The 1,071,314-nt window shown below is 42.7% G+C and overlaps 2 protein-coding genes, 2 non-coding genes and 1 pseudogene across 4 annotated transcripts; 1 reads left to right on the top strand and 4 right to left on the bottom strand.

Annotated features, from left to right (window-relative positions):
* Nucleotides 1-174,765: 174,765 nt before the first annotated feature.
* On the bottom strand, nucleotides 174,766-641,869 carry LOC124622736 (sodium- and chloride-dependent glycine transporter 2-like). Its single transcript, XM_047148526.1, has 11 exons — nucleotides 641,773-641,869; nucleotides 602,449-602,727; nucleotides 426,188-426,341; nucleotides 367,140-367,272; nucleotides 317,063-317,197; nucleotides 293,344-293,447; nucleotides 249,702-249,939; nucleotides 236,909-237,037; nucleotides 223,224-223,433; nucleotides 210,527-210,697; nucleotides 174,766-176,519 (listed from the first exon to the last, which is right to left on the bottom strand). The coding sequence occupies exons 1-11, from the start codon at nucleotides 641,867-641,869 to the stop codon at nucleotides 176,328-176,330; spliced, it is 1,842 nt and encodes a 613-aa protein (XP_047004482.1). The 3' UTR covers nucleotides 174,766-176,327.
* Trnal-caa lies at nucleotides 537,749-537,823 on the bottom strand. Its single transcript has one exon. It is a non-coding gene; the product is annotated as a tRNA-Leu (tRNA).
* Nucleotides 641,870-641,927: 58 nt separating the features above from the next.
* LOC124622735 lies at nucleotides 641,928-658,992 on the top strand (annotated as a pseudogene).
* Nucleotides 658,993-863,795: 204,803 nt separating this feature from the next.
* Trnat-ugu lies at nucleotides 863,796-863,869 on the bottom strand. The gene has a single exon. It is a non-coding gene; the product is annotated as a tRNA-Thr (tRNA).
* Nucleotides 863,870-1,050,084: 186,215 nt separating this feature from the next.
* Nucleotides 1,050,085-1,053,360, bottom strand: LOC124622734 (mucin-5AC-like). Its single transcript, XM_047148524.1, has one exon. The coding sequence runs from the start codon at nucleotides 1,053,358-1,053,360 to the stop codon at nucleotides 1,050,085-1,050,087; it is 3,276 nt and encodes a 1,091-aa protein (XP_047004480.1).
* Between the last annotated feature and the right edge of the window lie 17,954 nt (nucleotides 1,053,361-1,071,314).

The following is a 1,071,314-nucleotide window of genomic DNA, read 5'->3' as shown; positions in this document are numbered from 1 at the left end:
TGATATAAAATGATCAATTATCCTTACATACAGAGAATTTTCAATAACTTTTACAAACACTGATGGCATAGAAATAGGTCTAAAATTGTCTACGTTATCCCTTTCTCCCATTTTATAAATCAGCTTTACTACTGAGTACTTTAATCATTGAGGAAACTGACCATTCCTAAAGCAAATATGGCTAAATACAGTGCTAACATGTGCAGCACAGTACTTTAATATTCTGGTAGGCATTTCATTATATCCATGAGAGTTCTTAGTCTTCAGTGATTTAATTATTGACTCCATCTCTTCCTTGTCTGTATCACAGAGGAGTATTGCAGACATCAATCTCGGAAAGGCATTTTCGAAGAGAGATATATGATTCCCTGTAGAAACTAAGTTTTTATTTAATTCACCAGCAATGCTCATAAAATGAGTGTTAAGTACTGTACATCAATCTCACTTATCAGTAACAAAAAAAAAAAAAAAAAAAAAATAATCTTATGGCATTGTTGGTTGGGAGGCCCCATTCGGGGGAGTTCGACCGCTGTATTGCAAGTCCTTCTTAGGTCACGCCACATCGGCAACTTGTGAGTCAATGATGGTGGAAATGATGATGTAGACACAACACCCAGTCCCCTGCTGGGAATCGAACCTGGGCCCCCTGCATGGTAGGCGGTAACTCTACCGCTACGCTACGGAGGTGGACTATCAGCAACAGAAATATTTTTACTATGAACTGACTTTATATCATCAACCTTGTACTGCAGACCAGACACTTCCTCCTCAACTGACCGTATGTTTTAATTTTATCCAGTGAATTAGCTATTCTATTTTCATGCCACATACCCTTTGCCTTCCTAATAAAATTTTTAAACACCTTACAGTACTGTTTGTAATGGGCTACTGTAGCTTGATTGTGACTACTTCTAACATTTTGATATAATTCCCACTTTGTTCTACATGATATCTTTATTCCACTAGTCAGCCACCCAGGCTGTCTTTTACTGCTAGTACCCCATTTAGAATGTTCTAATGGAAAGCAACTCTCAAAGAGCATGAGAAAGGTATTAAGGAAAAAATTATATTTGTCATCTATGTTGTCAGCACTATAAACATCCTGCCACTCTCGTTCCCTGATGAGGTTTAAAAAACTCTGTGTTACTGTTGGATTAACTTACCTACATAGTTTGTAATTATATGTGACACTTGCTTGAGTACAAAAGCCTTTTAGTGTTAAAATTTGTGCATCATGGTCTGAGAGGCCATTCACACTTCTTCTATCAGAATGCCCATCTAGTAATGAAGAATGAACAAAAATACTGCTCCCCTGCACCCTAGTTGCGAGAAACACAGTCTGCATCAGATTATATGAATTTAGGAGATCTACCAACATCCTCTTTCTTGCACCGTCATATACAAAATTTATATGGAAGTCACCACATATAACTAATTTCTGATACTTCCTATAAAGTGAATCAAGACATCCCCTCTAGCTTGAGCAGAAATGCTCTGAAGTCAGAGTTAGAGGACCTATGAAGAACAACAATTAGAAGTTTAGTTTCACTAAATTCAGCAGCCCCTGCACAACATACAAATACCTGTTCAGTGAAGAACTGTGATACGCCTATGGACTCAAATGGAATACTGTTTTTTACATACATGGCCACTTCCCCACCCCTCAAGGAACTCCTTGAAAAACAGCCAGCTAATCTGTACCCTGGTAAAGGAAGCCTCTGAATTGTCAAATTATTTAAATGGTGCTCTGATATACCAATAATTTCAGGATCAACATCTATAAGCAGTTCACTAACTTTATCTCTAATACCTCTCATATTTTGATGAAATATGCTAATTCCTTCTCTACATAGAAGCATTATGTCCTCTTAAGGTGAGACGTTAGTTAGAGGGACTTCTTTTAAGCAGGTACACCTATCAGCTGACTTCAATCTAAAATACACTCCTGGAAATGGAGAAAAGAACACATTGACACCGGTGTGTCAGACCCACCATACTTGCTCCGGACACTGCGAGAGGGCTTTACAAGCAATGATCACACGCACGGCACAGCGGATACACCAGGAACCGCGGTGTTGGCTGTCGAATGGCGCTAGCTGCGCAGCATTTGTGCACCGCCGCCGTCAGTGTCAGCCAGTTTTCCGTGGCATACGGAGCTCCATCGCAGTCTTTAACACTGGTAGCATGCCGCGACAGCGTGGACGTGAACCATATGTGCAGTTGACGGACTTTGAGCGAGGGCGTATAGTGGGCATGCGGGAGGCCGGGTGGATGTACCACCGAATTGCTCAACACGTGGGGCGTGAGGTCTCCACAGTACATCGATGTTGTCGCCAGTGGTCGGCGGAAGGTGCACGTGCCCGTCGACCTGGGACCGGACCGCAGCGATGCACGGATGCACGCCAAGACCGTAGGATCCTACGCAGTGCCGTAGGGGACCGCACCGCCACTTCCCAGCAAATTAGGGACACTGTTGCTCCTGGGGTATCGGCGAGGACCATTCACAACCATCTCCATGAAGCAGGGCTACGGTCCCGCACACCGTTAGGCCATCTTCCGCTCACGCCCCAACATCGTGCAGCCCGCCTCCAGTGGTGTCGCGACAGGCGTGAATGGAGGGACGAATGGAGATGTGTCGTCTTCAGTGATGAGAGTCGCTTCTGCCTTGGTGCCAATGGTGGTCGTATGCATGTTTGGTGCCGTGCAGGTGAGCGCCACAATCAGGACTGCATACGACCGAGGCACACAGGGCCAACACCCGGCATCTTGGTGTGGGGAGCGATCTCCTACACTGGTCGTACACCACTGGTGATCGTCGAGGGGACACTGAATAGTGCACGGTACATGCAAACCGTCATCGAACCCATCGTTCTACCATTCCTAGACCGGCAAGGGAACTTGCTGTTCCAACAGGACAATGCACGTCCGCATGTATCCCGTGCCACCTAACGTGCTCTAGAAGGTGTAAGTCAACTACCCTGGCCAGCAAGATCTCCGGATCTGTCCCCCATTGAGCATGTTTGGGACTGGATGAAGCGTCGTCTCACGCGGTCTGCACGTCCAGCACGAACGCTGGTCCAACTGAGGCGCCAGGTGGAAATGGCATGGCAAGCCGTTCCACAGGACTACATCCAGCATCTCTACGATCGTCTCCATAGGAGAATAGCAGCCTGCATTGCTGCGAAAGGTGGATATACACTGTACTAGTGCCGACATTGTGCATGCTCTGTTGCCTGTGTCTATGTGCCTGTGGTTCTGTCAGTGTGATCATGTGATGTATCTGACCCCAGGAATGTGTCAATAAAGTTTCCCCTTCCTGGGACAATGAATTCACGGTGTTCTTATTTCAATTTCCAGGAGTGTAGATGCAGCTCTAACACCAACTACTACAGGAATTTTTTCATGAGTAGTCCCACCACCACCCACCACTGTCACCTATAAGCTTTGCTAGCCTCTCCTTCCCATACCTATTTAGGTGCAGGCCATGCCTAGTGAAACTCGATCTGCTGATAGACTCAACTGGCACCACTGAAATGTTACCCATGCCCTCTGCCATCAGTGCCCTCTCCAGCTCCATATTAACGCGCCTAACAGCTGCATTAAATGAGGCCACTCATGACACTGAAACAGTTGCATTAAATGCACATAAGTGCCACCAGTTTGAGTAGCTATCTTTACCAAGTCAGCACCTACATCATATTCCTCAGCCCTATGAAGACTGTTCCCTGCTTGACCCATTATCACTACCTGATCCTCCTTTGTAAAATTCCTACACAACTCCCAATGCTATCAGTCACCTGAACCAACCCTGCACTAGGCTTCACAACGCTGGTGACCAGGTACTCACTCCCCAACATTTCCTGCAACTGCTGGGTCATACCTATACTGTGTGAACTACCTATCAGCAGAACCTTCTTCTTTCTGTTAGACTTTGCAACTGACCTAGGTCTCCTAACTGCTGAGGACTGCTGGATGTTTCCTACAACTACAGCAACAAGAGGCACTTATCCACCCAACTCTGACAGTTGGTCAAATCTATTGCATATACATAAAGTACAACTGCCTGAATACCTCCTCTTCCTAGCTGCCTTCTTGCCAACAGCCAGTTCCCATTCCCCAGCACCATTTACCCTCCTCAACGTATGTAGTTCCTCCTTTGCGTGTTGTAACTGCACCTGAAGGGCACAGATCTTATGCTCCTGCTCCTCTGTCAACTTATTTCTACTACAGATTCTGGATTCCCAGGAGAGGATCTCATTAGAATGCCCACTGACTTCCCCACTGCATTCCCACCAATGAAAATACTTTGAATAAATCCCATACTATAACCCACTTCTCAGAAACCTATGACAGAGCCCATACTTCTCACCCATGGTGAAATTTTACAGTTACTGGAGAAAACTATATGTCTACATTACCTAAGTTCAGTATCACGAGTAGAACTATTTATAGAGCTAGCTATAGCGATCTCAAAACTCTCTCTCTACTAAGAAAGCAACTACTTATATTAATGCTACTAAACCACAACTAATACCAACAAAACTACACAAAATTATTAGCTAAAACCAAAAATTCAAGCAGCCACTGGAACACTCAATGAAGTTGAAACACTGAATGAAAATTTTGCTAAAATATTTCACTAGAAACAATAAGAAACATCAGCTGAAAACTAAAACACAAAATTTACTAAATGACTTCAAGCCACAGAAAACTCTAAAAACACAGCAAGCAAATGTTTCCAAAAGTTTATTAAATCATTATTTCACCACAAATGGGCATGAAACACTGCTTAAAACTATTAAATTTAATAACTGTATAACTGTGCACAAATAAATTTGTCAGTACTTAACTTTACAACTGCTACAACTGCAACTGCATGCTGTAAAATGTAAACACACTGCTGAGGCATGAGTCTTGGATGAATGATTTCAGGGGTAAGGGGAGGGGGACGACAAATGTTTGCATACTGGACTTTCAGAATCAACCACTAAATAACATCAAAAGCTGACTCCAAGATAAAATCTATAGGTAACTTATTATTACCCCGACATCACATTTCTTGACAGTGTACAACAACTAATCATACTAAAAGGCACATTTCAGAAAGATCTTTAATGTGGTGCATATTAGCTTCACTGCATGCTTAATGTTTTTGGTGTTTTCATTTCTAAGCTTCATATGTTTAATGTTTTGTATGTTCAAACTGTGGTGCTTATGAGTTTGTGTGATGAAACAGTCATGTTTCTGTCATGTCACAGGTCTTGTGCTGTGATTGGTTGACATGTATGACCCAAATGTTAATTTACATACCATATTTGACATATTTATATTTGTGTATTGTGAAAATATGCATTATAGGTGATTCAGTTCACTAAAGATCTCTCCAAAATATGTTATTTTTAGTATGGTTTCTTGTGCTAAAGCCTCATAAAATATGACACTTTAACAAAAAAAAAAAAAAAAAAAAAAAAAAAAAAAAAAAAAAAAAAAAAAAAAAGATAGTAAGAATGACGCATTTTGAAAAATGTGACATCAGTGGCTAAATATGTCATCACCCTTTTTTTCAGTCAGTTTCTTAAGCTAAATTGATAGTTACAACAAAAAAATTGTTTCTTGTTGTCTACTAATGCGCCTATGCTTACATTAATGGATTTGTTTATAGATTAAATCAGCTTGTCTCCCCTTCTGCACTGCAAAATGGGAGATGACCCTTTCACTGAAATTTGGCTGATTCAGTAGTTCTGAATGTTGTAAATGTGCAAAGTCTGTTCTCATTCATAGTATAATGCACAATTGTTGACACCCACTTTAACATAGAGCAGCAGCATTCTTCCACCCCTCTTGTCACTGGGGAGGTTACTATTATCTGCCGAAGTTTAACACTTTCAGGAAAATTGCTTTCATAAAGAAAATTCAACATAGTCAAAGCACCTGACACTCACATAAAATCCTTTTGGCTGTATGACATATTCAGTTCAGGACCTAAGTCTGAGGACTGTAATTTAAACAAATTAATAGCACCTCTCAGTTCATTTTTGGGGAAAACAATTTTGTGTTTTAAAAACAATGATGGTTCAAATAACTGTACAATGACAAGTGATCATTAAAATTGAATCAATTACTGATCTAAGTCATGATGCATTTGCATACATCTTGTGCACACACCATTCTTTATTCAGCGAAAAAAAAGTTCAGATGTGTGTGAAATCTTATGGGACTTAACTGCTAAGGTCACCAGTCCCCCTTGCACACTGCTTAACCTAAATTATCCTAGGGACAAACACACACACCCATGCCCGAGGGAGGACTCGTACTCTGCCGGGACCAGCCGCACAGTCCAGGACTGCAGCGCCTTAGACCGCTCAGCTAATCGCGTGCGGCCTGATTCAGTGAAACATCCCCAATTTGCAGTTGGTTATTCCTCTTTCCACTGATGGCCATGTCAAGTGAGGCACTGACAAGCAGGACAGAAGCTGCGAAGTGAGATACATATTTAATGACTGTCACTGTATCAGTGTTCCTATGCTGTTGTTGACTGAACAGAATGCCACAATGAGGCATGACTTTATTAAAAAGAGAAAGAGAGGGATAAAAATACCAGAAGAGGATATCGTCCTCTTGCAGGAAACCCTTCAGTCCCTTAGCCTCATTTATTGTCCTGTAATCATTAGTAACATCATCAGTCATTTACTCCATACATTCAATAATTTTCTTTTGGTATTCACATATAGTGTTCATGCTCTGTGGTTTGAAAATGAATCTGATGGCCTGAGGAGAGGTGGGAATATGTTTCTTCACCATTCTGTCAAGAGAGTGGGGAAAATAGGTTAGAAATTTCTTCAGAGTTTCTGAAAAAGATCTGCACTTACTTATTGCCTTTCACACAACATTCAATAAATAAATTTAACTGGTGCATGTAACAGTGAATGAAGTGAGCATTTTTATGCACCTCTTTAACTCTGATTTGAACTCCACTTTTGTGGCCATTTGGGGAGAACCACTGCAACAATGAGCTAACAGTTTCTCAGGTGTTCATTTATGTTCATTTTCTCTAGCTCACTGAGAACAGCTGCAGTCTGACTTTTTGGTCGTACAAAGGCAATAAATCTTTCATTTGTTTTTCCCAGTAGCTCATACTGAATTGTTACAACAGCTGTGACAAATTTGCACAGTCAGTGGTTTCGTCAACTTTGATTGTTAGGGTATTTGTGTTTGGTAGTTCACTCCTGATGAGATTGAAGCATACCTCACAAATTAATTGCAGCAGTTTGTTTTGAATTGCTTTGCACAGACTAAAAAAAACCTGGTTTTTAAATTTTTTAATGTGGTTCTTCTAGATGCAGTCCAGTTCTGACATCAAATCAATTAGATTTCCTGGATTCTTGGAATTTTCTGTTTCATCAAAACCTCTTAAGGCAAGCTTGAATTTGCTGTAAAATTTAATGCAGTCTACCAGTTTACTCAGATATACCAGTGTTTGACACATTTTTGTTGTATATCTTTACATTAAGATGGTAATTACTATCTACTTGACACATAAAGTGCACTTTCCGTAGCACTATAAATTCATTAAAACCATTTACATGTTTTTCACTGGAACTCTGTTTTTTCACCTTTGCATGTACATTTTTTAAGTCTGTGATACCATTCTGAGCACAGGCGCTATCACTATTACTTGTCACGAGATAGAATGGAAAGATGCATTTTTCATTTCACAAACACACAACTGCACTGCATTGTACATTGCCCTGTTAAAAGTGTGTGTATTTCATTACTTGGATTTGCACAGTTTGCGTTCTTGGTTGGTACCAGCCAAGCACAGGCAGGGTGGCTACTCCAGCAAGTGACCAAATGGTATAAATTGCCCTGAAGATGACCCTATCGTGGATTGAAACCGGTTGGCGGCAAAATAAATAATGCAATTGTGACTGTCATTTCGAATAATTGATTAACTGTATTGATCACAGCTAAGTGCTGTATGTTTTAATCAGTACTTTTAGCACATTCATTCACATACCTATGGAGCTTTTCCATGTTTTTAAGAATCATTTCCTCATAATGTGCAAATTTAGCCACTGTATGATTGGAACTCATGAAAGTTGCTTTTACTACTGTTATTTGCTCTTTGGTCAACTTAAGCAATTGCCTCTGTTCATTTTCAGTTAATTCAATCTTTGATTTGAAATAGGAGGCATCCTATTCATTTAATGTCCCAAATAATATTTTACTGAGTGCACCCGCAAAATTTAAGGCACTTTGTTTCCTTTGTACCTCATGTCTGCTTAATTCTCCAATTAGCCCTTGCAAATTCTGGATCTTGTTGACAAGCCATTCCAAAGCTTGCTCTACATTTTGTAACGTACCCTCTCTGTTATTGTTTTTTGTTATTGTTTTTTTGTTATTGTGGTTGTAGAGATATGAAATTATTGTAGCGGTTTGCTTAGTCAGCCGTACTTTGGAATTTTTTGACATTAAATGGAGCCTGAAACTTGCGTAATAAATACTTCGCGTAAAGTGCTATTTGCAACATAAACAAAAATTAATTGTGGCGATGCAATCCACAGAATATTAACAGAAAAGCTTTAGAACAATGCGCACGACTGACTAGACACATTCAGAGGGTACGTACATTTGCGTACGAGTGGTTGCGATCTGATGAGAAAGATCTATCTTAAATTTTTTTGTGTAAAATAATTACGTCGTAACACACTCGGAGATTGCAAACGTACAGTCAGGGTAGAGGCACGTACTTTCTATCATTCCCCATGGCGTGGGTGAAAGAATTGCAATTATTTAAATTTAAGAATATTTCTTTTTCAATCGGACTTCTATTTTTATACAAAAAGGAAGATTGCAGCTTCTGAATGTCTCAGCAAAAACACATCGAAATTAATCTTAGCAGCCACCAAAGGAAAGTAGTGAGCACAATCACAATTGTTGAGCACAATTGTTGAGCAGCACCATCGTAAAGATCATCGCCTCCATCTAAAATTCTCCTTCTCGAATTAACAGAATAATTTGTATTTCATTGGTATGGGATTTAGGCTTGATCTTGACAGAAATTATAAAACACATTTTTCGTCATTTAACACCTTCATTTAACACACACATAGACATGAAACTATACAGTACATCTTTACGACAGCACATCAGAACAAAAAGGTAGTTAATACTAGAAGTAATAAAAGAATCTCAAAATTAGTCCTTTGTCTCTCAATGATAAATAAGTTTTTTAGAGTATTCCTCTGGTATGACAGTCGAACAAATTTTCTTCTTGTATCTTTGAGATTAAATTACAACATTTTTTAGTTCCTTTTCAATTTGTACCTTCTTAATCAATTATTCCCAAGCTTGTTAACTTCTGTTTACAATATCCTACCAATAAATGTGTCAGTCTCTTTGTCTCATCAGCTTTCTCCAGAAGTTCTACATCTATATATGTATATGCTCTGCAAACCACCGTGAGATGCGTGGCATAGGGTACGTCCCATTGTACCAGTTATTACAGTTTCTTCCTGTTCCATTCACATATGGAGCATGGGAAGAATGATTGTTTGAATGCCTCTGTGCAAGCAGCAGTTATTCTTATCTTATGCTCATGATCCCTATGTTAGTGATACATAGGCAGTTGTAGTAAATTCCTAGAGCCATAATTGAAAACAGATTTCTGAATCTTTGTTAGTAGACTTTCTCTGGATAGTTTAGGTCTATATCCAAGAGTCTTCCAGTTCAGTTCCTTCAATATCTCTGCGACACATTCCCACGTATTAAATAAACCTGTGACCATTCATGCTGCCCTTCTGTGTATATGTTCAATATCTCCTGTTAGTCCTATCTAGTACAGGACCCACACACTTAAGCAATATTCTAGAACTGGTTGCATGAGTGATTTGTAAGTAATATTTTTTGTAGTGTGATTGCACTTCCCCAGTATTCTACCGATAAACCAAAGTCTACCACCTGCTTTACCCACAACTGAACAATCATTCCATTTTATATCCCTACAAAGTGTTACACCCAGGTATTTGTATGAACTGGCTGTTTCCAACAGTGAATCATTTATATTATAGCTGTAGGATGCTATGTTTTTTTGTTTTGTGAAGTGCAAAATTTTACATTTCTGAACATTTAGAGCAATTGTTGGATGTGAGGTCTGCCAGTTATGCAAAACACCATTTTTTTTCAGTACTGAGACACTGTCATTAACTGCAAACATGGCCAATACAAGGAGCTGCAAATCAAAATGATGGATTTTTATAGCAATTTCCCAATGTCTGGTCCATGTTGAAATCTTATCAAGATCTGAGTGAATATTTATGCAGTTTCTTTCAGATAGCACTTCATTATAAATAACTGCATCATCTGCAAAAAGCCTGGTTGTACTATTAATATTGTCTGAAAGGTTATTAATATAGAATATGAATAGCAAGGATCCCAACACACTTCCCAGGGGCACACCTGAAGTTACTTCTACATCTGACAATGTCTCTCCATCCAAGCTGTCCTCCCTACCAAAAAGTCCTCAATCCAGTAACAAATTTCACTTGATACCCCACATGATCATACTTTTGACACTAAGTGTAGGTGCAATACTGAATCAAATGCTTTCAGAAATCAAGAATACATTATCAATATTTTCACAGTCTATGCTGGTTGGCTTTGAAGAGGCAATTCTGTTCAAGGTACCTCATTATGTTTGAGTTCAGAATATGTTCTAAGATTTTACAGCAAATTGATGTCAATTGATGACAGTAGTTTTGTGGATCACTTCTTCTACCCTTTTTGTAGATGGATGTGACCTGTGCCTTTTTCCAAGAACTGGGTACAGTTTCTTGTTTGAGGGATATACAGTAGATTATAGTTCAAAAAGAAGCTAACTCTGCCACAAATTCAATGTACAATCTGAGAGAGATTCCATTGGGACCTAGAGCCTTGTTCAACTTTAACGATTTCAGCTGTTTCTCAACACCATTGACACTAATACCTATTTTATTTATCAGTTCAGTGGTACAGCTCTAAATTGAGGCAATTCTCTGAGGTTTTCATTTGTAAAGGAACTTTTGAAAAAGTTGAGCATTTCAGCCTTTGCTTTGCTGCCCTCGGTTTCAGTTCCTGTCTCATTTACCAGGACTGGAGACTTACTTTGATGCCACTAACTGTCCTTATAGATGACCAGAATTTCTTTGGGTTCTGTGAAAGATCACTTGACAATACTCTGCTACAGCAGTCACTGAAGGCATCACACATTGATCTCTTGACAGCCAAATGCGTTTCATTCAGCATCTCTCTATCTATAGCCCTATTCTTTGTTTTACACCTATTATGCCGTAATCTCTGTTTCTTCAGAATTTTTACAGTGACTGTATACCATGAAGGTTCCCTCTCATTATGGGTACATATCTGTCCAGTGCATGGTCAACAATTCCTTCAAACTTTAGCCAGAGTTCCTTTACATGCTCCTGCTCTGTTCTGAAAGTTTCAAGTTCCTCATTGAAATATGACACCCAGTTTCATGGACATATGTATCTTTCTGCTTGTTTTAATTATCCTTTATACTTTGGTAATCATTGTGGCCACAACCACGTCATGGTCACTGATACCAGTTTGGATGTGGACGTCAGCAAAGAGGTCAGGTCTGTTTGTTGCCATTAGATACAATATAGGTTTCTAACTATCTGTTGTAGGTAATTTTCAGAGAAGGTATTTAGTAAAGTTTCACAGGATGTGTTATCATGCCCACCACTAACAAAACTTTAATTTTCCCAATTAATTGTTGAATGATTAAAGTCTTCACCAATGATTGCAGTATGATTGTGGAACTTAGGCACCAGCTTGAACAGTCCCCTGCTGACATGCAGGGTCCATGGATTCACAAGGTTGTTTCCATACTGGTTCACATCCATCCATTCGATACAATGTGAAAAGAGACTTGTCTGACCAGGCAACAAGTTTCCAGTCATCAACAGTCCAATTTCGGTGTTGACGGGCCCAGGTGAGGTATAAAGCTTTGTGTCGTGCAGTCATTAAGAGTACACAAGTGGGCCTATGGTTCCAAAAGCCCATATCAATGATGTTTCATTGAATAATTCACACACTGACATTTGTTGATGGACCAGGATTGAAATCTGCCGCAATTTTCTGAAGAGTTTCACTTCTGTCATGTTAAATGATTCTCTTCAGTTATCATTGGCCCCATTGTTGCAGGATCTTTTTCCAGCCGCAGCGATGTCAGAGATCTGATGTTTTACTGGATTCCTGATATTCACAGTTTTCTCTTGAAGTGGTTGTGAGGGAAAATCCCACTTCATTGCTACCTCAGAGATGCTGTGCCTCATTGCTCATGCACCAACTGTAACACTACATTTATATTCACTTAAATCTTGATAACCTGCCACAGTAGCAGCAGAAACAACTGTGACAGACACTTGTTGTCTTATATAAGCATTGCGACCACAGTGCCGTATTCTGCCTGTTTTCATGTCTATGTATTTGAATATGCATGCCTATAATAGTTTGTTTGGAACTTCAGTGTAGTACTCTTTGTTCTTCTCCTTACATTGTTTATTATAATCCCTGGCACATTGATACATCTTACTCATTTTTTATTTTAGTTCAGGTACATATTTATAAGCAACACCTGTGGGATCTCTCTGCAATATACCCAGTATACTACATGTTATACCAAAAAATAACTCATGTAGTGTATAATTTGTGGCTATATGGGTTGTAGTATTGTACATGAATATCACAAATTGGAGCCATTCATCCTAATTTGACTGAGCCCTGTTGATATAGTGTCCCAGGAATTCTCTTATAGTTTGGTGTGACCTTTCCAATGCTCCATTCGATTGAGGATGATAACAGGAGGTCTGTACCCTACCAGTCCTTAACAGTCTGCATGCTGTACGTGTATTATAATAATAAAAAATGATATGTAATTATAATGGAAAAAAAGTAGTAGAGGACAATACAATTGCATTTTTACTAAATGTTCTGCATGTATGAGATTGTGCTATTCTTCATTCACTTTACCTTGCATCACTTCTGTGTGTGTGTGTGTGTGTGTGTGTGTGTGTGTGTGTGTGTGTGTGTATGTCCATCACTATATAGAGGGAAACATTCCACGTGGGAAAAATTATATATAAAAACAAAGATGAGGTGACTCACCGAACGAAAGTGCTGGCAGGTCGATAGACACACAAACAAACACAAACATACTCACAAAATTCAAGCTTTCGCAACAAACTGTTGCCTCATCAGGAAAGAGGGAAGGAGAGGGAAAGACGAAAGGATGTGGGTTTTAAGGGAGAGGGTAAGGAGTCATTCCAATCCCAGGAGCGGAAAGACTTACCTTAGGGGGAAAAAGGACGGGTATACACTCGCACACACACACACACACACACATATCCATCCACACATATACAGACACAAGCAGACATATTTAAATATGTCACTGTGATGGAGGACGGAACTGTCCCAGGCAGGGTTCAATTTGGATAGTGTCTTGGGGAGTTGAATCATTAGGAGTAGGATTAGGATCATTTTTCTTCATGGCAAAGTGATATTTCCAGCAGAGAGTATGGGTGTGGGACAGTAAATCTTTGACAAGGGCTGTTTGATTGAATCTGGGAGTAAGGCTGAAGGTGAGGCCTTTGGATAGGACAGAGGTTTCGAATTTGGAAAGAGGTTTGGAGGAAAGGTTAACTACTGAATTAGGGTGTTGTGGTTCCAGATTGTGTTGATTGGAATTTTGAGGTTTTGGAGGGAGTGGAACTGGAAGTGGGAGATTGAGTAGATGGGAGAGACTGGGTCTGTGTGCAATGAGAGGAGGTTGAGGTTTGCTGGAAAGGTTGTGAAGGGTGAGTGAGTTGCCTTTCCAGAGGTGGGAACCAGGAGATTGGATAGTTTTTTGAGGTGGAGGGTGGCGTGCTGTTCTAATTTGATGTTGGCCTGTAGGAGGATGCTCTGAACAGCCGGTGTGGATGTGGGAGAGGAAAGATTGAGGACTTTTATTAAGGATAGGAGCTGACGGGTGTGTTCATTGGCTGAGTTGATGTGTAGGTGAAGGATTAGGTGGGTGAGGGCAATGGATTGTTCAGTTTGGAACTGGTATAGGGACTGATGGAAAGAAGGGTTACAGCCAGAGATGGGAACTTTAAGTGTGAGGCCTTTGGGGGTAATGCCAAATGTCAGACAAACCTGAGAAAATAAAATATGGGAGTGTAATCTGGCTAGGGCGAAGGCATGTTTGCGGAGGGAATGTATATAAAACTTAATGGGGTCATTGTGGGGATGTTGTGAGGGTGACATGGTATTGGAAGGTGGAAAGTGTAACATGAGGCTGAAATGAAAATATATATATATATATATATATATATATATATATATATATATATATATATATATATATATATATATATATATATATATATATATATATATATATATATATATGGGGAGAGAGAAAGGTGGACCCGAAAGCAACTGGAGATCTGGTGTGAAAAAAGGCGAAAAAGTGTTGGTTATAGCTGGGCTATGTTGATCCTGTGGTGAACTTGGGTTGGTAGACAACAATGTGCACAAAGGTTAGGTGGTTGTGTTGATGCCAAAACACGTTAAAGGGTTGAGCAATTCGGGAAAATTTCGAAAAAACTGCGTGTAAATGTATTAAAAGGAGTGGTTTTGTGTTGGCAGATTGTGAAAATGAGGCTAACAATTGTCTGACGAAGAAATAATGACGTTAAAACCTGTGGGAAGGGGCTAAAAAAGATCAGTGATGTGGGAAAAACGGAAATGGAAAAAAGCAAAAGTTATTAGAACTAGCCGAAATGGCTGTTTAATAGCTGAAAAGAACAGTATGTGAACTGGAAATGGTGGATTTTATAGCAGCAGTAGTGTTGAAAGTGGAAAAATTTTTTTGGTTATGGTTTGGAAGTGGGTTACGTATTATTGAGTATATATAGGCGGGATAAAATTGTATGGTAGATTCTGTAAAGAGGAGAAGGTGAATACAAAGTGAAACTACTTGCAAAAACAGAAAGAGAAAATAAGATGACAGGAAAGATTTCAGAATGCAACATTGACAGTAACAAACGTAATTGTTGGGTTCAAATTAATGATATGAATATAATAGAGGGAAACATTCCACGTGGGAAAAATATATCTAAAAACAAAGATGATGTGACTTACCAAACGAAAGTGGTGGCAGGTCGATAGACACACAAACAAACACAAACATACACACAAAATTCAAGCTTTCGCAACCAACGGTTGCTTCATCAGGAAAGAGGGAAGGAGAGGGAAAGACGAAAGGATGTGGGTTTTAAGGGAGAGGGTAAGGAGTCATTCCAATCCCGGGACTGAAAAGCCTCACCTTAGGGGGAAAAAAAACCAGGTATACACACACACACACACACACACACACACACACACACACACACACACATGTCCATCCGCACATACACAGACACAAGCAGACATTTGTAAAGACAATGAGTTTGGGCAGAGATGTCAGTCGAGGCGGAATTAATTATTTTGTCGTCTTCTGAAAGCTCTTATACTTCTGTTAGGACCATGGTCTTCCTCTCCTACATTTCAATTGTAGATGCAGGAAACTGACTCCAAGGACACCAGTGCCTTTCAGGATGAAGGAAATCCTCCCAACTTGGCTCCATTTCACTTCAATAAAAGTACTTAATACTGTTGTTATATCTCCTGTTATTCAGAATCACATATAATACAAAACAGTCATAGCATGTCATACTTTGAGCAATACATCTTAACCATCCTTCTACATGCAAGAGAGTGAAACAAAATCATGTACAAATAAAAGTGAATGATGGATTTTATTCATTTGTTTGCCCACTTTACCATGGATGCATAATTAACATCTTTGCTGACACTTACTGTTGGTTCTTGCTTCTGTCATTATCGCTGTTTTCATTTATTTTTTTTTTATATAAATTTTAACTGTACCATATCAGGGTGTCTTTCACCATGTACCTACACGATTGCCCCCACACTGTATGTTGACATGGCATGGAGACATACAGTGTTTTTGCATGTACATATTCTTATTTACATTTGCTGATAGAGGCTGATGCCCTTTATTTTTGGGCTTCTCTTTTACTTAATGGAATGGATATGTCAGCTTACCCTTCTACAAGAAATTGAAAGATTATGTACATAATATGATAGTTAATTACATATTTGAATTTAGCATGCTGGCATTAATGTTCAGTTTGCTTCGGCCTCACTGCTGGATTTTGCGCTTGGGCACTAGTAGGTTTGGTGGCTAAACATGAGCTGCTAAAGGTCAACATACTAGTTGCTTCCATCGCATGTGTGTGCACTCATTTTCTTAGTGTAATTTCATATTGAGTGTCACACTTTCACCTGAGTATTACATATTAAATAATTTCCATGGCATTTGTCTTCATTCTGGGTGCTGTGTGTGTGTTTATCATTCAAAATCTGAGGCTGTGGCAGAAGACCTCCATTCTTACAGCCTGGGCATCATTATTACCCGTCGTAGTCACATTTTCAGCAGAGAGAACCCTGGCCGACAGGATCTGTTGACAAGGTAAGTACTGGCTTGAACAACTATGGTACACTTATTAATATATCAAGTGTTGTGAGACACAATACTCAGAGATTACTTCATTGCACACGTATGTTTATGTCGCCATAATGCACCATCCATTTTGTTGCAAGACACATATAGTCATCCAAAACACTGTATAAATTGCTTGTCTTTAGAGTTAACTCCTCTACATGGTTTGGTTTCCAATGAAATTCAAACAATTATTGAGTTACAACAATATATAACATGAGAGATTATACCTATGGCTGACATTCCATCCATCACTTATACTACAAACATAAATTTCTTAAGTTTTAAAATGTAATAAGTTTTTCATTAACTGGGTTCTGTTACTACAGTTTGTGTGTTAGTTTTAATTTATCTTCATTCACATCACATATACAAATTAATTACATAATGCATTATTATGGAATGTTACAAGCATATGCTACATTTATACTTCATTTTATAGGTAGGCTTTTATCACTTATGGGAGCTCATTTATTCCTTAGGTAGAGGAGGAAGAAAAACATTCAAAACAAAAACACTATGCACTGCTGGTCTAACTACACTTGGCACTGCCTCCTTTGTTTTGAGGGGGGGGGGGGGGAAGGAAATACTCATCTACTTGTTCAAGGATTTATGTGGAAATGTTCTCATACAATCATAGACTAGTTGCCAAGGAACTTTTATCTCAAGGAAATGATGTGTACCGACAAATCATTCATGTACTATCATGCTGTTTCTTCAAGCACATGCAATTCACATGCAGCTGAGTGTTAATTATGAAAGAATTTCAACCATCATAGACTTATCTTTCTCTAATACATGGAAATGTCATTATTTATGCTTTCATGTGACACAATAAAAATTAATTGGTTTTTGTATAATCACATGCTTAAATGTTATGTGTACTTTGCAGTGAATAGGTACTGGTAAATGTCATGGAGCTATTCTGCGACAATGCATAGTTTCATTTTTAATTGTCTTATGATCTTGGTATACATAACCTTACAACTAAATTGTTTACTCGAGGTGCAGCCCATTTCTTCATTTGGTACCTGCTACTCTCAACGTAATTCTCTTCTTCTACGCTGTGATGAAAGAAGAAAACTTAAATGTAACTTAAATCTAATTGCATTATGTAGTTCAGTGGTCAGTGATACATTTGGTCATTACATCTGTCTGCAGATATTTCCATATTTTGTTTAAATTCATAGACATTCATTTATTCTCTTACCCTTTATGATCATTTACCCTTCAAAGAGAACTATTTGACATTTCCTACAGTAGTTTATCATTTCTCCTTAGCTTACACATATCGTATTTTTCTTCATAATGTGAAATAGCTTGTAAATATGTTGTATATAGCTTAGTATTTAATTAAATCTGTGTGTACATATATCAATAGGTTCCTTAGTTCTTAGACAGTAGATGTAATTGATTAGTATTTCCGTTTATTTTGTATTTAAAGTTACTTGTACATATCGCATTCCTATTTGGTTGCCCTTCTGCCAGTCTGTCACGCATGCACTCATGTCAATGCCTCCTCTGCTACTACTGACATCAGCACATATTGTTCAGTGCACACAGCTGAGCCATAAGCTAATTTTGCTTATACTTTTGCTTCATGTGAAGCAGTGTATTACTTCTCATTCTTGTTGAATTTATGCCTACATGTACAAATCAAAAGAATTACTTATACCTATACACATTACTTTATCCTAAAATACACTATTTTGTGATAGAAGGAAAAATGCTACCTTGCTTCATCATTCTACAAAAGCTTTTATATCTTTGTGAGGGTGTAGAACCTTGTCTCTCCCTGTTTTCTCATAGAATAATCTGTATGTTCCAGGGTAAGGTATTTTGGAAATTATATATGGTCCTGAATAGAGTAATTGGCACTTCTTATTCAGTTTGCCAGTTTTTGTCAATTTAGGGTGCATCTATAAGAGAACTCATTGCCTTTCAGAAAATTGTGTAACATGTTTCAGTTTATTATTATCAATTTTCTGTCTATACTCGGCCCTGTTTTCGAGTGAAATCATAGCTTGTTTGATTTTATCTTGTAGTGTCATTTCTTTAGTGGGTTCCTTAGGTATGGATGACTCCCACTCATTCGTTTGTTTTGTCAGGAATGTCAGTTTGCTAAAAGTAAAACCTGTTGAAGAATGTGGAAGGCTATTGACAACTTGCATGAAAGAAGTTACATATTCTACCCATCGGGTGTGTTTGTGAGGGGTGTATGTCCTTATAAACTGGTTAAATTCTTTAAAGACTCATTCTACTGGGTGTGCCTCTGAGTGAAGAAAGCTTACTAACACATGTTTTATGCCCTGTGAGGTCATAAATTATTTTCACTTTTGCCCAATGAAACATGAAGCATTATCAGTTAATAGTACCTTTGGTTTACCTATGTTGCTCAGATAGTCTTCCTGAATTCTTTTTTTTTTTTATATTTGTGTCTGTTGCATTTTTAATGGCTTACATTTTGGTATGTTTTGCGAATATATCATATAGTGCCACTATTTATCTTACTCCTCCTTTACTTCTGGGATATGGACCAGCTACGTCCAGGGATACTATATCTAGAGGGTTTTTTGTGAGTATTGGGTGTAGCTCAGTTTATTTTTGACACATTGGACTGTTTTGATTTTTGACATATTGCACACTTGCTTAATACCTCAATTTTTTCAGTACATTTGCCTACTCCATAATGTCCCCATACTTCATATGTGTGTCTTATAAATTCATCGATATAATCTTCAGGAATACACACACACCACTGATCATAGTTTTCATATTTCCTATAAAACAAAACGCCCTTGTACTCCTGATACCATTTACTTACCTTTCCACCTTCATCTTGCTTAAGGTTTTGTGTGACTTTTCTCCATCTGTGATCTAGCTGTTGTATAATTTTCATTTACATACAGAACTTATGGTACTCAGACTGTTGTGTTTTACCTTGTATTAATAATGTTTTTATTTCTGCATCTTGTTCTGTTATTTCACTAAATTCCTCTAAACCTTGTGGTAACCTAGACATGGCATCTGCAATAACATTCTGACTTCCTGTAATATAAATGATCTTGAAACTGAATTCTTGTAAATATAGGCACCACCTAGCTAATCTACGGTGCAATAGTTGACATGTTAAAAGAAATGACAGTGTCTGATGGTGACATTAAACTTTGGTATTCTTACCACATAAGAAATATTCAAACTTTTTAAATGCCCATATTACAGCTAAACTTTCCAATTCTGACACAGAGTAAGGTCTTTCTACTTCTGATAATGTTCAACTAGCAAAACTGATGACCTTGGGTACTTCTGTACCTTCTTCCTCTTGCCCCCAGACTCTGAGATGAGGCATCTGTGCATAGACAAAAATCCTTGGACATGTCAGGGTGGCTAAGAATGTTTGCATTGACTAATGTCTGCTTAATGTTATTAGAGTCCTCCTGATACTTAAAATCCTATAACCAAGGCCTATTTTTTCATAGCAAATTGAGTAATGCATCACTGTTCATCTGTTGCTTTGGTATAGTTGGTAACTGCTCAGGTGTTAGAGTTATGGGTGTGTTTACATTTTGAACTCTACAACTGTTGCTGGTGCTTGCTGTAGGACTCAGACAATTTGTGGATAAATACTGACAGACTGTGGTTTGTTCACTGTTGCCTGTGTTTTATTTACATGCACATTTTGAGATCCAGTAATATTTTCCTCTAAAAGATTGCAGATCCTAGCTTTCACGGCTTGTATGTTGATGTTTGCCTTGTTCACTATTTCATTTTCATTTTTCTGAATACCTTTTTCTACTACATCTGTGTATAACTTACAATTGGTTACTAACTTCTCTGCATTGGTATTTCTCTTATGTAACATACGTACTTCAGCTTGACTAATGATATCAGTTAGATTTTCATTGATCTTCTCTCTCTCCTTCTCAGCACATGCTGAGTCAACTTCTAATGTTGCTGCCCTTAAAGTAAGCTTCTCTACAGGTAGATGTACACCTTCATAGTCCTTGTTTAGTTTATTAATGACAGTGGTTAGCTTTTTTACTGTCGAACACAACTGGTTTTGTGTGGCTTCAACAGTTGTGTTCGTGCCTGTGATTTTCTTTATCTGTTCCTCTACTAGATCATGTTGGTCATTAAAAGAATCAACCTTCTGTTTTAACTCTGTAATGTTACTGTTAACTTCTGAAAGTACTTCATGCTTTACTTGTTTTTTCATATCATTCAATTTTTTGTCGATTTCAGTGCAAAAACTTTTGGCTAAGTCATTGAACTTCTGTGAGACCATGTCTTGCAAATCCTTGAATACTTGTTTCTGGTCTTGTTTCATTGTATTTAGATCTCGTGTAACAGTGTTTTATTGCTGTTTTACTGTGTTCATATCTTGTGTCAAATTATCAATTTTGGCATTCATGTCTTGTTTCCTGTCACTGAAATTGGTGTTCATATTATCTAATTTTGTGTTTATATTAGATAATAACTGTCATAGCAGTGCATCAGTTGTACTACTGTGGTTGCTGTCAGCTGTACTTTCCAAGTTAATGTTTTATGCTGTGAACGAGTAGTGTTTGTAACGTTGTCAAGATTCATATTTGTATCGCTCTCCGATGTTTCATTTATGAGTGGTATATCACTCTGGGAGATGTGTGACATTGTCTCGTCAATTCTAAACATTGTGTCATCAAGGTCATTCTGCTGTGGAATGTCACTATCAATTGTCACACCTACAACACTCACCTCTGACCTACTTAAACTTTCTGCAGTAGGCATACATGGCGACTAAATTTCAATTGTTCTACGCCATCTTGGCTGATTGCATTTTTGTTATTGCTATCAACAATGGACATATATTTTTCTGTCATGTTGTGTGAATATGCAAAAATAATAATTTCAAAAAAAATGGAAAATTTTCGTATGCTAATCATTACACTTGATAATTGTAATTTATGCGATGTTAAAGCCTGTTTTATGTCTGTTATGATACACAAACTATTGTGTCACATTTCTTTATGTTTTACTGACAATGTGTATCACACTGAAAAATTCCTGTAAATTTTCAACAATAAAATTGAAGGAAGGGAATAACGTGGAAAAGGTTTCTATCTACATCAAAAGAGGTGCTATCAAGCATAACTCTGCAAGCAACTTGCGTAGCAATCCTACCTTTGCTGCGCCAAACATAACAGCTTACCATGAAAAATTTTATGTACCTGGGTCCAATTCTTATTTCTTTCCAAACTTTTCTCCTCAATTTTTTTCCTTTCTGCTTTATTTGCTCCTAGCTGTGATTCATGCAACCAGAAAACACAGAAAATTAGTTTTTATGACTAATAACAATGTCATAGAAATTTCTTACCACAACAGTAGTTAATAAACCCTACTTACTACCGGTGCCCTGAAGTTGTGGCACTTAGGTCACCAATTGTATTATAACAATAAAAAAAAGATATCTAATTGAAATGGAAAAAAAATTAAAGAATAAAGCTCTTATACTTCTGTTAATCTTATGAAATAGGACCATGGACTTCCTCTCCTACATTTCTATTGTGGATGCAGGCAGCCAACTCCAAGGATGCCAGTGCCTCTCAAGATGAAGGAAATCCTCCCAACTTGGCTCCACTTCACTTCAATAAAAATACTTAATACTGTTGTTATGTCTCCTGTTATTCAGAATCACATATAATACAAAACACTCATAGCACATCATACTTTGAGCAATACATCTTATCCATCTTTCTACATACAAGAGAGTGAAACAAAATCATGTACAAAGAAAAGTGAATGATGGTTTTTATTCATTTGTCTGCACTTTGCCGTGCATTCATAATTAATGTCTTTGCCAACACTTACGATCAGTCCTTGCTCCTGTCATTGTCACTCTCTTCATTTTTTAAAATAAATTTTAACTTTACCCTATCTGGGGCATCTTTCACGATTTACCTACACAACATTCTTTTTAGCGTGTCACACACAAAAAAAAAAAAAAAAAAAAAAAAAAAAAAAAGTGGCCCTTCTCACTGAGTGTTTACCAAATCTCAGAATTATTCTTTCCACCAGGACACAGCCAATGTATCTGTGTCCTGCTTTTCTATCAGTTCTGCTACAGTGAAATTTGTTAAAGCATTCTGTACAGTGAAATTTGTTGAAGCATCCTGGAATGTTAGTACATATCTATTATTTGTGTGTGTTACCATCAGCAGACCAACGATATCAATATCACACCTATCAAACACTCCTGATGTTGGTGTTGTAATCAATGGCATTTTTGTCTTATTTTGTTTTTTTGACAACTAGCACAATTTATAACATAGTCCTGAATATCCTTCTTCATGCTGTATCATGTTCAGTATTTCCCAATTTGATCATATGGTCAGTCTTGATGACCACTTATGGATGCATCAAGGAATTTCCACAAAATTTCTGCTCTTTCTTCAGCAGTTATATCTTGCTGTTTGTCTTCCCAGACTACATTTGCGCCTGTTTCTGTGTCAGCTGACTGTACTTCCCTTATACTCGACAGTGCATCTCCTACACAATTGTTCTTGCATTTCTTGTACATACGCTGCACAACCAACAAACTGAATACCATGGATTGTCACCACAACTAGATATTTTCTGTTTCACATTCATTGGCTTTGCCAACTCAAAGCCAAACTGTTGTATTCAAACCTGAGGTAGACATCCACCTATGCTATAGATCGGTCTGTCACCACAACCATCAATTCTCTATTGCACATTCATTGGCTACTCCAATTCGCAATCAAACCATGAAATTCAAAATGAACCTAGACCTGGAGTTAAACAGGAGATCAATCTGTACCCCAGTTAACTCTTTCGCTTTCTCATTCATTGATTGTCCGCCCCTGATAGCTGAGTGGTCAGCACCATGGAATGTCATACTTAACAGCCCGGGTTCGATTCCCGGCTGGGTCAGAGATTTTCTCCACTCAAGGACTGGGTGTTGTGTTGTCATTATCATCATCATTTCATCCCCATCGACACGCAAGTTGCTGAAGTGGCGTCAACTTGAAAGACTTGCACCAGGCGAATGGTCTACCCAGGGGGAGGCCTTAGCCACAAGGCATTTCCATTCATTGATTACACCAAGTTTCAACAAAACTGTCACATTTCAACCTAGCCTAGACCTTTGGTTTCACTAGATACCAGTCTGTCACCACAACCAGAATTTTTTTGTTTCATGTTCATTGGCTTCTACAACTCACAACAAAACTATCATCACTCCTTCCCCCACACCCCACCCCCACCTTTCCAGCCTCCCTTCCACATTCACTAGTTTTGCAATTCACACCAAAACTGGCACATACTAACCTAACATAGAACTCTGTGCTGGATCATTATCACAACCTTAAGCTGTTCTATTTAGTCACAACATGATTCTCCAAAACCTCAACATTTGCAAAGAAAACATTATTATCAACATCAACAAATTGCCATCAATAATTATTACTGTCTTTAAAGTAGTTGTAAAAAACAAAATGGAATGTAACAATAGACATTATTCTGATCGTAAATCCTCCAAACGACTTATATATATATATATATATATATATATATATATATTAAAAAAATGTATATATTGTCTTTTCACTCTACCTGCTCATCCACATGTACTGAAACTATATTATCTATGAATTTACTTACAAAAAACCTCGAACAATAACCAACATCAGCACCCAATGCAAGAACCACCAACACATCAACTTCACTGTAGTCAAAACTCCTATCCGATGAAAATTACATTAACAGTATTTACTAATAGCAGTTGAGTATTTCTGATGGATTGACATGCAAAAAATCAAAGTTAACTATGTAACAAAAAAATTAAAATAAAAACTTCAAAAATAAACATGGAACAGGAAAGAAATAAAACAAAATTAATTGCAAAAATTAAAAATCATTAAAAAGAGTCATCTCTGTTTCAAAACAAGAACCAAACTTTCATTCTTTGGAACATACTTAGTCCTCAGACTTCCAAAACTATCTCAAGCACACACCAAGTATCTGGTATGGTCTTTCATCAGGCTTACTCATTTAGATGAGTCTGCATTAATCACATTTGCGATTTCCCCCACATAACAATACTATTTGCTGTTCTCTAGCATCCTTTTATTGTGTTACAGGACCCACTTTTTTAATCTCTAAATTTGCTATGTACACAGCATTGCCCAGTTATACATTTATTTGATCTTCTAATAGCCCATTTACTCCTCCCCCCTCACTGTCCGTCTTCTCCTCTCTTCTCTCTCTGTCCAACACCTCCAACGTTCCCCCTCCCCCCTCCCCCCCCCCCCCCCCCCTCTCCCACCGTTGGACTGCAGGTGGAAGGGTGGGGCAACATTGTGGTGAGTCCTGTGTATTGGGGATGGGGGCCCCCTTGTATGTCGTGGCAGGGACCAAGCCACATCACGTGCTACATTGAGCGACAGAGACTGTCATGCAATGTTGGTGTCCTGGCCAGGGTTGTACGGTTGCCCAAGCACAGATGCAACTGGTCATAATGACATGCACAAAGGCCGTCCTCCATATGGGCATTGCAGAGACAGCAGTCGTGGCATCGGGGGACGATGGCAGGAATCCATTTGGGCGGCGACCAAACCTGCATCCCCAGACAGCTACCTAGACCAGAAATGGGATGACATCTGCATGGGTCAGCATCCGTGGGTGGACTGCAGGGGAAGCAGGACCATCCAGTGTTGATGCTTGTGGAGCAGTTCAGCAAGGCTGTTGTTGCCAAAAGGTGTGAACTGATAGGGACAGAAATTGATCCAAGGCAGTGTCAGATGGGGACCAGTTCACATACTTTTTCATTTGTGCTTTGAATGTGCTAACTAAGCTTTCAGCCTCACCATTGGACTGCAGGTGGAATGGCAGGGAAAAATGTGGTGAATCCTGCAGGTGTTGCAAAAGAAGGCAAAATTCTGTGATACAAACTGAGGGCCGTTATCAGAGACAAACATTGCCGGAAGTTCTCCAATTGAAAAATTTTTCAACAGGGCAGCCACAGTAGCAGAGGCTGAAGTTTGACAGACAGCAAACAACATATGGGAACAAAGAGAATGCATCAATTACTATTAGCCAGTATGCATTAAGGAAAGGGTTAGTGACATTGGTGTGTAGAATCTTCTATTAGCCCATCTACTCCTCCCCCCTCACTCTGCATCTTCTCCTCATTCCTCTCTCTGTCCAAAAACTGACACTCCTCCCCCCCCCCCCCCTCCCCTGCCCAATGCCCCCTGCCCCCTGCCACTGTCACTCTATCACTCTCACTGTCCATCTCCTCCTTTCCCTCTTTCTGTTCATCTCTTCTCCCCTTCTGCCCATCTGCTACTTCCCCTTATGTCCTTTTACCCCCCCCCCCCCCACCATTTGCTCTGTCTCCCCCTCAACCCATCTCCTCTTTGCCCTCTGTCTATCTACTTCTCCACCTCTATCTATCCATCTTTCACTCCATCTCTTGCTGTCACCTTCTGTGCGGTCTTCTCTCTGTCCACCTCCTCTTCTCTCCCCCCCCCCCCTTCCCCACCTCTTCACCCCTCCCTTCCTGTCACCTTTGAACATATCCGCCACAATTTGTTCATTGTATTTTGCCCCTTCTGACACTGAAACTTTTAATGCTCTCACCTCACTTTCACAATTTGTGTTTGTAAGTCCTCATTCTTGTTCTGGAAGATGGTTTTTGAATTTCCACCTAATCACACAGCATACTTCTTGCAAAAGTTTTGCATTTGGAAGTCAGGGCCATCAAAGAACATGCAATTGCTTGTTTGTGTGAGAATTCTGTGCCAGAACCATTTACTTTGAGAAGCAGTGCATTGCACCTCACAAGGTAATTTAGCATTGATTTGTATGCTTTCTTTTCAGTGTTCACATATTTCTATAATGCATGTATTCCATCCCTCAAATCAAAATATGTATGGAAATATTTCAATGCACCCTATATTAGTTTTGCAGTTTCATGCAGCATGAAATGGATAGTCATCTGTTGTTAGTAGGGTTACCTTCGTCCTTTTGTTTGCTTTTCATTCATCTTCTATGATAGTATTTCCCATGACAGGATCAGTAGCATGCCAAAACTATTTACTTATGAGAATACACTTAATTCTTTGTGATCAGTGGTAGTAATTATTTTTTATTCAACAGTTTAATTTTATGTTCAGCCGCCATGTTTGATCCATTACTTGCAGCCTGTCCACAATGACTTGAAAATTTCACTTTTGCTGCCAGAAGAGAAGAAAACTAACAGTAGTTGAAATATATTGATTTATCTCTTGAATGCTGCCATTGTTAAGCTGTCCCTAAATGTGAAGTATTACTGTCCACATTGTTAAGCGTAAACGGTGGTAGTACTGTGGAAAACAGTCAATACTGCCTTCCCCTCACTGTTTGTCACTCTTCAGCAGTCCTAATATGGTGGCAAGGCATGTCTTCTGCCATTCCAGACAGGCACCATGTGAATTATCAACTTATTGTTGGTAATTAGTATTTGCAGCCATAGGAACAAGCTGTTAGTCGGAACATTTTTGTAAAATAATAATAATAAAAATGTGATGTACTGTGTGTCTCAGAACACTGAATTACAGAATATCAAGTAGATTTGTTCATACCTAACAAGTACATTCTGGCAGCTATAATGTGTAGAAACGAGAGAAAAAATGGAGGGACTGCAATATTTATCAGACAATGTATACAATTCTCTAAAATAGATATAAGTTCATACTCCTCAGAATTAAATAGCAAATTTACTTGTATAAGGCTGGTAGACCAAAATATTGTAATTGTTAGCTTGTATAGATCACCAAACGGTAATGTTGAACAGATGATCTTAAAACTCAAAACAAATGTAGCAATATGTGGTGATTTCAACATTGACTTGCTAGATGCAGAGGAACTCAACACAAAAACATTCTTAATCCTTCTCAGATCACTAAGACTATATTATACTAACTATAGCCCGACATGTGGAAATGCCTGTTTGGACAATATTATAGTTAATTTTACAAGAAACCTATATAGTGTGTGCATTGCAGATGAATGTTTGCAGATCACAATCCTCTACTTCTAACATACCAGTATACACAGTCAGATAAGAATTATAAGGTTGCAAATAAGAAGCCAGACATGACATGGGTTAGAGGTCAGAAAGAGGAATATCTTAAGTTATTCACAGACTCCCTCAGAAAGGTAAACGAGGGCTTTATTTATGAATATGACACAGATCAATCAATTGTTGAAATTCTATTTAATAATTTCCTTAAGACATATACTGACTTATGGTACTCTTGTTCACCAATGAAAAGAAACAGTACTAAACCAAACAGAAAAGGTAAAAAGCTTAAATGGCACACTGATGATGTTGCTATTATCCAGGAAAAGATGCTTTCACTGTACAAAATGAATAAAAACAATGGCAAATGTGGGACAGAACAAAATGATACTTATTATAAAGACTACCTGACATGTAAAAAACATTACAAAGCCAACCTTAAACTTTCCACACAAGCTGCCTATGAAAATTACATAGAAGGAGCCCCAAACAAATGGAAGGCTGCTTGGGATATTATAAAACAAGAACATACCTCTACCCAAACACAGAGTGTTCTACTTGAGCCAGAAGAGCTCAATAAATATTTTACAACTACAGTCAATGAATTAAAATCAAAAATTAAACAGTCAGACATACTAGAAATTGATATACTTGCTGATCAGCTACCTAAAGGGCATGAAATTCACTGGGACCCTGCCACACCCACAGATATAATAAATATTGTTAGAAAATTTTCAAACTTAAATAGCATGGGCTACTACAGGCTTTCTAACTACACAATAAAAAGGACAATACACTTAATTTGTAATCCACTTGGTTTTATTATGAATAAATGCCTAGAAGTTGGAGTTTTCCCTGATGAGCTCAAAATTTGCAAAGTTATACCTATATACAAAAAGGGGGGGAAACACCTTACTAAAAACTATAGACCAATGTCTATTGTACCAATATTTTCCAAAATATTTGAAGCAATTTTCCACAAACAGCTAAGTAACTATTTTGAAAAGCATGACCTTCTCTGTAATAGACAGCATGGTTTCTGCCAAGGAAAAAATACCATCTCTGCGCAGTCCTTGAAATAGTTAACCAGACATTAACAGCATTTGAAAATAAACAAACAGTCTCACTTGAACTTTGTGATCAGAGCAAGGCATTTGATTGTATCCCCTTTGAAAACATCCCACAAGCCAAACTAAAGTATTGTGGTATAAACAATACAGAGTTAGAATTAGTCAACTCTTATCTACGTAACAGGAGACAATTTGTGTCAATTCAAAAAAGACCCTCTTCTATGAATGATGTCACATTTGGAGTACTTCAGGGCTCTGTCCTTGGTTCTTTCTTCTTCATTGTTGCAATTAATGATTTGCCGTCTTACGTGAGTCAGTTATTTGCTATGTGGATGATACAACCTTAATCAGCACAGATCAAGATTTATCAAAGCTATGCCAGAAATCACAGGACACTCTCACCTTAACACTAAACTGGTTCTTGGCTAGCAAACTTCTATGAAATCCAGAGAAAACTCATCATCTGCAGTTGGACCTGGCTAACGAGGTAGAACAAAAATCCATAAAACTGGTTGGAATACACATTGATTCTGCAAAAAGTTATCAAGGGTGTCCTATCACATCTGATCTAGTAAGTAACAAATATCTCAGGACAACTTACTTTGGACTTTTTCAGTCCCATATATCTTGTGGGCTGTTACTATGGGGCCACTCATCTCATGTCAATGATGTACTACTGATGCAGGAAAAGGTGCCACACAAATTTCAAGCTTTCGCAACCTGAGGTTGCTTCATCAGTAAAGAGGGAAGGAAAGGGACAGACAAAATGATGTGAGTAATAAGGGAGAGGGTAAGGAGTCATTCCAATCCCGGGAGTGGAAAGACGTACCTTAGGGGGAAAAAAGGACAGGTATACTCTCGTGCACACACACACACACACACACACACACACATCCATCCGTCCATCCACACACATACAGACACAGGCAGACATATGTAAACGCAATGATGTTGGGCAGAGATGTCAGTCGAGGCAGAAGTACAGAGGCAAAGATTATGTTGAATGACAGGTGAGGTACGAGTGGCGGCAACTTGAAATTAGCGGAGGTTGAGGCCTGGTGGGTAACGGGAAGAGAGAATATATTGAAGGGCAAGTTCCCATCTCCGGAGTTCTGATAGGTTGGTGTCATTGGGAAGTATCCAAATAACCTGGACGGTGTAACACTGTGCCAAGATGTGCTGGCCGTGCACCAAGGCACGTTTAGCCACAGGGTGATCCTCATTACCAACAAACGCTGTCTGCCTGTGTCCGTTCATGCAAATGGACAGTTTGTTGCTGGTCATTCCCACATAGAAGGCTTCACCATGTAGGCATGTCAATTGGTAAATCACATGGGTGCTTTCACATGTGGCTCTGCCTTTGATTGTGTACACCTTCCGGGTTACAGGACTGGAGTAGGTGGTGGTGGGTGGGTGCATGGGACAGGTCTTACACCGGGAGTGGTTAAAAGGGTAGGATCCAGAGGGTAGGGAAGGTGGTTTGGGGATTTCATAGAGATTAACCAAGAGGTTATGAAGGTTAGGTGGATGGCGGAAGACACTCTTGGTGGAGTGGGGAGGATTTCATGAAGGATTGGTCTCATTTCAGGGCAGGATTTGAGGAAGTCGTATCCCTGCTGGAGAGCCACATTCAGAGTCTGATCCAGTCCGGAAAGTATCCTGTCACATGTGGGGAACTTTTGGGTTTCTTCTGTGGGAGGTTCTGGGTTGGAGGGGATGAGGAAGTGGCTCTAGCTATTTGCTTCTGTACCAGGTCGGGATGGTAGTTGCGGGATGCGAAAGCTGTTTTCAGGTTATTGGTGTAACGGTTCAGGGATTCAGGACTGGAGCAGATTCATTTGCCATAAAGACCTAAGCTGTATGGAAGGGGCCATTTGATATGGAATGGGTGGCAGCTGTCATAATGGAGGTACTGTTACTTGTTAGTGGGTTTGATGTGGACGGATGTTTGAAGCAGGCCATTGGACAGATGGAGGTCATCGTCGAGGAAAGTGGCATGGGATTTGGAGCAGGACCAGGTGAATCTGATTGAACCAAAGGAGTTGAGGTTGGAGAGGAAATTCAGGAGTTCTTCTTCACTGTGAGTCCAGATCATGAAGATGTCATCAATAAATCTCTATCAAACTTTGGGTTGGCAGGCTTGGGTAACCAAGAAGGCTTCCTCTAAGTGACCCAGAAATAGGTTGGCATACGAGGGGGCCATCCTGGTACCCATCATGGCTGTTCCGTTTAATTTTTGGTATGTCTGGCCTTCAAACGTGAAGAAGTTGTGGGTTAGGATGAAGCTGGCTAAGGTAATGACGAAAGAAGTTTTAGGTAGGGTAGCAGGTGATTGGCATGAAAGGAAGTGCTCCATCGCAGTGAGACCCTAGATGTGCAGGATATTTGTGTATAAGGAAGTGGCATCAATGGTTACAAGGATGGTTTCCAGGGGTAACAGATTGAGTAAGGATTCTAGGTGTTCAAGAAAATGGTTGGTGTCTTTGATGAAGAATGGGAGACTGCATGTACTGGGTTGAAGGTGTTGATCTACGTAGGCAGAGATATGTTCTGTGGGGGCTTGGTAACCAGCTGCAATGGGGCGGCCGGGATGATTGGGTTTGTGAATTTTAGGAAGTAGGTAGAAGGTAGGGGTGCAGGGTGTCGGTGTGGTCAGGAGGTTGATGGAGTCAGGTGAAAGGTTTTGTTGGGGGCCTAAGGTTCTGAGGATTCCTTGAAGCTCCACATGGACATCAGAAGTGGGATTACATTGGTAAACTTTGTATATAGTGTTGTCTGAAAGCTGACGCAGTCCCTCAGCCACATTCTCCCGATGATCAAGTACCACGGTCGTGGAATCCTTGTCAGCTGGAAGAATGACGATGGATCGGTCAGCCTTCAGATCACGGATAGCCAGGGCTTCAGCTGTGGTGGTGTTGGGAGCAGGATTAAGGTTTTTCAAGAAAGATTGAGAGGCAAGGCTGGAAGTCAGAAATTCCTGGAAGGTTTGGAGAGGGTGATTTTGAGGAAGAGAATGTGGGTCTCACTGTGACGGAGGACGGAACTGTTCCAGGCAGGGTTCAATTTGGATAGTGTCTTGGGGCGTTGGATCATTAGGAGTAGGATTAGGATTATTTTTCTTCATGGCAAAGTGATATTTCCAGCAGACAGTAAATCTTTGACAAGGGCTGTTTGATTGAATGTGGGAGTTGGGCTGAAGGTGAGGCCTTTGGATAGGACAGAGGTTTCGAATTGGGAGAGAGGTTTGGAGGAAAGGTTAACTACTGAATTGGGGTGTTGTGGTTCCAGATTGTGTTGAAAAGAATTTTGAGGTTTTGGGGGGAGTGGAACTGGAAGTGGGAGATTGAGTAGATGGGAGAGACTGGGTCTGTGTTCAGTGAGAGGAGGTTGAGGTTTGTTGGAAAGTTTGTGGAGGGTGAGTGAGTTGCCTTTTTCTAGGTGGGAAACCAGGAGATTGGATAGTTTTTTGAGGTGGAGGGTGGCATGTTTTTCTAATTTGCGGTTGGTCTGTAGGAAGATGCTCTGAACAGCTGGTGTGGATGTGGGAGAGGAAAGATTGAGGACTTTGATCAAGGATAGGAGTTGACGGGTGTGTTCATTGGCTGAGTTGATATGTAGGTGAAGGATTAGGCAGGAGAGGGCTATGGATTGTTCAGTTTGGAACTTGTATAGGGACTGATGGAAAGAAGGGTTACAGCAAGAGATGGGAACTTTAAGTGTGAGGCCTTCGGGGGTAATGCCAAATGTCAGACAAGCCTGAGTAAATAAAATATGGGAGCGTAACCTGGCTAGGGTGAAGGCATGTTTGCGGAGGGTATGTAAATAAAACTTAATGGGGTCATTGTGGGGATGTTGTGAGGGTGACATGATATTTAGAAGGTGGAAAGTGTAACATGAGGCTGAAATGAAAATATAAATATATGGGGAGAGATAAAGGTGAACTAGAAAGCAACTGGAGATCTGGTGTGAAAAAAGTCGAAAAAGTGTTGGTTAAAGCTGAGCTATGTTGATCCTGTGGTGAACTTAGGTTGGTAAACAATGATGTGCACAAAGGTTAGGTGGTTGTGTTGCCTCCAAAACACGTTAAATGGTGGAGAAATTCAGGAAAATTTCGAAAAAAGCTGCGTGTAAATGTATTAAAAGGAATGGTTATGTGGTGGCAGATTATGAAAATGAGGCTAAAAATTGTCTGATGAAGAAATAATATCGTTAAAACCTGCGGGAATCTGCTAAAAAATGATTGGTGATGTGTGAAAAATGGGAATGGAAGTAAAGAGGAAGTTGTTAGAACTAGCCAAAATGGTTGTTTAATAGCTGAAAGGAACTGTTTGCAAACTGGGAATGGTGGATTTTATAGCAGCAGTAGTGTTGAAAGCAGAAAAAATTTTTTTGGTTATCGTTTGGAAGTAAGTTACGTATTATTGAGTATATATAGGCAGGATAAAACTGTATGGTAGATTACGGTAAAAAGGGAAAGGTGGTGGGAGGGTACATGGGACATCCTCCCACTCCACCAAGAGTGTCTTCCCGCCGTCCACCTAACCTTCATAACTTCTTGGTTCATCCCTATGAAATCCACACACCACCTTCCCTACCATCTGGCTCCTACCCTTGTAACTGCCCCCAGTGTAAGACCCATTCCATACACTCTCCTACCACCACCTACTCCAATCCTGTAACCCGGAAGGTGTACACGATCAAAGGCAGAGCCACGTGATTTACCAACTGACATGCCTACGCTGTGAAGCCTTCTATGTGGGAATGACCAGCAACAAACTGTCCATTCGCATGAACAGACACAGGCAGACAGTGTTTGTTGGTAATTAGGATCACCCTGTGGCTAAACATGCCTTGGTGCACGACCAGGATATCTTGGCACAGTGTTACACCGTCCGGGTTATCTGGATACTTCCCAATGATACCAACCTATCAGAACTCCAGAGATGGGAACTTTCTCTTCAATATATTCTCTCTTCCCATTACCCACCAGGCCTCCACCTCCACTAATTTCAAGTTGCTGCCACTCGTACCTCACCTGTCATTCAACAACATCTTTGCCTCTGTGCTTCTGCCTCGACTGACTTCTCTGCCCAACATCATTGCGTTTACATATGTCTGCCTGTGTCTGTATATGTGCAGATGGATATGTGTGTGTGTGTGTGTGTGTGTGTGTGTGTGTGTGTGTGTGTGTGAGTGTGAGTGTATACCTGTCCTTTTTTCCTCCTAAGGTAAGTCTTTCCGCTCCCGGGATTGGAATGATTCCTTATCTTCTCCCTTAAAACCCACATCCTTTTGTCTTCCCCTCTCCTTCCCTCTTTCCTGATGAAGCAACCTTGGGTTGCAAAAGCTTGAAATTTGTGTGTGTGTGTGTTTAGGCTGACAAAAACAGGTAACTCTCACAAAGTGAACTGTTTGAAATTATTTAACAAATTACCACATATTGCAGTCAATACACCTTTCAATAATTTTAAAAGTAAACTGCACAAATGGTTAATAGACAATCCCTACAACTGTCTTACAGAATTCTTGGTTGCTTGTAACATAGAAATCGAGTTTTAAGTAGAAATTGAGTTTTAAGTTGTAAAGTTATGTGTGCCCCAGTGCTTTTTTAACGAATTTGTGCCTGATTTTATTCTTAGAAGCTCAGTAATGTATGTAAATACCATAAATGTGTATGTGATTCAAAAAGTACTTGAAGGGAAGTGAAGCACAGATGGACAGCAAGAAACTCTTTAGTGCGCAATCCCTGTAATGATAGTAGTTGTGAATCTTTGAGTATGGACTCTAAAAAAAAAAGACAATTGATTTAATAAAAAAAAAAAAAAAAAAAAAAGAGGACTGTTAATCTGTATCTTGTGGAAAGAGGATGTGTTGCTAGGCTGTCACTCAGAACATATTGTTACATTTAATGAAAATTGATATTTTAGTTATAAAACTGAGTAAAGTATGTGTAAGAGTTGCCAAACATTTATGTATACAAATTTTCTGGAAGTGAAGAATAGAAATATCTTGTTTTTGGAAAAGGAGGTGAACTTCATTGTTGTTGCCATCTGTCAGTTGACAGAATTGTAAGTGTACAAAGTTCACCATAATACAGGAAAAGAAATGCATTCTCTATAGTTTTCATTCAATAAGTAACAACCTCTCTAAATTTCTTAATTACAGTAATTGGATTATGTTCTTGTACAATAGTATGGTGCTGAACTCCCTGACCAATTTTGATGTAGCAGGATGTGTAGTTTGAATGAAGTTTGTGTGCCAAGCACTCTCCTTTTCTCATGAAAAACAGATTGCTGTTTGATCTTATTCACTTACAACAGCGGTCCCTTAGGTATGAAAAGCTATGAAAACGTGGGCTCAAAGCTATCCGAAATATGGCCAAGTAACTATCAGAGTCGTATCTTAAACCTTAAAGAACAATAACTTCTTCCAAATTGTAATACATCGCCAACTGGTGCAGAAGCTGTTCATTCAAGGAGGCAGCAACGAAAATTCAGGTACCAATTATGACTTAAAGTAAAAATCTCAATCAAAAGTCAATCTCTCTCTCTCTCTCTCTCTCTCTCTCTCTCTCTCTCTCTCTCCAAACACAGATATAAATATTCATATTATTAAGATAATAGTCATTTTATAAAGTCTATGACTGCAATAGTGTACAGTTGATTAATGTAGCATAAATAATTTGTACTTGTAATGTAAACACTAACTAATATAGTAACTTCTTATGTATCCTGACATCATTATAAAGCCTATTTCACAGCATGTGGTCAACAGCAAATAAAGAATCTGAAGCTGAATCTGTGCTGCAAATATATCATGAATTACAAAAACTTACCTGTTCATTTTCATCAAATTGAGGCATGTCCATCACTTTCACACAGATTGCATAAATATCACTTACAAACCATCTTTGCAATTCTCAAAAGAGGGAATATTTTCAGTATTCACAGTTTCTCAACATTTCGAACAATCTTCCATCCTGTCTTGATCTTCACTTCCCGTCTCTGTGGGTCTGCGATCCTGGGCCCATAACCTATGAATTTTCTTTAGGGAAGATGCAAAGAGCACACATGAATGCACAGCACATTGCTAGTCCACATCACTGACTGTATATCATCCCAAAGATATCAACAATTCTTGGAGAATATCATCTATTGAGGATGCTGTCTTTCAACTTAGGTCTTTTTGTACTTCATCAAATACTTCTTTCATATGTAGATTCACTACAGAAGCCCATATCTGTGTAAAGCAACCTGAAATATAGTGAATGAGCACAAGAAAAAGCCTAACCCCACCTTAAATGCTTGCAGCCCTGAAACTTTCAATGACTACTTTATTAAAGTTATAAAAATCACTTTAGATGAAATTGCTGATACAAGAGTGTGGATGCTGTTGTTATCTTCAAAATAAAACACACTGCAGCATGGAAAATTGGACAAAAATGTAACCTAATGGCATGGTGAAAGCATACAAACCTTCAGAGAGTGCAGATATTTATGAGATGTAGTGTATGATCCTTAAGGAAATTATCACAGAAATAGTTCACCCATTATTCACAGCAATAAACAACTGTTTATCCACTGAGGTCTTCCCAGAGTTCTTGATGCTGCAGTACCGAAATTCAAAAAAAGGAGACCTATGTTTAGTGTCAAGGTATAGGCCAATCTCATTATTGCTGTCCTACCCAACACAGTAGCTAAGAACAACAAAATTAAAAGAATTAATATACTTACAGATTTTAAAGATTTACAGGTCTAGAATGAAGGATGGAACAGGTAATCGGATGTTGGCATATAGTAGGAACCATTCCATCATTTACCTGAAATAATTTAGAAAAACCACAGAAAACGTAAATGACAACTGCTAGATGGAGACTGGAGCCTCTGCCCTCTGAAATACAAGGCCACTCTATTTAAAACTGTGCCACTTCATTCAGTTTACATCTACATCTACCCCTACTGTACAATACTGTTCCACAAATAAGTGTGGCTTCAGTTGCCAGAGGCTGCTGTCGTGTTCGTGAGTTGTGTTTGCGTGTGCATGAGTGTGTGTGTTTGTTGTCTATTTGTGACGAAGGCCTTAGTGGCCGGAAGCTTATTATGGCTATCTGCAACTCAGCATCTCTTCTATATGGTGAGTGGCAACTTTCCTTTTCATAGTATTGTTACAGTCCGTCCTGGATTTTCCATTGTGTGATTTGTTCTACAAATAAGTTAGTTATTAATTATAACAGGTTAATGCTACACTTTATTCATTTCCAGTCACAGTGCACACTACACACTACACACATTGTTTCATAACAGTACACGCACTATCAGCTGATGTGAGGGATCATTTTGTGCACCACAACTTCCCATTTGCAAGCCTGAGAAACTGTCAGAATCCCTCTATAATGAGTGAGTTGCTGAGCTCAGGAAGAGAAAAGGTGCTATATTACCCATTGCATAGTTTCAGGTGTAAGTTTTTCTGGAAAAGGAAAAAGAAGGAAAAATATAGCATGAAATTGTTATGTGGAATGTTGGATGTTTTATTGTTACCATTATTACTTGTGTTACAATTTTTTATGATACCCCTACTCTGTATCCATTAAAGTATAGAATGTTTGGGTTAACAAGTACTTTTCAACTGCCTTTTTCAATAAGTTTGTTTCAGCAATTTCTTTAATATCTTATGGTAATTTATTGTAGAATTTTATTCCTTCACATAAAATGCTGTTTTGAGTTATGTTTTTATGTTCAGTATAGATCTTGATCAATGGTCATGATCTGAGCTGTTTGTGCAACAATTACCAATGTTATTTTTGATGTGAGCAACTGTTTGGTAAATGTGTTCACATGGTGCAGTTAAAATTCCCTGTGTTTTCAACAGATCTTTACCATGAGTTTTTTAGTACTATTTCTGGTTTTTATTCATATGGCTCTTGTCTGATGTTTGAAAATTATGTTTATATTTGAGCATTTGTTCCCCAGAAAAGAAATCCGTAGCTAAGAACTAATTGTACATGTGAAGAGTATGTAACTGAAAGAAACTGGCTGTTACACACTGATGACAGGAATCTAAGGGCATAGTATGCTGATGACATTTTCTTCACACCATTTAAATTGAGAATCAATACTCATATTTAGAAATTTTGTGTTTATTGCGGTTATTATATAGGTGCCATCTACATTTAATTGAATAGTGTCATTTAACTTCTTCAAACAGAGATTCATGGCATTTGTTTTCTTTATGTTCAATGTCAGTTTATTGCTTATTCAACAATTACAAACTTCCTTGATTGTTTCATTTATTATCTCTGCAAGGATTTCTCTTGCATTCTCAGTGATTGTTGTAACTTGGGCATGCAACACAACCAAGAATGTTAGTACAGCTTTATTAGACTGTGGCATGTATGCAAACCACCATAACATACACTGAACACAATAAGATAAGGCAAATATATTCAAGCATTAATAAAATGATAATTGACCGTGAGCATAGCATGGCAGGGTTTAAATAAGCACTCACATGTGGTTCACACTATTACTCATTTGCAGCACACTTTTGCGGATGACAACACACTGCTAATGCATGCAGCTATCAAGTGTGCATACATTACTTCATTTCTCTTGCCTCGGGGAAGAGCTAAGACATGCAAGTTGTCTACGGTATCTTCCTCCATGAGGCTCTGACTGAGATGATGTGTGGATATTGGGGCATATGGTTGGAAGTACTTGGGGCATGGGCAGTATCGCAATCCACCTTCTTATGTCAACCCCTACAGTAAGATGGATGACATCAGTGCGAGCTCCATGTTCACATCAGATCCAGTGCCTGGTGGTGACAGTGCCCCTGCAGTTGGCAGCTGAGGTGGAGGAGACAACTCCAGTGTGGATGGCAGCTGCATTGGTACTGGTAGTGGTATTGGAAAAAACTGCACCAGCATCATCCACTGGTGCTCGGGGACCCCTTATATGTCGTGGCAGGGACCCAGCCACATCACATGATCCACTGAGTGACACAGACTGGCATGCAATGTCGGTGTCCTGGCCAGGGTTGTCTGGTTGCCTATGTACAGGTGCAACTAGTTATAACGATGTGCACAGAGGCCCTCTTCCATTTTTGTGGTGACCAAACCTGCACCCCCAGACAGCTACCCAGGCCAGAAATGGGATGACAGTTGCACAGGAGAAGCAGGAGCATCCGCTGTTGATGCTCATGGAGCAGTTCAGCGGGGTTGTTGTTACCAAAAGGTTTGAACTGATAGGGGCATAAATTGATCCAAGGCAATGACGGATGGGGACCAAATCACATAATTTTTCATTAGTGCTTTGAATGTTCTAACTAACGTTTCAGCCTCACCATTGGACTACAGGTGAAAGGGCGGGGCGAAAATGTGGTAAATCCTGTGGTTGTTACAGGAGGCGGCAAAATTTTGTGACACAAACTGAGGGCCATTATCAGAGACAAAGGTTGCCGGAAGTTCTACAATGGAAAATTTTTTCGACAGGGCTGTCACAGTGCCAGAGGCCAAAGTTGATGGACAGCAAACAACATATGGAAACCAAGAGAATCCATCAATTACTATTAGCCTGTATGCAGTAAGGAAAGGGTTAGCGAAATTGATGTGGAGGCAGTTCCAGCCCAGTGAAGGTTGCAGTCACAGACGCAACATTGCCCGCAGAGCAGCTTGGTTTGATGTGCATTGAGAACATGTCTTAACCAAACGAGTGATGTTGCTGTGCAAATCAGGCCAAAAAACTTGACGGTGGGCTAACGCCTTGGTGTGTGACACCTCTCCCCAGTGATCAGTGTGCAGCAATTGCAGGATCTCCGAATGGAGAATGGAGGGAACCACTACTTGAGGAGCCGAATAGTCCATATCAAACAGGAGAACACCATCAACAACAGAGACATGATGTTGAAACACACAATAGTTACAGAGGGGTTCAGAAACCTGCAATGGAGCAGCCTGAGGCCAGTCATGTTGTACGCAGTGTACCATTTTCTGTAAAATCAGAATGGTAGCACTAGCTGGTGCAACCTGAGCGCTAGTGATTGGAAAACCATTAACAGCTTGTTGAGTGCATTCATCACCGTGGAAACAGAGTAACTCTTCCCAATCAAAACAGGGGTCCGGGCCAGCTGGAAGACCTGAGAGTGTGTCAGGATTCGCATATTTAACCATGGAGTGGAAGTGAATCTCATAGTTGTACTGAGAGAGGAACAGCACACAACATTGAAGGTGATGCACTGCTTTGTCTGGCAACAGTGCTGCTTGGAGCAGTCAGAATGTTTATGAGCTAACACTAAATGTTGACCCAGATGGTAGGTGACAAGGCAAGGTGCAAATTCTAACCAACATAGACTTCATTTTGGAAAACGATGTTTCACATGCCTGTGACCAGTGGAAAGACATTCTTTTATGTAACCTAGGCATATAAAGATTGTGCAACTGATGCCACCCCTGGCATAAACTGCTAATAATAAGCAATCTTACCTAAAAAACCTGGAGTTCCTTTACCAATGCAGGACATGAAAGAGTCACAATTGCAGAGAGATTTTGATGAAGGCATGTGATACCAACATTAGAGAGCTCGAACCCAAGGTAAACAGTAGAAGTCTGAAAGAAGCAGCATTTTTTCAAATTGCATTTTAACCCAGCAGCCTGTAACACCAAAAACAGTGTACATAAGTTGTTCAGCAGTGGAGGAGCCAAGATAGTTGACACAGCCAGGCACAGACCTTGTGAGTTGTCCGAGAAACTGTTTAAAAATCGCTGGGGCACTGGCCATGTTAAATGCTAACCACAAGTATTGATACAAGCCAAAAGGCATGTTAACAATAAAGAGCTGTTGAGACTCAGCATCAATAGGAAGCTGCAAATATGCATCAGAGAGGTTGACCTGGGAAAAATACTGACCACCAGTGAGCTTAGCAAAAAGTTCATCAGGGTGTGGCAAGGGATTTGATGCAGTCTGTCCAGCCATGGCTCATGAATTATGCAGACCTGGTAATGGTAATAAAAATGGTAATACATCTTCATCCCTTTACATTTCTTTGTTTGCATGTTTGTTTTCTTTGTATGATCCTTCTATTTATTCATTTCTCCTTACAGTTTTCTCTTCTTTACTTAACAATGACTTGCCATTTGAATGCTTGATATTCATACAGCTGTTTGCCTTTTCTCAAAAGCTTTATTTGAATCTCATGTTTGTGGCATCTATCTTCTCCATTATCATAAATGTGAGGAAGTGTTCCGTCTTGACATTATATGGCAATTACGTCAAGCATGATAGAAAAATGTCACTGGCTAAGATCTGACAGCAGTAACAAGTATGATAGCCTCTGTACTGCTTTATAGATGAATGTCACAAAGGATTTATAACTGGCATGCATGCAATTGGTTTAGAGATACATAATATGCCACTGACAATGGGTTATACACTTGAACACTGATCTGGCTATTAAACATTTTACTTGTAGTTCATGGTGTTTAGAAGATGTCCTTTAAGTAACATAATGCCTCCACAACAAACACTACTTTGAAAATTGTTGCTCTAAACAATTCAACTTTGAAAGTAGATTAAATGCTCCTCAGTCTTGTGTTACAAATGTATCAGAGCCAAATGCATATCTAAGAGATGCATGTAAACCTAAAAGGTGCATCATGGGATACAAATGATGACAGGTCACAATTACATTTTGAATTTGGTTGTAAAATTGTAAGCTAAGTCATCAGAGCATAAGAAAAAGAATAGGAGAGAGATCTTCACCATCCCATAGTCACAAATTGTGTCTTCTCATATGACAGCTTTATTGTTGTTAATAAGTCCCACGCAACGTTAGTTGTGGACGCCCTCTTTCAAAAGTCATGTTATACATCATGGAAGAGATTTATTTCCTTAAACTAATCCAGTATCTGGTTTTTTATAACAGATTTCATTATGTTGGTCTAAAACTTAGCTCTGAACATAGGTCTTCCTTTTGGTTAAGTGGTACATAGTTTCAAGAATTCTGGAAAGACTTGTGGATAAGCAGTTGTTTATCGCTTTGGCTTTTCTTAAGGGCCATACACTACATTTCATAAATATCGATGGTTTGTATGCTTTCACTGTGTCATTAGGTTGCGCTTCCTCCCAGTTTTCCATTTTATTTCTTAAGGTAAGAACAGGCTCCATACATATGCATGGGATTTCATCTAAAGTTGTTTCTATGACTTCGATAAAGTAAGCATTAAAGATTTAAGTGCTGCAACCATCTAAGGGGCTGGCAGGCTTTCTCCACTGCTGATTTACTAGATTTCAGGTTGCTTTGAATTAATTGTGGACTTGTCATATGAACCTGTATGTCAGAGATATTAAACAGCAAAATAAGTTGATGAAGTACTGAAAACCTCAAGTTGAAAGAAAGTGCCTCAAATATGTGACATTATCAGAATTGTTGAGATCTTTGGGAGAATATTCCATGACAAAACAATCCCACTTGATATGCAAGGTGTATTATATGGGCAAAGAATCCTCACATTTTACGAAAAAATTAATAAACCTTACTCCAAAAGAAATTGGCCAGTTGTGAGGACGACTCGCACCCAGAAGGTTCCATACAAACCCAGTTATATCTTGTACGAACTTAATCATATATAAAGACAGTTCATACATACTGAGATTTGAGACTCTCAGTCATTTTTGCCTGTTATCAACACTGATACTGGCAAAGTACCAGTCCTGCAAATTCTAAGACTTTCAAGAATGTTTTAATTTTAAGTTTGAAGTTGCATAACAAATGATATATAGTGGTATATAATTATAAATTAACACTTGCCCAATTTTTTTCCTTTTCTTCAACTGTTAAACCTTGTTTCTTGCCAAATTTCATGATTCTAGGCCAACGGTAAGTACCCTACAAGTTCTGAGGAGTGAACTTTCATGTAACTATGTGACATAAATGGCCATGTCTTTTGATTAGAAGCTTACAGTTTTTAATATAGCCAAGTGACTGTACACCTTACTATGTGCAATAAATTTCAATGTGATACCTCTGCCCATTCCAGAGGGAAAGAGGTCTCAACATACAAACAGAAAGACAGCCAGATACATAAATAAAAAGAGAGAGATACCCATGTAATACAATAACAAATTATCAGTTTTCAGATTTCTTTCCTTTGGTTACTGTTAAACCTTTTATATTTCTCAAAAAGAGCAGGCACTGAAAGGTGTAAATATTGCCAAATTATAAGTTTAATAAGTCATGGTTGAAAAATACTGGTGTGAATTATTTACAGAAGAATGGAAAATGTGGTACAACACACCTCAGGAAAGAAGAGTTTGAGGTCTAAAGAATATAAGAGCATGCCAGGAAAATCTACATTTATAGCATTTGTGGACTCAAGAGAAAGCTTTTGACAAAGTTCACTGGAATACATTATTTAAAATTCTTAAGGTTGTAGGGACAAATTACAGGGAGCAAAAGGTTACCCACATGCTGCAGCAGTGAGAATCAACAAACATGAAAGGGAAGCAGCAGTCAAGAATAGAGAGAGGCAGGGTTGTGTAGCCCATCTCAATTTTATTCTGTCAGTATATTGAGCAAGTGGTACAGGAAGCAAGGGAGAAATTTGAAAAATTAATTAAAGTCAGCAAGGAGAAATAGAAACTTGAAGATTTTGTGATGACTTGGTAATTCTATCAAATTCAGCAAAGGACTTGGAAGAACCGTTAAATGGAATGGATGGTGTCTCGAGTAGAGGTTATAAGATGAATACTGACAAAAGTAATACAAGGGTAGTGGAATGTAGTGGAATTAATGCTGAGGTAAATAGACTGGGAAATGTGAGACAGAAACTATTACATTAGTTATGTTTGGAGTAAAATAATCAATTATGTCTGAAGTAAAGAGGATTTAAATGTAGACTGACAATAGTAAGAAAGGTATTTCTGAACAGAAAAAATAAATTTGTTTACATCAAATATAAATTTAAATGTATGAAAGTCTTTTCCAAGGGCATTTGTCTCGAGTGTAGGCTTTTATGGAAGTGAAACATGGATGATGAACAGTTCAGACAAGAACAGACTACAAACTTTGAAAAATGGTGCTACAGAAGAGTTATGAAGATCAGGTGAGTGGATAATATAAGATACTTAAATTTGCATCACATCTTGATTAAAGGATAGATTTATTGATAGGACATATGATGAGGACTCAATTTGGTAATGAAGAGAAGGGAAGGAGGCCAAGTTCTGACTACAGTAAGAAATACACGGAACCAGGTGTAAACAAACGAGACTCCTTCTCAGTAAGAGAAGAAGATTTCTCGATTAAGGAAGATTATGGACATAAAGAAATATCGAAAGAAGTCTTCTCAGCATCATGTATAAAATAATTCTACAAAGAAGATACAACAGAAGAAGAAGGTGAAAATATTCAACGACAGTCACGGCCAGAACATACGGGAACAAACAGTGTAAATAATGATGTTCAGATCTCAGGAACTGTAAAGCCCGGTGCCAGTTTTGACAATGTGGTTAAAAGCATTAATGAAGATTGCTCAGAACTCACAAAAAAAAGACAGTGTGGTGATAATAGGAGGTGCAAACAATGTTTACAGAAATGAAGCCACGGACTTTGTTAAGAAGCTGATCACAGTGCTGTGAGTCCTGCATTTCACAAACGTAATTGTAACAGCATTCCCACAAAGGTATAATCTTCTGGACTGGTCATGTGTTAACAAAGAAATTCGACGAACGAATTATAAGTTAAAAAGCTTTTGTGCCAAATTTGTAAATGTAAACCTCATAGATGTTGATACTTATGAAAGAAACTGTTTTACATGCCATAGAATGTATCCCAACAAATGTGCTAAGAAAAGATTAGCTGCGAGCATTAATGATGTGCTTGGACAGATATCTCATGATAACAAAAACAGACCTGCAGTGGAAGCTCCTTCACAGGGAAACTAATATGGTAGATCTGAAAGAACTAACAAAGTGACGGACCATAAATTAGCAGTAAAGACTCACATAGGTGTAAACTTTGCTGACAGTTTAATAGATACTGTAAGTTCTTTAGTCAGTAAAAATAGCTTCATAATGCACTTAAACATAGGTGGTGTGTCGGGAGAAATGATAAACAAACTATATGACTTAGAAATACTCTTAGGGCAAATAAACTCTGTAAAAGTCATATGTTTGAATGAACATTAGCTTAAGTGGGACAATGTCAAGCTACTAAATTCACTCTCATGATACAAGTTAGCATCGATTTTTTGCAGAAAAAAGCGGTATGGGGGATCATGTATATTAGTTGCACAGACACAAAACTTCGAAGCCAAAATGACTTTCGATTGTTTAAATGAGGAACAGGTATTCGAAAGCTGTTGCATTGAGCTGTCTGAAAATGGTTTACTAATCATAAGCATATATCATGTCCTGGAATATTGGGCTACTAGGGCATTTCTAGAGAAATTTGAAACTCTGATAAGTAGGTTGCATGTAGGGAAACCATATAAAAAGATTGTAATTTGTTCTGATTTTAATATAGATACAAGAGATGAAAACAGATTTGTTACCACCCTGAAGGATTTGTTGGCTACAAACGGCTTAACACTAAATTTTAGTGAGGACACCAGGATAACAGCCACTTCTGCCACAAGCACTGATAATATAGTGAGCAGCAAATATTATGGGAATACAGAAAAACATATATTAGAATTAGGAATATCTGATCACTCAGCACTTTTTATGTCATTGCCATACATAGACAAAACATATAGGCCCACAGTAAAATTGGTCAGAAATTTCAGCCAGCCAAATATAAACACATTTATCTTGAAATTAAAGAAAACCCACTGGACCTTCAGCAACCAGTGTTCAGTAAACAATAATTACAACACTTTCATATCTGAATTCAAGAACATTTTCAATGAATGCTTTCCCTTCGTATCAACACGTGATAAATACAATGAAAGTAAGACATGGATTATGGAATGTATCAGGATCTCTAGTATTAGCAAGAGGGAAATGCATAAGGAAGTGAAAACCAACCATGATGCTGAATTTATTAGGTACAAAATCAAATACAAAAAATATTTGATCGGGTAGTTAAACAAGCTAAACAGATGGCAAACAGTAAATATATAGCTAATGCCTCAAATAAATCAAAAGCAGTATGGCTGGTTGTCAGAAAGAAACAGGTACTGAAGAAACAAAACATTTTAATTACAAACTAGAAATTGGTAGGAATATTGTTACTAGAACTTGGCACATCTGTGAAGAATTTAATAAGTACTTCATAACCACAAACAAAATTCATAACTTCTTGCTTCCACAAATAAGACCTGATGCAGTACTGCAGGAATTAAGAGAATTTAAATTTACTGGAGTATCATGTCAGGAAGTAGCTAACATCATACAATCCCTAAAAAATCTTAAATCTGTGGGCTGGGATGAAATTCCAGCAAATATCATAAAGGTAGGAAGTGACAGATTTGCACCTCAACTCTGTAAAACAATAAACCAATCATTTGATGAGGGCTGCTTTCCAGACAGACTGAAATATGCTGACATCTGTCCAATCTACAAAAAGGGAAAACAAGATGATTTAGTAAATTTCCGCCCAGTGTCTATACTCCCAATTTTCTCTAAAATAGTTGAACGAATAGTATGTAATCAGTTAGAAAAGTGCAATAAAGAAGGTAATATTATTCTCAATAACCAGTATGGGTTTAGGAAGGTACAAAACACTTTACAAGCTGTAAATGAACTAATCTCTAAAGTAAGTAAATACCTCGACAACAAACAGAGGGTATCTGGTATTTTTTTTGACCTCTCAAAGGTGTTTGACATAGTAAACCATAAGCTACTGCTCCAAAAATTGGGTACCTATGGCTTCCATGGAAAATCTATAAGATGGTTTTCATCTTATCTCACAAAAAGACACCAAAGGATGGTGATACATCAAAAGGGAGAGAAAACTTGCTCTAGCTGGCAAGAAATTCAAGCAGGCGTGCCCCAGGGCTCAATATTAGGACCACTTCTGTTCTTATATTACATAAATGACATGCCTATCAAAGTAAATACAGATACAATACTTTACGCAGATGACTAAACTGCTGTAGTCTGCTGCAAAAATACTGATGAATTAGTATGGACCATGAAACAAACTCTACAAGAATTTGAACAATGGATAAGAAATAATGCTATGAAATTTAATCCCGGAAAAACCCAAATCATACACTTCAGAACCAAACAAACTACTGAATGTATATCACAAATAGAATATTCAGGTAAAGAACTGACCACAGTTGATTCTGTAAAATTTCTTGTGATAACTTTAAATAAAAACTTGCAATGGACTGGCCATGTGGACAGTTTACTGAAGAGATTAAATAGTTTAGTTTATGCAATGAGGGTACTACACAAAGTAATGGATTTAACTGTGAAGAAAACTGTATACCATGCATATTTCATAACAGTTATAAGATATGGAATTTAAAAAAAATCAGAGAAATTACAGGAACCAATAGTAGACATTCATGCAGACCACTATTTGAAACCCGGGACTTCATGAAATCCCTTCCATCTTCATATATGAAATACTTCTCTTTGAACAGAAAAACTTGCATCTATTTGAAGGAAATACATTCACACACGCCTAGATACATGCTACCTTGTCACCGACTCACAGTATATGAAAATACTCCATATTACATGGCTCTGAAGATCAGAAATAAGATAAGGTCAGTATTTGGGGAATCCACATTGGAGATCATTGGCACATACTTAAAAAGCAAATGTTACTATAGTCTAGAAGAATTTCTAAATGAATAAAAAGCTAATGATATAGTTTAGAAGAATTTATAAATAGGAACAGGGAGTAAGGATACAAGTACAAATGGTATACTTTCGAAGCCATGTAGATACAAAGTATACACGTTCACTGTATATTCATGTTTATATATAGAATTGTATTCCATTCAGTACATCCATACTTCATATAGGTGTGTGAAGTTTATGGTAATGATTCAACGAGTTACAAAATGATTTAAAATACAATGCTGTATTTTCATTATAATAAGCAATGTATATATTATGTATTTACTGTAGTATATAAAATACTGTAACAACTTAGGTTAAAGTCTGACGAGTCACCAATGTTCTCAATCAAATGATTGTATAAAAACATGCTATGTGACAATATAGTATCTTATATTATCTTAAAGTTGAAGAGCTTTAATAATGGGATGGATATCATACAGGGCTATATCATATCAGTTTCAAAATGAAGACAACGACACATACTTATAATGGTAAGCATATCCCATTTTTGAATCAAGTTATAACTAGAATCTCTGGGTTTGTCACCACAATAATTCTGATAGTTTATTTCTGCAGTATTCTAGTTATATATTTAGATATGCTTGTGTTGTTGCAACCCATGGTTCTATGTTGTTGTTGTGGTCTTCAGTCCAGAGAATGGTTTGCAGCTCTCCATGCTACTCTATCCTGTGCAAGCTTCTTCATCTCTGTATTCATGCCTTGGTCTCCCTCTACAATTTTTACCCTCCGCACTTCTCCCCAGCACTAAATTAATGACCTGTTGATGCCTCAGAACGTATCCTACCAACTGATCCCTTATTCTAGTCAAGTTGTGGCACAAATTCCTCTTCTCCCCAATTCTATTAGTACCTCCTCATTAGTTACGTGATTTACCCATCTAATCTTCAGCATTCTTCTGTAGAACCACATTTCAAAAGCTTCTATTCTATTCTTGGCAAAACTATTTATCGTCCATGTTTCACTTCCGTATATGGCAACAATCCATACAAATACTTTCAGAAAAGACTTCCTGACTGTTAAATCTATACTCGATGTTAACAAATTTCTCTTCTTCAGAAACGCTTTCCTTGCCACTGCCAGTCTACATTTTATATCCTCTCTACTTCGACCATCATCAGTTATTTCGCTCCCCAAATAGCAAAACTCATCTACTACTTTAAGTGTCTCATTTCCTAATCTAATTCCCTCAGCATCACCTCATTTAATTCCCCTATATTCCATTGTCCTCATTTTGCTTTTTTTGTGTTCATCTTATATCCTCCTTTCAAGACACTGTCCACATTCCATTCAACTGTTCTTCCAAGTCCTATGCTGCCTCTGACAGAATTACAACGTCATCCGCAAACCTCTAGGATTTTATTTCTTCTCCCTGGATTTTGATTCCCGCTACAATTTTCTCTTTGGTTTCTTTTATTATTTGCTCAATGTACAGATTGAATAACATCAGGGATAGGCTACAACCCTGTCTCACTCCCTTCTTACCCACTGCGCCCCTTTCATGCCCCTCGACTCTTATAACTGCCATCTGGTTTCTATACAAATTGTAAATATCCTTTCGCTTCCTGTATTTTACCCCTGCCACCTTCAGAATTTGAAAGGGAGTATTCCATTCAACATTGTCAAAAGCTTTCTCTAAGTCTACAAATGCTAGAAATGTAGGTTTGCCTTTCCTTAATCTATTGTCTAAGATAATTCGTAAGGTCAGTATTGCCTCACATGTTCCAACATTTTTACAGAATCCAAACTGATATTCCCTGAGATTGGCATATACCACTTTTTCTATGCATCTGTAAAGAATTCGAGTTAGTATTTTGCAGCCGTGACTTATTAAACTGATAGTTCAGTAAATTTCACACCTGTCAACACTCCTTTTTTTTGGGATTGGAATTATTATACTCTTCTTGAAGTCTGAGGTTATTTCACCTATCTCATACATCTTACTCACCAGATGGTAGAGTTTTGTCAGGGCTGATTCTCCCAAGGCTATTTGTAGTTCTAATGGAATGTTGTCTACTCCCTGGACCTTGTTTTCGCTTAGGTCTTTCAGTGCTATGTCAAATTCTTCAGACAGTAGCATATCTCCCATTTCATCTTCATCTATGTCCTCTTGCATTTCCATAATATTGCCCTCAAGTACATCTCCCTTGTATAGACCCTCTAAATAGTGTTCCACCTATCTGCCTTCCCTTCTTTGCTTAGAACTGGTTTTCCATCTGAGCCCTTGTTATTCATACAAGTGGTTCTCTTTTCTCCAAAGATCTCTCTAATCTCCTTGTAGGCAATATCTATCTTACTCCTAGTTACATATGCCTCTATATCCTTACATTTGTCTTGTAGCCATTCCTGCTTAGCCATTTTGCACTTCCTGTTGATCTAATTTCTGAAGCATTTGTATTCCTTTTTGCTTGCTTCATTTGCTGCATTTTTATATTTTTCCTGTCATCAGTTAAATTCAATAGCTCTTCAATTACTCAATGATTTCTACTAGCCCCCTTCTTTTTACCTTTTGATCCTCTGCTGCCTTCACTATTTCGTGTCACAAAGCTACCCATTCTTCTTCTATTGTATTTCTTTCCCCCATGCTTGTCAATCATTCCCTAATGCTCTATCTGATATTTTCAACAACCTCTGGTTCTTTTAGTTTAACCATGTTCCATCTCCTTGAATTCCCACCTTTTTGCTGTTTCTTCAGTTTTAATCTACAGTTCATCACCAATAGATTGCGGTCAGTCTCTCTGTCTTACCATTATATAATCTGAAACCTTCCAGTGTCTCCAGCCCTCTTCCATGTATACAACCTTCTTTCATGATTCTTAAACCAAGTGTTAGCTATGATTAAATTATGCTCTGTGCAAAATTCTGCCAGGTGGCTTCCTCTTTCATTCCTTACCCCCAATCCATATTCACCCACTACATTTGCTTCTCTTCCTTTTCCTACTATCGAATTCCAGTCCCTCATGACTATTAAATTTTTGTCTTCCTTCTCTATCTGAATAATTTTTTTATCTCATAATACAGTTCTCCGGAATGTTTTACCCAAGAGGACACCATCATCATTTAACCATACAGTAAAGCTGCATGCCCTCTGGACAAATTATGGCTGTAGTTTCCCCTTGCTTTCAGCCGTTCGCAGTACCAGCACAGCAAGGCCGTTTTGGTTAGTGTTACAAGGCCAGATCAGTCAATCATCCAGACTGTTGCCCCTGCAACTACTGAAAATGCTGCCCTCTTCAGAAAGCACATGTTTGTCCGGCTTCTCAACAGATACCTCTCCATTGTGGTTGCACCTGTGGTACGGCTATCACTGAGTGACAAAACCTCCCCACCAATGGCAAGGCCCATGGTTCATGGGAGAAGGCATGGTTCTATAGCTTAACTCATATTTGATGAGAACAATGAATAATATGCAACTTTCAGAACACACATTTTTTACAATCTTTGCTTATCATGTTTATGCCAAATATATATATTTTTATATAGCTTGCAGGTATGAAATCTAAATGCATGTCCCACAGGAGCCTGTTCTGAACTGTGATTCCCAAGAATTTGTCTAGTATTCTTTTTTATAGTTCATGTTTGCTGTATAATTTTACACAAAACTTCATTTGTTCATTGTTTTGGATTCCATTATTGGAGTCTTTGTAACACTGACATTTACATGTTTTTTTTACTGAAATGTAGGACTCTTGCTCAGTGCTGTACCACTTCAACATAAATTTAAAACATACTTCATTAGCCACTCTCTTACTAATTATCCAAGTATCTAGATTCAAGGAATGAAACTTCCTGTTAGCTACATGACAAGTAGCAGTGTTCATTGAAAGTTGCAAAACAAGTTGTAATGTACTGTACCCAAGAATCAGTATTTATAGATTTAGGTAACTATTACCTTTAAAAATACTGACAAAATCGAGTTAATATTAAGCTATCAATTAGAGATAAACAGCCTGTATTTAGTATAACTGTGGAGGGAACATCTTTTTTCAAAGTAGCAGTTTTCTTTCTAATTCACTCAATTTAGCTGACAAAAACATGAGTAACATTTTGCAGTACAGTGATAACTGATTGATGATATGGACACTGATCAAGTTTCTATAAATTGCTTGGCTTTATTAATCAGTTCCTTCCGTCATTCCAGATCCCTGAAGGTTCTTCTGCTCAGTAGGATCTACAGAACAAGATTGATTAATTAATTAATTCATGAATACTGCTTGCTTAATATTTTCAATACTGTACTTATATTTATCAAAGAATATTGGTTATCGGCATGTTGTAATAAGAAGATCTGTATACATTAAATTTTGTTACTCATCTAGGAGAACAACATAAGAGAACTACAAGAGTCTAAGAGAACTACAAGAATCTTAAATCTTTTAATTCATGCAACCAGCAAAATTAGTGTCTAAGACAGTAAGTTAGAATTTTTTTTAATCTCCAAAGGATCCCAGTACATCACTTGTGGTTTAAGATGCTTAAAAGCTTTAAAGCTTTTCCATCCAAATACAGACTCTGACCTTGAACCCTAGACAAAGAGATAAAGTAATTTCAGTCTGTCTTGAATGAAAAACAGCCTACAGTTGCACTAAATTATGTTTATTTTAAAATTTGACCATGGTTTCTGCTACAATAATATAGCCTTCTTCAGAAGTCCTAAAAAATGGTCAAAATAACATCTAGACCAGTGATAGAACCTACACATAAACTTCAAAATTAGGCAAGTGATAACATATTACTGAATTATAAGTGTTATTTGAAAAGTTCCAGCTTCCTTGAAGGTTTTCTTGTATGGAATGGAAGGAATTGTCAAGGAGAAACTTCTTCAGTTTTTTAACTTTTTATACCTGGGATTCACAGTCAGAGTTTGGAGCATAAGTAGCTAATGATGAGCTAACGAACATGAGTGTCTACAGACTATGTTGTTTTATGACATATGGGTATGTATGCTCGCAATATGTATCAGCGTCACAAATGTATTTAATAATGATGACAATGACATATAAATGTGTCAGCTCATTTTAAGTTGACATGACTTAAAGCCACAAAAATCTGCACTTGATAATGGCCTAAGGCCGAAATTGCAATCATGAAATAAAGAAATTGTTACAGTCACTGGCGTAAATATGATGTCTTTTATAAAGTTCTTCAGTTTGTTCTTGAATTTTACTTTACCATCTATCAGACATTTTATATCAATGGGTAAGCTATCAAAAATATTTTTTACACCATTGTGCAGCCCTTTTTGTGCTAAAGACAACATTAATGTGGATTAATGAATGCCATTTCTCCTTCTGGTATTGTAATTTGAACTGTAGTGGATTATTTACAACAAACTTCATCAGGGAATAAATACACTGTGAAACAGTGTTCAGAATGCCAAGCTCGTTAAACAGATGTCTACAACAAGATCATGGATGTACACCACACATTACTCTTGCAGACATTTTTGAGCAATGAAGACTTTCTTTCTTAAAGATGAGTTACCCCAGAACATTATTCCATAAGACATTATTGAATGAAAATATGATATGCAAAATGAGTCAACTAACTGATTTGTCTCTGCCCAAGATTTATAATGAATTTAAGTGCAAACACGACTGAACTACAGTGTTTTAGGAGTTACAAAACATGATTTTTCCAGTTTATCAAACAGTGGAAAATCCAGGATGGAATGTAACAATATTATAAAAAGGAAAGTTGCTAACCTCCATATAGCGGAGATGCTGAGTTGCAGATAGGCACAACAAAAATACTGTCACAAAGCTTTCGGCCAGTAAGGCCTTCATCAAAAATAGATGACACACACACACACACACACACACACACACACACACACACACACACCTTCTCTCACTCACTCACTACACAAACACAGCTACACACACGACTGCAGTCTCAAGCAACTGAAGCCACACTATGAGCAGCAGTACCCATGCATAATGGGAGTGGCAACAAGTGGCGACTGGGTGGGGGTAAGGAGGAGGCTCGTGTGGGGAGGGGGAGGGTTAGTAATGCAGGGGTGGCAGACAGTGAAGTGCTGCATGTTAGACAGAGAACAAGAGAGAGATGGGGAATGGGGGGAGGGGGTGGGAGTGGAAAAGGAGGAAAGTAAAAAGACTGGGTGAGATGGTGGAATGAGGGCTGTGGAGTACTGGAATGGGAACAGGGAAGGGGCTGGATGGGTGAGGACAGTGACTATCGAAGTAACGAAGGTTGAGGCCAGGAGGGCTTCCCCCTGCTTCCCCCTACTTATACCTCCCGAGGAGATCACGAATGTAAAATTAGAGAGATTAGAGAGCGCACAGAGGCTTTCAGACAGTCGTTCTTCCCGCGAAACATACGCGACTGGAACAGGAAAGGGAGGTAATGACAGTGGCACGTAAAGTGCCCTCAGCCACACACCGTTGGGTGGCTTGCGGAGTATAAATGTAGATGTAGATGTAGAAACATAGGATCCTATATTCCCATCTTACACAAACAGCAACTATTGACCAACCTCTTCACGTCTTGTCTCATGGATGGCCAAGTCAATTGTTAGCTAATCTTAGCATGGGTTTTGGCAACACCCAAATGACCTCCAACAACGGAGTCATGAAAATAATGAAAAACAGGACTAAACAACTGTTGGGGCAGACAGATTTTAGGCTGTCTATCTCTGCCAGTTTGCTTACATAGTACACCTGTAATTATAGAGTAACCCAGAATTTGTTTGGCCGAAAGCAGATTTTCCCTAATCGCTCCCCACCTTAGGTCCTCTTGCTGTTTGCCACCAATGTCCACAAACAATTCAAGGATCTCACCAAGGACCCCTGCTACAAGTACATGATCCACGTCTTGGGAATCTTGTTCTTCCTCAGCAATCATATGGCTTAAGGCATCGGCAAAAAGGTTATCAGCACCACGAATGTGTGTGACCTTAAACCGAAAGGTGGGAACTCGAACGACCCAACGAGCAAGTCTCCCAGTTTTTTGGGGATGGGCCAACACCCAATTTAATGCCTGATTATCACTTTCCAATGAAAATTCATGATGCTCAAGGTATAACCTAAACCTCTCAAGGACAAAGAGCATGGCCAATGCCTCCAATTCATAAACAGAATAGTTGGATTCAGCGCCCAACAAACATCTTGAAACATAAGGGACAGGACGTCTATTGCCATCAACTTCTTGCATAAGAACATAAGAACAGCCGCAAGACCCCCCCCCCCCCCCCCCCCCCCCCATGCCCCTCGAGGCATCCATTTGAAGAATAAAGGTTTTACTGAAGTCTTGTACTACTAAAATGGGAGGTTAGTAAGGGCAGTTTTAAGTGCCTCAAAAGCTGCTTGCTGGCTCTCTCCCCACTGAAACTCACTGTTCTTACTACGCAAACTATTAAGAGGAGCAGCTAACTAAGCGAAATTGGGAACAAAATTGCAAAAATAGTTCACCATGCCTATAAATCTGGCAATCTCCTTCTTATTACAAGTAAGATGGAACCACTTTAAACTGACAATACATTCTTGATCAACCCAGATCCTGTCGGCCGAAACCAAGTGTCCAAAAAGGAAATTTTGCCGCGACATAACTTAATTTTGTCAGGTTTAGCAGTTAACCCAGACTGTTCCAAATGATCAAAAACCAACCCAAAATGCTGAAGATGTTAATCAAAATTGGCATTATAGACTACAACATCATCTAAATAATTGCAGACACAGTTAAACTTCAGATCACCCAAAACACTATCTAATAGGTGTGAGAGATCTGATGCCCCAGTAGGAAGCACAAAAGAACCATGATTGAATTCAAATAAATTCTAATCAGTTACAAAAGCAGTAGTGGGCTTAGAATTCTCGGTAAGCAGTATTTGATAAGTTAAATCGAGCACAGAAAACCAATGTGCTCGAGCAAACCACATAAAGCAGTTATGAAGATAAGGCATGGGGACTGACTCTAATATAATCTTCTGATTGAGCTGACGATAATCAAAAACCGGATGATAGTACTTACCATGTTCCTTAGACACTAAAAATATTAGTGACAAATAAGGAGATGTAGATGGCCGCATGATGCCATTGGTTAGCATCTCATTGATCTTTTGGCATAACACCTACATCTTCAGGGGTGACAGATGGTAGGGAGCCTGGCATACAGGAATATCATCAACCAGACGGATTTTATAATGAATACGATCGGTGACCCCTAACTGATTAGTAAGAACCTGAGGATAAAGTTGTAATAACTGAAGCAAATGGGATCCCTCAAGTCAAGACAGATGACCAACATCGAACTGGGAAACCATGTTATTAACAGTTTTTAACCCAAGAGACCCATGACAAGAACAAAGCAAATTTCTTACTCGCGTGAAAGGTGCAACTAAAGGTACCAGCAGCAAAATCAAGAATCAACCCAAACTTGCAAATGAAATCACATCCCAACAACAGACTGACGGACAAATTCTTAACAACCAACAGATGAACTGGCCAGGAAAAGCCACCTATCACAATGTTTCCCCGTATCTCACCTACCAAGGGCAACCTCTGGCAAATTACCACACAACATCCCTGCATGGAGGGAGACAAAGAAGGGAATTTGCACAAAACTCCAAGTACCACGCATAATCAAGTATAGAAACTGCACTACACAAATCTAGCAGGGCGCAAACAGGTTCATGATTAATCAGGGTGCCGATGCAGTGAAGCCAAGCCCCTGACACTAATTTAACATGGCACATCCTTTAGGAGGACAAAATTGAAAACACCGTCCACTCCTCTTGTGGCATCACTTGCTCACACGAGCCAGTTGCTGTAGTTGGCAATCGCGAACTAAATGATTCACAGCCCCACACCTAAAACATGTATGCTGCATCTCTTATGAGAGAAGTATCCCCTTAGGCCGTTTGACAAGTGATATTTGATCTTGAGCAGTGGATGTTTCCAAATGATGTTCATCGGCAAATCTAAACACTTCAATAAAATCAATCAGACTCATCAAACCAGTGTATGAAAGCGGCTCCTGAACAAACTGGGTCCACAACCAGTCTTCGTGTTTCATTCCTTACACTATAACTAGAACAGCATCATGTTCACATACAGACATATGAAGCACGTGAACAGCCATTTGAACCTGCTCAACATACTGGGGCAAGCTCTTATTGAACCCCTGGACCCTCCAATAATATTGGGCCTCCAAGTACTGCGGAACTCTAGGTGAAATTTTATGTCTGATAATGCACCTCTCAACTCACACAAGGTAGCCTGCCCATGCAAGACTTCTGAAAAAGTTTCAATAAGATCACCAACAGGTAAGGGATACAAAAGGTGCAAATAATTATCTTGGGAACCTGTAAGGCATCAACATGTATCTCAAGATTAACGGTTGCCCATAACACCTTCTGAACTTGATCTAAATCGTCAATCATTAACTGGGAAATCCCCTGCAGAAGGTACATAATGGGATTAAGCAATTTGGCAAACATTTCTGACACTTCCTCCTTAAACTCTTGACCATGCAAACTTTGATTATTATGGGCTAAGGAACTCAAACTTTCTTCATCATCATCACGAATATGACCCAACCCCAACACACTGGCCTTAACCTGCAAGCTGCTTACTTTCTGGACAAGTTGGCCAACCAAGTCTTTCTGTTCTCTATTTAATGATTCCAATTCCAAATCGTGAATGCGTGAGTACCAATGACATAACTGGACTTGTGATCTCCCCCTCTGTTTTGAGGTTACACGTGTACCATGGAGAAATGCAATATTCTGGGCTAACTGCTCAATGGCACTACCAATCAGACGCAAAGCATCACTGATCTGTCCAACAAGTTCGCTCAAAATGATGACAGGACTAATCAGGCCCCCACACAATCTAGCAACCAATTCGGCCACCCTCCCTTGCGTGTGCTGTTGCCAAATACTCAACTCACAGACCAATTGTTCCCTCTTTGAAAGGGCAAGACCGAGACAGTCCTGCTACCTCATCATGACTCAAACCAAGTGGAATACAATATAAAACAAAAATCAAAATCAATAAATACTTATCCAAGATTGCTATACAGCAAATGCAAACAGTGAAGCAAAATACTAGCTACCCTCCTACTGGTCAGAAAGGAAAATAACCATGCTCTGCTACCATTTGTAGCATCTCATTTTCTTTTATCCCAGTAACTCTCTGAAAAATCTTAATATAAGCTTTAATTTAAAAAAAAATTGATTCTATCATTACTGAGGATGAGGAACAAGGGAATATGAATCACCTGCAAGGTTCACTTTAAGTTTGCATTTATTGCAACACAACCAGTTAAAACACCAACAATTATGTGTTGCTATTCATTAGGTAGGTCACAGCTATTCTGACAAGAATTTACACAAAACAGATTAAGGCCTGAAAATTTAGAAATTTTAAATTCAACAAAAATTATGTAATAAACAGTTAAACTGGAGAACAACTTGATTCAGATTTGACTGGTATACATTATAGCACTGAAACGCTTTTCAGTGAGATAAATCATAGAACACAGAGAACTAAGCAAATTCACACGTTACAGGAAGCTAGGTCAGTTAGTTTAATTTGAGAGTCATACTTCAGAGGGCTTACTTAAACACTGAATAAGACAGGATAAATCTGGCACCCATTAAAAGGGGCATATAATTAAATCATGGAAATAACACAGTACATATTCATCTACAACTACATGATTACTCTGCAATTCACATTTAAGTGCTTGGCAGAGGGTTCATCGAACCACAATCATACTATCTCTCTACCATTCCACTCCCGAACAGCGCGCGGGAGAAATGAACACCTAAACCTTTCTGTTCAAGCTCTGATTTCTCTTATTTTATTTTGATGATCATTCCTACCTATGTAGGCTGGGCTCAACAAAATATTTTCGCATTTGGAAGAGAAAGTTGGTGACTGAAATTTCGTAAATAGATCTCGCCGTGACAAAAAACGTCTTTGCTTTAATGACTTCCATCCCAACTCGCATATCATATCTGCCACACTCTCTCCCCTATTACATGATAATACAAAATGAGCTGCCCTTTTTTGCACCCTTTCGATGTCCTCCGTCAATCCCACCTGGTAAGGATCCCACACCGCGCAGCAATGTTCTAACAGAGGACGAACGAATGTAGTGTAAGCTGTCTCTTTAGTGGACTTGTTGCATCTTCTACGTGTCCTGCCAATGAAACGCAACCTTTGGCTTGCCTTCCCCACAATATTATCTATGTGGTCTTTCCAACTGAAGTTGTTCGTAATTTTAACACCCAGGTACTTAGTTAAATTGACAGCCTTGAGAATTGTACTATTTATCGAGTAATTGAATTCCAACGGATTTCTTTTGGAACTCATGTGGATCACCTCACACTTTTCGATATTTAGTGTCAACTGCCACCTGCCACAGCATACAGCAATCTTTTCTAAATTGCTTTGCAACTGATACTGGTCTTCGGGTGACCTTACTAGACAGTAAATTACAGCATCATCTGCGAACAACCTAAGAGAACTGCTCAGATTGTCACCCAGTTCATTTATGTAGATCAGGAACAGCAGAGGTCCCAGGACGCTTTCCTGGGGAACACCTGATATCACTTCAGTTTTACTCGATGATTTGCCATCTAATACTATGAACTGCGACCTTCCTGACAGGAAATCACGAATCCAGTTGCACAACTGAGACAATACCCCATAGGTCTGCAGCTTGATTAGAAGTTGCTTGTGAGAAATGGTGTCAAAAGCTTTCCGGAAATCCAGAAATACGGAATCAACTTGAGATCCCCTGTCGATAGCGGCTATTACTTCTTGCAAATAAAGAGCTAGCTGTACTAGCGTTGCACAAGAATGATGTTTTCTGAAACCATGCTGATTACGTATCAATAGATCATTCCCTTCAAGGTGATTCATAATATTTGAATACAGTATATGCTCCAAAACCCTACTGCAAACCGACATCAATGATATAGGTCTGTAGTTTGATGGATTACTCCTACTACCCTTCTTAAACACTGGTGCGACCTGCGCAATTTTCCAATCTTTAGGTACAGATCTATCGGTGAGCGAGCAGTTGTATATGATTGCTAAGTAGGGAGCTATTGTATCAGTGTAATCTGAAAGGAACCTAATAGGTATACAATCTGGACCTGAAGACTTGCCCGTATCAAGCGATTTGAGTTGCTTCGCAACCCCTAAGGTATCTACTTCTAAGAAACTCATGCTAGCAGCTGTTTGTGTTTCAAATTCTGGAATATTCCATTTGTCTTCCCTGGTGAAGGAATTTCGGAAAACTGTGTTCAATAACTCCACTTTAGCGGCACAGTCGTCGGTAACAGTACCATCGGCACTGCGCAGCGAAGGTATTGACTGTGTCTTGCCGCTTGTGTACTTTACATACAACCAGAATTTCTTTGGATTTTCTACAAAATTTTGAGACAATATTTCGTTGTGGAACCTATTAAAGGCATCTCGCATTGAAGCTCGTGCCAAATTTCATGCGTCTGTAAATTTTAGCCAATCTTCGGGATTTCGCGTTCTTCTGAACTTCGCATGCTTTTTCCATTGCCTCTGCAACAGCAAAATTAAAGATATCTTTAATATATATAAACAGGCTTCTAACAACTCTGTTTCACCCTGAACAATTCAGCATATAAAAGGGGTTAAAAATTATTCTTAAAACCATCACTTTGGGATCACATTGGCCGTGTAAAACCGACTTAATAAACTCCACCACAGTAAGTTACACTGTAGAGCTATACAAAACTATCATAAGATGAAAGGAATCCTAATGGACCGGTGCTGGCCTAAAGCTAGCTTGAGGGACTAAACCCCTCCCTAAGGCTGAGGCAGGAAAAATGAAAGGGTAAGATTGATCTCCACAAGGTGACAAACTCATTAATTGAAGTGACTGGCTGAAGAAAAAACAGGTCATGATAGAAATCATAACAGCTACCAGGAGCTGAGCAACTGTAATGGCATATAGGAAGAAACCCGCCAATAAATCTTCGCAGATTATGGGCATTCACACTTCCAGAATAAGGATAGAAAATACAAGACCTCGTAGTCACTCAAGAAATGAGAGGATTGGAATGAACTGAATAAAATTACTATTAATTAACCTAAGTAATGATTAGATATACCTCACATAACTGTTACGAGTGCTGAGGCCCTTAACAGACCATTAAGATGACAACATGGACTTGATCAGAACGAAAAAAAGAGAACATCACATGTCAAAACCCCATTTCACAGGTGGAACTAGTTTTACATAATTTAAAGTTTAAAATAGTTATTTAACTAACTAACTAAAATCTCATAGAAAACTGGATATACAAGTTACACAAATGCAAATTCAAGTCCCATTTATCTTGGTTGCTTGACGTGTGTCGTGAGTGGTATGGGACATCATGGTTATTGATTCAAACAAACCCAGGGCTGAACCACAAGACAATAAGACTTCATTTCTAATACTTTAGGCTGAATATCAAGGCTGAAATGAACCCAACAGCACACAGCAGAAGAAGCAGAAGAGAATACTAAAGCGTCTGATAGGAACAGTCAACAGTAGTCAGGACGAATAACTTCGGCAATATGGCCAGGTTACTGAATCACCATTTTAGCGGAATGTGAATGTCAATCACCACTAAACAAAGGTGTATAATAGATCTTACTTTGATTGGTGCACACTCCAATGAATAGCTACCGGTACCAGGACACAGTCTAGCTTGATAGGTCTTACTTTTATTGATGCACAATTCAACGAATAGCTACCAGTACTGGGAAACAGTCTTGCTTGATAGGTCTTACTTTGATTGATGCACACTCTGATGAATAGCTACCAGTACCGAGACACAGTCTTGCTTCCACATTGGCAACATAGAGGAAACAGAACTGATAGAATTTCCATAACATCTTGAATCAGACACCAATGTTACATCCCGAAGCCAGTAACCTTATTGAGGCCACGTCCACACTAGGCATGGAGCATCGACAGTGGTCACACTACCTGCAACCACTTCCCACTGCCAGCCTTCCAGTCATCCCCTGCTGCTCGCGCAATGAGGAACCGCTCCGCACAGAGCACACAGCATCCCCTTGGAATCGTTAGTAAACAAAATATGGCGGGTGGCAGGAATAGAAATTAATGCTGCAAGTGACATTAAAAGGGAGAGGAATCGAACTGTGAGGAACATACAGTTCAATCCTTACATTTGTCCTCCAACCATTCCCACTTAGCCATTTTGCACTTCCTTTCGACCTCATTTTTGAGATGTTTAGAAAAGTCACCCAGAACCCCAGGTCAGGGTAGACTTACCAGACAGGATCACTGATAAAATTTTTTTAAAGCTAAACCTATTAAAATTGGTATATCAACTTCTCAGTTAGATATATAGAAATATGTGTTATGGGATCAAAGTTTCAATGAAAATATCTCCACAAGAATGCAAAAGGCATGATTTACAAAAACCATGGAATCAAGCTATCATAATCACTTCTTGGTCAGAAGTACATTCAGAAAATACTATGTTTCTATGGCCTTAATAAGCATGAAAAGTTTAAAAGGTGTGGGAATTTGTGAACAACAGAAAAATTTGATTAAAGAAAAAGAAAAATAATCTGTGCAGACCATTCATTCTACACGAGTGAAGCAGTGGGTGCTAAGCTAGTAGGGTATATTTCCTGAGAGATTGTATTCACTATTGTCAAACCACTTCACAAGACACTTCATGGTAGAGCACTTGCCCACGAAAGGCAAAGGCCCTGAGTCCGTGTCTCGGTTCTGCACACAGTTTTAATCTGCCAGGAAGTTTCACTTTACAAGAAAGATTGTATGATATTTATTAGTAATTTACAACATATCGTAACTCATAAAAGAACACTAACAAAAACAGAAGAAAGTAACAAACATATCCAAAAATGCATGAAATTTCAATTTTAGAGGGACCTCTCCATGCAGCATTCCATTTTTCAATTTGCTAATTAGACTATATAAAATTTAAGTGACATATTGCCAACTGCTGTTCTCTGTGACTTGTCAAAAGCATTTGATTGTGGAGTTTACCATATTCTATCTACATCTACAATTGTACTCTGCAAACCACTGTGAAGTGCATGACAGAAACCTATAAGGATTTCCTCCTGCTCAATTCATATTTGATGGTATGGGAAGAATTAGGGGTTAAAAGCCTCTGTGGATTCTATAATTAGTCTGATCTTGTCTTAGTTGACTAACTGCATTTTTCCCAGTAGCTTACCAGTGAACCAAAATGTACAATCTATTTCACTAACAACAGAGCCTGTATGATCATTCCATTTCACATCTGCACAAATTTTTACTTCCAGGTATTTCTATGTGTTGACTGGTTCTAACAGTTACAGTCATGGGACACTACATTTCTTTTGTTTTGTGAAGTGCATATTTTTATATTTCTGAACATCTGAAGCAAGTTGATAATCGTTGAAACACTTGGAGATCATATCAATATCTAAATGGACCCTTGTGCAGATTTTCCAGACAGCTTTGTTGCCGATAAGTGCAAAACATGTAAAAACTTTTGAGATAATTTTTAATATTTCCTGCCAGATCATTAATATAAAACATGAACACCAAGGGTCACATCGTACTTCCTGGAGCACTCCTAAAGATATTTCTACATCTGTTGATGATTCTCTTCCCAAGAAAACATGCTAAATCCTACATACCAAGATATCCTAAATCCAGTCACAAATTTTGTTTTGTATATCATCTGATCATACTTTCATTAGTGATCAGTGATGTGGCACTGAGGCAAATGCTTTTTGGAACTAAAGAAATGCAGTATCCACCTGATGGGCTTGACTGATGGCTTTGAGGATGTTATGTGAGAAAAATGCATATTGGTTTCCTAATGAACTGTGTTTATGGAATCCATAGTGATTCACATGGAGGATGTATTGGTAATTTTTTAAGTTGATGCGTTCTCTGACCGCAAGATAGGAATACCATCTGTGGTAACAATGAAAGATAGTGAGCCAAAGATGATTATTAATGAGCAATTCAGCACACACAAATTACATAATAGCTGTCTGTCTGTGTTGTGATCTAAAAGAGACTAGATGCATGTGTATGCTTGCCAAGTATTTTTAACATTGTGAATGTATTATGTAAAGGCTGTGCATGCAAATATATTCAGATCAGTTTTAAAACATGCTGTCTGAATATTTATTTATTAATAACTAAAATTACATCATAATGTTTAGAGGGTTGTGAGGAACTGCATGGACATCAGTAATAAAAGATCAATATTTTACACAGTGACAGTGTAAGTAATTCTGAACAAAAAGTGTTATATGAACATAGGTCCACAAACGCTTCATTAGGGAGGCATGGGTACTAAGCTGCATTGTGTAATGTACTGGCAACACATCAGTTAGCTGTATAGTGTATGGTGTTAACTGTATTCATACAAGTGCTGCTGACAATGCCACACATCTACAGTAATGAGGAATACACAGATATGGTGTATGTTTATGGCTTCTGTGATGGTAGTGCAACCGCTGCAAGAGAAGAATACCACAAGCACTTTCCAACTCGATGATTACCTGATTGCAGGGTGTTTACCAAAGCGTTTATCAGTTTGCGTGCAACAGGCTCTCTTTCAAGTAGACATTTTTCATCCAAGCATGCATGTCAAGAAACTTTGCAATCACAGGAAGAAATTATTGCAAGTGTTGAGCAAATCCTGGTATGAGCATACGAAGAATGTCCCTGTGTATGAATGTCCCACAGACACGTGTATGGGAAACATTACATGCGGAAAACCTCTATCCATTTCACATACAGAGTGTCCAAAATCTCAATTCTGTGACTGAGTTAATGAGAATAGTCATTTGCTTCCATACATACTATTCACTGACAAAGCCCAGTTTTCATGACATGGAATAAACAACACACTCAGTAATCATCAATGGTCACAGGAAAACACACACGTTTCAGTGTGTGACGCCGATGAAATCAACACCAACGTCGATGCATCCATCTTTGAACTAAGCTACAATTATCTTTGGCCTCTTCCACCATGTCCAGTTCTTTGTGAGCCTTGCTTGTGTGTGGTTGAATAAATCAACTACTGCTAAATGGGGGTTGTTTGGTGTAACTAACCCGAACATTTCCCTCACTGGTGACCCTGAGTTGTAACGTTTTACTCTGTCCACAACCTCCACATTGGTTATTTTTGTGTGTATTACATTGACACAGCATTCAAACAATGACTTCGGCCCAACGCCTAACGCCGGATTTTGTGATCGACATGCATCATGTTGCGGGTGATATACACCCACCAGGACTGCAGCACGATGCCTCTCACTTGATGATTACCCCGATTTAGTTGGACGTTTTTGAGCCTGCAACAATAAGTGAGGTTAGGAGTGTGCATGACTCCGGCTATCAAATGCCTTTGTTCCCACCACATGTGCCCTTCCTCATCGACTGTGCAGTTACCTCTTACGGATCTCCGTGCAGTGCGGGACCAATGCCGATTTCTGCAAATGCTTCATTGGACAACCTACCACCACCAAGACAACGATTTGCCACGCCGCAATCCATACAGTACCACGCTTATACCTGCCACGATTTGCCACGCCGCAATCCGTACAGTACCACGCGGATACCTGCCATGTGGCTGGAACTGCTTCATTCACAGGTCAACCTACTCAGCATCTGACCACACCTGTGCCTCCCTAGGTTCAGCATCAGCACATGCCTTCCTACTTCAATACCTCGGCCTGCAACAGGAACAATAACTTGTTATCTGTGCCTGACCTCCACCTCTATCCCACTGCTATGCCTCAGTGTTTTGTGTCATGACATTCACCTTATCCACACACCATTTGGAGTGGAGTGACTATGAACAGTGAACATTCACACATTCTGTCCCACGTTCGACATCATTTCCCACACTGTGCTTCTGGATAGCCTGCACCTCCGCAGCCTCACTGCAACACAGGTGGCCCCGGCTCTGATCATATGTCAAGCTTTCTGCGGACTAACATGCATTCTCAACTTTTGAACTTTTTCTTACCTGTCGCCCCCACGCCACCTCCAGTCGAGCTTCTGCTACCGTTCTCGGCACATCTCGGTGCCTCATCCGCGTCGGACTTCCGTGACACATCAATTTGAAAACACCCGCAATGTGTTGAGCTTCCGCAACCGCAATCGACACATTACGGTGTCTCAACCGCATCAGCCTTCTGCGTCGCAATGGATCATGCCCACCCACAACGTCTCACCTTCACGCTGCCACCCGTACAGCAGTCATTGCCACATCCACTGGAGGCACACTCTCCTGGAATACCACAGCAACAACAGCTCGTTTCAGGCAGTGCCCTGACGAACTAAACTCAACCTGTTCTTCCGAACATTCTACAATGCTTACCGATGCTGCCGCCATTTAATCCTGACAGAGCTACAACCTGGTTCAAAATTGAAGACAAAGTATTCGACCATTACAAACTTGACGAGTCAACCAGGTTTCTGTGCCTCATCACCCACCTGCATGACCAGGAGGACTTGATTGCTGACCCGGTTGACGCCCCGGACTCATCTACCTGGTACACTCTAGCTAAAGAGACAGTTCTATGTCGGCTTGCACGCTCAACTGAGGCAGCAATACGGCAAGTGCTCCATGTCGAGCAACTAGGCAACGACAAACCTTCCCAGCTCTGGAGATGGCTACATGCCCTGGTCAGTGCCGATCTACTCTCTGACACAGCTCTCCTCATCATTTGGTCAGATAAACTATCTCCTCACATCCGCTTTGCTCTGGCTCAAAAGTCTCCTGAACCTGTCAAGCACAGAATGACAATTGCTGACAAGCATACTTCACTGCAAGCCATGAATTCAGCTAAACTACAATGCTCGGGTTCAACTTCCCACCTCGTCTCACTCTCTGCAAACTGCAAACTTGAGTGGATTTTTAGTGTGCAAAATTGACGAACCCATACTAGGCACTGACTTCTTGCATACCACAAACTTTCACCAGACCTAGTGTGAAACACCGTGTTTCATCACCTGTCCAAGACTCACTTCCCCTGTGCTCCATCGAGCATCCCGTGACACATTGGTCCAGGCTCATCTCATCCGTACATGCTCGTCTCTGTCCATGACGTTACAAGGAACATAGCACAAGTGCCTTGTCGAGCTTGAAAACGTCACTCGCCTATGCAAGGAAAACTGCGAGCTCTCCCTCCGGCTGCACGAAACTCAGCTCCAGCTCTCCGATCACCGATGCAGCAAAGGAATTATCGACAGTACAACAAGGACAAAGCAAGGTCAGTAAGTGCGCCGAATCTGCTTGCAGTCCCAGCAACGCAGCCTCTGTGTGTTTACCTCCCACTACCCCTCACCACTGTGCTATCAAGACTGCCATAACATGTACTGACAGCTCCACAGGGCCACACCCTCCTAACATGGCAGCATTTGACACTCTTCTGGACACAAATGCGCATGCGCGATGAGCGTCACGTCTTCCCGAACTGACGGCTCCTACCCCGCCCCTCGCGGACAGCACCTCAAACTATGCAACTTCGGCTCCTGTGTGCCGCCGTGTGACCGCCACTGACAACACAAACAGTGGACTCATGCCAAGCGTTTCGCCCGCGACCGTGCTGCCACAGGCCACACCCTCAGACAATGGACTCACTAATGGCTCACAAGCTGTACCGAGATTACCTGAACTTGGTGCCACTGTTTCGGGCTGGTGACCATCTTGTTGCGATGACTGCTGGGACACTTTGCCGCCTCGGCTCCCGTCGGATCTGCTGAGAGGGTCCGAACACCACAACCACGCCTCACCTGCCCTGCCCGCCACACATTGTAAACAAGCCACCCCCTGCACCCCCGGCAACATTTCCGTCATCACCAATGGCACGGTTCACAAGCTTTGTCTCACGCCAGGTCCCCTGATCTCCAGTAAACCGTGTTGACTTTGTCCCGAGCGCCTCTCTGATTTTAAAAATCAGATTTCTGAACTACTAAGCTCTGGAGTCATTGAATCCTCTGCCAGTAGCTTGTCTATGCCCATACATATGACATCCAAGAAAGATGGGTCCTGGCACATGTGCGGAAACTACCGTCGACTAAACGCATGTACAATTATGGACACCTACCCCATACCCAACATTGCCGAATTTACCAGTTCCCTCGCAGGTGCGACCACATTCTCTGTAATTGATTGCAAACAGGCCTACCAGTAGATCCCCATGGCACCTGAAGACATCAAGAAGACAGCAATCACCACTCCTATCGGGTTATTACAGGTTCGATTCATGCCCTTCGGTCTGAAAAACGCAACCCAGACCTGGCAACGCTTCATCATTTCTGCTTTGCTTATCTTGATGACATTCTTGTGTTCAGCTCCTCCATCAAGGACAACATTCGACATGTGCAAACTGTTATGAACACTCTGCAGCAGCAGGCATCGAGACCAACCAGGACAAATTGCAGCTACATCAACCCACTGTCACTTTTCTTGGTTTTCGGGTCTCTGCCGACGGCAGGTAGGTCTTTCTGCTCCCAGGATTGGAATGACTCCTTACACTCTCCCTTAAAACCCACATCCTTTTGTCTTTCCCTCTCCTTCCCTCTTTCCTGATGAAGCAACCTTGGGTTGCAAAAGCTTGAAATTTGTGTGTGTATTTGTGTGTTTTTTATTGTGTCTATCTACCAGCACTTTCTCGTTTGGTAACTTACAGCATCTTTGGTTTTTATATATATTTTTCCCACGTGGAATGTTTCCCTCTGTTCAGCTTTTTCTTCATTAGCTATGGTGACTGTTCAGATAGCTGAAACCCTTCCTTTATCTGATAACATATTCCAGAATAATCTTAAAAAACATTTATCCCTTTAAAATAATATTTCTTTTATCATTACCAAATCTTTTCCCCAATAATTACCCTACAAGTGACGGCCAAACAATGTCTGCGACCTCCAAATAATTTACATGTAAGTACAATAAATATTAGAATCCATTATTGGAGATCGAAATTGTACTAATAATTGTTTTTGTTGTATATTTATAGTATATGTGGGAGAAAGACAGAAAGCACAACTAATAATTGCTGGGAACAAGACATCCAAATACACTAGAAATTACAAAATTCCGAATTATGTTGAAACATGAACAAGACAATGTTCAAGAGAGGATGAAGATTATTGTTGAATTTTATGCATGTGAGAGCAATTCCATGACAATCCTAGACTTTGTTCAGTTTCCCAACATTTGTAGCAAGTAACAAAGTCTAAACCTGCAGTGCAATGTTTGTGATGTAATAGTTCCACAATTACATACCATCTCATTTTGTACAAAAGATACAAAAAATTGATTTCTGTAAGAATTTAACAATTTTTGTATATTCAAATATTATGTGTGTGTGTCAAAAACAACAAGTGAAAATGAAAATGTCGAAGTATTGAGAAATTTGTCAATAAGAGATGATGATAATGAATTGCAAAGAGGCAGTAATTTGCCAAATAGTGAGAATATTCAATTAAAATCTACTACTATTAGTGAATCCCATGTGCAGTTTGTTGGTAATACATGGCTCATGCTTGATGAGGCCAGTCCTCAACCAATGTTGGAGGGCGAGATTTTTGATAGTAATGGAGAAAAAGATAATGAAACTGACAATAAAAATTTTTGCAATTCAATTTTGAGTGAACGAAACAAAAATGAGCAATGTGGTTAGATTAATATGTAATGGTAGAAATAAGATAGACAGGAACCAGAAATGGCAGGCAATATTAAAAATGAGCTCAGGAATGTCCAGCATACATACAGAAATTGCTGACATACATTCAGATAACACGAAGATAACAAACAAAATCAGTACTTTAGGTACAAAATTAACTTAAAAAATCCAGACTGTTGCAACGGAAATCAACAATCTTGATCAAAAACTATCTAATTGTGTCAGTGTGGTAGAACAAAAAGTTAATACATTATTTGGTGATATTGAAACTGTGTAATAATTGGAACACAGATCTAAGAGAGACCATTAACGAACTTCACATGAAGTTTTGTAGTAGGTATACACAGTTAAGCCTAAAGTTATCAGAATAGGAACAGAAAAATGTGTGGACCAAGTACAAAGGGCAGTAGAAGCACAAGAAGCCTTACAAAATGAGCACAAAAATCTGACCACAAATTGTGACAACTCTGCAAAAAAATGTAGGTAAGTTTGCATCAACTTCCGGAGAACTGACAGAGGATGTATGTAAACCCACACAAGACGTTGCTCTTTTAAAACTGGATCATATATTTCTAACATCCAAATATGAAGAGCTTAAGAAGGATCTAAGGAAGTGAAATGAAAGAGCCAAAGCGGGAATACATGATGGTGACGTCACACTCACAGAAAAGTGTATCTAGGGACACAGAAGCTCTGTCAAGACTGTAGAGAAGATAACTAGTGATTGCAAAACAAAAATTCTTGCTAGAATTGACCATGACATGAAAACAATTGAAGATAAAATTTGCTCCGAGCTTATAAGCGAAAGAATAGTTCAAATGGTCCATCTGCAGCTACAGACCAGAATTGGTCACTACAGAAAGTAATCACATGAACATGGCTTTGCCACAATCACAGTACAATACAGGTGAATCAGAACAATTTGCAAATAATTACACAAATTTGCCAGCACTATCAAACACTGCCATACCATCAGCAAAGACGTGGAGAACATCATCACAGTCAAGTGAAATAGCACAAGAAATATCATCAGTCCTTATTGATGAAGGTTTGTGCAACACAATTTCCAATCTTTTTGCACAAATCAAAAAAGACACACGAGTGTTTAGGAACATATTACCCCAACACTGGTCTGAACAATTCATTGTAGTGTGGATTCAGGATGACACTCGTTGTCGGCACAATTATCACACTTACAAAGAATTCAAAATACTGTTCACAGGGAATACAAGAGAAAATTTAAATGAAGGTCTTTGACATGCAGTCTTTCAAGGCAAGATGCAGTGGGTTGCTAAAATCAGGGAATACAAGAGAGACTTCCAGTGATCTTTATACTAAGTATAGTATGGAGATCACTGAAGATTTCGAATGGAAGTCTTTGACTCGCAACCTTTCAAAGCAAAACAAGGTGTGTTGCTAAAATTATTCGAAAAATATTTAAACAAGACATTGTAGTAACCGGAAATCACATGTTGATGAGCTAAGAAAATTAAAAGGATGGTTATCCACACATACACGCGACAAACTGGTTGCAGTTCTGACTTACGACTTAGAATATTTTTTATCCATAGTCAATTCCATTGATCATATAGGGTAGCAGCCCTAAGACAAACAATTAAAATCGTAATCAGTCAGGGACACCAGGAAATTGAAATTTTAACAACTGCAATAATCTTCTTCTTCTTTTCCTACAGCATTTGCCCCATCTGTTGTCTCCATTTTGCTCTACCGCAGGCTGCATCTGGGTGGATGTTAACGAATTTAAGGTCTGTATGAATCATATCAGCCCAACGTTGCTTAGGTCTCCTTTGGGTCTACTGCCAACGACTTCAAGTGTGTAACCTGCCTTGGCAATAGAGTCATCACCAGACCGTAAAACATGCCCAAACTATCGAGGATGACTGTCACTCATCTTGTCTTGGATTGGTGCAACACCAAACTGTTTCCTAATGCTGTCATTAGAAACATGATCTAACTTAGTGAGGCCCACTGTCCACCTTAGCATCTTCATTTCCATTACACTTATGCGGCATTCTGTCTCACCTGTAGTCAGCCAGCTCTCACAACCATACAAGGTGACTGGTCAGATGACAGAGTGATAGATTTTTGATTTTAAATTATCTTTCATCCTGTGGTTGAAAGTGACTCCAGTTGTTGTTTGCCACTTCATCCAGGCTGCCTGAGTTCTGATGTTGACCTCTTCGGTGAGTCGGCCATCAGCAGTGATCGTGGAACCAAGGTACTTAAACTTACTCACATGAGTCAGATCTTCACCATTAATTGTGATGGTTTCCATTTCGTATCTGTTTGATGTCATGTACTCAGTTTTCTTGAAATTAAGGCACAAACCATGTTGCGCCAACTGGTCACTCCATTCTTGAGTTAGACTCTGCAGATCAAGCTTGTTTTCTGCAATAATAATGGCAACAATGACAGCAAGGGCAGCTACAACACAGTGGGGGGCAGCTACAATAACAATAATGGTAGCAGTCACTGCAACCAGTAGGGCAATGAGCAACATACCACCCCAGAGGTATAGTGCCAATCGTAATTTCAGAAACAACCGAAGAAATGGTAACAGTGGCTGTAACGGCTAGGGATAGGCCTGCAATCAATGAAAGCACATTTCTCAACACCATAATAGCCAGAATGGATGGAATAATGCATATGGCCTGAGCGGAAATGCACAACAAAATTTGGTAATAGTAATGATCACCCGTGAGTAACTATAATAACAACAGTGGTTACAGGAGTGGGAGAGACCCAGGACCAGGTCATGCCACACCTGGTCAAATACAAGGCCATAAGTGGAACAGTTCTGAACCCACAATATACACATAGTTGATGTGATGGACGGGAGGATTAACTCCTCACCTCCACCTCCAGAAAACAGTGATTGTTTGGCTTAATCCCCCTACCAATGACCATGAATGGAAGCAGAGGCATACCGCTTTTGAATAGCTATTTTATAAGATATGATTAGGAAAATGACATGAGGGATTATCTTTATACAGATGATGACACAAGCAATATTGAAGGATTATAGGATGAGGTACAAACTGTTATAAGTGCCAAAATTAGCAACATCAGCATTTAGATTGTGCTAGACAGTGGCGCAGTGGCGAATTGCGTTTTGCAAAGTCTGTTTGAAGGATTGCAGAAGAAACTCAATTTGCCTACTTCAACAGTACAGAATTTTCACATTGTAACTGCACAGGGTTGTAAATCAAAGGTTGTCAGGCTGCACGCTTGTTTACCTATTAGCATAACTGAAAACATATTTACATACACATTTTTAGTAGTCGAAAAATTAATAGTTATCTGTCTGTTAGGCATGGAATTTTCCATAAGTATTAAATAAAGTTTGATCTAGACAAAGCAAAGTGCTATATGTATGTTGACAAAAAAGCTATTTCAGTTGATTTGGTGAAAACAAAGGCAAATTTCCACAGTCATTTGTCAAACAAGATTAATATTGAGTTGATGTGTTCTCACGTTTTATGTATACACAAAACATTTAATGATGTAAATTTGGAGAAGGTGACCACCCCATACAATATACACCAGAAAATTGAAGAGTCGACCACACCTACACAAGAACGGGAGCATGATTTAGATGCCCTATTGAAACAATACTCACATGTTTTTGTAGAAAACCCTGGTACATAAAGGGGTATGTGCATCAAATGAAGGCATACCAACATGAAACTTTCTGTCCTATGTCATAAGCAATTCCTTGGGCGAAAAAGGAGGCTATCAGGAAAGAGATTGAGTGCATGATTAAATGGAATATCATTGAACCATTCCTCTCACCATACAGCAGTCAAATTCAAGTAATAGGCAAACCTGACAGTACTGTTTGTTTTGTCCTGGATGCCAGGAAAATAAAATCATCGTATCCATAAGTACCAGGCCAACAGTGTTGAAGAGCAATTGTTAAAATTTCAAGGAGCTAAGTATTTGATCTCAATTGACCTTGGGCCTCATACTGGCAAATTATACTCCAACCTGAAAGTCGCCAGTGTACTGCCTTCGTGAGCAGTTAACAATTTTGCGTTCTGCCATTTGGCCTTAACATGAATGCTAGTGTATTTATTGCAGCATTAGACAGAGTGCTTGGCCCAGAACTTTTGGGTCAAGTCACCGTGTATGTGGGTGACCTCCTCATCACCACATACATGTGACAAGTTCATGTGTAAATACTTAGGAAAGTCTTAGAAAGGTTCTCTGAATATAAAGTTATTGCTAACTTGAAAAAATCCAACTTCGTGCAGGAAAAGAAAACTTTTCAGTCCATGTCATCTTACAGGTATTAGATCTGATTTCCCAACAAGCTAGATGTAATCAAATATTTTCCTAGACCACAGACAAAGAAATAACTGGAGACATTTCAAGGGTTAGCATAATTTTTTTTTAAATTCATGCCCAACCAGTTATTAAATAGTGATTCTTTCCAAATTTATTGAGGAAAAACCACACATGGTTGTGGACAGCCAAGTAACAAGAGGATTTTGTGGCAATTAAACAGGCTTTAATAAACTCAGACATTTTAGCATACCCAGACATGACAGAAGAATTCTGTATTAGTACTGATTCCTCATCACAAGGACTGGAGATAATATTGTTTCAAATCGCAACAGAACAGGGGTGTTACAACATAAACATCATCATTTTCACAAGTCACACACTTACAGAAAGTGAATGAGCATATTCAGTCACAGAAACCAAAGCACTGGCAATAACATGGGCTTTTTGAAAATTTTAGTATTTTCTATGGGGAACTAATTATAAGGTATTCTCCGATCACCAAGTGCTTTCATTCCTATTAACATGCAAATTACTACATAAACAGTTAACCAGATGGTGCCTGTTTTTACAAGAATTTGATTCTGAAGTCATTTATGTCAAGGATGAACAGCATATTTTGGCAGTCCCCTTGTCTAGGCCCCTATAAGGATTGAGTGAGTATGTGGAATTGATGGAGCAGACCTCAGATTTCAGAGTACTTCTTATGCACAACAGTTCTTTTAGATCTTATTACGTTAAGAAGTGTAGGAATATGTCCCAGTTACAAGAAGACGATGAACGGTGTCATAAGGTAAGGCAACAGCCTTTGGACAAAAACTCTGAATGGGGGACATGATATAAATTTCACAACGGTGTATTATTTTTAGTGGAGAACACCTGAGTCTCAAAATTTGTGGGTCTGCTTGCTAGAAAAATGCATACACACATCATGTACGGCAACATCATGGGGTGACAAAGTGCACTTGTAAAATCACATCTTACTGTTACTTCTCAAATATTAGAAAAAGGGTACTGCAACTAATCAGGAAATGTGTTACATGTCAAAAGGCTTAACACTCAAATAAAGCACATCTTAATGAACTGTGTCCAATCATACCAACAAAACCCAGAGACCTCATGTCTTTTGACACGGCTGGATCATTTCCAACTGCCAGAGGAGCTGCAAAATATGTAATAGCCTTATATGACATATTTTCAAAACACTTAAAAATGTATGCTGCCAAATCTCTTGCAGTGGGACCATAATAAGGAGAATAGTAGGAGATTATTTTGTTTGAGTTGGCAAGCCAAATTCCATACTCAGTGACAACACTACCAATTCTACAAGCACTAAATGGAAAGCAGTTGTTAAATCTCATGGTATAAAACATATTTTTGTATCTAAATTCCACCCAGAAGCAAGTGCCATTGAACAGGTGTTTTGAGAATCCAACAGATTCATCATAACAGGCATCCCCACTGAACACAGTAAATGGATAGAGTACTTAACACCCTTCAAACAAATAGTAAACAACCTGCCTTACTTATCCACAGCATACACACCTGCAGAATTAATGTTTGACAAGCTTGAAAGGGAAGGAATTGTTCAAGCCATTACCAAAATGAAACAAAAGCTATACCTTTTGAAGAAAAGATACAACAAGCACTGGCAACTCTAGAACAAAATGCGCAATACAAGAAGGTGCTGTATGATAAAAAGGTTGGCCATATAACAACCTTCCAACTCGGACAAGAAGTGTTTTTATGAACAAATCCACTGTCGACAAAACATAGGAAACTGAACCGAAAATGTCAATTTAGTGCATGTAGGACCTTACATCATACATAAAATGCCACACCCAGGATGTTACTTCCTGAGTAATCCAAAAGCCGGAAAAAAGTGTGGATTGTACCCACATAAAGATCTTAAGGAATTTATACAATAAGGTGGAGGTCATGGACTTCAAACATTACACACAGAATATGATTAAGAGAGAGTCAATTCCAAATCCTATATGAAGGCAAATTGCAGAGATGAACATAAAAAGCACAAATCATTGTTAGGAAGACATTTATTCCACACCTTAGTGATTTATATATAAGGGAAGGAGCCAAATGAAAACACAAATTTTTATATAGATTGAAGTGTAAATATAACGTAAATTAAAGCAAGTTAGGTGGCTTGAAAAGAATTAGTTTGTAAGAGGATTTATATTTGTAGTACTATTTGAAAAGGTAAACATTTCCAGTGCACTGTGCACTGCACGTACAGCGTGGCAAGAAAGGGGATAGTTGGAAGGTCATTCACTCCCTCCCCCTTCCCCCGCCCCCCCACCACACTTCTTCCCATTTAATTACATGAGAACATAGTAATCGTCTCATGCATGTGCAGTTCTGCAAAATACTAGCAATAGGCTGTTCAGCTTCCTACAAAGTGGCAAGCACATCTAAAAGAGTAATTTATCTGAACAATCAGATCAGGATTTCTTAATTCATTGGAGATTAAATGCTGTAAATAGAACTTTGTTGGCTAGCACTAACACATTCACCTGCAGTATTAAGTAGCAATAAGTAGTCTAAATAGTAATGACCGAATTATGTACATATTTGTCATAAGAAGTACTATATACTTTGGAGCTTCTGGAACAAGCTAATATTCTGAATATTTGAATGAATAAATGTAGCGCCAGTGTTGCTACTCTTCATGAACATGTAGATAAAATAGAAAATAGATTAGTGTAGCAGGAAGCAATAGATACAAGACGAACTGTTTACAGGCATAGAAACATGCAGAGGAAGGAAAGACAATGCATAATGAGATAATTAATCAAGCAAAAGAATGAGTTATACTAAAACTAAATACGCTTTGTATTCTACAAGCTACACCTATTTAATCTAAGAATGCTAAGTTTGCTATGAACTTCAACAAATTAAGCTACTCAGCTACAAACTACTGCTAGCAAAACTTATATCTAATTACATTACTACTATGCTAAAACACTGAAAGGAAACATAACTGCACACGTGAATGTATTCAAGCCATGTGGGGTGGCTGCGTGGGCTAATGAGCCTTGCCACAGTTCACACGGCTCCCTCCGTCGGAGCTTTGAGTGGTCCCTCGGGCATGGGTGTGTGTGTTGTCCTTAGCGTGAGTTAGTTTAAGTTAGATTAAGTAGTGTGTAAGCCTAGGGACCAATGATTTCCACAGTTTCATCCCATAGGAACTTATCAAGCAAGCTTCAAGGTTTAAATGTCAAACGTGATCCTGAAAACACATCACTGCAGGTGAATTCACTCTCAGATATTGAAACCAAAAGGTAATAGAGCAATATGTTCTTAGCAAAGCAAATAAACAAATGTGTTTAGCAATCCGCAGAATTGCATACCTACAAAATTTATATGTATGTGTATGTATGAGTGGAAAAGCTGTTTAGCCTACGTAGTAAAGTAAATATTAAGTTTAGGCAAAAGCTACCCATGAAAAGGCCCCCTATTCTGTTAGTTTAGAAGTATGTATGTTTGTGATTGTGTGTGAGTGGTAATGAAAATTGTCTAGGACAAGTATACTTGTTCTTTTACACTGCAGTGGTAAGCTCAAACTCTGTTGCATTGCTTTCAAAGGTAAAGAATGGATCAAAGTCACACTAATGACAGTGTGTGTGAGGGAATAGTGACACTAACCTTGAACAGCAAACACATTGATGATTAGGCTACTGTGCAAATCACTTGAAAGGAAGTATCAAAAGGCCCTTGTTTACGCATTACATTAAATTATGCATAATGTATAAGTGCATTAATGAATTTCCTGTGACTCTGAAATATGAGATTATTAGTCAAAACTTAACTAATAGCTTTACTAATAAGTATGATGACAGCAATATTCATAATTTTTAGACTTGGCTTGAGGACGTTTTCTCTCTTGTAATGACATTTTATCTTTGTCTGAACTGTAATAAATAAAAAGAAAAAAGGAATAATTTCTAAGATGGAAGTTTCCTTCAAAATTAACTGGTAAGACGAGACTAGAAGGGATCTCTAATTTGAATATAAAAAATACATAAGATTAAAAAAAACGCTAATCCTACATAAAAATGTCCGTATGTAAAGTCTGTTTCCAACAATTTTGTAATTAGCTTTAAGTTTCATGTGTTTGTATTTGTTTGTAAATGTTCTTTGTGGAAGTACAAACATGTCTGATCAAAACGGAAAAAAATCATGATGCAGTGACTCAAGCATCCCAATGGTGTTACGATAACATAGTAAAGTGCAACTCATTTAGAATGATACATGCCTCAGATTAGTGAGTCACCCTACAACTAACTCCTCCCAAACAGGCCATGAAGGCCCAAGAGTACCGACTGGCCGCCATGTTGTCCTCAGCTCACAGGTGTTACTGGATGCGGATATGGAGGGACATGTGGTCAGCACACCGCTCTCCCAGCCATAGATCAGTTTCTGAGAGTGGAGCCGCTATGTCTCAATCAAGTAGCTCCTCAGTGTTTGCCTCACAAGGGCTGAGTGCACCCCGCTTGCCAACAGTGCTTGGCAGACCAGGTGGTCACCTGTCCAAGTGCTAGCCCAGCCCAACAGTGCTTAACTTCGGTGATCTGACAGGAACCGGTGTTACCACTGCGCCAAGGCTGTTGGCCAATGAGTCACCCACCCAGTGAAAAATTAATGTGCTCCCTGTGTGCAGAAATTTTATCTGCAAACCAGGAGATGGAATCCTTTTAATAATGACGACAAGCTTAACGAGCGGAACAATGATGCATTGTTGGCACTGGCACATGGTACTCACTTCAGATACTGGGACAATGTAAAATAGCTGGCCACAACCATGTACAACTGTAAAGAAATATCGCACTTCTGTGAGAACTATTTATGTAATTGATACTTGTTTCACCACTGCTTATTTTTGTAACAATAGTAAAAAGCAATATTCAGAGTTAAGTTATAATCAAAGAATTTCCCTCATAATTAATTAAACATATCACCATATGTTCCCAGAGAACAGATTAAGATAACAAAAGGCCAAAAAACAAAGTTGCTTCCTATATGGTGTTATGATAGGGGCAGATGCGGCAGTAATTTTTAAGCTGATTAAAAGACGCACTCTGTCTCACCACCAGATAGGGATAACATCAGTGACAATGATGAAAAATAGTGAGCCCAGAGATGATTATTAATGAGCAATTCAGCACCACACACTAAGTAAATACTAGCTGTCTGTCTGTGTTGAGATCTAAAAGAGACTAGATGCGTGTGTACACTTGCCAAGTATTTTTAACATTGTGAATGTATTACATAGAGGTTGTGTGTGCAAATATATTCAGGGCAGTTTTAAAATGCTGTTTGAATATTTATTTATTAATCACTAAATGTACATTGTAATTTTTGGAGGGTCATGAGGATCTGCATGGAGGGAAACACCAACATGTCACCACAGTGATGAAGAGGTAGGAAAAAAAGAATATTTCAGGAAGGGACACAAGAACATTTTTCATTTTTATATCTAAGTATTCTTATTGAAATCTCATTGTTCAGCTTTTTCTTCATTAGCTATGACGCCTGTTGAGATAGCCTAAACCCCCTCCTTTATCCGATAATGTATTCCAGAATAATCCTAAAAAATCATTTATTCCTTTTAAATGAAATGATTGTATGGCATTGCTGGCCGGGAGGCCCCATCCAGGGAAGTTCAGCTGCTGAGAGTGAGTCTTATTACAGTCGACACCACATTGGGTGACTGGTGCCGGTGATGAGGATAAAATGTTGATGAGGACAACACAATGTCCAGTCCACGAGCAGAAAAAATATTCAATCCGGCTGGGAATTGCCAGCCCACTGCATGGTAGGCAAGTACAGAACCAGTCAGCTAAGCAGGTGGACCCCTTTTAAATAATACTTCCCTTATCATTTCCAGTTTCTTTTTCCCAATAATTAACCAACAAAGAGATCATTCTGTTTAAGATGCCTCATTGTGTTTGAACTCAGAACATACTCTTAATATTCTAAAGCAGATGAATGTTAATGATACTGGGTATATAATTTAATACTCACCAAATGGCAGCAGGAGAACACATATATAAAAATATATTGAAGTTTGTTAGATTTCAGAAGGGCAAAGGGAAAGGAAGCAGAGTGAGAGAAAAGGTGTGGCGAGGTTCAGGAAATGGGGAGAGTTCAGAAAAGTCACACAGAATCCCAGGTCAGGGTTGGGGTTAGGGTTGTTTGGGGGAAGAGACCAAACTACGAGGTCATCGATCTCATCGGATTAGGGAAGGATGGGGAAGGAAGTGGCCATGCCCTTTGAAAGGAACCATCCTGGCATTTGCCTGAACCCATTTTGAGAAATCATGAAAAACCTAAATCAGGATGGCTGGACCCAGGATTGAACTGTTGTCCTCCTGAATGAGAGTCCAGTGTGCTAACCATTGCGCCACCTCGCTTGGTGGGGTCAGGGAGACTTACTGGATAGGATGAGATGGAAGGGCTCATTGTTGAGGACTGCTCCAGATGGGATTTGAAAACCTGAGAGCTTAAAGGTTGAAGATAGGGTAATAAACAAGACACAGTTTATTGACCAAACATCATGCATGAGATGATAAGAGCAGAGAACTAATTCACTGTGTGTGGTAGAGGTTGGCCATGGGGAAAATAGACAGGTCAGAAAATAAAAGATATAGAAAACTAAAAGGGAATAGTTGCTGAGCAGAATCACTGAGACAGAAGAAATTAACATAAATTAAGACCAGTGGGTGAAAAGAACCAAGGACATGTTGTTATGCCAGTTCCCACCTGTGGAGTTCTGAGAAACTGGTGTCTGGGGGAAGAATCCAGATACATGTACTAATCAGCTACTTTGACAAGGCTATGCCTTCCTAAAATCATGTCCTGTCCAACATTTTGTCCACCACACCTAGAACAGCAAATTGTTCCCTCCTGATTTCTGCAATATCCTTGTCAGTCCCTAGGTTCCTTCTGCGCCCATTTCCCTACCCTTTTGCTCCTATCAATATTACCATCCCCAGTGTAAGTCTTGCCCTATGCACGATCCTACCACCACCTAAACATCTATACCAGTCCTATAATAAGTGAAACATATGCTATCAAAGGGAGAGCCACCTGTTAAACAACACATCCAGCATCTGCAGTTACGTAAACACTGTTCAACCTTTTGCATTGGCACGATTACCACCAAAATATCAGTTAGGGTGAACAGGCATAGGCATAGGGTGTATACTGGCAATACACAGTATCCTGTTGCAAAGTATGCTCTACAACATGACAGCTGTGACCATGGCGCCTGTTTCATGACACGTACTATCTGAATTCTTCCACCAGGTTTCTCAGATCTATGCAGGTGAGAACAGGCATTACAACATGTCTTTGGTTTGTGCACCCACCTAGCTTTAATTTTTATTAATTTCTTCCAGCTCAGCATTTCTTCTCAGTAGATTGTATTTTATTGATCCTGTTGTCTACATAGCAGCTTATGCATAAGACATTGGACAAGTCAAGTTATAAATATACAGTCTGAAAGTAATTTCAAGGCATACATATTTAAGCTTACAATAATACACTTTACACGTAAGTATTTATATAACACATTTCATAAATATAAATATTCTTCAATGGAGCAGAAGCAGTGATGCTGTAAATATGACTTTAGAGATTTTCCAAATGTATTGACCTCAGTGATAGCTTTTATGTTTTCAGGAAGTTTGTTATAAAGCTTAACTCCCATGTGAAAAGTACCTTTTTGGCACAGTGCTGTGCTGATTTGAGTCATATGTAAGTTTCTGTTTTGTCTGGTAAAGTGCTCATGTATATCACGGTTTTTTTGTAGTCTCTGGTCCTTGCCTATTACGTTTAATTTAAAGAACAAAAGGGTTTCCATAATGTATACACATGGTAATGGGGGAATACCAGATTTCTTAAACAGGGGTTTACAAGAGTCTCTAGGCTTGCACCCAAACAAGATTCTAATTGCCCTTTTTTGTAGTTTAAAAGTGCTATTAGCTATTTTAGAGTTTCCCCAGAAGGTGACCCCATATCTAAGACGAGAATGAAAGTACGCATGATATGCATTCAATACTGTTTTCTCACTACAGCATGATTTTAATGAACAAAGAAGATAACATGTTTTGCTCAGTTCTGCATTGAGATATTCAATATGCTTATTCCATCTGATGTTACTCTGCAGCCAAACTCCTAAGAATTTGGTTTCAGTACTGTTACCAACTGGTTCGTCATTGATAGAGACTGATGGGATAAACATGTCCTTATTAGGAACATTGTGGAATTTTAGAGCAATGGTTTTTTTACTGTTTATTACAAGCTGATTACTCTGTGCCCAGCTGCTAAGTTGTTTCATGACCGTGTTTACTGTCTGCTGTAACTGTTCATCGTCGTCTCCTTTTAGCAGAATCGTGGTGTCATCTGCAAATATGATTGATTTGTGTGCATCAATATTTAAGCTTAGATCATTTATGTACAGAAGAAACAAAAGGGGTCCCAATACGGATCCTTGGGGTACACCACATTTTATTTGTTTATAGTCAGATAAGTGATTAGATACAGTTTTTAGTTCAATATTTGTGTGCTTGACGCATACTGCCTGCATACGATTTGTCGGGAAGGACCTGATCCACTTGTTGGACAGACCTCGAATACCATATCTTTCTAGCTTTGATAGCAGAATTTTATGGTCCACCATGTCAAAAGCTTTTGACAAGTCAATAAAGACTCCTATTGTTTCCTGTTTTTTGTCCATCAGGTTTAGGATGGAATTGATGCACTCATAGACAGCAGTTGTCGTTGACCTCTTATTTCTGAATCCATGTTGTTCATTACATAGGATGCTGTTTTTATTTATAAATTTCATAAGTTTCTCATACATAACTTTTTCCAGTACTTTAGAGATGCAGGAGGAAATTGTGATGGGTCTGTAGTTATTTACATTGTCTTTATCCCCTTTTTTATATACAGGAATAACTTTTGATGTTTTTAACACATCAGGGAAAGTGCCTGCCTGAAGTGAGCAGTCGCATAAATGTGTGAGTACTTCAGTTAGGTTTCATGCGCTCTTCTTTAACATTGTTGCAGGTATACCATCAATACCTGCCGATTTGGAATTTTTTAGTCCTTTTATTGCTTTAGCTACTTCATCTTGTGAAACAGAACTGATGTACATTGATCCTCTACAAGCACTTATTTTATATTCATTTGCCTGGATGCTCTTAAAGTTTGACTGTAACATATTTTCAGCAACACCCATGAAAAAGTTGTTAAATGTGTTGGCTACTTCTAAGGGGTTTGTTACTTTTTTATTTTTATGTGATAATGTTATATTTTTCCAAGGTTGTCTGTATTCTCCACATAGCCTTTGATTTATTAGCTGAATTATAAATGATTTCATCATTATGCATTATTTTTGCTGCTTTTATTACTTTTCTTAATATTTTGGAGTATTTTTTATAGTATGCGCGTACTACAGGTGAGGAATTTTTTGAGTTACATATTTCATGAAGTAGTCTTTTCTTCTGGCATGAAACCCTTATTTCCTTTGTGATCCAGCTGTTTGTTCTAGAGTTTCCCCGTATGGTTAATGTTTTCAGTGGGAATGCAAGTTCAAAGAAATGGGTTAATGTATCAATGAAAGTGTTGAATTTTTCATTTATATCGTTCATTTTGTACACTCCTAGCCATTTTTCTTTCTGTAATAAGTTGTTGAAGTAGTTCACATTATGCTGATTATAGCTTCGATATGCTGTTCTAAAAGACATGTTGTTAATAATACTGCCTTGTACTTTTATGCTTAATATTTGAGCAAGATGATCACTAAAACCTGCATTGAAAATTTTTCGTGAGGTGTTGTGTAAACTCTTCTTTACTAGAAACTGATCAAGAGCTGTTTGACAAGTTTCTGATACTCGGGTAGCTGCTTTTACTTCAGCCTTTTCCTTTCTTGACTCTCTTTCAATTTTCTACATCTTTTATTTTCTGACCTGTCTATTTTCTTTCCATGGCCCACCTCTACCTCATACATTGCATTAGCTTTCTGCTCTTATCATCTCATGCATGATGTTTAGTCAGTAATCTCTGTCTTGTGTATTAGCCTATCTTCCACCGTTAAGCTCTCAGGTTTTCAAATCTCATCTGGTGCAATCTTCAACAATGAGTCCTTCCTTTTCATCCCATCCACTAAGTTTCCCCTGACCCGGAGTTCTGGGCGATTTTTCCGAACTCTCCACATTTCCTAAATCTCAACAGTCGTTTTCCTTCACCCCTCTTTCTTCCTTTTCACCTTTCTGCCAGAAGAAGGAGCCACTGGCTCCAAAAGCTTGAAAATTTAAATATATTTTTATATGTGTGTCCTTCTTCCACCACTTGTTGAGCAGACTTTTTATCTATCCAATTACATTACATATTTACAAAAATTGATTATTTTTGTTAATGGTATTGGATAGTAATTTTGTGCATCACTTCAGATACTCTGCTTGCAAAGGGGTTTGACTTATGCTTTCTTTGAATCACTAGGCACAGTTTATCACCTATAAGATCTATAGTGATTTGTGAATAAGAGAGCAGCTAACTCACCTGCAAATTCTATATAGAATCCAGCAGGGTTTCCATTTGACCCAAGGGCCTAGTTCAGTTTTAGTTGTTCCTCATTGCAACTGACACTAACATATTGTGAAAGGCTCTTCATCTCTTCCCTTCATTATGAAACTGACAACTTTCTGATGTCTCAAGAACATGTCCTATCAACAGATTCCTTTGATTAGTCAGGTTGTGACTTAAATTTCATTTCTTGCCAGTTGGATTTGATACATTGTCATTATAGTTATTCAAGGTACCCATTTAATCTTCAGAATTCTCCTGTTGCATAACATTTCAAAAGTTTCTGTTCTTTTCTTGTCTGAACAGTGTATAATCCTCATTTCACATTGGTAAATGGCTATTTTCCAGTCAAAAATCTTCATAAAAGACTTCCCAACATATAAACTTAAATTTGATTTTAACAGGTATCTCTTTTTCAGAAATGCTTTTCTTGCTATTGCAGTCTCTATGTCAGTCATCATCAGTTATTTTGTTGCTCAAATAAAAAAACTTGGGTACTATTTTTAGTGTCACATTTCCCAGGCTAATTCGTCCAACATTGCTTGATTTAATTTGATTTCATTCCATGACCCTTGTTTTACCTTTGTTGATGTTCATCTTATAGCATTGTTTCAAAATACTAGCCAATCCTTTCAACTGCTCTTCATAGTCCTTTGCTGTGTCTGTCAGAATTACAGTTTCATCAGAAAACCTAAAAGTTTTTACACTGAGGTGACAAAAGTCATGGGATATCTTCCAATATCATGTCACACCTCCTCTTGCCCAGCATAATGCAGCAACTCAACAGCACAATGTGCAGGATTTTGTGTATTAATTGACCTCTTGATTATGTCCCATAATTGTTTGATAAGACTGATGGGAATCTGGGTGACCAAATCATTCAGTTGAGTTGTCCAGAATGTTCTTCAGATCAGTTGCAAACAGTTGGGGCCTGGTGACATGGTGCATTGCCATCTATAAAAATTCATTGTTGTTAGCTGAAATTGGTCTCCAACTGGCTGAATATAAATATTTCCAGTCAACGATCAGTTCAGTTGGGCCAGGGGACCCAGTCCATTCCATGTAAATGCAGCCTACACCATTATGGAGCCACCACCAGCTTGCACAGTGCCTTGTTGACAACTTTGGCACCTGGCTTTGTGGGATGTGCACTACACTTGATCCCTACCATTAGCTCTTATCATTTGAAATAGGGATTCAACTGACCAGGCCATTGTTTTCCAGTTGTATCAGATTCAACTGATATGGTCACAAGCCCAGAAGAAGCACTACAGGACATCTCATGCTCTTAGCAAAAGCACTCACATTGGTTGTCTGCTGCCATAACCCAATGATGCCATATTTCACTGCTTTGTCCTAACAGATATGTTCATCATATGTCCCACACTGATTTCTGATGTTATGAGGGTAATCCCAAAAGTAAGGTCTCCTATTCTTTTATAAGTACATAGACCTGTTTATTTCTACAATGGTTTACATCAGTTTACAGCTTGAACATTTAGCTATTTTTTGACATAATCACCATTTCCGTTGATGCATTTTTATAGATGTTGTGGCAGTTTTTGTATGCCCGTGTCATACCAGCTCACCACCATGCTGTTCAGAGAGTTATGAACCCCTTCTTTCACCTCGTTGTCACAGCTGAATTGCTGGGACCACAATTACTGCTGACAGGTACTGTGAGACTCTGAAAAAACTCAAACGGGCAATTCAGAAGCAGAGAAGAGGAATGTTGAGCAAGGGCATACACATTCTCCATGACAAGGCTCACCCACACATCTCTCAGCAAACAGTTGCTCTCCTGCAACGGTTTCAGTGGAACATAATCACCCACCCACCCTATAGTCCTGACTTGGCACCCAGTGACTATCAACTGTTCCCTAGTTTAAAAGAACATTTGGCCAGAAAGCGATTCAGCTCCAACGACGAGGTGCCAGAATAGATTCATAACTTTCTGAACAGCATGGCAGTGAGTTGGTATTACATGAGCATACAAAAATTGCTACAGTGTCTATAAAAATGCATCAACAGAAATGGTGATTATGTCAAAAAATAGCTAAATGTTCAAGCTGTAAACTGATGTCAACCAGTGTCGAAATAAACAGGTCTATGTACTTATAAAAAAAAATATTAGAATGCTGTTGCTCTCAGTCATTAAGTGAAGGGTTTCAGCCACTGCATTGTCCATGGTGAGAGGTAATGCCTGATATTTGGTGTTCTTGGCACACGCTCAACACTGTGGATCTCATAATATTGAATTCTGTAAGAAATTCCAAAGTGGTATCTCCATGCCTCTAGCTCCAACTACCATTCTGTGTTAAAGGTTTGTTAATTCCTATTGTGCAGCCATAATCATGTTGGAAACCTTTCCACATGGATCACCTGAGTACGAATGACAGTTCCACCAATGCATTGCCTTTTTCTATCTTGTGTGCGTGTTACTACTGCCATCTGTATATGTCCATATTGCTATCCCATGACTTTTGTAACCTCAGTGTATTTCTTCACTTTGAACTTTAATTTTCTTTCCAAAATTCTCCTTGGTTTCCTTTACAACTTGCTCAATGTGCAGCTTGAATAACATCGGGTATAGGCTGCAATCCTGTCTCACTCCTTTCCCAATAACTACTTTCCTTTCATGTCCTTCAACTCTTACAGCCCTTAACAAATGATCGGAATTTATTTCGGGACCTGTGAGAGACCTTTTGAAAGATCCTGCTGTCAAAGTCTTCACACAGTTCCCTTTTGAGAGCCAAATGCATTTCATTTAGCTTCTCTGTTTTTATAGACCTATGCTTTGTTTTATAACAATTGCACAGTATCCATTGTTTCTTTAGAAGTTTATTGTAAAAGGACTCTATACCACATAGAGTCTCTACCATCACTTATTGTCCTACTATGCACATATCTAATAGGATCCTGTATGATTAAATAAGCGAACACAAAATATGATATGGGGCAAGCACATCCTCACTGGATAAGCTGCCCACCTCAGTGACTGTGTCTGAACATAGAAACTGTGTCAAATCCTAAGTAAGTTTTGACTCTGAAAGTGGTAATTGTGTATCAATGTGCAAATACAGCCAGCAAAAGGCTTCTCATTTGTGGTGTGTCTGATGGTAGTTGTGCAGTGTGAGAATGCAAGTGCAATAAGAGGTGAGATTGAAATCAATGTGAACATGTTGAAGGCATAGGAGAGTATAAAAAGTGACACCTGGAGCAATAATAATAATTTTGTGTGGCTCAATGGTCTTCAGTGTGAATCCACTTCAGGGATTTACATTCCCCTAACCAAACATGATAATCATACTAGTGAAAGGGGATCTGCAGTTTAATGTGGAATCTGAACCACATTTCATCCTCGGTGACTCTTCACATCATTGAATTGTGAGTATATTTCTGTTGGTTGTAGATAGATAGGAAACAACAAGTCCACTGGGTACATATTGCGGATAAACTGTTCATAATTATTGTGTCTCCTGTTGGGAATTATTCATTTTAAGAAACAATTGTAAGAAGTCCCTCACTGAGATAGCTCATTGAGGAACACTGTCTCTAACAAAAAATAGTGTTTCAGGAAAGTGTGTTAATGATATGAGATCTTTTAATGCTGTTTCTGATTGGTCACGAATTATAGTTCAATTCTTTTATCTTGGCGGCTCGCGCATGCCCGCCCAGATGTGGGAGATTGCTGCGTTGCCAGTTGCACACGACACATGCGCTAAGAGAAGCAGCGCCATAGTATAGCATAGTTTGCAAGCTTACGTTTAGGGGGGAGCGTGCAGTTTATGAAGTAAAGCCACCGCGGCCGCATTAACCCTTTCACTGCTACACAGACGTGCTCCCCACATTCCGCACTGCGCGCGACTTTGTCATCACTGCACTGCTCGCCTGTGCAGACACATGGTGTTCCCACTGCTTTGACACTCTTATCATTCAATTCCACAAAAACTATTTGGCCCAAAAATTAGATTTTTACACATCTTCTTGACTGATACCTTCCCCCCATAAATGACTTAATTTTGTTTCGATGTTCAACACAGTTATTATGCAGCATTAAATATAGTAAACCATTGCACGAAATTTTGAAGAGTTTGCAGAGGTAAAAGTCCATAGAGTATACTTTCCGTATGGTCGATTTTAGTTGCCACAATGTTGAGAATGAAATGTGGACAAGATACCTAAATTTCATATAAAATTTACTGTGTAATAATAATTTAAGTACCACATAGGTGTTGTATGTAATATTGAGAAATATTCCATCTTTCACGACTGTAACAAAAGTTTTATTTACACCGGGCACGTTTGGCTTTATTTTAAAGCACTACAATCAATCAAAAGAAAGTAGACAAAATACATTAAACAAAACTGTGGACTTACAAAAACATTAGGACTTGAACACACTGTCTATCAGTGAAGTGCTCTGAGCTATGTCAAATATAATTTTTGTGTGTGGCACACACAAACAACATTTATTTGCTAAAATACTGATCAGCCAACACAAACGTTGAATATTGTGTTACCGCAGCACAAAACAACGAAAGGTGACTTGGCAATGGAGGAGACAAAATACTGTCCACTGATGATGATTCAAAAGAGAGAAATGCGTCTGGTCTAAATAAGTCATTTATTACAGCTGCAGAAGAGGAATATATTTCAATACCATTGGTAAAACTGCGACTGTGGAACAAAAACAAGAAAGAGAACATGAGTACCATGGTGTATGTGCCATATCTTTCTTAATCAAAAATGAAATATGTCATGATTGATAGCTTGGATAACAATGTAGTTCATACCAGTTGATCTTAATATAAAAGACTAAACACAGACATGATATGTTCCAACCTTCTTTCTTATCTGGATCCGCTGTTGTGAATCCAGGACTTGGAAATGAATGAAGTCACTGAGATTACATATTGCTGCCACGTTTCAACCAAACATAAAGAAACTTCTAGAGGAACAGAGATTACTGCATAATAGGTGTATAGATCGAGAGATGATGAATGAAACATGTTTGACTGTCAAGAGAACAATGCATGATGCCTTCAGTGACTACGATAGCAGAATACTGTCATGCAACCTTTCACAGAATCCAAAGAAATTCTGGTCATATATAAAGGCTGTTAGAGGCACCCAGATCAGTGTGCAATCCCTAGTGGATGAGATGGGAACTGAAATCGAGGGTAGCAAGCAAAAGTTGAAATGTTGAACTCTGTTTTCAAATTTTCCTTTACAAAGGAAAACCAAGGATAATTGCCCAAGTTTAATCCCAATACCACTGAAAATATGAATGGAATAAGTATTTATGTCAGTGGTGTTGAGAAACAAATGAAACTGTTAAAATAGAACAAAGCTCCAGGCCCAGATGGAATCCCTGTCAGATGCTATACTGAATTTGCAGCTGAGTTAGCCCCTCTACTAACTATAATCAAGCATAGATCCCTCAAACAAAACACTGTGCCCAAGTCATTGAAAAATGCACAGGTCACACTCTTCTATAAGAACGTTATTAGGGGTGATCCCCAAAGCTACCGTCCAGTATACTTAACATCAATTTGTTGGAGACTCTCAGAGCATACAGTTCAAATGTAATGAGGTATCTCCTCAGTGCCAACCAACATGCATTTTGGAAACATTGATCATGTGAAATCCAACTTGCAGTTTTCTTACATTATATACTGAAAGCTTTGGAGCAAGGCAATCACATAGATGCGATATTTCTTGATTTACAAAAACCACTTGAATCAGTACCACACCTACATTTGTTGCCGAAAGTATGGCTGTATTGGGTATAAAGTGAAATTTGTGACTGGATTGAGCACTTTTCCCTAGGGATGACACAGCATGTTATCTTGAATAGAGAGTCATTGTCAGATGTAGAAGTAACTTTGGGTGTGCCCTAGGGAAGTGTGTTGGAACCCTTGCTGTCTGTATTCTATATTAATGATGTTGCAGATGATATTAATACTAAAATGATGCAGTTATCTATAATGAAGTACTATCTGAAAGAAGTGACATAAATATTCAGACAGATCTTGATAATATTTCAAAGTTGTGCAGATATTGGCAGATTGTTCTAAATGTTCAGAAATGTAAAATTTTGCACTTCAAAAAAAAAAAAAAAAAAAAAAAAAAAAAAAAAAAAAAAAAAAAACAAACATAGTATCCTATGGCTATAATATCAATGAGTCACTCTTAGAATCAGCCAACTCATACAAGAATCTGGGTGCAACACTTCATAGGGATATGAAATGGAATGATCACTTAGTTTCAGTCATGGATAAAGCAGGTGGCAGACTTTGGTTTTTAGGTAGAATACTGGAGAAGTGCAAATAGTCTACAAAGGAGAATGCTTACAAATTACTCGTGTGACCAGTTCTAGAATATAACTCAAGTGTGTGGGACCCGTACCAGATAGGACTAACAGGGGATATTGAATGTATACAGAGATGAGCCCCCCCCCCCCCCCCCCCCCCTCCATGAACCATGGACCTTGCCATTGGTGGGGAGGCTTGCGTGCCTCAGCTATACAAATAGCCGTACTGTAGGTGCAACCACAACGGAGGGGTATCTGTTGAGAGGCCAGACAAACGTGTGGTTCCTGAACAGGGGCAGCAGCCTTTTCAGTAGTTGCAGGGGCAACAGTCTGAATGACTGACTGATCTGGCCTTGTAACACTAACCAAAACGGCCTTGCTGTGCTGGTACTGTGAACGGTTGAAAGCAAGGGGAAACTACAGCCGTAATTTTTCCTGAGGGCATGTAGCTCTATTGTATGAAGAAGCTTGTACAGGATAGAGTAGCATGGAGAGCTGCATCAAACCTGTCTCAGGACTGAAGACCACAACAACAGCAACAGAGATGAAGAGCACAAATGGTCACAGGTTTGTTTAATCCATGGGAGAGTGTCACAGAGATACTGAAGGAGCCGAACTGGAAGACGCTTCAAGATAGACATAAACTATCCCAATAAAGTCTAATAACAAAGTTTCAAGAACCAACTTTAAATTATTACTCTAGGAATATGGTATAACCTCCTACATATTGTACACATAGGGATTGTGAGGATAAGATTAGAATAACTGCTGTACACACAGAGGCATTGAAACACTCATTCATTCTGTGCTCCATACATGAATGGAATAGGAAGAAACCCTAATAAATTGTACAATGGGATGTACCCTCTGCCATGCACCTCATGTGGTTTGCAGAGTATAGATGTAGAAATGTAGAAGTATTATAAGCTGTATAATATTTCATCAATGTAAAGTACTATTTTTCAGATAAGGCTTCATAATTTCCACGTCAGTTATGTATCACTACTTTCTCTTTAGTTCACTAACATTCAGCCTTGAACTGCGGAAGATAGATAGATAGACAGATAGACAGACAGACAGACAGAGAGAGAGAGAGAGAGAGAGAGAGAGAGAGAGAGGGAGGTATGAAGGAGCATTTGATTATGCAGTACAGCGATGCAAGGTGTCAGCAAGGGCTGGTGAAGAAAGGTTATTTGCATGTCCTGATATCAGAGGTAGAGGTAGCATGTGACAGCAGAGTTATGTGAGTTTGTTCACTAATGGCTTGATGGTCCTTTAGCAGGCAAGTCCCAACTTGAGAGGCATGGAACAGTGCAACACTGTTAATATCTATCCAGCATTTTGTCAACTACTCTTTCTGACTTGGGTCACAGTTACTGTCCCTGCCTAGAGGTAAATGGTTTACTTTTCCTCCTTGAGATGTGACACTTTCTCTTTACAAGTATCTAGCTTCCTCAACATGTGAATCTTTTTACTTTTTTTAACTGCTCTTTATGCTTTGCTAGTAATTTTTGGTGGAATTGCATCATGGTCACTGACAAATATAAACATCGACACCCTCAAAGAGGGGTCTGGTCTATTTGTTGCCACTTGATTTAATATATGTCTATCATGATGGGCTTATGAACTATTTGTTGTAAACAGTTTTCAGAGGAAGCTTTTAGTATTGTCTTACAAGCTGTCTTGTCACACCCAGCATTTCTAAAATTGTAATCATCCCAATGAATTACTTTATGATTAAATTCTTCTCTAATGTTATGGTAAGCCTGGGGAACATAAGTACAGTATAAGACAGCGGAGATATTCTCTAAAGTTTTCAGTTTCAGTTGATGGTGAAACTGGTGATCAATAGGACACAATTGTAAGTTTATGCTCACTCTTAATACTAATTGTTTCCAAAATTCTCTCTCTCTCCTGTCACAGTGGAAATGAGTTTGTTGACTAGTATAACTAATATGCCACCATCCTTTCGATGTGCACTTAGTTTAACTCCATAATCTCTCTGCTGTCAGTTTCGGGTTTTAGTCAGTTTTCTGAACCTGATTATATGCAAGCTCCACTGGACAGTCATCTAATCTAAAAAAAAGTCCCTTGTTGTTTCCCAACCACAGTCAGATATGTGGATACCAACATCCAAGTATGACCCCGCAGCCCAGATGACAAGCATTCTCTGTCATAACACACACCACCAGCTGCAGCTGGTTGCACTCTGTTCCTCAACGCCTGACAGAACAGCCTATTGGACTTGTTGCATGAGTCCTGAAATGATCCTTCTTATCCCTTTATGTCATTTCCTTAAGGGGTACTATTATTCACTCTACATTTGAACAACTCGCAATTAACAGACCCAAAACATTTCTGAATTTCTTTCCCCTTGACATGGAACATAGCAAGTTTCCCATCAGGTGAAGTGCGTTACACTGGGTCAGCTTCAGTTACAAGAGCAGGCAGCACGTCAAACTACTTGTAATGGGATATATGAAGTACTACTTTATGTGGCTCTGAGATGTACTACTGACATGTCATTCACAATAAAGTTGTGAATCATGATAAGTCCTGTATTTCCTGGAGAAATATCCATGGGTGAAGATAGTACTTCTCCTAGGGAAGCTCAAATCTTCTGCATCACAGATTCTTGCTGGTAACTGATTTCCATGCTATCTTATTGAAAGAAAGTGAAGTGTCATGTTAAGAAATCCAACAAACACACACAATGAAACAGAATCTTGTTGTACCATTGGATCTGCTCCTGTTCTTCATATAGTGGAACTTCAATTTTATGTTGTGTGCTTTTACATTTTCATTATTCTTGACCAAATTGAGGAGCAAATCTCCAAGGTCATGGAAAGTGTCAGTACATGATATTACAACACAAAAATAATAACAGATAAAAATAAAAAGTTTATGAACCCAAAAAAGTCTGGCCATAAGTTTAAATAAATTTAATCAACAATACAACAAGAATCAGCTAAATTTTTCAAGGAACTCCATGAAAGAATAGAATGAGTTACCCATTAGGAAACTCTTCAGTTTTGATTTGAAAGCATGTGGATTACTAAGATTGTTGAATTCTAGTTGTAGCTTACTAAAAATTGATGCAGCAGTATACTACACACTTTTCTGCACAAGAGTTAAGGAAGTCTGATCTAAATGCAGGTTTGATTTCTACCGAGTACCAACTGAGTGAAAGCTGCTTATTCTTGGGAATAAGATAATATTCATAGCAAGAAATGACAGTTAGGAATACATATATATATTGAGAGGCCAATGTCAAAATACCCAGAGTCATGAACAGGGATTGATAAGAGGTTTGTGAACTTACACCACTTATTGCCTAAACAGCCCATTTCTGAGCCAAAAATATCCTTTTAGAATGGGAAGAGTTACCCCAAAATATAATACCATATGACATAAGTGAATGAAAATAAGCAAAGTAGACTAATTTTTGTGTTGAACGACCGCTCACTTCAGATACTGTACTAATAGTAAAAATGGCATCATTAAGTCTTTCAACAATATCCTGAATGTGGGCTTTCCACAACAGTTTACTATCTACCTGAACACCTATAAATTTGATCTGTCCAGTTTCACTAATCATAGGCCCATTCTGTGAAATTAAAATGTCAGGTTTAGTTGAATTATGTGTTAAAAACTGTAGAAAACTGAGTCTTATTGTGATTTAGCATTAGTTTATTTTCTACAAGCCATCAACTTATGTCATTAACTGCACTATTTGAAAACGAGCCAATGTTGCACACAAGATCTTTTACAACCAAGCTAGTGTCATCAGCAAACAGAAATATTTTAGAGTTACCCGTAATACTAGAGGGTATATTATTTATATAAATAAGGAACAGGGGTGGCCCCAACACAGATCCCTGGTGCACCCCCCCCCCCTCCCCCCTCCCCCCCCCACCCCCCCCCCCCCCCTCCCCTCCCATTTGACTGTACTCCACTCAGACCCCACATCACACCCATTCTCAACACTGTGAATAATGGCCTTTTGCTCTCTGTTGCTAAAGTATGAGGTGAACCAATTGTGAGCTACTCCCCGTATTCCGTAATGGACCAACTTCTGGAGCAATGATTTGTGATCAACACAATCAAACACCTTAGTTAAAAAAAAGAATATGCCTAGCATTTGAAACCTTTTGTTTAACCCATCCAGTACCTCACAGAGAAAATAGAATATAGCATTTTCAGTTGTTAAACTACTTCTAAGGCTGAACTGTACATTTGATAGCAAGTCGTGTGATATAAAATGATCAATTATCCTTACATACACAGTATTATCAATACCTTTAGCAAATACTGATGGCGTAGAAACAGGTCTAAAATTGTCTAAATTTTCCCTTTCTTTCTTTTTATAATGTGCCTTTACTACTGAGTACTTTAATCGTTCAGGAAACTGACCATTCTTAAAGGAAAAATTACAAATATAGCTAAATACAGGGCTAACATGTGCAGCACAGTACTTTACTTAGTCTTCAGTGAATTAATTATTTAAATATCTTCAACATTTTGCAGCCCTGTCAGCAGCTGTATAAATATTAATTTTAATTTTAAAAATGAACAGCCTCAGTTGCACTGTTTACCTAGGTTTCAGTTGGGATAACCCAACCTTCTTCAGATTAACAGTATCTGTCATTTGTCCATATTCGACATCTTCAAGCTATAACTACAAATTCATAATTTATCGTCAGACTCTAAAACTTATCTGGCACTGCCTCGGCCCCACTTCGTGACTGCGATGCAGCAGCCACGAGTGCTGTACTGCAACTTTTATACCTAATACCCCATTCAGAATGTTCTAATGGAAACCAACTCTGAAAGACGATGAGAAATGCTTTAAGGAAAGCATTATATTTGTCATCTATGTTATTGGCACTATAAACATACTGCAACTCTTGTTCCTTGACGAGGTTTAAGAAATTCTCTATTGCAGTTGGATTAACTTTCTTACATAGTTTTAATTATATGTGACATTTGTTTGAGTACAAAAGCCTTTTAGTGTTAAAATTCGTGTATCATGGTCTGAAAGGCCATTCACCCTTTTACGAACAGAATGCCCATCTAGTAATGAAGAATGAATAAAAATATTGTCTATGGGTGTGCTACTGCTCCCCTGCACCCTAGTTGGAAGAAACACAATCTGCATCAGATCATATGAATTTAGGAGATCTACCATCAATTTTCTTGTACCATCACATACAAAATTGGTATTGAATTCACCACATATAACTAATTTCTGGTACTTCCTATAAAGTGAACTAAGAACCCCCTCTAGCTTGAGCAGAAATGCTCTGAATTCAGAGTTAGGGTACCTATAAACTACAAAAATTAGAAGTTTAGTTTCACTAAATTAAACTGTGCCTGCAGAACATTCAAATTTCTGTTCAGTGCAGTGCCATGATGTGTCTATGGACTCAAATGGAATTCTGTTTTTTACATACATGGCCTCTCCCTCCACACGAGGAACTCTTTGAAAAACATTTTGTTTCATCCTAGTAAGGTTTACCTCAATTCTGCATTCTTACTCGATATCTCGCTTTACTTCCAATTGACATTTGATGTGACTGAATGAGTTACAAGTGGCAAAAAAGACAGAAGGTTCGCACTGTGGGTGGTGGTGGGTTAAGGGAATATTTTAGGCCATTACAGCGAGGAGAGATGTGAGAGAGGACATGCTGATGTAATCCAAGATCAGCATTGCAAACACAATCTGCAACATTTAGCTTCACCACACAGTTACGACACAACTACTGCTATGTTGTGGCAGAAATGGAAAAACAGGATACTTGACACTAAGTGTTCTGGAATGAGCCAATATGTGACTGATGGGTCTCAGCCACCATCTTTCCTTGTGCCACTTATAACTTGGTCTCATCTTTTTGCATGTATTTCTGATGTACTGTATTCAGCAGTAGTACTGATTGCCAGCCTTTTAAATTCAAACACTGGGTCTTGAAGAATATTCTGTCAGAATCAAGGAAAATCAGGCATTTCTGCTGTTGAGCTCTTATCGGCAGGCAATTTGTGACTGTTAGTACTACAATGTTAATGTTGTCTTAAAGAGGCAACAGTGGTTTGCTATGATTTGTGTTATCTCCCATTCTTTAGATGCTTTGGCTTTTTGCTGTTTATGCTCTGTGTGTATCATTGTCTGCCTTTAGTTGCAAGCTATTACACATATCAGTAAACACTGCACAAACAGGCTTATTTCCATGCTCCATTTACTGCACCTGATCACAGGTTATGGGCCCAGGTTCATAAATCTGTTTTTCAGTGTAGTGGCAGAGATTTTTTTGGTGGTGTCATGCATAGTTTGACATTACTGGTGTAGTGTTGGCGTTGTGCAATGGAACAATCTATGCATCAGTTTCAGTGTTTAAAGTTGTCTGGAGGGAACAGTTGGGCTGTGTGGAAATTCCAAATGGAAGTGATACTCGGAGGAAAAGGTCTTTTAGATATTGTGAGTGGCAACGTTACTAAGCCACAACAGGAGAATGAAGCTGATGTAAAAATATGGCTGGGAAAGGATGCAAAAGCACAAGAACGTATTGTGTCACAGATTAGCACCACTCACTCACCTGCTTTCATGTATGGCATTAGCCGGTATGTGGAAGAAACTAAAGACTATCTATGAAAAAGAGTCCAGTATCCACCTGCTGCAGCAAATGTGTTTCTTGCTTCAGTTTGGTGATGACTCGGTGGCTACAGTTATGTCAAAAATAGAAGAAATCAACACAAAATTGAAGCAAATGGGTGGACTACTTTCGGATAAAAATGATAATAACAAAAGTGTTAATGTCATTGCCAGAGTGATATAAACATTTCTGTTCAATGTGGGAGTCCATCCTCTTTGAGAAGTAAAGGATTAATGAGTTAACTTCAAGATTTCTCATTGAGGAAGGGAGAAATAATCAGTCCGACCAGTGTAAGCAGGCAGCAAAATATTACCTGTTATGCTTGTGGTAATGATGTCCATTATGCAAAGGACTGTAAAAGTAAAGCAAAGAGAGAAATTATTGTAAAGACAGAGGTCATTTGAAGTCAGATTGCAGGCTGTTGAAATCAAAGGAAGGCAAAAAGGTTCAGGACATAAATGCCTTTATGTGTATAAATCAAGGATCTGACCTGGAAGATTATTGGATCATGGATACAGGTGCTAGTGAGAATATGTGCAATAAGAGAGAACTGTTTAAGAAACTGTACATTGTGCAAACCTCAATGAAAATTACTGCGGGTGTCGGTAAACTTCTTGATGTGATTGAGCACGGTACTGTGGAATTGTATGAATGGAACAGAGATAAATTTATCAAAACAGTACTTAGTGGACTGCTGAAATTCAATTGGCTTTCTGTAGGAGCTGTGTTAGACAAAGGTATGTGTTTAGTGTCAACTAGGTACAGTAAGAATTCTTGAACAGAGAAGGTGAAGTTCCTTCATAATCCAAATGTGTCAACAACATCAAGTGGATGATAGCATACTTCAATAAAGCAAAATATTCCTTGTGAAAAAACATGCATTTTGTATAGTTGCAATGATAGAACAAATATACCCTCATGAATTATAAAGCAACTATGGACAATATGGCCACACAGATGAAGAAAATTTATCACATGTTGTTTGCACGAAACAGAACCCAATCATAAATGTCAATAGTTTGCTTGGCATACGTGGGTATAACACACACCGTGGCTGACAGTAATGATGTGAGTGAGCTTTTGCCAGTCAATATTGATAGTGGTCTGGTCAATTTATCAAAACGTGTTGCAAACTTGAGTGTCTGGTATAAGAAATTGTGCCATCAGAGCAATACACATGTGAAAGAGTTTCTGCCACATAAAAGAGTGAGCTTCATAGATGACTTTGTCACTTGTCAAGAATGTTTGGCAGATAAACAACATCACTTGCCTTTCCCTGTCAGTTCGTCAACAGCTAATGCCTCATCTGAACTGGTTGATGCAGATGTCTGTGGGCCCATGGATACACATTTGCTTGAAGGAACAAGACGTTTTTGCTTTTGAAGGATGAGTACTCTTGTAATTGAAAAATATTCTTTATGAAACGGAGGAATGAACTTAAAGGTTTGATTACGAATTTCACTGCAAAAACTGAGAGAGAAACTGGTCTGAAAATTACAATTTTACGAAGTGATAATGGACTGGAGTTTATGAATACTGACATAGGTACATTTTTTAGTGAAAGTGGCATAACCCATCAAAGAATCACCTTGGTAGAAGTTACTCATTCAGTGATTTCATGAATGCCCAAACATTTCTGGGCTGGAGCTATTAACACAGCAGCTTATGTACTAAATGAAACTGTCCAAGTCCTGTACAAGGTAAAATTCCTGTTGAAGCTTTTTATGATGGAGAATTACCCTTGGCAGATTTTAAAATATTTGGAACTTGTGTGACTGTCTTTGTATCCAAAGAAAAGAGACTGAAACTAGACCCCTAAAACAAGATAGTTTTATTTCTGGGTTGTGATAATGATGTGAAGAGATACAGAATATTTATACCTTCCACAAAGAGAATTAAAGTGTATCGAGATGTAATTTTCTTACCAGCAGCAGTATCAGAAAGAAAGAAGAAAACTGATGTTCAAGTAAAAGAATCAGATGCTATTTGTTCTGATGACAAGAGCATAGATAAAGCTTTTATTCAGAGGAATGGAAAGAAGAAATGAGGACTGACATTGTGGAAAAAAGTAAAAGTCTGCCTAGAGAACAACAAGAAATCAGTGAAGACATTGAAAACAGAGACGTTTGTTTTGAGGATGCAGAGGAAGATGTAGTTTTTGCTGACAAGAAGACATATAATCTCAGACCAAGGAGGAAAATTCAACACCCAAATTACATGGAGAATTATGAATTGCACCTGTTGTCAGCAGTGAATGATGAAGACCCAGCACCTACACTGAAGCATTGTCAAGTAGTGAAGCTAAAAATTCGAAAGATGACATAGCAAGAAAACTGCAAGCCCTGGAAGGAAACAACACATGGGATTATGTATGTAAGCCTAATGATTGTGATGTTATTGACACAAAGTGGGTTTTTAGATGAGAAAGAGATGAAAAAGGTAATGTTGTTTCTTATAAACCTAGTCTTGTAGCAAAAGGTTTCCAACAAAGCTTGTCTTATTCAGAGATATACAGTCCAGTAGTAAAACTAACTTCAGTGGGATTTTTCTGGTTTTTTGTAATAAGAATAACTTCCCATCTATCAACTGGATGTTTGTAGTGCATTTCTCTAAGGAGAGATAGTTGGAGACTTTTATGTTAAATTACCTACCGGATGCTGCAGTAAAATGAATTGTAAAGTTTGTTAACTTAGAAAGGCTCTGTATGAATTTTACACAGTAATAGCTGGCTTAGGATTTGTAAGAAGTGATTTTGAGTATTGCTTGTGTGTAAAGACAGAAAATAGATATAAAGTATACTTACTTGTTTACACTGATGATCTGTTGATAGCCTCAACTTCCCAGAGTGAAATTGACAATTTAAAGCTGTTATTGGGTGATAACTCTAAAATGAAAGATTTGGGTATGTTTAGGAGGAACCTGTCATTCCTATCCTACAGAGATGCACATAGAAACAGGGATGTCACAACGTTATACAAATTGTAAATTGTGTTTTATTAGTCTCATAATGTACATAACTTAAGTCATTTGATTCAGGTACAAGTGACATGGCAAAATTGTGATAAAATTTCACCATAAGCATATAACAACTGATGTTAACAAACAGCCAATATGGCAGACAGCATAAATTTCGAGTGTGTTAGCTCTACAAATATAAACATAAAATGAGCAAAAAATGTATGACATACATAAAAAATCAGTGTTTACTGCAATCTTAAATGCACTGTGTGTAATATTAGCACTCAAGTTTCCAGAAAGACAGTCTAGAAATAGTGAACTACCAGTATGTGTATGTAGTCAAATGAAATGGCTCCTGAGTGTGAGTTGTGCAATGTTCTTGATTGATTGATTGATTGGTCCATTTCAATCTGCAGATGCACAATGTGCAAGAGATATACGGATTTTTATGTTAATATTAACAATTTTACATATAGCATACCTTTGTACATAACAATACACATTAATACATCAATACTGATGAATACTTAAATAAATGTTGTTACGCTATATACAAGGAGATAATACACAAATGTTCTTCTGTATGAGACAACATTGGGTTAAGGTAGAAAAAATTATTTTTGAAGATATTCATCTGCTGTGTAAAAGCAGTGATCAACCAAGTATGACTTCAATTTAGATTAGAAGTGACCAATGTTTTGTATGTGTTTAATTATATCTTGTAAGGCATAGTATAGTTTGATACTAGGATTTATAAAACTGTTTTGGAATAACTTTGTGTTGGCACATTGAACATGTACATCCAGTTTTTGTCTTGTATCATAGCTGTGTATTGTATGATTTTGAATGATCTTTTTATGTGTAAGTTTTGCTTTAAATTCATTATATTTTTAAGAATGTATATACAAGGAAGAGGCAGGATCGTCCTTTTTTGAAACAATGGTCTACATGATTTGTGATTCTCTACCCCTTACATTATTCCTACAATTTTTTTAAAATTTTGATTGTTTTGATGGTATCTCCAGAATTTCCCCAGAACATAATCCCATACCAGAGGTGAGATCGTATGACTGAAGAGTGTTGTAGCTGGTACAATTTTTTAATGTAAGCAACACAAAACAAGGAGTACTTAATTTTTTGTTCATTTGCTCAATGTGTGCTTTTCATTTCAAGTTGTTTAGTAGATGAAGTCCAAGAAATTTGGTACAGGGTGTTTTGGTAATTGTCTGTCCATATAGCTCTATATGGGTGATATCAGATTTTTTGTTTGTGCTGTGTGCATATCCATAGCTACAGTTTTTCCGGTGTTTATTATTAAGTCATTGTTATCAAAGTAACATGTTAGCCTGTCAGTGGCTTCTCTTAAGTGTTTTACAAGATTTTCTTCTTAGTTTCCTGTAATTAGAACACTCGTATCATCAGCAAATTGTAATATTTTACTGCTGTCATTGCTCATGTTTAGGTCATTTACATAGAGTAAGAACAGAACAGGACCAATTACTGAGCCTTGTGGCACACCATATTTAACAGTCAGTAATTTGGAAAATATTTCCTAATGACATTATCCCTTTCCTGATCTATTTACGCATATTGTTCCATGTTCTTAAGAGCTGAGCCAGTTGTTAGCTGTTCCCCTAACATCAAGATTTTCTAGCTTGTGTAGCAATTTGTCATTCTTTATGGTGTCAAATGCCTTTGACAAATCTAAAAATATGACCATGGTAAGTTTTTTGTTGTCTAATGCTAACAGAACCTCTAATAGAAAAGAGTGAACTGATGATTCGGTTGAGCACTTTGCTCTAAATCCATGTTGAGATTCTGACATAATGCCATTATCCTCTAAGACATCTGTTATTCTCTTATTGAAGAGCCTTTCTAATATTTTTGAGAAAACAGACAAAAATTCCAATAGTCTGTAGTTGGACATATCATCTTTGTTTCCTTTCTTATACAAAGGCTTTACTTTTGCTATTTTCAAACACAATGAAAAAGTTCCTGTAGCAAAAGATAGGTTACATAGGTTAGTTAAGGGCCCAGTAATCAGGTCCCCACATTTCTTTATAATGAAATCAGGTATATCATCCACTCCTGCAGAGTATTTCATCTTGAGACTCTTTATTATACCTGTACTTCTTCTACATTTGTTGGGTATAGGAACATTGATTTGCTTGAGGCTTTTTTCCCTGTTTCTGTATGCTGCTTTCTGTTGGAGGTCAGTTGTAGTAGTTTCTCTGTTACATTTATAAAAGAATTATTAAACATATTAGTTACTACTTCTGGGTTATTAATGTTTTCCAAGCTGGCCTCTAGTAGAATATTATTAACTCTATTTTTGTCAGATTTGGTTTCTTTCTTTACAACTTGCCAGTATGCTTTGGTTCAGTTTGAAGCATTTTCCATGTACTTGTCTTTGTCTCATTTCTTTGCATTCTTTATTGTTTTATTTAAGATAGTTTTATATTTTTGGAAGTAACTATCAAACTTCAGGGTTGTGTTGTAACTTCTTGCAATATTGTGTAGGTACCATTTTCTAGCACGAGATTTCCTTATACCACTAGTAATCCACTTGTTGCATTTAGTGGTTTGCATTGTTTTGGCTTTCAATGGAGAAGCAAGATGATGTACAAGAGTGGGGGATACTGCCTAAGAAAAGCACTCCCTTAAAGATAAAGTGTGATGCTGTTACTTGTAGTTTAACTGAAATTGTGGTGATAAAATGTAAATTTATCTGTTTCATTATGAGAAAATGTGAACTCCCATGTATCCCACTCTCTTGAGCATTCACTTAAACCTCTTCTCAAGGAGTAATTGCTCTTGTAAAATAAACCAATGTCTGTGCAATGTGATGGTTGGTTGGTTGTTTCGGGGAAGGAGACCAGACAGCGAGGTCATCGGTCTCATCGGATTAGGGAAGGACGGGGAAGGAAGTCGGCCGTGCCCTTTGAAAGGAACCATCCCGGCATTTGCTTGGTGAAAGTTAGGGAAATCACGGAAAACCTAAATCAGGATGGCCAGACGCGGGATTGAACCGTCGTCCTCCCGAATGCGAGTCCAGTGTCTAACCACTGCGCCACCTCGCTCGGTGCAATGTGGTGTATAAATGTTAATGTACTACTGTAATTGCATCAATTGACTTGTCCTATATTACTTGTACACTGGCTGTATAATATGTAATCAACAGGACCAAATAAATAAATAAATAAATAAATAAGATCAAAATGATATTTAATTATGTTCATGAATGTCTGAAACTTATCAGAAATATTTTCTGTACTATACACTCATGATTCTTGTTGGAGATAATTCTGGAACGTTTGTAGTGCAACATTGCTGAAAGTTCTGCCCATGTGTGTAGTCTTCCTTATAAAATTATAGGATGAATTATTGTTTCCACAAAAGCTTATAGCTTGTGCATGATGGTCTGCCAGTCCAGCTTTAATTACAACTGATTTAAATTTTTTTTGGAACTAATTATTATTTGGTCTATAGTAGTCCTAGAATGATTCATTTCGCATGTAGGGGAGTGGATTGTAATCTCCAAATTATTGGCTGTTAATATGTTCATCAACTCAGATTTTGAATCTGTCTCCATTTAGGTCTCCACATATAAGAATTGTTTTTCAGTTTGTTACTACTTTAGTAAAGTATCAATCTATAATTGCCTGAGAAGCTTTCAAAAAGTCCCACCCGAGAATGTGTCATGACTACACTCTTGTAAGATGATGAATTCTAAGGGCTGTGTATGGTTCCTTATACCAACACAAATAACACATCTTCCTGTAGGTTTTACATATTTTCCATTAGCCACCTTCAGCAGAGATGTTTTTTTTTGTCAATGAATATGGTTTTCTGGAACTGGCGGCAGTACTTCTCTGAAATGACTGAATATGATGCTCCAAAATCCAGAGTGGGCACCCATAAGGATATCGACATAGTTTCCTATCACACATTATCACAAATGACCAACAAGCTAATGTTCTAACAAATCCACTAAGTAAAATAAAATTTGAAAGAATTAGAGCCTTTCTAGGACTTACTTAAGAGCTTGTAATTAGTTTTTGTAATGCTGATAATTAATGTTGAGGGAGGGTGTTAATGGTACAATGTTAATGTTATCTTAAAGAAGCTACATTGTTTTTCTTTGATTTGTGTTATCTTCCAGTCTTTAGATCCTTTGGCTGTTTGCTGTTTATTCTGTGTGTGTATCGTTGTCTGCCACTAGTTGTAATTTTGTTACACATTACAATAAATTCTGCACAGACAGGCTATTTTCATGCTTCATTCACTGTGCTTGATCACAGTAAAATCTCCCCACATTCAATGCAGCCACCACACCGTGCTAAGCTTGTTTGACATGAGCGACTTTCATGTCAAAATCGACTATTCGAAGTGCGTGCACCTTTCGTGCCCTCATGAAAATCTGCAATCAACCATGACGTGAGTGTGTCTGTGATCTATAGATTGTGCTAAATGTGGAGTTCTAAATTTCTGTGTGTGCTGCACCCAGCACATGAGCAGAGACAAGGGACTATGGAGCGTCGGAATTTATACTGTAATATGGTCAAGCTCACTCCTATTATAGAAATGGATTTTTTGCTTTCATATCTTCTTAATCTTTGTTACATTGCTTGCTTTGTTTTTGTGACACAATGAAAAGTTACACAAGGTTCTGATATTTTTTCCTACCTACTAGTGTTCTACAGAAGAGATGAAGTATCTAGAAGCCAGGAGCATTTACATATTACAGAAAAAAAACTCTAAACTATTCTTAAATAAGACCATAAATAGATAAGCATGTTTTAATGAAAATTACTTCAATAGTGAAAAAGTCAGAATTACTGGAAGAAAATAATTTTCATTCTTATTTGACACTGAACAAGAAAACAAGATACAAATGACAAAGTGAAAGGGCGCTATTACTTTCTATTTATTGTCTGATGTGTTTGCAAGTAGATATTTCTAGCAAAAATACACTTTTACTAATCTTTCAGTTCTCAGGAGTGTAGAGAATTTATCAAATGGCTTTTGCCAAGAACTTGCACTATGAATTCTGCTTTGGTCATCAATATACTCTATTGTCATTGTTTGTTACTATATTTCAATTGTTACATAAAAAGAATAGTCTCTTATAACTTCACTTTCATTATTCAGATGCCACACTGCACACCAGACATGTATCACATTGGTAATTTTGGCGCTAACATGTAAACAAAAATGACCAATCAAAACCGACATTAGACTACGGCAACAAAATGCCAGGCGCACAGTAGTAGCCGCACTTGTCTCTAGTAGACCATTAAGACAAGGAAGTCAATCCTGTAAATGTGCTGAAAATATAGTAAAGACTGGCAGCGGCAATAGAAAGCATGAAGGGAAACTGTAGCGATTGAGCTTTCATTTACATGTACATTTTACACAGTGTACAAAAATTCACATCTCCACATGTCAGATTCTGACACCTTTCACTGTACTTCAAAGTTTTTGGATGAATTCACCATTTTTGTCAAACCTTATGCTCTTTTTTCTGAGTAACCACAAAGGAAGATCGCTCAAAAATGCGTTTTTTGACATATAATTTGTGGTCTTAGCATTGTGGAAAATAGCTCGATTACAGGTACCAATTTCAATTTTTTGATGAGTTTTTACTTGCTGTTACACATCTATGATTGTTTAAAACTGATGAAAGTCATTACCAGAAATTATTCTATAAACATTGTATTGTACATTTAATTTCATTCACATATATACACTACGATCAAAAGTATCCGGACATCCCCAAAAACGGTCATTTTTCATATTAGGTGTACTGCCACCTACTGTCAGGTACTCCATATCAGTGACCTCAGTAGTAATTAGACATCATGACAGAGCAAAATGGGGCACTCCGCAGAACTCAAGGACTTCAAACGGTATTGGGTGTCACTTGTGTCATACATCTGTACGCGAGATTTCCACACTCCTAAACATCCGTAGGTCCACTGTTTCCAATGTGGTAGTGAAGTGGAAATATGAAGGAACACATCCAGCACAAAACTGTACAGGCCGATCTTGTTTGTTGACTGACAGATACCACCGACAGTTGAAGAGGATCATAATGTGTAGTAGGCAGACACCTATCCAGACCATCACACACGAATTCCAAACTGCATCAGGATCCACTGCAAGTACTGTGACAGTTAGGCGGGAGCCCAGATCACATATGAAACAGATTGCCCGACCGCTTGGTCTAGCAGGCAACCCTTGTCAGGGAACGGCCACCAGGCGGCAACAGCGTCACACCCTTACTTGTGGAATCAACCACTAGATGGCACTCCGTTCTGTGAAATATGTGGCAACATCGGCCGAACGCGTGCAGCTTTCCACTATTTGGCGTCTGTGAAGTATAGCTGTTTCTGACATACCAGTGGTAGTGGATCGAGTCGTCATGCCGAGGGCCTGCAAGTATATCAACTGAGGAAGGAGTAGACGAACAAATCCTGAATTAAAAATGTTCAGATTTCCCGTCAAAGATAAAGGAAGGTTACGTGAGTGGATTTTAAATTCAGGTAAATCAATAAATTAGTTATGAGTAAGAATTAATAAAGAGCCCTAAGCATTCGATCCTATCTAAATTTTGTCGATCTTATATTCTGATATAACGTGGCAGTCCTTCCTGTACAAGAATCATATCATATAATTTTTAAATGAAATCTTTGCTGCGATTTGGACATTTTTTAAACTGTTTATTCACTTCACTATCGTGGTTTTGGCTGTAGAGGCATTTTTGTGTGCAATCTGAAAACTGAAACCAATTAAGATATGGATTACAAAATGCAAAGCATAGTGTGGTAACATCTGGTAAACAATTTAAGAAGCATTACCTTACAAGACCTTTCCCTTGGTACTTGAAAATTGCTCTAGAGCTGAAATCACAACAGTGAAATAAATGAACAATAGCCGTCATCTAACTGCTAGGTCATCGGTCCCTCTAAATCCTGGTATATACTAGAGCAAATGAAGTGAATGAGTGTAAAACCTTGTTTACACTGCTGCAAATGAGTATTCATAGATAATTCGCCAATGTTCACTGCCATTCGTTTATACGTGTGAGCCGGCCGGTGTGGCCGTGCGGTTCTAGGCGCGTCAGTCTGGAACTGCGTGACCGCTACAGTCGCAGGTTTGAATCCTGCCTTGGGCATGGATGTGTGTGATGTCCTTAGGTTAGTTAGGTTTAAGTAGTTCTAAGTTCTAGGGTACTGATGACCACAGATGTTGAGTCCCATAGTGCTCAGAGCCATTTTATACGTATGAACAAGCGTTTATACTGGAATGAAGGGAGGAGAATAGAAGAGAACGAGCACAGTATGCAAACTATAGATGCTGCCTATTTTAATTTTTTTTATTTGTGCGCTAATAATCCTCACACAGCTTTCACTCGAAAACAACACTCCTTATAGTAACAGGTCTGCGTGAGTGCGGATATCCCCACTAATAACTGTGTTGCAGATAAAAGCGTACATCTGTTGCAAATATTTGCGGGTTATCTTTAAACTGTACAAAGTAAATTCTTAACAATTATGGTTTGCCATCTGTGGCTCTTCAAAGTTGACACCGCCAAAATATGCTCGAAAAACACACTTTCACTTGTATATTACCGCATTTTCAGCCCCCTTTCAACAACAATCCAAAATTCATCGTTTTGTGCCATTCTTATATCATTTATGATAAGTTAAATGCAAAGTAAGAGAATTTAAATTTGAAATGACTGTCACTGAAATATGTCCAGCCTTAATTCGCATCATAACCGAGTGCTGACATCAGCAGACAAAAATTCAGGCCAGGCACAAGTCTCTTTTCAGAGCAGTGGTGGGTTAAACTGCTTTACAAAACGTTAATATCTGAGAATGCGGATAAGCAACTCGGCAGATGTGGATAACGATCTTGTGGATGTGGTGCACACACGGACGGCAGCATTTTTCCTGTCCGCGCAGACTTCTAGTTACAACTACGATGTAAATCTTTGATATTGAGATAAGATTATTTTGCCCACTGGTTTTGACAAAGCAAACAAAGTGGCATAGGAAAATAAATATGTTGTTGGCTTAATCTGTTACGTAGATGTGAAATACTTGGAAGTAGTGCCAGTGCACTTAACACTGAATTGCAGCTCCAGCCTTCTTTAGGTTTATTCCAGAATTTTGCACATATGTCATCGGTTGACGCCTTTCGCTGGCTCCTCATTACACCTGACAAGGAAATTTACTAGCAGCAACATAAAGCCGTTAGCAAAAAGACGAGTACTCTCCGTGCTGGTAACGCCAAAGGGGAGACGAGGCAAACTTCTTTTGATGCTTTGCTCAAAATCCGACAGTCAGCTGAACACTACCAAACACTACCGAATGCATACCAAAAAGGACTGAGTGTTATTGTCTCACAGTGGTCAATGGAATTCAACACTACAGAATCAGAATTTAATCACGCAAACACTTGCAAAAAAATGGTTCAAATGGCTCTGAGCACTATGGGACTTAACATCTGTGGTCATCAGTCCCCTAGAACTTAGAACTACTTAAACCTAACTAACCTAAGGACATCGCACACATCCATGCCCGAGGCAGGATTCGAACCTGCAACCGTAGCGGTCACGCGGTTACAGACTGAAGCGCCTAGAACCGCAAGCCCACGCCGGCCGGCTAAACACTTGCAAACACTGATGTTATGCTTTCGCTACTTAATTGTTTCTCACTGTGAAAAGCTAAGCACTAAAGGGGAAACAACATTATAGGCAATGTTTGTTTTAATTATGAAGCAAGTAATGTCATGCAGAAGAGGTTTGAAATCATGTGTTTCTTAACTTTTTCAGGAACTTCAGAGGCACTGTGGGCACCGAGTAAAGTTTACGAACCAAACGCGACTGAATGTCATTTGCTCAAATTCGTCTACACATATGAGAATGCAGTTTTTCCTGTTTTAGTTCGCTCAGTGTTGACCAGGCTTAAAACACCGTAGGACCACATTCCCAGAATTAATCATAATATTTAAAGTCCAAAAAAGGTTGCACACAAAGATCTCCCTTAGCAAATACTTAATAAAAGATTCCTTTCTGTCATGCTAATATAGACTGAGCTACTAAATGTGTTAATGGCATACACATATATCGTATTTTTCTGATAGATAGTTATTGTTACAGGCAATGTCAAACTGCTGGATATGGACCCAGAAAAACTGCACAATAGACTGCTGTGTGATGTCCATTTTGATGAAAAGTCATTCATGAACGATATGAAACAACGGCTTATACACACAGCAGATCCTGTAAAATTTACATCTGACACTTGTTCTTTAGCAGTACATGAGGGAACTAGTGATAAGAATAGTTTGTCATCACCTGAACTGAAAGTGAACATTCCAAGGAGAACATACAGTGCAGCTAGTCACCTTCTGGTAGAAGATGAAAAGTCATTCATGAACAATATGAAACAATGGCTTATACACACAGCAGTTCCTGTAAAATTTACATCTGACACTTGTTCTTCAGCAGTACGTGAGGGAACTAGTGATAAGAATAGTTTGTCATCACCTGAACTGAAAGTGAACATTCCAAGGAGAACATACAGTGCAGCTAGTCACCTTCTGGTAGAAACAAATGCAACACCACCAAAGTGTGAACCATTTCCAGACCTGAAAGAAATCATAGAAATGCCTGCAAGACAAGTTTATAGAAAACTCTGTATGCTACATCATGATGATGAGGGTACTCCTAGAAAGCAAAAACTGAAACAGAAAATACATAATATGAACAGATCACTGAAAAACAAAACTTCCTACTCATCGAAAGTTAAGAGTAGATTATTGCACTGTAGGAGCTCAGATAATATTGCCCATGTGTTAAGCAGTTTCTGCTTCCCATCTGATTACTCCAGGGCACTGGCTACAATGCAGTACAAGAGCAAAAAACTTCCGTGGTCTTCTATCGAGAAAAATCTCTCTCTGATATTCTACGAATCTCCTGCAACGTATAAATTTTTGCAAAAATTGGGTATCATATTGCCTGGACTGTCCACAATTAGACGATGGGTTGGCGTCACAAAATTTCTACCAGAGTTTAACAAAAACCTTTTTAGTCAACTTAGCAAGAAATTTGAGGCACAAACTTATTTAGAAAAGGCATTTGTGGTATCTTTTGATGAGATGTCGATAATGCATCATCTGGAATATGCCAAAGATCTTGATTTAGTAGAAGGTCTAGAAGATTTGGGTGATAGGGAAAGGAAAGCACTTCCTGCAAATTATGCACTTGTTTTTATGATTAGAGGCATCTAAAGTAACTAGAAATTGCCTGTTTCATATTTTTTGTCTAATTCAGGAGTAAAACATGCGGATTTATTGGGACTCTTACAGGAACTAATTATTTTATGGCAAAATGCAAACCTAGAGCCAAAATTAGTCGGTTGTGATCAGGGAGCTAGTAATCGAAATGTTGTGAAGCATTTACATGTTACGCCTGAAAAACCTTATTTTATTGTAAATGGACAGAAATTGTTTAATTATTTGTGATGTCCCACATTTATTCAAAAGCATACGAAACAATCTGCTTAGTGGCGACTTCATTTTCAACAATGCTGTTGATTCATTCGAAGATGTCAGGAAAACATATGACATTGATAAGAAGAACAAAAAAAGCAGAATGTTGGTAAAACTCACTGACAGTCATTTGCAAACTGATTCATTCCAGAAAATGAATGTAAAAATGGCAGTCCAGGTTTACAACCACTCTGTTGCTGCAGCTATCAGAACTTGTGTAGCGACTAAAGAATTGCAGAGTGATACAGCACAGAGCACAGCTACTTTTATAGAATTTATGAACAATTTGTTTGACGTTTTGAACAGCAGGACAGCATTTTCCTCTAATCCATATAGGTGTGCATTATCAGAACAATACCCAGTAGTAATGGAAATGCTAAAGAATGCAAAGGATGTCCTAAGTACCATAAATAAAATTGAAAAAAAGGCAGGTAAAATAACAACACCAGCTTGCATTACAGGTTTAATCCAGACTGTGAATGCTATTGCTCAGTTTTTTCTTGAGGAACAAACTGTCGGCATTAAATTTTTACTGACCAGCTGATTGAATCAAGATGCTCTTGAGAATTTATTTTCTGTGTACCGTCAGAAAGGAGGCTACAACAGTAATCCAACAGTTAGAACACTAAGGTGCTTGTTCCGAACAAGCACTATTAACTCACTAATGAAGCCTTCTGACGCTTCAAATTGTGAGAATGACACTGACAAGATGCTGTTACTGAACAACTGTGTGTTGCAAAAAGAAGGTGATGAATCTCAGCTGTTGGAGAGCTCTGGAAACGTCGGAATTCCGAACACCCCTGGTTCCTCTACAGATGAAGAAGGGAGTACTATCGAGGCCGACGAGTATTTGTCTTCCTCACAGCAAGACCTTTCCTCTGAACAGTGTTCAGTAGCATATTTTGCTGGCTACTTAGCACACATATGCATCGAAAGGTATGGTTGTCTGAGATGCAAGGAGACACTTACATGTAGCAGTGAGCTTCAAGAGAAGAGGGAGTTATTTATTCTCCATAAAAAATACGCAACTGGGAATTTGTGTCATTCTTCAGTGGGACTCAGTGCTCCAACTGTTGAGTTTAGCAACATTATTGAAATGTCTTTACAGGCATATGAGTCCTGTATTTTTACAGTTTATTTATAAGAGAAACATAAAGATTAGGATTGTTAATTGCATCAAATCAAAACTTGAAAACTTTCACTGGTTGGACGATGAGGAATGTGGAGAACACAGGCTTTTCATTTTGAATCATCTTGTGAAATGCAAATTGTGTTACGGTTGCAGAACAATGTTGAAAGACAAGTGTAGTAGAACTGTCTCAGAACTGAAAATTATAAAAAATATGTAGTTTATTCAGGTTTTATTTAAGTACCGGTACCAAATAAAGATTCTCTGTTAGGCTGCACAAATAAGTTTTGTTGTCTTTCCTTGATCACTCTACCACGTTTAACTAGAAAGAAGGAATGTGTTAAACCTGAGCAAAACAGTGCTTGTGACAATAGTAGATGTGCTGACCGCAAAGTTAAGATGTTTACCATAACAATTCTTTTTTTACTCACAATATTTAAAGTTTCACAATATTTATTTTTTTCGAAGATATCGTTGTTAAGTGCGTACATGAAATTATATTCTTTTACAACTAACAGTAATCAAATGCAAAATGTAGTTATACTTAAGAACGCTTACAGAAGTACTTAGAAAGGAAGCAAAATCTGTTTCTTAAACTTATTTACAGTCTCAGTGTGAAAAATATGTTGTCGTTATAAGTCACCTAGTCCCTATACATTCTCTATGCAAAATAATTAATTATGTCGGTAATGTCAGGACACGAAACCCACTGCTCAGTGCAATATTTGTCAGTAAATTAACGGATTATATTTCAAAGACGTTGAGAAGGTTTTGAAAACTTTCAAGTGTTAACCTGCACGTGGAGATCTTTTTTACCACCATAATCTGTATCAGAAGAGCTGTATAACAAAGAGGAAATAGACGGCATGGAAGGTGAGTGTAAAACCTATGCGACTGCAATACGGTCTGCATTTAAACAGTAACTCACAAGAAATATTTGTGTGTTACTTTTCATTTATTTCATTTCGCATATGATTGTGAGAAGTATCATTATAGTAGAAATAAACTTGGTTTGTAGAATTACAGGAGCTAATCTACATTCTTCTATTGAAAACTTGGGAAAATCCATAGCCGATCATGGTCTAGAGTCAGCTGTGTGACGAATGCATTTTGCACGCAACGCTCTAGCCGAACACAAATCAGCGTCATTCACGTCACCGAAGATACAGCGTTGCCAATTCCGTGACATGGACAGGTCAGTTAGCATTGTAGCATCGCCTGCGACATCTGTTGACCGATGGGAAAACTATTTTTACGGTTGCCTGTTCCACCGTAAGGACGGCCAATCTGTTTCTTATGTGATCTGGGGCGGGAGTGAGAAAACTTGGATTTCATGGTCAAGCGGCTGCTCATAAGCCACACATCATGCCAGTAAATGCCAAACGATGCCTCGATTGGTGTAAGGAGCATAAACATTGGACAATTGAACAGTTGAAAAACGTTGTGTGGAGTGATGAATCACGGTACACAATGTGTTGATCCGATGGCAGGGTGTGGGTATGGCAAATGCCTGCTGCACGTCATCTGCCAGAGTGTGTAGCGCCAACAGTAAAATTCGGAGATGGTGGTGTTATGGTGTAGTCATGTTTTTCATGGAGGGGGCTTGCCCCCCTTGTTGTTTTGCATGGCACTATCAAAGCACAGGCCTACATTGATGTTTTAATCACCTTCTTGCTTCCCAATGTTGAAGAGAAATTCGGGGATGGTGATTGCATCTTTCAACACGGTTGAGCACCTGTTCATAATGCATGGCATGTGATGGAATGGTTACATAACAATAACATCCCTGTAATGGACTGGTCTGCATGGCGTCCTGACCTGAATCCTACAAAACACCTTTGGGATGTTATGGAACGCCAACTTCATGCCAGGCCTCACCGACTGACATTGATACCTCCCCTCAGTGCAGCACTCCGTGAAGAATGGGCTACCATTCCCCAAGAAACCTTCAGCACATAACTGACAGTATGCCTGCAAGAGTGGAAGCTGTCATCAAGGCTAAAGCTGGGTCAACACCATATTGAATACCAGCATTACCGATGGAGGTCGCCATGACCTTGTAAGTCATTTTCAGACAGGTGTCCAGATACTTTTGATCACATAGTGTATATACAGATTTTGTACATTATATTGGAGAGAGTTACGATTCTTAATCATGAATGCCAATTACATAAGTTTTCGCTCATTTATTGGGGGTTTTCCTCAATTCTGCATTTTTCTCAGTTTTGCATTTATTAAGTCTGGATTGCATGAAAAAACAAAATTGGGGTTAAACTTCCTCTACAACTGTATATCAAATAATCTAAAATACTTGTCTGTGCACTTTATGCATCATAATCAGGACTATCTTCAGTACTTCAAATTTGTTAACTGGTTATCTGAAAATAGATTGTCACTGAACTTAGACAAAACCACAATATAAGCACTTTATGTATCATGCAGTGCGTGACCACATTGACACAATTAATGCTCATTGGAAAATTAGTAAATGAAATGAAATATTCTAAATTGATGGGTTTTATTTTTATAGGAACCTAAATTGGAAACCAAACATTTAACAAGAAGATGCCAGAACCTGTGATCCATCAGTTTTGATTAGCTTTACCATACCAGTCAGAGGCAAGTCAAAAGTAACCCTTACAAGAATTTTTGTTCATTTTACATACCAGGTCTACAATCTACCAGTTTCCAAGAAATCAAAGTATTGGTGATTCATTAAAAATATCCTTGAGGAGGAAACCATGTGTTCATTCTGGTGGTGGCTACACAGTATAAGGCCTGTGTTCAGATCACAAATTCTATGCTTGTTGGTTTGAACTGACTTCTTCTACATCTGAAAACCTCTCTAAGGTGCATGGAAGTGTGTATGTCCATTGTACCAGTTATTATGGTTTATTCCTGATCAATTTACGTATGGAGCATGGAAAGAACAATTGTTTGAATGCCTTTGCCCATGCAGTAAGTTTTTTAATCTTATGCTCATTATCTCTGTGTGAGAAATACTTAGGGGTTCGAAGTATATCCCTAGAGTAATCACTTAAAGCAGATTATCAAAAAAATTTTATATACTTTTTCACACTCTCCCATGGATTAAACAAACCTGTGACTACTTGTGCTGCCCTTCTCTGTATGCATTAAATATCCCCATTAGTCCTACCTGCTATGGGTCCAACACACTTGAGCAATACTCTAGGATCAGTCACATAACTGATTTGTAGACAGATTGCACTATTCCAATATTCTACCAGCAAACTCAAGTCTACCAACAGCTTTACCCACAATTGAACCTATGTGATCATTCCACTTCATATCCCTACAAAGTGTGACACCCAGGTTTTGTATGTGTTAGCGATTCCAACAGTGCCTCATTGATATTATAGTCACTGGATACTATATTTTTTTCGTTTTGTGAAGCGAAAAATTTTATATTTCTGAACATTTGAAGAAAGTTGCCAATCTCTGGACCATGTTAAAATTTTATCAAGATCTGACTGAATATTTATGCAGCTTCTCTCAGGTAGTACTCCATTATAGATAACTGCACCATCTGCAAAAAGCATTATTTTGTATTAATATTGTTTGCAATGTCATTAACATACAACATGAACAGCAGGAGTCACAACACACTTCCCTGGGGTATACCCAAAGTTACTTCTATGTCTGACAATGACTCTCCATCCAAGATAACATGCTGTGTCCTCCCTATCAAAAGATGTTCAGTCCAATCACAAATAGCACTTGGATATTCCATATGATCATACTTTTGGCAATAGGTACTGTGCTGAGCCAAATGCTTTTCAGAAATCAGGGAACACTGCATCTAGCTGGTTGCCTTGATCCAAAGCTTTCAGTATGTCATGAGAAAAGTGTGAGTTTGAGTTTCACATGATCAACGTTTTTGAAAACCATGCTGGTTAGCATTGAGGATGTCATTCTATTCAAGATACCTTATTACATTTGAACTCAGAATATGTTCTAAGATTCTAAAACAAATTGATGTCAAAGATATTGGATGGTAGTTTTGTGGATCACTCCTACTAACATTCTCATAGAAGGGTTGGCCTATCCCTTTGACAAGAAATGGGCACAGTGTTTTGCTTGAGGGATCTACAATAGGTTATAGTTAGAAGAGGGGCTAACTCAGCTGCAAATTCAGTACAGAATCTGACAGGACTCCATCTGGGCCTGGAGCTTTGTTCAATTTTAAAGATTTCAGCTGTTTCTCAACACTACTGACACTAATATTTATTTCATTCATCTTTTCAGTATGAGGATTAAACAGGGGCAATTCTCCTTGGTTTTCCTTTGCAAAGGAACATTTGACAACAGAGTTAAACATTTCAATTTTTGCTTTGCTACCCTCAGTTTCAGTTCCTGTTTCATTTTCTAGGGCCTAGACACTTAAGTTGGGTGCCACTAACAGCCTTTACATGCTACCAGTGTTTCTTTGGGTTCTGTGAAAGAGCACTTGGCAATATGCTGCTATGGTAGTCATTGAAGGTATTATACATTGCTTCCTTGACAGCCAAACATGTTTCAGTCAGCATCTCTCTGTCTATAGCCCTATGCTTTGTTTTACACCTATTAGGCAGAAATCTCTGTTCCTTTAGAAGTTTCTCTACAGTAACTGTATACCATGGAGATTCCCTTTCATTATGAGCTGTTGTACTGGGTACATATCTATCCAGTGCATGGTCAACTATTCTGTTAAATGTGAGCCAGAGTTCCTCTACATCCTCCTGCTCTGTGCTGAAAGTTTTGAATTCGTTATTGAGATGTGACACTACTGATTTTTTATCTTGTTTACTGAGCATATTTATCTTTCTGCTTGTTTCAGTTGTTCTTTGTACTTTGGTAACCATTGCTGCCACAACTGCATCATGTTCACTGGTACCAGTTTCCAGGTGGACATCCTCAAAGAGGTCAGGTCTATTTGTTGCCATTAGAGCCAATATATTTCCGATGTGCAAGTGAACTGAAAATTTCTCTACAGTTTTTGCTGAGTCTGGTGGGTGATAGAAGGATCCAATTATCATTTTGTGCCCACCTCTGATACTGAATCTTGCCCAAGCAATCTCACATGCAGCTTCAATTTCTACTACAGTGGATTTGAGTTTGAGGGGAAAGTTTGGGTCGGTTACACCAAACAACACTCCCATTTTGCAGTAGTTCGTTTATTCACCTGAACACATGAAAGGCTTACAAAGAACTAACTTGGTGGAACTGCCCAAAGATAATTTTAGTTTAGTTCAAAGACGGTACTCATATCGATGGTGGTGTCACATTGCCCCCCCCCCCCCCCCCCCATCGGGGAGCTGTGTCAGTAGATGTCATGAAGGAGGGTTGTTCGGCCACCGAACCTGGAAGTCGTTGAAGTGAGCCAGGCGTCGTACTGGGCATGCTGGTCATGCTGGTCATGTGGCGATAGGTAGGCCAGTAATTTGCAGGTGGAACATAGCGACGACGATGATGTCTCCGGTGAGGGTGGTGAACACACAAAGAATGTCCAGGTTGATGTCGGGCGAGAGGGGAACACGTTTCACCAGGTGGCAGGGAATGGCGGAGGTCATGTCATGAGCACTGGATGAAGGTAAACACACAACGAACAGTGTATCATCGCGCAGTATTATTGAGATGTCGTGGATTATGTCTTGGGGGGGTGGGGGTGGGGGGGGAGGGTAGGCACAAACTCCTCGAGTGAGGGCACATTCAAGATGGGAGGGCGTGAGAAACATTGACATGGCGAGGCAGGCGACAGGGGAGAGGTCGAAGGGACTAGTGAAGGGTCCGGAGGCAAGGGCATGATTGTAGGTAAGCTCGACATGGGGAGCATGTGATCACTTGACAGAGTGCGTGAGACTGGAGTAGAGGGCGAGGTCAGAGAAGAGCTCGACGATTGGAGCTGGAAGTCACTCGACCAAGTGTGTAAGTCCGACATGGAGGGAGTGGTCGGAGTGTCGTGAGGCACGACAATGAGTGGCATGGTCATGGCCTGAAGGGGGGTAGAAGCAGGATCGACATGAGCAGGCTTAAGTCTGTTGAAAGAGACTGTAACAGCTGGATCTTTTATCTGGATGTCATAGGTGTTGGCTCAGCACCAGAGAACTCGGTACGGGTCGGTATATGGAGGTTGGAGGGGAGCATGGACAGTGTCATCTCGGAGCATGATGTATTCGCAATTGTCCAGAGATTTCGAGACGTGAACCTTAGGGCAGGAGTGGCTGGTGGGCAGAGGGATATGGAGGTTGATGAAGTGGCATCTGACGTGGTCCACGAAGGTAGGTAAGTCAGACTGAGGGAGAGAAGCGGAAGGGCTCACAAGTTCGCCAGGGAGAACAATGTTCTGGCCATATACGAACTCAGCTATTGTACCTTTGAGGTCTTCCTTATGGATCGCATGAATGCTGAGTGGCACAAGGGGAAGGGCTTCTGTCCATAGAGAGTCATGGCATCGAAGAGCCGTCTTGAAAGTGTGGTGCCAGCACTCAACTAGCCCGTTACTTTGCGGGTGATATGCTCTGGTATAGATGCACCAGATGCCGCAGATATTACAAATCTCGTTGAACAGGGCCGACTCAAATTGTCTGCCCTGGTCAGTCATGATGATAGCTGGACATCCAAAATGCGATACCCATGACTCGACGAAAAATCGAGCAACAGTTTCTGCCGTAATTTTGGGGAGGGGGACAGCCTTGACCCAGCGAGTTATTCGGTCGATAGACGAGAGAACTTAATGAAAGCCATTAGAGGGAGGGTGGGGGGGGGGGGGGGGGGGGGGGAGAGGGCTGACAATGTCAACATGAATATGCTGGAAACGTCCAGGAGGGATTGAAAAGGCGCTGAGGGGGGATGAAGTGTGCTTGTGTACTGTGCAGCGTTGGCACACAAGGCAGGAGCGTGCCCATTGCTGGCAGTCCTTGCTGACATTTCTCCACACAAAGCGCTCTGCTATGAGGCATGCGGATGCACGAACACCAGGGTGGACTAAATTATGCAATGTGTTGAAGACAGCTCAACGGAGTGTGGTTGGTATGATGGGGCATAACGTGCCCGTACTGTCGTCGCACCAGATCTCATCAGAAATGCCAAGAAAGGTGGTACGGATGACATGTACTGAAGAGGTAGAGCCGTAAATCAGGTTTTGTGTTTCCTCATTGGCGGGTTGGAGGTTAGGCAGTTCAGAGAGGTTTAACAGTGAATGGACGGGTTCAGCTCGTGAAAGGAAACCAGCAACTATATTGTCAGCACCCTTTATGTGCCTGACATCGGTGGTGAACTGAGATATGAAGTCCATGCATCTGAAGCGGCGTGGAGGTGGGTCATCTGGTGGGTTTGTAATGTCCACAGCCATGGGTTTGTGGTCCATTAAAACATAGAAAGGGGCATCCCTCAACGTCAGTCTTAAAATGCTTGATTGCTTCATAGACCACGAGCAACTCCCTGTCAAATGCGGAATATTTCAGTTGTGCATTGGTGAGCTTGCACAAGAAGAACTGCAGAGGCGAAGTTTGGAAGTCGACTGACTGGCTAAGGACAGCGCAGATGGCAGTATCGCTCGCTACTGTGGTGATAAAAAGCTGCGCATTGGGATGAGGATGCGTGATGGTGCAGGCCTCGACAAGAAGATTTTTGAGGGCAGTGAAAGAGGCAGTCATAGCAGGGGTGCATGAAACGGGCCGAGATCCAGAAGTGTTGGTGCCTGCCAAGGCGTCTGTCAGTGGAGCCTGAATCTACGCAGCCCGAGGTAGATGTCGGCGATAATAATTAACTATCCCCGGAATGTGCCAGAGCTCTTTGAATGACGAAGGTCTGGGTAGGTTTAGTATTGTTTGTACTTTCTCAGGGGGCAGTGAAATGCTGTCCGCAGAGACCCAAAAACCAAGAAAAGTGACAGCGGTTTGATGTAGCTGCAATTTGTCCTGGTTGGTCTCGATGCCTGCTGCTGCGAGAGTGTTCATAACAGTTTGCACATGTCGAATGTTGTCCTCGATGGAGGAGCTGAACACAAGAATGTCATTAAGATATGCAAAGCAGAATTTTAATTCGAATAACACTTCGATGATGAAGCATTGCCAGGTCTGGGTTGCGTTTTTGAGACTGAAGGGCATGAATCGAACCTGAAATAACACGATCGGGGTGGTGATTGCTGTCTTCTTGATGTCTTCAGGTGCCATGGGGATCTGGTGGTAGGCCCATTTGCAATCAATGACAGAGAACGTGGTCACACCTGTGAGGGAACTGGCGAAGTCGGCAATGTTAGGTGTCCATAATTGTTCATGGGTTTAGTCGATGGTAGTCTCCACACATGCGCCACGACCCGTCTTTCTTGGGTGTCATGTGTATGGGCATGCACCAGCTACTGGCAGAGGGTTCAAAGACGCCAGAGCTTATTAGTTCAGAAACCTGTTTTTTAAGGTTGGAGAGGCACTCGGGACAAAGTCGATGTGGTTTACTGGAGATCAGGGGAGCTGGCATGAGGCGAGGCTTGTGAACCATGCCGTTGGTGATGACAGAAATGTTGCCAGCGGCAGGGGAGGTGGCTTGTTTACAATGTGTGGCAGGCAGGTTTGGCGAGCCATGGTCGTGGTGTTCGGAGCCACTTGGCAGATCCGACGGGAGCCGAGGCGGCGAAGTGTCCCAGTAGTCAACGTGACAAGATGGCCGCCGGCCCGAAGCAGTGGCACTGTGGTCGGGTGAGCTCCGTAGAGCTCGTGAAGTGTTAGTGAGTCCATTGTCCGAAGGCGTAGCCTGTGGCAGCACGGTCACAGGCAAAATGCTTGGTGCGAGTGCACTGTTTGTGTTGTCAGTGGCGGTCACACGGTGGTGCGGAGGAGCCCAAGTTGCATAGTTTGAGATGCTGTCCACTTGGGACGGGGTAGGAGTTGTCAGTTCGAGAACACATGACGCTCATCACGCATGCACACTTGTGTCCAGCCGAGTGTCAAACGCTTCCGTGTTAGGAGGGTGCGGCCTTCCGGAACTGTCAGTACACGTTATGGCAGTCTTGATAGCACAGTTGTGAGGGGTAGTGGGAGGTAAACACATGGAAGCTCGATTGCTGGGATTGCAAGCAGATTCAGCGCACTTACTGACCTTGCTTTGTCCTTGGTGTAGTGTCTGTAATTCCTTTGCTGCATCAGAGAGCTGGAGCTGTGTTTCATGGAGCCGGAGGGAGAGATCAAAGTTTTCCTTGCATAGGCGAGTGACGTGTTCAACTCGACAAGGCACTTATGCGTTGTTCCTTGTAACGTCGTTGCTCGACGGAGCACAGGGGAAGTGAGTCTTGGACGGATGGTGAAACACAGTGTTTTGCACTAGGTCCAGTGAAAGTTTATGGTGTCGCAAGAAGTCAATGCCTAGTATAGGTTTGTCAATGTCACACACTAAAAACGTCCATTCGAGTTTGCAGTTTGCGGAGAGTGAGACGACGTGTGAAGTTGAACCAGAGCATTGTAGTTTAGTTCAATTCATGGCTTGCAGTGAAGTATGATGAGGGCGGAAGTTTGACAACGCTAAGGACGTGGGCAGCAGTGAAACATCGGCACCTGTGTCCACTAAGAAAAACTATCCCGACAAAATGTCTTTAATGTAAAGTCGTCCACAATTATCCGGTCATTCCCAGACAGAATGGAGCACTGGTGGGTGCCTGTCATGTTGTGTGCAGGAGGTGGCACCCGAACCTACCAGCGATTGGCGTTTGGGAAGTAGCAGGGTGATCTGCAGTTCCGTGCCGCCTCACCAAACCATGTGTGGAAGTAACAGTACAGGTAGTGTGGTTGCATTTCCTGCGGAAAGTTCATTGCCAGTGGTGGTGGCCACAGCAGGTTCGGTTGCAGGAGGGGGCATGACTGCGGGAAGAGTTGGTGATGTCCCAGTTGCTTGTTTACTGCTTCCCGGAGTGAGCGGCAGATTACGGCCCAGGCCACACCCGGCCGGAGGGCAATGAGCCTGAACCTGAGACTTGTCAGATAGGCAATGGCTGGCGAAGTGGAGCAGTGATGCATCGTGTAGCTTGTCAGCAATCGTCATTCTTTGCTCGACAGGTTCAGGAGGCCTTTGAGCCAGAGCAAAGCGGATGTGAGGAGATAGTTTATCTGACCAGATGGCGAGGAGAGCTGTGTCAGAGAATAGATTGGCGCTGACCAGGGCACGTAGCCGTCTCCAGAGCTGGGAAGGTTTGTCATTGCCTAGTTGCTCGACGTGGAGCACTTGCTGTATTGCTGCCTCAGTTGAGCGTGCAAGCTGACGTAGAACTGTCTCTTTGGCTAGAGTGTACCAGGTAGGTGAGTCCGGGGCATCGACCAGGTCAGCAATCAAGTCCTCCTGGTCATGCAGGTGGGTGATGAGGCACCGAAACCTTGTTGACTCATCGAGTTTGTAATGGTCAAACATTTCGTCCACAATTTTGAACCAGGTTGTTGCTCTGTTGGGATTAAACTGTGGCAGCATTGGTAAGCATTGAAGAATCTTTGGAAGAACAGGTTGAGTTGAGTTCGTTGGGGCACTGCCTGAAACGAGCTGTTGTTGTTGTAGTATTCTAGGAGAGTGTGCCTCCAGGGGATGTGGCAATGACGGCTGTTCAGGAGGCAGTGTGAAGGTGACGCGTTGTGGTTGAGCGTGATCCATCACGACGCAGAAGGCCGACGTGGGTGAGGCACCGTAATGTGTTGAATGCGGTTGCGGAAGTTCAACACGTTGCGGGTGTGTTTGGATTGACGTGTCATGGAAGACCGATGCAGATGAGGCACCGAGATGTGCTGAGAACGGTAGCGGAAGCTCGTCTGGAGCCTTCGCGGGGGCGACAGGTGAGAACAAGTTCAAAGTTTGAGAACGCGTGTTAGTCCGCGGAAAGCTCGACGTATGACCAGAGCCGGGGCCACCTGTGCTGCAGGAAGTCTGCGGAGGTGAGGGCTGTCCAGAAGCACAGTGTGGGAAATGATAATGAACGTGGGGCGGAATGTGTGAAAGTAACTGTTCATAGTCACTCCACTCAAAACGGTGTGCGGATAAGGTGAATGTCGTGGCACAAAACACTGAGGCATAGCAGTGGGATGGAGGTGGAGGTCAGGCACAGATAACAAGTTATTGTTCCTGTTGCAGGCCGAGGTATTGAAGTAGGAAGGCATGTGCTGATGCAGAACCGAGGCAGGCGAGGGCATGGTCGGATGCTGAGGAGGTTGACCTGTGAACAAAGCAGTTCTGGCCATGTGGCAGGTATCCGCGTGGTACTGTATGGATTGTGGTGTGGCAAACCATTGTCCTGGCAGTGGTAGGTTGTCCAACGAAGCATTTGCAGAAATCGGCATTGGTTCCACACTGCACGGAGATCCGTTAGAGGTAACTGCACAGTCAATGAGGGAGGGCACATGTGATGGGAACAAAGGTATTTGATAGCCGGAGTCATGCACACTGCTAACCTCATTTATTGTTACAGGCTCGAAAACGTCCAGTGAAATCAGGATAATCGGTGAGTGAGAGGCATCGTGTTGCAGTCCTGGCGGGTGTACATCGCCCGCAATACAATGCATGTCGATCACAAAATCCGGCATTAGGCACTGGGCCAAAGTCATTGTTCAAATGCTGTGTCAATGTAATATACACGAAAATAACCAACGCGAAGGTCAAGGACACAGTAAAATGCAAAAATGGAAGACATTACAACTCGGGGTCACCAGTGAGGGGAAAGTTCGGGTCAGTTACACCAAACAACACTCACATTTTGCAGTAGTTTGTTTATTCACCTGAACACATCAAAGGCTTACAAAGAACTAACTTGGTGGAACTGCCCAAAGATAATCTTAGCTTTGTTCAAAGGCGATACTCAGATTGATGTTGGTGTCGACTTCAACAGTGCCACAAGTTTATTGTCTACTGTGGCAAATAGAATGCAATACAATGCATTGTTTTTCACTTTTTGTGAAGGGAATGAAAGCTGTGGCAAATTTTAATAATTATTATGTGAAATAAAAGAAATTTTATTGTGCACACGGAAAAGTAGTGATCAGCATATGTGCCTGTGATCCAAGATGACATGTTTTGAAATCCTACATCACAGCCACAAACTTTTGCTACTATGAATTTGTGGGCCAGGGAAAATAATGTAACTATGTACAATGCCTTGTTTATGGATGTTAAAAACCAGCAAAGTTTCACCACTTTTCCAGCTGTGTGATGTTTATTTCTTTCACCAAGTTAAGAACGTCAATTAGCAGATGCAAATCTGTCACACACTTCTCAAAGCACGTTGAGAACAGCATCAGCAAGCTATTGCCCACCCATGTCCATAGCCCTGCACATAATCCAGTATCACCCCAATGTTTTATCCATTGTTATTACACAAATGGTACACATCACAATTAACCACATAAGAGAAATATTTTCATAAGTGAGCCTTTTAGAGACCTCATTCATTTAACAGGTCCAGGATCTTGTTCAGCAAGTGTCATTCTATTACCAGTGCAAATAGTATAATTCATAATGCACACAGCAACTATATAAGTAGCAGTGCAAGTTTTCATTAAATAGATACATGTATGAAGGGTTGATGGGAGTTTCAGCACTGCGTCTGCTATTGTTTTAAGTTTTCTCAATTTGCTGTGGATGTTTGATGTTCTGACTGTTCCAATAATAGGATTTTACTTGTTTAAATGTTTGAATTGTATTCACTGTGATCCACCTTGTGTTAGTTGTTGGAGACTTCAGTGCAAATTTCCTAATGAACTCCAGAGACAGAGTAGATCTTGAGAACTTGATGTCCTCATATAATCTTGCTTCTGTTGTAAATTTTCCCACCAGAATAACTTCATGAACAAAATCATGAATTGATAATGTATTTATTGACATAACCAAGATTGGTGATATAGCTGTCAGGCAAGTTCGGAGTGGTCTCTCTGACCAGGATGGACAAAGACTCACCATTAACAATTCAAGTATTTGTGAGATTAATAGAGGTCCCAACTGGAAAATTACTAGGAAATCTACTGATATCTTTAAATCACGTCTCCAAGACGTAGACTGGAGTCCAGTATGTAATGTAGAAAATACCAATTCGAAATACAATCTTTTTAGTAATGAAGTGGCTCTAATATTTGAAAGTACCTTCCCAAAAAGAATATATAAAACTCATACTAAAAAATCCACCAACATGCCTTGGATTACCACTGGAATTAGGATTTCTTGCAAAAGTTGTACATTGCCTCAAAAAAATCAGATGACCCTAACCTTTTAAATAACTACAAAAAATACTGTAAAATACTGAACAAAGTCATTCTGAAATCAAAAAGTATGTATCTGTGCTCAAAAATTAATAACTCCACTAATAAAACCAAAACTATATGGGAAGTAATACGAAATGAGACTGGTGCAAATTACCCCAACAAGACCCAAAATATTGCTCTTAACAATGAAGGTAAGCTAGTCCAAAACCAAGACATTTTAGCTAAAATCTTTAATGAGCACTTTTTAACTGTTGCTGAGAAAACAGCATGCAAAGGCTCTTCAGAAAAGGCAATAAAAACTCTGAAAGAACTTTTCTGCAAAAAATAAAAAAAACCATAATGTCTCCAAAAAGTAAAAATTCATTGGGTGTAGACAATATTTCTAGCAAACTGCTAAAAGCCAGCTGTAATCAACTCTCTAAAGTTCTAGCTCATATATTCAATTCCTCTCTAAATCAAGGTATCTTCCATGACAGAATGAAGTATGTTACTGTGAAGCCCCTCTACAGAAAAGGTGATCCCATAGATGTTTCCAACTATCATCCTATCTCTTTTGTAACAGCATTTTCTAAAGTCTTTGAAAAATTAATATACATCAGGATTGTCAGTCACCTTGAAAAATTTGCACTAATTAGTAAACAACAATTTGGTTTCAGATCAGGCAAATCTACAACTGAAGCAATTTACGCACTTACAAATAATGTTTTAGAATGCCTTGACAAGAAAAAATTACCCGTTGGTATATTCTGTGACCTGACTAAGGCTTTCGACTGCGTTGATCACACAATACTTTTAGGAAAAGCAGCCCAATATGGAATCCGTGAACAAATGGGTAACTGGCTCAGATCATATCTAGAAGATAGACAACAAAAAATAGTATTAGGTGTTAGCAATCTACAAGTAGGAGAGGTAGAGTCTGACTGGGGAACAGTACATCATGGAGTTCCACAAGGGTCAGTCCTTGGTCCCCTCCTATTTATTATGTATATTAATGACCTACCCCCGTCCTCAAATAGTGCTAGCAACATCACAATGTTTGCCGATGACACAAGTATAGTGACGACCAGCAAAATCTCCACTGACGTAGAGTTAAATGCCAACCAGGCACTTGCAAATTCTCTGAACTAGTTCACGGCAAATTCTCTAGCAATAAACCTCAGCAAAACAAATTACATGCAGTTCCAATCCAGTTACATAAGCCCAGAAGAGATTAACATTGCACACGAGAGCCAACAGTTGCTGAGCCTTCAGTGCACGAAGTTCCTAGGCGTTCACATAGATAACCGGCTCAACTGGGAATTCCACATACAGCAAACACTAAAAAAGCTTAGCTCAGCAACATTTGCCATCCGAATAATCTCCAAAATTGGAGACATCAACATATCAAAGTCTGCATATTTTGGCTACTTTCATTCAGTGATCTGCTATGGAATAATCTTTCGGGGCAACTCACCACTTTAAAAAAAATTTTTGTAAGCCAGAAAAAAGTAGTCCGAATTATTTGTAGTATCCTTCCAAGAGCCTCATGTCGAAATCTCTTTAAACAGTTAGGTATCTTAACCACTACCTCACAATATCTCCTCTCACTCATGGTTTTCACTCTTCTCAATTCCTCTGAATATGAAACAAATGAGGCATACCATCATTATAACACAAGGCGGAAAGGTGATATGCACTGTGAACGGAAAAATCTCTCTCTGATGCAAAAAGGGGTAAAGTACACAAGTACTAAAATCTTTAACGCACTCCTGAGTAATATAAAATTTCTTAAAGAAAATAAAATGCTATTAAAAAAAAGCTAAAGGAATTTCTGTTGGAAAAATGTTTCTACTCTTTAGATGAATTCTTCAACAGAGATCAGTAATTTGAGTAGTAATTCAGATTATTTCCTTTGTCATTGTTATCAGTATTGTTTTTTATCACTATTGTATTTTTGTATTGTATTGTTTGTTATCTTGATTATATTATTGTATTGTACTAATTTTGAATTATTCATCTACCATGTGTAATATATCAGTATGTATTGTATTGTATGATATCTATATTGTATCTGCTCTGACTCGTTCCACATCCATGCGTAATCATGCCATACTGGATCTATGGAATATGTATCTCAAATAAAATAAATAAATAAAAATAAACATAAATAAAGACAAGATCAGGAACAATTTATTTGGGATGGTAATGGATCCAGTGATGAATATTTTCCATCATATTCAGAGTAATCCAGCATTCAAATATTTTTTGGAAAATGGCTTCTTTCTCTGCTCAGAATGCATTGTTATTTGACCTGATAAAACGTAAAATTCCACAATGTCATTAGCCAACAAACTCAGAAAAAAGTAACTAAAATTTTTCATGTGATCATTGATGGAAGAAGAGAAACAGTATGCTTGGAAACATTGAAAACCTCTGAAGGTAGAATGACTGGAGCCATGAAATTCCTTGCAACAAAACACCATAAGAATAAAAGCTAATATGTGATCACATAGCATCATTCCTCTCTATATCATTCATACTCCACAAACATCTCATAGCCCAAACAGAAGACATTTACCAGAAAATTTGTATATTTGACTGTTCAACTTGAAGAAAGTTGAGGAAAAGAACAAGATGCAGGAAACATTTACCATAGAAGTCTTAACAAGAGTTCAGTTTCCATTACCATACTCCTTGCAAGGAAATTTGTATGCAAAAATTGTACTTAAGTTGATAAGCTTAAGAATTCAATATATGAATAAGAAAAGGCACAGCTTCAACAAGACGACATGGCATGTCTATGTGAGGCTGAAAAAGCTTGGGAGCCCATGACAGTAGACACTGCAAAATCAGTTTCTGATAGCTCCTGCTATGTTTTTCTTTTGATTTAGAAGTCTCTATACTTTCTTAGATTGATGTGTCAAGTAGTTTATTACAAATGCAGTTTATATGTTTACAAGTTGGTTTGTCACAATCTGTCTGGATCTCGAGTTTCAAAAGAAATTGGTGCCTGTTTGGTCAAAAACATCACAACAAGAGTGCCATCCACGAAACATTTAATGTATAGTAATACTTGTAACAGGAGAGAAATGCAATTGGAAAACAGCCATGACATTAATAAACTAGCTTCAAGTGAAAAGAATAACAATGAAATCATAGACCAAAAGTTTATGAAAAGTGACCATTCCTGTCCCCATAATGATGGTGATGTTGGCTCAATAGAAAACTGCAGCAAGACATGACAAATATTTTGTCCCAATTATTGGTATCATTGCCAAGTCAAGGTAAAAGAAAAACTGTTTAACACCACCATAATGACAAATAATGTGTCCTTGTTTGTGAAAAACTTTTTGAAGTCAGCCACCAAAAGGAAGACAGACATTGTAAAACATCCAGTGTCTTGAAACTTGATGGCATATTAAAAGTTTGTGCCAGACTGAGACCTGGATCCAGGACCTTTGCCTTTTGTGGGCAAGTGCTGCACCATCTGAGCCACCTGAGCATGACTCATGACCTGTCCCCACAGCTTGGCTTCCTCCAGTACCTCATCTCCTACCGTCCAAACTTTACAGAAGTTCTCCTGCCTAACTTGCAGGTCTAGCACTGCTGGAACAAAGGATATTGCACAAAGATGTCTTAGTCACCATCTGGGAGATTGTTTCCAGATTTATTTATTTATTTATTTATTTCTTGTTCCATAGATCCAGTTAGTGAGTCAATCACAAGGATATGGAACATGTCAAATTGTACAGGTTTCAATTTAAACTTACAATAAATACAAGGGCAATTCAATGGCAAATTGTACATAGTTTAAGTAAGACATACTATAAATACAGTTACAGATACAATGTCAGCTAGATAACATAACTACCATTTGACAGAAAAAGGAGTTTCAAATAAAGATTAAAGATAAGAGCACAAAGTTAAATCAGATATTAGGCCTACAAGAGTAAATACATGTACAGCCAATCTGTTGTTACAAAAAGTGCGCTAATGCCCAAATGCACAATAAAATCAATTGAACTACTTCTAGACACAATAAGTTTAGTGATGGTATACATTTTCTTTCAGGTATTCATCCACAGTATAATAAGATTTCTCTGTCAGGTAATCTTTGAGAACTTGTTTAAATTTTGGCAGTTCTGTATGAACACATTTGATATGTAGTGGTAGAGCATTGAACAGCTTAATGCTGGAGTAGTAAACTACTTTTTGTACCAGAGTGAGACGTTTCATTTCTAAATGTAGATTGCTTTTGTTTCTGGTGTTATAACCATGGAATTTACTGTTGTCTTGGTAGATGGAATAATTTTTGCACACAAAGGTCAGCAAGGAAAAAATATACTGTGAGGCAGTTGTTAGGATACCTATCTTCCGAAACAAGTGCCTGCAAGAGTGTCTTTGATGGACCCCACACATTATTCTGATTGCTTTTTTTTGGATAGTGAAAATTTTTTTTGCAAGTGGTTGGTTCCCCCAAAATATGATAGCATATGACATCAATGAGTGGAAGTAGCCAAAGAAGGCAACCTTAATAGTGTCAACTTCAGCCACTGAAGAAATTACCCGTAATGCAAATGTTGCCGAGCTAAGTTTTTTACATAGATGAAGAATGTGAACTGACCAATTACATTTACTGTCTATGTAAGCACCCAGGAATTTTGTGTCTCCAACTTTATGTATTGGTTGATCTCTACATTTTATGTTAATTTCATCGGGATTACTTTGTGATGTATGGAACCTCATATAATGAGTTTTATCTGCATTGAGCGAGAGACCATTTGAGGAGAACCAATTTAAGATGTCATTAAAAACAGTATTTGTAGTTTTTTCAAGATCATGATCAATCAAATGGTCAATTAGAATTGTAGTATCATCGGCAAACAGGGTAAATTTGCTGTTTGTCTCAGAACAAAGAGGAAGATCATTAATAAAGATGAGTAAAATTTTCACTCTGAACACAGTCCTGGGTGGGTGGGGATTGTTTCCAGAATGTAATTTTCACTCTGCAGTAGGTTGTGCACTGATATGAAACTTTCTGCCAGGAAGTGCTAGTCATGCAAGTCAGCCATCAGAACTTCTGTGAAGTTGGGAAGGTAGGAGATGAAGTACTGGTGGAAGTAGAATTGAGAGGACAGGTCATGCTCGAGTAGCTCAGTTGGTGCAGCACTTGCCCATGAAAGGCAAAGGCCCCAGTACAGCACACAGTGTTAATCTGCCAGGAAGTTTCATATCAACTCATACTCAACTGCAGATTGAAAATCTCCTTCTGGATTCAGTGGATCTGGACAAAAAGAGTGATCCATCCCCACTTTTTTCAAGGAAACTTTCATTGGACACTGAATTTCACAAGCTGGATTTCAAACTGGGATCTAAAAAAGGATGCTTGGCTTCTCTGATATACCTCCAGTAAAGCTGCATACAGGACCACAGGCTGCTACAACAAAGAAGAAGGAGTACTTGGAAGAACTTTTGCTCTTAATTCCACCATTTCATGACCATTACCTTCTGATTCTTCTTTCTCCTGATAGTGCTGAAGACACTGGGCTACTGAATGGAAATGATAGTACTGACAATGAGTAAAAAAGATTATGTAAAACAACAATGGAAATTCCAGGATGGAATAATACACAAAATAAAGGGAAATCACCACTCACATCATCGGATGGAACATGGAAACATGCATTAGAAAAATATTTATACTAGGTTTCAGAGACTCCCATGGTCACAGGTGTATGTGTTTGGGTGTATGTGTGGTTGTGAGTGTGTGAATATGTATACTAACACTCGAGAAAGAGCAAAAGCTCAAAAGCTAGTATAAACAGTTTTTTGTTGCATGTTTTTATGTGCCATGCATGTCAGCTATAGCAGAGTAGTTGTCTTTCCTTTATTTTACATATTAAATATTATGTACAATTCAATAAATACAGTGTTAATGACTCAAATGTGATTTCAGTTGCTTGAGACTGCAGTCATGTGTGTGTGTGTGTGTGTGTGTGTGTGTGTGTGTGTGTGTGTGTGTGTGTCTGTCGTCTGTTGTTGATGAAGGCCTTAATACCTGAAAGATTTAATTGTGACAGTCTTTTGTTGTGCCTATCTGCAACTCAGCATCTTCACTATATGGTGAGTAGCAACTTTCTTTTCATAATATTGTTACATTCCATCCTGGATTTTCCATTCTTTGAATCAGAATAAACTGTTCTAATAATTTACACATTTAAAAACCAGTAGAAAAATTACTGTTGAATAATGCCACTTTCACAAAGTGGCTTATGGATTATAGATATAGATATCCTCTCAAACTATTAAAACTTGGGCTCTACGGGACTCACACACACACACGTGCACGCCCACACACACACACACACACACACACACACACACACACACACGCACAGAGAGAGAGAGAGAGAGAGAGAGAGAGAGATAGAGAGAGAGAGAGAGCGCCTGAAGAAAGATTAGATGTGTGTCGTCAAAGCTCTAGGCATATATTGCACACTAAGTTCATTAGCCCTCAAGTGGTTGCGCTTATATATAAAGTGCACCAATCACAAATAATATTGTCTTGTACCATTCCATTGTCATTTTACAGCTATGATCCCTACCTATACCTTCATTACTGTTTCGGCTAGCACAGTGCTAAGTTGTGCTCCATACGTGCAAGTGATCAGTAGTACTATAAAATAAGCAATGAGCTAGATGAGAGAAAATGTGTAATCAGTGCAAGAAAAGATCCAGATTCCAAGGTAGCAGCAAAATTTCACAATATGGCAGTTGTATATGAGACAAATAGCAACTGAATAAGCTGCTGGCTGTGATCATATGCAACTACACTTTTTGATGCTTTGAGTGTGTCATTTTCATAGGGTAACATTAGTACGCAGCATCAGAGTGATATAATGAATGTTTATTTTATTATTATTCAATCAAACAGTGATTTATCTCATATAAAGTAAATTTATTTTAGCACTGTTTGATTAAACTAAGATTAAACTCTCCTTTTGCTGGTACATGTTTACCTTGATAACATAAAGACAGCTATTCCTTACATGCATACTAAGTGTGTCATGTGCCCACTGATGTTACAAAAAACCACTTGGAGGTTAAGGATTCAATTTAACTTGGACTTATCAATTTATTTTATTTTCTTATCTTGCACACAATGAAAATTGAATTACAACAGCAATAGAATAACACCTTGTTTTCTGTTAAATCCCAGAGAATAAGACTCTATTACGCCAACATTACTACAGCAAACTTTCTACAAACACATACTAATACAAACAGTACTTTTTCATGTTCTCATTTCCAATTCAGCCCCTTCTCCACAACACAGTAAGTTTATAACTTCAATTAATGTTGCTGGAAATCAAATTTCACAACCAGCCCTTGTTGTTATTATTTTTCAATCTCTGCAGAGGCTGGTTTTTGGCCCTGGGCTGACAGTTCAACTGGAATGTCTTTAGGTTCTTTGTCATTCTCATTCATCAGGCATGTGGGTTTTAATTGATCAGTGGAGGTATTCTTTACCTGGTCTTTCATTTTAAGTCCAAAAATTTTTGAGGTCCTTTCAGTTACTTCATATGGGCCTTTGGATGGAGGCCTCATTTCCTTCTTCATTCGGTCAACTCATACAAACAAATGTGTCAAGTTGCTGAGGTCCTTGTGTACAAATGGTGTTTCCTTTGCTTTGTGGGGACATTGTACAGGTTTCAGATGAATCATATACTGTTTCATCTATGTCTACATCAACATGAATACTCTGCAAATCACATTTAAGTGCCTGGCAGAGGGTTCATCGAACCACCTTCACAATTCTCTATTATTCCAATCTCGTATAGTGTGCAGAGAGAATGAACACCTATATCTTTGCATACAAGCTCTGATTTCCGTTATTTTATCATGGTGATCATTCTGCCCTATGTAGGTCAGTGTCAACAAAATATTTTTGCATTTGGAGGAGAAAGTTGGTGATTGGAATTTGGTGAGAAGATTCCGTTGCAACAAAAAATGCCTTTCTTTTAATGATTTCCAGCCCACATTCTGTATCATTTCTGTGACACTCTCTCCCATATTTCATGATAATACAGAACGTGCAGCTTTAATTTGAACTTTTTTGATGTACTCCATCAGACCTACCTAGTAAGGATCCCACACTGTACAGCAGTATTCTAAAAGAGGACAGACAAGTGTAGTGTAGGCAGTCTCCTTAGTAGGTCTGTTACATTTTCTAAGTGTTCTGCAGCCTTTGGTTAGCCTTCCCCACAACATTTTCTATGTGTTCTTTCCAATTTAAGTTGTTCGTAATGGGAATACCTAGGTACTTAGTTGAATTTATAGCTTTTAGATTAGACTGATTTGTCATGTAATTGAGTTTTTTTAGCACTCATGTGGATGCCCTCACACTTTTTGTTATTTGGGGTCAACTGACACTTTTAACACCATTCAAATATTTTTTCTAAATAGTTTTGCAGTTTGTTTTGATCTTCTGATGACTTTATTAGTCGATAAACGACAGCGTCATCTGCAAACAACCAAAGATGTCTGCTCAGATTGCCTCCCAAATTATTTATGCAGATAAGGAACAGCAAAGGGCCTCTAACACTACCTTTGGGAATGCCAGAAATCACTTCTGTTTTACTCGATGACTTTCCATCAATTACTACGAACTGTGACCCCTCTGACAGGAAGTCACAAATTCAGTCACATAACTGAGACGATATTCCATAAGCATGCAATTTCATTACGAGCCGCTTGTATGGTGCAGTGTCACCCGGGAATCCAAAAATACAGAATCAATCTGAAATCCCTTGTCAGTAGTGCTCAACAATTCATGAGAATAAAGAGCTAGTTGTGTTTAATAGGAACTATGTTTTCTAAACTCACATTGACTGTGTGTTAACAGACCATTTTCTTTGAGGTAATTCATAATGTTCGAACACAAAATACTTTCCAAAATCCTGCTGCATATCGACGTTAACAATATGGGCCTGTAATTTAGTGGATTACTCCTACTACCTTTCTTGAATATTGGTGTGACCTGTGCAACTTTCCAGTCTTTGGGTATGGATCTTTCATCAAGCAAACGGTTGTATATGATTGTTAAGTATGGAGCTAAAGCATCAGCATACTCTGAAAGGAACCTAATTGGTATACAGTCTGGACCAGAAGACCTGCTTTTATTAAGTGATTTGAGTTGCTTCACTATTTCGAGGATATTTACTTCTATGTTGCTCATGTTGGCAGCTGTTCTCAATTCAAATTCTGGGATATTTACTTTGTCTTCTTTCGTGAAGGCATTTTTGAAGGCTGTCTTTGATAGTATCTCCATTGTTGTCACACAGAGAAGGCATTGATTGTTTCTTGCCGCTAATATACTTCACATATGACCAGAATCTCTTTGGATTTTCTGCCAGGTTTCGAGACAAAGTTTCATTGTGGAAACTGTTATAGGCATCTCCCATTGAACTCTGCGCTACATTTTGAGCTTCTGTAAAGGATCACCAATCTTGGGGATTTTGCATCTGTTTAAATTTGGCATGTTCGTTTCTTTGTTTCTGCAACAGTGTTCTAACCTGTTTTGTGTGCCAAGGAGGATCAGCTCCGTCTTTTGTCAGTTTATTTGGTATAAACCTCTCAATTGCTTGACTTTAAGCCACATCTGGTCTACACTTATATTATTAATTTGGAATGAGTGGAGATTGTCTCTCAGGAAGGTGTCAAGTGAATTTTTATCTGCTTTGTTGAATAGATATATTTTTAGCTTATTTTTCAAGGATTTGGGGATTACAATATTCAATCTCGTTATGACAACCCTGTGTTCACTAATCCCTATATCAGTTTTGATGCTGGTTATTAACTCAGGATTATTTGTTGCTAAGAGGTCAAGTGTGTTTTCAGAACCGTTTAGTATTCGCAAGGGCTCATGAACTAACTGCTTGAAATAATTTTCTGAGAATGCGTTTAGCACAATTTCGGATGATATTTTATGCATACCTCCAGAATTAAACATGTATTTTTGCCAACACATCAAGCGTAAATTAAAGCCACCACCAACTATTATCGTATGAGCTTTCTTTGAACTTTACAGCAACTGTATCATACGAACTGGGAGGTCGGTAAAAGGATCCAATTATTATTTTATTCCAGTTGCCAACAATGACCTCTGCCCATACTAACTCACAGGAAGTATCAACTTCAATTTTGCAACACGTTAAACTACTTCTAACAGCAACAAACACACCACCGCCAACCATGTTCAGCCTATCTTTTCAGAACGGGTCTTCAAAAAAATTTTGGCTGAGCTTATATCTGGCTTTAGCCAGCTTTCAGTGCCTATAACGATATGAGCATCAGTGCTTTCTATTAGTGCTTGGAGCTCTGGTACTTTCCCAACACAGCTACAACAATTTACGACTGTTATACCAATGGCTCCTGTATCTATGTTCTTCCTGTGTTCAGCCTGCACCCTTTGTGACTGAAGCCCATCTTGTGTTTTCCCTAGACCCTCTAACCAAAAAAAACCGCCCAGTCCATGCCAAACAGCCCCTACTACCAATATAGCCACCTCCTGTGTATAGTGGACACCTGACCTATTCAGCGGAACCCGAAACCCAATCATCCTTTGGCGCAAGTCGAGGAATCTGCAGCCTACACGGTCCCAGAACTGTCTGAGCCTCTAATTCAGACCCTCCACTCAGCTCTGTACCAGAGGTCTGCAATCTGTCCTGTCGACTATGCTGCAAATGGTCAGCTCTGCTTTCATCTTGCAAGCAAGACTGGCAGCCTTTACCACTTCTGTTAGCCGCTCGAAACCAGAGAGAATCTCTTCTGATCCAAAGTGACACACATCATTGGTACTGATGTGAGCAACCACCTGCAGTTGGCTGCACGCTGTGCTCTTCATTGCAACCAGGAGTACCCTTTCCACATCTGGAACGACTCCACTCACTATGCACACAGAGTGCACATTGGTTTTCTTACCCTCCTTGTCAGCCAAGTCCCTAAGGCTCCCCATAAAGCACCTAACGTTGGAGCTCCCAACTACCAACAGTCCCACCCTCTGCGATTGCCCGGATCTTGCAGGCTGAGTGGTTTCCTCTGAAACAGGACAGGCGACAGCATCCGGCTAAGTGACAGTGTCAGTCACAGACAGCACCTGGAACCTGTTTATAAGACAAACCAGGGAGGCCTTATGTGCGGCCACCTGGGAAGTCTTTTGCCATGTGCTTTGCCCTGGGGTGACCTCCCACTCGATCACAGGTGCGAGGTCAGCCACAATGCGAGCAGTAACTGGGTTGGCCACCGGTGAGGACCAATCAGAGGACTCTGATGCACTGGACATCTGTTGGATCCCCACAGCCAGCCCACAACAGTGGTGTCCATCCACTGCAGCATCAAGCTGTGAAACCGAAGCCATCACAGCCTGAAGCTGAGAGCGAAGTATTGCCAACTCGGCTCACATCAGCACACAACAATCGCAGTCCCTGTCCATACCAAAGACTGTGGAAAACCAAACTATGCAGATAAACCGACAATCAGCATGTGCTGCGCAACTCTAATGTAGGCCCTAACAAAAATGCTTGAACTGTGTCTAGTAATATGCAGATATTCAAGAACCAAACTACTGAAGCACTCAGGTGGAACTAAATAATTTGCACCTGATAAGGAACTAATAATATATCACAAAATTGGTTTATTTTCTGAAGCAAATGAAAACACGAGAACTGTGGCTATTAGATTTAAATTTACACGCAGAAACTCAAGAAACTAAACTATTAAAGCACAAAGATGATTGTGAAACAAATTCAGGTAAGTCTACATACCTTTTTGTGCCATACTCTTGAAGAAAAATCACGTGGTATCCTGATTTGTGAGACGTAAAGCATTTCTGCAGTTGAATAGCCCTAGCACAAGCATGGCTAACTCTATGTTTTGCTTTCATGCAGTGATATAAAGGTGATTACTTTCTCAATAACAAGAAAAAAAATAACCAAATGTTGAACGTCTGCACAATCCTACATTAATCGCTATATTATTATTTTTATGTTTAACCCATTTTGCAGCTGAATGGTCAAGTAAGCCACTTGTGCAACTGCTCTTCCAGCTGTTATGGAAATTCAATCAGTTGCAGATCTGGCCACAAAAGTAATTTGGGTACATATCTGGCTATGACAAGAAGTATAGTAGACTACAGTAGTATTTTAAAATAATGCAAATGAAGATGCTTAAAAGAACAAAATGCTGAAATGTCATTATATTTTAAATCTTTAAAGAGGTTTAAAGACAATATTGTGAAAAGGATAGATTGCTGCTCAACATATAGTGGAGATGTTGAGTCACACACTGGCACTTAAAAAAGACTGCTAAGCAAGTGAGCTTTTGGCTGAAAGGTCTTTGTCAAAAGTAGACAAAACACACACACACACACACACACACACACACACACACACACAGAGAGAGAGAGAGAGAGAGAGAGAGAAAGAGAGAGAGAGAGAGAGAGAGAGAGAGATACAATCAGTGTCTCTGGCCTTTTCATAATATTGTCATTATTCCATCCTGGTTCCACTGTTTAAAGAGGTTTAAAGCTGAAACTTCCTGGCAGATTAAAACTGTGTGCCAGACCGAGACTCGAACTCGGGACCTTTGCCTTTCGCGGGCAAGTGCTCTACTAACTGAGCTACCCAAGCACGATTCACGCCCTGTCCTCACAGCTCTACTTCTGCCAGTACCTCGTCTCCTACCCTCCAAACTTTACAGAAGCTCTTCGCAATATCCTTTCTTTCAGGAGTGCTAGTTATGCAAGGTTCGTAGGAGAGCTTCTGTAAAGTTTGGAGGGTAGGAGACGAGGTACCGGCAGAAGTACAGAAGTAATGCTGTGAGGATGGGGCATGAGTCATGCTTGGGTAGCTCAATTGGTAGAGCACTTGCCCGCGAAAGGCAAAGGCCCCAAGTTTGAGTCTTGGCCCGTCACACAGTTTTAATCTGCCAAGAAGTTTCATTTCAGTGCACACTCTGCTGCAGAGTGAAAATCTCATTCAGGTTTAAAGCTTTACATAAACATATGAAACTTGAACTATTACAACATACAGTAATAATCTTAGTCAGTCTTTATCATTCACTACAGAGTCAATGTTAAAAACATCTTTCATGAAATTGGGAAATCTTTGTAAACAAATCTTTGGAAAACGAAATATTTAAAAGAAATGATGACACGGTAAAATGCATTAAATAGTGTTTGGGGAATCATTGTCATCTGAAAGCTCAACATCAACCTCTTCAACCTCACCATTTTGATTTTTATCCACCTCCACAAGCTCCTGCTACCCATAAATGTCAGTGCAGAATTTTAACTTTTTCTCTTTGGGTCACATCTCTCCCCAGTGAAGTGCTAGGAGCCACCTGGTGTCCATAATTTTAGGTTCCTTCAAAGGGACCGTTTTTGGAATCTCCTCAGCATTTTTTGTGAAATTTTTTTCTTTTAAAAAGAGATTTTGGCTCTCTGATCTCAAAATTGAAGAATGGCTCTCCCTGCAGAAGGCATGACTTTCTGTTTGCTGTCTTCATGAGGATGATTTATTTTATTTTATTTATTTATTTTTTTAAACTGAATGTGCTAAATCCAGCAGATTTGATGACTTCATCAGTGAGCTTCTTACATTCTCTCACTTTGCAGTTGTCCGACCCCAAGGCACTGCTGTGGTGAATTTCCGCATGATGCCGATGTAGTCTGCAGGATTTTCAATTATGCTCAGTTTGAAAAATTTTCTCTTCATGTTTCTGAACACTCTGCTGGAGGGTAGAAACAAATGACCAATGATAGAGAACTACACTTCAGTGTTTTCTAAGTGTACTGAAGCTTTGTACAGAAAACAATACTGTGTCCCAACCACCATTTTTTTCTTATTTTGCCCATCGCATCCATGCGAAAAGAGGCATAGATTGGTGACACCATTCAAATCAGCATTAAGCAGTTGATGATGAAATGCTGAAGCAGTCTGTTTCAACCCCTTCACAAACTCATTCTTCAGACAAATATATGAGGTCACATTTTCTTTCAGCTGAATGGTCATTGAGAAATCTCGGCAAACTGAAATTATACAAGTACATTTGTCTTGAATAACAGGACGTTGATCTGGAGCTTTTGGAAGGACTAAATTCTTCTGACACTCATAATTTAAAATAAACTGACTGCCAGTATCTTCCCTGTGCCTTTCATAAAAATTATCATTCCAAATTTTGTGAGCCATGAGCTGCTGCTCCAAATTTTACTTTTCAGTTGCTCAATTTTACAAGGAAATCTGACTTTGCAGTCATACTTCATCTCCATATTGGGATATTTGTCATAGAACATTTCCCACATTACTTTTACACCTAACTTACTGCTCAAATATTGGTGATAAAGCATTTTTTCTTCAGAATAGTGACTTTTGATGGACTTGAATTCTTCAGTGCTTCTGACAACTTCGTTTTTCTGTCACCTTCCCTTTTTTAGCTGTTGCAGTTAAGGAAACATTCATCATACTCTGACAAATTTTGTTGAGTCCCTTTTTTTACCTGCAAAATTCCCATGAAAGCCACTCTGCAAACCCTTATCTTTTTAGAAAATCCTTCACATATTTTTGGGAGTACAAAGGACATAATTAGTTGCTTTCTTGACACTTTTTCTCCTCTATGCTCTGGTTTTAAGGAGGCAACTCTGCCAGTCCCAGTCACTTTTGTTGTAAAAATGTTCATGGATTCTCTATATGTCCTGCATAGTGAGTCACATTTCAGCTTTTCAGCAGGATGTTTACAGTTGCGCACCCGCAGAAACCTTTTCAGTTGGCACCTAAGACAGGTGGAAAACAAATCTGAAACCCAACAAATACTAGTTGTATGACACAGCAGTCAAAAGTTTAGTGTTTCTATTTTCAGATACATTGAATTACTGAGAAATGTGTTTGAAGCAAAAATTATATTTTAGATTGCAGAGGTTACCCGGCAACAAATGAGTTAAGTCATGTGGCTAGGTTATTACTTCCAACAATATTAAACATGTAACTTATAAATATTTGAATATTACTATAAGAGCTGGTCTTCATTACCTCTTCTTTTTCTTGACATTTCATTCCACTGCTCTACATTTCTTCCCCTTTCTGGAGCTACAGTTTCTCATGGCCTCAACCCAGTCATCATTAATGCTGCTCTCAGCAGTATTTTCATCAGGCTAATGACATGTTCTTCAATTGTAGAAGTTTCCTCTTCATTATTGTCATTTATTTCATGCTATCCTATAGTAAAACTGAAAACAAAGTATTTCTAAAATAAAAAATGGAAAGAGCATGCTAGCTGGTCAGTTTATCATAAGACAATGTTTTTTCATGCCTTTCTTCTTATGAGGGAGCTATAGAAACAAAAACATATGACATTCTCTCAAATATTGTCAACCTCAACATTTTAGTGACAGGCTGCTAAAAACAGCAACTTTTATAAAGTGTAACGTGTGGCAAGATGACATATCCAGTTCTGCATCCATACCCTTTGTTGGTAGCCATGATTTCTTAAGACTTGGCCTCTTTTGCAACAAATTAGGATTTGGTAGATTTTGCTACCCAATGCATTGAAGACATGGTGATCTTTTCACCCATGTGTGATTTTCTCACCTCATTTTAATTGTCATAGAGTCACTTTTGCAGCATGAGAAATGAAGCTTTAGATAGCCAGTGGAAAACTGTACAAGAAGGCAGCTCTAACTCAGTTTTTCTTTTTTGGTCACATACCCATGTTTGCACCTGTAATACTCATTTTTAGCATTAGTGTTTTCTCTAATGGAACGTCAAACACCAAGATGGATTACAGATATTATTTGAATCCACTTAGCAGTTGCATGGGCACAGATGGCTGCTTTAAGTGTCCAATGAAATCTTTCAATTGTTCCATTTGATTGAGGATGATATGCTGCAGTTTGAGTTTGGTTACAAACACATATGTTTTATAGTGCCTGGAATAGCTCAGAGTTAAACTGTATTCCATGGTTGGTCACTATTTGGTATGGCATTCCAAACCTAGTGATCCAACAACTGAAAAATGTTTGTGCTACTACTTCTGCTTGCATGTCTTGAAGAGGCACTATTTCTGTCCAGTTTGTAGCTCATGTTGAACAATATGTATATTCATCACAAGGAAGTTGGCCCTATCAAGTCAAGATGAATTATTTTGAAGCATTTGTCATCACTAGCAAAGTGTCTTAATGGCACTTGAACATGTCGTGATATTTTGTTTTCCTGACAAACAGCACATATTTTTGCCCAATTTTAGACAACTTTTTTTATACTGATCCAGAGAAACTTTGATGAGATAATGTTAATAGTAGTCTTAATGCCAGACTGAGCAAAATTATTATAATGTTGTAAAATGGGTTAACTAAATGGTTCAGGAATATAAGAGCAAATTATTTGTGTTGACACATAACACCACTATTGTCGGAGCAGTGAAGCTTAATCTTTCTAATAGATATTTGAAACATTTGACAGCCATGTATACTGAAGTGCCAAAGAAACTGGTATAAGCGTGCGTATTCAAATACAGAGATATGTAAACAGGCAGAATATGGTGCTGCAGTCAGCAATGCCTGTATAAGGCAACAAGTTTCTGGAGCAGTTGTTGGATTGGTTAACACTGCTACAATGGCAGGTTATCAAGATTTAAGTGAGTTTGAATGTGGTATTACAGTTGGCACACAAGCAATGGGACACAGCATCTCCGAGGTAGTGATGAAGTGGGGATTTTCCCCTATGACCATTTCATGAGTGTACCATGAACATCAGGAATCCAGTGAAACATCAAATATCTGACATCACTGCAGCCAGAAAAACATCCTGCAAGGACCAACGATGACTGAAGAGAATTGTTCAATGTGACAGAAGTGCAAACCTTCTGGAATTGCTGCAGATTTCAGGGCTGGGCCATCAACAAGTGGCAGTGTGCAAACCAATCAATGAAACATCATTGATATGGGATTTTGGAGACAAGGACCCACTCATGTACCCTTGACGAATGCACGACATGAAGCTTTGTGCCTCAACTGGACCAAACAACACTGACATTGGACTGTTGACGACTGGAAACATGTTGCCTGGTTGGACAAGTTTTGTTTCAAATTGTATCAAGTGGACGGACGCATATGGGTATGGAGACAACCTCATGAATCCATGGACCCTAAAAAGTCATCAAGGGACTGTTCAAGCTGGTTGAGGCTCTGTAATGGATTGGAGTGTGCGAAGTTGGAGTGATATGGGACCCCTGATACATCTAGATACGACTCTGACAGGTGACACTTTGTAAGCTCCTGTCTGACTACCTGCACCCATTCATATCTATTGTGCATTCTGATGGACTTGGGCAATTTCAGCAGGACAATGCGACACCTCAGACATCCAGAATTGCTACAGAGTGGCTCCAGGAACATTCTTCTGAGTTTAAGCTCTTCCATTGGCCACCAAACTCCCAAGGCATGTACATTATTGAGGATATCTGAGATGCCTTGCAACATGCTGTTCAGAAGAGATCTCCACCCCTCTCGGACTCATGAATTTATGGACAGGTCTGCAGGATTCATGGTGTTAATTCCCTCCAGTACTACTTCAGACATATTGTGGTATTTCTGAGTGCTCGTGGGGAGCCTACATGATATTAGGCAGAAGTATCAGTTTCTTTGGCTCTTCAGTGTGTATACTAAGCAGCTCTGTGTCATATGTGGTATATTTCTTCTGTGTCACTGCGCACTTTTTTGAAAAATATCCAGTTGATCTACACTGTAGCAATGCAGCACCTGCTGCAAAATCTGATGCATCCACAAATATTATGATGTCTTCTCTGGATTTTTGTAATGGAGTAATTGCTTCTTCAGTCCAGTCAATACACCTTCAGTCGTTTTTAGTTATTCCTTTTAGGTAATCATTCAGCAAAGCTTGGTTTTCAGCAGCATGTTCCAAATGCCAAAGATAAAATTGATAATCCCTAAGAATGCTCTAAGTTCAAAAACTATTTTGGGTTTTTTGTAGTTCATTATTGTCACAACACTTTCTGGATTTGGCTTTGTTTCCACAGGTGCAGCTAAATATCCTAAGAATTTTTGCTTTTGTACACCAAACAGCAATGTTCCAGCAATTATTACAAGACCATATTTATTCAACTGTTTAAACAATAAATTTAGAAGCTCAACATGTTGCTATGGAGATTCAGATGCCATTAGAATATTATCCAAATACAGGCTGTACAAATCTAGTTCTGTTATGAATTCATGCATAAAACTCTCAAATGTCTTAGGTGCATTATGAACTCTGAAGGCCATATAATTAAATTCATAAAGTCCAAAAGATGTAATAATAGTTGATTTTGGTTTATTTTTTTGGCTAATGGAATTTGGTAATAGGCTTTGAGTAGGTCAGTCTTTGAGAATATCTTTTTATTTTGATGCATAATGCTTACATAACCAAGTCACAGAACTGGGTACTGGCATGAGAGAGTCATATCATTCAGGTGACAATGATCTCCAAAAACTCACCGCTGACTATTTAGCTTCATAACAAGGTGTAGTGGACTAGCCTATTGTGATTGTGATAGATGGATAATATCATTATTTAACAGAAACTGAAATTCTTTTTTAGCAATTTGCAATTTATGTGATTCTAATCCATGCATGGGCAACTTTTGGTGACTTGTGGGCCATATTCACATATATATATCAGCTTGCGGACTTCATTGTTACATGACATGACAGCAGTGTTCCTAACACTTGAAGTCAAAACTAATGGATCTGCGACATTAATGTTTATGGGTAACAGACTGATATGAATGATACCCCTTTCCCAAAATGTCATGTCCACAAATTTTGACTTGAAAACAGCATTATTAAATGTATGTTTGTATTCACCCAATCTTCCCATTTTCATTTATTTGTGCGCCATAAACAATGTGTCTTTATCTATGACTTTTTCCAATAGCTGGCTTAAAACTTCAATTGGAAAATTCTGCTACACCGTTAGTAAAGGAACTATGCTCATGGCATGTAAATAAGTGAAATATATGATGATAGGGTGCCAGGCATCTTGAAATGTCATCAGAGAAGTAATTCCTATAAAAGTAACTAGTTGCAGCTAACTCATTATAAATTATCCACAGTTTCCACAACTGCAGTGCTCTAATACATCCACAAAGAAAAGAATTAGTTGCTAATGTTTATACAAGAAAGAACTGTAAACCATTTGAACAGAATGGCGATTTGTCAGACTGAAAATAATTGTCCTCACATGCTCAGTACCTGTTGGTAATACTGAGAGTACGAGGGTCGGTCAAAAAGTAATGCCTCCCATTTTTTTTCTACTTAAAGAAATTAAGTTAAGTGAAAAATTTGAATTTGGCGCCATTCCTCAAACCTTCTTCTGCAATCCACTGCAGTAGTAACTTTCTGTGTCAACAGGTGGCAGCACAGCAGAAGTTTGTAAGATGGCCGACATCGATGTTCGTTTGAGACAGCGTTGTGTGATTGAATTCTTGAATGCAGAATGTGAAACGCCCATACGCATTCATGAAAGACTGAAGAAGGTGTATGGTGTTGTGACAGTGGATGTCAGCACTGTTAGACGATGGGTTCGTCGTTGTAAGGAAGCTGAAGGGCAAACACCGTTGACTGACGAAAAGCGGAGTGGCAGGCCGGTGAGTGCAGTGACTCCACACAACATTCAGCAAGTTGATGACATCATTCGTGGTGACCGTCGGGTGACTGCAGATGAAGTGTGTCGCATTATTTCTCTTAGTAAAGGCAGTGTGATCACGATTATTAAACAATTGGGGTACTCAAAAGTTTGTGCACGGTGGGTTCCAAGAATGTTAACCGATCAGAATAAAGAGGCAAGGAAAACAATAGCCTCCCAACACTTGCAGCGCTTCCGTTTGGAGGGAGATGAGTTTCTGAAAAAAATTGTGACCGGGGACGAAACATGGGTGCATTTTTTTGAACCCGAATCAAAGAGGCAGTCAATGGAGTGGCGTCACACAAGCTCGCCGAGGAAGAAAAAATTCAAAACTGTGCGATCGGCAGGGAAAGTTATGGCAACAGTTTTCTGTGATACAGAGGGTGTGATTCTGGTTGATTTTTTGGAGCAGGGATGCACAATAAATTCTGTTCAATACGTCACAACCCTCAACAAACTTAAAGCACGTCTTCAGCGAGTTCGCCCAACAAAATCAATGGCAGATGTTCTTCTTTTGCATGACAATGCAAGACCACACACCAGTCGTCACACCTCTGACGAGATTGTCAAAATTGGATGGGAAGTTTTGCCTCATCCCCCATACAGCCCTGACCTGGCACCATCAGACTTCCATCTGTTCGGGCCACTAAAAGAAGCTCATCGTGGGATTCATTTTGAAGATGAGGAGGCTGTCAAAACATCCGTGCGTCAATGGCTTAGGAAGCAGAGCTGTGATTTTTACCGTACTGGGATACATGCCCTTGTTCAAAGATGGACCAAAACTGTAGAGATGGGCGGAGATTACATTGAAAAATGACAAAATGAACCTCAATGTTTTGGTTTTCAACCTATGTAATTGCATTTAAATTTCCTGACAATTAAACGTAGAAAAAAAAATAGGAGGCATTACTTTTTGACTGACCCTCGTATTTTGGATGGCATCAGTACTGTTCCTCAATATTTATAGCATTAACAATAAGATAACATATGAGGGCCTCGTGAGTTCTGTGTGAAATTTGTATCACTGCTAATGGTACGCACAGATCGTATATTGTTTACACTGTATGAAAAGGCCAAACTGCTCACACCAATGACAGCAGAAGTTTTGCAGACTGTACAGTCAATAAGAAGACAGTACTCATGTGATGCAATAGCAGCAGCTGTAATGCTTAAGTATGAAGACATTTGTGACATGAAGGTTTGCAGATAATATATTTGGACCCACTGCTAAGCTTTTCAAGAGAACATGAATATTATCAAACATAGTGAAATACAAGAACTTGGCCTTACAGCCAAAAGGAAACTCACCTGACTTGACTGCAGCTTGCCCAGTGAAAAGGTGGAATTTTGTGGTCTATGACTGTGTCAATGCACAACACCCCATCTTCAGAAGTTTATATTTATTTTTGCACTGTACATTAGCTCAGTGTCTTGGTTCCTTACAGCTCATCACAAAAAATCATATTCCAAAATAAAAATTCAAGATCACATGATTGCTCAGAAAACTGTGTGACTTTGTCAAAATCCAGTAAACTGAACATACAAATTTTGCCATTGGCGAATAGGTAAACTGAAAAGTTAAACTTAATAAATGTATTTACAGTGGTTTATTGAATTTAAAAAATATTCAACAGCAGATTAATGAGAGCTCTGAGTTTGAATTTTTAACACCAGATTGTTGATATCTGGATTTGTGTCACTTATACTGAGTCTTAAGGTATTTTCCAGGTTGTCGTCCATTAACCTTGTATGTGCGTTGCATTTATTTGTTTTCATAAGAGAAAAAAGTTGTTCACACTTATGTGTGCTTCCAAAAAGACAAATTTTCCTTCTTCCAAATGATTTCAGTTGTGGATATTTCTCTTTCGGCAAATAAGGTTTATAAAATTTGAACAGGTTTACGTCTTCAAATTTAGATTTTAAAGACAAATCTTCACGAAGTTCAATAAGTTCCATTTGAAGGTTTTCTGGGGGCATTTCTACATCACAGTGTTAATAAATATAGCAAACATGCTGTCTGCATTCCTGAAATCAGAAAACCTTGTGGTAAAGAAGTAAGATGGCAGTTAGTGTTAAAGTAAATCGTGTATCTCCACGAAAAAAAGTAAAATTCGATGGAAAAAAGAAATCGTGTATGAGTTGTAAGGACGAGATATCAAAGCTAAATGAACGTATAAAAAGTCTACAATTCATAATCAGTACTCTAAAACAGGATATAAAAGAACTTCAATCGGGAAAATACAGGAAGCAAGAAGACACGGCCTCCACAGGAAAATGGGAATCAGTGACTGAAGAAAACTCTATCCAGGAAGATAAATCTCAAAGAAGCAATGTAACTTTAATACAAAAAAACAGTGTGCAAAAATCGAATGTAGTAAATCATGGAATACAGCCATCTGAAGAAAAACTGTTGCAAGGAACTGAAAGTAGACAAAAACGTGTGCAAACAAACAACTCTAACATGGTAGCGGAAAAGCATGTAAACAGATCAAACTTTCCTCAAAATCGCAAACCTCCAAACATACCGGTAGTGAAAAGTAAACTGTCAAATTCTCAAAGAAAGTTATTGACTGATTCTAATATTGTGTGCAAAAACAGATTCAGTGTGCTATCAGAAAAAACAAACACATAAAGTGAAGCAAATATACAAATGAAAGTTTCGGAACTGAAAACAACAAACGAAAACAGTCAACGTAAAAAACAAGATGCTGGCATTGGTAATTTTAGTGGCATTGTTGTCTGTTACAAGTATTTGTGCTTTATCAATGTGTAGCTCAGATGTAAGTGATAAATACATGAGGTATCAGCCACTTCCACAGCAACAGCTGATGCACCAACAGCCAGTCACTGAGGCCTGCTCTTGCCTGTGTGGTGTCCCTTGCCTTATAAACACTGGCCATCCGCCCCGGCCTGAGATGTGTCACCAGGCTGCATTCTGTCTGGTGAAGTCTTTAAGCAAGGCTTTCACTGGTTTGCATCATGAGCTGCAAACCTGTGCTGAACCTAGCTGAGCATTGGCAGGAATAACCGAAAATGTGTCCTGTACAGAGTGAGCATCTTGTCCTCTCCTGCGGATATTGTCCGTGGGCCAGATTGAAATGAATCGCAGACTGATCTGGCCTACAGGCCGCTGGTTGCCCACCTGTGGTCTAATTGATGAGCCTTACTGTATACTGGTGGACCGCTACATATAATGACATATTGTTGCATTTGTGGTTCAACAAATTTAGTACCATGCCCAGTTTTCTTACTTCATGAAATTTCTCCAAAAGTTGTTTGTTGTGTAGGGTGAGCATACTGAGTCTTTAACATTTACAGTAGTTACCTCTCCTGAAATTCTTGATTTGCTGATGTTGTCCATCACCCTTTTTTTGAGAGCAGTGAGTAATCCATAATGAAGAAGGAAATCAACCTCCACTATGTCTTTTGATACATCTGCTGCAGTGAACAGCTATTTTAAATTGAGTTAGAGCTCTAAATCAATGATTAACAGCTTTGAAACATAAGTTTTTATTTCTGAGGGATTTGTAGCACACAAAATGATGTCAGAGGGTTTAACTTTCTTCTCTTTTGAAACTGGCATAACAGAAAAATGTGTGCCACAATCTATCATAAAATATCTCCCACAATTTTGATCTATAAAAAACAAGCGATATCAGTGGTGTGATGTGGGTACTGTGCTAGAACGATCTGCCACTGTTGTGTCTACCCTTTCTAGTTTTCCTTATTTTGCCACTGGCAAGGCTGGATGCATTTTTCAGACTTACACCATGTGCAAATTTAAAATGATAATAGCCATACTTACCACTTTTATTGAAATTTGCTCTGCTTCTACTTCTACTGTGTGATCCTTGTGTACTTGCTTTTGAAGCACTTAATATCATTTTCCAATTCTTTATTTCTTAAGAGAAGATCTTGGACTGACATGGTGATGATGATGATGATGATGATGATGATGGAATGGACTGAAATAATGCAAACTGAACCATCTGAACATAGTGCATTGTGATCATATGATCTGCCATTTGAGCTACCTTATCCATTGTTTCATCAGATATAAGTAAAATATTTCAAATGCTACTAGGAAGTTTATCAAATCAAAGAAATTTTAAGATTTCATCTGACATATTGGTACTTGTGTACCCCTGCATTTTTCTTAATAATTGGCTACAGTTCATATCACCAAGTTTTAAACCACTCAAGTTTTTTTAAAAATTTGATGCTCTTGACTATCTTTAAATATGGTCAAAAGCTGTTCTTTTGCCAGAGAATATTTATTGTTCTCCTCACTTGTAACTAGATGCCACTTATTAAAAAAAAAAAAATTGGATTTAGCTGAATGAGCAAATAGCAATTCTTTGACATCTAACCAGAAAAAGGAGGTTGTTACTCTATGATTGCCGTAATACAATTTTTATTGTGTGCAAGATAAGAAAACAAAATGAATGGAGAAGTCCACATTAAATTGGGTCCATAATGAACTTACAGCATAATAAATTGGTGACTGATGTGATAGGTGAAATGAAAATATGCCTCTGTAGTTATACCAGTCATTGTAAATAGTGCTCCAGCTTGACAGAACCAGATGTCTTGCTTCTCCATCCAAGGCTACATTAGCTTAAAGCTTACGTAACCAGTTTCCAGCTTCCAATAAAGATTATTCCCTTCATGTCCATTTTCTGTTGACATTTTGGATATTTCTAAACACAGCACGCCATGAGCTCAAGTTAAAAGAAAATCAAGCTGAAAATTTTCCTGCAAACCACATCTCAAATGTTGTCATCTCACCTACCACATCAGGGTCACCAATTTACTGTGCTGCAAGTTTATTAAGGAGTCAGTTTAATCTAGACTTGTCCATTCATTTTATTTTCTTATCTTGCACACAATGAAACTTGAATTACAACAACTGTAGAGTAACAGCCTCCTATTTTTATCAGAAGCCACAGAATAATAATGCTATTGTGCCTATATTACCACAGAAAATCTTTTACAAACACATACTAACACAAACAGTAATGTGTTTTGTTCCCACAAGTGTATGCTGAACAGGGCTTCTCCTGTTCACTGTGTGATTTATTTTATTTAATATAACAATTTCAAAAATGTTTCATGTCATTTACTACCTCCACAAAGAGTAAAAAGCAATGCAAAAAGTGTGTTTCAAATGTATGTGAAAAGAAAGTAACCATAATTTGAATGCAGACCATAAATCATGTGACCATCCCCTCAGTTTGCATGAGTTTTGCTTCTTTAAAATATCTGACAGATTAAAATCATCAATTTTTGGATTTCTTGGAAACTTCTGTGGTATAATTTAGTGTCCTAACAACTGCATGTGGCTTGGAAAAGATATTGCATCATGACCAAGACTTTGACATTTTTTCAAAACATACTGTTCTGGGGAGTTACTTTTTAGTGTCCTTTAACTAATATGTGAAAGTTGTCAAACTTTGTAGGTCACAGGGGCTGGCCTCTCTTTGTAAGTTCTGCAACTTTCCCATGACAGGTAATTCTGATTTTAGATTGGAAAAAATGTCAAAAAATTATCTTAGTTTTCCTATTTTTACTTACTAATGGCTTATATCATCATATTCTGGTGTATTGCTTCATTGAGGAAGAAAAATATAACCATAATTATGTGGTGGTCACCCTATAATGATTTGTAGACATTTGACCATACTGACAAGAGCCTGACAATAGATTTGCTCTCTTATGAATTATGTTGACAACAATAAATCACAGTACTCATGGAGATCATTAATTTACTCCTTAACGACTGGCAGCCCTTGACAATCTGTCAATTATGGACAAAATACTTGTCAGCCATCATAGTTTAAAAAGAACAGTAAGTTACATAAACATAACCCTACAAGGAGAAATGACTCATGATCTCCACAGTGTTAATCTTCACTTTTAATGTAACTCGATTGTAAATATGTCAAAACATACAGCACGATGTTGTTGTGGGTTTTCCAGTCATGGTAAATATCTGGAATTTAAAATAGTGAACTACAGAGTTTGAAAGATTTGCACATAATGGTCATGCATTTGACATTGTTACGTAGTGGTGTTTGGAGTGCCAAGTCTAACAAACAGCTACATTTTATAACTGCTACATTTTATTCTAAACAATTTATTTGCACTGATGAATTACATTTATGTAGTAATAGTTCACCATTTGCTGCTTTCACAGCTGGGGTCATGATCATTTGTACACACAGAAATTGTTCATTATTCACATAGCTCAGAATACAATATTTTTACAGATGAACAGCACATAGATAAAAATATTAACAATTAAATATAAGTAATTGGTGCTAGTGTTACAATTATGTAGTAGTTTACTGGACACAAAGCATTATTTATGAAACCCAGTCACAGGTACACAAAAATTTGAGCACTGTAGATACAAATACATGATAATTATTATTTATATTCATGTATATCCTCAGCTCTGTTTTTACATGTTGTTTCTTTATGGTGTGAACTTACAAACGAGACTTTTTAGTTGCTTTTGTAAAGAATTTGTTTAAAATAATAGTAGCCAGATACTTATTATAATTTTCACAATTATTGGTTAATAGAGATAGTTATAATGTGCTCAATATGACATAGACAAAAGGTCACAAATAGAGTTGAAAAGCAGGCGGGAGAAAATTAATGGCTGTTAATGCAGAGTTGATGAAGACATGTAACATAGTCTCTGTATTTCTATTAATTATAATAGTTAGTTTTTAAAGAAAATGTAAACAGTTCTGTAAGTAGATAAGGTACAAACAGTGGTAGAAAATAAATATGTTAATTATTTGAGAGGTCTCATATGTATGTAATACCAGAAATTATCATGATTAGCTTTTATTGATAAATTCACAGTTTCTTTATTTATTGCTTTAAATGAGACAAATGCCTTATGGTGGGAGTTTTTTACATATTTAAAATATGTATACAAGTATTCATAATACTCACTTAAGGACAGCCAAGGATGTATCTCATGTCTTAGTTGAATTAAATGCAATCACAGATGAAAAGCAACAGATTTTTGATCTGCAAGTCTTTTACTTCTTTGCCAATGTATATGGATATAGAATGGTCCAATAAATACTTCAGTTATATGCAGAAAGGTCAGTCTTGCGTAAAATTACCAACTCATGTCACAGCTGCCTTGTATCTATTTTTGGGAAATGGAAGCAATTAAAAAAAAAAAAATGTAAAGAATGTGAAGAGTGTACAGATGTATAGATGCTTTCTGAAAGTTATGCTGTGGTTACTACAGCTAATGTTATTCATATTCCCTTGGAAAGTCTTGTTTCTGTTATCAGTCTTCTTCTTGGTATACCCTGTGAATAACCCTCTGGTGTTTGTTCATTTTCCACCACATCATTAGTTCCCATTAATCAGCAACAGCACAAATAGTGATATTTTACATAAATATACAACAGCTGCTGACAGTTTACTACAGCATTAATTGTAGGTCATATTACTGACAATGTTATGATAAAGATCATATTTGTGGATTTTTGTAAGCATCTTAGATTCTTGTCAGATGCTGCATTTGTTTTTACAACAAAACAATATGGCAGTGAGAATACTTTAGATTAATATTATTATCTGATTTTGTTCTTTCATTCTCTCATATATCTTGGCAAATCAAAATATTGCCTGAGATGGAATTAAAAAATGTGTTTCTTCATAAACTAAAACTATACATATTTTTAACTTATCCTGCATGCTGCATAATGTACTTTGATACAAATGTGTCATTACTATATTCAGAGTGAGTCATTGCAGATTAGTAGGTCAATGTCCTAACTTTGAAACAATGGAAATAACATATTGTTTTACTTTCAGTTTTTACTGCTATACCTAACTATGCAATTAGTATATATTTACTATCACAGTTCGGTGTTTAATATTTTACTGAGTGTAGGATCAGAAAAGTCATGACTTGAACAATATTTTTGTTTGTTCCGTACATTAGGACCATTATAATGCCTTTTGAAGCATATGTAGGGAAATTCTTACATTTTTTTCAAGTGATGTAATGTCACTGTAATAAGTTTTGCAAGTTTGCTTCAGTAAATTAACTAAATTACAGTTTGTATCAGCTAGATACAAATATATTTCATTTCACATCTTTGAGAGACAAATGAATTTTTATATTACTCTAGCTACTGAACTTCACTATGAACTATTAAAGTTAATATGTTTGTATCAACTGAAGAATTCAGATTACTATTTACATAATCAGATCATAACAATAAATGAACAGAACACATTTAATGAAGTCAATTACTATTTCAGGTTTCCCAATTAGTGGCAATAAATTCTGGCTTGAAGAGAGGAGCATGATTATATACTGACTGTCCTCATCTACAACTGGTCTGATAAGTTCATGTTGAAGAAAAGGGACTTGTAATTTACAGGAAAACAGACAATAGTAGGAGCAGAGAAATGGAATAAGAATTTCAATGTATAGTGTAGAATAATGGAAGGCATATTAAAGATGCAGAATCAGGAAAGATATTAGCAAGGGATGTTGGAAGAAGAAAAGCACAGTATTCAAAGATGCTTCCACTAACTTGTACTGTTGTCACACCATCTCTCATTGTTTTTTCTTCCTCTCTTTGCCAGTTTTTACTCTGCAAGTCTGACATTCTTGTTCTTTCTTACTACTGCATCTTTACAATTTTCAATCTTTACCGCAGACCCATGAATCAGTATATATCTGTTTGGTAAGTGGTTCAAGGTCACATTTTAATAGAACACTAATCCTGGTGACAATTATGAATCTACAATGATTTGCAGTAGATAAGAGTAATATATCTCACATTATTTCTAATTTATCTGCAATGGTTTTACTGTTCTTCACTTCAATCTTCTGTCTCACATTTACTTGGATAGTTTTATCTATTCCATTTACTGATATTTGTCTCTAAGTTATGCATCATATAATCTTCCTGTCAATCAGTTGTCAGTCAGTAGCAATGAATTTTGTCCCTGCAATGGATTTCATTTCTCTAAGATTTGACTCTAAACTTCAGCCTCCAATCCTCTGTCTCTTTACAGACTCCTGTTGCAAGATGCTTCCCATTTTTTATTAGGATATAACTTCTCTTTGCAGTTAATTGCATTATACATGTTTCAGCTTCTCGTTGTCTTGTGGCATATTACTTCATTATGAAGGTTCTACAGATCATAAAGTACTATATCAGTTAGAAACTGTGCAACATTTATGATAGAATGTTCTAAAACACATCTTAAATTAGTAAGGAATTATTATAATGACATTTGAAGTACCTATTCTACAGACCCCATTTGAAAATGAAACTGAGGAATAAATCTCTTGTAAACTGATTTTGATTGCCACAAATATGTTTAAAAATATAAATACTGATTCCTCCACTATTTTGCACATATTTCTAAATCAGCAATATTCTCTGAGATATACATTGTGAGTATGGCTTTATAAAACATAAGACAAGCAGTTACAAATATTCAAAACTTTCAGTAAGAAAAGGAAGTTACACAATGCTAAATCTCAACTGTTCATTTAAAATGAAAAATAAAAGCTTGAAGGAAGAACACAAGCAGTAGTAACCACAGCAGAGACTGTCAATGGAGTTACAGTGACACTGTAAAATAGAGAATGGTCTAATGTTCAAGGAATAAATTAATTTTGAATCGTAGTAGGAGAACAAAATTCTGAAAAATAATAAAAGAGTAGAATTTCTTTATATATGCTGTCAAAGGCACATGTCAATTAAAAAAAAAAAAAGGAATATATTACTCCTTTTCTGTATGTCAGTATCTTCAGTTCAATTTAGCCTTACTACCTTTTCATGTTCATATGGTATGCAGAATAGCCATTTACATAACATTTTAAAATCTAGTATGCATAAACAAATGTTTTATTCCATAGTCACTCTGTACATAATACCAGGAAAGAGTCCTCAAAAGAAACTAAACATTCAGTTCACATACTTCATAATTCAGGACCTGCATGCGTACTATCTTCCTTTCTCCAGGTGGAAAGCTTACTGAGCAAATAGTACTTTTACTGAACAATGACTGTTGAACATTTGTTGGAAATCTAAGGTTTCCTTCTTTGGGATTTAGCCTGAAAATGCATGTGCACATGTACACCCACCCACCCATGCATACTCACTGTACTGTTTGTCTAATGGATTCCCAGTCTCAAATATTCCCTAGTGGTATACCTTTAGAGGTCCACGTTTACTTTTTTTTTACATTCTCACTCTGTCTTCCCATTTTTTGTAGATATTTTGTTTCTCCACTCATTCTCTTTCATTGCCAGGTTCGGAAGAATAAAACCTTAGATGTGCAATACAAAATTTCTTGTTTCTTCATTCATTTTCTTTCATTGCCAGGTTCGGAAGAAGAAAACCTTAGATGTGCAATACAAAATTTCAGTACACAAACAAAAAATTTCAGTATTTTCTCAGTTTATTTTTATCTGCATTCTGCCACCTGCCTTTTCATCTGATGCTGCCCAGTATTCTGTCTCATAACTTATTAGTTTTCTTGATTGAATTTTCCTTTGAAAAAGATGATTGTAATAACACATGCAAAAAGAAAGGCTCCTTTCATAATTTGTATTAAGTCTACAACAGATACTGAAACATTTAATTACAAATTTTCAATCAAGACTGAGGGACAGTAGAGTATTCTTCTTTCAAACACATATTTTAAGTTTTCTGTTATATTGGTCTGAGTGTCTGGTGTAGGGCCTATATTTTTTTCAGTGTTAAGTTATCTGTTACATTAGCACACATTTTTAGTGTAGGAGTCATGAAAAGCATAAAGCTTTAACATTTTCAGTGAGGTTCATCGTCTAGACAGATCAAAATATACAGTGGCATTTCTCTCTTACAAACATCCTCATTCTCATAATTACTCTCTCTCTCTCTCTCTCTCTCTCTCTCTCTCTCACACACACACACACACACACACACACACACTGATGTATATATAATTTTTTTAAAATAAAAAGAGGTCTTGAACTTTTATTTCAGTTTTATATTGTAAATATTTTATCCATACAACAGAGGTAACTGAATTGCTGACTGGCCAATTATAATTTGACAGAAAACAGATTCTCTTCACCCACATCCTTGTTACAATGACACAGTTCTTTTTACCCAGAACTTTCATTAAGGTGGGGATGAATGAAGTATGGTGCTCTTCAGAGTATAATACTCCTTATCAGTTTTCATTATATCCCAATTTACTGTGAAAATGTAAGGCTAGTTCCGAAAAATTTTTCAGTTACAAAATTTCAACTTATGAGAGCACAAAAAATATATAGGGTATTCAATACTGTGCACATTACCAAATTTGTTCTCTTCTTTACAAGGTAATAAGTCTCTGCCTACAGTTTGACCTTAAACTTTGGCATCCTGAGAAGCTCTATTTTGTTCAATCAGAAATTATCTATTGCCATGGGCACCCAAGTTTGAATATGAGCAGTCAGACAGTGTGGACTGTTGCTATGAAAAGTTCATGAATACTATAAATGTAGCTGCCATTGTCAGTCTCAGTATTGAAAACACATCAATATATTGATTGCTTCTTAACAAATACCAATCATTTCTTATGAACTTATACATTTTCAATATATACATATATAAACTTTCTCTTACAGTTAATAATTTAATTGAATAGAAAAAAAATCGAATCACCAAGCGGCAGCAGAACACACACATTAAAGAAGATAAGAATTGGGCAATCTTCTCATCCTGTGCAGTAAGTCTCCCCTGGCCCATGGTTCAGGGTAGCTTTCCCAAAATCTACCACTTTTCCTAGACCTTTCCAGTCTTTTTCGTTTACTCCTCTTCCTTCTCCCTCAACCCATCTGCCTGAAGAAGGAGCCACTGGCTCCAAAAGCTTGCTAATTATAAACTTCTTTTATGTGTATGTTCTGCCACTGCTTGGTGAGTAGATTTTTTATCTATACAATTAAATTATTTTCTCGATAGAAGTAATTTTTGCATATAATTTATTACACTCCTCGTGAAATCAGCAACATTATAATATGTATGTAAGAATGTATTCTGCAAAAGACAGTATGCTTCATCACAACTGCATATCACATAGTTGTCATTTAACACTAATCCCATTGTAGGAATAAATATTTACACCGAATTAAGGTATGATTTCACAGACTGTACTGGTAAAAATGTTCTATTTTGTGACACACACAAGTAAAAAATTAAACATTTAAAAGGTATGAATTTGCACTTCCTTCATTGTTATAGGTATCAACTACATGAGAGGAAAAGAGAAATGTTGTGTATATTTTTATTACAAGATGTAATGAAAAATTGTAATTCATTATAAATAATATGCACTCAGTTGTTAATTTCCTTACTGAAAATTTTTTCTTGTTTTGTTTCTAAAAACTCTTTACTCAAATTGGGGGGTGGAGGGGGCATGGGAGTAAGGGAGGGTGTGTGTGTGTGTGGGGGGGGGGGGGGGGGCAGAGAGAGAGAGAGAGAGAGAGAGAGAGAGAGAGAGAGAGAGAGAGAGAGAGAGAGAGAGAGGTATGAATTGTTGATTGTTGAATGTTTCCTTCATTATTACAGGTTTTAAGTGTGTGACAGGAAAAGATAATCTTTTTGAGTATTTTACATTTTATTACAAGATGTAATAAAAAATTGTAATTCACTATAAATAATTTGGTGAGCACTCGGTGTTTAACTTCCTTATTGAAAGAGAGAGGGGGGAGGGGGGGTGGGGAGGGGAAGGGGGTGCAGGAAGAAAGAGAGGGCACCGGACAAAAAAATGAAAGAAAAGATAGCACTTTGATAAGTGTAACTGAAATCCACATTAAGAAATAAAAATGTTTAGGATCTCAACAATAGCAAATAACTTCATTTGTGTCATGGACGATGATGTGTTATTAATGTATGATGAACAATGTATATGAGCTGAGAATGCAGCTACATGGTAGCTAGAATAAATAGCTTTTCATAATCACTATCTAGAATTAAACCTCACCAACACACATGTAAACCAAATAGATGAAACAAACAGTTGCATGGAGATAAAAGTATATATATCTTACACTTGTAATAAAATTTAGTACTGTGCTACTTAGGGCTTTGACAAAATAAAAACTTCCTACGCTCTTCAGAATTGCTGATCATACTAAAATACTTTTGATTACAGACGACTGTAAAACAAGAAAAATAAACAGTCTATTATTTGCACCTTCAGATTTGGCAGTGCACTAGATGGCCTGCAGCCACCAACTTTCAACAGAGGTTGATGTTAACCTGGCGTCACATTAAAAATACATTTCTTGGTGCCTTCACATTATATGTTTTGTCAAGACAATTGGGACCCTCCTGGAGGCATTCGTCAACAGTCAAAATATTTTCCTGTAGGGGGTAACCAGGTGCCCTCTCAAAATATTGCAAAGCACATGATATATGAGATACCATTCAGTGCAATGCCCAAGGGCATCAGCAACAAATGTTATGTTCTTTCTGCTGCCACCCATAAATTTCAGGAAAATAACTCTCTTGTTTGTTTATCCTGCTTCTAGAAATGAGTGAAGATAAAATAGCATAAAAGAAAGACAGGTAGTTTATTCTGACAAAGAAAGTAATGTCTTTTAAAAAATTAAGAAACTTCTCATTGTGAGAACATAAATTTAACTGGAGGACTACTGATGGAGGAGATAATGTTCTTATCACTAACTGACTTGGAGAACCTGGCGCTTTCCCTTTCAACAAAAGCAGACAAACCAAGGTAACGCATCCAGTTAAAAATAAACATAATTAGTTGCCTTAGCCCTTTCTCAGTATCAGTGAATAATGGGTGTGTAATAGGACAGTGAGTCCACATTATTTTTGGAAACTAATAGCTTCTATCCTAGTAATAATGGAAGGAATAAATGTAACAACTCATCAAAAGGTTGAGGCATTGAGGAGATAATAGAAACAAGACTGAAAACATTGCTAGCTTTTAGACAAAATTTAACACCAGCTCAGCTGTAACTTTTTCATACTCTTTTATGTGAGCACAATCACCAATGAGCTGTTCACCTGAATGAATGGCGTTACACACAATTGACCACATAGTGGCAGAACACACTGTTTGCCACAATATATTTGACTTCAAAGGCTGCATAATTTATGCTTATTTCTAATTACATAGATGATACTTGTTATTGCAAGTTACCTTTGATTCTGTAATTTTTCTGGCCTCAAACCTCTGCTAGCTTCTGAACCATCTAAAGTCATGTCCCCAGCATCACAAACTCTGCTGATTTCGTAGTGTATTACTATAGAATAACAGGGAGACTGCAGACAGGAAAGAGTAATACATTGTGAATATCGCCCCCCTCCCATTACACTTCTGTACTTCACTGTGTGCCACATACAGCTCCCTTAGCCTGTGCAAGAATGAGTTCACAGGTGCCACTTTCCTATCCTCCCCCTCCTAGCCATCAGCTTTTCATCACTCCTCCTCCTCAGAACCTCTTTTGTCCTCTCACCAATTCTGCCCACCACAATCCTTACTGCAGCCAAGCTGTAGCACTAATTCAATGTATCAGCTCTGAAGAAGGATATCATCTGAAAGCTTAGCAACATTTTCATGTGCCTATCAACTACTCAACACCTCAACTATATAGTGAGATGTTTCTTTATTCCTTCCACTTTTCATACTGTACCTACCACTTTCCATTATCATATTTAGCTTATGTTTCATGATGTGTAAGTAATTCTTGGTCTCTTTCTAGTTGTGATCTTTTATTTGGACAGTAAATATTTTCAACCAATAACAACAATAAATATGTTACTTCTATCACTTAAATAGAAAAAGTGTTACTATCTCATGGGTAGTCGTTAGTATATTTAAACAGCCAGTGAGAAAACTGTCATTGTCATCTGGCATTACAAACAAATGTTTGAGCCATAAATATATTTCAGCTGGGTGGTATTTAAGCTCATGTACACAACAAAAGCACAAAATGATTTTATATACTCATTACAAAGACAGAAGTTATAAAGAGTTTTGCTGCCTGGATGGTGCTGCTGAAGAGGAAAATGTATTCACCATTCCTACAGAGAAAGCTCGCAACAGCAAAGCAAAATTTGCAAGGAAAACAGGATCTTTGATTAAAAACATTATATCATTTCAAATTGTAAGTAAAAATCAATGTGTACAAGGTTGGAGTGAGAAAAACATCTATGTACAGTCTCAAAGGATTGACTGGAACAGGACTGAGATATGCAAATGAGAAAACACCACGGAAATATTAGTATTAAGGAATTTTAAAAACAGAATCGCAAGGAAAAATACTATGACTGGAAACAGGAAGATAAATATAAAAGGGAAGAAAAAAAATCAAACAAAGAAAATTAAAAAAAAATTGCTACTAAATCTGAAATTTGAGACATACAGTGTCAAGAGAGGTCACACGCAGCAATCAAAAAGACATTATGATAATACAGACTACAGTATGGAAACAACAAATAAAAATGACATGCAGACACACACACATGCACACACTTACACACTGTTCATTTATGAATTGTTGTGCAGTCTGATGGATGGGAAATGAAAGAAAAAAGTGACAGGTGTGCACTGTAAAATGTGTGAGCAAGGAGGGTCTACAGCAGTGAGTGGGAGACAGGAGAAGAGGAAACAGGTGGCCGTTAGTGACACCAACATAATGAGATAAGATGTACTGATATTAAATGAGAACTTTTGTGTGACGTTTGCTACTATATGAATGCAAGGCATGTACATTAAGAGAGGGGAGAAATAGAGTTGAAGTTATAAATATGTCACTCAGGAGGAATTGTTGAAGAGTATAAGGAGTGACAAAGAAGTTTGAAGTAAAAGTATGTGGAACAATAAATGTCAAAGATAACCATGAAATGCATAGCAGTGCTACTGGGCAGCTCTATGGAAATGATTATTTTAAAAAAGGATAACTCTCTGATCAAATTCCTGAGAAGGAAGCAAAGAATATAAATCACAATGTGCTGTGTGATCTTAATCTGAATGTCACCTAAAATTGTTTTATGAGGATGGCAGCTGGAAAATAATGTTGTGGCTGCAGTGATAAAGGAAGAGAGAGGAGATATAGAGAGATCATGTTCTCCTGTTGTTATTGGTGTAACAGATTTCCAAAGTAACAGACAGTAAATTTCCATGAGATTTAAGCCAAATATTGGCTTAAAATGGCTCAGCAAGAATAATGACTAAGATACCACTGAACAGGATACAATTTGAGTTTGTTTCCAATAGCATATACATTAAAGCAGATATAGTAGTTGCAACAGCTGAAAAGTTGTACTCATGTGGTTGGCATGAGACTGGCATATAATCTGCAACTATTATCACAAAAATTATTAACAATCTAGCATAAAATATAAAAGCATTAATGTCCAAAATGGCATAAAGGAGGGCGATGAATGCTGGGATGGCTATCATCATACAAATGGGAACAGACGGGTGGAAAGCTATGAATGAAAAATAATACAAATATATTATATCGACATTTGGCACAAAATAACAAATGAATATTGAGGGAAATATGGGTAAAATTTTTATTCCTCCATTAAGATTAAGGCCAGTTTCAAATATTTGTAATGAATAACATAGGATTGAGAATGTCCTTTACAGTATTTGTGCTGCAAATAAAATCAGTGAGAATGGCAGGGGGAGAAAGCAAAGTGGTGAGAGAATTAATAATGCTCATCCTCTAATTCCATAGGCTATTATTAGATGACATGTGATAATTTATATCAAATGAATTTACTTTGTTTAGTTTTGAGAAAGAAAAGTTACTGTTGACATTAATGAACAGTTTATTGCTCAGAATTCCAAAGACCTCATCAGTCCGTGTGAAAGGACTTGCAGTAAGTGATTTACTGTACTGCCTTTGCAGCAGCATTTATGATTTAAAAACACTTAATGAAGAGTTATGAAAATTGACTAATGGAAAGGCAGAGTATTTAATTACATATTTTTGGTTATAGTAGAAACACATTAAAAGAACCAATGGTTACATGTGAACCACAATTTTTTTGTTTAGACAAAAGTTTGTCAATAGCACAATCATAAACTTTGGTACCAACATGTCCTTACACAGACAATCTGAAAGCCTTATGAATAGATTTGTGTAAAGTAAAACAGGAAAAGGATTATAATTATTGACTGATTTCCTCATATATTATGAACTGTACTTGCTGTTCTGAGAACAGAAGTTAATGTTCTGATTCATATTAATAATGTGTGACTGATAAAATATAATCAGCGTACTTACAATGCAAAATCATGTTGTTTAGAAATAAAATCTCTCTCGATCCTTGTAATCTAAGGAAGAAGTGTGTTGTTTTTCTATGCCTACTTAGCATTTTCCATCCTTTGTTCTTTATCTCTGGTACTTTAATTATTTCATGATAGTGTCAGCTTAACTAAGAAAGATAATCTGAAAGAACAGTTACTGCCTCCTGAACTAGCCACCATAAAATTTGCATATACATGTAGCTACTTTGATATTACAATTAAGGGTAGAAATATCTCCTACATAGGTTATAGCAGACATACATGTTGACAAAAGCTGGAAAATACTAGGCTATAGTCCAAAGTACTCTTCTCATATCACAAAAGAAAAGAAACAGCTGTTGGACATGAGGTTGTTTAGGGATTAACTAGGGAAATCTCCAAGAATATTTACTCAAAGATGGCACAGTAAGAGGATTTTGGTTTATCTCTCACCCTGTCCTGCTATGTCTACACTGATTAATGTACTAGTAACTCTCTTATTTAATTCATACCCATTCCTCCCAGACCTTCCATGTATTTTGTTATCATATACAAAGGAAATATTTATTGTCAAATGTGGTATATGTGTCACGTTTCTCAAGGGCACATGAGTAGCACCACTTGACAAGTCAAATATCTATTTTTGTTATTGCTATTTGGTTGCAGCTTTATTTTGATTATAATTTCTTTGCACACATATCTAACTTACATTGAGAACAAATATGGGATGGAACATTCAGGCAGAAGGTAAATTTAAGTTCATTGTTTTTGGATTAGAAATCCATTAAAACCAAAAGGGTTGTTCTCATTCGTTGGGCAGTCCATTTTAATATATATGCAAAGATCCTATTGTTTGTTGTATTCTGGATAGATGACTGTAAGCTATACAAAGAAAACAGACTACATTTGCAAAACAATGCGTCTGCAGCAGAAAATCAGAATGCGTGGAGTGTGAATAAATGTTAATCTCGACACATGCAACACAGCTCTAATCTTACAGACATACCTAGAAATTTGCAAAGAGAATGGAAAGTATTTGTCATATAGTGATTTTGGTTCCATACAAGTATACTGTGGTCCTTATTTTGTCATTATTTCTCACACCTTCAAGAAACAGATTTGTAAGAAAATATTCTTCGACACAATATACGTATGTGTGGTTGTAGGGTTTTCGAATGAGAAAAACAGGCATTTTAGGATTATTTGTAATAATTACCAAGAAATCTTGTTCCTTTTCCTGTAATGTGAACTTATAAAAATAATACTTCTGTTATAGGCAATGACAACATGTAAAAAGCCTTTGCTTCAACAAAATGGTATTATGTCTATATAATGGACTGTTTGAGGAATTGATAAGCAACAGAAATAATAAAAAAGTGAGAATGAATTTTAGGCTTTCAAAGTCAGTACCAATCTTTTCCTGAAGATATTTAAATGTAAGGTGGAAGTCACCTGAAATGTGATAAAAGACTAGAACCACTATAACTGGAGTTAAGTATCATAGGATAGATTAAATATGAATATAAGATAGAAGTAGAAATAGATGTGAGAAGTGTTAAACAACTGAAATGAAGTAACCCATATAAGTGACTATCTTCAGGAAATGATAAGTCAGAAAATCAATTTTTCTATGCAGTGTATTCTGAGGCACTTCAAATGAAAATTAATTTTGTGAAACTAAAAGACTCTAACTTTAAAACTGAATTTTCTGCATACTATTAAAATTGTTAGAACTGTTCTACTGAATTATTTGAAAATAAAACAACTGTTTGTCCATGTGAACACTTTTAGAGACTTTTGGGGACCATGAAACTACTGATGTTATTTTCACCATGTAGTTCAGAGATCACTCAAACAGACCGAGTTCAAAAATAAAAACTGATACCTATATTTCATCTGCAGGGTGTGTATTCTTAAAACTGCAATATCTTGCTTTGCAGCTTTAGCTGTGATTTCTCTGAATGAACAAAATTAATGGAGGAATCACGTGGAGGAAGATGTAAATTGAAAGTCACTGGAGGGGAAATGAAAGAAGTTTATCAGAAGAATATAAAGAAGTGGAAAAATTGTTAAAGGATAAAAGAGAGGAAGTGAAAATACTATGATGAACCTAAGAGGTCAGATGGGGACTGGGAGTCAAAATGGGGAATGATTTACACAATTGGCTGGAAACAATTGAAGAGTAGATTGGATGTGTGGTGTAATTTAAATGATAAGGAGATTGGTGATGCAGTCCTAATCTTTCAAGTTAGTCACTATAATATGAAAAATCCTATTTCATGTACTTTCCTTTGGTGCAAAATGTTTTGGTTATGATGAAATGAGAACAGGTTATCATAGATGTTTGTTATATGCATACTGTGTGTGTTTGCAGAGGTCATAGCCCCTCTCTCTTTGCTGTTGTTTTATTTATGCATGAATATCTCATAAACTACAATGTCAAAAGAGATCTCTGGAAACACTAAGATTTATGCAGTGTATTGCTAGTGATGAAGTAGTCACAGACATCTGTTTATAGAGAATGTTAGAAGCATTAGTGTAGTATCTGAAGGTGTCCTTTATGTTTGAAAATTAATATGTATGACCTTCAGAAGAGCATTGTTTGTAATAGGGAGAGCTGCATCAATGAAGAAGGCAGATGGATTAAAACCTAATGTCAGACCAAAAACTACAAAAAATAATGTAGTAGAAAAGTATTTAAGAAAGAATTATCTCAACTCCTTGCAGTCTAATGTCCCACTGGGGTCATAGGATTCCTGTGACTATTCCTGTGCTATTCTTCCAGCACAGAGTTTTTTTTAAGAATTTCACTATATTGTGCAAAAGTTTAAACATGAAAGTTATTTTTGTTACTACTTTGCAGTGACTGGAGAATATCTGTCAGCAGATATGTTGTTTTGTTATTGTGTGTTCATCTTAGAGAGAATAAAATTGATTAACATCTCAATGCAAGTTATGATTCAAACAGCGGAATAAGTCTAGTTTAATATGAGTAAGTTGATACTACATCAAGGATCATGGTTCTCTCCAAAATGATGAAATGAGTGGTGTATGCAGTGAATTAATCAATGATGAACTAGATGCTGATGGTTGGATAAAGCTGCATGATGCAGTAAAAAATTCATTATATCCAAAAAATTACTGTTCAGAGAAGTGATAGTGACATTCAAAGAATCCCATTATCTAAAACACCTGTGCAGTTTTTCAGCTGTTTCGTGCCAAGAATTGCAGTACACTGTAAATTAACCAAACAAGTGTCCTGCTCAGAACTTGTTTAATCTGTATTGAAGAAGCATTCTGCCAAGAATGACTGAAGAAATATGACTGTACACAGAAGTACACGTGTTCCTGGGAGTGATTCTGAGCATGGCTGTCATTATAAAGCTCAACATCACATCCTACTTTTCAGATTCTTGTTTGATTACACGCTGTTTTATTTGCAGGTGTTTTCATGTTGTAGATTCACGCAAATAATTTAGCTGCTTTGTATCAGCTGCCATCGTGTTCACAAAGGGCTTCAAAGTCATAGTTTGTATTCCAGCTGAAGTGAAAATTTTTGGAACACTTTAGTTTGAGCCATGATTATGCCACTGACAAAAAGTGCAATAATTTTCAAACTATGTCTCAACTTTAGAATTTACAATCCAGAAAAACACATGAAATGGTGCATGTGTGTGTGTGTGTGTGTGTGTGTGTGTGTGCGTGTGTATGTTTTGGCTCATGGTGGTAAAGCTTATGTTAATTGTTTTTAACTGTATGGTGATGATCTTATGACTAAGGTACTTGTAGGACCAAACTTTCCATTGACAGCATTAAACATTTTGCACTTGTGTACTGAACTCTTACATAATTCTGATGACTCAGGTTTCCTTCATGCTTGATGATGAGTACTATTGGCTTAAAATGTATCACTAATAAATTAATGTCATAATATCAATAATCTTAAAAATTGTGACTGTTTGCAGTACATACAAATATCCTTCATTATGACAGTCACAGGAAACAAAGCAGCTAAAATGGCCAATTATTACTTGCATATTCATGGATAGATATTACACAAGTGTAATTTTGGCACATGAAATGAAGAAGGAAAACAGTGTAAAAATCTACAGAAATATAAAATATAATGAAACTGAAGAAAGTGGATGTATGCACGTTACTGAAAGATGACAGAAGAATGATAGTATGGCAAGATCAGAGTAACATGCTGATGGTGAGTATATGCAATTAGAGGTTCCTAGGCAGACATAAAAAACAGTATTTTACTGGAAGAGAACATGTAGTTGCCTAATAATAACTTAAAAATCAACATTAGTCATAGCTGTTGATAAAGCTGGCCATTACATTGGCAAGTACGGTTTTGTCATAAAATTACTGAAGTGATTGAGAAAAGTATTTTTCTGATTGTTTACAGTGTCTGTGGGAGATAATTTCATATTGTACAAGAAGTGCCAAAAGAACAATGATGCCAAAAAGTGTCCACCCATGCAGTACAGGAAAACATTAGTTGAGGACCTTGCTTGAGACGGTTGAAGCAACATTCCAAAAAGAAGAACCACTAGTGATCTCTGGATACAGAGGAATGGATAAGAAACCAGATATAACTATTCCATGAAAAGAAGACAAAAGCTTGTGTTTCATGCTGCAGTCATAAAACATCATGCAGAAAAAAAGAGCTTTACTTTACTACAAGGCTTGTATACAATGTTCATGTCTTCATATTAAAGCATGTTTTAAGATGTATCACACTACAGCTGTGTGTTTTCAGCCACGACAGTGTGGCTGCACATTGTGTGTGTGTGTGTGTGTGTGTGTGTGTGTGTGTCTGTACATTAAATTTTTCATTCTTTTTTGTGCCCTTTTGATGATTCAATGCTTTTTTTGTTTAGTGAGTTCCTCCTTATTCCTAAACCATTTGTATTGGCATTTAAAAATTCAATAGAATGTTTTTGAATTTAGGTACCTTCAGTTTCACTTTATCAGAAAAATCTGAGGCTGATAATAAAAGAGAAGGGTAAGAAAATTTATGCTGAGAATGACAGATGTAAGTTACTAAGTATTCAGGTTGCCCCTCCCCCCCTCCAAATTCTCTCTTTCTCTCTATCTTCCTCTCCATTTTTTATAGTGCAAAGTTTTGCTTTCAAGGAGGGAAGATTAGGGTGTAACATCCTGTCAACAATAAAGTGATTAGAATTTTGAAAGAATTTAGAACTATATGAAAAGAGTTGAAGCCAATCTCGTACACCACCCAAGAGTTTATGGTGTTTATTTCCTTTCATCTAACTTTCTTAGTACATTTTTTATATTTTTTTGAACACAAATTAAAGAAATCTTTTATCCACCAATGACTCTGTAATCTCTGTCCATGTGCTGTGGTTCGACATGGACATTATAACCTGTTTATCTTCTGAAATAGGTTGTTTCTTTTTCACTGTATAGAAAAACCTGTGACAAGAAACACTATATTATTGGGTCACCTCTGACACAGTCAGAAACTAATTTAAATAGAAGAAAGAGAAATAATATTAATAAGCAAATGTACACAAGCAGTAAATTGCAAGGTGCATCATTATAAAAAAAATTGGGTTAATGAGATCATGCATAATCTTATGTGAGTAGCAACAAATGAAGATTTGCATGAGATGAAAGCTGAAGTATTTGGTAGATGTTCACTTGCAAAATTTCCCTAGTCAGCATTGGCTTTAAACTGTAAAAGCCCAACTTGACCACCTCAGGATGTAAATCACACTATACAACATAGAATGAAATGGACAAAAATTTGCAAACTCACTGTTGGAACCTAGCTGCATAACAAAATTTCAACTTAGTGAGGATATCACAGATGTAATAGTATGCTTCCTCCTGTGTAATTCAAACATGCACCCATCAAATGCAAAATATTTTCTTTTATAAAATTAACACTGTTGAGCTTTGATCTGTTGTTTTGAAACAATTTCAGATAACCATGAAATTGTTGTACAAGTCTTGACTAATAAAATAAAGATCATGTAATGATAAATTATTGGACAGAGCTGCTGGCCATTATTTAACTTTAGGAGGCATAATGTGTAGTCCTGTCAATGTTCACATTAAAAGTAACACACCTTTTAGTTTCAGACCTTTTCTGAGAGAAGATCTTTTTCAACCTATCACTCTGTCCTATCTGACAAAGGAACTATTAGTCTCAAAAGCCTGGCACTGCATCTCTTTTACTTTTATGTGTGTTTACTTGCAGTACTCCTTTCACGAACCATGGTGCTTGTGAAGGTGGGATGACCTGCATGCCTCCATGATACAGGTAGCCATACCATAGGTGTAACCACCTGCTTCAACAGCTGCAGGGACAACAGTCAGGATGATTGGCTGATCTGGCCTTGTATCATTAGGGGTCAGCATGATCTTGCTGTGTTGGTGCTGTGAATGTCTGAATGTGAGGAACCACACCTGTCCCAAGGACATGTGGCTCTACTGTATGGCATAATGATCTTGGCACCCCCCTGGGTAAAATATTCCAAGACAAAACTTTCGTTCTACAAGCTAGAGTGTGGAATGTTAGAGCCCTGAAATGGGCAGGAGGGTTAGAGAATTTAAAATGGGGAAAATGTAGTGTGGTGACAGGAAGAACAGTACTTCCGGTCAAGTCGTTATAGGATTAACACAAAATCAGCTAGGGGTAAAGAATTAAAGAAAGTTTGATAGTGAATAAGAGAATAGGAAAGCGGATAAGCTACTATCAGCATCATAGTGGACACATTACCATAGCCAAGATAGACGAGTAGCCAACACCTACCACACAAGTATAAATTTATATGCCAACTAGCTCCACAGATGGTGAAAAGATTGAAAGAATGTACAATGAGATAAAAAAAATCATTCATACCATTAAAGGAGATGAAAACTTAATTGTGATTGAGGACTGGAATTCCATAGAAGAGTAGGAAAAGTAATAGGAAGATATGGACTGGGGGAAATGAATGAAAGAGGAAGCTTCCTGGTATAATTTTGCACAGACAGAAAGGCCACACAAGGAAAATGGACTTGAAGGCAATATTATAGAAAGATAGGAGGAAGTAGGTAAAGATGAGATGAGAGATGACAAGAATTGGCAGAGCACTGAAAGACCTACATCAAAATGTGGCCCTGGAGTAAATGACATTCCTTTTGAATTATTGAGAGCCTTGACAGAGCCACCCAAGACAAAACTATTCAACTATTGTTTGAACAGTCAATTCGCCGGGAAAATTTTAAAATTCACATAAGGCAAAACTATTCTATCTTACATGCGAGATATACTAGACAGGTGAAACACCTTCAGACTTAAAAAAGAATGTAATAATTACTATTCCAACGAAGACAAGTGCTGACAGGCAAGAATATTACTGAACCATCAATTTAATAAGTCATGGTTGCAAAATACTGACACAAACTATTCACAGAAGAATGCAAAAATTGATAGAAATTGACAATTGGAAAGATGAGTTTGGGTTCAATAGAAATGTAGGAACATACAAAGCAATACTGTCTCTCTGACTAATATTAGAAGAAAAATTAATGAAAGGTGAACCTATGTTTATACACATGCAGATTTAAAGGCTTTTGGCAATGTTGACTGGTATACACACTCCTCAAAATTCTGAATATACTATGAAGAAATTCCAAGGACCAAAAGGTTATTTACAATTTGCACAGAAACAGATTGAAGTTACAAGAATTGAAGAGCATGCCAGGGAATTTGTAGTTGAGAAGGGAGTGAGACAGGATTATAGCTTCTCCTTAATGTTAATCAATCTGTACACTGTGCAACCAGAAAACAAAACCAAACAGATATTTGGAAAGGGAATCAAAGTTCAGAAAGATGAAAGAAAAACTGTGTGGTTTAACAATGAAGTGTTAGTTCTTTCAGAAATGGCAAAGGACTTGCAAGAGCAACTGAATGGAATGGATAGTTCTTGAAAAGCAGTAATGTGCTGAATACTATCAACAGCAAAACAAGGGTGATGGAATGCAATCAAATTAAAACAGGTGTTGCTGAGGAAATGCGATTAAGGAATGGGACACTAAAAGTAATTCATGAGTTTTGCTACATGGGAAGCAAAATAACTGATGATGTGTCAAAGTATATAGGATATAAAATTCAGGCTGGCAATGGTAATAAAAGCTTTTCTGAAAAAGAGAAAAATATAAATTTAGGTGTTAGTAACTCTTTTCTGGAGGTATCTGTGTGGTGTGTAACCTTGTAAGGAAGTGAAATATGGATGATAAGCAGCTCAGACAAGAAGAGAATATTAGCTTTTGAAATGTGCTGCTACAAAAGAGTGTTGAAAATTAAATGGGTGGGTTGAACAATTAATGATGAGATGTTAAATCAAATTGGGGAAAAAATAAACTTTCATGACTTTACTGAAACAAGGGATCAGTTTATAGGACACATCTTGAGGCACCATGGAACCATAAATTTGGTAACAGAAAGAAGTGTGAGGGGTAAAAACTGCATAGGAAGATCAAAGCTTGTATACAGTAAGCACGTTCAGATGGATGTATGTCATAGTAGTTATGTATAGATGAAGTGGACTTGCACAGAATACATTGGCATGGAGCACTGCATAAAACCATTCTTTGAACTGAAGCCCACAATAACAACAACAGCAACAACAACAACAACAACAACAATGGCAGCACTACACATTTTGCCTCTTGGAGATACACATTGGCTAGCAATTCTGTCTCACAATTTATTAGTTTTCTTGACTGAATTTTCCTTTGAAACAGTTGATTTATTTCCACAGACAGTGATGAAGTAATTCAGGCTTAAAAAATGCTGTGACTATTTTTTGTTATGTTCTTCATGATTTTTGCAACAAGGGCATTAGGCCATGGTTAGTGCAAGATCCTGTGCATAATGCTGGGGCATACTCAGAGATAATAAAGGCCAAATATTTTCAAATTGAAACAAAACAAAGTAGCAGAACTGTTTATCCATAACTAGGTCTGGTCAAGACTTCATCCAACCATTGTCTGAGATTGTGGAACAGTGCCAACATGTGTTATGGAGCTTGTACTCCATAAGAGATAAGAGATGAGTACCGCAGAAAATATGAGATGAAGATGTATAATTTTAATCCTCCTTCTTATCTGTTAAACTTGACTTTTGTGTGTGTGAATTTCTACAGCCTTTCTATAGATCCTAGCATAGCAATTATTAAGCTCCCTGTCATCCTCGGCCAGTGGTGGCATTTGGATGCAGTACGGTTGGGCATGGGATCTGCATGCTATTTGCCTGACCACTGTCAATTTTGCAGACTTTGGAGCTGCTACTTCTCATTCAAACAGCTCCTTATATGGCATCACGAGGCTGGGTGTTTACCGTTCCAGTCCTCCCACCAGGAAATATACCTGGCCGTACCAGGAATTCAGCCCATGTCCTTAATGTCACAGGCACCACACTCAACCAATTAACTACAGTGGCGGACACAGGAATGGTTGGACATTGATAAAACTTCCATAATGGAGAAACAAATTAGTTACTTTCTTGGCCCCAGTGCATGATCTGCTACTGCCAATTTATCTGTTTTTCCCAGACCATGGCTGTTCTTGTGTTCTTAAGCTGGGTATTGCTGTTACTTTTAGTAGTTACAATGTCCACTTGGCAGATGTGCAAAGGCTTTTGTGTACTCCTGCTGTGGCAAGTGTTGGGCATCCATCTTTTGCGGTGTTCAAATATTCATGCACCTCTCTTGTTGGCTTAAAAGCTGTATCAATACTCTGTCTTCTCAGTACTCTGCGATGCGATCTGTGACCATTTTGTGAATAGGAGGGACACTTTGCCTTTAGAAGGTCCAGATCTTTAGTATGAAGTGCCCTATTTATCTATTTGTCAGAGTAATTCTTAAATGATTTTGAGCCTTTCCTACAAGTACTGTGGCTCACACATTCTTTCAGCCCAGTCCACCAACTTCTTAATTTCCCCTCTTTTCTGCTTGGGATGCAGACTGGGACCTTTGCGACGATCTCTATCTGTCTGAGTGAGCTTTCTGTAGAATTTAAGCCCTAAAGTTGCGTCAGTTTTTCTGAGTACCAGTATGCATAAAAGTAAAATTTGACCTCCCTTCTTTTTCCCCGTTGTAAACTTTAGATTGTAATTAATAGAACACAGAAAATTTAGAAATTGTATGTTTTCTCCATGAGGCCATATAGTAAAAGTGCCATCAAACTGATGAGCGGTCTTCTTCTCATCCATTCAAAGGGCTGCTTCTTCAAATTTCTCCATACAGAAATTTGCTACAACTGCTCTGAGTCGGTTCTTCATAACCACGTCATAAGATTAATCAAAGAATTCATTGTTTGATTATAAGTGAGTTGATGTAAGACACAGTTTAAAGAAATTTGCTATATTTTTTGTGAAAATACATTCCAACTGTGACATCTCCTTGTTCGAAGGAATCATTGTGTACAGCCTCTGAGGGTGTCCCAAGCAGGAGACAATGTGCCAGGCACAAAAACATTCCTTAGAACATGACATAAATTGCATATAAATATATATGTAAATGCTAGCTGTGAAACTCTGATTTTTTTCCAGTTTACTTATGCACATTTTAGTTATGCAAATTGTAACCTAGACACATTAAATTAATGAACCCGTGTCTTCAGCCTTGAAACATTTGTGCTGCCACAAACTGCAATAAAAAATAATACTTGTTATGTGTGACATAACTGATGACAAAGCATTAAAATATAGCTAATTTAGGAGCCTCTTTTGTTACACAGGCAACTGAGACACTGTCTCACACAGATTTATCTTTCCACAAAAGTACTACTGCAGTGGAAAACCTGCACATTTTTTTCTGCAGTACCTTGAATTTAGTCAGATTGTTCTTTCCAAGGTCAGTTATTTGCACTCAGATTTCCTATTGGAATACTTTAACTAAGGAAAAAATCAGAAAATTTGATTTTCTGTAAAATGTGATAATAAGTGTATATGTAACTGTACTTTTAACTGTGTAGCATTTAATACTAACTCGCAGTAAACTGTCAGCTTGAAATGTATAAAAATCACTGCAAGTGATGTTGAACCCACTGAAACCTCTGCTGTCAGAAAAGCTAGAGGATTGTAGAGCTAGACAAACAGAAACAGTAGTAGTGTTCACATTGTACACTAACTATGAAGTTTTCAGCACATTTCCCATCAAACTGAAAAAATTTTGAGAGTACAAAAAAGGAACATTTTCTCACTCTCAGGACTTCAGCACCATTTAAATGAATGTTATATTGAAATGACACATATTATAAATCAAGTCTCTTAAGATCTTAAAGATGACTGCCAGTTTAAGTAGCTTATATCAAATTCTACACCCAAATGGTAGGTTTAAACAGATTGGTTTGATTACAATTAGTATATATTCCCTTACACAGAAATTTAAAAAATAAAAGAATAATTACAATGCCCTTCTATTCTAGTCTAGTTCTGGATCACACACAAGGCTTTTAGAGCTAGTTTTTTTTTGTGCTTCACTCATCTGCTATGTTACTACAGGTGTCCTTATAAGATCTCTATAACACAACAATACTTCACATGGCAGTCTGCCACAGGTAATTCTGAAATAAAATGCATGACAGAAGAAACAGTCGACATATGAGAGGAAGAGTATCTCTCAAATATGAGCAACAAGTACATAACTGTTACATTTTTAATTAGTTCCCTTTTTTGCCTACCTCACAATTAGGTATTACAATTCCACATCAAAGGGAAAAAAACTCACATGCAAAATTGTGTTTCAAAAAAAGACTTTTTACATGTAGCTCAGAAACAAAAAAATTTCAGTTGAAAGTGACTGCTTTAATCTTCTTTTTAGTATGTGCTTTGAGCAACAGAATTCCATCATCTGACAAAATGTACAATACGACGACACCTGTGCTAGTTATCAGCAGGCAACTGAGCTACTTTTTGCCTCAATATGGCTATAAAATAAAGTACAAAGAAAATTATACAACAAGCCTCAGGATTAAATATGATGTAATCCTTTGCTGTTGAAGGAAAGCAGCTCTATTCTCATTAAAGGTAACCTTATATTCTTTTGTCATTAAAAAGTTTGTGTCATTTGTTTATATTGATATCTTTTTCCACTGCAGTATACCAACAATAGGAGAACCTGTATTAAACATTTATTCCAAATTTGAATGGTGAAATATAACTTTCATTAGCTCTACATTTATGCTAGTAAATATACTCAAGTGTGCACCACTCACACAACTGTACTCCACAGAAAAGAAACAGATGTTCCACAATTTCATTCACATCATAACAAATACATCAGAAAATAACATTGCACTTTCTTTTTCTTTATAATAATGAATACCACCAAGAATCTCATAAATTCACTTGGTGTAGTCAAAACTTACTGTCCTTGTAATTTTATGTAAAGTATATATATTTATTGGCATGGGTCAAACTGAAAGTTTTACAGTAACAAAAACAATAAATTTATTTCTCTAAATAACATACAGAATATTTGAAATGATAACACAGTTATCTATAAAAATCTGTACCAATATCTATGAAATCCTCTGACAGTTGTCTGTTACAGGGATAAAACTAGTCACTTTTTCATATAAATGGGTTCATATTTACATTCAGCTCTTCACTGCTGTTTATTATAAATGGCAAATATAGATTTTTTTGTTTAACTTGTTCTTGCTCATAAATCTCCAGTGTTAATGTTCCTATGTATTTTGGTTTCCTCCATGTCAACAATAATTTATTATTACAGACCATCTGATTCACACAAAATAAAAGGCTATATATATATATATATACATATATACGTTTGATAACTTCAACAATCATCTATTTGATCCTACAGCTGATAACAATGCTAGCCTTTCCACCCATTCCTATAAACTCCTTAATCTTTTGTTTAGCAACAACTCCATAAAATTTTTTGTAGTTTAACACATTAATTACTCGATTCCAGTTTTTACAGTGAAGGTCTACATATAAATCTATACTTTCTCCTAGAATATCTTAAGTCACCTTATCCTTATTTTATTATGAGCAGTGTAAATAATTGTGTTCTTTCTACTTTCTCTTTTAACTTCGATAATGAGATGATTTGATCACAGCACAGTTAATTGATTCACTAACGAATCACTTCTCTATCTTCGTACCAAATATGTAGCACTTGTGCCTAGAGGGATAGGATTATTTTTTTCTATTTGGTATGGGACAGTGGTTTCTATTTGACAAATTGTACCTTGTAAATCTACAGGGTACTTACTAACTGATGCAAATTAAGTTCACTTGTAAAACTTTTCCAGAGCTTGTTAGTCACTGCACTGCTATTTACTAACTGCACTGACACCCTTATATTGTTTTCTTTTAATAGAAACTGTCTGCAATGACAAACCACATTTATCTCCAGATTTCCAGTATTGTGGTGATTGTAATGGCTGCAAGTCATTGCCTGACATCAGAAGCTGAAAAATGATAGCTCTCAAAATATGATCCACAATTTCTTCATGGAGCTTTCTTAATGTTTCATCTTTGATGAAAGAACCTTTCAGGTTCTTACTGTAGTGTTGAATAAGCTCCTTTGATATCCTACAGTAGCACCTAACACCCACTTAATGTGTAGTACACAGACCTGCTGGATCCACATTTAGTGTACTAGGAGGTGGTATACGTGACACCTCATATTATCACATATCACCACAGAAATTAACTACTCTGCAACACTTTAATGTAATTCCTGATTTGTTTTCAGCTCCCACAATATGTGTGCACATAGGCACACTGAAGGAGTCAATACTGGAACATTGTTCACTTTTACAAGTCTTATAATGAGGCCACACATAAATATCTTGAAGATAACAACAATCGGTCAACTCTGTCAATTCAAACATCTACTTCCAGCAGCTGTAAAAATATAAATTCAGTATTATGTCCACAATGGTTAGGAAGTGGAATAATAAATAAAAAAATGTTTCTAGCTCTGACTGTTAGAGGGACAGAAAAGAAAACTCTTTACTTCCCTTCTGTACCTCAAACAAATCCCAAAAATACACAAATTTTTCATCAGATGATGTATGTCTTTTCTCTTTAATGTTATCCCACTTATTAAGTGAGACATAATAATCTCGGTATCCCATAATGGGGAAAGATTAATCATTTGTAGTTCTGCTGGTGTACTTAATTTTATCACTATACTGGATGGGCTTCAGCCGCTTCTCGCACACCTGATACAGCTGTTTTCTTGAGGATACTAGGCCCGGGCTGCGGTGCTGGCCCGGGTGGGGCCCACTCTCAGAGACGATTGTCCGCTAAAGGATCCGATGGGTCATGTCCGGGAGCAGCAGCTGAAGCAGATTCTCTTATCACAGGAAGGCCATTGACCAAAACAATAGTGTTCCTCACACTCTCATATGTTGGAGGGTTGCTTGCACGGCAATGTGCTGGGCCCCAGTCACCAGTTGGTCGGACTAAGAAACGTATTTTCTGAAATTTGAAAATAAGCATTTGAACCTTTTTAAAACAAGTTATAAAAAGCAAAAACACTTGATTATGCAAATACTCTTTCTGCACCTAATGTGAATGAAACAAATGTTTCTGCTTGGATACCAATAGTATAAATATAAAATGATCATGGATCCAGATGGTGTCTTTGATGATTGACCAATCTTTGAAATGGAAACAGGTGGACAAAAGCTCAGTCTACATGTTAGATGAGCTCGCCACTGTACAAAAATACAGAGGTTTCATAAATGGTTCAAGTGGCTTCACCACTGTAGCACAGTTGTACATTCTTGATACAAAACTGCAACACTACATGGTCAGACCAAGAATTTCCAGTTACTTCCACCTGAGTGCAGCAATTAGTAAAGACAGTGACAGGCACTGATGGGATTATATTGCACTTAAATTTCGCTCCCAACAGTCAAATAACACTGCAACAATACATCGTAAGGAATGTGTTTCTCAGATGTCTCATGTGCCATTTCCACTTGGCAATGTATGTTCAGTTTTAAGGACAGCGTGACTCAGTAATTGGAAATTCATTGCCCTCTTACAATGATGGAAACAATCAATCTCATGTGAGCAAGTTTTATGCCGTATGTAATCCATGGCTGTCAATAAACAGAGCAATCGATCGTTTGGAAGACCTTATGGAAAATGACTGAAGCAGAAATCTTATGATTTGCAGTTGCTACAAGATCTGATCTCCAAAGGACAAAGGTAGTCAATCTGAACTTGCTACACGAATGCCACAGCATATGAAAAAGAATAGTTTTGTGAGAAACTTCCCTCCATGATGAAGCACAATTTTTTGTGAAATGGTGCAGCAAATACACACAATCTGTGAAACCAGTACACTAAAAATCTCTGTACTATTGCACAACAAAGTTGCAACTCATCAAAAGTTAATTACTGGGAAGAATAAGGGCAATGACTCAATGTATAGTTGAGCCACTGAGTGGTTGGTAGATAGGCACATAAATAAAACTATGATGGAAGGAAGCAAGAGCAGAAATGTAAGTAGTTAAAGTAGTTACATAAATGACACTGATGTATGGCACAAAGAAACACTCAACAGAATATGGTATTTATATTAGCTTTCTAGCTCTTGCTCTTTCTCTAGCAAAAGTAGAAATATCAAGATTCACACACAGAATTACACAGACATGCAAACACTCACATCTGTGGATGCAGCAAGACTGGGAACTGGGGGTTAAAAAGGGAGTAGAAGGGAGGGGAAAGAAAGACAAAGGTAGAGTTGAAGGAGGAGAAAGGGAAGGAAAAAGAAAGGGACAGGGGTGGAATAGACCAGGAGGATTGCAAGAGCAGAGGATGTGCGGGAAAGAGAGTTTCCACCTGTGAAGTTCATAGATACTGGATCTGGAAGGGATTATCCAAACGGCTGACAAGTAGAGTAGTCATTTGTGTTGTGGTGCGCAGCTTGTTCGGCAACTGGATGATCAAGTTTGTGATTTGCCATAGATTGGTGGTGGACATTCGTATGAGGAGACAGTTGTTTACTTGTCATGCCTGAACAGAATGCTGCACAGTAATTGAAGCTGTCTGCATTCACACATGGCCCTGCCTTTTATGGGACACGAAATATCTGGGACTATACTGTGGTAAAAGGTGGTAGGTGGATCTATGGGAAAGGTCTTCCACCCGGATCATCCACAAGCGGATGACCCATCTGGTGCTGAACTGGGATTACGATTGGAGTAGGAATGGACAAGGAATTTCAAGGTTGGATGGGAGGCAGGACATAACTATGGGTGATCAGGGTTCGACATCCCTATCTCAGGGCATGATGAGAGGTAATTGAAGCACTGGTGAAGGAAGTGGTTGAGCTTTTCAAGGTGAGAATGATGCTTGGTGATCAGAGGAGTGCTGGTCAGTAGCTGCTTAACAGGTTTACTGGTTTCAGAAGAGGAGATGGCAAGGTAGATCTGTTTGTGAATGAGAAGGACAGGATACTGTGTGCCAGTAAAGGCTGGTAAGGTTATCAGTATATTTCAACAGTATCTGCTCTCCACTGCAAATGCGGTGATCATTCATGGTGAAAGTGTGAGGAAGACACTTTCTGACATGGAATGGGTGACAACTGACAAAATGAAAATTGGTGCACCTGATATGAACAGCTCCCCCCCCTCCCTCCCTCCCCCCCCCCTCCCCCCCCCCACACACACACACACACATGAACCATGATCATGGACTTTGCTGTTGGTGGGGAGGCTTGCGTGCCTCAACGATACAGATAGTTGTACCATATGTGCATCCACAATGTAGGGGTATCTGTTGAGAGGCCAGACAAACGTGTGGTTCCTGAAGAGGGGCAGCAGCCTTTTCAGTACTTGCAGGGGCAACAGTCTGGATGATTGACTGATCTGGCCTTGTAACACTAACCTAAATGGCCTTGCTGATCTGGTACTACAAACGGCTGAAGGCAAGGGGAAACTACAGCCATAATTTTTTCCGAAGGAATGCAGCTTTACTGTATGATTAAATGATGATGACGTTCTCTTGGGTAAAATATTCCAGAGTCCGCCATTCGGATCTCCGTGTGGGGACTACTCAAGAGGACGTCGTTATCAGAAGAAAGAAAACTGCCATTCTACAGATAGGGGCATGGAGTGTCAGATCCCTTAATTGGGCAGGTAGGTTAGAAAATTTAAAAAGGGAAATGGATAGGTTAAAGTTAGATATAGTGGGAATTAGTGAAGTACGGTGGCAGGAGGAACAAGACTTTTGGTCAGGTGAATACAGGGTTATATACATACAAAATCAAATAGGGGTAATGCAGGAGTAGGTTTAATAATGAATTAAAAAATAGGAGTATGGGTAAGCTACTACAAACAGCAAAGTGAACACATTATTGTGGGCAAGATAGACACAAAGCCCATGCCTACTACAGTAGTACAAGTTTATATGCCAACTAGCTCTGCAGATCACGAAGAAATTGATGAAATGTATGATGAGATAAAAGAAATTATTCAGGTAGTGAAGGGAGACAAAAATTTAATAGTCATGGGTGACTGGAATTCGAGAGTAGGAAAAGGGAGAGAAGGAAACATAGTAGGTGAATATGGATTGGGGTTAAGAAATGAAAGAGGAAGCCACCTGGTAGAATTTTGCACAGAGCATAACTTAATCATAGTTAACACTTGGTTCAAGAATCATGAAAGAAGGTTGTATACATGGAAGAACCCTGGAGATACTAGAAGATATCACATAGATTATATAACGGTAAGACAGAGATTTAGGAACCAGGTTTTAAATTGTAAGATATTTCCAGGGGCAGATGTGGACTCTGACCACAATATATTGGTTATGAACTGTAGATTAAAACTGAAGAAACTGCAAAATGGTGGGAATTTAAGGAGATGGGACCCAGATAAACTGAAAGAACCAGAGGTTGTACAGGGTTTCAGGGAGAGCATAAGGGAACAATTGACAGGAATGGGGGAAAGAAATGCAGTAGAAGAAGAATGGGTAGCTTTGAGGGATGAAATAGTGAAGGCTGCAGAGGATCAAATAGGTAAAAAGATGAGGGCTAGAAGAAACCCTTGGGTAACAGAAGAAATATTGAATTTGATTGATGAAAGGAGAAAACATAAAAATAAATGAAGCAGACAAAAAGAAATACAAACGTCTCAAAAATGAGATCGACAGGAAGTGCAAAATGGCTAAGCAGGGATGGCTAGAGGACACATGTAAGGATGTAGAGGCTTATCTCACTAGGGGTAAGATGGATACTGCATACAGGAAAATTAAAGAGACCTTTGGAGAAAAGAGAACCACTTGCATGAATACCAAGAGCTTTGATGGAAACCCAGTTCTAAGCAAAGAAGGGAAAGCAGAAAGGTGGAAGGAGTATATAGAGGGTCTATACAAGGGCGATGTACTTGAAGACCATATTATGGAAATGGAAGAGGAAGTAGATGAAGATGAAATAGGAGATATGATACTGTGTGAAGAGTTTGACAGAGCACTGAAAGACCTGAGTCGAAACAAGGTCCCCGGAGTAGACAACATTCCATTAGAACTACTGACAGCCTTGGGAGATCCAGTCCTGACAAAACTCTACCGTCTGGTGAGCAAGATGTATGAGACAGGCGAAATACCCCCAGACTTCAAGAAAAATATAATAATTCCAATCCCAAAGAAAGCAGGTGTTGACAGATGTGAAAATTACCAAACTATCAGTTTAATAAGTCACAGCTGCAAAATACTAACGTGAATTCATTACAGACGTATGGAAAAACTGATAGAAGCTGACCTCGGGGAAGATCAGTTTGGATTCAGTAGAAATGCTGGAACGCGTTAGGCAATACTGACCCTACAACTTATCTTAGAAGAAAGATTAAGGAAAGGCAAACCTACATTTCTAGCATTTGTAGACTTAGAGAAAGCTTTTGACATGTTGACTGGAATACTCTCTTTCAAATTCTGAAGGTGGCAGGGGTAAAATACAGGGAGCGAAAGGCTATTTACAATTTGTACAGAAACGAGATGGCAGTTGTAAGAGTCGAGGGGTATGAAAGGGAAGCAGTGGTTGGGAAGGAAGTGAGACAGGGTTGTAGCCTATCCCCAATGTTATTCAATCTGTATATTGAGCAAGCAGTGAAGGAAACAAAAGAAAAATTCTGAGTAGGTATTAAAATCCATGGAGAAGAAATGAAAACTTTGAGGTTCGCCGATGACATTGTAATTCTGTCAGAGACAGCAAAGGACTTGGAAGAGCAGTTGAACGGAATGGACAGTGTCTTGAAAGGAGGGTATAAGATGAACATCAACAAAAGCAAAACGAGGATAATAGAATGTAGTCAAATTAAGTTGGGTGAAGCCAAGGGAATTAGATTAGGAAATGAGACACTTAAAGTAGTAAAGGGCTTTTGCTATTTGGGGAGCAAAATAACTGATAATGGTCGAAGTAGAGAGGATATAAAATGTAGACTGGCAATGGCAAGGAAAGTGTTTCTGAAGAAGAAAAATTGGTTATCATTGAGTATAGATTTAAATGTCAGGAAGTCGTTTCTGAAAGTATTTGTATGGAGTGTAGCCATGTATGGAAGTGAAACGTGGACGATAAATAGTTTAGACAAGAAGAGAATAGAAGCTTTTGAAATGCGGTGCTACAGAAGAATGCTGAAGATTAGATAGGTAGATCACATGACTAATGAGGAGGTATCGAATAGAATTGGGGAGAAGAGGAGCTTGTGGCACAAATTGACTAGAAGAAGGGATTGGTTGGTAGGACATGTTCTGAGACATCAAGGGATGACCAATTTAGTATTGAAGGGCAGTGTGGAGGGTAAAAATCGAAGAGGGAGACCAAGAGATGAATACACTAAGCAGATTCAGAAGGATGTAGGCTGCAGTAGGTACTGGGAGATGAAGAAGCTTGCACAGGATAGAATAGGATGGAGAGCTGCATCAAAGCAGTCTCAGGACTGTCTTCTTGTGGTCTTCCACAAGAACAACAACAACACGATATGAACAGATGTATTTGTAGAGTAATTTAAGAGGTAGAGATTGACATCTAGTAAGGCGATTCATTGATTTGAGAAGATGAAGCAAATTTAGGAGTAGGTGTAGATGTTATAGAGGAAAGAGCAAAGGTTACCCCTGCCATGATTCCAGATAATCAAAATGCCATCAATGAATCCAAGCCATACAAGAGGTTTAGGGTGTTGCTTGGACAGGAAGGATTAATCCTGATGGCCCATAAATCGGATGGCATAGGATGATGCAATGAATGTACTACTAACAGAACAATGTATTTGCTTACAGATTTGGGCTTTAAAAGTAAAATAATTATGGGGTCAGGAAGTGGTTGGCTAGGAGGATTGGGAAAGAAGTGGTGGTTATTGTATCAAGTTGTTGTTGTGAAAGGCAGTGTTCCATGGCTGCAAAGCCATGGCCATAGGGTATGATGGTGTATAAGGACACTGCACACACAGTGACCAACAAAGAGACTGGAGGAAACATGGCAGGACCTGTGGAAATGTGGTGAAGGAAGTGAGTAGTGTCTTGAGTGTAGAGTGAAAGGTTACAGACAATAGTTTGGAGGTGTTCATCAACAAAGGCAGAGGTTTCTTCTGTGGGAGCATTGTACCCAGCTACAATGCAATGTCCAGCAGGGAGAGCTAAAGGGTTGGGTTTGCTGAGTTTGGGGAGAAGGTAAAAGAAGGGAGGGTGAGTGATTGCTGGCGTGAGGAGGGAGATGCATTGAGGTGTCATGTTTTGGGATGGACCAAAGGCCATGAGGAGCTGCTGGAGGCCCTGTTGGAATTATGAGATGGGATTATGTCTGTAATACTTGTACGTAGAGGTGTTGGAGGGTTTACAGAGATCCTCAGTCTCATAGTCTCTAAAATTCGTGAACACTATGGTGGGGTTTCTTGAAAGACATCATGCTTATGCCAGGGACTGTTAAACTTTTTATTTCCACTATTGCAATCTCTGCCTTAGGCCATTATCAAGTGCAGATGTTTTGGCTTTAAACCATGTCTACTTTATACAAGCTGACACATTTATATGTCATTGTCATTTGCTGTTATATACATTCATGAAGCTGCTAAATAGTGTGAGTGCTGGAAAATGACATGGTTCAATTGCTCCAGTCGAGGATTATATTGACTGATAAGGAGGCCATTGGCACTGTGTCTGTGAACTAGGTATGGGAATAGTGGATGTCTGTGGAAGAGTCAGGTGCAGGACCTACCCAATTCACCCATCCACCACATCCTACTGCAGTCCTGTCACAGGATTATCCTAGCTGATCAGAGGCAGGGCCATTTGTGAAAGCAGCCATGTCATGTACTGCACTGCTGGAATTTCCACACAGCATTTTTAAGTGCACATGACCATCAACCAGCTATCTATCAAAATGAAGGCCAAACTGTGGCCAAGACCATAGTTGACCACCCACTGGTGGAACATGCTACTGAGCAACTGAGTACAACATGCTCAAATTCAATGGCCGCTTCATAAACCAGCAATGTCGATCCCCTCCCCCCTCAGCACCAGATTTTCTGAACTATGCAGATGGAAATTATCCCTGCAACATAGCTTTCACTCCTGTAATCCTCCTGCCCTCACCCCCCCCCCCCCCCCCCCCCCGCAATCTACACAATAGTCTTCCCTTCCTCTGTCCTATCACCTCCTCCCAATCCATTCTTCTACATTATCATCATTGAATTTGTACAAACTGTATCCCGCACTCCTAACCTGTGTGCCTGCCCCCCCCCCCCCCCCCCAGTGGGGAAATGAAAGTGGGGGATGTGGAAAGAGGTAACAGTGTTTCATCTTATCTAACAAAGGAATGTATAATATTTCATTAATAAACTCAGCAAGTGTAAGGTTATCACTGGAGTGTAATAGCAATAGACTTTGACAGCAATGACGCATCATATTTCAAATTGGATGCTGTTTACACTATGTTCTTTGTTAACATGAAACATGACACTGAAACAATTTTGGCAAAGTGCTACTTTGCACTGAAAATAGTAAACAGCAACTGAAACTTGAAAATTTACTGTACTGTCTCTTACCCAAATGCAGAATCTCAGAGTGATTTTTTACAAAATGACTCAGAACATTTATTTCCACCAACATGCAGTCCAACTACCTAAAGAGCTCTCAGGATTCCATGAGACTTCCCAATCTCTGCCAGTAAATTCAGTTTCCCCAAGAATTTCTGATTTTGTTTTCTTTCCACACAAGTCATATCCCTGACCATTACAAATAACGAACGAGGGAAGACGAATAAATGAGACAGAATATTCTAAATTCTTATGTGTTTGTGCCGTGGTACTCGTGGTCTAGGGATAGCGTCTTTGATTCATAATCAAAACGTCTTCGGTCCCGGGTTCGATCCCCGCCACTGCCTAAATTTCGATAAATAATCAGCATTGGCTGCCGAAGACTTCCGGCATAAGAAGTCAGCCTCATTCTGCCAACGGCCTTGTCAAAGGGGGCGGAGGAGCGGATAGAGGCTCAGGGCACTCTCTTGTCCTAGGGTGGGAAATTGCCCCTAAAGGCAGAAGAATCAGCAATGATCAATGACATGAGGATGCAGAAGGCAATGGAAACCACTGCATTAAAGACACGTAATGTGTATCCACTGGACACGTGGCCTGTAATTGAAGAAGTGTCATGATGATCTCTCCATTGGCAAAAGATTCCGGAATAGTCCCCCATTCGGATCTCCGGGAGGGGACTGCCAAGGGGGAGGTTAACATGAGAAAAAGATTGAATAATCAACGAAAGGAAAACGTTCTACGAGTCGGGGCGTGGAATGTCAGAAGCTTGAACGTGGTAGGGAAACTAGAAAATCTGAAAAGGGAAATGCAAAGGCTCAATCTAGATATAGTAGGGGGCAGTGAAGTGAAGTGGAAGGAAGACAAGTATTTCTGGTCAGATGAGTATTGGGTAATATCAACAGCAGCAGAAAATCGTATAACAGGTGTAGGATTCGTTATGAATAGGAAGGTAGGGCAGAGGGTGTGTTACTGTGAACAGTTCAGTGATCGGGTTGTTCTAATCAGAATCGACAGCAGACCAACACCGACAACAATAGTTCAGGTATACATGCCGACGTCGCAAGCTGAAGATGAACAGATAGAGAAAGTGTATGAGGATATTGAAAAAGTAATGCAGTATGTAAAGGGAGATGAAAATCTAATAGTCATGGGCGACTGGAATGCAGTTGTAGGGGAAGGAGATATGGGAAGATTTCAATTAGATTACATCATGGTCAGACAGAGATTCTGAAATCAGATACTGGATTGTAAGGCGTAACCAGGAGCAGATATACTCAGATCACAATATAGTAGTGATGAAGCGTAGGCTGAAGTTCAAGACATTAATCAGGAAGAATCAATACACAAAGAAGTGGGATACAGAAGTACTAAGGAATGACGAGATACGTTTGAAGTTCTCTAACGCTATAGATACAGCAATAAGGAATAGCACAGTAGGCAGTACATTTGAAGAGGAATGGACATCTCTAAAAAGAGCCATCACAGAAGTTGGGAAGGAACACATAGGTACAAAGAAGGTAGCTGCGAAGAAACCATGGGTAACAGAAGAAATACTTCAGTTGATTGGTGAAAGGAGGAAGTACAAACATGTTCCGGGAAAATCAGGAATACAGAAATGCAAGTCGCTGAGGAATGAAATAAATAGGAAGTGCAGGGAAGCTAAGACAAAATGGCTGCAGGAAAAATGTGAAGACATCGAAAAAGATATGATTGTCAGAAGGACAGACTCAGCATACAGGAAAGTCAAAACAACCTTTGGTGACATTAAAAGCAACGGTGCTTACATTAAGAGTGCAATGGAAATTCCACTGTTAAATGCAGAGGAGAGAGCAGATAGGTGGAAAGAATACATTGAAAGCCTCTATGAGGGTGAAGATTTGTCTCATGTGATAGAAGAAGAAACAGGAGTCGATTTAGAAGACATAGGGGACCCAGTATTAGAATCGGAATTTAAAAGAGCTTTGGAGGACTTACGGTCAAATAAGGCAGAAGGGATAGATAACATTCCATCAGAATTTCTAAAATCACTGGGGGAAGTGGCAACAAAACGACTATTCACGTTGGTGTGTAGAATATATGAGTCTGGTGATATACCATCTGACTTTCGGAAAAGCATCATCCATACAATTCCGAAGACGGCAAGAGCTGACAAGTGCGAGAATTATCGCACAACCAGCTTAACAGCTCATGCATCAAAGCTGCTTACAAGAATAATATACAGAAGAATGGAAAAGAAAATTGAGAATGCGTTAGGTGATGATCAGTTTGGCTTTAGGAAAAGTAAAGGGACGAGAGAGGCAATTCTGACGTTATGGCTAATAATGGAAGCAAGGCTAAAGAAAAATCAAGACACTTTCATAGGATTTGTCGACCTGGAAAAAGCATTCGACATTATAAAATGGTGCAAGCTGTTCGAGATTCTGAAAAAGTGGGGGTAAGCTATAGGGAGAGACGGGTCATATACAATATGTACAACAACCAAGAGGGAATAATAAGAGTGGACGATCAAGAACGAAGTGCTCGTATTAAGAAGGGTGTAAGACAAGGCTGTAGCCTTTCGCCCCTACTCTTCAATCTGTACATCAAGGAAGCAATGATGGAAATAAAAGAAAGGTTCAGAAGTGGAATTAAAATACAAGGTGAAAGGATTCGCTGATGACATTGCTATCCTGAGTGAAAGTGAAGAAGAATTAAATGATCTGCTGAACGGAATGAACAGTCTAATGAGTACACAGTATGGTTTGAGAGTAAATCGGAGAAAGACGAAGGTAATGAGAAGTAGTAGAAATGAGAACAGCAAGAAGCTTAACATCAGGATTGATGGTCACGGAGTCAACGAAGTTAAGGAATCCTGCTACCTTGGCAGTAAAATAACCAATGACGGACGGAGCAAGGAGAACATCAAAAGCAGACTCGCTATGGCAAAAAAGGCATTTCTGGCCAAGAGAAGTCTACTAATAGCAAATACCGGCCTCAATTTGAGGAAGAAATTTCTGAGGATGTACGTCTGGAGTACAGCATTGTATGGTAGTGAAACATGGACTGTGGGAAAACCGGAACAGAAGAGAATCAAAGCATTTGAGATGTGGTGCTATAGACGAATGTTGAAAATTAGGTGGACTGATAAGGTAAGGAATGAGGAGGTTCTACGCAGAATCGGAGAGGAAAGGAATATGTGGAAAACACTGATAAGGAGAAGGGACAGGATGATAGGACATCTGCTAAGACATGCGGGAATGACTTCCATGGTACTAGAGGGAGCTGTGGAGGGCAAAAACTGTAGAGGCAGACAGAGATTGGAGTACGTCAAACAAATAATTGAGGATGTAGGTTGCAAGTGCTGCTCTGAGATGAAGAGGTTAACACAGGAAAGGAATTCGTGGCGGGCCGCATCAAACCAGTCAGTAGACTGATGACAAAAAAAAAAAAAAAGTGTTTGTATTGATAAGAATAAGAACTGAAAGTCACATGTTGCAGATCATCTTAAATTTATAATTTCTGTAACTCTACAATAGGAAATATTATGATTTTTTAGATGGAAATGCAAAATGTAGACTTACGTTTCCTATTTTCATACAGTGACTACCTTACCATTTCAGAAAGATAATGTCCTGCCACACACAGTTTCTACTGCTTGTTTTCATGCTTGTCAAACACTACCTTGACCACCAAGGTAGCCAGTCTGGGGAAACACAGGAAAATGTGCTCAATGAACAGAACCGTGTAATAAGTATAAAATGTGGTGTGCACTCTACAAATTCCTGTAGACAGCTCTTTAAATTGCTAGTATACTGACAGTCTCACAGGACATTTACTGCCTTATGAAATTTTTTTTTGTCAGGCATCAATCCCAGTTTGAAAACAGCAGCAGCATTCATAAATACTGGTACAGTATCCATCACTCAACTTTAATGTTGCACAGAAAGTAGTGAACTGTATCAAAGGAAATTGCACTTGAAAATCCAGGATGAAATAATGACAATATTATGAAAAGGATAGACTGCTACTCACCATATAGTGGAGATGATGAGTCACAGACAGGCACAACACAAAGACTATTAAACATGTAAGCTTTCAGCCAGAAATAGAAATAGACAACATACACACACCCACATTCATGCAAATGCAGCTGCATCAATAATGCATTGGTCCACCTCTGGCCCTTATGCAAGCAGTTATTCAGATCACATTGATTGATGGAGTTGCTGGATGTCCTCCTGAGATATGTGCCAAATTCTGTCCAATTGGTGCATTAGATCCTGAGCTGGTTGGAGGTCTCTGCCCATAATGCTTCAAACATTCTGAATAGGGGAGAGATATGGCTACCTTGCTTGCCAAGGTAGGGTTTGGCAAGCATGAAGACAATCAGCAGAAACTCTAGCCCTCTGTAAACAGGAACTATCTTGCTCAAACACTACCCTGGCCACCAAGGTAGCCACATCTCTCCCCAATTGAGAACTTTTCGAGTAATATCGGTAGGGACATGCAACCAGCTCGGGATTTTGATGGTCTAACACACCAGCTGATCAGAATTTGGCACAATATACCTCAGCAGGACATCCAACAACTCTATCTATCCATGTCAAGCCAAAAAACTGCTTGGATAAGGGCCAGAGGTGGAGCATCGCATTGTTGACTTGGTCAATTTGTGAAGCTCTTCCCTTGAATAAAATAAATCATCCAATTTTTCTGAAATTGTAATCATTTTTTGTCTGTACATGCACATCCAATTTCTGCCCCATTCGGATAATTGCTTTGTGGTGCTATGTATTTTTCATATTAGAGTGTATTTACAAAACAGAAATGTATTAAAAACTAACTTGTTTTATAAACTGAAGCAATGGATGGAGACAATGTTCAGAATCTGGACAATATAGAGAGAAGTTCCAGAGACTTTAGTTAGAGATAAGTATCAACTTTGTCAAATAAGCTATAAACAAATCTTAAATATATACATCAAAGAAACAGTGCAACACAAAATAGTAAAGTCAAACGCTTTTACCCTCAAATCAATAGTAACTGCATAAACTCATTCATTCACATGTTGTGTTATGTAAATCCCATCATGAAGGAGAGCCTTGTGGGATGTGGACTATCAAACAGACACAACAACTGCTGGATGCTTCCATAAAGTGCACTGAAAAAAATTATGACAAGTGCTAACCTACTCAAACTGATAATTATGGTAATTAGCTGCAGATTATTTTATATATTTATGTTGGGAGAGAAACAGTTACAAGCTGCTTTGGAAGAAAAAAAGTCTCTGATCCTTCTCACACATCTTTCAGTTGCTGTTTTTGTCCAATATTTCAAAGAAGACATTTATGTAATTCCACACAGAGTGCTATCAGCTGTCTACATATTGGCAAAGTCAGGCTCTATCTAATACAAATACTAGAGTTATGAAGAATTTATATTACCAAGTAGCTGTATTCTCATGAACTATAGGAGGAATGGGTAATGAATTCTTTCCATTGTGCCTGACTGCAGCTCAAAGGGTCATTCTTACAGTGAGTAGCAATCTATCCTTTTCCTAATATTAGTGATATTCCAACCTGGAGTTTTGCTTAATGATGTATTCTTTTACTTTATGGTTAAATATCCAGAGATTTTCAATTTCTTACATGATATCCACTGGCAGTTTGTTACATACTCTTGCAACAGAATATAAAACTCCTTTCTGAACCATGGACAAGAATGCATACCTCTATCTATATGGCATCAAGGGATCACAAATTTAGCATTGGAGGGCAGCGTGGAGGGTAAAAATTGTAGAGGGGGACCAAGAGATGAATACACTAAGCAGATTCAGAAGGATGTAGGTTGCAGTAAGTACTGGGAGATGAAGGAGCTTGCACAGGATAGAGTAGCATGGAGAGCTGCATCAAACCAGTCTCAGGACTGAAGACAATAACAACAACATCTATATGGAACTTATTTTCACTTCTAGTATTTCTACTTCCAGTGGCTGTGAACTGCTGAGATAGTTATTAATGACAAATACAATTACGGAGTACATATATTGGCATGAGAGTGTAAGAATCACTAGGCCTCTGGAGAGGCATCTGTAAAATGTCCAGTTATTTATTTTACACTTTGTATCGCTCGTTTCTGTAGAATGCCATTCTGACCCGAGCTTCAAGAGTTGGCAACCACGTGTGTGTGTGTGTGTGTGTGTGTGTGTGTGTGTGTGTGTGTGTGTATGTGTGTGTGTGTGAGAGAGGCATGTATCAATGTATGTGTTTCTCTTTTGCTGCTGAAGGCTGTGACCAAAAACTTTGTGTGTCTTTTAATTGTGCCTCTCTGCAACTTTACGTGTCTTCTTTATGATAAGTAGCAAACTATCTTTTCCTACATTGTTATTACTCTTTTACTTTAATTATTGTGTGGCAGTATCAGTGAGAAAAAATCTCAAAAAGGTTTAAAATAGTGCGTAAAGTATGTCGGATGTCTCTATTCTCAAATAATGGGCAGATACAATCTGGGTAATTTGCGTGCTGTGAGTTATGCTGACTTATTATGTTAACACCGTTTCTATGTTTAATACTTGACTAATAGTTTTAAAACTTTAATTTAAGCTTAAACTTCTTAGTAAGCAGAGTATGACAGCATTTCAAATGTTTAAATTCAGTCACAGGAGGAAATACTGAAAATCAACTTTCTGTTGACCCTGGAAGTAGTTCAAACAAGCAACCTTATGAAATGACATGTAAAAACATTTTTCTTGTTCAAGAGATTTTACAGGGTGTTTCAAAAAGAATATATGTAATTTGAATGCATATATTTATTAAACTTTAAGACATACAAATATGAAACTTTACACACCCATTTACGAACCTCTCAAGTTCAGATTACAGATGTTCAATATGTCCTCCATCAGTGACACGAAAAATATCACATCAATACTCAAATTCCTCCCATACTCTGGCAAGCACTTCCTTCATAATTGAAGTTATGCCAGTACAGATCCGGTTCTTCAACTCTCCTAGGTTCTGTGGTTGTGGTGGTACATAAACGTTGTCTTTAACGAAACCCCATAGGAAGAAGTCAGAGGGTGTCAAATCCAGTGACCATGGAGCCTAGCTGAGACACGCCAAGTCACCAGCTCCTTAACAACCAATCCAATGGTTCAGTAGAGTTTCATCCAGATATTCACACAGTCGACAACTCCAGTGAGGGGGTATCCTGTGTTGTTGAAAAATGCAGTTGTCTTCGTGCAGCCTCAGAAACAACCAGTTTTGTAACATAGTGAGATACTGCTGACCATTAACCATGTTTCCATCAAAGAAGAATGGGCCATAAACAGATGATCAGGATACCGCACAAAACATATTAACTTTGGGTGAATCTCGTACATGTTAAATGGTTGCATTTGGTTTCTGTAGAGCCCAAATTTGAACATTGTGTTTGTTTATCTGATCACTAACATGGAAAGTTGCTTCATAACTGAACATGATGCTTTGTGCAAAAGTGTTATCATTGTCAATAGTATCAAGAATCTTGTTACAAAATGCCACTCATTTGTGTTTGTCATCAGGACACAGAGCCTGTAACAGCTGTAACTTGTATGGCTTCATAAACAACTGACGTCTCAAAACATGCCAAATTGTTTAGTAGGCAGCTGTAACTCCTGACTGGCATGATGAGTTGATTTTGAAGGACTACATTGGAAAGTAGTTTGAATTCGTGCAATATTTTCTTCAGGAACACGAGGGCGGCCAGGACTCTTTCCTTTACATACACATCCTGTATCTAGAAACTGTTGATACCACCTGTGAATGTTCCACCCATTTGGAGAATAAGTTTGGTACCTCAACCTGAAACATCTTTGCACTGTAATCATGGAATTGCACTTCGCAAACTTGAGAACACAAAATGATTTCTGCTACAGAGTAGCCATTTTAAACATATGATCGTTACCAAGCAAAACAGAAGACAACTGACATCTAATGACTATTAATAAAACTAGACTATGTATTCGTTTCTCCAATAGCTGAGCTGAGGTGCAGCAATTGATATTTTGGACAAAATAATACTTTGGAATATGTAAATTCTTTTCGAAACACCCTGTATATTAGTCAGTAACCTCAGTTACAGAAAATTATATCAAAATGTGTTGGAGACAAGTATTTCTGTAGGTCATCATTTTGGGAAGGCTCTCCATGTCACTAAATAAATCTCTGTAAGCAATATAAGGGGGAAAAAGGCTTAATGAGCTAACTTACTGAATATTATGAGGTCATAATTGGTGTATGTATGCCATATGCAACCTGGTAAAGATACTCAAAAGAACAATAGATGATGTTCTTGTACGAAAGGTACATGGAAATCTTTGTTCTATCAATTAAATGCAGTAGTGAGAGGCAAGAACTGCTTTTCAGAGCAACTGAATAGAAGACTCACACCACTCATGCCTCTAGGTCATGCTGACAAATCTACATCTATATACACACTCAGAAAACTACTGACAAATGTACAGTTGAGGTTACTTAGCATAGTATTAGATTTTATGGTTTCTTCCAATACAAATTGTCTCTGAAGTGCAGGAAGAAAGTCTGCTTAAATGCCCTGTGCATGTTGTTATTTGTCTAATCTTATCATTATGATCTCTATGGGGGTGATATGTAGATGTCTGAAGGACACCTCAGATTATTGTCTTAATACTGGTTCTTTAAACCTTGTAATTAGGAATTTGTGGGATAATTAGTGCATCTTCAAGCATAAGTCAATTAAGGGTTTAAAAGATTTCTTTGACTAACACCCATTAGTCACACAAATGTGTTACCATTTGTGCTGTCTTTCTTTTTACACTCTCAATATCCTCTGTTAGTTCCATCTGATAAGAGTTTCACACTTGAAAAATATCCTCAGGTAGGACACACAGATGTTCTGTAAGTAATTCCATTGCAGACTAACTACATTTTCCCAGTATATTGCCAACAAACTGAAGTTTGCCATCTGCATTTCTTATCTCTACAAATTGTTACACCTGCATTTGTATGAGTTGACAGATTCCACAGGTGAGTCATTGACATTGTAACAACAATATGGACAATATAGATTGCTACTCACCACAAAGAGGAGGCATTAAGTTGCTGTCAGGCTAAAATATTAAGGTTCTGGCCAGGCATTAAGTTTCTGGCAGGCTAAAATATTAAGCTTCTGGCCAAAGTCCTCCTTGCAAAATAGAAAATGACTCACATTCCCACTAACACAACTCACTCACACGTGGCCACTACCTCTGGGTGTTTAGGCCCTGCTGTTGTGAGTGTGTATGTGTTTGACTCTTTTTCATTGTCCTGTCTGTAACTCAGTGTCTCCTGTATGGTGAGTAGTAGTCTATCCTTTCCACACTGCTGTTATTCCACCCTGGATGATGATGATGATGATGATTTATGGTAGAGGACACTAAACAGCAAGGTCATCAGTGCCCTTGCATTAATGTTATACCAAAGAAGATTTCCATAAGCTATGGAAGGAGATCAATTAACTGGAAAACTATGTTTGATCCCACCACAGGAAACATAAAGCAACACCAGGAAGGTGAGGTTCAGAAAAGCCCGCAATAAAACCCCAGCGAGACACAGTGGGATAACTAAACGAAATCATGGAGAAAATATCTGTAAAGATGCTATTAAGAAAGGGACAAATAAGCGTGGCTGGATGACAACTTAGAAGCACAAAATTTTAAGACACGAACAACGCTCGCCTCGTTATCAGTTAAAATTGAGAGAAGATCCTGTGGGAGACCCAGTTCAACCCTCAGGTCATCATATAGAACACACTCAGTTAAAAGATGTACTGACAGCTGTGTTCTGCATCTCTGACATACTGGGGGCTCCTCCCGACATAAGAGGAAGCTGTGTCTCAGTGGGCAATGTCCCACTCTAAGCTGAGTAAGGGCTACTTCCTCACACCGCCACAAGCAGAAGGAGGTGATCCATGGTCGCACTGAAGTTTTGATGGAATGCAGTTTATTGTTCCTCACTTCCAGCCACTGGAACACCCACAAACATATGGCCTTCCTGTTCATAAATGAAGTGACAGCCCACAGAGGGACTGAACAGCTGGCAGGAGGAGAAAGGAAGCAAGCATTCTTAGCAGCAGCATCAGAAAGTTTGTTACCCTGGATGCCTATGTGCCCTGGAACTCAGCAAAAATAATTTCCTTGTCCACCCTGGAATTTTCATTGTTTCATTGATGTTATAGTCATATGACACAACTTCTCTGTGTTTTGTGATGTGTATAATTTTACATTTCTGAACACTTAAATAAGTTGCCAATCTTTACACCACTTCAATATCTCATCAAAGTCTGACTGGAGATTGGTGAAGCTTTTTCAGATAGTTCTTCGAAACCTGCGTATTGAGTGTGAGATAAATATGGACTCACGGTGAGGCTGACCTGCTAAAATTCCTGGAATCTCTGAATACCTTCTTCCAATTAAATTTTGCAAGGTCCTATTCCAAATCCCATGCCACTTTCCTTTTTTTTTATCTCATCCTCACCGAAGGCCAGCTACACTCTTCCGTCCACATTAAACCTACCAACAACAGCAGTACTTAAATTTTGACAGTTGCCATCCTTTCCATGTCAAACATTCCCTCCCATACAGCCTTGGAATCAGAGGCAAACGTATTCGTTTGAATGCAGACTCTTTACAGCAATACACCACCATTCTCACCTCAGCTTTCACTGCATGTGATTACCCCATCAGCCTCGTAAAAAAGCAGATTTCCTGGGCCATCACATCCAATCATGGTACTACTGATCTCTCCACAAAACAGCTTCAGAGCAAACCATTGGTGACTCAGTATTATCCTGGTCTGGAATGCATTAATCAGCTACTTCGACAGGGTCATGACTTCCTAAAATAATGTCCGGAAATGAGATCCATTCTGTCTGAAATTCTGTCCACCGTGCCTAGAATAGCTTTCCATCGCACTCCCAATCTCCGCAATATTCTTGTCAGACCCCATGTTCCTTTTGCAACCATCTCCTACCCTGTGGCTCCTATCCCTGTGACCATTCCTGCTGCAAGACTTGCCCTATGCACCCTCCTACCACTACCTGTAATAGCCCTATAACTGGCAAAACATATGACCACCGGCAAAAAAACATATGTCATATACAAGCTCTTATGTAAACACTGTTCGGTCTTCTACATCGGCATGACTACCACGAAATTATCAATTAGGATGAATGAGCATAGGCAGAGGGTGTATACTGGCAACTCATAATATCCTGTCGCAGAGCATGCTCTACAACATGACATTCATGACCTCGGCACCTGTTTCACCACACGCGCCATCTGGATTCTTCCTCCAGACACCAGTTTCTCAGAACTTCCGCAGGTGGGAACTAGCACTACAACATGTCCTTGGTTCTCGCCACCCACCTGGCCTTAATTTACATTAATTTATTCCTTCTCAGCATTTCTTCACTCTAACTACACTCTTCTTCACTCCATTTCAGTTTTCTACATCTTTCATTGTCTTTCATGTCTATTTTTCACATCTCCCTCCCACCTCTCTTACATACAATACCCTTATTTTCACTCTTATTAACTTGTGCACGATGTTTTAGTAGTAATCTCTGTCTTGAATATTACCCTATCTTCCACATTTAAGCTCCCAGGTTTTCAAATCTCATCCGATGCAGTCCCCAACAATCAGTCTTCCCTTCTCATCCCATACACCAAGTCTCCCTCGACCCACAGTTCTGAGTGACTTTCCCAAAATCTACCCCTTTTCCTAGACCTCTCCAGTCCTTTTCCTTCACCCTTCTTCCTTCTCCTTCAACCCTTCTGCCTGAAGAAGGAGCCACTGGCCCCAAAAGCTTGCCAGTTACAACAATCCTTTTATGTCTGTGTTCTGCCGTCACTTGGTGAGTAGATTTTTATGTATCCAATTTTATATTTCATCAACAATAAGCAATCATTACAATGATTCCATCTAAATTTAATTGAGTAAGTTAGTGATAAAGTTGCCATTCTGAAAAAAGCTAATGAGTTCTCAGTTTTAATACGAGTTGTGGTCATAAAGTATGAGAATTGTTTAAATTCCAAACATTTTTATCTTGTTGGTCACATGTTCCTGATGTAGGTTTGCATTTTCTACTGTTTACAATTTTTAGTTTATCATCAGCAATCAAAAAGGTTATATACATGTTTTCGAGTGTTCGGTGAATTTTTACTTTTGACAAAGACGGACCAAAGAATTTCCATTAAATTTTGCTTGAAAAATGGAATAAAATGCAGCAGACAATAGTTTCCAAGTGGTATAAACATTTCAAATGGGTGATTCTTGAAAATTTCCCATGTAAAGAGTATTTCACAATGTTTGGGGTTTCAGCCAGATAACACTGACTTCCCGCCATTATATTTTGGCTGACAACCATTCAGCCATCTTAGATGAGTGTTATGCTCTGGAGGTTGGTGGACCACATTGTTAACTTTATACCAAAAGTAGGCATGAAGGCACATGCGCAAAGGCAGCCGGTACATGAACGACCTCTGTTGAGTTATATGCTCTCTTTGAATAATTGTCCACCTATGGTGTGCAGGTGCAGGTGTAATATGATATCACATGACTGCTCTATGTAAGAATGTGCACTTGGTCATAAAATGTTTTATTTTTGAACAAATTAAAGAAATCTTCTGGTGATACATGGATGATACTTTTGTAATGTGGTCCCACAGTGAAGAAGAACTGTCATGCTTTTGGCACCATCTGAATTCTATCTATGAGAATATGAGATTTACAATGGATGTGGAGAAGGGCGGCTGTCTGTCATTTCCAGACTTTTGATAAGATGGAAAGAAGATGGATCATTGGGGCATTCCATCTACCACAAGGCCATGCTCACAAATCTGTATTTGGAAGCATCCAGTTGCCACTGCCCATCATATATTATGGGCGTCCTTCGAACATTGGTGCACTGGGCAAATGTTGTGTTGGATGGAGACAGCCTATCAAAGGATCTGGCACACCTACAATCAGTGTTCAAAGATAACGTATATTCTCTACATCAGATGATCAGCACAGTTTTAAGGAAGAAGAAATGTGACCATCAACATGAGCAAGAGGAGAAGGAGCTGATAAGTCCAGAGCATTCCTCCCATACATCAGCATTTCATCAAAATCAGGCAGAATCATAAGAAAGCATCATGTCCAAGTAATAATTCGCCCACATAAAAAGACTTCTGCTCTTCTCAGTTTGGCAAAGGATGATCTGGGATTGCATAAACCTGGAATATAAAGAATATCTTGTCAGTGTGGAAAAGTCTACATTGGTAACATGGCGCACACAGTACATGAAAGCGCATTGAAGATGATTGCCACACTTGCCTTTCACAGCCCAGTGATTCTGCTATAGTGGAGCATTGTATTGCCACAGGACATTCCATAGATTACTCTGCCATAGAAATATTGGCCTCAACAAGATCCTTCTGGGATTCGATTATTAAGGAATTGATGAAAATATGTTTAGCACAAGATCTTACTAATCATGGTAGCAGCTTTCAACGGGATAAGGTGTAGAACCCAGGGATTTCTTTAATTTCTTCAAAACGAAAACATTTTATGACCAGTGTCTAGTGACAATTAATTTTATTAATTTTGTCATCTGAATTTTTTACTCCACAAGTGCACATTCTGACAGAGAGCACTCTTGCAGTCACATTACACAATGGCCTGCGTGCCAGAGATCAAGCAGTATTTGAAGAGAGCATGTAACTCAACAGATGACACTAGCACATAACTAGACAGAGGTCACTCATGAAGTGACTGCCTTGGTGCATGTTTGTGCCTATTTTTGGTATAAAGATAGTGACATGAACTACCAAACTCCAGTGCAACAGGAATCTTGTGTGTTCTATGCGAGGACGTTTTGTAAACAGTGATCCACATTAAAAAAGACATTGATCACTATCCAACAAAAGGTCTCTACACAAACATGGAACCAGATCCAGCCACCACTTACATCTCAATAGAAAAATCAAGCCAAAATAGTGTTTTATATAATGGAATTAAACTACCACAGGAGACCAAAGACAAAAGTAAATACATGCCCTCAGGAAGAGCCTAAAAATTATTTGTTTGAAAAATGTTTTTGTACCTAAAATAATGTGTAAATTTTGTTGACAATTGTGCTAGTGATTAATTACTGCAATTAAGAGAGGTTTTACAAAAACAGAACAGTAGAATACATTGTCCAAATGGATAACTCAGTAAGACAAGAAATGTATGCATACATTTATATGTGTAATTGTATTTTATGTATGTATGTGCTGATAACATCCATACAATTTATATTATCTATGGATGTATAAATAAAACACTCACCTGAAGATAACTGAATGGTTGTCAGCTGAAATATCATGAAAGGAAGTTGACGTTATCTGGCTGCAATTCTGAAACTTCATGGAATATTTCAAAGAGGGTCGAGATGTTGAAGACGATGATGACCCTGGATGCCCTAGCACATCAATTACTGATGACAAGAGGAAGAAATGAAGAAACTTGTGCTGGAAAATCATCAAATCACCATCAGAGTGGTTGGTGATGATGTCAGCATATCTTTTGCCTCATGACCAGCAATCTTTTCAGATGTTTTCGACATGAAATGTGTAGCAGTAAGTTTGTTCTGAAATTATTGAATTTTGACCAAAAACAATGTTGCGCAGACATGACTCAGGAATTGCTGAATGCAGTTGATAATGATCTAGACCTCTAAAGAAGATTATAATAGGTGACAAAACGTGGGCATGCCATCAAAACCAAGGGCTAATTCACCCAATAGAAACTGCCTGAAGAGCCAAGACCAAAAAAGGTTTGAAGACTTGATCACATGTAAAAGCCCGCATCTCGTGGTCGTGCGGTAGCATTCTCGCTTCCCACGCCCGGGTTCCCGGGTTCGATTCCCGGCGGGGTCAGGGATTTTCTCTACCTCGTGATGGCTGGGTGTTGTGTGCTGTCCTTAGGTTAGTTAGGTTTAAGTAGTTCTAAGTTCTAGGGGACTTATGACCACAGCAGTTGAGTCCCATAGTGCTCAGAGCCATTTGAACCATTTTTTTCACATGTAAAGGTTCTTCTCTCTCCATTTTCTTTTATTACAATGGGATAGTGCATTGTGAGTTCCTGCCTTATGCTAATACAGTCAGTAAGGAATACTACCTGGAAATTGTGTGGTATTTGTAAGAAGTAATCCAAAGAGAAGACCAGAATGATGGAAACTGCACCATGATAATGTTCCTGCTCACATCTCAATGCTAGTTCATGACTTTTTGGCAAAAACATTACATTGGCTCAGCCACTACATTCATTGGGCATGGTTCTCTGCTACTTCTTTCTATTATGGACGCTGAATAAAACCACGAAAGGTCGTAATTTTGCCACCATTGATGAGACAAAAACAGAATCACTGAAGGGGCTGCACACCATAATGAAAAGTGATTTCCAGAAGTGCTTCCAAGATTGGACAAAGCACTGGCACTAGTGTATTATTACTGAGGGGGATTACTCCAAAGCGGCTAATTTGATGTTGTTGAATAAATATTCTTTAAGAAAAACATAAATTCCCATTACTCTTAGATCACACCTCATATTTAGCTGTTGTTTATCTGTTATTATGTTCTTAATATTTACTTGATTACAATGATACTGACATGGGAATGGTCCAATAAGACATGTCGAAACCTATACTGAAATTTTTGGAAGATGACAATGAAAGAAATGCACTGCCTAGATTTTAGCTGCTAAGAGGCAATGCAAGTATTTTGTAAAAAATTTTGAAGTTACACATTTTTGCTGCATGAAGAACAGCTTATAACAGTGGTTTGTACAGTCCTGCCCACCTAGCGTGAATCACTCATGTCGTGCCGTGTTGCAGAATTATCCAGAGTTCACGGACACCAATTTTAAGCACCTAAAGCCTGGTTTACAATGGAGTGAATGAAAGTGAACACATGAGAATGAGCATTTGCAGAAAGGTCACTACCATTCGCTTGTATGTGGGTAGAATTGTTAATACTATAGGGAATGGAAGAGAACATGAAGTAGCGAACATTGCCTATGAATGTTGTGCTATTAGATTTTAGTTTTTGGAGCTAATATTTGGCATACATTATACAACCACAATGTGAAACTTTGCTATTCAGTGAGGAATATTTTGCATGGCAAGAGCACTGTTCCTGTCAGTGTATGCAAAATGGCACAGGGAAGGAAGAATTTATGACATGCATGGAGATCATGCTCTTTACACGGAACTGCATCTCCATCTCTCCTTAGCACTGGTCCAAAATTTTCCTTGTATGTCGACTGATATTTTTCCTTGGCTTCTCATTACCATCAAGGGGAAATTTATAAACAGAACACCAATTACCAATGTTGAGAATCATTTCAAGAGGTGACACAGCTATTTTTTTCCCCCTACAACAAAAATGGTCTAGTGAAAAGTGCGTGCTTCATGACCCAGAGATCCGTTCAGACCACAACTTTTTCACTATGATCTTTAACCAAGCATTCACTTCTCACAGATGTTGAAGTGGCCACAAAAGGCTAAACTGCAGGTCTCCACTTTCTGAATAGGTAACTGGGGAAGGTTATGGACACGTAAGTAGCTGCACTGGCATTCAGTTGAAAGACCTGCAAGAGGCCTACCAGGTACACCAGATAGAATTCTCTTTTGCTCATGCTTGTTAGCTTGTTTGCTCCGGTGAAAACCTGGCTTAAACTATACAAACATTTTTTGAATATCTTCATATCGACAGATCAATTCTTGCACATGTAATTCTGATAAAAGTGGCTAGCAGAGAAAATGAAATCATAGCAGTGTTTGATGTCACAGTCGACTTCCATCAATGAGAACTTGTAATTTGTTGAAATGAAATGTGTCTTGCATTAATACATTTAATAATAATTCCTGTATGCCATTCCTTGTAATAATGTTTAAATATTGTACATTTGATTATCAGTGAAAGAGTTGTTTGTTTATTCCCTGTAGCCTTACAAAAATATGAAGTGTCTACTGAATGACTAAAAGAAACATTTTTCTTGCACTAGGCACACCGGACAAAGGAAAAATTGATGCAGTCAGGCACTTAGCAGTAATCACTAGTTTTATTTAAACGAACTGGGATGGAGTCACAAATGGTCCCAAGTGTTGTCCTGTTGTGCTGTATACCAGGCATACATGATCAAATCCATAAAGCATGGTGAAGAGAACTGGTAATGCACAAATGACTGGAGTTTAAGAATACTGTTCCGCTGATAAACCTGAAATGAGAGGGAGGTATCAGAAATGATGTTGTCTGATAATTTCCTGAAAAATGCTTTACACTGTCAAAAAAATTCTTAATCAAGAAGTTGAATCACACTAGTAGTTCCAGGCAGAATCCACATTACATCTTCAGATTTTTCATCATCCTCCACAAAAACAGAGGTGTCATTATGTACAGACCATGAATCCAACAAAAACAATGAATTAGTTTCTGCAGCTGGTAGGAATACGTTTTGAACAGAATGTTGAAAATTATTCTTCCCCATTTTTCCAGATTTTGATATGTCGATTACAAGATTTTTGCAACTAAATAGTCCATTTTTTATTTTTGGTCCCAGTTTGCATTGTGCTTCTTGAAGACAGATATACAGCTGTGGAAACAGTAAACCACTCATACTTATCACTGGCAATGTTATATATTAATATGTCACAGCACTCATTGATTGGGCAACCAACTCCATCTTTTTTTCACCCCGGTGTGCACACAGTTCTTTCATGAAACATAACTAACCAGTGTTACAAACAGCAGTTGTGGGGATAGCGGCAACAGCTAAGAATTTCTCAGCTAAGAATTTCTCTGTTGCATTGCCTATCACTGCCAGCTGCCCTACATGTTTACGTGGCGTAAACTTTGTAATTTTGCGACTTCCTATTTTGTACGATTTCTTGAACCTGTGTAGCCAGGTCAACAAAGCCTGGAAATTAGCAGTGTTCATGTCAGATGCAATTCAGAGGGGCCAGACTTAGGTGATTTTGGCTGTAAACCATGTTCTTCATATTTCATCATTGCTTAACTGAGAATGTTAGTGGGATTTCACCTTACTGTGAAACTGGAAGGAAAAAAAGGTACTATTAGCAGGTATGCCTTATGAAAGCACAATAAATATTAATTCAGCTTTATCTGTATTGTCAATACTTACCAGTACCACAAAAAGCAACTGGTAATTTGTAATAGATGTTGGTTGAGTGGCTAATTCGAAAGAACAGTAACTGTGTACTGTAGTGTCAGAGAAACTATCAACAAACACTAACCTGAAACATCCTTTACAAATTACGACCCGGTTGTGTCGGTTTTCCTATTAACAAATGTACTGCTGCCAGTAGGGGGTGTACATTTCTAGCACCACCTGATGAGCAACGTATTTGGCAATTTTCAGCTATTTTTTTAATACCTGCATTGCCTCTTACCAGCTAAAGTTTTGACACAGCATTTCTTTCATTGTCTTCTTCCTGCATAAAAAATTTCAGGGTAGGTTTCGACATGTCTTATTGGACCATTCCCTTGTGAGCCCTATTTACAATATGGTACATCCCTAGTTGCCAAGAAGCTGAACACTGCTACTTGCAATGTAACTAACAAAACATTTCAATCCCTGAATCTAAATATTCAGGTAATTCATGGAAAGTGTGACTAATGAGATATATTATGTTTTTAATTAACTTTTGAACTGGTATGGATTGCCAACTTCTTGCTTTGTATTAAGATGGAAGCTTATTGAATGTTTTACCACCAGAGTACATAAGCCCGTTCTGAACCCTAGACAAGGAGATATAGTCTGCACATGAATTATTTTTGTGTATAGTATTGTAACTGTGTAGATCATAATTCATTTGAGGCATATTTTTATTATTGGCAACTAAAATCATTAAGAAGTAAATGTATTGAGAAATGAGTAAAAGAATTTCAAGATCCTTAAAAAGGCTTCTGCAAGCTGTATGGTTATCTTCCATACACAATGTTCTTACTGATCACTTCTCTTGAATAAACACTTTATTTACATTAGGTTCACTGCACCAGAAAATGATTCCACACCACTAAATGATGCCACAAGACAACAGGGAATATAAATATGCTACATACGCCAACATTCTTGTCCTTTAAGTCAACACAGTGAGAGTTGCTTCTAAGAGCATAACACGTTGAAATGAGTTTCTTTATTAATTCATCTATCAGTAAACTCCAAAAACCTTAAAGAATTATGCTCCCATCAATAAAACAGCTTCAAACTTCTGATTACTTTATGAATGAGTTAATGTTGTTAAATATTTGACGTTAAACATGTAAGTGAGGAAAAGTTTAGAAATTATGTTTATAGTTTTTTGAAAGTCACTAAATGTTCTCATCATCAAACCCTGATTTTGTAAGGTCTCAGTAACTTGCACTCTGTTTCAAGCAAAAGCTAGTTTCTCACACATCTCAGTGTTTATGATGCCATATCTCTTGAATCCTGTGTTATACATGATAATTTTGCAGGTACATTCAGTGATATATGTGTATACTAACTGTAAAATTTACTGTGGTGGTATCTGTGTACACTGACTGCAAAATTTGTTGTGAACAGAGTTAGTTGCAAAGAAGTAATAAATTGAAACGTTATGCTTGATGCTGAATCCCATGTTGTTGTTGCTGTTGTTGTTGTTGTGGTCTTCAGTCCTGAGACTGGTTTGATGCAGCTCTCCATGCTACTCTATCCTGTGCAAGATTCTTCATCTCCCAATAACTACTGCAAGCTACATCCTTATGAATCTGCTTAGTGTATTCATCTCTTGGTCTCCCTCTATAATTTTTACCCTCTACGCTGCCCTCCAATACTAAATTGGTGATCCCTTGATGCCTAAGAACATGTCCTACCAACCGATCCCTTCTTCTAGTCAAGTTGTGCCACAAACTTCTCTTCTTCCCAATCCTATTCAACACCTCCTCATTAGTTATGTGATCTACCCATCTAATCTTCAGCATTCTTCTGCAGCACCACATTTCAAAAGCTTCTATTCTCTTCTTGTCTAAACTATTTATTGTCCTTGTTTCACCTCCATACATGGCTACACTCCATACAAATAATTTCAGAAACGACTTCCTGACACTTAAATCTATACTCCCATTGCCAGTCTACATTTTATATCCTCTCTACTTCGACCATCATCAGTTATTTTGCTCCCCAAATAGCAGAACTCCTTACTACTTTAAGTGTCTCATTTCCTAATCTAACACCCTCAGCATCACCAGACTTAATTCGACTACATTCCATTATCCTCGTTTTGCTTTTGTTCATGTTCATCTTATATCCTCCTTTCAAGACACTATCCATTCCGTTCAACTGCTCTTCCAAGTCCTTTGCTGTCTCTGACAGAATTACAATGTCATCGGCGAACCTCAAAGTTTTTATTTCTTCTCCATGGATTTTAATACCTACTCCGAATTTTTCTTTTGTTTCCTTCACTGCTTGCTCAATATACAGATTGAATAACATCGGGGAGAGGCTACAACCCTGTCTCACTCCCTTCCCAACCGCTGCTTCCCTTTCATGCCCCTCAACTCTTATAACTACCATTTGGTTTCTATACAAATTGTAAATAGCCTTTCGCTCCCTGTATTTTACCCCTGCCACCTTCAGAATTTGAAAGAGTGTAGTCCAGTCAACATTGTCAAAAGCTTTCTCTAAGTCTACAAATGCTAGAAACGAAGGTTTGCCTTTCCTTAATCTAGCTTCTAAGGTAAGTCATAGGGTCAGTATTGCCTCACATGTTCAATATTTCTACAGAATCCAAACTGATCTTCCGCTAGGTTGGCTTCTACTAGTTTCTCCATTCGTCTGTAAAGAATTCGCGTTAGTATTTTGCAGCCATGACTTATTAAACTGATAGTTCGGTAATTTTCACACCTGTCAACACCTGCTTTCTTTGGGATTGGAATTATTATATTCTTCTTGAAGTCTGAGGGTATTAGCCTGTCTCATACATCTTGCTCACCAGATGGAAGAGTTTTCTCAGGACTGGCTCTCCCAAGGCCGTCAGTAGTTATAATGGAATGTTGTCTACTCCCGGGGCCTTGTTTCGACTCAGGTCTTTCAGTGCTCTGTCAAACTCTTCACGCAGTATCATATCTCCCATTTCATCTTCATCTACATCCTCCTCCATTTCCATAATATTGTCCTCAATCCTGAATTCCATATACAGCGAAAATGGAAAATGTAGCAAACGATAAACTTTTTCCTGTCATCATCTGTGTGTGTGTGTGTGTGTTAGCAGTAAAAAATTTGAAAATAGGAAATTATGTGTTAAGTATGTCAGAAGATACTAAATGGTTTCATTCTCAAGTACTGGATGAATATAGTCCCGCTATTTTTGGGTCGTGAGCTAGCCTTCCTCAAGATATATATACACAGTTTCTAAGTATAGTACTTGTCTTACTGTGTTAAACCTGTAACCTTAATGACTAGATTATGACAGCATTTTAAATTTTTAAATTCACTCAATAATTATTTTAAATACAAGCCAATTTGCCGTGCATGGTATACTTTAACCACAGCAATGTATGAACAGTTTACAAGCTTAACCATTTGGATATTCTTCCAAAGTTGGCACAAAAGCCAATGATCATGCCCTTTTGGATGGCATATAAATCATTCCATATCATGACAATGACTGCGCTGTTTTCTGTGTCATTCCGCAACACATTTCACATACCCTCCACTGCTAGTACTGTCACCTGCTGTCTGTGAGTGATTATTGCACACTGACAGCAAACACAGGTACTGGTCACATTAATGTGACTGGACTGTGTATTATGTGAAATAAAATCTTCAGTCTGTGTTTGGGAATCTTGTTGTTGTTGTGGTCTTCAGTCCAGAGACTGGTTTGATGCAGCTCTTCATGCTACTCTATTCTGTGCAAGCTTCATCTCCAGGTAACTACTGCAACCTACATCCTTCTGATTCAGCTTTGTGTATTCATCCCTTGGTCTCCCTCTACAATTTTTACCCTTCATTCTTCACTCCAGTACTAAATTGGTGATCCCTTGATGCCTCAGAACGTGTCCTACCAACCAATCTCTTCTTTTAGTCATGTTGTTCCACAAATTCCTCTTCTCCCCAATGCTATTCAGTACCTCCTCATTAGTTATGTGATCTATCCACCTAATCTTCAGCTTTCTTCTGTAGCACCTCATTTTGAAAGGTTCTATTCTCTTCTTGTCTAAACTATTTATTATCCATGTTTCACTTCCATACATGGCTACACTCCATACAAATACTTCCAGAAATGTCTTCCTGACACTTAAATTTATACTTTATGTTAGCACATTTCTCTTCCACAGAAACACTTTCCTTGCTCGAGCCAGTTTACATTTTACATCCTCTCTACTTCGACCATCATCAGTTATTTTGCTTCCCAGATAACAGAACTTATCTTCTCCTGCAAGTGTCTAATTTCCATCATCTGATTTAATTTGACTACATTCCATTATCCTTGTTTTGTTTTTGTTGATTTGGGAATCTCAGCAGTACCATGATGCAGTACCTCCCATTGTAAGTTGTTACTGATTTTGTATGAGTCCCCATAAGTAATCACCACGATGACATTGTAATGAAAATTCACAGCTTGCATCATGGAAACTGTGTAAAAGTTTGCAGTTAACAATCAACAAGCTTATTCATTTGTGAGAGTTCGCGACCACTCGGACCTGTTGTGTAGTGAAATGAATGAAAGTCAATCTGTCTTCCGAACTGTTTCAATTAACATCTAGTGTCATTCTAACATCTAAGTGTCATTCAGTAGTTTTGTAAACTTCTTTGGCTGATAGGAATAAGAGCTATATTCAATAGTTTGAACCTTATACATGTGTTATTGACTCATGCCATACTAAATATTTATAATGACTTTAATAGAGAACTGTGTTGATATGGCAATGTTTTTATGAATTAAGATTGGAGGAAGGATGAGGTCTATGATATATGTTACCACTGAACTGTCACTGGTTGTATGGACTAGCTTTGCTTTAGTGATATACAAACAGAAGAGTTAAGAAGTTGGTCATCATCAAGAAAATCAATTTAAATTTAATAAATGTGTGAACAAGGAAACTAAAAACAGTGGTGTTAGATTCGTTGTTGTTTAACACAATTCAAGACCTATAAACTTTCCAGTTTTGAGGCAATGAACTTGTAGTGAAACCAAGAAGAGGCTAAAACCAGGTTAGTCCCATGATAGCACCATCTGCACACAAGTGCGAGGAGTATTCTCAGCATTGTGCCGGATGTTATCCTCACTTGCGTAATTAAGATTACAGCCCAAGCTGTTATAAGCACACATACAATTACTAGACGATTTTTCCCAAAGTCCTTTCCTAAAGAGCCTAAAATTACAGGTGACATAACAGAGCACTCCACTTGGCTTTAAAATACTAGTTACCTGGTAGTTACTTTGCAAAGAGTTTGCAATGAGTCCTGGTATTCCCTAACTGTGACTTCTATCAAGCAATAACACCTTCTTGGTTTTCTTAAAACTTTTCCCCTACACATAGCTTGCACATTATACTCCTTGTGTCAAACTGCTGCACAACTTCTTGGGTTGTCTGAATGCTTTTCTCATCAGTCTTAAATGCATTGACCCTATTGGAGACAGCTACACTTGAGCAAAAGACTTAAAATATCTCCTGTATATTTTCTCACATTTAGAGGGTTTAAATTTAACTGAGACTTCTGGTTTAAGCCTAACATTACTACTGCAGCCTGCAAAACTGCCAGCTCTACTTGCACTACTGCCAAATCAGTTTGAAGTTTCAACCAATAGTTTTTATTAAATACATACATATTTCAGTGTTAGTTTTACAGCGTTAAATTTAGCTGGAAAAAACCAAAATAGTTTAAGTCAGTTTAAATAAGAATTAAGTATTAAAACTGTTCCAAACAGCTGGATCAATATGTTAATGTATAACTTCACTTGATTTCATATTGCTGAATTTTTTACTTAATTAAAAGATGTACAGATGATGCATGAATTTAAAAAAATAAAAGAAAGTATTTGATAAAAAGACTTTTGTTTTATGTTACTGTCTGTTGTTCACTACCCCTGCAGATAATTTTTCAGTCATATTGTTAAGGATATTTTTATCAGAAATTTTCAATACTTTTATTAATTGTACTTGCCACTCAACTGAGCTATGAGAGAAAACATTGCAAAAATTATGTCATAGCATTACTGCCAAGAAAAATAATTAAAAAAGTATATGTAATATGACAATAATCTATTAGTGAAACATGAAGTAATGATAATATGGTACTATTAGTCTGGATGGGATATTTTCTACGTATCTAATACTGGATATTACTTTTTACTTTATCAGTAATAAGTCATCACTGATAACAAAAATGTTTTGTAATTCACCATATATTATGAAATGGTGATATGATAAACTGACATGATTGCTAAGGTACTATATGTTCCACATGTTAGAATTACAATCCATATGGGAGGAAAAGCTAAGAAATGGCTGGCAGAATTCTTCACTGACACGCTGCTGACTGGTCAACTTCCATAGGAGTTTAAAAAGGCATAGTTAATATCTGTTCTGAAACCTGACAAACCCAGCAACATTGTAGAAAGCTATCGCCCCACTGCCCTACTTAGTTGCTGCTTTTTGAAAGGTTAGTATATAACAGAATAAGTAGAGCTATCCTAGAGAATGTTCCAGTCAATCAGGCAGACTTCAGACCAGGGCATAGCTTCTGCAACCAAGTATGGTCTCTCACATCCTTCATGGAGTCAGGATACGAAATGAAGCAGAAAACATCTGTGGCATTTGTTGATCTAACTGCCTCCTTTGACACTGTGTGAAGGGAAGGCCTTTACAAATTTCTCTGCATCATATCCTGCAGACAATGATTCAACTGATTAACAGCATGCTAGAAGTTCCAAGTAATCACTGGAAGCAACATAAGTAAGGAGAGGAAGCTAAACAATGTATTGCCCCAAGGATCAGTTCTCTCACCATTACTGTTCAATCTATATCTATCTGATCTACCTGACAATTCGTCCAGAAAATTCTGCTATGACAATGACCTGGCTCTAGTTGCACAACACCAGGAAATGAAGACAACAGAAGACATTCTAACCAATGACCTGTCTGTATTAGCTTATTACTTCAAAATCTGGAGACTCCACCCAAGTGTGAGCGAACCAGAAGTGTGTAGCTTCCATTTAAATAATCAGTTGGTGACTGTAAAACTGGAAGTAAGTTTCAGAGACAGAATTCTTCACCATAATTGTAACCCAAAATATCTTGGTGTCATCCTGGACCATACACTATGCTTCAAATGACACCTTCTTAACTTAGCTCAAAAGTTGAGGAAACAACATCCTCCATAAGCTATGCGGAGCTACCTGGGGATCTTCAGCAATGACCCTGCAATCTTCAGCTCTGGGCTTGGTGCACTCAAGTGCTGAGTATTGTGCACCTGTTTGGATGAACAGTCATCATACAAGGCTTGTTGCCACCCAGCTGAATATGACAATGTGCATTATATCTGGTGCAATCAGATCTACTCCAGTTTATTGGCGTCCACTGTTAACCAGTATAATGCCTCCTGATATACACAGATGTACTGCCCTTATGAGGGAATTCCACAAGATCTCCAGGAATTTTAACCTACCCATGCATAGCGACCTGCCACTTTTAAATTGTAAGAGGCTGAAATCATGCCATCCAACTCTGTGCAATGCCACTGACATGGTTGCTAAGGATTTGAAACCCCTTGCAGAATGGAAAGGTTGGTGGAAAGCAGTGACAGATGTGCACCTGCATAACATCTTCTCAGGTACTAAACTTCCAACTGGATTCGACCTATCACACAAGACCTGAATTACTCTAAACAGAATCCATACTGGCCATGGCCGATGCAGGGGATGCTCTCTTTAAGTGGAAGAAGCTGCCTTATTCCGGCTGTGACTGTGGGGCTTCATGCCAGACTGTTCACCACATTGGCAGTGAATGCAGGATTCGAGCCTACCAAGGTGTTGAGGACTTCCTGCTAGCAATTCCAGATGCAGTAGGCTGGATTGAAAGACTGAATATTCAGTTGTAAAGCCAAACTTAAGTTTATTGTGTGTAAATATGTACATATGTTTATGTAATTTATTTTTATGATATGTCTGTATTAGCCATACGCTAAATAAAAAGCAACTTTCTGACAATACTCAGAGTATTTGGTTTTCACACTGTTGAACTTCATTTCATCTAAATGTGTCTCTAATTATTCACAGACTGTGCAACATACTATCTGTGTTGTGAAAGGATAATATAGAAAATAATACTGACAAAACATTTTAAAAATTACTGTATATGAACAACTTTGTTATTGGCTTCTTTGTTACTGGCTTCCATCTTACCTCGGTAAATGTTCCTTCTGTCACAGAGTGGATCTTCATAATGCCCATTCCAATAATGACACATACAGGGAAGACACCAATAGCCCATCCAACACCATCTGCCCATCTTGGATACTTGTAATCTCCATAACTCACTGGAGCATACTCAATCCAGTTGAAGAACAAAATGAACTACAAAAAAGGTTAATATATAAAAATTAATCTTGTCACTATAACATAGAAATTACAATTTTACACTTACAGTTTAAAAAATACTCATGTCATTTTTATGAATTCCAGCAATAACAGTTTAACTATAACATGTTCATAAGTGTTAGAATGGAAGTGGCAATGTAGGTTTATATTACAGCTACGGTATTTAAGTTATCCCTGTAGCTATTCCTATTGTTAAATATACACAAAATGCTTGATAATAAACAGTTACTGAATTGCAATTTTCTTGTTAGTATTTTTCACTCCCAAACAAAACATTTTCTCATTTTCTAGTATATACGCTCTAATTTCAAAATGTTCATGCTTTAACTTTGTTTATATCTTTTGCTAGAAAATTCCTCTACTTACATTTTATTTTAACCCAAGCTATACTTCTTATATCTCAATAGGTACTGGGTGGTTATAATTAAAGTGCAGCTGGTCACAGAGATCCAGTGCGGGCTGCAATTATCCTATGGCAACGGAACTTGGTGGATATGCTAATGTGTTAATGCCCACCTAATTTATGCTGAAAAAATATTAGTTAAAATACTGACCACCAGGTGCAATCTAGCACTGTAAACTGTTTGTATGACACCATGACATCTACACTGTCATTCCACAAGCCGAAGGTGAGTGAACAGAATGGCTATTGAAAAGTGAGACCATCCACTGTTAGTGAAACTGTTTTATGTGAACAGCAGCAATTGCAGTGCTACATTGAGAGAGTATCACTGACTGAAAGGTCTGAGCACAGACCCAACATGGTATACAGAAAAAGATAATGAAATCTGAAAACACTGGTCAGTGGTAGGGGCCCTATCCCAGTGGAAGTTACTGATTATGTTGCTGTTGCTGTAACCGACTGTGCAGCATGTACCCCTGACAGAGCTAGTGCTTGTGCAGTGTCACAAAAATTGTCCATCCCATGATCAAGAGTATGGAAAGTTTTGCAATATATTTTGCACTGGCACCTGTAGAAGATCCAAATGGCGCAGCAACTAAAACACCATGATCCACTGCAAAATTATGAATCTGCTCTTCTGTTTGTGGCACGGACTCACATCACTGACCGAACAATATTCTATGGAGCGATAAGGCACATTTTACACTACAGGGTGCACTGAATACACGGAATTGCCAAATTTGACGTAATGTTAGACCACATGCTGTGCGCGAAGAGCTACGACACTGTGACTGTGTGGCGTGTATTCACAAGCACCTTCATTCTCAGTCTGTTCATCTTTGAAAAGAATACCCCTAGATGACCTGCCACATCTGCATGTTACTGAAAGCTTCTTGCACAGCATGTGATTCCTGCTTTATAAGAGCGCCACTGGGTGGAAACCACTGCTCTCATGCAAGTCTGGACAACACCTCACATTGCTCACCAAGTGAAAGACCCACCTAATGCAACCTTTCATGAACATGGTATCTCCAGAGGTTTTCCGGCATGGCCTACATGATCACCTGATCTAAATCCATTTGACTTTTGTCTCTGGGGATACCTGAAAGAACCCATTTATAGGACACGTTCAGAATCTGCCTGATCCGAAGGCCAGTATACAGGAACATTTTGCTTACTTTCCACTGGGACTGCTGTGAGCAACTGTTGATCATGTCATTTTATGAATTCAGCACCTTATCAACATCTTCAGTGTTCATACTGAACAAAGAGTGTAAGTGGCAGTTAATAACAAAATCAACATTATGCCTTTCTCACTTGTTCGACCTTTCCTGCTCGTGTCCTATTCCATTACAAATAGAAACATTTGTAAATGTCTTTCTTGCATTCACAGCAGCAGATTTGCATCTGGAGGCCAAAATTCAAACAAATTTTTTTGTCGTGGTAAATCACATTATCATATTTACCAAGTTTGCTGTGATATGATAATTACAATACCAGACCGTGTGGGTAGCTGCACTTTAATTATAACTACTCAGTACCTCCTGTATTATCAGTTGGCAACACTTGCTCTGTTAAATCACTTCAATATTTTAATTTTGGCTGTTATATTCTAATGTTTACATTTCATTTCCTTCATTTACATTTTCTTGTACCTCTAGTGACATGCATCATAGTTGTTTTGTGTTTTATATGTAAAGTCTACCATGTTTTTATGCACTATTTTCTGCACGTCTCAAAGAAGTACATGTTTCTATTATACTTAATATTTCTCCATCTACGTACATTCTTTGCAAGCCACCATATGGTGCTTGGTTGGTTTGGGGAGAGGGGACCAAACAGCGAAGATATTGGTCCCGTAGGATTAGGGAAGGGTGGGGAAGGAAGTTGGCCACGTCTTTGGCTGGCTCTGAGCACTATGGGACTTAACATCTATGGTCATCAGTCCCCTAGAACTTAGAACTACTTAAACCTAACTAACCTAAGGACATCACACAACACCCAGTCATAACGAGGCAGAGAAAATCCCTGACCCCGCCAGGAATCGAACCCGGGACCCCGCGCTCGGGAAGCGAGAACGCTACCGCGAGACCACGAGCTGTGGACGCCACGTCTTTCCTTTTACCTAAAGCGATTTAGGGAAATCATGGGAAACTTCAATCAGGATGCCCGGACACAGGTTTGAACTGTTGTACTCCCGAATGCGAGTCCAGTGTGCTAACCACTGTGCCACCTTGCTCGGTATAGTGCTTGGCTGAGGGTACCTCATACCACAACTTGTCTTTCCCTTTCTTGTTCCACTTGTAATCAGAGAAAAGCAAAATTGGCTGTCTATATCTCTCTGTACAAGCCTAATTTTTCTTATCTTTCTGGCCCTTACACAAAATGTGTGTTGAACTTGCCTGTTCTCTAAATTTTCTTATTATTGTTTTGTGAAAATTATGCCATCTTCCCTCCGGGAATTCCAATTTGAGTTCATGAAGCATCCCCATAATGCTTGCATGTTGATCAAACCTACTACCAACAAATCTGGCAGCCCGCCTCTGAATTGCTTCGATGTCTTCCTTTAATCCGACATGGTGGGTGTCCGAAACACTCTAACAGTACTAAAGAATGTGACACATAAGTGTTCTATACATGATCTCCTTCATACACTTATCAGCCAGAACATTACAACCACCTACCTAATAGCCAGTGTGTCTACCTTTGGCACAAGTAACAGGAGTGATGCGTCATGTCATGGAAGCAGTGAGGCCTTGGTAGGTCACTGGTAAGTGTTGGCACCACATCTTCACACACAAGTCACCTAATTTCCATAAATTCCAGTGTGTGTGTGGGGGGGGGGGGGGGGGGGGGTTGATGAGCTCTGACACCATGTTCAATCCAATCCCAGATGTGTTCTATTGGGTTCGTTCAAATCTGGCAAGTTGAGTGGGGGAGCAGCACATCAATTGGAATTCGCCACTGTGTTCCTCGCGAACCACTCCACCATACTACTGGTCTTGTGACATGGCACATTATCTTGTTAAATGCCACTGCCATTGAGAAACATATGGTCATGAAGGAGTGTACGTGGCCTGCCACCAAGTGTGTGATACTCCTTGGCTGTCATGGTGCCTTGCATGAGTTCCACTGGATCCATGGATACCTGTGTGAATGTTCCCCAGAGCTTAATAGAGCGGCCGCCAGCTTGACTGCATCCTACAGTGCAGGTGTCAAGGAGCTGTTCCCGTGGAAGATGATGAATTCGCACCATAACATTAGCATGATACAGAAGGTATCTGGATTCATCACACCTTGCAATATTCTGCCACTGTATCAACATTCAGTGCTGATGGTTGCGTGCCCATTTCAGTCGTAGTTGCTGATTCCATGGTGTTAACAATGACATGTGCATGGGTTGTCGGTTATGAAGGCCCATTGATATTAGTGTTCAGTGCACTGTATGTTCAGACATGCTTGTACTCAGTCAAGCATTAAAGTCCAATGCTAATTCTTCTGCCACAATTCACCCCCTGTGCTGTTTTACCAGTCTTCCCAGCCTCTGATGTCCAATGTCCAACATCCAACATCTGTAATGAGAGGTGGTCGCCAAACCCCATGTCATATGTTGAAGACACTCACCTCAGTGGTCCTCAAACACCCAACAAGTTGTGCAGTTTCCAAAATGCTCAAGCTGAGCCTCCAGGTCATCACAATCTGCCAGCAGTCAACTGATTGATTGTGCAACTTCCTCAGTCTACACACGGACAGCACACTCACTGATACTATATCCACTGTGCATGTGTCTGATTAACAGTCATTCCTCACCAGGTGATGCTGCTATCACCTAGACAAATTTTTGTCAATAGTAGGTCACTGGTCATAATGTTCTGGCTGATCAGTGTAGATGAGCCACACTTTCCTAAAGGGCTCCCAATACACCAAAGTTGGTCATTCACCTTCCCTACTACCAATCTCAAGTGCTCACTCCATTTCATATTACAACATTATGCTTAGGTATTTAATCAATGTGACTGTGTCAAGTAAAACAGCACTAATGCTGTATTAGAGCAATAGGAGATTGTTTTTCCTACTCACACACATTAACTTACTTTTTTTTTTACTTTTACTTTTACAGCAAGCTGCCATTCATCCCACTAACTAGAAAGTTTGTCTGTCATCTTGTATCCTCCTATAGCCACTCAATGATGACAGCTTCCCACACACTACAGCAACACCAGCAAACATCTACAGACTTACACTCACTGTGACCATCAGATCATTTACTGTTGCATATTTAGAAAATTGAATGCATGAAAGGGAAGAAACAGAAGCTAGAATGACTATGTTTGCCTAAAAAGTGCAAAGAAATTACCACCAGCAGGGCATAATCGGGCATGTCAGGATGTCAAAATGGAGCTGATGAAGAAATGCAAGGCACGGCAAGATGTTGGCGTTGATCATATATGGGCACATACATGAGGGCTCGCAGAACAGTGGCCGGAAGTGCCAATGTGGAAGGGGCTACTTGACCTGACATAGTGTAAACTTGGAGATGGCATTACCTATAGAGGAGCTGAGTTCATACAGGCATGCACGAGAGACATCTGTGTAGGCCAGGCCCAGGTTCTGGAAGTGTAGTACTCGCTCTGGCTCCGCTCGTGCTCATACTTAACTGCATACCTCTCTCTATGGGAAAGTACAGTCAGGAATAGTGTAGTTTCAGTCAAGTCATTCATTCACTTTTTGCTCAGACAAGCATTAAAGATTATAATTGTCCAAGTCTTGCCTTTTGTTCACATATTTCTTGACCGAGTTCCATAATTCCTTCAAAACGTTCATTATGCCATTCCCACATTAGTTATAGGACTTTTTCTTTTCTGGTGTCAGATGTGGAGTTGCTCATCGATTAGCATGTGGTTGTTGCCATGCTATGTGACATTGGAGTAGGTCAGTTCTATTTGTAACATCAAATCTGCTCAGCCCGACACTATGTAAAACGATGGACTGAGTTTGAGAACCTGTTTTGTATTATTTGAACAACCAGAATGCAGACCAGTGGCAGAACCAGGAACCAGGTGAATTAAATAGTGTTCCTGCCATCCTGCTCTCATGAAGAAGAAGGTAGGCTCTTCAGTGCCAAGGAATGGATGGCACCAGTAGAAGAAAGAAGAGGAGGCCATGACTACCTCAGCAACAGATGGTGCCTAGGAACAAAGCAGTCATCCTGGCAGGCATCCAGGCAGCATGGGGCAACAGTAGCACAAGTTTACAGACAGTGCAGTGGCACTGGCAGCTACAGACAGAAGCATGAAGTTATGGATGATGGTTCAGGGCAGCAGAAGGCACACATCATCATCATCAGCAGCAGCAGCAGCAACAGCAGTGGTGACAATGGACAACAGCACAAGGGCAATGCTTCATAGCATACAGCACACAGCAGCAGCAGCAGCAACAGTAGCAGAGGAGTTCCCACTGTGAGTTAAAAAGCTAGCAGGCATGTCATATGATGTGATAATTCTTTCAAGGAACTAATGTGCATGAGTCACCCAGAAGGCAATCCTTTAGTTACCAGATTTGCTAAAATTAATAGCTCAATTCTTTAATGACACTACAACCACTCTAAACAAGTTCCTTGGCTATTATATTGTGTTTGAACTTATCAGTCCTGAGCAGAAAGATACCTTGTTAAAATTCGAGAAAATTAAAATATTTGTTTCAGCATGCAACAAGTTGTTAGTTTTGAGACCTACCATACTACTAGAAGAATATGCCAGCAAAAGTACACTCCATTTCCATGCTTGTCTGATGTTTGTCAGTTGGCAAGAATTTGGAGAAAGCACAGCACAACTGAGCTCAAAGTTGCGTAAAATCCAGCAGCACTTAAGGGAAATAATTAGAGGTACTATGTGACATTCAGAATTAGAAGGCAACCTTGCACTTATTTGGAAGTTGAGCCGAGCAGTGTTTATCCGTGGGATTTATGATAATAGGATAAAGACAAGAGTGTGCATGCACAGTGAACAGTTATCTTTAGCAGAGGTTATAGATATCGCTCTGACAGACGAGAGTGCAATAGCCTTGGCCCGAGAAAAGATGATCACCTGAGGCACTGGTGTGGTGCCAAAAAGAAGGCTGAAAAGAAAGCCCAAAGTACTTCATATGCAGGCCATGCAGTGTGAGATTCTTGTATGAATAAAAGAATATGGAAGGTAGGGCCAGTAATATGAGGAAATTGTAGGGAAACAAATCAATCGTGGGCAATGACATGTCCATGGTGTCAGTGGTGAAGTCATATAAGCTCACATGCCAAGATGAATGTTTTAAATGGAATCAAACCAGTCACAATGCCAGAGACTGCTCAGAGATCACTTGCTATGAATGGAACCTGCATAGGTCAAGTAAAATCCAGCAAAACTAAGCAAGGGCATAAGAAAACAGTCAACTTACAAGCTTACTGAACTGGAGTGGCAAGAAGGCATTAATAACTGCCTGAAGCTTCTCGTGGATAGTGGGGTGTAGCTAAGCCTAGTTTGGCGAAGCTGTCTGAGAAATGGCAGAAAGTATAATCCAGCCAAATGTATTAGGATTCAGGAATTGCTAACACACTTGCAAATACAGAGAGAGAACTGTAATCCCGACATGAAGGATGGGGAGCAGAATGCAAGTGAAGTGTTACTTCCATGTAATTGGAGAAGATGTGGAACTTCTATTTGATGGGCTACTGGATCAAGGCTTCTTCAAGGGAAATGGAGTTGTTATCAGTTATGGTAACAGAAGCCTGTGGATCCATGAGGCATGGATCGAAATGAAGATAGAGCAAGAATGTGAGCTCAGCACAGTGAAATTAGTATTATAAGTCATGACTTCTAGATATGGTTGCACAGATACAAGAAAGAGAATAAAAACAACAGAAAAAATTCAGACATGGTGCAAAAATCTTGTAGAGAATTGAAGACAAAGTTGCAGAGTGAGATCTGCATCGTACATTTAAAGGAAAGAGAAGGCTCTTTTGGGAAAGGCTTATTAAGCATGGAGCAAGAAACACATGGAAAGGTGAGAGCGAGTAGGATAGGAAACAATTAACTGTCGAAACACAACAGAGGCAGACAACAGGGATTATCAGAGAGAAGCAAACAGGGCATACGCAAAATGAAAAAAATAGGGCACCAAGATGAATGGCTGTGCTGAATAAAAATAGGGGTAAACAGAATGAGAAAGGTATTCATTCCAAAACACAAGATCAACAAGGGTGCTTGAGGCATTAGCTAAAATAGAATAGGGAGAATGCTTAACAAGTGTGCCAAACACTACAGATGAGAGTGTGTCAGCAGACTGCCCACAGTTGGTAGTGGAAACAATACCAGAGTAGGCACTGATGTGGGAATCATTCAGAGTGAATTGTGTTGGTGAAAACAAGCCACAGTTGAAAGCAAGAGTAAGTGTACTAAAAGAGCACATCCAAGTAAGTCATCTGAATGCAGAAGAAGAAAACAGCTGTTATACAGCTATGTACCATGTACAGCGAAATTTTCCATTCACCGATATACAAACTGCGTATACACATAGTATCAGACACAAAATTAAAGTGCTACCAGAGGCAGAGAGTAGGGTAATTTGCTCATGGCCCTACAGCATGCCACAAGCACTAAAAGGAGATCCATCGAGACATTTGAAAGGTATTAAGGAATGACATGATAGTGCCAAGCACAAGTGGTTGGAATTTTCCATTAATTTTTATTCAGAAACGGATGGATACCACTGGAAAGCAAAAATGGTGAACAGTCACTGAATATGATCTCCCTAAATTCAATATACCCACTGCCATGAACAGATAAAATTCTTTACAATCAAGAAAGGCAAAGTATTTCTCATCCCTAGATTTAGTGAAGGGTTATTACTGGATCTTATTACACTGAACAGGATCAAGAAAAGATGGCTTTCAGCATGCAATATGGGCATTACAAATACAAACTAATGCCCATGAATCTGAAAACAGCTCAAAGTACATTTCAGAAGTTGATGAATTCCATTTTGACAGGATCACAAAGTGACAAGTTGTTCACCTCCCTAGGGGAACCCAATAAGCAGCTAACAGAAGTATTTGAAATATTTAGACTCCATAATATAATGCTGCAGGTGTATAAATGTGAATTTTTGTGAAATGAGGTTTGCTATTTGGGACATATTGCATTAGCCAAGGGCTTGAGGCTAAACCCATGGAAGGTCAAAGTTACGAAGTCCATAGCATCAGGACTTTGAAAAGAACTACATAATTATCAGAAACATTTGCCAAATGTCTACTGGAGCAGTTTTGAGTTGGGGGAAAATCGGAAGGGACTTACTTGTTGCATACGCCTTGAGGTCACTAAATAATGTAGAAAGAGGGTACTGTGCCATAAAATGAGATGAATCCAACAAGGTGGTGTCAATCCGATCATTTACCGGTTCTTCCACATTTGGATAACTGAGCGTAGCATTTTAACAATTACATTGCAGCTGACCATTGTCGTGAATTCTTTACTAATTGTTGGAGTGCGCGCAACTGGCAATTCACATTGTCAGTAGGTGTGTGATTCTTGTGCTACACTCATGTAGTTAAGACAACAGTGCAAAAACTTCTGCTGGCACCTGTTACTTCCAAAGTGTAACTGGTAAGTTGCTATATTATTGCTTGCATACGAATGTCTTACATGATACAGTTTCGTTTTTTTTGTTCATTGCTAATACAGCTTAGTCACTATGTAGGCCTAATTACAAAATTGCATTTTTGTAGGGTGAATCCGATCACATGAGTATACCAAAGGTTCTGGGACTAACATGAAAATCAAACTACAAACCAGAATTTCTTCTAAATGTAGTGAGAGCTGTCAAATCGGGAAAATTAAGCATCTGGAAAGCTTCAGAGCAGTACACAGTTCCATATACCACATTAAGTGACAAAATTCAAGGCAAGGTACAAATAAAAAGTAGGTGGCCAACCAGCATTAACCAACACCACATTAAGTGACAAAATTCAAGGCAAGGTACAAATAAAAAGTAGGTGGCCAACCAGCATTAACCAACAGTGAGGAAAAAAGCCTGGTTGAAGGATTATTGTGTTGTGTGAAATGAGAGTTTCCTCTGAGGAATATAGGCATATCTCAATGAAGCAGGGAGGCTTGAAAAATGATTTTGTTACAACTGAGCTGGGCATGAGTGGGTAAAATCTTTTCTGAAAAGAAATAAAGAACTAATGATTAGGATAAGTGAAAATGTGAAGAGGGCAAAGGCAGCAGGAACAGGAACAGGAACAGAGCATTAAATTTGTGCTTCTACCACCTAGTTCTACTCATTTGTGTCAGCCACTTGATGTTAGCCATTTGCTGAGCAATAAAAGATTTTAGACTGTACATGTTTTGCAGATAGCTCCTGATATTTACTGTTCATAAATCACTAACGTGAGTAGATAGTATATCAAACCTGTCACCCAGGTTGATTAAGTTTAGGTTAAAGCTGGAGGAATATGACTATCAGATCATGTATAAAAGTGTCACCTATGCGCTCTCATGAGTGAGAGACGTCGGGGCAGCTGGTGCATGACAGGAAGATGACAGCAGTATTGGTCAGAATGCAGCAGAGGAAGCTGCAGTAAGGGTCAGCTACCGACAGGCAGTTAGAGACAGCAGTGTTGTTGATGTGGACAAGCCCGCAGTAGGTGTGACCACCCAGGACACAGAGCACAAGACAGTTAAGCTGAGAACAAAAGAACATTATGTTCTGAAATGTGAAAGCTGTGTCAAAGATATAGAAAATTATATCTGAAAATGAAAGGCAGCTGAACCAAGAATGGCATAAGAAATAAGTGAAAATGAAAAAGTTGCAATATTAAAACAGTTTCAAGACTCTTCCACTTGATGTGTCATTTTTTATACCTTTAAAACTAGATTGGAGAAATGGTAGCTGAGCCTATTGAATGGCAAGATGGTAACACAGTAGCAAGGGTATTATTAGAGAAAATTATACTGAGGTATGGAATACTGTCAGCATTGTTGAGTAACATGGGAATTAATGTCATGAGTGAAGCTATGAAAAGAGTATGTAAACTGATTCATATTGAGAAGACATATACTGAGGTGACAAAAGTCATGGCATACCTCCTAATATCGTGTCAGTCCTCCTTTTGCCTGGCATAAGGCAGCAAATTGATGTGACATGGACTCAACAAGTCGCCACAGTCCCCTACAGAAATACTGAACCACACTGTCTTGACAGCCATTTGTAACTGTGAAAGCGTTGCTGGTGTAGGATGTAGTGTAAAAACTGGCCTCTCAAGTGTGTCCCATGAATGTTTGATGGGATTCATGCAGTACGGATGGCCCCAACAACATACCGAATGGACCGCTCAGGCTTGGCATCACGTTCTCTTCACCGATGACTGTCGCATATGCCTTCAACCAGACAATCGTCAGATATGTGTTTGGAGGCAACCTGGTCAGGCTGAAAACCTTAGGCACACTCAGCAAGTGCAGCAATGTGGAGGTTCCCTGCTATTTTGTGGTGGCATTATGTGGGGCCGACATATGATGCTGGTGGACATGGAAGGTGCCATAACAGCTGTATGATACGTGAATGCCATCCTCCGACAGATAGTGCAATCATATAGGCAGCATATTGGCGAGGCATTCGTCTTCATGGACAACAATTCACAGCCCCATTGTGCACATCTTTTGAATGACTTCCTTCAGGATAATGACATCGCTTGACTAAAGTGGCCAGCATGTTCTCCAGACATGAACCCTATCGGACATGCCTGGGATAGATTGAAAAGGGCTGTTATGGATGACGTGACCCACCACCAACCACTCTGAGGGATCTATGCCAAATTGCCACTGAGGAGTGGGACAATCTGGACCAACAGTACCTTGATGAACTTGTGGATAGTATGCCACGATGAAGACAGACATGTATCAATGCAAGAGGATGTGCTACTGGGTATTACAGGTACCAGTGTGTACAGCAATCTGGACCACCACCTCTGAAGGTATCGCTGTATGGTGGTACAACATGCAATGTTTGTTTTCATGAGCAATAAAAATGGCGGAGATGATGTTCATGTTTATCTCTATTCCAATTTTCTGTACAGGTTCTGGAACTCTATGAACCGAGGTTATACTAAAAATATTTTTGATGAGTGTAGTTTGTGTGCTACGTATTATAGAACTGTATGTAATCCTTCAGTCATTCACTTATTTATACCTTAATGGTGATAATATGTAAGTTATGAGTGGGCTATGTTTAATCATTGACATTCCCAAATATTTAACAAAATTTTGTAGTGATATGTGGGAAATGAAAGCCATTGATTAATGTTTACACAATTTTGGAGCTGATTTTACAAAATTATCCTAATGACAAGGTCTTAAAAATAGCTACAAAAGAGTACAAACATGTCATATCATGAAATTTAATTACTGATAGGTTCTATGAATGGCATTTGGAAATGATTTACAATAGTAGTTTTACTACCTTATTTATTAATGAACCTCATTATTGCATCACGGAACTATTCTTTGGGGATATTAGGCACCACTCATGGACAGCTGCCTGCAAATCTCCTTCGTTTTTGAATCTCTTACCTCACAGTGTATCCTTCATGTTATTGAACAAAGCATCATCAGATGGAGCAAGATCTGATTAATATGGTGTGTGTGCCACAACAATGAACCTCCATTAGTCAAATTTGCAGCCAGGCACTGCTGGTGTGGGGCCACGCATTTCGTTCTGCTAGCGAATCCTGTGATGCAGATATAAATAGCCTTTTGTGTGGGAGCTTCTTGACAACCCACTGCAGATAAATATTTATAAATATCTGTTGTTTTGGCTCCTTTCTTGCACAGAAACCATGTGATCCATCTTTGAGCATGATATTTGCCTTCCATAGCGTTCTCTACTTAACAACAAACAAGTCCTGCCCTTTCACTATGCACAGTGTTCACAACTGATATCCAGCATCTGCATACTGTACAAGAATCAATACATCACCTTATGAGAGGACATGCCTATTGTTTGAGTGGCATTTGTAAAACAACACAATTGTAAATCATTTCCGAACATCTCTTGTAGTATTTTTCTTACCAATAAGGCTGCAGGAGTTACAATTTTCCACATCCACCTCCAAAAAAACTTCCATGTTTCTGATTGTGGACCAATCATTTCCTGTATATCGGCAAGAAACCTGTTAGCACCATAGACCCAGGAAATGATAATACATTCCACAATAGCTATCAATAGGACTGACCAGTTGGCTGCATATTTGTCCACCAACTGGAGCCAGTACATACCACTCTGAAAATAAATATTACCAAATATTAATGCGATGTATCTTATTTTATGTGTCAGTTAGACATTAAATATGATTTAATATTTGTAATTTTTTGTGCTAACAAAATATGTAGAACATAACATGCTGTCATGTGAACTAACTTCATATAAAACACTTTGAACTGACAGTCTGCAAACTTTACAGGTTCGTTAAAGTTAAGGTCACATGCCTCACATATGATGGGATTTACAGGTGAGAAGGAGTTTTATGAGACGGAAATAAGACAGATGGCTCATTTTTCACATCTCATACTGGTAGAGATAATACTTTACCACATTCAATAACTGTCTGAGGTAAATTCCTTCCCTTTCAGGAACTAGTAACACTTAATATATCTGTGTCTGTTTTCTCTTCATTCTGAAAACTGGTCTGGTGCAGCTTTCCATGCAGTATATCCCGTGCAAAAATTTTCATCTCTGGATAACTATTACAACATATACCCACTTTAACCTGCTTACACCACCTTGTCAACACAACAGGTGGGGTCATCTCAAGTAGGGATGAAAGTGACTTGCCCCTCCTTTCCTACCTTTCCCAATCCATCCCTCCATTTCATTATTATGGGATCTGAAGGTCCACGACAGAACATGAATTCCGTAAACCAGCACAGTACCTCTCAAAAACCCTCTAAGAAATCAGTTTTCTAGATATGAAGATCTGAGCACTGCTAAAGACAAATGAATTCAAGTGTTATCTAAACAGAGGCATTGGTAGCTGAGTGAGCAGCATTTGAATCTTTTAATGATGTCACTGGTTTGATTCTTGTTAACCACAACTTTCATTTTTTAACTTTACTTTATATTTCACATTATCAGCACACTGAAGTGTTAATTAACAAATACTGAACAGTAATTTTAATAATAACATTCTTTCATTTTTAATTGCTAACTGCATGAAAATATGAGTATTCATAATTACTTAAAAATTGGTAATAAATGAGATTGTTGTGACAGTGCCCTCAACATTTAACAGTGCCACCACAACAGTACGTGCAAACGGCGATAGAGGTGCTCTGCAACTCGGGAGCGCCACCTAGCTACAAACGGCGCCAGCCGCATGTCACGGCACGGCAGTCGAATGACAGATACTGAGTTGTTCGCATGTAATCAGCTATTGTTCTACGTTTGTATATCCACACAATTATTGGTGATTAAAGGTTATAACACTTTTTGGCGACGAGGTCGGATATTTTTTTTTTCACTGCATTGTGGATTTGTGTGTTTGTGATGGGGCAGACATGGAGCAGCTTATGCAAGTGCTCATTGAACAACAAACACAGCTGACGGCTGCTATTCAGGTGTTGTCGACGTTGCTTACTCATCGTCTGTCTTCCTCTTCTCTGCCTCCATTCCCTCCTTATGATGAGGCCGCTGAAGACTGGGAGGATTATGAGAAGCGTTTGCGGCAACACCTCTTAGCTTTAGGCGTTGTTGACGCTCCTATGCGTAAGTCGTTATTTTTATCTTGGATTTCCCCATGGATCTATCAGCTGCTATCTCAGTTAGCCCCTTTGCGGGAACCTGCCTCTCTGTCCTTCCAAGAAATGTGTGACTTATTGTCTAACTATTACCGAAAAAACACCCACGTCGTTGCCGCCCACGTGGCATTCTACCGGTGTCGTAAACAGCCCCATCAATCTTACCGGGCTTGGGCGGCAGAACTACACGGTCTGAGTAGGAAATGTCAGTTTGTCACGGACACTCATCATGAGTCTTATGCTGATTCAATGGTTACGGATGCTATTCTACGGCTTGCTCCTGATAAAGAAGTTCGGCAACGTGCCCTACAACTGCCAAGCCCGTCGTTGTCGGAAGTTCTAAGCATCGCTCAATCCTTTGAAGTGTCTCATGCTGCTGGTGCGCAAATAGACGCGTGGTGTGATGTAGGCGCTGTACAGTCAACTTTCGACACGGACAGTTTGCCTGTTTCACAGGAGAATGAAGATGTGGCGGTGGTTCACTTGCATAAACAACGTTGTGTTGGCCCACAACGCTCACAGCGAAAACAGCAACCACAGAAGCAGGTTCGTTCCACACTTCCTTCTTGTCCACATTGTTTCAAACAGCATGACAGGGCCACGTGTCCAAAATGTTGGGCCACGTGTAATTCATGTAGGAGAAAAGGCCACATTGCTTCTGTGTGTCAGTCCCCTAAAGTTCCTGTCAACGAGGACGAGGCATTGGACATGGATGTTAACTGTGTGCTTTCTCAAACAAATAAGTTGTTTGTTACTGTTTGTGTTCTGGATAAAGACATTCGCATGCAAGTGGACACTGGCTCTGCAGTAACTCTAATTAATTCTCGCACGTATTTGGAGTTGGGCTCCCCTCCCTTGTCTCCAGTTACGTGAAATCTGAGAACTTACAATAAACAGAAAATGCCTATCATTGGCGATTTTGATGCTTCCACTGCCTACAAGTCTGTTGTTAGGCCCCTCACGTTTTATGTGGTGGATCATGCGGGCACTGAAAACCTGTTCGGTTACGATGCTTTCCAGTTGTTCGGGTTCTCCATTGATGATGATGTGCACCTCATATCTGAGGATATTCCGTATCAACAGCTGTTCTGAATTTTCGTCCGTGTTCTCTGCTGGTCTGGGTCGTGCCAAGGATTTTGAAGCCCACATTACTCTTAAACCTTCAGCTCGCCCTAAGTTTTTCCAGGCACGCCCTATTCCGGTGGCATTGCGTGCACCTGTCAAGGCTGAGATAGACAGGTTAACAGCTTCAGGGATTCTCCTTCCTGTTACCTCCAGCGAATGGGCATCGCCAATCGTCGTGGTTTCTAAACCAAATGGGAGTCTGCGATTGTGTGGTGATTTTAAAGCCACTGTCAACGCTCAGAGCCTCTTTGACACTTATCCTCTTCCCCGTCCTGAGGAGTTATTTACCAAGCTCACTGGGGGCCAGTTCTTTTTCAAACTTGACTTATCAGAAGCGTACCATCAGTTGCCATTGGATGCTTCTTCCAAGGAATTTCTCGTCATCAACACTCCTTGTGGGTTGTATCAGTACCAGTGGTTACAATTTGGCGTGCCAGCCATTTTTCAGCGGTTTTTGGAACAGCTCACGGCTTCCGTTCCCGGCTGCATAAATTATCTGGATGACATTGTTGTCATGGGGGCCTCCACTGAGGAGCACCTTCGCAATTTGCGTTCACTGTTTCGGGTTTTGCATTCGGCTGGGTTGAGGTGCAATCTGGACAAGTCACAGTTCTTCCAACCCTCCATTGAGTATCTTGGTTTCCACATGTCCCGTGAGGGTATACGTCCTCTACGTCAGCACGTTGCGGCCATTAACGCTCTACCCCGGCCGTCTACGGTCAAAGAACTTCAGGCGTTTCTAGACAAGATTGCTTATTATCACAAATTCATTCCATCCGTGGCGGCAGTAGCTCATCCTCTGCATCAGCTGTTACGCAAAAACGTCCCTTTCTGTTGGTCTGACGAGTGTGAGCAGGCTTTTGTCCGCCTGAAGGCTCATTTGCAGTCGGTGCCTTGTCTTGCCACATTCCGTCCAGGTCAGCACTTGGTTCTGGCGACTGACGCGTCACAGTATGGCCTGGGGCTGTTCTCGCCCATCGGTATGAGGATGGGTCGGAACGACACATCGCCTATGCTTCCAAGACCCTCAACGATGCGCAACGGCATTACTCTCAAATAGAAAAGGAGGTGCTCGCTATCATTTATGCTCTAAAAAAGTTCAGCGTTTTTTTGTATGGTTCTAACTTTCACCTCATCACCGACCACAAGCTGCTGGTCTCTCTGTTTGGCCCATCGGTGTCGCTTCCGGATAAGGCAGCTCACCGCCTGCAACATTGGGCCTTATACTTGTCTCGTTTTCACTATGAGATTCACTATCGCCCCACGGCCCAGCACGCCAACGCTGACGCATTGTCGTGATTGCCGATGGGCCCCGACCCGGTTTTCGATCATGATGAACTACTCTGTTTCCACATTGATGGGGAAGAATGTCGTGCGGTCGAGGGTTTTGCACTTACAGGTTCACAGGTCACGTCGGCTACTGCGCGGGACCCGGTCCTGCATCAGGTGATTGGTTTTGTTCAACGGGGTTGGCTGGACAGGACCAAGGGCCGGGCATTGGATCCCCTTCGCAACTACCATGCCTTGCGCCTTCGTCTGTCTGTTTGTGATGGTGTTGTTCTTCTGGCCACGGATGGCGCATCTCCACAGGTCGTGGTGCCAGCCTCTCTTTGCAAAGATGTTCTCAAACTGTTGCATGATGGCCATTGGGGTATTTATCGGACTAAGTCCCTGGCCTGCAGGCACGTTTATTGGCCCAGTATTGATTCAGACATTGCCCACATGGTTGCTGCGTGTGGTCAGTGTGCTCAACAACTGGCTGCACCTCGTACAATGCCCTCTCCATGGCCTGATCCGGTGCAGCCATGGGAACAGGTGCACGCTGACTTTGCCGGCCCTTCCTCGGTACTTATTGGCTACTGTTGATTGATGCCTTCTTGAAGTTTCCGTTTGTTGTTCGATGTCCGTTGCCCACCACTGTGGCGACGATGCTGGCTTTGTCCAAAATCTTTGCGCTAGAAGGTCTTCCATCCACGATCGTCACGGACAATGGCCCTCAGTTCTCTTCGCAGGCCTTCCGTGATTTTTGTACTGGACAAGAGATTCATCATGTTACAGCACTGCCTTTCCATCCGCAATCAAATGGGGAGGTTGAGCGCCTTGTCCGCACTTTCAAGAGCCAGATGAAAAAATTCCTTAGTGATTTTTCCACAGATGACGCTCTGCTGCAATTTTTGAGTTCTTATCGCTTCACGCCTCTGGGTGATCGCAGCCCTGCTGAACTCTTGCATGGCCACCAACCACGCACTCTACTGCACCTGCTTCACCCTGTCAGGCCTTGTACTGTGTCCCCTAGTGCGGGAAAATACTCAGTGGGCGCCGACGTGTGGGCACGAGGGTATGGATCTCGCCCTAAATGGATTCCAGGGGTGGTCAAGGCTCTTTGCGGCCGCCGGCTTTGTGAAATACGTACGGACGATGGCCTGGTTGTTCGCCATTACGACCAGATGCGCCGATGAGTGGTGGCCACGCCGGTGCCACCGCCTTTTCCTTCGCCTCCACCAGCCCGAGAAGCCAGTCCTGTCGCTGCGGCCGATCTACCATACGTGTTGATGCAGCCGACGTCGCTGCCACTTCCGAGTACGCCGTAACTGGCCCCAGTCGCGACGCCGCCTTCTCCGGGACCCATCTCGCTGGAGCACACCCCCAGGTCCACGACACCTATGGATGCTGCTCCAGAGTTTTCACCCATCATCTCGTCCAGGAGGCACGTTCCACGCACGAGCTTCCATCCTGGACATTTGCGACCATACTCTCGTGTCTCTCCGCGGGATCTTCTCAGGGCCTCACAAGAGGCCATGGATGTCTCCGCACTGTCCATGTCTCCAAAGAAGTGAGTTTTTTTTTCAAGGGGGGAAAAGTGTTGTGACAATGCCCTCGACATTTAACAGTGCCGCCAAGACAGTACGCGCAACTGGCGATAGAGGCGCTCCGCATCTCGGGAGCGCAGGAGCGCCACCTAGCTACGAACGGTGCCGGTCGAATGTCACGGCACGGCAGTCGAATGACAGATACTGAGTTGTTCGCATGTAACCAGCTATTGTTCTACGTTTGTATATCCACGCAATTATTGGTGATTAAAGGTTATAACAGAGATATGTCTTATTGTTAAAAAACTACATATAAAGTTTCTAATATCATACTTGTATTTATTCATGATATTTAGAAATGAAAAGTAACTTTTTTTCTATTTGATATTTGAAACTTATGTGCCAAATTCCAATCCATTACTAATAGTCACATTTTCATCCAATGAGTAATTAAAAATAAAAGTTGTTATCTACATTTTATCTTAATTTTGATGCAATGTTTCTTAAAAACATTCCAATTTTAATTCAAATCAAAGCAAAAAAAATGGACAGTAAAATTCTCAAAATTTTGAACAGTTAACAGTGTTTGGGTCTTCAAATCTTCAAAGTCAATTTTTTCTAGTGTTTTGTGAAGTTCATTTACTTTAGGAATTTCATGTCTTGGCACTGACATTTAAATCCCATAAATATGAGAGACATCAAGAGGACAGAGCAGTCAATGAGGTCCCCTTGTTAGTGTCTGGCTTACTTTAGTTGTTCTTGCTTTAGTGCTGCTTAGCAAATGCTTCTGTCGTAAATATTGTCAAACTAAAAATTGAAACACTCCAAAGTTCTAAAGTAAGGAACAATGATCAAAGGTCAACATAATAACATGTAACAATGATAGGAGCATTAAAAATCTAAAAAATAAATAATAATAAATAAAAAATTTAAAAAATGCTCCAAAATAAACTGAAATGCATCTTATTAATCACTCCTGCAAATTACTTGGACACCTAAATTTTGAGACTGGAACTTCTTATTGGTAATGTAAGTAAAAATGTTGTTCATAAAATAACCTCCATAACAACAAAACAGAGTGTTACTGTCCTGCAGAGGTATCTATCACTTATATTTTGTGATGCGCACACTAACAGATAACTTCGACACAACAAGAGACTGGGTGCAGACTTACTACAAATTATCATTTGTGAATACAAATCAGAGGATAAATATAAGCAGTACGATTGTCAAAACTGCTGTTTTTTTTTTTTTTTTTTTTTTCAAAGCCTTAATTTTTTTGTATTGGGTGTAAATTGTTTGGTTGTTACCATTTTAAGCATATGTTGCGAAAATGTAGCAATTACTAATGTTACTTGGTGGTTCATGCAGAAACTGTTCACTGTACTGTTTACTTGTGGATTCCTTTATTAATTCCACAAGTTGCTTTTATTTCATTCCTGAAGCATATATACAAGCTACCTGAGAAGTGTTTGTACCTCTCTTTACTTTGTACAGTTGGGGAAATAAACAATTGTGATTCTTCCATCTCTTCTGGTGAATTTTATAATAAAATAGCTAACAGATGTATTGCCAGATTTTATTGTACAAAAGGCACAATATTTCAGCAGGAGGTCCTGCTGTCAGCAACACCAGGTCTTCTGATGAACTGATACGTATGTGTGTGTGGGGGGGGGGAGTCAGTTTGGGGAAGCCTTATATTCCCATCTCCACTATCCCCACTGTCCATATGCCACTGCATGAATTTAGGTGATAGCAGCAGCAGCCCTGTCAATCCCACAGGTCAGTTCTTTATGTTGGTTTAAAATTCCATTGATGCAGCTAATTAAACCAAGAGTGGGGTACCAAACTATGTTGAGTTTATCATGGTTGACAAGTTGGTCCCCTGGTTTGAATCTCAATTCACTCCTTGCAAATGCTGCACAAGTAATGAGATGGTGGAGACAGAACTCTGGTGTAGTTGTACTCCACGTCATGTATTTTGGAAAGACTTCTACAGCTGCAAACCACTTTGTTACCTGTATGAGAGACTGGATTGTTGGAGTCATCTAGACTACTTCTGACGCCCCACAGAGCACGCACACAAGCTGATAAATATTGAAATTTGAACATCTTTTGGAGGAACCACCTATAGGAACTCCTTTCAAGACTATCATCAACCTGACCATCAGTGAATTGGATAGGAATGTTACTTTAGCCCTGGCAAAGGGCCTCAACATTGCACTCACACCAACTTCAGACAAGGGCAATACTATTTATATCCTTTCTCACAAAGATTATATTGAGAAGATGTGGAGCCTGCTGTAGGATGAGATGTACCAGAAGATAGATAGTGATCTGACCACAAAGACAGAGAAGATATAACAAAGCTATGTGTATGTGCAGTACAGGCATATTGAGGGGGTCAGAATGGGCAGCACATTCTCGTTGGTAGTGACTAACTTGTATGTAGAACATATCAAAGATGAAGCACTTGTATCACTATCACTGATATCGACCTGCTTATCCTGTATACTGGTATCACGTTTGTAATATGGACACATGGAAGACATGGGCTAAACAGATTCCTTAACACCTCAACTCCCTTCCACAAATATTAGATTAATGATATAGACTGAAGTGGACATTAAGCTACTCTTTCTGGGTATCATGATGAAGAGGAAGGCAGATAGATCTTTGGATCACAGCATATACTGCACCCAAAGACTCACACTGACTTATATCCACATGCCGGCAGCTACCACTGTCAGCACAGAAAACTGATGTACTTAAAACCCTAACACACAGAATATGTATGCTCTTTGAGCCAGAGAAGGCACTCTTCAAGAAAAATGGCTTCACTGATGGACAGATTCAGTAGGCACTATATGAAACTCCTGCTTCCCTAGCCTCCAGACTAGGGAGGAACAGGAACAGAGAATTTCCACTGTATTTGTGCCACACATGATGGCATTATTGGGGAAAGTAAGATACACCCTCTAGAAACACAACATTAAGACTTTCTGCCCATTCACTAAGACACGAGTGTTACCAAGGATGATCTTACACTTCACAAGGCCATAGTGTATCAAATCCTCTGCTGGCATGGCAACATACGAAGGTGTCAACAGAAGAATGTGCTAAACCTTAATTTACTAAGAATTGGACTCATAATTTTATGTGTCGCGTTTCGAATGTGCCACATGCTGGTTAAGTAGTGGTTCCCTAAGTATCACTAGAGACCACTATCTACTATGCATATTTTGTATTATTGCATTTATGTTCTTGTCTTTGAATTTAACCACACATATAAACTGCAAAGTCTCAAAATAAACCTTTGTATGTTAGCGCTTTCTTCTGTTCACAGACATGCACTGTTGAAGACTGCTGCTGAAAACATCAGTGATATACTCATTTCATGCAGTCCAGAAAGTCAGCAGCCAGGAAACATTGCCTTTGTGAAATGCATGGGGTGAAGTACCACTGCACCAGAGCTCTGGCTCATTACTGGAACTGCATCATTAAGGAATCAATTGAGATTCAAGCCAGGAGCCAACATATCAACTGTGACACATGCTACAACCTTAGTACAAGTTAGTTTAATTATAATCAAGAAGGAAACTTTTAACAAACAACCTTAGTACAAGTTAGTTTAATTATAATCAAGAAGGGAACTTTTAACAAACAAAGGGAACTGACATCTGGAATTGATGGAGTCACTGTAGCCATGAGACTGAAACATGGTGTGAGTAGCAGACAGCTTGCTGCAATCGACACATTGGCAGCAATGCACTTCTAGGAACCGACTATGGATGGAACACTGCAGGAAAGTGGTAGAGGTGCAAGCAACCTCCATGCCACCAGACGATCATTTTATCAGTACACCTGGTGATGGCGACATGACCAATACTGAAATATGATTCCCTTTGGGCACAAACATCTGGCAGTCCACTTGTATATTATTTTCTTAAATAAATAGTTGTTTTATTGATAACTCTTCTCTGAAGCTGACAAGAAGCATTGTTGTCAATATTATGTTGTTTTGTTTTAGTACTGCTTTATTTCAGTTGTGGTGCCATGGCTAATGTGAGTGGATGTAGTCACACTGTTGAGGAAGGATTAGTGATGAGGGTAAGGGTAATTGTGCGTGCTAGAACATCCACAGATATGAGATAATGAGCATTTTATAGGTTGCTTTGAGAAGAACCCACTTCATAAAGCAACCCTGCCTAATAGGGAGAAACGTACTTTTGTTTCAAACAATGGAAAATCCAGGATGAAATGTAACAATATTATGAAAGGAAAGTTGCTACTTACCATATAGTGGAGATGCTAAGTTGCAGATAGGCACAACAAAAAGACTGTCACAAATAAGCTTTTGGCCAGCAAGACCTTCATTCAAAACACACATGCGCGCGTGCCCACACACAGACACAACACACACACACACACACACACACACACACACACACACACACGACTGCAGTCTCAAGCAACTGAAGCCACATTGTTTCAGTTGCCAGAGATTGCAGTCAAGTATGTGTGAGTTGCATTTGGTGTGTGTGTGTGTGTGTGTGTGTGTGTGTGTGTGTGTGTGTGTGTGTGTGTCATCTATTTTCGACAAAAAAGGCCTTGCTAGCCAAAAGCTTATTTGAAACAGTCTTTTTGTCATGCCTATCTGCGACTAAGCACCTCCACTGTATTGTGGGTAGCAACTTTCTTTTCATAATATTGTACTTTTGTTTCAGGCAGTTTAAAAGACAGACTACACAGTGCACATAGAAAAAAACATGAGAGTAAACATGTGCTGCTGTCACTTAATCAAATGAGCAGTCTTCAATGAAATCCACTAGCAAAAGAGCATCTGAACTTCAAGTACCATGAACAATAATGCACAATATCTTTAAAAAAAGATGTTAAAATACAAGGATTTAGACTGATCCTTGTGAATGAATTGTCTGACAACAACATGGAGCTGCAAGTTGCATCCTCCCATGCTTTGTTAGCACAATTTCAAAATGTCATACCTTGCTCACGAGTATTACCTTCTGATGAAATGTACAATATACTGCAGTTCACATATAAGGAACGTGATTTTCTCCTCTAAGGATAATTCCCATTATGTGCAGGGGTTTGAAAGGAATCCACTTCATATAATGATATGGGCCAGGATGTCATGGCAACCTTTATTTGGACCACATTTTTTTGAAGACTAGTTGGATAGAACATGTTATTTGGACATGTTGGAAACATGATAATATTCAGGTTGAACATAAGGCAGTCGTGGATCATACGTGTTTACAGTAGGACATACACTCCTGGAAATGGAAAAAAGAACACATTGACACCGGTGTGTCAGACCCACCATACTTGCTCCGGACACTGCGAGAGGGCTGTACAAGCAATGATCACACGCACGGCACAGCGGACACACCAGGAACCGCGGTGTTGGCCGTCGAATGGCGCTAGCTGCGCAGGATTTGTGCACCGCCGCCGTCAGTGTCAGCCAGTTTGCCATGGCATACGGAGCTCCATCGCAGTCTTTAACACTGGTAGCATGCCGCGACAGCGTGGACGTGAACCGTATGTGCAGTTGACGGACTTTGAGCGAGGGCGTATAGTGGGCATGCGGGAGGCCGGGTGGACGTACCGCCGAATTGCTCAACACGTGGGGCGTGAGGTCTCCACAGTACATCGATGTTGTCGCCAGTGGTCGGCGGAAGGTGCACGTGCCCGTCGACCTGGGACCGGACTGCAGCGACGCACGGATGCACGCCAAGACCGTAGGATCCTACGCAGTGCCGTAGGGGACCGCACCGCCACTTCCCAGCAAATTAGGGACACTGTTGCTCCTGGGGTATCGGCGAGGACCATTCGCAACCGTCTCCATGAAGCTGGGCTACGGTCCCGCACACCGTTAGGCCATCTTCCGCTCACGCCCCAACATCGTGCAGCCCGCCTCCAGTGGTGTCGCGACAGGCGTGAATGGAGGGACGAATGGAGACGTGTCGTCTTCAGCGATGAGAGTCGCTTCTGCCTTGGTGCCAATGATGGTCGTATGCGTGTTTGGCGCCGTGCAGGTGAGCGCCACAATCAGGACTGCATACGACCGAGGCACACAGGGCCAACACCCGGCATCATGGTGTGGGGAGCGATCTCCTACACTGGCCTACACCACTGGTGATCGTCGAGGGGACACTGAATAGTGCACGGTACATCCAAACCGTCATCGAACCCATCGTTCTACCATTCCTAGACTGGCAAGGGAACTTGCTGTTCCAACAGGACAATGCACGTCCGCATGTATCCCGTGCCACCCAACGTGCTCTAGAAGGTGTAAGTCAACTACCCTGGCCAGCAAGATCTCCGGATCTGTCCCCCATTGAGCATGTTTGGGACTGGATGAAGCGTCGTCTCACGCGGTCTGCACGTCCAGCACGAACGCTGGTCCAACTGAGGCGCCAGGTGGAAATGGCATGGCAAGCCGTTCCACAGGACTACATCCAGCATCTCTACGATCATCTCCATGGGAGAATAGCAGCCTGCATTGCTGTGAAAGGTGGATATACACTGTACTAAAGCCGCCATTGTGCATGCTCTGTTGCCTGTGTCTATGTGCCTGTGGTTCTGTCAGTGTGATCATGTGATGTATCTGACCCCAGGAATGTGTCAATAAAGTTTCCCCTTCCTGGGACAATGAATTCACGGTGTTCTTATTTCAATTTCCAGGAGTGTAGATCCAGCACACACAGTTATTCAGGTGATAAACAATTCTGAGGTTGATGGACTTGTATATTATTTCCTTAAATAAATAGTTGCTTTACTGATAACTCTCCTTTGAAGCTGACAAGAAGCATTGTTGTCAATATTATGTTGTTTTGTTTTAGTATTGCTTTATTTCAGTTGTGGTGCCATGGCTAATGTGAGTGGATGCAGTCACACTGTTGAGGAAGGATTAGTGATGTGGGTAAGGGTAATTGTGGGTGCTAGAACATCCACAGATGCATGATTTAGCAACATCTTCAACACTAGTTCAAATGGCCAGCATGGATCCTGGATCTCCCCATGCCAGGCAACTCATTATGGGTTACAATCGAGTATAGGTGGTTCAATATTGGTACAAGATTAATGAAGAGTTATGGAAAAGTGTTGAGGAAAACTTGTAGCGTTAATTCCTCAGATGCTCTGCATGATGGTGCACATACAGGTGAATACATAGTTTTTATGTACTCCAATATACAATATAGTGTTGTAACCCTTGTATATAATACAGTATTTTGCACTTGACAGATTAAAAGAAAACAGTGGTTCAATAGGTGAACGTTATGACAATATGGGCATATTTTAGTCACAAATCTTTCTTCTTCTTCATTCTGTAGCAATCAATTCAAGGAATGGATGGCAGCAGTCCTTAAATCACAAATCTAATCAAAATAAATAATCAGTATTAAGATAGGTTTTTACTCACTACAGAAATGAGGTGTTGAATAGCAGACAGGCATATTATTTAATAGTAGACTAGATTTAACAGTCCACTATTAAATGTGTCTGTCTGCATTCAATGCCTCTTCTATGTGGTCAGCAGCAATCTGTCGTAATACTTATAGCATTATTTCATCACAGGTTCTCTTTTATACAAAATAAAGGATAATGTGGTCAACAACAAAGAGTAGATGAAATTCACTATTACCATTAAAAATTTAGTAATATCTGTTTGACACTATGTGTTAAAAACTAGTAAAAATTATTTGACTCATCAATAGTAATATGTTCAAATCAGGAAATTAAACAATTGCTAATGTTTATTGGCAATCATCTATAGTTTTGTCACTCTCAGATATTGTAGATGTTCACCATGAGATAATATTTTAGAAATGGGTTTCATACTTAATGCTAAGTAACTTTGCCCACATGCTTATCATTGATCTTGTTTCAGATATGAAATGGCAACATAAAGTATTGAGGATACAATTTTGGTATTTACTGAACTGATGCAGACAGTACACAGTTAATAAAAGTCATCAAAATAGATAAAATAATAACTCACATTTGTTGTAAATATAAGGCCACCAAAGTATCCAAAGACAGATACTACCATAACCACCCATATCTTGTAGCCCCTCAGACTTGGAAAACGGTCAAGCAGGGCTGTTGTAACAGTCTCCATTAGAGCAAACTGAAATCAATTATACAAGTAGGGCTATGATAACAGAAAAACAATTTATATTTGAAGGTTAGTAGTATACCACTTTCTACCAGGGAGAAATGGATTATATTTCTTAAAGTTAAGGTTTGGTTCGGAGTTCACTGGGAATTTGAAATCAATGATGAGTGTTACACTGACACACAGTTAAAATTCAGTGTCCTCCTTCTCTCTACATAATTCTTTATTTTGTGTTTGGTGCTCTTACCTCTCTTTTTGCTTCTCTCCATTTCTCTCATCCAACCATCCTCCACTTCTATTTTATTTGTTGTCTATTTATTTACTACCTAACTTATAAATCCTATGGTAATAATTTGACTAAATAATTGACAGTAGAATAACAGAACACAAATCTGCAATAATTGGGATGCTAATATTTCCTGCTTTAAATGTAATCCACTTGCACAAAATAAATACACACATCAAGAAAAGTTTTGCATCACCCTGGTTCCCAGAACTCCTGAAGATAAACGTTGACTGTGGATATTGTATTACAGACACAGACCCTTTGACTGTTCAGAGATGTCACTAAACCCACATAAAGCTGTAAATATTAGATAGAGGAGGTCCGACAGCTGACCAGTTCCAGTCATTCCACCAGTGAGGAGGTACACGGCTCGTGTTGCCTGTAGGTCAACCATGCCTAGATGGTCAATAGCATGGTTCAATCGCATCTGCATTGTTACTTTGTGCCAGGAAGGACTCTCAACAAGGGAAGTGTCCAGGCATCTTGGAATGAACCAAAGCGATGTTGTTCGGACATGGAGGAGATACAGAGAGAGACAGGAACTGACGATGACATGCCTGACTCAGGCCGCCCAAGGGCTACTACTGCAGTGGATGACCACGGTCTATGGATTATGGCTCAGAGGAACCCTGACAGCAACGCCATGATGTTGAATAATGTTTTTCGTGCAGCCACAGGACATTGTGTTACAACTCAGACTGTGTGCAATAGGCTGCATGATCTGCAACTTCACTCCCAATGTCTATGGTGAGGTCCACCTTTGCAACCACAACACCATGTAGCATGGTACAGATGGGACCAACAACATGCCAAGTGAACTGCTCAGAATTGGCATCACATTCTCTTCACCAATGGGTGTTGCATATGCCTTCAACCAGACAATCGTCAGAGACATGTTTGGAGGTAATCCAGTCAGGCTGAACACATTAGACACACTGTCCAACAAGTGGAGTGAAGTGGAGGTTCCCTGATGTTTTGGGGTGGCATTATGTGGGGACAACGTATGCCTCTGGTGGTCATGGAAGGTACCGTAACGGCTGTACGATACGTGAATGCCATCTTCCGGCCAATAGTGCAACCATATCGGCAGCATATTGGCGAGGCATTCGTCTTCATGGAAACAATTCATGCCCCCATCAGTCACACCTTGTGAATGATATCGCTCGACTAGAATGGCCAGCATGTTCTCCAGACATGAACCCTATCGATCATGCCTGGGATAAAACTGTGTGCCGGACCGAGACTCAAACTCGGGACCTCTGCCTTTCGCAGGCAAGTGCTCTACCCACTGAGCTACCCAAGTATGACTCATGCCCTGTCCTCACAGCTTTACAGCTTTACTTCTGCCAGTACCTCATCTCCTACCTTCCAAACTTTACAGAAGCTCTCCTACAAACCTTGCAGAACCAGCACTCCTGAAAGAAAGGATATTGCGAAGACATGGCTTAGCCACAGCCTGGGAGAAGTTTCCAGAATGAGATGGTTGGTAGAGTACTTGCCCACAAAAGGCAAAGGTCCTGAGTTCAAGTCTCGGTCAAGAACACAGTTTTAATCTGCCAGGAAGTTTCATATCAGTGCACACTCCGCTGCAGAGTGAACATCTTATTCTGGAAACATCCCCCATGCTGTGGCTAAGCCATGTCTCTGCAATATCCTTTCTTTCAGGAATGCTAGTTCTGCAAGGTTTGCAGGAGAGCTTCTGTAAAGTTTGGAAGGTAGGAGATGAGGTACTGGCAGAAGTAAAGCCCGCGAAAGGCAAAGGTCCCAATTTCGAGTCTGGTCCGGCACACAGTTTTAATCTGCCAGGAAGTTTCATATCAGTGCAACTCTGCTGCAGAGTGAAAATCTCATTCTGATGCCTGGGATAGACTAAAAAGGGCTTTTATGGATGACATGACCCACCAACTACTCTGAGGGATCTATGCTGAAACACCATTGAGGAGTGGGACAATCTGGACCAACAATGCCTTGATGAACTTGTGGATAGTATGCCACGACGAATACAGGCATGCATCAATGCAAGAGGATGTACTGCTGGGTATTAGAGGTACCGGTGTGTACAGCAATCTGGACCACCACCTCTGAAGGTCTCGCTGTATGGTGTGGTTTTCATGAGCAATAAAAAGGGCGGAAATGATGTTTATGTTGATCTCTATTCCAATTTTCTGTACAGATTCCAGAAGGCTCGGAACCAAGGTGATACAAAACTTTTTTTGATGTGTGTATATCCTATTGCAGATCACCTTTTAAATTATTCAAAAACTACATCCTTCACCTGAAGTGGGGGAGTGTCAGAGATTCCATCAGCATAACTGCATCCTTCTGTACACACAGCACGATTCACAAGCAGGTTTCACACAGCATAAACTACAAAACCACATAATTATCTATGAACTGGCTAACACATATCAATCTGGAATACTTTAACAAATTTTGTCATCTTCATACCTTGAAATGAGATCTAACCGATCTAGTAATTTTTCATACCGCCTAAGGTAGCTTTCTGTCACCTTTCCAACCATCACTGCCTCTTACACACACCCCTACCCTGGACCAGTTTTCTTGCTACTCATTTCATATCTTCAGAGAAACACACAAAACACTCACAAAAATTTTTGCCCATTCATTTTGTATTCAAGCCACATTACGGTCCACTAATTTTCTGCCATGCCCGCGCCTGCCCCTTCCCCTCTCGTAATTACAAAATTGCACAAAAGGAGTTTGAAGAGCTGCTCACAGCCAGGGTAAATCAATCTTCCAAAAGCCCCTTGACTTCAGCGCTTCACGCCGTTCCCAAGAAGGATGGTTCCTGGTGCTCTTGCAACAATACCTGCACCATACCTGACTGCTATCCTCTACAGACTGCACTAAAGCCTACACAAAAATCCTAGTTGCCCTGGAGGACATTGAGAAAACAGCCATAATCACATCTTTTGGCCCATTCAATAGTGCAATCATGACATCCAGCCTATACAATGCCGCACAGGCATGGCAGCAATTTTTAGACAATATCCTCCGAGGCGCATTGGGATGTTTTGACTGCCTAGATGATATACTCATCTACTCCAGGGACCCTACTGAACGCCACCAACACCTAAATGAATTATTTTCCCTTCTACACAAAGCTGGAGTGATCCTCAGCATGGCAAATGTGTTTTCCAGTCAAGCAAGATTGAATTCCTCAGGCACTTAAGTCTCTGCTGCCAGCTCCCGTCCCTTCCCCAAGACAGTACAGGCAGTAGCAGACTTTCCATACTCTACTACGTCCAAATGGCTTCAGCAGTTTCATCAGCATGGTCAACTCTTTCTGTCAACATCTTAAGGACGTCACTGCCATCCAAGAGCTGCTTACTACAGCACTCTTCCTTGGACCAGGCCATGATTGAGTGTTTTGAAAAAGTAAATGGCACCTCACCAATGTGGCCCTTTTGGCCCACCCAACTGCTCCCCTCACAACAGTGGCAGTTGTGAGCCAGATGGCTGTCAGGGCCTTGCTACAACAATGTGTGGACAACGTCTGGCAATCACTCAACTTCTTTTTTTCCAAGCTCTCTGATGCACAATGCCACTGGGGTGCATATGACCATAAGCTGCTCATAGTCCACAAAGCCATCTGCTCTTTCCGATCTTCAGTCGAGGCACATGCATTTACGATCTTCACAGACCAATGCCCACTCATCTCTGGTTTCTACAGATGACATAAATCAGATCTCACCCAGACCTTTTACGCTACAAGAGCACATTGCACAATTCACTACTGAGGTCTGGCATGCTGCTGGCATCAATAAAATTGTGGCCCATTGCCTTACCCGCTCCTGTGCCATCATCCAACTCGCAGACTATAATTCCATGGCTGCTGCTCAGGAGGGTGACTCGCTGACACCCTTCAGAATGCCGACTCTGGTCTCAATCTCCAGCTAGGATTCATAACCTGCTCTGACCACAAGATCTGGTGTGATGTCCTCTTGGATCCTTCACATCCTGGTGGTTCCACCGATCAACCCTGCCCCTTTCTCCTTCCTGCCTTCTGAAAACCACATTTGACCATGTCCATTGCCTTGCACACTCAGGTAATCCATACTTCTGCCACCCTCATGAAACAACACTTTTTCTAGTTGGGCATTCAACGTGACAGCAACAACTGGGCCCAGTCCTGTGTTCCGTGCTAAGATCGGACAGCATGTTCACTCCCCTGCAGCTGCCTTCCCCTCCCCCCCTCCCCCCCTCCCCCCCCCCCTCCCCTTCCCTTCCCCACACAACACCATTTCATGCACATACACTAAACACTGTCGGCTCACTAACCTCCTCCATTGGATGTTGATATCTGCTAACAATTATCAACAGATTTACATGCTGGCTGGAGGCCACCCCTATCCCTGATATTTCAGCTAAAACTGTGGCTGCAGCCTTCATTCAGACCTGGATATCCAATTTGGAGACCTCCATGACATTAGTACAGATCACAGGCACCAGTTCACCCTGCCTTCTTCTGATCTCCGATGGCCACCTGCGGCTCCAATTTCCACCACACCACCAGCTACCACACTGCAGTAAACAGCATGGTGGACCCATGCCACTGCACACTTAAGGCTGCCCTTACATGTTATTCTCCGAATGGTCTGCTACCCTATCTCTAATACTTCTAGGCCTACAAATCACACACAAAACCACAGTCACTCACCATCCCTGGCAATTTTTTGGAGGCAACCCCACTTCCTCCTGACAGCACCATCCCAGGTTTTGTGAAGCAGCTCCAAGGCTTCATGGCCCAGCTGCCACCAACACCTCTGCAACATCATGGTGAGCATCATACCTTCATCCACCGTGACCTCACAGCACGCTATGGGTGGACACATACCAGCCATCATCTGTACTCAATATTTGGCCCCACCTGGTGCTGCAACATGGGGTCAAGATGTTCTCCATTTGTCTGAAAGGGGTGCAAGAACTGTCTCCATTGACAGGTTCAAGCCAGCCTATGTCCCAGAGGCCTCCCTTCACCACAGCACCACTGAGGTGAGTTGCCCCCACCTACTAATGGCCCCAGTCACAGCACCACTAGTCCTGACTCAAATACAATGCAGGCCAACACTGTCCTCTACACTGTTCCCGACATGTCATTGCCGATGCCGTGTCTGATGCACCCCAGGCCGACGCTGCCTCTGGTTTACCACCAACTGCCTACATGATTGACTCATCTCCCAGCACCTGGGACCCTGAAGTCACCATCGCACTGTCCTTTCACAGCCTCCATCCGATGCAAACATTGCTCTGGCTCCACCACAGGTGCCCACCACTCCTGAAAGAATGCCATCACCACCACCACTAGCACACCAATGGAGCAGCAACACCATTTCAGACGCTCCCAATGCTGCGCACAGGAGATGCCCATGCCCTTCCTTTCACTGGAAACCATAGCATGGTCACAGCAGTGACAACTCGTGCATGCCCCCCCAGCAAGCATCCTGTCAGCTCCAAACAGTCCTCTGCATGGCTAGCACCTATGTTTCCCTCTCAGAAGGGGGGGGGGGGGGGGGCACTGTGTGGCATCTCCTTCCATTTGCCTCCACTTGCAGCAGCAAACGATGGGCTGCACTGACTGTAAACAAGTGAAAAATGCCTACCAGTCAAGGTATTACCGCATCTCCTCAGCAGCCTCACTGATCACTCCCACTGCATGTAGATAATACACTACCAAGCTTTCTCGATGCTACACATGCTGAACTGTTGCTTGGGCAGTCTCTTCTCCCACTTTGATCAGGCACCATCTCCTGGCTGTGCTCTTGCCAGATCGCCCCACGCAATGCCACATGCCTTGCATCGTCATCTGCTGTACTTTGCTGGAGTATGTGTATACAGCACAGTTTTGCACCTGCATCCAAGGTCAGCATTTTTTGTGGTCCGCTTAATGAGAGGAGTGCTACTGCATCTTCTGTGGCATCTTCTCAAGCAATGTTCCCTTGGGAGGCTTCCCTTGACTGTGGCTGTACCAAGCCCGATGTTGGACGTCTGGTTCATCCTGCTGATATCAGCACCTGGAACACTGTGTGCAGTGTGGTGTACATAGTGCAGTGTGAGCCAGGCATGTTTATTACTGTTCCATCCCTGACCGTTTGGCACCCCTTTACTGCCAAGCACATCACTGAAGCGAATCTTCTCATGCTGTCAGGTGACTCTGAACAAAGTACTGCAAACTATGCATGGTCTGCCCTCTTCAAAGACTCTGCCACAAGCAAGGACTCACCTTGATTAAGAGATAGTAACTTATTAAATTTTATTGTAGTTGTTAGCTTCTAGGAATACTATCTCTAAACCAGCTCACATGCCTCTTTTGGCACATCTCATCACCTATTGTTGTCTTTGTTAATTAGCAGGCCTCTTTACATATGTGTGCCCCTAAGGGACGTAGAAGGGAACATTTAAATCATTCCTTCAGGACCTAATATTTTTGCAAGATTCTTCTTTCTCACTTTTCAAAATCTTCTAACACTGTTGTGCATCTTCATAAAAGTGGTGTTTCCAACCCACAGGGGACTTCTGATTTTACAACTGTATTATAATTCCTTAATTTAACATCACTAGAAAGACACTTTTTACTGTAAAGCCATCTAACTTCCATGTATGGTGTTTCCTTCTTTTCAGTTCTGATTTTAATTGCTTCTTTTTCACTTTTTATGTTTATATTTTGACCCAGATATTTAAAGTTGTCTGTTTTTGTGGTGTTGTATACTTGATTTATAAAATTCTTGATGAGTTACTCTAATGGTAATGTATTCTATCTTCTCAAACAATATTTGCAGACCTGCATTTTCAGCTATCTCCTTCAGTAGTTCTAGTTTTTTCATTGCATTGTCTAAGGTTCAATTTATTTCTTCTTTTGATCTACCCAGCTTTGTGAAGTTAATTAATCTTTGGTTTTTTCATTTATTTTCCAATGTCTTATAACCTTTTTCAGAACACAACTGAATAACAAAGATGGCAAATGTCTCCTTATCTGACTCTTGATACAATTTGGAAGGGACTAGATTCTGTGTTTGTAAGAGTTTGTTTAGTTATTTCCAGAGTTTTCCTATCTACTGAAAATTCCTTCAAGGTTTCAAGGAAGGAGTCCATCTATTGAAACATATGCCTTTTTTTAAATCAGCAACTATAAGCACTATTTTTTATTAGATATTTTCATGTAACTAATTATTTGTTTAAGGTTTAGGGTTTGCTGTGGACACGATTTGCTACTTCTAAATTCAGCTTGATACACTCCAGTTTGTTTATCCAACTGAGCATTTAATTTGTGCAGAATGAGTTTCAATAATATTTTGTATTCTAAGGGTAGTAATGAAATTCATCTGTAATTTCTGATATCTGTTTTGACCCCTTTTTTAGAAGTGGGTGAGTTAATGCAACCTTCCAGTTTTTTGAGATTGTTTCAGTGTCTCAGACATAATCTGGTTTTTCTTTTGTAATTCTGATAATGAGATCTTCAACAGATTTTAGAATTTCTGCTGTGAGACTGTCTTCACCTTGGGCTTTATTAGTATTATTATTGAAAGTGCATTTGTGCTTTACCATCTTGTAGATAATTAGTAGAAAATTTTCTGTGCTAGGCTATGAATACATACGGCGAGCAGTATCACATTTATTTACCATTGGTTAGTCACCATTAGTCTCAGGTAATCAAAAATAATGTTTGTTAAATAGTTAGTCACAGTTAATCAGGCATAATTAGATTCAGTTGCAAACAGTCACTATTCATCATCAAATCATAGATTTAGGTTAATAATAATAATAATAATAACCAGTGCTTCCCAACCTTTTTTGGTTCCTGACACCTTTAAAATTTCAGAATTTTTCTGCAGCACCCCAAGTCAAACATTGGTCCCTCCAATGAAACTGAAGTGCACAGTTGGTGCTGTTAGCTTAAAAATATAATTATGAAACATATATTTTAAATTTATAAATTATTTAGTGAACAGATTTACCATTAATATACTTAATAAGATGAAGGAGCTTACTTTTCTCTACACAACTTCTAAAATTGTGGAATCAGATTGAATATATCTATCCTTATTCCTGTTCCACATTAATTTTTGAACATTCAGAACTGCATGGTATATACTTTACAATGGATCATCAACATTATTTAATTGATTTTTATTCATACTCTCTGTCTGTCTTCATTTTTGCAACAGCCCAGGGTATCACAGGACAGATTTGGGAGGCACTGGCTACTGATCTATCATTTTTTACTATTGGGCAATGTCAAATTGAGGTTGATTGTCATATCAGAACTATTGTTAAAATAAATGCAGATTGATGGAACTTCAAATTCCTTAAATGTCACCTTGTTTGCTGAAAATTCCTATCATCATATTTTATATCATCAACACAGGCTGAATGAGGACTTTAAACAACATTTGCAACTTAGTAATAGAAATGTGCACCATTTAGATAATCAATGAATTCAAAAATTATACAGACAAAATGATTACACAGAATACCAAAATGAAGGAGATAACATAGAATAGACAATTAGTAACAGAGCAATTCTAGGAGTGGCATCTAGCAGAGAGGCAATAAGAAGCCTGATAAGAAGTTATCAATCCAGCTGCCAGAAGGGGCTCAGTCAATGGTAAATCTGTCAGTGAACACTTAGTTTGCTTAATGGTTGGAATAGTTTATAGTGAGCTAATGATGTTCACCTCAGTCATTAGAAATAATATTCCAGTTCTGTTTCCAAATGCTTATTGATCATAAATTTATGAGCACATTAATGATTCCCTTTCAGGTTAAATCGAATAAAAATTGGCATAAGCAAAAAGTTACCTGTATGAAATATGTCACAAGATGTAGTTTAAGGGTGGTGGGGGTGGGGGTGGGGGTGGGGGTGGGGGTGGGGAGTGTGTGTGTGTGTGTGTGTGTGTGTGTGTGTGTGTGTGTGTGTGTGTGTGAGAGAGAGAGAGAGAGAGAGAGAGAGAGAGAGAGAGAGAGAGAGAGAGAGAGAGAGAGAGAGAGAGAACTGTGGAATGAGTCAGAATGTGGTACAAGGGTACTAGTGAATTTTAGTGCCAATTGTCTAAATAAGTCAAACATTACTTGACATAATAAATAAAAAAATTATTGGATTAAGTTATATGTAGTGAAATTCTAATTTGAATGGCTTGTATTGTCTGTTATGCAAAGAAAAACAACTTTTTGTTATCAATAAGTACACATTTGGAAGCCACAAAAAATGAGCAGATGTATCTAGATGGATACAAGTTAGTATCACATTGCTGTAAGAATAACATGGAGAAAGAGTGGAATAAAACCCAGATGACAGATCTAAAAATAACTGCACTGAACAGGTCTTCGGGTGCTGTACTTTAGTAATACACTTTCAAACTTATAAGATAGCAGATCAACATTCTAAGGTCCCCAGTGCAAATTGTTTAAGACTTTACTGACCAATCACAGAAAGTACTAATAAGCCTTAGTAGAAGTAGTTGTATGTGGAGATTTCAACAATAATTTCGTCTTGGATTGTTATGACCTAGGGCAAATTGAGTTAATGGTGTGCAGCTTCAGTTTGCACCTCACAGAAGCATTCCCAGCAAGAATATGAACACATACGCAATGGCGATTACCAATTTATTTCTAAATTCAACCATGTCCCATGAAATAGATGTACCCATAATAAATGTTTTATCCAACCATGGTGGTCAAATGACATCAACGAAGCACTCCCATCAATGAAGTTGAACTAATAAGGGAAAAATTAAAATATCACAGGCAGCGTGGCCACAATGGCCAGAGACAGTGGCCATATCTGTGTAGGTTGTGCTTGTGTAAATGTGAGTGTTTTCAGCTTCAGAAGAAGGCCTTTTGGCCAAAACTTTAACATATAATGAATGGTCTTTTGGTTATGCCTGTCTGTGACTCAACATCTCCTCTGATGAGTAGCTGTCTTGGCTTTTTATAACATTACTGTTATATCACAGAAAGGTATACACTGACACAGACTACTCTGCGAGTATTTACAAGTTGAAAAATGGGAAAAATTTTACCAACAGCACACAGTAGACGACAAAATTCTTACACACTATTAATCCTGTTTTCCTTTAAAATTATCCACGGTCAATTAGTGTGGAAGCTAAAAAAAATGGCGGCTAAAATCTAGAATCAACGTATTCTGTGCCAGGAAGGGAGAGGTTAATTTATTACCAATGACTGACCCTAGTCTAGACTTAAAATTACTACAAGTAGTACTGCAAAATTCGTCACTGTGTCATCAAAAATGCAAAAAACATATACAGTGCACATACTAAAAACAAAGCAAAAGACAATTTGGAGTGTTACTAGCTACAAAATGAATAAATCTGATGAGGTGAATGATATTCAACTCACTGATGACAGTACTAGTGAGACAGATGAGACTATATTTAAAGTGCTGATTATTAAATTCAATGAATTCTTACTAAAAAGTACATGAAAACACATGGTCAAAGGATGGTCATCAAAAGGAGATCCGTTAAAACATTTACAAACAGGCATCATATACTCCACCACCAGACATCAGTTTCATTAAATTATTTGTTAATTAGTGCACAGAAAACTTTATGTCACTAAGAAGTAGTTACTGTTCTTGGCATGATGGTACTTCAATCAAAGTCCTAAAAAATATGCCCTTTGAGAGTTATCTCTATAATTGAGTCAAAGCATATTTCCTGAATGATTGAAATATGTGTTGGTAACTTTCATTTATAAAAGCAACAGATCTCTAATTAAAGGCCCATCTCACTCCTTCCTGTATCATCGGAAATTGATATGAAGAAAGCTTACAACAGAATATTGAACCACCTCTCTGAAAATAATATTTTAACAATACCTTGTACTTCTACAAAAACAACTTATGATATCACGTGCCCAGTTACAGGAGAACTAAACAAGATAAAATATTCACCCAGTTACAGGAGAACTAAACAAGGAAAAATATTCTGCTGTCATTTTCCATGATCTAGTCAATAGCTTTGATTGGGTGGATCATAAAATGGTGCTATGGAAACTAAAGGCAGTCCCCTTACATATATGGGGTCCTGTCTTAACAAGAAAACAAAGTGTTACACTAACAAATGATACATCAGGGAAAATACTAAATTCAGTGTTCGGAAACATGAAATACAGTGTCCCTCACTTCTCCTTGCTTGATCTGCTCCTGATCTTGGCTTGGCCTACATAAACAATTTATCTGAGACATTGAAGGATCCTTAAAAATGGTTGCTGACAACAAAATTATACTCACAATCAGCCCAAACATACCCATACCAAGAGAACAGAGGAACATAAAAAGACAGACTCCAACTCTGCACATTATTGTTTGGACAGCAACCAAAAATATTCCATACATGTCAAAATGCTGTACTATTCATGAGCAAGAGGAGATATACTTTCAGACCATTTTGGAAGGGTCACCCAGAACTGCTGCTGAAAAACTTAACAGCCACTCCTATCTCACCACATCTGGATTTGCCAAAATATCTAAAGGAGAACTACGTTTTATCTCAGTCCCATGTAATTTGTATGAAACACTATCCTTGAATAATGTGAAAATTCCTGAAACAACCACAACTCTCTGTTCAATAGTACTGCCAACACTGTGTAGTGACAAACACTACATTTTACCTATAAACTACCACACAGTACTCCAACAATGTCTCATATCAACACTTAACTTCTTTGTTGTACCTGCATTTACATCAATACTCTGTACACTACTGTGACATGTGTGGCAGAGGGTATTCCCCATAGCAGATCTACCAGTTATTGGGCTTCTTCCCATTTCATTCACCGATGGAGCACAGGAAGAATAATTGCTTAAACACCTCAGTGCCCAACTTTACTGTCCACACAGGAGTGATATGTAGGGGGTTGTAATATATTTCTACATTCATATTGTAACATTTTGGTTTATCTTGAAACACTACTTAACTTATTTGATGGTTACAGATTATTTGATTCATTCATATTAGGTGATACATACAACATAACTGAAACAGTGACATTAGAAAATGAACCCATAACCCAAAACCTAAGTCATGTAAAATAAAACACAATTTTGTGAAACACATGGAAAAATGTGTCTTTTCTTGTATAATTATTTACAACATTTCACCAAGAACCACAGTCAAATCAGTAAAAAAAATTACAGGAACTTAAAGGCAAAATGATGATCTCAAGGGCAGGAAATTAAAAAAAAATTAAAATGACTTATTTTATGCAGAAGTGTAAGTTTCTCAGCAGTGCTCCTCAAGATACTAATACAGAGAAACATTGACTGTGAGTCATGAGAAATAATACGCTAATAATACATTTAAGATACACACAGACAAGAGCAGAACAACTGCAAAAGTCTCATACCTGTGAGTCGAGGCCCAGTGTAAGTAACATCACAAAGAAAAGCAAGGACCACAAAGGTGAGACAGGTAAGTGTGTCACCACTTCTGGATAAACAATGAAGGCTAGCCCTGCACCCTGATCCACAACTTTTTTTACTTCCACATTCAACTCATGAGCAAGGAATCCAATCACAGAAAAAATGACCAGGCCCGCAAAGAATGACGTCAGTATGTTTGATATGGCCACAATAAGCGAATCCCTGAAATACGTAAGACATCATTAATTAGGTGTAGATTTAAAGTATACATTTGACAGCAATTTAGCATCTGTCCCTATAACTGTACAACAAAATATATACTTATGCTATACTCTCAACTTACATACCAGAGTAAAAATCTAGTGTATTACATCTTTGATTGGAGTAATAACATGTGAAAGCATTCATAATAACAATATTTGTTGAAATATTGGTTAAATGAAGAAGAGAGAAAACGCATGAAATATTTAGAAACAAACGCCACTGTTGAGATTTTAGGAGTGTCCTTTATGATAATTTAAAAGGAAATAGGAAGGAAAAATTTGTGCAAAGACATTGAAATATGAAAAGCAAAATTAGGTTAATGAATACATTAAAGATATGTAAGGGAAACAGAAAGTAAAAGATTGGGGTTTAAAGTCAAGACTTAGAATTCATGGCACTGAAACAGATAAATAGGGAGGGCTATTGGGCATTCTGTGTAAAATGGGGTGAAAATTAATTACTAATGATGTCAACACAAATGGTCAAATGACATGCTATTTCCTTTATATTACCCTCTATCTGTGATTGCCAATTTCGCATAGAAAATTACTATAGACAACTAATCGGTTCTCCGCATAAAGTATTATAAAATCTCTGGTGCCCCAGTCAAAGAAGCTGTTAAAATGTGGACCAATTAATCAAACCCTCTCATTGAACAACATATTAACAGTTAGTGGTTGCTCAAATGACACTGATGAGCATTAGGAAGTGTTTCAGAGGAACACAGTGGGCTATCTGAAATGCTTATTGAAACTAACACCCAAAACGGATGTAATAACTCATCCAGTAGCTCTCAGATATGATCCTCACAACAACAACAACAACAACAACAACAAAACAGGTCTGCTAATTATTCATGAGAGAAAAAAATCAGTATTGCTGCAAACGTGTGTAGGAAGAGACTGACTGTAAATTTTGAAATGGAATGGCTGGAAAGAAACAAATATAAAGTTCAATGTCTATACCTGAACAACTGAGACAACATTCAGATTTGAATAGGCTTATCTGTTTGATACATATGGTCAAAATTAAAAAAAATTAAAAATAAGTAGAGTAATAAATGGACAAACAAATAAAATAACCAGCATCGTGAAGTGAAAGAATCAAACAAGAACAGACAGACAATTAGGGGTCAGTATGTGAGCATAAACAAGCAAAAAGGAAGAATCAGAAACACAGCTGGCAAGCAAAATTTCAAACCAACAAATACAGCAACAGCACTCTGGTTATTAGAAAGAGATTGGTCAAAAAAGACTATAAACTGACAGTGCCAAAACAAAGCAAGAGTATACATACATCTATGAACTGGTGTGCGAATAGGAAGAACAGAGAAAAAGCAGTATACTAGTGATCTGAATATAAACTAGAGGTATGTGCTGCTGTAAACAGTACATACAGCTACCAACTTGTGAATGAAACCGACCTAAAAAATGCATCACCATGATGTACAAACCCTGCATAGTCAATCCGACATGGCGATAACATGCCGCATAAGTTTTTTTACAAGAAGAATACACCAAAGGAAACACAAGTTAAAGTTTTAGCTGCTAAGATACACTGCAACTATTTAAAAAAAAAATTAAAAAATAAAAAAAACCTCTGAAAATTGCCAGATCGATAGTCCACCAGGGGCAGCCCTTCCATAGCTGTAGCAGACAGCACTTGCACAAAATGGTGGGCATGTATCCTCAATTGATAGTACATCAGTAAAGAGACAAAATGGCACAATGCAATCATGATTTGTACAGTGAATTTCAGTTTCCACTCATAATTTCTCTGACACAACTGTTTACAGTTCTTATTTATTTGAATTTGTTACTCATTTAATATCCATAATAATTAGCTGTTGCCTTTACAGTGTCAGTAAGGTTAACAGTAGAGATAAAACAATTTTCTTTTTGTTTTCTTCATATATGCTTGCTAAAAGCATTTGTCTTTATGCAGGTTCCAGTGTTTTACGTAACTTCCACTGAGGACCTACATATGTATCATTTATTAGTTAATTTCCTGGATGTTCATTCATATGATGTGGACATTTCATTACAAATTGCGGAGACAGTAGAAGATATAGGAAATAACTCTGACAAGTCCATAAATTGTGGTTTGAATGATGATTGTTGAGCTAATTAAAGTCCAGAACAAAAATGCAGTACATTCCTAGCCCAAATAAAACATGTACAGGTAATAACTCTCAATGGCAAAGAAGAGGCTCTAAAGTTTTTGGTTAAATGAAGAAGAGAGAAAACGCATGAAATTAATTGGTGTGCAAAGCCCATTTTGTTTCATAATTACTGATCGTGAATTGTATAAATAGAAGAAAGATTTACACAAGTTCGAAATATACACCAAAGTGAAACTCACACAAGTGTGAAAGAAAAACTATTTGAAAGATTTAGGATTGCTTGTGAGAATTAACACACCTTTACCAAGAGAGATCTATGAGACTGCATGTTGTGAATTGCAAGTGAAATAAATATTAGTCATTTTCAGGGTTTTGCAACCTGTTTAAACAGATTCAGAAAATTATGTGGAATAGGAAGTTGCAAAATTACAAAGTTCCCTTCAAGAGTCAATGTGTGAAGGAGATGTGATTAATAGGTAATACTATAGAGAAATTTGTAGCTGATGTGAAGATCAAGCTCTTTGTTACCCCCTAACATGCTGTGTTTAAAGCCAGTCAGTTATATTTCATGCAAAAACTGTGCATGAGCTGCATTTTATCATTTTGAGTAAAGAGACAGCCATTTGTGCAGTCGATGAATGCTACAACATATTTGCATACAATAATGCCAGTGATAAGTATCAGTGGATTACTATTTACACAGCTTTATATCTGTCTTCAGGAACCTCAAGGAAAATTAGGACAAAAAAATATAAAAAATATTGTTTAGTCCCAATAATCTTGTAACTGACATAGCAAAATCTGGAAAAACGGGAGAGAGTTATTTTCAACATTAGATCTTGAATATCTTCTTACCAGATTCAGAAAATAATTCACTGCTTTTGTTGGTCTCTTGATCTGGACATAATGACATCTCAGTCTGTAAGAGGACAAAAAGACTTAATATAATTCGCATTCCACCTGAATTAATAGTGTGATTCAGACTGATGATAAAGAAATTATCTGACAGTGTAAAGCTTTTTTTTTTAGAAAACTGTTGCACAATACAACTTCTAATAGGTTTTTGTTATTTCCAATTTATCAGTGGAGCAGTCTTGTTAAACTTGAGTCCTTTGCACATTGTCAGTTTGCATCACCGTGTTTTAACAATCTGATCAAGTATGCTTGGAACACAGCACAGTATGCAGATCAACAGGCATGGCCATTTCTTACTCTATGCTAATCCTGCCTAAATAAAATTAGTAATTGCTGTGAAGTGCCTGAATCCATTAATTTTTCTGTCATCGGGCCGACAAATTAAAGTCTCGATTTATGGAAGTCGTCTGTAATGTAACATCATATGCTGCCTTGATTATCTTTCCTTGAGTAACAAGTTTAGCTGTCACTATGAATTGCATGTTGCACAAAAAATTGATGATTTGCAGCATTTCAGGTATGGTTTACATGCTTAAAATTCATGTGCTTGCACTTTGGTCTTTGCACGAGATGGTGCTATGTTCTATTGGTACAGCTGTGTCTGCTTATTTGCCAATTAGCATGTTAAGGCAGGATGAGCTGTATAAACCATTGTTATAAGTGGTTTTTTTAAGTACTTGCAGTGTGCCTTAACAGCTAAAATTTTGACAGTAAATTTCTTTTGGTGTATCTTTCCTCTGTGAAAAATTCCCGGATAAGTGTTGACGTGTCAGACTGAACAACTCCCTTGTATGATTGATGAAATTAATGCACTACTAACAGGTGAGCTAAAGGATATATCAGTAATATGCATTTCTGATCGCTGGCTTAACTCTGAACTAATTCAACATGCAAAAATAACTAATTTCATTTTGTCTTTTCACTGTTGTAGGAATAAAATTAAGCACAGAAGCAGGGTTAGATGGTGATTTATATATTTAGTGAATACAGATTTTAAGCAATGGAAAATCTGGGATGGAACAACAACAACATGAACTACGATATATTGCTACTCACCACAGAGAGGTGGCGTTGAGTGATGGACGGGTAAGTTTAACAGTAGATTGTCAGATAATATTAAGCTATCAGACATAACCTTTCTTCAGATGTAGAAACACATACACACACATTGCCACTGTTGTCTCTGAGTGCTGAGGCCCGATTGTGGTGAGCAGTGATGGTACAGAAGACGTGTTGGGTGGGAAGGGGGAGGGATAGTGGGGTGGGGGAGGGGTAGCAGGGTAGAGGTGGGGGAAGATGTTGTAGTTCTGCCTGTAGGAGTATTAAGTGTTGTATTGGAGACAGGATGGTGGGCTGCTAGGCACAGCATTGGGAGGCTGTGCTAATGGGAGAGGGGGAGGGCCAGAGGAAGTGAAGGAGAAAAGGATTATGCAAGTGACCTTTGGGGAGATAGAAGGCATATGAGATGTTCGAGGTGGATGATAGTACTAGTGAATGTTGAGGCTAGGTAGTTATGGGAATAATAGATGTGTTACAGGGAGAGTTCCGACCTGTGAAATCCACAAACGCTGGTGTTGGTGGGAAGAATATAGATGGCACAAATTTGAAGCAGTAGCTGAAGTCAACCATATCATGCTGTGCAGTATGCAAGTGGGTGGTCTACTTGTCTCTTCACCATAGTTTAGCAATGATCGTTTATGTGGACTGACAGTTTGTTACTGGCTGTACCCACATAGAAGGCAGCACACTGGTTGCAGCTAAATTGGTAGACCACATGGCAACTTTCACAGGTTGTCCTGTCTTTCATGGTGTGAGAAATGCCAGTCACAGGACTGGAGTAGATGGTAGCAGGAGGATGCCTGGAACAGGTACTGGACCAAGGCCTGCCTGCCAATGCCTCATCATGTGAGTTGTGGTGACTAGCAGTCTGTCCTGATTCATATTGAAAATATAGATTTTATTATCCTATCTCACTTAACTCAAATGAATGCCAAAAAGGACTGTCAGACTGCAGCTATAAAAATTACTAAGTTCAACTTGATTACTGCTATAGATTACCAATCACCATCAGGAAATTTTGAACCTTTCCTAAATAAACTGTAATCATTACTAAGAAGTAATTGAAATTGAAAGCAATTTGATAACTTGCGGAGACTTAAAAGACTGACTTTTTATAAGAAAGTAGAAACAAATGTCCCTTTGGAACATCGCTACATCCTACAAATTAAATGAAGTAAATGCTGCTACCTGAGTAAAAGAGAGTGAAAGACATTTGTGTATCAGCTTTACATTTGTTTCTAGTCATGGACAGTTTATACAGCATTTCACTAAAAATTATCAATGTAGCTTTTGTGACAATTTATTTCAAGCATTAAGCTTGAAAGTAAACCACGGCATTGGATACAATGTATCTTTAAGCACCACATGTAGATACTATAATTAGGATAACATATAAAACAGTCCAATGGCTTACTAAACAAAAAAAGTGGTAACAGGTTTATGAACTTACTAACCTAAATGAATAATGTAACACCTTTACTAATATATTAAGTTGTTACTTTCAAATTGCATTTCCACAGAAAATTATAACCATAAGGAGCAGTTTATTAGGTTGATGCATTATTTCATAGTGTTTTTGTTTTGCATGTTAGTATTCTTTTTGGCATGGGTTTATTTATTGATTGTAATTTTTTATTTGTACTTCACTGTTGCTATTTGAATTTATGTGTCACCATTTTGTCATTTGGAGGTAGTGAGTGGAGCTGAAGAGACTAGAAAATGGAGTGCCAAGTGGAAAAATCTCAATATTTCCAATATATCTTTCTGTCTGAGTTCAGCTGAGGGCTAACAGCAGTGGAGGCAGTATAAATATTTGCATTGTGTATGGGGATAATGCCACTGGAAGGATAGAGTATGGCAAGGAAATGGTTTTCTCATTTTGAGGAGGATCATTTTGACATTACTGACTCTCCTCGTTCGGGAAGACTTTCAGGGTTTGATGAAGACCTTTAAACACATTAATCCACAATGATCTGTCTCACTGTACTCAAGACCTGGCAAATGTGATGAACTGTTATCTTTCCACCATTGTATGAAATGGGGAAGATTCAACAACTGAGTGTAAGGGTACTACATCACAAAAATCAAAGGGTGGCCATAGATGCATCTCTCCTTGCTCGTCATCAATTGGCTCTGACTATTTCTACCCTGTATTGTTACTGGTGTTGAGAAATGGTGTCTTTGCGTTAACACAAGGAAAAGAAAGCAATGGTTGGGCCCAAACAAAGCAACAACTGCCCTTACAAAGACCTGCATGCATCCACAAAAAGTATTGTTACGCATCTGGTGGAACAGCAGCAGGGTGGTGTGCTATGAATTGCTTCCCTGAGGTGTAACCTCCCCTACTGATATTTATTGTCAACAACTGAGACATCTTGCAGATGCAATCCAAGAACAATGACCAGTAAGCCTGCATGAAGTAATGCTACTCCTTCGTCATGTCTGCCCGCATTCTGCTAGACTGACAAGAAACACCACACAGCAGTTGGGTTGGGAAGTAATTTCCCACCCACCTCATTTGCCTGAATTTGCACCTTCAGATTACAGCATTTTACACCCTTTATCAAACAGCCTTCAAATAACTTCCTTACTGGATGAACATGAGCTCCAAACATGGCTCGATGAGTTCTTAGCCTCAAAACCATGTGATTTCTACAGTCACGGATTTGAAAAGTTACCCCAGCATTGGCAGACTTTTGTAAATAGTAAAGATGAATATTATCAATGACTAAAGTCTCTTTTTTGTGCAGCTTATAGAAAAATTCTATGAACTTATGCAGCAATCTAACAGAATAAACAGTTGGTTCACAAGGGAAATAGTGGTTCATGTAAGAAGAAGAGACTGCTACATAAAATGTGCAGCATGAATATTTTCCCGCTTGAATTAGACATATGTCAGAAAAAATAATTCATAAAGATATAAGTAATTTAACAAATAAAGCAAAGGTCATGTAGATGGTTACAAAAAAAGAAACTTGTGATAACAGAGGATCATATAAAAATATAACATTAACACAAGAAAATAAAAAAGTAACGAACTCCTAAGAAGTCGCTAGCATGTTTAACCTCCTTTGCAGTAGCTAACATATTTAACCATTTTTTCACAGGTATTCCAGATAATATAAAAAATTAAACATAATTAAGAACACCGTATAATATAAATAGTCTATGAATATTTATGAAATACATCAGCAATGTCATACAAGATGAATTAGCAAACACAATAAAAGGATTAAAATGCCCAACTCTTCTCTGATGGCTACACTGCAACAATCTTAAAGAGGAGTGCTCTAAACTCAGCTGAGCCATTTACACACTTATATGACTGCTCACACCAAGCACGCACTTTCCTTCACGTATTGAAAATGTCTAAGGCAATTATAATTTATAAAATATATGCAAGAGATAATGTACAAAACTAAATGTCCATTAAAACTTCCTCTTGCATTTCAAAAATAATATTATATATATATATATATATATATATATATATATATATATATATATATCTGGAATTTGCAAACAATATTAAAATCCTTTATAATGAACAACATGGATTCAGAAATAAGAGGTAACAGTAACTAGCACTTAGGGGTGCTTTAATTGTATGCCAAGTGAGACAGACGTGAAACAGGAATCAACAGTAGTAGTTATTGAATAATTGAAAGCTACTTACATAGTCAATTATAAGATTGTGTTGTCAAAGCTTGAAAAGTACTGAACAGTATTCAAGGTCTGTTCAAAAACTGGATCCATGCAATCACAGTTGACACTTCCAAACTTTACAGAAGCTCTCCTGCGAACCTTGCAGAACTAGCACTCCTGAAAGAAAGGATATAGCGTAGACATGGATTAGCCACAGCCTGGGGGATGTTTCCAGAATGAGATTTTCACTCTGCAGCAGAGTGTGTGCTGATATGAAACTTCCTGGCAGATTAAAACTGTGTGCCCCACCGAGACTCGAACTTGGGACCTTTGCCTTTCGCGGGCAAGTGCTCTACCATCTGAGCTACCGAAGCACGACTCACGCCCAGTACTCACAGCTTCACTTCTGCCAGTATCTCGTCTCCTACCTTCCAAACTTTACAGAAGGTCACAGGAGAGCTTCTGCAAAGTTTGGAAGGTAGGACACGAGATACTGGGAGAAGTAAAGCTGTGAGTACCGGGCGTGAGTCATGCTTCAGTAGCTCAGATGGTAGAGCACTTGCCCACGAAAGGCAAAGGTCCCGAGTTCGAGTCTCGGTCAGGCACACAGTTTTAATCTGCCAGGAAGTTTCATATCAGCGCACACTGCACTGCAGAGTGAAAATATCATTCTGGAAACATTTCCCAGGCTGTGGCTAAGCCATGTCTCCGCTATATCCTTTCTTTCAGGAGTGCTAGTTCTGCAAGGTTCGCAGGAGAGCTTCTGTAAAGTTTGGAAGGTAAGAGACGAGATACTGGCAGAAGTAAAGCTGTGAGTACCGGGCGTGAGTCGTGCGTCGGTAGCTCAGATGGTAGAGCACTTGCCCGCGAAAGGCAAAGGTCCCGTGTTCGAGTCTCGGTCGGGCACACAGTTTTAATCTGCCAGGAAGTTTCATATCAGCGCACACTGCACTGCAGAGTGAAAATCTCATTCTGGAAACATCCCCCAGGCTGTGGCTAATCCATGTCTACGCTATATCCTTTCTTTCAGGAGTGCTAGTTCTGCAAGGTTTGCAGGAGAGCTTCTGTAAAGTTTGGAAGGTAGGAGACGAGATACTGGCAGAAGTAAAGCTGTGAGTACCGGGCGTGAGACGTGCTTTGGTAGCTCAGATGGCAGAGCACTTGCCCGCAAAAGGCAAAGGTCCTGAGTTCGAGTCTCGGTCGGGCACACAGTTTTAATCTGCCAGGAAGTTTCAACATATATGCCAGTTGAGACCAAATAATGTCTAGAAATCAGTTGGAAAGACACTCTACCATTTTTCCAGAGCTAGACAAGTGCACGCAAGTGTTCTTAAGCATGCAGAGCCTAAGCCATTACAGCCACCATATGATGGACAGTATCCAGTAGTCAGTAGGGCCAGCAACATCTTCCACATAATGATCAATGGTACACCCACCAAGTCGCATCAAGTTTGATCAAGCCAGCTTTTCTGGATACAACAGACATTACGATGACCAATGAGTGCAAACCAGAGAAGATAGAAAATCAGCAGCAAGAGGTGTTCTTGTGCTCCATGAGCACCACAGGCAACCAGGCACTGCGACACCAAGACCAATGTTGAGGATTACTATCCTTCTCCCTGTTAGAACCACTGACTCACGTGACACACCACCCGGTGTCATGAAACAAGTAGTTACAAGGGATGGACCATGTGTGAAATTCAATCTACAGTATTGTTAGCAATAAAGGGGGGGAGTCATGTAGCAACCTGTTCAGATGTTTTGTCCTTCTAAATTTACCAGTATGAAATGAGTGTTAAGATACAAATGTGTCGATAGTGAACATTTGTTGTGAATGAGCCTTAATTTTTTTTTTTGTTTGGTTGGGATGACATCTGTCAAAGATATTTAGTATACATCAAGTCATGGAACAAACAACATCATATGTTTTCATCGTGTCAACAATGTTGAATTTTGTAACAGAAAGTGATGATTTGCGGAAAGCATTAACTTTTTGTTTTAATTTGAAAGAAAGTGCTGCAGAGTCACATCGAATGCTTGTTGAGGCATATGGTGATCATGCTCTATCAGAAGCAACTTGCAAAAGATGGTTTCAATGGTTCATAAATAATGATTTTGATGTAAGAAACGAAGAACGTGCAAGACCACCAAAAAAGTTCGAAGACGCCGAATTGCAAGCAATATTGGATGAAGATGATACTTTGAGTCAGAAACAAATGGCAGCAATGCTAAATGTTGCACAAAAAACAATTTCTGACCGTTTGAAAGCTACAGGAAAGATCCAAAAGTGTGGAAAATAGGTGCCACATGAATTGAATGACAGACAGATGGAAAACCAAAAAACCATTTGTCAAATTTTGCTTCAAAGACATGAAAGAAAATCAACTTTGCATCAAATTGTTATGGGCAATGAAAAATGGATTTACTTTAAGAATTCTAAACGGGAAAAATCATGGGTTAATCTGGGACAACCATCAACATCGACTGCAAAACCAGATCGATTCGGCAAGAAGACAATGCTCTGTGAGTGGTGAGATCAGAAAGGTGTGGTGTATCATGAGCTTCTAAAACCCAGTGGACCTGTGGATACTAATTGCTACAGACAACAAATGATCAATTTGAACTATGCATTGATTGAAAAAAGACGAGAATGGGCCAGAAGACATGGCAAAGTAATTTTTTTACACGACAATGCACCTGCACACAAAGCAAAACTGGTTCAGGATACTATCAAAACACTTGGCAGGGAGTTGCTACCCCACCCGCCGTATTCACCAGACTTGGCACCTTCCGACTACCATTTGTTTTCATCAATGGGACACATTTCAATTGGCGTGGTGTCCACAAATTGCCAGAAAGGTGGTCAAAATGTATAGAAAGCAATGGTCAGTACTTTGAATAAAATGTTTTTACTTTTCAATCCAAAATTAGTGTTTCATTTTCACAAAAAAACGCTCAATTCATACTGGTACACCTGGTACAGTGGTGCATAAATGTTCCTTGCAGTGACAGTTTTAAACTATACTGATATAGTTGCTCTTTGATTTACATTTCTGTTAGGTATTCTGTGTTTTACATTATGCATGCATTCATGTTTGTACAGCTGTAAGTTGCTATCAAGTACATGTGGGAATAAATGTCTTATTTTCTCCACATTACCCACAAGTTCCTCCCATACTGTTCATAAGCAAGGAGTAGGCACCAAGCACATTATTTCTGGAAACTTATCAAAGTACAAAACTGTCCAATTTCTGTCTGCAGAGCACTTCTCTTTATTTGCAAATAACCGGCTTCAGGCCTTTTACCCATTTTCAAATCATTCATTGTAGTTACAGAGTAACTTTTTGATATGGAATTATGAGTTCACAGTCATAACTCACTGAGAACTTACAGCTCCATATCGACAAGCTATTCTGTAACTGTAACAAATAATGATTATTTGAAAATAAAGTGAAGCAGTCTGCAGACTGGAATTGAACAGTTATGTATAAATAAGGATTGTGGACACTTTGTAATGAAGAATATGTCTAGTTTTGATGAACTTATCAGAGTATAATCTAAATAAATACGGTCTACCTTAACGATCAGTAATGGGACCCCTTCTGTTCGTTCTTTATTAATGATTTGACATTATATGTGGATGCTCAAAATACCATCTTATTGTGCATTTTCAACTTTTCATGGAATAATGAATAGTCCAAAAATTTTGGGCATGCAGCTGCGCAAATAAAAAAAATAAAATAAAAATTTTATTTTTGTGGCTGCATGCCCGAAATTTAATGGACTACCATCTTATTTGTTGTAGGCACCATAATTCTGCTGAAATGTAAGGGAGAGCTATCACACTAAAATTCCACAATGCTCTAAACAAGGATATGTGCATCCCATTTACCTTTATCAAAGATAAACCAGTTTGTATGATGGTAATCCCAAAAGTAAGGTCTCCTATTTTTTTAATAAGTACGTAGACCTGTTTATTTCTACAATGGTTTACATCAGTTTACAGCTTGAACATTTAGCTATTTTTCAAATAATCACCATTTCTGTTGATGCATTTTTGTAGATGCTGTGGCAGTTTTTGTATATCCATGTCATACCAGCCCACCACCATGCTGCGAAGAAGGATGCTGCCACCGGCGTGATTGTTGCTTCGTCTCAGATGTAAAGTGGTACAGCCAGGTTTTGCCACCTGTGACAATTGAGTCCAGAAAGTTGTCCTGTTTGGCTGCAAGGCAGCGAAGAAATGCGCAGGAAGCATCAATTCATTGCCGCATGTGGTCCTCAGTCAGCATGTGTGGCACCCATCTTGTGCACACCTTCCGGTAGTTCAATGTTTCTGTTAAAATTCTGTGAGCGGTGCTTCGGGAAACCTCAGGAACCAACATGCAGAGATCATCCAGGGTCATCCGCTGATCTTCATGCATGCTTTGCTCAACCTTCAACACTGTCTCCTCAGAAATTGACGCTCCTATGTTCATCGTGAATTTCGATCTGACCAGCTGCAATCTCTCTACACCACTTACGAACATTTTTGACATCCATGCACGACTCACCATACGCTTCCGTCAATTGGCGATGGATTTCAATTGGCGCAGTGCCCTTTGTGTTCAAAAACTGAATAACTGCGCGCAACATGCATCGGGAGCTCCGTTCTCAATGGCTGCCAAGCCAAGACAGAGCCTCAGTGCGGTGTGCACATGTTTATACACAGTGAGTGAAGCACTCTTCATAACAGTGTGAACAACTGCCACACAAACAGAGTTCTGTACTTATAAAAAAATAGGAGAACTTACTTTTGGCATGACCCTCGTAACAGCACATAATCCAAATTCTTAGGATTATGGTTGAAAAGCAATGCAAAATGGGATAAGCATATAGAACACCTGAACATAAAATTGAGCAAGACCTGCTACCTTCTTTGCTCAGTATAAGACTGCTGTAGTGAGGAAACAGTAGAGACTGCGTATCATACCAATTTCATTCTCATCTTAAAAATACAGGGTGTGCATAAAGTCCGGGAACACTTTCAATTATTTATTGCACAAGAACTAAACATTGTACAGATGTCATTCATATTGCATTTTGAAGAGAAACTCTGAAAGTTTTTCTTTTTAATAACATTCGATATGCAAACTGTGAGTGACCTGACAGATGTCAATAAAGTAATCTACATCTACATCTACATTTATACTCCGCAAGCCACCCAACGGTGTGTGGTGCAGGGCACTTTACGTGCTACTGCATTACCTCCCTTTCCTGTTCCAGTCACGTATGGTTCGTGGGAAGAACGACTGCCGGAAGGCCTCCATGCATGCTCGAATCTCTCTAATTTTACTTTCATGATCTCTTCAGGAGGCATAAGTAGGGGGATGCAATATATTCGATACCTCATCCAGAAACACACCCTCTCGAAACCTGGGCAGCAAGATACACCACGATGCAGAGTGCCTCTCTTGCAGAGTCTGACACTTGAGTTTGCTAATCATCTCTGTAATGCTATCACACTTACCAAATAACCCTGTGATGAAACACGCCACTCTTCTTTGGATCTTCTCTATCTCCTCTGTCAACCCGACTGGTATGGATCCCACACTGATGAGCAATACTCAAGTATAGGTCAAACGAGTATTTTGTAAGCCATCTCCTTTGTTGATGGACTACATTTTCTAAGGACTCACCCAATGAATCTCATCCTGGCACCTGCCTTACCAACAATTAATTTTATATGATCATTCCACTTCAAATTGTTCCGTACGCATACTCCCAGTTATTTTACAGAAGTAACTGCTATCACTGTTTGTTCTGCTATCATATAATCGTACAATAAAGGATCCTTCTTTCTATGTATTCGCAATACATTACATTTGTCTATGTTAAGGGTCAGTTGCCACTCCCTGCACCAAGTGCCTATCTGCTGCAGCTCTTCCTGCACTTCGCTGCAATTTTCTAATGCTGCAACTTCTCTGTATACTGCAGCATCATCTGTGAAAAGCTGCATGCAACTTCTGACACTATCTACTAGGTAAACATTCCACGTGGGAAAAATATATCTAAAAACAAAGATGATGTGACATACCAAACAAAAGCGCTGGCAGGTTGATGGACACACAAACAAACACAACCATACACACAAAATTCAAGCTTTCGCAACCAACGGTCGCTTCATCAGGAAAGAGGGAAGGAGAGGTATAGACGAAAGAATGTGGGTTTTAACGGAGAGGGTAAGGAGTCATTCCAATTCCGGGAGCGGAAAGACTTACCTTAGGGGGAAAAAAGGACAGGTGTACACTCGCACACACACACATATCCATCTGCACGTACACAGACACAAGCAGACATTTGTAAAGGCAAAGAGTTTGGGCAGATATGTCAGTCGAGGCGGAAGTAAAGAGGCAAAGATGTTGTTGAAAGACAGGTGAGGTATGAGCAGTGGCAACTTGAAATTAGCAGAGGTTGAGGCCTGGCGGATAACGAGAAGAGAGGATATACTGAAGGGCAAGTTCCCATCACCAAAGTTCTGACAGGTTGGTGTTAGTGGGAAGTGTCCAGATAACCCGGAAGGTGTAACACGGTGCCAAGATGTGCTGGCCATGCACCAAGGCATGTTTAGCCACAGGGTGATCCTCATTACCAACAAACACTGTCTGCCTGTGTCCATTCATGTGAATGGACAGTTTGTTGCTGGTCATTCCCACATAGAAAGCTTCACAGTGTAGGCAGGTCAGTTGGTAAATCACGTGGGTGCTTTCACACGTGGCTCTGCCTTTGATCGTGTACACCTTCCGGGTTACAGGACTGGAGTAGGTGATGGTGGGAGGGTGCATGGGACAGGTTTTACACCAGGGGCGGTTACAAGGGTAGGGGCCAGAGGGTAGGGAAGGTGGTTTGGGGATTTCATGGGGATGAACTAAGAGGTTACGAAGGTTAGGTGGACGGCGGAAAGACACTCTTGGTGGAGTGGGGAGGATTTCATGAAGGATGGATCTCATTTCAGGGCAGGATTTGAGGAAGTCGTATCCCTGCTGGAGACCCACATTCAGAAACTGATCCAGTCCTGGAAAGTATCCTATCACAAGTGGGGCACTTTTGTGGTTCTTCTGTGGGAGGTTCTGGGTTTGGGGGGATGAGGAAGTGGCTCTGGTTATTTGCTTCTGTACCAGGTCGGGAGGATAGTTGCAGGATGTGAAAGCTGTTTCCAGGTTGTTCGTGTAATGGTTAGGGATTCTGGACTGGCCGAGATTCGTTTGCCACAAAGACCTAGGCTGTAGGGAAGGGACCGTTTGATGTGGAATGGGTGGCAGCTGTCATAATGGAGGTACTGTTGCTTGTTGGTGGGTTTGATGTGGACGGACATGTGAAGCTGGCCATTGGACAGATGGAGGTCAACGCCAGGGAAAGTGGCATGGGATTTGTAGTAGGACCAGGTGAATCTGATGGAACCAAAGGAGTTGAGGTTGGAGAGGAAATTCTGGAGTTCTTCTTCACTGTGAGTCCAGATCATGAAGATTTCATCAATAAATCTGTACCAAACTTTGGGTTGGCAGGCCTGTGTAACCAAGAAGGCATCCTCTAAGTGACCCATGAATAGGTTGGCGTACAAGGGGGCCATCCTGGTACCCATGGCTGTTCCCTTTAATTGTTGGTATGTCTGGCCTTCAAAAGTGAAGAAGTTGTGGGTCAGGATGAAGCTGGCTAAGGTAATGAGGAAAGAGGTTTTAGGTAGGGTGGCAGGTGATCGGCGTGAAAGGAAGTAGTGCTCCATTGCAGCGAGGCCCTGGATGTGCGGAATATTTGTGTATAAGGAAGTGGCATCAATGGTTACAAGGATGGTTTCCGGGGGTAACAGATTGGGTAAGGATTCCAGGTGTTCGAGAATGTGGTTGGTGTCTTTGATGAAGGATGGGAGACTGCATGTAATGGGTTGAAGGTGTTGATCTAAGTAGGCAGAGATACATTCTGTGGGGGCTTCGTAACCAGCTACAATGAGGCAGCTGGGATGATTGGGTTTGTGAATTTTAGGAAGAAGGTAGAAGGTACGGGTGCGGGGTGTCGGTGGGGTCAGGAGGTTGATGGAGTCAGGTGAAAAGTTTTGTAGGGGGCCTAAGGTTCTGAGGATTCCTTGAAGCTCCGCCTGGACATCAGGAATGGGATTACCTTGGCAAACTTTGTATGTGGTGTTGTCTGAAAGCTGATGCAGTCCCTCAGTCACATACTCCAGACGATCAAGTACCACGGTCGTGGAACCCTTGTCCGCCGGAAGAATGACGATGGATCGGTCAGCCTTCAGATCACGGATAGCTTGGGCTTCAGCAGTGGTGATGTTGGGAGTAGGATTAAGGTTGTTTTAAGAAGGATTGAGAGGCAAGGCTGGAAGTCAGAAATTCCTGGAAGGTTTGGAGAGGGTGATTTTGAGGAAGAGGAGCTGGGTCCCGCTGTGACGGAGGACGGAACTGTTCCAGGCGGGGTTCAATTTGGATAGTGTCTTGGGGAGTTGGATCATTAGGAGTAGGATTAGGATCAATTTTCTTCATGGCAAAGTGATATTTCCAGCAGAGAGTATGAGTGCAGGACAGTAAATCTTTGACGAGGGCTGTTTGGTTGACTCTGGTAGTGGGGCTGAAGGTGAGGCCTTTGGATAGGACAGAGGTTTCGGATTGTGAGAGAGGTTTGGAGGAAAGGTTAACTACTGAATTAGGGTGTTGTGGTTCCAGATTGTGTTGATTGGAATTTTGAGGTGCTGGAAGTGGGAGATTGAGTAGATGGGAGAGACTGGGTTTGTGTGCAATGAGAGGAGTTTGAGGTTTGCTGGAAAGGTTGTGAGGGGTGAGTGAGTTGCCTTTCCGGAGGTGGGAAACCAGGAGATTGGATAGCTTTTTGAGGTGGAGGGTGGCATGCTGTTCTAATTTGTGGTTGGACTGTAGGAGGATGCTCTGAACAGCCTGTGTGGATGTGGGAGAGGAAAGATTGAGGACTTTTATTAGGGATAGGAGTTGACGGGTGTGTTCATTGGCTGAGTTGATGTGTAGGTGAAGGATTAGGCAGGAGAGGGCTATGGATTGTTCAGTTTGGAACTGGTATAGGGACTGATGTAAAGAAGGGTTACAGCAGGAGATGGGAACTTTAAGTGTGAGGCCTTTGGGGGTAATGCCAAATGTCAGACAAGCCTGAGAAAATAAATTATGGGAGCGTAATCTGGCTATGGTGAAGGCATGTTTGCAGAAGGAATGTAAATAAAACTTAATGGGGTCGTTGTGGGGGTGTTGTGAGTGTGACATGGTATTAGAAGGTGGAAAGTGTAACATGAGGCTGAAATGAAAATGAAAATAAAAATATATGGGGAGAGATAAAGGTGAACTAGAAAGCAACTGGAGATCTGGTGTGAAAAAAGGCGAAAAAGTGTTGGTTAAAGCTGGGCTATGTTGATCCTGTGGTGAACTTGGGTTGGTAGACAACGATGTGCATAAAGGTTAGGTGGTTGTGCTGCCGCCAAAACACGTTAAAAGGTGGAGAAATTCGGGAAAATTTCGAAAAAACTACGTGTAAATGTATTAAAAGGAGTGGTTTTGTGGTGGCAGATTATGAAAATGAGGCTAACAGTTGTCTGACGAAGAAATAATGACGTTAAACCTTGTGGGAAGTGGCTAAAAATGATCAGTGATGTGGGAAAAATGGAAATGGAAATAAAGCAAAAGTTATTAGACCTAGCCAAAATGGTTTTTTAATAAGTGAATGGAACTTTTTGTGAACTAGAAACAGTGGATTTTATAGCAGCGGTAGTGTTGAAAGCGGAAAATAAAAATTTATCCGTGATCTGAAGGCTGACTGATCCATCATCATTCTTCCGGCAGACAAGAGTTCCACGACCGTGGTACTTGATCGTCAGGAGTATGTGGCTGAGGGACTGCGCCAGCTTTCAGACAACACCACATACAAAGTTTGCCAAGGTAATCCCATTCCTGATGTCCAGGCGGAGCTTCAAGGAATCCTCAGAACCTTAGGCCCCCTACAAAACTTTTCACCCGACTCCATCATCCTCCTGACCCCACCGGCACCCCGCACCCCTACCTTCTTCCTAAAATTCACAAACCCAATCATCCCGGCTGCCCCATTGTAGCTGGTTATCAAGCCCCCACAGAATGTATCTCTGCCTACGTAGATCGACACCTTCAACCCATTGATGCCACTTCCTTATACACAAATATTCCGCATGTCTTTCGTCTTATCCTCTCCTTCCCTCTTTCCTGATGAAGCAACCGTTGGTTGCGAAAGCTTGAATTTTGTGTGTGGTCCCATAACACTCCCCTGTGGCACGCCAGAGGTTACTTTAACGTCTGTAGACGTCTCTCCATCAATCAAATTCTTGCCATACCTGTCCCAGGATGGCATCATTGACTGTGGCAGTCATTTCACATATTCTCTCTTGGAGCTCTGCTACATCATGTGGTAGAGGCGGTACACACACGAGATCTTAAATGTGTCCCCACAAAAAAAAAAAAGAGGTCGCACAGAGTGATATCTGGGGATTGGGGAGGCAATTTCATGAAACAGCTATCCCCTTCTGTAGCACGACCGATCCATCAATGCAGCAGCTCCATGTTCAGGTACCCATGAATTTCATGATGAAAATGGGATGGAGACCCATTCTTCTAAAAGATGAATGGAGAGTCCAATTGCATTTGAGGCATCAGTCATTGCTGCTGCAACGTCCAGTGACAGTGCTTTCAGCACAAACAACATTTACCTTTGGGGAATCAAGCTCAAATTAAATGCATTCGTGTGGATGCTTTGTACCCCAGATTTGACAATTATGCCTGTTCACTTTCCCGTTAGTGTGAAAAGTGGCTTTGTTGATAAAAATTAAGTGATCAACAATGCCATCCCCATCCTTATTTAATTGTTGCAACTGCTAACAAAAACTCAAAATGCTTGTCTTTGTCGTTGTCATTGAGCTTCTGCACTAGCTTCAATTTGAATGGTTTCATAGACAACCTCTGTTGTAGGACTTTCCACACTGTCATTGGAGCCATTTTGAATTCACAGGATGCACGATGCACCAATTTCTTTGGACTCCTCATGAATGTCTCTCATACGCGCTCCACATTCACTTCACTCACACTGGGATGACCACTTCTCTTTGCTGGGCACAAGCAACCCGTCGTAACGAATTTGTTATGCCAGTGGTAAGTGACCTTCCTTGTTGGTGGCTTCTTACTGTACTTGGTTCCAAACATCCATTGAACAGCTGTAGCACACTTGTTTTTGTTGAACTCAAACACACAGAAAGCTCACTTCACACCTGAACTCGCCATGTTTGCGACTAGGGCGGACTATTGGCAAATTACCAAACTACGCTGTGGTGGTATACATGCAAAAAAAAACTTTCAGGCTTTCTCTTCAAAATGTCAGATGCATGATATCTGTACAATGTTTGGTTCTTGTGCAATAAATAATTCAAAGTGTTCCAGGACTTTATGTACACCCTGTATGGAGTTCATGTTATGAGGAAACTATAAAGAAGTTATCAGCACATTCAGATTACAAAAAAGGGCCATTACTATCATGTTTGGATGCAAACCTGAAGACCTATGTAAAGCATTGTTTGATGTCTCTGTTATGCTCCTTTACCATCTATCTACATTATGGGAACCCATATTCGTAACAGGTACAGATAGCAGACTGGGGGAGGGGATGCAGACTGGTATTGGTACTTAAAACAAAAGCTTACATTTGACCTAAATCAAGATATTCCTGCAACAAAAAGATATTTTCCACCTGGGAGTTAAATTTTATAAGAAACTTTCCAAAAACATTAAAGCAAATATTGAGGTCAAAACTTTTGGAAAGCAACACTGCTTTTACACCATTGTAGAACATTTAAATGTATAAGGTGTACTGTATAAATGAAAGCAACCTGTAATTTAAATATGTGTGCTCAGAAATGTACATTATGTAACATATTTCATATCACTTTCACCTTAATATATATAAACTGATTTGTTCTAAAGTTAAAGAATTTCAAACCTACAGTTACAGCATTTGTAGGTTCAGAGAAAGCTAATGGCAGTACTGACTGGATCACAATCTATGAAATCTTGAAGGCAGTGGGAATAAAATGTTATTCACAACTTGCACAGAAACCAGACTGCAATTATAAGAGTCAAAGGACATGACAAGAAAGCAGCCATTGAGCAGGGTGTAAAACAGGATTGCAGTCTATCCCCAATGTTATACAATCTGCACTTGGAGCAAGTTGTGAAGGAAACTAAAGAGAAATTTGTAAACAGAATTAATGTTCAGGGAGAGGAAATAAAAACTTTGAGGTTCGTCAGTGACAATGTAATTCTGTCGAAGACAGAAAAAAGAAAACTTGGAAGGTCAGTTGAATGAAACTGACAGTGTCTTACCAAGAGGAGAGAAGATGAACATCATCAGAAGTAAAACACAGGTTATGGAACATAGCTGAATTAAATCAGGTGAAAGTGGTTGACCAGTTTTACTATTTGGGCAGTAAAATAACTGATAATGGCTGAAATAGAGATGATATAAAATGCAGACTGGCAATAGCAAAAAAGAAAATTGTGGAGGTAAAAAAACACCTTGTTGACTTTGAATATAAGTTGAAATGTTTGGAAGTATTTTCTAAATGTACATATCTGGAATATAGTCTTATACTGAAGTGAAATGCTGACAATAAGCAGTTAGGAAAGATGAGGATTTAGGAGCTGCTGAATGTGGCGCAAATAACTGATGAGGGGGTACTGTACCAAACTGAGGAAAAAGGAAATATTAATGATACTCCTATGTCACTAAATACATGAAGACAGTGATGTTTGCTGCTATGTTGCATCCTACTGCATAATCAACACTCCCTTCCACACAATCAACACTCCTTCCCTTTCTAAACAGTTACAAAGTCACTGTTATTAACAAATTTACCTCAGGACAGAACATATAAAATCCACAGTCTTCCAGCCTACCAAATATCATACAACTCTATACAGTCTGTTGTCACTTGTGTCATTTCCATGTGAGTGACCTAGATGTAAAACCTGTCCCTATTTACACATTTAGAACATGCTATCTCAGTCCTATACCAAGCAAACCCTGTATCATTAGACCCATCACCAATGAGCTGTCCACTTGGGTGAATGGTCAGTGTGGAATTCTGGCCCAGTGCAAAGTTGACTACAAAGTAGCAGTGCATGTCCCCTTAACAGAACATGGTCGATTTTATTATCTGCTTCAAAGGCCATGCTATCTGGATCCTTTCCCTCAACATCCACTATTCTCTGAATAGTGCAGTCCAATCCCCATTGGCTCAATCTATGTTAGCCCTTATCCTTGAAAAATGTAAATCCCCTCCCCATCATTATCAGCTTCTTATTCAGAAACACGTATTTCCCTCTGGCACTCTTAGTTCAGTTGATTTCATCTGTCTATAAATCTTAAATAATACTGCTTCATCATGAATATACCATTCCCTACATTTTATCATTATCTGCCTTCATCCTCACATCTTACTTCACCATGTACAAGATGCTACTACCCCTGATTGCACCATAGCATTGTTTCTCTTGTGCTATGTTCATATTACCTTTCCTTACCTTGCTCTCCTACCCCCTCCCCCCTTTCCTCTGACACTGGCATTTTCTACCCCCCCCCCCCCCCCCCCCCCAATGCCATTTATATCGCCTGCAAAAACCAGTACCCAGTCAGGTCACAGTGCTCAAAGATAGGATTATCTACATCCTTACTGAATACAGATGTATGCATTTAGTAAGATTTATGAAACAACAGACATCACACATTCACATAATTGATTCACCTTGATAGGCAATGAAACCACAAGCTTCAGTGCAGATACACAATATCATTCAACTTCCATCGGGAATCTAAACATTAGCAAGCATGGACAACATGGATAGGACTGTGGATAGGTGGCATTAGGTGGGAATGTGTGTTGGCTGGGGTCTGTGCTGAGATAGACCATGCATTTGCAATAAACACTGTGTCTGGATGGCTTAACTCAGCTGCCTAGTAGGCAGGAGATTTAGGTTTCAGTCAGAGTCTGGTACACAGATTCACTCGTCACCGATGCCTCTCACATCATCAGTTCCTTCCCTTCAATTTACATAGTACTGAATTTTATTGTTCCACTCTATGTGCTTACTGAAGAGGTGTTTTTAGTTTTGGCAAGAAACTCCCATTGCAAGGGTAGTACTAGTTGTTAAATATAAAATAGTTGTCTAACAAATAAAGTTAAAGTAGCGAGATAAATTAATATACTTATACACACCCCATTTGGCAGTGTATTCAAAGATTTTCTTTGATAATGTTGATACTTTCATTGACAGGAACATTAGGGTACAGACTAATAATGGCTAATGAAAATAATTTAACATTTTCTGTAATTTTAATGTGTTTTATTTGATATGTAAAACCTGTTGCATTTTTGATTGTATATTATTATTATTATTATTATTATTGTTATTCTTTCCTTTCTCAGACATTATGTCTGGTTAAAAATGGAAAGTGACGTGGACTTTGATCAAGCGTGACTTCCTTTTAACTGTACGGTATATGTTACATTACATTTAGGAACTTTCGGGTAATTGAACATGTATCAATAATTACAGATATCTGTTGTTGTATATGTAAGTTTGGATGTAGCTGTATTGCATTGATGTACTGGTGGATATTGTGTGGTATGACTCCTGTAGTTGATAGTATAATTGATATAATGTCAACTTTATCCTGATGCCACATGTCCTTGACTTCCTCAGCCAGTTGGATGTATTTTTCAATTTTTTCTCCTGTTTTCTTCTGTATATTTGTTGTATTGGGTATGGATATTTTGATTTGTTGTGTCAATTTCTTCTTTTTATTGGTGAGTATGATGTCAGGTTTGTTATGTGGTGTTGTTTTATCTGTTATAATGGTTCTGTTCCAGGATAATTTGTATTCATCATTCTTTTTGTGGTGCATACTTGTATGTGGGAATGTGTTGTTTTATTAGTTTATGTTGTATGGCAAGTTGTTGATGTATTATTTTTGCTACATTGTCATATCTTCTGGGGTACTCTGTATTTGCTAGTATTGTACATCCACTTGAAATGTGATCTACTTTTTCTATTTGTTGTTTGCAAAGTCTGCATTTATCTGTTGTGGTATTGGGATCTTTAATAATATGCTTGCTGTAATATCTGGTGTTTATTGTTTGATCCTTATTGCAATAATGAATCCTTCCATCTCACTGTATATATTGCCTTTTCTTAGCCATGTGCTGGATGCGTCTTGATCGATATGTGGCTGTGTTAGATGATACGGGTGCTTGCCATGTAGTGTTTTCTTTTTCCAATTATTATTATTAAGAACACAGTTTAGTATTTTGCTCAGGTGGTAGGTTGGGCTGCTTATAAAGTTAATTATAGGGCTGATTGGTATGTTTTCTTTGTGTGTTTCTCATTGTGCTCATAATTTGGGAGCTGACAGATTTATCAGGATAAACCTTCACTTTTCAGTTTAGTCAAGTAAGAGTGTGTACTGCTTAATGCTTTTTAAGTAAGTGCTTGAAATCTGTTTGATGGGTCTTTGATGTACTGATGTGAAACTTCCAGGCTGATTAAAATGGTGTGCTGGATCAGCAGTCGGTAGAGCACTTTCCTGGAAAAGGAAAATGCCCCAAGCTTGAGTTTCAGTCTGGCACATATAGTTTTAACCTGTCAGGAAGCTTTACATCAGTGCACACTTTTCTACAGAGTGAAAACTTCATTCTGGAATGAACGCTATGTCTCCACAATATCCCTTCCTTTAGGAGTGCTAGTCCTGCAAGGTTTGCAGGAGAATTCTTGTGAAGTTTGGAAAGTAGGAGATGAGATACTGGCAGAAGTAATTTGTGAGGTGGGATCATGAGTTATGCACAGATAGCTCAGCCGATAGAGCACTTGCCCACAAAAGGTTAAGAACTTGAGTTCAATCTTCTGGCACACAGTTTGAATCTGCCAGGAAGTATCAGTGCCTAACATAGATTCATAATCATAAGTCAACCAAGTCAGCAATTTCAAATTTTGTGATGCACATACAAGGGTCATCCACAAAGTAAGTTCCATTTAGTTATATAAAACAAAAGTGTACAGATACAGAAAAAATATTTGCTGTACAAAAATCTACAACTGTTAAACTACTTTTCTACATAGCTTCCACAATTTTGTAGGCACTTGTCATAGCGTGGCACTAGTTTTTGTATGCCTTCTTCATAGAAGGTTGCCACCTGTGTATTCAACCATGTGGTAACATGTTCTTTTAGCTCGTCATCTACATTGAAGTGTTGACCACCAAGGACAGATCTTAGGTGTAAGAGGGGATGAATTTCACTGCAGGCGAGGACCAGGCTGTATGGGCAACGATCGAACGCATCCCTGTGAAATTCCTGTAAGTGTTTTTTGGTCACATTCGCCGTGTGAGGTCAGGCATTATCATGGAAGAAAACACCTTTTGACAGTAATCCTCACTGGTTGTTCTGTATTGTGCAGTGCAATTTCTTAATGGTCTCACAGTAACATGGTGCCTTGATTGTTTGGCCTCGTGGTAAGAAATCAATCAGCAAAATGCCTTTTCTGTTCCAAAAAATGGCGCACATGACTTTTCAAGGTGTCAAGATTTGCTTAGGCTTAACCTTTATTGGGGATGAAGTGTGCCTCCATTCCATTGATTGCCGTTTTGTTTCAGGGGTGTAATACAATACCCAAGTTTCATCCCCCATGACTATCCTTTGGTTTAACTTTCATTGCATTTAGAAAATGAATCACAGATCTGATTCACACACATTTTCAATTATGGTTGGGATTATAAAGAAGCACTACAAAGCACACGTCAGCAGCAGCGATCTGAAAATGGCGTACATGTCTTCTCCTTGAGTCAGAGTAACTGCATTGCATGCTCGGGACTGCGATCGTAGCGCTGTCATGGATAGAAAAAGAAACGGAACTTACTTTGTGGACGACTCTCATAGTGTCACCATTGAATGACGAAAAGAAATTTTGTGTGTGTGTGTGTGTGTGTGTGTGTGTGTGTGTGTGTGTGTGTGTGTGTGTGAGAGAGAGAGAGAGAGAGAGAGAGAGAGAGAGAGAGAGAGAGAGAGAGAGCGTGTATTGGGTCCACTGCTTTTCATCTGTTACTTAAAAGGTATGAGTGCACCAACAGTTGCAGATGTCATCACATATGATGATCATATATCTCTCATAACTAGTGGTAGCACTGAGAATGAACAGAAGGAAAGAACTGCTCTGAATTTGTAAAATGCAACCCAGAATTTCAGATGTAAAATTTTGTTCATGAATGGAACAAAAACAATGTACATTCTGGTTTGTGCCACATACTGCAAATATAAACCTTAAAGTTGGGAACACAGACCTACAAGAGACAAGCAGCTACAAGTTCATGGGTGTGGCAGTACATTTCTTCAGAAAATCACAAAGGTAATAAATGTCCAAAAATTAGCTCAAATACATTCTTTATGGGGAAAATGTCTAGCAAAGTAAATGGAGACACATTGCTAAAGATGTACTATTGTCTCATATATCCATATTTCTATCAAACAATGGAAAATCCAGGATGGAATGTAACAATATTACAGAAGGAAAGTTGCTTCTCATCATATATGGGAGATGCTGAGTTGCGATAAGCACAACAAAAAGATTCACACAGTTATAGCTTTCAGCCATTAAGGCCTTTGTAAGCAATACACACACACACACACACACACACACACACACACACACACAAACGTAACTTGTACACACGTCTGCAAACTCAGATTACTGAAACCACACTGTGAGCAGCAGCACCAGTGCATGATGGGACTGGTGACTGGGTGGGGGTAAGGCAGAGGCTGGGGTGGGGAGGGGGAGGGATAGTGTGGTAGGTGTGGCGGACAGTGAAGTGCTGCAGTTTAGGCGGAGGGCTGGAGAGAATGTGAGGAGGGGGAGGCGGGGGCGGGGCGGGGGGTGGGGAGGAAGTAGTGGAAAGGAGAGAAATAAAAAATAAAATCCCAAATTCCTGGAAACAATAACAAATATTGAAACTCTTGCCCTGCAGAAACTGGAGCAACATGCACAACGCCACCTCAAAAAGCTCTCCATCATGCTCACTTCCTATTCCCCGCCTCGGAGTACCACTGTCCACCACCTCTGCCACAACCTCTAAACCTCCCCCATGTCCCCTCATAGCTGACAAACCCTGTCTCGCAGACCTATTACACTTACCCCACCCTTAAAACTCCCTCCCATCACCACATGGAATCCAGAACCTAAACAGACGTGCAACACAATCATGAACCTTTCCTCCCGAAGCCTTACTCCCACAGAAATATCAGTCCTTTCCAAAGGCCTCACCTTTCGCCCCACTCCCAAATTTAATCATGCAGGACTTGTTAAAGACCTTCTCTCCTTCCCCCGGTCCCTACAGTGGAAACACTTTTTCGCCACCAACCCAACCAGCCAGACTCTACCAAACACCAGTATTGAACCTTGCCTAACTCAGTTCACTCCTCTATCCAACTATGATCCAACCCCACTGCCTCCAAACCACCCCCTGTTAACTTTCCAGAGTTTCTTAACCTCAAACCTTGCCTCACCATCATTCCACAAATCCCTCAATATGCAAACTAACCTTACATCCGCAGAAAGAACCGCAGTCGACCATCTAGAAACTGATCCCAACCTTATAATCCTACCTGCAAACAAAGGCTCCACCAGCATTGTTTTGAACCGCAAGGATTACCTGGCGGAAGGACTCCGTCAGCTGTCAGATACTTCCACCTACAAACCTTGCCACAGTAACCCAATTCCAGTAATCCAGCAGGATCTTCAGTCACTACTCAAATCCTTGGGCCCATCCCAGAACCTCTCCCCAGAGTCCATCTCTTTACTTACCCCTACCACTCCTCGCACCTCTACCTTCTACATGCTTCCTAAAGTCCATAATCCCAACCACCCAGGATGACCCATTGTGGCTGGTTACTGTGCCCCAACTGAGAGAATCTCTGCTCTCGTAGACCGACACCTTCAACCTATTACCCGGAACCTATCCTCCTATATAAAAGATACCAATCATTTCTTACACCAATTCTCCACAGTTCCTGTCCCTTTACCACACAGTGCTCTGCTCATCACTGTTGATACCACCTCCCTGTACATTAACATTCCTATAGTGCGATTAAAACTACCTTGTACTTGTAACTTCCTGGCAGATTAAAACTGTGTGCCTGACCGGGCGTAAGTCATGCTTTGGTAGCTCAGATGGTAGAGCACATGCCCGCGAAAGGCAAAGGTCCCAAGTTCGAGTCTCTGTCGGGCACACAATTTTAATTTGCTAGGAAGATTCATATCAGCGCACACTCCGCTGCAGAGTGAAAATCTCATTCTGGAAACATCCCCCAGGCTGTGGCTAAGCCATGTCTCCGTAGTATCCTTTCTTTCAGGGGTGCTAGTTCTGCAAGGTTCGCAGGAGAGCTTCTGTAAAGTTTGGAAGGTAGGAGACGAGGTACTGGCAGAAGTAAAGCTGTGAGTACTGTTGAATTTTCACGCTACTCAATCATTCCCCATCTCCTAAACTATGTGTCGTACAACAGCAAAATTTTAATGTTGTCTTCAGTGGCATAGTTTGATAATGTTTGCAAACTTTCTGAGCAATACAGCCCGTAATAGTGAAGTAATAAATTAAAATCTCACGTCTGACACGGAACTTTTCCCAAACCAATGTAGTAGGGGACAAACTTTTTCCCTTTACATTTTTCGTGGGGGGTCAAAGTGAGAAAAAGTTTCGGAAAGGTTTGAGTTTATTTTTAGAGCTTGTTGGAAGTGAGTGGGTGCTACAGTTTCACCAAGACAAGAATAGTATTGTGCATACTGTTGAAGTGCTGATATATCTTATGCAGGGTGGGAGAAAGCAGCACATATACTGCTGTGAGTTACATTTTCGTCTTGTGCCATGAATTTCACAACAAATCACTAAAATCAAAATACCAAGACAAGGAGACCAACACCACCAAAAGGTACAATTTTTTTTTTTTTTTTTTTGTTTTTTTTTTTTGTTTTTTTTTTTTTTGCAGCTTACCATCACTCAATGCGTTTTGTGCCCGACAGCTGGAAAATGCCGCTTATATCTGTGTCGCTAGAACTTTCAGATGACTCCCCAATGGCAATAATTAATTTGGAAACACTATCTTCCAATAAGGATTTGTTCTTCCATGCCTCCTGAATGACAGCTTTTGTATGTACTACATCATTACTCCAGTTTTCCGCAGTTACTTTGGAAACAGCTTCACTCAAAAGTCTTTCCACTTCTGAAAGCTTTAATGTCTTGTTTTCATACGCTATGTACCTCTCGATTTGGGCCCATATCAGCTCTATAGCATTAAAGTGACAATGATAGGGAGGTAATATAATTACAGAATGTCCATGTTTGTTGGCAACTTCATCTACAACGTATGTCGGGTGTCGTGGCTTATGTTGTGACACAAGTTCCAATAGTTCCACTTACTTCATTCTGTCATCGAATTGTATGTTATTTCGCCATAACCACTGTATAATTTCCTCTTTTCTAGAAGATTGTCCTTTAGAACAATGGGGTATGGTGCATTGTCAATAATCATGTATGACGGTTTCTCCAAATTCGGTAACAGTGAATTTTCAAACCATCATAAAGAGGTGGCGTGGTTCATCTCCTCGTGAAAATCTGAGGTTTTCTTTGACCTGAAAACATGTAAACAGCCAGGAACAAACCCAAAGGTGGTACCTGCATGAACAACAATAATTCTGCTTCCTTTGCCAACAGGTATTGCCATTCCTTCTTGTGATCCGTCAGACCAACCTGTCTTCAGTGTATGACCAGAATTCATCCATGTTTCATCTAGCCAGACTAAATCATCGATTTCAGTGTTCTTTACCTGATGCAAAAATCAGCATCGCCAAGCAGCAGTATCCTCCCATTCCAAGAGAACTGTACGACCACTTAATTTTTCGTAATTAAATCCCAGGTTTAATAAAACCAGCCAAAGAGATGATTTACTGCCAACAAAAAGACCAGCTTCTTTAAGCATTACATACAGTTTTTGTAACGTCGGATGCTCTCTACGGTGATAATATGCATACAAATGTCTGCAAATCGCATCCTGTTCAAAAGAATCAACATTCGTCACACGTTTCTCAATGTGTCACTTTTTCCCCAGAGTTTCCAGACTTGGCGGTTCGGAGTTAAGATTTGATGGCCTGGAATATGTATTCAGTTTTTCATTTTGCTCTTTGCTTATGTTTATAATGAGGGTTCTGTTTATTCTTAATGCTACCCCAGTCCTCTCGACTACCTTATTAATGGAAAGAAGAGGCCCTCCCTTCTCCCTTTCCATCTCAAAATATTGTCTTACATTGCAGACATATTCACGCGATTGTCCTCTCAATGCTATTCCCTGCCCAACTTTCTTTGAAGATGATTTCAGACTACAAACTCTAGGACGACCACACTTTTCATTTTCAGACATTTTGTACACAGAAGTCAGTACAGTAATTTATCACACACTCGTAGTGGAAACAAACACTGAGATAATGCAGTTCACACAACATGACGCACACAAGACCAGGTGTTAGCAGGTACTGAACCATGACGCATAAGCAGTGGCAACTATGCAGGGGAGGGATGCTGAACGTCAGTGTGTGATTGGCCCACACTGACTCACGGTCACGCGCTTGGCTAGCTGTCAAGTACAAAGTAGTTTTAATCGCACTATAATGTCCATGGCCTTACTGGTATTGAACACTACCTTTCCAAACACCCTATGGACTCCAACAACCTCCTTCCTAGTCACAATGACCAACTATATCCTCACCCACAATTACTTCTCCTTTGAAGGCATTATCTATGAACAAAACTGGGGAACAGTTATGGGCACCCGCATGGCACCATCCTACGCCAACCTATTCATGGGCCATTTGGGGGAATCCTTCCTAAAAACCCAGAATCCTAAACCCTTCACCTGGTTCAGATTCATTGGTGACATCTTTGCTATCTGGTTTGAAGGTGAGGACACCCTATCCACATTCCTCCAGAACCTCAACAACTTCTCCCCCATTTGCTTCACCTGGTCCTACTCAACCCAACAAGTCACCTTCCTAGATGTCGACCTCCACTACATCAGTACCTTCGTCCATATCAAACCTACTAACCACCAGCAATACCTTCACTTCGACAGCTGCCACCCATTCCATACCAAGAAGTCCCTTCCGTACAGCCTAGCCGCCCATGGTCATTGCATCTGCAGTGATAAGCAGTCCCTCTCAAAATATACTGATGGTCTCACTGAAGCGTTCAGTGACCATAATTATCCTCCCAACCTTGTACAAAAACAAATCTCCCAGGCCTTATCTTTTCAGTCTCCCACTGCTTCCCAAAGTCCCACAGTCCAGCCACAGAGGAGCATTCCCCTCATAACTCAGTACCATCAGGGATTGGAGCAGTTGAATAACATTCTCTGTCAGGGTTTCGATTACCTATCATCATGCCCTGAAATGAGAAATGTCCTGCCCACTATCCTTCCTACCCCTCCTACAGTGGTATATCGCCATCAACCAAACCTTCACAATATACTTGTCCATCCTTACACAACCCCTGCAGCCAATCCCTTACTTCATGGTTCATACCCCTGTAATAGACCTAGATGCAAGACCTGTCCCATACATCCTCCTACCACCACCTACTCCAGTCTGGTCGCTCACATCACCTATCCCATCAAACGCAGGGCTACCCGTTAAACCAGTCATGTGGTTTACAAGCTAAGCTGCAACCACTGTGCTGCATTCTATGTAGGCATGACAACCAACAAGCTGTCTATCTGCATGAATGGCCACTGACAAACTGTGGCCATAAAACAAGTGAACCACCCTGTTGCTGAACACACTGCCAAATATAACATCCATCTTAATGACTGCTTCACAGCCTGTGCCATACGGATCCTTCCAATCAACACCAGCTTTTCTGAATTGCACAGGTGGGAGCTTTCCCTGCAATACATCCTATGTTCCCATAAACCTCCTGGTCTCAACCATCATTAGTCACTGTCCTCAACCATCCAGCCCCCTCCCTGTTCCCATTCCAGCTTTACACAGCTGTCATTTCACCGTCACACCCAGTCTTTTAATTTCTTTTTATTTCTCTCCTTTCTGCTACTCCCCCCCCCCCCCCCCCCCCTCACTTCACCTTCACTTATGCCCTCCGCCTAAACTGCAGCATTTCACTGTCCGCCACCCCTACCATACTATCCCTTCCCCTCCCTGCCCCAGCCTCCTCCTTACCCCCACCCAGTCGCCACTCCTGTCATGCACTGGTGCTGCTGCTCACAGTGTGGTTTCACGCCACCCCTACCGTATTATCCCTCCATCCCTCCCCCTCCCTGCCCCAGCCACCTTCTTACCCCCACCCAGTCGCCACTCCCGTCATGCACTGGTGCTGCTGCTCGCAGTGTGGTTTCAGTTATCTGAGACTGCAGACGTGTGTGCAAGTTACGTTTGTGTGAGTGTGAGGTGTGTGTGTGTGTGTGTGTGTGTGTGTGTGTGTGTGTGTGTGTGTGTGTGTGTGCATGTGTGTTAGTGTGTCTACTGCTGCAAAGGCCTTAATGGCCAAAAGCTATAATTGTTTGAATCTTTTTGTTGTGCCTATCACGACTAAGTACCTCCGCTATATGGTGAGTAGCAACTTTCCTTCTCTAATAATGTTATATCCATATTTCTCTAATTCTGTACTGATTTGGGATGTAATTGGCAACACTCACATAGAAAGACTAGTTTAACCCCAAAAGAAGCATTGTGTTGTATCCTTGAATAAAAATCAGCTTGTTGTTGTTGTTGTTGTTGTTGTTGTTGTCTTCAGTCCTGAGACTGGTTTGATGCAGCTCTCCATGCTACTCTATCCTGCGCAAGCTTCTTCACCTCCCAGTACTTACTGCAACCTACATCCTTCTGAATCTGTTTAGTGTATTCATCTCTTGGTCTCCCTCTACAATTTTTACCCTCCACGCTGCCCTCCAATGCTAAATTTGTGATCCCTTGATGCCTCAGAGCATGTCCTACCAACCGGTCCCTTCTTCTTGTCAAGTTGTGCCTCAAACTCCTCTTCTCCCCAATTCTATTCAATACCTCCTCATTAGTTATGTGATCTACCCATCTGATCTTCAGCATTCTTCTGTAGCACCACATTTCAAAAGCTTCTATTCTCTTCTTGTCCAAACTATTTATTGTCCATGTTTCACTTCCATACATGGCTACACTCCATACAAATACTTTCAGAAACGACTTCTTGACACTTAAATCTATAGTCGATGTTAACAAATTTCTCTTCTTCAGAAACGCTTTCCTTGCCATTGCCAGTCTACATTTTATATCCTCTCTACTTCGACCGTCATCAGTTATTTTGCTCCCCAAATAGCAAAACTCCTTTACTACTTCAAGTGTCTCATTTCCTAATCTAATTCCCTCAGCATCACCCGACTTAATTCGACTACATTCTATTATCCTCGTTTTGCTTTTGTTGATGTTCATCTTATATCCTCCTTTCAAGACACTGTCCATTCCGTTCAACTGCTCTTCCAAGTCCTTTGCTGTCTCTGACAGAATTACAATGTCATTGGTGAACCTCAACGTTCTTATTTCTTCTCCAATACCTACTCTCAATTTTTCTTTTGTTTCCTTTACTGCTCGCTCAATATACAGATTGAATAACATCGGGGACAGGCTACAACCCTGTCTCACTCCCTTCCCAACCACTACTTCCCTTTCATGCCTCTCGACTCTTATAACAGCCAACTGGTTTCTGTACAAATTGTAAATAGCAAAATCAGCTTATGTGTAATATTAGAAAACAGGAATGATTACCATATAACAAGCAAAGATTGAAACTAACATACAAGGACCCTGTGGAAGGAGGTTGTACTTTTTGCAGGCAGCTCCCACATGAGACTACTGTCATTACTGAAATAAAAACTAAAATATTACACTATGTGACAGGCCCCTACAGTATGTCAAAATAGCAACATGCACTTCACAGCAACACAAACTATATGTCCATATGGATGAATTTGTGTGACTAAAATAAAGACCCTGTGACATAGTGCAAACTTACCTCAACTAGTTATATTAGCACATGTGTCATGTATGTTTTTCCTTTTTTGTGTATTTAAATATTGTCATTTTTAGTAAATAAATGTGAAATATTAGTATACATTACATGAAATTAATTAGGAGACTATGTAATGGCACTGGTCAGCAGAACATTCTCAATGTTTAATAAAGAACATGGTACATCCATTTAATTCACATTCTGATCCAACAAAATTTCTTGTGCACCATCTGTTTTTTTTTTTATTATTTTATTTTTTATTTCTTTTTACATCCATATTTGTAATGGAAGTATTATAATGTAATATTTACATATGTACCAATATAAAATGCATATAAGCAAAAGTTTTTTCATGCAAATAATGTAATTCAAAAATTGTTGCACATATGTTGTGCATTAAAGTAAATAGAAGCACTATTATTATTGTTATTATAATTATTATTATTAATAGCAATGCTGGGTACTGAAATACTAAATTATAAATAAACGACAAGTCAAATATGTATGAGTTGCTTTTGTTTATAGTATAATAAATACTTGTGGCATGTAATATTTTAGCAGGAGGAAGTTAAGTTACAGATAGACATGGTTTGGAAGTAGCTGTGTATGGAGCATAATGATGCATTGTGTTGTACTGGTTGTAATTATCAGTGAAGATTACAATAAAACATGGAAAAAAGATGGAAAATAAAAGTGGAACCCTAAAATCTGTTTTTCAATCAGACCACTAGATGTACTGTGCAAACAATAACAAAATGGAATAATGAATGGACAACGAACAGAAGACAAGTAAAAGAAAAAGTCATCCTTTCAACATTTACTTAAAAATATTAACAAACAGATCTTTTTCTATCTCATATTTACTTATAAGACACAGGAATATTGAGGCAAACAGATAACTGTGGCACTTGGCGATGCTGCCTAAGTATTATTATCATTACTTCAATTATTTCCACATAGTACTAATATCAAGATATAAATCAGAATGCACAACACATGGAAAAAATTTCCGTGAAGATGAATCACATATACATATTGCTGTAAGCTGTGGTGCATACAGTGTGGTGTAGTAGTTAGCTTCCTCAGCTGTTGGTTGGTTGGTTGGTTGATTTGGGAGAAGGAATCAAACAGTGAGGTCATCAGTCTCATCGGGCTAAGGAAGGATGGGGAAGGAAGTCGGTCGTTCAAAGGAACCATCCCAGCATTTGCCTGAAGCGATTTAGTGGAATTATGTAAAACCTAAATCAGGATGGCCGGGCACAGATTTGAATCATTGTCCTCCCGAATGTGAGTCCAGTTTGATAACCACTGTGCCACCTCGCTTGGTGCATATTGCAGGTTTTCAGTTCTAACCTGACCACCAGCAATTATTTGTTATTCAGTATTTATCTTTTCTGGGAGGCTCTCAAAATATCTTACGTTTGTCACATTCATATATTCTGCAATATTCAATGTTTGTATAAGTAGCAGCAGTCAGGAATACTCAATGTTGGTGAAAATAGCAGCACTCTCAGTACAGGAATTCAGTTCTGTACTCACCATACATTGGTTTTCTTAGTAAAAATACTTTCAGTAAGACCGTTATAATTCACTGTTGTCTGATTTTGGATTTGGACTTGAGTATGGTTACAATGTGACATCTCACATTAATTGCACATATGGGTGCAAGTATGACTGTACCATTCATTTCTGTAAGTGGTATTTCTGTGTGTTTGCATACATCTACATACCTTTAACCAGTCCAGTACTGCAAAACCCTGCTGTTTCCTGCTTGTTTTTAAACTGTTGTGTCTGTGTTTGCATGTCAGCACTTACTTTACTATATCTTTTTTTCAGAGTGGTAGCAAAAGATGCAATAATAGAATACTGCAAGGAATTGTAGACTTTTTCCTTCCTAATTGAAATAATTTTGATTTCTTGAATTTCCTTTTCTTATAAAATACTGGGAAATTCCTGCTCCAAACATGGTGACTATATGAGCAATTTGCTTTGAAGCCTGGCACTGAACATCATGACCCTGCTTTGAGGGTGTCTTTCCTGCATTTTTGACACGTAAATCCAATTATATCTGCTCTGAAAAGATGGATGAATTGAATGTTAGGCTGGAGGTCTCAGTCTTCTGTAGAACACCATTCACTGTTCTCATCACATTTTTATCTACTGTTACGTCTTCCATTTGCCACTCCTTTTACAGTTTTGAGATGTTCATGTGCATGAAGTCTCTGCAAACTGTGGTGTCCTTAATGAAGTAGTGCGTATTGTGTTTGCTATGGTATGTTGACCAAAATTCTTAGAATGCAGAAATGTGGCTGCCTTGTGAGATGTACCAGTTACAACCAAGAGTGCCCTGTTGCAAATCTCTTTCCTGCATGTCATCTTATGACAAAATTGCAAATGTCTTTGATATATTTTATACCAAAAGCTTTGCTGATTCAGAAGGGCAATACTTTCTTAAGAGACCTCTTCTCTCTTTATCCTAAGTATGACAGTCTTACACTATAATCTGTTGCAGTGACCAAGGTATGATTTTCCCTATGAAATCACAGGAGGATTATTCTGCCAAGTCCTCATAGTTGCATGGGTGCTGATGGTTATTTAATTGCCTTATGAGGATCCATATATGTTTCCATGAACACCTAAGGATCTGTGCTGTCCACCCAGACAGAGACCAGCTTGCCTGGATAAACCTTCGACAACAGAGTTACAGCAAGTTTCCCCACAGGTAGGCCACTACTGACTATTTTGACATATATGTAACGGTTTGTATGATCCTCAAAATCTGAACAATAAAGCTAAGACCCCTGCTCTCCAAAACACACAAAACTGAACCATTATATCATCACAGTTATTGCTGTATCACATCTTGAGTTTAAAGTAATAGACAGTTGTTGCTGAATCACACCTTGTGTTTACAGTAATAGAGGACTCACAGAACTGATCAACTGACAGATCAGAAACCACAGGTTTGCTACGTCTGTACACAGCCTTCACTTGCTGAGCTAGTAGGAGGGGGGAGTGTATAGGATAGTGAGAAATTATACTTGCCGACTATGAAGAAAAATACTACTGCAAAGCCTCAGGACCTTGTGTTTGCCAGTCATGTGCTCACAAGAGAGTTTGAAGGTCCCCTAGGAATAGGACAATGTAGTTTTGTGTATTGGTTTGCTCTAAATAAGAGCAACAATTTATATGCTGAGCTACAATGTTCCACTTCTTGTTTGGTGCTTAACACCAGCATTACATGGTGGACAATTATCTTTTCTTATTTAATATTATGTTTATTTGTTTTCTTATGTTCCATGGTATGTAGTCAGACAATGATAGTTGATCATGCAGTAAATAATTATATAACTCACAAAAGGCTCTTGAAATAAAGGACAGTAACAAAAGATTTGAGACAGCATATACAAATTAATAACAAATTACAATGAAAAGCTTTAAGCTACTGTGAGGAACTCTCGCACAGAATAAAATGAGTGCACTATAAGGAAGCTCTTCACCTAAGATTTGAAAATTGTGAATTCTTCAGTTCTGCAGGAAGCCTACAGAAAATGTAACCTGCAGAATAGTTACACCTTTCTGCATGTTAGTTAAGGAAATATTATTGAAGTGGAAACTCTGTTTCTGTTGAGTATTCACTAAGTGAATGCTGAAGCTCTATTTTAAACCAGTCTATTATTCTTCACCAAAAATTCCATGAGAGCAGACTTTCTTCTTAATTCTGCACTGCTGCAGGTTGAATACATGTGAAGCACAGAACACTTTTGTTAAACCAAATTAAATACCTACTGCCCCCTATGTATCATTTGATCTACAAATGTCGTAAACACAAATTAATAAACTGCATTTTCAGTTGATAACAAGATATATTACTGGTGACATAAATTGTCTTCTTAAAAACCTTCTAAAAGCCCATAGCAAGGGAACTAGTTGGTAACCCCTTCATGTAAGGAAGTATATTAACAAGTATTTCAATCTTTCTAGAAACTTACCACATCTGAAAGATACCACACAGAAGGAAGGGAGGGAGGAAAATTAGAGTTTCAGGTCTTGTTGACTGCAAGGTTAGTAGAGGTGGACCACTGTCCTCTCAAATTCAAGTACAGTGTCTTACCACAGTATCAACTGACTCAGTCACACTGAACCAGTGAGAGTAAAACACAAAAGATGTGTTGCATTACATCATATGCCTGTGAGTTTTTATTGTTTAGTGCTTCAATAACCAAATTTACTCCTTGCTGTCTCACGTAGCTGCACATCACATAATTGTTGTAGAACACAAAGCGTTTATTAAATATTTTTCATAACTAATGTGATTTGCTAACACTTTTGTTCTTTCAGAGAAGATATATGTAGGCTTCCCACTTTCTGCCCTGATACTTTATTCCAAACGGCTATGGAGTTTTAATTTTATTCAAAGAGTTATTTTCTCTTGGTGTATTGCATTGCTTTATATGTTTGATGACATTCTGCAGCACTTTGCTGTACAGTCTGTAGTTAAGTTTTGTATCTGGATTCTCACATTTGTTCTGACCAGACATTCTGATCTGATCAGTTATCCAAACCTGTTTCTTACTGGCACCGTCTTTTTCCTTGTAATTTTTCAATGGAAAGGAAAGTCTTGAAGATTTGTAGAAATTTAGTATGTCATCCAGCTTGACTGTACAAGAAACTTGTTGCCAATACTATTATTTAAGTCTGGCTTTTAATGTCTGCACTGAAAATGAAAGATATCTCTAAATCTTTTGTTTACTACCTTGAGAAATTTCTCTGTATTAAACTGCTTCAGTGTTACGTTTTGTGCATCTTTATCTCAGAGACCATCACTGATATCTTTTTGTTTTTCAAAGTGCCCCTCTATTAGACAATAACTGTACTACTATTTGTTTGTTACCTAATTGTAATAATTTGTGTTGCGTGATTCAAGTCAGTTCATTGGTTCATTGACACTGTTTTTCCTGGATAAACAGCGAAAAACTCAATATTGCAATTCCATAAGAAATTAATTTGATGCTTTTCTTACTAGCTGAGCCAAAAAGATAAATCCTGTACCCTGGACCTCTACATGAACATAATTAAACAATGGAAAATCCAGGATGCAATAATGATGATGATGTTTAACAACAGATTGCCACTCACCATATAGCAGAGATGTTGAGTTGCAGATAGGCACAACAAGAAGAGTGTCAAACAGAAAGCTTTCAGCCAAAAAGGACTTCTTCTGAATTAGACAGCACCGACCCACCCATACCTACACACACACACACACACACACACACACACACACACACACACAGAGAGAGAGAGAGAGAGAGAGAGAGAGAGAGAGAGAGAGAGAAGAGAGAGAGAGAGCATGTGTGTGTGTGTGTGTGTGTGTGTGTGTGTTCTGTCTAAGAGATGACCTTTTTGGCTAAAAGCTTACTTGTTTGACAGTCATTTTGTAATGCTTATCTGCAACTCAACGTCTCTGCTATATGTTGAGTGAAGTCTATCCTTTCCATATTTTCATTGAATGTAATTAAAAGTATTTTTCCTCAGCAATTCAAACAATCCTGCATAGATCTTCAATATTCATTTAATGAAACATTTTTTATATGTCCATGCTTTTAAATGAAACATTACATATAGTATTAGTGGCTATTCCCACCATCTGCAAAGAATACTTTGCATAGAAATAACATAACATATTTACCATCTAAAAACAATTTCAGTAGATGAATTATTACTATTTATCTTCTATCACCTGTTAAAGTGAATGTGGTGACTCTTATAAGTGGGCCAAATGAATTTCCAAAGATATGGCTGTTGTGTTCCATAGCATTTTCTGCATTGGGGTTCAGTACACAGTCCCTGTGTTCACTCACTCTCACTAACTCCTATTTCCATAGAATCAAATTGAAGAGCAAATCTCCAATGTCAAGGAGCTTGTCAGTACATGAAATAACAGCATAAAAGTAATAACAGATAAAATAAAATGTTTATGAACAAAAAAAAAAAAAAAAAGACAAGCCATAAGTTTACGTAAACGCAATCAACAATATGGCACAGTAATCAGCTTAATTTTTCAAGGAACTCCTTGACAGAATAGAAGGAGTGACCCATGAGAAAACTCTTCAGTTTCAATTTGAAAGTGTGTGGATTATTGCTACTATTTTTGAAATGCTGTGGTAGCTTACTGAAAATGGATGCAGCAGTATATTGCACACCTTTCTGCACAAGAGTCAAGTAAATGTGATCCAAATTCAGATTGGATTTCTGCCTAGTACTAACTGAGTGAAATCTGCTAATTCTTGGGAATAAGCTGATGTTAACAAGAAACAACAGTACAGAAAATATATATATATATATATATATATATATATATATATATATATATATATATATATATATATATATATTTTTTTTTTGAGAGGCCAATCTCAGAATACCCAGACTAATGAACGGGGTTTGACAAGAAGTTCGCTAACTTACATCACTTATCACCCAAACCGCCTGTTTCTGAGCCAAAAACATCCTTTGAGAATGGTTAGAGTTACACCAAAATATAATATCATATGTCATAAGTGAATGAAAATAAGCAAAGTAGACTACTTTTCGTGTTGAACTATCACTTACTTCAGATAACATTCGAATACTAAAAATGGCAGCATTAATTCTGAAGAAGATCCTGAATGTAGGCTTTCCATGACAGTTTACTATCTATCTGACCACCTTCAAATACGAAATATTCAGTTTCACTAGTCATATGCCCATTCTGTGAAATTAAAGTGTCAGATTTTATTGAACTGTGCATTAGAAACTGTAAAAACTGAGTCTTATTGTCTACAGATTGGAGAGGCCTTTGGTTGTTGGCTGATTAAGTTGTACACTGATCAGCCAGAACATTATGACCACTGAACTACTACTGATGTAAATCCATCCAGGCGATAGCAACATCTCCCGGTGAGGAATGACTGTTAGTCAGACACAAGCATGGTGCATGTAGTATCAGTGAGCATGCTGTCCATGTGCAGAATGGGGAAGGCACACAATCTATCTGAATTTGACCAACGGCAGATTATGATCGCCCAGATGTGCAGCACAAGCATTTCGCAAACTGCACGACTTGTCAGGTGTTCGAGGAGTACTGGGGTGAGTGTCTTCAACACATGACAAAACCCAGGTGAAACCACATCCAGACGTCATGAGGTTAGTCGGCCACTCATCATTGCAGATGTTGACCTCAAACACTGAGTAGTTCTGTAAAACAGGTCAAGTGGCAAACTGTGGCAAAGCTAACATTAGACTTTAATACTGCACAGGTTAAGAAAAGTCCTGGGTGAGAAAGAGGGTGGAAGATGCTATCAGTTACAGAGCATCTTGAGGAGGTATATTTAGTAGCATATTTCACACAGAAGTTAAAACAACTCATGAGAGCCTATTACAGAGAAAGCTGTCTTCAAAAGCAGAGTTTATTTGTATAAATGACTATGAAATTAAACTAAAGCTGTTGTAATACAACACAATGAGCAGTAGGGAGGTTGTTACTAGAGTCATTATCATCAGATCATGATTATAATTAAGGCAATGACTCAGCACACTTTTCCATCCATCCCAACACTCTCATCTTATAATACAGGTGGCTATCACCCAACATGCTTACAATGAGAAACTTGGTTACTGCACAAACACTACATTACATGATTAATAACTTTACACTTAGTCTACATTTTCTGCTTTGTATCACGGCTGACTTTGAGCAGGAATACCACACACCTTTTGCAGAAATCTCTATGAAAAGCAATGTTAAAGGTTGTGACAATATCAAAGAAAGCTTAAAGTGTGGGAAATGTTGAAACATAGAGTTGTTAATGATGGCAAAGCATTGTATTGACAGAACAGGATTTCTGTTCAGACTGGAAAAAAAAAAATGAATGAGTAATGCAGGAGTGCATAAAATGCAGGAACATAAAAATGGGGCTTTAATGTATAATGAAAATGGTAGATTGCTACTCTCCATGAGGAGGAGATTTTAGGTCACAGACAGACACAACATAAAGACCGCTAGACGTGTGAGCTTTTGGTCAAAAGATCTTCTACTAAATAGACAAAACAAGCACACACACACACACACACACACACACACACAGACAGACACACAAGCATACCTCAACATAGATGACTACTGTCTCCAATCACAGTGTGGCCTCTGTGGCCATAGACATTAGTCATGTGTGTGTGTGTGTGTGTGTGTGTGTGTGTGTGTGTGTGAGTGAGTGAGTGAGTTGTGGTTGTGGGAATCTGTGTGTGTAGTCTACTTTAGAGGAACAAATTATTCAGGAATAAAGAAGACGACTCACCAAAATCCAGAAGCACTGCGTCATCAATAGATACACAAACAAAAGGTACAGAGATACAGTAGCTTTTGGAATAAACTCCCCTTTTCAAGCTTGTAGGGAAAACGTTCATACAAACCAACACATGCTCACTCATACGCACATGCCTGTCTCCCTACAATGAGCTCAGTCAACTACTGGTGCTTTCCTGGGCCACAGTAAATGTACAGAGATGAGGCGGTGGTGTGGGGTAAGGGATGGAGAGAGGCAGGAGACAGGAAGGGGGTTGAGGGGAAGCATCTGGCAGCTTATCAGAGAGTGGGGAGCCATCTGTGAGCTAGCTAGGGGTGTAGGTGGAGGGGGCAGATGGCAGATGGCTGGACACATGTGCTTTTATCTCACGCCCTAGTCTATGGACTCACGTGACCAGCCATCTGCCATTGCCCCCCCCCCCCCCCCACCTACAGCCCTAGCTAGCTCACAGATGTCTCCCTACTCTCCAACGAGCTGCCAGATGCTTCCCTTCAACCCCCTCCCTGTCTCCTGCCACTCTCCATCCCTCACTCCACACCATACCACACCCCTATCTCACCCCAGAACCATAACTGTCAGCCAGAAAAAGCTAGCAGTCAACTGAGCACAATTTAGGGAGACAGGTATGTGTGAGTGAGTGTGTGTGCATTTGTGAGGATGTTTTTCCTACAAGCTAGAAAAAGTATGTGTATTCCAAAAGCCAGAGAATCTCTGTAAATTTTTCTTGTGTACCTTTCAATGACACAGTGCATCTGCCTTTCAGTGAGTTGTCTCCTTTACTGATGAATAATTCATAGTTCTCAACCAGAACTTTCTGTACATTATTATACTGCTTTAAAAGAAGGCCTTTTGGACAAAAGCTCACATGTCTGGCAGTCTTTTTGTTGTGCCTGTCTGTGACTCAACATCTCCTCTATATCGCAAGTGGCAATCTCTCCTTTACGTAGTATTGTCATGTTTCATCCTGGATTTTCCATTGTTCTGTTCCAGTAATACTTATTTTAACATGAATCATTGTATTCATAATTCAAATTCAAGGCAACAAAAGCAGTTTCATTGCTTTAAATTGTGGTATACATGACTGTAAAAGTGAATTTCCTATCATAATTCTAATATGGATTTCTTTCACATTATGAAAGTCCCCTGAGCTGGACAAGAAAGCAACACTAGAAACTCTTTGAATCTGTTTTGATTTCAGAGTATTCCAGATATATTTGTTATAAGTGAACAATGTCAGATGTATACCCCAAATCTTTATGAAACAATGAAAATACCAACTTGGAATGTCAACAATATTAGGAAAAGGATAGACTGCTACTCACTGTAAAGGGCACACACTGAGCTGCAGACAGGCAGAACGAAAAGGCTGTTATACATTTAGCTGTTGGTCAAAGTCTTCTTCAGAAAAGAAAACATACGCACACAAGCAAGCACACCTTGCATGCATGACTGCCTTCTCTGGCAGGTGGGACTGGAATGCAACAGTCACATTGAGCAGCAGTGTAAATGTGTAACAGTCTTTTTGTTGTGCCTGTCTGCAACTCAACATGTCATCTTTACAATGAGTAATGATCTATTGTTCAGATTGTTATGAGCTAGTCTTTGGGTCAATAGGAAATTACTTTCAATCATCACAACCCTTTAATTGAATTCCTATCACTAACTGTTACATGTTGACTTGGTCACTTACTTGACAACTAATTTACCAGTATTAATGAACTACTTTACCTTGAGATAGCAGTTACTCAGGAAGGAAGAGCTAGAGATAAATTCCACAACACCTAATATTCACCACATTTGTGGAACTTCTACTTTTTCTTCTTGATGTCCTAAATTGAGCAGAATCACTGGCAATTATGATCAATTTTATGAAGCACAATAGTGAAAAAAAAAACTAAATGATAAGTGATGGTATCTGTTGCTCTCTGTTACCTACCTTCCTAGTCTTTCCCCTAAGCAGTCAAAGCACTGACCACCTGTCAGCAAACAATGGACTCAGTGCTTACAATACTGCAATACCCCAATGGTTAATTCAACACAAAAATTTACTCTGCCTTCAATTCTGATGCAACAGTGTAAAGACATGAATAATTTTTTTTTAATTCTTACTTGTAACAGTTGTTGGAGAATTTGTTGTAGGATGCAAGAGTAATGAGACCTCCCCAAGCTGGACTCAATGCAAAAAATATCTGCACTGCAGCATCTCCCCAGACCTGTAACAGATTACAGCCTCAGGTACTGAAATGGAAGTATCATTCATTATTGTGTTTCACATCGATAAGTCTAGAATAACAGAGAAACTATGATTTGCACTACAGTTTGTTTAGGTACAACAAGAAACTATCAATATTAAATTAAGATACAACTTTTGCAACGGATTCTTCGTTAGCTAAAGAAAATCCAGAACTAAGGTAGTCTGCTATGGTTCTACTGAAAGGAACTCTTTCAGAACACATTAACAGAAGGTAACACTCAAAGTTCTTTGGCATAGAGCAAGAAGTCACTAACCTACAGCAAATTAACTACCTACTATGAACAGCTGACTTTCTTTGCGAGAATAATTTTGGTTATTGAAAGATCTTGGTGTCACTTGTTTTGTGCAGTGAAAGCAAAGCACTTTACAGTGTACCATTCAACATCTCTCTAGCAAAACTGATTTCTATGAAGCATACAATCCCACAATGGCACTAACCACGTCCCATCCAGATAAAAGAGTACAGAATGTCAATCAGAAACAGACAAACGCTATCAATTCTCACCAACCACCTTCATCAGGTCCACAGTGTGCACATAGCACTACCCCAGCAACATCTGTCATGGATAGCATTTTTATAACAAAACGTATGGGCCTCTGAGCCCTCAGTTACTAAATGTGACTTGACATATAAACTAATTTCATGTATTCTAATTGATTTCACTCTGTCATCCATTAAAATTGTATATCTTTCATGGCTGTGTGTTTCCTTGTGTTCCTAGCTAGAACACAAGTTGCAACAAGTGAGGGAAAAATTTTCATATGTTTTGGATTCCGTGGTCTCTTTGCTGTTCGGCTAGATCATGGAGGCTTTACTCCAGTCACTCCTGTGACAACAGCAGCTGCATACAGCTGTATTGGAGTGGTTGTTGTCTATCCTGACCCGTTCTCAGCCACCAGATGTTCACCTGTGCTGAAACCACGGTAAACTGGAATGCTAAGAAGAAGTGGGTTCACCAAAATTTTGTGGCATTCCGAGCAGTTGACAAGGTCTGTAAAGTTCATTTCTTATCATGGATACTGCCTACTACCTCGTAAGTATCAACTGCTACACCAGTTAGCTCCTCTGTGGGAAGCAGAGTCAGTTTCTTTTGTCGATGCATGTAATTTGCTGTCCTATCATCACTGCAAGCATATGCATGTGGTTGCTGTGTGTGCTGAATTCGATGAATGTCACAAACAGGCACAGCAGTCATATCACACTTGGGCAGATCAGCTACAAGGCCTCAGTTATAAGTGTTGTTTCATCACAGCTAAGCTTTGGGATGTCACAGTCAAAGACATGATCATTCATTCAGCCCCATATAAGGAGGTTTGTCAATGTGCCCTTAAGCTTGAGAACCCAATGTTGGAAGAGATTTTGAATATTGCACAGTCATTTGAGGTTTCCCACACTGTGGGCTGACGATTGGAGTCTTGGGGTTATGCTGTCAATCTTGACAGCATGCAGCCCAGTGCATGGAGCCTAGTACACTGGGTGAAGAAGAGAGAGGCACAGTACCAACAAGCCAACTGGGTCGACACGAACAAATGCATTGTCGGCAGCAAGAACAGTGAATGCCATTTTTTCATTACCCTCTGTCATGTAGCAGCTGTATGTCAAAATGTACCCTCCCCCCTCCTGCAGGAGTCACTGCATGAATACTATCATTGGATGTTGATATTCATAATGTTTCGTAACTGTGATTGACATTGTCTGCAAGCCAGAACAAACTTTTCATTGAAATGCAGTTGATGAATCAGCCATTACTACTACAACTCACAGAGGCAGCTGTGTCCCTATTCAAGTCACAGACATTTGCCAGAGCTAGGGTCACCACCATTAGCACACATCAAGCATCGATTGGTAAGCTGTAACAAACTGTAGATTCCTATTCTCAGCCAACTGATGGCTAACACAGTTGTTCATTCCATTACATATTTGGTTGTTAACAATGCAAATGCTGAAAATCTGTGTGGCTTAGATGCCTTTGCTACTTTTTGTTTTGCTATTGTGGATGCAGGGCATCTAGTGTCAGACTAAGTGCCTTATCACAAATGGAATTCCATGTGTTCCGAGTTTTATGACGTTTATGCCCCAGGGTTACATTGTGCAAACAATTTTGCACCACACATCACCCTAAAACCCTTTGACTGCCTTAACTTTTTTGGACATGGTCAGTACCAGTAGCTTTCGTGACAACTTTAAGACAGAGCTGGATTGCTTAACTTCATTGGAAGTGATTTGACCAATTTCCTCAAGAGAGGAGAATGGTTTACACACTTCATGATCATAAAGAAGCCATCTGGTCAACTTCAGCTTTGTGGTGACTTCAATGTCACTATTAATGCACAGTCACTCATAGACACTTACCTCCTGTATTGCCTGGAAGAGTTGCTCAAAAATTCTTTTCAAAAATCGACTTGTCTGAAGCCTATCCTCATATCCCATTAGACGAAGCATCAAAACAGTTCTTGGAGTTAATATGACTTTCATCATCTGTCAGCATCAGTGTCAAATGTTTGGGGTTGCTAGTGTGCCTGCCATCTTCCAGCATTTTTTAAAAAAGATTATGATGGCTGTTCTCCATTGCATTAATTATCTTGATGGTATCGTCGTGACAGATGCTACCTCGGATGACCATCTACATAACCTCTGTTCTTTGTTTACTGTTCTGTAGGCTGAATGCTTTGAATATAATCTCAATAAGTCTCACTTTTTCCAACATTTCATTGTTTATTTAGGTCATGAAATTTCCCAGAAGAGTGTGTGCTCCATGAAGCAACATGCAGCCACCATTACAGCTTTTCCCTAAGGATCTAGCCTACAATAACTTCAGGCGTTCCTTGACAAAGTTGCACACTATCACAAGTTTATTCCCAGAGTGGCTATTATTCCCTACCCATTGCATCTGTTGCTTTGGAAATGTGCTCCTTTTGTTTGGTCTGCAGCTTGTGAGCATGCTTTTGTGCAGCTTAAGGATAGTATTCGCTCTGTGCCGTATCTTGCAACATTTCAATCTGGCAAACATAATGTTCTGGCCACAGACACATCCCGATATGGGGTGCGCATGCTCTTGGCCCATCGCCATTCAAAGTGCTCCAAACAGCTTATTGCCTTTATTGCCAAAAACACGCAAATCAACTCATCAGCATTATTTCCTAGTGAAAAAAGAAGCTTTTGCTATTGTTTACACCATAAAAAATTTCATTTGTTCTGGTATGATGTAAAATTTCATTTAATCATAATTCCTAGGTTTCACTGTTTAGTTTGTCAGAATCCTTACCAGACAAAGCTGCTCATTGCCTTCAGTGTTGGGTTCTGTTCTTGTCCTGCTATAATTATGAGAACCATTTTCATCCCACATCTCAACATGCAAATGCAGGTGCTCTGTTCTGGCTCCCTAAGGCCCTTGAATCCTCATCTGACCAGAAGGAAATGCTATCCAGTTGAAAAACTGGATACAGAGGTGAGGTATATGGTGGATGGTTTGCCCATCACCAGTTCCCACATCAAATTTGCTGCGGCTGCTGATCTGGTGCTCCAGCAGGTCATAAGCATTATGCAACATGGGCCCTGACCATCCACAGAGCCAGACATCAGACCTGCTTCGGAATTTTTATGCATTACATCATCACCTCTGCCTCTTGGACAGCATTATTCTCCTGTCAATAGAAGGGTTTACTCCCCTTATCATGGTTTCAGCAGCTCTGTGGCAGAGGGTCCTCCACTTATTACCTCAGGATCAATGGGGGATCTTTCTCACAAATACAATGCCGTAATGCCATGTATTTTGGCTGGGCATTGATCAGGAGGTGGAACACCTTGTTGCAGCCTGCCCCAAGTGTTTGGGTCAGCAGATGGCAATGAACACTGTTTTTTCACCATTACTGGTTCCCGCACAGCCTTTGAAAAGAATCCACATTAATTGCACTGGTCCTTTTTTTCATCACTTCTAGTTATTATCCACTGACACTTTTTCTTAGTACATTATAGTGTACTATGTCATTCACTGCCTGTCCAGAACAGCAAACAGCAGATGCAACTATTAAGGCTCTCTTGAAGATCTTCTCCATAGAAGACTTCTTGCACCATGCTTTTGGACAATGGTGCTCAGTTCATAGTGCAATCTTTCAAGGACTTTTATATACAGAACAGAATTTGCCATTACATGTCACAGCACTTCCATTCCATATGCAGCCGAATGGTGAGACAGAATCCCTAGTCCAAACATTGAAGACACAGATGTGCAAGTGAAAGAATTCCTGGCTGATGAGGCTCTCACAGTTTTTTAAGCTCTTTCAGAACAATGCCAGCTGGGGTCAAGAGTCCTGCCAGGCCCCTACATGGGCATCAGCCATTGGTGCTGCTCAACTTTTTGCTCCCTGGTAGGCCCCCCCCTCAGTGATACCAGTCACTGTTTCCATAGTTCGCACCCAGTTCACTGGTTTGGGCCAGGATGTTTGGGTGGCTCTGTCACTGGATTCTGGCCATCATCCACAGCCAGTGCTATTGCCGCATCTTCATGGTTTGCAATGGAGATTGACTTGTGGCATGCCACCAGGACCAGTTGTGCCCCACAATGAGTCCAGGGCCTTTCGCGTGGGCTGTGGGCCCTATGCCTCATTCTTTGTCAGCCCTGGCCACTGTGAGGGTTGAGCAAACCTTCTTATTGTGGTGGTCAGAGCTTCACCAGCAACAACAGCGTGTTGCTTCCTGCAGCTTGCCATAGCACTATGCAGGCACTGCCATCAGTGGGGGTGGAAGCAGGATCTCCGTCACCAGAGCCTCTCCTCTCTATCCGCCATCATTGCTGGCCATGCTGGCACCTCTCACTATGGACTCAGATAAGCATATAGCTCCCACTCCCCAGTTGCTGGATTGCTTCACTGGTCACCCTGGGGTCTATGGGTGGCAGGGTTGCCATGGTCCTACTCACTTTCATCAGCACACAACTGTCCAGGTGGGTCAAGAACTTCTCAAGTTTGTGGCTGGAACAATTTTAATAACAAAGGAAGAGCACAGGTTGGGTAGGAGGATCATAAAACAGACTGAGTGGTGAGTAGTTTAAGGTGCCACATAGCATAAGCTAAAACTGTTCACACTGGTGGGTTTTCATAAAGGGAGATCATCCTTGGAAAATGGACAATATCAGTTTCCATATGATCCATTGAAAAGAAACACAATAGCGGCAGCTGTGATATAGCAAAATGTGCACAGTATCTGATTGAAGTACTGGTTACTCTAATAATTATAAAACACAAGATCATGTATAAATCTGTATGTGTTTGCAGTATATTAAATATGAAATTAATTATATTTGATCTCTTTGATGTCTATTTTGTTGTGAAGATGATTATCAGAAGAGAAAGCAGAGCAAGAATACAGAAAAAGATAAAAGAATACAAAAATTCATTTCTAACTGAGATTGAACCAGTGTTCCACAGCATATCAGCTAGCAGCCTTATACACTATGCTATCATGCTGTTTGCTGTTCTGCAAAATGCCATCATTTTCACGGATGGTACCTATATTCATCTTGTCCACTTTCCAAACACAATATCTCTTGAATGAAACCACATTACAGTGAATGGCTTTAGGGAGAGGTTATTGGCACCTTAGATCACATCACTATTCAGCCTCATATCCAGTCCTTGTCCCTAAACCTATGCCTTCCCCTTGAAGCAGTTCTTTTGCTAGCTTTGAAGTCTGCTTATGAAAACGTTAGCTAGAAAGTTTTTGCAAAGTTGATGTATCCTATTTTTCATGGTGTCACATAAACTGCTATCAGATAACACATTTACTAATATTATCAATGGAAGATTTGTTGTTTTTTTCCTTGGAGTAAATACTTCAGTTCCACACCTCTCAATGTCTTGCCCCTCCTGCTGAAATTTGCACATAATAGGATATTTAACATTTTACTTACACATCAGGACCGCTTTGAGAACCTTTTCCACACAAACAACTTATAATTTGGTGCCTCCCCCTTACCCTTTTTCCACATGTTGTGGTAAGTACAATATATAAACCTTGCACTTGGGTGCCCCTGATGACTCTTCCAGCTGCTACTAACTGTGATGTGTCCTGTACAGAAATATTACATTTGTAAAACCTGTAGCACACCCCTCAGCCTGGCATCCCATGAGGTGGCTTGAGCTGTTTGGGCCTTAAACCTGCCCTGCATGTTTTGTTACCTGTGCCATCTGCACTGTCACTACCTTCTCATCCTCACTGCCAATAAATTTATTTCATTAAAGGCATGCTTGCACTGTCAGGTAACAACATGCACAACTTTAACTGGAACATGGCAGTACGTAGTTAGGCAACCAAGTTAGTTCCCGCTATGTCCAGATCTACAGTTCACCTTGCCAAGCAATTCTGATAGACACATTTATTTAAACAGACACAATGATCACTTAGTTACTTCTCAACATATTCACCACTGGAAGTGAGACCTAATTTGAACTAATATGTAACAGTCCGATATGCTGGACACGATGACTGGACAGGCATTCCTTCAGTTTAGGATAAAATATAAATCAGTTAGTGCAAGATCCGTACTATAGGTTGGAATATAAAATACCTCCTATGTTAATATTGGCAAAAAATATGTTTGTGCAGACCCATATAGAAGGGCAATGTGGAGGATCAGCACAATTCCTGAGCTGAAAATGTTGCACTTATTTTTCTGAACATGTGAAGTAATTTCTAGGACTGAAACATCTGCAGGTAAGGGCTACTGTGTGCCATAATTTTAAAGTGATAGCTACCCATAAATATGCTGACTGCACCACCACCTCAAGATCATCACAAGGAAGATGGCCAATTTGAAAATTTTGGAAAATTTCTTTTAGCAACAATGCCTTGTCTGCTTGCGCTGATGTCAAGCCTGCACATAGGTGTCCGCAAGGGAGAGAGGGACAAAACGGGGCTCTTGCCTCATTCTGGATTGAGGCATCGAGAGCCCAAGGGAAATAAGAGTGCTTTTTGAAAAATGTGAGCTACGAGCAGAAACATATATTTAAAGCACATAAAAATGTTGCTGGCAATGAATACCGATGAGTAGAAAAAACAAAATATCTGTTTGGAAGCCAACAAGGGTAAAACTTTGTTTGGAAGCCAACAGGGATATGTAAAGCATTTACCTCCAATGGCTTCAAACACAACACTTGCTTCAGAAAGTGTTGTAGTGACACGCTGCCAATTTTGTGGTGTTTACTGTGAAAATGTTTCATGTTTGTTTGGCTCACTGAATCACAAATGAACACAGATGATAAAACGAAGCATTTTTTGTTGTTTAATTTCAAAAAAATTATTTAAACAAGTATTAAGTAGTTCAAAATTGAAGTCTTAGTGATTCTTCTGATGAACATGACATGTACTTTGGTGGTAAATGGTAGTGATCATTTTAAGATACAAATTTAGCTTTATTTAATAAATATAATAAGTTGCAATTTAAGCTACAATTATTGTTTATTTCCAGATTGTGACTATGATAAAGAATATGTACTTGGTGATGAGATATTGAATGAATCAAGAAGTAAACGAAGGTGATTTGAGTTTGGCTTGGTTCCTCTTACTGTTTTTGATGACAATGAGAACAACTAGTCTAATGTACTACACTAGTGATTATGACCAAACATAACAAGTGACTGTTAATGTAACAAAACTGAACTTAAATGATATGTTTTGTTTTACTGCTGATTCTTCATCAACTGATGATAAAAAGATGGTCAATGAGACTGAATCAGATGATGCTTATCCTTCCAAATCAAAAATAGACTCCAGAACAAGGGACACCAGGAAGAAGTTCAGAAGCAAAAACTGGTGAAAGCGAACAATGCACATGTAAATAGAAACTTTAGAACAGAGTGTATTGACAAAAAAGGAAAGTTTCATGCAGGTAAAACAATGGAAAATCATCCTCATGAATGTAGATTCAAGAGAACCATAAAACTACCGCAAATGAAGTGGCCAGAGATTTTTTGATGATCACTGGAAATTGGGCAACTTCAGTCACATTGAAAGACCCACAGAGAATTTAAAAAAGGAGACATGATAAAAGATAAAAACTTAGGTGCAGAGTACAGCCTCGGATTCAAGATGGTGGTGCATACAGATGCAGTGGTAAATCGCTTCATAAATAGTGGTAAATTACCATTATTAAATTGCCTGCTATGTGGAAAAAAAGTCATAAAAGTATCAGAATATGTGTAGTGATGCATAAATGGTATCATTCATGTTTTCTTCTGGAAACAAAGCTTAGTAAATATTAGTGTGACTGTCGAACTGAGTGAAATGGTCATGAAGTTGCTCTAGAAATGTGCAATGCTGGAAACACAATAACTATGAGCGAAGAACTGCATAACAACTTAAGAAATGCTAGACAATATGCCAAAATGCTGAAAAGTTTGATTCAGTATGTGGGCATTCCCATAGAGATGCAAAGCTGTGAACAAGAGAGTGTACATATTAGCCCTAAGAAATTCTCCCACCCTGTATTAAATACGAACATTTTTCATGTTCCATTAATGAATAAATATGATGTTCTAAATGAAGACTGTCCAAAACCACAGAAAGAAAATTTCAATGCTGCGGAAAATTGCTCAGAAACAACTATCGACCAAAAATGTGTCAGAGAAAACTCATTACTGCCATGTGCCGTTAAACATAAAAGTTGTGTTATTGCAACATGTGAAAATGTGGAACACAAGACAGAAAAGCAAACAGCAAAGAAAAAAGAAGAAATATACATACACTCCTGGAAATGGAAAAAAGAACACATTGACACCGGTGTGTCAGACCCACCATACTTGCTCCGGACACTGCGAGAGGGCTGTACAAGCAATGATCACACGCACGGCACAGCGGACACACCAGGAACCGCGGTGTTGGCCGTCGAATGGCGCTAGCTGCGCAGCATTTGTGCACCGCCGCCGTCAGTGTCAGCCAGTTTGCCATGGCATACGGAGCTCCATCGCAGTCTTTAACACTGGTAGCATGCCGCAACAGCGTGGACGTGGACCGTATGTGCAGTTGACGGACTTTGAGCGAGGGCGTATAGTGGGCATGCGGGAGGCCGGGTGGACGTACCGCCGAATTGCTCAACACGTGGGGCGTGAGGTCTCCACAGTACATCGATGTTGTCGCCAGTGGTCGGCGGAAGGTGCACGTGCCCGTCGACCTGGGACCGGACCGCAGTGACGCACGGATGCACGCCAAGACCGTAGGATCCTACGCAGTGCCGTAGGGGACCGCACCGCCACTTCCCAGCAAATTAGGGACACTGTTGCTCCTGGGGTATCGGCGAGGACCATTCGCAACCGTCTCCATGAAGCTGAGCTACGGTCCCGCACACCGTTAGGCCGTCTTCCACTCACGCCCCAACATCGTGCAGCCCGCCTCCAGTGGTGTCGCGACAGGCGTGAATGGAGGGACGAATGGAGACGTGTCGTCTTCAGCGATGAGAGTCGCTTCTGCCTTGGTGCCAATGATGGTCGTATGCGTGTTTGGCACCGTGCAGGTGAGCGCCACAATCAGGACTGCATACGACCGAGGCACACAGGGCCAACACCCGGCATCATGGTGTGGGGAGCGATCTCCTACACTGGCCGTACACCACTGGTGATCGTCGAGGGGACACTGAATAGTGCACGGTACATCCAAACCGTCATCGAACCCATCGTTCTACCATTCCTAGACCGGCAAGGGAACTTGCTGTTCCAACAGGACAATGCACGTCCGCATGTATCCCGTGCCACCCAACGTGCTCTAGAAGGTGTAAGTCAACTACCCTGGCCAGCAAGATCTCCGGATCTGTCCCCCATTGAGCATGTTTGGGACTGGATGAAGCGTCGTCTCACGCGGTCTGCACGTCCAGCACGAACGCTGGTCCAACTGAGGCGCCAGGTGGAAATGGCATGGCAAGCCGTTCCACAGGACTACATCCAGCATCTCTACGATCGTCTCCATGGGAGAATAGCAGCCTGCATTGCTGCGAAAGGTGGATATACACTGTACTAGTGCCGACACTGTGCATGCTCTGTTGTCTGTGTCTATGTGCCTGTGGTTCTGTCAGTGTGATCATGTGATGTATCTGACCCCAGGAATGTGTCAATAAAGTTTCCCCTTCCTGGGACAATGAATTCACGGTGTTCTTATTTCAATTTCCAGGAGTGTATTATCAACACGTCATGGTAGGAGACCAGCTATAATCATGTCTAATAATCAGTCAGAATATAAAGTCCCTGAAATTTCAAAGCCTGGAGATCTTTTATGAGAATTGTTAAAGAACTCTGAACCACACAAAAAAAAAAAAAAAAAAAAAAAAAAAAAAAACGGTGTGAACTGAATCATAATTGGAGGAGGAAATGATGTGTACAAAAACCAGAGTAACCTTGCAGTAAAAGCACTGAAAGAATCACTAGGAAAAATTTCACAAGCCAAGGTATTTGTCATAAGCATTCCAGACATGCATGACTTAACTGAAAATTCTTGTGTAAATAAAGAAATCATCACAATAAACAGAAAATTCATGAGTGGATACCCACGAAAAAATTGTGCTACCTGTAACAGGTTTGCAGCCAACAGCAAATGAAAAACAGAATGCACTAACTCTGTATGAGGGAGAAACATCACTGGAAACACCTCATGAACAAGAAATGACATCAGCATCAGCATGTGAAGCATCACTGTCACCATTGGCATTATCAATAGCAGCATTAGAAGATGAAGCAGCTATAGCAGAACCATCAAAAGCTATAAAAACAAGTTTCATCAGGAACAGTAAGTACAGTACCATCAGGAGGAGGGAAGAGAACTGCAGTTGAAGAAGCAGTGTCAAGTGTTCTCGGTAGTCGGAAAGCAGTGGAATGCAGTGAGATGAAGAAGCTCATAAGAAAAGCAGGGTAAATCATATTATAGCTTCTAACAAAACGGTTCTGTCTGAAGGGAATAACAATTTCAAGATTAAAATTTGCTACCTTAACATTCAAGGAACAAAACATAAAGAACGTTTTGTAACTACTTTTGGCCTAGATAATAAATTTGATATTTTTTGTTTGGGTGATCATTGGGCTACTGAGGGTGAACTTACAGTTGTGAAACTTCATAACTACAATATAGCAAGTAGTTACTGTAGAAAATTGCATGGAAGAGGTGGTGTAGCAATATATATTAACCAATCACTCAGTTGCTCCATTAATAGGTGGGATCTAGAGTATTTGTGTGAGAAACAGAATACTGAAGATACTGGTATAGTCATTGATAGTTTTAAATTAGTAATAATATCCTTGTACAGGTCACCTAAGGATATCACCAGTATATTTCTAGAAAAATTGGGCATGCTGTTACATGTATTTAGAGAGCCAAAATGGTTGCATTATGACATTGTAATAGGTGGAGATCTGAATTCAGATTCTGATGTAACAACACACAAATGTAGTGTCATTGAGCTGAAAAATCTTCCAAGACAGTGCAATTTACACTTTATCAAGAAAAGACCCACAAGAGATTAAGCACATCTCGACAACATTTTTGTCAATTTTGAAACTACAGAAGAATCATGTGATGTGACTGTATTTCCATTCTTGGCCCCTGATTCTGTATTCCTAAATTGTAAAACTAGATTCTCTGATGATAAGAGTAATATAGCAAAGCCTGTCCCAAAAGTTCTAATCACCATACCTGTCACAAATGATAAAATTGTCAGGTTTCAGAAGTCCCTTGCAGAAAGAGACTGGTTTGGCCAGTGTTATGGTGATCTACTTTATATCTTATGTAATGATTTTGTCAGCAAAGCTAACATTTGAAAGGTTCTTTAAAGCATTTGTGACTCGATTTAATGACAGCATTCCCATAAATAAATGCAAAATAACTGACAAAGGCTTCAAAAGTAAGCCAAAAATGAACAAACCCCATGACATAGTGAAGAAGTAACAAATCTGAAAAATAAAGTTATTCTGCTGCACAATGTATACAAGTCTGAAGACTGACCATGCCAGATCAGTCTATCTCAAATATAGGAATAAGCATAAAAAGGCCATTGTGTAGGCCAAAAAAGCACACAATTTTAGCAGTATTGAGAATTCCACCAACAAGTGCAATGGCACATGGAAATTAATAAATAGTGTTGCTAAAATGAAAGAAACAGAAAAGTAATATGTCCCCAAAAATTTAATGATTATTTTATTATGAGAATGTAGGAAATTCTATTATCAAACCTGATATTAGTTCATCAGAGATTCTTTAAAAAAATGTTTTGTAAATCACTGGCAAATACATGCATGTCTGCCTTCTCTGAGGTCTCTCCTAGTCTCATCCTAAGGATAGTACAACAGCTAAAACCGTCAGACAGTGCAGGTATATATGACATATGCTGTAACATACTAAAGAAAGTAATGGATTGTACTGTATATCCCTTAACATATTGTATAAACAACTGCTCAGCAGAGGGATATTTTCCTGATGAGCTAAAAGGGACTAGGATAGTTCCAATACATAAAGAAGGAGACACTAACTCACCTTCAAGTTACAGGCCAACTGGAATGTGTAATTTACCAACAATTATATTTTACTTTGTAAATCCAGGCATAATTAGTGAATCACAGTACGGTTTTAGGAAAAATTTGTCAACTCTGTAGTCAAATACATATAACAAGTGTTTGAGGATAAAGACGTTTCTCAAGAGACTTTTTGTGGTCTAAGTAAAGCTTTTGACAGTGAAGAGCACACATCACTTCTGGAAGAAATTGGATTCTATGGCAATGAAGGTAACAGTCTTAAACTATTAAATTGTATCTACAGAACTGTAGGTAAATTGTCTGTGTTGGCAAGGAAATGTCAACAATAGAACAAATTAAGGTAGGTGTCCCCCAAGGATACATATTTGGCCCCTTTTCATTGTGTTGCAAAGACAATGGATCAAGATTCTAACTGGTTTAAAGCAAATGGCTTCTTATTAAAATACAACAAAACACAGCACATGGTTTTTAATGTGAAAGACAAGTTTCCATCAGACAATCATAGTCATGTTAAGTTTTTGAGGGTACATTTAGATGATAAATTATCTTGGGGTCAATATGTAGAATATATTAGTGGTAAGCTGTCGAAAGTAATTTATCTGTTATGTTGACTTATAGATTATATACCCAAAAGGTATGTTAGAACATCATACTTCTCTTTCTTCCAAAGCATACTCACATATGGTATTATTTTATGGGAGAACTCTAATTATGTGCATGCCATCTTAATACTGCAGAAAAAAGCTATTAGGGTAATTACTGGTTCTTCTTATAAAGTTCACCATCAACCATTGTTTTGTGAACAAAAGGTCATGACTGTAATAAACTTGTACATATACCATGTTTTAATTTACACAAACAAAGAAGTTACTGAAGCAAAATGCAAAGAAAATGTATACTGTTACAGTACAAATGGGACAGCCATATCACAGACTGACAAAATCACTGAACAGTTATGAACACATGGGGCACAAATTATTCAATAAGATTCCACAATCTGTACAAGAACTACCTGTACAAGCATTCAAACAAATACTGTATAACTGGCTAATTAACCACCCATTCTATGACATAAATAAATACTTCAAATCTAATATAATACCGTAACACTAGCAACAATCCAGTTGTTTCTTATAAATTATCAATTGTATTGGATAATATGTGTGACATTGTCTATTGGTGTAAGGGCCAAATGACAATATTATTATTATTATTATTTTATTGTCATTTGGCCATTAGTTATTATTATTATTATTATTATTATTTCTTTTCTCAGACATTATGTCTGGTCAAAAATAAAAGTGACGCAGACCTTGATCAAGCGTGACTTCCTTTTAACTGTATGGTATATGTTACATTGCATTTAGGAACTTTCGGGTTATTGAACATGTATCAATAATTACGGATTTCTGTAGTTGTATATATACATTTGGATGTAGCTGTATTGCGTTGATGTACTGGTGGATATTGTGCGGTATGACTCCTGTAGTTGATAGTATAATCGGTATAATGTCAACTTTATCCTGATGCCACATATCCTTGACTTACTCAGCCAGTTGGATGTATTTTTCAATTTTTTCTCCTGTTTTCTTCTGTATATTTGTTGTATTGGGTATGGATATTTCGATTAGTTGTGTTAATTTCTTCTTTTTATTGGTGAGTATGATGTCAGGTTTGTTATGTGGTGTTGTTTTATCTGTTATAATGTTTCTGTTCCAGTATAATTTGTATTCATCATTCTCCAGTACATTTTGTGGTGCATACTTGTATGTGGGAACGTGTTGTTTTATAAGTTTATGTTGTAAGGCAAGCTGTTGATGTATTATTTTTGCTACATTGTCATGTCTTCTGGGGTATTCTGTATTTGCTAGTATTGTACACCCGCTTGTGATGTGATCTACTGTTTCTATTTGTTGTTTGCAAAGTCTGCATTTATCTGTTATGGTATTGGGATCTGTAATAATATGCTTGCTGTAATATCTGGTGTTTATTGTTTGATCCTGTATTGCAATCATGAATCCTTCCATCTCACTGTATATATTGCCTTTTCTTAGCGTCTTGACCTATGTGTGGCTGTGTTAGATGATACAGGTGCTTGCCATGTAGTGTTTTCTTTTTCCAATTTACTTTCTTCATATCTGTTGATGTTATGTGATATAAAGGGTTGTAGAAGTGGTTATGAAATTGCAGTGGTGTAGCCGATGTATTTATATGAGTGATTGCTTTGTGTATTTTGCTAGTTTCTGCTCGTTCTAGAAAGAATTTTCTTAAATTGTCTACCTGTCCATAATGTAGGTTTTTTATGTCGATGAATCCCCTTGCTCCTTCCTTTCTGCTTAATATGAATCTTTCTGTGTCTGAATGTATGTGATGTATTCTATATTTGTGGCATTGTGATCGTGTAAGTGTGTTGAGTGCTTCTAGGTCTGTGTTACTCCATTTCACTACTCCAAATGAGTAGGTCAATATTTGTATAGCATAAGTATTTATAGCTCTTGTCTTGTTTCTTGCTGTGAATTATTATTATTATTATTATTATTATGAGGTGAAAGAGTTTGCAAATAAATTTTTGCTTAACCTTGGATGAGTCTAACAAGAGGACTAACAATGTTGTATTAAAAAAAGTAAAGGACTCACACACTAGTGTTTCACCTAAAGATCAAAAGAGGGAGGAAAGAGCCAGCCAACAAACCCCCACAGGAAACAATTAATTTAGTAAAAGAACACACCAATAGTTTGCTGAATATATGAGTCACTATACCAGAGGAAGGCATCAACCATAAAGTTTCTTTCTTCAAATTTAGTATTAGGAAGCTTACTGAACTGTATAAACAATATGGGATAACAAGACATGCTGACCCTGTAAAAGATTCCATCTGTAGATATACAGAGTGTAACGGGTATAATTGCAGATATTTTTATATGTTGCATCTTGCTTTTTCTCTACAACGAACTGTCTTTCCACAAACACATCACAAATTTTATGACCTGATGTTTTCTGCATGGTTTTAACTGCACTGCTTAGTGGACTATGCCTGTCAGTATAGATTGACTGTTTGGTAGCCATGCATCCACACTTCAATACCTGACCTGCTGCCCCAAGCACTTGGAAGTACTGCCAACCACATGACTTGGAATAGCCATAATTATTAGTCTGTAAATGATGTAATGTTGTTCAGTATACCATCCTCAGTCACCAATAAAAGCATCTGCACCTGTATCTGTTACACTCTGTATGTCTGCAAACTATTTTAATCTCAAGTTCAAAAACCCTCACACTGATATGTGAATAGATTGTGACACACTGGAAAATCTGATGAAGCATGACAATGCAAATTTTAATACACTCAAAGTTCAGAAGGACATTCATCTCAGGACAGTTGAATCTGAAAAGCAGGTAAAAACTGCTATCTATATGAACCTGACCAGGAGACAGTAGTGTCACTTGGTGAGGAATGACTGCTAGTCTTACACATGCACGGCGTGTATAGTATCAGTGAGCATGCTGTCCATATGTAGGATGGGGAAGGTGCACAATCTGTTTTAGTTTGACCCAGGGCAGATTGTGATGGTGCAGATGCTCAGCACAAGCATTTCACATACTGCGCAACTTCTCAGGTGTGCTGTGGTGAGTATCTTCAACATGTGGCGAAACCAAGGTGAAACCACATCCAAACATTGTGGCATTGGTCAGCCACCCCTCACCACAGATGTCGGATGCCACTGGATGGGCAGACTGGTAAAACAGAACAGGTGGCATGCTGTGGCATAACTAACATAAGACTTCAATGCTGGGCTGAGTACAAGTGTATCTAAGCACACAGTGCACCAAACGCTCCAAACGATGGGCCTACACAGCCAACGACTTGTGTATGTCCCAATGTTAACACCACAACATTGTCAACTACAACTGAAATGGGTACATAACCATCAGTACAGAATGTTGGTGCTGCAGTCTGATGAATCCCAATACCTTCTTCATCATGTCAATGGGAGGGCACGAGTCCATCATATTCCAGGAGAACAGCTCCTCGACACCTGTACTGCGGGACGGAGATAAGCTGGTGGTGGCTCCATTATGCTCTGGGGAACTATCAGATGGGTATCCATGGATCCAGTGGAGCTCATGCATGGTACCACAATGGCCAAGCAGTATCAAACAGTGGTTGCAGACCACGTACACCCCTTCATGACAAACACATTTCCTGAGGGCAGTGGCATTTTTCCACAAGATAATGCATAATATCACAAGGCAAAGAGTGTGATGGAGTGGTTCAAGAACACAGTGGTGTGTTCTGACTGATGTACTGGCTCCCCACCTTGCCAGATCTGTACCTAGTCGAACACATCTGAGATGTGATTGAAATTGATGTCAGAGCTCATTGTGTCCCTTCCCGGAATTTATGGGAATTAGGTGACTTGTGTGTGCAGGTGTAGTGCCAACTCCCTCCAGTGACCTACAAAGGTCACATTGCCTCCATGAGATGATACATTGCTGCTGTTATCCACGCCAAAGGTGGACATACCGGCTATTAGGTAGGTAGTCATAACGTTCTGACTGACCAGTGTAATGTTTTGATTTAGAGAAGACTCTTCCAACCCCAGCATTCAACTGTATTGAGGTGTTTTATTGCAGACAGCTGTGGAAATACATTTTTTGTGTCTGCGATTTAAAAACTTCTATGACTACAAAATTCATGTGGCATGACGGTCAAGCTGGGCGAGGCTACCTGGAAATTGGATCGAGCTTACTAAAATGTATGGAGATATTGCCATCTAATGCAGGATGCATACATCATGGAGAGATGGAGAGAGGGGGGGGGGGGGGGAAGAAAATAAACAGATTTCCCGGTTAAAAATACACTTTTTCCATGGGTGAAAGTACACTTTTTCTGTATTAAGTGACATTATAACTTCCCTCAGTACCGTAAAATTTATCAAGCCTTTGAATGGTTAAGATTTTATACACTGGCACAGAACTTCCCAGCACTTTAGAAAACAAAATCTCCCCACAAAAAGTATTACAAATGTACCGTATACATTCGAATTCCACCAAACACAGCATGTTAGTTTTTGAAGCACTGAAAACGAGATTGCCATGCACTTTTGTAAGCCAAACATAGCTCAAGTTATGTGATCTTGCCATGTAATGATAGTAGATATTCAGAGCAATGATATAGTCAGCCAATCAACATCACTGTTAATTAGCACAAGCATACAAATAGAAAAAATTGATGGTTTAAATAAATATACATATTGTAGCTACAAGAAAATATAAGCTTTCACATATAATATTGGTCTTTTTTTTGCATGTGTTACCATTTAAAATGTGTCACACAAATGTGCCATTAAAATTTTAAATAATGACATAAATGTCTGGTCTTCTGGGCTCAAAATTCTTCTTAGTGGCTAGCCCTCAAAGCGTTAAGCTTTAAAAGAGAATCAAATGCTCTATCATTCAATAAACTCAAAGCACATTTGCCTGTGTAACATTATTCATCTTGCGTAAAATTAGATTTACTTTGAAAGTACCACTTTTCAAGTGCCATTCACAATATTTTCCCATGAACTGTTGGGATTTGTCTCTGCTATTGTCAGAGAATGCAGAAAATTGTATTACTGCGCATGTACAGCTATGATGATGATGTAGGAAGCCCTCATGTTCGTACCTAATTTCATAAACCACACTAACATGCATAATTTGGCTGAAATCACACAGCTGTATTTCCAGATTCACAAAGAAGTAGTCCCCAACTTGAAAAGAAGCTTTTCAGTGCAGTTTTCGGATTGCAAATTTCCTTGGAGTACCAGTACTATATTATCTCATGTTTGGTTTTTTATTATGGCATAATGCCACACATGCCAGAAGATAAAAATGGGTACTTGTAATTCAGCAAACAGTTGACACAAGCCAACAGTGTGGAATGAAACACTTCAATTCAAATAAACTGCCTGCCTCTGCAGAAAAGATTAATAAAAGCCAAATTTCTTTAGCAAATTGACAAAAAAGGCTTTACTGCTCTACAAGGCAATTCATGCTTGACTGCAAAAAACCTAGAAATAAAATAAAACCAGAAAACTGAAACTAATAATGTTTTTTAGAGTTCCATAATAATGTATTTTAATTCACTTTCTAGCTCACAGCCACAGATCCATTGTTTTCATTTGTCATGAGAGCTGTAAATGAAGATTAAACAGCAAAATTACTAAACCAAAACAGGGGCCACATGGAGACTAATGCCCTCCCCACTACAAATCAGCCTGCATTTCGTATGCTCGAATCTGGCAGCTTGGCCGCCAAAAAAGTTTTTCCGGATAGCATCTGGCTGCTTATTGCTACTGGTGATACAGCTGACATCCACAAGTAGCCATAAGTGGAAGCAGATACTGCTCATTATCCACTCAACTTCGCATGTGCATGAGCCCACTGGCAACTGCTGAGACAAATCTAATGTAAACTGTTGTGATGTCACACTCATCAGAAGCAGTATGTTGTTATGAAGTATTGCATAGTCTTCGTGCTAAAGCCTTCGACACATTTTGCTGTTGGTAGATGGAGAATCTTGTTCTGGAGTGACTAGGCGCTGCAGGTGGGTCTACGCTGAATTACCCCAGACCTCGCAGGCGTAATCGAAAAGTGGGTGGATGTACATCCTGAAGATGAGGAGTCCATTAGCAATTGACAGGTCAGATCCCTCATTGACGATAGGGTATAAAGCTCCCATTCACTGACTAACTTTAGCTTGGACGTCGACAACTTGCCCTCCCAGGTGAGCTTCTTGTCGAGTAGGACACCGATGTAGCAAACTGAAGGTCTCCATTGCAGTTCAGTTCCATACAGTCGAAGGAGGCGGTGTGGCATGGTACAGCAACGGGTGAAGATGATCACTTGCATCATCTGGGGGATGAAGCAGATGCGCCACTTCGCAGCCCAGTCTTCGAGTGCACGGCAGGCACTCTGGAGACACAGAACTAAGACTTCCCACCAGCGACTGCGGGTGAAAATCATTGTGTCATCTGCATAGATGGCCTTCTCAACCCTCGGTAGTGAGGGGAGGTCAGACATAACTGGTCCTAATACAGAGCGTTGTGGAACTCCTGCGTGGATAGGACAGGCAGCGGAGAGTGCATCATCCACCTTGACAGTGAAGGTGCAACGTTGGAGATACGATGTGATGAGTTTGATGTAGGCCCTGGGAAAACCTGGGGCGCTCAACTGCCAAATGAGGCCTAGATGCCATACACTGTCGAAGGCCTTCATCACATCCAGAAGGACAGCGCCGCAGAACTCCTTGTTGTTGAAGGCGGTGGTGATATATTCCACAGCGCAAAGAATTTGCTGAGTGGTAGAGTGTCTGGCTCTAAATCCAAATTGCTTGAAGGGCAAGATGTATTCCCTGTAGATGATAAGTTGTAGCCAATGGAGCAGAAGCCATTCAAACAATTTATTGACGTATGCCAGGAGACTGATCAGCTGATAGCTTGATGGTTTCTTCCTGTGTGTGCACTGAGTTTTATTGTTGCAAGTGGCGCAACGTAAGTTTTATTTATTTATTTTTTCCTTCATTTATGTCTTATTGCTGCAATATTATTCTGTAGTAGAGGGCTAAAGCAAAATTCTTTGTTAGAGTATCACTTCTTACTGGTCAAAATTACAAAAATTTAACTGAAAACTTAAACAACAAAAAATTCCCATAATTCTAAAAAATGTTTGGGTTTTTCCAAGTTGTCCTGGAACATATACACCTTGTGATTGAAAACAAATTGTTTCATTTACTGATAACTGTGGAGCACAACATAAGAGTGCTGTAATGATTAGGTTTTGGTCTTATGTTGCAGACAAGTCCCAGATTGAGTGTATTGATCGCTGTTTGTTTGCACCAGGTCAATCATTTATGGAGTGTGACCAAGATTTTGCTGTTATTGAAAATGCAAAGAAAACATGTCAAAAGGTCATAAATTTCTAGTAGTTGATATGTAGGGCTCCCTCTTTAACTTGGAAGACTCTTTAGACAAGTACCTTGTACCAAAGGTACCAGGGATACAAAAGATGACACTGTTTTGACTGGAAAATAATGATCCTTTTACTTTACTTTTTAACTCAGTGCACCCATGGTTTTTCCCATAAAAGATCTTAAACTGAAAGCTGAACAATGGAAACTCCAGGTAGGAATATCAACAATGTAGAAAAGACAGATTGCTACTTATAGTAAAGAAGACAGGCACAATTAAAAAACACTACATAAAGAATTGGCCACAGCCTTCATCAGTAAAAGGGAGACACACACCTCATGCATGCCACCAACTCCAGCATCTCAGACTGTCTAATGTTCTAATGACTTAAAGTGTGAGTGTGACTCTGGTTTATTTCACTTTATTCCCCCAAACCACCTTTCACTTGCTTACTATGTCACCTCCATACAAAATAAAACTCTCACTTTCCATATAAATATGTAACTTCCTGTAAGTCTCTCATATGGCCAAATGTCAGAAACAAATTGAGTTAAAAGTTAAAAGAAAGTTGGCTTAGATACCATAACTTTTCTTAACATGAATCAGAAAATAAGTCTTGCCTATAGCAAGCTTACGTCAAGAGTATTTAACAGTTCTTTTTCAACTGTCCTTGTTTTAATAACAAGTCAATGACACGATAAGCACAGAGCTGCATATAAACTCCATGTTTCGTCCTTACACATTCACTAAAACATCAATGGATTGCCTGACAGGTACTTGTTTGCCATTTATCCACAGCGTCTACTTTTTTCCCGTGACTGATTTTAAACCTGCACACACAAACATGTGAGGTGCAGTAGGTATGATTCTACCATTCCACACTCATATCCAGAATATTGTGTGTTTGAGATGGTAGAAGGCTGAGTGGTTCTAGAATTTACACAGAAATTCTCGAATCACTACAGCCGGAATGTCTAAAATTGGCCAGACAACTCCGAAGATTTACTGAACTTGAGCAAAACACCATACTGAATCCTATGAAATTAGCAAAATACAATGATCTTCATAAGCTTCTGGATTTCATGCTCCCCACTCCACAAATTCATCACAAATTTTACAAAGAGATAAAATATGTAGCAAGGCAGGAAAAAAAAAATAAAAAGAGAGAGAGAGAGAGAGAGAGAGAGAGAGAGAGAGAGAGAGAGAGAGAGAGAGATAGATAGAGAGAGAGAGAGAGAGAGAGAGAGAGAGAGAGAGAGAAAGAAAAGCATGACGAAGAAAAATGGTAACAACAAAGAAAAGCTAGGCCATAAGGAACCAGATCAGCTTTGTTTTACTGTTTCTGATGAAAAATAAAATGGTAGGTAGAAAGACGCACATTGTTGTTTATCATGTATTATTAAGTATTTCCTAAAATACATTGATGTCTAACGCCTTTCCATTCTTATATTATTATTATATTAAAATTGTAAGAATGTCCTAAAATGAATTGACAAGCTGACCGTTTCTTGTTTAACTCAACACTTTCACTTAGAGGCCAAAGGAGGTAAGTGCGGCACCTTATCAGAAATGTGCCAATAACAGCAATACCGGCCGTTGAATAATGTTACATTTTTGGAAAGAGATAAATAAAACCATAATGGTGATACAAGTACATAACTGTAGAATGAAAAATTTATTCATAATTAATTAAAACCTGTAAACTTTGATCTCAATTTTCTCAGAATTTAAAGAAGTGTCAGTTACCTCCCTTGGTTTCTCAATGCTTCTAGAAGTAATTTCCTGTGGTTCAACTAAACCTCTTACTTAGCCAGTTGTGACTTTATGTCACTGATCAAAATGATAAAATGGTTTAGCAACTGCTGTTTTTTGGATACCCATAGACAGCACTCACGATGAATTTGGTTCATCAATACATGATACCCATTTGAACACTACAACAACTTAATTGTTACATAGAAAGTGAAAAAATGTCCATTTTGTCATCATTTTTCTTTTTCTGTTAGTGTGTGCACAATACAGCATCACAGAAAGGAGTAATATTTCAGTTTTTTCTGGCAAAGAATTGTGATCCAATTTTGTGTTGAGTACAAACCACATTATTTATTCCCATTAGCCATCTTTTCTGCATGGAATAAAGTGTACCAAATGCAAACAATTTATTGATTTAAGAAATCAGAAGGAGAGATAAATTACTTACCTGAAATAAAAAGGCATAAAAATATTGATTGATACGAACTTAGTAAATACAGTAGATATTTACATTGAACTATGAAATGAAAATATACCAACTCCCCCATTCAAAGAAAACACTGCTTAAAAGCTAAAATATATCAGTATCAGTGATATCCATATAGTTACACAACTACAGCAGGCAACAACCCACTGCCTGGAAAATGTAGTTAAGCACAGAAGATACAAATGCTGTGTTATGAAATGATTAAATGTGAATCAGGAAGGCAACATGATGTAAAAAAAACGTCAAAATTGATGTTCAGATAATCAGTTTGGGTAAAATTCTGTTGTAGGGACCACTTCTTCAAAGCATATAGATTTATGGTGTGATGACACAGTTAAAAACATTATATTCCATAAAACTACAGTTAATTTTTGGGTAGAGTATGGTTTTAAACTATTAAGATAAATAAAATGTATTATAAATAATAAATAAAGCCTTTGAACTTCATTATGAGCTTGACAAATTATGAGCTACGGGCCATGTGGTGCCACACTGGACTTGCCATTCAGTAGGCTGAGCACAGTTCCATGGTGTGCTGGGTCCTTACATTAACTTAAAAGGATTGTAAATTGTGCATATGATTCTATTGCAACAGCATGAGTTATAATATGTGGAAAGTACATATGAATCCAATGTGGACTCAGCCTGGATGGCACTAAGCTCTGAGTCCATAGTTTTCACACGGTACTTGCAATGTTAAACAAAATCCAACTCTGAAGTTGGTGGAATGAATGGGAGACACTGTTTCCACCAACAACAATTATACTGAAAATTCTGAAGCTCTCAAGCCTACCACATTACATGTTCTGCTATGTGTTAGCAATGTGATCATATATTTATTTTTGTTACTGAGATATTACTAGAAAGTTGTTGGGTACCTGAGCATTAGCCAAACGGTTCCAGTCTGGAGTAAGGTAGAAAAGAATTCCAGTGGAAGCACCTGGTAGAGTTACTCCTCTGACAAACAGAAGAACCAGTACCACATATGGGAAGAGTGCAGTGAAGTAAACCACCTGTTAACAGAAATGTTGCATTAACTACTGATTAGCTATTTATAAATAATTATTTAAATTAATTATCACCAATGACTTTTTAAGAATTTTTGAGATTACTGTTGTAAATGGTTTGGTCAGCATTGTATATGTGCCTTGTCTTCTGCTGCAAAATTGCTGAATAACTGAGAATTACTACATGAAAAATGCTGCTGTGGTAAAATATGAATTTTTGAGCTTCACTTTCCTTAAGAGCTACATTAACTAACACTCCTATTTAGTTCAGCTTATGTAAATACTGTTTACAAGTACTTTTGATATAATTGTATGCACATATAATTGGCATTTGTACATGTGTTGAAACATAGCATATGTCAGTCACAGATTAAAAGGATATAAGCGTTTTCAGTAAAAACAATAAAATCTGAAATACTCTGTTTTCTTCTGATTTAATAAATACTATATATACTTGATGCACTGATGAAAAGAATAAAATAGAATAACATTTTTTTATAGTGAAGTCAGTGCTATTCTTAACACAAATTTTGAAGATGGCAATTTAAAAAGTGGGCAAAAGGTCTTCCTTCCCTGTTACATTTGTACCGGTTCCCATCAGATCACCACAGTTAAGTGTGGTTGGGCTCGGCTAGCACTTGGATGGGTGACCTTCCGGTCTGCTGAGTGCTGTTGGCGAGTGGGGTGCACTCAGCCCTTGGGAGACAAACTGAGGTGCTATTTGGCTGAGAAGTAGCGGCTCCAGTCCCAGAAACTGACATACAGCTGGGAGATCAGTGTGCTGACCACATGCTCCTCCATACCTGCATCCAGTGACGCCTATAGGCTATGGATGGCATGGTGGCCAGTCGGTACCATTGGGCCTTCACAGCCTGTTTGGGAGGAGTTTAGTTTGTTCCATTTGTAATTAGGGCAAGGGAAGAATGACTAATGATAAATCTCTGTGGTAGCTCTAATTTTCCCACCATAATCATGGAGCATACACCCTTGAAATTTCAACAGAAAACTTCTCCATGATCCTACACCTGAACTGCAGTGTCTGCCACCGAAATTTGTTTATCATCTCTGTAACACTCCTGCACATTCTAAATGATTTGTCTCGATACATGCGGCCCTTCGCTGAATCTTCTGTATCTCTTCTAATGCAGCCTGTAAAGGTCCAGAGCTGATAAGCAGTACTCAGTAATTGGTATCTCAAATGTTTCATAGGTCACTTTTTCTGTGGACAAATACATTTCCTTAAGATTCTTCCAATAAATCTCAAGCTTGCACCAACAACTAATTTTGTGTGGTCATTCCACATTAGGTTGCTCCAGATGGTTACTCATAGTGATTATCAGCACTAGTGAAATCTAACACTACAGGACTCTTTCTCCCTTTTAATCACAGCATGTTTCACAGGTTTATATTCAGGGACAATTGCCAGTCCCTGCACCAGTCATCGATCCCTTGCAGTCTCCCTGAATTTCGCTACAATCTTGTGTCATTGCAGCCTTCCTATAGCCAACAGTACTGTCCATGAATAGCCTTCTGTACCTTCCAGCATCATCCACTAGATCATTTAATTTATAAAAAAAATACTAAAAACAGTGATGGTCCTATAACACCCCCTCTGGGTACTCTCGAAGTTACGTTTACACCTGTTGATTTTGTTCCATTAAGTACAAAGTACAATGTGTTGAGCTCATTTTCAAGAATTCTACATCTGCACCTACATCAATACTCCGCAAACCACTGTAAAATTCATAGCTGAGGGTACATCCAATTCTACCAGTTATTAGTGTTTCTTCCTATTCTATTCACTTACGGAGTGCAGGAAGAATGGCTGTTTAAATACCTCTGTTGGTGTTGCAATTAATATAATCCTGCTCTCATGATCCCTATGTGGGCAGTAAGTACAAGATAGTAGTATATTCCTAAAAATCATCATTTAAATCCAGTTCTTGAAACTTTGTAAGTTTTCTTGGGATAGTTTATGTCTACCTTCAAGAGTCTGCCAGATAAGTTTCTTCAGCATCCTTTAGACAATCTCCCATGGGTCCAACAAACCTGTGACCATTCATGCTGTTCTTCTTTGTATAAGTTCCATATCCCCTGTTAGTCCTAACTGGTATGAGCCCCACACACTTGAGCAATATTCTGGAATGGGTCACATGAGTGATTTGTAAGCCAACTCCTTCATAGGCTGATTGCATTTCCTAGTACTCTACCAATAAACTGAAGTCTACTGCCAGCTTTACCCATGACTGATCATCTGTAATCATTCCACTTCAAGTATTACACCCAGGTATTTGTATGAGTTGGCTCATTCCATTCTCTAATATTACAGTCATAAGCGTGTACAATTTTACATTTTTGAACATTTAAAGCAAGTTGAAATCTTTTACCACACTGAAATCTTATCAAGATCTGACTTTTTGCAGCCTCTTGCAGACAGTACTTCACTACAGATAACTGCATCATCTGACAAAAAAAAATGTCCATGAGTTCATGAATATAAAACATAAAGAGCAAGGTCCCAACACACTTCCAGAGGGCACACCTAAAGTTACTTCTACATCTGACTCTCCATCCAAATTAACATGTTACGTCCTCCCTACCAAAAATTCCTTAATCTAGTCACAAATTTCACTTTACTGCATCTAGCTGACTGGTCCTGAATATATACAGTTTTATCAGTCATTAATGGCTGTTGCACTCAATCAAAGGATAGTAGAAATTGAGTCATCATAAAATATCTGTCTGTCTGTCTTTCTTTATTTAGTCAGTTACTATTTAATGAATTCTTATGAGTTTTTAATAATGCCAATTTTTGCTTATTATTTCTTCTTTTTAGGTATGGTACATATTTACAATATTAATTTAAATGAAAATGCAATGTAGTCATGAAACCTTCGTCATGCAAAGCAAAACTAGAGCCAACACAATCTTCAGAGCAATGAGAAATTACCTCAGTACCCTGATGCAGAATGGAACTTTCTGATAAACAACTCAAGAGACCTGTACAAGGGCTTCAAGTAGTAGATGACTCACCCAGTTGCCTCCCTACTCCTCCGCTTGCTAGACAGAGAGCTAAACCTGAACAACAAAAGCTTCACTGACTGCAGAGTGTTTCCAACTTGCAGAAACCTAAGTGGATATTCATTTTCCATGAACCTTCCACCAGGAACCTTGATTTTCAACCAATCTCTAGAGAAAAAATAGATGATATCATCAAGGAGCTCATGAACTTCGAGGTCTCAGGTGAAGATGGCACAATAGCAGAATATGAAAACACACTATGGTGATCCACCCACCTCACAATGAGGGTAGTAAGACAGACATCAACTATTGCCAAGGCAGCTCCTTATTACAGATTTCCCAGAATACCCTCTCTGAAGCCCTGTAAACTAGGGCACCAACCAGCTAGATCAGCAATCAGATGAATACCAGACTGACTTTTGCATCAACAGATCCTACCAGAACAGATATCATGTCTTAAGACAATCCACACTTACACGAACCAATGTGGACATCAATGGATAATTGTCCTAGTAGACTTCCAGAAGGCACATGAATCTTGTGAATGCACCACTGGAACATGGCCTGTATGAGAAGACCCTCACAGTATCCAGACCATCCTGTAGAACATGACATCCAAGGTCAAGTTCAGAGGTGAGCTACCCCCATCAGAACAGGAGTCATAAAGGGCAACGGTTTGCCACGCATTCTTTTCAGCTGCATCCTTGCATCCTTGCGAACATTGTGAAAGAATGGATGGCAACACTACTACCAGGGACTGGACTGAAGTTTGAGTATAAGAGAGATAACCTCCAAGTATTATGCCTATATTTTGCTGTTGACCTCATCTTACCAGCAGACATTGTAGAGGAGGCTACTTACAAAGCCTTTACAGTGTATCAGTTAAGACCAACTTGAAGATCACCCAGAAAATTAAATTCATGACGAACTTGTAGAAACTGCACTAAAACACCACCATAAGAAAAGTATCTACAGTCAAGTGCGTAGGAGAGTGGATCTCTGCAAACCTGAGTTTGTACCAAGTGATAGACACCAGATGCACCACATGTGAAAGGACTTACCACTCCGAAATATCTACTCATCCATGCACTGCTCCAAGACCGTCAATCTCTGACACTACAACGTGATAGTAAAAGCCTCTGCTCTGTATGACTCTGATTACCATGTAGTGGCTAGGAAGCAGTCCACACAGGAAACTGGAGATCAAAGAAAGGAAGATCCTCAGGGGAATACTAGGACCAGCAAGAGAAGAGTAAGGCATCTACAGAATCTGGCACAATGATGAACTGTAAAATCAACAGAAGGATATCACCAAGTGTATAAGGAAAAGGTGACTGGCCTTGTACAGATAATTGAGCCACATGAATCCAAAAAGACTTACCAATAGGATCTTCGCAGTGATAGGTGGAAGGAAGGCCTCTAAGAAAAAGTGGATCACATTGGTAAGTCAGATCTGGAAACCTGGAGATCCTAGTGGAGAAAACATGAGACCAACTGTGGTTCTGGCAAGCCATCTGACAGGATGTTTTCCCAATGTCCATTATCAGTAAGGAGACGACAGGAACCAAATGGACAGAGGAGAGAAAGCTGGCTCACGGCCAGAAAATAGAGTAATGGAAGAAGGAAACAAGGAGGTCCTCACCAAAAGGAAATGCAAGCTCTGTTGTCCTCAGCAAGCCCAAATGGCAAAGAAAAAAAATTCAATGTAAGACTGAAATGAGCCACTACTGGCATCAAAGGTGCACAGTAAGCAACAGAACAGAAAATGAAAAACAATATAAAAAACTGACACGTATACAAATATTTTTGCACCTGCCAAAGTCCATTTGCACTGAGCCTACTGAGGCATGGATGGTATTACCTGGGTGGACTTCTGTTTTTTCAGCTATGTAAGGGGTGGGATATTCAAATAGTATAATTCCTCATGATTAGGGTGGTTGACTCATAAACGGGTAACACTCCAGTTGAGAAAAGTAAGGAATAATGAGCCTCAGTGGTGCAAAATTTATTTTCCATATCATAAAGGATAAAATGACACCCTACATTCAAAAAGTTTTTGAGGAAATTGCTGGATCACTTGTATAAATACAGGGCTGTTAGAACATTAGATGACACTGCAATTGCTGACCAAATCAGCTCTCAACCTAAAAAACGTATACACTTTGTCCAACACTGTTCTAATTTGTTGATACCTTCCAAACAATAGGAATTGTCAAGTCTGCAAAATAGCTGTTAGTTGTTGCAATCACCTCCTCGTTTGAATAAAATCTTTGTCCCGCCAGCCATTTCTTCAAATTGGGTGCACTGTCGTGATGGTAAACGACATTTTTGCAGTCCAATTGCTGGCATTTTTCCTGCAGCTCGGTTTTCAAACTGTTCAATAATGATGAATAATATGCACCTGTAATAGTTTTACCCTTTTCCAGATAGTCAATGAGAATTATCCCTTGCGAATCCCAAAAGACAGTTGCCATAACCTTTCCAGCCAAAGGGCTGGTCTTTGCCTTTTCTGGTGCAGATTCTCCCTTGCTAACCCATTGTTTAGATTGTTGTTTGGTCTCAGGAGTATAGTAATGTATCCACGTTTCATCCACAGTGACGGAACGATGCTTAAAGTCCTGCTGATTCTTCCTGAACAGCTGCAAACCATCCTTGCAACATTTCACACGATTCCATATTTGGTCAAGCATGAGCAATCATAGAATCCATCTTGCAGATAGCTTTCTCATGTCCAAATGTTTATGCAAAATATTATGTACCCATTCATTCAAGATGCCCACAGCACTAGCAATCTCATGCACCTTAACTCTTATGTCATCCATCTCCATGTCATGGATTTTATCAATGGCCCATGTGGCCACTTCGAAAATTTTGAAACCAATTATAAACTGTTCTAATCGAAGGTGCAGAGTCACTGTAATGTTTATCAAGCTTCTCTTTAGTCTCCTGAGGCGTTTTGCCTTTATAAAGTAATGTTTAATCACAACACGAAATTCTTCTTCATCCATTTTTTGACAATCACTCGACTTCCTTGATTCACACAAATGCCAAACACAAAGAAACAGACAAATGTGGCTGAAACTTAGTGTGCATTCTTTCCAAAGATGCTACTAACTAAACATGACCTCGATGTGTGCCAGTGGTGCCATCTCTTGGACTCTCCACAGACTTTTCAAATGCCCCTTGTATGTAGTTTGTTGGGAAATAACTTCAAAAAGAATAACAATAAGGTGTTTAAAAAAATAAAAGGCTGAGCTTGAGAAGACCACTCATTACATTACAAACACATTTAATTCACACAATCACATGACGAAATTCTGTCTGAGTGTTCATTTACTTGAAATCCAAACCCCTCCCCCTATTAAAAAAAAGTGGTACTTAAAGTAGAAAATGTCACTATGCTGCTTCCCCAAGGAAACACTCAAGTATGCAAATAATATAACATATAAAAAATTATGGATGGTAAAAACGTCATGTGCAAGGAAAAGGAAATTATATAAAATGGTTAGGGTAAGCAGAAGTGTAGCACTGATTTTGAGTAATAAGGGATACTACACTGTCTGAAGGAAATTGATTTGGGGAAAGAGAAACCTTGTTACAATTCATGACACCCACTATTCAATTAGTATAGTTAAATTATATGGGCAATAGATAAAAGAAAAATTAGAATATCAGTATGGAATATGAAGACTTACTTATTACAGAAAACAGTGAAAGAATAGCTTACAGCAGTCAGATAACCAATATATTTCATAATCACTTCCTGGAAGTAGCTTAGAAGATTGGTGAAAACAGTGTAAGGTATTAAGCAAAAATATAAACATTGAAGAAGGAATGGAAACATCGTGTACATGATAATACACCTTGCTCTGCAAAAGAAATTAAGAAAATAAGTAACTTTATGAAAAGTAAATGTGGGATTTCATTGTCATGAGTGGGACAGCTGCAATACAGTTTTGGACAGGCAAAATCTAATATAACAAAGAGTATAAATAGAAATACATTAAAAATTGAATGGTGACCATATGAATCTGAATATCAGATGTATAGAAAATAAGCTTTTAATCATCTTGAAAACTTTGTCGTGGGTATGGCAGCAAATGCACATAGCAATGAATGTCCACCAATAATCTACAAGAACTCTCGGAATTTCGCCCTTATTTTCCTTTGAAAACATAGAATCCATACTAATAAAATAATTGTCTATGAGATGAAATATCATAAATGTTACATTACTAATGAAACAGTGGAAAATCCAAGGTGGAATAAAGATAATATTATGAAGAAGATGGACTGCTACTCACCACATAGTGGAGGTGCTGAGTCGCAGACAGGCACAACAAAAAGCCTGCTACAAGTAAACAAGTAAGCTTTAGGCCAAAAGGCCTTCTTCTAGAGTAGGCAACACAGACACATGTTCATGCAAACACAGCTCACACACACATGACCACTGTCTCTGGCTGCTGAGGGCAGGCTGCAAGCTGTTGCTCATGATGGGAGAAGCAATCTGGGTAGTGGGTTTAAGGGGGGAGGGCTACGGTGGGGAGGGGGAAGAATAGCAGGGTAAGGGTGGAGCTGCTTGTGGAAGCATACAGTGATGAGGTGAAAAGAATGTAAGGCAACTAGGTGCAGTCAGTTGGTTAGACAGATGGCAGGGAGAAAAGTCGATCCAACTAGTTGATGACCCTAGTTAACATGGCTGCAGAGAGGATATTCCAGGTAATTTGTAATAAGCAGTTATCCCTGCAGTTTATGAGGCCTGTCTTATTACCCTCTTTGTGCAGTGGGTGGATCACAGTCGACATTCATCCTTCAGGCAAGGCTCTGTTGTCTACATATCCCATATGATCTGGTGGATGCTCTGCAAGAACTGTTTATCTGTGTTTGCACGTCTCCGCTACTGTGCTACCTTCACCTGAGGCCTCATATCAGGGTTGGAAATAGTTTTCATGTTGGTGAAGTGCCAATTTACCCTTTTCATATTATTGCCATTACATTATTAATACTTTATTATAAAAATTGCAACTGAAGATCATCGTGGGTGGAACATGGAACTATCTTGGGTGGGACTCAGAATCTGTTTTATAACTTAAAATTAATTTTGTTACATCAGTTTTTGATGACTCAATAGTTAACACATTTTGACCTCACTCTCTTATTATATAACATTATAGGAAAGTTTTGTTAGCTATAAATAAGATTAACTGAACACAGTGTTACTTTAAAGTTCAGAGTACCTAGTTATTTCAATTCAAAAAATCCACCACTGGAAAACAACTATGCAGTTGACTACTCATCCACTTTCAAAAATGCTTTAATTTCCTGAAAACTCATAATATTAGGTGTTTCTAACATGTCTGAAGTCTGGATTTGGGAGAATAGGTAGAACTTGTTCAAACTCAATGTAGGATACATCTTTCTCATCAACTATGAACATCTCTACTGAAGCCCCAACAGATCTCATGCACATAAACTGTATTTCTCCATTTCTTCAACAGCTCAATCACAGCACATTTGCATTTAGCTGATTCCTTTCTTGCAATTGGAAACATCACCAGAGTAAATGTCCCTTGAATAATCTTTCCCAAATTAAAGTTGTTTTTACAGATAACACAGACACCGCACGTGAAAGTAAAACATAGTGTTTAAAAGTATGAGAACATTGTTTTATGTCCATGAAACTAAAACCCCATGTAAACAGGCCTTGGAAGGCCCAACAATACCAACCAATCACCGTGTCATACTCAGCTGATAGGCTTAACTGGATGTGGATACGGAGAGGCATGTGATGGATGGTCATCCATCCATCCCAACAGTGCTTAACACTGGTGATCAAATGGGAGCCGGCATTACCACAGTTGCGAGGTCTGTGGTGTTTTGTGTATATGCCTCTGCCAATTGCTAGCTGCAGGCACCTGCATTGGCCAACAGATGGTAGATACCACTCATTTCACTGGAACTTTTTGAAGTGGAAGAGCAGCTGGAAGCAGCAATACGTTCCTAACACCTTCTTCAAGAAGACCCTCATTATTCCATGATTCGTCAATTATTCACTTCTTATGCATCACAAATAGCTCTCAAGTCCATTTCAGTAACATTTTCCAAGCTCTGACCAGTTAGTTTATCAGGCTCACTCATGATAAACTTTTTATTTTTGCAAGTAACATACCATTTCACTTCTGCTCAAATAAGTTCAATTGCAGTAAAGTGGCAGTGATAAGGTGGGAGTCTTACCCTTTTTATTCAGTCCTTCCTCTCGCCACGATATTTTAGATACCAAATTGGTGACATCCTGTCTGACCGCTTTGAGCAGGAGAATGGTGTCCCTCAGGGTAGCATTTTAAGTGTGACTGTCTTTGCCATCGCTATTAAAATTACCTCCATAGTGAAGAGTCCTGTCCAGTGTTCCTTGTTTGTGGATGATTTCTCTTTGTTTTGCTCTTCTTTAAACCTGGCAATGACAATGTGTCAGTTGCAACTTACTCTTAGACGGTTGGATGACTGGACGCAGAAGAGTGTTTTTAAGTTTTCCACTGAGAAGTCCATATGTGTTCATTTTCACTGTTCTCATTCGATTTTAACCTTTCCTGAGTTGAGGATGAGGGACACTGTCCTTACTTTTAAAGACACAGTGAGGTTTCTTGGGCTCATTTTGACTCGAAGCTTATGTGGTTACCTCATCTTAAAGACCTGAAATGACGGTCACTTAAGACTTTAAGTATTTTAAAATGTCTTAGCCACAGTACATAGGAAGCCAGCAGGACTTGTCTGCTCCAGTTTTACAGGGCGTTTTTGCGACCTCGGCTTGATTATGGGTGCACAATGTATGGGGCTGTGAGGCCTTCTTACTTAAAGATGTTGGACGTTGTGCACCATGAAGGGCTTTGTTTGGCCACTGGGGCATTCAGAACTAGCCCCATACCAAGCCTCTGTGCAGAGGCTGGTGAACCACCACTTCATATGCGGCAATGGCTACTTACAGTGCAGGAGGCGTATAAAACTTTGCCCACACCATACACCCCTGCATACCATACCATTGCTCAGCTTCCTCTGGCACGGCTATTTCATAACCGGCAACGAGCGCTGTAGCCCTATGGGATTTGCGCGCAGGATTGCCTCTCTGCGGTGGATATGACTGGTCTTCATGTTTTCCGTCACGGTTGGGGCAGATTTCCACTTTGGATCCTCCAGAGACCCAGACTTATTTTAGATTTGACTAATTTTAAGAAAGATAGTTCACCAGATTTTACATTCCAACCTCAGTTTTTTAACATTTTAGATGTGCATCACGGTTTCCCATCGTTTACACTGATGGCTCCAAACTGGAGAATTTCCTTGGCTGTTCTGTAGTGTTCCCTGATCATGTTACCCGGATTCGCCTCCCTGCTGAATATACCATTTTTGCAGCGGAGCTCCACACGATCCTGAAGGCACTGGAGTGGATGAATCATGTTCAGGGCAATCGATTTCTCCTCTGCTCTGATTCTCTTAGTGCCTTACAATCATTTCAGAATCTGTACCCAACTGAGGAGATGGTCCAGCTGATATATGACCAACTGTACTTGCTCCAACGGTGGGGTAAGGAGGTGTCCTTCTGCTGGTTGTCTGGTCATGTCGGCATATGGGGCAATTAACAGGCTGATTGGGCTGCCAAGGAAGCCTGCAGAGAGCAGGATGTGGTCCAGTGTCCTATTCCCTTGCAGTCTGTCATTTCTGCACTCCACAAGAAGTGCATGGAGTTGTGGGAGGAAGAATGGCTGGCGGTGACGGCCAATAAACTGTGGTTGGTGTAGTCAACAACTCAGCCGTGGCATTCCTGCTGCCGGTTGCTCAGGCGGGAAGAAGTGACCCTCATGCATCTTCGGATTGGGCACTGTCCTCTCACACAGAGCTTTATATTATGGCGAGAGGATCCCCCGTTTTGTGATGCTTGTGGTGTGCACATTTCTGTCTGCCACATTTTAGAAGACTGCATTTTATACCATGATGCAAGGTCAGAAGCACAAGTTGATGGGGATCTGCCCTGTGTTTTAGCTAATGATGAGACGTGTGTGTGTCTAGCGTTTTAAAGTTTTGTGATGTGTCTGGACTCTGGCCTAAACTGTTAGGCTGGAGGTTTTAGTGTATTGCACAGTGGCTGGCTCCTCCCTTTTTCCTTGTGGTCAGCCATCCCCTTCCATCTGCTATATTGTTTTAGCTCCCTCTACCACTTTCTTCCTGTGTTGTCCATGTTTTACTGCTCGCGACATGCTTTGTCCCATGCTTCGCTGTGGGTAGGCCCGTATTTTTCCAAGCTTGTTACCTGTGTTTTACATTCTATTCTATCTAACTTTTCTGAGTCTTTTATTGACACCCGTCTCAGTCTGTTACTGAGTGGGCACTGAAGACCTTGCCATCATGCGCAAATACAACCCCTCTCCATCCATCATCGATCTATGTGCATATTTAGAAGTTACCTCTAGAATAATGTGTGCTGGGAACTGTGGCTTTTGACGTGATACAAGTTCTAATCATTCTACTTTTTCCATTTTATCATCCACAGTAGCTTTGTGTTGTCATAATCACTGAATAATGTCTTCCTTTCAAGAGAACAGGGTTGGAGAATTATCCTTTTAAGATGGAACAGTATCGAGAATTGTCGCACTGTCGAGAATAATTTTAAACTCGGTAAGAAAGTATTTTCGAATCAATTTAAAAATGTTTCATGATTCTTTTCTTCTTGGTACTCCAATGATTTCTTTGATTTGAAAAGTTGTTGATAACTGGAAATAAAGCCATGATAGGTACCGGCATGCAAAAGAATAAATTTACCACCTTTGTCGCCAATTCAATTTTTCATAACTGTGTAACCAGCATTCACCTAGGTTTTGTTGATCAATATAATGTTCTCAAAATTAATTCTGAAAGCCAGCTGAACTGGAGTGAACACGTTAAGAAACTGTCAAAAAATATATCTACAACACGCACTGCACTTTGAGTCCTTGCATCAGTATGTAACGGTAAGAACTGTATGCTTTAGCAGATATGGATTAATTTTCTGGGAAAATAGTATTCAGAATTTACAGTTCTGAAAATGCTAAAGAGAGCAGTGACACACACACACACACACACACACACACACACACACACACATCTCACTACATAAAATTGTTTAAAATGTTAAATATTCTGATTGTTCCTTGTAAATTTATATTCCAGACCATAGTGTGCATTATGGGTGGGCAACCAGTGGCTCATGGGCCTTATCCAGCTCACAACAGAATTCAGTCCAACCTCTGCAAGCAATTCCGGGTGAACATAAAATGAATGTACTCTCAAAGACATGCATTTTAGTCTGAATTTTTTGGTGTGGCATTTTCGGAAAGGGGTGTCATTCACATAAGTGCACTACCCCATCAATAATAATGTCACAGATACTAGTTTTGACCTCATTCCCTGTGAGTGTACAGTCTGTTGCGTCTTGAAAAGGCAGCCTGTGAGCTTAAGTTGTGAATCAGGCCCATAGGTCACCAAAAGTTCGCCATGCCTGGTGGACATAAAAAAGTATTGAAAATTATAGCACAAACAGCAGTATTCATAAGGATGATGAAGTATTAGTCTTCGCCTAGACAGAAAATAAGCATATGAGCTGAAACAGTGTCTTGGTGGAATGTAGATTGTGTACAGACAGTAAAATCTCAATATAAGGTATTAAAAAAAATAGAGTATCTAGTAACGAATTAGAAAACGCCTATGACATGTTTCTGGAAACTACAGAAAAAACTTCAAAATTAATTACCCAAACAAAAAGACAGTATGAGAACAGTCAAGTCTGTGAAATTGAAGAAAACTCATGGGAAAACATATCACCATGCTTTTTATGAAACCTTTAAAATAATGCTAAATGGGCACCAGTCCAAAAATTCCTGCTCCAAGAAGAGAAATGGACAATTGGCAGTTAACAATCAAGAAAACTGCAGAGATCTTAGCAAATATTTTTTTAATTTCTAAATTCCACTGAGCCCATGGAAAGATTTCTTAGGGATATTCCCCTAAAAAGTAATCCAGATTAGGAACCACCAAATGAAGAGGAAAATGCTAGACAAATTAAATGGTTAAAAACTGAAGAGCTTCTGGTGAAGACAGAATGGGTGCAAAACTCATGAAATCAGCTCACCCAAAAACCATAAAAGAAATGCTACTTGGCAATCAAGAAAATTCTGGATGACTGGAAAACTGCAATGAAACACCTGCTACATAAAAATGGAAGCATAATGTTTGTTAATAGTTACAAATGGTTTTCTCTTTTGCTTGTCCCACACAAAAATTCTATTTCATTGTCTCCTGGACTGGGCACAACAACAATGCAAAACCACTGTGTAGCAAGCGGATTTCAGACTACATATATGTTGTCCAAAACAGATTTGAGTTCTAAAACTGTCAGACATCAAAAAATTTACGATTAACAGGTAGGTTCATAGGCTTTAAAAATAGGCTTATGACTCAATTCAGTATAAAATTTCATTGGGACCTGGAGCTTTGTTCAATTTTAATGATTTCAACTGTTTCTCAACATCATTGAAACTAATGTTGGTACACTTTCCAGTTTCTTTATTTTAGTCTGTAAGTTCCTTCTTCAGTAGAATGTAGACCTAAATTTTTGCTTTTACTTTTAGTTCTTACTTTTGGATATCATCAATGTGTTTCTTTCTGTTAGAAATGAGTGTCCCAGCCCCATAAAGACACTGTTTTGATGGCTGCATTGTAGTGTTTCTTTTTGTTGTATTTTGAGATGAATTTTTTGTTACAGATGTCTATTGTAACCCTGCAAGCTGTTTCCATTTTGTGACAGTGAATTTCATAACCAACTTTTTACAGGCCAGTTCCTGGATGGTTGCATCTAAATATGTGATCTGAAAAACTTACAATTTTCCCATATTTCATTCATAGAGTTTTGGATGCCAGGTTGTTTGCGGCCATGTATTGTGTTTTCTTGAATTTGGAGCTCCACCCTTGCCAGGTCATCTGTGAAAGCTCAGCAGTGTATTCAAAAACTTGTTCTTTCTAATTTGACTATTTCATCAATTTTACATGCTAATTTTGTTTTCTGCCACTGTGAAATTTTCTTTGCTGAGACACAGTTGAAAAGTAATGGAGAGAGTGCATCACTCAGTCTCATTCTGGTTTTATTTCAAAGTGTTCTGCAATATCTCTGCTGAATTTTATCTTAGATCTTGTACCATTTAAAGTTTCACTAATAATTGCATTGGTTTTGGTGTCCAGATCTTGTTCTTTCAGAATATCCAAGAGCCAGTACAGTGGTGTTGAGATAGAGCTGTAATTGTTAAAATTGAACAAAAGCTCCAGGGCCTGATGGAATCCCTATCAGATTCTATACTGTATTTGTGGCTGAGTTAGCCTCTCTTCTAACTATATTGTAGATTCTCCAAACAAAGACTGTTGAGTAGTTGGAAGAAAGCACAGGTCACACCTATGTACAAGAAGTATAGTTGAAGTGATCCACAAAACTACTGTCCAATACTGTCCAATATCCTTGAGATTAATTTGTTGTAGCATCTTTGAATATATAAACATAATACAGTATCTTGTAAAGAATGATCTCCTTCATTCCAACCATTATGGATTCTGAAAACTTAGATCGTGCAAAATCTATCTTGCACTTTTCTCACATGACATACTAAAAGCTTTGGATCAAGGCTGTCAGGTGTATGCAGTATTTCTTGATTTCCAAACAGCATCTGACTAAGTACCATGCCTACATTTATTGTCAAAAGTACAATCATATGGGGTATCAAGTAAAATTTGTGATTGGACTGAAGACTAGAATAACTGGCTTCCTTCCAACTGTGTCACCTCCTCATCTTTGAGATGAGAAAATAACAAGACCTTCTTTAGTCTAGATTTCCTGACATCACTTTGGATGGTTATACTGGTATTTTCATTCACTCCTATAGTCACTCTTCGTAGCTGGCCTTCCGAGTAGGAGTTAGCTTTCATGTTGAGTGTTTGTGTATTATTTACAATTGGCTTTTCACTTGAAATAAATAATATTTAGCGTGTAGTACTGCTTACAACATGCTGTCTGAAAATTACCCAAAGGCATATGAAAACTTGGCAGTTTTTTCAAAATTCCCTTATCTGCCACACAAAAGTCTAGAAATCAAATTTTTTACTTGAAGAGTGTTTGGTTTAGAATGATAACTCTGCAGAAAATTTTAACTACTGTTGATGCAGTTGCTCTACTGAAAATTAAATTAGAAGTTAATGAAACAAAAAGTTTATCATGAATTTTTTTGCTACATTTTCTAAACCAACACTGCTGTAAACAAAACAGAAAATAATTTGATTCAAAATACATGAGAAATACTGCTGTGAGAGAACTGTTTGAAAATTGCTTCAGGTTGCTGCAAATAAATAGAAGCTATGTAGGATTCTGTTGAGACAGTGATGATGCTTGTCATACATACAGTTAACAGCATTTTTTTTAAAAAAAAGTCTTTGTGTAATGGGATGTAATACACTGTAGACTTTTCTGACATACTTAATTCAGTAACTCATTCACAGATTAAATTTGTACATCTCATCATGAAGGAGAGATAGTTGGTAATTTTTTTGTGAATCATGTTTGTGAAATCTTGGAACGATGTGGACTCTGTCAAATGACAGAAAGGCTTGTAAGTATTACCTATTAACATCAACAGAAATTAATGATCCTAGGTTCTATATGTTCCTCATACCAGAAGGAAAGGGACTGGCTGCAAAAGATTGAGACAGGTCACTCTAGGTGTTGTCGACAACAGAATAGGGCTCAGGAACAGTGGCTGTCAGGTCGTCATCCCAGAAGGAGGTCAGTCAGCGTGTGATTGTCCGACTTCCCACAGCCTTCATTTCCCTATCATTCATAACTGACGTGCTGGTGCTCAACTTTACACCTTAACACTCTCATTGTACCCTGAAATGAAGAATGTCCTACCCGCTATTCTTGCTACTCCTCCCACATTGATATTCTGCTGCCCAGCAAATCTACTTAATATCCTCATCCATCTCTACTTGGCCCCTGCTACCAACCCTTTGCCTCACAGCTGATATCCCTGTAACAGACTTAGATGCAAGACCTGTTCCACACATCCTACTTAGCACCAACTACTCCAGTCCTGTCCATAAAAGACAGGGCTACCTAGGGAACCAGTTATGTGACCTACAAGCTGAGCTGCAACCACTGTGCTGCATTCTACATGGGCATAAGAACCAACAAGCTTTTTGTCCACATGAATGGACAAACTGTGACCAAGTGGCAGCTGCTGTGTAAGAGCACAAGAGCATGCAAATGCCCTAACCTTTAACACCTTCCAGATTTATTGGTTCTTTTCTTTCAATGCTGTTAAATGTAACATAGATGCTGTGGTCTGAAAGATATGGCACTTAAATCTACCACGCTACTGCTCCTCTAGACTCTGTGAAACTTGGCATCGGGGTCGGAAGCACACCATCAGTTATGTACGTTTTAAGGAGCTTCTGTACATGTGCAGCTCATGTGACACAATCACTTTATGGGCGAAATACATTCTGATTTGATAAATAACATGCATGGTTCATGATGTGCACAGCTAGCCCTTGCCACTAAACTAGAAGTTTATGTGAGTGCCACCAGGTGGGAGCACACTATGGCAGATTTTTATACCTGTTCGCCCAGCATTAATCCTGCTACATGATAGCACACTCCTCAGATACACTAATTCACTCACTATACAGCAAAATTAGATTGGACGACAGTATATGTTAAGATTCTACTGACAGTAAACCTATTTTGTGGGCTTCTGAATGAGTTATAGAATATTAAGCATGAATTTTATCAGACAGTAATTCAGTTGAGGCAGTGAAAATCCTAAGGGCATAAGACACATCACCGTCGATTGTGAGATTGTAGCATTTATTCATGCTTCTGAAATATGTTGATTTTACAGTGAGTCAAGTTTATCTGTGCTGTAGGCATGCACTGTATGTATGAAAATTCATGAAAAGCTGTATCACTGGTGTCTCTGATATATACTTTTATGTGGAATTGATGGCCAAATGCTTTAGTCCCTTATGGATCTCAGGGCCTCATTTGTATTTTAGTCAAGTGGCCATGTTGGTAGACATTGCTACTTGAGTTTAATCATTTTGATAAACAGCAACTTGTGTTTGGAATTGGTTGTTTACTGGACGGAAGTTGGCTTTCGTGTGCAGTGTAAACATGAACTATGTTGAATCTATTTTAAATGCTAACAGAAAAGTAAAGCTGTGAGAATATATCATGAGCCACACTTGGGTAGCTCACTCGGTAGAGCAATTGCCCTCGAAAGGCAAAAGTCCCGAGTTTTACTCTCGGTCCAGCAATCAGCTTCAATCTGCCACGAAGTTTCACATCAGCGCACACTCCTCTGCGGGGTGAAAAACCTCATTCTGGGTCCATCAAAGTAAATTATCAGGAAAAGTTAGCCACTAAGGAACTAGGGCCTTCGAGGACAGATCTTTTGATTAAGAGAGTGACAAAATCAAATAAGCATGACTACAAGCAAACATTTAACAAGGAAGTGTACAGAGAGCACAAGTTGTTGTGTGGGTGCAGCAGATTTTCAGCCCAGAAGTAAATTTTTGAACAGATACACCTGTTAAGGATCTTGTACATTTGTCCGAAAAAATGGAAAAGCATCCCTCTCATGTACAAAAAAATGCAAAATGGAGAGTTGCGAAAGCTTGTAAATTATTTTGTTACTACCATAGACCATACTTAACTGTACAAAACAGCAAAATTGCACAGAACAATTCTTTCTTTTATCAGATAAGTTATGCATCTTCTTCTTCTTCTTCTTCTTCTTCTTCTTCTTATTATTATTATTATAAGTGTTGTTATTATTTTGGGAGTGGCTGTAATTGTATAAACTTGTTGATAAGTATAACTGTTATAGAGCAGAAGCTATTAATTTCACACTCTCAAATTTATCTGACTCTAAACATTTCTGAACAGCCAGAATGTATGCCCATGAGCTGCCACTACCCAGGAAGTACTCTGGAGCTACTGTTTCTCAGCAATATGTAACACTGTGATTTTTGTTAAAGAATATAATGATACTAGAGAGGCTACCTTATAATCACAAGTCATATTTGCACATTTCTTTTGCTATTATCAACTGTGTGAAACTTAAGGCTTTGCTGTTGTAGATGTTCAATATATGACTGTTTGACAGATCACATTTTATGTGATCTGGTGGCAGACCCAAGCGCCATATATTGAACAGTGTCAACTACGTTTTGATACAAAATGTGTCTGCAGTCCTCCTGCCCACAACAGGCCCTGTATTCCAGCAATATCATTGTTTTGGAGGAGGGCCTACAGGTGGGTGACCACATACAGACAGATGTACAAGCTGAGATGGTGAGAGGGATTCCAACCTCTACTTGAGGGAGGAGAAATAGATTTTAGGTATCCTATTGTAATCAAACATTCATCACTAGGTAAGTATTTGTCCAATACCATGAACAGTACTATGTATGTGGCATACTTTCCTAAAATGCAGTTAACAGATAGTTGGCCAAACATGACATATCAAAGTTGCAAAAACTGACTTGCTTTAAAGAAATGAAATACCTATTCTACAGAACTGAACAATAGGAAGCTTACTAAGTTAAATTCATCAGAAAGAATTTACAGGATCAAAAATGGGAAGAAATATACCACAGACATACAGGAGATGAAAAACGTAATTCCTTCTTAAACACATTAGAAATCCAATTTTACTTTACACTGGTTCAGAGAGATTTACAGAGGAGACCATGAAAAAGCATAGTCGATAACAGGTGGGAACAAAATATCTTGGAAGAGAGCATTATGTAATATATTTGACTAATTCTAATCAAGAGTTCAATATACTGCAAGCAGTATTGGAATATTCTCCAGTGTGTCATCAAAATAGTTAAGTACTGTGCACAAAAGAGTCAACACTCCAAGAATAAGACAATATGGAGCAATGTCATGCACTAAAATGAATTCACTTAACACAGATGATATTGAACTCCTAGATGACCAAAAGAGTCAACATTCCAAGAAAAAGACAATATGGAGCAATGTCAGGCACTGAAATGAATTCACTTAACACAGATGGTATTGAACTCCTAGATGACAGTAGCAATACGACATATGATATAAATTCAAGTCATTAGCTACTAAATGCAATAAATTCTTGGTAGCTGTAGCTGAAAACATGGGTACAGAAATGGTTCACTAAAAGCAGATCCAATAAACTTTAACAGGCAATGCATCTTCCTCTACCAGACATCAGTTTCGTCAAATAATTTGTTAATGAGATCACAAAAAACTTTACGTCATTAAGAAGTACTATCTCTTCTGGGTATGATGGTACTTTAACTAAGGGACTGAAAATCTTGCACTGACATCGTGCACATTCTCTACCTCCCCTCCCTCCTCCCAACTACCTAACCTAAATAGCTCAAATGAAGACAGCGATACCAGGAACCTCCACTCATCTCTAAAAATCGGTACGGTACCACAATTTTCACTTGACATATGCAACTCAATAGAAATCCACAATACCAGAAACCACCACAAACTGACAACACCAGACCACATTCCACAATACCCATAAAGAATTAAATAGCCTCAAAATAATACCAAATTCATTGAACATAAATTACAAAACTTATATCTCAAATAAACTTACTTGAACATACATACATACTACATTCTTATGTTTAAGACAAACACCATCATCAAACTGTACTTACCAGCCACGGTCACCTGCCAAAAGCATTGGGCTGTGTCCTTCTCCACCCTCCCACACACACACACACACACAACTGTTCCTACTAAACCACACTATCCACCCACCACCTGATGCCTCTCCTCAACAAAATACCCACATAAAAGGAACACTTAACACAGACAAATGACACTCAAAACTTTGGAACAAATAAAACACAAAATAAAAAATACCAGGCACACAAATCTTATGCACCCACCCCCAACCCCCTGTTACGATACCCTAAACCACATCAAACAGCCCCCCCCCCCCCCCACCGTCCAACAATGGTCATCAAGATAAGATTGTAGAGTCAAAGTGCTCCTCTTCCACCTCCCTTTAACTGACTTGACTGCCCCCCTTCCCACCAAAAAAAAACCTCCTATAGTCTTACATTTTAGAACAAGCTGCTATTCAATAATTCTTAAACTCTACACTGATTTACAGTTAACTCACCCAAATCCCTATATGAAGAGAAACAATCAAAAATTATACTCCTCTATTAAACCAACCAACACCCGTCTAATACATCTGCTCAATGTCCTGGAACCACATCAGAACATCTGCCCCGGAAACAAAACTACAATTCTCCACCCCCACGCGTATGTTCGGAAAAGAAAACAACACCAACTCTCCTCGCTCCACCATCAGTCATACGTATGTTCTAATCGGAGATCCTCCTCCCATTCATCTATTTCTACTGCTACGCCCCCCCTCCCCCAATACCCCTACTACACTACTGTATATGCAACGAAAGTACACACCCGGCGCGGGGGCTGATGGGAGCTACTGCAAAGGCATTTCCCATTTACAGCCCCTCCCATCAGCCGTGCACCGAGTGTCAAATTTCTTTGCGGGTTTAATACTTCATAAACTCAGTATACACCTGAGGACAAAAAGAATATCATTTCAACCACACCCAAATCAAATACAACCCTTATACTACAAGAGTAATCCCAAAAGTAAGGTCTCCTATTTTTTTATAAGTGCATAGACCTGTCTATTTCTACAATGGTTTACATCAGTTTACAGCTTGAACATTTAGCTATTTTTCTACATAATCACTATTTCTGTCGATGCATTTTTGTAGACGCTGTGGCAGTTTTTGTATGCCCATGTCATACCAGCTCGCCGCCATGCTGTTCAGAAAGTTATGAACCTCTTCTTTCACTTCATCGTCGGAGCTAAATCGCTTTCCGGCCAAATGTTCTTTTAACCTAGGGAACAGTTGATAGTCACTGGGCGCCAAGTCAGGACTATTGGGTGGGTGGGTGATTATGTTTCACTGAAACTATTGCAGAAGAGCAACAGTTTGTCGAGCGATGTGTGGGTGAGCGTTGTCATAGAGAATGTGTTCGCCTTTGCTCAAGATTCCTCTTCTCCGGTTCTGAAATGCCTGTTTGAGTTTTTTCATAGTCTCACAGTTCCTCTCGGCGTTAATTGTGGTCCCAGCGATTCAGCTCCGACGACGAGCTGAAAGAAGAGGTTCATAACATTCTGAACAGCATGGCGGCGAGCTGGTACGACATGGGCATGTAAAAACTGCCACAGCATCTACAAAAATACATCGACAGCCAAATGTTCAGACTGTAAACTGATGTAAACCATTGTAGAAATAAGCAAGTCTAAGTAATTATAAAAAATAGGAGACCTTGCTTTTGGGATTACCCTCGTATGTCCACAACATAACGTCTAGACCAGCCTGCGTGCCAACTGTACGATATGGATAGAACATATACGATAATGTAAGATGGTGCACGAACATACGGTCCACCCTTCGTTTCGCACGTCTGTTGTACGATCTTTCGAAACGCTTGCTATTGTCAAGAGTTCGTCTTTTTTATTATTTTAAACTTCATGATTTATTTAACTGTTTTATGATTTATTTAATTTTTGACTATTTATATACGATTTTAAGCAGCCAGTCTGTCCAGCTGCGGGATTCACCAATTCCATTACGCTGCAGCTGTGTAAGTCAACTTAAGGTTATTTCCCGACATAAATCCCCTGGGGAATTCACAGTGTTGTCTGCTTTGCATCATGCGCGGAGCTCCTAGGTAAGCGAAAAAGATTACAGTAAGCTTGTTGGCACAGGTGAGAACAGTGAACGATCTGTATCAAGCAGTGAAAAATTGTGTCAATGGAAACAGAAGACAGTTGTAATAGTCGTAGTATTCCCAAGAAATTTATAGCGGGCTTGTTTAAATGTGAGAGACGAAAACGAGAGTACAGAAAATATAGAAAAGTCTGGGATACTAATCTTGAACGTAAAGTTTGATTATGCGCTGATGAACTCTGAAAGGGCTAGATGTAGAATCCGTAACGTAACTTTTGTGTCTGAATTAGGATGTGTTGAAGACATTCTAAAGGCAATTTTGAGTAAATTTGTGAAATCAGCTATAACTGATGCGACTATAAATAATCAGCCTCACATTGCTGAAATTAAATTAGCAGGATTCGTGGCAGAACACAATCTTCCTATTAGTGTTACAGATCACCAGCAGAGTGTGAATAAGAGTTGCTTTTCTCATTCCCAAATCGTTGACACGTACATTTGCGTCGCGCGAAATATTCTCAGATCATAAAGAACATGGTGGGGGAAAAAACTAAGAACGAACTTGCAGAAAAACTGAGACATGCAAAATTCTGTGTTCTTACTGATGTGCCAGCAGACGTATGATTTGCCGTAACTTCGTGTGTTGTGGTAAGATATTTTGACAAAGACACAAATTAAATTGAAGGTAACTTTTGGAATCTCTGTGTAGTTTTTAAGCTGGGTGAATATGATATGGCACACGAAGGCGCAACAAGTAAAAGTCTTTATTTTAGTGTAATACATTCATTTTCTGAGTAGGTACAATGTTTCCTTGAAACGGTACTATAGGATTTGCTTCTGATGGTTGTAGTTGTATGATAGGGCCAAGAAACTGTTACTACTGGGTTAACTGAAAAATGTCTGGGGATAATTGTTCTCAAATGTGTATGTCTTCCTGCACATACGTGTCAGTGAAGCTTTTATAAGTCCTCCCATATGTTATGAGACCTAACTAGGAACATTCACAACCATTTTAAAGCTAGTGGTAAGAGACAGGACAATTGTATGAATTTCAAAATTTTTAGATATCAAACTTCATAAATTGCTGCATCCATCACAGACGAGATGGCTACCTTTATGGGCCGTTGTAGTGGGAATTTTAGACCAGTGGAACGCTTTGCGTCTCTATTTTGACTCTAAATACCTAGAGGAGAGGCTGGCTGCGGCCGAAGAAATTCACCGATCCTCCAATGACAATTTTTTAAAATTATGTCATTTATTTTTGGCCCATATTTTACCGAACTTCACAGATTTAAATAAGTATTTCCAGACCACTGAAGTTGTTACCCTTTATTTACATGTACAGAAGGTAGGATACAAGGATCTGTAGCTTTGCTACATGGGCTGGCAGTACGTCGTAACCAACAAACTGATTGACATTGACCTCAACAATAGTTCAAAGTTTCTTCCTGACAGCCAAATGTATTTAGAAGTTGAAGTTCTGAAGGCAACTCAGAAATCAGAAATATATAATGAGCGGGATAACGTGAAAGGTTTTTACCGCAGATGTAGGGACGTTCAGAACCGAAAAAGAGATGTAACTTTCATGATGATTTATTGCCATTGCTTGCTAAAAGAGCTCTTTCATTCAAAGAAAGAGAAAAAAGCTCCCTCTCTTATTCTTCATGCCAAAATTGCCAAGAATATCCCCTAGATGATGATAACCATGTACAACGGATCGATGATGATTGGAGGAAACTTCCTATCGTAAAAATAGACAAAAATACTAAGAACTGTTCAGAAATGGACGTATTTTGGGGGGGGGGGGGGGGGGGGACACTCTCAACACTAAAACGTTATTTGTTGAGAGAGAATTCTCAGCCCTACCAGAGTTTGCGCTCTCGTGTTTATCCCTTTCCACATTCAAATGCTGACTGCGAAAGAATTGTTAGTCAGATGAAGCTCGAAAAAGTGAAAAATAGGCATAGGCTCGTTACTTCCACAGTGAATGGATGTTTGCTTGCCAATTAGTGTGTGAGGTGCAGCATCCCATGCAAAAACTTTGTTCCTATTGAAAACATGCTCAGTAGCATGAAGAAAACACAGTTATATTTGCGGCCGTTCATTTCCACATCTTCTGTTCCTGACCTTCCAGGGGAGGAAGATGATGATTATGATGATGCACTCCATTTTTAAGTCTTCATCCAAGGTAAGTAATTTTTATATAATTTTATGAACCATATTTAATGTTAATAGAGTGTTTCCTAATACAAAAATTAAAAATCAATAGCATTAAAATGTGGAGAACTTCACGTGAAATAATCGAACACGCCTATTTTTTAACGTGGTACAAGTACGAAGCCCCGACCAAGGCCGGCCACGAGTTCTTCCCAAGGCACTGCAACAATTATAATAGTGTTCTAATTCCGTTATTCTTGACGATAAGCATGTGAGAGAGACAAAGGTTAGAAAAGAATTGCAGTTTGTTGGGAGTTGCTAAATGCTTTCATTGTGAAATACTGGATGATTATAGGATAGGTCATTTGCGATCCATTTTAAGCAGAAGCAAGTTTTTGATGCACCTCATTATTTCTGACTTCAAATCTCCTGAACTATTTGCTGTACAGTCATATTATTTTTCACGTGTATTCAATTATATATGTAGCTACTACATGCAAAATGTGTTGCGAACGGCCGGCCGTTGTGGCCGTGCGGTCCTAGGCGCTTCAGTCTGGAACCGCGTGACCGCTACGGTCGCAGGTTCGAATCCTGCCTCGTGCATGGATGTGTGTGATGTCCTTAGGTTAGTTAGGTTTAAGTAGTTCTAAGTTCTAGGGGAGCGATGACCACAGATGTAAAGTCCCATAGTGCTCAGAGCCATTTGAACCATTTGTTGCGAACGACATTAGTAGTAAATAAGTGATAAATTAAAATGTCACGCCTGATGTTCAAGTTTTGCTGCACGCCACTGTAAGGAGAAGCTAGATTTTGACACGTCTAAAAAGTGTCTATCGCGTCATACCCCCATCAACTGTATGCCGTGCAGCGATATAATTTTACAGGTGTATTCACTGATATATGTAGACACTGCCTGCAAAGCGCGTTGCGAATAGTATTAGAAGTTAAAATGTCTTGGTAAATAATGAAGTTTGACCATATGAACAGCGAAGATGCACTGAGCGATAAACTTTTTTTCCTTCGGTCGTTTTGCTGGGGGCTGTCAGCGAGAAAAAAATTTCGTAGAGGTTTGAAGTCATATGTGAAGATTTTCGGAAGTCGCTACGTGTTATCGTGTTAAATTACTCTAAATGAGTAGATTATGGCAGCATGTTAAATTTTGAAATTTGGTCAATAACTACACGAAACTTATTGTAGCCCCTGGAAGCCGTTAAATGAGCCGCCTGTAACAAACAATCCTGGACAAACACCCAAAAACTGTAGATATGTACGATCCCTTAACGAAACATACGATAATTTCGATACATTTGTGCGATCCTGTAACGCTGTAAGTTTTGTAATGCAGAGGCCAGCCAGACTGCTTTAATAAGGGACCTCTCATAAAACTGATCTACAAACATTATGTCGGCAACACCCCCACATATACAGGTCTATGGTCCGAGGAAGAGGAACTCCTAACTTTTAGCAGTAACGACTCGGTGAATACACCAAACAACTATAAAAACTTAATGACATGAGCAATATCATCCATTCCCTATGGCAGCCACTAACGACCGACTATTAAATTGAACTGTTGGGTCTGTGGCGTGTCTGGCGCAGAGCGCCCTATCTTTGACCTATTTGAACTGCATGTTCTATGTCTCTCCCGGCGCGCAACTTGTATACTGCCATGTTTTTTTTTCCTTCTTGCTTCATCTCTAATAAATGCATTTTCGATATTACCGATCAGCATGAAATGATAACAAATGGTTCAAATGGCTCTGAGCACTATGCGACTTAACTTCTGAGGTCATCAGTCGCCTAGAACTTAGAACTAATTAAACCTAACTAACCTAAGGACATCACACACATCCATGCCCGAGGCAGGATTCGAACCTGCGACCGTAGTGGCCACGCGGTTCCAGACTGAAGCGCCTTTAACCGCACGGCCACACCGGCCGGCTAAATGATAACCACAGTGATGATCCCGACATCGTCGTCGTATGATCGCGAGTTACTTTGTGCTTCTCTTCATCATTAACAGACTTCGTGGGCCAGCCCACGTAGTCTTCAGGACAACAGATCTACCAGTGTCATCGGTGCTAGTGCCACATATCCTATTAACTGTGCTTGTGAACACGAGTAGTCAAGTTTACCTAATGCGCGTTTGGTTAAAAGTGAACAATTATCTACGCCCGACCACACTGGAGGCCACTTAACCGGCCCGACATGGCCATCGTCAAGTGTGACAGCCCAACAGCGGCCATGACATGGACACTGCACGCCACCTAATCACATTGTGAACGACGGATATTGTGGTTTACCCCTCAGCTACGCAGTCTCCTTCGGTTTGGTTTGATGTGCCGCCGAAGTTCCAGAACTGTGATTCGAACATTTGTGTACAGGTTGCACATTCTTATATGCCTAGTATTGCAGCACCCCCTCTCCCCCCTCCACCCCCTCCACGCCTTCCACCCCCCCCCCTTCCCCGCACGTCGTCTCGGCGACGTCGGTCGCCTCGACCGCGGCGGTTTCCGTGACCGTCACTCAGTGCTTACACCACAACCACCTGCCACCTTCTTTCGTAACGGCGCCGACTGTTCCACACGCGCCGGTTACTGGGTCAGCGCCCCGCCCCCCCCCCCCCCCCCCCTCCCTGTGGCTGCACCGCGACCGCCTTCCGCCTGCTGTTGCAATGGCACTGGCCGTTACACCCGCGCCGCGTTCGTCATTGGGCCTCCTGCAGTTTGGACACGCCGTGCCGCCTTTTGCACCCGCACACTCCACACTGTGTGCTACATGCGGCCGCGCCCACTCCCCCCCCCCCCCCCCCCAAGCAGACCTCGGGCGACGCACCATTTACCGCTACTGCACTTCCGGTGTCGGAGACGTCCTGCTCCGCTCCCATGAATCTCTGTCTTCCGGTGCTGCCTCAACAGGTGTTACATGGCAGGTTTCCTAAGCTGCCTGCTTTGCAATAAGATAACCCAAAGACTTGGTTCACATTAGTGGATCACCTACTAGATATCCATGATATTTTGGACGACGACGCACGTCTTGTATCCCTTGTGAATCACCTCCCCATTCATCCAGACCCCTTCAGTGATCTGCTGCTCTCACTGCCCGCCTCGCACAAGTATTCGACAGCAAAAGCATTGCTCATTGAGCGCCTTTCTTGCCACACGGCGGAGGCTATCCACCACATTACTCATGACGAGCATCTTGACGACCACACCCCTTCACAGCTTTGGTGGCGCCTCCATGCATTAATTGATGATCAAGCATTACCTGATGCCACCCTTTGGACATTGTGGATGGTCAAAATCCTTTGGATCTACAACTTCATCTGCTGTCTCACATCGCCAACCCACTCGAGATTCGTTTACGCATGGCTGATCGAACATAGGCTACCATTCGTCACCGACACCGCCTGTCACAGACGACTCCTCCATCACCCCTGCACCTTCGATTCCGTGTGCTGGTGGCAGAGGCCAGTGCACCCAACTCGGCACCTCAGCTGACAGTTAGGAGTTGCCACCTAGCGGCCTACAGGACGTACTGCCTGCTGCCTCCCGTCAGCATCCAACCTCACCCAAGTAGCAGCCCAAGCGGCTCCCAGCCCTGATGCAGCCAGCTGCAACCCTCTCCCTCGCCACACCGCCTCGCCTCCCATCCTACCCACTGTGCTGGTACTGTGCTACTTATGGGGGTGCCGCATACAACTGTCACACGCCTTGCATCTGCCCAAACGATTCCGGCGGGCACGTTTAGGTGCCACGTCCCTCCACGTTCCGTCGTGGTGACTACCTCTGATGCCACACCACTCACTTCAGCAGTGCGATGCCTCTACGCCACTGAGTTGTCATCAGGCACTCGCTTTCTCATTGACACCAGTGGCGACGTCAACATTATCGCAGCCCAGCTTGCAGGCAACACGCTTTCACCTTCTAACCTCACTTTGATCGCTGCAAATCATACTCCTATTGCGATCCTTGGCTCTGTCAAGATGTCACTTCACCTGTCGCCAGTCCACAACTTCCCTTGGACTTCCCATGTCGCTGACGTGGATGTGACCTGTGATAGGATTGCACTTTCTACACCATTAAGAACTTTCACCATACCTGCTGGCCGCTGTGCTCCACCACGCATCTGGTTCTATTGTTCCGTGCTCGAGCAAGATCAGCACGACTTTGCACTCCACCTCCTTGGCTACGCTTTCCGCATGTGCATCAGTGCTCGAGCGTATTACTACATGGCTCTCTGATTTGTTGGACGTGTGCACACAAATAGACGAACTCCACTCCCAGAACATTGTCTTACACACCTGCATTGCCTATGCCTTCACTGAATTGTCACATGCATGGTGTATGATACATCGCCTATCTGCAGAACAGCAATGAGATGAACCAACACACGCATCTACTGCGTCTTCTCACCAGTTTGCTCCTGTGTTGAGCATTCCACTTCCTGCTGCCGTTTTCACGTCGCTGTGGACGAATCTCCAGGACGCACCTGCTCATGCTACTCTGGATTCCACGCGCCGCACGGCTACTGCACCACGCCTTTGTTCATTGACTACAGCCAATGCTTCACCTATGCTGCCCCAATCCGGCAAGGTCAGTGAACTTACATTGCGTCCGGACCCTTACTGACTCCTCTTGCCCAACTCCCTTCACGAGTATTGGCCATTAGTAATGGCACTTGTCACAGGATTCGCACCACCTGTATGTTATAAGGCCAGGTGCCTTAATATTTCCAAACTTCTGCGCGCCAAGGAAATTGTACAGGATCTGTTGGCTTTGGACATGCTCTGCCCCTCCTATAGCAACTGGTCTTCACCTATTCACCTTGTTCCTAAAAAGGACGGCACATTACGAATGTGCAGGGACTACAGGACCCTTAATGCACGCACCATTATCGATGACAACCCCGTCCCTCATAGACAGGATTTCACACAATTACTACATGGTTCTAAGTTTTTCTCTGTTTTAGATTGTTCCAAGGCATGTCATCAGATCCCTATGCATCCACCGGATATTCCAAAGACGGCCATCATCACACCCTTCGGCCTATTTGAATACTGTTACATGCCTTACGGATTTAAAAATGCTGCACAGACGTGGCAGCGGTTGATTGATCCCATTTTGTTACCTCTACCATTTGCTTATGCTTACTTAGATGATATACTGATCTTTTCCTCCTCTGCTGAGGAACATCAAGTTCACCTTGATGTAGTCTGTTCAGCCCTCACTGCCAATGGTGTGGTGATCAACCATGATAAATCTCAACTCTGTTCATTGTCTGTTATGCTCCTAGGCCATACTGTCTCTGCTGATGGCCTCCGACCGACGAGTTCTTGTGTCGAAACCATACTTGATCTCTCTCTTCCTGAAGATTGCATTCAGCTCTGTCCTTTTCTGTGTACGACAAACTTCTACTGCCGCCACATTCCTAAGGCTGCCTCTGTCCAATTGGCCCCCACTGACGTCCTCTCTGGCTAAAACACCATGGGGAAGTGTAAGTGGTCAGCTTATGATCGTGAGCTTCTCACTGTGTTCGAGGCGTCACTTCCATAGTGACCTCAAGGGCGACCTTTCACGATCTACTCAGATCAAAAGCCTCCTGTGGACGCTATTCGTAATCTGGCTAAGAACCTTCTGCTGAGGCTTTTCCATCATTTGGACCAAATCTGCCAGCACTCTTCTGACGCATGTTGTATTTGCGTCACAGAGACCTATCCTGCATCTGTGTGCTAACTGCACCGCTGAACTTGGAAGAGCTTGCCCGACTTCAGGCTGAAGACGATGATACACAGTGATTAATTTTGGACAATGAGTCATCGCTCCCTGTCCAACTCCACATCCTACATGGGTTGATGACCCCACTCCTTTGTGACATATATATAGGCACTCCCTGCCCCCTGGTCCCTACCACTCTTTGGCACAGGGTCTTTACTGCTTTGCACAGCTTGGCCCACCCGGGAACGCAAGCCACAACAAGGCCGGTTACTGAGCACTTCAGCTGTCCCGGTGTGAAGCACAACTGCCACACTCGGACCCCCGCGTGTGTACCTTGCCAGCATAGCAAAGACGGCAGACACGCTCGGCCTCCATTAGGCAAGTTTGACGTTCCAAGAGGATGCCTTCGACACATCCACATCGACATCGTCGGTCCCCTCCCCCTTCTGAGGGTACAGATACGTCTTATCAATTGTCGACCGCGTAACCCGCTGGGTCAAGGCAGTCCCTCTTGCCGACATCACGGCCGAGACCATCGCTCGTTCTTTCATATTCACCTGGGTTCCACGATTTGGTTGTCTCTTTCTGTCAGAAGTGACCAGGGACGACAGTTTGAGTCCGTCCTCTTTGCACGGCTATGCGAAGTCTGCGGTGTTGCTAAATTCCACACTGAAGCCTACCACCCGCAGGCGAACGGCCTGGTCGAACGGTGGCACTGCACCCTCGAGCCCGTGCTTACGTGCTACGGCAGCCTATTGTCCTAGGCGCTCCCTTGGGTCCCGCTGGGCATCCGCTCGGCACATAAAGAAGACTCGAACGCATCGCTCGCTGAGATTCTATGCGGCGCTCCCCTCCTACTTCCAGCAGAGTTCGTGGAGGTCTCACCATCAGCTGATACTATGGACCTTCTGGCTCTGGCTGAATGGGTTCGTGTGCACGTCACACGCCTCCGCAGCCCCCTGCCTCGCCCTCATTCTACCCCGCCTGTGTTCATCCACAAGGACATTGCATCTTGTGAATTTGTGATGCTACACGATGACTCCGTGCGAGAGGCCTTGCAACCACCTTATTCGGGGCCTCATCGAGTGTTACACCAAGGTATGGACATCTACATGGACGAACACGGACTGTGTCTGTTCATCGCCCGAAACCGGCGTGGTCACTCTCCAAATTGCCTTCCGACGCTTCCATCTGCCTGCCGTCGCTGCCGACTTGCCCGCGACCTACGCCTCTCCACCTACGCAGCAGTTGGCGGCACGGGATTCTTGTGCAGCGCAATTTCCGACGCACCTACTTCTCGCGCCGGCCGCCGCCTACAACAACCGCGCTGACACGAGGATTACGATTTCTAGTGATGAAGCTTCCGACCTCCATGCTCAGCACTGCTGGGGGGGGGGGGGGGGGGGGGGTTCTTAGGCGTCTCTGGCGCGGAGCGCCCTATCTTTGACTCTGACCTCTTTGAACTGCTTTGTTCTTTGTCTCTCTCGGCACCCAACTTGTGTACTGCCATGTTTTTGTTCTTCTTGCTTCATGTCTAATAAATGCATTTACGATATTTAAAGTGTGTTATTACCGTTCAGCATTACGTGATAACCACAGATCCATATCTAGAAACAGACAACAGTCACACAAAATTTAATTACATAAACAAAAAAATTCCAAACGTTGAACTAACAGCTAAGAAACCGAAAACAAATCGGTAGCCAATAATTACCGTAATTGAAGATTATTCACTGACAAGCATATTACAACCACAAATAACACAACGCACTACACTGGACGAATCCAATGCGACAATACCATTACTCACAGTCGAATTACAAAAACATAAATCAAACACTCGGGCGGAATCGAGATATCGCCATACAGAAGTAGCCAGCAGTGGTTGCTTGTAGCTGTTACTGAATAAATGACTCGTGCCACATCCTTGATCTTTTGGTTCTCCTTCATTATAAAATTAATGGCACACCATACCGTTATGTGAATGAATGAATGCACACAGAAACTGAATGCGTACACTGGAGCCAACAGTGGCACACCGCTTTTAGTCATGCCGTTAGTCATAAAATTTTTGAAAACTTATTTTTGTATTATACTTGTTAAGAAATGCAAACAAAAGCTCTATTAAATAGGCCAAGAATAACCTCTTCTGCTTTTGAATTTGTTATTGCTTGTTCTAAGATCCACAATCCTTCATGGCAAGCAGAAATTGCGTCATTAAATAAAATAAAACAGATACCGGTAACTCGAGTTCTCATTTTCTCGGAAAAACTCCTGGCTATCTTATTCTCTGGCACTACCGGTAGGCGCTTTTCAATTCTTAACTTTCATGCAGTTAACTACTGTCTCTGAAGCACTGAGCGGCTACATTGAATAAAATTAAGAATCTGCAGTGTTGCAACACGATTCCAAATGCACAACTTTTGCTTCAGTCCGCCAAGCGAGTCAGTGAAATCTTCGGATTTTTGGCAACTGGAAAACCCGGAATGATTTGCGCAATGGCCTGAAGCAACCAGCTGTGTTCATCTGGATGATTTTAGCTTTTCCATTGGTTCTTTAATCCGGTATACTCACTTTCTGAAAATTCGACGATGAGGCGCCAGAATAAATTAAGCCAGCATTAAACTCTTTCTATATCAATATTCATTTTCGCACTGTTCAAAAATGGTTCAGATAGCTCTAAGCACTATGGGACTTACATCTGATGTCATCGGTCCCCTAGACTTAGAACTACTTAAACCTAACTAACCTAAAGACATCCATACCCGAGGCAGGATTGGAACCTGCGACCGTAGCAGCAGCGCGGTTCCGGACTGAAGCGCCTAGAACCGCTCGGCCACACGGGCTGGCTTGCGCACCGTCGTCATTGTTGGGAGTTGACGGCAGTCACCAATTCGGTGTTTAGTTCTTTGCGACTGTGCACTGTTTTAGGCCAAGTGCGATAGTACCGTATCTGAAAGTTTGCAAATCTTATCAACTGTGCACTAACTAGCCTCAAACGTTTTCAAACACGATAACCTGGCTTCAAATCGAGATTATCACAAATCCTTTGCAGGCACTGAAATTCTCTCAAAAGCAAAGCCTCCTGATGCAGACAAATCATCGATTGAAACTTCCTGGCAGATTAAAACTGTGTGCCGGACCGAGACTCGAACTCGGGACCTTTGATTTTGCGGGCAAGTGCTCTATCATCTGACCTACGCAGGCACGACTCACGCCTCGTCCTCACAGCTTCACTTCTGCCAGTACCTTATCTCCTACCTTCCAAACTTCACAGAAGCTCTCCTGCGAACCTTGCAGAACTAGCATTCTTGTAAGAAAGGATATTGCGGGGACATGGCTTAGCCACAGCCTGGGGGATGTTTCCAGAATGAGATTTTCACTCAGCAGTGGAGTGTGCGCTGATATGAAACTTCCTGGCTGATTAAAACTGTGTACCGGACCGAGACTCGAACTCGGGACCTTTGCCTTTCGTGGGCAAGTCTCTACCAACTCAGCTACCCAGGCAAGACTCACGCCCCGTCCTCACAGCTTCACTTCTGCCAGTAACTCGTCTTCTACCTTCCTAACTTCACAGAAGCTCTCCTGCGATCCTTGCAAAACTAGTACTCCTGGAAGAAAGGGTACTGCGGACACATGGCTTAGCCACAGCCTGGGGGATGTTTCCAGAATGAGATTTGCACTCTGCAGCGGAGTGTGCGCTGATATGAAAATTCCTGGCAGATGAAAACTGTGTGCCGGACCGAGACTCTAACTCGGGACCTTTGCCTTTCGCGGGCAAGTGCTCTCGCAGGAGAGCTTCTGTGAAGTTTGGAAGGTAGGAGACGAGGTACTGGCAGAAGTGAAGCTGTGAGGACGGGGCGTGAGTCGTGCCTGCGTAGCTCAGATGGTTGACGTGAGAACAGCGTGGTACAAGGTAGTCAATAACATCATCAGCACTAATGAGCGTCTCTTTGCCATCGGTTTAAGTGACACAAACCTCTGCAGCAAATGCAACCTCGTTGATAGTGTGCCTCATCGTTACACTTGTGGAGATCGGATTATCAACTGGAGGTGGACCAGGGAGAAAATTGCTCAAATAACAAGAAGTTCAGCAAACAATGTACCGACTAACATTTTCTTCAGACCAGAGGCAAGTTACTACCCTCAGGCAAAAAATAACGCAGTGATTTGGTTAATGGGCAAATATACAAGTTATGTTTTTAACAATATTGGGAGCAATGAACATATTGAATACAAGATGTATATGGAAAATGAATTCGAGAAAATACTCAAATATCAGAATCACAATAAGAAATATGGTAACATGCTCCGAATTGGTTGGTTGGTTGGTTGGTTTGGGGAAGGAGACCAGACAGCGTGGTCATCGGTCTCATCGGATTAGGGAAGGATGGGGAAGGAAGTCGGCCGTGTCCTTTCAGAGGAACCATCCCGGCATTTGCCTGGAGCGATTTAGGGAAATCACGGAAAACCTAAATCAGGATGGCCGGACGCGGGATTGAACCGTCATCCTCCCGAATGCGAGTCCAGTGTCTAACCACTGCGCCACCCCGCTCGGTGCTCCGAATTGTCTTCAACCGAATGGGTATATGTTAGGAACAGGATTCCTAGTAGAGAGGGAATGGATTGGGTCACGTTCCCGACCCTAACCTCACCTGCAAGTCACACACGAAAAATAAATCAGTAGTACAGCAGATACAAGAATATGGCGAGAAACATCTGGTGTCTGATACAAAGGAAGATCTTGAACTCCCTATAGATGCGTTTAGAAGGCTGGAATTGACAAAAATAACAAGGCAGTGAAATATTTTGGGATGTCGCTGTTTGGGACTTCTCTTCTGTCCACGTAATTTACCCTGGAAGGAACACACATCAAGGATTTGCTGAATGATTAATTTGGGTCTGGGAAATGATGATGAGGAACCTCAGGCTGCAGAAGGAGAAAATGTGCATGCTGAACTGCCACCAGTTGAAGGTGACAGTGAAGGTGCTGAATTGTGCTACTGCTAAAGACTCATTTTTTGAATGCTGTAATTTATGACTGCAATTATCTGTCACCTTATTTATGTCATTTCATTGTAGCCATTTTTGTTACTGTTTTTGGTGATTAAAAAAAAAAAAGATGGTAGAGACTTGCCCGCGAAAGGCAAAGGTCCCGAGTTCGAGTCTCGGTCCGGCACACAGTTTTAATCTGCCAGGAAGTTTCATATCAGCGCACACTCCGCTGCAGAGTGAAAATCTCATTCTGGAAATCATCGATTCTTCAGCAAATTTTTCAAATTTATACGAGTTTTCAGTAGCTATTTTACATCAACACTGAAATTCCCAAGACATTTCAGTATTTCTCCCGAAGTTTCAAAGTATTCGTCAACAGATGACAGACCATACAGAATTTTTGTCAATTTTCATAGTACGCTTCCACATTTCATCAATATCAGCATTACCTGAATCCATGATCAAGAGTTTTGGAAAGTTTCTTCGCTTTATATGCAAAAGCGTGCGGTTATATGGCAGTACTACATTAACAATGCTTCAAAGCTTTCTTTATTTACTGCTTAGCAATTTCGAAGCATGGCAGCCTGTCGAACGCGCGGCTCCTGGCGATAATCAGGGTGAACATTAATAAAATCGACAAACTGCAGGGGCAGATTCCTGACCAGAAATGGAGGAGGAAAGGTCCTATGAACCTGTGTCCGAAAATGCATCGTTGCCACGATAGGTGGCGCTGGCGAATGACAGTTCCTCTGATCGCGTGCCGTGTGTTGCTTGTGTGTTGTAGGATGTGTGATTGACGCATGTCGGGAACAAGCCGAGATGGTGTTTATGCGCGGCCAAGCAGATGGAAATGATCTAGAGGCAGCAAGGCATACCAAAAAAAGTATCCTCATAGACACCAACCACATCGGTAACATTTCAAACCCATTTTGGGCGTTTGTGTGGTCATGGGTCCTTACAGACAGACGAAGGGTGGGGAAGTGGTGGACGGCGCGTGCACCAGATCTGCAGGACGATTCTACAGAGTAGTGAGACAAACCTTAGTGCAAGCTCTAGGCAAGTAGCTCGTTGAAATATTTTACCAAAGTGCGATTATGTGTATCCTGTATGACAACCACTACTATCCCTATTAGCTGTAGCCCCGTGGAGGACACTTTGTTGTGGTGTGGTTTCGATGCTGCTCTGTACGGTTTGAGGGACGATTTGCTATCGTTGCACGCACGGCGTCCATTTCCGCACACATGGTCATAGGAACCTTTTTCCTCCATTCCCCCTGCAGTTTGTCGGTTTTATTAATTAATGTTCACTATGCATATCGAACCACACGACTCTGGTGGGAAGAATTATGCTAAATGTTTCATGCGTTGCCAAGGGAATTTTTTTTATCATTTTCGGTTGTGAACAGCAAGGAATGAAAGCGTAGCAGTTTAGAGTGCCGATACTCTCACGTGGCAAAATCTAATTCCTCGGTTATGTAGCGAGGAAAGTTGTCTGAAATTTTGTTGGGACTTCGGGCTGCTTCCAAATAAGGACAGCAGGAACTGTGTGGAATGTCATAGTCTCAATTTCACGAAAAGGTTCGGATGCCAATTTTCCTTTGCAACTGTATTGCTTCTACTGTCACAAGAGAACAGTAGTGGCTTGTATTCACTTTCATTGTTGGGCTCCAGATAAAAAGTAAGTAAACTTGATAACGGAATTGTTCTGAAGTGTTCCTTATGCAACCTTCATTTATGTCATACAGCATAAACATATTCTAAAGATAGTAGATATGGTAAATATGCAGTTATAAATGTAATCCACGTTATACTGTAGCCAATAATAAAATATATACAAATGTGAACTCATCATTTGTGTGTGTGTGTGTGTGTGTGTGTGTGTGTGTGTGTGTGTGCACTATTGTTGCTGGTTTTCGGTGTACTTTTGTAGGAGGTGTGTTAGGTAATGCTGTAGTGACAAGTTTTATAGAATAACTTTAGGGGTTTCGCGCTGTTTGGGTTCATACCGAAGTTCGTCAGCTCTGCTTCTGCTGATATTCGTATTTCTTCTAGTTGTGTTTCTGTAGTCTGATTATGGTGTAAAAAGAAAGTGGTGTAACTGTGGGAGGAAGGATGTGGATTTCTTATACAGTAGCTGTGCACGTCTATTCTTCTGCTTGGCAAATATGTCAATTATTCTATTGTTGAAGTTTGGAATTTCACTGCTTCCCTCCTTATGAATGGAACAAACAGCCAGGGAGTTCAGCCTTTACTGACCCATACTGTTTCTGAGGAAGGTTTTAATTCTTTTTAAAATCCTGAAATTGTGCTCTGTTTCTGCTGTTGAAATAGGTGTAGTTAGTGCAATTTGCAATGTTTTGTGCATTGCAGTGAACGATTCTTCAAAGGAATGTTCCATAAGAAAGGTGAACAGTTCACATACCGATGTAATGACTTTCAACATATCATTGCGTTGATTCTCTGACAGTTCATTTTTCATTTTATTATGACAAATAAAGGGCCTGTAACTTAATAAAAAAGTAGTGTCTAAAGTGAGTGGGAAATATTCTTTGAAAGAAGCAAACTTTTGGATCAATAATGCCGAAGCTACTGAATACGTGAGGGTTTTGGAATCTTCCTTTCGGCTGGTTGGTCACAGTGTCCACACGTCTTTGGTATCTGCTGTCAGATTATGTTCAGTGCTATATTTCGAACGTTTTCTTGAAGGAGCAAAACATTCATGTTCAGAAACTCGATACCTTTCAATGTTCTCTCGTTTTTCAGAAACAGTTGACTCAAAACTTTCTCTATGTCTACAAATGCTAGAAACGGAAGTTTGCCTTTCCATAATCTATCTACTAAGATAAGTCGTAGGGTCAGTATTGCCTCACGTGTTCCAACATTTGTACGGAATCCAAACCGATCTTCCCCCAGGTCGACTTCTACCAGTTTTTCCATTCGTCTGTAAAGAATTCGTGTTAGTACTTTGCACCCGGGACTTATTAGATTAATAGTTAGGTAATTTTCACACCTTTCAACACTTGCTTTCTTTGGGATAGGCTTTATTATATTCTTATTGAAATCTGACGGTATTTCGCCTGTCTCGTACATCTTGCTCAGCAGATGGTAGAGTTTTGTCAGGTCTGACTCTCCCAAGGCTATCAGTTGTTCTAATAGAATTTTGTCTACTCATAGGGCCTTGTTTCGACTTAGATCTTTGTGTTCTGTCAAATTCTTCACGCAGTATCGTATCTCCCATTTCATCTTCAGCTACCTCCTCTTCAATTTCCGTAATATTACCCTCAAGTACATCGCCCTTGTATAGACCTTCTATAAACTCTTCCCACCTTTCTGCCTTTCCTTCTTTGCTTAGAAATGGTTTTCCATCTGATCTCTTGATATTCATACAAGTGGTTCCCATTTCTGCAAAGGTCTCTTTAATTTTCCTGTAGGCAGTATCTATCTTACCCCTAATGATATATGCCTCTATATCTTATAAGGGGCGTTCAGAAAGAAACGAACCGGAGGCATAATTACAGAAACCAGTACCTGTATGTTAGAATTATTGACCCTCGCTGTTGAAACACTTGTCCCACTGTGACACAAGGTGGTGAATGGATGTCTCATAAAATTCCCGGGGCTGCGATGTGAACCAGTTTCGCACGTACAGCTGGACGTCGTCGTCCGCACGAGTGCAGAAAATGTTATGCTGACGTGCTTCTTTGACCATGATGCCCCCCTTCTGATTCACTTCCTGCAGCAAGGGACAACAGTGAACGCCCAGCGTTACTCGCAAACCTTGACCACCCTTCGCCAAGCGCTCAAATCAAAACGACCAGGCGATCTCACTCGTGGGGTCATTCTGCTCCACGACAATGAAAAGCCTCATACGGCCAACACAGTCGCGGCACTCCTGCAGAAATTCAAATGGGGGGGGGGGGGGTTCTCGGCCACCCTCCACACAGTCCGGACCTCTCTCCCTGTCATTACGCTATTTCTCGTCCCCTTAAAAAGGCTCTGAGGGGAAAACGATTCACCTCGGACGACGACGTCCAGCTGTACGTGCGGAACTGTTTCGCATCGCAGCCCCGGGAACTTTATGAGACACCCATTCACAGCCTTGTGTCACAGTGGGACAAGTGTCTCAACAGCCAGGGTCAGTACTTCTAACATACAGGTACTGGTCTCTGTAATTATGCCTCCGGCTCGTTTCTTTTTGAACGCCCCTTATTCATTTGTCCTCTGCTTAGCCATTTTGCACTTCCTGTCGATCTCATTTTTGAGACGTTTGTATTCCTATTTGCCTGCTTCATTTACTGCATTTTTATATTTTCTACTATCCCTCGTCCTTTTACCTACTTGATTCTCTGCCGCCTTCACTATTTCGTCTCTCAAAGCTACCCATTCTTCTTCTACCGTATTTCTTTCCCCTGTTCTTGTCAATCGTTCCCTAATGCTCTCTCTGAAACTCTCTACAACCTCTGGTTCTTTCAGTTTATCCCGATCCCATCTCCTTAAATTCCCACCTTTTTGCAGTTTCTTCAGTTTTAATCTACAGTTCATAACCAATAGCTTGTGGTCGGAGTCCACATCTGCCCCTGGAAATGTCTTACAATTTTAAACCTGGTTCCTAAATCTCTGTCTTACCATTATACAATCTATCTGAAATCTTCCAGTGTCTTCAGGCCTTTTCCACATATACAATGTTCTTTCATGATTCTTAAAGCCAAATGTTAGTTATGATTAAGTTATGCTCTGTGCAGATTTCTACCAGGCGGCTTCCTCTTTCATTTCTTACCCCCATTCCATTTTCACCTACTACCTTTCCTTCTCTTCCTTTTCCTACTATCGAATTCCACTCTCCCATGGCTATTACATTTTCGTCTCCCTTAACTATCTGAATGATTTCTTTTATCTCATCCTAATTTCTTCAATTTCTTCATCATCTGTGGAGCTAGTCGGGATATGAACTTGTACTACTGTGGTAGGCGTGGGCTTTGTGTCTATCTTTGCTACAATAATACATTCACTACGCTGTTTGTAGTAGCTTACCCGCATTCCTACTTTTTTTATTAATTTTAAACCTACTCCTGCATTACCCCTATCTGATTTTGTACTTATAGCCCTGCATTCACCTGATCAGAAGTCTTGTTCCTCCTGCCACTGAACTTCACTAATTCCCACCATTTCCCTTTTTAAATTTTCGAACCTACCTGCCCGATTAAGGGATCTGACATTCCACGCTCCGACCCGAAGAGCGCGTTTTCTTTCTCCTGATAACGACGTCGTCTTAAGTAGTCACTGCCCAGAGATCCGGATGCGGGACTATTTTACCCAAGAGGCTGCCATCATAATTGAAACATGCAGTAAAGCTGCATCTCCTCGGGAAAAATTTCGGCTGTAGTTTCCCCTTGCTTTCAGCCGTTCGCAATACCAGCACAGAAAGGGAGTTTTGGTTAGTGTTACAAGGGCAGATCAGTCAATCGTTCAGACTGTAGCCCCTGCAACTACTGAAAAGGCTGCTGCCCCTTTTCAGGAACCACACCTTTGTCTGGCCTCTCAACAGATACCCCTCCGTTGTGGTTGCACCTACGGTACGGCTATCTGTATCGCTGAGGCATGCAAGCCTCCCCACCAATGGCGGGGTCTGTGGTTCATGGGAGGAGGATATTCCTGGTACATTGGTGAAATGCTCCTACGAGAAAATCCCCACTTCATCACTACTACGGAGATGCTGTGTCCCATCGCTCGTACGCCGGCTATAACACCACGTTCAAACTCACTTAAATCTTGATAAGCTGCCATTGTAGCAGCAGTAGCCGATCTAACAACTGCGCCAGACTCTTGTCTTATATAGGGGCTACGCCGTATTGTGCCTGTTAATATATCTCTGCATCTAACACACATGCCTGTACCAGTTTCTTTGGCGCTTCAGTGAGTACTCTTGAACAAAAACAAATTTTTGAAGCGCAACAGTCATATAAAAATTATGTTAATTTCTTTCGTCAGTATACAATGAAATACAAGGCTACCAAGGTAGACATATTTTGAAATATTCAGTGAACGTTTATTTTCGGTCATGACCTAAATTTTTAACAATGGAAAGATTTTCGGATGCATCACTTTTTGTCATTTAAGGGCTCTTCCTAAAGTGTCCGCTTAGTACAAATCACGTACCAGTATTGTAGAACAAAAATGAGCTGTCAAATGGCAGTTACCAACAAAAGAGCTCTGTGCATTATCACAGAACGAGAAACTGCAATAACATTCATGTCGTCCACAGTAGAACATCTGCATGTTGGAAAAGTGTCCTTGATAGTGGAACACAATTATACAGGATGGTCAGAAGAAGTCTGAAAAGTTTGTAAGGATGTTACAGAGTATGCTGTGCAATCAGGCCGTTGTGGGCACAAATTCAAGCGGCCCTCCTGAGACGGCGTCGCCAAACGTGTACCTTGTTTAGTTTTCTAAAACCGAACAAGAGAGCGATATAAGAATGGGACATGGGACAGCAGTGATATCTGGCTGGCCGCTTGAATCTGCACGCGAAACGACCTATTTATCTAACTTCAATCCTAATTACCTCGGAAACGGCGCAACGTTCCAAATTTTTTTCTTAACAATTATTTCTCGGCGCAATCGTGCAACAGCCTTACACGTTTTTCAGACTGTTTTTGACCACTCTGTATAATCAATCGTCTTTCTAACAAAATCAAGCCAATAAAGGGAGAAAACTTGTTACAAAAAAGATAAAAAAATAAAAAAGTGAAGTCATTTCTGACGTATCACAGTTTCTACCCTGTAAATTGATTCGTCACTGAATGAAGCGGAATTTTATAATGTAAAATTGCTTGATAGACAAGACTACTTTAAATGATTCAATCGTTTTCAGAGCTCTATATTTTTCAAAATATTTTATGTGCAAATATGACTGATGCATGTACAGAACCGTAAGCTCACCGAGTTTTCATGGTTGCCCACCAGTTGGCTATATGACTGTAGTGCCTTGACAAAATGGCTACAAAACAAGAAAAGAGCTTTTGTGTGTTGGAATATGAGGGATATTTATCTGTTGCAACAGTGCAGTGTGCATTCAAAAGGAATTATGTAAAACAACTGCCATGTAAACAGAACATTGCGCATTGGTATCAACAACTGAGGTGTACTGGTCATCTCTGTAAACAGAGAAGTATCTCCAGACTAACTGTGTCGGATGCAGCCGTGGAGAGGCTGAAGGAATCCTTCGTACGCTGCCCTCCTTCCTTTTCGGCCCCCCGCCCCCCTCCCCCCCCTCCCCCCCCCCAAAAAAAAGAAAGAAAATCAACAGTATGCACATGTCACGAACTTGGAATACCCTAGCAAACTGTGTGGAAGATTTTGCGACGGCGGTTACATTTCAAACTGTTCCGTCTGCAGCTCGTGCAATAATTAAAGCCTGAAGATTATGGCCGGCGTCTTCAATTTTGCATCGCAATGCAGATAGCACTTGAGGATCAACATTTCGCTTCCACGCTGATATTCATTGACGAAGCAATCTCCCTTTTATCTGGAAAGATTAATCGCGACTATGTGAGAGCGTGGGGCACGGAAATTGCTTATGAAATTGTGGCAAATGAAAAAGATTCGCTGAAGGCTAGTGTTTTCGGTCCAATATCACAGACGAAGCTATATGGATCTATTTTCCTTTGTGAGACGACTGTGGCAGGTACCTCTTCCGGGAATTTCATCTTCCAACAACACGGGGCACCCCCTCATTGGAGCATCGATGTTCGGCGGTACCTAAACGACGAACTTCCGTATCGCTGGACTGGGTGTAGTGAAGACATGCGGTTCCGATCCCTTGTTCCCAGGTCGCCTGACCTAACGTGTTGCGACTTCTTGCTTTGAGAGTACATTAAGGACCGCGTTTACGTTCTCCCACGGCAAGAATTCGGGAAAAGCTCAGAGAATGCATGCTATGATGACGACCGTTGACAGAATGTTGCTACATGAAGTGTGGAACGATCTTGACTACCACTTGGACACGTGTCGTGTGGCCAGAGGGACACTCATAGAAAGTCTGTCGAGTGCAAAATAGAAACTCGTGGGTTTACGGTTCTATTAATGCATCACTCTTATTTGTACACGTAATACTTTGGAAACTATAGAGATTTGAAAACGAATGAATCACTTATACTCGCCGTGTATTATAGAAATCACATACGGAAATGAACTGTAATAATCGTATGGTTGATACTGTACTAGCAAAGTCATTTGTATTAACCTTATAACTGCCGGCCAGAGTGGCCGAGCGGTTAAAGGCGCTACAGTCTGGAACCGCACGACCGCTACGGTCGCAGGTTCGAATCCTGCCTCGGGCATGGATGTGTGTGATGTCCTTAGGTTAGTTAGGTTTAAGTAGTTCTAAGTTCTAGGGGACTTATGACCACAGCAGTTGAGTCCCATAGTGCTCAGAGCCATTTGAACCAACCTTATAACTTCTCCACAATGACTTGTAGTATATTCTATTAATATTTTTTATCTCCTCTTTATTTTCTGTTGACTTGTTCTTTATCTGTACAAAATGTGACAGGACCAAAACCAAAAGTAAATGACGAAGTAAGAGAGGTAAAATATGGGGCTGCTCCTTTTGAGATGTAGGACTTCAAAAAGGAGTAAAATTTGGTGGGATCTTTCTCAACATTCTCTACTCTAAAATGTCTCTGAAACTAAGTACCAGTATCGTACACTGTAGCGAACAGCAACACTGCGGTGAAAAGAAACAAAACTTTAGAAGTAGTTTGGTGTCATTTGACAAGGTATTTTTTGTGACATCTGTTGGTCAACCTGTAAATTTGAAAGGGAATATTAATTTTTATAGTTGGCAGCACCGGAAATTGGCTTCATAGGAAGTGAAAGTTCGTTTTGTATTTTTGCAACTTTTATGGGCTCCAAAACTTTTCATGTAGGCAGTTAACTTACATTAACTCACACAGTTGCACTACACTGTTTCTTACAGTAACGTGTCTATAAGAAGTATCTAAATAAATATTTGTTACTTTTTTATTTTTCTGTAACAGTATTTTGTCAATCTTCTGTCACATATTTACAATAAATGAGCTGAATAGAAGTGCCTTACTTCATTATTCACAATTCAGTTACCGTTGCATTCGTGTGTGTAACCTCCACAAAATAAAATAGTAATGAAACTATATTTATTTCATCGAGGTGTTAAAATAGTCAAAATGTATAATATGTTCATTTTTACAGTATCTCACTGAATTATAAACATCTAAAACTGAACAAACAGTACCACAAGTGGAAGATGTGCTTTGGTGGTGTTCAACCATTTTTCCGAACTTCACTGTGACAAACTGATGCTGCTGGTCTTTCGCTCTTTAGGATGAAAGATGTTACAAATTCAGCGAAGTAAAAAATTCGTATATGTCATATGCTTATTTACATATAAAAGTCAATTTACGGATTTTCGTTTCTGTGAACCCACGTGCGCCAGACACGTCTGATCAGAAATTCTAGATTTTAATATTTTATCGTTTGTGTAGTTTTCACATGATCTTCCATTGGCAATGTCCAGACTTGTGTGTACCATGATTTAGTGTGTAATTTCGAACATCTGAAAATGCTGTGCAAAATTCGTAATACACTGTCAATTGCGAACTTAATCTGTGCTTTATAACTTTTGTCAACAGTATCATCATTCAAGACCAATTATTTCATAATTTCGTTGATTATTTATGCGAAAAAATATATTTTTGAGAGTTGTCATATGCTTATGTGTTCCTGTGCTTGAAACATTTTTTTGCAGTAATATACCAGATTAAAAAAAGGACATTCACCGCAAATTTCGGTGTAAAACTATGCAACTAAATCTATATTTTTGAGAATTTTCAGAAGTAACGAGTTTTGTTCATAACATACCACGCATAAACAAGATTTGTCACGTACAGTTCCTGCATCACATATTGTAACTATTGTAACTAACATGTCATGTTGCATTTAGATTTGTCTTATCTGTGCTTACTGTAAGTAAACGCTATTTTATTTTTGAGTTTGTTAGAGAACATACGGGTAACCTCAATAAGATTTCAGTAAATGAATAGCTACTAGCCTAGGTTTTCCGGTTGTCATAACAGAAATTTCTTTTTGAGTGCTGATCACTTAAGTTCTTGTGGCATAATAGACACAAAAATTAAATGAGAATCAGGAATCTTAGTTTAAAGATATTTGTTTTGCATCAGCCACAGCGCAGCCCCATTGTGGATGCTGTTCTTGAGCATGGGATGAGTTAGTTGATATTTTGTAAGCAGCTGGATATCGCCTTGGCTACTGTCAAGTGATGAAGCTGCTACAAAAGGGTGTGTCTGGAGGGCTACTGAGCTTCATGTACAGCAGATACCAAGTATTCTGTAGGTACTGCCTCCTGTAATTGGGGTCTCAAGTGTAAGTCTAGGCTCTGTGTGCTGGAGTGTGCTCCTAAAAACAAGTCTGAGATGCCGTCTTCCACTGAACTGAAACTCACTTTACTTGTTGGGAAACATGCTGCATTCCCTAGCAAAGAGAGGCAAATGCAAAAGGATTGGGGTCTATTCATCATGAGCAGTTTAAACGTAGGGTTTGTAATGGTACCCCTTAGGAAAATGGCAGCAAGGTATGGAAAGGATAGCCAGGTGCACTTTGTATATATATATATGTGTGTGTGTGTGTGTGTGTGTGTGTGTGTGTGTGCGTGCATGTGTGTGTGTGTCTGTGTGTGTGTGTGTGTGTGTGTGTGTGTCTGGGAGCCTCATTCAACATAATGAAGAGGCTGTCCCAGCCTCAGTCACAGATTGTCAATGAAGCTACCAATCTGCAGCATCGTTGCTTTCTGGTTCTGATTCGAATGGAAGGCTTGAACTGAAGACATCAAAGATTTTGTGACAATCTAGGCTGCAACTTGCTAGACTTACACTGTAGTGTTGAGAACTGTACAATCCCAGTAAACGGTTCCGCTGTGCACTACACTTCAGAGGTTGTTGCCAAAGTAGTTGAGTGCGTGTGGGGTGTAAACTTTTTTTTTTTTTTTTACTCCCATATAACGAAAGCTGTTGGAGACTGAAAAGTATTAGTGTAAAATCCAAAGAAACGTCCCCACCCCCAAGCGTTAAAATCCTAATTGTTAACTGCCAGATCATTTGCAAAAGTCCGATAATTTGAAACGCTCTAAAAAGCAATGAAACTCACATAATGTTAGGTACAGAAAGCCGGTTAAAACCAGAAATGAGATTGTGGGGAAAAATTTAACTGTATGTATCGAAGAGATAGGCTAATGAGAAATGTATTTGTCACAATAGACAAGCAACTCAAATCTACTGACAAGGGGAGGCCGCCAATTGTGAAATTCAGATTCGATTCATACTGCGCGTAATAAAAGCTTATGGTCAGAGGTGTAATGTGGCAAAGCACCAAGATGCACTTCTCAGCCGTTGTCGAGAAAATCGACAGTTAAAAGAAACCGTTGCGGTGAAATATTCTCTACGATTAATAATTTTCTACAGCGTCGTGGTGAAGCGGTAAGCGCTTGCGTTCGTAATACGAAGGTCGCCGGATCGAATCTCGCGCCATGCAACCTTTTTTTTTTTAGTATTTGTTTTTTGTAATTAAAATATATATACAGTATATGTAATTCCCGGCAATCAGTTGCAACAATTATACATACAATAAGTTGTTGAAAGTCGTTTGTCGTGGAAAAACTGGCGCCTTCGAACATCATTATGTTTTCCGCGAACAAAGTTGTATTTCACAAATGTTATTAATTGTCTTCATAATGTTAACCACGTATAGTTAACGGAAGACGTAGAAACGATATTCCGAAACGAATACGTATAGAGTAAGTCAAACGTTCGAATTAGAATAGAGACCCCACGAACACAAATTTGCTGTGGCAGGTATGAAATATAAACTCCGTTACTCGCTCGTTACACTTGAAGGACAGATGTTGAATGGGCCGAAACGAGCCGCCGCATGACAGCGTAGTTGCCTGCTAACTTCGAAAGAAGGTAGATGCGATCCCTAGCGCAACTTATAACATCGTCGAAAATCAGTGCGGACGGGAGAGCTTTGGTACACCCTGTTAAACAAACGGAAAAATGAAGACGGTACAATTGGAGAGCGATCCTCCTTCACCAACATGCATAAGCAATTCATTAATAGATTACAAAAAACTAATAATAAAAAAAACTGCATGGCGCGAGATTCGATCCGGCGACCTTCGGATTACGAACCCGAGCGCTTACCGCTGCGCCACGACGCTGTAGAAAGTTATTGATCATAGAGAGTATTTCACCACAACGGTTTCTTTTAACTGTCGATTTTGTCGACAACGGCTGAGAAGTGCATCTTGGTGCTTTGCCACATTACAAATGGCTCTGAGCACTATGGGACTCAACTGCTGAGGTCATTAGTCCCCTAGAACTTAGAACTAGTTAAACCTAACTAACCTAAGGACATCACAAACATCCATGCCCGAGGCAGGATTCGAACCTGCGACCGTAGCGATCTTGCGGTTCCAGACTGCAGCGCCTTTAACCGCACGGCCACTTCCGCCGGCTTTGCCACATTACACCTCTGGCCATGAGCTTTAATTAAGCGCAGTATGAATCGAATCTGCATTTCACAATTGGCGGCCTCCCGTTGTGAGATAGAAATTGAAGCTGCGTGGGAGACTGTTTAAGCATGATTTAGTATCAAGAGTGGGCATATAATTATCACTGAATCTTTTGATTGATCACCTGACTCACCCCCCACCCCCAAAGGTAACCTCAGTTAGCTGGTATGTAATCTCCCCAATTATACTGTGCTCATCAGAGGAGACCTAACTCAATAAATAATCAGTTGGGAAAATTATAGTGCTTTAAGCGGTGTCGTGACAAGACATGTTGCGAAACATTATTAAATACCTTCTCTAAGAACTGCTTAGAACATGTAGTTTGGAATCAAACTCATGATGGAAATACACTCGATCTAATCGCAATAGACAAACCTGACCTTTCTGAGGATGTCCACATAGAACCATGAGGCAGCTCTGGTAATAGTGATAACCAAAGTACAAAGGGCAACTAAAAGAGGTAGAAAGCTAACTGATAAAGTGACAGTAATGACATATCTCAGTGAAGAACTGGAAGTATTTAGCTCTGGACAGGAGCAGATAGAATAATTACTGTTGTTCAGTTTTAAAAGAATGGTTTATCAGTCACTTGATAGACTGTAGCTACTTGAATAGTTCATGACGGGAGTAATTCTCCATGGTACACAGTCATTGTAAATAAACTTCCAAACGAACAGAGACTAGAGCGTAACAAATTTAAAACAAAGTCAAGGACCATAGATAGAGACCGCTGACTTAAATACATTTAGCTGTCAAGAGAGCAGTGTGTGAACCCTTCAGCGACTAAGACACCAGAATATTATTGAAAGATCTCTCACAGAACCTAAAGAATTTCTAAGCATATGCATAGACTTTTGGGTCATGAAAGTTAATGTCCAGAGACTTATGGACGTGGGTAGCAAAGCAAAAGGAAAAATGCTGAATTCTATTATTAAATGTTTCTTTACAAAGGAAAACCCAGGAGTATTGCTTCAAAGGTGAATAAAATAGAAATTAGCCAACTGAAAACGACGTAAAACTGAACGAAGTACCAGGAACTGGCAGAATCCCGGTCAGATTCTATGCAGAATTTGAAGATGAGTTCACTGTTATTTTAACCGTAACATACCACAGATCCCTACAGCAAAAAACCGTATCCACTAGTTGGAAGAAAGCACAGGTCACACCTGTTTACAGGAAACGTGGCGGATGTCCAAAATCCTTGGCATCTATTTGTCGTAGAGTCTTGGAACAGATTCTGAGCTCAAATGTAATATGATGTCTCAAACAGAATAATCTCCTTCACATTAACCACCATGAATTCTAAAAACATTTAACCTGTGAAACCCAACTTCCGCTTTTCTCACATGAGGTCCTGAAAGCCATGGACCAAGGAAGTAATGCAGACCCAGTATTGCGTATGATCGAAACTACGATCGTATGGGGTATTTAGCGATATTTTTGACTGTGTTGCGGATTTCTTGGTGGGGAAGACACAGCATGTTACCATGGATGGAGAGTCATCGAGAAATGTAGACGAGTGCTGGGATCCTTGCTGTTCATGACTATATTAATGAGCACATGATGCAATTACCGGTAACGACATGTCTGAAAAAAGCTGCAAAAGTATTGTCAGATCTTGATCAGATTTCAAAGTAATGCAAAGACTGGAATCTTGCTTGAAATGTTAGGAACCTTAAAATGCTGCATATCAAAAAACAGAGAAACGTAGTATCCAACGACTAAAATATCAGTGAGTCGCAGCTGTGATCACTCGACTCATAAAAGTGCCTGAGTGGGGCAATTTGGGGTGATATAAAAATGAATGATCACATAGGCCTAGTCATAGGTCAATCAAGTAGCAAACTTTGGTTCATTATTAGAATATTATGGAAATGTAATCAGGCTGTGAAGGGGATTGCTTATGAAACATTTATGGATATTGTTCAAGTTTGTGGGATCCCTACCAGAGAGGACGAACGGGGGATATTGAATGTATACAGCAGCAGCACTAATTGTCGCGGATTTGTTTTACCCATGCGAGAGCGTCATGAAGATCACGATGAAACTGAAGTCGAAAAAAGCTTGAAAACAGAAGTTACGTGACGGAGGGTGGACACAAAGAACGTTCATAAACATTGGAACAAGCTTTGAAAGTTTCACTTTCACATACTGCGTCACTTGTTACGTTGTTCTTGCCCTTTTATGTGTACAGTTTTTGAAATGTCGTCATGAACATTATATCTACACTGTACTCGAGGATACGTATGAGGTATGAGATATTTAATATTTGGTTTTATCGCTAACAAATAAAAAAAATATCGCAACATTTGGTACGATACTTGCAGTTAATTAACAGCATATTTAAGTAGCTATACGTTTCTCTGAAATGTTTTCTTATTTTGGTGATAATCTATATTCATGATCTCATGCTTGAAATACACAAGGACATCAGAATACAGTATTCTGCCGATTTTTTGTGGCCTTAAGAAAGAAATGAATGTTACAATAGAATACTTCGCAGTTGACTGTAAATTACAGTACTAACTACAGAAAACAGGTAATCATGCTGAGGGGCTGGGTTACATTTCACACATACATACCTTCCCCGACGATTGCACCCCTTTGCACAGACACAGGAAGACAATTATCCACGCCATCAGAAGGCATGTCGCCATGGACAGTCGAACTTCACCAGTGTACTCAATGCCATCCGATAGCCCCAGAACATAATTTCTGAAATGACGACAGACATTAAAACAACATCTGCCGTACTTTTCAGGAATAAGTGCATCTAAATAAAGCGAAAAATTAATTGTATTACACACATAATGTCAGTTATTTGTAGTCGATAGCTGAAGGAAACACAGAAAAGAAGAAACAGAGGAACAGCTTTGAATTTGAAGTGAAACTGTCTTAAAGATTAAGATACTCCTTGAATATATGATTACATGATCATTGTTCATTTTTTCTAATAACAATGCAAATGTTAATCTATAGCTGATTCATTTTCTCAGTTGCATTCATATTTTATTGACAAGTAATAGCGCAATTCATTTCATATGGCAAATTAGGGAAGTTTAAAGAATGTGGATACAATTTTTCTTAAATTACCAGCTGTCACTTCCTGTTTATTTTTAAAATGTTACACACAAAGAATAGCTCACTTAAAAATGAATAAACTACTTAAAATTTTTCATTTAGTTTTTAGATCATTAAAATTTACAGGCAATAAATAGTAAATATTTGGTACAAAAAGGAAAAGATTGAACTTTATACACATACACTTACACAAAAATAAGTAATTCACACACAAATTTATTGAAAATATTTTTTGTCAAATTCTGTCAACCACGAACCATGTATAACAATGACTTATAATATCTTATTTCTGGTTGTGTTCCTTTATTTCAAAATTTTTTCATTTATTTATATACTCTGCTTTTACCTCTGTTCATCAGAGAAGATTCTTTTGCACTTACTATTTTCTTTCTGTTGAAAACCCTCAAACCTATTAATTTCATTGTTAAAGATTTCTCTGTTTTGATATCCTGGTCAGAAATACTATCTTCATATGGGCCCTTTTGAGTTTCATTGATCCTATTTTGTTCCTATTGTTTATAAACACTAGAATATTTGTTTAATAATCTACTTTGCCCCATTCTCTCTTTCTGTGAGAAAAGTAATGAATTCTGTGGCACAGAATACTTATTTGAATGATGGAATACCCAATTTTTGCATTTATGGAGACTGATTTTTGTTGTTGTAGATCTCTTTGGAGAGTTAATATGTAGTCTTAAACTTTTTGGCTATGATGTTACATGCTGATTAACTTAATCTATCGATTTGAATAATTTCTCCATAACATTTGAATTATTGTGTACTGTCGATCCCTTCGAGGTCAGTTTATAGAGATTTGGAGCATCCAAGAGCATGTACATTGTTTTGGAAGTGGACATTTCCAGCCTGTATGGCTTGTAATTTTTCCAGGAAGACTTTTCTGAAGAATGAATAAATTTATGTTTTTGACCAAGTTCACGAGGTCATCTCTGAAAGTAAAGTAGTTGATTTGGACTCCTTTCTTTTTTAATCCTAATTCTAGCTTGTGATTTATTCCAGATTCTGGAAGATTTTTCCAATATTTTAAGAGCAAGAGTGGCAGTCCATATCTCAGCCTTCACCATGTTTTTATTTTCAATGGTTTTGAAATTTGATTGAGAAATTCAACTTTAGATTTAATTCTTGTGAGAAGTTGTTTGAATAAATTTGTCATTCTATCATCAACACTGAATACATAGAGTGCTGAAGTAGGGTTAATTTATCAACAGAATCATATTCTTTTGTAAAGTCAACAAAAGGGATTACACACTCTGTTTTGACAGTGTTTAGTGTTGGATTACATAACTGAGATTAGAATATTTGGTCTACACATGACCTTTGTTTCTGAAATCCTGTGTGCTTTATTTGCATTTCTGATATATTTTGTTTTTACTTATATAATAACACATTTGCTTGAGATACTTCATGGAGATGTTGGTAATTTTAAGCAATTTTTAATAGTTTTTTCTAAATTTGAGTTTGGTTTATTGAAGCATACTGACGTTAACTTGACACAGATATAAAAACATCGACATAGAAATATAACAATAGAAATAACCTGCAAAATAATTTAAGGTTATTTTGTAGGGTATACATATAAGTTAAAGCAAAAAATCTGATAATGAAACTGATTTTAAGCAGAAAACAATGCAAAAAGAGTATGGTGATCATACACAGGAAAATTACAGTGTTACTAAAACCTCTGAAAACATATCAAATTTTATGCAAATGTCGTTCTGTGTTGTATAAAGTAAAAACGGATTTTATGTTTTTTAAAATTTTACTGATGTACACTTTTGTAGAGGCACCACGATTTTAACGAAATTTTAGAGTAAACAGATGAAACAAATGCACATAATTAATGAATAAAAAAGAATAATAGTTAATTTTGAAATTAGAAAAAATAGGGGGAAAGTAGCAGGTGGTTACATCAGCTCTTTTCTTGTTCGTGGAGAGTGTTATCTGTGAGTTATATCTGTTGTAAGTGGTAAGGATTTTGTATGAGGGTAGTTTCCAATTCCTTGTCCACGTGGTACATCTGAAATCAGTGATGTAGGAAAGCTAGGATGACCCTTGCACACCCCTCAGCCCTGGATGCAGATCTACAGGTACTGGGTTCAGGGCTTGGCGAGCGGATTTTTTTATGATGTAATCAGTGACCTTGACTGCATGACATTATCAGTCATAATGAATGCACAAACTTATCAAGCTGGCAGAGGGCAAAAATTTAAAACATAAAGAAGGCACATGGTGGGAAAGTTAAAACTTAAAGATGATGAATGGCAAGATATTAAAGATGGTGAATGGTGGTAAATTTAAATATTAAATAGTGGAGGGAAATATAAAAATTAAAGATAAAAAAATTTAAGATACAAGTTGAGGAATTAGCACCATTATGTTTAGAAACATCTCCTCTCCCCTCCCCTCCCCTTTCCTCTCCTCTGAGCAGAGCCTAGTACTTCACAGACAACGAAAATGAAACAGCCGGTCACAAAGCTGGTATATTGATGTACAAAAGTATCCAAATTTTATAAATTTTCTTTGTATCACAATTTTACACATACTATCAGGGAAAGGGTACAAACTGCAAAATTTTCACATTTAACAGTGCTTCACAAATCATGAAAATGATGCAGTCAATCACAATACAATCATCTCGGGTGTGCTTCAAGGTATCTGAACACCCTGAAGTTTTTGCGCCATGTTCGAAAGCATTTCACCAAAAAATTATGTGTAAAGTTTGGTTTTAACACTGCAGACAGTGTAAGGCACAACGGTACCTCAAAGCAATTATTTTCCTCATATGTATTGTTTTATGGTGCTTGCCAAGCGTCACAAGGAAGGGAGGCAGGTATTGGCAAGATTGGACTTAGTGACTGAGCATTTTACTTATCCCTTCAAGTCTTGTCTTGCTGACATCCAATACATTTGACTCTCTCAGCTTTGCATAATATGACATGGATGCTGCATTGCAAAACACACATGGGCATTACTGCTGATTAACATAAAGTGCACTTGTTGATGAGAAGTACCAAATTAATGAAAGTTATTCCTATGGCTAAATTCGTAAAAAACGCATTTCTCAAACCAATTTCAACATCAGCTAGGATATTAAATTCATCTTTTACTTCAATACAACTGCCCAATGGGATCTTCAGGGCACTCTGATGGAATAGTATACAGAACAGTCGTCCTATACATATGTACATGTAAGAAATGAGCATTACTTTTTTTCAAAGTCACTCAGACATTGTAGCGACTCCTTGCTAGGGTAATGACTATCTTGCATGAAAAAAAGACGGCTATCTTCTGATGATAATGCCAAACATTACATTAGAGTAGTAACATTGATTCATATAGGTAAAAAACGAGGGTTGTTCTTTCAGTAAAAAATTATGCCTACAACATGACTGTTGGCTCTAAAATTAAGTGCCCCATATTATTTCTATGTCTAAATTATCTGTATTATTTTTTATATAACAGCAGAAAACACATGTAGCATGCTAAGCAGACAGTTAAAAGTTCCTACATCGAAATGAGGTCATGTTGCTGGTAGTACAAAAACTATGTATTATTCATCAAATATATGTAAGCAAAGACATAATGGCTATGTCAACGTGATTACCATATCCAAATTGTTCTACAAAACACATGTCCCCTACTGGAAGAGTGTGGTTCATATGTGACACTTAAATACACTACTTTAGGCTCTCAAATTAATTGCCTCAATGATATGTCTACATCTAATTTGTTCTATAAGAGAACAAAACTCATGTAGTAGACAATTAAGTAATAGTTTACAGCAGTTATTAACATGCTTATCACAACAGCCAAGGTTATCCACAAGCATCACATTTACTGACACTTTGGCACAACAAAATATCCTAAACATTACATATTCTGCTGACACTAGTTATGTGTTATATCACTGAAACAATATATTTTCATAATATGCAAGATGTACATCAAAATACACAAAATACGAAATGTTTAGATATATCACAAACAACAGAAGATGCTAGTGATGGTTCATGTGAAACATGACCAACGATAATGGCAGAATCAGACTGAGATGGAATGTTGACCTCTCAAAGATGAAATCTTTGCCACCAAAATGAAAACGTAATTGTACATCCCTGATAGCAAACAAATATTCAAAACTTGCAGCAAAATAAAATTATTGCTCAAAATATGTAAGATTTTGAGCACAAAAGGCATGTGGCATTATTGTCCTAATTTAATTCTTGTATAAGATTTTAAAAAATATATAACCTTTTCACACTGACACTACTGAAAATACTTTTACGTTAAGCAGCACTTGTTAATGACCAAAGTTCAATTATTGTACCACACCTTATAAGGACAATGGTCTCTCAAATTAAATACTGTATTGCCACATCTAAATTGTTTGTGTTACTTATTAAAATACACAGGATTTGCTGAAATAATTTATAGGTCGATCAATGAACATAATTATGTGTTTGTAGTGTACACAAAATTAATTAAAACACATAAAAATTGGTTCTGTAACATTGCAAAACACACTTGAGAGCTACTCGTGTTCCGACTTGCAGTTTAAGGTACATTTATTGGTGAGACCTGCCAAAGTAAACAACGTTATTCTCACGTCTAAATTTGTCAAAAACTCGCCTCTAAAACTATCAAAGTCAGTCAGACATTATGGTGACCCCAGGCTTGGGTATGAACTTCATTTTGCAATTCAAAAAGTTTGTCACCATCTCCTGTCACATAGTGGAATCTACATGACACTTCGAAAACAAAACCAAGTATGGTTAATTGGGTAATGAATAAACAGATAATTGGGTAACAGGTCAATGGGTAATAACTGACAGTTAGTGGATAACAGGCAACAGTTCTCAGGTAATGGCAGTCAGGTTTACTGTTTTCCATTTTCCATTTACTGTTTAGTATTTACTGTTTACATATTTAACCATTACTGGTTTACACATTACGCACTGTAGTCCAATTAGAGAAAATGTCGTGTAGCCGCAAATTTTTGTATTGTGGTAGGAGGGATTGTCACGTACAACATACCAGTATGGTCTGAACGTGGGATGGGATGGCGGAGCGTTTAAAGGTCACTTTTTGTGTTTTTCTCGAACAACTCAAAAACCGCAGTTTCTAGCGAAAATGTTTCCCAGTTAAAATTAAACTATATTAAATTCCCTGCAATAAAAGGTCCTATTCATTTTCTCTCTAGGACTAATAGCCTCCACATTGCAGGGTATGGAAAAATCTCAGCTTATTAAAAATAGTGTTTAAATGGTATAAAATTAAAGTTTACTGTTAAATGGAGTGGGTTAAGAACAAATATTAAAAGTGTGTACCATGTCCAAGTGGGGATAAATTGTGTTCTGTGAGTGTAACAGGGTGGTAGGGTCTGGCGTGGAGGGTAGACGTGCGAGGGAAGGTAGGTCGCCAGATTGTTCAAATGGTTCAAATGGCTCTGAACACTATGGGACTTAATATCTGAGGTCATCAGTCCCCTAGAACTTAGAACTACTTAAAACTAACTAACCTAAGGACATCACACACATCCATGCCTGAGGCAGAATTCGAACCTGCGACCGTAGCGGTCGCGCGGTTCCAGACTGAAGCGCCTAGAACCGCTCGGCCACACCGGCTGGCGATGAGTTGCCAGTTGATATACGGCATGATAGCGTGTCCGCGAAGTGCCAACAGCTGAAGAGTCTAAATTCACCAGAAACAAATGTGATTAGAATTACACAAGTTAAGGCGAAAAGTGATTGTTGCACTTAGGCTTTTCAGTTTCTATTTTTTTTTAAAATTACTATCGTTTCATGTGGTGTTAACTTTTGCTGGCCGGCCGGCCTTCATAGATCTGCAAACTACAGGGGCAGAAGCTGATTTCTCACGCTATCTAACTCACTATGTCACAAGCAGCACTAGAGACTGTCTCACAAGATTATAAAAGTCCTTTGCAGTCCACCTAATGAATCAGTGGCGACGCAATTTGCTGACATTCGCCGGTTATGTTTATTTTCCTCAGATGCACTAATACTACATGGAATACAAATATGAGTTACTAATAATACTAACGCAAGAAACACATACGGACCGAACCTACGTAAATTTCTTCAAATTGTTCTACTCTGCTAGAAGGGACATTGATTCTTAGTCATCTTGTACGGTAGCTGATCTTTCCTCTAGGGAATGCAACTTCCATCACCACGAGTGCTGTTCTCTGTTTATTTTGCAGTTAGACTATACCTTCCCTGAAATGCTTGTAGGGTTTATTTGTGTGAGTAGATAGAATAACTTCTTTGAGTTCGTGTTTATAGAGTGGAATTATTTTCATTTCATTAAATGACTACATAATTGCAGGTATTAAAGAACTTGTATGTAAATAATATGCATATAAACAAAGGCTGAGAAAGGTATAATTTGTAAGTGCGATGTTGTCAGTGACCTTTGTAGTGTTGGTGCGAAAGTGACTGAATTGGTAAATGTGACCTCTTGCTGCTGACAATTGTTGACAGCACATTGTAAAGCCACGTAATTTTGTTGTCGTGAGGTGGTGGTGAATTACTGAAGGACCAGAAATTTACTGCAATTCTTCCACCATTAACTGTGCTACTAACCTTTTCCATTTAGGAATTGCTGGAACTTTTATAGTAGAGCCACTTACCTCGTAACTACAGTGTGTCTTACAAGGTTGGTGTGACTGATGGAATGGGACTGATCATGTTGAAGTCGAGAGCTGTAATCTGATGAAATGCGTTGATTGACTTATTTGAACATGTCTGAAGCTACATGACACCTAGGCGACCTACTTCTGCTGCAGAGGGAGACAGTTTAAGCCTCTGGGTCTCTTTAGATATTGAGAAAGCTGAGTCTGGGATAGTGCATTTGATATCCCTCACGCTGTGAAAAGAATTCCAGTCAGTGATAATGGGAACAATGAAAACGCGATTGTCGGATACATGTTGACAGCATGTTATACTTGGGATAGGCTCTTCAGCGTGGTAGTTGATGTATCCGAGTGTTGGACTTTTTTACCTAATAGCTGACTGAAGAACTGCAAATAAATACTCTAAACACGAGCTCAGTGAAGTTATTTCGTCTAATCACATAAGAAAAATGAAGAAAGAAGGATGGGGAGATATATTCTGCCTATAGACTGAATTAGATAAGGTGGGTAGATCACGTAACTAATGTTGGGGAGAAGAGAAGTTTGTGGCACAACTTGACTAGAAGAAGGTATCGGTTGGTAGGACATGTTTTGAGGCATCAAGGGATCACAAATTTAGCATTGGAGGGCAGCGTGGAGGGTAAAAATCGTAGAGGGAGACCAAGAGATGAATACACTAAGCAGATTCAGAAGGATGTAGGTTGCAGTAAGTACTGGGAGATGAAGAAGCTTGCACAGGATAGAGTAGCATGGAGAGCTGCATCAAACCAGTCTCAGGACTGAAGACCACAACAGACTGAATTACGAGCAGCACTCATGTTGGGGGAAGCTGCATTTCTTGAAAATCGCTACAGCTTTAGATTAGATTAGATTAGAACTTGTTCCATAGCTGCTGTACAAGAATCAATTTCCCCTCTAACAGCGTCGAACCGTGTGTAGGGATTTACATAGATTATGTCACTATGCGCTTCTTGCTTTAGTGTTACTGGTAACTCATGTCTCTATTGTTGAAGCACTTTGTCAGCATGTCTGCACACTACGACGCAGGTGATTCATAAGGCGCACTGCTGAGGTTCAATGTAACTTCGTGAAACACCAGATAGTTGTTTCTTGTGTGTAGTGGTATAGACAACGTGGGAGTCGCCTGCTCCCTCTACAGTTTGCAGATCTAGGTTGGAGGAAACTGCATGATCACATTCCAGTGTCCTAATCTTCCTCACATTCCAGTGTCCTATACTTCCTCGCACATTCCCTTTGCATATTACGAAATATATATGGTTTAAGTGATATTACATGTTACTGGTGTCGTCAAAACGCATTGTTTTTGGTACAGTTTGTTGCGTTGAAGTGTCAGAAAACACGACAATTTGTGTATAGCAGGTATGTCTGAGAGAAACTGTTATAAAAAAAATCAATAATCGCCATTGAACGTTACTGCATTGCCGGCTACATAATTTTTGTACTGTTATATAAAAGTACCACAGATAATTTAGACATGGAAATAACTAGGAGAACTTAACTTGAGAGTCAATGTTATATGTATGAGTTTTGATGGACGCGACATCCCTCCTTCCTTACCTGTACAATTGTTTATTAAAAATGTACTCTAATGTCTGGCATTATCAGCAATAGATGGCAAACGTTTTGTACTGTAAGCTAAATTCTCTGGTATGCATTCAGTGTAATCTTTAGCTGACTTTGATATCGGCTGTAGAGAAGATTTTTTGAGAAATTCACACTTGGAAATAACAGTGTTTACTTTGCAATACTCATCAACAAGTAAGCTGTAAGTTAGATCAGCAGTTTTGCCCATGTGCGTTTTGGAATGCGGCATGCATGTCATATTATATCGAGCTGAGAGCCAAATGCATTGGATGGCAGCAGGACAAGACTTGTCGGCACAAGCTGAATGCTCGGTCAGCGAGTTTAGTCTAGCAGATGCCCAATACCCTGCCTTGTGACTCATGATAAGCGTCGTAGAACAACTGAGATGAGATATGCAAAATAATTAATTTGAGGCTCCATTGTGGCTTACACCATGTATGGTACAAAAAAATTGCACACGCGGTATGCAAGTGCTGTTTTGTGTAATTTTGTGGATAAACGCTTTTGAAGATGACACATAGAATTCGGTGTGTTCAGATGCTTTTGAGCACCAATATGACTGAATTGTGATCGGCTATTTCATTTCAATGGTCTGCAGAGCTGTAAGCTCTGCTTGATTGGGAGGGGAGAGGGGATGTGTTGTAAACAACAACTGGGGTAGTTCTGCAATCTAGAATTCTTTAAAAATTTTATATCCATCTTTAATTTTTAAATTTTTCGCTATCAGCTATCTTGATCGTTCGTCTTCATTGAATCCATTACCTTTATATCCAAACTCAGGGCCGAGAGCCATGCCTGAGTCGTTGTAGCATTCCCACTCAGGGAGAGTTTTTGATTACAGGTTGAGTAATAGCGTGATATTAACCTCAATGGCAGACGAAAAGGCATAAGCGTTCTGACCATTCCTCATAACCACGAAGTCGGGACGATGGTCATTATAGCGTCATTGCAAATTGGTGCACATTGCACATTGTCATTATAAACAGACTCTACATGATCTGGAAGCCTTACAAAGAGATTCCCATACGTCATCTTTTGTTCTGTAACGTTTGCCGTGAAATTTACAGAAGTTTTAATCACTGGGTTGGGTGTCAAGAATTGCACTGAGAGGGTGACACGATGGAAATATAAGATCCTGCTGAAACTAAGACAGCTAGCTACGACTAATGTTTTATCTATTTATTTTAACATAAGATTGTGTTTACCTGATTTATACTATAAAAGCGCCTTATCAGTCGGTAGAAGACGTTTAATACTAGTGAGTGTAATATGCTGTAGCTAGCACTTGGTTTGCGTGTACATGTCTGCAGCCTTGCCGCTTTGTTCGAAACCCTGCGGCGTGGGCAGTAACTTGTAGTTAAGAAAGATCTGAGAAAATTGTGTCATGTCAAACGAGGAAATGTAACAATCCACAACACATTTTGTGGAACAATTGAATTATTATGGCTTCTAATATGGAATTTCCTGTGGAGCTTCTGGATGATTATATAACATGAAACATAAGAGTTAAAATGTAAAAAAGTAACTTAAAAAGGGAACTAAAGATAATTATTTCATTTTAGTTTTCGAAATATATGCAACATAACTTCGTTTAGTGATTCTAAGAACTAATGGATTTATGTAGACAATGGTAGTAGTGACACCATTATCAAAACATGTGGACTTCTACTACGATAAGGGCGCAAAAACATACTGAACAAAAATTACGTAATACTGCACATAAAGAATGTGGAAAATAAAGCGTAGGATAATACCGTCTAGAAAATTACGGAACAAATTGTGTTGTGTGATAGTATAATTGCTTGCAGAAAATTCACCAGAAACAAATGTGATTAGAAGCATAATTCGCATTGCAGCATTTCTTGGCGTCACAAGCAAAAATCATGTAGCATGCTCACACGCATGTGCACGGCCTATAGCGTTGATGTGCAGCATCTTTAACTGTGTGTAGTTTATCATAATTAACTTTAATAAATGGCAACTAACAGCGCATTAACACCTTTTGAGAAATGGCTTAAGAACAACAGCGCGTATGTTGCTCTGCTATATGATATGTGTTACAATATTCGAGTATAAATTTGTCTACAAATAGAGAGGGTTGTTACGAAAAAGAGTGCAGGGTCAACTGCAGTTTCTGGCAGGTCTTATGCACAAGAAAAGTGATTAAAATGTTTTATCTCATCGTAGTCCCCCACTTTTTAAGTCACGTCAGTTTAAACGAGGAGTAGTAAGGGTCATCCGTTGTTGAGTGTGGCAATAACGGACAGTAAAACTTTTTGTGCTCCGATACAATAAACGCAAAAGAATTTGTCCCAAACGCAGCTTAAAAGCAGAGGTGCTTCCATCTGTAACTGAAAGACATGGCTGCACCTGCAGAGATCGATCAGGTGAGTGTCAAATGAGAGAACAACAAGAAAGTTGTTCGCAGTGATGAAAGAAGTTGGTCGGGCCAGCTCAGAGATGGCTCCCATTCCTGATGGCGATTACTGTGATGAATTCTCTTCAGCGAGAAGTTTGGGAGAACTAGTTTCATTAAGTTTTCCTGTGAAAATTTGCAACTTATCTCAAGTAGTTTCCCAGGGTGAGGTACAGTGCCTGCGATATTCACGAAGCCTGATGGAGAAGATGGCGGTGACCTGTGCCGAGAACTAACAACAATTTCCGCCAAAAATTACTTATGCGTTGCGGTGGCTTAGAATAAACGCAGTTCTAAAAGCTAATAAATATTTTGAGCTGGATATTTTTGGGGAAAATAATTGCATTGTATTTAGGCAACGGAGCTTAACCTGAAACACATGTAACGAGAACTGTTATCATTAGTAACAGCAATAAAACATTTTGACAGCTATCGCAGAAACACTAGAAGATGAAAGGCATTGCCTTTAATCATGTCGCGGTAACAATGTTAGTGTATCGTTGACCAGCTGGGGTAAGTGCTCAACAAGGGAGAGACAGAACAGTGTTCGAAGTGTCAACGAGACCGGTAATGTGCAGCACATACTGAAAGCGAGATCTGAAGCCAGAAAAATATTTCCACAAACTGAAAAAGGATAGAAACTGTTAAAGACTGCAGGGAATTTCGTTATATACATGAGGAAGTAATAATACTTGTAACACGTGTCACTGCAGAAAGAGCTATAAAAATAAAGAAATTAAAATCGATTGCAATTGATGAACTCCGATGTTGCAAGGAATAAAACTATCGAACGATTGGTGAAGTCAGGGCTCTCGAGGCGAACGAAAGAGAAACAAACTTGATGCAGACCTGATGTTCAATGCGGAAGCAAACTGGCACTGTCGCAAGAGAGATAGAGCAAACGTCAAAAGTATTTAACGAAGGAAAATTATTCTGGCAATGGGTTGATCCTCCTAAACGCAACAGTGGTAAATTCGTATGTTATATTTTGTCCCGATGATGATGATGATGATGATGATTACGTAGTTCTTACCACACTACTGGCCATTAAAATTGGTACACCAAGAAGAAATTTAGATGATAAACGGGTATTCATTGGACAAATATTTTATACTAGAATTGACATGTGATTACATTTTCACGCAATTTGGGTGCATACATCCTGAGAAATCAGTACCCAGAGAAACCACCTCAGGCCGTAATAACGGCCTTGATACGCCTGGGCATTGAGACAAACAGAGTTTGGATGGTGTGTACAGGTACAGCTGCCCACGCCGCTTCAACACGATACCACAGTTCATCACTGGCGTATTGTGACGAGCCAGTTGCTCGGCCACCATTGACCCGACGTTTTTAATTGGTAAGAGATCTGGAGAATGTGCTGGCCAGGGCAGCAGTCGAACCTTTTCTGCATCCAGAAAGACCAGTACAGGACCCGCAACATGAGGTGGCGCGTTATCCTGCTGAAATGTAGGGTTTCGCAGGGATAGAATGAAGGGTAGAGCCACAGGTCGTAAAACATCTGAAATGTAACGTCCACTGTTCAAAGTGCCGTCAATGCGAACAAGAGGTGAACGAGACGTGTAACCAATGGCACCCCATACCATCACGCCGGGTGATACGCCAGTATGGCGATGACGAATACACGCTTCCAATGTGCGTTCACCGCCATGTCGCCAAACACAGATGCGACCATCATGATGCTGTAAACAGAACTTGGATTCATCCGAAAAAATGACGTTTTGCTATTCGTGCACCCATGTTCGTCGTTGAGTACATCATCGCAGGCGCTCCTGTCTGTGATGCAGCGTCAAGGGTAACCGCAGCCATGGTCTCCGAGCTGATAGTCCATGCTGCCGCAAACGTCGTCGAACTGTTCGTGCAGATGGTTGTTGCCTTGCAAACATCCCCATCTGTTGACTCAAGGATCGAGACGCGGCTGCACGATCCGTTACAGTCATGCTGATAAGATGCCAGTCATCTCGACTGCTAGTGACACGAGGCCGTTGGGATCCAGCACGGCGTTCCGTATTACCCTCCTGAACCCACCGATTCCATATTCTGCTAACAGTCATTGGAGCTCTACCAACGCGAGCAGCAATGTTTCGATACGATAAACCGCAATCTCGATAGGCTACAATCCGACCTTTATCAAAGTCGGAAACGTGATGGTACGCATTTCTCCTCCTTACACGAGGCATCACAACAATGTTTCACCAGGCAACGCCGGTCAACTGCTGTTTGTGTATGAGAAATCGATTGGAAACTTTCCTCATGTCATTACGTTGCAGGTGTTGCACCGGCGCCAGCCTTGTGTGAATGCTCTGAAAAGCTAATCATTTGCATATCAGAGCATCTTCTTCCTGTCGGTTAAATTTCGCGTCTGTAGCACGTCATCTTCGTGGTGTAGCAATTTTAATGGCCAGTAGTGTATCTCTGCAGCAGTAAGTTATGAATTATCGCATTCTATCGGACTTCCACACAAATATGGTGTTTCTATGTAATATTTTCACAGAAATTTGTTTCTTTTTTACGTAGTATATGATACACTAGCTGAACTTTGTGATCAGGGCGCTCTCTAAGTGACAATATACTCACAATAACGTCCTTCAGACATAATGACAGAAGAAAATATTTGCTCCTAAATTTCTGTAGTTGTTCATTAGATGTGTTGTTTTACCTAAACGAGATATTGAAAGGCAGCACGTCGAACAACTAATTTTTCATACAGATACGTGATTAGAATATACTTCAGCTTATTCGCCGCTAGCCGGAAATTCTAGGAACACCTCTACAAGAAAGGAAGTTTGAAATATGCGAGCAACATTTTCAAACACACCACCAGACAAAAAAAGTGAAGCACCCAGGAAAAGGAGGAAGCGAAATGAAACGTCGCAGGTTGAGTAGGGGCGTAATGTTATTTTTTAGTTTTTTTTACCGAGTAAAATTTAAAAGAAGCTGGCAATATGAGCCCACGTATCAGTATGACGTTACACCTCTCTGGCCTGAATGCATGCTCTGATCCGGTTGGGAAAGGTGCCATAAAGCCATTGTATCCTCTCCTCAGGCAAGGTGGCTCACAACTGTTGTAACTGGCCCCTGACATCCTGGATAGTGGCACTGGGATGCTGTTGACGTCCGAGATGGTGCCGCAAATGTTCTGTCTGGGACAGATCTGGGAGTCATGGTTGGCATAGGAGTATCTCAACTGGTCCCATATACGTTCTGTTGGGGACAGGTGTAAGAATCATAGTAGCCATTGGAGTAACTCAACTGGTCCCACACATGTCCTGTCTGGGACAGATCTGGGAATCATGGTTACCATGGGAGTATCTCAACTGGTCCCATACACGTTCTGTTGGGGACAGGTGTAAGAATCATAGTAGCCATTGGAGTAAATCAACTGGTCCCACACATTTCCTGTCTGGGACAGATCTGGGAATCATGGTGGCCATGGGAGAATCTCAACTGGTCTCACACATGTCCTGTCTGGAACAGGTCTGGGAATCATGGTGGTTATGGAAGTATCTCAACTGGTGGTGGCCATGGGAGTTTCTCATCTGATCCCACACATGTTCTGTTGGGAACAGTTCTGAGAATGATGGTAGTCATGGGAGTATCTTAACTGGTCCCCCACAAATTTGAGAATCGTGGTAGCCACAAGAATATTTCAGCTGGCCCCTCACAGGTTCTATCTGGGACAGATCTGGGAATCATGGTAGCCATGGGAGTATCTTAATTGGTCCCACACATGTTCTGTCAGGGAGAGAAGAGAATCATGGTAGTCATGGGAGAATCTCAAATGGTCTCATTGGTCCCCCACAGAACCGAGAATGATGGTAGCCACAGGAGTATCTCCACTGGTCCCACACGTGTTCTATCAGGAACAGATCTGAGACTCACAACAGCAACTGGAGTATTTCAACTGGTGCCATACACATTCTGTCAGGGGCAGGTCTGGGAATTATGGTAGCTGCTGGAGGGATCTCAAGTGACCCCACACATATCCTGTCTGGGACAGATCTGGGAATCATGGTAGCAATTGGAGTATCTCAGCTGGTCCCACACGTTGTGTCGGGGACAGATCTAGGAATTATGGTAGTCATGGGAGTACCTCAACTGGTCCTACACAAATCTGAGAATCGTGCTAGCCACAAGAGTATCTCAATTGGTCCCACACGCGTTATGTTGCGGACAGAACTCATGTTCTGTTGGGGACAGATCTGGGCATCATGGCAGCCATAGGAGTGTCAACTAGTTCCACACATTTTCTGTCAGGTACAGATCTGGGAATCGTCGTAGCCACAGGAGTATCTCAATTGTTTCCATACACTTTCTCTGCAGAACAGATCTGGGAACCAAGGTAGCCGCAGGAGTATCTCAACATTACACAGACTGTTCTTAGAGGCACATGCCAGGATGAGCACTGTCATGTTCAAAAATTACGCCACGATACCGTCGCATATGAGGTAACATGAGAACACAGGGCGAACGTAACATACCATTGTTCTGTCAGAATTCCCTCAGTCATTACTAGCCGTGACCTGACGTCATACCCGATGGTTCCCCACATCCTGATGACAGGCTTGAAACAGCTGTGCCTGTCGATAAATCTGGTGCAGTGTGACTTCTCGGAAGAACGTCGCTATATTCACCAATGACGGTCATCCCGCATGGCTCAGAAGCGCGACTCATTGGTGAACAAAATGCGATGCCATTTATCAGCAGTCGGTGATTCCCAATCACGGCACCACTCAAAAAACACCCGTTTGTGTTAAGGTGTCTAACAGCATACACATGAAATGGCAATTCCCTGTCCCAGCTGCTGCTAGTCTACGACTAATGGTGCGAGACGAGAAGCAATGTTTACTTGTTTTAGGATGGCAACGGCAGATGTGAAGAGGTTACGAGGATGTTGGAGCACAACGAGAGGATCCCCCCTTGGGGTGGTCACACGTGGTTGACTTGAACCTTGGCGACAAATACGCTGTCTCTCGAGTTCCCATGCAGTCGAACTCGAGCACTGTCACATTCAAGTGCCCCACAAGTCTGGATATTGTACGATGACAGACTGGGCAAACGAAGAGCCACAATGAGAACATTTTTAAATTCTGCCACTTGCTGGTAATGCTGTCTCATATGAGTATGCTGCATCTCCTTGACCTTCACAGCGATGCCTCAAAATCTGAAACTGTTCTCTGCCTTATCTTCCCTTCCAGACCTGGTAACAACACCAAACGCGGACAACGCTAGTGCCCTCTGGTGGTCGTCCTACCTGTCCCAGAGAATTGCAACTATAATCATTTACATACCCGCTGATGCTGTCTACATGCACAAAGTTACATTGACATCTGGCCAGATCATCTACTTTTTCATTTTTTTGGCAGGCAGTGTGTATTTTATTTTCTACAGTAGATTTACATAAAAGCATTTGACAAAGTTGACTGGAGCATACTGTTTTAAATTCTTTATTCATCACCGACCAAAAACAAAGAAGACAGATTATCTAAAATTAAGGTCAAAGTAGACAGCTGTTATAAAAATCGAAGGACGTGAAAAGGGCGGGGGGTTGTTGTTGATAAGATAGTGAGACCTGGTTGTAGCCTATCCGAAATGTTATTGAATCTGGACACTGAGCTAGCAGTACAGGAAGCTAAGAGGAGATTTTGAAAAGGAAGTAAAAGACAGAAAAACTACGAGGTAATATCCATTACAGGCTCCGGCTTTCTTGCGACTGATAAGGACTGAGAGCGTCTGTTTTGTTGGCAGTGCAGGATGCGAGCTCGGTTTGGAAAGATTGTAACTCCTTTTTTTAACCACTCGCTGCTTGTGCCTTTTAAATAAGAGTGAAGCAGTTAGAATTAAGTTCGGTGATATTTGGCGAATTTGATTAGGAAATGATGCGCTAAATGCAGTGGTAGTGTTTTGCAACATGGGCAACAAACACTTGCCAATTGCAGGAATGAAGAAGTTACGAAATACAGGCTTACAACAGCAAGGCTTTCTTCGAGAACAGCAATATGTTAACATCGGTTATGAATTAAAGTGTTAAGAACTTATTCCTGATAGTATTTGTCTGGAGCGTAGCCACATATGAAAGTGAAGTGTGGAGGATAAGCAGTACAGACAAGCGGAGGACTGATAGCTCCTGAAATGTGGTGCTGCAGAAGAAGGTGAAACTTAGAGGGGTAGACCAGGTAACTACTGAAGCGGTGCAGAATGGAATCAGAGAGTAAAGAAATTTGTGCGCATCTGGACTAACAGAGGCGATCAGTTGGTACGACACATCCTGAGGCATCGAGGGATCTTCATTACGGTAATGGAGGAAAGTTTGGGCGATTCACGGTGAAGAAGATGTGAGCTGCAGGGGCTCTACAATTGTGAAAAGACTTGCACAGGACAGACCAGTACGAAAGTTGCATCAAACCAGTATCTGTAATGAAAACTGCAGCAACATAGTATCCCAATAGCATTTTTCTTACAAATATGTTGCCAGTCCGTTACAACATCCACGCTGGGTGTACGTTTCATGTTTTTGAAAGCTGCAGTACGGCTTGAGAAAAAGTTTACTAAAATGAGACATATAATATATGGTTATGTCGGTAACGCTTTTTCTGGAAATTACTAAGTGCAAAAGTTTGTAGGGGAAAAAACACAAATTAGTGTAAAGATGCGGCCCGCCTCCAACTGCTCGCCTGTGCCAACCTGTTCATGGGAGAGTAACGGTTGCGCCCAACGTCCACAACTGCTTGTTGTTCGTGTCTCAATCTCTGTCTTCCCCTACAGTTCTTCTTCTATACAGCTATCTTCTTCTTTGATGGCTTAACACACGTGCTACCATCCTATCACTTCTTCTTGGCAGCATTTTCCACGTGCTCTCCTACTCATTGAGTCTGTGGAGCACTTCCTAATTTGTTATCTTATCAGTCAGCCAAGTCATCTGTGTCCTTCTATAGCACCACATATCGAACGCTTCGATTCTCTTATTTTCGGCTTTACAAAACTCCGTGATTCGCTTCCGTACGATGCTGTGCTGCAAACATACGAGTATATTCTAAGAAATATTTTCCTCAAATTGACGGTACGTTGGGATTTCTTTTCTGCAAGAATGCCCTCTTTGACTGTGGTAGTCTGTTGGTCTGTTTTTTTTTATGTCCTCCTTGTTTCGTCCGTCACGCGTTACGTCGCTTCCAAGATAGCGAAATTCCTTCAGTTCGGCTACTTCGTGGTCCCTAATTTTTATAGTTAATCTCATTTCTGATACTCCTGATTTCTTTAGTTTTTCTTCGCTTTACTCTCTATTCATATTCTGTACCCATTAGACTGTACATTTCATTCAATAGGTCCTGTGATTCTCCTTCAGCTTCATTATCATTAGCGGATCCTTTGACCCTGACATTTAATTTTATTCCTGAATCTTTGTTTTATTTTCGTTAGGGTTTCTTCGATGTAGGCATTGAACAGTAGGGGTGACAGATTGCGTCACTGTCTTAACCTCTTTTTAATCTAAGTACTTCGATGTTGGTCTTCCATCTTACTGTTCCTTAACTAAATAAACACTGTTTTTAGCCTTGTTCCACAATCTATTATTAATGTTATTGCATAACCTAGGTTTCGAGTTATAATCCCATTTACAAGTACATTACTGATTCCCGAAGACGATAATGCACAGGTAAACATGATGGCAAGGCAAAGATCTCGACTTCTTAAGGTATCGATCCACAGCTTAACGTACAATTATGTCAACGACCATTTTTAACTAATTACACGCATTGTTACACATTCACCAACTATAGTACAATGACCAGAGTAAAGTTATGGCCAGCCGTTGTGACCGAGCGGTTCTAGGCGCTTCAGTCCGGAACCGAGCTGCTGCTACGGTCGGAGTTTCGAATCCTGCCTTGGGCATGGTCGTGTGTGATGTGCTTAGGTTAGTTAGGTTTAAGCAGTTCTAAGTTCTAGGGGACTGATGACTTCAGATGTTAAGTCCCATAGAGCTTAGAGCCATTTGAACCATTTGAACTAAAGTTATGCTTCAGCCAAGATATTTTTAACTACGGTGGACTGGGGCCCAAAGTTTTGCTTCTATCCTGGGGTTGTGATCTCGTCTAAAATAGGTGAATAATTGATCTGGGTTGCTCGTTTAATAATAGGTGTGGGGATATACATATCTGTATTTTATTTCTAAAATTTCTAATTGGTTGAGTTTGGCCCCCTTTTCCTCTGTGTGAAGGACTTATACATCTATTATGTATTTGTGGTTATTGTTCGGGCAATATTCTGCAAAGGCTGAATCAGGCTTCCTCAATCTCCAGCTTCTGTGGTGTTCCTTATGCCTCATACAGAATGACCTCCCGGTCTGTCCAATGTAGCAAGACTGACACTCACGGTGATGATTCACCAAGAATCTACAGCTGATTCAATTAAAATGGTTACTGTTTCTTCTTGATCCTTATACACATTGTACACTATCTGTCTTTCCGAGAATTTCGAACATCAGTCCCCATTTTACATCGTGGAACGCTTTTTCTAGGCTGACATATCATACGTGTCTTGATTTTCCTCCAATCTTGTTTCCGTTATTAAGCGCGACGTCAAAACTTCCTCCCGCTGTTCTTATCTTTCCTAATGCCGAACTGATCGTCATTTAACAGATCCTCAATTTTCTGTTTCATTCTTCTGTATTTTATTTTTGTCATAAACTTGCGTGCACCTGCTCTTAATCTGACTGTTCGAGAGTTCTCACATTTGTCAGCTCTTTCTATCCTACGGAATTTTCGAAAGTCTAATGTTATCTCTCCAGTCTCAAAGATTCTAAACACCAACCTAAATAATCGTTTGTTTGTCATTTTCCAAATGATTTCAGAAATTCTAATAGAATGTTATCTATGCGTTTCACCAGTTTCGATCGCAAGTGCTCAAAAGTTCTGTTAAATTCCAACTGTAGAACTGTATTCAGTATGTCTCTCGCAGTGGCTTTCAATTTTCTCTTTCCACCTATCCGTTCTCTTCTCTGCGTTTAATAATGGAATTACTCTTGCACTCCTAACATTTACACTTCTGTTTTTAATTTCACTCAATGTTCTTTTGACATTTTTGAGACACTGAATCTCTCCTTTCGATGCCTTTTATTTCGATTTCTGCACATTTTTCCCGCAGCCATTTCGCTTTAACTTCCCTAAATTTTCTATCTGATTCCTATGTGACAGATATGTATTCATCCCCTCTGGTCTTGAAGCATGCACTCATTAGGGTGGGAAGCGTGTCATAAAGCCGTTGTACCTCTCCTGGGACAAGCTGGTCTCCAACTGTTGTAAGCTACCGGTCAAAAGTTTTCGATCACGCATAATACAAAGTATGTATATACTTTATTTCAGTGCACAAACATAACACACAAGCTCAACAGATCAATAAAAAAATATTTTCTCTGTCTGTCATTAAGTACAATACAAAATGTTCTGGGTTTTGGTCTCTTGAAAGTCTCCACCCTTTGCACTCTGTGCAGCTGCACAAACTCTTCGCTCTCTGGAGATAAGATTTTGTAGTGTTTATGCAAATACTGCAGACCAATAAGTCTGCAAAATATTGCACTGATCTTCAACAGCAGATGACCTCAGTTTTCTGGCCTACCTGTCGAGATCATCCCATAAGAGTTCAATGGGATTTAAGTCAGGTGACAAACCTAGCCGAATCACGTTCTTCTGTCCCCTACATTTCTCTTTCCTATGGACACAAGAACGTCCATACCTTGGGGCACGGGGGCGCCGCACCCTCCCTCGCAGCTCAAGGGAAAGGAAAAGTAGTGTAGTCACGTGTTTTTCTTTCGGAAAGCGATTTCAAATTCGGTATTACGCAGGCTTCTAACAGGGTCGGAACTGGAACTTCTTTACGGCTACATACATTCATCTTCCAAATCATTAAGATACTCCCAGATCTAGACCCCACAACCTCTACAACTATCGTATGATATATATATATATATATATGTGTGTGTGTGTGTGTGTGTGTGTGTGTGTGTGTGTGTCTTTGTGTTGTATTGATACACCCTCTACACAGTTTAGAACGATATTTGAAATCATTGTCTACGTGCAGAACAAACCAATCGACCAATAAGTCACTTGCCATATGGAACTGTGTTGTTGATATCCTTCCTTCTTTTATGTTCCACAAATCCACACTAAATCATCGACTGTATCACCCCCAGAACATCCCCACACCACGACCGATCCTCCACCGTGCTTCACCATTACCGTCTTACTTAAAGGCACGTCACTGTTGTTGGTACCCATCAGCGGCCCTCTCCGAAGAACCAGTCAAATGCACGACAGGGGCGGCTATTCTATACATGTTTAGTCTTATTTAAAGGCACGTCACTGTTGTTGGTACCCATCAGCGCCCCTCTCCGAAGAACCAGTCAAATGCACAACAGCGGCCGCTATTCTTTACATGTTTAGTCTTACTCAAAGGCACGTCACTGTTGTTGGTACCCATCAGTGGCCCTCTCCGAAGAACCAGTCAAATGCACGACAGGGGCGGCTATTCTTTACATGTTTAGTCTTACTTAAAGGCACGTCACTGTTGTTGGTATCCATCAGCGCCCCTCTCCGAAGAACCAGTCAAATGCACGACAGGGGCGGCTATTCTTTACATGTTTAGTCTTACTTAAAGGCACGTCACTGTTGTTGGTACCCATCAGCGCCCCTCTCCGAAGAACCAGTCAAATGCACGACAGGGGCGGCTATTCTTTACATGTTTAGTCTTACTTAAAGGCACGTCACAGTTGTTGGTACCCATCAGCGCCCCTCTCCGAAGAACCAGTCAAATGCACAACAGGGCCGGCTATTCTTCACATGTTTAGTCTTACTTAAAGGCACGTCACTGTTGTTGGTACCCATCAGCGCCCCTCTCCGAAGAACCAGTCAAATGCACGACAGGGGCGGCTATTCTTTACATGTTTAGTCTTTCTTAAAGGCACGTCACTGTTGTTGGTACCCATCAGAGCCCCTCTCCGATGAACCAGTCAAATGCACGACAGGGGCGGCTATTCTTTACATGTTTAGTCTTACTTAAAGGCACGTCACTGTTGTTGGTACCCATCAGCGCCCCTCTCCGAAGAACCAGTCAAATGCACGACAGGGGCGGCTATTCTTTACATGTTTAGTCTTACTTAAGGGCACGTCACTGTTGTTGGTACCCATCAGCGCCCCTCTCTGAAGACCCAGTCAAATGCACGACAGGCGCGGCTATTCTTTACATGTTTAGTCTTACTTAAAGGCATGTCACGGTTGTTGGTACCCATCAGCGCCCCTCTCCGAAGAACCAGCCAAATGCACGACAGGGGCGGCTATTCTTTACATGTTTAGTCTTACTTAAAGGCACGTCACTGTTGTTGGCACCCATCAGCGGCCCTCTCCAAAGAACCAGTCAAATGCACGACAGGGGCGGCTATTCTTTACATGTTTAGTCTTACTTAAAGGCACGTCACTGTTGTTGGTACCCATCAGTGGCCCTCTCCGAAGAACCAGTCAAATGCACGACAGGGGCGGCTATTCTTTACATGTTTAGTCTTACTTAAAGGCACGTCACTGTTGTTGGTATCCATCAGCGCCCCTCTCCGAAGAACCAGTCAAATGCACGACAGGGGCGGCTATTCTTTACATGTTTAGTCTTACTTAAAGGCACGTCACTGTTGTTGGTACCCATCAGCGCCCCTCTCCGAAGAACCAGTCAAATGCACGACAGGGGCGGCTATTCTTCACATGTTTAGTCTTACTTAAAGGCACGTCACAGTTGTTGGTACCCATCAGCGCCCCTCTCCGAAGAACCAGTCAAATGCACAACAGGGCCGGCTATTCTTCACATGTTTAGTCTTACTTAAAGGCACGTCACTGTTGTTGGTACCCATCAGCGCCCCTCTCCGAAGAACCAGTCAAATGCACGACAGGGGCGGCTATTCTTTACATGTTTAGTCTTACTTAAAGGCACGTCACTGTTGTTGGTACCCATCAGAGCCCCTCTCCGATGAACCAGTCAAATGCACGACAGGGGCGGCTATTCTTTACATGTTTAGTCTTACTTAAAGGCACGTCACTGTTGTTGGTACCCATCAGCGCCCCTCTCCGAAGAACCACTCAAATGCACGACAGGGGCGGCTATTCTTTACATGTTTAGTCTTACTTAAGGGCACGTCACTGTTGTTGGTACCCATCAGCGCCCCTCTCAGAAGACCCAGTCAAATGCACGACAGGTGCGGCTATTCTTTACATGTTTAGTCTTACTTAAAGGCATGTCACGGTTGTTGGTACCCATCAGCGCCCCTCTCCGAAGAACCAGCCAAATGCACGACAGGGGCGGCTATTCTTTACATGTTTAGTCTTACTTAAAGGCACGTCACTGTTGTTGGCACCCATCAGCGGCCCTCTCCAAAGAACCAGTCAAATGCACGACAGGGGCGGCTATTCTTTACATGTTTAGTCTTACTTAAAGGCACGTCACTGTTGTTGGTACCCATCAGCGCCCCTCTCCGAAGAACCAGTCAAATGCACGACAGGGGCGGCTATTCTTTACATGTTTAGTCTTACTTAAAGGCAGGTCACTGTTGTTGGTACCCATCAGCGCCCCTCTCTGAAGAACCAGTCAAATGCATGACAGGGGCGGCTATTATTTACATGTTTAGTCTTACTTAAAGGCACGTCACTGTTGTTGGTACCCATCAGCGCCTCTCTCCGAAGAACCAGTCATATGCACGACAGGGGCGGCTATTCTTTACATGTTTAGTCTTACTTAAAGGCACGTCACTGTTGTTGGTACCCATCAGCGCCCCTCTCCGAAGAACCAGTCAAATGCACGACAGGGGCGGCTATTCTTTACATGTTTAGTCTTACTTAAAGGCGCGTCACTGTTGTTGGTACCCATCAGCGCCCCTCTCCGAAGAACCAGTCAAACGCACGACAGGGGCGGCTATTCTTTACATGTTTAGTCTTACTTAAAGGCAGGTCACTGTTGTTGGTACCCATCAGCGCCCCTCTCCAAAGAACCAGTAAAATGCACGACAGGGGCGGCTATTCTTTACATGTTTAGTCTTACTTAAGGGCACGTCACTGTTGTTGGTACCCAACAGCGCCCCTCTCTGAAGAATCAGTCAAATGCACGACAGGGGCGACTATCTTTACATGTTAGTCTTACTTAAATGCACGTCACTGTTGTTGGTACCCATCAGCGCCCCTCTCCGAAGAACCAGTAAAATGCACGACAGGGGCGGCTATCTTTACATGTTTAGTCTTACTTAAATGCACGTCACTGTTGTTGGTACCCATCAGCGCCCCTCTCCGAAGAACCAGTCAAATGCATGACAGGGGCGGCTATTATTTACATGTTTAGTCTTACTTAAAGGCACGTCACTGTTGTTGGTACCCATCAGCGCCTCTCTCCGAAGAAACAGTCATATGCACGACAGGGGCGGCTATTCTTTACATGTATAGTCTTACTTAAAGGCACGTCACTGTTGTTGGTACCCATCAGCGCCCCTCTCCGAAGAACCAGTCAAATGCATGACAGGGGCGGCTATTATTTACATGTTTAGTCTTACTTAAAGGCACGTCACTGTTGTTGGTACCCATCAGCGCCCCTCTCCGAAGAATCAGTCAAATGCACGACAGGGGCGGCTATTCTTTACATGTTTAGTCTTACTTAAAGGCAGGTCACTGTTGTTGGTACCCATCAGCGCCCCTCTCCGAAGAACCAGTCAAATGCATGACAGGGGCGGCTATTATTTACATGTTTAGTCTTACTTAAAGGCACGTCACTGTTGTTGGTACCCATCAGCGCCTCTCTCCGAAGAACCAGTCAAATGCACGACAGGGGCGGCTATTCTTTACATGTTTAGTCTTACTTAAAGGCAGGTCACTGTTGTTGGTACCCATCAGCGCCCCTCTCCGAAGAACCAGTCAAATGCATGACAGGGGCGGCTATTATTTACATGTTTAGTCTTACTTAAAGGCACGTCACTGTTGTTGGTACCCATCAGCGCCCCTCACCGAAGAACCAGTCAAATGCACGACAGGGGCGGCTATTCTTTACATGTTTAGTCTTACTTAAAGGCGCATCACTGTTGTTGGTACCCATCAGCGCCCCTCTCCGAAGAACCAGTGAAATGCACGACAGGGGCGGCTATTCTTTACATGTTTAGTCTTACTTAAAGGCACGTCACTGTTGTTGCTACCCATCAGCGCCCCTCTCCGAAGAACCAGTCAAATGCACGACAGGGGCGGCTATTCTTTACATGTTTAGTCTTACTTAAAGGCGTGTCACTGTTGTTGGTACCCATCAGCGCCCCTCTCCGTAGAACCAGTCAAATGCACGACAGGGGCGGCTATTATTTACATGTTTAGTCTTACTTCACGGCACGTCACTGTTGTTGGTACCCATCAGCGCCCCTCTCGGAAGAACCAGTCAAATGCACGACAGGGGCGGCTATTCTTTACATGTTTAGCCTTACTTAAAGGCACGTCACTGTTGTTGGTACCCATCAGCGCCTCTCTCCGAAGAACCAGTCAAATGCACGACAGGGGCGGCTATTCTTTACATGTTTAGTCTTACTTAAAGGCACGTCACTGTTTTGGTACCCATCAGCGCCCCTCTCCGAAGAACCAGTCAAATGCACGACAGGGGCGGCTATTCTTTACATGTTTAGTCTTACTTAAAGGCGCGTCACTGTTGTTGGTACCCATCAGCGCCCCTCTCCGAAGAACCAGTCAAATGCACGACAGGGGCGGCTATACTTTACATGTTTAGTCTTACTTAAAGGCACGTCACTGTTGTTGGTACCCAACAGCGCCCCTCTCTGAAGAATCAGTCAGATGCACGACAGGGGCGGCTATCTTTACATGTTAGTCTTACTTAAATGCACGTCACTGTTGTTGGTACCCATCAGCGCCCCTCTCCGAAGAACCAGTCAAATGCACGACAGGGGCAGCTATTCTTTACATGTTTAGTCTTACTTAAATTCGCGTCACTGTTGTTGGTACCCATCAGCGCCCCTCTCTGAAGAACCAGTCAAATGCACGACAGGGGCGGCTATACTTTACATGTTTAGTCTTACTTAAAGGCGCGTCACTGTTGTTGGTACCCATCAGCGCCCCACTCCGAAGAACCAGTCAAATGCACGACAGGGGCGGCTATACTTTACATGTTTAGTCTTACTTAAAGGCACGTCACTGTTGTTGGTACCCATCAGCGCCCCTCTCCGAAGAACCAGTAAAAAGCACGACAGGGGCGGCTATCTTTACATGTTTAGTCTTACTTAAATGCACGTCACTGTTGTTGGTACCCATCAGCGCCCCTCTCCGAAGAACCAGTCAAATGCACGACAGGGGCGGCTATTCTTTACATGTTTAGTCTTACTTAAATGCGCGTCACTGTTGTTGGTACCCATCAGCGCCTCTCTCCGAAGAACCAGTCAAATGCACGACAGGGGCGGCTATACTTTACATGTTTAGTCTTACTTAAAGGCACGTCACTGTTGTTGGTACCCAACAGCGCCCCTCTCTGAAGAATCAGTCAAATGCACGACAGGGGCGGCTATTCTTTACATGTTTAGTCTTACTTAAAGGCACGTCACTGTTGTTGGTACCCATCAGTGGCCCTCTCCGAAGAACCAGTCAAATGCACGACAGGGGCGGCTATTCTTTACATGTTTAGTCTTACTTAAATGCACGTCACTGTTGTTGGTACCCATCAGCGCCACTCTCCGAAGAACCAGTAAAATGCACGACAGGGGCGGCTATCTTTACATGTTTAGTCTTACTTAAATGCAGGTCACTGTTGTTGGTACCCATCAGCGCCCCTCTCAGAAGAACCAGTCAAATGCACGACAGGGGCGGCTATTCTTTACATGTTTAGTCTTACTTAAAGGCACGTCACTGTTGTTGGTACTAATCAGCGCCCCTCTCTGAGGAACCAGTCAAATGCACGACAGGGGTGGCTATCTTTACATGTTTAGTCTTACTTAAAGTCACGTCACTTTTGTTGGTACCCATCAGCGCCCCTCTCCGAAGAGAAAGTCAAATGAACGACAGGGGCGGCTATTCTTTACATGTTTAGTCTTACTTAAAGGCACGTCACTGTTGTTGGTACCCATCAGCGCCCCTCTCGGAAGAACCAGTCAAATGCACGACAGGGGCGGCTATTCTTTACATGTTTGGTCTTACTTAAAGGCACGTCACTGTTGTTGGTACCCATCAGCGCCCCTCTCAGAAGAACCAGTCAAATGCACGACAGGGGCGGCTATTCTTTACATGTTTAGTCTTACTTAAAGGCACGTCACTGTTGTTGGTACCCATCAGTGCCCCTCTCGGAAGAACCAGTCAAATGCACGACAGGGGGGGCTATTCTTTACATGTTTAGTCTTACTTAAAGGCACGTCACTGTTGTTGGTACCCATCAGCGCCCCTCTCTGGGGAACCAGTCAAATGCACGACAGGGGTGGCTATCTTTACATGTTTAGTCTTACTTAAAGGCACGTCACTGTTGTTGGTAGCCATCAGCGCCCCTCTCCGAAGAGAAAGTCAAATGAACGACAGGGGCGGCTATTCTTTACATGTATAGTCTTACTTAAAGGCACGTCACGGTTGTTGGTACCCATCAGCGCCCCTCTCCGAAGAACCAGTCAAATGCACGACAGGGGCGGCTATTCTTTACATGTTTAGTCTTACTTAAAGGCACGTCACTGTTGTTGGTACCCATCAGCGCCCCTCTCTGAAGAACCAGTCAAATGCACGACAGGGGCGGCTATTCTTTACATGTTTAGTCTTACTTAAAGGCACGTCACTGTTGTTGGTACCCATCAGCGCCCCTCTCCGGAGAACCAGTAAAATACATGACAGGGGCGGCTATTCCTTACATGTTTAGTCTTCCTGAATGGCGCGTCACTGTTGTTGTACCCATCAGCACCCCTCTCCGAGGAACCAGTCAAATGCACAACAGGGGCGGCTATTCTTTACATGTTTAGTCTTACTTAAAGGCACGTCACTGTTGTTGGTACCCATCAGCGGCCCTCTCCGAAGAACCAGTCAAATGCACGACAGGGGCGGCTATTCTTTACATGTTTAGTCTTACTTAAAGGCACGTCACGGTTGTTGGTACCCATCAGCGCCCCTCTCCGAAGAGAAAGTCAAATGAACGACAGGGGCGGCTATTCTTTACATGTTTAGTCTTACTTAAAGGCACGTCACTGTTGTTGGTACCCATCAGCGCCCCTCTCGGAAGAACCAGTCAAAGGCACGACAGGGGCGGCTATTCTTTACATGTTTAGTCTTACTTAAAGGCACGTCACTGTTGTTGGTACCCATCAGCGCCCCTCTCAGAAGAACCAGTCAAATGCACGACAGGGGCGGCTATTCTTTACATGTTTAGTCTTACTTAAAGGCACGTCCTGTTGTTGGTACCCATCAGTGCCCCTCTCGGAAGAACCAGTCAAATGCACGACAGGGGGGCTATTCTTTACATGTTTAGTCTTACTTAAAGGCACGTCACTGTTGTTGGTACCCATCAGCGCCCCTCTCGGAAGAACCAGTCAAATGCACGACAGGGGCGGCTATTCTTTACATGTTTAGTCTTACTTAAAGGCACGTCACTGTTGTTGGTACCCATCAGCGCCCCTCTCTGAGGAACCAGTCAAATGCATGACAGGGGTGGCTATCTTTACATGTTTAGTCTTACTTAAAGGCACGTCACTGTTGTTGGTACCCATCAGCGCCCCTCTCCGAAGAGACTGTCAAATGAACGACAGGGGCGGCTATTCTTTACATGTTTAGTCTTACTTAAAGGCACGTCACGGTTGTTGGTACCCATCAGTGCCCCTCTCCGAAGAACCAGTCAAATGCACGACAGGGGCGGCTATTCTTTACATGTTTAGTCTTACTTAAAGGCATGTCACTGTTGTTGGTACCCATCAGCTCCCCTCTCTGAGGAACCAGTCAAATGCATGACAGGGGTGGCTATCTTTACATGTTTAGTCTTACTTAAAGGCAAGTCACTGTTGTTGGTACCCATCAGCGCCCCTCTCCGAAGAACCAGTCAAATGCACGACAGGGGCGGCTATTCTTTACATGTTTAGTCTTACTTAAAGGCATGTCACTGTTGCTGGTACCCATCAGCGCCCCTCTCGGAAGAACCAGTCAAAAGCACGACAGGGGCAGCTATTCTTTACATGTTTAGTCTTACTTAAAGTCACGTCACTTTTGTTGGTACCCATCAGCGCCCCTCTCCGAAGAGAAAGTCAAATGAACGGCAGGGGCGGCTATTCTTTACATGTTTAGTCTTACTTAAAGGCACGTCACTGTTGTTGGTACCCATCAGCGCCCCTCTCGGAAGAACCAGTCAAATGCACGACAGGGGCGGCTATTCTTTACATGTTTAGTCTTACTTAAAGGCACGTCACTGTTGTTGGTACCCATCAGCGCCCCTCTCAGAAGAACTAGTCAAATGCACGACAGGGGCGGCTATTCTTTACATGTTTAGTCTTACTTAAAGGCACGTCACTGTTGTTGGTACCCATCAGTGCCCCTCTCGGAAGAACCAGTCAAATGCACGACAGGGGGGGCTATTCTTTACATGTTTAGTCTTACTTAAAGGCACGTCACTGTTGTTGGTACCCATCAGCGCCCCTCTCTGGGGAACCAGTCAAATGCACGACAGGGGTGGCTATCTTTACATGTTTAGTCTTACTGAAATGCACGTCACTGTTGTTGGTACCCATCAGCGCCCCTCTCCGGAGAACCAGTAAAATACACGACAGGGGCGGCTATTCTTTACATGTTTAGTCTTACTGAATGGCGCGTCACTGTTGTTGTACCCATCAGCACCCCTCTCCGAGGAACCAGTCAAATGCACAACAGGGGCGGCTATTCTTTACATGTTTAGTCTTACTTAAAGGCACGTCACTGTTGTTGGTACCCATCAGCGGCCCTCTCCGAAGAACCAGTCAAATGCACGACAGGGGCGGCTATTCTTTACATGTTTAGTCTTACTTAAAGGCACGTCACGGTTGTTGGTACCCATCAGCGCCCCTCTCCGAAGAACCAGTCAAATGCACGACAGGGGCGGCTATTTTTTACATGTTTAGTCTTACTTAAAGGCACGTCACTGTTGTTGGTACCCATCAGCGCCCCTCTCTGGGGAACCAGTCAAATGCACGACAGGGGTGTCTATCTTTACATGTTTAGTCTTACTTAAAGGCACGTCACTGTTGTTGGTACCCATTAGCGCCCCTCTCCGAAGAGAAAGTCAAATGAACGACAGGGGCGGCTATTCTTTACATGTTTAGTCTTACTTAAAGGCACGTCACTGTTGTTGGTACCCATCAGCCCCCTCTCTGAGGAACCAGTCAAATGCATTACAGGGGTGGCTATCTTTACATGTTTAGTCTTACTTAAAGGCACGTCACTGTTGTTGGTACCCATCAGCGCCCCTCTCCGAAGAGACTGTCAAATGAACGACAGGGGCGGCTATTCTTTACATGTTTAGTCTTATTTAAAGGCATGTCACTGTTGTTGGTACCCATCAGCGCCCCTCTCTGAGGAACCAGTCAAATGCATGACAGGGGTGGCTATCTTTACATGTTTAGTCTTACTTAAAGGCACGTCACTGTTGTTGGTACCCATCAGCGCCCCTCTCCGAAGAGACTGTCAAATGAACGACAGGGGCGGCTATTCTTTACATGTTTAGTCTTACTTAAAGGCACGTCACGGTTGTTGGTACCCATCAGTGCCCCTCTCCAAAGAACCAGTCAAATGCACGACAGGGGCGGCTATTCTTTACATGTTTAGTCTTACTTAAAGGCATGTCACTGTTGTTGGTACCCATCAGCGCCCCTCTCTGAGGAACCAGTCAAATGCATGACAGGGGTGGCTATCTTTACATGTTTAGTCTTACATAAAGGCACGTCACGGTTGTTGGTACCCATCAGCGCCCCTCTCGGACGAACCAGTCAAATGCACGACAGGGGCGGCTATTCTTTACATGTTTAGTCTTACTGAATGGCGCGGCACTGTTGTTGTACCCATCAGCGCCCCTCTCCGAGGAACCAGTCAAATGCACAACAGGGGCGGCTATTCTTTACATGTTTAGTCTTACTTAAAGGCACGTCACTGTTGTTGGTACCCATCAGCGCCCCTCTCCGAAGAACCAGTCAAATGCACGACAGGGGCGGCTATTCTTTACATGTTTAGTCTTACTTAAAGGCACGTCACTGTTGTTGGTACCCATCAGCGGCCCTCTCCGAAGAACCAGTCAAATGCACGACAGGGGCGGCTATTCTTTACATGTTTAGTCTTACTTAAAGGCACGTCACGGTTGTTGGTACCCATCAGCGCCCCTCCGAAGAACCAGTCAAATGCACGACAGGGGCGGCTATTCTTTACATGTTTAGTCTTACTTAAAGGCACGTCACTGTTGTTGGTACCCATCAGCGCCCCTCTCCGAAGACCCAGTCAAATGCACGACAGGGGCGGCTATTCTTTACATGTTTAGTCTTACTTAAAGGCACGTCACTGTTGTTGGTACCCATAAGCGCCCCTCTCGGAAGAACCAGTCAAATGCACGACAGGGGCGGCTATTCTTTACATGTTTAGTCTTACTTAAAGGCACGTCACTGTTGTTGGTACCCATCAGCGCCCCTCTCCGAAGAACCAGTCAAATGTACGACAGGGGCGGCTATTCTTTACATGTTTGGTCTTACTTAAAGGCACGTCACGGTTGTTGGTACCCATCAGTGCCCCTCTCCGAAGAACCAGTCAAATGCACGACAGGGGCGGCTATTCTTTACATGTTTAGTCTTACTTAAAGGCATGTCACTGTTGTTGGTACCCATCAGCGCCCCTCTCTGAGGAACCAGTCAAATGCATGACAGGGGTGGCTATCTTTACATGTTTAGTCTTACTTAAAGGCAAGTCACTGTTGTTGGTACCCATCAGCGCCCCTCTCCGAAGAACCAGTCAAATGCACGACAGGGGCGGCTATTCTTTACATGTTTAGTCTTACTTAAAGGCACGTAACTGTTGCTGGTACCCATCAGCGCCCCTCTCGGAAGAACCAGTCAAAAGCACGACAGGGGCAGTTATTCTTTACATGTTTAGTCTTACTTAAAGTCACGTCACTTTTGTTGGTACCCATCAGCGCCCCTCTCCGAAGAGAAAGTCAAATGAACGACAGGGGCGGCTATTCTTTACATGTTTAGTCTTACTTAAAGGCACGTCACTGTTGTTGGTACCCATCAGCGCCCCTCTCGGAAGAACCAGTCAAATGCACGACAGGGGCGGCTATTCTTTACATGTTTAGTCTTACTTAAAGGCACGTCACTGTTGTTGGTACCCATCAGCGCCCCTCTCAGAAGAACCAGTCAAATGCACGACAGGGGCGGCTATTCTTTACATGTTTAGTCTTACTTAAAGGCACGTCACTGTTGTTGGTACCCATCAGTGCCCCTCTCGGAAGAACCAGTCAAATGCACGACAGGGGGGGCTATTCTTTACATGTTTAGTCTTACTTAAAGGCACGTCACTGTTGTTGGTACCCATCAGCGCCCCTCTCTGGGGAACCAGTCAAATGCACGACAGGGGTGGCTATCTTTACATGTTTAGTCTTACTGAAATGCACGTCACTGTTGTTGGTACCCATCAGCGCCCCTCTCCGGAGAACCAGTAAAATACACGACAGGGGCGGCTATTCTTTACATGTTTAGTCTTACTGAATGGCGCGTCACTGTTGTTGTACACATCAGCACCCCTCTCCGAGGAACCAGTCAAATGCACAACAGGGGCGGCTATTCTTTACATGTTTAGTCTTACTTAAAGGCACGTCACTGTTGTTGGTACCCATCAGCGGCCCTCTCCGAAGAACCAGTCAAATGCACGACAGGGGCGGCTATTCTTTACATGTTTAGTCTTACTTAAAGGCACGTCACGGTTGTTGGTACCCATCAGCGCCCCTCTCCGAAGAACCAGTCAAATGCACGACAGGGGCGGCTATTCTTTACATGTTTAGTCTTACTTAAAGGCACGTCACTGTTGTTGGTACCCATCAGCGCCCCTCTCTGGGGAACCAGTCAAATGCACGACAGGGGTGTCTATCTTTACATGTTTAGTCTTACTTAAAGGCACGTCACTGTTGTTGGTACCCATTAGCGCCCCTCTCCGAAGAGAAAGTCAAATGAACGACAGGGGCGGCTATTCTTTACATGTTTAGTCTTACTTAAAGGCACGTCACTGTTGTTGGTACCCATCAGCCCCCTCTCTGAGGAACCAGTCAAATGCATTACAGGGGTGGCTATCTTTACATGTTTAGTCTTACTTAAAGGCACGTCACTGTTGTTGGTACCCATCAGCGCCCCTCTCCGAAGAGACTGTCAAATGAACGACAGGGGCGGCTATTCTTTACATGTTTAGTCTTACTTAAAGGCACGTCACTGTTGTTGGTACCCATCAGCGCCCCTCTCTGAGGAACCAGTCAAATGCATGACAGGGGTGGCTATCTTTACATGTTTAGTCTTACTTAAAGGCACGTCACTGTTGTTGGTACCCATCAGCGCCCCTCTCCGAAGAGACTGTCAAATGAACGACAGGGGCGGCTATTCTTTACATGTTTAGTCTTACTTAAAGGCACGTCACGGTTGTTGGTACCCATCAGTGCCCCTCTCCGAAGAACCAGTCAAATGCACGACAGGGGCGGCTATTCTTTACATGTTTAGTCTTACTTAAAGGCATGTCACTGTTGTTGGTACCCATCAGCGCCCCTCTCTGAGGAACCAGTCAAATGCATGACAGGGGTGGCTATCTTTACATGTTTAGTCTTACTTAAAGGCACGTCACGGTTGTTGGTACCCATCAGCGCCCCTCTCGGAAGAACCAGTCAAATGCACGACAGGGGCGGCTATTCTTTACATGTTTAGTCTTACTGAATGGCGCGGCACTGTTGTTGTACCCATCAGCGCCCCTCTCCGAGGAACCAGTCAAATGCACAACAGGGGTGGCTATTCTTTACATGTTTAGTCTTACTTAAAGGCACGTCACTGTTGTTGGTACCCATCAGCGCCCCTCTCCGAAGAACCAGTCAAATGCACGACAGGGGCGGCTATTCTTTACATGTTTAGTCTTACTTAAAGGCACGTCACTGTTGTTGGTACCCATCAGCGGCCCTCTCCGAAGAACCAGTCAAATGCACGACAGGGGCGGCTATTCTTTACATGTTTAGTCTTACTTAAAGGCACGTCACGGTTGTTGGTACCCATCAGCGCCCCTCCGAAGAACCAGTCAAATGCACGACAGGGGCGGCTATTCTTTACATGTTTAGTCTTACTTAAAGGCACGTCACTGTTGTTGGTACCCATCAGCGCCCCTCTCCGAAGACCCAGTCAAATGCACGACAGGGGCGGCTATTCTTTACATGTTTAGTCTTACTTAAAGGCACGTCACTGTTGTTGGTACCCATAAGCGCCACTCTCGGAAGAACCAGTCAAATGCACGACAGGGGCGGCTATTCTTTACATGTTTAGTCTTACTTAAAGGCACGTCACTGTTGTTGGTACCCATCAGCGCCCCTCTCCGAAGAACCAGTCAAATGTACGACAGGGGCGGCTATTCTTTACATGTTTGGTCTTACTTAAAGGCACGTCACGGTTGTTGGAACCCATCAGTGCCCCTCTCCGAAGAACCAGTCAAATGCACGACAGGGGCGGCTATTCTTTACATGTTTAGTCTTACTTAAAGGCATGTCACTGTTGTTGGTACCCATCAGCGCCCCTCTCTGAGGAACCAGTCAAATGCATGACAGGGGTGGCTATCTTTACAAGTTTAGTCTTACTTAAAGGCACGTCACGGTTGTTGGTACCCATCAGCGCCCCTCTCGGAAGAACCAGTCAAATGCACGACAGGGGCGGCTATTCTTTACATGTTTAGTCTTACTGAATGGCGCGGCACTGTTGTTGTACCCATCAGCGCCCCTCTCCGAGGAACCAGTCAAATGCACAACAGGGGCGGCTATTCTTTACATGTTTAGTCTTACTTAAAGGCACGTCACTGTTGTTGGTAAACATCAGCGCCCCTCTCCGAAGAACCAGTCAAATGCACGACAGGGGCGGCTATTCTTTACATGTTTAGTCTTACTTAAAGGCACGTCACTGTTGTTGGTACCCATCAGCGGCCCTCTCCGAAGAACCAGTCAAATGCACGACAGGGGCGGCTATTCTTTACATGTTTAGTCTTACTTAAAGGCACGTCACGGTTGTTGGTACCCATCAGCGCCCCTCTCCGAAGAACCAGTCAAATGCACGACAGGGGCGGCTATTCTTTACATGTTTAGTCTTACTTAAAGGCACGTCACTGCTGTTGGTACCCATCAGCGCCCCTCTCCGAAGACCCAGTCAAATGCACGACAGGGGCGGCTATTCTTTACATGTTTAGTCTTACTTAAAGGCACGTCACTGTTGTTGGTACCCATAAGCGCCCCTCTCGGAAGAACCAGTCAAATGCACAACAGGGGCGGCTATTCTTTACATGTTTAGTCTTACTTAAAGGCACGTCACTGTTGTTGGTACCCATCAGCGCCCCTCTCCGAAGAACCAGTCAAATGTACGACAGGGGCGGCTATTCTTTACATGTTTAGTCTTACTTAAAGGCACGTCACTGTTGTTGGTACCCATCAGCGGCCCTCTCCGAACAACCAGTCAAATGCACGACAGGGGCGGCTATTCTTTACATGTTTAGTCTTACTTAAAGGCACGTCACTGTTGTTGGTACCCATCAGCGCCCCTCTCCAAAGAACCAGTCAAATGCACGACAGGGGCGGCTATTCTTTACATGTTTAGTCTTACTTAAGGGCACGTCACTGTTGTTGGTACCCATAAGCGCCCCTCTCGGAAGAACCAGTCAAATGCACGACAGGGGCGGCTATTCTTTACATGTTTAGTCTTACTTAAAGGCACGTCACTGTTGTTGGTACCCATCAGCGCCCCTCTCCGAAGAACCAGTCAAATGCACGACAGGGGCGGTTATTCTTTACATGTTTAGTCTTACTTAAAGGCACGTCACGGTTGTTGGTACCCATCAGCGCCCCTCTCCGAAGAACCAGTCAAATGCACAACAGGGGCGGCTATTCTTTACATGTTTAGTCTTACTTAAAGGCACGTCACTGTTGTTGGTACCCATCAGCGCCCCTCTCCGAAGAACCAGTCAAATGCACGACAGGGGCGCCTATTCTTTACATGTTTAGTCTTACTTAAAGGCACGTCACTGTTGTTGGTACCCATCAGCGCCCCTCTCCAAAGAACCAGTCAAATGCACGACAGGGGCGGCTATTCTTTACATGTTTAGTCTTACTTAAAGGCACGTCACTGTTGTTGGTACCCATAAGCGCCCCTCTCGGAAGAACCAGTCAAATGCACGACAGGGGCGGCTATTCTTTACATGTTTAGTCTTACTTAAAGGCACGTCACGGTTGTTGGTACCCATCAGCGCCCCTCTCCGAAGAACCAGTCAAATGCACGACAGGGGCGGCTATTCTTTACATGTTTAGTCTTACTTAAAGGCACGTCACTGTTGTTGGTACCCATAAGCGCCCCTCTCGGAAGAACCAGTCAAATGCACGACAGGGGCGGCTAATCTTTACATGTTTAGTCTTACTTAAAGGCACGTCACTGTTGTTGGTACCCATCAGCGCCCCTCTCCGAAGAACCAGTCAAATGCACGACAGGGGCGGCTATTCTTTACATGTTTAGTCTTACTTAAAGGCACGTCACGGTTGTTGGTACCCATCAGCGCCCCTCTCCGAAGAACCAGTCAAATGTACGACAGGGGCGGCTATTCTTTACATGTTTAGTCTTACTTAAAGGCACGTCACTGTTGTTGGTACCCATCAGCGGCCCTCTCCGAAGAACCAGTCAAATGCACGACAGGGGCGCCTATTCTTTACATGTTTAGTCTTACTTAAAGGCATGTCACTGTTGTTGGTACCCATCACCGCCCCTCTCCAAAGAACCAGTCAAATGCACGACAGGGGCGGCTATTCTTTACATGTTTAGTCTTACTTAAAGGCACGTCACTGTTGTTGGTACCCATAAGCGCCCCTCTCGGAAGAACCAGTCAAATGCACGACAGGGGCGGCTATTCTTTACATGTTTAGTCTTACTTAAAGGCACGTCACTGTTGTTGGTACCCATCAGCGCCCCTCACCGAAGAACCAGTCAAATGCACGACAGGGGCGGCTATTCTTTACATGTTTAGTCTTACTTAAAGGCACGTCACGGTTGTTGGTACCCATCAGCGCCCCTCTCTGAAGAACCAGTCAAATGCACGACAGGGGCGGCTATTCTTTACATGTTTAGTCTTACTTAAAGGCACGTCACTGTTGTTGGTACCCATCAGCGCCCCTCTCCGAAGACCCAATCAAATGCACGACAGGGGCGGCTATTCTTTACAAGTTTAGTCTTACTTAAAGGCACGTCACTGTTGTTGGTACCCATAAGCGCCCCTCTCGGAAGAACCAGTCAAATGCACGACAGGGGCGGCTATTCTTTACATGTTTAGTCTTACTTAAAGGCACGTCACTGTTGTTGGTACCCATCAGCGCCCCTCTCCGAAGAACCAGTCAAATGCACGACAGGGGCGGCTATTCTTTACATGTTTAGTCTTACTTACAGGCACATCACTGTTGTTGGTACCCATCAGCGGCCCTCTCCGAAGAACCAGTCAAATGCACGACAGGGGCGGCTATTCTTTACATGTTTAGTCTTACTTAAAGGCACGTCACTGTTGTTGGTACCCATCAGCGGTCCTCTCCGAAGAACCAGTCAAATGCACGACAGGGGCGGCTATTCTTTACATGTTTAGTCTTACTTAAAGGCACGTCACTGTTGTTGGTACCCATCAGCGCCCCTCTCTGGGGAACCAGTCAAATGCACGACAGGGGTGTCTATCTTTACATGTTTAGTCTTACTTAAAGGCACGTCACTGTTGTTGGTACCCATCAGCGGCCCTCTCCGAAGAACCAGTCAAATGCACGACAGGGGCGGCTATTCTTTACATGTTTAGTCTTACTTAAAGGCACGTCACTGTTGTTGGTACCCATCAGCGGACCTCTCCGAAGAACCAGTCAAATGCACGACTGGGGCAGCTATTCTTTACATGTTTAGTCTTCCTTAAAGGCACGTCACGGTTGTTGGTACCCATCAGCGCCCCTCTCCGAAGAACCAGTCAAATGCACGACAGGGGCGGCTATTCTTTACATGTTTAGTCTTACTTAAAGGCACGTCACTGTTGTTGGTACCCATCAGCGCCCCTCTCTGGGGAACCAGTCAAATGCACGACAGGGGTGTCTATCTTTATATGTTTAGTCTTACTTAAAGGCACGTCACTGTTGTTGGTACCCATTAGCGCCCCTCTCCGAAGAGAAAGTCAAATGAACGACAGATGCGGCTATTCTTTACATGTTTAGTCTTACTTAAAGGCACGTCACTGTTGTTGGTACCCATCAGCGCCCCTCTCTGAGGAACCAGTCAAATGCATTACAGGGGTGGCTATCTTTACATGTTTAGTCTTACTTAAAGGCACGTCACTGTTGTTGGTACCCATCAGCGCCCCTCTCCGAAGAGACTGTCAAATGAACGACAGGGGCGGCTATTCTTTACATGTTTAGTCTTACTTAAAGGCACGTCACTGTTGTTGGTACCCATCAGCGCCCCTCTCTGAGGAACCAGTCAAATGCATGACAGGGGTGGCTATCTTTACATGTTTAGTCTTACTTAAAGGCACGTCACTGTTGTTGGTACCCATCAGCACCCCTCTCCGAAGAGACTGTCAAATGAACGACAGGGGCGGCTATTCTTTACATGTTTAGTCTTACTTAAGGGCACGTCACTGTTGTTGGTACCCATCAGCGCCCCTCTCGGAAGAACCAGTCAAATGCACGACAGGGGCGGCTATTCTTTACATGTTTAGTCTTACTTAAAGGCACGTCACTGTTGTTGGTACCCATCAGCGCCCCTCTCTGAGGAACCAGTCAAATGCACGACAGGGGTGGCTATCTTTACATGTTTAGTCTTACTTAAAGTCACGACACTTTTGTTGGTACCCATCAGCGCCCCTCTCCGAAGAGAAAGTCAAATGAACGACAGGGGCGGCTATTCTTTACATGTTTAGTCTTACTTAAAGGCACGTCACTGTTGTTGGTACCCATCAGCGCCCCTCTCGGAAGAATCAGTCAAATGCACGACAGGGGCGGCTATTCTTTACATGTTTAGTCTTACTTAAAGGCACGTCACTGTTGTTGGTACCCATCAGCGCCCCTCTCAGAAGAACCAGTCAAATGCACGACAGGGGCGGCTATTCTTTACATGTTTAGTCTTACTTAAGGGCACGTCACTGGTGTTGGTACCCATCAGCGCCCCTCTCGGAAGAACCAGTCAAATGCACGACAGGGGCGGCTATTCTTTACATGTTTAGTCTTACTTAAAGGCACGTCACTGTTGTTGGTACCCATCAGCGCCCCTCTCCGAAGAACCAGTCAAATGCACGACAGGGGCGGCTATTCTTTACATGTTTAGTCTTACTTAAGGGCACGTCACTGTTGTTGGTACCCATCAGCGCCCCTCTCGGAAGAACCAGTCAAATGCACGACAGGGGCGGCTATTCTTTACATGTTTAGTCTTACTTAAAGGCACGTCACTGTTGTTGGTACCCATCAGCGCCCCTTTCTGAGGAACCAGTCAAATGCACGACAGGGGTGGCTATCTTTACATGTTTAGTCTTACTTAAAGTCACGTCACTTTTGTTGGTACCCATCAGCGCCCCTCTCCGAAGAGAAAGTCAAATGAACGACAGGGGCGGCTATTCTTTACATGTTTAGTCTTACTTAAAGGCACGTCACTGTTGTTGGTACCCATCAGCGCCCCTCTCGGAAGAACCAGTCAAATGCACGACAGGGGCGGCTATTCTTTACATGTTTAGTCTTACTTAAAGGCACGTCACTGTTGTTGGTACCCATCAGCGCCCCTCTCAGAAGAACCAGTCAAATGCGCGACAGGGGCGGCTATTCTTTACATGTTTAGTCTTACTTAAAGGCACGTCACTGTTGTTGGTACCCATCAGTGCCCCTCTCGGAAGAACCAGTCAAATGCACGACAGGGGGGGCTATTCTTTACATGTTTAGTCTTACTTAAAGGCACGTCACTGTTGTTGGTACCCATCAGCGCCCCTCTCTGGGGAACCAGTCAAATGCACGACAGGGGTGGCTATGTTTACATGTTTAGTCTTACTGAAATGCACGTCACTGTTGTTGGTACCCATCAGCGCCCCTCTCTGAGGAACCAGTCAAATGCACGACAGGGGTGGCTATCTTTACATGTTTAGTCTTACTTAAAGTCACGTCACTTTTGTTGGTACCCATCAGCGCCCCTCTCCGAAGAGAAAGTCAAATGAACGACAGGGGCGGCTATTCTTTACATGTTTAGTCTTACTTAAAGGCACGTCACTGTTGTTGGTACCCATCAGCGCCCCTCTCGGAAGAACCAGTCAAATGCACGACAGGGGCGGCTATTCTTTACATGTTTAGTCTTACTTAAAGGCACGTCACTGTTGTTGGTACCCATCAGCGCCCCTCTCAGAAGAACCAGTCAAATGCACGACAGGGGCGGCTATTCTTTACATGTTTAGTCTTACTTAAAGGCACGTCACTGTTGTTGGTACCCATCAGTGCCCCTCTCGGAAGAACCAGTCAAATGCACGACAGGGGGGGCTATTCTTTACATGTTTAGTCTTACTTAAAGGCACGTCACTGTTGTTGGTACCCATCAGCGCCCCTCTCGGAAGAACCAGTCAAATGCACGACAGGGGCGGCTATTCTTTACATGTTTAGTCTTACTTAAAGGCACGTCACTGTTGTTGGTACCCATCAGCGCCCCTCTCTGAGGAACCAGTCAAATGCACGACAGGGGTGGCTATCTTTACATGTTTAGTCTTACTTAAAGTCACGTCACTTTTGTTGGTACCCATCAGCGCCCCTCTCCGAAGAGAAAGTCAAATGAACGACAGGGGCGGCTATTCTTTACATGTTTAGTCTTACTTAAAGGCACGTCACTGTTGTTGGTACCCATCAGCGCCCCTCTCGGAAGAACCAGTCAAATGGACGACAGGGGCGGCTATTCTTTACATGTTTAGTCTTACTTAAAGGCACGTCACTGTAGTTGGTACCCATCAGCGCCCCTCTCAGAAGAACCAGTCAAATGCACGACAGGGGCGGCTATTCTTTACATGTTTAGTCTTACTTAAGGGCACGTCACTGTTGTTGGTACCCATCAGCGCCCCTCTCCGAAGAACCAGTCAAATGCACGACAGGGGCGGCTATTCTTTACATGTTTAGTCTTACTTAAAGGCACGTCACTGTTGTTGGTACCCATCAGCGTTCCTCTCCGAAGAACCAGTCAAATGCACGACAGGGGCGGCTATTCTTTACATGTTTAGTCTTACTTAAGGGCACGTCACTGTTGTTGGTACCCATCAGCGCCCCTCTCGGAAGAACCAGTCAAATGCACGACAGGGGCGGCTATTCTTTACATGTTTAGTCTTACTTAAAGGCACGTCACTGTTGTTGGTACCCATCAGCGCCCCTCTCTGAGGAACCAGTCAAATGCACGACAGGGGTGGCTATCTTTACATGTTTAGTCTTACTTAAAGTCACGTCACTTTTGTTGGTACCCATCAGCGCCCCTCTCCGAAGAGAAAGTCAAATGAACGACAGGGGCGGCTATTCTTTACATGTTTAGTCTTACTTAAAGGCACGTCACTGTTGTTGGTACCCATCAGCGGCCCTCTCCGAAGAACCAGTCAAATGCACGACAGGGGCGGCTATTCTTTACATGTTTAGTCTTACTTAAAGGCACGTCACTGTTGTTGGTACCCATCAGCGCCCCTCTCAGAAGAACCAGTCAAATGCACGACAGGGGCGGCTATTCTTTACATGTTTAGTCTTACTTAAAGGCACGTCACTGTTGTTGGTACCCATCAGTGCCCCTCTCGGAAGAACCAGTCAAATGCACGACAGGGGGGGCTATTCTTTACATGTTTAGTCTTACTTAAAGGCACGTCACTGTTGTTGGTACCCATCAGCGCCCCTCTCTGGGGAACCAGTCAAATGCACGACAGGGGTGGCTATCTTTACATGTTTAGTCTTACTGAAATGCACGTCACTGTTGTTGGTACCCATCAGTGCCCCTCTCCGGAGAACCAGTAAAATACACGACAGGGGCGGCTATTCTTTACATGTTTAGTCTTACTGAATGGCGCGTCACTGTTGTTGTACCCATCAGCACCCCTCTCCGAGGAACCAGTCAAATGCACAACAGGGGTGGCTATTCTTTACATGTTTAGTCTTACTTAAAGGCACGTCACGGTTGTTGGTACCCATCAGCGGCCCTCTCCGAAGAACCAGTCAAATGCACGACAGGGGCGGCTATTCTTTACATGTTTAGTCTTACTTAAAGGCACGTCACGGTTGTTGGTACCCATCAGCGCCCCTCTCCGAAGAACCAGTCAAATGCACGACAGGGGCGGCTATTCTTTACATGTTTAGTCTTACTTAAAGGCACGTCACTGTTGTTGGTACCCATCAGCGCCCCTCTCTGGGGAACCAGTCAAATGCACGACAGGGGTGTCTATCTTTACATGTTTAGTCGTACTGAAAGGCACGTCACTGTTGTTGGTACCCATTAGCGCCCCTCTCCGAAGAGAAAGTCAAATGAACGACAGGGGCGGCTATTCTTTACATGTTTAGTCTTACTTAAAGGCACGTCACTGTTGTTGGTACCCATCAGCCCCCTCTCTGAGGAACCAGTCAAATGCATTACAGGGGTGGCTATCTTTACATGTTTAGTCTTACTTAAAGGCACGTCACTGTTGTTGGTACCCATCAGCGCCCCTCTCCGAAGAGACTGTCAAATGAACGACAGGGGCGGCTATTCTTTACATGTTTAGTCTTACTTAAAGGCACGTCACTGTTGTTGGTACCCATCAGCGCCCCTCTCTGAGGAACCAGTCAAATGCATGACAGGGGTTGCTATCTTTACATGTTTAGTCTTACTTAAAGGCACGTCACTGTTGTTGGTACCCATCAGCGCCCCTCTCCGAAGAGACTGTCAAATGAACGACAGGGGCGGCTATTCTTTACATGTTTAGTCTTACTTAAAGGCACGTCACGGTTGTTGGTACCCATCAGTGCCCCTCTCCGAAGAACCAGTCAAATGCACGACAGGGGCGGCTATTCTTTACATGTTTAGTCTTACTTAAAGGCGTGTCACTGTTGTTGGTACCCATCAGCGCCCCTCTCTGAGGAACCAGTCAAATGCATGACAGGGGTGGCTATCTTTACATGTTTAGTCTTACTTAAAGGCACGTCACGGTTGTTGGTACCCATCATCGCCCCTCTCGGAAGAACCAGTCAAATGCACGACAGGGGCGGCTATTCTTTACATGTTTAGTCTTACTGAATGGCGCGGCACTGTTGTTGTACCCATCAGCGCCCCTCTCCGAGGAACCAGTCAAATGCACAACAGGGGCGGCTATTCTTTACATGTTTAGTCTTACTTAAAGGCACGTCACTGTTGTTGGTACCCATCAGCGCCCCTCTCCGAAGAACCAGTCAAATGCACGACAGGGGCGGCTATTCTTTACATGTTTAGTCTTACTTAAAGGCACGTCACTGTTGTTGGTACCCATCAGCGGCCCTCTCCGAAGAACCAGTCAAATGCACGACAGGGGCGGCTATTCTTTACATGTTTAGTCTTACTTAAAGGCACGTCACGGTTGTTGGTACCCATCAGCGCCCCTCCGAAGAACCAGTCAAATGCACGACAGGGGCGGCTATTCTTTACATGTTTAGTCTTACTTAAAGGCACGTCACTGTTGTTGGTACCCATCAGCGCCCCTCTCCGAAGACCCAGTCAAATGCACGACAGGGGCGGCTATTCTTTACATGTTTAGTCTTACTTAAAGGCACGTCACTGTTGTTGGTACCCATAAGCGCCCCTCTCGGAAGAACCAGTCAAATGCACGACAGGGGCGGCTATTCTTTACATGTTTAGTCTTACTTAAAGGCACGTCACTTTTGTTGGTACCCATCAGCGCCCCTCTCCGAAGAACCAGTCAAATGTACGACAGGGGCGGCTATTCTTTACATGTTTGGTCTTACTTAAAGGCACGTCACGGTTGTTGGTAACCATCAGTGCCCCTCTCCGAAGAACCAGTCAAATGCACGACAGGGGCGGCTATTCTTTACATGTTTAGTCTTACTTAAAGGCATGTCACTGTTGTTGGTACCCATCAGCGCCCCTCTCTGAGGAACCAGTCAAATGCATGACAGGGGTGGCTATCTTTACATGTTTAGTCTTACTTAAAGGCAAGTCACCGTTGTTGGTACCCATCAGCGCCCCTCTCGGAAGAACCAGTCAAATGCACGACAGGGGCGGCTATTCTTTACATGTTTAGTCTTACTGAATGGCGCGGCACTGTTGTTGTACCCATCAGCGCCCCTCTCCGAGGAACCAGTCAAATGCACAACAGGGGCGGCTATTCTTTACATGTTTAGTCTTACTTAAAGGCACGTCACTGTTGTTGGTACCCATCAGCGCCCCTCTCCGAAGAACCAGTCAAATGCACGACAGGGGCGGCTATTCTTTACATGTTTAGTCTTACTTAAAGGCACGTCACTGTTGTTGGTACCCATCAGCGGCCCTCTCCGAAGAACCAGTCAAATGCACGACAGGGGCGCCTATTCTTTACATGTTTAGTCTTACTTAAAGGCACGTCACGGTTGTTGGTACCCATCAGCGCCCCTCTCCGAAGAACCAGTCAAATGCACGACAAGGGGCGGCTATTCTTTACATGTTTAGTCTTACTTAAAGGCACGTCACTGTTGTTGGTACCCATCAGCGCCCCTCTCCGAAGACCCAGTCAAATGCACGACAGGGGCGGCTATTCTTTACATGTTTAGTCTTACTTAAAGGCACGTCACTGTTGTTGGTACCCATAAGCGCCCCTCTCGGAAGAACCAGTCAAATGCACGACAGGGGCGGCTATTCTTTACATGTTTAGTCTTACTTAAAGGCACGTCACTGTTGTTGGTACCCATCAGCGCCCCTCTCCGAAGAACCAGTCAAATGTACGACAGGGGCGGCTATTCTTTACATGTTTAGTCTTACTTAAAGGCACGTCACTGTTGTTGGTACCCATCAGCGGCCCTCTCCGAAGAACCAGTCAAATGCACGACAGGGGCGCCTATTCTTTACATGTTTAGACTTACTTAAAGGCACGTCACTGTTGTTGGTACCCATCAGCGCCCCTCTCCAAAGAACCAGTCAAATGCACGACAGGGGCGGCTATTCTTTACATGTTTAGTCTTACTTAAGGGCACGTCACTGTTGTTGGTACCCATAAGCGCCCCTCTCGGAAGAACCAGTCAAATGCACGACAGGGGCGGCTATTCTTTACATGTTTAGTCTTACTTAAAGGCACGTCACTGTTGTTGGTACCCATCAGCGCCCCTCTCCGAAGAACCAGTCAAATGCACGACAGGGGCGGTTATTCTTTACATGTTTAGTCTTACTTAAAGGCACGTCACGGTTGTTGGTACCCATCAGCGCCCCTCTCCGAAGAACCAGTCAAATGCACGACAGGGGCGGCTATTCTTTACATGTTTAGTCTTACTTAAAGGCACGTCACTGTTGTTGGTACCCATCAGCGCCCCTCTCCGAAGAACCAGTCAAATGCACGACAGGGGCGCCTATTCTTTACATGTTTAGTCTTACTTAAAGGCACGTCACTGTTGTTGGTACCCATCAGCGCCCCTCTCCAAAGAACCAGTCAAATGCACGACAGGGGCGGCTATTCTTTACATGTTTAGTCTTACTTAAAGGCACGTCACTGTTGTTGGTACCCATAAGCGCCCCTCTCGGAAGAACCAGTCAAATGCACGACAGGGGCGGCAATTCTTTACATGTTTAGTCTTACTTAAAGGCACGTCACGGTTGTTGGTACCCATCAGCGCCCCTCTCCGAAGAACCAGTCAAATGCACGACAGGGGCGGCTATTCTTTACATGTTTAGTCTTACTTAAAGGCACGTCACTGTTGTTGGTACCCATAAGCGCCCCTCTCGGAAGAACCAGTCAAATGCACGACAGGGGCGGCTATTCTTTACATGTTTAGTCTTACTTAAAGGCACGTCACTGTTGTTGGTACCCATCAGCGCCCCTCTCCGAAGAACCAGTCAAATGCACGACAGGGGCGGCTATTCTTTACATGTTTAGTCTTACTTAAAGGCACGTCACTGTTGTTGGTACCCATCAGCGGCCCTCTCCGAACAACCAGTCAAATGCACGACAGGGGCGGCTATTCTTTACATGTTTAGTCTTACTTAAAGGCACGTCACGGTTGTTGGTACCCATCAGCGCCCCTCTCCGAAGAACCAGTCAAATGTACAACAGGGGCGGCTATTCTTTACATGTTTAGTCTTACTTAAAGGCACGTCACTGTTGTTGGTACCTATCAGCGGCCCTCTCCGAAGAACCAGTCAAATGCACGACAGGGGCGCCTATTCTTTACATGTTTAGTCTTACTTAAAGGCACGTCACTGTTGTTGGTACCCATCACCGCCCCTCTCCAAAGAACCAGTCAAATGCACGACAGGGGCGGCTATTCTTTACATGTTTAGTCTTACTTAAAGGCACGTCACTGTTGTTGGTACCCATAAGCGCCCCTCTCGGAAGAACCAGTCAAATGCACGACAGGGGCGGCTATTCTTTACATGTTTAGTCTTACTTAAAGGCACGTCACTGTTGTTGGTACCCATCAGCGCCCCTCTCCGAAGAACCAGTCAAATGCACGACAGGGGCGGCTATTCTTTACATGTTTAGTCTTACTTAAAGGCACGTCACGGTTGTTGGTACCCATCAGCGGCCCTCTCCGAAGAACCAGTCAAATGCACGACAGGGGCGGCTATTCTTTACATGTTTAGTCTTACTTAAAGGCACGTCACTGTTGTTGGTACCCATCAGCGCCCCTCTCCGAAGACCCAGTCAAATGCACGACAGGGGCGGCTATTCTTTACAAGTTTAGTCTTACTTAAAGGCACGTCACTGTTGTTGGTACCCATAAGCGCCCCTCTCGGAAGAACCGGTCAAATGCACGACAGGGGCGGCTATTCTTTACATGTTTAGTCTTACTTAAAGGCACGTCACTGTTGTTGGTACCCATCAGCGCCCCTCTCCGAAGACCCAGTCAAATGCACGACAGGGGCGGCTATTCTTTACATGTTTAGTCTTACTTAAAGGCACATCACTGTTGTTGGTACCCATCAGCGGCCCTCTCCGAAGAACCAGTCAAATGCACGACAGGGGCGGCTATTCTTTACATGTTTAGTCTTACTTAAAGGCACGTCTCTGTTGTTGGTACCCATCAGCGGTCCTCTCCGAAGAACCAGTCAAATGCACGACAGGGGCGGCTATTCTTTACATGTTTAGTCTTACTTAAAGGCACGTCACTGTTGTTGGTACCCATCAGCGCCCCTCTCTGGGGAACCAGTCAAATGCACGACAGGGGTGTCTATCTTTACATGTTTAGTCTTACTTAAAGGCACGTCACTGTTGTTGGTACCCATCAGCGGCCCTCTCCGAAGAACCAGTCAAATGCACGACAGGGGCGGCTATTCTTTACATGTTTAGTCTTACTTAAAGGCACGTCACTGTTGTTGGTACCCATCAGCGGCCCTCTCCGAAGAACCAGTCAAATGCACGACAGGGGCAGCTATTCTTTACATGTTTAGTCTTCCTTAAAGGCACGTCACGGTTGTTGGTACCCATCAGCGCCCCTCTCCGAAGAACCAGTCAAATGCACGACAGGGGCGGCTATTCTTTACATGTTTTGTCTTACTTAAAGGCACGTCACTGTTGTTGGTACCCATCAGCGCCCCTCTCTGGGGAACCAGTCAAATGCACGACAGGGGTGTCTATCTTTACATGTTTAGTCTTACTTAAAGGCACGTCACTGTTGTTGGTACCCATTAGCGCCCCTCTCCGAAGAGAAAGTCAAATGAATGACAGATGCGGCTATTCTTTACATGTTTAGTCTTACTTAAAGGCACGTCACTGTTGTTGGTACCCATCAGCGCCCCTCTCTGAGGAACCAGTCAAATGCATTACAGGGGTGGCTATCTTTACATGTTTAGTCTTACTTAAAGGCACGTCACTGTTGTTGGTACCCATCAGCGCCCCTCTCCGAAGAGACTGTCAAATGAGCGACAGGGGCGGCTATTCTTTACATGTTTAGTCTTACTTAAAGGCACGTCACTGTTGATGGTACCCATCAGCGCCCCTCTCTGAGGAACCAGTCAAATGCATGACAGGGGTGGCTATCTTTACATGTTTAGTCTTACTTAAAGGCACGTCACTGTTGTTGGTACCCATCAGCGCCCCTCTCCGAAGAGACTGTCAAATGAACGACAGGGGCGGCTATTCTTTACATGTTTAGTCTTACTTAAAGGCACGTCACGGTTGTTGGTACCCATCAGCGCCCCTCTCCGAAGAACCAGTCAAATGCACGACAGGGGCGGCTATTCTTTACATGTTTAGTCTTACTTAAAGGCACGTCACTGTTGTTGGTACCCATCAGTGCCCCTCTCCGAAGAACCAGTAAAATACACGACAGGGGCGGCTATTCTTTACATGTTTAGTCTTACTGAATGGCGCGTCACTGTTGTTGTACCCATCAGCGCCCCTCTCCGAGGAACCAGTCAAATGCACGACAGGGGCGGCTATTCTTTACATGTTTAGTCTTACTTAAAGGCACGTCACTGTTGTTGGTACCCATCAGCGCCCCTCTCCGAAGAACCAGTCAAATGCACGACAGGGGCGGCTATTCTTTACATGTTTAGTCTCACTTAAAGGCACGTCACTGTTGTTGGTACCCATAAGCGCCCCTCTCGGAAGAACCAGTCAAATGCACGACAGGGGCGGCTATTCTTTACATGTTTAGTCTTACTTAAAGGCACGTCACTGTTGTTGGTACCCATCAGCGGCCCTCTCCGAAGAACCAGTCAAATGCACGACAGGGGCGGCTATTCTTTACATGTTTAGTCTTACTTAAAGGCACGTCACTGTTGTTGGTACCCATCAGTGCCCCTCTCCAAGGAACCAGTCAAATGCACGACAGGGGCGGCTATTCTTTACATGTTTAGTCTTACTTAAAGGCACGTCACGGTTGTTGGTACCCATCAGCGCCCCTCTCCGAAGACCCAGTCAAATGCACGACAGGGGCGGCTATTCTTTACATGTTTAGTCTTACTTAAAGGCACGTCACTGTTGTTGGTACCCATCAGTGCCTCCCTCCGAAGATGTAGCCAAATGCACGACAGAGGCGGTTATTCTTTACATGTTTAGATTTGTCTTATTATCAGGACGGGCATATAATGGAATATTGAAAATGAAATCTCTGTTTTAACCTCAAATCAGTATCTGTGACAGTGGCTGTTAGTGTAACTGGTCTTTGATATCCTGGATGCTAGAAATGGGACGGGATTGATGTCTGAACAGATCCCATGCAAATTCTATTGGGGGCAGATCTGGGGCCTTGCCACCCACGAGAGTACCTCAAGATAATGCAGACAGTTCACAGAGACAGGTGCCATGTGTGGACAAGCATTGTCTTGTTGAAAAATGACACCACGATACTGCGGCATCAGAGGTAATACACAAGGACCGTGAATGTATGTGACGTATCGCTGTGCTGTGACCTGAAGTCATAGGTGATTGCTACGCACATATATGACACGAGCAATAACACCGCTGTGCCTCCCCAAAGCACTGGAACAATAGGATGTCTCCCACAGCACTGATATACGTGCCGATGGTTGCGATCTGGGGTGCTGACGAGCAGCGAGTGGTTCATCGCTGAACACAATGCGACGCTATGCGTCAGCAGTCTATGCTTCCAGCTCTAGGCACCGCTCCAAACACAGTTGATTGTTCTAACAGCTTTCGGCTGTACAGCCAGGCCCCGTCTACATTCTGCCACGATATTTCAGCCCAAAGACGTCCGGCCGGCTTCAGGTGAGTAGACAACTACTGAAGATCACAGGTGCATTTACTGTATTTATGCTGAATCTGGCGCATGCGAAATGTGCAGGCGTCCTTCGGCGCATGCGCGGTACACCTGAGTGGTGTGTGCTCCCCTCGGTGGTGGAAGTGAGAGATGATCTAACCGTTAAGTATGGAATGACCCCGTCGATTCCGCTGTGAATGGATAATGTTAATTATAGGATTCAGATTTTTATCCACTTGAAACCCGTTATCACTATTTATAAGATTATCGGCGAGGCGTATTTCCGCCGATGCAGAAACTGGAAACTGGAGTAAAATTTTTGTTCTGTTGTATTCCACTGAGTGTACCGTGGAAACACAGTGTTCTGCTACTGCTGGTTTTTAACTGTCGCCGAACACGAGTCTACATTTCGTGTTCTGTACGACGCTCCTGGACAGTTCGCGTCGTCTGGCCTGCATATGCACCACCACAACCACAGTGAATATTTGTAAACGCCCGCATTTTTCTGTTGTAAGTCATCTTCAACGGATCCAACGAGTTACAAGCTCTTCGCTGGTGGGCGGAAATCAAACTTGATTTTACTTTTCCTAAACAATGTGCGTATTTTAGAAGAAACATTCCTGGCATGCGTAAGATACGCAGTTGATTTATAATCTTATCAATGGCCTTAGTACGTTGCATCTTGTTATTGTAGCTGTGCATGGCCTTCCTTATTTGGCGCAGAGTGCAGCCATTCTCTCTAGAAACCCACACACACATATATATCCATACATTCGGCGTCTAGCTGGCATCACCTCGCACAAGCTGCCAGTGTTGTTAGAACGCACATAATACTGTGACGTATGTGCTGTGATGGAAGATGGTGTGGGTAGTAGGTGTTATTTGCTGTACGATGAGGGCTCTTTCAAAATCTGATATTTTGGAGGAGTCAGGTCACGAAAAGGACGTCTTCAGCGGTAGGTCGAGGACACAGGGATGACTCTGAGCGCTATGGGACTCAACTGCTGTGGTCATCAGTCCCCTAGAACTTAGAACTACTTAAACCTAACTAATCTAAGGACATCACACACATCCATGCCCGAGGCAGGATTCGAACCTGCGACCGTAGCAGTCGCACGGTTCCGGACTGCGCGCCTAGAACCGCGAGACCACCGCGGCCGGCAGGACACAGGGAGTTTGTCTGTAGCGGCACATCAACAGTGCATATAGAGACGGTGTGTTCAGTATTTTGGGAGGGGGTCTGGATTTGTACTTGTGAGAGTAGCTAGGGTGAGTTTGGTCGCAGGTATTGCAGGTAGGTGGGGCATTATTTGCGAGGCTGCCGTTGCTCGCAGTGAGGCCAGGTTGGTGGGTTTTTGCACTTTTTGGTCATGTGGTCATTGACATCGATAGGCTTGTGCATCTGTTCTAGATGCTCCGACAGGATGTTCCCAGCGGTAAGTGAAGGCCCCATTTCTTTATAAATTTGTCTATGGCGTCGGAGGGTTCTGAAACACTCTACTAAATAGAGAGGTCCATGCTCACTACTTATGCGTAGCACCCTGCAGAAATATTAGATCTATAGGTGTTCTTCTGGCGTTTTTTTTCGAAATTGGAGGCTTTATTATGAGAAAGTTACTAAAAATTTACGATTCATAGTATCGACTGTCACTGGCATTACTTTCTCTCATATTTCGGACAGCATGCGAATTGGGTATTTTGAGGAGATCTGTGCACTGATGGAATTTTCCGCTTGCTCGTATGACCGGAAGTGCTTGTGAGATAGGCCGTGTCTCACTGATAGAAAAACGTGGTAGTCAGGGGGAGCAATGTCTGAGGAATACGGCGGACGAGGTAGGACTTACTAGTCTATCGCTGTATTGTGGGCCTTTGTCTTTCAGTGCTCGGCTCAAACGCTTCAACTGCTTTCGATAACGATTTCCTGTGTGTTCGTCATTTTAAGTAGCTTCGATAACTTTATCTCTTCAACCCCCATACTGGTCTAGGACGTCAAAATAATTGTTAAAGCGTTGAAACCATGCTCTGGACAATGTTTCATTAACAGGTGCCTAACCATAGATCTCACCCAGGAGTTTGTGAGCCTCAGCCATATAATTCTTTATGTTAAAACAAAAAATTAAAACTTCCCGCAAATGACGAGTAAGGTGACATATTCAATCTAGAATACGAACAACTTTGTGATACAGTCACAAGTCGACTAACATTTTGATGGCGTTATGTTTAAAAACGCCTAAGGTTATTGCATGATAGCTACGACCTACCAACTGCACCGCCACCTGCTGCTACTGCCATCTGCAGCAAAACGGCGGAAGCAAAGTTGTAGACCTAATAATTCCTAGTGCTGGTTCGATAGACACAATCGGTTAAACGTACGAACACACGAGTTTACTAGAAGGAGAACGTGTTTCCCCCCTCAAGTAATTCGCTAGAATGAAGTTGACAAGTTCTCACTAAGAAAGTAAGAAAAAGTAGCAATAGCTTCCAAAATTGCAATGAATGCGTCACTCGAAGATGTAAGGAGCTTTTGCTGTCTGTTAGAATGGCTACAGCTGTGTAGGATCACGACACCCTGACCGCAGAGGCTTCTCAGGCGGGTATCACACTATCATATTTCTTTGTCAAAGTTGATATGTCAAATATTTAGTCAAAGAAATTTGATGGTGTAGTAGGGAACTTTGTCAAATCTCCCCTGTCGTCAAATAAATATGATCAAATCTAAGGCCTCGCTGTAGATCTGCTAATAAAAGTCGCTTGTCTTCTGTTCACTGCAATGTGAAATTTTACCACTTGGAGCGCTAGCATCGCTGCAGCGTTCTGTCACCAGTAGTGTATTTGTAAACATGGCTGCGAAGTTTAATTCGTGTGTGCTGACAACTACAAAATTAATAGAAATGTACGAAACTGATCAGGCGCTTCACAATATGAGGCACCCTGAATACAAAAATAGAATAAGGAGACTAGAGAGCTACAAAAAATTGCGGACGTCATTAGCCATGACATGCGGCCCGGCCCGGGTGGACGGCTGAAGTCATAAAAAAGAAAATTAATGGCCTCTGCTCAAGCTAATCTCACGAGAGAGCAAAAGTACATATCGACATACTTAATACACACAGACATGGTGGTTCATTGATCGTGACCGGGCCAAATATCTCACGAAATAAGCATCAAACGAAAAACTACAAAGAACGAAACTGGAACTACAAAGAACGAAACTTGTCTAGCTTGAAGGGGGAAACTAGATGGCGCTATGGTTGGCCCGCTAGATGGCGCTGCCATAGGACAAACGGATATCAACTGCGTTTTTTAAAATAGGAACCCCATTTTTATTACATATTCGTGTAGTACGTAAAGAAATATGAATGTTTTACTTGGACCACTTTTTTCGCTTTGTGATAGATGGCGCTGTAATAGTCACAAACATATGGCTCACAATTTTAGACGAACAGTTGGTAACAGGTAGGTTTTTTAAATTAAAATACAGAACATAGGTACGTTTGAACATTTTATTTCGGTTGTTACAATGTGATACATGTACCTTTGTGAGCTTATCATTTCTGAGAACGCATGCTGTTACAGCGCGATTACCTGTAAATACTACATTAATGCAATAAATGCTCAAAATGATGTCCGTCAACCTCAATGCATTTGGCAATACGTGTAACGACATTCCTCTCAACAGCGAGTAGCTCGCCTTCCACAATGTTCGCACATGCATTGACAATGCGCTGACGCATGTTGTCAGGCGTTGTCGGTGGATCACGATAGCAAATATCCTTGAATTTTCCCCACAGAAAGAAATCCGGGGACGTCAGATCCGGTGAACGTGCGGGCCATGGTATGGTGTTTCGACGACCAAACCACCTGTCATGAAATATGCTATTCAATACCGCTTCAACGACACGCGAGCTGTGTGCCGGAAATCCATCATGTTGGAAGTACATCGCCATTCTGTCATGGAGTGAAACATCTTGTACTAACATTGGTAGAACACTACGTAGGAAATCAGCATACATTGCACCATTTACAACTACATCTAGCACTACATCCATACTCCGCAAGCCACCTGACGGTGTGTGGCGGAGGGTACCTCTAGTATCTCTATCGGTTCTTCCTTCTATTCCAGTCTCGTATTGTTCGTGGAAAGAAGAATTGTCGGTATGCCTCTGTGTGGGCTCTAATCTGTCTGATTTTATCCTCATGGTCTCTTCGCGAGATATACGTAGGAGGGAGAAATGTACTGCTTGACTACTCGGTGAAGGTATGTTCTCAAAACTTCAACAAAAGCTCGTACCGAGCTACTGAGCGTCTCTCCTGCAGAGTCTTCCACTGGAGTTTATCTATCATCTCCGTAATGCTTTCGCGATTACTAAATGATCCTGTAACGAAACGCGCTGCTCTCCGTTGGATCTTCTCTATCTCTTCCATCAACTCTATCTGGTACGGATCCCACACTGCTCAGCAGTATTCAAGCAGTGTGCGAACAAGCATTCTGTAACCTACTTCCTTTGTTTTCGGATTGCATTTCCTTAGGATTCTTCCAATGAATCTCAGTCTGGCATCTGCTTTACCGACGATCAACTTTATATGATTATTCCATTTTAAATCACTGCTAATGCGTACTCCCAGATAATTTATGGAATTAACTGCTTATAGTTGCTGACCTGCTATATTGTAGCTAAATGATAAGGGATCTTTCTTTCTATGTATTCGCAGCACGTTACACTTGTCTACATTGAGATTGAATTGCCATTCCCTGCACCATGCGTCAATTCGCTGCAGATCCTCCTGCCTTTCAGTACAATTTTCCATTGTTACAACCTCTCGATATACCACAGCATCATCAGCAAAAAGCCTCAGTGAACTTCCGATGTCATCCACAAGGTCATTTCTGTATACTGTGAATAGCAACGGTCCTAGACACTCCCCTGCGGCACACCTGAAATCAATCTTACTTTTGAAGACTTCTCTCCATTGAGAATGACATGCTGCGTTCCGTTATCTAAGAACTCTTCAATCCAGTCACACAATTGGTCTGATAGTCCATATGCTCTTACTTTGTTCATTAAACGACTGTGGGGAACTGTATCGAACGCCTTGCGGAAGTCAAGAAACACGGCATCTACCTGGGAACCTGTGTCTATGGCCCTCTGAGTGTCGTGGACGAAGAGCGCGAGCTGGGTTTCTCACAATCGTCCTTTTCGAAACCCATGCTGATTTCTACAGAGTGGACTTCTAGTCTCCAGAAAAGTCATTATAGTCGAACATAATACGTGTTCCAAAATTCTACAACTGATCAACATTAGAGATATAGGTCTATAGTTCTGCACATCTGTTCGACGTCCCTTCTTGAAAACGGGGATGATCTGAGCTCTTTTCCAATCCCTTGGAACGCTACGCTCTTCTAGAGACCTACGGATGTTCCACTTGTCGCAGCCATCGTGCATTTTACGTTGGCCAATAGTGCATATTATGCCGGTTTACGTTACCACTGTTGGTGAATGACGCTATGTCGCTAAATAGAACTCGTGCAAAAAAATCTGTCATCGTCCCGTAATTTCTCTTGTGCCCAGTGGCAGAACTGTACACGACGTTCAAAGTCGTCGCCATGCAATTCCTGGTGCATAGAAATCTGGTACGGAGTGTAATGAATGTTGATGTAGCATTCTCAACACCTATGTTTTTGAGATTCCCGATTCTCGCGCAATTTGTCTACTGCTGATGTACGCATTAGCCGCGACAGCAGCTAAAACACCTACTTGGGCATCATCATTTGTTGCAGGTCGTGGTTGACGTTTCACATGTGGCTGAACACTTCCTGTTTCCTTAAATAACGTAACTATCCGTCGAACGGTTCGGACACTTGGATGATGTCGTCCAGGATACCGAGCACCATACACAGCACACGCCAGTTGGGCATTTTGATCACAATAGCCATACACCAACACGATATCGACCTTTTCCGCAATTGATAAACGGTCCATTTTAACACGGGTAATGTATCACGAAGCAAATACCGTCCGCACTGGCAGAGTGTTACGTGATACCACGTACTTATATGTTTGTAATTATTACAGCGCCATCTATCACAAAGCGAAAAAAGTGGTCCAAATAAAACATTCTTATTTCTTCATGTACGACACGAATATGTAGTAAGAAATGAGGTTCCCTATTTAAAAAAACGCAGTTGATATCTGTTTGACTTACGGCAGCGCCATCTAGCGAGCTAACGACAGCGCCATCTTGTTTCCCCCTTCAAGTTAGACGAGTTTCGTTCTTTGTAGTTTTTTCGTTTGATGCTTATTTCGTGAGATATTTGGCCGGGTCATTATCAATGGACCACCCTGTATCAGCTCTCCAGTCTTCTTAAAGTATTTTAGTACTGAGGATACCTCACATTGTAAAGCGCTCATCAGCTTCATACATTTCTATTAATTTTATGGTTGTGGGACAGAAAATGTAATTATTATTTTGATCTACAATAAAATTAGTTTTTAATGAGCGTAAAGTGCATTGTACATTTATTTCCTTTCAGATATTGGTCCTTTAGTGCTTTAAAATTGCTTCACACGTTTCAGGTATTATTTTAGTTAACGTTCACTGTGGTATTCGAGTGCTGTACTGTACGCTAGAGTAACTCCCTCCTGTAGCAAGAAATCGGAGTGTTACTGTGAATCTGTATTCTGCAGATATGGCAATTCTTACGTGAGCGTTGTGCATTGTGATACGAGGAGACACATCACTGAGCAAATACTGAATTGTATACTCATCCATTCTAAAGTAATTTATGTCCGATTTGACGTCCTCCACTAGAAACTTACGTAACAAACTTTGTTAATGCTTTTATCGTCGTAAAACCCACGTCTTCACCAAGGTACGTTTCTTTTTTTTCCCCCATTTCTCGTCCAAATGCGCCCGCAGCGCAATTGTGATACATGCAACTGCTGCGCATAATAAATTGTTGTTGTCAGCCATCTTGAACATTGACGAAAAGTATGAAGACAGCGTAATAACCCTTTACAGTGCCACGTCAAAGAAATACAGGGTGTTACAAAAAGGTACGGCCAAACTTTTAGGAAACATTCCTCACACCAAGTAAAGAAAAGCTCATTTTAGTTTCGCCAGTATGTACTGTACTTCCTCGATTCACCGCCAGTTGGCCCAATTGAAGGAAAGTAATGTTGACTTCGGTGCTTGTGTTGACATGCGACTCATTGCTCTACAGTACTAGCATCAAGCACATCAGTACGTAGCATCAACAGGTTAGTGTTCATCACGAACGTGGTTTTGCAGTCAGTGCAATGTTTACAAATGCGGAGTTGGCAGATGCCCATTCGATGTATGGATTAGCACGGGGCAATAGCCGTGGCGCGGTACGTTTGTATCGAGACAGATTTCCAGAACGAAGGTGTCCCGACAGGAAGACGTTCGAAGCAATTGATCGGCGTCTTAGGGAGAACGGAACATTCCAGCCTATGACTCGCGACTGGGGAAGACCTAGAACGATGAGGACACCTGCAATGGACGAGGCAATTCTTCGTGCAGTTGACGATAACCCTAATGTCAGGGTCAGAGAAGTTGCTGCTGTACAAGGTAACGTTGATCACGTCACTGTATGGAGAGTGCTACGGGAGAACCAGTTGTTTCCGTACCATGTACAGCGTGTGCACGCACAATCAGTAGCTGATTGGCCTCCACGGGTACACTTCTGCGAATGGTTCATCCAACAATGTGTCAATCCTCATTTCAGTGCAAATGTTCTCTTTACGGATGAGGCTTCATTCCAACGTGATCAAATTGTAAATTTTCACAATCAACATGTGTGGGCTGACGAGAATCCGCACGCAATTGTGCAATCACGTCATCAACACAGATTTTCTGTGAACGTTTGGGCAGGCATTGTTGGCGATGTCTCGATTGGGCCCCACGTTCTTCGACCTACGCTCAATGGAGCACGTTATCATGATTTCATACGGGATACTCTACCTGTGCTGCTAGAACATGTGCCTTTACAAGTACGACACAACATGTGGTTCATGCACGATGGAGCTCCTGCACATTTCAGTCGAAGTGTTCGTACGCTTCTCAACAACAGATTCGGTGACCGATGGATTGGAAGAGGCGGACCAATTCCATGACCTCCACGCTCTCCTGACCTCAACCCTCTTGACTTTCATTTATGGGGCCATTTGAAAGCTCTTGTCTACGCAACCCCGGTACCAAATGTAGAGACTCTTCGTGCTCGTATTGTGGACGGCTGTGATACAATACGCCATTCTCCAGGGCTGCATCAGCGCATCAGGGATTCCATGCGACGGAGGGTGGATGCATGTACCCCCGCTAACGGAGTATATTTTGAACATTTCCTGTAACGAAGTGTTTGAAGTCACGCTGGTACATTCTGTTGCTGTGTGTTTCCATTCCACGATTAATGTGATTTGAAGAGAAGTAATAAAATGAGCTATAACATGGAAAGTAAGCGTTTCCGGACACATGTCCACATAACATATTTGCTTTCGTTGTTTGTGAGGAATGTTTCTTGAAAGTTTGGCCGTACCTTTTTGTAACATCCTGTATAATTGTGTGGTACCGGCCTAGCAGCTAGTGCGCGACCGAGTTGCCCTTCTTTGGACTTGACGGCTGTTAGCCGTTCGCAGCTTTGACGGCGGTCGGCGGCGAGCCAGTCAGAAGTGTGTTCTGAGGCCGCGGCCGCTGCCGCGACCGGTACTCACGTGAAGTATTCCTCGGCGGGAGGGCGGCGGTTGGCGCGCTCCGCCAGCCCCGATATGTTGGCGGCGGCCGCCTCGCTGGCGTTGTAGCACCGCTGCCGGAAGTACGTGCCGTTGAGCGCCGCGCACGAGTCCGCCTCCTCGTACGAGTAGCACGCTGCGGACAGGCGGGAGAGACACGCGTCAGAAAAAGTAAAAGAACTCACAGCAGGCGCCGCAACAGGGGCTCAGCAGCAGTGGCACACCGGTGCGAACACCTCGTCGCCGTAACTTTCTTACTACGTCCACGCGGAATAGTCTCGTGTGGCTGAAATATACTGCAGTAGATATAACGTACACAGTTACACCCCAATGTCGCTGACGTCCGCCTGATGCAGGATCATAGAGCAAATTCTAAGCTCACACATTATAAAGTTTCCAGAAGAAAACAAGCTTTTCTGAAAGATCGGAACGTATTCATTAAAAAGAAAACTACTCTTGTGAAGCATAATTTGCTTTATTTATCTATGACTAGCTGTACCTGGCCACCCGTTGCTGTAGCTCACTGTGATTGAATAGAAAATAGCTATATACACTACTGGCCATTAAAATAGCTACACCACGAAGATGACGTGCTACAGACGCGAAATTTAACCGACAGGAAGAAGATCCTGTGATATGCAAATGATTAGCTTTTCAGAGCATTCACACAAGGTTAACGCCGGTGGCGACACCTACAACGTGCTCACATGACGAAAGTTTCCAACCGATTTCTCATACACAAACAGCAGTTGACCGGCGTTGCCTGGTGAAACGTTGCTGCGATGCCTCGTGTAAGGATGAGAAATGCGTACCATCACGTTTCCGACTTTGGTAAAGATCGAATTGTAGCCTATCGCGTTTACGGTTTATCGTAGCGCGACATTGCTGCTCGCGTTAGCAGAATATGGAATCGGTGGGTTCAGGATGGTAATACGGAACGCCGTGCTGCATCCCAACGGCCTCGTATCACTAGCAGTCGAGATGACAGGCATCTTATCCACGTGGCTGTAACGGATTGTGCAGCCACGTCTCAATCCCTGAGTCAACAGATGGGGACGTTTGCAAGACAACAAACATCTGCACGAACAGTTCGACGACGTTTGCAGCAGCATTGACTATCAGCTCGGAGACCATGGCTGCGGTTACCCTTGACGCTGCATCACAGACAGGAGCGCCTGCTACCGTGTACTCAACGACGAACCTGGGTGCACGAATGGCAAAACGTCATTTTTTCGGATGAATCCAAGTTCTGTTTACAGCATCACGACGGTCGCATCCGTGTTTGGCGACATCGCGGTGAACGCACATTGGAAGCGTGTATTCGTCATCGCCGTACTGGTGTATCACCTGGCCTGATGGTATGGTGTGCCATTGGTCTCGTGTCACCTCTTGTTCCATTGACGGCACTTTCAACAGATTTCAGATGTGTTCCATGGCTTTGCCCATCATTCCATCCCTGCGAAACCCTACATTTCAGCAGGATAATGCACGACCGCATGTTGCAGGTCCTGTACGGGCCTTTTTGGGTACAGAAAATGTTCGACTGCTGCCCTGGCTAGCACATTCTCCAGATCTCTCACCAATTGAAAACGTCTGGTCAATGGTGGCCGAGCAACTGGCTCGTCAGAATACGCCAGTCACTACTCTTGATAAACTGTGGTATCGTGTTGAAGCTGCATGGGCAGCTGTACCTGTACACGCCAATCAAGCTCTGTTTGTTTCAATGCCCAGGCGTATCAAGGCAGTTGTTGCGGCCAGAGGTGATTGTTCTGGGTACTGATTTCTCAGGATCTATGAACCCAAATTGCGTGAAAATGTAATCACATGTCAGTTCTAGTATAATATATTTGTCCATTTCTGCATTTCTTCTTGGTGTAATGTGTGTGTGTGTGTGTGTGTGTGTGTGTGTGTGTGTGTCTGTGTGTGCGTGTGTGGGAAGAGGCTATACATCCTAATCTGGCCCCCTCCCCTCCCCATAAACAGATCTCTGTCTACGCTTGTTATTAGTATAATTGCCTTTCAATGTCCTGTGTTGTGTACTGGAATTTACGGCGCGCTCTACACATGAGATGAGATCATTATTTAAGTAACGACAGATGTGTTGTGGCTTAAACTGTTAACCCTAATCCGTGCAGATAGTCCGTGAGTGGAATCGATCGATATTTGGGTTGTAAATAAAAAAGCAGCTAATGGTCAAATATGCGTTTTATACAAGTGCCGAACTGTAGTTCCAGCCATTGTATCTTGTATAGGTAAGCACTCGCGATAAAGAAGATGCCACCAAATCTAAAACTGGTTCTGGATGAAGTAGTAAAAATCATCATTACGTCAAATCACACTCTCTTTAGCGCTGATTGTTTTCAATACTGTTTGAAGATTATGGGAGCAAACAAAACATTCCTGCTCCACACCGAGCTTATATGGTTATCTAAGAGTAAGACCTAACAGCTAATACGTCCAACCCCATCTTACTTGCACCCTCTGCCATCTCTACCTTCTTCTCAGAGTAGCCCCCATTGATATTAATAGCTCCCCATCTCGTTACCATTCGTTTGCCGAGTCGTATTTTAGGAGTCCCTGGTTTGTCAATTAGAGGTGGGACCTCCAACGGTCAGGGGCATTTTGCTCTGATTGTTGCCAGCATCATATTTAAAGTACCAGGGAAGCAGGTTGCTAGCCTTACTTGCCCCGGGTCCCATTGAGTTTTACCCCTAACGGTTGAGGGACTAGCCGGTGGATTTGGCAGTCTTTGCCGTCTGAGCACAATGGTGACCACGACTCAGAATATGTCCGAGATGCCTAGCCTTATGCCAAAGTAACTGGTATCCCGACTGTCAGGACCACTTACTTGGCCACTCATACTTTGCCCGTGGTTCATGAACTAGGACATGACAACAGGAACCCACATCATGAACCACATTTAGTACGCAATGTACTAATAAAAATGAATTACAAGTTATCAAGGTACTGTTGTGTTGGCAGAAGAGCCAACGCGGTGTTACTGGAGGAGGCTTAAATACACGCGTTTTTGCTCACGCGGGCTGGCGTGAGGAGGGAAGGACTATACCGACGTGAGGTCTGAAACATGACAAGGAATAAAAATTCAGAAAGCGGACGTGATTAGTTTGATACTTAACTTTAATCCATTAATGATGAACGTCGCTCTTGACGGTACATGATTCTCAATATCAATAGTAACTGAATATGGCGCCTTGCTAGGTCGTAGCAAATGAGGTAGCTGAAGGCTATGCTAAAGTATCGTCTCTGCAAATGAGAGCGTATGTAGACAGTGAACCATCGATAGCGAAGTCGGCTGTACAACTGGGTCTTTTTTTGATTTATATATATATATATATATATATAACTTATTCTCCTAGGATGGAATGTAAGGATAAAAGGAAAACACTTTATTTATTACACATTCATTTAGGCTTGGGCACGCAATGGGTCATTTAGCCTGCTGTCTTTGGTGATGTCTATCTCCTGTGGAGGGTGAAATGTGTCGAGGCTGTTATGTGTGACTGCTTCCTTGTGTTATGACAGATTGCCTATGGGGGGTGAAACGTTATTGACTTCGGTACTCGATACTTGTGCCACCTTGCAGGGTTTACCGTTCCTATCGATTCTAATTGTCGAACTTCGTCCCTAAGGGCATCGATTTTGTGAAAAACTCGTAGAGCCTTGTCATGGACCTTCTCTTGTATAGTGGTCTCGTGGCGTGCGGTGCGTATATCGACGTTTCTTGTCCACTATGGACCTCCGGTGATCCATCGATAGCAAATGTTTTGCAGCGCTTGGAGTTTGTTGTAGTTGGAGACGCACGTAGTTCCCCACGAGGTGGAGCCATACAACATTGTGGGTTCCACCGTTGCCTTATACAACTGGAGTTAAGTCTTAGGGGTGAGATCCTTACTCTTCAGGAGTGGAATCAATGACCTGGCCATCTTCTGGGCTGCCGTCAATATGCTGCGTAAAGAGTAATTCTTTGTCAAGGTAGACACCGAGATACTTCACTCCCGGCGACCATGGGATAAATTGATCAGCTATTTGGAGTCTGTCGTTCAGAACTGGTTTCCCCCGCGTGAACAGAACGGCTGCCGTCTTCGTCGGGTTGATCGTTATCTTATTTTGTAGCGCCCAGCGTTCCACTACAGCAAGTTGCCGTTGCATCCTAGCGATTAGCTGGTCCAAGTGTCGTCCAGTTGTCAGAAAGGCCGTATCGTCCGCATAAAAAATCGCCGTACAATGGGGACTGTTGGGATGTCATTTATATATAAGTTGAAAAGCAGAGGCGAAATGACAGAGCCCTGCAGAATTCCTGCGGAGATCAATTTCATTTCGGAGTTTTTATCGTCGACTCGGACATACAGTTTCCTGTCCTGCAGAAAGCTGTCTATGAGCCCAATGTAACAATCCGCAATAGGGGTAGTGCGATGCAGTTTGACGATAAGGTTGGGCCGCCACACCTTATCGTAAGCTTTTTCGATGTCAAGGAAGACACCAATCATGAAGTGCTGCTTGTTGTATCCTTGTTGTATCCGTTCGGTGATCCGTAGAAGTTGAAGTTCGGCAGATAACGTTTTATAGGCTCAATTGTTAATTTTATACCGTCATTTCAGGCATGTGAGTCAATTTTTACCTCTCTACCTCAATTATTCCGTGAATTAGAATATTTTCAAATGTTAACGGACTTGTGTGTCACCCTGTATAACACTGACGCCGCACAGACACAGGGAGAGGCAACGAGGAAATATGAAGAAGAATGACATTCTGTTATAGTCAATTGAATTCCACCACAGTGACATTTTCATTACTGAATAAACGTGTTTCACCTTTCATTTAACGTGCCTGTGCCGACGGCAGGAGATGCCGTCGGCTTTAGGAGCGCTAGTGGGTCAGCAGTGCGTGCGGCAGCGGCACCTGACCGGGCGCACGGCAGCCGGCAGTGCGTGAGTGCGTGAGCCCGTGCGCGCGTGCGTCGCGACCCCGGCCGCGGCCGGCTGGGGACTCGGGCAAGGCAGGCGCGCGTCGCCCTGCTCTGCGCATGCACGGGCCATCCATCCCGCCCCTCGCCCCTCGACCGGTGCCACTCGCCGCCAGCCCCACGCCCCCCGCCTCCCGGCCACTAGATCGCCGGCTGTCGTCCGTCCTCCTCGCTCATCTCCACACACTCGTCCCCCCCTCCACCCCTCCCCCCCCCCCCCCCACGCCTTACCAGGCATCCTGTACGTTGTAAGGTGCCTCTTACGTGAGGAAGAACTTTTTAGCAGTTTTAATAAATTATTGTCTCTTATTGCTGTATTCACGATAGTTAGCAAGTGCTGTAGTCCGTAGCCGGCCATGAGTCGGAGAGCATTTCCCACGCTGGCTGGCTACGTGACGAAACGACCGTATGTCGCGCGTAGTGGGGTGGGGCTCGGCGCTAGACCGTAGCAACAACCGTCAGCCTGGGAAATGCACATGACGGAGAGTACCGCCATCTTGGCGCCAGTCACCGATTTTGTTCATTTATATTTAATAATTAAAGTCATTTATGACAACATGAATACTAGGAGGAGCCTCTGGATGTTTAAAACTATTTATCATAATTTCGCCTCGTTAAAATTCACACCCGTTCATTAACAAATGAACATCTTAGTAAGTACGAGCTCGATCGGAAATCCACGAACTGTGACGAAACTAGTAAGAGATACGGACTGCGCCCCAAAGTCGGCAGTCGGCGTCTTGTTCGATGGTAGCCATGCTCTCGGTTACGAGTAGTTTGTGACATGAGTGTTCCATTATTGCTCTAATAGGAATAAAAGTGATATTACGGCATTCTGAATTAATTTCAAGTAAATACATCGACAGAATTTTCAGATAATTTGCTTCCACCGACAGAGACATCCAAGGCGCCAATGAAGAATCTGCACGGGACGACATTTACGAGAGCTGCACCGCGCACAGGTAGGAGGAAATCCGACGACACGACCCACCAAGGCGGATCCGACTTAAACTCGCAAATTCCGGGTGGCAATGCTGACGAGATATACTGTACGTCACATATGCCCCCCTCTACGGCTAAGCTGAGTAATAACAGTATCAGTTTAGAAGCGAGGGGATCTTGCAACGTCATTTATACTCAATGTATTGCAATAAGTCTGGTTTGCAGTCTCCTGTCGTATATCAAAGACAGACACAGGCTGCTTAATCAAAGTTTAACTGCACGTTCAAATGGTTCTGAGCACTATGGGCAGGATTCGAACCTGTGACCGTAGCGGTCGCGCGGTTCCGGACTGAAGCGCCTAGAACCGCTCGGCCACAAAGGCCGGCTTTTACTGCGTGTTTTTAGAAACTATTCCCTTTTGCTGATTCTTCTTATTTAGTGTAACTCTCTTATGACTGTCCACCGTCTCTTGTTATGAGCATCTTCCTTCATCTGTTTGTAGGCTCGTTCTCTTCCAATGTCGTCCATCACTCCATTTCTCTTTCTACTTCTTGCTCTCAATCTTTCCACGTTTCCCTCTATAATTCTTCGCTGCAGACAACTCCTGCAACCAATATTTTTTTCTCTTCTTGATCTCTTCTGACGATCTTCTTCCTTCCCCTATTTTCTTCGTTACTTCTTCATTCTCGAGTCTGTCAGTCCACTTCGTGGTAAGCATTCTTCTCCATAGCCACATTTCACAATATTTTCCTTTTAAACTCTCAATGATCCATTGCTGCACAACACTATACTCCAGACTTAACATTTAGGAATATTTTCCTCAGATCCAGTGCACGTTTTCCAACTGTTAGTAACAGTTTCATTCCTTCAGATGGTCTCGTAGACTCTTTAACATAGATCTCGTCCTCCGTATTATTCTGTACCGGTACCGCTTACATTACACGTCAGTAATGTATGTCTCTTTTGTGGATTTTGAATGTTTTAGTAACGCATTCTTATGATTTAACTAACCAGGAAATTTGATTTACAAGTGATTTGTTTGCTGAATGGTTCCTAGATGGTTTTAACATGGGGTTAGTAGTCAGTAAAGTACTGTATCTTGAGCAGTTCAGTTGAGTATCAAGTCTTGTACAGGTCAGTGAAGTTATGGCAAAGAAGACTAACTGGTAAGTTGTATCGATGGTCGCACTTCAACTACTCGATTGGGTATATGCAGAGGGATAGTTTCTGAATAAGTTTAAGGTTGTATTTGGAGGATTTTGGTATTTCGAAGGTCAATACTGACCACCAGTGGTACGGTGCATTGAATTCGGATCGTTGTTATTAATTCATGATCAATGGAAAATCTCTGTAGGTGATCGTAGGTTTCACAGGCTGCAAGAACTGACTGATGGTTTACTACGATTTGCAGTAAATGTTATATCTAGACAAGACATTGACAATTAGTGCTTAGGTTGTTCTACAATCAATCGTCGTAATGATTGGTTCTGTGCAGTGTGCATATTAAATACGAATCCTGTTTGTGCACCTCGAGGAATTACGGTGTTCGTGATATTTGGATGTATGTGTAAGTCGGTGATTAGCACACTCAGAAGGTGAGTGACCATAATTTCATTGGCTGTATTTGTCCGCATTGGGGTAGTAGTGTGATTGCCGTAGCTATGGATAAATGGATTTAGGATCCTTATTGAACAGAGGACTCAAATTTATTGAATTAGTTTACGACCAGGCATTAATATTTATGATTGTGGAATTCTCGAGTTGTGGTGGTACAGTGGAAGTTGCCCAATAATTGTTAAGATTTTCCCAGTAATATGCCAACTGTACCAAATGGAATCTATTCAAGTAAATGCGCGACAAGACCACTATTACTGCTAACTTTAAGTGACGAGTTGCCAGTTGATATAGGGCATGATAGGGTGTCCGCGAAGAGCCAACAGCTGAAGAGTCTAAATTTTGTTTGAGTTACACAAGTTAAAGCGAAAAGTGATTGTGGCACGTAGGCTTTTCATTTTCTATTTTTTAAAAATTACTATCGTTTCATGTGGTGTTAGTTTTGCTGGCTCTCGTTCACTCGTATCGTCGTTGTGCTGCTTATGTTATAAAAAAATAAATTTGGAAACTACGCATTTTGATTGGAACTAAATTAATTGACGCCCCCAAGAGAAGAAAAGAAATAGCGTATAATTTGAAAGAAACATAAGTGAAGAAGAAGAAAGAATAACGAAAACTGAAAAACAATAAAACCTAAAGACATAACATTTTAGTAAAGAAAGGGTACTAGTAGTTATCGATTGTTAAATAACCTTTGCTTGAGAAATGTCAGTTATGACGAAATAATTTCATTACACATTTTACTTCTATCATTAATAAAAAGAAGTTACTATGTTATTACTAGCGGCTCGTAACAGTAATCAGTATAAAAATTCTGTCTTATAAAGAAAAGTGAAATTTACGTAAATTAATTACAAACAAAGATAAAAGTAAAGACAGAGGTTACGGATATATCGATGGCTTAGCTGTAAAATATATCTTTGAGTATTGACGCGATTAGTAACTGAGGAACTGGAGAACTTTTACGTTACCTACATCGTGAGTAAAAATACGTAAATAATCTGTAGCTTGTTATTTACTGCTTAGCGGCTTTGTACGCTTTAGGAACTGGAATCTAAATTTCTGGCTATTAGCAGGATCGTTTTCCTAGTAAGGGATGTATTTATAGTCTTGTGGCTTCTGAATGTGTTAGTAAAGCAAACTTATCATTTAATTGCCCAAGAAATTTGATTTACTTGTGAGTAATAAGGAGAAAACTGGTGTCTATAGCTTGCAGCAGGGAGACGGAAAGAGAAGGATTAATGTGTTACTTGGTAATTTACTTCGTTAGGTGGTTTAGTAGAAGTAATGGAGTATTATTCAGTTAGAGATAAGTCAACCGAAAATCAAACATTGTTTATAATTTATCGCTGCCTATGTACCGACAACTTAATACGTTATCTGAGAATCTTTTAATGGCCGGGTGCGTTGTATAATATTATGTTGCATCAGCAAATACGCGCTCGCTGCATAAGCAAGATAACAGTGCCAAAGACTGACACTGGTTTCAGAGCACAGTAGTAACATAACAACAATCGTATATCATCCCAGTACAGTGCAAATTCGGGACGATGTACCGAAAAAAGCGGGATAAGAAACCACTGGTTAAACGGAAGGAAATGATGAGTGTAAGAGATCAACGGAGGTTGACCATGAACCGTTAAAGGTGATTTGTTAAGCATATATTTTAAGAGGTAAAAGAATTTTGCACTATTATTTTCAGGTTGTTCTATATTTCTAGCGATGGTTTTGGAGGATTCGTTATTTCATGTGAACATTTTTGTGGTCAATGATAAAAATATGTTTTCAATGATAAACATGTTCGATGAGTGACGTCGAAGGTTCGTTTCTTATGCTGTAATGCACCGACGAGATTAATGACATAGTGCCCGTGAGCGTTTTTCTGTGTGATGGTTCAGAGGGAAGTAAATGATTTACGGTATATTAAAGATTTGCCAGTGGTTGTGTGGACTCAGGGTTGGCAGCTGTATTCTGTTCTATGTAATCCTTCTGGTCATTTATTACGCCAAATTATTGTTAAAGCTATGAAGTGATGACGAACGAGAGAGAAACGATTTTTTGTGTGATGGTTAATGAGAAAAGTAAACGATTTACGGTACATTAAAGATTTGCCAGTGGTTGCGTGAACTCAGGGTTGGCAGCTGTATTCTGTTCTGTATAATTCTTCTGGTTATTTATTGCGCCAGACTATTGTTAAAGTTTTTAAGGGGTGATAAATGAGAGTGAATAGTTTGGTAACTTTAGTCTGTTAGTTTGTAAGTGGTCGCTCAAGGAATTTAATTATCAAGCATAACAATGAAAAGCTCATAGGTTGAGTTCGCAGTTATTGAACCTTGTGATTTAAACTGATTAATCCTAAGAAAAATGTACTGCACACTGTTAGAGTGTATATTGAGTATTTGCAGAATTACTTGAGCTAAAATCCAGAGACCGGATCTACCACGAAGGGGAGGCGTGTGCCACCGCTATCTTTCGCCGCTACTGAGTAAAATAGCGATACGCTCGAGGCTGTTGCTAAAGGTCACGGAAACAGGCGAGTATAGAGCCGATCTAATCACATTTACGTCAGATGCAGCAACGCCAATGGCTGAGTTCCGTACAGCAGGCCGTGTGAGAACCAGCAACTCAATAACGTCGATACAGGGCGACTGCGGCATCGGCAGACCAGTTTACCACACCTGCAAGCTAAGGGCGTATTTCTGTGTTCGTGTTTGGAAGCGGTACTTCGGCAAAACAAGTACGCACTGAACCAGCATAAATACCTGTCATTTTTAGTCAAAGAGGACTCCATTTGTCAGCACCATCTATAAGGAGAGGTGTGACGTGCGCCTGTGGCCGCATAGTTCTCCAAACAGCCACCATGAGATTTGGCCTCCACCAGTGGCGGGCTTACTGCTGGTTCTAAGTCCACCACTGTGGACCTAACGCCTTCTAGCAGATGGGCTGTTGCCGGGCTCACTCCAGCCACAGCCAGTCTTCAGCCCGGGATGGCAGCTGATCAAGACATTGGCAGTGCAGCCGCTTAAACACCCATGCCTGGGTGGGCATATGGGCATACTGGCGCTGTACGCCTCTGCTAGCAAGTATGGACTGAGGGCTGTCTTCCTCCACAAAAATCACAGCGGTTTATCGCACTTTCTGGCGAGTCCTGCATTGAGCTGCAGACGGTACACGTGCTTCCGCCGATTATGAGCGTCATCATTCCTGCCCAGCAGCCGTCGTCGATGGGCCACTGGCCGTTGCATCAGCGCCATTATACTCGCCAGACTAATAATGTTTCCTTGAGCAGCCATCAGACATCATCCCGACAACAACTGCTGCCTCAACCTTGCCACCATAGAGGTCATCCACACTAGGCCTTTACAACTCTTTGAATATGGTGGTGCATAATGTTCCACATGATGCCTCTACATCTCCTGACAATAAGTGAAACTATCTAGGAGAGATTTGATTGAAATCAGGTTTGCCGTTACTGCCTATACTGATCATCCTCCGATACATTCCGATATACACTATGTGATCAAAAGTATCCGGACACCCCCAAAAACATACGTTTTTCGTATTAGGTGCATTGTGCTGCCACCTACTGCCAGGTATTCCGTATCAGCGATCTCAGTAGTCATTAGACATCGTGAGAGAGCACAATAGGGCGCTCCGCGGAACTCACGGACTTCGAACATGGTCAGGTAATAGGGTGTCACTTGTGTCATACATCTGTACGCGAGATTTCCGCACACCTAAAGATCCCTAGGTCCACTGTTTCCGATGTGATAGTGAAATGAAACGTGAAGGGACAAGTACAGCACAAAAGCGTATAGGCCGACCTCGTCTGTTGACTGACAGAGACCGTCGACAGTTGAAGGGGGCCGTAATGTGTAATAGCCAGACATCTACCCAGACCATCACACAGGAATTCCAAACTGCATTAGAATCCACTGCACGTACTATGACAGGCGGGAGGTGACAAAACTTGGATTTCATGGTCGAGCGGCTGCTCATACGCCACACATCACGCCGGTAAATGCCAAACGACGCCTCACTTGGCGTAAGGAGCGTAAACATTGGACGATCCAATGAATGTCATCTGCTGGCGTGTGTAGTGCCAAGAGTAAAATTCGGAGGAGGTGGAATGAAGTGGTCGTGTTTTTCATGCGGGGGGGGGGGGGGGGGGGGGGGCTTGCACCCCTTGTTGTTTTGCATAGCACTATCACAGCACAGACCTACAATGATGTTTTAAGCACCGTCTTCCTTCCCACTGTTGAAGAGCAATTCGGGGATGGCGGCTCCATCTTTCAACACGATCTAACACCTGTTCATAATTCACGGCCTGTGGCGGAGTGGTTACACTACAACAACATTCCTGTAATGGACGGACCTGCACAGAGTCCTGACCTGAATCCTATAGAACATCGTTGGGATGTTTTGGAACGCCGACTTAGTGCCAGGCCTCACTGACCCACATCGATACCTCTCCTCAGTCCAGCACTCCGTGAAGAATGGGCTCCCATTCCCCAAGAAACCTACCAGCACCTGATTGAACGTATGCCTGCGAGAGTGGCAGCTGTCATAAAGGCTAAGGGTGGGCCAACACCATACTGAATTCCGGCATTACCGGTGGAGGGCGCCACGAACTTGTAAGTCATTTACAGCCAGGTATCCGGATACTGTTGATCACATAGCGTTCATTCGAAAAATGTTGTAACAGTTCTTCGAAAATCTAAGCCATTACTGTTTGTTTGATCACAATTTAATGACATCATATCCCTGAAAGTAACTAACATGGCTTCCAAATTCTTCTTTTTCTTTCGCTTGAGACCTTATTCTCGGGGCAATGTGGGTTCGACCTAGTTACTATTAATTTGGCAGTGTTATTTGCAGAGGGTGGCCGGATGCCCTTCCTGCCGCCACCCAGACCTCCTCCCCTCAGGATGGAATTAGTGTACCACAGCTGTCTGTGTCTAGTGTAAGCCGTGGAATAGTGCAAACGTGATGCAAATGTCAGCGAGACGTGTAACTGAGACAGAACGTGGGGACCAGCCCGGTGTTCACCTAGCGGGATGTGGAAACCGCCTAAAAACCACAACCAGGCTGGCGGATTCGAAGCGGATAAAGGCGGTTAAGGTAACTGCTACCATAAAGCGGAAATCCGGGGTGGACTCCCAGTCTGGCGTAAATTTTCGTCTGTCTCCTCTGAGTTCGCTCAGTGCCCTCCTGCAGCTAAATGTCGGATATTTCTTTCGATGCTTGTATAATTTATTACCACTGTGAGAGATAAATCGTCTGACCGTAGGTCTTAGTGCTACCCGTGCGAAGCTGTGGCAGATAAAGACAAGTGGGTGCACATAAAATACGTCTAAAGTTGAAACAGTGATTTGTGCACGAGGAACACGCGTGTAGAGGGAAAGATTTTATGGCATGCGGCACAGTGTTCTCTCTTTGTGGCACTTTTTCTGACAGCATATTGCATTTCAAACCCTCACAGCACGCTTTAAAACACGGCTATCTCAGCACAAATAGGTGATTCAATTTCAGGACGCTTTAAAACGATACGCTTCTGAAGTGCTCCAGGCGTACGTGATTAAGTTAAGAAATCAAATGGTACTTCGGAGCTCATATATTGAAACAATAACGAAACATTCAAAAAGATGAAAAGGTAATCGAGTATCCAACTACGCGTCGGGCGTATGACGCGACTATCTGTTTCCCTACCGTTAGGATTAATTTTCCACGTAATGTAATAAAGCAGCACGCTGAACTACAAAATACTCCTTTGGGAACGAGCTAACATAGTCCCACCATTTCAACTTTTAATTCCAGTCGTCCATATGTGCCGCAGAACCCAGGATCTGTAGGCTAACTAAACGTGGCGATGGACTGTCCGTGAAAAACAATGCGAATGAAGTAACAAATATCTACAATTGCTTAATTACAGAGGCGTATATGTTCGTTGAGTTTATTGCGATGATTTCCTGTAAAAAGGAAGAATAAAGAAAACTACTAATAAAATTTGAAGTGAATATTTTCTAAACCTGACTGTCTTATAATTAGAAAATTGGCAGTATTATCAGGATGTAAAGTGCACAGAATATGTTGAAGTCCTACAGATGCGTACTGCTACTCGTAGTTCACCACCATGGAGTTTTCAGATGGTGCCCTGTGGAACTGCAGCCTCATCCATCACAGAACCGAAATCTTGTGTATGAGTAAACGAAAAGGTTGCGACTAGGCGCACCATGAAATAAAATAAGTAGAACAAATAACCTGTTACTGAGTATTTACAGTTATCGTAAAATCTGGTATTACGCAGTTACATAAAATGACGCCAGTACTGCAGGCTATCAATCTACCCGGGTAAGCAATTAGGTCTTTTCCCATAGATGTACCAACACATTGACCATATGATACCCATACATTCATGGAAATTTCCCTAGCGATAAAAACACTGATTTTAAATTGCTTACCTCCGCGAAAACAACTTTACTTGACAAGGAGGTAGTAATACTATATCATACGGCTCACTTGATGGTGAATCGTTCGGTTTTTATGGTCGTCGTCCATTAACCTTGTAAATTATAAAGTCCGAACAACACAGTTTTAGTTATGGACGGTATACTTTTTAGAATACAGGGTTACTTAAAAATTTAAACGAATTTCAATATCTGAGACAGTACCAAATAATAAAGCTTTATAGTGACCGCTAAAACATCTTTCCTTTTATCACACTTCCTCCAAAATGAAAACTAAGAAATCAGTCAGTTAAGCAAATAACGAGTTAGTGCTTGACTTCCTGCACGCCAGTCTCTGCACGCAGCAAATTAAAGCGAACTCACTCTAGTGGCTTTGTCAGGAGATCAGCCAACTGGTTCTTTCCATCAGTATGTTCCAACATAATTTAACCATTAAGTAATCTTTCACGACCATAAAAATGTCGGACCTCAATATATTTTGATTGACGACGATATTCTGGGATTTTTGCTCATTTTAATCCACTGGTGTAGTCAATATAAAGCTTTGGAGGTTGTCCCGGCATTTCAAACAATTTGCTTAATAAACGACGTCACCAAATTAATTATTTGGTTCCTTCACTTGCAGAAACAATTTCTGCTTCAGTTGCAGATGGAGCCACAATCTTCCTCAGCTGACTTGTCCATGCTATTGCCCCACCGGAGTACTTTGCCACAATGCAGGTTGTTGAACGTCTTGTCCTCTTGTCCCCAGCGAAATCAGTATAGCTGTAAATTCTCAAATTTTCTTTCCTGTCACAGATAATGCCATAACTAAACGTATCTTTCAGACACTGAAATATGCGTTTCTCTCGATTCCAGTCCTCAGTGGCTGGTTTTTCCATAGCTCGAGCAGCTTTATTCGCTTCAAAAGTTATGTCTGGACGAGCTGCTATTGAGAGACACTTAAGACATCCAGTTGCCTCGTGATATGGGACAGAGGATGAAACTGCTTCATTCTGATCATTTTCTTCTTAGCCAACGGGAGTTGAAATGTTCGATTCTGCCATTCTAAATCTTTCCAATATTTCTTTCGTGTATTTTTCTTGACTTATCGTAATCGCTCCATCTTCATTTTACTTTATTTTTATCCCAAGGAAATGGTCAAGAGTCCCCATTGTTATATCAAATTCACGCCGTAAACTGTCCAGAGAAGTTGTAATTTCTTCTTTGTCATTGCCAACAATTACACCATCATCAACGTAAATTGCTACATAAAGACTATTTCCATTGTATTTGCGATAAAACAAACAAAGATCTGCAGCACTATTTTGAAAACCCGCTTTATTCATGACTCCCATAAAACGCTGTAGCGCTGTGCTTATCTGAGTCCATAGAGACTCCCTTTAAAAAGAAAGAGACACACTCGATCTGTATTATCTTCCAATCCTTGTGCTTGTTCCATATACACTTCATCTATTCAAAAAAGTCGTCTTCACATCAAATTGTTTCAACATAATGTTCTTTGAAGCAGCTACCGTTAGCAAAACTCGAATTGTATCGTAACGTGCAAAGTACTATATGCATCTTAGTAATCAATTCCTGCTTGCTGAATATACCCTTTAGCAACTAACCGGGCTTTAAAGCGAGTGCTTTCATCAGCTACTGCTTTTCGACGTAGAACCCAGCGATTTTGCAGTACTTCGGTATTCGTGGGACGTACAACTAACACCCATGTATTGTTTCCCCTTAGCGCTTCTATTTCTTTAGTAGTAGCTCGCATCCATTCTTCCTTTTCATCTGATTGCAATACGTCAGTAAAACAAACGATATTACGATTCTACATACACTCCTGGAAATGGAAAAAAGAACACATTGACACCGGTGTGTCAGACCCACCATACTTGCTCCGGACACTGCGAGAGGGCTGTACAAGCAATGATCACACGCACGGCACAGCGGACACACCTGGAACCGCGGTGTTGGCCGTCGAATGGCGCTAGCTGCGCAGCATTTGTGCACCGCCGCCGTCAGTGTCAGCCAGTTTGCCGTGGCATACGGAGCTCCATCGCAGTCTTTAACACTGGTAGCATGCCGCGACAGCGTGGACGTGAACCGTATGTGCAGTTGACGGACTTTGAGCGAGGGCGTATAGTGGGCATGCGGGAGGCCGGGTGGACGTACCGCCGAATTGCTCAACACGTGGGGCGTGAGGTCTCCACAGTACATCGATGTTGTCGCCAGTGGTCGGCGGAAGGTGCACGTGCCCGTCGACCTGGGACCGGACCGCAGCGACGCACGGATGCACGCCAAGACCGTAGGATCCTACGCAGTGCCGTAGGGGACCGCACCGCCACTTCCCAGCAAATTAGGGACACTGTTGCTCCTGGGGTATCGGCGAGGACCATTCGCAATCGTCTCCATGAAGCTGGGCTACGGTCCCGCACACCGTTAGGCCGTCTTCCGCTCACGCCCCAACATCGTGCAGCCCGCCTCCAGTGGTGTCGCGACAGGCGTGAATGGAGGGACGAATGGAGACGTGTCGTCTTCAGCGATGAGAGTCGCTTCTGCCTTGGTGCCAATGATGGTCGTATGCGTGTTTGGCGCCGTGCAGGTGAGCGCCACAATCAGGACTGCATACGACCGAGGCACACAGGGCCAACACCCGGCATCATGGTGTGGGGAGCGATCTCCTACACTGGCCATACACCACTGGTGATCGTCGAGGGGACACTGAATAGTGCACGGTACATCCAAACCGTCATCGAACCCATCGTTCTACCATTCCTAGACCGGCAAGGGAACTTGCTGTTCCAACGGGACAATGCACGTCCGCATGTATCCCGTGCCACCCAACGTGCTCTAGAAGGTGTAAGTCAACTACCCTGGCCAGCAAGATCTCCGGATCTGTCCCCCATTGAGCATGTTTGGGACTGGATGAAGCGTCGTCTCACGCGGTCTGCACGTCCAGCACGAACGCTGGTCCAACTGAGGCGCCAGGTGGAAATGGCATGGCAAGCCGTTCCACAGGACTACATCCAGCATCTCTACGATCGTCTCCATGGGAGAATAGCAGCCTGCATTGCTGCGAAAGGTGGATATACACTGTACTAGTGCCGACATTGTGCATGCTCTGTTGCCTGTGTCTATGTGCCTGTGGTTCTGTCAGTGTGATCATGTGATGTATCTGACCCCAGGAATGTGTCAATAAAGTTTCCCCTTCCTGGGACAATGAATTCACGGTGTTCTTATTTCAATTTCCAGGAGTGTATTTACTGTTCATATCGAAATACTTCTCAACATAGACATCCAGGTGACGAAAACATTTCTCTCAACGAAAAAACAGTTTGTTGATACCGTCACTGTAGAATGTTTGATCTTGTTGACAGAGCCACAACCTCACCTGTGCTTGCACGACTTCATCACTATCGAAGTGAAGTCCTCGAGGGCGATTTTTAAGTTCTGCAAACAGATGAAAATCGGATGGGGCAAAATCAGGGCTGTATGGAGGATGATCGATGATAGTCGGAGATGTCGCAGCGCTCGTGAGTGGTCTGGTATTGTCATACTGAAGGGGACGTTGCTGCATGTGTGGGCGAACTCTGCGAATTATGTGGACATGAAGAATGAAGGTATGGAATGTTAACAACGTTTATTTTATTTTAAAAGCCGTAAAAAATTCGTAGGCATTACTTTCGAGTACGCCCTCGTAAATACCGTGAAAAGGGGACGTAGCTGAAGTTTACATGTGATCAGCTGAGGCAATCCTTGTCAAAGATAAAACTTATCTGTCGACTCTGTAGAACTGCTTCCCATGTATCACTAAGTTTCCTGGCTTCTTCTTTTCTATTTAAATTGTCCCCAGTTTTATATATTTCGATTGCTTCTCTGCACAATCATGGATAACGGTTCATCATTGAATATAAATTTTTAGTTAATGATTAGATGCTCCAGTTGTTCTTATACAGCTTAACTTTCAGATGTACTCGATAATGATCTATTATAGGGGCCGAGTACTTAATAAAGTTCTAATTAAGCAATTAGGCTGGCTTTATATTACCTGAGCAATTGTAGAATAAGCACTCTCCATACATGGAGGAACATATAAAATTTTAGCATCGGAAACTATTACTGCATGGTTTACTGAATGCCACAGTTGATTTTTCTACTTTCCCTACTCGGCACAGGCTCTGACGAATATTCACGTTGGTCTTTGTAGTTCCATTGTAGACCTTATCATAAGTACGCGGAATTTTATACGCCACGCACGCCGCGTTTGTGCTTTACATATCTGAGGACTTCACATAAATTCTTTATTTTCCCAAAACTCAGCCTGATGTTACGTTTCTGTAAAATTTTACCGATCTGAGTAGTTACTTTTCCATTCAATTGTGTTCTTCCACGGTTGCTTTTCATCTTTGTCATTCAGCCTAGTGTTATTTGGTTGCAGAACACTGTTCACTTCTTTAACTGGATAGACAGCCTCCTTCCGATGTTTTACTTCGGAGTGAAAGTGTTTCGGTGTGCTATTTCTTTTAGCTCAGTCGACAAGACTTTTAGTGACATCTTTTGACATCGATGATGGTTGATATACATATTAATTTTTCTACAGGTAACTGAACGAATTTATCCATATAAAAATTAGTGATCACTGAACCCAGGTCTCAGTGGGTTGTCCATTGCGACACCATCGGCTTGCTCATAGAATTCGTTTTCCCATTGGATTGATTAGATTAGAAGTAAGGTAATGTATGAAAAAAAAACCAGGAAAATCTCCTGGGAAAATACCTGATACATACCTTAAGACTTCATTAACGGGAATCATAATAAATAAAGAATCTTCATAAGTCTCTGTATATGTTTTTATATATGAGTCTGTCTTCCGAATTTCTTGTTGTAAAGGTGTTGCCAAATATCTTGCTATTTGATGAGTGGGGCAATTGACGGCCATAAAATCTGCGACACATAGTTTGAGTCTGTAATAAGGCCTTTTTTAATTTTCTTCATCAGTTCAAGTAGATGACTTTATCAGAATATTTGTTTTCTTCATACACCGGCTATTCCTTCCTTCTACAATTTTTTGTACTATGCTTCGATAATACTCTTAATCCGTAACAATGTTGATACTCTCGAGAGCCTTTATATCACATTCTGGCAAATTACTCCTGAAAAGTTTGCTGTGGCACAGTGCTCTGGTGTTTCAATTAGAACTGATTTGCAGTTTCTCTGAGGATAGTTCTTATAGCTGCTTCCACATCCGAAATAACCTCCTCAGTTGGTGCTTTCGCAAGTGCTGTAGTATAGTCTACTCCTTTGTCAAGGACAGAAATATCGTCCTGAGGCAATACCTCCCTCTGAGTTATTACTAAAACCATCTGACATCTCCAAATTATTTGTATGTTCCATTTCATTTTTCGAAGAAAGGAAGGAAGAAGGGAAGGAAGATTAGGGCTTAACATCGACGCAATTAGAGAGAACAAGCTCAGATTCGTCCAAGGATGATGAAGGAATCCTTTCAAAGGAAGCACCTCAAAATTTGCCTCGGGGGAGTTAGGAAAAAGACGGGAAACCTGACTCTGGGCGGGCGGTCTCGTATTTGAATCGTCGTCCTCCTGAATGCGAGTCCAGTGTGCTAACCACTACGCTATCTTGCTAGGTGTTTATTATTCGAATTTCTTCTTTCGCCTACTAGCAGCTGTTTCCATTACAGCTTGCAAAGATTTACATGTGAAGTAATTATTGTGTTCCAAAGCTGTATCTTGTAATGGTTCTTTATTCACGTGACCATTACGGCACTCCAACCCCAGTTCTTGTCTTTTTGTGACAATATTCACATTTGGTTTTATTTATGTATAGGTACTCCGATGTATCGATATATTACAGTGATATGGTTCTTGTGTGTATTCATTTCTGTGAGACTGTCATAATCTTTGACTTACTTCTAACCGTTTTGGCGCGAATGCGCACAGAGCAGTCTTTGTTTCACTTTGCAGAAGTTAAGTTGTTATTTCGCTTTGTAAAAGAACAGTCAAGTATTGTGTTTGGTTAAAGTGGAAATTAAATATATGAAGATTGATACAAAACTGTTTTCTTGATGATGTGACAATTAAGAAGTATATGTGAATTTACAAGAAGTTTAATAAAAATGTGGATCATGAACACCAAGTCAAAAATTACTTCTACCATGCCATTGTTCTGATGTGGGATTGTTTGATTATTAAGAATTGCCTGAAAAACGCATTTGTTAGGTCTTCAAATATTGCTAAAATACAGATCTGGACCTTCTAGCAGTCAAAGTGGAATCACCCTAGAATCAACAAGATGAGCCATAACAACTTCGACGAAATCTACGTGGGAATCCATTCAAGATAAGTGCCAAAATTAATGACTTTTTTACAGTGACTTCATTATTTCTATTCTGACGATACCATCCACAGTCAAAAGCGAACATATGCTACGTGAGCAACACCATTAATCTGATTTCTATCCTACTTTGCAAGTGGTGGTATTGTTAGAATCTGTATCTTAGAAGGTTGCGCTTAATGCCTCCGATTTTTTTATATGAAAACCCTTAAAGCTTTTCAAGTAAAACTAACGTAATTAACACTCTACACCTTTATTCTTCGTGTCTACGTATTTGCAGCCATTTACCACTGGAGGGCTAAGAACATGTAACGTGTAACATGGCGGTGTGCAATCTGGTTTAGAATTAGCAGAGTTCGTCCACACACAGAGCACCGTCTCCTTCATCATGACAATGTCGGACAGCACACGAGCGCCACGACATCTCAAACAATCCAACACCGTCAGTTCACTGTCATCGATCATTCCTCGACTTGGTCCCCTCCTATTTTCATCTGTTTCCAAAACTTAAAGAACGCCTTCGAGGACTTCACTTTGATAGTGATGAAGCGGTGCAACCAGAGGCGAGATCGTGGCTCCGTAAACAAAATCAAACTTTCTACGGTGACGGTGTCAACAAACTGGGCTCTCGTTGGGAGAAATGTATGCGTCGCCAGGATGACTATGTTGAGAAATAGATATGTAGACATGAAGAATAAAGGTGTGGAATGTTAATAACGTTTGTATTGTTTTAAGAGCTATAATAGTTTTCACATAAAAATTGGGAGGCGTTACTTTTCAACACAGCCTCGTACTAGAAATGAATAAATGCAGCTGTAACCAGCAGAACCCATCTCTCGTCTTGTCTACTGAACCCTTTCTCATTCGTTTAGGGCTTCTGTATAACTGTAAATGCACTAGGGTGTCGTATTTAGTTTCGTTAACCATGAACTTACAAGGCAGAAAGTTAATTAGTAACTTAGACAACCGTTCATGAAAGTCTTCACTGTATGATAGGATGGCTCACTTTGGTTTCCATCTATGTAGCATTAACCCCTTATTCCGCAGAAACAAGAATACTGAATAAGTCAATTGACGGACAACATCTTTAATGTTACTGGTTGTTAATCCTCAGCCCTGTTAATATTTTATTAATGGTTATGGATTAAGACCATCTGTACGGAGCTTAATACGCGCCATATTTATTTTTCCAGACTTATTTCGCCTAACCTTATTTATGGATCTCCACTGGGCTTAAATACATGTAAGTTTTCATTTATAAGTAGCACTATCAAATTATGTATTCTGCACTTAAAACAATTTTCAGCACAGTTGGAAACACTACGAAACACTATACAAGTTAACGTGGTGGGACAGTGTACCTGCAATGTGTGTCCTGTACTGTAAGTTATTTTCGTACCCAGATAAAACAACAACTTCACCAGCAGAAGAGCATGAGCATATATAGTGCAATATCAACTCATACAGTAAGTAATCTATGGTACTATGCAAAACATGACGTTTTCAAAAATCTCGAAAGGTCCTTGACCTATTTATTTCAGATTTGCACATTAAATTCTAACAAATATTCGGACGTACGCAGACTAACGTTGTTCCCATAAATCTCGAAAAGGTGTTTACTAACTGCGAAGCACTGCAGAGTTCGCTAGTAAAATGTATATTGTGCAAAGCATGGCCATCTCATAACTGTTTCTAACTTACATATACAGTAGCAGAATATTTAAGTTGAAAGTGCTACATGAAAATGATAATGTACAGGGGATACGCAAAATAATGTGAACACGTGGTTTATTAATAAACGGATGGACCGCCATTTCTCTGTAACACAGCTACCATTCTTCTTGGAATACTGTCATATAAAGATTGTATAGTATCCAGTGGAATGTTATGTCACTCTTTGATCAGAACCTCTTCTAACTCCTGTAGTGATGGGGGAGGTGGAAATCAGTTCCGGAATATGCGCTCCAATACCACCCACAAAGGGACTGTGTTGGCCAGGGAAGACGCTGCAGTTCAGTTGCATGCTCCTGATAAGACGATTGTACTGTCCTGGCTGTGTGAATGCGTTCGTTTTCGTCCTGAAATATGGCATCATTGTTGGGGAACAACATTTGAATCATGGGGTGCATCTGATCACCTAAAATGTTCACATAATCGTTGGCTGTAATACGGCCTTTGAGAGTAATGGTGTGACCAGCAGAATACCATGATATGGCTGCCCACACCATCACTCTTCCACCTCCATGCTTAACCGCTGGAATCAAGCAGTCAGGATTGTAGGCTTCTTTTGGCGTTCTCCAGACGTAAACCCGGCCAGATATTGGAAATAACGAAAACGTTGACTCGTCGAACCATATTACGTGTTTCCAGTGATCACCCGTCTAGGATTTATGGTTCAGATGGTTCAAATGGCTCTGAGCACTATGCGACTTAACTTCTGAGGTCATCAGTCGCCTAGAACTTAGAACTAATTAAACCTAAATAACCTTAGGACATCACACACATCCATGCCCGAGGCGGGATTCGAACCTGCGACCGTAGCGGTCGCTCGGCTCCAGACTGTAGCGCCTAGAACAGCACGGCCATTCCGGCCGGCTCTAGGATTTATGCTTCTGACATCATGGTTTACTCTTCTTTGCGTTGGTTGTCGTCTTTAATGTTTTCGGTATAGCAGCTCGTCCATGAATATTCACTTTATGTAGTTCTCGGTGGACAGTATCAATAGATACGGGGTCTCGAAGATGGCTTCTGAGCTCTGCGGTCACTTAGCCGCCGTAGTTTTGTGTTGGTTTGACACAATTGAGTTAGCGTACGACGATCTCTGTCATTCAGTTTTCAATTGCGCCCGCTATTACGTATACACGATGATTTCTTTCCATGTTTTATGTAGGCTGTCATGACTGTTGAAACAGTTGCTCTTGAAACATTCAGTAAGTTGGCTGTCTTAGTTATTGAAGCTCCAGCTAATCGGGTCTCCACAGTCTGCCCTCTTCGGAACCCTGTTAGCTCTTTCATTGTACGTCGACGTCGGCCTCTGAATGCAAATGCGAAGTGTGTACCACTCGTAAACGTCCTACACTGAACAAGCGCAGTCCAGCGCGACACGTGTCTTACCTGCGTTGTTGACCGTCTTAACACAACCATCTCACTACTACCGCTGTTCACATTATTTTGCCTATCCTCTGTAAATATTATGTGGTTAATGTCACTAATTATGGCTTAATATAGCGAGGCTAAACACGTCTGGGAAAAAGGGTACTGTCTTTATTCAGTTGCAAACAGACCATGAATTTCTTCCACTGTTCTTCGATGCTTCTCTAATAATATCCCGCAACAACAGACTTACTGTGAATCTCGGTTTTTATTTATTGGGCCACACGGCTAGCAGAGTGAAACAGGCGGTCCTACGAAACCAGCTTACACGTCGTAAACGGGAATATGCTACTTGATTAATCTTTCATTTTTGAACCTACCGGTACTTCGTTTGATTAAGTGCTACCCAAGCGTAAAACACAAGGAGCATCTAATATTTTGCACGGAATATTTTTACCATGTGCGAGAAAAATATTCCAAAGCACAAATGTAGTTCCACATCCTCGGCGGGTCGTTCAAGTGTAGCCTTCCTTCCCTTCTTGCTGTTTATTTTCAGTGAAAAAGGGGTACTACAGAGTGACACTCGATTTTGGAACCGATATTCACGATTTTTTCAATAAAAAAAACAGATTACAAAATTGGCTTTATACCTATATTGTATTCCCTTAAGATTGTATTATTTATTTTTTTAAGTATAAAACTTGCACCTAGAGGACATCACACGACATCGACGAAAAGGCAACATCGACGAAAGGCCTTCGCGAAATGCGAGGACTGTTGGTGGGAGCTCTAAACGCCATAATTTACAAAATTTCAAAAACTGCTTACAAACTGATGATATTGTCTAACGTAATAAGTAGAGATACTGAAAAATGGAAAATAGTTCACAAAAATTCTACGCACTACAGTGAAAGAGAATCCCTGACTCACAAGTTACAAAAAGGTATAATGTAATTGCATGCGTATTTAATGAGTTATCGCTCCCGCCAATTTGAAAAACGTTTCACAGGCTGCGACATGGTCGTGGATTAAAATAGTGATCAGTAATCACCAAACTTTTGGTCCTTACACTCAAATAGTTCAAATGGCTCTAAGCACTATGGGTCTTAACATCTGAGGCCATCAGTCCCCTAGACTTAGAACTACTTAAACCTAACTAACCTAAGGACATTACACACATCCATGCCCGAGGCAGGATTCGAACTTGCGACCGTAGCAGCAGCGCGGCTCCGGACTGTAGCGCTTACAACCGCTCGGTCACAGCGGCCGGCCGGTCCTTAGACTACCGGTTTCGATCAGCAATGACCATCTTCAGATATGCAGCAACACAAGGGAAACGAAATTTAAGTATCGGACACATTACAAAAAATGTTCAAAGGTGTATGAAATATTATGGGACTTATCTGCTAAGGTCATCAGTCCCTAAGCTTATACACTACTTAACCTAAATTATCCTAAGACAAACACACACACCCATGCCCGAGTGAGGACTCGAACCTCCGCCGGGACCAGCCGCATAGTAGATCTGTTACAGTTCCTAGGTGTCCTGCCACTAAAACGCAGTCTTTGTTTAGCGTTCCCCACAACATTTTGTATGTGTTCCTTCCAATTTAAGTTGTTCGTAACTGTAATTCCTAGGTATTTAGTTGAATTTACAGCCTTTAGATTTGACCTATTTATCGTGTAACGAAAGTTTAACGGATTTCTTGTAGCACTCGTGTGGATGACCTCACACTTTTTGTTATTTAGGGTCAACTGCTAATTTTCGCACCATAAAGATAACTTTTCTGAATGGTTTTGTAATTTGTTTTGTCTTTCTGATGGCTTTACTAGTCGATAAACGACATCATCTGCAAACAACCTAAGGCGGCTGATCAGATTGTCTCCTAACTCGAGACTAATTTTTTGTCCGCTGTACTTACTGAGTGAGGTTTGTATGTAGATGATAAAAAGATAGTGACGAATAGCAAATCAAGCACGGTTTTAAAAACAATTGTTAATGATCAAAATGGTTCAAATGGCTCTGAGCACTATGGGACTTAACATCTGTGGTCATCAGTCCCCTAGAACTTAGAACTACTTAAACCTAACTAACCTAAGGACATCACACACATCCATGCCCGAGGCAGGATTCGAACCTGCGACCGTAGCAGTCCCGCAGTTCCGGACTGAGCACCTAGAACCGCTAGACCACCGCGGCCGGCTGTTAATGATCGTTATAGATATTAGTAAGTTACACCTAGCCAACTGATTCTCATTAAATCCTAAGATTAAAATATCTGACTGTATGGGGTTCTGAACATTCAAAAGGTTACCATCTGTCAAGTGCGTAGAATATGAAGAAACGGATGTAGATCACGTTGTTGGTATTAAATTCTGGGGTCAGAATTGGTAACTGATTAAGAACTTGTGAGACAAGTGAACAAACGTTTATTTGCGATTCGACTTTTGTCATACATAGAAAATGTAAAAATAAAAAGGGGGACAAACTGTGGCTGGCCGGTGTGGCCGAGTGGTTCTAGGCGCTTCAGTCTGGAACCGCGTGAGCGCTACGGTCGCAAGTTCGAATCCTGCCTTGGGCATGGATGTGTGTGATGTCCTTAGGTTAGTTAGGTTTAAGTCGTTCGAAGTTCTAGGGAACTGATGACCTCAGATGTTAAGTCCCATTGGGCTCAGAACCATTTGAACCATTTGACAAACTTTACTTTCATACCATAGTGCCATACTCTGTTATCTTGCGCTGTAGCTCATGAAGCCAATGGAAAATGTTGCGACGTGTGAGACGTGTTGCAGATGTATGAACAAAAAATATGATTTACCAATTACTGCTTACAGGAAATACGATCTTAATGACACTTGTCATCTACATCTATTTTTTTTCTTTGTATGACTTCGATTCCCCCCCCCCCCCAGGGGGAGGGGGTGGCGGGCTGGCAGCAGCACAATACGCCGCTCCGCAGCCTACAGAAAAGTTAAAAAGCAGATTGAGGAGATACGAGAACAATAAAGTCAGGCGATAAAACGGTGACTGTTAAAAACTGAAACATGGAGAAAAGATGCGAAGAAAGTATAAAAACCAACGGTCAATGATGTTGATTCAAAGACGTAGTAAGTAGGCAAGCACAATTAAACACGGCGACAGTCTGGTTTCTGTTCGCACGAGATAAAAATACAACGAGCGACAGTATGGTGGCTGTTGGCAACACTGACAGGGGACGCACAACACTGAAAACACTTAAAAAAACAGCACTAGAGAGGCGACACGACGGCAGATGGGGGATTTACATCTATCTGTAACTATCTTCTATATTTGTACTAACAATAAAACTGTAAAACCGTCGTGTCTCTCAGAACACATTAATTTGCAAAACTACTTGACGAATTTTCATGGGGTTTTCACAGGTAACTTCACCGTAGCTTGCGGCAACGTATAGGCTTTATTTCATCAAACCGGATCCAAGGAAAAATATATCGTAATTTCAGGCTTTAGGAGTCTGTTCAGATTAGTAATTCGGATGTTTACCTTGATGATGGCGTAGTACACCAAAGAAACAATAGATGGCACTGTCAGTATTTTAATCTCAGTGAGAAAAGTACACTACTGGCCATTAAAATTGCTACACCAAGAACAAATGCAGATGATAAACGGGTATTCATTGGACAAATATATTATACTAGAACTGACATGTGATTACATTTTCACGTAATTTGGGTGCGTAGATGCTGAGAAATCAGTACCCAGAACAACCACCTCTGGCCGTCATAACGGCCTTGATACGCCTGGGCATTGAGTCAAACAGAGCTTGGATGGCGTGTACAGGTACAGCTGCCCATGCGCCTTCAACGCGATATCACAGTTCATCAAGAGTAGTCACTGGCGTATTGTGACGAGCCAGTTGTTCGGCCACCACTGACCAGACGTTTTCAGTTGGTGAGAGATCTGGAGAATGTGCTGGCCAGGACAGCAGTCGAACATTTTCTGTATCCAGAAAGGCCTGTACAGGATCTACAACATGAGGTGGCGCATTATCCTGCTGAAATGTAGGGTTTCGCAGGGATCGAATGAAGGGTAGACCCACGGGTCGTAACACATCTGAAATGTAACGTCCACTGTTCAAAGTGCCGTCAATGCGAACAAGAGGTGAACGAGACGTGTAACCAGTGGCACCCCATACCATCACGCCGGGTGATACGCCAGTATGGCGACGACGAATACACGCTTCCAATGTGCGTTCACCGCCATGTCGCCAAACAAGGAAGCGACCATCATGATGCTGTAAACAGAACCTGGATTCATCCGAAAAAATGACGTTTTGCTATTCGTGCACCCAGGTTTGTCGTTGAGTACACTGTAGCAGGCGCTCCTGTATGTGATGCAGCGTCAAGCGTAACCGCAGTCATGGTCTCCGAGCTGATAGTCCATGCTGCTGCAAACGTCGTCGAACTGTTCGTGCAGATGGTTGTTGTCTTGCAAACGTCCCCATCTGTTGACTCAGGGATCGAGACGTGGCTGCACGATCCGTTACACCCATGCTGATAAGATGCCTGTCATCTCGACTGCAAGTGAAACGAGGCCGTTGGGATCCAGCACGGCGTTCCGTATTACCCTCCTGAACCCACCGATTCCATATTCTGCCAACAGTCTTTGGGTCTCAACCAACGCGAGCAGCAATGTCGCGATACGATAAACCGAAATAGCGATAGGCTACAATCCGACCTTTATCAAAGTCGGAAACGTGATGGTACGCATTTCTCCTCCTTACATGAGGCATCACAACAACGTTTCACCAGGAAACGCCGGTCAACTGCTGTTTGTGTATGAGAAATCGGTTGGAAACTTTCCTCATGTCGGCATGTTGTAGGTGTCGCCACCGGCGCCAACATTGTATGAATGCTCTGATAAGCTATTCATTAGCATATCACAGCATCTTCTTCCTGTCGCTTAAATTTTGCGTCTGTAGCACGTTATGTTCGTGGTGTAGCAGTTTTAATGGCCAGTAGTGTATATCCCCCCATTCCTACGAAGGTCATATGTACTCAGCGTGCCATTCTCCTCGCACAATCCCACTAGACCACTGAGGCTCTGGTCGCTTAAAACGCTCCTTAATAAGGATTCGTAACTGGAATATTCCCACACCCCACCAGCAAATACAGAGACACATCAGGAACTCATTGAATGTAAAATAACGGCGGAGTTTACGCCAGATATGCACTAGACTCCATGCTAAAAACTCCTCCAAGTACTGGAAAGTATTATATCGACTCACTGGCAGTAATTCCATCCCTCAGAACCCGTTCCTCCACATCAACCACCCTACCTGACTGCTTGAGCGTTACTGATCGCTTTGCATCTTATCTCCTCGACGTCTTCTCCTTTTCTGACGATCACGATTTTATTACTCCCTACTCCTTATAATCCACGAACTCACAAATACCGCTATCGACCCCTGGCTCGCAGCTTTCACCACATGCACAACATACTTCGCAAAATATTAAATACACCTATCACAACACAAAAAAAAATTCTTACTCTAATCATGACCACAATACTTTTTGGCGCCAAAAGAATGCCCCATCTCCTTTCTTGCCACCCTAGCTACGATTTATGATTCTCTCTACAGATTACTATCGTGAACTTTGAAAAACCTCCAAAATCCTACTTTTCCTCGAATCTCACAAACGCCTCTATTAATACCTCCTACCTCTCTTCATAGTTCAGCGAGGTTTTTGAATCCATCCTCTTCCGACGCACGCATCAACACCTGAATCAACACCACCTCCTTTCTCTTAACCAGTGTGGCTTCCATCCCAAATTTTCCTCTTATGACCAACTCCTGCACGTTACTAATCTCCTATTTGACGATCTCAACACCATAAATCTGCTATTTTTGTCTCCTTCGGTCGCAGGTTCGAATCCTGCCTCGGGCATGGATGTGTGTGATGTCCTTAGGTTAGTTAGGTTTAAGCAGTTCTAAGTTCTAGGGGACTGATGGCCACAGATGTTGAGTCCTATAGTGCTCAGAGCCATTTTGACTTTTGTCTCCTTCGGCCTAGAGAAAGCCTATGACCACGTATGGCATTCTGGTCTCCTTTTCAAACTCCAGACATATGTTGTTCTAATTAACTACGTCGGCTTTATTGTATCCTTCCTATCTAATCGCCCATCATTTCATTTTATCTCCTCTACACTGCAGATATACCCAGACCACCTCCGCTGGTCCACTTCCTTCAGTATGCTGATGATACCGCTTTCCCCGCCCTCTACCTACGCTCCAGAAATCCCAACGATCCCTGTAAGCACACTGTAAGGTGGAAAGAGTTTGCTACCAAACATGAACAATTTTGACGTTTCTTGTTTCATGCTTACTTTGTGTGGGACCATTTTTATTAAGTGGGCTTATCGAATTATTAATCATTTACTGGATAATAATAGGTAGCCTCAGACTAACATTTCTGTAGAGATGCGTACTTTGAGGATCTCTGGTCACGTGACTAGGGCCTCCCGTCGGGTAGACCGTTCGCCGGGTGCAAGTCTTTCGATTTGACGCCACTTCGGCGACACGCGCGTCGATGGGGATGAAATGATGATGTTTAGGACAGAACAACACCCAGTCCCTGATCGGAGAAAATCTCCGACCCAGCCGGGAATCGAACCCGGTCCCTTAGGATTAACATTCTGTCGCGCTGACCAATCAGCTACTGGCGGTGGACACTCTGAGGACGGTTTTTTATTGGCTCTCTGAGCAGGGAGAACGAAGTCCTCTGCGGTCTTCTAAAGCGACACGGTTGGAGGGCTGGCGGCAGGATAGTTTTTACGGCTCTGAAAAGAACGGGAAGAGAGGGAGAGCCGTTTACTGCCTAGGACTGCCGCCCCATCGAGAAGCCGGTGGAATCGGCTGCTCACTGTGGTTGTGCCAGCTCTAAGAAAGAGCTGGCGGCGAGACGACGCTGAAAGCTTAACATCGTACAGACGCAGCTTACAAGCGCCGTCACCAGCCTTGTTAGCACGGAAGAATGTGCAAGGAATACCTGGCGAGGTCCATTCTAAGCTGAACAGCGTGTGGCGGCTCTCTGTCTGTAGGGTGTCGAGACGACAACATATCGCTTGGTAGTGTTGCGAGACGTTGCTGGCAAGGACCCAGTGAACAGTATCACTATCTTATTTGATAAAGAGTTGATTTCGCCACCAGGAACGGCATCATACTTTTATCAATCAACCGAGAACCGAATCTGTGCTTCTTTGTGGAGGCCAAGGCATTGCGAAGTGCTGCTTTACGACCGCACCCTTGAGTAAACACTCTGCCCCTGGCTTTGAACGAGCAGATGTCTTGATTCGTGTCCGGCGTTGTACGGAAGTATTTTCGACCAAAGGAGTTTGAGGACGCCATTTGACGTCCTCTGTGTAGTCAGACTTCCCATTACGGAACGCACTTCGTCTGGCACTGCAGAACTGCCCTCCCTAGCACCGAATTAGGTGACATACGCACCACGGCTCGGCAGGCAGGGAATCTTTAACAGTAAATGTTTTAACCGCTATTCGTTTCATCACAGAGCTCTTTACTACCAGTAACAGCCAGGGTGGAGGCTTTCATAATCAGTGTCAACCATTTAGTGTTACCGTCGAATAACAGGGGTCCGCAGCTCGTGGTCGTGCGGTAACGTTCTCGCTTCCCGCGCCCGGGTTCCCGGGTTCGGTTCCCGGCGGGGTCAGGGATTTTCGTTGCCTCGTGATGACTGGGTGTTGTGTGCTGTCCTTAGGTTAGTTAGGTTTAAGTAGTTCTAGGGTACTGATGACCATAGATGTTAAGTCCCATAGTGCTCAGAGCCATTTGAACCATTTGAATAACAGGGGCGCGATTTCAATTCATAGATGTTTTCGAGTCATAGATGTTTTGCCGATCTCAAATTTAGATTAACGAATGGAAATAACATTCTAGGTCAATACTTGTTCAATTTGTAGATTTTTCTTTGAGTGTTGCTTTTACAGTAAATATCGTGTCAGTACCCAGTTGTTCTACTTTTCCTACCATTAGGTTCCAGATACCTATCCTGATTAGAGCAGAGTATCATCAGAACTTGTGGAACTAATTCACATGTTATCTCAGGTTGCAGTTTGTTGGCTGCAGATTGCCAGTGGCAGGGCTACTTAACTTAAAGGTGTGACCACTCCATAGCGAACACAACATTGACAGCCATCACACGTACACACGTCGTATGCTACCAACTCTGGGGTAGTATTGGAACACCTCAGTCAGTTTACCTTGTGGTGCAATCAATGTCTCCTCAAAATGAACCCTTCCAAAATACGGACAATAGTTATAGGGGAAACCGCCTGCAGCTTCCTCCTCGATGACTCCTTCCTCGCCATTTAGAACCGTTCCATCCAATTAACTAACACACTAAAGTACCTAGGACTAACAACTCATCGCCAACTAACATGGAAACCCTTATCTAATAACCGTTCGGCCGAAAGCCCACAACAGACTAAAAGTACCAATTACAGAGCTAGTGATTTGCAACCGTCCAAACATAACAAATGCCTCATCTGATCCATCCTCTTCTATGTTTATCTGCTTCACCTACGTTCTCCCCATAACTACTTTACCCCTGTGCGTGTCCTTCAGCTTTCTAGTGAATGTGCAGTGCATGTATGTCGCTGTCCTTTTGAACGTGGTTTTATTATTTACAGTTTCCTGTTGATTTTCCGTTTTAAGGAGGAAACATAAGAAGCATCGTATTTTATGTAAGTGGACTCTTTCAATCATTTTGTTACAGAATTTTAAAAGTTTTTAATCTTTTATCCTTATATCTTGCTGCCATGCCTTTATTTATTTTGTAATTCTTCTGGTCGGAGAGCGGGGTGTTGTAAAGCTTACAGCCCACCCCAGCCAATATGAGGCGAGATGGATGAAGTAACAATGAAGGCAAAAATCTTGTGTTTACGAAGGGTTATTCCAACAGTCTCTTAAATCGCAACATGGGAATACTGCTGTGTTTTCGTTCCTTGTAAGTGGCAACCAGACAATTACACTCTCGTGACCTCTTTAACAAGGAATTCAGTAACAGCACGCTGTTGAAACGAAACACTTATGATCATTTTGGAAGTATGCCTGTGGTGTCGTGATACGACAATACGTCTCAATACGGCAACATGTGATGTGAAGTCTATACCTGTACATTACGATCCCGCAGTCGTTTTTGTTACATTGTTGGAATTTTAGGAATGGGTTGCTAACGACTGTCAGTATGGCCCTCGTACGTAGACTACGAAAGGTCGTAATAAATTCCTTCCTCTTTATAATGACTGTCTCCTTAGGTTTAAGTCGACTACACGTATTTCGTGCTCGGAGGATTGTTTGGGAAGTGCTACAGTTCTAATCTAGATCTCTGGAGTGCAAACCTAGTTTTGTGATAAAACTGTTCTTTTTTCTTTTATTCGATCTTAAAATTAATGTTACTTGTCCTCTTGAGTATAATGCAGATACCCTTGCTGATATGTAGGTGGTGCAAAATAGTTCTTGAACAGTTTTTACAAGTGCTTGTGACAAAATAGAGAGACATGTAATAACCATTAAGGAGCACATAAAAATTGACATAAAACTGAATGTTAATTGAAAGTAAATCGAAAATTATAGAACTGAAGAATGGGATAAATTTTGTATTTTAGCTTGTCAGCTTTTCGGCGAAAATAAAGGTCTGTTCTGCTAGAAACTGCACTACACAGAGCGATATTTTGTGATACTGTGTCATTACGTTTAGCTTTAATTTCCGATTCCCATCGGCAGCTCCGGTCGCCGCCGATACGGCGGGTTTTATGACAGCCGTTACACGGCGGACGCCGAGCTCCCACGCCACGGGTCCGGCCGTCTTGCTGACGTCAGCGCCGCTACCTACGCGTAGGTCCCAGGAGGAGGTCGCGCTAGACCTGCGCATCGATCGCGCTCCCGTGGAAACCTGTTTCCACGTGTACAAGCACTCTCACTTTCATCGTTTGCTCATAGGGCAGCGAGGGGAACAGGGAGAGTATCTAGCGAGGGCGATCAGCTGGACAAGAAGGCGGAAGTGTGGGGGTAGGGCGCTGTACTGGAAGGGCAGTGAACATTGAAGTACGATTGTATTACGGCTAGTCGCTCAGTATGAACGGCATTGCTATAGTCAGAACAGCCGCTGCTGATAATATTCAATTGCTTGACTAGTTTGGATCACCAGGCGGTATTTCAGTAGTGTGTGGTATTCCACGATATCGTGGCTGTCCTACTGTATCCAAACAGTTCACATTCTCCCCTTCCCCCGCCCCTCCCGCGCAACACGATTCCGTAAAGAATCGAACTCCCATGTATGAAACAGTATTCTCAACGTTTGTGACGCCACATCTCGTGAACTACTTTGTCCTATAATGATATAATTTTACAGGTACATTCAGTGGTATATATAAACACTGTCTGCAAAATGTGTTATGAACAGAGCTAGCTTTAAATAAATAAAATTTAAAAGATGAATATTAATGCTGAAGTTTTGCTGCATAAACTACGAAAATGTAATATACGACAAACTTTTTTCCTTTCATTATTTTGTACGGAAAGGGGGAGGGGGAACAAAAAAAAATTCGAAAAGGTCTGAAATTACATCTTAAGCCTGTTGCAAGTCGCCAAACGATCTCATTCTCAAATACTGGACCAATAGAGTCCGAGTAATTTGCACGCCGTGGGCCATGCTCCATCAAGACAAATACACCGTTTCTAACTGTAATAGACTCTTTAACGTAAGATTATACTGTAATATTACCACCTGTTATAATGTGAAACTGACTTTATATTCTGAATCTAATAAACGAGAGCATTAACTCAAAAAAAAAAAAGAAAAAAAAATGGCTCTGAGCACTATGGGACTCAACTGCTGAGGTCATTAGTCCCCTAGAACTTAGAACTAGTTAAACCTAGCTAACCTAAGGACATCACAAACATCCATGCCCGAGGCAGGATTCGAACCTGCGACCATTGCGGTCTTGCGGTTCCAGACTGCAGCGCCTTTAACCGCACGGCCGGCTAAGAGAGCATTAACTGTTACGTAAAATTATTTATTGGCATTCTTGACTTTGGCAATAACGTTATAAGAAAACTGCGGGGAAATTATGTCTATGGTTTCGTCTCAACGGCGTTCGTAAAAGTCAAGGATGATAATAACACTATTAACATTCATTTACTTCTTAACTGCAAAATAGTTATGGACGACAGCTTGGAAACAATTCATTCAGTAATTTACTGATCGTGAAAAGAAATGAAGTTACCTTTCACAGTAATTGCACTCAAAAAAGTTACGTCTTCTAGAAGTATAAATGACTGTAGGTTCTAATGAATATAATACGCAAATCGTAATTACATACAAAATTACTTTGGAAATAATCGCGAACCGAACGAAAAGCTTCCATATTCAATTATAGCACTTTCACTGAATGAAATTATCTTTTTTTTCATCTAAGGTAAAAGACGTTCTTCAAATGATGTAGTCGTAAAGGAAAAGATATTTTTTACGCTTTTAATGAACATTCGATCTACACACGCAAATAAGACTCATATTAAATAACGTAGCTCACTGACAGCGATCGAGGAGGATCTAATTCCTAGACAGAGACCTAGTTGCAAGAGCGGTCCAATGGTAAGAGAGTTCTGTTCGCAAGGGAGATTTTCTACGCTCGTCAGTTGTATTTATAATTGTTTGATAGACTCTCTACCTTTGTCATTCACAGGGGATATTAATGATTAAACAGTTCACACATCTCTGCCTTTCACAGAAGATAAATTCTCAGTAAATTAAATATTATTTTCGTTACACGTTCCTGATGCTGTCATTATATAGATATTCATCTTAATAAAAAGAGGTAAATCTTGAAATGCGCCTATGACGTCGAGGTACCTCTGCATGAGTCGATTACGACAGCATTTCAAACTTTTAAATTGGGTCACTAACTGTATAAAACACAGAAAATAAAATTTTACTTACTCCTGGAGACGACAAGGTGACTTTTAATCTTTTAGTAATATAACTAATGCGAAGTTGTGGCCCTCCTATTGTTTTCAACAATGTCTACTTCTAGGCCTGCCGAAGACGCGAGATCGCAGTTTGTCGCTGAACTAAAGAACAGGTTAAGTAGCAGCTTTGGTCGTTATAATTACGTCGTTCACCTAACTGCCGTGGTGCACAAGTAGCAAAAAGAAGAAAAAAGAAGTCTTTAGCCTATCGGTGTTCCGTTCACTGCCTGCTGGCTGTCGAGGTACTCCACCAGCCATCACAAGGAAAGGATGTGAGGGTCCACCAGTTACTCAGCCAGAAGCTTTCTGATCTGTATTTACCGTATGAAAATCATTCAGGTATTTTGGCGACAGCTAAAAATTATTACAGAGGGTAGCACACTAAATTAAAGTTTTAAAATATAGACAAAAACAAAGTTCCCTCTAAAGAATACCAGCACGAAGTGAAGCTTGTTTTTGGAGTGATAGAAAGGCTTTACGCCGGGGAAGGTAGTGGAGTGGTTTGAACGCCGAGCTTGTCGTTCTGTTCAGGAGGAGCAAGTTCAAATTAACACCCGGACGTCAATTTTCAATTTTCTCGTGTTTTTCATAAATTATTTCAGGCGAACGCCAGAACGGTTTCCTTCGACAAAGCTACAATCAGTTCCTTCTCCTACCGAGCGAGGTGGCGCAGTAGCTGGCACACTGGACTCGTATTCGGGAGGACGACGGTTCAATCCCGCGCCTGGTCATTCTGATTTAGGTTTTCTGTGACTTCTCTAAATCGCTTCAGGCAAATGCTGGGATGGTTCCTTTGAAAGGGCGCGGCCGACTTCCTTCCCCGTCCTCCCCTAATCCGATGAGCTGATGACCTCGCTGTCTGGTCTCCTTCCCCAAACAACCCCACAGTTCCTTCTCCGTCTACGAGAATCGGTGCCAGAGCCACTGATAAGGTGCAGGACTCGCGCTAGACACAAATACTCGTCCAGCGTTTCCGATTTTATTTTTACATTTATTGGGTCATCACTCCTCTGGCTGGTTTGATGTGGCCCAGGACGAATTCTTCTCCTGTGGCAACCTCTGCATTTCACAGCAGCACGTCTTCAATTATTTGTCGCATGTATTCAAACCTCTGTCTTCTGCTGCAGTCATTACGCTCTCCAACTCCCTGTAGTATCATGGAAGTTACTCCATTAAGTCTTAACACATGCCCCACCATACTCTCGCTATCAGTGTTTCTTTTGCTTGGCGATTCTGTAAGAATGTTCTCGTTTTTTATCTGATCGGTCCACCCAATTTTCAACGTTCTTCTATAATACCATACTTGTGCCATCTACAGAGAGGTACATTTTCGAATTTTTCTGGGCTTCAGGGTTATCTTCCGAGTTTCACGGTATAAGGAAGCTGTGGTGTAGAATGGTTCGGTACAAAGTAATTAGTTTCCACTTTATTTCTTACCCACATCTATCTTCGTATTTGTATTACGCTGAAAATATGTGCACAGTGATACAAATGTCGACGGTACGGGCAGTATATTTTGTTTGGAAACAAACTTCTGCCCTTCCGTCACGGTAGACTGCTAGCTGCTGACAACAGCAACGTGCATTTCACGGTCTCGAGCCTATATTCTGTAATGCTCGGTTCTGCCACGTATCTGTTTTTCTTAGCAATATTAGTTATACGTTAATAATGATGGATAACATTGTGGGTAGGTTTACTGATGCAGGGTTGGCCGATATGCACTTTTTACGTACTGTTTGTTACAGCACTGGTTGAACACATTACGATAGAAGTGTTATTTTTTGTCTGATGATTGTTGCATTACTCTGTGATTTATGTTACGCTTTTCGATGGCTGAATGATATAGATCTTTTTCACTCGTCTCACAATGTTTTCATTGAAACAGACTGGGCAAACAAACCGACTGAGTTATAATTACTCAACGACCCAGTGGCGACCATGAGTCCCTTACGCGAAAATACTCACAAAACATCCCACACAATCTTCGAAATTTTTTCTATGGGATTCGGGTTCACTTTGTATATCAAGGAAACCAAAAATCATGAAAAACTGAAAGGGAAATAGGTGGAATGGGTGAAAACCACGGTAAAGCAACCGACTCAACCCCTCCCTTCCGTGTAACTGCTTCAGCTGCGTTGACCAGCGTGTTCCGTACCCAGGCCTTTCACTCTACTCCTCCCCCCCCCCCCCCCTCTCCACCCCAAATCCCACCAAACATCCGAGTGACTCCGACAGTCTGGGTTCTACAATTATATTGGTCATTCACGATTAATTCTCCATGTCGCCCCCTTTTACCAGCATTCCCTCCTCCTTGGGTCCTAGGGGTTATGCATTTCAATAGTGCTGTTTTCCTACGTAGTAAGTTATTTATGTAAGACGTTTGATTGAAGTACTGTTGAAACGAATTCCAGAGCTTACAACTCAATACCGCCACCACCAGCCATGTCTCCGCTCTCCACTGGTGTCTTACACCCGCAGTGCATCAGTTGATACCTCTGTCCTTGCCTTTACGATGTCTGACGGAGGGTACTTGTGATGCCTCTCTATCCCTCGTTGTCTGGCCCATTCGCCAATGGCGCACGTCTGCCATTGTAGTTTGAAGCGCACGTTCGCTCTCGTTCTGACTAAGCCAACCTGTGACAAAACGAGTCGCTCTTGTTTGCGTCTTCTTTATCTCCTATATTAACGTTACTTGGTAAGGCCGAGGTTACATTGAGAAAAAAGACTGAATAACCAAAGGTAGGCCTAAAGTCATAAGAAGCGAAGTGAGGGAAGTCAGAAGTCTGACTGTAGCAGGGAAGATAGAAAACCTGAAAAATGTAGGTAATATCAATAGCAGGGAAAATAGTAAAACAGGAGCAGGATTCGTTGCGAACAGGAATGTATGGCAGGGGGTTATTGTGAACACATTAGTGCCAGGATTCCGTCACGAGAATCGACAGCTAAACGACGCCAGTAGTCATAGTTCAGAGATACATGCCAACGTCACAAACAAGAGGAGGGGGGGTAGCGTATACGAGGCCATTGACAGGTTAACGCAGTGTGTAAAGTCTAACGAAAATCTAATAACCATGGGTGATCGGAATGCTATAATAGGGAAACGGGGAGGACATAGAGTTACGGAGGAAATGTGCTCTGTCATAGGAATGAGAGGGGAGAAAGTATCCTGCAATAAAATTCAGCCAGTAATAGCAAAATGCAATCTCCAAGAATACCAACAGAAGGAAGCATGTTGAAAAAAGCTTTGACTAACGGGAAGATTCCAGCTGGATTACATCATCGTGAGCCGGCCGGAGTGGCCGAGCGTTTCTAGGCGCTGCAGTTTGGAACCGCGCGACCGCTACGGTCGCAGGTTCGAATCCTGCCTCGGGCATGGATGTGTGTGATGTGCTTAGGTTAGTTAGGTTTAAGTAGTTCTAAGTTCTAGGTGACTGATGACCACAGAAGTTAAGTCCCATAGTGCTCAGAGCCATTTGAACATCATCGTGAAACAGAGTTCACGGAATCAGACTGCGAGGTGTACCAAGGAGTAGATACATATTCAGATCGCAGTTTGGTAATAATCAAGAGTTAACTGAATAAGAGAATGATCTGGAAGAATCAAAGTGTAAAGAAGTAGGATACTGAAGTATCGACAAATGTTGATGGGCGTTTGAGGCTCTGTGAGGACTTGCTGCGATAATGAATATCACATCACTGTAGGCGCGTTCACTTGAAGAGGATAGAACATCTGTAAAGATGGCAATTACAGAAGCTGAAAAGACAAACATACATACAAGCAAGATAAGTGCAAAGAAACTGGAAGAAATACTGAAATTTATCTATGAAGGTAGTAGGCAAAAATGCTCAGCAGAAGTCAAGAATACAATAATTCAAGTCACTAGGGAGCGCTGTCAGTAGGAAGTGTAAGAAAGTTAAACCTCACTACCAATTCCACTGTTAGACACAAAGGAGAGAGACGATAAATCGAAACTGAACACTGAAGACCTCTACGAAAGGGAAGAACAGTCAGATGACCTGACAGAAGAAGAAAAATAGTGTCGATCTGGAAGGCATAGGGGATCCAGTATTAAAGTAAGAGTTTAACAGAGCTGTGGAAGACTTGCGACCAGTAAACGGAAGGCATAGGAAACGTTCCTTCGCAATTTCTGAGCTGTCGAGAATTATACACAAAAATGTGGAAAAGAAGCCTGGAATCTATTATATGACGGTAAGTTCTGACGTTGCACTTAGTAGTGGAAACAGACTTGAGGAAAATGAAAAGATTTTCACTGAATTTGTCTTCCTGAATAAAGTGTTCGACAAGGTAAAATGTAGCAATATGTCCGAAATTCCTAGAAATGTAGCTGTAAACTATGGGAAAAGAGTGTAATATACACTATACTCAAGAATCAAGGGTAGAAAATGAGAGTACAACACTAAGAAAGAAATGCTTGGATTAAAAAAAAAAAAGTTTGACGGGCGTGCTCTATTTCTCTGCTACTGTTCAACCTGTAGATCGGAAAGGCAATGACTGAAATAAAGGAAAGTTTCAAAAGACGAATTAAAATTGAAGGTGAAAGGATATCAATTATTTCATCCGCTAATGACATTGCTATAATCATGAAAAGCACTTATTGAATTTAATGAACAGTCTAGTGAGCGTTTGACTGAGAGTAAATCATAGAACTTAGTTTCAGAACGAAATTTCTTAGAACTTGTACCGCTGCACTGCTTAGATGCGAATCATGTCCCAAGGGAAAAACAAAAGAGAGTTTGGAAGAAGCGTTTGAGATGGGGTGCTACAGGAGGATGTTGAAATTTCGGTGGGCTGATAAGATGGGAAATGAGGTACTTTTCAAAATTTAGTAGGAATGTAAAATGTGGAAAACACTGAAAAGTAGAAGGGAGAATGTAACAGGAAATGTTTAAGGCATCGGTTTTCCGTGTGACTAGAGGGAGCCGCAGGGGACAGAAAGTGTAGCGCAAAATAGAGATTGGAACGTATCTAACAAAATAATTGAGAAAGTTAGGTGTAAGTGTTACTCTGAGATGAAGAGAATGCCACAGGGGATAAAGTCGTGGTGGATCGCAGCAGCCTAATGACGTGAGTGAAGACCCAGAGAAAACAAATCCAGGAGAGATTAATAAATTAGTTCTTGAGCCTGAATTACATTTCCTTGTATTTCTTCTAATAAATAGTGAGTGGTTGGTACACTCGTAGATATTTTGCGATCATCTTTCGAATGTGGTTTCGTCGTTTAAATCAACTGCGTCCTGCAGAAGATAGAGGACGCAGCCAGTTTAGAAGAGCTTTCCGCTGCCTACAACTCAGGAGCGACGTGGATTAAGCCGTCGGCAAAACGGACCGTGCATCTGAACGTTGAGCGTGCCTACGAGAAAGGCAGGCCGCGGCGCGTACGTCATAAAGGTAGGCCCGAACTCTCTCGCTCAACTCGAAGACAAAATACGTTTCTGCTCATGTTAAGTTGTAACTGTGTGTGTACGTACAATCAAGAATTGCATCTTCTACTGGAATCCGCTATTATGGAGTCTTACTGTTATTAGTCCTACAATTATCGGAAGTCCATAGACCTGTTAATAATTTGTAAATAATATATTTCAGCTATCAGTCGTCCTTTTGAAATTTTATTGGCAGAGCTAGATTTCAGCTAGAAACTAGCCATTCTCAATGCAGTATCATTTTTGATCAATGCATGCAATGCCTGTTAGTCGGGCTTCATCCACAGTTCCTGTCTTGTCCACGAAGTTCGTAGACAAGACAGGAACTGTGGATGAAGCCCGACTAACAGGCATTACATGCATTGATCAAAAATGATACTGCATTGAGAATGGCTAGTTTCTAGCTGAAATCTAGATCTGCCAATAAAATTTCAAAAGGACGACTGATAGCTGAAATCTATTATTTACAAGTCAATAACAGTCGCTGCGTGCAACAGCCTCTGAATGGAGGGTAACCTAATTAATATTTATAATTTGTTCCGGCTGTACTTGGGTACAATAAAATTAATATCATGCCAAAATGATTATCAGTTGCATAAGGCATAACTCCTTATATGAAATGAGGAATGTTACGCAGACGAGGCTAAATGCTATAAACAAGACATTATACCATTTATATCGAATACTGATCTTATGGAATACGGGCACCAGAGATGCAATAGGGCCCCTACGAATCTTGGGAGAAAGGTTTATTGAAAAAGGAAGAGACCTCTATATGTGCTTCATCGATCTAAAAAAGGCATTTGATAATGTGGCTTGGGATAAGCCGGTGGCTGTAATGAGGGAAAAGACAGTGGAGTGGAAAACCAGAAGACTTGTAAACCCACTATATCTCAATGAAAACTGAGAGGAGAAAGTACAAACTGGATCGGGCTAGGAAAAGAAGTAAGACAAGGATGCTATCACCTACCCTTTTCAGCCTCTACTTGGAAAATATGATTGACCAATGCTCATTATATGAGAAAGGAGTAGAAATTGGAGGAAGAAGAGTAGGGAGTTTGAAGTTTGCTGATGAAATGGTCCTTATAGTCACAGGGGAAAAGGAATTACAGGATTTAGTGGGAACCACTGAAGCTAACGGACAAAATTATGGAATTAAAAATCCACACAAAGAAAACAAAAGTATTGGCACTAGGAGGAAACAAAGAAATAAAAATTATGCTGAATGGAGAAATATTAGAACAGGTGCAAAATCTTATGTATCTTGGAAGCAGGATAGACATCGACTGGAAGTGCAGCACAGAAATTAAAGGATAGCAATGAGGAGAGAGGCATTTTATAAGGACAGGAGAATTTTCTGCAGCAGCCTGGACAGAGAACCGAGGAAAAGACTCATAAAATGTTTTGTATGGAGTGTTCTTCTGTATGGCGCTGAAATATGGACTTTGAGGAAGAAAGACAGAAAGGCTGGAGGCTTTTGAGATGTGGACATGGCGGAGGATGGAAAGAATAAGTTGGATGGGCAGAGTAAAAAATGAAGAGTGGGAGAGAAAAGACAGTTATCAGATGTAATAAAAACAAGAAGAAATTGGATTGGGCATATATTAAGAAAGAATGATGGGCTGATAAAATCAGTTTTAGAAGGTTCTGTAGAAGGGAAAAGGAAGCGAGGAAGGAAGAGATTCCAGATACTGGATGACGTGATGGACGGTACAACATACAGCAGCCTTAAGAAGGAAGCAATGGATCGCAGAAAATGGAGAGGCAAATGACCTGATAATACAGCAGAAGACTGATGATGACTGATCTTAAATTAAATTTTGTTGTAGTACTATGAGAACGAAGTCTTTGGCGACGGCACTTATATATAAAACTATCTCGGTTTTCTTGCCACGTCAGTTCGGGATAAAATCTCAAGCTTTCGACGATAGCCTCCATTGTCATCGTCAGGAGCAACAAACTGTCTTCACTGCTCCTGTGGTGGCCTTATATTGTCCGTGCACGGCTTCTGATTGGTCGGCTTGTGATTGGTGGGCGATTACGTACTGCTGTCGCAGACGGTGTCAATGTGTGCGCTGGTGGCGCCACCGCTTCAGTTGGAACGTAAACCTCGGAAGGAACGTCTCTACCACTTCTCTGCATCGAGCGCTCGTTTCCATGCACCGCTCAGATAGTATCCGCTATCACGGTTAAAGTTCTTCTCGCTCACTCTTACTTCAACAGCCTCCTGAATAACAGAATCGCAGTATGTGGAGGAATGGGACAAAATTTTTGTTTCATCGAACAGTATTTTATGTTGGTTCGTGGGGCTGTGCTCCGCAACTGCCTACTGCGGTTCTTCTTTTTTGTGGCGCTATATCCAGCAAAATAGGAAGAGTCCTGGGTAAACAGGGTACAAGACGGATTTTTCGTCCTCCTAAGAAAATTAAGGAGATGATGCGCCCTGTGAAGGACAGTTTTGGCCTCAGTGTCCCTAGAATTTATAATATCCCCTGTGAGTGTGGGAGCAATTATATAGGTTAGACCATTCGTACCGTTTGTTGTGTAGTTTTCTTTTAAAATTGCAACCTTAGTAGAATTAGCAACTGTACAAGTACGTTACCCAAAATTTGAGACATGTGAATATTCTGGTGTTTATAGTGTAATTTCAATTCAGACAACTTACTTGATGCTCTCCTGAATAACTGTTTATTGCGTTCAGTTGCTTACTTCAATTCGGTTACCTTCTTTGCTGTTGGATCAATAATTGTTGTAAGAGCAATTTAATGATATTGAGCTATTCCTGGTTTGAGTAATTATCATGGTTCAGCATAGTAATTTGTCTTTATGAGATGTTTGATGATGAAGAGCAATTGTTCCATAGAACACACAAATGTGATTTGCTGAGCAGTGAAAGCATGTTTTTAAATAAAACAGTTTTATGTAATATCTGTCATTGTCAGTCGTTTCCACCCTTTCCTAACCTATGGGTCCAAATGTTTCTCCGCAGTCTTACATCACACGAATAGTTCCCAAGTGAGCATTTGTGTACCAGACATGAATATAAGCAAACACACCGGTTTATTCAATTGTTTACTTAGGCAGTACCACAGGGTAGTGCCTCGACATAGGGTTGTGTCTCAGCGAGCTCCTCAGAGTCGCCCCCAAGAAGAGAACAAATGAGACAAGTGATACTGGTCATCGTTCACTGGTTGAATTGAGATCAGTGCAAGTAGACTTTGATCTATATTGCTAAGCGCAATCGTCATACTCCATCTAAGTGCTGTAAAACGTTTATAAATAAATCGTTTGGACTGTTGCTAATCCGAGTTCCCATTTATTTTTGCCATGGATGTTGCCAAACTCTGTTTGGCCCCGTGAAAAAATCGTATATATTTGCTGCATACAAGCAAGCCAGCTCATAAATAGTACTTTCGATGGTTGGGTGTTCTGCTCCCGCTACACTTGGTCGTTGGACGGCAAGCGCATTTTGTAAATACAACAAAATCGTATTAATCTTTCCCTCTAAAGCCTATGTAAACTGAATACCCTATAGACAACAGTTGTTCCCCGAGTCTCTTCGTTATTCTTGAAGTTTCATTATTTGCTCTTAGTCTTTATATTGCTGCAAAACCTGACGCCTAACAGCACATCCACGCATACCATCTAGAAATTCGTATCGTGAGAGTGTCGCGGATTCTTCATTGGAAGAAATCGTACTGCGTCCGTCTTTCCGTAATGTTCGTGCCATAGAATCAGTTCAGATTTAACATACTGCAAACACGTTTAGCAGCTCTCTCTCTCTCTCTCTCTCTCTCTCTCTCTCTCTCTCTCTCTCTCTCTCTCTCTCGGGAGAAGTGCTGCTTAGTGCTACTGCTGCTAGTCGCATTTCGAGAACTTAATTTCTGTGGCGGTGGTTTTATTAAGCAGTCCGATTCTGACGTCGATTCATATTAATCACACTAATTGTAAACGATGCATTTAAATACAGCATTTTCAGTCAACAAAAATAAATGGATTACGAACACCATCTACGGGAATGATTAAAGTAGAATAGAACTGCTTTTATTCCGTGAAAATTGACATGTTTTCGACCGTTGCTAAGTTCATTGTAGTTAATCTTTTTAGAGGTAGTTCATAACTTACATATTGGAGTTTTGGGCTCAGTTCCCATGCTCGCAGAAAAATAGTAGTGAATTAAGGATAGGTCCACCTTCTGCGAATACAAAAAAAAAAAAAATAGCTTTGTTTTATCAGCCAAACATGTTTCACCACAATCGTAGCATCTGAGTGGGTCTTTTATTATTTTCCTGAAGTACATACATGTAGGATATTTTTTAGGCTAAAGAATATAATACAACAGAGTTTGTTGCCATTGAAATTGTATATGCACTTTGCATTTTATTTTACATTGTGTGTGTTCCTTGTCTCCCAACTAAAATCAGCAACAGGTGTAAATCAGTACACAGTGTCATGTGAAAATATGAGGGATGCTAGAAAATCGAGTGCAGTTGAGTCCGCCACACCGTTGGGTGGCTTGCGGAGTATCAATGTAGATGTAGATGTTTTTTGTTTATTATCCAATTTTATATATATATGTCGTGGCAAAATTCGTGCGTATGCCAGTTTCTACCACGAATTTTACCAGAACATATATTTTAAGGATTGGAGAGGAAAAAAGATTCAATATAGACGATTTTCTAACATCCATCATATCTGCAGATGACGTGCTGTAATGATTTAGATCTCTGGCTGGTTTTGGTTGCCAGACACACCATGTGAAATAAAAGGCAAAGTGCACATACAGTTTCAATGACAACAAAATCTGTTGTATAGTAGTCCTTAACCTAAAAAATAACCTGTATGTATGTAGTTCAGTAAAATAATAAAAAACCCACTGAGGATGCCACTCAGTGGTGAAACACGTTTCAATGATAAAACAAAGCAGTAATTTGTCTACTTTCAAAAAGGCGCATCCATCCTTAATTGATTATTGCTTAATAAACTGGTTGTGAATAAATTACATATCACCCTAAGACTAAAAAAAATATATATATATAATGGCCAAAATTACCCAAGTATACTTTCCTGGTTGAGGCACCGACGGATGTGTGTCAACATCAGTAATCGCTCGGCGGCGATCCTGCGACCCGAGAGAAACTGCGACCGTGACCGGCGGAGGAGTGGGCGCGCATAACTGGACCCGAGGTGTGTTCCAGCAATGACGCCGTTCACGCTCACAATCAAAAATTTGGGGTCAGTTGCCAGCGCACATGAAGCTGTAGCAGTGCCTGTCTCATTTTGCCGGCCGGTGTGGTCGAGCGGTTCTAGGCGCTTCAGTCTGGAACCGCGCGACCACTACGGTCGCAGGTTCGAATCCTGCCTCGGGCATGGATGTGTGTGATGTCCTTAGGTTAGTTAGGTTTAACTAGTTCTAAGTTCTAGGCGACTAATGACCTCAGCAGTTGAGTCCCATAGTGCTCAGAGCCATTTGAACCATTTCTAACAGGATAACAATAGTAATGCGAGGAAAGTATATATTGATATAATAGGACCAGGAAACTATATATTGATATAATAGGACCAGAAAAATCTGCCGAAATATAATGTCGGCTCCGTCCACAACACACCGTGGTTCTTAAAGCAATTACTACATGTTAGTAAAGTGCGTTTGCATGTGGGAATCTAATGAAAACTAGCTGTCTGCTTCTAGAGTTTCAATTATTGAACGTGGAAATCGATTACACAAACTGCTACTGATGTTGTACTGGTATACGTATAGCAATGAATTCCGAGACATTTACTACAGAAGATGCATAAGGGTGGTTTAGGTAAGCACTGAGGGTGAAAATCTAAATTGTCTGTATCATTTTGTGAAAACACTGGTCTTAGTTCTGCTTAAAACAACATCAGAGTCGTCCATACATTAGTGTAATCCTCTACGCTAGGTTAATTTCCAACTTTAGCATTACCTCGTTTGCCTGTAAAGTTGTCGGGATTGGGATGTAGTGTTCGCCTCGGAGTGGCATCTCGCCTTTTGTAGACATCAGGCCTGCTGTCTTAATAAATATAAAGCGTTAAATTTCCTCCTTTGATATACATTATCGTGTGTAGATTAACACTATTTATAAAAAAGGATCTGCATGTTGCTTGTCGTTGCTGGATCCACTTCCACACCCTACCCCTTGGGTCTCCACGTCACAGCACGCGCAAAACAGTATAACTGGGCTCGGAGTTTACAACTGGATTGTAGGTACAATCGAGTTTATAAGAGATGACCGGAAGATCACGGGACCAGAATCATTACCACCTTTGCCTTTACCCACAGGTTTTCCTGCTGGTATGATTAATCGTCATCAGCAGAAAGCGTTTCCTGGTCGTACTGCTATGCCAAAACGCATTCCGGTGCGTGTCCTAAACAGGTAGAAATAGTAAGACAGACTCACTTGGAGTGTTAACCACACCTTCCGGAGAATTAAAGTAAACCCATACAGGCTGACAGTTGGATTTCGTGGAGGTACACGCATTACAGGTAATCAGGACCAATAACGGAGTCTAAAACTGTGCTCTGTATGTCTATAGCCGGCCGAAGTGGCCGTGCGGTTCTAGGCGCTGCAGTCTGGAACCGCGAGACCGCTACGGTCGCAGGTTCGAATCCTGCCTCGGGCATGGATGTGTGTGATGTCCTTAGGTTAGTTAGGTTTAACTAGTTCTAAGTTCTAGAGGACTAATGACCTCAGAAGTTGAGTCCCATAGTGCTCAGAACCATCTGAACCATTTTGTATGTCTATAGCTTTTCCTTCGCTAATCCGACCTTGCACTCTGTCTCTAATGACCTCTCTGTCGACAGGACGTCCAACACTAATCTTGGTTTCGTGCTGTTCTGAACGTTCGAGGTCACGTACTTCCATTCTGACAAGGGAATCTCCGCATCGGACCCCCCTCAGATTTAGTTACAAGTTGGCACAGTGGATAGGCCTCGAAAAACTGAACACAGATCAGTCGAGGAAACAGGAAGAAGTTGTGTGGAACTATGAAAAAAATAAGCAAAATATACAAACTGAGTAGTACATGCGCAAGATAGGCAACATCAAGGCTAGTGTGAACTCAGGAGTGTCGTGGTCCCGGGGTTAGCGTGAGCAGCTGCGGAACGAAAGGTCCTTGGTTCAAGACTGCCGGCACGGTAGCTCAGCGTGTTCGGTCAGAGGGGTAGTTGCCCTCTGTAATAAAAAAACTGAGTTAATGGATCAACAACGAACTGAAACGGGTGTCTTTCGACGTCCGCCCAGAGCAGATACAACGAACAAAAACGAACAAAATGAGATTAAAAAAAATCTTGCTTTCTTTATTTTCGCAAAGTTATTATCTGTCCGTTCGTTCATTGACGTCTCTGTTCACTGTAATAAGTTTAGTGTCTGTGTTTTGCGACCGCACCGCAAAACCGTGCGATTAGTAGACGAAAGGACGTGCCTCTCCAATGGGAACCGAAAACATCTGATCGCAAGGTCGTAGGTCAACCGATTCCTCCACAGGAAAACACGTCTGGTTCAAATGGCTCTGAGCACTATGGGACTTAACATCTATGGTCATCAGTCCCCTAGAACTTAGAACTACTTAGACCTAACTAACCTAAGGACAGCACACAACACCCAAAAACACGTCTGATATATTCTATACGACACTGGTGACGGCATGTGCGTCACATGACAGGAATATGTTGTCGACCCACCTAACTTGTACACTTGGCGAATGGGTAAAACGATTCTTCTACCTTGCCCGATTTAGGTGTTTCGATGTTTGTTTAGGCGTAGCGTCCCCATACTACGGCGCAGTTACCTCGCATCGGACGGACGGACAGATAATAATTGTCTGAAAATAAAAAATTGAACTTCTCACTCGAGGGAAGACTTGAACCAAGGACCTCTGCTTCCGCAGCTGCTCACGCTAACCACGTGACCACGGCGCTCCTGAGCTCACACTATCCTTGATGTTGCCTATCTTGCGCATGGACTACTCAGTTTGTATATTTGGCTTATTTTTTTCATAGTTCCACACAACTTCTCGATTGATCTGTTTTCAGTTTTTCAAGGCCTATCCACTGTGCCAACTTATAATTAAATTTGGGGGGGGGGGGGGGGTGCGATGGGAGGTTCCCTTGTGAGAAGCACGTACCTGGGGGGCAGCGAACGCTGACGACAGAGGTCCTGCCGCGTGCGTGTCAATGCCAGCCAGAGTCGTCAGGCGAGGCCCCGCCGCGCTGTGCGGGGGACGGGACGCACAGCTGGCGGCCGCGCCGCCCCTGACCCGCACCCGGCCGCCGTGACGTCACGGGTCGATGCCGAGCGTCGCGGCGCCCGGCCTGCTCTAGCCCGGCTCACTTTCATTGAGCGCCAGGTCGGGGCGCATCCCGGCCACCCGCCGCTGGTGCGGGCTGCGCTGCCTCTGGCTGCTGGCGGGTCGTACGGCGGTGGCCGCGACGCCACGCCGTGAATGGGCGGCCCCTCCCCCCCCCCCCCCCCCCCCAACATCCCGCTGCCCTCTTCTCCATCCCCGCGGCGCCGTGGGCGGGCCGCGTGCCAGCTGGGCGCTGCCCGCCGTCGCCTAAAGCTCGCCTTACACGAGCGGCTTTCTGGTCGAAATCAACTACTCGGAAGTGTGTGCGCCTTTCGTTCCTGCGTGCAGATGAGCGACCGACTACGGCGCGAGTGTGTGTATGACGTCCCTGATCTACCGATTCTGCCGAGTTGAAGTTCTAAATATCCGAGTACGCTGCATACTTCGCATGCGCACAGACGGAAGACACTGGCGGCATCTGCTAGCATCGGTAGACAAACTAATTTTGTGCTGTCGCGTCTTCTTAATCTTTATTATATTGTTACCTTTATTTTCGTGGCACATTGAGAAGTTACATAAGGTCCAGATTTTATTTCCTAATATAGTTCAATTATTTTATCTTGGCGGTTCGCGCATGCCCACCTAGACGCGGGAGATTGCTGCGTTGCCAGTTGCACGCGCCAAGCAATCTTACGTTTAGGGGGGAGCGCGCAGTTTATGAAGTAAAGCCACCACGGCCGCATTAACCCTTTCGCTGCTACAGAGACGTGCTCCCCGCATTCCGCGATGTGCGCGACTTTGTCATCACTGCACTGCTCGCCTGTGCAGACACATGGTGTTCCGACTGCTTTGACACACTTATCATTCGATTTCACAAAAACTATTTGGCCCAAAAATTTTATTTTTACACATCTTCTTGACTGATACCTTCCACCCATAAATGACTTAAATTTGTTTCGATGTTCAACGCAGTTATTGTGCAGCATTAAATGTAGTAAACCACTGCACGAAATTTTGAAGAGTTTGCAGAGGTAAACGTCCAAAGCGTATCCTTTCCGTATGATCGATTTCAGTTGCCACTAGAAATTTCAAAAAATTACAGTCAAACAAATAAAATTCATGAAGTAAGACACTTCGATATTGTTTTTAAATAAAGAAAATATTAGGCGTCGAACCACTGTTGAACTCGGAACCTTTCATTTAGCAACCAAATACTTAACCATCACGCTAACGCGGCTCGTCATGAAGCAGATTTCCTGGGGGACTTTAAACCAGGACGCAAAATACCGACAAACACTGTTGGTATGACTATGAGTTACGTTTCGTCGAAGTACAATAGGAAATAAACAATTACTGCTGTTCTTTATTGCGAAAAAGCGGTTAGTGAGAATGATACAAAAACCCTTCCTTGCTATCGCCTGAATTAGGGGGCTTATTGCTTGTTTGGTTTAATTAAGTAATAGAATATGAAGCAATTGGTGTAAAGAATGCTTTTTCCAAACTTTCTATAAAAGAAATTCTGCTATCAAGACATTTCTTTCGTTCAGTTACTTTATTTATGACTGAACGTTTCTAAAACTGAAGACACTCGTCCGTGCTCTGCACTGCAATCGAGCTCTGGCAACGTCGTTCTCTGTTCATTGGCTGACTGTGTTTTGTGACGTCAGATGCGCATACGAACCTAAACTCGGCCGCCGTCGTAAATGACGCGCGCTTTATCGTTATGCCATAAGACAGACGAAATGTCAGAAAGCAAAACTTACTTACCTTTTACAGAGGACAAAACTATACTGTGCAAAAATAAGAATGTAAACGTATAAAAGTATTGTAACGAAAATTATTTAAACAGTGAAAAAGTCAGTTTTACTGGACGACCAAAAGAATTTTCGTCTTTATTTGGCATTTAGCGAAGAAACAAGATAGAAAGGCCGAAGCAAAGAGGCACTATTTACTGCGTTCTACATACTGTCTGATGCGTTTGCAAGTACATATTTTCTCCGAGAAACACATGCATATTTCCTAAAATGTTTGGATGACACTTTTCGTACTCTTTCAATTGTCAGGAGTGTAGAGAATTTACCACACTACCTTTAATAACAATTTCCACTATGCAGTCTGCTTTGGCCATTTACAAATTCTGTTGTCATTTCATATTCTTAGACTTTAGCGACCGTGGTGGCGCTGTTGTTAGCACACTGGGCTCGCATTCGGCAGGTCGACGGTCCAAACCTGCGTCCGGCAATCCTCATTTACGTTTTCCCTGATTTCCCTAAATTGCACCGGCCGATGTGACCGAGCGGTTATAGGCGCTTCAGCCCGGAACCGCACGACTGCTACTGTCGCACCTTCGAATCCTGCCTCGGGCATGGATGTGTGTGATGTCCTTAGGTTAGTTAGGTTTAAGTAGGTCTAAGTTCTAGGGGACTGATGACCTCAGATGTTATGTCCCATAGTGCTCAGAGCCATTTGAACCATTTGAACCCTAAATTGCTTCAGGCAAATGCCGGGACGGTTCCTTCGAAAGGGCACGGCCAGCTTCCTTCCCCATCCTTTCTTAATCCGATGGGACTGATGACCTCGCTGTTTGGTCCCCTCACGCAAATCAACCAACCAACACTTTGCTACTATATCTCGATTTTTCCTAAAAAGGACAGACCCTCATAGCCCCACTTTCACCATTCAGCCGCCAAACTTTATAGCAGACAACAGCTACAACAGCGGCAATTTTGACGAGAATGATCACTCGAAACAGACAAGACATAAATGTTTATTTGACACTTCAGTAGTGAAGCATTTGTCACTGTACATAAAATTTTTTGATCAAAAAGAAAGGGTTAGATTACCGGTTTCAACGAGCTACATCGTCATTTTCAGATGTAAAACATCAGTTGGAGAATATATAATGGGAATTATGACCATACATTTGACAAAAATTATTGTAAATAATGAGAAATGGCAACTGAGGCAATGGCTGCTCAACCAAGTCACTACAAGTTATGCCCATGCTGGCCAACCGTACATTCCATGTCCTACTGTCATACTACGTTCATGCCTTCTAGTGACAGAATGGGCTACCAGACAAATGCAGCAATGTTATGTTAGCAAGTTCGTAGTATGTCAGTCCCACATGAAAGTACATTGTGTTTTGAGATTCTTTTTTTCGAAACATTGTAAAATTATGTGCTGCATTCCATACGGGAGCTTGCTGTGCTTGATACACTTACGACTTGTGAATTTATATCAGCCACACGATCGTATGGCCAGTTGCCAATTTTCACCATGAGTGACTTTGTTGTGCCACCGTTGCCTCAGTTGCCTGATCTCATTATTTCTCGTAATTTTTGTCAGAGGTATGGTCATAATTCCCATTATATATTCTCCAACTGATGTTTTACATCTGAAAATAACGACGTAGTTCTTTGAAACCGGTAGTGTAATCCTTTCTTTTAAGGAAAAAAAATTATGTACTGTTACTATGGTTTCACTATTATAGAGTCAAATAAAGATTTAAGTTATATTTTGGTCACACTCCTTACGACAGTAATGTAAGAATATAGAGACAAGACTTACAAGGGGAGGCCGCCAATCGTGAAATTCAGATTCGATTCATACTGCGCATAATAAAAGCTCATGGCCAGAGGTGTAATGTGGCAAAGCACCAAGATGCACTTCTCAGCCGTTGTCGAGAAAATCGACAGTTAAAAGAAACCGTTGCGGTGAAATACTCTCTACGATTAATAATTTTCCACAGCGTCATGGCGCAGCGGTAAGCGCTCGTGTTTGTAATCCGAAGGTCGCCGGCTCGAATCTCGCACCATGCAACTTTTTTTTTTAGTATTTGTTTTTTCTAATTCATATATATATTTCCCGGCAATCAGTTGCAACAATTATGCATATAATAAGTTGTTGAAAGTCGTTTGTCGTGGAAAAACTGGCGACTTCGAACATCATTATGTTTTGCGCAAACAAAGTTGTATTTCACAAATGTTATTAATTGTCTTCATAATGTTAACCACGTATAGTTAACGGAAGACGTAGAAACGATATTCCGAAACGAATACGTATAACGTAAGTCAAACGTTCGAATTAGAAATGAGACCCCGCTACTCGCTCGTTACACTTGAGGGACAGATGTTGAATGGGCCGAAACGAGCCGCCGCATAACAGCGTAGTTGCCTGCTAACTTCGAAAGAAGGTAGATGCGGTCCCTAGCGCAACTTATAACATCGTCGAAAATCAGTGCGGACGGGAGAGTTTTGGTACACCCTGTTAAAAAAACGGAAAAATGGAGGCGGTACAAGTGGAGAGCGATCCGCCTTCACCAACATGCATAAGCAATTCATTAATAGTTTATATATATATATATATATATATATATATATATATATATATATATATATATATATATATATTTGAATTACAAAAGCTAATAATAAAAAAATTGCATGGCGCGAGATTCGATCCGGCGACCTTCGGATTACGAATCCGAGCGCTTACCGCTGCGCCACGACCCTGTAGAAAACTATTAATCGTAGAGATTATTTCACCGCAACGGTTTCTTTTAACTGTCGATTTTCTCGACGACAACGGCTGAGAAGTGCATCTTGGTGCTTTGCCACATTACACCTCTGGCCATGAGCTTTTATTATGCGCAGTATGAATCGAACCTGAATTTCACAATTGGCGGCCTCCCCTTGTTAGTACGGGAATAGAACGCCAGGACCGCTGCAGTAGACGCATTTGTCTCGAGTAGTCGACTGAGACAAGAAAGTCGATAGTGTAAAAAAGACTTAACACTCCTCTTAGCGTGGGCGCAGCTGACCACGTTCTTCTGAGTGCGGAAGTGTTTCCAGAGAAATGGTAAATAAAAGGAGAGCGTAAGTGCGTATCTTAATGATACCTGTGATGGTACAAGTTGCCTGCTTCATTAGGGGTTTTAAAAGCTGCTGATGTATTGTGCTTACTCGTGCGTATTCCGTAAACCGCAGAATCTAGCGGACCGAGAGCTGCCTTACACTGCTGAAAAGCAACTGGTCAGCACCTGTACCTTCACATTTCTGTCCTGTTGCACAACGGAGACATCCGACACTCTCGATACAACTTGCGCAACAACACCAGCAGGAACTAACACAAACTCCAAGATCATAACTGCATTCACAGCTCGTAACAAACCTAAGTGGCATTTAATTAGATCCCCGCAGCGCGCAGAAAGTATAAGCAACAGCCACATAAAAACTAGACAGATGGAAAGAAAATAAGTGAACTGTTCATTGTTTGAAAACTAATCGCCGTAATTCTTAATACAGTTATCTGTTAGACAAGAAGGTCAGTGCCTTCACGGAAAAGTGTTCGCGTATGGCAACTGAACGATGATCGTACGCAGGTGTACAGCTCTTCGTCCGAAGCCAATCAACGGCCACAAGTGTCTTTCTTCAGAGTTCCAAAAATAAGAAATCGCACGGACGTGGACACTTTGCAAAAACTGAAGTGCACCATCAAGCCAAAAATGCCAGGAATGTTGTCGGACGGAATCGTTCTGTTGCAGGACAAAGCCGACTCACATGTTTCTAAGATTGTTCCTAATACGCGGCCAAAGTTCCGCCGGGAAACCCTTTACAAATCCTCCATACACAATCCCGATCTGAACCCTTGTGATTTCCATATTTTTGGAGCCTTCAAGAAAGACATTCGCAGCCGTCCATTGGCTTCGGACGAAGGAGTGCGCGCCTGGGCAAAATCATAATTCCACAAGCATTTTTCCATAGAGGCGCTGACCGTCTTGTCTCACGGGATAAACGTACTGACAGCTGTGGCGATGACTTTTGTTGTGCCGGCCGTTGTGGACGAGCGGTTCTAGGCGAAGAACGAAAGCGAACAAAATGAGATTTAAAAAAAGAAAAAAAATCGTGCCTAAGTCCGGAACAGCGCTGCTGCTACCGTCGCAGGTTCGAATTCTGCCTCGGTCATGGATTGTGTGATATCCTTAGGTTAGTTAGGTTTAAGTAGTTCTAAGTCTGACCTGAGATGTTAAGTCCCACAGTGCTCAGAGCCATTTGAACCATTTTGATTACTTTTGTAATAATGAACAGTTCAGTTACTTTTCCTCCATCTGTCTCCTTTTAATTCGACTGCTCCTTGTACAATTTTCATTTACTTTTCAGAAACGATTGCACTAATTATTTACACTATAACGGATAGGTTACGAAATTGTCCCTGGATATGTAAAACCAGAGCCAATATCCGCTTCTGTAATCGCAGTCTCTAATGGACGGCAGCGCGGTGGGCTCGATTCGGAGGTAATCCGGTTCGAATGCTGTTGGTGGATGAAACTTTCACGGCCAATATTTGGCCGGCAAGGGGAGGATAGGTGGTTCCATAAAATTCCTGCCCACCAGTCATTGCTCCAGTGTTGTGGATTATACCGCAAATCTCTCCGCAGCGACTTATGCAGTGAAGGCATGTGCCGAGGATGATCCGTCCGTTGGTGGCCCCCTTGGTGCTGATCGAGCGAGGCAGGACATGAGCCGACACCGGATTTCGCAACACAAACGTCACACTACGAGATACACTCATTCATTACACACTACACAAAAACCTACGATACAGCTGTTACTAATCCGCCAGGGAAAAGGCCAAGGATGCGCGCCTGGACTCACCCCGTGGGATATCCCAACCAACAGTGTCAGCTTACGAGTGTCGATCAAGAAGTCTTGCGCGACTGCCGCTCGTAATTGCCCAGTACTAAGGGCCTCTTCCGAGTGGTATCGTCTCCAGATCGGCTCGCAAAGCGAATGCTCGTAGCAGCGGCCGGTACCACCTTCCATGCTACTATTTTAAGGTCATGTTATAATAGATACGGCTTTCAAAATGGACTTATTCTTTCCAAATGACTTGATGGGAGACAACCTGCATCTCTCTCTCTCTCTCTCTCTCTCACTATATATATATATATATATATATATATATATATATATATATATATATATATATATACGTATATTCAACGTAGAAATTACACTATGTAATGAAAAGTATCCGGACACACCCAAAAACATACGTTTTTCGTATTAGGTGCATTGTGCTGCCACCTACTGCCGGATACTCCATATCAGCGACCTCAGTAGCCATTAGACATCGAGAGAGAGCAGAATGGGGCGCTCCGCGGAACTCAAGGACTTCGAACGTGGTCAGGTGATTGGACGTCACTTGTGTCTTACACCTGTGCGCGAGATTTCCCCTCTCCTAAATATCCCGAGGCCCAGAGACTGCCGACGGTTGAAGACGATCGTAATGTGTAATAGGCAGACATCTATCCAGACCATCACACAGGAATTCCAAACTGCGTCAGGATCCACTGCAAGTACTATGACAGTTAGGCGGGAGGTGAGAAAACTTGGATTTCACGGTCGAGCGGCTGCTCATTAGCCACACATCACGCCGGTAAATGCAAAACGACGCCTCGCTTCGTGTAAGGAGCGTAAACATTGGATGATTGATCAGTGGAAAAACTTTGTGTGGAGCGACGAATCACGGTACACAATGTGGCGATCCGAAGGCAGGGTGTGGGTATGGCGAATGCCCGGTGAACGTCATCTGCCAGCGTGTGCAAGGCCAACAGTAAAATTCGGAGGCGGTGGTGTTATGGTGTGGTCGTGTTTTTCATGCAGGGGGCCTGCACCCCTTGCGCTATCACAGCACAGAGCCGCGCGGGGCAGCCGCGCGGTCTCAGGCGACTTATCACGGTCCGTGCGGCTCCCCACGTCAAAGGTTCGAGTCCTCCTTCGATCATGGGTGTGTGTGTTTTGTCCATAGCTTAACTTAGTTTAATTTAGGTTAAATAGTGTGTAGGCTTAGGGACCGATGACCTTAGCAGTTTGGTCCCATATGATCTTACCACAAATTTCCAAATTTCACAGCACAGGCCTACACTGATGTTTTAAGCACTGTCTTGCTTCCCACTGTTGAAGAACAATTCGGGGATGGCGATTGCATCTTTCAACACGATCGTGCACCTGTTCATAATGCACGGCCCGTGGCGGAGTGGTTACACGACAATAGCGTCCCTGTATTGGACTGGCCTGCACAGAGCCCTGACCTGAACCCTATAGAACACCTCTGGGATGTTTTGGTACGCCGACTTCGTGCAATGCCTCACCGACAGACATTGATACCTCTGGTCAGTGCAGCACTCAGTCATCACCATACTGAATTCCAGCATTACCGATGGAGGGCGCTACGAACTTGTAAGTCATTTTCAGCCAGGTGTCCGGATGCTTTTGACCACACAGTGTATTTTCCATATTAAATATGATTTGATACGCTGGATCTACTTTTGGTGGACTCTGAGGTTTTTTTAGGCGGCCAAGGCCAACTGCACCGTTGACTTCCACCGCACGGCGCTCAACGGTCGTGCGCGGCACCAGATCCTCGCTGACGTGCCAGTCGGCGGCGCTCCACGGGGTCGCGTACGGAGAGCTACTCCGGCCTTCCTATATTCGAATGTATCCTGCTATCTGTCACTTTCCGCTTCTGAACCATCACTCACATCATTCTGAGGGGAACTACACCACTAATACTATTAGTTCAAACAAAACCTTTAAATTCTTGAGTTTCTCCCGGCGTATTGATGATCAAAATATCCACGGGTGTACTGCCGGTCTACAGTGTCCAGCGGGCACAATATTTCGGCGATCATACATGTCGCCATCATCAGGTGAACTGACGGACTGAGCTCCTGTGAACGTGCCGGCACGGAGAGCCGTCCCCTATGGCTGCTCAGAGGGAACTGGGTTCGGTCACGGCGGCGGCCGATTTAAATACCCGCCGCCCGCGGCGCGCTACATCCGCTGTCCGCGCCCCGCGCCACGGTCGCGTGGTGGAACAGATTGCGACGGCGTCTGAGATGACGACGGTGTGATGGCTCTGTCCGCCGTGGCCACCGAATCAAAAGCTAGCTGAGCCTACAGCGCTTAACTTCGGCGATCTGACGGGAACCGGTGTTACCACTGGGTCAAGGCCTTTGGCGCTGTTTGTACGCCATGTTACTTATCTGTGAGTCGTACACCAACCCCTGTAGGCACGTTGGACAGTCCATGTTCATATTCCAACAAATAAGGCAACTTGACTGACAGTGTGGTCACGGACACATCCAAACACGGCAGATCCTTTCTGCCATCTTGTCCCGTCTACATCTACATCTACAGCCACACTCCGGAAGCCACCCGACGGTGTGTGGCGGAGGGTACCTTGAGTACCTCTATCGGTTCTCCCTTCTATTCCAGTCTCGTATTGTTCGTGGAAAGAAGGATTGTCGGTATGCCTCTGTGTGGGCTCTAATCTCTCTGATTTTATCCTCATGGTCTCTTCGCGAGATATACATAGGAGAGAGCAATATACTGCTTGACTCCTCGGTGAAGGTATCTTCTCGAAACTTCAACAAAAGCCCGTACCGAGCTACTGAGCGTCTCTCCTGCAGAGTCTTCCACTGGAGTTTATCTATCATCTCCGTAACGCTTTCGCGATTACTAAATGATCCTGTAACGAAGCGCGCTGCTCTCCGTTGGATCTTCTCTATCTCTCCTATCAACCCTATCTGGTATGAATCCCACACTGCTGAGCAGTATTCAAGCAGTGGGCGAACAAGTGTACTGTAAACTACTTCCTTTGTTTTTGGATTGCATTTCCTTAGGATTCTTCCAATGAATCTCAGTCTGGCATCTGCTTTACCGACGATCAACTTTATATGATCATTCCATTTTAAATCACTCCTAATGCGTACTCCCAGATACTTTATGGAATTAACTGCTTCCAGTTGCTGACCTACTATATTGTAGCTGAATGATAAAGGATCTTTCTTTGTATGTATTCGCAGCACTTGTATACATTGAGATTCAATTGCCATTCCCTGCACCATGTGTAAATTCGCTGCATATCCTCCTGCATTTCAGTACAATTTTCCATTGTTACAACCTCTCGATATACCACAGCATCATCCGCAAAAAGCCTCAGTGAACTTCCGATGTCATCCTCAAGGTCATTTATGTATGTTGTGAATAGTAACGGTCCTACGACACTCCCCTGCGGCACACCTGAAATCACTCTTACTTCGGAAGACTTCTCTCCATTGAGAATGACATGTTGCGTTCTGTTATCTAGGAACTCTTCAATCCAATCACACAATTGGCATGATAGTCCATATGCTCTTACTTTGTTCATTAAACGACTGTGGGGAATTGTATCGAACGCCTTGTGGAAGTCAAGAAACATAGCATCTACCTGTGAACCCGTGTCTATGGCCCTCTGAGTCTCGTGGACGAATAGCGCCTGCTGGGTTTCACGCGATCGTCTTTTCCGAAACCCATGCTGATTCCTACAGAGTAGATTTCTAGTCTCCAGAAAAGTCATTATATTCGAACATAATATGTGTTCCAAAATTCTACAACTGATCAACGTTGGAGATATAAATCTATAGTTCAGCACATCTGTTCGCCGTCCCTTCTTGAAAACGGGGATGACCTGTGCCCTTTTCCAATGCTTTGGAACGCTACTCTTCTAGAGACCTACGGTACACCGCTGCAAGAAGGGGGGCAAGTTCCTTCGCCTACTCTGTGTAAAATCGAACTGGTATCCCATCAGGTCCTGCGGCCTTTCCCCTTTTGAGCGATTTTAATTGTTTCTCTATCCCTCTGTCGTCTATTTCGATATCTACCATTTTGTCATCTGTGCGACAGTCTAGAGAAGGAATTACAGTACAGTCTTCCTCTGTGAAACAGCTTTGGAAAAAGACATTTAGTATTTCGGCCTTTAGTCTGTCATCCTCTGTTTCAGTATCATTTTGGTCACAGAGTGTCTGGATAGTTTGTTTTGACCCACCTACCGCTTTGACATAAGACCAAAATTTCTTAGGATTTTCTGCCAAGTCAGTACATAGAACTTTACTTTCGAATTCATTGCTGAACCATCTGATTCCACACAACCGATTGGGAGATACGAACCAATTCACTGCCATTACTCGTGTAACATGTAGAGCGTCGCGCGTCCGCCTCATACCACGTTTACATCATCTCCAGCGCTCTAAAGTGGCTCGTTCAAAATGGTTCAAATGATTCTGAGCACTGTGGGACTTAACATCTGAGGTCATCAGTCCTCTAGACTTAAAACTACTTAAACCTAATTAACCTAGGGACATCACACACATCCATGCCCGAGACAGGTTTCGAACCTGCGACCGTAGCAGCCGCGTGGTTCCGGACTGAAGCGCCTAGCACCGCTCGGCCACAGCGGCCGGGAAAGTGGTTAGTGTTGCTCTGTGAAGGGAGTGATTAGTTTTAAGGAATCGATTAGTATTTTATCTTGAGATCTTACATTTATTCGATTTCTAAGTAATCTCCATGACTACTATCCATTTGTGGTTCTACCCGTGATCTGCTGGGACTGTTAGAGGAGTATGCTTTTGGAGTCGATCCACTCATTGATGTCAGAGGCTTCTCGATGGCAGTTGTGATATAACGTACGTAGATCACAGCGTGCGGTGAGTCTGACACCTCCGTACTGACGGAGTTGTTTACACCGGGTTTCACCATCTGTCATCGGAGTTTGCAGAATGGGGAGGAGTGCCAGTGTTCTCTCTGCGTGTTGCCAACCGTGTCAACTTGTGCTCCTGAGCACGTTCATCATGTACAAATCGAGAACACGTCTTTCTATATGCTGGCGTTAGTCTGAGCTTGGTAATCTCCAATCCCTCCAGTATCAATCTTAAAGACAACCGCCGATTCTATGCCAACACTTTCCTGATGTTATTTGTCGTACAAGAATTCGGAGCATCCAGACGTGGTGTACAGTAGATGTCTATTTTCGGTTTTCTGATGTACGCAATTACCAAGTCGCATTGTCGAAAGACGGATGTTTTCATAGCATCCAAGTATATGAATAAAAAAGGTACCAATCCTCTTACTGAAAAGGTAGCTAACGAAATATTTGAAAACATTAACAGGTATTTTGAGACAAATGGTTTATCACTGATTTTGGAAAGACTCACTAAGTACAAATTACTATGGCTCACAGAATTCCGTAAGGTATAAAGTATCCTACTCAGACAATGAAACATTGGAAGTAGAAGATATTAAGTTTTTGGAAGGACAAATAGATAACAATCTCAGTCTCAAAACCTGTTTAATTGAATGAATGAAGCGCTTGCAGTATGCCTAGTTGCTGATGTAGGTAAAGTGAAGAGAGAGAGAGATTCTGCTTATCCTACTTAATGATGAATTACGTAATCATTTTTAGAGCATATGAACTTACAGGCGTAACATTTCCAGAATACAGAAGTGTGTTATAAGAATTATATCTGGTGTTAGCTCTAGAACATCCTGCAAGGGTCTTCTTAAAAAGACACCACTTTCATATACATACTCTCCATTGTCCGTCGACATTACAAATATTTTTCTTTTCTTAAAAGTAGTGAAAAGTATTACGTTAACAGTAGGACCGAAAATAACTTTTAAAGGTTGTACTGTTTACCGTTAAAATGGAAAGGAGTCAAATACATGGAGACACATACGTTCAACAACTTTCCAGAGTATCTTAAATGTATTGTAAGAAGTGTGTTGCAGTTTAACTCAGAATTAAAGAAGTTTCTCTTAGGTAAATCATTCTATTGTACTGAATAGTATCCTCACAGAAACTCTTAAAATAACTGCTTTGGGGTATTTGATATGTAACATGAACACTGTGTAACCGTAATACATCATAATGTTAAGTCGTTTCATGCTGTTGCACTTTCATAAACATTTTTCACACCTTTTCACATTCTAGAGACCCCTTTGTGTGTGATCGATGGAATGAGACTGACGCAATGTCGTGCTTGCGAGCGATCGACCCGAATGTGGCACATCGTGAACAGTTTTCATTTCGTCCTAATAGCGTTTGAAAGAGCCACGAAGGTATTTTATCGGTTCATTGTTTCTATTCATACAGTTGCACCAATATCGCTTGTGCCCGCGTCGCCACATTTCCGAGGAAAGCTTAGAGTTTGACGTCCCGTCGGCGGCGAGAACGTCAGAGCCGGGGTAAAAGCTCGGATTTGAGAAAGGACTCATCCAGCCATTCAGCAACAGCTGATATGCGCTGACTACAAACCGTGCCCCCCTCCTGGCACTCGGTGCGTGAAGGAGCTGCGCAAGCAAACTCCCGGAAGAGAACCTACACCGCTACTGCCGGGTTCTCTCCACCGACGCACCGACTGGCAGTTTCCAACGCAGGTCCGGGGCGCTCAGTCCCACGCGTCCAAGACGGGGGCGGGCCCGTCACGTTTCGGGCCACAATCACGCACTGGTGATGCACGGCTCTCACCGTTCTAGAGGGTGACTTGATGGTTGTACTGCACCGAAACAGGATCCTCCAACCTACTTCGGCGATGGATTTGTCTTTCAAGTCGATAACGGACGAGCACAAGGCGTGCAACCCGTGAACACGTTCCTCCATAATGCGGGAATTAACCAGTTGGAATGACCTACTGTATCCGCTAGCACGAAGCCGACTGAGCACGATTGGGACGAGCTGAAACTTGCAGCGCATCATCACAGTAGACCTTTCGATACTTTGGATTACGCCAGCAGGCTCCTTGTCGAAGACTGGGGCACGGTGGAGCGGGAACCCCTCGACCATCTCGTGGACAGCTTGAGAGAGAGGATAAAAGCAAGTCGCAGCGTACGGGGTGAAGCGATACGGTATTTAATGCAGTGGAGTAGCTGTGCAAAGATATTCACTTTCGAATACACTGTCTTTATCTCATTTATTGTTTCGTTTTTACTTCACAATAAAAGTTAGTTTTCCAGTCTCGTAAGTTTTATTGTCTCATTTCCTTCTTTTCCCTTACTCTGAAGTTCACAGACATTTCGAGATCAACTATTCATGGAAAAAACTTTTTTAGCAGTTTCTGCCACTGACTCGGGGCGCCACACGATGTCTTCTTAACCTTTCTGTGCCGGCCGGAGTGGCCACGTGGTTTGAGGCGCCATGAGACGGATTGCGGGGTCCCTCCCGCCAGAGGTTCGAGTCCTCCCTCGGGCATGAGTGCGTGCGTTCTTCTTAGCATAAGTTAGTTTAAATAGTGTGTAAGTCTAGGGACCGATGGCCTCAGCAGCTTGGTCCCGTAGGAATTCACACACTTAACCTTTCTGTCACAGGACCATGGCCGCTATCGTCCTCTCCCATCACTGTCACGCTCTGCATGTCGTATCCCAAGGAAAATTTTATTTTAGTTGCTACTGTTCACGTAACTCTTAGTACTCAACAACCATCTCCACACAGCGCAGCAGTCTGAATAGCATATTTAAAACGAGTAAGTATTTCAGTCACTAATACAAACAATTCTTTCGCAGTGTATTTTCCGTATTGCTCTCATCAGGATGAAAGCCATTACGTTTTGTGCGATGAATCTGTTTTGGGACTGGTGAAATCTCTGGTAACCCGTGTGTACGTCATTTTCATCTGAGGGCAGAGATTATTTAGCATGTAGCCGAATACTAACGATTTCACCTCAGATTGCTGTCACTGTGGTCGTTTTGTAGGTGTCAGTTTAACATTACTGCCTGTTGCAGCCAAGATTACTTTATCGTCGATGAAAGTGTCCTACCTCTTGCAGGAGGCAGCTGAGGTCAGTAGTAAGTATTGATCAGTGTATGCGACCATGGAACGCTACGCTTGGTGTCATTCTGCGCGCGGCACCGTCGTTCGGTGGGCTCCCTCACTCAGGCGACACGGCGGCCTCCGTGGAGCCCTTGATTGGCTACTGGTGTGCTGCATGTGCGCCAGTACTTGTCACTTGATTACTTACTATTTCCTGAATAAGACGTCGAATAGGAATTTGCATCAATATGAAAGGTCTCTCATCAAAGTACTCATTACGAAGTCGCATATGAAAATAATCCGACAATCGCATTTGCAACATAAGAAAATTTTTGATCATCCCGAATCACTTCGTGTGCACAACTGATCCCCCATAAGAGTGATCCACGCTGGCTGTGAGTTGGGTTCTAGTCTTGCCGGCGTCCAGTGAAGTTGCGTATGTGCGGTCAAAATGTGTGTGAAATCTTATGGGACTTAACTGCTAAGGTCATCAGTCCCTAAGCTTACACACTACTTAACCTAAATTATCCTAAGGAGAAGCACACACACCCATGCCCGAAGGAGGACTCGAACCTCCGCCGGGATCAGCCGCACACTGCAGCTTCCGAGACCGCTCGGCTAATCCCGCGCGGCGCGTATGTGCGGACTAGGCGGCTAGAGGTCAAGTTTTGCCGACAGCCAGTGAAGATGTGTTTTGGTGCTGTGACTTTGCGACCAATACAGACTAATTACATATTAGGAAAGTCTTCACCTCTTATTAACGATGTGTGAGTATGAATGCTATGTTAACTGCACACGTGGATTATTTTGTGTGTGGTTTTGCAGATCATCTGTCGATGCGAGCACACGATTTTGTGACGACTGTGATTTTATTGTTTTAACCAACAATGACGTCGTGAGTAAACTAACTGACATCCCTTTTGTAATTTTGCCTACAGCGCTTAATAGTCTGCCTGAGCGTCGATTTCCGAATCACAGTCGCAACACACTTCAGCCAACAATCTGTTCGAGACAGCTACTTGGAGTAATAATAATGAACGTTTGGCGGGGCAGGTCCGGCTGCCTTACATTCGACGGCACATTTAGCTACTTGCGCGCCGAATGGGGATGAAGTGATAATGAAGACAGCACAACACCCAGTCACTGAGCGGAGAAAATTCCCGACCCAGCCGCGAATCGAACCGGGGCCCGTATGAAGGCAATCCGTCATGCTGACCACTCAGCTATCGGGGCGGACACTACTTGGAGTGAAGACACCATGTCATCAGAATTAAAAAAAAAAGAAACGTTTCGACATTTTCTGATGCAATAAGACTAACTGCGATCCAGACACTGACCGTAGTTTCAGTATAAATGAGGCCAGTATTATGGGCTCAATGGTAACATTAGCAGGGGGAAGGTTATAATAAAATTACGATAAAACTGGCGTACAGTTTCTTTTTTATTTCCCTGTCCTTCTTTACACGTATAAATTTCTGACGGGTTTGTATTGGCTTCACTTTGCATGATCACAATATCAAACTATCTTTGGTATTGTACTATCAGGAGTAGAATTTCTTGCTCTACTTCTTCATGCGTGGAAGCGAAAAGCAGGTGCACCCTCCACTCCAGTTCCTTATAGCTGCTTCCGTTTTTCTGTTTTGCTCTTCCTCTTCGCCTCTTCTGGTTTACAAATAGCCAGCCAGCGCTTCCTGTGTTTCCCGGCAGTGCCAGTAGCGCATGCAACCGGTGACGTCATAGGCGGCGAGCGCGGTCGTTATCCACCACGCGATTCGCCGGCACATCAGAGGCGGCGTTGTAAGACAGCGTCCAGGATGCTTTATGCGTTCATCCGCGTACTGCATCACAAGACAAGTTCGACTGCGCTATCCTGTCTCTTTGCTGCTCTCGGGAAGAAGACAGAACCTACTAGGAGTAGAGAGACAAAGAATACAATTGAAATAAATGAATTCGCAATTGCGAACAAGGACAACCATCAGCTGCAGACTGGAATGACGACAATGAAAATTTGTGGCGGACCGGGACTCAAACCCAGATTTACCGCTTATCGCCTTCCCGCGGTTTACGATTTGGCTATCCGTGCACGACTCACGGCCACACCCAAACTTCCATACGTCGCCAATCACGCGTCTACGACCTGCAATGGTACATCCATTATGTGTATTCCCGCACAGGTCAGACGTTGTGCTTGAAAGTCGCTTGCCCGGTATCGTATTCATCTGCCGATACTCCAATATCTGCACTGCAATATCGTAAAAATAACAATAATAATGGCGTGTTACGAGGGCCTCCCGTCTGGTAGACCGCTCGCCTGCTGCAAGTCTTTCGATTTGACGCCATTTCGGCGACTTGCGCGTCGATGAGGATGAAATGATGATGATTAGGACAACACAACACCCAGTCCCTAAGAGGAGAAAATCTCCGACCCAGCCGGGAATCGAACCCGGGCCCTTAGGATCGACAGTCCGTCGCGCTGACCACTCAGCTACCGGGGGCGGACAGCGTAAAAATACACTCTGTCGTAAAGTGGCAAAAAAGGTCAGGACGGTAACTGAACCACACGAATCGTGTCCCTTGTATTGCGCGGCGTCTGGAAGTTCGTTAGTTGGAAACGAAGTTACAAAATGTAATGTCAAAATCTGTTCTCAAGTGGGACAATATTTCTCGGTCTGGTGAACTACGTTTACTGGTGAGAATAGATAACATACAATAAATACAAGCAGTCGAGTTATTCCCCCAAAAATAGAGATTTGCGATGGTAAGTCTTAGTGGTGGCATTATCACCTGACGATTTCATTTCGTCCTTGGGATGCAGCTGAACACTACACGGCCCATTCACATTAAGGTGACCGCCGCTTATTTCCAAAACTTATTAATTATACAATTTAACCCACTACCTTATATGATTAGTGGGCCGAAAAAGTGGTACAATAGTTTAAATGGCAGCTAATCTAAGTTATATTTAAGTAACTAGTTAGTATGTTAGCTGTGGGAATAGTGCGATGGGCTAATTAGTTTTGTTAATTAACTAGAAAGCAGGTAACCTAACTATTGACTAGTTACTAAAGCCTACAGCGTTACAAATGTGTCAGTTGAGAGTATAAACCTACTTATAGAGCCTTGCTCATTGAGCTAACTCCAATGAGCGTTCCCCTGACACTGGGCAGGCTAAGATGTTGATCGCTGCAGGTTCCTAAAGATAGCGCCTAAAAACTTAAGTCCTACAACTAAACTTATTCTAAGATCAAATCCGGTGCGTTGTCGAAATTGGTGAAGTTGCACCCACTCCCTCTGAGTCCCAAGGCGCGGCGGATTCCAGGCTTGACCACCGGTTATGCTTGACGTTAGTGTTGAATAAACAGTCACGAACGGCAGTTGGCAATAGTAGCAGTGGAGGATATACGAAACGTGTCTGGAGTTGGCGGAAAACAGTGCAGTCGCTGTCATAAAGCGGAAACAGCGATTTATTTAACTTCCAAATGAGTATGATCATTGGCTTTCGTGCAAAGGGCTAAAACATTCTCGATACGGCTAAGTTTGTAAACTGTTCGCGTGTCGCAGAGGTTAAAGTAAGCTGTGCATGGCAAAATGTCGCTATCCGAAACTGGAGCCGCGGCAACTGAGGTGCTTTCAAATGGTTCGAATGGCTCTGAGCACTATGGGACTTATCATAATTCCCGTAGACTTAGAACCTAACTAACCAAAGGACATCACACACATGCATGCCCGAGGCAGGAATCGAACGTGCGGCCGTAGCAGCAGCGCAGTTACGGACTGAAGCGCCTAGAAACGCTAGGCCACAGCGGCCGGCAACTGTAGTGCAACACAGGCTTTAGATGACTGGTGTGATCGACGGCTGCGGAGATGTGTACGGGCGAACAGACGAGCAGCTGTTGAGCAAGTGACCGCCCGGATGAACAAGGAGCCTACTGACAATGTCGCCTCAACTACCGTTCATCGAACTCTGCTACACAAGGGACTACGCAGCAGGCGCTTGGTTCATGCGGACTCCTGTCCATCGACGACGAAGGCTGGAATCTGCGCGCCAATATCGTAAATGGGCAGCCGCTGTAATGGCCTGTTCAGATGAATCACGCTTTGTGCTCATCGCACAGGAAGTAAACACCCTTGAACAATCGTTGGGTGGGTCCAGGCTGAAGGAAGCGGTGTTATGGACCGGGAAATGTTTTCGTGGCATTCCCTGGATGACCTTGTCATTTTGGAAGGCACGATAGATCAACACAAGTATGCATCTCTTCTTGCGGGATATTTCCAATCTTACATGCAGCTTGCTTTTTTTAAAAATTTTTTTTAAGGCACGATGGCATCCTCCAGTAGGACTCTACAACGTGTCGCACAGCTCATGGTGTTGGTGCATGGTTCGAAGAGCATCAGGATGTATTTACTGTTCCTCCCAGGCTACAAAATTCCCCCGAATTCAATCCAGTCGAGAATCTGTGAGATCATCTCGATCGGGCTGTTGTTGTTGTTGTTGTGGTCTTCAGTCCTGAGACTGGTTTGATGCAGCTCCCCATGCTACCCTATCCTGTGCAAGCTGCTTCATCTCCCAGTACTTATTGCAACCTTCATCCTTCTGAATCTGCTTAGTGTATTCATCTCTTGGTCTCCCTCTACCATGTTTACCCTCAACGCTGCCCTCCAATGCTAAATTTGTGATCCCTTGATGCCTCAGAACATGTCCTACCAACCGGTCCCTCCTTCTTGTCAAGTTGTGCCACAAACTCCTCTTCTCCCCAATTCTGTTCAATACCTCCTCATTAGTTATGTGACCTACCCATCTAATCTTCAGCATTCTTCTGTAGCACCACATTTCTAAAGCTTCTATTGTCTTCTTGTGCAAACTATTTATCGTCCATGTTTCACTTCCATACATGGCTACACTCCATACAAATACTTTCAGAAACGACTTCCTAACACTAAATCTATACTCGATGTTAACAAATTTCTCTTCTTCAGAAACGCTTTCCTTGCCATTGCCAGTCTACATTTTATATCTTCTCTACTTTGACCATCATCAGTTACTTTGCTCCCCAAATAGCAAAACTCCTTTACTACTTTAAGTGTCTCATTTCCTAATCTAATTCCCTCAGCATCACCCGACTTAATTAGACTACATTCTATTATCCTCGTTTTGCTTTTGTTGATGTTCATCTTATGTCCTCCTTTCAAGGGCTGTTAGCTTCATGAATTCTCAACAACCGAATCACAGTTTCCGGGGAATGGAGAATCCGCATAACTTCCACGAAACACCAATGCGACATTAGATGTTTAGGATTTGGCGTGCAGAGTGTGCACGCCGCATTACTGGTCCCATCTTCTTTCGTCAGAGGCCGACTTCAGCGCGTTACACTGCCAACATTTTGAAACCATTTGTGGCAGCAGTAACGGAGGAGGATGAGGCCGACAGTTACTTTCAACAGGATGGAGCAATTGCCTATACAGCCGGCTAAAACTTGGAGCACATTTACACAATCTTTGCGCCTGACAGAGTTGTTAACAGAGATTACTCTGGTCGCTGCCCTAGCATCCCACCCCGATCACATGATCTGCCTGTGTGCAATTACTTTGTGTGGGGAGCCCTCCAGTCTAAGGTCTATCGCAACAACCCTCATAGTCTTCGAGAACTGCAGAAGAACATTTCGGACGAGACTGCAGCAATTTGAGCAGCCCAGCTTCGATTCGCCTTCAGTAGCTTGCTGACCAGGGCTAAAAACTGCCAAGAGATAAATGGTGGTCACTTTCAACGTCTACTATAGTCAGGTTAGTACTGTATTTTCTTTTCTCTGTTGTGTTTCTTTGTTCACCGGAAACTCAGTTCTCTGGGATATTTTTACTTCCCCCAGCCAGTACTATGGATTTGTGATTTTTAATGAGAGTTTTACTTGCCCCAAAATTTTGTGCCCCTCTGACAACTGTCGAGATTTTCTGTGTCTTGCATAATAGGTTAATGTATTTTTTGTTTAACAGCGTTTACTGTTAGTATCTCTTTGTATGTCAAGAATCTATTTTGCTACGTATGTTAGTTTTATAATCGTAAGGTATCTGTGTGCTCTGGTCTCGATAAGCACGTAACTGGAAGCCGACTGGCACAAGATTAGGGAAAGAATTCGGGAGACTGGCTGGATATTCAAATTCGACAGTGGCGATTTACGTTTCACGTAATCTCCCTAAATGATTCTCATTTGCAGGAATGATGAATTCTTTATATTTTCTTAGAGCAGCAGTCGGTGTGCGCGGGGACCGTTCATTGGCTTTTCATTAAGAAAATGCTGACTGCATGAAAGTTACAGTACCAGTTTGTCAAAGGAAAGTTACTGTTGGTATGTGACTAATGAGGATAACACAAAAATTTTATTCACAGTATTGATGTTCTTACGAGTATAATGAGGAATGCTGGACACAACATGCAGTGAAAGCGTACAAAAACACTCGTGAGCTGCAGAAAACTGGCACTGAAGTCTTAACTTAGTCATGTTAGAAACATCAGCTTTATTTTACTACCACTTTCACTCGTATACGATGACTGTTTGGTTACAAATGTTACACATACGGCTGCCATTCCCAACATTATGATTGTTTAAATGTTTGTGCGGAATCCTGCCTAGTCGTCGAATATGGCGGATCGCTAGACAACAAAATGTTCAAATGTGTGTGAAATCTTATTGGACTTAAGGTCATCAGTCCCTAAGCTTACACACTATTTAACCTAAATTAAACTAAGGACAAACACACACACCCATGCCCGAGGGAGGACTCGAACCTCCGCCGGGACCAGCCGCACAGTCCGTGACTGTAGCGCCCTAGACCGCTCGGCTAATCCCGCGCGGCGCGCTACTTAACAATTGAAACAAATCGTATTAATGAGTTTTATTAAGGAAAGTAGATGACAATACTTAACTTTGAGAATTACGAAGATGTGTCGCAAGCAGAGAACGACATTCAAAATAAGGAAGCTTCTACATTACAGACATTGTCACATAGTACTCGCGAATGACTGGTCTTGAAGCTGCTGCAGTACTGGTCCGCGGCGAGACGCGGGCGGCGCTTACGTCCTCTTCGCATAGAGGCCGCTGTGTCGCGTTGTCGGCCTGGAGAGGGGTCGGTCAGCGTGCGATTGGCTGACGTCTTCTTCTCAACCATCTCTGCTCTGGCGTGCCGGCGCTTGACTTTACGCCGCAGCATTTTGTTTCTGATTATCAGTCCTCGCACTGGCTTAATGTCGCCCTACATGAATTCCTGTCTTGTTCCAACCTCACCATCTGAGAGCAGTACTTGTTCCCAACGTCGTTCATTATTTGTTGGATGTATTCCAACATCTGCGTCATCATGCAGTTTTTACGCTCCTACACCTATTTCTAGTACCGTGGAAATTATTCCCTGGCGTCTTAACATGTGTTCCGTCATCCCGTCCCTTCTTGTCCTTATTTCCCTTAAGTTAGTTTCTGCGGGAACGGCCGTTATCCGGTTGGCCGCACTTTCAAATACGCGGGGTGCCAATTACGCAGCCACGTTCCCGGTACCTACGAGAAAGACAGGCCGCGGCGCGTACGTCACGAAGATAGGCCTGTGCTCGCTCGCCCAACTCAGCATATGAACTACGTTTCTACACCTGTTAACTCGTAACTAGGTGTGTACGTACAAATGAGGATGGCATCTTCTACTGGAATCCGCTATTATGGGGTCTTACTGTTATTGGTCCTACAATGATCGGATGTCCATAGCCTACTTATAATTTTCTGCGGCTGTACAATAAAATTAAAATCATGTCAAAATGAGAACTGTTAAGCAGAAGAGACTAAATGTTGTAAATAAGTCGTTATACCATTTATATCGATACTGATCTTCCAATTCCATTTTTATCAGGACTGTTCATGGCAAAAAGAGACCGCAATATGTGGAGCGCAATTTATCTGAAACAGACTCGTAGCAGAATATGCAGGATTTTAGTGCCTACGGTGTCATGTATGCACAACATCGAAAGTGACCCAGCAGTTAGGGAGATCGAAGAAGACGTAGTACTTGGCGAAGTGTTCAGTGAAGACTCTAGGCTTGTGGATCTTAACACCCCCAAAATATCCGTTGAACCCAACCAAACAACGCTTTCACACCAACAAGACTCGAAAGTGTTGTTCCTAAGTCTGGAAATCAGCAGTTGGGATCGTCTATTCGGTGAGGGAAAACTACCTTCCTTTATCGATTAATACCTCAAATGTGAACAACACTGACGCGGCACTGACACTATGCGCACTATCAGAAACACAATAAAATTCGCTCCCGCTGCATTGGCTGCCCTCCTCGAGCGATATACCACCTCCAGAGATATGGAGCAAAAGTGCTGTACTTAGAATGTACAACGAGATCAAAAGTTACTCTCAGCTACTCATATATAATGGCATAGATGGCCTGAACTGCAGGAGACTGAAATAAAAAGAGGCCAGGACTAGTCACAGCTAAACAACTGATGAAGGTAAACTTTATCATTCACAATATCTGGAAATAACGCTGTTAAGATTACGCTCAACTCAGTGTTCACACAGGTGCCTCCTGGTTTCAATCAAAGAAGCAAAGTGTGGAAAACATTATACCGAATACGCTCTGCCATGGTAGAACTGTTGGCACACTCCATAAATGGGGATGGGGTGGGGGACACCCTCTCCAAAATGTGACTGCGGATCCGGAAAACGAACAGGCCGACACGTAATGGAAGATGTCCATATCGAACCTACTAGGGACTCTTCACCGGTTTCCTTGCAACAATACATGAGGCAATTGAATATATCCGAATGCTTCGATGTTAATTTTTAACTAAATTTGGTGTATACTTTGTACATGTGCACATGAACTACATTGAATTTATTGCTATGGGGATACATATGTATTAGCATGTACCATAAATAAATATTATATACCGTTATAATTAACATTAGTACGGTTAAAAGACGTCTTAAACATAAGGTAATGCAGAAAGTAATCTGTAGTTACAATTCTATTGCCTTGCGTAACACCCACTAACTAATGGCAGGAAGCCGCCCTGTAAGACGAGCATCGACCCCAGATCTTCAGGACTGCTGTGAAGACTCCGGTCACTCGTCAATTTCAGCCCTTATTGGGCAGAAAACAATAACTAATTCAGTGTATCGTGTGCAGGGAGATGGAACTATCAGCGAAACATGGCAGACTTGTCTGGGAGACTCCAGTTAAACTTCTGTCCTGTTACATTCCGTGAAAAACGAGGGGCATGAGGCCATTCGCTTTCTGAGAACGATGGCTGACTAACCCCTTCAACAAGAACAGACATGTCCGGACCTTTCAGATGTTTGCGCTCCAAATGTGCTCTATTACTGACAACCTCTTAGCTGACCTGAAACAGCCTCCTACGTAGATGCCTGATAAAGATTCTAACAACATTAACTTTCGTGTACTGTTTTAAATAATGTGTACACCTAACAAGTCTACCACTTGAATACAATTAACTTGGCTTTCCAGTTAACTATGGAAAAACAGTTAAATCAGATTCCCTTATTGCACTGCAGCAGATCAACAACTTAAACTGATTATATTAAAACAGTGCTAGAATTGTTAAGTCATCGAAGTTTTAAATGAATTTGATTCTAACACCATTCATAATTTATTATTCTAGTACACGTAAGGACACTCGTCTAAATGAAAGATCCATTACACATAAATTTCGCGATAACAAAAATTGCTTCACCTGTTTGTGTCCCCTTGTCTTGGCGGACGAGAAATGCTTGTGTATATTTCGTAGAACAAGGTTAATTAACAGGGAAGAATACATCTTCTCCGACATGTGTTAAGCACAACGTAAGATTTAATTACTTTAGAAAGAAAATTATTTCTTAAATAAGAGCAAACAGCATTAAAAAGGAAATCTCTTCTCGGGTGAGCCAGATCGCTGGTCGATCATCAGCGATCGGGTTGTTATCTTTGGCGCGTCCCCGGGCATCAGCATCTTTGCGTTTTCAGCTGGGACGCGCGGGACGGCGAGAGGCAGTCGGTTTGGGGCGGCCGGTGAGACTGGTGCAGTTGTGGCTCGGGCGTAAGCACATGTGTGATGTTTGTTAAGCTGGGGCTGTTTGCTAATCGTGAAACTCCTGCGGCGGTTACTGGTTGCCTGGGATGCATTTCATATAAACTGTGCCAAGCCTCGCAGTGAGAGGGGAGTCCAGAGTTGGTGTTGGCCTAGATGTTTGTACAAATTGAGGTGCCTGTGTGAGAAGCACGGCGTGGGCCTGTTGGTTGCTTCGTCCTTCTGGCAGCCACCTCAAGCGGATGTTCGGCCGGAATGGCTACAGTTTGTGGTGAGCATAGTGTGCACAAGTTCTCGTAGGATGTGCTCCCAGCCTGACTCTTAGCCTGTGTTATTTGTGGGTGCCGCCCCCTTGTCTGTTACTGGTTCCGGGTGTCTTGTAAGATTTCACAGCAAAACTGTGTTTTTTTGTGGCGTTCTGTGTTTCTGGCTCAGCCTCCGCCTATAGAGGGGAAAGATGTGTGCCTTAACTGGAAAGGGGGGGCGGGGGTCGATTCGACATCTTTTGGAATTCCTTAATGCTGTAATTTAAACACACAAAAAAAGGTTGTTCTTTCAGAATAAGCGCCTGTTTCTTTGGGACACTGCAGTTCAAATAGGAGTGGCGTAATGTTAATGAGTATTTGTTATTCATCAAATGAAGTGTATTTAATGTCTTGCTGTTTTCTGGGGCACGCAGCTGTGTTATTGAACTCATTTTGAAGTGTTCTGTCGGGTGAATGACTGCTCCCCACTTCATTGAATTCTTTTGAGTAGTATTGTAAGGTTTTCTGGATATTTGTCAGTGGGGTGTGTTGATTCAATTTAGTTTTTCTCTTTCTTTTGAATTACGGTGAATTGTTTAGTTTATCTGGTTATTGGCTTAACTCGCGCTTCACGCACTAAATCAGCTGATATTGAAATTGTTTTTTTAACTCCTGTTTAATGTCTGACGGATTCAAATGTAACTTCTTTTATGTTATTTGAAATAAATGTGTTGGATTGACCTTCATGAATTATGTGCAATCGAAGTAAGGGACCCAGTCCTTCATTAGTGATTAACAGTCGCGTGTGGTTCGGGTTGTGAGCCCCGTGCTCGGACCATCAGGTACTGAAATAATGACGATATTTATATGGAGGCTGAAGGATGGAACGAAACAGTCATTTCTTGAGTAAAAACATCGGTCTTGACTGAAGCCCTATAAGAAAATAACTACTATTGGAAAATGTCAGTACCTAGTAAATACACAATGCATTAAGCTAGGAAAAGTCGCAGTAGGACAGTCCAACGAATACTGCCATAAATGTGAACTCCGAACCAGTACAAGTTGAAGTCTCAGAAGGACAGTTCAGTATCAGAGTTGCAGTATGACGGAACGCAGTCAAGTCCTGGGCAGCACTAATGCAACGAAGACCCGAATTCCTGCAAGTTGACTGATCACCGGCTCAGAAATCGGTGTCGTCGTTGCGGTGGCTCCATTATGGGTTCCTGACAGCTGCAGCGCGACTGCATTCCGCAATCTTCATCATTTCATCCCCATCGACGCGCAGGTCGCCGAAGTGGCGTCAAATCGAAAGACCTGCACCAGGCGAACGGTCTACCCGACGGGAGGCCCTAGCCACACGACATTTCATTTCATTTACCTGGCCAAGGAAGTCCACTCCGACTCAACTGCTCGTCGCGGCTCGGGATACCGTAGGCACTACTTTGTCACGTGACCCGCGGGGAGAGTAGGTCCACGAGGCCAGCGACCTCTGTAGGCGGCTGGGATATCGTCTAATGACCGGGCACATCGTGGCCGATTTACCTCCGTCTGCGGGAAGGGTGGCTCCCATGGTTTATGTGACCTCTTCCCTCGGGTGTAATGCTGATTGCTTGCTGGGTAGGTCGAGATCCACGCACAGCATGTATATCTGCGGATATTTGTAGGTTTGCATTCGAGGGGGCTAGGAAATTAAAGAATAAGGCTTACAAATCAAAAGAAGAAATACCTTTACAGCGAGTAAAAACATTCAGCACTGCGAATCTCCTCTCCATGCATTTCAAACTTGCTTCGATCCTACTTGGAATGCTGTTCACGAGGTGGTCGAGAGATTACTGCACAAGCCTGTTCCTCTCATCGATGGCTACCTTCTTCAAGACATCCAGCAGTTGACGAGGGTTCCTGCGACGATAAACTGCGTGTTCCAGTTGATCATATGAATGCTGAATCGGATACGTATTAGAAGACACCGCAAGCCATCCCATTTGGTTACTTCCTGCATCCTGAGAAAATGTTCAAAAGGTGGGCGTGGTGTGCTCATTTATTTTTCCTGAAATGTATCAGGCTGCCTCGACATTCTTGTACGTCAGTAGTTAGAGGTTACACAAATCCACAACGCCTGTCCTCGTCCTTGCGCAGAACCTGACGCCACTGATGCAGCAAATCCCTTTGTCATCTCATTCACGCCGCACGATATTGGAGGTTTTTTTGTTCGTACTGGACGCTTAGAGGCCGGACTGATCAGATGGAAGCGGTTGCGTACTGTCTGCATCGACACAGCACTCTCAGTTGCCTCCAAAAAGCCAGCACGGAATTCCGTCATGTTTTCCTAGGAGCTCTTCGAGCCATAATTAATAGGCAGCTCTCACCAGCTGGAATTGATGAGCGCAGGCGGCCTCTATGAGGCGGACGTTCACACTGTTTTCTGTTTGACAAAAACAGATGAGCGTTGGAAGTACGTCGTGATTCAGCAAGGCCGGCCGCTGTGGACGAGCGGTTCTAGGCGCTTCAGTCCGGAACCACGCGGCTGCTACAGTCGCAGGTTCCAATCCTGCCTCGGGCATGGATGTGTGCGATGTCTTTAGGTTAGTTAGGTTTAAGTAGTTCTAAGTCTAGGGGACTGATGACCTCAGATGTTAAGTCCCATGGTGCTTAGAGCTATTTGAACCATTTGATTCAGCAAGCAGTGTCCAGTGCTGTAAACAAACAATGCACCCACTGTCTAAGAAATGAAATGACACTGCAATGGAATTTTGACGCAATGGACTCTACATATACACAACAGTGACCCGCTCACGAGGGTAGAGACCATGCACACTCCTGAAATTGAATGAGAAAGCAGATTGGCGCTTACTTCCATTACAAATGTAGGTAGTCGAAAAAAAGGTGACAGAGAGAAATACGAAGTACGCATGTCATCAGCAAGTTGCAAAACTTTTTTCGAATTTAATGAAAGCATTTTTATTATGTTCTTGATGTTACTTTCGTAGTAGGTTTGGATCTGCACAATATAATACTTGACTGTAGAAACAGTAGAAATAATGACGAGATTTTCAGCAGTGTGAAGGTGCTCGAGATGAGACCAGTGTCTTCCTTGCCCCAGTAACCAAATATTCGCTCTGCCAGTAGCAGCTGAATCACTCGCGCCGTTCATGACGCTTTGACACATCAATGGGCGCAAACGTAATGCCAGTTCCACACCAATGTGTTCAGTTTGGACGTTCTGTATCGCGTTCAGCACTCGGCTGTAGTTGGCTGAACTAACTTATTCTTTCGATTAGTACTGAACAATGCCAGTCACTTCACTTCAAACAGGTAATTTCTGTACTTCATTTTCTTGCTATCTACAGTTTCAATCTCTAGTCCTTCTATATTGACATATGACTGGGGAATGCGGTCTATCGAACATTAAAAGAAAGGGAAAGACGAGGTCATTAGAGATGGAGCTCGAACTAGGGAGGGTCTCTTTCACAGGAACCATCGCAGCTTTCACCGTCAGCAATTTTGGAAAACTGCGAAATACTTAAATCCGGATGGCTGGAGGGGTTTTTGAATCGTCGTCCTTGCAAATGGGAGTCCAGCATATTACCACTGCCTTAGCCAACAAAAATTACGCACATGTTGCGTTGTTTCGCAACTTTGTCACACAAGACAGCAGTGTTATTTTTTTTTTTTTTATTTATTTACATGTCAAGTTCCGTAGGACCAAATTGAGGAGCTAATCTCAAGGTCATGGAACGTGTCAGTACATGAACTTACAACATAAAAGTAATAACAGATAAAAATAAATGTTCATGATCCTGAAACAAAACCAGTCCATAAGTTTAAGCAAACGCTATCAGCAATACAATGAGAATCAGCATAATTTTTCAAGGAACTCCTCGACAGAATAGGAGTGACCCATGTGGAAAATCTTCAGTTTCGATTTGAAAGCGCGTGGATTACTGCTAAGATTTTTGAATTAGAGTGGCAGCTTATTAAAAATGGATGCAGCAGTATACTGCACACCTTTTTGCGCAAGAGTTAAGGAAGTCCGATCCAAATGAAGGTTTGATTTTGGCCGAGTATTAACCGAGTTAAAGCTGCTTATTGTTGGAAATAAACTAATATTGGTAACAAGAAACGACAATAAGGAATATACTATTGAAAGGCCAATGTCAAAATACCCAGAATCGTGAACTTAGGTCGACAAGAGGTTCGTGAACTCACACCACTTATTGCCCGAACCGCCCGTTTCTGAGCCAAAAATATCCTTCTAGAATGGGAAGTGTTATCCCAAAACATAATACCATACGACATAAGTGAATGAAAATAAGCAAAGTAGATAAATTTACGTGTCGAAGTATCACTCACTTTCGATGCCGTTCGAATAGTGAAAATGGTAGTATGAAGTCTTTGAACAAGATCCTGAACGTGGGCTTTCCACGACAGCTTACTATCTATCTGAACACCTAGGAATTTGAACTGTTCAGTTTCACTAACCATATGCCCGTTCTGTGAGATTAAAACGTCGGGGTTTGTTGAATTGTGTGTTAGAAACTGTAAAAACTGAGTCTTACTGTGATCTAACGTTAGTTTATTTTCTACAAGTCATGAACTGAGGTCATGTACTGCACTACTTGAAACCGAGTCAATGTTGCACACTACATCGTTTACTACCAAGCTAGTGTCTTCAGCAAACAGAAATATTTTAGAGTTACCCATAATACTAGAGGGCATATCATTTATATAAATAAGGAACAGGAGCAGTCCCAACACTGATCCCTGGGGCACTCCCAACCCCCCACACACTTGACAGTACCCCACTCAGATCCCACATCACAGCCTTTATCAACATGGTGAATAATGACCTTTTGCTGCCTGTTGCTAAAGTAAGAGGTGAACCAATTGTGAGCTACTCCCCTTATTCCGTAATGGTCCAACTTCTGGAGCAATATTGTGAGATCAACACAGTCAAATGCCTTTGTTAAATCAAAAAATACGCCAAGCGTTCGAAACTGTTTAGCCCATCCAGTACCTCACAGAGAAAAGAGAATATAGCATTTTCAGTTGTCAAACGACTTCTAAAGCCGAACTGTACATTTGATAGCAAATCGTGTGATATAAAATGACCAATTAACCTTACATACACAGCCTTTTCGATAACTTTTGCAAACACTGATGGCATAGAAATAGGTCTAAAATTATCTAAATTATCCCTTTCTCCCTTTTTATAAAGCGGCTTTACTACTGAGTACTTTAATCGCTTAGGAAACTGACCATTCCTAAAGGAAAAATTACAAATATGGCTAAATACTGGGCTAACGTGTGCAGCACAGTACTTTAATATTCTACTAGACACTCCATCATAACCATGAGAGTCCTTAGTCTTCAGTGATTTAATTATTGACTCAATCTCCCTCTTTTCTGTATCACAGAGGAGTATTTCAGACGTCAATCTCGGAAAGGCATTTGCTAAGAAATTTATATGATTTCCTGTAGAAATTAATTTTTATTTAATTCACCAGCAATGCTCAGAAAATGGTTGTTAAATACTGTACATATATCTGATACATCAGTAACAGAAATATTATTACTGCGAACTGACTTTATATCATCAACCTTGTGCTGCTGACCAGACACTTCCTTCACAACTGACCATATGGCTTTAATTTTATCCTGTGAATTAGCTATTCTATTTGTATACCACATACTTTTTGCCTTGCTAATAACATTTTTAAGCATCTTACAATACTGTTTGTAATGGGCTACTGTAGCTTGATTGTGACTACCTCCAACATTTTGATATAATTCCCGCTTTGTTCCACATGATATCCTTATCCCACTAGTCAGCCAACCAGGCTGTCCATTACTGCTAGTACCCCGTTTAGAATGTTCTAATGGAAAGCAACTCTCAAAGAGCATGAGAAACGTGTTATGGAAAGCATTGTATTTATCATCTGTATTATCGGCACTATAAACATTTTGCCACTCTTGTTCCTTGACAAGTTTTGAAAAATTCTCTATTGCTGTTGGATTAACTTTCCTACGTAGTTTGTAATTAAATACGACATTGGTTTGAGTACAAAAACCTTTAAGTGTTAAAATTTGTGCATCATGGTCTGAAAGGCCTTTCACCCTTTTACTAACAGAATGCCCATCTAATAACGAAGAATGAATAAAAATATTGTCTATGACTGTGCTACTGTTCCCATGAACCCTAGTTGGAAAAAACACAGTTTGCATCAGATCATATGAATTTAGGAGATCTGCCAACATCCTTTTTCTTGCACAATCATGTACAAAATTGATATTGAAGTCACCACATTTAACTATTTTCTGGTACTTCCTACAAAGTGAATCAAGAACCCTCTCTAGCTTAAGCAAACATGCTCTGAAGTCGGAGTTAGGGGACCTATAAACAAAAGCAGTTAGAAGTTTAGTTTCACTAAATTCAACTAATGCTGCGCAACTTTCAAATATCTGTTCAGTGCAGTGTCGTGATACGTCTATGGACTCAAATGAAATAGTTTTTTACGTACAGAGCCACTCCCCCACCCCGCAAGGAACTCCTTGAGAAACAGCCAGCTAATCTGTAGCCTGGTAAAGGAAGCCTCTGAATTATCAAATTATTCAAGTGGTGCTCTGATATACCAATAATTTCAGAGTTAACATCTATTAGCAGTTCACTAACTTTATCTCTAATACCTGTTATATTTTGATGAAATATGCTAGTTCCTTCTCTACTTGGAAACATTACATCCTCTGGAGGTGAGCCCTTAGGTAGAGGGACTTCCTTTAAGCAGCTATACCTATCAGCTGACTTCAGTCTAAAAGAGGTGCAGCTCTAACACCAGCCCCACATTAACGCGCTTAACAGCCGCATTAAGGTGAGGCCGATCATGACGCTGAAACAGTTGCACGAAATGCACATTAGTGCCACCAGTTTGAGTAGCTATCTTAACCAAGTCACCACCTACATCATATTCCCCGTCCCTATCGTGACTGTTCCCTGCTCCACCCACTATCACTACCCGATCCTCCTTCGTAAAATTCTTACATAGCTCCCCTATGCTTTCAGTCACCTGAGCCAACCCTGCACTAGGCTTCACAATGCTGGTGACCTGGTACTCACTCCCCAACACTTCCTGCAACTGCTGGCCCACACCTCTACCGTGGGAACTACCTAGCAGCAGAACCTTCTTTCTGCTAGACTTTGCAACTAACCTAGGCCTCCTAATTGCTGAGGACTGCTGCAAGTTACCTACATCTACGGCTATACGAGGCTCCTCTCGACTCAACTCTGACAGTTGGTCGTATCTATTGCATGTATGCAAAGTAAAACTGTCTGAATACCTCCTCTTCCTAGCTATCTTCTTGCCAACTGCCAGTTCCCATTCCCCACCACCCTTCACCCTCCTCAACCTATCTAGTTCCTCCTTTGCACATTGTAACTGCACCTGAAGGGCACAAATCTTACTTTCCTGCTCCTTTATTAACTTGTTTCTACTACAGATTCTACATTCCCAGGAGAGGATCTCCCTAAAATGACCACTGGCTTCCCCACTGCATTCCCCCCAATGAAAATACTTTGAACAAATCCCACACCGTAATCCACCACTCACAAACCTACGACAGAGCCCATGCTTTTCACTCAAGGTAAAATTTTACAGTTACTGAAAAATGCTATACGTCTACGTTACCAAAGTTCAGTTACACCAGTAGAACTATTTAAGAACTAACAATAATGGTCTCGAAATTCTCTGCCTAATAAGAAAGCAGCTACTTGTATTAATACTACTACAACACAGCCGATACCAATACCAGCAAAACTTCACAAAATTATTAGTTAAAACCAAAAAATTAGAACGACCACTGTAACACTAAGCGAAGTAAAACACTAAATGAAAATTTTACTGAAATATTTCACTAGAAAGAATAATAAACGTCAGTTGAAAACTAAAGCACGAAATTTACTAAACGACTTCAACACACTGAAAACTCTATAAAACACAGCGAGCGAACGATTACAAAAGTTTATTAAGTCGTTATTTCGCCACAAACGGCACGCAACACCGCTGAAATCTATTAAATTTAATAACTGTATTACAGAGCACAAACAAGTTTGTCAGTACTTAGCTTATAACCGCTACAGCTGCAGTGCACGCCGCAAAACGTAAACACACTACTGAGGTGCGAGGCTTAGACGAACGACGAAAGCAGACTCACAAAATAATAGACCACTCGAGTCAATAACACAGGAAGAAAGACTGAGATTAATGAAAATCCACTAATAAGTTACTTTTACGGCGAATATTAAAACAATTAAACTTTAAAATAAGTAAATGAAGTCTAAAATTCATAAAATATTAACGAGCTATTTCAACAGCAGTGCAGCACACATGACGTCACACCAAACTGGACGACTTTTAAAATCACCCACGAACGAAGTGGCTTACATAACACTCGTTCCAACAGTTGCTACGTGTCGGTTTTCAGTCCGTAATTAAGCAGGGTGAGAGAAGATCCAAAGGCGTGACGCTCTTTTCGTCCCAGGTTGGTGTAGTGAGCGCTAGAGAGCTCTACGCATATGCTCATCTTGTTTCAGTGACAGGCGCTACAGAGAGGGACGTTGGACAGAACGGGCAAATGGACTGCTAAAATTCCGAGAAAGCCCAGAGTCAGCAAACATACTACTTTCTCCCACACCCGTCTCGCGAAATGAGCGCCAAGGAAATGAGAGGTATTACAGAAGCTGTCCGACAAGGCCAATCGCGAATGGAATGGGAAAGGACTAAAGTTTTGGTGTTACCCGAAGTATACTGCACGACGTGGCGGTTTTTGGACTGCTGTATTCAACACATTCACTTGGCGTCGAATATAAGATGTGGCAAGTAGAGAAACCTCTGCCACGGAAACTGTTACGTAAGTGTTGATCAAACGTTTCCATTCGAAGGCGACAGTGCTCCGTTGCCTACATGTCGGTGCTTATATACCCACATGGCAGTCGCGTTGGGTTGCATAAACGCCGTAGCACCGCGCTCTTATGGAAACTTTTTGGTCGCTCCTTCTGCTTCCTGTTGCGAGATGGTTTGTCTGCATGCAGCATCTATACAGCTTTGTTGAAGGGCCAAGTGGGTGGCGAAGGGTACTTTGAGTACCTCTATCGGTTCTCCCTTCTATTCCAGCCTCGTATTGTTCGTGGAAAGAAAGATTGTCGGTATGCCTGTGTGTGGGCTCTAATCTGATTTTATCCTCATGGTCTCTTCGCGAGATATACGTAGGAGGGAGCAATATACTGCTTGACTCCTCGGTGAACGTACGTTCTCAAAACCTCAACAAAAGCCCGTACCGAGCTACTGAGCGTCTCTCTCGCAGTCTTCCACTGGAGTTTATCTATCATCTCCGTAACGCTTTCGCGATTACTAAATGATCCTGTAACGAAGCGCGCTGCTCTCCGTTGGATCTTCCCTATCTCTTCTATCAACCCTATCTGGTACGGATCCCACACCGATGAGCAGTATTCAAGCAGTGGGCGAACAAGTGTACTGTAACCTACTTTCTTTGTTTTCGGATTGCATTTCCTTAGGATTCTTCCAATGAATCTCAGTCTGGCATCTGCTGTACCGACGATTAATTTTATATGGTCATTCCATTTTAAATCACTCCTAATGCCTACTCCCAGATAATTTATGGAATTAACTGCTTCCGGTTGCTGACCTGCTATATTGTAGCTAAATGATAAAGGATCTTTCTTTCTATGTATTCGCAGCACCTTACACTTATCTACATTGAGATTCAATTGCCATTCCCTGCACCATGCGTCAATTCGTTGCAGATCCTCCTGCATTTCAGTACAGTCTTCCATTGTTACAACCTCACGATGTACTACAGAATCATCCGCAAAAAGCCTCAGTGAACTTCCGATGTTATCCACAAGGTAATTTATACTATTGTGAATAGCAACGGTCCTACGACACTCCCCTGCGGCACACCTGAAATCACTCTTACTTTGGAAGACTTTTCTCCATTGAGAATGACATGCTGCGTTCTGTTATACTGGTATACTCCTAGACCTAGAGAACAACTGTGGTGTCACCGCCAGACACCACACTTGCTAGGTGGTAGCCTTTAAATCGGCCGTGGTCCGTTAGTATACGTCGGACCCGCGTGTCGCCCCTGTCAGTGATTGCAGACCGAGCGCCGCCACACGGCAGGTCTAGAGAGACTTCCTAGCACTCGCCCAGTTGTACAGCCGACTTTGCTAGCGATGGTTCACTGACAAATTACGCTCTCATTTGCCGAGACGATAGTTAGCATAGCCTTCAGCTACGTCATTTGCTACAACCTAGCAAGGCGCCATTATCATTTGCTATTTATCTTGTGATGCATGTACCGTCAGACCGATGTTCACCAATTATGGATTAAAGTTAAGAATTCCAACAGCTACGTACTTTATTTGCTAGACTCAAATCCTTTAACTGTTCCAGACCTCACGCCAGCCTGCGTGAGCTTAAACGCGTGCCTTTCGGCTTCACCTCCTAGTGGCTTGGCTGTCTTGCCAAGTCACAACAACAACAAGTGCAATGTTCTGTTTGGTTGTTCTTGGCATCGAGGCAATATGAGTTCCGAGACATGATTGTGATGATTATTTAACTGTTGTCTTGAGGTACTGCCTACATGTAGCTGTGTGTCTGCTTGTATCAATGTTTAGCGGATGGATGTCCGCATGCGACCTGTTTTTGTGATGTAAGGCGGAAGTGTGACATAGTTCTTAACGTGTGCGCTCTCTTTGGAGACTAACCGTAACTAAGCTGAGTTGTAGGCAAGTCGTCGCTTTTCTGTATAGGCTGTGACCTGGATATTCCGGAGAAGACAGCCCGGAGTGTAGCAGGAAACATACACTGCAAAACACAATTAGAGAGTCACTTTTTCCAAACCCCGTAATTGTGACCCACTGTGAAGCAGAAGTTTGAAATTTGGCTCGAGGCTGCCTCAGCCTTTCTCTGTAGTGACGCAAAAGCTCTGCGACGTCATTCTCGGGCTCGGCGTTGCTTCAGACACCGAGGCGTCCAAACGAACGAAAAAAAAGAAAAAAAAAGCCAGAGCTCATAAATTCATGGGAGCGTTAGGGTTCCTTAATGACGTCACATTAACACTAAATTTCGACACAATTACGTCCAATACTACGGTAATGGAAATGAGCGTTTTGCCTCATTGGCCGGGAGGCCCCTTGCGGGGCAGGTCCGGCCGCCTTGGTGCAGCTCTTATTACAGCCGTCGTCACATGGGCGACCTGCGCGCCGAATGGAGATCAAATGATGATGAAGACAACACAACACCCTGTCCCTGAGCGGAGAAAATACCCGACCCAGCCGGGAATCGAGCCCAGGCCCGTAGGACGGCAATCCGCCACGCTGACCACTCAGCTATCGGGGCGCACAACACTACGGTGGACGTATCACATGAAGGGAGGGCCGTCAATGTTCCGTTACCCACATATCACCCTCTTCTCTCGACACCTCTGCGATGAATGTCAGAACAGTGGTGCCCAGCTCTGAATGCACACGGTTTCCTTGTGGGTGGCCGAGCAAAAACATACCACACACAGCCGCTCAAAATCGACACGAAAAAGCGTCAAGGTGTGGCATAAAGGGTTTCAGCGAAACCAAACCTTTCTTCAGTGTTACTGATTCCCACACATTTCGGATTCGGAAACGACCGTTCTCAGTGCGTGAGGAAGAGAGGCGACGTTCTTGAGAACCTTTGACACTGCCGACACTCCGCAGTTGATTCAACTCTAAGGACATCACGGGCCTGCAGCCACATTAAAAGTGATCGCACCACTTTGGAATGAAGCGTGGCTGCAGTTTTTGCCCTCGGGCACACGGTGGAACCACTGTAAAACATGCGACGAAATTTGCAAGTGATGCGAAGCGGCAGAGGGTGTTTCTTCTTTTCCGTCCCTCCTGTTTCGCGCTCTCCTGTGGACTGATCACGGGGGAGAGCTTTTGCGACAACGACAAATGCGTGAATTAAACGGTAAAGGGTTGGCAGCACCGTCGGTGTCTCGCAGGTACCTTTTTTGGGCACGTTAAGAACGTTCCTGAACAGAGAGAGCCATTCACTGGTTCCTGATCTCCGATGTGACAGGCAAAAAATACGATACACCCCTGCTGACTGGCAATGTTTCGTTGAACTAGCGCCCGCTGACCGCGTCGTATATCTAAGGGATTTCGAAAAGGATGCCGTCACGCAGGCACCTAGGAATCAGTGAATGGCTGTGTCTGTACATGGACATTTTCAAAGTTGCCTGGGAGGCATCGAGGGTGTTGCCACACTGGGGGGGGGGGGGGGGGGTGTGTCTTAAAGGGACCCTTTGCCAATTTAGGACGGCTTCACAAGCATCCTTTGCTGCTTTACGTCACATTGAAGTTTCGTTGAACAGTTTTGAACGGTCCCTTCAAGTATCTTCTGTTATACCATAGCAAAAATTTTGTTCATGTTACACTCCAAAGCTGTGTGATGACATTCAGAGTCGTTGCAGGTCCGTGATGTCCTTAGAGAAGGCTTGAGTCGTCCTGGGGCACGTCGGAATTGTCGAAAGTTGAAAAAAATATCGACCTGTTGTTCATTGCACTACTAATTGTCATTTTTGACTGCGAAAGGAGTAGGAATCAGTACTCCCAAGATAAGAGATGGTTTCATTGACGCCGTTTACGCCACTCGGTGTGACTTCTTCGTGTCGATTCTGAGTGTCGATGTCAGTGTGTGTAGGTGTGTTTGTGTGTGTGAAACTTTTTCCTCGGCCAGCCATGAGAAAACCAGTTGATTTCAAAGCCGTGCGTTGCGGTTCTGGGTACCGAAGTGGCGTCGAGAGGAGAGGTGAAATGTGGTTATGACAGGTTGTGACGAGCTTCCCTCGTGTGACACGTCCCCGCTGATGTTGGGCAGAATTGTGATGAAGTATGATGCCAATATGATATCACTGATCAACCTTATTGCTTATATGAATTTATATGCTCTGGCGTTTTTATCGTACGTTTTACAGGCTGTTTGAGCCCAATTTCATACTTCCGTGGCGTAATAGGAGAGGATTAAGGGGTTGATTGTGTTGTGCAGTGTAGATATGATACGGTTGAGTAAGAAGGATACGTAGTTGCTGTGTCACTATCTTGCACAGTCTAAGACAACAAGGTTTTCACGAGTATATGTACACTGAGCCGTGTCAAAAATTGCTGTTTTGAACAGCTCGCCGCAGCGCGTACTGTGAAGCAGTCGCCCTCCGTTTCCGGCGGTGGCGCGGCTGTGGCAATCGCAGCTTTGGTGTCTCCCTCTGGTGGGAATGAGGAAAAGGTTGCCTGTTTACGTGCATTTAAGGGGTGCTATGAGCTCGCCAGTCCCCCACCTCCAGACAATCCAAGCCAAGGCACGCTCCCGACTCAGTCTCCTCAAGCTCCTCTCCGGCCGTACGTGGGGTCTGGACCCCTTCACCATCCTCCACACCTATAAATCCCTCATCCGCCCTATCCGGCTTGGATCTCCGCCCCCCCTACCTTCTATAAATCCCTCCAAATCCTTGAACGCCATGCTCTCCGCCTCGCCTATCGCATCCGTCTCCCCTCCCCTACGCGGATCCTGTACGATCTCATCCCCTTCCCCCACCTCCTCCTTTTCCTTGAAAGGATATGGATCCTGTACACTTCCCGTAAACTCGATCCTCCTCACCCGCTCATCTCCCCGATCCTCTCTCACCCCCGCCCGCTGCCGCGCCTGTATTCCCACGTCCCACCCGGTCTCCATCTCTCCACCCTCCTTACCCTTTCCCAAGGTGGCTTCCACCAGCTCCCCCTCCCTGATGATGTCCTCCTCCCCTCCATCTACCCCTCCTATCAACTTTGACCCTGCCCCACCCCCCACTTCCGGTGTCCTTTCCTTTAGGCACCCTCCCTCCCTTCTCTTCCCTTCTCTTCTCTTTCCTTTTCCCCCGTCCCCTCCCTCCACCCCTCTTCCACCGGGCTTCCCCTCCCCCTTTCCTCCCTCCCCCCTATCTCCCCTGCCCGTGGCATCTCTGCTCTCCCCTCTCGGTCTCCCACTCCCCTTCCTACTCCTCCTCTCTTGGCAGGTCCCCGGACTCGCACACGCATAGTGAACATTCGCGCGCCGGAGATCACCGCCATCAGTGTCTCGTGTATGTGCTTCGTTTTGTGTTTCGCGTTCTTTCGCAGTTCCAACTCCACTGTCCACATGTGCCGTCACCGTCCTCCGTGTTTTGTGCGCCGTGTCAACAAGTGTTAGTGTTTTTATCGTCCAGCGTGAACGGCTTCATGTTTATTGTTTTTTTTTTGTATCTCCATTTTTTGCCCGCCGTTTTTTTTGTATTATCTGTATCACCTCTATGTCATGTTATTGTTCCACTTAAGGCTGAAGAGCAGCGTAATTTGCTGCTGACAGCCCGCCTGTATAGGTGATTAAAATTACAATAAAGGAAAAAAAAAAGAAACTCGCCAGTCGGTCAGTCAGTCAGTCTGGGTCTGTCTCTCGTCCGCATTTGTCAGGCAGTTAGTGTCTGTCTGTCGTTCGGATCAACCTTTAAAGCCGGAAAATGAGAGTCTTTCCACTCCACCAGTAAGAGAACTCAGCGAGTGGTCGCCCGATCGGGGTTTAGTTCCTGCATGTGAGTCTGCGCGTTAGGCCGCCAGTCTGCTCGAGTTTGCTCAGGCAATGGTCACTGGCGGTTGGATCGATCAGTTGGTCGGTCGCGCACTGAGACACGAGATGACTTGTCCGCCTTGAGCGTCGGTGCATGTCAGGTCGCCACATAAGTCCAGTAGGCAGCACCGTATAGAAAGGGGTAGTGGCTTCGCGGATCACAAGAGAGCAACAGGAGTCAACCCACGACATCAGTCTGGCCGGTGCGAGCTGCGACGCCGTGAGACGGGAGATCGGCGCGCCTTCCTGTGTCCGTTGAAGCGGCTGGCAGCGGACGGTTCGGGAGAGTGATTTGGGGGGTGCTGCGCCAGGTCTTCTCGAGAAATCTCAGTTTATTAGAAGTTAAGTGATTGGTGATATGTTCTGTGATTTACTCTTGGTAAGTTTTACTTGTTTCCTTGGTCAGTCTCTCGTCTCCAGCTTGCTCGTCTGTCTCTCGTCCGCATTTGTTAGGCAGTTAGTGTCTGTCTGTCGTTCGGAGCTGCCTCTGTCATGTTTGTCGGATTTGGTGTGTTAACGAATTTATTGCTTGGAGTGTAACGGTCTAATTTCTGAAACATGTTTTGATCTTGCCTATCATCTTCAGAGGTGGTATCTATGTACTGTAGAGCATCTTAACTTGTTTAGCCAACCTTGAATAATTTTATATAATATTGCATTTCATGGGCTTTTATTTAAATGGTGATTTTAGTAAATAAAGTTGCCGCCCTTTCACCGTAACACTTTTCTTAGAAGTTAAAATCAAGTTGCACCTTCGGTGGCAAAGTTAATATTTTAATTTTTAGTGTTTTGCACCATTTCCATCCCTCCTACGGTGGTGCATAGTTTGTGTGCTTGTGTAAATTGTTAAAACTTTTAGTTTAAAGTAATCTGATGTGTTCAGATTTGCACCCGTGTAGTCTTTCAGAGGTTGTTGTAAGCGGCAGTAACTACGGCCGTGTCAAAAGGGAGCGGCAAGGTTCTCAGTCTGAAAGCTCATACAGTCAAAATTTGATTCTTTCTGCCTCTGAATAAATTGTAGCTTGATATTTAGAGAGTGCTTTCTGATTATAATTTTAAATATGTTTTCTTTTAAAAAATGCTTTAGGCACCATTAAATTGAATAAATTACTATTTGTTAAAAAAGTAATTTGCTTCTGATTTCATCAGTTACTCCCTGGCAACTACTTCCACGCTTACATAGTGTGATTGAATGTGTTAATGTTCCTGATGAATCGCTAGTAGTTCGCACTACTTAAGCTAACTTACAACACACACACCCATGCCCGAGGGAAGACTCGAACCTCCGACGGGGAGCGAGACGCGCGAACCGTGGCAAGACGCCCTGGACCGCGCGGCTGCCCGATGATAAGGGAGCCGGCCGGAGTGACCGAGCGGTTCTAGGCGCTACAGTCTCGAACCGCGCGACCGCTACGGTCGCAGGTTCGAATCTTGCCTCGGGGTTGGATGTGTGTGATGTCCTTAGGTTAGTTAGCTTTAAGTAGTTCTAAGTTGTAGGGGACTGAGGATCTCAGAAGTTATGTCCCATAGTGCTCAGAGCCATTTGAACCATTTGATGATAAGGGAAATGATATACAGAAATATTGTCGGACGTTTGTGGAACGAAATTCACTTCCCCAGTTTCAGCATTGAAGTGTAGATAAAACGCACATTTGAGACAGTCGTGCTCCCTAGCCTCGTTTCGAAGATTGTACATGTACCAGTGCCAGTTTTGCAAGTAATGCAGCCTCTGGAGGAGTATTTTTCTGCGGCACGGTTGTGAGGACTGTTGACTGGGACCTCGTCTATTTCCTCTGTGCTTGCCACACCGAACGATCGGAAAGCGCTCTTTGAGGCGGAGATGGCGGGGGGGGGGGGGGCGAGTTGGAAGCCTGGGGACCGAGGTAGCGAGGTGGGGGCAGCGAGTGCGTCGCGTCGCGCCGTATCGCTCTTTGACGAGTTCCGGCGTCGGCGCCTGACATCGCGGCACGGCGGCTCCAGCCGTAGCTCCGACTCTGGGTCTGGGAGTGGCGGCGGCAGCTGAGGCAGTGGCTGGCGCTTCTGAGGGCGGGGGCGGGGGCGGGGGCGGACGGCTATCGATTTCCGAGGCGGGGTTGGGCGGCGGGCGGAGCAGAGCAGAGCGCCGCTGCCCTGCCGCGGCGGGCCGCCTCACCCCCTCGCCTCAGGTACACACTTACACTGCCGACTACTCATCCAGTAGTCCCCCCCCCCCTATCATAGAGAGGCCGTTGTCTCAAATATACCTCGTTAATAATGATGATAATTTCTTGTGGCTCATAGAGCGATGTAGGCCTTTCAGTTCGAGGCCTCTTCAGGGACTTGCATGTCCCTAATCTGCTCCAGTTACTCAGCCAGCGAAAGTAGACGAACAATTTATCGTCGAATCCGAAGCAAGTGTCGTGAGGCAAAGACTGGATCAGAGGCAGACTAAAAATTTCCGTGGTCTGCCCCTCTATATTTCTAGGCACGCGCTTTACCACTAGACCACAACGCGCAACTACCTTGTGAAAGTAATCCTGTTCTGTCAAGGTCAGTTACACTACTGGCCATTAAAATTGCTACACCACGAAGATGACGTGCTACGGGCGCGAAATTTAACCCACAGGAAGAAGATGCTGTGATATGCAAATGATTAGCTTTTCAGAGCATTCACAGAAGGATGGCGCCGGTGGCGACACCTACAACGTGCTGACATGAGGAAACGTTTCAAACCGATTTCTCGTACACAAACAGCAGTTGACCGGCGTTGCCTGGTGAAACGTTGTTGTGATGCCCCGTGTAAGGAGGAGAAATGCGTATCATCACGTTTCCGACTTTGATAAAGGTCGGATTGTAGCCTATCGCGATAGCAGTTTATCGTATCGCGACATTGCTGCTCGCGTTGGTCGAGATCCAGTGACTGTTAGCAGAATATGGAATCGGTGGGTTCAGGGGGGTAATACGGAACGCCGTGCTGGATCCCAACTTCATCATATCACTAGCAGTCGAGATGACAGGCATCTTATCCGCATGGCTGTAAAGGATCGTGCAGCCACGTCTCGATCCCTGAGTCAACACATGGGGACGTTTGCGAGACAACAACCATCTGCACGAACAGATCGACGACGTTTGCAGCAGCATGGACTATCAGACCACGGCTGCGGTTACCCATGACGCTGCATCACAGACAGGAGCGCCTGCGATGGTCTACTCAACGTCGAACCTGGGTGCACGAATGGCAAAACGTCACTTTTTCGGATGAATCCAGGTTCGGTTTACAGCATCCGTGTTTGGTGACATCGCAGTGAACGCACATTGGAAGCGTGTGTTCGTCATCGCCATACTGGTGTATCACCCGGCGTGATGGTATGGGGTGCCATTGGTTACACGTCTCGGTCACCTCTTGTTCGCACTGACGGCACTTTGAACAGTGGACGTTGCATTTCACACGTGTTACGACCCGTGGCTCTACCCTTCATTCTGTCCCTGCAAAACCCTACATTTCAGCAGGATAATGCACGGCCGCATGTTGCAGGTCCTGTACGGGCCTTTCTGGATACTGGAAACGTTTGACTGCTGTACTGGCCAGCACATTCTCCAGATCTCTCACCAATTGAAAACGTCTGGTCAATGGTGGCCGAGCAACTTGCTCGTCACAATACGTCAGTCTTTACTCTTGATGAACTGTGGTATCGTGTTGAAGCTGCATTGGCAGCTGTACCTGTACACGCCATCGAAGCTCTGTTTGACTCAATACCCAGGCGTATCAAGACCGTTATTATGGCCAGAGGTGGTTGTTCTGGGTACTGATTTCTCAGATTCTGTGCACCCAAATTGCGTGAAAATGTAATCACATGTTAGTTCTAGTATAATATATTTGTCCAATGATTACCCGTTTATCATCTGCATTTCTTCTTGGCGTAGCAATTTTAATGGCCGGTAGTTTAGTTTAATGGAGGCTCTGCATGACGTCTGGTTTCGCCTAGAAACGTGTGGTCGGTCGGGTCATGTCAATGATGCGTACAATGCAGTGTCGAACGAACAATCGTCTCGAATGGAGAGAAGCTGAACAGTACCCGCTGAGCTCTTTATACTGTAATGTTTACTGACAGCTTATATAGGCTGCGACATCTTGTACCCTGAATCGATAAAGTTGTGAGAGTTATGCCATAGAAAGCAACATAAGTAATACAAGGTCGACGGTCATCAGCGAGAAAGACATACCAAACTGTCATACAATAATTAATGGTAAAATTGGCGAATTAACATTAACAACCAATGGCATAACTCACAAGAAATTAAACTCCTTAAGAAAAAGTCTGAGCCACGTTTTGTAACATGATTAATGGGTCTAAAACACAGTAGAGTGAGGAAAACTACACTGTCTCGGCCGTACAATGAGGAATGGAAACAGGGATAAACTCTCGCAGAACTTTCTTCTAGGAAATGTACATGGTAAAATACGATGAGGACAAAAAGGAACATCTCGGCTCGAAAAGTTAAGGGCATGGATTTCACAAAAAAGTGAGGAACTTCTTCAATCGTGCAAAAGTGACACAGCTATAATATTCACCAACATCTGAAACTGATAAGACACTAGAAAAAGGTACACGTTATTTCCCCCTCCATGCCAGTTACTGAAGACCTTCCTCAAAGAACGCTGTATATCACGTTTTTGACGACACTGAGTTTACACAGGAATAAAGAGCTACACTGAATGAGAATTTGCGCCATAACAGTGGATGTCTTTTTTTTTTCTAAGTTAAACTATTTATAGTTGTAAGGGTGACTATCGTGGAAGAACGTTGTATATCAATGAAAACAGAGGATGTCGCTGATGCAAGTCTAACTCTAAAGGGTACGGTATCGTTAAATAAAAGCATAGAAAGAAAAACAGATCGATCAGACAGGAAGCAAAATGTCAAGAAAATTAAGAGGAACAGTGGAAGATATTATATTTCCACAGCTGGTAAAGACGTGGCTGAAAAAAAACGTGAAATTTGGTATGTGCAACAACGTTCTATATCATTACAACGTAAAAATTGGATAAAAGAATAATTTGTTTGATCTGGCCTTTGCTTTGGGAAAAAGAACAACAAGACAATGACACTTTAGGAGACTATTATACAATGTTTTTACAGGATATGAAAACAACAATATACAAAAAGTTCATGATTTCAGGAAAAAGTTTTCTGCACCGTGGCATACTTTCACATTTATTGGTAAAAAGAAGAGTGATGGATGTAATCATTACCTATGAACGGAAGTATGTAATATCTGAAACGTGTTAAAGTCCACATTTCATTATAAAGGAAATGAGCTATTATAACTTTGTTACCGTCAGTGTTCCTGAAGGATTAGGAAGTGTGACTCAAACTTGAAAATTACCGGTTACATGGTAGAATATCAACGCAGATGGCATACATTTAGTGTAGGTCTACGTGCATCTTAACCGTAATGAAATGCACCCTTGGGTACGTCATTTCCTGCTGTAAAGGGAACAGAAAATCGACCTCAAGTTCCGTGTACCTTGTATGAGGTTTCCTATATCTATATTTACACGAATACTCTGCAAATTCATGCTTAAGTACCAGGCAGAGAGGGCACTGAAACACATTCACACCATTTCTCAGATCCACTCTGTAACACGTAAATCGTTCTGCGCGAGTTCTGATTTCTCTCATTTTATTACAATGATCATTTCTTCCATTGTGGATGGATGCCAATAAAATATTTTCGTTCTCGGAAGAAAACGTTGGAGACTGAAATTTCGTGAAGAGGTCACGCCACAATGAAAAACTCCTTTTTTATGATTGCCGCACGTATCACATGCGTGACACATATAAAATGAGCTGCCCTTCTTTGAATTTTTCCCTCAATCCTAAATTTCTATGATGTATAAAGATGTTCTTCCTTTATAGGCAAAGAAAATGAGGGAGTTGTTGGATATGTGTAAATACGTTGATGTGTAATACAGGGAATTTTGTGTAAACTCACCATCTCAGCGAACAATTCAATTTATTTCTCCTCTGTTTAATTCTTTCTTTTTCATTATTTCATGTCTTGTATAGAACTAGTTTCTTTCTTTTTTCCTTTTCGTTTTTTCTTCTTTAGTTTGGAGGTAAATAAATGCATTGTATTGCTTCATTGTGTCACATAATATATTCTGTTAATACTTTACATTATTTTTACCACTGTAAGAGAAAAGCATGTTTTTAAGGTTCCGTACCTCAATTCATAAAAAAGGAGCCCCTACAGGATCGCTTTGTCTGTCTGTCTGCCTGTCTGTTTGTCCGATTGTCAAGCCTCCTTTTTCTCATAAGCAAATTGTCACATCAAGTTCAAAGTTATGTCACATACTAAGGTCTACAGACCCTTCGCGGCGTAACACCTTGAAGCTTCTAAGTCATTGAAAACAAAAGATACGACCGTTTATGTCATAGATTTTGATACTAGCAAACTCACTCATCGAAACCTATAGGGTACTTTCTGTTGACCTAGAATAATGGAATTTGGAAAGAGGCAAGGTTTCCCAGAGCAAGTAAAGGAAAGAACCGAAAATTTGTAAATTTTTAATTATATCTCATGAAACAACATTTCTTTAGTCATTTTTATCAAACTTAAAACTTACAACATTCTCGGAAGTCCTGGAATTTCCGGGACCGATACTTTGGGCTAACAGATGTCGGTAACAGGCAAAAATCGCCGAGATTCTCGACTTCCGGGATGGATGAACTGTCTATCGTGTAATTAAGTTTGCACGGAGCCCTCCGAATACAAGTCCTACTCGCAGTAACTTTTTATATATACAATGTTATCCCACGATGCACTTTTACAGGATATGCAACATTCTTACATGGAAAACTAACTAAAAATTAATGTAGCTTTCTAAATATTGTAGAATATGTTACATATACGTTGCTGTTTTATAATACAAGTACATATTGTTACACTTTATTTTACATAATAAAACGCATAAACAAATAGTATCAAAGCAAAACCACAATTCATTTCACTTCCTGAAAAACTGTGACACTGATATACAACTAACTTTGAGTGAGGTCTTCAATTATAGGACGAACAACGCTTAGTTTCCACCCCACCCATCTCTGAGTCCTATACAACCATTTGGAACCGTCCTTTCCAATTAGGTAATATTTGCGACTATTTCTCGAATGTAAGCTTACATGGAAACCATACCTACTGTTCTTTTTTTTTGTGTGTGTGTCGGGTTTGATGTGGCCTGCCACTAATTCCTATCCTCTTTTCACCTCTTCATATTCGAACAACACATGTTCCTTAAGTCTTCAGTTTTTTTGGATATGTTTCAATCTCTGTCTTTCCAGTACCACGCACTCTTTAGAACCACGGAAATTATTCACTGATTTCTGAACACATGTCCTATCACCCTGTCCAGTCTTCCTGTCAGTGTTCTCCATATTCCATTCTTTGTCGATTCTGTGGACAATCTTTATCTTTAATGATCACTTAATTTTACACACCCTTTTATTGCACCCCATTTCAAACATTTAGATTGTCTTATTTCCGGATGTTCCCATAGTCGATAATTCACAGTCATGCACTCGGGAACGTTTTCTTCAGATCACGCATTTTTACGATACTAGTGGATTTCCTTTGGCCAGGCATGTCTTCTTTACATGCACTAGTATGCTTTTTGTGCCCTCCATCATTTTGCTTCGAAGACAGTAGAAGTCCTTAACTTCGTTCGTTCGTGCCCACCAATTTTGACAGTATATTTAATGCTAATCTCGCGTCTAGGTCGCAAGATCCAATCCCGGTCGGATCACAGAAATTTTCACTCTGTCTTGGATCTGGCCTTCACCTCTGGTCGTTGTGACGAGTCACCGGGACCGACACGTTGCTCGGATTCCACGTTAAGCTTGAGGTCCTCTTTCCCCAGATGGATAACTGGGACAGATTAAGGTCATGCAAGTTACCAAACTGGCAACGAAGTGAAAGACTTGCACTCGGTCATTGAGCCACCGGAATGAAACCTCATTTCTACTACTTCTCATTACTTTGGTCTTCCTTCAGTTAACTCTCAGTTGGTGTTTTTCACTCACTAAACTGTTCATTTCATTCAACAGAATCTGTAATTTTTATTCAGCTACTACATATACAACAAAAAACCGCAATAGAATTGACCTAATAATTGAAACACTCGTCTATCATATTCCACACCTGCAAAGCCTTAGCCAAAACGACTGTCTCTTTTTTCCAATGCTCTTTGTATTTGCGGTCCACTAAAAATCCCGTCACTTCTTCCAAATATTCGAATGCCATGTACTCCTTATTTTCTGTGCTCCTAGATATTTTACAGTTGTCACTGTTTACAGTGATTTTTCATCGACACTGTAATAGAACAGTAATGGACCTCTTCGCCTATGTACCGACAATATGTTGCAGTTATTTACGTTTTACTTAAAGCCTCAGAGTTTCTGATGTTACTCATAGATAATTTATATACAATAATTTATATGGTAGAGCACTTGCCCGCGAAAGACAAAGGTCCCGAGTTCGAGTCTCGATCCGGCACACAGTTTTAATCTGCCAGGAAGTTTCATATCTGCGTACACTCCGCTGCAGAGCGAAAATTTCATTCTGGAAACATTTCCCAGGCTGTGGCTAAGCCATGTCTCCGCTGTATCCTTTCTTTCAGGAGTGCTAGTTCTGAAAGGTTCGCAGGAGAGCTTCCGTAAAGTTTGGAAGGTAGGAGACGAGGTACTAGCTGAAGTGAAGCTGTGAGGACGGGGCGTGAGTCGTGCTTGGGTAGCTCAGATGGTAGAGCACTTGCCCGCGAAAGGCAAAGGTCCCGAGCTCGAGTCTCGGTCCGGCACACAGTTTTAATCTGCCAGGGAGTTTTATATCAGCGCACACTCCGCTGCAGAGCGAAAATTTCATTCTGGAATTTATATACAGAGTGATACAACACGATGCTGACAAAACTTCGATGGATTGTAGACGATGTCATGAGAAACGAATTGAGAACGCGAAACCTTGTCTGGAAACGTCAGCCAACGACGCTACAATGCGCCTATGATCTAGGAGCCGGCGTCTTCCACTAGGCCACCCCTTCGTCAGCAAACAGGACTTTACAGGACTTTACAGGACTTTACAGGACTTTACACGACTTTACAGGACTTTACAGGACTTTACACGCTGACGCACCATAGGCGGAACGACTAGCAATGTCGTTTGTCGTTCAGTGATTGCGACAGACTGCCACGATCGCCAATGGAGAGAATGGAGCTAGCTGCTGCATAGAAAGCCCTTGTCTCCTATGAATGAGATGCTCTATTGCCTCTATGGACGTCGGCCTTGGGCGCGGGTGTCCATCTGTAGCTTATTATTCTGCTGGAACCCTCTAAAATCTCTTGTGCTTTTCGGTACACAGGAGAAAAATAAACAGTTGTGTCCAAAACCGTCATCATTCATAGGAGACAAGGACTCTCTGCGTAGCAGCTGTCTCCATCTTCTCCAATGGCGATTGTGGCAATCAGTTGCAATCACAGAGTAAGAAACAACAATGCGAGACGTTCCGCCTACAGTCTGTCAACACACAGTCACGTTTGCTGCCAAAGGAGTGAGCTAGTGGCAAACGCCAGTTTCTATAAATTCGATACTCTGTAGCATCGTTGGACGATGTCTGGGGAAACTGGTTCCTATCCTGAATTTGTTCCTCATGACACCTTCTACAACCTCTCGAATTTTTTCGGTACCGTTTTGTAACACCCTGTGTATTGGTATACTCTGCCTCTACGTTTGTCAGTTTCATATCATTAAGGATAACGTTTCGAGTTCCATCTCTCAGGAGGTCCTGAATCCAGTCACGAATCGTATTCGACACTCAGTACGTGCGTACCTTGCTTAGTAAATGCAGTATGGAATTGTATTGAATGCCTTCTGGAGGGCATGGGACGCATGCCCACCTTTGGTTACTGCGCAGTGGATATTATGGACGAATAGAGCGAGCAGTGTGTTTCACAACATCTCTGTTTAAGGGGGGTCGGACGTCAAACGAGCCGACTTGGAGCAGGAGAGGCATCACAGGACATTTTAATTTCCACTGTCTATACTTTTACAAATAAATTCATAAAACCTTGTCAGCATGACCATGAAAGATTCAGAATTCACACTCATAGCAGTGGAAGTTCGAAAACATAACGAAATAATTTTTTTTTTACATGTAAAATTTCATCATTTTTTTCACTTAATAATGGCTGCATTTGTTGCTGTAGGTACACTTTTCTTCATAAGTAGGAGAGATTCTTCGATGAATTTTGCACAGCATACAAACCACACTTAAAGGTGTATGAAACTCTAGGATTTTCAAAATCTATTAAAAACTGTGGTAAAAATTAAAGTAATTAACTATAAAATACGTGTTTTTCTAAACATGAAGTTTAAAATATATCAGCTCAATCGTTTTTTCATAAATTAAATAAATTCTAGAGTTTCGTACACCTGTAAGTATAGTATGTATGCTGTGCAAAATTCATCGAAGAATCTCTCTAACTTATGAAGAAAAGTGTACCTATAGCAACAAATGCTGCCATTAGCAAGTGAAAAAGATGAAATTTGACACGTAAAAAAATTTATTTTGTTATATTTTCGAACTTCCATTGCAAAGAATGTGAATCCTGAATCCTTCCTGGTGATCCTGACAAAGTTTTATGAATCTATTTGTAAAATAGACACTGGAAATTAAAATGTCCTGTGATGCCTCTCCTGCTCCAAGTCGGCCCGTTTGACGTCCGACCCCCTCAAGGAATATACACTGCTCTGTAAAACTTAAGGTTGAACTAGATGAAGTAACATAACGTGTAAACTACTTGATGGAAATGAATGAAACTGTGGGAGCATGTTGTCAGAGATCTCCCAGTCGTGCTCACCAAGTTGGGCGTCACATAATGCGATGTCATCATGACTATAGCGCCGAATGGGCTAGCTCTGCAGCATGAGGTAGTCGATAGAATAGGAAAAGGGTGTGTGTGTGTAAATTTGGAAATCTGTGGTAAGGTCGTATGGGAACAAACTGCTGAGGTCATCGGTCCCTAAGCCTACACACTACTTAATCCAACTTAAGCTATGGACAACACACACACCCATGGCCGAGGGAGGACTAGAACCTCCGACGGGGGGAGCCGTGCGAACCGTGAAAAGGCCCCCTAGACCGCGAGGCTACCCCTCGCGGTAAGTGTGTGTGTGTGTGTGTGTGTGTGTGTGTGTGTGTGTGTGTGTGTGTATGCCAAGAGCACTGTAAAGGCGTTTTTCATTAAAACTAGAAAAGGGACCAAATATGAGAGTATAGCCCAGGACTTTGATATTACTCACAGCGTTCATTCACAGACATGGGGAGTCTTCCGGACCACAGGTACCACTGTTTGAAGAAGAGGAAATGATCGACTACGGGCAGCTGCAGCAGATTGACCGCCTCATTGTGCAACAGAAAAGCAATGACCCACGTTAAACAGAAGGGGCAATTGCAACCACATTTAACAAAACTGCAAGACATGCAGTCTCACACTCCACAGTGTTCCTTTCACATCCGCACATTGTCGGCACTGTTTGTGATGGTGTCAAGAGCACGGAGACTGGACCAACGATGAGTGGAGTCAGGTGCTGTTCTCGGATGAGAGCGGATTCAGTCTGATCAGTCATCCTGAACGTATCCTTGTATGGCGAGAGGTGGGAACACCTAGTGCGGCTAGGAATATTGTCGAACATCCTTCCCCATGTGCGTCCTCTCAGCTGTCTAGTCGGCTCAGACGTCAACTCTCTGCTTATGCCTAGGAGTATGTGCTCATTGGGGACTCCGGACAATGGTTATTCGCCAAGTAGCCATTGCTGTGGCTGTTTGGCGCCTGTGGGAATGCCCCAATTTTGAGTGGGTGGCAGTGACGGATGTCTCGCAAATGAAGGGGTCAAATTTTCTTATGATGGGGCTATGAAGCCACCAGCAGTCTCTACTGAAGGAAAGGATTACTACAATGTGGAGAGATAGGAACCCGCAACGTTTCCTGCCCTGGCTATGCCATGAGATGAGTGTAGGGGAAAGAAACGAAGAGATAAATACTTAGGATCAACTTTATGACCACAAAGCAGTTACTCTTTTTGGAACATCTTGAAGACGAGACTGAGGAAATGGCAGCCATTTCGAAAATGAAAAGTATTTCAGTTCTGATTAAAAGGCATCCCCTAGTCAGTCATAGGCACTGCTCACCTGCGACAAGCTGGATGACATTCCTCTTACTATCATACCGCATAACAGGCCCAATATGGTACAGGGTATCATCTTACACTGCGACCTCCTTTTACAGGCCGATGACGAGCTTCATGACAATTTGGGGTCATGGGGTGTCCGTTTAGTCTCTCATGTTGATACAGCGGTCTTCATTTTGGCCCTTGAAGGCAACTCATTGCCTGAAAAGATCGGGGTGACAGTACATTGTTGCAGTGTTCCGCCTGACAAGCGGTGCTTCAGATGTATGAGATTCGGTCACACGTCTTCAGTTTTAACGCCAGCCCCCTCTGTAGGGATAGTGGACATCAGTTGCACATGAATGCTCCATTACCCCTCACCCCCATCTGCGTCACCTGTGGGGAGCATCATTTCCTTTGTCCTGCACTGTCTTCCAAAGAAAAAAGAAAATCGAAGAATACAAGACTCTTGACCAACTCACGTATCAGAAGGCCAAGAAGAAACATGATAGTTTGCATCTGGTACACAGATAATGTCTGCTACGGCCAGAACGACGTCATCCCCGCTAGTGGCTGTACCCTCGCCCTTCAAGCCGTCTAGGTCAGGCCCAAAGAACTGCACCCATTCCCCTGGTTGGCCCTCACGCTGTTTCCCCAACACCCAGTTTGGGAGCATGGACTCTACACGTACTGGAGACATCGATCCCTAACCCCAGCTGGAGAACCATCACTCCCCTGTGTCGTCTTTCACCCTGAAGGGATTTCTTGGGACATTTCCCTCCAAGGATTCTGCTGATTTGCAACTGGGTACCAGCCAGTGGTTGTAGGAGTCACAGATTGCTGCTCATAGGACTTTATGTTCCACCTCTCTTCCTGAAAGTAGGGCATACAAAACCTCACAGACGTGGTGGGGTTGAAGGATAAGCTTCATCTTTTCCTACTGAACAGCAATACACTTTATCAGCTCTGTTTTTCTTGAAAAATGACCTTCTAATATTATACTAGTTGGCAGATAAGAAATTGAATGAGCTTATCATACAACTTCAAGGCCGAAATAAAAGCATCATTTCTCCACGAAATGAAGTGCTTGCGTTTAACATAGAACCAGGATTTTGGAATACCAGATGGAGGAGGTAACTGCGAGATGTTTCCTTGTCTGAGTGACTACAGGAAGGGAAACGAGTTAGATTTAAATAAAATTAGTGGAATTGGTGTAGTACAGCTCGAAACCCTTCGTCAACAATTCGAAGATCAATTCCCAGAGCCTTCGATACCATCACAACAAAGGTTTACCAACAGTAGAACGGAAGGAAGAATACAACTCTCAGAACGAAATGAATTTAAATCGAAGTCTCTTGAAAACTTTTGGGTACAGACCTGGACGTGTGTTGACGTGTTCTTATACTTCACATCAATTTACTTGTGTGATCCAATATTTACTACAATGCGATTGATCAAGACGGAACATCGATCTCAACTATAGTTGGAAGGGGATCTGCGAGTTGCTGTTTCAAAGACCCAACCAAGACTGGATGTGCTTTCTTTACAAACTCAAGCACAAACATCATAATAAATGTGCAAACGGTAAAAACTTTCCGAAGTTTCTAACCGTGTGCATTTTTATTCTTTTCTGTTTCCATCATTATCCGTTTTATGCGAAGTGTGAGAACTGATGAGGAAGGAAACAAAAGTGTGTGTGTGTGTGTGGGGGGGGGGGGGGGGGGACAAAAGAGTTTCAGATTGGGAGAGAGGGGTGGTGACTGACGGAAAAAGTTTGAGAATCTCTGGTCTGAAGGATAGGTCTAAACAGATACAAGAATGGGGTACACACCATGGGGGTGTACGTGATTGCTTCTGACGTGACAACAGTGGGGGAAGTTGGAGTTCAGAGCAGGGACACCGTCAGCAAACGGTAATCGTGAGCCCAGTCCTGCAGCGCTTTTGTGGAAGGTGAATTTCCCAACCAGAATAAAGTGCACGGTACTATGGATGCTCAGGGGAGCACCGAAAGTTTATCTCATAGTTGAGAAGCAGTTGGTTATGTTTGATGTGTAGTGGACCCTAGCTTCTGCGAGTAGTCATTTCACTGCATTGGTTCGAAAGGCACTGTCACAAGTCGGACCCCACAATGGTGTATAGGGTGCAGCAGTCACAACGCTGAAGGAAATGCCAAGCCATATGACAGACCCTCATAGTCAGGATGAGATAGGCTCAAACTATACAGCAATCTGCGCCCAGCTGTTGTTACTGAGGCAGCGAAGAGTATTGAAGTGTAAACAGCACATTTAATAAGTTGGCAAAGATGGAGAAGCAACGTCAACCAGGCATCGAATACCACCCAAGAAAGCGATAAGACTCCACCACGTTGAGCATTTGGTCGTCAAGGTAGAGTTCTGTTTGTGGATGGACAGTATGATGGCGACAGAACTGCATGATGCATGTCTTGGTGGCTGAAAAGTGTACATCGTCAATCAGAGCCTACGACGGAAACTTTCGTGTGGTATCCCGAAGTCGATGTTCAGCTACTTTGACAAAGGAAGAGGAATTGTAAGTGCAGAAATCATCAGCATACAGAGAGGGTGTCACTTAGGCCCAAGAGCTGCAGCTTGACCATTGATCCACTGGAAAAAGGGGTACACTCAAAACAGGGTCCTATGGATCCCCGTCATCTGTAGGGGGTACTGTAGAAAGCAGCAACTTGAATACGGAAAGACGATGTGACAAGAAGTTCTGAACAAACTAGGGAGAGGCCCCTGGAGACCCCACTCATGGAAGGTAACAGGTATGTGATGACGCCATATGGTGTCATAAGACGTTTGAAAGTCAGAGCAGACAGCGATAAGGTGTTAATGTTGGACAAAAGCAGACCTAATGGCAGACTTCAAGCAGGCCAAATTGTCAACACTAGAATGACCATAGCAAAGATCACGCAGGGATGGTGTGAAAGGGGTCACGACTCAAGGTACAGACAAAGCTGCCGACTCACCATAGGTTCAATCAACTTGCAGAGAACATTCATGAGACTAATTCGGCGATAGCTGTCGATGTCAAGGCGGTGTTTACCTGGCATCAATGTAGTGACGATCAAGTTTTCTCGCCACTGAGATGGGAACTCGCCCTCGCTGCAGATATGGTTGAAAATGGCAAGGACGTGACTTAGACAACCCACAGGTAGCTGTTTGAGTATTTGGCTGTGGATTAGTCTGGTTCTGGAGCTGTGTTGGGACAAAGGGCTACTGCACTGAGGAATTCCCACTCACTGAACGGAGTGTTTTATGGCTCCAGGTGATGTGTAATGAAGGTAAATGAATTCGTTCTACCTGTTGTTTGAGGAAACGAAATAAAGGCTCAAGCATAATGCAGAGTAAAATGTTCGCCAACACCATTTGAGGCAGTATGGATAAAACCTTTCAGGGAGACAACAAGTATACCTGTGGGGGGACTGGTGTCAATAGAGGCCCTGAACCTTTGCCCAAACCTACGAAGTAGGGGTATGTGTAGTAACATAGTCCCAGGATTCCTGTTTGTGTTGTTTTATTATGTGGCGAAATGGGGCAAGGAGCCATTTACAGGCAGTAAGGTGCTCCACTGATGAATGCCACTTATGGCACTGGAGAGTCCACCTGCAACCTCTAATGTCCAATGACATGGCAATATCTGGAGCCCACCAAGGCGCTGTATTCCAAAGGGGGGGGGGGGGGGGAACCCAAGGAGTAGGGATTCGATAAGTCTGCTGCCAGTAGAACGTCTGCGGTCGTGCTCTGGACAGCCGCATCGACAACTCCATATGGCAGGATGCTAAGGGTGACGGCAGGTGCAGGCAGGTGCAGAGGCTTCCCATTAAACGCTTTGAGACCCCATCTGCGTAGATGCCAACGTGAGTGATGCTGAGAGAGAGAGAGAGAGAGAGAGGGGGGTGGGGGGGGGGGGAGAGAGAGAGGACGGCTGGAAATTATCACTGTCAGAGAAGTTATCATAGACTCTCCAGTGGACGGAGAAGAGCAGGGTGGAAAATGGAAAGATCAATGGCTGAATAAGGTCCATATGCCACGCTGAAGTTTGTAGGAACACCGGTATTCAAGAGACAAAGCTCAACATCTGCATCAGTTTCGATAGGTTTACAGTGGCCAGTGATCCTAGTTCAACCCCGGAGATGGTTGTGGGCGCTGAAGTCACCCAAAATGACCAAGGATAGGGGGAGCTGAAAAATCAGTGCAGACAACGGTTTTTGGGACACTTCACCACTGGGAGAGAGATACACAGACGGTAAAATCCACTGACGTCCCTACACAAACAGCCACAGTCTCCAAAGTCATATCGAGTGGCATCTGTTCTCTTGTGTACAGAGTCCAGAATGTACGTGCAAACTCTGCCCAATGCTCTGTTATAATCAGCTCAATAGCCACATACGGTAGAGGTTTGCGTTGCTGGGAACCACGTTCAGCAGGAAGAGACGAAGCTCATCCTTCAGCCCCACAACGCAACGAAGAACTTTATCACGAGGCAACCAACGTAGTTCAAGCGAATTATGAGTAGAACCCATCTCGTAGCAAAGAATGGGAAGTAGCCTACTGTTTAAAGCTTGTGTTTTCACAATATTTACAACACTGAATGCATCATTCAGCACTTTATTGACTTCTGGCCTTACTGCTTTAGAAGCCAATGCCTCCCCGTGTATCAAGCAGTGAGTGAATTTTATAGAAGCAGACACAGCAAACGATCTTGCAATGAACCCCTTTTTAGTTCCAGTAAATGCTGCCGCCCCATCGGTCCATATACCTACATAATTTGTCTATGACACATTGTCATAGACAAAGAATTCACAAGAAAGAAAATAGGTTCGCCGGCAGTCGTCTCTTCCACAACTTTACGAAACAGAAAGTCCTCGTTCGTTTCATTTTCATGACAGTAGCATAGGAAGGTGGACGAGATTTTCGATATCAGAAGTGTCATCAAGTTGCAGAACGAATTTTGGGCTATCACGAAACATGGTAGCAATTGATTTTTCATGTCAGCGGCTGTTGTATCAATACGACGAGCCACACTATCACCTGTCAGTGGTATTGACTTCGACTGTCGCCACACCTTCCTCCAAGCGTGATGCCACACATTTTGATATCTGCGGGACGAAGTAATTTCTCACCTATAAAACTTGATGATTTGGTTTCTTAGAGAATGATACCTGTTGTCTGAAGAATCTGATATTTCCTTTTAGTTGTTGCTCATGATGCTTCAAAGCTTCGGTGGATTTACTTAAATGGTCTGAATATTTTGTCTGCAGGTACCCTATTAGTTTTATAGGCTTCAGGTTATCATTGGCTTAATCTCCCAACACTTTTCAATTGTACCTAATTATTCAAAAGATAAGTCTAATTTCAGATAATTAACTTGATTTTCACGCAGTTTGTTTTTGCGTTAAGAACAAAGGTTGGTGATAAGAACAGAGGAAGCCGTGAAAGAAGACTGTACTTTGGTTAGATTTCAATCTTTTTCCTACATCTACATCTAGTTGGATACTCTGCAAATCACATTCCTTATTAGAACTGCATACTTTTGAAGGAGAAGAGAGACTCAGTGAAGCACTGGAGCACTGAAAGGTAGGCACTTTTTGTTGAGAAAATGATTCGAGAAAACTTCGTACACTTTACATCGCTGTTAAAAATTTAGCTATGACAGGGGAAAGTAGCAAGAGGAAGGGTAACTTTCACGCCCCGTCGATGATGAGGTCATTAGAGACGGAATACGAGTTCGCCTTGCGGAAGGATGGGGAAGGAAATCGCCCGTGCACTTTCAAAGGAACCATCCCCGCATTTGCTTTAAGATAATTCGGGAAATCGGACGAACTTAATCCAAATTGTCGTCCTCCAGAATACGAATCCGGTGTGCCAACCACTCCATTACCTCGCCCAGGCCGGCCGGAGTGGCCGAGCGGTTCTAGGCGCTTCAGTCTGGAACCGCGCGACCGCTACGGTCGCAGGTTCGAATCCTGCCTCGGGCATGGATGTGTGTGTTGTCCTTAGGTTAGTTAGGTTTAAGTAGTTCTAAGTTCTAGGGGACTGATGACCTCAGATGTTAAGTCCCATAATGCTCAGAGCCATTTGAACCATTTTGAACCTCGCCCAGTAAAGCAGACAGTGACGTTCAGTTTTCCAACTGGAGGGATGTGTAATATGATGGAGGTGTACTGTTCTACAAGATGAACCATTTAGAGCTCTGTGATGTAAGAGAAGGGGCGAAGTCGGCATTACTGGGCTTACACCCAATTTTCAAAAAATTCAAGCAGTATGTACAGGTTTTCATGAGATTTATTGCAGAAGGATTGCTTCAATTTTATAAAGATCCAAGTACATGTTCTAACTAACTGGAAGTCTACCCTTTTGCTAGTGACTGATTAGCGTTTCGCGCACTGAACTCACATTAGAGAGAAACTTCTGAAATTTGTTTTATGGGCATTAAGAAGGACAGGGTTCGACTCCCCGCCCAGTGACCCGGAATTAGGGTTTCGACGTTTCCTTGAGTTGTTTAAGGGAAACACAAGGCTGGTTCCTTTGAAATGGATACGACTGATTCGCTTTCCCAATCCCAGCTTGTGCTTTGTCTCCAATATATTCGCCTTCTAAAGGACATTACACTCTAAGCTTCATTCAGTCTTTTCTGACATTAATTGAAAAAAATATTCTAATGGACGTTAGCTGTTTTATTATTGACAGAAAGAAATTCCTCTGCTCTTGTTCAACATTAATTCCAATTTTTGACGCCCAGGTGACGTTTGAAGGATTTGTTCGCAACTAACTTATCTTTTTGAATTTTTTTTTTTGTAAATTTTCAGTCTTCTGACGCTTGAGGTGCCGTGCCACCTGCTACGAACCCCTCTCCTATGCCAATCTCTTAGAGTGGCACTTGTATTCAACGTCGGCAATAACTTATTGGGTGTATTCCAGTCTCCATATTCACCTACAGTTTTTACCATCCGCAGCTTCCCCACAAGCACCGTGGAAGTTATTCCCTGATGTCTAAACACCTATCCTGTCACCCTGTCCCTTCTTCTAGACAGTATTTTTCACAGTTTCTTCTCCTCTACCATTGTTGGTAAATGGTGTATGGTGAGTTATTAATTTCAAAATTTCCTTAGTGATTTATGACGTTAATCATAGATCATATTAACTTCATTTAATACGAGCCCAGAAATTTTATATGTTCGTTTCCAGTTGTAACTGTTTTATTGCACTATTGGAAATCCGACTCTTGTGCCATTTTCAAGCATCTACAACGTATTAACAAAAAATAATATGAGAATAGCAGAAATAAGAATTCACTCTAATGTACTAAAATTACACGCTTTTAGTATTGTAATCCCTTTTGCTACATACAAATTTCTCTTGTTACGGATCTATACAAATTCACCATTCCACAGGAACAAAATGTATCCCAATTTTTCTCGTGTATCTTTGTCTAAAATTTTTCCTTTCTTTGCTTTATATGTATTCAAGTTAGGTGCAAATGTATACTATTCTTATAGCAGCAATATAAATTGTATACCTATAAATCAAAGAAAACGTCATTTTAAAGACTGATGTGTAATCTCTCCATGAATAATATCGACTGCAATGTATATCTCATGGGAAAGTACTAATTCCGTGGAAGGCGCTGAAAGTTATCAAGAGTGCCAGTAAGCGAAAAGAGACACAGTGGTACACTCATGCTTAGAAATTAAGGGTAATGCTGAAACATGGTGAAACAACGCTCTTGTGGGCGGTTTGCGGGTTTAAATCACCTCGAGGTATGACCATGCGGTGCATTTGACCTGCGGTCGTCGCACGGTGGCGCTGGCTGCAGTCGACATACGCAGAGGTGTGTTGGTGCATGTCAGAGTACGGTGCAGCGACTAAGTGTGCAGACGTTTTCAATCGGGCTAATGGTGACTGTGTGTTGAAAATGGCTCAAAGAACACATATTGATGATGTTATGAGGGGTAGAATACTAGAGCGACTGGAGGCTTGTCAAACACAGCAGGTCGTAGCACGGACCCTCCGTGAGCCACAAAGTGTGATCTCACGATTATGGCAACGATTCCAGCAGACAGGAAACGTGTCCAGGCGTGCTACAGTACGGGATGTCCACAGTATACAACATCACAAGAAACCGATATCTCACCATCAGTGCCCGCAGATGGCCACGGAGTACTGTAGGTAGCCTTGTTCGGGACATTAATGCAGCCACTGGAACAGTTGTCTCCAGACACACACTCTCTACAGACGACTGAACAGACATGATTTATTCGCCCGGAGGCCTGCAAGGTGCATTACACTGACCCTTGGTCACAGGAGAGTCCGTAAAGTCTGGTGTCAAGAACACAATACATGGTCATTGGAACAGTGGTCCCAGGTTACGTTCACGGACGAGTCCAGGTATAGTCTGAACAGTGATTCTCGCCGGGTTTTCATCTGGTGTGAACCAGGAACCAGATACCAACCCCTTAATGTCCTTGAAAGGGACCTGTATGGAGGTCGTGATTTGATGGTGTGGGGTGGGATTATGATTGGTGCACGCACGTGTCCCTTCATGTCTTTGACAGAGGAACTGTAACGGGTCAGGTGTATGCGAACGTCATTTTGCACCAATATGTCCGCTTTTTCAGGGGTGCAGTGGGTCCCATCTTCCTCCTAATGGATGATAACGCACCGCCCCACCGACCTGCCGTCGTGGAGGAGTACCTTGAAACAGAAGATACCAGGCGAATGGAGTGGCCTGCCTGTTCTCCAGACCTAAACCCCATCGAGCACGTCTGGGATACTCCCGGTCGACGAATCGCTGCACGTCATCTAACACCTAGGACACTTCAGGAGCTCCGACAGGCACTGGTGCAAAATTGGAGGCTATACCCCAGCACCTGCTCGACCACCTGATCCAGGGTATGCCAATCCGTTGTGCAGCCTGTGTACGTGTGCATGGTGATCATGCCCCATATTGATGTCGGGGTACATGCGCAGGAAACAGTGGCGTTTTGTAGCACGGGACGGTTTTCTCAACTTATCACCAATACCATGGCCTTACAGATCTGTGTCATGTGTGTTCCCTATGTGCCTATGCTATTTGCGCCAGTTTTGTGTAGTGCCTCGTTGTGTGACACCACATTCTGCAGTTATCCTTAATTTATGAGCATGAATGTATATTAGTGCACAATACGTTGCCTAAATAAAGGGTCAAGCCTGGAACGAATTTTCGATTTAAAACTCGCTACTGTTGAGTTTATGAAAGGAAAAAAGAGTACAGGAACGAAAATTAGAATATGTGAAGTGGATTACAGACCTCGAATTTTAAGTGGAATTGACTATACACTCCCGAGAGTAAGAGATCGTAAGGTGAGAAATAACTTCTTTCCGATTTGATGGGGACGCGTTTAAAAAGGAAATCGCATTGTAGTTTCCTAAGTTCATCTGCGTTAAGGAAAAGCGACGTTTGGAGAATTAATTTTGGCCTTGAAGGACTTAAAAGGATGGTTCCCCAAACTTTTAGTGGACATGGCCAAACTTAGACCTGATTTCTGGCTGTTTTCGATACCGTTTGCCATTTCAGTTGAAAGCGCCCCTCTGCATATGCAGATATAACTGACTCATCTACAAAGTAATTCTCATTTTAAAGATGAATCCTTCGATGTTAAAACTGTTAAGAACATCTAAATAGCTTGTCTCAGGTAGAATTTCCGCGTCTCCACAACGTGATAGTAAAATTGCTCGACTATTATTATTGACATATGTGCATTAAAGACTTGTTTTCGGTTATGAAACTGAATAATACTGAATAATATTGAAAATCTGTCACGATGACATGGCAACCTGAATGTGAGAATATGTGAAACTGTCTGCATCAGGCTGTATGCCCACCGCTTGAACCATAAAATTTTATATTTGAATAACATTGAATATTTGTTTTGTTGTGACTTATATTGTTGGGAAAGTGAAATATAAAACCAAGGCGTATTCAGGGTGACTGCATCGCCATCTAAATCGGTGCGTTCGCCGTTTGCCCGTCTTCCTCTTCCACGAGCTCAGACGGTGCAGCGTGGAGGTCCAGGAAATGTGCAGCCATGCTGGGCGATACGGCACTTCTTGGCCGCTCCTGGTGCGCATCGATGCTAACAAACTGCAAATTTGTTGTACATACTGTTATTCTGAAATTGGGATTGCCTTAAAACATAGTAATATGTTGTTGTAGATGCTTGAAAATGACACAAAATCCGAAATTGCAATAGTGGATTAAAACAGTCACAGCCAAAGCAAACGTGACATTTTAAAAACTGCATGATATTCTTTGACACCTTTCTTTATCTTGTACTATAACGAAAGTAATGCATAGCATTTTATATTCTGTCTATAAAACTATTAAAAATTCACTGAATAGGTTTCCAGTTCATCATTATCAAGTGAGTCAAGTCCAAACTGTTCTTCGAACGTCTGTTGGTTTGAAACTTCCTGGCAGATTAAAACTGTGTGCCGGACCGAGACTCGAACTCGGGACCTTTGCCTTTTGCGGGCAAGTGCTCTACCAACTGAGCTACCCAAGCACGACTCGCGCCCCGTCCTCACATCTTTACTTCTGCCAGTACCTCGTCTCCTACCTTCCAAACTTTACAGAAGCTCTTCTGCGAACCTTGCAGAACTAGCACTCCTGAAAGAAAGGATATTGCGGAGACATGGCTTAGCCACAGCCTGAGGGATGTTTCCAGAATGAGATTTTCACTCTGCAGCGGAGTGTGCGCTGATATGAAACTTCCTGGCAGATCAAAACTGTGTGCCGGACCGAGACTCGAACTCGGGACCTTTGCCTTTCGCGGGCAAGTGCTCTACCAACTGAGCTACCCAATCACAACTCACGCCCCGTCCTCACAGCGAAAGGCAAAGGTCCCGAGTTCGAGTCTCGGTCCAGCACACAGTTTTAATCTGCCAGGAAGTTTAATACCAGCGCACACTCCGCTGCAGAGTGAAAATCTCACTCTGGTGGTTTGTGCCTAATAAATGCGAAAGTAAATATAGGAAGAGAGTGACACTGACATACGTTGTAAGAGATAATGTGAAGTATTTATTTTTGCACGCATTATAACGCGATTTACCATCCCCCCTAAAATTCAGTTTTCAGTATGTCATTTTTGATCTTTACCCATTCGACTGAGCAGAGACGCCGTTAATAAAATGCCAAGAGCGTGGACGGTATTTGAAAGATTCACAAAATTAATCAACCGAAAATAGTCTTTTGTAAGTGGCGGGATGGGTATCCTTAACTTTTATTTGGTCACTAGCGCAGAGTCCTGCCCTCGACGGATGTTTGACCGGGGAATAAACCGCCCCAGTTCCGGCGCCGACTTCGCCTTCGCTGCAACATGAATGAACCGTGGCGCAGTGAATCGGATAACAGGGCGGCAGTTACCTGCTATTCCTGGATGAGGCGAAGCGCTGCTGACGTCACGGGCCGTGTCGGCGCGTTCCTGTGGGCCCGCCGAGCCTCCGGCTGCTTCTGCTGCCCCCGAGAGCAGCTCCCTCAACCCCGTCCTCACCACCACCGAAATCGCAAGCGGGTGTCTTGACCTGTGCTCCAGGACAACTAAACTTCATTACGTAATCTCTCTAGTGTGTCGTCACTCATTCGACAAGTCGGATGCCATCCCACGTCTCCCCCTACCTTGTCTTAATCTCTTACTCCCTACACATCCTCAAATGTATATCCGCCACGTTCATGAACAACATTGCCTTCAATGTCTGCTTATCTTCAGCTCCTCCGATATTAAAAGACAGTCGCCGGTCATCGACGAGCACCCGTCACGCTCGTGTCATCGCAAAATGGAGTGCAAAGTAGCGCAACACGTCAATGTGAAGTTTTCATTCTGCGGTATCGGCCGCACTTTCAAATACACGCGCCGCGTTTCCTACAGCCGCCACCGCGACACGATGGTGCTGCAACGAACGTTTACTCCGCTGCCAAAGAGATGCAAGCATCCCCTGTCTGGAGCTTCTACGGCGGGTATACTCAATTTCGAACATTCATGAACAGAGCCCCGGTTTGTGTGTTCGCCAGCTGAATAACGTTAACAGATTTTCATAGTTTTCAGGGCTCGACATGGTCTGAATAGACGTCGTATTGAAGAGAGGCAGATTTATAAATGCTTCTGTATATGTTCCAACATTCAAAGCTACTGTTATGAAATTGACGTTTTTTTTATTTTTGTTTTTTTGTGGTTTGAGGGCGCACAACTACAGTGGTCATTAGCGCCCAGACTATATTATGAATGCACTGCGAGGCACAATGTTAAAACAGCAACTGAAAAGGACAACACTATAAAAGGCACATTAACAGGCATGGGATTAAAAGGAAACAGCACAATCAAATGTCCTTAGACAGGTTTGTCAAGTGGATAAAACGAAGAATGCGAGCAGCTGCTCCTGGGTCATCCGCTAAAATTTCATCCAGAGTTCATGGCAGGCCAAGATCAATGCGCAGTATATTGAAATTCGGACAGGACGTTAAAATGTGTCGTACCGTCAGCAATTGCCCACATGGGCAGAACGGCGCCGGCGCAGCCGTCAGCAGATGGCGGTGGCTGAACCGGCAGTGTCCAATCCGTAACCGGGCCAAAACGACCTCCTCCCGCCGAGAAGGGCGCGAAGAGGTCGTCTAAGCCGTGGGGAGAGGTTTCAAGGCCCGAAGCTAGTTTTCAGTAAGTGTAGACCAATCGGCATGCCAAAGCGATAAAATGCGCTGACAAATTACCCTGCTAAAATCACATAAAGGCACACAACAAGAAACTGTCCGAGGCTGGAGGACAGCAGCCTTGGCCGCGCCATCTGCTGCAGCTTCGTTCCCAGGGATACCGACGTGACCAGGAACCCACATAAAGGTAACCGGAGAACCGTCGTCCGCCAGCTGCTGAAGAGAGCGTTGGATCCGGTGCACGAAAGGGTGAACCGGATACGGTTCACTGAGGCTCTGGATGGCTCTCAGGGAATCAGAGCATATGACACAAGCAGAATGTCGGTGGCGGCGGATGTAAAGAATAGCCTGACAGAGGGCAAATAGCTCAGCTGTGAAGACCGAACAATGGCCACGGCGCCGGTGTTAGAAACTGTGTGCCCCGACAATAAAAGAACACCCGACACCGTCATTGGTCTTAGAGCCATCTCTATAAATGAAGATCGTATTAATAAACTTTGAACGAAGTTCGACAAACCGCGAGTGGTATACCGAAGCTGGGGTAACCTTCTCCGAGAGCGAGCTGAGGTCAAGGTGAACGCGAACCTGAGCGTGGAGCCAAGGTGGCGTTTGGCTCTCGCCCATTCTAAAGGTTACAGGGAGTGAAAAATCAAGGTGCTGAAGGAGGCGACGAAAGCGAACTCCAGGTGGTAGCAGGGCAGATACATACAACCAGTATTGACAGTCGAGAGAGTCATCAAAAATGAAACGATAAGACGGGTGGTCGGGCATTGATAATAGCCGACAGGCATACCGACAAAGCAGTATATCGCGCCGGTGAGTTAGCGGCAATTCACTGGCTTCAGCATGAAGACTCTCGACGGGACCAGTATAGAACGCTCCGATCGCAAGACGTAACCCCCGATGTTGTATAGAGTTGAGGCGGCGTAAGATGGACGGCCGTGCAGAGGAGTATACAAAGCTCCCATAATCCAGCTTTGAGCGGACGATCGACCGATATAGGCGAAGTAGGACGGTTCGATCCGCTCCCCACGACGTACCGCTGGGAACACGGAGGACATTTAGGGAACGGGTACAGCGGGCAGCCAAACATGACACATTTGGAAACCAGCTAACTTTCAGCAACAGCAACAAAATTAAGGAATATTTTTACTCTTTGATATCAAGTGTGGAATAAATTAATATCTAAATTCTCTGTTCATGAACAGCATTTGTTCCTCGCTCCCGCACCCACTAAAGAACTAGAAAGAGTGCAATGAAGTCACAACAGTCAAACTCGGGAAAAAGGCGACGGATGCTCGTCGAACGTCAGAGCAAATGTACGCTGTTGAATCAGTTTCCTCTGCTTTCTGAGACAATTCGCCGATCTTGTCAGACGCGCCTTGTAGGAGCTCAGCTGTGCGGGCCATGTGATGGCGACCACTTGCTCGCAGTCTCGTGAGACGGGTATAGGGAAATATGGAAAACATCAGAAAGTGTAATAAAGGGAGTAGGATGCGTTATGAATAGGAAGGTGGGGCAAAGAATCGTCAACTGTAAACAGTTCAGAAATAGGATTATTCTCGTCAGAACGGAAACGAAGCGAAAGTGTGTTCAAGTATGCATGCCAACGTCACAAGTAGAAGATGTTGAGATAGAATTTATGACGTGGGTTATATGAAGGACGATGAAAATCTAGTAATCATGGGGACTGAGAACGCTCTAGCAGGGGAAGAAATAGAAGACAGAATTAGGGGACAGTCTGGGTTAAAAAGTAGTAATGAGAGAGGAGGAAAATTCGTTGAGTTCTCCAATAACTTTAGATTTGTAATAGGGAGTACACTGTTCAAAAATCTCAAGAGGAGATAGTAGAGTTGAAAAAGGCATATTCAGGAAAATATCTGCCGAAATACATTGTGTTGACAACAGAGGTTCCCATATCAGATATTGGTTCAAAAAGGTTCATATGGCTCTGAGCACTATGGGACTTAACTTCTGAGGTCATCAGTCCCCTAGACTTAGAACTACTTAAACCTATCTAACCTAAGGACATCACACACATCCATGCCCGAGGCAGGATTCGAACCTGCGACCGTAGCGGTCGCGCGGTTCCAGACTGTAGCGCCTAGAACCACTCGGCCACCGCGCCCGGCTAAGATATTGGACTCTAAAGCATGCACAGAAGTAGAAATAGAATTAGATCATAATTTATCGTTGTAGACGACTAGATTAAAATTTAAGAGAATCTTTAGCAAGCGCCAATGTACACGTAAGTGGGATGCTGAAGTACTGAGGAATGATGATAAGCTTTCGAAGTTCTCTGAAGCTATAGATACTACAAACCGAATACCATATTTGGTAGCTCAGTTAAATGGGTAGTCTCCTTTGAAAATGTCAAAACATTTCGGTTTAAAATGTGTTCTGGGATGTTTGCTTTGTTGTAGTGTTCATACTAAATTCGTCAGAAACTCCGTTAGCAAGTTACAAGATGATTTTCTTAAGGTGTCTCAGAAAACCATTTACAGCGGGAACAAAATAGTCGACATGTCATTTCAACGACGGCCTTAAAGCGTTATGGAAAGTGTTAAGATATCCGAACTTGAGATCGGGCCAGTTTCTACACAAAAGCTGACGAAAAGCGTATCGAGCGAGCAGAGCAATAGAAGACAAACAAGCCCACAGAACCGCCATGGATGACCTTATTTTCGATCTGGAAGGATTGCTAAATGGTCCATGGATCGCCGACTAGAGGTATGTTTAAGTTCACCGCAAAAAATGTGACCCAAAACTTTAAACGCGTTTTTTTCGATACCATTCATTTGAAATTGGCGGGAAACGTAACTTGAAAAGTGTACACACGATTTTGATCGGAATTTGATGCCGGCCTTCTAAATTGAATTCTGTATCGGCCTACGCAGCCGTTTTGCGATATTTTCGGTGCACGTTATGGCTTGATTTTGTGAGCGAAGAAAGTGACTTTTGTTTCAACACGTCACCATTTAGTTAGAATTTAATGTTTTTCAATTATTCTAAGTATGCTGTAAACAATACATTGAAAATTACTTTTACAAAATTATCTTGTTTCAGATCTAGAAGGAAGTCTTCGAGAATTCCCGCCTATGGCCAATGTCCTGGATGAAAGGGACACTTCCAACTGTTGCAGTGGTTACAGGGGGCGTCCCATGTAGACACAAAAATGATTTCTTTAAGACAAAAGTGTGAGGAAATACTTTTTATGTTACTTGAAGAAAGAAACACGACAATCACATATTTTTCAAGCGTTGAAAGGGGGCTAATCCCGCATAAAAAGGAACTAACTTCGTCGAAAAGAGGAATCACATAAGTCAGGCAGAAAAATATAGAAGCACGAGAGATAATTGCAGGGGAATTGCGGATAATAGAAGAAATACTTCAGTCAATTGACGAAAGAAGATGATACAATAAACTTTCAGGAAAAGAAAGGATAAAGGCAGTATACGTTACTTAGAAATGAAACCAATTGAAGAAGTGAAATTGCGAGTGGAAATAGAATAGCTTAAGTCGCGATGTGGGGATGGGGGCGGATCGCTTTGTAGACAGTATGTACGTGTAGATTGCTGGCATACGTATCGATTATTTTAGTTTTGAATGCCGCGATTCTCTCCACACAGAGACACACATGGATTTTGTTAGCCGCCATGACACAGAAAGCTGGGTGCGCGTGTGGTCTGCTAACAACAGAACCTCCCCATCGCACCCCCTCAGATTTAGTTATAAGTTGGCACAGTGGATAGGCCTTGAAAAACTGAACTCAGATCAATCGAGAAAACAGGAAGAAGTTGTGTGGAACTATGAAAAAATAAGCAAAATATACAAACTGAGTAGTCCATGCGCAAGATAGGCAATGGCAAGGAAAGCATTTCTGAAGAAGAGAAATTTGTTAACATCGAGTATAGATTTAAGTGTCAGGAAGCCGTTTCTGAAAGTATTTGTATGGAGTGTAGTGATGTATGGAAGTGAAACATGGACGATAAATAGTTTGCACAAGAAGACAATAGAAGCTTTCGATATGTGGTGCTACAGAAGAATGCTGAAGATTAGATGGGTAGATCACATAACTAATGAGGAGGTATTGAATAGAATTGGGGAGAAGAGGAGTTTGTGGCACAACTTGGCTAGAAGAAGGGATCGGTTGGTAGGACATATTCTGAGGCATCAAGGGATCACAAATTTAGCATTGGAGGGCAGCGTGGAGGGAAAAAATCGTAGAGGGAGACCAAGAGATGAATACACTAAGCAGACCCAGAAGGACGTAGGTTGCAGTAAGTACTGGGAGATGAAGAGGCTTGCACAGGATAGAGTAGCATGGAGAGCTGCATCAAAACAGTCTCAGGACTGGAGACCACAACAACAACAACTCCGTACATGATAATTATGAAACTGCACACTGCAGTCATCAAGGGTACACGAGTGGGCCTTCGGCTCAGATAGCCTGTATCTATGATGTTCCGTTGAATGGTTCGCACGCTGACACTTGTAGATGGCCCAGCATTGAAATCTACGGCAATTTGCGGAGGGGTTGCACTTCTGTCACGTTGAACAATTCTCTTCACTTGTCGTCGGCCCCGTTCTTGCAGCATATTTTTCAGGCTGCAGCGGTGTCGTAAGACTACGAGGAGGTTTAGATCTCTTCTGAACAGCACGTTGCAAGGCATCCCAGATATGCTCAACAATGTTCATGTCCGGGGAGTCTGGTGACCAGCGGAAGTGTTTCGAAGAGCGTTCCTGGTGCAACTCTGTAGCAATTAAGGATGTGTGGGGTGTTGCAATGTCCTGCTGGAATTGCCCAAGTGAGTCGGAATGCAAAATGAACACGAATGGATGCAGATGATCAGACAGGATACTTACGTACGTCACCTGTCAAAGTCGTATCTAGACGTATGAAGGGTCCCATGTAACTCTAACTGCACACGCCCCAACAAATTTGAAACGAGACTCGTACGACCAAGCAATATGTTTCCAGTCATCAACAGTCCAACTTCGGTGTTGACGGGTCCAGGCGAGGCGTAAAACTTTATATCGTGCAGTCATCAAGGGTACACGAGTAGGCCTTCGGCTCCAAAAGCCCATATCGATGACGTTTCGTAGAATGGTTCGCACACTGACACTTTTTAATGGCCCAGCACTGAAATCTGTAGTAAATTGCGGAAGGGTTGCACTTCTGTCACGCTGAACGATTCTCTTCAGTTGCCGTTGGCCCCGTTCTTACAGGATGTTTTCCGTCCGCGGCGATGACGCAGATTTGGGGTTTTACCGATTTCTGATATTCATGGTACTCTCGTGAAATGATCGTACGGGAAAATCCCTACTCCGTCGCTACCTCGGAGATGCTGTGTCCCATCGCTCGTGCACCGACTATAACTCCACTTTCAGACTCACTTAAATCTTGATAACCTGACATTGTAGCAGCAGTAACCGATGTAACAGCTGCGCCAGACAATTGTTGTCTTATACAGGGTGAGGCACCTAACGTTACCGCTGGATATGTTTCGTAAACCACATCAAATACTGACGAACCGATTCCACATACCGAACGTGAGGAGAGGGGCTAGTGTAATTGGTTAATAAAAACCATAAAAAATTCACGGAAGTATGTTTTTTAATACAAACCGAGGTTTTTTAAAAATGGAACCACGTTAGTTTTGTTAGCACATGTGAAGATATAAACAAATACGTAATCAGTGCCGTTTGTTGCATTGTAAAATGTTAATTACATCCGGAGATATTGTAACCTAAAGTTGACGCTTGAGTACCACTCCTCCGCTGTTCGATCGTGTGTATCGGAGAGCACCGAATTACGTAGGGATCCAAAGGGAACGGTGATGGACCTTAGGTACAGAAGAGACTGGAACAGCACATTACGTCCACATGCTAACACCTTTTTATTGGTCTTTTTCACTGACGCACATGTACATTACCATGACGTGGAGAACGCATAAATTGGCCAGTCCGTTCTCCTGATCTTACACCTCAGGACTTCTTTCTGTGGGGTACGTTAAAGGAGAATGTGTACCGTGATGTGCCTACAACCCCAGAGGATATGAAACAACGTACTGTGGCAGCCTACGGCGACATTACACCAGATGTACTGCGGCGTGTACAACATTCATTACGCCAGAGATTGCAATTGTGTGCAGCAAATGATGGCCACCACATTGAACATCTATTGGCCTGACATGTCGGACACACTCTATTCCACTCCGTAATTGAAAACGGAAACCACGTGTGTACGTGTACCTCAACACTCATGGTAATGTACACGTGCGTCAGTGAAAAAGACGAATAAAAAGGTGTTAGCATGTGGACGTAATGTGCTGTTCCAGGCTCTTCTGTGCCTAAGATCCATCACCGTTCCCTTTGGATCCCTACGTAATTCGGTGCTCTCCGATACACACGATCGAACAGCGGAGGAGTGGTACTCAAGCGTCAACTTTAGGTTACAATATCTCCGAATGTAATTAACATTTTACAATGCAACAAACGGCACTGATTACGTATTTGTTTATATGTGCACATGTGATAACAAAACTAACGGAGTTCCATTTAAAAAAACGTAGGTTCGTGTTAAAAAACATACTTCCGTGCATTTTTTTATGGTTTGTATTAAACAATTACACTAGCCCCTCTCCTCACGTTCGGTCTGTGGAATCGATTCGTCAGTATTTGATGTGGTTTACGAAATACATCCAACGGTAATGTTAGCTGACTCACCCTGTATAGGCGTTGCCGACAGCAGCGCCATGTTCTGCCTGTTCACATTTCTCTATATTTGAATACCCATGCCTATACCCGTTTCTTTACCGCTTCAGAGTATATGGTGTTCGATTCTTTGAAGAATAAGAGAGTCATTTTTCCCGTGCTCCAGGGAAAGGGGAACAGGAAAGTTGGGGCACGTAACGGCAACGTAATCTAAAGACACCATGACAGCTGTTAACAACACGAACATTATTGCGGACCGCCAGGATCGCTTCATGCTTGATATCTTCCCCACTGGCGAAGGCGTTTTCCAGCATGATAACTGACCTTGCCACGGCCAGAATCTTGCAACAGTGGTTTCAGAATCACGACAACAAACTCAAATCGATGTCTTGGCCACCAAATTCGTATGATCCGAACCCATAGAGGCACACTGCGGTTGCTAACAGGTGTCAACTTTGCGGAACAAATTAACGGGCCATAATTAAGGGCCGGCAGGGGTGGCCGTGCGGTTCTAAGCGCTACAGTCTGGAACCGAGCGACCGCTACGGTCGCAGGTTCAAATCCTGCCTCGGACATGGATGTGTGTGATGTCCTTAGGTTAGTTAGGTTTAATTAGTTCTAAGTTCTAGGCGAGTGATGACCTCAGAAGTTGAGTCGCATAGTGCTCAGAGCCATTTGAACCATAATTAAGGGTAGTACGTAAACTATGAGCAGCCGTCTGGTGCCACCTACCAAAGGAAACCAGCCAAAGGCTTGTACTGCCCGCATAATCACTATTGTATCCACATGTGGATGAATTCACTATTAAGCAAGCAGTCATAACGTTTGGCTGTTCAGCGTATTTTGTAGGAAAATGATTCATCTACAGATAACGGATTGTCGCAACATTTAGTTTTCATTAGACTATGTAAAAGTACGAGGGCGAATCAGAAAGTCTTTGCCGCTATTTTTATTAGCTAAAGTAAGAGACATACTGATAATTACAAATATACATACTATTCTACGTTCCTTACACTGATTTCCCACATAGTCGCCACACCGCTTCAGATATTTGTCCCACTGCAGCAATAAATTTGAGATGCCCCTGTAGTGTGGCTGATTGTGGAACCACTGTCGGACTGCTGTCTTGGCTTCATCGTTGCACGTGAATCGATGTCTTGCCAGGAATTTCTTTTAAGGCACCGGAAACGTGGAAATCCGTTGGGGGCGAGGGACTGGCTGTATGGTGGTGGTGGTGGTGGTGGTGGTGTGTGTGTGTGTGTGTGTGTGTGTGTGTGTGTGTGTGTGTGTGTGAGGGGTGGGGGGGTTGAGACTTGCCCAGTGAAATGGCAGGAGCTTGTAGACGGTTTTCGTTGTCTCGTATGGCCTCGCACTTTCGTCGATGGTAACCGCGTTCTTTACATGCAGACTCCCTCGGTGCCTCTTCCTGACGGCAGCCCACAGACGTTCCAGTGTGGAACAATAACTGTCGGCGTTGACCGTTGCACCTAATGGTGTGAAATCCAGCAGGAGCGGTCCACGGCGATCCCAGACGACCGTTAACATCATTTTCGCAAGAGAACGGAGCATTTTTCGCCACCATGCTCAGCTACTTCGATCCTGGCTTGAAATGTAGTATCCGCGCTTCATCGTCAGTAACATTGAGGTCCAGGAAACGGTCGTCCTCCTCGGCAGACCGTTGGAGACGAGGCAGTGGAGCGACCACTCGCTTGGCTTTCGTCACGTCATCCAACTGCTTAGGCACCTACCGACATGAAACCTACCCTTACTCCGTGAACGATGTCATAAAAAGTCCCACACGAAATGCCAAGCTACCAGGAAACGTGCTTGGGATGCACATGCCGATTCGCTTTGAGCCCTGCGTCCACGCGGAAAATGTTGTCTCAGTCATCCGCCCCCCAAAAACGCTCATTGTCATGCAAGTCTTCAATGCCTTTTGCGAACACACACATCACCACCACTACCACCAGCACCACCACCAGCACCACCACGACATGCTCATCATCATCATCATCATCATCATCATCATCACACTTCTAAAAACGAGACACTCTTCCCCAAACGTGGGCTGTACTTTCCTGTGGATTTCGATTGGTTGGCTCTGAGCACTATGGGACTTAAAATCGAAGGTCATCAGTCCTCTAGAACTTATAACTACTTAAAGCTAACTAACGTAAGGACATCACACACATCCATGCCCGAGGCAGGATTCGAACCTGCGACCGTAGCAGTCGCGTGGTTCTGGACTGAAGCGCCTAGAACCGCTCGGCCACACCGGCCGGCGATTTCGATTGGTGTTGTTCCTTTGTTGCATAGTAAACGAATATCATTTCATTGCTCCATCGTGGACATGTGGAGCACAACCGTCATCTTCAATGACAGACATCAGCGCCGTGCTGCGGTACTAACGGCAGATAGGGCCGGTCCGGTCCAAGAATAATCCGCTGCTGGGAATGTATACGTTGACTTTGAATTTACAGCCGTAATTTGGCGTAGAAAAATAGGGGCGAAGACTTTCTGGTTCGCCCTCTTAAAAATAAGTACCGCCCAATAGTATTACTGTTTGTTTATTTGGGTTACATTGTTTCAGTGTGATGTCGAGGTGAAAAAGAACTCATGACGTTTCGTATTTGTAAAACTCAAGTCAGTTGTGTCCAAGTGGTATGTGAATTCTGTCGCCACTTCAACATGTAGCCACGTCGCACACGTATTGTTGACTGGTAGAAACAATTTTTGGAAAAATGTACACGTGAGGCACATAAAATTGACGGCCCACTAGCATCACTTCAAAACGTCAAACGAAAAGGGAAAAAATTTTTAGAGGTTTCGCAAAACCAATCAGATGGTAGGTATGGAGGTTTGAGTTTTCAGGACAGCGCCATGGAGTCTTCTATGTCACTTACTGCTTATGGAGGCTAGAGATTCGTGGATTATTCCTGGATTGAATAGGTAACGGCAGAACTGTTATGTTTGAATTCTTTTAAGTGTGACGATGAGAATTCTTAAAGCATTTTGGCTTATTTTTATCTGTCACGTAAAGGGAACCAATAAAGGTAGAAGCTGAAGATATGAATTAAAATTTGTGGTATAGCCGGGACTTAAACGTGTCACAAATTTTAATTCATTTCTTCAGCTTCTGTTATCATCGAAGATAAAATTTAGACTTATCTGTCTCAAGGAAAATCCATCAGATCATCAGATCAGTGAACTTGATGGTGAGAATTTTCTGGTTCTATCGTTGAACATTAAAGACAGCCATGAAATCAACTCCCAAATATGTTTTGTATTATTTTTGCTATCAAAGGATAAGAAATGTTACTATTTGCAAAGCAATCGGATGTATAGTAGGTACAATACCTGAATCTTCCCTTGAATATGTTAGAGTATGTGTGGAATTACTCGTATAATGAATACTTACTTTGCAACAAAATTTTAAAACCGTACGTGCATTTTTCGTATGGTATTCCTTGGACAGGGTTGCATCACTCGGCAGCTACACACTTTATTTTGTAATGAAGATGATAGGAAAAGTTAGAGATTCGAAATGCTATACTTCAACGCGTGCTGTCGGCGTGGTCGCAGGGTACGGTCTGTTGCTGCTGCTACGGCTGGCACGAAGCGCAGAACCATTTCTCTGCGAGGCGTCTCAGGTTTCCTGCGACTCACGAGATTTATTTCGCTTCAGCTCTGGCATGAGATAAGCTCTCGAGCTGCGCTGCCTCTCCGCTGTTGCTTTTTCTTCCAGACGTTTAAATCACCGCGCGAGTACGTATATTGCTTCTTATGTCAGCTGCCAGCTAGTACTTTATAAAGAATAAATGTCCGCAAACAATTCACGTTCTTCTATTTAAGACTAATTCAACATTCACAGCTCACCGATTTAAAATGCTACCGTTTCCCTCGTCTATAGCTGTATGACTAGTCTGTAATTCATACTTAAGTGCCTGGCAGACGATTCATGGAGCCACTTTCAGGCTGTTGCTCTACGGTTCCGCTCGTGGGCGTAAAATCTTATTTCCGCATTCCGATGAGAAAGTTGGTGACTGAAATTTCGTAAAAAGATATCGTCGCAACGAAAATGCTTTTGTTTTAATGATTGCCACTATAAGTCGAGTATCATGTCCTTGACACTCTCTTGCCTATTTTCTGATAATACAAAATGAGCTGCCCTTCTTTGAACTTCACCCATCTCCTCTGTCAATCTTCTCTGGTGCATATTGCATACCGCACAGCATTATTCCGCAAGAGGGCGGACAAGCGTAGTATAGGCAGTCTCTTTAGTACACCTGTCGCATTTCGTAAGAGTTCTGCCAATAGATCGCAGTCTTTCTTTCGTTCTGTGTATCCGATATTGTAATTGTATTTACTTGAATTGATAACATTTCGATTTGTCTGACTTTTTAAGTACTCATTTGCATGACTTCACACTTTACATTATTTAGAAAGCTGCCACTTTCCACACCATGCAGATATCTGCGTTATTTTGCTATTGATTTTGTTCTTCTGGTGACTTCATTTGACGGTAAACGACAACATAATCTGCAAAAAATGTAAGAGAGTTGCTCAGATTGTCTCCTAAATTGTTTTTATAATTTAGGAACAGCAGAGAACACATAATACTTCCTTATGAAACGCCAGATTTCACTTCTGTTATGGTTGTCTATGTCTCAGAGCGGACACGTCCATTTAGTGAGGAACTTAGTTTTATCAATTATCTTGAAACGGAATAACCTTGACGAAAATGACTAAACCGAGAGGTCGAAGGTAGGTGAATGTAATAAACTGGATTAGAAGAGTGGGGATGCTAGACGAACCGTGTGTTGACGTCAAAACACGCTACAGTACTTTTATCGCTTGTGTCAGCAACCTGTGTAGTAGACCACACCACAACTTCACCTATTTTTTAATGAAGATTCGATGAATGCGCCGCAAGCCATATGGGCTATGAACCATTCAAAAGAACAGAAACAAGGGAAGTCCAGTATGTAGGATAGCACAGTACACACCACTGGAGAAACCCCACGAGCAGTGTGCTCGCTGTTGAGTGACAAGACGTGCGTTATTGGGACTTAAGTGTACTCGAGGGCGGCGTCTGCTCGCGGGAGGCTGGCCGGCGTGGCCGAGTGGTTCCAGGCGCTTCAGTCTGGAACCGCGCGACCGCTACGGTCGCAGGTTCGAATCCTGCCTCGGCCATGGATGTGTGTGATGTCCTTAGGTTAGTTAGTTTTAAGTAGTTCTAACAAGGGAACCTCCCCATCGCACCCCCCTCAGATTTAGTTATAAGTTGTCACAGTGGATAGGCCTTGAAAAACTGAACACAGATCAATTGAGAAAACAGGAAGAAGTTGTGTGGAACTGTGAAAAAATAAGCAAAATATACAAACTGAGTAGTTCATGCGGAGATAGGCAACATCATGGACACTAGGAAGTCAGGAGCGCCGTGGTCTCTTGGTAACGTGAGGAGCTGCGGAACGAGAGGTCCTTGGTTCAAATCTTTCATCGAGTGAAAGTTTTAATTTTTTTATTTTCAGTTTATGTGACAAACTCTTCTGTTTTCATCACTTTTTTGGAAGTGATTATCACATCCACAAGAAAACCTAAATCAGGCAAGGTAGAAGTATCTTTTTACCCATTCGCCAACATATTCCTGTCATGTGACGCACATGCCGTTACCAGTGTCGTATAGAATATATCAGATGTGTTTTCCTGTGGAGGAATCGGTTGACCTATGACCTTGCGATCAAATGTTTTCGGTTCCCATTGGAGAGGCACGTCCTTTCGTCTACTAATCGCACGGTTTTGCAATGCGGTCGCAAAACACAGACACTAAACTTATTACAGTGAACAGAGACGTCAATGAACGAACGGACAGATAATAACTATGCAAAAATAAAGAAAGTGAAATTCGTACTAGAGGGAAGACTTGAACCAAGGACCTCTCATTCTGCAGCTGCTCACGCTACCACGAGACCACGGCGCTCCTGAGCTCATATTGTCCATGATGTTGCCTATGTCGCCCATGAACTATTCAGTTTGTATATTTTGCTTATTTTTTCGCAGTTCCACAGAACTTCTTCCTGTTTTCTCAATTGATCTGTGTTCAGTTGATCAAGGCCTATCCACTGTGCCAACTTATAACTAAATCTGAGGGGTTGCAATGGGGAGGTCCCCTTGTAAGTTCTATGGGACTGATGACCTAAGTCCCATAGTGCTCAGAGCCATTTGAACCATTTGCTCGCGGGAACCATGGGATTGTTATCAGCAGGCTGAAACGGAACGAGACATTTGTGCGTCGCACAGATGACTTTTTTTGTCGATGGAGTGCAGTACCACACGACCAGCTAAAACTTTTCGCTGGTTACGGTCGAGAGGAAGCTTAGTATTAAATACAGCAATCATATTTATGGAGATTAATTACTAAATGGTTCAAATGGCTCTGAGCACGATGGGACTTAACACCTGAGGTCATCAGTCCCCTAGAACTTAGACCTACTTAAACCTAACTAACCTAAGAACATCACACACATCTATTCCCGAGGCAGGATTCGAACCTGCGACCGTAGCGGTCGCGCGGTTCCAGACTGAAGCGCCTAGAACCGCACGTCCACTCCGGCCGGCTAGGTCCATCTGATTCGATCATTGACTGGAAATGATTATGTTCGGTTACTTGGAGATCATTTGTAGCCATCCAGGGACTTCATGTTCCCAAGCAAAGATGGAATTCTTATGAATGACAATGCCCCATAACCCGGGCCACAATTGTTGGCGATTGCTTTGAAGAAATTTCTGGACAGTTCTAGTGAAAGATTTGGCCACCCAGATGGTCCGACATGTATCCCAGAAATCATTTATATGACATAATCGAGAGCCCAGTTCGTGCACAAAATCCTGCAATGGCAACACTTCCGCAATTATGGACTGCTATAGAGGCACATGTCTCAATATTTCTCCAGGGAACTACCGACGAATGGTTGAGTCCATGCCACGTCGAGTTGTAGCACTACGCCGGGCAAAAGAAGGATCCGACACGATATTAGGAGGTACCTTATGACTTTTGTCACCCCAGAGTATCAGAGCACTGAATAACACACCGAGCTTCAGAAGGCAGTTACTGAAATACCCACTAAAGCAACGACAATGATTACCATTGTCCCTATACTCACTCGTTACCCCTGTACATCCTTCTTTCCAAACAGATCTTCCTCATTTCCCAGTATTTCTAGCTCGTCAGTCTCTTTAAATTACCCTCCCCCAGAATTCGCTACACAAGAAAACACTTATCTTGTAGAACTATAAATTCTTTTCGTATCCGCTACTATCATTATTGATATTACTGTCATTATTGTTATTATTATTACTGTCGCTATTAGTCGCAGTAGCAGCAGTAATAACATATACACTACTGGCCATTAAAATTGCTGCACCACGAAGATGACGTGCTACAGACGCGAAATTTAACCGACAGGAAGAAGATGCTATGATATGCAAATGATTAGCTTTTCAGGGCATTCACACAATGTTGACGCCGGTGGCGACACGTACAACGTGCTGACATGAGGAAAGTTTCCAACCGATTTCTCATACGCAAACAGCAGTTGACCGGCGTTCCCTGGTGAAACGTTGTTGTCATGCCTCGTTTAAGAAGGAGAAATGCGTACCATCACGTTTCCGACTTTGGCAAACGCCGGACTGTAGCCTATCGCAATTGCGGTTTATCGTATCGCGACATTGCTGCTCGCGTTGGTCGAGATCCAATGACTGTTAGCAGAATATGGAATCGGTGGGTTCAGGAGGGTAATACAAAACACCGTGCTGGATGCCAACGGCATCGTATCACTCGCAGTCGAGATGACAGGCATCTTATCCGCATGGATGCAACGGATCATGCAGCCACGTCTGAGTCATCAGATGGGGACGTTTGCAAGGCAAAAACCATCTGCACGAACAGTTCGACGACGTTCGCAGCAGCATGGAATATGAGCTCGGAGACCATGGCTGCGGTTACCTTTGTCGATGCATCAGAGACAGGAGCGCCTGCGATAGTGTACTCAACGACGAACCTGGGTGCACGAATGGCAAAACGTCAATTTTCGGATGAATCCAGGTTTTGTTTACAGCATCATGATGGTCGCATCTGTGTTTGGCGACATCGCGGTGAACGCACATTGGAAGCTTGTATTAATCATCGCCATACTGGCGTATCACCCGTCGTAATGGTATGGGGGTGCCATTGGTTACACGTCTCGGTCACCTCTTGTTCGCATTGACGGCACTTTGAACAGTGGACGTTACATTTCAAATGTGTTACGACCCGTGGCTCTACCCTTCATTCGATCTCTATGAAGCCCTACATTTCAGGAGGATAATACACGATCGCATGTTGCAGGTCCTGTACGGGCCTTTCTGCATACAGAAAATGTTCGACTGCTGCCCCGGCCAGCACATTCTCCAGATCTCTCACCAATTGAAAACGACTGGCCAATGGTGGCCGAGCAAATGGCTCGTCACAATACGCCAGTCACTACTCTTGATGAACTGTGGTATCGTGTTGAAGCTGCATGGGCAGCTGTACCTGTAGACGCCATCCAAGCTCTGTTTGATTCAATGCCCAGGCGTATCAAGGCCATTATTACGGCGAGAGGTGGTTGTTCTTGTTCTGGGTACTGATTTGTCAGGATCTATGCACCCAAATTGCGTGAAAATGTAATCACATGTCAGTTCTACTATAATATATTTGTCCAATGAATACCCGTTTATCATCTGCATTTCTTCTTGGTGTAGCAATTTTAATGGCCAGTAGTGTACATATTAACTTTATCAGTTCATAGTCAGAATTATTTATTCGCACTGTCACTATAGACACTCACACTACTTTAATATTATTGTTCATTTCAAAATTGTTGTTTCTCAGGTAACTATGATGTAAAAAAGTACTGTGTGACTGACACGTTGGTCCAATGTAAGAAATGGTCTGATGGCCGTAATCAGATCATTTTAAAAACAATTTTAGTTTTCCACTCAGCTCCTGTTTAAACCTGTGAAATAACTGCGTAAGTGAATCTTCCTGGCAGAAAGAAACCATGTGCCGAACAAGACTCGAACCTCAGGCCTTTGCCTTTTGCGTGCAAGTTCTCTACCGACTATGGCACCCCAGCACGACTCTCAACCCAGTCTCACATCCTTAATTCTACCAATACCTCATCTCCTGCCGTTGTGTGGAGTTGCGAGGGCGGGTCGTCAGTCGTGTTTGGATAGCTCAGTTGATAGAGCACTTTCTGGGGCCGCAATATGTGTGTTTGCAGCTCGAACAGTTTCGATGAAATTCGCGGGACTGAGGATTCTTTGAATCAATGTACAAACGTGGCAGGAGTTTGTTAAGTACTAGATTACCTTCGACTTCGCATGGTAAGCCCATGTGAAGTCGCTGGTAAGCTAGTACTTTTTGGTAAAAACGCTTTCAGTAATTTTTATGGGGTATAACGTGTTAACCTCAAGTTGTAGGAATACTGGGTAGTGGAGATTTCATAATACCTCCGTTCATCATTTTTAAACGTAAAGAAACGGCGCTACTGCGCCGGGTACGTTGTGTGTTGGCTCTGCGTGTTAAATGTAAGCATCTATGCATAAAATTTGCACGAAAGTACCTGAAATATACACCAAAACAAAGAAAATATACTCCAGAAATATACAAATATACACTTAAGATGAGCGAACCTGCACCTAAAGCCAACACTAAGTAGAACTGGACAAACAGGAATCTACAGATTTATTATGCGTTTCTGATACTACACCAATACTTCACCAATTCTGAACTGATTAGCGTTCAGTATAGTATATTACCAAATATTTTTTCCAAATCTTTCAGGAAGGCCATATGTTTTTGAAAATATTTTTCAAATTTGGAAAAATTCCCTCTGCATCACGTTATGGCACGAAGTAGAATCTCATTGGTTCAATGTCGCCTGAAAAATAATTCTGGAAAGGTACGTCCAGAATCTAACGCCTGATATTATGTTTTTCTTTAATCACAAATTTAACAACAAGCATTTATAGGCGATTTTTAAATGCACTTAAAAACTTACAGCATTTTTTTTTTTTTTTTTTTTTTATGGACTTGTAGTCCGGGGTGATATGTTACAATACAGCATCACCGGTCTATTGCGGTCTAACTGTGTTGGTGAGGCAGTAAATTTCCACAGGGCAGTGACTCCGTCACTGCAATTCACTTTGGAGGTGTGGCGGTGGGACTTGTAGTCCCGTACCACCCTCTGACGGTGATAGTACTACATGAGTCAGGCAGAGGAATTTTGCCTAACATGGGCAGGTGAAGGTGTGGCGGTGGGACTTGTAGTCCCGTATGCCAGGGCAGGGGTGACGATGCATATGACAGCATTTCAAGGAATCACAAATTATTACACATCTTGCATGGCTGTAACGACTGCGAGTTTCACAGCAATTTTTACTTTTTGGAAAGCAATAGCGGCTGGTTCAATGTAGGGTTTCCAGATCTGTTTATAGATTCAAGACAAGCAGTCGCTGGTGTTGTCGTAGAAATAAATTGTATTTGTATTCTTTCTTAAATTTTGTTTTCGTGATCCTTTACCACTGATGACCACACCTTAGTAATAGTTCGCAATGGTTGCGAGCAAGGCCCGGCTGACTTGGTAGTAATAACTTTCACATGAACCGCTGTAACCATACAAAATTAGGCATATAACTTAATAGATTCATCCTAACTACGAATAAAAGGGGGAAAAATCTACTAAACTGTAAAAACATTGTTTTAAAACTTTCTCTCCCAAAACTTCTCTTTCCTTGCTTTTTGAAGAGGGAAGACCCTTCACTAATTTCTCCAGTTCGAGCGAATGTACAATCTACGTTTCCACTAATATTATGATAAGACATCTTAGTCGCTCGTTCCTCATTTAAATTCTGAGATAGTTTCTAATGAACTTTAACTTGGAAATGCTACGTTCTGCAGAAGCTACAGAGACTGGCACGGACAAAAATATTCTTACGCAATTGCTACACCTGCAAGTTCGTTTCGAAGATTTACTGAAGTAGCAAAACATATGGCCGCTGTTTGTGGAAGCACTGGGGACAACACTTCCAGCCGGCCGAAGTGGCCGAGCGGTTCTAGGCGCTGCAGTCTGGAACCGCGAGACCGCTACGGTCGCAGGTTCGAATCCTGCCTCGGGCATGGATGTGTGTGATGTCCTTAGGTTAGTTAGGTTTAACTAGTTCTACGTTCTAGGGGACTATTGACCTTAGAAGTTGACTCCCATAGTGCTCAGAGCCATTTTTGAACAACACTTCCAATTCGTTTGCGATGTCCTGCCGATTTATGTCTCCTTAACGCATTTTCGTGTCTCTCAAAGCTTTTCACGATTCCTACAGCCTCTGTTGAGACCGTATTTCTTTGTTGCAAAGTTTTTAACGTAAAAAAACTCACTGAACACGTCACAGTCTTACTGAGCTGCTGCAATCTTTCCCTCAAAGACCTAATAGCGGTGTCTGCCATAACATAGAAGTAGTATACCCTTAAGCGGTTCTCTTCCCCTGAAATGTGTTCATCCTTACCTTCGTAAGGAAACTGCCTTTTAATAATTTCAGATCTGGATTCTGTTAACTCAGCGGCATTTCCGAAAGATGCAAGCAATTCTTCTGTTTGTTTTTCAGCCTTTTCAAAACCGTTGGCTTCAATAACACTAAGTGTTGATTTTATTAATTTTACTGTGATGTCTAATTGTATACCTTCGTGCTGTACTGCTTAACTGACTTTGTTGACATGGCAACGGACATTAACCATATCACAGCATACAAAGAAAACAGAAATTTCGAGATTGCTTTCAAGAGACTATATGCTTCACTGAATCACATGGATAACTTTTGCACGTGTTCTTTAACTCTGTTAATGCAAGTCTTATGCTGTTAAACTCAGATCTTACAACACGAATACTTTCAATTACAGCCTCTAATCTTGTGTTATACGGCGGCTTCAGAATCAGATTTAAACGATCCTCGGATGCTTCTCTGCACTTCACAGAGGCAGAAAATAGTGTGAACAATCCTTGAACTACACCAAAGAAGTAGCCCAGTTGTAGACGATTTAACTGATTCACTAACAACCAAGTGCAGGCTATAAGCACAAAGCGGGATATAATTAGCTCTCGGATTGTCTTCGACGATTTGTCGTCGAAGATAAGAGCTTTAGTACCACGCTTCTTGTTCTTCATGTTTGCTGCCGTTGTCGTAAGAGTATCCCCTACAATCTACAGGCTGTATGCCAAGGTTGTGTAGTACACAAATAAAAGTTTTGCATCACCCATGTTCCAAGAACTACTAAAGATAGACGTTAACTGTGGATATTGTATCACAGACACAGTCCCTTTGATTGTTCAGAGATATCACTAAACCCACCGAAAGATGTAAACAAACATGCATGGACAGTGCCTCCGACAGCCGATCACTTGCAGTCATTCCACCAGGGATGAGGTACAAGGCTCGTGCTGTCTGTAGTTCAACCATGCCTAGACGGTCAATACCGCGGTTCGATCGCGTCCGCATTGTTACTTTGTGCCTCGGAGTGAGCCAAAGCGATGTTGTTCGGACATGGAGGAGATACAGAGAGACAGGAACTGTCGATGACATGCCTCGCCCAAGGGCCACTACTGCAGTGGATGACCGCTACCTACGGATTGTGGCTGGGAGGAACCGCGACAGCAACACCACCATGTTGAATAATGCTTTTCGTGCATCCACAGGACCTCGTGTTACGACTCAAACTGTGCGCAATAGGCTGCATGATGCGTAACTTCACTCCCGACGTCCATGGCGAGGTCCATCTTTGCAACCACGACACCATGCAGTGCGGTACAGATGGGCCCAACAACGTGCCGAATGGACCGCTCAGGATTCGCATCACGTTGTCTTCGCCGATGAGTGTCGCAATGCCTTCAACCAGACAATCGTTGTGTTTTCAGGCAAGCCAATCAGGCTGAACGCCTTAGACACACTGTCCAGCAAGTGCAGCTAGGTGGAGCTTCTCTGCTGTTTTAGGATGGCATTATCTGGGGCCGATGTACGCCACTGGCGGTCATGGAACGCGCTGTAACGGCTGTACGATACGTGAATGCCATCCTCCGACCGATAATGTAACCATATCGCCAGCATATTGTCGAGGGATTCGTCTTCATGGACGACAATTCGCGCCCCCATACTGCACATCTTCTTCAGAATAACGACATCGCTCGACTAGAGTGGCCAGCATGTTCGCCAGACATGAAACCTATCGACATGCTTGGAATACATTGAAAAGGAATGTCTATGGACGATGTGACCCTCCAACCACTCTGAGGGATCTACGCCGAATCGCCGTTGAGAAGCGGGACAATCTGGACCAACGGTGCATTGATGAACTTTTGGACAGTATGCCACGACGAATGCAGGCATGCGTCAGTGCTAGAGGACGTGCTACTGGGTATTAGACGTAATGGTGCGTAAAGCAATCTGGACGACCACCTCTGAAGGTCTCGCTGTATGGTGGAACAACATGGAATGTGTGGTTTTTATGAGAAATAAAAAGGTCGGAAATGATGTTTATGTTGATCTCTGTTCCAATTTTCTGTACAGGTTCCGAAACTCTCGGCCCGAGGTGATGCAAAACTTGATGTGATAAATCGTTGTTAAGGATCTCCTGTGGCATAAATACAAAACACTTTTTGAGGAGCAGTCAAATAAAAACGGAACACACAGCACAATGAGACCATGGATTGGATTCATTTAAGAGTAATAACCACACGTTAAGACATTTATCCCACTGGGAGACGAAACATTCAATTGGTGTTTCTTGGAATGTGTTCAGCCGGTGAGGGATGGACAGCCGTATCCACTCTTGCACTTTTTCCTCCGACTGATACCGACGGGAACGCACGTCTTTCTTCAAGTCGCCAAAGATGTGAAAATCACATGGTCAAATATCCGGGATGTGCAGGGTACGTTCAGTGTTTAGCGAAAAATCGACCAAATCGTTGAAGCGTCCATTGCCCGATTGGCAGTGTGGTGGCGAGTGTTATCATGCAACAGGATGATTCCTCCCGATAGCATTCCAACAGCCCGAGGGAAAATGGAGAAGCCAGCAGTGTAAACTAACTTATGCTAAGGGTGACACACGCCCCCATGCCCGAGGGATGACTCGAGCCTCTGACGGGGGCAGCTGCGCAGACTGTGACAAGACGCTACAGACTGCGTGGCTACCCCATGGGGCAAGGCGGATCCAAGATGGCAGCTAGAGATATGGCAACATCGCAATGACGTCATGGTGGGAAGTTCAAATTTTGGTGGGAAAATAGGTCAGTTGGGCTACCTTCACTAACCTAATAGGGAATAGCCTACAATTACTATAATTAGTAATAACCGTAGTACAGTCATGAAAGAATGATAATTGCTCCATTAATGGTGATGCTCAACCTACCGCCTCCCCCTTTCCCAGAAAACGGTGGGAACTTCAAATTTTGGCGCGAAAATAGGTCAATTGGGCTACCTCCACTAACCTGACCCCTCCACCCTCCCTTCCCCTCCCCTAGAAAATGGCGGGATAAAAGAGCACTTGGGCTACCTCCACTAACCTAAGACATCCGACCATCACCTCTTCCTAGGAATTGGTGGGAAAAGGACTCAGCCTGTGCTGGATATTTAAACAGTCTTTATTTAAACAATTTGGGGCAGTAACTCCATACAGTGTGTTCACCTTGGAGACTGGAGTCCAATTGACCTAGTACACAGTACCGCCACCAGAGGGCGCCATCGCCCCTCTCATGACGTAATCCAAGATGGCGTCTGGAGGGGAATGACGGCGGGAACCAATAGGAATACTTAATCCAGTCACATGTTAGACTTCAGCCGGTAGGGTGGCGGTATCTGGTAATGTCGTTGGAGGTGATATAGGGCAGGCTCAGCAGCTCTCGGACCTCAGTCTTGCTCAGTCAGCCAGCAGTAGCAGAAGAAGAAGAAGAAGAACCATGAAGCATCAACAGCAGTCGCAACCCAACACAGCCCTGCAGAAGAGGAAGAAATGGAAAAATAAGTATCCCATATCACATCTCTCTCTGTGGTTAGCGTTATTATTACTATTGGTTGTTTTCACGTCTTCGACCATATGTAATGCTTCCTCGTCTTTGTTCAGCCATTGCCCTCAACAGGTCCAAGCCCACAGGTTCGAGCACCAACATGCCGATCTCTGTCGTGTCCGGACCTGTAGCAGCCTCGGCTACCATCTTGTCGAGACCTGCTCTGACCTGTGGACCTGCGACAGCAACAACCTCTTGTATGTCTGAACCAGTAGAGGCCACGTGAGATCGTGTAGCACACATAGCCCACGTGCTGGAGCAGGACAGGGAGCTGCTGCTGTCTGTCCCACTCATCGATTTGTCAGCGCGAGCTGTTGCTCTCAGGCTGCTGCCGACGGCAGGTGAAAGTCGCGTCTACAGTTAAGAGTTCTTGGAGTGTTTACTGACGTCGCATATCTATATAAGTAAGCGCCAAATCACCCTCTGGGTTGAGCGCGCATGTATACCGTTGCTGGCTCGAAACCTCTCTACCTATGCGTACTGACGTCCCAGGTTGCACTATAGAAATCTGTTCCAATGCTTCCCAGAATAATACAGGGTGCATTGTTCCTAGTGATCCTAACGGGACAGCCCGTCCATTGCTTATGAGCCCCTTCTAGGAATTGCTAAACTTTCACAGAAATAGTTAACCGTCGCTTTTGTTGTTGCTTTCGTGACGTCTCAGCTTGTCTGAATAGGAATTCCTGTCCTAGCAGTACCTGTTAACGAAAATAGCCCAGAATAACACCGACTGCATTCTTCCTGATGGTCCTAACGAGGCATCCCTGGAAATCGCATATCCTGCTCTCAACATACGTCTCAGAAAAAGCCTTCATCTTGTGTGTGCACGCTTGTGAAAACACCTTACTCCTAAAAGCGTTCTTGTTACTTGGTGAGAGAGAGACGATGGTCGCATCAAGCCCTTATAGAAATAGTGACGTTCGATAAAAACTTCTCATTCAAATGAATCTCTCTCATTGGTCGCCTCGGTCTATGTATAAACCCACAACCAACCTTCATCGTCCTCAGTCCGCTGCTGTCCGCCTTGTTGTGTGTTCCATCGTGTCTGTGTGTTGTTCTTTTCTCTCCGCAATATGAAGAGAGGTAGCTGCAGCGACACTTCAGAGTGTAGCGGCAAGAGGCTTAGAGTTCGGCAGACAGGATTACCAAGTGAGTAAATAATTTCTATTTTGAGTGTCAATTTTCTTGTGTATGTCGAATTCGCCTTATTAATTCCGTCTTCTTGTTATAGTGCAACTCCAGGATTTTGTCCTGCAATTGGAGGAGAGACAGGAGGGGGCTGGACCGCGACAGACTCTCCAAGTCCAGCCTCCCGTGGTGGGTACACAGAACTGCCATGTGAGTATAGTTTTCATTGTAATTTGTTCTTGTATAGTAGCTATTCAATATTTTCTTATTTCATACTTCTTTTTTTATTGTTCCTCTAGCTTCTTTTTTTTATTGTTCCTCTAGCTCACTTGAAGCAGCCGCAAACTGAGCTGGAGGCAAAGCTGGGGGCTGAAAACAGCTATCTACTGTCAGTGACAAAACAATTTCGAGAATGTTTGGAATTATGTGTAAATTTTGTTGGAAGTCGCTCTGTATGAAACCAGTATGGTCAGTCTGTGCGCCGTGACTTATGATGCCTCCAGGCATGTACGCAGGGTGTAACTTCTGTGTTAAGCCTTCAACGTAAGATTATACCTCCTAATGAACAGATTTAGAAACATTTTAAATTTTTAAATTCGATCAATAATTTTACGCAACACTGAAAATTTTAATTGCACCTGTAAGCCATTAAATAGGCAACCCGCAGCTCCGACGGAGTGACTGGGTGACTATTTTAGCAGTTAGCTAATATACAAAGTTGCCGTAGCGCCCATGTGCGGCTTGTCTCTACCGCATTAACACATTGTCTATATTTCTTGGATGGTCACTCTTTGCCATCCGTTTCGTGCAAGACACTTGTCATTGGCTCTTTCCGTCAACCTATCTTTCTGCTCGGTCGAAATGGTTCAAATGGCTTTGAGCAGTATGGGACTTAACATCTGAGGTCATCAGTCCCCTAGAACTTAGAACTACTTAAACCTAACTAACGTACAGACATCACACACATCCATGCTCGAGGCAGGATTCGAACCTGCGCCCGTGGTGGTCGCGCAGTCTGCCCGGTCCTCCCCGCCTACTATCTCGAAATAGTTCTTCCCATTGGATGCGACGTTCTGCTGCCTTGCGGCTACAAGAGTGAGTACGTAATTAGATATTGTACCTGGTCAATTTGTCATTTGCAGAAACCGATTGAAATACGTCCAAATACAGGACGGACAAATAATATGTGTCAGTCAAACGAAAACCGAACACCCGCCACAACGTAACCATGGAATACTTTCATTCGAAAGTAATCACCTCATGCGTCTAGACATTTATCCCACTGCGAGACTTGACGATTAGTTCATGTTTCGTAGTTCGCGGTTTGCCACTAACGAATCCACGACCGCACTTATTCTTGCACTTCCTCGTTCGACTGAAAGCGACGTCCGTGCACACCTTCGTTCAGGGCGCCAAAGACTTGGAAATCACAGGGCGAAAGACCCAAGGTGTACAGAGGATGTTGCAGTCTTTCCCAACCAAATTGCTGAAACGTAGCCTTCGTCAGATTGGCAGTGTGGGAACGCACGTTATCGTGCAAAAGGGCCATTCTTTCAGATAGTATTCCGACAGCCCGAGGCAAATGGCGAAGGCAACTGCGAGCCTTGAGCAGCCGCTGGTGAAGTATCAGTGCAGCAGCAGTGCAGTAGCGAGTCGCATATTTAGCTTTCATATTTGTTTTGTAGTTTGATTCTTAATTTCTTTCAGAGTATTTGTGCACTTGCATATTTAATTACATAAAATCCCTGCGTATTCTCGTATTTGAGAGGAGTAATATTGCTTATTGATAGCCGTAGAGTATAAATTCGCGGAGTCGTTAGATATTAGTAGTAGGATGGATAGGGTGTGTGCGTGGTGTGTGCGGGCGCAGGAGGAACTGGCAGCGGTTGGCGAGCAGCTGAGCGTGCTGTTGGCCACGGTCAGCCGCCTTCAGGCTGCTGCCTCGAGGTGCAGCGACGGCGGAGGGTCTGGCGCGTCGCTTGAGACACCTCAGGTGTCGCTTGCTGCGTCCGCTGTCTCAGCCGCCGAGGCACATTATAGTGTACCCTGTGCGTTGGGGCCGCCCTCACCTCAGGGTGAGTGGCGGACTGCAACGCGTTCGCGTCGCTCGAGCTGGAGGGCCAATGTGGAGGCTGGCCGGCTGGCCTCGCCAGTTCATCCTGTCAGTGGGCAGGTGGCCGCTCCTTCAGCAGGGCCCGAGCAGGCACAAGGGGGCAGAGGCTTGCTGGTTATTGGGAGCTCCAACGTTAAGCGGGTGACAGAGCCCCTTAGGGAAATAGCGTACAGGGCTGGAAAGAAATCCAACTTGCACTCTGTTTGTCTGCTGGGGGCCCTCATCCAAGATGTGGAGGCGGCCTTGCCTGCGGCTATCGAGTGTACGGGGTCCAATCGCCTGCAAGTAGTTGCTCACGTCTACACCAATGATGCCTGTCACTTGGGTTCTGAGGCGATCCTCAGTTCGTACAGGTGGCTGGCGGATTTCGTGAAAACCGCTGGCCTCGCACATGGGGTGCAAGCAGAGCTCTCTATTTGCAGCATCGTTCCCAGAGTGGATCGGGGTCCTTTGGTTTGGAGCCGAGTGGAGGGTCTGAACCAGAGGCTTCGTCGACTCTGTGACGGTCTTGGCTGCAGATTTCTAGACTTGCGCTATTGGGTGCGGAATTGTAGGACGCCCCCTAGGTAGGTCAGGGGTGCACTACACAAAGGAAGAGGCTACTCGGGCGTGCACATGGGTTTTTTTTAGGCTAGGCAGTAGTGCGAGGTGTCCTGATGAACACTCACCAATCGACGTGCAGGCAGGGAAAACAGGACGCGCTCAGTGTAAAGACACTTCAGCTATCACGATATTAGCAGTAAATTTTCAGAGTGTTCGGAATAAAGTTCCTGAATTTACTGCCCTCCAGGAAGCGTGTGGCTCGCAAATTATTCTCGGGACTGAGACCTGGCTGAACCCTGAGATAGGAGATTCTGAAATATTTAGTGAGGGTTGGAATGTGTATCGGAAAGACAGATTAGACACCGTAGGAGGTGGTGTCTTCATTGCAGTTGTCAAAAATATTGTGTCTACTGAGGTCGAAGTAGAGTGTGATTGTGAAGTTATCTGGACACTTTAACAGGGCTAGGGGAAATAAAGTTAATTGTTGGGTGTTATTACCGGCCACCAGGTTCCACCATGACAGTTCTAGAATCATTCAAATGGAGTCTGCATTCTGTATCGCAGAAGTTCCCGGATCATTCTATATTAGTCGGGGGCGACTTCAACCTACCTAGTACAGACTGGGATGTCTATGGATTCATTACAGTTGGTACGGACAAGCCGTCGTGTGAATTACTTTTGAGCACATTATCCGAAAACTGTCTTGAGCAGCTAAATCGACAGCCAACGGGTAATGGAAATATTTTAGATCTGGTAGCCACGAACAGACCAGACCTCATCGACGGTGACAGTTTTGAGACAGGGATTAGTGATCATGATGTTGTCATTACGACTATGGTTAAGAAAGTTAAAAAGTCGGTCAAGAAGGCTAGGAGAGTATTCTTACTAGAAAGAGCAGATAAGCAGTTGTTAGCATCCCACTTAGTAAATGAATCGACTTCATTTACTTCCGGTACGGTGGACGTGGAAGAATTATGGGCAAATTTTAAACACATTGTAAATCATGCATTGGACAAGTATGTGCCGAAAAAGTGGGTTACGGACAAAAAAGACGCACCGTGGTTTAACAGCGCAATTCGGAGAATGCTCAGGAAGCAAAGGCAGTTGCACTCGCGGTACAAGAAAGATCGGGAGAATGAGGACAGGCAAAAGTTAGTAGACATTCGTGCTGCTGTAAAAAGAGCGATGCGCGAGGCATTCAACCACTACCACCGTCATACCTTAGCAAAAGATCTTGCTGAAAACACAAGGAATTTCTGGTCTTACGTAAAATCGGTAAGCGGGTCGAAGGCTTCCATCCAGTCACTCACTGATCAGTCTGGCCTGACAACGGAAGACAGCAAAACGAAAGCTGAAATTTTAAATTTAGCATTTGATAAATCTTTCACGCAGGGGGATCGTACAAACATGCCGCCGTTTGAGTCTCGTACATATTCCCGTATGGAGGACATACAGATAGACATCCCTGGGGTTGTGAAGCAGCTTAATGGGTTGAAAATAAATAAATCGCCTGGTCCTGATGGGATTCCAATTCGGTTTTACAGAGAGTTCCCTACTGCGTTGGCTCCTTACTTAGCTTGCATTTATCGCGAATCTCTTGCCCAACGTAAAGTCCCGAGCGACTGGAAAAAAGCGCAGGTGACGCCTGTATATAAGAAGGGTAGAAGGACGGATCCTCAAAATTACAGACCAATATCCTTAACATCGGTTTTTTGCAGGATTCTCGAACATATTCTCAGTTCGAATATAATGAATTTCCTTGAGACAGAGAAGTTGCTGTCCATGCATCAGCACGGCTTTAGAAAGCATCGCTCATGCGAAATGCAACTCGCCTTTTTTTCACATGCTATCTTGCGAACGATGCCATATTCCTTGACTTCCGGAAAGCGTTTGAATCGGTGCCCCACTGCAGACACCTAAATAAGGTACGAGCATATGGGGCTGGTTCCCAAATATGTGAGTGGCTCGAAGACTTCTTAAGTAATAGAACCCAGTACGTTGTCCTCGATGGTGAGTGTTCATCGGAGGTGACGGTAGCATCTGGAGTGCCCCAGGGAAGTGTGGTAGGTCCGCTGTTGTTTTCTATCTACATAAATGATCTTTTGGATATTGTGGATAGCAATGTGCGGCTGTTTGCTGATGATGCTGTGATGTACAGGAAGGTGTCGTCATTGAGTGACTGTGGGAGGATACAAGATTTTTGATTGGTGTAAAGAATGGCAGCTAACTCTAAATATATATAAATGTATATTAATGCAGATGAATAGGAAAAAGAATCCCGTAATGTTTGAATACTCCATTAGTAGTGTAGCGCTTGTCACAGTCACGTCGATTAAATATTTGGGCGTAACATTGCAGAGCGATATGAAGTGGGACAAGCATGTAATGGCAGTTGTGACGAAGGCGGATGTTCGTCTTCGGTTCATTGGTAGAATTTTGGGAAGATGTGGTTCATCTGTAAACGAGACCGCTTATAGAATGCTGGTGCGACCTACTCTTGAGAACTGCTCGAGCGTTTGGGATCCCTATCGGGTCGGATTGAGGGAGGACATAGAAGCAATTCAGAGGCGGGCTGCTAGATTTGTTACTGGTACGGAAATGCTTCAGGAACTCGAGTGGGAGTCTCTAGAGGAAAGGAGGCGTTCTTTTCGTGAATCGCTACTGAGGAAATTTAGAGAGCCAGCATTTGAGGCTGACTGCAGTACAGTTTTACTGCCGCCAACTTACATTTCGCGGAATGACCACAAAGATAAGATAAGAGAGATTAGGGCTCGTCCAGAGGCATATAGGCAGTCATTTTCCCTCGTTCTGTTTGGGTGCGGAACAGGGAGAGAAGATGCTAGTTGTGGTACGAGGTACCCTCCGCCACACACCGTATGTTGGATTGCGGAGTATGTATGTAGATGTAGATGTCATAGAACTCTGAATTCCTTCTGTGGTTTTATTTACACTAGGCTGCACGACAGTCTGTCTGAGGCTGAAATTCAAACGTAGTTCTGTGATCAGGGTGTCTTGCCGTCCACCAGGTGATGGAAAAGTTAGATGCCTCCGTAGTGCCCACACGCACTCTTTTTCTCACCTTAGATAGAGGGCTGCTTCTGTCCACGATCAAAGCAGGCTATGAATTTACCACAGTTGGCCCGTACATTCCGAACGTGATGCCCTGCTACCAGTGTCTTGCCGACACTCAGCCAAATTTGTAACCTCTGGTAGAGACGCTCACAAGGGCTATTGTCTGCCTCCTCCTCCTCATTGCATCAACTGCAAAGGTGACCATACCGCCTTCTCTCGAGATTGCCCCATTTATTTCGATGGGTGGACTGTCCAGGAGATCCGGGTAAAGGAAAAAGTACCTTACCTGGTCGCTCGCAAGTACTGGTTAGTCGCAAAACCTGCGTTCTACCATCTGCCACTTACAGTATTGCTCTTGCTATATATCGCTCCATGAAGGACACGGCCACACAGACATGCGACCTTAAATTCAGTTCTGAGGTTGTGAAATCGCCCAGTGTCATAGTAGCATCGCTGTCTCCTCGTCCAGCTCTACAACAAGCAATCAAAATGTCGCCTCACGGGGCGAGGTCACCAGCTGCACAATTGGCAGCCCGAACAGAAGGAATACTCCTGTGAGGACTTTCTACATCCCTCCAGCCAACCAACACCTGAGTCTCCCTCTGCTCCGCGGAAAGGCTCGAAGAAGTCAGAGGCAAACGGTCTTCTAGATCCTCTTCAATGGTGTCGCCACATAATACCCTCGTCTGGCCAGCCTCCGTGTCGCCTATGCACAACACCAACCGTTTTTCTGCGCTGGACTCCACAGGCCGACATCAGAAGAAAGCAGGCGCTTCTGTGGACCTCGTGGACCAGGATTCTCCTGCCTCTGTGCCCTGTAGCAGCGAGTCTTCGCAGGGTTGCACTCTGCAGCCGCCGAGGTGACACCTCTTCGTTTTTTCCTTATCATGACTCTCCTCCAATGGAACGTTCGCGGCCTTCGATCCCACAAAGAGGATTTATGGCTGCTTTTGGAATCGCAGCGTCCACTTGTTTTCTGCTTTCAAGAAACAAAATTGCGCCCACACGATCGCTTTGACCTTTCGCGTTTCTCCTGGGTCCATTTTGACCTCCACCCCTCCCCCTCTCCCCCCTCAGAGGTCGGCATTCCATCTCATAGGGGAGTAATGCTGCTCACACGGGATGACGTTAATATTCAACCCATGTTTTTCGTTTGAAGCTTATTTCGTGAGATATTTGGCCCGGTCACGATGAATGGACCACCCTGTATTGTGCATCTTAAGGTAGGCGATGAAACTAACATCTTCCTTATCTGAGGCGGTTGGTGTACGCTGGTTGGCTATCTTAAGCCGGATGACATATTTTCCGGGCCTGTTTATTTTTCCCAACTCGTAGAAGAGTACCTGCGTCGGTAACGGTTAGCGGAGCCCTGTGCTTAGCACAACGTGTTGCGGTCGGGCACCACCGCGCCGTGTCGGTGGCAGGCGAGGCGGCTGCTGCGCGTGGCCGTGGTCGTGGCCGTGGTGGTGCCCGCGGTCGCGGCGGCGGTCGTGGCTGTGCCCGCAGCTCCGACCTCTGCGGACGGCGCGCCGCGACTGGACCGCTGGCCGGGCCGGGCTGGCGGCGTGTTTCTGCCGCCGCGTTAATTGCCCCGCAGGCGTCATTAGCGGCCGCGCGAGTGCTGGCCGCGGCGGGGGCTGCCCGCCGGCTGCGCAGCTTACCTCAGCTCAGGCCATCTGCCTGTCCGCTGTGCCGCGTGCTTTACAAACGAATGGCGCCGTTTTTAAAAATTAATAACAAATCGACTAATTACTTTATACGGGCAAACGTTACACGATAAGCACTGAGAACTGTCTAAATTTTCACGCGCTACCCGTTGTTTACTTGCCATACTTATTGTAACCTATGTTTTGAAGATGGCTTTCTGTGTGCTCCGCTTTGCGGTGTCCAGATCTGTGGTGACACTGTAGTGTGAGTTCATGAGACAGAGGGAAGCGCATACACGTAAAGTTGGTTGGTCGGTTGGTTTGGGGGAAGGAGACCAGACAGCGTGGTCATCGGCCTCATCGGATTAGGGAAGGATTGGGAAGGAAGTCGGCCGTGCCCTTTCAGAGGAACCATCCCGGCATTTGCCTGGAGTGATTTAGGGAAATCACGGAAAACCTAAATCAGGATGGCCGGACGCGGGATTGAACCGTCGTCCTCCCGAATGCGAGTCCAGTGTTTAGAGTTCATGATAGACCCACCGCACAAGAATAACGTAGGTAGTGTTACGATCAAACGAAACTACACTCATATGTCATATGGCCATAACTGTGGGTGTTTTGATTGCCCCGGGAGATGGCTCATCTGGACAACATATGAAATGAATGATAAAATTATTTACTGAACTTGGGACAGTCTGACATGGATCCGCAGGCGTTAGCTGGGATAGATACCGGGGAAAACAGACAACGCCCGAAGGGCAATACCTTGAGTTCGTGGAAGTTGTGGGGAGTACGGGCAGGCACCGTGTTTCTAATAATTTTTTTTTTTTTTTACCTTTAAAATTTTACAACTTCATTAACTTGATTTTAAAATAGTAAGCGAACGTTCGTTATCATGAACAGCAAGATCCTCAATAAAGATTCTTAATACATCCTTAATGAAAGGTCCTGAAGTATTATTTTAACTTATCAAAGAACAGCTTTTTAAGCAATGGAAAAAAATGCACAATGCAAGGTTAAATAAATGATTCTAACGTCGCATGGCAATACCAAAATTTTTCTCGATATCACCTGTGATCTCTAAGACAATAAAATATTCAAATTAGAGAGAAGGTCAGCGTTGGCCGTAATATTGATGGTTTATTGACAGCAAAATCGATTTTCAATCACATGGCGATCATCTTTAGTGCTGTTGTGTACAAATTAAACTCATAGGCACTGATGTCAAGTTATTATTATTGTAACCAAAGTTTATGAAACGGCCACCACAGCACTAAAGATGATCACTATGTGATTGAAAATCGGTTTTGCTGTCAATAAACCATCAATATTACGGCCAACGCTGACCTTCTCTCTAATTTCACGTATATGGTCGTTGCTTTGCACACAGCACTCTATGGAGTCGCCAATCAATAAAATATTGATCACAAAATTTTAATTAAAACAGCAACTTAAATGTAATAAAATCTCATTACTATCGACGTACACTCAAATTCCGTAGCCTCTACAATGCGCACCGTATCGCAAAATATTTTCCTTCCTTTTAAACACTTTACATCATGAACCTCCGTACATGTGATGCATACTACACCCAACGAATTATGACAAATAGTTAAGCGTTTACGTTATAATTAACCAGATATGTAAATCTTTTCCTTTCAAAATAATTTAAAAAAACACAGAAATCAACTCTCAAGCTCAGTGGTTAAAGAATATAAAATACATATCTTTTGATTTCGTCGTGGTCATGCGCTGTTGTGCACCGTGCTCTCCTTCAGGATCACATGCGGCACTGGAAAGATCTTCCACGATGTACGAAACGTTAACAGGGCGCACCCACCTTACACAAATTGCCTACTTAGATTATACGTCGATATGGATGGGCTCGCAGATCTTAAAGCGGACCCACCAAACAGCAGTACGGTGGGGTAGGCAACAGCTGCTAGACGGCCACTGTGGCCGAGTGGCTCTAGGCGCTTCAGTCCGGAACTGCGCTGCTGCTACGGTTGCAGGTTAGAATCCTGCTTCGGGCATGCATGTGTGTGATATCCTTAGGTTAGTTAGGTTTAGGTAGTTCCAAGTCTAGGGAACTGATGACCTCAGATGTTAAGTCCCTTAGTGCTCAGAGCCATTTGAACCAACATCTGTTGCAAGGCAACCTCGGCAAGGCAGTAAGAAAATATTTGGGGCTCTAAACTCATGGGAGGGCCACATCAAACCACAGAATGAAGCCCAAGCTAAATTATGAAAATACTATCGGCGATTTCCCCACGACAAGTCGAACCGTAAAATATCATAGGAAGTGAACTGCAATTAACACGATTCATAACCGTCCGACTGAAAAGCTGTACAGTCAGTCTTTCCCTTACTACAGACACTTAACAGTACCTCCAAAGTTCACGCGTGGACACTACCAGTCTGTCAATTACTCGTTATAACTTTAGATAACATAGTTTAACAGGCTGGTGGTCGACTTTGGTTTCTTAATAAGACAAGCAATGATCGGTCCCTCACTTGGATCCCTCCTTCGATTCGAAACATTTACTTTACGGCAGCTAAAGAGATGACAAGCCGATATCAACGCTCTCCTCCCAAGCAACGCTCTAACTGGAGACTGCAGTACCGAAGCAAAGCTTGCACCACTCGAGTATGATATATGCGCCACCAACGTACACCATTTTAGAATTCTTATGTTCATCTCGTACACCAAACTTGCCGTAATTCTCCGTCGGAATCCAAGGACGGAACCAAGAAATCACTGCTCAGCCCTTGAATGACCACATGATGATCGCCATTGGGACAAAACCAGCCCTCCACACTGGGATCTCCGAGCCCACGGCTTTCCATCCCCAACCGACTGCTTCCGCGGGGCCCACCGACCGAGCAGGCATTCCCTGCGACACCGACGTCGTTGCTCACGCACAGTCCAGAGCTAAATACCATCAACCCCCTTCTCCCACGTTCTCTCGCCTCGCGGCGCCCGGGAAGCCAACTCGCCAAAGATATGCGGCGACCAGAGACTCCAATCCGATCTCGATCGCCGGCCGCTGTGACCGCGCAGTCCGGAACCGCGCTGCAGCAACGGTCGCAGGTTCGAATCCTGCCTCGGGCATATATGTGTGTGATGTCCTTAGGTTAGTTAGGTTTAAGTAGTTCTAAGTCTAGGGGATTGATGACCTCAGATGTTAAGTCCAATAGTGCTAAGAGCCATTCGAACCGATCTAGATCTTGACATAGCAGCGAATACTAAGAAGGCGGGTGATTTCAAAAACAAAAAACATTTAAATAGCGAGCCGTACCAGTTCACTGTCCTTCGCCTCAAGACTGTTCGGTAATTTACAACTATCAGTGATTATTAAAGCATCATTTGATGTATAATATTCAACATTTACAAAAGTAAATGTCCATCTGAGACTCGAGTAGCACTGGCGCCCTAACTAGATGGTGTTGACTGCTTCATCGGAGGCCTCTATATTGGCCTCCGTGCGAGGGCGCTGCTGTGCTGAATGAGATTGTTTGTCTTCTTTAGCATCTTCCACCCCTCATTGCGAACTGCAGCGAGACATCCCTTCTGTCCATCGTATCGATGCATGTTGGTGACTGCGGTGTGCCACCGCGGTCTTTGGATGATACAATAGATAGGTGGTACCAGTAGTTCGTGGAAACCACATGGCTTTGTAAGAGGAAGACTCTTAGTCGACGTCATGGGTCTGATGCAAACGTCAAAAGGTTGCGCGAGGCGTTTCACCTAAATCGTAGCAAGTCACTTAGTAAAACGAGCGGGGAATTGTTCACGCCAAAGACTACGGTGTGGAAGGTTATGCTTCAGGAGCTATGTTTTAAAAAGTACGAAGTTGGATTAGCGCAGGCTCTTACACCAGTAGACAGAGTGAAAGTGCATGACTTTTGTGAAGAGCTCCAGGTAAAATCGGAGGCCTCTACTTTTGTAGAAAGACTGACCTTCTGCGATGAAACCACTTTCAGTGTAAGTGGCAAGGTGAACACTCAGAATGTCCATACCTGGCGAAGCGAGATACCACATATGCTGATAAAGCATCAGCGTGGCTCTCCTAAAGTGAACGCTTCCTGTGTGGTATTGCGCGAGAAAGTGCTTGGCACATTTTCCTTCGAACAGCAAATTCATTTTCAGAGGAATATGGGAGACCTTCTTAATCGCGCCTTCACCAGCACTGGACTGAACGTGTCGCAACAGCTGGCCATCCTGTTCGCCTGATGCAACACACCGAGGTTTCTTTCTGTCAGGGTTTGTCCGCCAATGCCTGTGTCCCTTGAGGAACCGTCTGGTCGGATGCAGCATACACTGCAGACCATCAACAGGGAAATGCTACACCAAGCATGGGAAGAATTTGATTACCGTGTAAATGTGTGTCGTGTGGTCAAGGCTGGACATATTGAAGGATTATGATTAATGCGTCAGAAAGTTGGACAGTTTACACTGCGTATGCTCTTAGGTTTGACCATACAAAATAATAAATCCATTTATTGTTAATTTTTAAAAGTGCACCCTTCATTTCTAAACATCCTGTAGTACACAGACCGTTTCCTAGTGTCGGAAAGTGTGCCTTCCTTATTACTGGATTAGTCATGGTCACTCGTAAGTACGTACAGGGTCTCAGGAGACGACTGTGCGAAAACTACAAGACGTACAGAAAATAGAACACATATCAGTAGATATCGCATCTCCCCAAGTTTCGGTTCCTAATACACACTGTGGCACAGCTGCAGAACGTATCACTAGGGGAGACGTGTCAGGATATGCAAACAAATTATTCACCGTTTATTGACACAGCAAATTAATTCACACGTAGATGGGCAATCTGATGAATGAATTTACAAACAGACTGCTGTTGTGGTGCCTTCTCGGGTTGCAATGAACCGCACGGATGTGCTCTTCCATCCGTATTGGCGTTTGGCGTCTCACGAACGGTGTCCGTATTGAACACATGTAATATGAGTTCAAAACTTGGAGAGATCCTCTATCTACCGATACGTGTCTATTTTCTGCACCACTCATAGTTTTCACGCACTCGTGTTCTGAATCTGAAGGTAGTTACGCGCATTTGACAGCAGGGGAAGTGGGATGAGAGCTCGAACTGTGTGCTTGCTGGAATTTGTTGTCTGTATATAACATCGGAGGATTTTCTGTAACATGAAATCTTTCTGAGGATGTTAGGATGTAAAAGATGACACAAAAAGGACGCGCCAGGGAAAAAAGAAATGTGGTTATTAGAAGAGAAGGTGAAACAAGGAAAACGTACATTTGTGAGGAACCGCCAACTAGCTCTCAATGCCAGTACCGATTGTCTGAGAATCGATAAAACGTGGAATGCGGTGCTGGAGCTTTCAGGAGAGAACTGCATAGTATCTACGACTTTGCAGTGCCTGTATTATTCCGAATTACGATGCAATGTTTCCTCCGACAAGCATGCGTGTCCGGAGCAACATTGCATTGCAATTCTAATAACTGAGGCACTGCAATATTGTATTTATCCGCCGGCCACAGGCATGCGTGTTTAATGTCTCCCCTGTACGGGAATATACCGGGTGATCGGCGTACCATTAGGCTGAACGAACACGATCCATGGCCAGGCCCAAATTTACATATGTCGTCAACCACGTGTGTACAACCTGTACTCGTACAACCAGTTTGTACCGCGTGATCAAAAAGTCAGTATAAATTTGAAATCTTAATAAACCACGGAATAATGTAGATAGAGAGGTAAAAGTTGACACACATGCTTGGTTTAGTTAGAACAAAAAAAAAACAAAGTTCACAAAATGTCCGGCAGATGGCTCTGGACAGAAAAACTGCTACTGTGACGGGTGAGAGGTACGCCGACGACATGTTACAGAATCGCGTCATCCCCAGCCTGGCTGATAAACACCTGCTGGAACGTACGATGTTTATGAAGGATGGCGCCCAGCCCCATACTGCTAGACGCGTGAAAGATGTCTTGTGCGCGTCGTTTGGTGATGATCGTGCGCTCAGCCGCCACTTCCGTCATGCTTGGCCTACCAGGTTCCCAGACCTCAGTCCGTGCGATTATTGGCTTTGGGGTTACCTGAAGTCGCAAGTGTGTCGCGATAGACCGACATCTCTAGGGATGCTGAAAGACAACATCCGACGCCAATGCCTGACCATAACTCCGGACATGCTTTACAGTGCTGTTCACAACATTATTCCTCGACTACAGCTATTGTTGAGGAATTATGGTGGACATATTGAGCATTTCCTGTAAAGAACATCATCTTTGCTTTGTCTTACTTTGTTACGATAATTATTGCTATTCTGATCAGATGAAGCGCCATCTGTCGGACATTTTTTGAACTTTTGTATTTTTTTGGTTCTAATAAAACCCCGTCTCATTCCAAGCATGTGTGTCAATTTGTACCTCTCTATCTACATTATTCCGTGATTTATTCAGTTTTCAAATTTATACTTTTTTGATCACCCGGTACATACTGGTTGTACGAGTACAGGTTGTACACACGTGGCTGACACGTGTTCGTTCAGTCTAATGGTACGGCGACCGCTCGCGATAAGCGGGAAATCCAGCTTCGAGCTCCGTCCGGCACAAATTTTCGCTGTCGTCATTCCATTATCCAGCTGACGGTTGTCGACACTCGCAATTGCGAATGTATTTCTTGCATAATATCTGGCTAGTAAGAGATGTGGAGAAGAGGTAAGAGCATTCTGTGAGTTGCGATTGTGAAGTGGTCCAGAGAGAGCGTCGGTAGCAGAGTTGAAGCAAGAAAGGAACGGTGGGGTTGAACTTCCAATAGAAGCGAGGTTATTATAGGTGGCGCGCAGACTGAGATCAGAGGAAGATGTCTGACGACATAATCAATACACATTCAAAGGAATGATTTAGGGAAGTCACAGAAATTTAAAGTATGATGACCCGATGAAGATTTGAACCGCCATCTTCCCGAATGGGAATCCAGCGTCTTACATCTGCACATCTCGCGCGATTTAAGTCCGAAGACCGAGCGGTAACTGCTTAGATTTTTCTCACGTGATGCGTATGTGACAGGGGCCACTGGTGGGGCACAGAATAATGCAGCCGAGGTGTCCTTTTCTTATCAGGAGGAGCCCTGCAGTAGCTACGAAAAAACTGTAAAGTCTTGGTCGAGATAATGGAATCAACTGTCTGTCTTAAGGTGGCAGTGATATGGGTTGTCACTGAGGAAACTATGGACTAATGAGAACCTCATTTGTGACAGTTATCACGAGACTGTCATTTTATGTAACTTGACCAGAACTGGCAACTGGCTTAGTGTAGACTGAAGCTGATGGGTAATGAATACTCCAGGATAGTGTCAACATCTCTCCTGTGTACCACGGAACTTATCGAAGCGCTATGGCTTGTGCGCCTCAATAAATCAGATACCTGTACTGAGGTTGCAAATAACGACAATGAAAAAAATCGATCTGGAAAGTTGAAAATTTGTGCCAGATAAGGACTTGAACACGGATTTTTCCACTTCTCAAGAATGGTGACCTTGACCGCCTCGGCCATCCGAGCACGGTCCCTGACCGACACAGATTTACATCTTATCCACGCACTACTGACATAGTGCTCCTAGCCAATATCCAAGCTACGCGCAGCGCTCTTTAATTCTCCAAGGAGTTTGGGCATTTTTTTGCATCCTCACAAAAAAGATCATGTCTGAAAGACGCCGCATGTATATAACTGTGGCGAGACGGCCAGCGATCTTTTCAGTTGTATTTCTGACTTCGGAGCAACTGCGCCAAACAGTTGTCTTTTGCCGGCCGGTGTGGCCGTGCTGTTTAGGCGCTTCAGTCTGGAACCGCGTGACCGCTACGGTCGCAGGTTCGAATCCTGCATCGGGCATGGATGTGTGTGATGTCCTTAGGTTAGTTAGGTTTAAGTAGTTCTAAGTTCTAGGGGACTGATGACCACAGCTGTTAAGTCCCATAGTGCTCAGAGCCATTTGAACCATTTTTATTACTCCTAAAGATCCGAAACTTATGACTGTTATTACATTCACTTATCTCGAAGTTGCACTATCTTATTGAATTCTTATTTTGGTGTCCTGCTGAGAAGTTGATCTGATGGTACATTTTATTTAACGATTCTGAAGCTGTCGTTGATTAGTGAAATTATCTCCTGCAGGTACGCTTGTGTGGATATTAACTAGGTTGAATGGGTTAGCAGATTCTGGCATCTAAATTTCCTTGGTGCAGTGAGCAGTTTCATAATTATCGTGTACGGAGTTGTTGTTGTTGCGGTCTTCAGTCCTGAGACTGGTTTGATGCAGCTCTCCATGCTACTCTATCCTGTGCAAGATTCTTCATCACCCAGTACCTACTGCAGCCTACATCCTCCTGACTCTGTTTAGTGTATTCATCTCTTGGTCTCCCTCTACGATTTTTACCCTCTACGCTTCCCTCCAGTTCTAAATTGGTGATCCCTTGATGCCTCAGAACATGTCCTACCAACCGATCCCTTCTTCAAGCGAAGTTGTGCCACAAACTTCTCTTCTACCCAGTTCCATTCAGTACCTCCTCATTAGTTATATGTCTACCCAACTAATCTTCAGCATTCTTCTGTAGCAACACATTTCGAAAGCTTATATTCTCTTCCTGTCTAAACTATTTATCGTCCATGTTTCATTTCCATACATGGCTACACTCCTCTCAAATACTTTCAGAAACGACTTCCTGACATATCTATACTCGATGTTAACAAATTTCTCTTCTTCAGAAACGCTTTCCTTGCTATTGCCAGTCTACATTTTACATCCTTTCTACTTCGACCATCACCAGTTATTTTGCTCCCCAAATAGCAAAACTTCTTTACTACTTTAAGTGCCTCATTCCCTAATCTAATTCTCTCAGCATCACCAGACTTAATTCGACTACATTCCATTATCCTCGTTTTGCTTTTCTTGGTGTTCATCTTATACCCCCCTTTCAAGACACTGTCCATTCCGTTCAACTGCTCTTCCAAGTCCTTTGCTGTCTCTGACAGAATTATAATGTCATCGGCGAACCTCAAATTTTTTATTTCTTCTCCATGGATGTTAATACCTACTCCGAATTTTTCTTTTGTTTCCTTCACTGCTTGCTCAATATAGAGATTGAATAACATCGGTGAGAGGCTATAACCCTGTCTCACTCCCTTCCCAACCACTGCTTCCCTTTCATGTCCCTCGACTCTTATAACTGCCATCTGGTTTCTGTACAAATTGTAAATAGTCTTTCGCTGTCTGTATTTTACCCCTGCCACCTTCAGAATTCGAAAGAAAGTATTCCAGTCAACATTGCCAAAAGCTTTCTCTAAGTCTACAAATGCTAGGAACGTAGGTTTGCCTTTCCTTAATCTAGCTTCTAAGATACGTCGTAGGGTCAGTATTGCCTCACGTGTTCCGATATTTCTACGGAATCCAAACTGATCTTCCCCGAGGTCGGCTTCTACCAGTTTTTCCATTCGTCTGTAAAGAATCCGCGTTAGTATTTCGCATCCGTGACCTATTAAACTGATTGTTCGGTAATTTTCACACCTGTCAGCACCTGCTTTTTTTGGGATTGGAATTATTATATCCTTCCTGAAGTCTGAGGGTATTTCGCCTGTCTCATACATCTTGATCACTAGATGGTAGAGTTTTGTCATGACTGGCTCTCCCAAGGCCGTCAGTAGTTCTAATGGAATGTTGTCTACTCCCGAGGCCTTGTTTCCGCTAAGGTACGGAGTAATTCTCTTTAAACGCGTAGAAATTTTTATTGTGAATCTTAGGCCGAGAGCGCAATTTTAGTGGGGATATATTCGTTAGTACACAATCAATAATTTCGTAGGATGTCATGAAAAACGTATACTGATGGGAAATTTTCATAATTTTAAACTGGAGCTTATGTTTGGAATCTTTTCGAGCGTCTAAAACGTTTTCATGGTTAAAGAATTACTGACACGTTCATATTAACGCGTGATTGAAACATAATTTTCTTTCCTTGCCTTTAGTATCAGAGCTTTGTTTTCTTTGATTTTAAAACTGATCCCTATGACTTTTCACGTCTTCGCGTGTTTTATTACTACTAAGCTTTAGCTATTTATTATTTATAGTATACTTATGGGTTAGTGCAGTGTCGGCACTGAGATTACATCTGGCAGCGTAACATGTATTCATGTAGAGTAGTAGTTTTTCTGTTGTTACGATATGTGATTGCTAAAGAAGATCGTAAACACAATGTGAAACCGAAGTTAAATAACAATGTTAATGTAATGGTTAAAGTAATAGCACAACTTTGTTCATATTTATCTCCTTGATGTAAGCATTATATCGTTTGACTGGAAACAGAAGTAGTGCCCAATGAAACTGTAATGGGATTTCGTGTTTTGATCTTTCTGACTTTCTAGAAACTGTTCAATTTCCGAGTTGCTGTGGAAGAGGGACTAAAGCCGCTTTTCATTAATTAAAATTGCTGGAGCAGTGGGAGAGAGAACTTCTGCTAACAAACTGTTGCCTGTTTATGTCTGAACTAGAATAAACAAGACCGAGTCGTATTCACGGGCTTGTAGCCGCTGTTACCTCCGCGGCAGCGAAACGCCGCTGCACGGGGGCTTACGTGAGACCCGGTATTACCTCCGCTCCACGCCAGATTCATTCCCTAACTGCTCTCCAAGTTAAAGTGGATGCATCCTGCCAATTAGATAGCGTACAGAAGTGAAAGCAATTGTTTAGGTACTTCAGTACGAACTGTTTTGGCATACCTATTACCGTAATCAACGGGGTACAGGTTCCATCTGTTACTCAGAGGACAAAGCACTGAAACTGAGTGCAGACATGAGTACTTACGCGTTTATCCTCCTTTTCTATCACGCGATGCAGAAAGGTGGTTGATGCTGCTTGTCAGATTACTTTGTATTGGGCTGCCTCCTGCGCAGATCAAGATATAAGTGCACGATATACACACCATTTCACCACATTTCGTAGCAATTTTCACAAAATTCTTTGTTTAGGTCTCCCTTAGAGAGCCTTTAAATCTCGTTCCTATTCGTGTCAACCTCTAAAAATACACTGTATTCTCGCATCAGTGTGGCGAAGATGTACAAGTTTCCACGTTCTGTGTCCCAGCCGTGCTCAGTGTTTCGGTTTGTATTGACTCAGAGCCCACTGTATGCTGGCCACTGCGTTTTGCTATGTGTAGCCGGATCCTCCGCCATGACTGTTCCCTATTGTATTATGAAATTGCAAAGGAAATATCAACTTTGGCTACAAGCGGGCGTTGATCGAAATTAATGAAGAAAGTTGAAAATTTGTGCCGGACTGGCATTCGAACCCGGGTCTCCTGTTTACTAGGCATATATTTCTAATAAAGTCCTTATTGGTTAAACTTTTGCAGTTTCATCATCTTACGTTAAGATGAAGTAAGTCTGTTTCAGACGCTATCGTTAATTTACACTCATAAACATCACACCAATTTTCTTTGTGTCGCCTGCATGTTGCACACGTTTTATCCCTCTCCGTATAACCTCACTGTACTGTGGGTATATCGTGGTATCTTCATTACTAGCAATACTTTCCAAAAAAGTGAATTGTTTGTTCGCAAAGTAATTGTATTTATCCTCTGTTGTCCATTTCTCAGACTAAGACTAATGTGATTGGAACAGTGGCAACTATTTATCCACAACCGATACAAAAGAGTTACATGTTTGCACCTGTTACTGTCCTTCATAGTAGTCACCAGCGTAGTGTTGAACCCGTTGCCAGCTATGTGGAAGGCGTAGTATACCGTTAGCAGAGCCTCTTCCGTTGATGGTGCGAATGTAGCTGCCTACTGCCTGTCGAACCTCTGGAACAGCTCTGAAGCGAATGCCACGAAGTGGATCCTTCATCTTCAGAATCAAATCATAGTCACCAGGACTTAAGTCCAGGAGGTATGGTGGATGGTATAATACTTCCCAGTCCCATCGGCCGAACAGAGCAGCCACACCTGTCCTTGTGACTTTGATTTGATTCCGGAGATGAAGGAACCATTTCGTGGCATTCGTTTCAAAACTGTTCCAGAGATTCGACAGGCAGTAGACCGCTTCATTCGCACCATCAAAAGAGGAGGCTCTGCTAACGGTATACTACGCCTTCCACATCGCTGGCAACGGGTTCTGCACAACGCTGGTGACTACTTTGAAGGACAGTAACAGGTGCAAACATGTAGCTCTTCTGTATCGGTTGTGAATAAATAGTTGCCACTATTTAAGTTCCACCCCTTGTATAATACATCTCCCAATCGAATCAACTGCTACAATTGGTTCTTTTGCTAACAGTAAGTTCGTATTTCGTTCAAAACTTTTAAAAACATGTGACGTCTTACTCTACTGTCGGTTGCGCTATCCGTTGCGCCACCGAATGCCTGCTGAATGAAGGCTCTCAGCTGAGTGTTTTCTAGAAAGGAAATCAGCACTAAGTTTATCTAGAATAATTTTCTTGTGTTTTGGGTCGTAGCTCATGACTGATAGTCGACAATGTTGTAATCATATACGGACCCATTTGCAAAGAGCTCTACAATTCCTTAGTTTTGGGCGAGTTTAATGATGTTGCAGGGAACAGGGAAAAGAATGTCCGTCGTTGCACATATCGCTACTCCAAATGGATCAACTTTCGCAAGTTACCACCGTTCAAAAAGTTGCTTTCTATTGTTACTTAAAAGTTGTAATTGCGTTTTCTATCACTAAATACCTAAACTGTTGGCAGAAAAAGTACATAATAACCTCTTAACTTCGGCTAGTGCTCCTATGTATCGCTTCGTCTTACTCCTAGTCTGTGACGTCATCAGATCATCAGCCGAACAACAACCCGAACTATATTTTTTACAGAGGAAGATAGCCTATTGTTTGCCTCTTACAACCAAGATAGTACCTTCACTTCTTGTAAAATGACTTGGCTAACGCTGTCCACCAGTTCATTCAGCAGCAGTGGTAAGTACGTGCCTGGTCTGAAATTAACGTGACGTAACTCTTTCTGATTGTACTAGAGTCGCTTCTCTATGGGATATTTACAGTGTGTGCAGCTTTCTCATGGAGATTGAGTGGCCAAGCCTCGAGCTATTTGGATACAGTTCTGTTAGTTATTTAGTTACGTGTTCCGTAGGTCGTTTGAATGATCGAAATGATGAAGAACAAGTCAAGTTACAGGACATGTAACTATAAGCTTGCTTTACTACCAGTCGGATATTTTATGTGATTGGGCAAATCATCAAAAATATGTTTCTGTACATTGAATACCTTTCTGAGCCGCTGAAAATTTTAATAATGGGCAATAAAACTCATTTTCTGCTCTAGTGTTATAATACGGACACCACTATTCTTCTCAAATGGATTAATTATGACAAATTCCATATTTATGAAGAATTTCATTAGCGAATACGTGATGATACAGTTAAAATGTTTAACTCCTTGAAGAGGTACATACATGACGACTGGAGTTGCACAGATTAGATTAGATTAATTATTCATTCCACAGACCCATAAAAGAGGGAATCCTCCTGGGTGTGGAACATGTCAGATAAACACATTACAAGCATGTAATTAGAAAACTTGAGTTTCATTAATTTTAATGATCCTCAGTCAATAAACAGTAAAATTATGTACATGAATTAAATTTAAACTTCTAATATTTACAGGATTAATACTTACATCTGCTTTCATTAAATCCATCATTCAGACATTTGCTAGTTTCTTGGCTATTACAACCAAGTATTGTCAAAAATTAAAGTAAATTATTCATTTCAGTGATCCTCAGTTAAGAACTGTCAGATTATGTACAAGATTTAAAATAAACTTCCGCTATTTACAGACTTAAGACTTACATCTGCTTTCCATACATCCATCATTCACACAGTAGGTAGTTACTTGGCTGTTTAAACCAATTATTGTCAAAAGTAAAAGTATAATAAATTTTCATTAAAATGGTCTGCTGCACTTGTTGAGAAACTCAGGGATGGAATAGAAGGAATTGGCCGCCAAAAATCCTTTTAAATTATGTTTAAATTGTGCCTTGTCTGAAACTAAACTTTTAATGGTTGCTGGTAACTTATTGAAAATACGCGTTGCTGAATACTGGACTCCTTTCTGGGCAAGAGTAAGTGATTTTAAATCTTTATGTATATTGTTCTTATTCCTGGTATTGATACTGTGTACGAAGCAGTTAGTTGGAAAAAGAGAAGTATTATTTACAACAAACTTCATTAAGGAATAAATATACTGAGAAGCTGTGGTTAATATGCCCAGTTCTTTGAATAGTTTTCGACATGATGTTCTTGGATTTACACTACTCATTACTCTTATTATACGCTTCTGTACTCTAAATATTCTTTTTCTGTTTGTGGAGTTACCCCAAAATATGATACCATATGACATAATGGAGTGAAAATAAGCAAAATATGCCAGTTTTTTATATTTATATCTCCTATGTCTGACATCATTCGCATTGCAAACACAGACTTGTTTAGGCGCTTTAGCAGTTCGTTAGTATGTTGCTCCCAACTGAATTTGTTATTAAGTTGTAATCCCAAGAATTTGACACTCTCAACTTCTCCTATTTCCATGTCATCATAGTTTATACACACAGCAGAAGGAAATCTCTTGGAAGTTCTGAACTGCATATAGTGGGTCTTTTCAAAGTTTAATGGCAGTGAATTGGCTATGAACCACTTATTAATGTCAGTAAAAATTTTATTAGCTGCCATTTCTAAATTTATATTTCATTTACCAATTATTGCAATGTTTGTATGACACAACACATTAATCTTACTGCTCGTTTTTGTGCAATCAACACTTTCTTTCTAAGTGACGAATCACTCCAGAAAATTATTACATAAGACATTATTGAGTGGAGATATGCAGAATATGTCAGGAGGCTGATCTGGTTGTGTCTAATGTCAAATGTCTGTATGTTCAAATGTGTATGAATTCCTAAGGAACCAAACTGCTGAGGCCAACGGTCCCTAGACTTACACACTATTTAAAATAACTTAACCTAACTTATGCTAAAAACAGCACACACGCCCATACCCGAAGGAGGACACGAACCTCCCGGCGAGAGGGGCTGTGCATTCCGTGACATGGCGCCCCAAACCGCGCGGCTACTCCGCGCGGCGTTCTTTCTAAGACTAGCAATTCAGCAAACAACAAAATTACCCGAGCTTAACTATTTGAGCAACTCAGTAACATCCTCCTTGGAGTTCAAGTGTCTATGAATATGTACGCCCAAAAATTTTGAGCATTCATACGCTACATCTGTTTGTTACGTATGATTCAAACCAGCTGTGGGTAAAGAAATCTGTTTCATATAAATTGAGGTTTTGTTACAGAGTAACTTGATTTACGCAGGTAAAACGCTTCGAAAAGATTACAAAAAATACCAACTGCCAATATGTTATTACTTAAGACTTGTAATATTTGGTAAGAGAATGTATAAAGAGCATTCTCAGTCAAATACACCCTCTGTAGTTCAAACTGTGATGCTCTAAGTAAATTGTTTCTATCTAATTACTTGAGTACTAGTACATTACATTTTAGAATGTTTTGTAAAAAGACGTCAGTGAGGAAACAGGGCGATAATTACTTAATTATTTTTCACGCCTTTCTTATTAAGAGGTTTAACAAATGGTTCAAATGGCTCTGAGCACTATGGGACTTAACTTCCAAGGTCATCAGTCCCCTAGAACTTAGAACAACTTAAACCTAACTATCACACACATCCATTCCCGAGGCAGGATTCGAACCTGCGACCGTAGCGGTCGCGTGGTTCCAGACTGTAGCGCCGAGAACCGATTGGCCACCGCGGCCGGCGAGGTTTAACAATTGCATATTTTATTCTATCTGGAAAAACCCCTGTATTAAATCACTAAGTGCATCACTTATTAAGTTAGAACAACATTTCAGAATTTGCTTGAAATTCCGTGAATACCATACTAGAGTTTGTTTCTCATAATTGTTATAATTAATTTCAGCATAGGGGTTTGGTATTATTTCTAGTTGTTTACGATTTTGAGACACGTTCTTTTTAATATATATGCTCCTGCTTCTTGAACTAATCCATTTAACCCTACTTTTGCTGTACCATTTAGAAACTGATTGTCAAAAACTCTTTCAGCTTTTAATTATCACTCATAATATTAATCATTTGATTTAATTACCATAGTACTTTTTACAGTATGTTCCATCCCCCATTTCACAATATCCGATATAGATTTAATCTTATTTTCTGTATTGTTAATTTCTGTCAGGATGTTCATATTTCTGGATATTTCAGTGACTGTCCTTAAAATAATACAGTTACTTTTTGGAAAATGCAATTAGTGTCAGATCTTGACTGACCTATATGTAAATTCCCCTTTTCTCTTACATGAGATTCAATCCCTTTAGTTCTCCATAGATTATTTAGTTTTGTAATGGACAGCCTGCATAACTTTTTAGGAAAGCTACTTTCAAATATTGACACAAATTTACTATGGAATATATTGACTTTTGTATTTACATCTCTTTCTATATATACCTCATCCCATACCACATCTTTTAATTTACTGGTAAATCAATGTAGCCTATTCTCATTAGTAAGCCTCACTGGTCTGTATGAACATGCCTCAAAACTGTAAGGTACTACGTTGTTTGTCTCCATCAATTGTACAGCACGATCAGACAGTCAATTAACAATTAGGTAAACATTGTTTCTGAATGAGCACTGTCTATAAAAATTCTCTTGCTGTCTTCCTACATGCGATTTTCAAAATTTGCTAGTTCATTTATCCTGTGAGAATATTTTAAGAAATCTACATTGAAATTTCCACAAACAGCAAACTGTTTCTGTTTATCTGGCAAGTAGCTTAATAATGCATCTAGATTTCTCATTATTAGCTGAAAGTTTTCCAGGGGGATCTATAGACAGTTAAAAGTCCAAGACAAGTATTCTGCTGTAATATCTCATAAATACTTGCTTCTATGTTCCAATCTACATAAAAACAGTTTGTGTCAATATTTTTGACTTTGTGTCCAGGTTTTGTATATGTTGCAACCTCCCTGTTTCCCACGTTCGCTCTAAATAAAAATGGTGCTTTGTGATTTCCGGAGAGACAAAGAACAACTATCACTTCACGTCTTCTATCATGTTTTTCAGCCCCCTACTGTTCTGAAGCGACTGACCAATTTTACTCTTTTAGAAATCGATACATAACAAGTGATTGCGGTATCCCTTCAGACAATATCTTCGTTTTTGCAATGATACATATGCCATGGTCCTGTTCCGTTCTAATTTCTTCCAAGATCTATCTGTGTGTAATCTAGCTCTAACCCAAGAAATGTGCTTTGCTGACTGCAATAATCACGGGGTTTCGCCTTGCGTGCTTATGGCCCCCGCCCTACACTTTCTGCAGAGTGTTTAGTCGATCTGTCCTTCCCCCTTCTTCTCAAGTGCAGGTCATGATTTGTGTATCTGCATCTCCCAACTGCAGCAACAAGTACAGCACAGACATGAGACTTTGTTTCACTCAACAGGATTTCGCTTATCTCTTTTTACACAGCTGTCAGTTACGTTAACCCAGAGCTTGTAATGACAAAACTTCAAAAATTCCACACGAGTATGTCATGTTGCCGCTCCTATTTTTTCCTGGTCACCTTTAATGCTATATTCTAAGGTGCAGTCAGGTAGTTTCCTGCTCCTCCTACAACAGGTATCCGATATTCTTCATCAAAATCTCTGAACAAAGCACCTATGTTCTCTTCCATTTGGCTACGCTTGGCACGGGTTTCACGATGCCTGCGACCTAACAGCCTATACTTGGCTTTTGCTGGTGCCCTTGGCCTATACCATCCCTCGGCTGCTACCTAGGAGCAAGACTCTTTTCAGTCTACTTGAATTTTCTACTGACCTAGCCTTAAACTTGTTTCTACGAGTCTGCTGCAGTCTACGATGCTCAAATACTGGTTGAGGGTCTTCCCGTATTCAAGGTAACAAGTCAAATCGACTGCAAACCGAAATTCAAATGTGATTTCTGAGGTTATCTCCATTTCTTTATTACTAATTAACTTTGTCAAGTTTCCATTGTCTCTTTCCCCTTTCCACCTTTATAATTTAAAATACGGTATTTGTAATTCTACTTGAGGGGAACAAATCTTTCTTTCCCGTTACGCATTTCTCTTACATCGACAGCATAATATGAGATGCATGGGAAAGCTTCAGCTGTTATTTTACTGGCTTTCGCACTACAGTCGCCCCAATAAAACACCAACTCACAGTCCTGATACGTGAATTTATGTGCAGAGCTTCGCATAAAGTCACGATAATGAACTACTTACGGTGTGAACGTTTCGCGTGGACCTCTGTCTGTCCTAAATATTTATTGCTACTTAAAGATCGAAATTTATTTCATATTTCACCAAGTTCGTCGAAAATTTTCGTTATGTCGTGGGTCCTCCTCTTCATTCGTCAAACTGTGGTTTCAGAGCTGGCGGATCATCCCCGTTTCGACAGTAAAGGCAATTCGTTGCAATAATGCTTCACGTTTGAGTAAAATCTATTTAGCAAGGCTGTAGTAGCCAGCCGTTTCTGTTTATGCGTAACGTCAAGCAGATAGGTGCATTACATATAGAAATTAATTGTCTTTGTTTTAACTAATCTGTCTTGATTCGAAGCAAAGGGAGTCTGGGGGAATCTCTGTGGCCTTAGAAAGTTCTTCGTGTGTTTTATGATGATATTCAAGAGTATCTGTTACAAAATTTGGATATGATCTGTTCGTGTTTGGCATTCCTGCCCTGGAATCAGATTTATCTTCACACGACCATTACGCATGTGATTAGACCAGCCATAAACTATACCGTCGCCCAGTATTAAGTCGCTATAAACTTCACTTAAAACAGATTGATTTGAATCCAGTTCTTGTCATGCGAAGTTTTCGCATTTTTTCTAGTGTTGACTCGCTATAAACTTGGCGTAAAATAGATGGATTTTAGTCCGGTTCTTGCCATGCGAAGTTTTCGCATTATTTCAACATCGACCCTCAAAGTCACCGTACACAGAATTCAAGCGGGCTTCATTCAGTCCTCACATTGTTTAAAAGGCAGAAATAAATAAGGAATCATGAAATGGAACACTCATTTCCTCGTGGAGCGTTCTGTAGCAAGTGGCGCAATTTTTGCTAATAATCTTATGCCATTCAGTTTTCAGCTTTACAACATCATTACCTAGGAAATTTGCTCTCGTCTTTATAACTAAATTGTACTCTACATTACTCATATATTTCTGTTCAGAACTGATGATGTTCGTCTCTGGTTTAGGTGACGTAGGAGTTACTTCAGTTTAACATGTTATTTTCAACTCAGAATGTTTCTTTAGAAATAAAATTTTTTCTGCTTTTGGCATATCAGTACCAATTTGTACATATCTGAAAGCTGCGAGAAAAAAATCTGTTTTTGCCAGAAGAAGTGAGTCTGAAATTATTTCAACGTTAAGCAAACAGAGATGTGAATTACAAACCTTCAAACCTGTAGCAGGAATAATCGAGTCCTCGACTGTTTGCTTAACCCTTCACACTGGACGTGTCTGTAGAAATTACTCAAGCCTCATGGCTCAACCCTTTAAATTAAACTCTTTTTCTTAGCAAGCAGAGCAGTAGAAGATAGTGTGGGATAGAATGAAACTATACTACAGCCGATCCATATGCAACAAAAGTTTGTTTTGACAGCGAGATCTGAAAATGGCAGAACATTGTGAAAAACACCAGGTTGATTTTTTTTAAAACTCTGAATGAAGAAAACTGAAATGATGAACACTAATATACGTAATGTTGAATCATTTGAAAAATTTTAATATTGAGTTTTCTTTGAGACACATGGTAGAGCGCTGCAAATTTTTTGAAATTTTCTGGTGGTCAACCTAATGGACAGTGGACGATACAGAGTGTAGCACGATAAGTCCAGTAACGTCTGTATTTTCCTTTGCTTGAAGCCGCTTGACAGTCCACTGCGTTGGGAACTGGAATGATCTATTATGTTATACATTTAGGGGAAACAGGGCTAGTTGTTACGCAGTGTAACTTGTTATGTGCGAATTTTGAATTGAGCGCAGGAAACAACGCACTTTCCTTACAACACGTGGAAGCGCCTGATAGTACAGTTTTTGCGATCGCTGGTGGGCGGGCTATTAGTATTAGTGACACTGCGAGAGGAAACATAATTTCTCTTTCTATTAAAATTTTTTTCTCTGATTCTTTTTAATAGCAACATAGCGCTTCTGTACATCAGTGTAAGTGATGTACGGTGGGAAAGTTGTAACTACAAGTGACTGATATATGAAATGGCGACTTATGGCGCAAATTGTTGCAGTTTGGGTGGGGCTCGTTGTTACGGTGTAGTATGGAGTTTTTTACAATGTATTTTTCTTGTGAAGGCAACATGAGAAACTACCAGAATAAGACAAATAGAGGCGCAACACGGAAATAAATACATAGCAAAGTGGCAAACGATGTAGTGGCTGTTCTTCTCTGAGGAAGGCTGCTAATAAATATGGACTAAATTCACGATACTACAGGTAAAAGACAGTTAACTCTTAGTGCAATGGGGAAACCGGACACATTTTTGATCAATGCTTAATAGGCTACACTATGCGCAGCAACTTATTCCGCCCACTGTAACAATGTTCCCCACTGTGGGGTAAATTATTACAAGGTGCATGACCGGAAGTAGTGTCAAGGTCATTGATATTCCCAATAGCTGAGCATAAGGAAAACGTGTATGGTGAACCTCTATTAACGGCACTACGTTGTACGACATTTCACATTAAAATAGCTCTGAAACATTTTTGTACAGAAATTATTGAAGAAAATTGTAGCAAGCAGCCTGGGTCTTCACTATAGCCATTTACTCAAAAAATATAATGGTAGCTTTTCTTATCACTGTTGTACTTATCAATCAGGAAAAAAATTAATTCCATATATGCTCTGTTACATCATGTTCTAGCTTCATTGCGAATCACCATTGCTAGTATTACAACAACAACAACAACTACTACTACTACTGTTACTACTACTACTATCCTCCAAGACATCTTTCGTGAGCTTGCTGCCAGTGTGCGAAGAACACACATGCTTACCAAACATAGCTATCCTTCACATGATTATATGTCAACTGTCCAGAGACTGAGTAGCAGGAAAAGCTTTACGAAAAATACACTCCTGGAAATGGAAAAAAGAACACATTGACACCGGTGTGTCAGACCCACCATACTTGCTCCGGACACTGCGAGAGGGCTGTACAAGCAATGATCACACGCACGGCACAGCGGACACACCAGGAACCGCGGTGTTGGCCGTCGAATGGCGCTAGCTGCGCAGCATTTGTGCACCGCCGCCGTCAGTGTCAGCCAGTTTGCCGTGGCATACGGAGCTCCATCGCAGTCTTTAACACTGGTAGCATGCCGCGACAGCGTGGACGTGAACCGTATGTGCAGTTGACGGACTTTGAGCGAGGGCGTATAGTGGGCATGCGGGAGGCCGGGTGGACGTACCGCCGAATTGCTCAACACGTGGGGCGTGAGGTCTCCACAGTACATCGATGTTGTCGCCAGTGGTCGGCGGAAGTTGCACGTGCCCGTCGACCTGGGACCGGACCGCAGCGACGCACGGATGCACGCCAAGACCGTAGGATCCTACGCAGTGCCGTAGGGGACCGCACCGCCACTTCCCAGCAAATTAGGGACACTGTTGCTCCTGGGGTATCGGCGAGGACCATTCGCAACCGTCTCCATGAAGCTGGGCTACGGTCCCGCACACCGTTAGGCCGTCTTCCGCTCACGCCCCAACATCGTGCAGCCCGCCTCCAGTGGTGTCGCGACAGGCGTGAATGGAGGGACGAATGGAGACGTGTCGTCTTCAGCGATGAGAGTCGCTTCTGCCTTGGTGCCAATGATGGTCGTATGCGTGTTTGGCGCCGTGCAGGTGAGCGCCACAATCAGGACTGCATACGACCGAGGCACACAGGGCCAACACCCGGCATCATGGTGTGGGGAGCGATCTCCTACACTGGCCGTACACCACTGGTGATCGTCGAGGGGACACTGAATAGTGCACGGTACATCCAAACCGTCATCAAACCCATCGTTCTACCATTCCTAGACCGGCAAGGGAACTTGCTGTTCCAACAGGACAATGCACGTCCGCATGTATCCCGTGCCACCCAACGTGCTCTAGAAGGTGTAAGTCAACTACCCTGGCCAGCAAGATCTCCGGATCTGTCCCCCATTGAGCATGTTTGGGACTGGATGAAGCGTCGTCTCACGCGGTCTGCACGCCCAGCACGAACGCTGGTCCAACTGAGGCGCCAGGTGGAAATGGCATGGCAAGCCGTTCCACAGGACTACATCCAGCATCTCTACGATCGTCTCCATGGGAGAATAGCAGCCTGCATTGCTGCGAAAGGTGGATATACATTGTACTAGTGCCGACATTGTGCATGCTCTGTTGCCTGTGTCTATGTGCCTGTGGTTCTGTCAGTGTGATCACGTGATGTATCTGACCCCAGGAATGTGTCAATAAAGTTTCCCCTTCCTGGGACAATGAATTCACGGTGTTCTTATTTCAATTTCCAGGAGTGTAGCAATATCTTGCAATCGGTTCTGTACAAAGCAAGATCGGAAGTGACGAAAGCAAATGCTGTAAGCTAGCTCCTTTCTAAAAGTTTGTCTCCTGGTCTGCAAGAAAAGTGTAACACACGGAAAGAAATGGAAATGATCGTATGGCATTGTTGGCCGGGAGGCCCCATTCGGGTGGGTTGAAACGCTCTCAATGGCCTACATTCTGAATCGGAAGATCCGGACGTAATCTTCAAAAATTAGGATTTCCAGTTGTCACTATACTCGAATAAGAATATCAATGTGATTAACAGCTATTTGTTTCGTAGCGCCATATATTTTTTACGCAGACTGCGAGCAACAATTATGCCCGCTAATGTAATTGTTGCGTTCCATATTCGTCATGAGCTTCTTTTTTCGTGAGTTTCTTTTTAATAATACGCAAATAATGTCTGCAGTTAACAGCGAAAGGAACCAGAAGGGCGACAAGACTATTGGAATGGTGCAAGGCGAACTGAGTAATGCAAGTTAAGGGAAGGTGAACGTAGGAATTCAGTACTGAATTGCACAGTTCTTGCAGTGGGCATTTGGGAGTGCTGGTGTTTGCAAACCGACAACATCGCCCAATTTAGTCTCTAACTGCGCAGAAGCGCAGACCACTTGCTCTGCTGCCCGCTGTGTTCTCCTTTCTGCATCAAGGGAGATTTGCTTCAAATGCTCTCTAGGGTGCTCCCGTTTGGCCACATCCCACCCCTGCCCTGGCGTACGGGACCACAAGTCCCACCGCCACACCTTCACCTGCCCATGTTAGGCAAAATTTTTCTGCCTGACTCATGTAGTACTATCACCGTCAGAGGGTGGTACGGGACTACAAGTCCCACCGCCACACCTCCAAAGTGAATTGCAGTGACGCAGTCACTGCCCTGTGGAAATTTACTGCCTCACCAACACAGTTAGACCGCAATAGACCGGTGACGCTGTATTGTAACATATCACCCCGGACTACAAGTCCATTTTTAAAAAAAAAAAAAAAAAAAAAAAAAAAAAAAAAAAAAAAAAAAAAAAAAAAATCCCGTTTGGTCATCCACAGTAATCTTCCATGAACTTACATGTGCAGCTATGTATATGAATTCTGCACGGTATCTGTTCTTTGTATTTACGCTTCTGATATGTATAAAGAAACCTCAGCTTTGTTTCTGTGAGGAGAAAACTTTTGAACGACGGGTTGCCTGGTCCTTTTGTAACCTTCGCTGGGGACGTGTTCTTTCTAGTTGTTGGCGGGTGGTCGTGGGGAAGGGTGGGGAGGGGGGTGCAGTTTAATATTTTGATTGCTATATAAATGGTTCACAATTGTATATTTTTCATTAAATTTTCTGCTACCCCATAAGTGCATGATGTATTCTGTCTGGCGTAGGAAGACATAACAAAATACTATACCTAGCCAGCACATCCACGCTTCCAGCTTGCACTAAATTTTGGTGATCGAGATGCGGATAGTGACGTATGAATTTATTTTGAAACGTAGTTTTTGGTCAACATATGGTGTACTGTTTTAATAAAAACCCATTCCTTGCTCTGAACAGCCCAATACACAACTATCAAAATCTAAAACATAAGATGAGTTGAATGAAAACTAGTAAAAGTTCATAAAATATTTACTCGTCCTAAAACACAAAGGATATTGACTATTCGAAATATTTTAGTGCTGCCTCGTGGTTCTAGAGGCATACACGAAAAACAGACGTGGTAAAAAAGGTAAGTAAATGGAGCAGAAACGGATGGGGGATCACCCTAAAGAAGAAATGGACTGCAAATGGATAAATCCACTGAGATAAGAGCGGTTTGAGGCACCATGTCACTAATTGCGCAGCCCCTCCCACCGGAAGTTCGAGTCCTCCCTCGGACATGAGTGTGTGTGTTATTAGTAGCATAAGTTAGTTTAAGTAGTGTGTAAGCTTAGGAACAGATGGCCTCAGCAGTTTGGTCCCTTAGGAATTCACACACATTTGAACATATTTTAAAAGGGCAGATTATTATTATACACTGATTGGGAACGAGTATCCCGAAAACGGCGAAGCCGGTCGAATGTTCATTTGCTACAGTCATGAGCATCTACGGAAAGTGGTAGAGGGGCAGTGAAACTACCAATAGGTGCTATATGGTTGGGCATCCACGATCTTTACAGAACGTGGGATTCTGAGCCTTCCCTGCTCTGTTAAGTGGGATAGATGACGATGTGTGGCACCTCTGGCGAAAGAGCGCAATGCTGGTGCACGCACAAGTGTTTCGGAGGACACCATTCAGCGCACATAGGTGAACACTGGGCTCCGCAACAGACGGCCCCTAAGTTCAAAAAATGGTTCAAATGGCTCTGAGCACTATGGGACTTAACTTCTGAGGTCATCAGTCCCCTACAACTTAGAACTACTTAAACCTATGTAAACTAAGGACATCACACACATCCATGCCCGAGACAGCCTGCGACCGTAGCGGTTGCGCGGTTCCAGACTGTAGCGCCTAGAACCGCTCGGCCACCTCGTCCGGCCTGAGGCCCCTAAGTGTTCATATCTATGTCGAGCGCCATCATCAGTTACGTTTTCAGTGGGCAAGGAATCAGAGGGGTTGGACCGTGAATGAATAGAAACTTGCACCTGGGCGGATGGATCACGTTTCTTGCTACCCCTGGTCGGTGGTCGTCTGCAAAAACTCCGTCATCAAGGCGGACGGCGGCTCTACATGTGCAGCGCGCCTCGGACGCAGGCTGGTGCGAGCAGTATTATGCAGTGGGAGATGTTCTCCTGCGCTTGCATGGGACCTGTGGTAGTAATCGAAGAACTACCTGCGCCCGTTCATCCTCGATGCCTTCTCTCAGCAGCTTAATTGCACTAACTGTGCTACAATGGTTTGAGGAGCATTACAGTGAACTCACGTTGCTGTCTCCGCGAGCAAATTTGCCTGATGTAAATCCTACGAAACCCAACTGGGTCGCTATCGGGTGCCATCATCACGTGTACAAATCGGCGGCCCGTTATTTATGCGAATTACTTGATCTGTGCGTAGACATCAACAAACTGTCGGATCAGTGATGTGTTTCATTCCAGAGACGGGCAGACAAGCTATTAAGCAGGTGATCATAGTGTTTTGGGTCATAGGGTGAACAGTGATGCAAGCAAAAACGGGAACTACTGCCTCCCCGTCTCCGACCACTTCGAATTTGCAGCTGTGCGGTGCGGAAAGCTTACCCTGTACCCGCAGGCGTTCTTCCTCCAGAAATTGTTTACGTACATCGTGTGTTGTGAACACGATGCTGACCACAAGCAATTGATTGGCAGGTCAAATACTACAGGCGCCACCAGGGTCACCATCATTGGTCACATAGGTAGCGTGCACAGCAGCAAACAGCGATGCTGCTGTCGAGGCACCTAGCTCGCATGCGCGGGTCACGTGGATCCGAGTGCCCGCTGATGTTCTTCCGGCTGCTGTGTAAGTCGTGACTCGGCTCCCAGCAGGCAGCACTCGGCTCACCAGCCCTTGGCCAAGAGCCGACAAGCCAGTCCGTCGGAGCCACCTGCCGAGTCTCCACCCGCCACCACCCGCCACCACGAATGGATATTCCACTGTGGGACTGGTGCTGCTACACTGGCTCGTTGTAATCTGTGGTGTCACCGCCAGACACCACACTTGCTAGGTGGTAGCCTTTAAATCGGCCGCGGTCCGTTAGTATACGTCGGACCCGCGTGTCGCCACTATCAGTGATTGCAGACCGAGCGCCGCCACACGGCAGGTCTAGAGAGACTTCCTAGCACTCGCCCCAGTTGTACAGCCGACTTCGCCAGCGATGGTTCACTGACAAATTACGCTCTCACTTGCCGAGACGATAGTTAGCACAGCCTTCAGCTACGTCATTTGCTACGACCTAGCAAGGCGCCATTACCAGTTACTATTGATGCTGTAAAACATGTACCGTCAAGAGCGATGTTCACCATTTATGGGTTACAGTTAAGTATTCCACAGCTACGTCCTTTTTTGCTAAAGTGTAATTCCCTTGTCCTGTTGCAGACCTCACGCCAGCCTGCGTGAGCTAAAACGCGTGCCTTTCGGCTTCCTCTCAAAACCGGTGTTGGCTCTCCTGCCAACCCACAACATAATCATTGTGGCCAACATCATTACCAACTTTGCTTCTGATAAACAGTCTGATGGAGGACAATCATCCCAGTTTTTATGTTGTTTCTACGTTGAACTTGGCAATGTTTTGATGCTGTAATGAAAGTGTACTTAAGGGTTACCTGGAATCCTTATGTCATGTCTCTTGCAGCGGTCTCTCCGCGATATTTTCAGAAATTTTATAAATTATATAACTCAGTACATATCTCGAAATATCTCTTCTTATCTTACCGATTATCAATGCAAAGTAGTTTCAAGCCCAATTATTCCTTGGAGCGTCCATTTACTCCATGGAATAGCTTCTCTGCTATCTATGTTTTCTCTTATGAAAAGAATAAGAACTTCTTGCCGATTAGTCGTAAAAGAAGGATCTATATGTACGTATTGTTGAGCGAGTCGCCATCTTGATGAGATTCTGTATGAGAAGGAATTTAATACATGAACTAAACTAAAGTAAGTGTGTTTGAATATTATTTAACGGATTATTATTATTGACAGTGTCTGCTTACTACGCCGTGTTGCACGGGATCAGTGGGGAACGTCTGATTTACACTGGACGAACCTGCCGTTTTGAATGCTCAAGGTATCCAGTTACTTCAAATAAATAGGCTAACACGGTCTTACCAGCAGATCTCCGGTCTTCCCCACGTGATCACCGAAAGTTAATAATTATTACAAATGTTTCCAGGAGATCGACTCACAATTTTCGTCGCACCGAGACTTCGAAATTGCTTCATGCCTTATGGAATTTAAGTTAAGCTTAATTTAATCAGGACAGAACAGTATTGAACTGTGTGAATGTGATAAGCCTGCTTTGTCAATGAAAATTCCCTTTATATACGCATGTTTTTACTATCCTGATCAGTGAAGCTAAATCAGGCCGGTGTGAGAGAGGTTCTTTAAATTTTAGAAATATTAAACTTACTGAGTCGTCAATCATGTGTGTGTACTTAAAATAAATGATATCAAAGTAACATACACGAATTACTCAAAATCTACTAATCCTGTCGAATAATGACACCAATTTCGTGACTGTATTGTGTAATTAAACTCTCATACCAAATTTCCTGTTCGTAGCTCAGTTTCAATCAGTATCTACATCTATATCTACATGGATACTCTGAAAATCACATTTAACTGCTTGACAGAGGGTTCATTGAACCACCTTCACAATTCTCTGTTATTCCAATCTCGTATAGCGCGCGGAAAGAATGAACATCTGTATCTTTCCGTACGTGCACTGATTCTCTTATTTTATGGTGGTTTATTTGGTTAGCCTTCCCCACAAGGTTTTCTATGTGTTCCTTCCAATTTAAATTGTTTGTAATTGTCATACCTAGGTATTTAGTTGAATTTATGGCTTTTAGATTAGACTGACTTATCGTGAAACCGAAGTTTAACGAGTTCTTTTTAGCACTCATGTGGATGACCTCACGCTTTTCACTAATGCTAATATCCCACAGACTATTGCTCACAACGGGATGGTGCCCTGCCTCCTGTGGTATTTTGACATCCCAAACACGAGTTCATATTCAAACTAATATGTCTTTGTAGTTTACTACTCAAGTATTTGTGTGTATGACAGAGCGACATTGTGCAGCGTGCGGCTCATACCGCGTTTATTTTGTAAACGTGGCCTATTTTCTGCTACTTTGGAGAAATAAGCTGCTTTGTTCAAGGTCCACCTGCATTTTGTATGTTTTTATGACGGATGGATTACATATGCAGTTACTGTTGCATCAATTTTCCAGTTTATATGTGAGCCGTGCTCACTGCGAACTATGAGTTTCCTTGAACTTGGCTGTCTATCTGCGTTTGGTTTCCCGCCGCTGTTGCGGTTATGCCGTGGTTCCTCCTCCTTCTACGTGTGGCAGCAGCGATGTGTATCGATTTTTGCACCGTGTACCATCTTCGGTAGTGTGCATATAGTTTCTAGTTAGGGGGTGTGCGGGCGGGCAGTCGGTCGCTTGGTGCGGACCAGGAAGGATATCTCGGTGCGGTGCAGTCAGCTGGGTCCGCTGGCGGGTCCCCGAGCTGTGTCGGACCGTGTGTGGAGCTGTCCGGTCGCTACAAGTTCCGTGGTTCACCGACCCAGGACGTCAAGGTTGAGTGGTGTCTTAAGTACACGAGTCACGTCCGTTCATGTTGTGTCGTACGTTTCGGTGGTTCGCTGTTGGGGAGCTTTTCCTGTGAGCAACACCGAGTGTTGGTAGTGGTGAAATCGGACCGCTGTGCGGTGGAAAAGTACTTTCGTTCACTACAATTCAAGTGTACCAGTGGATTTTTCTGCCTTGTGGCCGTTAGTGTTCTGGTTATCTGCCCTGGCCACTGACGTAAATTCAGGCAGTGTTCTTTTTGGGTGGAGTTAACTATATTACCTTATTTCATATTCAAGTGTACCAGCGCAATTTTCTGCCTTGTGGCCGTTAGTGTTCCTGTTGCGTGCCCTGGCCACTAACGTAATTTCAGGCAGTGTCCTTTCCTTACCTTTTGTCGCTGTCCGACACAGTGTGTAGTTTTGACAGATTAATACATATTTCATGGTGGATAATCACGTCCGTAACAGTTTGGGCTTTTAGTTTTCATGTACCGAGTAGTGGCTAGCAAGTCGTTTGGTCTGTGGGTCCGTGACTGTCTCTTGGTTGGGTTACCGACAGATCAAGTGTAGCTGGGCCCACCACCTGTCTCACACAAGTGAACGTTAATGTTTCGAGGGCAGCACCCCACCCCTGGAGGCGTCTGAGTGCCGTTGTCTATACTGTCCTTTTCATGGGTGTTTAATGGTCTGTCGGTAATCTATTATAGCCAATGCTTTAAAAAAAATATTGTGTTTTATGTAAATCAAGGGCATTCAGCCCGTATAAGTAAGTTTGAATTCTAGCAGGTAGATATTTTGCTGAAAGTTACTGTTGTTGTGCTAGTTTTTCATTTAGTGCACTGTCAGCCACTTAAAACTTAAAGGTTTAAGGTATTTTTGGATTTCTGGAAAATCAATTGTGGGTCTTCAGCCGCTTAAAGCCTTATTCTTAAAATTTCACCTTAAGCTAAATCATTGCGGCCTTCTGCCTCAAAAGATTATGGTAATATATTTTAAAATTTTGAAATTTAATTGGGTCCTTTAGCCGAATGTACTGCACCTCGTTTATGTTTATTCTATCCACTTTTGCCTTGAGGCTTTCAGTCTAGCTGTGATTATACAGGGTGAGTCACCTGACATTACCGTTGGATATATTTCGTAAACCACATCAAATACTGACGAATCGATTCCACAGACTGAAAGTGAGGAGAGGGGCTAGTGTAATTGGTTAATACAAACCATAAAAAAATGCACGGAAGTATGTTTTTTAACACAAACCTACGTTTTTTTAAATGGAACCCCGTTACTTTTGTTAGCACATCTGAACATATAAACAAATACGTAATCAGTGCCGTTTGTTGCATTGTAAAATGTTAATTACATCCGGAGATATTGTAACCTAAAGTTGACGCTTGAGTACCACTCCTCCGCTGTTCGATCGTGTGTATCGGAGAGCACTGAATTACGTAGGGATCCAAAGGGAACGGTGATGGACCTTAGGTACAGAAGAGACTGGAACAGCACATTACGTCCAGTTGCTAACACCTTTTTATTGGTCTTTTTCACTGACGCACATGTACATTACCATGAGGGGTGAGGTACACATACACACGTGGTTTCCGTTTTCAATTACGGAGTGGAATAGAGTGTGTCCGACATGTCAGCCCAATAGATGTTCAACGTGGTTGCCATCATTTGCTGCACACAATTGCAATCTCTGGCGTAATGAATGTCGTACACGCCGCAGTACATCTGGTGTAATGTCGCTGCAGGCTGCCACAATACGTTGTTTCATATCCTCTGGGGTTGTAGGCACATCACGGTACACATTCTCCTTTAACGTACCCCACAGAAAGAAGTCCAGAGGTGTAAGATCAGGAGAACGGGCTGGCCAATTTATGCGTCCTCCACGTCCTATGAAACGCCCGTCGAACATCCTGTCAAGGGTCAGCCTAGTGTTAATTGTGGAATGTGCAGGTGTACCATCATGCTGATACCACATACGTCGACGTGTTTCCAGTGGGACATTTTCGAGCAACGTTGACAGATCATTCTGTAGAAACGCGATGTATGTTGCAGGTGTTTGGGCCCCTGCAATGAAGTGAGGAGCAGTGAGGTGGTCGCCAATGATTCCGCACCATACGTTTATAGTCCACGGTCGCTGTCGCCTACCTGTCTGAGCCAGCAAGGATTGTCCACGGGCCAGTAATGCATGTTCCGTAGATTCACTGCCCCGTGGTTTGTGAAACCAGCCTCATCGGTAAACAGGTAGAACTGCAACGCATTCTCTGTTAATGCCCATTGACAGAATTGCACTCGATGATTAAAGTCATCACCATGTAATTGCTGATGTAGCGACACATGAAACGGGTGAAACCGGTGACGATGGAGTATGCGCATGACACTGCTCGCCGACCGTGGCCCGTGTTTGTTACAACACGCAACTGAACGTCGGAGATCTCAAGCGTCAACTTTAGGTTACAATATCTCCGGATGTAATTAACATTTTACAATGCAACAAACGGCACTGACTACGTGTTTGTTTATATGTTCAGATGTGCTAATAAAACTAACGTGGTTCCATTTTAAAAAAAACTAGGTTTGTGTTAAAAAACATACTTCCGTGCATTTTTGTATGGTTTGTATTAAACAATTACACTAGCCCCTCTCCTCACGTTCGGTCTGTGGAATCGGTTCGTCAGTATTTGATGTGGTTTACGAAATATATCCAGCGGTAACGTTAGGTGACTCACCCTGTATATATATTATTTGCAATTTTAACTGCCGTTCTTCAGTCACTTGAAATTTATCTTATTGATTTTTAAGATTTCTTGTTTGGAGGCCTTCAGCCGTGAAAGAATTAGATTTTGAAATTCGTAGTTGTAAAGGTTCGGCTGTGTGCCGTTTTGGTTTAAATGTGTTATTAAATTACAATAAATTACAATTTTGATGTGAAACTGACCGCCACCTTATTTGGCCCTTTCCACAATCCTAATCACTGCGGGTTTAGCGGGCGTTTCAGTATGGTTTGATGATTGATGTGTTTTATATTCAAATACTATCACACAGTCTGACGATGCCCAAAAGGAGTGAAACACTTCACTGATATTGATTGATTTAATGACCGAGGCTGTTTCTATTCTAAAACATCAAAATATCTTGAAGGCAGTGGGGTCGCGAAACTGGTCGGTGCCCGTCTGCGGCGGCCGGTCAGCGCGCGCCGACGCCCAGACACAGCCCGCGTCACCACACAGCTCTGGCGCGCGCGGACGCGCAGTGCTCGGCGGGCGCTACTCACTGTCGGTGCTCCACTCCGGCTCGCAGTTCTGCCAGGGCAACACGGGCCGCAGCGACGCGAACATGTAGAAGATGGTCCAGGCGATGATGAGGTTGTAGTAGAGCATCACGATGGCCGACACGATCACCATGCCGTAGCCGAGGCCGCGGAACAGCGGGCAGAACGCCTGGTAGATGGCCACCGGGCCGAGGCTTGCGAACTGCCCGAAGCTCAGCTCCATGAACATCAGCGGCAGGCCGGCGATCACCAGCATCACCGAGAACGGGATCAGGAACGCCCCTGTACACACGAGAACGAGGCGGCCTGCAGTCGGGAGCTGGCGCGACAAGTGGCAAAGCGGTAGCGATGATGGTGACACTGAAGCTGGTGGTGACGACGGCGCAGCCTGTGACAGTGATGGTGATCAGTCAGTGAACGAAGTAAGTTGTTTACCCAGTCAGCTAAAAATGCAACACAGACTTAAAAAAACGGCCAGGGATGAATGTGAGCAAAAATTTTAAATAACAAAGATGAGATACTGCACCCTACGCCTGAAAATCGTATTGTTTACAAGCAGAAGCGGAACAGAGTCATTCAAGTTGTGAGGAGCGCAAAACTCAGGCGTGGCCATACATTTACCTACAACAGAAACAGACCACCTGCCCTAGAGAAAAACCTGTGTGATCTTGCTATATGTAAAGTAAACCGGTACTTGACGTTACCTACTTCCACAATTGAACCTTAAATGTAACAGAGACTCACTCATTACTTCAGGGGGCTAACGACTGTAAAAAAATTCTATCTAAAGCAAGTAACTTACAGTCCCGTCAAAAAAAAAAAAAAAAAAATAAATAAAAAAAAACCACCATGTGTATCAAGTCAGCACCTACTGGACATGATGGCATTACAGTCGAGATGATGACCCTTATTACTCACCAACTACTGCCCACTATAACAGATATCTTCAGCCGCAACACAAGTGTTTTTCCCGACGCCTGGAAACAGAGGTTACTGAAGCCACTAGTTAAAGATGATATTGCTACTGTAGCATCACCCATACCGCATTGCTCCTACATAGCTCAAAACCTTAGACTATACAGAGTGGGCCGTTCATAGTGACCGGCCAAATATCTCAAGAAATAAGCATCAAACGGAAAAACTACAAACAACGAAACTCGTCTAGCTTGAAGGGGGAAACCAGGTGGCGCTATGGTTGGCCTGCTAGGTGGCGCTGCCATAGGTCAAACGGATATCAGCTGCGTTTTTTAGAAAATAGGAACCCCCATTTTTTATTACATATTCGTGTAGTACGTAAAGAAATATAAATGTTTTAGTTGGATCACTTTTTTCGCTTTGTGATAGATGGCGCTGTAATAGTCACAAAGGTATAAGTACGTGGTATCACGTAACATTCCGCCAGTGCGGACGGTATTCGCTTCGTGACACATTACCCCTGTTAAAATGGACCGTTTACCAATTGCGGAAAAGGTCGAAATCGTGTTGGTGTATGGCTATTGTGATCAAAATGCCTAACGGGCGTGTGCTATGTATGCTGCTCGGTATCCTGGACGACATCACCCAAGTGTGCGGTCGCCGGATAGCTACGTTATTTAAGGAAACAGGAAGTGTTCATCCACATGTGAAACGTTAACCACGACCTGCAACAAATGATGATGCCCAAGTAGGTGTTTTAGCTGCTGTCGCGGCTAATCCGCACATCAGTAGCAGACAAATTGCGCGAGAATCGGGAATCTAAATAACGTCGGTGTTGAGAATGCTACATCAACATCGATTGCATCCATACCATATTTCTATGCACCAGGAATTGCATGGCGACGACTTTGAACGTCGTGTACAGTTCTGCCACTGGGCACAAGAGAAATTACGGAACGATGACAGATTTTCTGCACGCGTTCTATTTAGCGACGAAGCGTCATTTACCAACAGCGGTAACATAAACCGGCATAATATCCACTATTGGGGAACGGAAAATCCACGATGGCTGCGACAAGTGGAACATCAGCGACCTTGGCGGGTTAATGTATGGTGCGGCATTATGGGAGGAAGGATAATTGGCCCCAATTTAATCGATGGCAATCTAAATGGTGCAATGTATGCTGATTTCCTACGTAGTGTTCTACCGATGTTACTACAAGATGTTTTTCTGCATGGCAGAATGGCGATGTACTTCCAAGATGATGGATGTCCGGCACATAGCTCGCGTGCGGTTTAAGCGGTATTGAATAGCGTATTTCATGACAGGTGGATTGGTCTTCGAAGCACCATACCATGGCCCGCACGTTCACCGGATATAACGTCCACGGATATCTTTCTGTGGGGAAAGTTGAAGGGTATTTGCTATCGAGATCCACCGACAACACCTGACAACATGCGTCAGCGCATTGTCAATGCATGTGCGAACATTACGGAAAGCGAACTACTCGCTGTTGAGGGGAATGTCGTTACACGTATTGCCAAATGCATTGAGCTTGACGGACATCATTTTGAGCATTTATTGCATTAATGTGGTATTTACAGGTAATCACGCTGTAACAGCATGCGTTCTCAGAAATGATAAGTTCACAAAGGTACATGTATCACATTGGAACAACCGAAATAAAATTTTCAGACGTAACTACGTTCTGTATTTAATTTAAAAAACCTACTTGTTACCAACTGTTCGTCTAATATTGTTAGCCATATGTTTGTGGCTATCACAACGCCATCCTAAAAACGTGGTCCAACTAAAACGTTTATATTTCTTTACGTACTACACGAATATGTAATAAAAAATGGGGGTTCTCACTTAAAAAAACGCAGTTGATATCCGTTTGACCTATGGTAGCGCCATCTAGCGGGCCAACCATAGTGCCACCTGGTTTCCGCCTTCAAGCTAGACAAGTTTTGTTCTTTCTAGTTTCTTCGTTTGACGCTTATTTCGTGAGATATTTGGCCCGATCACGATCTGTATAGTCCACGACCAATTAACAAACTAGTTCTGCAAACATTGCAACACGACGTCTGACTTAAAGACAAGTAACAGGCGACTTGAAACTTGCCACGAATGCACAAGAGGCGACTATCATGTTGCTAATAGTCTTCAGCAAAGCCTTTGGCACTATCGTCTTTGACATTTTACTTGCCAAATGCTGTCACTCATACCTTGCAACTCGTCAGCAAGGCATCAAGCGTGACACCATAAAGTCGCAATGGAGGCAGGCAGTAACAGGCGTCCCCCAGAGTTCGGTGCTAGGTCCGGCCGTCCTGCATTCTTTTCACTGTAAGTCAACGACGTATCATCAGTTTTGTACGGTTGCAAATACTACATGTAAGCTGATGACCTCCAATTGTATCTAAGTGTAAAACCAGTAAACTGAACAACTATCAAGAATCTCACTAATTCCTGCCACGTTTAACACTAAATGGCTCAAATGTCAACTTCTCAGCTTCAGCAAAGAGTCCAGGTGTAATAATAGATGAAAAGCTAAATTGAGCTGAGAGCGTAACTACAGTGTGCAAGACGACATCCGCATCTCTCCATCCTCTACAAATATACAAACAGCCATTCGCTCTTGACCTTAAAAACGAGCTTGCACAAACACTTATACTTCCAATTATTGATTACAGCGATCTTACCCTTCAAAATCTTTCTCAGGAAGCCTCACGGAGCGTGGAATTGGTTATGAATGCCGGTGTTCGTTGTATCTGTGATGGTCGATTCTTTGATCACATTTCAGCATCATATGCACAGCTATCCTGGCTGCGTGGAGACAAGAACAGAGATTTCCATATCCCCTGTCTTCTCCACAGTCTTCTCAATGCACACTGTCACCCACATCTCTCCTCAACCTTAAAGCTCTTGCCTGAACAACATGGCAGAAACACCCGTTCCCATCAGCGCAAAATCCTTTCTGTCCCACCAATCGTTCAGCCGCTTTCTCGAAGTCCATCTCAGTAGTACGAACCAGACTCTGGAATAGTATCTCCATCTCGAAAAACATCTCCGGTTTCAACAGATAGTTCTGACATACCCACTACGGCAACAATAGCGATTACCATTGTGCTTGACGCACTCGTTGCCACAGTAACATCCTTCTTTCCATTCGCATCTTCCTCATTTCCCAGCATTCTTGAGCCGGCCGCGGTGGTCTCGCGGTTCTAGGCGCGCAGTCCGGAACCGCGCGACTGCTACGGTCGCAGGTTCGAATCCTGTCTCGGGCATGGATGTGTGTGGTGTCCTTAGGTTAGTTAGGTTTAAGTAGTTCTAAGTTCTAGGGGACTGATGACCACAGCTGTTAAGTCCCATAGTGCTCAGAGCCATTTGAACCATTTGAACCAGCATTCTTATTTCGTACAGTCTCCTTACATTTCCTTTTCCCAGAACTCATTATATCAGGAGGTCTCAATTTTGTACACCTATTAATTCTTATTATATTTGTCACAATCTTTGCTGTTATTATTTCCGTTAATATTATCATCACTATTATTATCATTAATGGCACCAGCGCCAGTGGTAGAAGTACTGCCAGTATTAACTTTATTAGTTCACAGTCAGTAGGATTTAATCACATTAAAATTGTTATTTCCTAGGTTACTACGATGTAAAAAAGATACTGTTTGTGTGAGTCCCTGGCCTGATGTAAGAGAGGGCCTGATGATCCTAATCAGACCAGGTTAAATAGATAAATAAACAAATAAAAACAAAAACATATTAGTTGACGCTACACTGACTTCCTTCCAGGGAGACTGAAACGTACCCCTAGAAAAATTTATGAATGACTGTGCTGATAAACCTCTTACATTATTTGATTTTCAAACAGCTGAGCAGAACTGAACGTACTCAGACATTTCGCTCTTTACCTATTCTGATCAACACTAAACTGACACACAATATTTTCAGCGCAACGCAATCTGACTTTCAAAAATCCCTACAAAAGAATGGCCCTGACTAACAATAACCTATACCTTTCATGAATCACTTACATCAAAAAAATCTTCGTTGGTCGAACTACTGCAATACAGCGAGCGCCACTACTGCCAGCTAAATAAAAGATTCTAACTACTGAAGGCACTAACTACTGATAGGCATAGTTAGCAAATGAAAGATTTTGATAGAGAACAAACAGCGGACGATCTGGACGTGTGTCCATCAGAAAGAGTAAATTTGTAATATTCGATATGAACTGATATATATATCATATATATATATATATATATATATATATATATATATATCAGTTCATGATATATATCAGTTCATATCGAATATTACAAATTTACTCTTTCTGATGGACACACGTCCAGATCGTCCGCTCTCAAAATTCTGTCATCTCTCTCCCCACATCCACCACTGCTGGCGGCTCACCTCCAACTGCGGAACGCTACGCGCTGTTAACAGCCAACTGCCCATACGCTACAATGGCGAATATTCCAACAATGTCAACCAGCCACAGACTGCACACAGCACAGCTAGTGATTTTCATACAGAGCGCTAAGTGACTTTACCAACATAAAAACCTAAACAGCCTACTTACAACACCATACGTTTACCCACAAGTACAAACAACTAAAAAGTGACCCAAGATTTGTCTTAAAATATGTTGTTAAAGCACGAATGCACGAACAGAAAAAAAATTGGCACAGGGGGTAAGGAAAAGGTGGCTGGCTAATCATTTAACAAAATAAGTGGACTGCCAGCCAACCCGGGAATATACTAACACCTCCTACTTAACACTGCACGTGGAACATACTGACCAACACAGAATTTTTAATGACATATTGTCCTTCCATTAGATGAAATAGATGGCAGATCAGTGGACAATCTGGGTGTTACCCTCTCGTCACTCTATGAAATGCAGTCACTCGAAACGTGGCAGTAAATTTAGGTAAAGACAACAACCGAAGTTGTTAATGTTCCTGTCAGGTCTGCATCCGGAACATACAATCACCTTGGCACGATATTTCAGCTGTCCACCTAGACGCCAGCATCAGGTGAAACCGCTGCTTGCCGTATGAGTTTCGGCGAGATTCAGCAATCAGCGTTTTCACCTAAGGATAGCGTCCACGTGGCCAGCTCAAATATTGCGGCGGGATGACTGTATGATCTGACCGCAGACGCGACGAGAATATTATCAATTAACTCACCGGGAAGTTTATTTAATTAAAGGTAATATTTTTTTCTGACGTGTGGACAACCATAAGATAAGGAGAAACACACAAAACAGCAGAACGATTCCGACAGATATAGCGGACGACAAGGAAGCGAGGTAAAATCTTAAAGCAGGGGATGCAACTATAAGGCAAGTGAACAAATTTTTCTACTGCCCTAGCAAAATTTATTTATTTGCTTGTAGTAACTTGATGATAACGAAGGTCTCTTGGATATTAAGGCAACGTAGTCACCAGACACCAAACAAGAATTTTCGCAGAGATTTGATCAGTGGTTGTAAAAGTTGGACAACCGTCAAAAAGGAAAGCGGAAAAACATTAATAGCAGACAACATGTTTACAGTGAGATCAGTCATAAAGCATACTGGACGAACAAAAATCCAATAAGCATTCATAATACGAAATAAATAATTCCTTAAAGAATAGGAACGACAAATTCATTCGACACGTAATTCACAATTCGAAGAAACTTCTTTGAAGAAAAAAATGAGCAAAGAAAGTCAAGAAGCAGTTCCTGACTATCCACATTGCGAAGTACGATCTGTGGAATGAAATTCAAGCAATATGTCCGGCGGGAGGTGAAGAATAATAAATAAAGGCTTGCCTTCAAAGAATAATGACGGCGGTGTTGGTGGCGGTGGTGTAGCGGTGGTGGTAATGGTTGTACTGGTGATTTACTGAACGAAATATGTTGATAATCCAGCCAACCAGAGAATATGCTAACATTCCTTACCTTAAAATCTAGATACTTGGCGTAAGATACAGTTCTAAAGACGTATAAATTTTTCCTTACCAGGCCAGGTCAGTTTACAGTCTGGCTGATATTATCCTGTCCCGATGTGAAATGCAACCAGACAAAATAGTGCGTACAGAAATACGTCCATATGACTGGAGGGTTCTCTCGTTAGAGAAAGAAATTTGACATCAAACAAATGGTATCTTCAATGTTACCGTCTTTTCCCAACGGCCGAAAGGGAAAAACCACAACCGGCTGGTTGATTTCATTGAGTGCAGGCTATTCATTCCCCAAACGCAGATGCATGATCCCGAGTCACTGCAGCAGAGAGACACTATTCGTGTGGACAAGCACACAATATTTTTGATACAGAGTTCATTAGAAGCACTTTCTAGAGTCTTATTTCACAGAATACCTAAACGGTCTAAAATTCACTACAAAGGTAATTCTTTCCGACAAATAAGAAACGAGTCCTGTTCTATTTGCACTTTCCCATTTAAGTACATGCATCAAGGAGCTTGAAGGAATTGCAACAGACAAATGGGTTAGAAGTGTGACAAGCTCAACTTCTCTTCCCGTGGTGATCGTGAAGTGGGCATCCGGGAGACTCGCTACGCTACGAGGCCTTGTTGCTAATGAACTCTTCTAAGAGTCAAATCAGCAGCCGCCTGTAACTGAAGGCACCAAACGTGGCACAAATTTGAGCTCCAACGCCGAGTAAAATTTTCGGTGAATACTGTATCACAGTGACCCTACCCTAGCTCGCCTTGTGTTGGGACGAGTTATTACAGCCTCCACTCTACATTTTCACAAAGTGAGATTTACAGAGATTGCAGAAAGGCAGGGCAGGAACAGTTTTAGAAGCATGTGCGAGTATAGGATTTATAGATGAAGACCCCTATAAGAAAATTAAAAAATCCTTTGGAGAAGCAGGAAGCAGCTGTATGAAAACCAAAAGTTCAGGCGTTAAACCGTTACTAAGTAAACAAGGAAAGCCGCAATGTGGAAGGACTGTGCAGCGCAAATGAACTTCAAGACAGTTGTTTAGAAATTGAAGAGGAAGTAAATGAAGTTGAGGGGACAGGTATTATATTGGTAGAAGAATTTGACAGAGCACTGACACACCCAGGTCCAGTCTAGGATTGTAGTGCAGATGACGTTCCTTCACAATTATTAACACACTTACAAAACTGTTCCACTCAATGTATATAATGTGCCATACTGGAGAAATAACCTCAGGTTTGAAGAAGAATGTAATAATTCCAATTATTAAGAAAGCGGCTGATGACAGCTGTGAATATTAGCGAACTAACATTTCAGTAAGATATGTCTGCAAAATACATATACGAAGTATTTACAGAAGAATGGAAAAGCTGGGAGAAGCCGACGTCGGGGAACGTTACTTTTGGTTCAGGAGAAATGTGGGAACACGCGAGGCAATACTGACCCTAACACTTCTCTTGAAGCATAGGTTAAAGAAAGGCAAAACAAACTGTTATAGCATTTGTAGGTTTAGAGAAAGTTCTGATAATGTTGACTGGAGTGCGATCTTTGAAATTCTGAAAGTAGCAGAGATGAAATGCAGGAGGCGGTAAATTATCTATAATCTGTACAGTAACCAGACTGCAGTTAATCAGAGTCGAGGGACGTAAAAGGGAAGCAGTAGTAGAGGTTGAGAGACAGGTTGTAACGTAGCCGCAATATCATTCCATATATACGAACACTGCACAAACAGGAGACGAAACCAGGGACACATTTAGTAGTAGTAGTAATAGAAGTAGCTTTATTCATCCGTAGATCTCTTTTTACAGTTTTATTCCTTGGTAGAAAATGCTGTTTTGAGTTTTATGTTTATTTTTTCCTGGTAAATGTAGGTTGAGTCCATCTCTTGTTGCATGGTCATGGACAGAGCTGTTTGTGCAGCAATTACCAATATTATTTTTGATGTGTACAACTGACTGGTAAATGTATTCACATGGAGCATTTAAAATCCCCAGTGTTTTGAACAGATCTTTACAATGAGCTCGACTAGTATTTTTGGTTATTATTCTTATGGCTCTTTTCTGGGGTTTGAAAATTGTTTTCATATTTTGTGCGTTTGTTCCCCAGAAAAGAATACCATAGCTAAGAATTGAGTGACAGCAGGGAAATGGGCCGATAGTTTTCTATGTCTTCTGCATTTGGAAAGGGAATTAAAGTTGAGGAAGAAGAAATAAAAGCTGCATGCTTTGTGGAATACGTTGTTAATCAGTGACCGCAAATGACTTGCACGAGCTGTTCACACCATTTCAACTGAGAATCGATATTCATTCCTAGAAATTTTGCATTTGTTACACAGTCTATAGAGGTGCCATCTACATTTAATTTAAGATTGTCATGTTCCCTCTTCAAACTGAAATTCATGGTATTAGTTTTCTTTATGTTCAATATAGCTTTATTGCTTATTGACCAATCATAAACTTCCTTGAGAGTTTCATTTGATTTCTCGGTAAGGAGTTCTCTTGTTTCCTCAGTGACTATAATATTGCTGTCATCAGCGAAGAGAATTTTTTCACCATGAGTAACACTACTGGGAAAGTCATTGAAGTGTATCAGGAATAGTATTAGTGCTAATATTCTACCTTGCAGAACTCCTATATTAATGTATTTTGGTTCCGATGAAGTGTTTTACGAAATGTTTGGATCTATTTGAAGTATGTGTTACCTCTACTCTTTGTAGCCCAACTGCTAGGTATGATCGAAACCAGTCATTAGCTACCCCTCTTGTTCCTAATGCTTCTAATTTATTTAACAGAATCTTGTGGTCGACTGTATCAAAGGCCTTAGAAAGATCGAAAAATATGCCTGTGACACACTGATCTTCATCAAGAGCATCAAGTACAACTTTTGTGAATTCTAGTATGGCTGACTCTGTATTTTTGTCTCTTCGGTAGCCAAACTGTGATTCTCTTAAAAGATTGTATTTATTCAGGTAATTCATTTATCTGTCTTTCGTAATTGCTCAAAATGGTTCAAATGGCTCTGAGCACTATGGGACTTAACTGCTGTGGTCATCAGTCCCCTAGAACTTAGAACTACTTAAACCTAACTAACCTAAGGAGATCACACACATCCATGCCCGAGGCAGGATTCGAACCTGCGACCGTAGCGGTCGCGCGGTTCCGGACTATAGCGCCTAGAACCGCTCGGTCACTTCATAATTGCTTATATTATTTTTGAGAATGCTGACAGCAGGGAAATGGGCCGATAGTTTTCTATGTCTTGCTGTTAGGGCAGAAGTGGAGAGGGTATAACAGGTAGACTGGTAAGAAAAGCTTGTCTGAAGAAGAGGAATTTATTAACGCCAAACATAAACTTCATGTTAGAATGTCTTTTCTGAATGTATTTATATGGACTGTGGCCCTATAGGGAAGTGAAAAGTGAACGATACGTAGTCCAGACAAGAAGAGAATATGAGCTTTTAGATGTGGTGTTGCTGAAGATTGACTGGGGAAATCGGATTAATGATGACAGGGTGCTGAATCGGATTAGGAACAAAGGGAGGGGTTGGGCATCCGGCCGTATCGTGAGGCATGAAAGAATCGCCAGTTCCGTATTTGGGGAAGTGTGGAGGGTAAACATTGTACAGGGAGACCGCGGCTGGGATACAGCAAGCAGGTACCAATGGACGGCCGCTGCAGTAATTATGCCGAGATGAAGAGCCTTGCACGAGATAAACTGGAGTGGGGGGCTGCAGCAAACGAGTTTTCGTACTGAAGATCCTACATCAAAACTACTTCGGTCATTTTCATTCAATTATAGAATGCGCAGTACACTACTGAGCAACTACACTGCGCAAGACAGTTACAGGATCACTTTTGCGGAACCCCGTACTCTTCTCCGTTTGGGACCGAGAAGACAAATTTAGTTCAAAGGCGGCTGCAACCTTCCTCTGTAATGATGCGGAACAGTCGCGTTCTGTGACGTCACACCTGGACTCAGCGACGCTTCAAACAACAATGACCGAGAGAGGTAGGGCAGTGGTTGGCACACTGGGCTCGCATTCGGGAGGACGACGGTTCAATCTCGCGTCCGGCCATCCTGATTTAGGTTTCCCGTGATTTCCCTAAATCGCTCCAGGCAAATGCCGGGATGGTTCCTATGCAAGGGCACGGCTGACTTCCTTCCCCGTCCTTCCCTAATCCGATGAGACCGATGACCACGAAGTTTGGTCTCTTCCCGCAAACAACCCAACTCAAACGACAATGAGTCGACACAAGCAAATAGTGGGACAGAGCTCAAAAGTTGACGTGGCATGTAAGGATGGTTAATGGTGTCACATTGGCACCAAATTTCACCACAATTCTGCACAACGCTACCGTGGACATGTCACACGGTGGGAAGGGCATCACACGCCCTGTTACACTCATTTCACCACTTTGTTTGACACCTCTGCGATGGAGGTCACACCACGACACCTGGCTTTTAAATCACGTGGGTTTCGCAGGCGTGGCAGAGAAAAACAGTTCAAAACGCCGCCGCTCGGAATTGACACGAAAACGCCTCAGCAGGAGGCGTGAAGGTCGTCAATGGAACTGTCCGTTCTCTATGCTCAATCCGGCCGCGGTGGCCGAGCGCTTCTAGCCTCTTCAGTCCGGAACCGCGCGACTGCCACGGTCGCAGGTTCGAATCCTGACTCGGGCATGGATGTGTGTGATGTCCTTAGTTTAGTTAGGTTTAAGTAGTTCTATGTTCTGGGGGACTGATGACCTCAGATGTTAAGTCCAATAGTGCTCAGAGCCATTTGGACCTACGCTCATTTTCGCACATTTTCCGCTCAGAAACGACGGTATGGAGTGGTGCCTACAATAGAACAACTTTCTTGACAAATTTTGCCACTGCTGACTCTTCTCGCACGATTCAAACCATTTCTAAGTATATCGCGTGGCTGCAACCCCACCGAAGGTGATCTCACCCCTTTGGAGCGTAGCGTGCCCGCAATACGGGGTGCAACCACTTTGGACCGTTTAAAACAGTGCAACGAAATCTGAACGTGATCCGAAGCAGAAAAGACTGTTTATGATTTTAAATCCTTCCTTTTTCGCGTACTTCTGTGACGTGAGCACGAAGGAGTGGGACATTAAAATGCGCGTGGGTGAAATGTCAATGGGTCGCTCTAAGAACCTCAGTGCGGCAACGCCCTTTGGGGCTACTCGAGTATCTTTCATTGACACTTAAAAATGTCCCTGCACGGAGATATCGTTGACTAATCCCTACCCACAGGCTGGGCAAACAATCGTTTCACACTTGTGCGCGCTGACCGCATACGAAATCAGAGGAGTGCCGAAAGGGTTTGCCTACCTGGCTAACGTCAGCCCCCACTAGCTGAGTGGTCAGCGCGACAGAATGTCAATCTTAAGGGCCCGGGTTCGATTCCCTGCTAGGTCGGAGATTTTTCTCCGCTCAGGGACTGGGTGTTGTGTTGTCCCAATCACTATCATTTCATCCCCATTGACGCGCAAGTCGCCGAAGTGGCGTCAAATCGAAAGACTTGCACCCGGCGAACGGTCAACTCGACGGGAGGTCGTAGTCACACGACATTTATTTATCTGGTTAACGGGTAGAGAGACATTTTTAAAGAGTCAGCAGTGTCGAAATATGCGACGAACGTCGTCCTGTTGCACATGGTGCTGCATACTGTGGTTATGGAGTGTGAAATGTGTGGAAACGAACGTCCCTGGGCGAGAGCTGGCTTTTAGACGCAGTTTATCCCTCGCTTCCCGAAGCCTTCGCGCGTCGATTTTGAACGGCGCTGTGTTTTAAATGTTGTTGTGTTTCATCATTTAGTACCAAGTTAGGACTGAGTAAGGCGTATTTACTAACTAATTAACGAATGAATAAAAACATGCCACGCTTTTGCGGCGTGTGATAGCTGATTATTAGGCGAGTTGTTAACAACTTGAACACAACGATTCCCAGACTCTATACTTCTCTGAAATTCAAATGGAACAGTTTTTCCCTTTTCGTTCACTACTGTTTTCTGATAAATGATACACATAAACTAAAACTGAAATAAAATTTATGTGTAAGTGGGTAATAAGCGTGATACTGCAATGCCTTTGTTTTTAAGAAGTGCGATGTAGTATTCCTATGCATCGTTCTTCCTAACAAGGCAGCTACTGTAATATGACATTTACCCACCGATACCAGGCAGCGACTTTCAGTTAAAATGTCCTCCCTTATGCCTGCCGGTGTGGCCGTGCGGTTCTAGGCGCTCCAGTATGGAACCGCGTGACCGCTACGGTCGCAGGTTCGAATCCTGCCTCGGGCATGGATGTGTGTGATGTCCTTAGGTTAGTTAGGTTTAAATAGTTCTAAGTTCTAGGGGACTGATGAGCACAGATGTTAAGTCCCAGAAGTGCTCAGAGACATTTGAACCATTTTTTCCTCCCTTCTACGGGAATTACGTATTGTGTGTACGAGTACATCTTATGACGCAGGAACGACGACATATAGAGTTTTGTGTTTGGCCGTGAGTCGAGCACGGAGAGCCAGAGCGCTTATGGCTACAGCTGCCGTAAAGCGGAATATCCCAGTTCGATTCCTGGTCCGGCACGAGTTTTCATTGTTATCATTCCCTTATACAGCTGACGATTGTTCCTATTCGCAACTGCGAATACATTTACGGGTAATAATGGTTAGTTGACCTCGATACGAAGATAACAAAGTTTTACGGAAGGATCAAAAAATGGTTCCAGACTGAAGCGCCTGGAACCACTCGGCCACTCCAGCCGGCCAACGTAAGGATCGATTAAAATCACTCTGCAGCATGTACTTTCCGTTCCTCACACTCTCCGACAAATTTTTCATAACGCGTATTTACACACATCAAAAAAAGTTTTGCAACACCTCGGTTCCGAGAGTTCCGGAACCTGTACAGAAAATTGTAATAGAGATCAATATGAACATCATTTCTGCCTTTTTTATTGCTCATGAAAACCACACATTGCATGTTGTTCCACCATACAGCGAAACCTTCAGAGGTGGTGGTCCAGATTACCTCTAATACCCAGTAGCACAACCTCTAGCATTGATGCTCTAATACCCAGTAGCACAACCTCTAGCATTGATGCACGCTTGCATTCGTCATGGCATACTGTACAAAAGTTCATCAAGGCACTGCATGTTCACATTGTCCCACTCCTCAACAGCGGTTCGGCGTAGATCTCTCAGAGTGGCTGGTGCGTCATGTCGTCCACAAACAGCCCTTTTCGATCTAGCCCAACTTGTTCGATTGCTTCATGTCTGGAGAACACGCTCGCGACTCTAGTTATCCTGAAGGAAGTCATTCACAAGATGTGCACGATGGGGGCAGGAATTGTCGTCCATGAAGAGGAATGCCTTACCAATATGCTGCCAATATGGTTGCACTATCGGTCGGAGGATGGCATTCACTTATCGTACAGCCATTACGGCGCCTTCCGTGACCACTAGCGGCGTACATCGGGCCCGCATAATGCCACCCAAGGGAACCTTCACCTTGCTGCACTCGCTGGACAAAGGCGTTCAGCTTGACCGGGCTGCTTCCAAACACGTCTCTGACGATTGTCTGGTTGAAGGCATATACGACACTCATCGGTGAACAGAACGTGATGCCAATCCTGAGTGGTCCTTTCGGCATGGTGTTGGGCCCATCTGTACCGCGCTGCATGGTGTCGTGGTTGCAAAGATGGACCTAGCCATGGACGTCGGGAGTGAAGTTGCGTATCTTGGAGGCTGTTGCACACAGTTTGAGTCGTAACACGACTTCCTGTGGCTGCAAGAAAAGCATTATTCAACATGGTGGCGTTGCTGTCAGGGTCCCTCCGAGCCATAATCCGTAGATAGCGGTCATCCACTGCAGTAGTAGTCCTTGGGCGAGGCATGTCTTCGACAGTTCCTGTCTATTTGTATCTCCTCCATGTCCGAACAACACCGCTTTGGTTCACTCAGAGACGCCTGGACACTTCCCTTGTTGAGAGCCGTTCCTGGCACAAAGTAACAATGCGGACGCGATCCAACCGCGGTATTGACCGTCTAGACATGGTTGAACTACAGACAACACGAGCCGTGTACCTCCTTCCTGGTGGAATGACTGGAACTGATCGGCTGTCGGAGCCCCTCTGTCTAATAGGCGCTGCTCATGCACGGTTGTTTACATCTTTGGGCGGGTTTAGTGACATCTCTGAACAGTCAATGGGACTGTGACTGTGTTACAATATCCGCAGTCAACGTCTATCTTAAAGAGTTCTTGGAACCAGGGTGATGCAAAACTTTTTTTGATGTGTGTTTTTCTTGGGAAAGAAACTGAAAAGGACAATTGAGTGTACTTGATCGTGCCTTAATTACAATGTGGTTTGCCTTTCTAACTCAGCCAAATTCGGTTTTGTCTACCAACAACCGTACTTCCCTATGTTAGAAATCTAACTGACATCTTATCGATACAAACCATAAAAATAAGTGCACGAGTATGTACGTATGTATGTGTTTTCCATAGCTCGTAAGCCACTGGATCGATTTTAACCAAACTTGGCACACATATAACTTGTTGTCTGGAAATCATCACTATGGAGGTAAGAACCACGTACCTACGAGGGGATGCGGCGGGGGTGAAAAAGGAGTGTAGCCAAAGACGCGCGAATACCCAAAGTTTAGTCGTTCGTTATTTGAGAATGACAGCACTTAGAAACTTGCAACGAACTTTACACATAATTTCAACGTTTACGGAACTTTCCTCCCTGGGGACTCCTATCAAATGATGAAAGGAAACAAGTTTGACGCTTACTATATTTTCGCTGCTAATGCAGTAAAAATGTCACATGATGCATGGCGTTTTTTAATTTATTAGTTGTTTCAAAAAATGGTTCAAATGGCTCTGAGCACTATGGGACTCAACTGCTGAGGTCATTAGTCCCCTAGAACTTAGAACTAGTTAAACCTAACTAACCTAAGGACATCACAAACATCCATGCCCGAGGCAGGATTCGAACCTGCGACCGTAGCGGTCTTGCAGTTTCAGACTGCAGCGCCTTTAACCGCACGGCCGCTTCGGCCGGCTTATTAGTTGTTTACTACCAACTGTATTCGTAACAAATTTTGCAGACATTATTCACATGTACCACCGAACACACCAGAAAAAGTACATCGTTGTACGACACTTAGTTCAGAAGATACGAAGTCATAAACACTGAACGCTTGAAAACTACCGCAATATGCAAAAGTTTGAATTTTCTACGTGGTTGCTACTAACTCTGCTCCCAACAAATTTCGCAGAAATATTATCCGCTGAATGTCACTGTGCGACATACACTATATGATCAAAAGTATCCGGACACCTGGCTGAAAATGACTTACAAGTTTGGTAATTCTGGAATTCAATCTGGTGTTGGCTCACCCTTAGCCTTGATGAAAGCTTCCAATTTCGCGGGCAACAGGGACGTTATTGTCGTGTAACCACTCGCCACAGGCCGTGCATTATGAACAGGTGCTCGATCGTGTTGAAAGAAGCTTAAAACATCAATGCAGACGTGTACTGTGATAACGCCACGCAAAACAGCAAGCCCCCCCCCCCCTCCATCACATGAAAAACACGCCCACACGATAACACCACCGCCTTCGAATTTTACTGTTGGCGCTACACACCCTGGCAGATGACGTTCACTGGGCATACGCCATACCCCCACCCTGCCATCGTAACGCCACATTGTGTACCGTGATTCGTCACTCCACACAACGTTTTTCCACTGTTCAATCGTCCAATGTTTACGCTCCTTACGCCAAGCGGGGAGTCGTTTGAAATTTACCGGCTTGATGTGTGGCTAATGAGCAGCCGCTCGACCGTGATACCCAAGTTTTTTCACCTCCCGCCTAACTGTCATAGTACGTGCTGTGGATCCTGATGCAGTTTGGAATTCCTGTGTATTGCTTTGGACATATGTCTGCCTATTATACATTACGATCCTCTTCACCTGTCGGCGGTCTTTATCAGTCAACAGGCGAGGTCAGCCTGTACGCTTTTGTGCTGGATGTTTCCACTTCACTATCTCATCGGAAAAAGTGGACCTAGGGATGTTAAGGAGTGTGGAAATCTCACGTACAGACGCATGAGTGAAGTGACACCCAATCACCTTTCCGCGTTCGAAGTCCGTGAGTTCCGCGGAGCGCCCCATTCTGCTCTCTCACCATGTCTAATGACTACTGAGGTCGCTGATATGGAGTACGTGGCATTAGGTGACAGCACAATACACCTAATATAAAAAACGTAGGTTTTTGGGGGTGTCCGGATACTTTTGATGGCATAGTGTACTATCGCATGAATATGCGATAGTACGTCAAATACTGAAATGCGCTAGAAATTGCCGCATCATGCATGGCGTTTTAATTTATTATATCTTTACTACTAACTCTATACGTAACACATTTGGCAGACGAATACCGCTGAATGTACGTGCAAAATTATATCATCGTATAGCACGTAGTTCAGGAGATGTGTCATAAACATTAAGCTATGTGAAAATGAAACTGTAGCTGAAATTCGCTAGACAATCAGGTGAAATATGTTTACAAATACATGTTAACTATGAGCCGGCCGATGTCGCCAAGCGGTTCTAGGCGCTTCAGTCCGGAACCGCGCGACCGCTACTGTCGCGCGTCCAATCCTCCCTCGGGCATGGATGTGTGTGATGTCCTTAGGTTAGTTAGGTTTAAGTAGTTCTTAGTCTAGGGGACTGATGACATTAGATGTTAACTCCCATAGTGCTCAGAGCCATTTGAACCATTTTTTTGTTTGTTAAGTATGTGTGAAGTATGTTTGACACGTGCGTGTGAGGGCAAGGCAACGGGTAGAAAGCTCATGGTAACAACTGAAAGGATTTCAGTCGAATTTTATACACAAACTAGTTACAATCTGGAAAGACATACTGCAGGAGTATTGGGGTGAGAGTGATAACGTGGAGAGAGAAGGGAGAAAGATGAGATTGACGGACAGAGAGCGGGCAAATGTAAAAGTAGACTACTGTCCATTAAAATTGCTACACCAAGAAGAAATGCAGATGATAAATGGGTATTCATTGGACAAATATATTATACTAGAACTGACATCTGATTACATTTTTACGCAATTTGGGTGCGTAGATCCTGACAAATCAGTACCCAGAACAACCACCTCTCGCCGTAATAACGGCCTAAATACGCCTGGGCATTGAGTCAAACAGAGCTTGCATGGGGTGTACAGGTACAGCTGGCCATGCAGCTTCAACACGATACCACGGTTCATCAAGAGTAGTGACTGGCGTATTGTGACGAGCCAGTTGCTCGGCTACCATTGACCAGACGTTTTCAATTGGTGAGAGATCTGGAGAATATGCTGGCCAGGGTAGCAGTCGAACATTTCCTGTATCCAGAAAGGCCCGTACAGCACCTGCAACATGCGGTCGTGCATTATCCTGCCGAAATGTAGGGTTTCGCAGGGATAGAATGAAGGGTAGAGCCACGGGTCGTAATATTATTTGAAATGTAACGTCCCCTGTTCAAAGTGCCGTCAATGCGAACAAGAGGTGACCGAGACGTGTAACCAAGGCACCCTATACCATCACTCCTGGTGATACGCCAGTGTGGCGATGACGAATACACGCTTCCAATGTGAGTTCACCACGATGTCGCCAAAAACGGATGCGACCATCGTGATGCTGTAAACAGAACCTGCATTCATCCGAAAAAATGACGTTTTGCCATTCGTGCACCCAGGTCCTTCGTTGAGTATATCATCGTCGGCGTTCCTGTCTGTGATGCAGCGTCAAGGGTAACCGCAGTCATGGTCTCCGAGCTGATAGTCCATGCTGCTGCAAACGGCATCGAACTGTTCGTGCAGATTGTTGTTGTCTTGCTAACTTCCCCATCTGTTGACTCAGGGATCGAGACGTGCCTGCTCGATCCGTTACAGCGATGCGGATAAGATTACTGTCATCTCGACTGCTAGTGATACGAGGCCGTTCGGATCCAGCACGGCGTTCCGTATTACCCTCCTGAACCCACCGATTCCATATTCTGCTAACAGTCATTGGATCTCAACCAACGCGAGCAGCAATGTCGCGATACGATAAACCGCAATCGCGATAGGCTACAATCCGACATTTATCAAAGTCGGAAACGTGATGGTACGTATTTCTCCTCCTTACACGAGGCATCACAACAACGTTTTACCAGGGAACGCCGGTCAGCTGCTGTTTGTGTATGAGAAATCGGTTGGAAACTTTCCTCGTGTCAGCACGTTGTAGGTGTCGCCACCGGCGGCAGCCTTGGGTGAATGCTCTGAAAAGCTAATCATTTGCCTATCACAGCATCTTATTCCTGTCGGCTAAATTTCGCGTCTGTAGTACGTCATCTTCGTGGTGTAGCAATTTTAATAGCCAGTGGCGTAGATGGAGGTAGGTGATTCAGCAATCGCCACGTGAGACTGCCAACGCAGGCTGTTGCCGCTGTTAAGTAGGGAAGAGCTCTTCTGAGAGGTATCCGTGCTACTGTCATATCTGCCAAAACCAGACCACGACGTTAGTACACGCCGTTCGTACGATCCTGCCCCAAATTAAGTAATCCCTAGGGGAAGGAAGTTCATTAGAACGTTTCGTTCAGAAGCAGCTTCCTCATTCTAGAGGTCTTCTCTAAGTACCGGGAAGAATTGGGAACGCCTAATCTTCCTAATATGTATGCACAGACTCGTGTGGATGGTAGAGAAGGGGGGGGGGGTGAGGATGGATAGCCGTTTTGAGGATGTTCCTGTCTTGCTCAGAACGGGTCGGAGAGACTTCGCCGCTTTGATCACTGCAGCTGCGCTACAGTGACAGCTACGGAACTGTGGAATAACCACAGCATTAGCTGCAGTTGTAATTTCTGCTGCGAGTACACACAGTTCTTCCTACTGAAATCGCACTATCGGGTCTCCCTGCCCCGTCAAAGTTTCGTACACGTCTGCTGCCCAGCTGAGCGTTTTCGAACTGTCATTTAGTAGTCCATTCATCGTGTCGTAGCAAATGAGTTGACTCAGTGTATAAGGAAAAAGACTAGCATTCGGGTAGACTGGAGTTAAAATCTGCCCACAGTAATCCAGATGAAAGGTTCCGTCGTTCCCATAATACAGAGTTTTCTCACAAACTGAATGGTATATGTCCCTCAAAGTCCGTATCCAGCGCGAGTCTGGACCTCATTTCCGTTTCTCTCACTGTGTAAGCGTTGTTAAACACACAAATTTCCTTGCCCTCTTTCTTTCTCAGGTATATCGGTTTACGCAAGCCTTCACGCATTCACTCACTCGGGGAACGCGGCTACTGAGCACCACCGATTTCCTCCGAATTTACGGTATGTGGGGGACGTGGTCAGGGCTCCAGACGGCCAAGCATTCCATCTATGTTAGCGCGCCTTCGAGGCACAACGGAAGGAGGATAGAACAGTATTCCGAGGGTCATCGCACAGGTGATTTTTTTTTCAATTTTTACATTACGTATAATGCAAATAAAAAAATACTCTGCATCATTTATGACCTACGTCTACATGACTACTCTGCAGTTCACACTTGAGTTCCTAACGGAGGGTTCTTTGAAGTTACGCGCTTTGCGGCGTACTGGTTGGCTAGCGCCCTCTATTTAGGACGGCCGCTGCTCGGGAGAGGAGGGAGGACAGCGCACGGAGCACCCCGAGTAGTACGTCGGCGCTTGGTGTACTGCGAGGACGCAAGGTGTTGACATTTCCGGCGCTTGGGTCTGCAGTGCGGAAGCAGTCACCGGTCAACACAGGCTCTGTTTAAGAATCGTCATCTCGAATCCTGAGGAGAGCGCGGGAGTTTACACTGGCGTGCACGGTAACGGCGAGCTCCTGGACTAACTTCAAATGCTGAGCCATTTTGTGGTGGAACTCTGATTTTCGCTAGTCATTCCTTAAACCACTTAGACGTGGGTCCGGGATACTTGGTACTGCAAGTCCATGTAACTGCACTGTGCCCTGGTACTCTCGTATTACAAGTGTGGCCGATATTCGGCGATTCCTTTTTTATTATTACTGTTAATATTTTAAGTGGTCCATTTTATGAATAAAAGTTTATTAGCTGTATAAAACATCAGCCGCGAATTTAAATTGGAGCAGGCCGGGGTGGCCTAGCGGTTCTAGGCGCTACAGTCTGCATCCGCGCGACCGCTACGGTCGCAGGTTCGAATCCTGCCTCGGGCATGGATGTGTGTGATGTCCTTAGGTTAGTTAGGTTTAAGTAGTTCTAAGTTCTAGGGGACTGATGACCACAGGTGTTAAGTCCCATAGTGCTCAGAGCCATTTGAACCATTTTTTAAAATTGGAATTAACAACTTCCTTTTTGTTGGCAACTATAATAGCAACAATTCTGCGCCGTCAAACGGTGCTTTGGTGTTTAAGGTTGTGGGTGGATTGTCTGATCATTATCACCTTGAACTAGTTGTAGTTTATAAATTTATGAAGTGAAATTTCCCGTCGTTGCAGATGGTGTAATGAACTATTGCTTTATTAGTAACTGCGGTTGTCACACTATAACATTTAACATCTCTTCCTGCATTTGGCGCTACCCAGTGCTTGGCTGTTGGTTTTAGTATTTTAGTGCACTGTGCGTTAATACTGAGTTTCTGTGTTCTAGAAGCCGTTATTGGTGTGCGCAGGCCCTCCTGCCTATTGTTGTCACTCGAGCTCTCGAGCACGAAATTCAGACGCGCGGTCGATGTGAGCGCCGAACGTCGAGAATGTACTGATTGCTGTGTAGATCTTTCGGGTTATCATAACCTCATATTGCCGAATGTTTTCCAAAATAGTTAATTCACGTATTTATGAGATCTTCCTATTTGAGTATTTTTTGAAACCTAATAGCTTTTACAAGTTGTCATTTTTTCATCTTCACAAGGCCTGATAATTGACTGGTGAGCTCATATACGTAGTTATGTTAAAGTTATATTTGTGTAAAGTAATTTCTTTAATTTAAAGTAGGGACCATAAGGTTGTTCTTCTTTTAAATTTTTTTTGAATTATTCTCATTGCTTTTATACAACTGAATAATCGGTGTACACCTCCGCCATTTACAAATACTAATAAATCACTGTTATTACCAGTGCTCTCTTTTAATTAATGTGTTGAACATAAGTTCTTGTATCCTCAAATCGGGTCAGCAGGCCATGTGCACTGTTTAACAATTCCAGATCTTACCAACTTCAAAACTGCTCTTACCTCGAAGAGACAGGAAAGGAAATCACATCCCGCAAAGACTACATCGAAAAACTTCCATTATACACCACCAGTTAGAGTCACCAATATTTCGCAAAAATGCTACGGTACGGGTGGTTTGCTGGCAAACTTTGCCGTGAGAGAGAACCTTTTATGAATGTAAACCAAGTTTGTTTTTCTATATAAACTCTGACACAACCACGAAACTGTAAAAATGCGACCTTTATAATGTGTGCAAGGTGCCGAGAAATTTGCTGCTTCCCCTGTTTTACGATGAAGATCACCCCATCATGTCTAAATCATCAACTGTAAAATAATAGTTGTGCGTATAACATGTAAACTATTTATTACACTCGTTGTTGTTGTGGTCTTCAGTCCTAAGACTGGTTTGATGCAGCTCTCCATGCTACTCTATCCTGTGCAAGCTTCTTCATCACCCAGTACCTACTGCAACGTACATCCTTCTGAATCTGTTTAGTATATTCATCTCTTGCTCTCCCTCTACCCTTATATTATTGAACTATTCATGTCATTTGCAATGTTGTTGGAAACGTGTGCCATCTATGAAAACCAGTGATCAAGACTTCGAAAAATGAACAGCATTCTGCTCTCTTTTCACATGGCTTACGTAAGGAACCAGGCACACTTAGAAGCCTTTTTTATATATATTTTTTTCAAACATTGTGGAATTAATTGCAATTGTTGTTCTTTGTCTCTCTTATATCTGCAAAGCAGTTTAATGATGAGGCTTTTAGGGAGGCTGCAGGGTAGTGCATTGCACACTAAATTATTATGTGCAAATATTATTCACTCTTTTTCACCAGGAAGTGACAACCTTTTCATGTGCTACAAAGGAATGAAGTTTCCAGAAAAAACTCATACGTGGACACAGCGTAGCAGACATAGTGCGTGACGAATAGCAATGCATAAGCGTACACAGACGCAGGATGATAGCTATGAAACCCACGTATATCAAGGGGATTTCTATCGTTACTACGTGGAAACGCTGGAACAAATGTGTATGAAAAGGCCGCGCGCAGAATTACGATTATGGGGGGAGGGGGTCTTGGTGCTCGGTCCCTATTAAGCTAGGAACATGGAGTAAAAAGTTTTTGGTTTAGCCCGGACCAGCGGTCATTTGTATAGCCATACGAACATCTGTCTCACTGTAGTTATGTTAAGATTTATTAAGCAAAGTTCGAATGATGACTCGGAGCGGACGCCCAGGTAAATCGCGCAAATGGACTACTTCCTTTCGGAAAATATTTTTATTGCGCTGAAATTAATGCTCAGCTAACGGCGCCATTTTTGTGTTCACCGTTAGAATTTTACGTGCAAAGCCAGTCACTCTCGTTCGGATTTTACTTTTAAAAACAGTCACCATTAAACAACTACAGGCTAGACCTAGACTGCTGGTTCAGACTTGGCCCACAGGTATATCGGACCTTTGTCTAAGTGTTTTACTCGTCTCGCTTCGTTTGGATTTTACCTCCTAAAAAACACGTTTTTCTGGGAGGTTTTTGAAGAGCGCCAGTTCCATACTTTAAACTTGAATCGGTTCAAAACTTTTGCGAAGGTAGCTAAATGGAAAAGTTAACACGAATTTTGTTAATGCAATAATCTTTATCCGTTGTTGAGATACGATGGTCTAAAGACGAGCTAAATGTGGCACGTAAAATTTGTTCCTACATGAATTGAATGTGCGGAAGCTGTTTAAAGTGAATCAAGTAAATAAAAAACATTCTTACGATAAACATTAGCTTTAAAAAATCTAGCTTCACTCGCATTTTACGTGAAAAAAAAATCATTCAGTGTTTTATACTTGTGCGAATAGCTTCAAAGTTTGTAAGAAGGTAGATAAATACATTTAACTCCTAAATACACGTAAGATGGTCCTGTTGTTTTTGGAAAGCCTTATCCGTTGCCGCGACGTAAGCACCATGGATCGAAAGACAATAAAAAAAAAAAATTTACCCGATCAGTCGCCATCCGAGTCAACAAAAATATAAATCGATTGTCAAGCTATGGCAGTCTAATGTCAAAATTTTTATAGAGTAAATTTTGGGACCCAGACTGAAAAATTCTACCATGACAAAAAAAGGCGAATTTGTCCTGGGCAGAATTAAGAATGTAAAATAACGGAACTAACTATTCGGTTTATCTGGCAGTTTCAAAGACATTTAAATTAAAACATCTTGACATATTCGCTCCTTTCTGCGAATTAACCGTACTTTCCCAGCAAAGCAAGCTCTCTGCTGCAATGTGTTGGCACACTTGCATCTTGCAATCTATAGGCTAAATTCCCTGATCCGTTGTCCCAAACCTAGAAGATTCGCCAGCCATGGTAAACAATAGATAACAGCATATGGCTGAAGAGCATACAAGTAATGCTAAAAAAGTTCTTCTGGCGAATAAAATTTCTGGGGGTGGATGCATTAAATTACATGACGTGCCTAAAAATACTACCATGCAAAAAAATCTCGAATATGTGAAGCTGTTTTGATTTTTATGTTTTCTGAAGCTGCCAGATAAGTTGCAAAGCTTATTCACTTCTTTTGAGTCCCTAACTCTGCCCGGGATATATTTGCCACTTTTGTGCTATGACAGGAATATTTTTCGTTCTGTTTTGTTTGTATTTGAAGATCACAACGTTTCTCCGTGCCGATCGTGAAATTTTATCTGCGTGGTAAAAAGTAAAAAAAAAAAAAAACGGTTAAATATTGTACTGAGAATTCAGCTGCGTTGCGCTAGCGATTTTCACGGATGACCTGTTCACATTCCGTCACACGTGCGATGCTGCACTAAAATCCAGAACACAAGCGTTTTCGGTACTGCAGCAAACATGACTATTTTCAGGAGGGAAAAAGTGAGTGTATAATAAACGTTTGCACATGATTCAGAGTGAGATGCAGCTATAAAATATTTCGTAACGATGTTTGTCTACATGTACGCGTCTGAAAATAAAAAAACTACGCTACATGTGTTGTTTCTTGTGTAGCGACCAAAAGCCTTTACTGAAATACAGAATTATACAAGTTTGGTTGCATCCGATGTCACCTGGATTTTCAGAACATGTTCTGTCGGTAACTACAAAACTAACAATACTGGTGAGCGGGAGGTAGAGAAACAAAATATCTCTTTATTTCACATGTACTTAGTTGAATATGAAAATATAAAAAGCGTCACAAAATTAATCTTAACTTAATTATTTATTGCTAGATTGCATAGAAAGAGCAAGATGGCAAAATACTAAGTCAATAATTTTACAGGCCGGCCGGTGTGGTCGTGCGGTTAAAGGCGCTTCAGTCTGGAACCGCGTGACCGCTACGGTCGCAGGTTCGAATCCTGCCTCGGGCATGGATGTGTGTGATGTCCTTAGGTTAGTTAGGTTTAATTAGTTCTAAGTTCTAGGCGACTGATGACCTCAGAAGTTAAGTCGCATAGTTCTCAGAGCCAATAATTTTACATTAGGAGTAGGCAAACCTACTTATACTGGTTTGCTTTTGATATAATTCACGTAATGCTGCGATGATTCTTCCAGAAAGATTATGTCCACTTTCTCCATTGTCATTCTCATTAAACTAATCTCTTCATATGGGTTTAATGAAACCGTTCTTACCGTGACTTTAGTTTCGAAAAGTAAGAAAACATGTCCTCGTTTTCCTAGATCGTCTTATTTGAGGTAGTTGTTGGTCCACGGCTGTCTCGTGTTCAGTACAGAGATGTATTTACGATTTCTAGTGGGCTGCCTACTTGGTTAGTGTCGCTGAACACTGGCGCCTCTTTGGAAACCGGATGTTTCATACTTGACGATGCGATGGACAGTTAAGGCTCTGTGCTAGTGTGCAGAATGACTCAGATCCTCGTACCCTTCACCGGACTGGGCTTTCACTCGGGTTCTCGAAGCTGTTTCCCCGATCAGGTGCCGGCCGGTGTGGCCGTGCCGTTCTAGGCGCGTCAGTCTGGAACCGCGAGACCGCTACGGTCGCAGGTTCGAATCCTGCCTCGGGCATGGATGTGTGTGATGTCCTTAGGTTAGTTAGGTTTAAGTAGTTCTAAGTTCTAGGCGACTGATGACCTCAGAAGTTAAGTCGCATAGTGCTCAGAGCCATTTGAACCCGATCAGGTCGCATTCGCAACCCTCTCCCTTTCTTCTCGAACTGAACTTCTAATGAGAAAGTAATAACCTTCTCTGGACTGGGTGTTAGACTCTGAATTTCATTTTCTGCGAAGACTTCTGCAATCTGTTATCTCCCACAGAGTATTAGCAGCCCTGTTGATGATGCGGTGGAGGACAAGTACAGCACCAACATTACTGAGCCCATAGGAATGATAGTGAGGGAACATACAGTTATAAGTGGCACGTGGATGTCAAAAGCAATGAAAAGCGCTTCGATGAAATGATAAAGATTTTACAGGAAGGCTCTTTAAGTGGCTGTGTAGTGCCACAGAAACATGAACGTAACATCATGCTCGTCAAACTATGTAACAGAGGACGGTGTCAGAGAGTAAGACGTAACATGGATGCTGAAAGTAGAATCACAACGACCAGCGACTAGGACGGAAGATTACAGTCTAACGTTCCGTCGACGACTATGTCTTTAGAGATAGAGTGCAGGCGCAGCTGGGAAGGGGTGGGGAAAGAAATCGGCCGTCCCCTTCAAAGGAATCATGCGAGCATTCGTTTCAAGCGATTCAGGGAAAGAACGGACGGTCTAAATTTGGATGGTCGGACATCCCAAGTGTTACAGAGTAGCTCAGTCTGTTACCACAGTGGCAGCTCGATTGTACTTGAGTACCAAGGTGCCGTAGTTCAGTGCAGCACCACAGTGGTGTGGACATTAGATGTGGAAAACGTTAGTGTTTAGCACACTGGACTCGAATTTCGGTGGACGACGGTTCAAAACCGCGTCCGGCCACCCTGATTTAGGCTTCCCGTGATTTCTGTAAATCGCTTGAGGCAAATGCCGGGATGGTTCCTTTCCTTTCAAAGGGCACAGCCGACTTACTTCCCCATTCTTCCCACACCGATGAGACGGCCGACCTCACTTTTAGTCCGCTCCCCCCAAATCAATCAATCAAACCATTCATAATCTTTTTCTTGAGCCTTTGTCTCGCAACGGTGCAAGGTCGGCACGGTTATTAGCGGATGTAGCACGGTTAGCTTAAAGGGCGACCGAGTGCCATTCCTGTCACCACCACGTTACCCGCCAGGATGGACTGTCTGTACCCCAAGTGTCTTCCAGTAGTGTTACTCATGTGAAATCGAATCGTGTAAATGCGGGTACCAGGCCGGTATTCACCTAGACGCTGGTGGAGTGTGGGAAACCCTCTAAAAACCGCATCCAGGCTTGGCTGCATACCGACCCTCGTCGTTAATCCGCCGGACGCATTCGATCCTGGGCCGGTGCTTCTCCCTCTCCTGGAGGCGGCGCTTTAAGGCGCACGGCTATCCAGACGGGTTTATTATTACACCTGTAACACACGGTGGATCAGGAGGAATTGAAAGATACTTGCTTTGAGGGGTAATAGTAATACTGGTCCTGAACAAAAAAACTACATACGGATGTATGCTACATTTGTGTGAAGAGAGTACGAAAATATTGAAAACCTCGCGCGATGGTCGCGCGCTGTACCTAAGGTAGTTTTTGCTGGCCAATTTCAGATAATTTCCCGGCTAGACAGACCGCAAGTCTCCTGTACGAAATTTTTCGTCTCAACTTCGTCCACACTGTTATGATACGTTGCAAACAATGACAATGTTTCAATGATACAGACACTAAATGGCAATGTACCTGAATACGTCGGAAACCATTCGGAACAGCGCTTATGTCCATACGACGCGTTTTGTTCAGAATCTGTAACATTATCACCTGTCAAGGCTTCGATCTTTCTTCCTCATCCATTCTGTATTACTTTGTTTTATTTATTTTATTAACAGTACAGAGTAACCGACCGCCTTGAAATGTAAGGTGGGTCGGATGCTTCAAAATTTAACAGCAAAGATTTCTTGTTGTTACATTCTTATTGGTATATAGTTATTAATGTTTTTTTAAATAATATGAAGAACATAATATTTAAAAACTTCTTTAAGGTTGCAAAGAATTGAATACTTAACAATTGTTAAAGGGGTTCTATATAATTTGTTTCTGCCTAGTTGATGAGAATAATTAATTTAATGCAAATGTCAAAGGAAAGTTTAAAAAAATGTAATAGAGTAAGTTTGGTGAAAATAAGTTTGTCTTATTCTTGGTAGTTGTGGTATATTCTGTGTGATACCTTAGATACATGGAATACATGAATTATAGCTGTACATGAAGAACACACTTATGGTTGTAAAATTGTTAGTAGAAGTAGAATGTAGTTCATTGCTACTTGAGTCCAGTATACCTTAAATAACTGAATGCGTTACAGCCTTTGTTTTATATAAGGTCTGCCCAGAATGTAATGCGCCGGTTTTTTTTGTTTTCAGCCGTGAACAATGCTACGAATGCGAAACGTTACGTATGTATTATTTGAAGTCTCGTGTGTGAGCGCGCCAAGTTTGTCACTTCCGACAGATAGCGTAGCTGCATGACAGCTTCACAATGGCGTCTGTAAGTCATGCATGCTACAAGCAACGTGCCGTTATTGAATTTCTCACTGCAGAGAAAGAAACTATGGGGAATATTCGCAAACGCTTGTGCAAAGTGTATGGAGCATCTGCTGTCGACAGAAGTACAATTAGCCGTAGGACACGGAGGTTTAGGTCATCAGAAGACGGTTCGGCGGAGCTCCACGATTTGCAGTGGTCTGAGGGACCATCCACGGCTGTCAGCAGCGAGCTGATGTCATTCGCGAGGACAGAAGCCCTACGACTCGGCAGTTAGTACTGTATCTGTCAATCAGCAAAGGAAGCGAGGATGCAATTTTCCGCACTCTTGGGTATTCAAACGCGTGTGCGAGATGGGTTCCGCGGTGTCTAACTTTGGGTCACAAATCGTACAGAAAAAACATTCCTCTTGCTTTGTTGCAACATGATGAAGCTGACAGGGTGGCCTTGTTGTCCCGGATTGTGATAGGTGATGAAACCTGGGTTCACCATTTTGAGCTCGAAACAATCCCTACAGAAGAAAAAATTCAAAGCAACTGCTTCCTCTGGTAAGGTCAAGATCACCGTCTTCAGGGGGTGTGAACGTGTGATCCTCGTTGATATGATGCCAAGAGGCGGTACCATTAATCCAAAAACACATGTCTACACTTTAACAAAACTCAATACACGGTTCTGGCGACTTCGGCGCTACAGCAAACCAAGAGATATTGCAAAACGATAATGCTCGGCCCCACCCAAGTCTGGGGACTGCAGAAAACATCGCAAAACAGGATTGGACAGTGTTACCCATCCACCCTAGAGCACAGACAGCCCCCTCGGACTTCCAATTGTTTGGGCCATTAAAGGATGCCATTCTTGGAAGACATTTTGGAGACGATAAGGAGGTCATTCTGGCTCCGCCACCAGGACAAGGCTCGGCACCGACAGGGCATATACGCCCTTGCTTCGCGCTGCCGGAAGCCCATAGAACGGGATGGAAAAATGGTTCAAATGGCTCTGAGCACTATGCGACTTAACTTCTGAGGTCATCAGTCGTCTAGAACTTAGAACTAATTAAACCTAACTAACCTAAGGACATCACACACATCCATGTCCGAGACAGGATTCGAACCTGCGACCGTAGCGGTCGCTCGGCTGCAGACTGTAGCGCCCAGAACCGCACGGCCACTCCGGCCGGCAACGGGATGGAGATTACGTGGAAAAATAGCGTATGTAGATGAAACACCATTCTTTCGTGTGTGTAATTCTCAGTATGTACAAAAGGAATTGTAGAAGAAAAAGAATGCGGTGCATTACTTTCTGGGCAACCCTCGTACATCCTTTATAAAGAAAATACATTGTGTATCATGAAGCTAAAGATAAAATAGGGCGAACATAGCAAAATGGTTTCTCGGATAAATTGTCTTCGTTTAAGCATGGAGTATCGTGACGCGTGATCGGTCCTACGCCTCAGTGGTCAGTTTAGCTACTGCCATGTGGAGGTCCTGGGTTCCATTCCTGGTACTGTCAGAAATTTCTCCTTGGTAACAGGACTCAGCTTTGTGATGCCTGCTGAGGAGCTACTTCAGTGAGAAGTAGCGGCGCGAGGTCGGATAAACCGACAACGGCCGGGAAAACGGTGTGCTGATCTTACGACCCACAGCACTGCACTGAGACGACGCCGTTGGCTGAGGTATTCTTGATGGTCGGTCGGTAGGTCCCCATTGGCTGTCTGCGGACAGACCGACAGTGCTTTCCTCTTCCTTTCCATACTGAAGCGCTTGTTCGTTACGAAGCTCTGCAGTGCGACAGGTATAGTAATGGTACACTGTCCAGTGACTATGTGTTTCTCAATTAGAAGTGCCACATTGTTGTTGTTGTTGTTGTAGTCTTCAGTCCTGAGACTGGTTTGATGCAGTTCTCCATGCTACTCTATCCTGTGCAAGCTTCTTCATCTCCCAGAACCTACTGCAACCTACATCCTTCTGAATCTGTTTAGTGTATTCATCTCTTGGTCGCTCTCTACGAAATTTACCCTCCACGCTGCCATGAAATGAAATCTTCATCCAAACTTAGGAGTGCCACAGAGTCATAGCTTCCGTGTATTCGATGTACAACACGACAAAGGGTTGCTTGCCGATCAGAGCTTGAACTAATTTTACAAATAACTTTATGAGAGTATGGTGTCATGAAATTTTTGTCGCAGAGACAATGTAGTAGAAGAACTGATTGTCAACTTTATCAAGTCCTGGGCGTCATTTTTGAAGCACTGATTAACAAATACGTGGAACCTGTAAATTAATCACATCATGTGGTCAATTGTTGTAATCTAAGAAGACTCAGCAACTTCAAAGTAGCAACTGGGCAGAATAACCAAACCACAGGAAAAGAGGAAAGGATCGTACTGTCATATACACCGATTACGAACAACGGATAGGCTTCAGAACGCTAGGCTGCGATGACATTACACACGCTCAGTTTGATGAAACAAAAATCCTGTGTGTCAGGCTATTTGAATATAATTCTACTTCAAACATGTTTGACTGTAAAGATACTAACGGGACCAGACGAAAGCGTAAGATTACCGCCCCGGTACAAATGTGTATAAGCACAGAAAGTGTTACTTTCCGTGTCAGAGTGCTGTTTGTGGGATGACGTTTTTCTTAAGAAAGATCTCGTAAGTAGATGATGAAGTTGATGATCAGCGCGCGGAACTGACGGACGAAAAAGATATGAACTTATTTTGTTTGGAACGCATTTTGTATCAAGAGTTTTCTGTCAGTTAGCTGAAGTGTGATATAACGGCAGTAGTTGGTGGTAGTAGTAGTAGTAAAAACCACCCCAGAAAACTGTCCCAACAGAGACAAGGAAACAGTCAAGTTACTTCAGGAAACACGGCAACCAGTTCCTTTCTTGATCCTTACTTTCGGCAAGGCGCATACCAGACTTTTCAGTTTGCCCAACATAGCTACGTACTTATCGACAGTAGAAGTATGTCAGCTTCAATTTGAATTCTGCTATTTCCCTTCATTCTGTGCTCAGCATCTTGTTCGACCATCATTTACATACAACACAGATCTTAACACCCGCTTTTATGAATTGTTAGCGAAGAATTTTCAATGTGGTTGTCTCATTCGTATCGGGTGAACTGAAGATTGGCGAAATCCAGGTACGTGTCGAGACATAAATAAAGTTGCGCTGATTTATGTATTTCTGAAAGTAATTTAATCGCTAAGCGTGATGTTCAGCCATCATTATCATAAACAAGATAATCTGTCAATATACACTATGTGATCAAAAGTTCCGGACACGTGGCTGAAAACGATTTACAAGTTCGTGGTGACCTCCATCGTTAATGTTGGAATTCAGTATGGTGTTGCCCCACCCTTAGCCTTGATGACATCTTTCACTCTCACAGGCATACGTTCAATCAGGTTCTGGAAGGTTTCTTGGGGAATGGCAGCCCATTCCTCACGGAGTGCTGCTCTGAGGAGAGGTATCGACGTAGGTCGGTGAGGCATGGCACGACGACGGCTTCCAAAACATCCCAAAGGTGTTCTATAACATCGAGGTCAGGACTCTGTGCAGGCCAGTCCATTACAGGGATGTTATTCTTGTGCAACCACTCCGCCACAGGCCGTGCATTATGAACATATGCTCGATAGTGTTGAAAGATGCGATCGCCATGCCCGAATTGCCGTTCAACAGTGGGAAGCAGGAAGGTGCTTAAAACATCAACGTAGGCCTGTACTGTGATAGTGCCACGCAAAGCAATGGGTGCAAGCCCTCTCCGTGAAAAATACGACCACACCACAACCCACCGCCTCCGAATTTTACTGTTGGCGTTACACACCCTGGCAGATGACCTTCACAGGACATTCGCCATACCCACACCCTGCCATCGGATCCCCACGTGGTGTACCGTGATTGCTGACTCCGCACAACGTTTTTACACTATTCAATCGTCCATCGTTTACGCTCCTTACACCAAGAAAGGCGTCGTTTGGCATTCACCGACGTGATGTGTGGCTTAAGAGAAGCCGCTCGACCATGAAATCCAAGTTTCCTCACCTTCCGCCTAACTGTCATAGTACTTGCAGTGGGTCCTGATGCAGTATCGAATTCCTGTGTGATGGTTTGAATAGATGTCTGCCTATTACACATTACGATCCTCTTAAATTGTCGGCAGTCTCTGTCAGTCAACACACCAGGTCAGCCTGTACGCTTTCGTGCTGTACGTGTGCCTTCACGTTTCCATTTCACGATCATATCGGAGATAGTGGACCTGGGGATGTTTAGGAGTATGTAAATCTCGCGTACAGACGTATAACACAAGTGACACCCAACCACCTGACCACATTCGAAGTCCGTGAGTTCCGCGGAGCGCCCAGTTCTGCTGTCTCACGATTTCTAATGACTACTGAGGTCGCTGATGTGGAGTACCTGGCAGTAGGTGGCAGCACATAGTACCTAATATGAAAAACGTATGTTATCGAGGGTGCCCGGTCGCTTTTGATCACGTAGTGTAAATAATCGTCTTTTCCACAAAGGAAAAAAATGCTCCGTATCCCTTTTTAAAACAATTGTTACAAATCTTTTCTTCTTTTTGACACAAAAAATGTAAAGCTATCCTCATCCTGAGGATTGACTTGAATTCGACAGTGTTTTGCTAAGTACGGTTCTGTTGCCTGTGTCATGTCTTTCCTTCCTTCGACATTAGGATTACTGTTCGCAGGTTTAACGTGCAACTACGAATTTCTCGCATTAGCAAATCACTGAAAAGAGATGAAAGCAGTTATAAGCGGCAAAAATAAATAAATAAATAAATAAATAAAAAGCAAAAAATAAAAAGTACCAGGACCCACTGGATCGAGCGCCAGAGATTTAGATTTGAAGTCTGACACTTGATCCCAGTGCTCACACGTGTACGGAGAACACAAGTAACCCATGTCTACACTGCAGTTCAGGATTAAATGCTTGGCACAGAGTACACAGAACCACAATCAGACTCTTTCTATGCCGTTCCACCCTCGAATAGCAGTTGATAAAAATTAACACCTTCAGTTCAGATTTCTCCTATTTTATTACGATGGTCATTTCTTCTTATGTAGATGAAAGCGAAGAAAATGTTTGCGCATTCCGAGAAGAAAACTGGTGTTTGAAATTTGGTGAAAAGATGTCGCTGCAGCTAATAACGCCTTAGTTTTAATGATTGCCACCCGAGCTCACGACACCCAGTTCCCAGGCAGAGAAAATCCTCAACCCAGCCGGGAATCGGACCCGGGGCCCCGTGATTCAGAGGTAGCAACCCTATCCATTAGATCACGAGCTACGGACCCCCTGTTTCACGATAACGCAATTCGAGATTCCTTCTTTTATCTGTGTCAGTGTCCTCCGGCAATCACATATGATGAAGATCCCATAACACGCAGAATTTCTGCAGAAGAGGACGGACAAGCGTATTTTAGGCAGTCTGTTTGGTAGATTTGTTGTATCTTCTCAGTGTTCAGCCAATAAAATGCCTGCCCGACAATATTTTCTATGCAACAGCTCCAATTTAAGTTCTTCCTCATCGTAAACCGTAGGTATTTAGTCGAATCTACATCCTTTAAACCGGGATGTAACCTGGATCTTTTTAGTACCCATATGGACGACCTTACACTCCATCGGTTAAGGGTCACTTGCCGCTTTTCACACCATACAGATGCCTTCTCTAAATCATTTCACAGCTAGTTTTGATCTTCTGATGACTTTCCTAGACGGTAACGGACCACATTATCAGCCAACATTGAAAGAGTGCTTGTCAGACTGTCTTCTAAATCGTTTATATAGATTAGAGACAGGAGAAAGCCTTTGCTACTTCCTTGGGAAATTCTACACATAATTTCGGTTTTGCTCGATGACATTCAGTCAAATACTACTAACTCTGAAGTGTCCGACAGAAAGTCACGAACCCATTTGGACAACAGATATGATACCTTATAGTCGCGCAATTTGATTGGGTGCCGCCTATGAGGGACGGTGTCAAAAGCATTCTGGCAGTGTAAAAACTGGAATCCACTCTGTCGATGGTATTATTTTGGGTGAATAAAGAGCCAGTTGTGACTCTCAAGGACGATATTTTCTGAATTGGTGACGGTAATGTGTGAATCGATAATTTTCTTCCAGGAATTTCGTATTGTTGGAAAATCATACAGAAGTCAATGTTAGTGGTATGAGTCTATAATTCAGCATAGTTCCATTTCCTTTCTTGTGTATTGATGTGGCATGTGAAACTTTCCAGTCGTTATCTAAACATAAAATATTTCTCGATTATGTACAGAACAATATTCACAGAGAATACTGCTCTGTGGCACGTAAAATTTTACCACAATACGCACTCTGAGAGTCCGTTCGTTCTTTATTGATACGTGAGCGCGAGCATTTTTATTCTTAGTTTTCGACTCTGCGTCGGAGCGCACTAGGCGGTAACTTGCACACGCTGGCGAGCCCTGCTCTGTTGAGGTAATGACCACACTGTCTACTCGGATGTACTTCAGCCAGACTGCGAGTTATTTGTCGGCAGTACCGGACATGATCGGACGGAGCAGTCTAGTCGCAATTCTCTGACTCTGTTACCTTTTAAAAAACGTGTGTGAATTCCTAAGGGACCAAACTGCGTAGGTCATCGGTCCCTAGACTTACACACTACTTAAACTAACTTACACTAAGAACAACACACACACCAATGCCCGCGGGAGGACTCGAGCCTCCTGCGGGAGGGGCCGCGCAGTCCGTGACATGGCGCCTCAAACCGCGCCGCCACTCCGCGCGGCTTGTTACCTTTAAACTGGACCTGCCGACCAGATCTAAACAACATTTGGTGATTATTGTTCGGACGTCACTGTTCGATGATTGAAGCAGCTTACTGAGTAATCTACCATGATTCTGTTGCTGCTCACTTGTGCTAACAGCTTCTCCTTTTCCAGCCCCGAATTTAAATAAGTATGTTTTCTTTCTTTAGTACAGGTTTCAGGTAGAGAAGCCTGAGCTTGGCCATTACCTTTGTAACATATGCAACTGCCATAGCCATTACCTATGACCTATGCCACAGCCAGAGACGAAAGTAGTGTTCCGGTACTCATAAAATGTCGAAATTGAAGCGAACACCGATGTCACCATGTTAACAGCCATTTACGAAACTAGCTTCGCAACACTGGTTTCAAGAGACTCAGTGTCTCCGTATAAACCAGACTTTATACACTGACGTGACAAGTCATGGAATACGTTCTAATATCGTATCGAATCTCCTGTTTACCGTCCGGTAGCTGAGTGGTCAGCGTGACAGACTGTCAATCCTAAGGGCCCGGGTTCGATTCCCGGCTGGGTCGGAAATTTTCTCCGCTCGGGGACTGGGTGTTGTGTTGTCCTAATCATCATCATTTCATCCCCATCGAGGCGCAGGTCGCCGAAGTGGCGTCAAATCGAAAGACCTGCACCAGGCGAATGGTCTACCCGACGGGAGGCCCTAGCCACACGACATTTCCATTTCCTGTTTACCGGCACAATTGCAGAAACACGGCGTGGTATGGACTCAAGTCGCTGGAAGTTCCCTGCAGAAATACTGATCCGTGCTATGTCTACAGCCGTCCATAATTGCGTCAGTGTTCGCTGTGCAGGATTTCTTACACGAACTGACCTCTCCATTATGTCCCATTGGATGGGATTCATGTCGGTCGATTTGGGTGGCGATATCATTGTCTCGAATTGTCCGAACTGTACTTCGAAAAAATCGCGAACAAGTGTGGTCTGGTGACATAGTGCGGCGTCATCCACAAAAATTCGATCGTTGTTTGGCAAGACGAGGTCCACGAATGGTTGAAAATGGTCTCAGTTAGAATAGAGGAGCCAGTCTATTCCACGTAAATGCAGCCCACAGACTTGTGGAGCCACCACCAACTTGCACAGTGCCTTGTAAGCAATTCCATGGCTTCAGGGAGTCTGCGCCACACTGCCATCAGATCTTATCCGACGAGACCACGGTTTTCCAGTCGTCTACGGTCCAACCGATACGGTCACGAGTCCGTCAGAGGCGCTGCAGGCGATGTCGTGGTGTTAGCGAAGGCCCTCTCGTCGGTCGTCTGCTGCCATAGCCCATTGATGCTAAATTTCGCCGCATTGTCCTAACGGATACGTTCGTCGTACATTGGAAATTGATTTCTGCGGTTGTTTCACGCAGTGTTGCTTGTCTCCTAGCACTGACAGCTCTACGCAAAAAGTCGCTGCTCTCGGTTGTTAAGTGAAGGCCGTCGGCCATTTCGTTGTCTGCGGTGAGAGATAATGCCTGAAATGTTGTATTCTCGGCACGCTCTTGACATTGTGGACGTCGGAGTACCGAATTCCTTAAGGATTTCCGAAATGGAATGTCGCATGGGTCTGACTACCATGCAACGTTCAAAGTCTGTTAATTCCCGTCCTGCGGCCATAATCACGTCGGAAACCTTTTCACACGAATCACCTGAGTACGAATGACAGTTCCGCCAGTGCACTGCCCTTTTGTACCTAGTCTACGCGGTAATATCGCCGTCTGTATACGTGCATACCGCTGTCCTATGACTTTTGTCACGTCAGTGTACTTGAGGCAATGTGGCAGTTACAAATGTTGTCAGGGCGGTGTTCTTTGGAAATGGCCTAGAATGAGGACGGTGGAACCAAATGTAGATTTTCACGGCTGGAAATATCATGTCCATTATAATTACCCGGGCTGTTATGCCGTGGTCGTTTGATGAATTCTGTGTCAATTCCCAACGTTTCGTCTCCGACTGCGGGAGACATCTTCAAGGGAGTCCGTAGCTCGATAGAAGGTCCAACACATCCACTGGCTCGCTACTGACTGCCGCTAACGTGCGTTGAGGCAGCCACGCAGAAATCATAGTGACGTACAGGCTACTACTAAATCTAAGGTTTTCCTGCCGTTTGTTAAAAATGTAACGGAAAGAATAGGGAGGATCTTGACGAAGCAGAATATTACCGTAATACATCTACATCGACATCCATACTCCGCAAGCCACCTGACGGTGTGTGGCGGAGGGTACCTTGAGTACCTCTATCGGTTCTCCCTTCTATTCCAGTCTCGTATTGTTCGTAGAAAGAAGTATTGTCGATATGCCTCTGTGTGGGCTCTAATCCTCTGATTTTATCCTCATGGTCTCTTCGCGAGATGTACGTAGGAGGGAGCAATATACTGCTTGACTCCTCGGTGAAGATATGTTATCGAAACTTCAACAAAAGCCCGTACCGAGCTACTGTACGTCTCTCATGCAAAGTCTTCCTCTGGAATGTATCTATCATCTCCGTAACGCTTTCGCGATTACTAAATGATCCTGTAACGAAGAGCGCTGCTTTCCGTTGGATCTTCTCCATCTCCTGCATTAACCCTATCTGGTACGGATCCCACACTGGTGAGCAGTATTCAAGTAGTGGGCGAACAAGTGTACTGTAACCTACTTCCTTTGTTTTCGGATTGCATTTCCTTAGGATTCTTCCAATGAATCTAAGTCTGGCATCTGCTTTAACGACGAACACCTTTATATGATCATTCCCTTTTAAATCACTCCTAATGCGTACTCCCAGATACTTTATGGAATTAACTGCTTCCAGTTGCTGACCAGCTATATTGTAGCTAAATGATAAGGGATCTTTCTTTCTATGTATTCGCAGCACATTACACTTGTCTACATTGAGATTCAATTGCCATTCCCTGCACCATGCGTCAATTCGTTGCAGATCCTTCTGCATTTCAGTACAATTTTCCGTTGTTACAATCTCTCGATATACCACAGCATCATCCGCAAAAAGCCTCAGTGAACTTCCGATGGCATCCACAAGGTCATTTATGTATATTGTGAATAGCAACGGTCCTACGACACTCCCCTGCGGCACACCTGAAATCACTCTTACTTCAGAAGACTTCTCTCCATTGAGAATGACATGCTGCGTTCTGTTATCGAGGAACTCTTCAATCCAATCACACAATTGGTCTGATAGTCCATATGCTCTTACTTTGTTCATTAAACGACTGTGGGGAACTGTATCGAACGCCTTGCGGAAGTCAAGAAACACGGCATCTACCTGGGAACCCGTGTCTATGGCCCTCTGAGTCTCGTGGACTAATAGCGCGAGCTGGGTTTCACACAATCGTCGTTTTCGAAACCTATGCTGATTCCTACAGAGTAGATTTCTAGTCTCCAGGAAAGAATTTTAATCGAAAGGAGGACGGCGTGAAATTAAACGGTATATGGAAGCCGGTGTTAAAGAAGATGTGTACCACCCGTCTACTACTGGGTGATGGCAACGGCGATCGACGGTGACGGACAGCGGCCAATTGCACTGACGTTTTGAAAACACGTGACGTCACTCCGCGGCGCGGGAGCGCGCCGACACGGAATTTAGCGGCAGTCAGCAGCGAGCCAGTGGGTGTGTTGGACCTTCTATCGAGCTACGGACCCCCTCGAAGATGTCTCCCGCAGTCGGAGACGAAACGTTGGGAATTGACACAGAATTAATCAACCGACCACAGCATAACAGCCCGGATAATTGTAATGGACACGACGGTGGAAGCGTCGGCAGGGGTGGCAGGGCTTACGCAGGCGGCGGCCAGATGAGGAACGGTCGGCGGTGGGTGGTGGACGGTCGCCGCTGCCGCTGACCTGGCGCCGCGCCGCGGTGGCTGGGCGGTCCATGTTTACTGATGTAGCGGCGCCGGCTGCGGCTGACATCTATATGGAAATGCACTGACGGATGGCGGCCGGGGCTCGGCTGCCCGCGCCGCGTGTCGTGGACGGCAGGGCGCGCCGCCTGCCAAAACAAGGCGACCTGTCCGCGAACCCACCCAGGCGTGTGCCACCGCGAGCAACCTGCTGTGGCACTGCGGGCAGAAAAAAGGCCGACGGACGGTCCACTAAAGCAGCTCCGAAACTCGCCCATGAGGCACGAAGCCATTCAAATAAGGAGGAGGGGTGAAGATTTATGGCAGGAGTTATGGGAGATGGACGAAACTGGCAGAAGGACTTCTCAGTTCTTACCAAATGTAAGAGAGAGAATGGGAATGAAATATTTTGAGCCGACTCGGGGATGGTTTCACTTCCTCACTGGTCATGGCCCCGATCCGACATATCTATGTCGGTTTGGGAGAAGGGCGACGCCCGCGTGTGAGTGTGGCGCATCGGAGTGTACTCCTGACTATGTGGTTTACGAGTGCCCCCTTTTCGATGATGTAACAGCCGCACTACGACAACAACTGCCGAGTATCAATACTTACGACCTACTGAGACAAGAAGAGGCTTTTCAAACTGGTTCAAATGGCTCTGAGCACTATTGGACTTAACTTCTATCAGTCCTGCAGATCTTAGAACTACTTAAACCTAACTAACCTAAGAACGTCACACAGATCAATGCCCGAGGCAGGATTCGAACCTGCGACCGTAGCGGTCGCGCGGGAGACTTTTCAAACACTGAATACATTAGCCAACGAGGTATCACGAAAAGTGTTGACAATATTCTTGAGAGACTTTCGTGAGTAGTTGCTAATCACCAATTGCGTCCAGCACTCCGATCCCGTACCGCCTGTTCGTGGATAGGTCGACTGTTGTTGTTGTTGTGGTCTTCAGTCCTGAGACTGGTTTGATGCAGCTCTCCATGCTACTCTATCCTGTGCAAGCTTCTTCATCTCCCAGTACCTACTGCAACCTACATCCTTCTGAATCTGTTTGGTGTATTCATCTCTTGGTCTTCCTCTACAATTTTTACCCTCCACGTTGCCCTCCAGTACTAAATTGGTGATCCCTTGATGCCTCAGAACATGTCCTACCAACCGATCCCTTCTTCTAGTCACGTTGTGCCACATACTTCTCTTCTCTTCAATTGTATTCAGTACCTCCTCATTAGTTATGTGATCTACCCATCTAATCTTCAGCATTCTTCTGTAGCACCACATTTCGAAAGCTTCTATTCTCTTCTTGTCCAAACTATTTATCGTCCACGTTTCACTTCCATACATGGCTACACTCCATACAAATACTTTCAGAAACGACTTCCTGACACTTAAATCTATACTAGATGTTAACAAATTTTTCTTCTTCAGAAACGCTTTCCTTGCTATTGCCAGTCTACATTTTATATCCTCTCTACTTCGACCATCATCAGTTATTTTGCTCCCCAAATAGCAAAACTCCTTTACTACTTTAAGTGTCTCATTTCCTAATCTAATACCCTCAGCATCACCCGACTCAATTCGACTACATTCCATTATCCTCGTTTTGCTTTTGTTGAAGTTCATCTTATATCCTCCTTTCAAGACACCATCCATTCCGTTCAACTGCTCTTCCAAGTCCTTTTCTGTCTCTGACAGAATTACAATGTCATCGGCGGACCTCAAAGTTTTTATTTCTTCTCCATGAATTTTAATACCTACTCCGAATTTTTCTTTTGTTTCCTTCACTGCTTGCTCAATATACAGATTGAATAACATCGGGGAGAGGCTACAACCCTGTCTCACTCCCTTCCCAACCGCTGCTTCCCTTTCATGCCCCTCAACTCTTATAACTGCCATTTGGTATCCATACAATTTTTAAATAGCCTTTCGCTCCCTATATTTTACCCCTGCCACCTTCAGAATTTGAAAGAGAGTATTCCAGTCAACATTGTCAAAAGCTTTCTCTAAGTCTACAAATGCTAGGAACGTAGGTTTCCCTTTCCTTAATCTAGCTTCTAAGATACGTCGTAGGGTCAGTATTGCCTCACGTGTTTCAATATTTATACGGAATCCAAACTGATCTTACCCGAGGTAAACAGTTGGAATCCGCCACGAGCAGGACTAGGGAGACTGGGGTGATCTATTTCATGGATTTGACACATGCACCGGATATGACGTAGATTAGTTAGTAGTTTAGAAGAGTAAAATAGATTATTAGACTAGGAACCTGCAGCGACAGTGAATTCCTTGCCTGCCTTGTGTCAGAGGCACGCTCATCGGGTTTAGCTCGATGAGCAAGGCGCTCAAGTAGGTTTATACTAACACTGGCACAGATGTAAAGCTGCAGGCAGGTAACACTAATCACCAGTAGTCATTAGAAAGTAATGCTAACATCAGAAATAGTCTGCCCATTAACACAAGTAATACTGTCTGTAGTCTTGCAAATTAATATAAAGTTGCTGCAATTGTAAATAACATTGTAGAATATTAGGACACACTAATCATTAAGGTCGTGGGTTATTCATGTATAATTATTATGATTGGAAATAAATATTATATATATTTTTTAAAGAAAGCCATTCAAATGTACGAGTAAATAGAGTACGCACGATTAATGTGAAACGTCTGTGATTGGACGCCCGTCCTGGGGGGACTAATGTCTGTGTTTTGTAACTGAAAAGAACTAACATGTGCCTGATTTATTGCGCGTGTCGTCTTTAAGTGCTCCAGCGCAGTTCTTAATCTTCATGCATTGTAACACGAACAGTGGCGACACACTGCCCTGAAAGTTATCGTCGTCGAAGAGTTGGAACGACACTAGCACCCCTAGCGGCGAGAAAGCCAATCGTACGATTAATATTTCTTTTTTTAAATATTATTCTACTTGATTTAAAAAATATTTGTTATAGTTTTGTTTCCAAGGATCGGTGAATTACCGACAGACATGAATCATCACGGAGTAAGAGTAATAGCTGGAATATAAGTGACAGTTTGTCTCGGAAGGTTTGCTACTTGCTGTGCCGTCCGAACGAGACACAGCCAGGGCGAAAGCACCACAGGTGCTGTAAGAGGTCCATGACTAAGGAATTTGTTGCTAGCGCACTCGAGCACATGTAATTTCGATAGATTGCTCACGCGCTGTCTGCGATATGTAAGCCATAAGAGAATCTCAGACCAGAGAGCAGTGTTGGCTGCAGCAGGAACTGTGTAGCAATAGGAGTAAGTAGTAGCCAGCAGTCATGTGTATCGAGTTGGCTGGGCCGGTCTTGGGGGGGCGATGGCGGTGCCTGAGCGATGTAGTACAAGGTAAAAGCAGTCTTGCGCATATGTACTATTGCATATCACGTCCCATGTAAATGCTTTTTTAAAAAATCTCTTAATAATAATCTTTCTTATAAAAAGTAACTTTTGACAATCATTCATCTCAATTTAAAGTATTTACTAATTTCTCTAATCCATGGTCATCCCGATTATTGTAAAGAAAAATCAGTTGTTTCTTTTATACATGACAAATCTACCGGCCAGCATTGCACTGGGCTGTGCCAGAAAATTTTCTTATAGGAGCAGACATATATGCGTTATCCAGCGACCTTATTGAGGTAAGAATTTTTCATTTTATTCAGAATGAATTTTCAGGGCCAAGACGCAGCATTGTTGACGTCCAACTTTACCAGTTTAGATTCACACCCAGTCAATTATTGAAAGGTTATAATAGAGCCACAATTTTATTGAGAGATTAGTCACATTTTTATCATTGGTAGGTTACGGAATTTCTGTTGGTAGGTTATACTGAATGTCAATGAATGCAATAATTATTTATACGCGGCCGCGGTGGTCTAGCGGTTCTAGGCGCTCAGTCCGGAGCCGCGCGCCTGCTACGGTCGCAGGTTCGAATCCTGCCTCGGGCGTGGATGTGTGTGATGTCCTTAGGTTAGTTAGGTTTAAGTAGTTCTAAGTTCTAGGGGACTGATGACCTCAGAAGTTAACTCCCATAGTGCTCAGAGCCATTTGAATTAGTATTTTTTTTTTATTGTTGGGAGGTTACAGGGCAAAGATGCGAGCTACTGCCAGTGTCATAGAAACTCGCCACTTATGTGAGTTCCACCAGCGCCACGAGCGGCGCTGAGAATGAAGATATCGACTTCGCCTCGGCCAGTTGCCGGCCGAGTGCAATCCGCCAATGACCGGACGGCAACCAACAGAAGCCTTCTCGGAAAACAGAAGAGCAGCTCTCGCCCACTTCCTTATAGATCATCGTCCAGGGCTGACTTAGACAGGCAACATCGCTTAGTGAGCTCTCAGAAGTGAACAGACAGTTGCTGTAAATTGAATTTGCTGTGTACTGTGAAGCTTACCTGCGATTATTTGCGCTTAACCATTGAGGGCCTCCTTTGTCTTATATTACATGCAGTGCTCCAGACTTCATTATTCAAATAGTCACAAAGACGGGTAAACCTTTTAAACTCATTTGTGTGATTTTTTTTACTGATTTGTTGGAGTGTTGTAGAACCTTCGTTCTCCTATCCTATTATCTGACCCTGGGACATAGGTGCGTAATAGTGGCAGGGGGAAATTGTCTTACGGTGTACTGCGCCAGAAGCCGATTCACGAACTCATGAACTCGGCCTGCCGTAGAAACAGTGGCACGACCTCCACAGCAGTAGCGAAAAGTCTTGTACCTTCCGCCGCGAAAGTCGAACACGCGCCAGAACAAATGGACGTGGTCAGCCCATAGAGAGCTCCGCCTACACGGTGGCTATTCCGCGCAGCGGCTCTCGCACAGCGAGGGCGTCACCGCTACGCCACGTGCAGACAGCGGCCAATAGCCGCTCCCTCCGGTTTAGCATATAGGGACCCGCTCTGCCCTAGTCCTTACCGTCACCTTCGTGAAGCTCCTGTCTCTTTCCTCTCCACCCTGGCCAGGCTCTACAATGTAGTCCTGTCCACCGGTTACTACCCCGACCTGTGGAAAACCTCCCGTATCCTCATGTTCCTTAAACCTGGCAAACCGCCGTCCGCCGTCTCCTCCTACCGTCCCATCAGCCTTACCTCGGTCTTCAGCAAAAGGTCCTGGAATCTATCCTCACCCGACGCATCCACCAGCATCTCCGCCAGCACCGCCTCCTTCCCGATACCCAGTGTGGCTTTCGGCCGTCCTTCTCTTATGACTACCTTCTCCTTCACCTCACTCATCTCCTTTCCGAACAGCTTAATTCCCGTCGCTCCGCAATCTTCCTCTCCCTGGACCTCGAACGTGCTTATGACTGCGTATGGCATTCCGGTCTCCTCTTCAAACCTTCGCCCTTCTCATTAACTACGTCCGTCTGATCGGCTCCTTTCTCTCCCGCCGTCCTTCCTATGTCACCATCCATAACACAGATTCCTACACCTTTCTCCCCTCCGCCGGTGTGCCCCAAGGCTCCGTCCTCTCCCCCCTTCTGTACCTTTTGTACACGGCGGACATGCCGCCGCCGTCACCCCCCGTCCACCTTCTCCAGTTTGCCGATGACACCGCCTTCCTTGCCCTTGTCCCCACCCTACAGCGCTCCCAGCACCTTCTCCAATCCCATCTTGACCGGTTCACCGCTTGGTGCAACCAGTGGTTGCTCAAGATCAATCCCTCCAAAACCCAGGCGATCATTGTCGGCAAAACCACCCCTTCCTTCCGCCTCCTTGATTTCTATATCACCATCTATGGCCGTCCTCTCGCCCACACTCCCACTCTTAAGTACCTTGGCGTCACCCTCGACCGTCGCCTCTCCTGGACTGCCCACCTCCGGACAATCCAGGCCAAGGCACACTCCCGACTCAGTCTCCTCAAGCTCCTCTCCGGCTGTACGTGGGGTCTGGACCCCTCCACCATCCTCCACACCTATAAATCCCTCATCTGCCCTATCCTTTGTTACGCCCATCCGGCTTGGATCTCCGCCCCCCTACCATTTATAAATCCCTCCAAATCCTTGAACGCCATGCTCTCCGCCTCACCTATCGCATCCATCTCCCCTCCCCCACGCGGATCCTGTACGATCTCATCCCCTTCCCCCACCTCCTCCTTTTCCTTGAAAGGATAGAGATCCTGTACACCTCCCGTAAACTCGATCCTCTTCACCCACTAGTCTCCCCGATCCTCTGCCACCCCCGCCCACTGCCGCGCCTGTATTCCCACGTCCCACCCGGTCTCCATCTCTCCACCCTCCTTACCCTCTCCCACGGTGACTTCCATCAGCTCCCCCTCCCTGATGATGTCCACCTCCCTTCCATCTACCCCTCCTATCAACTTTGACTCTGCCCCACCCCCCACTTCCGGTGTCCTTTCCTTTCGGCACCCTCCCTCCCTTCTCTTCCCTTCCCTTCTCTTTCCTTTTCCCCTGTCCCCTCCCTCCACCCCTCTTCCCCCGGGCTTCCCATCCCCCTTCCTCCCTCCCCCCTATCTCCCCTGCCCGTGTCATCTCTGCTCTCCACTCTCCCTCTCCCACCCCCCTCCCCCCCTCCTCCTCTCTTGGCAGGTCCTCGGACTCGCGCACGCTCAGTGAACATTCGCGCGCCGGAGATCATCGCCATCTGTGTCTCTTGTGTGTGACGTCGTTTTGTGTTTTTTAGTGTCCGCCGTCACGCTTCTCCGTTCACTTGTGCCGTCGGATTCACCAGTGTTCAGTGCGCCGTGTCAACGTGTTTTCAGTGTCGTTTTCGTCGAGTGTGAACGGCTCCGTGTTTTTTGTGTATCTGTGACCACTCTTTTTTGCACGGCACTTTGTTCATACTGATTCTCCATTCTGTGTTCTATTCTTGTCGACACTATGGCTGAAGAGCGGCGTAGCATGCCGCTGACAGCCTACCTGTTGTTTAGATATTAAAATAACAATAAAGGAAAAGAAAACCTAGTCCTGTCAGTCTGGTACTCGCTCTGGATTTCGTTTCTATCTCGGCGATACTGCGTTCTGGTCGTTGCTCGTTGTTGGCGTTTGCCTGGCTCTGGTTCCGACTGGATTTACTGTTGGTGTTTGGTGTTGTGGTTTCCACAAGCCTCCATTGTTTATCTCTTCCTCGTTGTGTCGCTCATAGTCGGTCGTGGTCGGTTGTTGTCGGTTGTCGTTGGTCTGTCGTCCGACTCGTGCTTGTGTTTACCCGGTGGTGCGTGCTCCACCGCCGGCGGCTTCCCCGCCTGGCGGCTCCGATCCGCAGCCCAAGGCGTTCCCGCAGTTGGTTTTGGTTACTACAAAAAGGGCTTTACAAAACTGGCGACCAGGGTTTACAGAAGTACTCTCGTACAGGGCGTAGGGAAACTCCCATTAAAGACTTCTACAACTTGTAGAGGGGAGTGAGTACACTGTTTCCGTGCTGCAGATGCTCGAAAACATGTTTGCTATGTAGTAAGCAACAGGGTAATCACGGTGGGGGGAGGTTACGACGGATCGACTGATGTCATTAGACGTTTGCTCTCTGACCTGGTTCGAGCCTCATTCACCTCTTTGTCAGTGTTGTTGTGGATTGGCAAGACAGCCAACCCAGTATGAGAGGAAGCCGAAAGCCACACGTTTTAGCTCACGCAGGCTGGCGTGAGGTCTGGAAGAGGTCAAGGAAATGAGACTAACAAAAACCGTACGTAGCTGCTGGAATACTTAACTTTAATCCATAATTGGTGAACATTGGTCTTGACGGTACATGTTTTACAGCATCAATAGTAACTGGTAATGGCGCCTTGCTAGGTCGTAGCAAATGACGTAGCTGAAGGCTATGCTAACTATCGTCTCGGCAAATGAGAGCGTAATTTGTCAGTGAACCATCGCTAGCAAAGTCGGCTGTACAAGTGGGGCGAGTGCTAGGAAGTCTCTCTAGACATGCCGTGTGCCGGCACTCGGTCTGCAATCACTGACAGTGGGGACACGCGGGTCCGACGTATACCAACGGACCGCGGCCGATTTAAAGGCTACCACCTAGCAAGTGTGGTGTCTGGCGGTGACACCACAAGTGTTATAGCAACGTGGTTGAGTACATGTTTGCAGAATACTCCATGACCCTTCTGAATGGCGAAGTTCACGCTAACTGAAGAGCTCCTCGTCGCCTTTTTCAAGATCGTTATCTACAACGTCTGACTACATACCATACCCTTTTCGCCACAATTAGGCAACGGCTTCGAGACAGAGTACGTTCACCATCAGCAGACGTGGTGACAGTGGTGCTCCAAAGAGACGCCGCACACCAGAATTGAATAAGGCCGTACTGTATCAGGTTGAAGAGAACCCATCAACCAGTACACGAGCAATTTTTTGACCTTTAATCAGTGTAACTATAAAATAAGAGATGTACTGGGCCACACCTGAACAATTATTTGTAAAACTGATCGTGTTACCAATTGTTTTCTAATGGCTGTAGCACGGTACGTTTCCGGGCATGGTTTCCATTTCAGAACATTATCTACTCACTCCCCTCCACAAGTCCAAGAAGTTTGCAAAGGCAATTTCCGAACACTCCCTATAGTATACGCAGAATTGTTTACACTAGAGGCGGATTATCTATGAGAGTTACTGTGTGACAACTACGTTCGAGTACTTTCAGTAAGTGTCTGAGAGTCGTGCCAGAGTAGACGTCGGAACCGTTTACACATACCAGCGTGAAACATTCCGTGAAAGCTGAGAGCTCATTCTCCGCGACATTTCTGAGTCATAGTTCTGCGCGTGAAAGAAGAGTTTGCTATGGAGTAGATGTATTCTTAATACTTTATGAGGAAAAGAAAAAACGAAAACTACCGCATTCATGGTGCTCAAGAGAGTAGATTAGGTGGCTGCATACTTTAGACCATTCAAGTGTGAGACTTCGTACACAGTGGTAAGGAGAGGTGGGATACAGAGTGGTGAGGCAACTGTAACTGTCGTCGTAGGAAAGCTGGGCAGGTGCAGAAATGACTAGCGGGCAAGTTAACTGTAAACAGAAGATTTACTTAACTTGTATTTCTCCAAACGAACTCAGTTCAAATAATGCAGCAGGAAACAAAGTCCAGCTATTACGAGAACAACGACGATGGTGATAGAGCCCTGAGTAGGCACCGTCTGCATAGCTCTACGTAGCGACGTGGCTCCAACAGCAAGTGGGCTTGCTCGCTGACGCCAAACATCCCGTATTGCGGCGGCAGAGGGCGCCCCAAGTAGAGAGCTGCCGCACCCGTGGCTCGGCGGGCGCGCATCATTGGGTCCGCCGGGTCCCGCGCGGCCGCTGTCGGCGTCAGATCGAAACTTACAGCTCCATTGCCAACTGTTATATATCGGTAGGATGGTATCGATACGTGATACCACAGCAAAAATCTCACTACACTTTGAGATGAAAAATCCAAAACGATATTAAAATTTTACGAGAATGGCAGCGATGGAGATGGAAGAAACTCATTGTAACTGAACCCAAAACTACGAAGCAAGACACCGTTATGGACAAAACCGTTTCTATTAATGACACACTGCTTGTGACACTAAGATTTCTAGTATCAACAAGATCTAGTCTCTTCAGTATTAGATAAAATAAGAATTATGACGGAATACCGTTACACGAGATTTCATCTTGATAGCCATACTCGTCCAAAAGTCAAATAGGGCGGATGTACGATAAAGGCAGCATTTCTGGACATCCACTTATTTGACCGTTTTTACTTATATTGACTTAACGAACCACTCGTAAATTCCTGAACGTCTGCTTTTTAACACCGAATATAATAATATAATCAATAAAAACGTCATAAAAATTGTAGATAAAGCTGTATTACTTGAACATAAACGGCAGTTTTCAGAGTTCCAAGACGGTTATCAGAATACAACTTCACTTGTTTCTCAATGTCATTTACTCTGAGTTATAGAAAATCTTTTGCCTGATTTCTCACACTGTGGGTATTCTGGTAAATATCTTCTGTGGGTGTGTTAAAAACTGCAGACAAGTCAGCCACCAAACTTTGATTCTTGTCCCAGTTCCCGTATTCGAGTAACTGTACATTCCATAATGCTGGCCTTTCCTCGTGCAAACTAGTTAACTGTACAATTTCATCCTGAGTCCACTTCCGGTCAGCTTTCTTCATGACACTTTATTTTACCGACGCATCGCTGACATTCACTTCACAGTGCGTATCCATAGCGACATTAGCGTGAACTGTTCCGACAATACTAGTACATACCGGGTGGTTATAATTAAAGTCGCGGCTCCTCCATGCCTCGTCGGAGGTTCGAGTTCTCCCTCGGGCATTGGTGTGTGTGATGTCCTTAGCGTAAGTTAGTTTAAGTTAGATTAAGTAGTCTGTACGCCTAGGGACCGATGACCTCTCCAGTTAGGCCCCATAGGAACTTACCATTAATTTCCAGTTTACAATAATTAAAGTGCGGAGGTCCAGTGTGGACTGCAATCATTTCATGGCAGCGAAACTTCGTGGATGTGCAAATGATTTAATGGGGAACCAATTTACACTGAAAACAAATTAGTTCCAACTGGGGCACCAGGCGTAAATCTGACGCTGTTTACTGTTAGTATGATATCCACGCTGTCATTTGACAAGCCATAAAGTGAGTGAACAGTATGCCTGTCGAGTAGAGAGACAGTCGCTGTTAGTGAAACTGGTTTATGTGAACGGCAATTACAGTGCTGCATTGAGAGAGTTTCGCCAACTGAAAGGTCCGTGGAGAGGTCCGATGTCATTAAATGGTTTAAAGAAGATGATAATGAAATTGGAAAACACGGCTGAGCTTGACGTAGCACCTGTCAGAGGAAGCCGTCCTGTCCCGGTGGCATTTACTGACGAGGTTGCTTTTCCTGTTACTGACCACGCAGTACATGCCCTGGTGGGCAGTGCTAGTGTTGGTGCAGTATCACGGAACTGTCCATCCCATGGTCAACAGAACGTAAAGTTGTGCGGTCTGTATTACTCTGGTACAGACGCTGCAGCAGTTGAAACCTCATGATCCGCAGCAACGTTCTGAATTTGCTCTTCGTTCTCTGGCCCGGATTGAAGTTGATGATATGTGGCCAGTCAGTAATCTATGGAGTGAAGAGCCACATTTTATACTACGGGGTGCATTGAATACAGAGAACTGCCGAACCTGGGGTACTGTTGTATCTCGTGTTGTGCACGAAGAACCACTGCATTCGTCTTATGTGAATGTATGGTATGAAATAAAAAACACATTTATCCTCGATTCGTTCTTTCAAGAGAATACACCAAGAGGGCCTATCAAGTGAACCGTGGTATCTGCACACTATCGAGACCTTGTCCAGCATGTGATTCCTGCTTCGGAAGATCGCAACTGTGTGGGAACCACTGTTTACATGCAAGACAGGGCAACATCTCATGTGGTTCGCCCAGCGGAAGATGTGCTTAATGCAACCTTCCACGCATGTGTTGTCTCCAGAGGTTTTCCAGATGCACGGCCTGCAAGATCACTTGATCTCAATTCAAGTGACTTTCGGCTCTGGGGATATAAAAAAGAACACGTTTTCCAGGAACATCTTCGGTCTCCACCTGATCTGAAGGTCTGTATACAGGAACACGTTGCTCAGATTCCACTGGAGCTACTGCGAGCAACTGCTGATCACGTCGTTTTACGGGTACAACATTACGTCGAAGTCTCCGGTGCTGATGCTGAACAAAGTGTGTAAGCGGTGGTTAACAATAAAAACAATAGTATGCCTTTCTCACATGTTTGACCTTTTCTATCCACGTCCAGTTCCTAATTCACTACTCATGGAAACATTTCTGTACGTCTTATTTGCATTCACAGCACCCAGATTTGCCGCTAGTGGCCAAAACTGGAACTAATTTTTTTCCGGCTGAAATCGGTTCGGCATTAACGGATTAGCACATCTACCAAGTTTCGCTGCCATACGATAATTACAGCCCACACAGGACGTCTGGAAGTAGCTGCACTTTAATTATAACCACCCGGTATTTATAAAACAGTGAGATGCAGTATCAAGGTGGCACAATGGATAAAAAGCACTAGACTCTCATTCGTGTTAATGTACGACCGAGTCTCATCGGTGCAATTTTGTTTCCGTTATTAGTTCTACATAATATATGCATGATGCTTTTATAAATTCTTTGCTGCGTTGCGTTGTTTAAGTCAATAACTTACGAAACAGGCTAGTTGCTCGTGCTGTTCGTCGATGAGGTAAAATGGGCGATTTCACTGTTCAGCAACACGCCACGGCCACAATTTATGACTGAAAGCATGCAGTTTCGTGATTACTTCATTTAATGTGTGCGTCCGTACGCCAAAATATTAGGTTGCTGCATACGTTCGTAGCGTTTTTGTTTTGCATATTGGTATTCTACTTTCTATGAGTTTAATTGTGGATTGTCATATTTTATTTGTAGTTAACTGGTGCCAATTGAGTCTAGGTATTGTTATTTTGTGGTATGGAGGTAGTGAGTGGAGGTGAGAACTCTAGAAAATTACCAGGTGCAGAAATCTGAACATTTCCGACACGTTCTTCTGTTTTTCAATAGAGGGGTGACAGCAGCGGAGACAGCCAGAAATATTTGCGCCGTGTAGGGGGATACTGGCATCGGACAGAGCACGACAAGACTTTGATTTTCTCGTTTTAAGGAAGATCGTTTTCACATTAGTGGCTCTCCACGTTCGGTAACCTTCGAGGTTTGATGAAGATAGTTTTAATGCAATAATCCACGTCATTGTATTCGAGAACTAGCAAATGTGAGGAACTGTGATTGTTTCACCATCGTGCGACTTTTGCTTGCAATGAGCGAGGTTCAAAAATGGGGTGTACGGGTACCATATGCTCTATCTCAAATATCAGCGGTTAGCTATAAATGCATATCTGCTTGCTCGTCGTCAAGTGACTCGTGAACAACAACGACCATTACTATACTGTATCATTACTGGCGTCCGCCCCCCGGTAGCTGAGTGGACAGAGCGACAGAATGTCAATCCTAAGGCCCCGGGTTCGATTACTGGCTGGGTTGGAGATTTTCTCCGCTGAGGGACTGGGTGGTGTGTTGCCCTAATCATCATCATTTCATCCCCATCGACGCGCAAGTCGCCGCAGTGGCGTCATATCGAAAGACTTGCACCCGGCGAACGGTCTACATGACCGGAGGCCCTAGTCACACTACATTTATTTATCATTACTGGTGACAAAAATGGTGTTTTTATGCTAACATAAGGAAAAGAAAGGAATGGTAGAGTCCAAACAAAGCAGCAATTGTTATGTTTTTTTTATTCCAGTCTTTGATGACAATATACACTACGGGCCATTAAAATTGCTACACCAAGAAGAAATGCAGATGATAAACGGGTATTCATTGGACAGATATATTATACTCCAACTGACATGTGATTACATTTTTACGCAGTTTGGGTGCATAGACCCTGAGAAATCAGAACCCAGAATAACCACCTCTGGCCGTAATAACGGCCTTGTTACGCCTGGGCGTTGAGTCAAACAGAGCTTGGATGGTGTGTACAGGTACAGCTGCCCATGCAGCTTCAACACGATACCACAGTTTATCAAGAGTAGTGACTGGCGTATTGTGACGAGCCAGTTGCTCGGCCACCATTGACCAGACGTTTTCAGTTGGTGAGAGATCTGGAGAATGTGCTGGCCAGGGCAGCAGTCGAACATTTTCTGTATCCAGAAAGGCCCGTACAGGACCTGCAAAATGCGGTCGTGCATTAGCCTGCTGAAATGTAGGGTTTCGCAGGGATCGAATGAAGGGTAGAGCCACGGGTAGTAACACATACCAAATGTAACGTCCACTGTTCAAAGTGCCGTCAGTGCGAACAAGAGGTGACCGAGACATTTAACCAATGGCACCCCATACCATCACGCCGGCTGATACGCCAGTATATCGATGACGAATACACGCTTTCAATGTGCGTTCACCGCGATGTCGTCAAACACGGATGCGACCATTATGATGCTGTAAACAGTACTGCCTTTAGTGCACCCAGATTCGTCGTTGAGTAAACCACCGCAGGCACTCCTGTCTGTGATGCAGCGTCAAGGGTAACCGCTGCGTCTCCGAGCTGATAGTCCATGCTGCTGCAAACGTCTTCGAACTGTTCGTGCAGATGGTTGTTGTCTTGCAAACGTCCCCACCTGCTGACTCAGGGTTCGAGACGTGGCTGCATGATCCGTTACAGCCATGCGGATAAGATGCCTGTCATCTCGACTGCTAGTGATACGAGGTCGTTGGGATCCAGCACGGCGTTCCGTATTACCCTCCTGAACCCACCGATTCCATATTCTGCTAACAGTCATTGGATCTCGACCAACGCGAGCAGCAATGTCGCGATACGATAAGCCGCAATCGCGATAGGCTACTATCCGACCTTTATCAAAGTCGGAAACGTGATGGTACGTATTTCGCCTCCTTACACGAGGCATCACAACAACGTTTCACCAGGCAACGCCGGTCAAATACTATTTGTGTATGAGAAATCGGTTGGAAACTTTCCTCATGTCAGCACGTTGTAGGTGTCGCCACCGGTGCCAACCGTGTGTGAATGCTCATTTGCATATCACAGCATCTTCTTCCTGTCAGTAAAATTTCGCGTCTGTAGCACGTCATCTTCGTGGTGTAGCAATTATAATGGCCGGTAGTGTAAATTCCTTTGACGATGACCGGTTTCACTCAGTAATGAGCAACTTCGGATTTTGATACACTCTCAAAGACGTCGCCTCAGTGCAACTAATGATGACACATCAATATTTCATCTAGTGAAAGCGGCAATGCCCCATGCAGAGCTGGGGACATCCACGAAACATAATGTTACGCGTCTGGCAGACCAGCGACGGTGTGGTGCACTGCAAACTGCTTCTCCTCGGTGCAACCATCGCTGCTGACATCCATTGTCAACAACTGAGTCGTCATGCAGACACAGTTCAAGAATAGTGACCAGAGAATAGTGAAGTGATGCCGCTCCATTCGCTAGACTGACAAAATACACTGTACAGGGATTCGATTGGGAAACTGGGAAGTCATTCCGCACCCATCTTATCGCCTCATATTGCGCTCTAAGATATTTCACTTTTTCCACTCTGTATCGAACAACCTTGAACGAGTTTTCTTTACGGATAAAAATACGCTCCGAACATGTTTCGATGATTCTTCGCCTCAAAACCACGTGATTTCCACAGTCGCGAAATCGAAAAGTTACCCCAATACTGCAGATTTGTAAATGGTGACGGAGAATATATTACTGATGACCAAATTCTTTATTACATATATGTGTTGGGCTTGTTGGAAAAAGTGATACGAATTTATGCACCAAACCACTATAGTGTCGAGACGAGGTAGCGTAAAAACTGTGAAATTCAGTACAAATCGTAGACTCAATATGGCCGCTGAAATTCACGGAGTATTCTCAGCTCTCCCGACAATGCCAGTGTAGCTTTTGTTATGTGAGAGCTACGGTGAGCAGCTCCAGAGAGGTAGAGATTGTCATCTACATGAGAGGTCTAGACTCGCAGAAAGCGAGGTCTAGACTCGCAGAAAGCGATTAACATTTTGCCCCACTCTCGGACAGCGCCGATGAGCTGGCGTTCGATGCTGTTTACACGATACGTATTACTCGCAAAAGCCCTGTGAGCGTGAAAAACTATCACTTGTATACCCAGCTTGAAAACAGTCGAATCTCCTTACTTCGTGGCCTGAACTACATGAGCGTTTTATTGTCACGTCTGTGTGACTTTCTGTTTAGCTACAGTTGTGGTGGATTATTTGATACGATAAATAATGTAGGTATTGGACTCCATACAAGCATCCTCCGTCCCACATTCAGTGATTTGGCTGAAAGTATAACGAAGAAAAATTCACGTTCTTGAGTAGATATACGACATCTTTCTTCAGAAGGTGTGCTGTTTACTAACAACTTTTTATTCGCAAAGGAAAACGTCATTCATCAGTAAATATCTGTACGTTACCAATGAATCTTAAGTAAACTGCCCTATAATGTACTGTTTCATATCTCCAAAGTCTTTGGTAAACTAAGTAAAGACAAATGTTATTTGCTTATTCCCGTTATTTATTGCACTATATACACTCCGTTTTGTGAAAATCACGTTAGCTGTTATTATTCGTATTCATCGGGTGTCGTACCCGTCAGTGTAGCTTACTGCCCATTGGCACGCTGCTGTGCAGAGTATAGGTGATCTTACGTCGCTAAATAATTCCTAGTCAGATGTCACTACAAGTCAAACTTTACTACAACTTTACTATCGAGTTCTTTCTGCGTGGTTCAGAGATCATTGATTTAAAGTGTACATTTTACTTTGTGCTAGCCCGCAGGTCGTGGTCTACTGGTCGTGAAGAGTAGCAAATATGGATGTGATGTAGCGATATTTTATAGCTACCAAAAATATACACCCTCTGCAAGTGGGGTTGGACAATGCACATGAAGCTGTGTGTAGTTAAGTCTTAAAAGAAAATTCAGGAAATTCTGGGAGTGAAGACTCAAAGGATTCCGTGACTACCGAGAACCAATGATGATGCCACTGTAGAGGTGTGGCAAGTATTTTAGTTGACGTCAGCTCCTGTGGTATAACCTGTGTATTTAGTTCTCTCGACTGCAACTGGAAACTATGATATTTTTACACGGACGAGAAGATGGGGAATGTTGAAGTGTGTCTGCAGACATATGGACTGTGGTTTTATCACTTGATGAAAAATTTATCATTTCTGAAAGTCATTCATGCAAAGTTAATATGTATGGCGTTGAATAATATAGGAAGCAGGAACAAGTTCTGGATTCCAGAGGATAATTTACGTTTAAAATAGCGTACAGCCAGCTGACAAATACATAGCAAGTGCTGCTGCATCATTAACTTGTTTGGCGTTAGTTCTGGAAAATTTGTAGATGCGTTTGCACATCATGCTATGCCTATCCGCTTCCGGTGCTTCTCTCCAGACTTGCAGGATCGGACGATGATGAGATGAAACTGTATGAAGTACAGCATGCTAATATTGTCGGGACAATCTCGGGACATTCTGCGTGCCAGCCCAGCGTTAAATATTCGGCAAACAAGCAACATTTTACTTCAGGCTTTTCTGGTCGCACAGTACGCATTTAGGATCTCAACAGCAGATAGTGTGTTCAAAAGCCCATTGAATACACAAATTAGGTGTGGGGTATGAAGTAGACCTATGAGTACAACAACGTGTCTGGAGGTCGTTGCATCAATGTGTTCACATCTGGTAAGTGACGGCGGCCAGGACGCCTGCTGGTGTTTAGGCCAAGTCTCCGCCTGCATTTTATTACATTTTTACTGCTACTTTTTAAAATCAGTAGATGAAGATCCAAGTTACTCTAATATAGCGATTAGTGTAGACTTTGCGTCACGTGACAGATGGTCTTAGAGCGTGAGAACTGTGCAACGAGTGGAGACAGTGTTGTGTTGGAGCAAATAGAGACAGCAGGGATTCACCTATGAGGCTTGGAACGAGGCAGCATAGCTTCCATCATTTATACGAGGCTTATCCAGAAAGTAACAGACGTATCGAAATAAAAAATTAACGATATAGAAAAACTAAAATTTATTACATAAATTTTAAAGGTATATTCTTAAACTATCGTCTACATTTTTCGCCATTCAAATTGAGGCACTTCTTATTCTGTGGCACAAGTTTTTCACTACCTCGTCTGTAGAAATCTGCCACCGGTGATTGCAACCTCTGGTTTATACCAGCATGCAATTCGGCGTCAATATCAAAGCGTTGTGTAGTGAGACGTGTCTTCATTGCTGGGTAGAGGTGAAAGTCGCTCGTTTCCAAATCCGGGCTGTACGGTGGAGATCAAACATCTTGAAACGGTACAGTAGTTTCCGCTCTATAAGCAGCAGGTTTCGGTGCTCGCTCGCACCGGGAAATAGAAACAGAGGCGGCTCCGCAGCCAATTTTATTACACGACGCGGCCGGCCGCGGGTGCAACAGAACCCATGTGAACGGGCGTAAAGAAATGTGTCAGGCTTCATAATATGTATTTATATGTGTCGTGTATTATGCATTTCTTGTAAGTGAATGTGAATCTGTACATGAACTTTCCTAATCCTCCTCACACCTTTCCGTAAAGCGTGGCCAAATCTTTGTTGGGAAGTAGTTCTGTAGTATAGTAGTGCCAACCTTACTCTTGGGTAGAGGATCAGAGAGGCAGCACAGGCAGGTAAAAGTCAAAGACTTCCCAGTGTCACAAGATTTGGGGGTGGAGAGGTTGGTCACGGCCAAGTGGTTCGACTACCCCCTCCACCGGGGCCGATTAAGACCTCCGGGTGCCCGCCACATTCAGGGAGTGTTACAGATGACGGGTAAGTGAGCAGACGTGCCCTCAGTGCGTCTGTCTCAATGTTCAAGTATGGAAGATAGGTATTTGAATATTTGTACTAATTCTTTAATTTACAGCTTCGGATTGTGTAAGGAAATGAAGGTTCTCGTTTAATTTCGGAAATTTGACCCCCTGTGTTAATGTATCTGGTCCCCAGTTTGCCTGTTATCCTCCTCACGTAGTGGATGTCCTATGTAAAATATTGGGAGGCTTTGGTGGTATACATTTGGTCAACGCAATTCCGTCTTGCCCGTAGAAAAGTGCGTGCAGATTGGTATATAATATACCCGAGCTATAAGTTGTAAAATTGTAATATCTGTAAACTGGAACAATTGCTGCAATCGCTGTAAAATCGAGTGATAATATTTAAAATAAATACGTAATCAATTGTCATCAATCTTTAACATACTTTAAAAATCACAAAGAAGTCAAGTTAAAGGAATTCATTTAAAATAAATGATATAGAATGCAGGGACCCACACATCAGCGTGTGAGCCCTCCAGACCCTTGCCTAGTATCGTACAGAAAGGGCACGCTCTCTAGGTAGCGCTCTCAAGCTCCCCTCCCCAGTTATCCGTTGCGCAATTTTGATTCAGGGCTTGACGACATCAACTTTCATCTGGCGTCCCTAGGCAAGGAGGTTGGACGGTAAACTTTCAATCTCCCATCCAAAATCCCATAGGAACTGTTGGGTACGACTGGCCGTGTGTGAACGCACGTTCTCGTGAAACAACAAAACTCTTGTGCTAAGTTTTCCTAAACGCTTGTTTTGTATTGCCCGCGTTAACTTTCTCAGTGTTTGGCAACACCTCTCCGTTAATTGTTGAGCCATGTTCAAGAAAGTCAACGGGAATCACTCCCTTAGAGTCCCAAAACTCAGTAGCTATAATCTTTCTTGCTGAGAGCATTCGTAAACGCTTCGTTTCTTTCTTGGGATAATTTGTGTGTCACCATTTCATCGACCGCCTTTTTGTTTCGCAATTGACATGCTTCACTCAGGTCTCGTCTACAGTTACGATAATACCGATAACTTTGTTACCATTTTTCTCGTAATATTCGATGAAGATCAGTGCTGCAGCGAGTCTCCATTGTTTTGTCGTCTTCCGTTAGGATTTTGGGAACCCACCTAGCACAAAATTTGTGGCAGCCTAGCTTCTATACCACAATTTCAGGCAACAAACTCTGTTAAATTTGGGGGAAATGTTACGAAAGTTCTGTAACAGTGAAACGACGATATGCACGAATATGGTCGTTAATTTTCATCATCAGTCAGTCACAAGGCTAGGCCTCCCGCCTCGGTCATTATAGTGAAAAGTTGTAAGACAATTTCTGAAATCAGTGCAACATTGCCACATTCGCTCATTATATCTATGCTCTGCACATCACAAAGGTCGCGATAAATTTCAACTGCAGTTTTTTGCTTTTCTATCCCGCCTGGAAGGCGGCGCGTGGGTCCGCTCCTGTGATCTGCAAAATATGCCGAATGAAGGAAGCGAGTAGGAGTAGGAACAGGAGAGGTAAAGCAGTTCGGTACTGCATGTAAAGTAAAAGCACATTTAATAGAGAATATTAGTGAATGACATATATGTAACTTTTGGTAAAGTTGAGCACGTAGGTGCGAAGCCGTTGCCCATGTATCAAAGCTAACAGTTAATGGTAGTTGGCGGCGTGTTTTTTTAAGTAAGTACCGTTTCGCAATTTAAAAAAGACGTGCTAAGAAAAATCTCAATTTTATTTTTTCATGAAAGCCTGTACCTTAACCGACTTTTCTACATAATTTCCGTCAATATTAAGGCACTTGTCGTAACGTTGTACCAGTTTTTGAATACCCTCCTCATAGAAGTCTGCCGCTGACTTGACAACCACTGCATCAGCACTGTTTTGACTTCGTCATCGTCTTGAAGACACTGACCGCCCAGGTGTTTCTTCAAGTGCAGGAACAGAAGGTAGTCACTGGGCGCAAGATTGGGGCTGCACGGTGGATGATCTAGAGTTTCCCATCGAAAAGATGTGATGAGATCTTTGGTCTGATTCGCCACATGCGGAGGGGCATTGTCTTGCAGTAAAACGATGCCCTTGCTCAATTTCCATGGACGGTTGCTTTGATCCTGGTGTGACATAGGCCACCCATGTTTCGTCTCCCGTAACAATTTGGCTTAAGAAATCATCACCGTCGTTGTGATACCGCTCAAGGAAAGTCAATGCACTGTCTAAACGTTTGGTTTTGTGCACATCCGTCGACATTTTCGGTACCCAACGCGCGCACAATATTCGGTAATTCAAGTGCTCGGTCATAATGCCATACAAAACACTACGAGAAACATTAGGAAAGTCACCCCGCAAGGAGGAAATCGTAAAGCGTCTGTTTTCTCTCACCTTATTGTCCACTTCCTGCACCAAACTTTCGTTAACGACCGAAGGACGCCCACACCTTTGTTCATCATGCACATTTGTGCGGCCATTTTTAAATGCTCTCACCCCCTTTCTTACCATTCCGTCACTCATAATGTTTTCTCCGTAAACTGCACAGATTTCACGATGAATATCGATCGTTTTTAGGCCTTTAGCACTAAGAAAGCTTATAAGATCCCGTACTTCACAGTCGCCGGGACTCACGATTATCGGAGGCTTCTTAAACACTCAGCACACAACGTAAACAAGGAAGTATCCGACTGTAATGGCGTCAGTGCGTAGATTAAGATACAGGCTTTCATGTAAAAATAAAATTATTGAGATATCTTAGCATGTCTTTTTTTAATTACAAAAAAACCACGCCTCGTATTATTGAAGTAACAAAGGCAAAGTCTGTAATGGCTAGCCCCCTCCCCCTACAAGTAGAAGCTAAGTTGCTTGGTCGTCTGCTCTTGATCAAGTGGACAGAAGGCAGAGAGGCGCCCATTGAGCTCCACAGCGTCGACTAGAGGGCGCTGTGGTCGGCGTAGTTCGTCCGCTCTCGTAGTGCCAACCCACGCTATGGCATCGGAACTATCGACGCTACATTTGGCAACAAAAGCCGTGGCATAGAAGGCACCTCTCAAGTGGCGAGATTTTCTGTTACAGCGCACATTTTCACACGTCACAGACAGCAAAGTAGCAGAGACACAGATCAGACGCTGCCACCGCTGGATGCATACTGAGTGTTGGCACAAAGATGGCCGCTGTAGCCCCGCCCACGATAGACCGGAACGTCTGTTATTCTCTGGATGGCAGTTATATTTATTGTTTAAATATTAAAAGGCCCCTGTTGTTCCTTGCTCTGATAGCTTGTTAATAACAATATCAGTAACTTCCAATCCATACGTAAGAGAGTAAAGACAGATCTCAGCGTTACTAGCCGTTGGCGGAAAACGACGAGCCAATCATAGGGGCATGCTAAGCGAGCGGGCACCAGACTGAAGCTAACTCACTAGGAGTCACCGATTCGTACCCAAGAAGGGAACGCATACTTTAATGTGTTGAGTGCGAATTAGGGTAAAAACTAATCGAAACGTTAAAAGCAGCCTCGGAAAAAGTTTTTGTGCGATGTGTGTCAACTGTGATGATAATGTTTGGTTTGTGGGGCGGTCAACTGTGTGGTGATCAGCGCCCGTACAAAGCCCTATTGTTACACATTACAATAGAGCCACTAACACGAATGATGATGATGAAATGATGAGGACAACACGAACACCCAGTCTCCGGTCACAGAAAATCCCCCACCTGGCCGGGAATCGAACCTGGGACCCCATGATCCAGAGGCAGCAACGCTATCCACCAGACCACGAGTTACGGACTGTCATCTGTGAGATCGCGTGAATCACATTTGTGGTTACTTTGTGTGATGCTATAAATTCAGTTAGAATCTGGAAATTGTAACGCGATTAACGATGGTGGACTGCATCTAACAACTGTTTCTGGATTTTTGGCTGTGTGAATAGAAATAAAATCATGTGGCATCCTAACATTTACCAACTTAATTTCAGTAACTCTGGATTCTTAGCCATTTCCTACTTCGCTGGCTGTGTACTGTTTACTGTTTTGCACATCGAAGCCTGCGGGCAACAGAGAAGAAAGCAATCGGGACAACGAATACGAGACATCGTTAGACGCAAGTTGCTTGCAGCTGTACTATGGAAAGTGATCCCAGACATTATTTACTAAAATCCCCGGGTTTGTCAATCCCGGTACATATTTAAGGTGGGAAGTTTCATTTACTGTAACCTACCATGTAACTTACGGCGGTGAAATTCGAGTTTACCGTGAGACTACGTTTTACTAAAGCATCCAATGACCCTCCTATTCGGTACAGCCAGAAAACTCGCAGCTTTTCGGCTACAATTTGAGCACACTGGGGCCAAGCTTATTGTGCGATACAGTACACCAACTGCTCCCCCCAATAAAGCGGCATATGGACTCTCATGTAGTGAGAGGACTGTTGTTAAAAAAAGTGACGTGATAAAGTGAGACTGTTTGTATTTAAGTTCTGTTTTGTCTTGGTAATAGTTGAAAAATTATTTAATCAAAATAAAGTGCAACTAATGTAAAGAAAAGTGTTTGGTGTGAATGCCTTAAGTCACGGGGTCACATGTTCGATTTCTGGACAGGTCACGATTTTCTTCCTCTGGGAATGGGCGTCTGCGTTGTTCTAACCACTTTATCTCATCTTCAAGCTACTGACACGCTAGTCGCGCCAATTAGTAAGACTCGCTTCCTGTGGCCGAACAGCCCCAGACGCAGTCATACGATAATCTTGTTTCATCTGTCCTTTTCCGTACAATTATGATACGTACTTCATTGTACAAATTTTATTATTTGTGAGAAAACTTTCGTAAACTGTTTCTAACACGACAGAGATAACTTTCAGAACGTTTTAGTTGATATAAAATGTGAGGAAACCGTCTGAGAGGCATGTTCAATGATGGTGGAATTAAAAGAATTCCGGAGAAAGGGCTGGCACGAAAATATTTGGATTACGGCGCAAAGATGTGACATGCTATGACAATGATACAATAAACAATAAAATGTGAGCCTGAAGCTATTATTGTGGTTAGATAGATATAGACATGGTTTCTGGAAGAAAAACCTGCCTGCTGTAATCTCCCCACGGAAAATTACCCTCTACCACGCAATAATTAATAATGGTCAACCAAATCATCCACATGTATTTACGTTTGAAAAGTATCTGATCAGATTTTCTAGTAATATATGCGCCGACAGCTCGTCGACGCCAAGGTATTTTTCTAGTACGTTTATTCTTTGGAACAACAGAGGTACAGAAATGTATGCTCCATGGTTATTATAGAGAGAGGGAGGAACAGCTTCGGAAGTATCGGTTGGAAGATTGTCGGATTGCTAAAGGAGATTTATTTACTCTTCTTCGCGCTAAAGCGAGCTAGGAAAGTTTGTGCCGCTAGCGTGATAGATAAAGAGAAAGAAAAACCTGTAAAAGAAAATTACATGAGACTTGGAACCAAAAGAAAACGGAACATGTACGGAAATGGATTCAATACACAATTTTCCTCAGAAATAAGGTTTGTGACCATTTTATTCTAGAGTGAATGACGAATGAGTTCTCTGTCTGAACCATTGATGATTGTCTGGGCCCTGTAATTAATTGGGAAGTTTCAGCTGTGACGAAGAGAGCCTGCAATCTCTGAGTTTTTTGAAATCGTCCAAAAAGGCTTCGTCCACATCTGAAATTTTAGATCTGTCGTAAACTGAACGAATTGTTCAAACGATCGATTTTCCCAACTGAATGCAGCGCTGAATAATAATAACAAATGTAAAGATCTTTTCTAGCAAGCCAGCCGCTGAATATTAAGACGAAGGGCTCCACCAGAGATTCTACTAGGCTGATTTCACGTAAATAATATATTTAAACTGTACACAGATAAAGGACAGAGAGAGAGAGAGAGAGAGAGAGAGAGAGAGTGAGAGAATCCTCTATTAGCATAATTGTTTCTCTGTCTTTTCACGGATCAGCCTAACTAGAAAACACGAAGCCCTGACTTTATTGTACCGATTTATGTGTGAGAGGGAAAGAGCGATAAAGGCGACAGATACACTTCTATACAGACAAAACATTACACCAAGTTAGCGACAAGCTGCATTCACATAGACTTTCATCATTTACAAAAGCAGAGTAGAATTCATTATACTGCACAGCAAGAGTAAGTTTCAAGTCCGCTCAAATGTAGTGTTGGTGCTACTGACTACATAAGACACTATCAACACTTATTTTACAAAATGTAACTCTAACGCTTTTTCTTGATAAAGGTTTATTTGTACTGTCTTGTGGTTTACGGAAATGTGGTTTTATACATTTATTGCTTCTTTCAGAACGTTTTGTTATTTTCTGAACACATTAAACAAACGTGTTTCATATAAGTGCATGCCATGTGTTGCACACGATAAAATTTTGAGTATTTGTGCAGTTGTTCACCATATTGTAAAATATTAGATTATCATATTATTGTTGCACAGTTAAGTTATTGCTACTGATGCCAACTGCTACACTGACTTCATTTTATATTGCATCAGTGTGTGACTAACTAACATCAACTGTGGTTGTACTGCAGTACGATGACTTAGGCTTTGCGCAGGTCATTATCATTGTTCCGAATTGTCCAAAAGTGGTTATTACAAAATTACTTCTTTTGCACAAAAGTAGTGTATCCCAGATTCCGATGTTCCGTTTCGCTCTTGGACTCAGAAAATACTGGACTTCGTGCACCCTTCGGCCGAAGGCTGCGAAGTAAGATTTCAATCATTGTCAAACGTATATTAGTATATTCATGAGGACAAATAACTTTTGACATTTGTAGGGTTGAGAAAAGACAGTACTATCAGTGAGTTGAAATTTGTGGAAAACATAGTAACAAAAAGGTAAAATCTAAGGTCATAAATATAAATGAATGTTAATCTCTTCGTTGCCGAAAATACCGTAGTAGATGCACGTTAGCGGAATAATGCTCGTTTCGGTTGGTAGTATCCGTGGTCTAGGGGTAGAGTCTTTGAATCATAATCAAAACGACTTCGGTCACGGGTTCGATCCCCGCTACTGCCCAAATTTTGATAAATAATCAGCATTGGCGGCCGAAGACTTCCGGCATAAGAAGTCAGCCTCATTCTGCCAACGGCCTTGTCAAAGAGGGCGGAGGAGCGGATAGAGGTTCAGGGCACTCTCTTGTCCTAGGGGTGGGAAATTGCCCCTAAAGGCGGAAGAATCAGCAATGATTAACGACATGAGGAAGCAGAAGGCAATGGAAACCACTGCATTAAAGACACGTAACGTGTATCCACAGGACATGTGGGCTGTAATCGAAGAAGTGTCATGATGATCTCTCCATTGGCAAAAGATTCCGGAATAGTGCCCCATTCGGATCTCCGGGAGGGGACTGCCAAGGGGGAGGTTACCATGAGAAAAAGATAATGTTTTACGAGTCGGGGCGTGGAGTGTCAGAAGCTTGAACGTGGTAGGGAAACTAGAAAATCTGAAAAGGGAAATGCAAAGGCTCAATCTAGATATAGTAGGGGTCAGTGAATGGAAGGAAGACAAGGATTTCTGGTCAGATCAGTATCGAGTAATATCAACAGCAGCAGAAAATGGTATAACAGGTGTAGGATTAGTTATGAATAGGAAGGTAGGGCAGAGGGTGTGTTACTGTGAACAGTTCAGTGACCGGGTTGTTCTAATCAGAATCGACAGCAGACCAACACCGACAACGATAGTTCCGGTATACATGCCGACGTCGCAAGCTGAAGATGAACAGATAGAGAAAGTGTATGAGGATATTGAAAGGGTAATGCAGTATGTAAAGGGGGACGAAAATCTAATAGTCATGGGCGACTGGAATGCAGTTGTAGGGGAAGGAGTAGAAGAAAAGTTTAAAGGAGAATATGGGCTTGGGACAAGTAATGAAAGAGGAGAAAGACTAATTGAGTTCTGTAACAAGTTTCAGCTAGTAATAGCGAATACCCTGTTCAAGAATCACAAGAGGAGGAGGTATACTTGGAAAAGGCCGGGAGATACGGGAAGATATCAATTAGATTACATCATAGTCAGACAGAGATTCCGAAATCAGATACTGGATTGTAAAGCGTACACAGGAGCAGATAGACTCAGATCACAATATAGTAGTGATGAAGAGTAGGCTGAAGTTCAACACATTAGTCAGGAAGAATCAATACGCAAAGAAGTGGGATACGGAAGTACTAAGGAATGATGAGATACGTTTGAAGTTCTCTAACGGTATAGATACAGCAATAAGGAATAGCGCAGTAGGCAGTACAGTTGAGGAGGAATGGACATCTATAAAAAGGGCCATCACAGAAGTTGGGAAGGAAAACATAGGTACAAAGAAGGTAGCTGCGAAGAAACCATGGGTAACAGAAGAAATACTTCAGTTGATTGATGAAAGGAGGAAGTACAAACATGTTCCGGGAAAATCAGGAATACAGAAATACAAGTCGCTGAGGAATGAAACAAATAGGAAGTGCAGGGAAGCTAAGACGAAATGGCTGCAGGAAAAATGTGAAGACATCGAAAAAGATATGATTGTCGGAAGGACAGACTCAGCATACAGGAAAGTCAAAACAACCTTTGGTGACATTAAAAGCAACGGTGGTACCATTAAGAGTGCAACGGGAATTCCACTGTTAAATGCTGAGGAGAGAGCAGATAGGTGGAAAGAATACATTGAAAGCCTCTATGAGGGTGAAGATTTGTCTGATGTGATAGAAGAAGAAACAGGAGTCGATTTAGAAGAGATAGGGGATCCAGTATTAGAATCGGAATTTAAAAGAGGTTTGGAGGACTTACGGTCAAATAAGGCAGAAGGGATAGATAAAATTCCATCAGAATTTCTAAAATCATTGGGGGAAGTGGCAACAAAACGTTTATTCACGTTGGTGTGTAGATTATATGAGTCTGGCGATATACCATCTGACTTTCGGAAAAGCATCATCCACACAATTCCGAAGACGGCAAGAGCTGACAAGTGCTTGAATTATCGCACAATCAGCTTAACAGCTCATGCATCGAAGCTGCTTACAAGAATAATATGCAGAAGAATGGAAAAGAAAATTAGAATGCGCTAGGTGACGATCAGTTTGGCTTTAGGAAAAGTAAAGGGACGAGAGAGGCAATTCTGACGTTACGGCTAATAATGGAAGCAAGGCTAAATAAAAATCAAGACACTTTCATAGGTTCAAATGGCTCTGAGCACTAAGGGACTCAACTTCTGAGGTCATTAGTCCCCTAGAACTTAGAACTAGTTAAACCTAAGGACATCACTAACACCCATGCCCGAGGCAGGATTCGAACCTGCGACCGTAGCGGTCTTGCGGTTCCAGACTGCAGCGTCTTTAACCGCTCGGCCACTTCGGCCGGCACACTTTCATAGGATTTGTCGACTTGGAAAAAGCGTTCGACAATATAAAATGGTGCAAGCTGTTCGAGATTCTGAAAAAAGTAGGGGTAAAGTATAGGGAGAGACGGGTCATATACAATATGTACAACAACCAAGAGGGAATAATAAGAGTGGACGATCAAGAACGAAGTGCTCGTATTAAGAAGGGTGTAAGACAAGGCTGTAGCCTTTCGCCCCTACTCTTCAGTCTGTACATGGAGGAAGCAATGATGGAAATAAAAGAAAGATTCAGGAGTGGAATTAAAATACAAGGTGAAAGGATATCAACGATACGATTCGCTGATAACATTGCTATCCTGAGTGAAAGTGAAGAAGAATTAAATGATCTGCTGAACGGAATGAACAGTCTAATGAGTACACAGTATGGTTTGAGAGTAAATTGGAGAAAGACGAAGGTAATGAGAAGTAGTAGAAATGAGAACAGCGAGAAACTTAACATCAGGATTGATGATCTCAAAGTCAATGAAGTTAAGGAATTCTGCTACCTAGGCAGTAAAATAACCAATGACGGACGGATCAAGGAGGACATCAAAAGCAGTCTCGCTATGGCAAAAAAGGCATTTCTGGCCAAGAGAAGTCTACTAATATCAAATACTGGCCTTAATTTGAAGAAGAAATTTCTGGGGATGTACGTCTGGAGTACAGCATTGTATGGTAGTGAAACATGGACTGTGGGAAAACGGGAACAGAAGAGAATCGAAGCATTTGAGATGTGGTGCTATAGACGAATGTTGAAAATTAGGTGGACTGATAAGGTAAGGAATGAGGAGTTTCTACGCAGAATCGGAGACGAAAGGAATATGTGGAAAACACTGATAAGGAGAAGGGACAGGATGATAGGACATCTGCTAAGACATGAGGGAATGACTTCCATGGTACTAGAGGGAGCTGTAAAGGGCAAAAACTGTAGAGGAAGACAGAGATTGGAATGCATCAAGCAAATAATTGAGGACGTAGGTTGCAAGTGCTACTCTGAGATTAAGAGGTTAGCACAGGAAAGGAATTCGTGGCGGGCCGCATCAAACCAGTCAGTAGACTGAAGACAAAAAAAAAAAAAAAGGTTAGTAGTTTTCCATAGGCAGGAAAACAATCATTGGTAGTAGACTATTCAAAAGTTCTGACCTGTCATTTCGCTAGCTTTTCCTCTGCAAGTATCGCATCTAATGTGAATGTTAATATTCATCGAGCAACTAGTAATTACCTGGGCAAAATTAAATATAAAATAGTGCGAGTATCGCTATGTCTGACTTAATGCAGTGAACACAACGTGACCTTTAGATCCGTCTTTTCAAATTCTTAAAAAGTCCTCCCTCCTCACTCAGTGTAAAGAAAACACCTGTCTCATTGAGGTCTCATGGTTTCTGTGTGATGCATTCTTCTTCATTCTTATCACGCTTGTAAATGTGCAGTCTTGCTCTACAGCACAAAGCATAAGCCATCTGCTGGTAAAGAGGACGAACTAAAACAATGCCATGACTGAGTGTAGATAACTATACTTACGGCTGTGTCTCTACATACAATAAAGTAATGATTACTTTATCTAATGTAGCCATACAGTGTTATTGTAATACGATATTAAGAGAAATTATATATAGGATTGTTGTGCTAAATACATCGACAATATACGAGTGCGGTCTAATAGAAACAATTGTCAGAGAGAGTCGTGAGAGATTGACCATGTCTCAGGAACTGAACAACGAGTGCACGCTGCTTAATATTGTGCTAATATTGCACACCGTTAGCGAATTAAGTTCGTTCATGTCACTATGGAGTGAAATTGTGCACGATAACGGATACTGCCCAACAGTGATAGTGGCGTGGACGATGTTTACGTCGCGATGAAGACGGATAAACGAAGCTACATAAAATTTCATTTCTTTTCCTCCTTCCTTTCTGGATGCTTCACTCGTTTCGTCAGGCAGTGTTTTATGTAATAAAAGGTGACAAAATGTGGTATGTTACCATACCTAATGAAACGCACTTCACATTTTCCACTTCAGACACTGCAGTTTTTCGGAAACTTTTAATTCCTCAATCTTTCCCCTCTGAGACAGTGATTTTTTTCAGATTTTTATGCAACATGGTTAGAACACCTGCTGATGACGTATATCCCTAAGCTTCAAGCTGCTGTATGGCGTATGATCGACAGATAAACACCTTCCGGTCTATGCATAGAGCATATACCGGAAGAGTGTCGGTATCCATTTGTATACGTTCAAATTTCTCTTGTTTTTCATTCGTAGTTGTTATGAAAGGTATAATTTAGGAGAAAGGTGTTTCTTCACTAGAACTGGAATATGAACTCTCTGATTTTTTGGTTTTTTTGTTCACGATGCGGGTAGCCTGTTTTGAAACGTCTCCCATCTAATAATAAAAATATCCTTTTAAAATGGACTTTAGGGCTTGAGCAGAGGCGAATAAAATTATTTGAACTATGCAGAACATACTGAGATACTCTCAGATTCCGATACAACTGAAGACATTTAATTAATTAACTACTTTCTGTTGTATGTGACAATTACGTCACAGATTGGAGGGAACAATCGGAAACGAGAAAACCTGTTGGGCGTATTTAAAAGTGAAGAACATATTTTAAATTATGGCGGATTATGTAGCCATGATTAAAGTGGAAAAAATTAATAAGAAAAACTCGTTAAAACTCTATTGCATGCCGCAGTTCATCTACTGGAGAGAACACTGTTCCACAAAATTAATTGGATAATACCGTGTCGCGGTATTAGTGAAAATTTCCGAATAACAGCGTTTTGAGGCGCTAGGTAATTAAGAGACTGTCGGAAATGAACGGATCGTGTTTGTTGTGGAAATAATCGTGTAAACGTAGAGCGAGTATGGAACGTGTCGACAGTTATGAAAGTGTTAAACAGTTTTTAACATAAGTGAAATATACTGTATTCGCTAAATTACGAAAACTGTTGGCAAGAACAAACTACAAACAGTTAGTTAATACGCACGCTAGCTGTGCAAACATTGAGTTGTAATAAGCAAAACTTTCCTTTTCCAATCTGATCTTCGAAAATGCTCCCAATTTTTTCATAATGGACGTTTAATAACGACGAACTCATTCCCATTTTTCCGAGGTTTTTCAGAAAATATTAAAGGACAAACGATTTTTTTTTTTTGTATTTTCATATATGGAGGTGTGGTTCACACTCGTTGTGGCATTGTACTTGCAAGTACGTATTGTCACTTCGATGTTAAGCAAACTGCGTAGGCATTGCGATTATGTAGTTTCATTACTTTTGTTATGCTTACAATCTTGAAGTGGCCACTAGCAACTGTCAGTATAAGTTAATATAAGAAAAAAGTTTCCTCTGAAGGACTCTGTGGATGCTCTTGTGTTATTTTATTACGCATTTAATAATTTGGGCCAGTAGTCTGCTTATGACCTCTGTTCGTTTGTGCATGGCGAAACAGGGAAATGTGTTTATCATATTTATTTTTTCAGTTCAGAGGCGGTATCTCAACCATGGTTAGTCATTATATACAGGAGGTGCTCCTTAACTTCCGTTTGAGCGTGTGTAATGGAAGACGAGTAGGAATCGATATGAGTAGGAACTCGTGCTACATGGACGTGTTTGTATTAAGGATTATAACTTAAAAAGGACAGTACTTCAGTACTTATTACACTTAAAAGAATGTAATTAATGTGGTTACGTCGCCCAACAGCTAAGGACAAAGCAAACGTATAGCATGTATGTGTCCCACAGTATAATGGGTATGACTGGTTCTGGTAATTCTCCATATTCCTCTTGTCTATACTGAAAATTGTTGAGACGTTAGTTAGTAATTTAAAAACGTGGATTATTGACATTTCACCCAGAAGACGCAGGAGAGTTGAACGTACTGTTTCACATGTTTGTTCCTGTACTACGTGAACAAAGCGTTTCCCCAGTTCAGATAAAAAATTACACGCACTCTTTCTCCGCTACTGTCGTGGGAGTTTAAATACACCGTGAGAAGTTAACTGAATTCTATTAGTGGCGTTCAAAAGTAATCGAGCCGGAGTGTGGAATGCACAAACCCGTGACAGGAATGTAATATAGTGGCGTGTGTGACGAGGTGTGTTTCCGACCAGAGCGTGGAAGGTCACAGCACGTCGCTAGAGGGCACGCGTGCACGTCACGTGACTATACAGAGCTAGCAGCAGCATGCATCAATCGTCCGCCGGTGCAAGTCGCATTGCAAACAGGGACATGGAGGCGTCAACAGAGGCGCAAAAAGGTGTTGTTCGTTTTCTGACAGCGGAAGGAGGAACGCACACTCATCGACTAATGTCACAAGTGTGCGGCGAACACTGCATGTCCCTTGCAAGGGTCAAGGCGTAGCACAAGCGCTTCAGGGAAGGACTGGCTTCGTTAGCAGATGATGCACGGTCTGGAGCACCACATTGCATTACCGATGACATCGTCCAGCTGGTGGATGCTCTCATTACCCAGGACCGCCGAGTGACATTGAAAGCCATAGCCGCCGTGGTCGCATTGAGCGTCGGAAGTGTTCATACCATCATGAAGGAACGACTGCACATGCGAGAAGTGTGTGCCCAGTAGGTGCCCCACAGTCTTCAACCACACCAGGAAGCATGTCGAAAGGCCCCCTGTCTTGCTCGTCTGCAACACTATGCCCAGGAAGGGAATGCGTTCCTGGCACGAGTGGTGGCTGGAGGTGAGTCATGGTGTCATCACTTCGAACCAGAATCAAAACGACAAAGTCTCCAGTGGAAGCATCCAGGGTCCCCACCACCAAAAAAAAGGCCAATTTCATCCACACGAGTGCAGGAAAGGTTATGCTGACGTTCTTCTTTCACCAAGATGGCCCCCTTCTGATTCACTTCCTGCAGCACGGGACAACAGTGAATGCCCAGCGTTACTCGCAAACCTTGACCAACCTTCACCAAGCCATCAGACCAAAACGACCAGGCAATCTCACCTGTGGGGTCATTCTGTTCCACGACAATGCAGTCTCATACGGCCAACACAGTCGCGGCACTCCTGCAGAAATTCAAACGGGAGGTTCTCGGCTATCCTCACTACGGTCCGGACTTGTCTCCCTGTGATTTCGCCGTTTTTGGTCCCCTTAAAAAGGCTCTGAGGAGCAAACGATTCACCTCGGACGACGACGTCCAGCTGTACGTGCGGAACTGGTTAACATCGCAGCCCCGGGAATTTAATGAGACAGCCATTCACCACATTGTGTCACAGTGGGACAAGTGTCTCAACAGCCAGGGTCAATGCTTCTAACATACAGGTACTCGTTTCTGTAGTTATGCCTCCAGCTTGTTTCTTTTTGAACGTCCCTTATACGAGCGAAAAGTGTGCCACTAGCAAGGCCTTCAAATTAATTGTAAAAATTCGTGGTTTAATTGACAGATTATTCGTTTCTGCTCAAGACTTTTTAAAAGCAAAACGTGAGAAACGTGAGAAGAAAGCAAAGGGAAGTCGGCTGGCCTCCCACTGCCAACCTTAGTTACTAAAGAATACAACACGCTGCGACACTGTAGCAGGTACTCTGAATGCAATGTTGACTCCAGTATGTCGCGTGCTCTGCGAGAAAGTGGCGCCGCTTGCTTCTAATACACGTCCTCCCCCCTACCCCCCACCCCCATCCCCAGCGTCACCAATAGACATTAAACTAGGCGGCGGTCGCGTACTTTCGCTCCAAGCATCCCTTGCAAAAGGGCCAAGTAGTATTGTGCGCTCAATATAGTGATAATGACAACCATGGTTAGAATTACGTAACGACGACCTTTGCGGCGTTCCTTACTCGTGTACCACACCATTATTACGATAGGAATGTTGCTGTTGTTCTTGTTGTTGTGGTCTTTGATCCGAAGACTGGTTTGATGTTCTCCTCACTACTCTTCATCCCCAAATGACTACCACGATTTTTACCACCTCCACCATACCACACTTCACTCCAGTATTACACTGGTGATCCGTTGATATCTCGGAATCTTTCCTGTCAACGTATCCCATATTTTGGTCAAGTTGGGCCATAAATTTCTACTCAGTACTTTCTCATTAGTTATGTGATCCACCCATCTAATCTTCAACATTCTTATACAGTATCACATTTCAAAAGACTATTCTTTTTGTCTAAACTGTTATCGTCTATGTTTCGCTTCATAACATGGCTTCATACAGACAAATAAGCTCAGGAAAAACTTGCTAACACTTAAATCTATATTCGATGTTAACATATTTCTCTTCTTTAGAAATGCCATTACCAGTCTACATTTTATAACCCCTCTACTTCGGTCATCATCAATTATTTTGCTGCCCACGTAGCAAAACTCATCAACTGCTTTAATTGTCTCGTTTCCTAATCTAGTTCTCTTAGCATCACCTGATTTACACTGAAGCGCCAAAGGAACTGGTATAGGTATGCGTATTCAAATAGACAGGATACGACGCTACGGTCGGCAACGCCTTTAGAAGACAAGTGCTTGGCGCAGTTGTTAGATTGGTTACTACTGCTACAATGGCAGATCATTAAGATTTAGGTTAGTTTGAACGTCATGTTATAATCGGCTCACGAGCGATGGGACACAGCATCTCCGAGGTAGCGACGAAGTGGGGATTTTCCCGTTCGACCATTCCACGAGTGTACCGTGAATATGAGGAATCTGGTAAAACATCAAATCTCTGACTTCGCTGCAGCCGGAAAAAGGTCTTGAAAGAAGGACGACTGAAGAGAATCGGTCAATGTGACAGAAGTACAACCCTTCCGCACATTGCTGCAGATTTCAGTGCTAAGCCATCAACAAGTGTCAGCGCGCGAACCGTTCAACGAGACGTCATCGATACGAGATTTGGAAGCTGAAGACCGACTGGTGTACCCTTGATGACTGCACGACACATAGCTTTACGGCCCGTCAACACCGACATTGGACTGTTGATCACTATAAACATGTTGCCTGGTCGGACGATTCTCGTTTCAAATGGTATGGGCACAACAGGTACGGGTATGGAGACACTCATGAATCCATGGATACTGCATGTCAGCAGGGGACTGTTCAAGCTTGTAGAGGCTCTGTAATGGTATGGGGCGTGTGTAGTTGGAGAGATATGTGACCCCCAATAAGTCTAGATACGACTCTGACAGGTGACACGTACGTTAGCATCCTGTCTGATCACCTGCATCCATTCATGTCCATTGTGTATTCCGACGGACTTGGGCAATTCCAGCAGGACAATACGACACCCTACACGTCCAGAATTGCTACAGAGAGGCTCCAGGAACACTCTTCTAAGTTTAAAGACTTCCAATGGCAACCAAACTCACCAGACATGAACATTACTGAGCATATCTGGGATGCCTTGGAACGCGCTGTTCAGAAGAGATCTCCGACCCCTCTACTCTTACGGGTTTATGGACAGCCTTGTAGGATTCATGGAGTCAATTCCCTCTAGCACTACTTCAGACATTATTTGAGTCCATGCCACGTAGTGTTGCGGCGCTCCTGCGTGCTCGCGGGGGCTCTACATTGTATTACTCAGATGTACCATTTTCTTTGGCTCTTTAGTGTATTTCGACTACATTCCATTACCTACGTTTTTCATTTGTTGATGTACGTTTTATATCCTTCTTTCAAGATGCTTTCCTTCAACTATTCCAAGTCCTTCGCAGTCTCTGATAGACTTACAATGTCATCGGCAAAATTCAAAGTTTTCATTTTTTTCCCCTGAACTTTAATTCCTACTCCAAATTTTTTGATTTCCTCTACTCCTTGTTCGTTGTACAGATTGAATAACATCGGGGATAAGCTACAACCCTGTCTCACTCTCTTTTCAATCACTGTCTCCCTTGCATGCCCCTTGAGTCTTGTAACTGACGTCAGGTTTCTATACAAGTTGTAAATAGCCTTTCGCTCCATGTGTTTTACTCCTGGTACCTTCAGAATTTCAAAGACAGTGTTCCAGTCAACATTATCAAAAGCTTTCTCCATGTCTACAAATGTAATAATCGTGGATTTGCCCTTCCTTAACCCGTCTTCTAAGATAAGTCGTAGGGTCAGTATTGCCTCACGTGTTTCTACGTTTCTCCAGAATCCAAACTGATCTGCCCCTGAGGTCAGTTTCTACAAGCTTTCCATTCTTGTGTATAGAAATCGCGTTCGTATTATACAACCGTGATTTGTGTTCGGTAATTTTCAGTTCTGTCAGCACCTGCCTTCTTTGGAATTGGAATTATTATATTCTTCTTCAAGTCTGACGGTGTTTCGCCAGTCTCATACATCTTGCACACCAGATGGATGAGTTTTGTCGTGGCTGCCTCTCCCGTAGTAGTTCTCACAAATGTTGTCTACTCCTGGGGCCTTTTTTTGACGTAGATCTTTAGAGCTTTGTCAAATTCTTTTCGCAGTATCACATGTCCCATTTCACCTTTATCTCGTCTACTTCCCATTCTATAATACTGCCTTCAAATTCATCTCCCTTTTATAGGTTCTCTATGTACTCCTTCCAACTTTCAGCTTTCTCTTCTAAGTTTAGGACTGGTTTTCCACCTGAGGTCTTGATATTCATGCAGTTGCCTCTCTATTCAATAAAGGCGAAACCCCTACATTTGACCTGCAGCCATTCCTGCTTAGCCATTTTGCCATTCCTGTCAGTCTCATTTTTTGAACGTCTATATTTCCTTTCGCTGCTTCATTTGCAGCATTTCTATATTTTCTCCTCTCCTTTCACCATTCCTTTACCTGCTTCATTTGCAGCATTTCTATATTTTCTCCTCTTCTTTCACCAAATAAATTCAATTCTCTTCCCTTGTCTAAGGGTTCGTACTAGGCCTTGTTCTTTTTTTTCCCCTCTCTGCTGCCTTCACTATTTCACTATTTTGTCTCTCAGAACTACCCATTCTCCTTCCACTGTATTCCTTTCTCCTGCTATAGTAAGCCGTTGCCTAATGCTCCATCTAAAACTGTCAGCAACCTCTGGTTCTTTCAACTTATCCTAGTCCCGTCTACTTAATTTCCTACCTTTTTGCAGTTTCTTCAGTTTTAATCTACAGTTCGTAACCAGTAAATTGTGTTCAGAGTTCACATCTGCCTCTGGCAGTGTCTTACAGTTTAAAATCTTTTTCCTACACCTCTATCTTACCCTTACACAATCAATCTGAAACCTTAGAGTATCTCCACATCTCTTCCACGTATACAGCCTTCTCTTATGATTCTTAACGCAAATGTTACCGCTGTGCAAAATTCTACCAGGAATCTTCCTCTATCATTTCTTTCCCCGAGTCTATATTCGCCTACTATTTTTCCTTCTCTTCCTTTCCCTGCTGTCGAATTCCATCACAATTAAAGTTTGGTCTACATTAACTATCTGAACGATTACTTTTATCTCATCATACATTTCTTTAATTTCATCATCATCTGCGGAGCTAGTTGGTATATAAACTTGTGCTACTGTGGTGGTCGTGGATTTCGTGTCTATCTAGGCTACGATAATGCGTTCACTATGCTATTCATAGTAGCATACCATCATTCTTGTTTTCTTATTCATTATTAAACATGAATTACTCGTATTTGATTTTGTATTTGTAATCCTGCATTCACCTGACCAGAAGTTCTGTTCATCCTGCCACCGAACTTCACTAATTCTCATTATATCTATCTTCAACCTATCCCCTTCCATTTTTGATTTTTTTAGCCTACCTGCCCGATTAGGGGATATAAAATTCTACGCTGCGATACGTAGAACACCAGTTTTCTTTCTCCTGATAACGACGTCCTCTTGAGTAGTCCCCGTCCGGAGATCCGAATGGGGGATTATTTTATCTCCATGAAAATTTTACCCAAGAGTACGCCATCATCATTTAACCATACAGTAGTGCTACATGCCCTCGGGAAAAATTAAGGCTGTTGTTTCCCCTTACTTTCAGCCGTTGGCAGTACCAGCACAGCAAGGCCGTTTTGGTTGATGTTGCAAGGCCAGATCAGTCAATCGTTCAGACTGTTTCCCCTGCAACTACTGAAAAGGCTGCTGCCCCTCTTCAGGAACCACATGTTTGTCTTGCCTCTCAACACATACCCCTCCGCTGTTATTGCACCTACGGTGCGGCTATCTGTATCGCTGAGAGACGCAAGCCTCCCCACCAACGGCAAGGTCCATGGTTGATGGGGGGCGGGGAGGGGGAGAGAAGGCGCTGTTGTTCTTCTGGCATTTGGCAGAGTGAAAACGGCTTTCATAAACGTATCAGCAGTATTTTACTGTTGAAGAAAGCAGCATTCCGTTTCTGCCTGAGGCAATGAATGTGACATTAGAATGCCTTCCATCTATATTAAATTCCATAAATTTAAACAGCTCAAATTTAATGATTAAATTGGATGCTAATCAGAGTAAACAGTTCAAATTTAATGATTAATCTTGATTATCTGCCAAATGTGTAACGTGAATCGGCGTGCTCTGGGTGGACACGCCAGCCCCGATAAATTTCAAGAAAGACCTTTCCACAAGGTTGTATCTTAATGTTTAACTTCACTAAGCATCGAGCATTGCTCATTTTCAAATGAATAACAAATGTGAGTACATCGTTCTTGTCAACAGAGACTGCCTGCCATGCATAGTTGTGCATACAGCTTCAAAACTAAAACTTCATTTTCCCAGGGGTCTTATATATGGTGGGCAAAATACAAGTGGCACGGAAAATATTTCTTGTGGTTAACACAAACACACTGCAGTACCGGCGAAATTGTACGTAATTTAACGCTGTTTTCCTTTTTAAGACCAAACAGAAGTCTTTTAATACGAAAAGTTTTCGCTTCTCCGACAAACAAATACGCCTTCTTTCTCAGCAACGTCAGCCAGATTTACTGATTTATTTTGCTCGTTTGGCCGAACAACGTAAACTATTCGCCGCCGCTGGTATTTTGCCGCATGTCTCTAGGTATTGACATACATAAAATATTCCTCGGGGCGGTTAGTAGACCCGCAACCGAGCGCCTCCCCAGGTGGCTGATAGGCGAATGCCTCCTAGATACAGGTGGTACCGAGGAAATGAAATACTCGGGGCGGACCAAAACTACTAGTAGCGTCCGCTCCCACAGTGGGCGGCTACGAAAGGCGTCTGCTCCACACGTCAGTGGCGGCCTCAAGCAACCTCCTGATCTGGAAAGTCAGGTTGTAGTCGGCAGCATGCCATACATCCAACTACTAAACATCATGATGGTACAACGAGGAAAATCTCATTACCCTGGGCCCCAGTCAATAGACTGCGATCGTCGTGAGCATCGGATTCCGTGGACTCACGGATATCATGAAAATAATCGGAGCTTCTCAAAGTCCCCCAAGACCAAACGCAAACACTACATCGGCACACTCAACGTGAACACACTGATGAAGACAGGAAAGATGAAATGGTTCAAATGGCTCTGAGCACTATGGGACTCAACTGCTGAGGTCATTAGTCCCCTAGAACTTAGAACTAGTTAAACCTAACTAACCTAAGGACATCACAAACATCCATGCCCGAGGCAGGATTCGAACCTGCGACCATAGCGGTCTTGCGGTTCCAGACTGCAGCGCCTTTAACCGGACGGCCACTTCGGCCGGCCAGGAAAGATGAAACAACTCTCAGACACTCTCTAAAAATTTCTAATCAAAATATGTGCACTGCAAGAAACACGATTCACAGACGAAGACCATTTCAACACGGAGAACTTTAGAATATACAAAGGAAAACCATCGAGACAACTGAAAAACTTACGGCTTTTTGGCACAGGATTTGCAGTACACAGGTCCATGACGGACAGCATAATCGACTTTTCGCCACCAAACGAAAGAATCAGCACCATCACAGTGAAATCAGCCAACAAATACTCTACAGTAATCAACGCAGATGTACCGACTAATGACTACAACAAGAAACACCCGGACGAAATTGATGATTTCTGGACGACAATGGAAGTAACTATCAGGAAAATTCCTGCACATAGAGTCAAAATAGTTCTGGGAGACTTCACCGCTAAACTCGGAAAAGAAAAGGTATACAGACATACCACAGGAAAACATACTCCACACAAGGACACAAACAAAAATGGAAAAGACCTGATAGACTTTTTGCAAAAGCCACGGGCTCACCATTATGTCAACAAAATTCAAGAAAACAGCACGGAAACTTATCACATGGAAATTTCCCAGCGGAAAGCAAGAACTACAAATCGACCACGTAATAGTCCAGAAAGACTCACAAAAAGAAATTTTGCACATAGACATACGTAAAGGCTACTTCGAACCAGACCACCACCTACTACAGATCAGGATTCATCTTTTGCGCAAGAAAAAGCTCCAGAAGAAAAAAAATTGTCACACCAGATCCAGAATAACTTACTCTAAACCAGACACAAAGACAGGCCATGAAACTAGCACAAGCACCACGCGCAAGGAAACACCGTTGGTGGAACCACATATGTGACCAAGATATTGACCAATGAATCAGTGCAGGGAAAACATTTAGTAGCCATAAATCCCCAGAGAATTGGATGACCTTCCTGAAAACACAAAAACAATCAACCAAAATCATTCGCAGTGAAAAACGACAGTATGATAAACGGCGACTGATGGAGATCGAATCGGAATTCACGAAGAACAATAGAAGAAACTTCTACCAAACATTCAGAGAAAATGTCACTGGATACCAACCACCCAACTTGTGCTCCAGAAGACAGGATGGAACCCTAGAAACCAATACCAAAAACATTGTGACATTCTGGCAAAGTACTTTGAAAAACTCCTCAACATGGAGACCCCTATGGAAGAGCTGATGACAGAAACAAGTACGTACGCCAGATAGTAAACCTCCAACTCAAGAAGAAGTTAAAAAAAATAATCAAGCCACTCAAGAATCGTAGAGCCCAGGAGAAGACGGCATCATCGCAGGAATCTGGAAGTTACAACACCCAGAACTCACCAAAGACATCCACAGGATCTTGGAAGATATCTGGGAGACCACGAAAATTCCTGAAGACTGGAAAACTGCCCTGATACACCCACGACACGAAAAAGGTGACAAGACTGACCCCAACAACTACAGAGGAATATCCCTACTACCGATCACATACAAGATCCTCTCTAAAGCTTTACTAAACAGACCAGAATGCAAGACCGACCACTTGATTGGGGAATACCAAGCAGGCTTCCGCAAAGGGCGGTCTTGTGCAGAACAAGTTTGGAAGCTGAAAATGATTTTACAACACAAACAGAACCTGATCATTTACTTTGTCGACATCGAAAAGGAGTACGACTCTATCGACCGAAAAATTCTCTTCAAAATTCTAGCTGAATACAAAGTAGACAACAAAACACGAACTATCATAGAGCAAACCTTGACCAACACGACCTCCAAAGTAAAGTTATATGGGGAACTGACAGAGCCCTTTGAAATTCGCTCAGGTGTCCGACAAGGCGATGGCCTCTCACCTCACCTCTCCTTTTCAATTTAGTGTTAGATAAGGTAGTAAAAGAATGGAAAATAATAAAACAGGGGATAACATTAAGAATCTACAGATTAAATGCCTGGCTTTTGCAGACGATTTGGCGATTGTCACGAAAGGTATAAACTAAACAAAAGAAGCTGCTGAAAAACCACACGAAATTGTTTCCAAAACTGGACTATGGATCTCTTACGAAAAGACACAGTTTATAAGGACAAAGAAACTCTCATCCCTGAACACAAAGTACGGCACGATTTACGAAACGGCAAACTTAGAATACCTCGGTGAAACACTTCAAATGAGCGGACATAACAAAGACTCAAACGAAGGAAGAAAAACTAAACTGGACAAGGCATATAAAGTAGTGTGGAATCATTAAAGCAAGAAGTCTAACTCACAAAAAGCAAAATTATGCCACTACGACACGGTGGTGTTCCCCGAAGCACTGTATGCAGCAGAGACCACACTAATCATAGGGCATACACGTATCAGACAACTAGAAAAGTAGAACGGAAAATACTTACGAAAATATTTGGCGCAAATAACAGCAATGGAATATAGATCAAGAAACCTACAGAGGAACTATACAAGCAAACGGAGACAATCACAGAAAAGATTAGAAAACGCAGACTACAATTCTATGGACACCTATAAAGAATGCCATCACACAGACTGGCCAAACAGATCTTTGACTGGGTAACCACTAGAAACAACAAATGGGTGGCAGAGGTAAAAAAACTACCTGAACCAACTCAACATCACACTAGACACAATAAACGACAGAATAGAATTCAGAAACATTATTAAGAAAAGTAAACTACATGAGATACGCTGTGACAAACGAACAGGCGTAAAATGGATCGAAGAACGCAAACAAGATCACAAGATGAAAGAAATATGGGCAACCAAAAAGGCAACCAAGATGAAGCCGAAGACACGAAGCGGACAAGAAGCATGGACAGAGGACCGGTAACAGAAACACAGCGAATGAGGGAAGTTTGGGCAGCAAGGAAGGCAGCAAAAGGAATTGGCCATGTAGTTTAGTGCAACTGCGCTCTATAAGGACAAAACACCAATTTTTTAATATATATATATATATATATATATATATATATATATATATATATATAATCACTTAGGATGCAGGTAGAGTTGCTTAAGAAAACAGAAATGGGAAATCTGTAAGCAGTTTTGTATTGCTAACTGTGCACTGTCAGCAAGGGAAATGTTTGAGCGCTAGAAAGGAAACCTATATGAACGGGTAAAAACCAAGATGTAGTGACTGCGTTAATAACTTGGTTCGAACAAGTTAGGGCTCAGAACGCTCCCATATCAGGGCTTTTATTTTTGTAGAGAAGTAATGAACTTGCAAAAGAAAGGGGAACAGAATTTTCTGCAAATCCAGTCGGGTTTTAACAAAAGGAAAAGGATAGTGTTAAGAAATGTTTCCGTCAAACAGAACCAAATTTTTCCGACTTTAACTATAAAGTGATTGCAGTCTATAGGCTGATCAAACACAATGTAGAGAAAACCCAAGGAACAGCCGAATTTTAATCATTTCTTATATATATTTATTTATGCTACCAGTTTCGGCACTTCAACGATGCCTTCATCAGATCCGTGTACATTAGAAGATCAACTACTATACAATGTAGTGTGTGTCTGGCGTACGCAGCCACGAAATACATCGTATAAAATAGAGCGCGCATTGTAAGACGCAGTCAGCAACAACAAATACTCTACCAATTACTTGAGCTACACTTAAATACTTAAAATCTACAGATGGAACACGTTCAGAAATGACGCACGTATTTAATTCCTGAAACGCAACAGTACCTCAAGATAACAGACGAGAAACTTGCTTCCTAATGTACTCCGTAGACACATCATTACCGAAATGAATATTCTGTACTTAAATGACCACAACCGCACTGACAATAATACAGAAATAAAGCAAGGCGGGGAATGGTCGCTACACTACACAAAATATAACATAAAGAGATATAAAGAGCTAATGTGCATGCAGACCACAGTCTAACAGAAGATGTTGACATACAGATTGGCATTAATAAACTAACACATCACATATAAGACATACAGGGCGTCACAAAAAAGTACGGCCAAACTTTCAGGAAACATTCCTCACACACAAATAAAGAATAGATGTTATGTGGACATGCGTCCGGAAACGCTTAATTTCCATGTTAGAGCTCATTTTAGTTTCGTCAGTATGTACTGTACTTCCTCGATCCACCGCCAGTTGGCCCAATTGAAAGAAGGTAATGCTGACTTCGGTGCTTGTGTTGACATACGACTCATTGCTCTACAGTACTAGCATCAAGCACGTCAGTACGTAGCATCAACAGGTTAGCGCTCATCACGAACGTGGTTTTGCAGTCAGTGCAATGTTTACAAATGCGGAGTTGGCAGATGCCCATTTGATGTATGGATTAGCACGGGGCAACAGCCGTGGCGCGGTACGTTTGTATCGAGACAGATTTCCAGAACGAAGGTGTCCCGACAGGAAGACGTTCGAAGCAATTGATCGGCGTCTTAGGGACCACGGAACATTTCAGCCTGTGACTCGCGACTGGGGAAGACCTAGAAAGACGAGGACACCTGCAATGGACGAGGCAATTCTTCGTACAGTTGACGATAACCCTAATGTCAGCGTCAGAGAAGTTGCTGCTGTACAAGGTAACGTTGACCACGGCACTGTATGGAGAGTGCTACGGGAGAACCAGTTGTTTTCGTACCATGTACAGCATATGCAGGCACTATCAGCAGCTGATTGGCCTCCACGGGTACACTTCTGCGAATGGTTCATCCAACAATGTGTCAATCCTCATTTCAGTGCAAATGTTCTCTCTACGGATGAGGCTTCATTCCAATGTGATCAAATTGTAAATTTTCACAATCAACATATGTGGGCTGAGGAGAATCCGCACGCGATTGTGGAATCACGCCATAAACACAGATTTTCTGTGAACTTTTGGGCAGGCATTGTTGGTGATGTCTTGATTGGGCCCCATGTTCTTCCACCTACGCTCAATGGAGCACGTTATCATGATTTCATACGGGATACTCTACCTGTGCTGCTAGAACATGTGCCTTTACAAGTACGACACAACATGTGGTTCATGCACGATGGAGCTCCTGCACATTTCAGTCGAAGTGTTTGTACGCTTCTCAACAACAGATTCGGTGACCGATGGATTGGTAGAGTCGGACCAATTCCATGGCCTCCACGCTCTCCTGACCTCAACCCCCTTGACTTTCACTTATGGGGGCATTTGAAAGCTCTTGTCTACGCTACCCCGGTACCAAATGTACAGACTCTTCGTGCTCGTATTGTGGACGGCTGTGATACAATACGCCATTCTCCAGGGCTGCATCAGCGCATCAAGGATTCCATGCGACGGAGGGTGGATGCATGTATCCTCGCTAACGGAGGACATTTTGAACATTCCCTGTAACAAAGTGTTTGAAGTCACGCTGGTACGTTGTGTTGCTGTGTGTTTCCATTCCATGATTAATGTGTTTTGAAGAGAAGTAATAAAATGAGCTCTAATATGGAAAGTAAGCGTTTCCGGACACATGTCCACATAACATATTTTCTTTCTTTGTGTGTGAGGAATGTTTCCTGAAAGTTTGGCCGTATCTTTTTGTAACACCCTGTATAATGGAAACTGTTGAAAAATGTGAGATGTGAAATGTATGAAATGATCATAAATCAGGATACGTACTAATGGAGGAATGCATTCTTCTTACAGAATGTTGGATAAATCATAAGGGTAAAAACAATCCTAATTGTAAAAATAAATCACCCTCCTTCATGCAGAATGTAAAGTTACAAGTTATGAATTACGTAGTGGCTCCAGCTACGTAGCACTCATTCATTATGCGTCCATAAAAATAATCGAAGCAGTCATATTGTGAAAGGAACCACATTCCGTGGCACATCCAGTAGTCCTCATGTCATGCGAGAGACGGTATAGAGTGAACTAACTTGGAGACACTCGTACACCTAAACGACACAGAACTTTGTACCACACACACACACACACACACACACACACACACTAAGCATACCTTTAACATAGAGTAATCTGAATTAACGGGAGGACGATTGATACTATGTATTCTTGCTACCGTGTATTCTCGTTATCACAGCTGCCAGCAGTCGCGTACAGTGGCAACATTCTTGCCAAGTCTTTCTGGAGTACCGCAGAGGGAACAGCGAGCTTCTCGTAGCCCTATTACATGACCTCGTTGAAACTGAGTAAATTGTTGATGATAGCGTCTTTGTCGCCTTAAACGTATTCTTGACTAACATCTACTCACCACGTATAATCTCAAAGGTAACTAACGCTCAGAACGGTTGCAGCACGTACTTAAAGCAAACGTGATTTGTTCCCTCATAATGACGCTACTAGAGGCGCTCTTACGCCACTGTCCCAGAATCTGAATAGACGTCATCTTCCAGATGTAGGAAAACGCCTGCTAACTTTCGTTTATGTTGTACAACACCTCTTTGGCGTTGCGAATTTTTTCCGTTCGCGTATCTTCTAGGCCAGAGTTTTGTCCACTCTGTGTATGCCTGGAGTCGCAGAAATATTGCGACAAACTTCGAGAGGGTGTAGAGGGTGTCTTGATGAACAAATCGAGCGTAGGAACCCCTGTCTGGGACCGTCATCCAACGAGGTTCTAGAGCAGGGCCGCACAAACACGGAAAACCGCACGCGTGCAAAGCGAGGTGCAGCGAGTGCCTGCACAGTGCATAGGCTCAACTCGGCATACTTCGCCTCAACTCGGCTTGCTAGGTGAGGCCGACGTTGTAGCGGTGCAGAATGCGCTGCCAGACGGCTTAGTAAACATTGGAATACGTAATCGCGAGACAATTACCGGAATAATGGAACCATCTGCTCCAAAAAAAGGGAAAATTACCGAAAGTCAATTTAAACCGGAATGGGAACTCTCCTACTTTTTTGTGCGTTGTGACGATAAAGCCAAATGTCTAATCTGCGGTACACTAATTACGTGTGTCAGAAAATCGTCTATTGAAAGGCACTACAGCAAATTGCATTCAGAAAAGTATAGTGATATAACAGGGGATGCCAGAGAGGAAGAATTACGGAAGTTGCAAACTCTTGCAGAAGAGAATTCTGTATCTACCAACGAGGTTTGTTGCAAGTACTTTAGCATATATATTTTGGTTAAAAGTCATGCGAAACGAAATAACATTTGTTTAGATTCCTTAGTTTTCGTTTTCGCATAAATTATTTTTAACGTATCTTTTTTTCTCTACTTTAGGGTGAAGAAGGTGAGGGGTGTTGAGAAAGGACTCTCAGAGCTAGTTACAAAGTTGCTCTACGTTTAGCAAGAGCTGGTGGGCCATTTATGGACGGGCCATTAATAAAAAACATTATGTTGGACGTAGTAGAGACAATGGATCCCACATTAGCTCCCGCGTACAGCAGAATACCACTTTCCAGAATGACAATACATCGGAGAATCAACGACATTGCTGAGAATTTGCATGAACAACTGGCAGCCAAAATTGAAAGCTTCCTAGCGTACTCCATCGCACTTGATGAGTCCACGGATATTAACGACAAGGCTCAGTTAGCAATATTTTTGCGTGGCGTAGACGACGACCTACACGTAACGGAAGAGCTCGTGGATATGATTTCGTTGAAGGGCACTGTTACAGGGGCGGATATTTTAGCAGCTGTTGAAATGGCAGCTGAAGGAATAGGACTCCCTTGGGAAAAGCTGTTTTCCGTAGCTACAGACGGGGCACCAGCAATGTGCGGTAAAGCAAAAGGGTTTAGTGGCCTACTGCAGAAATTCATTGATTTGCACACCAAGAGGCTCTTTGTGCGAAAGTTATCGGTCTTCAAAATGCGATGAAGGTAGTGGTGCGTATCGTGAACTACATTCGTTCTCATGGACTCACTCATCGTCAATTCAAAGAACTTTTGATTTCCTTTGAAGAGGAGTATCCAGATATTCCCTACCACGCTGAAGTGCGCTGGCTGAGCAAAGGGAAAGTGATTTCCCGAATTTTTCGACTACGCCACACTGTGGCTCAGTTTTTGGAGAGCAGAGGACGTCCGGAGCCACTTACTCATGACCCTGAATGGGTAGCTGATTTAGGATTTTTAGCAGACATTATGGCTCTCCTAAATGATTTAAGTCTGAAACTCCAAAAAGAAAACAATCTCATCAACGATATGATCAGCAAAATAAACGCTTTTCGGTATAAACTGAAGCTCCTCAAAAACAACCTTTCAGATAAAAATACGCAACACTTTCCTGAACTAGGTAAGCGAGATGTAAATTGTACCTATATTAAAACAGCCTGATTTTTATAACTGCTCTAATCAAAACGGTGCTACAATCCCTTGAAAATGCGTTTAACGACTGATTCCAGGTAATGTGCCGGTATATGACATACAGCTAAATAAAGGAGATTGCGTTACATATGCAAGTGTAACCAATAGTACAAATTACATGTTTATTAAAATCTATCACGTTTTAGTACTTCGAAACAACGGCTTACATTACTTTCATTTATTAACATTGGCTTTGTTATTGTTTCAGGAAATTACCTACCTGCAGCCAATTCTCGACGTTTTTGTGAAACCTTTTTCGATGGATATTGAAAGTGCGCCTTCAGATTTACATTTCGAACTAATTGATTTGCAAAGCGATGTTCACCGAAAGGATGTGTTTTACAATACAAAAGGTTTGCTCCAGTTATACCAGAATTTGCCGAAGGAAGAATTTACCAAGTTACACAGAGAAGCAGCGAAGATTATTTCTATGTTTGGTTCCACTTGGGTATGTGAAAGGTTTTTTCTGTTTTGTCTTGTACAAAAACTAGATTGCGTGCGAGTATTTCTGATTGTAATTTAAAAAATTCTCTCAGAATTGCTGTCAGCCAATCTCGTGTTCCAGATCTTAGTAGCATAATTGCAAATAAAATAAAGAGCACATAGGAAGATACATTTGTGTTGAAACCAAATTTAAAATTGTTACCATTACATTTATTATATAAATCTGTTTTGTACCGGTACACCAAACTAAGCTCTCCACCTAGTGTACATTAGTATTTGGCAATGTCGAAGACTGCAGGGTAAAAGCTTTGAAACAGGTCGAGATAGGCGGCGCGAGCCACACAAGCTAAGGAAGTGAGAGGCAGCGCTGTTGCGCAAAGCCGAGGAGTGGGGGGTCTGCACCGTCTTCTTCACTCTGCACTGTGCGATGCACCGGTGCATGCACCTCGTGCGGCCCTGTTGTAGAGCGTCGAAGTTATAGCCGCTGGTATCTTCTAACAGGCCTCCCCTTCAGCGGCAAACGTGACTTCGTACACTGACGGACCGTAGGCGGAACATCTCGCAACACCGTTACTCGTTGATCGCGACTGATCGCCACGAACACTAGCGGAGAAGATTGAGCTAGTAGCTACTGTTTAGAAAGGTCTGTCTCTTATAAATGTGATGCTCTGTTGCCTCGATAGATCATAGTTTCGGACACCAATTTGCATCTATGGTTTATTTTTCTCTTGTATACGTAGAAATAATGGAGAGTTTATAGAGTGCCAGGAGAAAAATAAACTACAGACGGAAACTTGTTCAAATGGCTCAAATGGCTCTGAGCACTATGGGACTTAACATCTGAGATCATCAGTCCCCTAGACTTAGAACTACTTGAACCTAACTAACCTAAGGACATCACACACATCCATGCCCGAGGCAGGATTTGAACCTGCGACAGTAGCAGCTGCGCGGTTCTAGACTGAAGCACATAGAGCCGCTCGGCCACCTCGGCCGGCTACGGAAACTTGTATCCGAAACCGTCCTCCACCGAGGGAACAGGGCACTGAATTCATAGGATACAAAGCCTTTCTACGCAGTAGCTATTCTCCACTAGCAATCGTGGGAATCGGCCGCGATCACTGAATAGCAAACAACATTGCGAGACGACTGCTGATCTGGAAACACCCATTCAGGAGGTCATGTCTGCATCGGTCATGCAGAATTTCGCAATTCGTCTGCGCCACATGATGGGAGGCATATCGACGCTTTGTTACGTTGCTGGGTGATGTCCTCGGACACGGATACCCATCCTCGATTTGTTCCTCAAGATACCCCACTACAGCCCCCTGAAGTCTTTCGAAACGCTACTGGGACACCCTGTATATACAATCGGTATCACTTTTACTATAGAAAACTTTATTATGCAACACACTTTCATTTCTACTAGACCATTAGTTCAACTACAGTTCTGACTCTGCTGCGCGATAACAACTTTATGTTATGCCTTTTCGAAAATTTAAGTAAGTCTTTACTAGGATCACACTTTGAACAGTCATGCCGCCGAAAGAAAAGCAACTGTTCCGTATAACCCAGCCTGATTTTTGTTGCAGCAGCGAGAGGTAGTTCCACATAGGTCCGCAGGATTTTATAGCCACTGTCATCCGTTCCAGGTTTTTAGCAGGAATGACCTTCCTCTGAAATTTATTCTTTCACTATCGACACTTCGAACCCTCTGCTTGGATCTTCTATTCTTAGGGAAAGAAACAACTACCACGAAGCCACCTCTGCATACGACAGTATTTTAATAACTTTGTCCCTCTCTCGCTCTGCTCGTTTCGCTACCTATTCTCAACGATGGCCCACCAATAGTAGACGGAAACGTTTCAAAAAAAAAAAAAAAAATGTTCAGATGTGTGTGAAAATTTATGGGACTTAACAGCTAAGGTCATCAGTCCCCAAGCTTAGCGGTTCTAGGCGCTACAGTCTGGAACCGCGCAACAGCGACGGTCACAGATTCGAATCCTGCCTCGGGCATGGATGTGTGTGATGTCCTTAAGGTTAGTTAGGTTTAAGTAGTTCTAAGTTCTAGGGGACTGATGACCTCAGAAGTGAAGTCCCATAGTGCTCAGACCCATTTTTTGAACCCTAAGCTTACGCACTACTTAACCTAAATTATCCTAAGGACAAACACACACACCCATTCCCCAAGGGAGGACTCGAACCTCCGCCGGGACCAGCCGCACAGTCCATGACTGCAGCGCCGTAGACCGCTCGGCTAATCCCGCGCGGCGGAAACGTTTCATCCAACATACCAACTTCTTCAGAATAAGCGCGGGAAAACTACCTTTTTATAAGTGGATGCGACAGTGATCTTTGACAGTGTTCAGGTAACACCTGAAATGCCTGAAGATGATGTTAGCAGAGAGGTTGAAATGTGGAATGCGTATGAATATATCTGAAGAGGAACGTGACGATGCCTAAGAACAGAAGATTTTACCTTCAAGGTGATTTTTTTGTCGTAAAGTGATGAGTCGTGAAGTTCGTAGCAAAAGCCGCGGCACAGCGCATGCGCCGGCAGCAGGGACCAGAGAGAGCAGCAGCACCAGCACCAGCAGCAGCAGCCCCCGGCAAAGGTCAGGTCAGGGGTCGCGCGGCCGGCGCCTGCAAGCCCCTCGCAACGCGGGCTGCCGCGTCGCTCACTCATTGGTAACCCGTGGCAAAACGGAGCGCGTCATTTTCTGATATCCGTACGACACACTCAGACGTGCGCGCCTCTCGCTTAATCCCGTACTTCTGCCGCTACCACGCGTGCTACAGTCGAAATGGGTGTAGGCGCAGGGGAGCTTTGCAGTATGTGTTCGCACGCCACTGCTCTTCCTCCCGAGAAAGAGACGCGCACGCTGATGTACAACGTCTGGTTTTCCAACAACAGATGCTCTTCTGATACAAACATTTTTGACTCGTAACCACAAAGCCGCAATTCTGAGGTTAAGGAAATGTTAGGTATACAGATTGACCGAGCTACCCCTGCCTATCGGTTTAATGCAACCCACAACGCCCCCATATTCAACGAGCAAGATACAGGGTGGCAATTATTGAACTATATGAAATAAAATCGTCTTAACTTCTAAAGGGTTTGCGTTAGGACGTTCAAACTGCACGGTTGGCCGCGGGGTATGATGGGAATTAATATGCGCATGCATGGTTTGGTTTAGCGACGAAGCCCACTTTCATTTGGACTGGTTCGTCAATAAACAAAATCGGTGCATTTGGGGGACTGATAATCCACATTTTGTGATCAAGAAATCTCTTCACCCTCAACAGGTGACTGTGTTGTATGCAATGTCCAGTCACGAAATAATCAGTGCGATATTCCTTGATGGCACCGTGACTACCGAACTGTACATCAAGGTTTTGTAAGGTGATTTCATCCCCGTTATACAAAGTGACTCTGATTTCGGCAAGATGTGGAGCTCGACCCCATCGAAGCAGGAGAGTGATGTCTTCGAGGAGTACTCTGGGGACCGCATTCTGGCTCTGGGGTACGCAGAGGCCACTGGCATGGGCCTCGTTTGACTGCCATAGTCTCCGGATCTGAACACATACGACTCCTTTTTGTGGGGCTACATTAAAGACAAGGTGTACAGCAATAACCCCAAAACCACTGCTGAGCTGGAAACACCCATTCAGGAGGTCATGTCTGCATCGGTCATGCAGAATTTCCAAATTCGTCTGCGCCACATCACCGACAATGATGGCAGGCATATCGAACATGTCATAACCTAAATTCGAACATCTGTAGTGACGTTTATATGTTGAATAAAGTGTACGGACGCCGTAGTTTGTAACTGATTTACGTTTTTGCACATAATAATAATAACTATTATTATTATTATCAACCTGTATCTATATTATCTCGCTCGCTACGTGCAAAACTGTTTGTCCATTTTGTAGAAAATTTAATGTAGTTAAATTTTGCACTGTGATACAGTTTCGAATTATCAAGTGAAACGTGCAAAAATGACCTACAAACGCGTTTTTCTTGACCAACTCGTAAACCGTGGCCTACAGCGAAAACGTATTCCAGTACAAAATTGAACTATATTAAAGTTCCTACAAATACCTGTCGATCATTTCTTTCGGTACGACTAATAGTTTGCATGTAGCGAGTGATAGAATATGAAAATCACCTGCGTGGTTTTTGAAGGCGGCGTGGATTGCATCAAAGGTATGGGTAGGGACACCTGAATCAATCTGTTGTTGTCGTCTTCAGTCCAGAGACTGGTTTATGCAGCTCTCTATGCTACTCTATCCTGTGCAAGCCTCTTCATCTCCGAATAAGTGCCTACATCCTTCTGAATCTGTTTAGTGTATTCATGCCTTGGTCTTCCTCTACGATTTTTACCCTCTGCGCTTCCCTCCAGTACTAAATTAATGATCCGTTGATGCCTCAGAACGTTTTCTACCAAACGATCCCTTCTTTTAGTCAAGTTGTGCCACAGATTTATCTTCTCCCCAACTCTATTCAGTACCTTTCCTTTAGTTACGTGATCTACCCATCCAATCTTCAGCATTCTTCTGCAGCACCATATTTCGAAGGCTTCTATTCTCTTCTCATCTAAATGATTTATCGTCCATATTTTACTTCCACACGCCGCTACACTACACACAAATACTTTCAGAAAAGACTTCCCGACACTTAAATCTATACTCGATCTTAACAAATTTCTCTCCGACAGAAAAACGTTTCTTGCCATTGCCAGTCTAGTTTTATATCGTCTCTACTTCGACCATCATCAGTTATTTTGATCCCCAAATAGCAAAACTCATCTACTTCTTTAAGTGTCTCATATCTTAATCTAATTCCCTGTAATCACTCTTTATAGTGGGTGATTCAGTGACGATGTTAAAAATTGTTACGTTTGGTGGAGAAGGGTAAATATATCAACTCGGTAAGCATTGGAAGTGCGTCTGAAATGATCGATACTCTCGAATAGTCAAACAGGTTCAAGTGGCTCTGAGCACTATAGGACTTAACTTCTGAGGTCATCAGTCCCCTATAACTTAGAACTACTTAAACCTAACTAAGGACACCACACACATCCATGCCCGAGGCAGGATTGGAACCTGCGACCGTAACCGTCGCGCGGTTCCAGACTGTAGCGCCGAGAACCGCTCGGTCACACCGGCCGGCTTCAAACAGTTGCTCATGCCTCATCCACCCTACAGTCCAGACCTGGCATCCTCGGACTTCCATCTCTTTGGGCCGCTTAAAGATTCTCTGTGGGGAACATACTTCGAAGATGACGAGAGTGTCAGTCATGCAGTGAAAACATGGCTACCGGTACGCGTACAGGACAAGAGCTTTTACCAGAAGGAAATAGATGATCATCCACAAAGTTGCGTTAGGCCGTAGAACGTGATGGAGACTACATAGAAAAATAGGATATGGACAAGACATGTTGATGTATATTGTCACCAAATTCTGATTCTTAATAACAAATATGCTCTGAGAAAAAAAATGGGGGGCATTACTTACTGAACGATCCTCATATAAAAGAAACTAAATAATACACATGAGCAACAGCATTAAAGGGTACAAGACTGATCAAATTCTAAGGCACTTTTCAACCTTTCCTCCTGTCATGTGATGCTGAAACAATCTATTGTATCTACTGGTTACCAGCAAAATAATATTCACTCATGACTAGTATCCACTCTAAAGCAGAAAGACGCACGATGAAGGAAATGTCCGACTGCGACGGTAATCGGGTAGATGTGATGTATATCTGCAGAAAAACAAATTGTTACAATCTCAGCAAAATTAGATGGTTTATTCAAGGGAAAGAGCTTCACAAATTGAGCAAGTCAATAACGCGTTGATCCACCTCTAGCGGAGGGGCATTATGTCGGCGAAATGTAAACCCAGGATGGCTTTCCGTGCAAAACGAGGCGTAGAATATCGTCGACATACCACTGTGCTTTAAGGGTGCTGCGGATGACAACCAAAGGGGTGCTGCTATGACATCCTAGACCATCCCTCCCGGTTGTCAAGCAGTATGGCGAACGAGTGTCAGGCTGGCATCCCACCGCTGTCCTGGGCATCTCCAGACCAGACACGTCTTCGCTGCTCATTGGAGCCCAGCTGGAAGCGGGACTCATCACTTAAGACAATTCCAATTTGTGATGATTTTTCTCTTGAATAAGTTATCCAATTTTTCTAAAATTTTAGTAATTTGTTTGTCTGTACATGTACATCACACGTACAGATGTCCTACCCATTCGCGTAATTCCTTCGTGAACCTTTACTTTTTTTGTCTTAGTGTACTCCGATTTTTCATCCTTAATTTTACTATTTTTATTTCATTTATACGCTTCTTTTTATATTTTAAAATCATGTGCCAGAAACCTTACACATCCTCTCACCAGCTTTTTCCGCATATGAATGACTGACCGTCTACTCCTCAGAATCAGTAATTTTACTCTGAAGAACATTAATTACCATTATTTTGGCAACATTACTCAAGGAAATGTCTGAAGGTAGCAACAGAATAAAGAGAACTGTTAATTTTTTAGAACATTTCTCGTGGAGAATTTCAGCGATTTCCAACGAATATTTTAAAAATGAATTAAAAATATGCTCGACCACAATAAAATATTTATTGGCAATTGCAACCGGTTTCGGTGAAAATGTGACCAAGTTAAGATAATCTATACCATAATGGCAGGCGGTGGTGGAGAATAGAGCACGTATCATGGATCCGTGAACGTCAATTGCTAACAGATGACGTTTGTGGATCCGCAACACCCGGTCCCATCACAGTCACCATCTGCCATCTTGATATATATGGTCAGAAGATGGTCTCATTTTTAACGCAACCGGTTGCCATTGCCAACAAATATTTTATTGTGGTCAACAGTGTTTTCAGTTAATTTTTAGAGCAGAATTCTGATTAACGCATTAGGGTCATGGAAAATGAATTCAGTACTGTCCGTCAAAAGGAAACATGTGAACATATCCATCACTGAATCGCATAGATTCTCCTGTTGGAGCGATAAGGCACGAGCTGGTGACGTGGGTACCATCAAAATCGCCCTCCTGTAACTGTCCAACACTTTCTTATTCTGAAAGAGGTATGTTATTCCCGTCCAGGTCAGATGACTCAGGAAAGATAGTCCTTCATCTCTAACCCGATCTAAAAGATTAAATACTAGTATGCAGGATTGTTTATAAGTATCTCCAGGGTACCAGAAGAGGACTGTGCGAAAATTGCAAAACATACAGAAAAGTTACACGTATCGGTGGACAGAACATCTCCACGGTGGACAGAACATCTCCCGTATTTTCGATTCGTAATATGCGCCTGAGGTGAAGCAACTCTGCCGACAGCCCTTAGACTCCACATGTCCGCAAGCAGACGCTAGAACAGCAGCGGAGTGCCAAGCAGCTGGACAGGTGTAGATCGTATTTTTAAAGGGCTTAACAAACCATCTCGCTTGGGACCGAATGCGTTGCCGAACTGTGGGCTCTTAGGTGGACCTTATGCCATTTTATTCCCACATGTTTAAATGTTTCACCCCGCCTCAAGTGATCAGGTTACAGAATAGCATAAAAGACAAGGGTTGAAAAAACATGAACAGCCTCTACTGCTTCGGATCACGTTGAAATTCGTCGAATAGCTTTGAACGGTTCCTAGTGGTCCCAGCCTGTATACCAGAGCAAAATTTGAGGTCGTGCTACAGTCCAAGGGGTCAGATGACATTCAATGTAGTTGCAGTCTCACTATGTCCCTGGAGAAGGCCTGGAACGTCAAGAATCGTTGTCTCGTTGTTCACCACACTGTGAATTGTCGTTTTCAACCAGAAGATGTGTGGAAATCAACGCTCCGAGGAAAGGGGTGGTTTCACTGACGTCTTTATGCCAGACCCCGAGGCCTTCTAGTGTCGATTCTGAGCAGCGATATATCTGAATTTTTCTCCTCGTTCACCCAAAAGAAAATTGCGTGAATCCGACCGCTGGGGGTTGCGGTTCTGACCTCCATCGTAGAGGATCAAAAGAGGGGCTGTGACGATCTTCCCATCGTGTGACACGTACACGGTAGCTTGGGCGAAATTGTGGTGAAATTTGGTGCTAAAGTGACATTAACACCACTTCACCCCTCACGTTTTAGTTAGTGTTGCAAGGCCAGATCAGTCAATCATCCAGACTGTTGCCCCTGCAACTACTGAAAAGGCTGCTGCCCCTCTTCAGGAACCACACGTTTGTCTGGCCTCTCAACAGATACCCCTCCGTTGTGGTTGCACCTACAGTACGGCCATCTGTATCGCTGAGGCACGCAAGCCTCCCCACCAATGGCAAGGTCCATGGTTCATGGGGGGGGGGGGGATTATACATTGTCACATGGAAAGCAGTGTATTTCACGCATCGTCACTGGTTTCCTAAACCCGGCTGTTATTGTTCAGTGAGTCACATATCCATTCATAGCGTGAGTTACTGGTGATATCAACTATTGAAGTTTTCTCAGCCGACAGAATCTTCCATCATATTTTGGGCGTGCATTTGGGCTGTTAATCGTACAGTACGTGTGAGGGCTACTTTTTCTTTCAACAACCTCCGACCGGCCGCGAAATTGGAACCGTGAAAACCCAATGAAGCTTTGCACTGATGTGTTGCGCGATGTCTCTAGCACGCCTGGCATCTGCCTTAAGCGATTTTGAGAAATCACGGAATACCTAAAGCAGGGTTTCCAGAGTAGAAGGAATGGACACTGTCTCCTAGGAAGACGTCCTGTGGATTTTTAACCGCTTCTTTAAATAGATATATTTTGCGTTTAATTTTTGTGGATTTGGATATTATGGTATTCAGTCCTGCTACAACGATGCCTTCGCTCATGTGAACCTGTATGAGGACAACAATTTGGAGCAGACAGTGTGTCGCAAACGAAAGTAGGGAATTGGCGGAAACCACAGGGTGGTAGAAAGTAGATTTTATTTATTTAATCGTATAGTGATTTTATACAATATACAGTTGATACAAGGCAAGTGATTTTATACAATATACATATGATATAAGACAAAATTAAACCTTAAAGTCCGTGTTTTTCAACCAATTAATTAAGCTGGGTGTGAGAGTGAACAAGTCGTCGGGAATTCCAGGGTATGAATGAAGTGGACAGCGTTGGACTAAATGTTCAGTTGTCTGCTCTTCTTGATTACATTCACACATTGGTGAACTGATCCAGCCCCATTTGTACCTGAAGTAGGTACAACAACCATGGCCAGTCCTTAACCTGTTGAGGCGGCACCAGAGGTTCCTCGGTAGGTCAAAACCTTTTGGCTTCTTTGTGGGATCGATGTGATGGGCTCTTGTTCCCAATGTTTTTGTTGTCCATTCATGCTTCCAGTTTTCATTTAGATCAAAACCATCCGCAGTGAGTTGTGCTGCAGTAACACTTGCTGGTCTTCTTGATCGCAATCGTTGCTGTGGCGGATGACAGAATTCCTGATGCAGTGGTAGAGAGGGTGGCGCAGAGATTTTCTTGGCCTCCCTCGGTAGAGCTTGTTTCCGCTTTAAGTGAGGTGGAGGGATGTGACTCAGTACAGGTAACTAGTGGCATGGGGTTGATTTGATGGAACCAGTAATACAGCGCATTGTGTCTTTCAGTTTTGTGTCTACCTCCTTCACATGTACACTTTCCAACCAGACAGGTGCACAGTACTCGGCAGCAGAGTACACAAGACTGATGCCAGTTAAACGCAGACAGTCAGCAGAGGTTCCCCAGGTTGTACAACTGAGCTTATGTAGTATGTTGTTCCTTGCAGCAACTTTATGAGAAAACTTGGTGATGTGCTCGTTGTAGCTCAGGGTTCTATCTAGAGTGATTCCGAGATATTTTGGGAAAGTATTGTACCTCAATGTTTGTCCATTGAGCAGAACTCTTGGTTTGTAGTTCGCAGCACGATTCGCTAGATGGAAACAAGAGACTTCAGTTTTTGATGTGTTTGGGATCAATCTCCAGGTCTTAAAGAAAGTTGACATCTTCTCCAGATCCTCCGTAAGAATTCGTTCAGCGTCTTCGAAATTACTGCTCTGTGCTACCAGTGCGATGTCATCAGCATGGATGAATTTAGTTGATATTGTGGTTGGTAGATCATTAATATATAAATTAAATAGTGATGGGGCTAAAACAGATCCCTGTGGTAGTCAATTATTTAGTTTCCGTTTGTGGAAAGTTGGTGACACACTATGACAAATGTGGTGACTGTGTAGATAGGCAGCTGGAAGGTGTAGCTAACTGCTGCACATAAAACATTTTAGATTTTCACCGTGGTTTCCATTCCGTGATCGATCGGACCTTACTTTGCGAACAGGCCTCGTATTTACTGAATTGGTGAGCGATAGTCAAATAGCATAATAAAATGGTTTAATGGGCTCCAATGAATAGCTCGGAACACTTGGCATGCATGTAGACAGGCGTGTACGCCATTTGTTTGGTAGAGACAGTTTGCAGCTCGCCTTCGTCACATATTGCTAGCGAGTGAGGGGGGCTGAGTAGTGCAGTTCCAGTTGCGAGACGCGTCCTGTGCGCTTTTCGAGTCGGCAGGCGGGCTGGCGGCGAGAGGGCCAGAGAGCCGGCAATAGACCGGGGGCTGAGGGTCTTGATACAGCGGCAGCGGGCTAAACGCCAGAGCGGCGGCTCTCTCATTAGCCGCGAGCGGCGCGCCGGCTGACATTTGGCCCGGTCGATGGCGCGCAAATGAACGCCCCCCTCCCCTCCCCTCCCCCGCGCCCAAAACGGCAAAGAATGCCGGCGCTGGAGCGAGCACTGGCCGGCCGGCTTATCGGCGCGCGCGGCCCGCACGCTGCCCGTGTGTCCTCCAAACTGCGCCCTCTGTCAAGAGTCAAGAGCTCGAGGAATGGTCCCCCAATACCCCCCCCCCCCCCCCCCGACGCCTTCAGCAACTTATACAGCAGGTAGAAGAGCTGAGGGCTTTTACGACGTGTTTTACATGATAGTAACTACTGGCTAACAGGACTCGATGCACTTCAACAAGATCTGAAACGCCAAAAGTTTTACTGTCGGACGTAACACTAATTTATTTTATTTTCTGTCAAACGTGACCAAATAATTTTTAGTTATGACCTGGTATTCAGAAACTACAATGAAAAACAGAAAAATCCAATTAAAACAAGGAACTTATGAATCGTATCTGTTCTATGAATCAAACGAAAGACGGACAGTGGCTGCTAAAGGGCGCTGAAATAAATCAATGCAGAAAGTTGAAGATTTGTGCCGCACACGGACCAGAACCTGGCTTGACCACTTTGGGTATCCGGACACGATGGCGACTGATGCAAATCTCCAACTTATCCTGGCACTACGACCTATAGCAGATAGCACCAACATTTGCTGATTCCGGTATTAGATCAAACCTATATATACAGGGTGGTCCATTGATCGTGACCGGGCCAAATATCTCACGAAATAAGTGTCAAACGAAAAAACTACAAAGAGCGGAACTCGTCTAGCTTGAAGGGGGAAACCAGATGAGGCTATGGTTAATCCGCTAGATGGCGCTGCCATAGGCCAAACGGATATCACCTGCGTTTTTTTATATAGGAACCCCCATTTTTTATTACAGATTTGTGTAGTACGTAAAGAAATATGAAAGTTTTAGTTGGACCACTTTTTTCGCTTTGTGATGGATGGCGCTGTAATAGTCACAAAGGTATAAGTACGTGGTATCACGTAAGATTCCGCCAATGTGGGCGGTATTTGCTTCGTGATACATTACCCGTGTTAAAATGGACCGTTTACCAATTGCGGAAAAGGTCGATATCGTGTTTGGTACGAGCCCTGGGGTCACAACCCGAACCACTCGCCACTGTTAAGCACTAATGAACGACTGGGTCCCTTACTTCGATTGCACGTAAGTCATTAAGGTCAATCCAACACATTTATTTCAATTACATAAATGAAGTTACATTTGAATCTGTGTGACATTATACAGGAATTAAAAAAAAATCAATATCAGCTGACTTAGTGCGTGAAGCGCGAGTTAAGCCAATAACCAGGTAAACTAAATTTAAATCTGTCTGGCATTAAACAGGAAGAAAAAAAAACCAATTTTTTTATATGTTTAAATTACAGCAGTAAGGAATTCCAAATCTTTCCCTTTTCTAGGCGGAGGCTGAGCCAGAAACACAGAATGCCACAAAAACACAGTTTTGCTGTGAAATCTTACAGGACACCCGGAAGCAGTAACAGACAAGGGGTCGGCACCCACAAATAACACAGGCTAAGAGTCAGGCTGGGAGCACATCCTACGAGAACTTGTTCACACTATGCTCAGCACGAAGTGTAGACATTCCGGCCGAACATCCGCTTGCAGTGGCTGCCAGAGGGTCGAAGCAACCAACAGGCATACGCCGTGCTTCTCACACAGGCACCTCAATTTGTACAAACATCTAGGCCAACACCCACTCCAGACTCCCCTCTCACTGCAAGGCTTGGCACAGTTTATACGAAATGCCTTTCAGGCAAGCACTAACCGCCGCAGGAGTTTCACGATTCGCAAACAGCCCCAGCGTAACAGACATCACACATGTGCTTAAGCCCGACCCACAACTCCGCCAGTCTCACCGGCCGCCCCAAACCGACCGCTTCTCGCCGTCCCGCGCGCCCCAGCCGAAAATGCAAAGATGCTCATGCCTGGGCACGCGCCAAAGATAACAAGTCGATCGCTGATGATCGACCAGCGATGTGGCTCAGTCTTGATGTATGGCTGTTGTGATCAAAACGCCCAACGAGCGTGTGCTATGTATGCTGCTCGGTATCCTGGACGATATCATCCAAGTGTCCGGTCCGTTCGCCGAATAGTTACGTTATTTAAGGAAACAGGAAGTGTTTATCCACATGTGAAACGTCAACCACGATCTGCAACAGATGATGATGCCCAAGTAGGTGTTTTAGCTGCTGTCGCGGCTAATCCGCACATCAGTAGCAGACAAATTGCGCGAGAATCGGGAATCTCAAAAACGTCGGTGTTGAGAATGCTACATCATCATCGATTGCATCCGTACCATATTTCTATGCACCAGGAATTGCATGGCGACGACTTTGAACGGCGTGTATAGTTCTGTCACTGGGCACAAGAGAAATTACGGGACGATGACAGATTTTTTGCACGCGTTCTATTTAGCAACGAAGCGTCATTCACCAACAGCGGTAACGTAAACCGGCATAATATGCACTATTGGGGAACGGAAAATCCACGATGGCTGCGACAAGTGGAACATCAGCGACCTTGGCGGGTTAATGTATGGTGAGACATAATTGGGGGGGGGGGGGGGGGGGAGGATAACTGGCCCCCATTTTATCGATGGCAATCTAAATGGTGCATTGTATGCTGATTTCCTACGTAATGTTCTACCGATGTTACTACAAGATGTTTCAGTGCATGGCAGGATGGCGATGTACTTCCAAGATGATGGATGTCCGGCACATAGCTCGCGTGCGGTTTAAGCGGTGTTGAATAGCGTATTTCATGACAGGTGGATTGGTCGTCGAAGCACCATACCATGGCCCGCACGTTCAGCGGATCTGACTTACCCGGATTTCTTTCTGTGGGCAAAGTTGAAGGACATTTGCTATCGTGATCCACCGACAACGCCTGACAACATGCGTCAGCGCATTGTCAATGCATGTGCGAACATTACGGAAGGCGAAGTACTCGCTGTTGGGAGGAATGTCATTACACGTATTGAGAAATGCATTGAGGCTGAAGGACATCATTTTGAGCATTTATTGCAGTAATGTGGTATTTACAGGTAATCACGCTGTGACAACATGCGTTCTCAGAAATGATTAGTTCAGAAAGGTACATGTATCACATTGGAACAACCGAAATAAAATGTTCAAACGTACCCCACGTTCTTTATTTTAATTTAAAAAACATACCTGTTACCAACTGTTCGTCTAAAATTGTGAGCCATATATTTGTGACTATTACAGCGCCATCTATCACAAAGCGAAAAAGTGGTCCAACTAAAACATTCATATTTCTTTACGTACTGCACGAATATGTAATAAAAATGGGGGTTGCTATTTAAAAAAAAAAAAAACGCAGTGATATCCGTTTGACCTATGGCAGCGCCATCTGGCGGGCCAACCATAGCGCCATCTGGTTTCCCCCTACAAGCTATACAAGTTTCGTTCTTTGTAATTTTTTCTTTTGACGCTTATTTCGTGAGATATTTGGCCCGGTCACGATCAATGGACCACCCTGTATACGTAGTTCGTAACGGACGCCAAGAAGACAAAATGATTGTTTGGTACTGTGTGTGTCATCACTTGTGTCCAAAACAGCAGCGTGCAGTCTGTCGCATTCTCACTGGCACTCTTAAGAGCCATAATTTGGAGGTGGTGGTCAGGAGCTGGTGTCGTTAACTGCGGGCGACCACCGCAGTGCCACAGTACCGTTTGAATGTTGGAGCGACGCTACTGTGGCACACACTAATTTAGTTCGCAACTTCCCTTGCCGACAAAGCTTCCAACTCTAAAGCGACAAGGCTAGCAACATCTAAGATTGAAACACGCGTACATTGTATTCTGAAGGCCTTGACAATGAATAGAGTGCGCAATGTGGCTTTTAGGACTGGATTCAGTGTGCTCTACTGTTGCTGTCTCCTGTACTGAGTATTGACAAATAAGTTACAGAACAAAACAACACGGACTATGCAAGTCAAGACGCTGGGGTGAATAATTTTTTTACCAACAATTCTCATTAAGTTTACATACCCTGGAGGTGGAATTTACTTTCATTCTCTCTGTGTCTATGATGACGAGCTTTACATTTATGTTATCTTACGGGTCATGATTTAATGTCCTTATAGATCTGACTTCACTGCTGTAGCCGTGAGTGCTGACTGGCTGGTTGCACACTCCACTAATAACAGAGAGCCACGTCGCCTCACACTGAGATACTTTCTTCTCGAGCGAGGCAGAGAGGAAACTCCGCACCAGAATTGGTGGAAAGATCCCTAATTCCCCGTAATGATATTTAAAAAATGACTTATTGAATAACCACTCTAACCATACTGGCGACTTTATTTATGCTGTCTCTTCATTACTGAATTATTATTTAGTAACACTATATTGCAAAAGATAGCAAATGATTAAATTACTATAACGGATATTGGTGGAGGTGACCCTGTCGGTCAGATGGAAGAGGTGTGCAAACAAGAAGGCAGGACTGACAACGAGCGGCAAGTGCATCACGTGCCGATCCAGCTGATAGCGGCACTGTGGCCCGGCGGTCTATAGCGTCCGCTTCTGAATGGACGTAGAAAATTTGTCGTCAGTTTTCGTGATGGCTTATGTATGCTGGGGTTGGGGGGGGGGGGGGAGAGGTATTTATCCACTACAGTGTTTATTATGGGCGGCATACAGCAAGCGTCACAAGCGTTCCATGAAGAGGCGACAGCGACAGTTTTCTGTGCGCACAAACTCTACTAGGGACAGTTAGCGGCAGTAACAGTTCAAAAAATGGCTCTGAGCGCTATGGGACTTAACTTCTGGGATCATCAGTCCCCTAGAACTTAGAACTACTTAAACCTAACTAACCTAAGGACATCACAAACATCCATGCCCAAGGCAGGATTCGAGCCTGCGACCGTAGCGGTCGCGCGGTTCCAGACTGTAGCGCCTAGAACCACTCGGCCACCACGGCCGGCGCATTAACAGTGGTCCGGTGTAGCGCTTATGCCACCGTGCCGGTTAGCAGAGGAGGCAACGGTTGCAGCGTGTTGCGTGAGACAAACACAGAGATCACTGTGGCGACTCTGCGAACAATGCTGCATCTCTGACTCTGGGCAGAAGACATCGCGCAGCCGCCTCCTTAACGGGAAGCAAGTCGTTGTGTCGGTCGGTCCGTGGCTGCCCGCTGGTTGGGTTCCGACGGATCAAGTGTTATACTATAATAGTTACTATACTATAATAGTTCATGAACTATGCTATAACAGTTTGGCTCACCACCTGCCTCTCCTAAGTGGATGAGGGCAGACCGACCTACCTGGAGGCGTCTGAGTGCCACCGGTGTTTAATTTTTAAATTTTTCTTTCAAACTTAAACATTACGGCCTTCTGCCTTTAAAAGATCATCGTAATATATTTTAAAATTTTGAAACTTAATTGTGGCTTTAGCCATTGGTATTTCACCTTGCATTTGTATGTTCTATCTGCTTAGCCTTAAGGCTTTCTTCGTAGCCGTGATACGTTTTTTATTTGTTTGATTTGCCTCTACAATTGCTTTTTAATCTTGTTGATTTTAAGATTTCTTGTTGTTAAACTTTCTGGCCATCTGCCTTTAAAAGTCTATGGTAATATATTCTAAGATTTTGAAATTTAATTGTGGCCCCCAGCCATGTGTATTGCAGTTTGCATATGTTTGCTGGTTTTCCTTTTAAATTATTTTATTGCTATCTTAAATGGATTTTTATCTTGTTGATTTGTTAAGATTTCTTGTTCGGAGGCCTTCAGCCGTGAAAGAGTTGCATTCGGTAAAGGTCCGTCTATGTGCCACTTTGGCTGTAAAGGTTATTAAATTACAATAAATGACAAATAGAAGGAGAAACTGACCTCAACCTTTGGCCCTTTCAACAATCCTATTGCCTATTGTGCAAAGCGGGTTTAGGGGGCGTATCGCACAATTGCTATAAACATATTTTTGTGTCTCTGTAACATGTCTTCCTCAGAACAGTCGTGAGGTTGCCTCGAGTATTTTTGTATTTTTGCGGGAACTAATTTTCCCCTAGAAGAAACCTGTAGTGCGTTTCCTTTTTAATAAAAGAAAATACGAAGCTTGTGCCTATTTTCTTTATTTAAAGTTCATGCAAGGATCTAACGAAATTATCGTTTTTTTTTCGCGTCCCCAGTTTAATCCTTGAGTGCATCGTAAATGTTTTCCCAGTCATATTTCTTTTCCTTCGGTATCTGGGCTGTGGATCGCAGTAAGACCTATTACACACATCAAAAAAAGTTTTGCATCACCTCGGTTCCGAGAGTTCCGGAACCTGTACAGAAGTTTGGAATAGAGATCAACATAAACATTATTTCGGCCCTGTTTATTGGTCATCAAAACCACACATTGCATGTTGTAACACCATACAGTGAGACCTTCAGAGGTGATAGTCCAGATTTCTGTACACAACAGTACCTCTAATACCGAGTAGCACGACCTCTTGCATTGATGCATGCCTGTATTCCTCATGGCGTACTATCCACAAGTTCATCAAGGCACTGGTGGTGCAGATTGTCCCATTCCTCAACGGCGATTTGGCGTAGATCCCTCAGAGTGATTGGTGGGTCGCATCATTCATAAACAGGCATTTACGATCTATCCCAGGCATGTGCGATAGGGTTTATGTCTGGAGAAAATGCTGCGAGCGATGTCGTTATCCTGAAGGAAGTCATTCAGAAGATGTGCACAATGAGGGCGCGAAGTGTCCATGAAGACGAATGCCTCGCCAGTATGCTGCCGATATGGTTGCACTATCGGTCGGAGGATGCCAATCACGTGTCGTACAGCAGTTACGGTGCCTTTCTAGACCACCAGCGGCGTACCTCAGCCCCACATAACCCGAAAACATCAGGGAACCTCCACCTTGCTTCACTCGCTGGGCGGTGTGCCTAAGGCGTTCAGCCTGACCAGCTTGCCTCCAAACACGTCTACGACGACTGTCTGGTTGAAGGCATATACGACACTCATCGGTGAAGAGAACGTGATGGCAATCATGAGCGGTCCATTCGGCACGTTGTTGGGCCCATCTGTACCGCGCTGTGTGGGTCGTGGTTGCAAAGATGGACCTTGCCATGGACGTCGGGAGTGAAGTTGCGCATCATGCAGCCCATTGCAGACAGTTTGAGTCGTAACACGACGTCCTGCCCCTGCACGAAAAGCATTATTCAACAAGGTGGTGTTTCTGTCCTAGCCATAATCCGTAGGTAGCGGTCATCCTCTGCACTAGCAGCCCTTGGGTGGCCTGAGCGAGGTATGTCATCGACAGTTCCTGTCTCTCTGTATCTCCTCTATGTCCAAACAACATCGCTTTGGTTCAGTCCGAGACGCCTGGACACTTCCCTTGTTGAGAGCCCTTCCTGGCACAAAGTAATAATGCGCGCGCTATAGAATCGCGGTATTGAAATACAGACAACACGAGCCGTGTACTTCTTTCCTGATCGAATGACTGGAACTGATCGGCTGTCGGAACCCCTCCGTGTAATAGGCGCTGCCCATGCATAGTTGTTTACATCTTTGGGCGTTTTTAATGACGTCTCTGAACAGTCAAAGGGACTGTGTCTGTGATCCACAGTCAACTTCTATACTCAGGAGCTCTGACGACAAGATGCTAAGCGCGGCCTTATATGCTCCACCGCGGCGGTACTGCGCATGCTGGTCACAGATGCTGGTCAGCGGCAAAGAAATACGCTTACACATGCGCCGCCTGTGGCGAAGGCGTCCAGACATTCGATTCGCTTATCGATGTATGATCGGCGGCGGTGACACCATGAGACTTCTGTGCAGTTTAAGTACCCAAAGAGCTGGATTCCAAGCTTTGTCCAAATTAAAACCATTATCTCCGTTTCTTAAATTATTAGTTAATCTAATCTCTATAGCTGCCTTGAAGACAGATTCCCAAAAGGAAGAGGTGGATGTTAAAATATTCCCATCACTGTAATTCATGGAATGCCCTGTATCAATACAATGTTCGGCCACAGCTGACTTGTCTGGCTATAATAAGCGTGTGTATCTTCGATGCTCCACACCTTTCATGAACGGCGCGTGTTGTTTGACCTATTGATTTGATACACACCCGCCTTACGAAGCTGTAAATCGTCCTTCCCAGGTCTTAAGGACATTTACTATGGAAATGTAAAAAGGCGGCTGCCTCCCCTTTTTGGATGTTGTCGTTCGCCGTAAGGTTGTTGGCACATTAGGACATGCCGTACATCGCAAATAACACACACAAATCTTTATCTTCATGCCAGTAGCTGCCATCACCTTTCACAGACCATAGGTGTCCTTAAGACCTTAGTGCATAGGAAGCACTGTATATCCGATAAAAATAATTTGCAAGAAGAGCTCACATACTTCAAGAGCATTTTTAAATGGAATAGATTTTCCCCGCAACAAATTCGTAGAGCATTCAGTGCAAAAACTATAATGCAGGTATGTGATGGGGAAGAAGGTAGTAATTCCTTCAGATCTAGTGCGGTTTTGCCCTATGTGGATGCTCTTTCCTCGAAGATTGGCCGTATTGTTGTGGAACACTGTGTTAAGGCGATCTTCCGGCCTCCCACGAAGATTGCAGCTTTACTCGGCTCTGTGAAGGACGATTTACAGCATCGTAAAGCGGATGTGTATCAGATTGTGAGAAGTTGTACATAGGTCAAACAACAGGCACCGTTCATGAGAGACGTGTGGAGCATCGAAGATGCACAAGCTTATTACAGCCAGACAGGGCATTCCATGAATTACAGTGATGTGAATATTTTAACATCCATTTTGGGAATATGTCTTCAAGGAAGCTACAGAGATTAGATTAGCTAATAATTTAAGAAACTGAAATAATGGTTTCAATTTGGACAAGCTTGGAATCCGGATCTCGGGGTAATTAAACTGCAGAGAAGTCATGGTGTCACCGCCGCCGACCATACACCGGTAAGCGAATCGAATGTCTGGACGCCTTCGCCACAGGCGGCGCATGTGTAAGCGTATTTCGTTGCCGCCGACCAGCATCTGTGACCCGCATGCGCAGTACCGCCGCGCTTTGCATCTTGTCGTCAATCATGTGACTCACTCTGAGGATGACCGGACGATACGCGGCCGAAATATTGGTGAAGGGAATTTTATTTGCGTGTCTGCATGCCCTATTTAATGGACTATTTTTTCTGATGTGTGTATTTCTCTGATAATCTGTCAGCAAAATTACGTCCGCCCCCCGGTAGCTTAATAGTCAGCGTGACGGATTCTCAATCCTCTGGGCCCGGGTTCGATTCCCGGCTGGGTCTGGGAATTTTCTCCGCCCTCATCATTCTATCATCCTCATCGACTGCAGGTCGCCGAAGTGGCGGCAATCTGAAAGACCGGCACCCGACAGGGGGCCCTAGCCATGCGAATAAATAAAAAAGCAAAATTACATTCTCTGTAGACTGCTCCATCGCTTACACAATTCATGTCAACAAGAGAAGTAGACAAGATAGCAGACGAACGCATTGTGTACTGCTAGCGCAGAAGCGGAGAGGACTTTTTTGATGGTTCGCTAAAAGTCCGACAACCAGCGGAACGCGAGTGAACAATAGCGAATGCGTGTTGAACACGATGGTCGCGCTCACCTACCGCTCACGGCAGACAGAATTCTCCTTTTCTGATATCGTTGGCTTGTGTTCGCTCAGGTATAAACCAGGTATGAAATGCGGTGCTGCACGAGAATGTTGAAATTTATGCGGGTTGATTGAATAACTAAGGAGCGGGATCTTGTTTATTTTTGGGTCCACATCCTCCAAGTATTTTGTAAGAGAAAACATTGTCCGTTTTAGGCTGTGTATTTGTATCATTTATTTCTTGTGGTATTCGCCACTTTCGACCACTACGTCGTTCTTTGCATAGGTACATGATAATGGCCTGATAGTAGAAATTGTCAAATTGCACAACACACCAGGACGTTTCCGGGTGAAAAGTGAGTTCATAGTAGACTTTTCATTTGTTAGAAATATGGTTTGTATTGTTGTTACTGTGAATGATTATAACATAAAAAACAGATTCGGTAAATATTCTCACAAAATACCTGTTGATTTTAGGTGATTAAGAGTTTAAAAAATTATTAAATTTCAAAAGGTAGTTTCTGCTCACGTGTAGCACATGAATGTTAGCTTAAATTACTAGCGACTTCACGTACTTTTTTCCACAAATGATTTACTGATTAACTATCAAAACGCGTTTAAAACTTTTAAGTAAAAAATGCGAAGGAATTTTGTGAATCCCGATAGAGGAAACCTTCCAAAACTTCATGCATTTACGGCTTCCGCCCCCATCATTCGACAACGAATTCAGCCTGCGTCTCTCTCGACTGGAATTGCACTGCAGACTATTGAGTTATGCTGGCGCGGTTGGTCAGTGTCAGGGGGTTAGCTGCCTCTGCAATAAAAAAAACTGAGTTAACGGATGTTCGATGAACTTAAACGGGTGTCATGGGACGTCCATCTCGAGCAAATGCAACGAGCAGTATCGAACAAACTGAAAAACAAAAAAGTTGTAGAAGCGCAGTGGGTAAGGCAACGAACTGCCACATCGAAGATCGTAGGTTCGCATACCGCTGGGTATAGAGCTATTTTTTCTATTTTCCGTGTTTGTAACACATTTTGAGACTTTGTTAAGCGTCAAAGTTAAACATTTTTCTGATATATTCGTTGTTGTTCACACATACGAGCGCGCCTTCTAAGTAATGAGTATCTTCGATTTCGTGACTTCCATATGCTTAAGAAATGAAAGATGAAATTGCTGTGTGTGAAACAACTGACAGTACCATTTATACTTTTATTTGTCGCAAATAATTCACCATTTTTTTCTGAATACGTAGCGATTTCAGAGTGTGTGGTCAGACAGGAATCTAAGAGCATAACATAAACTATGGCGAATGAAACTAGCAAAAATCGTCTTTATACTATAGTTTGCCACAAGGATTTATCTGCGATCGAATCTTTAAGAACAGTAGACAGAGATGAAAGATTCCCGTCACAATATTTGTAGACTATACCACCAGATATGAAACATTTTGATTCATCAGTTGCATGTTATAAACTATAACGAACTTCTATAGCTACACTCGCCACATGCTCTCGAAAAGTCGTTTTATTTAATTTTGTTTTTATGAACCAAATAGTTAATCTATCATATGTGGAAGTAGGCTACTTCATCATTTAGATATCTAGGAGCAAGGTACAACCACATTCTATGCATCTTCCTATTCTTTGATACAATTTTTTGATTGGTTCAAATGGCTCTGAGCACTATGGGACTTAACATCTATGGTCATCAGTCCCCTAGGACGTAGAAGAACTTAAATCTAACTAACCTAAGGACATCACGCGACACCCAGTCATCACGAGGCAGAGAAAATCCCTGACCCCGCCGGGAATCGAACCCGGGAACCCGGGCGCGGGGAGCGAGAACGCTACCGCACGACCACGAGGTTTTTTGGGTTCGTAGAAATGTGTTCCGTCTATGCAACTAACTGAAGGCAGTTTGTTCATTGCCGCACGCGTTTCGCTTCTTTTATTTGTGCAGCGTCTTCACGAATAAAAGAAGTGAAACCCGTATGACAACAAAGAAACTGTCTTCAAATTAGTTGCATAGACGGAACGTACCTCCATGAATTTTGAAGCTACTAAGGAATGGCGGAAAACAGAAAAATTGACGAAATTGTCGGGTGTTTCTATACATGTATTTGCACAGTGCGGTACTACTCTCCATTCCTAACTCATATTTCGAAACGTAAAATCCAAAACAAGACGTCAAGGTGAATGAGAATAAAAGGATATAATGTGGGATTTATGAAAATTTCCAGAACACCATCAATATTCTATCGTTATCATGCATTCATGGAAGCATGTGGTCAGCGCAATTTGAACAGTATTACGTACTCTAACCACACTTTTCGGTACTGTGGAGAATAGCGTGCCTGTGGCGGCTGCAAGCCGCTTCCGTTTCGGGCGCTGCAGTGCGCATGCGCGGATCTGAGGCAGATTGCTTTTGATTGGTTGACGCGAGGAGAACTGACAACAGTGTTTCGGTTCGCTAGGACCGTTCGACATCACTTTCGAAATGCATAAGTAATGATTTTGGGGCTCTCCTTTGAAAACAAGACCGTTCGGTGCGCTGGAGTACTGAACCGATCGGCACAATGGCGGAAAGATACAGAATAGGGCCCCTGGACTCTTTGGTTTCAGTCGTTTCACGCCGTATACTCCAACGGCCTTGTGGCCGATGGAGTACAAAAGGTGACTAATTTGAAAAGACCATGTATCGCCGCTCAGTGGACGTCAAGTTGTGGCACTGGCATGCAAATTCCAGCCTTCGTCCCCGATGAACAGCAGTCAGGATCGGTGCATGAAACAGGCAGCTGCAGTGGAGGCCCATATGCAGCAACAAAGCTTAACAGTCGTTGAGGAGAGACTGTTGGCAGCCCCTTGGTTCACTTGGGTTGTCAGTTGCTCAACTCTTGCACGTCTATACGACCGTACACATCGCCACTGCCGTCGTTCAGCACTGTCATCTGTCGCCCGTGGTGCATCACAACTGCCTCACCGCCATTTTGCTGTGCACGGTATACTTTAATCTTGGCAGCACGTGAAGAGTTAAGAAACTTAGCCGTTTCGGAAATGCTTCCACCCTTTCCCAGAAAGCCGATGGTCACGCCCTTTTGGACGCTAGGTAACAATGACTGCACAATTTTCCGCGTCCCCCAGAAACGCTTTATATACCTTCCACTGCTAATGCTGCCATCTACCGTCTGTGAGTCATTAGTGCACGTTGACGTCGAACACAGGCGGTGGTCACATTAAAGTGATCAGGCCATGTAAATGATTTGAATGTACAGCCCACAGCGGACAATGTTTTCTTTTAAGAAGGCGTCGGTGCTGAATATAATTGTGCATAAGAGAAACTGCTGTCACAACCTGAGTGACGGAAGTGATCGGTTGCTAGGACACTTTCAGGTACCGTCAATTTGGTAATGGAGGGAAGTATGAAGGAAAAATTTCAGCGCGAGATCATGCTTTGAATACAGTAAGTGTGGTGTCACCGCCAGACGCCACACTTGGTAGGTGGTAGCCTTTTAATCGGCCGCGGTCCGTTAGTACATGTCGGACCTGCGTGTCGCCACTATCAGTGATTGCAGACCGAGCGCCGCCACACGGCAGGTCTAGTCTAGAGAGACTCCCTAGCACTCGCCCCAATTGTACAGCCGACTTTGCTAGCGATGGTTCACTGTGTACATTAATGGATTAAAGTTAAGTATGAAACTAATTACGTCCGATTTCTGAATTCGCATTCCTTGTCAAGTTCCAGACCTCACGTCAGTATAGTTCTTCCCTCCTCACGCGGCCGGCCGAAGTGGCCGTACGGTTAAAGGCGCTGCAGTCTGGAACCGCAAGACCGCTACGGTCGCAGGTTCGAATCCTGCCTCGGGCATGGATGTTTGTGATGTCCTTAGGTTAGTTAGGTTTAACTAGTTCTAAGCTCTAGGCGACTAATGACCTCAGCAGTTGAGTCCCATAGTGCTCAGAGCCATTTGAACCATTTGAACCTCCTCACGCCAGCCTGCGTGGGCTAAAAAGCGTGCATTTCGGCCTCCTCTAGTAACACGGTGTTGGCTCTTCTGCCAACAGTAAGAAGTCCAACTGGATACTGGAGAGATTACTGTGGAGAGATGCATCAATCTAGTCCTCGAACAGAAGATCACCGCAACAACAACGGCATTAATAATACCTCTCAGATTTTTAGATGTCTGTGCTTACAAACTGCCTTGACAACAAAAGGCAGCATGTGGAGATGACAGCACAACTCGCAGCAGACGTTCGTATTGTCTAAACTGACATTCCGCTATTGAGACGGCTGTCTGGGCACGTCACGAAAACCAGCAGCAAGTGAAGTAGACGACGGGATCGGCCGTCCAAACATTGTGCATAAAATGGTAGGAACGGAAGTAGCTCCTACATTTTCCAGAATCAGACGTCTGGGAAACGGTGTTGTAGCCACGTGGGCCATTAGCACTACTATCAGAGTTCTAATTAGCCGGAGGAAGAAGCAGCAGCTGATCGACAGGCCAATGTTCGACGGAGACGATATTGCCACGTACGAAATTTGTTTTTGCGCCGTCGAAGAACTCGACGGTTTTTCATGTGTCAGTCTTCATTGTGAGGAACTGGCCACTGTTGGGAAGACAGAGGCGGCCTTGGCACGACCTCGGTGCTACTTCCAGAGGGCGGAGGGCCGGAGGTGGCAACCCGCTAAGCCCACCAATCAGCGCGGCTTGAGCGCCCACCCACACCGCCGCAGTGCAGCCAGTGGAGTGCCAGTCCCCTCACGCCGGAGGCACCACGCTCCAGCTCGTCGTCCTGGGACATTTCTGCAGAGCTGGCACGTCAGAAATGCGAAACAGTCTTTTGTCGAATTCTGTGAGCCTAGGAAAACATTCACAGTACTCAAACAGTTTCTAAAGTTGGTAACATTTGAACTACGCAAAAGGAAACTACAGTAACAAGCGAGAAAGCAGGCTTGAAAAATTGTACAGGGTGGTCCATTGATAGTGACCGGGCCTAATATCTCACGAAATAAGCATCAATCGGAAAAACTACAAAGAACGAAACTCGTCTAACTTGAAGGGGGAAACCAGATGGCGCTATGGTTGGCCCGCTAGATGGCGCTGCCATAGGTCAAACGGATATCAACTGCGTTTCTTAAAAATGGGAACCCCATTTTTAATACATATTCGTGTAGTACGTAAAGAAATATGAATGTTTTAGTTGGACCACGTTTTTCGCTTTGTGATAGATGGCGCTGTAATAGTCACAAACGTATAAGTACGTAGTATCACCTAACATTCCGCAAGTGCGGACGGTGTTTGCTTCGTGATACATTAACGGTGTTACGAGTAAAATGGACCGTTTACCAATTGCGGAAAAGGTCGATATCGTGTTGATGTATGGCTATTGTGATCAAAACGCCCAACGGGCGTGTGCTATGTATGCTGCTCGGTATCCTGGACGATATCATCCAAGTGTCCGGTCCGTTCGCCGGATAGTTACGTTATTTAAGGAAACAGGAAGTGCTTATCCACATGTGAAACTCAACCACGACCTACAACAAATGATGATCCCCAAGTAGGTGTTTTAACTGCTGTCGCGGCTAATCCACACATCAGTAGCAGACAAATTGCGCGAGATTCGGGAATCTCAAAAACGTCGGTGTTGAGAAAGCTACATCAACATCGATTGCATCCGTACCATATTTCTATGCACCAGGAATTGCATGGTGACGACTTTGAATGGCGTGTACAGTTCTGCCACTGGGCACAAGAGAAAAAACAGGACGATGACAGATTTTTTGCACGCGTTCTATTTAGCGACGAAGCGTCATTCACCAACAGCGGTAACGTAAACCGGCATAATATGCACTATTGGGCAACGGAAAATCCACGATGGCTGCGACAAGTGGAACATCAGCGACCTTGGCGGGTTAATGTATGGTGAGGCATAATGAGGGAGTGGATAACTGGCCCCCATTTTATCGATGGCAATCTAAATGGTGCAATGTATGCTGATTTCTTACGTAATGTTCTACCGATGTTACTACAAGATGTTTCAGTGCATGGCAGGATGGCGATGTACTTCCAAGATGATGGATGTCCGGCACATAGCTCGCGTTCGGTTTAAGTGGTGTTGAATAGCGTATTCCATGACAGGTGGATTGGTCGTCGAAGCACCATAACATGGCCCGCACGTTCACCGGATCTGACTTACCCGGATTTCTTTCTGTGGGGAAAGTTGAAGGATATTCGGTCACGTGATACACCGACAACGCCTGATATTCTCAATGCAAGTGCGAATATTACGGATGGCGAACTACTTGCTGTTGAGAGGAATGTCGTTACACGTATTGAGAAATGAATTGAGGTTGACGGACATCATTTTGAGCATTTATTGCATTAATGTCGTATTTACAGGTAATCACGTTGCAACAGCATGCGTTCACAGAAATGATAAGTTCACAAAGGTACATGTATCACATTGGAACAACCGAAATAAAATGTTCAAACGTACCTAGGTCTGTATTTTAATTTAAAAAAACCTACCTGTTACCAACTGTTCGTCTATAATTGTGAGCCATATGTTTGTGACTATTACAGCGCCATCTACCACAAAGCGAAAAAAGTGGTCCAACTAAAACCTTCCTTTAAAAAAACGCAGTTGATTGATATCCGTTTGACCTATGGCAGCACCATCTAGCGAGCCAACCATAGCGCCATCAGGTTTCCCCCTTCAAGCTATACAAGTTTCTTTGTTTGTAGTTCTTTTCGTTTGACGCTTGTTTCGCGAGATATTTGGCCCGGTCACGATCAATTGACCACCCTGTATATTGGGTACAGTTCTCTTTGGCTATGACAGCTCTTATTACAAGCCGGAAAATACAGAGTGATTCAAAATGAATGGGATAAAAAGGAAGTTCACTGAAGTCATCCTAACATCGTGTCACACATCCTTTCGTCTGAAGTAGCGCGGCAGTTCCACGTGGCGCGGTCTCAACAAGTCGTTGGAAGTCCGCTGCAGAACTATTGAGCCACGCAGCCTTTATTACCGTTAATAATTGCGAAAGTGTTGCCGGTGCAGGATTTTGTGAACTAAACTCACGATATGTCCCACAAGTGTTCGATGGGATTCATGTTGGGCGATCTGGGTGGACAAACCATTTATACGAATTGTCGAGAATGTTCCAGTCACATGCCCGGTGACATGGCGCATTGTCATCCATCATTTGGGAACATAAAGTCCACGAATGGCTGCAAATAGTCTCCATCTAGCCGAACATTCGGTTCAGTCCGTTCCATGTAAACCAATCCCACATCATTCTGTAACCACCGCCATCTCGCACTGTGCCTTGTTTACAACTTGGGTCCATGACTTCATGGAGACTGAGCCACACTCGAACCCTACCATCAGGTCTTACCAACTGCAACCAGGACTCATCTGACCAAGCCACTGTTTTCCAGTCGCCTAGAGTCCAACCGATATGGTCACGAGCCCAAGAGAGGTGCTGCAGGCGATGTCGTGCTGGGTACCTATTCTGTATCTTTCCGCCATTGTGCTGATCGTTTCGGTACTCAAGAGCACCGAACGGTCTAGTACTCGAATTAGAGCCCCATTTTTATTCAGTATGGATTTCGGTAGCGATATCGTTCGGGTCTAGAGAACCGAAGCGCTGTTATCGGTTCGCGTCGCGCAAGCCAATCAAAAGCAAGTGGCCTCACATCCGCGCATGCGCACTGCAGCGTTCACAGCGCCACGAACATAAAGCGGCTAGCAGACGAAACAGGCGCGCTATTCTTCGCAGTACCGAACTTGCGTTTTCTCAGTACGAAGTGTTGCTAAAATACCAGCGGAAATGTCGGACGAAAATGAGGTTAGTAGGTTCACAGTTCAGTGACACTGAAAGGATTGCTATTGTGATTGTCGTTTATGGGTATTTTATTTGAAAGAAAAACAGCAACCCTGCTTATGGAGAGGCACTTATTATTGAACAGTCTAAAAATATTACGGCGGAGATCTTTAATCTTTTTCTACTGTTGCTGAGGATTCGATTGCAGATAAAGACTTGTGACAAGCAAGATTATGAAGATGATTGCTGCTAGTTACATTCCCAGTAATTTAAGTTGTGCTCTTAGATTCCTGTCTAACCGCATACTCGGAAATCGCTACATATTCGGAAAAAATGGTGAATTATTTCTGACAAGAAAAAATATAAAGGTCATTGTCGGTTGTTTCACTCGCAGAAATTTCATATTTCGTATTTTAAACACAGAGAAATCACGAAATCATTACTGAGGAAGTGCCCTCTTACATGTAAGTAATAACGAATATTGCAGAAAAATCTTAACTTACAAGAATAACAATGTCTCAGAACGTGTTGCATATATGAAGAGGAAAAAAAAAGATTTGCATCTACCCACGTGCGAACCCGCGTGCTAACCACTTGGCCACGCCAAACAACAGACACACAGTCCTCAATTCTTGTAGTATTCTGTAGAGGAACGTAGGCTGACTTCGTTGCCAAACGATGCTGCGTAAGTCAGAAATGCGTAATAGTTTGGAAGGTTTCTAATATCACGTTTCACATAATTGCTTTCCATTGTTACTTGAAAGTTGTTAACACGTTTCGATAATTAGTAACTAAACCATTTGTGGGAAAAAGTACACAAAGTCACTAGTAACGTCAGTTCACACTCCTGTAAATATATGTAAGCTGAGCCGATGACTTGCTATTTAATGATCTTTAAATTATTATTTGCATTAAAGTAACACGTATTTTGAGAGAATATTGACCGAAAACGTTTTCTTTTTGGATGTAATCATTCACAGTAACAACCTAACCTAACCATATTTCTAACAAAGGAAAATAGTCTATTATGAACTCACATTCCAACCGGATGCGACCTATGGTGATCCTTTAGTAACACAATCACTAAATCCAAAGCTAAAACCGCTAAATATGTTAAAAATAACAAATTATAGGTATACATAAACCACAGTTCACCGATCGATAGGGCCACACCGAAATCCAAAACCTCTCGGTAAAATTGTCGTAAAATTGGTGGGAGGACCGTTCGGTAACAGGTCTCACAAGGGAACATCCCCATCGCACCCCCCTCAGATTTAGTTATAAGTTGGCACAGTGGATAGGCCTTGAGAAACTGAACACAGATCAATCGAGAAAACAGGAAGAAGTTGTGTGGAGCTATGAAAAAAATAAGCAAAATATACACGTGTAACATAAGCAACATGATGGACAGTGTGAGCACAAGAGCGCCGTGGTCCCGTGGTTAGCGTGAGCAGCTGTGGAGCGAGAGGTCCTTGGTTCAAATGATCCCTTGAGCGAAAAGTTTAATTTTTTATTTTCAGACAATTATCAAAGTTCAGGCACCCACACATAATCAACTTCGCTCTCCAAAATTCCAGGACATGTTCAGATTTGCTTGGACATATACAGGATTTGACGGTCTACACACAGAAAAATTTGAAAATGTTAAAAAACATATGTTTTGACAGAGCACAGAGAAAACTGTGCGACTGTGAAACTGTTGCATTCATTTGTTGCAGTTTATGTGGCACACTCTTATGTTTTCATCACTTTTTTGGGAGTGATTATCACATCCACAAGAAAACCTAAATCGGGCAAGGCAGAAGAATATTTTTACCCATTCGCTAAGTGTGCAAGTTAGGTGGGTCGACAACATATTCCTGTCATGTGATGCACATTCCGTCACCAGTGTCGTATAGAATATATCAGACATGTTTTCCTGTATCAAATGTTTTCGGTTCCCATTGGAGAGGCACGTCCTTTCGTCTACTAATCATACGGTTTTGCGGTGCGGTCGCAAAACACAGACACTAAACTTATTACAGTGAACAGAGACGTCAATGAACGAACGGACAGATCACAACTTTGCAAAAATAAAGTAAGTAAACTTCTCGCTTGAGGGAAGACTTGAACCAAGGACCTCTCGCTCCACAGCTGCTCACACTAACCACAGGACCACAGCGCTGTTGTGCTCACATCATTCTTGATGTTGCATTTGTTACCCATGGACTACTCAGTTTGTATATTTTGCTTCTTTTTTCATAGTTCCACACAACTTCTTCCTGTTTTCTCGATTGATCTGTGTCCAGTTTTTCAAGGCCTATCCACTGTGCCAAACTATAACTAAATCTGAGGGGGGTGCGATGGGGAGGTTCCCTTGTCAGAAGCTTACTGAATAGGATATTTCGATAAAGAACCGAAAATGACGTCACTACCGAAACGAACCAACTACACCGATCGATATGAACGATACAGAATAGGGCCCCTGGTAAAGACGCTCGTATAGGTCGTCTGCTGTCATAACCTAACAACGGCAAATTTCGCCACATTGTCCTGACGGATATGTTCATTGTACGCCCCACACTGATTTCTGCAGTTGTTTCACGCAGCGTTGCCTGTCTATTAGCACTGACAACTCCATGCAAACGGCATTGCTCTCTGTCGTTAAATTAAGGCCGTCCGGCCACTGCGTTATCCGTGGAGAGAGATAATGCCTGAAATGTGATATTCACTTGACACTGCGGATCTCGGGATATCGAATTCCCTAAAGATTTCCGAAAGGGAATGTCGTCCCCTGCGTGTAGCTCCATCTACCATTCCGTGTTCAGAGTCTGTTAATTTCAGTTGTGCTGCCATAATCACGTCGCAAACCTTTTCACATAAATCACCTGAATACAAACCACAGCTCCACCAGTGCAATACCCTTTTATACCTTGTTTTTGCAATACTACTCTCGTTCAGTATATATGAAAATCGCTATCCCAGGGCTTTCGTCGCCTCGGTGTATTTCACTGACAAAGCGACTTTGTGTCAGGAATATACACTACTGACCATTAAAACTGCTACACCAAGAAGAAATGCAGATGATAAACGGGTATTCATTGGACATATATATTATACTAGAACTGACATGTGATTACATTTTCACGCAATTTGGGTGCATAGATCCTGAGAAATCAGTACCCAGAACAACCACCTCTAGCCGTAATAACCGCCTTGATACGCCTGGGCATTGAGTCAGAGCTTGGATGGCGAGTACAGGTACAGCTGCTCATGCAGCTTCAACAAGATACCACAGTTCATCAAGAGTAGTGACTGGCGTATTGTGAGGAGCCAGTTGCTCGGCCACCATTGACCAGAAGTTTTCAACTGGTGAGAGATCTGGAGAATGTGCTGGCCAGGGCAGCAGTCGAACATTTTCTGTATCCGGAAAGGCCCGTACAGGGCCTGCAACATGCGGTCGTCCATTATCCTGCTGAAATGTAGGGTTTCGCAGGGATTGAATAAAGGGTAGAGCCACGGGTAGTAACACATATGAAATGTAACGTCCACTGTTCAAATTGCCATCAGTACGAACAAGAGGTGAGCGAGACGTGTAACTAATGGCACCCCATACCATCACGCCAGGTGATACGCCAGTAAGGCGATGACGAATACACGCTACCAATGTGCGTTCACCGCGATGTCGCCAAACACGGATGCGACCATCATGATGCTGTATACACAACGTGGATTCATCCGAAAAAATGACGTTTTGCCATTCATGCACCCAAGGTTCGTCGTTGAGTACACCATTGCAGGCGCTCCTGTCTGTGATGCAGTGTCAAGGGTAACCGCAGCCATGGTATCCGAACTGATAGCCCACGCTGCTCCAAACGTCGTCGAACTGTTCGTGCAGATGGTTGTTGTCTTGCAAACGTCCCCATCTGTTGACTCAGGGATCGAGACGTGGCTGCACGATGCATTACAGCTATGCGGATAAGATGCCTGTCATCTCGACTGCTAGTGATATGAGGCCGTTGGGATCCAGCAAAACGTCCCGTATTACCCTCCTGAACCCATCGATTCCATATTCTGCTAACAGTCATTGGATCTCAACCAACGCGAGCAGCAATGTCGCGATACGATTAACCGCACTCGCTATAGGCTACAATCCGACCTTTATCAAAGTCGTGATGGTACGCATTTATCCTCCTTACACGAGGCATCACAACAACGTTTCACCAGGCATCGCCGGTCAACTGCTGTTTGTGTATGAGACATCGGTTGGAAACTTTCCTCATGCCAGCCCGTTGTAGTTGTCGCCACCGGCGCCAACCTTGCGTGAATGCTCTGAAAAGCTAATCATTTAAATATCACAGCATCTTCTTCCCGTCGGTTAAATTTCGCGTCTGTAGCACGTCATTTTCGTGGTGTAGCAATTTTAATGGCCAGTAGTGTACATATACAATTGAAAGGTTAATTCTCACCGTTCAGTTTGGCATGAATGAAACAATGAAGAGTCGCTGCTGTTATTCATCCTTGGCGTTAATATGCGAAACAGTGGCATACGGGACTGAAAAGGCGTATTGTGTCAGAATATACAAAAATATCATCAATAACCATGGTTCAAAGACATTCTCGGGGCAAGTTATGTGAAGTGGTTCCTCACCATTACAACAAATGGAGCAAATCGATTGGAGGAGACAGGAGGATGCACATGCAAGAAGAAATTCACAGGACGGCCATCCGTCGAGTATGAAGTCGTTGGAAGCACTTTTACGATCCACGAAAGAAGCTCAGAAAATCTACAAGTCCTGCCAGCACAAAAGTGTGTCGCAATCAGCAGTTTGGTGTATGTTGCGCAGGGGTTAGCAGTCCAAGGCGTAGAGAATTCAAATGTTGCGGGCGCTGAAACCAGCCGATAAACCCAAATGCAGAAAATTGGGCACTGATTTTCAAGCCCAGTTCGAGGTCGGTAGTTTCGCAGACAAACTCTGAAGTAGCTACATTTCGTCTAAGTGAACAAGCATAATTTGAGAATGTTGCGGTACACAGCACACGCTCTCCTCTCTGGAACATGAACGTGATTATTCGAAGCTAAATGTTTTCTTTGTCATAATCAACCGCAGAATCTTTCTTTTTCGACGAATCTTCCGTTACAGGTATAATCTATCTCGATTTATTTCTCTTTGGTTGTTGCCTCATTTGACACAGGAGGTACTCTACTTCATTCTGCTGCAGGACGGAGCCACATTGCCATAATCCTGTACGTAGTCACCTCAACGAACGTCTTCCACAGCGCTGGATTGCTCGTGCCGGATCAAATGAAGTCCCATTCGTATTGTGGCTCCACAAATCGCCTAACCGTGCACCAATGGATTTTTTTTTCGTGGATATATGAATGACATGGCTTACGTATACCTATTTCCGACGAACTTTCAGCGGATATTCGGCGCGATTAATTCCACTGATCGGACTGCGTTGAAACGTGTCTGGCAGAATATTCAATCAGTACACTGTGTAGACATCTCTAGCGTCACAAATGGAGCCCACGTCGAACATCTGTAAATGTCCACAGCAACTATGAGAGTTAGCCTTTCAGTCTATACGTGTACTTCAGAAATAAAGTCACCACTGCAGCCACAGGAATACTTTCCTTTTCGTACCGTTCACTTTGAATTACCCTGTACTTTAAAAGTTTTTCGCTAACTGTGTCTTCGACATATGAAATACGACTCTAAAATCAAATCTTGAAACACTATATTCTTAAGGGCTTTCAAGTATAATTTAATTATAAGTGCTACAGAACTTGCATACCTAATATTTTGATCCAGTAAAACGGGAGTCACATTCACGTTAACAAATACACTGAAGTACCAAAGAAACTGGTATAGCCACGCGTATTCAAATACAGGGATATCTGAACAGGCAGAATACGGCACTGCGGTCGGCAACGCCTATATAAGACAAGTGTCTGGCTCAATTGTTAGAGCGATCAGAGTCCACATCTGCCCCTGGAAATGTCTTACAATTTAAAACCTGGTTCCTAAATCTCTGTCTTACCATTATATAATGTATCTGATACCTTCTAGTATCTCCAGGATTCTTCCATGTATACAACCTTCTTTTATGATTCTTGAACCAAGTGTTAGCTATGATTAAGTTATGCTCTGTGCAAAACTCTACCAGGCGGCTTCCTCTTTCATTTCTCTCCCCAATCCACATTCACCCACTATGTTTCGTTCTCTCCCTTTTCCTACTACCGAATTCCAGTCACCCATGACTATTAAATTTTCGTCTCCCTTCACTACCTGAATAATTTCTTTTATTTCATCATACATTTCATTAATTTCTTCATCATCTGTAGAGCTAGTTGGCATATAAACTTGTACTGCTGTAGTAGGCACGGGCTTCGTGTCTATCTTGGCCACAATAATGCGTTCACTATGCTGTTTGTAGTAGCTTACCCGCATTCCTATTTTCCTATTCATTATTAAACCTACTCCTGCATTACCCCTCTTTGATTTTGTATTTATAACCCTGTATTCACCTGACCAAAAGTCTTGTTCCTCCTGCCACCGAACTTCACTAATTCCCACTATCCAGAATGACATATTCACTCTGCAGCGGAGTGTGCGCTGATATGAAACTTCCTGGCAGATTAAAACTGTGTGCCCGACCGAGACTCGAACTCGGGACCTTTGCCTTTCGCGGGCAAGTGCTCTACCAACTGAGCTACCGAAGCACGACTCACGCCCGGTACTCACAGCTTTACTTCTGCCAGTACCTCGTCTCCTACCTTCCAAACTTTACAGAAGCTCTCCTGCGAACCTTGCAGAACTAGCACTCCTGAAAGAAAGGATATTGCGGAGACATGGCTTAGCCACAGCCTGGGGGATGTTTCCAGAATGAGATATTCACTCTGCAGCGGAGTGTGCGCTGATATGAAACTTCCTGGCAGATTAAAACTGTGTGCCCGACCGAGACTCGAACTCGGGACCTTTGCCTTTCGCGGGCAAGTGCTCTACCAACTGAGCTACCGAAGCACGACTCACGCCCGGTACTCACAGCTTCACTTCTGCCAGTACCTCGTCTCCTACCTTCCAAACTTTACAGAAGCTCTCCTGCGAACCTTGCAGAACTAGCACTCCTGAAAGAAAGGATATTGCGGAGACATGGCTTAGCCACAGCCTGGGGGATGTTTCCAGAATGAGATATTCACTCTGCAGCGGAGTGTGCGCTGATATGAAACTTCCTGGCAGATTAAAACTGTGTGCCCGACCGAGACTCGAACTCGGGACCTTTGCCTTTCGCGGGCAAGTGCTCTACCAACTGAGCTACCGAAGCACGACTCACGCCCGGTACTCACAGCTTTACTTCTGCCAGTACCTCGTCTCCTACCTTCCAAACTTTACAGAAGCTCTCCTGCGAACCTTGCAGAACTAGCACTCCTGAAAGAAAGGATATTGCGGAGACATGGCTTAGCCACAGCCTGGGGGATGTTTCCAGAATGAGATATTCACTCTGCAGCGGAGTGTGCGCTGATATGAAACTTCCTGGCAGATTAAAACTGTGTGCCCGACCGAGACTCGAACTCGGGACCTTTGCCTTTCGCGGGCAAGTGCTCTACCAACTGAGCTACCGAAGCACGACTCACGCCCGGTACTCACAGCTTCACTTCTGCCAGTACCTCGTCTCCTACCTTCCAAACTTTACAGAAGCTCTCCTGCGAACCTTGCAGAACTAGCACTCCTGAAAGAAAGGATATTGCGGAGACATGGCTTAGCCACAGCCTGGGGGATGTTTCCAGAATGAGATATTCACTCTGCAGCGGAGTGTGCGCTGATATGAAACTTCCTGGCAGATTAAAACTGTGTGCCCGACCGAGACTCGAACTCGGGACCTTTGCCTTTCGCGGGCAAGTGCTCTACCAACTGAGCTACCGAAGCACGACTCACGCCCGGTACTCACAGCTTTACTTCTGCCAGTACCTCGTCTCCTACCTTCCAAACTTTACAGAAGCTCTCCTGCGAACCTTGCAGAACTAGCACTCCTGAAAGAAAGGATATTGCGGAGACATGGCTTAGCCACAGCCTGGGGGATGTTTCCAGAATGAGATATTCACTCTGCAGCGGAGTGTGCGCTGATATGAAACTTCCTGGCAGATTAAAACTGTGTGCCCGACCGAGACTCGAACTCGGGACCTTTGCCTTTCGCGGGCAAGTGCTCTACCAACTGAGCTACCGAAGCACGACTCACGCCCGGTACTCACAGCTTTACTTCTGCCAGTACCTCGTCTCCTACCTTCCAAACTTTGCAGAAGCTCTCCTGCGAACCTTGCAGAACTAGCACTCCTGAAAGAAAGGATATTGCGGAGACATGGCTTAGCCACAGCCTGGGGGATGTTTCCAGAATGAGATATTCACTCTGCAGCGGAGTGTGCGCTGATATGAAACTTCCTGGCAGATTAAAACTGTGTGCCCGACCGACACTCGAACTCGGGACCTTTGCCTTTCGCGGGCAAGTGCTCTACCAACTGAGCTACCGAAGCACGACTCACGCCCGGTACTCACAGCTTCACTTCTGCCAGTACCTCGTCTCCTACCTTCCAAACTTTACAGAAGCTCTCCTGCGAACCTTGCAGAACTAGCACTCCTGAAAGAAAGGATATTGCGGAGACATGGCTTAGCCACAGCCTGGGGGATGTTTCCAGAATGAGATATTCACTCTGCAGCGGAGTGTGCGCTGATATGAAACTTCCTGGCAGATTAAAACTGTGTGCCCGACCGAGACTCGAACTCGGGACCTTTGCCTTTCGCGGGCAAGTGCTCTACCAACTGAGCTACCGAAGCACGACTCACGCCCGGTACTCACAGCTTTACTTCTACCAGTACCTCGTCTCCTACCTTCCAAACTTTACAGAAGCTCTCCTGCGAACCTTGCAGAACTAGCACTCCTGAAAGAAAGGATATTGCGGAGACATGGCTTAGCCACAGTCTGGGGGATGTTTCCAGAATGAGATATTCACTCTGCAGCGGAGTGTGCGCTGATATGAAACTTCCTGGCAGATTAAAACTGTGTGCCCGACCGAGACTCGAACTCGGGACCTTTGCCTTTCGCGGGCAAGTGCTCTACCAACTGAGCTACCGAAGCACGACTCACGCCCGGTACTCACAGCTTTACTTCTGCCAGTACCTCGTCTCCTACCTTCCAAACTTTACAGAAGCTCTCCTGCGAACCTTGCAGAACTAGCACTCCTGAAAGAAAGGATATTGCGGAGACATGGCTTAGCCACAGCCTGGGGGATGTTTCCAGAATGAGATATTCACTCTGCAGCGGAGTGTGCGCTGATATGAAACTTCCTGGCAGATTAAAACTGTGTGCCCGACCGAGACTCGAACTCGGGACCTTTGCCTTTCGCGGGCAAGTGCTCTACCAACTGAGCTACCGAAGCACGACTCACGCCCGGTACTCACAGCTTCACTTCTGCCAGTACCTCGTCTCCTACCTTCCAAACTTTACAGAAGCTCTCCTGCGAACCTTGCAGAACTAGCACTCCTGAAAGAAAGGATATTGCGGAGACATGGCTTAGCCACAGCCTGGGGGATGTTTCCAGAATGAGATATTCACTCTGCAGCGGAGTGTGCGCTGATATGAAACTTCCTGGCAGATTAAAACTGTGTGCCCGACCGAGACTCGAACTCGGGACCTTTGCCTTTCGCGGGCAAGTGCTCTACCAACTGAGCTACCGAAGCACGACTCACGCCCGGTACTCACAGCTTTACTTCTGCCAGTACCTCGTCTCCTACCTTCCAAACTTTACAGAAGCTCTCCTGCGAACCTTGCAGAACTAGCACTCCTGAAAGAAAGGATATTGCGGAGACATGGCTTAGCCACAGCCTGGGGGATGTTTCCAGAATGAGATATTCACTCTGCAGCGGAGTGTGCGCTGATATGAAACTTCCTGGCAGATTAAAACTGTGTGCCCGACCGAGACTCGAACTCGGGACCTTTGCCTTTCGCGGGCAAGTGCTCTACCAACTGAGCTACCGAAGCACGACTCACGCCCGGTACTCACAGCTTCACTTCTGCCAGTACCTCGTCTCCTACCTTCCAAACTTTACAGAAGCTCTCCTGCGAACCTTGCAGAACTAGCACTCCTGAAAGAAAGGATATTGCGGAGACATGGCTTAGCCACAGCCTGGGGGATGTTTCCAGAATGAGATATTCACTCTGCAGCGGAGTGTGCGCTGATATGAAACTTCCTGGCAGATTAAAACTGTGTGCCCGACCGAGACTCGAACTCGGGACCTTTGCCTTTCGCGGGCAAGTGCTCTACCAACTGAGCTACCGAAGCACGACTCACGCCCGGTACTCACAGCTTTACTTCTGCCAGTACCTCGTCTCCTACCTTCCAAACTTTACAGAAGCTCTCCTGCGAACCTTGCAGAACTAGCACTCCTGAAAGAAAGGATATTGCGGAGACATGGCTTAGCCACAGCCTGGGGGATGTTTCCAGAATGAGATATTCACTCTGCAGCGGAGTGTGCGCTGATATGAAACTTCCTGGCAGATTAAAACTGTGTGCCCGACCGAGACTCGAACTCGGGACCTTTGCCTTTCGCGGGCAAGTGCTCTACCAACTGAGCTACCGAAGCACGACTCACGCCCGGTACTCACAGCTTTACTTCTGCCAGTACCTCGTCTCCTACCTTCCAAACTTTGCAGAAGCTCTCCTGCGAACCTTGCAGAACTAGCACTCCTGAAAGAAAGGATATTGCGGAGACATGGCTTAGCCACAGCCTGGGGGATGTTTCCAGAATGAGATATTCACTCTGCAGCGGAGTGTGCGCTGATATGAAACTTCCTGGCAGATTAAAACTGTGTGCCCGACCGACACTCGAACTCGGGACCTTTGCCTTTCGCGGGCAAGTGCTCTACCAACTGAGCTACCGAAGCACGACTCACGCCCGGTACTCACAGCTTCACTTCTGCCAGTACCTCGTCTCCTACCTTCCAAACTTTACAGAAGCTCTCCTGCGAACCTTGCAGAACTAGCACTCCTGAAAGAAAGGATATTGCGGAGACATGGCTTAGCCACAGCCTGGGGGATGTTTCCAGAATGAGATATTCACTCTGCAGCGGAGTGTGCGCTGATATGAAACTTCCTGGCAGATTAAAACTGTGTGCCCGACCGAGACTCGAACTCGGGACCTTTGCCTTTCGCGGGCAAGTGCTCTACCAACTGAGCTACCGAAGCACGACTCACGCCCGGTACTCACAGCTTTACTTCTACCAGTACCTCGTCTCCTACCTTCCAAACTTTACAGAAGCTCTCCTGCGAACCTTGCAGAACTAGCACTCCTGAAAGAAAGGATATTGCGGAGACATGGCTTAGCCACAGTCTGGGGGATGTTTCCAGAATGAGATATTCACTCTGCAGCGGAGTGTGCGCTGATATGAAACTTCCTGGCAGATTAAAACTGTGTGCCCGACCGAGACTCGAACTCGGGACCTTTGCCTTTCGCGGGCAAGTGCTCTACCAACTGAGCTACCGAAGCACGACTCACGCCCGGTACTCACAGCTTTACTTCTGCCAGTACCTCGTCTCCTACCTTCCAAACTTTACAGAAGCTCTCCTGCGAACCTTGCAGAACTAGCACTCCTGAAAGAAAGGATATTGCGGAGACATGGCTTAGCCACAGCCTGGGGGATGTTTCCAGAATGAGATATTCACTCTGCAGCGGAGTGTGCGCTGATATGAAACTTCCTGGCAGATTAAAACTGTGTGCCCGACCGAGACTCGAACTCGGGACCTTTGCCTTTCGCGGGCAAGTGCTCTACCAACTGAGCTAGCTTGAGTAGTCCCCATCCGGAGATCCGAATGGGGGACTATTTTACCTCCGGAATATTTTACCCAAGACGACGCCATCATCATTTAATCATACAGTAAAGCTGCATGCCCTCGGGGAAAATTACGGCTGTAGTTTCCCCTTGCCTTCAGCCGTTCGCAGTACCAGCGCAGCAAGGCCGTTTTGGTTAGTGTTGCAAAGACAGATCAGTCAATCATCCAGACTGTTGCCTCTGCTACTACTGAAACGGCTGCTGCCCCTCTTCAGGAACCACACGTTTGTCTGACCTCTCAACAGATACCCCTCCGTTGTGGTTGCACCTACGGTACGGCCATCTGTATCGCTGAGGCACGCAAGCCTCCCCACCAACGGCAAGGTCCATGGTTCATGGATGTAGGACAGCTTCCTAGGCACCCTATATTCGACGAGAGGGCAGGATACAAAAGGTTTTGCGTAAATTTTGTGTAGTTTTGAATTAATTCCTTGTGAGGGAGAGGTAGCTATGTGCTTAACAAACTTACGTGTGGTACCTGTGCTCATAGTTTTTCATCCGCTCCCCCATTTTTCGATTTCAGTATCAGAAGTACAATGGCGTTCAGCTACATATAAGGCTGGGATTTTGCTTGAGTGATAGCAGTTCAGAGTGTTAACGCAAAAAGTGGGTACTGCCCCATGTCTGCTCACTCATTAGTTCAAGCGAGAAAACATTTTCTATATTATTAATCGTAATGAAACACTCCTCTTTGAACGTGTATTTGCTCATTAATTCAACCTTTCCTATTCACTTCACAAGCTCACGTAAATAGTGTAAGCTGAGACATCTTTGATGCAGAGCTTTCGCATGACGTATGCTAACACAGTTTTATCAGCAGGCCGGCCGGGGTGGCCGAGCGGTTCTAGGCGCTACAGTTTGGAACCGCGCGACAGCTACGGTCGCAGGTTCGAATACTGCCTCGGGCATGGATGTGTGTGACGTCCTTAGGTTAGTTAGTTTTAAGTAGTTCTAAGTTCTAGGGGACTGATGACCTCAGAAGTTAAGTCCCGTAGTGCTCAGAGCCATTTTCTTATCAGTGGTGCGCGGGTGCTTTCAACGTCCGTACCTGTGTCACTGAATGAATATGTTGTGCTGTTCTGGGAGTGTTTCCTTCTCTTGCCTTCCTGACAGTGGCACCAAGGGGTAATTAATGTGTAAGAGACCGATTAAGTGAAGTTATTTTATTAGTTATTCCATGTGGCTAATATTTACGTTAATCCGATTCAGAAATAATTTTGATTAAAGTCCATGTTATTCAAACTCAGAGAGAATGTTGTTTGATACAATAAAAGAAGTTCACTCATGCTAATTACTTGCTGCTCATGACAATTCCTAACCGACCCTTTATTAATTGGATGATGAAGATCAGATATAACCCCCATAAGAGAAGAGAGTAGCAACCAGATTAAGTGAAATGAAATCAAATAATTAGTTGGATTTAGTGTCAGCATGGTTACGGGCATGTTTCAAGCAAGTGGTTACCTACTTCTGCGCTGAATGCTTAGGAAAAAGGTGCGACTAGGATTATCCGTTGCATTTATTAACTTATTAATTCCAGAGATCATGAAAAGTCATTTAAAGTCGGCAGTTGAGAATAATTAAACAGAATATTAGCACCGCAACTTTTGCCTACGGCAAGAGGCAAAAATGTTCACTTAAAACGTGCGATAGGATAGTACAGACGGCGAATGAAAAAGTAAGTTACACTAGCTCGCCGCGAGAGCACACTGTGTGTCGTGCAGCACGCGACAGACAGTAACTGCTGACGCGACCAGTAGCACGGGTGGAGTGGTAGCCCGTCGTTTTGCGTCTGCAGAGGGAGCTAGACTCAATGGCGCGTCAACTGGACGTTCACTCCAAATTAGAGGTGCGTCCAATGGTCAGATTTCTATAGCCTAAACGACTCAACTGCACATTCATCGACAAGTCACTGCTGTGTATGGTAAGCGCGCAATCTTTCGCTCAGGTATTACAAAGTTTTGAAATCGGTTTGACACCGGGCGCACGGATCTCACTGATGAACATCACGAAGGCAGGTCAGCGACGTTGAGCGTGTGGATGTGATCATTAGAGGAGATGAGCGCGTAACACTGCAGGAAATTGCCAGCATGCTGAAGGTTTCGTATGGCCATTTGAACCATTTGGTAACGTTTCCAAACGTCACTGGCATTTTCGGAACGGTATTCTGTGGAGGGCAACAAGTTTCTGTGGCGAATCATCACAGAGGATGAAACGTGGGTCCACCACTCCCCAGCCGAAATAAGGAGAACATCGGTGGAATGCGTTCACACCACATCACCACAAAGAGTAAGGTAAAGGTCCAACCTTCAGCAGGAAAAGTTTTGACGACAGTGTTCTTTGACTTGGAGTGTGTGGTGCACGCAGAATTTATACTGAGACACGCGACTATCAACTGTTTCGTACTGCCAAACGCAGCACCGTTCCGTAAGGCAATTAAAACAAAAGCGACGGGGAAAACTGAGAGCCGGTGTAATTCTGTTGCAGATGAACTGCTGCAGCGATTCAAGTGTGAGGTACGGCAGCATTCTCACTACGGTGTAGACGTCGCGACATGCGAAGATCACGTGCTTGGCAACATGAAAGAGGATCTCGATGGACGACGATTTTGAAGCGATGAGGAGGTGAAAGCAGCTGCAGCAAGGTGGTTGCCAAAAGCTGGAGGTGATTTCTACGCATACGGAATCAAAAAGCTGGTTACCAATCCCGAGAAATGTTTACAGCGTCTTGGGGACTATGTGGAAAAGTGAACTTACATTGTATGTTGTCACAGCTGTGTTGCCTATGTGTATGTGGTTTAACAAACGGCCGTAACTTGGAAGTGTAACTTACTTTTTGATTCACCCTCGTAATAACGACTGCACAAACAAATCGCTTCATTTATCTGTAGCCAAATCAAAACGAAAATAAATTTTAACAACAGATACTAGAGTAAGCGTGCAAGCCCATACATAGTAGTTTTTACTGATTTATTTCCTTTGAACATCTCCGTCTACTCTTACTGGAAGAGCAACCAATGTGAAGAAAAAAAAAAAAGATTACAGCATAGTGTTTAACTATTGTCTAGACGTCTAGAAACCAGTTCTGGTGGATGGCGGCCGTCAAAGGAGCATGTCGTGATCATACGCTCAAAGACAAAGAAACGACGCACCACGAAGGACTTATGCGAATGGAACGGAAATCAGTAAACGTGATGTACATGTACAAACAAACAAGTTATTACAATTTCAGAAAAATTGAATGATGTATACAAGAGAAAGAGGTTCACAGATTAAGCCAGTCAATAACCTCTGGCCCCTATGCAAACAATTGCTTGGTATTGATTGATATAGATGCTGGATCCTCAGGGATATAGTACCAAACTATGTCCAACTGGTGCGTTAGATCATCGAAATCCCGAGCTGGTTGACGGGACCATCCGATAATTCTCCTTACGTTCTCAACTGAAGAAAGATCCGACGATCTTAATGTTCACGGTAGGGTTTGGGAAGCTCGCAGACAATCAGTAGGAACTCTCGCCGTCTGCTGTCGAATATTGTCTCTCTCACACACTAAACGTCACAGACAACTTGTTGTACACATCGAAAATATATAAACAAAACAGTTACAAATATCTTCTTCCAGGTAGTCCACAGAGATAACATTGTAGATCTAGCACAGATCATGATATGCTTTTGTACAGTGGTTATTTATCTTAACGATTTGTTAATTAAGATTAATAACCTCTGTGCAAAACATTTTGTTGAGTAAGATAAATGGAGTATGTGTGTGTGAGTGTGTGTGTGTGTATGTGTGTGTGTGAGAGAGAGAGAGAGAGAGAGAGAGAGAGAGAGAGAGAGAGACTCTGCACATATGGACCATTAGAAAACCGTAAGTACAAATTTTTCTAAATTTCGCCACTAACTTTACCCAAAGAATCGATGCCCAACAAAAAATCGCGTGTTTCTTATATATTGCAGTAAAAGTCAACGAAATGAAGCAGACTCTCACACATTAACAACAACAATAGAAATAGCTTAATACACACAAAGAGCGCACTTGAAAATGAGAATCATTTCCCGAAACGCGTCGTGCGAAAAGTAAAATAAAAAAATCGTGACCGGTAGCAGAAGATTTATTTATAAACAAACCTGTTGTTTTCACAGTCGCAGGCTTTCAAAACCATTATAACGGATCAGATCAACCAGGTTTAGCTTTTCCTTTTTTCCCCAAAACCGCTGAAGACAAAATCCGAAATGACCTCTTTGAGTAGGCCATACCTCTAAGATCAAGGTAGAACTGGTCATATTCTCAGGCGGTAGAATGTTGTACGCAGTTTGGAAAAGCTTGTTTCGATACCATACATAGGTGTGCGGATCGAAAAGATGCAACCCTAATTACTTTTTAAATGAGACTTGTATTTCATTCGAAAAATACTGTTTGTTGATTGAGTTGTTGAAAATTGTATTTAATGCGGCAGTTGCTACATAATAGTACAAATTTAGGTTAACAACCGTTTATTAACGGAGTCTGTCCTGTACACAGCCCACACATTTGAATTAACCGGCACGCGCACAAGAGTCGATTGACAGTATACATGTGCCGTAATATGCCATTGTATGATCTCAATTTTCGTTAAATGTTTTATCTATCGTTCGTGACTGCTACACATTAATCACATACGCGCTGCGAATTGATTAGCTGCTGTACTTTTTATTAAATTACTAACGACGAATTACATTCCTCGCTGGCAGACAGGAGGATATTGCATTCTCCTCTCTCATGTACCTAAAAAATCCGTACTGAATTGGAATAATGACGTCTACCACACACAACAAACACGCGATGAATATCACGAGAAATGGAGATAAGTAAATTTTTATGCGACAATGGCAGTTGTTAGCTATCTGCATTTGGAAAGAGAGGTAAGCGAAGTATTGAATGTTGTAAACAACTGCAGGCGTTTTGGCAGCCAAAACTCGGTTCACATGCCTCTCTTATTCAAGCTGACGCTGCTCTAGGGAGTGGATATTGACGGCGAACAAATATTAAAGGTGTAGTTCTCTTTTCAAGAACACCATTTTTGTTACCAGATCCTGTCATATGTACTAATTTACTTACTGCGGTTAAATACAAAATCTGCCTTCTCGTACAGGGTGTCCCTGAAGTCCCGCTAACATTTAAAAAGACCATAACTTGAAAACTACTACAAATAGAGTGTCGCAGTTTGTTGTAAAACGGTTAGTAGCTCTGAAAGTTTTTTTTTCCTTTGCCTTTTCGTGCAGATTTTATTTGCAGTTCATCAGTATGGCGACAGACTAGGAGAAAGCGCCATGTGTGATCTGGCATGCAGGATCCACAACGATACTGCAGAATTATAGGCGCTAATATAGGAGGGCACAACTGACAAAAAAAAAAAAAAATAATCGTGATGAGGTGGTTGAAAAACTGTGGACAGGCACTGTCAAAGACGTTCCTCGAAGTGGCCCCTACGCTCTCCGATGTCACGCTATTAGACTGCTTTCTGTGCACTTAGGTCAGAGATCGCATGTACGCAACACCGGTCAATGACACTGCTACCGTTCGAGCACGGATCAGCCAAGCAATCAGAAATGTTGACACTGAAATACTGACGCATACCGAGGTAGGACTCTAATATCGTCTTCATGTTCTAGGTGCACACACTGAGACAGACATTGAAATTGTTAGCGTAACAGAAAGTTGGCTTCGAGAACTCGATCTCTAATTGTTTGTAATTTAAAATTATTTGAAATGATAGCGAGAATTTATGGACATCGTGTATAACACAGACAATAAGTGTAATAAAAACACAACGAGATCGTAAGACCGTGACCAAGTGTTGAAATCCTTTATCACGGATAAAATAATCTATCGGAAGATAGAACCAGACAGACCCTTAAAACTAAATATCAGTTTATTCTAAAGCAACTTTACGTACGTTTCGAGAGTTAAAATAAGAATTATGAGTTATTTGAATTCGTGGAGCTATTGATTATCCGGTACGGTTACGTGCTAAACAAAACTGATATAGTGTGGCTACTGACTAAAGCTAAAGAATAAAATACCACAATGAGACTACTGTTGAATTTCTCTGATCCATGTTACATTACCCCGTCCACAGGGTGGGTTTCCGCCACAGAACATATCGTATTCCTGCTATTTGTGGGACTTCAGTCTCTGGCCTCACTTGCGTATCTTGTCTCTGTGTATGTTTCTGTCTTCAGTTTCTATTCGATCGATTTTTGCCTTTTCTAGGTCGAATGCGACTTGTCTGGTCCACGCTATTGTTGACGTGACCCCATGTGTGTATGTCAGTAGTCTGTTGGTGAGTCTTGTTGGTGGTAGCCTGCTTAAGTGCCCGTAGAACATTGACCTTCTTTTTAGGACATCTGCTGATAGGTTTGCAGCTTCTCTATGGTTTTACTAGAGTGTAATCTGTAACCTTCTTTTGTCAGCCTTGGGCCAAGAACTTTTTTCGTGATTTTGCTTTATTCCTTCAGTACGCGTTCCACATCGCTTTTCGTATGGAGTATGTCATACACATACAGTATTTCAGCCATGATTAATATATTGTAGTATCTGATCTTTGTTTGGATGGGTATGCATTTCTCATTATACACTGAAGAGCCAATGAAACTGGTACACTTGCCTAACATCGTGTAGGGCTCCCGTGAGCACGCGGAAGTGCCGCAACACGACGTGGCATGGATTCGACTAGTGCCTGAAATAGTGTTGGAGAGAATTGACACCATGAATCCTGCAGGGCTATCCGTAAATCTGTAAGAGTACGACGGGGTGGAGATCTCTTCTGAACAGTCCGTTGCAAGGCACCCCAGATATGTTCAATAACGTTCATGTCTGGGGAGTTTTGTGGTCAGCAGCGCCGGCCCGGGTGGCCGAGCGGTTCTAGGCACTACAATCTGGAGCCGCGCGACCGCTATGATCGCAGGTTCGAATCCTGCCTCGGGCATGGATGAGTGTGGTGTCCTTAAGTTAGTTAGGTTTAAGTAGTTCTAAGTCCTAGGCGACTGATGACCTTAGAAGTTAAGTCCCATAGTGCTCAGAGCCATTTGAACCATTTGGCCAGCAGAGGTGTTTAACCTCAGAAGAGTGTTTTTGGAGCCACTTTGTAGCAATTATGGAATTGTCGGGTGTCGTATTGTCCTGCTGGAATTGCCCGTCGCAATACACAACGGACATGAATGGATGTAGATGATCAGACAGGATGCTTACGTACGTGTAACCTGTCACAGTCGTATCTAGACGTATTAGGGGTCACATATCACTCCAACTACACACGCCCCACACCGTTACAGAGCCTCCAGCAGCTTGAACAGTCCCCTGCTGACATGCAGGGACCATGTATTCATGAGGTTGTCTCGATACGCGTACACGTTCATCCGCTTGATACAATTTGAAACAAGACTCGTGCGACCAGGCAACATGTTTCCCGTTATCAGCAGTCCAATGTCGGTGTTGACGGTCCCAGGCGAGGCGTAAAACTTTGTGTCGTGCCGTCATGAAGGGTACACATGTGGGCGTTGGGTTCCAAAAGCCCATATCAATGGTGTTTCGTTGAATAGTCCGCACGCTGTCACTTGTTGATGGCCCAGCATTGAAATCTGCAGGAGTTTACGCAAGGGCTGCTCTTCCGTCATGTTGAACGATTGTCTTCAGTCGTCGCTCGTCTCGTTCTTGCAGGATCTTTTTTCGACCGCGGCGATGTCTGGGGATTTGATGTTTTACCGGATTCCTGATATTCTCGGTACACTCGTGAAATGGTCGTATGGGAAAATTCCCCCTACATCTCTACTGAGCCGTGCGCGGCTCGTGTTCATGCCATTTATTGTTTCTCATCTTCTTTTACGGTACTGCAGCCTCGTTTTCTTATTCCATTTATTGGCGTCACTAACTTCTGCCTTACTTGCCAATGAGTGGTAGCAGCAGCGCTTATCGATAAGTGCACTGTCGTACCGTCTCTGGTGCGATCGATAGTATTTCCGGGTCGTCGTGTGTCTGGTAGTCAGTTGGACCAGGAGTGCAGTCGGGCACGGAACAGCGTCGGGGATGGAGCGCCCGTGAGGTGCCGAGCCGCGCGGGATTAGCCGGGTGGTCAGAGGCGCTGCAGTCATGGACTGTGCGGCTGGTCCCGGCGGAGGTTCGAGTCTTCCCTCGGGCATGGGTGTGTGTGTGTGTTTGTCCTTAGGATAATTTAGGTTAAGTAGTGTGTAAGCTTAGGGACTGATGACCTTAGCAGTTAAGTCCCACAAGATTTGACACACTTTTTTTTCTTTTCTTTTTTTTCTTTTTTTAAGGTGGTGACAGGCAGTACTTGCCGACCGCTGGGGACACACATGCACTGTCCGACGGAAGGAGACTGGAGGGGAACGACCGTTGGTTGGTCTTACGGTCGATCGTCTCTGTCGGCCGACGTGTATTTGGTCTGTTGATCGTTTCCGTGTGTGAGGCAGTCGGTCGGTTGGGGCAGAGCAGCGAGGAAGTCTCCATGGCGCGTAGTGCATTGAAGTCGGCTAGTGTTGCAACTGTTTTCCTGTGTGGTGTTTAACTTAATTCATCCCTTCATTAATGAAGTGTACCAGCGGTATATTCTGCCTTGTGACCGTTGAGCTACCTCAGAGATGCTGCGTCCGATCGTTCGTGCGCCGACTACAACGCCACTTTCAAACACACTTAAATCGTGTTAACCTGGAGTTGCAACAGCAGAAACCGGTCTAACAACTGTGTCAGACAGTTGTTGTCTTATATAAGCGTTGCCGACCGCAGCGCCGTAGTGTACCGGTTTACATATATCTCTGTATTTGAATACGCATGTCTGTACCAGTTTCTTTGGCGATTCAGTGTAGATGGAAGTTCTTACGTAGTCCTTGCATGCTGAGGGTCAGGTTCTCTATCACCAGCCATCCCAATGCAAAATACTATGGGTACAAAATGCGATACAAAGTTACACTGGACGAAGAGCGTCAGCCTCCATTCCCAATGTCCTAGTTATTGTGATTTCCTTGACATCCCAGAGGACAGTGTTTAAAATCAGTTTCGTAGAGGATACGTGCTCTGTAACAAACGATATCTCTTCAGAAATTCATAGTTAATTATGTAATGGACAAATGACTGAAGGATCCTTATCCTTATCCTTGTGTGTCGTGAGCTGTTGTGCACTGCCGAAATTGGATGTGACTATTACAGACTTTTCGCGTATAGCTCCAAAATGTCGTACTTGTTTGAGCCGTGAATCGACTCGTGCTACACCTTGTGTTTAGATTGCATTGGTTTTCCTTTTCTTCCCCTGAACTGTCTGTTTGATATGTTGTCTGTCATTAAGTGGCTGCTTGGTTGTCTTATCCCTCTGCTGTGTATATCTGCGTTTTTGCTTCCGGGAAACTGCTATGGAGGAAGTGAGATCTTTGGTTGTGACCTCGTGTGGTGGCGCGGAAGTAGGGGCGATGCGCGGGGAGAGTGTAGTGGACACGGGAGGGCAGTGTGGCTCTCCATCGCGAAGCAGGCGTGGTAAATTGTACCGAGTCGCCACGTGATGTATGTCGGTTGTGTGTAACGAGCGGGTCGAGTTGACGGAAGAGCTCCCCACGTGTTGGTTGTATACAGAATCTACCCACGAGTTGTGGTGGGACGTTAACAAGCTTCTTTAAATCCTCCGTTTCAACACTGGAGTTTAAAAGGAGACGCCTAACATGAAGGAGCGGTCACTACCCGTCAACGTTGCAGAGAAGACGTGAACTCCGGTGACAGAGCGTGTTGTCGCGTGACCGTGGCGTGTTGGGTACGCTGGCGACGCGTGCGCGGTCGGATGTGTGGATCCTTGCCACCGGAGGTCGTGTACTGCCTGCTCGAGCATAATTGCGAGTTAAGTTCTTGGAAGGTTTAATCATTAAGTAATAATTTTGTGTAACCAGCGTCTCTTCTGCCTTGTGGCCTCCGGCGACCGGGTTTCCTGTCTCTGGCACTGATGTAATTGAAGACAGTGATCTTTCCTCCTCCTCTCGTCACTGTCAGATGGGAAGTGTAGTTTTGGCAGTTTAATTGTTTCGCTATTCTGTCGTGGGTTGTGAATAAACTCACGCTTCTTGTTGGTTCATCTTGTGGTCGCTCATTCAGGACTGCGTCGTGTAATGTTTCCTTGCACGAGGATAGCTCTAATTCTCTCAGCAAGTTAAGCCATCTTATAAGAAGTTTTCGCTGGCTAAAATTTGCTGCAGTGACCAGCCTGAGAGTGGAAATTGTGTTTACGGGCGTATTTAAATTGGTCAGTATTCTGTCTAGCCTGAGCATCCCTGACTGGATGATTTGTGGCCGCCTTACACGGGTCCGTCATATCTGTTATGTTCTAATGATATTCCAGGACACTTTTGTTTAAATTTTTTTTTAAATTCCTCCAAGTTTGTAAATTCCTTTTATTGCCATTAATCGTGTGTTTGCTTGAGACCTCTTTAATTTTTTTTTTAATGGTGGTGTTGGTAGCTTCACTACCTCACCGTACTTTATTAACAAAGTTCTGTATTTACTTTAGTAGCCTGTTTACTAATGTTCTTTACATTTTTTTAAATTGTTGTAGGGCTATAAATTACTTTGATTGCCGTTAGCGGCGTGTTTTAAAAGGTAGTTTATTGCCGTACTGCTAGCTTCTGTGTTTCTTAAAAAAAATTTTAAACTGTTGTATTGCTATAAATTACTTGATTGCCGTTAGCGGCGTGTTTTAAAAGGTTGTTTATTGCCGTACTGCTAGCTTCTGTGTGTTTTTTCAATTTTTTTAAAATTGTTCTATTGCTATAAATTACGTGATTGCCGTCAGCAGCGTGTTTAAAAGGCTGTAAGATACGAATAAAACATTTGTGAAAATCTCAACTCGACAGTAAACTACTAGAAATTTGGCCCCGTTTCCCAAGTTGTGGTGTGGCTTGTAGTAACCGTAACCACTGTGTGTCATTGTTCATTATAAACAGTAATGTCTTAAGGATAATGATTATGCTTCTCCTGGACTAGCTGTTAGCTCCTTGTATGTTTCTGTCGCTAAATATTTGCTATTTCATTCGCCTCTATGGAACAGACCTTCAATATTATAATAATTTTCCTTACGTGTCATAGAGAATGCTTATTACAAGGTCCAGCCATTAATGTGACCACCTGTCAGAAGCCTGAATAACTACCTTTTGCAACGCAGACGTGCAGCAAGGGAGTCAGTGAGGAAGGTGCCGACAGGGATTTGGAGCCATGCCGACTCCACTGTCATCGCCAGCTGCATCTTGCCCTATCGAGGTGGTCCCACATATTCTTGACATGGCTCAAATTCGGGGAGTCTGGTGACCAAGAGAACGCGGAAAACTGGTGCCCTTCGAATCACGCACGTGCACTGTAAGCAGTGTGACACGCTGCATTGTTCTGCTGGTAGATGTCACAATTCCGAGTAAAAACAAACTGCACGTAGTGGTGCACGTGGCACCCAAGGATAGATGAATACTTGTGCTCGTGTACTGTGCCTTCCTGCCTTCCAGAGCGACGACGTCACGCAGGGAACGCCACGAAAACATTCCACAGTCCACAACGCTGCCTCCTCTGGCACGTATCGTTGCAACGACTGTTGGAAGGCCGCACACGCCGATGACCATCTGTGCAACGGAGCATAAAAAATGTTTCGTCTGAAAAGGCCATCCAACGCCACTCACTGGGCATCCAGTTGCGATCCAGGAGTGCAAATTCCAGCCTTCGTCGCCAATAAACAGCAGTCAGTATGGGGGCACGAATCAGGCCCCTGCTGCGGAGGTCCATACACACCAACGATCGCTGAACACTCGTTAAGGAGACACAGTTGGCAGCCCCTCGGTTCTTCTGGGTCATCAGTTGCTCACAGTTGCGCAACCATTCGCCCGCACGTATTTCCGCAGATGTCGTTCACCCCTGCCATCTATAAGTCGTGGTGCACCAGACAGTTAGTCGGCGGCGGTTTTGGATATCTCCATTGCGCCTTGGACGGTATACTTTACTCACGGCGTTACTTGAACTGCTTACAAACTTAGCCCTTTAGGAAATTATTTCATCCTTGGCTCGAAAACAAGTTGGTTCAAATGGCTCTGAGGACTATGCGACTCAACATCTGAGGTTGTAATGCTATTGTAAATGTGGTGTCACCGCCAGACACCACACTTGCTAGGTGGTAGCTTAAATCGGCCGCGGTCCATTGAGTACATGTCGGACCCGCGTGTCGCCACTGTGTGATCGCAGACCGAGCGCCACCACAAGGCAGGTCTCGAGATACGATATAGCTCTCGCCCCAGTTGTACGACGACTTTGCTAGCGACTACACTCACGAAGCCTTTCTCTCATTTGCCGAGAGCCAGTTAGAATAGCCTTCAGCTAAGTCCATGGCTACGACCTAGCAAGGCCCCATTAACCGTATCTGAAGATAGTCTTATTTGTATTATCAAGAGCGATGTACCACAAGGATAGAATAAAGTTAAGTATTCGAGGAGCTGCATACTTTTCTTATTAGAATTCACTACTTATCCTGTTCCAGAATTCACGCCCGTCTGCGTTAGATTTCAGCCTCCTCTATCTACAAGGTGTTGGCACATTTGCCAACACATCAGTAAATATAATACTGACATTAATATGTATAATTTAAAAATTCTTTTGTCCCATAATAATTTTGAAAAAATTAAGAAAATACTATACCGAGAGTAATCTTTTGTTAAGTGTAGTTTATCTATTTAAAATAACCTCTTTGACACAGGTGGAATGAATGTATTAAAACATATTTTGTTAATAATTATGTGATATTTCAAGTGCTACTGTAATTAATTAGGTCAATTTTGTATGTATATGCTGTCATGCAATTGTAGATGGTTCATACTTAGGGTTTTTGTAAGCAGAAGTGTAAATTGAAAAGGTGTAGTGGTCATAGGTAGAACGGAACTCCGTTCTGTGGTGGAATGGAAGAGGTGGTGGGGCGCGCGAGTGAGATTTTGGCGCGCAAGTGGCTGACACAGTCGGTAGCTGCCCTGCAAGTGGTGAACACGCATTACGTTGGTCAAGCACTAGAGGCCCCGAATTTACCTGCAAGACTGGTTTTTTGGCCTCGGACGTGTTCTACATGGTTGGTGCAGTACGGCAATAAATTAATAGAAATTTGCAATTCTATCGTCGCCACCAAGAGGAAGACAGAGCCGTACCTGCGCAATGTTACTACGCAGCACCGCCTCACGCCACCTTCGACATCAGTAACAAGCAAAGTACTTTATTTAGAAGTGTATCGCAGTGTGATCCGTCCATCTTCAATCAGCGGGATATAAGTGTTAAATGTATCTTTGTGTTTAACCGTGATTTTCCTATGTCACTTACCTCAGTAGGGTCCTTACCTAAACGAATTTATTCCGAGTATCCTGATGTTTATTGAAGTTCGAATAACAGTAAATTACTGGCAAGAGTTCTGTTTTGGTAGTAAATTCTGAAAATCATTATTAAATACTAAAGTTTGCACGCATAAGTTTAAGCGCCACCGCTTTGCGTGACCATGAGGATAAGTTTTCAACAGTATTTCTGAAACTAAAGTAACATAATTGTTTAACTGCAACAATCTTACCAGTAATTGTTCGTGTTGCTTCTCCATGTCAAAGAAAGCCAGACAAATATTGATGATAGTAAAGCGTTAACAAATAACAGTCCTAAAGAAATGAAGTTTAGTCGTGTTAAATAATAGTTTTGGTCATATGAATGATAGCAATAAGTTTAATATTGTTTTTGTATCCTTGTTGAAACATATGTGTGTCTTCTTCAAATAATTACTGAAGTATTGTGATAAATTCTATAAGTAACAGAAAGTGGGATTAATAGTACTTACTGCGAAGTAAGTAGTTATTTATTCAGTGTCGAAAATTGACTTCACCTTTTTGTGTAGACACTGTTCCCGATTTGTGCTGGCGGCCGTTTTATTAAGCGAAACAGTTTATTGTTATAACAGGCTTTGTCTGATAAAAGGTTTCCAAAAGTAATTATTCTCGCTGGTCTTCCCAAACTACACTCCTGGAAATGGAAAAAAGAACACATTGACACCGGTGTGTCAGACCCACCATACTTGCTCCGGACACTGCGAGAGGGCTGTACAAGCAATGATCACACGCACGGCACAGCGGACACACCAGGAACCGCGGTGTTGGCCGTCGAATGGCGCTAGCTGCGCAGCATTTGTGCACCGCCGCCGTCAGTGTCAGCCAGTTTGCCGTGGCATACGGAGCTCCATCGCAGTCTTTAACACTGGTAGCATGCCGCGACAGCGTGGACGTGAACCGTATGTGCAGTTGACGGACTTTGAGCGAGGGCGTATAGTGGACCTGCGGGAGGCCGGGTGGACGTACCGCCGAATTGCTCAACACGTGGGGCGTGAGGTCTCCACAGTACATCGATGTTGTCGCCAGTGGTCGGCGGAAGGTGCACGTGCCCGTAGACCTGGGACCGGACCGCAGCGACGCACGGATGCACGCCAAGACCGTAGGATCCTACGCAGTGCCGTAGGGGACCGCACCGCCACTTCCCAGCAAATTAGGGACACTGTTGCTCCTGGGGTATCGGCGAGGACCATTCGCAACCGTCTCCATGAAGCTGGGCTACGGTCCCGCACACCGTTAGGTCGTCTTCCGCTCACGCCCCAACATCGTGCAGCCCGCCTCCAGTGGTGTCACGACAGGCGTGAATGGAGGGACGAATGGAGACGTGTCGTCTTCAGCGATGAGAGTCGCTTCTGCCTTGGTGCCAATGATGGTCGTATGCGTGTTTGACGCCGTGCAGGTGAGCGCCACAATCAGGACTGCATACGACCGAGGCACACAGGGCCAACACCCGGCATCATGGTGTGGGGAGCGATCTCCTACACTGGCCGTACACCACTGGTGATCGTCGAGGGGACACTGAATAGTGCACGGTACATCCAAACCATCATCGAACCCATCGTTCTACCATTCCTAGACCGGCAAGGGAACTTGCTGTTCCAACAGGACAATGCACGTCCGCATGTATCCCGTGCCACCCAACGTGCTCTAGAAGGTGTAAGTCAACTACCCTGGCCAGCAAGATCTCCGGATCTGTCCCCCATTGAGCATGTTTGGGACTGGATGAAGCGTCGTCTCACGCGGTCTGCACGTCCAGCACGAACGCTGGTCCAACTGAGGCGCCAGGTGGAAATGGCATGGCAAGCTGTTCCACAGGACTACATCCAGCATCTCTACGCTCGTCTCCATGGGAGAATAGCAGCCTGCACTGCTGCGAAAGGTGGATATACACTGTACTAGTGCCGACATTGTGCATGCTCTGTTGCCTGTGTCTATGTGCCTGTGGTTCTGTCAGTGTGATCATGTGATGTATCTGACCCCAGGAATGTGTCAATAAAGTTTCCCCTTCCTAGGACAATGAATTCACGGTGTTCTTATTTCAATTTCCAGGAGTGTATATGATTCGGAGAAGAATAGTTAGATACTTTACCATTCGGTTGAACACGGTTAAAATCTCTCTCCGAGGGTCGATGGAGTGTTAGTGCTGCGTGATTTTGTGGTGGTGTTCCTGCCGCTACTTACTGCACAGTTCTGACATTCCGAATCGCGGATCTTCCGTCTTTACACTGGTAGAACTTAAACGTTCTGGTACCGTATTGACGAGAACGCGAAAGTAATGTTGCAAGGTCACCAGTCCCCTAGAACCTAGAACTACTTATCCTAACTAACCTAAGGACATCGCCGGCCGGAGTGGCCGAGTGGTTCTAGGCGCTACAGTCTGGAACTGCACGACTGCTACGGTCGCAGGTTCGAATCCTGCCTCGGGGATGGATGTGTGTGATGTCCTTAGGTTAGTTAGGTTTAAGTAGTTCTAAGTTCTAGGGGGCTGATGACCTCAGAAGTTAAGTCTCATAGGGCTCAGAGCCATTTTTGAACCTAAGGACATCACACACATCCATGCCCAAGGCAGGATTCGAATCTGCGACCGAAGCGGTCGCCGGAAACAAGTGGTTATGCCCGTTTCGCGTCACATTAATCACATTCTGCCAACGACTGCACTGCTTTCTCACTTCCCCCTGACGCCCTTTACATACCCTCCACTGCCAGTGCCTCCACTTGCCGTTGCTAAGTGGCTATTGCACGTTCGCGTCGAGCATAGGCAGTGGACACTGTAGTAGACACTGACAGAAACTTGGTGGATTACACCGTAAACACCCTGACCGAACGCTGCCAATCTGATACTCTACAATTGCCATGTCTGTAATATGTGTTGAATAAAACTTCATTCTGATGCGAGCTTATTTTCAGTATAGATGAAAGACACTTCAGCAGATGAAGAGTGGTATGAGTATTTAATGGATACTCTGCGTGCTAACGTTGCTGGAACGTTTAAGTGCAGAGCACAACACAGCTTGTTCAGAGGACGTGCACGGGCATCTTCTTGTCATCTTTCAGACTTTGAGAAAGATCAGATAACTGGCATAATGGGCATGGGAGAACCACACCGACAAATTACGTAGACAGTTGGTGTTGCTCCATGACTGCAGAACTACTGTGACGAGATAGACTCAAGATAACAATGTGGCAACAGAACCAGGCATGGATGCTTTAAGAAGGAGTAAATCGAGAAGATCGGCTTTGTCGCTGGCTCTGGCGAATAGCCGGAAGACAACAGCTGAAATCCGAGTGTAGGGCGCAGGGAGGGCAGGCTGTCGCCACCAACTATGTGGAACAGATTACTGGAATATGTGTTGAGGTCTCTGGGTGCCATGCGTCGTTTACCGCTGACATCATACCACAGACAACGGACATTAGCTTGATGTAGAGTTAGAGACCACTAGGACTGTGAGTGGCATTCTGTGGTATTCATCGTTGGTTACTGTCGGTGGAATATGGGACGTACCCAATGCAATCGCGACAGACTGGGGAACGAATGTCTCTGAACATGTCAGGCTGTTTTCCTTGCGTTCTTAATGCGAAATAGCGTTCCAACGGGTAGGGATTATCTGGTTACCGTGGTCAGTGTGAGTCAAAATTCTACTCAAATGAACGCACGAGTCAGATAAACTAGAATCTTTGACAGTATTCGTTCGCGTTGAGCAATGATGCCAGAATAAGCCCGAAGATGCAGGACAAATGCGTTGAGTCCCAGGACAGTGCCCGTAGTCGAGCTGGTGAAAAATCGCAGGAAGCAGCGGTTCTGGCGACTGATACTTCTACAGTTTTGCACTCACTGTGAGGGGAACTATAGGATATGACAATATGACTACTTTGGTAAATGTTGGAGGGAAATCGAATTCTTGTCAGTATATGGCAAGAATGTTGAGCTGTTGACATGAGTCCCAGGACAGTGCCCGTAGTCGAGCTGGTGAAAAATCGCAGGAAGCGGCGGTTCTGGCGACTGATACTTCTACAGTTTTGCACTCACTGTGAGGGGAACTATAGGATATGACAATATGACTACTTTGGTAAATGTTGGAGGGAAATCGAATTCTTGTCAGTATATGGCAAGAATGTTGAGCTGTTGACATGAGTCCCAGGACAGTGCCCGTAGTCGAGCTGGTGCAAGATCGCAGGAAGCAGCGGTTCTGGCGACTGATACTTCTACAGTTTTGCACTCACTGTGAGGGGAACTATAGGATATGACAATATGACTACTTTGGTAAATGTTGGAGGGAAATCGAATTCTTGTCAGTATATGGCAAGAATGTTGAGCTGTTGACATATACTTCATGACCAGTTTACCGAATGGCAAATCCCAGGAGAGTAATGGAAGATTCCAAACTGCAGTTGAGGTGGAAATTGGCAAAATGGTTCAAATGGCTCTGAGCACTATGGGGCTTAACAGCTATGGTCATCAGTCCCCTAGAACTTAGAACTACTTAAACCTAACTAACCTAAGGACAGCACACAACACCCATCCATCACGAGGCAGAGAAAATCCCTGACCCGGCCGGGAATCGAACCCGGGAACCCGGGCGTGGGAAGCGAGAACGCTACCGCACGACCACGAGATGCGGGCGGAAACTGGCAGTCGCGGCGCCCGGTCGCGTGCCGTTTTTGACGCATTGCAGTGATTTTTCATTATTTCCAGATAGTGTCTGTTTCATATTTTAGTCGTCCTGTTTCGGTCTCCGTTTCTTGTCTTCTGCGATCTAAAACTTAAGTTCAGTGATATCTCTGTGGTGTCTACATTTTCGTGTTTACGGCCACCCACCATCTGGGAATTAGCTGCACAAATCATCGGAAGATACCTTTTCATTGACTCTTACTTTTTTAAAATTCAAAACTGTAGTAGTCACTTTTAGTTTAAAAGTAGCGTAACGTGTGATAATTGTGGATGTTGTTGTCGGTTAAGTCAGTCCGACTCCATAGTTGAGTGGTCATTCCGGCTTCGCGCATCGGGCGACTAGATTGTGGTATTAGTTCCGCCTCTACCGTAGCGCTGCGTGTTTTCCTCGTGTCCGTTCAGTGTCGTGTTGGTCTCCGGGCGCGTCGCATTGCTGGTTGTCGGTTAGTGTTTGGTGTTCGTCCGACCCTTCCTGTCGGGGCGTCGTCTCGCGCCGTGATGTCCACCATCGTTCCCACGAAAATTTTGCTTACAGGTACTGTCAACTTCACCTTCGACAAATCCACGCGCCACGTCCAGCCCAGTTCTTTGGAGATACATCACTGGTTAGTCGATACAATTAAAGTCACTACTGATCAGGTACATACTACATATTTTGACAGCGAATTATACCGGGTGATCAAAAAGTCAGTATAAAATTGAAAACTGAATAAATCGCGGAATAATGTAGATAGAGAGGTACAAATTGACACACATGCTTGGAATGACATGGGATATTATTAGAACCAAAAAAATACAAAAGTGCAAAAAATGTCCGACAGATGGCGCTTCATCAGATCAGAATAGCAATAATTAGCATAACAAAGTAAGACAAAGCAAAGGAAATGCACAATATGTCCACCATCATTCCTCAACAATAGCTGTAGTCGAGGAATAATGTTGTGAACAGCACTGTAAAGCATGTCCGGAGTTATGGTGAGGCATTGGCGTTGGATGTTGTCTTTCAGCATTCTTAGAGATGTCGGTCGATCACGATACACTTGCCCCAAAGCCAATAATCGCACGGACCGAGATCTGGGGACCTGCGAGACCAAGCATGACGAAAGTGGCGGCTGAGCACACGATCACCACCAAACGACGCGCGCAAGAGATCTTTCACGCGTCTAGCAATATGGGGTGGAGCGCCATCGTGCATAAACATCGTACGTTCCAGCAGGTCTTTATCAGCCAAGGTTGGGATGATGCGATTCTGAAACATATCGGCGTACCTCTCATCCGTCATGGTAGCAGCTACAAAACCAGAATCACTCATTTCCTCGAAGAAAAAAGGCCCGATAACGGTAGATGTGGTAAATCCAACCCATACCGTGACTTTGTCGTCGTGCAATGGAGTTTCCACGACAGTTCTAGGATTTACGGTAACCCAAATTCTGCAGTTGTGGGCGTTGACAGACCCTCGGAGCGTGAAATGAGCTTCGTCGGTCCACAACACGTTACTCAACCAATCGTAATCTTCCATCTTTTGAAACGCCCACACCGCAAATGCCCTCCGCTTCACTAAATCGCCAGGTAACAGTTCATGATGCCGATGGATTTTGTACGGATAGCATCGCCGGGTACGCCTAACTGCCAACCGAACAGTAGTGTATGGAATGCAGGTGCGACGTGCGACTGCACGAGCGCTGACTTCCCCGTGCATAGATGAACCCGCTACAGTCTCCATTTCTTCCTGAACTGTCTGAGCAGCATCACGCCTTGTGCTCGGTCGGCCACTACGGGCTCTGTTGTCTAAACAACCCGTGGCTTCGAACTTCGAAATCATTCTCGCCTCAGCTGCATTTGTCAACGGACCTTTACCCGTTTGAATTCCCTTCCTATGGCGATAGGATCGTAACGCTGAACTAGCACATTCCCTATTCTGATAATACAGCTTCACTAAAAGCGCCTTTTTAGGTAGCATCAACATGCTGCGACTGCTGGTGCATCTGCTTCTCTCTCTCTTTTTTCTCTTTATTGTGATTTCATTCCCATGCCCCATATGGGCAGGGGAGGGCTGTCAGCGGCACAATCCGCCGCTCTTCAGCCGAGTGACACGACAACTAAAACAAGAATAAAATGATACATACATAAGGAGATAAAAAAGGGGAATATAAAACAGAGTAAGGGGAGAAAATGGAGGTAAAAATACATTGACATGTATACATTCATGGGGGACAGTTAAAAAAAGTCACCAGAAAGTTAAAAAACACAGTTGGCGATTCTTGAAACACAGAGAAGACACTGAATGCGCATGCACAGGTTAAAAGTTGGCCACAGTATTAAAAACACTCTGAAACAACACACTTAAAACCCACTTGGAGCACACACGACGAAGAGTAAAACTACCAGGTGGGACCTGCCGAGGGAAAGGTCAGAGAGGATGGAAAAGGAGGGGAGAGCATGGGGCAGCTGGGTAAGCGGCGGGATGAAGAGAGGAGGGGCAACCGTGGGTTCACAAAGAGGCAGGAGACATGTGGGGCGGGAGAGGAAAAGGGAATACAGGGCAGGAGGGAGCGCAGAGACACTGAAAGGAGGCACAAGAGATGGAGGGGGAGTAGGAGGGGAAAGCCGCTCAGAAGGAGGGAGGGGGAGGAGAGGGAGCCCTGAGGAAGAGGCAGGAAGAGGGGGTTAGAGTTGGTAGGAAGGGTAGATGTCAGGGCGAAGCTCATCATCCAGGAGGGGTAGATGGTGGAAGTTGCGTTGGGAAAGGAGATGGAGGGTGTGGAGATGGAGAGAGGGAGGGACACAACAGTAAAGGCGTGGCAACTGGTTGGGGGTGAAGAGGAAGGAAGACACCAGGGGGTGAGGGGGATCAAGACGGCGGACAATATATAGTGTGTGGATGTGTTCAAGGAAAAGGAGAATGTGGGGGAAGGGGATGAGGTCGTAGAGGATGCACGTGGGGGACGGAAGGCGGATGCGGAAGGCGAGGCGGAGTGCATGGCGTTCGAGGATTTGGAGGGCTTTATAGAACCGGGGAGGGGTGGAAATCCAAGCGACGCTGGCATAACAAAGGATGGGGCGGATCATGGATTTGTAGGTGTGAAGGATGGTGGAAGGATGCAGACCCCACGTCCAGCCGGACAGGAGTTTCAGGAGGCGGAGGCGGTTGTGAGCTTTGTTTTGGATGGTAAGGAGATGGGGAGTCCAGGTGAGGTGGCGGTCGAGTGTGAGGCCAAGGTATTTGAGGGTAGGACTGAGGTGGATAGGATGGCCATAAATGGTGAGGTAGAAATCATGGAGGCGGAACGAGCAGGTGGTGCGGCCTATGATGATCGCCTGGGTCTTGGAGGGATTAACACGGAGGAACCACTGGATGCACCAAGTGGTGAATTGGTCAAGGTGGGTTTGGAGGGTACGTTGGGACCGTTGAAGGGTAGGATAAAGGGCTAGGAAGGCAGTGAACAGGAGGGGGAGGTTTGGGCATATCAGCAGTGTACAGGAGATAGAGGAGAGGGAAAAGGACAGAACCTTGGGGCACGCCGGCAGAGGGGTAGAAAGTACGGGAGTTGGAATTGTGGATAGTCACATAGGAGGGACGATGGGAGAGGAAGGAAGCAACGAGACGGACGAAGTTGATGGGGAGAGCATAGGTCTGGAGTTTGAAGAGGAGCCCGTGATGCCAGACACGGTCATAGGCGTTCTGGAGATCAAGGGAAACAAAGATAGAAGAGCGACGGGTTCTCTCTCTCATTATAGCTCCTTTTATACGCGATTGTCATGCGCAGTCACTGACGTTTTGATGTCCAGCGCCATCTGTCGCACGTTTTGTGAACTTTGTTTTTTTTTTTTTTTTTGTTCTAATAAAACCCCATATCATTCTAAGCATGTGTGTCTATTTTTACCTCTCTATCTACATTATTCCGTGGTTTATTAAGTTTTCAAATTTGTACTGACTTTCTGATCACCCGGTATGTGTTTTTTGTTAAGTTTCTTCACCTGCTCCAGGTTGATGGGTTACTTTCTCGCTACGGTTCTCAGGTACCCTTTACGCACCGTGATGGTTCCACTAGTGTGGTTCTCTTGGCAAATGCGGAAGTGATACATAAGAATGTCCGGGTGTTTAACGTTCCGCCCGAGGTAGATGACTGTTTTCTGAGGCCTGTTTTCCTTCCTTATGGGGAAATACCTCATATTCGAAAGGAACGCTGGTCTGCTCAGCACCGCTTACAGGTCCATAGAGGTATTCTGTCGGTAGAAATGGTGGTCAAAAAACATATCCCTTCTCATCTACAGGTATGTGGTTATAGGGTCCATATTACGTACAGTGGCCAAGAAGGAACATGTTACTATTGCAATCAAACCGGTCATTTCCGTACTCATTGTCCGCGGCGTGTGTTGGTATTAAAACTTACACACGAACAGCGAGAAAAATTGACTTTCGCTGATCTGCTCCCGCAGGGATCTCTGACTGAATCGCTCCCTGTTACTGAGCGACGCAGAGATTCGGTGACCGACAACACCCGTGATTTTCCCCCGCTGTCCTTGCGTAGGGATGTTGAAGCCGTTACTTCCGATGTGCCCGCCATAATTTCTCACAACAAGCGTCGCCGAACACAGGATGATGCGGCAGATGAACCTCTCCTATTGGCTCGCCCTTCCGACGGGCCTCCAGTAAAGGATCCTCTTTCTCAGTCTGAAATCGTGGATGAGGACGCCATAGGTGCTTTCACGCCTGTGCAGGAGATCCTGACACCTTATCTGGCGTTGTTGCACCTTCGGAGGTGCCCTTGAGGGACCCGCTTCTGGATTCCCACGTGTCTTCTTCGGTTCTCTCGGACACTTATCCTGTCGACTCTGTTTCCCATCCCCTTCTGCGACTTCTCTCGCCCCCTCTGTGTCACAGCCTTTTCCCATGAAACAACTGATCGATTCTCAAGAGACAGTGGATCCCGTTGTTATTCACCAACCGTCCCTCTGTGAATCAATGTCTGCGGACGAGTGGGATGTAAAGGCCTCTCCCTCGCAATTTGAAACGGAATACCTACATTATGCTCCCACGGGACCGAACGTGGCAGCCGCATTGGAATCGGTAAACAGCTACAGAGAGCAGCGTCACGGCCGAAGAAAAAGCAGTGGGAAGATGAGGGTTCTGTTTCGTAGTTCTTCTCTCTCAGCTTCAGCTATAGATTCTTGTATGGTTACTTGTATGTAGCTCCGTCAACTGACGTATCTCTTCCGTTCTTTGTTCTTCTTTCTGGGTTGAAGTTCCATGCAAGCATACACATTTCTTACTCTGAATATTAACAGAATATGTTCTGAGCTTAGGCTCGCCACTTTGCGACAGTTTATATATCAGTCAGGGGCAGATGTTTTAAGGGGAGTCTAATTCGACCAGTTTTCCATTTCTGGGTTCTCAACCTTTTTTTTAATGTAGCTTCCGAACTTTCTACGGGCACTGCCTTGTTTTATAGGGAAGGCATTCCGTTGATGGATGGGGTGTACGTTTAGTGATCTCAGTTTACTCTTTCTTTATGCCCCTTCTGTCACAGGTCGTACTACCGCATATTCGAGTTTCTATAAAGAAAAAAGTATTTACCTGCTCCGTAAATCACTGACAAAGAGTATCTTAGGTGGGGACTTCAATTGTGTTCTACGGCCGGTTGATCAGTCTCCTAATTTTAATTTCAGTAAAGAACTCGATAACCTGGCGCGCTCCTTGCGCCTGCGTGACGTGTGGGTTTCTCGCTATCCTACACTTGTGCGACCTACATACTTTACTTCCACGTCTAGCAGTCGCCTCGACCGCTTCTACCTTTCCGATTTCTTGTGTGGGCAACTTCTGGATGTTGATGTGATATCTGCCTGTTTTACTGACCATTGCGCCGTAGCCACTACGAGCAGCAACCGGTAAAATTGTTTCGTCCTCCCTGGATGCTCAATCTTTGTTATAGTATCGAAAATTTTCCTTGCACTTCGGGAGCCTTACATCCTGTAGATGTGTATAAAATTTGGCTCGGCGTTTCCTGATTTCGTCTGTTACTGTGTTGGTCTTTATATAGAGCTCGTTTTGTGGACTCTTCACCCAAATGCCGTTTTTGTTGATTGCCCCGTAAATCTTCCTGAGAATTTTTCTTTCTTGCTTTTATACACTCCTGGAAATTGAAATAAGAACACCGTGAATTCATTGTCCCAGGAAGGGGAAACTTTATTGACACATTCCTGGGGTCAGATACATCACATGATCACACTGACAGAACCACAGGCACATAGACACAGGCAACAGAGCATGCACAATGTCGGCACTAGTACAGTGTATATCAACCTTTCGCAGCAATGCAGGCTGCTATTCTCCCATGGAGACGATCGTAGAGATGCTGGATGTAGTCCTGTGGAACGGCTTGCCATGCCATTTCCACCTGGCGCCTCAGTTGGACCAGCGTTCGTGCTGGACGTGCAGACCGCGTGAGACGACGCTTCATCCAGTCCCAAACATGCTCAATGGGGGACAGATCCGGAGATCTTGCTGGCCAGGGTAGTTGACTTACACCTTCTAGAGCACGTTGGGTGGCACGGGATACATGCGGACGTGCATTGTCCTGTTGGAACAGCAAGTTCCCTTGCCGGTCTAGGAATGGTAGAACGATGGGTTCGATGACGGTTTGGATGTCCGTGCACTATTCAGTGTCCCCTCGACGATCACCAGTGGTGTACGGCCAGTGTAGGAGATCGCTCCCCACACCATGATGCCGGGTGTTGGCCCTGTGTGCCTCAGTCGTATGCAGTCCTGATTGTGGCGCTCACCTGCACGGCGCCAAACACGCATACGACCATCATTGGCACCAAGGCAGAAGCGACTCTCATCGCTGAAGACGACACGTCTCCATTCGTCCCTCCATTCACGCCTGTCGCGACACCACTGGAGGCGGGCTGCACGATGTTGGGGCGTGAGCGGAAGACGGCCTAACGGTGTGCGGGACCGTAGCCCAGCTTCATGGAGACGGTTGCGAATGGTCCTCGCCGATACCCCAGGAGCAACAGTGTCCCTAATTTGCTGGGAAGTGGCGGTGCGGTCCCCTACGGCCCTGCGTAGGATCCTACGGTCTTGGCGTGCATCCGTGCGTCGCTGCGGTCCGGTCCCAGGTCGACGGGCACGTGCACCTTCCGCCGACCACTGGCGACAACGTCGATGTACTGTGGAGACCTCACGCCCCACGTGTTGAGCAATTCGGCGGTACGTCCACCCGGCCTCCCGCATGCCCACTATACGCCCTCGCTCAAAGTCCGTCAGCTGTACATACGGTTCACGTCCACGCTGTCGCGGCATGCTACCAGTGTTAAAGACTGCGATGGAGTTCCGTATGCCACGGCAAACTGGCTGACACTGACGGCGGCGGTGCACAAATGCTGCGCAGCTACCGCCATTCGACGGCCAACACCGCGGTTCCTGGTGTGTCCGCTGTGCCGTGCGTGTGATCATTGCTTGTACAGCCCTCTCGCAGTGTCCGGAGCAAGTATGGTGGGTCTGACACACCGGTGTCCATGTGTTCTTTTTTCCATTTCCAGGAGTGTATTTCCCTAATTTTTGAATGACCATAATCACCATTGTTTCAGCTGCGTAGATTGCTTCTGAAAGAATCGCTGTTCTATAGCGCCTTAATATTGCGTCTTTCGAAATGGACTTCTTGTTGTAATGTGTCCATGTTAGCTTGTAGGCTTTCTGGAGCTTGGTGATTCTTTCTTCATTGGCGATTCGGTTTAAGCATGAGGACTGTACAATTTCTCCGAAATATTTAAAATAGGCAGACTTGTGCATTTTTACCATGTTTTGTGACTAAAGGGGATTTATTTTCTGCCTGTCTTTCCATATATTTGGTTTTTACATAAGATATTTGTAGTCAGGTTTTTTGGGAAATTTCGTGTCGTTTTTCCACTGTGTGAATCGCTTCTTTTCTGCTACTGATGATAATTGCAATATCGTCAGCGAAAGCAAGGCACTTTAATTCGGTTCTCTTTTTTTGATACCAATTAGAATGCCCTTTATATGAGATTCCCATTCTTTGATGATCTTTTCTAGAACAATATTGAAAATCATTAGGGATAGGCCATCCCGCTGTCGGAGTCCAGTTTTGATTTCGAATGGTTCTGATATTTTGCACATGAATTTCACTGTGGTTGTTGTTCCTGTAACTGCCATTTCTGTGATTTTTCGTGCCTTTCGGTCGATCCCAAGTTCTTCCATGATTTTAAACAGGGTTTCGCGGTCCACTTAACCGTGTGCTTTCCTGAAGTCGATGGCTTTAATTACTGTGTTTCTGTATTTTCTCATTTGTAATATCGTCCTTAAGCACCACATCTGTTCCACACATGATCGTCCTTTTCTGAATCCGGCCTGGTATTCACCAATTAGTGGATCTGTTTGGGATTTTATAAAGTGCTTTAGAAAGGATTTTTTTAGCGACTGGGAGCAGGGAAATTTCTCTGTAATTGTTGATGTCTGTCTTGTCGCCCTTTTTGTGTAGCGGGGGAATTAGAGGGGATTTCCAGTCATCTGGTATTTTCTCCGTCATCCATATGTCTGACATTATATGATGTAGTTTCTGCATAAGTATGGGATCGTTTAGTTTCCAGAATTCAGCAATGATCCCACCTTCTCCTGGTGCTTTGTTATTTTTCAACTGTTTCACTATCTCCATAATTTCCTCGAGATCCGGGGCATGTGAGTCCGGGTGTGTGAATACTGGAGAAGAGAAGACAAGTTTTTCTTGGGGTGGTTCGCAGTCGAAGAGGGAACTGAAATTTTAGGCTAAGATTTTGCACTTATTTTTCGCATTAGTTTCCAAAGAACCATCGGGCTTTTTTTAAAGCACAAGCTAGGCACTTGGCACCCCTGTAAGTTTTCTCTGAAAGTCTTGTAGAAATTTCTTGTATTATTTTTGATGAAACCTTGCTGGATTTCGCAGAGTCTGTTGTCATACCCCCGTTTTTCTTTTATAATTATTTTTGAGGTCTGTTTTTGGGTTTTAAGAAAGTTATCCCAGTTCTCTTCAGTTTTGTGAGTGCTAAATTTTTTCCACGCAGTTATTCGGTCGTCGACTGCCTGATCGCAGGTTGCATTCCACCAGCGATGTTTGCTGGTGCAAGGGGGTTGTCCTAATTTGATGGCTTCCTGAATTTTCTCTGTTAGTTTCGTCCAGTCTGTTGATTTTTCCTGATTGACTTGCTCGACGATTTTTTCTTTGTTGAGTTTAAGATATTCCAGATCTTGTTTGGTACTTTTGGATGGCCTTTTTAGCATTCTGTTAGGTTGGAATTTCGTTTTTATTTGGAGAAGATGATGATCTGATTCAAAGACACCTTTGTGGGTTCTGACGTTAAGAATTTCTTTTATGTTTTCATTGGAAATTGCGACTTGGTCAATTTGGTGTTCACTTTGTCTAAGACTGGGTGATCTCCATGTGGTTAATTTATGTGCAAGTTTTGAAATTGAGTACTCAGTCCGAAGTTTCTGCAGAAGTCGATTAGTTTTTAACTATTCTTATTGTTAAGTTTGTGTTTCGTAAGGGGGCCAGTGGTACCTCTGAATTTTTTTTCCCTTGCCTAACTGTGCGTTAAAATCGCCTAATAAGATTTTCACATGGTGTCTTGGTATTGTTATTTGTTGTTTCTTCTAGTGTTTCCCAGAAATTGTCCACTGTTTCAGGGTCGATTGTATTGTGGTGATTTGTAGGGGCGTGGACACTGATAAAAGTGTAGGCTTTATTAGCTTATTTTACTGAAAGCAGGGAGACTCTTTCATTGGGAGACGTGTATTCAATAACTGAGTCGAGTACAGAAGTGTGTATGGCGAATGTCCTTTTATACTTATATAATTAGGTTTTTTGTTACAAATTGTATCTTAGGCCTATATTCTGCAGACAGACCTACAGAAGTGTTCTGTTTACGACTCATTATGTTGGATAATTGTGTACAGTACCTGTGTGGCAATCGAGGAAAGCTCAGTGTGTAATGTAGCATACTTCTAGACAAATAAGCTTTACTTTAAAAAAATGAGAAGCAGGTGAAAAAATAAGCTTTAGAAGAAATTTACCAGAAGGAGGGACAGGTTAGTGAGGCATCCAGTACGTTATAGTAACTAGAGACTTTGTGCTGGAAGGAGCAGTGGAAGGGCAAAACCGGGGACAGCATCGAACCTGTCAAAAAACTATACTTAACAGGTACATGAGCCGTGGTAAAAATTGCTGTTTTGAAGAGCGCGCCGCAGCGCGTTGTGTGAAGCAGCCGCCCTCAGTTTCTGGCGGTGGCGCCCCTGTGGGAAGTGCAGCTTTGGTGTCTGGTGGGAAAGGGGAAAGGTAGCAAGGTAGCCTGTTCGTGTGTATTTAAGGGGCGCTAGCAGCTCGGCAGTTGATCAGTCTGAGTGAGGCTAGGCCAGTCTCGCGTCACCAGTTGCTGGTCTGTCTCTCGTTCGCATTTGTGCGGCAGTGAGTGTCTGTCTGTCGTCGGAGTGCTAGTATGGCTGTCGTTTGGATCAAACTTTAAAGCCAGAAAATGAGAGTCTTGCCACTCCACCAGTAACAGAACTCAGCTAGTGGTCGCCCGGTCGGGGCTGTGATCCTGCATATGAGTCTGCGCGTTAGGCCGCCAGTCTGCTCGAGTTGCTTGGGCAACCGTCATTGGCGGTTGGATTTTTCGGTTGGTCGGTCGCGCACTGAGACACAAGATGACTGGTCCGCCCTGAGCGTCGGCGCATGTGAGGTCGCCACGTGTGTCCAGTGGGCCGCGGTCGACACGAGAACAACAGGAGTCAAACCATGACATCGGGCTGGCCGGGGCGAGCTGCGACGCCGTGAGACGGGAGATCGGCGCGCCTTCCTGCGTCCATTGAAGCGGCTGGCAGCGGACGGTTCGGGAGAGCGTTGGGGGTGCTGCGCCAGGTCCTCGCCAGAAATCGCAGTTTATTAGAAGTTAAGTGACTGGAGATATGGTGTTTCATTTACTTGTTAAATTCTACTTGTTTTCTTGGTGCGGTCACCAGCCGCTTTGATTTCGGATCGTCCCACCATTCTTCTCCGTTTGCCCACCCGCGGGAAGATGGTTATTTATGAATTGGGTGGTCCGTTTTTCGCTTGTGGAGTTGGGACCGGTTAGAGCAATCTGCGGTTCGGGTTGTTCAGTAATCCCCCTGTCAATCTGCCATACATTAATAGCTGCTTCTGTCATGTTTGTCGGATTCGGTGTTAACGAATTTATTGCTTAAGGTTTAAAGGCCGAATTTCTGAAATATGTTTTTATTTTTTCCTATCATTTTGCGAGGTGGTATATGTGTAATGCAGAGCATGTTGGTACATTTTATGCAAAACTGCATTTCATGGATTTTATTTAAATGGTCATTTTAGTATATAAAGTTGCCACCGTAAGAGTTCTTTTAAAAACAAGTTGCACTTTCGGTGGCAAATAATTTTTAATGTAAGTGTTTTGTACCATTTCCACCCCTCTTACCGGGTGCATAGTTTATGTGTTGTGTGAGTTGTTAAAATTTTTAGTTTAAAGTAATCTGGTGTGTTGCAGATTTGCACCAGTGTAGTCTCTCTGAGGTTGTTGTGAGCCCTCGTGACTACGGCCACGTTAAAAAAGGGAGCGACAAGGTTATCAGCCCGAAAGCTCATACTATCAAAAAAATGTTATTTCTGCCTTTGAATAAATTGTAACTCGATATTTACAGGGTGCTTCCTGATTATAATTTTAAATCGTTTTTTTTTTTTTTTTTAAAAAAGGCTTTTAGGAATAAAATTTCCATTTATTGAAAAAAATGTTAATTTGTTTCTTCAGTTACCATTGAGAATTATTTCCACGCTCACATAGTGTCATTAAATGTATTAATGTTCTTGATGACTTGCTAGTAAATAAAGTAAATTCTTAAGAAAAGGTTTTGAAAGTAAATTCACGGTTCAGTACAGTTAATAATATGAATAATATGTTCATTGACAACGGGAGCAATGCCATCAAATGGAGTGTGGTCTGATTTGTAATCAAGATCCACTTTGCATATTTGCGATTATGGCGACGAAAAACTGTGTAGGTGCGATGCCTACGGTAAACTGTCCGTCAACCGGGTTGAGTTGGGAACAGGCTTAGTGCGCTCCCACGATGGCGACCTCCAGCGCAGCCTCCCTCTGGCTCCGAACTGGGACACGGCCGACTGGAGTGCACGCAACTTTGTGCACCGAGCGGAGTCGGCGGAAGAAGCTCGCTGACAGTTGCAGCGGGCGTGCCGTGGCAGCTTCACCCATCTCCTTGAGCCAATAACGTGTGTGTCGCAAGGGCGACGCTTAAGTGCTGCCGCAGGTCTATTGTTTCGGGTGCAGGCCTTCGCGCTTGGCAGCTGAAAGCTGGCAACACGGCAGCAGCCGCTATAGTTCAATTCTTTTATCTTGGCGGCTCGCGCATGCCCGCCCATACGGGGAGATTGCTGCGTTGCCCGTTGCAAACGGCGCACGCGCCAAGAGAAGCAGCGCCATAGTATAGTATAGTTCGCAAACTTACGTTTAGGGGTGAGTGCGCAGTTTATGAAGTAAAGCCACCACGGCCGCATTAACCATTTCACTGCTACAGAGACGTGCTCCCCGCATTCCGTGTTGTGCGCGGTTTTGTCATCACTGCACTGCTCTCCTGTGCAGACACATGGTGTTCCGACTGCTTTGTCACACTTATCATTCGGTTTCACAAAAACTATGTGGCCCAAAAATTTGATTTTTACACATCTTCTTGACTGATACCTTCCCCCCATAAATGACTTAATTTTGTTTCGATGTTCAACGCAGTTATTATGCATCATTAAATGTAGTAAACCACTGCACGAAATTTTGAAGAGTTTGCAGAGGTAAAAGTCCATAGCGTTTACTTTCCGTATGGTCTATTTTAGTTACCACAATGTTGAGGATGAAATGTGGACAATATATCTAAATTTCATATAAAATTTACTACATAAGAATATCTCATTGAATTTAAGTACCAGATAGGTGTTGTATGTAATATTGAGAAATATTCCGTCTCTCGCGACTGTAATAAGAGTTTTATTTATACCAGAGTCATTTCGCTTTTTTCTAAACAGTTCTGATTAAAACAAAATTGGTGAAGTACACAAAACTGAAATGTGGACGTAATAAAACATAGAAACTAAAATATATTGTCAATGAGGCGAAATACGCAAAAAATTTGTGTTTGTCACAATGGACAGCAGATACTTGCCAAAACATAAATCAGCTGACGAAAACATTGAATATGATGATGTTGCAAAAGCAGCGAAGCAAAGATTTGCGTCGGACAATCAAGTAGCTCCGCAACGTACGAGCCGAAATTCTGCTCTAAATAATACTTTTAATACTGTCACAAAGAATATATTTCAATATGATAACATGAATATTGTATGTGTGCCTTTTCATTGTTTTTAATTGCTATGAAAATAAATATTGGAGGACAAAATTAAAAACACCGAAAACTTATTATGATTATAGTGAAGAGACAAAGAACTAGAAATTTCAAAAAATTACATTCAAACGGATAAAATTCATGAAGTAAGACACTTCGATATTGTTTTTAATTAAAAAAAAAAATATTAAGCTTCGAATATGGTTTAAACTCAGAACTTTTCGCTTAGCAGTCAGACACCTTAACCGTTACGCAACACAGCTTGTCAATCGATTAAACTCCTGGAGGACTTTAACATGTCACACAAAATAGCGACAAACACTGTTGGTATGACTATGAATTATTCAAGTTTCGTCGGAGTACAATAGTAAATAAACAATTACCGCTATTCTTTTTTGCGAAAAAGCGGTCCGTGAGAATGATACAAACACCTTTCTTTGCTATTGCCTGAATTAGGAGGCTTATTGCTTGTCTGGTTTAATTAATTAATAGAATATGAAGCAGCTGGTATAAAGAATGCTTTTTCCAAACTTTCTATAAAGGAAAGTCTGCTATAAAGACATTGCTTTTGTTCAATTACTTTATGTATGACTGAACGTTTCTAAAACTGAAGCCACTCGTCCGTGGTCTGCACTGCAGTCGAGTTCTGGCAACGTCGTTCTCTGTTCATTGGCTGACTGTGTTCTGTGACGTCAGATGCGCAGAACGCACCTAAACTCGGCTGCCGTCGTGAATGACGCGCACTATAGCTGGCGTAGCGAGGCGAGGCGACTCACCGCCGCCGTTGCTGTAGCAGAGGTAGGGGAAGCGCCAGACGTTTCCCAGGCCGACGCTGTAGCCGAGCAGCGACAGCAGGAAGTCGAAGCGGCCCGTCCACGTGCCGCGCTCTGGCTCCTGCTCGGTGAGCGCCGAGCCGCGCGACGTGGCGTCGTCCTGCAGCGGCACCTGCGAGTTGGCCACCGAGCACCGGTCGTCCGTCTGCAACACGCAGACACCAACACCGTCTCGCGTCTGCTTTCCAGCCAGTCTGCAGGCGCACTAAGAGTAGCTCAACTGGTGTCGCAGCGTGAGCTGCGTTCGTGTTTGGCAACACAAGATCCAGCCACAATAAGACACCAGGCACCACAGAAAGCACAAAAGGGGAGGCACGAAGACGCCCTTACCATCCCTAAGACAGAAAGACGAGCGTTGGTGGTACTTCGGAACGATTTCATCTACATCTACATAAATACTCCGAAATCCACCATACGGTGTATGGCGGAGGGTACCTCGTACCACAACTAGCATCTTCTCTCCCTGTTCCACTCCCAAACAGAATGAGGGAAAAATGACTGCCTATATGCCTCTGTACGAGCCCTAATCTCTCTTATCGTATCTTTGTGGTCTTTGAGCGAAATATAAGTTGGCGGCAGTAAAATTGTACTGCAGCCAGCCTAAAATGATGGATCTCTAAATTTCCTCAGTAGCGATTCACGAAAAGAACGCCTCCTTCCCTCCAGAGACTCCCACCCGAGTTCCTGAAGCATTTCCGTAACACTCGCGTGATGGTCAAACCTACCAGTAACAAATCTACCAGCCTGCCTCTGACTTGCTTCTACGTCCTCCCTCAATCCGACCTGATAGGGATCGCAAACGCTCGAGCAGTACTCAAGAATAGGTCGTATTAGTGCTTTATAAGGGGTCTGCTTTACAGATGAACCACATCTTCCCAAAATTCTACCAATGAACCAAAGACGACTATCCGCCTTCCCCACAACTGCCATTACGTGCTTGTCCCACTTCATATCGCTCTGCAATGTTACGCCCAAATATTTAATCGACGTGACTGTGTCAAGCGCTACACTACTAATGGAGTATTCAAACATTACGGGATTCTTTTTCCTATTCATTTGCATTAATTTAAATTTATCTATATTTAGAGTTAGCTGCCATTCTTTACACCAATCACAAATCTTCAGTCCCTTAGAACTTAGAACTACTTAAACCTAACTAACCTAAGGACATCACACACATCCATGCCCGAGGCAGGATTCGAACCTGCGACCGTAGCGGTCGAGCGGTTCCAGACTGTAGCGCCTAGAACCGCTCGACCACCCCGGAAGGCCCCCTTACATGTATTAAGGTATTGTGTACACTTATTTTGTAGCATCTAGCTACACAGACGCTAATGCTTTACATGTTAAATAATAACTTATAAAACAAATCTGATTTTTCCACACTAGTCTGTAAAATTATGTATTAGCAAATCCAGTTCTGTGTTTGCTCGTCTGTATTTAGTTATTAGTTCGTGAACCGAAATCTCTATTTCCTTTTCAGTTCTTACGCTTTCCTATAGATTCACGTATTAATACCGAACGGCCGGCCGGGGTGGCCAAGCGGTTAAAGGCGCTACAGTCTGGAACCGCGTGACCGCTACGGTCGCAGGTTCGAATCCTGCTTCGGGCATGGATGTGTGTGCTGTCCTTAGGTTAGTTAGGTTTAAGTAGTTCTAAGTTCTAGGGGACTGATGACCTTAGAAGTTAAGTCCCATAGTGCTCAGAGCCATTTTTTGAATACCGAACGTGTTTTTTTTATCTGATACTTATTCAAGTTATTAGATCGAAAAACGACAGTTTAATTTTATTTACCACGCATCTCTGTAAAAGTACGTATTAATTTCAAATGTATGGCACGGTAGCTTCAATTTTTAGACCGTAACACAACTTTTTTTTTCATTTTCATTTTCAACGGTTTCGTGTAAAAGAACGTATTAAAAGTGAATGTATAACAAAATCCGTTGTCTCCTACACACTCTGCTGAATTTTTAGACCATAAAGGAAAAGTTATTTTCTTCGTGTTCGTTTCTGTTGTCTTCCGACATAAAATGTGTTAACATAATGCAGTTTTAAGTTTGTTTTATCCGCTGCCGTATACCAAGTACAGTTCAGGAACGATATTACATTTTGATTGAGCGCGACTAGACCGCTGACGCGTCCTACAGAACAACGAATAGCAGAGTACGGAAACAGCTCACAGCGCTCCCACCCAAAACGGAAATTGTGACGCGTTCGGGTAATAGTTGTTATTTACAACATGTTTTTTTGGGGGGCGCATATAATATAGTGTGCCTAGGGGCGCAAAATTTTTAACTCCGCCACTGATACGGGGCGTAGTTTTATTTTTCTGAATCAAAGCAAAACACAGTATTTCTAAAATGTCCTCCAAGCTGGCCTCTTTACGTGATATGGTCATCTCAGCACATAGCTCGTAGACACTGAGTCTGTTGCTCTTGCTGTGAGGCTATAATGGAACTATTAAGAAACTGACTCTCTCACTGAAACAATGTGGTCTGAAGTTTACAGGGATGCCATATATGTTTATTATGCTCTTTGTATCAGACAAAATAGATATATGATAAAGCGTTTGCCTATAAAAATACACGTTAAGTTACTAATCATTCTTATTATTCTAAAATATGCTCACTGATATACGAGGTGCGACAATAAAGTAATGAGACTGATGTGAAAAAAAATGTTGCTTATCGTTTTAGTCAAGTTTAGTATTATCTCCTTCAAAGTAGTACCCTTCTGATTGCACACACTTTTTCCAGCGCCTCTGACATTGATGGTAACATTTCTGGAACTCATCTCCTGTAATATCCTCCAAGACCCTCGTCACAGCTTTTTGGACATCTTGTGTTGTTTGAAAATGGTGTCCCTTGACCGCCGTTTTGACTCTTGGAAATAGAAAAATTCGCACGGAGCGATATCTGGTGAATAAAGTGGCTGTGGTAGTACTGAAATTTGTTTTGAGGTTAAAAATCGCTGTACTGACTGAGCATAGCGCATTATCGTGATGCAGAATCCAGTTATCAGCAATGATGGCTCGGACGAACCGTTCCTCGATTGATGTTCAGTTCTTCTACAATCATTTTCACGGATAATCTTCAATCAGATCGTACGAGTTCACGCACCCTGGCCAAGTTGACATCCGTCCGTGAGGTTGATGATCATCCACTGTGGTCTTCAACTTCAACATTCGTTCTGCCTTCACTAAACATTTTATGCCAACGAAAAACTTGAGCTCTTGACATAACCTCCTCTCCAAATTCCTTCTGAAGCTTACAGTAAGTTGTTGTCTCGTTTCCACCCAATTTAACGCAAAAAGAAATGGCATACCGTTGCGCAATATTATGCGGTTCCATATCTGTGACGAGAGACACAAACACTTGTTAACTTATTACAGCACAACTCATGACTGAGCCGTTGCATCGATGTGCTGCTTGGACTAGAAACTGCTTATAGACCAAGGTCAAAGATATTGTACCTACGAAAGCCAGCAAGGTTGCCATACCTTGCAAAGAAAATCAGTCTCATTACTTTATTGTCGCACATCGTACATGTTATCAAGGGTTGTCAAAATTCCACCAATGAAACTGCACTTTCCTAAGCCCAATTATACTCTGCACAGCTCGCAGAGTCGCTGTCTTAGAAGCGCACTACGATCCACTCATGCTCACTGTTCGGCTTCTCTTTACTCAAATGGGTGTATCTGACAACTGAATTGTTTAGCGCAAACCACTTCGTTAGTCAATTACTAGACGAGGAGCCTGTACCTTACGAAATGATTCGGCTCTTTCTAGTTACTCAGAAGTTTCCTAAAAATTGATAATATGGTGATGTTTTGACTATGTAGTGATAGCTTAATGCTAGGAGGTTCTCCGCTTCTATCATAAACAAAATCTGGATGATCAGTGAACGAAGATATGAGTTTTGGCGCACTGGGCCGAGGTTAATCATTCCATCTTCCATCACAGCAGCCAGTCAGACCACGTGCCTATTCAGTTGGTGCAATTTCTCACTAGCGATGGGGAACGCTATGGCTGTGTTGGACAAGCAGTATTGCGCTCAAAAGATACAGTGTTTACTATCCGAAACGGCGTCTGGTAGTCTCGGAGCCGCCCGACAAAAGGATTGAGAAGAATATTAGCAACCTGATGAAGAAAAGTTCCTTGCCGTAAGAGACCATCTAAAGCCATTTACAGCGCCTCCTAATACACACGAGCAAGGGGTTCCTCTTAGGCATCGTGTCAGTAGCGTTGGTGTTCCGATATATACCGTGGCACAACAGCTTGCTACTCTATTGAGCCAATTAGAAGGTTGGTATTTACAACAAATTAAGAACTCGAGAATTTCTTACATCGACGAGAGGTTCTGCGTTTGCTTGACTGATCTTTTAGTAAGTTCTGATGTGGTCTTCCTCTTCACTCGCATCGCATCCTGTGCTAATTCGGTAAAGTTTATTAAGGTTAACATAATTTTTTTTTTTTTTTTACTCAGCCAGTAGAAGTTATACGAGCAGACAGATGGAGCTGCGATAGGGAATCCATCCTCACCTGTTATCGCCAATGAGTTTGTAGAAGCTGTCGAGGAACGTGCCCTACAGTCGGCGGCATTGAACTCCACGTGCGTTTATAGAAACATAGACGAGTGTTTCGCTTCATGGAAGGGAGAAATAAAACAGGTGTTTAGATCATCTGAATTCAGTCCACCTGAGTATTCACTTCTCGATGGAAGTGATGCCTTCCCTTCCTTGATATGTTAATCACGAGGAAGGTTGATGGTACGTTGTGATATGGCGTTTACACGAAGGCAACTCACACTGATCTCTATCTTCAAGATGGTAGTTGTCACCACACGGCTCAACGTGAAGCGGTACCTAGGTTCAATGCGATCGACATCACTGAAAACCCAGAACGTCAGTCAACTGAATCGGCCCAACTAGAAATCATCTTTTGCTGGAATGGCTATAGTGAAAGATCAGACCTGCTTTGCTCTATCGGCTGTACGTGAATCGGATGAGTGATGGAAATAACGAGGTGGTACGTATGCCTACAGCCATTTTCCGTTACACAGGTAAAGTCTGTAACAGCATTGGTCGTATCGTACGGAGACACAGTGTGAAGATCTAAAATGAGATCTCTTTTAGGGTCTATAAACGATGATCTTGCTTTGTGTAAGGTGGGTGTCTAGCGTATCCCTTGAGTTTTTGGCATGGCGCACATTGGTCAGACCCTCAAGACTGTGTATTGAGCATAAGCGTCCCACAAACTTTCAATAGCCGAGCAAATCTGGTTTGCCAGCTATGGTGGTAGGGTTATTAAGGAAGCTGTTGAGAATAAATTAGCACGTGATCTTACAAACAGAGACGGCGATTATTATATAAAATTTAACTGGAATCGTGGTACCTCCATGATAAAACAACATGGGACAGAGGTAGTGTTACGTTTTGGTAATTAATATTGAGTTTCGAAAACGGCTGGCATTGGTCATCTTTCGTTGCGTGGTGATACTTGCGTTTTGGTATGAGTGTCGATTTCTTGTCGATGCAGTGCATACGGTGGTTTTAAATTCACCTGCATAGTGCTTACTTTCTACAGTTTTGACCTGATAATGATAGGATGTGCACCTGTCGAAGTATTGGCCGTTGTCGAAGACGTCACCCAGCTGCATTCCCGTAAGGTGTTTCACAAGGAGGATAGCCTTCTGGCCGTTCTCCATAACGGTAAAATAGCCCACATGTCTCCAGACACATGTTTATAGATTTTTATTGTTCTAGTTTTGACCAGTACAATCTCTTCTAAGCAAGCGGGACAGTTGTTTTGAACACGGGTATACACTGAACAGTTTTGCGTCGTGCTGTATTGCCAGAATTTGTTATCGAAATCACAGAGTTTAGGAGAAGCACATAAACGTCTGCAGTGAGCACGCATGTGGATGATGAGCAGGAGGGCTGCTGTAAGTCCGAAAAGGGCACGAAACAGCGCCGCGCCGCGCAGCGCCGCGCAGCGCCTGCCACTCGGAACGCAATATCCGGCGCAGAATTGGGCGCGCTGTCCGCGCAACGTGCTGAGCGGGTCTGCCTGCCGCCACAGGGGCACAGCTCCGTAGAACCACACCGCTCGTCTGGCAGCTATGTGCACATAAGCAGTGTGGAAAGCTTGTAAGGGTGTTGCAGAGTAGGTGTCGTGCAACATGTTCTTCATTTGGTCTGATGACACCGAACAAGAAAGCGATGCAAAAACTGGGCACGGGACAGTAGTAAAGATCTTACCCGGCCCAAAGCCTGAGCAGTCTTGTAGGCTATGAGAAAAACGTGCAATAATTTTATGCAGCGGGCCGCTTGAATTTGCGCGCGTAACGGCCTGATTCGTTTACTTCGATTCTAATTAGCTTGGGAGCGGCGCAATATATCTAATTTTTTCTTTGGAATTATTTTTAGGTACAATCTACCTTGGAACACCATGTTGTGACCGAGGAAAATTTTAATTTTTATTCTTGCTTTTGTGACCATAATAAGAGCCCAGGCTCCATAGGCAAACAGCCAGCCGACATTAAGAAATAGTCCACCAGGACGTAGGGACAAGATCAGCGGCGGAGACTGCCAAGTGTGGCTTGTTGATAAAATAACTTAGTGTTTGACTTCCTGCCAAAGGAAGCAGCATGAGTCAAACTTGCGCAATGGAAGGCGCAAACACCAGGGCGATAATACACCAAGAGAGAGCGTTAGTCACGTGCGGAAAAGACTCGGGTGGAACCAAATTAAGTTGTGTGCAGCTAGAAACGAAAGTGTCATGTGGAACCGAAGGCATTCTTGCGCAAGTCGACCAATTAGAAACGAGAGTCTCGTGTGGAACCATAGGCATTCTTGTGCAATCCGATCACTTAGAAATGAAACGGTCGTGTGAAACAAATTAATGCGTTTGAACCCAAGTACATGAGAAACGAAATAAAATGCCAGGCAGCGGAATAGTTAGAAGCAGAGATTCAGATGCAGATTCAGAGCCAGTGCCGGCAGTTTGGAGATTCCGCAGCGAGATGCCATCGGGGCCGAGTAGGCCCATAGCATCCGATACAGCTGATAAAGACTTCAACTACGAGAAGACGGCGATAGACTCTGGTGGACTCTCAGGAACTGCAGATCAAGTAGGATTTTTAGAGTTTCATTGAAATAGTGTTGAACAGAGGCTGTCAGTCTTTGTCTCAATTACTTAGAGAGATTTCAGTGCTAACCAAGAGCAAGTGATTGCTCTGTACTTGTTTCTTATATGTACCAGCAGTTAGCTTTGAAGTAGCAAGTCTGAATAAATAGACTGAATCTTACTAAGGGTTTATGGTCCAACACCTCACATAAGTATATGTGAGAATAAACTTGATAGAAACTAGCCAACCTTTTCTGGCTATTGCAATTCTGTAACCTATTTTCAAGAAACTTATTTGCTTCAAGCCAAGGAGATTCTCTCCTTCTCATCTCCGATATAAAGGTTGACAGCAATTTATAACTAACCCATTGTCGTTAACGTCCCGATTGTGCTACGCAGTTCGCACTTACTTCATTCTGGTATAGTGAGTCTGTGCCGGGACGTGACAACCATTACAAGCTTTTCAGACTGTTTATGACCACCCTGTACATCTACACTATCGGATAATACGTACACAGATCCTTCTATGTAATGTGGAATTGACCACTAGATTAGACTAGATGCGGACTTGTCAGTATAAAAGGAAGGGTGGTGCCAGTAGAGAAGCTGTAACAGCAATGTGGGTCTGTCAGGAGAACTGTCTGTCCCTGGTAGCTGAGTGGTCAGCGCAATGGAATGTCATACCTAACGGCCCGGGTTCGATTCGCGGCTGGGTCGTGGGTTTTCTCCGCTTAGGGACTAGCTGTTGTGTTGTTCTCATCATCATCATTTCATCCCCACTGACAGACAAGTCGCCAAACTGGCGTCAACTCGAAAGACTCGCACCAGGCGAACGGCCTACCCGTCGGGTGACCCTACCCACACGGCATCTCAGGAGAACTGGGTGTCTTTGGACGTGGACTAAGTCACTGGGTGTCACCTGCGTTAACAGATCCGTCACGGACGTTTCAAGCATTCTAAAGCTACACAAGTCAGCTCTCGGTCACCTACTTGTGAAGGGACAAAGCGAAGGAACAACCGCAGCTAAAGAAAGATCAGACAGACCTCATGTACTGAGAACTTTTAACATTGCAGCGCGTCAGCAATCGTGAATAATTTAATGATTATAAAGAATCCGCCTCGACTGCAAATTGAAACCGGATGTTGACCTAGGTTTCGGTGCGGATAACTACGCCTTCTTCGGAATACACTAAAACTACGAACTGCCTAAAGAGGCATGGTCCATCATTAATACAGAACGCCCAGAAGGGCAAAAGACTCGCATAAAATGTAAAATAAACCGTACGTCCGGCCCACCGCACCTTGGTCGGGGTGAGGAAGCACGCTTCTGACGTTTCAGCTAAGTACAGCTATTGCCGTGGTACACACGTACCGTTTATTTTACATTTTATATGAGTCTTTTTGCCCTTTTGGACGTTCTGTATTAATGTTAGACCATGCCTCTTTAGTCAGTTTGTAGTTCTAGTGTGTTCCGAAGAAGGCGTGGTTATCCGCGCCGAAATCTAGGTCAACATCCGGTTTCAATTTGCAGTCGAGGCGGAGTCTTTATAATCATCTCATGTACTGACGCTCAGGGACCGTCAAGCACCACGGAGGATGATTCTAAAAATTCGCTAGAAATCATCGGAACGAATCAGTCGTGAATTCCAAAGTGCCACCGACAGTCCAGCTGGCACAATGCATGTGCCTGAAGCGTTGGAAAGAATGGTATAAAATTTCCTAGCAGCTCCTCGTAAGTTTTTCTAGCGCTCAATCCTAAACGACGCTTGAGATGGCGTAAAGAGCGACGCCATTTTACAGTGAACGACAACGGGTGATTTCAAGTGATGTATCGAGTTATACCTAGGGGGTAATCCCATGGAAGGTTTTAGGGTCTGGCGAATGCCTGGATAACGTCACCTGCTGTCACGAGAGAGCTAAGACTGAAGTACAGACGTGGTGCAGTTTTTCATGGTTAGTTTGTGGTCCCCTTGTTGAACCTAAGAAAGCCCTAAGTGCGAAAGTACACTACTGGCCATTAAAATTGCTACACCACGAAGATGACGTGCTACAGACGCGAAGTATAACCAACAGGAAGAAGATGCTCTGGTATGCAAATGATGAGCTTTTCAGAGCATTCACACAAGGTTGGCACCGGTGGCGACACCTACAACGTACTGGCATGAGGAAAGATTCCAACAGATTTCTCATACACAGACGACAGTTGACCGGCGTTCCCTGGTAAAACGTTGTTGTGATGCCTCGTGTAAGGAGAACAAATGCGTACCATCACGTTTCCGACTTTGATAAAGGTCGGATTGTAGCCTATCGTGATTGCGGTTTATCGTATCGCGACATTGCTGCTCACGTTGGTCAAGATCCAATGACTGTTAGCAGAATATGGAATCGGTGGGTTCAGGAGGGTAATACGGAACGCCATGCTGGATTTCAACGGCTTCGTATCACTAGCAGTCGAGATGACAGGCATCTTATCCGCATGGCTGTAACTGATCGTACGGCCACGTCTCCATCCCTGAGTCAACAGATGGGGACGTTTGTAAGACAACAACCATCTGCATGAACAGTTCGACGACGTTTTCAGCAGCATGGACTATGAGCTCGGAGACCATGGCTGCGGCTACTCTTGTCGCTGCATCACAGACAGGAGCGCCTGTGATGGTGTACTCAACGACGAACCTGGGTGCACGAATGGCAAAACGTCATTTTTTCGGATGAATCCAGGTTCTGTTTACAGCATCATGATGGTCGCATCCGTGTTTGGCGACATCGCGGTGAACGCACATTGGAAGCGTGTATCCGTCATCGCCATACTGGCGTATCACCCGGTGAGATGGTATGGGGTGCCATTGGTTACACGTCTCGGTTACCTCTTGTTCGCATTGACGGCACTTTGAACAGTGGACGTTATATTTCAGATGTGTTACGACCCGTGGCTTTACCCTTGATTTGATCCCTGTGAAACCCTACATTTCAGCAGCATAATGCACTACCACATGTTGCAGGTCCTGTACGGGCCTTTCTGGATACAGAAAATGTTCTAGGCCAGCACATTCTCCAGATCTCTCACCAATTGAAAACGTCTGGTCAATGGTGGCCGAGCAACTACCTCGTCACAATAGGCCAGTCACTACTCTTGATGAACTGTGGTATCGTGCTGAAACTGCATGGGCAGCTGTACCTGTACACACCATCCAAGCTCTGTTTGACCCAATGCCCAGGCGTATCAAGGCCGTTATTACGGCCTGAGGTGGTTGTTCTGGGTGCTGATTTGTCAGGATCTATGCACCCAAATTGCGTGAAAATGTAATCAAATGGCTCGTAGCACTATGGGACTTAACGTCTGAGGTCATCAGTCCCCTAGAACTTAGACTACTTAAACCTAACTAATCTAAGGACATCACACACACCCATGCCCGAGGCAGGATTCGAACCTGCGATCGTAGCGGTCGCGCGGTTCCAGACTGTAGCGCCTAGAACCGCTCGGCCACTCCGGCCGGCAAAATGTAATCACATATGAGTTGTAGTATAATATATTTGTCCAATGAATACCCGTTTATCATCTGCATTTCTTCTTGGTGTAGCAATTTTAATGGCCAGTAGTATAATACCTTTTTTATGAAAGAAATGTGATGATGTGAAATCGATCTCAAGTGTCAGGAATAAATTACAGGTTTGTCTGTTGTTCTGAGACTCATTTATTTCCTTCCTGTTGGCGTAAGCTTTCACAATACGTCTTGTTGTATTTGTCATAGACGCAGGAAAAGTAGGCAAATCCTCTGTATCAAACAAGATGGTAGGTACGTAAGCTGATCAGGTTATCCCTTGTTCAGAATTAAAGTTAGATAGATCGTAGGTACGTAAGCTGATGGGGTTATCGCTTGGTGAGAACAAACCTAGTGACAGAAACGAGTGAGCCAGAAGAACACTTTCATGGAGCCAGATTCAAGCTACAACACTGACGATAGTCGGTAGTTCTATGTACCTTTCGGTATGTTTTACTTCCTTGATTGATGACCCTAGTACATCACTTCTGCACGGCAGTGCAGGAGCAGTAGTTACATTGTAGCATCACATTTAAGGTAAAGCCAAATAGTTATTTGGCGTAGAAAAGAATAAAGAAACCTTGCGATCAGGCCCTGAATACCTCACTATAGTCGACCGACCGTCGTGTCATCCTCATCATTTACCATAGGGTGCAATACGGAGGGTAATGGGGCCAGCACACCGCACTCCCGTCCGTTTTCAATGCTCCGGCGTTGGAGACTGCCTCTCAGTCAGACAGATCCTCAACTGGTATCACGAGGATGAGTGCATCCCACTCAGTCCTCCCAACAAGGGACGACTCCTGGCAGTACTGGGAATCAAATCCCCCTCGTGAGGGTTTGTCACCTTTACCACTCGGCTACACGGCTGTACGTTATTTGGGGTGGTCGAGTAAAGAGTATAAAGGTGGAGATGGGGCGAGGAGAATCTTTTAGGTCGACTTTGTATTCTGCTCTGATAAGAAGGCAGCGTGTCAGAGTGAGAGAGCAATTCGTGAACCAGTGCTCAATGTAATGTTTCATCATCTTATAATGTTATTACTATTTATTACTAAACATAGCTATGCCCCGACGTATTACCAGCAGTTAAAGACTTATCTTCTGGAGAGGAAAAAAAAAAGTTGACACGATGGAAGAAACTGACAGGATGCATGAATACATGTCACTCATAACAGACTCGTTTACTTAAGGAGCAAAACTTTTACGCGACCGAGTAGCGAATTACAAGATGTGCCAGGAAAAGCAGTACAGAATTTTGACTGTCTGCGAAATGCCTAGTATCGTAAGGTTCACAGTTTTCTTGGTGTGTATGGAGAGTCAGAAATCTGCTGTAATGCTTTTCTGTAAACAACATTTCGAGACTTCTTAATGTCTGTGGTATGCAGAGATTTATGGCTCTCAATAGATGCAGCAGCCAACGTAGAGCTACCGGTGGTAAAACACGTTGTGCCCAGATCAACACCCTTCACTTTTAACGTTTATCCTTGATTCTTACTTATGATCGAAAAGACCACTTTCAAAGGGAACTGCAAGCGTTTGAAATGGAAAGGCAAGTTATTGGGACGATAGTTAACTTCCTTAGATGACTTCCGTAAGCAATCATTTTTTGGAATAAAAGGTAGCTTATGTGTTAGTTGAGGGTATAGGCATCTCCAGTCCAAAGATCATCCATATACGTCCAGCCGCTTTCGCGTGAAGGGTTAACAAACATATACCTCGACGAAGAAAGACCATTAGCAATTTTAGTTAGGTGCAGCGCATATTTTGTAATACGCCCAAACGTGTGTGCCCGTTACCAGCTGATACACTCGCATGTCGTCATAAAATGCAGCCTCACTCAAAGCCTGCCACATTCTGCATGTAAAAGCGAGACGTCTCTCTGTCGTACAGCATTTAAATGACACCACAGTCGTGAGTCTTCAAGCATCTCAGAAGCTATGAGATAAGGCTGACGTTCGACGGCAAAAATGCAAGGGTCTTTTATGAAAGACTGGATTAAACACTTTGAGGATTGTATATGCATTGTATTCATTACGTTTAATCGTATTGTGTAGGTCACATTAAAGAGTAAAAGCATTTTCACAAATACGATACAGTTCAAAAGTCAAATAGTTCTTTCTTTCTTTTCCTTGTGCCGTTTTTTCCGCGGATACGCAGGCGGCATGGTTAATCGGATGTGGCAATGTTAGTTGAATGGTGGCCGGATGCCCTTCCTGCCGCCACCCCATACCCTCCCAGGAAGGGATTAGTGTACCCCAACTGTCTGCGACTAGTGTAATCCATGGAATAGTGCGAAAGTTATTTGGTTGTTGGTTGTTTTGAGGGAAGAGACCAAACAGCAAGGTCATCGGTCTCATTGGATTAGGGAAGGACGGGGAAGTAAGTCGGCCGTGCCCTTTCAAAGGAACCATCCCGGAATTTGCGTGGAGCGATTTAGGAAAATCACGGAAAACCTTAATCAGGATGACCAGACGCGGGATTGAACCGTCGTCCTCCAGAATGCGAGTCCAGTGTGCTAACCACTGAGCCACCTCGCTCGGTTAAATGTTCAAATGTATGTGAAATCTTATGGGACTTAACTGCTAAGGTCATCAGTCCCTAAGCTTACACACTACTTAACCTAAATTATCCTAAGGACAAACACACACACCCATGCCCGAGAGAGGACTCCGCCGGGACCAGCTGCACAGTTCATGAGTGCAGCGCCCTAGACCGCTCGGCTAATCCCGCGCGGCAGTGCGAAAGTGTTCAGATGCCTGCGAGCCGTGTAACTGAGGCGGGACGTGGGGCTAGCCCGGTATTCACCTAGGGGGATGTGGAAAACCGCCTAAAAACCGCATCCAGTCTGGACGGCACACCCGGGCCGGCGCGCCTACCCGAGTCCAGGAAGCAGCGCGTTAGCGCCCTCGGCTAACCTGGCGGGTCAGTTCAAAATTCAAAAGGTAATTAGCTTTTTCTATGAGTGATTATTACTGCACATTTCGCGTTATATTCCTGAAATCAATAGATATCTTGTACAACACACTTTTAAAAGAAGGGAAGTGTTAATTCAGGGCGAAAGTTAATTTCATTCCAAATTTCTTTCAAATCCGTCCCGCCGTTTCAGAGTGAAGGTGTAACAAACATACTCACACAGAAAATTTCGCATTTAAAATATACATGAGGTAAAATTTATTGCTACGTCACTGACGTCAGAGAGCGACGCAGAGGAAGAGCCTGGGGCCGTCGACGTCAGCAGCAATGGCGCCGGCGCGGGGGCCGTCCGGCTAGACACACCGGAAGTGATCTGCTCTCTGCAACGGCCGTCGCCCACGCACCGAACACTGTCTCCCGTGTTCACGCCTAATGGTGCTCACCGCGATCCGCAGGCCAATAAATTATTACGACGGCCGCTACCCAGCGTTCCACGGACACGGTGCCTACGGACTCGATTTGGTCCAAGTGGCGGACAGCCGGCGCTGTCTCAGGCCAGTCACTCCTCGCTGCCCGCGCCACCTGCCGTCCACTACAGAGCATCGCTCGTGCTATAGGTTCCCTTCACAGATTACTCGCGGAGAGATTGACGGGCCAAGGGAAACCTGCTGACGCATGAACATACCTACTGGCTAACTGGATATGTCCCATCCCTCACTGAAATTATAACTTTCTTATGTAGTTGCTGTGAACACACCAAGAAAGTGATTCAAATCGTTCATTTCTAATAGGAACAACTACGCGAGATTTGGGACCACGATAATAAGCACGTACTCGGAGGAAACTGGAAAGGAGATACCATCGCGTGGAGACTACAAAGTGGCCACTACCTGTAATCTGCTCAATTCGCTAGATGGTTAATATTCAACATAACACATCTGGCGATTTACACACAATGGAACGTTCGATCTGCAGAATGAGATTGTAGCATTTACGGACAGACGGTTCACAGTAGATAGTATTTGTGGCATTCTGCGTCGAAACGAGAGAATGTTGTTATTCCGTGCTCTGTGCCTTACCACGCCATCACCTCATTGTCGGACACAAAAGTCATTCGCCTATGGGAAAACGAATGGTTGAAAGTGGTAAACAACAACCTGTAGTCAATCAAATCGACCACTTAGGCATGACAGAGGCCCCTAAGCCTTGCAGAGCTCGTGCCAATCACATAAATGGTACGAAGTAATGATCACCAGAATAGGACAGCGTGTACTGACACACAGTTTCATCCTCCGGTGGCAAGATGCACCAGTATATGAACCTTTTTCGAGGGCGTCCTGGAAAGTAATGCCTCTGAACTCTTAAAGATTTTTAAGCAAAACAAACGTTATTAACGTTCTAAATCTTTATTCTTCATGTCCACATATTCATTTCTCAGCCTAGTCACCCAGGCGACAAATAAATTTCTCCCAACGAGAGGCCAGTTTGTTGACAACGTCACTGTAGAATTTGTTGGTAACGTCACTGTAGAATCTGATTTTTTTTACGGAGCCACAGCGTCACCTCTACTTGCACCACTTCGTCACTGTCAAAGTGAAGTCCTCGAAGGTTTTCTTTAAGTTTTGCGACAGACGAAAATTGGATGGGGCCGAATCGGAACTTTATGGAGGATGATCGAAGGCGCCGGTCTGTTGCAGATGTCGCAGTGCTGGTGTGTGATCTGGCGTTGTCGTACTGGAGGAGATGGTTCTCCATGTGTGGACGAACGCTTTGAATTCTAGAGTCGACTACAGCACGCCGTTTCTCACGCACCGACATTGTCACACTACACCCTATAATTCGGAGCCCTCTAGCGGCAGGGGGCTGCAAATATGTAGTTGTGAAGACTAAAGATGTACAATGATCATAATGTTTGTTTTATATAAAAAGCTTTAAGATTTTTCTTATAAAATGTTCTGAAACATTACTTTTCGCTACTTCGTAGTATAGCAGTTTCAGTACAACACGTTTCAGCTGCATGAATAAGTAAAGGCAATCTTCAGTTTGGCTGGAAACCTACCTACCATCTACGCTGACATCAGTATGACACGTGTTTTAAAATTCTGTGAAATGTCAGACTTGATCGCGAAAGTGTTGGGGAGCCGAGGACCATGAGCCTTGAGCGGATAGCTCGACCACTCAGTTAAGCACTTTCATTAATAGTTTAGTGCATCATGAAATAGGTTTTTGCAATTTATTGCTGGATTTTAATACATAATAAGCAACTTGATCATCTGTGCAGATATACTTTTACCTCCTCCCCCCCCCCCCCCCCCCCCCCGAGAGGTTTACATGCTCACGCCCAGTAAGGGCACCAATGACCGTGCTGTTGAACGCTCCAAATACATAATAATCATCATTTAAGATGGGAAGTCATAAGTCAGTATCACCTAATTCAGAAGCGGTTTGGCAGTGAACGAGGTCTTCAGAGGTGTATTCGTAACGACATAGCTATCCAGTTTTATTTTGCACAGAAAAAAGAAGTTACTGCACTAAAATCACTTAAGTTTACGTTAGGATATTCATACTGTACTGAGTGGCAGAAAATGTAGCCACATGTCATTGTGTATTGTGCATCGAGTGCACTGACTATGTGAACAGTGTGCACTTGCATTTGCAAGTGGTATCACTAGAAGAGTATTCTTGTTTCGATGACTGTGTGACAATCACGTGTCCTCATAAAACAGGCTATTTTCACGCGGTAAACGAAATCGGTGTTTGTCTCGGAAGTGAGTCACATGTTCAGCAAAATAACAGAACTGCACCTCACGTGTATCGAGCTTCATATCCAAATATCGAGTTGGCATAGAGACACGGTTCTAGTCGGAATGTGGCAACAGTACAAATAATTTTTCAAACGTGAGACAGTGAAGCGGTTTGGCGGTGAACGAGGTCTTCAGAGGTGTATTCGTAACGACACAGCTATCCAGTTTTATTTTGCACAGGAAAAAGAAGTTACTGCACTAAAATCACTTAAGTTTACGTTAGGATATTCATACTGTACTGAGTGGCAGAAAATGTAGCCACATGTCATTGTGTGTTGCGCATCGAGTGCACTGACTATGTGAACAGTGTGCACTTGCATTTGCAAGTGGTATCACTAGAAGAGTATTCTTTTTTCGATGACTGTGTGACAATCACGTGTCCCCATAAAACAGCCTATTTTCATGCGGTAAACGAAATCGGTGTTTGTCTCGTAAGTGAGTCACATGTTCAGCAAAATAACAGAACTACACCTCACGTGTATCTGGCTTCATATCCAAATATCGAGTTGTCATAGAGACACGGTTCTAGTCGGAATGTGGCAACAATACAAATAATTTTTCAAACGTGAGACAGTAATATGAGATGATCACGGCGGAGGAAACTGGAATAATTACGAGCGCACAGAGCTGTCTGGATCTGAGAACTACGACTGCTGAGCTGGTGCGCTGCCAAGTTGCAGATGGAATCGCAATTACGTATCAGAAAGCTCATTATCGGCTAATAGGATTGCAACTCAAGAAGCGTTGAGCTTAATGAATCAATATCTGTCAGCATTCGCTGCAAGTAACGGCGTCTGAATTCGCATAACGGTACGGAGATGCCCCCGGCAGATGCCATTTGCAGTAGCTGTCAGAGTTGGATTTATGTAGAAGGACATTTTGACACGATATCTGACAACATTAACGGTAAATAATATCTGGTTACGTAGTGTCCATGATACGTCCTGAAAATTCGAACAATTTGCTGAAGAGAGTTCCAATGAGAGTCAGTTGAAATTATTTTCGAGTGGTCTGACAGGTCCACGTTATGCCAGCTCATTCCGTGGAAATAGTGGACCTGAGAATCTGATGCTAAAGGCTTGTTTCGGTATGATGGTGTCTTCGTTTAACACACACAATGAAGGCAAAGCGGAACATTGGTATACGCAGATATACACAGAAGCGCCAAAGAAACTGTTACAGGCATTCGTATTCAAAAACAAAGATATGTAAACAGGGAGAATACGGCGCTGCGGTCGGCAACGCCTATGTACAGTAAGGCAACAAGTGTTTGGCGCAGTCGCTAGAGCGGTTACTGCTGCTACAATGGTAGGTCATCAAGACTGAATGTAGTTTTATTGTCGGCGCACGAGCGATGGGGCACAGCATCTCCGAGGTAGCGATGAAGTTGGGATTTTCCGTTACGACCTTTTCACGAGCGTATCGCGAATACAAAGAATCCGGCGAAACATCAAATCTACGACATCGCTGCTACCGCAAAAAGATCCTGCAAGAACGGAACCGACGTCAAAGAAGTGCAATTCCGCAAATTTCTGGAGACTGCAGAGCTAGGCCATCAATTGTCAGCGTGCGAACCGATCAACGAAAGTTCATCGATATGGGCTGTAGGAGCCGAAGGCCCACTCGTGTACCCTTGATGACTGCACGATACAAAGCTTTATGCCTCACCTGGACCCTTCAACACCGGCATTGGACTGTTGATGACTGGAAACATGTTGCCTGGACGGAAGAGATTCGTTTCAAATTGCATCGAGCGGATGGACGTGTACGGGTATGGAGACAACCTCATTAATCGAAGGACTCTGCATGTCAGCAGGGGACTGTTCAAGCTTTTGGAGGCTCTGTAATGGTGTGGGGCGTGTGCAGATGGAGTGGTATGGAACTCCCGATGCCAATAGATACGACTCTAACAGGTGACACGTACGTAAGCATCCGGTCTGATCACCTGCATCCATTCATATCCATTGTGCATTCCGACGGACTCGGCCAATCCCAGAAGGACAATGCGACACCCCACACGTCCAGGAATGCTACAGAGAGCCTCCAGGAACACTCTTCTGAGTTTAAACACTTTCGCAGGCCACCAAACTCCCCAGACATGAACATTATTGAGCATGTCTGGGATGCCTTGTAACATGCTGTTCAGAAAAGAGCACCACCCCGTCGTGGTGTTTCGGATTTACGGGTAGCCCTGTGAATTCCCTCCAGCACCACTTCAGACATCAGTGGAGTCCATGCCACGTCGCATTGCGGCACTTCTGGGTGCTCGCGGGGGCCCTGCACGATATTAGTCAGGCGTGTCAGTTTCTTTGGCTCTTCAGTGTAGATGACCTCGCTATTGCTATAAAATATCAGCTACTTGCCTCCAGAGACAGACTGTAAATTTCTGGAAGTCGATTCTACAACTATTGATAATCCGCTCCATGTGTGATGTATAGGGATAAATCTCTCGCAGTTAAGAAGTATGAGAATATGGCACCATTTGATGAGAACTGAGTTAGTAAAGCACAGATACATTAATACGGGGAGACATTATATTGCCACATTACGGTTTTTGTGTCTGCACGGGCGTGAGAACACAGTTAAACAGCCTTGTCGGTTCACGTGTCAGTAGTGTAGCTGACCGTGGGTGGTGGACGCGGAATGCGGAGAATGGGACCCTGGAAGAGGAAAAAGTCTACCTGCTGGTCAATCTCAAGGAGAAAAGAGAGTCCGAACACCACGTAGGCACTGGCACGGAGAAAATGCATGAGTGCATATGTGTGGTACATTTGTCATACACGTCATATACTCTATTTCGACCATACCATTGCTGTCTGTGAACAGTTGTCGTGACTACGTGCTGAAAAGTAAGCGATTATATCGTGTCCTAAATTTTCTGTATCGTCTTCTCAATCATCACTCTCCTTCGTACTTATCTACAACCCTTACACTACTGTCTGTACAATACAGCAGAAATAATCGTCCTCAACTAAGTAAAATCCTCTCTCTACCATTACACAGGAACGATTTTCCCCAATATGTTGGAGAAATAAAATTCTTTCAAAATGCTAAAGATAGCTAATGTCCCACCTTCTATTGCCGGCCGTGGTGGCCGAACGGTTCTAGGCGCTTCAGTCTGGAACCACGCGACCGCTATGGTCGCAGGTTCGAATTCTGCCTCGGGCATGGATGTGTGTGATGTCCTTCGGTTAGTTAGGTTCAAGTAGTTCTAGGGGACTGATGACCTCAGAAGTTAAGTCCCATAGTGCTCAGAGCCATTTTCCACCTTCTATTACAACAGCTGTTTCTTCTTGCAGCTCACTCTTGTCAACCTTCCCACCACCACCACTTTCCCCTCTCCTTCTCTAAAGAGTTCTCTACAGAAATTTTTTTTTCCCAGCACCCATCCTCACTTTCATTTCAATCCTCTTCTCTTTCATTATACCTTCCACTTCCTCTAATACAAAATAAGGCTTGGCTCTGAGCACTATGGGACTCAACTGCTGTGGTCATCAGTCCCCTACAACTTAGAACTACTTAAACCTAACTAACCTAAGGACATCACACACATCCATGCCCGAGGCAGGATTCGAATCTGCGACCGCAGCAGCAGCGCGGCTCCGGACTGGAGCGCCTAGAACCGCACGGCCACCGCGGCCGGCAAAGTAAGGCTTCAAAGATGCTAAACTAATCAGTTCCATTATTAAAACCATCATTATTTCTTTTCATTATTCTTGGTGTTACTATTTATATTACACTGCCAATTATTACTGTTATAGTTTTTAATCAAATCGCTGTAAACGGAAAACTTACAGGATTAATTTGTTCTCCAACTGTCTGTCTGTTCGTCTGCTCAAAATCCTTTTTTCTGAGTAGCGGGTAGACGTATGAAGTTGAAACTGATGTGACATATAAAGCCTACGGTCCCTTCCCGATGTAAAAAAAAAGTGAAGCTTCTAAGTCAGTGCAATTAAAGGATACAGCAATTCATGTCACTTGATACTCACATACTCAAGTCGTTAAATATTCCTTTTGTAAAAAAAAAATCACCTTTTTCTTGCTGCGATGTATTTTACGTATCACATGCGGGTTACGCCTTTTTTATTTTCAGGTATCTTCAGTGGAATCTAGAATGAAGCAGTCTCGTTTTGATATGTGATCACATATAAAAATGAGACTGTATTATTCCAAATTCAACTGAAATTGCCTTATAGAGAAAAGGCAAAACGTATCTGGCACTAATACAATACATTACAGAAAACGGGTATTTCTGTGCTTTCTGCTGATGACGGCCAGCAAACAAACTTGTTGTCACTCATTAAAACCTATAGGATCCTTCCCCTTGAGGTAGAGTTATGAAATTTTGCAAGAAGGAATGTTTCAGAGTATAAGTAAAGGAAAATTTAGAAAATTGTTACACTGATATTATATCATGCGAAAATAATATTTATTTCGTCATTTGTTATGCGACATCAGACTTGAAATTAAAACATTGTCGAAAGTATTGGAATCCCTGGGAGCGATATCTCGCCAGTATCAATATCGACAACAGGTAAAAATCTTCTAGATCCTCGATTCCCAGAGCTAATGAACTACGTGTATATATACAATTAGCTTTGCACGGAACCGTCAGTGCGTGAATTTTGCTCGCACCTGTCCAGTTTTTTATCAATAACGCAAATTATTATAACTGAGTTTGTTTTGTAATAAACTGATATCATTCTTAATTTCCACATTATTATTTCATCATTATTAGTTTTACTGTTATTATTATTATTACAATTAGCAATTATTATTTTAATTAATAATGCAAATTATTATTGTGATTATTAGGTAACACTTTTTGTCTGTGTTGTTTCTTGTCAGATGTAAGAAAGGGCCTGACCCTAATCTTACCAGACTGAATAAGCAATAAATAAATAAGCACAAAAAAGTGACCAGTGCGAATTACAGAAAGAGCTATCACGCGGAACCGAGTGCACGGTGCGATGTTACATCCAGGTCCATGTTAGTCGATCTCAATGCAAAACGTCTCTGCCTATCGCCTCCATCAAGCAAATACCTGGATCAGCGGATCTGCCCATACGACTTTCTGGGATAGTTTTCCACATTACTCTGCCCCGAGACTCATGCGAGCTCGTTGTGTCCGTATGTATGTCCTCTGGTGAAGATAATAAATTGGTTTTATGTGACGTGGGTTGCATATGAAGTGGACTAGGACGATAGAGGTTGCTGTCAAGATTCAACGTTTAAGCGCCAGGTCACCTGCGAGTGTTATAGAAGGTGGGTAGGTGTGTAAGGTGAGAAGGTTGACGGAATAGTGGCAAGATGGGAAAGGTTCCCTAGACAAGCAGGCAGCTGTGTGTGGTTGGGAGGTCAGGCTACGTTTGCAGAAAAGCAAGAGGCAGCCGTGGAGGTGTGACCGTGACGGGTTGTGCAACGTTGTAAATGATCGATCGTCGCTGGGGAGATTCGTGCTGGCTGTCGCAGTGAGGTACCAGCTGCCCAAACAGTAACTTTTAATGTAATTGAGTTACGAAAATAGGAACTACACCAGAAAGGGCGTCTCGCCAACATGATTGCAATGAACCAATTATACAGTTTCTAAGACAAAAACTCAGTAAGCTATATGGTATTTCACGATGTACATTATTGAAAAAAGTGATTTTTTATTATTAGTGTTGAACATTAGTATTGAACACATGAGAAGACATCAATCAAAAGGCTTCCTTTTGCACGAGTACATACCGTAGAAAATGGTTTGCCTGTGACTGCAACAATTTTGATTTCACAATACATAAATGAAGACAGGTCTTGATATATACATAGTGAGGGAACAGCGTGGGGTAACCATACTTCATCAACAGACACTCGGGACAAAACACCAACACCTGGACATTTTCCGAGCCAGCCGCTGTGGCCGAGCGGTTCTAGGCTCTTCAGTCCGGAACCGCGCTGCTGTTACGGTTGCAGGTTTGAATCCGACCTGGGCCATGGATGTGTGATGTCCTTAGGTCAGCCAGGTTTAAGTAGTTCTAAGACAATGGGTCTGATGACCTCAGATGTTGTCCCATAGTGCTCAGACCCATTTGAACATTTTCCGAAAGGTAGAGAGTTGTGGTTTAACTGAAGAGTTTGCTACACTCCGAAATGGTTGTCCCTTTTATAGATTATCACCACAGGGGCACTACCAGGCCCGAACAACAGGCGAACACGAGTGCGCCCCGTTACAAACAAGTGGGCTTGTTGCTGGGTTGCAATGTGCTTGATGATACAGGAATCCAGACAGTAAAATGAAAGAATTCTTAGCGGTTTTTACAAGAACGCCAAGCATTAAATAATCCACTGGGAAACCAGCAACCAAACCTGGTTGTGACCCAACAAGAAGTCTACGTGAAAATGATGTGGGAGCTCCTATGCTATATGCCATGAGCAATCCAGGGATATTTCATCTCTCGAGGTTTGTCACCCTGCACAAATACTGGGAACTGTTGTTGCCCAACGTTTATCGTTCACTGAGTGAAGCAGTAAATTGAGCTCCATCTCTGATAAATGTGATACTATAGAAAGTCTGCACCGTCGAAGACAGTGTGGAGGAAAATGAACAACACCGCTGAGCAGGAGCAGCTGTGAGATGGAGTGGGTAGTGAGAAAACGACTCGAGTATTCACTGGGAAGATCAGTGAGTGAGAAATGAGCACTCAGTGAAAGCAGTGTCTTACATAGAAGTGAGGACTTAGTGCGTCTTTTTCATCAGACTGAGCAACCACGTTTCACACCATAGGATTTGCATTCTGTTTCACATTTACCTTCTCTGGCCTCAGTACCGAGACCTCCGTTGATGCTACCCCAGTGAGCTACCCGCCTCCATAACTGAGTGGTCAGCGCGGCTGACTGGAGACCCTGGTTCGATTCGCGGTGCTGCCAGTCATTCTTCCTTGGTGGGAGGACTGGTACGGGGTGCACAGGAGCTACTCGGTCGATTTGTAGCGGTTCTGAGGTCTAGAAACCCGACGACGACCAGGAGAACTACATACTGACCACGTGGCCCTCCATACCGCTGCCGATGACGCCATTGGCAGAGAATGGCGCGGTGCGCGGTCAGATCAGATTATTCAAGGGCCAGATGGTGGAGTTTTGCCTTTTACCTTACCCCTGCAAGTTCACCACTTCAGACAATAGATTACGCATTATTGGCCAACGGTCAGTACTCTACCTGGAGGGAGATTAAACCAGTTGTCAACCAGCGGAAGGAGTTAAGCTATAGAGAAGCCCGCCTCAGAGTCACGAGAGGGGGAATCTGAAGACTCCTGGATGTCAAACAGCAACCACACGACACTACAGGGCACTGACACATTGCACAGACATCGCATTAGCCGCCCACCCCTGTACATAACACTAACTCTGTCAGGTGATGAGTTGCTTATCCCCCCCGCCTCCCCGCCCCCTCCTTACCTTATTTGCCTAATTACTGAGTCGTGTCTGTGCCCAGAGATTGTAAAATTTCAGAGGACTTAAAACATCTTCAAGAACTACAAAACACAGATGCTCGATGATGACGTAGTTGGATTCCTGGAGCAGTGCCAATACGCTATCATTATTTATTCGACTTCTGAGAATTCTAGGCAACTTATTTAATCGAATATGGATTGGTTCCAATGGCTCTGAGCACTATGGGACTCAACTGCTGAGGTCATTAGTCCCCTAGAACTTAGAACTAGTTAAACCTAACCAACCTAAGGACATCACAAACATCCATGCCCGAGGCAGGATTCGAACCTGCGACCGTAGCGGTCTTGCGGTTCCAGACTGCAGCGCCTTTAACCGCACGGCCACTTCGGCCGGCTCGAATATGGATTATTTATTTACTTATTGTGGAAATTTGTGTTAAGATCCTATGGGACCAAACTGCTGAGGTCATCGGTCCCTATACTTACACACTAATTAATCTAACTTAAACGAACTTACGCTAAGGACAACAGACACACCCGTGCCCGATGGACGGCTCGAACCTCCGACGAGGTGAGCCGCGCGAACCGTGGCAGGGCGCTTGAGACCGCGCGGCTACTACGCGCGGCACCTACTGTGTGTGTGTGTGTGTGTGTGTGTGTTTTTCACAACACATGGCAGACGATTTTGTTTGCACTGCTAATTGTAAATGCTGCGATACACTTGAAAAGTTTTGTTCTCTCTGTTAGTTTGATACTCTAAGATAAAATTGTTTACACTAGGGTCGAATTTTTGGTGATAGTTACCGTCTGACACTTGCTTGCGAGTTCTTTTTATAAGCGTAAGAGAGCCTTGCAAGAGGTGTCAGAATCGTTCACACACAGAAGGGTGAGAGTGTCTGTAAGAACTGAAAGATTGCTCTCCTCGAGATTCTTCTGCCGTAATTCTATGCACGGTTGAAAAGGCTATGGTGCAAGAGTATTGGGCTGCAGCTGCACTTTTAATACTTTCAGAGGCGAACGAAATACATAAACGACAGTGTTCGTGTTGGATAAGAGAGCGACTTAGGTGGCGGAATTGTTTTGGAGCGTGCAGGAATCTCATTGTAAAGCTTGTGATAGAAAATCCGCAACAATATCGAAATTTCAAGAGAATGACAGCAATAGAGATGGAAAGAATACTCTTTTTAATTGGACCCAAAATTGCCAATCTAGATAGTAGTATGCCTAAATCTATCAGTGTTAAACACAGACTGCTTGTGACACTAATATTTTTAGCGTCAGCTAGTTTATTCTCTTTAATATTTGGCAAAGTAACAATAACGACGAAATAACATTACAAAAGTTTCATCTTGACACCGCACCGCATAACAGACGTTTAAGGACCAAACAGGGCGGATATCTGATAGATGAAGCATTTCGGAACATACATATATTTGACCGTTTTGTATTGACTTGCGGGACCGCTCGTAAATTACGGAAGGTGTATTCTTCAACATCCAATATACTATTATAACCAACAAATAGCATGTTATATAAAATTATAGATACCTCTGTATTGCTTGAAGTAAATGCCAATGTTCCGAGTTCTAAAACGATTGGGTTTAAAATAAGTAACTTCAATTGTTTCTCTATGTTGATTAATTTATGTTATAAAACTGCTTTGCCCGACTCCTTGAATTGTGGATATTCTGGTAAATTTCTTCTGTCGATGTGTTAAAAACTGCAGACATTTCAGCCACCAAACTTTGCTTCTTGTCTCAGTTCCTGTAGTCCAGTAGCTTTGCATTCCATAATACTGGCCTTTCCTCGTGCAAACTAATTAAATGCATGATGCACATCGTCTTGAATCCAATCCTAGCACTTTTTTCTTTTTTTTTTTTACCGTCATGGCCCTAACATTCACTTACAGTATCTATCCCTTGCGACAGTGCCGGCCGGAGTGGCCGTGCGGTTCTAGGCGCTGCAGTCTGGAACCGAGCGACCGCTACGGTCGCAGGTTCGAATCCTGCTTCGGGCATGGATGTGTGTGATATCCTTAGGTTAGTTAGGTTTAATTAGTTCTAATTTCTAGGTGACTGATGACCTCAGAAGTTAAGTCGCATAGTGCTCACAGCCATTTGAACCAACGTTGCGACAGTAGTCTCAACTGTTCCGACAATGTTGGTTCGTGTGTGCCCCAATGTGGCGGCAATGTCCACGGAATGTCGAGGTCTAATACTTAGTTCTTGTAGTGTTAGTTTCTATATTTTAGTGGATATTGAGGCATTTTTCTGATGAAATACATGGCATTTGTGATGCTGAGAATAGTTTTCCAAAGTCTTCACATGAGATAGTGGGCGTCCGGCTGCTCAGATGGAGTGGACGCAGGCGGCACGGTAGCTCACCGTATTCGGTCAGAGAGTTAGCTCCCTCTGCAATAAAAAAAAAAACTGAGTGAACGGGTCGATGATGAACTTGAATGGGTGTCATGCGACGTCTGTCCCGACCATACGCAACGATTAATAAAGAACAAAATGAGAGTAAAATAAATTAAAAAAAAGAAAGTGGCACAGTGGGTAGCACGCAAGCGCTTCATTCACATTTTTATACTATCGTGGGAACATGTCTCGTCAGTGCCAATTATTTTGCTTTCGTTTGTTAATTCTATATATTATGTATATGATCTTTTTATTAGTTCTTTTATGCGCAGCATTGTTTAAGTCTACAACTTTCGAAGTAGGCTAACTGCTTGAGCTGTTCGTTCAGGAGATAAGAGGGGCGATTTCTTCGCTCAGAAACGCGCTGTGGCCACATATTGCGGCTCGCAACGCTCCATTCCGTGGGTACTTTTATTTAATGTGAGCACGAGTCCGGCAGAATACACTATTAAGATCTGGTAGATTAAGAAGGTGTGAAGTCTGGTACGCAATGTGGCCGTTCAGCATTCTCCGAGTACTCTCAGCTCTTCAGAAAATGCTGGAATACTCTGATCAGCCAGAACATTATGACAACCGACTTAGAATGGAAAATATTGAAATAAACGATATCGGAATTGAAAAACAACTGCTATCACTTAGTAGCGGAAAAGCATCCGGACCAGACGAGATACCCTTAAGATTCTACAGTGATTATGCTAAAGAACTTGCCCCCTTTCTATCAGCAATTTATCGTAGATCGCTGGAAGAACGTAAAGTACCTAGCGACTGGAAGAAAGCGCAGGTCGTTCCCATTTTCAAGAAGGGTCATAAATCAGATGCGAATAACTATAGACCTATTTCGCTTACGTCAATCTGTTGTAGAATAATGGAACATGTTTTGTGTTCTCGTATTATGACGTTCTTAGATAATACAAATCTCCTTCATCATAACCAACATGGATTCCGCAAACAGAGATCATGTGAAACTCAGCTCGCCCTATTTGCCCAAGAAATTCACAGTGCCGTAGACACTGGCGAGCAGATTGATGCCGTATTCCTGGACTTCAGGAAGGCATTTGATACGGTTCCGCACTTACGTTTAGTGAAAAAAATACGAGCTTGCGGAATATCGGACCAGGTTTGTGATTGGATTCAGGATTTCCTAGAAGAAAGAACACAACATGTCATTCTTAACGGTTCAAAATCTGCACATGTAGAGGTAATTTCGGGAGTACCGCAGGGAAGCGTGATAGGACCTTTATTGTTTACAATATACATAGATGACTTAGTTGACAACATCGGTAGCTCCGTGAGGCTATTTGCAGATGACACGGTTGTCTACAAGAAAGTAGCAACATCAGAAGACTCGTACGTACTCCAGGAGGACCTGCAGAGGATTAATGCATGGTGCGACAGCTGGCAGCTTTCCCTAAACGTAGATAAATGTAATATAATGCGCATACATAGGGGCAGAAATCCATTCCAGTACGACTATGCCATAGGTGGTAAATCATTGGAAGCGGTAACGACCGTAAAATACTTAGGAGTTACTATCCGGAGCGATCTGAAGTGGAATGATCACATAAAACAAATAGTGGGAAAAGCAGGCGCCAGGTTGAGATTCATAGGAAGAATTCTAAGAAAATGTGACTCATCGACGAAAGAAGTAGCTTACAAAACGCTTGTTCGTCCGATTCTTGAGTATTGCTCATCAGTATGGGACCCTTACCAGGTTGGATTAATAGAAGAGATAGACATGATCCAGCGAAAAGCAGCGCGATTCGTCATGGGGACATTTAGTCAGCGCGAGAGCGTTACGGAGATGCTGAACAAGCTCCAGTGGCGGACACTTCAAGAAAGGCGTTACGCAATACGGAGAGGTTTATTATCGAAATTACGAGAGAGCACATTCCGGGAAGAGATGGGCAACATATTACTACCGCCCACATATATCTCGCGTAATGATCACAACGAAAAGATCCGAGAAATTAGAGCAAATACGGAGACTTACAAGCAGTCGTTCTTCCCACGCACAATTCGTGAATGGAACAGGGAAGGGGGGATCAGATAGTGGTACAATAAGTACCCTCCGCCACACACCGTAAGGTGGCTCGCGGAGTATAGATGTAGATGTAGATGTAGTTACTAGCGATATAAACCCGTCCAGATGACAGCAGCGTACTGGGCTAGGAATGACTGCTAGTCACTCGCACGTACAATGCGTACACACACATAAAAAAAGTTTTGCATTATCTCGGTTTCCAGAACTCCTGAAGACAGACGTTGACTGTGGATATCGTATCAGAGTCACAGTCTCTTTGACTGTTCAGAGATGTCACTAAACCTGCCCGAAGATGTATACAACCATGAATGAGCAGCGCCTATTAGACGGACGGGGTCCGACGGCCAATCAGTTCCAGTCATTCCACTGTAGTTCAACCATGCCTATACGGTCAACACCGCGGTTCGATCGCGTCTGCATTGTTACTTTGTGCTAGGAAGGACTCACAACAAGGAAAGTGTCCTGGTGTCTCGGAGTGAACCAAAGTGATGTTGTTCGGACATGGAGGTCATACAGAGAGACAGGAACTGTCGATGACATGCCTCGCTCAGTCCGCCCAAGAGCTACTACTCCACTGGATGATAACTACCTACGGATTATGGCTCGGAGGAACCGTGACAGCAACGCCACCATGTTGAATAATGATTTTCGTGCAGCCACAGAACGTCGTGTTACGACTCAAACTGTGCGCAATAGGCTGCATGATGCGCAACTTCACTCCCGACGTCCATGGAGAGGTCCATCATTGCAAACAAGACACCATACAGCACGGTACAGATGGGGCCAACAACATGCCGAATGGACCCCTCAGGATTGGCATCAAGTTCTCTTCACCGATGCGTGTCGCATATGCCTCCAACCAGACAATCGTCAGAGACGTGTTTGAAGGCAACCCAGTCAGGCTGAACACTTTAGACACACTGTCCAGCGAGTTCAGCAAGTGGAGGTTCCCTGCTGTTTTGGGGTGGCATTATGTGGTGCAGACGTAATGGCCAGGTGTTAGTCTTCACCGGGGACAATTCCCGCCTCCATCGTGCACATCTTGTGAATGACTTCCTTCAGGATAACGACATCGCTCGATTAGAGTGGGCAGCTTGTTCTCCAGACATGAACCCTATTTAACATATCTGAGATGGATTGAAAAGGGCCTTTTATGGACGATGCGACACACCAATCACACTGAGGGATCTACGCCCAATCGCCTTTGAGGAGGGGTTCGATCTGAACTAACAGTGCCTTGACGAACTTGTGGATAGAATGCCATGACGACTACAGGCCTGCATCAGTGCAAGAGGACGTCCTACTCGGTATTAGAGGTACAATCTGGACCAACACCTCTGAAGGTCTCGCTGTGTGGTGCTACAATATGGAATGTGTGGTTTTCAAGAGCTACAAAAAGGGCTGAAATGATGTTTATCTACATCTACGTACATCTACGTACTCTGCTATTCACAATAACGTGCTTGGCAGAGGATTCAATGAACCACCTTCAAGTTGTCTCTCCACCGTTCCACTCTCGAACGACGCGCGGGAAAACGAGCACTAATTTTTTTCTTTGCGAACCCTGATTTCTCTTATTTTATCGTGATGATTATGTCTCCCTATGTAGGTGGGTGCCAACAGAATTTTTCCGCAATCGGAGGAGGAAATTGGTGATTGAAATTTCATGAGAAGATCCAGTCGCAACGAAAATCGCCTTTGTTTTAATTATAGCCACTTCAATTCACGTATCATGTCTGGGGCGCTATCTCCCCTACTTTGCTATAATACAAAACGAGCTGCCCTTCTTTGTACTTTTTCGATGTCATCCGTCAATCCCATCTGATGCGGATCCCACACCGCACAGCAATACTCCAGAATAGGGCGGACAAGCGTGGTGTAAGCAGTCTCTTTAGCAGACCTGTTGCACCTTCTAAGTGTTCTGCCAATAAATCGCAATCTCTGTTTGGCTCCCCTCAAAACATTATCTATGTTCCAATTTAGGGTATTTGTAAATGTAATCCATAAGTATTTAGTTGAATTTACAGCCATCAGATTTGTGTGACTTATCGCTTAATCGATATTTAGCGTCTTTCCTTTAGTTCTCATTTGAATAACTTCACACTTTTCTTTATTAAGGGTCAACTGCCACTTTTCGCACCATAGAGATATCTAAATCATTTTGCAATTCGTTTTGATCATTTGACTTTACAAGACGGTAAATGACAGTATCATCTGCAAACAGTCTAAGACGGCTACTGAGATTGTCTCCTATGTCGTTAATATAGACCAGGAAAAATAGAGGGCCTATAACACTTCCTTGGGGAATGCCGGATATTATTTCTGTTTTACTCGATGACTTACCCTCTACGAACTGTGACCTTATTGACAGCAAATCACTAATCCAGTCGCACAACTGAGGCGATATTCCATAGGCATGCAGTTTGGTTAGAAGACACTTGTGAGGAATGGTGTTTAAAGCCTTCTGGAAATCTAAAACTATGGAATCAATTTGACATCTCCTCCCGATGCACTCGTTACTTCAAGAGCATAAAGGGCTAGTTGTGATTCGCAAGAACGATATTTTCTGAATCCGTGCTGACTACGTGCCAATAAATCGTTTTCTTCGAAGTACTTCATAATTTTCCAATACAGTATATGTTCCAAAACCCTACTGCAAATCGACGTTAGTGAAATGGGCCTATAATTCAACGGATTAATCCTACTTCCCTTTTTGGGCATTGGTGTGACTTGAGCAACTTTCCAGTCTTTAGGTACGGCTCTTTCTGTGAGCGGGCGGTGGTATATAATTGCTAAATATGGAGCTAATATATCAGCATACTCTGAGAGGAACCTGACTCGTATACAATCTGGACCGGAAGCCTTGCTTTTATTAAGTGATTTAGGCTGCTTTGCGACACTGAGGATATGTATTTCTATGTTTCTCATCTTGGCAGTTGTTCTTGATTGGAATTCAGGAATATTTACTTCGTCTTCTTTGGTGAAGGAGTTTCGGAAAATCGTGTTTAATAACTACGCTTTAGTGGCACTGTCATCACTGACTTTACCGTTGTTATCGCGTAGTGATGGTAGTGATTGCGTATTGCCCCTGGTGTGCTTTATGTATGACCAGAATCTCACTAGGTTTTCTGCCAGATTCGAGACAGAGTTTCGTTATGGAAATTATTGAAAGCATCTCACATTGAAGTACGCGCTATATTTCGAACTTCCGCAAAACTTTACAGTCTGGGTTTTGCGTTCTTTTAAATTTGGCATGCTTTTTTCGCTGCTTCTACAACAGCGATCTGACCCGTTTTGTGTACCAAGGGGGATCAGCAGCATCACTTATTAATTTATGTGGCGTATATCTCTCAACTGCTGTCAATACTATCTCTTTGAAATCATTCCACAACTTCTCTACCTTTACATGATCAGATCGGAAGGAGTGCAGACTGTCTCTTAAAATGGTGTTAAGACCATTTTTATCAGCTTTTTTTAAATAGATATACTTTGCGTTTCTTTTTGATGGTTGTAGGAGTTACGGAACTCAGCCTAGCAGCTTCTGCCTTGTGGTCGCTAATCCCTGTATTCGTCACGATATTCACTATTTGCCCAGGATTATTTGTTGCTAAGAGGTCAAGTATGCTTTCGCAACCATTTACGCTTCGAGTAGGCTCATGAACTAATTGTTCAAAACAATTTTCTGAGAAAGCATTCAGTACAATTTCGGATGACGTTTTACGCCTGCCACCGGCTTTAAACGTATAATTTTTCCAGCATATCAAGAGTAGATTAAAGTCACCACCGTCTATAACTGTATGAGTGGGGTAACTATTTGAAATGAGACTCAAGTTTTCTTTGAACTGTTGAGCAACTATTTCTTCTGAGTCGGGGGCTTGGTTAAACGGCCCATTTAATAGTTTAGTCCGATTGTCAAGTATAACCTCTACCCATACTATTTCGCAAGAACTATTTACTTCAATTTCACTACAAGACAAACTACTTCTGACAGCAATAAATACTCCACCATCAATTGTATTTAATATATCCCTTCTGAACACTGTTTGATCGTTTGAAAAATTTCTGCTGAACTTATTTCCGGCTTTAGCCATCTTTCTGTACCTATAACTATTTGAGCTTCAGTGATTTAAATTAGGGCATGGAGCTCTGGTTATTTCCGAACACAGCCACGACAATTTACAACTACAATACCGATCGTTTCTACAATTAACTTGCTGTGTTTTACCTGCGCCTTTTTTGAGACGGACGCCCTTTCTGTGGTTCCCTGAGGCCCCCTCTAAGTTAAAAAACCGCCCTGTCCCTTCCACACAGCCCCCGCTGCCCGTGTAGCCGCTTCCTGTGAGTAGTGGTCTCCTGAACTATTAAGCGGAACCCGGGAACCCATCACCCGATGGCGCACGTCAAGGAATCTGCAGCATACGCGGTCACAGAACCGCCTGAGCCTCTGATTCAGACCCTCCACTCGGCTCTGCACCGAAGGACCACAGTCGGTTCTATCGACGATGCTGCATATGGGGAGCTCCGCCTTAATCTCGCAAGCAAGACTGGCAGCATTTAACATTTCCGCTAGCCGCCCAAAACCAGAGAGAATCTCTTCCGATTCAAAGCGACAGACGTCATTGGTACCGACATGAGCCACCACTTGCAGTTGGCTGCACCCTGTACTCTTCATGGCATCCGGAAGCTGCCTTTCCCCATCCAAAATGACTCCCCCTGGTATGCACATGGAGTGCACACTTGCTTCCTCTCCCTCCTTGGCAGCCATGTTCCTAAGTGGCCCCTTTACGCGCCTAACGTTGGAGCTCCCAACTACAAATATGTTGATCTCTATTCTAATTTTCTGTACGGGTTCGGGAACTCTGGGGACCGAGGTGATGCAAAACTTTTTTTGATGTGTGTTGTATCAGTGATCGTGCTGTCCGCGTGTAGAATGGGTAAAGAGCGCGATCTGAGTTTGACCACGAATGTAGGATGTCGTAGGCTTGGCAGACTGATAAACAGGACGGGCGGCGAACTACACTCATGCTCATAAATTAAGGATAATTGCAGAATGGCTACACAACGTGGCACTACACAAAACTGGCGCTAATAGCATGGGCACATAGGGAACCTTACCAACATAGGGCAGACCATTCGTACCATTGAGGACCGATGCCGAGAACATCAACGGCACACTAGACTGCAACAGCCCAGTAAGTCGGCAATCGCTGAGCAATGTTTGTCGGAACTCCACAGGATGGATTGTGACCAAACCAAAGTCCTGACACACACTTCCAAATACTGGGACTGTGTCATCAAAGAAGCCATAGAGATCAGAGTAACGGAGCCACAGCTAAATCGTGACAGCGGTTACATCCTTAGCAAGGCGTGGGAACCCGCGATCATCCAGATTAAGAAGAAGAAAATGGATATTTCACAGACTGTACCGACTTCGGGGCGGGGGGCGGGGGGCGGGGGGGGGGGAGGGGGGGGGGAATTGTCCTGTCGGCCGGCCGGTCAGCAGTACATCAGCGCACCTGATGATGGTAACGTGGTCGATTGCCGAAATATTGTGTCCGATGCACACTCATACCAGACTGTTCACCTGAGATTTATTTCGTCATAAAATACGCCTGGAGAAATTAAAGAATCACGATGATAACGCTGTCTCACTCGAGTATGTTGCAACCATCGCTCAAAATCTGACGTTATTGACGCCCCTTATATACCTTACCAGGTCTGGTGGCAACACTGTGCGCGAAAAACACTAAAGCGCTCTCGTGGCTGTCACTGAGAATCGCGAGCCTAATCGTTTACATAGCCGCCTATGGTGTTTACCCGTTCATAGTTGACATCCGACCATGTATTCTGCGTGCTTGATTTCTTATATCAGGCAGAGTATTAAGCGAGTTTTACCGGTTCCCACTATTCATTCGCTCGTGGCATTGTCTGACGACTAAAATAAAATGATATGTAACATTCACGTTCTCTTTTTTTGTGTGTCCTCAATTTCTCTCAATTATATACCTGCACCTACATCTACATACATACTGTGCAAGCCACCGTGCGGTGCGTGGCGGAGGGTACACTACTCATCGTTTCCTTTCCTGTTCCATTCCCAAATAGAGCGACGGATCAACGACTGTCTGTATGCATCCGTAGGAGCCCTAATTTTTCGAATCTTACCTTCGTTGTCCTTTCGCGAAATGTGTGTTGTCGGCAGTAGAATCATTCTGCAGTCAGCTTCAAATGCCACTTTTCTAAATGTTCTCCGCTTTCCCTACAGGGATTCCCATTTAAGTTCCCGAAGCATCTCCGTAATACTTGCTTGTTGTTCGAAACTACTGGTCGCAAATGTAGCTACAGTCTCTGAATTGCTCCAGTGTCTTTATTTAATCCGAGCTGATACGGATCCCAAACTCTCTAGCTGTATTCAGGAATAGGTGGCACTAGTGTGCTACATGCAGGCTCCTTTACGGATGAACGAATCTTTCTCAAAATTCTCCGCATTAACTGAAGCCGACCATTCCTCTTCCCTATCACAATGTTCACGTGCACATTCCATTTCATATCGCTTTGTAGCGTTACACCCAGATATTTAAACGACGTGACTGTGTCAAGCAGGACACAACTAATGCTCTATTCGAACATCACGCGTTTGTTTTTCTTACTCATACGCAATAATTTTCTTTTTTCTACATTTAGAGGCAGCTGACATTCCTCGCACCAAACAGAAATTCTGTCATGTCATATTCTCCTACAGACAATGAAGGACAAAGCCTTCCCATACACCACTGCATCGTCAGCAAACAACCGGAGATGCATCATAAAAGAGCATTGCAACGCTTAGTAAACTGGTAATGCAACGAGTTTCTGTCAATTGACCTATACGTCCAACCTATTTCCTAAGGTCGGTTACTGGATAGTTTTAAGACTCTCCTAGACATACAGATGGTTATTAAATATACTACTGGCCATTAAAATTTTTACACCAAGAAGAAATGCAGATGATAAACGGGTATTCATTGGACAAATATGTATATTATACTAGAACTGACAAGTGATTGCATTTTCACGCAATTTGGGTGCATAGATCCTGAGAAATCAGTACCCAGAACAACCACCTCTAGCCGTAATAATGGCCTTGATGCGCTTGGGCTCTGAATCAGAGCTTGGGTGTACAGGAACCCATGCAGCTTCAACACGATACCACAGTTCATCAAGAGTAGTGACTGGCGTATTGTGACGAGCTAGTTGCTCGCCGACCATTGACCAGACGTTTTCAATTGGTGAGAGATCTGGAGAATGTGCTGGCCAGGGCAGCAGTCGAACATTTTCTGTATCCAGAAAGGCCCGTACAGGACCTGCAACATGCGGTCGTGCATCATCCTGCTGAAATGTAGGATTCCGCAGGAATCGAATGAAGGGTAGAGCCACGGGTCGTAGCACATCTGAAATGTAACGTCCACTGTTCAAAGTGCTGTGAATGCGAACAAGAGATGACCGAGACGTGTAACCAAAGGCACCACATACCATGACGCCGGGTGATACGCCAGTAGTCCGCAGCTCGTGGTCGTGCGGTTGCGTTCTCGCTTCCCGCGCCCGGGTTCCCGGGTTCGATTCCCGGCGGGGTCAGGGATTTTCTCTGTCTCGTAATGACTGGGTGTTGTGTGCTGTCCTTAGGTTGGTTAGGTTTAAGTAGTTCTAAGTTCTAGGGGACTGATGACCATAGATGTTAAGTCCCATAGTGCTCAGAGCTATTTGAACCATTTTTGATACGCCGGTATGGCGATGACGAATACACGCTTCCAATGTGCGTTCACCGCGATGTCGTCAAACACAGATGCGACCATCATGATGCTGTAAATAGAATCTGGATTCATCCGAAAAAATTACGTTTTGCCATTCGTGCACCCAGGTTCGTCGTTGAGTACACCATCGCAGGCGCTCCTGTCTGTGATGCAGCGTCAAGGGTAACCGCAGCCATGGTCTCCGAGCTGATAATCTATGCTGCTGCAAAATTCGTCAAACTGTTCGTGCAGATGGTTGTTGTCTTGCAAACGTCCCCATCTGTTGACTCTGGGATCGAAACGTGGTTGCACGATCTGTTACAGCCATGCGGATAAGATGCCTGTCATCTCGACTGCTAGTGATACGAGGTCGTTGGGATCCAGCACGGCGTTCCGTATTACCCTCCTGAACCCACCGATTCCATATTCTGCTAACAGTCATTGGATCTCGACCAACGTGAGCAGCAATGTCGCGATACTATAAACCGCAATCGCGATAGGCTACAATCCGACCTTTATCAAAGTCGGAAATGTGATGGTACGCATTTCTCCTCCTTACACGAGGCATCACAACAACGTTTCACCAGGCAACGCCGATCAACTGCTGTTTGTGTATGAGAAATCTGTTGGAAACTTTCCTCACGTCACACGTTGTAGGTGTCGCCACCGGTGCCAGCCTTGTGGGAATGCTCTGAAAAGCTAATCATTTGCATATCACAGCATCTTATTCCCGTCGGTTAAATTTCGCGTCTGTAGCACGTCATCTTCGTGGTGTAGCAATTTTAATGGCCAGTAGTGTATGCCATTACGGTATGCTGTCCGCTTAGTGATCTTCGAACTGGAGGATGGTACTAACACGACAATCCTATCCACTTTCTTCCCTGTCGTTTAGCTCATTCTAAAGAAACACGTACGCCTCTGCTAGTCATCCTAAGCACTTTATTATCTGCCACTATTCTTCTAATTAGCTGGTGGACTTCGGTCTCTAGTTTCCCTTTGATCTGAGATGTGTGAGACGGTGTTTCGGCTAAGGCACCGTTAAACAGCATGTCAATGAACTTTACGATAGCATGGATATCGTGTCCATTCAGGTAAGTGTTGGACGAGAAGTCTCCGTGAATAATAGGGAGGCACAGTTCTCTACTTTTTACTGGGTAATGTGGCTAACTCTTGCTGTAATAGCTGCCGTACACGCAAGCACTGGAAAACGGAATCCATTCAACACGGACCTGAGAATGGAAACAACGACCTGTTTTGGGCTGAAACCTTCGCGTGATGTGTCGCCGGAGAACTACGGCCGTGATAATCGACCACGTGGGCCAACCGTCCCGGCCACGTTACGCCGCTGTTTTCACAAATTCTATTGCCACAATTGGAATGAAATTGCCTTGAACTGCACCAGATTACGCGCCAGTCTAATTTAAATGAAATTTTACGACAGGTTCCAGGCGCACGTTATGTGCTGTGAGGGAGGGTTCCTTACGCAAAGGGCGGTGATGACCTCGCTGTTGAGCTCCCATAAGCCCCAACTCACACACCACCTTACGCAAAAACAAAAGAAAAGCCAATACGTATCTGACAATTTCAATGTTTTGTTACAAACGAATTAACCTTTTAAAACCGCTGTCCTAATAAATTTTAAACATATCTACCTCATGCTCCTATACTGTGGGATCTTGCCCACTCGTCTCGTATAGGGACGCTGCGTTCTCGGATTGGTATACAACAATTCAAGTAAATAACATTAGTAATTTTATTTCACTAAAGCAGATTGGTAACACTTAACTTTGAAATAACAATGGTGTCGCAATCTATGGGCGACATGCAACATAAATCCGAGTCTTTTGCTACATATAATCTCCATGAAACTTTGACACACAATTTCCGGAACACTGCTAACTGCTATCGTAGCACTCTCTGCCAGGCCGTGCTAATACTCTGCGAATACAGTCCACCAATGTCCGGGCGAGGCTGTCAGGACGTGTATCAAATTGCCCATATCACTCCAACGGCACACGCCCAACGCAATCACGGAACCTTCACCAGCTTGAACAGTCCCCTGCTGACATGTAAGGTCCATGGATTCATGAAATTATCTCCCTACACATAGACTGGTATTCCAGCTTTATAGTGTAAAGTACACTGGCGTTGTTTCGACATAAATATCACATCTCCAAGGAACAAGACGTTAGGCACACGCTAATAACGCCTGTTTTCGTAACAGAATGGCACGAGGCAGTATGAGTGTCGTCTGTGCCACAGAGTAAAGTTCGCAAAACTGGTGAACGACGTCGCTAACATACGTCTTATGTAGATTGAGAGTGAATCAGGAGAAACAGTTAAAAATGTGCTCGGACGGGATGTAATAACTAAGCAGTTTCTGAGTTTTTGAGGTGATAAAGTAATCTTACTGTCGCGACCTCTTGGGTGTACATCAGTATTTGCGCAAGCTGCGAGCAGTGACGTGTTCGAATGAAAACTTGCGTAGGAAATATGTGATACGTTTGCTTCTTCATTTATTGTTTAGATGGTTCAAATGGCTCTGAGCACTATGCGACTTAACATGTGAAGTCATCAGTGCCCTAGAACTTAGAAGTACCTAAACTTAACTAACCTAAGGACATCACAAACATCCATGCCTGAGGCAGTATTCGAACCTGCGACCGTAGCAGTCAGTCGGTTCCAGACTGATGCGCCACCGCGGCCGGCTTTACTGTTTACTTTTGTAGTCAAGAAGCATAGTGTCTGAAGGCTCTATTGAGTATAACGCTGCACAGTTCTGCTGCTCTCGAATAACTTATCGCCAACATCTTAACAGTACCTACAGACCGAGTATGAATCGCAGGTAAGGGTTTCCAGTTCTCTCTTTTTTAGTCTTAAGTCGTTAGCTGAACCATTATTTGTACCTCGACAATAAGGCGCTTGCTTTCCCCGTGTCTAAATTTACTTAAATTATTAAAAGCGTTGTCAGTCCCTGGTAGCTGAGTGGTCAGCGCGACGGAGTGTCATACCTAACGGCCAGGATTCGATTCCCGGCTGGGTCGGAGATTTTCTCCGCTCAGGGACTGGGTGTTGTGTTGTCCTTATCCTTTTCATCCCTATCGACATGCAAGTCGCCGAAGTGACGTCAATTCCAAAGACTTGCACCAGGCGAACAGTCTACCCGACGGGAGGCACTAGCCACACGGCATTTCAATTAAAAGCGCTATTCTAAATGGTTTCGTGCAAAAGTGTGTTATGTTCTAATGAATCTAAAAAGGAAAAAAGTAAATCAGTTACCCTTATTTTAACTGTATGTTAGACGCAATCATTAAAAACAGTGAAACGGTAACGACGGGGCTGTCTCATTGCTGATAGGCAGTGACTAGAGCTATTGTGTCGCTTATTTCGGCGATCATTATGAATGAAACTGGTAACGAATCTGATTGCAACAGCGGTTTGGAAAACCCATTTCCGTTCGCCCCATCTGTGGTCGTCGTTCTAGCGCAGTCGAAACGGCCGCACACTGACCGCCGCTAATGCCGTTCTCTGAATGAAATTGCTTTCCGCAGAGCGGCATAATGCGCGCCGCGCTTCCCTCAGCTGTGGGGATTAAGCGTGCGGCCGACCCAAGGGTCGGTCCACGCCTCTCCGATAGCTGGCGAGTCTGCCCGGCGGCCGGCGCCTTCTTTTAGATAGGGGGGACTGTGACCGCTCAATGTCATTCAATACCATCAAGACGACACCCCTCGATCGACGTTAGCACTCGTGGTGTCACTCGCCTTCATACATGGCAGTATAGCGGTTCTAGGCGCTCAGTCCGGAACCGCGCGACTGCTACGGTCGCAGGTTCGAATCCTGCCTCGGGTATGGATGTGTGTGATGTCCTTAGGTTGGTTAGGTTTAAGTAGTTCTAAGTTCTAGGGGACTGATGACCACAGATGTTAAGTCCCATAGTGCTCAGAGCCATTTGAACCATACATGGCAGTGGACGTTTGAAAATTCGTGACGCTATCTCAATGGTCGTCAATTGATTTTAATGTTATTCCCGGCTGACTCTTAATTCCATTGCTGCCACGGGGGTGAGGAGAAAGAACACATCCTGGTGATACCAGCACTATGAGTATTTAGATATTCGATTAATCTGAATGGATTGCGATGTTAAAGCGATTCTATTCGAACTCTATGCTGATGTAGCGACAAGGACCATTTTCGCAGATAAACATGCAAGTACGTAATGGATGTTCAGCTTCCCAATATAGTTCGTCGCACTCACACATTATACATCCGCAGTAAGAAGGTTTTTGGCGTCCCACAATATTGGTTGGCTAAATATTATGACGATACGTTGTACACAACTTCCACAGATATTGTTTATCATGTAGTCAAGAATACATAATGAAGTCAAAATCATGGATAAAATTGAAATGTGTTTATTAACACTTTTATTTTCACTAACTAAATATGAAATATGAATCGGGACTGGAGGTAATGATCCTATCCTTCTTTTCAGTATTAGAATGGTCGATATCGTATTCTGAATAATGCGTGTCATATAATGTCCAAATATCGACACGACCCAAGCTCTCAATTCGGCACTTAAATGTCTATTCTTCGCTCTCGGAATGTTCGATGTGATTGTCTTTCACACGCAGGGTTCAATGTAACGGTGTATGCACTGTTTTTAGTATTTTAGGTCCCCTTTAATTAATGTCTGGTAGTGAATAAGCGAACTATTTTTATGCTGGCGCGTTGTTTGTATCAGTTACCCCCGCAACCGTCCAAGGATAAGATTCTCTTAATGTTCCGCGCACACGCGTTTCTCAATTTCATAAAGTGTAAACTATAGCTTTCCGTTGCGTACAACTTTCGTGGGTTCCACAACCATAATAGTTTCCCAAGAGTATTTTTCCCAGCTAACACACAGTTCGAATTATTTTCACTTCACCCGACAATAAACGTCTCTGATCACTTCGTCACACGTAATGTATTTTAAACGTGCTTGAAGAGTATTTAAATAATCTCCTTAACGAATTTCGCAGTCGCGTACCACTTTTTCATCGACTAGCCCGATCGCGAAAACTGAAGGTAGAGAGCTCAATAATGTGTTACATGTTATTTTGTCTGTATTAAAAAACAAACGCGCCCCTATATCTTTCTGTCCCGCTTGGTCTTTGCTACTTATTTTTTTATTACTTTTCATTATATTGCTTCTTAGTAATACTGTGCAGTTATTAAAGTTTCGTATTACTTTCCCCTTTTAATTCTTCCAAAATAAAGCCTATTTATCCCCGATTTTAATTAATATGATGCTAATTGACACGCCTGCCCGCAAAGTACCGTTATAGGACCTACGGTCTATGTCTCCTACATCTATAAATAAATGTTTATGCCTACTTATCGATGAACAAGTGATTCCGTTCCTTAGTACAGAAATTGACAATGCTTTAGGACTCATACGGATCAGTTACGTCCAGCGAAATAAGGTTACAGCAGATGCTGTGACCTCCTTTTGGCTCAATGGAAATATAATCCGATCAGTAACTTGTTGCTAACATTTTGGAATTCGAAAAGCACGACGAGAATAATTACACTATATTACTAGAGGAGTCTTGCTAGGAGAGCAAAAACACTGAAGATGGTAGAAGGAGCCGGATATTAAATGTCTATTTGCAAACGCAAGGAGAACATTTATGGAAAAATACATCTGTTTACTTCAAATAAAAATTTAAGTGTTAGAAAATCCATTTTGAAGGTGTTTGTCTGGAGAGCAGCCTTGAACGAAACGTTAAACAGCTCAGACGGGAAGAGAACACAACAGGGGCGTACCTGACCTGGGGCAACCAGGGCATTGTCCCTGGCCGCAGAGGATGCGGGGCACCTGGCGCAAACAAGGGAAAAAACCAAAAGAGGTAATGGATCTGAGCACTATGGGACTTAACATCGGAGGTCATCAGTCCCCTAGAACTTAGAACTACTTAAACCTAACTGATGTAAGGACATCACACACATCCATGCCCGAAGCAGGATGCGAACTGCGACCGTAGCGTTCAAGCGGTTCCAGACAGAAGCGCCTAGAACCGCCCGGTCACACCGGCCGGCGAAAAGAGGTAAGAAACGCAAAAAAATCAGTGAAATCGATCATTCAATTTGTTCCCTATATTAAAATGATCGTAGTTGGCCTGGGGATCACTCTGATGTAAAAATATGCCCATCATTCAATCAACTTCTGCTAGCACACCGTGTTGTATGCAGTGCGTCTACATATACGTAAAGCGCGAAGTTCAAGACCACGGAAAAGTTATATGTAACAGATTTTGAAATGGTTTAAATTTACTGATACTCTTTGCAAACAGTATTGAAATCCAAGATTCGCATCACGCCGGGTGATACGCCAGTATGGGGGTGACAAATACACGCTTCCAATGTGCGTTCTCCGCGATGTCGCCAAACACGGATACGACCATCATGATGGTGTAAACAGAAACCTGGATTCATCCGAAAAAATGACGTTTTCCCATTCGTGTACCCAGGTTCGTCGTTGAGTACACCATTGCACATATCTGTCCAAAGTCATACACAGTCTTTCAATTTCCATCGAAACATCTGCTCCTGGCATCCACTGCTCCGACAGCCTTCTCAGAGGAAACTATAAATACTACACTACTGCCCATTAAAATTTTTACACCACGAAGATGACGTGCTACATACGTGAAATTAAACAGGCAGGAAGAAGATGCTGTGATATGCAAATGATTAGCTTTTCAGAGCATTCACACAAGGTTGGCGCCGGTGGCGACACATACAACATGCTGACATGAGGAAAGTTTACAACCGATTTCTCATACACAAACAATAGTTGACAGGCGTTGCCTGGTGAAACGTTGTTGTGATGCCTCGCGTAAGGAGGAGAAATGCGTACCATCACGTTTCCGACTTTGATAAAGGTCGGATTGTAGCCTATCGCGATTGCGGTTTATCGTATCGCGACACTGCTGCTCGTGTTGGTCGAGATCCAATGACTGTTAGCAGAATATGGAATCGGGGGGTTCGGGAGAGTAATACAGAACGCCGTGCTGGATCCCAACGGCCTCGTATCACTAGCAGTCCTGACGACAGGCATCTTATCCGCATGGCTGTAACGGATCGTGCAGCGACGTCTCGATCGCTGAGTCAACAGATGGGGACGTGTGCAAGACAACAACCATCTGCACGAACAGCAGCATGGACTATCAGATCGTGGACCATGGCTGCTGTTACCCTTGACGCTGCATTACAGATAGGAGCGTCTGCAATGGTGTACTCAACGACGAACCTGGGTACACGAATGGGAAAACGTCATTTTTTCGGATGAATCCAGGTTTCTGTTTACACCATCATGATGGTCGTATCCGTGATTGGCGACATCGCGGAGAACGCACATTGGAAGCGTGTATTTGTCACCCCCATACTGGCGTATCACCCGGCGTGATGGTATGGGCTGCCATTGGTTACATGTCTTAATCTCCTCTTGTTTGCATTGACAGCACTTTGAACAGTGGACGTTACATTTCAGATGTGTTACGACCCGTGGCTCTACCCTTCATTCCATCCCTGCGAAACCCTACATTTCAGCAGAATAATGCACGACCCCTTGTTGCAGGTCCTGTACGGGCCTTTCTGGATACAGTGAATGTTCGACTGCTGCCCTGGCCAGCACATTCTCCAGATCTCTCACCAATTGAAAATGTCTGGTCAATGGTGGCCGCGGAAATTGCTCGTCACAATACGCCAGTCACTACTCTTGATGAACTGTGGTATCGTGTTGAAGCTGTATGGGCAGCTGTACTTGTACACGCCATCCAAGCTCTGTTTGACTCAATGCCCAGGCGTATTAAGGCCGTTATTACGGCCAGAGATGGTTGTTCTGGGTACTGATTTCTCAAGGTCTATGCACCCAAATTGCGTGAAAATGTAATCACATGTCAGTTCTAGTATAACACATTTGTCCAATGATATCCGTTTATCATCTGCATTTGTTCTTGGTGCAGCAATTTTAATGGCCAGTAATGTATAAATGAAAACAAATTATTACAATTTTCAGGAAAACTGTATGATTTATTTAAGAGAAAGGGCTTCACAAATGGAGTAATATAATAACATGTTGGTCGACACCTGGCCATTATGCAAGCACCTATTCGGCTTGGTATTTATTGACAGTATAGCTGAATGTCCTCCTCCGAGACAATTATGTCCAATTGAAGCATTAGATCTTCGAAATCCCGAGCTGGTTGGAGGGTCCAGCCCATAATGGTCCAAACGTTCTCAGTTGGGGAGTGATCTGGCGACGTTGCTGGCCAAGAAAGAGATTGACAACCAGAAAGAGAAGAGGTGTGCGGGCTAGCATTATCTTCCTTAATCTCAGGATGGCGTGCCACGAAACACAACAAAACATGGCGTGAACTATGGTCGATGTACCGTTGCGCGCTGTAAGAGCACCGCGGATGACAATCAAAGGGGTCCTGCTTTGAAATGGACCCCAGATCATCACTCCCAGTTGTTGTGCCATATGGCGGGCTACAATCAGGCTGGTATCCCACACCCGTTCACAGCGTCTCCAGACGCATCCTCGCTGGTAATAAGGGTTCAGTTCGAAACGGGACTCATCACTGAAGACAGTCCTACTCCAGTCTATGAGATTTCAGATCGAAGGCGTGTCTGGAGACGCCTCGCCGCGGACAACGGTGGAATAACAACCTGACTGTTGCTCGCCATACGGCCTGTCAACATAGAGTGAGGATTTCTTTTCATAGCAGGACCCATTTCGTTGTCATTCGTCGACGATATTCTAAGCCCCGTTTTGTTGCCCTTCATGGCGAGCCATCCTGGGCTTGCAATACAGGGTGGCCCATTGATCGTGACCGGGCTAAATATCTCACGAAATAAGCGTCAAATGAATAAACTACAAGGAACGAAACTTGTCTAGCTTGAAGGGGAAACCAGATGGCGCTATGGTTGGCCCGCTAGATGGCGCTGCCATAGGTCAAACGGATATCAGCTGCGTTTTTTAGAAAATAGGAACCCCCATTTTTTATTACATATTCGTGTAGTACGTAAAGAAATATGAATGTTTTAGTTGGAACGCTTTTTTTCGCTTTGTGATAGATGACGCTGTAATAGTCACAAACATATGGCTCACAATTTTAGACGAACAGTTTGTAACAGGCAGGTTTTCTAAATTAAAATACAGAACGTAGGTACGTTTGAACATTTTATTTTGGTTGTTCCAACGTGATATATGTACGTTTGTGAACTTATCATTTCTGAGAGCGAATGCTGTTACAGCGTGATTACCTGTAAATACCACATTAATGCAATAAATGCTCAAAATTATGTCCGTCAACCTCAATGCATTTGGCAATACGTGTAACGACATTCCTCTCAAAAGCAAGTAGTTCGCCTTCCGTAATGTTCGCAGTTGCATTTGCAATGCGCTGACGCATGTTGTCAGGCGTTGTCGGTGGATCACGATAGCAAATATCCTTCAACTTTCCCCACAGAAAGAAATCCGGGGACGTCAGAGCCGGCGAAATGTGCTTCGACGACCAATCCACCTGTCATGAAATATGCTATTCAATACCGCTTCAACAGCACGCGAGCTATGTGCCGGACATCCATCATGTTGGAAGTACATCTCCATTCTGTCATGCAGTGAAACATCTTGTAGTAACATAGGTAGAACATTACGTCGGGAATCAGCATACACTGCACCATTTAGATCACCATCGATAAAATGGGGGCCAATTATCCTAATGCCGCACCATACATAGGATAATAATAATGCCGCACCATACATTAACCCGCCAAGGTCGTTGATGTTCCACTTGTCGCAGCCATCCTGGATTTGCCGTTGCCCAATAGTGCATATTATGCCGGTTTACGTTACCGCTGTTGGTGAATGACGCTTCGACGCTAAATAGAACGCGTGAAAAAAATCTGTCATCGTCCCGTAATTTCTCTTGTGCCCAGTGGCAGAACTGTACACGACGTTCAAAGTCGTCGCCATGCAATTCCTGGTGCATAGAAATATTGGACGGGTGCAATCGATGTTGATGTAGCATTCTCAACGCCGACGTTTTTGAGATTCCCGATTCTCGCGCAATTTCCCTGCTACTGATGTGCGGATTAGCCGCGTCAGCAGTTAAAACATCTACTTGGGAATTATCATTTGTTGCAGGTCGTGGTTGACGTTTCACATGTGGATAAACACTTCCTGTTTCCTTAAATAACGTAACTATCCGGCGAACGGTCCGGACACTTGGATGATGTCTTCCAGAATACCGAGCAGCATACATAGCACACGCCCGTTCGGCATTTTGATCACAATAGCCATACATCAACACGATATCGACCTTTTCCGCAATTGGTGAACGGTCCATTTTAACGCGAATAATGTATCGCGAAGCAAATACTGTCCGCACTGACGGAATATTACGCGATACCACGTACTTATACGTTTGTGGCTATTACAGCGCGATCCATCACAAAGCGAAAAAAGTGATCCAACTAAAACATTCATATTTCTTTACGTACTATACGCATGTGTAATAAAAATGGGGGTTCCTACTTAAAAAAAAAAAAAAAAACGCTGTTGATATCCGTTTGACCTATGGCAGCGCCATCTAGCGAGCCAACCATAGCGCCATCTGGTTTCCCCCTTAAAGCTAGACGAGTTTCGTTCTTTGTAGTTTTTTCGTTTGATACTTATTTCGTGAGATATTCGGCCCGGTCACCCTGTATAGCTAGCTAATGCCCGCTCTCACACGGCGTGCGTTTCAACTTTTCTCCATGCTTGCCAAACTCTGACTCGGCCAGCGAGACTGCAGTATCTCTTCACAGTTGTGAACGTCTGGAGAGTTATGGACCGGGCTCTCCAATCAGCTTGGGAATTTGACGATCTAACGCTCCAATTTGACAGAATCTGGTACGTTATCCTTCAGGAGGACATTCAACAACTCTGTCAATCAATGTCAAGCCGAAAAACTGCTTTCACAAGAGCCAAAGGTGGATCAACGCGTTATTGACTTGCTCAATTTGTGAAGCTCTTTCTCTTGCATAAATCATGCAAATTTTCTGAAATTGTAATCATTTGTTGGTTGTACATATACATACGTTCTACCAGTTTCCGTCTCATTCGGAAAATTTCTTCGTGGTTTTTTTGTCTTAGTGTATTTAAAATAAACTACACTGTTTTTTCTTAATTTACTTTTTTTGTCTCACTTTCTGAGTCAAGTGGGAGGAGAGCGATCAGGAAACGGTTGTACCTGCCAACTAAACTGCGAAGAAGGGAGAAAAGTTATGTCACAGTTCGTAACTCACTTCATTACATGCTGACCTCTAAAGGTTTACTTGAACCTAGGACAACCTGAGCAGTATCTAGAGAGATACGACTGCGCTTGAAATTCCTACATATACTATAGAGAATTTTCAACTTTCATCGTCGAATTATTTCGATGTCGATTGCGGCTGGCGTCAGTCCTTCCTTCGACATTTCTACAGGATTGCTTTCTTCTCCGGCACATACCCTTTGGAAGTGGGTAGTCAGAGAGAAAGAGAGAGACGTCTTGAACCTTTTCTCTCTTTCCTTCCACCAGCTCTTTTATAAATACTTATAAATACAGGGGGTCTGCAGCGGCAACATATTGATCCTCCACTTTCTCCCAGTATCGGCCTCATCTTCTTATCCCTTTACATTTATTACAAGTTGTAGGGATGTTATTAGCAGTAAGCCAAATCACTTTGTGGCTTACAGTAGTTGACAGACTTAAACCCGAGGGTTGGATTAACGGGACCCTACAGTAGTAAAAGCGCAGCGATGCGTGGTCCAACAGGCATCTGTTCCTGGTGACTGCCTCCAGAGAGTAGTGGGGACTTGCGTCCTGAGATCGACACGCTGCGAATACCTTGCAAAGACTCTGGAGACAGCAAAGACTGCAAACTGAGACCTCGACAGGAAGGTGCTTGAGCACCATCCTGCAAGTCCGCAGCAAACCGAGAGGCAAGAACAGATAGTGAGCCCGTTGGCTCTGTTTGTAGTGTATATAGCGCATGGTATACGTCGTAGCCTTACATGCTGTCATTGTTGATGAATATATTAGTAACGATGGCTGGGTGGAGTATTACATTTAGTCGACACAACCGTCCTTTAGAGGCGTGGATCAAAGGAAACAGCCGTTTTTCTGTTGAAGAAACAGACAGCAATTCACCTAAAGCGATTGACATAAATCATGAGAAACATCAGAGCGGGAGGAACCCAAAGACGACGAAGAAGACTATGCATTCTGCCTCAGAATCTGATGCCACTAAAACCAGTATTGCTTGTGGATTTGCTTTGACTATTCTCGATATCCAGCGCCTATCAAGGTTTTGGTTTCAGCTAGTTCATCTCAACGACTACCGTTACCTATGCTTCTCTAGGCGAAACCCCTATGGAACTACGCTTTCTTTGGGCCCAAGTAGCTGTTCGTTGTTCGATTCGTTGTTGTGGAAGAAATGTTGAAATGTTGGTGGTCGCTATTTGGTCTTCACAGGGACCGTAGCTGATGGCTCAAACTTTAAATTACCAGGCTGTGGTTGATGTTTTGCCGTGTGGCTGCGGCAGTGTATATATAGGTGAAACGGAAAGAACTCTTAAAGAATATATGAAGAAGCACGAATGCCACATGCGTCTAAAATGAAGTGTGGAGTCTGCGGTAGCGGAACATCAGGAAAATGTGGCCGCGATATTGATTTCAACAGCGTACGTATGCTGCTAAGGAAACCAACATTTATAGGAGAAAATCCTGAAACGGGACTAAAAATCCTGAGAACGAATGTAACTTCAGCAGAGAGGACGGCTTTAGGCTTACAGCTTCGTGGTTTCCCGCCGCCAAGAAAGTGAACCCGCAGCCACGGAGTGAGGGAAATACAAACAGCGTCCAACAAGCCACTCCTGCGGACAAAAATATTTTTGATAAACTTTCCCCCTTCCCTCTTCCTCTATCCAAGAATACCAGAGGAAAGAATTTTAACCAATAACTCTTCTCCAGCGTAAGTGTGGGAAAAATCAGTTTCTGTCCAATGACCTCGACCCACCAATCCTCGTGTAACTCTTTCTAAACGAGATTCAGTATTAATTCACAGGCAGGCATCGCTGGCGATATACTGTTTGGTCCATTCAGTTCGAAGGATAGAATGTGGCATTCTGATTACTTCCATTCTTTTGCTTCAACATAAGCGCGTGTAAACCTCCCTTTATAGGAGAACCGGTCTCGGACAGTGTTCAGTCAGCCGTGGACACCAAAATATCCTGAAGAAGATCCTAACAGGGGAAGCGAGGTCGAAACATCGATTGAATAGATGAAATATGACGCGGCCTAAACTTCAGTTACAACAGCCACGAAAGCTTGGAGACTTACATAAGATTAATAAAGACAGCAAAATATATGAAGTCGTCCTGAAGATACCGACGAATTTTCCAGCTTCAATAAAAGCGCAACTGCATGCATATGGAAGTTCCTCAAGAAGCAGAATGCGGAATTAAATGCGAAAATACAAAATTTAATATGTTCTACGCGAAAAATTTTCATGTGTGTGAGTCGGACAAAAGAAATTTTCGAGGTAGGTGGCATCACAAAGATCTGGAAGTCGTTCGCCAACTGTGGAGTTCGGATCGCGACACTGACACTGCAGAGACGAATGATGTTCCCCACTTGTCGAAATAAACGCTGTTTGAATTACCGATTCAGTTCCGAAGATAATTCTCCTTGCATTCCAGGTGGATGCAGTAGCTGCTGGAGCCTTCCATTGCAGTTTCTTTTAACAAACTCACTGAACACCAGAAATGTCTTCTCTTTATTTAATCACGAATCTAAACATGTTTTTTTCCTATCCAGGCATGCATGAACTCCGCCACTACTAATAGAAGTGTCCAGTTGTCGTTTCTGATAGGACAATGATGTTCCGCCACTCACAAAATGTCGAGAGTGAGATGCACACTGATGCCGCTATGAGAAAGCCACGGGCGAAACTGTTTTCACAACGTTGATTCCAAGAGACGAGTTTTGCAACCCAGCGTGTCTGGCTTAACCGGGCTTAAGGCTCGTTTAATTGCTCAGTAATGAGTTCCGTTGACGACAGAAATCGCATGAAATCCTTACGAGAGGTAACGACGAGACAAAATGTTGAAAGGATAGAAGTTAATCGCTAACTGCATTTTCGCTGTCCATGTAGTAGAACTGCAGTATGAAGCATGAAGTTTTAATTTATTACTTCTTTAACAGTATTATGTATTCGCGACACATTTTGCGCACAGTATTCACAAATGCGTCTGGGCCGATTTTAACGAAACTTGGTACAGATATCACTCACTGTCTGTTAATCATCGCTGTGCAGGTCAGAACCACGAAGCTGTTGAAGGGCTTGGGGCTGAAAAAGCAGTGTAGCGCACGACGCACCAACACCTGTATGTCAGTCATCCAGTATTTGAGAATGAGGGCATGAAGTGACTTGCCATTAACTTTACACATAATTTCAAACCTTTACGAAACATCTTCCGTTGACGACCCCCGACAAAATGTTTGAAGGAAAAAGTCTATCGCCAACTACATTTTCGCTGTCCATGCAGTAAAACTGCCGCATGAATCATGACTTCATCTTTACCGCTATCTGTATCCACAACACTTTTCGCAGACAGTAGCCACACATATCAGTGGATGTAGGTGCGGAATTATTGTACAGCACGCAGTTCACGAGACACGACTTCATAAACATTAAGCTGCGTGAAAATGAAACTGCAGGGTGACTTTCGTTAGAGGTACAGGTGAAGTATATTTACAAAATGGTTCAAATGGCTCTGAGCACTATGGGACTTAACTTCTGAGGTCATCAGTCCCCTAGAACTTAGAACTACTTAAACCTAACTAACCTAAGGACATCTCACACACATCTATGCCCGAGGCAGGATTCGAACCTGCGACCGTAGCGGTCGCGCGGTTCCAGACTGTAGCGCCTAGAACCGCTCGTGCACTCCGCCCGGCTGAAATATATTTACAAATACGTGTGAATTTCGCTAGAGATGCAGGTGAAATATATTTACAAATGCGTTTGAAATATGTTAAATATGTGTCAAATATATCTGACATAGGGGTACGCAGGCAATGCCACTCGTAAAATGCCTATCGTAAACGCCTGGAGCGATTTCAACCAAATTTGGTAAAAAAATTAGTTACAGTCTGGAAAGAATACTGTCGGGGTAACAACCACAAGCCTCCTACTCGGGTGAGCAAGATAACGTAAAGAGAGGAGGAGGGAGAAGGAGATGGACACGCAGCGATGGGAAAGGAGGAGAGATAGAGAGAGAGAGAGAGGGAGAGAGAGAGAGAGGGCGGGGAGGGAGGGAGAGGGGGGAATGTAGAGAGAGTGGGGAATGGAGAGAGAGAGGGGAATGGAAAGAGAGGGGTGAGGGAGAAATGGAGGGAGGAAGGGGGAGAGAGAGAGAGAGTGAGAGACAGAAAGACATGCAGAGAGGAGGGGGGGGGGGGGGAGAAAACGGAGATAGGGGGAAGGAGATGGATTAAACAGAAACTTGGGATAAATAGTATATTGGTAATGCGAGGTGCTCAGCTAGATGGAAAACAATGAAAACAGAGTATTTGAGTCGAACTGGAGTTTTCTGACGCGAAACTCTACTGTCTGCACCACCTGCTCAGCACCGGTATGCAACACCGACTGAAGGTACATGTGAATAGAGTGTTACTAAATAGCCTTTCTTCTACATCTATTTTCTACCAGAAATGTACATTGGACGAAATTTTGTTAGATTTTTGTACCGTTAGTACAAAAGGGATCAGTCAGTGTTGTCGGAGGGCGCCAGTTCTGGTTCACCTTGTATATTGCGTGTTTTCAGTGCCGGTAGCGATACGCGTTACGAAAGCTACGGCCGTTCATGGTATCTGAAACGCTGCAGCACGGTGTCTCCGTTCTCTAAAAAGTACACCCTCACATCACGGACACCTTAGACGTTCCCATTGCCTTCTGATCGGCGCGTTGTATGTTTCTCCCGCTTGACTGTCCCGCACACACTGCACATCACACTTACCGGCGGCAGCAGCGCCCGTGTCGCCGCGCGCTGCAGCTGCTGCTTGAGGCCGGAGCCCGCGCGGTCTCTAGTCTTGCAGCTGGCCACGCCGCGCACCGCGGCGCTGGTGGTGCTCCACTTGGCCATGCCGGCTGCCCGATACACACTGCCTCACCCTGAGACTGCCCGGCCGCGCCGGCACCGAGTCACTGCCTGCTGCTAAACGTGCTCTAAATGAACGCCTAACAATAGCTCACGCGCCAATTATGCCCTTCGCTGCAATCAATGGGCGACGTACGCCGCAGTTAGCGTTATGCAGTGGCTCGTCATTGCTGGGCATGACGCCCAGAACTTCCTTACCAGGGAGGAGAGTAATCGGGAAAGATACCGAAAGCAGACCTTACGAATCACTGACATCATTTTAAAAATTCGTTTTAGCACGGCCTCTAAAGCCAAAACTGCGATGTGCGACTCCAACTTAAAGGGCAAATGACTAAATATTATTTTAATGATTTTTAGGCTTCGGCAGCATGTCTGAAACTGGATAGAGAGAATATGATTTGGCAAGAGCATTTTTCTTCTTTTCATTTTAGTGTCATCAAAGGCTGTGAATGTGTCTTGCGATGAAAATGGTGTTTGGAGCTACAAGCAGTACAGGCAGCTTCACCAACAGTTCAGCAAGACCACACACTGAAAACTATACGAGGGTGTACAGCAACTAGTCACGTCCTACTAACTATAAGAGAAACTAATATTGTAAAATAAATACTAGGTTTATTCAGTTGCAAAGAGGTGGTTCTAACATAAAAACCAATCACCACCACCACCACCAGCACCACCACCAATTATTGTCTTTAAGGCCTGCAGCAGAAAAACAAAACAAATAGCCAGAATACGAAAGGAGGAAAAACAGCACTCTAATGGAAAAATATAATGGAACGCATTACAAATGGTTCAAATGGCTCTGAGCACTATGGGACAATTGCTGAGATCATCAGTCGCCTAGAACTTAGAACTAATTAAAGCTAAATAACCTAAGAACATCACACACATCCATGCCCGAGGCAGGATTCGAACCTGCGACCGTAGCGGTCGCTCGGTTTCAGACTGTAGCGCCTAGAACCGCACGGCCACTCCGGCCGGCGAACACATTACAGGAACACAACAGAAAGCGATGGCAGTCACAACAGAGGAGATATCTACTGCAGATACTAGGTGGCAGCGGCCGAGTCCACTTCCCGCTCCACTCCTTATCGCCGTCGATGGGGCGCAGTTTCCAGAGGGCACCGCTGTCGAGATTCCTCGCTGTCTGACGTCCCTATGGCGTCCGAACCGCCGGTCGCACCTCGACGTCGGCCGCGTGGCCCCCTCCCGTCGTGCCCCCAGTGCTTCTCGGCCCACACTCGAGCTGACTGTAACCATCGCTGGAAGACCTGTTCGCTCCGTGAGAAAGAGGGCCACCTTCGATCTGTCTGTCGTAGCCGCTCGACCCGACCCCGTCCCGCCCCTGCGGGCCAACAGGAGGCCGTCCATGCTTTACACGCAGTCGCCGCTCGGACCGACACATTGGCCCAAAAGTTATTCCTCACCCTACGCATCTTTAACGAGGACGTCCGTTTCCAGGTCGATACGGGGGCCACAGTTTCTTTGGTCAATCTGACGATGTATGCTCGTCTCGGGTCTCCAGAATTGTCCCCACCCTCTCGGAGGTTGGTCGCCTACGGCGACGGTTCCATTCCTCTCCGTGGGCAGTTTCCTGTTATGGCCATCTACAAAAACGTTCCCAGGCCCCTTACCCGTCGGCTTCGGACATCTTTGGACTAGATGCGTTTACACGGTTTGGCTTTTCCATTCAAGACGAAATGCAGTTCGTTTCGACTATGGTTCCATTTCAGGACCTAGACGACCTGTGAGCGTCCTTTTCCTCCCCGTTTTCGGCGGACCTGGGCTTCCGATTTCCGGGCACACATCACTTTACTTCCGAACGCAGGGCCTCGCTTTTGTCGGGCTCGGCCTATCCCGGTAGCTTTGCGTTCGGCCGTCAGGCAGGAACTCGATCGGCTCCAGGCTGCGGGGGTTATCGAGCCAGTATAATCGAGTGCCTGGGCAACGCCCTTAGTAGTAATCAAGAAACCCAATGTATCGCTTCGTCTTTGTGGGGATTTTGGGGCTACGGTCAACGCCCAGTCTTTGTTCGAAACTTATCCCATTCCTCGACAGGAAGACCTTCTCGCTAACCTGGCAGGTGGCGAGTACTTTTCTACGATTGATCTGGCAGAAGCCTATCACCAATTGCCATTGGATGAGGAATCGCAGGCCATCGTCGTCATCAACACGCCTTTCGGTCTCTATAAATACAAGTGTCTTCCGTTTGGCATTTCCTCCGCCCCTGCGATTTTCCAGCGGTATCTCGAGCAACTCACGCAACCAATACCGGCCTGTGTCAATTACCACGATGATATCTTAGTCACGGGGCGCACGCTCCAGGAACATCTGGGAAACCACAGTACCTTATTTCACGCCGTGCAGGCTGCGGGTTTACGTTGTTTTTTCAACCGGAAGTGGAGTACTTAGGACATTGGCTCAGTAAAGATGGTATTCGCCCTTCGGACCGCGAGTCGCAGCCATCGATGCCCTTCCCCGTCCACAAAACTTATCCGAACTCCAGGTATTTTTGGGGAAAGTCAATTATTACTTAATGTTCTTACCCCAAGCCGCCCACGTCGCGCATCCCCTAAATCGCCTGTGTCGCAAAGGGGTACCTTGCACGTGGACTTCGGCCTGCGATCACGCTTTCACCCGCCTGAAGACGATGCTGAAATCTGCCCCTTGCCTTACGCCTTTCTCTCCGGAACGTCCCTTGGTGGTGGCGGCCGATGCCTCAGCGTACGGGATTGGGGCAGTCCTGGCACACAGGAATGAGGATGGGTCGGAACAACCTGTGGCATATGCATCCAAGACGTTAACCCCTGCGCAAAGGAATTACTCTCAGATCGAAAAGGAGCCTCTTGCCATTATTTTTGCAGTTCAGAAATTTCAGATTGACCTGTTTGGGGTGCAGTTCACTCACCTCACGGATCACAAGCCCTTAGTGTCGCTTTTCTGGCCCCATTCGCACCTCCCAGAACAGACGGTTCAGCGTCTTCAGCGCTGGGCGTTGTTATTGCGTAATTACACTTACACCATCCGCTATAAGCCCACCAGTCAACACACTAATGCAGATGCCTTGTCACGTCTCCCAGCAGGACCCGATCTGGCGTTCGACCAGCAGGAAGTCCTGTGCTTCATATCAACTCTGCCCGCCGGGAGACTCTCGATGGATTTCCACGCAAATCGCCGCTTCCACGCGCAGGGACCCCATTCTGCGGCAAGTCCTCCGCTATGTGACCCATGGTTGGCCTCCCTACCTTACCCGACGTTTGAAAACTGACTTCAGCCCGTGGCGTCACGTCTCACACAGACCTTCGGTGATGAAAGACGTCCTCCTGTTGTCCACGAACTCGGACTCCCATCGTGTGGTCATCCCTTTGGACTTATGCCACTGCGTCCTGCACTTATTACACCGCGGACACTGGGGGATGTCTCGCATGAAGGCATTGGCTCGACGACATGTCTATTGGCCAGGGATCGATGGAATTGAGCACCTGGTCCGTGGTTGCACAGTGTGTGCACGTCATCAGGCTAGTGCTCCACAATCTTTCGCGCCCTGTCCAACACCCAGCCAACCCTGGGACAGGATCCATCTCGATCTTGCAGTGTGATCAGACAGGATGCTTACGAACTTCTCACCTGACTGAGTCGCATCTAGACGTATCAGGGGTCCCATATCACGCCCCACATCATCACAGAGCCTCCACCAGCTTGAGAAGTCCCCTGCTGACATGCATGGTCCTTGGTTTCACGAGGTTGTTTCCATATCCGCGCATATCCATCCGCTCGACACAATTTGAAACAAGTGTCGTCCGACTAGGCAACATGTTTCCAGTCATCACAGTCCAATGTTGTGTTGACGGGCCCAGGCGAGGCGTAAAGCTTTGTGTTGTGCAGTCATAAAGGGTACACCAGTGGGCCATCGTCTCCGAAAGCCCATATCGATGATGTTTTACTGAATGGTTCGCACGCTGACATTTTTTGATGGCCCAGCATTGAAATCTGCAGCAACATGCGGAAGGGTTGCACTTCTGTCACATTAAACGATTCTCTTCACTCGTCGTTGGCCTCGATCTTGCAGGATGATTGATGTTTTACCGTATTCCTTATATTCACGGTACATTCGTGAAATGTTCGTACGGGAAAATCCCCACTTCATCGCTACCTGGGAAATGCTGTGTCCCATCGCTCCGGCGTCGACTATAGCACCATGTTCAAACTCAAACTCACTTTAATTTTGATAACCTGCCATTTTAGAATCAGTAACCGATTTAACAACTACGCAAAGACACTTGTTGTTTTACATAGGCGTTGCCGACCACAGCGCCGTATTCTGCCTCTTTACATCTCTCTGTATTTGAATACGCGTGCCTGTACCAGGACTGACAGATCAATAACATTAATGATGACTAAAAGATGCATATCTAAAACATATCAAGAGAACTTCACATCTACTCTCTTTGATCATATTATGTCATATCGACGGTCATTCTTAAGACACTTCACTGTTTTCAGAAAATTCGAAAACGAGTCCTTTGAGATGTACGATCAGTCGAATCACTGGGGTTCACCTTAAGGATTCAATAAGGGATGGGAAAATTTCCCACCACCATTTTCAGGCGTCTGGACAGCGTGGGCGCCGGCGTGTGGACTGTATTGCCGTAAAGCTGTACTTCCATATCACAGTTGCCCAAGTAGTCGATTGTGATAGGCGTTTGTCGGTTTGTAAGTTTCTTGAGACTGTACCAAATATTCTGCTGCTCTTATTGACTTTTCAGGTTGTTAAGAAGAATTTTTTAATCGCAAAGCACACTACCCTGATGTTTCGTTCGTACTTGTTCAAATGGCTCTGAGCGCTATGGGACCTAACTTCTGAGGTCATCAGTCCCCTAGAACTTAGAACTACTTAAACCTAACTAACCAAAGGACATCACACACATCCATGCCCGAGGCAGGATTCGAACCTGCGACCGTAGCGGTCGCGCGGTTCCAGGCTGTAGCGCCTATAACCGCTCGGGCACTCCGTCCGGCCACCTAAAATCTTTTCAGTTTTGGTGGATACCGTATAAAAGACACCAATGCTTGATTTTTCCTTCACACTCTACATTATCGTAAGAAACCTGTGTTTCCTCATCACCCAGGATGTGATCAAGTGAAACTCATCTCGATCACTCAAAATCGGTCCAAAACGCATGTACATCATGATTTTACATTTTTTTGTTTACTTTTGTGAGGCCCTGTGAACATTTAATACGAGACTAGTTCACCAAAAATCATTTCGAATATAATAATAGAGACGGTAAGAAATATGATTCTTGTGGAGGAAAAGAGCAGAGTGGGAAATGTATCCACTGTGTTTGCAGTTATACCAAGGGGGACGCCATTAATAAAATTAGATTCAGACATATAGGATTGAAGTTTCAGTTCCAGCTGGCGTGTTGCACGACATTTTCTTCTTCGATGATCGATGTGTTTTACTCTTCAAGATCACAGTGGCACTCTTACGTAAGTCTGACTGTGTGAATACGTGCAGAGTGCTTTTCGATGGCCACTCATGTTACACTCTTATGGATTCCATCTTCTCTGTTGTATCACTAAACGCTTAAATAACAATTTACAATAAAAAAAGCCTTCTAATTAAAAAGAAATTTTGATTCTCTCCGACGAAAGTGATCGTGGGAAATCTTTTCGCCTACAGGCAGGTTGCTGTAGGCGAGCGTAAGTAAAGTTTAGTGAGAAGCAAGCCACTTTTAGGTCAAAAAGCAAACAGAGAAGAGTCATTATGATTTCCCTTCTAAGAATAACAGAGCCTAACATTTCTCCTTAAGTTAGTGAAAAAGCGACTGTTAAATTTGAGAGTAGGTATAAAGGGAAAGAAATGTTATAAATCGTGAAGCACGTAATAAAAATAATTCAAGAGAGATCAAAGTAAATGAGACAATAGGTGTAAATGAATCAGCTTTGTACGATGAAGACACCGTTTCGATCTAACAAAAAACTTCAATCTAAAACTGTTTGCTGCCGCTATGAGGGATCAGAATCTGGGACATTTACTCGACGTGAGAAAGACTAATTTAATATTCGTGAAGGGAAAGGACCAGCATTGAGAAACAATTGGAAACACAATAATGCAATGACACGTGAATAATTAGTAAACAGTAGAACATTAATGAAATCATGAAACAATGTAACGTAGTCCCAAAGATGGAGTGTAAAAAAACTGCAGGATATGTTGCATATTGCTTTATTTTTATCAAACATTCACGATAATACAATTACTAAGAAGGCCCATCACAACAATCTAACGTTGGAGACATTTATCAGGAACAATGCTGCGCAAATTCATTGTTGTTGGGCGTGGTTTATGTAGACTCACACCTCTCGACGAGTAAGTATCGTGAAATAATATTTTTTTTCTTTTTTTTAAAAAAAAGAGCTGTAAACTCTCCACCACTGTTCCAGTATCGATTACTAATGCGGAGCGTCATGGAGTCGGGCAATCTTTATAACTCAGAAGACAAAACCAATTGTAATTGACACCATATTTTGCAAGATTGATAAGTAAACTGGTACAAAACACCATTGCATAGATCACTGAAACATTAGCGACAATTTTCTTAAAATCACACGCATTACTGTACTTGTAGTTTTTATCAGTAGTTAATGTGGAATTAGACATAGCACTAAAAAAAAAATACAGTAGGTAATGAGTATAAATGCAGATATTGTTGATTGAGGACGGAGTACTGAACAACATCACATCCCTATATATGTCATTTGTAGGCTAATAATTATAGGTGCAACAAGTCATATATTTTTAAATTTGGTAGTACTTCCACGCACAAGTGGCAGAAGCGATCCATTAACGCCTATTTTCCCATGAGCAGCAGGACAGGTACTTAAATATACTTCAGATTCATCAATGAAAAGATAACTCGCGTAGGTACTATATACAGGGCTGCAATAAAGGATTCATTCATTTTCAGAGTTCTAGATTTTCCAAAGCATTGCATAAACAAATATGACTCATACATGAATAAAATGCCGGCCGCGGTGGTCTCGCGGTTCTAGGCGCTCAGTCCGGAACCGCGCGACTGGTACGGTCGCAGGTTCGAATCCTGCCTCGGGCATGGATGTGTGCGATGTCCTTAGGTTAGTTAGGTTTAAGTAGTTCTAAGTTCTAGGGGACTGATGACCACAGATGTTAAGTCCCATAGTGCTCAGAGCCATTTGAACCATTTGAACCATGAATAGAATCATAAATTGACCGAGTTGCAATGTGCCCACCAGATGGCGTTAGGAGTGCAAGATATCAAAAAGGCGACAAACCAAGGAAAGAGCTTTTGTATGTTGGAATATGCGAGATGTTTATCCGTTATAACAGTGGAGCGTCCATTCAGAAGGTAATATGCAACAGAACGGCCATGTAAACAGAGCATTGGTCGTTGGTAACGAGAATTTTGGAACACTGGTTGTCTCTGTAAACAGAAAAGTACAGGTCTGTACAAGCCATGAACTAGGAATACCGCAGCAAACTGCGTGGGAGATTTTGCGACAATTTTTACATTTCAAACCGTACCGTCGTGCAACTATTAAAACTGGGAGATTGTGGCCGGCGCTTCAATTTGTATCATAATGCAGAAGTCACTACAGGGTGAACATTTCACCTCCAAACTGATATTCACGGACGAAACAACCTTCCATGAATCTGGAAAAATTAACTGTCACAATATGAATGTGTGGGGTGCTGAAAATCTTCATGAAATTGTAGCGCACGAACGAATTTCGCGGAAGGTTAATATTTTCGGTGAAGTGACGAAGTTGTGAGCCGTTTTTCTTCTGTGAGAAAACTTTGACGGTACCTCTTACGTGCAATTGTGCTTGGTTACACAACTGACTGCTGATTCCGGGAATTTCATCTTGAAACAAGACGGGGCACCCCCTGATTGGACCATCGATGTCCGTCACTTCTTAAACTATCGCTGCATGACGTGGCTTTTTCCCTTGGCCTCCAACTCGCCTGATCTAACGCCTTGTGACTTTCGTGGGTACGGCACAGTAAGGTCTGTGTTTATTTACCCCCACTGCAAGAGCACAGGCAGCTCAGAGAACGCATCAGTGCTGCTGTGATGACCACTGGCAGGATGTTGGCACATAAGGTATGGAACGAACTTGACTGCCACTTGGACGTGTGTCGTGTGTACAGAGGGGCACTCATAGAATATTTACAGAGTGCAAAATCCAAGCTTGATCAGTTTTCAGCTCTATTCATCATCAGTCATATTTGCACATCCAATACTTTGGAAGATATAGAGCTTTGAAAACGAAAGACCCATTTATAGTCGTCCTGTATGATTGTCTACGACGTAAAACACTGATATAGAGGAAGGCGAGACCAAAAATTTGATACGGGACATTTTCCGTCGTCGAATCCAAAAAATAACCTGAAAGTGGTCTACAGATGCCACCTAAGAACAGCACACGTATACAGCGCGAGATTTTCAATATCCTGTCGCTATCTTACGCCAATGGCATAGTCGGCTGTTTCGGTATGATAAATAGGCAATGCTTCGTAATTGCTGAATATGTAGGGGAATTGTATATACACTCCTGGAAATTGAAATAAGAACACCGTGAATTCATTGTCCCAGGAAGGGGAAACTTTATTGACACATTCCTGGGGTCAGATACATCACATGATCACACTGACAGAACCACAGGCACATAGACACAGGCAACAGAGCATGCACAATGTCGGCACTAGTACAGTGTATATCCACCTTTCGCAGCAATGCAGGCTGCTATTCTCCCATGGAGACGATCGTAGAGATGCTGGATGTAGTCCTGTGGAACGGCTTGCCATGCCATTTCCACCTGGCGCCTCAGCTGGACCAGCGTTCGTGCTGGACGTGCAGACCGCGTGAGACGACGCTTCATCCAGTCCCAAACATGCTCAATGGGGGACAGATCCGGAGATCTTGCTGGCCAGGGTAGTTGACTTATACCTTCTAGAGCACGTTGGGTAGCACGGGATACATGCGGACGTGCATTGTCCTGTTGGAACAGCAAGTTCCCTTGCCGGTCTAGGAATGGTAGAACGATGGGTTCGATGACGGTTTGGATGTACCGTGCACTATTCAGTGTCCCCTCGACGATCACCAGTGGTGTATGGCCAGTGTAGGAGATCGCTCCCCACACCATGATGCCGGGTGTTGGCCCTGTGTGCCTCGGTCGTATGCAGTCCTGATTGTGGCGCTCACCTGCACGGCGCCAAACACGCATACGACCATCATTGGCACCAAGGCAGAAGCGACTCTCATCGCTGAAGACGACACGTCTCCATTCGTCCCTCCATTCACGCCTGTCGCGACACCACTGGAGGCGGGCTGCACGATGTTGGGGCGTGAGCAGAAGACGGCCTAACGGTGTGCGGGACCGTAGCCCAGCTTCATGGAGACGGTTGCGAATGGTCCTCGCCGATACCCCAGGAGCAACAGTGTCCCTAATTTGCTGGGAAGTGGCGGTGCGGTCCCTTACGGCACTGCGTAGGATCCTACGGTCTTGGCGTGCATCCGTGCGTCGCTGCGGTCCGGTCCCAGGTCGACGGGCACGTGCACCTTCCGCCGACCACTGGCGACAACATCGATGTACTGTGGAGACCTCACGCCCCACGTGTTGAGCAATTCGGCGGTACGTCCACCCGGCCTCCCGCATGCCCACTATATGCCCTCGCTCAAAGTCCGTCAGCTGCACATACGGTTCACGTCCACGCTGTCGCGGCATGCTACCAGTGTTAAAGACTGCGATGGAGCTCCGTATGCCACGGCAAACTGGCTGACACTGACGGCGGCGGTGCACAAATGCTGCGCAGCTAGCGCCATTCGACGGCCAACACCGCGGTTCCTGGTGTGTCCGCTGTGCCGTGCGTGTGATCATTGCTTGTACAGCCCTCTCGCAGTGTCCGGAGCAAGTATGGTGGGTCTGACACACCGGTGTCAATGTGTTCTTTTTTCCATTTCCAGGAGTGTATGTCCTAATCTCCTTCTCTCCCCTCTCTCTGTCCATTTTCTTCTCCACCTCCCTCCCCCCTCCCTCGACATCATTTCCTTCTCAACCCCCTTTCCGTTCATCTCCTAACCGTCCCTCCCTCACTTTATTTTCTCCCACTCTCCTTCTTTTTCCACCTTCTCTACCCCTCTCTCTCTGACCCTGAGTCTTGCTTAATGTTGCTGTAAACAAAACCTTGATTGGGAAATGAAGTCACTTAAAATAAACGGTACAACAGAGATAACTCCAGCTGCTGGATCTGTGAGGATAGTAGCTTCAGTGACAGTATTTCTGGTAGTTTTAATCTGGTATAGAGCATGGACTGCAAACCTACCGCAAAGCGGGATCTAGGAGCCGCTGACTCGCTCGTCAATGGAGAGAGCGGGCAGCGCCACACTTCTAGCAAGACAGAGTTCAGCGTCCCCTGTCGACGCTGACCATCGCTGGTTGGGCCCCAGTTCGGTTAGCATCAGTACCGACTAATGAGAAGACAATACTTAGCCTGCGTTCTGCGAGTAGCAATAGTGGATAAAAGTCATTGCAAGTAGGAAGCACAGCAAGCACAGGAAGGCACTGCATAGCAAGAAGCGAAGTTATGATTCTTTTCTTCTTAGAATTAGGGAATTATATTAATTAGAAACTGTTATGTACAGATTATTTTGGATTTCTGCCACCGACCGTAATTTCTTCTCTGTTTCCCTGTTTGTGTCGGTGTTGACTCCCAAAGCAGCCGACACAACACATACGTATAAAAAATATGTAATTACGTCGTTGTGAACTTTTATTAGAGTATCGTGTAAAAATTTGAAGTAAATCGTCCAAGAACATTTCGAAGTTTCTCGTAAAAACGTTAAATTACAACTTATCTTTACACAATGAAGCACCAAAGTAACTGGTATAGACAAGCGTATTCAAGTACAGAGATATGTAAACAGGCAGAATACGGCGCTGAGGTCGGCAACGCCTATATAAGACAAAAAGTGCCTGGGCAGTTGTCAGATCTGTTACTGCTGCTAAAATGGCAGGTTATCAAGATTTAAGTGAGTCTGAACGTGGTGTTACAGTCGGTGCACGAGCGATGGGACACAGCATCTCAGAAGTAGCGATGAAGTGAGGATTTTCCGGTACGACCATTTCACAAATGTGCCGTGAATATCGTGAATGAGGTAAAACATCAGATCTCCAGCATCGCTGCGGCCGGAAAAAGATCCTACAAGAATGGAACCAACGACGGCTGAAGACCACCGTTGAACGTGACAGAAGTCCATATCTTCCGCAAATTACTGCAGATTTCAATGTTGTGCTATCAACAAGTGTCAGCATGCGAACCATTATCAATTTGAGCTTTTGGAGCCAAAAGCCCACTCGTGTACCCTTGATGACTGCCCGGGCCCGTCAACACCAAAACTGGACTGTTGACGACTGGAAACCTGTTGTCTGATCGAACTAGTCTCGTTTCAAATTGTATCGATCGGATGGACGTACACGGGTATGGAGACAGTCCCATGAATCCATGGGTCCTGCATGTCAGCAGGGGACTGGTGAAGCTGGTGGAGGCTCTGTAATGGTGAGGGACGTGTGCAGTTGGAGTGATATTTGACCCCTGATACTTCTAGATACGACTCTGACACGTGGCAGGCACGTATGCATCCTGTCTGATCACCTGCATCCATTCATTTCCATTGTGCATTCTGACGGGCTTGGATAAGTCCGGCAGGACACTGGAACACCCCACATGTCCGAATTGCTACAGAGTGGATCCAGGAACACACTTACGAGTTTAGACACTTTCGTTGGCCACCAAACTCCCCAGACATGAACATGATTGAGCATATGTTAGATGGGTGTAACATATTGTTCAGAAGAGATCTCCACCCCTGGTACTCTAATTACGGATTTATGGGCGGCCATGCAGGATTCATTGTGTCAGTTCTCCTCAGCACTACTTGAGACATTAGTCAAGTCCAAGACACGTCTTGTTGCGGAACTTCCGCAAGCTCGCGTTGGCCCTACACGGTATTACGCAGGTGTACCAGTTTCCTTGGTTGTTCAGTGTGTAATGGTATGAAACTGAAGTTTCCCGTGAGGGTAATGAAAGAAAAAAGGAGGTTGTAAACGTGATACAAAAACAAATGACGTATACAGTTCGATGTAAGCACAGTAGTTTCATGGTAAGAACGCCACACAAACAAAACAATGAAGTTGGTGGATTAATGCTGTTAAAATTTATAATATTTTGAAGTAAATCTTACACTCACATCAGTGTTACAGTTTGTACGTGCAAGAACTAAGGGACCTAAATAATCAAGGTCCCAGTCTGGCGCGATGCGTATGCGCACTAGCTTAGGAGCCTGTCTGAGACTGAAAGGCCACGCGTGCTTCTTCTCCACAGTGGCACACTGTAAATAGTTATCTTTTACACCCTTAGCGCTTCTCAGTCACCCATAGTTTACATCTTTCTAGTCGGCTTCTAATAGATTCCTAGATTTGATGGCACCCTTGACATCTGTCATCCATGTTCTTGCGAGTGGTCGGCCTCGTTTCCTTTCTCGCTCTGGAAGACGTTGGCATCTATTATCCACTCATTCTACATGCTCACTTCATGGTAACCACTTCCTCTTAATAGCTTCTATTCCTTTCCACTTCCAAGATTTTTCTGATTTCTTCCCTTCTGATGAGGACCCACTCTCTAGTAATCCATTTCGATAGTGCTTGTATATGATGACAAAGTACACCAATGTCATAACCTTCGTATTTATCAGGCAACGCTCCCTAAAAATGCTGACGTGTGGGTGATCTGCAGCACACACTACGACAGTCTGGCGAGATTGTGCAACGGTGACCTCTGGCATTGCGCAGAAGCAAGCACTTCAGGCTGTCTCTGTCAATGTAAAGAACTTGGCACAAGTTACGCGTCAGTGTTACAAAACGGTAAGTCGCCATTAAAGAAACTGGTTTCTCCTGCTTCAGCTGACAGCCCCTAGTGTAGAACGCTGAGGTAAGGGGTCCTGTGACAGGTAGCGAGCACGTCATTAGCTGCGCATCTCGGGAAGCGCGCACGATGTCAGTGTGTGGAGAGCGCACGTTAACGCTAATGCTGCTTACGAAACTGCCGTTCCGAGAAGTGGTAGGGCTCAGCCTGGTACGATGCCAATTACAGTGGTACCCCAAGGCCTCACCAACGAGTCACTTTATTTGCGCAGTGGGGTAGATTGAATATCTACTCAGTATATTTCCTTCGCTTTGCCTTCGTATTCTGTTCAAAACGGGCGGTGCCCTGTTAGGTACCACGCAGTCAGATTACTTCTATCAAAACAGATGCAGTTTTAATTGAATACGCAAATGCGTTTGTGCTCGCGCTTACGATTAAGTGCATACTGTGGTGTTGGCAGAATTATAGTGGCAGAATATATTCGGGCCTTTAATGGTTGCAGACACATTTCATACGTTAAGTATATAATTAATTTTTTTTCGTGTCTCGAGGCTGCATTCCCATAATATCATGAACAGAATCTTCTTGGCTCGGAAGAATGGAGCAGTGCTTAAGAAAAGTAATAAAAATCTTACTAGGGCAGAAAAGCTTTTCTTACACGTCCTGTTTCAAATAATCGTAATGCTTTACCACATAACGAACAAAAATGTCACTATTATTAAATTGAAAAAAAAGAATTGTTTGGAGTTATTACAGAAGGGAACATTTCATTATTGTCGAAGCACTGGAACACATGTACAAAAACCGAGCGAGGTGGCGCAGTGGTTAGACACTGGACTCGCATTCGGAAGGACGACGGTTCAATCCCGCGTCCGGCCATCCTGATTTAGGTTTTCCGTGATTTCCCTAAATCACTCCAGGCAAATGCCGGGATGGTTCCTCTGAAAGGGCACGGCCGACTTCCTTCCCTATTCCGATGAGACCGATGACCACGCTGTCTGGTCTCCTTCCCCAAACCAACCAACCAACCAACATGTACAAAACGGTTTTCATTTTGTCTTAGGGGAAACTTGTGTGCGTCGTTTGGGAGCCACCATTTACCTCTGTCGTGTCGAGCGATCGACATGCTTTCCACATGTGCACTGTCATCTCATATCGTGTTGCAAACACTGTTGATGTATATAGCGTACCTGTGAAAAGAATGTAGTGGCTCATCCTTCTCTTGCAACCCATCTATCACGAAAGTTTATGTTCAAAGTATATCGGCCGACCGAGGAATAATATCCCCAAACATACGACGCCAAAACAAGGAAATGTTTTTTCTCCAAAAAAATACTCGAACAAAATTATCATATCTAATTTACAAGTCTTAGACACTTTACTGTTAAATTAAAGACATTCGATTAATTGAAATAAGATGTGTTATAAAACATTTTCTCTCTAAAACGGAAAAAATCTCTAAACACGCTACAAAAATTACTTAATTCTTATGTTGTGTACAATTCGTCAATTAGAGTATGATAGCTTTAGTGATTCTATCAAACGGGCGCAACATACTAAAAAAGTTCAGAAACAAAAATTTTGAAAATTGAGACCTGTACACAACCATACTAAGTTCGATGAAATAAAAATTACGATTAGTGTTTTAATTTCTATCTGCTACATGGTCGTTATTGATGGGGCACAAAGCGTATCGGCCACTTTCATTTTTAGGGAATCATCCCAGGATTCTCCTGAATAGCTTAAGAGGAAACGGAAACCAGAGTAGCGGACAGAGGAGAACGGATAATCAAATATATATCTGGATGGTGGGGCTACGATCTGAACCCACCACGCTATCCATTGCGCTTTCTCATAACTTCGGATATTTGGTTTCCAAATTCAAATCTTTAACTAGCCTCGTGTCCTGTAACAGTAAGTTTCAAGGAATTTCCGATTTATTGTTCAGTTTGTACGTGATGTTTTTGACGAAATGAGGTAGTACAGTAAGTTTTATCACACGCTGTGCCTACATTCCCATAATAATTTTATTGACAGATAAAAAATCAACGAATACCAAATCGGTTTGAAGTTACAGTTGAGTGATTTGCTGTATGTTTGGATTTCCAAACTAACGTTCCACTGTCACTGTGAAAACTAGGAGTGAAGTAGAACGCCATGTGTAAATTTAATAACTGCTATTAAAAATTGCAGACATTTACTGTTGTCAATGGACAAACGTGGAAAAGAAATTCACTGAATGATGCCTATCGATGTTTTGCGAATGAGTATATATGACAACGATATTTGTCAGAAGCCCATACAGTCCAGGCAACGTTTGGAAAGGTGTCTCTGTATATAATTCGCTTCAATGCGAAGACATATAAATATTCGAGATCGTTCCCTTCTTGTTCTTCTTTACAGCAGGGGAGCGTGTTGTACCTGGAGGGTAGTGCTCCTAGGAACACGTGATGTTTCCTTGTCGGCATTTCAGTCTGGTGACTGATTTACGAATCATGTCAAGGAATGCACACTGGAAACCGCCATAAGCAATTTCCGGTATTTTCTACAATTTTTGTTGCTGTGAGATATGAAGTTGTGTTTTGTGCAGAATCTGTAAATATTTTCAGTCCTACACTCTTTAAGTGTTGTACAGTATGTTAACGCTATTTGTTGAATAACATTCTGTATATTTTTAACCCTCGAGCGCCTATGTATAAAGCCTATCCTCAGCATTATTCAGTATACATCTACATCTACAACTATACTCTCTGCAAAAATCTGTGTACTGAATGGTGGAAGGTACTTTCCCTGGCACCAGATGTAAGGCTTTTTCCTATTACATTGATGCATAGATATGTGAAACAGTGATTGCTTAAATCCAGTGCATTTATTTTAACTTGTCTAACTGTCTTCTTGATTCCTATGGTAGTGACATGTAAGGCGTTGTAACATTTTTGTAGCAATATTTTAAGGGGTTTTTATGAGGATAGTACGCGTGTATCTTCAAGCATCAGCTAGTTCAGTTCTTTCAGCATCTTTGTGACACTCTCCAATGGGTCGAACACACCTGTGATAATTTGTGCTGCACTTCCTCACATCAATCAATATCTTATGATAGTCTTATTTCCTATGCATCCTATGCATTTGAGGAATAGTCTAGGATGTGCCTCAAGAGTTTTCTGTATGCAGTCTCTTTCGCGGACTGATTTCATATCTGTGTTATTCTATCACTGAACTGCATTATTTCACCTGCTTTACCTCTGACGGATTCTGTTTCATATGCCTGAAAATTGTTACACCCAGGTGTCTGGAAGAGCTGACAGATCCCAACTGAGTTACTGATATTATAGAATACCATGTTCACTTTTTTGTGCACAATTTTACATTACTGAACATTCAAAATATGGTACAAAGGTTTCACGATTTTTGAAAAGATTTCAATATATGACTGAATACTGATGCAGCTTCTTTCAGACTGTGCTCAACTATAGATAAATGCGTGATCTGAGGAAGTTATTAATATAAACACCTGAAAGTTCATTAGAATACAACATTAACAACAGAGTTGTTAGCATTCTTTCCTGGGACACACCTGTAGTTAGTTTTACATATTTCAATGACTCTCACCTGAGCTAATTTTCTGTGTCCTACCTGCCATAAAATACCCAATCCAGTCATAAATTTGGCTCAGTTCCTCACATGTTCATGCTTTGATATTGAGCTTAGACGTGGTGTTGAGTCAAACATTTCTCAGAAATTGAGAAATACTGCCAATAACATTGCCTTTTATTGTTCCATTGTTGTTTTACAATTGCGAGCCGGTATCTACTACTTCACTACAGCTAACACTGTCTTAAGTTACGTTGTCATGCGTCCAAGAGAGGAGCAAATACATACAATGAAGAGCGTGCTAAGAAAAAAAAAATTACGATCCGTGCACGAAAGTGACCCAGATTACGAGCTAACAGCACAATCTCACAATGAGGCAGTTGTCTACGAGGTAGTTAGCAATCTAATAAGCAGTTGGCTGGGATCTGACACATCTGCGCTCTTCGCTTCTACGTGGCAACAGAGTGGTATAATGAAAGTTTATTTTATTATTGTTGAAGTAAACAGTGATTAGCTCCTATAATGTAGTTTTACTGTATTGTTTCTTTTTAATGAAATTAAAATCAAACTGTGATATTGTCCACACATGTTTACCTTGATAACATAAAGACAGCTATTCTTAACATGTGTACAAAGTATACCGCGCGCCCACTTGTGTTACAGAAAACGACATACCCTTTCTAAGGGCAATATTAGTTACAGAAAGTGTCGAAGGGTAAGCCATATTTCGTTGGTAGTGCATCAACTTGTACGATGAAATGGATGAAGGTCGTCTAGCATGGAATACATAGTATTTGCAAACGTTGCGTGCCTCAGCGATACAGATGGCCGTACCGTAGGTGCAACCACAACGGAGGGGTATCTGTTGAGAGGCCAGACAAACGTGTGGTTCCTGAAGAGGGGCAGCACCCTTTTCAGTAGATGCAGGGGCAACAGTCTGGATAATTGACTGATCTGGCCTTGTAACATTAACCAAAACGGCCTTGCTGTGCTGGTACTGCGAACGGCTGAAAACAAGGGAAAACTACAGCCGTAATTTTCCCCGAGGGCATGCAGCTTTACTGTATGATTAAATGATGATGGCGTCGTCTTGGGTAAAATATTCCGGAGGTAAAATAGTCCCCCATTCGGATCTCCGGACGGGGACTACGCAAGAGGACGTCGTTATCAGGAGAAAGAGATCTGGCGTTCTACGGACCGGAGCGTGGAATGTCAGATCCCTTAATCGGGCAAGTAGGTTAGAAAATTTAAAAAGGAAAATGGATAGGTTGAAGTTAGATATAGTGGGAATTAGTGAAGTTCGGTGGCAGGAGGAACAAGACTTTTGGTCAGGTGATTACAGGGTTATAAATACAAAATCAAATAGGGGTAATGCAGGAGTAGGTTTAATAATGAATAAAAAAATAGGAGTGCGGGTAAGCTACTACAAACAGCATAGTGAACGCATTATTGTGGCCAAGATAGACACAAAGCCCATGCCTACTACAGTAGTACAAGTTTATATGCCAACTAGCTCTGCAGATGATGAAGAAATTGATGAAATGTATGACGAGATAAAAGAAATTATTGAGGTAGTGAAGGGAGACGAAAATTTAATAGTCATGGGTGACTGGAATTCGTCAGTAGGAAAAGGGAGAGAAGGAAACATAGTAGGTGAATATGGATTGGGGGGAAGAAATGAAAGAGGAAGCCGCCTAGTAGAATTTTGCATAGAGCATAACTTAATCATAGCTAACACTTGGTTCAAGAATCATGAAAGAAGGTTGTATACCTGGAAGAATCCTGGAGATACTAAAAGGTATCAGATAGATTACATAATGGTAAGACAGAGATTTAGGAACCAGGTTTTAAATTGTAAGACATTTCCAGGGGCAGATGTGGATTCTGACCACAATCTATTGGTTATGAACTGCAGATTGAAACTGAAGAAACTGCAAAAAGGCGGGAATTTAAGGAGATGGGACCTGGATAAACTGAAAGAACCAGAGGTTGTAGAGAGTTTCAGGGAGAGCATAAGGGAACAATTGACAGGAATGGGGGAAAGAAATACAGTAGAAGAAGAATGGGTAGCTTTGAGGGATGAAGTAGTGAAAGCAGCAGAGGATCAAGTAGGTAAAAAGACGAGGGCTGATAGAAACCCTTGGGTAACAGAAGAAATATTGAATTTAACTGACGAAAGGAGAAAATATAAAAATGCAGTAAATGAAGCAGGCAAAAAGGAACACAAACGTCTCAAAAATGAGATCAACAGGAAGTGCAAAATGGCTAAGCAGGGATTGCTAGAGGACAAATGTAAGGATGTGGAGGCTTGTCTCACTAGGGGTAAGATAGATACTGCCTACAGGAAAATTAAAGAGACCTTTGGAGAGAAGAGAACCACTTGTATGAATATCAAGAGCTCAGATGGCAACCCAGTTCTAAGCAAAGAAGGGAAGGCAGAAAGGTGGAAGGAGTATATAGAGGGTTTATACAAGGGCGATGTACTTGAGGACAATATTATGGAAATGGAAGAGGATGTAGATGAAGAAGAAATGGGAGATAAGATACTGCGTGAAGAGTTTGACAGAGCACTGAAAGACCTGAGTCGAAACAAGGCCCCGGGAGTAGACAACATTCCATTAGAACTACTGATGGCCTTGGGAGAGCCAGTCATGACAAAACTCTACCATCTGGTGAGCAAGATGTATGAGACAGGCGAAATACCCACAGACTTCAAGAAGAATATAATAATTCCAATCCCAAAGAAAGCAGGTGTTGACAGATGTGAAAATTACCGAACTATCAGTTTAATAAGTCACAGCTGCAAAATACTAACGCGAATTCTTTACAGACGAATGGAAAAACTGGTAGAAGCGGACCTCGGGGCAGATCAGTTTGGATTCCGTAGAAATGTTGGAACACGTGAGGCAATACTAACCTTACGACTTATCTTAGAAGAAAGATTAAGAAAAGGCAAACCTACGTTTCTAGCATTTGTAGACTTAGAGAAAGCTTTTGACAACGTTAACTGGAATATTCTCTTTCAAATTCTGAAGGTGGCAGGGGTAAAATACAGGGAGCGAAAGGCTATTTACAATTTGTACAGTAACCAGATGGCAGTTATAAGAGTCGAGGGGCACGAAAGGTAAGCAGTGGTTGGGAAAGGATTGAGACAGGGTTGTAGCCTCTCCCCGATGTTATTAAATCTGTATATTGAGCAAGCAGTAAAGGAAACAAAAGAAAAATTCGGAGTAGGTATTAAAATTCATGGAGAAGAAGTAAAAACTTTGAGGTTCGCCGATGACATTGTAATTCTGTCAGAGGCAGCAAAGGACTTGGAAGAGCAGTTGAACGGAATGGACAGTGTCTTGAAAGGAGGATATAAGATGAACATCAACAAAAGCAAAACGAGGATAATGGAATGTAGTCAAATTAATTCGGGTGATGCTGAGGGGATTAGATTAGGAAATGAGACACTTAAAGTAGTAAAGGAGTTTTGCTATTTAGGGAGTAAAATAACTGATGATGGTCGAAGTAGAGAGGATATAAAATGTAGACTGGCAATGGCAAGGAAATCGTTTCTGAAGAAGAGAAATTTGTTAACATCGAGTATAGATTTAAGTGTCAGGAAGTCGTTTCTGAAAGTATTTGTATGGAGTGTAGCCATGTATGGAAGTGAAACATGGACGATAACCAGTTTGGACAAGAAGAGAATAGAGGCTTTCGAAATGTGGTGCTACAGAAGAATGCTGAAGATAAGGTGGGTAGATCACGTAACTAATGAGGAGGTATTGAATAGGATTGGGGAGAAGAGAAGTTTGTGGCACAACTTGACTAGAAGAAGGGATCGGTTGGTAGGACATGTTTTGAGGCATCAAGGGATCACAAATTTAGCATTGGAGGGCAGCGTGGAGGGTAAAAATCGTAGAGGGAGACCAAGAGATCAATACACTAAGCAGATTCAGAAGGATGTACGTTGCGGTAGGGACTGGGAGATGAAGAGGCTTGCACAGGATAGGGTAGCATGGAGAGCTCCATCAAACCAGTCTCAGGACTGAAGACCACAACAACAACAACAATCTGATTTCACTTAGTAATCATTATTGATGTTTAGTATAACAATAATGTAGCAGCAGAATGTTACGTATAGTATTCACAACATTTCCTAGATGGCAACTGTGGTTTCAGGTCGCAGTGTCACACTCAAGTCGGCAGTGCGCATCAGTACGACAAGTGCCAGCGAGGTCATTGAAATCCGCTTCAACCTAAGGGAGAGGCTGAAGAAACCACGCCGTATCTCTCTCAGGACGGCAGCACCATTTGACGGATGTCAGTATAGAGCCGAGCATGGAAGCGCTCTGCCCAGTTCCTGACCTAGCTGAAGCAGTCACCATCATAGAGTACGACTAAAGAGTTATTCAAATCTAAGACGGAAATGTACTTTTGCAAATTTTGAACATTTTACTTCAAGAGAACAATTTGTTAACTAGTGCAACAAATAATGCTTTAATACCCAACGGCGATTTCAAATTATCAAGCCCTTCTGTGGCAAAGGATTATATCAGGCTAAGCCCTTCTGTGGCAAAGGATTATATCAGGCTGATTAAGTCTTTATAGCATTCATGTAATAAAGTGAACTAATATTTCATATGCTGTCGTACAGGTGGTCCATATCCCCTAGTAGCCAAAGAACCCACAGCTATGGCCAGAAGATTGTAGATTCGTCCGGTCATAACAGCAACACATTTAAATGTCAGTAGAATATTTGATTCTAGGTGTATGATCCTGTTGTACCTTGGAACATTTCTTCACACTCTGATAAATCTTACTGGTAAAAAGTTGTAATTTCAGAAAAAAAGGCTGCAACACACAAAAACGTGAATGCTACCATTTCAAAATAAAATATATTTAACTTCTATCGCAAAGCGGGCTAGAGGCGAAAATCTGAAAAGTGATACACTACACAAAACTTTGCCCTATAGTCCACCTATGAGTGCGTTTTCCATCATCAGTCAGTTTTCCACCATTTCACAGTTAATTTATTTTTGTGCCAAGATACCCTTTCTGCCGTCACAATCGCCAGTTTCCACGAGTTATGAAAGTAGGCTGTGTACTCGTATATTCACAGTTTGTGTGTTTTGTGTTTCTGAGACGCAGGTAACAAAGGTTTTTTTAAGGAGTGTGAAAAACTACTTAAAAATACATTAAGATTGGCTGCTGTATCGGATCGGTAGTTGGTTAATGCTGCATACAGATTGAACTGCGACGTAGCTTACACCACTGTTTCTCAAACCAGTACACTGTGATCGGCGACTTACGCAAATTATGATACACGAAAACTGAGATTCCTTATCTATTAAACAAATCTGAAACCTATCCAGTGCGATATAAATTTATGCATTTTGTATGGACATTGTTGAGGTCAGCGTCTGAACTACAAATCTATAATAATTTTCAATTCTTCTGGCACTTTTTTTCTATAGTAGTATTGATCAGCACGACGTCTTCCATGACCCTACAGCCAACGTCAGCTACTTTACATTTACATATGTGTATTAATCTAATCTGTGATGAGAACTATACGCTGGGTGTGTCAGCGAGGTTATGTGTCGTAATGAAACTCTGTGCAGAAAGACTCATTTATTTTAGGATGTACCTTACCTGACTTGTATGTTAAATCGTTTCATTAACGTATTTACTTGCATTACTTCCAGTACGTGTCTAATAAAAAAACGAAAAATGTAGTACATCCGCAGACATGGTCTATTTTTTCGGAAGTGCAAATAGTGTCTTCGTAGTTCACGCAAGTGGAACAACGTAAGGACTGTATCTGCGTTCATGATGCCCATGGTATGCAGAAAGCACAGGTCCATTTTGCTGACAAAAAACCATACTGCTGGTGAACTGTCACACTACAGCACTGACAGTATCTAAATGAGTTTTCATTACAGTTTCCGCGGTGTACCCCTCGGTGACTACTAAACAGCAATGGGAAAAGATGTGCCTCCAGTCGAACACACAAGAAATTGAGTATTTTGTGGCTACACATTTAATTATTTATTTCAAGTTTCTGCTAACAGTAACTTTTTATTTTATGCGTAATCCAACACAATGCAACGCGTTCGAACATGTTTTGTTCATCTACAAGCGTTTGTACATACATACATACACACATACATACATCGAGAAATGTTACTTAAAAATAAACAGTCTTAAACTAGATTAATCTAGAACATTTTTTTACTGTAGCTGCTGGTGTGGCATTTGGGGGGAAGGAGGGGGGAGTATATATCTAGAAATCGAACTCAGTGATGTCTTCTGCTGGTTTTCTTCTTTGTTGTTGACTACGTATATCTTGTGTTGTGTGTATAACATCGAAACAATTTGTGCAGTGGCAATCAGTGACAAAATATAATGAGCAATAGTGTAATGTAAATCAACAGCTCCGCCACTACACCAGTGATGCAAGTGAAGCAGCAAGATGATGTAACTGCTGTGATATACATAGGCAACAACAAAAAAAACCAGCAGAGGACATCACTGACTTCGATTTCTAGATATACACTGCCCCCCTCCTTCCTCCCCCCCCCCCCCGCCCCCCAAATGCCACTCGAGCAGTTACAGTAAAAAACAAAGTGTTATAGATTAATCTAGTTTAAGACTATTTTTAAGTAACATTTCTCATTGTATGTACGTATGTACAAACGCTTGAAGATGAACAAAACATGTTCGAAACGCGTTGCATTACGTTAGATTAAGCAGAAAATAAAAAGTGACTGGTAGCAGAAACTTAAAATAAATAATTTTCCCACACAGTCATGGTTTACAAACATAGCCATTATGGCTGAAAATAAATACACATTTAATGTTTTTAAAAGGATCGTTGCGTGATAATGGCGGGGTTGATTTAGATCGCACAATGATGACAACGATTACTCCACCCTCCAGGAATTGGGAAGTAGCTGCTGACATGTGATGTCAACATCTGAGTGTGTATCACTGTCAGAAGAACGAGTGTGTGTGAGGACGCTGGCGAGAAGCGACGAGCGCAGATGACGTCGAGGTGGCGCGCCTGCACACCTAACTCGATCTGTGTCTGCTATTCACGTCCGCCTTTTGAATGGAGCGAATGTTCGCTGCAGTCAGGTTTCCTGCAATTCTGCCGGCTAATTATCACTGGCTGAATGGCAATCATGAATGCTTCCGCTGCCGAAAATAGCTGCTTCTGGAGCCCCGCACTGCAGCGCACAGTGTGATTTAGTTCCGCCTGGTCTACGTCTGGCGTCCATCTCGCTGAGGAGCCGAATGAATACACGGTGGCCGGGTGGACGTAGGGGACAGCTCGGGCGAAGCGAAAGTTTTCCAGAGATCGTTCAGCGCATGCGACCTCGTCCATAACAATAGGGTAGCTTATTTCTCCGCTACGTGATGACGTGGGTAACGGATCGTTTCCTGGAAGCTAATTTTAGAACCCCCAGCAGAATAATGCGGTTTCATAGTTCGTAGAGAAGGTATAAACTACATTTTTACATTACGACAAATTTTGGAAAAATGTAGAGAAAAATCTAAAGGTACTAGATTAGATTTCATTTATTTAGGAAAATATACTGTCCAAAGGAATCTACTTTGGAAAAAAATGTATTTGGTAAACACAAAGAAAATCTTAGTTCAAACAGTGCAAGAAATACATAAAGGTAACACGTGCCCATTTAAAATCAGTAATACAGTTTCGAAGAAATTTACAATGCGCAAGGTTCCGGTACAAGGAACGTCACTAATATTATTTAAAATTTACGTAGATATTATTTTTGTGACATGGTCCCGTAGATGTAAGAGAATGGATGCGTCATTTGCTACTTGACGATGACCAACACGTCATAGCACAAGATAAGGATGCTGCAAACTACATATATCATCAATTAGCAATAGCATAGAAAATCTGGTGCCAGAAGATTAAGTATCGTAAAAATAGGACACTGTTTCTGTGATGAACTGTACACGTATGGAAAAGTCAAGCTGCTCAATAAGTTTTGCTACGTGGTATCTATTTTAGAAAAAGACGGAAATCGGATGCTGAAATTATTAAAAGAGTAAGTAGCTACTGAAAGGTCATTGGGATGCTCAGCTCAGTATTATGCAGCAGGAACGTGATGAACAGAATTAAAAGAATCATTTTTAAGTCCGTAATAGTGAGTGTAGTATTGTATGGAAAAGGGACCTCGCCAACTAATCAGAAACTTGTTAATAAGATGAAAATGTTAGAGATGGACTTATGGAGATAAGGAAAAAGTAAAGAATAAATGGTTCAAAGTGGCTCTGAGCACTGTGGGACTTAACTTCTGAGGTCATCAGTCCCCTAGAACTTAGAACTACTTAAACCTAACTAAACTAAGGACATCACACACATCCATGCCCGAGGCAGGATTCGAACCTGCGACCGTAGCGGTCGCGCGGTTCCAGACTGTAGCGCCTAGAACCGCTCGGCCACCCCGGCCGGCAGTGAAGAATACGGAAGTGTTGAGAATAGTGGAGTGAAAGAAGGAATATGTGATGTTCTACAAAAAGAAATTGCAGTGGCGTGGACATGGAAGATGAATGAAGACAACGAGAATGCCAAAACACCAAAAATAAGCGTCCTGGGGAAACACCATCATATCTGTGGCGTGAAACATACAATACAAGAGAAAATATTATATGGAATACATTGCAACAATATAGTGACGCTCACCAACATATCTATTAAAATCAACAGATAGTATTTCGTTACTTTCTACTCAATTCCCTAACACCATCAACGGAAATGTGCGTACGGTATTGTGGGCCGGGAGTCCCCCATTCGGGGAAATTCGGCCATCGAGGGCAAGTACTTATTACATTCGACGTCACATTGGGGACTTGCGTGTCGGAGCTGGCGATGAAATGATGATGAGGACAACACAACACCCAGTCCCTCAGCGGAGAAAATCTCCTGCCCCACCCGGGAATCGAACCCGGACTCCTTGGCGTGGCATTCCGCCGCGCTGACCACTTTTTTTTTTTTTAAAATCTCGTTTTGTTCGATTTTGTTCGTTGCATGTGCTCGGGGCAGACGTCGTAAGACAACCGTTTAAGTTCGTTGTTGATCGATTAACTCAGTTTTTTTATTACAGAGGGCAGCCCTGACCGAACACGCTGAGCTACCGTGCCGGCTACCACTCAGCTAACAGGGGCGGACACATCATCAGTCCTCAACTGATATAGGTACTTCGACGTAGTGCAAGGTAATCAACTACGCCAGTAGGTGGCGTTAGTGTGAGTAATGCCTGTAACATATTGCATAACTGTTATAAGAGAAAGCTTATTAAATCAATACATGTGTTATTTGTATATACGCAAGAAAATTTCTAATAAAGGAATCTAACTGTGCTTCTGTTAGTACAATCTGATTGCAAAATTGTTTCTCTTGTACTGTGTCGAACTGACTAAATCATTATAACGCAATGGTGTAGGGAGAGACAAGATAGTATGTACTCATTTTAATAGGTATATTTGTCAGCTTCACTGCGATGTTACATTTAATATCTTGTCTTATACAAAATGGTTCAAATGGCTGAGCACTATGGGACGTAACTTCTAAGGTCATCAGTCCCCTAGAACTTACTACTTAAACCTAAGTAACCTGAGAACATCACACAAATCCATGCCCGAGGCTGGATTCGAACCAGCGACCGTAGCGGTCGCGCGGTTCCAGACTGTAGTGCCTAGAACCTCTCGGCCACTCTGACCGGCTCTTATACACAATTCACTCGCATTAATGTGACCACCGCCGATGTTCGACGTCAATTTGCAATAACGTCTCACAGACGGCACGTGGCAGCACCACTAGCGGAGGGTATAAAAAGCGTGGCGGGGGATCAGGGGGGGGGGGGGGGCGGAGAGGGGGGGCCACGGCAGACGGTGCAGTGGTTCTTGTCGTAATGCGGAAACGGAGCGATTTATTTGACGTCCAAGTAGACGTGATCATTGTGTTTCGGGCCAAAGGTTGCAGCATTTCCGAAACGGCTAAGTTTGTAAAATGTTCTTACGGTACTGTGCTTGACAAAATGTCGCCAACGAGGCAACCGTGGTGCACCAAGTACTCTACATGAAACTGGTGAACGACGGCTGCGGAGATGTGTACGGGCAAGTAGACCGTCGACCACCTGACCTCCCTGATGAGCGAAGTAATGCCAACAGCATCCCCTCAACAACCGTTCAGCGTACGTCTCTGCGTATGGGCATCCGCAGCAGGCGCTTGATTCGTGCACCTATGCTGACTGCCATTCATCGGCGATAAAGACTGGAATTTACACGACAGTACCACAACTGAACGTCCACTGTGTGCGGCACATGGCATTTCCGGATGAATCACGTTTTATGCTGCACCAGATAGATGTCCGTTGGCGTGTACTGCGTGAAACGTCTGAAGAACAGGGTTCAGGCCGGAGGAGAGAGCGTTATAGCCTGGGCAACGTCTTTGAAGCTTTCCCTGGGTGACCTAGTCACTCTTGAAGGCAAAGTGGATCGACACAAGTATGCATCCATCCTTGGGGACCATGTCAGCCCCCCCCCCCCTCCTCCACATGCAGTTTCGTTTCCCTCGTGATGACAGCATCTACCGGCAGGACGGGCGTGCGGTAGCGTTCTCGCTTCCCGCGCCCGGGTACCCGGGTTCGATTCCCGGCGGGGTCAGGGATTTTCTCTGCCTCGTGATGACTGGGTGTTGTGTGATGTCCTTCGGTTAGTTAGGTTTAAGTAGTTCTAAGTTCTAGGGGACTGATGACCATAGATGTTAAGTCCCATAGTGCTCAGAACCATTTGAACCATTTCAACCAGCAGGACAATGCAACGTATCGCACAGCTCGAAGTATACGTGTGTGGTTCGAAGACGAACACCAGGATGAAACTTCATGGTAGATTAAAACTGTGTGCCGGACCGAGATTCGAATATCGGTGCGGCACAAAGTTTTAATCTGCCAAAAGTTTCATATCAGCGCACATTCCTCTGCAGAGTGAAATCTCATTCTGGAACACCAGGATGAGTTTGCCGTACACCTCTGGCCACCAAACTCTCCGGATTTAAGCCCGATCGGGAATCTGTGGAACCCCCCCCCCCCCCCCCCCCCCTATCGGACTGCTCGCTCCTTGCATTGTAAACCGAGAAACCTAGCGAAGCTGGCCACGCCACTGGTTCCACATATCTGTCCGTACGTTCCGGAACCTCACTGACTTTCTTCCTGTACGTTTCGCAGCAAACAGCACTGCAAAAGGCTTTTCATATCTGATGACATTAATGTGACTGGTCAGTGTGTTTAGACGCCTCATCATAAAGATCTGGTGATGGGGTTTTCCCGAAACGCATCATAGGATGATGAATGACATTATTTTGATGATCAACACAAGTGTTTTTCTACGTAATAATAAATGTGGATCGCTTGCATATGATAATTACCGCACAGTCAGTGTCGTGTCAGATGCATCAGTTATACTTCATCCAACAACGGGAGGAAAAATTGAAAGTAGGAACGGTTTTGTTTTTAGAGAAGCAGGAGCAGTCGAGGAGCAATTTTAGAAATGCGACTAATCAGCAGTTTAGGAAGAAACAAGGAAATATAAAACTTCCTGGTAGAGTAAAACTGTGAGCCGGACCGAGACTCGATCTCGAGACCGTTTCCTTAAGCGGGCAAGTGCTCCACCAACTGAGCTACCCAAGCACGACTCACGCCCCGTCCTCACAGCTTCACTTCTGCCAGTATCTTGTCTCCTACCTTCCAAACTTTACACAAGCTCTCCTGCGAACCTTGCAGAACTAGCACTGCTGAAAGAAAGGATATTGCGGAGACATGGCTTAGCCACAGCCTGTGGGATGTTTCCAGAATGAGATTTTCACTCTGCAGCGGAGTGAAGTTGTGAGGACGGGGCGTGAGTCGTGCTTGGGTAGCTCAGCTGGTAGAGCACTTGCCCGCGAAATGCAAGGGTCCGAGTTCGAGTCTCGGTCCGGCACACAGTTTTAATCTGTCAAGAAGTTTCATATCAGCGCACACTCCGCTGCACAGAGAAAATCTCATTAAGGAAATATAAATTGCATCCCTACTTTTGTGCAGTGCGCTATTAATGTGAAGAGAAATATAATGTTTTCCATCATCAAAAAATTTGGTATCAAACATAGGGACATAATGGCAGAAACTTTCTTTATGCAAAGCAATTATAAATAGTCAGCATTGACGAAGTGATAGAATGGACGACACTCCGGAGAGATCGCAAAGTATCACCACTCATATTTCAAGAGAGAAATAAAGAACCCACTCGATTTGGAAGTTTTCGCCTCTGGCAGAAAGTCAGTGTGATAAAGATCCGCTGATGGCGTATCCGTAGCTGGCTAAAGTGAGCAGAAACCACTAGCTGACAGCAATGAAATGAGCACGAGCAAAGATATCTGTGTGCTGCAGGCGGACGTACTGGATGGGGAAATATTATCGTGGGGGCAAGGTGATCATAAAGTGTTGGGCGAACATCACTACCCGGAGGTAAAGCAGATAACGAAGAAAGACTAAAGAAAGAATTAATAGTAGAAACGACTGCAAAAGGCGAAAAGGATTTCTATAAAAAGAAACAGCTTTTCAAAATCCAAAAACGCAAACATGGAGACAAGCAAAAGAGTCACAAAAAGCACAGTTTCTATGTGGCGACAGAACTTGAAGAAAGACGAACACAATAACGAAACGATTAACAAAGCCTTTGCAATGGTGTTAGAGGAAGCTATTGAAGGTGAGACGCATTGATCGAGCAACTAGCAGACGTCTTGCGACAAGTCAACGAGAAAATGGTCTACCAAAGAACATAATGAAGTAAAGACATAAAGTTGGAGGGCATATACACTGCCCGTTCTAAATGTTACGAGACTGTATTTATTCCTGACGTACAGCCTTCGTCAGCTCAGTAACTACGATGGCATCTTCAACTAACAACTGAAAGCAACGTATGTCCGTTCTGCCAGTCAGTTGTGATCAGGCAGTGCTAAGTAGTGGACGTGCAGTCATAGTGTGAGGAAGTCGTTGTCCATACCGAAGTAGCAACGCCAGAAGATAGTAAGAATTTGCAGAACGACCTGTAGAGAACTGATGAATGGTGGAGACTCTGGCAGTTCATCCTGAACATAAATAAATGTAACGTATTGCGCATACACAGGAAAACACTACTGTGCACCTACACTACTGATGACAAACAGGTGGAGACAGCGTCTACCGTAAAATATCTAGGCTTAACTATCCAGAGCGACCTTAAGTGGAATGACCAGACACAACGGATAGTGGGAAAAGCAGATAGCAGACTGAGATTCATTGGACTGATAGAGGAGATAGAGAAGATCCAACGAAGAACACCGCGTTTGGTCTCGGGATCGTTTAGCTGGCGAGAGAGTTTAACGGAGACGCTAAGTTTGGTGGTAAGTTCCTATGGGACCAAACTGCAGCGGTGTTCGGTCCCTTGGTTTACACACTACCTAAACTAACTTAAGCTAAGGACAACACACACACACACAGGACTCGAACCACCGACGGGGGGAGCCGCGCGAACCGTGGCAAGGCGGCCCTAGACCGCGCGGCTACCCCGCGTAACACGGAGGTGCTAAACTCCACTAGCAGACGCTACAAGAGGGGCGTTGTGCATCACGGAGAGATTTACTATTGAAACTTCGGGACAGCACGTTTCAGGAGGAGGCGGACAACGTATTACTTTCCCCCCACATAAATCCCGCGTATTAACCACGAGGAGAAAATCCGAGAAATTAGAGCCAATACAGAGGCTTACCGACAATCATTCTTCCCACGCACTATTCGAGAGTGGAACAGGGTAGGAGGGATAAGATAGTGGTACCGAAAGTACCCTCCACCAAACACCTTTAGGTGGCTTGCGGAGTATGATGTAGATGTAGAAATCGAAATGGAGCAACATTTCTAAATCAGGTGTTCAAAACATTCTGCAGAACGCTTTGAAGAAGAGAAAAGTCTATGCTAAGTCTGTCCCGCAAACCCTGATTCTCGAACAAAAATAACGACTCGTGGACACCTGTCATGACTTGATTGAAATGGAAAATCAAACAATTCCTTTCTGGAAAAAATCATCACGAGACTTGGTGTTATCAATAGGAATCCACCACAACACGACAAAGTGCAGAAAGACACACGAGGGATCAACTCTGACGATATCACCGACCTTCAAACCAATGTGACGCGAGAGTTTAACATCATTCCAAAGAAGCGCTGTGTGGTGTACTCAAGCGGGGGAAGAGGAGATCATGTAGAACACCTCAAACATTAAAACTACTGTCTTAACTTCTCTGATATTTTGCTCTAAGGTGGACAGTGCGAGCCCAATAAAACTGGCCCAGTAAATACACCGTGCAAGAGATTTAAAGTTATAAAGGCCAGAGCTCAGAAGTTCATGTGAGCTGTAAGGTGGGTTGTGGGTGTCAAATTGGCACCAAACTTCGCCACACTTCTGCGCAATGCCATCGTGGACATGCCACACAGTGGAAGTTCATCACAGCCGCTCTTGCTCACATTTCACCACTTATACTGACGCCTCTGCGACGGAGGTTAGAACAGTGATGCTCACCGCTCAAATCGCGCAGTTCTGCTGTGAGTGGGCAAGAAAAACGTTTCAGACACACCGATACTCAGAATCGGCACCAAAAGGTCGCAGAAGGTGGAATTAAGGGCATCAATGGAAGAAAAACACCTCTCTCCCTGGAGTGTTGATTACCTCACATTTCGTGGTCGAAAACGACAGCTCACAATGTAACAGGGAGATGTTCTTGACAACCTTTGACACGCTTGACACCATCCGACCTTTCAACCCTTCAATCCAGGACATTCTGGGATTTTGGGGCTGCATCGCCATTTACGTTTAAACATGATCTGACCAGTTTGGGGAACAGCGCAACCGCAATTTTTGCTCTCGTGTAGAGGTTGGAACCACTAGGGACCGCCCCACCACCATTCGACGAAATTTTCATCCCTCCAGTTTCGCGTCCTCCTGTGGTGTAATCACAGGGGAGGTGGTGGAGGGAGCCGGGGGAGGGGGGGGGGGGGGCCTCAAATGGCTCTGAACACTATGGGACTCAACTGCTGAGGTCATTAGTCCCCTAGAACTTAGAACTGGTTAAACCTAACTAACCTAAGGACATCACAAACATCCATGCCCGAGGCAGGATTCGAACGTGCGACCGTAGCGGTCTTGCGGTTCCAGACTGCAGCGCCTTTAACCGCACGGCCACTTCGGCCGGCGGCGAGGGGGGGGGGGGGGGGGGCGGACGTTTGGGATATTGAAAATTGGCTGAATTAAACGGCAAATGTAACTTATAAGACCCTCCAGTTCAACAAAATCATCGGTGCTCACCATCCGCCGTTATTGAGTACCTTAAAAATGAACCGCCACAGGCAGAACCCTTGAAGACACTTCCAGGCGCATGTACAGATACATTTTTTTAAGGTGCTCAACAATGACAGGTATGGGGCACCGAGGGTTGTGCTGGTGGGGTCTTAGAATGAGCCTCTGCCCCTTTGCCGCTATATTCACGCATGTGTCAATGTTGCAAAACCCCGTCTCGTTTGTGATCATATCACAGGTGACACAAAATAGGAGCGCTTAGGAAGTGTAAGCACCCATTGCTGCTTCTGATCACGATCAAATTTCATCAAATGGTTTTTGAACGATCCTTAGTGCTTCTAACGTATATATGAGAGCGAAAATTGTGGTCGCGTTGCACTCCAAGTGGCCGGTGAGCCTTAACTATTTATTTACTAAGGTGGTATCTAATCATTCGGACATGTCCGAAAGAACAGATACCATCTTAGTAAATGTATAGTTAAGGCTCACCGGCCACTTGGCCACCTTCTTCTTCTGTGCGAATGCACAAACAGTGCCCGAACTCTTACGGGAATCGGCAACGTGCCGAGAGTAATGAGTATAATGGGCGGTGGCACTACGAATGTAGTGCGGGACAATACGTTGAGAATGTGGGTTTCGCGGGAGGCGTGCCAGAGATAAATCCCTGCAGCCGCGCTATCCTCTGTGTCCTCGGTGGCTCAGATGGATCGCCGGCACGGTAGCTCAGCGTGTTCGGTCAGAGGGTTAGCTGCCCTCTGTAAAAAAAAAAAAAAAAAAAAAAAAAAAAAAAAAAAAAAAAAAAAAAAAAAAAAAAAAGCTGAGTTAATCGATCAACAACGAACTTAAACGGATGTCTTACGACGTCCGCCCCGAACAGATTCAACGAACAAAAGCGAACAAAATGAGATTTAAAAAAAAAAATGGATAGAGCGTCTGCCATGTAAGCAGGAGATCCCGGGTTCGAGTCCCGGTTGGGGTACACATTTTCATCTGTTCCCGTTGACGTATGTTAACGCCTGTAAGCAGCTAAGGGTGTTCATTTCATTGTAATTTAATTCTAACGAGCTGCTTGGTCACCGATGGTATCTGTTCTTTCGGACATGTCCGAAACAACAGATACCATCTTAGTAAATATATTTTCCTAGAAGTATAAGCGACAGTGTGTCTGGAATGTTTTCCTAGGCCACTAGTATGAAAACCGCGTGATTTTGACGCTGGGTGTCGTCGTTCTGACCTCCATCGTAGAGGCGTCAAAACAGGGGGTGAAATGTGGGTAAGAGGCGGTATGACGACTTCCCCATAGTGTGACGCGTCTACGGTGAGGCTGGGCGGAGTTGTGGTGAAACTTGGTGCCAATGTGACGTCGTTAACCCACCTTACACGTCACATCAACTTAAGAGCTGTGGCCTTTTTGTCGCTTGTGTCGATATCTCGCTGTTTGAAGGCTCTTCGAGCCCGAGCGTGGCGCCGCAGTGTGTCACGTTTTTGTACCATTACAGAGAGTGGTCTTACGCATCTTTGAGTAACATTTCAAACATTTCACAATTGGTGTTAATTAGGGGGATTAGAAAAAGTGATCCTTTAATTTTATTGCACAGTGCATTTCGTGTACCTTAAGAAAGGCAGCCGACCATGCATCTACATCCCAGATATGAGGGTTGCCTGTCTTAAAGTTATTAAACATTCACTGGCCCAGTTTGACTTTACCCACCCCGTATTACGACGCTGAAAACAATAACTGTCGGAATGGCAGAGGAAAAGTACCGCATTGGCTATCTAGACAAGAGCACACGATGCAGATCGTCCGTGATACGGGGCGGATAAATTATTCTCAGATGAAGAGGATGGAGAGCAGGATCGAAACTATTCTAGTGTCGAGAACTGAAACAACAGTAGAGTGCACAGTCAATGTGTAAAGCAGTATGATGTTGTGGTTTCTGTTGTGGTCTTCAGTCCAAAGACTGGTTTGATGCAGCTCTCCATGCTACTCTATCCTGTGCAAGCTTCTTCATCTCCCAGCACCTACTGCAACCTACATCTTTCTGAATCTGTTTAGTGTATTCATCTCTTGGTCTCCCTCTACGATTTTTACCCTCCACGCTGCCCTCCAATACTAAATTGGTGATCCCTTGATGCCTCAAAACATGTCCTACCAACCGATCCCTTCTTCTAGTCAGGTTGTGCCACAAATTTTTTCTTCTCCCCAATTCTATTCAATACCTCCTCATTAGTCATGTGATCTACCCATCTAACCTTCAGCATTCTTCTGTAGCACCACAATTCGAAAGTTTCTATTTTCTTCTTGTCTAAACTATTTGTCGTCTACGTTTCACTTCCATACATGGCTACACTCCATACAAATACTTTCAGAAATGACTTCCTGACATTTAAATCTATACTCGATGTTAACAAATTTCTCTTCTTCATAAACGCTTTCCTTGCCATTGCTGGTCTACATTTTATATCCTCTCTACTTCGACCATCATCAGTTATTTTGCTCCCCAAATAGCAAAACTCATTTACTACTTCAAGCATCTCATTTCTAAATCTAATTCCCTCAGCATCACCCGATTTAATTCGACTATATTCCATTATCCTCGTTTTGCTTCTGTTGAACATCTTATATCCTCCTTTCAAGGCACTTTCAATTCCGTTCAGCTGCTCTTACAGGTCCTTTGCTGTCTCTGACAGAATTACAATGTCATCGGCGAACCTCAAAGTTTTTATTTCTTCTCCATGGATTTTAATTCCTACTCTGAATTTTTCTTGTTTCCTTTACTGCTTGCTCAATATGCAGATTGAATAATATCGGGGATATGTTACAACCCTGTCTCACTCCCTTCCCAACCACTGCTTCCCTTTCATGCCCCTCGACTGTTATAACTGCCATCTGGTTTCTGTACAAATTGTAAATAGCCTTTCGCTCCCTGTATTTTACCCCTGCCACCTTCAGAATTTGAAAGAGAGTATTCCAGTCAACATTTTCAAAAGCTTTCTCTAAGTCTACAAATGCTAGAAATGTAAGTTTGCCTTTCCTTAATCTATTTTCTGAGATAAGTCGTAGGGTCAGTATTGCCTCACGTGTTCCAACATTTCTACAGAATCCAAACTGATCTTTCCCGAGGTCGGCTTCTACCAGTAGTATATGGATTGAATTATTTATAAAGGGTGCTTCTTCTGGAGGAAATGCATGGATTTACGAGATCAAGAGAAAATAAGACGATTAGTGACTAAATAAATTAAATAAACACAAAAATCAACTCATGTTTCTAGGCAAAGAAGGTCAATGAAGATCTCGTGTTTTTTAAAAATTATTTCTCGATCCGATCCGCCTCGAACAAACAAAACTTTTTTTTCTTCTTTACTCAGACATGTTTCGCCGTAGTTACAGCATCTACAGTGTTCTTTTTTTTTCATTTCCTTTCTATCAAATAACAGGGAAGGTTACTTTTTAATGTATCCGCGTACAGAATTTCAGTTTTCAATTAAAGTATTCACAAATTGAAGCAAAGTAATTTTGTACCTTGTTAATAAAGGCTGTGGTTTCTATAGTTTCTGTACTTTGCAATATGACTGTTACTCTTTTACAGTTTGCCAGAGAATATCATACATAAAAGTTATTTATATCGAAAATCATTCTTGGAACGTTAAACTCTTGTGGTTCACATTATTTTACTCTCCATGATCTCTCTCTCTCTCTCTCTCTCTCTCTCTCTCTCTCTCTCTCTCTCTCTCTGTGTGTGTGTGTGTGTGTGTGTGTGTGTGTGTGTGTGTTTATACGTTTCGTCTGACAGTTCAGTGAGGGCAAAAATAGGTTGCATTGCGCTCATACCAAACGATTTTTTGAAAAGGTTCCTAATCACAACCGTCCGTGTATATTATACGGAGGAGCAGGAGGTGAGGAACACAAAGTATCTGTGGAAGAAAGTACTAACCCACAGAAGCGTATTTTGAGTTATTGCATGTTAAAAGTTTGAATAAATTTAAAGAGGAGAATATAAATAGAATGCGACAAAGCAGTTGATATAATAAAGTGCTTTCTAACTGTACGTAAGGATATACTTGTCTACTGCACGTGGTACATTCTGAAATGCAACACATTAGTTGCACCAGACTAATACACAATAAACGAGCGTTAGCAATTTCTTTCTCCGGCCCCTTTAATTTCGCACTCAGGCATTAAGACTCCGTTTCTAGGTACAAAATCAGTTATTCTGCAGTGCAGTCCCATTTCATACTGAAATATTGTTCTGAAAGATTTGTAAATTATCCATCGCCCATTGCTGTAACTTGTTCGTTGTACTCTCAGCGTTATCTGCCTCAGTATTGTTTCTGATGTGTCGTAATACGACGTAATAACAGTATCCTCAAGCATCAAATACGATGTCAGCGAGAACATCTGTGTAGCTCAGCAAATTCAAGATCAGTGTTGCGACAGACGATGAAAATTTGATTCACTCATTACGAAAGTGGATCAAACAGAGTACTTTAATTCATAGCTAACAATAGATCACAAACTAGGACGGTGATCCACTTGCAAGCTATAAAGTGTGTTAGTACAATCTCCAGAATACGGGTTCGGTTGCTTCATCGGAGAGAAAAATGCTGAGATTTGGAGAGCAATGTCCTGAAGTAGAGGCAGAATAGCTATAGTTCTTCGAAATTGAGTTTCAATATTACGTTTACAGACGTAGAACGAAAATTTCACTGATGATTGTGACTAGAGAACAACAGACAATCGTTGACAGAGTATTAAAGTCGACACAATATGGTTTAGGGCTTGAAACTGGCGAACATGCCGATTCTCACAAATTTTCAATGCAACAAAAACTTACCGCTTATGGAGAAATTAAGTGAAACTTGCCTGAATAACGGCAAAGATCACTATCTGCTGCCGGAAATTCGCACCCTCATAAAGCACGGGTGTCGGATTCCGTACCTCTGTTCTATTTCAAGTCAGGTTAATTCTGTCTAATTGCTCCTCCGCATGCACGTCTCTCTGCATGCTATATTAGGAGTGTGTGGTGTTGACCTGGCATCAGGTATTCATAGCTACGTAGTTACGGATTCGTTAAGGTTTGATTCCCGACAGATAAATTTAGTTTTTCTTTTATAAACCATAGCAGCTCGAGTAGGTGTCTTAGAACGCTGCCAGGAAATAACGCACCACACAAAGTACCAGAAAAGCTGAAAGAAAACTAACTGCAGGTTAGTAAAGTTTCGTTATTAATCAATTATTGAATTCGCTCCGTTGAACACTTAATTCTGAACAAAAGAATGAAATAGTTCAGAAGAGAACTGCAGATTTGTGGACATCCGTAAAGGCTGAGCCTACTATTGCAGTTGACTGTTCTGCGTTTGATTTTTCTATTTAATACATTTCATACACTGTAACAAAGGCTGTGGCAGGCAGCCCGAGATGCGACAGATGTATTTCTAAAAACATTCCAGATATTGGGAGAAAGACCCTGAATTGGAAATACTTGGGAAAGGATTTGAATAATTTGCCCCACAACAAATGGAAACATCCCAGAAGCTTTGAGCACAACCGGGGAACTGTTTCTGTTACAGTAAATCCTACACAAAAATGTTAAGGTCCCTTGTTCCTATGTGAAGCTGTAAGAGTGAGCAAAAGGCAAAAGGGTACTCCATTGGTTGGATATTGCAGTGCCTGCGTTATTTCGAGTTACGATGCAAAGTTTCTTCGGACGTGTGCAGATGGACAACCGTCATCTATATAACGGAATGACGACAATAACAATTTGTGCCACCAAGATTCCCCGCTTATCGCAAGCGGTCATCTTACCATTTGGCTATCCGAGCACGACTGACGATCCGACCCAATCTTCCATATGTCGTCAAACATGCGTCTTCAACCTGTAGTCGTGTACGTCCATTGTGTATATTCCCTCACAGGGGAAACATTTTGCTTGAAAGTCAACTGTCCGGTGTCCGTCGATACACTGAAGAGCCAGAGAAACTAGTGCATCTGCCTGACATCGTGTAGGGCCCCCGCGAGCTCGCAGAAGTGCCGCAGCACGCCGTGGCATGGACTCGACTAATGCTGGTGGGAATTGACGCCACGAATCCTGCAGGGCTGTCCATCAATCCGTAAGAGTACGATGGGAGCGGAGATCCCTTGTGAACAGCACGTCGCGAGGCACCTTTGATATGCTCAATAATGAACAAGTCAGGGGAGTTTGGTAGCCAGCGGAAGTGTTTAAACTTAGAAGAGTGTTACTGGAGCCATTATGTAGCAATTCTGGCCGTGTGGAGTGTCGCATTGTCCTGCTGGAATTGACCGTCCGACGGAATGAGCAATGGACACGAATGAATGCAGGTGATCAGAAAGGATGTTTACGTACGTGTCACCTTTCAGAGTCGTATCCAGACGGATCAGGGGACCCATATTACACCAACTGCACACGACCCACATCGTTACAGAGCCTCCAAAAGCTTGAACAGTTCCCTGCTGACATGCGGGGTCCATAATTCATCAGGTTGTCTCCATACCCGTACACATCTATCCACTCGATAAAATTTGAAACGAGACTCGTTCGACCAGGCCACATGTTTCCAGTCATCAACAGTCCGATGTCGGTATTGAAGAGCGCTGGCGGAACGTAAAGTTTTGTGTCGTGCAGTCATCAAGGGTACACGAGTGGGATTTCGGCTCCAAAAGCCCATAGCGATGATGTTTAGTTGAATGGTTCGCACGCTGCACTTGTTGAAGACCCAGCATTGAAATCTGCAGCAATCTGCGGAAGCGTTGCACTTTTGAACAATTCTCTTCAGTCATCGTTGGTCCCATTCTTGCAGGATCTTTTTCCGGCCTCAGCGATGTCGGAGATTTGACGTTTTACAGGATTCCTAGTATTCACGGTACACTCGTGAAATGGTCGTACGGGGAAAATCCCACTTCATCGCTACCTCGGAGATGCTGTGTCCCATCGCTCGTGCGTCGGCTATAACACCCCTTTGAAAGTCACTTACATCTTGATAACCTGCCACTGTAGCAGCGGCAACTGCGCCTGACACTTGTCTTATGTAGGCGTTGCCGACCGCAGCGGAGTATTCTGCCTTTTTACATTGTATTTGAATACGCATGCCTATAGCAGTTTCTTTGGCGCTTCAGTGTAAATTTGATATTGCAGTGCTGTGTTATTGCTAATTACAGTACAAAGTTTCTTCGCACATGCATACATAGTGACGACATATGGAACTTTGGGTCTGGTCGTGAATTGGGCTTGGATAGCCAAATGATAAGACGACCGCACGCGATGATTGGGAAGTCCGGGCTATAGTCGCTGTCCGGAACAAATTTTCATCGTCGTCATTCCATTCTACAGCTAATGCTTGTCCGTATTCGCAGTTGCGAATACATTTTGTTGACTTTATTGTGTCTGCATCTCCTGTGCTGGTGCAGGTTCGCTTTTCGTGTTTAATTCTCAGCTCACGAGAACTGGGCGGACTGTCGTAGAACTTCCTGACTGCAAACCAAATATCCGACTAGGTAATGAATGATACAGGCCGATGACGTGTTATGGAAGGAAGTAAAAGGTATTAATTAATGTGCAAATACCTGTGAGTCTGATGAAACAATTGTGTGATCAGTTTCAGAACAGAAAACATCGTATCATTATCGAATGAAGTCACTCCACCTATGCCTGTTTAAAACTTTTAGTGTGACTGATATTTCATTTTGTCATTGTCAAGCATTCTGAACGCAGTCTGTCACCAACTAAAATACGCTGAAGATAAAATAAAGTAACTGGCCTTTAATACTGTAGACATAAGGGTACTTACGTGGAATGTTAAAGCCCCCTATACACAGTTAAGTTGTGTTACGCTGGAACACTGTTACCGGTCGTCTGTGCTAACTGCGTGTTCCCAGTGATCCACACACCATGCGAGCATGAGCCAAGTGCCAAGTACAGTAACGGTAAACTGCCTTCATGAAAGGAAAAACTACATCCCCACAACATTCACCGAAATTAAACACTCTTATAGCCAATTTGGTGGTGGGATTACGACAGAAGTAAAACGACGCGGATATAAACACACAGAGAGTGTGAACTTCAGCGTTTGGGCGTGGAGTCGATATATGATCTGTAGGGTGTGTATCTACAATGGACGAATGCGATAGGTATACATAGTGACGAAAGAGGAATAAGCGCTTAAAAGCATGAATCTAATCCAAAAGTAAATAAAGCTTACACTACTGGCCATTAAAATTTCTACACCACGAAGATGACGCGCTACAGACGCGAAATTTAACCGACAGGAAGAAGATGCTGTGATATGCAAATGATTAGCTTTTCAGAGCATTCACACAAGGTTGCCGCCAGTGGCGACACCTACAACGTGCTGACATGACGAAAGTTTCCAACTGATTTCTCATGCACAAACAGCAGTTGTCCGGCGTTGCCTGGTGAATTGTTGTTGTGATGCCTCGTGTAAGGAGAAGACATGCGTACCATCACGTTTCCGACTGTCATAAAGGTCGGATTGTAGCCTATCGCGATTGCGGTTTATCGTATCGCGACATTGCTGCTCTCGTTGGTCGAAATCCAATGACTGTTGGCAGAATATGGAATCGGTGGTTTCAGGAGGGTAATACGGAACGCCGTGCTGGATCCCAACGGCCTCGTATCACTAGCAGTCGAGATGACAGGCAACTTATCCGCATGGCTGTAACGGATCGTGCAGCCACGTCTCAGCATTGCGGGGCGAGTGGAGACAACTTGTAGGATGCCACTGAGTGCCACTGCCAAGCTGCTGCTTCCGCCACGGGGCTCACCGTTCTTTGGCGGGTTCGTGCGTGGCCACCACGGGGCCCCAGCTTTTGCAGCATCTTTTCTCTTCCGTGCTGCATCTCTATCCTCTTGCCGTTCTTTTTCCCCTCCCTTGCGCAACATGTCTCGGCTGTTTTTGGAAATGTATCCTGCAGTTTCGGTAGTCAGTATCAGAATATACCCAATTTTTTCATTCCTTTTTCCTTTCTTCGTTCACCTTCTCCTGTTCGTCCTCCACTGCGGCGTTTGAGGTTCGTCTTTTTCTTCTTCAACAGATGGGGACGTCCTCCGCTTGGGTGTTTGAGGTTCGTCTTTTTCTTCTTCCGCCCTGTGCGCACCTGAAGGCCGACCCACGCGTCTCACGCGTAACAGGTAACGCTTAATTCCTAGCCCAGGGTCGACAGGGAGGATTCGCACGTACTCCTAGTACAGGCCAGGCCCAGGGTGGGATGATTACCTTCCCAAAATGCGAATTGGTTCCTGTCAGGTGTTCGGGATGTGTGACCTGAGGTGTGAACAACCAACTAACGCAGGTAAGCACCCTTTTAAAGGGGGCCCCAATTGGAAGTAGCGCGTCATCGGAAACACTGGCAATCGTGAGGGACTTTCTCGCAATGAGCCAATCCTCTTCACAGTCAACGCCTACGAAACGTAAACAGAATGAGGCTAACGATCCAAAGACCCTGCTGCACCCAGGTTTCCTGTGGATTCACGCACTGAAGACAGTCAGTCCCTCATTACGGTAAATCCGTTTGTTATTCAGAAAAGTGTTGATGCAATTGCTGGCCCTGTGAAATCCTGCTCTCGTTTATGCAATGGCATTTTGCTTTTAGAGCAGAACTGCTTGCAGCTTCGCTCCTCCACAGCTATCCTGTTCCTGTCAAGGCCCATAAAATGCCGAATCCCTCCCGTGGTGTTGTTTACACTAGGCTGCTCTATGATGTGACCGAGGCAGAAATCCAAACTTACCTCTCCGCTCGGGGTGTCATTGCCGTCCACCGGGTGATGAAAAAAGTATATGCTGCCTTAGTGCCCACACGCGCTCTCTTTCTCACTTTTGACAGAGTGGCTCTTCCGTAATAGATGGAAGCAGGTTATGAAGTGATCACAGTCAGACCCCATACTCCGATCCACATGCGCTGCTACCAGTGTCATCATTACGACCACACTCGAGAGTCCTGTCGATACCCAGACACAGGTGTAATCTGTGGTTGGGATACTCACGAGGGCGACTGTCCACCTCCTTCTCCCCGCTGCATCAACTGCAGTAGCGATCATGCCGCCTCCTCCCGCGATTGTCTCAATTATCTCTTGAGCTGGCTGTCCAGGAGATCTGGGTGAAGGAAACAGTGCTTTAGCCGGTCACTCGTAAGTTGTTGGCTAATCGGAAACCCTGCGTTCTACGATCTGGCACCTGCAATCCTATCACTGCTATATCTCGCTCCACGAAGGATATGGCCACGCAGACATGCCATCTCAAATTTAGCACCGCGGTTGTGAAATCGTCTAGCGCCATGGTAGCGTCCACATCTCCTCCTCCAGCTGTACAAAGCGCCACCAAACTCTCGCCTCACGGAGCGAAGTCACCAGATAAAAAACCGGCAGGCCGGAAAGGACAGAAGGAATACTCACGTGAAGACTTCTTGGGTCCCTCCAGCCGACCAATACCTGGGTCTCCCTCTGCAACTAGAAAGGCTTGAAGAAGTCAAACAAAGGCAAACGGTCTTTCCTTCTCCGACTCACAGATCCTCGTCGACGGTGTCGCCACGTGATACCCTCGCCAGGGCGACCTCCGTGTCGCTGGTGCGCACCACCAAACGTTTTTCTGCCCCGGATTCCACAGGCAGCAGAAGAAAGACGTCGCTATGTAGACCTCATGGAGCAGGATCCTCCTGCCTCTGTGCCCGTAGCAGTGACTCTTCGAAGTCTGGCACTCGGCAGCCGCCGAGGTGACACCCAGTCATTTTTTCCTCCTCATGACTCTCTTGCAATGGAACGTTCGCGGCTTCGATCCAACAAAGAGTATTAACAGCTGCTCACAGAATCGCAGCGTCCACTTATTCTCTGCCTTCAGGAAACAAAATTGCGTCCTTACGACCACTCTGAGCTCTCGCGTTTCTTCCAGGTCCGTTTTGACCTTCCCCCCGAGGTCGGCATTCCATCTACTGGGGGAGTCATGCTGCTCAAACAGGACTGCGTTCATAGTCAACCTACCTCCCTAATTACCCGCCCTCACGCTGTTGCAGCTCGCCTTTCCCTTCCTCACTCTACATTTTCCCTTTGTACCGTTTACATCCCTTCGTTATACGATGTCACCAGGCAGATTTCCTCCAGTTTACTGGGCGTCTACCTCACTCCTTTCTACTGCTCAGTGCACTTCGAATGGAATTTCGCGATAGTACCTTTGTGAACACTGGTAGCTCTCGGACTGACCGTGGTGTCGGATGTGGCCTCGTCATTGGCGCAGATGTTTCTCGGTATCGGCTTCCGGAACACTGCTTAATATTTACAGCACAGCTCTTCGCCCTGTATCAGGCCACGCAGTACATCCGGCGACACTGACTTTTCAATTGCGTCATCCGGTCAGACCCTCTCGGCGCCATTCAGAGCCTGTGTGTGCCGCAAACCGTCTTCCCTTAGTGGAACGCGTCCAGGAAAGCTGTCACTTGTTCACTCTTGATGGAGCCACTGTGATTGGGTTCCTGGTCATGTCGGTCTGACGCGAAACCAGGCTGCTGACGCTGCTGCCAAGGCTGCAGTCCTCGTACCTCAGCCCGCTAGTTTTTCCATTCTCTCCGATGATCTCTGTGTTGCCGTCAGTCAGCAGGTTGTGTCACTTTCGCATCACCACTGGTCCTCTCTTCATGGGAACAAGCTCCGGGTTTTAAGCCTCTCCCAGCGCCTTGGACGACCTCTTCTCGGACCTCTGGCAGCGAGGAGATCATTTTTAGGTTGCGTATTGGGTACTGTCTTTTTTATTATTTTTTTAAAGCAATCGCCATTTGTTAAGCGGTGATCCCCCCCAATTTTGTGGTCACTGCGCCCAGCGCCCAACTTTTGACTGTCAGCCGTTTCCTGATGTAATTCCCTTTCTTTAACCGCTTACGTTCCTGTTTGTGTTTCCCGTCTGAGTTATCGGCCGTTTTAGCGAAGGATGCGCAGGCTGTAGACCGCGTTTTACTTCTTATCCTTCTTCTCTTCTGTAGAGGTCAATCGAAGGATTGCTTTTGCAACAAATACAATGTTAGCTTGTCTCCATGCTTTGCGTCTTTCAGCTTTTCTCTTCATTTCTTTATAGGTATTACATCCCACATCTTTCACAATTTGATCCACGTAGCTCAGCCGTGGTCTTCCTCTTGGTGTTTTTCCCTCGACATATCCCTCTATGATTGTGTTCAGGGTCCTTTATGTGTTAATAGATGGCCTGTAAATTGCACTCTTCTTTTAACAATGAAACTCTAGAAGCTTCTCTTCTCACCTGCTCTATCCAGAACCACTTCGTTTGTGACCTTGTCGATATATTTTATTTTGAGCATGCGTCTATAGCACCGCATTTCAAAAGAATTTACCTTCTGGTCTTCCTCTGTCACGAGAGTCCATGTTTCACACCCATAGCATGCCACACTCCACACATATGATTTCAAAAATCTTTTCCTGATTTCAAGGCTGGTGCTCTTAGATGTTAAGATGTTTTTCTTCTCGTTAAAAGCAGCCTTTGCTTGAGCAATTCTACTTCTCACTTCTGCCTTGCTCCTTCCATCCCTGGTAATATTACTGCCCAGATAAGTAAATTTATCAACTTCTTCAAGCAGTTCATTGCCGACATGAACTTGGACTTTCACTTGATCTTTTTTGTCGCATGCCATTACTTTTGTTTTTGCTTTAGTAATTTTCATATTATATTCTTCCCCCATAACTTTATCCATTCTTTTCAGTAGGACTACAAGATCTTCTTTACTTTCAGCTAGGATAGCTATATCATCGGTATATCATATCATATCTATTCGTCGGCCATGAATTACTATACCTGTCTGTGAATTTTTCCTTACTTTTTTCAGCGCCTCTTCAATGTATAGGTTAAAGATAACAGGGGATAGTGCGCAACCTTGTCGGACGCCTTTCCGTATCTGCATCTCTTCTTGTTTTGTCCGTCCACGGATAACTGCTGTCTCGTTTTTGTACAGGTTCCATATCATTTTTCTATCTTTGTAGTCTATTCCTACTTTTTTGAGTACCTCAAACATCTTATCTCATTTAACATTATCAAAGGCTTTCTCTACATCTGCCGGCCGCGGTGGCCGAGCGGTTCTAGGCCCTTCAGTGCGGAACCGCGCGACTGCTACGCTCGCAGGTTCGAATCCTACTTCGGGCACGGATGTATGTGCTGTACTTAGGTCAGTTAGGTTTAAGTAGTTCTAAGTTCTAGGGGACTGATGACCTCAGATGTTAAGTCCCATAGTGCTCAGAGCCAGTGGAACCATTTTTCTTTCTCTACATCTACGAAAGCTATGTATGTTGTCATGTCCTTATCTAGTCGTTTCTCTATTATTAGTTTGAGAGCAAATATTGCTTCTCTGGTTCCTCTATCTTTCCGGAATCCAAACTGGAGATTGTAGCTTCGACTTTTTGTTCTATACGTATTAGGATAATTGAGATTACTATTTTAGAGGCTTGAGTAACTAGGCTGAGCATCCTATAATTTTCACATCTTGTAGCATTTGCCTTCTTTGGAATGGGGATCATAATGTTTTTTCTCAAAGCCTGTAGGAATTTTTATCCATCTTAACAATATCGCGAAAGCCATTTAATTTTTAGTTCTGGCCCTCCGTTTAGCTTGGCGTGTTTTATAGACCATTCTTAACTGTCTTCTCTTCCATCGATTTGGATTGACGTGTAGTCATTTTAACGCCTCTCTTTGTCTTCATGTTCTACTGTTTCGATAGGGGCGCGTATGAGCCCAGTTGTTTTTGCGCCCTAAAACAAAACAAACCAAGCTGCCGCTTCCTGAAATGAGCTACGGCGGGGTACTGTAATATTGCTTTTGGAACTACGGACTGTTTAACTGACGCTGCGTGGCGTCCTGCCAACCCGCTTCCACCAGTCACTATCAGCTGGTGTCACTGTCGTGGGATCGCCTTTCCAGCACAACAGTTGAACGTACGGCTTATGGTACAGTGCGAAAAAAAATGCCATTGTCAGCGTGCCTTTGGGAATAGCTTGACTATTGCGCTTTTTTGTAAGATGACTTTTGCTAAAAGTAAGAAGCCAGTGGGTTAGTTCCATTTTGGAGGCAATGGGGAACTCAGACGTACATGTGTGACTTGGGTCATTCAGCACCCTGTACAGAGTGAATAGTAGTTGTATTCCACGTAGTCGATCTATGGGCCCGAGGTTAGACAATTCTGAGTATCAAAGTGACTGATGATTAGGCATAAGAATTAAGTTAATATATTTTATTTTAGATGTTTTTGAATTGTTAGTTTTCCAAAATGAGTACCGACAAGGGAAGGCTTTAGCATAGTCAGGAACGCAAGAGTGTCAGAACCAGAGGCAGCGTGTAATGTTGCTGGGAAGGGTAGCTCAACTGACTGCAGATAACACGGAGTTCCGTGGTCAGTTAAGAGTACAGCAAAATATAGAATTGTCATCTGTGACTTAGTTGCTCCTTTCCCTGGTAAGTCAACTAACGACGTGCTAGCATTTTAGGAATTTGGCAGAGACGGGGTTTTTAAGAGGGGTGCCGTTGGAAATGTCGAGGAGAATGTGAACAGGGGTTCCGGTTGATTTGCTTGTGCCTGTCAGACTGGCAGTGAAATGCAAGGTAATTAATGTGTCGTCCGGTTTACGAGCAAAAGGTGTTTTGTATACGTCACCAGGCATGGAACAGTGGGAATAGAGGCGGAAGTCAGCAAAAGGGTAACGGAAGTTTCAGAGATAGGGGAACAGGGAAGAACAGGCATTAAATGGCAAAATAAACCTAAGGACCACCTTACGGTATTCCCAGTAAAGTTAGACACTACTAAGTTGTATGCAGAGCTGGATTATGTGCTGGAACGAACAGCAGAGGAAGCGAATTGCACGATGTTCTTGGATAAAGGGGTGCATGTGTCAGTTGTCAGTGGCGATATTTACCCATCAGGGTAAAGATCATGTGAGTGGTGGATAAAGGTTTAAAACTATTGTGATCGGTGGACATAAATTTTTGTATGGGTAACGTTCAGTACATTGATGTTTAGAAATTGTGGAACATGTAAGTGAGGGCCATGGCATGATTCTGGGAATGGATTTCTTGCATCAGCATTGAGCCAAAATCAACTTTTGATAACGCATGGTGGAGATCGATATAAAAATGTGTCAGTTGGGAGGAACTGTCGCCAGCGTAGCAATGTCGCGTGGGGAGTCTGTCAGGTATGACTAACCACTTAAACCGCAAAAAATCACACTAAGGCTCGTTTTACACAATCAGTCTGGGTTAATGTTGTGTTAACTTGCAGGTAGGGATATTGTGAATGATGGAACCTTGGAAGTAAATGAAGTACTGGATCAGGCTGGTTGCTTGGTGAAGAGAAGTGTTGTATATACACAACTGGGAAATGAGTGACAAATGGTACCTGCGTATGTGAACAATTTCACCACTGACGATTTAAGGTTAAAAAGCCGTTGTTAACTGCTACCGTGGATATCCTGAAGGAGAAAGAGTGGGACACGAGGTGTGTCTGCCACGAACAGTCGCCAAACGCCATGGAAAAATGCTTTACGAGGGAAAGTGAAGCACCAGCACGGGAGTGAGAAGTGGAAAAATTAATGTTGGAATTTAAGGATTTGTTTACTGCAAAAGGGTCACAGCCAGTAATGCATATTACACAGCACTGAATACCGACGGGGGATGAACCACTGGTTTGTCACAAACCATTTAGGGTACTGAGATACTTGCATTCGATTCATAGATCTGCAGCTGAAAGATGGGATAGTAATAGTCGCTGTAGTGGCTTGAATTATCATTGTCCCCAAAAAATCAACAGATGGATCACTAAAATACAGTCTTTGTTGTGATGATCGACACCTGAATGCCAAGACTGTAATGGATGCCCACCCTTTGCCAAACATTACGAAAGCCATAGACTTTTTAGACCAATGCAAGTACAGAGAAGCGTAAGTGTGTGTTGGAAGAGGTGTCATACGTTGATCACATAATCAGTAAGGATGAGATCAAGAGGGATCCAAGGATAGTTAAATCCATACGTGAATTTCCTGTACCTGAATCGGTGAAGAAACAGCAGTCGTTCATTCACATCACGAATTATTATAGAAGGTTCGTAAAAGGATTCGCGGGAATTGCCAGACCATTAAAAAAATTGCTGAAGAAATGTTAAAAGTTTGTATGATCAGTGGATTGTCAGCGTGCTTTTGAGAAACTGATAGAAGCTCCGACGGTGAATCCAGTCTTAGTGTTTCCTAATTTCAATAAGGAATTCATTCTGTGATGTCAGACATCCAGCCATGCACTCGGTTGTGTGCTGAGTCAGGAGGCTGTGGGGGACCATTCGTATGCAACTGCTGACATCAGCTGAAAGCGACGGGTGGAGATGTGTTGTGAGGACGCCGCAGTGGTTCTGTTAAACAGCCTGTAATTCCAAATGCTTTATCACAGCACCCTGCTGTAGCTCAGTGCAGGAAACGGCAGCTTGGCAGCGGCACTCAGTGGCTCCTCCCCGTTGGCACGCGCTCCGCGATGCTGACACAGTGCAACGTTGGCCACGCAGTGGCCCGTCATGCAGCTTCTTCTCTCAGCAGCAACTCCAGCTCCGGGTGGTCTTGGCTAACTGCAGTGTCATGCATTGTGTTGCGGCTCGTGTGTCCTGTAAGGACCAGAGGGCGGCAGGCTGGTGACGCGAGGTAACGGCGGTATCCCGCTGTCCCCAAAGTCAATGGCCGGCGGGCTGCTTCGCAGGACGGGTCCTGGCCCATTATGGCAGCAGCTCCAGGTCCCTCGATCTCAGTGCGGACTGCGCTCACACATCGCCAGACTCCGGTCCGTGAACAGTATTCCAGATTGCAGCCCGTCTCCACGTGACAGAGCCGTGACACTAACAGAAGTGACTTTAGTACAATAGCCTATGCTTCGGAACTGAGGTAGTTTGGGCTTCGCTATCCCTTGTAGCACATACAGTATACGTTTCGGCGGCCGCCGGTGTGGAAAGGCCTATGGCACTGCTGCGACTCACTTTCAGCTTCGCACATTTGTTACCAAGCATGGTCAGCGTGTTACAGTAGAGATAAAGTACGTAAAACACTTGGCTACAGAAGTATTTGATTTACGTGTATATTGCGGATGTAGTTTATATTTTTATGCAATTTGATTCATAATTTAGTGCTTTGCACATGGCCCGTGCCCACATGTTGTGTGGAATGACGGTTACGAATACTAATTACAATGAAATGAACACCATTACCTGCTTACAGGCGTTGACATACGTCAATGGGGAGAGACAAAAACGTGTGCCCCGCCCGGGACTCGAACCCGGGATCTCCTGCTTACATGGCAGACGCTCTATCCATCTGAGCCACCGAGGACACAGAGGATAGAGCGACTGCAGGAATTTATCTTTGGCACGCCTCCCTCGAAACCCACATTCCCAACGTATTGTCCCGCACTACATTTGTAGTGCCCCCGCCCATTATACTCATTACTCGCGGCGCGTTGCCGATTCCCGTAAGAGTTCGAGCACTATTTGTGCACTCGCACAGAAGAAGAAGATGGTGAAGTGGCCGGTGAGCCTTAACTATATATATACTAAGATGGTATCTGTTCTTTTGGACATGTCCAAAAGAACAGATACCATCTATATACGTATACTAACATTCCTATTTCTTTTCAATCTACTGGGAACTACAGTATGTTCGAACGTGTCACAGCCTAACATTGTACAGTGGGCTTTAACATGCCGCTTAAGTAGCCTTATGTTTCAGTATTAAAAATATGTTACTTTGTTTTTAACTCCAGAGTATTTTATATGCTGACTGTTTGCTTTCGGAATGTTTGACAATGACAGAATTTCGAAACTGAACTCGACGTACATATTTTTGACAACTGTAAGCGGAATGGCGTCATTCAGCAATTGCACTAAGGTTGTGGACCCAGTCCTCAATAAAATTCTGTGTCGTAAAATTTGGTTTGCTATGACTATCTTGTTTCCTAAAACGAAATTTCTGTTGCTAATATATGTTTTACTTACTATTTTCTTTATCATACTGAAATGCTGTCTTACTTGTATGGTTAGTTATTTTAGACAATCAATAACTACGAAAGGTTAAATTCTTAGGACTAAGAGCAAAATTCCAAGTAGTATCACACCTGCTGTAAATAAGTTGTGGTTGGCGTAATTATAGATAGACCTAGACGTAACAAAACTTTTAAACAAGGTTTGAATTGGTATTACGTTTTATGCTAGGAACTATAAGTCCAATAAAAAAGCTGTAACTAGTACAATGAGATTTATTTTTACGGAATAATGGCGATGTTGTAACTGCAGCAAAGTTTGTATGGATAATAGACGAACAACAGTTTTACCCTTGTCTGCGGGGCAAGTTCGTTTTTCTTCACTTTAGGCCAGGTCAGTCTCATTTTTCCATTTGTAAATATGTAGTAATAATTCTGGCTCTAGGAACCACAAGATTTATTCACGTAAATGGTATCTCAGTTGAACTAAGATGCAGAAGGAAGCCAGCATATGAGGTAATAAAGTGAAACGAGGTACGAACAACAGAGGGTACTACGAGTACAAATACGAATATTATGAGAAATGCGCCGAATGAAAAGTCCTGGGACCTGACTGGCTGCTCCGCTAGCTCACCCTTGGGCAGGGTACCAAAGGTCACATTTTCATTCATTAATTGTTGCTAAAGTGTGATTCATATTTTGTATCCAATAACAAGGGATAACAGCTCAAAACTTCAGTTTAATATAAATTTTTAGAGAATAATTGAGTAAGTGCACAGACCTGGATCTCTTCCATCTATCCAGACCTTAAGGAGATGCCGAATAGCAAAATTACTAGGCGCGTCCAAAATGGCGGCTTAGAGGCCAGTAATTGAACTTAGGAAGCGTATTTTTAATTGTGAACTATTAAAAATTCATTAGTATAGAAGGATTATATTTGTGAAAAATGAAAATGATTAATGATTTTACATGTGAATCTTGTGGGTGATCTTCTTTACCATACAATTTTTGTGATCAGTTTTCGGTTCAATGTAATGGAAAGTGAAAGATAAAAAGTAAGTGACATCCTCCCAAAAACTTTTGGATGCTAATTCCAGAAGTAGCGAGTTCATGAGTGGGTTCATTAAAGTTCCACCACAAGAGTAGCGGACTCACTGCTACCTCCGCGCTGTGACGAGAACATCACTTAAGAGTGTGATTCATGGGCAGTTTTGGTATTTCGGTGTTTGCTATGATGTGGGAAGACCTATCTAGGTCCCTTACGGGTATGATACAAGAGTTTATAGTGGAGGATAGTCGAGATGTGATATCAAAACTAAATTAATGTCATAATGATCATCCTAAACGTACCCTCATTTTACCTACGGGATATTGGACATTGTACCTTTTTTCAAGCGGCGGGAATCATGATTAAGGCTGAACTCACCGTGGATGACGAGGCCGGTGAAAGAACAGCAGTTGGATGTGAAGATTTAAGCGTTAGTTGTTTGAAAGTGGTGCGGTAGAGAAATAGTGTGACACTGATTCGATTAAAAAGGCGCTTATGTGTGAATTGCAGAGCAGTCTTATACAGATGTGGATGGAGCTGAATGGTCGGTATAGTTACTCATCCCACGTGATTCCAGGAAATTGCGGCACGGCTGAACGGTATTTCAATAATATTGTCCCCTCGAATTAGCGTCCACCGTATCAAATACAGGCGCATATGACTTGATCTTTTGATTGGAATATCGTTAGGTCAATGTCATTACTCTGGTAAATATGAATGGTAATACGGGAGAAGTGCGATCTATAGTGTGTCCTCCCGCATAGCGATCGCAGCGAATATTCTTTCCCAACCTGGCTGTAATATGAACTATTAAAACAACAAAATAATTTATTCCTATCATTTTACCGAGAATAGATCAGTGTGTCCAGCTTAGAGCGTGTTTCCGAAGTTAAGGACCCCGCGTCACTGAGAAATACTGCAGAATTAATTGCACTGGTATCGAAATTTCGTTTTCTTTGCTCATTTTCTCATTGACTACTGGATGTAGTGTTTGCACTTTTACTTCGCTACGATTCTAATTCGTGTATAGCCATATACTGACCATATATATAAGAAAAATGAGGAACAAAAAAATTAGCAGAAAGCTGTCGGCATAAGGGAGAAAGGTACGCTTTATATACAGCACCTTCTGGAGATGGCAATATCTATCATTGCCACCGCTGTGGTCAACACCTTATTATTTATCCTTTTGTGGAATTATCTTGAGGAATACGAAGAGAATGAGAAATTTCACTGTGTTCCATTGAGTGCTGAATTTTGAGATTTAATGAGACGGAACAAGTAAATCGAAAGTCACTAGTGAGAAATGTCTGACGAGAGGAAATGTGTCCATGTTGATGATAGCAACGACATACCATCACGGATGAAAATGAAATATCATGAGGAAATGTTAAGCTAATGTGGGACAAGTGACTTTAGCGTCTCCAACAACGAATTTCCGAAATCACAGTCCGTTCGGATCTGCACGAAGGTAATACACGCATCGGGTGGAAATTGCACGGAGGAGTAAGTGATTCACAATGAATCTTCTATGACTCTCCTTTGGTGGAGAGGATGTAGTACTATCTCAAGGTACTACTTGCATGTAACAAGAAATACGCAACAACAATCTGGAGGATTTGTTCCCCGCTGCGATGCTGGTGAACTCTTTTCTGACATGACACTACACAACTGGCCATTAAAATTGCTACACCTAGAATAAATGTAGATGATCGACGGGTATTCATTGGACAAATATATTATACTAGAACTAACATGTGATTACATTTTCACGCAATCTGGGTGCATAGATCCTGAGACATCAGTACCCAGAAAAACCACCTCTGGCCGTAACAACGGCCTTGATACGCCTGGGCATTGAGTCAAACAGAGCTTGGGTGGCGTGTACAGGTACAGCTGCCCATGCAGCTTCAACACGATACCACAGTTCATCAAGAGTAGTGACTGGCGTATTGTGACGAACCAGTTGTTCGGCCACCATTGACCAGACGTTTTCAATTGGTGAGAGATCTGGAGAATGTGCTGGCCAGAGCAGCCGTCGAACATTTTCTGTATCCAGAAAGACCCATACAGGACCTGAAACATGCGGTCGTGAATTATCCTGCTGAAATGTAGGGTTTCGCAGGGATCGAATGACGGGTAGAGCCACGGGTCGTAACACATCTGAAATATAACGTCCACTGTTCAAAGTGCTGTCAATGCGAACAAGAGGTGACCGAGACGTGTAAGCAATGGCACCCCATACCATCACGACAGGTGATACGCCAGTATGGCGATGACGAATATACGCTTCCAATGTGCATTCACCGTGATGTCACCAAACACGGATGCGACCATCATGATGCTGTAAACAGAACCTGAATTCATCCGAAAAGATGACGTTTTGCCATTCGTCCACCCAAGTTCGTCGTTGAGTACACCATCGCTGGCGCTCCTGTCTGTGATGCAGCGTCAAGTGTAGCCGCAGCCATGGTCTCCGAGCTGATAGTCCATGCTGCTCCAAACGTCGTCGAACTGTTCGTGCAGATGGTTGTTGCCTTGCAAACGTCCCCATGTGTTGACTCAGGGATCGAGACGTGGCTGCACGATCCGTTACAGCCATGCTGATAAGATGCCTGTCATCTCGACTGCTAGCGATACGAGGCCGTCGGGATCCAGCACTGCGTTCAGTATTACCCCCCTGAACCCACCGATTCCATATTCTGCTAACAGTCATTGGATTTCGACGAACGCGAGCAGCAGTGTCGCGATACGATAAACCGCAATCGCGATAGGCTACAATCTGACCTTTATCAAAGTCGGAAACGTGATGGTACGCATTTCTCCTCCTTACACGGGGCATCACAACAACGTTTCACCAGGCAACGCCGGTCAATTGCTGTTTGTGTATGAGAAATCGGTTGGAAACTTGCCTGATGTCAGCATGTTGTATGTGTCGCCACCGGCGCCAACCTTGTGTGAATGGTCTGAAAAGCTAATCATTTGCATATCACAGCATCTTCTTCCTGTCGGTTAAATTTCGCGTCTGTAGCACGTCATCTTCGCGGCGTAACAATTTTAATGCTCAGTAGTGTACTTGAAATAAGTACTGAGATGTCATTACAGTGCGGTTATTCGCGAACACCATAAAATAGTTACAGTTAGACAGTCAGAAACAAATCATCCCAAAAAGTTAACTAGAGCGTAGTAAACCTAGCATCAAAGCACAACAGTCTAGGATTCCCTCCTATAGCCGACTGGCTAGAATGGCCCGCAGCCAAAGTTTGTGGTATAATCAGAATAACTTCGTGGCTACCCGTACATCGTTGGAATCGTAACAATGTTCATTTGTTTATTGAGATAAGTGGTTTACTGCAGTAGCAGTCATGGCGTATTAAAACTCTAATAACATGTAAGCTCCTCTAATATTATGCGGAGAGTCGATTTCGGTAAGTAATATTTAATAAAGAAAATTCTGAATTTCGCGCCTGAATGCATGCGATATCTCTAAGTAACGATCGACAAGCGAGATCCTTTCTCGAGGCTCGCATACATTTCCTGGCTCCAATGGCTCACTAATGCGTCACACAGGCCATGCATCACCATTGCTTGCACGGGGACCAGCTTATAATAACCGCAGTAATGCTTAAGGCAACGAATTTATTGTGCTAGCAGCACCGTACCAATAAAACGTAAAATTTATAAAACTGACTGCTGTCCAGAACAAGAGGAACCTCAGACAGTCCCATGTGATCCATAGTCAACTTCCTCAGTCATTGACATGGAAGTTACTCAGGTGCGGAATAGCTTCAAGCGACAGACCAACGTCGAAATAGATACCCCGTTGCCAGGGTCGGGAGTGTCGTGGTTCAAAAACGTGACTGCCCACGCAGATTTACGTTTACCTTTCCTTAGCTTTGTCAGCACAGGTATGTACCGGGATGGTCCTGCGGCCACACCCATCCAGCGCACTCTTGGTAATGAGCTACATTTTCGTTCCCTTTAGACGCTATGCTGACACTAGCTAGCGTTTCTCTCATTTCCAGAAAAAAAACTAACATATATTATCGGAGATCATAAATGTGATGGGAAACGTTTCTTTATTGGTTCAAATGGCTCTAAGCACTATGGGACTTAACATCTGAGGTCATCAGTCCCCTAGACTTAGAACTACTTAAACCTAACTAACCTAAGGACATCACACACATCTATGACCGAGGCAGGATTCGAACCTGCGACCGTAGCAGAAGCGCGGTTCCGGACTGAAGCGCCTAAAACCGCTCGGCTACAACGGCCGGCGTTTCTTTTATTATGAGCAACAAATATAACTGGATTGAAAACCAGAAAAGTGCAGCACGACTGACGGAATGAAGACCATACGTTTCTGCAGACTGCCAAGTGAACGTAACTGATGATAGCTCGAAGTACTGTCACCAGTGTACAACACATCGTCTTTTACAGATGAGATCGGAGCAGCAACGATGCCTGCAAAAGTCTGAGGGAAGCAACAAGTGTTAACTCTGAGCAAACGTGCGGAGACCGTCGAACGCATAACAGGTGGTCAGTGTGGTTGGCACTGCCTCGGCAGATGTGGGGGCGCTGCCAACACCAGGACCGACCACCAGTGGCCCGCCTCACGCAACAGCTGGTTCCGAGACCTAAGTGGCACCGTGAGCTTCTATCTGTCGTGCTGGCACTAAAGGCCTTTCCAAGAGCATTATCTTCTCCTGTATCGTCGCTGTCTCCGTCAAAATCAGTATTGAGGACATCGAGGGTTCTGATGTGTGTGATACACTACTGGCCATTAAAATTGCTACACCACGGAGATGACGTGCTACAGACGCGAAATTTAACCGGCAGGAAGAAGATGCTGTGATATGCAAATGATTAGCTTTTCACAGCATTCACACAAGGTTGGCGCCGGTGGCGAGACCTACAACGTGCTGACATGAGGCAAGTTTCCAACCGATTTCTCATACGCAAACAGCAGTTGACCGGCGTTGCCTGGTGAAACGTTGTTGTGATGCCTCGTGTAAGGAGGAGAAATGCGTACCATCACGTTTCCGACTTCGATAAAGATCGGATTGTAGCCTACCGCGATTGCGGTTTATCGTATCGCGACATTGCTACCCGCGTTGGTCGAGTTCCAATGACTGTTAGAATAATATGGAATCGGTGGTTTCAGGAGGGTAATACGGAACGCCGTGCTGGATCCCGACGGCCTCGTATCACTAGCAGTCGAGATGAAAGGCATCTTATCCGCATGGCTGTAACGGATCGTGCAGCCACGTCTCGATCCTTGCGTCAACATATGGGGACGTTTGCAAGACAACAACCATCTGGACGAACAGTTCGACGACGTTTGCAGCAGCATGGACTATCAGCTCGGAAACCGTGGCTGTGGTTACCCTTGACGATGCATCACAGCCAGGAACGCCAGCGATGGTGTACTTAACGACGAACCTGGGTGCACGAATGGCAAAACATCATTTTTTTCGGATGAATCCAGGTTCTGTTTACAGCATCATGATGGTCGCATCCGTGTTTGGCGACATCGCTGTGAACGCACATTGGAAGCGTGTATTCGTCGTCGCCATACTGGTGTATCACCCGGCGTCATGGTGTGGGGTGCCATTGATTCAGGTGTGTTATGACCCGTGGCTCTACCCTTCCTTCGATCCCTGTGAAACCCTGTATTTCAGCAGGATAATGCACGACCGCATTTTGCAGGCCCTGTACGGGCCTTTCTGGATACAGAAAATGTTCGACGGCTGCCCTGGCCACCACATTCTCCAGATCTCTCACCAATTGAAAAAGTCTGGTTAATGGTGGCCGAGCAACTGGCTCGCCACAATACGCCAGTCACTACTCTTGATGAACTGTGGTATCCTGTGGAAGCTGTATGGGCAGCCGTACCTGTACATGCCATCCAAGCTCTGTCTGACTCAATGAACAGGCGTATCAAGGCCGTTATTACGGCCAGAGGTGATTGTTCTGGGCACTGATTTCTCGGGATCTATGCACCCAAATTGCGTGAAAATGTAATCACATGTCAGTTTTAATATAATATATTTTTCCACTGAATACCCGTTGATCATCTGCATTTCTTCTAGGTGTAGCAATTTTAACGGCCAGTAGTGTAGATTAGCTACCTCTGCTTCCACTTATAACCACATGTCGCCAGCTTGCGTCTACTGAAGAACCCAGCGCGCTACGAGAACTGCCCTGTGGGATAATATCTAAGATTCACAGAAAACAGGTAGGAGGATACCCCTAGCGGCGATTTATTAAGGTAATCGAGGGGAATGTTAACCGAAGTTGTGTGGTCTTGACTGGGAACTCATGACCACTTATACTGTACGTCAGCTATTCAGTTTTCTACGGATGCATGTCCCAAACTACTTATACATATCTGGAAAGACAATGTCATTTTGAAACCACTTCTATCCTTTTCTCACTTTGTGCAAGAATCATTAGATGAGTGTAGAATCACAGTCAAGAAACGTTGACTCTATAGGCAGCATCCTGCTCGCTCGGAGATTAAGTGGGAGGGCATTTATCACTCCCCTCTCTCGTGAAGAGGTCATAGTTGTGGTATCGTCCAGAGATCGCGGCGCCACACCAGAGTCGGCAACGCGCATCGATTCCACAGACACCAATGACGGCTCGCTGACGAATGGTTGTATAAGACACGCCCTCTCACTCAGCGCAGGTCAATACAGGTCCGAGCATGGAAACACTCTCCACAGTTCCGGACCTCAGCTGAAGTTGTTAACTTCATCGATTAGGGCCAAATGTTACTCAAGTCTCAGGCGGAAGTGCACTTTTGTAAATGTTGAACATTGTACAGTAAGAGAAGAGTTTGTTAATTATTGCATCAAGTGATGCTTTAAAAGCCAATGACAGTTGTAAATTATCAAGAATTCCTGTGGCAAAGGATTGTATTAAATTAAGTAAATCTTTTCATCGTTCATGTAATAAAGTGCACTAATATTTTATATGCTGCGGTTCATATGAGCCATTTCCGAGAATACTCAAAGAGAACCTGCGGTTATGGCCTGACTATGTAGTTTCGTCTGGTCATAACACCAGTGAAGTTTCTTTGTTGATGCTTTCCGGTGCTTATGAAGTGTTAACGAACAGTCAAATGCGTATCCTAGTGGTGATGACATCGTTTCCGAGCCACCACAGGATGCCTCGCCTGTTGGGCCAGTGGCCGATTCTCCGGCAAGGTCCCGACAGTCACAGAGGGCGGGCCTATTAGTTATAGGGAGCTCCAACGTTAGGCGGGTTATGGAGCCCCTCAGGAAAATAGCGGGTAGGTCGAGGAAGAATGCCAGTGTGCACTCGGTGTGCTTGCCGGGGGGTCTCGTCCGTAATGTGGAGGAGGCCCTTCCGGCAGCTATTGAACGCACTGGGTGTGACCGGCTGCAGATAGTAGCACATGTCGGAACGAATGACGCCTGCCGCTTGGGTTCTGAGGCCATCCTTGGTTCCTTCCGGCGGCTGGCTGACTTGGTGAAGACAACCAGCATCGCACGCGGAGTGCAAGCTGAGCTTAATATCTGCAGCATAGTGCCCAGAGTCGATCGCGGTCCTCTGGTTTGGAGCCGTGTGGAGGGTCTAAACCAGAGGCTCAGACGACTCTGCGACTATAATGGTTGCAAATTCATCGACCTCCGTTATTGGGTGGAGAACTGTAGGGCCCCCCTAGACAGGTCAGGCGTGCACTACACACCGGAAGCAGCTACTAGGGTAGCAGAGTACGTGTGGCGTGCACACGGGGGTTTTTTAGGTTAGAGGGACCCCCCCTTGGGCGAAACGATAAAATACCTGACGGCTTACCAGAGAGGACATTATCATCGTTGATAAAGAACGTCCGTCCTCAGAGACCAAAAACAGGAAAAGTTAACGTAATATTGGTAAACTGCAGGAGTATCCAGGGCAAGGTTCCTGAATTAGTATCTCTTATTGAAGGAAATAGTGCGCATATAGTATTAGGAACGGAAAGTTGGTTAAAACCGGAAGTGAACAGTAACGAAATCCTAGACACAGAATGGAATATATACCGCAAGGATAGGATAAACGCCAATGGTGGAGGAGTATTTATAGCAGTAAAGAATTCAATAATATCCGGTGAAGTTATTAGCGAATGCGAATGTGAAATAATCTGGGTTAAGTTAAGTATCAAAGGTGGGTCAGATATGATAGTCGGATGCTTCTATAGACCACCTGCATCAGCAACCGTAGTAGTTGAGCGCCTCAGAGAGAACCTGCAGAACGTCGTGAAGAAGTTTCGTGATCATACTATTGTAATAGGGGGAGACTTCAATCTACCAGGTATAGAATGGGATAGTCACACAATCAGAACTGGAGCCAGGGACAGAGACTCTTGTGACATTATCCTGACTGCCTTGTCCGAGAATTACTTCGAGCAGATAGTTAGAGAACCAACTCGTGAAGCTAACGTTTTAGACCTCATAGCAACAAATAGACCGGAACTTTTCGATTCCGTGAATGTAGAAGAGGGTATCAGTGATCATAAGTCAGTGGTTGCATCAATGACTACAAGTGTAATAAGAAATGCCAAGAAAGGAAGGAAAATATATTTGCTTAACAAGAGTGATAGGGCACAAATCGCAGAATATCTGAGTGACCACCATCAAACGTTCATTTCTGAGGAAGAGGATGTGGAACAAAAATGGAAAAAAATTCAGAAACATCGTCCAGTACGCCTTAGATAAGTTCGTACCGACTAAGGTCCAAAGCGAGGGGAAAGATCCACCGTGGTATAACAATCATGTACGAAAGGTACTACGGAAACAAAGAAAGCTTCATCATAGGTTTAAGAGTAGTCGAATAATAGCTGATAAGGAAAAGCTGAACGAAGCGAAAAAGAGCGTAAAGAGAGCAATGAGAGAAGCATTCAACGAATTCGAACATAAAACATTGGCAAACAATCTAAACAAGAACCCTAAAAAGTTTTGGTCATATGTAAAATCGGTAAGCGGATCTAAATCCCCTATTCAGTCACTCGTTGACCACGATGGCACCGAAACAGAGGACGACCGAAGAAAGGCAGAAATACTGAATTCAGTGTTCCGAAACTGTTTCACTGCGGAAAATCGTAACACGGTCCCTGACTTCAGCCGTCGCACGGACGCCAAAATGGAAAATATTGAAATAAACGATATCGGAATTGAAAAACAACTGCTATCACTTAGTAGCGGAAAAGCATCCGGACCAGACGAGATACCCTTAAGATTCTACAGTGATTATGCTAAAGAACTTGCCCCCTTTCTATCAGCAATTTATCGTAGATCGCTGGAAGAACGTAAAGTACCTAGCGACTGGAAGAAAGCGCAGGTCGTTCCCATTTTCAAGAAGGGTCATAAATCAGATGCGAATAATTATAGGCCTATTTCGCTTACGTCAATCTGTTGTAGAATAATGGAACATGTTTTGTGTTCTCGTATTATGACGTTCTTAGATAATACAAATCTCCTTCATCATAACCAACATGGATTCCGCAAACAGAGATCATGTGAAACTCAGCTCGCCCTATTTGCCCAAGAAATTCACAGTGCCGTAGACACTGGCGAGCAGATTGATGCCGTATTCCTGGACTTCAGGAAGGCATTTGATACGGTTCCGCACTTACGTTTAGTGAAAAAAATACGAGCTTACGGAATATCGGACCAGGTTTGTGATTGGATTCAGGATTTCCTAGAAGAAAGAACACAACATGTCATTCTTAACGGTTTAAAATCTGCAGATGTAGAGGTAATTTCGGGAGTACCGCAGGGAAGCGTGATAGGACCTTTATTGTTTACAATATACATAAATGACTTAGTTGACAACATCGGTAGCTCCGTGAGGCTATTTGCAGATGACACGGTTGTCTACAAGAAAGTAGCAACATCAGAAGATTCGTACGTACTCCAGGAGGACCTGCAGAGGATTAATGCATGGTGCGACAGCTGGCAGCTTTCCCTAAACGTAGATAAATGTAATATAATGCGCATACATAGGGGCAGAAATCCATTCCAGTACGATTATGCCATAGGTGGTAAATCATTGGAAGCGGTAACGACCGTAAAATACTTAGGAGTTACTATCCGGAGCGATCTGAAGTGGAATGATTACATAAAACAAATAGTGGGAAAAGCAGGCGCCAGGTTGAGATTCATAGGAAGAATTCTAAGAAAATGTGACTCATCGACGAAAGAAGTAGCTTACAAAACGCTTGTTCGTCCGATTCTTGAGTATTGCTCATCAGTATGGGACCCTTACCAGGTTGGATTAATAGAAGAGATAGACATGATCCAGCGAAAAGCAGCGCGATTCGTCATGGGGACATTTAGTCAGCGCGAGAGCGTTACGGAGATGCTGAACAAGCTCCAGTGGCGGACACTTCAAGAAAGGCGTTACGCAATACGGAGAGGTTTATTATCGAAATTACGAGAGAGCACATTCCGGGAAGAGATGGGCAACATATTACTACCGCCCACATATATCTCGCGTAATGATCACAACGAAAAGATCCGAGAAATTAGAGCAAATACGGAGACTTACAAGCAGTCGTTCTTCCCACGCACAATTCGTGAATGGAACAGGGAAGGGGGGATCAGATAGTGGTACAATAAGTACCCTCCGCCACACACCGTAAGGTGGCTCGCGGAGTATAGATGTAGATGTAGATGTATCAAATGAGTGACTGAAGGTTGTTTTATAACATAATATCGACTGTACGTATGCGGATGAACAAGGAATAAAACAGAGATGACTGGTCTGGAGACAGCATGTGCACACCATTCCCTTAGAAGAGCTAGAAAGGCGCGGCCGAAGAAAGATGAACAGCATGAACAGTGCTTTATCCCTTAAACCCATGAGACACTGCTGAGAGATTTTGTAAGGGAAACAAGACATATGCACAGAGTTTCATCTACATCTACATCCATACTCCGCAAGCCACCTGACGGTGTGTGGCGGAGAGTACCTTGAGTACGTCTATCGGTTCTCCCTTCTATTCCAGTCTCGTATTGTTCGTGGAAAGAAAGATTGTCGGTATGCCTCTGTGTAGGCTCTAATCTCTCTGATTTTATCCTCCTGGTCTCTTCGCGAGATGTACGTAGGAGGGAACAATATACTGCTTGACTCATCAGTGAAGGTATGTTTTCGAAACTTCAACAAAAGTCCGTTCCGAGCTACTGAGCATCTCTCTTGCAGAGTCTTCCACTGGAGCCTATCTATAATCTCCGTAACGCTTTCGCGATTACTAAATGATCCTGCAACGAAGGGCGCTGCTCTCCGTTGGATCTCCTCTATCTCTTCTATCAACCCTATCTGGTACGGATCCCACACCGGTGAGCAGTATTCAAGCAGTGGGGGTACAATTGTTCTGTAACCTATTTCGCCTGGCGGAGTGGCCAAGCGGTTCGAGGCGTCACAGTCTGGAACAGCGCGACCGCTACGGTCGCAGGTTCGAATCCTGCCTCGGGCATGGATGTGTGTGATGTCCTTAGGTTGGTTAGGTTTAAGTAGTTCTAAGTTCAAGGGAACTGATGACCTCAGAAATTAAGTCCCATAGTGCTCAAAGCCATATCTTTGTAACCCACTTCCTTTGTTTTCGTACTGCATTTCCTTAGGATTCTTCCAATGAATCTCAGTCTGGCATCTGCTTTACCAACGATTACTTTTATATGGTCATTCCATTTTAGATCACTCCTAATGCCTTCTCCCAGATAATTTATGGAATTAACTGCATCCAGTTGCTGACCTGCTATGTTGTAGCTAAATGATAAAGGATCTTTCTTTCTATCTATTCGCAGCACATTACACTTGTCTACATTGAGATTCATTTGCCATTCCCTGCACCATGAGAGAATTCGTTGTAGATCCTCCTGCATTTCAGTACAATTTTCCATTGTTACAACCTCTCGATGTACTATAGAATCATCCGCAAAAAGCTTCAGTGAATTTCGGATGTTATCCACAAGGTCATTTATGTATATTGTCAATAGCAACGGTCCTACGCCCCCCCCCCCCCCCCCCCACCTGAAATCACACTTATTTCGGAAGACTTCTGTCCATTGAGAATGACATGCTGCTTTCTGTTATCCAGTCACACAATTGATCTGATAGTTCATAAACTCTTACATTGTTCATTAAACGACTGTGGGGAACTGTATCAAACGCCTTGCGGAAATCAAGAAATACGGCATCTACCTGAGAACCCGTGTCTATGCCCCTCTGAATCTCGTGGACGAATAGCGCAAGCTGGATTTCACACGATCGTCTTCTTCGAAACCCATGCTGATTGCTACAGAGTAGATTTCTAGTTTCCAGAAAAGTCATTATACTCGAGCATAAAACGTGCATCACAACAGATAACTCATCACACATCTTTACATCTTGTGATTGATATGTCTGTCACCTGATTAAAAATGGCCACTTACAGCCACACACCAGTGCATTTCCATGGAGTTGGCGATCTCAAGAATCAGTCGCTTGCTGTTTAGCCACTCACCTTGTTCTCTCTCCCTATCGGCGATATTTTATTTCCGTCCAAGTTCAGTCGCAACGCGATTCATTTTAGTATAGCGTGTTTCAAAAAGGGCTTTAAAACTTTGAAAATTCATATAAATTAATTCCAAGTACCTACAGAAGTGATTCTAGTGTCAATTTGTAGCGAAGTACACTAAGTTTTCCCTTGCGTAGTTCGCTAGTGCCGAATCGCACCGGAAGGAGCGCAAGCAGCAGTTGCTTCAAAGACGGCTGCCTTCGCCGGATATGAGCGTGCTAGCTGTGTGTTTTGGTTTGAACAATCGAAGTCGGCGACAACAGTTCAGCGTAATTTCCGTACCAAGTACACTAAAGATCCTCCTAGTAGGCCTACAATTTACGAGTGGTATAAATTTTTTGTAGATACGGGGTGCTCGATAAGACATGGGAAATCATCAGGTCGACCAAGCACATCTGACGACGTCGCTGAGCGAGTAAGATAACGTTTTGTCAACGTTTCTTTTTTATATGGGGGATTCATCAAGGATATCGTGTTTATACCTCCTGTGATAGCTTCTCTACCTGAACTTAGAGCAAGAATTTACGCCGCCACTGAGCAAATTATACCTATAATGCTACAGTGTCTTTCGGAAGAAATTGACTTTCGATGGGATGTGTGCAAGCTAACCAACGGCAGTCACATACAATGTCCTTCGTTTAAGATAAAACGTGAAGTGTTTCCCTAACACTAAACCTAGCGCTGTATCTTCTTTCAACAATTTTTTATGAATTTATAAAATTGTAAAGTTCTTTTTGAAACACCCTGTATTATGCCCTCTGCAGCTGAGGTATGCCTGTGCGATGGTGCTCATTTTGGAGATAGCTGGTTCGAATCCTGATTGTGGAAGAAACTCTTGTTTTGTATTTGACTCTCAAGAGGAGGAAACATGGTGGCGTCATGTTCCTCATTATCAGACATTCCTCCAGTGCCCTGGTTTAAACTCAAAATATCTCCCCAGTGTCTCATGAAGCGAGGACATGTGACTATTGATAGTGATCCGCCTGTCGCTTAGGGTCATCATGCTCACTGAACCTTTAAGCTATTCGGTAGGGTTTGGCTGTGTGCTGGCAACAAATTTTTCACTCTTTCTCCTCTCCTGACCTACATTGCTTACATATTCCGCCCTCACAATCATATTCCGCATATCAAGACGATTCATTCGAACCCGAACTCGATAAGATAAAGTCAATGTTGTATGAATTCATGTAAACGATATGCAAATAACAAGTGCGCACCGGGGTTGAAATACTCGAGGCTGGCGTACACATTCCAGACACGACGGTCACAGGAGCTTTTAGTTCGAGAGCGGCAGACCACACACCGGGAGGCCGGTCCCTTCAGAGGACGAGTCAACCTCGGCCGCCCATGGAGCAGACAGCGTGTGCCCGAGTGAAAGGGGGAACGACCCCGTGTTTGGCTTAAAAGCAAATTCCGCTACATTGTTTGGGAGCGTCCAAGCTACGCATTGTTTACACATAGCACGCAGTTTCAGAGATTTTCACAGGGAGACAGCAAACGCCAAACGCCGATTACTACAGATTTCCGGATTGGTCGCCTTAAACGAAACGTCATTCTCCCGTTTTAGAAGAGCAATGCTGATTGGCAGACGATATTTCTGACGCCTTGAGCTGAAGGAGTAATGGAAGAGACCGAAAGATATACCCCTTCACCTCTGGCGTGGAGAGTCGCCGTTCCGTTGTTGCACTTGGAGCGAGGAACAAGTCTCTCCTCAGTACTTCACTGAGAGAGCACCTCTGTCGAGAGCGAATCGAAGTGAGACTCTATATTGAGTTCTTGCGATTAAGCGTTGTTCACTGTGTTGGCCGACACACTTATCATGCGGTGTGAATGGACAGAGTTATAGTTAAACGCCTGCAAGAGAATTTTTGAGTGGAATCGCAGTGGACTGGTTATCTGACCGGTGTACCACGCCAATAGTTAGACTAGGGGCGAATAGGAGTCCTTAACTTCATCAAGGCGTAAGGAGAGTTTGATTGCTGAAGGTCAATCCAGATAGAACGAGAGTTATCTTATTTGTCAGCAGCGAGCGGCGCAGACAGCAGTTATCGCAGCTTACGGTATTGAGCACTACAGCTATTGCGAGCCACATATTTCCTCCACAACAGTACACTTCACTGCATTTCACAAGTGACAGCCTCAACCATACCTAGCAACATTCTAAAGGATAATGATTCAAGTTGAGTAGGCGTGCCTCTCAGCCATTCTCCCAAGTCAATAACAATCTTAACCTTTATATAGAAATTTCATTAACGAATCCTATCCTTGAGAGGTAACTTCACATTCCAAAAAGAACCAGGATATAACTTGTTCAATTCACAACCAAAAGTACCATTGTGATTTCTCAGAATTTTTGCAAAATAAATAATAATTTTCGTTAGTTTCATGTTTTTCTTACACTAACTAGCACTACTCCAGTACCCAAGTATCCCATTAGTTACGTAAGAAATTTTGTGAATTTTTCTGTCATTTCCTTACAGCGGACGACTCCAGAAGATATTCATTGCTGAAAGTTTTTCAGGCATTTCTCTTTAGAACATTAGGAGCGTCTGTCTGACTTCTGTGGTAGTGTGGGGGTGGAAATTGCATCTTGCAGGAGCCACAGGGTAAAGGGTACATCTCAGATTAATCCGTTGCGCAGAATGACAGAATAGCAGATCAACCCACACTCACATCATCATCATCATCATCCAACACAAACATCTCAGCGGGTTACATTCACTTTGGGGTTTTGGCTATAAGGGCACCTAGAACCTGAGTTACAGCCTTCGAGAAATAGTCTGTTCTCTGTTCTGTGTCTTGTTGTTTTAGTGTTCTCGTCTTTTGAAACCCTGAAGGAACTTCTGAATGAAACTATATTATTTTGACAACGTTGTATTTTGCGGCGGATGACTGCTTCACACTGTTGTTGTTATATCAGATTTGTATTGTGTATACGAGTTTCGATGACTTCGTACAAATTACCATCTCCTGGAGTTTTCTTTAGCTCGTTTGGTACTTCATTTAGCCAACCAAGGAAAATACCAAATGGTCTACGGTAAACTCCTGACGATGACAACGGGGAAAGTCGTCGAAACGTGTAGACTGAATACAAATATGGTGCGGATAAAACTCCGTGAACCATTTGCTCAACTGTGTTTGTCAGGGCGACCTAGACAGCAGGCACTGACGATACCACGCACAACATATACATTGTGTGGGCTGCAGCAAACTCAGCACCCTACAATTCAGATGATACTGGACTTTCCAACCTCAGAACTCTGCAGCCAGGTCAGGAAAGGCCATCAGTAGAGCTCCAGCCAGATCCTTTTATTTCGTGAACTTGGAACTTTAAACTAATTTCGTTGGTGAAGAACTTTCATTTATTTCATTTTTGGAGACTTATATTAAGATCCACATAAACTTCCCCAAGTGTTGGAACCGCGTTTATCAACAAATTTGTGAGATTGTGACTACTTGCCTTCTTTTCTGGATGTCTTCCTAGAATGGGAAGCAGCAATGTACTTTCCTCAGTATTTTATTTCTTTTTTACATGTTAGTTCACTTAATGTGCTGTTGCAGGTCAACAGGGGGCAACTCGGCAGCATGATAGAAACAAATTACTTGGTGCGCAAGAGGCTCGCCACTAGATTTTGCAATCTAGAAAAGAAAAAAGTTAATACTTCTGATCTTCATGTGTCAGAGCAGCGAATCTGCCTTGCTAACAGCATATATTGTCAACTGGAGGAAGTTTAGTACACTTCCTGACATGAGTATTTCGTACCGTGAAGCATAATAAATTTGAGTATATTTATATCACGTACTTAAAAAAGTTCGTCTTAGGAGTATTAAAACAGGTAAACAATCGGCAGCAGATTGTCTACACATGTAAGCCTAGATTCTCAGACATGCGTTCTACAGCAATTCCATGGAATGTTTACGTATCCTCGGCTACACTCGGCCAGTGTCACGAAGCGCCTAAGGCACGACCTTCCTCTTTCAGATCGCGGCAAAGAGTGATGTCCTGCACAGTGGCTTTGGCTGGATGACTCCAGTCACGCAGTCAACTGCCCAATTTTGAAGTGAGCCGATTAGCGTTCGCCAGATGTTCCATCACAATTCAGAACTCTTCTTGTTTCAGAATTCTTACTTAATATATGATATTCAAACAATATACATTTACCCTTCATAGGAGCCTTTTCTTACTCTGAAACCTCGTTACTTCACATAGCTCACTGCATCGCTTTTTCCGCTTTGTGATAGATGGCGCTGTAGTAGTCACAAACATATGGCTCACAATTTTAGACGAACAGTTGGTAACAGGAAGGTTTTTTAAATTAAAATACAGGAGGTAGGTACGTTTGAACTTTTTATTTCGGTTTTTCCAATATGGTACATGTACCTTTGTGAACTTATCATTTCTGAGAACGCATGCTGTTACAGCGTGGTTACATGTAAATACCGCATTAACGCAATAAATGCTCAAAATGATGTCCGTTAACCTCAATGCATTTGGCAATACGTGCAACAACTTTCCTCTCAACAGCAAGTAGTTCGCTTTCCGTAATGTTCGCACTTGCGTTGAGAATGCGCTGACGCATGTTGTCAGACGTTGTCGGTGGATCACGATAGCAAATATCCTGCAACTTTCCCCACAGAAAGAAATCCGAGGACGTCAGATCCGGTGACCGTGCGGGCTATGGTATGGTGCTTCGACGACCAATCCACCTGTCATGAAATACGCTATTCAATACCGCTTCAACCGGAAGCGAGCTATGTGCCGGACATCCATCATGTTGGAAGTACATCGCCATTCTGTCATACAGTTATCATCTTGTAGTAACATCAGTAGAACATTACATAGGAAATCAGAATACATTGCACCATTTAGATTGCCATCGATAAAATTGAAGGCTAATTATCCTTCCTCCCATAATGCCGCACATACATTAACACGCCAAGGTCGCTGACGTTCCACTTCTCGCAGCCATCGTGGATTTTCCGTTGCCCAATAGTGCATATTATGCCGGTTTACGTTACCGCTGTTGGTGAATGACGCTTCGTCGCTAAATAGAACGCGAGCAAAAAATCTGTCATCGTCCCGTAATTACTCTTGTGCCCAGTGGCAGAACTTTACACGACGTTCAAAGTCGTTGCCATGCAATTCTTAGTGCATAGAAATATGGTACGGGTGCAATCGATGTTGATGTAGCATTCTCAACAGCGATGTTTTTGAGATTCCCGATTCTCGCGCAATTTGTCTGCTACGGATGTGCGGATTAGCCGCGACAGCAGCTAGAAAACCTACTTGGGCATCATCGTTTGCTGCAGGTCGTGGCTGACGTTTTACATGTGGCTGAAAACTTCCTGTTTCCTTAAATAACGTAACTACCCGGCGAACGGTCCGGACACTTGGATGATGTCGTCCAGGATACCGAGCAGCATACATAGCACACGTCCGTTGGGCATTTTGATCACAATAGCCATACATCAACTCGATATCGATGTTTTCCGCAATTGGTAAACGGTCCATTTTGACACGGATAATGTATCACGAAGCAAATACCGTCCGCACTGGCGGAATGTTACGTGATACCACGTACTTATACGTTTGTGACTATTACAGCGCCATCTATCGCAAAGCGAAAAAAGTGGTCCAACTAAAACATTCATACTTCTTTACGTACTAAACGAATATGTAATAAAAATGCGGGTTCCTATTTAAAAACGCAGTTGATATCCGTTTGACCTACGGCAGTGCCATCTAATGGGCCAACCATAGCGCCGTCTGGTTTCCCCCTTCAAGTTAGACGAGTTTCGTTCTTTGTAGTTTTTTCGTTTGATGCTTATTTCGTGAGATATTTGGCCCGGTCACTATCAATGGACCATCCTATATAGGAAGAATCAAACCGATCAAAGGACTGCCCAAGAAGCCTCATCGATTTCTGATGCGTTGCTACCCACTCAAATTTTTGTCCTTTGCTACCTCATCCCTGTATTATCCCGCCGACTACTTCTGGTCATCGTCATCCTTGCGTTTCTTCTATTTCGCTATAGAGTACTGTATTCTGCCCTCCGACTTTCTTACTATATTCCAGCATGCTCTACGATGTCCGCAGAAGGGTAGCGGTTATAGTAGCTTGCTGGCAATGTGCGGGTCGCTGGTTCCACTTCGTCCATCTGCATTTACTTATCGTTTAAGAATGTAACTACTGGAAGGATCTGTAGTTCACATTGTTTGCAGAGTGTTGTAATTTATTATAACAAACTATGATAAGTATGTTTGTATGCATAAACAGGAACTCCGTGTGCTGAGGCAGGCAGTTCTTCTTCAGATGTGAACACGCCTTCCAGTGAGATGAGTACGCGGCCCACGTTTGCAGACACTCACTTTTCCTAACCCGCAACTTTCTGATACCTTCGTCGGTCACAGGTCGTCATTTTTTCAAATATTTTTTATGGTTATTAATTTCCGCTTAATGTCTTACCCAAGCGTTAAACCGTCACTTCCATATAATAATGAGGCATTATAGCTTATTTATTTCAGAAATTTTTGAAGTTTCTCCTAACGATTTTAGGATAACTGTAAAGTTTTCCCTTAGCAGCTATCTGAAGGACATAATTTCTGTATTTGCTGTTTACCTTTGATGAAAATACACTTAAAGCAGTCCACTTTGTTAAATGTCAGTGTGGCTACAGGAAGAGGTGAATAAATTTCGTTTATCTCATTTACCTCAAAGAATACTGTCTTCTCCCTTATTAACACGTAGTCTTGTTTCTTTAGCAATTTTATGAGTTTTCATGATTCTGATTATGGAAATGATTCGTTCAAACTACAAATAGTATCATTTATGATGGTCTTGATACGTCGATCAACGTACTGTTACACTCATGCTTTCTTTATGATTCAAAGCCGCTAGACGTTCAAAAGGTGCATTACAGAATAACTCAACGATGTTACATGATCTGAGAAGTCCCAAATGGAAAAACATTGGTTTATTGGAGAAGCGTGATACTGACTGATAAACTGCCATATCCTTTCGAATTTCCGTTTGCCCGAAACACCTTATGTTGATGCCGAGATATTTCCTTCAAGACAGTTTCGGGTGACTGATTCCCCCCATTTCTCCTCAAGCAATGTACAGGCCTCTCATCTACTCCCTATCGTTGGAAATGGTTGAGACAAATTTCGTTCAAATGGTTCAAATGGCTCTGAGCAATATGGGACTTAACATCTGAGGTCATCAGTTCCCTAGAACTTAGAGTTACTGAAACGTAACTAACCTAAGGACATCACACACATTGATGTCCGAGGCAGGATTCGAACCTGCAACAGTAGCAGTCGCGCGGTTCCGGACTGAAGTGCCAAGAACCGCTCGGCTACAGCGGCCGACACAAATTTCGTACTTCGTACGATTTGTACAACCTGTAACAATGAGGTTCCCCAGAAGCTGAAGAGTGATGAGGAATTCATAGCAGTCTCTTGTTCACTTGAGTTACTGGTGACTTCACGCCTGTCATACAAACATTTTTTTTCTTTCTCGGAAACGATGCGTCCGTTAATTTTGAGGTTAAACGCGTTTAAGGCAGATCGATAGAGGCAAGCACAATGATGTATTTCTATACCTACAAATTACTGTAAAACGAGACCAATGAGAAAAAAATATAGCGCTGCTGAGAAGAAATCTAAAAACAATACGCGTTTTGCCTAAATGCTTTCCTTGTATTTTGCTGCTCTTCGGTGATTTCATCAGAATACTCTTACGGCAACGTGTCACATCAGGCCACGCAACGGCTAGTATGAGCCGGTGACGCTGCCAGCGTAACCTGAGTTTTCTCGCTGGTGGTGCCTCTACTCGCATCTGGCGCCACGTCGTCTGACAAGGAACCCCTTGAGCGCGAGGTCGCAGAATACCAATGATGTTTACGGCATTCGACGCCCCACGTATTGTCTGCCACGCAACCGTAACGTTGGCTGCTAACGGCAGCAGGGGGCGGGACTGAAGGTAACCAAGGCTGAGCATAGTGTGAAGCTACGCAGCGTAGTTGACCTGCTTAATCTACGAGTAACTCGCAGCAGTGCCACACCGCTAGTGGTGTTGACACAAAGCAGATAAATGGCAACGATAAACAAAGTAGACATTGCATCATGTCTACAACAACAGTTGCCGAAGTTGACATTTCGACGGAAAGGAGCCCAAGGAATTTCATAGAATGAGAATGAAGTGGTAGATGAAGTTTCTGCAAAACGAGTCAGTGGAATGTGTGGTGTCGTATAAGCTCGACTGAGTGGACAATGTACATGAGGATTGCAATAACGACGGTACGTCCTTAACACGGGAAAGTTATACATAGACGTGTCGAGCCAAGTTCATCATCCTTGTCGGTCGGGGAACCACAAATTCCGTCTCTAGTGAAACACAGTAAACGACAATCTTTGTCCAAGGAGCGGTACTAAACATAATTACATACATTAAAGATCATCCGCGGCATAGTAAAAGAAAAAAAGGTTTTGAACTGATTCCCTATAAGTCGCCAGCAATACTGCATAAGAAAAACTACGGATATTCAAAGGAGGACAAGGTGCGATTGTTATAGAAACTGGTTGCCCATTTCAAGGATGTTTGATACAATTTGCAAGACGTGTATGACAATGACTTATTACGTAATTAATGGCTCTGAGCACTATGGCACTAAACATCTGAGGTCATCAGTCCCCTAGAACTTAGAACTACTTAAACCTAACTAACCTAAGGACATCACACACACCCATGCCCGAGGCAGGATTCTAACCTGCGACCGTAGTGGTCGCGTGGTTCCAGACTGCAGCGTCTAGAACCGCTCGTCCACTCCGGCCGGCTATTACGTAATGCACATGAAATTGCGCATGACATAGACTGCAGTAATTTCGAAGGAAGCAATGAGTGGATGCGTAACTTAAAACAGTGCTGCAGAACTGGAAGACGTATTATAACTAAATTTCAAACAAAGCGTCAACTTGACGATGCCCAGTAAACTGAGAAATCTGTCGGAAAATTTGTAGACGAGAGAAACAAACTTATTCCATTTTCAGTAAGGAATTTGTTTTTAACTCCCACCACTCGGGATCTGAAGAGAAAATACATACGAAAGGAACCCTGGAAATTAGAAGTACCGAGGGAATTGTATCAAGAACAATTACATCAATGCCTTACCGCATTCGTATACAATTATGCCAGCTGTTAATCTGGATGGTAAATTTACTGGAAATTTATTTACAGTGCGAACCTTTGTGATCACTATCACGCGGCATTTTTCATTCGGTATTCAAGGTGTAAGTTAATGGTTTGTTTTGAACATTTTTTGAAAGACGACGATGTCCATTTTGTAAAGTGTAGTACATATGTACCATAGGAGGTTGATCTCTGCACCTCCCGGACACTGGACGCTCATTTCCTGTCATAATTGTTAACACAATACCTTCAAATGAGTTTTACTAAATATTGAACTGTTTACCTCGCACTCTGGTGGTTTCTTGCAATGTTTCTGTAGTGGTCGTAAGTGTGTTTCTATTTTATTATTTCAATACTGACATATGTTAACGAAGAGACATATGCTTATGGTTTTTAGAGGATGATGTCACAGTTGCCTAAATTCGAAGCGAGGTTATAAGGCAGATGTTAAGGTCTCCTCACACGGGTTACGACATTTTTTTCCGGACATTGTACGCACAGATTCGCATTAGTGTCCAGTACCCACAATCATCAGTCGTGTACAGGTTAGAAGAGCTGTTAATGCCAACACAAGTGCAGATATTCTTCCGGCAATAACTGTCTTCCTGCATGAAGAATAGCATGACTTTTAGGCGCGGAAATACCGCCTGAAGAATACTGCACTTCAGTAGCAGGCTAGGGCTGCGGGTTGTTGCCAGAAAATCGCTGACATCAGCACTTTTCCCGGTATCAGATTATAGCTGACGCAATTTCGTAAGATATACTGAAGGTCACCCCCTCCCCCCCCCCCCCCCACTCCTATGCCCGTATTGCATCCATGTTTACGACAAGTCATCAAGCGGAGATGACATCCAGACAAGAACCACCTTCTGCGCCCGGTTTCTAAATCAACATCTCGGCTGTACGACTGTCATACTCAGGACTGCTGAAGCCACTTTGAAATCTAATGCTGAGGGGCCTAGTGACTGCTGTTACGCGCCTATTTTCCCAAACTGTCTGGTAACTGACGTAAAACCTGAATGAAGAACTCGTATCAAATCAGAATAAATTAATTTCTGCCGATAAATGAAATATGATCCGGTGGATTCGTCGTCAGTATTTGACTAACGTAGGAAATAATTTCCTGTATTGAACTGCATGTACAACACCTAAATAAGATCCTGCATGAAAGCAAGCTCTACCAGTCGCCAGCAGAATTTGCAGAAGGTCCGCCTCGCGTACGAGCAGGGGAGCACGGCAAGTGGTCGGACTGTACACTGCTGTTAAAGAAGCCGACTTAGCACCGGAGTCACAGTGCAGATGGTATCCCTAGGCTCAGCCAGGATAACGAAGGTGTCTTTAACGAGCTTTGTGTGATCGGGGGGATGTGTTCAGTAACAGAAGAGCGCCTGTCAGAAATGTAGACAGTCAGAAATTGTTGAAACAAACGGACAATTTCATTTGCATTTACGGGTAATACACTGAGTTGATTGGTTGATTTGGGAGAGGGGACCAAACAGCGATGTCTTCGAGCCCATAGGATTAGGGAAGGGTAGTGAAGGAACCATCCCGGCATTTGCCTGAAGCGATTTAGGGAAATCATGAAACCCTAAATCACGGTGGCCAGACGCGGGTTTGAACCGCCGTCCTCCTGAATGCGGCCGGCCAGTGTGGCCGTGCGGTTCTAGGTGCTTCAGTGTGGAACCACGTGACCGCTACGGTCGCAGGTTCGAATCCTGCCTCGGGCATGGATGTGTGTGATGTCCATAGGTTAGTTAGGTTTAAGCAGTTCTAAGTTCTAGGGGACTGATGACCACAGATGTTAAGTCCCATAGTGCTCAGAGCAATTTGAACCATTTTTAACCTGAATGCGTCCAGTGTGCTGCCACTGCGCCACCTCCGTCGGTAAACTAAGTCGACTGAATTCCTTTAATTTCGTAGTAAAATGTATTTCTTTATCATTGATTTGGTGAGTAACGATTTACTTATATCAGATGTACAGGATATATTAGTATGTCCAATTAAAGGTTCCATAGAAAAACTCTTCCCATAAGTGACAGGTTACACTTGACTATCACGGTTGTCAGATTTAACTCCCCATAACTGTTTCGTTTGGAGAATAATGAAACACATGATGCACCGAGAGGATTCTAAGACAGTATACGATATGAAAGAAAGAATTCATCGAGCCTGCCAGTCACTCCCACATGACGAAATGCTCCGGAACAGTCGAAGCGCATAAAGCCGCTTTCAGATGTGACGCCCATAGAACGTAGGCTTCTCGAGTATTAGATCACTATGCATGTGGCTGCTCAGCCATAACAATCAGGGTATTAACATTTTTATCAGACGGGCTAATTCTATAATTTTTACGTAATTTTCGAAAATCGTATTCTGCATGAAATGGTAAATTAGGAGAGATACCTATAAATGTTAGAGATATTAGTTTACCTTGTAGTTGCTGAATTATGCCGGTCGCGGTGGTCTCGCGGTTCTAGGCGCGCAGTCCGGAACCGTGCGACTGCTACGGTCGCAGGTTCCAATCCTGCCTCGGGTATGGATGTGTGTGATGTCCTTAGGTTAGTTAGGTTTAAGTAGTTCTAAGTTCTAGGGGACTGATGACGACAGCAGTTGAGTCCCATAGTGCTCAGAGACATTTGAACCATTTTTTGCTGAATTATAGCGTCAGGTCGCAAACAGAATCAAGTCAAAATCGAAAACGAGGGTCGTCAGTAAAGTACAACGTCTAGTACTGAAAGCACGTTTACTGTGAACACCAACGTACAGACCGGGATGGCCGAGCGGTTATAGGCGCTACAGTCTGGAACCGCGCAACCACTACGGTCACAGGTTCGAATCCTGCCTCGGGCATGAGTGTGTGTGATGTCCATAAGTTAGTTAGGTTTAAGTAGTTCTAAGTTCTAGGGGACTGATGACCTCAGAAGTTATGTCCCATAGTGCTCAGAGCCAACGTACATGATCTCCTGTTTGGAGACTGCTACTGTTGTTGATGTGGTCTTCAGTTCCGAGACTGGTTTGATGCAGCTCTCCATGCTACTCTATCCTGTGCAAGCCTCTTCATCTTCGAGTAACTATTGCAACCTACATCCTTCTGAATCTGCTTGGTGTATACATCTCTTGGTCCCCCCCCCCTCCCCCCCCCCCCCTACGATTTTTATGCTCCATGCTTCCTCCAATATTAAATTGGTGATCCACTGATGCTTCAGAACGTGTCCTACCAACCTATCCCATCTTCTAGACGAGTTGGGCCACAAATTCCTCTTCTCCCCAATTCTATCCAGTAACTCCTCATTACTTACGTGTTCTATCCATCTAATCTTCAGCATTCTTCTGTAGCACATCATTTCGAAAGCTTCTATTCTCCTCTTGTCTAAACTAGTATCGTCCACGTTTAATTTCTATACACGGCCGCACTCCATACAAATACTTTCAGAAAAGATTTCCTAACAATTAAATTTAGGCTCGATGTAACAAATTGCCATTGTCTCGCCATAGCCAGTCTACTACTATTTATATATAAACCAAATATTCGAGGATGGACATACATTACAAACATGAGAGTTTTCGGAAACCTTCCAGAAACGATGAATGCTGAATAACAAATAACTGCTGATAATAGCATTTTGAACTGGCCAGCGGCCGGAGTGGCCGAGCGGTTCTAGGCGCTCAGTCCGGAACCGGGCGACTGCTACGGTCGCAGGTTCGAATCCTGCCTCAGGCATGGATGTGTGTGATGTCCTTAGATTAGTTAGGTTTAAGTAGTTCTAAGTTCTAGGGGACTGATGACCATAGATGTTAAGTCTTATAGTGCTCAGAGCCTAGGGGGCTAATGACCTCAGAAGTTAAGTCCCATAGTGCTCAGAGCCATTTGAACCATTTGAACTGGCCAGCCACAACGCACCAGTTAGCGATGCTGATCCCTATTCCACATGGCATACAGCACAATTTGCCTCTGTGTCTCTCCTCTGTTTAAATCACCGCGTGTCGCGGAAACGTTGACTGGCCAGAGAAAAGTTCCCACATATTTCTCCACTTGGGGATTCCGAATAACAAAATCTGTGCCAGTTGTAAACATAGAATGTCATGATTAGTTAAGAAGGCGCGAACATTTCAGGCAGACACTTCAGCATAGAGGGCAACTGTCCCGCAACAGCCTTCTTCCAAATTTTCAGGATCCAGTATTAAGTAAGGAATCCATTAAAATACTATAGTCCACTACATATCGCACCTGCAGTGACTGCGGAGTGACGTTACACCAATCACAGAGTTCACATAGGTATTTAGGCAATCATTGTTCCCTCACTCCATATACGACCGGAAAGCGAATAAGTGCAGGTAAATACACAGTCCAGTCGCATTAATGCGACCACCTGTCCAAAGCCTGAAGAACCACCTTTTGCAGCGCGAACGCGCAGGAAGCGAGTCAGTGAGGCTCTGCGAGGTACTGACAGGAGGTGGATCCAGGCCGACCCTAGTGTCGTGGAAAACTGCACTAGGCTTCCGATTTAGCATCCCGATCGAGATGGTCCCACAGATCCTCGCTTGGATTTACGTCCGGCAAGTTTCGTGGCCAGGGAAGTACGGTAAACTCTGAACCGTGGATTTACTTTCAAAATCTTTTCTTAAAGAATTTACTTTATTTACTAGCGATTCATCAAGAACATTAACACATTTAATCACACTATGTGAGCGTGGAAGTAGTTGCCAGTGAGTAACTGATGAAAACAAATTTCTTTCAACATATGGAAATTTTATTCCTAAAAACCCTTTCCTCTTTTTAAAAAAAATCATATTTAAAATTATAATCAGAAAGCACACTCTAAATATCAAATTACAATTTATTCAGAGGCATAATTAACAATTTTTTATTTGACAGTGTGAGCTTTCGGGCTGAGGTCCTTGCCGCTCCCTTTTAACACGGTCGTAGTCGCGACCGCTCACAACAACCTTGGAAAAACTACACTAGTGCAAATCTGCAACACACCAGATTACTTTAAACTAAACGTTTTAACAACTCACACAAACACACAAACTATGCACCCGGTAGGAGGAATAGAAATGGTAAAAAATAATCACATTAAAACAAATTTACTTGGCACCGAAAGTGCAACTTGTTTTTAAAAGAAAACTCTTACGGTGGAAGGGTGGCAACTTTATATACTAAAATGACCATTTAAATAGAAACCCATGAAATGCAGTCTTACATAAAAGTACAAACATGCTCTACATTACACATACACCGCCTCTCAAGATGATGGGCAAGATAAAAACGTATTTCAGGAATTCGGCCTTTACACCTTAAGCAATAAATTCGCAAACACCGAATCCGACAGACATGACAGAGGCAGCTATTAACGTACGGCAGACCGACAGACAGACACTAAATGCCTAACAAATGCGGACGAGAGACAGACGAGCAAGCTGGGAACGACAGACTGACCAAGATAACAAATAGAATTTAACAAGTAAATGAAACAACGTATCACGAATCAACTTCTAATAAACAGCGATGTCTGGCGAAGGCCTGGCGCAGCACCCCCCAAAACGCTCTCCCGAACCGTCCGCTGCCAGCCGCTACAAAGGACGCAGTAAGGCGCGCCCGTCTCCCGTCTCACGGCGTCGCCGCTCGCGCCGGCCAGACCGATGTCGTGGGTCGACTCCTGTTGCACTCGTGTCGACCGCGAAGCCACTACCCCTCGCTATACGGCGCGGCCCACTGGACTCACGTGGTGACCTCACATGTGCCGACGCTCAAGGCGGACAAGTCATCTTGTGTCTCAGTGCGCGACCGACCAACCGATCGATCCAACCGCCAATGACCATTGCCTGAACAAACTCGAACAGACTGGCGACCTAATGCGCAGGCTCAGATGCAGGAACTAAGCCCCGACCGGGCGACCACTAGCTGAGTTCTCTTACTGGCGGAGTGGAAAGACTCTCATGTTGCCGGCTTTAAAGGTTGATCCGAACGATAGAGATACTAGCACTCCGACCGACAGACAGACACTAACTGCCTAACAAATGCGGAAGAGAGACTAGCAAGCTGGGGACGAGAGACTGACCCAGACTGACCGACTGGCGAGCTCATAGTGCCCCTTAAATGCACGTGAACAGGCAACCTTTCCCCTTTGCCACCAGAGGGAGACACCAAAGCTGCGATTGCCACAGCGGCGCCACCTCCAGAAACGGAGGGAGACGGCTTCACACTATGCGCTGCGGCGGGCTCTTCGAAACAGCAATTTTTACCACGGCTCAAACTCATTCTGGTGCTCTTCGAACCATGTACGTACACAGCGAGCTGTGTGAACGTTGGACTGTCGTCCTAGTAAATGCGCTCGTGCGATGAAAAACCAAATTGCATATAACGGTGGACGTGGTCCCCAAGATTAGACACATACTTGTGTTGATCCACTGTGGCTTTCAGAAGGACGAGAGCACACGTGCCACGAAGACATTGTCCAGACCATAACGCTTCCACTTTGGGCCCGCATTTTTTGACGATCGTTACCGGGCCGTACACGACAATGGCGATATGTGCAGTGGACCATATAAAGTGCTTCAACTGCAACGGCCACCTGTTGCAACTCAGAGGATGTCCATTTAACGGCATTGGCGTAAAGATTACAACTTTCATCGGCAATGAACAGCGTTCAGTACTGGTGCAAGAACGAGGCGCCTGCTTCGGAAGCCCATGTCCAGTAAGGTTCGCTGAGAGATCGTTGAGGACAGATGTTGGTAGTCTCTTGGTTCATCCTGATGGTCAGTTGCTCAGCAGCTGCACGCTTATTTGCACGTAAATTTCTCCGCGGTCGTTGTTCACCACTATCATCTACAGCCCGTGGTGGACCAGACTTGCGCTCGGGGCCATTTTTCCATGCGCGGTATACTTTAACAACGGCGCTACGCAACCTGTTTCGGAAATGCTTCCACTCTTCCACGGAAAGCCCTTTTGGATGTCAAATAAATCGCTCATTTTCCGCATTTCGACCACACGCTGCACTGCTTTCCGCGTCCCCCTACACATTTTACACTATTGGCCATTAAAATTGCTACACCAAGAAGAAATGCAGATGATCACGGGTATTCATTGGACAAATGTATTATACTATAACTGACATGTAATTACATTTTCACGCAATTTGGGTGCATAGATCCTGAGAAATCAGTACCCAGAACAACCACCTCTGGCCGTAACAACGGCCTTGATACGCCTGGGTATTGAGTCAAACAGAACTTGGATGGCGTGTACAAGTACAGCTGCCCACGTAGGTTCAACACGATACCACAGTTCATCAAGAGTAGTGACTGGCGTATTGTGACGAACCAGTTGTTCGGCCACCATTGACCAGAAGTTTTCAGTTGGTGAGAGATCTGGAGAATGTGCTGGCCAGGGCAGCAGTCGAACATTTTCTGTATCCAGAAAGGCCCGCACAGGACCTGCAACCTGAGGTCGTGCATTATCCTGCTGAAATGTAGGGTTTCGCAGGGATCTAATGAAGGGTAGAGCTACGGGTCGTAACACATCTGAAATGTAACGTCCACTGTTCAAAGTGCTGTCAATGCGAACAACAGGTGACAGAGACGTGTAACCAATTGCACCCCATACCATCACGCCGGGTGATACGCTAGTATGGCGACGACGAATACACGCTTCCAATGTGCGTTCACCGCGATGTCGCCAAACACGGATGCGACCATCATGATGCTGTAAACAGAACATGGATTTATCCGAAAAAATGTCGTTTTGCCATTCGTTCACCCACGTTCGTCGCTGAGTACACCATCGCAGGCGCTCCTGTCTCTGATGCAGCGTCAAGCGTAACAGCAGCCATGGTCTCCGAGCTGATAGTCCATGCTGCTGCAAACGTCGTCGAACTGTTCGTGCAGATGATTGTTGCCTTGCAAACGTCCCCATCTGTTGACTCAGGGATCGAGACGTGGTTGCATGATCCGTTACAGCCATGCTGATAAGATGCCTGTCATCTCGACTGCTAGTGATACGAGGCCGTCGGGATCCAGCACGGCGTTCCGTATTACCCTCCTGAACTCACCGATTCAATTTTCTGCTGACAGTCATTGGATCTCGAACAACGCGAGCAGCGATGTCGCGATACGTTAACCCGAAATCGCGATAGGCTACAATCCGACCTTTATCAAAGTCGGAAACGTGATGGTATGCATTTCTCCTCCTTACACGAGGCATCACAACAACGTTTCACCAGGCAACGCCGGTCAACTGCTGTTTGTGTATGAGAAATCTGTTGAAACTTTCCTCGTGTCAGTACGTTGTAGGTGTCGCCACCGGCGCCAACTTTGTGTGAATGCTCTGAAAAGCTAATCATTTGCATATCACAGCATCTTTTTCCTGTCGGTTAAATTTCGCGTCTGTAGCACGTCATCTTCGTGGTGTAGCCATTTTAATGTCCAGTAGTGTATATACACTCCACTGCTGTACTACCACTTGCCGTCTATGAGTGGTTTATTGCAAGTTGACGTCCAACATTGATGTGACTGTACCGTGCAGTGCAATGAAACGCACTCTCTGCCATTCACTTGCCACTTGGTTGCTGAGTATGGATGTAGATGGCTCAGGAAACTGAGCAGAACATACATATACAATTGCGAAGTCGTGTCGCTTCCCTGGCCGTCCGTCGTAATGTACGAGGGCAGTTCAATAAGTAATGCAACTCATTTTTTTCTGAAACAGGGGTTGTTTTATTCAGCATTGAAATACACCAGGTTATTCCCCAATCTTTTAGCTACACAACACTATTTTTCAACGTAATCTCCATTCAATGCTACGGCCTTACGCCACCTTGAAATGAGTGCCTGTATGCCTGCGCGGTACCATTCCACTGGTCGATGTCGGAGCCAACGTCGTACTGCATCAATAACTTCTTCATCATCCGCGTAGTGCCTCCCACGGATTGCGTCCTTCATTGGGCCAAACATATGGAAATCCGACGGTGCGAGATCGGGGCTGTAGGGTGCATGAGGAAGAACAGTCCACTGAAGTTTTGTGAACTCCTCTCAGGTGCGAAGACTTGTGTGAGGTCTTGCGTTGTCATGAAGAAGGAGAAGTTCGTTCAGATCTGTGTGCCTATGAACACGCTGAAGTCGTTTCTTCAATTTCTGAAGAGTAGCACAATACACTTCAGAGTTGATCGTTTGACCATGGGGAAGGACAGCGTCCCAGAAGACTGTAACCATGACTTTACCGGCTGAGGGTATGGCTTTAAACTTTTTCTTGGTAGGGGAGTGGGTGTGGCGCCACTCCATTGATTGCCGTTTTGTTTCAGGTTCGAAGTCATGAACCCGTGTTTCATCGCCTGTAACAATCTTTGAAAATAAATTGTCACCCTCAGCCACATGACGTGCGAGCAATTCCGCACAGATGGTTCTCCTTTGCTCTTTATGGTGTTCGGTTAGACAATAAGGGACCCAGCGGGAATAAACCGTTGAATATCCCAACTGGTGAACAATTGTGACAGCCCTACCAACAGAGATGTCAAGTTGAGCACTGAGTTGTTTGATGGTGATCCGTCGATCATCTCGAACGAGTGTGTTCACACGCTCCGCCATTGCAGGAGTCACAGCTGTGCACGGCCGGCCCACACGCGGGAGATCAGACAGTCTTGCTTGACCTAGCGGCGATGATGACACACGCTTTGCCCAACGACTCACCGTGCTTTTGTCCACTGCCAGATCACCGTAGACATTCTGCAAGCGCCTATTAATATCTGAGATGCCCTGGTTTTCCGCCAAAAGAAACTCGATCACTGCCCGTTGTTTGCAACGCACATCCGTTACAGACGCCATTTTAACAGCTCTGTACAGCGCTGCCACCTGTCGGAAGTCAATGAAACTATACGAGACGAAGCGGGAATGTTTGAAAATATTCCACAAGAAATTTCCGGTTTTTTCAACCAAAATTGGCCGAGAAAAAAAAAGTGTTGCATTACTTATTGATCTGCCCTCGTATAATGAAATGACTTGCAGTATGTCCTGGCAATGACAGCAATCACTACATGCATGAAGTGAGGTAACTAAGTCACATTAAAAATAAGAATCAATTTTGCGTCCCCTGTACGTTCCGCGAGATACAACAGGCAAAATCACATAATCCGGAAGTTGATGTACTGCAATTCAACTTTTGGATGTAGTTTTAATACAAGTTTGCTGTGTGGTGCAACGACAGCGCAGATGACAAACGGACAAGTAATAACACATTGAACCTGCTTCATTAATCGTCTCTAATGACCTCGATTCAACGAAGTAAAAAAGATATTATAATTTAGCGTCCCGCTGAATTATAATCTTCTTTCTACTTCGCTAACAACAACCACCGAAGTGACAACGGAGGTACGTGGAAATATTGCTTCATTGCGAGTTCTTAATGAAACCAGACACGTACATTGTTTGGCTTCTAGCTGCATCTTCGTCTTTCAGATCAGCTTGAACACCACGGGGAAACTCGTCCCCCCTCCGAAATTCTATACACGTACGTCACTGCAAAGTTCCACGCAGGTAGAACATGACAGTCCTTCCAGATATGTTTCTTGAGCTGGATTCAGTTTGGTCGAGTTCTTCTGAGAAAGGTTTCGAGCACTGAAACTACCTCCTTCAATCGACGACAGTTTCAGACTGTATTACGACACGGAATGTTAGATACAGCTACCTCTACGCAAGCACCACCGATTGACTTTACTTCACTATACTAAATTGTCCCTTCCGGGTAATGTCCTTCTGGATAAGAATCAAATAGATCCATTTCAGTTTCAAGAGGGTGTGGTGATAAATGTAGTATTCATTTGAAATAAGAGGAAATTTTGTTCAGTCTTGATTTAATATCGCAGAAATTAATAAAAACAAGTAACTCGTAGACACAAATCACTCATACTGTGGACCAAATGAACAGTGGTCCAGCCGGCCGGTGTGGCCGAGCGGTTCTAGGCGCTTCAGTCTGGAACCGCGCGACCACTACGGTCGCAGGTTCGAATCCTGTTTCGGGCATGGATGTGTCTGATGTCCTTAGGTTAGTTAGGTTTAAGTAGTTCTAAGTTCTAGGGGACTGATGACCTCAGATGTTGTCCCACAGTGCTCACAGCCATTTGAACCATTTTTACTGTCGTCCATACTTGTACTACAATAGTGGCTTCAGGGATATACTTCATTAGTAGACAAAACACTTCAATGCTGAATAAATAAAATATGGAGTACTCGTGCGAGCAATGTCAATACGACACGTTACCTTTTGTGCAGTGTGTACTTAAAATTCGTGACTTCGTAAGGAAGACTGTAGCGCTATGTTTCGTGAAATTAATGAGACGCGAGGTACTTCATAAGAACTGATACACAGCATTCTCAATGAAGTCTTACGTATGAAGAACCTGGCTGTCCGATGGTTGCTACCTTTACTGATTCGAGCCGGCCGAAGTGGCCGAGCGGTTCTAGGCGCTACAGTCTGGAACCGCGCGACCGCTACGGTCGCAGGTTCGAATCCTGCCTCGGGCATAGATGTGTGTGATGTCCTTAGGTTAGTTAGGTTTAAGTAGTTCTAAGTTCTAGGGGACTGATGACCTCAGATGTTGTCCCACAGTGCTCACAGCCATTTGAACCATTTTTACTGTCGTCCATACTTGTACTACAATAGTGGCTTCAGGGATATACTTCATTAGTAGGCAAAACACTTCAATGCTGAATAAATAAAATATGGAGTACTCGTGCGAGCAATGTCAATACGACACGTTACCTTTTGTGCAGTGTGTACTTAAAATTCGTGACTTCGTAAGGAAGACTGTAGCGCTATGTTTCGTGAAATTAATGAGACGCGAGGTACTTCATAAGAACTGATACACAGCATTCTCAATGAAGTCTTACGTATGAAGAACCTGGCTGCCCGATGGTTGCTATCTTTACTGATTCGAGCCGGCCGAAGTGGCCGAGCGGTTCTAGGCGCTACAGTCTGGAACCGCGCGACCGCTACGGTCGCAGGTTCGAATCCTGCCTCGGGCATAGATGTGTGTGATGTCCTTAGGTTAGTTAGGTTTAAGTAGTTCTAAGTTTTAGGGGACTGATGAACTCAGAAGTTAAGTCCCATAGTGCTCAGAGCCATTTTTTTCTGATTCGAGATTGAAACCGATCTTGGAATAACGTTCAATAAATCTTGTTTTTGAAAAGTTGAAGCCTAATCCGAAAATCATTTATTCTTATCTGACAGAGTGCAAAACCTAGCGCGCCACTATAGTGTGTAGTTAAATTAGTACATCGTGGGGGGTGAAATTGGAACGAATAATGCGAGAACAGCCTGGCCACCGGGGAACGTGATTAAATTTTTTTCATGTTTTGACCACTCTCGATATATTTAATCACGATTTACTGTTTGTTAATAGATAGGGCCCGTGTCTTAAAATGCACCATCATTACTCTCTTTAAATAGAAGGGCCAAGATCAGAGAGCAAAATTGTACTTTTCCAATGCCTTCATTCACTTCTCAATCGTTCCGCAGTGTCCATGTTCTAGGTGACTTCATTCCAGTTTCTTAACTTCAAAATATTTCTTGCCGGTAAGTAAAGGGATTATCCAGTACTTAGCAGAAATTGAAACAAATTTGTTTCCTACTGGATGAAAAAGAATTAGAAGCATTCTAAAGTAAACGTACAGAGCGAAATGGAGATTATGTTGAAACATCATTTCTTGTTATGGAGAAAAAGTATTGTTATATTTTGTATCATATTTACCAATTCACTTACGTGCATTTTTCTCATGTGTACAGGGAAGACAGAGCACTATAGCAGGCTAGCAAATTTAATAGACAGTCTCCTGTCATTTAACTGCGTAGTTGATCATTTAGGACGTTGTTGCTTGCATGAACTGACAAATTGTAGTTGGGTAAGTTCTCACTTACGCTGCTGTTGGAGTTTCGTGTCTTGGATAACAGCATTGTGGCTAAAAAGAACAACTTACATATATTTTCATTGAAGAAATTCTTTACAGCAAGCAGATTGTCTATGAGAACATTTCGAAACAAACTAGTTTGCCTCACCATAGATGAGCACTTCACAACAGTAAAAATGTTGTCAGGAATGAGACGCATGTGGGGAAAATTTTAAATCTAATAGTCTTCATCTGTGTTATCCTAAGGGTTCTAATGGCGTGCCTACGTGATATAGGCTTTTGCTCCCTACGAGTAGTGGTTCTGTGATAAGATGTTCCCTTACGTACACATGAAACGCTCAAATAAAATCTTGATTAATGAGGAAGCTAATAGTTAAATATGTAGAGATGAGTATCGCTGTGAAAAATGAACATATAACAAAAGGATCCAGTGCACCAGCTCCAGAAATGCGTAAAACTTGTGTAATACTTATATGCCTCATACGTGTTAGATACTGAAACTTAGGCTTTTAATATCTTCATCAGAATTACGTCTTCGTTTACGCATTACATATGGATAAGCAGTTATCACAGATTGATAACATCAAACTCTAAGCATTAAGTGTAAATTTTGACCTATTATTGAACACTGCCTCTAACTGCGTGAACAACGAACATTTAAATATTTTCCTAGGGAAAACGCACACACATAAACATACATGCGTTGAAGTACGCATCATTCACAAGGATAAGTCAAGAGTTAGACTTTCGTATTAACACATTCTTCCGTCGTTACTTGGTAGAAAAGATTCTTTGATTATAAAATAAAATCACAAAAAATCCACATTGCTGTACTTTTCATTTGTAATTAGTTAAACTTTCAATCTTGAGTCTTTCGTGTGGCATTTAAACTAAATGCATTGTCCCTTTTTTAAAGATACATCTGATTCCCATCGCTCCACAGTAGCCTCGTCTGGTAGAAGCAATTTTTGTTTGTGACAACGCGGTAGTGTTCTGTATGACTCCCGCTCACTCGGTATATTTCAAGTCTGAATCATTTTATCTAGATTTTGATGTACCATAAATAAATTTAGCACTGGATTCTCATCTTCGCATACGTACATACTCAAAAGTTCTCACTCTTGTTTGATTTTTTGACACAATGATCTTAATGTTTACAGCAACTCTGAGTTTCCGTCGTGGAGTTGATTCTGCTCTGTCTCATTTCATGATTATGGGTCAAGCAGCGAACAGTGACGGCTCTGTCAGCTGGTGTGTTGTTATCTGCCATACCTAATACATTCCTTATTATCACACTATTTTACAATCATGCATGTTTTGGAACCCCATATAACTTCAACTTAAGGGAGGACATGTTTTATCTCTGTTAGTGTACTTGATACAAATTGTATGCGTATATTGACAATTTTAGAGATTGCATCTATGTATGAAGGACATGTTTTATTTTCGTCGATCTGAATCTCGCCAGTCGATCTTGTTAAATCTTACTGCTTAGTACCCTGAATTCATTGGTACTCTTTGCACAGGAGCACCACTAGCAGGTGATACACGTACGAGGATTATGGACCACACCTATTTAGAATTCACAGGATATGACATATGACACCATTAAGCAACGTGGCAAAGGCAGCGTTGTAAATTAGTTTCTGTTGTGTACGGCATAGCAGTGTTTAAATATGCACACACAAAGAAGGAAAGAATAAATGCAAAAGTAACGTCAGTGAAGTTTCCCAAGGAGTAGCGTAAGTTATTTTCCAGTTTATTGTTAAATACAGGATCAGTTCTTCGATTAGATGCAGGCGAACTTAAAGGAAACTTCCACATTTAAGACCTTTACTGCGAGTCGTGCATGTTACTTAGGTTCAAGGCCGGTGCATTCAACCAGCGGAGGTATTCTGTCTTCTTAACTACGTAGGTGTTGACGAAAAGATTTGTGTTAACTTCGATTTATCATTTCAGTTATTGTAGATATTTCATGAAAAACTGGGAAGCCATTATAGAAATGTACTATCGTTGTGCTGAAGGTGGATAACAATTTAGTTAGATCAGGCAATCTTAGTATCAAGCACTATAATAAAAACTCTAATAAATTCTCCGTTTGTGTCAACTAAAAATGCAATGTAAGAACAATAAAAACAGAGGGGTTTTTTACTCTAGTGGAGTATAGACCAAAACTCACAGAAAAAGAATCCCGTGAATTTTTAGCATCTTTCTTATACATAAACATATCTCCTATGTTTTTAATTGATGTCTGTATTTTAGATATTTCTTTCAGGAGTCACGTAACGGATGAGTGCATCAGTCCACAAAATGAATGGCCCTTGAATCAGATATCGGTTTGTACCCAGTCAAGGGACTAGCACGTGAAACAGGCGCGTCACCAAGTTCTGATTCCGGGGAATCAATAGTCCAGCGCATGCCATTTGTCGCCACGACTGTACCTGGAATGCCACCAGCAGAAAGTTCCAGTATCGGGTTGCATCATTTTTCCGTCTGACACCGTAGCCACCGATAATGATACAGTCGGTGACCATCGACTTTTTAAAAGTTGTCGCAAGACGCTGAATTGCTTTAACTTACTATAGGTATGACAGAGACTGTAGCATAGTAATGAGAACAGTCAGGAGGTGCACCAGATGTTGCGAATTACGTTAAAGACGCTCTTTTTGCCTTCAGTTTTGTGCCGTACGTCAGGCGATGTCGTTTCAGGAAGAGTACACAGCATCACAGATCTACCGTGCAAGCGCTCTTTCTTGATGATCCTCGGAGTTTTTATGGGTAAAATTCCTTTCCGCTAAACAAATGGCGTAAATTCAATAGAGAACAAATTATTCAGGAATATGGATTAAATAGTTATGTGCAGAGTTTCATGTTTTGTACAATAAAACTTTTAGTGTGTTTCAGCAATGCAGCAATATCATCAAAACAATCTTATGCTGACGCATATACACACATGCGAAGGAAATTGTGTAGTATAATGTAAGTGCCGATTAATACATGTTTAATGTTGCAGTAAAGAAGAAAATGCGTTTTCTTAGATCTGAATATTAAAGCACTGCATTTTCTGACACATCAAGAAATTCGTGATAACTTTTAAGCGGTAATATACTCTTTTTCTAGAAATTATTACAAAAATTATGTTTTCCTGCTTCCGCTTTGCAAATAACGAATGTTCACAATGCTTTTAGTTTTGGCCTGCGACCATTTTTACTCCATCCTCGAGCACTATGGATTCCCGGAAGAACGATTTTATCTATTGTTGTAGGTACTTGTAAAAAGAAATAATCTTGTCTGGTCCCAGTTCCTAATCTGCCGATGAGGAAAAATGATTTAATTACTGTTAGTTTCCAGACGAAAGGATTTTTCAAAATTTAGAGCTCATCAACACCAAGAAGATAATGGCGTCGGAGCAACATATGGAGAAACTTACCAGAAATTTTTTCAGATTTAAAAGTTCTATTCAAAGAAACTAATTTGTACCAACTTCCCATATGGAACTCTAAAATGGACGTTATTTCCTTCAGCTTCCAGCAGCGTTGAGGCAATGTTAGTTTGTCCCTTTAATTCATCATGGAAACAATCGGTACATCCTGTAATACAATGCTATGAGTGTTGTGATAAGTCTTCGCAGTATCACTCAAAATACGAAAGCAAATTTTTCAGTACTATGGAACTGCTCGAATACAAATGAAGCAAGCACAACGACAGATCCCTCACACAGTTCATTATTAGGAGGTGCAAGCAATGTAGGAAGAATTATTATGTAAATTGCATCTTACTGATTGTTGTGAGAATGGGGACGAACAATTTGGTTGGAGCGGTTCTCAGGTGCTAATAACAGACGACTTCTGTTCGTGCAGCAATTTCCCTTTCAGGTGACATTTATCAACGAAGGCACACAAAAAGTTATGTACCACGAATATCTTTACAAACCACAAAACAAGATGTAGATATAAAAAAAACCTTTATTTTGGGATATTAGTAAAGGATCGATTTACAGTATTGTGAGCCCAGAAATTCATATCAATCGTTGAAAACTGCCCACTGCTGTACATAAAAGCCCTCGTAGGTTCATGGATTGTCGCTCTGTTTGAAACATCACGCCCTCCTCCTTTCCCACCCACGCTGTCTAATGTGTTTGTGTTGTCCTCTCCTCATCATTTCATCATAATTCATGAAAGTGGCGATCTGGACTGAGCAAAGGTTGGGAATTTGTACGGGCGCTGATAACCGCGAAGTTGAGTGCCCCACAAACCAAACATCATCATCATCATCATCTAAGGTGTTAATGATTCCCTGGCTACCGTGACACGTTGATGTGGAGTCTCTGCCCTAGAAATGATTTCTGCATAGTCTCAGACAATAATCCACTGGACCGGTGTTGGGGGAAACGGCAGACTGTCCTTCCCTGCAGATCTGTCCATCATAGTAGACTTCCGCCTGTGTGTATCAAACAATTGCCAGTTTTCCATCATGCAATATTCGCATTATCCCTCTTATTCACAGACTAGAACATCCTCTGGCAAGTACGGACGAGTATTCTGGACAGACTCAAATCACAATGTAGTAGTGATGAAGAGTAGGCTGAAGTTTAAGAGATTGGTGGTCAGGAAGAATCAACATGCAAAGAAGTGGGATACGGTAGTACTAACGAATGACGAGACACGCTTGGAGTTCTGTAAGACTGTAGATACAGCAGTGAGGAACAGCTAAGTACGCAGTACAGTTGAGCAGGAATGGACATCTCTAAAAAGGACAATCACAGAAGTTGGAAAGAAAAGCATAGGTATAAAGAAGGTAACAGCGAAGAAACCATGGGTACAGGAGAAACACTTCAGCTGATCGATGAAAGAAGGACGTACAAAAATGTTCAGGAAAATTCAGGAATACAGAAATACAAGTCGCCGAGGAACGAAATAAATAGGACGTTCAGGTAAGCTAAAACCAAATGGCTGCATGAAAAATGTGAAGTAAGCGAAAAAGAAATGGTTGTCGGAAGGATTGACCCAGGAAATAGGAAATTAAAAGCAAGAATGGTAACGTTAAAAGCGTAGTGCGAATTCCGCTGTTAAATGGAGAGGAGAGAGCGGATGGGTGGAAAGAGTACATTGAAGGCCTCTATGAGGGGGGAGATATGTCTGATGTGATAGAAGAAGAAACAGGAGTCGATTTAGAAGAGATAGCGGACCCGGTATTAGAATCAGAATTCAAGCTTTAGAGGACTTGAGATCAAATAAGGCAGATGAGACAGACAACATTCCATCAGATTTTCTAAATTCATTGGGGGAAGTGGCAACAAAACGACTATTCAAGAAGCTGTGTAGAATGTATGAGTCTGGCGACATACCATCTGACTTTCGTAAAAATATCATCCACAGAGTTCCGAATACTGCAAGTGCTGACAAGTGAGTGAATTAGTGCACAATCAGCTTAACAGCTCATGCATCCAAGTTGCTGACAAGAACAACACACATAAAAATGGAAAAGAACACTGACGAGGTGTTAGATGACGACGAGTTTGGCTTTAGGAAAAGTTAAGGCACCAGAGAGGAAACTTTGACGTTGTGGTTGATAATGGAACGAAGACTACAAAAAAATCAAGACACGTTCATAAGATTTTTCGACCTGGAAAAAGCGTTTGACAATGTAAAATGGTGCATTATGTTCGAAATTCTTAAAAAAAATAGTGCTAAGCTATAGGGAGAGGCGGGTAATATATAATATGTACAAGAGCCAAAAGGAAATAATAAGACTCGACGTCCAAGAACGAAGTGCTCGGACTAAAAAGGGTGTAAGACAAGGATGTAGTCTTTCGTCCCCTTCTGTTCAATATGTACATCAAAGAAGCAATAATGGAAATAACAGGAAGGTTCAGGAGTGGAATTCAAGGTGAAAGGATATCAGTGATACGATTCGCTGATGACATTACTATCCTAAGCGAAAGTCGAGAAGAATTACATGATCTACAGAACGGAATGGACAGTGTAATTAGTACAAAATTTGGACTGAGATTAAATCGAAGAAAGATGAAAGTAATGAGAAGTAGCAGAAATGAGAACCATCAAACCACATGGTCACTAAGTAAATAATAGTAAGGAATTCTGTTACCTAGGCAGCAAAATAACTAGTGACGGACGGAGCGAGGAAGACATCAAAACCATAATGACATGGGCAAAAAGCACATTCCTGGCCAAGAGAGGTCTATTAGTATCAAACATACGCCTTAATTTGAGGAAGGAGCGTCTGAGAACGTACATCTGGAGTACAGCATTGTATGGTAGTGAAACATGAACTACTGTAGGAACAGAATCGAAGCATTTGAGCTGCGATGCTACAGACGAATTTTGTAGATCATATGGTCTGATAAGGTAACGAATGAAGAGATTCTGCGCAGAATCGGCGAGAAACGAAATATATGGAAAACACTGACAAGGAAAAGGAACACGATGATAGGACATCTGTTAAGACACCAGAGAATGACTTCCATGGTACTAGAGGGAGCTGTAGACGGCAAAAACTGTAGAGGAAGACAGAGATTGGAATACATGCAGCAAATAGTTGAGGACATAGGTTTCAAGTTCTACTCTGAGGTGAAGAGGTTGGCACGGGAAAGGAATTCGTGGTGGACCGCATCAAACCAGTCAGAAGACTGGGACTTACCAGATGATCACCTACAAATGCAACTCGCATTTTAATCATATACTACACTACTGGCCATTAAAATTACTACACCACGAAGTAGACGTGGTACAGACGCGAAATTTAACCGACAGGAAGAAGATGCTGTGATATGCAAATGATTAGCTTTTCAGAGCATTCACACAAGGTTGGCGCCAGTGGCGACACCTACAACGTGCTGAGATGAGGAAAGTTTCCAACCGATTTCTCATACACAAACAGCAGTTGACCGGCGTTGCCTGGTGAAATGTTGTTGTGATGCCTCGTGTAAGGAGAAGACATGCGTACCATCACGTTTCCGACTGTCATAAAGGTCGGATTGTAGTCTATCGCGATTGCAGTTTATCGTATCGCGACACTGCTGCTCGTGTTGATCGAGATCCAATGACTGTTAGCAGAATATTGAATCGGTGGGTTCAGGAGGGTAATACGGAACGCCGTCCTGGATCCCAACGGCCTCGTATCACTAGCAGTCGAGATGACAGGCATCTTATACGCATGGCTGTAACGGATATTGCAGCCACGTCTCGATCCCTGAGTCAACAGATGGGGACGTTTGCAAGACAACAACCATCTGCACGAACAGTTCGACGACGTTTGCAGCAGCATGGACTATCTGCTCGGGGACCATGGCTGCTGTTACCCTTGACGCTGCATTACAGATAGGAGCGCCTGCGATGGTGTACTCAACGACGAACCTGGGTACACGAATGGGAAAACGTCATTTTTTCGGTTGAATCCAGGTTCTGTTTACAGCATCATGATGGTTGCATCCGTGTTTGGCGACATCGCAGTGAACGCACATTGGAAGCGTGTATTTGTCACCGCCATACTGGCGTATCACCCGGCGTGATGGTATGGGGTGCCATTGGTTACACGTCTCGGTCACCTCTTGTTCGCATTGACGGCACTTTGAACAGTGGACGTTACATTTCAGATGTGTTACGACCCGTGGCTCTACCCTTCATTCAATCCCTGCGAAACCCTACATTTCAGCAGTATAATGCATGACCGCATGTTGCAGGTCCTGTACGGGCGTTTCTGGATACCGAAAATTAAAAACGTCTGGTCAATGGTGGCCGAGCCACTGGCTCGTCACAATACGCCAGTCACTATTCTTGATGAACTGTGGTATCGTGCTGAAGCTGCATGGGCAGCTGTACCTGTACACGCCATCCAGGCTCTGTTTGACTCAAGGCCGTTATTACGGCCAGACGTGGTTGTTGTACTACAGAAGCGAAAGCTCGGTTACCACAAAAAACAAGCAAAAAAAAAAATTACAGACAGTAGAGTTGAGGTTCGTAAGGAGTACGAAGGGTTGCACAAGGAGAGACAGGATTAGAAATGAAGAAATGAGAACTGAATGAAATACTTCCAATGTGAACGAAAAAATTCAAAAATATAATGAAGATTGGAGACAACACCTCACAAGAATGACAGGTCGCAGAAATCCCCGGAAAAAGAGACATTAGAGGACGTCGAAAAAGATGGGATCGATTTTGTTCTTGAATTCGGAACAGGCAACAGCCTAATTCTCAAGAAGAAGGTTATGATGATGATTATGATTATGATGATGATGCACCACAGAGACATTTCAATAGAGCTTTATTTTTAGCCGTTATCACGGGACATTCGTTATCGTTCAGACCGAGGTTGGCGCGCTTGGCCTTCAGGCTTCCATCGGAGCAAAACGGAATTCATTATGTTCTAATAACTCTCGCCAAGTACGCGTCGTCCGTTACTCAAACACTTCCAGCTGGCTGCTGGTTTCACACTCAGTTACCCATCCTCTTCCTGCATAGTAGGTGTGCACCAAATACAGAGTCACGCATTCGCATTGAAGATGGGCGATTGACGGATCTAGTACGTACGCCAGCTCACGGGAACGCCCTCACGATCTCTTTCGAAACTTTCCACAAGCGGAGAACCACTTCATTGATCACTGACCAACTCCTGCAGTACACTGTGCAGCAGGACCTGCGCCCCAGAGGGCAGGAAACTAGCCTCGTCTCTACCACGAGCACTGCCGGTCGACTTATCGATTTCGAGAGATCCAGATCGCTCCACGGAATTACTATCGATGTTTCGTGCAATTTCAGTCGTAGATTTTAAATTATGTATACTCTTCACAAATTAGCTGTAACAATCACGTGAATATACTCGGACAAGACAAGTCATTGTAATTTCAACGTTTATGCTGTAATACGCTAATGTGGTGCTGCGTCGATGGCAAAATAAATAAATAAATACATAAATATTTATTGTTAGAGTACTGTCCCTACCGAAAGGTTCGCCAGTCTGTGGATCAGCCTGCATTGTAGGTTTCTTTGGTCCATCTTGTTGAAGTTGTTTTGGTGTGTGCAAATCTCTCTGGTCGCTCGGAAGCTACGGTTTTGGTATTAGCTTTATACTGATAGAACCAGAGTTTAAGAGAATTTTATACTGCGCTCAGCACCACTCAAAGCCTGCCCAGTCGCCAGCCATTTTTTCGTCTTAATTGGATTTCGGTAGGTGTCCATATAGCCAGCTCAACAGTGGAAAGGCGATACGACAACATACTTGGACAAATTCAGAATATTAATTAGGGTCAATCCGTACCCCGGGACGAAGTAACATAGGCGTAGGTTAGACTTGTGACGCCATACAGGCGATTTTCATGTCAGTTGTGACGGTACGAAGATAAGGACAACACAACGTCCAGAGCCCGATTGGAGAAAACCTCCGACCCGACCGGGAATCGAATCTTGGCCCCTTGTAGGAAGGCTGCAATGTCGTTTACGTTCAACAAATAGCTCTGCTGTTAGAGGAACGTCCCCTACTTCGATACACACTTTGCTTCATGTGCGTGGCACTTCAAGAATGGCTGATGCCGTGTCTCCTCTGACGAACTGCACTCTCAGATATTTGTGCTGTGTCACTTAGGAGCACGGACATTTTTTTCGCGTTTCATCATTGAAAGCGACATCTGGATAAGTTTTAAAATCCAGAATATGTTCTTATGAGAATGTGTTAAAGTGTTTAACATTTGTTTTGTAATTACATTATACATTTCATAACAACGCAGGACCAGCTTGTCCGTGATTCGCTGTGGTGTAAGAAAACCCGTCATCCTCGTAGTCCAGATAGGACGCAACCCTCAGCTGCAGCAGGCCGCTGGCAGTGTAGCCGACAACCTAGAGATTGTTAAAAAGGGGTAGAGGTGCCGTACATTTGTTCAAAATCCAATGGTTCGCGTCCTTTTTCACCAGTACCAATTGTATTGGACGAGAAGAGCATAGTTTTGGATACACGAGCTGATGGGAGCTAACTAACATGTGCGGTGAGTAAAGATTGTGAGGGTTCGTATGGGGATAGCGAACTGGGCCTCCTATGCTTCCGTGCTGTAAATCTAGGGTTTCGGTAACCATGCTCGAAGGTAACTGGGATGTGGATAGCTCGTTGTGTGGCATACTCTGAGGTGATAAAGTTAACGGCTGTTTTGTTGAAGGTGATCTGGTATATTGGGCCTTGAGCGTAATAATTCAACAGTGTTGTTTTATTGTGGTACACCCTAGCGCATGTATACAGAAGTTGGGCTTGTTCCTAGAGCGTTAATTTTCTCGTGTTTTAGTAAAGACCTGCCCTAGCAGTGTTGGAGATAGACAAGGAACGCTTAAGGAACCAGTAAAAGGAGCAAATGTACAACAAAGCTGTCACTTATTTACTTAATTGTGTCGTGTTATCATTTAATCCAGGCATTGTAATGGGGCCCGTAACACCAACACCCGAAGAGCTTGTGAGTTTTGAACAAATGTGCCATATTATGGTGAAAAATGATGGCAACACCGAAATGGTTTGTTTAGCTTTTTTAGTGCTGTCCGCTGGTGGGACTGTAGATTTGTGCTGGCACTCGTAAGCTACAACAATTTTGGCTGTACTATACTGATGTATTGGGGTAAAAGCAAAAATAAAGCTACGTTACTATAAAAGGTAGAGCTTCCGTCTGCGACCGATGTTAAAAACAAAGACGAACTGTCTTAAAACTACAATATCTGGAAAAAATCATATTAAGAAAGGCAAAGATGATCAATATTTGATACACAGTCGTAACTGTGCTGAACTTGTCATAAACAATTTAACGAAGTTATGACTGTCTATTTGTCAAAAGAAAATCTATCATTCTTAAAAGAAATTAATTGAAAAGCATAGTTTCACATAGTCTATTCGAATCATTCACATCACATAAACAGTTTTCTTAAAAACAAAGGTACACTGCAGAAGAAAAAGTTAAAATTGATGATCGCAACATAAAAAATAAAAAATATCCAATACACGTGATAAATTGCATCACTAGCATTGCTTCTATTGTAATCTATAGTACAGTATCTAACTAATAGGACAAAAGAGCGTAATTTTTTGCTGGATTTAATTTTTTTACTCACAAGTTTACGTAAGTAATTTTACTGTTGAAATTGACACATTATCACAAAGTGAAAGGTTTTGTATAAGTTACACAATCCAATATTAATTTTGAAGTGGATTAGACTCTACACACAGCGCGACATATTGATATAAGTATGCAATATTTATTTAATAATATTGCAGCCAAATAGCCATATACAGTTACTTTGCTTAACATTTTACATTTACATTTACATTTTACATTTTTGCATATACATTTATTGATTTCACTATTTTTCGACGGTACTGTGTGATATCGTTCACAGGCTTCGTTACACAGTTCACATACGCATGTTGTGGTTGGGTTTTTGCAAATTAGATGATGAAAGCTGTGAATAGAAAGTCTAGTTGCGACATGTCTCAGCTCGAAGTTTGGTGCTGTCCATGAGCGGTTCGTCATTGCTTCGGTGCCATAGAACTCCGGCGATATTTTTTCTCGTTTGCCCTCCATGACAGTTGCTTTCTGGAAGCCCTGGTGTGTGGCATCATATATCGAAGTTTGATGTCTTCAGTTAGGAATGTCTCTCTCGCTAGCAGGTACACTAGTCTAGATCTTGTTGTCTTTGAGAGACCTAGTGCTCTTTTTAGATAAGTCGATTTTACCTTTTCTAGTGTTTCTAAATTTTTTTCTGTCAGGTGGTCCCATATAACCTCCATCCCATAGGCCAAGATTGGCAAGATTTTTGCGTTGAATAATTTCATGGCCATTTCTAGACTGAGTAGGCGGATGTTTTTGATGTCCTGTATTGCTATTATTGCTTGGGCTGCACGTTCTGCTGTATGTTTTATGAAGCATCTGGCTGTTGGTTGCAATGTCACCCCTAGGTATCTAAAGTCTGATGAGATTTTTATTTTTTGTCCTCTGATGCTGATTTGCGCATTCTTGGGTGTTTTGCCTCCTTTTCTGACAATTAGCATTTCAGTCTTTGTTATGTTTATGTGTAGTTTGTGTAAACTGCACCATCTGTCTATTTTCTCAATGATTTTCTGCAGCTTCTATAAATCTGTTGAACCTACGGCTATGTCGTCAGCGTATGCATATACATATATATCTTCTTCATTTTCTCCAATTCGGAGTACTTCTTCAGTGGCAAGAATGTACAGCAAAGGGCTCATTGGGTCACCCTGTAAGACTCTGTTCGATTGCAGAATGAGGTTCGGAAAAGAGAGGTTGTCTGATACTGTGGTTAAGTTGTATTCGAGGATGGACTTGAGTATTTTTACCCATACGCTATCTTCTCCCGTTGTGTTTTCCAATTTTCGGACTAGTAGGTCAAAGGCTTTGGTAAAGTCTATGAACACTGTGTAGAACATTTGTTTGTTTTGTAGCGCTTCGTCGATGTTGTTTAGAAGAAGGCTGACTGCCGTAAGTGTTTATCTTCCAGATCTGAAACCCATTTGTCGTTGTGGGAGATGACTGTCCACAGAGGCTTTGATTTTTTGTGTAATTATCTTTGAAAACATCTTGAATTAAGTATTTTCCAGGGCTATGCCTCTGTACTTGTTTGGGTCTGTTGGGTCTCTTCTACCTTTGTAGAGAACTTTTATTGTCGAGTGTCTCCATTGTGTCGGAGTTCTTCCAAGTTCCAGGCATTTGTTAAATAGTTTGATCCGTACGTGTTGGAGGGCCTCTCTTGCATCTTTTATATGTTCATTATATATATTATCGGGTCCTGCTGCTTTCTTGTTCTTCAGTGCTTTTATTACTTCTTATACATCTTCTTCATTTAGAGGTTCCCATATATTGTCTTTTTCCTTAGTTTGATGTTGTTCCTCTTTCTTTTGAGGTGTTTTGATTCCTTGTTTGTTCAGTATCTTACTGAAGTCGTGTTCCCATTCCTTCATGTCTATATTTGGTGTATGAGCCAGTTTTCTTGGTCCTGCTGCTATGTATGGGTCTTTCTCTGCTTCATCCGCTTCTATTTTTGCCTCTTTCTATGTATTCTTTTTTCTTCTATTAGTTTTTTGTGGATTCTCCTCTCTTCTGCGTACAGTTTGTATGTTTCATCGTCTTGCTGGTTTCTTAAGCTGTGGAGCGTTCTTAGAACAGTGTTCCTTTTGCTGTAGCATTCAGCATCGAACCATCTTTTCGACATCCTTGTTTTTGGGTTTGTTTGTATCACTGAATTTTTTAGGAGATCTTCTATTTTGTCGGTTGCTTTTTCAAGGTTTCCTTCCTCTATTACAGTTTCAATTTTTACTGTTTGTTCTTGCTGGTTTGTTAATTTTTCTTTATCAATTTTTCTTTGTGTGATTTGGTGGTCTTTCTAGCTGGCGGTGACGTGACGAGATTTATTTTTATCAACATTGGAATTTGCTTTCGTATAGGAGTAATGGAGTCATGCCATATTGGTTGAATACTTCCTTCTATTTCTCCTATTGTTAATGCGATATCAATGGTGTTTTTCCCATTGTGGCTTATGTATGTAGGTATATGTCTATTGTTCAGTAGTGTGAAACCATCTTCTTCTAGGGTTTCAATGACTAGTTTTGTTTTATAGTTCTCCGTGTCTATTCTGCAGTTGAGATCGCCTGCAATAATGGTGGGTTTGCTGTCGCATTGTTTGATGAGTGTGACTATTTCGTCAATTATTTCTACAGCATTTGTGTGCAGTTTAAAATAGGCTGCAATTATATTTATGTTTTCTGCTTCTACTAGCATACCATTTTCTTGTTTTATGATTTAGAAATATACAATAGGCAGTTCAGAGTGAGGCCGGCTTTCAAGTGGTTAAGTTTTGTATATAGATATAATTAATGGCATCAAGCGAGAAATAATATTACTGGGCATATAATTGCTTTAACTACATTTTTTGTAACACGTCAGTTATCTGTGAGTGCTTCGGCATACTATTATCGCGGGCGTGAAATTCACGCATGCTTATGAGTATTCCTTAGGAAATAGGGAATCCTTTCTAACATCCAGACAATCAGATACGTTAACTTAACAGGGCTTATACGTATTCAACTGTGCTGTGGCACCTATATTCAAGTATGCGATGGCACAGGGCTATACTTAATACATCGTAAAATCGTGCTTGATTATTGAGGCCGCATAGTACATATTACATACAACTCATTGTATGATATTGTTAATAATGAATTTACCTGGGACACAAACGGAAGAGACTAGTAGTAGACTGATTATTTTTCGCAGATGATCTGGCACTTATAGCAAGCTCAGCGGAAGTAGCAGTAAAGCAGCTCAATATGTTCAAACTCGAGGCTTCTATTGTCACTAGAAAAGACAAAATACCAACATCAGTCCCAATGAACTACAGTTGGAATAAGGTCAGATTGAGAAAGTTGACACATTCAAGTATCTACGAGGATGGTTGGAACCTAACCTATCAGGAGGAACAGCACTAACAACTCAGATTAATAAGTTACAATTACCATCTCGATTAACCAAGAACATCTATTATAAGAAATGCCTATCTCGCTACCAAATAGTTATTCGCACTGAAGCCCTATATGCCTCAGAATGCTTGAATCTGAACAGGAAAGGCATAACAGATGAACTAGAGATCCAGGAGAGGAAGATCCTGGGAAAAATTCTGGGACAGGTCAAAACAGATGGTCAGTACAAAGGGCAGTCAAACCAGGAGCTATACAATCATACCGAGAAAATCACAGATGTAGCCAGGAAGAGACGTCTCGCTTTCTAAGGACATATCATAAGGATGGGCCAAACAAGTCTGACCAACCGACTTCTCAACTACCGGAAGAGCAGGAAGACCGTGACACCATGGATGATATAAGTCAAGATAGACATCCAGGAATTGAACGTAATTGAAAGCGACATTAGAAACGGAGCACTTCTCAGAAGGATACTAAAAGAAAAGAGGTTTTAGGACAGATCACCCCGTAACAAGACCAGCGCCATGTGGCCGTAGGAGAGAAAGGAGAAACATAGCCAGAGAATCCTGGATTACTGGGCAAACATCAAGTGTCTCTCCAGGCTGAAAAGTTAAACACTGTGGTCCTTAGCTGGCCCATTCGAAAGAACAAGAAGAAGAAGAACACATAAATTAGTTCTGCTGAGAAATTTGTCAGTTCAGTTAAGTAAGAAATAGATGAAGCTGTAAAATATACTGGCTATATTTTTTTGCAACAGCCGGCAAGGTATTAGAAATACATGTTCCTCAGTAATGGACACATTTCTGGACCAAGATACCTTATTTTAAATTTTAATGTAGATTTGTCTTTTTTTTTCGCATTGATACGATGAACAGAGCTGTTCGCTTGATCGGGAGACTGATAATGTACCGCAGAATTTCACCATTAGGCATGTATTCCGAGAGGCATTTGTTAAAGTAAACCCTTCCTTGAAGTGACTTCTGCAAAACGTTCTTGAATTTACATAACAAATAATTCGTGTCGTGTTACAGACTACCGGACTTCGTTTGTTTTGCTGAGTTACCCCAAACCACGGTACCGTGTGATCTTGTGAAGCGAATGTAAATAGCATTCAGCAGCTTTTTGATTTATTTACATCATCTATCCCTGAATTCACATTGCGAACAAACATTTGTTTACACATTTCAAAATTTTTGTAGTATGTTCCTCGCAACAGAATTTGTTGCGAAGCCACGAAAGACGGCTCAAATTGCTGTGAGCACTATGGGACTTCACATCTGAGGTCATCAGTCCCCTAGCACTTAGAGTTACTTAAACCTAACTAACCTAAGGACATCACACACATCCATGCCCGAGGCAGGATTCGAACCTGCGACCGTAGCGGTCACGCGGTAACAGACTGAAGCGCCTATAACCGCTCGGCCTCACCGGCCGGCGCCATGAAAGAAAAATTGAATATTTTAACTTCATTTATCCATTCGTCCTCATATTGTATTCAGATTTCACGTTATGAACTGTACAGTATCTCATCAGAAGTATCCGGACACCGCTACGTAATGCGGAATTGGCCACTAAATGTCACGAGAAGAAAATCCGCCATAAAAAAAGAGGCGAGGAGCGTTGTACTGTCAGTGGTGAAGCAGTAACGGCAGAGTGGGTGGGTTGAGGGAGGTCAGTGGCCTCGAAGGTCACAGGATGTCATCCGCGTAACAAATCCATCAGGGGCATTTCAGCCCTTCTAAAGGTGTCCAGGTTTCTGGTGATGTGACTGGGAAGCGGAATCGCGAAGGAACAACCTGTAATGGTTGTATATTTACGTGACCATTACGGCACTCCAACCCCAGTTATCGATACCAGTAATGTCGTACTACTTTTCTGCGAAGTAACAAGACATATTTTTGTGACAATATTCACATTTGGTATCGATATATTACAGTGATATGGTTCTTGTGTGTATTCATTTCTGTGAGACTGTCATAATCTTTGACTTACTAGTAACCGTTTTGGCGCGAATGCGCACAGGGCAGTCTTTGTTTCACTTTGCAGAAGTTAAGTTGTTATTTCGCTTTGTAAAAGAACAGTCAAGTCTTGTGTTTGGTTAAAGTGGAAATTAAATATATGAAGATTGATACAAAACTGTTTCCTTGATGATGTGACAATTAAGAAGAAGTATATGTGAATTACCAGAAGTTTAATAAAAATGTGGATCGTGAACACCAAGTCAAAAATTATTTCTACCATACAATTGTTCGGATCTGGGATTGTTTGATCACTAAGAATTTCCTGAAAAACGCATTTGTTAGGTCTTCAAATATTGCTAAAATACTGATCTGGACCTTCTAGCAGTCAAAGTGGAATCGCCCTAGAATCAACAAGATGAGCCATAACAACTTCGACGAATTCTACGTGGGAATCCATTCAAGATAAGTGGCAAAAATTAATGACTTTTTTACAGTGACTTCATTATTTCCATTCTGACGATACCATCCACAGTCAATAACTTTGTTGTTGCCCGATAAAGCGAACATATGCTGCGTGAGCAACATTATTAATCTGATTTCTAACCTACCTTGCAAGTGGTGATATTGTTACAAACCGCAGCTAAACCAAGGCCAGGTAGCCACATGTACTGACGAACAGGAGGCGTCGAGCACTGTGGAGGGTGGTTGTACAAAAATCGCATCAGTTCAGCGGAAGGAGTCACCAGCAGTCTAGCGAACACAATGTGTGTTCCTGAGGAGTTACAGAGATACGACCATCGAGCAGTTCCTCATGAGCCAAACATTTCTGCTCTCTGTGCTACGCGACTCCTGTAGCACTCTGCACACGCCCCGATCTCTTACGTTTCACTCCTATGATAGCTACGCGATGTAAACAACGGTGGCAACGGAATGTCGCACTGTCTTCCACGTATACCGAATCTATAAATTTAATCAGAAACGTTACATAAGAACAATGTCGCCTTTCTTCAAAGGATTCCGATTTACGTTCCCCGTGCATCTCTGTCGGGCGGGCTACTCTGACCTGCTACGGTTTTAGCAACTGGCTGTGACCTCCTTCGGTTTCTGCTATCGTGTTAGTACGGTAAAGACTCTAAACCCAAGAGCGGCTCTCCAGAATTAACGCCATGAAAGAGATTTCCTTTAAAGACGCGCCGCATTTTCCGAGCTCCCCTCTTTGAGATTCAAGTCTTCCATTCCCCTCTATTTGTATTGATTTTAACGGTTTTCGTTGTTGCGTATTGCTTCTTATTATTAGTCCTAAATATTAGTACGATGTAACGTGTTTCGCATGTTTGCCACTAATCTGATAAGTAAAGTAATTTCACTTTATTACGGAGCGTTGTCTTGCTTGCATCTACATTTGTAGAGAGCCGCTAGCCATTTCAGGAAATGGTAATTTTGCAAAGTCTCTCACGGTTGACCGACGAGGATACTTTTCCGAGACACAGAATCATCAGATGAGCAGCCAGACAATGTTTCAAATGTTCAAATGTGTGTGAAATATTATGGGACTTAACTGCTAAGGCCATCAATCCCTAAGCTTACACACTACTTAACACAAATTATCCTAACGACAAACACACACACACACACACACACACACCCATATCCGAGGGAGGACTCGAACCTCTGCCGGGACCAGCCCCATTGTCCATGAATGCAGCGCCTTAGACCGCTCGGCTAATCATGCGCGGCAGACAATGTTTCTACGACTATATCTGGATAACAGTTTACATGTATTAAGAATATCGGAAGCTCTGTTGGGCACTCTCAATAGCACACTGTCTGACCAAAAACAGTGAAGCATCCAGAAGGGAAGGAGGCAACTGAATGAAACCGCGTGGGTTGAGAGGGGTATGTACTATTATTTCGGTAATCACAGAATAGAGTCAAATTAAAAAAAATAAAACCTCGCAGTACGTGCCCAGTTGTCAGCCCACAGCCCATTGGATGCCTGCATTCATGCGGTCGTGAAAGATTTTATACAGCTATTGTATCCTCTCGTGAGGCTAACTGGGTCACAGTTGTACAGTTGTTGCGGCTGGTGCCCTACACCCTGGGTGCTGGTAATGGGACGGAGCTGAGGTGCGAGTTGATGCGATACACGTTATAACGGGGACACAACTTGGGGAGACTGCTGGCCACGGTAGTTCCTCAACACGAGGCAGACAGTTGATAGAGATGCGAGTCGTGTGTGCACGAGCACGGCCGTGTTGAAAAATGTCACCGCGGTGCTGTCGCGTGAGGCCAGACCTCAGAGTGTCCGCGACGTACCGTCGCGCCCTCGGAGTTCGCTCAGTCACTAATAGCCGTATCCTGTAGTCCAATGAACGCCGGCGCCCCTCACCGGGACCCAGAAGTGCTGCTCCAGAATATTGGAAGAACGGTACCGATGTCTACGCCGACACCACACTCGCCGACGGTTGTCATCCGGAGCGGTGTAGAGCCGTGGATCAACATCGAACGCGACTCCATCCATCAGCAGCCTGTGCTTCCATCACGTCACCGCACCAAACCCAGCCGTTTCTGTTGTAGTTATAACGTTCGTCAATGAATGTGACAGTAATTCATTCATCTCGCTGCTATCAGTCTTCGTCCAATCGGGCTGGATGACCCAGAACATCGCAAGGATCCCCTTGCTTGTTCTCGAATGATGGGCGCAGATATGAAGAGGTTACGACTTGCTTGCTGCACAGTACGCCGATCATCGCCTGTGGTGATCGGACACGGCCGAACGCAACCTTGACGGCGAATGTTCCAGCCCTCGCCTTCCCATGCAGTCCAACACTAGTCACTATCGCATCCGAATGCCCCACAAATCTGGATATTGCACGGTTCGACCAGCCCGCCATTTGTGGCATCTCAGTGTCCTTCACAGTCATCACTCAATATCTGATGCTGTTCACTACTCTCACAAACCCGAGCGGGCCTGGTTACAACGATCAGCACTTCCGTTCTCTGGAGGTCTTCTTAACTGTCAGGAAGAATTGCAACTCTAATAATTTCCATACCCACCGACTGAGATTCGTCCATGTTTCCTGAATACTTCAGTTTTTCGTCAGACGGTGTATTTTGGGTTCTTTGTAACATTATCCGTGCAGTAAAACGTATTAGATCCTATTATCGAAAAGAATGTGGAATCGTACACCTGTGAGCATGTTCTGTGTACTCTTATCTTGGTTATTAGTCGACGTGGTGCTCATCTAACGCCTTGCTCAATCTTAAGAAAACCGAAACTACACGTTCATCTGTTGTTGTTGTTGTGGTCTTCAGTCCTGAGACTGGTTTGATGCAGCTCTCCATGCTACTCTATCCTGTGCAAGCTTCTTCATCTCCCAGTACCTACTGCAACCTACATCCTTTTGAATCTGCTTAGTGTATTCATCTCTTGGTCTCCCTCTACGATTTTTACCCTACACGCTGCCCTCCAATACTAAATTGGTGATCCCTTGATGCCTCAGAACGTCCTACCAATCGATCCCTTCTTCTAGTAAGTTGTGCCACAAACTCCTCTTTTCCCCAATCCTATTCATTACCTCCTCATTAGTTATGTACTCAACCCATCTGATCTTCAGCATTCTTCTGTAGCACCACATTTCGAAAGCTTCTATTCTCTTCTTGTCCAAACTATTTATCGTCCATGTTTCACTTCCATACATGGCTACACTCCATACGAATACTTTCAGAAATGACTTCCTGATACTTAAATCTATATTCGATCTTAACAAATTTCTCTTCTTCAGAAACGCTTTCCTTGCCATTGCCAGTCTACATTTTATATCCTCTCTACTTCGCCCATCATCAGTTATTTTGCTCCCCAAATAGCAAAACTCCTTTACTACTTTAAGTGTTTCATTTCCTATTCTAATTCCCTCAGCATCACCCTACTTAATTCGACTACATTCCATTATCCTCGCTTTGCTTTTGTTGATGTTCATCTTACATCCCCCTTTCAACACACTATCCATTCCGTTCAACTGCTCTTCCAAGTCCTTTACTGTCTCTGACAGAATTACAATGTCATCGGCAAACCTCAAAGTTTTTATTACTTCTCCATGGATTTTAATACCTACTCCGAATTTTTCTTTTGTTTCCTTCACTGCTTGCTCAATATAAAATTGAATATCACAGGGGAAAGGTTACAACCCTGTCTCACTCCCTTCCCAACCACTGCTTCCCTTTCATGTCCCTCGACTCTTATAACTGCCATCTGGTTTCTATACACATGGTAAATGGCCTTTCGCTCCCTGTATTTTACCCCTGCCACCTTCAGAATTTGAAAGAGAGTATTCCAGTCAACACTGTGAAACGCTTTCTCTAAGTCTACAAATGCTAGAAACGTAGGATTGCCTTTCCTTAATCTAGCTTCTAAGATAGGTCGTAAGGTCAGTATTGCCTCTCGTGTTCCAATATCTATACGGAATCCAAACTAATCTTCCCCGAGGTCGGCTTCTACTAGTTTTTCCATTCGTATGTAAAGAATTCGCGTTAGCATTTTGCAGGTGTGACTTATTAAACTGATTGTTCGTTAATTTTCACATCTGTTTTCACTTTCATCTATATCTACCAAAGCGTGGTTTTGTGTGTGTGTGGTGTGTGTGTGTGTGTCAGCGCGCGCGCGCTTGTCTGTGTGTAGTTGTGTGATTTAGAAGTTCGTTTTCCAGCAGTAACGTCATAATATTGGAGTTTAGGATGAACTTTAGGTTCCTCCAACAGGCAGATGTTACCGAGATATGCGATGAAGGCAACAGAATTGTCGCACATTTTCTATCGAATGTTGGTTTTGTAAAGTTACTCAACAGGGTCTTGTGAAAACAACGTCGCCTTTTCTGTCGGATGAGCACTGACTGTTTAAGTAGCACTATTTTGTTTTAACACCCTATGTTTCTTGATAAAGTGGTATGCTCTTTTTCAGCAAACTAAAACACTCAGATTTATTTAAAAAGGACTGTGCTGTTTTAAGACAGGTTCTGTCAGTTACTGTCACAAATTTGTTAAGAAACACTTCGATCACCACCTTAGCAACTATTTCCTTACATGCCTCATCACAATCCAACTCTTTTAATGTCCTTTGAAAATACTGTACCGTGTTTTCTGCAGACGTGGCTCAGAACTGCCTCGTGCTACATTGTTTCGTTTCAGTTGTTGTGGAGCTTGAGCAGACAATGAACAATCAACAGGACAAACATTAAAGTTTTAACCGTCTTCAATATGTGAGAATGTTGACAATGAATTAACAGCAATTTTGTTACATTTGCTGAACATTCAAAGACTCAAAGTAATTGTCTCTTTTGATGTTCTTTGCAAAAGAACGTTTCTATATGGTAGTGTTATCGTCCAGGATGTATGCCGCGCGTTGTTTGAAGCATCCATGTATATCTCGGTAAACACTTTTGATAAATTGCACACTTTGCCGGTAATCTGTATAACTGTCACCATATGTGTCAACTCTTTTCACGTAAGGTCAGGGATCTGAAAGCTACTTTGTTGTAAATTATTCTCCAAAGAAAACATTTATTCACTTCCAAGGTTGAAGATTTTTTTTTGCAATTTTGTCATGTGATGACATGGTTGGCGACCGTAGCTGTTATTTGAAGAGAAATGTTGATGGTGTTGAGACAACATATTTTTTTTCTTTCTTTGGCTTCTTTTCCTAACTATAGTTGTCAATATGACCACTAGGACGCTCGCAGAAGTCAAGAGTTACGTCACGGACTCTGTGTTTCCCCGAACCCACAGCCTTGGCGCTATAAATGGTGCTCCCCGCGTATTGAGCGGTTCAACACAAATACCGATCCGTGGTGTGTGGCACGTAGCTGCTGTGTTCACAAATAAATTTCGATTACACTTGTTTGACTTTGTATTTTCGAATGCATGATAAAGATTGCATTCGAAAATACCTATGCCTAAACTTCGAAATCTACAGTTCGTTTACGTAGACATAAAATAATTGGATTTTTGAACCTTGAATCCAGCAAAGATCAGTTAGTTTACTATCGGAGGCCACCACATGTGCGAAGAATTTTTGGTTGCTGCGTATAATGACAGTTAGCAGATAATATGTTTAATATATTTAACATTGTGACACTTTCTCAGATACAGAACTTTGCAGTCGTTACCCTAGATTTCAACATGAAAAGACGATCGTCGCTTTTAATCTGATGTATACCTCTCCAGACACCGTGAAAGAAATGATACATACTGCATACACGTATTAAGGTATCATACTTTGAAAGCAGCACGGCACCATGAACAAAATGTGACAATGGCTGAGGCGGTAGTTGAAAAGCTTGGAAGCGTTAACAATACTAAGTTCGGGTGGCTAGTAGGTTCAGTTCCAGTTACATTCACGAATGTTTTTCTCCTACTGCTGCCACAGCTCACAAATGGTAATTTCTAAAGTTGCTCAGTCCAACAGAAGATCGCCCATGGCTTTAGATTTTTTTAATATTGCAGCAAACGCCCATCGTTTACCAGTCGTGGCGGCAACTGGTGAAAACAACGAGAGACGCTTGAGACTGTTTTTGGAAATTTCCACATATGGTAATGAAAATATTGATGTTATTTATCAGATACTATACGCAAAGAAAATAATTACCTGCAGGCGTTCCTAACGTGCGTCTACACGATATGAATTTCGTCCATTAGGAGAGGGGCACAGAATTAATGGATGTTTCAGACAACAATGCACGGCATAAATACTGGACGGTAATACTGCCATATAGAAACATTCTTGTGCAAAGAACATCAGTAGAAACACTTATTTTGAGTCTTTGAATGTTCAACAAATGTACCGCAATTGCTATTAATTCACTGACTCGTAACTTCTCACAGACTGAAGACGGCTAAAACTTTAATGTTTATCCTGTTAATTGCGCATTGTCTGCTCGAGATCCACAACTACTGAAAAGAAACAATGTAACACGATACCGTTCTGAGACACGTCTGTAGAAAACATGGTACCGTATTTTCAGAGAACATTGAAAGAGTTGGAATGTGATGAGGCTTGTAAGGAAAGAGGTGCTAATGTGGAAATCAAAGTACTTTTTAACAAATTTGTGTCAGTAATTGGCAGTAGCTTTCCTAAAACAGCACAGTCGCAATCAGCATCATTCTTTTTGCCCCTGGTTACCAAAAGCGTAGTGGATGACTTCTATATCCAATGCGGAAGAGCAGCTTTCCAAGTTCTTAACTAATATAAATTCTCTTTATATGTGTATGCTGTCTCTTCGCCGGCCGGAGTGGCCGAGCGGTTAAAGGCGCTACAGTCTGTAACCGCACGACCGCTACGGTCGCAGGTTCGAATCCTGCCTCGGGCATGGATGTGTGTGATGTCCTTAGGTTAGTTAGGTTTAAGTAGTTCTAAGTTCTAGGGGACTTGTGACCACAGCAGTTGAGTCCCATAGTGCTCAGAGCCATTTGAACCATTTTTTTGCTGTCTCTTCCATCGGTCATGTCCGAAAGAACATACTATTCTTGACCCTACAGCCGCACATATACATGATGAAACAGAAATTATAACATTGGCCATATTCGTGCACTAAAATGAATTCAAAGACGACGAATGAAAATTTGTGCCATACTGGAACTCGAACCCGGATTTCCCACTTTACACGAGCGGTCGCCTTAACGGCTTTGGTTACCCGGACACACTTCCCGTCCAACACAAATTCACACGCTGTCGCACACTAGTTACTCACGTCCACCACACACATTGCTCACAGTCACACGCTGATTACTATGATTACTACAAGAGTTTGAGAGAGACAGGGCATAACACGGAAATGATCTTAATGGTCGTCAAGGCGAATTTATACATCTGTATACGTGTATACATGTTCTTTCGTCAGTTAGTACAAATTTACCTGAAAAATATAGGAAACACCTAGCTCAGGCAAACCAGGGCGGACCGGTTGCTGTACTGGACCAGAAGGCATCTACCGCCAGCTCCACAACGCTGATTTAAAAGCACAGCTTTTCAATCATAACACTGGCCGTCGTGGCTGCATATGAATAAACTCAACGATTGGTTTGCACACACTGACCGCTCAAAGTGAGGACAGCACTAACATAGGCGCTTGAAGTGCACAGTTGCGGTACTATGTTACCTGTGCTGGTCATATGCCCTCCCTGACTCGGAACAATCAACCTTGCGCTCTAGGATCTACTCTCCGTAGCAACGACGGACCCCTGAGCTAGAACTCCAGTCCCAGAAGACACCAAGACGAGCAACTGAGCTGTCCCCATGGAAGCCATTGCTCTCCACAGACCACGGTCTCATTGGAGTCTGTGATTCAGGAACAGTATACCATCGGATGAACTTGGAATATCTGCTAACTTCAAGTAGTTGCTGTAAGTGCCCATTCATCCTAACTAGCGAGATTGTTAGTCAGAACACCAAGCAGTTACCGTCAATGACCTACATTCAGCAGGTATTTGTAATTCTGTGTTTGAATAAAGTGCTTGTTGTACTGTACTACCTGGGAATCGTTACTGAGGTGTTTGTGGTTCTGCTTTGGTCACCGCAGTGGGAAGAATCGCCATTTTTTTTGAGTCATCAGATTTCTAACTCGTTTCATGCTGACCGCAACGTATTCCTCTCCTGTGCCAACCCTTTCATCCCAGAGTAGCAATTGCACCCTACGTCCTCAATTATACACTCCTGGAAATGGAAAAAAGAACACATTGACACCGGTGTGTCATACTTGCTTCGGACACTGCGAGAGGGCTGTACAAGCAATGATCACACGCACGGCACAGCGGACACACCAGGAACCGCGGTGTTGGCCTTCGAATGGCGCTAGCTGCGCAGCATTTGTGCACCGCCGCCGTCAGTGTCAGCCAGTTTGCCGTGGCATACGGAGCTCCATCGCAGTCTTTAACACTGGTAGCATTGCTCAACACGTGGGGCGTGAGGTCTCCACAGTACATCGATGTTGTCGCCAGTGGTCGGCGGAAGGTGCACGTGCCCGTCGACCTGGGACCGGACCGCAGCGACGCACGGATGCACGCCAAGACCGTAGGATCCTACGCAGTGCCGTAGGGGACCGCACCGCCACTTCCCAGCAAATTAGGGACACTGTTGCTCCTCGGGTATCGGCGAGGACCATTCGCAACCGCCTCCATGAAGCTGGGCTGGGGTCCCGCACACCGTTAGGCCGTCTTCCGCTCACGCCCCAACATCGTGCAGCCCGCCTCCAGTGGTGTCGCGACAGGCGTGAATGGAGGGACGAATGGAGACGTGTCGTCTTCAGCGATGAGAGTCGCTTCTGCCTTGGTGCCAATGATGGTCGTATGCGTGTTTGGCGCCGTGCAGGTGAGCGCCACAATCAGGACTGCATACGACCGAGGCACACAGGGCCAACACCCGGCATCATGGTGTGGGGAGCGATCTCCTACACTGGCCGTACACCACTGGTGATCGTCGAGGGGACACTGAATAGTGCACGGTACATCCAAACCGTCATCGAACCCATCGTTCTACCATTCCTAGACCGGCAAGGGAACTTGCTGTTCCAACAGGACAATGCACGTCCGCATGTATCCCGTGCCACCCAACGTGCTTTAGAAGGTGTAAGTCAACTACCCTGGCCAGCAAGATCTCCGGATCTGTCCCCCATTGAGCATGTTTGGGACTGGATGAAGCGTCGTCTCATGCGGTCTGCACGTCCAGCACGAACGCTGGTCCAACTGAGGCGCCAGGTGGAAATGGCATGGCAAGCCGTTCCACAGCCTGCATTGCTGCGAAAGGTGGATATACACTGTACTAGTGCCGACATTGTGCATGCTCTGTTGCCTGTGTCTATGTGCCTGTGGTTCTGTCAGTGTGATCATGTGATGTATCTGACCCCAGGAATGTGTCAATAAAGTTTCCCTTTCCTGGGACAATGAATTCACGGTGTTCTTATTTCAATTTCCAGGAGTGTATATTGACTGTATTCCAATCTCTGTCTTCCTCTATAATTTTTACCTCCTACGTCTCCCTCTAGTACCATGGAAGTTACCGGAATTCGCTGATGTCCTGTCCCTTCCCAGTTTTTTCCATATGTTCCTTTCCTCACCTGTTCTGTGAAGAACCTCCTCATTACTTACTTCATCAGTCCACCCAATTTTTCAACATTCTTCTGTAGCGCCACGTCTGAAAGAATTCGATTCTTTTCTGTTCCTGTATTCGCAGGGCCCATGTCTCACTACCATACAAGGCTGTGCTCCAAACGTACATTCTCCGAAATTTCTTCCTCGAGTTATAGCTTGTGTTTGATATAGCAGACTTCTCTTAGCCAGGAATGCAATTTTTGTCAATGCTAACCTGCTTTTTATGTCCTGCTTGTTCCGTACGTCATGGGTTATTTTGCTGCCTAGGTAGCAGAATTCCTTAACTTCTTCTACTTCGTGACTATTAATCCCAATCTTAAGTTTCTCGTTGTTCTCATTTCCCCTGATTTTCATTACTTTCGTCTTTCTTCAATTAACTCTCAGTCCATTTTTGTACTTATTCGACTGTTCTTTTCATTCAACACATCCTGTAATTCGTCTTCATTTTCACTGAGGATAGCAGTGTCATCAGCGAAGAGTACCATTGATATCCGTTCACCTTGAATTATAATTCCACTCTTGAACGTTTCTTTTATTTACATTATCGCTTCTTCGAGGTACAGATTGAACAAATGGGGCGAAAGACTACATCCCTGTCGCACACCATTTGTAATACGTTCTTGGTCTTCCAGTCTCTTTGTTTCCTCTTGGTTCTAGTACATATTCTATATTACCCGTCTCTCCCTATAACTTACCACTACTTTTCTCGGAATTTCGAACATCTTGCACCATTTTACATTGTCAAATGCTTTTTTTACAGGTCGATAAATCCAGTGAACATGTCTCGATTTTCCTTCAGTCTTGCTTCCATTATCAGCCGCAACGTCAGAACTGCCTCTCTGGTACGTTTACCTTCCCCAAACCCAAACTACCATATCTTCTTCTCTTTTCCATTGTTCTGTATATTATTTTTGCCAGCAACTTGTTTGCATGAGCTGTCAAGTTGACTGTGCGATAATTCTCTCACATGTCGTCTCTTGCAGAATTGTGTGGATAATGTTCCTCCGAAAGTCTGAATGTAGTAGGGTTGAATGAAAAGTAATGTCTCCACCTTCGAAACTCTTCAACAGTTGGCAGAATTGTTATCGGCAGGTACTGGCTTCTTCCGTAGCTTCTTCTCTACAGCTCCAGTAGGCTGGAAGCCTTAGCATCGAACGGTTGTGTTGTTACAGTGTAAAGTATGGAACCCCACCCAGACGGTAGGCCAATGCGATTTAAGCAACGTGCAGTCATTGAATTTTTGACAGTAGGAGGCGTCACCTCAAAAGAGATTCATTAGAGAATGAAAGCAGTTTATGGTGATTGTGTTGATGCGAGTACTGTGCGTCGTTAGACGAGTAAGTTTAAAGGTGTTGAGGCGGAAACATCTGACCTGGGTGACAAACAAACAATTGGACGTCCTGCGACAGCAACCATCAAGTTTCACAAGCAAGATGTTGACGGATTGATTCAGGACGATCGTCGTATCACTCAGAGAGAAATTGCAAGCACATTCGGTATTGCACAAGAACGTGTGGATCACATTATTGCTTTGCTTGGCTATCGGAATATCTGTGCACGATGAGAACCCCGTATACTGATTCATCAAATGAAAGCGCACAGACTTGAAATTTGCCAGGAACTCCTCTAGCGTTACGAGAATGAAGGTGACGCCATTTTCCATTCAATTGTGACACGAGACGAAACGTGGGTACACCATTACGACACGGAGACGAAATGTCAGTCTATGGAATATAGACACGAAGACTCGCCCCAGGAGAAGAAATTCAAGACGCAGCTCCCAGCTGGAAAAATCGTGGCCACGGTGTTCTGAGACGCAAATGGTGCTATTGATGTTGATTTCCTTGATCGTGGAACAACAATAAATTCAGAGCGTTACATCACAACGCCGCGAACTCTGAAACGATGGATAAAAAGGGTCCGAAAGGAAAAGGGAAATGTTTTCCTGCAGCATAACAATGCCAAACCACACACTTCACGTGTCACCACAACAGAGCTTCAGAGACTGAATCTCACCACCGTACGGCATCCTCCGTACAGTCCAGATTTATCACCGTCTGACTTCCATCTGTTCCCGATCATGAAAGACGATCTGCCGGGTCATCATTATGCTTCTGATGAAGACGCTGAGAGAACTGTGAGACTGTGGTTGAGGAAACAGAGGTTTGACTTCTTCCGTGACGGCTTCAGAAAACTTGTACATCGTTGGCAGAAATGTATCCAATTGGCTGGTGATTATGTGGAAACGAGAATATTGGTAATTAAAGATCACATTCTAAGGATTATTTCTGCGTTTGATTTATTTAAATATTTCCATCCAAACTCAATTAACGAAGGTGGAGGCATTACTTTTCATTCAACCCTCGTATATTGCCAGTCTCATACATTCTACACACCAACGTGAATATTCGGTTTGTTGTCACTTCCCCCAATGGTTTTAAAAAGTACGATGGAATGTTATCTATACATTCTGCCTTATTAGATCTTAAGTCTTCCAAAGCTCTTTTAAATTCTGATTCTAGTACTGGATCCCCTATATATTCTCTGTCGACTCCTGTTTCTTCTTCTGTCGCGTCATCAGACAAGCCCCTCAATCTACTCTACATCTACATATCTAAATATATACTCCGCTAGCCACCACGCGAGGAGTGACGGAGGGCACAATTCGCACCAAAGTCATATTTCTCTCCTCCCCCCCCCCCCCCCCCCCCCCCCGCCCTTTGATCCATACGTGGATCGCGCGAGGGAAAAACGACTGTCTGAACGCCTCAGTACGAGCTCTTTTTCCACCTATCCGCATCTCTCCTCTGCATTTAACAATGGGGTTCCCATTGCATTCTTGATGTTGCCGCCCTTGTTTTTAGTTTCACCGAAGAGAAGGTATACTTGGAGAATGCCAGGAGATAGAGGAAGATTTGAGGATGAGATTTCGAAATCAGTTATTGGACTGTAAGGCATACCCAGGAACAGATACAAACTCAGATCACAATTTAGTAATGATGAAGAGTAGGCTGAGGTTTAAGACACCAGTCAGAAAAAATCTGTTCGCAGAGAAGTGGGATGCGGAAGTACGAAGGAATGAAGAGACACGCTTGAAGTTCCCTAAGCAATAGATACTGCAGTAATGAACAGCTCAGCAAGCAGTGCAGTTGAAGAGGAACGGACATCTCCAAAGAGGGCAATCACAGAAGTTGGAAAGAAAACCGTAGATACAAGTAAAGCAACTGCGAAGAAACCACGGATAACAGATGAAATACTTCAGCTGATCAGTGAAAGAAGGGAGTACAAAAATGTTCAGGGAAATACAGAAATACTGTATAAGTCACATAGGAACGAAACAAATAGGAAATGTGAGGCCAGTGGAAAGATCATCATGACACTTTTTCAATTACGGGCCACGTGTCCTGTGGATACACGTTATGTGTCTTTAATGCAGTGGGTCCCATTGCCTTCTGCATTCTAATGCCGTTGATCATTACTGATTCTTCCGCCTTTAGGGGCCGTCTCCCACCCCAAGGCCAAGGGAGGGCTCTGGACTTCTGCCCGTTCTTCCGCCCTCTTTGACAAGGCTGATGGCAGAATGAAGGTGACTTTCTATGCCGGAAGCCTTTGGACGCCAGTGGAGACTATTAATCAAAATTTAAGCGTTGTCGGCATTCGAGGACGCTTTGATTTCTAATCAAAGACACTATCCCTAGACCACTGGTGCAGTTTCAATTGCTTACTGATATTAAAACGTGGACTTACGTGTGAAATGGTGCTGAAGGTTTACTCAGATACGCGCTGTTTATCTGCACTATGCATGAATATTTCGAAATATCCATTACTCCGTCTTCAGGCCACAAGTCGCCCATCGGGACCATCCGACCGCGGACAGGAGGGGCGTGTGGTCAGCACACCGTGTAAGTAGGCTGTTTAGGTTCTTATATTGGTAACGCCACCGCCACCTAGCGCTCTGTATGAAAATCACTGGCTGTGCTGTGTGCAGTCTGTAGCTGGGTGTTAGAATTTGCTATTGTAGTGTTAGGCAGTTGGCTGTTAACAGCGCGTAGCGTTGCGCAGTTGGAGGTGAGCCGCCAGCAGTGGTGGATGTGGGGAGAGAAATGGCGGAGTTTTCAGAGCGGATGATCTGGACGTGTGTCCATCAGAGTAAATTTGTAATATTGGATATCATGGAGTGATATATATATATATAATGACATTTGAACACTATTAAGGTAAATATATTGCTTGTTCTCTATCGAAATCTTTCTTTTGCTAACTATGCCTATCAGTAGTTAGTGCCTTCAGTAGTTTGAATCTTTTATTTAGCTGGCAGTAGTGGCGCTCGCTCTATTGCAGTAGTTCGAGTAACGAAGATTTTTGTGAGGTAAGTGATTTGTGAAACGTATAGGTTAATGTTAGTCAGGGCCATTCTTTTGTAGGGATTATTGAAAGTCAGATTGCGTTGCGCTAAAAATATTGGCTGTCAGTTTAGTGTTGATTGGAATAGGTAAAGAGCTAAATGTCTGAGTACGTTCAGTTCTGCTCAGCTGTTTGAAAATCAAATAATGTAAGAGGTTTATCAGCACAGTAATTCATTAATTTTTCTAAGGGGACGTTTCAACCGCTCTCTCGGTCGTGATGATGGTTTTCTTTGACCGGAGCCGCCACCATTCGGTCGAGTAGCTCCTCAATTGGCATCACGAGACTGAGTGCACCCCTAAAAATGGCAACAGCGCATGGCAGCCCGGATGGTCACCCATCCAAATGCCGACCACACCCGACAGCGCTTAATTTGGGTGATCTGACGGGAACCGGAGTATCCAATGCGGCAAAGCCGTTGCCCCGCGAAGATACTAGCATCCGTCGGAAGCTTAAACATAGCCCAAGAAAGTTATCCCCTTCCGTTGGTGAATATTTTCACTGATGATGTTCACTTTGATGCACACCGGCACGTCGCCCGTCCGAAATTTCGCGCTCCCACTGCGATCTTATGCGACAAGAAATCCGTGAGGATTTTATTGAAATGCTGGGGACTGTCTTTTCCTGCTGCAGATTCGAACCAGGTACCTTATCTTCGAGCAAGGACTATCGCCTCTTGTCAGCCTTCCATACGAAGCCCGGTAGGTGGCTCGTCAGATAAGTAAAGCTGAATTTGTGCGTATGGATCTCGCCGACGGGAGATTACGTAACACGTAGTCAAGATGTATTTAGTAAGAAGAACGTTTTCTGAAATGATCGGTTTTCAGAGAAGTGGTAACGTGACAGTTCCTGGCAGATTAAAATTACGTCCCTGTACGGCAGACATTCTTGATCTGCCAAGAGCTTTCGTATAAAGGCACACTGCGCTGCAGAGTGAAAAATTCATTCCGGAGATGGTAACACCATTATTTCTGAATTCTGAGGGAAAACGCCCACTATAATATACCTGACTCGGTGGTGAGCAATGTCGCCAGACGTTTGGAGCGGATACAATTTAGTTCACGAGTCCATTAAGTGGCCTCTTGAATTTCATCGCGTGGCGGTATCTTACTCTGGAGCAGTAAATGACCCGTTACTGGCTGGCGGGTGGCCACAGCTTATACTGGCAGCTGGCCATCCAGCGCTCCGTCGCAGATTTATTTCACTCCGACGGATAATTTCATACCAATATGGCACGGGGCTCCTAATAAATGCGATCGCCGATTTTTCCAGTCCATCTCACAGCATTCGAATACGTTACACACTCATCTTCACGTTAGAGTGTTTATATTAACCGAAGCAGTGAACAGGGAGCTCTAACAACTTCACTTTTCGATGTACCTCTGTAACAGCTATCTTATACAAAAAGCTATTTAGCACCACGTTTGAATGCCAAGGGTCAGCGAGAGAGCAATTCCTCCCAACTTTTTCCTCCTACATTATGCCGATAATGAAGTTATGAATTTGGTGCATTTCCGCAAACCGCTTCCTACAGCCCAATGCAGTAACAGCGTCCTAAATCAGCAGATGAGAGCACTATACCGGATGTCTTCCCTATGGATCGTCGGAAGCATTTTCTCTGGTGATTCGGCTGAAATTTGCAATTTCGTTTCTGCAACGTGTATCTGGAATCAGCGTCACTCTTTCGTACGACGCCCTGCGTGAACGGAAAGTGTCGATTCGTTTCCCGCTACGAACCAAATGATTTTTAAGGTGAAACTCTACGTGTGTGTTCGATATAGTGGCCCCAAATTAGTGCACCAGGGCGGTGCAATCACAGCTGATTATTCTCCGTGTTTTACTGTCCCTGTTGGTACACACCGGTAAAATGAATATAATACTACACTAATATGAGACTGCTATGTCGAACGGGCACGTTCCACTTTAAAAATAATTTTGATTGTAGCGAGAAAAAAACCGACGCTTTCGATCGATGCTGGATGTCGTATGAAAGACGTGATGACCAATATTAGTTCGGGCTGAATCCAACTACACGTTGTAAAACCGAAATTGTGACTATCTGCCAAAACACCAGATAAAATATGCCTTAGACTCTTAGGAGAGACAGACTGTATGACATCAGAATACATAGGAGACAGTGTTCTGTGACTAAATTCGGTGCAACGCTCAGTCGCATTCATGAAAGACTGAGGCGGGAGTATCGAGATGCCACAGTGAACGTCAAGATCGTTAGATAATGCGTAAGTTCATCGCTGCAGAGAAGCTGAAGGGCTAACAAGCAGCTGCGGTGACGTCACACAACATCCGGCGTGTCTGCCGAACCACCCGTGACGACCGCCGGGTTACTACGTATTATGAATTGCGTAGCTAGTTGCCCGCCGGTAAAGGTAGTTCTACGACGTGGAGACCCTGAGAAATTCTGTGTGCCGGTGGTGGATGAAACAGGACCGAGATTTTTACGGCAGACGCATACATGCTACTGTTTCAACATGAAAAAAAAAAAAAAAAGATCTGTGGACAAAGGCACTGATAATACAGAAAAGTGATAAATTATTTGTGAATGCTATAGGGATATTCTGTATATGTGGCATTTAGTTTTCTTATAAAATAAAAATAAAATAAATAAAAGGCATTATTTTCTGAATGACCCAGGCTTTCGGGAATGTGGAAAAAGAAAGGAGAAGCGTTTAACAAGAACATGAATCTTGTACTGTTGTGTAGTTCACGACAACAGAAACCAAAAAGGGCAACATGATAATGTATTTTATACATTAAATAATAGGATTTCTAAGTATCTTTAATTTGGTTTTGCGTCTCTTATTTGTGAAAAATTTGACAGCATGATTGCGAACAATTTTTACGTTAGACCAATAAGCGCTTGTCTCTCTTTTCACTTTGTAAACAATGTCTGTGACAAATGTTAACGAATTTTTAAATATTTTTACTTTTACTTAAGAATTATTCCTATCGTTTTCTTGTGTGCAGAATGGAAATACGCTACAAGAAATTGGTTGGAGAAACGTCATAGATGGAAACCTCAGAAAAGAGCTTTGTTTTCTTGTTCGACTATAAAAAAAAAAAAGTTGCGATTTCGTGGCGCCACGATTACAGTTGGATAGGCGTGGAGCGTGTAACTGTTGCACACTGCACGAAATATTCCAATTTCTTTGTTATGTGGAGACGACGCCATAGGCGCAATAATAAGAAAGAGTACTATACGTACAACAAGCTACATGGAGTAGGCATGGCTTGAATGCTTTTATCAGTTCGACCCTTTTAATCCAACTTCAAAAAATCTGGATTAACTTGGCAGACAATTCGGAACTAGGTGAGCACTGTAATATTGGTAATTTTCGCCTCACAAACGTCTGATGGCCTGAAGTTATCAAACAATTGTAATGTAAAAGAAATGAACCGTCGCATAGCAGCGACAGAATCTATTATTGTTTATATTTGCCGCTCCTGCGCGGCGGCTGTAAATCACTATGTACACGTATCAATTAATGATATAACAATAATTCTGTGTTTTCAAGACAAATGAGGCCTTGAGCGCTTCACCTTTTACTGTTTCTATTCCATGAAAGGCAGACGCGGACTTGCTGCGATCCGCAATCTGTATTTTATAATTTGTGCAAAATAGTCTGTAAATGAGCTAATTGTCTTCTCACTCAGTAAACATATAGTTTTATGTAATTAATTACGAGCAGCCACCATCAAGAGGACATTAATCTCAAGTATTGCCTGTGATGTGCAAAGCTTTTGTTAATACGCACCAGCTATTGTAACTGTAATATAAAAAGGTACGTAGCATTAAAAAATGCTGTGTGCTTATTGAGACAAATTATCCTTCTCCACCTCCTCATTACTTGAATGTTAATCATTTTGTATCAGTTTATCTCCAGATATTACTATCACGCCCGCATCTCGTGGTCGTGCGGTAGCGTTCTCGCTTCCCACGCCCGGGTTCGATTCCCGGCGGGGTCAGGGATTTTCTCTGCCTCGTGATGGCTGGGTGTTGTGTGATGTCCTTAGGTTAGTTACGTTTAAGTAGTTCTAAGTTCTAGGGGACTGATGACCATAGATGTTAAGTCCCATAGTGCTAAAAAATGGCTCTGAGCACTATGGGACTTAACATCTATGGTCATCAGTCCCCTAGAACTTAGAACTACTTAAACCTAACTAACCTAAGGACAGCACACAACACCCAGCCATCACGAGGCAGAGAAAATCCCCGAACCCGCCGGGAATCGAACCCGAGAACCCGGGCGTGGGAAGCGAGAACGCTACCGCACGACCACGAGATGCGGGCCCCATAGTGCTCAGAGCCATTTGAACCATATTACTATCACGCTGATAGATCGAAGCAGCATTGAGGCAGGAGGAACAATATCGTTTTCCTATCATTTCTGTAGTGTTGATTTCTTTTAAAGTCAGTAAATCTTTTGGTCCCTTAGTGTCGATCCGGGTATGACTGCATCGCGGTCACGAAAACGCGCGGAAAAGATAATGTTTCTTCCTAGAAATATCAAATAAATTAATTTGCTGCTCCTTGTCCAAAGAATGTCAGGTATTGTTTTAATAACTGTTTCATTTTTTCATTTGGGAAGAACGAACGCAGGAAATACCAAAAAACGCGACTATCCAGCCGTACCACTATCAAGACAGCAAAAAGTATGAAAAATTTTCATACGCAGTAACCAAGCTTTTGTAGTGACGTAGCATCTTGCGAGTTGACCAAAACTTAACTCTGTCTTCTCCCGCCTTGGAACTGCTTTATTTCATTTTTTCCATAGTCCAGTCTTCGGTAGTTAAATTCAGTGAAAGTGTACTGTTGTCGTCAGTGCAGCTCAAAATCTTACAATAGTGCAGATAGTTACGCTCAAAAGTGCTAAAACGTGTGTCATTTCATTTGTTTGTAATAAATAGGAACCATCTTGACTTCTTGACATACGCGAACGCCAATTGTTACCCGCAGTTAAAATTTCATCTCAGGTCCCAGCAAGCCATACATAGCACTACGTCACAGACAAACAACTGGCGGCAATGACAAATAATATCTGTAGCACATTGACGTTTGACAAATAATTCGTGAACGTGGCTGACGGTAAACAGCGGACACAGACAAAAACATATGACGGTGGTGATGCGAATGGACCTCACTATCCATTACGATCGCGCGCGATAGGTACACGTACGGAGGCAGAAGCAGCCGCGACCGAAATTTTAGAAGCCGGTCCTAGAGCGCAAACTATTCCCGTTTTTGAAAAAAGTGACCGGCTGCAATGATCGAGTCAATAATGGAAAGCTAGTTCGAAAGGCAAAGACAGAAAGAAACACGAAGAAAGGAATGTAAAAAGCAGGAAAAATGGATAAAAAGGCCTGCGAAGAATATGAGAAGGCCGACAGACGGCGTAATAAAGACCAGGTCATTGAAAATGTTAATGAAAAAATAAATTCAGTAAAAACAGACATAAATTCAATAAAAACAGACCTGCAAACAGAGATAAATGACCTAAATTCACGGTTAAACTCGGTAGAGACCGAACTAAAAGCAGATATAACAGCTGATTTAAATACCCAGTTGGGTAATGCAAAAAGCCAAATCAGTAGTCCGATCAAGGCCATGAGATTAGAAACTGACACACAAGTAGAGTCGAAAATAGAGGACATATCCAAACGGTTCGACGCCAAAGTCGAAGAACCTAAGGGAGAGATAAATTCAAAAGTGATGGAATACCACCAACAAGCTGCAACATTAAAAGAAGATTATAATGTCATCTCTGATGACGTAAAGGGAGTTAAAATCGCAATACACACGATCGAGAATGTCGTTGATGATCTTTCCAAACAGATTGAGACTCTCAATATAGAGGATCAAAATAAGAATACTGTCAAGGCACATGCCGAACCATTGTCCGACCACTACCAGGAGTGGAATAAAAACAAAGACGGGTTCATAGAGAAGAAGGGAACTGTCAAAAATGTAACTTTTGAAATACTGTCAGCCCCTGGAAAAACAGGAGACACGGTCATGTCAGAATTAGGCCAGATAAGACGAACGTTAGCTCAGGATTTACCTGAATGGCGTCAACAGATAGTTGGTGAAGTTCGTACACTCAAATGTCAAGTTGAAAATTCCCCAAATCACGCGTCAGGAGAGCGGAATAATTCACCTGCACGTGATGAACAACAGCAGATACATTACCGTTCACCACTTGATAACGCTCAAACCCACAGTTCTATAGAAGCACAATTCAATCAGAGTACCAGCCCACCAACTTTTGTCAGTTTGATGCAGGAGGAGAGCGTGATCAAGCATCGTGTTTTTCCGACTTTTCACCCACAGAAAAGAGAAATTCATCCTATAATATTCCTCCGAAATTTTTCAGGAATTTTTTCTGAATAGCTGGAGTTACTGCAAGCGAATTCAATTCGTTACTGGATTTATCGTAGGAGAAGCTGGCTTATGGGGAACCGAAATGGTCGACTCTTCTAAAAGTTACAAGGAGTTCGAACAAATGTTTTAGCTAAATTCTGGAGTTCTGGTGTGCAGAAGCGCCTGAGAAAAGAGGTTTGCAACGCCGAAGTGTTTAATAGCCAGCGCAGTAGCCCGAGGGGAGATTTCGAGAAATATTTAGCGAAAATTAAGTTCTGGGATTCGCCAATCACCACCAAAGACGTTATTATGATCCTAAAAACAAAGCTACCGATTGCGATCAGAGAAAAGTTAGTAAAGGTCTCTGAGGAAGACACTGACACGTTAGTATCAGTGTTAGACTCCTTACATCTGATTTACGAGGACGTTGGGGTTAATGTTGGCAACGCCCACTTCAGTGCAGGCAGCCAGAACAATATAGAGTACGCAGGTAACAATGATAGCTGCGCGAAAGCGCGCCACAGCGACAGCCAGTACCAACCTCGCAACGATTTCAAAAATAAACACAGCATGTACTCCAACAGTAGATGCAAAACTACAATAACGGGAAGAGATACAATCCAATAGGACTATATAATTCGTCACCACAGCAGTACGGAAACGCACATAATACACAGCCCCAGCAATATGGTAACACGCAACCCAACCAACGGCAATTATCAAAACAATCAGAGTTACGATTCAAATTGCCAGTGGAAAGGAAATAAATAGCATAGTCAAGATGGAGGACAACATACATCTTTCAACAACGGTTACACTCCACACAAGTAACAGCTAAACAATTTTCAGCCACAGAATGTACACTTAAAGCAACAAGCGAATGGACCTCCGGGAAGTGTGAAGCCTAAACGCCAGCGTAATACGCAAATTTATTATGCGCAAGTGAATACACCAGAGTAGCAAGACCCATTTCCACCCGAGTTCGTGCTACAAAACCAACACCAGTTTGAGACGGAAGAAACTTTGAGAAACATGAACTAGCAGGAAAGTAAACGCCGGACGGAAAATTAAATGTAGCATCTTTGAGCCTCCTAGAGGAGGCTGCAGGTTTGAATGGGGGCACCATGTCCATCAATCAACACAAAATTAATGCAATGAGGTATGACAAAGAGACAAACTTACTGGATGATCAAGTCGCAGACACTGAGACGAAAGACAAATGATGACACTTGGGATGAACAAGTTCAAGCTCCATAAGAATATCAATTGCCAACATGCCGGTAACAGCCATCGTAGATACAGGAGCTAATATAAATGTCTTATCTTTATGTTTATTTAAGCAAATATCTTCTGTATGCAAAGATTTTGCACTTCCAATTCATGGTTGCACCGTTTCGGGAGCAATTGGTCCACACAACGCGTAAATCTTCAGACTCAGCTTCAAATCCAAATAGAGTCTATTTCAGTAAAATGCGTTTTTCTCATTGTTAAAAACCTATCAGTGCCATGTCTCCTGGACATAGAATTCTTGAGACAGACGAAAGCTAAAATTGATATCGAGTGTGGAACCTGTACTCTAGTAGTAAGTCAGCTACAGGTAATAGTAAATCTGTTAAGAAGTAAAGTGAAGGCAAAGTTTAGCGCGCTTCAAATAACAGTACGACAATGGACTAAAAGTCAACGGTACGGTCAGACAAAAGACATGACAGAGTTTGAAAGTGTCAATGACGATGACTATAAAGGTTTTTTAGGTTAGAGAATTTCCTCCCTAGGCCCGACAAGACGCCTCCTGAGACGTGGCAAGGTAGGAGTAGGCAAAATGCAAAAGGGAATAACAATAATAATGTGCTAATATTAAACTGCAGGAGCGTCTATAGAAAGGTCCCAGAACTGCTCTCATTAATAAAGGGTCACAACGCCCATATAGTACTAGGGACAGAAAGTTGGCTGGAACCAGACGTAAACAGTAATTAAATCCTAAACTCAGATTGGAATGTATACCGCAGAGACAGGTTGGACAGTGATGGGGGAGGCGTGTTTATAGCGATAAGAAGTGCAATAGTATCGAAGGAAATCGACGGAGATCCGAAATGTGAAATAATTTGGGTGAAGGTCACGGTTAAAGCAGGCTCAGACATGGTAATTGGATGTCTCTATTGGCCCCCTGGCTCAGCAGCTGTTGTGGCTGAGCACCTGAAGGATAATTTAGAAAATATTTCGAGTAGATTTCCCCACCATGTTATAGTTCTGGGTGGAGATTTTAATTTGCCGGATATAGACTGGGTGACTCAAACGTTCATAACGGGTGGCAGGGACAAAGAATCCAGTGAAATTTTTTTAAGTGCTTTATCTGAAAACTACCTTGAGCAGTTAAACACAGAACCGACTCGTGGCGATAACACATTAGATCTTCTGGTGACAGATAGACCCGAACTATTTGAAACAGTTAACGCAGAACAGGGAATCAGCGATCATAAAGCGGTTGCTGCATCGATGACTTCAGCCATAAATAGAAATATTAAAAAAGGTAGGAAGATTTTTCTGTTTAGCAAAAGTGACAAAAAGCAGATTACAGAGTACCTGACGGCTCAACACAAAAGTTTTGTCTCAAGTACAGATAGTGTTGAGGATCAGTGGACAAACTTCAAAACCATCGTACAATATGCGTTAGATGAGTATGTGCCAAGCAAGATCGTAAGAGATGGAAAAGAGCCACCGTGATACACCAACCGAGTTAGAAAACTGCTGCGGAAGCAAAGGGAACTTAACAGCAAACATAAACGTAGCCAAAGCCTTACAGACAAACAAAAATTACGCGAAGCGAAATGTAGTGTGAGGAGGGCTATGCGAGAGGCGTTCAATGAATTCGAAAGTAAAGTTCTATGCACTGACTTGGCAGAAAATCCCAAGAAATTTTGGTCTTATGTCAAAGCGGTAGATGGACCAAAACAAAATGTCCAGACACTCTGTGACCAAAATGGTACTGAAACAGAGGATGACAGACTAAGGCCGAAGTACTAAATGTCTTGTTCCAAAGCTGTTTCACAGAGGAAGACTGCACTGTAGTTCCTTCTCTCCATTGTAGCACAGATGAAAAAATGGTAGATATCGAAATTGACGACAGAGGGATAGGGAAACAATTAAAATCGCTCAAAAGAGGAAAGGCCGCTGGACCTGATGGGATACCAGTTCGATTTTACACAGAGTACGCGAAGGAACTTGCCCCCCTTCTTGGAGCGGTGTACCGTAGGTCTCTAGAAGAGCGTAGCGTTCTAAGGATTGGAAAAGGGCACAGGTCATCACCGTTTTCAAGAAGGGACGTCGAACAGATGCGCAGAACTATCTCTAACGTCGATCAGTTGTAGAATTTTGGAACACGTATTATGTTCGAGTATAATGACTTTTCTGGAGACTAGAAATCTACCTTGTAGGAATCAGCATGGGTTTCGAAAAAGACGGTCGTGTGAAACCCAGCTCGCGCTATTCGTCTACGAGACTCAGAGGGCCATAGACACGGGTTCACAGGTAGATGCCGTGTTTCTTGACTTCCGCAAGGCGTTCGATATACACTCCTGGAAATGGAAAAAAGAACACATTGACACCGGTGTGTCAGACCCACCATACTTGCTCCGGACACTGCGAGAGGGCTGTACAAGCAATGATCACACGCACGGCACAGCGGACACACCAGGAACCGCGGTGTTGGCCGTCGAATGGCGCTAGCTGCGCAGCATTTGTGCACCGCCGCCGTCAGTGTCAGCCAGTTTGCCGTGGCATACGGAGCTCCATCGCAGTCTTTAACACTGGTAGCATGCCGCGACAGCGTGGACGTGAACCGTATGTGCAGTTGACGGACTTTGAGCGAGGGCGTATAGTGGGCATGCGGGAGGCCGGGTGGACGTACCGCCGAATTGCTCAACACGTGGGGCGTGAGGTCTCCACAGTACATCGATGTTGTCGCCAGTGGTCGGCGGAAGGTGCACGTGCCCGTCGACCTGGGACCGGACCGCAGCGACGCACGGATGCACGCCAAGACCGTAGGATCCTACGCAGTGCCATAGGGGACTGCACCGCCACTTCCCAGCAAATTAGGGACACTGTTGCTCCTGGGGTATCGGCGAGGACCATTCGCAACCGTCTCCATGAAGCTGGGCTACGGTCCCGCACACCGTTAGGCCGTCTTCCGCTCACGCCCCAACATCGTGCAGCCCGCCTCCAGTGGTGTCGCGACAGGCGTGAATGGAGGGACGAATGGAGACGTGTCGTCTTCAGCGATGAGAGTCGCTTCTGCCTTGGTGCCAGTGATGGTCGTATGCGTGTTTGGCGCCGTGCAGGTGAGCGTCACAATCAGGACTGCATACGACCGAGGCACACAGGGCCAACACCCGGCATCATGGTGTGGGGAGCGATCTCCTACACTGGCCGTACACCACTGGTGATCGTCGAGGGGACACTGAATAGTGCACGGTACATCCAAACCGTCATCGAACCCACCGTTCTACCATTCCTAGACCGGCAAGGGAACTTGCTGTTCCAACAGAACAATGCACGTCCGCATGTATCCCGTGCCACCCAACGTGCTCTAGAAGGTGTAAGTCAACTACCCTGGCCAGCAAGATCTCCGGATCTGTCCCCCATTGAGCATGTTTGGGACTGGATGAAGCGTCGTCTCACGCGGTCAGCACGTCCAGCACGAACGCTGGTCCAACTGAGGCGCCAGGTGGAAATGGCATGGCAAGCCGTTCCACAGGACTACATCCAGCATCTCTACGATCGTCTCCATGGGAGAATAGCGGCCTGCATTGCTGCGAAAGGTGGATATACACTGTACTAGTGCCGACATTGTGCATGCTCTGTTGCCTGTGTCTATGTGCCTGTGATTCTGTCAGTGTGATCATGTGATGTATCTGACCCCAGGAATGTGTCAATAAAGTTTCCCCTTCCTGGGACAATGAATTCACGGTGTTCTTATTTCAATTTCCAGGAGTGTAGTTCCCCACAGTCGTTTAATGAACAAAGTAAGAGTATATGGACTATCAGACCAGTTGTGTGATTGAATTGAAGAGTTCCTAGATAACAGAACGCAGCATGTCATTCTCAATGGAGAGAAGTCTTCCGAAGTAAGAGTGATTTCAGGTGTGCCGCAGTGGAGTGTCATAGGACCGTTGCTATTCACAATATACATAAATGACCTTGTGAATGACATCGGAGGTTCACTGAGGCTTTTTGCATATGATGCTGTGGTGTATCGAGAGGTAGTAACAATGGAAAATTGTACTGAAATGCAGGAGGATCTGCAGCGAATTGACGCATCGTGCAGGGAATGGCATTTCAATCTCAATGTAGACAAAAGTAATGTGCTGCGAATACATAGAAAGATAGATCCCTTATCATTTAGCTACAAAATAGCAGGTCAGCAACTGGAAGCAGTTAATTCCATAAAGTATCTGGGAGTACGCATTAGGAGTGATTTAAAAGGGAATGATCATAAAAAGGTGTTCGTCGGTAAAGCAGATGCTAGACTGAGATTCATTGGAAGAATCCTAAGGAAATGCAATCTGAAAACAAAGGAAGTAGGTTAGAGTACGCTTGTTCGCCCACTGCTTGAATGCTGCTCAGCGGTGTGGGATCCGTACCAGATAGGGTTGATAGAAGAGATAGAGAAGATCCAACGGAGAGAAGCGCGCTTCGTTACAGGATCATTTAGTAATCGCGAAAGCGTTACGGAGACGATAGATAAACTCCAGTGGAAGACTCTGCAGGAGAGAGGGTCAGTAGCTCGGTACGTGCTTTTGTCAAAGTTTCGAGAACATACCTTCACGGAAGAGTCAAGCAGTATATTGCTCCCTCCTACGTATATCTCGCGAAGAGACCATGAGGATAAAATCAGAGAGATTAGAGCCCACACAGAAGCATACCGACAATCCTTCTTTCCACGAACAATACGAGACTGGAATAGAAGGGAGAACCGATAGAGGTACTCAGGGTACCCCCCGCCACACACCGTCAGGTGGCTTGCGGAATATGGATGTAGATGTAGAAAGACCTAATTCCCGTTCAGAATGAATTAGACGTCAAAGCCAGTGATTCCACTGAACTGTCCAAATAACAGCAGAATGAAGTTTACAATTTGTTAATAGATTACGTTCAAATTTTTTCTAAGAAACCAGGACTAGTAAAAGGCTTTGAATATCAATGGAGGTGCTGCCCCATTCAACCTTTTGTAAAACAAGCTATTCAATTCCATATACAAGACGCGATTCTGTCAAGTGCAAGATTAGGAAAATGATAGAATTATCTCATTCACCTTATTCGAGTACTTTATTGTCTATACTAAAATCAGATGCTAGTCTTGGATGCATGATTTAATAAAATTATAGTAACCATAAGAACGAGACATGAGGCTCTTGAAGAGCATCTGCAGAAGTATCATGGAGTTAGGTAATTGAGTACCCTTGATTTGAAAAGCAGTTACTGGAAAGTAAAACTTGCGCAGGAATCTAGGAAGTACACTGCGTTTATATTTGCAGGTAGATCTTACCATTTCAAAGTCATGCCGTTTGCACTAAATGTGAGCTCCGGAACTTTTATTTCAGCTCTTGACTATGTTCTAGGTCCTGAACTTTTAGATGAGGTAACAGTCTATGTAGATGACGTTCTTGTAACATCGAAAAATTGGGAAGATCATGTGACCATTTTGCAAAAGGTGTTTCAACGATTCATAGAGTATCTTAAGAAATCGAAGTTCGGGAAAAGCGAAATTAAATTTTTAGGACACATCATCACCCCTGAAGAAATTAAACCTGACCCGGAAAAACTGTCTACAATAAAGAACTTTCCAACCCCTATAACAAAAAGGCAACTGAAAGGATTTATCGGTCTCAAGCCATTCTTCAGACGTTTTGTTTCCAATTAAGTATTGAAAAATCCCGCTCTTCATAACTTTTTGTAAAAGAACTCACATTGGAATTGGATGCCGGAATGCCAGGACGGATTCCAGAAAATTAAAGACAGTCTGATTAACAGTAACATTCTCCATCATCCTCAGATGAATAAGGAATTTTGCTTTACATCTGGCGCTTCCTTTGTGGGTACCGGCGCTTGTCTCTTTCAGATTCAATTAGTAGATGGACACGAACAAATACAAGTGATCAGCTTTGCGAGTCGAGTATTATCTGAATGTGTAAAGTCTTATTCATTTACGGAGTTGGAGGCATTCGCCGTTGTATGGGCTTTTAGACGATTCAACTATTATGTCTATGGAAGAAAAATTAAATGATATTCATACCATCAAGCCTTATCATTTTTCCTCACATGCAAGTTGCAACATCCCCATCTCACTCTATGGTGCTTATTCCTACAGGAATACGACTTTGACATAGTATACACAAAAGGTAAAGATAATATTATAGCAGTCGCAATTTCTAGCTCACCTGACGGCTTACCAGGAACCAGTGAACTGGTGGAACAAATGTATTATAATAAAGTTTTGTTAATGAAAGATCCAGTTCACAGAAAGTACTTTCTTCAATTATGTAGGCAGATTCAGATTCTTAAAAATACAGATCCAAAATGGAAGAAGGTTAAACAAATTCTTCACGAAAAGTTCATAACCAAGTGCTATTTCATAAGACGTCGGAGTCATCTGAAAGATGGTGTGTGTGCATCGCTCGAAATTTCTTCGAACTACTTCTGTGGCACACCCACATTTCATGGGGCCACTACGGACCAGAGAAATGCAAAAGAAAAGTATCGACTTACTGTTATGTTCCGAATCTACATCAGAGAATCAATTAATTATTGAGGAACTGTGTCATCTGTCAAAAGGCAAAATCCTTAAACATTTCCACTTCAATCATGTTAATTCCATTAATTGCTGAAAGGCCAAACCAGCTTCTTAGTATCGATTTGGCAGATCCGTTACCCACCGGTAGGGGAGGTGCTAAGTACCTAGTAGCAAATCTGGACAATTTTTCTAAGCGCATAAGACTACGCAGTGAAATTTTCCTGTGAAAATCCAATAATTAGTCATATTGAAAATGATTATTTCCCACGATTATGTGTTCCTGAGCCAATCCAGTCCGGTAACGCTTCAAATTTCACATCACGCCAATGGCGTGCATTCCTTGTTCGCCATGGGATCAAAGAAATTTTGATATCCTGATTCGGGCCCCAATCGAATCTGACAGAAAGAATGCACAAAGAATTTAACAGATTTTTAAGGACGTACATTCCGAATAAGCAATCTAAGTGGATAGACTTCGTGACACCTTTCGAACAGATCGTAAACCACCTACCCCATCTAACGACCGGATTTACGCATCATGAGTTAATGTCAAGATCAAAAGAAAGGAATGAGTGGGTAAATCCTCTTTCAAAGTTACAAGACAACGAATCGGACCTAGACGCAAAAATCAGGCAAGCTTTAATGTCATTGACAACGTTTGCTAACCCCCGAAAAAAGGTATTTGATATGAAAGTAAACAAAGTTATCGATTTCAAAGAAGGAGAAAAGGTATTAGTCAGGACTCACTTTAAACCATCACTGTTGTTAAAGTAGAATCGTAAGTGTCAACAGATTTATGAAGGTCCTTTTGTGGTAATGAGGAAACCCCACATAGGTAGCTATTTGTTATCTGACCCTGCCACGAATAAAATCTAAGGATTGTTCCACTATCATGATTTAAGAAAATTTTATAAAACCAGGAATTAATTTAAGCTGTAAGAAAATTCTAACGTATTGGAGATCAGGATTAACCAATGAGTGACAAGAAATGAACTGAGCCAACTACGGACGTTAACTGGTGCTAAAAGGAAACCTCATGTACTAAAACAACGTGCCTGGAAAATAAAATACAGGATAGGCTGTAGACAAGTATTTATTTTAATAAACTTTATGCAAGCAGGAAAACATGTCTTTCCAATTTTAGTTATAAGTTAGTATGTAAGGAAAATGGTGTACTCGAGAGGCATTAGCCCCGAGATACTAAACTCAATAATGCACTTGGAGCGAATAATGCACTTCTGTTGCCAAATAGTAAAATGAAAATGATGATTATATGCTCTTAGTATTGGTAAGCGAAATTTAATCGAGGACAAATCAATGATCTGTTTTGAAAGAAAACACTTAACGTCCAACAAAGAAGGAAAGTAGTATGAAAAGATTCGATTCCATGAAGTTATTCCCTAATTTAAACACGAAGTTAATAAGGCACCACCCGTTAGCGCAAAGCAGTCGCTAGATTTAACTTGTAAGTTCCAGAGCAGTGCTGTGCCAGCGAGAGAATAACAACTCTTTTGAAGTAAACCGATACCTAAGATTAAGTATGAACGGATAGATAATACAGCGCAATCATTAAAAAAAACCTGACGCTAACCAAAAGTAAAACAGTGATGGAATGAAAAGGAAACTAATTATATAATACAAAATAAGACGAGCCCAGGCTATAAACAAAACGAGGAGAAGATTGCATGTGTAACATGGTTTGTTATGGCAACTTCACGGTACTATATAGCACCAGTGATAACTGCAAACTCGCAAGGTAGCAGCAAATAGAATAAGAATCTCGCCCAAGCTTCACAGATCGCCACAGCAGCAAACAACATCTATTTAGTGAGAGGCATAAACTTTTAAATAGACGAGGCACTACTCACAAGAGCTCAGATGGAAACCCAGTTCTAAGCAAAGAAGGGAAAGCGGAAAGGTGGAAGAAGTATATAGAGGGCCTATACAAGGGCGATGTACTTGAGGACAATATTATGGAAATGGAAGAATATGTAGATGAAGATGAAATGGGAGATACGATACTGCGTGAAGAGATGACAGAGCACTGAAAGACCTGGGTCGAAACAAGACCCAGGGAGTAGACAACACTCCATTAGATCTACTGACGGCCTTGGGAGAGCCAGTCCTGACAAAACTCTACCATCTGGTGAGCAAGATGTATGAGACAGGCGAAATACCCTCTGACTTCAAGAAGAATATAATAATTCCAATCCCAAAGAAAGCAGGTGTTGACAGATGTGAAAATTACCGAACTATCAGTTTAATAACTCACAGCTGCAAAATACTAACGTGAATTCTTTACAGACGAATGGAAAAACTAGTAGAAGCCGACCTCGGGGAAGATCAGTTTGGATTCCGTAGAAATATTGGAACACGTGAGGCAGTACTGACCTTACGACTTATCTTAGAAGAAAGATTAAGGAAAGGCAAACCTACGTTTCTAGCTTTTGTAGACTTAGTGAAAGCTTTTGACAATGTTGACTGGAATACTCTCTTTCAAATTCTAAAGGTGGCAGGGGTAAAATATAGGGAGCGAAAGGCTATTTACAATTTGTACAGAAACCAGATGGCAGTTATAAGAGTCGAGGGGCATGAAAGGAAAGCAGTGGTTGGGAAGGGAGTGAGATAGGGTTGTAGACTCTCCCCGATATTATTCAATCTGTATATTGAGCAAGCAGTGAAGGAAACAAAAGAAAAATTCGGAGTAGGTATTAAGATCCATGGAGAAGAAATAAAAACTTTGAGGTTCGCCGATGACATTGTATTTCTATCAGAGACAGCAAAGGACTTGGAAGAGCAGTTGAACAGAATGGACAGTGTCTTGAAAGGAGGATATAAGATGAACATCAAGAAAACCAAAACGAGGATAATGGAATGTAGTCGAATTAAGTCGGGTGATGCTGAGGGAATTAGATTAGGAAATGAGACACTTAAAGTAGTAAAGGAGTTTTGCTATTTGGGGAGCAAAATAACTGATGATGGTCGAAGTAGAGAAGATATAAAATGTAGACTGGCAATGGCAAGGAAAGCCTTTCTGAAGAAGAGAAATTTGTTAACATCGAGTATAGATTTAAGTGTCAGGAAGTCGTTTCTGAAAGTGTTTGTATGGAGTGTAACCATGTATGGAAGTGAAACATGGACGATAAATAGTTTGGACAAGAAGAGAATAGGAGCTTTCGAAATGTGGTGCTACAGAAGAATGCTGAAGATTAGATGGGTTGATCACATAATTAATGATGAAGTATTGAATAGGATTGGGGAGAAGATGAGTATGTGGCACAACTTGACAAAAAGAAGGGACCGGTTAGTAGGACATGTTCTGAGGCATCAAGGGATCACAAATTTAGCATTGGAGGGCAGCGTGGAGGGTAAAAATCGTAGAGGGAGACCAAGAGATGAATACACTAAGCAGATTCAGAAGGATGTGGGTTACTGTAAGTACTGGGAGATGAAGAAGCTTGCAAGGGTAGGATAGCATGGAGAGCTGCATCAAACCAGTCTCAGGACTGAAGACCACAACAACAACTCACGAGTCACTAAGTAAGATGAGCATTAAAAACGTATTGGACCTTCAAAATGAATAAACAAGCGTAATTAATATTACTATGAAAGGAATTAATTTTTAAAGGAGATTGGAATGAATTTAGTCAAAGAAAAGGGACGTTTGAAAGCTTACATGTGACCGTAGGCGAAAATGGTAAAAAGACGAATTAAGAGACACTTGTTCTGATTCAAAGTGGCCAATTAAATTAGTCATAGATTTTATGTGAACTCCTGTAAATACACACAGTGTAACGTTATGGAGTGAGAATTTAACCAAATACAACTTTCAGGGACGCAAACCTCAGAGCAAGTGAAGTTGTAAAATTCGACGATTTTCAGTAGCAGTATTCTACTGCACAATATGTGTGAAAAAGTTCATGGATGTTTACGACGAGTCATAATCCGTTTCAATCCACACATGCAGTTGCAGCGATAGCTATCACTTACCTGTAAAGGGCAGCTTCAGTGGCAGAAGCTCCCTCAGGCAATTTAAAAAAGCACATAGGCGAGATCCGACGAACAAAAGCGACGCACGGCACATCAAACGCGATATCCGGTAACGTGCTGGCGCCGACTGACATATAAGACCTTTCGCAACACCGGAGGCCGAAAGCCACCATGTGACGAAATAATACAAGCGTTCAACCGCCAACAACTGTTGCTATGCGCTACACCTTGTAGCGAAGAATTGCTACCCAGTACTGGAAACATTCTGAGAGACTCTAAGATAGAGAAATTAGCTTAATTAGTGAAATGACCTATCATTTACAGAAATAAGTCACAAGGTCACCACAGAACACTGTTGAAATGCAAACTTAAACGGAAGGTCACGATTAAAATGAAAATAAGCACACGATAAAATGTCAAAGGATCCGATCCTTTCTATGTCCCATCCCACATGTATATAAAATTAGTTTTGTAAGCTATTCTAATATAAGATATTTATCGGTATCATATGTGAAATAATTCGGAGAGCCAATCTCGAGCCATGAAAGTGAAAAGTACGGATTTCCTTGTCGAAGCCATCAGCAGTGGCCGTTCTACAATCCAAGTCTATGATAAATATTGTACGTGAGACGAAAATAAATGCATAATTAAATGAGGCCGAGCTAATGAAACTCGACAAAACGACAAAGCAATCAACTGATAAGAGGATGAAAATATAATGAATAATATTAAAAAGTTATGTACCAGTTGTGATTGTCAAATTACTTTTGCCGTGACGAAAGATGAAGTGTGATATTTTTTTTTCTTGTAACATTTGTAAATATGTATACCTATAGCTTTAATTTTAAGAATCATCAAGAAAAACTGAAACCATGCAAAGACTGAAAGAAATACAGAAAAAAAATCACACTGAAACGACGGTCAGTAATTACAAATTGTAACGTCAATTCCTTTATTATAGAATGAATCTGAAATGAAAACTTTTTTTAATAACCTGTATGTTACACCAAATTACAAATATTCCAGTGTGCATGAGGATGAAAGTAATACCTTCGGAATTCCTTCCCTCCTCAAAAAATCTGGATTAACTTAGCAGACGATTCGGAACTAGATGAGCGCTGTAATATTGGTAATTTTTGCCTCACAAACATAAGTAAATTCTCAATAGTAAACGTCTGATGGCCTGAAGTTTTCAAACAATTGTAATGTAAAAGAAATGAACCGTCGCATAGCAGCGACAGAATCTATTGTTCTTTATCTTTGCCGCTCCTGTGCGGCGGCTGTAAATCACTATGTACACGTATTGGTTAATGATATAAAAAGAATTCTGTTTTTTCAATATAAATGAGGCCTTGGGCATTTCACCTTTTACTGTTTCTATTCCATGAAAGGAGGACGCGGACTTGCTGCGTCCGCAAGCTGAATTTTTTAATTTGTGCAGTAGAGACTGTAAATGTGCTAATTGTCTTCTCAATCAGAAAACATATAGTTTTATGTAATTAATTACGAGCAGGCACCATCAAGAGGACATTAATCTAAAGTACGGCCTGTGATGTGTAAAGCTTTTGTTAATACGCACCACCTTGGTGACTGTAATATAAAAAGGTACGTAGCATTAAAAAACGTGGTGTGTATGAAGTGTGTTTATTTAGACAAATTATCCTTAAGTGCCTCCATCTCCTCATTACTTGAATGTTAATCATTTTCTATCAATTTATCTCCAGAAGTTACGATCATGCTGATGGACCGGAGGCAGCATTGAGGCAGGAGGAACACTACCGTTTTCCTATCGTTTCTGAAACAGTCCTTTTCAATTGTGTAGCGTTGATTTCTTTTAAAGTCAGTAAACCTTTTGGTCCCTTAGTGTCGATCCGGGTATGACTGCATCGCGGACATGAAAACGCGCGGAAATGATAATTATTGCTTCCTAACAATCTAAAATAAATTAATCAACTGCTCCATGTCCAAAGAATGTCAGGTATTTAGTGACTTGTTAATATAAGATAATTCAATCTGTTTCTGTCGCCAAGTTACACACAAAACATCATTATATCTTCAGTATATATATATATATATATATATATATATATATATATATATATATATATATATATATATACTCCTGGAAATTGAAATAAGAACACCGTGAATTCATTGTCCCAGGAAGGGGAAACTTTATTGACACATTCCTGGGGTCAGATACATCACATGATCACACTGACAGAACCACAGGCACATAGACACAGGCAACAGAGCATGCACAATGTCGGCACTAGTACAGTGTATATCCACCTTTCGCAGCAATGCAGGCTGCTATTCTCCCATGGAGACGATCGTAGAGATGCTGGATGTAGTCCTGTGGAACGGCTTGCCATGCCATTTCCACCTGGCGCCTCAGTTGGACCAGCGTTCCTGCTGGACGTGCAGACCGCGTGAGACGACGCTTCATCCAGTCCCAAACATGCTCAATGGGGGACAGATCCGGAGATCTTGCTGGCCAGGGTAGTTGACTTACACCTTCTAGAGCACGTTGGGTGGCACGGGATACATGCGGACGTGCATTGTCCTGTTGGAACAGCAAGTTCCCTTGCCGGTCTAGGAATGGTAGAACGATGGATTCGATGACGGTTTCGATGTACCGTGCACTATTCAGTGTCCCCTCGACGATCACCAGTGGTGTACGGCCAGTGTAAGAGATCGCTCCCCACACCATGATGCCGGGTGTTGGCCCTGTGTGCCTCGGTCGTATGCAGTCCTGATTGTGGCGCTCACCTGCACGGCGCCAAACACGCATACGACCATCATTGGCACCAAGGCAGAAGCGACTCTCATCGCTGAAGACGACACGTCTCCATTCGTCCCTCCATTCACGCCCGTCGCGACACCACTGGAGGCGGGCTGAACGATGTTGGGGCGTGAGCGGATGACGGCCTAACGGTGTGCGGGACCGTAGCCCAGCTTCATGGAGACGGTTGCGAATGGTCCTCGCCGATGCCCCAGGAGCAACAGTGTCCCTAATTTGCTGGGAAGTGGCGGTGCGGTCCCCTACGGCACTGCGTAGGATCCTACGGTCTTGGCGTGCATCCGTGCGTCGCTGCGGTCCGGTCCCAGGTCGACGGGCACGTGCACCTTCCGCCGACCACTGGCGACAACATCGATGTACTGTGGAGACCTCACGGCCCACGTGTTGAGCAATTCGGCGGTACGTCCACCCGGCCTCCCGCATGCCCACTATACGCCCTCGCTCAAAGTCCGTCAACTGCACATACGGTTCACGTCCACGCTGTCGCGGCATGCTACCAGTGTTAAAGACTGCGACGGAGCTCCGTATGCCACGGCAAACTGGCTGACACTGACGGCGGCGGTGCACAAATGCTGCGCAGCTAGCGCCATTCGACGGCCAACACCGCGGTTCCTGGTGTGTCCGCTGTACCGTGCGTGTGATCATTGCTTGTACAGCCCTCTCGCAGTGTCCGGAGCAAGTATGGTGGGTCTGACACACCGGTGTCAATGTGTTCTTTTTTCCATTTCCAGGAGTATATATATATATATATATATATATATATATATATATATATATATAACACTACAGCATTTAACCTAACTTATCGAGAACCGGGCAATGTTATGTGTTATTCATGACGACTGGAAAACTGAACCTTAATAAACGATTGATGCCACGCATTGAGTCAGAGGACATTAGACTTCTTCACCTGCTTCTTGTAGTTCTTTCCGTGCAGATGTTGTCATCTTATGTCTAATGTACACTAGAGGCCATTAAAATTACTACGCCAAGAAGAAATGCAGATGACAAACGGGTATTCATTGGACAAATATATTATAGTAGAACTGACATGTGATTACATTTTCACGCAATTTGGGTGCATAGATCCTGCGAAATCAGTACCCAGAACAACCACCTCTGGCCGTTATAACGGCCTTGATATGCCTGGGCATTGAGTCAAAGAGAGCTAGGATGGCGTGTAAAGGTACAGCTACCCATGCAGCTTCAACACGATACCACAGTTCATCAAGAGTAGTGACTGGCGTATTGTGACGAGCCAGTTCCTCCGCCACCATTCACCAGACGTTTTCAATTGGTGAGAGATCTGGAGAATGTGCTGGCCACGGCTGCAGTCGAACATTTTCTGTATCCGGAAAGGCTCGTACAGGACCTGCAACATGCAGTCGTGGATTATCCTGGTGAAATGTAGGTTTTCACAGGGATCGAATGAAGGGTAGAGCCACGGGTCGTAGCACATCTGAAATGTAACGTCCACTGTTCAAAGTACCGTCAATGCGAACAAGCGGTGACCGAGACGTGTAACCAAAGGCACCCCATACCATCACGCCGGGTGATACGCCAGTATGGCGATGACGAATACACGCTTCTAATGTGCGTTCAACACGATGTCACCAAAAACGGATGCGACCATCATGATGCTGTAAACAGAACCTGGATTCATCCGAAAAAATGACGTTTTGCCATTCGTGCACCCATGTTCGTCGTTGAGTACACTATCGCAGGAGCTCCTGTCTGTGATGCAGTGTCAACGGTAACCGCAGCCATGGTCTCCGAGTTAATAGTCATGCTGCTGCAAACGTCGTCTAACTGTTCGTGCAGATGGTGGTTGTCTTGCAAACGTCCCCATCTGTTGACTCAGGGATCGAGACGTGGCTGCACGATCCGTTACAGCCATGCGGATCAGATGCCTGTCATCTCAACTGCTAGTGATACGAGGTCGCTGGGATCCAGCACGGTGGTCCGTATTACCCTCCTGAACCCACCGATTTCATATCCTGCTAAACAGCCATTGGATTTCGACCAACGTGAGCAGGAATGTCGCGATACGATAAAGTGCAATCGCGATAGGCTACAATCCGACCTTTATCAAAGTCGGAAACGTGATGGTAGGTATTTCTCCTCGTTTCACGAGGCATCACAACAACGCTTCAACAGACAACGCCGGTCAACTGCTGTTTGTGTATGAGAAATCGGTTGGAAACTTTCCTCATGTCAGAACGTTGTAGGTGTCGCCACCGGCGCCAACCTTGTGTGAATGCTCTGAAAAGCTAATCATTTGCATTTCACAGCATCTTCTTCCTGTCGATTAAATTTCGCGTCTGAAGCACGTCATCTTCGAGGTGTAGCAATTTTATTGGCCAGTAGTGTATAAGGTGCTACTGAAAAAGAAGTGCTCAGCATTTGATCTAATTATCGAGAACCGGGCAGTGTTATGTGTTATTCTTGACGACTGGAAAACTGAACCTTAGGAAACGACACATGCCACGCAGATATGACGTCTATTGGCCAATCGCATTAACGTTGCAATGAGTCAGAGGACATTAGACTGCTTCACCTGTTTGTGGTAGTTCTCTCCGTGCAGATATTGTCATCTTATGTCTAATGTAATAGACACGGGATGTAACACATCACGTCGTGGTATCACCACTGTGCTCCATCGTGGCGCTGGAGCTGGTTCCCGGTAGACTTCAGATGGGGCGCTTGTTCAGCCTGGAGGTGATGGGACTGTCATCCGGCTACCCTTCTAAATGTATTGGGGTCAAGTCCTTCGAGACTCAGGGACTTGCCACTTTGCCGCGACGGCAGTTGTTTCCCAGTGCACGCTGAAGGGAAACTTCTCAAAGACCTAGTAGGATGGAGCACTTTACGGAAGAGCGCTGTTACTGGGCAGGAAATGGCCTTAGAAAATGCCTGCGGTCTGTGCCAGAGTCTGCGTGAAAGAGCTAAAGGTCAAGTACCTGCGTGGAGGTTGCGAAATCAAGGGGTCGGCCGACGGTCCGAAACGGTGTGGAAAGGGAGTCTTGTGTCCTTCCGGGTTTGGCCTGCATGTTAAAGAGGTTTCCAGTCTGAGGTCGAGAGACAGTAACCCTTCGCAGTTATTGACGTTGAATAGGCGATATGTAGTTGTAGCTAGTAAATTATATTTGTTTCCGCCTGAATTCCAATGCGAGGGTTTCCTTATCCGTTCATATTATAGAAATGTATGTATGTGTGTGTATGTTACACATATCCTTCTAAACAACTAGCCAGAAGTGAACAAAACTTGGCCGGCCGATGTGGCCGAGCGGCTCTAGGCGCTTCAGTCAGCAACCGCGCGACCGATACGGTCGCAGGTTCGAATCTTGTCTCGGGCATGGATGGGTGTGATGTCCTTAGTTAGGTTTAAGTAGTTCTAAGTTCTAGGGGACTGATGAGCTCAGATGTTGAGTCCCATAGCGTTCAGAGACATTTGGACAAAACTTGGTGCACATATCCCTTACTATCAGGCAACAATCGCTGCTGATGTAAGAACCATCTGCATATCATAGTTCGGGAGATATGACGTCATAAACGTTGAGCTGCGTAAAAAAGTGCCGCAACATGCATGAAGTTTTGATACATCTACTATTTCCTGCTACGAGCTATGAAGAATGGTTGCCATAGGGAGGTTTAGAAAATCGATTTGCAGAAAAGCGAAGCAGCTAAGCCCAGCGCATAGAAAGTGTCCTGAAACATCTAACACCGGGACTGCCGCAAGCATTCGTATGAGGTAACAATAAACGAGAGAAAGGTGTTCGTTTTGGTCGCAGGTCAAACAAGTGATGTTTAAATGTCAGCCGGCCGTGGTGACCTAGCGGTTCTAGGCTCTTCAGTCCGGAACCGCGCGACCGCTATGGTCGCAGGTTCGAATCCTGCCTCGGGCATGGATGTGTGTGATGTCCTTAAGTTAGTTAGGTTTAAGTAGTTCTAAGTTCTAGGGGATTGATGACCTCAGATGTTAAGTCCCATAGTGCTCAGAGCCATTTGAACCATTTTTAAATGTCAGAATACGGATATAAAGGTGAACTTCGTGGATTTCGATTTTACACAAACAATGTTCCCGAACGGTAAGAATGACCTCAACAGTTAAAGCAATGGCTGCACCCTTGAAAAACATGGACAAAAAAAAATCAGACAACAGTCTAAAAGAAAGGAACTGTAGTATTTGCCTGTGTTTCGCAGCTGTATTTACTTTTTCGATATTGCATTATAAACATAGTTCATTTTTCGTTTTTGTTTCTAGTAGAACACTGGCAATACCGGATTTGTCAGCGAGTTGACGATAAATGTTGTCCGATGTATGAATTATTAGCGGTGTGTATAATCAATTCTTGGGGGCAGATCTCTGAATCTTTTTGAAAGTGGTTATGTAGCAAAAGGAGTTTAATTATGGACTTTAGAGCAGAGAGAAGGTTTACGGTGTCTAGCGGGTGAAAGTGTTGCCAGCGATCCCGATTTAGGCTGAGCAGCTGATTAACCCGGTTTCGCCAGTAAACGTGCGGAACAATATGTCGCGTAGTTAGTTTCGTGCGCTATGAAGACTGTGTGTGTGTGTGGATTATCGGCACGGCCGCGAATGGGGCTCGCGCGTTGCTACTGAAACTCCGGTGGCGGACGAAACTCACGGAGTGCGAGCACCATAGTGTACGGTATCGCGATTTATGGCATCAAGCCAGCTTCTCTCTTGGGTGTTGAGCCTCTGCCTGCCACAAACGGGGATGTGATGGGAGTAACATCTGCTTAAAACGTGGTCGACCTCCTGCGGTTGGTGGTATCTCGCAAGTGTCTCCAGCCAGAGTTAAGGTGAAGACCGCAACGGCCTATGAGCCCAGTGGGGTCGTCAAATCATCCACGTGACTCACAGAGCAGCGAACCCCTCTCTTGCGGTTGGTACACTGAGAACAATCAAGCTGGAAGAAAATATCAGTTCCTTCGATAGCCGCAGTTGGTGGAAATGTAGGACATTGGTATTATTACGCTATTTACAGGAATGGACGGGGCAGCTTCGAAAGGCAATGAGAATCTACCACATTATCTTTCTCGACTACATGCAGTTTTATGTCAGAAATGTTATGATGGCTTCCTTTCGGGCCGAACAATTTTAAAGGTGTTTAGTCATCAGTGTTCTCACTGGTTCCATGTGGCACGCCACCAAATACTGCTCCGTGTCAAACACTTCATCTCAAAGCAGGACTTGCACCAAGACGTCTGCAGTTAGTTATTGGGTGTAATCCAATCTCTGTCTTATCCTCTACAGTTCCGACTAGTACCATGGACACTATTCGCTGTTGTCTTAACACATGTCCTATCATCCCGCCTTTTCTTCTTGTTAGTGCTTTCCATTATGCTTTTTCTTTTCGATTCTGCGGACCATATCATCCGTAATCAGTCCACCTTATTTTCAACATCCTCCCTTAGAATCTTTTATGGACAAAAATCACGTGTATTAAATAGACCCCATTCGAACACCAACGGTGCCATACGACAATATTATAATCCTAATTTGCGTGTATACCTTCGAAGGTATCCCTTCTGTTCTAACCACCTTTTATTTCCTTATTTTCCAGTCTTGCCCTTTTCTGACGCGTTGGCAGATGTGTAGCATTCAGTGAGTAAAGCGGTACTGCAGAACGCACGAAGTCAGGAGTACGATTTCAGTTCCCACGCAGGCTCAAAGAGCCGGTGGACCATATGGCGTTGCCAGTGGACGCTGGTGTGAGGCGCTGTGGCTAGACGTATGAGAACGCCTGTTGAGGCAGCAGGGAGCTACGTAGGGAAAGCACATTTATTTTGGCACGAAGTTAGTAATCTTGCTTAGTAAATATTTAACGGAAAAAGTCGGTTTTTCCAATACAGATATCAGAAAAAAGCTACATGTCATAAGTACTTTCTTATAACAGTATTACAACACTAGAAATCGATCAACTGAATAAATAAATGAATAATATTGAAATGAACGAAAATATACGAAAAAATCACGAACGTAAGTACGGGGTGCAGGCTGAGCTCCACAGTCGTCAGTCGACAATAAGAGCCTTCCGAACTAGTTTTGTCGTAAAACTATGCTCTCAGGAAATTGTCGATTTTCGGTTAGTAATTATTAATCGTGTCGATATTATCAGCTTATGGTGTTTAGTAAATAAATACATCATAATGTTATTTCGAATAATGTAAGTCCCTACTTCATCACTTACAATCACAGGAAGTAAAATTGCAGCTTACACAGAATCCGAAGGCGCTATGCTGCTTACGCGAGCGACATAAACTTCGAGAGCTTCTCGGCAAAACAGGTACAAAGAATCATACGCGGTGACTCGCTAAGATAGTCCAAGGATGGATTGTCTTAATCTCTGCAAAACTCGGATGAAAAAGCACGGCCAGTCATGCTATACGCCTCTTATGTCATCCTTTACAGTGTCATGGGGTAAACTGAGGCATTTCTGTAGATTTACTACAAGCACTTAGGATGTCGAGCAATAATTCGTACCAGATTAGATAAAGGTAGAACAGAACTGGAAATCATAATGAATTAGAAATTTGGCAATAGAAACAATGGTTAAATAAAGTAAACAAGACATAAATGGAGAAATTGGATAGATATCCATCAAATACTATAGTCGTAAAGGTCTGCACGTCACATACGTGGGTGACGTGGAACTGGAGAGGTGTATAATAATTTCCGTGTCGTCCGAAGAAACAGCCAGTGCAGAAGCACCGCAGGTGCAAAGATGCGAGCTGGTGCCAGAGACATAGAGACTCGCCACTTGTGCGAGTTCCACCAGCGCCACTGGCGGCGCTGAGGATGAAGATATCGACTTCACCTCGGCCACTTGCCGGCCGAGTGCAATCCGCCAGTGAGCGGACGACAACGGAAGAAGCCTACTCGGAAGACAGGAGAGCAGCTCTCGCCCACTTGCTTACAGATCATTGCCGAAGGCTGAAGTAGGCAGGAAACGTCGTTTAGTGAACTTTTAGAAGTGAACAGGCAGTTGTAAATTGCATTTGCTGTGTACTGAGAAGTTTACCTACGATTACTTGCACTTAGCCATTGAGGGCCTTTTTTCGTGTTATATTACGTGTAGTGTTGCAGACTGCGCTATTCAACTAGTCACAAATATAAGTAAACCTTTTCAACTTATCTACATCTACATACACACTCCACAATCCACCATACGGTGCGTGGCGCAGGGTACATCTTACCACAACTAGCATCCTCTCTCCCTGTTCCACTCCCAAACAGAACGAGGGAAAAATGACTGCCTATATGCCTCTGTACGAGCCCTAATCTCTCTTATCTTATCTTTGCGGTCTTTCCGCGAAATATAAGTTAGCGGTAGTAAAATTGTACTGCAGTCAGCCTCAAATGCTGGTTCTCTAAATTTCCTCAGTAGCGATTCACGAAAAGAACACCTTATTTCCTCCAGAGACTCCCACCCGAGTTCCTGAAGCATTTCCGTAACACTCGCGTGGTGATCAAACCTACCAGTAACAAATCTAGCAGCCCGCCTCTGAATTGCTTCTATGTCCTCCTTCAATCCGACCTGATAGGGATCCCAAACGCTCGAGCAGTACTCAAGAATAGGTCGTATTAGTGTTTTACAAACGGTCTCCTTTATAGATGAACCACATCTTCCCAAAATTCTATCAATGAACCGAAGACGACTATCCGCCTTCACCACAACTGCCATTACATGCTTGTCCCACTTCATACCGCTCTGTAATGTTACGCCCAAATATTTAATCGACGTGACTGTGTCAAGCGCTACACTATTAATGGAGCATTCAAACATTACGGGATTCTTTTCCTATTCATCTGCATTAATTTACATTTATCTATATTTAGAGCTAGCTGCCATTCTTTACACCAATCAAAAATCCTTTCCAAGTCATCTTGTATCCTCCTACAGTCACTCATTTGTGTGATTGTGTTACTAATTTGCTGGAGTGTTGTAGAACCTTCGTCCTCCTATCCTGTTATCTGACCCTGGGGCATAACCGTGTAATAATGGCAGGGAGGAATTGTCTTAGCGGTGTACTGCACCAGAAGCCGTTTCATGAAGTCACAAACTCGGCATACGGTAACAACAGTGGCAACTCGGCCTCCACAAGAGTAGCGACGAGGCCTTTACAAAAGTGGCGACGAGGGTTTACAAAAATGATATTAATGATCTCGTAAAATACGTAAAAGTGAGTAAGAATTTAATCATATTGGGGACATGAACTTAGTCATCGGCGATGTTAGGGTACAAAATAACGAGAGCATTGGACATCAGTAGAACTAACAGGTGTGTAATGATAATAATGATCTCAAAGTACAGGGCGTACCGGGTGTAAGTGGTGACTGAGGATGGTGTACCGAACAGCATTACATCAGTATTTACATCTTTTGCAGGTATAGCTATTAGAAATCATATGTTTTTAGGGTGGCTAGTATCTGCAAGTATATGAGGCAACAATAAGCCATTAACCCTTATTTTCCCTCGGCAGCAGGTCAGGTGTTGAAGTAATGGGTGCAAAACGGCTAGTCTATACTCACAGGCGTAACCCACTCACTGGTGTAAATACAACTGTCGGGAAAATATCAGGTAGTAGATTGTGTGATGTGTTTGAGGTGAAACTGTTCGACTCGGAGAAAACACATCCGACGTACTGATGTGTGTGCATATTGCGGTGCCACGTATTAAATATCTGCACTAACTCTCGTAACACAGTGTATGTAAAAGATAAGGAGGGATGAATTAGTAAAAAATGCTTCAAATGGCTCTGAGCACTATGGGACTTAACATCTGAGGTCATCAGTCCCCTAGAACTTAGAACTACTTAAACCTAACTAACCTAAGGACATTACATACATCCATGCCCGAGGCAGGATTCGTACCTGCGACCGTAGCGGTCGCGCAGCTCCAGACTGACGCGCCTAGAACCGCTCGGCCACACCGGCCGGAGATGAATTAGTCGTCTATAAAGTTAGGGAACAAAATGACGAGAGAACTGGACAGCATGTGATACCCTGGCAGGTGTGGTAGCCACACCACCACAGACGGTTGATTAGTTTAGTTCTCCTGATTTCAGCCGCTGGGAGAGCGGCTGGAAGAACATACATAGGCCGAAGGGATACGACTGTGGCGCGTTCCAGTCACTTCAACAACGATACGGCGCTGGACTCCATTCTGAGGGTCGTCTGCATTCTTTTGCGATTGCCCGGCGTGCATAGAAATGCGTTATTGGTTGACGACTTGCAGCATAATAGTCTGCATCTCCATCAAATTGGGGAGAGAACCGGTTGTTTGTGTCTCGTAGAGAAACTTGGGTGTTGTCTGGGGGTTGCGGCGTAAATTAAGAGTTTCCGACTCCATTCTTCAGTGTCGGTTTGCACCTGCACAGTCAGTGGTACAATTTCCGGCTGTCTGCATTAGATATTAACAGATATATAAATCTTTGTGTCTCTTCTCCTGTCGTTCATCGTATCAGGAACGCGAGATTCCGGTGGTAATCCATGACTGCCATCAATGCGACATTCGGAAATCAGTCGAACGTCTTTTGGCGTACACTTTTCTGGTACGGTGCCTCAATGTGCAGGAATCATTTGATGAAGTCCTACGTTGTTGTGATGTCCTTCAAAAGGTGCGCTTAATAGACTTTATCTGCCACATTTCTTATTTTGCATGAGCCATATCGGGCTGCCGTCATACTCGGGTTCACTGTGTGGCAGCGCCACAACTGTCTCTCTATGTCCGACTGCGTCGTTGCCCACTGGGGAACTATTGTTATAGAATCGTTGGATTCTGGCCAGCGTCTTCCGAAACAAGTGTTGGATATCTGACGTGCCTCTTACACACCGTTGCTTTTGCATTCAGTAGTGTCTTGGGATCCCGCCCTCAAAGGCGATGGCTTTTGCGTGGCCCTGTTGGAGCCATGGCTACGTGATGTCTACGATACCCGGAGTCTCCGGAAAAATACGTCAGATAAATTATATGAATAAAATCAAGTGCGCATTATGAGAGCATGGTCGTCAACTAGGACGAACACATTACACTGAAAGCAGGTTTATTGAACACACGTGGAAGTATAGACGCACCTTAGCTTCGTGAATAAGCAGGTTGTGCTCCTATTTATACGTTCGTAGAATGTTCGAGCTTGTTTCTGTATTCTATTACCGAGTGATTGTCATAATCTTCCAGAAATCAGACTTGATAAATACGTGCCCTTTTAAGTGCGCTGTGGCATGCATGAATAAAATATTCGGACTTCTCCGTCGCGTCACTTCGAAACACTCGAGCTTTCAGCAGCTGTCTCCGCCATCGTCATTAGACGTTAACAACCACTGACTGCGTATATGACACGATGTTTGGTTTGAATAGGAACGATACCATAGTCTGGAACCTTCCAGAGAGAGCCGCAGTGAAGCGCTGTCGATGGCGGAGACAGCTGTCGAAAGCCTGAGTGTTTTAGTCGAAGTGACGAGACTTGAGAACTTAGAAGATTTCATAAAGACCTGCAGCAGATGAGAGTCGAACATATGATTTGAACATCGCCAGCCAGCGAATAGAGCAGTTACATCACGGCGAACGAGCCAGAGAACGTCGAAGCATGGGCACAATCAAAAGAAAATTCATGCAATCTGCGTAATAGACGGAGATGCTGGATGGTAAAATATTAAACTTGTACTAGTGATGTTAATGGAGTTATGAATAGCCATGTTTGAAACTTACCAGTAACTGGGTGTGATTCGAGACAATGAGAAAGAAAGAAAGAAATGAAGCCACTGGGTGTCTTTCAGATGTGGTGTTGTGGGAGACTGCTCGAGATCAGAAGGGTTGATCGAGTAAGGATCGGAGATTCGACTAATGAGGCAAAAATGCCTAATAAATAACATAAAAATCAAAATACAACATGAATTATTGCTCAAAACTGTAGTTTGAGGGGTGATGGGTAGGAAAGGACCGTTGGACCACGCCCAGACCTGAGTATCTGAAGCAATGCCCTAGGAAGCGATAGCTATGCGGAGATGAAAAAGCGACAATAATGGGGAAATGAACAAACAATGCTTCGGATTTATGACTGAAACCAGACATAAATAATATAAGGCTCAGTATCAAATTATATTTGTATAATGTGTGATGTCACTTAGAATACACAATGATTTTGCATATGCATAGAATCAGAATCCAAGTTTCCTCTTGTAACGTCGAAGTTCAAAAATTTTTAAACCACCTGGCGTCCAACCTGAAGTTAGAGGTTAAATCACTGACGACTTCGTCATGGTGCAATTGTCCTTCAGAAAACAAAACATTCGGTTTTGGGGGACTAACAGAATTCCTATATTTTGTGAAATCACAGCGTTCGGGGACGTTTCGTGAATAATATCCTGAAAATCTGTGTTAACGAAAGGATACGAGACTTCTTATCGTTGAGAATACGCTTCCAGGTCGTAAGACGCTAAATCGGATCACGGCAGGGTCACCTGATTTTTTTTTTTCGGGCCGATTTCCTCGGTGAACCTAGGACTGATTCAGTTAGCTGCCTAGAGGGAACCGCATGACGCCTTCCTAGAAAGGTTAAAGGTCGTTGGAAGTGTAGCACTGAGAGCGTTACCCCGCTCCCGATGCCGAAAGGTCAACTGCGAGACAGAATTTACGCACATTTCTGTGCGCTGGACCATACGGCTTCGCATGTGCAATGATTTGCTAAGCTTTCGGGTAGCCAGTTCGGTGTCTGGAGAAGTGCAAAGTGATAAATCTAAAGAAAATGTAAACATCTGTTAGTTTACTTCAGGACGTGAAGGACTGGTAAACTGTCGGGGTTTATCTATTGTGACTGTGAAGAAATTTGAAATAAAAGCAACATTCAATTCTGTAGTCTAACATACTTTTTCAGCAGAATAAAAGTGTGATAAAGCTAATATTTTTCAAACGGCACAAGTGCCGGTCACGTGAAGTTCCGACCCACCAGTATTATGTGAGGCTGTTTCCCTGTGTCAGGAGTGCCGGAAGTTCAGAACATTACTATCTGTCGACGTAGAGAGAATGAGGCATGGAAAACAGGAGAAGACTGCGTAATGCAAACGACTATCACGCGCTGTTTGAAACCATCTCGTTATTAGCTTGCAACAAATAACTGAGGGCATAGTTCCTTCTAGAAAAAATCCCGTGTATCTGCATTAGCACTACCTCGGTTGGTATTCTTGGAGGGGTAGTTGATATTAATTTATCAGTATAACTTGATGCCTACTCCCACAACGCTGTTACGAAGTTCAAAACGGTTCTTCGTCCAGGTGTAGTTATACATTTAACGGAAGATCTTAGTTAACAAAACTAATATTCCACATAGTTAATGCGGATTAGAGAACTGAACGAAGAGACACACAAGTGCATGGATTTATCCAGAACCCGCCAATAAACGCGAATCTCTTTATTTTCTTTTAGCTGCACTCGTAGCAATTTCCGAGTAACACTTGATATTATGGAAAGATCTTGGTTCTGTGGACATTATTTATTTATTAGATCATTTTCAGTACAATCCACTGAACGATTTGTCTTATATGTAGTGTTTGCACTGGAAAATAATTATTTTTGTGTAGATATACCAAAGTTCACATATTCCGCTTATTGAACAGAAGTCGCAATACGATAGGCGTGTGTTTGAGATACATTGTTATATTTATGCGTTTTATATTTTGTGGAATTTATAGAACAATTTTGTTGCCGTATCGGCACAACTTTCTCACGCAAATTTACATCTGCTGAGACAAAATGCAAGTTTACTTTTGGTCTTGTATTGTGATTCTGTGTATGAGCATTTTTTCCTCTTACTATTACCCATCATTATGTTACTTTTAAGGTGTGTGTTAGTGAGTCTTCTATATATCTGCAGGGCAAAAGCACATTTAGTGTTTTAAAAAATGGTTGACACGACTGTCTAATTTCGCACCTTTTTTAAAACTATTATCTGCAGGTCCACTCAGCTTCCAGTGAGTTTCCCCAGGTCGTATCCCAGACGTGTACGAAAACATGCGTGGTAAGCAATAGTTAGTCAAGTTAGTAATATATGAATCTTATTAGGTATCCGCACACACTGTGGTACTGATAAAATCAACAAGTTTGTCTCATTTGATATCACTCTGTATTGACATATCAAGAGATTGTATTATCACTTGACTTATAACGTGCTAATTTGTATAGTGACTCCTGGATAATGCGTCAGTTTGCCTTAAGTGACTTGATTTTTTTCCCATTAACTGAGTTGACTCAGAGATTACTACATGCTTAATATCTTAATTTTTTTGGCTGCATTTACTAATAATCTTGTGTCTTCAGCAAACAGAACCGTTTATTTGAATAAACACGCTGGTCAAGATCATTGATATAAACAACAAAGAAACTGGACCGTAAACCTGTGGTGACCTTTGAGGAGACCTATGGAAGACTGAACGCTTTCATCACAAATGTTCTAAACTGTTTGTGATTTCACCTTTAAATACTTATGCTTACTTTTTACTTGCGTTTTCCAGGATCCTAACGAATCCTGGTATTTGCACACAAGCTACAGCCAGTGTGTGGCATGATTTATGCTGATTTCACAAGTTTTAGTAGATACACGTTATGAAATGCAAAGAAACCTAAGTTCCTTCGATACCAACCACAGCAACAAGGTGACGACGTAAACTAAATAGTGTAGCGTCATATTAAGCTATGAGAGAGCCTTTCCAGAAATATTAGAAGCAATATCTTTATACGATATAAGGTGCTGTTATCCATCTAAAGAAACTCCTGACGTTCTCAGGCGAACAGGTGTCCCGTCTTCCAATACCTCTATACGAGTGTACTGAGCTGTAGGGTGGAATGTCCGAAACATATTGTAAGGTATTATCACATTTCGCCCTGTGACATTCCTGAAATAACACTACCGATGCAGCTGGGGTATTGAAATCAGAAGAGATCGCAGTAATATACTGTAGAATGCCAGCAATTTTTTGCTGTTATTACTTTACGGCTCATTGCCAGAGCGTATATACTGACAACCCCTCTCTCTCTCTCTCTCTCTCTCTCTCTCTCTCTCTCTCTCTCTCTCACACACACACACACACACACACACACACACACACACACACGCACGCATTTTATTGTAAGTAGTTTGTCCTTTTTTTGGCAGCCAAGATAAAAGGCCGTTATAATCAAGTATGTGAGTTCAGTCCGTTGCAGTTCACTACCTCACAGCCGCTAGATCTGCAATTTAGTAAACAGCTACAAATGTAAACCAACATGATTAAACGATATTGACAAAGATATGAAAAACACAGGAATCAGAATGTACATAAAAGATACCGGAATACTTTTTAGAGAAGGAACATAAAAGGTAGGATTTCAGGAAAGAAAGAGGTCTGCAAAAGGAAAAAGTGGACTCAGGAAGAAAAGGAATGACACTGTTGAAATATGAAGGAAATTTGGGAGTAACGAAAATTAAATACAAAGAAGCAAAAGCAAAGTTGATTTATCCTCCAAAAGGGTTATTCGAATAAATAAATTAAATAAAATTCCAGTATCGCATGTTGTAATAGGGCCGTATTACCTCACATACTAAATGGTGCTGCAGTTTGCGAGGGAAGTAAAGGAGAAGTAGGTGAGAATACATTTATAAGTAACCAAGAAAACTGTAACCCCACGAATGTATTGTTTTCTTGGTTATTATTATGTTAACAACGACGCACGTTAGCAACTACATTGCCGCTTGTACAAGTTTTAGTAACTGAAAATTGAGAAGTGAATTATAGTTGTGCTTAGGTATTAGTTTCAGTTAAATGGTAGAAAAATATATTACTTAAGACATGATAGGAATTTACTTTCTAAACATCCATACAGAGAGACAGAAGACTCGTTTGCATATGCGGAAGAGGCAATTATCTCGCTGTTGTAGTGATGAGTTGGGTGATGGACACATCTGTTCTCGCCTTGTTGGTGGCATCTGAATTCGCTGTAAGTCCAGTTATATAGTAAATCTGCAAAGGAATAGCCTACAGGCAAGGTGAATGAGTTTTTCATGCATGTGAAAACGATCTTTTCGACAGGGATATGATTTGAGCAGATTAAGAATAACTTTTTCAGGTACTACAAGACACGTACTTGCCACATTGTCCAACGAAAGTGTGTATGTGTCCGTATAGGAAAAGTGTATTAATGATAGGTAATAACAGCACTGATGATTGCCTAAACAGTTTATAATGCATAAGAAAATAATATACTGTAACAAATGTTTTGACTAGTACATATCGACGTTATGCAATAGATAATATGAATTTACGTCATTTTCAAATTTTTAAAGTTTGCTGTTAGTGTTACGGTCCGCTTTTGTTATTATCTGTCAGGTGCCAGAAGGTGTCTACGATCACAAGTAGTAGCAAGCTTATGACAGCAACTGATGTGTAACTATACTTATATGTCTTTTGTGAAACAAATTTAAATTTGTAAGAGTTCGGTACTGTGTGTGTACTATTTGTAACCGGGGTAGGACGCAAACGGACCGACTTGGAGCAGAAGAGGCACCACAGGGCATTTTAACTTCCACTGTCTATACTTTTACAAATAAATTCATAAAACTTTGTCAGCATGACCAGGTAGGATTCAGGATTCACGCTTATAGCAGTGGAAGTTCAAAAACATAAGAAATAATTTTTTAACATGTGAAATGTCATCATTTTTTTCTCTTACTATTGGCTGCATTTGTTGTTATAGGTACACTTTTCTTCATAAGTAAGAGAGAGTCTTCGATGACAGCATACAAACCGTACTTACAGTTGTAGACTGACAAAGTTTCATTAATTTATTGGTAAAAGTATAGACTGTGGAAATTAAAAGGTCCTGTGGTGTCTCTCCTGCTCCAAGTCAGCCCGTTTGACACCCAAGCCCCCTTCAACTGTTCCTGTTGAATTACTGCCTGCTTAGAGACTAACCATTCTCTCACAAAACAACGGCGACGTTATTTCGTCACTTTCTCGTCGTCCAGTTCGACTCGCGGTACAATGACAGGGGGGTGGGGGGGGGGGGACTATAATGAACAACCACGTCGGCGGCGGCGGCCTGATTGTAGTAGGGGCTGCCTGCGGCGCTGTTGTCCCTTTAAGCGCACTCGCTGTTACTTGCCGTGCGTTTAGTCCCTGTCGGCACCGCAATCGATACACAGTGTGCGTGTGAGCCGGCGAGTGCGTAGCCGCCAGTCGGCCGTGAGCCGCTCAGCCATTATCGATCGCCGCCCAAAACAGCCACCGAAGCCCGCATCTCTGGCGTTCCTTCATCAGGCGCGCCGGTGAGCAGGGGCAACCCGCAGCGCACGTGTGTGTTGCCGGTACACCTGACGTGCAAGTCAGATACACTGAATGCCGCATTTTGTCAAGAACATTAGATCCAGTCTCCCGGTCCCACCAATGTTTTTGGTGGTTTCCCTAGGTTGACAGGAAAATGATGGAGCTGTACGTTCTCTCCTAAATATTTCCCACTGGGGCAACTTTTTCCTTCTTCCCAGTATACCGAAATTATGGCTGAAAAGAACCGCGCTCACTGGGCGAATGAAAAGCATAAACAAAATATGGTGTAGGTTACAGGCGTGAACTTTCAGGTTTCTATCACAAAAAACTTGCGCTAACACGTACTGTCATTGAAGTACGCTAGTCACTACAGATCTCGAAGGTTTTACAGTTCATATTGACGTCTAAACACGCAAATGGGTGATAGCTCCAACATGTAAGAGAAACAGAAAGCACGCGCTCTCTGACAAGATGGTGCACATTGCGCTGTTCAATGGTTTATCCACACCTCGCAGCAATTTTAATCTCATTCTGATCGCACGGGCTAAATATACATACATGATAACATCAATACTGCAAAAGGCTCTAGGGTTAAACCTGTTCCTTCAGTCAATATTACTAGCTCTTAAAAGCGTTTGTCTTTACTGAAGTATACATATGAGACCGAGCTGAAAAGTAATGGCTCCGAAGTGAAAACTCTTCACGATTTTCAAATAAAACTTCATTAACATTCTGCATCTTTATTCTTCATGTCTACACATTTATTGCTCAACATAGTCACCCTTGCGACCAACACATTTCCTCAAAAACACCAGCGTCTTGTTGCCGTCGCCGTAGACTGCGTTAATTTGCTGGCGGAGCCACAACTTTACCTCTGCTTCCACTGCTTCACTACTATCAAAGTGACCTTCTTGAAGGTGTTCTTTAAGTTTTGAAAATAAATAAAAGTAGAGCCAATATATGGGGTCATGTCGGGACTGTACTAAATATATCGATGACAGGGAATCCGTGGTGCAGGATTGTTGCAGATGTTCAAATGGCTCTGAGCACTATGGGACACAACATCTTAGGTCATAAGTCCCCTAGAACTTAGAACTACTTAAACCTAACTAACCTAAGAACATCACACACACCCATGCCCGAGGCAGGATTCGAACCTGCGACCGTAGCAGTCCCGCGGTTCCGGACTGTTGCAGATGTCGCAACGCTCGTGTGCAATCTGGCGTTGTCATCCTGAAGGAACGTTCCATGTGTGGGCGGACTCTTCGAATTCTTCTTTTCAGTTTTCTGAGGGTCTCCCAGTACCTGGCAGAATTTACCGTGGTGCATTTGGGCATGAATTCAAAATACGCCACACACTTTGAACATCCCAGAACACTGTCAACACGACTTTGCCTGCAGGTGGCACTGTCATGAACTTTTTTTGCGTTGGTGATCCTCTATGGTGGAGCTTCATTTATACTCTGTTGCTTTCGAGGTCGAAATGGTGAACTAAGCTTTCGTCACCTGTCACAATGTTATTAAGGAACCCATCACCCTCCTCTTAAAACAGAAAATAAATTTTTGACAGGTGTCTACCCGTTTATTGGTTTAGTGGGAGAAGCCATCTTGCTAGTGACAGTGATTGATTTCTTACAGCTGATCGGTGTTGAGGGTACTGTCATCCAATAGAAGCATGGCAGTTGCTTGGTGTGATCCCCAACCATGGCAGAGGATGTAAGTGCAACGTTTCAGCTAGGAAATTGTCTCCTTTCTCCATTGAAGAAATAAAAAATATAGAACAGTTGCCTGAATTCTTATCCAGTCATCCCGTTTCCTGTAACTCAACTATCTGAAATCTTCCTGTGAGAGATGCATATTGTATGCACTTGCAGCTGGGGAAACTTAAATCGTATACAGCCAGGTCACGCCATCTAAATCTTGATGTGTTAATATTCCATGCTTATTTTAGGGATATATAGCGACTTTTGACATTTGAACACACCACAGAAACCCTCAGGTATTGTTGCAGAGATATCACAAGTTAGTTAAGCAATTTTAGCTGCGGTTGAAATATATCTATATAAGTAGTTTCCAGATAAGGAATGGTACATCGAAATTTTCCCGTCTCAGTACATCAGTACTACCTCAGACACAGACACACACACATATAAACATATATGTGTGATCAAAAGTATCCGGACACCTGGCTGCATATGTGCTACAAGTTCGTTGCGCCCTCCATCGGCAATGCTGGAATTCAATGTGGTGTTGGCCCACCTTTAGCTTTGATGACAGCTTCCACTCTCGAAGGCATACGTTCAGTCAGGTGCTGGAAGGTTTCTTGGGGAATGGCAGTCCATTCTTCACGGAGTGCAGCACTGAGGAGAGGTATCGATGTCGGTCGGTGAGGCCTAGCACGAAGTCGGCTTCCAAAACATCCCAAAGGTGTTCTAAAACATTCAGGTCAGGACTCTGTGCAGGCCAATCCATTACAGGGGTGTTATTGTCGTGTAACCACTCCGCCAAAGGCCGCGCATTAAGAACAGGTGCACGATCGTGTTGAAAGATACAATCGCCATCCCCGAATTGCTGTTCAACAGTGGGAAGCAAGAAGGTGCTTAAAACATCAATGTAGGCCTGTGCTGTGATAGTGGCACGCAAAACACCCCTAGGGGTGCAAGCCCCCTCCATGAAAAACGACCACACCATAACACTCCGAAATTTACTGGTGGCGTTACACTCGCCGGCAGATGACCGGGCATTCATAACCGCTCCCTGCCATCGGATCGCCACATTATGTACCGTTATTCATCCTCCACACAACGTTTTTCCACAGTTGAATCGTCCAATGTTCACGCTCCTTACACCAAACGAGCCACCGTTTGTCATTTACCGGCGTGATGTGTGGCTTATGAGCAGCCGCTAGACCATAAAATCCAAGTTTTCTCATCTCCCGCCCAACTGTCATAGTACTTGCAGTGGATGCTGATGCAGTTTGGAATTCCTTTCTGATGGCCTGGAATAGATAGCTGCCTATTACACATTACGACCCTCTTCAACTGTCGGTGGTCTCTGTCAGTCAACAGACGATGTCGGCCTGTATGCATTTGTGCTGTACGTGTCCCTTCACGTTTCCACTTCACTATCATATCGGAAACAGTGGATCTAGGGATGTTTACGACAGTGGAAATTTCGCCTACAGACGTAAGACGAGTGACACCCAATCACCTGACCACTCTAGCACAGGATATAAACATAACGCTTCACCTAGAAAATTGTCTCCTTTCTCTATTAGATATATAGAAAATAGAGAATAGTCGTCTCAAATCTTGTCCAGTCTGCCGGTTTCCTGTGACTGAAGTATCAGATATCCTCCTGTTAGTTATGTATACTGTATGTGTTGTGGTTGACAGGAGAGCCAACACCATGTTACTAGAGGAGGCCGAAATGCACGCGTTTTAACTAACGCAGGCTGGCGTGAGGTCTGGAACAGGACAAGGAAATTAGAATTTAGAAAAACGGACGTAGCTGGTGGAATACTTAACTTTAATCCATTAATGATGAACGTCGGTCTTGACGGTACATAATACACAATATCAATAGTAACTGATAATGGCGCCTTGCTAGGTCGTAGCAAATTACGTAGCTGAAGGCTATGCTAAACTATCGTCTCGGCAAATGAGAACGTAAGTAGGCATTGAACAATCGCTAGCAAAGTCGGCTGTACAACTGGGCGAGTGCTAGGAAGTGTCTCTATACCTGCCGTGTGGCGGCGCTCGGTCTGCAATCACTGATAGTGGCGACACGCGGATCCGACGTATACTACCGGACCGCGGTCGATTTAAAGGCTACCGCCTAGCAAGTGTGGTGTCTTGCGGAGACACCACAGTATGCACTTCCACCTGGGGAAAGTTAGATCGCATACTGCCATGCCACGCAACCCAAACCCTGATGTGGTAATATTCCACTCTCATCGTAGAGATATAGAGCGACTTTGACATGTGAGCACACCACAGCAACCCTCACTTATTGTTGCATAGATATCACAAATATCTTAAGTAATTTTGGATATAGTTGGAATACACTTGTACATGCAGTTTCCAGATAAAGAGCTGGACATTGAGACTTTCCCGCGTCAGTACTTCAGTACTAACACAGACACGGACAGACTGACTGTCAGACGCGCGCGCGCGCGCGCGCGCACACACACACACACACACACAGACGTTGATTTATTGAAAATATAACCATGGATATATCGGAGTTCCTGGCGCTAATTAGCATGAAACAAAGCTCCTAACACACTTGGAATGTTGACATGGAGTAGGTGACGATGTGTTACACTGAATCACATATTATTCTAATAACGTAATAATGACAGTAATCATTCACACCATTATGTACGCACATTAAAATACTATTCATGTACTAATGAATGTAGCCACTCATGCAGCTAATCTAGAGCAGTTACTACGCTGAATAATTTACTGCATTGTAACAGTACGCTGGAAATCAAACCTCACATTGGAATGCCAAAAGACTCGAACTAGTACGTCTCTCTCACATTGTTTCTTGTTAACAAACATTTTAATTTTCAGTATAGTTTAACTTTTGAAATAAATAAGTACGCAAATAATATTATGCACAAATACTGAACTGCTGAGAGAGAAACGACAGTATTTGTGCAAATAGTTCCTTATGCTACTACCAGATGACCTCACACGTTACGGTTGCGAAATAGCGCGCATACTTTGAAGTATTCCAGATCACACTGTGGATTTAAATTAATAAACTCACAAACGAAAATTACGCTGTGCTTTTACGTTTCACAGGTGAGTGACTTTAAAGGGGTATTACTGTCTTGCCATAATTGTGTCGTTACAAGGTGGTCGCCAAATTTACAAATGAATAGTTCGCCTACTTCCGTGACAGTGGCTACCTAAGCCGAAAATAGTGCAGAGCATTTTTAATTGTACTACTACATACAGGGCGTAAACGACCATCGTTTACAATATACCACAGTGGTACAGGGGAATTCAAGACGAACAATTTGGTTTAGGACACTTCCGATCTATCTGACCGGGAGAAAATCTCGAACTGGCCTACAAAACTCACGGGCGCCTCGCGAGGTTTTAAGTACTCTCTTTCTCTCATACGCCACCGGTTTAGTCAAGCATTTCGGTACCATAATTAATTTAAACTTTCCTATGAGGGAAATGACAGAAAAACTATTTCTTTAAGCATTATTAAAAAAAAAATTACGTTTACAATTCGATTTAAATTCACCCCTTATGAGCACAGTAGTTCCATACTAGGAGGGCCAGACAAACGGAACGATTTAATTGATAATTTTATGCTATTAATTTTATACTTTTATATTTTGAGCCAAAAGATACACACACACACACACACACACACACACACACACACACACACACACACACACAAATGTTCTACATCATCGACTTGACTTCACCCACACCGCTGTCGTACATTGTAAGCAGCTATTGTTTGCTCCTTGCATATGAATGTTGCTATACTTTCAAATAATAAAGGAGCAAATAGGTCCTGAAGTTTTTCATTGTACACACAATTATTTCAACTAGTGTTTAAGGGAGACTTGAGCATGGTTATGATATTTACTCCTTAATCTATGTTTTAGTACACTGAAATACGCGTCGTCTCATTTTGACCATCCCAAATAACTTTTTGACAGGGAACGAAATAAAAATAGTGTCAAGTAAATGTCGATTGAACTGTCCACGGGTATACTGCCGGTTCATAGTGTCCAACGTGGACGGTGTTTCGGCGATCACACATGTGGCCATCATCAGGTGTGCTGACGAACTGAGTTCCTCAGGGCGCACGGCCGACTAGTAGCCCCCGTCCTGCGAGCCACTCCATCCTCTGAGTCCACGGTTGCGGAGAAACTAGTGTCGGCGTCTGTGGCAGCGTTGATGTAAGTTCTCTGTCCGCCCTGGTGGCCAGATCGTTTTGTTTGCTGAGAGTCTTCTTAATTAAACTCAGTGCTGGTTCCCAAGCCTTGCTAAGATTATAGCCTCAATCTGCATTGATGAGATCGTTCTTGGTGCGAATTTCTATGACCTAAGGACTCTGTTCGAGTATTTGGAAGTCTGTGCCAAGAGCCTGGTACGTTCGTATTCCATCGCGTGGTTCTCAGTCAAACAGTGCTCTGCGACCGCCGACTTGTTGGGATGCATCAGTCGTTTGTGCCTCTGTGTCCTCGGCAGCGTGGTGCCCACTATCTGTCCAATGTATGTCTTTCCACACTGTCACCGAATCTCGTATACGCTGGCCTTCCGCAAACCGGGATCATCTTTGACGCTTCCCAGTAATACTCGTATATTATCTGGCGGGAAAAAGTTTTTACTGTGTGCTTTTACAATATGCCTCCTATTTTTCCCAATAGTGAGCCAAAGTACGGTCTAAAGGCAGTGGGTGACTGTGCCTCCGTTACTTCTTTCGTTTCCTCTACACATCCCTTCTCCTCTTCTCTTGACCATGACGTCCAGGAATGGTAATTTTTCTTCTGCTTCGGTCTCAGTCTTCAGTGAATTTGACATTCGGATGTATGGAGTTCGTATGCGTAAGTAAGTCATGGAGTTTGTTCCTTCCATGGGGGCATGTCACAAAAGTGTCATCCACATAACGGCAAAAACACGCGGGTTTCCTTTTGGATGACGCCAGGGCTTCCTGCTCGAAGTACTCCACATGAAAATTCACGACCACGACCAATAAGCTCCAGAGACTTTCGACGAACTAAACACCAGGATATCTTTCATCCTGAAGTGATCGAGACGTTTTGCAAAATCTACAGAACTGCGGATGTGATGAAAGCGTTTACCCACAGGGGCTTAGTATTTCTATCAGGTATTTTTCCAGCAAATGTGTAGGTGCCCAAATGCTGCCAACAATGGGGCGCAACGGCGCTCCATCTTTGTAATCTTTATGGAGTCCATAAAATATTGGTGGTACAGATCCTCGAGTTAACAGTTTCTTTGGCGACCCCCTCTGGTAAATCCGCGTCCTTGAGTAGAGGTCTAGTCTTTAGAATGAGATTTTCACTCTGCCGCGGAGTGTGCGCTGATATGAAACTTCCTGACAGATTAAAACTGTGTGCAGGACCGAGACTGGAACTCAAGACCTTTGCCTTTCGCGGGCAAGTGCTCTCCCAACTGAGCTACCCAAGCACGACTCACACCTTGTCCTCACAGCTTTACTTCTGCCAGTATCTCGTCTCCTACCTTCCCAACTTTACAGAAGATACTGCCAGAAGTAAAGCTGTGAGGACGGGGCGTGAGTCGTGCTTGGGTAGCTCAGTTGGTAGAGCACTTGCCCGCGAAAGGCAAAGGTCCCGAGTTCGAGTATCGGTCCGGCACACAGTTTCAATCTGCCAGGAGGTTTGAGGTCTAGTGTTGTTGTTGTGGAGTCAGCGTTGACCTTCCTGTAGGAGTCGTCAGCCGACAGCCTTTGCATCTTCTCAATGTAGTCCTTGTGGAAAAGAACAACAGTAGCATTGCCTTTGTCAACAGGTAAGACAACAGTCTCTCAGGTCCGAAAAGCCGCCTTCTCTCCGTTGATAATTTCGACTTCATGGGCTTAGTTCTCGTGAGCACGGCAGATTTCACGACATACTTCTTCGGTGGCTTCAGGCGCCAGTAGCGCAGCGACCTGGTCAACTGCGTTGATGATGTGCCCGACCCGTGGGAACAAAATTAAGACCCTACTCCAGATATGAAAGCGCATCGTCACCCATCTCCACATACACTAGCGGCTGGGGAGCACGGACGAAGCGGACGCAGCGACTCGCGGGGCTGTGTGTTGTTAGTCGCCGCGCACCCTCAGGAGCTAAGTTCGTCAGCGCATCTGACGATGGCCACGTGTTTAATAGTCGACATATTGTGCCCGTTGAACACTATAGACCAGCACTACACCCGTGGACTGTTATATCAACAAACACGCCGGGAAAAACTGAAGAATCACAAGCAAATGTTGTTTAGCCAGCAAAGGGACATTGACCGTCATGATGGCCTTTCTTGTAATTTGGTTCCTTGAAAAGATGTGAGCACTTCTTTTTCAGTAGCACCTTACACACTACTGGCCAATAAAATTGCTACACCATGAAGATGACATGCTACAGACGCGATATTTTACCGACAGGAAGAAGATGCTGTGATATGCAAATGATTAGCTTTTCAGAGCATTCACACAAGATTGGCGCCGGTGGCGACACCTACAACGTGCTGACATGAGGAAAGTTTCCGACCGATTTCTCATACACAAACAGCCGTTGACCGGCGTTGCCTGCTGAAACGTTGTTGTGATGCCTCGTGTAAGGAGGAGAAATGCGTACCGTCACGTTTCTGACTTTGATAAAGGTCGGATTGTAGCCTATCGCCATTGCGGTTTATCGTATCGTAACATTGCTGCTCCCGTTGGTCAAGATCCAATGACTGTTAGCAGAATATGGAAACCGTGGGTTCTGGAGGGTAATACGGAACGTCGTGCTGGATCCCAACGGCCTCGTATCACTAGCAGTCGAGATGACAGGCATCTTATCCGCATGGCTGTAACGGATCATGCAGCCACGTCTTGATTCCTGAGACAACAGATGAGGACGTTTGCAAGACAACAACCAGCTGCAAGAACAGTTCGACGACGTTTGCAGCAGCATGGACTATCAGCTCGGAGACCATGGCTGTGGTTACCCTTGACGCTGCATCACAGACAGAAGCGCCTGCAATGGTATACTCAACGACGAACCTCGGTGCACGAATAGCAAAACGTCATTTTTTCGGATGAATCCAGGTTCTGTTTACAGCATCATGGTGGTCGCATCCGTGTTTTGGCGCGGAAGCCTGTATTCGTCATCGCCATACTGGCGTACCACCCGGCGTGATGGTATGGGGTGCCACTCGTTACACGTCTCGGTCACCTCTTGTTCGCATTGACGGCACTTTGAACAGTGGACGTTACATTTCAGATGTGTTACGACCCGTGGCTCTACCCTTCATTCGATCCCTGCGAAATCCTGCATTTCAGCAGTATAATGCACGACCGCATGTTGCAGGTCCTGTACGGGCCTTTCAGGATGCAGAAAATATTCGACTGCTGCCCTGGCCAGCACATTCTTCAGATCGCTCACCAACTGAAAACGTCTGGTCAATGGTGGCCGAGCAACTGGCTCGCCACAATACGCCAGTCACTACTCTTGCTGAACTGTGGTATCGTGCTGAAGCTGCATGGGCAGCTGTACCTGTACACGCCATCCAAGCTCTGTTTGACTCAATGCCCAGGCGTATCAAGGCCGTTATAACGGCCAGAGGTGGTTGCTCTGGGTTCTGATTTCTCAGGATCTATGCACCCAAATTGCGTGAAAATGTAATCACATGTCAGTTCTAGTATAATATGTTTGTCCAACGAATACCCGTTTATCATCTCTATTTCGTCTTGGTGTAGCAATTTTAGTGGCCAGTAGTATAGTTCTTATTCGGTAGACCACTCCCTTTCTCAAGACCTGTTAAAAAACGTATCACAGTGTACCATTCACGATACCATAACATTATTGAGAAACATAACAAAAATTGGCTTTGACTTTCCTGTGACCAGCACACCGTGCGGAAAATGCTCACCGGCCATTCCGTCAACCGTCTTCAGTTGGAAGTTTGTGTAAGTTGACTGTACGCCAGCGAAGAGGAGGTAGAAATGCAGCTCCTCCATGGAGAACGTAAATTAGGAAGTAGTACTGCAATAACTCATTCTTATTTACAGTACCGATAAACGTAGTACAGCACTGTGGCACTTTTAAATTACATAGTGTCCAGTAAAGCGAGTCGTTGATTAAGAACTGCATCATCATTACTTTACTTTTAGTGTAGCTGGAGCAAGGCATAATGCTACCAAGACAAAGGAATGATGGAGATAGCGAAAAGAACCGATCTTCCCGGCGGATGATTTGTGATCTTCTTGTAACGCTCCAAGAAACCAGCAGCTTCAACGGAGGGAACGTAGTCGTCGGAGAAGCCACAAGGATGAAACCGTCGAAGTTACTGTTCTGGCTTCTGTTCCAGTGAACTCACACATGAACAGAAGACAGCTTAAATAGGAGACTGGACTTCAAAAAACTAGAGCACATCGCATTTTAACATGTCACACGCTTCACATACACTTATACCAACAGTTGCACTGGAATGCTTCCTGTTCTTATGTGTACACTGTACTCACACAATCGTTCAACTGAAGGTGACGGGCTAAATCAACAGCGTACATATTCCTTCTGTTTGCATTTATTTGCTGTCAACTCCAGCAAGAGGACGTATTTAGTTACTGCAGGTATCGGCAGTGCGTGCTATTACCAAAGAATCAAAGTCAGTTTATATTACCTTTTTGATAAAGTTGTGCTTACGTGATTGCTTGACCGTGATTCGCTCTAGAATAGCTCTTGAAGAAAAGTAGTGCATAACTGATTAAAAACTTTAGGTTGCTATTTATATCTTCGTAACGAACAGAGTTAGAAGAAAGACAATCTTGCATGTTACTCTCCACCTGGTATTTTGTAGCAAAATTCTATATCGCTACTTATTATTTATTTATTACGCCTTTTGGGTTAATGTCATCATCAGAAGTAAAAACAGCTTAGAACTTACAACAGAAGATCCTCTGTTAGTCGAAAAAAACTAAGCCCTGGTTCTTTACAGGATCTCACTCTCTGCATTGTTGCTTTATTTGCCTAGCACCAGTCTCCGCTCCAACTTCACCAAAAAAACATTAATGATAAGGCAGTTTTTAATCAAGAGCGCTTTACTGTACACAGCATATAGTGTAACAGCGCTTCGGTACTGTACTATATACATCCGTATCGAAAATAAGAAAAACTACTGCAATACTACACTGCTAATTTACATTCTCCATAAACGAGTAGAATCTGTGCCTTCTCTTCGTTGGCTTGCATTTTACTCGCACAAACCTTCAGTAAAGGTCGATCTGTGCCTGGAATCAGGAGTAATTTTTTTTGTACCTACACAGAACCTTCTTTTGCAAGTTCTGAGCTCTTTGATATCTGATCGTGGTACACTCAGGCTCATAAATTAAGGATAATTGCAGAATGTGGTGCCACATAACGTGCTCGATGGAGTTGAGGCCTGGAGAACAGGCAGGCCGCTCCATTCGCCTGATATCATCCGTTTCAAGGTACTCCTCAACGATCGCAACTCGGTGGGGTCCTGCGTTATCATCCATCAGGGGGAAGGTAGGGCCCACTGAAATCCTGAAAAGGCGGACATACTTGTGCAAAATGACGTCTCGATAAACTTGACCTGTTGCAGTTCCTCTGTCAGAGACATGCAGAGATGTACGTGCATCAATCATAGTCCCACCCCACACCATCAAACCACGACCTCCCTGCAGGTCCCTTTCAAGGACATTAAGGGGTTGGTATCTGACTCCTGGTTCACGCCAGATGAAAACCCCGAGAACCGCTGTTCAGACTATACCTGGACTCGCCCGTGAACGTAACCTGGGACCACTGTTCCAATGACCATGTGCTGTGTTCTTGACACCAGGCTGTACGGGCTCTCCTGAGACCAGGGATCAGTGGAATGCACCTTGCAGGTCTCCGGGCGAATAAAGCATGTCTGTTCAGTCGTCTGTAGACTGTGTGTCGGGAGATAACTATTCCAATGGCTGCGGTAAGGTCCCGAGCAAGGCTACCTGCAGTACTCCGTGGCCGTCTGCGGGTACTGATGGTGACATATCGGTCTTCTTGTGGTGTTGTACACTGTGGACATCCCGTACTGTAGCACGCCTGGACACGTTTCCTGTCTGCTGGAAGCGTTGCCATAATCTTGAGATCACACTTTGTGACACTCGGAGGGCCCGTGGTACGACCTGCTGTGTTTCACCAGCCTCCAGTCGCCCTAGTATTCTACCCCTCATAACGTCATCAATATGTGTTCTTTGAGCCATGTTCAACACACAGTCACCATTAGCACGTCTGAAAACGTCTGCACAATTACTCGCTGCACCGTACTCTGACATGCACCAACACACCTCTGCGTATGTGGACTGCTGCCAGCGCCACCGTGCGACGACCCAGGTCAAATGCACCCCATGGTCACACCCCGAGGTGATTTAAACCCGCTAACCGCCCTCCAGAGTGTTGTTTCACCGTGTATCACCATTATCCTTAATTTATGAGCATGAATGTAATAGCCTAAATAGCGCAATAAATAAATAAATTTTAATAAGTTATGGACACTTCTTTTTCTTCACACAAAATACACACAATGATCGCGATCTCATGCACGAAGTCCATTTCCTATATTAATAATTTCACCCGATAGGTAAAAAGATTTGCTTTACACTTATCTTACTTGTGGGCAAGAAGTTATTTGTGGTGGTCGTGTTAAATGGGACACCCTTATTTTGTTAACTCTGATGATCTTACGGATATCAAATCAGTCGCAGACAGAAAGCAAAACTAATTTATTAAACAAACAAAAGATATTACACAGAAATCATAATTTGTGCGATGGTGCCCATACTGTGATGAGGAGACAGACAAGGAATTGGGAAGTTTGGGACTCCCTAACAGCATGGCGTCGCACCCAGTCTGGCCTGGATGCAGGTACTGGTCCGGTCGGGAAGAGAGTCGTACGGCCGTTGTTTCCTCTCCTGAGGCAAGCTGGTGTGCAATTCTTGTAACTGATCGTTGGCATCCTGGATACTAACACTGGGATGTGGTTGACGCCCGAGCTGGTCTGCTGCATGTTCTATCTCAGACAATCTTGTGGTCTCGCTGGCTATGGGAGTTCCTGAGTATCACGCAGACAGTTGGCACACACACCAGCGGTGTGTGGGCGAGCTGTTGAAAAATGGGACCTCTTTCCTGTCGCTCGAGAGGTAACACATTGGGACGAAGTCATCAACAGTCCAATGTCGCGGTTCGCGGTTGGTGGGCCCAGGCGAGGCGTAAGGTTTTGTGTCGTGCAGCTATCAAGGGTACACGGGTGGGCCTTCGGCTGCCAGGCGTGAACAGGAGTCATACCCGAAGGCGTAGATGTGAAATGGTTATTATCTGCTTGGCGCACGTTACGGCAGTCCTCACGTGTGTTGCTCAGACGTGGTCGACCGGAAGCCGAACGACGAGAATGCCTGAACTGATATTCCCATGCAGGTCAAGATCGGACCAGTGTCACATCTGAATGCCCCACAATTGTGGATGGTGCACGATTCGATCAGCAGCCAAATGGAGACTGACAATCAGGAGGTATTCCATCCAGAATGAGATTTTCACTCTGCAGCGCAGTGTGCGCTGATATTAAACTTCCTGCAGATTAAAACTGTGTGCCGGACCGAGACTCGAACTCGGGACCTTTGCCTTTCGCGGGCAAGTGCTCTACCAACTGAGCTACCCAAGCACGACTCACGCCCCGTCCTCACAGAAATCGTTCAGGTGGTGATAACGCTGGCTCACACCAGTAGGCGGCATCTCAGTGCCCCTCACATGGGTCTAAACACTGGTGGCCACCCTACTTGTCAGAGATAATTGCAACTCTAATCAATTACATGGCTGCTGATAGTGCGCACGTGTACGACGTTACATTGGCATCTCATCACACCTTCTACGTGTCTTTTTTTTTGTCAGAGAGTGTGTTTGCGTATCTTTATACTGTAACAGTGGAAGATACGCCCTAAGTGTTTGTCTCCCGTTGTTAGAATTACGACGGAAGTCTGTCATGAGCAACCAACAATAACCAGACTCCATCCATTTGGTGTGGGTAGTTCGTCAAGCAGAGCCTAAAATGCTTTGGATTTTCCGCCAGTCGAAAACCTTTCATTATTGGCGTTTGTCCCACAATCGACGTAAACGAAGTGATGATCGCTGAGCCGCAACGGGACGCGGAGGCGCCTTTGCGCTGCTCGCACCTCCCAGGAGGCCGCGAGCGCAGTCGCTGGCTGCGGGCCGCCTCCCGTCGCCTTTCGTCTTTGTAATCACTCGGCCCAAAGCGTTCGGCGGCTCTGACTGAGTGCTGCTCCCGAGAGGTTGGCAAGCACGCCACGTCAGCCAGCACTCTCCCACAACACATCTCTGGCTGGGTTTCGTCGTTTGTCACTAGAGTTATGTGAACCCTGCTCCTCTATAAATAATCTCTAAGAGCTTCTACGAGTTTGTTCTTTTATCTGTTGCACTCAACGATCTCCCGCTGGTGCAACGAAGGGTAGCTAGCAACTAAAAAAAAAAAACCTAAATACTTTCCTTTTTCGAGAAGAGTCGTAAGACTAGTGCACTTAATTATATGCCGCAATGCTTCGCAATTGCTGAATATGTATGGAAAAGACCGGGTGTTCAAAAAGTCAGTATAAATCTGAGAAATTAATAAACCACGGAATAATGTAGATAGAGAGGTAAAAATTGACACACATGCTTGGAATGACATGGGGTATTATTAGAACAAAAAAAAACAAAGTTCACAAAATGTCCTACAGATGGCGCTGGACAGCAAAACGTCAATGATTGGGCATGACTGTTGTGGGTTGGCAGGAGAGCCAACACCGGGTATGAGAGGAAGCCGAAAGGCACGCGTTTTAGCTCACGCAGGCTGGCGTGAGGTCTGGAACAGGACAAGGAATTTAGACTTTAGAAAAACGGACGTAACTGGTGGAATACTTAACTTTAATCCATTAATGATGAGCGTCGCTCTTGACGGTACATGTTTTACAGTATCAATAGTAACTGGTAATGGCGCCTTGCTAGGTCGTAGCAAATGACGTAGCTGAAGGCTATGCTAACTATCGTCTCGGCAAATGAGAGCGTATTTTGTCAGTGAACCATCTCTAGCAAAGTCGGTTGCACAACTGGGGCGAGTGCTAGGAAGTTTCTCTAGACCTGCCGTGTGGCGGCGCTCGGTCTGCAATCACTGATAGTGGCGACACGCGGGTCCGACGTATACTAACGGACCGCGGCCGATTTAAAGGCTACCACCTAGCAAGTGTGGTGTCTGGCGGTGACACAATGACAATCGTGTTACAGAATCGGATCATCCCCAGCCTGGCTGATAAAAACCTGCTGGAACGTACGATGTTTATGCACGATGGCGCTCCACCCCATATTGCTAGACGCGTGAAAGATCTCTTTGGCACGTCGTTTGGTGATGATCGTGTGCTCAGCTGCCACTTTCGTCATGCTTGGCCTCCCAGGTCCCCAGACCTCAGTCGGTGCTATTATTGGCTTTGGGGTTACCTGGAGTCGTAATCGTATCGTGATCACCGACATCTCTAGGGATGCTGAAAGACAACATCAGACGCCAATGCCTCACCATAACTCCGGACATGCTTTACAGTGCTGTTCACAACATTATTCCTCGACTACAGCTATTGTTGAGGAATGATGATGGACATATTGAGCATTTCCTGTAAAGAACATCATCTTTGCTTTGTCTTACTTTGTTATGCTAATTATTGTTATTCTGATCAGATGAAGCGCCATCTGTCGGACATTTTTTGAAGTGTTGTATTTTTTTGGTTCTAATAAAACCCCATGTCATTCGAAGCATATGTGTCAATTTGTACCTCTCTCTCTACATTACTCCATGATTTATACAGTTTTCAAATGTGTACTGACTTTTTGATCGCCCGGTAGATATAAATTCTAATATCCTTGCTTCCCTCCCCCTTCCTCTGTCGATCTCCTCCTCCTCCTCCTCCTCCTCCTCCTCCTCCTCCACCTTTCTCTGTTCGTCTCCTCCTACCCCACCTTCCGTCCGTCCCTCTGCTTAGCTAAGTGATAACGTGTTTGCCTACCATGCAACGGGCCTGGGTCCGGTATTTTCTCTGCTCGTGGACTGGGTGTTGCGTTGTCCTCGTCATTTCATCATCACCGACACGCAAGTCGCTCAAGGTGGTGTCACCTCCAATAAGACTTGCAACCCAGGGCCGAACTTCACCGGATGAGACCTCACGGTCATCACTGCCACACGATCATTTGATTTCATTTCTTTCTGTCCATCTGATCCCCCCCCCCCCCCTCCCAATCTCCCTCAACTTCCTCCTCGCTCCTCTCTCTGTCCATATCCTCCATCCCCCTGTTCATGTCCATTTCCACCCCCCCCCCCTTTCCCCTCTGTCCATCTGTCTCCCTTTCTCTCCGACGTTGAGCCTTGTTTGTTGTTAATGCTAACGAAACCTTGACTGGGAATTGAAATCGCTTAAAATATGTGGTTAAATCGGTTGCGATCATTGGTATACGGGGTGTGAGAGATCTGTCCTACTACTGGATCTGTGAGGACAGTAGCTCCAATGAAAATATTTTGAACAGATTTAATCGGCCCTGCTATCATATTTAAACTAGGCTGTGAGAAAGAAAACGCCGGCCGGGGTGGTCGAGCGGTTCTAGGCGCTACAGTCTGGAACCGGCGACCTTTACGGTCGCAGCTTCGAATCCTGCCTCGGGCATGGGTGTGTGTGATGTCCTTAGGTTAGTTAGGTTTAAATAGTTCTAAGTTCTAGGGGACTGATGACCTCAGCAGTTAAGTCCCATAGTGCTCAGAGCCATTTGAACCATTTTGAGAAAGAAAACGAAACCACACATTTCTACAGCACACAATACCACAGCATTTCGATTCTTGCTGTTTACAACAGTATCGTGTAAACATGAGAAACCATCGGTCGAGAAGTTTTCGAGATTATTTCTAACAACGTTTACTATTTACGTAGAATATATATGTGTATATACGGTATGTACTAAAAAAGACATGTAGCCTATGTCCACCCGAAGTTTCTTAGAGCGTCACGTAAAAAATTGTCGTCAATCAATTGAGAACGTTCCGAGATATTTGGTAACTACGTTAAACACGGACTTGTGTTTATGTAGTAGTATAGTGGAATAGCTCTATGGCGACGGCCAAATGCCAATAAAGAAGAATAAAATACTTACAGGTCTGTATCGCTGGCATCAGTCCTTGGTAGGTCTGATGTTTCATGTTCACGTATTATGTCGTTTTCGGAAAACGAAAATCTGCTCTACAGTAATCAACGTGGATTAGGCAACAGAGATCCTGTAGAGCTAAGCTCGGGCTGGTAGCTGTGAGCGCGGTACACATCGGCGACCTGTTTGATGCCATGTTCATTGACTGTTGATTAGTGAAAAAAATACGATTTTACTGAGTATCGTGTCAGATTTGTGACTGGTTTCACCACTTCATTGCAGGCAGAATGCCACATGACGCTCTTAACGAAACAAAACTGATAGATGCAAAGGCAATTTCAGGAGTACCCCGAAGCTCTACGACGGGACCGTTACTGTTGGTGAATAACGCTGGAATCTCCATAAGGCTGTTCGCAGTACGGAACGCCTTCCTGAAGCTAAGGAACACAGCACCTGCCTGGGCGCCGGTATGCACTGCTTTCGGTCGTCGTAGACAAACAGTACTGGGTTATGCACGATTATTGTGTTCGGTATCCGCGTATATTTCTACAGAGAAAGCCCACGTGAAAAACCCCACAGCATAATACCGACCCCACCGCTTTGCATCCGTGGCGCTGTGTATTTTCGAACAGCCGTTTGCCTGTAGGAGTAGATTTTCGGTGTATAGTTGCGTGTATTTTATGGCTGTCAATGTCGCCAGCGACTGATTGCCGAGAGCGTAAACGAACAGCAGTGGATTTGATCGCCTAAAATTATGAACCATGTCACATTAATTTACGTTCATCGTTAACTTTCATTTCCTGCACCAGTCATTCGTCCTCTGCAAGTCCTGCCTTCAGGGTATCTACCTTGTTATAGACAACAGCATCATCTCCGATACAGTTCCACCTTACTGATAACTAAGAAAATAAGCGCGTATGGAATATCGAAAGAGCTGGGCGGATGAAAATTATTGGACTTGTGGTAATCACATGGCAGCTGCGGACTATGTGAACCTGCATCCTCTGACAATACCACCACTTGCAAGGTAGGTTAGAAATCAGATTAATAATGTTGCTCACGCAGCATATGTTCGCTTTATCGGGCAACAACAAAGTTATTGCCTGTGGATGGTATCGTCAGAACGGAAATAATGAAGTCACTGTAAAAAAAGTCATTAATTTTGGCACTTATCTTGAATGGATTCCCACTTAGATTTCGTCGAAGTTGTTATGGCTCATCTTGTTGATTCTAGGGTGATTCCACTTTGACTGCTAGAAGGTACAGATCTGTATTCTAGCAATATTTGAAGACTTAACAAATGCGTTTTTCAGGAAATTCTTAATGAACAAACAATCCCAGAGCAGAAAAATGGTTTGGCAGAAATAATTTTTGACTTGGTGTTCACGATCCATATTTTTATTAAACTTCTTGTAAATTCACATATACTTCTTCTTAATTGTCACATCATCAAGAAAACAGTTTTGTATCAATCTTCATATATTTGATTTATGCTTTAACCAAGCACAAGACTTGACTGTTCTTTTAAAAAGCGAAATAACAACTTAACTTCCGCAAAGTGAAACAAAGACTGCCCTGTGCTCATTCGCGACAAAACGGTTACAAGTAAAGCAAGGATTATGACAGTCTCACAGAAATGAATACACACAAGAACCATAACACTGTAATATACCGATACATCGGAGTGCCTATATATTAATAAAACCAAATGTGAATATTGTCACAAAAATATGTCTCTTGCTTACTTACTACGATATTACTGGTATCGAGAACTGGGGTTGGAGCACCGTAATGGTCACGTAAATAAAGAACCATTACAATCCGTTCATGACTAATGTCATGTCCAACGGTGACGACTGCTTCCAACAGGAAAACTTTTCATGTTACAAGGCCGAAATCTTGCTTCAGCTATTGGAGGAGTAGCTGTTCATTAGTTGGCAGTGTATAACTGTATTGTAGATGATGTGGTTGCCGATAAGAAGGTAGCAACCTCCAAAGACAGGGCCCGCAGAGAATCAATGACAGAGAACTCACGTTGACGTTTCGGCCAGAAAATTATTCTGATCTGAACCCTACGTAACACACGTGCGACGCTGTCCGGTACCAGCTCCGCGCCCACCGACTACAGCCGTGATTTACGGGAACTGCGTGACCTGTGCGTAGACGTGTGACGCCCCTTACTTCCGGAAGCTTGACCAGCACTTATTGTATCAAAGCGGCGCACGGTCACTGATGAACTGCGGTGCAGCGGTGCACACCTACTAAGCAGGTGGTGATAACGTTTTGGTTTATCAGTGTGCGTTACATGTCAGCAGTAAAGTGCTGGAAACTTGAGTCATAGACTGCCTGAAATACTAGGTGCCAGAGTTGAGTGCACGCCGACGTATGAAAAATGCTAGTGTGGTTGTCTTGTCTGTATATAAAACGCTGTTTTGTGCTCTGTTATGAGGTGCATTCGGCTGGTCCCGGCGGAGGTTCGAGTCCTTCCTTGGGTATGGGTGTGTGTGTTTGTCCTTAGGATAATTTAGGTTAAGTAGTGTATAAGCTTAGGGACTGATAAGCTTAGCAGTTCCATAATATTTCCCACACATTTGAACATTTTTTTGTGGTGCATTACGCCTCAGCATACTGCGATACTTAACACGCGAATTTGTTACAGAGTGAATTATATACGATATTTAACTCTCGTTTGAAAGAGTTCTGATAACAGATACAGTGTCGGACAAGTATTACACTGATTAAAGCCTGTAACGCGAACGGTAGACACTTTCAAGGAATTATTATAAACCAGACCTCTAAGCAATGAACTGGTGAGCGAGCGGCGGCAGTCGAAAACTGCTCGTAAGCTGTTGTCCGCCGTTCCTCGTCCTGACTAGAAAGCTAGTCGGTGGCTCCGGAAGCAGTCCTGCCGACTGACTCTCCAGTTGAGTCTACTTGTCCGGCCGTGCAGCTCACATAAACGGAACGCTTTATTTCTGCCCACGTGAAAGGCGGTGCACAAGTAGGACGCCAAAGGTGTCACTCTCTTCAGGCCATACTGGACGACATATTAGTTCATACATCTTCTCGACGCTGTACGCCTGCTGTGCAGGCAACCCAAATGGCACTACTGTACCGCATGTAGCCTCCGTGCCCTGTGGGATACAGCATGAAAGGAGCAAAGGATGTTTGCGTACATGGAGGGGGTTAGACAAAAAAAATTTTTTTCTTTTTTGCAGGGGGTTGGGTTATTAATCTTCTGGTTGGTTTGCCAACCTTTTCATCTCAGAGTAGCACCTGCAGCCTTCTTTCTCAACATCTGCTGGATATTTGAATCTCTGATCTCCGTCGTCTATGGGTAGCGTCCTTGATTAGTAATGAAAACGTCCTCGGTTCGAAACCCGCCACCACTTAAATTTTTATTAATAATCAGCACTGGCCGCCTAGGAAAATGGTTCAAATGGCTCTGAGCACTATGGGACTTACCTTCTAAGGTCATCAGTCTCCTAAAACTTAGAACTACTTAAACCTAACTAACCTAAGGACATCACACACATCCATGCCCGAGGCAGGATTCGAACCTGCGACCGTAGTGGTTGCGCGGTTCCAGACTGTAGCGCCTGGAACCGCTCAGTCACCCAGGCCGGCGCCGCCGAGGACTTCCGGCATGAGAAGTCACACTTATTCTGGCAAAGGCGTTGTCAAAGAGCGCGGAGGAGCTGAGGTTCAGAGCGCTCGCTAGTCCTTGGAGTGGAAAACTGTCCCTAATGGCGGAAGAATCAGCAATGGTCAACGGCGTGAGGATGCAGAAGACAATGGAAACCACTGCATTAAAGACACATGACGTGTATCCACAGGACATGTGGTCATCTCTAGGCAGATACTCCAAGCAGGGGATCCCTGTTCGAATCCCGGTCCATACAAATTTTCAAATTTCCCCATTGATTTCAATCAATGTCCACTTTCAACCAACGTCTGTAACTTCTCTGGGTCTTAGTTTCAGTCATCGTTACCTGAACTTGGCATTATTTTGAGATTAGATTTCGTTGAAAACTATAGAGGATCTATCTTTACTCGCTCTGAGACGACTGGAAGCTATTTAGAATAACAACGCGTTTTCTATACCGTTTTAGGCATTCTAGTGTGTTTTATTTTTCGTGTTCCTTTATTTTTGTCCTGTCGTTGGTTATTCAATCTTTTTTCTCATGGTCACCTCCCCCTTTGCAGTCCCCTCCCGGAGATCCGAATGGAGGACTATTCTGGAATATGTTGCCAATGGAGAGATCATTTCAATTATAGACCACATGTCCTATGAATACACATTACATGTCTTTAATGCAGTGGTTACTATTGCCTTCTGCGTCATCATGCCGTTGACCATTGCTGATTCTACCGCATTTAGGGGCGGTTTCCCACCCCAAGAACAAGAGAGTGTCCTGAGTCTTTGTCTGCTCTTCCGCCATCTTTGAGAAGGCCGTTGGCAGAATGAGGGTAACTTCTTATGCCGGAAGTCTTCGGCGGCCAATGTTGATTAGTAATCAAAATTTAAGTGGTGGCGGGTTTCGAACCCAGGACCGAGGACGTGCAGGAGACTCGTGTTCGAATCACAATCCAGCACAAATTTTCAATTTCCCCAATGATTTCAATCAATCCCCACACGCGGCCAATGTTTGCAATTCCTCTACGTCATAACTCGTAACGGTTGCTATATGAAAATCGTGTCTGTTCTTTCGGATACGTCCGAAAGAACAGAACGTAACGATGACTGACGAGGACAGCAATCACCCACCCTTCATTCCAAAGTATATCACAAAGGCTTAACAGTATTGAGATCTGATGACTGCAGCGACCAGGGCAGATGCGACAATTCGGTCCTAGTTCTCACAAAATAAATAGTGAACGATGTGAGCCGTATGAACAGGCGTCCTGTCGTGTTTGAACACTAAATCACAGTTAGCCCTTGGGACTATACCTCGGTTAGAAGCTGGAAACATCCGAACAAACGTCAGTTTCCATTGCTCTAGAGTCCACATTTGATGGATTCGGCACCACGTATTCCGGTTACAGGCTTTGCATGACACTGATGAGTGCTTTTGGAAGTCCAGCTCCTGCAGTTCTATGTTTAGTGAGCTCCCCGCGTGTTTTTTGGTGCTGACAAGGTTCGCGAGTACGAAAATTTAGTTCTGCACTGTCTTTTGCATCTGTCGACCTCTTACTTTCCGTCAAAGTCGTCTTCAATGTCCTCCGCCACTGTGGCGGCGGCGGACCAGTCGGAGAGTTTTTACAGAGGCGCTGCCAGCCAGCCACGGGATTTATTTTCCCCGCTGCGCCGGCAGCAGGCAGTGGGAGCCGGGTAACGAGACGCTGATTGTGCCGGCGAGAGTAAAGGCGTGTACGGTAGGTCGGCGGGCCCAGCCGCCCAACCCAGCCACTGCCACAGTACAGGCCCAGCGCCAGTAATCGATGCGCCAGCAGCCCCGGCTCGGGCCACGAGGCCGCGAAGGGGGGGGGGGGGGGGGGGGGGGGGGGGGGGGGGGGGGGGGGGGGGGGGGGGGGGGGGGGGGGGGGGGGGGGGGGGGGGGGGGGGGGGGGGGGGGGGGGGGGGGGGGGGGGGGGACGCACCCCACCTCTGTGGGGAAGTGGAGACACCAACAGATGGCGGTCCAATATCTATTAACAGGTACAAGAGTCCGACAAAAATACGTAAAGACTGCGAGAAATGAATAAATTCAAATTCTAGGCAAGGTGGCAGGTTGCGCTGATGTAACAGCAGCTGTGCAATGTTCTCAATTCGCAGAATCTGTCAGTCATGGTCAAAACAATGTTCCTTGTTGATACCCACGAACTAATGCAAATCTCACCAAGGTGAATTTATATTGAATCTGCACAAGAAGGAAGTTATTGTTTGTTCTACGAGATTATGGAATAGGAGGCAAACTTTTTCAAGCAATGAAAGGTCTTTACATAGATAGTCAGGCAGGAGTTAGAGTTGACGGTAAATTGAGTTCATGGTTCAGAGTAGTTTCAGGGGTAAGCAAGGCTGCAACCTGTCTCCACTGTTGTTCATATTATTTATGGATCATACGTTGAAAACAATAGCCTGGCTGGGTGAGATTAAGATATGTGAACACAAAATAAGCAGTCTCGCATATGCGGATGACTTAGTTGTGATGGCAAGTTCGATTGAAAGCTTGCAAAGTAATATTTCAGACATAGATCAGAAATGTAAGTACTATGTTATGAAGATTATCATCTCCAAAACGAAAGTAATGTCAGTGGGAAAGAGATATAAACGGATTAAGTGCCAAATAGGAGGAACAGAGTTAGAACAGGTGGACAGTTTCAAGTACTTAGGATGCATATTCTCACAGGATGGCAACATAGTGAAGAACTGGAAGCGAGGTGTAGCAAAGCTAATGCAGTGAGTGCACAGCTACGATCTACTCTCTTCTGCAAGAAGGAAGTCAGTACCAAGTTATCTGTGCACCATTCAATCTTTCGACCAACTTTGTTGTATGGGAGCGAAAGCTGGGTATATTCAGGTTACCTTATCAATAAGGTTGAGGCTATGGATACGAAAGTGGCTAGGATGATTGCAGGTAGTAGTAGATGAGAACAATGCCAGGAGGGTGTCCACAATGAGAAAATCAAAGAAAAACTGGGAATGAACTCTATAGATGTAGCAGTCAGGGCGAACAGGCTTAGATGGTGGGGTCATGTTACACGCATGGGAGAAGCAAGACTCATGGGTTCAGCAATAGAGGGTAGGAGTAGTCGGGGTAGACAAGGGAGAAGATACCGGGATTCGGTTAAGAATTATTTTGAAGTAATAGGCTTAACATCAGAAGAGGCACCAATGTTAGCACTGAATAGGGGATCATGGAGGAATTTTATAAGGGGGATTATGCTCCAGACTGAACGCTGAAAGGCATAATCAGTCTTAAATGATGATGATGATGATGCACAAGGTATGTAACCGAATCTGACAATGGCCCCAATATAAATCCTAAGTGTTGTGGCTAGCCTCTCATATAATTTATTCATTATATTAAGTGCTCGAAATTCCCCTCCAAAGATGATGATGGGAAAGAATTCTGGTGAGTGTGACTGCTTAAAAGATGAATGCCATCCTACAAATCGACAATTACATTTATTTTTCTGCGTGACTTACTGGATGATGTTTCTCTGCGCTCTGTGTATAGGGCGTAAATATTCAATACGGTGCCGCTAGAAAGCCGAAGCGCTTTGGCTCCATTGGTTGCAGAAGCATCCACCAAGTTTGCGTACGTCAGAAATGACTTAGCTCCGACTGCAAGGGGGCAGGGTGTCTAGGCTCTTCTTACATTTATTAAGGAGATCTTGAATTTCTAAAATCTGAATTTGCGTACACGCAAATTAATGTAATTTCACTACTATTTTACACTGCCATCAAAGTAGGTAATCGGATGCCATGAACTGGCATGAACATGATCGGCAACAGGATCCACGTGTACCGTAATTCTGTTCATTTCACGTAGGAGACGAAGGGGATCCTTGGTCTGGCAGGAGGCCAACCTCTCACAATAGTAGGTGAAGGTTGGGGGGGGGGGGGGGTTGTGAGGGGAGGAGATCTGGGCACTGGGAACTTCGGACAGAGTCCTGACCCCTGGCTGACGGCTTTTCCTTTTATTGTCAGGCCCAGGGGTCCGAAAGACGGACACTCGCTATTTTTACAATGGGTGGCAGCAGTTTTCCCGAGGAAAGCGCCAGCTCATCGTCACAACTGTACTGTTGTCTGGGAGGTTTCGGAGAAATGTTCCCAGAACTCCATGTGATGGCCACACGAAGCACCCCAATTATCATATTCCGTTAGTGCCCGTCGCAGAAAATCTTCAAGCGCAATGTCCTGGGGGAGGCTAGAATAGGCTGCTCGACTGTCACGTTGGCACACGTTCGCAGTCGCTGTCGGGCGTTGGTGGGAAGGAACTGTATTAGCGCCTAGGGTGACGGAGTACGGTAGAGGACGAATTTGTTGTAATGCAATAACCACAGTGGAGTGGTCGCCTTCTGGGCGCAGTGCAAAAGAGAATTTAGAGAGTTGGTTGCTGGTCGCGACTGCAGTCGGTGGCATACTTTGCCGTCCTTGCGGCAGGGTAATATCATTCACAATTTCACTTGCCTGACTACCCGGAGAGTCTCTTTTTTGCCACGCGTTCCTCGATTAGTCTCCAAGGCGGAGAACTTTCCCACGCTGCGCAGTGGACCACGAGTAGCAGCTGCCATCAGCACACCGCCTTGCGCGGTACTGTCGTTAACATATGCCGCTCCGGCCTGCAGGGTTTCTGTTTATTTTTCAGCTGCTAAAAATTAAAACTGCGCCTTCTCGGCGACGACATCCATAGAACCCCTTTGCCTTCTTTGGTACTGTACCCGATTACCCACTTGTTTATCGCTATTATACATTGCAACTGTTCCTTTTGCTACCCCTGCTCTTCACCAGTAGAGAAGCCCGCTGGATCCCATGCAATGTCGTTTCTTCTAGGTTTTCGCCAACACCTCTACCAAGTGCGGAATATGAACATGTTTGGATTACATTAAAATACGCTAGTGGCCATTAAAATTGCTACACCACGAAGATGACGTGCTATAGACGCGAAATTTAACCGACAGGAAGAAGATGCTGTGATATGTAAATGATTAGCTTTTCAGAGCATTCACACAAGGTTGGCGCCGGTGGCTACACCTACAACGTGCTGACATGAGGAATGTTTCCAACCGATTTCTCATACACAAACAGCAGTTGACCGGCGTTGCCTGGGGAAACGTTGTTTTGATGCCTCATGTAAGGAGGAGATACGCGTACCATCACGTTTCCGACTTTGATAAAGGTCGGATTGTAGCCTATCGCGATAGCGGTTTATGGTATCGCGACATTGCTGCCCCCATTAGTCGAGATCCAATGGCTGTTAGCAGAATATGGAATCGGTGGGTTCAGGAGCGTAATACGGAACGCCGTGCTGATTCCCAACGGCCTCGTATCACTAGCAGTCGAGATAGCTGTAACGGGCTGTAACGGATCGTGCAGCCACGTCTCGATCGCTGAGCCAACAGATGGTGACGTTTGCAAGACAACAATTTTCTGCACGAACAGTGCGATGACGTTTGCAGCAGCATGGACTATCAGCTCGGAGACCATCGCTGCGGTTACCCTTGACGCTGCATGACAGACAGGAGCGCCTGCGATGGTGTACTCAACGACGATTGTGGGTGCGCGAATGGCAAAACGTCATTTTTTCGGATAAATTCAGGTTCTGTTTACAGCATCATGGTGGTCGCATCCGTGTTTGCCGACATCGCGGTGAACGCACATTGGAAGCGTGTATTCGTCATCGCCATACTGGCGTATCACCTGGGCTGATGGTATGGGGTGCAATTGGTTACACGTCTCGGTCACCTCCTGTTCGCATTGACGTTACATTTCAGATGTGTTACTTCCCGTGGCTCTACCCTTCACTCGATCCCTGGGAAACCCTACATTTCAGCACTATAATGCACGACCGCATGTTACAGGTCCTGTATGGCCTTTCTGGATACAGAAAATGATCGACTGTTGCCCTGGCCAGCGCATTCTCCAGATCTCTCACCAATTGAAGACGTCTGGTGAATGGTGGCAGAGCAACTGGCTCGTCACAATGATGAACTGTGGTATCGTGTTGAAGTTGCATGGGTTGTACACGCGATCCAAGCTCTGTTTGACTCAATGCCCAGGCGTATCAAGGCTGTTATTACAGCCAGAGGAGGTTGTTCTGGGTACTGATTGCTCAGGGTCTATGCACCCTAACTGCGTGAAAATGTAATCACATGTCAGTTCTAGTATAATATATTTGTCCAATGAATCCCCGTTTATAATCTGCATTTCTTCTTGGTGCTGGAATTTTAATGGCCAGTAGTGTACATGATTGGCTCCAAAAATGGTTCAAATAGCTCTGAGCACTACGGGATTTAACTTCTGAGGTCATCAATCCCCTAGTAGTTAGAACTACTTAAATCTAAGTAACCTAAGGACATCAGACACATCCATGCCCGAGGGAGGATTCTAACCTGCGAGTGTAGCGGTTACGCGGTTCCAGACCGCGACCCCTAGAACCGCTCGGCCACACCGACCGGCATACATGATTGTCCCTTGTACAATGTACTGAGCAATTTTGTGTTCCATTTCAACAAAATAAATATAATTGTAGATTTGTAGAAAGACATTTATCTTTCAGGTACACTCACCAGAATCCTTTCTCGTCATCATCTTTGTAGGGGAACTTCGAGCAGTTAATTTAATGAATAACTTATATGAAAGGCTAGCCACCCCACTTATTATTTATATTGGGGCCATTATCAGATTCGGTTACATGCCTTGTGCAGATCCAATATAAATTCACTTTTCTTTGACCACGGCTGACACTTGCAGCGAATTGAGAACATTGCACAGTTGCTGTTACATCAGTGGAACCTACCAGCTTGCCTAGAATTTGAATTTATGCATTTCTCGCAGTGTTTACGTATTTTTGTCGGACTCCTGTACCTGTTAACAGATTTTGGACCACCATCTGTTGTGTCTCCACTTCCCCACAGAAGTGGGGTGCGTCCCCCCCCCCCCCTTCAAGGCAGGTGGCCCCGAGCCGGGCTGCTGGCGCATCGATTACTGGCGCTAGGCCTGTACTGTGGCAGTGGCTGGGTTGGGCGGCTGGGCCCGCCGACCTACCGTACTCGCGTTTACTCTCTCCGTCACAATCAGCGTCTCGTTACCCGGCTGCCCCTGCAGTGGGGAAAATAAATCCCGTGGCCTGCTGGCAGAGCTTCTGAAAAGCGCTCCGATTGGTCCGCCGCCGCGGCCCCACGGCGGCCGGGTCGTACCGGCGGCACCGCCGCTCCGCTGCCTGACCCCGCCAGCTAATTACTGCCTGCCTGCCGCAGTGGCGGTCGCTTTCGGTGGCCAGGGCGCGGTCTGGCCCGTTCTCGGCACCGATACTGCTGTTTCCCCGAGGATTGCTGTGTTTCACGTGGAGTGACACTGTGTCCAGCAGCACTCCATTAATACTCATTAATACTATATTCGAGCTCCACACGGTGGTTCTGCAGTCATCTGTATTAAGTTACATTTTTGCACATTTAGGGCAACCTAACATTCAGTACTCCAAATATAAATTTTGTCCGAGTCATCCTGTACCCTCCTGCACTCACTTAAAGATGACACTTTTCCATGCACCACAACATCATCACCCAACAGTCTCAGAATGCTGCTTACCCTATCCGTCAAATCGTTTGTGTATGCTGGCCGATTCAATTGCCTATAGATTTTATGCAACCTGCAACCCCTTCAAAGACCACTCGTATTCTATAAATGGTTCAAATGGCTCTGAGCACTATGGGACTCAACATCTGTTGTCATCAGTCCCCTAGAACTTAGAACGACTTAAACCTAACTAACCTAAGGACATCACGCACATCCATGCCCGAGGCAGGATTCGAACCTGCGACCGTAGCGGTCACGCGGTTCCAGACTGACGCGCCTAGAACCGCACGGCCACACCGGCCAGCCCACTCGTATTCTCTCACTCCCTATGTACAAACTATTAGTCCTACAGAAACAAATGAGCAGTACCTTTCTATAGTAAATTTATTGTAGTTAATTTTTGTGCTCACATGCATTTTCCCTAGAGGCCACAGTTTTCGAGTTATTCAAGAAAAACTTACAAAAGTGTCCTTGAAATGTATTTTTCTCGAATAACTCTTAAACCGTGCTCTCCAGCAGAAACACATACCAGTGCAAAACTTAAATACATTAAATTTCCTACAAAAAGCTCTTGTTAATTTTTTTCTACAGCACTAATAGTTTGCACATAGAGAGCGAGAGAATATTGTAACACCTCGGTTCAGTTTACAAATGGCTCTGAGCACTATGGGACTTAACTTCTGAGGTCATCAGTCCCCTAGAACTTTGAACTACTTAAACCTAACTAACCTAAGGACATCACACACATCCATGCCCGAGGCAGGATTCGAACCTGCGACAGTAGCGGTCGCGTGGTTTCAGTTTACAGTGATAAAAGCTATAGAAAGAATAATTTTAAATTAATAATAGAATTTTTAGAGGGGAAAAAGTGTAGAATAAGAGTTCGGTAATTGCAGATCAAAATTATAGTATATCAGCAAGTAGTTTAATGTCTAAGTACAGCAAAGCCACGGAAGCTCTGTCATGGCTAAGGCAGTGGCGTTAAACTCTTGTGACGAAAAACCTATGAAAAGGCCTGATCGTCATTATTGCAGCCTTTTTTCCTTGATTGTTTCGTTAAAGGGCGGGAAACCCGTGTCAGTCAGCGAGACAATAGTTAGATTGGGCTTTGTCGTGTTAAGATTCACGATAAAGTGTTCGAATATTACGGTGATCAAAAGTGACGTAGTGTAAAGTATTAAGGGGATTTTAGGATAGTGCTAGATTGGAACTTTACGGACATATAGACGACAGAAACTCAAATTATCTCTGATACGAATGAATTCCGAGGTACCGGTATTCAGATATTAACGTGTGGACTTTTGAAAGTGTCGTGTGCCGTTAGTTGCGAATCACGACGTAGAGCGCGTGCATATCGGCATTTGCGGACTATTTGGATCCCTCTAGGCTAGGAACCTTTTAAATAGATCATCATCCATCACCATCTTAATCCCTGAATATAGAGTGAAAGTCAAAAACAAGAGTGTTGTACTTATTTCATTTACCTAGTACTAATCAGTGAAGGTTTTACTTACCCAAAGCTATTCAGCAGTAAGTCAGCACCATCTAGCAGAAAGCCTAGGCATTAACTAACACGCCAACTGAAGTGAACGTTTACGTGTTTTACGGACTGCTTAATATGAACTTTTGTGACTCTTTGGCGCCCCCACTCCATCCGAAAGGTGGCGCAGGCTGTTTTAATCATAAAAATCATAAAAGAGGAGAGTTTTAGCCTGTCAAATTACTAAATAAAAGCGATATTTACAAGACTCGCAGTAATAGCAAAACACAAGGCCCGCACCTCATCGGGGAGTCGTCGCTGTAACGTCGGGAAGTAAAGCCGGAAAACCTACCGACGATACGCATCTACGAGCAGACGTCGACGTGGAGTGCCTAAAAAGGGAACCACAAGAGAGTTGGGGATGCACCAATATGAATGTCTTGCATGTGGTTTTCAGAGGCGTTTCTGGTTGCATAAAACACGTAGATAAGGGCAGCTGAATAGAGAACAAGGGCAATCCAGGCACCCCTCCGTGAGCTCTCTTGACGATAAATCTCCACTGAACTCTCACTGTACTGAATTCTTTAAAAACCTTTTGTGATGCTTAAATATCTGAGAACCTAATCTGTATGCTCGAACCATCATTAACAATCTGGAGTGTGGCACTGTGTTAAACGCCTTCTGTGTATCTAGGACGGTTGTCATTTCGTCCATGATTGGAAGGTTATTCATCTAATTTACATCTACATGATTACACTGCAATTCACAGTTAAGCGCCTGGCAGAGGATTCATCGAAACACCTTCAGGCTACTTCTCTACTGTTCAACTCCTGAACGACGCATTGTAAAAGCGAACGCTTAAATCTTTCTTTGACGGCTCTGATTTCTATTAATTTAATATAATGTTCATTTCTCCCTATGTGGGTGGGTGCTAACAAAACATTTTCGCTCCCTGAGGAGAAAGTTAGTAATTGAAATTTCACGAGAAAGTCCACCTGCAGCGAAAAACGCCTTCGTTTCGATGATTATCACCCCAATTAGTGCATCATATCCGCAGCACTCTCTGCCCTATTTCGTGATAATACAAAACGAACTGCCCTTCTTTGAACTTTTTTGATATCCTCCATCAGCCCTATCTGACGCGGATCGCACACCGCAAGCGTAGTGTAAGCAGTCTCTTTGGTGGACTTGTTACATGGTTTTGGTGGACTTGCAGAAAATCCAAAGTGATTCTAGTCATATGTGAAGTATGTTAGTGGCAAGAAACAATCAATGCCTTCTCTGCACGATAGCAGTGGTGATACTATCGAAGACAGTGCTGCCAAAGCAGAGTTACTAAACACAGCCTTCCGAAATGCCTTCACAAAAGAAATTGAAGTAAATATTCGAAATTAGGATCGAGAACAGCTGCCAACATAAGTACCGTAGAAGTAAATAGCCTCGGAGTAGTGAAGCAACTTAAATCACTTAATAAAAGCAAGTCCTCTGGTCCAGACAATATACCAATTAGGTTGCTTTCGGAGTATGCTGATGCATTAGCTCCGTACTTAACAATCATATACAACCGTTCGCTCGACGAAAGATCCATATCCAAAGACTGGAAAGCTGCACGGGTCACACCAATAGTCAAGAAAGGTAGCAGGAGTAATCCACTAAATTACGGGCCCATATCGTTAACGTCGATATGCAGAAGGATTTTGGAACATATATTGTGTTCGAAAATTATGAATTACTTCGAAGAAAACGGTCTATCGACAAACAGTCAACACGGATTTAGAAAACATGGTTCTTATGAAACACAACTAGCTCTTTATTCACATGAAGTGTTGAGTGGTATTGACAAGAGATTTCAGATAGATTCCGTATTTCTGGATTTCCGGAAGGCTTTTGACACCGTACCACACATGGGGCTCGTAGTGAAATTGCGTGCTTATGGAGTATCGTCTCAGTTATGTAACAGGATTTGTGATTTCCTGTCAGAGAGGTCACAGATCGCAGAAATTGACGGAAAGTCATCGAGTACAAGAGAAGTGATTTCTGGCGTTCCCCAAGGTAGTGTTATAGGCCCTTTGCTGTTCCTTATCCATATAAACGATTTGGGAGACAATCTGAGCAGCCGTCTTCGGTTGTTTGCAGATGATGCTGTCGTTTATCGACTAATAAAGTCATCAGAAGATCAAAACAAACTGCAAAACGATTTAAAAAAGATATCTGACTGGTGCGAAAAGTGGAAGTTGACCCTAAATAACGCAAAGTGTGAGGTCATCCACATGAGTGCTGAAAGGAACTCGTTAAACTTCGGTTACACGATAAATCATTCTAATCTAAAAGCCGTAAATTCAACTAAATACCTAGGTATTACAATTACGAACAACTTAAATTGGAAGGAACACATAAGAAATGTTGTGGGGAAGGCTAACCAAAGACTGCGTTTTATTGGCAGGACACTTAAACAGACCTACTAAGGAGACTGCCTACATTACGATTGTCCGTCCTCTTTTAGATTACTGCTACGCGGTGTGGGATCTTTACCAGATAGGACAGACGGAGTACATCGAAAAAGTTCAAAGGAAGGCATCACGTTTCGTATTATCTCGAAATATGGGAGAGAGTGTCACAGAAATGATACAGGATTTGGGCTGGACATCATTAAAAGAAAGGCGATTTTCGTTGCGACGGAAACTTCTCACGAAATTCCAATCATCAGCTTTCTCCTCCGAATGTGAAAATATTTTGTTGACACCGACCTACATAGGGAGGAACGATCACCACGATAAAATAAGGGAAATTAGAGCTCGTACGGAAAGATATAAGTGATCATTCTTTCCGCGCGCTATACGAGATTGGAATTATAGAGGATTGTGAGGGCGGTTCGATGAACCCTCTGCCAAGCACCTAAATGTGATTTGCAGAGTATCCATGTAGATGTAGATGTTAGTAGCTTTTTCCGCGATATTATATATGTGATCTTTCCAATTAAAAATATTCATAATTTTTTGAAAGATTTAATGTTACCTTCAGCTGCCATGCTCTTTATTTCATGTACGATTGTACAATTTCGGCCTGTATATTCTGTATTTAGGATGAGAAATTCCTGTTTTCTTAGCAAGCACGGACATACCAAAAAGAACTGCAACATCACAAGATGATTATCCTGTATTTGTTAGCAAGAAGTATGGAAAGCAAAATCTATTTAGATATTTTATGGAATTCAGTCTGCATAACTCGCCTCTGCCCAGCACACTCTTTAAATTAAAATCGGTGTTCTGGTAAACCAAATATGACAGCGGCAGAGAGGCGATACGCTCGAGATATATTGCTTACATGACATGTTGTTGTTGTTGTTGTGGTCTTCAGTCCTGAGACTGGTTTGATGCAGCTCTCCATGCTACTCTATCCTGTGCAAGTTTCTTCATCTCCCAGTTATTTTGCTCCCCAAATAGCAAAACTCCTTTACTACTTTAAGTGTCTCGTTTCCTAATCTAATTCCCTCAGCATCACCCGACTTAATTCGACTACATTCCAAGGTCCTCGTTTTGCTTTTGTTGATGTTCATCTTATATCCTCCTTTCAAGACACTCTCCACTCCATTCAACTGCTCTTCCAAGTCCTTTGCTGTCTCTGACAGAATTACAATGTCATCGGCGGACCTCAAAGTTTTTATTTCTTTTCCATGGATTTTAATAGCTACTCCGAATTTTTCTTTTGTTTCCTTCACTGCTTACTCGATATACAGATTGAATAACATCGGGGAGAGGGTACAACCCTGTCTCACTCCATTCCCAACCACTGCTTCCCTTTGATGTCCCTCGACTCTTATAACTACCATCTGGTTTCTGTACAAATTGTAAATAGCCTTTCGCTCCCTATATTTTACCCCTGCCACCTTCAGAATTTGAAAGAGAGTATTCCAGTCAACATTGTCGAAAGGTTTCTCTAATCTACAAATGCTAGAAACGTAGGTTTGCCTTTCCTTAATCTAGCTTCTAAGAGAAGTCGTAGGGCAGTATAGCCTTGCGTGTTCCAATATTTCTACGAAATCCAAACTGATCTTCGCCGAGGTCGGCTTCTATTAGTTTTTCCATTCGTCTGTAAAGAATTCCCGTTAGTATTTTGCAGCCGTGACTTATTAAACAGATAGTTCGGTAATTTTCACATCTGTCAATACCTGCTTTCTTTGGGATTGGAATTATTATATTCTTCTTGAAGTCTGAGAGTATTTCGCCTGTCTCATACATCTTGCACACCATATGGTAGAGTTTTGACAGGACTGGCTCTCCAAAGGCTGTCAGTAGTTCTAATGGAATGTTGTCTTCTCCCTGGGATTACATGAGTTAAATAAATTCAGTTTTAGAGAGTAATTAGATTAAGTTGTGTAGAGCGATAAAAGACAGACGAATTAATTTTACTCCAAATACAAACAAAATATTCGTGGACTGGACATCGTAACATGAAAATAACATTATCAATATCAATGTTAATCTTGCAGTTCTATTACAGAAAAGATATTATTTATAATTTAAGATAACAAACACCCGTACACAAACGATTAGTCCTGTGTAGCACCCAATCAACATATCACACTTGGCCTGCCGGGGGTGCAGTTGGAAACTCGCGGTGACGTTGCAGAAAGTAAAAACCATAATCACTTTTGTGACTGCAGTGTGGACTGTGGAGGCCCAAACAGCTTCACGGAGAAGTAGTTTGGTCGTTAGAACAGTAGAGCACAGGTAAACACACGAGCCGACCAAAGCGCCCCCACTCCCATGTTATTGTGGTCGGCTAATACTAGACTAAGCAAGGTAAAGTTTTGTTTTAGTCTAGTGCCCCCCCACCCCCTCACCTCACAAAAAATTAACCCCGCACCACACAGACACACACACACACACACACACACACACACGCACACGCACACGCACACGCGTGCGCGTGCACCGATACAGCATAGTGCGCGAAGAACTAGGAGGGACGTGTTCCAGAGATGCAGACTCAAATACAGAGGAGAGATTCATATTCAGATTAGTATTCGAATACAATGTGATTCAAACGGAGCATAAATGGCTATTTAGGTGTTGTCTCCGAAGTGTATTGTCGTAACGTGAGAATAACGTTATCAATATCAATGTTAATCTTGCAGTTTTATTACAGAAAATAAATAATTTATAATTTTAATTTGTGAGGTTTCCATTTAAAACATGTTGATTTTGAGACCTGGTTATGGTTTCTGCAAGTTTTAATTAACCCTTGACCATTTTTGTTAGTCCATTTATATGCTGGCCATTTTCAAATGATATCTCTGTATCTTCTTTCTTGCCCCAGTTGAGCACTGAAGTCGCCAAGGAGCATTTTTATGTTTGATGGAGGAATGTTAATTAAGACTTGATCCAGGAATTCCCAAAATTTCTGTGTTTCTTCTTTGTCCTTTAGAGTATTATTTTTCTGATTGGTGGGATCATGTGCATTGATAGTTGTGTATGTCTTATTTGCAGATTTTAAAGTTAGAGTTTCAAGTCTGGGTGACTGAGATTTGAATTCTCTTATAGTCGATGATTTGAGATCTATAAGAAATCAATTGCCAAATTGTGGAGAGTTTTTCATGACTCTTTTTCCGCGATTCCTTGATAAAGTCGGTATCCGTGTGATTCCATAGGATCTTGATCATTGTTACAGATTTCTTAAAAAGCCCTGGTTACAATTTTGTGTTTCTTCATATCAGCGACGATTTTTAATTTTACAGCTCGGCACAAGGAGTTAACATTGTATGTCGAGAAGAATGAGGTTTATTTTTAGGTTTAATCCTTTGATGTTTTTCAGTTTGCACTGACTGTTGAGTTTCTAGACGCTCCTATCCATCATTACCTTCTGAATGACAGCCCACCCAATCCGTATACTGTCTTCCCCGCAATTTATGGTGAAACTATTCTTCAAGAGACTGTTCATGGTCGACTGTCTAAGGAGTCACCTTAGTATGGGGATAAATCTTGGAATTATAATTCTGAATGTTATTCAGAAAGGTGATGATTCAGATGGCTCTGAGCACTATGGGACTTAAGTTCTGAGGTCATCAGTCCCCTAGATCTTAGAACTACTTAAACCTAACTAACCTAAGGACATCACACACATCCATGCCCGAGGCAGGATTCGAACGTGCGACCGTAGCGGTCGCGCGGTTCGATACTGCGACGCCTAGAACCGCTCGATCATCCCGGCCGGCCAGAAAGGTGATGATGAAGGATGAAAGATGACAACATGAAATTGTGAAGACGGAAAAAATAGGAGGGGTCCGAATCTTCGAAATTGAAGAAATCGGCCAGAGAAAGACAAGGGCCATTAAAGGGCGAGAAAATGAAAGACACCCAGGCCTCCATACGTAATACCGTCGGGGTCAGAAAAGAACAAGAGTTGACCAAGAGAGGCCAGATCGGATAGAAGAAAATGAGGGGCGTGGCACAAGTAAGTGGAAGCAATGCCAGACCCAGCTTGGGGACCCGTGCTCGCCACGCGCGTCACGCAAGATTATTACAGCTCAGGTCTTACAATCGGAAACAGTACTTCAGTCATACTTCTATTTATTTAGATAACTTTCAACCTTCTGTACTATACTGTAGATGTTCTTTGTGCATATGCTCCCAGTTTCATCGAAGTACCGGGTGATCAAAAAGTCAGTATAAATTTGAAAACTGAATAGATAGTGAGGTATAAATTGACACTGCTTAGAATGACATGGGGTTTTATTAGAACCAAAAAAATACAAACGTTCAAAAAATGTGCGAAAGATGGCGCTTCATCTGATCAGAATAGCAACAATTAGCGTAACAAAGTAAGACAAAGCAAAGATGATGTTCTTTACAGGAAATGCTCAATATGTCCACTACCATTCCTCAACAATAGCTGTAGTCGAGGAATAATGTTGTGAACAGCACTGTAAAGCATGTCTGGAGTTTTGCTGTGGCATTGGCGTTGGATGTTGTCTTTCAGCATCCCTAGAGATGTCGGTCGATCACGATACACTTGCCACTTGAGGTAACCCCAAAGCCAATAATCGCACGGACTGAGGTCTGGGTACCTGGGAGGCTAAGCATAACGAAAGTGGCGGATGAGCACACGATCATCACCAAACCACGCGCGCAAGAGATCTTTCACGCGTCAAGCAATATGGGGTGGAGCGCCAACCTGCATAAACATCGTACGTTCCAGCAGATTTTTATCAGCCAGGCTGGGGATGATGCGATTCTGTAACATATCGGCGTACCTCTCACCCGTCACGGTAGCAGCTACAAAAGCAGAATCACGCATTTCCTCGAAGAAAAAAGGTCCGATAACGGTACATGTGGTAAATCCAACCCATACCGTGACTTTCTCGTCGTGCAATGGAGTTTCCACGACAGTTCTAGGACTTTCTGTAGCCCAAATTCTGTAGTTGTGGGCGTTGACAGACCCTCGGAGCGTGAAACGAGCTTCGTCGGTCTACAACACGTTACTCAACCAATCGTCATTTTCCACTATGTTTTGAAACGCCCACACCGCAAATGCCCTCCGCTTGACTAAATCGCCAGGTAACAGTTCATGATGCCGATGGATTTTGTACGGATACCATCGGAGGGTACGCCTAAGTGCCAACCAAACAGTAGTGTATGGAATGCCGGTGCGACGTGCGACTGCACGAGCGCTGACTTCCCCGTGCGTAGACGAACCCGCTACAGTCTCCATTTCTTCCTGAACTGTCTCAGCAGCATTACGCCTTGTGCTCGGTCGGCCACTACGGGGTCTAGCGTCCAAACAACCCGTGGCTTCGAACTTCGAAATCATTCTCGACACAGCTGCATTTGTCAAGGAACGTTTACCCGTTCGAATCCCCTTCCTATGGCGGTAGGATCGTAACGCTGAACTAGCACATTCCCCATTCTGATAATACAGCTTCACTAAAAGCGCCTTTTCAGGTAACGTCAACATGCTGTGACTGGTGGCGCATCTGATTCTCTCTCTGATTACAGCTCCTTTTATACCCCATTGTCATGCGCAATCACTGACGTTTTGCTGTCCAGCGCACTCTGTCGGACATTTTGTGAACTTTGGTTTTTTTTTTTTTTTTTAGTTCTAATAAAGCCCCATGTCATTCCTAGCATGTGTGTCAATTTTTACCTCTCTATCTACATTATTCTGTGGTTTATTAAGTTCTCAAATTTATACTGGCTTTTTGATCACCCGGTATGTTACTTGGCAACGACACATCACACCAAAGTTACTTTCGTTCCTATGTTTTGCATCGGCAGCATTGAATCTCGCTTGTGTCAATGGTCGGAGGCGTCTACTCTTCAAAGTTTATTACCAGCCTCGGTCTTCGGGTATATAAATGTCTATATGGAAGAACAAAGCAGAAAAAATTGCCTACGTTATTGTCTACCCCACCGCTGGCGGTTACCGCGCTCGGCAAGATGTGCAGGTTGTGGCGTACAACAGACAGAGAGAACACTGGCGACCCCGTCAAGTATTCAGCAACTTTGACGACGACGACGAGCGCTTCGTGCTGCCACGTCGTTACTCGGAATCACAATAACAACAGACAGCGGGCACGCGCACAGGCTGCGAAGCATGTCGCCGGGTAACACGCGCCCTGAAGCAGACGCAAATGTCAGCAGGTGTTCGGGGGGAGGGGGGGGGGGGGTCACCGCCAGCGACCCACGACCCAGCTTACTATCCCCCACGCGGATCGCCTGGAGACCTGAGTGACTGCGTAGGATATCAGCGGAATGAAGGCAGTAAGTTTTAAATTTAATTGTTGAAGGAAGGCTGACATACACAGTTCAAAAGAATTAGGGAAGACGTGTATCAACGTCCGGTATGCTTAATGTATTCTGACACAGGCGGTGGTCTTGAGATCTTCGCTTTCAATGTAGGCACAATTAAAGTCATTCGCCATCTATATGCTATGCTATGCATTACAGTGTCAGTGACCCCTCGGAGGGAATTGAGTATCAGTGAACCAGTGCTGTCTGGTTGGTTCAAATGGTTCAAATGGCTCTGAGCACTATGGGACTTAACATCTATGGTTATCAGTCCCCTAGAACTTAGAACTACTTAAACCTAACTAACCTAAGGACATCACACAACACCCAGTCATCACGAGGCAGAGAAAATTCCTGACCCCGCCGGGAATCGAACCCGGGAACCCGGGCGTGGGAAGCGAGAACGCTACCGCACGACCACGAGCTGCGGACTGCTGTCTGGTGACGTACACAGATGACAGTTGAGATTTTGGACGTTGTACTCAACCGAGCACATCTAGTGCGACATCTTAATCCTCTGCAAGTTGCAAGGCCTACTGGGAGACAGATCAGTACACAAGGCAAGTTGGACAAGGTCGACGACGCATTGCAACACCACGTGAATGAGGAGACCTGGTCATCTCTGCATTGCGGGGTCGTACCGATACCACCAGAGCACTGCATCTCCATCTCAGAAGGACCACTGGAGCTCGTGTGTCGGTACGCACTTACAAGGGGAGGCCGCCAATTGTGAAATTCAGATTCGATTCATACTGCCCATAATAAAAGCTCATGGCCAGAGGTGTAATGGCAAAGCACCAAGATGCACTTCTCAGCCGTTGTCGAGAAAATCTACAGTTAAAAGAAACCGTTGCAGTGAAATACTCTCTATGATTAATAATTTTCTACAGCGTCGTGGCGCAGCGGTAAGCGCTCGGGTTCATAATCCGAAGGTCGCCGGATCGAATCTCGCCCCATGCAACCGTTTTTTTTTATTTGTAATTCAAATGTGTATATACATACATACAAACACACACACACACACACACACACACATATATATATATATGTATATATATATATATATATATATATATATATATATAATTCCCGGCAATCAGTTGCAACAATTATGCATATAATAAGTTGTTGAAAGTCGCTTGTCGTGGAAAAACTGGCGACTTCGAACATCATTGTGTTTTCCGCAAACAAAGTTGTATTTCACAAATGTTATTAATTGTCTTCGTAATGTTTACCACGTAGACGTAGAAACGATATTCCGAAACGAATACGTATAGCGTAAGTCAAACGGTCGAATTAGAATAGACACCCAAGAACACAAATTTGCTGTGGCAGGTATGAAATATGAACTCCGTTACTCGCTCGTTAGACTTGAAGGACAGATGTTGAATGGGCCGAAACGAGCCGCCGCATAACAGCGTAGTTGCCTGCTAACTTCGAAAGAAGGTAGATGCGGTCCCTAGCGCAACTTATAACATCGTCGAAAATCAGTGCGGACGTGAGAGCTTTGGTACACCCTGTTAAACAAACGGAAAAATGGAGGCGGTACAATTGGAGAGCGATCCGCCTTCACCAACATGCATAAGCAATTCATTAATAGCTTATGTGTGTGTGTGTGTGTGTGTGTATACATTTGAATTACAAAAAACTAATAACAAAAAAAGTTGCTTGGCGCAAGATTCGATCCGGCGACCTTCGGATTACGAACCCGAGCGCTTACCGCTGCGCCACGACGCTGCAGGAAATTATTAATCGTAGAGAATATTTCACCGTAACGGTTTCTTTTAACCGTCGATTTTCTCGACAATGGCTGAGAAGTGCATCTTGGTGCTTCGCCACATTACACCTCTGGCCATGAGCTTTTATTATGCGCAGTATGAATCGAATCTGAATTTCACAATTGGCGGCCTCCCCTTGTTGGTTCATTCTCATCACCATTCTTGGAAGCGGCTAATTTCGACCGTGTAAAGAGTGGGATTTGTACGGCGACTGATGACCGCGCAGTTGAGCGCCTCACAAACCGTACATCATCAAATCACCATCACCACCATCATCATCATCATCATCATCATCGTCATCGTCATCGTCATCACACGGACTGTAGTGAACATATTACGAGAAAGGACCTTACGACCTACATGTTCTGTTCGAGTACTCCGATTTTTTAAGAAATGTAGTTTGTGGAGCGCGTGCCCGCGAAAGGCAAAGGTTGTGAGTTCGTGTCTCGGTACGCTGCACAATTTTAATCTGCCAGGAAGTTTCATATCAGCGCACACTCCACTGTAGAGTGAAAATTTCATTCTGAAATCACATTTGTGACTAAAAATGTGCCTTTTCCCTTGTGTGTCCAAAAATGCTTTAGACAACCATCTCAGATACATTCAGTGGGTTCTGCAGTGAACAAATACAAAAATCATGCAACTGCTGTAACTCAGGGTCATGTCAGCTACAACGTAATAGATAGATATCAGTTCACATTAGAATAACATGAATGAATTTTAACACACGCCTGCAACTACCTGGAAGTGAAACGATTCACTTTGCCGGGAATCGTCATCAACGTGGAAGTACTCTGTAAGAACAATAAGTAGGATACACGTAATTGGACTTTGAGCAGAAAAACGTAAATAACCTGCGCAGCAGCAGTTATCATTCTGTCGCAAAAACGCTACCAATTCAATTTTTTACATAAAAATCATACAACGTACGTGCTTAAGACAGGAATTCGCGTGTTCTTCGTAGGTTCCGACTGTTTTCGCTATTCGGGCGCGATCTTACACACCCAACCATTTCTGCTTAAGGGTTCTTCTTCTTCACCGGGAAACATCTTCGGAGGCTGTGGAGATAGGTTGTCTCTCTCACAATGTCTGGCGATGTTTTCGCTGAAGGGACGTTCTAGGAAGAAAATTCTCTGTAGTGCCATAGCCAAGAGTCAAGGTAGGAATGTACGTCACAAACGAGGAAAGATGCACCGGCATCAGAAGTAATGATCTTCTGGAAAGAGATATTCTCTAAATGACACCAATCTGTTTTGAGAGGGAGAGAGTTATAAAACACTGGGACAACTACTGTAGTACGTGCAGTACATCTACGCTACTTATAATTATACTAGGATACTTTTGAAAACAATGTGAAGCGAAGAAAATTCTTATGTTTCTGAACTCTCAGATTCTTCAGGAAGGCTGAAAGGAAAGGAGAATGGTAGGTGGAGGAGCGACAGTATGACAAAGAGTGAGACGTGTGTCCCATCGCTCAAGTTTGTCGTGGTTTGAAATCCAGTAGCTAACTTTGAAAGAATTCCGCAAAAAAAAGGAGGTGTAAACGTGAACTGCAACTTACAAAAATATTATGAAATACGTTATTTTACATATTCTTTTCAGCATATGAATTCCTGCACTAGACGATTCTGAATCATGACTGGTGCCACCAACTGTAAACGCCTAGATGATGTTAATGACTGCACAGGGAATTACTACTTATACTTTACTTACAGCAGTCCTCTAACTGGTAGGAAGTAGAGGCAATAAATACAACATTTCTACGCATACATATTAATTTTTTGTAACTATTGTAAAAGTGTAAAACAATAACAGAATATTCCCAATTTATACATGGGTATTCGAAAGTCCCTCCAAGGTTTCAAAAGACGAGGGCGCGAAAAGCGTGGTGAGTCTGTCACAATATTTTCCGCCCAGAAACATTTTACCGCGTGGTCCCAGATACCATGACGATTCTCGAAGGCAACAATGTCATGTTGGTGAAAACGAACGACTAAGTGTGACTACTGACAGATGAGAGCGTGAACGAGTATGTCCAGGCATGTTTTGGAATTGTCTCCCTTTGATTCATGGCCACTTGTAGCGTGCATTTCCTTGTGAAATATCTTAAATTCGCAAGTACCAGAGATATTGTCCTCTGTATTAGGAAAGAAAACGTCTTTCGAGATCGAGTTTTGTGTACTTCCTGACACGGGTAATCCGACACTTACAAAATTACAAAATTTTAGCACCTCCATAGTTGGCACTATTTACATACCAATCAATCAAAAGAATTTAGCTAACAATGACTGCTGTTTCTCCGATTTTCGAAAACTTCTCAATGTGTTGCCATTGTTTCTGATAACTCTGCATTGTCAGAAATCTTTTTTTTTTTCTGATATGCAGTTCATATTCGTAACGCTCAAAACGAAATTTCTTTCGAAGTGTCTTGGCAAGTTTGTTATTTTCGTTAAACCACTATACCACCGTTTCGAGCGTTTAGCCATCCATTTATTCGCAAGACAGGTAAACCTCTTCCTTGTTTTCTAGTTATGGCACGTTCGATCGTTCCTTTCAGAGAGTATTTCCCTCGACGGATCCGGATTTGGGTTCGGAACCTTGTGTAACACATTGAAGCTGCAAAATGTATGAAAGATAGCTCAGAGAGTAGACGAGTAATTACCTATACATTTTTTTCCTGACAGCAGCTTAGTTCTCCATGCACGTGAGAGAAGCTGGGACGGAAATTATAACTCAAGAGGGCTGCTTGCTCTTCGTGGAAATTTCAGTTTGAAAACCAGCGACATGTCCACTTATTCACAAACGATTTTAGTTCGAAATACGTTGTAAAAATAAACGAAACGCTCACTGGTGATCTTTATGGAACACCGCAATGACAATGCTGTCCAGAAAGACACTGTTGCTGTAAAATATTGCCATTACCCATTTTCCTTTCATCGTTAATCTAGCGATGAACTAGTTAACTGGATTTTCCGAAGACATTTACTTCGCCCTATTAATAATTGCGAAATCGTATTGCTAAAAGTGGACACAGAATTCCAGTACATTTTATACAGTCACTGTCCCATGGACGGTAACTACTTGAAGTACATATATTCAACAATATAAACAGCTAGTTCAAGAACAAAAATTACTTACTATATGATTCGATCGGAAGTAACATAGTCAAGTACTGTTAAATCGCATTTCAGCTTACACTATCTGATAAATCTATGCCGTCCCCGCTGTGTAAGGCGGAATTGGCTTCTAGATGTAGGGGAACTCGGGGCAGAACGGGATAGCGGAGAACAATGGGTAATTGCTCTTTTCTAGACTGAAAAGTGCTGCAACCTGTTGTATGGGCATGTAACTGTTTCTCCGAATCGAAGGGAAGTCAGGGCAGCCATTTTGATTTAGTTTGAAGTGCGAGATCTAATTGAATTGTTGTCCGTCACGTTACTTCTTGCGTTGTTCTAACGTTTGGTGAATGTAAATGCCAGGTAAATTGTTAATTGTATACCCTAAAATGACACATTCCCTTAAATTGCATGGCATTTGCTATGCTTTAGTTATTTAATGCGTTTAAATACGTCAGTTATCGCACTCCATAAAAGTTGTTAACCTCAGAAGTGCTCTTGGGGCGTAACGGGACGGGGCAGAATGGGATGGTGTCCCGTTCTGCTCCGTCATATTTTGCTGCAAGTAGAAAGCAAACTGTATCCTTTTTTGTTTCCCCCTGGCTGTTCCAGATGGTGCGAATGTACATGAAAAAGTGTTATAGACAGCAATGCGACGTAAAAGCGATGGAAATGGCAGTTTCAGCCGTACATCTTCCCAAATGGGATTTTTAAAAGCGTCTAAGCAGTTCAACGTACCGAAATATACTTTGGACAGATATGTGCGTAAAGCTACGAATAATCCTGACTACATAATTGACAAATCAGATGGGGAAAATTAAAAAGGTGTTCACTGCAGAACAAGAACATGAGCTGGTAACACATCTCTAGTCAGTGGAAAATAGATTTTTTTGGTCTAACAATGAAAGGTCTCAGATCACTAGCCTATCAACTATTCGAAAGAAATGGCTTACCACACAGATTTGACAAGCAAACTTGTCTAGCTGGACAAGACTGGGTTATAGGATTTATTACGAGGCATCTTACACTGTCTATCTGCAAGCCATAAAATACTTCTGGTGCTCGAGCAATGGGATTCAACAAAGTAGCAGTTTCACAGTTTAACTCATTTCTCAATAATGTTATTGGTAAGTACAAGTTGACTGCCGACAAAATATTCAACTGTGTTGAAAGTGGCTTGACAGTTAGTCCTAAAAGTCAGTCGAAAATAACAGCACTTGAGGGAAAAAGGCAAGTATGAGCGGTAATAACTTCAGAACGTGGAGAAACCGTTACAGCAGTCATCTACATGTCTGCATATGGGTTACACATGCCACCCATGCTTATCTTTCCGAGGAAGAAGAAGAAACAAGAAATTGAGCTTGGATTGCCTCCAGGAGGCTGGTCTGAAGTTCACCCCTCGGGATGGATCACTAGCGAATTATTTCTAGAATGGTTTAGAAAGTTTGTGGGGTTTTCTAAGGCCATGAAAGAGTCACCTGTGCTTCAAATTGTTGATGGACATTGAACTCACACTAAAAATCTGGAGCTGCTTGATATGGCTAGAGACAATGGTGTAGTCCTACTTTGTTTACCGCCACACAAATGGTTCAAATGGCTCTAAGCACTATGGGACTTAACATCTGAGGTCATCAGTCCCCTAGACTTAGAGCTACTTAAACCTAACGAACCTAAGGACATCACACACATCCATGCCCGAGGCAGGATTCGAACCTGCGACGGTACCGGTCACGTGGTTCCAGACTGAAGAGCCTACAGCCGCTCGGCCACCGCGGCCGGCTCCGCCACACAAATTACGACCCCTGGACGTAACGTTTTTCAAGCCTATTATAGTGAAGAGATAAAAAAATGGTTACAGAGCCATCCAGAAAAAGTTGTCACACTTTTCCAAATATCATCGATATTTGGGGCCGCGTTTTTACGTGCTGCAACGATGCCGATGGCCATAATTGGCTTTAAGAGAACTGGAATATGCCCGTTGGCCTGAATGTGTTTCCAGACGCAGACTACCTCCCATTAGCGCCAACTGATATTCAGTTCGATAACTACGAAAGCCCGACTACAAACTCTACAGATGGACAATCTAACACGTTGATTACAGGATCTCCAGTGTCTACTGAACCTGCCACTAATAGGCCTACGGCTAAGACTGACCATGGCACAATCATTGACCCCCAGCCTGGATGTTCATGGATGCCAGACTCTCCCAACCAGCTATGTTCGCCGAACGACTTAGCTTTCCAGATATCGCCCGAGGCTGTCATTCCAGTCCCACTAATCTGTCAAAATACGCGGCGGACTACAAGACGAAAACGAAAAACCGTCGTATTAACAGATTCTCCTTATAAGAAGGAACTGCAGAATGCTGTCGCACATAAAGTAGGCCTACAGAAAGGAAGAGGGTGCACAAATATGAACAATGTCAGGACAGAGACGTTAGACGCAATGCAACTTAAGGCAAAAATATCAAACTGTACACCCAAAAAAACCAAAACAGTGGACATCAAAAACATTAAGAAAAATAAAAGGATGAAAATGATGGAGAAGAGAGAATCAGAGAGAGAGGATGCTGAGTGTCTCTACTGTGGGGACTTTTACTCCGCTGGATAGCATGCCAGAGGTGTTTCAAGTGGGCACACGATTCATGTGCTGGCATAGACAGTGAACAAGAAGAGGAAACACTGACTTGCGATTATTGTCGAAAGGACTAGTAGTTAGTGGTTTGGTGGTTATTAAGCATTGTTCATTTTTCACAATAACATTAAAATATTTTCTTATTTTGAAGAATGACTTTTTAATTGTTTAAATTACACATTCTTTAGTCTGAATTGACTTTTATACAACATTTTGTCATAGTTTAATACGATAATCGTAATTCAAATTCAACGTTTAGGCAAAAATTTAACAAAAAATAACGTTATCCCATTCTGCCCCGTGGGTGGGGCAGAACGGGAAATATGCAAGACTTTCTTTGAATTATTGTAAAAAATACAAAATGTATTGTTTTAAGTAATTTTAAAATTAGGTACATTAGGCTACACTACAAGGTGTTTTCTTATAACTTTAAGAAGTGTTTCCTTGTGTTCCGTTATTTTATACAAATTGTTAAACATTAAGTATTGTAGGGAAGCAGCCTACTCACGCCTTATAAAATTCTCATCAGTCTTTCCGTTGTGTGCCAGCCTAGTCCGCTGTAACTAGCTCTGACGTCATAAATGTTGCGCAATACTTTAAAAATCAAGTAAATAATCTGAAACGTTTCTAGCATGTCAATATGTGTTGAATGTCAGTTCAATAACTTCAACCATTTTCGAAATTTGGACGTTTTCTGTAAAAATCATTGGCGCAACAGAAAAGAGCTAGAAACTTAAAAATTTATATTTGGATTCCTTTTTCATAATAATTTAGTAGAAACAGTCTTCTGGATCCCACAAATTAAAATTTTAGTTGAAATTCATGGTTTTCTGGTTTTTGTCTTAAAAATTAAGGAAGCAAGATAAATTAAGTAGGCGAATAAATAAGGCTAGGATGTTTAAATTTAAGTAGAAGGCAGATCCGCTATAATCATAAAGATGTGAGAAGTTTCAATTGAATAACTGTAAAACTATAGCGATAGCGTATCTCCAAATGGCAAGTTCAGAGCTCGTCTACTGCGTGTAGTGTAATTAAATTAATTCTCTCGCCTAAAATATTTGACTTAGCCACGTCAGACTTTTATTATGATTACTTACCTGTGTGCTGAATGCACATTTAAATTGAGAGCTTCATCGGCCATCAGCAAAGGAAACGATGATTTATTCGATAACTTGAAGTGGTGCATTACTAGCCCAGCGGCTAGTTGGGAGAGCCGATTTGATCAGGCGTTCCCTTAGCCGTCCGCACCGTGGCTTTATAAGAACGCTGCGCGAGGAAGGAAGGCCCCAGTTCTCTCCAGACGCTGAATAGCACACCATGTGTGTCGGGAGTCGCGTCGCGTCGGTATCATTGCTATAAACAGCCTCGGATGCCGTAATAAGTTACTCGGGATACGCGTAACCATGAAATCGTTTTCGAGTGAAGTGTTAATTCTGGGATGACTTTAATGATCTATCTTCAGTTTGCGTATGTCGTATTTTCATGTGCCGTGGGACAAACATTCTACCATTATTTAGCGTGGCGTTTGATGAACATTATCATCAAATTATGGCGAGCATTCACTTAAACATTTAATTTGGACAGTTATAGTTGCATCAGCGCATTAGACTCTGAACTGCTCTGGTAGTTGGATTGTGTGGATTCTTTTTTATTTTTATCTGTGACTTTCAGAATATAGCGAACGTTTTTACAGGATCGTTTTTGATTACGAATCCCGCAGTCGACCGCCAGAGCAACCGTAGATGCGCCTGCAGTTGCGGGCCACGCAAACACACAACAGCCGTCGGAGTGCCGTCTGCAGTTCAACGCGCTGTGTCGGATCAGTAATCCTGGAACGCCGCGTCGGCAACGCCATACGTCGTGCAGAAGGAACTGAGTTAAGTGAAAAGCTGTTAAAAATTTTACTAACCTGCACTAAAAGACTGTCGGCGATGGAACCGCCAGAAGAAACTGAGGTTAAACTTAAATCAGAACCTATGTCTGTTGAGGGAGCTGTAAATCCAGACAACGATTCAAGTGTAAATATGCATGAAAATAGTAATGTTAAGGTGAAAAATGAAGTATTGTCTCGTGACAGTAGTGTGAAAAGGGGCAGTGATTCAATAATAGACACCCCTGTAGTAAAGCAGAAATCAGAAATTGTTAATTTATTGGATGATAGTTCATCTGATGAGTTAAAAACGAAACAGTCATCAGAGGTGGTAGAGTTTAAAAAGGATAAGTTAGATATGACTGATCAATCAGAAGTTTCATTTAGTTTTGATGATTTGGGTGTTGTAGCTAGTTTTTCGTCACCTGAGTGGGATAAAAAACCAGCTAGTGAGCAACCCAAAGATCGCTAGAGCTATTGATTTAAATGTTATATTACAAGCAATAGATGCCAGTAATGCAAAATCGTCAGCCAGTAATGCTGAATTAAAGTATGAGATTGTGGCCATCCAAACCAATTTTAATAAACGGTTTGAGGCAATGAAAAATAAATTAGAATCCAATAAAGCTGAATTAGAAACTTCCTTCAAGACTGGCTGCAATAATTTGAAAGAGGATCTGGACAGTTTAAATTATAAAATTGATTACAATCATGAGGATATTAAGAATAAGGTTGCTCAAAAGTTTTCTGAAATGTATAAAACAGTAAAATCCGAAGTTGCTGAGGTTCGCAAAGACTTCCAAATGGAAGATGCGAAGCTGGAGCACAAGTTAACAGAAAAGATCGAGGCGGAATCTGAACTGTGCTCAGATAGGTTCAAAGATGTTAATATAAAAGTAAACATATGTCAAGCAGAAGTAAATGCAATCAAAACTGACACTACTCATATTGTGCAAAGAGTAGATAATGTTGAAATGAGAGTAGAAAATATTAGTACTAACATTGCTAACATTGAGAGTAAAGTAGCGTCAGTAACTTCTGGTAATCGTAGTATGCAACAAATTGTAGCTGCAAACGCCGCTTTTATCGGGTATCGGCAGTTCTTGCGGTTCGATCCAGATAAACATATCCACCCGTTAGATTTCTGTAACGATTTTGAAGATGTGATTCCACCAACTTGGTCTGAACGAGAGAAAATCTCATTTATTAGAAGCCATTTAGCAGGTGACGCCATGCGTTGGTCAGCTGATGTTATGCTGAAGTGTAAAACACTAGCGGAATTTGAAACAGCTTTCATTAATGAGTATTGGTCTAGCAATAACCAAAATGAAGTGTTGAGAGAATTTTGGAATGGAAAACGCTTCAATGCAGGCAAGGAATGTATAAAAGAGTTTGCTAGGTCATGGATCTCACGTTTGTCTCATTTGGCCGAAAAGCTAAAACCTGAAATGATAATACTAGGCGTTGAAGCCAAACTACCATGGTATTGGCAAACTATAATTATATCTGCCCCTAGAGACAATCTGGATCGTTTCATCGAATATTTGGAACGTGTAGAGCGTGTGGCTGCCAATGAGGAGCAAGCACGTAATAACAGAAATGGTAATAACACTAATAGTAATTTTAAGAACGAGCAGAATGGCAATGTAAACATCAGAACAGCAGGTGGTCGCCATCCTAAGAGAGGTAGGAATTGGAGAAATAATTACCAGAATCAACAATGGCATCCAAATGATAGTAATTTTGTTCCGAACAAAATTATGCAGGTAAACAACAGTGCAGAAGGCAATGCTGTGCCAGTTAACTATAATGCAAATAAATGAAACAGTAGTAGGCCGAGGCAGGAAAACTAGTTCCCGTCTATGAGGACACTGGCGCTCACCAGACGGTTACTTTTCCTAAGCCAGTAATTACAATAATTGGTAAGACAGATCACAGATCAGAATACTCAGACTGAACGTGTGGATGAAGGGTCGGTAGCATCTAAGGATACAGCAGAAATATTAGATCACTCACAGTATTTGATAGATACCGTGTTGGAGACGCTTTCTAAGTGGGAAGAGAAAGAGAAGGCACAGCACTGTAACGGTAGGGAAGAGCTACAAAATACTGAATTGTCAGGTGAAGAAGCAGAAGAAATTCATGCTTATATTTACGATGAGGATGATGTGCTCTTATCTAAAGTGCCTGTGCAGGATGTTGATACTGTACTAGTAGATTTAGGACAGGAGGTAAGTGAGAATGTAGAGGGTAGCCTGTTGGGGGTCGATGAACCCAGTAGCTGTGACCAGTTGTCACTGGAAAAGGAACCCGACGATAATAGTGAAAGTGGTTTAGCTGTAACTAGTGTTATGTCCGGTCTGGAGGCGCAGAATCGCTCAGACTACAGTAATTTGGGTCATGTTCAGCAAACTAAATGTAATGAAGTCGTGCGGTGTTTCGATTTGAAATTAATAGATCGACTGGAAAAGGCAGCTGAAAATGTAATTCAGGAAACCCCTACACACTTTGACCTAAATGTATTGAAGACAGATGTCGATCACTTTAGTTGGAGACAAATCAAAAAGGAACTATTGGATGAATTTGAGGAACCACCTGTACAACCTAGAATAAGCCATCCTATAATAATAGTGAATATGTTGGGTATCAATGTACATTGTCTCCTAGACAGTGGAAGTGAGGTGAGTGCGATATCTCAGTCCTTCTTTGAAGCGTTACCTGGTAAAGACACGCTTACAGTAATGAGGGTATCAGGACTAAGAATAATTGGTGCTACTGGCAAGGTGTCAAAAACGATAAAGCAAGAAGCTTTGCTGCCCTTTAACATTAATGGTAATTTAATTGATCATCCCTGCTTAATTGTAAACAATCTCAGTATTGAGGTTTTAATTGGCAGAGATTTCTTGTCGAAATATCAGTGTGTTGTTGACTTTGAAAGAAGCCAGTTAAAATTGGTCTTGCCGATAACTGGAGTAATTACGGTACCTTTTATTGATAAACGAGTAGTAACTAATGATGAAACTTGGGAGCTGCCTATAGGAGTTCTGAAAAATAGGAGATATTGGGACGAAGGTGTTAATCTTAGTAAATACCAAGGACTTTTCAGAATCATAGGAAAACCACATGCCAATGCATATAGGCTAGAGTACCCTAAGAGTAAAAAGCTATTCGGTCTCAGGAACGTGATCGACCTAAAGAAGTTCATAGGTAGTGAATGAATGCTGTAGGGAGGAGGTTGTTCTGTAACCTCTACACAGTGTGGCAGCTGTGCAGCCCCAGCTGTGTGAGATCTTCTTTCCATTTCAGGTCTCATTCATTCTTCATCTTTCCTATCCACCAAAATTTTGACCCCTTCTTTCCAATACGAAAATTTTCGGAAACTAATGAATTCTGTAGGGAGGAGGTTGTTCTGTAACCTCTACACAATGTGGCAGCTGTGCAGTCCCAGCTGTGTGGGATTTTCTTTCCTTTTCAGGTCTCACTCACTCTTCATCTTTCCTATCTACCAAAGTTTCGACCTTTTCTTAGCAATACAAAAAATTTTCCGTCATGGCTATCAAGCCATGAGTTCTGTAACCATTCTATCCACCGATTAGTGAAGAAAATACCTAATGTGACAAACCTAACAGTGACATAAACAATAGAGAAGTATGATGTAATTATGATACACATGTATTTGAGTAACAAGTATGTATAGAACCCTGGTAATATTGTAAGTACAAAGTGTTGTTTTATTGGAAATGGTCCCACAATAATATTTAAAAAAGATATACAAGTTCGTTTATAAGCAGGATCTGAAGTGGCAATGAGACCTAGTGTATGCATTAGAGCTAACTAATTAATAGTAAAAGAGATTGCTTAGTGTTATGAAAAATATGCAGATAAGTTGTAAACATGAACTCACCTTGTGTAGCAAGGAATGGCAGTGTAATAGAATTGAACAGTGTTTGTGGTTGAGACGTGAAGGACACGTCCCTGAAGTATTTAGAAGGTTGGAGCTGGCCATTATTTTGGTGTAATGTGTGACAGGACACACCTACGAGTATTAAGGTTATGAGTTGGAGGCGTGAATGCGACCATAGGTACCCTTATGTTAGATGAGTCAGAGCAGCTCATGGTATCCTATAGGTTTAAGAAATTTAGCATTACGCTCGTCCTTAATCACTTAATGCATTTTAGTGGTAGGTCGAGAGAGACTACCTGTGGTATCAGCGTCCGATCGAGTGGAAATGGATTGCCACGTGAGCAAACTGATCAGCTGCAATACACTATAGATACGAATTAAATGTGCTGTCCTATGCTTTAAATGTTAATAGAGTGAGTGTTAAATAAGTACATACACTAGCAAAAAAATGGCTCTGAGCACTATGCGACTTAACTTCTAAGGTCATCAGTCGCCTAGAACTTAGAACTACTTAAACCTAACTAACCTAAGGACATCACACACATCCATGCCCGAGGCGGGATTCGAACCTGCGACCGTAGCGGTCGCTCGGCTCCAGACTGTAGCGCCTAGAACCGCACGGCCACTCTGGCCGGCCATACACTAGCAACATAATTGAGTAACATAATGGCAGACGTGAAAAATTATTTATAGTTCAGCATAAATACACTTCGATGAAATAAGTACATAATAGCAGATGTGGAACGGACACAGCAGCAGAGGACCAATAAGTGGATTTAGTAGTCAACTAAACGTAGTGTGTTTTGAACACTCAGAACTATACTATTACCACAAGTTACTCAAATGTACAAAGAAGCTGAGAATACAACTACTGATCAAATATACTCATACTATCTCTAAGAATAAGGTAATTGAAGATGAGTCAGCTAAGCAAATAAAATACAGATTTATCAGGAATGCACCGAGCATTGGTTCAGTGTTCCGGCCCAGAAATAATAAATTGAAGTTAAATAGGATTTATGATTGTATGCCTTGAGCATAAATTTTCCCTAGTACGTGACTAACGGCGTTTTGAGTCATTAGTTTATCGATTTTGACCGTTAAGTAACCGCAAAAGTAAAATTGAAAAAGTTCTGTTAACTTTGTTCCAGTAACATATTGAAAGATAAAATGTGTATATCCCCATTTCATTGTGACCCACCATTAGATATTAAGTGAACAGAGTCTGAGGCACTCTTTTTGTTTGTTCTACAGGACAAACCAGATAATGGCAGCCTGGTAGCTGCGTGAAAGCGTGGAGTGACTTGGACACAACTCACAGTGACCCCTCCCCTTTCCCCATGTAATTTAGAGTGAACGTGAAGGACGCACACCATAGCAACTTCCCCTCCTCTACCCTTGTGAATGGAAGTGTAGAACGCCAGCCAAAGCGGCTACAACCATGTGTGTAAAAATGAAATTGTCATGATTGTGAAATTGTCTTTCAGGTTTAGAAAAGACTGCTAAGATATAATCATCTGTTTATGTATCATGAATAGCTGTGTTATTTTCTTTGAATTTGTGTATGTAAAAATGTATTTAATGGATTTAAGATTTTCATAATTTTACATATTTTTATGTGTTTGTTTGTCTAAGGCAATATGTATGCCAAAGTGTTTCATTGATTTTGCTTAAATTTTGAGGGATAATATTGCTTAAGAGGCAGTGAACAAGCCAGCAATTTAAATAATTGAAGTAGGTAATCAGATTTCTTTTAATATTTTTATATGTTTACATTTAAATTTTAATTTTCATAGGGAGTTAAGCTGTACTCTTGCTTCCCTTTTTGTAATTAAAATTTTTTTCGTTCATTAACAATAAAAAAAATTTAAGTGGAGGGTGATGTAGGGAAGCAGCCTACTCACACCTTATAAAATTCTCATCAGTCTTTCCGTTGTGTGCCAGCCTAGTCCGCTGTAACTAGCTCTGACGACATAAATGTTGTGCAATGCTTTAAAAATCAAGTAAATAACCTGAAACGTTTCTAGCATGTCAGGAGTAATACTAAATCAATATGTATCGAATGTCAGTTCAATAACTTTAACCATTTTCGAAATTTGGACTTTTCTGTAAAAATCATTGGCGCGACAGAAAAGGGCTAGAAACTTAAAAATTTATATTTGAATTCCTTTTTCATAATAATTTAGTAGAAACAGTCTTCTGGATCCCACAAATTAAAATTTTAGTTGAAATTCATGGTTTTCTGGTTTTTGTCTTAAAAATTAAGGAAGCAAGATAAATTAAGTAGGCGAATAAATAAGGATAGGATGTTTAAATTTAAATAGAAGGCAGATCCGCTATAATCATAAAGATGTGAGAAGTTTCAATTGAATAACTATAAAACTATAGCGATAGCGTATCTCCAAATGGCAAGTTCAGAGCTCGTCTACTGCGTGTAGTGTAATTAAATTAATTCTCTCGCCTAAAATATTTGACTTAGCCACGTCAGACTTTTATTATGATTACTTACCTGTGTGCTGAATGCACATTTAAATTGAGAGCTTCATTGGACATCAGCAAAGGAAGCAATGATTTATTCAATAACTTAAAGTGGTGCATTACTAGCCCAGCGGCTAGTCGGGAGAGCCGATTTGATCAGGCGCTCCCTTAGTCGTCCGCACCGCGGCTTTATATATAAGAACGCTGAGCGAGGAAGAAAGGCCCCAGTTCTCTCCATACGCTGAATAGCACACCATCTGTGTCGGGAGTCGCGTCGCGTCGGTATCGTTGCTATAAACAGCCTCGGATGCCGTAATAAGTTACTCGGGATACGCGTAACCATGAAATCGTTTTCGAGTGAAGTGTTAATTCTGGGATGACTTTAATGATCTATCTTCAGTTTGCGTATGTCGTATTTTCACGTGCCGCCGTGGGACAAACATTCTACCATTATTAGCGTGGCGTTTGATGAACATTATCATCAAATTATGGCGAGCATTCACTTAAACATTTAATTTGGACAGTTATAGTTGCATCAGCGCATTAGACTCTGAACTGCTCTGGTAGTTGGATTGTGTGGATTCCTTTTTTTTTTTTTATCTGTGACTTTCAGAATATAGCGAACGTTTTTACAGGATCGTTTTTGATTATGAATCCCAGACAATCTCCTAATTCCTCAGAGCTATAAGCTGTAGCTATAAGTGTATTTCTCAGATGAAGTGAACACTAGGAATTCTAATTACAGGCTTCACGTTTTGCTAATCACTTTCTGGTTGCCAATATTGTAGATAGAGAGCCAGTGTTGAGAACGGCAAAAGACAGCATAAATAATAGGAACATTTATATAACAATTAATTCCACCCGCCGCCCCACATATGGTTAATCGGCTGGGAAATGCATCTTTTCTACATAACATTCTACATTTTTATAAACCAATAAAATCCACCAGCCGCCCCACAGTATCCCGTTCTGCCCCGAGTTCCTCTAATTCTTGGTGGACCCACCGGTATAAAAGAAGGCGGGACATATTGCGTTGTCATCAGAGAAGCAGTGCCGAAGGAATGGGTCGGTCAGAAGAACAACTTCGAACATAGACTAGTTAGTGGAAGTCAACAGAGCTACAAAACCAACAGCGACATCTGAACGCGCCTCAAGTTGCCCAAGTGGACTGCTGATGATGTGATTGTGAAGTGAAACGTGAAGGAACAACAACAGGTAAACGTAGTCCATGCATGCCTTAAACACTGAAGAGCCAAAGAAACCGGGAACCTGCTTAATATCGTGTAGGGCCCACGGGAACACGTAGAAATGCCGCAACAAGACGTGGTATGGACTCGACTAATGTCTCAAGTAGTGCTGGAGGAAACTGACACAATCACTCCTGCAGGGCTGTCCATAAATCCGTTAGAGTACGAGGGGTTGGAGATCTCTTCTGAACAGCACGTTGCAAGGCATCCCAGATAATAATGTTCATGTCTGAGGATTTTGGTGTCCAGCGCAAGAGTTGAAACTCAGAAGAGTGTTTCTGAAGCTAGTCTGTAACAATTCTGGACGTGTGAGGCGTCCCAGTGTCCTGCTGGAATTGCCCAAGTCCGTCGGAGCACTCAATGGACATGAATGTATGCAGGTGATCAGACAGGATACTTACGTACGTGTCACCTGTCAGAGTTGTATCTAGAAGTATCGGAGGTCTCATATCACACGAGCTGCACAAGCCAGGGGTCCCATATTATTCCAACTACACACGCCCTACACCATTACAGAGCCTCCACCAGCTTGAACAGTCCCCTGATGACATGCAGTGAAGTTGTCTCCGTACCCGTGCATGTCCATCCGCTCGATAAAATTTGAAACGAGACTCGTCCGACCAGGCAACATGTTCCTAGTCATCAACAGTCCGTTTTCGGTGCTGACGGGCCCAGGCCAGGTGTAAAGCTTTGTGTCGTGCAGTCATCAAAGGTACACGAGTGGGCCTTCGGCTCCGAAAGTCCATATCGATGATCTTTCGTTGAATGGTTCGCACGCTGACACTTGTTGATGACCCAACGTTGAAAGCTGCAGCAATTTGCGGCAGGGTTGCACTTCTGTCACGTTGAACGGGTTCCTAATGTTCACGATACACTCATGAAATGGTCGTGCGGGAAAATCGCCACTTTCATCTCTACCTCGGAGATGCTGCGTCCCATCGCTCGTGTGCCGACTATGACACCACGCTCAAACTGACTTAGATCTTGATGACCTGCCATTGTAGCAGCAGTAACCGATCTAACAAATGCGTCAGACACTTGTTGTCTTATATACGCGTTGCCGACCGCAGCGCCCTATTCTGCCTGTTTACATATATCTGTGTTTGAATACACTTGCTTATACCAGTTTGTTCGGCGCTTCAGTGTATAATCGCATGAAACCAGCAGAAAGGATCGCTTCTGAGTTCCAAAGTGCTACGAACAGTCCAACTAGCACAGTGACTGTGCGTAGAGAGGTAGAAAACGTGGGGTATAGTGGTCCAGCAGATCTTCATTAGCCACACATTCTGTAGTCAGTGCTATGCGACGCCTGACGTTGTGTAAAGAGCAAAAGTGGATGATTCGAAACGAGTGATTTGAGGCGATGAATCACGCTCTGCCCTGTGGCATTCTTATGGAACGGTTTTAGTCGACGAATACCTAGAGAGAGTTATCTGCCATCATTTATAATGCCGTCAGAGAAGTACGAAGGAGGTAGTGCTACAGTATGGGGATGATTTTCCATGTTGTACTTAAGGATACAGGGTACTTACAAATGGTGCAAAAATTAAAATTTTTTATGACTTTATTAAATTCTATAGTTTTTCCTGATTATATTGATATATACATTATAGGGTTTCAAATGAAAAATGACCTATATATCCCAAATTTTAAAGTTACGGTCATGTATGCCGCCACGCTTCCTTAATTTCTGTTACAGAAACCAGTATTATTTCGAAAAAAAAAAAAAACTGTGAACTTTCCGTTTTCAGCAAGTAAACGTATGATACATTGTACATGTCGGTAACAGTGTAGGTTTCTAGTGTCTGTAAATGATTATCTTTGCTAGTATTTACTTTTGTTTCGTTGAAGCAGTTACTGAATGTTTGTTGACCATGTGCTACATATATTTGTGGAAGTACATATCCTTTAGTGTGAAATAAATACGAACTATGCCATGCATCAACAATTTCAATAAAAGGAAATTCCGTGGTAACCAGTACACAAACAAAGCAAGTCACTCTGTTGAAAGTAACCTATGTATCAGTTCTTCAGGAAAGAAACTCCACATGGCACGCCTCCTGGTGATTCAAATTTTTGTGTTAACCATGACGCTATTTGTAGTGGTTTTGTTATTTTTGAAGTGGGCACCTTATCTTCTTTGATAATGGAAGTGGCGAAGTGTAAACAATGTGATGGTGGAGGCTGTATGGAAATAGCTGAACAACACAGTAGCAGGAAGGGTTCAGCGTCAAAATTAGTTGTTCTGTGTAGACCCTGCAATTAATCTACCTCGAAAATGACTCGAACATTGTGCATAATTCATATGATGTGAATTTGAAGTTAGCGTATGCAATGCTTGCAATAGGAAAAGGAAGAAAGGCTGCTCAAACGTTTTGTGGTTTGATGGACCTTCTTCCTCCTCCCAGTAGGTTCAGCAAGTACAAAAAATACATTTAGGCGCCTTGAAGGTTCTGTCTACAGCATCTAAGAAACGTGCAGTAGAAGAAATTGTACATGTTAGTGGAACCATGGACATTGCTGTTGCACTTGATGGGTCATGGCAATGTCGAGGACATCGTTCTTTAAATGGTGTTGTGAGTGCTACTTCTCTGGAGAGAAGGACTGCCACAACTGCCATCGTAACAATGAAGGACATATTGAACATCAGTGTTCGAAGAACAGTGATGGTTACAATGGAGGTATGGATTGTGATGGAGCTCTAAAAATATTTCAGAGGTCGGTGCCCGTTTATAACGTTAGATATAAGAAGTACCTAGGCTATGGGGACAATAAAATTAATGAGTTCAATGTTTATGGGGTTACCTTGGTAAAAAAACTGGAGTGTTGTGGACATGTGCAAAAGAGGATGTATGCTAGATTGAGGACGCTATGAAGAGAAATGAAAGGAAAGTTCTGATGGAAAATCTCTGTCTGGGCGTGGCAGATTGACAGAAACTGACATAGACCTTCTTCAGAGTTATTATGGACTGGCCATTAGCCGAACTGCACCTATGAATGATATCACAGCAATGAGAAAAGCTGTATGGGCCACCTACTTTCATAAGTCGTCTACAGATGACCACCCTGTTCACAGACTTGGCCTTTAGGGAGCAGATTCTTGGTGTGGTCACCAACGAACAAAAGAAAGTGGGCAAATATACCATCATAAGCATTCTCTTCCTGTTATGAATGAAATAAAATCAATTTTTACAGATCTGAGTGACCCTGTTTTGCTTAGTAAATGTCTTCCTCGGGGCACTCAGAATACAAATAAAAGTTTCAGCTATTGCATATGGGAAAGATTACCCAAGAATGTTTTTGTAGGACTAAATACATTAAAAGTTGGTGTACTAGATGCAGTGATATGTTTCAATGATGGAGTGATAGGAAGGTTGGAAGTCCTGAGAAATTTAGGCATATAATGTGGCTCTAATGTCGAAGATCAATTGTTTGCGTGTGACAGACAACGGGTACACGAAGCTGAAAGATTCGCTCTTCAAGTTACCAAAGAAGCAAGAAGTGCTAAAAAAGTAATGCCAAGAGGAGGCTTGAAGATGAAGAGATGCTGCCGGATTAAGACTATGCTTCAGGAATGTTCTGAGCCACAGTTTAATTGGACTCATATCTTCATTCGCAATTTCCCATAAGTTGTAGTTTTCAAAATTCAGGTGCAAATATTAGCCGATATTTATAAAGCACTGCTCTAATTTTTTCTGTAATTTGCGATAGTCCATACTTATGTAATAGACCTAAGCATTATTGCAGGCTCAAATAAATTATAGAAAAAATAACATTTTTATTAAGAAAAAAATTATAAAAATTAAAATGTAAGATTTGATACTTCTATCCTTGTAATATACATGATAGGTGGAATTAAATAGGTCTAGTAACTCAGCCATCATGTCGTGCATATCTGGTAAAACTTTGGTCGCTTTCAAATGTATAACATTGGATTAAATGGTAACTGAATTAGAGGAAGCGTTTTCGAAAAAAAATTGCATCAATTTCTAAGCAGGTTCAAAAATATTCAAAATACTTCTGATTTGTTTAGAAAGTGTGCTACATTACCCGATATCAACAAAAAATCTGTAAAACATATACATTATAAACAGTGCCTGAGAGAATTAGGTGTTGACTTATACATAATATTGAGCCGGAAAAGTACCCTGTATCTTTAAGAAGACGTCAAATGCGGAAGGATTTGAACACGTTTCACAGCACTGGTGTGCTGTCCGCAGTAGAGGGACTATTCGGAGACGAAGTGTTTCGCATCAGCCTGACAATGCAACCAGTCATAAAACAGCATCTACGAGGCGAAAAATATTTATAAAATGGAATGTTCTCCCCAGTCTCGACCTGAAACAAATGGAATATCTTGATAATGAGATAGAACGTCGACTGCGTCTAGACCCTAGCATTTCACTTCATATTTACTCGGGCTTCGACTCTTGAGCAAGAATGGACTGCCATTCCTCTATAGAGATTCAAACACCTCATTGAAATTGTCACCGGCAGGTTTCAAGGCGTCAGAAAGGCGCAAACGGTGGACACACCCCATATTAATATCAGTAGTAGGTGCCTGGGTATTTTTGATCAATTTTGCCATCTGTATCCTGAAGTACTAAAAAAAAGGCACATGAAATAAATTGCAGTTAACTACCTACAGAGACTTTAAACTCATCAACGTAACTGAACTTGCATTGCAGGTACACGAGATGGCTGGGAAGGATTTCAACTCCATTTATGGAGAAACTTTCAAATTTATTAACAAACTTAACCGAACTATAAAACAATGTTTCTTCAAAGATGGGGAAAGTGAGGACGACACCTGCATTTTGACTCATACGTGAGACTGAACAGCTCATAAATTTCAGAGACGCTGTTCATCGGGCGTAAAGCTGCTATTTTGCATTAGAAAATTTTATTTCTTACAGTCAGAAGCGGAATACGGTCAGTAAAACTGTGATAAAAGCTAGTATCATGCATGCTCATACATTAACTTTTCATTTCTCTTGGAGGAACGCTAGTTTCGTCTGTCGAGTGTAGTTAGAAAGTCTGAAGATCTGCGTTTACACCTAAATCTACACTCAGCGAGGAGTATTTTGCGTACCACAGTCATTTCACCCCTTCCCTGATCTAGTTGCGAATGATTCGCGGGAAGAACGACTGCTGGTAAGACTGTGTGAACTCGAATCTCTCATTTCATCTTAAGGTATTTTCGCAAGACATACATAGAATTAAACACTATATTGTATGACGCAGAAGAAGATGTGCTCTCATTGTGATATCATCGTAACGTAGCGGTGACACACCGAAGTTGGCAATGCACATCGATACCACAGGGATCAGCGAGATCTCGCTGCAGTCTGCAGCGATGAATGGGAGGCCTTGCTGAAACAATGTGTCTCTGTCAGCACAGCAGCGCCCTCGCACAGAGGCCAACATAGAGCCGAGCACAGAAGGCGCTCTGCCCCATTACCTGACCTCGCCTGAACCAGTCAACATCATCGAGTAGGGCTAAAGAGCTATTAAAGTTTCAGGTGGAAAATTACATTTGTAAATGTTTGAACATTGTATTTCAAGAGAACAGTTTGTTAATTGGTACATCACAGAGCGCTTTAATAGTCAATGACAGTTGTAAATGATCAAACACTTCTGTGGCACAGGAATGTATCAAGTTAAATAAACCTTTCCATCATTCATTTCATAAATTGGACGAATATATCATATACTGAAGCTCCAACAAGCCATCTCCGAGAGGAATCAAGGGACCCACAGTTATGGCTGGACGGTTCTACACTGAAATGCCACACAAACTGGTATAGCCATGCGTATGCAAATAGAGATATATGTAAACAGGCAGAATGTCGACTGTAGGGAGAATGCGGTGCTGCAGTCGGCAGACCGAATGTCTGGCGTAGTTATTAGATCGGTTACTGCTGCTACAATGGCAGGTTATCAAGTGAGTTTCAACGAGGTGCTGTAGTCGGCGCGCAAGCGATGAGAAACAGCATCTCCGAGGTAGCGATGAAGTGGGCACTTTCCCGTACGCCCATTTCACGAGTGTATTGTGAATATCAGGAATCCGGTAAAACATCAAATCTCCGACATCGCTGCGGCCAGAAAAAGATCCTGCAACTGAGGAGAATCGTTCAACGTGACAGAAGTGCAACACTTCCGCAAACTGCTGCAGTTTCAATGCTGGACCATCAACAAGTGTCAGCGCGTGAAACATTCAACGAAACATCATCGATATGGGCTATCGGAACCGATGGCCCACTCATGCTCCCTTGATGACAGCACGACACAAAGCTTTACGCCTCTACTCGGTCCATCAATATCGACATCAAACTGTTGATGACTGGAAACATGTTGCCTGGTCGTACGAGTCTCGTTTCAAATTGTATCGAGTGAATAGACATGTACGTGTATTTAGACAGCCTTATGAATCCATGGACCCTGCATGTCAGCATGGGACTGTTCAAGTTCGTGGGGCGTCTGCAGTTGGAGTGATATGGGACGCTTGATACTTCTAGACTGACAGGTGACACGTACGGAAGTATCCTGTCTGATCACCTGCATCCATTCATGGCCATTGTGCATTCTGACGGACTTAGGCAATTCCAGCAGGACAATGCGACACCCCACAAGTCCATAGATGCTACACACCACACGTCAAGAATGGCTACAGAGTGGCTCCAGGAACATTCTTCTAACACTTTCGCTGGCCACCAAACTCCACAGAGATGAACATTACTGAGCATATCTGGGATGCCTTGCAACGCGGTGTTCAGAAGAAATCTCCAGCCCCTCGTACTCTTACGGATTTATGGACAGCCCTGGAGGATTGATGGTGTCAGATGTTCCAAACTCCTACAGCCAATCGAGGCGGGCCTGTAATTCATCGGATTTCCTTTCTTGAGTACTGGTGCACCTGTGCCAATTTGTATTCGTTTGGTAAGAATCTTTCGTTGAGGGAGGGGTCGTATACGATTGCTAGGCCCCGAAAGAAGCGCAAGTTGGTAAACTATCTGGACTGGAGGACTTGCATTTATTAAGTGATTTAAGCTGCTTTGGTACGCCGAAGAAACATACTTCCAAGTAACTCATGTTGGCGGCTTTTCTTGATTCGAATTCTGGTATATTTCCTTCGTCTTCGTTGGTGAAGAAACTTCGGGAAAACATATTTAGGTAACTCAGCTTTAGTGGTTTTTCCATCGGCAGTGAAAGACTAATTGCGTCTTGCAGCTAGTGTACTTTACATACGACCAGAATCTCTTTGGATTTTCTGTCAGAGTTCGAACCAAAGTTCCGTTGTGAAAACTATTAAAAGTATTTTACACTGAAGTCCGCACTAATTTCGAGCTCATATAAATCCAGGCCAATCTTGGGGATTTTGAGTTCTATTAAATTTGGCATGCTTTTATCGCTGTTCCTGCAACAATACTCTGACTTGTTTTTCGTACCACGGGAGATCAGTCCCGTCTCTTATTAATTTATTTGTCATAAATTTTTCATATGCTGGCGGTACTATTTGGGCTGTTCTTACATAGTTAGTTCGAAACGAATGAAGGCTGCCTCTTAGAAAGGCGTGAAGCGAATTCTTATTTGATGTTTTAAATAGATGTATTTTGCATTTATGTTTGGTAGGTTTGATTGTTATCGTATTCAGTTTCGCTACAACGACCCTGTGGTCGCTAATCAATGTATCCGTCATGATACTCCCTATTTGCTCAGGGTTATTTGTTGCTCAGAGGTCAAGTGTGTTTTCGCAACCATTTACACTTCCAGTGGGCTTCTGAACAATATGCTCGAAATGACTTTCAGAGAATGAATTGATTACCATTTCTGCCGACGTTTTGTATCCGTCACCGGCTTAGAACGTGTATTTTCGCCAACATATCGAGGCTAGATTGAAGTCAACACCAACAACAAGTGTGGGAATTGTGTACGTATTCGAGATGATTCTGTAGTTTTCTTTGAATCTTTCAGCAATTGTATAATCTGAATGTGAGAGTCGGTAAAAGGAACTAATTATTCATTTACACTCGTGTTCAGAAATAGCAGAACTCCTTGAACAACTAGAGGCAGGAAGTTCACATTCACAGGACATGTACATTCGTATGTTCTGCAGAAACCTTTAGCGTTTGAACCATGTCGGCTCGCGCGCTCGGTAAAATGAGCCAGCGATTCATGTTCTCGCTGTAAACTGAAGGTAATGAATCAGTGCGACTTGAGCAGGGGCGCGGGATGCCTCGCAGACGTATGAGCGAATCGCACCGTCAAACCCGTGCGTTTGGAAGAGGGTATGAATTTGGCACGAGAGAATGTGATGCATCAATCCAGGAAACTGCTGCTCGTGTGGAACGAAGTGTTTCGGCAGTGGAACATGTGTGCCGAATGGTTCACGGTCGGCCGTAGAACGTGTCGAGATGGCTCATGACGCACCACACAGACCGCCACCCCGAAAAGATCGACACATCATCCGAATGGCACTGCATCCAGGTTCGGTTTGTTTGAAAATGATGGCCGCATTTTGTTTCGTGGTAGACATGGGGAGCAGCATCACAGTGACTGCATTCGCACAAGACATGCAACGCCATCTCAGAGCCTTATGATGAGAGTTGCTATTGGGCACAACTACGAACTACAGCCGGTGCACGTCCAGGGCACTGTGAGCAGTGTGACCTATGTGAACGACATCCTGCGACCCGTAGCCACACCCTTTCTGCACAACACTCCAGACGCCTTTTTTCGGCAAGACAGTGCACAACCACAAGTTTCTCCCCGTACACGTGCCTTCTTGGCGTCACAGGATGTCAGATTTTCGCCTGGACCCGTCAGTTCACACGATTTGTCACCAGTCGATGGTATGTGGGATATAGTGAAACGGCGGGTGGAGCGCTGTGTTTTAATGCCAACCACCACAAATAAACTTTGCCGCTAGGCGAACGCAGCACGTATGGCTATACCACAGGACACCATTCGCGACCGTAGCTGAGCACAGGACACTACTTCCGCCTTATACACTTTGGATCAAAAGTATCCTGACACCTGGCTGAAAATGACTTGCAAGTTCGTGGCACCCTACATCGGTAATGCTGGAATTGAATATGGTGTAGGTCCACCCTTAGCTTTGGTGACAGCTTGCACTCCCGCAGGTGTATATTCCATCAGGTGCTGGAAGATTTCTTGGGGAAGGCAGGCAATTTTTTATGGAGTGCTGCTTTCAGGAGAGGTATCGATGTCAGATGGTGAGGCCTAGCACGAAGTCAACGTCCTAAAACAGCCCAAAGGTGCTCTATAGGGTACAGGTCAGGACTCTGTGCTGCCCAGTCCGTTACAGCGATGTTACTGTCGTGTAACCACTCCGCCACTGGCAGTGCATTATGAACAGGTGCTCGATCGTGTTGGAAGATGCAATCGCCATACCCAAATTGCTCTTCAACAGTTGGAAGCAGGAAGATGCTTAATACATCAATGTAGGCATGTGCTGTGATAGTGCCACGCGAAACAACAAGGAATGCAAGCCCGCTCCATGAAAAACACGACCACACCATAACAGCACCGCCTCCGAATTTTACTGTTGGCGCTACGCACGCTGGCAGATAACGTTCACCGGGCATACGCCCTACCCACACCCTGCCATTGAATCGCCACATTGAGTACCGTGATTCGTCAGTACACACAACATTTTTCCACTATTAATTTCCAATGTTTACGCTCCTTGCACCAAGCGAGGCGTCGTTTGGTATTTACCAGCGTGATGTGAGGCTTAAGAACAGCCGCTCGACCATGAAATCCAAGTTGTCTCACCTCCAGCTTAACTCTCATAGTACTTACAGTTGGTCCTGATACAGTTTGGAATTTTTGTGCGATGTTCTGGGTAGATGCTGGCCTATTACACATTACGACTCTCTTCAAGTGTCGGCGGTCTCTGTCAGTCAACAGACGAGGTCGGCCTTTTGTGCTGTACGTGTCCCTTCACGTTTCCGCTTCACTATCACATAGGAAAAAGTGAACCTAGGGATGCTTAGGAGTGTGGAAATCTCGCGCACAAGTGTAAGACACAAGTGACATCCAATCACCTGACCACGTTCGAATTCCATGAGTTCCGCGGAGCGCCCCATTCTGGTCTCACGATGTCTAATGACAACTGAGGTCACTGATATGGCGTACCTGGCAGTAGGTGGCAGCACAATGCAGTTAATATGAAGACCGTATGTTTTTGGGGCTGTTCGGATACGTTTGATCACATAGTGTACGCTTCATGCCACCACGCATGGAAGAAGTTATAAGGACCCAAGTTATCATGACCCCCTGTACCTTCTAGACAGCAGGACACATGCTTAAGAGAGATGACTGAAATGCTAATCATTTCTGGATAACGTACTATTGTACATGTCCTGCGAATATGAGCATCCTATGTCTAGCCGTTGAAGGTGTCCTGTCTTTTTTTTTTTTTTTTTTTTTTTTTTTTTTTTTTTTTTTTTTTTTTTTTTTTTTTTTTTTTTTTTTTTTGAATGAGTGTATTGTGGTTGCCAAGTCTAATCTCTACCCATACCAACTCACAAGAACTACCTGACTCAATGTCCTCACAAGATATACTTCTAACATCTACAAACACGCCAACACCAACTGTATTTAACCTATCCTTTATGAACACCTCAAAGACTTTTGTTGTAAAAAATGTCAGCTAAGCTTTTCTCTAGCTTTAGTCAGTTTGCTGAACATGTAACGATTTGAGCTTCAATGGTTTCTATTAGCGCTAAAGGCTCTGGATCTTTCCCAACACAGCTACTACAATTTACTACTTACTGCCCCCTGTAGAGAGCCTGTTTTAAAAGAGGTGAAAAGAATAGAGTGTCACACACAAAAGAAATATTCATTGGGAGTAGTTAAAACCAAAACTGACAAATGGTGTAAGGTCTGTGATGATTTATTTGTTAATGGAAACTTTCAAATAGTTTGTGGTAGCAGTCAGATAGTCAACATATTTAATAATCACCTGTTAGCAATAGTCCAGACTATAGGAGACAGGAGATAAATCAAATGAATACATGCAAGAAGCAATGTGACATCCAAATCAGAATTGCTAAATGTTCTACCAAGATAAATAATGAATGTAATGAAAAGAAAAAACTACATGGGGTAGATAACTCAAATCTTGTTCTTCACACTGACGAGAGATCCAAGAAATTGAAATAGTTGCTTACGACGTACATACTTTAATTAAGACTAATGAAGAGAACTTAACATGTGAAAGTGTAAATAAAATTTTAAAGAAAGCTGTTAACTGCTTCTCTGTATATGGACACTCGCTGAACTTAAATGGAACTCAGTACTAGGACGTCAGCGAAGGTCTGGCCACACCGTTGCAAGTAACGGTCGAGAGAAAATCAATAAACGCGGCATAATGCGCTAAATTCTTGGTGCTTATGTTGATAAGAACCTGAACTCAATGTCATATTATAGAAATTCTTTCTTATTTAATCTCTGCAACTTCTTACTAGGGCAATAGCGGGCTTGAGAAACGGAGATGTTCATAAGTGATTTACTTTTCCTCGTTTTGCTTACTAATATCTCATTGTATCATGTTCTGGGGAATCTCGTCGTTAAGGAAGAAAGTGTGCCCAGAAGCATGCAATGAGAATAACATTTAGAGTCCACTCTAGAATCTTCTGTGAAAAGATTCAAGCAATTGCGCACACTGAAAGTATCCTCTCATTACTTATTAATTCCTTATTAAATTTGTTGTCGACAGTCAATCTCAGTTCAAAAACAGTGACACTTATTAATATCATACTATAACGAGAAATGGCTGACGTACTCTCACACTGAATTTTAGTTTGGCACATAAAGAATTGTGTTATTCAGCAACAAAAATCTTTAAATACTTATCCAGTGATATGAAGTGTTTAACAGATAATGAAATTAACTTAAAATACAATCTGAAATCATATCATACTCAAAAAGTTTAAAGTAATTTATGTTTTTAGCTTGAGATACATCGTCAATTAATCTATATCTACATCTACATTTATACTCCGCAAGCCACCCAACGGTGTGTGGCGGAGGGCACTTTACGTGCCACTGTCATTACCTCCCTTTTCTGTTCCAGTCGCGTATGGTTCGCGGGAAGAACGACTGTCGGAAAGCCTCCGTGCGCGCTCGAATCTCTCTAATTTTACATTCGTGATCTTCTCGGGAGGTATGAGTAGAGGGAAGCAATATATTCGATACCTCATCCAGAAACGCACCCTCTCGAAATCTGGCGAGCAAGCTAACCCGCGATGCAGAGCGCCTCTCTAGCAGAGTCTGCCACTTGAGTTTGCTAAACATCTCCGTAACGCTAGCACGGTTACCAAATAACCCTGTGACGAAACGCGCCGCTCTTCTTTCGATCTTCTCTATCTCCTTCGTCAACCCGATCTGGTACGGATCCCACACTGATGAGCAATACTCAAGTACAGGTCGAACGAGTGTTTTGTAAGCCACCTCCTTTGTTGATGGACTACATTTTCTAAGGACTCTCCCAATGAATCTCAACCTGGTACCCGCCTTACCAACAATTAATTTTATGTGATCATTCCACTTCAAATCGTTCCGTACGCATACTCCCAGATATTTTACAGAAGTAACTGCTACTAGTGTCTGTTCCACTATCATATAATCATACAATAAAGGATCCTTCTTCCTGTGTATTCGCAATACATTACATTTGTCTATGTTAAGGGTCAGTTGCTACTCCCTGTACCAAGTGCCTATCTGCTGCAGATCTTCCTGCATTTCGCTATAATTTTCTAATGCTGCAATTTCTCTGTGTACTACAGCATCATCCGCGAAAAGCCGCATGGAACTTCCGACACTATCTACTAGGTCATTTATATATATTGTGAAAAGCAATGGTCCTATAACAGTCCCCTGTGGCACGCCAGAGGTTACTTTAATGTCCGTAGACGTCTCTCCACTGATAACAACATGCTGTGTTCTGTTTGCTAAAAACTCTTCAATCCAGCCACACAGCTGGTCTGATATTCCGTAGGCTCTTACTTTGTTTATCAGGCGACAGTGCAGAACCGTATCGAACGCCTTCCGGAAGTCAAGGAAAATAGCATCTACCTGGGAGCCTGTATCTAATATTTTCGGGGTCTCATGAACAAATAACGCGAGTTGGGTCTCACACGATCGCTGTTTCCGGAATCCACGTTGACTCCTACAGAGTAGATTCTGGGTTTCCAAAAACGACATGATACTCGAGCAAAAAACATGTTCTAAAATTCTACAATGAAATGTGAAAGTAGCCGATAGTATCCGATTACAAACTTAGTCACAAGCGCCTGTAGCACACCATTTCGTTTAAATATGTAGAAGTAGTACTGTGAAACGCTATGGAGAGGTGAAATTAGTAGTAAGGGAAGCGCCCGGAAGACTTGAATTTCTTGAGATTGTTCAGGAGAAAGAGCAATACATCTGTTGAGGAAACCGTTCTTGAAGTGCTAATACGACCAGCCTGGCAGTAGACGTCGAAAAAATTAATGGTTCAGAGATGGGTGGCAGTAGACGTCGAAAAAATTAATGGTCAGAGATGGGTTTGTACGAGTTGGATACTGTGTCCATTAGGAAGTGTAACAAAGAAGTTTAGTTGTGATCGGAAGACACTGCTGGATGCGCTTAAAGATTTGATAATGGAGGTGACTGTTCCTCCCGTCACACATTCCATGGGATTATAATAAGAATACGATAAGGGAGGATATAGTACCTCCAAGAGAACACAATTTATTTTCACATGCGAAAGAGTCTATAAGTGTGGAATGCAAATGTTGGTGATGTCATTCGATATAATCTTTGCAACTTATCGATAATAATTCAGGTTGTAGGCTCTTACTCTCTAGAAGTTTCCTTTGCATGTGCCAAGCAAATATGTCTCTGAATTATAATAGCCGGAAGAAATGAAATAAACCAGTTTAAAACTCCAACTTTTTCCTGATAGTTGGCTAAAACCTGTGCTCTATCGATAATATTATTTTATAAATTTTGATTTATTCGGGAATTAACTTAAACGGTAGTAGAAACCATTAAAAATAATTGAACTCTAAAATTAAACACATTTCGTTGTCAAATGTACTTTATTATTTTCATTTTCGTTTCTTTCGGGAGCAAAACTACAGCCAGGCAATGCCTTTAGATGTAATTTGATTGATTTCATTATTTATCTGCAGATGCATAGCTGATGTATAAATAGTACCACATTTTAGGCAGAAATATGTTGGATCATAGTGCACTCATAAAATAAAAAACATTTATAATAATAATACAAAGTAATAATAGGGGTAATAACAGTCCCCCCCCCCCTCCAGCATCCAGGCATAGATTAGTTTCCTTTTAATGTTGTACCTCAGAATGTCGCTTTTCATAAAAATCTGAATGAAATGTTGATGATATATTTCATCAGAATAATTTTTCTGAATACCTAACATATACATAAACCGAGACTACAGTAAAATCCTTTTCTAAATGGAACACGTTTTACATAAATGAGGATGTAACTTTGTTGTTCTGTGACATAACACTGAATTACAAGTGGAAAATATACAGGAATTGACTTACAACTTTATGTACCTGTTCAAATAAGTGAAAAATTAATGTTCACTTTATTCTTCTGAAAGTGTTTTTCTTTAGCACAAAATGAATGTCTGATTCATTTTGTTAAGAGAATGGTTGGGGTAACTTATTTAAAAATTCTGGTTACCTACTGTCTTCTGAATAAGATGGTGCCCGCCGTTTTCATGCGATTATATCAAGTTTCGGTGGAATACCACCAGCAGAGCGTTGATTGTTTTGGTGAAATAAGGAGGGCAAACATGTATCTCGTACCTGTGTTTAGCTCCTATGCCGTGCAGTTACCTTCATGAACGTGCTGATCTTCCACTACACTCGACATTAGCCCCTAAAGACGACGAGGAGGACTTCTGTTGAAATACTACCAAGTTTTAGCAACTCTATTGAAAGCAAAAGCATATAAAATATTTCAAATATGGCAGAGCTTTCAATAGGACATGTACTAATACTGCTTTTAGTAAAAAATTACTTAGAAATATTACTCCCAACTGGTTTCCTTTGCTTTGGAAGACACTGAGATATGTAAGAATAGTATTTCGTGTGTGTTTGTAGACTGTAGACTCGTAGTGTCAACAGGACATGTACTAATACTGCTGTTAGCAAAAAATTACTTACAAATATTATTCCCTCCTGGTTTCCTTTGCTTTCCGAAGACACTGAGACATGTAAGAGTAGTATTTCTTGTGTGTTTATAGACTGTAGACTCGTAGTGTATAGGTAGCGTCATTTTCTAATAGTCATGAAAGATGGACGTTAATTCTTTTTTTTGTTTTTTTGAGTGTTGGCTACTAATTCTGCTGTGGTGGGCATATGAAATGAGTGGGGCGATATTATCGCGAGTGGTAGCGAGTGAACAGTTGTTGAGAGTAGTCGCACGCAGCCTTCGGAGGACAGAAGCTGCGCGACAGACGAGGTGGCTGCTTGCCGTGATCGCGCTAGCAGCGTCGGAGGAGACTGCGATTATTAAGTGAGTATTTTTGGTAATTTGCTTTTTGCTGCCAGTGCTTAGACTGCCAATTTTAGAACATAGTCAATTAGAAGCTTTCATTGGTTTCTTTCATTTTTTACACCACCTAGGACTAGTTGACCAAACCCCTATTGACGATTCAAAAACTATAAAAAATAGAGAAATAAAATTGCAATAGTTGTATCAGTAGTTGTGACCATGCATTACACTCTGCATGGATCACACTATTTCTTTTGAATTGTTTTAGTATGTTACTGGATGCAGAATATTCACATAGTTGAAGCAGCAAGGTGAGGTAAGTTCTTTGCGTACAGGAGCGTTATTCGATTAACTGTTAGGAGATGTTAGAAGATATTTTTATAATAGCTGTCAGATACAACAGAATTTAATTTTCTATGACTTGCAGGAAGAGTAATATTTTTGTGGTCAATCAGAATACTAACACTATCGGAGATGGAGCTTTACTACGCATTTCCGTACGTCTTTCATCAGAACAGTAATAATAGTAAATACTGTACTTGCGTGCTGCTTCGCATTAATTCAAATTTTTTATTTCAGCAATTTTCTGGATCAGAGTTTGTTTGTTTATTTTGTTACAGTGAGGTTAACGGTTTTGTGTTAAGGTATGTTTTGCATTTTTGTATCCTTTTTTTATTGCTACAACGACAGCGAAAACTAGAGCACATGCACGAATGGATAAGACGGTAGAAATACCTCGAAATAAAGTTTCGGAAAATTTGAGACATAGTGCAGAAAATTTCTCTTAGGATGTTCAAGTTACGGAACATTAGAACAATACTGTGAATAATCAGAATGTGGGCTCTTATATGTCAATCATTCTTGATGAACTGCAGCGAACTACACGCAATTCAGGGTATCAAAATACGGTGACACAATCTGATTTTGTTATGAGAGATTCAGTTATGGCTTTTACTTCAAAATGGTTGTTCCAAATGGCTCTGAGCACTATAGGACTTAACTTCTGAGGTCATCAGTCCCCTAAAACTTAGAACTACTTAAACCCAACTAACCTAAGGACATCACACACATCCATGCCCGAGGCAGGATTCGAACCTGCGACCGTAGCGGTCGCTCGGTTCCAGACTGTAGCGTCTAGAACCACTCGGCCACCGCGGCCGGCGCTTCTACTTCGACAGGGCAAAATAAGAGTCTTCCTCTCTTTCAGTAATTATGTTACACAAATAATACTAGCTCAGCTTGATCAGATTAGACAATCCAATAACGAATTTTGAAAATCTAACAACGACATTAAAAAATATAGTGACGAACCTGGTGAAGAGACCAAAGCAGCTAGGAATGATATTAATGGCAATATAAATCGTAAATTCAAGGAAATGTCACAACGGTTGAAAATTCAGTTCCACGTGAGTAACTCAAGTCTGATATTAATAATCTTGATTCCAAATTTGACCATGTACAGTTTGCTGATACTGATGAGTTGAGACAACAGACGTCACAACAGGAATTGCAAATAGAGAAATTAGCACAAAAGTTCGAGTCATTACAGACTAACACTGAAGTTTCAAAGGCGTAAAACCAGTTGACAACTGTTACAGAACGAATCGAAGAATTATCCGAGAGTAACGCAATCGAACAGCGATTCAGATAAAGGGTCAGACGATAGTCAGCCTGTTCCGTTCGCTGATACAGAAGACTTTCAGTCCCTGCAACGTTTAAAAGCGGGGCGGATGACGATTAATCAGCAAAGTAAACGTATAAACGTGAAGTGAGAAAGATACATAAACAGCTTGACAATATCGAAGAAAAATCGGTCGCGATAACGATACCAGAATGTTAAATATTTATCAAGTTGAAAATCACAATGAATGCACTAATTTTGGCAACGCTGAGGACTTCTCACAGGTACGTGATATGTTTGAAGGACGCAATGACTACGATATGAGAGAAAGCTCATCCGTTCAGTAAGGAAATTTAAAATTTTTCGCAATGCCACCAGTGAAATTCACTCAAGGGAGTGGTTACAACAATTTGACTATTCTTTGCCGCCAACATGCTCAATTGGCCACAAAATTGAGTTCATTTGCAGTTGTCTGTAAGAAGAACCTGTGATGGGACAGCACTTCAATGTCACAAGTACAGGGATTTTTGTCACGCATTCTAGTCTGCTTACTGGTCTGATAGAACTCAAGATCGCATGACATTATCATGATTCAAAATTATGAACAATCGAATTTCTTAACTCCTGTGCCGTACTTTGAATACATGATACGCATGAACAGATATTTAACTAAACCATACTGTCTGTCGGAACTAATCTGCATTTGTTTGACTAAATTACCTGTCATTGCTTTGGCAGGACGTTGCGAGGAAGAATTGGAAGTTTTTCAAGCTCTTTTGAAAGAACTTGAATTTGACAATAGTGATAACACACAAAGAAACAATAATAATCAGTATTGGGAAAATTACCGCCAGCGGCGTAACAGAAAACGTAGATGGAATTCGTGTGAACGATATGATGACAGACGCGGCGAAAACGGGCATGATATGAGACTTCAACCCTACAGTACGGAATACAGACGCTCGGGAAATGATTCCTGTGGCAGTAGGAATCATCAGTACGGAAACAGAGATCAAGGATCACATGAACACAGACGTTATGGCAATGAAGACAGTTTCAGACGTAATGGTACTGACAGATTAAATCGAAATTGGCGTCACTGCACAAAATTTGGACACAAAAATTTGACGGATAAGTATCGGCAGCACCATTACGACGCGTGTGCGAGTGACTTCTTGTGTTTTACCGAATGGTAGTGGTTTCTGAAGCTGAAACAAGTGAAAAGTAAACTAATACTTCGTTTTGCCGTCTTACGCATCCTTATCCTTAAGAATTTCAATTAAATTGTCAGAGAATCATTAGAAAGTGAAGCAGTCTATTTTCACTGAATGTATTCAGCCTTTTTTCCTATGACCTACACAAGCTTGATCATTGAATGGTAGATGTTAGGAAAGAAAAGATGTTCAGTTAGTAATGAGGACTCCTACTCGGCAGTGCATCAGATAACTCCACGCTGACGAGTGTCAGCGCAGTGTGTGATAACACCGAGAAAACAATATTCTGTGTTGTAATTGGAGGTACAAACATGGTGTTGTTCTTATGCAATACGAGTAAATAATGAAAATAACGATTTACATGGAAAAGAGTTTTTTAGTAACAGAAATATACTAGTTCTCTATTACCATTGGAGACAACTGTTTCACGAGCAGTTCTGTTAAGTGAAAAACCAATTATAATTAAGCTATCAAGAAAATCATCTTGTTGAGCAAACTGTTCTTTTATTATAAAGTATGCACTGTTTTTCACTATTAGCAATTAGCAAATTTCGCCCCGGTGGAATTTATCAAGCCACATCACACCAAGAGTTGTTTTGCGTGCAGCATGTTACGATGCACATAACAGTGTGGGAACAACAAGTATGTAACGTCGTCCCTAATAACAGCTCAGGACATCCATTGTAGGTACAGTGAAACCTACCACACATGTGAAGTCCATATATCGAAACTGTGTAAACAAATTTGTTGAAATCAAATGGCTCCAAGCAATATGTGTTGTGGGTTGGCAGGAGAGCCAACACCGTATTATTAGAGGAAGCCGAAAGGCATGCGTTTTAGCTCACGCAGGCTGGCGTGAGGTCTGGAACAGGACAAGGAAATTAGACTTTAGAAACCGGACGTAGCTGGTGGAATACTTAACTTTAATCCATTATTGATGAGTGTCGCTCTTGACTGTACATGATTCAGTATCGATAGTAACTGGTAATGGCGCCTTGCTAGGTCTAGCAAATGACGTAGCTGAAGGCTATGCTAACTATCGTCTCGGCAATTGAGAGCGTATTTTGTCAGTGAACCATCGCTAGCAAAGTCGGTTGTGCAACTGGGGCGAGTGCTAGGAAATCTCTCTAGACCTGCCGTGTGGCGGCGCTCGGTCTGCAATCACTGATAGTGGCGACACGCGGGTCCGACGTATACTAGCGGACCGCGGCCGATTTAAGGGCTAGCACCTAGCAAGTGTGGTGTCTGGCGGTGACACCGCAGTATGGGACTTAACATCTGATGTCATCAGTCCCCTAGATTTAGAACTACTTAAACCTAACTGACCTAAGGACATCACACACATCCATGGCTTAGGAAGGATTCAAACCTGCGACCGTAGCAGCAGCGCGGTTCCGGACTGAAGCGTCTAGAACAGTTCGGTCACAGCGGCCGGCCAAATTTGCTAAAAGACATCTTGCTGTACACTGTGAGCTGCAGATGAAATATTTAATTGGCAGATCGGAACCCATCGTCAGTGGAATATGATACAGAGGACAAGCAAACAAATGTATTCAAACTGATGTCCCCAACGTAATACCCTTTTTATACTTTACGGTAGACACATAAGGTTACTGACAAATTGTACACTTTCGCATCATATCACGTGTGCGTCAATTATGAAATCTTTATTACATCAAAACTGATGTGAATCTAGAAAACATAGAAACCCGTGAATATTTAAAAGTATAACCATGTGTGTGAGATCACGATGGAATCCATGATTATGCGTATGCGGTACGCAGGTCGTCGTGCATACTTGTTGCAGCTGTCAGGCGCTAAAGGCCCACATGCCCTGGTCTCACTTGACGGTACTGTCACGGATTGGACACATGGGACTGGTGGTCAGCGCAAAGAGTCTTACTTTATACGTCTCTTGCGATCTCTCAGAGCTTACGTAGAGACATCTGTGACATGGATTATAAAGCTAGAACATATGAAGTATATGAGCGTGGAATTTACAAAGACATAAAACTGGTTTTAATTGTCATGAGTAACACAGTGGGAAAGATGGACATACTGTGATAATATCTGCGTCTGTCGTATAAGGAGGTTGTCAGCTTGAACCTCGCTCTAAGGTGAACCAACGTACTTTTTTAATTCTAGTCAATTTCACACGTTGGAAAACGGAAAAACTCTAATCCTAGCCTGTATCGATAAACATTGCTAATGTTCTGTATGTACATCACATTTCTTCATTATTTTCACTAAAGACTGTGTCAGGGTGTTTCGTCATGTGAGTGTGCATCTCTGTTTCCTCTAGGATATTCAGTAACCTACGACTTTCCACTTAGTGAAGAAGGTGATGTTTTCAGTGATTTCATTAACATAATGCTTACAATCCTTTAAGTAAGCACTAAATGCAGAGGGACTGAATTAATCAACATCAACATGTTCTCTGCAGCTCCCTTTGATGTTTCTTCCGGTTTGTGAACTATAGAAGATACCGTAGTAACTACACGTTATTTTAGCCGCACGAGAGGAAATGTGTTCCTGACTCTCATCTGCTTTCTCTATAATGCACGAGCCTACTACGTTCTCCGCCCTGAAACCAATTTCCCTCATGAGTTTTCCGAAACAACTGACTTATCTTTTAGGACACGTGGACCTAGTACGGTAAAACTTTAAAGTTATTTTCTTTGTTCACTTCCTTCTAATGTAACTAGATCAATGTTCCTAGTTTGTTGCTTCTGTCTCTTGACGTATAACCTCATAACTAGTGATTGGCCAAAGCGATAGTGAGATGTTATCTTTTTCAGTATTAATACTCGTCTACTGAGGCTCCCTCACTTTCGCAGGTAGATCAATGTGTTCGGTCCACTCGCTAGAGGTAAATGACTCGGCACATGTTGTAAGAGAGTCTGTCAGGAAATATTCAAAATGGAGTTACGCACAATGGCGTGTTGCTGAAGGGTAGCCGCGTCTTTTAATGCTAGAAGGCACTCAGTCAGATACTGTGGTATGGTAGGAACGATTCTTAAGAAATAGTGTTTATGTGCTATAAGGACTTAAGTCAGTGACTAAAGCTCTTCTACAATGTCAGGGGAGCCCTTCAGTCAAAACCATTAGAAGATATCCGGCAATGCAATGGAAGCTGTACATTAAAAAAAAGTCATTATGTAGGCTAGGATATAAGATATGTAGGCGGCAGACTTAACATTTCAGTGACGTGTACTATGTACCATTGGTGCTGATGTGTTAAACTTAATGCACAACTTTTGAAAATACTGTGTTGTAGTCATGTAGTTTATGTTTTAAAATCTGGAAAATAATTTATTGTTTTTAATCATTTCTTGCAACAGATTCTGTATCTTTTTGAATTTTTCGACAAAACGTAACCCAGAAACATAAGCCTTAATAGTGAACGTAACTTTTCGCAAGAAATGCATATTCATATTATCTCTTTCAGGACCCTTCTTACACATCTACATATCTTTAAGAAGTAAATCGAACGAAAATTCATCGAAAATTGACAAAAATTTGTGTTTTTTAATTTTTTATGGTGATCAGAAAGTATCGTTTGTCTCTGTGTACACAGAAATTGCGAAAATTTTTTGGTATTGCCAAAACTGAGCTAAAGGATATTTTCAGGTTGAAGACCCTACTTATGTGTCTGTACCTACATAGAAAAGATTTTGTTAATAAAAGTTAACAAGAAAAAAGACATTAGATTTTTTTTATTTTTTGTGTTGGGCACAAAGTATTTCCCAACCCCGTTGGTAGTAAGTGTTATGGAAAATGCTTTGGTGTTAGTGGGGTTAGGGAGAAATATCCCCAGATAAACGTCACCTTGTGCAACAGTGTTCAAGGAAAATTTCGATTTGTATTTCGGTCGTATTCAAATCGGTTGCTGCTGCACATGTGGTGAGCTGAAAGTGAAAATCAGAAGGCCTCGCCTTAACAATGTTCCCACTGGAGAGCTAATGGTTCACAAGACAAGGGTGCAAAAATTTTATAATAAGCTAACAAAAGAAGCTAAAACGATGGACGAACCCCATGTAATTGTTATTAGTTTTGACTCCGTGCAAAATCTTCAAATTTCAGGGATTTACGTCGAGGATACAGCTTTGCTAGGTCGTGTATCCTACAGAACTTTACATCCTTTCTAAATTCTCTTTTAATTATGTGAAATAACGGTCAGAATGAGAAAATGGATTTTCCTTAAAGGGAAACAGTATTGAGTTTTCTCGAACGAGTTGCAGTCAATCAGTGGCAGTAGCATACTCCGCACAACATGTTTTCTTTTCTGTTCTACCGCGCGACCGCTACGGTCCCAGGTTCGAATCCTGCCTCGGGCATGGATGCGTGTGACATCCTTAGGTTAGTTACGTTTAAGTAGTTCTAAGTTCTAGGGGGCTGATGACCTCAGATGTTAAGTCCCATAGTGTTCAGAGCCATTTTTCTGTTCTCTACATTTCTCGGAATATAAGTTTATTCGTGACAATCAAAAAATAATGCTCATATATAACAGTAACGCACACATGTATGTATCTCACGAAATAAATAAAAAGGAAGTATGCACTTTCTTTTATAAGTTTCTGCAGACCATTCCTGCATCAGTCGCTGAATTACAGTTTTATTGTGAGAAATCTCGAGCACAGAACAAAAATCATGTTGTATCGACAATGCTATTGCCGTTGACTGACTGTAACTTGTTTGAGAAAATTAGACGCTATTTCTCTGTTGTGGGACATTCCTTTCTCGTTCGTGACAGGGATTTCAGCATAATAAAAAAAAAAAAAAAAAAAAAAATTAGACAGGATTTCAGCATAATCAAAAGAGAACGTAGACAGCATGACAGGTTCTAAACGGTAAGTGAACGAGCAAAGCTCATAATAAAATCCAGATAAGGTCAAAGATTTGTTGTAGCAGAAGTGTGTAATTATTGGTTGTTACTAAAGTGACTGTTGAACGCGTTTATTAAGGGGGGTAGGAAGTCAAACGGGCCGACCTGGAGCAGGAGAGGCACCACAGGACATTTTAATCTCCACTGTCTATACTTTTACAAGTAAATTCATAAAACTTTGTCCGCAGGACCAGGTAGGATTCAGGATTCACACTTGTAGTAGCGGAAGTTCAAAAACATAATAAAATAATTGTTTTTGCATGTGAAATTTCATCATTTTTTCACTTACTACTGGGTGCGTTTGTTGCTATAGGTACTTTTTTCTTCATAAGTAAGAGAGACTGTTTGTTGAATTTTGCACAGCATACGAACCATACTTACAGGTGTCTGAAACTCTAGAATCTATTTAATTTATGAAAAAACGAACGAGCTGTTACGTTTTAAACTTTATGTTTAGAAAAAAATCAAATTTTGTAGCTAATTATCTCGATTTTTACCCCAGTTTTTAATAGATTTGGAAAATTCTAGAGTTTCATACACCTGTGAGTATGGTTTGCATGCTGTGCAAAATTCATCAAAGAATCTCTCTTACTTACGAAGAAAAATATACCTATAGCAACAGGTGCAGCCAACAGTAAGTGAAAAAATGATGAACTTTCATAGCTAAAAAAAATCATTTTGTTATGTTTTTACAGTTCCACTACTATGAGTGTGAATCCTGAATCCTTCCTGGTCATGCTGACAAAGTCTTAAGAGGTTAATTTGTGAAAGTATAGACAGAAACTGAAATGTCTTGTGGTGCCTCTCCTGCTCCAAGTCGGCTCGTTTGATGTCCTACCCCCCTTACGAGAAAAAGCAGTGTCTATTGTGCGAAATTTCGAAACGTGCTGAAAGGACCTCAGTCCTTATGTGCACAAATTTTGTTTCTCCACAATGTGAAACTAGCCCTGATATTCACACTAACATTATGCATTACTGATATTTTTTTAAGAGAAGAGGAAGAATGATGTAAGCGAGATTGCGTTTTATTAGGTTAGATAGAGTAAGAATCAGTCGTAGAATTAAGTTGCTTTAATATGACATTTATAGTCACAACGCAGATCAGATTTCGACCTGTGTCAGGTCATTATCAATGCAGTGCGGAATTGTAGCAGTTGTTCGTGCTCAAGTGAATGCTTACCCAGTTCAGTAATGGTTGAACTATGTAAGCATTCACTTGAGCACGAACAACTGCTACAATTCCGCACTGCATTGATAATGACCTGACTCAGGTCGAAATCTGATCTGCGTTGTGACTATAAATGTCATATTGTTGTTGTTGTGGTCTTCAGTCCTGAGACTGGTTTGATGCAGCTCTCCATGCTACTCTATCCTGTGCAAGCTTCTTCATCTCCCACTTCATACTGCAGCCTACATCCTTCTGAATCTGTTTAGTGTATTCATATCTTGGACTCCCTCTGCGATTCTTACCCTCCACGCTGCCCTCCACTGCTAAATTGGTGATCCCTCGATGCCTCAGAACATGTCCTACCAACCGATCCCTTCTTCTAGTCAAGTTGTGCCACAAACTCCTCTTCTCCCCAGTTCTATTCAGTACCTACTCATCACTTATGTGATCTAACCTTCTAATCTTAAGCATTCTTCTGTAGCACCACATTTCGAAGCTTCTATTCTCTTCTTGTCCAAACTATTTATTTTCCATGTTTCACTTCCGAGGGGCATGAAAGGGAAGCAGTGGTTGGGAAGGGAGTGAGACAGGGTTGCAGCTTCTCCCCGATGTTATTCAATCTGTATATTGAGCAAGCAGTGAAGGAAACAAAAGAAAAATTCGGAGTAGGTATTAAAATCTATGGAGAAGAAGTAAAAACTTTGAAGTTCACCGATGACATTGTAATTCTGTCAGAGACAGCAAAGGACTTGGAAGAGCAGTTGAACGGAATGGATAGTCTTGAAAGGAGGATATAAGATGAACATCAACAAAAGCAAAACGAGGATAATGGAATGTAGTCGAAGTTAAGTCGGGTGATGCCGAGGTAATTAGATTAGGAAATGAGACACTTAAAGTAGTAAAGGAGTTTTGCTATTTGGGGAGCAAAATAAATGATGATGGTCGAAGTAGAGAGGATATATAATGTAGACTGGCAATGGCAAGGAAAGCGTTTCTGAAGAAGAGAAATTTGTTAACATCGAGTATAGATTTAAGTGTCAGGAAGTCGTTTCTGAAAGTATTTGTATGGAGTGTAGCCATGTATGGAAGTGAAACATGGACAATAAATAGTTTGGACACGAAGAGAATAGAAGCTTTGGAAATGTGGTGTTACAGAAGAATGCTGAAGATTGGATGGGTAGATCACATAACTAATGAGGGGGCGATGAATAGGATTGGAGAGAAGAGAAGTTTGTGGCACAACTTGACTAGAAGAAGGGATCGGTTTGTAGGACATGTTCTGAGGCATCAAGGGATCAGCAATTTAGTATTGGAGGGCAGCGTGGAGGGTAAAAATCGTAGAGGGAGACCAAGAAATGAATACACTAAGCAGATTCGGAAGGACGTAGGCTACAGTAGGTACTGGGAGATGAAGAAGCTTGCACAGGATACAGTAGCATGGAGAGCTGCATCAAACTAGTCTCAGGACTGAAGACCACAGCAACAACAATACATGGCTACACTCCATATAAATACTTTCAGAAACGACTTCCTGACACTTAAAGCTATACTCGATGTTAGCAAATATCTCTTCTTTAGAAACGCTTTCCTTGCCATTGCCAGTGAAGCAACTTAATTCTACGACTGATTGCGTTGCGTGCACCCACCCCATGGAGGGCAACCTGATGCGTTTTATTAGTTTATTTCGAAAGTAGGTTGGTATGGGTAAGGCTCTTTTAGTTTGGAGCGTAAGAGCGGCACAGAGGGTGTCTAGGCTGAGGCGAGCTGCGGTGAGCGCTACTCACGTCCCACAGGTCGAGGAAGCCCCGCCCCTTGGACGCCTGGCCGCCGGCGCGCTCCTCGTCGTCGTCTTCCTCGTCGTCGCGGTCGTACTTGTGTATCTCGTGCAGCCGCTGCTGCTGGTCGTCCTTGACGGCCTGCGACGCGTCGCCCGCCAGAATCGTCTTGGTCGCGGTCGCACTCGACGTCGTCACGGAAACGGCCGTCGCGGTCGGGACAGGTTTCGTCGCCGGGGCGACCGCCTTGTGCAGCGGCAGCGGCGGCGTCATCGGCGACCCGGCGGCGGTCCCGGAAGGAGGGGTGGCCGCCACGGGAGACCGCACCGACGACGGCGTGGGTGCGCTGTTGGCCGGCGACGCGACCCCGGAGGGCGCCGGTGAGTGGCAGGGTGGCGGCAGCGCCGGCGGCGGCGGCGTCGGCGTCGGCGTCGCCGGGGACAGCGACCTGGACGCGCAGGGCGTCGACCGCGGGACCGACGCCGCCGCCGCCCACGACGGCGGAGCGCCGACCGCCACGGGCGACGCGGCTCCGGTGCCGCCCCAGCCCGGCGGGGAGCCGGCCTTCCCCGCGAGCACCGCCGTCGCCGGGGCCGCATGCGGCAGGCTCGTCGGCAAACTCGCCACCAGCGGCACCGGCTGCAGCGGCTTCTGCCCCGTCGCGCCGGGCGCCGACACGAACGCCGGCGGCGCAGCCGGGGGGGCGGTGACGGCCCCCGTCGCGGCCGTGACGGCGGAGAACGCCTTCGTCACGGAGGGGACGGTCCTGGTGAAGGCCGGCGTCGTCCCGGAGGCGGAGGGCGCCGTCGCCGTGATGGGAGCCACCCTGCCCACGGCCGACGCTGCCGTGGCCGTAACGGGCGTGAATATCTTTATACCGGAAGGCGACAGCCTCGAGACGGGCGTCCCCGCAGAAGTGACAGCCTTAGGCAGGACCGGCACTGCTCTCAAATCCGCTGCTGCCGCCGTCGTCACAGGTTGCTTCTTCGCCGAAGTGGCAGCAGTAGTCGCCGGTGTCGCAGCCGCCGAATAGGTCTGCATTTTAGAGACGGCCGCAGCCGCTGTCGTAGCAGCAGGAGCCACACTGGCAGGGACAGTCTTCGCTGGCGGCGCCGCGCTGCTGCTCGTGACAGCCGGCCCGACACTCGTGCCCACTGGGGTCTGCTGTGCCGCTGAAGTCGGCGGAGCTGTTTTCGTAGCAGCTGCCGTCACTGCAGTTGACGTCTTCGGCACAGCGGGTGGCAGTACCTTAGCTCCCTGCTGCTCTGCTACACTCGTTTTTCGATCGGTCGCTTCTTGCGGCGCTGGGACCACACTTCCGTTTTTAGTCGCGGAGGGCGTGGTACTCGCAGAAGTGGCTGTCAGCTTGATAGTCTCTGCCTTCTGAGCTGGCGTTGTAACTGGCGCCGTCGCTGTCGACACGGCTGTAAACGTTGTCCGTGGCGCCGACTCGACAGCTGTCGTCTTTGGCGCTGACGGCGCCGTCTTGAGTTCTTGGTGCGCGACGATCTTCGGGACCGAACTGGGCTCCGCCGTCTTCACAGACGGGGTCGCTTGCGGTACCGAGACTGTAGCTGGGGTAATTTTACCCGCCGATGACACGCCCGCCGTCGGAGGTGGCTTCGAAACCGACGGAGCCGTCGAGGCGACAGATGTCGCGGATCTGGGAAGCTTCGACTCTGCTGTCTTCAGAGCGCCAGTGGTGGTAGGTTCAGGGACAACGGTAGCTGTCGCAGTCACAGTCTTCGGCACTGAGGGGGCACTAGTAGAGGCGCTAGCTGTTGTCGTCGGCTTCGCCGGTGTGGCGACAGGAATCGAAGTAACGGCAGGTGTTTTTGCCACTGTGGATGCAGCCGTCGTCTTCGCGGAAGTAGGTACAGTAGTTGTTGCAGGCGTCGCCGAAGCTGTAGTTCGCGGTGTTGCGACAGCGGAGGTCTTGCCGACATCAGGTGTAGAACCCTTCTGATCGCTCGGCGCTGGAGCCACACTCTCCGGTTTCGGAACAGACTGAGCAGCGGTCGTGGGAATTGCGCTAACCTTCTCCTTCGCCGTCGACGGGGCAGACGGCTTACCACTCTTGTCCGTCGACGTCTTGGCCTCCGTAGCGGCAGCACTACTTACACTAGTTGCAGACGTCACTTTTGCGTCAGCCTTTGGAAGAGCTGTCGACGTAGATTTCGCCTGCGTTGCAGAAGTAGGAACCGAAGTAACCGAAGACGTTTTCGACACCGACGGGGCTGTTGTGGCGCTCGGTGTTGTGGTAGGTTTCGTACTGGTAATTGCAGTAGTTTTCGGCTGTTTCGCGGGATCAGTTTTCGAGGTCACAGGAGACGTCTTAGACGGCGGCTGTGCAGTTGTGACAGGCACAGAAGCAGGTGGGAGCTTCGCAGCAGCGATCTGCGTAGATTTTCCAGTTACCGGTGGAGCTTTCGCGTCACTGCTCGTCGAAGTAATCGGAGACTGGACAGTAGTGGTACTCGGAAGTGTTGCAGACTTCGGGGATGTCGTCTTCGCGTGTGTAGCCGCCTTCGACATTGAGGGAGCACTGGTCGCATGGGACACGGTCTTAGGTGCCGCAGACTTGGAAGCCACCGTGGTAGGTTTCGGGACGCCGCTCGTCGAAGACACTGGTGGTGTCGAAGACACCGGAAGAGCACTCGTCACGGCACTCGACGGTTTCGTGTCTTTAGCCGCGGCAGTTGTGGTAGTTTTAGCCTGCACCGACGTAGCTGGAGGCGTCTTCGAAGCCGGTGTGGCACTAGTAACACTCGGGGTGACAGACTTCGTAGTCGCCGTCGTCGGTTTAACTGCAGCAGACGGTGCACTCGTCTTCGATACTGACGCCTTCGAGGGCGCCGAAGCAGACGCGGTCGCCGGTTTCGTCTTGGGCGGCATCTTACCTGTGGAAGAGCTGGGCGCAGTTTTTGGTGGAGAGCCACCACCGGCAGCAGCAGGAGCCGCGGACCTGGATGCCGGAGCCCTGGTGGTAGCAGTGGTGGTCTTGGGCGCAGCCGCTGCCGGCGGCGAAGTCTTGGCCGGCGCCGCGCTAGTGGAGCCGCTGACGGGCTTGGAAGCCACCTTGGCGGCCGCTTCTGCAGGCTTCACGGTGGCAGGTCTGGCTGTCCCGGCGGGTGCGGCGGTGGTGGTGGCCGGCGCAGCGCCGCTGCCCTCAGCTGGCGTCGAGGTCCCGCTCTTACCGCCCTTAGAAGACGACATCGCGCCGAGTTGTCGGACACCTCCGCCGCAGGTGTCTGGCGGCCGCTGACGGTGACCGCGTGCAGCGACTAGAGGCCCAGCGGGAGGCGAGAGGCGAGCGGCGGCGGCGGCGGGGGCGGCGTACGGGCGGCCAGTGTGGCTCGCAGCAGCGCTGGAGCGGGACTGGGCGCTCGGCCGCCGGGAGGCGGCGGAGGCGGCGGCGGCGGCGGCGATCAATAGGCGCCGGAGCAGACGCGCGCCCCGCGCTCACTGACCTATCTACGGGCGCGCGGGCCTTGCCCAAAAGGCGGCGCAGTACGCCGCTCCGGCACATCTGGGCCACGCCGAACATTCCGCCGCCAGCACTCCACCCTGCTCACTAATTCACGGCTTCTCGTTGCTTCCGCTTCTGTACCGTGTAGCAGCGTCAGTTTTATGTCTGTAAGAGGCGCGTTACTCTGCACAGTTACGTCGTAGCTTTTGACCGGGACTAGCAGGTTAAAGTTCCCGTCTGACCATTCGTATTTATGCTGTATACTATTTTTTCAGACCACACGAATTAAATGCAGTGATGGTTATCGCTAGACTGGACGGAATCTGCACCTAATGAGTACCGAAGTGCCACGCATAAATTCGAGATGTTTCCGGTACTTTTATCTCGGGTTCTAATAGCGATAAAAAGGTAGGGTCAAGTGTTTAGGATAGGCCTTGCCATAGGTATCATTTGTGTACCCAATAGAAGCATCGTCTTAGTATCACTGTCCTACAGAAGGTACACACATCCCCCTGCACAGGGATCAAATCAGTTGATTCTTTCTACATTTGATGTTATCTACAGTGGACGTGATGGGACTTATGGAGGCGCCATTAGTTCATGGGCGGTTCCTCGAAAATCCTAACAAAAAGGGTTGGTAAAACTTTCAACATAGCTGCTAAGATTCAGTGACCGTGTCAGAATTATGTTAGAACAAATAAGCCCTCGGTCACAAATATTAAGTCAAAATTGATCAGGTTTCGACGCTACTATGAGCGTCCTCTTCAGAATTAAACTAACTGTTCTAAAACACATTACGTATATAATACATTAATAAAATTAAAGTTTATACTGACTGGAACACTCGTTCACGCAAGTACGAGCAGCTCTTAGTGGCCCGCCATCTTATTTAAAACTATTCATGACGTCGCCTTTCCGGCTCAGATTTTTTTAAAATGTGACTTGCAAGTACTGCATCTCTTTCCAGTCAGTACAAAATTTAATTTTATTTATGTATTATATACATATATATTTTGACTTAATTTTATGACCGAGGGCTTATTTGCTCTAACAAAAAGGGTTGGTTTTTTTACTGTAATTTCGCCTTCACGAGTGGATCAAACCCCTGCCGAGAATTGAGGAACTGCTACGCACAGAAAATGGCTGAAACTTTTGCTATGTATCCCTATGATCCCGATGTCGAACAACCTTGAAAATTTTCTTTATGTCTTTATCCGTTTCGAAGCTACGGAGGTTCAAGATTACCCTATTTCCGCACGTAAAATCCGGCATGATGCGAAATCTAAATAATAGATAATCGCATCAAATTGCCCACGTTTTAATGGTATGAATATGTTCCTATTTATTGAAAAGACTGACTGACAATGGAGTACCACTTGCCTCATTCTACCCTTCTCAGCACCTTTAACAACTTTCCTAAAAAATTTGGCATCCGAACATATCCGCGCTACTTTATGCTAAGAAGGAAGGTGGCACTGGCAAATATAAACTGGGTAATAGTAGCTGTGTTACAGAAACAGCAATGGAGACAATGGCAGTTTGAGAGAAAGACAGGGACACTCTGGCAGTGGAACGTGGTTGACAGTGACAGACCAGTGCTAGGAGGAAAGTGAGGGAGGAAGGTGCCGTGGGGGGGGGGGGAATAAAGAGAAAGAGGATGTGGCCACAGCCAGTGATAACGAGAGACGGGTTATATGACAATGACAATGAGGTTAAGGGAGATGTTAACACTGAGAAGAGACAGCAACAGTAGGGAGGAAGGAATGAGATACTAGCAGGAAGTGAGAGCAACAGGGAGAGAGAGACACTGAGAGTGTAGGACCGAAGGAGGTTGTGTCTGTGAGAAGGTAACAATGACAGAGAGACACAAACTAATAATGACATTGAGTTGGGCTGAATGAGTGAGTGGAAAGGGCAGTACGATAGCTTGTGGGAATTTGATGTGAGTTGAGTGTTAGAAAAAGAGCGAATATGTTCGCACGCCAAAATTTTTGGGAAAAATTTTAAAGGTCGTAAGGAAAGTAGAATTAGGTAGCTGGTACCTGGCTCTGAGCGCTATGGGACTTAACATCTATGGTCATCAGTCCCCTAGAACTTAGAACTACTTAAACCTAACTAACCCAAGGACAGCACACAACAACTAGTCATCACGAGGCAGAGAAAATCCCTGACCCCGCCGGGAATCGAACCTGGGAACCCGGGCGTGGGAAGCGAGAACGCTACCGCACGACCACGAGCTGCGGACTAGGTAGCTGGTACCCAACTTTTCAGTCAGAATATTTTAAATAAACAGCAACATATTCGCATTTTTTGTGCTCCGATAGGGGTATTTTTACGCTGGTAAATAAACTTTCGCTATTTGGGCAAGTGTAGGCGCAAAACTATTTACCTCATGAGTACGCAACTTTAAAGGAACGATGTTCAAACTGTGCACTGCAGCGTTTGCGTTCATAGTAATGTTAATGTCATAAATTAGCGTTAGTCGCCGGCACATTTACGGCGACGTAGATTTGAAGCACAAGCATCAGTGTGCATTACACAAGCTGTCCTGAATGTACATGGTCGTCACACTGAGCAACGTTTGTAATCTATAACGTAAACATTGAACGCAATTAACAAAAATTGTGTTACCCTCTCACGTGTAAATTAAAACGTGTTTCTTTCAGTGGCTTATTCACTATTTCTCTCCCGCGTGTCGTTACAAATGCTTCCACAAAGTTTTATTGCCCCCACGTGCACTCATTTTTCATGGAGACTCTCTCAGGCAACAGAAGTTTAATTATAACCACCCTGTAGGTTACCAGCATTTTAGTTCCCTATCTTTGTCAAACTGAACTTTTAATCCACCTCTAATGATCAATACGACGTCGAGACGTTAATCCTGAACATTCCCGAAAATTCCTGCAAAGAGTCCTTGCAGAGTAATGTTTTAGTTCACGTTTGCCTGTATATGGTAGGTGGACTGGAAAAGTAATTTCTCATGCTATGCACGCTTTCACGGCCGCTATTTGCGTTCTCGGTTATGTTTGTTTTATGGGCATTCGACCGTAGTCCGAGTCATATTTCTGTGCGTAATGTTTCGTCTTCTACTGCTGCGGACATCACCAGAGGCTATAAAGGTTCAGATAGCAGTCACAGTTTTGAACAAGCTTAGCTGTAGAAACAGTTCGACTAGCAGAGCTGGTTTAAGTTTGCTACTTTTTCCCGTTTGAAGACTGTCATGGTGTCTTCAACATTGGAATATAAAACGTGAGGCATAGAAATATGCATTGCACCACAGCCTAAAATCCATAAAATAAAAATAGCGAGAATAATTGGTATTGCTGCAATTTTCAGTGTGCGAAAGCTGGTTTGGTGCAGTTCTTCTCGCTGTTCCATCCTGTGCAGACCTCTTCGTCTCCGAATAGTTATTCCAACTTTCACCCATCTGTCTCTGCTTACTGTATTCATCTCTTGGTTACCTCTACAGTTTTTACCATCCAAATATTACATCTACATCTGCGTGATTACTCTGCAATTCACAATTAAGTGCCGGGCAGAGAGTTCACCGGACCACCTTCAAGATATTGTCTACTGTTTCGCTCTCGAACAGTGCGCTGGAGAAAACGAACAGTTACATATTTCCGTGGGAGCTCTGATTTCTCTATCTTGTTATGATGATCATTCCTCATTATGTAGGTGGGCGCCAACAAAATATTTTCACACACTGAGGAGAAAGTTTGTGATTGAAATTTCATGAGAAGGTCCTTCCGAAACGAAAAACGTCTTTGATTTAGTAATTGCCAACGGAGTTCGCGTATCACATCCACTTTCTCCCTTGCTTCGCTGCCGTTCTTTGAACGTTTTCGATGGCTTCCGTCAGTCCTATCTTATACGGATCGCAAGCTGCGCAGCAGTACTACAGAACAGGGCGGACAAACTTAGTCTAAGCAGTCTCTTTAGTAGACCTGTTGCATTTTCTCAGTGTTCTGCCAATGAATCTAAGTCTTCGATTTGCTCTACACCTGCGTTATTTATGTCATTGTTCCAGTTGATGTTATTCGTAACTGTAATCCCTGAGTATTTAGTTGAATTTACGGCCTTTATATTTGCATGATTTATTGAGTAACCGAAATTTAGCGGATTTCTTTTAGTACTCATATGGATGACTTCACACTTTTCGTTATTTGGATCAATTTATCACTTTTCGCATCAAACAGATATCTTATCTAAATCGTTATGCAATTCGTTTTGATCATCTGATAACTTTGTAAGACGATAAATGACAGGCTCTTCCACAAACAATGTAAGAGGGCTATTAAGATTGTCTTCTAAATTGTTTATGTATTTCAGGAGCAGCAAAGGGTCTATAACACTTGGGGAACGCTAGATATTGCTTCTGTTTTACTCGATGACTTTCCGTCAGCTAGTTCGAACTGTGACGTTTCTGACAGAAAATCCCAAATCCAGTCGCACAACGGAAACGGTACACCCCAGGCACTTAATTTGACTAGTAGCCACCTCTGAGAAACGGTGTAAAAAGCATTCTGGAAACCTAAAAGTATAGTATCAATTTCTAGATCCCTGTCAGTACCACTCACTACTTCGCGAGACTAAAGAGAGAGTTGTGTTTCATAACAACGATATTTTCCGAATCCGTGTTGCTCTCTGTCAATAAATCGTTTTGTTCAAGGTGATTCGCAATGTTCGACCATAGTATATGTTCTAGAATACTACTGCAAAACGACGTTAGCGAGGATGGCTTGTTATTCCGCGTATTACTCCTTTTTTCTTTCTTGGGAATTTATGTGACTTTGGTAACTTTCCAGCCTTTGGGTATGGATCTTTCAGCGACCGAGCGGCTGTATATCATTACAAAATATGTAGCCATTGTATCAGCAAGATGAACCTCACTGATATACTTTCTTGACCCCAGGTTTTGCCTTTATTAAGTGATTTAACCTTCTTTTCTACAGCAAGGATATCTACTTTTAAGTTGCTCATGTTGGCAATAGTTCTTGATTGGAATTTTGGAATATTTACTTCGTCTTCTTTGGTGAAAGAATTTTGGAAAACAGTATTTAATAATTCTGCATTTATGGCACAATTATCAGTAACATCACCATTATTATCGCCCAGGGAGGCTACTGATTGTGTCTTTATACTGGTGTACTTTACAGACGACGAGAATGTCTTTGGATTTTCTGCAGATTTCAAAACATAATATCGATGTGGAAACTATTAAAAGTATCTCGCATTGAAATTTTGGGCTTCTGTAAAACTTCGGCAATCTTGAGGGATTTTGCGTTCTTTTAAATGAGACACGTTTTCAGTGCTTCCCCAACAGTGTTCTTACTTGTTTTGTGTATCATGGTGGACCAGTACCATCGCTTATTAATTTATTTGGAATATATGTATATACGTATATATGGATATACTATTTCTTTGTACTTAAACCGATTATTTTTATATGATTCTTTAAATAGATGCATTTTTCGTTTATTTTTGGTGGGTTTCGATATTACGGCAGTCAGTCTTGCTACAACGCCTCGTGCTCACTAATCTCTGTATGTATCACGGTGCTCCAATTTGCTCAGGATTATTCGTTCTTAAGAAGTCAAGTATTCCCTCTACTACCAAACTGACGACTCCTTTATGCCTCATGATGTGTCCTCCCAATTGGTCCCTTCTTTAAGTAAGATTTCTTTTTTTTTCCAGTTCGATGAAATACCTCCTCATTTATTTCTCGGTCCACCTATTTAATGCTCACCATTCGTCTGTAGCATTTCGGAAGCTTCTGTTCTCTTCCTGTCTGGGCTGCTTGCCGTCTAGGTTTCTCTTCCGTACAGGGCAGACTCAAAACAACTGCCCACAGATTTCCTAACTCTTAAATTTCTATGGGACGTCAACAAACTATTCTTTTGTAGAAATGTTTTTTCTTACTAAACCCAGACTGTATTTTAGATCATCTGTGATTGCGTAACGATCATTTATTTTGCTACTCATATAGCGGAACTCCTTTTGGCACTTCTAGTGTCTGATTCCCCGAGAAAGTTCCCTCACCAGTGCCTCATTTCATTCGACTATATTACACAACCATTGTTTTATTTTTAATGATTTCCGTCTTAGAATTTCCTTTCAATACACTACCCATTCCTTTCACTACTTTTCGAAGTCTTTTCCTGTCTCTGATAGAATTACAATGTCATCAGCCAACATCAAACATTTTAATCATTCTGTATGTTTTTGTATTGTCTTTCCAAACTTCTCCTTCGTTTGGTTTAATGGTTACTCAGTGCACAGATTAAATAATATCAGGCAGAAACCACAACCCTGACTAACTCCCTTCTCAACGACTGCTTTTCTTTCCTGACCTCCGATTCTTATAAATGCAATCAGATTTCTGTATAAGTTGTAAACACTTTCGGATCCCTATATTTTATCCCTGCTATCATCAGAATTTCAAAACGTGTATTCCAGTCAATACTGTAAAAAGATTTCTGTGAACCTACAGATGCTATAAATTTAGGTGAGCCTTTATTTAACTATTTTATCTTCTAAGATAAGCCGTAAGGGTCAGTATGGTCTCGCATGACCCTACATTCCTCCGGACAAAAACTAATGTTCCTTGATGTCTGTTGTTGTTGTTGTTGTTGTTGTTTATGGGCTGTACGACGCTCAACGGTGAGTTTATGAGCGCACTTACAAATATTAAAAGAAACGAATATGGATAAAAGGGCTAAAAGCGTTGGCACACTCTCTCAGTCACCTCACTCGCGTTGACCCACTCAATCACTCGATATCACAGGCAGTAAAACAGAGAAGAAGTAGAGAAAGGTACACCTTGGAAGAAAATGTAAGCAAAAAGGCAGAGGAGCTATAACGGCACAGGGATATGTGACTGGCTGACCACTTAAAAGAAAAAAAAAGTGAGTCAGTGACTCTGTTAACACATTAAGAGGAACTTTCCTAAATTTCTGAAAGCAACTCAGACTGATCACAAAAACATGTAATCACATCCGTTTCAATGAGGGCAGATATACTGGCAAATCTGCCGTTGCCATCTAGCTGAAAAGAAAATACAGTCTAGTAAAACTTGGCTCACAGTAATCTCTACACCACTAGCGCCACACTTTGAAAGATCCTTTCGCCGTAGCAAGAAGTCTGCGTCAGAAGACTGTGGCCTATGCGAAGACGAGTGAGGAGTTCCGCATCCCATCTTCGTGAATGAAAGGAGGCAGTGGGCTTTACTAGACGCAGCTTATTACCTGCCAGTTCCGGCCACTTGTCTTTCCATCGACGCATATCTGGGAGTCTGGATATTTTTGACTATTTTATCTGATGGGTACAAGCGTCGTTGACAATGAAGGGCACTCAGAAACTCGGAACAGACAAGGAGTTTAGCACTCTAAGCACATCTCATCTCCTCCAGTGCCCGCAAGATCGCTTATAATTTCGTGTCGAAGACGGTAAAGTCTCGAAGCGATCGAACCTCGAGAGTTCCTAGATAACAGAGCGCAGCATGTCATTCTCAATGGAGAGAAGTCTTCCGAAGTAAGAGTGATTTCAGGTGTGCCGCAGTGGAGTGGCGTAGGACCGTTGCTATTCACAATATATGTAAATGACCTTGTGGATAACAAAGGAAGTTCACTGAGGCTTTTTGCGGATGATGCTGTAGTTATCTAGAGGTTGTAACAATGGAAAATTGTACTGAAATGCAGAAGGATCTGCAACGAATTGACGCATGGTGCAGGGAATGGCAATTAGAATCTCAATGTAGACAAGTGTAAGGTGCTGCGAATACATAGAAAGAAAGATCCTTTATCATTTAGGTACAATATAGCAGGTCAGCAACTGGAAGCAGTTAATTCCATAAATTATCTGGGACTATGCATTAGGAGTGATTTAAAATGGAACGATCATATAAAATTAATCGTCGGTAAAGCAGATGTCAGACTGAGATTCATTGTAAGAACCCTAAGGAAATGCAGTCCGAAAACAAAGGAAGTAGGTTACAGTACACTTACTTGTTTGCCCACTGCTTGACTACTGCTCACCTGTGTGGGATCCGTACCAGATACGGTTGATAGAAGAGATGGAGAAGATCCAACGGAAAGCAGCGCGCTTCGTTACAGGATCATTTAGTAATCGCGAAAGCGTTACGGAGGTGATAGTTAAACTCCAGTGGAAGACTCTGCAAGAGAGACGCTCAGTAGCTCGACAAGGGGTTTTGTTGAAGTTTCTAGAACATACCTTCACTGAGTAGTCAAGCAGTATATTGCCCCCTCCTACGTATATCTCGCGAAGAGACCATGAGTGTAAAATCAGAGAGACTAGAGCCCACTCAGAGGCATACCGACAATCTTTCTTTTCACGAACAATACGAGTCTGGAATAGAAGGGAGAACCGATAGGGATACTCAAGGTACTCTCCGCCAAACACCGTTAGGTGGCTTGCGGAGTATGGATGTAGATGTAGAACACGATTAGGGAAAACAGCAGAGCAATCAAAGGAGGTCCATCAGTAAAGACAGCCGTAGAGTTGTGGTGCTCAGTTAAGATGTCCTTAAATAATGTATTAAAAACTTTTGCCGGAGTGCAGCCTCTCCTGTACTGCACTAAATCTGAAATTAGTTTGGACCATGGTGACAGGCAGCTAGAATCCTAGATTTGGGGTTGTACTTGCTCCAGACCAGGTGACTCCATCACATTCTGCACGCAGATACCAAATGGCATTGTTTCGATGGCCTATTCTGTAAGTAGGCTGTTTATGTTTTCTTATTGGCAACGTTACGTAGCGCTCTGTATGAAAATCACTGGCTGTGCTGTGTGCAGTCTGTGGTTAGTTTGCATTGTTGTCTGCCATTGTAGTGTTGGGCAGCTGGATGTGAACAGCGCGTAGCGTTGCGCAGTTGGAGGTGAGCCGCCAGCAGTGGTGGATGTGGGGAGAGAGATGGCGGAGTTTTGAAATTTGTAAGACTGGATGTCAATTATGACTACTAAGGTAAATACATTGTTTGTTCTCTATCCTTTCATTTGCTAACTATGCCTATCAGTAGTTGGTGCCTTCAGTAGTTTGAATCTTTTATTTAGCTGGCAGTAGTGGAGCTCGCTGTATTGCAGTAGCTCGAGTAACGAAGATTTTTGGTGAGGTAAGTGATTTGTGAAAGGTATAGGTTAATGTTAGTCAGGGCCATTCTTTTGTAGAGATTTCTGAAAGTCATATTGCGTTGCGCTAAAAAAAAAAAAAATATTGTGTGTCAGTTTAAGCACAGTCTTATAAGGGGCGTTTCATAGCAGTGGTGGATGTGGGGAGAGAGATGGCGGAGTTTTGAAATTTGTAAGACTGGATGTCAATTATGACTATTAAGGTAAATACATTGTTTGTTCTCTATCAAAATCTTTCATTTGCTAACTATGCCTATCAGTAGTTAGTGCCTTCAGTAGTTTGAATCTTTTATTTAGCTGGCAGTAGTGGCGCTCGCTGTATTGCAGTAGTTCGAGTAACGAAGATTTTTGTGAGGTAAGTGATTTGTGAAACGTATAGGTTAATGTTAGTCAGGGCCATTTTTTTGTAGGGATTATTGAAAGTCAGATTGCGTTACGCTAAAAATATTGTGTGTCAGTTTAAGCACAGTCATGTACAATTGTTCAAAGGGGACGTTTCAGAACTTATAGCTAAAATTTTTGATTAATAGTTTGTCCTGTAGGAAAGTTTTTTCTTATAGACTATGTTTCCAACGTGAAAATAGCTTACTCTTACATGTAAATATTACTCACTCTCGCTCTCTTGGGTCAGGATGCCTACAGTGCGTCACCTTTGACTTCAGCGTTTTGTCCGGATTGTATTTGAATATTCAACCGTGATAACGGGACATAAGAATTCTGGCTCACACTGAAGGCTATCTAGAAAATGAAGACACATCATCTCGATAGTACCTATTCTCAGTCCTAACTTTCTTCGCAAACATCTTTGCGCACGCTTTTCGCCTGTCTTAATCCTGTGTTAATATTCGACGGATGCTAAATCCGTTCTAATTCAATTTGTTGTCGACTATTCTCACTGTCAACCGACGATCTGATCTCATCTGTTTTTGAAGTTAAAGATCGTTTCACAAAAACTTCGTCTTCCAGTTCTACTCGGCTTGCTACCAGCATTTATGGCACCTGAATAATTGTATTCTGGACAGAAAATCTTCTCCATAAGTCTACTGTAATTTGAAGTCATAATAACGGTTTCGCCAAATTTTACGCAATACCTAATGGCGCAGATTTGCTCATATTTTTTCGTTTCATGTTCGGGACATATTGTTGACATCACTTCAGAAGCTCTTAAGATTCGTGTGGCATCTGGAACAAGTTCAGTCCGGTCGTAAGCCGAGGGCACGATTCAACCCAATTGCTGTGACGTCACCTCAGTAGCACACATAATCTGCAATTATGAATAGTTTTTATGTTAATATTTTACGCAATAAAAATTACACCTGATATGATTCTGCGTAAATATAACCATAAAGGTTTATTCTCTGAGTGTGTGACACCATCTGTGAGGAAGGTACTAGATCGCATAACGAGTGACAATGTACACAGCTTACGAAATGCTGATAAAACAGAATAAAGTCGAAAGTGAAATTAAGCGAGTGTGAAGGCATACACTAATACGTAAGACGATATAATCAAATGATTTGAAGTACTGTGAGGAATTTGTGCGAAACGAAAATTCTACGCGAATGTCTTTAAATTTACATTTGGATATCTCTGTGTTATCACTGCTCTGTTCTGATGAGAGCCTGTTGAAATTAAACCACCAGAGCAGCGAATATCTCTCTTTTTAATGTTCACTGAATCAGTTCAGTAACTGCTTGTCACGCAAAGGAATATGTGTAATGGGACAGCAGACAAGGGTTCCTACAACAGACTTCACAAATTTTGCTAACCGAATCCACAGATTGCGCATCTGATCACCTTGTCATGGGCAATGAGATCCTAGCACCTAGCAAGGTGCCATTACCATTTATATTGAGATTGTAACACTGTCTAAACAAGAGCGATGTTCTCCAATTGTGGATTAAAGGTAAGTATTCCAAGAACTACGTTCTTTTCTTTATAGGATAATTACTTTACCTTGTTCCAGACCTCACGCCAATCTGCGTGAGCTTAAAAGCGTGCATCTCGGCCTCCTCTAGCAACACGGTGTTGGCTCTTCTGCCAACACTTCAAAGTTCTCGTAAGCCATACAAACGGGCCGGCCGCGGTAACCGAGCAGTTCCGGAACCGCCCGACTACTACGGTCGCAGGTTCGAATCCTGCCTGGGGCATGGATGTATGTGATGTCCTTAGGTTAGTTAGGTTTAAGTAGTTCTACGTTCTAGGGGAATGATGACCTCAGCTGTTAAGTCCCATAGTGCTCAGAGCCATTTGAACCATTTGAACCATACAAACGCTTTCTGGAATTTTATTTGCAATCGCAAATATTTCTTTGCCTTTAGTTTTAGGAAAATATTAGTAAATTAAATATTCTGCGAATTATCTCCCTTACTTGCATTGAACGTAACGTAAAAATTGACAGTTAAAATATTGAGCCTCGCGATTCGGACCCAAGACTGTCGGATACCCGTTGGTACTCTTGACGCTGCACTAAGCGTCGCCTGGATATGGAGAGAGCTCATGTCCCGCCCGACCCGCCCAAAAAATGCTGTTTCTTCTAAGACCTTGACCATCAGGAGCTCTCATCCCTGTCACTTTCATTTATGGCCAGACCCTGCATACTCTGTAAATTTGGACGAAATCGGTGATACCATGTAGGTGCGGTCGCCTTATTATACAAGAAGAAGCCCTTATTCGAACTTTCTGTTCACTGTTTATTGGCATATGGCTTCGAACAGCTCTCTCAGCTCTACGCCATCCACTTGGCCACAGTAAAAGTTGCTATTTGGGGAGCAACTGCGCCCGTATGTCAGAAATACACTAAAGAGGCAGCTGAGAAAGAGCGAGTTGAAGGAACCTACCTGTCCGACAAGATCGCCAAGGTCAGTAGTTCGTGGTATTCATTTATGGAAAATTGTGGGTGCTACGTTTTCCTGGGTCAGCTGGTTTGGGAGATCAATAGAGTGGCACTGAGAAGGTCCAGTACAAAACTTTAGTGAGTAACACCTGACGCCAATGGCGCATTTCGAGTGTTTCAATACAAATACTTGAAAACGTTAATATTTCACTGTCTGATATCCCATTCTCCCGTATAATATGTCAAATACTACTCCTTCAGGACGTACCCAGAGACACATTATAGCCTCTTCATAATGCCCCGCTTTGTGTCCAGATCAATCACTTAGTTAGACCCAATAAGCATCAACTAATCCCATACAAATTAATTAACCTGAAACACAAATCTAAATATGCATTCTGTAAGGGCAGAAGATTCTATTGTTTTCAAATTGGGAGTACGTCTAGATCAGATTTTGTTGCCAAGGTGGATGAACTGGATAATTTATTTTCATGTGTTAATTTATGAACTCTGACTGAAAAAAATCATAACACCAAAAAATAATTAACGTAGAGTAATGAGAGTTTGGAAATACATTTGTCTAGGTGTCATATGCAAGTGAATGACACTGCAAGATAACAGGTTAATCCAAGCGCAATATAAACCATTGCAAACGGAAAATGCTAGTACGTTAATAACAGGTATAGCCGCCAGAATCTTGAATGCAAGCTTGCAGACGTGCATCCTTTGTGTTGTAGTAGCGCCTGGTGGCTCTTTATGGGATCGAGTTCCATGCCTGTTGCAATTGGACGGTTAATTTAAGGATGGTTAATGCTGTATGTGGATGATGTTAAGGTTGCCGTCCGATGATGTCCCATATGCCCTCGATTGGAGACAAATCTGGTGATCAAGCAAACCAAGGAAACATGTCGACACTCTGTAGAGTATATACTTTTATGGATATGGTGTCTGTTGTTTCGGACATATCTGAAGGAACAGACACCATACCCTTATAAGTATATAGTTTTGGCAATACTGGCCATGATCTTCTTCTTCTGTGCGGATGCGCACACATATTACCCGAACTCTTAGTAAGAATGTCTTTCGCGAGTAATGAATGTGTTGGGGTGGGACATTACGAATGTAGTGTATGGACATATAAGGTGAGAATGTGGGACTCGCGGGAGGCGTGCGCGAGATAGTCCCTGCAGGCGCACTATATTCTGTGCCCTCAGTGGCTGAGGTGGATAGAGCGTCTGCCATATAAGCAGGAGATTCCGGGTTCGAGTCCCGGCCAGGGAATACATTTTCACCTGTTACAGTTGATACATATTAACGCCCGGCAGCAGCTGAAGGTATTAATATATACTAGTGGCCATTAAAATTGCAACGCTACGAAGATGACGTGCTACAGACGCGAAATTTAACCGACAGGAAGAAGATGCTGTGACATGCAAATGATTAGCTTTTCAGAGCATTCACACAAGGTTGGCGCCGGTGGCGACACCTACAACGTGCTGACATGAGGAAAGTTTCAACAGATTTCTCATACACAAGCAGCAGTTGACCGGCGTTGCCTGGTGAAACGTTGTTGTGGTGCCTCGTGTAAGGAGGAGAAATGCGTACCATCACGTTTCCGACTTTGATAAAGGTCGGATTGTAGCCTATCGCGATTGCAGTTTATCGTATCCCGACATTGCAGCTCGCATGGTCGAGATCCAATGACTGTAGTAGAATATGGACTCGGTGGGTTCAGGAGGGTAATACGGAACGCCGTGATGGATCCCAACGGCCTCGTATCACTAGCAGTCGAGATGACAGGCATGTTATCCGCATGGCTGTAACGGCTCGTGGAGACAAGTCTCGATCCCTGAGTCAACAAATGGTTCAAATGGCTCTGAGCACTATGGGACTTAACATCTCAGGTCATCAGTCCCCAAGAACTTAGAACTACTTAAACCTAACTAACCTAAGGACATCACACACATCCACGCCCGAGGCAGGATTCGAACCTGCGACCGTGGCGGTCGCGCGGTTCCAGACTGGAGCGCCTAGAACCACTTGGTCACCAGCGGCCGGCCCTGAGTCAACAGATGGGGGCGTTTGCAAGACAACAACCATCTGCACGAACAGTTCTACGACGTTTGCAACAGCATGGGCTATCAGCTCGGAGACCATGGCTGCGGTTACCCTTGACGCTGCATCACAGACAGGAGCGCCTGTGATGGTGTACTCAACGACGAAATTGGGTGCACGAATAGCAAAACGTCATTTTTTCGGATGAATCCAGGTTCTGTTTACAGCATCATGATGGTCGCATCCGTGATTGGCGACATCGCGGTGAACGCACATTGGAAGCGAGTATTCGTAATCGCCATACTGGCGTATCACCCGGCGTGATGGAATGTTGTGACATTGGTTACACGTCTCGGTCACCTCTTGTTCACACTGACGGCACTTTGAACAGTGGACGTTACATTTCAGATGTGTTACGACCCGTGGCTCCACCCATAATTTTATCCATGCAAAACCCTACATTTCAGCAGGATAATTCACGACCGCATGTTGCAGGTCCTGTACGGGCCTTTCTGGATACAGAAAATGTTCGACTGCTCCCCTGGCCAGCACATTCTCCAGATCTCTCACCAACTGAAAACGTCTGGTCAATGGTGGCCGAGCAACTGGCTCGTCACAATACGCCAGTCACTACTCTTGATGAATTGTGGTATCGTGTTGAAGCTGCATGGGCAGCGGTACCTGCACACGCCATCCAAGCTCTGTTTGACTCAATGCCCAGGCGTATCAAGGCCGTTATTACGACCAGAGGTGGTTGTTCTGGGTACTGATTTCTGGGGATCTATGCACCGAAATTGCGTGAAAATGTAATCACATGTCAGTTCTAGTATAATATATTTGTCGAATGAATAACTGTTTATCATCTGCATTTCTTCTTGGTGTAGCAATTTTAATGGCCAGTAGTGTATAATTCTAATTTAGTCTCTGTAGAGTATGTTGGGTTACAACAACGATATATGGGCGAGCGTTCTTCAGTTGGAAAACCTTGTTGAAATATTGTTCACGAATGGCAGCACGACATTGACGTACAAATTTGCAGTCAGGTAACCACGAGAAAACTCCTGCTGTCATTCAAAATCATATGTTACATGAGGTTTAGGTCCAGTATGTCTAGCACGCGGGCACGTTGGTTCCAGATCCTAAATTGGCCTCCTTCCAACTAACAAACGGCCATCGCTGTCATCGAGACAGAACCAGATTTTATCAGAAAACACAAGAGATTTCCACCGTGCCCTCCAGTGAGCTCTCGCTTGATTTCATTGCTTTCGCAAATGGCGGTGGTTCGGGGTCAGGGGAATGTTCGGAGTTGTCCTTGAAGTAAGCGATTTGTAACATTTAGTTGTGTGACTTTGCTGCCAACTGATGCTCAGGTTGCTACTGCAGATGCGCGGGAGTCATATGTCGAACAGAATGATCCTCCCTCTTGGTAGTGGTACGTGGCCACGTGGAGCTCGGCGTCCTTGACAGATTCTTGTGGCCACCGCTGCCAGCAATCGTATACAGTGGCTACATTCCTGCCAGTTTTTATGCAATATCGCAGAAGTAACACCCAGCTTCTCGTAATCCTATTATACGACCTCGTTCAAACTCAGTGAGATGTTTATATTGGCTTCTTTGGCGCGTTAAAGACATTCTTGACTAGCATCAACTAACCATGTGCAATCTCAAAAGCAACTAAGCCTACCAAATCTGTAAAGACTTCATCTTCAGGATGTAGAAAGACGGTTACCAACCTTCGTTTGCTTCGCACAACTCCTTCTTGGTGTTGTGACTTTTTGTCCTTCAGTGTATTTACTAAAATCCAATTCCTTGATAACACAACAATAAACCGTTACATTTACATGAATATTTATGATTTATTTTTTTCTTCCTCTTCTTCGTCTTTTTTCAATTTTGAATATTACTTTAAGTTTACAGATTGAATGACTCTACAACGAAGCATATAAAACAGACAAGTCCAGAAGTTAAGCATTATACAAGGAAGTGATTGTTGAGTTTCTCCGGGTGTATTTGATAGCCAAAATATCGACGGGTGTACTGCCGGTCTACAGTGTCCAACGGGCACAATATTTCGGCGATCACACATGTCGCCATCATCAGGTGAACTGACGGACTGAGCTCCTGTGAACGTGCCGGCACGGAGATCCGTACGCTATGGTTGCTCAGAGGGAACTGGATAAACTCCTTGACTTCCTTACACACCTAAACTCCATACACCCCAACATCACTATGGAGACCGAAACGGAGGGTAAATTACCTTTCCTTGACGTCTTGGTCAAGAGAAAGGCTGACGGCACCCTAGGTCATGGGGTGTATCGGACGACAACGCACACTGATCTGTATTTGCACGCAGACAGCTGCCACCATCCTCCACAGAGGAATGGGGTACTTAAAACTCTAGTACATAGGGCGCGCACTATCTCTGACGCAGAGAGTCTACCCCAGGAATTGGAACATCTGAGAACTGTATTTCGAAAAAATGGGTACTCAGAGTGGCACATTCAACGTGCTCCCCGCCCACCCACTACAGCACAACCTGTGGAGATGGATGAAATCATGAGGGAGGAGGTAGGCACTGCGTTTATTCCATATACAGGCGCACTCTCGGGGAAAATCGCCCGCATTTTGAAGAAACACCGGATCGGAACTGTGTTTTGTCCTCCGAATAAAACTCGTGCACTGGTGGGGAGCGCCAAAGATGACCTCGGTTTGAGGAAGGCCGGCGTGTACCAGATTCCGTGTCAATGTGGCAAGTCGTATATTGGTCAGACGATGCGTACCGTCGAGGATCGATGCCGTGAACATCAGAGGCACACTCGACTGATGTATCTGAGCAAGTCGGCGGTCGTTGAACATTGTTTGTCGGAAAACCACGCTATGGAGTATGAACGCACGAGGATTCTGGTACAGACGTCGAGATACTGGGACAGCGTTGTTAGAGAGGCCATCGAAATTCGCACCAATGACGACCTCATAAACCGTGACTATGGCTATAATCTTAGCAAGGCTTGGGAACCAGCGATTGGGTTAATCAAGAGTAAAGCGAGCAAACGTATAGTTGTGACGACCACGGCGGACAGAGCCATCACACCGTCGCCATCTCAGACGCCGTCGCAATCTGTTCCACCGCGCGACCGTGGCGCGGGGCGCGGACACCGGAGGGAGCGCGCCGCGAGCGGAGGGTATTTAAATCGGCCGCCACCGCAACCGAACCCAGTTCCCTCTGAGCAGCCATAGCGTACGGATCTCCATGCCGGCAGTACACCCGTGGATATTTTGATTATGCAAGGAAGAAACGAAGTCTTCATAGACGATTCGGAGATCAAAATGGTAGCCGTGGAAAACCTAATTCAGGATGTGGGCTCAACTGTAACTCTTCTACCAAATATTACTCCAGTCTCTTCAGCGCTCAGCCATTTGACTCAGTTGAAGAATGGTCGGTAAAAGATGAAAATGGAGGAGGAAAGGTGGATGTTCACCGGCGAGATTCTCCCACAGAATGGAAGTTTGAATGGAACTTTGTTATCTTTACAGTAATAATATATCCTCTCTTTGGAATATGCACAGCACCAGTATCGAGAAGCAAAGCATTAGACCTCGTCCAACAACAATGTATCGTAGATCCCTCGAAGACGAAACGCTTCCCAGTAGTTGGAAGAAAGCA

This window comes from Schistocerca americana, chromosome 7, assembly GCF_021461395.2.
Source record: "Schistocerca americana isolate TAMUIC-IGC-003095 chromosome 7, iqSchAmer2.1, whole genome shotgun sequence".
Taxonomy (NCBI): domain Eukaryota; kingdom Metazoa; phylum Arthropoda; class Insecta; order Orthoptera; family Acrididae; genus Schistocerca; species Schistocerca americana.
This window is presented reverse-complemented; position numbering and strand designations above follow the sequence as displayed.

Bases quoted from the DNA above. Each gene is read 5' to 3' on its own strand.
- LOC124622736 (XM_047148526.1), bottom strand. From the start codon at position 641,869: ATGGACCGCCCAGCCACCGCGGCGCGGCGCCAGGTCAGCGGCAGCGGC. The intron at 293,448-317,062 runs GTACCCAACAAC...AATCTGTTACAG, and splicing joins ACCGTTTGGCTAATGCTCAG to GTCTGGGGAGATGCTGCAGT. The intron at 249,940-293,343 runs GTAAGAATTAAA...TACGTATTTCAG, and splicing joins TTCTCCAACAACTGTTACAA to GGATTCGCTTATTGTGGCCA.
- LOC124622734 (XM_047148524.1), bottom strand. From the start codon at position 1,053,360: ATGTCGTCTTCTAAGGGCGGTAAGAGCGGGACCTCGACGCCAGCTGAG.